Source organism: Ciconia boyciana, chromosome 1, assembly GCF_034638445.1.
Source record: "Ciconia boyciana chromosome 1, ASM3463844v1, whole genome shotgun sequence".
Classification (NCBI taxonomy): Eukaryota; Metazoa; Chordata; class Aves; order Ciconiiformes; family Ciconiidae; genus Ciconia; species Ciconia boyciana.
In genome coordinates, this window is record NC_132934.1 from 101,364,520 (window position 1) to 102,339,532 (window position 975,013).

General features: G+C 39.1%; 9 protein-coding genes and 2 non-coding genes across 37 annotated transcripts; 5 read left to right on the plus strand and 6 right to left on the minus strand.

Annotated features, from left to right (window-relative positions):
• Positions 1 to 26,703: 26,703 nt before the first annotated feature.
• EPHA6 (EPH receptor A6) lies at positions 26,704 to 558,707 on the plus strand. 13 transcript variants are annotated; one of them, XM_072885203.1, is made up of 22 exons: positions 26,704 to 28,144; positions 65,661 to 65,725; positions 109,913 to 109,930; positions 162,133 to 162,796; positions 289,409 to 289,477; positions 302,660 to 302,815; positions 311,720 to 312,055; positions 313,049 to 313,129; positions 391,560 to 391,684; positions 413,882 to 413,929; positions 414,349 to 414,511; positions 424,422 to 424,530; positions 428,697 to 428,767; positions 432,273 to 432,398; positions 442,002 to 442,187; positions 467,409 to 467,531; positions 483,743 to 483,804; positions 495,283 to 495,492; positions 534,417 to 534,566; positions 543,360 to 543,553; positions 545,912 to 546,061; positions 548,043 to 558,707. In XM_072885203.1, the coding sequence occupies exons 1-22, from the start codon at positions 28,042 to 28,044 to the stop codon at positions 548,155 to 548,157; spliced, it is 3,324 nt and encodes a 1,107-aa protein (XP_072741304.1). In that variant the 5' UTR covers positions 26,704 to 28,041; the 3' UTR covers positions 548,158 to 558,707. The 13 variants fall into 13 exon arrangements, with proteins under 13 accessions (XP_072741304.1, XP_072741311.1, XP_072741321.1 ...); XM_072885253.1 differs by lacking the exon at positions 109,913 to 109,930 and adding an exon at positions 152,591 to 152,730 and having other exon boundaries at positions 28,076 to 28,144; XM_072885210.1 differs by lacking the exon at positions 109,913 to 109,930 and having other exon boundaries at positions 26,706 to 28,144.
• Positions 558,708 to 561,507: 2,800 nt separating this feature from the next.
• On the plus strand, positions 561,508 to 580,569 carry ARL6 (ARF like GTPase 6). 5 transcript variants are annotated; one of them, XM_072885313.1, is made up of 8 exons: positions 561,508 to 561,561; positions 564,345 to 564,495; positions 566,996 to 567,060; positions 568,828 to 568,896; positions 571,311 to 571,405; positions 575,225 to 575,354; positions 576,882 to 576,937; positions 579,558 to 580,567. In XM_072885313.1, the coding sequence occupies exons 2-8, from the start codon at positions 564,373 to 564,375 to the stop codon at positions 579,581 to 579,583; spliced, it is 564 nt and encodes a 187-aa protein (XP_072741414.1). In that variant the 5' UTR covers positions 561,508 to 561,561; positions 564,345 to 564,372; the 3' UTR covers positions 579,584 to 580,567. The 5 variants fall into 5 exon arrangements, with proteins under 5 accessions (XP_072741414.1, XP_072741442.1, XP_072741451.1 ...); XM_072885341.1 differs by having other exon boundaries at positions 566,996 to 567,057; positions 579,558 to 580,555; XM_072885330.1 differs by lacking the exon at positions 561,508 to 561,561 and adding an exon at positions 564,007 to 564,018 and having other exon boundaries at positions 579,558 to 580,569.
• Positions 580,570 to 592,535: 11,966 nt separating this feature from the next.
• CRYBG3 (crystallin beta-gamma domain containing 3) lies at positions 592,536 to 686,852 on the plus strand. 3 transcript variants are annotated; one of them, XM_072885362.1, is made up of 22 exons: positions 592,536 to 592,765; positions 608,068 to 608,146; positions 620,556 to 620,992; positions 635,130 to 640,092; positions 641,067 to 641,114; positions 641,473 to 641,588; positions 642,645 to 642,792; positions 649,384 to 649,523; positions 650,850 to 650,964; positions 652,145 to 652,180; positions 653,290 to 653,423; positions 655,252 to 655,378; positions 659,420 to 659,562; positions 661,697 to 661,823; positions 662,812 to 662,844; positions 666,786 to 666,895; positions 667,417 to 667,543; positions 676,511 to 676,650; positions 680,107 to 680,230; positions 682,484 to 682,642; positions 683,210 to 683,369; positions 684,865 to 686,852. In XM_072885362.1, exons 1-22 carry the CDS (start codon positions 592,641 to 592,643, stop codon positions 684,951 to 684,953), a joined length of 7,680 nt encoding a protein of 2,559 aa, XP_072741463.1. In that variant the 5' UTR covers positions 592,536 to 592,640; the 3' UTR covers positions 684,954 to 686,852. The 3 variants fall into 3 exon arrangements, with proteins under 3 accessions (XP_072741463.1, XP_072741472.1, XP_072741481.1); XM_072885380.1 differs by lacking the exon at positions 608,068 to 608,146 and having other exon boundaries at positions 592,653 to 592,765; positions 684,865 to 686,851; XM_072885371.1 differs by lacking the exons at positions 676,511 to 676,650; positions 680,107 to 680,230; positions 682,484 to 682,642; positions 683,210 to 683,369; positions 684,865 to 686,852 and adding an exon at positions 674,875 to 674,996.
• Position 686,853: 1 nt separating this feature from the next.
• Positions 686,854 to 707,352, minus strand: RIOX2 (ribosomal oxygenase 2). Of its 2 annotated transcripts, none has more exons than XM_072885403.1 (11): positions 707,332 to 707,352; positions 701,883 to 702,318; positions 700,387 to 700,506; positions 699,082 to 699,210; positions 695,964 to 696,067; positions 691,956 to 692,058; positions 691,124 to 691,289; positions 690,521 to 690,609; positions 689,163 to 689,273; positions 687,687 to 687,855; positions 686,854 to 687,306 (listed from the first exon to the last, which is right to left on the minus strand). In XM_072885403.1, exons 2-10 carry the CDS (start codon positions 702,312 to 702,314, stop codon positions 687,694 to 687,696), a joined length of 1,416 nt encoding a protein of 471 aa, XP_072741504.1. In that variant the 5' UTR covers positions 702,315 to 702,318; positions 707,332 to 707,352; the 3' UTR covers positions 686,854 to 687,306; positions 687,687 to 687,693. The 2 variants fall into 2 exon arrangements, with proteins under 2 accessions (XP_072741504.1, XP_072741495.1); XM_072885394.1 differs by lacking the exon at positions 707,332 to 707,352 and adding an exon at positions 702,401 to 702,670.
• A 5,094-nt stretch (positions 707,353 to 712,446) lies between these two features.
• On the minus strand, positions 712,447 to 742,932 carry GABRR3 (gamma-aminobutyric acid type A receptor subunit rho3). Its single transcript, XM_072851540.1, has 9 exons — positions 742,805 to 742,932; positions 734,830 to 734,942; positions 725,083 to 725,150; positions 723,342 to 723,565; positions 720,309 to 720,391; positions 719,320 to 719,460; positions 716,288 to 716,440; positions 713,743 to 713,939; positions 712,447 to 712,749 (listed from the first exon to the last, which is right to left on the minus strand). Exons 1-9 carry the CDS (start codon positions 742,930 to 742,932, stop codon positions 712,447 to 712,449), a joined length of 1,410 nt encoding a protein of 469 aa, XP_072707641.1.
• A 41,095-nt stretch (positions 742,933 to 784,027) lies between these two features.
• DCAF6 (DDB1 and CUL4 associated factor 6) lies at positions 784,028 to 874,642 on the minus strand. Of its 5 annotated transcripts, XM_072885416.1 has the most exons (21): positions 874,351 to 874,641; positions 858,077 to 858,138; positions 851,610 to 851,702; positions 846,191 to 846,376; positions 841,035 to 841,148; positions 839,848 to 839,983; positions 837,711 to 837,925; positions 835,007 to 835,100; positions 831,744 to 831,863; positions 831,264 to 831,509; positions 818,603 to 818,662; positions 811,959 to 812,064; positions 808,104 to 808,219; positions 807,209 to 807,292; positions 806,712 to 807,033; positions 801,730 to 801,771; positions 795,388 to 795,526; positions 790,379 to 790,535; positions 788,738 to 788,826; positions 786,095 to 786,200; positions 784,028 to 784,469 (listed from the first exon to the last, which is right to left on the minus strand). In XM_072885416.1, the coding sequence occupies exons 1-21, from the start codon at positions 874,442 to 874,444 to the stop codon at positions 784,405 to 784,407; spliced, it is 2,646 nt and encodes an 881-aa protein (XP_072741517.1). In that variant the 5' UTR covers positions 874,445 to 874,641; the 3' UTR covers positions 784,028 to 784,404. The 5 variants fall into 5 exon arrangements, with proteins under 5 accessions (XP_072741517.1, XP_072741544.1, XP_072741535.1 ...); XM_072885443.1 differs by lacking the exon at positions 831,264 to 831,509 and having other exon boundaries at positions 874,351 to 874,642; XM_072885434.1 differs by lacking the exon at positions 818,603 to 818,662.
• Positions 874,643 to 875,148: 506 nt separating this feature from the next.
• On the plus strand, positions 875,149 to 883,737 carry MPC2 (mitochondrial pyruvate carrier 2). The gene is made up of 5 exons (XM_072885466.1): positions 875,149 to 875,396; positions 879,663 to 879,703; positions 881,583 to 881,667; positions 882,731 to 882,842; positions 883,492 to 883,737. Exons 1-5 carry the CDS (start codon positions 875,291 to 875,293, stop codon positions 883,547 to 883,549), a joined length of 402 nt encoding a protein of 133 aa, XP_072741567.1. The 5' UTR covers positions 875,149 to 875,290; the 3' UTR covers positions 883,550 to 883,737.
• A 1,441-nt stretch (positions 883,738 to 885,178) lies between these two features.
• MPZL1 (myelin protein zero like 1) lies at positions 885,179 to 925,241 on the minus strand. Of its 4 annotated transcripts, none has more exons than XM_072885492.1 (7): positions 925,103 to 925,232; positions 908,905 to 909,015; positions 908,277 to 908,437; positions 904,747 to 904,960; positions 899,952 to 900,084; positions 896,501 to 896,606; positions 885,179 to 890,702 (listed from the first exon to the last, which is right to left on the minus strand). In XM_072885492.1, exons 2-7 carry the CDS (start codon positions 908,969 to 908,971, stop codon positions 890,601 to 890,603), a joined length of 783 nt encoding a protein of 260 aa, XP_072741593.1. In that variant the 5' UTR covers positions 908,972 to 909,015; positions 925,103 to 925,232; the 3' UTR covers positions 885,179 to 890,600. The 4 variants fall into 4 exon arrangements, with proteins under 4 accessions (XP_072741593.1, XP_072741594.1, XP_072741578.1 ...); XM_072885493.1 differs by lacking the exon at positions 925,103 to 925,232 and adding an exon at positions 924,649 to 924,811; XM_072885477.1 differs by lacking the exon at positions 908,905 to 909,015 and having other exon boundaries at positions 925,103 to 925,241.
• A 5,007-nt stretch (positions 925,242 to 930,248) lies between these two features.
• On the plus strand, positions 930,249 to 930,320 carry TRNAP-AGG (transfer RNA proline (anticodon AGG)). Its single transcript has one exon. It is a non-coding gene; the product is annotated as a tRNA-Pro (tRNA).
• Positions 930,321 to 930,906: 586 nt separating this feature from the next.
• Positions 930,907 to 930,978, minus strand: TRNAP-CGG (transfer RNA proline (anticodon CGG)). The gene has a single exon. It is a non-coding gene; the product is annotated as a tRNA-Pro (tRNA).
• Positions 930,979 to 933,331: 2,353 nt separating this feature from the next.
• On the minus strand, positions 933,332 to 968,715 carry RCSD1 (RCSD domain containing 1). Its single transcript, XM_072851553.1, has 7 exons — positions 968,590 to 968,715; positions 943,422 to 943,529; positions 940,691 to 940,780; positions 939,267 to 939,338; positions 937,734 to 937,937; positions 936,217 to 936,865; positions 933,332 to 935,361 (listed from the first exon to the last, which is right to left on the minus strand). Exons 1-6 carry the CDS (start codon positions 968,593 to 968,595, stop codon positions 936,230 to 936,232), a joined length of 1,116 nt encoding a protein of 371 aa, XP_072707654.1. The 5' UTR covers positions 968,596 to 968,715; the 3' UTR covers positions 933,332 to 935,361; positions 936,217 to 936,229.
• Between the last annotated feature and the right edge of the window lie 6,298 nt (positions 968,716 to 975,013).

Genomic DNA, 975,013 nt, shown 5'->3' on the forward strand with positions numbered 1-975,013 from the left:
TAGTGTACTGTGACTGAAAGTTACCAGAGGAAACGGTAACACAGATGGTAACACAGAACTTCTGGGGAGATTGAGAGCTGATTTTGGTTCCCATCTTTTCATTGTCTATATTGAATACAGGCATGTATATCATACAGATGCATACAGATGCCTCCAGACCGACCTCTTGTGTATTCCTTCTGCCTATCACCAAAACTCCCAGATTAAAAATCTATGGCTCATTAAACAGGAAGGGAGGAGTATATTGCCTTAGAAATATTACAGTCTGTCAGGATTGCCTTGTCCCAGAGTGGAGACTTATCTGTAAAACCTGCACACAATTACTTTTTAATGATTTTATCCTGGCTCATTAGGAGAGCAGCTACCACTGAGACTTAAGAGTAATCATGCAGCTGTACCAGTAATACAGCTACCGTGCATCTTGGAGAGGCACATCAGCATTTACTGAACTGGCTTTAAAACCTAGAAATTGTAAATGAGACAGAAAAGAGATAATACAAAGCTTGCAAAGTATGTCCATGATATTGTATGTTATAACAACAGCAAGGATTTCCCTGCTGGAATTTCACTGGCATTCTCTTTGTATAATTTATTGAATAAATTTGTTGGACACTGTTTAGAACAATATACTTTCTAAATTTTTGATTCGAAGTGTATTGTAAGCCTGTGCTTGCTTTAAAAAGGATCATAATGAGTTATACCTTTGCTGAATGTATCTGGAGTTCCTTCTTGCTTCTATTTTAACCTGTTTGGAACATAAATTAAGTTATACTTTTCCAATCAGCCATGAGAATTTGGTTTCACACAGTTGGCCTGACTAAAAAGCAGAATTTTTAAATTTCTGGTGAGATATGGCAATTGCATACACATGACTTATAGCTAGTGATTTAAATTAATTCTCCTTCTGGTGCATAAGGACAGGAAGATTTTTTTCCATTAACTGCTCTCTAGCTAGCAGGTATCTTAATCTTGCTCAATTCTTGCAGGGTCTTGCAGGACCCATAATCTTGCTCACTATTTGAATACCTGTTGCATTTTGAGGTACCCTGTATCATCTGTAACTGCAACTGAAGAAAAGTTGTTAGAAATTTATCCTTCTTAGAGAAAGTTAATTCATTATGTGAACTGTGTTTAACAGTTCACATCAGTATATGCTCGTGTATGAATGTGTGCACAAACTCAAATATACTCAAAACCCTGATAGCAATTTCACAAATAGGGAGAAATGGAATAGAGGATATTACCCTATATCTTCAAAAATCAAAGACCAAATCCTTGGAAAGAAATTAAAAGTTCAAGGTGATGGCTTCTTTTTCACGATGCTGCATTTTGAGCCTGTAGTTTTTAGATTTTGTTTGGCACTGGGAGAAGCAGGAGCATCTTTAGAAAGACTTAATAAAGTCTTTTTGGAAAAAAAAACCAACAACACTAAGTTCTGATAAACACAAGAGGAAAAATGCAAGAATTAGAGGATATGAATTAGTTTAAACAAACTATCTTGTTGCTTTCTTTTTATTTAAAAAGAGAACACTGTCATAATTTTTTCCTTAAATGGCTCAAACTAAATCAAAATGCTATGAGCAAACCAATGTAATTATACTTGTAACTTTTACCAGACACATAATTAATCTGGTTGTTCATGTAGAATATATTAACTACACACTGAAGAATGGTGAAGTTTGAAACTGCTGTGTACACTAGAGAGTAAATACTTGTAATGAATATTACTCTTTACACATTATTTAATATGCAAAATTATCTGCAATTTCACCAAAGGTGCTGCAGATTTAAAAGGGCTGATAGCTAAAACATACCATTTATAAGAGCAAAAATGATAATTTGTTTCTTGCTGTAATGAGATGACCAGACTAATGAATGGGGAAAAAAAAAATAGGTTTCCCTATAAACAGTTCACGTCTTTTACTAATATAGGAAGGAATAGACCTAACGATGCTCTGAAAGCAGTTGCAAGTGGTGAACAGAATTTCTATTTAAAAAAGTCAGACTAGAGCTGTGCAGATTTTCCCTCCTCCATTTCACACTGCCTTCTAACAAGTGCAACAATGAAACTTTTGTATTTCTAGAAAGCTCATGTCATGCATATAAGTCCAAGGATTTTATATGTTTTTTGTAGTGCATAGAACTTGAGTGACTATAGTGAAAACTTCTCACTACATTCATCCATCTTCAAACTACATCCCAAATAACTTTGCATCATTTGATACTGTCATGATCATTCTTGACATACATGGTAAACTGATGGGGCAAAGTCAGCAAAGTGCAGCAGCCAAGTGATTCTGAACACTCAGGTTTCCCACTGAGATAATGCTTATACTTTTTTTAGCAAACTGTGCCAGAAGAAGGAGGGTTTTCTGACACAGACAGCTAGCACAATTGATACTTAGCACTACTGATTGTTATTGCTCAATCTGCTAGTTCAAGTCCTTGATTTATTTCCTAAGATGCATATAGCTATTCATAGCTGAATGGTTATGACTGCCCTGTTCATCAACCAGCGCAGGGCAGGTTCTGCCACTGGATTGGGTTTAGATGAAGTGTGTCTTCTACCCTCACTGCAAGGGACCAGTGACTTCAGTTGCCTCAGGGAGCCAGCCTCAGCATTAATGTTCAGCATTTAATTTGGTTGTTCACTACCGCAGCACGAATATTTTGTATATGCAGTAGAAGCATGTTTAGAGCCCTGATTAAAATAATTTTACAAAGACAGTTTGTTTTACTTCTGCAAGTAAAACTTTATCAGCAACAACCTCTTTCCTATGACTTGAATACCTATGGGTAAGTTTGATCAAATAAAGAAAGTCAGGGGACACTCTTCTTAGATTCCCAAAATATGACTTACATTTAAGGAGGTTGCCAGTGGTGAACAAATGCATTCAACTTTCTTGCTTGTCTTTTCACCCAACTAACAATCAATCCTTATGTTTGTTTTATTGGTAGTTTATATGTTTATATATGTTTATATATGGTACTTTAAAGACCATATTATACTATATTTTATTATATTGAATGCTATAGAATGCTTCCTTCTTACATTGGTATTAGTAATGCATCCAATGAAGATAGTTCACTATTTCTCTCCTAAGTCTATACACAACTCATAATGTTAGAGTGGAATACAAGTTAAGAGAACGCTAGGCCTTTTCTGTAATTTGGTCCCCCACTGTTCATGTTCTTACACACAGCAATAAGATTTACTCAGAAAGCATTACATTTTTATTTGAAAATCATATTTAAAATAATATTTATTTGAAAATTATACTTAAAATTTATCGTGAATTGGAGAACTGCACTTTTGACAATACCAACTATTCAGAATAGTTGCAGGCAATATATTCTAAACTAAGTGGTAACTGTAAAAGTTATAACTATCTTTCCACTTACAGTGGTTTCATCACTGGCACCCTACAACTCTGCTGACTTGACAGGGCTACTGATAGTCAGAATATCTGACTGCAGATATATTACTGCACTCATGGCTTGAACACCTCTCCAGAGTAGAATATCAGTTGTATAGAAGGGTTTCAGGTCTTTTTCCTATCTTATATGTTAAAGAAGATATCACAGAATCATAGAATCATAGAATCATAGAATCATAGAGTCATAGAATAGTTTGGGTTGGAAGGGACCTTTAAAGGTCATCTAGTCCAACCCCTGCTGCAATGAGCAGGGACATCTTCAACTAGATCACGTTGCTCAGAGCCCTGTCCAGCCTGACCTTGAATGTTTCCAGGGATGGGGCATCTACCACCTCTCTGGGCAACCTGTTCCAGTGTTTCACCAAACACAATATGTCAGGGAAGATAATATATGAAGATAAAAAGATAGTATCTGGCAGTTAAGACATTCTTGTGGCCTTTATCTTCCAGTCCTTACAGACACAGCTTTTCCTACAGTGCAACCCAATCTGCTTCTGGATTTTTCTTAGTTTCGTGCTGTGTTTCTGTTTCATATATCTGTTTGATGGACTTCCTTGAGGACCATATCATGGCTTTGAGGATCTGTGCAAATTAAAATGTTCCCTTCAAAGAATTAGTCCACATTGACCAGATCAGAGTAAGGACCAGACAAAAAGTGGTCCACTGATCTCCCAGGACAGGGATTGGAGCTGAGGCAGTAATGGACGTGCAAGAGCCACCATGGCCATGGGACTGAAGTCTGTGAGAGAAGCTTGCCCAGCGCCAACACTGGTTCTTATAGAAGGATGCACAAACACAGCTTCCACAGGCTAAACATTCCAGAAAATAGCCTAAGAACACATGGGTATTACCAGAAAGAATACAAATCATCTCTGTTTTGGGAAGGAATTGAGATGTATGTCAAATGCAAAAGGAACTGACATTATGAGCAATTGCAGGATGATACCAGAAACCACAAGGATGCACAGACAACACTCTAAGTATCTCTTTCAAACTGAACTTGAGAAAATATTTTCAGTGTTACAAAACTTAGATTTATCCCTACAAATTTATCAGTCAAATGCTGTGTCGCTTTATGCAGTGTGCCATTCATAACACTGCCATGAAGATAGTTTTTTAGACAGGCAAACCTAGTGTACAGATGAACAAATCTTAGGAAAAGACATGAAGGAAATATTTCCTTCTCAAAAACACCACTAAAAAAAATCCACTAGCAGAAAAAACAGGACAATTGTATAAAATAAAGGACTAAATAACATAAAGAAATAATTGAAGACACATAATATCAAAGAAGGTGGAGCAGCTCTGAGAGAGGTGATAGTAACTCAAGAGATTTACTCAGCTCAGCAATGCTTTAGTTGGTAATGCTAAAGTTTATGCTAGCAATGGCACCTGATAAAAGATAATCAAGAAAAGAGCAATTACAACTGGGTTCCAAATAGACTATATAGACAAGACCTCAGAATATTATTGATTAAAAAAATAGTCATTCAGAATTGGGCTTTGTAATATCCAGCCTGTCTAGAAGTAATGAACAGGAAGATCAATTAAAATCTCTGGAGACAATAAGCAGAGACAATTTTTTTCCCAAAAGTAACACAAAAAATTTCAGAAAATCACAGTGTTAGAATACCAAAGAAAAATGGGATTAAATTTCTGGTGGAAAAAGTGAGAGGTTATGTATCTTTGGAAGAAGGGGAAATGTGTGCTCCAGAGAAAAATAAAGGAAAATACACAAGCAAAAGAAAAACAAAGAGAAGGTTAGATACTCCTTTTGATAAAAATGGTAGTTGACCTTTTTTGATCTGAGAATAAACATTGCCTTTCAAATTTCAGAGGTTTGAAGTAAGTACTTGACATCCTTCTTCCAATTTACCTTGGCGTATTTAACAGTTTTATAAAATAATTGACATAAAGGTGCAGACTGCACACTTCAATTAAGTGAGGAATTGAGTTAACACAGGCTGATGTCAAATGAGAGTTTATCTTCTCTTCTGTTTACTATGACCACCAATTTAAGAAAATCCTCGTATTATGTAGGCATCTTGTGACTTTATGTGTTCCTTGAATGTTGTTCAACAGTGGTGAAAGGGTTCAAGTTCAGATGTATGTGGTAGAATGGCATGTTCAAGGCCCTGTTACGCTTTAAAGGAAGTAATAGCTCTGTGTTTGGAGTCAAGTACTTTCTCAGATGGAAAAAGACACAGAAAAACCTTGCCCTCTAGTGGCTGGAAAACTAGGAAGCAGGCATAAATCCTATTTTCACTAACTGGAATCCAGTTCAGATTTGCTTGTAGCTTGAATAGTTTAGCTTGTTTGAATAACTGAAGTTTTCCTTAGTTTCAGATCTGCAAGAAGAAAGACAACCACTAAGTCACTTAATATTTGAATTCATTTTTCACTGGAAGAAAAAAAAGTGTTGATACATTACTTGAAAGTCAATGGAAATGAGTTTTTAGAACAAGCTGAAGCTGGTTGCACTAGCAGCCATTTGAATAATAGGAATATCTATATCTGGATATCTTGCTGTTATGTGCAGCAGTTTTACTGTTCAAATTTTCTAGTCTGGAAAGGCAGAATGCAGACATAATTTCACAGACAGTATAATCCACTTTGCAATTAGTAAGGAAAATCTGACCCTGTCTGATGTAAATCTATCATCTTCCATTTACAACTAAATTACTTAATAAATAAAATAATGCAGCATTAGTGGAAAGCCATTTAAAGAACACTAGTCCTGCACTTATAGAAATAATCCATCTTCTTGGTATCCAATCTGTGTATATCAGGGCAGGAATTGTGAACATTGATGCTCATTTCTGCTCATTACCCTACTGCAATCCATTGACTTTTGAGATGGTAACTCTGCACTGGTCCAGTTTAAATGGAGAATTAGGGCATGTCTGACATATCTCAAACAGAAGAATTAGGTATTGAAATAAACATAAGATTGTGAGGAGCATAGCTAATTACATCCTAAAAAGCATAGAATGAATAATCTTGCCTGTAAATTGTCTACTTATTCAAATAAATAGTCCATTACTATATTGACTTCATAGTTGTTAAATTGTGTGTTAAATAGGGTACTTATCTCTTCTGAGAACAAGGTATTCACTTTTTCTCACTATGGAATGGGCTGTTATGCCAGAACATTATCCCTGGCTGATATGCGTCAGCAGGAATCCAAGTTTGTTTTACCCTTTCTGTTATGGCAGACAGTCTGTTACTTTATTTTTCCAAAGGATGCATGATTGTTGTTTCCTTGGTCAAATCTTATTCGTCTTACTCAAACAAATTTGTTCCATAAATTTTATTGGAAATAACCTTAATAAGGTAATATTTTCCATGTTTAATTGGAAATCATCCAGGCTTTATATTTGTCATGGTTTCACAAAGAATGAAACAGGAAAGACAGATTACAGTTATTTTCAATGTATCTTTTCCTTTACTTGAAAAAGGAATCAAACAATCTCATTTTGGAATATAATTTTTTTATTAGCTCATGCAAATTGTACACTAATTTTCATAAGAGAGCTAACCACTACAGTCAGTTACTGCTATGTAAATAAAACAGTCAATTAAAAGACAATTGTTTTAAAGTATAATCAAAATCTCTGACACATTATAACAAATTAAATGGCAAATATGCAAAGTTTCATGTTCTTGGAATGCCAATGATTTCCTTGTCTCAATAAAAAAGTACCTCGGACCTGTTTACTTCCTGACTTTTTGTGCACCCTTGTATTTTCATTTCTAACACTATAATAACTAAGTTTCTTTAGTGTTGTCTACCAGACACTGGGGAAGCTCATGTAACCAATAATACCAACCCTCAATAAATTGGATTATTTTCACTGGATTGCATGAAATTTGACAGAATATTACAATTTACAATTTCATAGTAAATAAACTATTCAAGGCAGAATGTTCAACTGACTTAAATAATTTACAGTCTGAAAATGCTGCAATAGGCAAACTCTAATGGAAAACATAAAATATTGCAGTATATCTTGAATACTTAATCATGGTGTACTTAAAAAATCAAAGCCCATTATCAAGCTATGCTCATGCATGTTATCCTTTCAGCAATTGATTTTGTTTTTTAAAAGACAGTAAAGTCTAATAAACCAAATGACTGCTGTATATCTTGTGACAGTACTGCTTTTCAGAAATTTAGGAAGTATATTACCTATTACAGAATGAAATCGCAACTTTCTAAGTTATAATTAATTCCTATTTAAGTCATAAAAAGTCTATGTGAGAAATATAACACTGAGAATATATGGCTGTGTATTTTCATTACGTTTGAACCTCACAATAGTTTTTGTGAAACTCTGAAGATATTATATAGGTAATATAAGATCGTACTAGTAATCAATAATGCATAAATGTAATTGTCCAACAATAGAGTATACACTATGTAAATTTAAAACAAACATGTTTAAAACAAATATGTTAGAAAACCCTTTTTTTTGCCTGTATACATGGCAGATGATAGATGTTACCATAAAATTAATTTAATGGAGTTTTAAGAAGGAATAATTTTGCCCAATATCATATATAGCATGTATGTCTGTGGAAAAGTACATTGCGTTCCATTGTGAGAAGACATAATTAAAGTTATGCATTCTCATTGCAGGAGCTAAGCAACCCGTAAGCAAGGAAATAAAGCTTAACATGGTCCATTTTCAGGATATGAAAATGTGGATTTTTTTCCCTAAAGACTCTTTAAAGGCTCCTTAGCTACAAGCAGGAGTTCAAGGAGTTTCATATAGCTAATAATTCTGTTCCCTTCAGTTATATAGCCTTTCACTATTGCCACACATGAGATATTGTGGCTTACATGTGCAAACTTGGGAAATTTTAGAAAATCTCAGCATTTGACATAGTTCTTGCAGGTGCTGTCTGCAGCTCGAAAGATGTTCTCCAGGGTGCTGGGTATCAGCTGAGATAAACACTTATTTTTCTTCTTTCAATTTGGTGTGCAACCTCCATGGCTTCTGGAAGTTTTAAAGGGATAAAACCTGATGTGGATGATGGGAACAGCTAAAAGAGGAGACAAAATATCCTCCCAAATACCCCACCCCCTCTTAGACTCCATCTGTAGGAATCAGTCCATAACATAAATTTCTAGGAACTGAAATTCCTTGCTGTTCATATTTAGATCACCTACAAAAATAGAAATCTTCTGTTTAAAAACAAACAAACAACAACAAACAACAAAAAAAAAAACAAGAAAAAATCTGTACCTTACTAAAAGTGTGCTCATTACAAAATAAAGCAGGAATGTGAATCATTCAAGGGACAAGCAACCCTAATTACAGATGCAGGATGCAGTTCTATCTGCAACACAAAACACAAATTAATATGCCCCGCCTTCCACCCCACCCTACAAACCTGTGGCCTCAAGAGTATAAAACTCTGAGCTGAAATAATTGCATTTTAGAAGTCCAGAATTTCTGATCATTTCCTATTGCTAGTTCAGACATCACCTGGTGTGTTACTTGCTGTGAATTCCATTCTAGAATCTCATTATTCCCGTATGCATTGTAGAAAACATATGTGCCAAAATCAAGACTAAACTCCGCTACAGGATCCAGTCCCTAAAAATTTTTTGCTAAAATACCAAACTCATAACTCAGTGCTCAAGCTTCTAGATGTATCTATGCTTTGTATCCAGAATAAAAACTGGCTACGGGACCTGGTATTAACAACAAATCATCTCTCTGATCTCACAGAGCAAAGCAAATGAGGATATGCAGAAGAGACTCTCTGGAGGTCAAAGTTGAAACCCTGTTATGCCCAGGAGTTGTGATTACTGTATGTTTCCGCAAAAAGCAACACTTCAGCAGCATGCCAGGCAAGTGGTCCTCTGTGGCTTGTAAAGCAGGGGTTTATGTCACTGTGTATCCCATGGACAGTTAATGATTGTACTGTGTCTCTGTCAGTCTCTGACTTGATGGAGAATGTCTTGATAAGTGTTGTTATAGAATCGTCAAGTCAGAAGGCATTCGTGAGTGTATGAGTTTCCAAAAAGGAAAAAGTGTATACGGAAGTTTTCTGTCAAAAATTGCAGTATTGAATAAGTAGGATAGCTTGAACACTGTGTTCATTGCTGAGAGCCCAAAAATGACATTTGTAATGTAGATCAACAAATTTCCCATTGTTTATAAAATTGATGCTTGTGACTTGGGTCAAAAGATTAGAAGACACTGGAAAACACTGGACAACAGAATATTGGAATAAGTCTTGGCATCACCTGAAAGCCTTAAAAGAAACTGGAGATGGTACAAATACAATTCCATATAACCTTTTGATATGCACTGTACTGTAAAAGGAGAGATCCTTTCAAACAAATATCTATTCCAGATTTCATGTTTTTTTTAATAAGAAGGATACATCTCCAAAAATGCTTAGAAATATACATTTTAATTGAAAAAAAATTATTCCCCCAAAGGATGCTTAGTTGCTTTCATACAGTAACAAAGCTTTCATGTTAACAAGTTAGGGTCAGAAAAGTGCTCAAAGACCTCAAGCAAAGCTCGAGCTAATGAAGAATATATTAGGAAAGAGAAGGACATTTTTCATGTGAAAAATTGGCAAAGTAAATAAAAAGTTTACTAACCATGGAACAGCTATACTACAAAAGACTTAGGAAAAGAGAATTTTGTTTCTGACAGTAGATTATGTAAGAGTCCCCTTACATTATTACATCAAGAAAATTTTAGATTTCCTCAGCTGGAATCTTTCAACATCACCTTCAGAAGCCTAGCTCATCTATACGCTGTCCTTGGCAAGATTAGAGTTAAAATCTAAGGTCAAGTCCTTACGGAGGCAATAGTCATTTGGAACAAAAGTTCTCATTTCAGAAATATCAATAGTAAAATGCTGAATAACACAGTGAAGACAGTGCAAAACTAATTCTTTGCATTAGACCTGCTACCTTTATTAGAACTTTTTTTTCTTTAGAAGACTAAATGTCTGGTACCTGTACTGGAATTTCAACCCCAACAGATTTCTCCATGGAGGGAGAAGGAAATGGGCAGAGGGCCAGAGAGAGAGACAATGTGAGAGCATTTAAATTCTCAGGTGGAGGAAGTGGCTTGTCTTAATATGTGCTCTTAAATTCCCAATGTCAAAAAGATTTTCTGATATTCCAATTCCTGTTAAATGTTAATGCTTGTAAAAGTTAGTGCTGGTATTAATTAATTAATTTCACTATCTAAAAGGCAGAAGCTAGGTTCAAAGGCTAGCCTACCTAGTCATTATTTCTGTTTTGTTTCTGTATGTTGTGATCTGTCTGAATTTTAACCTCTACAGAGATTTTAAAATAATGAATGGGGGATAAGTTGAACTGTTTCTCTCACATTTTCTCACTTTTCCCACTTTGCACTCCTTTAGTAACAGTCACTTTTTAGATAGTGTCAGATGATGTCAAAAAATGGCTGTTCCATTTAATCCAGTTAAAAATTAAAATTGTATTAATTATAGCTTTCCATCATAACCTCTAATTATGCAAGTTCTCTATTCCTAATTTCAGATATTTGAAACATAACAAAATTAAGTTTGGATTAATATCTCTGATATAGAAGTTTCAGCAACTCCCTAAAAGCTAAAGACTTCCAGTACTATCTCTTGCTTTCCCTGGATGCCTAATGGGGTAAATTTTACTTTGGATGCCCAAAAAACTTTCTTAGTTCTTTTTTAGTGCTTCCAGGAATTACTTGTGTCAGGTGCAGCTGTACTGAATGGCAAAAGAGCTGTTTAACTGGCTTGAAAAAGATGTAGCTGAGGGTGTCCTGTAGCCATGTGCTTTTTATAGAGTGAGTTTTCCATCTAGGTAGAATAGGAAAGAGTGAAAAGGTGTACATCATGACACACATTGCAGCAGATGAGATCAGCTTGAAAAGGCAATACAAGTGGTCTTGTCAGCAGAGAAAAGAGATCTGTTTGCTGTTTGAATTGCCATTTCCTGGAAGATGAGCATGGGTTTATTAAGTTTATGTTTAAATAGTACAGTATTGCATACTTCTGATGCTTGTAGAACTTAGCTACAAGCTTTCTCAGTATGGATTTTGAATTTACAGTGCACAGGTGCTAATCATTATGGCCACTTAACATGTGAAATCTGAACGTTTTTTTCCTACACGGGCTACACGTGCACAGTGACTGCTCCTATCTGGAGTGCTTAGCTCTGCAATGAGTAACATTTCCAATATCACCTTTCACAAAGGTGTCATTGATGCCTCAAAATAACCAGATAAGAATTTTGGGTATTCCAAGGGATTTTTGGAAAAGATTCAATCTATGGCATAGTTAGGCTAGCATTAGGACAAACGCATTAGGAACAAGTTTAAGTCCAAGGTTCAGAGTAGGCTGCTGTAAGGGCCCTGAGAGCATCTCCCCTCCTGGGGGCAGGTGGGGGGGGATGCTGAGCTTAGAGGCAGTGCAGCCAAGAGTAGTCCTCATCCTGCAGCTGGCCATGGGGGGAAGCTCCCCAACAGCACCGTGCTGCAAGGAGGCTGCTGTCGGGGCTGAACCCTGCTGGTGGGAGCTGCTTTCAGCTGAGGCTCTCATGCTTAGTCTCTGCCTGAGCTGCAGCCCCACCACATTGCAGTCCTGTCCTGCCCTGCCCAGCCATGGGCCTGCTGAGCCCAGCGCTGAGCCCAGCCCAACCCAACACAGTCCCCAGGGAGGTGCCCGATGCCCACAGTTGGGGCTGCCCCCAGCTGCACTCCGATCTGCCCTACTCCCTGGCAGGTGAGGTCCTGTCCTGCTGCGCCGGGGGAGCTCTTGCTGCTCCCAGCACCCCAACCCCAAGGAGCCACCAGAAGGAGGATGGCAGTCGTGTTCAAGTGAGAGTCAGACATGTCCACTGTGATGAGGCAGGTCTGAGGTCAAGCCAGGAACAGCAGTGAGCAGTCAGGGTCAGGATCAGGCCCAGTGTCAGTGAACAGATCAGGCACAGTCCAGTGGCAGGGGCAGGTCCATGGTGACAGGGCAGGTCTGGGTGAAGCTGGGAAGGCAACTGGCCAGTCAGGGTCCCCTGGCCTTGCACAGGCTGCAATGCAACAGGAGCTGTAGCTTGGGTGGGGGCTGAGAGTTAGAGGCTAAGCTTAAAACAGCTCCCATGGGCAAGGGGCTGGCCCTGGCTGAGGCCTATCTGCAGTGCTGTCATGGGGACTTTCCTCATGGCTACTAGCAGAAAGGGGGGCAGCCGTCAGCTGCCCTCTCTCTAAGTTGGTCCTGAGCCCCATCAGCCAAATCTCCAGGAGAAGAGATGCTCTTGGGGCCTACAGTTGCCAGCACTCACTCCTCAGCCCTCAGTTTATTTTGGTAGCTACTTATCTACCAAAGCCTTGCTGAAATGGAAGGCTGGTTGTTTGCAGTTTTGTGTCCAGTTTAGAGAGTGACTTCCTTGATAGTGTGTATATTGGATGTTTCAACCTATTGCAGGAATAGAAATAACTGCCATAGATATTGTGGTGGCTGAACTGGTACTGTGTGTCTGGCTGGAGAAGAGCACGGTGGAGCATCCTTCCCTCCTTCGTACACCCAGGAGATTTTCCAATCCCATTGTTCTCGCACAGATTTTATGGCTTGCAGTGGACCATGGAGAAACCAATATAATTATTCTTAGCAGCATCAAGCTTGTAGGTAGTGTCAGCTGGCCTTATATCATATAAAGGCTTATTTAATCAATTCCTGTAGGACGTTGAGAATATAATGGAATTTCCTTGGGGCACTATGATCTTCAGAGCACATATTATGGCAGCAGGCAATAATCACAAATACTGATAAGAGAGTTAGATAACTTCATGCTGTGGGGAAAGGTTGTGACATGCTGAAGTTCTTAAAATGAGGATGATGTTTGATATTCACATTACCACTCGTGATTGCTTAGTACCAGAAATTCAATGAATGATCACCTTGATAATTATAATGACTCATTGTGTCCTTCTATGGGACCCTGGATAGGTAGGTGTGCCTCACTGATGCCATTACTGAAATCACACCTCGCTCTCTGAGGCAATGTATAGTCACTGGTGCATGAGCTTAGAAATGTGTGGCACAAGCCCATGATGCCTTCCTGCAGCCATATGCTAATTCCATATCAAGTGCTTATATTACTTGCCTAGAACCATCAAAACCTGCCATTTCTAGCCTGACGTCTAGCAACTCAAATACTGGTGAGCTGTTAAAAATGGTGGTATGTGGATGAGTAGGTGATCGAAGGCTAGACGGGTAAATGGTAATGAATGTTCGCCAGTCCTAAGGAGAACAAGGTGTTCTAGTGCTGTGACACTGGCTCTGCTTTCTGCTTCCTCCCTTATTCATTTCCAAACTCACCAGTATTTTTCTCATAGCCTACACTGATAAAGTAGTATCAGTATGGATGTCAAAGAAATATGGACATCAAAGGATGTTGGGATATGATGCCCATGATTCAGGGAATGGTGCTACTTTTGGCAGGGCAAACCAGGCTGAACAGGTAACGTGGTTTGTGGCACACAATAGTCTGTGTGCATTAGACAGGGGTATGCCTTGTTGCGCACAAACCAGAACTCCAGGCTGAGCAGTCTTCACCGGTGCAACCCTTAAAAGTGACCTGAAAAAGTGATACAGAAGCTCTCTGAGATTGGGAATCAAAGCTTTCTGATGAATTTTGAAAAATAATACCTTCCTGGGACATTTTTTTATCCTAAGCAGTTATATAATCAGGCATGAAAAACACAAGCTGGAGCATATATGAATGTGAACTCAAAGTTCTAAAACACCGTGGAATTATTCAAATGAACTCTCACTTCAAGATGTGCAATAAATATCTAAATTTAAAAAAAAAAAGTTTCTCTTCAATAGGAACCATTTTTAATACATGATTTTTTAAATACACTCTGGATTTAGTCAAGATCCGAGTTTCTATTGGTAATATTCTTATGTCAAGTCTTCTCATTTAGTTCTTCCTTCAAATGATTGGTTTCATACCCTTTTTTGATTCTTATAATTATATCCAAAAACTGAAACTACAATAGAAGTGGAAATATTACAAAATATGGTTGGTTTATGTAACCTTTCAGGAGATACGTGTGTCTACCCTGCCTTGTAATTCTGAAAAAATAATCTGAATTTGTCAGAGTGTAGACTTGTCATTTAATCCTCTTTTAGTAAATCCAAGTATTAGTAGCTAGAATAAGGTAATACAGAGAAAAATACATGATAACCATCAGAGACAGTGTAGTAGTCTAGTATATGTGAGTAGCTGTTACAGGCAGCAAAAGTCAACTTATCTTTCCAGGCTAAGTGGATGTTACATGCTCAGGAAGTACATGAGATGTGAGGTACAGGTGAGTGATGACTTTTCATGGACCAAAGGTTAGAAGAAAACATTTGAGTGCTCAATAGCCAATAAATACATATTATTGTATTCAGATTAGGATACAATGATACAGTCATATCCAATTACATTATATGCACTAAGATTTTTGGTTTTTTGATTTTGCGCTATGACTGCATTCCTCTGTCCTTTAACCAATTTTAATTTAGAGATTCCTGTTTGCAGATGCTTAAGATTTTCCTGTACTTTAATTGGTAAGATAAATTATAAATTAGACACAGTTGCTTCCCTAAAAGTAACTGCCCTGCTAGGGAAATGGTAGTAATTTTTACTCCTGATTTTAAATGACTGTCTTCTTTAAAGTTTGTTTTTATCATCTCTGGATTCATGTAATCATCCTTATATGCTACATATCACTATAGTACAGAACTTGCCATGTTGTATGCTTCTTGAATATTAGTATATGTGACTGGAAACTCCTTGTGAGAAAGCTTTACCTATACTATTGATTTAATCAAAATGTTCTACATTAAGTTTGACAGGATTTTTCTTTTCATTGTTTTTCTTTCCATTGAGTATGGTAAGGTCACTAATCTACTTATTTTAATGCTCTACTGTCAAATTTGCAATTCTCCTTATAAAAATTAACATAAAAACCACACACACACACACACACAAAATATTGGATCTGTCATTAGGTATTTCATGAGCAAAAAATAATTTAAATAAAACTGTTGTAAAAATATGAAGAGGAGATAATTATATAAAACCAAACTTTTAATCGAAGTAGCAATATTTTTTCTGAGTTATTTTGTTCCATTTTAGGAACCACATGCTAAAGTTTTCTGCATTCTTCTTTAAGTAATTATGTTTTGTAGACTGATTCTAATATTTTCTCTACTGTGATATTTTACTTTCCCACTAATACAAAAAATTTCTCAAGTTTTTACATTTGATTCAGTCTCAAAATAAGAACATGTTCTTTAAAGGCATTAGATAACATACATTTTTCTGCAATATAACATTACTTTCAAATTTGAGTTGGAAAGTTTTAAAGGTGTTTCTTTTTCTGCCAAAAATATTTCTGCTAATATAAATTGAGGCATTGTCTGGAATAAATATAACGCCAACTATCAATGTATTTTAACCACACTTTGAATTTTACAGCATGCAATTACACAATATATTTTTTGTGATAGTTTGGCTACCTACTTTACTGTCAATTTATTTCTTACTTATAGCAACACAATGTTTCTCTTCTTGGACTAATGTTGCATATTTTACTACCTGAAGCAGATGTATAGAAAAACTTGAAAGGACAAGAAATATCTTTTTACTGCAGTTCAAGTGTTAATTTTATAAACACAGGGCGGAAAATTCCTTATCCCATTTTAGCAGCTTACTCATGTGGTGCAGCTTGATCACTGTAAAGACCTCTTCTCAAAATTCATTTGAAAATTCTTCAGTCCTTTCACCTCATGGAATATTCATTGTCTCTATATATGAGGTTTCTCTGTGAACTATGCATACTGTTTTACATTGCCTCACTTGCACAGAAACAAATGAACTGTTCAAATTGCACAAATTGAATTTTAATCAAGGGGAGTGAGAATAACTTTAAAGGTACTTAAACCATATTCAGAAGTCAAAACAAAGTCTATTTTTAGCTATGTGATATAGATAACCTTAAAGGTATGCTCCTGATGTTGTATTTTAGGATGTCAATATTACAAAAAAATTAGGATACTGTCAAGAAAAGACAGAGATGGAAAGATAGAGTTCTTTTTAGGTGTGATTAAAAAATATAGCTATAACTACTTCTTATTCGTATTTCCATTTTTGTTAATAATTTATCCACAATTCTTTCTGAAGCTCATTTAAGTTACTCTTGGCTGTACAAGTCCCTCTAGTGGCATCTTGTATGTAATAGATAATGATAAAAGCTTAGTTCTGTTTCTCATTCTTTATCCATATCCTATTTAAAATCTGTCAATTGAACAAATAGAACAACATTCAGTTTAGAACTCATTTGATAGTCTCTGTAACGGTTCAACTTCTGTTCATGTTATTCATACTATGCATCCTTAAGATTAATTTCTTTCCTGAAAAATTAACATTGCTGATATCACTGGCCTTTCAGTTTTCGAAAACAGTATTTGGAGTAAGACATGTTAGGTTGGTTGTTAGTTCTGAAATATTAAGAAGTTAAGGACTCCATGTTCTCACCCTTTTCTGGCTTCTGACTATAAAATAATTTAAAGTGGTTTTGTATTCTGCATGTTGAAAATACTCTTCCTTGTTTAAATCAGTTAGAAGTGATAGAGTTTAAAAAGCAGTGTCAGTGACACTATTTTGTTTCATCTTTCTCATTTCCATGAGAACACCACTTAGCTTAATACTTCTTAGGGCAAAAAGCATTAACTTCTGCCTACTGTTTATTTTCAATATAGCATCAAGTAAACATTTCAGAATTACCAGCCATCGACCTTGAAAAGAAGTTTTGGAAATTTAGGCTCAGATTATTAAAAGCATCTTTACCAAAACATTTCTAATGCTTGCTTGAGTTGTTGTGACAGACTGATTCTCCCACGGTGAGCAGTTCAAATAAATAGATCTGCTCTCTTCCAAAAATCCTTTTTTCTTAGAAGCAGCTACATTTCTAAATTGAAATGTCTAGTTGTATATTTATTTAATCACCATTTATTGCATTATGTCCAGTGATTATATATCTCTTTCAGATTCTGGAATTAAATAAAGATCACAGATCAAAAGATATGATTCATACTGTATAAGGCTACATAGTATTGTAAGATTTAAGCTACTAATTCAATTGCTAGGTTCCCAGATATACCACCTACCCTTTATTATTGTAGTTTCCCCCTAGTACATCAGCAGTTGATGACTACAACAAATATATTTAGTTATGTGTACTTACAGAAATATCTTATTCTTCAGAAAAATTATGGTGGTATCCAGGTAAACTCTTTTGAAGTTTGTTTGGAGGGCATTATAATTTATGTTCATTCTTACGTTATCTAATAATTATTAACAAAGCTGACAAAGTATTTAAGGTGATCCAAATGAATAGATTTCAGGAACCAAAGTGGAACCTTTTCTGTTTTATATGAGGTAATTATTTTATTTTAAATAATCTTTTAAAGATCAAAAGCATAGTCTTACTGAAAAACTACCAGTTTCCACTAATTTCAATGGACAGGATGGTCCCAATAGGAGTCTTCTGTGTTGTGGATTGGAGATAAAATGTATGGAATAAAATGACAACACTTGTTCCTCAAAGTCTTTAAAGAAAATTGTTCGTTTACCCTCAGTCCCTCTAAGCCTGCATGGGATCTTTTTAAACAACCAATGCACATAGGTGGTTTTTTATATAACTTGCACAGCACCATAGTAAATTATGCAGTGAATTGTTCTATCCCTGATGGATAGAAGCAACCATGCATCTAGAAAGTAGGTGTTAAAATCCTGTTCCATATTATTAGAAAACACTGCGAGGCTTAGTAAGAGGCAGCCAGCTGAAGTTGTGGTAGCAAAGGATCTTCACTAGCAAAGTCGGGCAGAAGATCTTAAGAGATAATGAATCATAGCAAAGATAAAGCAACAGATACCTGTGTAGAGACAATCACTGTAAGGAGAGAAGTTTCAAAGTAAGCCCTCCAAGGGGTTACTGGCACAAGGTTAAGTCATACACACACCTTGGATTTCCATTTTTTTACTATTATTACTTGACCTTTTGCTAAGAGACATTGAAACCCTTTCCCATAGAGTTTTGACAAGATATGCATTTTCTTGATTGATTTCTTCTTAGACCCATGACTTTTAAAAAATGCCTGTTTTAGTAATTCTGGGTTTTTTTCCCTATGTAGTGACATACTATGGGATAAATCTCACTTCATTTCTGCCAGATTCAACAGCAGTGTAATAGCTTCTTTTTGTTATTTCTGCTTTAGTTTAGCCCAACCTGTCACACCTGCCTGAAGAGACCTAAACAATAATACATTACAAAGGAAACTGGCATCTCCTTTTTATTCAAGGTTTAATCAAACCTCCTGTTACAAAGACTCCTTTTATATCTGTCCTTTTAATTTGGTGGAAACGGAATGAAGCAAACTGTAATCTGACATACCACATTGTACCATAGACTAGTTGCTAAGTGTGGGTCAAATCAGAAAATGTGTAGCAATTCCTTTCTCATTTACCAAAGTTTTAGTTAAAATCATAATGACTTTGGCCTTGCAAAACTTAGGAAGGTTTTTTGTTTCTTACTTCCCATCAGTAATGTGTCCCATGTTTCCTTAATGTTGTGTCTGATCAAGCAACCAAGAAATGTATTCAGAGCCTTTATGCTTGTAGAAGAAAAGTGGGTTGCAGTTAGAACGGAAGGTTACAGGAAGACAGACAGGGAGAGAGTCATTCACAGTCAGGACAAAGGGATGAGACTGTTTTTAAACTTTGTGACCTTTGGTCACTACCTGTTTTGTCTGTTACTGACAACTCCCACCTATGTGATCAGTTCAGCTACCTGCGATTAACATTAATTTTGGTGACTTTGGTGTCATAGAAAAAGGCTGTAGCAGAGGTCAGGACAGAATTGAGTTTGTCTTCCTGAAGGCTACATTCTAACTCGCACAAGTGCTGTCTGTAACACCTCACTGCCTCACTCGATTTTACAGTCCTGAACCCTACTAATCCTGTGCACTGAATGAAGCAGGGATCGGACACTAAAAAACATTTTATACTAACAAAATAAAAAATCTGTGATACTTATTCACAAGACAAAAGTCTCAAATCTTTAACAATTAAGTCCTTATTGTTTCAACTGAAATTATTTTTTTAAATACAAATTTAATATCTGGGGTTTTATAACTAAGGCTTGTTGGCACATAACAACATTCTTTAACAATTCTTTTAATTCTTTATCATGAACAGCATTTGGACCCTTACCCTGCTACCCTAACTTCATTTCCTAAGAAGTTTAGGCCATTGTAGTCTAAGGGAGAAAGAATAGCATAGAAGATAAATTTAATAGATCTTGTAGGCATTTTCAGGATACCATGGCTGTCCACTTAAAGCATTAAGACTGAGAACTTGCCTTGTAGTCCAGTCTAGCCCAGTCCCACTTTATGTGCTTTATTTCTAGACAGATACAGGGAACCTTCAATCAGTCTATGTTTGAAGGAGAGATGTCTCTAGGAATACAGCTGTATCCACAGATATTGAAAAGGGTCTGCTGATCACAGTGTCACAACCCAGCACCTAATAATGTAAATGCATAATTTATAAAAATGATAAGAATGTAGAAAGCTGGGAAGTTCACATATGAAAATTATGGAAGTAGCTAGACTTTGAGAATGTTCCTATAGTAGTTAATACCAGTCTGCAATTTGTTATCAATTTTATCACATCTTTAAAAATTAAGCAATCCCTAAATGTTAATTTGCCAAATGCACAGTTAGAATATGCAGGCTACTTGATGTCCTCACAAAACGGATAATTTCTTACGATCACCAAAATCAAGAGCAACCATTTGAACTGCAGTGTTAGGTTGCATATTTGGAAAATTTAGCATATGTGCTAAAATATCTATGTGCATACATGCTTTTATATACACATACATACACACACATATATAAATATTTACCAGCAGGTCTGAAGGCATAATCCCATGTCTCATAACAGTTATGTGCAAAATTCCCTTAGACATCTAAATGCATTCCTCAAATGTCTAATAAATGAGTTGTCATTGCTGGTGGAAAGCAACATGATGTCCAAGAAAAACTGAAATTTTAGGGCTTCTGAAACTAATAAATGTTAATTGTGTTTAAAGGTGTGAGACATTTTGTGGATATTTTAAGTAAATAAACTTGATGACATATTGCTACTTGCAAAGTTCAATTAATAGGTTGTGACTGCGTTCCAAGATGTCTTTGTCATGTTTTAAGGGCAAAGTAAAGGTTGCCTGAGAGGTCCAAATTTACTGATGTAATTGTGAATGGCTACTTCCTATATGACAGTTTGAGTGTGTGCCACAGACAGATGTTGTCAGACTTGGAATAGTTTGCTTGATGCTAACACTCTTTCAAAATCAGTGACAGTTAAAATATTTTGTGTACAATTTCAGACTAAGTGATTGCACCGGATCAGTTTGGTGGTGGTATGAAGGACCATTGCATATAACTGAAAATCTTTTGACTCATCAGCTCTGGGAGTAATTCAGATTATATTAGCTATGTTGAAATAATTGCCACCCATGTCTCACGTATGATAAAGTAACTACATCCTATTGCTAGTTTTCCATGGGAACAATTGCTTCTCTTAGAGGCGATTAGCTCAACTTGATGTGCAGAAATGTATACATCACATCACACCAGTTACTAAGACAATGCAAGCATGAACAGGAGTTACTGTTCAAACAGAACATTAATCTGTGGTAATGATAAACACGTCTGCTCCAGTGCCTGAAGCAATTTCTGCATTAAGCTGTAGTTGGATAAGGGCAAAAAGATATGTCTTTATAATAAGTCTGGTTGTTTGCCTTTATTGTTATTTGTACTGAGCCAACCTCAGTGTTTTCTCATTTTCATCTACAAGGCAGCAGTACCAAAAGGGAAAAACAATCAGGAAAATTCAAATCTTTAAGTAGATACAGTATTAGTTCAAGTAAAATAGTATATAGCCACAGGGTTTGATTTCAGAAGCAATATATATTAAAGCATGTGAAAATTTTTCCATTTTTCTGAAGTATTATAAAACTCAAGTAGAGTATTTAGATACAGACAGCTCCAATTTGTCCATAGCTAACACCATTCAAAAGTAAAACTCCAGTTTTACCACAACCTACAATATGAATTAATCTTTTTGACCTCACTTTTGGTTTCACAATTTTTGTGAGTACAGTGTGAAATTTAAGTTCTTGCCTCTTCATAAAAGGGTCCAAGTTTAAATTTAAGTATCTCTTAAAGCTGTAAATATGTTTTTTAAAGTTTTAGCAGTAATATTTCAATGGCAATTTGATACATAGGTCATTAAAACTGATCATAGAGTCTTGTTAATGTGACCCAGAATGTTTATAGCATTACCATTATACATTAAGTTATGGTTGTGTTTACTATTACTTCTAATTACTAAAGAAATATCTCACTAAGATCATTAATCGGTTCTAAATATTCTTAGAAAAGAACCTAAGAAGCTTTATGTGCTGTTAAGAGTGCAATGTAAGTCTTCTGACTTCCAGGAGAGAAACAGTTTAGACATAGCCTTGAAGTATGCCCTCACTTCATTGCTCTCAGTTATGTCAAGGGAACTATTTGGGTAGCGTGAATAGAATCTGGTTCACTCTCTAGTAACTACAGTTTTTTCTCTTTTTTCCAAAGCATTTTGTTCATGAATAAAATTCTTTTATCATTTTAAGACCCAACTCAATTTGCAATTAATTCAGCTGGAATTCTTTAATTGACTGAGATGTATAAAGCCTTAATATAAAAGCTTACCTCTCTTGGACTCCCAGGTTTGATTAGTATGTAATTCCACTTTCTCTTGCATTTTAATTCAGATGCTTTACTAAGCCACAGTCATACATATATCTCTGACAATACTTCTGCCAACACTATGAGGAAAATTTAGGCTCCTCCATTGTCAGTGAGGCCACAATATTTATTTTTGTGGTCTAGATGTTCCATTCCTCTCCTTCAGGATCTGTGATTTAATTAATTCTGCTGCCTTTATCTAGACTCTCTTTGCCCCGCTGCAGCAAGATTCCACTCATTAAATTTAAATATTGAAAATATTCACTGCCAACCAATTTGTTATTCTTGCAATATTTCCAGGACAATTCAATTACTATTAGACCTTCCTGCAAAACTTAAAGTTCTTAGACTGTATCTTTTGCTTTGCCTATTAATCCAAATAATTAGATTTATTTGAAGATACTGCAAGTGAAAAACATGGTAACTGATTTGGTAACTGATTTCCCTCTATCACCCCTTTAAAATTTGGATATTTTGTTTATTTTATAAAATATGGAAATGCAAAAGGAAGTACTGGAGATGAAGAAAGGGTTGTCGTATAGGTTATTCTGTAACTGTAATGTGTAAACTTTGAAAAACGTGTAACATTTTATGATCTTGTACATCATATAATCTTATAATCGTGATTCAGTAGTTGTAGTGTAAAAATAATTTGAGGCAATTCAAAGCTTGTGCTTGTAACAAGATGGGGATGAAACTACTATACTGCACATTTTGTCAGTCATTTCCCTAAAACATCGTTCAGTATAATTGGTTCATTGTCACTTAATTAAATTGCACCTTCTTACACGGTGCAGAGCATTAGAATTAGTGTGCTCAGAGTAGGTCCATACTATATAAAAGTCTACTGAAAAGAAAAATGTAATCTAGTAACATAACTTACATAATTAACAGGCAAGACTTGGCAAATTACTTTCCTGGATCCTGTATGTGTAGGAATCATTGCCTATAACAAAATACTCCACAGCATACTAAATTAATGACCAAAGTGTTGATGTTAGTTCTGTAATTCAAATAATATTTTTAATGTCAGAATTCAAATACTTATTCAGCCTAGTTTCAGTATGCTTAGCTTTCTAACAGGTTTCTTTGACTATACAGATTTCTTTTTGACTATCATCCCTTTTTTTTTCATTGTCTTTTTGTGTATCAATAATAGAAAAGGTAATAAGCCTGAAACTTTATGAACCTTCTATTTTTTCCCCTTGATGCTGGGGGTGTGTGTGTGTTTTGAACACAGAAAACTGTCAAAATCTGCAAATACTTTAAAAAATTTCATGTGAATTGCTGCACATACCATAAGCATATTTGGGGACTATGGTAGGAAGACGGAAAAGTATCAGTAGTGATCTAATGTCAACCTGTCATTAAATATGTTAAAGATGGTAATAAACAAAAAATTTATGTGTTTAATTCTACAGAAACAAGAATACTATGTATAACAAAATGGAATTAACTTTCAGTTTTATGGGAAAGTGTAATTTAGAACCCTGAATAAGAGAGATACTATTAAAAGGTTCATTTCTGGTTAGACTGCCAAATCAGCAGTGTATTTATTCACTAAAAAAGCTATTGGCTCAGACTTTAAGGGATCAATATTACATTATATTTTTTCTTAGTATACATGTTATAGTTTAGGTCAGTATGCGCAAGTGTTACTCTTCTGAAAAATACTAATGCAGGTGTCTTGGCCAAACATTACAGTAATTTTAAAATCAGTGATTCTTAGTGAGCAATGCATGGAAAATGTGTTTTAAGTTTATTGTAAATCTGCTCTTTGTTGGTGTCTTAATTAAAATGTTTACTTTGATCACATTAAACCACATACAGTTGTGAACCATGGCTCAAAGGACTAACACACAACACAATGCTACATCATGGGGAATTGTAATTAAAAAAAGGAATGCCTTTTTTACAGGAAGTCACAGTTTTATTATAAATAACACAATCACGGTACATTAAATTATATATAAGTAACTACCCAAAGAAGAAAGGACAGCCTATTACATATAATTAATGCCTATGCCTATGCTATATTTCCTTTCCTGTTTGTATGTTTGTTTGTTTGTTTTTGACAGAAAGATGATCCCTTTATTTAAGAAAATAACAACAAAAATAGAATAGGTATTTTTCTGTTCCCAGGACAGATCAAATTCTGGTTTGTTTTAAGAACAGGAATATATGGATTTCCTTGCATCTACAAAAACATACTCTCTAGAAATCTGAGTACGAAGGTACTCAAACTGTCGTTCCTCTTCTTTGTTTTTCCTGGTGCAACTATCGCTTACAAAATTTATTGCTGCATTGTTTACAATACTAAGTGGCTTTACATTTTAGAAAAAAATGGGTATACAAATAAGACTCTACTTTTTTATATTTAACATTTTTGCTTTCCTCTGTTACGCTTAGCATGTTTGCATACGTCTGAAAGATTAAAGCATGGTGGTTAAGATTTAATTTGGAATTCATGATAATACATGAGGTTATAAAAATTTAATCTGTGTGTAGATGAACGAGCGGTGTTTTTCAAAGCTGTTCCCCCGGAAATTCTGTAGCCAGTTAAAGTTGGTGAAGGGACACTTTAGAGAAGATGCCACCCCTTTTAGCTGTTTTGTTACCTAATAGTTTCCTGTGGCTTGTGGAGTTCAAGGTTACCAGGAGGCAAAGCTGTGCTTTGCATGTGAGAGGAAACATAAAAAAGATTTTGTCTATGCTCCTATCCCGTCTTTCACTGCCTCCTTTTTGTATTTGGCTGTAGTCTGACATGACACATAAAAGCAAAAGAAGTGGTGAGCCAGACCTTCTATGCTCCTTGAAGAAGTCTAATTTGGCTTCATTAATGGCAAGTAAGAATGGATAATATGCAGTGTGCCCATATGACGTGTACACAGGTGCACATGGAGATGCACAAGTGCACATAAGTATATGGAGAGTGCACACACACATATAAACATATACACACATGTGTGACTAGGGCTGTTTGAAGAAAACCTATTACAAAAAGCCCAAATCTGTATCATGAAACAGCAGATGTGAGGGGAGGAATCTCAGATGACTTTTGCTGTGCAAATTGCCCTTTTGCATTAACACATGAAAAGTCTTTTTCAGAGGTTAGAGATAAGCAGTGGTATTGATAATGCGTGGAGCCCAAATGACTCATCTTAATTTGGGGGATCTTTATATATTATGTCCTGCAGTAATTTTTTTCTGGCAGTCTGGTTTGGAAGCATGTTACTACTGAATGAAGAATTGGAGCAGAAGAAAAATCTGAATTTTCAACCATTACCCCCAAAAGCTAACCTTGTAATGTCAGTGCTACTTTCCTTTTGACCATGTTAATTCTAAAACAGAACAGTACTGTGACACATAGAATCATGGAATAGTTTGGGTTGGAAGGGACCTTTAAAGGTCATCTAGTCCAACCCCCAAATTCTAAAAATTGAACTTTCTCCTTTTACCTCCCCCATGAAACTAAGGCAAAATACTAATGACTATTTCACTATTTATAAATATTTCCTGAAGTTTTTCCTGTTAACCTTCTTTCTTAATAAAGGTTCATTTCCTTATAGGACATTGTTAATACAGCTAAATATGGAAATATTGCATTATTGTAGGCCCACTGTAATCTGAAAAGATTCCTCTAAAAAACCCCAAATACATATTTCTGCGTTGGCTTTGCTCGTTGAACAACTTCTTTGTAAATAATCCTTAAATTAATAATTTTAAAAATATTCTTTATTCTTGCATCACAAAGTAACTGTTTCCATATGTAGCTTCTCCGAACATCTATTTAGGCACCTCAGCAGGAACTCTGATATTCTCTGGTGCAGCATCTTGTAGCTGCATTACCCATTCACTTCAGTGGACACTCAGAAGCCTTGGGAATCAGACAGCTTTTTTTTCTCCTACGTGTGGATTCAGATACCTGATTTTAGGAAGTCCTATTCAGAAATGCGGATATGCGTATCTTCCTACGGGTTTTTTTTTTCTGTGTTTGTACAAATTCAGAAATTGAAAAGCTCGATGGATTAAAAACAAGAAAGAGGCCCCGTGTCTGGGGTGTGCTGCTGTAAGTGCGGCACTTCAATGGCGAGCCCACCCCAAGCGTTAGCGCTGCCTCCCGCCGGCCGCGGAGACCTGGCAGGGACTGACAGGAGCCGGCAGACCTGATCGGGACGCACACCCCAGTCGGCTTCCCCACCCCCAACCCTGCACACGCTCCTAACAGGAGCGAGAAATTAAAAAAAAAACACCAACCAAAGAAAGAGTAAATGTTCCGGGGATGCCCAAACGCGGCCGGCTCACACTCGCTCGTCTCCTCCACCCCCTTGGCGTAACTTTAAGAAGCGGCGCCCAGCCGGCAGCCGCTCCCGCAGCTGCCTTTCGCGCCAGTTCGTGACGCCCCGGGCGGGTGCCCCCTCTCCTGCGAGACGCCCACGCCGCTACCTGCGGGTGGGGACCCGGGCCCGCGCCGCGAGGGCAGGGCGCAGCGCCCGCCCCGCAGCCCGCCCGCCCCGCGCGCCTTTAAACGGCGGCAACGGCGAAGCTCCGCCGCCGCGGCGGCCCTTCCCGGGCGGAGCGCACGGGCCGGGCTGCGCGTTCTTTCCCTTGCCTTGTCAACTAACCCCCTCTAGCGCTGAACCGGCCGCATCTGACCTGCGGGCTGCCGGCAGCGGCGAGGCGAGGGGGCGCTTCTCCTCGCCTGCCTCACGCACGCCCCGCACCGCACGCCCGCGCTCCCCTCAGGAGGGCGGCTGAGGAGGGGCCGCCGCTCCAACGGCTCTCCCTGCCCCCCCCCCCCTCCCCTCCCGCGCGCGCCGGGCCGCCCGTTGGCTGGCGGGGCGCGTGTGCCGGAGCGCCCCCGGCGCGGGGCCGCGCTGGCCTCCCGGCGGACCCGGCACCCGCCGGGCTGGGCGCAGCGGGGCGGCCCCGCGGCCGCGCCGGAGGGGGCGATCGCTCCGCGGGCGGCGGGGGAGCGGCGGCACCAAAAAACTGCAGCCGGCTGCGCGGCACGCAAATCAGGAGGGAGCAGCGAACATCACACCAGAGCCGCCTGGTTTCTGATTGCTCCGCGGCAGAGGGGGAGAGACAGAGACTGAGAGGGGCGAGCGGCAGAGCCGGGGATGCCGCCCCGCAAGTTTCCTTGATGCCTTGGGGAGCTTGAGGAGGCGCCCGGCCCTTGTCCCCTTCCCGCCTCAGGAGCTCGGCGGCGGGAGCGAGACCCTCCACCGTGGGAAACTGAAGCCCCTCGGCGCTGCCTCCGGCCGGGGATGCGGGGGGCCGTGCGGCGCGGACGGGGGAGGAGGCTGCTCCCGCGGAGGAGGCTGCTGAGGCTGCCGGGGGCGCTTCTGCGGGGCTGAAGGTGCCACCGGCCGGAGCCGGCGGAGGGAGCGGGGCGCGACCCCTCCCGCCGCCGCCGCCTCGAAGTTGCCGGAGCTCTCCCAGCGCCGCCGCCCCTCGCGGCAGGGCGGCAGCGGGGGCTCCCGGCGCCCCCGCCCGCCCTCGCCCTCCGGACCGCCGCCGTGCCCCGGGACCCCGCTGGTGGATGCGCCCGCCCCGGCCCGTGCAGCCCGCGGCGGCAGTGCAGGCAGCGCAGCCCGCCGGGCCGCACCGGACCCCGCCGGCGCGGCGGGCGGGGGCGCCGCGGCGGCGTTCCCCGCTGGCCTGAAGGAGGACGGGGAGCCTCGGCGGGCCGAGGACGCGGGGCGCTCGGCGGGCACCAGCCATGGGGTGTTGTGAGGTGAGGGGATTGCTCTGGAGAGTCGGCCTCTTCCTCCCCCTGCTGACAGCGCGCCCCGCCGCCGCCGGTCACGTCGCCAGCAACCAAGGTAAGGGCGACCGCGGGGTGCGGTGCGGGCGGGCTCCCGCCAACTTTCCGGCGGCTGCGGGGTGCGAGGGGCCGGCGGGCGGCCGCCGGCAGGGAGGGGGCCCGCACCTGCGCCCGGCAGCGCCGGCGCCGCCCGGCCCGGGGAAGCAGGGTGGGTGTCGGGGCGCCCAACGGCCCCTCTCGGTACCTTTCCCGGCCGCTGAGGTGGTAGGGGGAGTGTGGGGCCGGGCGCCGCCCGTCGGCCACCCCCTCCTCCCGCCTGTGCCCACGACCCTGCAAAAGTTGGGTGTTTGGCGAGAAGAGAAGCAGGGGGGGCTGTGCTGCCTACCCCCCTCCCCGGGCGGCGTCCCGGGAGGGGCGAGGTGCCGTCCCCCGCCGAGCGGCGCCGGGGGCAGGGAGGTAACGCCGGGGCTAGCGGGGCGCCCGCGGGCTCTCCACAGTCACCCCTGGGCGCCGGGGTTTGTGACTGAGCTGCTGAACAGCAGGTAACTGAAAGTTACCTCCCCGTGAGAGCGAGCGGTAGCATCTCTGTACTTGAAATGTGGTTTTAAGGTTTACTCTTGCTGAACGCAAAGCGTCTTCAGAATGGGGTTGGGAGAGCTCACCGCGCGTTAAGAGAAATTGCTGCTCCTTAGCGAACTGTTCAAAGGTGCCTGACTGTCCTTAACACCTAATTTTTACGTGTTATGGTCTGACTGTCCAAAAAAAATCCCATTTAAAGTCTTTGTCACAGGTGCATGCTCATCAGGTCTTACTGAAGACAGTAGGTTAATTCTTTAGGTTGTAATGTGTGCGTTTAAGAAAAATGCCCCTATATTAAGAAGGGAATCGTCCTACTTAGAAAAAAAATGTGTAACACATCCAGAGGATATCAAATTTTGTTAGGAAGAACTGGGAAAAAAACCCCATAACTGATTGTGAAACATCATGTTATATGTTATTCAACATCTGGATAGAGCAGAGCACTTCCTTAACTGTTCGTTTAATGTACATCTCTGCTTAAGTTGTGGAGGATGTAGGATGCATCTATTCCTAAATTGAGAGAGTCTTCCCTACTTTTAATATTATTTTTGTACAATTTAGCTTTCGTGTTATGGGATTTTAGTGTGACAGGAGTAAAAATATGGGAACTAAAGGGTAGCTCTAAATGTTGCTTCTGACAGAAATTATTTTACCCGCTGTTATTGAAAGGAGCGCTGAAAATGGCTGTGGTGGAAAGTAATGATCGGAGAAAACAAACTGTTCTTAGTTGTGGAGTACTATCAAATCTACAGTTCATGTATTTTCACACTTCTGTTTTACAATCCATTTTCAGTGTTTGTTGTATCTATATCGGTAGCAGTAAGAAGAGAGAATAAAATATCTAGAAAATAGGAAAATATGATAGTATGGCCACAAGCACCCTGAGCAATCACCGTCAGTTATGGCAGGGACATTCCAAGTTTAGTATTATTCCTTTACCTCTTCTACACTAAATGTGATGAATAATTTCAGTTGGTAATTGTATAACATACAGTCATATGAATGCTGTATTAGATTTTGCCCTTATTTATGTCTTAGAAGACATAAGATTTCCACAGTAGCACAATACAGTTTCCCTTTTATGTTACTCTCATTAGTGCATGCTAATGTCTGCTACATTATCGCAAGGCCTAACAAGATACATGAATGCGGTTTAAAAAAATCTATTTGCATGTGCTATAGAATAACCAAGACACACTATATGCATCAAAGGTAAAGAATTTTTATTAAGTAATGCAAGTTAGATTAGGTTTTTAAACTAGTATTTGATATCCCTAGGGTTAAATTAGTAATATTTAAATAGTGTTTCAAAAAGCAGGTCAAAAATGGGGAAAACAGTTAGCAGAACAGTTTAGCCCAAAGAAAATTCTGTCAAGGATGGTTTTTTGATGCTGACATAACTTTTCCCAACAAGTTCAGGTATTGAGGTATTGACTGCATAGAGTACTGATGAGTTACCTAACTTCTGAATAACTTCTCTTTCTGCACCTTGTTTCAAAACTTCCAGTAAAGTGAGCGACCTCTTATCTTTGGTACTGTCATTGTACCATAGAAGTCAAATAATAAGTGTAACTCAACAAAACATGTGAACTGAAAATTTACTGAATTAATACAGGTGCTTGAAAATGCACACCCCACCCAATTAATGAAATGCTAGCAAAAGAGTCTACTTTTAATGATGACTTTCTCTAAATCCAGGAATTTGATGAAAGAAAACGAGTACAATAAAGAAGTTGCCCCTTGTGTAAACACTCAAATGTGTAAGTTTAAAATGCCAGTTAGTAACAGTTGGAATCCCAGCTGTGAAGAGTTTTATGAAATCCTGTGGAGTTAACTGAGAAAAAAAACTCTTAAATTTTCATAAGGTGATATTTTCAGAATGTTCATCTTGGAAACATGTTTGCAATAATTGCTGTTGGGTTTTCACGAATAATTGTAATAACTGTAACAGCTTGGCTTTAACATCTGATATATTTGGTCTTCTATTTTATATTTACAAACATACCAGCATTAATACTAAACTGCAAAGGAATGTTTTGTTTGGGTTTCTTAATTGTTTGGGGAAAAAAGATGGAAGGGAAATAAGTTTATTAATCTGACTCAGTAAACAGACAGCCCTTCCACTTCATTCTTAATGGTTTATTTCCTGTTATTAAAGAGGGATTTTCAGATAATTAATATACTCCAGTCTTATAAATTATTCTTATTACTGTGTTGGGATTAATCTTTTTGTTTGTTTTCCTCAAACAGAAAGAAAGATACTTTTTTTTTTTATAGTTCCAAGACTCTTAGGTTGTCATTCTTCACCCAGTAAATCAATGTGTGGTGTCTTACAGTATCTGTAGCAAGGCAGATACAAACAATACTATTGACAGGGAAGTGAACTTATTCATCTTAATGGAGTAGTAAGTTCAAAAATAAATTATGACCATGCCAAAGGCTAGTTTTTACTGCTAAGAAAAACCCTGTAGGTAGGCAAGGCCATGGAGCTGCATAGGAACAATGTACCATTGCAGTCTGAAACAGAACTGCTTGAAACATAAGCCTTAATTAATGGTGTAGGGTAAGTGCTTGCATGTTCGTCTAAATTTTCATTAGCTGTCCATGTCATCCAGTTATGAACAAGTTGCATTATTATGAAATATTTCAGCCTGTGTTGTAGGTTTGTTGTTTTGTTGCCAGAACACAATGAATTGGGCAATTACTCTCAAACCTAAAAATACAGATAACAGCATCTGAGCTGTGAACTTCTTTGTGCAAAACGTGTATGAGCTTTTCAGGTAAAGGTCGCATCAAGTAACAGTTCGATGGTATCCTGTGCTAAGCATGCATGCATGTATGTTTCCACATATATGTAACCCAGAAGGAATTTTTGTACCCTGGCTTCTTTCAGACAGTATCTGCCATTATGTGTCACCAGACAATTAATTTCTGAAGTAAACTATAGAACTTGTGGAGTTTATAATGTGTCATGTCTATCAGTGAACTGTAAAAGGAAGTTGTTGCTTTTTCAGTTACCAGGTATCAATACATCTTGTCAGGTTATGCAAGGTTGGTCTTTTTATGCTTCCTTCTGAAAGGCACCTGCATTCATTTTCTTCCTCTTACAAAAAAAAAAAATGGAGGTAAGAAATAATGTCAAATGTCAGTTCCGAAACTCGTATAGCCTTTATTTTCACAATGATTACACCTGATGTAAATTGGGTAGCTCAAAGTAGGTAATAAAGCTTTTTGATTCTGGTAGTAAAATCTCAGACAGATTGCTAATGACCTTGAGTTATTCATCAGTTCAAAGAAGTTGGCTTATTTTTATTCACATATTTATTTTTACATAAGTGCAATCCATCACAGATAAGCACTCTTTCTGAATACAGCACTCAGAATTTTCCTGTAGCAATAAGGAGACCAAGGACTAAGTGTCTGTAGAGACTGAACTTCTCTCTGAACGAGACTGATGTTTTACTGCTAGAGGATATCTCTTACTTTGAGGGCTTAAGCTACTGCAAAGAAGGCTGTGCTGCTGCCTGTATTGTACTCATCCTGATGGATTCTGCTGTTCAGTTGACGGGCTAATATTTTTTGTGAGCATTTACATCATTATGGAGAAATGAGAAAATCAAATAAACAAAACCATTGCAGTAAAAGTGTGTCATTCCCTTTTAAGTGTGTAGATAAAGTCATGAGCAAAATCATATTTTAGTTTCAAGCTATTAAGAATTTTTAAAAAATATTTTTACCTGGTGTCCCACATCCGTATAGACTTGAGTGCTAATGAAGACTTTGGACCTCTGCAGTTGTAGATATGCATGAAATTACTTGTTACCCAAAAGCCTTGCTTTGTATGCCGTAAGTATGAGATGAACAGACTTGCAATTAATGCTTCATGACATATTCCTGGTGTTGTATTTGGCAGTACTGAGGACTGTTTGGATATTTTCTTAATTTGTTTTGGACAAATGAGAATGATTGGTATGGAAATATTAAAAATTTAAAAATGTATAGCTTAAGCAGATATAGTTTAAAACCAAGTCAGTACAGTAGTTCTCAATCAATTTGAGGGTGTGAAAACACCACAGAGGAACTAAAGTGTTTCCAAAAGTATACAACTTGACCTTCTTGAGAAAGGAGGCAAGTCAAAATTTAAGCTAAATGTTACAAGGAAGTACGGAAAAACAAACTGAAGAGAATAGTTGATGGTTAGTGAGCAGTGGTTTTTCCATCTCTCATGATTTATTCAGAGATCAGTGTTTTCAGTTTCAGCCAGCATCTTGCCTGCGTCAGGAAACAAGCCAGCATAGTTCCTAGAAATCAGACTGACACCAGCACAGAGGGGATGACTGTCCTGCATCTGCCTACTCTTCTGAGGTCCTTTTCAAAGCATCTGCTGCTGGCTGCTCTCAAACTGGCCTTCAGTATTGGATCAGATAAACCTTGGGTTTGATCCAGAATGACCATTCTTATCCTCCTATGAATTTAACAGTTAATTTTTGGCCAGACAACACTTCTTTTGGCAAGTCCAATAGCTTACAAATGAGATAAGGACAAAGCATGCAGGAAATTAATTTTTTTCTTATGGAAATCTCTCTGCTTCCAGATACCTATTTTTAGATCTAATCACTTAGATCTGAACTCTACTTGGGGGTTTGTTTAGGGTATGTGATGCTAGACTTTTCACTTGAGAATTTTAGAAAAGTCTAAAAGTTCAGTAAATTGTTTGTCAGTAAGATACAGAGTAAGTTAATATCCGATTTGTTGGCTACATCTTTTTAAAATGAAAAGCCTAACTTGTTTAAAATCTGCTTTAACTGATTAGTGATATTTAGAAACTGATATGCATGTGCGATATGAGAAGCATTTTATTGTTCCTATATCCCAATATAGCATAGCTATGTTAGGATATATTCTTATTCTGGCTGTGTGTGTAAGATGGAATGTTTCCATTAGGATCACCGGATTTCTCTAACCTGACATTGACACAAGGAAGAGGCTGGCCTTTTGTTTGTTATGCCCGTTAATGTGCTGAACTCTGTGACAGAGAGAGAATGGTAAATAGTATGGAAATAGACAAGCAAGGAAATATATTATTTGTCCAAAATCTATCCTGACCTCCGGGAACCATGTTGTTATACAGGAGAGGTCAACAAAAAAATATCTATTGTGAACAATACCTCTTCAGAAGCTGGTTTTGAACCTGTAAATGTTATGCCAATCTTTATGATAAGGCGTTGGATTACTACTGAAAAGAAGATTTCTCTTACTTGATAAAAGCATGAAATTGTTTGCAGGATTTCTTTCTGGTCTATACAAATCAACTTACTCAACTTTATGAGAAAATGAGTCCCCAGACCTTTCTCTTAGATTACTTTCTAATTGCGGAGTGCCACTTTCTTATCATTTTTGGTTTTGTGAACTTCTATCTTGGCAACTTGTGTAAAATTCAGGATTTTTCTAGTAATGTTTGTTTTTTCTTACTTGGAATAGGTTTGTATGACCTGTTAAAAGCTAAAGATCTTTGGTTTTTTTAGGGCTTTTAAAACGCATTTGTAAACACTTCTTTCCATTTCTCTACTTATTCCTCAAAGTAATCATCAGTCTGTCATCTGTTGTAATGATGCCAGAATATTTCCAGACCATATAAAAGCCTGTAAAAATTAACAATGAAATTATCTTCAGCTGGTTCATTTCTCTTGTAATCCCCTTAGTCTTCCAGTCTACCACTTATTCCAGCAATCCTTATAATAGTTCCAAGGATGCTTTCATTATCAGTCTTGAAACACCTTTTTCTTTATGTAGGTAGGCTATTGATCATTCCTGCGTCTAAGAACAAGTCTGTTCAAAATAGGTAGGCATTAAAGGGAAGTCACTTCAATTAATCCAGCATCCATTTGTAACGTAAGTACTAATTTTAATGTGTTACAGAACACAGCTCAGAGACCAATCTTGGCTTTAAATCAACTGCATGTTTTATATGGATAGCTGAAGCTTGCTAATCCATTGTATTAAAAAACAACCCAAAACCATCCCAACAAAACCCAAAACAAAAACCCCTAAAATTTTTCCTAGTCAGTAGAAAAATTTTGCTGATTTAATTGTCTCACTCACAACATAATACTTGTATATGTTAGCGTTTCTATCACTTATTGTCTTGGATCTCTCTATTTGGACTAAATTCTATCGTCCTGTAAAAAAAAATAAAGATGCTGAATATCTTGATAATGGTGATAATTTAATAATTAGAGATTTATTAATTTTAATCAATGAGGGTATTTTTATGATGCTTAGATACTTCTATAGATAGTAAAAAACCACCATGCAAACAATGCATGGGTGTTTTTTTTCCCCCAGTTGACGATACTGTACAAATAGTTTTCTGCTCTTTAAACAATTGTTTTACAGTATGTCATAGTATGCCTCAACCTTTAAGCCAGCAGATACTACTACTTTGTTTTATGAATCTATTCATATTCTAAGCAAATAAAGCCCCAATTATTATTATGTGTATTTAAAAAAGTAGGGGTATTTTGATCTTTAAATTAAGACTAGATTAAAAAATGCTGTAATATTCTTGACTGAAATTTCTTTTGACAGTCCAGTAGGGTCAGTTTTTTAAAATTCAAAACCATCTATTTTATGAGGAAATTATATCTAGATTGAAAATAGAATTTCCTTTCTGTAGAATAATCTGAGGATTTAAAATGTATTTTGTCTCTAAATATAAAAAGGTGAAATTCATGTTTAACAACAACTCTGAAATCTTGATTCAAACCCCTAGAAGCGTTTCATTATTAAACAATGAAAATGATATAACACAACGTAGAATAAACTGTATGAATGTCGAACACAGACTTGAAACAAGGTGAATCAAATAAAGAACTTTAGATTTGAATCTTTTTCCAGTTCTCTGAAAATCTGTAAGGAATAGGATATTATAAAATCTGTTTTTAAATGATCCCAGTGTTTTCAAGCCTTTATCCCTAACTCCCCCCACATACACTTCTCTGCAAAACCCCACACCTTGTTTCAAAGTTCTGTGTTACTGTGATTTATCTCTGTGCAAAGAAGGAGACAAACTGAAAATTTGAGGAAAGATTAAATCCTGATTTTGTTTGTATTACCCACCAGAGAAGGGCATGCTTCATTCACTTGGTCACCAGCTTCATGACCCTTAACATTTCCTTAACTGTGGTGTTAATGTTGCTTGAAATACTCTTCTGGAAAGCGTGGAGGTTGAGGGGGGCTGGTGCAACAGAGAAGCCCACACACACTCTCCAGGATGCTGCTGTTGGGGAAGATGTATGACCAGGGCTGGCCTCTATCCACGGATCTCTCTTCCTTGCACCTGCTGGTACAAAACAGTCCCAGCATAAGAAACATGGAAAAAGTCTTTCTTCTTGTCTCCTTTCACCCGCTTTCCCTTTTTCCCTCTTCCACTGTCCCCTGTGTTGTGTGTGTTCATACTTTAAGATGCTACTTAAAGTCTCTAGGAAGAAACAAGAATTTAAAGGTGTAATACACTTTATTTTAATAGAAATTCTTGGTTTGTGTGTAGGTAGATTTGTAAGAAGCTGATAGAGTTTTTTCCTCTTAAGAGAGGTGGTTTTGTTTGTTCTAAGTTGACTGAATCCCTGAGAGTCTTTGAAGGTGTCTACTGTTTGCTGACAGGTTCTCCAAAAAGCAGATTAATGAGGGCTAGATGCACAGCAGCTCCTCATAGGTCAGTGCAGCTCTGTTGGACAACATAGGCAATACTTATGTGAGAAGCGCTAACATGAGCATTGCAATGCAGAGTGAACATTTTAATATACAGATATGTTAACTGCATTTGTAATACAGCATTCCTTCATGCCAACAGGTTTTTTAAATTATACAGGCTTTAGCTTAGAATAAAATCAGTGCTGTGTCACTTCTATGCAAAAAGAAGGTGGGCGCTAGCCACCATCTGTAACAAACCACTGTGAAGGTACACACACAGAATGAGGACATAGTAAAAGGTATATTTACTGGGAGCTCTACTGTCTCAATCCATTTAATGGCTTCTGCACCTAGAACGAAAGGGGAAAAGTCACATATAGCAAACAGTATCATTGATGCATGTAATGAGTGATTTGTCTTGGCTGAGGACCCTTGGTTAGAGTGCACTTGCTGCTATAATTTGTATTCTCTGGCTGCTGGTTGCTTCTTAGCTTAAAATAAAGGAATAAAAGAATGAATTAGAAAGCATTCAGTAAAATAATGCACTAGCATTTTAATCTTGGTAAAAGTGATTATCTCTCTGAAGTTTACCAGACCAGTTTTCCCAGTGGGTTCCAGCTGCTGGTTTAAAATAAAATTCTATAGGAAAGATTCTGCTAAAATTTAGAATTAAATTGTTCAAATATATTTTGGACATATTAAAAAAATATGAAAGGAGACCTAGCCATTTTTTCTGTAGTGCTTCCATTCTTTGTGGCTGGAAACTGACTGCATGAAAAGCATTTGGATGAGGGATTCATATTTCAAAATGTGGTTTGAATCCAGCACTTTCTGCTAAACACATTGGGACCATATAAAATTGCATAGTCCTTCATACTCTGTTGTGTCTGCCTGCTGAAGATCTTTGAAGGGGAAAGTAAGGGAAATGTAAAACCTTTGTCTCTGTTAGATTGCTTTTGTTTGTATTGCTGAAGTTGCTAAACGCTTACATGCCAGAATGATACAGCAGGAACACCCACTCAGAGGGTTATGTTAGATTTAGTCATTCAGTTTAGTGGACTTTATTTCTTAGAGGAACATTTAATTTAAGTAAATATGAATACTGTTAGTATTTAGGAATGAAGAAACATGATGAGAGGTATGGCACACATGAGCTTCTCAGCCAAACTTGCACTCAGACTGCCATGAGATGTGGTGGAAACCCAAACTGTTGCTGCTGAGACAACAGTAGGAATGTTTACCCTGTGATTTTGGTATATGATAAAAAATGTCATTAAATTACAGATTTCCACACCAAGAATTTCAGAAAGAATTAGCTTAATTTGCTTCTTTAAAAAATATAAACATCTTATGCTAAGGCTAAGAATTTGCCTTTGTAAAATGGTGTATATTGGAAGTGATAAAGATGTTTTGTATTCAAAGGAAGAGGAATGATTGTGTACACTGCACAAAGAAAAAAGGTCTACTAGAGAGAGGTATTGTATAAAAACTGCTTCTGAAGAAATCTGGGATTGTAGAAGTCAACCAGGAAATCGGATGGTATTCCATGTCATGTTAATGGTTCCTCTTGATGCAGATAAATATAATGATGTCATCATATACTCCATTTTTCTATAGGCTATCATCTAAAGGGCATCTCATCTAGTGTAGAGAAATGAATGCTAGCGGTTGGAAGGAGTCTAACATTTCTTGTTGCCATTGTTTAATACATGGCTCTGTGCCAACATTAGGCTGCACGCAAAGTTATTTTTTCAGTGTTGAATCTCTTCAAAACTATTATTTTTCACGATATTCTTTTGAGCAAGCCTTCTATGTCTTTATAGCCACTGAACTAAGGAGAAGAGTTAAAGGCCAAAGCTTTTAGCTTAGGTGACCAGTTTGTGACACCCACTGCATATTCCAAGGAGTTAGTTTTTCATGTGCTCAGAGGTAGGTGGCAGAGGTAGATATAACACCTTGGTTTTCAGTGTAGTCTTCAGCTAAACTCATTGTTATTTTTTTCTTCCAGTACATAACTAAGTTGTTCTCTGCTAGGAGCATTTTGTTCCTGTCCTGGTTTTGGCTGGGGTAGAGTTAATTTTCTTCCTAGTAGCTGGTGTAGTGCTGTGTTTTGAATTTAGTATGAGAATAATGCTGATAACGCACTGATGGTTTAGCTGTTGCTAAGCAGTGCTTATACTAGTCAAGGACTTTTCAGCTTCCCATGCTCTGACAGGTGCACAAGAAGCTGGGAGGGGACACAGCTGGAACAGCTGACCCAAACTGGCCAAAGAGCTATTCCATACCGTATGATGTCATGCTCAGTATATAAACTGGGGGGAGTTGGCCAGGGGACAGCGATCGTTGCTCAGGGACGGGCTGGGCATCGGTCAGTGGGTGGTGAGCAATTGCATTGTGCATCACTTGTTTTGTACATTCTTTTATCATTATTATTATTACTATTATTTTATTTTCTCTTCCTCTGCTGTCCTATTAAACTGTCTTTATCTCAACCCATGAGTTTTACTTTTTTTTTCCGATTCTCTCCCCCATCCCACCAGGGTGAGGGGGGCAGGAGGAAGGTGAGCGAGCGGCTGTCTGGTGCTTAGTTGCTGGCTGGGTTTAAACCACAGCAGTTCCTATTTTAAAAATCCATGATATATCAAAACTCAGTTTGTCAAAATGTTGAATGCAGATGAAGTGGATTTATACCACATGAATTAAAGATCTGAAACTTCTTGCCATTTTGTGTACCTGGTCTCTTAACAGCCTTCCTGAAGTCAAGGCCTCAATCCTGCAGCAGAAGCCTTGGCCAGCTGGCCCATGGAGCTGTTTGACTCCCACAGTCTTGGGAACTGGCTATCTTTGATGTAGACTGTGAGCCATAGTGACTCCTTGAGTTCTGGCTTTTCCTACTTTTAAGTGTGGAACTTGCTAATCCCATTAGTGTAAAAATGTAGTTAATACAAAATTTCCTTTCCTACTGCAATTTTTGTATCTTAAAGTTCATTTTTTCTCTCCCTCTTCACATATCATTCACATAGGATGATGGTTTATTTAGATTGACAGTGTAATCCTCTACTAAATGATCTGAATTACTTAAGGCAAGAGAGATGCCATCTTCCATGGCATAAGCATTAGATGGTAATGAAGGCATGCACCTTGCCAGTAGATTATGTTAAGCAGCAAACGAATTTTGAAACTTGCAAGTAAAGTAAGCTCATTTTCTGGTAACACATGAGGGTTGTCCTGTCTAGGTTGCATAAGAGTCCTAATGGTCATGACCTCCCATTCTGTGGCTCTTTTTATCACTTCAATTGTCTTTTCCTTTCTTTCCTCTTTTTACCTTTCTTAACTTTATTCTTCCGCTATATGACTTCTGTCCATCAGTGCCCACAATTTCCTTTTTTTTTTTTGTTTTTTTTGTTTTTCATGGTTCCATTCCTCATTTTGCTGCGTTTGATTTGTGATGTGCGTCTTCCTTGTCCTTCCACTCTCTCTGAGCTCTGAATGAGATGAGAGAATACAGATGAAAGCTTTCTGTAATTGTTGGCTCGGAAGCCAGAAGATACCATGAAAGGACCATCTTGTGCAGCCTTGCAGTCTTAGTATGGAGTATGCTTAGTTCCTCTGTGGCAATAGTATCAGCACAGTCAAATTGATACATAGAGTCTGTTAAGGATGGATGCGCTAAGCATAGATAAGCTTTGGCAGTGCCAAAATTTCAAATTGCTATAGTGAACATGTTCAGCTTGGGTAAATGTGAACTTATAGCAAAAGACGTCAGTGAATGTCTATCAAGATGCTTCAAATCACAGAAATGCTAGTGTTCTTTACGTAAAGATGCAGAACATATTTACCCTTGTTTCACCCTTGGAAATGTTTGAACAGTTTTATCTGGGTTTTTTTGTAGAATTCCACTTCAAACACAGGGTTTGACATAGAATATTTTAGTTTGTAAAATGATGAAAAGGCAAAAAACTATGTTGTAAGATGAGAGAGTTAAGTAACATGAGCCATAACCATAGTTAGAATGGAGGTCACACTTGTAGCTAGTTTCCCATTTTGTCCTTTCTCATGGCACACCTGTTGTTGCCACAGTACGTCAAAAGTTCCAGTAATGCTTAGCCTATTCACTTTACTAATAATTTTCCTTACTAATTTTGTAACAAGTAGTTTTGATTTTAAGTCATGTCCTGAAGCCTTAGCATTAGTGTGTTTCCATCGTATTAGAGCAAATTAGGAAGTTATTTTTAATAGCTATATGTCTGATAGATGTATTTTATACTCGAGAGGTGTGCCTCAAGAAATAAAAGCTGATTGAAATTGGTGCCACAGATGGATATTTTGAAAACAAAAAAGAAAATCAATAATAGATTAGGCTTGATTAGATGTTGACATTTAGAACTGCACATAGATAATGTTAAAATTTACCGGCAACAGTCAGTCTTCTTCATGATTTGCATTTGTACCTCCATTCTTGGTTCAGGTGGATCACAGTACCTACATTGTAAAGGTTAATGAACGAATTACCATACAGCTCATCTGATTGTTCAGGATTTAGCCTGGAGGACTGAATGTTTTATAATCTAGTTTGTCTTATGTTGAACCTAATTTGTTTAATTTTTTTTTGTTATATGAAATACTGAATTGCTTTAATGTTTAGATGAGTACAAAACAGTTTATGAATGGATTTTCTGTCCTACCTTCCTCCATACACTTGTTTTACTCCACTGCAATTTAAGCATAATTGTACCTGACTCGCATTCTTTTTAAGGGAGAAGAGAGTGAGGATCGTAGTCTTTATTTACTTCCTTTCCATTTAATAAAGAAATCAAACAGTGATCCTATGTAAAGCATTGTTTCATCTTGCTATGTAGTCTTTGTCAACAATATCTAGCCATTTATTCCTATTTCATTTTGCCTCCTAGTCAGTTTTTAATGCAGAACAGTACTTTTACCTCCCTCAACAGGGTTACCAAATTGATCTTTTCACCCAGTTGGCCTTTGCAAAAATGTAAGCTTTTTCCAGTTCATAACTAAAAGTGACTGAAAAGTCCCAAGAGGTTTGTTAACCCTGCCTCTTTGCCTTTCAATTCCAATAAATACCTTTTTCTTTTACAGATAATAGTTTGGAAAATAACTGTGTGTTATTATTACTGCTCAAGAACTGAGGATTCTTTGGTATCTGCACTTTTTTGTATTTTTGATTTAAACCCTACTTTTGCAGTTTGAGGGGAGCACTTCCTTGTCAGCAGAGTGCACCCTCAGCGAGTTTGCTGATGACATAAAACCGAGAGGAGTGGCTGATATGCCAGAGGGTCATGCTGTCATCCAAAGGAACCTTGACAAGCTGGAGAAATGGGCTGACAGGAACCTCATGAAGTTCAACAAAGGGAAGTGCCAAGTCCTCCACCTGGGGAGGAACAACGCCATGCACCAGTATGTGCTAGGGACAACCCAGCTGGAAAGCAGCTTGGCAGAAAAGGACCTGGGTGAGGACACCAAGGCAAATGATATCCTGGGCTGCATTAGGCAAAGTATTGCCAGCAGGTTGAGGGAGGTGATCCTTCCCCTCTACTCAGCGCTGGTGAGACCACACCTGGAGTACTGTGTCCAGTTTTGGGCTCCTCAGTAACAGGAGAGACAGGGACATACTGGAGAGAGTCCAGTGAAGGGCCATGAAGGTGATGAAGGGACTGGAGCATCTCTCCTATGAGGAAAGGCTGAGAGAGAGCTGGGACTGTTTAGCCTAGAGAAGAGAAGGCTTGGTGGGGATCTTTTCAGTGTATATAAATACCTGAAGGGAAAGTGCAAAGAAGACAGAGCCAGGCTCTTTTCAGTGGTGCCCAGTGACAGGAGCAGAGGAAATGGGCACAAACTGAAACACAGGAGGTGCCGTCTGAACACCAGGAAACACTTTTTTGTGTTTTGAGAAACACTGCACTGTGGTGTTTCTCAGCCACGCTGTGGTGGTTTTGGATTTTGAGAACACCACACTGTGAGGGTGACTGAGCATTGGCACAGATTGCCCAGGGAGGTTTTGGAGTCTCCCACACTGGAGATATTCAGAAGCTGTCTTGACACGGTCCTGGGCAACCTGCTCTAGGTGGCCCTGGTTTATCAGGGAAGATCGGACAAGATGACTTCCAGAGGTCCCTTCCAACCTCAACCATTCTGTGAATCAGCAAAACACATCACTAAGCAATCTGAATTTTAGCTATGAATGTTTCTGTTTCATTCAGACTTGTTTCTTCCTAGCCCCAACCATATCTGTAGTGAATTCTGAGCTTTCCATTGCATTTATTTAAAGGATCTGGACAAGGAAAGAACATCTATGGAGGAAGTAAATTGATTAGAAATTGAGAGTGGGTTAAACCTTTTTCTTTGAATTGTAACTCTGTAATGATATTTTGAAAAACAAATAATAGTATGTTTGTATTTTTTCATCCATTTTGTTCTCTTCAACCTTGTGTGTGGACTGGCATAGGTGGAGGTGTGCCATTTTGAATTGATAAATAATTTCAGCATCAAAATCTGCATTGGTGAAAATGAAGCTGTGAACAATCAGTGTTCTCCCAGATATTTCTGCACTATGACACATTCTGTAGGATCATTTCAAGAGGAATCAGTTAGGACATAATTGTACTAGGCACTATTAAAGTGTGCAGATTCAAGAGAAACAAGCTTGTGTGTCAGTGAAAGGCACTGTGACTTTCTTAAAGGGAGGTGTAGGAAAGGACAGCTGGACCTTTTGGGTATCAGAGCAGAAACCCAAGACCAACGCTAGAGAGATAATAATCACATAATTAATATACATGCTATATATTCATTTTATTGCTGTAAGGCAATACCCCAGAGAAATGCAATGGCTTCTAGATCAACTGTGACTGAAGAAGGTATTGCAAGGCACACCATAGAGAATGGGAATTTTATAATGCCCAGTATACTATAATGATGCCAAGCCAAGATTGGTGATAGAAATCAAATGCACATACCAGTAGGTTTTAATAAACCCAAACTTCCAAATGTTGTGAGGTAGAGTCTGAAGTAGAGCCTGATGTAGAGTTCTTTTTATTTCTTTTGTCTTGCAAAATGTGGTAGATGGTTTCAAACTTTTCCATCTAGCCAGAGATGAAAAACCCAAGGTTCTTAGGTAATAGCCACTCGTAAAAAAACCCAGCTGCTGGGTTTTGAGAAAATCACAGCTTGGGACTTGGTTGCATTAATATAGATCCTGGTCGTTTTCTTTGTTTTCTCTCCTTAGCTGTCAGTATTATTTCCATGTGATTTGAATAAAAGTGAAATGTGGCCTTTTGAGAAAAAAGTCATTTTGAGAACCCTATTGAGATGTCTAGCCTAAGTATCTTCTTCCCTTGTACACATACCTCAGAACAGGAGTTGACAATGTACTCTGTTAGCAGATAGCTTACATGAGTGTTCTGTACAGCCTCCTTATCAGCTCCTAGTGAGTTTAACTATATATGTCAGATTATTTTATGTGTAAGGGACTCACCCTATGAACTTGGAAGGTCACATTAATTAACCTGAAATTCCAGAAGTAGGAATGAATGAAAAAATCCCCAAGTAGCAAAATTTTTTCATAGCAGAAAAATAACATACTATATGTCCATTTGTAAACAAAGATGGCTGAAGTGAATCATCTGGAACTGCACTCAGTTGCATAAATAAAAATTAAGGATACATTGCAATTCAAAGGTGCAATGTTTGGTTTATATAAAAGGCATAAAGGGAACGGGTAGAACTGGAGTTGCTGCGTCACAGAACTCAGGTCTAAGTACCAGACATTTACCAGACCATGCTGATGGTATGGGGTGTGGATGATACCAATATCAAAGTGTATCAAAGCAATATCAAAGGCTGGGAATGGAAGAGAAAGACAGCGGAGCAGAATTGTCTGTTTGGGTTATTGCTGTTAAGCAGAAGCTTGTTAGGTTTTTTTCCCTTTCTACTGTAGAAATTTTATTTTGCCTTTGAAACACTAAAAAATGGTTGAAATGAATACTGGGGTTGAGTGAATTGTTCTGATGTGCTGTGTAAGGAGAAACCTCTTTGCAGGTGACAGGTTTGTGTGTCTTGCTCATATACTCAAAGTAAGACCAATTACCACCATCTGAGCAGATGAGAATTTTCTGCCTCCCCAGGTCAGATGAGACTGCCAAAGCAAGTGGTTGGAAATTTTTTCCTTCACTGTAGCATGTAATATACTTTACTTATTAGGTTCATAAGGACTCCTATCTTAAAAAAAAAAAAGTCTGCTATTGACAGGTTCTTCATGATACCCTTCAGTTAAGCATCTGCTTAGTTAAGTGTCATCTTTTTTATAGTGTATTTAGGAAAGGAGAAAGTTACTGAGTTGATATTCGAGCAGTGCAAAGAGTGATTGAAGAACTGTTCATTCTTTTGAACTAATGTATTTAAACTTTTAACTGTGATAGTGGATGCTTGACTCTGACCTAAGGGATTCTTTCTTTTCTGACAGCCGGTGTTCTTATGTCCAAATGAGATGTGATTACACCAAATTCAGTGAATACGTTGTCCAAATGACCTGATTAAATGAGCTGCCAGGTACTAGGTCAGGTTGACTTCAGAATTATTCAGCATGCACAAAAAAATTACTTTGAATGTTTGGGTTTGGGGGCCTTTACCGCATGGAACATACGTTAAAAGGTTTTTGATCTGTTTTAAAGTAAGAGAAAGCTATGAAAAGAAATTAAAAAATAGTCTTGATATGAAATGTTTTATGAATAAAATAGAATTCTTGTTGGTGAGCTTCATGGAGGTAGTATTCTTTGAGCAGAGGTAAACATATTTATGTGGCTGTAAGGAACATAAGTATGATTTTCATTGCAGTAAAGTGATACAATTTATGACTAAAATAGCAGTGGGCTATCCTTTTTTCAGCTAATAAGATGGAACAGTACATTTTTTATAAGAGAGAGGAGAAGAAAATAAGAAGAAGGAAGAGAAGATTAAAAATCAAGTTCTTCTGACTCTCTCTTACATGAATATTCTAATTTACAAAATTTGTGGGTTAGTAAGGAGGGAAAAAAAAATCATTTGTTCGATAACATGACATCTCTACGTGTAAGCATACATATTTGTAGACTCCAAGCAGGTTCTAATGCTTTTTAAAAGTACATTATTTTGAAAAATATAAAAAATAAATTCATTCCTGTGTAGAGTAGGGAACAAATGCCATCAACTTGAGTCCACCGATTCCATTTTTATTGCTCAAAACTGCTACAGTTCATAAAATTCAGTTTTACACAGGCTATTAGTCCATAATGTGGGTTATGTCCTTTGGAGACTTATATTAAAGATAAATGCAGTAGTTCAAAAAGATCTATATTGTAGTTCTGTGAAGAGGGTTCAGGAATTATTTAAGTACTTGTTGCTGTGTTCCAAAAGAAAATGAGTTGGAGTGGAGAAGGTACCATCAGCCTCGAAGACAGGAAAGGTAATTAGCAATGGAAGAGTCAGTTTATCATTCAGCAAGTGGCTGAATTTCCTTTGAGGTGAGGAAAATATTTTACTGTAAGATTACTGGCATTGAAAGTTTTTTTTAATTGTTCTTGACAGAAAAAATATTATTTGCATTAGTGGTATATGCTAAGACTGTTTACACTGCATCGAGTGGCTCTGTTGACTGTAATTGGAACACAGGATTGGGAAAGAGCTCTGTTACCACAAGCAAATGCCTCTTATGATGCTGTATAAAAGAGTTATTAGTTTTCATCTTAAATCTAGTTAAGTGATATTCCCTTATTTCACCCCCCATTGGAAGGTTGTTCTGAACTCCAGTACTATGAAATTAAAATGCATTTATAAGCTGCATTTATTAGTGGTCGGTGCTTATTCATTTATTCTTGTGTTGATGTCATCGCAAAGCTTAAGAACATCTTTCCATTCTCAATTTTTGTCCGACTTCACTATTGTAGGAGGAGTTGTTTTAGGTTTTCACATGCAGTTTTCACCTCTCATTCAAGAGATACTGGATCACTATGACAGTTACAGTTGCCTTTGCCTGTTCTTCATGCTGTTTTAGTTCATTCTTTATTGAACAAAGGTGGCCAGAACCATGTGGAGTTTTGCTGGTGAGATTTTTCTGGTGCTTTGTGCAACAGTAGTATTTTTATTAGAAATACCTGACACTTGCTGCGATGGCATTTGTCTCCTTCATTCCCGTGTCGTTTGATTGGTCCTTGGTTGGCTTGTCATCAGCTAATATGTGCACGTCTGTTTGGCTCCCACTTCATAAAAGAAATTCTCCTTAGCTGCCTTTGAATTGTCTTATGATTTGTATTTAATGTCCTCCCTTCTTTATTATCCCAGATATGAAGAATCATTCCTTCTCTCCCCATAGCCCCCCACATAGTGTTCCAGCCTTCAATTGCATTGACAGTGCCTCCCAACTTTCCCATAAAAAAATATCATTAGAACAAACCTACTTTGGCCAAGGACATTACTTAATTATTAAGTAAGATCAGTGTCATGACTAACCTTTGAGGAATTGCACTATGAATTGCACAGTTAAATACTGTCTGTCTCAAAAGCATGCTTTTTATGCACTTCCTCACCTCTTCTGCTCTCTATTTAAAGCAGCTAAAAACTTTTACAACTTGTTTCAGTTTCCTAACCCAGATTTACTTCTGACATTTGTACAACAAAATGTACATGATAAGCTAGAATGTTCACTACCAATATGGTGTTGCCACACAAATAGTAATTTAATGATATCTTAACTATAAAACCACAAATCATATTTCATAATTTTTGTAGATTCAAAACACTTTTCAGTTTGTATAACACTGAAATAAGGCTGAAAAAGTACTGCATTCTCAAAGTCAAATTGAATGAAATTATCCTCAAATTCAGCTGTAATTTTACCTTAATGCATTATAATTCAGATGTCAGCTTTTTCTTCCATAATTTGATTCTGCTTGGCTATTAGGATCACTCAGTACTTACTCTGTTTTATTGCTCTTAGATGAAATAAATTAAGCTGTATAGCAATATAAAAGATAATATTCATTGTTATAAATTTCGCATTTACACGAATGAAACATCTTAAATTCCCCCTTCATCTGTTTTAAATTAAGTATGAGATTTAAATCACTTGTTCTGATTGAGGGCAAGCACTGGAAATGAAGGGACTGTGGACAATCAAAAAAGCACACTGAGATTCTGATCAAGGCATTCATTATTGTTGGTGGGAAACAACATTAAACAATAATTGTTTGCATTCATGTAGAGGGTAGAGAAACCTGCCATGAGATAGTATTATATTCATAGTCTGAGAATGATTTTGAACAGGTGGGAAAGTGAGAGTAACAAGCACAGTATTTCAGATTGCTCAGGTATGGTGGTAGCTAGCTCTTGTAGGAAAAGACGCCTTAGATCATAATGTGGGTTTGTGAAATATGTGTAGTATCTAAAATTGGATAAAAATTTATTATCTCCCTTTATTGTTGCTTTTTTAACTAGGGATGTAATTGTATACTTAATTTTCATCCTAAAATATTTCCTTTTAACACCGATTCTCTTTATTGCATTCCTTATTTAATTCTCATTATAATCTCACTAATCCTTTTTATAGGTAGAGAAAAAAATACATGTAAGTAAAAAAAAAAAATTTGGCCTGAAACTGTTCTTAGATTCAACAGTCTTCAGTTAATGTATGCTAATTCTATTGAGGGTACAGTTTACTCCAGAATAACTCTATCATTACTGAAAATGAAACCTCATTTCTTGCAGACAGACTTCTATCATGCAGTCTGAAATGAGAAGGGAAGACAGCTTCAGTTGTCTTAGTTTTAATATGTCCTGTAAATTGCCATATTTTGAAAGACTGTGATTTAGAATTTTTGACAAATCAGTTGCCGATAATATATTTTGGATTCTAGATACAATTCTGGTGACAAGTTGTCTTAATGAAAGCAAATATGTGCAAAACTTGTTAGCTGCCTCCCCTTTCCAACTTATACTTACACATCATTCCTGATGTGCAAAGAATAGTAAACAAGTTTCTTTTTAAGAGAGTCAGTGTTCATCATCTTCCCATACAGCTCATCTATCCATTATTGCCTTTCCTGACTGTGTACCAGTATCCAATCCACATTTTCCTACAACCCTAGTTCTGTCTTCTGTTGTGAATTTTTTCGCTTTCAGTGTAACACATTTTCTTTCTGTCTGTCTGTCTGTCTTTCTTCCAAGTCTTCCCATACAAACGTTTGTCTTCAGGCTAGCCATTTCTTCCTCAGATTCCTCAATCAATCTGTGGCCCCTCTGAAGCTCTACCACTACCTCCATAAGACTGCATTTCCTTTTAGCCCCATCAATTCACATTATGCTCTTGCCAAATTCATTGTGTGACTGCTCTAGTCCACCCACTCAGTCCATTCTCTGCTCTGTAACCGTGCTATAGTGTATTTCTTTTAAAGGAAACTAGAATAGCAAAACATGCAGTTTTGGAAGGCTTCATTAGCAGAACTTAAAAACTTGTGTTGATATTTCTTGTAGGTCACTCTGCAACCCAGTTTTCTCTGCTTTAATTACATCTGGTAAAATCTTCAATGAAAGGTGAAAACAAAAGATTCTATGGAACTGTGTATGTTGGGGCTTTAAAGGAGGGGGTCTGTATGAGCTACAGAATTTCTTAAAGGAGGAGCATAAAATGCATTCTTCATATGCTTTTCAAAGTACTTGTGTATAACGAACTTTCTTGGGAAGAAGTACAGGGGCAGTAGTAATTTTTCAGGCTTGGTTTTTGTTGTGTTGGCAAAAACTATTCCACGCTAGATCATAGATATATATATACTGGATACATAGATATGTAGATAGATGTGAACCTCATGAAATTCGGCAAGGCCAAGTGCAAAGTCCTGCACCTGGCTCAGGACAATCCCCAATATCAATACAGACTGGAGGATGAAGGGATGGAGAGCAGCCCTGCCGAGAAGGACTTGGGGATACTGGTGAATGAAAGATTGGACATGAGCCGGCAATGTGCGCTTGCAGCCCAGAAGGCCAACCGTATCCTGGGCTGCATCAAAAGCAGCATGGCCATGCAGGTCAAGCATGGCCAGCAGGTGATTCTGCCCCTCTACTCTGCTCTGGTGAGACCCCACCTAGAGTACTGCGTCCAGCTCTGGGGCCTTCAGCACAAGAAACACATGGACCTGTTGGAGCGGGTCCAGAGGAGGACCACAAAAATGATCAGAGGGATGGAACACCTGTCCTGTGAAGAAAGGCTGAGAGAGTTGGGGTTGTTCAGCTGGGAGAAGAGAAGGCTCTGGGAAGACCCTGTTGTGGCCTTTCAAAATATAAAGGGAGCTTGTAAGAAAGACAGAGAAAGACTTTTTACCAGGGCATGTAGTGACAGGACATGGCGCAATGGTTTAAATTGAAAGATGGTAGATTTAGATCGGGTATAATGAAGAAATTCTTTACGATGAGGGTGGTGAGACACTGGAACAGGTTGCCCAGAGAAGTTGTGGATGCCTCATCGTTGGCAGTGTTCAAGGCCAGATTGGATGGGGCCTTAAGCAACCTGATCTAGTGAAAGATATCCCAGCCCGTGGCAGGGGGGTTGGACTAGATGATCTGTGGATGTCCCTTCCAAACCAAACCATTCTATAGTTCTATAATTCTGTGACGTACTGGATAGCCTTCCTAGACAAATTGAGCATTTTCACAGTATTGTAGTCTTCAGATAGGAGCAAAGAATAATTTTTAAATTATTCCCTATTTTTCCTGTAATAGAGTAATTCACCTCCACAGTCATGGTGCCATTTGTCCCCTTCTCACATTTTCTGGGCTCAAACATTTCAGACAGAATGGCAAAAGACGAAAAAAAAGTTTTGAAGAAAAGTGGTATAAAGCAAATTTTAATTCAAACATTACCTCTGCAATAATCATTCAAATATAAAGGTTCCCATATTCTGCAGTAACAGTGTGGATGTAGTATTATATAGTCTATATTTGGCATTCCCTTCAAAGTCCCTTGGCAGTGCTCCAGCAATCCTCAGTGACATTCCTCTTGCATCACTGGGTTGTATAACAGGCACTTAAGTCTCAAGTAGCCCTTCGAAGCGGTGCTTTGAACTAAGTCACCAAGTGCTACTGCATTTCCAGCAGTAGTGATGCAATCCTGTACCTGGCAAATCATTATGCCCAAGACGTGTTCATTTCAGGTCAGTAGACGTCTCACAAATGCTTTCCACCTTCATGTGTGTTACACATGACAACCCCTTGTTACCAAAAAGACTATTTTCAGTCATATCAGAAGTGACTGTTTTTACTTTACACTGTTTTAGCAGGAAGTTTTTTTGGTTTAATTATTGTGAAAAAGTATTAGTACTATGCTGTTAGGTCCAGCATTTTTTTTCTTCTGCTGACGTTTAAAGAGCTGGGGACTAGGAAGAGATATATTGAAAAATGTTCCTCGCATCATATCCAGATCACCTCTTGCAGTCTAGAAAATCTGAAAAAAAATCCTAAAATAATATGGAAAAGCAGTCTTTTTACTTTCTCTTCTTGATGTGAAATCAGAAAAAAACCTTTGTTTTGTCCAATTAGTTTATCATATAGTCACAAAAGAAAAAAAGTGGGTAACTATGTACTGTTGAATATGAGAACAGTTATTCAACAGACAACGTGTAACAGTTTACTACATGAATGATGGCATTCTCAGATCTATTTTATGCTCTTCAGTTATATTTGAAATTTTAATCTCCATGTATGTGCATTAAAAGTGTATCATTCAAAGGTCAAAGTCTGTATATAGTAGAGGTGAGTACTCCATGCTGTCCAATCTTTTAAAGCAAGTTGATCTTTGGTTAGATAGTCAAAACTTATTTCCTATCAAGTAAATGACAGGATGTTGTGTATTTATTTGTTGATAACGTTAAAAGTATTGGAAAGCTGATTATTTTGGAAGAACAATTGAGCCTTCATGCTGATGTTCCACTGTAGGTAAAGAGACCAAGACTTTCAAAGCTACCAATTATTAGCATGTACTTTAGCTTGACAGCCTGACCTAGCACCTGTAAAATGTTCATGCTGTGAAAGCTTGGTGCTTGACACCATAAATTATAAATGAAGAGCTAGCGGAAAAAGTGACAGACTGACTCAGTGAAAGAGAGAATTACAAAGCTGAAAAACATTAAACTGACTGGCTGTGTGGATATTTAATCAAAGGAGATAAGAAACATTTTATCATCATGACTATAAACCTGGGGTATCTCTGGGAATATTTGTCATGAGTGGAACAAGTTGCATTTACCTTGGTATATTTTTGAGGCTCTGCACTAAAAAAAAGAAAACATTTAATATAGCCAAATGTTAACGTCATCTTTTCTGAGTTGCCTTTGTGTTCCTTCCTGGAAGGTTTTTTTCATATGAGTTCTGCTAAACTGTTTTTCTGTACATCATGGTCACTTTCAGACTACAGCAGTAAGGCCAGATATATTAAATATTTCACTTCTAAGGTAGATAACTTATCAAGCAAATGAGATGCCACTTCAGGAATCAAAGGAGAAAAACTGATCATTTTGCTTGAGAGCATTGACACCTTTGAAAGTCATGACTGCTTCTGCTTTGATATGCCCACAGCTTGTGGCTGTACTGATGTCTTGCCTTAACTGCTGGCAGCTAAAATCATTACTAATCACATCACCTTTAACAAGCAGAAAAAATACAAATGTAGGCTTGATAGCCCTCCCCTGTCCTTTATATGTCACTTGCTTTCATTAGGGAGACCAGGGAGCATGTCCTTTTATTTGAGTATGAAATACTAACTTCATCCTGCTTATATGGCGTTGGCATAGATCTGTAATGGATAATAATAATAATGTCCTGTCACTTCTGGAGGCTCATTTATATGACTTGTGGATAAATTCTGTGTGGTAGTTCAGACTGCAACAATGCAACAGATGGGGATTGAACAGCTATGCTTTTCCACCCTCTGTACACTTCATACAGACATTGCTAGCATTATTGTTAGCTTGAGAAAGCAGGGTAGTCAAGATTTGCCATTCATGGGCTATATGAACTCTTTGCTTTCTGTATTGTAGCTTTTCTGCCTGCAAAATAGGAATGACCCCGTTTCATTTTATGATGTAAAAATACGGACTGAATGCAGGTAAACTCTTGTTTAGCTGCCTTAGAGTTAAGAAATTATGCTCAACTAAGAAGTAGTAGAAGACAAAGAGAGAGTAGTAAAGAGTCTTTGGCTTCCGTTGACGGGTCTGTGCCACCGCAGAAATGCCTGCCTTGATATTTCATGCCTGGAACTTCCCCAACTGTTGTTCCCACATCTGATTTGCCTGTATGTCAGAGTTTCAGACTCCTGATTCTTGCTCTCAGCCTGTCTGAAGCAGCATGCTCTGCAGCTCTGACTGCACCTGCAAGAACATGCACCCACAGTTCTGGAGCTAGAGATTCTCAAACAGCTCTTCATGAGGCTGTGCTGCCAGTCAAGCACGAGCTCTCTTTAGTTGCTTTAGCCTTTGTATCTCTCCTGACAGCTGTCTATTCTGTTCTCAGTGTCACCAAACAGCTAATTTTTCATTGTGGTTATTAAGTAACTACTTGAGTAAGCAGTGGCCATCTGTCTTCCCACTCCCCATTTGTCACTTTATCAGTTGTCCTCTTCAAAACTTCTTGCTTTAAAGGGATTTGTGGAAAAGTTCTGTATTGATTCTGGTTGAATGTACCTCTTATCAACCTTCCCAGTTATGCATGGGGCAAAGGCAACAAATCCTTGCAATACCATTTCATACTTTACTAATAGAGGGGTTAGGTCTTTGGATCAGTGCAATGCAAGAAAGAACGCGTGCCTAGGGTGGGTTTGTTTATCCCCATGAACTCCTGTGGGAAGTTTCTACCCTGCTTGAAGAGGACATCCTAAGAAATGCAGAGTATAGGAGCAATAGCGATGGAATTATTAACTTCATAATTAGTCTGACTGACAGTTATGTATAGGTGTTATACTTTTCCAAAAGCTTTTGTATGGATTTTTTTCACTTACGAATTGTTGTCACATAAACTTTTGTTCATTTTATCACCACTCAAAAAAATAGTATGGTAAAAGACATAAAAGCAAATGCTTGTAAGAATGCAGAATAGAAAAGGTGAACAGCAAAGTGGAGAATATTAAATCTAGCATCATGACTTCACAAATCACGTCCCAATCTAATAGGATTGGCTTCAACACACAAGTCATTTGTATTTTACCAGTGCAAGGAAGGATAAATCCATTTGTCTGAATTTCACTTGTTTCTAATTTCCCTAATGAAGATATACTCAGATTAATAAACAGAGCTGACAAAACTGTCAGGTATTTGTGTTCATTTAGAAAAATCTGCCCAGTAATCTACTGTTGACATGAACATGACAGTGAATTGAATATCAATTAGCTTTTTCAAGTCAGAATGAAAATTATTACATAGGGCAGCTGGGCTCCTATCATAATTTTGCAACCCCTGTTTTTCTCACGGTTAGCTCTTGACCTCTGTTGTGGTTTAACCTCAGCTGGCAACTAAGCCCCACCCAGCCGCTCACTCACTCCCCCCTGGTGGGACGGGGGAAAGAATCAGAAGAGTAAAAGTGAGAAAACTTGTGGGTTGAGATAAAGACAGTTTAATAGGTAAAGCAAAAGCCGTGCATGCAAGCAAAGCGAAACAAGGAATTAATTCGCTACTTCCCATCAGCAGGCAGGTGTTCAGCCATCTCCAGGAAAGCAGGGCTCCATCACACGTAATGGTGATTTGGGAAGCCAAAACGCCATCACTCCACACGTCCCCCTGTCCTTTTTCCCCCAGCTGTATATGCTGAGCATGACATCATATGGTAAAGAATATCCCTTTGGTCAGTTGGGGTCAGCTGTCCCAGCTGTGTCCTCTCCCAGCTTCTTGTGCACCCCCAGCCTCCTCGCTGGTGGGGTGGGGTGAGAAGCAGAAAAAAGGCCTTGACTCTGTGTAGGCACTGCTCAGCAGCAATGAAAACATCCCTGTATTATCAACACTGTTTCCAGCACAAATCCAAAACATAGCCCCATATGAGCTACTGTGAAGAAAATTAACTCTACCCCAGCCAAAACCAGCACAACCTCCAATTATCTCACATGTGAAACCAAAAGCTTAGGGAAATAACACAGCTGTGTGACATAAACCAGCTCTGGTGTTATCTTCTGGACCTGTGAACAGCATTAATTTATCTCACTTCATTTTAACAGGAATCCCTGCTGAAAAAGACTATCTTAGAAAGGAAAGCTGAGTCAACGGTGAAGAACACACTGTTTCCCTGGTACCTAAAACCCCTTTTTCCCATCTCATTCTTTGTGAGGAGTCCATTAAAGTAGAGCAGTCTGCTTCTACCCACCAGGACTTATTCTTCAGTTCTGTGTTAGCTGCCTGTCCTGCAGGGCTGACGTTGCAGTGCTCAGCCCCTTCTGATGCATTACGAATGTAGAAATTCATGCCTTCTGGCTGATCTGTGTATTTGAGAACTTCCTCCTGCCTTACTCTCCTGTTTGGAAGTGTAGTGTTAACTAAATCACTTGAAATCACTTTGACACTGCTCTTGAGGAAAAATCTGTGTTGTAGGTTAGGAGAGGTAGGATATTACCTATTCATTCTCCATTCCACAGTTACCTGAGGAAAACTTGGGGGTTCATCTGTTTCTGAGGTAAACCCATTTATTTTAGATCTGAATATGCTCTCTTTTTAACTCAGTAATTTTATTTTTTCTCATGCTCGTGAATAAGACTCACATTGGAGAAGCAAGCACTTATGTTAGACCTCAAAATACATCATGTTTACAGTTGTCTTAGGGCAAAACAACTTGCAAAGCAGCAGAATACATAGTCAAGATCTAACTGTGTACAGTTTGGGATTGTAACTATTATCCCAGAAAGATTTCAGTGCAGAAATTGTCATGTATTTCTGCACTGACAGATACATTTTCTACATGCTTGGTTCATTTGGTGACACTGAATGTATCAGGATGATTCCCAAGGCTCCGCTTGGTATTCATGAAATGAAACATGGAACCTGCCTGACTGGGAAAGGCCATATCTTTTACTGACTGGTGTTAGGTGCCTGTGAGTGATAAATTGTTTAATTTCTTCTCTTTCTTTGGAATATATGCCTGTATTATGAACAGGGATTAAAGTTGTGTGATAAGGCAGCACTTTGATATTGAAAAAAGAAAGCCAATGTGTTATCCTAGTAGAATAACCATTTAAAGACTTCTGTCCTTCCTAAGTTGCTTTAGAGAGATGTTCACCATCAGAGTGTTCATATATGCATGTGCAGAAAAACCGTTAAAGCATGGACAGTTGCATCAGTGTGGAGGTATTATGAATCTCTAGTTACACTCCACAACAAGGAGATCCTGTTGTAGGTCATCATGCAGGGAGTCTTTTCTCAGTTCTGTTGTAAAACAGCAATAAAGGTAGTTTCTTTTTCCTTCATTCACCTGATTATTCTTTTTGTACACCAGAGAAATAAGTTTCACAAGATGCTTTGTACAGAAAGCTGCTACCAAGATTTCATACCTTGGCTTAAATAATTATAAAGGCTAACAGTTGTCCAAAAGGTCTCTATGTTAATTGTACTGAGACTGCTTCAGGAGTGAACTCTGCCTGTTACGTGATGTCTAAACAGAAAAAACCTTCATTTAAACAAAAGCTTCTAGGCATAATTGACCAATTTTCAGAATTAATCAGTTGTTTCTATTTTGTTTGTTTTTAAGAAGTATTTTAGCACTATTGTAAGTAATTTTAATGCTATTAAAAACAGGCTACAAAAATAATGGAAAAAAAACAGAACATAAAATTTTACTATTATTTCATTTGGGTGCAAGGATTCTTGTTTCCTGAAAATAAGTCTGTCTGTCTCAGTTTTTTAATCTTACTATGTCTTAAGCTCCAACTTTATAAAATAGATATTTAAATTTCTCCAGTATTTAAAATATTTCCTGATCCTAAAATTAAAAAATTGTAAGTACCAATTATGTCATTTAAAGTAGAGGTATGACAAGCTACAGGTACGTTCAGTGGGCTGTGTACAGGTTATAAATTGTAAATGATAATAATTGTTTACCAGAGCATTTTGATAGGTGTTGAAAGTATTGCAATTCCTTATTTTACAATAAAGTGGCATTAGGAAGGAAGTAAAAATGCTCTTGTTAAAATAAGAAAAGTTTATGTTTGGATACTTTAAACCCTAAAGTTAACTTAAAGCTTGACAGCCTGTAGCCACAGACTTGTCACTTTTTTTTAAATCCACTGTCCTCCTTTCAGAAAGGTAGATGTTAACAATACTAAAAATAAGGCACAGTAAATGTAATAGGCAACTAGCTGACGGTATGTTCTAATTATGGTCTTTTTATTATTGAAATAACACATAAAGACTGGTGTCTGTTGTTCCCTGAATACAAAAGCCAAAGGCTTTCTCCAGAAGGGCAGACTTTTATGACCATCTGTCAAAATTTACAGTGATAATTTCAACAGTCATTTCTAGATAAAGAAAATTTAGACATGAAGTAGACCATTTACAAAGTCTTAGAAGATGGTGGTAAAAGACAAATACCTTAATCCCTTGGTGCTGTAGAAGTCATAAAATGAATTAGGCCTGCTTGTAGAATTTTGAGTGTTGAGTGTTTCTGGGTTTAGTTCAGATTTAACTTTTTTTATAGAGACTTTGGAGGTGCTGAAACACACATTAGATTATTTGTTTAGAATCTGAGGGTTTTTTGATCCTACCATGGCTATATGCCTTGTTATTTGGAAATAATTGTAAAGTTGCATTTTTGTTCATGCAAATGTAAGTTGAGTGGATGTTCATATAGCTCCCCTTTCCACAGATATAATCATATATGATGTTCATGACTTGTTCTTCTAAAGTAATGTGATGATACAATTGGGGATCAATTACATAGCATGAATAACAAATATAAAAATCTGAATGGTTGGTGAAGCAAGTGGCTTATTTATTGCTTCTACCTTCATAAACTCTGAATGCTGAAAAGTATATGGAGTTGAAAAAATAAATATTTGGCAAATGAGCTGTAAACAGAAAGGAACACATAAGCTTACAAAAGTGATATGTAATGAATATAATAATCAGCTTTGGTCTTCAATATGTCTTATCCACTTAATTGTTCAAATGAAATACCGTGTCATTCCGAGGTTCCATTAGTTGCTACTTCCACTTCACTAGCTTCAGGGGTTTGACAGTATACGGAATAACGGTACTGAAGATACAGCTGGAATCAATTGCCTCTGCTTCCATCAGTTCTCTCAGTAGGTACAAGAATTACTCTTTCATTTTAAAAATGACATAAATTAAATCTCTCAGTGTGGTATCTTATGATTTTAGGTAGCAAGAACAAAGTACAGCATTTGGTTTACTTATCTTGCTTATTTACATGGTACAGTCGCATAAAAATATGCATTCCATAATGCAAATTCAGTAAAGTCTTCCACCAAAAAAGCACAAGAGGAGAATAAACCAGAGCTTCATCTTGCTTTTTCTATTTAACACTTAATCCAGTGAGGTTACTCTGATGTAACGGAGGGGTCTGCAATGGCTGGCAATGCTAATAATAATACAACATGAGAATAAAGGGATTCATGTTGATTTTTCAAGTGAGAATGGAAGAAAGGCAATGTGAAAAAGGATAATGTAAAACTGAAGCTTTTGGTATGAAAATGTTGGCTTACATTCTGGTGAGAGATGGAGCAGTAGGATTACAGCAGCGTTCCACTCTCAGGAGAACGTGCATGTTTGCACGTAAGGTATGGAAAGGATAATTATATTGGCTCTGAAGTAGCAGGAGCACTGTGAAAGTGTAGGAAAGCATAAAATGATATAGCAAAGAACATTAATTTTAATTTCATTTAAAAAAAGATCTTGCTAAGAAATAGGTGATAAGGTTCTTTAGGAAAAGAAGTTGAATAAAAAAGGTGGGTAGTGGCATCTTATGCAAAAGAACCACTGTTTGTTTTAATCTTGTTAGCTCAGAGACACAGGATTTGAAATTCTATCTATCCAGGTAGTAGCAGGGAACAGTAAGACTGAAACAGATAATTGAACACCAACAAATTAGAAGATAGCATAAGTTATTCCTTAAGGATCTGTGTGTAGTGTATGGAAAGAAAAATGGTCCTGTGGGGAAGTTAGATTTTGAAGATCCTCACTGGAGACCTCATGTAACTGGGAGTAAAACACCACCAAGTTAAAGACAGGCAGTTATCCAACATAAAAATATTGCACTCGATCTAATAATGTTGCAAACTTCTTAGGACTGAGAGGGTGAATTTATAATGAATTAGATGTTGGGTTTTGTACATGAAAAATTATTCTGACCAGTTCTCATTCATTGGAGAAGAATTCTAATCATGTGTTTGTGTGAGTGTGCAAAGTGAAAATGAAAAAGGTGAAAGTGGAAATTCCTTTTTAAAATTCTTGATTGAGAAATCATTGATCAATAAAAAAGGCCAGTTTTGGATAACAGCTCAACCTACATTAGAGGTAACATGAAAGCAGAAACTAGAAGTATAAACACTTGTAAAAATTAATGGAAAAGAGAGGATACATGTGGAAATCAATATACACTAGAAAATATGAAGTGTAGAAAATTGAAAATAGAAGCTAAGTGTGTTAGGTAAAAGCCCAAGTCTCACAACACTCAGGATAACGGGAATTTCTCTGTTGTATTATGAATAAAAATGTTTCTGTGAATGGTATTGAACTATTTTTAGAAAGATGCAGAAAATAAGGTATTTGGAATGAGAAAATTAGAAATTAGTAATTTATTCACATAACACGAAGAATATGAAGTACTTCCCATCTGGTGTAAATAGTTCTCTTCCAAGAGTCCTGAAAGAATTGGCTGAGGAGATCTCTGGGCTACTGATGGTAAATTTAATGAGTATGGGGACTCAGGGAATTCAAGACTACTGGAAGACCGTAGGTGTTAGAGTACTGGTTTGAAAAGAAAAGGGAAGCACCATTAACCAGGTAACTAGATTTTTATAAAAATCACAGTGTTGGAGAGGATTCGAGAAGTCATTTAGGTGTCCTCTCCCGCCCCAAGGCAACATGAGATTATGTAGAAACCAGGTCTGACAGTGTTTAACGTGTCTTAAAAGCCTTCTATAGTGGAGATTCCCCAGGTTCCCAATTAGTCTCAACTATCCCTCTTCTTTACAACTGTAGGAGTAGTACGGATTTTCCTGAAGTCTAACATAAAACTCTTTTTACTGTAATTTAAATCCCTTCTTCCGTTTTGGCCATTAACATAGAGAACAGGTTATTCTCTTCTTAACTAGAAGATTGCCAGTGGATAGTCCTTCCAATTTAGCCTCCGAGGTAAATGACTCCAATGCACTTCGAGACCTTCTAGAGCACAGCCTTTCTAGAGATCTCGTAGTTCCTGTTGTGCTCCTGTGGTGTCTTTGCAACTAATCCAGGTATTTTTTGAAGTAAGGCACTAAAAACTAGACACAGCACTGCCGCTAAAGCTTACAAATGCTGAAGAGAGGGGAAGGATTACTGTATATATTTTGCTGGCTATAATTCTGTTTATCTCCGTCAAACAGCCTTGTCCATACTTTGTTTACTATATGATTTGCTATGACTCCTATATACTTTCCCAACAGAATTGCTATCTAGACAGGTGCTCCTCATCCTTTATTACTGCAGCTTGTTCATCTTGCCTAAACCAGATAGCTGTTGCATGCAAAATAATGGAAATGCTGGAAAAGGATTCAATTGATAGGTATATAATGAATGCCATTTCATTTGTGTTTTGGAAAACAGGCCTGGTCAAAAAAACCCAAGCATTTAAATAATTTTTCCTGGTTGATTGCATGTTAATTGCCCAAGGTAACTTGCATATTGCCTATCTCCCACTTCTTTCTGTCTTCCTCAAGCAGACAAGCCACAGAGGTAATACGTTTAGATTTTGTAAAGTATGACAAAATATCACAAAGTGTTCTGACAGTAAAAAGCTTACCAAATTTTTTAGTAATGGATTTTAAAAAACTGAGGCCTAAGAAACCTTAAAGTAGTTTTCAGTGACTGTTAAATCACAGAATTTGAGATGTTCCTTGTACACCATTCAAAATTCTAACTGGTCAACATTTTTCATTAGTAACATGGAAATAAATATAAAATCAATAGCTGACAAAAGAGTAGTAAGTAAATAAAGAAAGAGGATGTGCAGACAGGGAACAGCCTTTATCACTTAGTAAAGGTCAGCCCTTAAAAGTAAAACTTGTTTTAATATAAACAAATGGATCTTTGTACATTCAAGAACAAAAATGCAACCCAAACTGAAAAATAATGATGAAAAGGAGTGATTCTGTAAAGGACAGTGATATTGATAGACTAATAACTGCCTATGAGTGCAATGCTGCCATAAAAAACAGGCTAATGTGACCTTGGATATATAAACAGGATATAAAAATAGGCAGGGTTCTTTATCTTAGTGTATATTGTTAGAAGGAATGATTTCAGAATACTGCAGGTGATCCTATTTTTAAAAATGAAAAAGACCATAAAACTTGAAAAAAATGTGCAGACACTTCAGAAGAGAGCAACAACTCTCTTGGGAGCTGGAAGTGAGAGACTTTAGAAGCTCAGTGTGTTTGTCTTATAAATATAAACTGACTGCAGTCAATAAGTAAGTTTTCAGAGAAAAAAAATATATGTGCCAGTTTTGCCTGTTTCTGGGTATCATCTGTAATGACTGCCTACCCTTCTGGAAGCTGCTGAAACTTTACGGCTTTTATTTGGGCATCTTTTACCCAGTGCAGCAGAGACATTCTGCACACAGGAAATAGGTAGCTCCTGAGTGCACGGTGTGCATTCGTGGGTGAAGCCACAGAGCAGATAAATAGGGTGAACATGCTGTCAGGCTAAGCAGCAAATGCTCCCCACTCCCAGCGCAGGCACCTGGCAAGTCTCTGCTAGCCCCGCAGTTGTCAGCTGGGTGGGATGGGTTGGAGTGAGCTGGTCTGTGTCTTGTCAAGTTGTCTGCTGAGTCTCGGCATTTTTTCTTGAGGTTTTTCCACACTGGTATTTTTCTGCAGCTCCCTGGGTTACTAGTGTTATCTTAAGAAATTAATGTCTGTTTGTCGTTCTATTTTCCTTGCAAATCTTTGGCTTACCTGCTATAGAGGTAACAGTGAAATGTGTTAGTCCACAGTGAAAGGGAGGTCAAGCTGGGTGATCTGATGGCCTGTTCTGATGTCGGACTATGGCTCCATGAAGTTGGCCAAAATCCTCTATTCATTTAAAACTGTTAGGTCAGACTGGAGGTGTGTAGAGAAAGAAGAAGAGAAAAGAAACTGGTGAAATGAATGTTTGGAAGGCTTTTTCCTTGGTTGTACAGACAAGATTGTAGAGTTCATCTTCAGAACAGTATTTTGGAATTAGAATTAAAATTCCACACCGTCAGTCCTCGGAGCTCTGCTCATCATAATTCTAAATAAAACAGTTCCCTCAGGACTGGGCAAAACCTCTGAGAAGATTAATTTCAATTGTAAAGTCTAATAATAGCAGTGTAAGATATGTCCAAAAATAAAGAAAACTGGAGCTCAGTATGGCATAATGGGTTATAATAATGTAATATCTATTAAAGTATGTACTGGAAAACAAAGCTAAACACTTCTAAATTCTAAGAATGAACTGTGCAGTTAACTAAAACAATAGGTTTACAGTTCTATGTTTAAGTCTGTATATTATTGTTGGGCAAGTGACAGTATCCCTAGCTCAGTTATTTAAGGTAGGACATGCAAGTGCTAAATCTAAGTTCTTTTAATCCAAAGAGATCTTTCAAAGGATGTTTGAGTTCATTTTGAATCATGGCATGACTTGGTAATGGCAGATCTACACTCTTTCACTCTTGTTCACTCTGCAAGTTTTACACTCTATGTCACCTCAAAAAATTGGCTGCTACCAGTGGAGGTTGGATGTCAGAAATGTCAATAACATTGCTCTAGTTGCAACCGATTTATTTATAGCTTTTTTCATAAATATTAACTACAGTAGTTCCAGACACACACTTCTGCTTATCCTGGCAGTTAATGGCTTGTCCATAACAGCCACTTTGCATGAAGTCTCACTTAAGAGGGATGGGGCTTTTTATGGCATATAAAGGGAGTGTAAATAAGTAAACATAGGGACAAGGGTCACTAAATATAGCTTCCTGGTTCCATTAACTTTTTAGGGAATTTTCTCTCATTTTAAGCATCATACGTGTAATGTCCACCATCTCTTTTTAGTCCCTTTGCATGTGAATTTCCAGTTCTTTAGAAACTTTCACTATTCTGCAGCCAGAGGAGAAGTGTTCATTCCTGTATGTAATTCAGATGTATACATGTGGGCATTCCTCCTGGTCTGGATTTTTTTGGCAGAGTGAATTTTCTGCCAAGGAGCTGCAAGTTGGAAACTTCTTGGCAGTGCAAATTTGTCTGCCATCAGGTCTGTGCTTCTGGGGCTAGACTGCTTCTTAATTACCTCATTTAAAGATAGCCTGGGTATCTTTGTCCCACACTGAAGTCTATCATGTAGGTATCTCCAAATCACTGGAGTGTGCAAGGATTTTATTACTTTATCTGTGTCCTTATTTGTATAGCTGGCTCTGTTGATTTCACCGCTTTACTGGGGTTTGTATTTGTTTGCCATAAACAGAATGTTTACTTGATCTGCCAGTATTTGCACATTTTTGATTGATAATTATTTTATGTCTTGTAATACAAGTACTGTTGGAAAGAAAGTCTTTTATTTTTTATGACTTTCATTTCTGACTCTGAAGGTGATAGCATTCTAATTCTGGTTAGCAGTTGTTTGGTTGTTTGAGTTCTCCAGTTTGAGGTTCTAACAGATTTGGTGGATATAGGTGAGCATATGTGAGCATATAGGACGCCTGATATGTAAAACATACCAAAAATTGTATTTTAACAAAACTCAGTTATTTGATGGGAATCACTTGGTAAGTTTATACAAGAAATATTGTTAGATCATGGCTCAACTAAATTTAAACTTAGCAGTGATGAATTTACTCTAGTATTTGATTTTTTTAATGTACAGCTTTGAGCTTTCAAATAGTACTTGATTAATTTGGGCAAGGAATTAATTACTTCAGGCTCCACTGAATAAATGAATTAGTTTTCCTTCCTGTATTTTGGGGCTTGTTCCTTGGAAGTATTAGTTTTGAATACCTGGGTGATGTTTATTAAATCATGGTTCTGCTACCACAAAAATTGTAAAATTGAAATGGCACTTCAAGCCCCAACACTATTTGGAGAAATATTTAATTTCTGCCTGCAGATCCATAGGTTTAGCAGTAACATATAGTGTTTTTCTTGTGATTATTTATTTAATTCTGTATTAAAGAATTAAAATATCATCAGAATAGCACTTGATAAGTAGCAAGATATAACTTCAGCTGAAAACCAAGTATATTTACAAATAGTCCATGTTTGCTGGGTGAGAGAAGAGGGGAGGAGAGATGGAGAGAAGAAAACAAACTCCTAAGATGAATTGAAATATTCTCAGAAGCCAGCTGAGCATTTGGTCTTCTCTATGAAAAGTCTAAACCCAGTGGCTTAATTTTTTGGGAGGTGACAGATCCCCAGTACATTATAACTTTACATAGGAAACTGCTGCATCACAGGCCAAATGGGAAGACACTTTTCTGACTCTTCAACAAGAGTATGGTAGCCTGATGCAAATAGAAAATACTATGACAGCTGTAAATCACAGCTTTGTAAGTAAGCAGAAGGCAGCAATAGTCTCAATAGGGATAGTGATTCCATTTTTTGGAAGTAAAATAGGGCTTGTGAAAAAATGTTTCTTTTATCTTCAAGTTATTCGCAAAGCTTCATAAACTGGTGGAGTGGTGAAGAAGTGGAGAGCAGAATACTCCCCTTTGTTGAGCATCCTTTTAAAAATGTCATTAGTTTCTTCAAATAAATCATTAAACTTTTATTTGGTTAATGTTGAGCTTGTTATCTGACTGTAAATTTGCTGATAAGACTATTTTCAGTTTCAGATTAAAAGTCAACATACATTCAAGTATAGAGGAACTCTAATTGTCACTAATACAAAAGACAAAGGAAGATGCTAGGTCAAGTTTCCTCTAGTAAGCTGGCGAGTTCACACAGTTTCCATGCCAATGTGCCTTTTCGATAAGGCAAAAAACCATGACCTGGCTTTTGCTACTGCTGCTGTACTGTTTTATAGGAACACATTATAGATAGCTATACATTGATTGATTGGACAGATAAGAGGTGGAAGATAGTGCACAACAGCATAAAACCCCCAAACGTATGGATAGTGGTGTCATGTTCCAAACTAATAGCTTCATTTTTCTCCATCATTTAACCATGCAAAGAAGAACTGGAATTTGTGGGCTGTAAGGAGGAACTGAGCATTCAAAACACACTAACTTGATAATTAAAACAAAATCCTAATTTACATTTCTTAAATTAGAGGGTCAGATTAAACAATTCCATTAGAGGGCAGTAGTACATGTAGGTACAATGGCTCATGTACTAAATATTTAGTTTACAGTCAGCTTGCTTATCACTATGAGCTGTGTTCTGTATAATTTTTGCGTTATTAGTGAAAGGAAGAGAAAAATGAAGCTAATGTAATTTAACATATTAAAATAATGCAGAAACATTTTGTAATATGGAAGTACAGTAATGCACTTCCTGTCATACATAAAAACCCCAAAATTAATCTGGCAGAAATGATGCAAAATGTTTGTAGCTGCTTTGAGCACTGTGATATTCCAGCTAAAATATCAACACTGAGATTGTTAGTCTGTGTTCTTTCTGAATTACTGGGGGTTTTTTTAAACATCTTACTTTTGAAACTCTGTTTTTCTTTATTTTATTAGCTTTGATGCTTAAGTCCCTGTGCAGACTTTCTAGATTTCCAGGCAAGGAATTGCAGAAATGTGCATGCTTATTCAGGCACCTTTTAATGATTAAGCATTGGTAGTGTATTGTGATTTGGCAATGAGTTCTGCAAAAGATTTAGATTTTGTATGAGTTGTATCTTCTGAGACATTTGATAATGAAATATAAGCCATGAAAGCCTAAATGTTTAGATTCTGTTCTTATTCATACTCCAGCATTTTAATTGCTTTAATAGCTTTAAGCAGATGTACCTGGCTAATATGGCTAGTTCAAGTCATACCAGTTTAATACTTTACTATGTTGTATATGTCTAATCCAAGCAATACCACAAACATACCATTTCTTTTTCCATTTTCAGTTGTGTTACTTGATACTACAGCTGCCCTCGGAGAACTAGGATGGAAAACATTTCCTTTAAATGGGGTAAGTCACTCACCATTTTGGTTTTACTGTCTTGATTTTGGCATTCTGCCACTCTGGAAGTGAATGGCTGTTATACCTGGATGGATATTCTTGCAATATAGACTTGTCAGAAAGATTTTAGTTGTTCTCAGGACTGGAGCAGCCTGTGTTGTAAGTAGGAATAACAAACGTGAGAATGACATGAGTACACATTATTATGCTCTTCTCTTGCTTTTCTGAGTGTTAACAATCTATCTTACTTTAAATCTGATTCTAAGTGTTACACATCATAAAGTTCCATATTAAAAATTCCTGCACTGGAGGAATGTACTATGACTACATTTTTTGTGAAATAAAAGGAAAAATCAATTTTGATTTTATAACTTGAAACAAAACTTTAATGATTTAAGTGACGATTAATATGGACTAGCATCTGGTAAAATGGTATCAGGTTAGCTAAATCAGAAAAACATTATAAATATGTTAATGTCATTAAACCAGCTTAAACAGTTAGAGAAAATATTTGAGTAGTTTTGGGTTTTTTTCCTGCACTGAGCCTTCTAGATTAAAGTTTGCTATTCCAGTTTAATATGGGTTCACTGTACTGTTAGTACAGATTGCCAGGGGGCACTTGACATTGCATACAGGGCCCCAGAGTGTTAGGGGCATTTGATATACTTGGAGGTGGTGCGGCCAGGTGAGCATGGGGAAGAGGAGCATTTTTACTCTTTGAAGTTCAACCATCAGTGCTTTGCCAGTGGCTACACTTCCAAAACCTGTCTTCTCTTTCCACCCAGCTAATGCACGTAACAGAATATCAGAGGCATTTGTAGTTTAACTTTTTAATTAAGATATAGTATACTGGAGCATTTAACACGTATTGTATCAGCTTTTAGTTCTGATGTCACTGTACATATTGTATATCACTTATTTTTATATTAGCTGGCATTATCTCTTAATTCTTGTGTATGAGGCGTATAATTACTTGCTTCTCTGAAATAAGCTCAGAAAATACTGTTTTTCTGAGTGAAAAATCTTGTTTCATTTTTAGTTATTTTATTTCTTGTGATCTGTTCCAGAAGGAAGTAGAAATTGTCTATCCTCAGCACCTTAATAATCCATTTTTATAAAATGTCTTCTGTGTCTCTGCCTTCAGGGATTTCAAGCAATGTGACATTTCTTAATCTCAGCCTATTTTCAACTTTATGGATTACTCTTTTTCAGGGTTTTCCAGTTCTTTGTATTCCTTGATATAATTTCAGTCTGTTACAGATACTTCTGTGTTGTACGTTTTGTATGCAGTCTCATGCAATCTGAGTTATAATTCTGAAAGTTTTATTTCCTTCAAAAATCCTAGACAAAGCAAATACTGTCATACACTATGATGAGAAAATACAGTGAGGAATTTTTGCTTTAGCAAAAAACAAATAGCAAATATTGTCATATACCATGATGAGAAAATACAGTGAGGAATTTTTTGTTCTGGCTTTGTGATGAGCTCCATTGAATTGAACAGGGAGGCTGGCATTTGGAAAGCACACAAGATATAATTTCAGTTATTCTGTAAATTCTTAAAAGCTTTAGTTACTCCACTAACAATAACCACAATATACAAGCACAAAAAAACTACACTCAGAGTTGATTTAAAACATAGCTATTACAACGTATCTGTTTTGGTTGGTCATACATACCCTTAACATTAGTTTTGCAGCATATTGAGGTTTTCAGATGTCTTAGAACCCTTGCTGTGCTTTAAGAATTGGCAGCGTTTACTAGAATACAAGGACTTTACATTTGAGTCAGTACTTGGGATTCAATTATTAGAGAATTTCCCAAATAAGGACAATTTGTTTTTTAAAAAACTAGAGAGTAAATATGTGGGAGAAAAGTGGTTTGTAGCATGAGGAAAACATACAGAATAAGGCTTCCTGGGACATAAAACAGGCAGAAGATGCTAGAGTGAAAACTGTGAGAGGAACTGGATAAAGTAAGCATGGAGATGTAGTTAAGAAAAGTGTACATGTACTGTTAACTCAGGAAGAATATATGTCTAAACTGTTGATGAATTAATCTAAGCTGTAAATGGAATAAAGATTCATGTGCACTACAACAAAGAAGTTTTTGAACAAACTTTTTGGGAAATTGTACAGGTGAGAATACATGATTTGGAGAAGCATGATAAGATTATGATTTGGAGAAGCATGATAAGAAAGAGACTATAAGATATTGGTCACATACAGCAGGAGATGACTGGATATGCTGACAAACAAGGTCCTCTGTTTCTCACAATGGAATGAAGGAAAATGCCTTAGGTCAACATTCCAGGAAAGGCTGCTGTGAGCAGTAGGACCTAGTGGCAATGCTGCACCTGTGAAAGAGTGCAGAAAGAAGGAACAAACAAAAAAACCAAAATAAATAGTGGAGACAAACGACTTATATGAAAAGAGAGTTATTTCTCTCACTCACTGAGAGTTATGCAGAACTGCTGATTAAAATCGATGTTTGCTGATTTTTCAGAGTTAGCATCATTCTGACAAACTTCATTAAAATATACCAAATGTACATTTTGGTTTAGATATTTGATCGTACTGAAAAATTGCATAGAGCTATTAAAATATGAAAAGTTACATTACTTTGGCTTATAAAATATTAAAGGTAATAAAGTTAAAAACTGAACTGGAATGTATTTCTAAACTGTTTCTATTTAAGTTATTCTGGGATCCTGTACCTTACACAAAGGTAAGAAGAAAATTGAGCTTACAAGTGCTCATGTAATTAACAGAATATGACATTTGTATGCTTCTTCATGTCACTTTTGTATGCAATCTCTGAAACAAAAGGCCAATGTTCATGTTAATTATTACTTGATTCTTATTAAAATGTAAGGCAAAATAATTATTTTGGGGTTGGCTAATAACTCCTATTATACTTACTGATTTAGTAAAGAAAGTAAAATTGTTGTCTTTCTAAATCTTGCACGAACATCAGAGATGTTGTTTTACGCCCACAGCGCTATCTAATCCGAGTTATTTATCTGTCCTAATATAATTCAGAATATGGCGTAATTATTGATGTGATTGAGATTATCACTGCAGAAATAAGAACCTATTTTGTTCCATGATGGGCACATCAGCATTTTCCCTTTTCCTGGAGGAGAGTGACAGGTTTTGGTTTGTTTGTGCTTTTGATAGAGACTGTTGTTCAGATACTGCGTAAATCTTACATGTTCCTTTAATCAGACATCCCCCCCAACACCCCCCCCCCCGCCCCATAAGTGTGTGTGTGGTGTTTACATATGTAAGAAAAATGTCATTGACGTGGTTACTGCTCTGATGAACATTTTTGAGGTTAGGAGGATGGGATGATAAGTTTTCTTGAGACTGTGACATTAACAGAAGTCATTAATTTACTGGCATACTCAGTCACAAAGAATGTTTCCATTAAATTAAATAGCAATTGAAATATTAATGCTTGGGATTTGGGTAATATTGAGTATGCCTCAGAGATTTTAAACTAACAGGCTAGGGTGAAGTAGGAGAAAATATTAGGAGATATTCTTCTGGAATTTGCAGAACCTTAACCTTTACCTCCCAGACTTTTTATTTATAGTAGATTCATAACATAATGTTTGCAAGCTTTCAGCAGTTTTGGTAACCTCTAGAGTTTACCAAAGCAAGTAAAGATACAACACAGTAGTTTTGTATGTGGCATTTGTATGCAATCCCATCATTTAGCTGCAAAGATGTTGTGCACAACTGTGTTATCCATTCCTTGGTGATATAACATGTGATTTTATATTTTCATTTTCTTCCCAATTATTTGCACAACCTTCCTGAAGCATGAGAATACAACAGTTTTTCTTACAAATATGTTTTCTTTATTTGCTTGTTAGATTTTTTCCTTGTATTTTGAACAGGTAATAAATTAAGTGCTTAGAGCTACAAAAATGCAGCATAAAACATTAATATCTTTGAGGTCAATAGAATCAGCTTTTGTTGATTGAGTTCCAATTTAGCTTCTCAGTGATGGGCTGTATAAAATTTCTACTTTAATAATGGACACATCTGATACTTCCTGCATTCTTTGGGCTATAGTTCAAAATGACCAATTGATTTATGAAAAAGCATGTACTATGGAATGAAAGTAGATATTTACTCAACCAGCTGTCACTCCATAACCTTGAAAATGCAGAATAAATTTTTTTGGATTGGTGCAAAAAATGGGAATGAGTCCCTTCATAGGTTTCAAAAGAGGATCTAAATGTGAGCTAGTGGGCAGGCCAGTTGAGTTCATGTGAACCATTATCCAGGGTTCCAGCTAAAGTCAGTTAGCTGACCTTGGGGGATAGGATTATTTTTCTCAGGTTTTCTCACTGTAGCCTGTGGTGCTGTGACTGTTAGAAGGGCAGATTTTTTCTAGGGGATTAAGCACTGTTTAAGTGGTTAATAAGGTTTTGAAAATTAGGGAGGAAAGGAAAAAACCTGAAAGCCTAACTGGAATGTAGTGGTCCACAACCTTCACTTATCCATTAGCAGCAATACTAATAAAATAATGTACCTTGGGCAACTCGAGTTGTTGGTTTTTTTCCTTCTGACTTCAGTGTAACTTTTAAAAAATTATTATTTATTTCCCATTGCATTAAGCAATGTGACACAATTTTGTGAGCAAAGTTTGCTCATGAGCTATGGTTTGGAGACTATTGTCATAAGGACCTGTCTATTCCTGATAAACTTCTACCATAAGTACTCCTACTTAACTTTAACAATGCCTTATTTTGCATGAGCTGAATCTACTTTGCAACTGTTAATTAGGAATAAAGTGTTCTTATTTGAAGAAGAAAATTAATAATGAAAAAATATTCTGCTTCCACCATTAATCTAAGTTTAACTTGTGTGTAGCCCCTTCATAAACTCCAAAAACATTTTAAAATTAGCGTAATAGAAGGGCAAGGTGACTCATAACACAAGGCTGCAAGAAATTATTTACATGTGGAAGGGGCTTGTACAAGCTACCTTGACTTGTCATGGTAGGCAAAATGTATAGCCTCAGCAGTAAAGAGCCTACTAGAAGTCCTCTAAATTATTTGACAGCTGTGTGAGCGATGAAACTATTTTAATCCCAGTTACTGCAGTTATTTGAACAGCTTCCTTGTCAATCAGTAATTTTCCTATTGATTTATCCACAGAAGTAATTCTGTTTTAAATATCTGCTTTCTTTGGGGGATCTTTAAAAATTTTTAATAACTCTCACCAATATACAGTTGTAGGGGTTTTTTTCTGTTATCAATTTGTTGAGACAGAACTTGTCAAAGTACTGACTTCTTTTCCCCTATCCTCTCTGTTAAAATAATTGTTTTACAGTATATGCATCAGTCAACAATTCACTTTTTAGCTCCTTCTCAGCTAATTAGAAGACATTTCTATAGTTTATGGTAACACATTTTTGAATGGCTTAGTACTGTTTGTCACCAGTACTCAGTTACTTATCTTTTTAATGTTGTAATCAGAGATGATACTGAGGTTTTCCAGTGCCAGCCTGCAAACATTTATTTCCATGTAGCTGCATCCATCTTCACCTTCATTTTTAAGTGATATCTCTGAAGGTGATTGGGCCAATATGTCTTGGAACATTCTTTTACAATACTTAAGATTTTTAACTATTAATTTTCTTAAGTGGATTGATTATATTTTAGAGTTATCCTAATTTCCTTTGAAGTCACATAAAAACAAAACACTTCTAAAGAAAGAGAGAGAAGCTTAGGCCCATTCCTTTATTCAAACTATCAATAAACAAAGTAATTAGCAAAAAAAGTAGCACTCTCCAATACAAAGTCATTGGATGTATAAAGAGTAGAAAACGGTGTAAGAAGTTAGCAAAGAAAGTTGACTTAAAGAAAAGAACAAAGAAAGAAAGGCATTACGACTACTGTGTGAAATGATAATACAAGTATCAGGTTGAGCTTTAGGCACAACACACAAAATATAGTAAGGAATATAAGGTGGTGAGATGACAGAGAACAGCGCAAGTAATGTGAAAGTGGTAAAAGATAACAAGATAAGCAAGTAAAACATAAGTATCTGAGATATAAGATTAAGATGTGCACAGTGAAATCACTAATACACAAACAAAGTGAGGTTAGTGCATTAAACATGCTCAGGTAGCAGTATGGCATCATAAGAAAAAGATAGGGAATGTATGGTAGATACGGTGATACTTGGTGTCCACAATTTAGTTCTGCATTTCATATTATCTGGTTATCTACAATCAGAGAACTACATTTACGAAAGATAACAACAAATAAATAATGCAGATTATAGCATGAAAGAAATGCAAATTCTCCTAGCTGTAGTTCCCAGTCATTTGGATTTGTCTATGAAATAGAAACCAGATAAGTTATGTGTCTTTCTAAACATATACATTTGCATATCCACATGGCTACTACAATATTGATTTTATGGATGACTGTGATTTGAACATTTTGTGTAGCAGTGTGAATTACAATATCATCAGTACTTCTAATCTTCACTTTTAATACTGTAACTGTTAGAACTCAATGGAGATATAAATTCTTTATGACCAGAAGGAACAATTAATCAGATCGCCCTTATATCAGAGGCTGTAAGGTTTCAAGCTTCACCATTGCGTTTACTCAGTAACAAGTATTTCACTGAAGTATATCTTTTTAAAAGACATTAAGAAACCATAATTTCCCTTGGTAATTTGTTCCATTAATTAATTAGATCACTGTTTAAAAAAGGGTTCCTACTGTCAGAGTCTTCCTTCTCAGCCTCATACTGTGTCTAAATTGATGAAGTCCTTCATTGCTTCTCCTCCTACTTCTCCAAAGTTCAAATCAGTGTGTGGCTCTTCTTTTTTGAAAATACGGACACAGGTGTGTAGCATTTACAGTCTGATTTTCTACAGTTACAAATCATCATGCCACTTTTCTTTACTATTCTCCTGTTTAAACATCAAAGAGAGAAAGCCACTGGGCTTTCTCACTACAGTAATAATACTGGGAGCTCATGTTTGGTTGATTCTCACTGTGATTCATAATTGTCTTCTAGAACTTCTAGAACCACATAGTAATCTATCCATTAGGTAAAAGTGGTATTCCCACTCCTAGATATGTAAATATACATCATCCTCCAGTGAGTGTTCCTGAACAAAATATTTATATCATCCTGTGTGACTTTTGTGTTCTAAATATTTCCCAAACAAGTTAACTTTGAGAAGTCTGATTAGAAAAAACCTTCAGTGTTTCATTTTTGATAGCTAATATATATGTATGATGCTATATGACTATATGATATATGATAATACTTCCTAGTTTCTGTAATCTGTGCTTGAATATTGTAAACTACTTTTAATCATGCATCATATGATACCCAATCTAATGACTGAAAAAGGTCACAGCGTTTTATGTTCACTAAACCATCTGTATAAACATAGCTTAAGGTCAGGCTTTGTGGGGTGAATAAGATACTCTATGGCATTTAAAACCAGAATTAAGAAATCTAATTGTATTATCAGTTCCTGGTTTGCTCTGTAGTTGGAGAACTGTGACTCTGTGAACAAGGCATCATAGTTCAAAGACATCCTCTGCTGCTTTAATGGCATATTGTGGTAGGTTTGCCCCAGCTGGCAGCTAAGCCTCCATCCAATTGCTTGCTCATTCCCACCCAGCGGGATGGGGAAGAGAATCAGAAGGGCAAAAACTCGTGGGTCAAGATAAAGACAGTTTAGTAAGTGGGAAAAAAAAAAGTGTTGCAAAAGCAATTACACCCACCAGCAGGCCGATGCCCAGCCAGTGTCCAAGCAATGGCTACTTTGAAAAAACTACCACCCCACCCCAGCTTTATTGCTGAGTGTGACGTTATATGGGATGGAATATCCATTTGGTCAGTTTGTGCCAGCTGTCCCAGCTGTGTCCCCTCCCCACCTCTTGCCCACCCTTAGCTTACCCCTTGAGAGGGCAAAGTGAGAAACAGAGGTGGCCTTGATGCTGTGCAAGAACTTTTCAGCAACAGCTAAGATGCTGGAGTGTTATCAGCACTGTTTTGATCACCAGTCTAAAACACAGCACCATATGGACAAATATGAAGAAAATTAACTCTATCCCAGCCAGACCCAGAAAACGTATTTAAAATTAAAGTTGTGTGAAAGTCAATAGGAAAAAAATGTCAATACTACAAAAAGACCCGTATCTGAAGGTGTTTCACTTTTATTCCAAGCAAACAGCTCTGAATAGTCTGTGGAAAAGAGAATTGTGTCCATGTGGATAGGTGTTGCAGAAGTAGCAAGAAGCAAAGTTTTAACTAAGAACTGAGGATGTTTTTGAGAAAAAAATGCATCCAAAAGTCTAAGTTCTTCCCTCTATTACAGCAGTTCAACTGCAATAAAGATATGTAGTTACATCTGTGAAAGCTCACCAGCAGGATTTCAGAGGTGTCACAGAGGCTGTGGTTTTAATAACAAGTTTAATAGAAGGTAGGGATTTAGCTGTCAGAGCATTTAACAGGGATGAAGGAAAAAGAAGGAAGCTCATCAGATTTTCACACAATATGGGATATTTACGAAGCTGACATTAAGAAAAATATTTGAAATCACGTATTTGAGCTGTAATTTGGACATAATCAGACACCATGCTCTGCAATGCCGTATTTAGAATACTTTTTGACGGTCAAGACATGTTGTATGAGGAAAAAGGTAAGTTGGGGGATATTTTTTGAGATTAATTTCCATCTGCAGGGATTAAACAATTAGGTATACCGAAGATCTAGTTAAATGTCTAGGAAAGCTTTTCTAGAGGAATTGCTGTTGCTCCTATGAGATGACCTGCCTATGGGAGTCAAGTTTCTATGTTTCTTTTAGGAGCATCTCTTAGAACGTAAAAGGCTTTCTTGGAAACTCTATGTCCCTGGGACTGCCAAGTCTGAATAACTTGGTGCATGCCTGAGTTTTTGTTTTCACCTGCATTTCCTGTTAAAATGGCAAAAATCTTAATTTTTCTGCATATGTAACCTGAAAACTCTGGCCAGAGAATTAGCTGTGACTGTGCTGGGAATTTGAGTTCCTATTGGATGGATGCAGGGTTACCAGAGCATGTTCCGTCTGAAATGATTAAATTCACAAAATGTGCCAGGCACTGTGAAGAAGAGAGATTATTTGTCATCCTCATTTTTATTGTACATACATTTGGGCAGTATCCTGATTATTTTTCATTTGGTTTCATCTAATTACAGATTCCACAGAGGATAGCTATTGGCAAAATACACCGTCGTATTCTTACTTGGATATCACAAACACATTTGGGCCCATTTGTGCTTGCCACTGTGCAGTCACAGATCTAAAGCATTCATAGTCTAAACAATGAGATATAATTTGCTGTAAATTAAAAAAAAAAACACTTGTAGGAAAGCAGATATAATGAATGAGGATTATAAACATATTTGAATGGTTCAGTACAAAACAGCTATATACTTAAATAGTAATCTGTAATAGTAAAGCAATTGAAGTAGTCTCTAAACTGCTCAACCAAAAGCAATTTGTTGTGTTTTTAATGTATTATATAGTAAGTCTGAACTTTATGATAGTAATGTTGCATATACTTTTTGTGTTATTTTTCCATTCCTGTTTAATTTAGATGGTGTTGTATACAAATATATTCCTAGTAAAGGCAGAATTTCCTGTATATAGCTGGGTCTATGGGCCATCTGCAAAGCAGAAGCATTTTTCTTACTGATTTTCTAGTAGGATGACCTCTTACTAGGATGTCAAGCTAGGAGCTTGTCATCTCAATTTCATCCTCCATGACTAGTCAAGTATTTAACATAAATCATACCAAGGGGGAGTCACATAGCTGAAATTCATATGTATCAATTTAATAATGAAACTATATGACCCTTAATGAGTTGGACTCTTTCTTGCCCAAGGTCAAACTTCCCCGACTCCCTCCTCACACCAAATACTTTTTGCTTTCTTGCTTGACCATATGCTTTCATGACCATTAAGGACTCTGTTGTTGGTTGTTTTTTTTTTTTAATTGCTTTTGGGTAGCATCAGAAACATCATAAAGAAAAAGGAAACAAAGCAGGCAGTCTTGTAATCCTTGATGCAGAGAAGTGCCATTTAAAATACCAACCTTTCTTTCCTAAAAATGTTTGTTTATACTTTGGTTAGAACCAGTTCATTCACTCAATGCCCAGAAACTGCCAAACAGCAAATGTAAAACTATTTACTTCATTTTCTTAGGATACTGATTTTTAATGTACCTTGTGCAATGCATATCCTTTAATTATAATGCACAAAGAAAGTTGATTATTTTTCAGTGTATGTTGTATATTATATAGCAAAAGAGGGCACAGAGTGGCAGTAGCAGTATTTATATTGTCTGTAATGTTTCTCATTGTAGGTATGAGAAACACTATAAGTAGTGGAGCACAGTAAACATTTACCTTTTTCAGTTGTGTAGCCCCATGAAATGTATGCTAAAACCTGTATTGTTTTTTCAAAAATACGTTGGTTGGAAGTTAAAATAAATCAGAGTACCATACATGGATTGCACATCTATGTACTCAGTGCATGAAAAATAGATTTTAAGTCTTTGTAGGTTTCACATTTATATCTTGCATTTAGAAGTTTACAATACCTTGGCTTGCCAAAAAGGGCAGTAAGAAAAAAGTATAATTTAGTGAAAATTAACACATTCTTGTCTTTTTTCTGTAGAGAGAGAATCATATTTTGAGAAGGAAACATACTGGGTTGAGGGAGGAAGAATGATTCATTTAAATTGTGTAGGGTATATTTTCAGCAGTGTTGAATTACAGAATCTTTATGTTTTTTGCCAACAAGTAAATACTCTGAAATTAAAAAACCTCACTTATATCCATTCCCAATTAAATATAATATTGTTCTGTTATAATTCAGCATTCCCTGTGCACACACGGAGCTATGAAGAACGTCAAATTGAATATTGCCTTCATTACAAAACCATGGAAAAGAAAGGACAAAACGGAAGTGGAAAAAAAGCAATATTTATGGAAATACCAAGTGCATACTGAACATCTCTTTATCTGAACCATTATATTTTTAGAGACTAAGAACCACTATACTGAACTCATGGGAAATACCCCTTGGAATTCCTGTGTGCTTAGGAAATGGTCTCATAAATGCTTAAGCAGTTGATAAATATCTAGGTATTCTGAAAAGCAATCTCTCTGGATTTTTAAAAAGCTACAAAAATATTTTTTTTCCAAGACAAAAAGGTAAAAGTGGTAGCAGCAAAAGATGCTTCACTGTCTCAGGACCAGCTGCTGCTTTTTACTCATACGCTGTGTTCAGTAATTGAGGGAAACTCTAGGTAAACGACTGCTTTCTTTTTATCATTTTTAGTGACAGGAATAATTTATTTTCTAAAAGTGGATCTTCTATATATAATAAAAATGAAAGAATTAATATATTCTCAATGGTTTGCAGTAGCCTGACCTTATATTGGAATCCTTTACTTAGAATTAACAGAAAGTTAACCCCCCCCCCCCCGCTTTACTTTTGAACCTTTTACAGGGGTTTAAATATATTAAATGAATTTTTGAAGTTACAGAAAAGTAACCAATTTATCAAGAAATCTGCAAGCTTGAAGCGTTCTCTAAGCCTCTTTTAAATACTTAAGCACACACATAGTCCCCTTTGCAAATTGCAGTAAATCATTTATGTTCTGATGGTGCTTTAAATTATGAGATGTAACATGGGTACCAACAGTTTTAACAATTGTAAGGATGGAAAGATTGTATACGAATAGTTTTTCTGTTCCACTGGAATTCTCACCAAGTGGATCTTAGTACAGCAGTTAGGAACAGTTTGGGGCACAATTAAATATCACTCTGCTTCTCAGAGTTTTTTTCCCTTGTGGTGCTGAGACAGAGTTTTCCTTTTCTTTTTGAGAAGGTGTGGGACAAGGACGACTCTTATCACTACCTTTCTGACATTATCTGCAATCTTAATGTTAGTTGCAGTCCTCAAGGGCTTAATGCATTTGGTTTTCTTCCTTGTAGGTAGAGACAGAGTTTTCTCCCTGCTTTTCCTTGCTCCCTTTCTTTTCTTTTGTCTGTATTTTATCTTCTGTCAAAAGGTCCCTGTTTTACCAGCTTCCTCAGTGGCATGTCCTTCCTTGTCCATGAATTCATGCTAAAAACTTGAGTGACGTACAGGCTATGACTGTTGCTAGCTAAAAGATGGCCAAGAAGCAGTAGTTAGTGGAGTAGTGTTGGATTGTGCACACTCCTTGCCTATTGACCTCCTCTTGCTGCTTTGAAGTGATCCCACTTTCTGTCTCTAAGACAAGTCTTCTGTGAACTCAGGGCTGAGATGAGATCCTGGCCCTCTTATAAACATTGGAGTAGTAAAACTAAGCCCGAGACTACTGAAAAAAATTACTCCAGCTGGACTGAAAGCAGTGTTGAAGAAATTCTTCTCTGCTTTGCTCTCTCTGACAGTAGGTGTCTGTCTCTAAACCTGTAGTACAAAGCTTGAGCTTGAAAACTTCTCTGAGGAACAGTTAACATTTAAAGTGTGCAGCAATTGCTAGTCCAAAATATAAAGAATTGAAAACTTCAGATTTAAGAAGAGACACTTTACACAGTAATTTGCACACATGATCTAATGTGCATACCCTGAAAAGGGATCCAAGCAAGTACAGAGGCCTTTACCACATGGATCATGTATTTATGTAAGCAGTCATAGCAGAATTGGATACTCTTCACATAATCCTAATAAGCTACTTCAACAAGTGGAAAATAGATAGTTTGTAGATATTGAACTGCTAATAAGGAAACTGAATTATTTTTAATAATCACAATTCTGTGAAGAACAAAACAGAAAGAAACCCAGTAGAAAATCCAGGCGTTTATGAATAATAATTATAGTTCTGATTTAAGAGGATAATCCTCCTCTATTGTATTTAATCAAAAGAATCCCTTCCTAAGAGTTTAAAACATAGTACGTGACTTGCAGAAATAAATTGAAAGATCACAAGTGTTTTTGAGATTTTGAACAACATTTGAAGAAGGCAGATGTTCTGGCTGACTTTTTGTTTTGTTTTGTTAAGACAAGCATATAACCTTGAAATGAACAGAAATGGATGGTCTCACTTGGCAAAATGGTACAGATTTCATTTTGTATTTCTGGAGGCTTGATGATGCTGTGGTTTCTTTTAGAAACAACCAAGTTTCCCAGTGGACACACTGAGACAAGGTGAAGGTGGAGGTGAACCTGCCTCTAGGTATCTTAATGTTGGGGAAGGATCTTATCAACCAGATCTGTTTAAAAAACCAAACCAATAAAGACTCCCAAACAAGGCTATCACTAAATGGAACAAATGTGTATGAATTCAAGTAGCAACAATTATTTGAAGAAGTCTATTAATGTTTCTTTGGAATTGACTAGTAGTGTTAAAAAACTGGGCATATTGCAGAGTAAGTAAAAAAAAAAAAGGTAACAAAGTTTAAGTTAGCAGACACAACAGCTAAATTACGTGATGATATGCTTACTATGGCCTTGTTCAGTGATTTCTCTGCATGTCTGTTAGTACTTTTTGTCAGCTTTCCATACTATGAGGAATACTCTCAATTTCTTAATTTTTCTTAAGGAAGAGCTCAAACATTTTGTTTTGCCTCTCAGCTAACTGATACATAGATATTCCTGCATTATGCTTATGACTAGTATGTCATGAAGTGGTGAGCATTAGACATATAATTTACACCATAAAATTTGGCTAGTAATGTTCAACTTAACTGTACCATAGATATTACTGCATACTCACAATGTGTGATGGTATGTCAGAAGAACATTACTAATAATTTTATATCAAAATAGTTTAAAAGGCTGATAGAGTTAATTATTAACACTAGCATAACTAAGGAGATTGCTTTGGTTCCCTGTTTCATGTAGGATAGCTAAGGGGATTGACTTTAGCTCCCTGATTCTTGCCACGTTGATTAAGGGGATTTGTTTAAACACCCATTTCATGTCGTATAGCTACTATAAAAGGATTAGGTTTGGATTGCACTTTCACGTGGGAAAGCTAAGGGGATTAGCCTTAGCTTTTCATTCCATGACACAATAACTAAGGGCAATTGCTTTTGCTGCCCATGTCGTTGCATCAAGATTTTTCTTGCCTTTTCTGTTCTTGGTTCAGTTTCTTTTCCTCTGTTTTTACTGCCCAGAGTAATTTTACTTCAAGTTTTCTGCCCTGCAATGAGAAAGCCCATGGACCATACTGAACTTTTTATCCATTGAGTGGAATTAATGAGAAATAATGAAATTCCATGTGGTTTTGTTCTCTTCCTCATTGAAACTCAGATGTTAGTATTTCTTTGGATAAAATCAAGTGTGGGAATTGCCATAAATGATCACACTGCTGATCCATCTAATGCAGTATTTGATTTCTGACAATGAACATGACCATGAGCTTGAGCTGTAGATGAAGGACTCGGAGGACTATTTACACTGCCTGTTGGAGCAAAACTGTAGAGATTCTTGAGCAAGTCCAATGAAGGTATCACCTGAGCCACAAGTAGTATAACCAATTCAGTGCGGCACCAAATCCAAGCCAACAGGCACTCCGGAAGGGCAGGATTTGTTAGCTAGGGAGCAAAACCCTAGACTTGAGTGCTCTCAGAAACTCTCCTTGTGTTTCTGCACAGCGTTGCTTCTGTGAATATACCAGTTCCAGTAGAAAAAGCTCCAAGGCCTTTGTACCAAATAGCATTGTGCAGCTAGCACAAATTAATATTTTGAAACCACTTAGAAGCAAGTGGGATGTCTATATGTAAATTCAAAACAGGTACTTCATGCACAGCTAATGAATTTATGTCTACGCTGTTAAATAAACCAGGATCCGTGCCCTGGCTTTGAAGGCAGGTGTCTCCACAAAGCCATTTTAAATACTACCTGTTATCTGAGTCTCTGTCTAGGGGATGAGCAGGTTTTAGTCTATAAATCTGGAAAGTAAGGAGCTTCTTTCTTTGACAATCTATTTTTATATCTTTTTTATTGTTATTTATTTGTCTAGTGGAAGTGCTTAAAACCTCTTCTTGCCAAAGTACTTCAACATGTGCCTGTCTTAAAAGGTATAGGCATTTCTTTTGAAGTGGTGTGCTTAAAGTTAAAAAAGTTAAAGTCTAAATTCTGTGTAGAACTGGCCTTGTATATCTGTATTGTGTCAGAATACATATGTATGTAAGCAATTAGAAAAAAACAGACATTGGCTTTTAGTTTAATAATCATTAGCTCACTACAGGCCTCATCCATTTCACTTGCTGGAAGCAGGCCCTTTCCGACATGCACTATCCAGATGCACCATGCCCAGAAAATATCTAGGGGAGTTGCTAGTTGTCAAAGACCAAAGCCACACTGGAGGCTCTGCTAACACATAAGAAATATGGATGATAGTGCATCAGCGTTCCAGCGTAGTGCCCTAGCCCTGTCTGCTGTTCTAGTGCAGACATAGCCTTAGGGACAGTATTCTTAAGAGAATACTTGCAAAAACATATGCTGTTTTCCAGTTTTGGTCCTCCACAATGGCATACAGCAGAACTATTTCAGCAGTTACCTGCTGCCATTCTTAGCTGTCAGCTCAAAAGCTGGTTATTTCTATTATGTGTGTGGTCACTTCAGTCTTATATATACAGTCACGATTGTACGTGAACATGAGATGTGCAAATAGACATACACTCCTCCAGGATTGTGTGTCCTTAGATCTGGTCCACTGAGTTGTACAATTACCTGTTTTGAGATTACAGCGCATTCTGGGATTTCTTTCATGCTTTTTGCAGCTGAGTAGAACTCAGTGTTTGAATTTGTCCCTTCAGTGCCCTAACTCAGCTTTAGATTTCCAAGGCTCTTTTGCTGTGACATTTTTCCCTCTAAAAATAAAATGCAACAGAACAATTAGAAAAGAAAGCTGATTTTGTATGAAATTTTGCACATTTCTGAAGAGAAAAAAGAAAGATGCAATGGAGAAGTTCTTACAGAAACACTAACCCGCCATATATCTTGAGCCTTTTCTGGAACAGATAGTAGTATGTTAAGAAAAACTTACAGCAAACCGCCTCAGTAAAAAAAATCAAATTCTCTGTAATGTATTTGAGATAGCAATGCTATGAGAAAGTTGGCTTTAACTCAAGCCCAGCTGATTTACCCATAGTATGGAATCAGTGTCTGATGAAGATGAAAACAACTTAGATTTCCCCCCCCGCCCCATTTGGGTCAGTGCAGGAAATTTCCTGAGGGAAAATGTTATGTTCTTCATAATTATTTTGATTTCTGTACTGAAGGCTGTTTCTAAGGGTAAAGGATTTCCTTCTTTGACTGCTACAGAAGAGCCAGGATAACAGGGTAAGAGTTACTGCAATGGCTTCGATCTGAATATTCCTTCCTCATGGAAATCATCATGATTCTACAACCTGGTTGCCTGAGCTAGAGATCATTTATAATCTATGATTATTAAATTTTATATTTCTTGACTCCCTTGGAGTAATGTAACTTCCTGCATGTATTTTAAGCGTATAAATATACAATAAAATATGATACTAGGGATAGCAAATTAATCACAAGCAATGGGATAAATTTTGTGTAAGAGTAAAGCTTGAATCTTTATGGAGTATTGAGACAGGTTTTTCACTGCTATCATATTTATGCCTTTTTGTGTAGTACTGTTGTATATAATAGGCCTTTTTAAAATTTTCATCACATATGTTTTGTGCCCACAGAGTTAGGGTTAGTCAGAAAAAAGACAGAACTACAGTGAATACAAATTTAGACATAGGAACATTTAGTAAGAGTAATGAATTGTAGGTTTTTTTTACAAAATGTCAAAAATAGGATAATGGCAGTAACTATAATACATGGGTTATAGTCAACTGCATTAATTACGCAAAGAAGCCTAGAAAGCTTTTTTGGCTTTCAGCCCCAGACAAACGTTCTTTTAAACTATTCCATTGAAAATAATTTTTTTTGTTTTCAATATCCCTCTTTTTCTTCTTTTTACAAAGTAAATCAATGAAATATTAGTGATATGTTGCCAGTAAGCAAAAAACCCAACCTTACTGTGGTCACCATAGTTCACTTACCACCAACTCTTGGAAAGGTTCACAACAGAAATTTAAACTAAGACTTGACAGTTTTTGAGAGCAGTACAAGAGTGATTTAATATTTATATGAACTGTAGTCCATAATTTCCTAGCATTTTAATATTCTGTGAGCACTTTAATGAAACTTCATAATTGTGTGCAACTTTAACCTACATCCTGCTGATTCACAGGATGCATAGAGGTTCAAAATATTTAATTATATATGCTGAATAAACATGATTTTTTAATTTGTATTCTTGTAATATTATGAAAAAGTATATTATTAAGGTTTTGTTTACAAGTGTTAAAAATGAGGTAGGGAATGCTTTTGGAAAGCTTCTAAATTTTAGCTAAAAGAAATGTTTGCATTTGAAATGGCATTTCTAATTCCTTTTTTAGAGTTGTAATTTTAAATACAGCTATTGTAGGTGCTGTGTAGAAGAACTGAAATATTGTCAAAGAAAGGTGCAGTAAGTGTTAAACTACTTGTTAAGAAGCAATATACTTTGCTGAAACTACTATTTTCTGTGATTGTACTGAAAATTAAATGGATTAGCTACTAAGTTGTGATTTAAGAATAAGGTCAAGGATATCAAAGATACCAAAAATGTTTCTGAAGATTACTGAAAAAATGTTTCTGTGCAATTCTGTGGGTGATGTTATACAGTTTTTCAGTTACTTTGAATAGAACCTTTTTTGATTATTTTTGTCTATGTTTTGACTTCTTCCAATTTCACTTCATTGTAAGAGTTGAATGTTTATTACTCATTTTTTATCTGCTTACATTTGCACTGATATGTCAAAGCTGGTTTGTTTAAATTTTAGGAATGATGATACGTAATTCTTGTAGTTCCTTGGCATAGGACATCTAAATAGTGTTGAGCAGTGTCATAAAAGAAGTTCTGCATCAACTACATCACACCTGGATTCCTTGGAAGTGGAATTCAACAATTTTTAGATACTCTGTGGTTCATATGGCAAAGGAAACACAGCCTTGTAAAGTTCATAGCCTTTTGTGATACGATTTGTAATTACTTTCATTACGCTTGGGAATATGACATTAGAAGAATAATACTTCTATTCAAAATCTTAGTTTGTCTAAAATAATGCCACAGCTAATGCTGAATGACATGATATTTGAGACAGCAACTTTCTTAATCCCAGGATTTTTAAAAATCCTTTTAAAGAGTAAAGTACATTTTGAGACCTTAAATTAAAGGCTGTCGTGGTTTAGCCCCAGCTGGCAACTAAGCACCGCGCAGCCACTCACTCACTCACCCCCCGGTGGGATGGGGGAGAGAATCAGAAGAGTAAAAGTGAGAAAACTCGAGGGTTGAGATAAAGACAGTTTAATAGGGAAAGCAAAAGCCGCACACGCAAGCAAAGCAAAGCAAGGAATTCATTCACTGCTTCCCATGGGCAGGCAGGTGTTCAGCCATCTCCAGGAAAGCAGGGCTCCATCATGTGTAGTGGTTACTTGGGAAGACAAACGCCATCATTCCAAACATCCCCCCCTTCCTCCTTCTTCCCCCACCTTTATATACTGAGCATGACGTCATGTGATATGGAATAGCCCTTTGGTCAGTTTGGATCAGCTATCTTGGCTGTGTCTCCTCCCAGCTTCTTCTGCACCTGGCAGAGCATGGGAAGCTGAAAAGTCCTTGAGTAGTGCAGCAACAACTAAAACATCAGTGTGTTATCAATGCTGTTTTCAGCACAAATCCAAAACATAGCCCCATACCAGCCACTATAAAGAAAATTAACTCTATCTCACCTGAAACCAGGACAGGCAAATGTAAAGTTCTTGCCATTCATGGATTTCCCTGCTCTTTTTCACTTACTAAAGAAAACAAAGGACTAAATTTTACCACTTGCGGGTAAATGCAGAAGGAACAGGGAGACTGTCTTGGCCACCATCTGAAAGTGGAGTACTTTCATATCTACACCTTGGTATAGATGCAGATGGCATCTGGCATACCTGATGGTTGATCTAAAAATGTATGCAATATAGGTTAACGGCTATGTCTTTTATACCTGTTAAAGTCACAGACGTGGCTGATATGGACAGTATATGCCTCAAAAATGTGTGAAACCCTACAGAAACTGCGATAACAAAAATCTCTGAACCATTGCCCAATAGAAGTGGCATACATTAAATGCATCTCACCAAAATTAAATTAATCTGCCTAAAATGAGAATGGAGGCAGGACAATGACTACGAACAAACACAAAGAAAGTATTACAGTTAAGTGCCTCTGGAAGTGGAGCACAAATATTTGGGCCTGTGTTTATGGACTAAATACACGCTCACCTGGGACCACACTAGGCCTTTAGCTTAATCTGTAGATTTGTGCAACGGACTTACTGCATTTTCCATCAGAGATGGAAGCATGCCAGAACAGGGTTTTTATGCATGTAAAAAACCCAGAATCTTTAACTTCAGATATGGCTCTTTTAGTGCACTCAAGTTTTACAGTATGCATCCGTGAATCTAACTTTCCATTTGCCTCGGACGGGGGCTACACAGCCAAAGGACATTTTGTCAGAAATCTCTAGCAGTGTGCAACAGTTACACAAGTGTTGTTCAGAGTGCAACTGGAAGGACCAACATTTTAAGGACAAGGGAATTCAATAAAAAGTTTTAGCTGAAAATGAATTTCCATGTCCATAAATTTTTTAAATAAAATTAAATACTAAGGATTTTCCTCTTAAGTGAATTGATAGATTGACATACCGCATAAAAAGGAAACTCAATCTAATTTTAAAGACCCTATATACAAATGACAAAAATAATAAGATTTTCTTTTCTTGGGATCTGATTCTAATTTGAGAATGCTGAAGGGCGTCTTCTTGTCCCCTGTAGAAATATTGTGCCTTCTTTTCTATCCCAAACACAATGAAAATAGTCTTCAAGCTACGTGACAATATACTTTGTATATCTGGTATCGTACCTTGTTAAAGAAAGTTTAGACTTCAGCTACCTAAGAGAAAAAAGTAACACTACACAAAAGTACTAAAGGAATTTTGCTGTAGGAATCCTGCAATTAGTCAATAATAAAGGAGTAATCAACACATGCCACGTTTTTACTTTGATTTTCTTTGTAGACAGATAATGAAATACAACTTCCAGCAGAAAATTCACAATGTTTCAGGTAACCGTGGCTATTTTCAGCTTTGTCACTTTCAGTTTAAATGAATTAAAATACTGTGTTAAGTGCAGAGAGGATTTGTTTGATTAATTAGTTGCTGACTTGTTAATAGCAGGAATGGTATTATAATATATAAATATCTGTAGATTGTTCTCTATGATCATGCACGTCTTGTGATGTGCCGCATTTTAAAAATTACTATTATATTGTTGTAAGTCTAGCTTTTTTGTACCCTGCTGTCTCACAAGTTTTCTGGCTGCATTTGTCAGTTCATTTGGCTTCCTTCTACTCCTTTCCAATCTGTCAGCAGGCTTGCAACATTTTCATTTCTGCTAGCTGCATCAGTTAGATTCCCCTCAGTGTTCAATCTGTTCTGCATTCATTTTGCCACGTTCTGTGCTGAATTTGTAATTGTGTCTAGAAATAGTAACTAACAGTTGGTCAGTTGGAAAATGGGACAACTAAGAAATTATGATGACATTAGTTTAATGTACTTAAAACAAAAATGACAAATCATATATAGGATAATTTAATAATAAAGTGCTTAATTTATGACAACGGTGTTATGATTGAATTTTCTGAGTTGAGTGAAATTTTGCTTTTTTAGAAAATATTAATACCTTTTAATTCAAATATGTACTCTCCATCTTTAAACTTTCACCACCATCTGTAAAATATCCCCAACTACAGCTAGCCTTGGAGATGTCATGATCCCAGTTATCAAACACTGAGTGAGGATTTGCTCCAGTCTCCCATGTCCACATCATCTAAATTAGGTTAACTGGGAGGTTTTTTTATTGCCCATGTATGTTTATATTGCTGTATCAGTTGATTATGGTTTGGGACTTGCATGTCAGCTGAGCATATCCTGTCATCAGTATGTCATCTTAGTGCAGTATTAGGGTATCATGCAACTCTGAGCACTGGAGTTCTTTTTCTTTATTATGTTCATATTCATAGGCATAACCTCTAAATCTTCAACCTGTAAAATACGTATCAGTTAATGTCTTCAAAGCATTGTGGATACTTAAAAAAAAAAAAAAAATCTTGCTTCCAGAACAATATAGAACTGACCAATCCCCCTGGAACATAACCCTTTGGCCTTCCTCTGTGTAAGTACATATCAAAAACAAATATGCTCGTTCCCAGCTAGCAACAATTTGAAAATAGAGATGTTTGTCTGTTTAGCATAGTGACACTATATGATAGCATCTACTTTTGCAGTCTTAAATGCTTCATTATTGCAACTGTGCATTAGTGTTAAGAATATGTCAGCAAATGAATATTAAAATGCTCCCTAAGAAATTTTTGAATAAAAGATGTGCTCAGGAAGGCCTTTTGCATGAAAGCTATGCTGGAAATGCTCATTACAGTAACCACTTTAAGAAACAGGAGTTAGTAAGAAAGTGCATCCCTTTTTAGGTCATGTTAACCAGGTAATATTGCATGTGTCGCATACAGGAGTCATTAAGAACAACTGGTTTTGGACAGATATTCAAGGACTGAGAATAAAGAACTAGAGATGTTGACAGCTCTAGAGATGTTGGCTAGTGGCTAGCACTACTCCAGTTTGCATGATGAAATCCACACTGAAAGGAAGAGACAATACAGGGATTTTGAAGATGCTATCATTCAAGAGAAAAGGAAAAAAAAAGAGAGAGGCATAATGTAAGATATTTTTCTTAACAGATAATAACATGATAATTTCTTTAAAGTTTGTGAATGATGAGGTCATCTCATCTTGGTACATATTGCTGTTACTTTTTTGTGTTATGTACGACTTCATTACCAAATACAAACATGCATTAGAATTCTAGTTTTTATTCAGACTGATGGGTAAAATCAGTTAAAACACATCATGCCAAATGTTTACCAGATGTCTTAAGTGCTTCAGAAGAATCGCATCTATAATATAACTAAATTGCCAGAAAAGCGAGTAAAGATAATCAGTGTAAGTAATCTGAAAGTGAATGAAAGTGACATAGGACAATTGGTAAAATTGATGCAATAGAGATTAGACATGAGTTTTATCACTATTTCAAAATGTCATGGTATATTAGTTTGTAGGGGAATATACTGGCCTGAAAAGTACACAATGATGTTTCACTACAATATGAATTTTAATAAAGCTTAGTAGTTGAGTGTATTTTCAATATAAATTTGAGAGACCAGTTGGTATTTGGGAGACAATTTGCATCAAAAAATCAATAAAGAATGATGGTAAGGTTTAGTGTAGTCTTGCTTCAGATAGCCTAGATGATATAATACACAATAGAAATCTTTCAGATCAGTAAAATAGATCATTTGACAGGTAACTCCAATTGATTTTGGCACAACGCAGTTAGGTACAAGTTTGGAAGTTTGGTCTATTCATAAATTTAAGAGACTATGAAATTATTAGAACAAATATTAGAAATGCAAATTTGTGTGTCCTTTCTCCTACCAAGAAAAACTAGCCAATATTCCCATGATGAGTGATATGATAAAAAAGACTACTAATTTTTCAAGAGAGAAGCCGGGAGGGCTGCAGGTACCTTGGAAGGTAGGATCTTGACAAAATGAAGAAGTAGTCTTGAAAATTATCTGAGATTTTTTAAAACAAACAAAGAAATGAGATAAAATACCACATATGTGATAATACATCACAGAAATTTTGGAAAAACTAGGCATTACTTACACTGCCTGAATGTCAGGATTGCTTTGAGTCTAAGCACAATTTAACTGATATGATATGACTGATCTAACAAACAATGCATTATTCATTCAAAACATCTATATTACTCAAACACCTATTTTGATTTAGTCACACGCATGTTTCTTACTGGAGATTACGTATATTTTAAACTACTTCGCGGTTTCAGAGAACCATTTATGCATTTGAATTGATAGTAAGGATAGAGAATTTTTCCAAACGTGCATTTTGTAGAACTCTACGCCTATCAGTTTGCTGGTCAATGGGTCTTTGGTTAAGCAAATGTTATGATTGTACCTATGTATCTTTTGGACAGGCATATGAGGAAGGCCTTTCAGCTAGGATTTAGTGATATGCTAACAGAGTCACCATGGCTTCTAGTTTCAGGAGAACACTGCTGGAATAGCTTGTTTCGCTAAAAAACACCCACAGAAATAAACTCTTTGTTGTAAACATTTTGCATGCAGTTCATTTAGATCTGCTTTTGTAACAGATCACTAGAAACCTTTGAATTTATTCTTTTGTCTTTTTCTGTTGTAGCTTACAGAGTCCTCTTTTTCTTCATGTGTGTAATGCTCTTCTGATTAAAAACCAAAAGTAGATAATGAAATGGTGTCTTACAAGGAAGTACTGTTTGTGTTCTTTGCAATTTATACTGAACTATTTTGCCCCAGGCAAGTCAACATTGTTCTGTTGTTTCTCAGTTGTTCGTTGTATTAACTGAATACTTTCCAGCATATAATTTCATATATTACCAACAGGTCATTCAGTAAGTAGATCCTTCGTAATCTTTCTAAAGCATTGAGAAAATAATAAATGCAAGTTTAGATTAAAAAGGAAAATACCTTTTGCCTATTGGTACCTTTTCTGTTACTGTAAGCTGATTAATCACATCCATGAAATTTTGAAATGTTTTAAAAATACAGCTGGGGGTTTGTTTTATTTACTCAAAGTCCTATAGGTAAATACAAACCATCTTTCTCTACTGAGCTTGCTTTATTCTCATTAGAAGCTCCATCTCAAAGTCCCAGTACTCATACTTTCTTCAATACAATTTTGAAATCTGTTAGCACTACGTATAGTATAGTTAAAATTCTTTTTTAGATTGTTTTTAATAGTTGTAGACTGGCTCCCAGTGGACATTTTGTTCATGTTGCTATTTCAAGAAAGAAAAATACATAGAAAATAAGAGAGAGGGAAGAGGACTTGGTCAGGGACTAAACTTAGTAGTTTTCCTTTTGATTAAGACACATTAGTGCACCCCAGCAATGTGACGGTCCTCTGTTATACAGTGAACAATGGATGCAGTTAGGGAAGGTTTTGTTTCTCCTCTGTGGTGGCCTGCATGTTACTATTCTTTTTGTTTTAACTAAAGATTAAACTGAATTAATGCTGTTGCTTTCATGATACCAGTCTATTAAGAAAAAAATAATTTGGAATCAGATAGAAAGTTCAAAAAAAGAAACATTTCTGTTGACATTTTCTGTCAAAAATCTATGGAGTCTATAATTTTTTATACAACTGAAGGGGAAGAATAGAAAAACACACTAATTAGGAAGACCATGTAATTGGGTTGTTGTATCAGGTTATCCTTACAGGATTTCTTTTTACTTGATCTAAGTAAATGAGATTATTCTCAGCTGTCTTTTACTGTCACAAAACATTCCTTTTTTAGGCTGTTGAGACATAAAAAGTTGAATCAATGGATGGAATTGAGAATGATCAGACTTTACATTTAATCTCTTCATTGATAGCACAGGAAGGAAGGGAAAGAGAATGATGATGATTTTTGGAAGCAATCTACATCTTTTAGATAGAAAACTATCTTAATATATAATTTTTTAAAAATTTCCCAGTTATATGGAGATGTGGGATTACAGCCAGTTAAACTATGTGGAGTAGTTAGGTCAAAAAGTGTAGAAAGAAATCATCTACTTTTATGTCGTAGATATTGTTCAGGAGGATGGCTTACATATACGAACACAAGCAGTCACTTTGTTGATATAAACCATACCTCACTATTGGCTTTACAAGTGTAGCTGTACCAATAGAGTTGTACCAATGAAGACTTAAAATGATAGCTCTTCAAACTACAGTTGTGATGCTTAGTAGTATGCATTAAGTCTCTACTGTATATATATATTCTTGAAATATAAATATTCTATTACACAATTTATACATTTTGCAGAGGGTTTGGTTAAGTCGCAATCACTCCCTGTCCCATAGAAAATGAGTTGTTTACATTCAGCCTGCAAATAATTCTGATGCTGTTGTGAACAGACACAAGACAAAAGAGAAATCATATACAATCGTTGTATGTGTACACCACTTAATTTAAAAGCTAGTAGAAGTTCCCAATGTTCACATTAGCTCTGCTTTCACCTTTGAGAGAATTTACTCTCACTGCTTCACCACTGCCTTGTACAGTGCCTACAACAGATGAAATACACCAGACTTTTAATAAGGTTTTACTGTAAGTGTTTTATGGAGATCAGGAAGAGCTATCATATAATATGATGAGTGGATGCTTACCATAAACAAACAAAAACAACACAGTGGTTTTTGTTACAGCATGTGATTATACCAGCTGTATGTTTTTTGCTATAGGAGAACACAAAATCTATCTTGGGAAAAGTGTGCATAAAGGCCACAACTTATTTAATAAAAGTAAAGGGAAAGTACATTTATAATTAGCTCTTGTAATGAAAGGCATCTCCGGTGGCCAAAACCAGAAATTTGACATTGTCAGATTGACATTGATGGAAATATGACCAGAAAGGTCACATACATGCGTGATCTCTGCTTTTATCGGTATGGATCCTTTGGGGCTAGACACCTAAGGAAAACTTTGAAGTGTGTATTCGTCTCTTAAGTCTCTTATAAATGTAAAAAGTTACGATATAGAGATGGTTGGTCTTTGTTGGAGTACTAGAATTTGTTTCTGTTCAAGTTTCCTACTTGATGTTAGGTGCCTGCCATCATACAGGAAAATTAATTCACTATGCTGAAGAGATGTAAGTGAACAGTAAGCTAAGCTGCAACAAAGGGTTTATTTGGTTTCATAGATTACAGTTAACCCATTTTTCCTATTGTTCCTCTAGCTATTATTAGTCACTTAATCTCTTATAAGTAGAATGGCAAAAATGAGTCATGAGAAGTGGTTTAAAGGCCAGACAGCCTAGTTATTCGTGTAGGCACACAACAGTAGACACACTAATAGAGAAGGAGGTGCAGAGTTCTGATATGTTTTAAACAAAGAAAATAAAAAAACAGTAAAGATGTTTAGAGAGGGCTGACATGGTCAGAGCAACAGGCAATTAAAAAAAGGCTATAGCAGTCATGTTTTGCATAGACTGAAATGGGCTTGTAGAAGTGAGAATATTCCCTTCTAAGAGATGAGTTCCAAAGGTCAGAAGATAAAGGCTCATGCCCATGGTCTTTAGGGAAGAGATCAATATTTGAATGCAGTCAGAAGACAAAGGTTCATGCCCATGATCTTTAGGGAAGAGGTCAACATTTGAATGTGGCCAGATGACTCCCGAGTGACAGATCCTGTCACTGTTAAGAGGAAATGGCATATTCTGTCTTGACAATGCTAAGATTGGTGAAGGCAATGCCAGTAAGTCAAGCAAGAAAACTCACAAAATCATAAAACCATAGAATAATTTAAGTTGGAAGGGACCTTTGGGGGTCCAACCCTGTTGCTCAAGCAAAGCTAATTTCAAAGTTAGACTAAGTAGCTTAGGGTTTTTCCAGGCAAATTTTGAATATTTCCAAGGATGGAGATTCCTCAGTCTCTGGGCAGCCCAGTTTAGCGCTTGACTGTCTTCGTTGTGAACATTTTTTTTCTTTATATCTGACCAGAGTTCTCATTGCTGCAATGTGAGGCGGTTTCCTTGTGTCCTTTCACTCTGTGTGCAGCAGAGTCTGGCTCTGACTTCTCTGTGACCAGACATTAATTAGCTGCAGACAGCATAGTAGATACCCCCTTAGTGTTCTTTTCTCAGGCTGAACACAGCTTCTCCTTACACCTCATGTGCTCCACCCCCCTTACCATCTTGTTGAACCTCTACTAGACTCACCCCAGTACGTCAATGTTGTTCTTGAACTGGGAAGTCACATTCAACTTGTTGTCCACCAAGACTCCCAATCCTTTTCTGCAAAGCGGTTTTCTGGCCAATCAGTCCCCCACCTTTACCACTGCATGGGCTTATTTCCTTTCAGAAGCAAGATTTGGCACTTGTCTTTGTTGAACTTTCAGAGGTTTCTGTTGGGCCATTTCTCAAAATCTCTCTGAATGACAGCCCTGCTCTCCATAATATCATCCTCTCCTTCTACCTGAGTGTCATATGCAAACTAGCCATGGGTTTATTCCAATCTATCCACAGATACAAGGGCAGACCATGCCAAAGGCCTAGATAAAGTAAGGGTAAACGATAACCACTGCTCTCCCTTTGGCCACACAGCCACTCATCGGATCATAGAAGTCAATCAGTTTGATCTGATGAAATTTGCCCTTGGTAAATCTGTGCTAGGTGTTCTCAGTCACATTCTTCTCCTTCATGTGCCTTCTTTTGAGAAAGATTTTCTCCGTAATCCTCCCAGGGACAAAAATTAGGCTGACCAGTCTGTAGTACCCCAAATCTTCCCTCATGCCCTTTTTGAAGATGGATGTGATATTTGCTTGCTTTCTAGTCTGAGACCAGACCTTGCCAGTAGAGACTGAGGCAAAAGATTTAGTGAGTGCCTTAGCTTTTTTCATGTCATTTGTCCTCAAGTCCTCTGTTTCACTGAGCAGTAAGCCTACATTTTCCCATTTTGTTGCCAGTGTACCTACAGGAGCCTTTATTGTCACCTTTTACATCCCACGCCAGGTTCATCTGGGCTTTAGATTTCCTAATTCTGTTCCTACATACCCCTTCTATATTCCTTCCAGGATGGCTTGACCCTGTTTTCATTTTCCATACACTTCCTTTTTGTGTACGAGCTCAGTCAGGAGTTCTCCATTTCCATGTTGACCTTCTGTCATGCCTGCTTGGCTTCTTGTGCATTGCAACAGGCCGTTCCTGTGCTAGAAGATCAATCAACCAAATATTGGAGACCAGTCTAGAATATCAGGGCAGATTTGAGTCATGTAAAGATGGATGAAAAATATTTTTGCCTAGAGGAGTAAGCTGAGAAAAGCTAAGCAATTTTTCTATATCTTATCTGCAAACATTTAATGAGTTCAACTTTTGTACAAGTCCTTGGATGAAAAAAAAATATAACAAATTAATTTGACCTGTACCAATAACCTGAACAGACAAGTTTTCATGCTCATTATCTATGATACAGGAAAAGGAAATACAGTATAAAATTAATACACTTTAAAAAGTTAAGTAGAACTGCAGTTTAACAGGGAAAGAACACAAAAGTTTTATTATTGTTATTATTATTATTATTAATAATAAATTAATAATAAATTAATAATAATAATAATAATAATAATAATAATAATAATGATTTCTCACAAAAATCACTGAACACAATGCACTGCATTATTTTGATCACAGAAAAAGCAGATCCCACTTGCTGTTTTCAGCTGTAGCTGAGCTTGCTCAGAGGTTGCAAGAGAGAAATATTTTCAGTCTGTTGGAATCTTCTTTGTCACTTGTTCTTAATGTTAAAGACTGATTATAATTTTCTTTTAAAGTAATCTTTTGATTTTAAAATTCTGCAACAATATAATCACATGTACACATGCACAAATATAGGTAGATATGAAATAAAAAATGTCATTGTGATGGAATTACCTGCATGAAATTTTATGGCAGGGTTTATAACAGTCACTGGAAAATATATTGAAGTATTCAATATTTGTAATTAGCCTTTCCTACTTCCTTTCGTGGGCATGCAAGAGTTCAAATGTTATCCCCTTGGCCTTTTTCTTTAAATTTACACTTTAGGCAAGTATGAATTCACAGGAAAGAAGTTAGTAGTATATAAACCCCCACCAAGTGTTCCAGTCTCAGAGACTGCCTGAATCACGTGTTAGAAATGGGACACCATAACAAACCTTCTTAGTTAAAACTTTGCTTCTTGCTACTTCTGCAACATGTGTCCACATGGCTGCAGTTCTCTGTTCCACAGACTATTCAGAGTGTGCCCAGGTGGCCAAGAAGGCCAATAGCATCCTGGCTTGTATCAGAAACAGTGTGGCCAGCAGGAGTAGGGAAGTGATTGTCCCCCTGTATTCAGCACTGGTGAGGCCACACCTCAAATACTATGTTCAGTTTTGGGCCCCTCACTGCAAGAAAGACATTGAGGTGCTGGAGCGTGTCCAAAGAAGGGCAATGAAGCTGGTGAAGGGTCTAGAGCAGAAGTCTTGTGAGGAGTGGCTGAGGGAACTGGGGTTTAGCCTGGAGAAAAGGAGGCTGAGGGGAGACCTTATCACTCTCTCCAACAACCTGAAAGGAGGTTGTAGCCAGGTGGGTGTTGGTCTCTTCTCCCGAGTAACAAGCGATAGAACAAGAGGAGGTGGCCTCAAGTTGCACCAGGGGAGGTTTAGTTTTGATATTAGGAAAAATTTCTTCAGTGAAAAGGTTGTCAAGCATCGGAACAGGCTGCCCAGGGAAGTGGTTGAGTCACCATTCCAGGAGGTATTTAGAAGACATGTAGATGTGGTGCTTAGGGACATGGTTTAGTGGTGGACTTGGCAGTGCTAGGTTAACGGTTGGACTCAGTGGTCTTAAAGGTCTTTTCCAACCTAAGTGATTCTATGATTCTATGATAGTAGCATTTATCAAACCAGTCACACTCCACTGGAAACACCAGTGTGCTTGTAAGGAACAAGAGGGTAAGGAACCTCTTTGCGAATTATTCTGTGAGGGGCTGCAAAACAGGGAATCAAAAAACGAAACAAACACCCCCAAATTTTTTATGAAAAAAACCCCAAACCTCACAACCATACAAGACAGAGCTTAAGAAAGATGACAGCAAGCATACTAGGATATTCCCAGGTGCACTAGAAACATGGTCTTGAGAAAAAGCAGAAAGTTCTTTTTGGATGAATGCTGATTAGCTGTGTGCTTTAGAAGACAGTGTCTCTGTTTCTTGATTATATCCTCATCCAAAGAAACAATGTTCTTTTTTGTCTTTTGAAAAGAAATGTGACTTCATCAAAGAAGTAATTAACTGTCTCTATTAACTGCTATGCTTTCTACCAGGAAACTAACTTTTGACCTGTTTGCTCTGTTAAAAAAAATTGCTGACATTAAGAACCGTTCATAGAGATAGATATTAACCATTTTAAGTTTTATGGTCAAGGAATATAAATAAGCTAACTAAAATTATTGGGTTTGGGACCTGGATACTGAAACTTCATTTTACCAAAAGACAATCCCATGGGACGCTTGGAGATGCTGTTTTTCTCCAGGAAAGGACTAAGTTACATGTGAAATACGACATACCTGTTGCCATTATTAACATACAAATAAGCTCTTGAGAACTAGAATGCTCAATTTCAGTTAATTTGAAGATTTGCCATGGCTGATGTGAGGAGGTTGACAAGTGTCCTGTTGTTGCATTAAGACTTACTGTCGCGTAGGAGTCTGAGGAGTGGCTGGGGGGGGGGAACACTCCCGTTGAGTCACGAGGTTCAGACAGGACCCCCTTGCTTTCTAAACTCCTTCTCAGAGAGGAGTCTGGGTGTGGCTAAGTCCAGTCTTAGTCTCAGACTTGGTCAACGGTTATTTTCTAAGGACTGTATATGCAGCCATTCATCAGAGTAAAGGCGATAGCGTTAATTTAAACGCGCTGCACCCCCAGTCTAGTCGTGTTGCATGAACTATCATGGCCACATTAATAAAGAGTGCAGTTTATTAGAGCAACAGACACACAGATTCTTTGGATTACCGGTGATAAATGCACTGTCTGCAAAGCATGTGCAAATACCAAGAGTATGAGTGATGCTGCCGGCTATAAACGCGTTAGAGATGATAAAGCAACTCTAGAGAGATTTCTAAGTTTCCCGGGGAGGCACTTGGAATAACCAAGTGTTCGAATCTTACCCAAAGGCGTCCCGATGGGGGGAAAGAGAGGCTCAGCCCATCGACTGATCCCAGAGGTCAGAGTGGTACGTGATGATGTCTTCCCTAACATTCTCTTTCTCTTAAGCCATTTTATACTATCTTTCACCTTTTGGGTGGAGCTTGAGTGACTCTAGTCATATATCTTTGTTTAGGATTGGTGTAAAGTTTTCTCGTTTCGCATTTAAAGGTATAGGCTAGGAAAAATTCAAAGCGCAAGCTCAGTGAGGGGTGGTCGCACCTTGGAGGTGGGTAGCTTTTGGGATGGAGGTGTGTTTTGGTATTATAATGATGTTATAATGAGCAAAGTTCATCAAAGGACAGCATTTTGTCAAAAACATGACAGGCTATTGGTCCAGGATAGCAAATGTGCAGCTTACTGGTCACACACAATACCTTTGAGTTCCCATTTAATTGCAGAGCCTGGCCACGGTGTCTCCACACCGCTCCACCCTCTGAACAGTACCTTCTTAGAGTCAGTACACCAAGCTCCCCTGGCGTCACCTACGTCTAAGGTTACAGGCCTAGGGAACTTCCACGGAATGACCTTGCATGTCAGCCACATTCCACCTGGGAATCTTCTTCAATGCTGTACCTTACCTAAAAGTGTGAATATACGTTTAATTTCTAAGTCACCGCCAGCTATTATCCCACACCTGTTCACTTCCCTTTTCCTGATACTTTCAGTTCTCTGGGATCTAGTGAGACACGCTGACATGTGGATTTCTGAAATAAATGAAAAGACCAGTACATTTTAGTTCAGCTAGTAGTATGTACTCTTGCAGGCATGAACAATTTCACTGTTGAAGATCTAGTGAGTAAGATAGAAATAAAGACCTTTTGATTTATTACTGGAGGTAGGATCTAACGTTGAACAAAATGCAGAAGCTCTACATGATGTAAACCAACACTAAAATGTGGGGTCATTGTGGTCATTATTTCCTTTCTCCTTCCTGAAGTACATTTTGTACTTGCTGACTGTCTCCCAAATAAAAAGTTCATTGAGCCATAATGTTAAATGAAGCTGTGTAAGCTCTTAGAAAAGTGATTTCTGATAGTAAACACTGAGTTAGTACATGATTTGAATTATAGTACCTGGACTTTAAGTTTGGGTAGAACTTTGTGACTTACTACATGGAGATTGAAGTGACATTTAAACTGCAGTGTGAGTTACTTCACAGTTTATCCAATCTGCCAAAGAGAGAAAAAAATTAAGTATTAATGACTTTTCATTTCTGATGGCTCTCAGAAAAGAAGAGTTTGATTTTTTAGTTTCTCTGTGTTGCTATGGTATCCCCACAGCATCTTTGTATCCAACTCAGGACATTATAGTCTAGAGGACTGTACTACCACATGGGTGAAAAACTATCTGAATCATTGGCCTCAAAGGATACTTGATGACAGTTCAAAATCTACCTTGAAGGTGCTTACAAGTGGAGTTTCTTGAGGGTCTGTCCTGGGCTCTATCCTGTTAAAATCTTTATCCATGACCTGGAGGAAAAGCTGGATTGTACCCTTATAAAGGTTGTGAATGACACCAAATTGGAGGGTGCAGTCAGTATTCTTGAGGGTAAGATTGCCATTCAGAGGAACCTAGGCAAATTAGAGAAATGGGCTGATAGGAACTTTGTGAAATTTAACAAGGACAAAAGCAAAGTTCTATGGCTGGGAAGGGGTAACCCCTTGCAACAATACAAGCTGAGTACTAACTGATTTGCTAGCAGCTTTGCTGAAAAGGATTTACCAGTTCTGGTGGACAGCAGGCGAAACGTGAACCAGCAGTGTGCCCTCGCAGTGCTGAACGCTAACAGCATGTGCTGTATTAATAGGAGCATAACCAGTGGTGACGATTACTCATTTTTACTCAGCAGTTGTTAGACCATGACTGGAATAATTCATCCAGTTTTAGGCCCCCAGTACAAGAGAGTTGTTGATTAACTTGAGCATCTGGCAGGTCACCAATATGGTTATGCCCTTTGAGAAGACACTGACGAAAGTGCATTTGTTTAGCCTGAAGAAGAGAAGTCTTTGGGAGGACCTAATAGCAGCCTGCCAGTACCTATGAGGGGAAGAAGATAGAGCCAGAATTCTTGCTGACATGCACAGCAGGCTGATGAGAGAGAGTGAGCATAAAATGAAATGGGGAAATTCTGACCAGCTGTAAGGAAGAACTTTTTCTCCATGAGATCAATTAAGCAATGGGATGGGGTGGCCAGAGAGGCTGTGGATTCTTCATCTTTGGAGGTCTTCAAGACCTGGCTGGACAAAACCCAGAGCAATGTGTTCTGAATTCAGTGTTGATCCTGATTTGATTTAGAGATTGAACTAGATGACTTCCCAAAGTCCCTTCCAACATTGATGATTTTATAATTAATACATTAAAAAGAAAAATATTTCTACCTGCATTTACTCATTTTGATCTGTTTAAGGAAATTTGTTGGTAGTTCTTCTCTATTCTTTTGCCTCCAGAATAAAAAATCTGGATGGAAGCTAAGCATTTTTTGTCAGCCTTGGTGTTACCGTATAAACTTCATTAAATTTCTGTGATGGCATGATGTGTAGTGTTCAAAGTTTCACAGATACCTGAATGAACACATATAATGACTGAAACATATTCTGACCCAGTGGCCCAACAGCATTTGGGAACAAATAGATTATTTTAACAAATATGATATATAATAATAAAGTACATTGTCACATATCTTTGTGGCAAGTTGCTTATTTTTCACATCTTTGTAAAACATTTTCTAGCTAACATCATTGACCTTTTGGGGCTTTTTTCTTATCAAAATGACTTGATGTAAAGCTGGTGTTCATTATCTTTCTTAAAGAGGAATTTAAGAAAGATGCAAAGTTTAAGCATTAAAAATTAAAAATTGACACTAAAGGTTATTCCTGCAGCCTAATAAATCCACTGTACCTGCTCTGAGAATTAAATCCTTAGTGTAAGTTGCTGTCTTGATCAAGTTAAGATGCTTTTGCAATTTTGATTCTAAATAGCATCATAGGAGGCAATTCCTGAGAAGAACGTATTTCAGCTGGAGTTAATTTCTCTCTAGGCTCTGTTCCCCCGCAAGATCTATATAGCATTTCTCTTCAACGTAATCTCAAGTTTGAGGCTGTGATACATATCCTGTGGACTTTCACTTTTATATATATATATATATATAAAAATATATATATATATATATATATATAAAAGCATCAGTTAGGAAGATTTACTGTGGTATTATTATTAACTTTATTAACTTACTAAGTTTCCCACAGTCAGTGCTCTGGAGTACCTTTACGGCAGGAACAGGGGGATCTCAGCATACCTGTACCAGCAGGGCTTGGTGTTCCGGGAGATGCATTCCCCTCCTGCATTCCATGGATTTCCACTCTGTCACTCCAAAGGGTTCAGCATACCTGATATTTCTGTAAAGCAAATGGGTTGTAACGTTTTAGGCTTACTGAGATCAAGGTAATGCTAATGAAATAATGCCAAATTCTTCCTATTAAAAAGATCAAATTATAGTTGGGAAGTGCAGTAAAAAAGAAGTGGCTTATCTCACTCAGTCTACCTCGGGGTCAGCCAGTAGTGGACCCACATTTGGAATTAAGAAGCTCTTAAAGCTTAAGAAAGCTTTTTCTTTCTCTTCCATTCTCACATCATTACACTCTGTATAATGATCTGCTTCTCTACAAGAAGTCATTTTTTGCAATTACTGATAGCATACTCAGGGTTCTAATTTGACATTTTTAAAACAATATTTATTGTAATGAGAACTTACATGGGGAGCATTTCTTTAAAAAACAGCACTAGATAGTATTATGTAAAACTAGTTTTACCGCAAGAGGTTAGAAAATTTAATCAAAACATATGATCTATCATAATAGAGCCTTTTCTCAGTGTAACTTAATCCTTTTGATCAATGGCACGTGAATAGTTCTCTATTTCGCAGGATCACAAAAGTGATTTTTTTCCCTCTACTTCAATTGAAGCATACTTTCAAGTATAAAGCTCGACATACTGTTTCAGACAGCTATCAGCAACCATTTTGTTTCATCAGAGGCTCGGTGATGCCAAGGGAAACCAAAGGAAGATCAGCAAATAGGAGCCAAGAGCGACCACGGGCGTTCCAGCACAGATTTCAAGGAGCACATCACTTGTAGCTCAAAGCAGTAGCATTCGGATGAAGACTTTCAGAAATACAATGTCAAGAGTGAAACATGCATATCACAAAAGCTTTAAATTACAACAGTTGCTTTCAGTTTTTCTTCAGCCACAGCAAACAGCAGTCACATCTATGCTCACAAAGAAACAGATACTGGCAGTGAAAGGTGCTGAATTAATTTGAATTCATTTAGATGAAGATTTCCGCTCTTCATCTGCTTGGAGACGTACTTGCAAGTCCACACATATTTAATACACAGACTTGAGTAAAATGTGATTGTTTTCCAGTGGGTCTTTTCAAAACAAATGTTTCACATCAATATTTCTGACAGAAAGAAAATGTGAAAGTAGTTTGGCCCATATAGAGAAATACAGATTTCAACTTGCTTCCCAAAGTTCTAATAAAAATGTTAAAATTTGTGAGAAATAGCGCTCCAGCATGGCTATTTTAGTTGATTTAATGCTTTTGGGTGGAACAGATAGATTAGAAATGTAATATGTCTTGTAATATTTTAATCTTTTCATTTTATTTCCATTTTTTATTTCCAGATATTGTAAAAGAATGAGAAATGAGATACACATGTAAATGGAAAAAAGGCTTTATTAAAAGTTTACTATTCTGCAAAGAACAGCATGTTTAAAACTTTTATTTTTTTTATAGGTGGTGGGCCAAATCTTCTCAAGTTAGGCTTTCTAGTGAGTTGTGGGAAATAAAATTCAATAAAGGACAAAGCTTCCTAAGAGGCTGAAGATTACTAAAGATCTATCACAACTTAAAGTGTGTACCAGAGCTTCTCTGCTGGATTTGATGTTGCTGTTTCCCGTTCCATTGAAGTGAGGGATAACACTGGATTTGTTCACTTACAGAATGAGTGTTTTCCATATTGCGAGAAACATTAGCATTAATGTGCAGTAAGAGTTGTATTAAAATCTGCATGCCCTGTACTTAATTGTAGGTAACATAACATTTTTTTCACAGTGATTTGATGTATCATGTCTTTAACAGTGTAATATATTTAGTTGATCAGAGAACAAATCTTGAAAATTTTATCCCAGAGGGTATAATTTGCACAAATATTAACAAGTGGAGCGTAAAAAACCTCACTCACTCAAAGTACAGAGTTGACTGAAAACCTCCCAACTGCAAGGCAACAGGCCACAGGTCTTAGTGGGACTGTTTCTGCTATCAGGCGTTTCTAGTTACGGAATTTTGCTGTCAGATTTTGAGACTGAGGGTATAGGATGGCTATTGGGAGAGTCATGTAGGTGAAGCAACCGGTAAGAGATTCATTATCACTCCATATAAAGTGTAAGTAGTACTGTTATTAAGGTGATGGTGGTATGTGGACATAAATTGGAGAAAGTTTGTAGGTGGAGGTAATTTAATTCATTAGACTACTTCAGCACACAATCTTTCATGCACAAAAGCCTTTCTTCTGGTCTGCTTTAGACAGAGTAGAAAATTTATCTGCTTTTTCCATTATATCAATTAGTCTGTGAAAAGCTATAACCTCCACCTTCAAATCTTTCGTTATCCATGGAATAAAATAGTTTATTTCAACATCTAAAAGTTCAAGCAGCTAAACAATAATCTAAACAGTATGCAAATTTTGAAGCTTTAAAATCTCAAAGCACAATTATTGCAAATCCTTAAAATATAACAGCTACTAAAATATTATTTGTCTAGAGGAATTAGTTAAGCACTGGATAATTAAGAGTACATTAGGAATATTGGTTCCAACAGTATTTTTATTCAGAATTTAATAGAATCTTTCAAATTTGCATACTTTGGTGGGACTAAATAAAAATGCAAGTTTCAACATGTGTAATGTGATCTAATTTGCATAAAATACACATTTGTAATAAAAATCTAGAGCTCTGCGGGAGTAACCAGGGCTATGTTGTAGATAATTAAATCTTTAGCCTAAGTTCATTTAAATATATGGAGGATTTATAGAAGTAACTACACTTAAGAGATTCCTGTAAACAAATTTTAGTAAATGCTTAACTGTTTGCAGTATGAAGGCTGAAAAAAATTATACGTTTCTAGAAAAACTGAGTTTGACACAGAAGCAGAGACAAGCTTACCAGAGTGTGGCTGAATGTGTAGGCTATGAGTAATTGCTCATTCATATTAAACAACTCAAGCTACTCCAGAGATCCACACCCCTGTGAGATGTAACTGGGTATCAGAAGCCCAGATTCTGTATAACTTAGGGCAGTGAGAGATCAATGACTCCTTCACATTTCCATTCAATTCAGTGAAAACTGACACTATGAAATGTGCTGATTGTGGGAACACAAGGACCACATATAAAAAGTTTTTTGAACAACTGTCCTGTTAATTTCCTGTTTTATTAACATAGCTTGGAAGAAAATGAAAAAGCTGATTAGATATAATTTAACAGATATGTATGTGAACACAATTAAATTATTTATGTAGTCCCTAAGCAGACACAGATTAAAAAGAATCGAGGAAGGAGCTGAAGCTATTTTAGAAAAGTATGTGGACAGCCCTCAATAATGAGCACAGTTTCATTCAAATTTGTATGCTTCTTATACCAGTATTTCTGTTATGTTTTACTAATACTGCTCATATCTCAATGCAGGGGATGGTCCTTAGACATCTTAATGATCACAAATGAATGTTATGTGTCTCTGACATGTAGGCTGAGTATAGTGCTTCAATCTATATAATAAAGTAAAATAAAAATATCTTAAACCATTCTGTAGATTTGTAACACAGTAATTTTATGAAAATTCAGGAACCTTTGGCATTTCCAGTAATACTGTTCCTCTTCAGCTGTTTTTTATGTAGTAGTTTAGGAGCTGTTTACTTATAAATGCAGACTTCTGTGGCTCAATGTTATAAATGTAAATGCCTCTGACCATCCTAGCAAAGACTGCAGCAGTCTCATTCTGATTTCTGAGGAAAGAGAGTAGGAAGAGATAGAGCAAAAAATAATCACATACAGCAAAAAAAAGTCACACTTTCTCCCGCAAATCTGTGCCCACTGGGAGTGCTCTCTAGTATGACTTCAGTACCCAGGTTGGTAGTTATTATGAAGGAAATGTATGTTCAGAATAGTACAAATGAAAAGATGTACATGCAAAGAACAGAATTACCGTTTAGTCTCTGTATTCCTAAAATTCATGACAGTTTATGAAAAGAAATCTTTGCTACAATATAAGGTCAGCTTAGTGCAAAGCATACCTGCCCATTAGTTTGAGAAAAGTAAATCCATATGCAACTACAACATTTCTTCGAAAGTTGCTCCCCAGAAGGAAATGTGAAATTCCTGACAGCAACCTTCTATCTAATGCCTAGCAGGAGCAGCACTCTAGGGAAGTGCTTAACAGTGGAACCCTGAAGCTGGGTTTGAGTTTTCTTCATGCCAGTGTTACATTTGTGTCATGGCATACACTAAATCAGGAGTATGTGGTTTTAACAATATTGCTTTATTTTCCAAATAAGGAAAAATATCTTTCTTTCTTGTCCTTGGGATACTCCATGGCCCAAACAAATTACTTACTTAATGCCATTCCAGTTTACTGATGAAATGAGGCTATGTAATCAGCTATACTTTGGAAAAAAATGACACAGGCTGATGAAAACACATAAGGCATCTCCACAGACTGTCTTGTAACCTGTTTTACTTAGCTGTGATGAAGATCTTTTACCACAGCAGCGTATTGCTAATCTCTCAAATCAATGCTTCCTATGCGGTAAAGCTTCCATCAGAGATCTAATCCTGCTCCTATTTAAGTCAGCGAGAAAAATAGAGTAGGCTTGAGGCCAATATATGCAGAGAACTATGTAAAGTCTCTAAATAAACAGACATTCTACTTGTAATCAATCACAGGGCAAGGAGCAGCAAATATTAGAAAAATACATACAGATAATTTGCTTCTGTTACTGTACATTAAGCCTGTGATTTTACTGGCTTAAGACTTTTAGTGCATAATAGTAGAAAACACTGAAGTAAATGTTGCAAGGACAGAAAAGTGATTTTTTTATATTGCAATACTGCACGTCCCGGAAGAATAGAATGTGGTAGGAAAACCCCCTAGGGTTTGTGTTTAATCCAAATACCCAGCCAGTAGCTACACACACTATTTATTTATTTGTCTGATAACTTTGGAACATCTATTCTGTTTTGACTCCTAAAAGGTATAAAATATTTTGAAGAATTTTCTTTCTAGTCACTAGCACAGCAAGAAAGACAGGAAGATAATAGTGAAATCATACTGATTTGGCTCAAATCCTATTTTTTCCATTTGTGATCTTGTCCCGGTATTTAGAATACCAAGCCTGGTTTTCAAAATGTTAATGTATTGAAAATGGTTAAATATATTGATAGGGTGTCAAAAAACTTATGATAAATGCTATCTTAACTGACATACATTAGTGTTGTGTGCCATGGAAATGTGCCATTTCCCACAGAAGATGGACACTGTCACTACAGAGGCATCATGTTTCTAAGACAGGCAGCATGTAACCGCTGTTGGTACTGTCTTTGTTCAGATTGAGTAAATGTCACAAGAAATACAACGTGCTGCTGTTTACCTTTGTCATGAGTGGAAATGACAGATTGCATGTTGACTGAGATACCACCATCTCATCAGCTGTTCCCAGGGAGGTAGGCTAGGATAGATTGCTGTTCACACAAGTAACTTGATTTTCCTGTTTTAAGTACCTTTATTATAGAAAGTGATCCTTTCCTGCCTCAAAAAGATATGCTGAAGATGAGTACACTAGTGATCGTAAAACGCAAGATGGTGGGAAAAGACCAACTAGGTATGATCCATCGTAGCAGCTCAGTCCCGTACATGCATACTGAAAACATTTTTACAGTGATAAAAACATTTCTAACTCACTTAGAAACTAAAGGTTGGAAAAGAAGTGGCAGTTTGCAATGTTGGTAGCCAGTGCCTGTCTGGTATTGACTGGGAGGGTATAGTTGGAAGTTTTTGGAAAAAGGGTAATATATACAGGTCTGTATACATAAGATCATCTCAGATAAGACGTCTTAACTAACAGAGGGAAATAATTCTTCAGAAAGTAATGAGTTACAAAGTTGATTGGAGTTTTTCGTAGCAATTTACTGGCTTTCCTTTCCTGTATGTTTATGGTTTTTTAATGTTAAGCATGAAAAATAAAGTGTGAGGTTTTCTGTTGGTACCCAGTTCCTTGATGGTAGTCTGTGCAGTTTCATTATTCACAGGCTCAGCTGGCCCATTTATAAATCTCAACAAAACTACCTAACACAGATATTTTTTTACAGAACTAGATTCTAGAGAAATATTGAAGTGGGTGATGATGAATATGCGTTTATTTCCTAAATGAGGAAAAATGTGTTAATTCTGTGTACAGCAATAAGCTCTTTGATTTTTTCTCTTAGATGCTAAGATTTTGGCCTAAACGTTTAGCAGAATAGTTCCGAGCATAAGCTTGCCAGAATGCGCATTCTTTCAAATACAGAAACGTGTAAAAGGGATATCTACACCTTGCTTTCCAGCAAATAGGAAATAAAAAAGTGTATAAGAAGATATAAAGCACAGTTTACAGAATAAGTAAGTCGAGCTTTGGGTGCCTCTCAAAGCATCTTCAGCTTCTTGAGGTACGTGGTTCATTAGTGGACACTTCCAGCATACATTCTAATGTAGTGCTTTCCATGTAGTATAGTAAATGCAGTCACTTACACCTGTTACGTTTTTTTAAGTATACCATCAAATATATTACATACCAAAAGGAAGACAGGAACACAGAAATAGAAAAAGAGTACCTTGTTTAATGTAAGTTGATCTCTGAGACACATTAACAGCAAAACCAACTTGTCTGTAGATCTGCATCCTACAACTCCATTTCATCCTGCTGCCTATGCTCTGCAGCACAAGAGTTTTGTGCTGGAGTTACCACCACAGCAAAGACAAGAAACAAGATGTGCTGTAGCTGGTTCCAGTTACATGCATGCTCTCTGCCAGCCAGCACGCAGAAAAGACCAAACAGCAGAGGTGCACTCTTGAGCTTTCCTTCATTTGGGTCATTATTTTCATGCTCTGATTCTCACAAAATATTTGGAGTTGGTATAGCATGGAGATTTTCTGTAAGCTAAACTAAGAGGTTCAACAGTTATTAATGCACAGAATTACGGACAGGCAGGCAGCAGTCATAGAATCCTCATTTCTTTAGGAGATCAGCTATCTCCTTTCATATGTTAGTGGGCTTGAAATCTTTTTTCTTCTTAGTCTCCTGTTCTTTTATTTTCAGTAAAAGGCGGATGAGACACTACCATTAAAATACTATTGCAGAAGCTGAATCAAAGGCATTTCAATGCCTATGAAATGCTGATGTGAGGTGGCAGAGCTATCAGTAAAGTCAGTTGCACGCAGTTTAATGGAACAAAGGTACTGAGTCCTGAAGGCAGCCTTGGACAGTAAGGAATAAAAAATTTATGAAAGTACAGCAAAAAAAAAAGGTCCAAGTGACAGTGCAGCACAAGTGGGAGTGGGGTAAATGTTGAGACCTCCAGATGTTTAGGTGAAATCATATGGAATTTATTTTCATATCTTGTCTGTGATTTGTAAAGAAGGCATGAAAGTAGATAAAGTAAACCAGAAGATGCATATTTCAACAATTTAATACATAATGGGCCTGCATCTCCCTCTTCCTAGCTAGATTAATTTTTTGCTTTATTTGTAATGAGCGATATCCAATCCAGAATGTCTGTTCTCCTCTCTCAGGATATGATCATTTAATCTATTCTTTGGTACACTTCCATATTGATGATCCTTTGTATCCCAGAAAATTATTTTAGACTGTTCAACATCTTGAAGCAGTTTATCCTCAGACTGTTCTATTTCCTCTACCAATAATTTCACAGAATGTACTAGGTCAGAGAAGCCAGTATTAGTTTCTTTTATTGTAGTATTTTCAATAGCTAGCATTTCCATTACCTCTAAAAGACTCTATCTTCTTTCAGAAGTTAAATAGATTTGTTGTGTATTGGCAATTTATCTTAAAATATATACTTTAAAGAAGGCTAGACAAATGGTAATCTCTTTGTAAATGCTGTAATTAGAAATAGCAATCACAACATCTTTTTTAAATGGCAATTGCTTCAGTATTTTGCCATATGTAAATTACTGAGAATTTCTCCTTTGATATCTTGGAGATTCCTTTTTTCTGTAACCTTAACATCTGTGACAAGTCCAGTGAAATTTGAAATACATCTTGATGGGAGAGAATGTTTAAGAGATTATTTTCATTCTGTGATACCTCAGAGATGGATCGTCATAGATTATTTCATAAACTAGCTGTTATAAGTAAGTATTAGAAAAAATCAATTAGATCGATTAGATTAGATCTATTAATTAGATCTATGGAACAGATTAGTTTAGAAGTTGTATTTAATACGTACAAAGACATATTTTCTGTCAAATGAATCTTAGGAGCACTACATTTAACTTAGCCTTACAAAAAGGTTTTCTGACATGTTAACCTTAGAATCATAATAAAAAAACCTCCTACAAGATAAGCAGTGTAAGTGATACACTGCACAGCATTCTAAATAAAACACTGGGCCTCCACCAAGCATCCTAAGGTCTGCACCAGGATTGTGTTGGAAGGTAATCTGATAAATCCTATTGGAAAACTTGAGCAGGGAAAAGTTTTTTTCAGGCATTTTCTCCTCACAGTAAATAAATACTGATATCACAGTGTGTATGGTGGTAGGAAATGACATGGTGGATCATATTAAGCCATGGAGGTGAAGTTTTATGTGCCATACTTAAATAAATAATCACAAAATAGCAGTTTCTGCTATTTTAAACTTACACAGCTGTATATGCTGCTGTTATTGTTTTAATTTTTCTTCTTATGGTATTGGCCACATACTGTCACCTAAGAGAAAGACAAGAGAATGAAAATAAATATAATGAGGAAGATACATTTGGTACTAATGGATCATTTTATGATAATACTGTTGTTGCTGTCTGGGTGGGAGCACAAGGGATGCTAGTGCTCCCTCTTCTCCTTGAGCAGCCCCAAAGCAATTAGCAAATAGTAGCATTTGTTGTGGCAAAAGGTTGTGTTTCATTTGAATGCCAAGAAAACCTTGAAGACTGTTCCAAATAACCTCATTTGAAATGCCTTGCATGAAAAAAAAAAGCGGGGAGAAGTGAAAATTCAGACTTTGAAGCAGAGGTTCAGTCTTTATCCCGTAATTTCATTTTAGGGACAAAAGATGTAGAATTAAATACAACATTAAAAATCATGCAGAGACAACTAGTTTATTTAACAAGTTGATGGGCGCCAGACCTCCTGGTAGTAAATTTTACTTTCTTTAAAATCTCCAGATAGATATATGAAAATTGCAAAAGAAAAGTGCCATGCCAGTGGTTTAAGTGAATGGTGCAAAGACAGAACCCTACACAAATACAGAATATTTTAGAAACATGCTTACAAAGAGAGCATGAAGTTGAATACTGCTTACTGGAAAATTGGACATCCGTACTTTGCATTTTCTAAGTCCCTTTTAAGTTTTGTAAAATTTTTCCCTTTATCCCTTATTATATCTACTGTTAGAGAAACAAATACTTTTGTAATGTAATGTGAAAAGACAAAACCCAACATATTTCCAGTCTAAGTGGGAGTTTGGGATCATTTGGTCCCAAGAAACCACCAAAAAGATATAGGACATAATAATCCTCCATGTTTTCTTAATCCTACCCATGAAGTATACCTGCCTGGGTGTGGAAATGATACTACAGGATTTTTTTCACATGTTGCAGTCTGAGAACATGCTCTTGGCAGTTTCTTAAACCTTTCTAGTTTAGACATGAGAACTGTAGCATATTACCAGTGGTAACAATGAGAACACAACAAAATATTTACAGTTCATTCCATGCACTTATTTAGATGTGTTCATTGGGGGGACAGTGTTGGAAAGGTATTTTCATTATGATTTGCTGAAGTCTCATCATAATTTTTCTTGTTCTCTCTTTTTTGTATTAGATTCCTGGGAAGAAATATGTAAGTATGATAAAAAATGCAGAAGGGACTCTGATATTAGAAAAATCATTAAAGTACCTCAAATCACAAAATAATCACTTTTATGATATTTAACAGTAGAGATAGGCCACAAAATTCACAACTCATGAGGGGTGGGGGTTGTCTAGGAATTTTTTACTGCCTGTGTCTCAGTAAAGTTCATGTGATTCCGAACGAAAGCCAGTTTTAAAACAAAGGAGTTTATATTAATATCCTTAGACTCCTTGAGAGTTAGACAAGCTCCTGCTACATTGCTGTTTTGCAGATCCGTCTCTTTGTGATAGCACAGGGGCACCCATCCTCCTCCTCCTCACTGCTGATGTACCAGCTCTCAGTTCAGCCGCTGAGGCATGTTCTAGTGCCCTGCAGTGTGGACTTTAGGCAAGGAATACCTTGCTTTTAGCCAATTAGCCACTATTTCACCATGGATTCAAGTTCAGGTTTAGATAAAATACCTTGAAAAGTACTTATCTTCAATATTCAAGCTGAACAGCACAGCTACAACCTTTTTTTTAATAATGGACATAAACAAAAAACTGGGAAAATACTTTCTGTATTTGTGAACACTTGCTGTATTTATACTGGATTAAGCCTGAATAGTGTCCCAGATAAACACCCTGCTAACTTGCTGTTGATGCTATCCTGAAATACATCTTTACAGGGATTTTATCTTCCTGCATCAACTGTATTTCCCAAGAAGTGCTATATCTTCAGTGTAATATGCAAGCCTTTATAGCTTTCTTTCTTTCCAGTATCCTTTAGGAGATGTAGTAAGAAGCAGTCCTTCCTCTTGAAACATATTTAATTTGAATTTAGGAGATAGGACTCCTCAGTCTTAGCACTCCTCTACCTACATTAAGCAGCATTTCATTCCTTTGAAGCTGCCATCGTTTCTTTCTAAGACATCAGTGGTACTTGATGGTTTGTTGAGGAATTCTTCACACAGCGATGGCTGATCCCTTCCCACCTCCTTCACCACTTTCTACTCTTCCATCTTTTAGGATGAAGTGCCCTCATGATTGACATTTTTATTTTGTCTCAATCTACGTGTTATCAAATATACTTGACAAAAACATCTAATTAGGATAAGTATATGTCTTTTCACTGAGATCAGATATAATGACAATCAACTACTTAAAGCAACAATGTAGCTGGTGTTAAGAATCCCTGAAATCTGTATCTTTTCCAAGGGTTACAATAAAGTGGTTTTAAAAGACTGCTGTTTGAGGTAATCTGTTGCTTTGGGGAAGCATGCTGTTTCAGGTAACAAAGCAAAACCTTTCTTCATATCCTTTCATGGTGAATATGGGCAGAGTCCTAGTTACAGAAATTCCAGTGTTCCTTTAGACAAACAGAAACACAGTGATAAAATACACATTTTCCACTCCCTAACCTCTGTTCTTATCCTACCAACATTCACATGAGGTACAAGTAAAGGGAAAATGTGCATTAAAGTGCATTACAGTGTTGATTTATAGTGGATAATAGTTCTTCTGTAAACTGTCATACTGCTTGATGCAAAATGGATGCAGGGTTTTTTTCTCTTCCTTTTCAAATTCTGTATCTTACATGGAAGCTACTGTATGTATTTTTATTTCAGAAAGTGTCTTTTTGAAGTCCTGACTGTATTTCTTTTTAATCTCTTTTTATATTATTTTGCCTGTTTTTTCTACTTAAAATGTAAGTCAAAGTGATGCAGTCTACATATTCTAGTTTTACATGCTTCCAGCTCATTCTCTTACAGCTGTCTTTTCTACTACATTGATGAAGATCTTTTTTCTTTATCTGTCCACATTTCTGCTCTTTTTAATCCTTGGATGTGTCTGGTTCACTCTTTTTTATCTTCAAAAATGCTGTTCTTGCCCTAATGCTAGCATGTACAGTAGGACTCCTCTAAGTGTTTTTCCTTTGCTGGATATAGATCTTCTTTTGCTTATACTCTCTATTTTCTGTTCTTCAACTAGTTCTGTTCAATATTTCTGTTCCAGTTTGGTTGCCTGCTCTTTTAGCCTAAGTAATCCATCACACAGGACTTTTAATAAAACTTTTCTACAAACAATGTAAACTGTGTTCTGTATACAGCCATTACATATTTTGATGGTGACCCCTTCAGTGGTAGAGGATAAAAACTTTTGATGACTCTATCTGTCTGCATGATCTACATTTCAAACTGGGGCTGCTGTAGTTTCCATGGTATTTTTCCTTTTTCCACAAAAGAAAATTTAGCTTTTAATTTTTTTCATACCATCTGTACAAATCTTTCCTTTTGGTTTAGTAGCCAGGCTAAAATGTACAGTGTGGCTTAACTTTTTTATGCTTATTAAATATCTAAAATGTACCTGCCTTAAATAAAAATCATTTTCATTGTACAGTCTTTCTACTTAAATCAGTAGCTTTGCTTCAGTAACCTTGAACTTAGCTTGAGTAGTTATCACTGCCAATGGGCTATGTTGTACTGCCATTATGAAATGAAAAAGTCATTTATTTAGTAGGAAATGCTTCAGCACAAATACCCAATGGCTTGAGTTCTATAGCCCTGCAGCTAAAAGTTACTCTATTGAAAAAGTGACCTGCCTCTGACCACCAAATTTGGTCATCTTTTGCTGCTTCCTGTAATGAGGAATTTTGCCACTCGAGTTCGTGCAGTCCTTCCACTGAAACTAAACATTAAAGGTAAATGTAGATAAATGTATATAAGATTCTACACATTTAATTCACTAAAACCTTGAGTCACCACAGTTATTAACACCGCAGTTGATGTTTGATTTGGTTAGTGTAGAGCTGTGAAATACAGACTGAAGATGCAAATTTGTTACAGAGAAGATAATGTGGGGATAGTTTATTAACAGTAGATTTGCTATCAATAGGCACACTTAACTCAAAAGTGGAAGTTGTCTGAAAGCTGTGTTCTAGCAGGAGATACTGTTCCACTAGCAAAGTACAAGATCCAGACTTACATTAACACAAAACTGGAGGGAAATTAATGGAATAGCAACCCTGTCAATGGACTGAATTGCAGTAGACTGACGTGGCCACAGTTTCATTTGTGTTAAGGAACTATCAGGAATGAGTATGTAGTCAAAAGAGCAGCTGGCCAAGCAGAAACTACTCATTTGGAGCCTGCTTGGGGGAGTTCTCAGTGGGAAAATCTGAGAGGCAAAAACAATTTAATAACTACCTTCCTTCCTTATAAAAAATACTGTTTAAGTTTGGGTAACTCTGTGCACCTATTATGTGCCTTAGCTTTCATGACATTTTCAACAGATGAACTACCTTAGGATATGAGTAGTGGGAGGATTTAAAAGGTAAAGAATGCATGCAAGCACATTGGTTACCTAAATTCAGATGTGAGAGAAGCCTGGGCACGTTCACCTAAAAGGAGCTTTTATCAGGTTTGAAGCAATCAGCACTGCCAAATTTGCTGAAATAGAAAGCAATTTGAATGGACTGTGGTGTCTCTGCAAAGAGACCAGAAGAAGAAATAGCTAGATGTAAGGTCCAAAGAAATAACTGTTTCTCTGCTGGAAAAAGTTTGATTTTCTGAGGGGGGAAGGTCTGCATTCGACACTAAGAGGCTACAGTTGCTTTTAAACATATTCTTCATTAACTGTGACTTGTTTGATTATGCTTCCCTCATGACTAAGAAAATAGGGAAGTTTCTCAATGAAAAGTGAAAGTGAAGACATGAATTCGCTTCACATAAATGATAACAATAGTTGTAATCAAGATAAGAGAACATAGTCTGGCCAGTGCCTTTTCTCAAAGCAAACCAGATAATTATTTAAATCCAGCAATGAAGTGAGTATTTAAGTAAATGCAAAATCTGTTTTATTGTCCAGTTCTAAGTGATGCAGATATCTGGGAGTAGGCTTGTCTTCACTACCGTGTGTTGGGAATTTTTTCTTGGTTCTTTGGAGAAGAGAGCTCTGGCAGTATGATCGATTTTTTAGTGTTCTGTGAAGTAGTTTGTTCTCCTGCTCCTTTCTCTTTGGATTGCCCTTGAATTTAAGGTTGTTAAAATAAATGTCTGTGTTTTGCCAACATCTTTGGCTGAACAAGTAGGGAATGTTTTGTCCATCTTAATAAACAAAGGACACATTGGGTTTGTAAAGAATGGGCAAACTGCCAGTGTCTGGAAGTTACTGATGCTAGTTTGTGTGTTCCTCCTCAATTGTCCCCTTTTATTATGTTAGCCGATTAGGCTCTGTGAAAAATTTCCGTAGGTGAAATTACTTATTTGTGAAAATGATGTCAAATGGGTTGTTTAGGCAGATACATTAGTGATTTAAAAACAAAATGTGGCCATCAGCATAATCAGTTTGGAATAGAAGGTGCAGCAAAGATGTCTGTTTCCTCCTCCCACATTTACCTTGTTTGACTTGCTAATTTAATCACTAGCACTGAAGCTAAGGCTCAGATTGTCAGTGGAAGAGGTGAGTGTCTCCCACTGATGTTGTTATTTAAAAATTCTGTCTGATTTGAAAGTAAATTATGAAGAAAAAAAACCCAGCAGAAATGGTTGGGGGCACTTGGTAAAGCTATTTTCCAGTGGGACAGGAAGGGTGTTATACTCATCAGGATTTAATGAAGAGCTGCTGCAGTAAGAGCCCCTGTAACAAAGTTCTTGTTTTCACTGACTAAAGAGGGGTGTTTTACCACTACTTCATGCACAGCTTTATAACATGCGCAATTATCTCAAGATAAAAACACGTGCCAGTTTTATTAGTGTGGCATCCTTTGCACTTGGCTTATGGTTGACCATCTTTGATTTCAGTTGCAGTAAAATTGATTTGTCTTGCATTCCCTACATGTTCACTCTAGGGAAAAAAGAATTTGAAGAGTAAAAACAAGGCTTTGGATGACTGTAGGCAACAGACACCGTTGAACAGCACTGTCTGAACTGAGATATCCACATTAAATATTTTCTTATTTATTCTGTTGCCAATTCAGAGATGAAAAACATGTATCACTTGGCTGGAGTTATTTGGTAATAAGCATAATAAAGCTGTGAAGTAGTTCTGAATTCATAACATGGACCTGCATTAATTTTGTTATTCATCAGTGTAGGAAGGAGTATTGAAATTACTGGCATTGACTGTACTTATAAATATGATTTTTGTTAGTAAAGGGATGTACATGTATGTTGGGAATTGAATTACTTCCATGCAGAGAAATCATATTTTGCCTTAAAATAAGAGAATTGATAACCCAAAATCCTCCTTTACTGTTCATAAGTGCAAAGCTTATTTTTAGTCACTGAATTATTATAAGTTCAGAAATTTTGTTTGATTCTAGTATTTTCTCAGGACTTAGAGATATGTCATTTGTTAAACCTATTGGTCAGTATTCTGATAAAGCAGATATGCAAAGTGTATTAAAGCCTTAAGGAGCTGGTGTAGAAAGAGAAGCCTGTGAACTTTCAACATTGTTCATTCCAAGTCTTCTCAAAGTACTCTCTTTTGGGTATCTCTCTGGATTTTTCTTTTTCAGAATTGAAATATGAAAACTATATACATTTGAAACATTTGATAGCCTATGCTGACCCTGTATCTAGAGCCTGCGTACTATGCAAGCTCAGTGAACCTCCAGATACTTGATACAAACTTAATTTCTTAGTGCTTTTTTTCAAGGATTAACAGATAAGCAGTCAAACTTCCTAATGTATAATTTAGACCAGTTAGCATACTGTATGTATGAAATAATGAATGGACTTTTCTTACTCATACTGTGAATGATATACATTTCCCTGGTGCTCATCCTGTCACTAATTCCAAAATTTCATGCTAGGAAATGAATTTTAATTATACAATAACTCTTAAGATTGCAATTGTGTTACTAGTATATTAGGTTTTGCTTTCTCCTCTTCCCTCCCTCTATTAAAAAAAAAAAAAGGGAAAATTATATAAGACAATATCATTTATATAGAAATTTATATAGTGTTTATGTGCAACTTGCTAGTTCATTTCTCTGCTTATTTATTCCATCTATTAATCTTACTAGTAAAAATTTAAATAATACATCTTGCTGAATAACTTCGACGACATGCTTGGCTTTATTGTTTCAGTATTACTCCTACTAATTTTTATTTCAAATCATTATCTACACTGTTTAACAAGGGTGACTCTTGTCCTATTCTAGTAGCTAAATGGTATTCTTCAAGTAAAATATCATAGCTCCCGCAAGCTTTAAAGGTAAAAACAAAACCAAATAATGTTCTTCAATTTCCAGAGGAAACATCTCAAATTAACCAAAAAACAGCAGGGTCTTTATTTCCCTCCAACACACATTCACCAATTACATGGTACCATCCAGTTGTGCCTCAGCTGCATTGGAAACTGGATTGTCTTTGAGATTTCACCAGATCAATATGCTTCAGTTTTCCACGTGAATGTATAATTTGGTGGTTACCAGACTGATTTGCCTTCTGGGTCAGCATGCAGCTTGGTAAAGGAACCAAGGGAGAGAGGCCTCAGCCCTGTATTGGAGACACCTGGGGAGTGCATAGGCATTGTGGGAGAGGGCATCTAAATGCTTTCATTTAACAAATGCTATGACCTTGTGGTTCATGGGTGGCCCTACAGACTTCCATTCTGGGGCTCACTGCTTTAAAGGCAAATTGCTGCCACATTATTTGTTATCAGTGTTTGTAGAACAAGCTCTACTAGCAGTGCCTTGAGTTGTCAGGCCCATTGATGCTGTGGTAGTTCCATGATTGCTCTTTCTTGCATCAAAAGCTTTGCCTTTCTCACCTTTGCTAATACAGTATGTATTTTTTGTTCTATTACTCTTTCTCTGCCTGTTTCTTCTTGCTTTCTCAGTAAGGAAGCAGGAGTTGCCTACCAACTTGAACATCTTTCACATGAAGCTTTGATGTGATTGCTTTAACCTGTGCCACAGATTCTTACTGTCTTATGAAACATTTTTCATTTCTACCTGAAAATCTAACACAAAGTTGGCCAAAGGGTCCACAAAAATGTAATAACCAAACAAACAAGAATGAAGTTCCATGTAACCCTGATTTTTTCAGTACAGAATCAGTACAATTTATTCATATTACTGTATCCTGATAGAGTAATACCATCCTTTAAGGCTTCCCAGAGCAGGGAGAAAGGAGCAGTCCTCTAATTCTCAATGTTTACCTCTTGCAGCACAACAGTGGGATAAGCTGATGAGAGATTTGTTTCCAAACTTCTTGATTCTATTTTTTCATATTTACTAGCTCTCTTCATTTTGCCTTCAGGTTTCTTCACTTTGCTGCTTCATGCAGCAATATTTGTTTGACTTAATTTGGACAGATACAATCTGGATACTACTGCCATTGAGCCCTAAAAATTCCTTATTTTCTAATACAATTTTGCAAATACGGCAATTCTGACTACCTTACTCGCTGAGTACCTAGATGAGCTTTGCTTTCTGTCACAAGTCAAACAGTCAGGCAGGTTTTTTTGGTCTGACCAGCTTGGTCTTCTTACACTTGCTCATGTATTTTCCAAACCTCATTTCTCTCCTTGTCTTGTGTTTGAGTCTCATTGTTTGGAGAGTGGCTTGTTACCATGAGACTTTATTTTGTATTTTCTGATTGCATTTGTTGTAGTGATTTGTAAATGTTGATCATACTTCAGGGGAAGTATCTGGCCACTCTGTAAGCGTATTAAAAGCTTACTACTTGAGACAAGCTTTTCCAGAACTATGGGTTTCTGAACTCATAGAATAATAGTTGTTTTCCATTCTTAGATTGCATTATTTGGCCAATCCTGTAGCTCATGAGAGACCTATTATCCAGCGTGGTCTTAGTACAAATTAGTCTTCAAAGCTTGATCGATGAAAAAAACTGTACTGATTTTGTCAGGATTTCAACAAACTCATGTATCATAATCTGTAAATTCTGTAAATCTGTAAATTCTATTTACACTTTTCCTTCTAAACATTTTAGCTTTAATCTTTTATATTTTCAGAGATTGCTGCTTAATGTTCTCTTAGTATTTTGATAATTCGTTATTCCTTTCGTTGTAGGCACCCTCACCCCTATTTTGTCTGAGTACAAGTGGACTCATCAGAGATGGCTACCATGTATTTCGTGGCCCTTTTGTCTTTCAGAAGGCAAAGGCAATGCCAGCTCTGCTATTGCAGAAAACTAGTAAATAGCTTTACTAGAAGAAGTGCAAGGAATTGGGCAATATTTTCACCTTTTGACCTTTGGAGGCTGTGAGCATGTATTTTCTTCAGTACAGCATCATTCAGCTGGTAATCCATGGCTTCTTAATACTGAATTGAGGGGAAGGGGTTTCTCTTTTCATTACTTTCTGCTTGTTTTAGCTTTAGCACCATGCCAATTGTACTACTGTGAGGAGATAAACAAAAGCATATAGAAAGATAAGGAGCTAATTTCCCATGTCAAAAGGATAAAAGCCTCAAGGATCTGCAATTCCTACATGTCTCTAGAAAACTGAGGGTTGCAGAGGGGTGAGAAAGGCAAGTTTTTAATGGCAGGGGTATAGCTGCAGTGTAACTTCCCAATTAGTAGGTCTGATTTGCTGCCCCCAGCTGTAGCTGGGGGCTGCCCAAGCAGAAGCATTGCTTGCAGTGGGCCGTGCTGGAAGGACAGAAGTGAAGGAACAAAGGTGACTGAAGATGCATGGTGAATTCAGGGAGAAGGTTTCTGATGTAGTGAGGTGTGGATTTAGAACATAATTTTATAAAAAAAAAGGTTGAACTTTTGTTCTTGGAGAAGAATTTCTTCAACCTGGGTAAGTTCAATGAGTATTGTAAAGAGAGTGTTCTGTTTGTAGGTATTTTTCTCATAGGTATGGTTCTGTGCTTTGAGTTTTCTGAGTAAGTGAGTTAGGAGTTGTTTTTTTTCTTCCTCTTTTTTCAAGATGCTTATATGAATTTTAATCTCAGTTTAGCTACATGACCCATTTGTGAGTCACTTGGATGTTTTGCTGTTAAAGTCTAGCTGAAGGTCAGCTTCCTTCAGAATTTATGTGTTGGTGTTTTTATGTCTTGTGAAGATATATTAGCACCTATTATAAATCTTTCCTGTCCTACTGTTGTTTTTATTAAGATTGTAGTGGTGCCTATACACTGCAGTTCAGTAGATAACTGAGTTTGGATCCATCCTGAATAAACTCCTGGTAAGGTTCAGTCCTTGCTTCAAAGAGTTTGTAATCTAGTTCTGGCATAATACTAGCATCCTGCCTTCACGGTGGAATTTTTTTCTCAGCCATTTAATAACTGGGAGCTAACCTTTTTTGATGTGAAAGGCTAAATTCCTGAAGCAATTGATTTGGCTAGTAGACTGTATGAAGTTCAAGTACGAGTAGGTGATCTACCTTGTGTGAATACAAGCAGGCAACACCTCTGCTTCTGATGTTTCTGAAGTGATGTTAATATCCCTCTTTAATTGGTGCCCTCTGACAGTTTTGCCTGTGTGACTTGCTTTTCCTAGCTAGGCTCTTTCTCTTAACTGTTGTCAAAAGGCTTTTAGCTGGAGTAAAAACTTCAACAAAATCATTCTAGCTCTCTTTGTGCTATTTATATTAGGTCTGCTTCAGCAGAGATAGCTACGTTCAGTTCCTGCAACTCTGTACTCCACCTTATCCTACCTTTCAGTTTTGTAAGTGAAGTAAGTTTTGGTGTTTAAGCTATACTGCACTACCAATTCTTCCTGTGTTTTGAAGTGTGTGGGTGCAACTTACAAACTCCTTTCTGTCCAGTGACACTGGTAGACTTTAATATACAAAAAAAGCTTTGTAAAAGCACCTATGTACACCCCTCACAAAATTTCCTCCAGATGCCCACTTCTGTATTGTGAATGAGTACATTATAACAATCCATTATTAAAACATCCTCTTAAAAGGGTTAACTGAGGTAAGGCATTTGCCTTTTTTGAGGGAAAGGGTAGAACTACTAAATTTTTGTGTGTGGCACACTTGAGATGGAGACATGTTGTCAGAGCACTTGCAGGTGTTGGATCCCTGTGAAGGCTCATCTGAAGTGGCTGTTCGGAGCCGGAGAGGTTCGTAGAACTGAGACTTTTTCTTGAGAAGTTATGCTATGATGTGTAGGCAAGAGAGCAACTGTAGGGTGGTCTGTCTTTTAATGTGCTTACAATAACTGTGCTGCAAGTTTTCATGGATGCATGACTGTGTTCTGTTAACATGAAAATGCAACCTGCAAGTGTTCCTTTATGTAGTTACATAAATGGAGCCCACAGGAGGCAATGTTGCCTGGCAGAGATAGAAGAAGACCAGGCCTCTGCCTTCTCCAATCTCTGCTTTTACTCTAGGGGTCTCTGTGTCTCTATTCTTTCATCTACAACACAAGGCTGAGGTGCTTGTTGGTAATAGATGGCATATTGCATTCACATACCAGGAGGAATGCTAAGATAAATCTTTCATACCAGAATGAAAAATAAAATCTCATTTTTAAAAATTATTTATTTATGAAGCAAAGCATTAATGAAATTGGCTTCATCAGAACATTTCATTTAGGTTCTTTTGTCTTCTGAAAACTTTCTGAACTTCAGAATATTTGTAAAATTTTAACATGCCAGAATAGTAAATGTTTGCTTGTTGTTTTTTTTTTTGTTGTTTTTTTGTGTTTTAATTCTATAACAAGCTTTCTTCCCACCATCCTTAAGAAGCCCAGGTTGGGAAATCAGGAAAATCAGTCCTATTTTGTGAAGTTTGTTTCAACAAGCTGATTCTTTGTGAAAAAGTAATGAATTGCTAAAGTAATGGTAACTGCTGAGTATTTTCCCTCTTTGCAAAGACCTTTGAGATCTACTGATTAAAAAGTTCTGACGGAGGTGGTGATATAGTTATTTGTCATGGTGGCAACTGAAAAATAATGCATAGGAATTCATGTAGAAATTATTAATGTATTGCTATAACACTTGGATAGCTCAAGTGAATAAGTAATAGGTAGATAATTGACAGAAAGTGATGCAAGTAATCTAAATCTCATTCTAGTCTTGAAGTCTGTCAGTAGAGATGTTTAAAAAGTAGAATTTATGGCCTGTAGGAAACTTGAATAGTTGAGCTACAAAGCATATTAAAATTCTATAAAGGATGAAAAGGCAAAGCAATGAATTTTTTCACATAATGAAAAGTTTCCAGAAATATGTAGCTAAAAACTAAGAGCAAAAACTCTTTGCATTTTAAGTGTTTTAAATATTTAAGTGATTCTGCATATTAACATAATTTTCCATATTGGAAACAGCATTTCCAAATTAAAATTATTCTTCATGTTCTTCTGACTTAATTTTGTCAGAATCAACCTAAATAAGCAGGTTTGAATTGAATAATATTTTCTGAAAGTAACTTTTTTGGTTAAGAATTTCTGTTGTCCTGTTTCTATCCTTATTTTAACACATACAGTATCAGTAGTTCCTTCTGGTAACATCTGGATCTTTATATGATACGTTTCTGTGTAAACCTTGAAGACATTAAAAAAACTGCTCTCCTTACAAAATTGTAGAGGAGTAAGATGACATCAGAGTTATCTCTGCCTGTATCTGCGCTTTTCTTACAGCTCAAGTAGGGGTCTTGGGTTCTTTGAAGTCTTATTTGTTTTTTATGTCCCTATGGATGGCTTGGAAGACAGGTATAATTTCAGTTTATAATTTAGTATATAGTGGTGTATATATAGGCTGTGTGGGCCTGTCTGTTTTTTCCCTCAGGCTTGCTTTGTGGACTGGTCAGGTTATTTTAGGATTGTTCCTGTAAGAGTGTGACTGTGAAAATGATCCATAGTACTTCTTGTGCTCATGTTCCTATATTGGAAAAAAGGTGCTAGTTACAGGTCAGGTCTCAATGTGTTCTGTGTGGTACAAAGACAAGAAAGATTATGATCACGATCCTAGTGTTTACAAACTAAGGAGAAGACAAAAAGATGGTAAGCAGAGCATACAAAAAAAAAGCACTCCAAGTTAGAAATAAGTCAGCAAGATGAGATGTGTTCATAACCAGACACATGAAATTGTGCATTTGGATATGAGGATTTAGCAGTTAAAGCTAAAACAATGTCCAGATTCATGTTCCTGAGTGATAAAAAGGCTGATGATGGGGACTGTGCAAAAAATAGAAAAGAAGGTGTGGATTTACTTTTAAAATTAGTAGGAGTCAATATACAGAAGATGGAAAGATATCTGAACCCCAATATATTTATTCATATGGGTGCTCCTAAGCAGTGAGGTTGTGTGTAACACACAGGAAGAGGAGTCTCTCTTGAATTTAATTTTGATTAGTTATGTTCTTAATTGAATAATAAAATACAAATATTCCCACAGCATCAAGCATTTCATTCATGTTCAGAGAGCTTGAAGTGGAATAGAATAGCATTTCTGTTTTAACAATATTAAATAATATACGGTGCTAGCAGTATATCCTATACCAGTATTTATTTCAGGGTTCGCTTTCATTAATCCCTTGCACATTTTCTCAGTTAATCTCTTGCACATTTTCTCGGTTAGCATTTCCTCTGATATTTTAGAAGAGAAGGCTATATTTTGATAAAGGGCCATTCCATATCCAGTCATGCTGAAATACATTTCAGTTTGTCCATTTCTTATTTCTTTCATAAGAAAGAATAAGATTTAAAAATAGTATACTGAAGTTGGGAAACATATTGCTCACCTGAAATGTAATTCTGTGGCTTCTGTACATGGCACAATATTTATCTCAAACGCTATTTTTTTTTGTTGTTTTTAGATTTAAATGTATAGCAAATCTCAGACTGAAGTTCTCTTACCATATGTTACAGTGACGTTTTGCATTTCAGTGAATTAATACTACTTAAGTACTTCTTTTTTTCAATATCAACATATTTCTTTTATTTGAAATGTGAGCAACCATTTATTATTTTTATGCATGCAAACTAAATAGGATTTGGCAAACTTTCTTAAGGTTAAAAGAAAAGCATAAAGAAGTTGGGGGGAGAAACCTTCAAAATTCTTTGTTTTGAAGACTTGTAATGTTCAAGGGGGCTCTATATTGAATACTGTGAAGTATTTACTCTTTAACACACTTGGATTCTCAATATTACTATTAATAAATATCCCTTCCACAAAACTATTGTTCCTTTCTTTTTATCAAATGTCAAATGAGACCTATGGAACAATCCAAGTGTGAATATTTTAGTTTCCAGCTGCTTCAAGCTTCTGGATTAAAAACACAGTTCAAGACAGTTCAAGCAGAAGTCAAAATAGTTAATTTATGTTTGCTGTAAAACTAACCGAATGTAGCTTCCTGGTTGAAAATAAATATGGCAAGTGGGATCCAGCTTTAAAAAGAAGATACCTTAAATAGGAACAGTCTCTCTAAATACAGAAAATGCAGCTTAATGCTACAGATTTATTTCTTGTTTAAAAGTTTTGCTAATCATAGAGTTTTAAAGGGAATGACACAAACTTCAAACTGTCTTGTCCAATTCAGCAAATGCTCGTGGCCAGAAAAAGCATGGCATAAAGACTTAATTTTGAAAATACAGGTATGTTTTGCTTTCATATGTTCTAAATAATGCCTTTTTTTTTGTTTGGTTTTTTTTTACAGTATATATAATTTTTAAAAGGGATCTAGATTCCAAAAAGTGAAGGAAAAATAAGGTGGGCTGTTTTAATCCACCATTAATTTCAGAGTGAATGGAATATTCTTGTGTCACTTGACAAAAGTGTGTGTGTTATATATTTTTTTAATTATTATTTTATTTTGCCAGCAAGCAGAAAAATACTTATTTTACTTCAATCCAGTTTTCTTCCTCATGTGGTCACTAAATGACGGAATAATTATTTGGCTCTGGGGTGCATTGTCATAATAATCAGAGAAGACTGGTTTTGTTGGTAAAATAGGTGAGAGTTTATGTACCCCCTGAAGGAATTCATGAAGAAATTACCTAAAGGCTTCACAGACTTGCTGGTCTAGAATTTCACATTTGGTCCATTTTAAGCACATTTCTATGAAGACTCAACAAATCCAATCTGAATAGCACATTTTGGGCAATTTTTTTATGCTACTGAAGTTACGACAAAATTTGCGTTTACTTCATTGGGATGAGAATGTGTTATTTCATCTAGAATTTTAGAGAACTGCATCCTACAGGATCATGATAACTTGTACTTCAAATAAACATCAACAGATGGATTTAATTTCAGGCTAATAACAAAATACATCAGTTCCTAGATGTTTCTGACAGTGAAAATTGGTTCAGCATTCAGTTGAAAACTAAGTCTTTCCAGTCAGTAGTTTAAATTCTTTTTGCTGACAAACATACGCTCAGTATTGGTACTGTGAATATATCCCCATGCAGTAGAAAATGTTCAGTAATTTGTTTGGCATTTAGCACATACCAGGAGTTAAACTCCTGTACTGTGTACCAATTACCTCATCTTCATATATCTATCACTGCATAGTAAGCTGTTTAAGTAATGTGAAAAAGCAGGTGATGTGGCATAGAAGGACCAATTGGTGGCCATGCCAATGTGATGCCATGCAGCATTCTTACTGCCCAGTGCAAAGTTGCTAAGACCACCAAATAAGCCCCATTAAAAATACTTGATATAGCTTTCCTGTGGCTTCCTGGACCCGCTCGCAACACTGCTCAAAATGGGGGGAGAAAGAAGATGACCTTGAGAAGAATGTCCACATCAGACCCTGCTTCTACTATGGATGTTCATGCTGCTGCTCCAATGGAGTCAGCTTGGATACGTTTCCAAGAAGCAGATAATGTGGTGTTTGGGGTTTTGTGTGTGTGTGTGTGGTTTCTCTTTCCCCCACCACCCCCCACCCTAACCCCCCCCCCCCGCCCCAGTATGCTGTACAGGATACTTCACATAGTGTTTTGTACTATTTTACTGCAGAATTACACCAGCAGTGTTTCCAAGTATTATAACTTATTCCACATTGGACTTCAATGTTGTTTATTAGGCATTCTGAATATGAAAACTAATTTAGAACTGGAACCCAAAAGGCAATTAGTTTTAAAATTGGCTTGTTGCATTTCTGTGTTTGCGTTTGAGTGAATTGCAAGAGCTAAATCTTCTCCACCCAGGAGCTAAAAAAAAACGGCACTTGTTTGTCAGCTGCAGCAATTCAGTGTGGGATATAAATGTTCCTGATGTGCATTTTGGTGGTCTCTTACTGCCTCTTGAAGAGCTTCTGCGTTGTCTATTTCTCGTATCACTTATATCTGCAAAACCTCACCAGCTACAGCTACCCTGTCTAATCATAAGGATTTCACCTATTCATTAGTTAATGGTTGTGTTGAGGATGTCTGTAGCAGCTGGTAGGCATTAGGCACCAACCCTTGTTACATTTCAGTGAGGTGTGCATGCTCTGGTCGTTGTGAGTTCCTGAAAGTCCAGCTTCTGTTGCGAAGATTACCAGAGGAGGAGACAAAACTGGCAGCAGCTGCATCTGTTGTTCTTCATTAGAACAACACTACCCGTGAGAATAGATTTGGATGAAAGAAGGCATCGTTATTACACATTTTATTATGCTCTGAGCTGTTAGTCAAGTTAGTCTTGCTTGATAGGCACCGGTTGTATAAGCAGTTATTTGGAGGGGGGTAGGTATGTTGGATTGCAACACAGCTTATTCAAAGCTCTGGTTAGGTCATTTTCTAATGTCAAAATCTGTAGGCTGTATCATTTGGGTCCATCTAGGTAACAAAGTAGTGATCGGTTGCTTCCTCAACAGGAAATAATATATAATTTCTTCTTTACCCCATATCTTAGAAATTTTAATTCTGCTGGGAGGACTTTGTTCTCTCTGTGTCTGGCAGCTTCATCTTTGGCTTCAAGACCTCAGTGATCACATTTGGTGTCTGTTGGGTTGTGCCTGTGCTCCCTGTGGCCTCACCGCTCTCCCTTGGGCTACAAGCAATGGTTTAAGATTCAGTTTCAGTTACTGCAGTACATCACGCTGCCGCTAGACCACCGTGTCAGTTCTACTAAAGCTTTTTGTTGTATTAAAAAATTTAAACATGGAGAACTTGAGCTGCCGTTTATGGATGAGCCATTTAGAGCTTATTGAATTTAAGTAATAAAGGATTCATAGCTTAATAAATTTCCATTTGCCTTACACTTTACGATATGACATAAAGACAAGCTCGGAAGATGTACTGAACTACTCAAATCAATTGGGATTAAATGTAACAGAGTGATTCATTGATTCAGTATGTCAGTTTCTCACCACATGATAAACTTTAATTTGCTTTTCTGTTGTTTTGTCTGCAAATGATCAATATTTAGAATATCAGTGTAACTGTGCTTCTCTAAAAGATATATATTTACTTAAGGGATTCAAACCTTTTTGTGTAGTATTTTTGTCATATTGGTCATTAACCATTTGATTTGGTATATCTATTTAATGCCTAAAATTAGTAGTTAAATATGCATAGTGACTTCTGAAGGACTGTTAAGCTCCTTTTGGAGACTGCTGTAGAAAAGAAGTAATAAACTAGGGAAGAGGGGCTCAAAACATCAATCCCTTGTTGCCAGCAAGCCAATATCAAAGCATCCTTCATGTTTTAGGGATATTTATGAAATACTGTGTTAGGGTTTGAGATACTGTTGCAAAAGGTTCGTTTAGAATAGGTCATTTAGGACTTCCTGCCCATTAGTCATCTTCCACTACAGCTGAAAGCACAAATGTTGGCTTAGATGTCACAACTGATAGCTGTGTATTTTGGCAATGGCTGTACCCTCAGTACACCACAGAATGGCAATCTTGTACGTATAAAGATAACATCGGAATCTTGTTTCAAAGGTTAGCAATGGTGCCATTTGTAGGGAGATCAACAACTTCTTAAAAGAGAAATGTTAAAACAGAAAATGATTAAGTATAAAAAAGTTGAAAGAATGGATATCTTTTCAAGGCAGTTGCATTCGTATACTGTTTTAAACCTCCCTAAATTGCATTATCAAGGTTTTCTTGGAGTGGAAAGGGAACTGAGGCCAAACACTAGTGTTCTGTTATCATACATATTCAACTTTCTTGTAGGAAATGTTTTCCAACTCCTTTGTATATCTATTAAACTTACCTCTTTATTTTGTCTTTTTGGATACTATGTGGGCGTTAGCTTTCCAGTTGTCCTTAAAATATGAAAATTACTTTCTGGCTTGTCATGTTCTGTTATAATTTTGTTTCTCCCAAATGAGCTAATGCATACTTCTAAATTTCTTGCCTTTTTTAATTAAGGCAAAGTATTTTAGCAATTATGTCAATTAATGTTCAAAAGAGTTTTAAAAAAAAATCTAGTAGTAGGAAAACAGCTGACTGTATCATAAAAGGAGAATGTTAATGTGAGAATGAGATTAACTTTGAAGAACTTTCTTTTTAAACACCAGCAACAGCCTTCCTTATATGTCTTATTTGACTTAAAGTTTGATTTTAAACATTTTACTGTGAAATAATTAAATGGAAATAGCCTTATAAGACAGCACTTGCTGTTAATTACTTCTTAGATGTTTTGATTCTAAATGCACAAGTATCTTAGTAAAATGAAAACAATCCTGTAGACAGAGTTGAAATTTCATATAAAGAAACAAAATGCTGTACGCCCTTGTTGCTTCAGCACTAATTACATTTTAATTAGTAATAGGTGCTAGTATACTTGTTTCAGAAAAAATAAAGTTTTAAAATAAAAGTACAGCTTAATATTCAGCAGTATAATAATTGTAAAGGAATGAAAAATCCTGCTTGAATATTTTACTTGTGATTATTTTCTTCCCCTTAAACTTGTGCACTGTAAGGAGAGCTTTTCAATGTTAGACGCCTTAGCATGAGCATTGTAAAATTATTTTACCCAAAGAACTACAGTTAAAAGTTATTTTATATTTAACATTTCTGTGAAGAATTATAGTCCTGAATAAAATCTCAGCTGGAGAGTTTATTTTTCCCAAGGAACTGGAAAATTGCTTTATTGCTAATAGAAGTCATAGGTAGGCATTAAGGAGGAAAAAGTGCCATCTAAAAGTTCTCCTGGATATACTTTTAATTGCACTTCATTTGTTTCATGGTATTTGCATTTTTAAGTTTGTCATGATGAAACTTCACAAAGAGAAGCGATCTTCCAACACATGGAACTTGGGAATAGAGTCTTTAACCTCTATCTTCTGTTGTTTAACTGCATTTTCCTTGTGTATTTACTATACATGCTGTGTATTTATCACAGCTGTTAGTATAGTCTTATTTCCCCTGTACAGTTTGCAAAACAGTTACAGAAAGAGAGATTGCAGTAAAAGATAGGATTTTGTTATTACTGCATGATGTATTGAGGATCAACAGTTGTCTGTGCAGTGGAAGTACGTTCCCCAGTGTATATGGCAAAGGGCAAAAGTGACACTGAGTGACTTTTAGTATGATTCTCCAGTCTTCTTTGGTGTAATTTAACTGGGTATAGATACGAGTTGATGTGGATGTTACACAATTGATGACAGAAGAGAAGTATTTTTATTCTTGCTTATCACAGAACATCAGCTATGAATGTGTATTTTTTAATATTAACCAAAGAGAGATAAGCACGGTCTTTGGTTAAGATAAGATAATGGAAGCATAGGAGACATCAGTATCAGTAAATTAAACATGCTTGGGGATGTTCATTGGAATAACTTGCAGCTATTTTGAAGTCTGTTAACCTCCAGAAGAGGGTCATTGTGTGCAAACTGCATATTAAAAATGGCCTGTGGAAGGGTTTGGTTTTTAACTCTGGAAATTGTGCCTGGTAGTTATCTGGGGGAGTGTTTGGACGTGGGCAAAACATGCGAGGGACCATTCCAACAATTTGTTAGTAGTATGTAATAGTACAATATAATATTGTCTAATAGAAACTATTAATCGAAAATAATAGCTTAGTCGTGTGCTAGTGCCTGGCTGTTTTCCTGGACGCTTCATTTACCAGTTTAGTAGCTTTCTTGGATATTGAAAGGACGATCTACCTTTAAGCTTTTTTGAAGAAGCTGATCTTATTTATTGATTGATAAGGGTGTCACCGAAATTGGGAATCAAACTCCTTAACACCAATGTAGTATTAAGAAGCAGGCATTCTTTATTACGGGGGATCGTTCCACCTAGCGTGCATACCGCAGGTTACATCAGCCGAAATTTATATTGTCCAGTTACATACATATGCATCACATTTCCCGGAATGATCATGCATATTCATTCTATTTCCTGGAACTAATGATCATATTTGCGTGGTCATTATGCATGCGTCCTTGAGCTCCGAGGGGCTTCCGTGGGGGTCTCTGGTGGTCCTTGGTGGTCGTACAGGTGTGTCCTTTAGTTGACCCCTTCTTCTGGACATGCACAATCCCACCTTGCTTGTGTAACTTGCTCCCCTTCTTCATGGTGCATGGTCCCTAACAATGACTTGGCACCCTTAACACAAACCAATTATTCTAACCACCCTCGACTCTTTGTCAAGATGGGCTGGGGCTGTGCTGGGAACATAGCAGCATGTCCGTACTACTGCTTGTCCAATTGTCTTTGGGCATAGTAGCATATCCATAGCCATAGGTGTACAAACACAATACTAAAGCATTGTCTAACCTGCTCCTATCTCTGTGTTGCTTAGTTACAAAAGAACAAACTAATCATTTTGGTTACATCTGGTTACAAGGGGAATGTTTGCTCTACTGGCAAGTCCATGAAACAAGTTATAGACAAACTACAAGTCCAGCTGAAAGGCAACAAGAAAAGGGGCTGAAGCATATGACATCCAAGGAGCAGCTGGGGAGTGGGGCTTGTTCAGCCTGGAGAAGAGAAGGCTCAGGGGACCCAATTGCAGCCTTTTTCCAGGTAAGGGGAGGTTGTAGAGCAGGAAAGTGGCAACGGTCACAGCCTGTGACAGTGAAATTTTAATTGGACAACAATTTTTTCACCATTAAACTCTAGAGCAAGTGCTGAGGGAGGTGGTTAGATGCCCATCCCTAGAGATGAGCTGAGCAAGGCCCCAGGCACCCTCATCTAAATCCGCTGCTTGCTCTGCTGGGTAGAAGAGGTGGGAGTAGGTGACATCCAGATGTCCCTTCCAATTTTTTAAAAATTATTTTTATTTTTTTTATTTCCCCTCCCGTGGTCATGCAGACCACCACTGCTTTTCTGCAGCATGGTGAACTTCCTAAGAACAGGAGGAAAACTGTTACTCAGTATACTACTGGTGGGTTGTAGAGAGGGGGGATAACTGTATTATATTAAAAAGCACCTTTTGATGTGATATGTAACCTGCTTGAGACTCACTGAACTCATGTTTAGTAAGGCTGTTTAAGCGAAGTAGGCGCATAGTTTGAATGATCTGTAAAACTGAATAGTGTTAATACACTCCATGCTGGACTGAAGACCCATATATGTGCGCAGAGCTGGATCCTAGTGCTTTAAACTGTGAAAATTTAAGTAAGGAGCAACACATTGTGCAAACTCTTTGTTTTGGGGTACTAATTTTGGATTTTGAGTAATAAGATGATACAACTAGAATCTTAGAATGAGGGAAAGGTATTTCTGTAGCTGTGACTACAGTGCTTCGTCAGCTGCTGTTTCCTTCTGCTTGTGGTTACTGCTATTTTAGTGGAAAGAAAAAATCGTAAGGCAGTACTAATTGCTCCTTTTTCTATTTCATTGCACTTAAAAGTGCATCTTGAAATATGTTCTGTAATTAATACTGAAAATAAAATTACTAAAGACATTCAGATTTGTATAAAATCCTATCATATGTAACATATACCATGCATGTTTCTTTTAAGGGAGAGTCTTTAGTCAGGTATTTGCCCATTCAGTTCTTCAGTGTCAAACAAGCAGAAGGGATTTTGTTGTTGGTTTGTTTTTTAAACTTGTTTTGAGCAGGTATGCTTTTAAACGATAAACTTCAGTATCCTGTTTTATCACAAATATGTTGGCTTTTAAGATGTTACCAGAGTAAACCATCGTTTAGTTCTGAGCAGTAACAATATTCCACACTGAGGGATACACAAGACTCCTTTCCAAAGAGCATACACTTCTAAAAAGCACTATTTTTTTGTGTGTGGGATATCCAGACACTTTCAGCAGGCATGTGACATAGCAGATCTTCCGGTTAAAAGTGTATCTCATGCGTTCATTTCTATCCCGGATTACTTCCAACACTGACTCTTAATATGGTTTTCATAAAATGTTCTTAACGCTTGCAGTATTTTTGTTTGATGTTATTCTTTCTACACAGATAAATAACTGGTGACTTGTAATGGTAATGAAAAGTCTTGAAGTAAGATTTAACTAACTAAAAGGAAATTATTCTAGATTTATTTCCTAAGGGCCTCTTTGTACTGTGGATTTGCCTATACTGGGAAATAAGAAATGCAAATGATAGATTTCTTCAGCAGTGACAGTCAAATTGTAAAATGGTAAAAGCTGTATTTTGGTTTTCATTACTCATACAATTTCCATAATCAGAGGAAGTTGTTCCAGAATCAGTAACTCTCTGTCAGCAGCAGCATCTGAAGATGATTGCTGGAAAGTACAGACATGTGAAATGGTGCAGGGAAATTCAAACAGCCATTGAGGAATCCTAGTTGTGGCTCATCTTGTCTTCTAGATTCTGTTCAGGAACATTTCTTTTAAATAAAGGAGTGGTGCAGACACTTTGTCATTCTGCAGGGCTGTGGTTTATGCCTTGCATTGTAATATAAAACCTACATTAAATGTACCTTGGAAGTGCTATTTGCGTTTTGCCACTGGAGATTACCATTTGAATGAACTAGAAATAAATAAGTAGCTGACATCTTAAAGTATATTTCTGTTAGAAATGAACAATATGCACTTTCACTGGAACAAATATACTTACTCCTAATATCAGAGGCTATTTTACTTGCAGCGGTGCTATGGGAGGGAGGAGCAGCTGATCACTCTGATCAGCAAGTGAAGTAAAATGTTTATTTTTGAATAAATACATTTTTGAAGTGTAAGGCATGGTTGTGAACTTTATCTCTAGAAAAGATGAAAAGTAAACTTGTTTTAAAAAAAACAACAAAAAGGACAGTTTTCTTTAAGGGTTGTAATCTTAGTGATAACTCTGGATGAGTACTGTATCTGGAAATTGGGTATGAGCTGACCTCATTTTTTTGTTAAGACAATAACAAAACTAATAGAAGAATAGGTTTTTATTGAAGGCAGTGATACATGTGCTGTATGTGATTAAAGACAGAATTGTGGGACATGTGTCACTTGATGAACACTAGATAACTATCGCTCCATGAAGATAGTTCTGTTTTGTTTTTTGTTTTTTCACTTCAGTGGTAGAAAAATCAATGGGCCTATCTCTTTTTTATCTACTCAGCATGTTACAGGAATCCCAAAGCTCATTTGAATATGGGTTTTCTTTTGTTTTAATTTGGAGCAAAACCTGCAGAATACTGAAAAGTAGAATTTTGTCTCGTATTATCAAAGAAGCAAGAGTTTAGTTTGCAGTGGAAATTGAAGCCTCTTCGCTTGAGCCAATTCCTCTTGAGTTTTGAGTTGAGCTTCACTTAGACTCTCCCAGGCACTTCTCTGTGAGTATAAATATTAGCCCATGCTAATATGTGAATCTAATACACTGATGTTATTCTGCATAAAATTACAAAAATGTATACAAATGCATATTTTGAAAAATGGTATGCCCTCAAAAGTAATGGTTTCTTTAAATCACATGCTGTACACTTTCATGTTAACTGCTGCCACAGCAGTTCCATCCGTGTCCTATCAAGTCTGTTCTCATTTTCTAACAAAATACCTCAATTTCTCCGCAGGGGCCAGAATCTACTAAACTTCATCGGCTTCTCTTGCCCAGTTCATTTAGCCTGTAGATGTGTAGAATTTAATTATAAAACTAGACCAGAATGAGAAAACTTTGATAATATTATCAAATTTTAATAATAAAATTAAATTTACAATATCTTAACATAAATATTTTATTATCTGTGTTGCATAACTTGCTGAATTAAGGAAGTCATTAGTGTCAGGTTATGAATACAGATGAAACACCCGATTCTGTAAAAGGTTTTATTAATCAGTAAGACACATTCCAAATTAATTGAATTGTTAGATCATAGGGTATTAGCCAGCTCTACAAAGCAGCCTTATCCTTGCAGTTGTGAGAAATGCAGAATACTCTTCACCAAGGCTAATAAAATAGGATCAACAGTTTGAATCAGAAATAAATTAACATAAGGAAAAGACTAATGAATCTTTCCTTTCTTCAAAAGTTAAAGGGAGAACAGGCTTTCAGAAATGAAAAGCAAACTGAGATGGTGCTAGCTTTGAGACTGTAGGGTCTCTTTATTTTGGGGAGAGACATACATGCTATAACAGGAAATCTGCATAGACAGAGACTGAATGTCTGTAGGTGCAGAAGCACATGTATATCTATAGTGAATAAATGTAAGTACTGAATTCATTACAATTCTTATCCTCACATTCTCATATTTGTTTATTTTTGTAATATCTATGTTTAAGAAAAATTAAAGTCTGTTAGATATTTGGTAGTCTGAAATTCCTAAATATTCTATGATTTCTTTGAAAAGCTCAACTGAATGGATCATTGCTTGGATTTTTCTTGCTTTCCTATTACTATTCTACTTGTCATTTTCTATCTGACTGTGTAGATTTATGGCCCAAATCATACACCTCTATACTTGCAAACTGATGACCTGAAGCATTCTGGTTTTAGTAAAGGGAAAACTAGAGCACAAAGAGGATAAATATATTGCCCAGTTGTTCCAGAGAAATTTGGCAGCACAAGCAGTACTATCCGTATTTCCTAAACAATAGTTGAGCTCTTCAATCCCCAATGATTCTTCCTGCTTTCAACAGATTGCTCTTTTCCTGTTGCCACATCACCTAGATAGATTCTGTGTCATATCCTTTCATTCTCTGTCTTTTAGTACAGTGTTTCTGAATTTCTGTTACTTGAAGCCCTCACGTTGGAAGACATCATGCATGCACCCCATCTTTCTTTCCCAGTTTTACAAAACTTGAGCAAATAGATATTTTTTTTTAAAGTAGTGAAAAGGCTTACATGATAAGAATGGTATGAGAACTAACATTTGTATGGCTCTTGGATTTAAAACATTTATTGCAACTGCTAATTATAATCTTTATATTGTTGGAGTGAGAAGTATAACATAATTTTGAATGGGGGGAAAAAAGTGTAGGTGAAAATCCAGGTAAATTCTGTGGGTATTGAATATTAAAGAAAGTTTCCGTGCGTTCAATTTTGAGAGACATACTCCTTGCAGTGGTAAGGAAAGTTACAGGTATGCACTGACAGCCCCCCCACCCCAGGCAAATCCCTGACAAATAAGAGTGGTAAATACTGATTCTTAATACTGAGGAAAAGAAAAAAATCTCATTATGTTTAAAAAATGAATAACAAGAATTTTCACAAAGTGAAAAGATTTTAAATTGAAAAGCATAACTTTTTATTTAAAAGTATCTTTACCTTTTTCCCAGTCTTCATCAGAATAGTGCTGCCTCAGTTTAGTTCCATTATGCAGAATATCAATTGCAGTTTTCTTACATTGTCAGAATTTAAATTACCAGAGGTCTGCAAGAGTAGTCCTGCCTGGTATGCTGAAGTTAAGCATGCTCTATTTAGATGGCCTGCCTTAAATTTACATTTTTATAGGCATGCTTCTATTATAGAGAGTAAGTAATGTTAATTTCTAAGGAAAAATATAGGTGTAATCTTGTAATAAAGTCTGTGATTCAGCTTGTGGAGGTAAGGGTTGAATGATATGCAACCATAGGGTCTACAAAATAGAGCTGCAATCCTCTTTGAGCTAACCTTCATCTTAACCTTCACAGATGGAGCTCAGTGAGTTAAGAACCCAAAACTTTATTACCCGTGCCCAGTAGAGTAAAGGTTGTTTTTCTTTCTCTGGCAATATTAATGATTTTCAGCTGACTGCATTTCAATTAAAAACACCAGGTAGCCTCTTGGCTCCACACATGGGAATGCTGGTGTTTAGCATCTGCAGGCGCTGCTTGTGCTCGCACACACACAGCCTCTGCAACCAAAGTGAGAGTCATCCCTTTGTGTAAGGAAGCACTTCACTCTCTTTACGTTTTTTGGGCAGGTAGTATCAGTTACCGCAGGAAGGCTGTCAAGGAGATAAATTCCTGAGCTTTTCAGAACTAAAGGCAGAAAATGAGCAAGTATTTATTGCTTAAACAAGCACTGTGTTATAATCCATGCAAGTTGAAAATTCTCGTTCAAATGTTTGTTCACACAAACTGGGCTTGTGCGTACAAATGCATGCTATTTTCACCCTCATCAAAAGTAAAATGCCACAGAAAATACCACTGATCTTTTAATATAACTATTCTCTTGATGTGGTGTGTACGCAGAAGTCAAGAAATGTAAAACAACATTCTTGCTATGAAAAGTTCTCTGCAACACATACACAGAATGTTAAGGCTAAGGCTGCATGGTACAAAATACAGAAAGGGAAAGCAAAAGCAACAGTTATGCTAGTCTGAAAATTTTTATTAGTTCTAAATGCCTTATGTGCTTTTTAAGCCACCGCTACCTAGAAACTTGCATATGGGAATATTATAAGACAAAAATATGATGGAGTATGGTTTCTTTTGCTCAGAAGAATCAAGACAGAATAGATCAGACTTTCTTTTACTTCCAAGTATGCCTGGGAAACAACTCTCTGAATTAGAACATCCATTTTTGGTTGCATTTGCTGTTTTATAAAGATGCTTTCACTGAAACTATAGCATGCAGATACACTGACTTTAGTGTGAATTGAAAGAAACATGTGGAAAAGATGTTCTTGGGACAGTCCTACAGTACTATTCATCTTTGCTTAGCCAGTAGATAAGGGCAGACTTGGAAAGCCATGAGATTCAACTATGCATTTAACTATTTCTCCTATCCAGCCAAATCAAGGCTCTTGTATTCTGTTGTCCCTCATTTTTGTTGGTTTTTTTTCCTCTCAAACTTTACTGTCGTTTCAGATTGTAATTTTGGTTTGACAGGGGAGCCCTGGAAACAACTTACGAAGATACCAGCTCTCAGCCAGGTTGTCTGTGAGACAGCTGGAGACTTGGAGAGTATTCTGGAGCAGTATCACTGTCTGTTTACCCTGTTCTTAAATTTATCTATGAATCTACTATTTGCCATTGCTAGGGATAGTATGCTGAAACAGCTGGGGCTTTGCACTGTAACTACTAGCCAGTCTTGTCTTCTCCCTGCCTGCCCTCCCCTCCCCTCCCCCAGTTATTTTACTGGTTTCTTCTTGCTGTGCAGTGTTTAAAACTGTGTTGATCAATTCTGTCCTCCTGTAATACTAACAATGTTGGCTCGTATTGCAGGGAGTTTTTTTGAGGTGTCATGTCTTCCCCCCCCCCCCCCCCTTACAAAGCTTTTGCAATAGAAATCTTAAGGGTACCAGCTATTAAGTAAGTATCCAATATTTGAAATCCCCATTATACGTTATATATTTATACATATACATTATAATCCCCATTTAACATTTCTTCCCATTAAACTTCTCTGAAGCTGGTAAACACATCTGTGGTTTGTTTTGTATATGTGGTTTGGTTTTGTTTTGTTTTGTTTTCAAAGTTAGTAAAACAAGCTCAATAGATGAAAGAAATAGACTATTATTCTGTAAATGAGAGGTAACCTGTGGGAAGGGAATATTGGCATTCTGGATAGATCATGTATCCTGGAAAATGCCTAAAAGTTTAGGAAACTGGTTCAAGAATGAACATAGCAATATTTTATTATTTTGTGTGGATTTTTATGTCTTTGGCACCTACATATGCTTCACTGCAGTTTTTCTGTGCCTCTGAAGAACTAAGTAACAGTCAACCAGAGGGCTTGGAGTAGTTGATCTCTGGCAATGAGTATGATTAAGCAACTGTAAACTCTGTATTGACATGTGTATTAGAATTTATATACTTGATACAGGAGGCTTTCATATGGGTTACTCAGCAGGTGATGTCTTCCCTGAAAGTACCTTTGGAGATCCAGAATTGAGGCAATGTGTAGTCTGCTCTCAAATGATCAAGAAGATGTAGGTCCAAATCAAGAAGCTCTGGGAAAGTCCAGTAGTTACATCAGGACTGTGATAAATGATAATACCTGAAAGAAGTTCTGTCTAATAAGAAAAAAAAAAAAGTCTGATATGGTACTATGCAAACTGGAAAATAAGTGGTTGAAATATATGTAGTTGGAAAGTGAGTATTTGTAAGTAGCTGCTATTATGCTGAGGTCGTCTGGGAGAACATAAGTTTCTCTGTTTTCTTAAGAAATATCTGGGTGACACTTTGGAGCGTGTACTCAGAAAATCAGCCCTTGTAATTTTTCAAGTTTTGAATAATTATACTCTAGCACGCATATAATACTTTGTTTCCTATGTTCACTGTTTTTTTTTTCCTCCTCCAAAATATTTTACTTAACATTGGGTGCTTTAAAATCTAGTGCAATATTTCCCAAACTATTTCTGCTTACAAAAATTTTTGTATCTGTGACAGAATTTGTAGGCTTTGTGATCTATACTAGCATAAACTATTGTGTTCCTGCTGGAATGAAGAAGGTACTCATAACAGGACCTTGTGTGATAACCCATATTTTGAGAATAAGTAGTATTCATTTGCTTGTAGTTTTTAATCTTTGTTCTTGTGGACATCAATCTTCCCTCCATTAAAGGTTCCCTTATAAAGTGCTAAGATATAAAGTGTAAGTTTAAAATACCTCAAACTAAGATTTAAGGTATTTTAGTATTTTAGTATTAACTAAAATACCTCAAACTAAGATATAAATACACTTTAGAGTAGAAAAAAATTAAATGGCATAAGCACACTGATGAAAAGTTAAAAATTGAGGGGCTGCCTAGAATTGTCTTTAGTGTTCCTCTGATTTTTCCTGAGACTTTATTGGGGGGGAAGCCTGCGTTATCAATATTATCAAAGATTACTGAGGCACTTTGTTTCTTTTAAGCTATTTCAAAATATAATGTTGAAAGTAAGCAAAAACTGACTTTAAAAACTGAAAGAGCAGGCTCATGGGGCTTAGTTTGTGTTAAATATTGCATGCAGTGCTATCGATTCATGACACTTCATAGCATAATTGTTGGTGTTCTGGCAGAGCATTCCAGCAGAACAGCAATTTTAAAGGCCAAATATTCTGTGGGAAAATAGAAGTTAACAAATTGGTGGAAAAAGCAAGAATCTATACAGTGTACTCATCTCTTTGTTTCCAACAAAACTTTGACAGCACTATTTAAAATAGTGTAACTTTATGTAGATAAATCATTTGGTTCTAAGTACCTACTAATTTCAGCAAGGCAGGTCCTGCCAACACAACAAGCCCACAAAAAGGGGTTTTGCACACCAGAGCTTTTAAGATTACTTTATATGTGACCTGCTAAAATCTAAACAATATTTTGTGAACACAGTAGGAGAAAAAAGCATTGGCAAAATGCAATGGCTAAGACAAATAAAAACTTAAGTCCTTGATTTCAAAGATGCCAAATGTGCAGTTCCTAATTAAGAATTTCTTTAATCACTTTTCTAGCCCTGCGTTTAGTTAAGCTTCCCAACAGAGCCTCTGAGTCACCTGAGCTGACTCAAGAGCTGTTGTTTTATGTACAAGAGACTATTGTTTTTATTTTACTGTTACATTCACGACATAGACTGTCATCTTGTCATCCTGCCTGTCATTCATTCTCCCACCTGCCAAAATCCTACAAAAAGGACAATTGTTTAGTTATAAGTGCTCAGTACCAATACGCTGAGGAAGTAGCGGTTGTAAGAAAGTACCTGTCGTATAATAAACCTCCTTTTACGATAGACAGCGAGGGGCGCTAGACCAGTGGGATCATCCTTGTCCCCTGGGATCCTCAAGGCAGAGGCTGACCATGGGCAGGAAGCAGCAGGAGAGGTGGGAGCTCATGCCCCAGAGGCCTTGTTAGGTTGAATTTCTTTCACATTGTGGTCAAGGGGCAGCAAAAAACTGGCAGGGAAGTAAGTGGAGTTTCTGGTAGGAGTGGGGAGCTAGAACACTGGGCAGAAAAATTACCGAGCTCTGCTGTCTCATTTATCAGAGAACTATGTCACTTTGATTATGATTTGTCCTAATTTGTCCATGTTCATAAGATCTGAATGTATATTTAACACTGTATATATCTATTTATACTGTATGCATAAATAATCATCTTGTATAACATTGAATTAATAAAACATTCTCTATAAAGAAAAAAGTGTGCAGTTAGCACTCCAGATGTCCAGTGCTAAAGAGAGATGTTAGGTGCCTAGTTCATACAACCTGATAACAGTATGTGAAAAAGAAAGGGGGAGTGAGCTCTTAGCAGCTTGCTTTGGGATTTCTTGATAACTTGGCAGCAAAGATAATGTGCAAAGTTTATGCCCCAAGCCACTTCTGCTCCAGTCTCTCCTTTCTCTGTTGTGCTATTACAGCTTACCATAAATCATATTGCTGAGATGACGAAAAATAACTTTTCTGCAACAGGAATGCACTCAAAAAGGAGCAGCCAATATTTTAAAAGTCGTTTGGCTTGTGGAGTGCTCCCTGACACCGCAATTGTTTCAGCCCAAAACAAATGAACTGCAATGAACTGCAGTGCAGCAGGAGGAACAGGCGGCGTTACACGCTACTTGTGTGGATGGCAGAGGTAGAAACAGAATTTGAAAATGTTGGGCACAAGCAACTCCATTGCACTATATATCATTAAATAGCACTCTGAAGCCATCTCCAAGGAGAACCTTCAAAACCTAACTCTGAAGAAATACAAGTAGTGGGAGGTGGAGATGGTAGTTGCTCAGAATAAGAGGTAACACTTGGGAAGTATGGAGTAGCTATAAACCCTGAGTCCCTGACCCTAATGTTTCTGATCAGTCTTGGGACCTCTTAGTAATATGTCTGTTATCTTGTTGTATTTGGACTGGGATTGTTTTATACCTTCTACTCGTTGTTATTTGCTTTTTTAAGCTTGAAACAAAAAGCCTGGCCATAAGTCTAAATAAAACTCTTTTGTATGACTGTGTAGATACTAGGAAGCAAGGAAGGGGCAAGTGGAAGCCCAGACAGGCATGCATTTAGGGTCCTCTCTCTCTAGGGCTGGCAAATATGATAGAGCTGTGTTTATAGGCAGTGCTGACAAGTAATCTGTAATATATTTGGGGAACGTGGAGTCAAAAGAGATTGTTATAAAATGTCAAAGAGTCAGCATTATTGACACGCTACATGAAGGAATTAGGATATGGCAAGGACCTACTAACTCTGAAGAGCTCTTGAGTTGATACAAAAATTTTGCAGCACTTTGTAGACCCAATATGAACTTTCTGTAGAGTAGCACTGTTTTCTTCTTGGTGGAAGAATGTTTGGGTAAGAGTTATAATTCAGTCTTTATAGTAAATACTTTTTCCCTGTCAGGTAGAGGCTGCTTAAAGTGACTTTCATCTGACATTTTTTAGTATTTTTTTTCTTCGTAATCCTGGGTCCAAGTGCCTCTCTTGAATAGTAAAGGTTATGTATACAAGGGATATAGGAATACACGTGCAGGGTAAAGAATTAGGAAATCTGTGAAGTTATAGTGGGTATTTGTATCAAATTTTAAATAATTGCCTTCAATATAAAGTTGGATATAGAAATCCCATTTCATGGGAAAAACATTACTTTTATCTATGAAGAGAACAAAAATATTACACCCTACTCATGCAGAGTTTTTAATTCATTCGTTTGTGTGTATTGTGTTTTTGCCAGCTTGAGGCTTTAGTATAATTTTCTTTTTTCTATTTCCATACCACAAGTGTTACATCCAACCTTCCAGTTCATTCTGTGCCTGTCTTTTGTTTTGGTTAATCGTATGCTGGTTTTGTATTTCCAATGCTAAGATCAAGTTTTCTAGCTGTGGCCAGGACAATGAGCAATACAGTGGCTCATCAGAGCATTAAAAAAGTGAATACTGACAACTGTGGTACTCTTTCCTCTCACATCAAAATCACGTGTTGTCCCAAAAATTTTATCTGATACTTCTCATCTGCTGCAACTATAAAAGGTGAACTTTAGAGTACCTAGTTTACCTGAACTGTCTGACTAACCAGCTAATTATCCTTTCTGAAAAGTAGCCTGTTTATTTTCAGAAACCAGTATTTAATACTGGAACAGAAATTAAAGTGTAGATCATTCTTAAGTGCTGTTATTTACTTTCTTATACATATTTTATTGCTTTCCTGTTGTTGGTGGCAAAGATTAATGAAACTTTTATAAATTTGGATAGAAGTGAGGAGGGAAGTATATTAAACTACCCCAGCTTGCTGCATACTAATTATCGTGTCAGATCTCATTAGAAAACAGATGCACACACAAAAGTATGCTTATTTATTTTAACATACCTGCTTCAAGAAAGGAGTCTGCAAATTTGAGACGGGATTGCAGGTGAATATTCTACATAAATCAATTTACAAAAACGTTTTTCCTTTCAACTATGCTCCATCTCATGTTTCAGCAGAGGAGCAGAATAGGAAGAATTAGGGAAGACTTGTACTGTGTTTTGGGGACAGTGGGGAGTGGCAAAGGACTCGAATTCTGCACACTGTGCTCTAAGGAAGTACTTATTTTTGCAGGCCTGTAATTTCAACAAAAGTGATTATGAGACTATGATTAGCAGCTTATATATCTTAATGGTTTTTGTACCTACACTTCATATGCAAGCCTCTTAAATCTGATAAATAAGGGCAGAAATCTTGAGAGAGGTGTTTTCACAAGAATCGAAGAGCTTTGTATTGGAAATGGAGTATGTAAGAAAAATGTGCAATTTAGGTGGCTATATATAACAAATACGATGCAGCAAAAAGAATATAACTATTTTTATGTGAAGTTAATAGAAACAGTCTATTTCAATTAACCATAAGTGATCATTGTCTGTCTACTCCCATCTATGTGGTTGTGATTGATGAAGGGGAGAAAAACGTGATGAAGGAATGACAGATTGATCTTTCGTGTCTGTGGTTATATGGTTCTTTTCTGCCTCCTCTGGGTCGTGTCTTCATTCTCAGGTGGTCTCAGTCCCTTGCTCCTTTACATGAGGAGACTTGGATCCTGTGGCTTCTTCCTTTCTTAGAGGCTCCCATTTTTCTCTCCAGAATAATCAGGGTTTGTAGGGAGTTGGTGTGTTCCCAGGTCTCGTCCCAAATACAGAAAGGTCAAAGAGTCAGAAAGTTTTGAAGTTTGCGAGGTCACGTCTATAAGAAGGGTGAGATGTTGCTTGTGATTTCTTTTTCATTCTGTCGCTATGATGGAATTGCAGAAGTCAGCTTTCCAATTTGATCATAGGCTAATAAGAAAATTTTTAGGGAAATGGGAACATTTTGTTTCTCTGCAATTGTTCTGCAATAACAAAAAGTAGACAATAATGTATGAATGTCAGAAAACTACCGAACAATTATCATATGCTCAATCATTTGATGACAATAGTTTATATAGTCAACAGTCTGATTGATATTTTGCCTCTACAAAAATGGTAGGTAGTACTACAGTTTTAGATGGTCAAATGCTTTTCTTTTAATAATGAGACAGGCTTACATTCTGAAATCCTCTATTTAAATATGCTATGAAGAGCCAGACTTCTGGAAACTTCCTGAAGACTCTCTCTTGGGCTAAATACTATGCTAGGAGAGTAGTCACATCATATACCACAGTGCAGAGAAAGTCATTGCTGTGGTCCCTAGGACAGTTCCTGGAGTGAGAGAGCAATAGGAGGATAAAAACTGAGCATGAAGGTGTCTCTTCCTCACTTTCCCTGGACTTTCAATTCTTGTGGAACCTCTTTATTCTGCAGGATGGAATTTCTCTTCATAACTCTCAAAGCTGAACTGTACTGCTTTCTTCCCCCGGCCCTGTGAATACTCCAACACTTCTGTTTGAGAAAACTGGAAGGTCTGTTAAAAGCATAATTAAAATAACAAAAACCCCTACAAAATAGTGTTTCATAGCAAAAATTTAGCTCAATCTACAGAAAAGAAGTTAAAGATTTTCAGTAATATTCTATAAAGATTGTCTGCTTTTGGTGTGCATTCTTTCAATGATATTAATCTAACTTTTCATAAAAGCTTTTTTCAATGTTTCTTAATTAGACCAGATAGTCATGGAACTATTTTAAATAAATTATATGTGAAGACCTTCACTGACATACAAGTTCTAAATAAAAATCTAAATCTTGCTAGTGTCCTTCATCAAAAAAAACTTGTGAAGACATATGCCAAAAAATCTGTTCCTCCTTTTTGCTGTTCAGAAATTACATACATGAATGGGCTTTACTTGCATGTTAAAAGGACGTCCTACTGGCAGGCAATATATTAAGTAGGGACATTGGGCTAACATCACAACAATGGTGTTCAACTGTAATGTAATAAAGTACTGTTCTCTTATGGGCAAGTTGGTTGTGACAACTTGAAAGAGAAAGTTCTTGAAGAAGAACGTGCAAAGTGTAATCTTTTGGTAAATGGTAAAAGAACCTGCTGTCTAATTTAACCTATAGTTGACATTCTATAGCTGCAGTGATTTTTCATTAGTTTGTGGCTGCTCAATATGTCTGCAAACCAAGTTATCTACAGTGGAGTCCAAATAGGGCTCTAGGTTTCAGTTAGGTGAAAAAATCTTATTGTACTTAAGATAATGAAGTCAGTTGCTACCCTTGCAATCGCAGAATCTGGAAAATATGAGGATTATTATAAATTCCTAAAGGTAGAAAAAAATAAATTAAGCTAAAAATTATCAACCTATGTTTAAGAATCTCCTAGAGTTAAAAGCAAATGAAAATATGTCAAGTTTAAATATTCTTGCTCTAAATTGCGTTCTTTTAAAATGAAAATTGTGGCTCAAGCTTGTTATCCTATGTCAAATATGGAGTTGCTCTTGAACTCAAGCACTCAGAATTTCACTGAATCGCTTAAGTGTTATAGTAGTTTGTAGGAGGTTTTTAAGAGTTTGCTATTGCTATGTGGTTTTGCTTACTATCTTCTCTTTGACTTGCAATTTTCAGCTTTATAAATTCCTCTGTGAATTTTGTGCCAGACGGACACATGACACAGCCATGTTGTCTGTGCTCACAAAAAGGTCCTGAAACACCTGGTGGGGTGAATTGTGAGGTGGTCACATGTTGCTGACTTTACTCGTCAACACTAACACGGGACAGCTAGAAATATTTAAACTCAAGTTCGAGTTTTATTTTGCTATATAACAGAACTGAAACAAATACTTACTTGTTGAAGGTTGGGACATTTAATGTTATTTCAGCTAGAGAGGGATCATTTATATGGGACTATAAGTCTCTGAAGAAGCTTCAAAATCTCTGCCACAAAAGCGTAGGAGTACAGCGAAGATGCCTTCATTAGGCGTCACATTCAGTGGAGGTAAATCATTTGATATGGTGGGACACTTCTACCTTTTATTTTTAGTTCTATGTTCAACCCATCCCTTCAAAGGGATAAAAGATGGAGTCATAAACATCCTTTATCCATCACTGAGAAATGGTTTCCTGGAAACTGCAGCTGACTTGATCAAGACACGCTCCTAACACAGAGTGCCCACGTGGTGAGCGATGCCTCATGTTACAAACAAGGTCCTTTTGGAAAGCCAAAGTTTATTCTATGTATTTTAGGGGGAATTATGTGTTGTTTTAAGAAAACGGTGAACTAAAAATAGAGCAAGTAAATAGATAAATCTCTTAATAACTCACCCTGTAGGTTTTTTTTCCTTCAGAAGTCTGAACAGACCTATGGAAAAATATACTCACTGAAGATCTGCTCATGTCTCATCATAGGAAGTTATTCATTAAAGTATTACCTTCTAGCTGTTTTCTAATTTGGGTGAACCTAAAGAGATTGCAAACCTACATAAGAAGACAGCCTGCCCTACTCTGCCAAATATGCGGACATGAACAAAACAGTGCTCAATATCTACCCGTGTGATTCAAAGTTGTGCATGCAACACGAAGAATAGAGAGGATCCACTTTACACAGAGTTTATGAATAAATCTGTATGAAATGTTATTCTGTCTACCAAAATAAACTGAAATGTAGTAAATTGAAATTTTCTTCTTTACTCTCATTAGCTTTGCCAGAAATTTATTTAGGAAGTATCTTTGTTTTTTATCTAATTGAAAATATGAGTAATGGGAGGGGGGGAGGCTGAAAGAGTGCATGAATTATTCATTACCATAGTTCATATCTTTTCTTACTCAGGTATATCTGAAGAATGCAGCACAATGTAGAAAAGAGGAGATGTCTGGGAGGTTACTCTGATACTGTACTCAACTCTTGTGTTTTCAATATCAGCTTCTATGTACTATAGGATAATTAAGAGCTTGATGCTTCCTCCATTTGTGTGCTCAGAAATGGGATGAAAGGAAGGAGCACTGGGGAAGGGTGGCAGGTTGTTTTCTTCTAGTACATTTTAACAAGTATGATTGAGCCTGGGCTCCCCCAGGAGACAGTACTACTTTACAAGCTCTCAGTAAATAAGCAATTACATGGGAAGCATGAACAAACTGATTTGCTGGAAAACATTGTCAATTGTTTTCTTTTCCTTTCTCTTTCCCTTTTTATTTTCCTCTGCTCCTGCTTTGGAGTTCATAGAATCATAGAATAGTTTGGGTTGGAAGGGACCTTTAAAGGTCATCTAGTCCAACCCCGCTGCAATGAGCAGGGACATCCGTAACTAGATCAGGTTGCTCAGAACCCCATCCAACCTGACCTTGAATGTTTCCAGGGATGGGGCATCTGACACCTCTCTGGGCAACCTGTTCCAGTGTTTCACCACCCTCATCATAAAAAAATTTCTTCCTTATATCTAGTCTGAATCTACCCTCTTTTAGTTTAAAACCATTACCCCTTGTCCTATCTCAACAGGCCCTACTAAAAAACTTGTCCCCATCTTTCTTATAATCCCTCTCTAGGTACTGAAAGGCTGCAATAAGGTCTCCCTGGAGCCTTCTCTTCTCCAGGCTGAACAACCCTAACTCTCTCAGCCTTTCTTCACAGGAGAGTTTGTTCCATCCCTCTGATCACTTTCATGGCCTTCCCCTGGACCCGCTCCAACACTCCATGTCCTTCTTGTGCTGAGGGCTCCAGAGCTGGAGCAGTACTCCAAGTGGGGTCTTATGAGAGCAGAGTAGAGTGGCAGAATCACCTCCCTTGACCTGCTGGCCACGCTTCTTTTAATGCAGCCCAGGATACGGGTGGTCTTTGCGGCTGTGAGCACACATTGTCAGCTCATGTTCAGCTTTTCATCCACCAGTACCCTCAAGTCCTTCTCGGCAAGGCTGCTCTCAATCCCTTCCTCCCCCAGCCTTTATTGATACTGGGGGTTGCCCTGACCCAGGTGCAGGACCCTGCACTTGGCCTTGTTGAACCTCATGAGGTTCACATGGGCCCACTTCTCAAGCTTGTCCATGTCCCTCTGGATGGCATCTCATCCCTTAGGTTTGTCAACCGCACCACTCAGTTTGGTGTCACCTGCAAACTTGCTGAGGGTGCACTCGATTCCGCTGTCTATGTCCTTGATGAAGATATTTAACTGTACTGGTCCCAGTACGGACCCCTGAGGGATATGACTTGTCACCGATCTCCATCTGGACATTGAGCTGTTGACCACTACCCTCTGGATGCGACCATCCAACCAATTCCTCATCCACCAAACAGTCCACCTATCAAATCCATATCTCTCCAATTTAGAGAGAAGGATGTTGTGGGGGATCGTGTCAGAGGCCTTACAGAAATCCAGATAGACGACATCCATAGCTCTTCCCTTGTCTACTGATGTAGTCACTCTATCACAGAATGCCATTAGGTTGGTCAGGCAGGACTTGCTCTTGGTGAAGCCATGCTGGCTGTCTCGAATCACCTCCCTGTCCTCCATATGCCTTAGCATAGCTTCTAGGAGGATCTGTTCCATGATCTTCCCAGGCACAGAGGTGAGGCTGACAGGTCAGTAGTTCCCAGGGTCCTCCTTTCTACCTTCATTAAAAATGGTTGCAACGTTTCCCTTTTTCCAGTCACCAGGGACTTCACCTACTGCCACGACTTTTCAAATATCATGGAGAATGGCTTGGCAACTACATCAGCGAATTCCCTCAGGACTCTGGGATGCATCTAGTCAGGTCCCATAGAGTTATGTATTTTCAGGTTCCTCAGGTGGTCATGAACCTGATCTTCTCTTTCATTGAGAGGGATTTTGCTCCCCCATTCCCTGTCTTGCAGTCCATCCACTCAAGAGGTGTGGGAAGAGAGGTTGCCAGTGAAGACTGAGGCAAAGTTGTTGTTGAGTACCTCAGCCTTCTCCTTGTCCGTTATTACGAGTTTGCTAGTCTTGCTCATCAGGGGTGGTACACTTTCTTTGATCTTCCTTTTCTGGCTGACATACCTGTAGAAGTCCTTCTTGTTATTCTTTGTGTCCCTTGCCAAGTTCAGCTCCAGCTGTGCCTTGGTCTTCCTGACCCCATCCCTACACAACCAGGCAGCGTCCCTATAATCTTCCCAGGATGCCGGTCCCTGCTTCCACTGCCTGTGCATTTCCTTCTTGCCCTTTAGTTTGACCAGCAGGTCTCAACTCATCCATGCTGGTTTCTTGCCTTCCTTTCCTGATTTCTTACACCTGGGGATCAAGAGCTCTTGCGCTCTATGGAAAGAGTCCTTAAAGGTCTGCCAGCTCTGTTCTGCTCCCTTGTCCATGAGGGCAGTTTCCCAGGGGGTCCTCTTCAAGCAAACTCCTTGAAGAGCTGGAAGTTTGCTTTCCTAAAATTCAGGGTCCTGACTTTACTCTTCGCCTGACCCATATCCCTCAGGACTCTGAGCTCCACCAGTGCATGATCACTGCAGCCCAGGCTGCCTCCAATCTTGACATCACTGATTAGCTCACTTGTGTTGGTGACCAACAGGTCCAATATCGCATGCCCTCTGGTAGGGCTATCTATTACCTGACTTAAGAAGTTATCCTCAATGCATTCCAGGAGACTCCTAGACTGCCTACAGCTTGCTGTGCTCCTTTTCCAGCAGATGGCAGGGTGGTTGAAGTTCCCCAGCAGCATGAGAGCCTGTGAGTGCGATGCCTCCTGTAGCTGGAGTAAGAAGGCTTCGTCAATAGGCTCCCTTTGATTGGGTAGCCTGTGGGAGACACCAACAACAAGGTTCCCTTTGTTGCCTCAGTCTCTGATTGTTACCCATAAGCTTTCAACCTGCTATTCTTCAAAGACAGCTCTTGACACTGTATTCATTTCTTGCTGTAGAGGGCAACGCCTCCACCCCGCCTTCCTCACCTGTCCCTTCTGAACAGCCTGTAGCCATTGACAGCCACACTCCAGTCATGGGATTTTTCCCACCAAGTTTCAGTAATGGCAACTAGGTCGTAGCTTTCTAGCAGCACGGTGGCTTCCAACTCCTCCTGTTTGTTGCCCATGCTGCGTGCATTGTTGTAGAGGCACTTCAGCTGGGACGTCAGCCATGTCACCTTCTTAGAGGAACACCCCTTAATTCCTTTGAGGTATTTCACTGGTGTTTCCCTGTTGGGTCCTATTACCTCAGGAGCCCCTGGCTCATCTCCGTGAGACTTCAGGTGTGCTGCAGTGTAGCCAACATGCCTCACAGCAACAGGCTGAGGGCCCTTGCTAGCACCCCGTCCCTTTAACCTTGGCATGTCATCCCACAGCTTGATATTTTCCCCCTCCCCCTTCAAGTCTAGTTTAAAGCTCTGTCAGAGCCCCGCTAGCTTGTAAGCAGAGACCCTCTTCCTGCTTTGAGAAAGGTGAATCCCATAGGGAGTTTGCAGACTATAAGCATGAGGTTGATATGGAGAGCATTTTATTTTTTTGTCTTAAAAATACTGCAGAATTCTGATTTTTATGTATTTATTTCTCTACATATTCTGGACACTTTGAAGATGTTTCCAACCTGTAATGGAAGTTATTCTGCAGAATTTTTATGCACTGCTCTGATTCAACCTAGAAAATGAATAAAGTTGTAATGCATGTAGCTAGAATATAGAAATAAAGTTAGGAACTTATATGCAAATAAACTGAGCTGCTACTTCATTATTCAGCTTGCTCCACTTCCAATAATTGGTTCTTCTGTTCACCTCTCAAATTTTATTTCCAGAACTTTTGGGGTCAATTAAATGGCAGGATATGATGCCATTGCTTTTGGCTTTCACTTGAGTATATCAACATGATCCCTTGCAAGCCATTAAATATAAGTTTTTTATCTTTAATAATTCCCATAGCTCTAATCTTGGTTTTCCCCCTTTTGATACTCTGCTCAGAAGGGATAAGTAGCTTGGAAAGAAAATGAAGTTGTGAATCATGTTATTGGTACATAGCAGTAACACTTGTTAGGATGATGGTGAAAGATGCAAGTCTTCAATTGTTCATCAGCAGTCTGGTAGCAGGTATTTCGTCTAAGTGTGTGCTGCAGGAGCGGGCTCCATTTCACCTGGTAGCACAACAGTTGGAGAGGAATGAAGGGCAGTTTTGAAGGAGCCCATTAGTAACATGCTTAGAGGAATATTGTTGTGCTGCAGTAAAGTTTTGAAGTGGCATTGCTTCAGTTCATGTGGGTATGTGTAGTGTCAGATAAAGGCATCCACACTGACACAGCAAGCTCCTCATTACTATAACTTGCAGCGCATGCTGGTAAAAATCAGTGATCTGTCACTTAACCTTCCTCTCATTATCTTTAGTTTTGCTTCTTTAGTTTTATGTCTTAGTTAGAATTAATGTATTAGTGTTTGTAAAGCACTCCAAAGATGAAAAGCTTTATATAGCTGCTTTGTATAATTATTATTTGTAATTGTTTCTGTTTGGTATAGTTTCAATTAAAAACACTAATTGACTAGTACTAATTCAATAAGAAGTAGAAATGGCAGGATCTTCTTTTTTTTCCCTCCTTTTTACACACTAGAGACTTTAGGAAAGAACCAGGGAGAGATAGGAAAAAGGAATGGATAGATATTCTTATGGGTTTTACTTCATATTAACCTCATTGACTGCTTGCTAATTGCAGTCATCTAAATATGCCAATGCCTGCATAAAAATAGACTCTGAGATCCACCACTTTTCACTGGGAAAACCTGGAGCTTGGAGAGGTATTTATACAGTTTCTGCCATCACTGGTGCTGAAATGCCTTTTCTCTGAGCGATTAGTCAGGAAATTAAAATGGGAAACTCTGAGTCATAGCCCGCTTTCTGGGTGCGCATAGCCAGGACGGCTGTTTTGCCATGATTCTGTGGTATTTGCTTAAAGCTCCGCTTCTTGGAGCGGTAAAGGCAAAAGAGGATTTTCCTGCTGCTGAAGGGAAATTTCAAATATCAGAATTGAAGATTCAAAGCCTGGAAAGCTAGTAAAAGGGAACTAATATTTGGAACTTTGTGCATGTAAGTCAGATTTGTGACTTGATGCTGTGCACAATTTTTAAAGGGGTTAACTGGTAAAAGCAGTCAGTCATTTGACTCATAGTACTGTGTGCATTAAATCATAAAGCAGACAAGGTCAGCTCTCAAACTGAGGGCTGAGAATATCTTCTACTAAGTGTCTCTCCCTGTCCTGATGTTATTCTGGCTTCTCAGCAGGCCAAAGCAATTTGCAAGGTTGAGGTGCATGGGAAGTGGGGGTATGGCAGGAGGGGAGTCTACAGACCAGCTCCGGTACCATGAGGCTTGTTGGGTCAGAGTCAGTGCAGTACTGACATGGCTGCACAGAGCTGGTCACAAACAGCTGAGAAAGATTAATGAGACCTCTGAATTTGTAGACATTTCTGAACTAAAATTGTAGAGATTGCTCATGTTTTTTCTGTAAAGGTCCCTCCAGTCTGTGTTTTTCTGTGTTTCTAAATATCTCCGGACACAGAAATGTTTACCATAACATTATCTCTGCTATTGTGGAGATCCAGCAAGTTCCCCCAGGCCATATAGCTGATGCAGCCAGCTATTGTGCAGCATTACCAATGTACCCAGTACAGCAGCATTACCAAAGTACCCGGCACAGTGGCTTCACTGAGCAGTATAACATAACATTCCTGCTCCAGTAACTCTGATTGCACTAGGTGCTGGGAAGGGCAGAGCCAGGATTGCTCCAGCTTTCCATATTCAGGAAATAAAGCAAAACAGCAGCAAATAAGTCTTTTACTATTAAACAGATAATATCTATTGGAGCCTGACTGAACTGTACCTACAGTCTGATTTATTTTGTAGCTGTAATTTTTTTCTCAGTCCTTGTTTGCCTTATTCTAATTATAAGGAAGGATAAGCAATTACTTATGTATTTTAAGTCATGATATCTCTTATTTACTAATGGGTGACAAAACTTTTTTTCTTACATACACACATCAGTTATTCCACAACAGACCCATGTATTTCATCACATGAGTATCGCGGTTTAGAGCTATGGCATTCTGCATGTATTCTTAGTTAATCCCATAAGTCTCATTCAGCCAAGTGAGGATTGCTAACCTCTTGTTCTCATTTGCCTGCCAGCATCAGCATTATTCAGTCTTTTGTCTTAGCAGAGGGACTCTGCAGCTGCTGGCAGACTCTGCTAATTGTAGCACACAACTCTTACGATTAGCTAGATCCAGCTCTGTTCTAGTAGCAGATACCTGTAAACCACTGTTTTATATATTTATTGTATTATTTTTATTTCTTCTGTAAAACAGAGGTCAGCAAGCTATAGCGCACAGGCAGATTTTGAAGGGCACACAGCAGGGTTGAGTGCTAAGAGCTATAGTATCTTGAAAAGGTGTAGACTTTCTGCTCTCACTTTCCATTCAATTCTGAATATGTCCGAAGTGTTGCATTACATAGGGATAAGATGCCCCTGGAAAGGTGATGAGCAGCACTTTTCACCACTGAATTGTGGCATCTCTCACCACCTGCAGTAAAACCACCTGAGGTTTTACTAGCATGTCTCATTTAAAAAGAAAATTACAGTCTGGCATGCTATCCTTGCAGATCCTTGATGCAAGTCATTGAGTCTTTTATAGTCCATAATGCATTCAGGGAAACAATGGTCTTGTTCCAGAGTACTGAGGAGAATGGCATTTTGTGTGTTAGTGGTTGGCTTCAACTATATATCAGTTTATTATAAACAGCCTTCATGTGTACACATGTATGTGTGAATTCTTTTTTTGTTTTTCTTTCCATTTTTCTATGTATCTCTTTTCTGAATGTGCTTTGTCTTCTCATGATCTAGAATGGAAGGAAATGTGTACTATTATTTCTGGCTCCTGTTTTATACTTTCTCTGCCATATGCAGACAGCAGAAACGTTATTCCATGAGTAACATTTTCATTGGTGCATTATGATACTGCTGTCTAGATTCTGGTCAGTCAAATGGATTGACTGCCTCAGTAGTTTGAGCCCTACATCAGATTATATGATTTGAAATGTAAACATGTTTCTTGGCATCTTGATCTTTTCTAATATATGCATAAAAGTCCACGTTCAGGACCTGTGACTCCCTTTTCTTCTGGAACAGCCACAATGAGCTCTACCAAGCTAGCACAGGGCTGTCCTATTTTGCCTTCTGATCCCAAAGTCCTACGCTGGCTAATCCCCAGGTGAGAGTCAATTGTTTCATATATCTGAAGTTCGTCTTGCTTGGATTTCAGGGCTCATCCCCCAAATCTCACCAGATCCTAGTGTTGTGTGCCTGAAGAAAACATTCATATGAACCAGAACAGTTTCCAGAGCAAAGTTGGATCATCTGGAGCAGCTCATCCTCACGGTTGTTCAGTATTCAGCGCTTCATGTAAATAACAGAAAAGCAACTCGCTGTTTTGGATTTTCAATTTTGAGTGCATTAACAGCTTTCTGAATCATCCTGGCCACTTCAACCACAGAGCAGCTGTTCCACAGCCCGAGACCTGTTAACACTTGCATTTGGAGAACGTAGAATAATCTGCCACTTTCTTTCCTGTATTCTCTTGTTTATATTTCCGTAGTTATTCTTTATTTGATTTTTTGTTTAATTCTGATTTTGTTCTTCCCTTTTAATTACATTTACATCTACAGATTTTATGAGGGGTTTGCCATTGACTGTCATAGTGTGTGCCTATTTGCTCTGCCTATGTAGAAAAGAGATGTCACGTTTTCCTCTAAACCTGTGTTGCAATTGTAGTTATAGCTCTACAGAGCTAATCTAATGTATGCTATATATTTATATGCCTTCCCTAAGCAACTTTAAATCAGCTTGATTTAAATGTAAGACCGTAAGTAGTTTAATTGCTGTTTTATTTTGCTAGCTATGCCAACTTGTACTTGCTAGGAAATACATGAATAGCTGTGGAGTTTTGCCTGCCTTTTTTTTTTAATAGGCATATTTCATAAGTTCAGTGTTATCACTTGTCTTATTGGGCTTTGGAGGTCTGAGCATCTATTTTCACATACAGAGTTGTAGATCTTGAAAAAAGATGGAGGCAAAGAAAAATGAGTTAGAGGGAATGGGGAAAAATATTAACTCAATACCTTTAATTTACAGTAATTCTGTAGTTCTTTTTAATATTCTTTAACTTTGTTGTTTTCAATGTCATGTTTTAAGTGCCAACTGTGTTTTAAAATGTTCATTTTTCTAAGCATGTTAATTTAAGAGAGAAGGGGGTTTTTTTCTGCAATTCTGTTATGTAGTATAGCTGGGTTTGCTTGAATGTCACTACAGCAGCTAGATGTTTAAATCTGCATTTGCGGATGGCAGCCAGCAGCTGTGCATGCCAAGTGCAGGTCCTTCTCTATTGTTTCCTAGCTTAGACCTTTCTGATCTCATTTCTTTGGAGATCATCTCACTAGAGACAGTATAAGGGAATTTAAAAAACTTTTGAAACTCTATTTTTACCATTCAGCTTGTTTCCATGGAAATGGGACCTAAAAGACTGTCAGTAGCGAACAGTTGAAAGTGAGAATTCACTTGTTGATTTCATTAGATGAGTCCCAGCTGAGAACTGCAAATACTGATGACCAAAATGAGTAAAAAACCATTTATAAAAATGACAAAATAGAGGAATCAATTAAAACATTAGAAAAAATACTGCCTGCTTGCTTTTTGTCCTCATTGGATGTCATAAATATGGAAATGCTTACTTAACTGTTCTTGGGTACATGAGTTGCATGGACACACTTGTAACTTTCTCCAGGCTGTTTTTTTAGGATAGCAGCAGTTCTATATAACAAAAATAGTCCATCCCTTTTACTGTTAGGGACCTGACCTGTTCCAAGGGGACATCTGTGGGCAATGAGGGATATATGTCAGAAAATTGCATCGCTACAGTTCAGGTTCACTGAATTTTCAAAGGACTGTTGTGGTTTAGCCCCAGCCGGCAACTAAGCCCCACCCAGCCGCTCGCTCACTCCCCCCCTGGTGGGATGGGGGAGAGAATCAGAAGAGTAAAAGTGAGAAAACTCGTGGGTTGAGATAAAGACAGTTTAATAGGGAAAGCAAAAGCCGTGCACGCAAGCAACACAAAGCAAGGAACTCATTCACTACTTCCCATGGGCAGGCAGGTGTTCAGCCATCTCCAGGAAAGCAGGGCTCCATCATGTGTAATGGTGACTTGGGAAGACAAACGCCATCATTCCAAACATCCCCCCCTTCCTCCTTCTTCCCCCACCTTTATATGCTGAGCATGACATCATATGGTATGGAATAGCCCTTTGGTCAGTTTGGATCAACTCTCCTGGCTGTGTTCCCTCCCAGCTTCATTCTGCACCTGGCAGAGCATGGGAAGCTGAAAAGTCCTTGACTAGTGCAGCAACAACTAAAACATCTCTGTATTGTCAACACTGTTTTCAGCACAAATCCAAAACATAGCCCCATACCAGCTACTATAAAGAAAATTAACTCTATCTCAGCTGAAACCAGGACACCAGCATATGTTTTTGTGTTAGAAGAAGTTGACAGCTACATTTCCAAAATTACCTAGCTCTCTGAAACTAATAGAGTAAATGAGATCTCTGTAGCATGAACCTTACATATTTTGTTCTTTGATTTAGAAAGGAAATCTTTCTTCTGTTGCCAGATAGGTAATAAGACTTACTACCATTGAGGACTTGCCTTTACAGATGTGTTTTCTTAGGAGGTAGTCAAATGCAGGATGGCTGAAGTCAACAGGTTTCATTCCTCAATCTCCTATCCCATGTTCTTTTCAGGCACAACTTTTTCCTTCAATTCTCTGCATGGAAAGCCAGTACTTATCCCTATGTGTTTTGCTCAACAACAAAAGATTTGTATAGAATATTTTACCCAGGGGTCCTGTTGTGTACTTAATATCCAAATGGGTTGCATGCTAAGTCTGCCACAATCTTCCTTTATTCAGGAGTGAGCTAAGATACACTGGTTAGGTATGTGTAAGTGCAGAACCCTTCATTTTTTAGAGAACTATCCTTTGAGTAAAAGGATAAGTAGAAAGGGGAGGGAACTTTCTAGTTTAGGATACAAATGCAGCAAAATTTGTAAGGGCAGATGGTCTCTTCCATTCCTTAAACTGCTGAGTAAGGGTGTGGACCTAAGTAACCAGTGTCCCTACCTTTTCCTTTAAATGAAGTAAAATTACAATAAAAAGAATCTTGAGTTGTGCAAGATGTTAAAACAGACATCCTAGATTACCAAACTGCTGCTGGGATCAGTTCCTGAATAACTGTTATCTGAGATTAAGAACCCACTATTAATTCATCAATCAGTGTGACAACTTGTGGGAAAAGTATCTTTCACTACATGTGTAGTTATCTAGATATCAGCTTATTACGAAATAGATATTTTCAACTGCTTGATATAACTACCCCTATTAATTGGAAAAGCTTCTTACAGTAAAGTTTGACATACAAATAAAATATTTTAATGAATTCTTCAAGCACAAATAGGGCTGCTGCTAAACAGTGAGAATCTGCATGGCCTTGCTTCTGCGCAAATGGCACAATGGAGGTTGCCAATGTGGGAGATGAAAGGCTCAAGTGACATGGTGGAGAAGAGCCTGCAGTGCAGGTCTTCACACGGGAAAAGATACACTATTCCTGGCTCTGGTGCAATGCCATGACTGCTCTCTGCTGCCCATAGATAGCACCTGGGACTGGAAGCCAAAGAGGAGCCGTAGGGTTGACGTGGGAACATGCAGCTTTACGGTGCTGCGACAGAGGGCTGGGAGGTGACAACAGGGTGAGATAGTATCTTCTCAGTCCTTTCTGTTCTGCATTCCACCTCTTAATCCAGTGTTGTGTATGGCTAATACTGGGCAAATCATGCCAATTGTCAATTTAACATCTCTTTTCTTTAAGCAGCACAATATGACCTCAATAAGGGTTTGCTTAAGAGACTGACTGTGGTTTAAAGATAAGTCAAGATTCAGAATTTGTTGAAATAACTGGTGTCTTCAGGGAACTTATGACTGCTTCCACCAGGCTGAAACTGGTCCACTGTGTTTACTTTTCTGTAGCATGCTATCACTAAGACATTTTCTTATCAGACAGTAATGTGTTTAAAAATAAAATATGTGAAATGCAGTCTCTCTTTTTGTAATGTTCATACAGCCTTTGGTGATATAGCCTACTAAATTGTAATAAATGTCTCTTGCTGGCTTTGTAAATCTGTAGTGTTTGGTTTAAAATAAGAATAACAAAAAGTGGGGAACACTGAAAACAGATTTCAGTATTATATATAGCTAGTACAAGATTTAAATTAGGTAATTTGTTCTTTATAGTGTTCTCTGTACAGCTGTTAAATATTAGTGAAGTTCTAAAATGAAACAGAAAGGTTGTAAAGTAGCTTGTAGAGATATGAAAACAGCTGAGATTTTATCTAACTAAAATCTCAGTGTGGTTTGTAGCCTAATCTCATATTTTGTACTTGAATGTGACAAGTAATCTTAAAATCTTCTCTCTACGAATCTTCAAATTCCATGTTGTTCTATTTTAGTGACATTTACTCCTCCTTTATGCTATATGTGAAAGTAAAATGTAACCTCTTATCCATGCTGCTGTTGATTACAATGTTGAAATAGAATTTTGAAGTCTTTCCTCCAAACTGTGTTTTTTCACATTTCTTCATAAGTCCTGGAACTCCAGTTGTAAGAATTAGCTTTATGCTGCTGCTGCTTCCATCAACATTATCAGAGATTTTCCTCATTTGAAAGGAACATAATCAAAAAATTTGGAAAGTAATGCAATGCATTGGGATGCCAAGAGGCTCGGTTTGAAGGAAGTCTGAACTGTCAGCTTGTCTAAACCAGACAGCTTCTGCCAGCTTTTGTGTATGTCAGGTTAGGTATTCTGGGGGGGAGCTACCACATTCTCGTGCAAACGTCACCAATGAGATGCTTCTGTTCATTTGTTTTTAAGGTTTAAGTGAAGAATGGTTTTGCACAACTAAAATGTTTATATACACTTTTCACTTAATTAATTAGGAGCTATAATATGAAATATACCCAAAAGAAAACTAGTGCATATTTGAGAAATTGTTTGGCTTTTTGTTGTCTGCACTGAATTTAACTATTGCTTAATATTTCCTGGCTGTTTTTATCAGAAGAAAAATGCAACACTTATGTAAAATTAAAAGCAGATTGTATTTCACCTGGGAAGAATGTGTCCTTGTTAGAGACTATCACAGACTGAGTTCTGTCAGACTTTTTAGTAAATTACCTTGACATTTTGGGGTGGTGGAATTCACCTCATTTGCACTCAATATCTGGGACTAGTAATTAAGAGCACATGCCAACAAACTCACAGCTGTATTTATAATCATACCTTATACAGTATGTCTCAGTGCGATGACTAGGTTGAAATGTTAGATGTTAACCTTTTTTGAAAATATTTTAGATGTATGATGATTAGACTACTACTTTTGCTAAACATTTTTGTAAATGCCTTTTAAATGTTTTTCTTGCCCAATGCATGAATTCTGATAAATTGGGAGCTGTCAGCAAGCTATCTGGGAGCACAATGGAAAGGCAAAGGCATGAAGCACACAAGGTCTGCTTTGAATGAACGAAAGCACTGTCTGTGTTTGATCAATCCATCTTGTTTTGTTCTTTTAAACCAGTTATTGAAGTGCTGAGACTTCACTTTCCTACAGAAGTAATAGATTTATATTAACTACACAGTTAGCAGCTAACTTCAGGGCTTTAATTTCTAAGTTCAAATTGACATTTTGATTCAAAGTGAATATATAAATATTTCTGAAGAGAATCTCATGGTAAGGGGAAGATATGTTGGATTTTTTTTTTTCTTAATATGTTTAAGAGGTAGTAGTATGTTGAGGTTTTTTGCTTTAATCTAGTTTACTCCAGTTCTGAAGACTGTTCTGTATTTTAAAAACTACATTGTCATCCTACCTACTACTCTTTTATTCTGGGTTTGGTGTGGTGGAAAGTTTTTTTGCTTGTTTTTTTGTTTTGTGTGTGTTTGGGGGTTTTGTTTGTTTGTTTGGGGGTTGGGTTTTTTCGGTTGGGTTTTTTTGGGGGGTTTGTTTTTTTTTTTTTTTTTGAGACCTCTCTGGTGTATATAGCACATCCTCCTTTTAATGTGGTTTGGTACACAAATAAATTTGCATTTCCATTTGTTTTTTTTCTTAAATCTACATTGTGGTTGTATTTGTCTATAACACAAATTTGTGTAATAATGCTTAAACTTATAGTACGTGTTTTATATGTGAAGAAAAAGGTGGTATGTCCTTGGCTTATGTAACAGATATGGTAGGCAAAATGAGGATCAGCGGCTGAGACTTACCTGCTTTGTTTTTAAAGAACCTCTTCTGGTGAGGTTTTAAGGCTTCGAGCTGTGTATTTTAATTTATTTTGTTTAAAATTAAAAAAATAATTTTAATTATTTTCTTTAATCCTTCATGGCTGTGGAATTTTGAATCAATTCAAGCTGTGTGGGTTCATGGTTGGCAAAAGGGAAGAGGCCTGGCCCACCAGAGCATGAAAGTCCCCTTTTCCTTTCCCAAAGCCACAATCTACTTGGGGTATTATATTGCTTGCTACAGAGTAGACTTTAATTGTAGTTCAAACCAGTTTGGGGACAATGGCATGAGAAGCCCTGTGCTTCATCATACAATTTTACATCATCATACAGTCCTTCATCTTACACTTTTGACCAAATCTGAATTTGTTCTGGTCTTGCCATGAATGCTGAAGTAGCTGCTTTGCCCTTTCTGAATGCGTACAAGTCATAGAGGCCAAAAGCCCTTGGCCATGTAAGAATCTCTTGAGTCAGCAGATTGTTTGTTTTTGGGATAGGACCTTGAGACGAGGTTATCATGCTTGCTGTGATGGGAAGAATCCCCAAAAGTGATGGCCTGTAAAGGCCTTTAGTTACCCTATTTTTTTGCATAGCTCCCAGGTGCACGCTGCATTGACCAGGAATCCCGGTCCCCTGATTGCATCTGGCAGCACTTGGAATTCCTTTTTCCACATGAATTCCAGCCACTGTTTAAAATCGAAGTTTTCAGGCTAATGGAGCCACAGGGTTTTTTGGTGGTTGTGTTTTTTTTTTTTCCGCCCTGCTTCCACCATGATGGATCAGTTCACTCCTAAAGAAGAAGGTGCACTTTTTTCCTCCACTCCCATGTTGTTGTGTGCTTTTGTTGTGTTGTTTTTACATAAAGATTATGTGAAAGGTCTTGGAGATGTGCATGTTCCCCCATTTCTATATTGTGACATTATTTGTTCTTAAAACTCAAAGTAAAGCCAGCTAGTTTTCTATGTGTTCACATGGGCCTTAAGAGTCATCTGATGTCTGGGAATTTTTCTGAAAATGAGAACCTAACTCTTAAGTAATATCTTCCTCTTTCACAGAAAAAGATGAACAGATAAAGTCTTTCTTCCCATAGTGTTTCTAAATGATTATATATATAGATTTTTATTGCTTAAAAATGGTAAACAGAACTTTTACTTCCTATATTTTCTCAATCCGGTAGGCCACAGGCCAACCATACCGTCTCTGTAATACTGAAGTAAGTAGGCACTATGAATATTCAGCTGCTAAAGTAGTCAAAATGCATCTTTAGGAGTGTAACTTTAATTTTAAAAAAATTGATACTGTGTGTATTAGAGCAGAAAAATTTGTGAGGTTGTTGTATCATGGGACTAACAGAATTTGATTTTATGTTTGAACAATGATGTGTAAGGTCTGTATCTTCTTTTTGTACTCAGAATTGCATATTGTGCATAATTTAAACATGTGCTTTGGCATGTTATGTGTGTACACCTGTATGTAGTTAATATAAAATTTTAAAATGCCATACAGTGAATTTAACCAAGGTAACTGCAAAATCTGAGAAAGTTGGGAAGAGTGAAAATACTCCATAAACTTTTCAACTTCTGCTTTCTCAGTTTTAAGCTTATGCATCTTTTCTGCAGGCAAATAATTTTAACTAAATATGTGTTCATCATAAATCTATTCTATGTATGCTAAACCATGAACATGAATAACGTATATTTTGATGTTTCTTATCATTAAAACACTGTAGTCTGGTGTTTTGAGTGATATTTGTGAACAGGTTTTTGGCTTATTTGGTATGTCAATGCCATAAGAGAACAGTACATCTAAAACCCATGCTAAAACTTCTGGCGGGACATAATATATTTGGATCCAGAACTATAACTAGTTCTGTGTTTTGATAAGAAAACATCTATATCTAATGCTATGTTGATATTAGGAGTACTTAGTGGAAAGTTGATTCAATTATATTGAAGCTATTTTGGGGATGGTGTGTCGTGGTTTAGCCCCAGCCAGCAACTAAGCACCACGCAGCCGCTCGCTCACTCCCCCCTGGTGGGATGGGGGAGAGAATCGGAAGAGCAAAAGTAAGAAAACTCGAGGGTTGAGATAAAGACAGTTTAATAGGGAAAGCAAAAGCCGCACACGCAAGCAAAGCAAGGAATTCCTTCACTACTTCCCATGGGCAGGCAGGTGTTCAGCCATCTCCAGGAAAGCAGGGCTCCATCACGCGTAATGGTTACTTGGGAAGACAAACGCCATCGCTCCAAATGTCCCCCCTTCCTTCTTCTTCCCCAGCTTTATATACTGAGCATGATGTCATGTGGTATGGAATAGCCCTTTGGTCAGTTTGGATCAACTCTCCTGGCTGTGTCCCCTCCCAGCTTCTTCTGCACCTGGCAGAGCATGGGAAGCTGAAAAGTCCTTGGCTAGTGCAGCAACAACTAAAACATCTCTGTATTATCAACACTGTTTTCAGCACAAATCCAAAACATAGCCCCATACCAGCCACTCTAAAGAAAATTAACTCTATCTCAGCTGAAACCAGGACATGGTGGTAATCCTTTAGAGCAGCAGATTACGTAATAAGTTAGGCATTTGATAAGCCTTTCATATGTAGCACATGGGTAATTTTCCAAAGATTCATGTTTTTTGAGAGCCTCTATGTGGGAATTTCCACCAGAATTTGAGAACATTTTTGCAAAGTTGACGTAATGTAAAACCTCAGAGGGGAGAAAAAAAAATTCCTCCTTCACCTCTGAACTGTAAGAAAGGGAATTATAAAGGCAACAACAATGGCATGATGCCTGTGACAGATTTTTTTTTTTTTTTTTTTTTTAAACAGAAATAAGTGTAATACAGACCCTATGGAGCCAAAAATGTAACATCTCTCTATATGCAGCTAAATGTTTCTAGGGCAATTGTGTAAACCAGGACAACCTACACCAAACACCTCAGAGCCACCAAATCAGAGTGGCTGCGTCCCAGCTGCTGACTGCTGCAGGTGCCTGGCCAGTGCCATGTGCCTGAGCTGTGGGAATTGCTTGGAGGACTGCCAGAGAGACAGCCCACCGGTATACCAAACAGGACTGTTCCAGCAATTTTTTTTCAGCATAGATGATTGAATGACATGCCCAGGAATGTTCTCAGACTTATTAAATTTGCTAATATAAACATGGCCAGTATTTCCCTCTTCTACTGAGCCATGCTGATTTTTCAATGTTTTTATTAATAGAAACTTATCATAGAGTTTCTGAAATAAAACTTGTACCATTCTGTAGTTGGTATCTGCTTTTAACTACTCTCTTTCCACTAAACTTTAAGTAAATAATTATTCTTAGTGAAGCCATAGGTGCATAGACGGGGGGGGGTGTATACATGGGCTCTGTGTATATGCATACGCATAATACATATTTTTCTTAGTTTTCAAACAATTTTATTTTCTTTTCAGTGGGATGCCATAACTGAAATGGATGAACACAATCGTCCCATTCATACTTACCAGGTATGTAATGTGATGGAACCAAACCAAAACAACTGGCTTCGAACAAACTGGATCTCCCGTGATGCCGCACAGAAAATTTATGTGGAAATGAAGTTTACCCTGAGGGACTGCAACAGTATTCCATGGGTACTGGGAACCTGCAAGGAAACTTTCAATCTTTACTACATGGAATCAGATGAGTCTCATGGAGTAAAATTCAAGCCAAACCAGTACACTAAAATTGATACTATTGCAGCTGATGAGAGCTTTACCCAGATGGACTTGGGTGACCGCATTCTTAAACTCAACACAGAGGTTCGTGAGGTTGGGCCAATAAACAAGAAAGGATTTTATCTTGCTTTTCAGGACATTGGAGCATGCATTGCTTTGGTCTCAGTCCGTGTTTATTACAAAAAGTGCCCTTTCACGGTCCGTAATTTGGCTATGTTTCCTGATACTATTCCAAGGGTTGATTCTTCCTCTTTGGTGGAAGTACGGGGCTCCTGTGTGAAGAGCGCTGAGGAACGTGATACTCCAAAATTGTATTGTGGAGCAGATGGGGATTGGCTTGTGCCTCTTGGACGATGCATCTGCAGTGTAGGATATGAGGAAGTGGATGGCTCCTGCCATGGTAAGAAAACATTTTTTTAATTTTTTTCCTTTTTTCAATTTTTTTTTTTAATTTAAAAAAAAAAGTCTTATGATGTTATATGCACAGCAAATAGCTTGTTGTATATTGGAAATATTGCATCACATTTTCAAGGAGTGCCTCTTGTCCAGAAATAAGGAAGGTTATTTGAAGTCATGATATTGTGGATTTCTAAGAAAACAGTTAGTTACTAAAGATGACCTTCATTTTGTCTAACTGTAGATGCCCACAACATACATGTGTATAGATCAGCTAGTCAGCTTGACTCCTTCTGTAGTTACTGGAGATAAGTGCATGCTTTGGAGCAGGATTCCTCTACATGTTTTAGATACCTATCGCAGGATGAGATGAGCAGTGACTGAAAAAAGGTGTCTCTTTTTCCTCCATATGCCTAAAAAGGGAATATAGGGAATTAACTCAGACTCAGATCTTTCCTGTAAGCACATAAAGACAGAAGAGATAAATTCACCTGAAGAGATAACGTCATTATCCATGCTTCTGTAAAACAAAGGGTTTTAAATGCGGCCATGAATAACATGCATGTTAATTGAGTAAAAAATCATTAGGCATCAAGTTCAATTAGTGACATTTGAAGCCCTATTCAGAGTTAATGCAAAAGGTTAAAATCAAAAGTGCTCAAAATACAATATATAAGTATACAATATATACTTATATACAATATACAATATATATATATACAATGTGTTTCATCACAATATATAAGTAATGCTATATATCTAGTACTGTTTTTTCACAGACACTAATGTACAAATGTAGTAAGACAGATTGTTTGTGAAGCAGGCGTCAGTACGTCAGTTAGTTGCTGAATGTTGTTTACCACCTTCTTGTATCTGAAGAATTGTCTCTCTGAGGATAGTTGTGCTTGGTGATTTCTCTTCAAGAATTTTGCAGAGACTGTACTCTGTGCTGGTATGTATAGAACAACATAGCACTGCACCTTGTCACTATGACAGTGAATTAAGGATGTTTTAAATCAAGGTTTCAACTTGGAGATGACTACAAAGGGAAATGTATTTTCTTCCCTTATCAGCCCCTCACTTTCATAGGTAGGACAGTGAACACATGCAGGAGCAAAAAGCATGTCTTCTGCACAATCCAAATGTTGTTGTGGTTCATAACCCTCTCTCTACCACTCTTGAAAGAGTGGTTGCATTTGTCTAACTTTGTGATAAATGGATTTCATGCGCAAATGGAAAAATTCCGATTACTTAAACTTTTGTGCTGTTTAGAACATTAATACATTGCTAAAGCTTTGCAAATGCAGTAGTATGCTTGAATAAAGCCCAGGACTTTTGGATTCAATTTGAGACTACTAACCATGGAGAATACGCACGTTGAGACTTATTTTCCACCTGCCAGGACTGCTGCATAGGTGACACTTAATCATAAAAAGCGTGCATCTTTTCATACTGCACAGTTTCTTAGTAGTTAGTTGTTTTGTTAGCTTCAGAAAGAGTTACTAAAGGATACATGTACTTTGTATGTTATCTTCTACTGTATGTAATAGTTTCACAATGTCTTGAGAATAAGGTATTTTTTCTGTAGTAATGATTGTAAAGAAAGCCTTAGTAGCCACTGAGATATCAGCCTGCTTTGGTTCGACATTTGCTTTGTAGCAAAAAGGAAGAGAAAGAGTCCATATCCATAAATTACACAAGTGACATTGCTATTGACCAAATATTTTGCTCAAGAGCTCCTCAGATTTGATGGTATTAGGCAAGCTGCACAACAACCTTGAATAATATAGAGCATTAAAAGCACACTATGCACACTATGCACACATTAAAAGCACACTATTGTAATCAGCAAATGAAATTCACTTTGTTGTCTGATCTTGGTGGCATTAATTATCAAAATATACTCATTGCAAAGATACAATTTTGACATTATACTTGCTTCGAGTAATGGCAATTTTCTACGTAAGGTCAAAAGATTTCTCTCTTAATGGGATAAGGATTTTCTTCAAGACATTAATGCTCAATGAATTTCTGTCCATTATGTGAGTGAGTCATACTCTAGAATTGTACACGAGTAATGTAACCAGCAACCAAAGGCCACAAAAGTAGTCAGGAAACTTTTCTGCTATGCATTGACTCCACTCATTTATTCAATTGGCAGTCCAGTCTGCTGCTGAACAGGTACCTCCTAAATGAAATGGAATACCCAAAGCCATGAGTGTTTCCATATTCTTATCTATTTGCCCCAAGTGTAACAAATTACTGTTTTAGAAAATTATTATCTAATAGAGCTTTCCTATGTGTTTTAAAATCATTTTATAGGAGTCTGATGTTGTCCATTTAGTCATCTTCAGCATATTTTAATATTAGTACTACTTTTTCTGACTGTTTTTCAAAGTTCTTTTTTCCTGCATTCCTTCATGAATGTCATGCCTAAGGCAAGCCCAAATGTGTAAGATACTTTTAGAACTAAAAAGCAACAATTTAATTTCACTAGTGCCCACTCTCCAGCTCTTGTGCTTAAACCACGCGTTAGAAGGGTTACTGTCAGGGTGGCCACCTTTCCCTTTGTGCCAAAGCTGCTGGTGGGGATACATGCTCGGGCAGCTGGGAATGCATTTTTACAATATGACTGTTTTGAGCATTGTGAACTGAACCTATGTTGATAGCAATCTATCAGACAGCCATAGCGTCCTATTTCGAGACTTTTGCTTCTTGGCTGAGGCACGAATCAGAAATTTAGAGTTTAAAAGATTTGTCACTTGTCAATACTTCCTGAACTAATTCTTTCTGTCGTGATTTAGCTTCAGTTGGCAACTAAGCACCACTCAGCTGCTTGCTCACCCTCCCCATCCCTCCCCCCCGGTGGGGAGAGAATCAGAAGAGCAAAAGCAAGAAAACTCGTGGGTTGAGATAAGACCAGTTTAATAATTGGGGGGGGGGGGGGGGGGGATTGTAATGAAAAGGAAACCAACGAGAGAGAAGAGAACACAACTCAGGAAAAAAACAAGTGATGCAACTGCTCACTACCCACTGACTGACACTCAGCCCGTCCCCGAGCAGTGATTACTGCCCCCTGCCCAACTCCCCCAGTTTCTATACTGAGCATGACATCATATGGTATGGAATAGCCCTTTGGCCGGTTTGGGTCAGCTGTCCCAGCTGTGCCCCCTCCCAGTTTCTTGTGCGCCCAGCAGAGCAGGGGAAGCTGAAAAGTCCTTGACCAGTGTAAACATTACTGAGCAACAACTAAACCATCAGTGTGTTATCAACATTATTCTCATCCTAAATCCAGAACACAGCACTATAGCAGCTACTGGAAAGAAAATTAACTCTATCCCAGCCAAAACCAGGACACTTTCATACCCATTAAATCGTAAAATACCTGACCATTACTAACTTTCTAAGGGAAAATTTGTAAAATTTACATTTAGCTTGTTTTCATAGAAGGGGGGGAGTAGGTGGTATAGGTGGGGGGAGAGGAGAAACTACTATATCTTAGTCTTCTAAGAAGACCTGAGATGTATTTACACAATCTTCATGTCTTCTAGGTCCCTCCCCCAAATCCCAACCCAAAGGCCTTTTTTCCCCTCCCATTCCACCACCAGAGTTACAAATCCGAGTCTTAGAAATATATGATGCCATTCTGTCATTGCTTCTCATAGATGTACTCTGTGACATGCTCAAAACTGATAACTATTTCTTTCTTCTGCATGAAAATAACTTTCAAAATAATAATTTTGTATTTTGAAATCTGTTCTGGCAAGTAGTGGGGTGGTGGGCAATACTTACTAATACTTGAATATTTTTTTCCTACTTGAAAATGGTGTCAAACTTTAAATTATACACCAGCACATGGCTTAGTGGGGAATAATAAATTCTTCATGGCCAATATGGCTTATCTGTCACAGAATTTAAAAAGTAAATTTGTGTTTTGATATTTGTGGAGATATACATTCTCTATTCAGAAAGTACTAAATGGCGTGAGGAATGATATTCTGTCTTTGTCATTGCTCATAGTTTCACAAAGCAGCACGAATGGGAATAAAAAAGTATTTGATCAGTTTTACCACTGCTGTTAAAATCATAGGGAAGCAAGTAAAGTAGATTTTGGCAGTTGGAAATAACCTAGCTGGCAACATTTCAGTTTTTTCAATATATGTTCATTTTATATGTGTATCTCTCTGTCCGTGAATCTATCAGTATTCCCTATCCATCGTATTTGCTTTTAAAAGCATCATTCCAGAGTGAGAAAGTGTCGGAGAAGAATTCACAACTGGATTAGAATATCCATACTTATTAAATGTATACCCCAATGTGTCTAGAACAGCTCAGAGACACACTGATAGAGAATTTTTCATTAATTTGGGGACTGTCTTCCTTTTCTGAAGTCAGTGGGGAAAAAGTGACATTGATTGCAAGAGGTTCACAGTTATTTGTGTATCACATACATTTCTTAATGGCATAACCTGAAAAAATACCATCTTCTCTGAATTGATTGTGTAAACAATCTATTGCTCTTTGATTTGAATCTACTTTCAAGATTTTTTCCTTAAAATCCTGAAATAGCAGCAGCATTCACACATTATTCTGTTTCTTTACGTGTTAATAAATGAGTTAGTACCAATAATTTGGCAATGCTACTCATAAATGGCTCTAATATGAAGTGCTTGCTTTGCTAAATCATTGGTACCAGCCCCATTCCCAAGTCATAGCATAGAAGGAGGCGGTGCTGCACAAGATTCTAATAAACATCAATTAAAAGTAGCAAGCTCAATGTCATATCTTCTCTGAACGTCAGTCCAAGACAAGAGTTGTGCTAAATTTAACAAATATGTAATATATGCAGGCCATATCAGAGCTTTGGGTGGCTCTTTTACACAGAAAGAAACAATCATGACAAGGAACACTATATAAACTTAATTACAACAGTTCAGTTCTTTTTAGGTATAATATAGTAATAATTGGGTGGCTGTTAACTGAAGTCTGATTCTTTAATGATTTACCAAAAATTATGTGAATTACTCAAGGTTAGCAATAAATTGCAGGGGAAAATTCAATTATATATAGCAAATACTAATTATTGTAGTAATTACAGAATTTATTTTAGAGTCTTAACCAATCAAACACAACACAGAAGTGTATTTTAATTGTAAAAAGTTGATTGTTCTTGAGGAATATTCTCAGGAACAATACAAATACAATTAGAAGTGGGAATGTAAAGTTCAAATTCTTTGAACTTGAGTTGACTGAACAACACTTCCTAGGGATACTAATGCCTGAACGCATTGAGCATTTGTTTAATTGAACAACCACTTCTTTCTGTTATTCTTTACTCAAATTTGTGGTAATGTTTCGGTGTTAGGATTTCTACCTTGGCAGCCTATCTTCAGCCATTTCGTCTGATTCAATTTGAAAATATTTTCATTTTGCAAATGTGAACTAACCCTGTCCTCATATGTGTACCTATAGCGTGTCTTTGTTACTGGGAAACGAAGAAGTTAATGATGCAGTCATGCTTTAGTTACCTGTCTGCTGGCATGAAAACAGGAAAAGGAAAAAAAATACGTACATTGGAATGGCAAGTTTCCTGATAGTTACAGAGATACAATATTGTGTAAGGGTCCTTTTGGTTTTTCTCCCAGGTATTTATTTACTCATGAGATCTACTTGTCTTTGCTAGCCCATAGGCACTGAAGGAAGATCTGTAAAGGAAAAGCATGGAAAGATTTGGACTACAAAAAAAGGAGGAAAATATGATTAAAGTTTAATTTGGAAGACTGCAAATTATCTTTTTAAGAGAAAATGTTTCCATCACAGAGAGTCCCTCCTGCAGCAGAGCTGGGACAGTTCTCTTGCACTAGAGTAGTTCCCTACGACAAAGGGTGCAATTCCCTGCCAACTCTGTTGGATAGCCAGAGATGGGAATTTGTCAGCGAGGCTGAATGAGTAGAGGACTGAGAAGATCCACTGACTGTTCTTTCTCTATTATGAAATAGGACAGGTGCAGAAGGTCCTGGGACTTCCTGCAGCTACATGGCTGCATTAACTGATATGATCTGTTTCCTAGACCACTGCAGGTGATTTTCTTGCAGATGCAACTTGCTGCAATGCCCTTAAGTACCCTTTTTCCTTTCAAAATATGGAGCACACAAGTAGGAAGAATGATAATACAATCTTACAGCTTTAAATAAAAAATAAATTCTAATTAAAGCCTCATTTCCCCCTGAAATTGAAGCCTTTTGATTTCCTCCTTTTTATTTCAGTTTCCTCCTTTCAACTGAAACCTCATAGTGAGCCTACCTCAACGACAGTCATTGCAGTGTGCACATGCAGTAATGTTGTGCAGAAAGCCAGTGTCAATTTGTGAAGGAGCAGGAGGGGAGGTAGGTGGGAGCATGCATAGAGGTAACACCAGAGGTGACATGAGGAAGGTTAGAAAGAGTGGTCAGGCATGGCGATATACTCGTCAGTATCAACTCTGTGGTTATTCTTCATTATCCTTTGTTTCCTCTGCACCATTACATGGCACGTTTTGTTTAGCAGGCATCCCTTGACGACATCCCAGAGAGCAGGGAAGATGGGAAGGCTACAAAATTCACTGAATTCTTCCCCCTTCTTGGGTGTCAGAGAGAGCAGCTGTATACCACAATCTTTTCTGTACTGATCTCCTCTGGAGAGGATTTAAATGTTTTTGTTGTTTTCTTTAATAGTATCTGTGACTTATTGTGCAATTCCAAAAAATTATTAAATAGTCGCATTATTTTTTAATGTAAACAGCCATATCATTTATTGGAATTTATAGCAAATTCCTAAATACGCAAGTGCTCTGGAAGGGGTTCACACCTTTTTACTGTGCTTAAGAAATGATCATTTATTTTACATAATTTATGTGAATTTGAAGAGCTTTAGATTTCAGTGTTTTCGATGGAAGTACTTAAGACCTTTGTGATTATTAGTGATATGTATTTTCCATTGAAAACCTACTCTTTAGTCTATGTACGGCTGCAGATCTGTGAACACTCACTGCGTACTTTAACTTGAATTCTGAATATGGATAAAATGGTGTGGAGGTTTGACATTTCCAAATTCAGTTTTTGGGTTGAACCACTAAATAGAGGGTTTTAGTGCAATCCAAGAACATGCATGAAAAAATTAGGAATTGTGGATAATCACAACTCTGTGGGTAACAGTATAGAAAAGCAATTGATAATGACTTGTTCAAAGCTTCTGAATATAATTAATCACAGATAACTGCTAACATACTGCAAAAATTGGACTTGATCTGAACTCAAGAACTGTATATATTAGAAAAAAGAATATTTACAGTAGATTAAAATTTAAGTGATTATCTGTTGGGAGGGAGATATTACCAACATTACTATGAATATTTTATGTTCATACATACTGTTTTTAATTGCTAAATGCCAAGTCATGTGCCAAGCTATTTCATGCTGTACCTCTTTCATTTGCACTGTCCTTATTCCACTTGCACATAAAGAACCCTCTTGCCCTTAAGGCTTGCAATTAGTGTGGATTAAAAATAACATTGTTGCCTAGCTGAAGTAGAGGGAAAAGGGTGTTGCAGTAGACCAGGTGAAAGGAGTGTGATATTATTTACTATCAGGAAGATGAATTTGTAGTGAGTTGGACCAGTCTGAAGAGATCTGACTTCACTGTTATTCAATCACTTTGCCTTTTCCTCAACGTTTTTAGGTTAGTTCGATGGCTTTTATATTTCTTTCAAATTATATGTTTGTGCCCTTTTTTATACACTGGGTACCAGGGTAGCTCCTGCAAAGCTTTCAGATATGCATGGGTTTTGTGTGTTTTTGGTTTTGGTTCTTTTTAATCATAGCATTATGATACTTTCTTTTCAGTGTCTTAAAACTGAGGAGATTTCTTAAGTTTGTTACTGAAATGAATGTGGCTTTTTTTTTGTTTTGGTTTGTTTTTTTTACTGCAGCAAAATGTTAGGAATTAAATAAGTACCTAAGGCACCTGTTTTCAGTGATTGCCTGGGTTAGCAGCCAGAAAGTCTCAATGCCATATAACTTCATGTTGTTGCTCAGATCCAACCCTTTTTACTTAATCTACAGACACCTGCAGATTTGTTCAGCCAGATAAATTGTAACACAACAAACATGATAAAACAGCTGGAAAGGGGTGCTGCTTCAGAACTGAGGATTTAAAAAACAAGCAAAAAACCCTTTTCATTTGATTTTTTATGTAGCAAGGAAGGTACGCTGATACTAAATGAACACAAGTTGTTTGTACATTCTTGTCACATCATACTGACTTATCTTGCATTATTTTGAGCAAATACGGAACATTGCAATGGCCACCATAACCTGGTTTCCAGTATATTTAATTGTAAAAATTCAAATTACAGCCTTGATTTTTCTAACTGCATCCGAACAAAGTATGCATATGTAGGAAACTTCTTATTTCCAAACTGAATTAATCCTAGGAAGTTACTATTTTTCACTTTGATTCTGAAATGTGCATTAAAGTACAGTATTTGGTGTGAAACCTACTTTGATGGTGGAACAAGGAAGCCAGCTTAGGTTAAACAGCAAGTTTCAAACTGAAAAACTCTCACTGTTTTCTGTTTGTTCACATAGACCCGAGGTTTCAGAAGCAAAAGCACACTGATTACTCAGATATGTCTTGCCTCAGGTTTTGTGTTAGTGTATACTGTTGGATATTGATCCTACTGGCTATCCTTGATAAGCAGTAGACAAAAATTGTCAAAGGGACTGCAGTGATTGATTTTGTTGTTGTGTATGATTCAGTAATATAGCTGCATGATTTGACATTAGCAACAGCCCATAGTAAATTACAATTATTTGTTCTTTCTCTGATGAAAGAAGTACACTCCAGTGATGATCACATGCACAACTTTTAATACTACTGAAAAAAATTTGGTTTAAGTTTTATAAAATGCACATATAAATACAAATGTATTTGTGTATCTATTCAACTATGTATTGAATGAACACATTTTAAAATCGTTGTTTGATTTATTATTATTTTCTAACTTGCTGTGCAGATTTCTCAGCTACTTTGACATCTTTTTTCCCCTGTATTGCGTTTGCCTGGCAAGGTTTTGGTAGTGGGGGTGGGGCTACAGGGGTGGCTTCTGTGAGGAGCTGCTAGAAGCTTCCCCTATGTCCGATAGAGCCAATGCCAGCTGGCTCCAAGACAGACCCACTGCTGGCCAAAGCTGAGCCCATCAGCGATGGTGGAAGCACCTCTGGGATAATATATTTAAGAAGGGGGGAAAAAAACCAACCTGCTACAAAACAACAGCCGGAGAGGGGAGTGAGAATATGTGAGAGAAACAGCCCTGCAGACACCAAGATCAGTGAAGAAGGAGGGGAGGAGGTGCTCCAGGTGCCGGAGCAGAGATTCCCCTGCAGCCCATGGTGAAGACCATGGTGAGGCAGGCTGTCCCCCTGCAGCCCATGGAGGTCCACGGTGGAGCAGATATCCACCTGCAGCCTGTGGAGGACCCCATGCCGGAGCAGGTGGATGTGCCCAAAGGAGGCTGTGACCCTGTGGAGAGCCTGAACTGGAGCAGGCTCCTGGCAGGACCTGTGGCCCCATGGAGAGAGGAGCCCATGCTGGAGCAGGTTTGCTGGCAGGACTTGTGAGCCTGTGGGGGACCCAGGCTGGAGCAGTCTGTTCCTGAAGGACTGCACCCTGTGGAAAGGACCCACGCTGGAGCAGTTCATGAAGAACGGTAGCCCATGGGAAGGGCTCATGTTGGAGAAGTTCGTGGAGGACTGTCTCCTGTGGGAGGGACCCCACGCTGGAGCAGGGGAAGAGTGTGAGGAGGAAGGAGCGGCAGAGACAACGTGTGATGAACTGACTGCAACCCCCATTCCCCATCCCCCTGCGCCCCTGGCAGGGAGGAGGTAGAGAAATTGGGAGTGAAGTTGAGCCTGGGAAGAAGGGAGGGATGGGGGGGAAGGTGTTTTAAGATGTGGTTTTATTTCTTATTATCCTCCTCTGATTTGATTGGCAATAAACTAAATTAATTTCCCCAAGTCAAGTCTGGTTTTGCCCATGACAGTAATTGGTGAATGATCTCTCCCTGTCCTTATCTTGACCCACAAGCCTTTTGTTATATTTTTTCTCCCCTGTCCAGCTGAGGAGGGGAGTGATAGAGCGGCTTGGTGGGCACCTGGCATCCAGCTAGGGTCAACCCACTTCATTCCCCCCTGTGCATTAGGGTCATGTGTGGCACATCTCCCCGCTGTAGGGTCGTTAGTGGGGCTGTGTCCTAGGATTGTGACACAGGAGATAGCGACAATTTTGGTCCTAGACTTCATGCTGTAGGTGTGAAGGGGCTGATGCATGTAGCCCAGGAGCTTGTGAGGGGCTCTTGTGCTGTTCTGCACGTGTGAGTCGCTAAGGTGACAGAGTGGGAAACAAGGACAGAGTCTGTAGGTATCGTTCCCAAATCTTTTGTAAATCTGTGTGCAGGTGGATTTCCCTGTGTATGATAAGATGCTGTCTTCCAACGATAACAATCTCGTCATAACTGAATTTTTGGTCAAGCCTTATATTTGGCTTGCCTGTCCCAAAATATAGTTTTGAAAATCTGGTATTAACAAATTCAAAAATGCTTATTTTTCAGAAATAAACAGATGCATGCTAACATGCAAGTTCCTCTTGTATTGGTAAAAATGGGAAAAGAGAAAGACTGACAGGTTGGATGCTATAGTATGGCAAGAGATGAAAAAGGAAGGCACTGACCCTGCATTACTGTCCTGTGTTACTCAATGTGATGGGATTTGGCCTCAAAATGTATGTTGCATCCTAGAGCAACTAACAGAAACAGTGTCTCAGTCTTGGGTAATACAGCTTTTTTTTGCTTACCACATAATTTTTTTTCTTGTTCTGGGAATCAGTAGCTAAAGCTTGAGCTCAATCATTTCAGATTAATTTGACTTGGAAAATGTTCATTGCACTTTACACATGATCAACCTTAACTGTTTCAACAATCAAATCTATTGAATGCAGGCAAGTTTTGGTTGAGTGAAAACTGTGGCCTGCTGTATTTAATGGATGTAAAAATTCAGCATTCGTTGCTTGTATCTTGTTACAGCCGTAGGAGGCTTTCCTCCAGCTGGAGAAATGTGATGGGGTTTTCTCATGGTTGAATATATTTTCTTTAGTATGTACGTCTCCTCAATATGCTGAAAAATGTACATCTTTATGAGTTCTGAAGACGTCTTTTGTGACAAGCACATGGAGCAGAGTAAAACGATAATGGTTCACTTACAAAGAGTTAATCACACTTGTTCAGTACAAAATGCCTTGTGTTAGGCATTGAATTCATTGAAAGTTGCAAAAGATAAATACTTCGTGAGGAAGCTGATTTACAAACTTTGCCACTAATTGGACAAAGGAACACTGTGTGTACAGCAATACTATGTAAAAATCATGTCTTAGGGACTTCCATAGGCATATGTTGCAATGAAGTAACAGTTCTGGTTTAATAGAGTTTTGTTATATTTGTCTTCGTGGAAATTCAGTTTCTAGACTGTTTGCTCATCATTGACTTTTTGTGGTGAAGCCCTGCACAGTAAAAATAAATATAAGCTGAGAAAAAAATTGTAGTCAGGGTGCTCAGTGAAAGTTTCCAAATTTTTACACTACAGTAGGTTGTGGATTTTTTAAATAATGATAAGAAATTTCACTAAATCTTAACACTTTACATAGATATGTATAATTATATAATGTTCAGAGAGAATTGTGGCTCAAATTTTTTAAATTTAGGAATTGCTGCTTTTTTTAAAAAAAAAGTTGATTTTCTCATGCTGCTGCTAAGCACAAGTGCTTAAATTTATAGTTTGAAAAATGGAAACATTTTAGAATATTATTATTATGATATAGATGATATCTCTATGAGAACTCATGAAGTTGAGCTCCAAAATCTGAAGATAATCACCTGTACTTCCTCTGAGGCAGGTTATTAATGAGTAACACATTCACAAATAAACCATAAAACGCATTCTGTAATTGAACTGTTCCTGTAGAGGTTACCCATCATTTTATTCAGTCAATTATTAAAGCATTTATGCTGACAAATGTAATTTCAAAAGCAGTCAATAAAGGGTTTCCTCTTGCATGGTGTAGCCTGGGAATTGCAAGCAGGAGTGAAGTAGCTGTGCAAAGACATTTCTGACAAAGTTTGTCTTGAATACAAAAGAACATGTATGAGTGTTTGAAAACTTGAACTGTATTTGCTTTTTGTAACTCTCAGTAAGAATGCAAGTGAGGTGAGATTTGCTTTAGCAAACAGACTTATCCTTTTCTTCCTAAAACTTTAGGTTGAAAATAATATCAAAAGCAGTTGTTTTACACAGCAAGATTGATGTAGACAGTAAAGTCATTCTATGTCATGGACTAACTTATATTTCAAGGGCAATACTATTTAAAAGATTCTCAGAAATCGCCCCCCGCCTCTCCAAAATTTAGAGGCATCATTTGAGCAAAGCAGTTTAGAGGCTACTCACAAGCTTAAGCTCTTGCAAAATGAAGAGAAAAAAAAATTGGCTGGCAAATGTAATACTATTAACTGCAAGACTTATGACTGACACCTTTGTATAAGAGAAAAGGGAGAGCAAGGAAAACTCCCATGAAAGTTGAGGTGCCAGTTACAGAGATTTCTCTGCCTCAGTAGTTTAGATCAGGGTTCGTGCCACGATACTTCTTGAGGGGGCAGAAGTTTGACTGCAATCACAGCTCCTCTCTAAGCAAAACCGCATCCCTGGCAGCGTATCGGCTCACACCACTGCTCAAGTGCAACGTGTCCCGGAGCTGCTGCAGGGTCAGAGAGTGAGGGCTGCGTGGTGCTCCCTGGCCGCTGTTGTGTGGGGAAAGCTCAACACCTTCAGCTTGATGGAGTTGCAAGTGACGGTCTGTTCTCCGCTGTGGCTTACAGCACTGAGTCTGCAGCTTTCAAGAGAAATGATGAAGATGGATGCCTTTTGAGCTGCAGTGCTGTTTGAAGACTGTTGCAGGTCTCTTGGCAAGAAGAGAAGAGCAGTAACTGAAACTTCAAAAAGTCAGCTGCTATATTACTTTTGGATGCCAGGTTCTGAAAAGGAAACTGATTCTTTTGGGTCTGTAGTGCCATAGTGCTTTGGTGTTAGTGCTTTCATGTCTTTTATGGGGAGCTGGAAGAGCTGTGCTGGGCAGGCAGCATCAAGTGCTCACTTGCAGAGCCATTTCACATGGCACCTGGTGGTAATATAAAAAAGAAAATGCAGTTTAACATCTGAACACAGTCTAGAGATGCTGTTTTACTTTTTTTAAACATCTGCCCCTGCTCTGGCATATCTGTGATAATCTTACAAAGGTGCTGTTGCTGGTACTTGTTTTTAATGCTTTTTGGCATTATTATTATTACTATTATTATTATTATTACTGATCTACTTTGTAGAATAGTTCTGCTTGCTAGGCATCTCACTTCCCATATCTGCATACTCTGAAGAAGTTCTGGTGTGCTGTTTTGGTCTTGCTGCTCTCTCAGCATCAGTCTTGCTGGTGTTTATGTAAATATTTCAGTTTCTCTCTCAGATCTTTGTGTCCATCTCAGCTCTCATCTCACATAATTTAGATTTCTTCAAATAATCTCATTTAGTTATTCAAAAGACACACACAAGGCATTTTGTACTGTTCTATGTCATGTCACAAACATTAAAAAAAACCAAACAAAACAAAAAAATCACCCAAAAAGCCCCAAAACAAAACCATCAAAACACAGCCTGAAGACAGAAAATTTCTAAAACTTATGGTTCACAATTTTATTTTGATATATAAAAAGTGAATTGATCCAAAGAGCTCATTTGCTGGGAAATCTTTGGAAGATTCTGGTGACAAGTTTACTTGTATGTCCCAAAGGTCTTACTTTGATTCTCCTTTTAGTTAAGTCACTGGCAGAAAGCTTTCTGTTAAGATTTTCAGTGTTTTATTGATTAAAAGATAAATACTTCCAAAGATAAATGGGACAAAAGAAAGAGTCTGCATGCTGACCAGTGATTAAACTTGACTGTAGGATTTGAAGAGAGTTGAACTGAATACAATGAATATCCTTTGTATGTGCAAACCACATTTTCAGTATGCCTGTTGAACAGGATTCTCTGGTTGTTTAGACTAAAATTTTCAGAAAGTTGGAAAGTATTTATGTTCTATTCCTTCTATATCAGCCTAGTCTAAGCAGTGGATGTGCCTCTCTAAGGTGCTTTCAGGCAAAAAGATTGCATTTGACTGTGTTTCTCTGCAATTTTTTCTGTTGTTGTTTGTGTTTCCCTCTTTATATGATTTTGTTACACCTTTTTTTCCTACTCATGTCTTATTTTCCGCTTCCTTTTATGTAAAAAAAAAATTTAATTAGTCCTTTAACGTTCTGTACTATTAATAGTGTGCCAAGAAGTTGAGTTTGTAAAAGGGGAATAATTCATTTTTTGCTGCTTGAGGAGTACACGTTTCTTTATCCTCTTACATACTTCTAAGATGAAAATGTTTTCGGTATGTAAAAATTGTTTGACTTGTCAGAATGAGACTAGGCTATTATATTTGTAGAATTTAGAAAAAATTATTACCACCAAAGATAATCCACAGATTCTCATGTTTCAACATCTAGATGGTATGTTCCTGTGCTGATCACTGATGTTCAGCTGTACAGGGTAGTTCTGTAGAGTTTTAGGGGGACTTAAGTGTTTATTAGGTGTTTAGTGCCTACAGCAAGGGTATGGAAGAAAACATAAGCTATAGAAACTAAAGTTAATTCTTATTGGTTGCTGTATATCACCTTTTCCCTACAGGTTTATGCAGTTGACATTTTGTTATAATATAGATTTTTAAATAGTGCCGCTACACCTGATGGTTCATAGCAGCTGCTTAACCACTGTTTGAATGAACGTGTCCTGACATCATTTCAGCCGCAGTGAAAAGTGGCAGCTCTTCCTTGTGCTCCGCGTTCCCTGTGGAGCCAGCCCAGACCTCTGCTGGAGCAGCCCCCACAGCCCCTCTCGCAGGAGCCTTTCTGCTGCTGGTGGTGGTCTCCCATGTCTCGCCCCTTCCTTAGCGCCTTCTCTGAGGCACCAGCTGCTGGTCACTGCTCCCTGCGTTTCCTCACCAGCAGCTCATGGAGAGTCTGCCTCAGACCTGATCTCCAGACTGTTACCTGTCACCTGGACCTCACCTGGCATGTGTCCATCATGTTTCAGAGTTGTCATAATCCAAGTGGCAATATATAGGGTTTTGTGATTGAAGTAGATCTAAAAGGCTAAATTAACACAGACTTATTTACTGCCTGACACATCTCTGAAATGCAGTCCCATAGTGATTTAGTTGATGTGCTGAAAGTCAATTTCTTGAAGGGTTTTGTGGGTTTTTGTTTGTTTTGTTTTGCCCTCCTCCCCCTCCATTTTACTTTTAGGAGTCCCATCAAACCACAGGAGAATATTCTGCAAGGAAGAATCTTGACTTCACAAGAGGTGGCTGACCTGGTGATGGTGGTCTTTTGAACAGTAATTTCTATGAATCTTTCTATCCTGCAAAGTAAATATCTCAGCAAAGGAAGGTGATCCTTGGGAACCAACCCACTGCAGTAAGCTCATGCTGTTCTAGGGATATGTCTGCTAACAGTAGAATAAATTATGTAAAATAGGTCTCGTACCTACTAGTGAGACATCTAACAGAGTCAAGGACTGCACTTGAAATGTCTCTCTTTAAAGAACTGTTGCTTCAAAGGGATAATGATCAAAGCATGAATAAATTCCCAAAGGACATGGAAATGTATGCATAGAGAGATTATACTCCAAATGCTAACAATGAATGTTTAGATATTTGGTATCTGGCTATTATATAATAATAGTTATGTATGTGAAATGTCTTAATTTTGCTGTGACAGCTTGTCGGTATTCCCAGATGTTAAATATTTCAAAGCTTATCTTACATATATTCATAAACAAGATGAAAGTGTTAATTCTAATTAAAATGATGCACAGTTCAGTAGCAGCCCTAATAAATCCCTGTGGAACAGTAAATTTAATAGCAATATATCTTCTATGCAGAGTCAGAATTTAGATTTCAATTTTACTGTAAACCAGTCTTCAAGGAAAAACTGAGTAGTCAAGATAGAAAACCTGAAAATTCATATTCAAAAGTCGTTTGAATATGTGCAGTATTTTACATACCGGTATCTATGTGTATTGGCAGTTTAGGCATGAAACTGGGGAAAAAAACGAAGCCTCCCAAACTTAATGAGTATTCTAGTGTCCTGAAGTATTTATTTCACTTGATGAATATGATCTTAGCGGTCATATTCACCATCATATTCGCTTGTTGAAACTTTGCAGTTATTTTAAAGCAATATTTGAGAAACCACAATTTTCTAATGTAACATACTTTAATATTAAACTACTGCATTGTGGAGAAGCCTTATACATGTGTATGTTCAAGACGCCTTCACAGGGATAGCAAGAATTTTAGTGTTGAATCGTTGGGATATCAGGGACTGGAATAATAGTTAAAGATGTAAAAGTATTTTTTATTTGTAACTCAGAATAAATTTTCCACCACATTTAACAGAAAACATAAAAGAAGCTGCAAAGTCACACCAAGTCAGCAGACAATAAAGACCCTGAGGAGAGACCTAGGGGAATGCCTGAAGACATGGTTGGTTTGTAGCGTTTAAGATGCCAATAAAGGCAAATCCCAGAGTAGGATGATATGTACATTTTCTTTTCAAAATCAGAATAAGGATTCTTTGACTCACAGTAAATGAATAATACATTTGATTACCTCTGCATGTACTTCTCTTTGTAAACTACGCATTGTTATCATTTTGCATATTTATCTCGGTTGTTTAAAATTATACACACAATTACCATAATTAACAGGTCATGACAAACCATGTTAGTAAGAGAAATTCTGTGTTGTGAAGGAATTTGAGTTTGCAAAATGTCTTTTTCAATTCTCCATAAAATTCTCGATTCTCTTCAAAGGAAAGTTTTGGGGGGAAATTTAGATTGATCAGAAGATTTTTTTTTTTCCTTCTATATTATGCTTTATAAAATGCTTTCCTTAAGAAACATGAAGTATCCTGATGATGCAATATTAAGGAAAAAAAAAAGAAAAATTACAGATTGTCACTGCAGTATAGAAAATTCACAACCCTATTTAGGGTGGCTTTTGGATATCTTGATATTGTTGGATCCTCTTTTTTTTTTCTTTTTTTTTAAATTTTACTACAACTGTGCAAAATGTTTCACTTTTGTCAGAAAATCATGTTCTAATCAAGAGTGATTAATATCTGGTTTTTGAGGGATTCATGTTTCTTTTTCTTTTAAGTATTTTACTTTTCATACATTGACATATATTGACTTGGGTTGTGTGGGCTGTACTGTTTTTGTAACTTGATCAGGTGACTAAAATTTTGAAATCAAATTTCATGTGTGAAAATTCTTAACATTTGATGAAATTCCAAATATTTAATGAAAAGTCCCAAAATAAACTACTGTGTTTAACTGAAAAACAGACAAACAGGGCTAGCAGAAGAGAAAGAAATCTGCTTACATCCTTAATGTTCCTAAGGAAATGGCCACCATGTTGACAAAGTCCCATTGCAGAGATTTTTTCAGTGCTCTCAACTGATTGAGGCCTCTGGATGGCTCCTGGTCAGTCTGTGGGAGACTGGCTAGGCTCCTCTTGCTAAACTTCATTAGACTTTCCCTTTGATGAATGGCTCAGATTAGCTGGAAAAAAAAGTTGTCATGAGTTAATATACATATATATATATATATGTATATGTATATTATAGTTATATATATATATACACACACACAATGAATCTGAATTTTGCTAGTGTAAAATGCAGATCAGTGTGTTGTGTATGTTATAGACCCTGGCAAGGCTGTTAGAGTGGAAGTAGAGCAACAGTTCCAGATTACTGCCATTCTTGTCCTTCTCTTCTATGCAACTAATGTATCAGTGATTTATTAGCTATTGTGTCCCAATCTGTTAACCACCACCAAATTCTGAAATCACATTTGTCAGTTGGTATTATCAGTTTCAGAAGAAAACACACAAGAAGAGGGAAGAAAGTATTCACAGTTGTTACAGCTAAATGATTGTTTTGGACGAGCCTGAGCTTCAGAGAACTCTGCAAAACCTTCCTCTTTGGTAAAGAGTTTTCACTCTAGCCTGAATGAGAGATAGCTGCCCTACCTAGGAGAACAGTCCCACCCATAAACTAAGAAATTCTCTTTCAGAACTTTGGAAATGGGGGAAAGATAACTTTGCTATCCTTATTTATTCTGGGTAGCTGCAATTGTTATTATGGGCAGCAGCAGAGAACACTAGAACAGTTAAAAGAATGCAAACCTCTCTCCTACAGCTACATCACTATCAATTATACCATAACATAACAGAATAAGGTAAATAATAGCAGTAAATGGTGGAATGGAATAATGGGATAAGGTATAATTCATGTTATTTGAACACAACTGAAGATGATCCAAGAAATACTTTGTTGAAAGGTAGTCTTGAACAGGGAAAATGCTTTCTCTCTTCCCTACTTTGTGTAGTGATAATTGGTAAACTGTGAACTCTTAAAGCTTCCTACAGTAAATAACTACAATGCAAAAATTGGTTATTGATGTATTAGTGGCTCTGAAACCAAGGCTTTAATCTGATAGCAGGAGTGAGGTGGTATGGGGCCATCTGAAGCAAACCTGAGTATTTCTTTCAAGTAAGACATGGTGTAGACTTGCAAATAAATTACTGAAGTATATTTATTCTGATCTGTGGCTTTTTAAGGAGTTGTTTAGAAATTTCAGTGATAAACTGAAAACAATGCCAATTACATCTTCCAGAGTTTTTCTAAAAAGCTTCTTCTGAACAATCATTATAAGCCAGAGGCTGTTCAGTACATGTTTCAAACTGGGAAACCTGCAACATCCAACGTGACTTTAGATTAAGTTAGTAGGAACCATACATTTTCAAACTGTAGGATCAGTCATGTTTGCTGTGGCAGCAAGAACACACCAGCATACATATACTCAAGAACAAACCCAGATACTGACGTGCATGCCATCTTTAATATGTATTTTAGAGGGGTTTTTTCTGTTTGCAGAGAATGAGAGTGTTGTGGGTGAATTCTTCTCACTAATCAGGCTAGCAGACTTCTTTTTGTTGTCTCCTGTTGCTGTAGCTGGTTTTCTAATACAGTAATTAGGATGAACCTAACAATAAGCCGACATCTTTTAGCTCAGTCTTTTATTATTTGAACTTTTAAAACACCTCACTTGTTCTTTACCATTTATGTTAGAGTTTAGGACTCAGTTTTGGATCCTACAATGCTGATGTGTGCACACTAGACTAAGAATTTTCAGTATCAGGCCATTTAATCATTAGCAGCTCTGGGTTATGAACTCGACAGGGGATTTTTTTATTATTTTGGAGTGGGGCGATGATGCAATTTAGGGACGGTGAGTGAAAGTTTTGTAGTTTTATGCTGGTTTTGGCTGGGATAGTTAATTTTCTTCATAGAAGCCTAGTATGGGGCTCTGTTTTGGATTTGTGCTGAAAACAGTGTTGATAACACAGGGATGTTTTTGTTACTGCTGAGCAGTGCCTACACAGATTCAAGGCCTTTTCTGCTTCTCACCCCACCCCACCAGTGAGGAGGCTGGGGGTGCACAAGGAGCTGGGAGGGGGCACAGCTGGGACAGCTGACCCCAGCTGACCAAAGGGATATTCCATACCATATGGTGTCATGCTCAGCATGTAAAGCTGGAGAAGAAGGAGGAAAGGAGGAACGTTCGGAGTGATGGCGTTTGTCTTCCCAAGTCAGTTATGTGTGATGGAGCCCTGCTTTCCTGGAGATGGCTGAACACCTGCCTGCCCATGGGAAGGAGTGAATAAATTCCTTGTTTTGCTTTGCTTGCGTGCATGGCTTTTGCTTTACTTATTAGATTGTTCTTATCTCAGCCCACGAGTTTCCTGACTTTTACTCTTCTGATTCTCTCCCCCATCCTCCTGGGGGGAGTGAGCAAGTGGCTGGGTGGTGCTTAGTTGCCGGCTGGGCTTAAACCAGGACAAATTTCAAAAGGAAAATAGTGGCTAATTTCCATTAAGGTCATGCAAATCAGAATCAAGTCAGCTGTTGACTAAGTAATTGTTAATACATGTGTCCAAATATAATCAGAAAAAAAAACTAGTAATCAATTTTATAGCTATTAAATACTTGTATAGGCTCAGATTAGAGGGAGGACAACACTTAGAGGGATCAGCAGGCACAACCACCTTCATAATTGTCCATTAGTGTGATTTAATACTTATGCAACAGTTCTTCATACTGTTTGTTGGGTGGGGGTTTTTTTAAGTATAAATGAGCGATATATGAAGCAAAGTTGTAGGAAAAGTGTATTCTAACAGTTCAGGCTGTTTTATGCTAGCAGTTTGACATTTACATGCAGATGTATTATCATGACACTTTTAAACTTAGAACTAACTTTGTGAGGTGTTTAAATCTAAAAATGCCATAACACAAACCACTGTGAATAGAGAAACCTTGCATAAACTGAATTCTTCCTCTAAAGGAAGAGGTGTCCTGACTAAATGAGAATAAATTTTAAAACAACCCACTCATGTCCCAGCTAGCTGTAGCAAAAGAAGTAATCACAATATAAATCAAAATGTCTGCAAATAATTCTGGGATTGTCCTCTGTGGACTTATTCTGTTGTTTTAAAAATACAGGTCGTGCTAATCACCATAGCCTACAGAGAGAATTTTTTTTTTTTATAGTAAACTTAAAAATGTTGCTTGCAAGCTGTCTGCAGACAAAATGATATGCCTTCATAAAATATATTGCCTAGTCTAATGATCCAAAACTAACCACATAATTTTAAAAGGCAGTGTTGAGATTGCTCTTACCCCATGAGTGTTGAATTAGAATAAATTTCTGTGTGACAATATTGTAAGGGAAAAAGATCCGAAGAAGAAACATTTTTTCATATCGTACCACTCTTGTACCAGTGCCTGGATGGTTCTAGTTTTGTACACATCTCCTGGTAATACATTTGAGAAACTCGTATCCACGATGCAGCGGACACATCTCCCTTCCCTGTTTGTGTACCAGTGCAGGTGGAGGCAGGCAGGGGGGACCAGGGCTGGCTGCTGGGAGATGCTCCCCGGCAGACAGTGTCTCGCTGCCATCTTGTCCGGGTGTCTGCACTAGTTGGGGTGTTTGATGGGAATCGACGTATTTCTCTGAATTATTCCTCCTACTCCTTGCTGTAATGGAGACATAAGGAGCTGAATCACAGTTCCCACAGAAAGGGGCTGGCATGGGCGCAGCCATGCCTGCCACCCGGGAGCAGCCTGGGCAAGAAACCCTACCTCCACGGGAGCAGACCGAGGTTTTGTCTTGGAAAGACCAGGAGGGAAACTAGCATGTGTGACAGGGATGGCCAAGGGCCCAGAAGTGAGATGGAGAACGAAGTCATTTTATAGTGTCAACACACCTTTTATTCATTTACCAGTCTTTTTACCCATCACCTCTCTTTACCAGTGCTGCAATGTCCAAGCAAGGTCTGCAAGCGCTTCAGCACCTGAAGTCTCCACTAGTGTATTCTGTCAGACATGACTGGGTAGCATCTCTGGTCCCGAAATCTGTGTAGCAGATACTGTTAATTATGGTACTAAATCTTACGCATGAAGTTACTTCTCTGTAGCTAGAAACTACTGCATTGTAAACGTATTGTGAAAGCTGTAATTTCCTTATCAGAAAGAAGTATTTTAACCACAGAGTGGAAGCTCTAATTTAAAATGTTTAAAGTTTTTGTTTGTTTGTTTGTTTTTTCTGAAGTAGCATCTGGTCTTGTAGCAATAAAAATAATATAATCTGTAAGGAATAGCAAGCAATGGTGGAATCTACTGTAATATTACAGTTAGCAGAAAAGGAATTGTATATAATTATAATAATAAAAGGATTTTCTTTCAAGAGAAACCTGTAAAACTGTTATCTTTGTTTCTGATTTATGGACTTTCCTACCCTTTAGGAATAAATTAGGTAAACCTGAAAGAAATGAAGGCACAGTAGCTATAAAACAACCTATTGATTTTTGACTAAATCTCTGTCTTTGATAATTTTTACAGTTGCCTCCATCCAAAAAAACCACAGTGTAGTTACTAGAGAAGCAATGTAAGTAATTGGTATTTGATTGGCTCTTTATACTTGTACCTTATCCCTCTTTACTTGAATGTTAATAACATCAGCAGAGCAATTTAACCTGAAACTCAAGGACAAAAGCACAATGAAACTTTTCTGTTACTTCAGAAATGAGTAGCAGTAATATTAAAGATATTTATGTAGTGTTTATTTTTGGCTTTAACTTCCAGAACATCAGTACTTTTACTTTTCTACATATATTCTCCTAGGTCTTTCTGCAGCTATTTTGTTTTCCATTTCTGAAGGCTGTAGGTTTGTGCTTTCTTGGTTTTTGGTTATTTGGGTGTTTTATTTTTGGGTGGGTTTTTTAGTTTGGGTTTTTTTTGTTTTTCAAGAGGACTACAGCAAGGATATAAAACATGGGCATTCTGAGGAACAAACGAATGGTTACAGTAGCTGTCATTACTGAGAAAACCCCATGATAAAGCTATTAAAATAATAATAGGTAGCTCCTTTTCTCAAAAAGGACTTGTAACTGAGAGAAATGCATGACCTCAATTCCACTGTGAACAATTAGATGTGGCAGGTATCTTGAAAAAGGGATAACTTGAGAAAAATCGTTAAGTATTTTTCTTCTGCGTTAGACTTCTGTGCTAGTGATGTCGGAGACCGTAATGAATCCTTAAATCAAAAATCAGTACGCTGCAGTTTTAGTATATTAAATGTAAAGGAAGTTAGTGGTATTGTTTTGAGCTTTACCATCTTAGTCAAGTGATCTTGCTTAATACCCTGTTAAAATTATCAGCTAAAAAATAGTATTGTTTAATCCTTGCTACAGTTCTTAAAGTAATTTTTTACTGGTTCTGAAATGTTACTGTACTACTATACTCTGAGCTTCATGGAACATTCATTCTGCATCCAAACTCTGTACTGTAGCGGGGTGGAAAAGAAAGGCAATACTGTTTTTTCACATGTGGAAAAGAGGTTGAGTGCATTTGGGGAGGTCCCAGCTGCCTGGAGATTAGCAAATGTGACGCCCATCTTCAAGAAGGGCCGGAAGGAGGACCCGGGGAACTACAGGCCTGTCAGCCTGACCTCGGTACCAGGGAAGCTGATGGAGCAGATCATCCTGAGTACTATCACATGGCATGTAGATGATAACCAAGGGATCAAGCCCAGCCAGCATGGGTTCAGGAAAAGCAGGTCCTGCTTGACCAACCTGATCTCCTTCTACGACAAGGTGACCCGCCTAGTAGATGAGGGAAGGGCTGTAGATGTTGTCTATCTAGACTTCAGTAAAGCCTTTGACATGGTTTCCCACAGCATTCTCCTGGAGAAACTGGCTACTCATGGCTTGGATTGGTGTACTCTTTGCTGGGTAAAGAACTGACTGGATGGCCGGGCCCAAAGAGTGGCGGTGAATGGAGTTTACTCCAGTTGGCGGCTGGCCATAAGCGGTGTTTCCCAGGGCTCAGTGTTGGGGCCAGTTCTGTTTAATATCTTTATCAATGATCTGGATGAAGGGATCAAGTGTGCCCTCAGTAAGTTTGCAGATGACACCAAGTTGTGTGGGGGTGTTGATCTGCTTGAGGGTAGGAAGGCTCTACAGAGGGACCTGGACAGGCTGGATCGATGGGCCGAGGTCAATTGCATGCGGTTCAACAAGGCCAAGTGCAAGGTCCTGCACTTGGGCCACAGCAACCCCATGCAATGCTACAGGCTTGGGGAAGAGTGGCTGGAAAGCTGCCTGGCAGAGAAGGACCTGGGGGTGTTGATTGACAGCCGCCTGAATATGAGCCAGCAGTGTGCCCAGGTGGCCAAGAAAGCCAATGGCATCTTGGCTTGTATCAAAAATAGCATGGCCAGCAGGAGTAGGGAAGTGATCGTGCCCCTGTACTCGGCACTGGTGAGGCCGCACCTCGAATACTGTGTTCAATTTTGGGCCCCCCACTACAAGAGAGATATCGAGGTGCTGGAGCATGTCCAGAGAAGGGCAACGAAGCTGGTGAAGGGTCTAGAGCACAAGTCTGATGAGGAGCGGCTGAGGGAACTGGGGTTGTTTAGCCTGGAGAAAAGGAGGCTGAGGGGAGACCTTCTCGCTCTCTACAACGAGCTGAAAGGAGGTTGTAGCCAGGTGGGTGTTGGTCTCTTCTCCCAGGTAAGAAGTGATAGGACAAGAGGAAATGGCCTCAAGTTGCACCAGAGGAGGTTTAGACTGGATATTAGGAAATTTTACTTCACTGAAAGGGTTATCAAGCATTGGAACAGGCTGCCCAGGGAAGTGGTGGAGTCGCCATCCCTGGAGGTATTTAAAAGATGTTTGGATGAGGTGCTTAGGGACATGGTGTAGTGGTGGTCTTGGCAGTGTTAGGTTTACAGTTGGACTCGATGATCTTAAAGCTCTTTTCCAACCTATACGATTCTGTGATTCTGTGAAAACCTTTCTGGCTTCACTGCAGAGTTACAGCAAGCACTTTCATATTAGCAGCTACGTGTGAGATTTTATTGTTAGCTTTTTTTTTTTTAAGGTATCAAACTTTGAAACAGTTTGGATCAGGTTTTAAGCTAATGTTAATAGTGTTGTTGTCAGAAATGCACAATATTGGAAGGTGTGAGAGGTCAGTCACCTGTGATTCTCCATAGAGTTAACGGAGACAGTTTAGATCCACCAGCCAGTGATTCAGGGCAGGAGTCGAATGTAATGCACTGAGATCTTTGAATCAACTGATGTCTCTTCATTGCCTAAAAAAAAGATTCTCAAGGCAAACCTTATGAGGCTGAAGTTAGCTCTTTTCTGTGTTGTCTTACCAGTGTGCTGAAATTTAAAGAAAAATAAAAGGCACAGGTAAGTGAATGTATTTTATTTATTAGCAACGTCCCTGAGATATTTCACTCCTGTTGTACTCTTTGCATTTAAATATTGGCAAGATGTTACATTTCAAAACGTAATACTTCCCACAGGAAAGTGTTGTGGCAGAACTTGCCATAGTCAGTATTCATAATGCATCTCCCAAGGTGTGTTTATCTCTCTTCTCCCTCAGGTTGTGATGCTCCTCTTCTGAGGGGATGTCTGCTGGTCAGTGTATTTCTCATTCTTTCAGAACAAGCATTTGCATATCAAAGGCCTGATATGAGTAAACATACTTTATACTTCCATCTGTCATTCTCTTCCCATTGAGACACAAAATGAGAACAGTGTAGAAAGCAAGAGGTTTATTTTTTGTCCTTTAATTCTATACCATTTTGCTTTGAATTATAAAGGATGCCTAGATACAGTTTTCTATAGCTGTGTTTCTTTCTATTAAGGTCTTTTGATTGAAGCTATCCTAAAAATAAAATCAGTACTCTTTGAAGAAGGGGTACTTCTGAGAAAAAACAGAACACCTTCCTTCTTCATTCTGTATTTTCTAATATTTAAAAAGGAACAAAAAAAATCATTTCAGAATATTCTCAGTCTTTCTCCATTAATAAAACTTCAACTCTACATGACTTTACCTTCCCACAAATTTAATATTCCTTAATACTCTTTTCTAAAGCAGGCATAATTCCTTGGTATCTAATGAAAATGAGAACAGGTTTTGTTTTCATTTCTCACCTCTTTTGCAGTAGTTTTCAGTAGAAATTTTTCTTTGTAATGTCAAGGAATGAGTTTGTTCAGAAACTGGTATTAAGAATGTTAGAGATTGCCAGCAGAAATCAAATTGCCACTATTCTTAGTGCATGCCTTCATGTTTATTTTGAAAGCTGAACTCCTTCATTTAGGGAGCATTTAGGTGAGCATCCAGCTCGCCTTTCTGTGCGCAGCACAAACAAGCCTGGTGCTAGCAGGGTCTCACTGGGCTGAGCAGCAGCTACACGAGGATCCCAAGGGAACAACAGTTCCTCTAGTTATTAACTACTTCTGTGATGGTCTCCACAGGCTCAGCAGGGAAAATACTGTCGGTCCTCTGCTCTCTCCCATCTCAGCATGTGTTTCCGTGGAAGCAACATTTCTCCCCCTTCAGCTTGCATCATATAATTTTCAGGATGAAAACCCAGATTCAGTGCTGAGTTTCTGGTCTCTTTGCCCTTTTTGTTATTTCTGAAGCTCTGCTGTTTGTGAGTTGGCAGGAGTTCACTGTATTAGACCAAACAGAAGATCAGCTGAGGTTTCTTTTTATTTTAGTTTGAAACCAAATCTGGGTTTACTGTCAGAGTTAAATTATCTTTGATAGAGAGGATGAGCTTACAAACTCTTTGGAGCGTGGCTCTCACTTTCATTTATACTCGCACAGTACCGAGTCCAGTAGGGTCACAACCTCAACTGGGGTCTTTGAGCAGTATTTTAAAGCTATAAACTTCTAAGACATTTGCTCAGCAGTTCAGAATGCTGGATGCAGTCAAAGGCCTCACTCTGTTGTCCTTAGAAGTCGTCTCTTTGACAAAGGTTAGTGTGGAAGAAAAATATTCAACTAAATGTCATCAATCAAATCTTGTGTCCAGTCTACAAAGAAAAAGCTGCCTGTGAAAGATCTGCGAATGAAGCTGGAGGTTTTCCTTTCTCCCTTGGTAAAGATTTCATAAGATAAATTAAGCTGACAAGAACCACTGTGCAACTACATAACCTTAGTCATTGGACAGGTGTAGCTGCTGAACTAAATTCTCTTTTGCCATATGGGAAAGGGTGCAATCCAGCAAACTCTTCTTTAGACCTTTTTTTTTTTTTTATAAGTGCTAGGACAAATATGCCAAAAATAAGTCACTAATATGGCAGAACACACACAAGGAGCACCTGCATATCTTAGGACATTTTGCTGCTTTCCTTCATCACTTTGCTTGATGCTTCTCGTACCCCATTCAATAGCAGTACTGAAATAAACAGTGGAAAGCGTGCAATTTCTGGCATTTCTTTTCTCAGTCAGGCTTTGGTTTGTAGAGCTTTCTTCTGGTGGAGTTGTTCATGGCAGGAGTTTGAAATAAAGCAGTTTATGAGGGGATGGTCGTTAAAAGAGCAGATTCCTATATTTCCTAAGGAAAGAAACTTGTTCCATAACTGGACTTTTTGGTCTTGGAAACCATAACTTGACCTTTGTCCTCTGCATTGCTTGAAGGGGACACGGGTGACCCAATATGAAGATTGCGTCATATAGATCGCTTTATAAATTAAGATAGTGATGTAAAGTGGCATCTAGTTCTTACTAGAACTTGATAGAGGATACAAAGCATAGGACTGATGTTATCAGCATGACCTCAAGCATGAAAAAAAGGTAGGTAGATACACTCCCTACTAACCATAGCTTATACATTTTAAAGTTGTATTAATATTCAGGTATAGTGAATTCCACTGACCTACGCTGAAGGTTGACTACATATTGGGTGATTTATGACCAACTTTTCACCTGGGAGGAAAGTTTCCTAAGGAGCAGGAGATAAAAGAAGGCCACTTGGAAAACTGAATGATTATTCAAGTTGAGTAAAAAAATATTGAAGATGACCCTGTATTTTTATCATGAAAATGGGTCTCATAGACTTTTCACAAAAGGTAGAGACAGAAATCTTGGCTAGCTCTTCAAGGCAGTTGTCCCTTTCATGACAATTTGCTTATATGTTGCTTTTGTTTTACTTAAGCTGGTTGCTTTTCACTTTGGAAGCCACAAATTATGGTCTTTGAAAAACAGGAAATATGTCAAATCTTACTTTCCAGTTGACACTGGGAAGAATGAGTGAAGTCACCCTAATGCTGGACCATCTGCTTTTCCTTTGTAGCATTAATAATTTTTGTTCCAATGGGACTTACAATATTAAAAACCCCTAGCATTATAAAGATTTTATCTGTGACTTCAGAGTTAAGAAGACATACATATATCATTGGTATTTTTCAAAAGTATATATTTGGTAGTTGGACTAGATGATCGTTGTAGGTCCCATCCAGCTGAACTATTCTGTTCTACTTAGCAACATTTGAATAAGTCACTCAACTAAGCACTTATTTTGAATTCTGAACTGTATATTCAAAGATAATGATGGCAAGTTTGTATTTGTTACTGTAAAAACAAAACAAACAAAAAACCCCAACTCAAAACCCAAAAAACACCACACACACAAAACCCCAAAAATAAAATAAAACAAAAAAAACCCAAACAGACTACTTTAAAAGAAACTTAAGCACTTAAATAGAATGGAAAGGAGTTTTATTATTTGTTAGTAGGATTTAGAAATTTTAAAGGGGAAATGATGCTTTGAAAAGTCTAAATAAATACGTAGGTATACATGTTTCAGTTCCACATGATTTCAAGTCATTTTTTTAATCTAGTGAAATAAATGTGCATATCAGTTTTCCAATACATCCCCCCAAAAACAAACAAACAAACAAAAACCCCAAAACATTTTAACATTTGGAAAGGTCTGGATTAGTTTAGAAACCCCCCTTTGCTATTAGTTTCTCATTAACTTTGAAAGTCAGTACATTCAGGAAATGAAGAAGGACTGGAAAGCAATGATGCAAAGTAGGACAGAAATATCTAAACTGGGCTTTTATCCTGTGTTTTGCTGCAGGTGGCAGCAAAGCCAAGAAACGTTATGAAGACAAAGAGACATTGTCTGAGTATCAATATCCTTCACTTATTCCTACTACTGCTGAACTGGTATTAAATGCTAGGTCACTAATATTTCTTTCAGTCTCTGCCATAAAATAACTTCAGGACTGTGAAAAATCTAACAGATTCCAATAAAATACAATGGCATATAAATAGCATCCAACATGATTGGCAGATTTAAAAAGCTGCTCTGAGACAGAAGAATGGGTCTTCTTTTGTATATTTGCTAAACTTTAAGTGAATTTCATCAAATGTCTTGTTGGTAATTGAAACATCAAAATATTTTTTTTCTTTTCAACTTTACGTGGATTAGATTAAAACGCAGTGTTGCTAGTTTTAAGTTGCAAGGTAAGATTTTGCAAAAATATTTCTGTACAAACTTCTGTATGTCAGCAGGGTACCCCACAGAGTCTCTGGCAAGACTGGAATCTTAATTAAAGGAGTTGCATATGTTTTACATTAAAAAGTCTTTAGCAGTCTTACCCCCTCTAAAGACATTGAAACAGTATTGTAGCAATAAGTACAAAGGATCTGCCCGAATTATTCAAACAATGAAACAGTTCAAACTGATCTTATCCATTGTGGCTGAATTTATCTTAACATAAATTGTTAGCCCAGAGGTTAATGCAGGAAGATCATACAATAGCTCCAGGAATCTAGGGCTTTACAAGGTTAACAGTGTTGTGGAATTGGGCTTGACAAGAAGGAACCTAAGCTGCCTGCATTTGTTTGGCCAATTGCGGTGTCAAAAGTGAGAAGGCTTTCTACTGAGAGTACATCTATTACAGTATTGATTTAGCCAGCAGCTGAAGGAAAAGAGGATTGAGAATTTCAAATTTAACAGGAGGTTTGTTTGAGAAGAGAGACAAATAATACAAACGGATCACTGTTGGAGGAATTATGGCTTGTGTTAGCATGGTAGAGTAACCACAAGAAAAGTGACAAGCCAGATGATTTGTGTTTGTCAGGAAAAAAAAAGTGATATTCTTTAGAGATCTATCAATACTAAGAAAATGGATGATAAAGTAATAAGTAATGCCTTTACCATATTTTGTCATTGTGTTACTTATATGAACCAAGTGCTCTAATGATACAACAGAAACCTGTTTTTCTACGCGCTGTGTAAAAGTTGCCACAAGAACTTTCCTAAAAATACAGTTATAGCCCATCTGGGTACAGACACATAAGTGAATGCAAGGAGCCAGTGAGGCATTGTTGGGCAGTGCAGTGTCTACAGTCTTAGCTGAGAATTAGCTTTTAAAAAGTTTTTTGTGCAGGCTTGGTGGAAAGCGAGGGAGCTTCTCAGTACTGAATAATGAAAGCAGGAAAGCACAAAAGTGCCCAACTGGAAAGGTGACAGGATAGTAATGAGGATTGGTATCTGAAGCCAACTAGAGATAACAGAGTTGGTAGTAGGCTGAGGTAAGTGAGCTTGGGTAGACCACAAGCAGCTTTCATGAAGACAAGGTGCTTATATTTGATGTTATAAAGGGGGAAGAAAGGAGGGAAGAAGGAGGAAAAAGACAGGATGGAAAAACATGCAGAGGTGATCTTTGCAATAGTGTTCTGAGCAGGCGTGAGCAGAGTAAAATGTGTTGACGAGGCAAGAGAGGGAGTTACAGTAAGTCAGTCTTAATAAATGAACTTGAATGTGCAGATGTCTTGGGGACGTAATAGGAAAACACAGCCAACATCTCTGTCAGTGGAGGAGAAAGCAGGAATCAGATAATAGCCTGGATAATTACCATCTACCGCAGAAGTAGGTAGGAACAATATTTATAAAGCTGTGCTTGAATTAAATTGATCAAAGTCCATTTGGAAAGAAATACCTAGTGGCCTTAGGCCTACTTATCAATAAGTGCTTCATCCTAAAAATGGTGATTGTTTACTCTTAATTAATAGGATTAAGTAGCAAACAGACAACTTTGAATATATTGAATATTTTATGTAAGAGCAGGAGCCCATAAAGAAGAGGGACTTTACAGCCTTTGAAATATTGTGTATAATTAAAGTAGTATATTTGAAATTGTCTGAATATGACTCCAAAGAAGGACGAATTTTTATGCTTTTCTTTGCTGGCTAGTACTCCTTTATCTCATTATTTATTTTACTACATACTATAGAAACCCTTGACAATACATCATTGTTTAATATTGTCTCTTATTTAAAGGCATATTTATGGGTATTTTGATCCTCTGAAAGTATATTAATACACAGATATACACACATGTACTCTGTCCCACATACCGAGCCTATTCTTTTTTCTCCAAAATTACTTTTATGTGATGCAGCACTGAATTCCTTCACAGATGGACTGTTCTTGTTCTTCCAGTATCTGAGAATTGTTATCATAGCAATTACAGAAAGAGATTTGGTTCCATTTCACATGGGATACTCTGTGATTTAGATTGATCAAGTAAGAACTGACATGATTTTGAATCTGAGGCTTGGGTTTGGGAGGCTTTTTTTCATAATTATATTTTCAAATATTTGTGAAACTTCTATGAAAGCATTCTTATTGTTCAATGCTCTCAGAACATATGCTTATACTCCCCAATGCTTTCCAAATAACTGCAACATTGTCATTTTGTCTTAAGCCCAGGCTGTTCATTTTGACAAATGTCTAGTAAATTTTAGAAGTATTTTAAACATTGTTGTAGTGCCAGTTATTTTAACTTATTCCAATTTAACTTGTCACTTTTTGTCCATATAAAACTTCCAATTGCTTTCATACAGCTTTGAATTAAGGCAGAAAAGGAAATCTTTTCAATTACTCTACTAGAAATTATTGTATTTTAAAATCCTGCATTTAATGTATATCTTTTTATTATTTTGATTAGAACTCTACATGTGTTTACCTAGGAGGATCAATTTCCTTCCAAAAAATTATTTTTTAACTGTTCCGCAGTGCGAGGTAGAGCCGTTGTTCTACACAAATGTGATTTGGACTGAGTGCACAATGCTCACGAATGTTACTTAAAAATAAAGACCTAACAGCAAGAAAATACTATTTCCCATTTCAGTTTTACTATATAACACTTGACCTTTTATTTGAGATGATATATTTTTCCAGGAATAAGCTGCACACTTTCAGGGATCTGAATTTGATTCGTCGTCTGCTTCTATCTGCATCTTCCAAAAACATCTTGTTATTGGTTGATGTTAAATCTCAGTATGAGAGTTGTTCCTGGAATGCTCTATTCTGTGGTAGAGTTTCCTTTTTTGACCTAAGGCATTAATTTTTCATCTTGCCTCTGTACAGCAGTGATCTGTGCTGCAGTGAAATTCATTCAGTGTGTTCTGAGGCTGGATAACCCTGCTGTGATGGTTTTTGGGTGTGTAGTCTACGTCCCGCTAAAATGAAAGGAAGCCTTTGCTCCCACATTACTAGTGATGATACTGGGACCTAAAAAGGCATGTGTGGAATCCTTTTTAACAGAGGATTTCCATATGCTGTCCTTCATTTTTCTCAGAACAATCTGTAATGATGGAAACTTAGTCCTTTGAGGGAACATTGGTGAACCACATAAGAGAGTTTGTACAGCGTTATTGACCCTGAGTCTAGTTGTAAGTGGTGTCATTGAATGTAGACTATCCTAGTCACCAGTACTTATTTTATAAAAAGAAATCTTGGCAACAATGCAAAGAAAACACTGTGTTTTTTAAAAGATCAGTGTGTGAGGACGGTGATGACTGATACCATACATAACTCCAAGCTATAGAGAGAAGAGTTATCTGTCTTAGCATTTTGTGCTGTTACTGATCATCTGGTATTTCAACACCTTCCATTTTTAAACCATTACATAGAGACATTCCTGATGATCTTCATGGAAATGGAATAAGCCTGCTTAATTCAGAAAGCTTTGATTTTATGTGTGGTCTTCACCAGAATTACTTGATGCCAGCCAACTGTGAAGGGGAGAGCAGATCACACAGAGTCTTCCCTTGGTTTTATGACAATGCTGATTAAATTGCAACCTTTGGTCCTCCTGAGCTTACCCAAACTAGCGCTATTCTTAATACCAACCCAAAGGACTCAGAGTATACATACTAGCACCAAGCTACTGGCACCTCCTCCATTTTTTCCACTGGCTATCAAAGTTAAGCCAGTGCATCATCCAAGAGAAGTATTTTTCAGTATCCCCAAAGGAAGGCACAGCTGCTGCTCCACTTTGTGTTTCTTCAGTACAGCCTGAAAAGGCTAACTGAGTCTGCCAGAATTTTGCTTTGGTTCGTCCAGTAGCAAACGCATCTTCGGTCACTTGCCCTCCTCTCAGGTCCATCCATGCAGTCCATAACATGGCTATAAATATGCAAGCTCTGGAGGCAGTATCCTGGACATTTTTTTTCTCTGTTCTTACCTCTCCATTTTTTTTCCTTGCGGTTCTGTTTCTGTTCACTCATTTCCTCTGTTTAGCCTAGTCAGGGCTCCGAAGCTAATCATGGCATCTCCCCCATCGCACTCTCAGTCTAAAGGGGAATAGGGCTGGCCATGGCTCAGCGTCCCAACAGCAGCTGGCCAAGCCCCCACGCGGGGCTGTCTCAGCTGGTGCTGGTCTCCTGCTCCTTGGCAGCACAGGCAATGGGTATGTTTCTGCTGGGGGGGGGGGGGGGAGGTGCAGATAGGTCACAGAGCTTTTGATTTGCTCACTGAATAATCACAAGCTAGTGGCAGCATCCTGATCAGAGAGATGGTAAAGTAACTCCAGCAGCTCTGTGGTCTGTAGTCAGGTCATGCTAGCTGCAGGTCACGGGTGGATCCAAATTCGGCTTTGGTCACACCTCATTAGAGGATGCTCATGTGTCTCAAAGAAGAGACCCTGGTTCTTTCAAATAATCTGTCCATTCTCCAACTCTTCCGTAATTTGGAGATTTGTCTTTTACCTTCTGAGCAATGAAGGAAGTGAGGCAGCTCCCTCTTGCCTGACCTCATGAGTGAAATCACAAGGCCTCTAGCTATGTATTTAGGCACATTGCTTCTATTTTGGTTCTTATATTATTAATCAAAGTATGTGGTTAGCAGCTAGCGAGCTCTGGTGATGAATAATCCTCACTTCTATGCATGTAAAATAAGAGTAGGATTCATCTTGGATTTATCATTGAACTACCTCAAATGGTTTGATTGCTAAGTTTTCCTAACCATGAATCTGCATGATATAGCAACGTATTTGGAGTTTGTATAAACACATAAACTTATTTGCCTTACCTTGTTAAGTTTTTTCATATTGTTCTCTTGTAAACAAACACTTGAGATCCAAAACAAAAGAGAAAAATCAAAGCAGTAAAGTCCTTAAGTTAGTGTTGTGAACTAAATTATTTAAAGGACCCTCAGTGTCCCCCCAAAAACTGTACATTCAGATCTCAACTGAAGATATTTGCTCTCAAAATGCCTCACATCATCAAGTCCCTTCAACACTTGGAAGCTTTAATTGACGTGTTCTGGAGAACTCCATCCCACCTATCTTCTACTTAAAACACCGCAGAAACACTGAAATTACCTTTACCAAAGGTTATCTTTATGCACCTAGTCTGAAGTGAAGAAGGGAAGTTATATGCTAGATATAGCGAACCCCAAGCCTAAGAATATTTGAGTGTTGCCCTTTTGAAGTATTTTACAGGAGAAATCACCTGAAAGTGATTAGGGGATCACCAGGAAAAGTGGAGAGAGAGTGAAGGAAGGGGACTCTCGGGTGATAGACCTCGTTGTCAGAAGGGTGATGTGACTCATGTTCTCACAGTACTCCTGGCAAAGGAGTGCACATTTAGAAGCACAGTATTTCCATGTTTCCCATGTGATAATCTGACTCAGAACTGACCCCAATATAGAATAAGATGTTAGGGGTTCCTTTAGGGATTTCTTCCAAAACAATCAAATGCCTGATGAGTGGAGCTTACTGCAAAGTGCCAACTGGAATGGTACTAATATTTCCAGCTGAGCACAAAATCTATAACTAATTTGAACCTTAATTTGAGTAACGCTTTTGAAAAATAGTCATCTAGATATGCAGTAATTGAAGTATCGTGTGCAACATCCTGACCGGTACCTAATTTGACATATAAAAAGCGATATAGTGAAATCAAAGAGTAAACTAATGAGATACTTAGTGATTTGAATTCCTAGGATCAGGTGGGCTAGACAGAATATTCTTGGTGTCGGAACCTTGTACGTACTGCATTTTTTTCTTTGATAATTTTGAAAATTATATTATCACTGATCAATTCTAATTGATTTTAACCTCTTTGTAGTGATCCAAATGCACACAGTTTTGTCTCTTGAGCTGTCACTGGAGTGAGAATAATTAAATGCTAATTGTATTTGTTGGATCCTGCAGTGACAATATCATACTTTTTCACCTAATACTAGAAGAATGATGTAATTGTTTACCATGAAGAAAAAGAATGTGTAATTGAATTAACTGCTGTTGAACATCTTGCAAATGTTTTGGTTTTCACTAGTGTTACACTTTCCAGCATTGCTATCTGTATTCTATTAGACTAAATGAGAGATTATTAGGGTTAAAATAGGGGAAACAACAAATTAAACTTCTGCTAACCAGACAGATACACTCAGATTTAAGATGTGCCGGGCTCTTTTGATTCTGTTTTACCTCTACTTTATACAGAGTTGAGAAGAAGTATTTATATTTTGCTGTGATGGCCTCACCTTATCCATCTGCCTCCTAACTCTTTAACTGTTGAGCTAGTCACATACATTGTACTAAGTTTTTCATGCATTAAACAATTTTACTTGTTAAAATTTTATCAGCTGCCATGACTTTGTTTCCTAAACTGCCGGTATGATGTGAAGAAACATAAGATGCAAGATTTAGCTGTATAGGTACTTGGTGGCTCTGACTGAGGTTGACTTGCTTTGACTTGCCTTTTTATCAGCAAAAAGGGATATTGAGGTGCAAGAATGAAGCTCTGTTGGCCTACTTTCCAGCCCTACTTCTACTTCAAAATAGCTAAATGATACAGACCAATTAGGTGATATAAATGAAGTGCTGTATTTATCAATGTACTTAAGTTGCTTGCATCCCTTTGATGACAGCGAGCAGCTGATAATCCAGCTTACTGAGTTATTGTACTGTGGTTACTGTTTGTGGGTACTGATGATGCCTCTAAATTCTTTCCTATTTTTTTATTACTATTTTTGCAGGGTTTTGTAGTATTCCTATGTAAATTAATTGTTTCTTAGAAAATTATAAGAAAATATAATTTTCTACACTAAAAACTACATCAAAATGAAGGTTAAAAGTGTAGACTAGTAATTTAATGGAGAAATGCAAAAATACTATTATTAAAACCATCAAAACTGCGTAGAGAATATTTAGAGTTATGGTAATGCCTAAAAAAATGTAAAAGACATTAAAACAAGTTCATATTTACAGTGTCTTGTACTGATCCCCAAGAGCGAGTAACTACCCCAATAACACTAGAAAATTTTCATTCAATGGAAATTACCATTTCCTCTTCCACATGAATCCTACAGGAAAGAATCTAACAATGAGGGCATTGCATTTTTAGGACTACAGAATCATCTTGACTCATGAGCTTTAAGGAATTGCTGAGACAACAGCGTGATCATCATTGTGCCAAGAATATTCATAGTGTAATATATAATGATATGCCAAAGTTTTCATTAGTCATAATTTACTTATAATAAATTCAATGCTCATTTTCAATATGGACATTTTAAGTATGGGTGAAAAGAATCTTCATAATTAAGAATACCAGTATGTATTTAAATATGTATGTCTATATGTCTAAATATGTCTATGTGTCTATATTTATACACATATTTATATATATGAACATGCACTTTCATGTGTATACTCACACATGCATTGCTCCTGTCTTCTTGGGAAGAAATACTTAATTCAACCAGAGAGCAATTTAAAAGATTTATACTTTATGGGATAGTCATTATCTCTGTCCTAGGCTTGAAGTATTTTTATTATACTGGAACAAAAAATTTTACATTAGTGGGGTTTTATCAGATGTATTCCAGAGGTTTTATTAATCTAAAATGTTATGATTCATGCAGTAATTTTTATTATTATTATTATTTTTACTGATTTGGTTTTCTTCTGACTGTTAATATTGCTTTCTCTAAAACAAGGGAAGCATGCTTTTGACAATGTTGCTTATTGTTTACTTCATTTTTGTGAACTTTGTCCACTAAAAGACTTGATTTCATTGTAATACATACTCTTCATAAGGTAAGTCCTGTTACCTTTCTGTAGCATTAGGATAATGTTATTGTACTTTATAGGATACATTGGCATGGATCTTCCAGAACTATGACAAAATGTCAAAACAAGTATTTCTCATCTTTCTTCACTTTCTAATAATTTCCTGAACACAACCTACTGCTCCATGTTTCAAATCCATAGTTCATTAAACGGTTGCAATCCACCTATGTAAGAATATTATGCAGTTAAACTGTTGCTTTTGCTTGCTAAACAGAAAAGGGTTTCATATAGAAAGGAAAGGAATTTTTAGCTTAAAAAAAAAAAGGAAAAAGAAATCCTGATTTCATTTTGCTGTTTCACAGTGCTTCCTGCTCAAACTGCAAAACCTGTATCAGCTGATCTTTATATCACTTGATTTCCCACTGTATTATGGAAAAGAACTGTAGGACAGTGTTTTCATAGGTAAAGCTCAAAACGGTGAGAGAATCCCCCAAGAAATACTTCATATTAATAGTTCATATATTTAAGAAAACCAAATGCCAGCAATTTTTCTTTAGCCAGTGTGGGCTTCTTTCAGGCACATTGCCTTCATTATTAATCTCATTGTGAGATCCATCCATACATCCATCCAGCCAACCTCAACTAGGGAATGTGGCCAGCAGGGGCAGAACCGGGATGAGCAGCAGCATTTTACGGAAGCTGTGACCCTCCTGCAGAGCCTAGCTGGAGCACTTACTGCTTACCACCTCAGCAAATCCCACTTCAGAGGTGGTAAGGAGGAACGGCATACACCGTTGTGTCCACAGTGTAGAAATGCATAAGCGAGCAGTTTGAGGGCAAGGGTGGGGGCTGGAAGGGCTCCAGCAAAGCTTCCTTGCCTGATACCGCAGGACCCTCCAGCCTTCTCTCTCCCCAGGGTGGAGGAGGCTGTTCATTTTGGCTGACGAGAGAAGCAGCCAAGCGTGGGCAGCCTTCTCTATCCCCTTGCTACAAAACCATCTGTAAAGTTTGACCAGCCTGCAGCATCCCCAGCCACCTTGTCAGCTGAATGTAATGTAGCTTTCAAACTCTGTCTCCCCTTAACTGTGCAACATCCAAAACACAATCTGGTTGCCATGTTCCTCTTCTCCACTCTACGTAGGTATTTTCAACCATGTCTTTTGGCTATTGAAAACAAAATATTTTGCAATAGCACATATGCTTTTGTTACTGTTTTATATAGCTGAAGGTTTATCAGGTTGTGCATACAATCTTAATATCCCACAGAATTTCTGAAGAATTTGTTCAACATCAAAATTACTTTAATTCCCAATGGCTCTGTGTTGCCAAAAAAAAATAGGAGCAGGGAGTTAACTTGCACACTAAACTCCTGACTGCCCATAGTACTTAACCATCAGCTTGTTCTGTGACTTAGCTCTGGACCCTCAGCAAGGTCTCTCCAAAAATAAATCCTGGGTAGTATAAGTAGCACGATAAAGCCAGTAAGAGCCATTAGGCATCAGGGACTGCTTTTATTTAGCAGTACATAGCCCAGGAGAGTAGAGAAGTAGGCTGCTCTCAGTTTGGATGCTGTTTTTGAAGTGTCCAGTTCCACATTTTATTCCCTGTAGGAATGAAGTAAAAGGTGAATTCAGGAAAAATAACACATCTCATTTAAAGCAGAAAAGAACCTACCATGAGTGGGCATATAGGAGCAAAAATTATAGCGTCTTCATTACAAACACACAGTAACATTAGTTTCAGAAAATACAGAAGAGTTGTCAGTAACTTTGTTAGGGTGTCTTCCTAATGAAGAAACTAAGAAAGGATGTCTGAAATAAAGCAGATTCTGAATTTTCTGTACTTTCGCAGCTTCTGAATTTCCAGATTACAAGAAATAATGGAGAAAATACTTAAGAGCATCAAACCCTCTGCTTCAGAATTAAGTGAGGGTTTCCTTTCAAAAAATCTGAAATGTTTGTCTGAAACTTCACTAGTCTGAAAACTTTAATTAATTCTCAAGCATATTCCCTATCGGGTACAAAAATGAGAGTACCGTTTTTATCAGAATCTTGTTAGAAGGATGCTTCACTGAACATTTTAGTACAAACCTGCTGCCTTAGATATTGAAAAATTACCATTAAGATTGCATTGCTTATTCACCACTTCAGTTCCAACGTTCTATTTCAGAGTTAGACTACAGCAGGAGAGAGCACAGCTTTTATTATCTCTTTTGTTTAATTTTTATATTGCCTAAGACTAATGGTATTATAATCCTTCCGGGGAACAAATTGAAAAATCTTATTACTTTACAACCTTGGGAAAGGTATACTAGTCTCTTGTGACACTGGGAGTTGTGTATACTTTTTTACCAGTTAGATGCTTTTATACCTAATTATTTCACAGGAACTATTTTTTTTTAATTCCCTTCCTGTAGCTATAAGATAATTAAAAATGCAAACAAGTAAAAGGCAAATAATGATGCTGCCAGTTCCTATCATAAAGATGGTCTTTTCATAACTTTGCCAAACTTAAACTGTTTTCTGTAAGGTACACCTGTACAAATTCAGTAATGCCTTACAACAGGGAAGAACAGGAAGGCAGACATGGATGTTTGCTAAATCTCCCCTCAATCTTTCTGCACCAAATTGAAATGTCTACTTTCTGATGTTTCTCAATAAATTAAACTCAGCATTACTAGTTCTCCTGCACCAGTGCCTAGCCACTATTTTCTTTTTTCATCCTTGCATATTTTTGTCATTATTCTTCTCTTCAATCTGGTCAACATCTTTATCTTGGACTTTTCTTATCCTCATACTGTAGCTAAGTCTTGGATATTCTCTTGGCATGAAATGTCTGTGATGCAGTCACTTCTGTCCTTAGAGATAAGTAAACCCCTCTTCCAACTGTCTTCCAAAGTCTCTCCGACTCATTTACTGCACAGCTCTTTGGACAACAAAGGCTGTCTTCTCTGCTCAGGGACTCCAAGATGCTGCAAAGCCAATTCCCGTAGCGCAGTATTTGGCCATATTGTCATTTCAGTCTTGTTCTGTCTTGTGTATCTTAAACAAACAAACAAACAAACCAAAAAAACCCCCAAACCTGCTTTCACCTATGAAGGTCTTTAAACCCTGTCTGCACTACACCTGTGCTCGCTTGTGCCGTGTGCGAAGGGCAGCTTTGTGTGTCCCATGCCAGCTCTCCTTGTCCACTTACATTTTCAAGCCAACACCTGCAGAGTTTTCCTTTTGTTGCCTCCCACAGCTGGAAGCAGCTCTCCAGGAGTATCTAAAGTCTTCCTCGTTATCCTCCTTCACATCCCTCTTTCAAACTCTGCATGCAGCCCAGACAGCGCAGTTTGCCATTGCACATATTTTGTCTCTTATGTTTTGAAGGGAAGAGCTCTGAGGCAGGTGTGCCTTTTTGCAGTGCGTCCTGGCCTGAGGCTGGGACACCTAGGCACTGTTGCAGTATAGCTAGTAATAATAGTAATGGAAGCGATGTGCTCCGAATAAACAGGCTGCCTCAACAAAGTAAGCATCTGTAGAAGAATTGAAAAGAAAGAAAAAACATTTCTGAGACAAAATCTGCTGTGAGGTCAATGAATTTAGGGTCAGAGAAGTATTATCTCTCTGATTAGGTTACACAGTCTTATCTAAAAGTCAAAGATTATCTTTTGGTTTGTTTTCTTTATATTACTATATTCTGTGAGCATTTTTTAAATTACAAAGACCAAAATCAGTAAGCAGGATTTATAGTTCACAAAACTGCCATCTGGTCTGTACAACTGCTCGAAGAAGCTACTGAAACTCTCCTGTGATCTGAAGCTGACTGAGACAGCAGGCTTGACTGTTCTCTTACATTCTTGTAAAATTAGTATCTTGCAACTTATTGTAGTAGTTTACTTCTATGACTTTCACAGAATTAACAGTGAAAGAAGAATGGTTACAATTATTTATACAATTGAACCTACTGACTTAATTTGAATACAAACCTCTTTTTTTTTTTTTTAATTGTCTCCAACTTCCAAATAGTAAACATCAGCTTTTATAACTATTTCAATAAAATATAGTTAGGCTGAGAAGCTTTTTCATTCTACTTTTGCTAGAAATTCCCTGCTACAGCTGATGCGGAAGACCTTACAGACACATCAACAATTACTGATTTTGCAGTAGATGCACAGATGATGCTTTTAGAAACAGCTAATGCATTTGAATTTGATAGTCTACACCAATTAATATCCACAAGCTCAAGTATCTTGTTTATAGAAAGACTTTTTGACTGGGTCATTAGGCTTTAGAAAGATTTGTAATCTTCCAGGAATTTGATTCCACTGTTAAATCACCAGGGGACTCCTCACATCTGCAAGAACTGAAGATAAGATGATTGTCTTGTTGGCCTGAGTACCATACTGAGGCAGATATTACCTTGGGGTTTCTGCTCTCAACAACTGAAACGTCCACATGGAAACAGTGGTGGTCGCTGATTCTGATCTCGTGCCCGTTCTCATCTGTTTATTCTCTGTTCGTTCTGTGTCAGAATCACAGACAGTAACCTCCACCCTCAACCACCATCCCCCCAAGGTTTTCACAAGAAATGAATGATTTTGAAGCTGTTTTCTCCTTTGAAAAGATTACCTTCACATTCCCGTAGTCACATAAGTAACTCCCAGTTATGCTTCACTTAACCCTACATTTGACACTCTTAATCAAGAGTTAGAAGCACAATACATAATACAATAAGGTAATGTTCAAATAAGAGCTTTCCTAATGTTTGAATACACACAGTAGTAGAAAATTATTCCATTATCATAGTTTTAGGTACAACAAACAGTTCTTATAGGGATAAGACAAGGGGAAAAATGCTAAAATTAAACTGCATGAAGGGATGGGTTAGAAATTTCTTTGATAAGCCTCCACCTATTTTATGAGCCAGGTTGTGTAGGCATGGGAAGATACACTAAGATTTCTGTGTTCTCTTCTTCTGCAATAGAGAGCTCCCCCCAGGTAAAATAATCCTTTGGAGGCTGTTTTTTTAAAAAGACCTTTTAATCTTGACAATTCAACATTTTGGGTAGATCAATTAAAAAGTTCAGAGAATAATACCCTTTGAATTAAATTAAATAAATGCACACCTATTTCCTTTGCCTTCTGTGCTTTTAAGAATTAAATAATACCGTTCTAAGGTGATGAGAGATTTTTCTTATTAAAATATTTTAGACCTAAAATGTGATATCCATTTAATCTTCTGTAATTTGGATTGTCTTTACTATAAATTGCAGTAGTGGCATCCTGCTAGTGTGGAACCAATTTAAAAATAAAAATTTCAATATCAATTCAAGACTTTAAAATGATTTATTGTTGCAATACCATATTTGATTAATTTGGATTGAAAAAGAGGGAGATACTTTATTTTGAAATTTCATAGTAATTTTTTCAGAGCATAAGCTTATGAAAAAATATTTAACATTTTGAAATTAACTTCCTTTGGGATTAACCAAAGCAACAAATTCTGATTCACTTGAGCTGTGGTGGTTTTTTGGTTCTTACTAGCCTAGATTATAAGACTGCGGTGGGCTCCAGAGCACTTGAAAAAGTAGCATGGGTCTGCTTCTTTCTAAAACAGCTAAAAGAGACCAGACTTCCTCTGTCAAAAGGATTTCAAAGGTAACCTGTTGGGTGAGCAAGAGCAGCTCCTCTGGAGACTGGTTCATTAGGCACAAAGAGGTAGTAAGAGGCATCATTTAAAAATAGGTGAAGGCTGTAAAATGCAAAGCTAAATGCACACAAAGTGTGGTTGGATTGCCTGCATGAAGTAACTTGGTGAGGGGGTTTTTTGTGTTGTTTTTTTTTTAAATCATGTTGCAGAAATGTTATGGAAAGTGTCCTGATAAGCTAGTAAAACACCATGTAGCAGTCTCCCAAATGCAGTGACAGAGCGTGTTTACTTAGTGCATTTGATACTGTACTGGACAAAATGATAAAAAGTGACTAGTAGAGACAACTGTAAAGGAATTGGAGTTGGATAATTTCTTTCCCCCTTTCAATGGTCCTTGCAGAGAGACCATGGCTCTCTGGTCTAAGAGCCATTTCAAGATCCTTCCAGGGTCAAATGGAAAATCATCCATGTCTAACAAACGACAGGACTTCTGTTAGTAAATATTACTGATCTTGAGTTTGTCACATATTGACTGTAATCAGAGTGTATAAATTTTCTAAAATTGGTACATCAAATATCACCATGCTCTCTGAAGCACAGAGGATGACAAAATGCAAGGGTTTTTTTCTTTATTTTTTTTAGGCAGGAAACATATTTTTTGTTGTGAATAGAATGTGTTCTTCAATAGAGACGTAATTCATTTTTTATGATAATAGAATACACAGAACAAGATAGAAAATATATTAAAGTTTTATATTCATTACAGTTTTAGTGTGAATGGGTTTGTAGGTATAGTTGTCTTTACTACTTACGTTCCTCTGATGCTAACGCTGGTGCTGTGTATGACAAAAGGCCATATAAGAAAATTTTATTACAGAGCAGTAAACGTGTATAAAGTCTCAGGAATTGAACCCATGACAGGAATTTGTGCAGACAATTGTGAACAAACCTTCTGGTCAAAACAAAAAAAAATTATTGTATTTTAAAGATAACTTCTGGCTCGATTAAACATGAGAACTTTTACAGAGTTCAGAATCAGTTCCCTAAGTTTCTTTTTTTGATTAATAAAAAGAGAAACAAGATTACTACCAGTTCTGCACTCTCGTTAGTAAGTATGTTTCAGTAATTACAGTAGCTTTCATAATTGCTGTATAATTAAACCTAATCAAAATGCCTTTTTAATAAAGAAATAATTGGAGGTCACATGAAGATGTTACTGATACGGTCAACTCTTCTCCAATAACGTACCTCAACACAATGGTGCCTAAGGCACAGATGAAGTTGAAAATATTGGTGTAATCTTGTGAATTCAAATGGTTTGTTTTTAGAAGAAAAACATGATGGCTTCATTCATTTGGCTCAGGGGAGACCTTATCGCTCTCTACAACTACCTGAAAGGAGGTTGTAGCAAGGTGGGGGTCGGTCTCTTCTCCCAGGCAACAAGTGATAGGACGAGAGGAAATGGCCTCAAGTTGCGACAGGGGAGGTTTAGACTGGATATTAGGAAATTTTACTTCACTGAAAGGGTTATCAAGCATTGGAACAGGCTGCCCAGGGAAGTGGTTGAGTCACAATCCCTGGAAGTATTTAAAAGATGTTTTTGGATGAGGTGTTTATGGACATGGTGTAGTGGTGGTCTTGGTTGTGTTAGGTTTACGGTTGGACTCGATGGTCTTAAAGGTCTTTTCCAACCTATACAATTCTGTGATTCTGTGATTCATGGACACTTTTTGTAGTATTTAATTCTGAGGAAAGGTTTGCATTATTATAGAGTGGTAGTATGTGTCTGATCACTTTTTTAAGTTTTACATGCATCTAGTCAAATCCTAAACAACACCACCACTGCTACTATTTCTTAGTTTTGTTGAAAAGATTGATCATAGAGGAAATAATGGTTGTTGTGAAAAAACAGAGGTGTAACAAAGCAAATGGCTGTCTTTCTTTTTCATACTCTTTTATGACACGCTGTCTTTAGAAACTAGATCAGTGGAAAATTGCTCCAAAGAACAGTTGAGGCAAATAGAGCAGGAAAAGAGGAGGATGGCATCTCTGTAGAGTCAACTGATATTTTCTAGACTTCTAAAAAAAAAACCTCACTGGCTAGGCTTTATATGGACTTTGGAGGAAAAAAAAAGCAAGTGCAAAAAATCAAATAATTTCACTAAATACTGAGAGGAAAACTAAAAGTAAAAACAGACATAGCATCCTGCTATTGGAAAGGAAATGAGGAGAAAGCACAAACAGAAGAAAGACATATCTGCATGTTCACGCTAATGGCAAAGCTGCTGCTGACATTGCAGTGAGAGCAGGATCAGGTCTCAAATGGATGGAAACAAAACTATAGTATGAAAGTGTTCTGAAATGGTGGCAAAACCGGTGCAGGGCAACTTGTTTTTGGCTGGGAGGGCAGTGGTGTATGACAAGAAACTTCTCAAGCTACTGAAAATGGTTGAGACAGTAGAAAATTAAAGTAATATATGTGTATAAATGATATCTGTGTAACAGAGTATAAGTGCTGTGACAGAGTTGAGAAAAAAAATAATGTCCAAGCAGCTGATGGGAGTTAGATTTCTTACAGTGTAGGAGGAGTCAGATCCATATTCCAGATTCATTCAGATTTATTACAAAGCCCGAGGCCTTAATCTGAGCCTACAGTACAATCTGCCTGGGATTTTGGTTCAGTGTCTTCAATTTAAATTTTTAGCAATTCCTCTCACAGTTTCAAGTGCAGTGCTTCCACATTATTAAAATGTTCTGTAGCTTTTTCTTACTATGACACTGTAGGTTTGTGCAATCAGGGAGAACAAAAGAATAAATAAATGCTGGTGTCACTTGGAGCCCTAAATGAGACTGCAAAGGAGCCTAAATTTAGACCAGCTTCAGAGGAACACATTTAAGCTATTGAAACTTCAGTCAAAAAGTTCTGTCACTTAGAGAATTCCTTGTGCAGCCATCAAGGGTTGAAACACAACAATAGAAATGCTGAAATTTTACAGTTTTACAGTGCCTTATCTCCATTATACTATTTACTTGTAAGGTTTCCACTTAGCTAAAAGCTAGAATGGAAAAAGTGGTTTGTTAACATAAATTCTAGCTACTGCTAGAATCTGTGAATTAATCCTATTAGAAATACGTTTTTGTTGCTGTACAAGTACTCTATACTAAACCTAAATTGTGCCACAGTTTATTACCTTGCATAGCCAGTGTTTGCCAAATTAATTAATGCCATATTTCCCAAAAAGCTTGAACTGAAGATTTCATGAGGTATATGGTGACTGTACCTATCTTTGCTCATAATATGGCAGTTTTCTCTTTTCTCAGTGGTATTGGTCTTAAACTGAATATTCTTGTGGTTTAGTGGTAGTGGATTAGATCTGGAGTATTGGATGTAGTTCTTTTAAGAAAGCAATTATTTAAAAGGAATTGTAAAAAAAAAAACAATTCTAACATTTTTTTCATCACTACATTTGCTAATAAGTTAAAAAAAAATAAATTGAGCAATTCCAAAGAAATGCTATAAATAAATAGATGTGATTAATCCTGTGTATGAGAAAAAGTATGAAAATGTCCTATTTTGGATTGCATCTGGGTATCCATACCTGAAATTTGCTGACAGCTGCATACATTTTGTGTTTTCTCTGACACTCTTTTCTTGCCTCTCTTTCATTCCTAAGTACTAAAAAACAACAGAAGAGCTTAAAAACTGCAACAACAGGCGTATTCAATGCCAAAACCATCAAATTACCCCAAAGATAGGACAGTCCAGTAGTGCACTGCCAGAAACTGTGTTCAGGAAATGCCACCTTGTTCCTGAGTATTATTTTATGAAAAATGAGGATGCCCACCCAAACCACCCTACTTCCAGTCCCTAGAACTGGTGGCTGAAGTTCTTTCATCGGTTTACGCAAAGTTTCATTTTATAGTGGAGCAATCTGTTGAAGCAGATTGGCAGAGCTGTGACTGAGCTCTGAAATGTTCATGGGACTGGAGGAGTCGTAAATTTTAGCAGATGTTTAAAAGATGTTGAGAAGATGTTAGCAGATGTTTAGCAGTTTAGCAAATTCTTGCAAAATAGGCTGTTTGATTGTAAGGAAATAGTAGCTAAATCTTTTTCAGGAGTTAATCAGAAGCCTTAGGAGGCAATCCTATCAGCCAGAAAGGAAGTATTCATTTTATACAAATGATTATGTTATTTTTGTTTCTTCATTTTCAGAAGTGTTTCACTAAACAGTTCTGTAAGGATCTGAACTACTTTTGCAGAACCTTATCTTGGTATTAATAATAACTTTAGTTACCAAATTTCAAACCTCTTTCAATAGAAAAAGAAATGGGTTTGGTTGGGTGCATGTGTGTGTTTTTCTTCCCAAGTGTTAGTGATTATTTACACAGTGGTAGCTGTAAGTAGAATATGACAGTGTCTGAGTGAATCATGCTGTGCCTGCATAATCCCTACCTCATCCTTTCTCCTTAAATATAACAGCAAGGGAATAGTAGCTTTGACATTTCTGAAGAGTATAGCTACTAACTGAGCTTGTAAAAGAAATGTGAAGTGGTATTTGATAAGCATAGTCTTTGTCCTGAATTCTTGACAGGTTTCTGAAGGAAAGTTTGAGTGCCTGGAAGCCCTTACAGAAGAGCAGTATTTTTCTCCTCTCCCATTTCTCCATCCCTGCAACGTATAGTACCTCATCCCCCCAGTCCTTGCCACTGTTTCCAGGGAAGTATCTTTATGTTATGCCATTAAGTCATTAGCATTTTAGAAGGTGTTCCTGGCTGGGTTGATGTTACATGTGGTAAAAGGCACAGTCCTCTTCCAGAGGTACTTCATTGGACATGTCTACTAGAGGCCTGAGCTATCTTTAGTGGGACGTTTTGCCAGTGTTTCCTCTTCTTGGAGCACATATCTTCCACACCTGCTTCATAGTGAAACTGTCCTTGGACCAAAAGACCTTTCCATGTCCTAGTCTGCATGGCAATGGCAAGAAGGACATGGTGGATTCTGGCACACGCTTTAAGCTTACATGCATCTCTGGAGATTAACATTGTTCCTTACTCTTTGCTTATTAGTGAATCCACAAGGAATAATTGGAGGGAAGCACATTTCTGATGTCTCTTCAAATGATCCAATGATCCCATATTTATATTGCCAGTCCTGCTCTGAAGCCACTGAAGATGCACCACACTTCACAGCAGTTCAGTTAAGCTGAGCAAAACTGACTTGTAAAAAGGAAGGGGCTTTCAGCCTCAAGTATTGTAGAGGTACTACTTTGCTATCTTCTTACCTCACAGACTTACAAGGTATTACATGTATAACGCTTTAAGAACACAAAATAATTTCAAGTATTGCAAGGCACTCTGTCATAACAAAAATTTCACAAAGGTGTAAAACATACAATGCTCTGAGCCATGATATTTCTCACACATCTGTTGTCCTTGATGGAGAAGTGGGAAGGTGAGGCTGAGCTCATGTGGAATCGTCAGGTTTTTGCTTTTGTTTTTTTTTTTTCTTAAGTGCTGGTATGACATCAGAAACTAGCAGTGATTATACAAACTGTGCACTGTCCAGGTGATATTAGTCCTTCCAGATATATCAGGCTGTATGGTTAAAATTCAGGTTTCTAAAAAGAAGTCCTTAGCACCAGCTATAGGGTGTTTTGTGTCTTCCCTGATATTGTGGTCTTTGGATTCCATTTTATATCCTAGCTCTTACTTTATTATATTTATTCATCAGTGCCATATGTTCCAATAATCGAAGACATTGAAAGAGCAGCAAAGTTAGTGTACAAATAACATTTTGCTGTGAAGTACCATGCCAGCCTTGCATAATGCTGAATGTACAAAACAGATCACTGGAAAAATAGCTTGTATTACAAGTCTGTAATGAACAGTAAGTCTTGTTAATCATTCATAATTGTGCTCAGAAAGGAAAAGGGCAGTGGTTAATACTGATACTACAAATGGCAGAATCCTGATTAAATATGAATATGCACGGAAATGAATCTGCTGAGCAGTATCAGGCAGAAGATATTTTGAGTCTGCTGCTACTTTTCTTGTTCATGAAGTGGAAAGAAAATAGCTCAAGACAGACAAGCATATTTGAAGAAGAGGGGAGAACAGTGAACAGGACAGATGAACTGAATTTTGCAAAATTGCTTATCTGCATTTTCATATGAAAGTTCATATGAGACATGTTCTGTTCAATATTTTCATCAATGACATTGACAGCGAGATCGAGTGCACCCTCAGCAAGTTTGCAGATGACACCAAGCTGAGTGGTGCAGTTGACAGGCCAGAAGGATGGGATGTCATCCAGAGGGACCTGGACAAGCTGGAGAAGTGGGCCTGTGTGAACCTCATGAGGTTCAACAAGGCCAAGTGCAGGGTCCTGCACCTGGGTTGGGGCAATCCTCGGTTTCAATGCAGGCTGGGGGATGATGTGATCGAGAGCAGCCCTGCGGAAAAGGACTTGGGGGTACTGGTGGATGAAAAGCTGGACATGAGCCGGCAATGTGCGCTTGCAGCCCAAAAGGCCAACCGTATCCTGGGCTGCATCAAAAGCAGCATGGCCAGCAGGTCGAGGGAGGTGATTCTGCCACTCTGCTCTGCTCTGGTGAGACCTCGCCTGGAGTACTGCGTCCAGCTCTGGAGCCCTCAGCACAAGAAGCACATGGACCTGTTGGAGCGAGTCCAGAGGAGGGCCATGAAAATGATCCAAGGGCTGGAGCACCTCTCCTACGAGGACAGGCTGAGAGAGTTGGGGTTGTTCAGCCTGGAGAAGAGAAGGCTCCAGGGAGGCCTTATAGCAGCCTTCCAGTACTTAAAGGGGGCCTATAGGAAGGATGGGGACAGACTTTTTAGTAAGGCCTGTTGTGACAGGACAAGGAGCAATGGTTTTAAACTAAGGGAGGGCAGGTTTAGGCTGGATTTCAGAAAGAAATTTTTTACAATGAGGGTGGCGAGGCCCTGGAACAGGTTGCCCAGAGAGGTAGTGGAGGCCCCATCCCTGGAAACATTCAAGGTCAGGTTGGATGGGGCTCTGAGCAACCTGATCTAGTTAAAGATGTCCCTGCTCTTGCAGGGGGGTTGGACTAGACGACCTGTAAAGGTCCCTTCCAATCCAAAGCATTCTATAATTCTGTGCTTCTATGTTCATAATATAGAGAAAAATATCTATGTCATATAAATAAACACAGTTTAATAAATATGATTCCGTGATACTAATGTTTCTCTAACAAGAGAAATTAACTTGAACCACCTGAAATTTGTGCTCACTCAGTCAAGAATGAAAGAGGTGTAAGTTTTTTCTGGGATTTTTTTTGTTGTTTAAAAGTAACCACATTTAAATATCTGTGGATTTGTAAGTGTGCCCAGAATTTTAACTGATGCTCAGGAATCAAATACCTTTTTATTATCTAGTAAGGTGGACCTTAAAGCATCTTTCGCATTCTTGGTCACTGCTTCTCCTGTAATGAAGCATACATTTTTATATTGTTGCAAAGGTGCACTTGTGTGCATGCGGGTTTTCTTTCCAGTTGGTTACCTGTATGAAACAACTTATGTCTTCTTTCGCTCAGTTTTGTTTTATTTGGTCTCAAAACTATTTAAAATGGCTGATCACTTGCACAGAATGAGTAAAACCTGCTTCACAAGAAGAATCTCTTATTTTATGGAATTTATTGTTGCATCAGTACTACATTTATACCTTTTTACTTTGCTTCTGTCTTTTCTAGCTATTAATTTTATTTAAAATTTAAGGACAAGTGGTCATGCATTTGGTATCTGTAAAATAAAATCCTTTACCCAGAAATACGGTCTGTTCTCTGGTGTTTAGTACATCATCAGTACTTTGAGGTTTTTAATGCGATTTCAAAACCTCTACCACATGCTATTAATTTTATTTAGCATCCACTAGCAAGCTCTTCAGAGTAGCTGGTCACACAGTCCTGAAAATATATCAAAACTTCACCCAGAAAGAAAGGCTTTGTGCCTGTTCTGTGCCTGTATGCTTGAAGTGCTTCCAACCCTTCTTCATCCTACAGGTATCTGGAGTGTTCCACGGTATAGCAGATAGTTTCTACCAAAATGATAAAACAAAATGATAATTTTTTCACTGCTGCGTTATAGACTAATAGCTCACTTCTCCACGTGCTGCTGCTTATCTTAGTGTGCCCAGGACTGGGGCCAGTGGAAATGTGATTCCCTGACTTAGACCTAAATACACTCTGGCTGTCAGTGACTTAGAAACCTATGAATTTGGGTGTTGTGAGGAATTCATATCCAATGATAAAAAGATAGAAACATAAAATGAGGCAAAAGATACATGAAAACACTTTCATAACAGTCTAATATTCTTTTTGATCAGTTGCTTGTTATGAGCCGTAGGATAAACTTTCTTTCTAATTCTGTGTTGAATTTATCTTGACATCTGCCTATTTACCAATTTTGGCACTAGTACACAGGGAAAAAGTGCCTGAATAAGTAGGTATGTATGTATTTATTTTCTCCCTTCTTTGGCAGAGAGAACTGGAAGGGCAGCGCTTCTGGCGTTGTCCCAGTGCAACAGAAATGATTCATGTTTCTCCAACGGCTGACTTGTGAAATGATGTGGCAGAGGGATGCAGCTTGTCATTTAACATTATTTTAGACTGTAGGTACCACGACGCACTGCTTTTGAAATGTGGCTTAACCTTGAGAAGTGACTTCTAAAAGAAGGTCACTGAGTGCTCTGTACGCACTGCTCCAGTGACTCCTTAACTAAACCAGCTGGACTGCTCCATCCTTTGGGGCCAAACCACACCAAAACAACAGCAAAGACCCTTCGGTCTTCCTACGGCGTGCAGGCTTTGCTTTCTTCTGTCAAAAAGTAGCTTGACTGATATGGCTGAAGATATTTGTCAGAGTGCCTAAGTGATACAGCCTTCTGGGTCATAAAATTTACATCAAACTTGGAGTAATGCTGCTATAAACGTAAAGTGACACACCACATAGCTAACATGATCATCCAGAAAGATCCTCTAATATAATGACTGAATATGACCTTGCTTTAGGCAAGCTGCTTTGTGAGTGAGTGCTGAAAAATACTGTGTGGTTCTTGTGATATATAGCTTGCATTAGAGGAGTGTGACATTAGCTTGTCAGCAGCTTAACTTGCAAAAATCCAGGGGTTCAGGTTTTCCATTTTAAGATAACAACAATTAGAAATGGAGAAAGGAATTTTAAATGCTTCCAAAAAGAAAATTTCAAGAGTAATATAATATGTTATAAATAAATATAAAAATATATAATGTATAACATATCAACATAGACATGTTGTTTATATAGTATTTTGTAATACAAATATATATTAATAATAAAGCTAACTCAATAGGATAATATTAACTCAGTGGTGCATGTGTGTGCTGTGTTACGCTTATTTTGTCTGGCATACACTTGCTTTTCTATTAGTTCATGTATGTTTGTGTGAAACTTTAAAGTGTGAATATAGACCCCTAAAGATCATTTGGATATCTGCTGTATGGCCATATGTGCATGTTGCTACATCACACAATGTTTACATGCAGAAATAGGTCATTTCTGCTTATCTGCTCATCCACTCACAAAGGCACAATTTGAAAAGGGCAAAGTGTTAGATATCTGAGTCAGAAGATGCTGCTGTACTCGAGAAAATGTTAATTTCTTTTTACATAAAATAAGTGGTGATACACTTGTCTGGGTTTTGGTTAGCTTAAAGATTGTCTGCTAATCTATCTATGTAAATAACTCTTATCTATTTAAAAGGCTTCATTTACCAAACAAAATACAGATGAAACTTCTCCTCCTTTAGGTCACGTCCTACTTGTTTTACAGTAGGCACTGTTTTGCAGTGAATGGAAATTTCACATGCCAAGAAGTTCCACAGCTTGTACTTCATAATACACAGTTACTTTTAATGACTCAGGGAACCATTACCAAAACAATGTTAAGTTTTGAAATCACACTCATAGTCAAGTTTAAGAAAGAAAAATTATTTTCTTTTTTTTCTCAAATGAAGATTAACTGCTACCCCATTTATTTCTTGTCTAGCTCGCTTAAGAGTTTGTTTTAGATTTTGCTCCGTTGTAATGAGCAAATTCATGTCATAATACAAATGTGGCATTGTGCATAAGTTACAGTTGTTAATATGTGAGACAGTTGTATATTACCCTAGAATCAATAAATGCTCACATATTTGCTCAGGTATAGTAGATTCTTAAACTTTTAACTAGAAAAAGGTTAAAAAATGTTAGTCCCAAATACTTAATAACTTCATTTTTTCCTTGTTACATTCAATTCGTTCCTAAATGTTTGGCTAGTATGTACAGATATGTGAATGGTATGGCATGAGTCTTAATTTGCTGGGTTAAAGTATCTTTGACAATAAAGAACAAAAGCATGTGAAATGAACACAAAACATTTTAAAACATTTTTTTTAATCCAGTTCAGTTCAATTACACAATAATAAAACTTTACCGTGAGAGAATTGTGAAGGTTAGTTCCTATTTTATCAAAACTATGCATTCAAGTTTGATTCAAGCTTTGAAGACAACTTAAAATCCTTCAGTGAATTTTAGTTTCCCTTAACAACTTTTCCCCATGCTTAATGTTTTTCTAGAATAATGCTTTCCCAATAAGTGACCTATGTTTCCAGTGATCCAGCTTCAGCCCACTTCTGCTTCTGTCCTGAAAAACCTAGTGCAAATAAAACCTACTCCTCTCTACAGAATACCTGTTATATATTTGTAGGACTCTCTTCTTTTTCTCAGCTGACCATATCTCATTCACTTAATTTTTCTTCACACCCAAAACCCACCCATGTAATACATTCAAAAAAATCTTTTTTATGGTTATGTCTGTTCAGTTTGCTTTGGTTTACATTAATGAAGCATCTCATTTCCTTATTTTTTAACCTTCATGACCGCTTTTTCAGTAGAGACTTCTCAAGCTGTATATTCTGAGCTAGGCAAAGCTGCTCTTTGTTTTGGTAATTTTCTCTGGGAAAGGATTTCAGGATTATAAAGTAAAACATGAAAGTCTTCGCTTACAGTTTTATCTTTTGTAAAAACTACGTGGGAAAAATAAAAACTTTGAACTTTTCCAAATTAACGTTGGTTGGTTTTTTTTAATTTACTGTGTGGGGATTTTTTTTTGTCTTCACACAGCTCTGTTAAGATGATTGTTCTCTCTAAGAGACACAAAGTGAAATGTTTTTAAAGAACAAAACCAGTTCTGTGCACATACCTCTTTAAAGACACAGAGGTGTGTCCTTGGCAGTATGTAGAAAACCACCATAGATTTATAGGACTGCAGATGAACTCTGGGAGTCATTCAGACCATGTGCCTGACACAACTAGATTAATAATATCTGTAGTATTCCTAATAGCTATTTATGTAGATGATTCAGTGATGGACACAGAAAATAAGTCCTTATGCTTCAGTCTCCTTACTATTATATGTCCTTCCAACCTAAATGTCTTCCTTGCTCTACTCACTACAGATACGAAGTACAGGTCATCCCATAGTCCTTAAAGTGGCCTTCTGACACAGCGGAAAACTGTTATCATGACCTCAGTCTTCATTTCATGCAGTTAAATAAGTCCAGGATATTTGAGCTTTCTTTAAAATCGTGGTTTCTAGATGCTGAAAGCTCATTGCTCTCTTCTTGATTTTCATGAGCTGGTTCATATATCCTTCCTGAAATGTGGCACCTCAGAGTGGCCAAAATAAAGTTGACAAAATCTGATGCCTTTCCAAAGCTGAATGGAAGGACAGCTTTTTTGTTCTGGGTGGGTTTTTTTCTGTGGTTTTTGTTTTGTTTTGTTTTGCCTTCTGCATAAGCGTGATATTTTTGTGGTGGCCCACTATCAATCCCAGGTCACCTGATTGTTTTCTGCAGATTGCCTGCCTGCGGTTTACCAGTTCTGTATTTAGGCAATTATTGTTTCTGCATGAATCACAGAATCATAGAATATGTTGAGTTGAAAGGGACCCATACGGATCATTGAGTCCAACTCCGTGGTCCTCGCAGGACTACCTAAAACTAAACCATATGACTAAGAGCTTCATCCAGAATGTTAGACCTTGCTCTTCCTCATACTGAAAGACCTTTTCTTTTTTACTTGCATTTTTGAATTTTTAAAAAATCCTTTGAAATTTAATCTTTTCCTCGCATATTCATGAAGTCTTTCCCCTTTTGCTGTCGTTTGGAAATTTAGTAAGCATAGTTTATCCTCATCATGGATTTTTTTGCTTGTGAAGGATTCTTAAACTGGTGTTATCACTGACCTACCTGTTGGTAGGTATCAGTATCAGAAAACCTTATGGGTTTTTCTCATATAGTCACCTTAATTCAAATGTTATATCTAGGTATGCTCATTTGCAATTTCAGGTTGCAAGAATGGCAATAATATGCAGTTCTTTAGCATGAAATAGCTATCTGAATAGTATCTTCTACTAACAAGACAATATTTGGAAAGCACGCTTTGATTAAAATTCTGTCTAGTTTATTTCTTTAGATGATTAATAAATACTGCGCTAGAGAGGCTTACTGCTATGTAGGTTTTAATAAAAAGAGAAATGCAGAGTCCTGGACTATGAAACCTGTGGTTTTCTTTCATTTCAATGTAAGTGGTATGATTTCATTTTTATTTTAGTGAGCACATGTTAAACTGAGTGAATAATATCATGGGCTGTGTACAGTATGTTGAGAGTTTTATAAATGCTCTTATTTATTCTGTAGCTTTTAAAAAATATATTTCAGAAGCAAATAAGTTTCTGTTCAGTCATATTCATCTGCACAAACACGCCAGCTATACACACACTCCAGCTATATAAGATGAAATTTCACGTGTCTTCCCTTCTTTCTGCAGAGCTGTTTCGTAAAGGCTCTTTCTGGCCCCAGCTGTTACCATAAACTTTTCAATCTCCTTTATCTGCAGTAAATGGGCCTTTTGTATCGATTATTTTTTCCTGATTGAAAAATGGGCATTATAATCACTCCTTGTAACAAATGTACAACAGAACTATTAATTTCTGAACCAGAAGCTATTACTGGTTGTACATAAAGAAGGCTTGGTAAATATATGCAACTATGTGTGAAAACCCCATGCTCACTCAGCAGCACAATCCAATAAATTCCCTATTGACTGTGTATGTCCTGTAGCCATCTCGGGCTGGAGGGCTTCGAGTGAAACTTAGTTATAGTTCTCCACATTTGAAGGACAGCCCCACAAAATATATGTATATTATTCCACAAATACAGTGTCAGATAGTACTACTGATGATAGCATACCATCACTTAAGTTTGTGTTACTTTGATGCAAATGTAGGTCACAGAATTAACACTTCTGTGGCTATTTTTTTTTACCTTTCAACTCTCTGCAAGAATATTACAGGTGTTGGCTGTGACTTAAATTCAGGATTTACCTTTTTCCTGTCCTGCAGGGCGTGTCGTAACTGGAACATGAAGTGGGATTAATAGCATGTGCTAATGTGTTACCTGAAGAGATCATGGAAATGTGAGGCTAGGAGGGACCCCCAGTGATCATTTAGTTCAGCTGTTGGCATTGATGCAGGATGTACTGTACTTAAACCAACCCTGAAAGAGGTTTTGTCTAAGGCGTTTAAAACTTTCACTGAAGGAGATTGCAAGCTTCCTATTGCCGCCTTTAATCATCATAAGATTGGAAGAGCTTTCTCTGTTATTTACCTTGATTCTCTTTGTTGCAGCTTAAGCTGATATTCTTTTTGTACATCATCATCTATTGGATAGCATCCTCTTTATCACGACAGAGGAGGATGGTTTTTTTATCCCTCTTCTGTCCCTCTTTTTTTGTATCAGACAAAACCCATTCCTTCAGTTCCACCTTATATTTTTTGAATCTCTTCTCATCCGTCTGACCTCCTTTCAGGTTTTTTTTGCATACTTTTAGAAGCGTAGATTTATATATTCTGAATTCTTTGTAATTTAGTTCAATCACCTTATGTTTTATTCCAGTTATTGCACAGGCAAATGAAGAAGTTAAATTAAAAATGTGCAATGAACGTTGTCAACAAAAAGCATTACCCAACAATAATATTCCAGAGATATGTTCCCTCTCTTTTTTTTTTTAATGAACTTGGATTTGAAAGATACCCATGTACATAAGATATTAAAGTTAGGTTTTATTAATGGTTTGATTTATTTTGGAGAGAGAGGTAAAGGTTTTGTTTAACAGCACAGCCTAGAAGTATATGATTCATAAATAACTTTAGACGTGGACCATGTAAAAATATGTCTTGGCAAGCTAATAATACCTGATCAATTTTATTGTTTATTTTAAGCATTTCTGTGTTTAGATACCATATGTGTGTGTGTGCATGTCTGTATAAAATTATTTAAATTCTATTCACCTGTTGCAATCTAAAATGGGTTGTGCATCCTCCTGAAGGAAGATGTTATACAGATTGACTTAAGGTAGGGGACTAAACTTGGTAAAAAAAGGTTTTGGTCTAGATTTTTTTTTATTTATTTATTTTTTCATTTGAAAGTCTGGTCTAATGAAAAAGTTTTAAACAAAAAATTTCAAAAGTAGTAGTAGTGGTTTGACCTGAATTAAGGTTTTTGTCATTATACTGAAAAATCAAGATCTATTGAAATCAGCTCAAAATCAAGTAAGTGTACTTGGCCAGTTAGCCAAAGCAGTATTCTGCGAGCTCATTTCAGGTTACCAAGGGCAAGATTACATTTTGCAAACTTGAGACTTGAACAAACTTCAATGGTAGTCTCTCTCCTTTGCTTTTCTCTCTCTCTTCCCACCCTGTTATCCTCACAGGGTCCCAGTTCCCCACAAGATTTATTCTCTTGACCCATTACCTTGATGATTTTCCTGAGAGGGAGGGCAGTGACATTATCCCATGTCTGTGCCCTAATTATGCCCATCAACCAGAATTCCCTTAGAGGCCTGTAAAGACTGGCGGTAGAGGGCAGAAGTTGAATGTGATACATAGAAGAAATAACAGATAAAAGTTTAATATTCCTTAAAATGCCTTTAAGTGCTGCAACCCCTAAAAGCACAGGTCTATAAGTACTCCATTAGAAATGGAGTACGTGCTGTAAATCAGCTTGAAACAGCCATGTGCTTAATGCTGCTGTAGTCTTTCAAGAAGATGCAGAGTGTGAGCAGCTAATGGTTTGGCCTCAGAAAGCCTTTCTGAAGTGGAGAGTAATGCAAGTGCAAGTGTGGGAACAATTATTTTTATGATACAAGTCTGTGAATAAGGCAGGTGTTTAGACAGTATTTAAATAATGGATTTTCTTAACACAGATAAACATTGGATTCCTAGTTGCCTCACTAGACCACCAAATATTTAGTCTATTAATGATTAATGAGTAAATTCCGAATGACTTGTAGAATTCACAATGCTGATAGTAAATATCTCATGAACTGGCCAGAAACGTCTTCCAGGGGTAGGTATTAATCATGTTTATAATTGCGGCACCTATTGTCAGACCAAGACGGGAGCCATATTGTACTGGGTGCTGCACAAATGCATACAAGTAAATACTTTGTCCCCTGCAGTACTTGTCATCAAATGCAGACACAGGGTGGGAGAAGGGCTGTTTTGTCACTGGCTCAGAAGCGGTGTCCAGGCAATGGGCTATCTAAAAGTACCTTGGTAACAGTAAAAACTGGTCAGCTCGATTCAGAGCTGTTTATTCCTTGATTCCTTAGGGTGTAATTTTATTTAACTTTATGTATTCATATGGGTTTACATTGCTAGGCAAATTCTGCAGTTTTATGCAATCTCTCCTCTGTGTGCTACCTGTTCATATAGAAGATGTACACTGGGTGATAGCAGAAGGACTGCCCTTCTTATTTCTGCATTTCTATTGATGTAGTCATTTTAAGAGTGACAGCTGAAACTTTTATTTTCAAATCGTTTTTAATTTATTATTTCTAATCCAGTTGTATCTAAATCAGAAATGGTACATGAATATATTCTTTTTCTTGTGTTATTGTTTCTGTATTCACCAAATTAAATCAGTCCAGTGTCACTGTGTGGATCTAGCAGGATTGCTGTCATTTCTTATGATTGCTGTCATTTCTTATGACATCATTTGAGAAAGGACTCAGTCTGAATTTTGAGTATATTATTAGTTGAATTTGGAGAACTGGTAACTGGCAAATAAATAATTTGTTTTGCCTATTGTCCGCATTTTGGTCTGGTCAGTTGATAGGCAAGGAAAACCAAAGGTTAGTCTCTTTTCAGAGTGGAATCACTTTCAATAGCCTAAGATTTTATGTGAGAAAAGAGGAATCTGCTCAAAAAGTGGGAGGAGAGGTGTCTTTCCATGAGCAAATCTGGAGAAACCATCCATCACTGAGGCAGCTTCAAAGTGCACTTAGAATCATAGAATGATAGAATCATTAAGGTTGGAAAAGACCTCTAAGATCATCTAGTCCAACTGTCAACCCAACACCTCCATGCCTACTAAACCATGTCCTGAAGTGCCACATCTACACGTTTTTTGAACTCCTCCAGGGATGGTGAGCCCACCACCTCTCTGGGCAGCCTGTTCCAGTGTTTGACCACCCTTTCAGTCAAGAAATTTTTCCTAATATCCAATCTAAACCTCTCCTGACGCAACTTGAGGCCATTTCCTCTCATCCTATCGCTTTGTTACTTGGGAGAAGAGACTGATATCCACCTTGCTACAACCTCCTTTCAGGTAGTTGTAGAGAGAGATGAGGTCTCCCCTCAGCCTCCGCTTTTCCAGACTAAACAATCCCAGTTCCCTCAGCCGCTCCTCATAAGACTTGTGCTCCAGACCCTTCACCAGTGTGAAGTCTCCAGACCCTTCTTCAGACTTCTACCCAGTGTGTAAGAGGTCTCTCATCAGTTCCAGCTCTGAGCACTTCAAGCCACACTCATTTGATCAGAAGATTATCTGTTACAAAGACCTTATGTTCTGTACCAGCTGACAGTACAATTTCATAGATCCAGAAAGATAATGTTGTTTTGGTTTGGGTTCATACCAAACAGCTAGATTCTATAAATGCTAAAGTGTGTTTTGCTATTATATATGTACAAACAGTCCAACTGAATTCTCACAAGGCACTGGCATGCTGAAGTATTTTTAAAGCCATCATCAATCAGTAATAAAGTCTATTCAAAAGTTTGTTTACTCAATTTGATCATATCATCCATTTTAATTGTGTTTAAATATCTTTAATGAGGAGAGATCTGTTAAACCACAAAGTTAGATGGCAGGCATCTTTTGTTCACGGTCTTATAAGTATACATATTAAAATAACTTACTTGAGTCTTTTGGGAAAAAGTCCAAATCGTAATGTTTTGACAATTATGTCACCTCTGGTAGTACTTACTCTACTGAGATGATGATAGTGCCCATTAAAATGAAAGCACAGCACACATGAAAAGAAAATACTCTCTACCATTTACTGTTTTGAATGAAGAATAGAATAATAAAAATTATACTGAAATTTGGTCTGGTTTTAATTGCCGTGCAGTGCACAGCAATTGATAGCTAAAGTGCTAATTATTTTTAATGTAATTACATTTAATTATCATAATTGCTACTCATATCTCCTATCCTAATAGAGAGATGTTAAGGGCCTTATTCACAGAACTGTTATGTTCCCATCATGCAGGGAAAAAATGAATAGGGAACATACCACGATTTTTGAGATACACTGTTCTAGTGACTGCATCTTTTGGGGGCTACAGTTTGCAATAGGTGTCCATCACTGAGTGAAACTGAGAGTCAGCTTTTCAGACTGCCCATGCCTTTTCCTCTTGCCTTGTGTAAATGGAAATCCAGACACTGGGAGCAGACACCAGATATTCCCTTTTCTGGTCTTAAATTTTATACAAAAAAGTGTCCCCCCAGCACTTCAAAAAAGAATCGTCAATTACACGTGTGATTGCAATTACAGCAGTGGTTAAATACGAGCTGTGCTGATTGATTTGTGACATTAACAAAGATTTTTGTTAAATCACTATCACACAGCATGTTGTTAAGATACAGTGTTAAGTATTTCTGGCATTAGAGAAGATATTTCATGTTTTATCACAAAACCTATATGAGTGGGATGTATATCAATGATACTCATATTCCACATTGCAAATAATGTATATAAGGAAATTCAATTTCTTTTTAAAAAGCACTAACAACTAAATATTCAGAAGTAGTCACTGGATTTTTGCTTGCCTTACTTGAGGCATACCTGAATGATTTCCTCCCATACAGTTAAAACTAATAGAAAGTTCTTGATGCACCTGATATTTAGCCCTGGATCATCATTCACAGTCTTTAGGAGGGAACTGTTTGACTTCATAACAGTTAAATAGTAGATACAGTATTCTTTACAGGGGATCAAGATCTATTATGGAAAGCCTGAAAACTAAAAAATCACGTGGATATTGATTTGGATAGCCTTGTTTAAAAACATACCATTAAAACTTAAAAAAAACCCCAAACTTTCAAATAAATCCAATGAAAAAAAAGTGTGTATAGCTGAATGATAGAAGGAAATATGCTGTGCTAGAGCAAGACAGAACACAGAGCTGCCTTTTTGGTCTGGACAGAAGTAGTGCTTGTGCTTCAACTGTGCTTCTGATGTATCTGAAACATAAGAAAGTATTGCATGGCTAGTTGGTTTCTGTTCAGTCAAGAACACCATGAGTGATTATGTCTACAAAATGTTTTCTATATCTTTGATAATCTGTTTTTATTTTTTGTAGGTTGTAGTCAATACTGTAACTTATTGCTTGCAGAAATGTATCTGCTAGCCTGTTCCCGACATCTCTTTTAGATCTCCTTCCTAGCCTACTTTTCACCAATAATACCGGGAATATCAGATTGGCGGGATTTGGATACTACATTCAGAATAACTGAATTATGGTTGGGAACCTTTTTTTTTTCCCCCTCTCTCTCTTCAACAGCTAGTTCAGAAGTAGAAAAGATGGGTTAACATGTTTATTTTTTCCAGCGCTGTAAGGTACGTTGACAATTAGGAGAGCGCACAAGATGGAAGGGGGTGGTAACCCACTGAATTCCACCTGCCTGTTCAGTGCATGCATTAGCCCACATCTGTGTCGTGGTTTAACCTAACCATTGTATACTGAGCATGACATCATATGGTATGGACTAGCCCTTTGGCCAGTTTGGGTCAGCTGTCCTGGCTGTGCCCACTCCCAGCTTCCTGTCGGTAGAGCAAGAGCAGCTGAAAAGTCCTTGACTTAGTGTAAGCACTATTTAGCAACAGCTAAACCATCAGTGTGTTATCAACATTATTCTCATACAAAATCCAAAACACAGCACTATACCAGCTACTAGGAAGAAAATTAACTCTATCCCAGCCAAAACCAGGACAATTTGTCAGGATGCTTTCCAAAATGACTTGATGTTATGAAACTACATAGACAGTACTGGCAAAAAATTGCTGATATTTGCATTTCTGTTGATCTGTACTTACTGATTTTTCAGATGTACAACACAGATGTCCATTATATTAAAAGCTAAAAGCAAAACATTTATTAAGCATAGCCATTCTAATTGGTTTTGAATCAGGGGAGAAGATGCCAGTTCTCCAGATAGTCACAGGCCAGACTCTGTTTGAAGAAGTATGACTAGGTGATGTTTTCATACAAATCTTTTGTTCATCCCACTTCCCTGAGTCAACTTTTCTCTTTCACCCCTTAGTCATTCCTGGGAAAACGCTGACAATTATGCTGAATTCTGATGTGAAGAAATGTTCGGTAGTGAACTCACTTGCTTGTTGCTTAAAAATTATTGTTTTTTCCTCTTACACTTTTTTTTTTTGGTAATTCACTCGCAAACACTTTTGCTCCCTTAATAAGGGATGAAGTTGTTTATGTGATGCTTGCAACTTTGTCTTTAGTTCGGAACTTCCATTTAGTGGGAGAAATGACTGAAACAAAACAATTGAGTCTAGAAACAGTCTTGGTTTAGTACAAAGTCAGTATGTGTGTTTCAAATAAAGGTTTGAAATTAAGAGCCTATATAGGAAACAAGACTTTCCACTGAGTGTCATAAAGCAAAAGCCAAGAACTTATATCCTGAAACTCCTGGTTTTGTGGGGGGGTCCTCAAAACCATTTCCAGAATCCCAGCACTTCTAGGTTGCTATTCCTAGAAACAGTGCTGTTGCAAAAGAAAAGATGAGTAACAGCAAATTCAGCCTGGTGGCAAGTGACATGGTTTTTACCCCATCAGCATTTGATTATTCACAGTTACAATTCAACTGAAATATTTATAGGTACTTCTGAAAAGGTTTACATTATACTTGGTCAACTTATATTTACAATAGTTAATGTATTATCTATTTAAAATTTTGTTTGTAATTTTGATATATATTTGGTGAAGGAATTTCAACAAAACTGCAGTAAGATTTCTGACTTGTCATTCTACTTCTCTGTATCTAATCATTAATGCACCATATGAAATCCTGCTGTTATATTTAAAGTGTTATCATATTTGCTTAACTTCCCTTGTTCATGATCATATAATTTTATCCTTTTTCCTTTAGCCTTTGCTTTCATGCGAACCTTGTACAGTACTTATCAATCATTATTGTTCTGTAGAGGTTTTTTTGTATTGTATCACAGTACGGTGTCTTTTGTCTTGTATTCACTAATTCTTCTTTCATATTGCCTCTCTCAAAAGGAAATTAATCTTTTCCAAAGCACTGTTAGCCATACCAGTTGCACCATGACAAGTATAATACACTTCAGCATTTTATTTCCCAAAATAATAGTAATTACTTCCATACAGTCAAAAACTCGGGTCCTCAGTTCGTCCTAAGTTTTGGTCCCCTGAACACCCACTATACAAATATATTAATTTTCTTTTCAACTCTTTCATTAAGTGAAACAACTAATTCCCTATGAAACAAAACTTTATTGCAATTCTGGTGATGGCTTGCTGTTAGGACTTCATCAGTAACTAGAACGGGTGAAATTTATTTAATTTGCTCAGCCCTCACATTAACTAAGCTATTATGAACTGAAGAAACATCAAAAAAGAACAATTGTGTTTTCAAACCAGAGCACCAAATGCTGTGTAATGGGGACATGGCCAGATTGCAATGAGGGAACTAGCCATGACCAATATGGAAAGTGTAATTTTGTATTTGTTGGCCTGGAGATGATATGCTTAGCAGTGTGAGGCTGGATGTAATTTCTGGATTTATAATTTTGTTTACAATATTTTAGTGAACTTCAAAACTGTACAAACTGAATTTGTGTGCAGTATCAAAATCTAATTTATGTTTGTATGCATAAAATTGCATATAACACTCAATAATAACTTACATTCTTCAATACAGGCACTGTGAGATTATTCTTCTTTGTAAAGGAATAATTTCTACATATTGGATACCTGTAGCTATAATTGCTCTCCGTTGCTTTGTATTTATCTATCATTGTTATATGAGTGTAATTCCTGAAGTTTTCAAACCAGCGTATTTTTAGGAAGCTGATGTTTTTTTAGTAGGATGCATTTTTTTCCTGATAAAATGCTTATAGGCTGACAATATATTGACTTGACTATAAGACCTGTATAATCTTGAGATGGTTAAAAGGGAAAGAACTGAGGAAAAGGAAAAAAAACATAATGAGTGAGAATGGGAGCAGGATATAATGGAAAAATGAGTGTGAATAAAAGAAAAAGGATCGTAGGAAATACTGCCTTTTCAAGGAAAGGAATTTGGAGATGCAAAACACCCAAAAAGTAGTAGACTAGGTGTAGATATGCTGATGAGGGTTTTAATGTCTATTTCTTTAGGTGTTATACCAGTATTATAAAAGTTGATAATTTCTTCTCAGTATCCTCATAATTAAAAAATGGAAGATACACAAGCTATCAGTTTCTGATCGAGCATTACAGTGAATTCTCTCCTCAGTAAGTTGTATAAACACAGATATCAGATTATATTTTGCCAAATGTTTTCATTGGCAAAATATAAAACTGTTTTCACCAGTCTTGTGTTATTTTGCCTTCGTTTTCCAGTATGCAGCCTTTGGCTAGGCACAGAAACAATTCAGTCTTGGATTGTGTTTGAGTTTTCTGTCACCAAAAGAGACTCTTGAGAGTCACACTCCTGCTAACTTCCAACTGACTGCAAGCGCATCCCCTGTAATCCTTGTAAGATTTTTGAAGTACCTTTCCTGTTCAGCAGTGTCTCTTCCAGTTCAAATTACTTGCAATTCAGTTAACAATTTTTTTTTTTGCCTGATTCTACAAGAAACATGGGAGTTGTTTTTTTCCCTTTTGAAACAGCTATGGATTTTTGACATTCTACTACCTATTTCTTGCCTATTTTCTAACCTTTGAGCAAAAGCGTCTGCACATTCACATCCGAGTCTATAGTTGTCCTCTGCACAGTGTATTCTCTTGTCTGGCTGATCTTCCAACCCTTCCTACCTCCACCACTGGGCTCTTAGAGCAAAATCTGCACTGATATCTAGGAGTTGCAGTTCTCACAAGAAGAGAAGTTGCTGGGACTTGTATTTCAGCAGTTATGGATGTTTCATCTTAGGCAACTGGAGTATGGGGTTCTTTGTAGTGATATTTCAGCTGTGATACCGCAAAGCTGTTTCTTGCCAAAGGAAAATCTATAACAGGATAGAGGAGGAAAAAATGGAACCTGAGGAGGCTGGTAAGAGCTTTCTAAGTGCTACAGGTTTTATTTTCTGGGCATTCAGTAGTTATTGGAGATGAATATGAGTCTATCTGAGAGATCTTGGCCATTCTGAAGAGGTGATTCTGAACAGTTCTTGGACTGAAATTGGAAAGATTTTTCTTTTTTTTTGTCAGAGTTAATCTCCATGCATGTTTTCCTGCAAAAGTACGGATCAAGAGTGAGAAAGCAGCAGACTAATTGGGAAAGGGCAGTATTTAGTAGGCAAGGTTGAAATACGCAGAGCAGTGGAGATGCCTGGGCCAACTTGCCATAAATGCTGCAGCTGCGTTACTGCAGGACTCTGCTGGGCATCTGTATCCTCTCCGCCCACAGGCTTGTTGTCGTGGTTTAACCCCAGTTGGCAACTAAGCACCACACAGCTGCTCGCTCACCCTCCCCCCTCCCCCAGTGGGATGGGGGAGAGAATTGGGGGGGGGGGGTAAAACCCGTGGGTTGAGATAAAGACAGTTTAAGAGGACAGCAGAGGAAGAGAGGAAGAGAAAAATAATAATAATAATAATGATAAAACAATGTACAAAACAAGTGATGCACAGTGCACCCACTGACCAATGCTCAGGCTGTCCCGGAGCAGCGATCACTGCTCCCCGGCCAACTCCCTCCAGTTTATATACTGAGCATGACATTATATGGTATGGAATAGCCCTTTGGCCAGTTGGGGTCTGTTGTCCCGGCTGTGCCCCCTCCCAGCTTCTTGTGCACCTGGCAGGGCATGGGAAGCTGAAAAGTCCTTGACTAGTATAAGCACTGCTTAGTAACAGCTAAACCATCAGTGTGTTATCAACATTATTCTCATACTAAATTCAAAACACAGCACTATACCAGCTGCTAGGAAGAAAATTAACTCTATCCCAGCCAAAACCAAGACAGTTGCATTGCAAAATACAGGTGTAGTAAAAACGTCTTGGTACAGGACAGGATGCTGTACCAGCACCTCTAACAAAGTCTGGTCTGTGCTCTTCTGGCATACTGTAACAAGTCAGGCGGGTCCCGATCTGCCTTGGGATTGTATGTGGAGTAGAGGAATGGCATGGTCGAACCAGTGTGGAGGAGGAAAATGAGATGGCCGGTCATTGGTTCATCTGTATGCAGTATAGGGACAGAATCATCGTGTACTGATATGTATGCAGACTCATCAGGCATATTCATGTATCTGTACAATAAAATAGTAAGTCCTCTTAGTTTTTGCCTCAGGCTTTACTGTAGTGTGAAGAATACCAACATGAAATGGTATTACACCTGAAATAAGACAATGTAGTACAAGTTTTTAGTGTTCCTTCTTCAGCTTGTTGCACCATGCTGTTTATATTTCACTTTGTTTTAATTAAATTAACTTCTCACTGAAATGAGTTTTCCAAATTCTAATGAGCACTCCCTAATTCACCATTTTTTTCAAGTGACAGATTTAACATTTGGTCAAAAAATTCCTAGTAGATAAAAAGATAAAAGGCTAAAGTTTTAATAGAAGATTAGGCTTCTTTAAGTCTCTGGGAATAATTAGAGATCTAGTTGACCTATGAATATTTACAAATGTGTTAATTAAGTGATGTGTGAGTGAATCCACCTTGCTGTGTCACACACTCATTAACCCTAGCAACTCCCAGATGTTCATTGTATCTGTGTTAAGGACAACCCACAATTCAACTGTATTTTACCAGTTTGAGGAGGTCTTCCCAAGGTGGTGTTTAAATCTGTGCATTACCAAAGTAAGTAGCACAGGCTCAAGAAACACTCCATGCCAAAGGGCTGTGTCTGTGGCTTCAGTGTTTTCACCAGTGTAGCAGTAGGGGTGATGCTGTGATGCTGACCATTCCTTGAAGAGACAAAGCACTTCTCAAAATTGTATTTCTCAGTTTATTTATTTATTGGATTTGATTCAGTAACTTTGTGTCTATTTTTAAAAAATGCCTAACTAGTGATAAATGAGTTTTAATAAGGGAGAGGCTTATTGTGTGTGCTTCTTAATATTAATTAAAAAAATACTGAGACCTTGTGCAGTATTTTTCTGAAATTGCCCTGTTAATAAGTATTTAAACATCTTAGTGAATTAAGACACTTTTCAGCAATGTAGCTCTTAATTTGGGTAGGCTGAGGAATAGTCTTCAGACTTGCAAGAGCAGTGCCTGGTAGAAGATCCATGAGCAAGAAGCATTTCTGACTGCATTGTCAGCATTTGCAAGCCCACCTTCAGCTGGACTGGGGATGTCAAAGGCTGAACCACTCCTTTAAGGCCAGCCTGTAGTATTGTTATCTAGTGGTATCTTAACAAAGGGTCATGTTAGCCAAGAAAGGTGAGTGAAATCAATTCAGAAAATTTAAATATTGTTTCTTACACCAAATCAATTTTTGAGAGTTTCTTCCTCTTTCTGGAAGAACATTATTAGCTGCTGTTTCTTCTCAAGAAAGTCAGAGCTAAAGGCACCCTTTGTGAACATTGACCAGTTGCACTCTGGTGCTTTCCAGAACATTATATGGCATGTAGTTAGCCCTATATAGAGCCAAGTCATGGATGTTTAATTAAAGCATACATTGTGTTTTGCTAACGCAAGTCTCCTTGAATTGCATCCGGTCTGTACTTGGAGATACTGAGGGATAAGAAACCCTCTCTGGTTTGTCTTAGTGGTTAATCTGCTGTTAAAATGCACTGCTTTAATCTGGGCTGAATCTATCCAGCTTCTCTTTCTGGCCGATAGAAGTTTTTTCTGGTTTTTGGGGGTTTTTTTGTCCTGTCCTTACTTCAACCAATACATCAAAAAGCTCTTTAATATCTGTTGTTTCTTCCCTTCGAAAGTCCCATATACTGTAATTAAGTCACCACTAAATCTTGTTTGTGATAAATAAGTAAATAGATTGGGCTCATTAAGACTCTGACCATAGGACATTTTCTCCCACCTTCAAATAGGTTTTCTGGCTTTTTTTCTGCACTCTTCCTAGCTTTTCATTCACCTTTCAAAATGTGGTCTGCAGGTCAGGATAGGGAGTAGTAGTAAGACTCACTCACCAAGATCTGCAAGGGCTGAATTAGACTTTTCTTATGCCAGCTGCTCAATAGCAGTGCCTGTTAACTGTGACCCTTATACCTATTCTAGGGCCAGCGTTTTCCATGATGCAGTCTGCTCCTCTAGACGTGTGTCCCGCTCCTCTGCCACAGGACACATTGTGGAATAGTTGCTGAGGAAGAGGGGGCAGAAGAAAAGGAGGATGGGGGAAGGAAGAGTTTTCAAAAATAGGCACTGAAATTACTTTTCTATATCAAGGCATAACATCGATAGTGTTATTTTTTGGCATTAATGGTAGTTCTAGTCTGATCTGGGAAGAGGCCAGTGACATGTTATCTGAATGGTGACAACTGTTCTGTATTATTGAATAAAGGTTAGTAAAGTATATGTGTGTCCTCCCTGTTGCACAACTGATTCTGAATTAAAAGAAAATACTACTAGGAGATAGCATTTTTTTCTTTTTTTTTTTTTTTAAGTCCACATTACATTCATTTTAAGAAAAGGTTTTAACTGTAAGAGTATGCAGGACCTCTTAGGACAGCGGTAATCTAGCCTCAGGCTATATGGAAATAATGGTAGTCAGAGATGAAAAAGCCCTATTAATCACATCAATGTGCATGTCACCAGTGGAAACCCTTGTTGCTTTCTGTGTATGCAAAATCTGGATTTAGAATAGTTTAAACAGCACATGGCTGGCTTCTGAGTTGCCAGCATAAAAAAAAAAAACATTGAATGTCGCCTCTCAAGAACTGGGAATTTGGCTCCAGCGTGATGACAGCTGTGCTGACTCCAAATGAGTCGGCTGCCCAGCTGCTGCAGGTCAGGTTAAGGCACCTGCCTCCCTGCCAGATGCTCGACAGGTCCTAGAGGGTTGCTGCAGGCTGCTTTCAGAAATACCTGCAAGTACCTGTGGCCTTCATAGACCAGCTGGACAGGGCTGGAGAAGAAACTGCATTTACTAAGCAACCTTCTTTCTGTTTTGCCAGGTTTATGGGGTGCCCGTGTGGCTAACAAGTGACGGAGAGTGGTGGGAATCCAAAAGGGATGAGGCACATGGAGGGTCTTTGCTGTTAGTTGTTAGTCCTTACGAGTAAGTTCTGTTTTCTTCCTGGGCTGCAGCATTTCCCGTCTTTCTTTTCGCAGTCTCTCCAAGGAGAAGGCCTATGGCCTGTTGTCCACAGTCTTCCCACAGGAGGAGGAGGTGGAGCAGGAAAGCTGGGCGGTGGTGCGGCTCCTCCTGCCGCTCTGCCCTTGGTGGAGCAGGGCATGGGGGGAATGCTGCTTGCTGCAGTAAGGACAAGACAGGAGCCCTCTGAGTGAGGACCGGTGGCTGTTTGCCTAGAAAGGGGCTTAAACAAGCAGGCAGTGTTTTGTGTGTCTTTATGTGAAAGAACAGAGAACGCAACCCTTCCAGTAAAGTATCAAAAACAACTTCACCCCCCCCCCCCCCAATATTTTCCTTAAACAACGTATTTCTTGATTTTTGACATTTTTTACTTTACACTTGCCATTCCATAACTTGTGCCAAAAAAATGCATATCACACAACTTAAATTGAGGAGACTTATTTAAATTAAAGTTGCTTTATTAAACGACCCTTCATTCAGTGTTCACTGACATTGTGTTCCCTGCCAGCCATTACAAGATTTGGTTGAAGATAGACTTGAAGCAATAAAGACTTGCTTTGTCAAAGGAAAAAGATCTACTAGTACTTCGATTTTATTAGGTTTTATTAAAATTAAGCATAGCTGGATCTGTTTTGGTGAATTATCTACATATTGGCAACCTAGGACTCTCCTAGACTGATGAAAAATATTGAATTTCATAATCAGCTGTTTTGCTTAAAGGGCATAAACAATTTAAAAGGATAGAAATGTTTAAATGTCAGACTAATTATCCCACTGTGGTCATGCTCTCAAAGGAGAAAGATTCTCTGCAATGCAAAAGACCAAGCTTTTATTTCCGTACTAACATTGCTTTCCATAAAACTTATCTTGTAATGAACATTATTGTTAGCGTTAACAGAAATTCTAATATCAGGGTTCCAAAAATAGAAGTTTCAAGCACCTCTTTGGTTGTATCCACCTGGCTATTTCCTTCTGTCATTTAAATTTTAAGCTTTTAAGTGTATTAGGGTTTGATTTTTAAGCTTTTAAGCGTATTAGGGTTTAGTCTTTTTTTAAGTGTATTAGGATTTGGTCTTTTTTAAGTTACACTTTTGTAACAGAGTGGGCATGGCGTGAAAATTCATTTCAAAATAGTTCTTTATTTCTTTTTAGATAAAAACCCCTTTTGTTGTCTCACAAACGGAGTTTGTTAGCCGGTGTGCAACAGCCAATACCCACACAGAGCTGAGATACCAATTTATTTGTGGTTTTGTGCAAAACCGGGTGCTAGTTGGTAATTCCACAAAGCTAGCACGCTGCTTGTTCACGCAGGTACAGTATTTATACAGTCTAGTTATACATATGCATAAGTAATTACGCAAAGCAGTTTTCTATTGGTCTACATTTTCTTGTCTCAATCTTAAAGCTGCAGTACTACTTTAATATTCTGTGCATGCTCAAAGGTGAGCGGTCTCTGCTTGGGCCAGGGTCTCCAGCTCAAGGGGTGTGATTTTTAGTATTATAATGAGGATAGTTCGTGTAAGGGTGCTCCTTATCACACTTCTGCCAGCAGTTTCAGATTGTCCAAAAACATCTTAATTAGGTTACATGTTTCTCCAGGATGTGCTTTACTCCCAAGAACAGTAATTCTTGATTAGACGTTCCACATTCCAGTATGAATTCCCCTTATCAACTTTACGTATGTCTCAGCCTTCCATTATCTTTTAGAGCACTCATCATGGCTAAGTGCGTAGGTGAGACCGATCTTCCATACGTACTTGTATAATACTGAATCTGATTGACTACGCTTTATTTAAAAAAAGATAATGGAAACATTCTTAACTGGGGTAAATGGTATACATAATAATGGTAGAGCTCTGAGAATTGCTACTTTTATTTTATTTGCATATATATTTATTTTCTAGATCATAGTGTACACTGGGCTTTTTACACTTCAGAAAATACACTTCCGAGTAGAAATACCATGATGCTAAGCTTACTTCCAATGGAAGCAATTGAAACTGGTTTCAGGAAAAGCACATAACACACCCTTTATCTTTTCTCTGATGATCTGGTAGAGAATAAACATCTCAAACTGAGAGAAAGAGATTAACAAAAGGCAAATTAGCAGCTAATAATACTTAGTGCTGGCCATATACCTTCCTTGTTTTTTAAATGTGGTTTGTTTTTTTTTTTTTTGTTCTGTCATTATGTGTCTAAACACATTTTAACAAAATAGCCTTCTTTGGGAAAAAGGAGTATTTATGTTTGTTTATTTTAAAGGTATTGTTGGAAGAACAGATGACTGCATGGCAAACTAGATCAGGATTTTTATGTAGTAATAACATTAGAAAACTGTATAATAAGGTAAAAATATAATGAGCTGTGCTACTCGTTAAGATGTAACTCATTTTTCAGTTGCTTCAGTAGGTGGGTTTTCAGACGTATTCACCAGCACATCAGAGTCGGAGATGCCAGGCTGTTTTCCTGGTCCCAGTCCCACAGGAGAGTTGTATTATCAGTCCTTAAATTAAGATAACGAAAGCTCTGCTCTGCCCACTCCTGAAGCCCATTCAAGTAAAAGTGAGAGATTTTCTGTCAGTTTGTAAAGAAAATAATCTAGAGGGAAATGGTAAGAGTAAAATTTTATTTCAGTACCTGTATATCAGCACTTTGAGGTGTATGCAGGTGCTTCATTGTCTGTACCCATTTAGAGATAGACAAGCTCACACATTTGTCTGGGGGGGGGTTTACAGGAAGTAGAAATCTACATATTGAAAAATGGTGTTAGGTTCAGTAGCCTATTTTATATGGGAAATTAAAATTGAGCCAACTCTTGCTTCTAGTAGCCTGGAATAGATGAGAGCTGGCCATCTGTCATTGAATGGCTCCTTTGTGCCGCTTCCTGAACCACCATCCTGTCTTCACCCTTTCCCAATCTTTACCAAAAAGTTAATTCAAAGCAGAAGAATGCAACAAAATTTAAATACAAAAATCAGCAGAAGTAAAATAGAGTGGCTATGCAAAGCAAAATTATTTTCAAACTGTGCAGCACCATGCCTCCTCACCTACTCGCTCTGGTTATGCTGATTAATGACTGCCATTGCTCACCAAGTTCATGGTGATGCTGCTTTAAACTTTGTTCTTAGCATGTCTTTTTATTTGTGCCATCCATACACTTTGAACTTGATACATGAAAAGTTTTGTTTCTTGGTTACTGGAATATTTTATAGTTAACAACGTAACAAGAAGATCAAGAGATTTGCATTAAGATCATGTATGGTAGGAAGGGATGGAGGGGGCAACACTTTTCAGGAGGTAGTCAGTGACCTGAGACTCAGATTGCTGATTGCTGACTTGATGATATGTTAATATGGAGTAATTATTCCAGTGAATTGAAGCTGAAAGTCAACATGTATATTCATTAATTCAGAATAAGCTTCCTCGCTGTTAATCTTGGTTGGGATATCTATTTCCAGAACACCACCCCACAGCCTTCCCTTATCACTTTGCCAAAATAACAGATACGCTTTTGAGAATGTTTCTTAGAATAAACTTTATTCTACTAACACTAACTTTAGGACTCCCAGCTGAAGGCACTTTTCTAAAGTAATAATTTTTTTAAAGCATTTTGCACTGGCAGTAAGGATAGTTGCATTAAATTTGTTTCTGTAAAAAATTGCTCTTATATTGTAGTCAATGTAGACAACCAGAATAGGTTACAATACTTCAAAATTACTGTAAACATACAATACGTTTATTCTTTTATAAACTACTTTCCTCTGCAATTCTGTGTGTAGCAAGAGTTGTGCATCTAATGAAATAACATCTTTTCCCACATCAATGTCCTTTACATTTATTTATGACAAGTTTTCATTCAGCTTCATGTTAATGGGACATCATTAAGGAATCCAAAATCAAGGCTGTGCCTTTAGCTCAGCTGTGCCTGTGAGAAACTGGAACAAATATGTTTTCTCATTAGAATTAAGATATTTATGTTAAAGGTGTACAGACTGAATTGTTGTTTACACTTACTAATAAAATGGCATATTACCAATACATTTAATGACCCCAGGCAGTTTAGAAGCTGAAATATTAAAATGATCTCTGAAATTCAGTGTCTATCTAAAAGGTTGTTCTGATTCTCTTAAATTTAGCAAGAGAGATGGATGTTATTTCTCTAGATTAAACCAAGTCCGATGGCCAGGGTTGTTCTATAATTTTATAAAATATTTTTATGCACAGGATGGTGAATTTCCTCTAAACTCTGAATTGACTCTTCCTCAGTCTATCATAGCTATTAATTTTTTTTTTTTAATCTGCTGTTGGGATAAGCAGCGTCAGGTAGAATGAGGAAGAGCACCCGCTTTCAGCACTTCCCATCACCTTGGTAATAACATGGATTTCTCCTCTGGCTGCAAGCTCAGCTGCACCTTGATTTAATGAATAGAGAAATGAAACCACTGCAATGACTAACATGAACAAAGTCACTTTGGTGACTCACAGTTAGTACCTTGCCAGCCTCATGAATCTGGCAGTTCATTTCCAGCGTGGTTTTGTACCACCTGCTCCCAGCACTGCCCTCCGATTGCCCTGCACAGGGTGGGCATGCTGATGGGGGCAGAGGCCGAAGGAGTTGCAGGTCCCTCAGCCTCCTGCTGAACAGCGTGTGGGACATTGGAGGTAACAGCTTTGCGTGTATTTGGACTATTTTGCCTGTTAAAAAACAAACAAACAAACAAATTATTTTCCAGTGAAAACATTTGCAGCGTAGAGCTCAAGGTTGTATTGGACTGCGCCAGCTGCTCATTTTGTGTCACTTAGTAGCTTCTAAGCACAGTTGCAGCAGCTGTAATTCGTGAACTTTAAGCTCCCGCAGCCTTAAATAAAGCACCTGAACTATTTCTTGTCTTCTGTCAAAAGTACCAAAGTGTCTTTAAAATTCTGTGTTGTGGGTTGTTTTTTTTTCCCCTCAAGACTGCATCTTCTTTAGTGAAAAAGTAAAGTTATATTCCATCTTGGTAACCAATCTTATCTTAATTATAAATACAAAAACCAGACAGAAGTAGGATTTTTTTTTCATATAACAAAAAAGGCATTTTCAGGAAATACACCCTTTTTTGTTAGCGAGATTTGCAAAAGATTCATCTCTCAGTGGCAACTATATTATACAAACATTTTATTAGTTATTTATTAGATGAAACTCTTAGAATATTAAAACTTTCCCCCTGAGTATACCTGCTTCCTGTTCTAGCTATGTGGGTGAGAAAATTAGTAGTTTAGGAGTCATTAAAAATTTCAAATGACTTTGTTTTATTCACCTAAGTAACCATTTTTAACTTAAAGTAAGAAGTAAGACCCTCAGGGGCAGAAATCAGCAGCCATCGCTTCCCATGTAGATGCAAAATGGATCTTTCCTGCCTCTTTGCTGCTCTGAGGCAGACGAATCTTCCAACAATTTCTCAGCATATAGACGATAAGACGTTACTTGGTGGTCCACAAAACTATTGGAAAGAAAAAAAATTAAAAATGTGGCAATTAAAATAAAAATTGAGCTGCTTCTGCAAGTAAGGAAACAGTAACAGTGATAAACAGTCAAAGATTAGCTCAATATCTGCTTTAGGTTGTTTCTGAGGATGTTAATGGTCTATGGTTTTTCTTAGCTATTATTTTTAATGTTTAGGTGATCTGCTTAGATACAAATGGGTTACAAAACAATATTCTGCCTCACCAGTTGCATAAAGTTACTGACTTAGAGATCCTTACCATTCAGGCCCTACATAGCTTGGAAGGGTTTGGTGTAGGCTATGTCCCTTTTGTTTAATGTGACCTGTTTTATTAGTGGGAACAAGGAGAGTATTGGGGAGTGGGGGGAAGATTTCTGCATCCTGGACTTCGTGGAGAAGAGGGTTTCATCCATCTCATGTATCTGACAGTCTGCTGGGCTAAAAAGACAGATGGAGAGTACCCTGCACAGTATTTGTGCACATAAATCAAAACGTTGTTGTACCTTCTTCCTGTTTCTGCTGCCTTTCAAGTGGGAACTAAATGTCTCAGGAAAACACCTATTAGGAAAGCAGAGATTAGAAAATCTGAAGGTTTCAAGGAGTTGCAACGCTTGAGTCCCAGCTTCCTCTCTGTCCCCTGGTGGCTGCCTTTGGGATGGCTGCCACAGGGGATGAAGTCGCCTGTTGCATATTAATGCACACAGACCACTTCACAACTCTGCAACAGTTGTATTGCTACCAGGTATTTTAAGATGCCTCAGTTTTTAAAAGAACAATATAGAATAATATACAATATCATTAAATACCTCTGCAGATTCCTTAGAGTTTGTATGATGTTCAATAGGAATGCACGTGTTGGGACGGCCGTAACTTTATAACTTTTCTCATGCTGCTTCTATTCTGTAAATGCTGAGGTGAGGGTTTGTTTCTTAAAAGAAAATAGTGAGCTGATTGCTGAGACGAGCTTAAATTCAAAATCCGGAAGGCAAGGAACAGATTGCATGTCAAACGATATTTTCTCTGTCAGTGGAAAATAGCAACAGAAGGATTTTCAGTTGGAGAAAATCATATGAGTAATGTAAGCAGGATCTAAAATTGCCTGCTATTTAAAATGGAAAGAAACTTGCAAATGCGGGTGGCAGAGCCCTCAGTGGCAGCATTATTTCACTAAGAAGGCCCAAACAGGCAGATGGGTGATGGTATAGATCAGCTACCAAACAGACCTCCTTTTTTTTTTAATTCTCTGCGTCTCTACTTCTAAATTTCAGAAAACCTTTATCTTTTAAAAACTAGTTCAATAATATTCAGCAAATAGGTCAGCATCCCCCATCTAAATAGTTTGTGCATTAACAAAAAGGTTTAGCTTTGAAGTTCTTGAAATGGCAAATACTGACATAATATGATTAATAACTTGACTCATTCTAACTACTGCTTTTAGAAGGACAGCTTCCCCCCCTTTTTTTTTTTAGTGACTGATTTAGGGACTATTTTGCATCTACTTTACTAAAACCAGCAACTTTACTATATGCAATCTATTTTACTAGGAAAATGTCTTGAGCTGCTCTATGATTCCGTTGTGCACCAGAAACTTCTCAATACACAACTGGTGATCTAAAAAGTCAATTTTCCACGGCTAACTTTCTGAATTGCAGCTGAAAATTTGACAACACTAACATTTAACACATACAAACTGATACAAACAAAATAAGATGGGACACATACTGGAATAAGGATGTTTCTGTGACTGTTTTCAGAAATTTGATCTGCTTTTACAAACATCCGAAGTACCAGGTTCTTACTGCACATGTAGCATGCAGGAGAACCTGCGGTTGCCATCAATGGCTGGCTTAGTATCTCTAGTGTTAAATAATCTTTAGAGTAAGAAACCATACTGACAGCATATAATTTCTGTTCCTGAGGACCGTCTTCCTCAAAGAAGGTACTCCTGCTAGCTACCTCTCACGTAGGTACTCCTGCTGTTACGGTTTGCAGGCTGCTTTACTCTGCAGTGCAGTATTTTACATGTGGAATAAACGTAGTGTTGGTTGTTGTGAATCTACCTTGCAGACATTAAAACAGCTCAAAGCTGGAAGAGATGCAGAGTCCACAACAATCCATATTAGCGTGCCCAGCAAAATGGAAACAGAAGAGCGCGATGTGCCAGCTTGGGTCAGTAATTAAAGCAGGAGGAGGCTGTCACTGACCAATTCCATCAGTTCAGGAATGGCCCGGGGCAGTGACCCAGCTGGTCCTGACACTGCTGCAGTCTGCCACTCGTGCTGCAACAGAAGAACTACCAATATCCCCATCACTGAGGGTATCCACATTGCACGTCACTGTAGAGATGCCAGTTGTGACGTGGCTGTGCAACGTTATTGCGTCCTTGGGTGATGCTGTACTCCACATGAGGGAAGGATCTCATGTATGAACATACTGAGGGCATGTCAGGGGAATGTAATTGATTTAGAGACTGTAAGGACCCTCAGTTTTCAGGGTGCCCAGCTTGTGATTCACAGCAGCTTGGAAAATCAGTACTCAAATACTCTCAGTTCCCATTGATTTAATAGGACTGAGGTTCTGACTAAGAATACCATCCCTCCAATTTCTGAAGCTAAAAAGATTTTCAGTCTCTATGTGGTATGCCATATAGATGCAACTGAACCATAAATTACAAGGATAGCTACCAAAAATCAAGGGGATTTCATATGACTTCATCTTTTAGCCTAATAAACAGTATGTGCTATCAAAGTATCAATTTTTATGCCACGTAGATGGTGGCAGCAAGGAAGCAACACACCAGGCATGTTATCATCTACTGATAAATTGCAAGGTGGAAAGACAGGCAGGCAGCTTTTGGGCAGCTTTTGGGCATCCGGGTCACTGTAATTTAAATTAGACATTTAAAATATTTTCCTTAGGAAGAAAAATAAAATTGTTTTCCTTATATGACTTTAAATATAAAAGTTATTTCTGTATAATACTGTAACATTTGCATCATAGGGCTTTATTTAATAAGTCATTTATTTTGTCAAAATATGTAAGTGAAGTACCATATTGGCAGAAAGTTAAAAGGATTAAAGTAAGAGTAACCTCTTACAAATCTGCAGGCTCTTCTGTCCAAACCCACTATGCCTTAAAATATCTCCTACTCATTTTGGCTTATTAGCTTAGGAGACGTTAACAAAGGATGTTTTCATGCAAGGACAGAAATTCAGCTAATGTTCCCTTACTCTCACTATTTCCCTGTACATTTTATTTGTTCGTATTGCTCATTATAAGAGGTCTCTTACTATAGTAACCCTTCAGTGCATGAGCTTATGCAGAGAAAATAAAAGTAAATACAGCAAATTTAATTGGAATATAAGTATATTCAGCGAAATGTATAAGTCTATAAGTATATAGGTATATTCAGCGAAACACTCCTGAAATTCCATTCTCGTCTGGGAATGGATATCGCTTTAAATTCTGTCCTGTTTCTTAAATATTACAAAAAATGACTGACAATACCAATAATATTTTGAAAAATTTACTGAAGAACCCTGAGATGCGGAGATCTGTATACGCAAGCACCTCCCAGAGCTGCAGCCTGAGCTGACGTCTCTCACGCGTTCAGATCTTCTCATAGATACCCCAGGTGACAATAGCAACCAGCTTTCCAGCTCACCAGTAAAAGGTCTGTTGTTTGCAACCTTGCCAGCCGAAAAAAATTCTTCTACTCTTTCCATGACAGGTGTCTTGTCCCGCACTGTAGTTTCAGATCATTGAGATCCTCCTCCACTCACTTGGTTCAGCTGGGCTCTGGCAGCAGTCACACATTTATCCTTTGTTAAACGCACAGGTCTAGGCAGCAGCCAAGTGACACTCATCAGGCCGTTGGGAGCAGTCAGCATAGCACACCTTAGCTTGGGGCTGGAGTGATTTTTCACCCTTACTAGAAAAATTCCACCCATTAGAAATCAAACTTTGATTTATGGAGAAAGCAAGTATACAAAAATAAAACATACAATTGATTCAGTTTTATCTCTGTTTATGAAGCACTTTTCTTATGACTGGCTGAGATTGATATTTTTTTTTTAGGCAATGCTTACATTTCCCATTGTCATTAAGGGCAGCTTAAGACTGGCTGGCATCAACTAAACCACTTTTTTTCATTAAAGGTAAAAGGAAAATTGTTATTTAGACTTAGAAAACCTCAAGATACTTAGCAGATAGAATTTTTTAAGTAAGCTTCAATCACTGGTAAGTCACCAGGAATGGGGAGTGGTGGAGAGCTGCTTTTCCAGGGTTTTGTGAATCGCAAGTGGGGCACTCAGGAAGGGCATAGCCTAAAAGTTCACTGTCAGTCAGCTGTGTCCTTTTGGTTGCTTTTCAGCATGCTCATATGTACAAAGATTTTCCTGGTCTTTCACTGTTTCTTCTCTTGGTTCAATGTAGTACATAGAGGTTCCCCGCCCCGAGGAAGGCCTGGATCTGCTGCTCCTTGACAACTCAAGGTAAAACAGAGCCGGCTCAAGAGCAGGCAGATGTCTGTGAGGGCAGCCCGCAGGTAGCTGCAGGTCACTTGCTCTGCCTGTGGCTGAGGAGACGGGTCTTGGCTCTTCCCTACCCCAAAAAGGGCACAGAGAGTAGGGAATACTCTCTGCAGAGAAGAGTCCAGGTTACAGAGGAGGCAACCCCTGGTCCGGTTCACAGTATCTCCATGCATCGCTGTTCAAAGCAGAAAGCCCTGTTCTCAGATGCTTCTCCACCTTGTCCTCCTGTGATCCTTCCTCCGCACCACCACCAGTCCTTCCCACTGGTGCAGCAGGTCCCATCCCTCACCCATCCATATTCATATGTTGCTCCTCCAAAGCCCCCAGAGGCTCAAGCTGAGGAGCAGGAGAGGATGTGGAAGAGAGTCCTGGGAGAGGACAGCAGGGAACCCCTGCCAGGTATGCGAGAGGAAAGAAAGTAGTTACGCCTGTCCCTGCCGACTCCTAGAGCACTTGCTTCCCTGCGAAACCCCACCTCTCAGCTGAGAAGGATGATTCATTTACAGCAGCCATATAGGTAAGACAATGTGGGAGACCAGTTGTTCCACAGCTATGTGACTGGATGGAAAGTGGAAAATGGGATAAAGGAGCTGTAGAGAGGAATTGTAACTGAACATTGAGGCGGAAATAAATAACACTATGAGCTAATTGTCTGTAAAATTTCATCTTTTAAATATTATGTCAGTGTTTTGTTTAAACATGTATATGAAATTTTAAATATGCACACATAGCCAAAAGCAATAACCTTCAAAACAATAAAGGAAAAAGTAAATTATGTCTTTTTTCTCATATGCTGAATTTCAGCCCTGAGAGGATTTTACTATCGAAATTATAAATCATTGGTGCATTACTGTTATAAAATAAATGTGAGAGTCATAATTTGAAATGTAACTCCTGAAGGAACTGGATGATCTTGGATTATTAAAATATTTTTATGTTCACAAACAGAACGAGCAGAACAATCTGTCATGGTGTTGGCCAACTAATTTTTCAGGACTTACCTTTCCCTGTTTGTTTTAGCAGTAGCTATGATGCACACAATTTGGCTTCCATCTTCTAAAGAGAGTGTTGTTTGATGAGTACATGTTATTCTCAAATGGGTTTTGAATACCTCTGTTTTCAGGAATAGATTTTCAAACCAGTGGTTGTTTGCTTGAGTGGAGGAACTGTCTGTGTGTGAAGCTTTCATTTAGATTCAGGATCCTATGCTTTCTTCCTAGTACAAAAAAATAATTCTGCCCTTTCCTTACAGTGACCAAAATACAATCAGCGAGTTGATGAATCAGCAAACTCGGTGATTAAAAACATCCTTAAGTGTATGTGTACAGGGTGGTCAAAGCCTGTTGCACTCAGTGCCCCAACAGATTCCAGAAACGAGTGCGTAGGGCTGTTAGCGGAGATCTAAGCCTGTGGCCTACTTTTTTATTTTACCTAAGTCCCAGCAGTTGCCTTTGAAAGACTGCTGGTTGTTATGCACCCTTGAAAGCCAGGCTCTCAGTTTTAACAATCCTAGAAGCTAAATTGCGTTTGAAGGGGATATCCATAACAGCAAAACATTTAATCAGTGTTGATAGGTGTAACTCCGAAAGAAGTGATCCTCAGGAACTAAAAAAGGCTAGCAGCCTGTTTTTCTGAAGACAGAGATGAAGAAGCTTTGCAGCCAGGTAGGAAACCGAGAGGGACCGGCTGTGCCTCCTGTCACCAGCCAACGTCCCGCTCCCGGAGACCAGCACAAGACTCCACCAGGGAGGTCTGTGTGCCCACGGCAAACTGCTTTTCAAACGAAAGGAGGTGATCAGCAATGTATGCACTGCTTAACAGAATTAGCAAATGCATCGCTCAGAGAAGGTACATTTTCTTCAAAAATTTAATAGTCTGGCAGCACAGATTCTCGACATAAGATATATTGTCACCATTACCCACTGTCAAATCTCCCACTCTTCAGCAGGATCCTAATGAAACTGGCCAAAGGAGAAGTAGTATATCACTAGACTGAAGTCAACTCAAGTTTTAAATGTTAGCTGATACAATGTGGATTCAGGGCACTGCACCTCAATGACACTGGACAGATTGCAAAATTTGATACAAATGACCATTGAAGTATGCTGTTCCCCCAAAGACAGAGAGAGAGAGAGATTCCTTCACTTCTCCCACAGAGGCACTTTACAGAATCTTTTTTTCTATAATGTTGAGGACCAGCCTCCTCTCATGACTGTTACTGGGGACTGTTGGATGGTAAACACTCTTGAAAATCAATCTAACAATGCAGGAGTCTGACTTCAAAGAGTTATTTTTTAAGGGTGTGCCAAATTTCATTTTAAAACTGAATTTCTCTATTTAACTTATGTATACATAGGTAAATAAAATACTTTATAAATTTAAATTTACGAGTACATATATTTATAGCAAATCTGAATTAATTTATCTTTTCCTGCTGTGTACCAAGCACCCACCTTAACTGAGTGCAGGTTGTTAACTTCTTTTTATGCTAAGTACATATACTTTCTTACAGTATATGCATACCACACAAAACTGCTGTAACACATTTTAAATTTACAGATGGATTGCAACAAACAAATTATTGCAGGGAGTAAACATAAAGAGAATATATAATTATAAAAATTTTTTCTAGAATATGAGAAAATCCATGTCATTAAAAATAGCTATTTTTTGCTACTAGAGGCAATTTCCATTTTCATTAAGGATATTATTTGCAAAAGAAACAGGCTAGGATATTCAGGACCTTATCTTGTGTCGTAAGATGACTTTATGAAAAGATTTGTAATACATTGTGCCTAGATGTATGAATATATACTTTGTGTTGTTCTAGAATACTCAATCATGGTTCAGGTGTTAGGACAAATTCCTATTAGGTAGTTTTTGATCCTACAATATGATTGTGCGTGTATATACAGGTAACAGAGAATTGAAAGAAGGATCTTTGGAAAGCAGGGCACCTCCCATCGTGCTGATTGTTCTGATTCAGTCAGGCCAGCGAGTGAGTGTGCTGCTATAGCAAAGTTAGTGGACTGTTCTGATATACAAGAATATTTCTCAAAAGTGTAAAACTCAACATAACACATCAGCAATATGGTCACAAAAATCTGCCCAGGGAGTGAGATATGAGGCTGAATATGTCTGCATAAAAAACTTGACAACAAAAACTACCTTTGGTCAATAACTTCTGCACTATAACTTTCTCTTTTTCCCAATCCCTTCCCCTTTGAACTGTTTGGGTTTTTTTTATACAAAGTAGATGCAATTAATGAGCACTAGAATCACTCCTCAATAATGGATCATACAAGATTATCATAGCAAATGCTGAAAATGCTTACAGAAAATTTTTTGTAATGCTAGCAATATATCCTAATGGAAGCATGCAAGTGAGCATAGCGTCAGGTTGTTTTTCTTCTGTAGTTGCAAGAGGATGCTAAACAATAGCATCAGATAAAAAAATGTAAATTTCTCTCTGCAGTTGCAGCCTATGGTATTTGCAGGTCGCCCTTTGCTGTCTGATGAAGACAGAAGTGTATCCTCTTTCCATGCTCAACATTTAAAAGGGCAACACTGAAGGGTAGTGAAATAATTACCAAGGAAAGAATATGAACCATTTCCAGATAATAAGCTTTTTTAATTAATTAATTTCATTGCCACTTATATACATATGGTTAGCGAACTGTCAAAAATACCTTTACACTTCTAGTGAGCTCTACAGCAGGAGTTGTCAGTGGTGTTAGGAATTAGCCAACGTATTTGCCTCCACTGTACAGACGACTTCCAGCATTCCTTCAGTTTTCGGCTAACTACCACAGTAGATCAGCAGTTTGAAAAATCCACTTAACCACTTTGTTTATATCTAGAAAAGACAAAGTGTCTTTTTTTATTTATATAAAGAAAGAAATAAGAAATGTATGAGCTCATATCTGGGGGGATTATGAATACACAATAGCAGTTTGTGTCTTATGCCAGTAGGGCTGCCATGAGGGTTTTCCAGATAGTCTTTTTCTGCTGCCTTCCCCTCCTGTGTCCTGTCTAGGGTGGTTATTTTAAAACCTTTTAAATCCACATCAGAAAAAAATACAGGGGTTTTTCTTTGGTGGAGAGGACCAACTGCGTTATAGGTTTGGCCAGACACAGCAGCCAAGGGGAGGGCAGTGATCAGTACTGGTGGCCAGTAAGAGTGGGTTGGGCTGGGGTACAGCAGGATAAATTTAAAAAATAGACAGAAAGGGTATTAGAGCAGCCACAGTTAATAGGAAATGATCTGACGGAAGAAAATATGAGAGTCTTAAGCAGAAGTTTTGATTTGGGAGCATGAAGCCTCTAAGCAGCCAGGTCTGCAAGGAGAAGGCAGTTCTAGGATAAGGGAGGATGAAGACCCTTGGGGTGGAAAACCTTTATGAAATGCAGACTTGGGGGTAGTGAAGAAATACCAGGGAACTCAATGGTAGAAATTGCTGCAGGATTTCAGCTGTGAGGTGAGGGGCTTGGGGAGGGACTGAAGAGTTAGTGGGGACAGCCCAACCCTGGCATGTCAGACTTGGTTTTGAGGCAAGAACTCAGACAAGAATACCATCAATACCTCACCCTGGCACCCTTTTAAAAAAAGAAAAAAGAAAAAAGAAGTAACAGAAATGTTGTGGCCTTACCTAATATTGTCCTTATTTTGACACAAGGCTACCATATTTTTTCTGCTTTATGTGTCGGTCCTGCTTTTGGGGCATTTTCAGCTATGTGGAGGTCAGAAGGGAAGTCTCCTGTTTCAGCAGAGACATGTTCCAGTGTACAGAGACAGGAAGAGTCCGAGACCTACACATGACACAGAGAGGGGACTGCAATAATGGACATGTGGCAGGAACACTGTGCTACCTTTCCCCAGCTTGCAAGATGCTATTTTGCAGTAGCGCAGTGTATAAGAACAGGAGGCGGTGCTACTGTGGGATGAATGTGAAGATAAAGTAAAACTTTCTGCTAAATGTTTTCTCATTTTGCAAAGTTGTCCTTGTAGCACCGTATGCAGAGGAGAGGAGGTCAGGTAATTTGGATTCCCTTGTTGATGCTTGTCAAGTTAGTCCTTGTCTCAGTTCTGTTTTCTTTTTAGGTTCTTATTTAAATCTCTAGTCTGTTTAGTTCCTTTTATGCCATGCAATTCCTCACAAAGATGAGTCTTCTGTTCCCTGCACGGTGCTCCCTTCCTCTCTTCCGTAGTCTGTTCCAGGCTTCACTAATTGAGAGTCTTCACCCACACAGTTGGCAAATTTGGCTATATAGGTCTTGCCATTTAGTCTTCATTATCTTTATTTTTGGCATCTTTACTATACTTTCCTTCATAACAGTTTCATCTCTTCCTTTCCGTATATAGGCACCTTTTTTCTCTTCTTTTTACGATGTAGTTAGCTCTTTCCTGCTTCATACAACGACAGACTTCATGATGTTTTTCAACTTGATTTGCTGTCTTAGTCAGTTATCGGTTTTTCTGTCACCATATAGCACTAAACAATCTGTTTTCCTATGCTTCTACCTCTCTCAAATTAAATTCCTTCTGTATCTACTCATATTTTATTACATATTTTGCAATAGCCGTTATAAAGTAGTAAGCAACTAAATTTCTGGCCGTAAAAGGATAAAACTCAAACTTTCTCCATTTAAATAACAATGGAATTTGTTTTCCATTATGCTTTACAATTTACCAGAATATGAAGATATTTATTGGTTGTAACTGGGTAGCATCTTTCTATTCCCTAGAAGCCTAAACCAAAGGCATTGAGGTTGTTTAATATGCCCTGTATTGGTCAAAAAGCCCTGTAAGAATGGAGATTCTATATCTTTATCATTAAAAGCCACTATAATGTGGCTTTTTAAAATAATAATGAATAATAACAAAATCCTACATTTTTATTTGAAAGAAATATTCCAAGGATTCATTGGTGTTTTTCATCCTTGCTTCATTAAATTGTCAAAATAGCAACATATTCTTTTTTACAGCCCACAAAGCAATACCTCAAAGCTTCAAGATGTTACTTTTCAAGATGCAGAAAATAACCCCCCCAAGTTGTCATTAACTAAATAACTTGAATCACAACAATAGTGACAACCTGGTTTCCACACTGCTATGCAAGTGTAACATGCCATTTTTTAAAATATATTTATAAACAGAAAGCAAAACTCCGTTTAGATATTTAGTCAGAACTCTTAGCAGCCTTGTTTAAAAATAAAATATGCTCAGTATATATTTCAATGATAAAGTAAACAACATTTTCAGTGTTATCAACCATAATAAGAATATAAAATATCTGAAGCCAACTGACTGAAGCGAGTCAATCATTTTAGGATACTGAGCTATGTAAACTGTATTGAATAAAGTGGAAAACTAGAAGTGGAAATGAATTAATCTGAAATGTCTGTATTTGAATGGACATTTGATATTACTCTGTTCATCAGGATACAGAAATAAAATTCATCTGACCTTAAGAATAAAATAAATAGCCTTCATGAGATCTATTTATACTTCTTAGATTAGGACACGATAGCTACATTGGATTATGAAGCTGGATCCACTGGGGTAGTACAACCTTAACCTACTTAGTGTACTTTATTTCATTGCCTTTATTTTCTCAGTTTTGTTGCATTTTCTTCTGTGTTAATACTTAGCTGAAAAATAATATTCATGGCTCTCAGCATGTCTTTCATAAAATGGTGTTGACTAATAAGTGCCAATTCCAGATAATTATTTAGTCCTGATTCTGGACAGTGTCATTTATTGAATAATCATCACCTTCTGCAGTATCAGTTCATGCTTGAATTGCTCTTGCATTGATTATTAATTATATTTAAAAGTAATAATAAAAAGGAACTAATTTGGGGTTGAGTCTCTCTATTAGACTACATTCTGACTTTCTCTGAAGTTTTGACTGAGTAATCGATGAAGTGACCCTCAGTTGTCCCTCTTACTTTTACTCATCTTGATATTAGCTTAATTCCAGTCCTCATATGAAGCATAAAAACTAAATATGAAAAAATATATAAAAGAGTCTTTTTATATATAAAATTATATAAAAGAGCCTTTCAAAGATATGTGGTACAACATTCGAGATTTTCCTTTAGGATGACAGATAGAGATAAAGGCGGTGCACTTGTAGCTAGATCATGAAGTTGATTCTGATAATCATTTAGATCCAGGTCTTCACTTAGCATAAATCAGCCTCCCTCCTAAGTATATGAGACTATTCCAATTCTTTATTTCTGCATATTTGTCCCTGATAATTTTACTTTGTTACGTACATATTCACTCCTTCCAGTAAGAAATTCATAATATATTGCAACATTACAACTGACAGTTTACTAGAATAAAGTTTGAACATTTCTTCCCAATAATTATACTGTTTTTTCAATCCAAAATTGAACTCATGAATAAAAATGTGTGAATAGGAAATGATCTGTGTCTGTTAACTGCTGAATGCTTTGATTCACTTGGAGATTGATTGCTACCTCAGTAAAATAGACACTTCTTTTTTTTCTCAAAGTATTATGTGACATGAGACAAAGTTTAGCAAATGACATTCAGTCGGCATTTTCTTTTTCCCCCCTTCTTTTATCATTTCACACAACTGAAACCCACTACAGAGTATCTGTAGATGCCTGCTTTTCTTTTATAGTGGTCCTTTCCCTGGTTATTGTGGCCCAACAAGTGCAGCAGTTCCTGAATAGCACCCACCACTTTGGGGTTCTCATCTGCACTTTCTGTCATTTCTGCCTTTCTCTGCCCTTCTCTGCCCTGAGGTCCAAATCTCTGAACTCTGCTACACTCAGCTATGCATCCAACTTACACTGTCTTTGTAAGACTGTTTGAGTTTAGTCATGTAAGGGTTGTATAGACTTCTTCTAAGTAGTATAAAAACACAGCTGTTTCATCCTGCCTGAGCACGTCTCTTGAAAACTTCTGGTTTATTTTCTAATCCTGCCATCTAGGAGACAAGGGCTTAAGTCACTCCAGATGATAGAATATGTCTTAGATGGGTGAAGCTTCGATAACGTCAATGGATTCATGTGCTTGCTGTATAATTGCTATTTCCCTTTCCTTGCTTTTCTGTTTCTCACTTATTTGAAGATTTAATGCATCATCTTTGGATTCCCCTCTATTTACCAGCCTCCCACATCTTGCTGACTGAACAAAAGGAGGAGTGGAAGAACAGTTTATATAGTTTGGAATGATAATGGTCCTCAAGGCAGCTTTATTTTGAATTAACGCTGGTTTATCTGAAGAAGTAGACATTCCTCAGAAACTTCGTTGTACTGAAATAGAAAGGGAACCCTGAAGATCGTTGGAACTGAGAACAAGTTAACTGCTTGTGAAAGGGAAAACTGAGCTTCATCACTAATCAAATTCTGCTCTGGTTGCACAACCTGCAGCCAAAATAAACTAAGAACAAACAAGAAAGTTCCCATCTACTTCTTGCGCTCTTCTAAGCAATTACTCCAGCAGTTGAAATAAACTCTAAGATAATGTTGCTATAATGAGAGGCAACAGGAAATAATGTGGAATGACATTTATTAGTAAACAGGTGCCTCCTGGGCTGTTACATCGGAATACTGAATAGATGCACCACATCCTAACACTGTAGTAAATCTTACATTAGTTTTAGGTAACATCTTTTAAACTCTTGCAGATGTACTCATTAGTCAGGGGGACTGTGGAAGTTTTCTGAAGGACAGGATATTTTCTTAATTATGATATTAAGTATGAAATCAACTATCTCCTCTATTGGCTGAGATATGCTATAATGCCACTGCAAAATATAACAGTAACTTTAAAAAATAAAAGAGGAAACAAGTTCTAAACTATAGTCAACTGGGCAGGGAATGATATGGAGTATTTTTTTTAAGAGGATATAGCAAACTTTTTCTTAACATGCTGGTAGCTTTGAAGGAAAAGACAGAAATCCATTCACCTATTGCATAGGAAATCAATTCTATGAAAGTATCTCTTGTCAAATTAGAAATACTTCATTTGAGTTGTTTCTAATGAGGTTGTATAGAGCTTATAAATTCAGACTTTTCAGGAAAGTTTTCATATCAGTAAATAATTTTGTCTGGACTCCTTATGTCTTTGACCAGTATTCTGGGATTGGCATTCAGAGATGTGAATAGATTTGGGAATCAAAATTTCCTCCTTCAAATATTGCCTAAGTACATGGTGTATGTAGATGCACGCTGATTAACTGTCCTCAAAAATACAAGTGTGAAAATCCACACATTATTTTGGAAATATTGTAGTTGCTGAGGTTAGCAGTATACCAAGCTCTCCTTTCTTGCAGGCTTTATGGACTCTCTTATGACTTTCAACTTTCTTCAGGCTTTATCTGCCATTCTGTCCTTTCAGATGTAGGTGGAAACCGGAGTCAAGAGTCAAGGTCCAGTGCTGAATGAAAGTGGTACCAGTCAGCTGGGTGTACAAGTACTGTACCAAGCAGCCTCTCTGTAATGAAATATAATGCACTCATACAGCAAACAAAAATAGTAAACAGTATCTGACATATTGCCGCCTTCCTAGCAACAAATCTACCAGTGCTTCTTCCTACATCAGTGTTCAACATTGTTTTGTTTTACTTTTCATAGTCAAGAAATTAAAGTTTAGTTTGTAACATCTGCATTATAATATTGTTATAATAATGTTAACAATTCTATACTCTTTTGCATGCATTCTTTTCCCCCCAGGTTTTCTTTCAATTGTATCAGTTTGCATCAGCTTAAAATGTGCAGTGTCATTTGAATTTCATTATATCTTAAAATAAAAAGCCTCTCAGTCAAAAATGAACTAAGTGAAAATCCCAAACCTCATTTATAACCTACAGCCTAAGAATAACTTTTTGATTAAAGGCAGACGATCCTGTAGTCAGATTGTAAAACATTTTACTGCTTTTTGTAATTTATGAGACTGAAGCATTCCATATTAGTAACAGCATATTTGTTTTGTGCTGAATATTTCTGAGGGGTTTTTTAGTGCCCTATTGCTGTTCATGTTAAGCAGATTATATCCATTATATTCATCACCCCTTTTCTAGTTGCATAACAAGGATTAAACTTCACTTTTTACATGCAGGTCATAAATTATCTGACTCCTGAGTGTTCAGAGTTCCTCCTTGCTCCTACTGAAGTAAATGTGTGATGCCTACTTATCATTTGTTGTCTCTTCTGATGGGCTAGCAAACTGGAATTCAGCTAAAATGCTTCAACGGTCAGACACAATGCAAGAAAAATAGCCATCTGCATTTTGAAGGTCGTTACTAAATGTGGTTGTTATTAAAGAAAAATCAGGTGCAATACTGGTTCCTAGCATACTCTTTGAAGCTGTTTTCCATAACATATGGAATATAAAGAAAACAGTATGTATTACCATGAGTATTGAAGGCAAGAGAGTTCTTGCCTTCTTGAGAAGCAAAAATTTATTTGGATTATTTATTGTCCTGCTTAACTTAACAGACTCTTTTTCCTGTAGTATCAAGAAGTAATTACAGTTGATAATCCATAAATTATCACTGTGTTCTGCAAAGAGATTAATGCTCATGAGCACAGAGCTCAGTGGCACATTTCACCACGTGTGAAGGATTCATTTAGACCCCACAGATTTTCAGAAGGGGTGCAAATTTCTTGCCTTTCCCAAGGGCTCCCCTTGGCAGTTCCCCAGGCGGTTCCCCTCCTGATGTTCAACTGACAGCTTTAGGGAGGCTTCCCTTATGCCTAAACCACAATGTTTTCTAAACTGTCTCCTAAAAATCACGTTTTAGTGGTTTTCTGAAAACCTGAAGAGTTGTGTGTCTGCTTGCAGTAAGTTCAGTGCCTGCCTATCAGGTAGGTAAAAAGTTTTTTAGAAAACTGCCCATCTTTAAAAAAGAGTCAGATGGAACAAAGAATAACTTTAATTGTTAAGGGCCTCATCACACTAAATGCTGAAGCTGTGAAATGTGAGGAGCGCATTATGCTTTCAGCACTGCAGTCTCCTTAATAGACTTCAGTAAATTACCCTCATTCAGTCTCCACAAGCCCCAGTGCTGTTCACATTCACTGCTCCAGGCAGCTCATGATGGCATGCCAAAACCAAAATGCTGACAGGACTCCAGCCTGCCTTTCGCCCAAATTTCTGGACATTATATAGTATCATCTGGTTTTGCATGGGGGACATATTTATTCTTAGTAATCTGTTAGTGAACAACATATTTTCTGTTATTTTAGGTTGGAGGAGAGTAGATAAAATGTATGGATCAGTCAAACATGAAGGATTTTTTTTATAAAGGAAAAGATAAGTAAGAGCAGTTATTTTTCACCTCAAGCCATTCTGCAAGGAACTGGGATGAGGAAACTTTTTTAAAAAAATCCGAAAGAATAAAAAACATCTTGTGTCATTTGCATTGTGCAAATCAATACTGTGAAATTTAAGAGAGGGGGAAGAATGATTTATACAGTAAATGCTACAATTAGTGTTTCTTCAGGCTACAAGTGACTAATGAAAAGATGTCATGAACTGGAAAATAACAAATACTTGGGAGGGTCTCTTAAGGAAAAAACAATTAATTTATTTGCAGGATGAAATCTCAGCCTTAAATTGCTTCCATTTTTTCCAGTGGATGACTGTTTAAGCTATCACACAAATGTACCAGTGACAGTTCCTGGTTTTTTTTTGTGAGAAATGGAAATCTTTATTACACATTCATTGATTTTTAAAACGTGTGTATTTTAGTGAAAAACTGTCTGTAGCTATAGTAAGAATTTATTTACATGATTTTTATATTAGAGTGCAAGTCTTTTCTTAGCAGCTGGGTCACAACATTTCATTCAATAGGAAAATAGAAGTTCCCATGCTGACTCAGACAACATCCAGCTACTGCAGCTTCCTTTCTTTAATAAAGCCAATTTCAAACACTTCAGAGGGAAGTTTAAGGTCTCCACAGATGTTATATCATCTGCCACACATTAGCTGTTATCTAGATATCTAATAATTAGATTGCTGTAAACTTTAAGAACATGAAATTGTCTATCGCAACATTTTTGTTATCAATTTTTCTGAAAATTCTTGATATAAAAATATTTTTTTCTTTGAAATATGACTAAATTCTTTATTTCAGCTCTTACAGCAGCAAGCATCATCTACATACCACATGCTGTTTGGAAACAATACATCTCAACTTTGATATTCACTTCATGTCCAATATTCATTGACTGTGATCGAGTTACAAAATAGGAAGAAATTAAATTTCCAACGTCTCCTGCCCCTTACTGTTCATTACCTCATTCATTTTTATCACATCTTTACTATGGTCTTCTGTATTTGACTTGACACTGCACAACGTTTTGATTAAGGATCTTGAGCAATGCAAATCACTGTGTTATATATTAAATAGATTAAAGATTATCTAACCTGTGGATTTCAAGAAGCAGGCATCTTTGGGGAACCAAAGATGATACGGCAAGTTTCTGATGAAGTTTCATGAAGAACAGTTCTTCAGAATCAGGAGTTGTTTTGATTCCAGTTTGGATCCAAATACAGTATAGAATTTCACATATATTTGTAATTCTTTCAAAACATAAAGCATTTGATCTTTACACTTTTGACACACCTCAGTGTACGTTTTGATAAAGAATAGAGGTAAATCCTATTGTTATTTTATATATACATATGTATATTTTTTTTCTTTCCTTTATGGATATATTATGGATGTAAAACCTTCCATGGCAATTGTTAACTGTGATAAGTCGCATACAGGTTAGCAGGTAGTTACATTTTAGAAGGTAACCAGTTACTTTGAATTAAAGATCCTTTCACATTTGCAATTTAAATTGTCAAATTAAAATAATTTATGAAAATGTTATTGCTGGTTTTGCAATTGCACAGCACATGTCATCATGAAAAGTTACTGTGTATAACACGCAGAAAGAAAAATAGCAAATCTGTATTGACTAGGCAGTTGGCATAGGGAGCAGATTATGGAATTTCCAGGGTGTAAAAATTTGGATCAGAGTAAAATTGTCAAAAGCATATCTGTCTGATTTTTAAAAGTCAATTTGATGCACATATATATCTTCCTGAAAGTCTTCAGAAAGTAGTTATCGAGTAGCCATATTTTTAGAGGTACAAATTGATACTTAACACAATTTTCAGAAGCACCAGGAGGAGCTGAACTTTCTCCAAAACCCATAGGTTTATATTTTCAGTACTACATGCTGCTGGTGTATTTTCCACGCTCAGAATTTTCAAGGCTAATTATTACAGCAGCCTGTTCTTTCTTCCCATCTGTGTGTTTACCTCTGAGCAGCTGAAAAAATCAGGACTGTGCAGGCGCACTCCTGGGTGGCTTATTTACAAAAAACATGTATCTGTTACAGATAGCAAATCCCATTATTGAGATAATTACAAGATGTTTATGAAACACTTCAGAGATGTTGTAGTTGAGACGACAAGGTCATTTGGCTGAAGCCACCTGCAGAAAGGAGACTCTGAAGCCGGTGGCCCCTGAGCTCAGAGCTGGACATAATGGCCAGAGCAGGTTTTCCAGGATTTTGTAGCAAGAGGCATGTTACAGGGAAGTATTTTTCCTCATAACATTCTTTAAGAATACATACATGCAAATTAAGATTTGACTGTTTAATAAATGAGTATGAATAAACATAGCATGAACCTGATCATTTTTAATCAAGACTTGAATTCAGAGGATAAGAAGCATTCAGAAAATCTCTTCTTAACACATTTGTAATATAACCAGGCTTCTCTGGACTTTTTTAAACCATGGATTGTGATGGTAAAATGCCCAGCTGTACAAAAGGGTCAACACAGAGCCTATACTACTGTGAACTTTAAAATAAGTCTCTTAGTTTTAGACCCCTCTCAGCCTTGTGGATTTTGGAATAAGTGTTTCTAAAAAAAATGCCAATTGTAAATATCTTTTCCTACTGCTTGGTTTTCTACAGCATTTACTACATTAACTCCTGCAAACAACTAAACAGGTACAGGGCTTATTACAGCTACAATATCATCACAACTAAGCTTTTAAATAAGTAAAAGTGAGAAAATTGTTTTCAAAAAATTAAGATCTCGGTCTTAAACATTCTGTTGCATCCAAAACCTATACTAAAACCAAAATCTTCTATTTAAAGTCTACATCTAAGACCTTTTCATGTTCCCAGCCTCTTTTGTCTGGCTAACCTAGCCTGTGAGTTAACTTAGGGGACTGAGCCAAAGCTAATATAAAATCAATTGAAGGGCTCCCTTTGACTTCAGTAGGCTTTAGATCAGCCTGAGATGCACCGTGTTATAAACCTGACGCGTATAGCCCCAGTGGACTAATTTTGCAAAAAGTTTTATAGCTGGAGAGAGGTCGTATATCCACTGTACACATTTGAGTGTGGGTATTCCTGCTGCTTGGTGGGCTGCGTCAGAGATTGCTCTAGGGGATGTGCAGAGCTTCCCCGTAGAGCAAATATCCCTGTGGTTTACTGGATTCTTTGGGTGTCTGGAGATGTTGCTGGATTTAAGTGGTTCAAACAGCTGGCAAAGGCCTGGTGATCTTTTCCTATTACTTTCCGAATGTGTTTGGGTATGTGTTTGTGTGAATGTGTGTATATGTATATATGAATGAGTCTGGTTTTGCACATTACATTACTTGATAATCGCAACTCTCATTTACAATTTCATGGAGAGCAAATCTATGGGGTACAGCATATTTCCCCCCTTAATATGTACAGTGGAGACTAATAAACTCATTTAGTGTGCTGTTAGGTTTGTATAACTAGAAATATTATGTGTACAAAGTGTTCTGGATGCTTAGGTTTATTACTTTGGCAGTCACAGTTTGTTTAATGATATTTCAGAGAGTATGTAAAATAAATGAGAACTCCTCCATTTATATTGGCTTTCTTATTGATGAGCATGACTTGTTAAAAATACGTTTTTTTTCTGGCTGGCTATGGAATCTGATTCCATCTGAGAAAATCTGGCTATATTTTATACAAGAAATTTTGATTTTTTTTTCTGCTTACTGATTTTTTAATCTTGAATTATATGCATTTTTATCATAATGCAGGCTCCTATTAATAGATAATACATTAAGTATATGTATTATTCAGTTTAAATTTATATCAATAGATGGGGGGAAAAAACTTTTATATTTAAAAATAAGGGTGTCTAGTTAATAGAATTTTAATTTATATCAATCAAAAAATCACTGTGAAGCTCACTATACCTTACAGGTATATAGAAGGCACACTTAGAATGAATTTTTAGCAGTCTCTGACTGATTGTCTCACATTAACAGTCAGTTGTTCTTGATGTAATTAGGAATATCAGCAGAACAAATTATTTTCTTTCTTTCTTCTTCCTATTAATTCCCAGTGAGTTTCACCAGATTATAGTGCTGTTGCTATTTTAAGTATATTCCTTATTGATTTCCATATATACCCTGGAGGCTAATTCTAGGTGAAAGCAATATTCAGGAGAGCAAAATGCCCATATGGCTGTTTGAGTTGCTGGTGTCACCAAGACCTGGTGTTACCTCCTGTCTCAACTCTTCTCCATTCTTCTCTCTCCCTCTCCCTCCTCTTTGACTAACAGAGAGCAGTAGGGGTTGCCCTTCTCTGGTGGATATTCTGCTGAAATGAAAATGAGCAACACAGTGATTTCCACCAGTTTGCTGAAACTAAAATAGGAGGCTTTGGATTTCTGGCTCCCATGGTAATGTTTGTGGACAAGTAGGTGTACATTCCTTATTCCCTCTCCTCCTCCTCTGCTGACTTGATCTTTTCAGCATTCTCCAATCTGCCACCATCCTGCTCTTTCAACAGAGACCTTGCCACAGTCCTCGTCTCCCTTCATTCCCAAACCCAGTCTCCATTTATCAGGTCCCAATGTCTGTCTCCCGTCTCAGGTTGAATTGTTTGAGTCCAGGTTGATCTTCACACACTGTAGCAGTTCTCCTCTTCTGTCCCCCTTCAGAGTCCCTTTCCTTGCACATAAACCCTACATGGTTTGTTTCTGCATGCCTTTTTCATTGGCTCCCAGCTATAGGCACTTTTTCCCAAAATTGTCATTCAGTCACATTCTCCTCCACTTCCCTGCTTTTTCGTCTTTGCCGTTTGAGTCCTAACTGTTCCCTCTCTACTTCAACTGCTCGTTGGATCCGAGTCCTCCCACCTCCGCAGATATCCACGGTAGGATTTTCCTACCCCTTGCTCTTATTTCAAGTATTTCTCACAAATCTAGCCAGGTGCAGCCAGTACAAGGAGGATCTAGCTTCATTGTTGTACCCCTGGCCTTAATCATGTTGATATGTTCTCTGGGGATGATACCTGTGATGACTCGTGCACAGGAACTGTGTAGTTCAAAAAAATACAAGTTGCACTTCACAGTGCCCTTATTCCGGTCCAGCTGTGTGTCTGTCGAAAGCTATGGCCTATCTCATCAGCCACATGCTCCTGTCCCAGCTTCCTGGTCATCTGTATTAGTAGTTTGGCAACCACACAGTGAGCAAGATCAACTCTGTCATTTGCTGACACAAAATGAACCTGTCAAAAAACCCCAGTTTTCTCTTAACTCTTCAGACTGATCCAACTCACTGCATACTCTTAAGATCAATTAAATCTCATGCAAGGGAGGGGTCTGCTAAAAGTGGCCAAGTTGAGAGAGGAAAGAAAAGAAACATAGGACTTCCCTTTTTGGCAGCAGTCTGCCTTGCGTATCCTATCTGCAAGTGTTTCAAGTGACTGCAAATGCCATCAGCCCTGCATATGATTGTGCTAAGTCCATGTGCAACATTTTTTTCTCTTCCAGAAATCTGAAGTTTTCTAGCAGTTTGCTTGTGCCATTAGGATCACTCAGCAAAAAAACCAGCATGCTTTCTCAAGCCAATTTTTTCCTTTTCTGCTTTCTTGTGTTTTTGAAAGGAATTACGTGGTTTCTCCTCCAACTGAGCAATCCTTTCTCTCTCCATTTCCTGTCCTGTGGGAAGAACCAAGCTACTTTGTTCAAGACTTCTTACAACATGCTTAGCTTAACTCCTTCTGACTCTTTTCCATTTTCCCAATTTTTTTTTATTTTTTCTTCATAATCAAGTAAGTCAGCAACAGGGGTTCCTGCAATTTTTCATTTTATGAACTTTTGGCCTCATTTATTAGTTCAGTATCTTGGGCATGGAGATTGTACTCAAAAGAAAACAAATGATCTTTTCCATAATTGCTTACACACACACAAAATGCTGAAGTATCTTAAGGGAAGGATTTTTATCTAGGTAATCATAACCTGAAATTGAAGCCATGACACGGAAAAGAGACAGATAAGTAGGAATGAAATTAGTACTTATTCAGGGTAGCTCATCCTTATCATCATTCTGCACACTTCATTATGAACTATAGATCTGAAAAATGCTTTCAAACTACAATTTCTAATATGCTAAAATACACTTTATCATCAGTTCCTCTTCTGACTTGTATACAAGGATAAATGAAGCAAGTAGTTCTGCCACCTTTTTCCCATGGAAATGAGAAAAATTATAAACTTCACAATCCAAACTTCCTGATAAATTTAGTAGAGTACTCTCAGCTATACAATTTTCCAGCTATGTAATGGATAGCACTGAGCATCAAAGAACATGTATTTACTTAAGTAGGTGTGCAAGGATGAGCAAAGAAACAAGTTTGGCTGCTGAAAGAGTTTCTGCTAGTACCTGTAATGCAGGCACAGACAAAAGAGTAAGTGACATTTTTTAAGTGAAGTCTTTTGGCAGCTGCAAAGTGTCTGTAACATCTACACTGGTGTGAGTACTGAGAGGGACTCATATGGCCCACAGGGGTGGCTACACTTGGATGAGCGCTCAGTAGTCTCAATGCTGTGCCATTGGCAGCAGCTGGAGGGGTACGGGCTGGCAGCCCAGGGCAGAGCCTGCTTTGCAGAGTGCGGGAAATGGGGCACCGTGGGGCTCTACCTGTATTATAACAGAGTTAGAAAATACAATGCTACTATCAAGGAAATCAGATATCTTGTTTTTTCAGTGTGAGCATCAGGGGCTCATGCAGAGACACCGCAGTAAATTATTCTGTCCCTTAAACTATAGACATGAGCTTAGAGTCAGTAATTATTTGGATCACGAGTACTATGTCTCTCTGATTCTGTAATAGTCATTTATCAGTAGGGTGAACTGATGGACTAGTTGGTCTTTATAATCTAACAGGGTGAGATTCATCATACCTGACTTTAGATGTCAACTTCTGAACTAGCAGCTGAGGCTTTATTTCTAGTCAGTGAATAAAAATAGGCAATTTTGGTGCAAGATTAATATGTTATATTTTAGATATTTACTTTAACATTATATATATTTATATATATTTTTATATATATATATATATATATAAAGATAAGATGAATCACAGTTTGATTTCCCCCACACCTAGAAAAGGTCTCTAAAAGTGACTAGTTCAAGTCAGATGCAAATACATAAACAGTTCCTTTTGTTCAGAAAAATGCTACTTTATAACATCCACTACTCCCTGTAAAACTTCTGCTTTGTATTTTGAGGGCAGTGGTAAGAAAAATGGATGCATCTTGTGAGTGTTGTTTAGTTCTCTAAAGTAACTTCACTTAAAAAATTGCCTGAATGTCTTGAAAAGCCAGCGTTTCTTGAAGGAATGGACTACCTAGCTCTATATCAACTATAAAAAAAATGAGGTTGAAACAACTGATGAACATCAGAAGCTTATAAAAACAAGAACCGAAAGGCTCGCAGGGAACAAGAACACTACCAGAGGAAGCATCTTTGGTATGTTTTCCTAAGATAGCAACATGAATATGTGAAAGCTTTTATTACTTGTTATGCACATGCCAATACACAACTCTCTGTTAACAACGATGATCGTATGAAAAGGCAAAGTTCTCTTGGTCCGAATAGGAAAGACATCGCGCATACAATCTGTACTCCCTCCCCTGGAGTTTGGCTGTAATTGTAAGCATGACATGAAAGGTAACACAGCATAAAAGTCTGCATTTCCCTGTTCAGTGTTGCTGTCTTTGGCTTTTCCCTACAGGATTATTATGCCCTGTCCCTGCAGTTTGGTGAAGCTAACAAGGCATGCTTCCCGCTGTCAGCAGTCGCCGAAATGCTGTTCTCAGGCGCTTCATGTGAGTGCTGACAGCAGCCAGCAATGGCAGCCTGTGCCCATCCGGGGCTGCTGCATCCCTGTTACCAAAGGTCTATTAAAATTAACTTCTCCATTGAGAGGCAAAAATGTTGTGCTTTTTCCAGTACTGTTAAGGTGCCTATTGCTAAATGATTCTTCCCCTCCAGTTGCATTGCCTAACTTCACATGTAGCCAGTTAGCAAGGCCTGAGATCCGCCAGTCCACACTTTGTCAGTATTCGGATGAGCCAAATGGGAAGCACACACTTTGCATACAGCAGAACAGGTCTGAGAGGAACATGCTTTCAGACAGGTTGAAGCCATCCAGGCATTTTCTATAGTATGTTGCTACTGTTTTTAAACTACGCAGACTACAAATGGAGATGGCCTTTCTTAGGAAGCAGTAAAAGAAGGCTTGTCCTGTGAGCTACACCTTAGAATTTCCTGCTGAAATGGTATGTAGAGAGAGAAAAACAAGCGATCTCCTGGCTTTCTATACAGAAGTAATATTTAAAATGTGGAATCAGGCTTGCAAATATTTTGAAATTTTCAAATCCTTTCTAAGATTTAACCTAGAAGAAAAGTTGTGCTGTTTGTTGTGTATCTGATAGTTTCTGTTAGCTGTGAAGGCTCTAAGGAGAAGAAATCATCATGATAGTATCTGTTAAACGATTTCATTATTTATCAAATTGCTAATCTCCTTAAAAAAAACACATAAAAATTATTGAGCTCTGAGTATCAATTATGTCCTTAGGCACAGAAGTGTTGGATGTCATTGATTTTCAAAAATCTCTCTTAGCTTTCCAATTTTCCATGTTATTTGGCTAGCTTAGCTTAGTTGCTACAAACTAAGCAGAGAAGATGTTTTTCTGTAGCTTTCTTTGTTTTTCTAATTCTTTCATAAGGACTAAAGTCATTAGTGTTATTAGAAAACACAGGAAAAATTACCAACATCAAAAAGCAAACATTTTGTAAACATTGGAGGTAAATGTATTCTTCACATAAGCCTTTTCAATTTGAAGTCCTATCGTGGACTGAAATAGCTACTCCAGTTTGGCAGGTGGTGCTTCTACATTCTTCTCTCCAAATAAAACATAACAAAACGAAATAAAAACTCTGGAAATGTAAAGATCATAGTGAATTTGGCTGTTTTGCCATATGGTTATTTTGCACTAGATTTCTGGTCTCTGTGTAATTTCCCTCTAGTGACCCTCACAGTTGTCTCCTCATAGGACTTCTGTATGTGGGCCACTGCCAGCTTTGGCCAGGCCAGCCCTCCAGCCTAACTGTGTTCCCTCACTCACCAAGAACAGAATTTAACCTTTTGTGGGTATCCTCAGGTGCCAAGACTTAGTCTTGGTAAGCCTAGATTCGATTTAGTGAATGTTCTTCTCAGTTTCTTTGAAAAACAAACAAAAAAAAGATTAGAAAGCAAATACAAAGAAAAGAAAGGTATTCTGCTTTGGGTTTTTTCTTTCTTTTTCCGCAGTAAGTTTCATCCTTGGTAAGGAATTTAGATAGGGCATTTTGCTTTAGTTTTGGAGGTCAGGTTCTTTTAGGGGGTCTTTTGTTTGTGTGCTACCTTCCTAATATTGTGAAAACTTTCATTAACACTTTTGGGCTGGGGAGGTATTTTGAGAGAAGGAGGAGATTTTCAGAGCTAAAATTTGCTACCTTTTGTTTCCCAAGGCAGATACTGCTAACTAGTTTTTCAGTTGTACTTGCTTCTTAAAGAAGTCTTAGGGCAAAGTTGAGAATACTTTCTCTTTTGTACTTTAGATTTAGTTGTTCCATTAAGATACAATTTAAGAATGCTTTTTTATGCACTCCATAGTGATATTAACAAGGTTATATGTAGCTAAAAGTAATCTTGTTTTCCTTTTTTTTTAGTAGACCTGTTTGTGTCTTCGCCCCCCACTCAATGTTGTGCAAATATTGATGAAGGTCTTGAACTTAAGCAGGGATTTGGTGGGACAATTCCTACTAATTGCAAGGGAAAGTATGTGATTTCTTGGTAGGACAAATGAGCCTACATAGACTACTGTTATGCATGATTGCTTTTAGTACCCAAGGTGACTTAGTAAAGCTTACCTCTGGTTTTCTCTGCAGTACATCTCACATACAGACATCTCATCTCACATACAGACATCTCTGTAAGTTCTTCACTTCAGTTTGTAGATGGCCACCAATATGTTTGTACTCTAATGACTTGGGACTTGTTTCTGCTGCAATTCTGCCCTGTTCTTTCCATTGAGACATTCCAGCTCATCAGGCTCTGTCGGCATACAACCCCCTACAGCTGGTTGCCCCTCCTCTGCAATCTGCCTACGGTTCACATATGGTAGGACATTTAGACTCACATTCTTTCCTGAAGGATTGCCTCAGTCTTCAATGTGCGCACTATAGCTTGTCCACTGTATATAAATTGTTTCTTAGAAAACCTGACAGCTAATGCACCTTTAAGCTTCTCCTATAAGATCCTAACAGAACTGAGGATGCACCGTACCCAGCAAAGCTGATAACATGTAGAATTTCAGTTGTAAAGAATAGTTTGATCTTGCTTTTCTTTCTGAAGCAGAACAAAAGCAACTATTGCCCAGCTATCCTCTGACATAACTTTCTTCTGCAAAACCTCAATTTATTAGAATGATAAAAACATGACTTTTTAAAAATTTCTTTTATGTATATATACTCCAGACCAGCAGGTAATGCTTCTACATTCTTGTCCCCAAATAAAACATAACAAAGCTAAATAAAACTGCTTCTGTGATAAGACCCTAACAAAATAAAAAGTAGAAGGGGAAAAGAATGGCAGTCTGTAACAAACTTTTGTACTTTATCAGCTTTAACATATTGTGCTGGACATGAGTCAGTAGTTTTTCTCACTGGGATTAATATAGTAAAGGAACTTTTCTCTCAGCAATAAATATTCATAATTCCATGTAATACTGATAGGGAATTATGTACACATACTCTTAGACTAGAAGTATAAAGTAAGTATGAGGAAAGAAGTTGCTACAACCCAAAGCCATGCAGAGGAAATGGAAAATCCTATGAACTGCGTTGATCCTAAGGCAGAATTGCTAAGGGTTCCTCTTATATCTGTAATTTCAGGAGTGCCTGTTGAGTATCAGAAAGTGGTAGCAAAGATACTGAAAATATTTCCTATCAACAGATTTACTGGAGACAGCAATGATTAAGCTTTGTAACAACAAAGCATAATGTGTACTGCCAGTCATTCTAAATCTCTCATGGAAAGGAAATCCTTTCTGTCATATGTGATTCATTTTCTTATGATTTAGGATATCAAGATTGATATTTGGCAAAGATTTACTATTATGAAACGGGGGAGATGATTTTGGTTTGGTCTGGAATGAGGTCAGGAATGTGCCTTTGCTGCTGCACGTTTCCTGTTTTTATTAACAAAAAAGGGCATAGTACTTAATCGTGCCTCCTTCGAAATTCATAATCATAAGCTCCAATACCAACTGGAAAGAATGCTATAGTGAGAGAAAGTGGTCAATACCACCGAAAATCTATTTGTTTTCTCAGTATCTAGACTTAAACTTGTAGATTTTAGTGAACTACAAATGAGTTTTATTCCTGCTTTCCATTGAAATATGTATATGCATTAATATTGCAGACAACAGACCATAGTATTTATTTTCCAAGGACTTATCTAATGTGAGAATCCTGAAATATCAAGGCAAAAACCCAACTTGCTATGGTAATAAAGCTGTGCTGGAATAAAAAACCCTCTTTTGGATTAGCTGAAAACCCTATTTGATGCCACCTTGGAAGGCATGAGCACCTAATTTCTTGGACAAAATCTAGCCCTTATATTATCATGTTGCTATTTTAACGACCCCATGCAGTAATACACGTTTATAAGCTACCGAGCAACCTTTAGGGGCATGAAAAAATCAGTTTCCCAAGATCAAAGATCCTTTTTTTTTCCCCTTGGGAGAGGAAAGCATAAGGCTGTTTCCTCCATTATTAACATTTTGCCTCAGGGCAAGTGGCAACATAATCCCTATCATTTTTACCTCCTGCTGCTCTGCTGGGAAAACACAATCGAGCCGCGTGTGTTTGTGGCTCTTCCTTTCATTGGTGTTTCCTGCTGTGCCTGTGCTATGACAGGGCAGCAGCAGGTAGCATAAATAAAGGAGAAACCTGGCAGAAAACTATAGACAGCTTCTGAGATTTTGAATTTGGCAATGTTTTGGAGCCCCATCATCTCTAGGAGAAAAGAACAGATTTTTTTGTCTAACCACTGCTTTCAGAGCAGCCAGGATAAACTCCCCACCCTTCAGCAGGAAGCAAAAATAAAAGCAATGTTTTCACAGCTCCTGAGAACACACTTAGTTTCATGATTAAATGATGTTTGTGAGTGTGTTTTCCACTGCTACCAGGCTTTGAAACTGGTTTAAAATGGAATTCTAACTCACTATGAGTGAATGGGAAAGGATGGACTTCTCTATTATCCCTGTATACAAAATACTATTCTTCTACTTGTTACCTGTGGAAAGGCTTTAGTGGTTCCTGCAAAAGAAAAGAATGATCTTAGCTTCAGGTCTTTTGGCACTTCATTAAAATAGATTCCCATTAAGGAATTTTCTCATTCTTTTCCAAGGCAAAATAACTCAGGCTGCCTCTTTTACCAAGATCCCCTCGAGGCACTTAGCAGTTTTGGAAATGCATGGGACCAAAAGGGCAGGCTCTGCCCTGATCAGAGTAGCAACCATTTCCGTGCATTCCAGGGTCCTGGTGTGAGCTTCCCCAGTATCATCAGACCTGAGTATCACCAGACCAGAGAGCTGAGGATGCACCATGCCCAACAAGCTCATAAGATGTACATTTTCTGTTGCAGAGAATAGTTTGACATTGCTTTTCTTTCTGAATCAGAGCAAAAGCAATTGTCCAGCTATCCTATCACAGCTGCAAAACATTAATTTAATAGAACAATAAAAATACAAGTTTGGGTTTTTTCTTCTTTTACGGATACATATTGAATCTGTGAAATTTCATGACAGGATACTAACAGAAGAGATGTATTATAATCATATGACTTGCAATTTTATGGAATACTTTAAATAATATTAAATTACCATATCTTACTTTAATTTATTTCATACTTGTCTTTTATACTTAGTTGATTTTCTGAATCAAAGTTTTTCCTGTGTTGTAAAATAAGAGTTAGAGACTTTGATACTTTATTATCTTCTCACATATCATAACAGAATATGAAGCAGAAATACAATGTTTCAATACATAGAGTAACATTGTATTTAGACACAAGATTTCAATTTGTTATGAAAAAAGTGGGTTAAAGTATTTATATTTTTCCTAGAATTTCCGTTGCCAACAGTATTGCTTCACATGTTTCTTTTTGTAACAAGTAACGCCAAAAGTTACTGATATAAATTTTAAGTGTCTCCTTGAATTTGCTTTGCAGTATGGATAAGAATAGGTGGGGTATCAGTGTTTACTCTGCACATAATTTCTTGATGGAATACAGAACTCGTGTACATGACAGTGAATCTGTCTTTGGGTGGCAACTAGTTACCTGTGCTTTTCCAGTGGTAATAATTTCACTGGAAATTGATAGGAATAATGGCAAAATTTGCTAGAAAAAGTGGAGCCACTGAAATTAAATCCAAATGTGTGACACAAAAGAAAAAAATATGTTGAAACCACAAATACACCTACGCAAATCTGAAGTGTATTGAGTGCTTCAGTTGCTTGAGGAAGTTGATAACAGAAGACTGTACATATCAGTTAGAGGAGTAGAACTGAAGTGACAACTGTTGCTCTCACAAAATACGTCCACAAATAAATAAAGTGAAGAATGAAGCAGTTGCAGTCTCTTGACTGGGGAGTGTGTTAGTAGGGACATTTGGAAGTCGAATGTGATAGGAAGCTTAAAATATCTTTATGACATAAAGATAAAAAAGAATAATGCCAGGTTTTTACTTTACTGGTCTTAACTGGCAAGATCTGCTCTTGAGCCTCCCAGGTCCTTGAGCATCAGTGGGAATGAAGCATCATCCATAGTATTGGAAAATGGAGCTAGGGAGCACTTAAACTGACTAGACATAGACTAGCCCATGAGACCAGAGGGGATGTACTCGAGGGTGCTGAGGGAGCTGGGTGATGCTCTTGCGAGGCTGCTATCCATCACCTTTGACAGGTCATGGTGATTAATGGAGGTTCCTGATGACTGGAAGAAAGGAAATGTCACACCCATCTTCTTCAAGAGAGGCAAGGTCAAGAGGATCCAGGCCAACCAGTGTCACTTCAATCACCACAAAGATTGTGGAGCAAATCCTTCTGAAAACCATATCCAGGAACATGAGGACAAGAAGTTGATTGGTACAACCATTATGGATTTATCAAGGGCAAATTGTATCTGACCAGCTTGACTGAGGGTTGTCTACAATGGTACGTGATGCTGAGAAGACAAGGGGAGAGTAGTGGAAGCTCTTTACTTTGACTTTAGCAAGGCCTTTGATGTGGTCTGCTGTATGGTGCTATCCTTACGGACTGGATGGGTAGACCACCATATAGGTGGAAAACTGTCTTGACTGCTGGGCATAAAGAGTAGAGATCAGCAGTTTGAGGTCCAGCTGACAGCTGGTTATCAGTGGCACGCCTCAGCTGGTGATACAGTGGCCAGGACCATTTAGCATTTGTATTAACCACTTGGACAATGGGGTGAAGTGCACGTTCAGCAAGCTCAGGATTTGACACTGAATTTGAAAGCACATTGGAGGGAAGGGCAGGCATTCAGAGGGTCCTCAACGGGATGGAGAAATGGACTGAGAGAAACGTCATGAAGTTCAGCGCAGGCAAGTGCAAAATCCTGCATCTGAACTGGAATAATCCCAAGCGCTGACACAGGCTGGGTGTCAACTGGCAAGAAATCAGCTTTGCAGAAAAGGACTGGTAGCTAGCAGGTTAAACAAGAGCTAGCAGTGTGTCCTTGCAGCAAAGCAAGCCAACCACATCCTGGGTGGTGCTAGCAAGACTGCAGCCAGCAGGCTGAAGGCAGGGATCCTTCCCCTCTGTTTGACGCTTGTGAAACTGCATCTGGAGCACTGTGCTCACTTTGGGGGTCCCCAGTATAAGAGAGGGGCTGAGGTACTGGACCGAGCCCAGCAGTGGGCCACCATGCTGGTCAGGGGCCAGAGCACAGGATGTACAAGGAGAGGCTGCAAGAGCTGGGCATGTTCAGCCTGGAGAAGGAAAGACTGACGGGCATCTAATCAGTCAACTAATGGTGGTCATTATTGAGAAGACAAAGCCAGACTCTAAAGACGTCTGGGGAAAATAAAAGATGCAATGGGCTCAAGTTGCAATGTAGGAAATTTGTTCAAAAATAAGAGAAGTTGTTTCTCCGATTGTTTTGAGGGTGGTCAAGCACTGCAGCAGGTGCCTAGAAGGGTTGAGGAATCTCTACACCTGCAGATATTTAAAATTTGACTGGATGAGTTGCTGGGCAACTGATCTACCTGAGACTTGCTGAGTTGGGGGTGGGACAGATGTCTCCACAGATTCCTTTCAACTTGAATTATTTTGTGATTCTATGAATTAAGAATATTTTCTGATGAATTTTTTTTCAATTATTGCCAGGTAATACTGGTTTAAACCATCTTCCTTGAACAAACAAACAAACAAAATTTAAAATATATTCTAGAAGCTGAATACACCTAGACTCTTCATGAAAATGTAAAAGGAGAGAGAGTAAGAGAGGCTTTTAGTTCCCTTTGACTCTTTTGAAATATCAAATGTTATTTCAGATAATGAGTTTCTGGAGAACACAGAACTAATGAAGTTTTAACAGTATTCAACCCTGGGGTTGTGGTGTCTTAGATTAAGTTCTTCCTCTCCTCTCTCCATATAACTAATCAGCTTTGAGAGCTGGAGCGCATATGCTCCTTTTCAAAGAACAGCAAAGCAGCCACTCTTTCATCTGGCCTTATATTCATACTTTTATTACAGTTGATGTTTATATTGGAAAACTATAACCTCCAGCAGCTGAGTGTGAAAAACAAGGTGGATATAATGAACACCGCTTCTTGCTATTCAGAAACAGAATTAGGAATGATCCCTGCTTTGGTTTCTGACATGTAATAAGAAGTCATATTGATTTAGTATTCAGGTTTTTTAATTCTCGTTATGAAGTTTGCAGGTCATGGTAAAAAAATATGTGTTTCACAAAGCTTTCTCAATACCTAATACAGATATATGTTATTATAGGAAACATATGCATTGCCTGTTTCAGATTTGTTATTAAGAATAATTATGATAATCGCATATGGAGAGCATTTTAAAACAGATTTGAACATGGTTATGTTGATGTTCCTTCAAGATCTGATTCTCTAACAGCATTTGATCCTGTTGGATATTAGTGATGAGATTCAGTTGCCTAAACATAATGTCTAGCACCATTTTAAACATCATAAGGTATTCTCTCTGGTCTCCAGCTACTTCTCCAAAAGGGCATGGGTATCTCACAAATCCTGTGTTGTATTTGCCAGCCCTGTGCACAGCTCCACATAGGAAAACAAGTCCACACAGGAGCAGTACTAAGTAGATTTATATCATCAGATATATCAGTTAATGTGACTGTACTTCTTGGCTTTATTTAAGGCTATGCAGGCAATTGTCCTGTACAGGTGCTATAAGACAGTGGGGTTTTGTTTCTTCATTGTGGCCTTTCCCAGTTGCTGATGCTGTCCCTCCTGCAAGCCAGGATATGTGGAGAAAGTCCTAAGAAAAACTACTGTGTATAGATCCAAAGGCCTTGGTCATCTTTCTCACAAGTTACTTTATTTCTTGCTGCTGCTTGCCAGTTGTCATTGCTAAGGGTCTACCAGACCCTTATTTCATTTCCGAGCCCCAGTCAACCAACTGTGCTTGAACCCACCAGGGGGACTGCTTTGCCTCCATGTGCCACATGAGAAGGGGCACATTCCTCACCGCCACCTTCCTTAGTGCCATTCCGTAGGAGTGGCATCTCTTTTTTCTATATATGATGCTGTATGTATACAGGAGTCTCCTTCCTCAGTCCTGGAGAAAATGAATGAGTACCATGGGAGTCAGGGCAAATAAAACTCTGCCTGATTTGTCTCTCAGAACTCCAGTTTTTGTATTTATCAGACTTGTGCATTAGCCTTTCTTTTGCATCCGGGTATTTCCCTGTTATGATTTTTTTCATAGTAGAAACTCATTTAATATTTGATGTATAATAGTGTCCAATAAGAATTTTCTTCTTTTCTTCTGTATCTCTTAATCACAATAAATGTTTTTCCCTGCTACTAGACAAAAATATGTAAGGAATTAAAACTCTCAGCCTTAAAACTCTCTTTGCTGTCCTTTCATAAAAGGTGTCATTAATGGGATAAGGATTTTCAAATGTTGCCTTATTTTTATTCTAAAATGCTCCTATTCCATATGCATTAATTATATAACTTTACATTACAAAGCAGTCATATTTTTTATTATGCAAAGTGTCCTCAACATTGTGCTAGCTTCTCTGGGAAGTGACATTTTCACTCCACCAGCTGGGGTAAAATTCCATGAATCAGTCAGGGTTTCTGCAAGAAGCTGGAGAGCTATACAAGGAATTTCTGTATATCACAGAAAGACAAATTGTACAAGGTAATTTGTTTCTTTGGAGTACTCCATTACGTATCCCTGCATAAAAGAGATTATGAGGGTTTTCCTAGGTTCTCTGGGATGGAACTGATCTTTGCGTACTGTTTGAGGAGAAAACCACATTATCCAGTCCATCTTGTTTTGCTTTATACCCTCTTTTAGTCTTCCTTTCCATATCACCTTGAACTTCATCAACAACATTTCTTCAACAATTAAATATCTGTACATGGAAAGCCTTAAAAAATACATTGTATCATTTTGCATGAGTCAAATTCTGGGCTAGAGAACAAATGACGATGTGTAGACTCCCTTAGGTGTGTGGCCATTTGCATATTCATACAGAGGGGTTGGACTTAGTTCAGTTATTTTTACATTCTAGATCAGATTTGCTACTTGTGACAGCACTTGAGAGTGTGAAGTGTCTGCCTACTTTACTTTAAAAATTTAGTCATGCTGAAGTGGATGGAAATCAATTTAGAAATGTGGATTGAAAATGAGGAATGGTCATCCAATATTTTCACGATAAGTAGGGAATAATTCAATTCAGCACAATCATACTTGAAATATAAACCCATTTGAAACCTATTATTCTAATTGCGTCAACTAATACAACAGAACTGCCAAACTGATACTGAAATATATATATTGAAGTTACTAATTTCTATTGGAAGAAAATTTGTTGGCCACTTCTACTGCAAACTGTGTATTAAATTTAAACATCTGAAGTTTTAATTTTTCATTATGCTTCAAGATTAGTTTCTTGACCTTTTTTTTTTTTTATGCTGAATAATATAACAGGTACAGGAATCATCCTATCCCAATCATCTAGGATGATACGAGGACTCAGTTTTCACATTGGGATGAAATTTTAAACGATACAACATTATTTGATCACCATTCTTTAGAAAGTAAGATAATGTATCTCTTTCGAACACAAAAGGTAGCAGAGCAATCAACGGCTTTTTTGAAAGAATGTGGGAAATATTGGTATATTCTCATGTCCCAAACCTATCCTAAGTAAGGTTTAATGTTCAAAGTGGCATAGAAGTTTATATTAAGTGTATAGCATCTACTATTCCATTTCACAATCACAGTGTTTACTTTCTTGTTGATGACTCTGGGATGCATCAAGTTTGAAGGCAAATAAATAAAACACAACTTCTGTCTCATAAAATCACATCAGTGGAATTTACTGAATGTTTCATGGTTGTTCATTGTTTGAGTGCTAATATAATTCTGAGTTGCTATGGCAGACGTGCAAAAGGCCCAATCTCGCATCAAGTTTATGTCATTCAAGATCCCTTAAAAATACCCAGAAGGAACAGCCCCTGCACTGCAGGGCTTGAAATGTAAACCCTTATGTCATGGAAATATTTAGAATTTGGCATGACTATTAGTTTTAACCATCTTCACGTTAAGGTAGATTTCCACGCAAAAGGACAATATATTTTAAATTGAATCAGGACTAGGAAGGGAAATTGACTTTAAGCCCAGTTGAAAGCTGGTTTGATTATGTCACATTTCCAACCTGTAGCAGTTCCAATACAAAATAATGAATAAATGGAGATAGAAAAATAGCAGATAGCTTTTAAATATTTTTAATTAGTTCAAAATAATTTCAGGTATTTTGTTAACCCTCTAATCACTACTGATGCCTATGAATAAGCTATCTACTTTTAGTTTTATTTCTCCTTATTTTAGTTGATCCGTACAGATTTATTTGTATGTGTATGTGGTGTGTGCACATATAGAATAAATACCGTAACAGCAAGAGTTGCACTTTCTGTAGTTCTGTTTATCAATATCTGAACTGGCTGTCTATGAAGAATAGACTCATCACTCTCTTTTCCTTGCTGTGCTGATGACCAGTTGCATAGTGTAACTAAACACATTTATACTTTCATAGAATGAAGGATATTTACATTTTTATTGCACAGGCTGCATACCATTCATAGCTTTGACCTTGGGTTACTTCTGTTCAGACTGGAACTTCATGGCCAGTGAAAATTTGTAAGTATATGGATTTCCTCAAGACTCACATCAATACTTATCTAGATTTCCTGGGCTTTGTCATTTTCCATTATTTCACATGTCATGTACCTCTACAAACTTATTGCGTTTTCCTTGAATTTGACTTGTCTAGTGTGCTCTTTACCCATGTTCATGTTTTCAGTAATAGAGTAAACCTGTATGGAATGGAAAGTGTGAAAAGTTCAAAGTCTACACTTCCTTCAAACTTATCAAGGTGCTTATCTCAATAGTATTAATTCTTTGTTGCTCTGTCTTTTCATTAAATAGTTTTCTCAGCCACTGGCATGGCAGGCAAATGTTTTATTTCAAACTGTTCACTTGGCCACCAAAGAGACTGCTCTTTGAATTCTGGCACTATTAGCATGTTGTAGAATGAGAAGATATTAATCTTATATATATCTTATACATCTTATATATCAATACCGCATAGACATATATTATGTATCAGATAGTAGGTATTATATGGAGAGTATAAACATCAGGTATAATAAGAATGAGCCAAGTCCCAAAGTAAATAGTTAGACCATGAGTAAAGCAAACAACTTTTTGTGGGTGGAAGTTGACTAGGGTTTGTTCCCCCGATATTTCAATTTTCACACTTTCTAGTTTACTTTTTGGAGAAGAAAATGTATATTCTTGCCAATATCCCCCTACAACTCTTTGTGCATGTCCGTGTGTCCTCTTTGTTCCAGTGGAAAAAAGCTTCAGTAAAGACTGCAATGAATTCATGAAACCCATTCAAACAGAATTTTCTATTTCTAATCTAGTGCATTGGGACTCTTCATCAGTAATTAAAAAATTTAGAAACTGAGTGTTTATATACACATTTGTATGTATAAAATTCTCTGCTTATACAGTTAGAATGGTGTGAGTTTGGAATGTGCTTTTCAGCTATTGCAACTACAGGTTTTCAGAGAATAGTTTGAGCAGCCAAAGCCTGGCAATGTCAAGGCTTCTGTTCTCCTTTTCCTCAGGAAGCCCATGATAAAGCTGGAGTCAGTCGTGCCTTGCCAGATTTTCCTCCATTTCTCATTCTGTTTTGTCAAGTTTTACTAATGCCACTGTACTCTTGTTCTTAAGTGTTGATGGGGCTTACAGTGCTCATCTATGAGTGGTATGGCAGGCTAAACTGAGTGATCGCTAATCTTGTAGCTAATTCTTGTTCAGGAAAAATTTCCAAATGGGAGACTACTTTCCTCAACAGTAATATTTACTTTTTCCCATATACTTTGCTTATTTCAGTTTTATGCTGGGAATACAGAACCTCAATCCATTTGATGGAGACAGAAACACTGAAAATCTTTTAATTCCTTCCTCTGATGCAGTCCACACAGCAAATTCACCTCTGAGCTGCTAGAAGTTGTTATAACGTACATTGGTCCTCAGTCAGCCTGTTGGAGCTCAAGTTGTTCACAGCCTGGGATCCCCAGCAGTTCTTCAGGACAGCTGGTAGGAAAACAGGCAGGTTGTTACAGATTTGTTACAACTTCTTTTTTTCCAAAACATCAATTTTCTGCAACTAGCGTTTTCCAGGGAAAAACTATTTTGGTGGTAAATTGCTGATCTGCTCTAAACACCACCAGCAGGAGAGGTCACTCTATCAGTTTGGCAGTCTTATTACACAGCTATAGCTATGGCCCTCTGAGTCCCAAGCATTCTTTTATGTGAATTGAATTCATGAGAAAATGAGTACATCTTAATGGGTATAATGCCTCAAGTAGGGAACAAGACAGCAGAGTCCGAGTGCCAGTGATACAGATTGGGTATCTACTAAGAGCATGGCATGTTTAAACTGCGAAGTCTCTAGCTGTTTGGAAATACACTCTTTTGATTGAGAACAAAAGCTAGGAGCTGCACAGTGAGGACTGTTGTGGCATGGAGCTATCTCAGAGAGAACCTGATCCTTAGTTAGAACTTGTGCTAATTTTCTTTGTAATAAGAATAGAATCTATTATTTTCTCCTAAAGATAACTTGGCTCTTCAAAGCAAACAGGAGCATGAAATATGGCAAAATTGCTTTAATCACTAATTTAGTAGATAGAAGACAAAGGGAGCAGATCTGTTGTTTTAAGATTATCGTTTTTAATTATGAGAGCTCACAGGTCACATTTCTATTTGGAATCATATTTTAAGTAACCTGCCACTTTGTAAATCTTTAATATTTTAAATTGTGTGTGATTTTCTCATTTGACAATGTTAGCAGCTTAGTCTGGCAGCAGAGCTTATCAAAATCCTGTCTCCTCAGCATTGTGAATTTGTTCACATTCTAAAACTGCATTTTTTATTAAATTAACAAATCAATAGCTAAAAGGATCAATGGGTTCAGTAGCAGCTGGTTTAATCTCAGCAGAAATGGATTGCTGCCAGATTCCATGTTGCTGTTTAAATTGATTCAGCCAGACATCTTTTGCTCAAAAAGTCAATTGTGGTGAAAGAAAAGCATTTTGTTTAAAAATTGTATATAAAATTGGTGGTCCTTTGTGCGTGTGTGTGCATGGACACACACACACACACACACACTACCACCTTTTTTTAAGAGACCCTGGGAAACAGAAATTGCTTTACTCAAGATACCATCTCATCACCTTCGTCTTTTTTTCCAAAGCTGACACTGGTGTTTATAAAAATGAAAAATTATTTACTTTTTTTTTCTGTTTATGTGTTGTTGGTTTTCTGCTCTGCATCTCTAAGCATTTGATACTGCTTTCTATTTTCTCAGTCATTCAGTGTATACATATAATACAGATCATTTTCATTTTGTTGCTGAATGCCAAATGAAAGATAGCTAAGTACATAGTAGGCATTTTACAATCCTTATCACACACCATTAGACACTAATGTACTATAATAATGATCTTGATAATTGCTCTCTCACCTCACAGCACACCTGCGACTTGGATAATACGTTTGCAGATCTTTTTCTTTTATATAAATTATATCTCCTTATCAGTATTACATAATGAAAATTCTGCTATTAATGTCGAATGGTGAACATGTAAAGTACCATATGTAGGACTGTGATTTAGGTGGGCATGTAACATTAGAAATTCCACTATTTGATGAGGCCAGTCTTTGGAGAAATGGATAATATAAATGTTCATTGAATTTTGAACATTTAAGATAGAGGAGTGGACTAGGTCACTTTGTCCAGAGCCAAAAGTTCCCTACATTATTTTTTTTTATGTTAGTGAATCATTTACGGTGGATTTAAAAGGTCATAGGTTATAGAACTTCTGTATCCTCTGGAAGGATCTTTCACAGCTGAATAGCTATTGTTGTCTACATTTTTTTTCTTATAATCTGGACTACACTTTTTCCTTTGTTTTCCTTTTTCTATTTTTAACTTTGTACTGTTACTCCACTAACCTATCACACACCTTATCTTCACTGATTACCTCTTCTGTGTGTTTATATGCTCTACGTATTTGTACACTATTTTGCTCTTCTTCTTGAGTTTGCTACTTAGCCAAGCTCCTCATATTTAGCTATTTTAATCTCTGTTAGTTTCTGCAGCGCAATACATTCTCCTTATTGCTTTTCTTTTAAATAATTCCAACTGCTTAAGCTCTTTCTGGGAAAAGGGTTCTCAGAAATGCAGATATTACTGCAGATAAAGTATCATCAGAACTGTCCATCAAAGTTCCTTGCTCAAGGTTGCAACTGTGCACTTATCCAATGATCTTGTCAAAACCTTTAGTTATAAACTCAAGCTTATTTTTCTGTGATTTCTCACACTTTGATTCAGTGTCATTGTTTTTTGCCACTGACAGCAATCGTCTTCTATGGAATGTTTGTTTCCTAGTTGTTTTTCTTAGTTGCATTAGGCTGGATTGACTTACTCACATTGGGCATCATGAGATGCTCACCTGAACTGCTTGGCTTTTACTAAAACCTGGAGATAAATTATTTATGGTATCATTCAGCCAGGGGAATCTGTAAAAACATCAATATGTCTAAGTGAGAGAAGGAAAGCAGAGAACTTAAAAATGCTTGGAAAGGTACAAGTTAAGTTTTTTCATGTATGCATATTTTAAAGGTAGTGGGTTTACGGGCAGTACATTTTGTGCATTATTCTAAAACGTGATAGAATTTTTTAGAAGAGCCTTTTTGTCCAGTTGAAAAGACATCTGACATAATAAACTTAAGTTCCACAATGCGCATCATGTTAGGATCATGCAAATGATACTTAGAAGCCCAAGAAATTTTTTTCCTCCAGGTATGTGTACTGTCCATTCCTTTTCACGAACAGATTTGAATATTAAAAAATATTTATTTCAATGACAAAAACAATGTGATACGGTAACTGGTCAGTCAAGGAGCTGATTAAAAATAAGTACTTATGGGAAGTAAATGTTTAATAAACATTCTTAATTAAAGAATAGGGTGTCACATAAGAAGCAGGTTAAAAAAAAACAAACCAACACTAGTCTTAAAACAGATAGAGTGAGTTGTAGTTGGCTTTACCAGATATGATAGGGTAAATAAAGTCTTTCTTTTTTCTGTCATTGCATGACACGTAGAGGAGGCCTTCTAGCAGTCTGATGTTGGTCCTTAAGTGGCATCCTTCACCCTCTGCAGCCTTCCAGCACGCTGTGCCCAAGTAGTACAAGAGGGACAAGGGCATCTCCCATCCTTTCATCTCCTCTTAATGGCCTGATTGAGTTGAAGTCCTGTTTACTCACTGAGCAAATCTGGCATTTATTCAATGAGATTAAAGTTTGTTAACCTTTCTTCCTTATTTATCTAATTTTGCTTCAACTGTTTCAGTTTTTGGCACATCAGTTGGACATGTTGCATGCTTTTTTCCCTCCCAAAAGGGGAAAATGACACAGAAGATATCTCACATCCCTGCTACTCTAAGATTTAGGAAGAATCTTTTTCTCCAGGATGTCTTCCCCAACAAAATCAAGCCTTTCACATGGTGGCCAGTTTCCATTCCAACCTCTCCTAATTTCTCCCAAAACCAAATCTGTTGGATCTGAAATGCCAGAGATGAGAGAAAGAAAACGTAGTGACCTTGCTATTAGTGTGTCATATCTGCACAATCTGAGTCCTTACAAGAGTCAAAGTATTTCTGCCTGTTTACTGTTGAGCATCCTTAGATCTGAGATATTCCTGTCAGGAGTTTTCCTTTCTTATTTCTGGGTGCTTTCTAAAATCAGTTTTTCCTTTGATCTCTTATCCCTACTTTACTATGTCCTGAGGCTCAGTCTATCTCTGAGATCATGGAAATCTGCATGAGGAAGGCATTAATTCTGCCATGGTATGACCCAGACCTTTCTCTTTCAGAGGGAGTGCTGTGCTATCTAGTTCAGGTCATCAAAAACCCCGGGACAGAGAATAAAGTAATTCTCCATCCATATGGCTGTTCCCAAGGTCTCATCCCTCAACTACTCTCCTCTAATTCTTCTGAGAATTTATTTCTTATTGCTCAAAAATCCTTCAGCAAAGAAAATGATCACAAAAAGATTAGGAAGGAAGTAGTTATGTCAGTGCTGGCTATCTGGCCCCTGCAAGAGGGAACTCAGGGAACAGTCCTTCTGTTATTTACCTTCCTGTCCATGTAACCACAGGCCTCTTTCTAGAGTTATAGCTGGCCTCAGATGGAAGAGATCTCAGAATTTTTCACCTCTGTGCTTATATTGTTTTTCCCAAATATTTCCAATCATGTGGTAGCAAAGAAGGAGGTTTTTGGGGCTCCTTTTCAATAGCCTGTTTCATTCTTGGGAAATTATCTGATCTCTGCTTGTCTTGTCTCTCCATAGCCAAAATAGTCCAGCCATCTGTTTCTCCATTGTCCAGATATTTTGAGCATTTCCTTGATTTTAAATCGAATATCAGAACCCCCTCAGAAAGGCTTCTGTATTTTGGTAAGCATTATAAGGCAAACTGGTAGCTTGACCCAACTCAGATAACTGTAGAGAATAAAACACAATTGTTGGGCTAACCCTGGAAACATAACAGGCTGTTGCCTAGCACAAAGCTAGTTCCTGAAGGGCTGAAATCCCAAAGGATGTGGGATTTCTCCCTGTCCAGACCTGAATTTATTTTCCTGTTCTTCCCCATCCTCTCTAATTTTGGCAGTAGCAAGTTAAACAAGCTCAATGCTTGGACTGTGCCAGAGTTGGGCCCCATGAGATGGGAGGGTAAGACAATATGCCCTTTATTTTCCCTACTGCAATATATCAGCAGTTACCACAGTTTGGCCTGACAGGCACATCTATCTTCTCAAATCCTCTTCTTTTGAAGAGTCAAGAGGCATTAAGAGGACTTTATTTTGATTTCAACGCTGACATTTTGAACTTCAGACCACCTTTGCTTGAAGATACATCTCACAGCTCATATTGAGCAGCATGGACACAGAAAACCTCTGTTCCACCTAGTGACAAGCCAGCAGATGTCAGAGACTTACTGTTGAGCAGGCAGGTTGATGGAGTGTATGCACCCTTTTAAAGAGTATGAAAGCATCCTAAAACCCCTGGAAATCTCCCAGGCTTCCCAGGGAAAAAAAAAAGACTACCTTTCCATGACAGTCCTGCGACCTTTTGTGATAGATCTCAGAGGTGTCAGAAACATCACTAACAGCTCCATTGCTTTAGGAATTTAGACCTACTTCTAAACATCTCCTTTCATGACAATGTGCTGAAAAACTAAGATCCTCTTCTGTTTTCTGTTTCCCTCTACTCCTTAATGTTTTTGGACAAGGTGTCGTGGTAACATATTACCTGAAGCCAGGCTGGATCCTGGACACTGATACTAAAGAAAAACCATGACTCAATTTACACCTATGCTACCTACCTAGCCCAGTCTTCCCATCTCTTTTCAGCTACCACTTTCCTTTGGCAGAAAAAACTCTGCTCTTCTGGTTCTAGATGTTATCAAGAAGTTTCTTTTTTTTTTAATCAAATGAAAGAGATCTTACCCTTATTTCCTCATGCTATTGGGAATGTAGGATTGACACTCTTCTTCAGAAAGCTGAATACCTATATGTGTAGGTTCATGATAATGACAGTAATTGCAACACCACCATTTCACAAGTGGCCTGGCTTCCACTTAGTCACATTGTGATTACAATTTTTTCATAGAAAGAGCTCAAATATGTTTTAGTCTGTTAACATTTTCAGAACATATTCCCACCCCTTTCACCAAAATTTTTGTAGATTAAGTAGGCTAGATCTTTTCCAATGCTTTGACAAGTAACTGCTGGCTGGCTTGCAGCTCTGTGGAAAGCATGCAGAGCTCCATTTAATCTGCTTTGTCTTCAATTCCCTCGTAGTAGTTTGACCTTAGAATACAGACCTTAAAATTGCCCAGAATTTGGGGTTACGGATGCCCATAGTGTGAACGTGCATATGAACAACACATCCCAAGGTGCCTCCAGTGACTAGTGGGTCATATTCCATTCCTTGATTCCCTCCACAATAAGCTAACCATGTTCTGGGGAAAGGCAGAGCACGGTGTGTTTCCTCCACGTCGTTGTTCAAATTGTCATTACTAGCACCTAGCAATTCTCTTCACTCACCCCAATCCATCACAATATTTCAGTGGGATGGAGAGTGGCAGGCAATAAAATGTCTCCTGGAATATAAATCGGGTCCTAATTTGTTTTTCTCTAAGCCATTATTTCTTGTGTGATGGTATTCTCCCATGTGTTTTAGGCCTGTCAGTCAGTTGTTGCAGGCACTTGTTTTCCTTTTCCAGGTTGTGGTATCTCTGGACCTGGCAGTAACGAAGTGAAACACCTATCAGCTGTAATGCCATGTTAAACCCAAGCAAAATGCAATGCTTGTCACAAACAAAATCTAAAACACAAACTACATTACCAGAAGGGCAAAGTGTTTCACACCAGGATCTAGTTTCAGTTCCCTGGATGTTGATGAAAGAGTGCTCTGAGCTTCCTGCTGACTGGTGGAAGATTAGTTGCTGTGAGACGTTGACTGATGGAATAGGCATGTCTGTGCTTTCCCTGTCACAGCAGAGTATTTTGGGGCAGTAACAAGAACTTCTGTGCTTCAGTGCTGCCTGTATCTATATTACAGATAGCCTGGAGAAAAGGAGGCTGATGGGAGACCTTATTGCTCTCTACAACGACCTGAAAGGAGGTTGTAGAGAGGTGGGGGTCGGTCTCTTCTCCCAGGCAACAAGTGATAGGACAAGAGGAAATGGCCTCAAGTTGCGACAGGGGAGGTTTAGAATGGATATTAGGAAATTTTACTCACTGAAAGGGTTATCAAGCATTGGAACAGGCTGCCCAGGGAAGTGGTTGAGTCGCCATCCCTGGAGGTATTTAAAAGACGTTTGGATGAGGTGCTTAGGGACATGGTATAGTGGTGGTCTTGGTAGTGTTAGGTTTACGGTTGGACTCGATGATCTTAAAGGTCTTTTCCAACCTATAAGATTCTGTGATTCTGTGATTCTGATACAGATATTTGCTTTATAGATGTGCTTTCTGTGCTACTTTTGCTGGAAGTTACATTTACTATTTGCTCCTATACTGCAGGCTGACAGAACAAACCCACCCACTTATTGCTTTCCAGGTGATCAGCTTGTCCAAGAGGGATTGGTTAGTTCTGCTTCATTTGTGAGCAGGTCTTAGATTAAACTTTCTTACAAGATGAGAGCACTCAGCAAGCCACCAATGCTCATGCACTGAATTCAGTCATAGGGAATTTTGTGTTACCACTGGCTATCTAATTATCAAATTGAGATGAACAAAACTGGACTGTAGTGCTTAAAAATAAATAAAAATAAAAACACTAGCTTATATAATAATAAATAAAAATAAATCAAAAACACCAGTATCTGGTACACAGTGAAGAAAAATAAAATAAATTAGGCTAGTTGCTCCTTTACCATAGTAAATTTAGGTTGGCTGGTTTCTTAGCAGAACACGGTTAATATTCAGTGCTAGTACTTACAAGAAGTGTCCAGGTCTCTGCCTATCCTGACAATCCCAAATCATTTCTCTCTCTTTCTTTCTACTGTTTCCACTGTCCTTTGTTACAGAAGACTCCATCAACTGGACCCTCCTCCCTGACCATGAATGCCTTAACCACAGGATGCATCTTCTGCAAGTTCACAATAAATTGACAATATTTTACTAGATTAGTGAAAACAGTTTCTAGTCTATGTTAGTAGGTTTCAAAATGCTTGCAAAACTAAGGATTAGGGTTAGCTAAGAGTTAGGGTTTATATATTATATATTATTATTTATATTTATTATTTGATATATGCTGCATCACCATCTGAACAGGCCTCCTCTGCAATTCGACAGCTGGGCATATTAATGTACATATAAGTGTTCCAGGAACTGTCTCATACAAAGGAAATGCTGGCAGTTGCCAGGTGTTTGTCTCCAGTTAGAAGTACCAACAAACTCTGTTTCTTCCTATTCTGTCCACTCTATTCTCTGTAGAGTCCACAGTCAGGAAAAGGCTGCATTTTTTCCTGTAACACCTTTTTGGCTTTGAAGCCCAAGAGAAACTGTCAGTCATTTGTTCAGGTCAGTTCTATTTCTGTGTGCTTTGCTTGAACTTAATGCAGCAACGAAGTAGAAGTAAAAGCAACTCCATGTCCCTTGAATTATTTTAACGGACTGAGATGAGTGAAAGTTAAGATAGAAGCCATGGAACACTGCATCTGAAATAATGTTCAATTTGTTATAGCATATTAAATCCTGGCCACTGCACTACTAACACTGAACCTGATGGTACACTTGCCAGCTTTGCCCTGCCACTAGGAGGATGCTATTACCTGCTAGCGATATCAGTTTCATTCCATGTTTCTGGTTAGTGCATAAAAGGCCTGCCCAGTAGAATGGCAATTCTGCAGTTTATTTAAAGTCACTCACTTAAGCAGTGAGTTGTTTGGTATTAAGTAATAAAGGATGTATTTCATAAAATATATATTTCATAAAATATAATACTTAATAAAACAAAACCCAGCGCTAACTTATCAAAAAGTGAGTCCAAATAATAATTAGAAAGCAACAGCCCACTCCTATGAAACTGATCATTAGCTCTCCATCATTGCTTTGAATGTGTGGGCATCGTATTTTTTCTTTAAACAATGTGCCAACTGCAGGCTGTGCTAAAATGTATAACCATCTTTTGCAACAGCTTGTCTGGCTGGCTGTGCATAAATTGCAGTGATTCCAGCTGCTTTCTCACTCCACTGTGTATCAAACACCTCACCGTTGCTTCTGTATGTTTTATACAAGAGATGAGAGACAGATTATACTGTTAGTGGTCATTGAAATATTTTCGTAGGCAAACAGACATCTCTGCCTTGGGGATTCTCTTGAGGGTTTCAGAGTCTTCCCTTATCTATGCAGAGAATAACACAAAAAAAGTATCTCTTCATCTTTTTATGGTTTAGGGGTGGCTTTAGAAATCTGGGCAAACTTGCATACATAGACTCAAGGAGCCATAAAGGGATTGCTGATGTTTATGGTGTGAAGAGAGTTCCTCATTTTTAGCTGTTTTTGAAAAGTCAAGTTACTTTTTGAATTATAGCACTTTGCTACTGGCTATGAGGATGGATAATCCAAGAATCTTGATGGTTCCTCACATGTGCCTCAGCAGTGGTGCGGTGTCTCCCCAGCCTGCCTCCCAGGCTCCTTGACAGTTATTGAAGAGGGTGAGAAAGGCACTATTTACATCTTTCACCTCTCTCAGGCATATTAGCTGGCGAAGTCACATTGTCCTGAACAGTGCTCTCATCTTCATGACTACAGTACTATACCGATGTTAAAACGAGCTCTTAGAAATTCAGACAAGGTCTCTTCTTGCTTGCTAGAGGTGAGTTATGACTGCTACTCGTCAGGACTCAGGGACAATATGTCTGTCTTTCCCCAGTGTCCTATGTGTCGATGCACCTGAGGAGTATCAGCATCAAGGATAGGAAAGTGGTTGCAGCCATAATGCAGTATCGGCACAGGCTGAAACTCCAGTCTTTCACAAACACCACAGGAGTCCTTTCCTCTGCCTTGCTGCAACAGTGATAGCTAATAGGGACTCTTTTCTAAAAGCTTTTGCAGAATCTTGTCTTTCTGAATTGAGAATTGGAGTTTAAAGTTCCTCCTAAATGAGTTGGAAGTGGTTCTGATTTCTGAGTCCTCGTGGGCTCCTCATGAAAACATGCAATTTGAGTTTTCAACCAACCCGTTGGGAAACCTTTCGAAATACAGCTCCTGCTTCAGCTTGTTGGGGAGGGATGCTGAAAGCAGTGCCAGCAACACAAGTGAGAGAGTACAAGAGGGAGCACAAAGGTTGCTGAGGTGGCTTAGCTAGCGTGACCAGTATGAACTTTTGGTATTTACATTAATGTTTACGATTAATTTTTTTCCTAACCTCCTGCTAAGCCCTTCAGTGGAAAGGCTGACATTGTGATCTGGAAGCTGATATTGCTGGGTTTGATTAGATTACAGGGAAAGGAGATTTTTCATCTTCCCACACCTCTTGCCAATTAAGATTAAGAGTCTCATAGTTGATTCAAATCTCATTATTCCACAAACATTGTTACAATTGCATGTACTTCAGTTTTGCATTAGAAAGGAGTCTATAAAGAAGCAGCTCTAATATTATGGATGAAATTTTAAAGACTTAATTGGGATCATGACGGAGATACTAGAAGCATTACGAAGCCTAACACTTTATGTACCACTGAACAGAGGTTGCTTCCAGTTTTATATTTCAGAAATATTAAAACTTAGTAACTCACAGACATGCCCTTTCTGTTGGCTTTTTTCTGTTCTTATAGTTCTTGATTGCTGTGTTAAGGCCTTTTTCTGTCTGTATTCAAAGAGGGTCTGAGTTCATTGTTTTCTTCCAAATATTATCAAAAGTGACTGGGAGTCTAACTGACAGGCCTCTTTGTGTGATGTTTGTATGCCTTGAAAGCTTAGCTCTGCTATATAAAAGAGACTGATTAGGATCCATTCTGCAAGTGCAGTATTTATAATATATGATGGAAGAAAGGGGGATTAGGATGGAGAGAGCTTGTAATTAATTCCTATTTATTATAAGTATTGTAGATTATAGATTTGTAGCATGAGCTGATATCAAGCCTAATATCAGAGATGTTGTGTATGTTTTCCCAGACCAATACAACCTGTAAATGAAATTACCTGTAACTCCAGTCTTGTGCCTTTCTTAATCAGACTGCCAGTCAAGTTCCTCTCTGTCAGCTGTGATAGAACTGAAATGTGTACATGCAAATTTATAACTGAGATGAGACTGCTCATATTCATTTCCATTTTTGACCTAAGCTGCTGCTTCCCTTGACCCCTAAAACATTTCTCATTTTAAGAATTACAAATCTAATATGAAGAGGTGGATTGTTATTTCCTATCCTTAGGTAATATAAGAGAATCTTCTCATTTTAATCAATGTTTACATTTAATAACCAAAAAAGAGAGTTCTTTTATCACATAAATGGCATTATGAATCATCAAATGGAAAGACCTCCATTTTGATTTTTCGTTTCTCTGAGTTTTCAAATGAACTTTATTGCAGAAAACTTATACAAATTGGAAGTGAATAAAACAAGTGATCCATGGTGTCACTCTGAAATACATGATATTTGAAATAGATCTGGAAATTGTTAAGCAAAGATAAAATTTATCTATTATGCAGGAATACAGAGTAGATGATCATAGTGATAGTTATCAATGACCATACAGTGCAATTAAAATAACTAAGTTATAACTGAAATATTTTCTAAATGCTATGTCAAAAGGGTGACAAATACTTACATGTTTTTCTAAAACTAAACATTGTATGACATGCATATATGTGATTTTATATATTAAGTGAAAATGTAGATGGCAAGTGTAAGTTACAGTGTTGTGGCTGAGTTTGTTAACAGAGCCAGCTGTTTGTCCCTCTCCACTTTTCTATCCAAAAATTAGTCTATTGAATAAAAACAGTATAATATCAAAGAAATACGCCAAATGGTACAGTCCGTTGTTACTTTATTGATAAACACAGGTCACAGAATTTGACAGTTCAAAATACTAAACAATAGCAGTACTATCAGAATTGCAGACCCCGACCTTTGTCTCCCAGTCATTTTGTTCACAGTATGATAAACACGAATATAAGTGGGAAAAAAAGGTGAAAATTTACTGCATACAAGCAATCTGCCATCCCCAATTGCAAAATAAATGTAATGTTACCCGCTATAAGGCTAAGACACAACCAGGGTCCACAGTTCAGTGGGTGAGTGGTAACTCTCTTGCTTCCTGTCAAGTGTCTACACCCCAGTCTGAGTAGCAGATATTTATGAACTGCAAAACTAACTGTCCTGTAGGCTTCTTAATGGGTATTTAAAATAACTGAAATGGAGTTAAACTTCACTAGAATTAAATTTACTATCTGATGAGAAATGGGGATGCAGCATCAGTAGTTGTCCATGTTGGAGACTATGTAATCCTATTTTTGCACTTATTTTTCTTTTGGTTTAGGGATTTTCCAGATATGTCTGATTATCTGTTAAATATTTAAAATTCTATATACAAAATTTGTTGCCAGTTTTTTTAAAATGTATGATTGCCCTGAAATGTTACCAATAATACATATGCATGTTACAAAATTTAAACATTTTGTTTTCAGAATTAAAACTGACTGTTGTGTGAATTTACATATTTAAAAATGGAAGGATACCATAGCTACACAGTCCTACTTGACTGGTGCCAGTAACTTAAAAAAGAACCTTTAAGCTAAACAATCTGTAGTTAAAAGATCAATTTTATGCCAGATATCTGTCTGATTGTATGTTTGCAGCTGTGGGGAAGTGTCAAACTGGATGTTGTGGTTTAATCCCAGCCGCCAACTAAGCACCACGCAGCTGCTCGCTCACTCCTCCCCAGTGGGATGGGGGAGAGAATCAGAAGAGTAAAAGTGAGAAAACGTGAGGGTTGAGATAAAAACAATTTAATAGGGAAAGCAAAAGCCACGCATGCAAGCAAAGCAAAACAAGGAATTCATTCACTACTTCCCATGGGCAGGCAGGTGTTCAGCCATCTCCAGGAAAGCAGGGCTCCATCACACATAACGGTGACTTGGGAAGACAAACGCCATCACTCCAAATGCCCTCCCTCTTCCTTCTTCTTCCCCAGCTTTATATGCTGAACATGACACCATATGGTCTGGGATATGCCTTTGGTCAGTTGGGGTCAGCTGTCCCAGCTGTGTCCCCTCCCAGCTTCTTGTGCACCTGGCAGAGCATGGGAAGCTGAAAAGTCCTTGATTTAGTGTAAGCTCTACTTAGCAACAACTAAAACATCTCTGTATTATCAACACTATTTTCAGCACAAATCAAAAACACAGCCCCATACTAGCTACTATAAAGAAAATTAACTCTATCCCAGCCAAAACCAGCACACTGGGAAAAAAAGAAAAAAAGTAAATTCAGTTGTAGGCTGACCTGTTGGTGCTGGTTACTGTTTTGTGGTGTTTGGTGCTCCATTTAACTAGCTACAGCCCTACCTAGCCTGTGACTCATGAGAGCCTTGCTCCTGTAGTCAGGATAATTAGCTGGGTGACCCTGTCACTGCTACAAGGTTGCTAGAAGACCTTGAACAAAGTCACATTGACTTCTCTAAGCTTAAGGTTTTGGTTGGGATTTTTTGAGGATGGGGATAATGATTTTTCTTTGCTTTGGAAAGCACTTAACACTGTGGTGTGCATCCAATATAGTGGAAAACTAGAAATAAGCTACTCTGGTACTTCTTCAGCAAACCTGGGAAACATTCAGATTTTATGCAGAATGAATATGTTTTTATAGTAGTACTTACTTTTGTTCTTATGCTCAAATTTCTGTATCCATACAAGAAGTCTTATTGGAGGGAGCTTTTTTCACATCAACCTGGTTATTTGAGAATTCATATTAAATTCATGGTTCATCTCTGTGAGATTCCTGTGAAATATCTTAGTATGTTCAGTAGAAATATTTAACTCTGATACTTGTCATCAATCGTGAAATATTCCAGACACAGGGATTGAAGATATATCCTACATAACTACTTTGGTGAAACACAAATTAGAAATCCTGTTCTGCTAAGAGGCACCTTCATGATTTCTGTTTTATTAAAATGGGGTTGGATTTGCATCACCAAAGGATTTAGTTATTCCTGTCTTATAAGGCCAATAGAGGACTATTTGAGACAGTATTCAGAGCTTTCCCTTGGGTTACCAAGGCATTAGCTATACACCAAAATTCATATAAATCCAAATGCAGCAGTGGTGATGGGTTTGGAGAGGTTGGCAATGTTTGGTTATGAAATTAAAAAATTACAAGAATGTTGATGTCAAGACTACTGGGCAATTTGTCTGCTGACTTCTCTCCATTTCATTTGAGAGAGAGATACATATAAACAGGAATAACAAAACAGAAATGCATGCAGCCCCTCTACAGATCATTCAAATATGTGACTGAGCTGACAAAGTACTTATTGAACAAAAGCTTGTATTTTGTTATTCCTTCTATTGTTACTGTTACTATTCATCTGTCTATACTATCTACGCTACTCTCTGCCATTGCATATAATACTACTAACAATTTATAAGTTTTAGTCTATGCTTTATGCAAACATAAAACTTTAAAGCATGTGGGGTTTTTTTAAATTGACTGTTTCTAGCAAAACAGTTTAGTATTTTTTGCTTACCTGTCATTCATTGGTAGGACAAGGTTGCAGTTCTTACATAAATCCGAGGCTTCATTTAAACATTGCTTTTCACTATCCTGTAGTCAGTATTCCTGCTGTAGAGAAAGCAACATGCAGTATATTCAGTGGGGATAGTCATGAATGTGTCTGTGCATATGTAAATACAATTCAGTAATTATTATAATTTGGGGCTAAGTACTGCAAGTGGTCCTACATGTATGCTGGGGAAAGGGAAAGGAAAAGGAAAGCCTGAACAAACTAATTACAGAATTTTGTGTGTTGCTTCCATGGCAAAATTGGCTGGAACTAAGACACAGGAAATCTAATTGTTATTGAGGTGAGCAATAGATGAATGTAGTTGCTCTTACCCTGATCATTAGCTGTAATTAAGGAACAGTTTTCTGAAAGATTGGCAGTAATATTTGATAACACAAAAATAAAGACCTTTTGTGTTAAAATCAATGGCAGTATGGCCCGTGACGTTCCTGAGAGCAGAATCTATCATTAAAAGTGCCTGTATTTTATAGGCAGACACGACTTGCGTAGTAAATAAAAAAAACAGAACCAAAACACAACCTACAGTTCTTTTAGTCTAACATATTGTCTGCTTGCACTAGATATGGACATAAACTGGACATTTAAATGGATGGAGAAATTCCATAGTATAATGTATGGACTACAAGTTGGTGAGCTTTATTAAAATCATTTTATGTGATACATTAACAGCCAGATTGGTGATCAGTATTTTAATACTGTGTATGTTGCTGGCGTGAAATGTGACTTTATTCAGAAGTACCACGTTGTGTTAATCCACATCTTACAATAATGATAGACGAGAATAAAATTACATAATATTTAGTACAGTAATGTAGAAGATGCAAAGATGTGTTTGAAATAATTTTTGATAACCATGAAGATTATTTTCCTGTGAGCTTGGAAGTACTCAGAGATAATACAAATGAAAATAGTATTTGGTTCCCACAGAAGCACGAGACCTTCATTTTCAGCGTTACTGAATGTGGTTAGTCAGAGCTGAAATAGTTTGGGAGTCACTAATCATGTTCTGTGTGTTTGAAAATTAAGCTTGTGAGTTTTTCTACAAACATGTCAAAAAGGATTCTGTTTTAAAGACCAAATGCCCGATTTTATAAGAACATTTCAGCATTTTTTGCATCAGAAATTGCACACCTATACAATTACCTACCTGTTTCTGGGCATTTATATATTCCCCATGATTACAGTAATTTTGCTTGCGTGCACAAACCCCTGACTTGTACATGCAAATAAAGCAGGGGCTTAAATAAATTCCACGTACAAATCCATACTTGCATGTGCAATCTTGGTAACCACAATTAAAAATGTAAGCATATTTTTAAGCCTCGCCTTTTAAAAATTGGATGTTATAAAGTATTTCTTAAAGTGGGTTAGATTGTATTCTCATTGCTATGACTTCTTGCTAATTATAATAGTGTAAAAGAGACAATTACACAGAGAAGAAAAAAAAAGAATTGCATAGCTTTAGTTGATCTATTATAAAAGCAACTGGTCTTGTGAAAGTTGTGAACCCAAAAAATGAGCATTGAGATCTTAAATCATTAAAAACTACAGTCTTATAATAAGGCCATAACAAGAAATGGTATCCTTGTAAATAGTGACTGCACTATTCTTCAGATTTTTATTGTTAATAACTGCCTGTAAGAATATTACATTCCTTCAAGCTATGCCTTCTCTAGAAAGCTGTTCTACGGTTTTGTAATAAAGTAATAAGTCATGTCAGGGAGAGCTTTAGTAGGCTTTCAGTGTACAGTGTACCTTGAGTGTGTTCTGAGGCATGAAGCCAAGTGCCATTAATTATTTGAGAAGTGTGCTGGTAACTTACTATTCTTACACAGAAATTCAGTCTGACATAATGCCAGCCAACAAAAGTCATTGCAACAACTAGCAGGCTGGAAGTTTTGGTACTTGTCAAAAGTTGAAACCTTACAGCTTCAGAAAAATTGCTTCCAAAAAAAGCACCTGCAAAACAAATGAAGTAATTGCTATCACAGGAATTAATTAACCCAGGCTAGCAGATTCATTTGTTATGGACAGAGAAAAGTGCATCTGCAGATTCAAATGGTCTGTTCCTGCACACGGAATAGAGAAATCCATTATGAACTACCTAATGTACATACAGAGTTGAAAACAGAAAGGTTTCTCATACTAGGATGAGGAAGACAGAAGAAAAAATGGCGAGAAGATGGGGGTAAATGGGGAGAAGAAAAAATGGGGATTAGACAGAAATATCAGTTTATAGTATCAGTAGAAGGGACAGAGAGGAAGAATCACATGTATATGGTAGCATTGATAAAGGATACCGTAAGATTGACAAACTGCTCTCTATATATCAAAAATTTTTCTGCATATATCTGGGAAGAAAGCACTTCAAATTTTGTGCATATATCTGGTAGGAAGCACTTTGGATCTTTCTAATAGTAGGAGGTATTTTTCTAGCATTTAGTTATCATGCTCAGATCAAGAGATGATGATTTTATAACTGTTATCACCACTCTGAGAGATCTTTTTTAACATTCCAATAGAGAAAAATCTTTTTGGAAACCAACACCACATTGGCCACTACTTGAACGTATTTATGATACTGGGGAAAACCTTAGAAACAATATAACAGATACTTGAACTAGACAACAAAGCTGGCCATGCAACTCTGAATTGGGAGATACATCTTTTTACAATTATTGTGACAATAGAAGGAAAAAAAGAAGAAAAAGAGGCGGCCATAGCTTAAATGGGCTTGACCATTTATTCGGCCCCTACGCTAACTCCAGCATTGCAGAGCAATTGTCTGCTGTGGGTTTGCATTCATTGTGATCATGAAAGATACACAAATGAGCACCTCCTTATAGAAATGCTGCTTTCATCTTTATGATATAGATAATGTGCAAAAGGAATTAGCCACAAAATGGATCTGATATCTGCAGACCATTTTTTCCTCATGCAGAAAGAAATATTTGATACAGTCTAATGCTTGTTTGCAGTGTCTTCTGATAAGGTAAGAGTCCTCAACTGTACATAAGAGTGTAAATGTTTCTGTGAAAACAGAAGCCTTCATCGCCTTCCAAGTTGGACACTAATTCCTCTTGAAATGTTATGGAGAAAATCCAGCAAACACAGGTTCCTTCCGCAGTTATAATATATAGTATTTCTTATTGCTGTTTTTCAGACTTCTCTTTTGTAGCATTCACTGCAGTGTTGAGAAACTTATTACACTACTGCCTTATCCCCCCCAAAAAAAGCACTTCCAGCTACAACTGTAGCCTAACCGCTATTTCAGCTTTCCCTTATGAAAAGCAATTTGATATGCTGAACAGCTCCCAGCAATGTTAAATAAACTACTCCCTACGTGCGTTATGATATGGTGTCCTTGGTCTAATGGATTTTCTTGATTTCCATATTACTTTAGTCGGAGGACTACAGCAGCAGCAGTTTCCTTCTTTTATTTTTGGAAGTGGTAAAGAAACCTACAGAAGAATCTGTCCTCTTCAAAAATGCAAGGAGGGATGTGCCACTGCAACATGCATCGCATAGGAGTAGACATGCTCCACTCATTTTACAGTGCACAAATTCTTCCATTTGGCCTTGGCTTGTGCATCTACAGTGAACTAAACATGTTAAATAGAAGTTATTAAAGTTTAGCTGGAGATTCAAGCATTCTCTCCGCTATTCTGACATGCGCCAGCGAGCTTTCCTGACTAGCGCTGGCTACTGAAGTATGCTCCTCCTTTTTGGTCCTTGGTGTTACGAGTTCCCAAATAAGCCAGGGCAGCTGAGTAGAGGAATACCTCTTCTACCTAAGAGATACCCTGCAGCAAAGATGCTGGGGTGTTGGCTATTACAGCTGATTATCTAGTATTTCCGTTTTCAGGATTTGCATAGGTGCAGAATGCTCCTTGGCATTGACGTTGTTCCAGGTCACTCAGATACCAGCTTTTTACTGGACAGGACTGAGGGAATGAAGAAAGAATTTTCTTAAAAATAAAGCTTTGCAATAATGGAACAATGATTTAAAAGTAATAAAATGCATTATTAAGATTATGCTTTAAAATTAAGAGTTTTTACAGCTGCTGTGGGCAGATTTTGGGACTCAATGAGTAACTTCTGCCATTTACTTCAGTGCTGCATTGCCCTGGAGTGTTCTCAGGGTTACATTTCTCCTGCTTCTCTAATTAAAGGTGGGTACTGGAGATGCTGAAGATGGCTGCTTGGAGAGGCAATGATCTTTTCCTTCCATTCTTTTCCTGCAGACCTTCCTGATCCCAGGAGTATGCACTAGTATATTGCAGGAAATAACTTCCCTTCTTTTTCACTGCTGTCATGTTCCTTGATTACCATTTCTATTGTGTACCTTAATTAGCCTGACTGATTTCTTTTGTTCACTATCTTCCTAAAACACAGTGATGTTCCTTTAAAAATTATGCAGTGTAGAAAATAGTATTTATACTATCTCCTTTAAAGATTTATGAAGTCTGTCTAATTGTGGATTTTCTATGGGGTCTATCCATAAAATGTCAACAGAAATAAAGACTAATTTGGGTATGGAGCAGTGCATTTCAGTATATGTATTTCCCACCTCAAACAACTTATTAGATTTCAGGGATCCCCACAACACAGTCAGCAGCACAAAGCAGTAAAAAACAGTTGCTTGCCTCTTCGGGGAGGTGCATCCTGTTGTTTCTGTCTCTCTTCCTCCATCACTAATAAAGTACCCCAGTCTTCCAGCCATTTTTGTCACTTGCTATTTCTGTGAGACATCTTGACTTTTTGTTCTTCCCAAGTCCACAAATATAACTGTAGTGTATTTTTATTCTGTGGCTAATAACAGCCTGCCTGTGTATTATTGGTGCTTCGCACATGTTGAGAGAACTTACAGTGTGCCAGGTGAGGACCTTCCAGCATCAGTGTCCCTGCCAGAAACTGCTGACAGATCAGCAACAGCTATGAACACTAGGGACTAGACTCTGCCTTTACTGCATTTACCAGTTAACAAGAGGTCTTTATGGCCACATACAGTACATTTACAGTACATTTAGGCAAATAGGTTTTCATTGCATGGAGGAGTCAGAGATCATTGCCACTATAAATAGTGAAACAGCTTTGGGGGTCCTGTTTGAAAATTTTGAGCCAAAGTTTGCAAAGGTCATGTGTGGTTTTTTTTAATGCTGGTTCCTTGTGATAATGCCAGTAATGTAGCGCTGCAGTAATGTGGTAGTGCAGTCTCTGAGCAGTTAAAAACTGGAGTCTTCCCATTCTAATAGCTTCTGTTTTTTACCTAGGCAGCCTTTTTATTGACTCAGATGCCGGAAACAAATGTTTCTCTCAAATCACTGACACATCTTCACTAGTCAGAAGATAATCACTAATTTCTTCCAGACATATCTAAGCGGCATGAAAGCTGCTTTTGTTTTGATTTTTCACTGTTGGAGCTTATACAGGCATATATAAAAGGACCTAACAAAACGAAACTGTACAGTCATCTCTGGGTCCCCCTTTAGGAAGGTGTATCTGAGCTAAACACACACACACAAAATAAGTTGCCGTAAGTTGCAATATAGCAACTTTCTCTAAAAAATTAACTGTATTGACTCATCACTACAGTTTATAAAATGTGTTTAGGGGTAATTTTAAAAGGTTGCAGACCCTCTGTAAAGCAGTATAGCCTGTATTATGAAGAGCTTTTATTTTTATGGATATGATCTTGATCTGTAGTATCAATGCTTGATATTTCAAATCAAATGAGCCTCTTTTCAGCTGCTTATAATTTTGCCAATTTTGTATTCATTCATGCTGAAACATTCTTACCTGCCACCTACCTGTTGTAGTAGTAAATTTCATTTACTATATTAGTTTCAGAAAAAATAATTCAGCTAGTTCTAAGAATGAAGTGAAAAACAAAGTTTTATCAGTATTGAAAACATTTTCCATGTCTTTCTTTGTGCAGTACCCATGCATTTAGAATCATATTCTTAAATTCTAGACTATATGAAAGTTTTTAGGATGCTTTTTTATGTTTTTGAAAATGCAAAAATGAGTCCTTAGTCAAGATGTTTTGAAAAAGAGGTTAACAATATAGAATGTACACCTACAGGAAAGATCTATTAAAAAGGTGACGAATACAACGGGTAGGCAACCTGTGAAAGTATCATTCTGCTTGTGATTAACAAAGAAAAGAGCACCAGTTAGATGTATTATTCCTACGCTGTCACTTGCCTCCGTCTTGCCTGTAAGTTAAGGGGAAGCCAAAATACAGACAGACAGTCTTCCTCCCAGATCTTTGAAAATCCTTTTATTACTAGGTAATGATAGTCACCAGCAGCAATATGAAAAGCAGCTTAAGTCACTGAGTAATTATTGCTCTGTATGCGAAAAGCAAAGTTTAATAAGATTGTTTTCACACTGCAAAATCTATTTGAGTCACCTCAGTGGCAAACAAGTGTTTCTCTTTGTTGTTATCAGAAGTCTTTAGTTGCCAACTTAAGCCTTTGAGAAGTAGCTGACAGCACCTTAAGGAGTGCAGAAAAGTATTCACCTGTGCTGTGTAGTACAGATCCCAGCTCTTTGATGAGCTATTGAATTGTATCTAGTATGACAGGCAGTGATAAAATTAATACCATTGACTCTTCTCCTTGTCTGTGTGAGTTTTTTGGATAAACCACAGATTCTTTATAAACATGGTGTGTGACCCAAATCATTGCTCAAGTTATTGTATTGCAACTAATGTTTTATACAGAGAAAAACTGCATTGATGGGAATTGAAAATACTGTTTGATATATACCAATTATCTCTTTTGTCATTTCTTCTAATCATTTTAATAAACAACCTCAATAGAATACTGAAATATGGGAATGACAGAAAATAAGTCACTGGGGAAAAAAAAAGAATTCTCACAAAGAGAAAGAATAATTAATTTCATTTACCTATCTTCATTATGTAGTTATATTTGAGGAAGCAGCCTTATACTTGCCTCTTTTTCTTTCCTCTCCCTTGTTCCTCTACAAAGTCAAGGGTGTGAGTAATGCTCTTATCTGTTCTCCACCTCAAAGAACAGAAATATTAGAGAGCAGAAGATATTGGCAAGAGAAGAGATTGACTGGAGCATACGAACACAGATGCATTTAAGTGCATGCCGAAGCACACAGAAATATAATCCATCAAATTTACCACAAACAAAAAAGGAAAATCAGTCTATTGGCCGCCAAAAGTTGGGTCATTCTATCACTAAGTTTCCTAGGGGTGTCTGTTGTCCCTTCCTTACCGTCTGTAGGAACTGAACCAAACTAGAGCCTTGCTTTCTTGATACATGATGTCTTTTATTCTTGTGGTTTCAACTAACCAGCATGTTCCATAATTTAAAAGCTGTCATGGCTGGTCTTCCTCCAATGGGTTCTTCATGATGCCTCATGTTTCTAGCAACTCCTCCTGCATATTCTCACTATCACGTTTGAACATGACCCAAAGTGAATCCCCTCTCTTTTTTCACAGTCCATTCATCACCTGAACAAAACAAGGATCATGTGAAGAAAGAAAAGACATGAGATTACTTAATCTGATACTACTCACATTCAAAGGTTGTCATCATAGCTTCATTTTCCTAATTCTCTAATATCCTAATCTTGACTTTGTGATCATATTCTGCTTTTTGTAATATACAATATGCATCTTTTGTTACATTCTTTTCTCTTGTTCTTTTCTATATACTTCTTTGTTCTTTTCTATATACTTTTACTAAAATATAAATTGGTTAAAATAATATTCTAGCTCCTAGTTTCTGCACAGTGGTAGAATAGAACAGGCCTTATTGGATTGCCCTTTTTATAAAGTGATCAGATATCAGAGGGGCAAGAGGACTTTAAAATTGGAATAATTATATATTAACAGAATATAACAAATATGAAAGATGTCAGTCTCATAGTGCATTAGTGGGTTTCAGTAAGCAATTAAAAAAAATGTATGAGGTGGAAAAGCATAGCAAATTATGTGTTTCGGAAAGATTAAAACACCTCTTCCACAGCTACTGATGGTTGCCATTCATTGTAAATGACAACAGAGTCTTCTCAATTTTAATTTGATTGATGAGTTCTCAGCAAGCTATAAAAATCCCATTTTCATGAGAAATGTCTTCCCACACACAAACCAACAAGTGTCAGACACACCTAAAAGTTGCTCCTAAGTTTGCTTTGGACTCCCCTTACTTCAACTAATTTGGTAACGGTGGATTCAGATGTTGTAAAACTTAAACAACTGAAAACTGGAATCAGCTTCTTTCTTTCACAATGACATGCTCCCACAGAGCAGTGAAAATGCCCCTTTTTTTAAAGCAACAAGGTTTATGACCACAAAGATGAGCACCACGTTTGCGTTTTCCAGATTTCATGTCTATACATCATGCCCCGCCCGCAGGCTGGGGAAGAACTTAATGGCCATAACAGTCTCGAGCAGTAAAGACTCTTCTGCAAGAAAACCCACAACTGTATTTTGTAGTAATTGACCCATGACCTTATTTACTGGTCTGGGCAGTTCAAAAGATCCTTAAAAATACTGTCCCATCCAGCATTAGATGAAGCCGTCACTCCTCACTGCTTGAATAGTGCCGCGAGACCAGGCCCTGCAGCCTGCCAGCCTACACACAGCTCAGCCTTTGTCTGCCTTCCCCTGGATTTGGAAACGTGTCCGGTTTCCCAGATGGATTTCAGTGAAGTATGGCTTTCTCTGCACTTGCTGCAATATATATCCAGCTATTGGTTTAGGTTATTGAGGCACCACGGGAGCCAGCACCTCCCTGGGGGCTGGTAGTGGCAGGGACTCCCCAGGGGCGGCCAGGCAGGGCCTGGCAGCCAGGGCCTGTCCCACCACCTTAGGCCTTTGGTGGTGGGCCGGGCTCTGGCTTCGAGGCTCTGCCCGGCCACCCTCAGCCAGGGAGCAGGGCAGGCCAGGGGGCAGCCAGCAGCAGCCCCGGCATCGGGCACACCTTCCTGGGGATGGGGACAGGCTGGGGCTGGGCCAGGATGTTGGTCTGCAGCTAGGCCAAGCTCTGCAGGGCCCATGGGCAGGCAGAGCAGGGCTGTACCACCGTGGAGCTGTAGCCCAGGCAGGGACCAAGCCCTCAGCCAAAAGCAGCTCCCACAGGCAGGGGTCGGCCTCGTGACCTCTCTGTCAGAGAGCCTTTCTCTGTGGCCCCAGTGGGATGGGGCCACCCTTGGCTGCACTGCTTCTGAGCTGGCCCTGAGCCCCCACAGCCAAAGCCCTGGCAGGGGGATACGCTCGCGGCCCTTAGGGGTGGTAATGGACATAGACTGACCCTGCAGCCATGCACAGGGAAGAGCGGCTTCCCCCAGTGTCTTGCACCACACACGTACCATCCTCTTTGGAACAGCTGAGATCGTATCTCATTTTAGGCAGTAAGTGTACAATGCACCTCTAACGTTTTTCCAGTCTGCTTCAACAGCTCTGCAAATAACATCAACAGTGCTAAACTCTTTTGCAGCTGCTTGATAAATGTTTTCTCCTACTCTCTGCCCAGGCTGGGAGGCTAGCAAGCCATGAATCACTTTCTTTAAGAGTTCACCAGAGCTTTGCATAGCGTTAATTTCTCTTCATATGCATCTGTGTATAATACAAACAAAACTAAATGCCATATATTAAACATTAAATAAGGAAAAGGATATTAATTACAAAGTTTCTATAGTTTAAAAACCGCATCGTCAAATCCTGATAAAGCTGTAGTAAAGCACATTTATAGATGTGTTATCTTTTATGAAGCCAATTAAATTATCAATGCTTCTCTGCATGATCTCTGGTATTTCATTGGAGAAAACTTTAGTGTCTTTGAATTGTTCATTCAGATACCCTGCTAATTACTTAACCATTAAGACAATATATTATCTTCCCCCAGGCTTTACAAAAGTCAAATCTCATACAGTTCGTATAATTAGTAACTCACAAAGTCACTTCTGTTAGATAATGTTAGGGAAAATAAGATGCCTCCCAGTGATTTGGAAGTTAGAAAAAAATACTCTGTGGTAACAAAGATAAAAACAAACTTTAGGTTTTTTTGAATAGTCATTAGAAGCTTTTTCAGACAGCAGCTTTTCATAGTTTAAATTTTAGTTTACACTAACCTACACACAAATAATTTGTGAAATTGATAGGTGCAATAGCTATTAGCCGAGTGAAAAAAATGTTATGAGAAACACTTTGAAAATACTGATTTATTAACCCATACAAAATGAAACTTTCTGCATACATAAACATCTGGAACAAACTTTTAACTTACTTGTAATATATTTACATAGGGTACGGTTTTGCGCAGGAAAGATGGCTTTTTTCCTTCTCCAAATACAAAACCACAATCCATTTATAATTAAAAGTTTTTGAGTTTCTGATTTGCCCATCAGGCAGTTTGTGCACTAATTAATTTTGTGTGGCTGAAACCACCACAGGAGAATAAACAATAGAAATAATAGGAAGCTAGGCAAAATCTGAGGAACTTGGTTAACAGTAAGCATGTAAGTAAGCCTACTGATTAATCGCTTTACAGAGTCGTATCCTAATCCTTATTTTAGATAACATGTGACTTTAGGACTCTGAAGTTGAATACAACATCTAGTGCTTGTGTGTGGTTTGATATCACAACCTGCAGTCACACACAGTGATTTACATGCAGTAATTCAATCTGCAGTCTCATAGCAGAACATTTACAAATGCCAGTTCTACAAAATGTAATGCATAAATCAGAAATTACAACGGAATGCCTATACCATTGACTCCTTTGTGCAATTTTCCTGTAAATTTTAATTGGAATTGCTGTGAGCTACAGTTGGCTTACAGTGGTCTTATACAACCTCCACCAAGACACCTAAGGCCGAAGGAACAGAGAGATTCTTTTTCTTTTCTTCGGAGGGAGACATCTCTGAAATCATAGCAGTTGAGGCATTTCCTAAATGAGCTTTTAAAAACCTGGGTAGTAACTCTAGTGCTTGCAAATTTTCTGTGGAAAATGGTAAATTTAGCAATTGTTTTTGTTAATTGTGCCACTGAAACACAATATTTGTTAGAGTCTAAGCTTAGATATGTACAGCAGCTGAAGTGCTGTATTTCAAACTCGTGCTGCATATTCATTGATTTGGATAGAGTAACAGTTTATTTTCTTTCACCTTGAATGTTGGCAATCAGCACTGAGTTATCCAGAGAGGTGAGTTATCCCAGGCTTGTGATCATTTGCGGGTTTTCAGGTTGTGTTATTTTATCTTGTTTATGAAGGGCTGGTTTTTATTTGAAAGTGTACAAGAATCATGGTTGTGTGATTCTACATTCGGACGGGAAGAGGGTTATCAATAGCTTTGTAAACTTCCCATTGAAAACCTTCCCTGATATCTTCCTCTGCCTCAGAATTTGTAGTACATACCTGGCTTAATGGATAAATGTATTTGGGTTGGCTTCAAAAGAAGTAAAATGATCCACATATCCATTATTTTTTCCCCCATCTTTTCCATGAGTATATATGTGCTTTCTTTTCAGAGACATACCATATCAAAACCATAGTTGCTTTAAATACATTACAGAATACCATTTCAGAATAAAACATTTGATTTTTTAAATTGGAAATGAATCTTCTCCTTGAGTTTTATTTTGGAATAGTGAACTGCTTGAAGTTTAAACAGAATATTTCTCTTGAAAGAGAATGCTGTGTTTCTGTTGATCCAACGTGGTTTGTCATTTGGGGGACAGAAGGGAAGAAGGAATGATTTCAGAACTGACAGACATGAATTTCAGAAGTAACAAGGATTTTAAAGAGCACTCATTTTGCTTTGACTGAAACCGTAACCTGGAAATGCCAACTCTTCAATCACAAACTTCTTTGCATCGCACCACATGTATGAAAGGTAGCTATTAAAAGCAAGAATTTAATATTCATCCTTATATAAGCCAGGGCAGGATTTGGGCATGAGAAAAGAAGAAAGGAGCAGGCAAGCGTAACACCCTTCCCCGCTTTTGCCTCACCTCCTCTCTTCCTTCGTTCCAGCACAGCTAAGAGGAGTCAGTGCCTACGGCCTATATCTACAGTGCTGCCTTCTTCCATGCACCAAACCTGCTGTCTTTCCAATCAGTAGAAAATTACCACTCACTAGAATCACAATTGTATCAGACCAGTAGCCTTCGTTCAAAGGGGAAACCCCTGCTGTTCCCACCCCTCTTATCTCTAACACCAGAAATATTTTCTTTTCTGTCAGTGACAGCAGGGCAGGATTCCTCCCTAATGTCTGTTCAGCAAAGCCACAAGAACACACTGCGAGGACAACTGCTGAAATTGTCAGGTCAAAATTAAGCTCTTAAAATTAACTTTGAAAAATTGTCTCTTGGATTCTGGTAGGCGATCAACTATTATCTTTTTCAGTCCCATCTTCTCACTCCTTTTCCCTCAGCTACTAATGAAACTGCTTTTATGTCAAGCAAGTCCTTTGGAATCAGAAGCAAAACTGATCTGTGTATATGTTATCTATGAGTTAATATTTTTTAATAACTCAATATGAACTGACAGAATCCATAAAATGCATACTTTTGGGTACTTTTTAAAGAACACCTCATTTTAATATTGTTATTTTGTCTTATTACAAGGGAAGAAAGTACTGCCTAGTTTCTCTAGCAGTGTAAAGGAAATAATCTTGAATATGTCAAAATGAGAAACAGCCACATGGATCTTCGAAATCATATTTATAGCAATGGTTTCCATCATACTGCTGAAGGAGTCAGAAGGAATATGAGTCTGTACAGTGTATACATGTTTGAGTTGGTCTTGCATTTGTTTCAGTTCTGGTTTTGGATTGGGAAGCCAGAAGACAGTAACTGCAATACATGCTGGCATGTGTAAATGTGGTAGCTGGCAGGAGAAAGAAAGAAATCTCTGTTTAAACATGCGTGATGAAGTCTGAGGATAGTTTTAAAATAATATTTCAGAATGCAAACCTGGCAGATTTATGATAAGATTTATTTTAACAAATTGTTTCTGCTTTAAAGGCCAGCAAAAAGGCACATAAGGTTATGCTGTGGTTAAGAATGGCAGGGACCCCTGCTCCAAGTAACTGGGGGCACGGTGAGCTCTGACTGTCACAACATCCCCATCCCCACGGCAGCTGCTATCCAGGTTGTTTCCTGGCACAATTAAGAATACCCTCAGGCTTGCGGTAGTTTGTGCTAGAGGGTATCGGCATCTCCTTCCTACATCTCTGAAGGTGGTTACAGCAGCACCTCCCAGCCTCTCATGCCAACAGGGTGCAGAGGACCCAGCTGATGGGGCCCTTCTGTCAGAGGCTTCTCAGGGGACTGTGGGCAAGTCAGACCCATCTATAAATTTATAGGGATGGCGTCCTTGTCTTATCAAGGCATTGTGAGGATGAACATATTAACATTGCAGGTCTCCATTACTTAAATAAGGAAGCCATATAAATAGCTTTGGCGGGTAAGAAGTTATCTCACTCTTTCTTATTAACAGATGGAACCTATGTAAAACATAGATAATGTGCTTTTGTTTAGTGATATTAGTGAAGTTGTCTAGATAACAATTTCAAGCAGCAGTGAGGACTGTCTGTAAATTTGGAAGCTCTCTCTTTTAATGATTTCCCATTATATACCAAGAACAGATTATTTTATTTTTAAGTCCATACACCAAAATAAAAACTGTGAAGAATTGTATGATCAAAATAGCATACATATCTAGGTTGAAAAGGAAAGAAGGTGCATTATAACTGCATGGAACAGATTTTACTTATGACCAAAACTTGCTTCTATTAATGAAACTTATTTTCTTGTTTTGCAGCTTGCAGGCCTGGATTCTATAAAGCATTTGCTGGAAATGTAAAGTGCTCCAAGTGCCCTCCACACAGTTTGACTTACGTAGAAGCAACTTCTGTCTGTCAGTGTGAGAAAGGTTACTTCAGAGCTGAGAAGGACCCTCCAACTATGGCATGTACACGTAAGTCTGATCAGTTCCAGTGTCTGCAATTCTCTTCTCCTGTGCCTCATTTATTTATTTTTGTATTTTTAAAAGATGACATGGGTTTGTACATTTTGTGAAGAATCCCATTCAGGATAACCAAAAGAGATTTTTAAAATCAAAATTCAAACATCATATTTCTATTTAGTCTAGATATCCCTAAAACTACTGACATGTCTCTTAGTTTGGTAACTTTTTAACTTGTAGTTCTGAGAGATAATACAAAGTATGTAATCATTGTCATATAGATAGCAATGTTGAGTTTTAACTACTAGAATTTTAAATACATGAAAATATGCTTGTACAAAAACTTTCAAAAAAAATGAGGAGTCACATAAAGAAAAAAACTGATATGTCATACTCTGCTGTCTCCCCAGATTTAAATGAAAATTATAAGACAAATATCATCCCAACACAATTGAATAAAAACTAAACTCTCTAAAAAAGACAAGAAAATCATAAAAAGAAAGGAAAAAAGATGTGTCCAGTCAGAAGGAGATATAATTAAACTCTCTTGCATATCAACTTCTTTCAACAGAGAGTTATTCCCTCTTATACAACTGTGATAATGAAAATTTTTTAGATTTTTTGATAATTTTTAAAACACAACATTTTGTGATTTTTGACTAACCTAAATTTGTCATTAAGACAAAACTGATGCCCAGCAATCTAGGGGCAGAAATTCTGACTGAGAAGAGATTTTTATTACTTTGATCAACGTGCTTATGTCTAGAAACGTAAAGCATAAATTTTCTTTTCACTTAATAAAATATTTCTCATAGATTTTCATACGTGGTTCATTACTCACTGGGATTCATTTATTGATTATAAAGCAACTATATCTGTTTAATCTCAAAACTGGGAACAAACAGCAGCATTTAAAAATCTGTGGGTGAGATACTATATTTACATATAAAATCCTATTATTTAATAAAGACGATTAAAATCTGTTTGCAAATTTTCTAAGATACTTAGTTTCCTGTGTAGCATTTTGTTAGCTCTTTTGGTGGAGGATTTGATTCAAGTACATTTTTTGCCACAGTCCTCTTTAAGAGAATTCTAAAAAAATTAACATGTTAAATGCATGAAGTATTTTAACAGACTAAGTATACAAAAAGCTTAAGAGATAAAACCATGAAAACAAAGTACTGCTGCAATAACCATCAATGTATAGTCATAATTTTGGTATGTTTACACTGCGTAAGGCAGCACCATGTAAAAATGACTGAGCTGACACTAGCAGAATTGAACTACTTCCTGTGCTCATGCTCGTCTCTCCAAATGGTACTGTCCTAGGCAAATTGGGAATATACCAGGTAATTTGGAGCTGCTTTACAAAGTCATAGGCATTCTGTAATCCTGAGGTCATTACGTAGACCAAGACATTGTCCATCCACTAAATGGGAGTGATGGACACCAAAAATGGCATTCTTCAGATCCAAGGCACTTAGCAGAAAGTTATCTAATCTAACTATAGGGTTTTCAGATGGGAAGGGTAAATCTCAGCCTCCAGCTGTTTAAGGGACGTAGGATTCAGAGAGGCACCCCAATCCAATGCACACAATCTGCTGTCAGCTCACTCTAGAGCAAGGCATATAGGCCTATCTTTTGCACAAAATATGTGAGGGAATAAACAATGTTGTTTCAGACTTCCCACAGGAAAATAATGATTACAAATAATTCCACTCATTTGAGTGCCCCAAGCACAGGCCATTAAAAACTTACCCACAGAACTAACACACATCCCAGGTGCTCTTGACAGTTTCATGCTTAGAAAGATGGTTTCACTCATGCATTATGCAGATGTGGTTCCATATTATTTATAAGTCATTGATTTTTCATCTCTAGAAGACAGTTCTTCTCTGAAAAAAATTCTCATACATGGCATTAGGTTTCCATAATTATCTTTCAGGGCACAATTTTAAGCCCTGCTACCCATTAGTATTGATAACGTAGGGAGGAGCATGAGAGCCCTGTGGCATCCGGGAGCAGGTACCTACAACACCCCTGTGCTTTCCCAACAAAAGCAGAGTGCTGAGAGCTGCTTTGGCCAAAAACTGTCAGGGAAGACTTGCTGCCAGACCTCTCCGTTCCTGCTGAGGATGTCAGCCAAAGCAACCAAGTGAGTGGAGGCAGGGAAGAAATCAACCACAACAGAGGTTCCAGTGCCCCATCTCACCCTGACTTGGGAGAAATAAGAAATAAAGGAGATAGTGAACCACATTCTAGTTTCTGCCTTGCTCTTGGTTCAGTGCCACCATGCATTGCCTCTCATTCAGCCTAGACTGCAAAATATCAGTACTTCATTGACTGTAACAGCAGATGTATTCATCTTATACCTACGATGATGATTATTTCACTAATTGTCAGCTCTGTTAATGACACCGAGACTCTTGACAGGCAGACTGCGTTCTTTACCTTCTTGCACATCATCAGTAATGAAGAGTCTGCAGGCCAAATTATTCCCTAAGTGATATCTTTAACCCCACTTCTTTCAAATTATGCTCTCAGTTATTAAAATTATGTTTCTGTCATAAATACAACCTCCTTGCCTTCGGTGGGTCTGTGCAGATGTGGCTAATTTAAATTTAATAAACAAAGATACAGATATGAGTAGAATTTAGATTGTTCCTTCCAAACTGCCATGCTTTACCATAATAAAAGGAGTTGAAAAGTTAGGGAAAAAAAATGGGCCAATTTAACTAAATAGAGAGAAAAGGCTGTGCAGTCAGAAAATGCCTTTTCCACATAACCACTTTTGGGGCAGATCTGCATTTTTGATGTTCATTTGCAAATTTGTATCCTGACATGTGAGATGTGGCATAAGAAATTAGAATTTTTTCTTGTGACTTTTTAAATGAGAATTATTCTTGAATTAAACACAGAAGGAATGGTGGATTCCCCTTACAAATTTCTTCATATTCAAATGTTTTGAAACAGCTGTATTAATATCTATTTCATTTGCTTCCCCAAGTCCTGCAAAGCAATATGCCTGAGATAAGTAGATATTTTATTCTCTCTCCCTTTTCATTCCTGTATCGGGCTAGACATTATTCCTCACTCCAGAATTTTTCCTCAGTACTGGAAAACTTGCATATGCAGCATTATGGAAAATAAGGACCTTGATTTAAGAGACTATGAAATTAAGAGTTTAGCTTCAGGCATCCACTGTTTTCAAGATGAGCTTCAAATCTAATTTCATTAATTCTGTGAAAGTGCATACTGTATGCTTTTCCAAAATTGTACAGTTCCCATTTTTGTTTCATGTAACTGTATTTTGTAAAAGAAGAGTGTGCACTTTGCAGAAGAGCATAATAGAAAACTAATTTTAATAAGAGGAATGAAAATTACATTAGGGTATATTGTTAATCTCTTTCTCCTAGTCTTTTTTTGTTTGATTGGCACTTGTTATCAATCTCTTGCTGCTACTCTTTCTCCTTATTGTATTTCTTTGCCATATGTGAGTACTCTATCAGTGATCTCTCTGCATACACAGTGAGCAACAAATAGCATCTAATCCCCTGTCTGATTACTCTGTACATAAACTTTAACGTTTCCCACTATAATGTAATTGGATAAATTGATCCATCTTTTCAAGGTCAGAGGCAGGCAGGCTTATACTGGGTGTCTGAGTCTGAATGCATCTCTTTTCATGTTAAGCTTAAACAATTTTGAACCCAACAAACTTATGCTCTGTTCAGTAACTTCTGCCACAAACTGTATCCTCTATTTTTAAGAGTCAACACTGTATTCCAGCAGCAAAATCAAGCAATTTGCTTGAAGTCTTTGACTCTACTGCCTCTATTGTTATTTATATATATATACTTGTTTGCAGTTTATCATTACGCTCAGACTTGGAGTATTGGTTTGCAGTCACTGGCTTCCATTCTTCCTGCCTGCCTCACAGAAAAAGAATAAGTGATTCTGGAAAGGAAAAAATGTAATACAGCATTCTACATCAAGTGACACTACTTATCTATGCTACATGTATGTATGTATGTGTATAAAAAAGTAATTATGAACTCAAGGGGCACAGCCAGATGCTGATTCTGACTATTCTCAGAAGACAATGGTTAATTTTTGCCCTTCCGCTGTAAATTCAGTAGTCAAATAACACACACTTCTATGAGTCCAATAGTTGGTAACGGACAGTTCTCACTTAAAAAACAACAACGTTTTTTCCAGCCAGTCATCACTCTGTAGTGTTTAAAATACTGCATTGCCCTCACTAGACTTCTGCAGCGTTGGGTTTGCTTCTCTCTCCTTCCATAAAGGGCAAAATGCACTTCACCTTCACAGATGGAGAGGATACTCAAAGCAAGATGAGGTGCAAAGCACTGCATGAGGCATAAACTCAGCTCTGTTGCTTTTGGAGTGGGCCTGCTTCTCCATAAGACATCAATGCCAGTCTACTCTGCAGAGAGTGTAGAAATACTTCTTACATTATAAGTTGTAAATGAAGCAAACAACATTGCTCACACTCTGTGGGCTGTGTTTCATCTAAGAAGAGCTGCATTTTTTCTAATGCTCATCCATCTGAACTGTGTTTTACTCTTTTGCATAAAATCCAAAGTCATGAATTTTGCTGTGAGGAAAGGATCCATCATTTTCACGAATATACTTGTTTTCCTTAAAAATCAGTATAAGGAAATCCCCGAGAGCTTTGCACAGATATCTGCAGAAGGCTTATTGCTGCCAAGTTTTCCAATGTGTCAAATAATCTTTGTATAATTTATAAATGATAACAAAGCAATCAGACCACATTCATAAAAGCCCAGTGACACATAATTTAGCTGAATCTGAGGATTAGAATTAATTGTCTCTCTTTGTTCCAAGTTCTAAATCTTAGTAAATGATTCACTGCATGTCATTACAGCTTAATATTTGCATGAAATCACAGTTTAACTGGCATAATTTAACAGCAATTAAAAAGCTATTTAATCATCATGCAAATTGGCATGAGGGGCCTTGAGTATGAAGGGTGTCTGAGGTTTTTTTCAGTATTTGCAAGCGGACAGTCATATACTTTCAGACACCCCTAACATAATTGATAATGTTCTCCCTATTCGTTGAAATATGAATGTACAATAATTCATGTTTTCTCTTACAATTGAGGATTAAGTCCCAAATCATGAATATAACAACCTTCACTCTCTAGTACAAACAAAAAATAAATTTTTAAAAAAGGGCATTTTATCTACTGTATTGGCTCTTCTATTGATGCCCTCTAGATACAGCATAACAAAAATCTGACAGAAAATTAAAAGTGACAAAGCCAGAGAAAACTCTCCTATTGCTCGGATTCACATTAATTCCTGTTTCGGCCTGCCAAAGTTGATGAAGTAACAGAAAAAAACCCTGAGCTATGATGACCCATTGTCATAATATCTATAGTTTATGTAAGATTAAATTTAAGCCAGTTTCAAAACATTGGCTCCAATCCTTTGAGCAATTACACACATGCTTAGTTTTAAGTGCATGGGTATTACCAATTATTTCAAGGGGATTACTGATCCGCTTAAAGTTATGCACATATGTAAGTGCGATTAAGGCTCATCCTCCATATTCCTAAAACTCCTCGTTGGTTTTAACAGTGGGAATTTGTTAAGACCAGTCATTATTTAATTCTCACAGCATGTTTTTAGAGGAAGCATAATTATTCCTGTCTTCTGCACATAAATAATAACTGAAGCTGAAGTAATCTGTGCTAGTTTTAGCTTATTCCAATCTCAGGACTGTTTTCCAGAGTAGCTAGAACCATCAAGCTCACAGTAATTTTATGGAAAGTTTAGAGGTTTGTAAATCTGAGACACTCTAAGGTTGTAGGGTCTGTTGGACCACATCAGCATCTTCAAGGCTGTACCTTGTCTCTGTTTTCCACACCGTTGGAAAATGATGTATCAATATAATTAGCCTTTGTTAAACAAGTTGCGTTTATAAATACTTATATATTATAGTATTTCAAATGCTTCAGTGTTAGACTTATCACAAGGTCACAGTCAAAGGCCAGGAAGGAAATACTCAAAATATTCTCTGAGACCATAAAAATTGCAAATTACAAAAATAAATTTCATCTGACGGGTTCCAGAAATATTGATCTTCAGTACAAATGAGCCACATACATACAATTCAGCTAAATGATTCCTTGATACGCTGAAAATAACTGGTCTTTCCTGTCAGGGGGTTTTTAGCTGCTAACTGTGAACTTTGCACAGATAGGTATACGAATAACTACTCACACATTCAAAATAATTTAAACTTTCTTGTCCACTAAAAAAATGCAAAGCGATGTAACACCTCCAAATATTTGAATTATCAAGTGCTTGAAATCCAGCAGCTAACTCATCATTTACTTCAGGGAAAAATCATTTTAATGAAAACATAGTCTCAGTTATTTAAAGTTACAAATAAATGCCAGAAACAAAAAAGCAACTCAAGTGTTCACCTACAGTTCACGGAAAATTTTAGCATTTATTGGTTCACATTTTCTCTCCCACGCTATACAAACTTTTTTCCCTTTATAAGCATTCCATCTTTTATACCCACATTTATGTCACATAAGTAAACTAATAGCATCACTTAAAAATTACAAATGTTGCTGAATAGTGACCTTTTTTCTGCAACTATTATTGCCTCTTTCCTCCATTAGTATTCATTCTTGCCGCTATGTGTAGGTACAACTGTATAGATCTTTACTACTATGTAGTTTATTAGTAAAATGTAAGATACAGTAATGTCTTCTGTTAATGTATAGTCCATTTTAGTATTCAGGGTCATCTTCAAGAATTAAGAGCTTGAGTAAATGGATTTATTTCAGTTGTAGGTGCATATTTCAGAACCACTCATGGGCTTGATTTTCTAAATCACTACATTTTGTTCAGTCAAATAAACAGCTAAAAGTTTGAAAATCAAATCAGTGTATCAGTGCTGGAGTAATTGCAGATCTTAAGGAAAAAAATGGAATTGAATTGTTAGAAAAAAGGAGTATATTTTTAATTTATTTTTTTTCGGAGATTTGAGATTGTGATTTATATATGAAATGTTAGGAGGAGCTTTGATACTTTGTTTTCCTTCCTAATGGAAAGTTCTGACCATTTAGCTGACCATCCTTTGGGCACAAGGTCTTGCCCTCATCCTACAAGTTGTTGAACTGGAATTTACAAGTGTTGATCAATATTTTTGTTTGTTTGTTTATTTAGTTCTTCTCTCATTGTCTTAAAGTTTTTATAAAAGACATTATGATATTTTAATTATCTGACTCTCTCAGATTTACTGTGCCACTCAATTTCTTGGGTGAACTACACTCTGTGTAACAATTAGCTGATGTCATTTGCAAATGTTTCATATAGCCTTTCAGTCTGCTTGAGAGGCCCTGAAGTACTGAAAAGCTCACTTGAAGTTTGAACAGTATGTCAATCAAAACTTTATACTTAAGTCTTGCTGGCAGGTTGTATAAATCACGAAAAGCTGCAAAGCAAGCTGAAAGCTTTCAAAGTTCCTCTACCAATTGGCTAAGCAATCCATGTGCACCGTGATTTTACGTTGAGAGCTGGGAATATAATGCTTATTCAACTAATTCAGCTCAAAAAACGCCAGAGATCGCCAGTTGAGTTTACCACAGTCATCTTACATATATCAAAACCTGGAGTATAAGGCCTTGCATTTTGCTAAATCTGTGTTTCTTACATAATTTTATGGGCATATTTTGGGTCTATATACAAATTGCTTTTGAAAACCATGTGTCTGTAAGTGTTGGCTGAAATATGTTAAGTGGAAAAAGAAGAATATAATAAGAAATTGAGACAAGATTATTCAGACTTCCTTTAACAATTTCTGCCTTTCCTTCACCCCCTCACTAATTCCTGAAAAATCATTAGGTGGTAAAGTTCTTCCATCAAACTGTGGAAGCTGATATATAAAGCCTCAGATGATTTACATGGGATCCTACACAGTAAGTCAGCATAACAGCTTAAAACTTCTTGGATGTACCTTGACTATTGTGGGATCCATGGGAAATGGTCAGTTGTGGTTCGTCCGACAGTACACAGAGAGCTTTACCACCTGCTTGCTAGCTGAGCTTTCCTGTACTCTGCCTCCTGCTACTATCTTTGCAGCCCTCCCCACAGTCTTCCAGAATTACTTTTTCTCCTGCTTTGCGGCCATCCTTTTAGATCTTTAGCTTGCAAGGTTGATGTCTTCACTGTTATACTGATGCTGATGAGGTGCCAGGTGGGAAAGAAAAAACTTGTAAAGTGTCTCTTGTGCCTAATAGTCTTGGCCTGTTGCCACCTAACTCTGTTAATGAGCAGCAGTAAAGAAATCCCTGGGGATAAGCACTGAAGGATAGAAAAAATATCTGGCACTGCAGAACTAATACAAACAATTTTACCTCTTGTAGGTATTCCAAAGCTGTTATTTATTTATTATTCAATTTAACTCTTATAAAACATTAAAGATTATAAGTATCAGAAAAGCCTACATTACTAGACATAAAATAAGGAAATAAATTTAGTGGTTACAGCTCTACCCCAGTATCCCACAAGATCAAGAGATATTTAGTGCAAATTTGTGTTATCAAGTCTAGGTTCGACATTCCCAAGTCATTTTTATGTTGCCTTAAGTGACTTCTGAATTAATTCTAATTTATTTAGATTATTCAGCTTTTTATGATCTCACCTATTTATTATTCCTGCTTAATTTTCAAGGATTGTAAGTATATAGAGAATTTTTAATTTTTCCATTGAATTCGTTATTGAAACATAACTCTTTTAACTTCTATTTGGAAATAATTGCCGTAAGACTAATATATTTTTTCATGTTGTTTTTTTTTTCCTCCAAACTAGACAACTGTCGCTTAACAGCCTTTTCCCTCCTTCTCTGCAGGGCCACCTTCTGCTCCGAGGAATGTGATTTTTAACATTAACGAAACAGCTCTCATGTTGGAATGGAGCCCCCCGAGTGATACCGGAGGAAGAAAAGATCTCACTTACAGTGTCATCTGTAAGAAATGTGGGTCGGATGCCAGCCAGTGTGAGATTTGTGGGGGAGGTATCCGTTTCATCCCCAGGCACACAGGTCTCATCAACTCCTCTGTGACAGTGCTAGACTTTGTGTCACACGTGAACTACACCTTCGAAATAGAAGCCACGAATGGGGTCTCGGAGCTGAGTTTCTCTCCCAAGCAGTTCACAGCTATCACGGTTACCACAGACCAAGATGGTAAGTCCCAGCACTGCATGTCTGTTCCTGTGCCCCTGACATCTACACACTTATTAGGGGGATTGTTTTGTTTCTTGGAAGTCTGGGTCAGCAAGTTAGGATATTTTGCAGATGGTTACACATTTTCAAGTGGTTTTGGTGAGGACTTCCATCTCCTGCTGATGAGGGCATTACATGCTTCTGGCAGTTGGCCCTTGGCCTCAATACAAAGGCAATACAAAACGTATCTTCCTGTTTAAAATTAAGTGCAAGCTTTAACAACCTGGGCCTAACTGTATCAATGGTTCATCAGAATTGGAGTCTGCATCTGGTGCTTTTCCAAGTCTTTCCTTACGATTTCTCTTTTGAAAGAGTAAACCACCACAGGTTATCTATTGCAATTTCACAATTCAAAGGTGAAATGAAAGTGAAGTCACTTCCTTTTAGTATCCATGTTTCATGGTACTAATACAGCACGCTTCCCTGTAAGATATTTCAACATCTGTATGAGCCATTCCCTTAGGGGACGTATGCTAATAGATTTTTTTTGTTCCTTTAATTGTCCACTTTGCATTATTGTTTTTGAGCTTTTTCTTCCCCCCTTTTCAGTTCAAATTCATGCTCAAGGATGACCTTTATGAGAAACATGGGAAACTAAAAGGGCTCTATATTTTTATTTCTGCAACTTTTTCCTCTTCCATCTTTAGAAATACTCACTGTGCCAGCAAAGAGCATCATAGGTTTCCAACAAAGCAACCTATATAGCAGTGTTATCTTCTGGCTTGTGTTACTGTAGATGAGAAGGTTATTTCAAAATTATCCCTTGCTGACATTTGTTCCAGAATTGTTTTTCACCTACTGTGCAGTGACATTGCAACTGTAGCTGAAGTGTTTAATGTAGAACAGGAACCAAACTGGCAAAACTACGGGTTTGAGTAGAAGACCTTTGATAATATGAAAGTATTTAGTAAAAGTGCTAATGTTCAGGAGGATCCTGTTATGTTCCACTTGTAGGAAGGCCCTGGGTTCTTTCATTGATCAGCCTAGCGAAAATCTGCTTACCTATGTATCTGGGACAAGTAGTTTTGTTGATGAGTAAGTAATGACTTGTTTGCCTTTGGGCATACAAAAATTAACAGCTTGCTGTGATGATGGTGATGATAATGACAATGGTAATACTAATAATATTCATTAAAATGGATTAGAAGAAGCATGAAAACTACTCACTCACTGTTCATGTGATGATGGTAACAGAAGAGCTAATTATATAAGATGCCTAATGATATATCCCTTGCACTGAGAATTGCCTTAAGCTCTTAGGCTATGTATCATGTTGTGAACCTGTATCTCTCTTTTCCTTTCTAATTAAAGGAAAAAAAAGTGGTACCAGAAACTACCCCTATGTGTACTTATTTTTAGATGTTCTGTTACATGGTACTAAATGCAAGTCACCAAGCGTGCACAGGTGGAGGTCACCAGAGATATGGTTTGTTTTTAAACTGGCTAACAGCCGTGTGAACACAGCTTGTGATGTGTATTTAAGTGGTGGGCTTTTAAAAAATGTCGTTTGCTGTTGTCTGTTCCTGGTTTAAGGATATAGATTTTCACTGCAGTTTACTCAAAACAGGGAAAAGACCAATGTTTTTGATAATTTGTGACACACTGACAGTAAACTCTAGAGTGTAGGCTGCTTGCATTCCCTATAATAATTCTTACATTACTAAAAATGCTGTTGGAAGGGCTTCACAGAATTTAAGACCAGATTTCCAGAATATCTGTCAGTTTATTTGGATATAAAAAGACAGCTTTGCAGGAGAAAGCATTGTAATAAATGAAATGGAGGCATCTATAAAATGTAGTTATAAAGATACAACCATTTTTGTACTGTGTAGTTGTATAAAACCATAAGCACAGTAACTATATATTTAGAAGTAAAAGAGGGAAAGATAACGTCATATGAAATACGGATGAAAATTAATGGAGTTTTGGTTGATGGAAATTATTGAGAGGACAATAAACATTTTTGTGAGTTACTTTTAGTCATAAATAAGAAGTGATGTGGTGAAAGCTAGGGTATCTAACCTCAGAAAAGGAAGCTGTAGAACTACAGCTTCAGAACGTTGCAGAGACTTCAGTAATGTTTATAAATCACATTGAAGTTCCCAGATAAAAGGATTAGTGACCTTTTTATTTTTATTGTTAGCCACCTATTAGTAAACAATTTATAGTTTTGCTTTTGCCATATTTACCAAAAATAGTAAATAACTGCCTTTATATTGCATTTTTTTCCCCAGCTTTACCACCAAACAGTAAACTGACTGTTGCAATCTTTCCTTATCTTAATTATACTGAAATGGACAGTACTTATTGTATGGTGTTGCAGGTTTGTGCACATGTTCATATAAAACAAAGATCCAAGATTATATGCATGATGTAACAACAAATCAAAAATATCTTAATGTGTACAGGGACTGCATTACCAGAAGTCCAAACATACTGGTTTAAAACAATTTTTCTCTTTTGATGTGTGTCTAATACAAAAGATCTAGATTTATAATAAATTATACCTACACAACATATTTATCCTGTGTCCATACTACCTTTTTATATGTAATCTTTTCATACATGCTGTTTTAATGTTTTTGGTATAGACATTGCATGAAGTGATAGACGTCTTTATAAATATATAAATTGTTTTCTTCAATTGTCATATCTTTGTTCAGAATATAGAACAATACCTTCAGCTGCTGTAAATCCAGACCATTCTGTTAGCTGCAATAATTTACAGTAGCTGAGGAGCTTGCATTTTATTTTCTTTGAGCATATTGGATTTACTTCCCTGTAGTGGCCCTTTCTTTTTGATGGTTTATGTGAAATTAACAGATTCTTCTTTAAACATGCAAAATTATTAGCTTGTTCTTCAGTGTTTTTTCTCTCTTTTTGGAGAAGATATTGCTGGTGGCATTTTGCTGAATAAAGTAATGCAGTGAAGACTACCGTGGGCATCCACAGAAACTGAAGAATTGTGTTCTATGACAGTTAGTGAGTAGAGTAGTCTGAGAGCATCAAAGAGGGAGAATATTTGCTGACAGGAGCAGTGAACTAATTCAAAAGTGATTAAGGCTCATCTTTATGCACAGAGCTCTACCACAACTAATATTAAAATCTTAACTGCCTCCTCATGCAGTCACCAGCATCAACAAGATTAAGTACACTGCTCAGCTCTAACAATGACAAGAAGCAGACTAAAGGAAAATAACACTTCGAAAAGGCTTTGCAAACTGCATTGTGCAAACCTCTCTGCAATTTGATGACTAAAACATTACCAGACCTGATCAAATACTGAAAAAAAATACTAACATTAATCTGAGTAAGTCATATAAAATTAATTTGGTAGTATTCATTACTTTTTTAGTTATTAATTTTGTCCAAATATTCATAAATTCAATATCCATGGTTTTGGTTTTTACCCCCGGGCTTCATAAGGAAACAAAGTTCTGTGGTCACATTGTCTGTCAGGCACCATAAAGAACTGTGAACCCATGAGCCAACATGAGTTCAATAACAGAGAAAAAGATTTCACAGATTCTATGTTCCCTCAACAGAAGTGTGAAAAATGACCACTTACAGTCACCAACCTGTTGGTTGGGTCTGCAAGTCGAAAAGCAAGGTTCAGCTATGTAAGGTTTGCGTACTGGACTAGAGACGCCAGCTGACCAATCACTCAACCTGTCTATTGCCTAGTCAGTAAAGAAAGAATATATATAGTTCCTGCATGATCACAGCACGTGCTGTGTCTTGTCCAGCAAGTGTGGCAAATGAGGATGGGGTAGGAATGTGTTAGGAAGCATAGATGTTGCAGATGGGGAGATGAGGGAAGTGAGCTATATGCTACTCTTGCATAGCTTTGTTTCAAAATGTTTTAAGATATCAAAATAATCCCTACTTTAAATTCAGATAAATGGACAGATAAGCAGAACGAGATCCTGCTCAGAAAAGCACTTAAGCAAAGTCCCTGTTCAAGGAAGAACATTAGCACATATTAAGTGCCTTCCCAAATCACTGCCAAAGTAATTTGTAAACAACTGAAAGGTAAAACATGTTTTCAAAAAAAGCCTCATCAAAAAATGTTTAACAATACTGTTGTTCAGAAAAGTGCTTGGATGCCTTTTCTTTATGGGAGAGAGAAAGTTTTATACAGCAGTAAATATGCTGAGTATGAAGTAATTGTACTCAATCGACTTTAAATCATTGTGTGAAGAAGCAGAGAATTATATGCTGAATTGTAATTTATGTTTCTCTTATGACTAATGGAAGGAAGAGACACCTCACTATATAACTTTCTTAGCATGCCTTAGAGTCAGCATTGCCTAAAGAACATTCAGAAGTACTTGAGGTTTTTCATACATAATTAAAGTAGTAAATAATGAATAATTAAGCAAAACAGAACTTAAAACAATAGTTCCTATTTCCAAATAATAGTCCACATACATATTCACTTAGTGGGAATTCATGTGTTCTATTACTTGAGAACAGAGGGGTTTTTCAACATTACACTATGCAGAGGGGGAGTAGAGTCGTGAGACATATCCTGATGATATGATTATACAGACAGATAGTGGCCTGCTCCATTTCAGTCCGCCATTTCAACTGCATCACCGAGGAGCGGCACTCCATAGCTATAGTGTTTCTCTGAGTGAGTAGTTTCCTCATTGTCCAGTCTGCATCTTCACCACATTGTGTCCCTCCTGTGGGACTCCATGCTGGCAGCGCCCAGCTTACCTTTCGCCTGCAAGTCCCACAGCAGTGACCTCGCCTAAAATCACCATCCACCCATGCGATGCTTCGCGGGCATCGTTCCATTTGTGGGCTCCTTCTGCATGTGTTTCCTGCCTTGGTGGAAAGCTTACACTAGGGAAATACTCCTTCTGCCATTGCGTCCTGGAAATCTCATTTTCTCCCTCCTCAATTCTGCAGTTTGAGAGTGACTCTGGTCTCTGTGACATGAAACATCTGCTACCAGTGGACAAAGTTTGAGGCATGAGAGACTTCACTCTGTCTGGGCACACACCCTGTCACTACATTAAAGACCTGTCTAGTTTTGCTGTGTCTGTCTAGTGTTGGCAGCCTGTGACTAGCTGAGGTTTTCAGGCAGACTCTGAACCTGCAAATCTGGCAGGATTCCTTTGTCTTAATACATTTTATTTTGTGAGCCATTGGCAGATATATCCTAGGTGCTAAGATGTTTCCTAATCTGATGGTAAAATCTTGCCAGTGTCTGAAAGGGATTGCCTTTCATCTAATTCCTTTTTCAAAATAAGTTATGACCAATTCATTGTTCCTAGTACAGGTGGCTCCTCAGACATATTTGTAGCCCAGTGTGGATGGTCTGTAGCAACAGCAACCTCTTATCACTCTCTTAGAGCTGTGGGAACTAAGGAATGCGTGGAAGGATTTCAGTGTCTCTTCCAGGAATAAACGTGACCGCATCACTATGAATTCATGGCATATAGCATTATAATAACAATGCAGATGGTGTAAGTTGTTAAGAGCCTCATCCGACTATCAGAAAAGCGTCTCAGTGGCACTACCAGGACAGTTTATCAGGATTAATCCTTCTGACTGATGACTGTATCATTTCAGGATGCTCATTGGGGTGGCAGGGGAATTCCCTGTTCACTCATCCTAGATTGCTTCCCATAGTAGCATCTGACTTTCACCCTAATCAGAAGTCAACTTTCCTTTTTTTTCCCCTGAGGCTCAAATCTCTACAGATGTGATTGTCCTTTGTAACTTTAAAGAAAGCTGCTCTTTTCATAATGATGTGATGAAGCCCTTTGAACTGTCTTCCAAACTGTTTATGTTAATGGTTTATAAATCTAAAGGAACAGCTATTTCTAATCACTGATTGTTGAAATGGAATAGCAGGTCACATAAAAGCCTGTTACGAAACAGTCACAAAACAACCTCCATCAGACATTGTCAGAGCTCAAGCCAAATGAAAGAAAGATCATGAAATTTTCGTAGATGACAATAAATGAGAAATTTATGGCATTTGTTTACCTGACACCTACAGCTGTATTGATAGTTCTGCCAAACCCTGTGCTGTCATGGGAGCAGTGCAGAACAGTGCTGCTGGTGCTATTTATGTGAAAAATTTGAAGATAAATATTAACTCGTTGGTTACTGGCTAGGGACAGTCTGTAAATGCCCATACTGAATGTGATGTGAAGACAGTAAGAGGGATTACTAACAAAAAACAAGTTTGAGATGTGTACTCTCTATTTTAAGTCACTTCTGAACAATACATTTAAACAATACAGTTAAAAAAGGTATTCAGCATTATGCAATAAATATTCAGGCCAGTCTGTTAAACTATATGAGTGTATACGTGTATTTATGTCAGTGTGTATATAAATCTGCATTTGGAAAGAAAGCCACAAGACAAAAATGCTAAATCTCAATTCTCAGACTTGTTCAACTAACATTCTGTTGAGCACTCTTCAGGTCTGCCAAAATTCAAAGTTTTGAGGCAAGGTCTTTGTGCAGCATGTTTATTACCCACAGGTTTTCATCTGCTGGTCACCTCTGTACATTTAGACTACTTTTTGCTGATGTTTCTTTACACATATGCCTGATTACTACACAGTAATCATAGATGAAAAATGGCTTTTAAAACAATCTTGATTTATATCCCAAAGATTTTTTAAATACTTATAAATTTTCTTTAACAAATATGTTCTTTTTCTGCTGGCAGATATTGATGTTCAGCTATTTCTTTAGCGCACCAAAAGTCAACCTGATTCCATATGCTTTCATTTCTCGTTCACCAGTATTATCCATTAAGCTAGTCAGACTATGCCTAACTTTAAGATATGTTTCTGTAAGTTATGCAATATGAGGAGAACAAAATGAAACTCTAGTGTGAAGGAGGAGGGGAAAGAGGTTAATCAATACTGTAAAGTATTTTTCCCATAATATACTTACCAGTGTGGTCTTTCAGCTATTATAATAGTTTCTTTCATTGCATAGCACACTATTATTTATAACCATTGGCAATTTGTCTGTGACATGCGTTTTCAGCAAGTTTCTGATTTAAGTTGTAGTCACTAAAATACCATGTCCACATGCTGCAACAATTGTATATTTAATAATAATAGTTTATTTCAATTTGTAAAAGGGACATTTGTGGAGAAAAACGTAAAATAATTGTTAGAAATAAATTGTTAGGCATACAGCACTGGGATAAGAAATATGCCTTTATTTTGTTTGTTCCTATTGTAGTCAGTAGGTGTGAAGGGCATTCAGCACATGATGAATGAGATGTTTATTCATCGACTTCGGTGATTTTAAACAAGAATGTCAAATAAGCTTATTGTTGCTATCTGCACACCACTCAGCTAAGAACTGTGTTAGGATAATCAAGCCCATTTCAATTAGCTGGAACCTCTCACAATGAATGATATATAGTTAGAAGAATCATTATTGAGTATTCTAGTCAAGGTAGCGTACAAGATATTTCAGATGTAAACTGGTGACTTAAGTAATTAGAAACCTCTGCCACAAATGGTAATTGACCGACATAGGAAATTCTTCAGAGTTAGATTAGGAACCTTCTGTTTTCAAAGTTTACTTAAACATTTCTGAAAGCTATAGCATTTAAAAAAAAAAACAAAAAACCAACCACTACTGTGGTGTTCCCAGTATATGAAAAGTGAAATGAAGACTTCTGTTGCATTCTTGGCAAGGGGAGTGATTTTGGTCAAGGGTAGTAAAGGAAGACATTAATCACGGCTAGTCAATCTGAAACAAATTGTGTTTGTAGATGTCATGACTTTCACACAAACCTTTAGGGAGCATGTTCAAAATGAAGGACATGGTAAATTACAAATGAATTCTGCTGATGTTTGCTATGGGGTCTTTAAAGCAATTATGTCGGTAGCAGGTTGCTCCGATTCATTTGCTTCTTAAAATGTAGTTTCTTCATTACACTCAACAACCCTTCTCCTTCCACTTCTCTGACTCTTCCATATGCATTTGCCTTAGGCTCACAGATTGGAAATAGTTCCCATTTATATACAATAATGGCATTAAGTTGTGCACATTGGAATAAGGTTGAGAGCAGACTCAAAATTACATAGTTTCTAAAGCTTCAGAAATCTATTTCTTTTACAGTTCTGTTAGCTTCAAGATAATATTTCTAATAACACGCTTTTACCTTTTTCTGCCCAGACTAACAGTGAGAGACATCTGTTCACTATCTTCATATCTGCGTTACATATTTAAATGTTTTCCCACTGTGGTAAAATTTATACTGGGTCTCCAATGCACAAATAATAAGGATTGCTCCTCTGAAAAGATTATACTAGCAAGGATATGCACACTTAATATTTAGTTTAGAAATGCATGTTGCCTTTAACCCCTGTCATAAGTGAGCCTTCAAATTCTAGTCTGAATCCTAGTCTGACAGAGATGAGGCAGGGAGTGACAACCAACGTCAAGATTCGCCAGTGTATTGGTTGGCCAGGAGCAAAAGAAGGGAAAAAAAGACACTCTTAATCTGCTAAATCTTAGTTCCATCTAGCATGCAATTTCTGGTTTCCATTGAGAAGTGATTTTTGCATATTAAATATGCATATTTTTCTTCATTTATCCTCTTTTAAGACTTCTCTTAAAACCTTTACTTAAGCAGGAGTATTATCAGATATTCAAGACATGGCTACAGGTTCTAAAGTGGACTTTTGCAATAAAAACATTTTAAATCAGTTTCATACTTTGTTGATCCTTTGGAGTGAGTGCAGCTAATTCTGTGAAAGACTAACTAGTCAGAGTATTTTGTCTCAGTTGTTTTCACTTAGTAAAGTGACATGGAAGTTAGCAAACGGTGCATCAGATAAAAGTGCTTGATTTTGCTGTTGTCGTGGTTTAACCCCAGCTGGCAACTAAGCCCCACCCAGCCGCTCGCTCACTCCTCCCCAGTGGGATGGGGGAGAGAATCAGAAGAGTAAAAGTGAGAAAACTCATGGGTTGAGAGAAAAACAGTTTAATAGGGAAAGCAAAAGCTGTGCATGCAAGCAAAGCAAAGCAAGGAATTCATTCACTACTTCCTATTGGCAGGCAGGTGTTCAGCCATCCCCAGGAAAGCAGGGCTCCATCATGCGTAACAGTGACTTGGGAAGACAAACGCCATCACTCCAAATGTGCCCCCCTTTCTCCTTCTTCCCCCAGCTTTACGTGCTGAGCATGACGCCATATGGTATGGAATAGCCCTTTGGTCAGTTGGGGTCAGCTGTCCCAGCTGTGTCCCCTCCCAGCTTCTTGTGCCCCCCCAGCCTCCTCGCTGGTGGGGTGGGGTGAGAAGCAGAAAAGGCCTTGACTCTATGTAAGCACTGCTCAGCAGTAACAAAAACATCCCTGTGTTATCAACACTGTTTTCAGCACAAATCCAAAACAGAGCCCCATACTATAAAGGAAATTAACTCTATCCCAGCCAAAAACTGGCCCAGCTGTCTACGTGTAGAGTCATGATAGCCAAAATGAGAAAGAAGGTGATACACAGAACCATTTCCAAGGAAAACATGAGCGAAAGGAAGAGGCATGTGAATAAAATAATTTATAATATAAAAAATAAACTTAAAAAATATTAAATTTAATAATTAAAAAAATTTAAAAATTAATGTAAAAAATCTTAAAAAAATTAGACCAATTTGATCACCATATTTCTTTCTTGGAATAACAATGTCATCTTGTACAGTAAACTACTCAGTATTTGAAAACTGAAATTTTAAAGCAAATATTTACAAGAAATCTCTAAGTGCAAAATTAGATCTAATGTCCCAAAGCTGTTTCACTGGAAGTCAGTTACAGATATCCCACTGGATTAAAAGCAAGGGAGGCCTGGCTCAGCTAATGTTTCCTGAACACTCTTGTTGTCTCCTTTACTCTTGCTTAGTTCTTTTGCCATCTTGCACAGTACTTGGATAACTAGTCACAACTTTTCTGCTGAAGTTAATGGCAAACCCTATAAATTGCTCCAGTGTTAATTAAATCTCATTCTTCATTGAATTAATCTACATTTGCAAGAATTTTCTTTGTGCTTATTCTGTCTGAATATAAAGTAATATTTTTAAACTTGTCTTTTCCATATTTTTTAAATAATACATGCAGCAGCTTCTAAATCATGTGCTTGATCTATAATTGTATTGAAGTGTTTAGAGATTAATGTGCGTTATCTAAGTGACTCATAAATTCTAACCTGTTATGCATTGCAAACAGCTGATGTATGATCCCGTAAGTTACTGACAAGTTGTTCAGCCAGTTTCCAATAGTGTATTTTGCAGTTTAGGAATAAATGATCTTTTTATTATATTAACTCAAATCTGTCTGGAAAACAAATTGTCTGATTCCAATGACTGGTTCATATATACATAATATTAAGCTCTAAGCACCATTTTTCAAAATTAGATTGTTCTCCTAAAATTATCTAGCAATTCTTTTTATCCTATAATTGAATATCAATGAGGACTAAAAAAAAATTTTACAGGGTAGGGTAATAGACTAACGGGATTCAGAAAATTCAGCCTATAGCTCAAGGATGATGGGCTACACTCTATCAACAATAGAGAAGATATGAGTCTGCCTTCTTCCCTCAACTTGTGCATTTTTCTGTCAAGCTAGAAATGTCATTTACTAATTAGACATGAGATGAATTTTTGATATCTCATTGCCATATAGTCATAGATATGATTTATTCTAATAAAGGGAAAATATTTTAACTGATATTTAGCATCCCTCTATGCCAATTTACAGAAAGTATTGATTTCAGTTTATAAATAATGCGACTGACTAGAATATGAAATCTTTAGAGAGGAAATAGAGAAAATCACATTTTTCTAATGTGATATTAAATGCTATTTATCTTTAAAAATGCTTGCTTGTATTTGGAAGTGAATTTTGTATGGTCAAAGAAGCAAGCTGACAGCATGGAAGATTAAAGTCTGTACCTTTTCAGAGAACGTGTGATTGCAGAGCTGTATTAACTTAGTTCCCTGGTGTATATTGTTTTGGTGCTGGGAGATTATCTTTAGGAGAAGAGCATAGTTTTATCTGCATTTATCTCCCTGACCTTTTCCTGAAACAATCAGGTTCAGTGGTGCCAATTTCAAAGGTAACTTTTGATACATGAAACATACTGTTATACTGAAAAAGTGATTATTCTCAGATGAACAAAGGGATGTTTGCGAGATCTTTGAACCTAAATTTCACTATGAATAGTTTCTCATGTTGCAACTCATAGGAGCTGATGTAAAAGGAAGTAAGTTGTGTCCCAAAACCTCCATCCTTGGCCCATGCAGCTTCTGTATCCCACAGAGTCACCTGCACCAAACACACTACTAAGGCATTAACATGATATTGTAATGTTTTTACGTCACATTCCAAAGTATGTACCAGTGCAGTTCTGTGCAGGTTCAGGGACATATTGCAGGGTATCTTAATCTGTTTTCCAAGTTATCTAACATCACATTTGCTTCAGTATCTTCCCCTTTAAAATTTTTGCTTTTCTGTTACAACCATTAATCTGTGACACGTCTGGTTTGTAAGGATGGCCTGAGATTTCTAGGTAAGCACGTAGCTTACCTAGTTAGCTGTAATACTGAGTGGTGAACAACTCAGTATTGCAGCTAAAAAGGCAGCCTACTGCATGAAAAATCAGTTCAGATCTTGTTTTTCCATATTCGTATATACAGTAGCATTCTGGATAAACTTTCTAGATAACCTTTACATTCTCATAAACATAATAAATCTAAGCTCTTTTAAGCAGCAGTGTGAATAAAATATTCTTAATTTTTCCATTTTTCCATTTTAAGATGATGGTTATATTGTCAGACATTAAAAATCTGCCTTTCTCATGCAGTTTTAGGGATAATAAGACTAACATCTGCAAAAATAATTTGAGTGGGTGGAATATGTGTCAGTTTTTATGAGCAAGTCACTATTATTCAGTCTCTCAATTGATGGAGGATTAAAATTAATTAAAATCTCGATCTGGAATTTCTTGTATAATTAAATATAATTTAAAGGATTAAAAATGCATAATATTTACTATACATGGTTTTATTTCTAGATGTACCTATATATTATACAAAACTGTCTTTCAATATATGCATAAATGGTGTGAAAATAATGATTTGCCACTCATTCATTAGTCTAATACTAAAAACATGTTAATATGTTAATGTCTTTCGGTTTGCTATAAGAAAATATCATTTTACTTTGTTGAAATATTTTAATAATTTCATAATATTTTCATATTTACCAGATTGATACATGAGCTACACTCCCATGTAACACTATAATTACATTTTCATTGAAAATTTTCCATTACTTTCAAAAAAGTTCATAGATGAGATGTACTCCATTCCTTACTCTCTGTATTACTCTGTCTTCCCACCTTTCTGTTTAAGTTTTTGCAGGTAAACATTTTAAGTACCTCATATATGTACAATCTATTTCCTCAGTGGAGATATTGTGAATTAAGTAGTGATACAACGAACATTTAAAAGCTGCAGAAAATAAAGACCTTAACCACAAGAAGTTGGGTACCTCTTACGCAGTTACTGATACATACTGTGGGTGCTCCGCCGAGTGAGAGAGTGCTCACAGAGAGTAAGGAAAGCGTGTGCCTGTTTTCTGCAGGACTGACAGGTTTTCCAGGGAACTCGGGTCTCATTGAGCATCTCAGTGAAAGGGAAGCACTGAGAGCTGCAGTTCACTGAGCACCTTTGAAAATACTGCCCCGTCACCGAGATGCTTAATGGAAACTGGCTTGTTTTACAAACCAGGCCATTAGTCCTTTCTTAATCAATATAATACACTGGAGGTGTAACATTTATTTCAGAAGGATGTGGGGTCACATATTATCTCATACACTGGTAGAAGTGTGGAGTAACTGTGAAAGTAAATGATCTAAGCACAGTGTGCTATATGAGTACTTCTAATCGCTTGATATAAGGTGAAACACCCGAAACTGCGAGATTTACGCTCTTAGCCTTATTACTAGGTGGCCAGTGTTTTGACCAGATTTTTCCATTTCCTAAAGCATTAAAAAATCAGCTTATAGATTTTGGTTTTTTGCTTTTTTATACTTTTTCTGCATAGAAATTCCTGATTATCTATTGAGTTTGTTTAGATACCTTTGCAATAATTAAAGATAAAAAGATTTAGTAAGGGTAAATGTTATTACAGTATGCTGTTTGGACTTTAAAGCATGAAAAGATTCCATTATTCTGAGTTAAAGCAATTTGAGATAGTCCTTGTAAGAATTGCAATATTTGCAACAGGAAACAAGAATAGCCCAGATTTGTTGGCAGTACTAGAAATACTCCAGATTTTAATAAAAGAGATTATTTTACTTTTGGTGACTTTCACAGCCATTTTTATGCAAAATAATGTATTCATTTCTTTGAGAAATGATTTTTATGTAGCCATAAAACATCAAATATTAAAATCACTCACCCAAGTTGCTACTGAAACCTTCATTAAAAAAATTAAGGTTCCAAATTAAATCACTGGAAAGTTTTTCACAAAACCTTAATTCAGAATTGTGTTTTATGTTTTACTATGCAGTCTTTAATTATATAAATGGCCTACACGTTTTTGGTCAAGTCTCCATGATAACGGGCCAATGTTATTCCACATCATCCTCATCTGTCAGTGTGCACGTTGTCCCTTTATCCCTTGTTTAGCCCAATTTCTCAAAGCTTAGCCTTCATGTGCCATATCCGCTATTGTAGGTTTTCTGCTGCGTTCATGTGATGTAGTATTTGGTTGCTTTTACGTACATTGCAAACATTAAGTCAGCGATCCTTGAAGGCAAGTAGGTAGAATTACTCACAGTTTAGAAGGTAAGGAATAAATCTATGCATGTAAAACCATGTATGTCATAACTATCCCTGAGGTGAACATGGCTCCCTTGGGATGCAGATATCCTGCTCTTCGGACTTGGGAGAATTCAGATCTTTCTGTAGATTTCACTGGCAGTTAAGCATACTCATCATTTGTACACAAAAAACAAGGAGAAAAATGTTCACAACTAGCCCAGTAATACAGTTGGTTTATTTTGAAAATTCATCATCTCTTTCTACCAGGAAAAACATTTATGATCAATCCTGTAATTAGTACTGCTTTGCTTCATTTTTTCTCAAAGCATATTTCCTGCATGGGAAATTTGGTTACAAAGTGCAGCATGCTAATTTTGGCTAATTTACTGAATGATAAATTGGGAAGGTAAGCAACTCAGAGTAGCAGAGTAGGGATTGATAATCCTGTAAATTCAAGGAGCTAAAGTGAGTCTATTGAAAGACAGAATTGCCCTCAAATCATCTTTGGCTATTTCACAGCTAAAATGTGGGAAAAGCTTCAGTGTTTGGATGACACTAATGATCTCAAAACAAAAAATATTGATTCACCAAAAGATTATTAAAGATTTTTAAAATTGTAACAGTCTGTTTCTGGATGGAAAACTATGGTTGAGGAAAGGCTAGTTAGAAGAAACAAATAAACAAACAAAAAACCCCATTCCCCCCAAATATCCAAATGAAGTCTTTTTTAATATTTTTTAATTACTTCCTAGTTTCCATAGAACAAGAATGGTAGGTTGTTTCTTATTCCGTGATATAGAGTAGTATGAAATAATATGTGGACTTCTGTTTCTCTCCTTCACTCTCTATTTTTCTGACATGGGTGGGTAGGTGGGTTTATGCCAGCGTTATCCACAGACACATGTGGATGACTCTATGCAGTCTTTATTTCTTAAAAAAATATTTATTTTAGTAAATATGTTAGCAAATAATAATAGTATAAAAATATGTACCTATCTATTTAACTTTTTAAAGGGATATAAAAGAATTTGAATTCAATTTAACTGCTAATTGTGAGATATTGGACCAAATAATCCAGATTATTCACCTTCGAAGAAGTCTAGAAACAACTGGCATTTATTTTCACAATAGTAAATTTAATGAAGTATGTTCTTCCGTTTACTAATTTCTCTTAAGCTTTTGCTATTGACTTCTAACAGTGAAATAATACATAGTATCAATTGTCTTAAAAGAGAAAATGTACACTAGCAACAATCAAACAGTCCAGGGACTGCCATTTGGGCATTAGTGCATGCTTCTTTAGGTTGATGCACTCACCTTTACTTGCTTTGCAGTATTTCCTGAGAACATAACATCGATAGTCCACTTCTGTCCACCCAGTAGTGGCTTACTGCCCCAATAAAAAGTTATTCTGAGTCTTTAAGTGGGAAGAGAACTGTTTGAAACATTAAATTCTTTCTGTCAGGCAGCTGGGATTTAACTGGAGCACACTCCAGTTATAAAACAGGTTTTCATTGATCTGAGTGGTTGAATTCTTAACTGTAGTTTATTTTCCCTTTGATTTTGAAATCTATAAGTGCCAGTCATAGCTTTAAGAACGAAAATCATTGGCATGGGAGTTTAAATTAAAAGTGATAAATTGAGACTGCTAGTGACCACTACCTCAGCCAAACAAAAATGCCATGACTGCAGCTCTAAACATCGCTGCATGCTTCATTTTAAATTAAGTGTGACGAATTAGGCAGGAAGTTAATTGCTAGCTTGGAATAAAAACAATGATGCTGATTGGAAAAGGCATCATAAAACAATTTTTTACTTTGCAGCAATCCCGTCTGACATATCAAAAATAAAGGAACACTAATAAAAATTAGTGTGATTGAAAAAGTGGGCATTTGCTATGGGTGTGTATATCTGTGGCAATGCCTGTGTGTGCATGAAGGTGACTTTCCTTTGAGAACGCATTTGTCAGCTTAAAAATGTAAGAGCAAATTGAAAGATGCATGAGACATCCTTGTACCTAGGTTGTAGGTTGTTGGGGGTTAGGTACATATATCTCTATCCCTACTGACTAGATATTAGAGTTGCTGTTAACTTTTTTAGTGGCAGCAAGTGCCAGGATGAACAATTACTCTTTAAGAGACTGTGACCTTAAAGACCAAGTGGAGCTGTAAATCTTATATCTCCTTAACTAGTCTCCATTTATTTTACTTTATGTCCACTATGCACAGATATAAAAGTGGACACAACAATATTCAGGAATTCACTGGACAACAGTTTCCCTTTTTAAAGTTTCCGATTTAATGCTAGTTCAGTATCAGTGGAACTATTTCACAACTAATTGGTTATTTGTTCTTTCTAGCAACATATTAGTTGCTCATTAGTAGTATGAAAAGGCCCTTGGTAGTATATAAATTGGTGAAATATTTATCCATTTGCCACAGGTGAAAAAAAGTATTTTAAAAGAAACTACAAAAGCTGAAGTCAATGCAAATGAGTCTTTACCTCCTAAACAAAAGACATTAAATATTTGAAGTTGAGCATTTAAGATTCTCAAGCTTCTACATTACAGCCCATCTAATACAATTTAATGAGTTACTATAGAGCTCTCAGTGCAAGGGTGAAACTATAAATAAGAGCACTAAACTGAGCTCTTTGTTTTCCTTGTTATTACCAAGCTTGATTTGTCAGTCACCATCACATTCATTACCTTCTTTTGCCTCTAATTTGCAGGGAACTGCCTCCACCCTACCATCCATGTCAGCAGATGAGGCTGTAGACATTTTACTCACTGAGGTTTCCTTGCCCCAATCTCCAATGTTATGTTCAACAGCTCAGTTTCTTCCCTGCTTGCCATGTCTCTTCTGTCTCCTAAGCCAAGGATTCACCTCTTACCCCATCTTTTTCTGTCATCCTTCTTGTCTTTCTTCTGTAGCTCCCTGCTGCCTCTTTCCACTGATCTCCAAAATCTTCAGTCAAATGATTTCTTTCACATCGTCCGCTCAGGCCACATTGTAATATTCCTTCTTCCAGAGCACCCAGCAGCCTTGCCCATTCCTAACCTACTCTTTCCCCTAATCTTATGTGCCTACACATCCTATTTCATGTCTCCTGAGCCCACAGCTCTGCCTTTTGCCTTTTAGCTTTGTATGCAAAAGACACTTTTAGTAGCTTGCTTGGCACTCCGCTTCCTACCCTTGCACTTCCCTTCTGGTTCATGCTTGATTTCTTTTCCCACTGCAAAGTTGATGGCATGGTTTGCGTGTGTTGTTCTGCCTAGGAGTGACTGATAATACATACATTGATACATACATAATTCATACATATGTACATCATCAGGTGTTCATCAGCTGTCATGGGAAGACTGCTACATGTTACTTATTCCTAGAGGGCATAGCCTTAAAGTTAAAAATTGCTGTAGCCCATCAGTGACATGAATGCACAGGATAATTTCAGTATCCTCTGCAGTTTTAAGTCTTGTACCAGTTTGCTAATCATGAAGTGAGACAGTTGCTGTATACTCTCAATCTGCCACTGTGCAAGCCCTATTTGTTCTGGAGAGAGCTGTACAGTTTTAATCAAGACATAGTTAACAGTCTTTCAATACTGCCATCATACACATTTTCAAAACTTTAAGATTCAACCATAAACATTTGTTCAAGTTACAGTTTTTGTTGCAGAGCCTCAGACCAAGAGTTAAATTTTAGTAAACTGTTAAAATAATTGTATTAGTCTGGTATCATGACCAGAGAGAAGGTCTTATCAATTTGGAAACCTTTTCTTGCACAACTAAAACTGGCCTTGCAGTAGAACAAATGTTCCAAGATATGAGATAGTAAAGACAGAACAACTGGTGCACAAGTACTGAATGCTTAAAATAAATTGAGTACTGAAAGAAAAAACACCAAAGCCTTGTGTATGGGTTGCATAGAAAGCTATAACTTCTGACTGGATTTTGGAAGGACAGCTTTCTACTCCGTCTGTATTCTCATGTCTTCTAAAACCTGCCTACGTATTGTAGGTACTATCTCAACCCTAATGCTAGGGCTAGACCAAGGGACCTTCAGACCTTGAAAGGCAGAGTTTGCAATCTTCATGCAGTTCACTGAAGCTCACATGGCTGTGGATTAGCTCACTAAAGAAACATGCAAATATAAGTGCATGTTTGCAGTCTCATTCTTCTGGCGACTATTTAAGATTTTTAGTGTTGAAACTGAAGATAGACCAGTTGCTTTGTCACTAATAAAAGATTGGATGCTTTTGACAACCTTTCTATTTAAAAGAAACCTAGATGCATTATTAGCATGATCTGAAATGCAATAGTCCACCATTTGCAGCATTTAAAATCACAATTTTGAAATATAATTTTTATAGAATTATTAAACTACAGTTACTCAGATAAAATCTGCTAAATCTTTTTTTTTTTCTTTCAGACAATTCTGCTATAATTATGGTCAAAATATGCTTAACAACTAATTATGTCTTTTGGAGTGGAGTGGTCTTTCAGAACAGTGGAGACTGTGTACCCATTTGGTGGTGGTATCTATTGGCTATGGGCAGGTTCCTGCCTGGAGTTTTACAGTGACTGTGAAAGGGATAAGTTCAATGTCTGAAAGATCATTAAAGCCCATTTTTTACTTTTTTCTAAAATCTCTGTAACATAGATGTGGTAATTTTTTCAACATATCAAATCCAATGTAGTTCGACATTCACAGAGATTACCTGAAAAAGACTCTAGTCCAGTTAGTGCTTGTTGGATGAGTAGAAGATACCGCATTCAACATTAGAAAAGGTTCTGCAACCTCACTTAGGTGAGCCGGCTAAGTACAGCCTTTCAGTCCCTTGATAGTATAGTGGATTGGAGGCCCCTGGTGTAATCCGCAGGGGACTTACTGATGTAGTACATTAACATATGCAGGAGTTTGGCAATGTAAAACCTCCTGTCATGCACTTATCTCAGTTGGCAATTAATTTATTTTAATCCTGCAAGTGTTGGAGGATGTGAAAAGGGCAGTTGGTAGTCAGTGTATCTTGCAGTTCAAAGGTGTTTAATTGTTGTCTAAAGGAATTGGTTTCAGGCATTTGATTGCCGCTCATATTGCTCCTCTTAATATGCCTGAGTAGCTCCATATAAACCATTATTTTTTGGAAGAAATGTGTTTAGGAGTAGATTCTCCTTACATACCCTGAAGCTATCACAGATTCTGCTGTGGCTTTTTCAGTGAAGGTCTGCGTGTAACCATTTACAGGCATGCTCTTTAGCAAAGAGGCTTAACTACTCTGCATTCATTTAGAAGTGAAGCATAAGCTAGGTGTCATGTCTTTTTAAAGACTTAACACTGATGTCAAAATCACAATGTTTTCTTTTTTTCATGGTGACTGAACTCTCATCTCAGTTATAAAAAACATGATGCTGCTTAATAAAATTGACTCTGCTTAATTTGTCTCTGGAAATTTTAATTATCCTTGCACTGTCCCCTCAAAAGTACAGACCTTTCATTTGAACTTGGTTAATTTAATAAGTTCTGGTTTTCTTTTGTAATAATTTTTAAAAATTAGTCTTTCTCATATCCAGTGATATCACTGACTGGATATAGGAAAGCAATAAATAAAGACCTTCATTTATAATGACTTTATGCAAAGTCAGACCTACCAAATTTCAGCTGTTCACTTCTTCTAAACAGATGCTATCCTTATGTTTTCGTAAAAATACATTTAAGTTTTTTTCTTTAATATAAAATTATTTGTAGTACGAGTAGCAGGACTGGTATAACTTCATTTCCTTCAAATTTGTGCTTGTGTCTGTTTCCTGTATTTCCTACTGATTTGGCTGGAACATTGGCAATAATTGCTGTGACTAGTTCACAGTTACACATTTATTGGTGGGTCTGTCTTTATGCAGATATTGATTCTCATGAAAGTTGTAGAAATATATCTTTTGGACTTCCCTCAATTTGTTTGAAATTTACCGGTTGACTCTAAAAGTGTTTGGAGAACTAGCAAAAAGAGGGCAGATGATGGGCAGACAGTGTGCTCCCATAAACTGCTTTTGTGGAAGAGAAATTTTGTTGCATTTTAAAAGGCAGTATTCTATCTTACCTAGAATTATTTTTTTGCTTTGCTAAAGACACAGACAATGACAAAACCAGAATAAGTTCATTACAGTTTTTCACTCATCAGGCCTGCATTTGCTGTGCATAAATACACATATGGACATATATATAAATATATATGCATACATATATGCATATTTATGCAGAGAGAGAGAGAAAGCAAAAAGTTAAAAATAAGTTTGACACATTTCAGCTCATTCTGCCTGTGATTACAGGCAACGCTTGGCCAGCACCAGCTTTGTTCTCTGAGCTGTGATGCCATTCCACATCTCTTCTCTGCACCTTGGCTCTTTTAAAAGACCAGCTTAGTTAATCGAGACATTTCTGCCATTTGGAGAATGAGTTCTTTGCTTTATTATATTGCATCCCATCACGGCAAGCTCAGAATAGCAGTATCAGAAAATAAGCAATAACGCCTGTTCTCCCTAGGCCGTCCTACAGAGCTATGGCAAGACAGTAAGAGCAGGAGTCTGAGCCTAAAACTGGGCAGGTGGAGAATGAAGGGGCCAAGCTCCAATTTCTGTCGCAGCTCTGAGGTGGGGTGCCTGGGCAGCTTGCCTGAGAGTGGCTGCCGGTGCCAGCTGCCAGCCGACAACGGGGCCTTTTCTTGCGTCCTCAGAAGCAAGGCTGATGCCAGCTCTCTCTCCTTACTAGGACAGAACAGCTTTCAGCACAGATTTTTGTCTTATATTTGATGGGTACAGAGGAATCATGAAAGCTTTTACAAATCGAGTTTTGCTTTTCAATCACTGTTAAATCAGCATCGCAGTAAACCTACCGGATGTCATGCCTCACAGTCATGTAGGTGACAGATCTGTCATGTCATGTCAGACCTCAGGGAAAATGGGAAGGGAGAGACCCTCCCTTACACAGCCGCTGTACTGGAGAGGGTTGTGCATTGATCTGGAAGCCAAGATTTCTGCATACCCTCTGACTTTTATCAATCAAAGCCTTACACTTCTATACTCCGGGCAGCAACTGTTATTTTACTCTGAAGTCACCTGAAAAAGTGGACAAGGTCATTTCTGGAAGACCTAGCATCTTCAGTATAACCTCCGTTCAGCCAAAATTAGTTTTAGTCCAATACTCTTCCGTGACTTAATGTATAAATGAACTTGGTTTGGACTTTTAATTTAAGTTTTGTAGGACTTAAATAAATTAAGTCCTAATTTAAGTTAATTAGGAATTGGTTTAAATTCAGTTGAAATAAGTCATTTGTAATCTGAAAAAAAGAGCTTCTGCATTATGTTTGCTATCCTTTCAGAAAACCCTATTTAAAAGTGATTTATGTTAAACCAGGGTACATTTTTCTCTCAGCAAGGGTCCCAGTTTCTGCTCTCATACACAAATACTTTCTTATGCTTGTCAGTTGAAAAACAAGGTGAAATCCCACAACTACATAGGTCCTGAAAACAGTAAGTCCCCAGGGCAGAGCTAATACTTGAGAACATACTAATACAAATAGGGAAATCTTATCTTTTTGCTACACTGGAAGTAAACGGAGAACTTCATGAAGCAGAGCTGGTAAGGCAGCCCCTCTCCCCACCACCAAATCCATGCCTTTGTTAAGTTCTGAAGCTTTCTGCATACACAAGTTTTGTTTGAATATGCAATTAAATTATTAGAGCCAAAAGCTGTAGGCTTGGAAATTATCAGAGCCCATTTTCTGTACTCTTGAATTACACGGGAGGCACTTGTTGGGCGCCTTGGAGCTCTGGAAACAACACTGTGAGAATGGATGCAGCCAGGGAAAACAGTGAATGACATCTTTATATTTCTAAACACAGAGCAGAAATAGAAATACCCCAAAGAGCAAAGAGGTAAAGACATTTTGTTTTTCACGTATGCTACAGAATGGAGATTGTGACAGTTCTGATAATCCTGGCATTTTCATGTTGATTTCTAGACCTGTGGGGTGCAGATAAGTTGTGAGTAAGCTCTCCAATTTGTGGCTCGATAGCAAAACCCTCAGCAATCAGAATGCAGCACATCAGTTGTTATTTTATTATTTTCAGTACTACTACTGCTGCTACTACTAGGATGACTGCTACTACTACTATTATTTTAAGTATCACCATCCCTCCTGTCATCTTTATGGACAGTCAAGTGCTTGAGTGTTAAAGGAAAAGAGAGGAATTCTTAGTTGGGTTAAATCTTTTCCCACCAGGCTGAAAGATGCTAACCTTATTGCTGATAGAATTCTTCAGTTCAGGTCAGGAATCCAGTTTCCGTTTCAAATCGATGTTTTAAAAGAACATTTTTATTGCAGTTGCTAAATCCTAGTTTGGGAGTATGTTGTACAGGCATTTATTTAATTCTTTGGCTGAGCTAATTACTTGTATCTGCCTATGTTCTTTAAAAAGATTACAGGATGGGTCACTTCAGAAAGAGACCTTCACTTGCCTGTAAGACACAGTTTTGGTTGCTACAGCAGATTGTTACAGGTTTCCATCTTCATATGTTCTGCATTAATGCTCACTAGCATTCATTCAATTTTTATTTAAAATTTTAATTGCCTCACCAATGAAAGGACAAAAAAGCAATTGGGGATAAGAAGAATGATCCTGTACAAATGACTACCTTTATAATTCTTAAAAAATACTTTATTATGTTTTCACAACATGCCCAACATCACCTAAATGTAAAAGACATATTTCTTGCTGCAAGAATCTTATGAGAAGCAGCATTTCCTATTGGTTTTGCTGTCCCAGTTGCTGTATACTGTATATAAACTTGCACAGCCGTTTACTAGTTTCTGCTGTGCAAACTGAAAAGGTATTGTTTTCTGAAAATCTGCTATATTTTTTACAAGTCAATTTACTTGCAGTAGTTCTCTTATGAAGTCCTGGTTATGACTTTCATATATAATATTAACTTCATTCATTAACTGGCAGTTATTTGTTGGGAGGTGGTTGTGTATACCTTCTAAGTATACCTTCAAAGCTCTGAAATGAAACGAGGTACTGAAGGAGTTCCATAATCTGCTGGTGCTGCTGGTGACGGTGCCCATGCAAGGAGATTAAGGTTTGGTCTTGCTTCTCCTCGCCCAAAACTAGTGAGATCCTTCTCAGCCGTCACCCTCTCGCCGGTGTCTCTGTGCTTTCTGGTTGGCAAGGGTGGCAAGAAGTGCTTCCTTCTGGACACAGAGCAGCAGCTTGCAAGGTCTCCTGTAGACAGTGTCCCTGAACCTTTGCCAGTGTGTTTGGAAGCGGGGCAACCAATATTTGGCTGTCATTTTTTTAAGTGAACACTTTCTATACCATCAAATGAGCTGTTCAGGCTGCCCCAAATGCAATACTATTGTCTTAAGTGCTTCTGTCTGGGACCTGAGCATGCATGCAAATATTGCATGCTAGTGCAGCATAAAATTCCCAGTGATGGGCTGCCATATAACTGCTCTCCCTCCACTGGGGCCTCAGCAGAGTGTTTGAGTGATGCTGGGGTGCTAGGAATGGTCAGTGGTTAAATGGCTATAATTTAGCCACAGTCCTTTAGACTTTGTGTTCACATCTGCAATGAGACATGTCAAGGATTTATTTACTTCTGAACTTAAATAATTCTAGAGATATTTGAAACAATTTCAGACATTTGAAACAGTTCTTGTCCTAAGAAATAGCTTTTCTGTTTTCAGTAAAATATAATATTAAAGCCTGGAGTCCAATTATACAATTTTCTGATGAGCTGAGTGTTTTCTGTAATTGGAGCACATATAAAATAATGGGAAGATAACACACCTTTATTGTAAATGTAAAGTGGTCAGCTGTCTGGCTAATAAAGCGCTATGCCTGTGCAGGCTTCATCACTTTCACTGGAGTGTATTTAATTAAGGTCCTGTGTGCCTAAAGGCGAAAGCATTGAAGTTTGAGGGATGGAATGGAGTGACTGGAGACATGTACTCCTATTGGCATTTGCAACGTAACTAGTCAGAAACGCACTCTGAAATATGATTGATTCAGACAAATGTGCTGGTGAGGAAATTTTAGGTACAAGCCTTCTCTCTCCTATGTACTAGTTCTGTTTTTCCACTAAGAAATGAAGGGTACAATTGATTTTCTTTAAGCTTTGTATGCTTACATATTCTTTTCTAAAGTTTAAAAACAAGGCTATAACAAATCCATGTGCCAAAACGCACACTTTGGAGAAAGCAGGGAGTTGTGGGCTGAGAAAGGCAGCAAACTGTTGAAGAGTTGAAACAGCATAAGATTTTAGAAGTGGGTAATTATATGAAATAGGATATAGAAATAGGAAACTATTCAAGCTTCAATTAAAAAAAAAATAATAATTTTGAGAGGATATACAAGTTCAGATTATATCTCACAGCCCAAGTAAATATGGAAAGCCTTCAAAGTTTCTGCCTGTGTAAACTACAGCATTTTCATGTTTTTTTATGATTTCCCAGCACATCACCACTTAAGTCTCCTGAGCAAAGCTGTGTGACTAATTGATTTTTCATCTCACTGGCCATAATGAATATTGAAAAAATGATACTAATTGAGTATTTAAAAAAAAATCTAAACCATAGGTTTAACTTAAGCATGCAGGTAGGAACCAAAGCTTTATTTTTTCTTCAAATACAATCCGTTTTTGAACTTTCTAAATTCACCACCCTTCATGCTAATTGTTTATCTTACTTGCCTGGCAAAACCACTTAGACAAGATAATTAGGTGTTAGACATGATGGAGGGGCCATTTAAAATTGCAGTTTTTGTAAATGATGGGTTTGAGAAGCTCTGCGTACTATAGCCAGTGATTTCTGTCAAATGCCAATAATAAGGACTCCGATTTCTGTCTGATAAATAAATTGCTAAACATATTTTCTGTTAAAAAAACTAATGTGACATTAGCCATAGCTATACCCTGTCACGGTTCTGTTCTTTGTTTACAGAGATTTTACATCATTCCCTAATAAAGGGTTCTCATTTTTAGCAATTATGAAACCTTTTAGTGTCAGTCATTAACTAAGCAAAAGATACAAGATGATTGATATATACTAGCTTTTTTTTTTTAATATTGTGGATTGATTCTCAAAGAGTAACTTTGGAAATGTATTTAGAAATACAGGAAAAAAATGTAACTGACGTGTAACTGACAGCATACAGTGAGACTGTACAGTCCCCGTCACTGCTGAAGTGAGGGAGGGTTTTGCCTTTTGCTTCCCCTGAAGATGGGTCCCAGACTTTCTTTTTTAGAACTTCCTGTGGCATTAGGTCCTGCCTATGCTGAGAAATGAAGAAACCTATCTTGCCTTCTGGAAATTCCTCCAGATAACTGTACTGTGTATATAGGATTAACAAAAGTAAATTTCTCATGACAGTAAATAATTTTGCAGACAGAGATAATTTTATTTATAAAGTAATCATTCCTCTTCTGAAAGTTCTGAATTTCATGATTTCAAGGACCTTTCTGACTGACAATGAAGAGAATCGTATTAATATATTTTCACTAATGATTATATTTTTTACTTTTTTTTCAACGTAACATGGAAAATGTGCTACACCAGATCAAATCAATTATCCCCTTAATCCAGTAATTTTTTTTCTGACAGTTATCAATACTAGGTAATTCAGAGGAAAATTCAAGAACTATTTGCCAGTTACAAGATCATCATCTGAAGTGAAATGTCATGTATTTCACAGTATTTGTTAGATTTTATCCCTTTCAAAATGTTTATTTGCTTTACAATGTCTTGCTGTTTACATATCAATATCCAGTCCGGTTTAGGTGTATTTGGTAAGCATTTACCCCCAGTTAGTGACAATTTCTGACAGATTTAATTGAATTGTTATTATTTCACGTGGCCACATAAAGCTATTCAAAGTAAAAAAAAAAAAAAAGTCATTTCTTTAACTTGATGATTACACGGAGGATTTCCACTGTTGCAGGGATTAAGTTCTGTAACTTGCTGCAGGAATATTTAAGAAAACATCAACCAGTTTCCACGTGGCATCTGACAGATCTGTACACAGGGCTGTGTGACACTGCTGCCCACGGCTCCCTTGTTGCCCAGGATGGATGGGATCCTCCTATTCCTGCATCTGACTGTCTGCAGTGATTTCAGAGGGGTTTAGATCCCTTTGGAAGCTAATTGAGATAATGTGGGCATGTAACTATCGTTAGGAAACACTGTGAAATCCTCACCGCCACAGAGATAAAACTTCAGTCTTTCCTTCTAGAAAGATAAATATTCCTTTATTCTATAAAAATCTTCCCATTGCCCTCTATTATTTGCAGCAGACTTTAAGACAAAAGTCATAACATTTATGATTCTCAGAGGCTTAGCCAGGCGTCTGCTCACCGTCATAAAAATTCGTAGTAAAGCTTAGGCCTTTGGAGACTGAAGGTATGTGCAACTGCCAGAGCTGGAGACAGTTCACTGAGAAGGTCTTGTTCACTGTCTTGAACAGTTCAAACCCAGGAGGTTACAGGAGTGCCTGCACATGTAATCAAAACTACTGCAGGATGATACAGTAAAACACAAAATTCTCCATAAGGTTGCAAGACCATTCTGTCCAACCTTTTGCCTAGGCAGCAGGGCTACACTTTTTAATTGGTTTCTTGCTTATTTCAGCATTTTTCTTTTACTTTTCTAACTCCTTCACCACCTCTTTACTTATCATATCCTGTTCCTCTTCCTTTTATTTTTTTTAATTTTGCACTCTACTTATATGCCACTGGAGCATATCTACATGATCTGCTGAAAAGGCTTTTTTTTTTAATGCCTCTTCTATTTGTTTGACTGCTGATATTACACAATACAAGGAACACAGCTGCCTGAGGTGCCAATTCATCACAGTAGGGTAGAAATAGCCCATAGTGGTAGGGTACTTTGCAGTGACAAGACAAATAGTGGAAAATCTCAAAATTACTATTTTACAAGTGATTTATCAAGTTACGAGACAAGTAGTCTATCACTATTTGACTTTTGTGTAAATGGTTTTCAGAATAAGGAATTCTTCGCTTGCATTAAAAAATGCAAACATTTTGACTTCATCCTACTATTTTAACTATTTCTTAAATATATTCTGTACCATTTTCTGCATTTTCACCTGAACTGTTTGCAGTTAGAAATTTTCTGATGACACTGTACTGAAAATGACAAAGATAATTTAAATGTCAACCTGATAAATGTGGCAATAATGCTATCTGATAGATTTACCAAGTGTTTTATACAACATTTGTGAATATCTGTTCTTACTGTGTTAGCACCCAGTGACCCAGACTAAGAATAAAAGTTCCTATACAGAAGGCACAGCACCAGCAAATGAAGAGAGTCCTTGGTAAACAGAGAGCCACAATTTACGGTCTGAAAAATGAGGAGCAAGTAAAAAAGGAAGCATAAAAAGGAGAAGGGAAAAGGGAAAGGTAAAGCAGACAGGTATGATTGCGTGAGCTAATAAGATTGTTACCAACCTACCATTTGCCCTGACTTCATTTTTGGGATGTTTCATTGTAGCAAGATGGTAGGTAGGGTCTGTATTTCTTAGCTCAAGGGGATGAACAATGGAACAGAACAGCAGAATAATCAAATCGATAACAACTGACCATCTAACTATTTTCTAACTATTTTCTCTTTCCTTTGTCTCTTCTGACTGTAAGAACAATAATGAAATAGGGACATGTCCTTTGAGATAAAGAACTTTCAAGTTAATTACACATTGGTTACTAAATCATACTGTTTGTATAACTGTGCAATTATTAGATAATTACATCAACATATTTCTTGGACAATATTTAGTATTTTACTTTTCTGCCAAAAAGACTTGTCATAGGAGACTTTATAAATATGGAAAGAGCTAGAAGTTACAAAGCAAGATGCAGTTTCTAAGCTGAAATTAAAACCACAAAAGCTCAAATGAAATGCCTTTATGAAATTTAAGATTGATTTCATCTATGTAAAACAAAAAGTGCTGATAAGTAAGGTAACGTTTTCAGGAATTCTGCAGAATATGCCTAAACTCACACACCAAAAGCATTTCTAAACACCATCAGTGAAACTGGCAGCGTTAACATCTCTTTAGTAAGTTGATCATTACTAATACCCGACTCAACATTGCCACCCAGTAAACAAATGACAGGAAAGATGACAGGGAATGCACAGCATCTCAGCTTAATGCAAAAATAAACTGTGATTAGAATATAAAGGAATTCAAAAGAATAACAAAAGACATGAGGGACGTCGGGAAAGTGAAAAAGATTGGCTGAAGTTTTCTCTACATTATTTATGAGGGTTAAATGGAGCCCCATCTGCCTGTGCAAAACTCTTTTGCATGACAGGGCCCTGATCCTGCTCAGGCGGTATTATATGATTAATATCAATCTGTAAGTAAATCTGATTTTCAGAGATACAAGATGTCTTGGACCAAGTATAATTTCCCAGGGCTTCTTGTGCTTCTCTGAGATAGACTCTGTGCTTGTGGGGAGAAGGTGCACTGGTGTGAGGACCACTGTAGTAGATCCCAAATGCAATTAATCTGATGAGCAAGAACAGATGAGTTGCTGACAGTTTTGTTGCTCTTATTTTAAATGCTCTATCCTGTAGTGTATTCTAAGTAACTATCACCACCTCTGCAGGCATATTATTGCAAATGTGGACAGAAAAGGATATACTGACACATGATGCAAAACTTTTTAATACTAATTAGAAAGTAGGTGTTTCACTCCCTATATTACTGTTCTAACATGGCAGTTATCTATCTCCAGTATATGTAGCTGGCTTCCCCCAGGCCACTGGAAACTCAGTTATGCATTATTGGTATTCCCTTACAGGTTCCATACGTACAAAACCATTAGCTGGCTTTTATTTTTGCATTTTGTTTGAATGTCAAGACAGCCCATTTTGCTGGCCTTTATTTTTGTTTATAAAGCAAAAATAATAAAGAATCATCGTGATTATCCAGTTTGTATGCACACTGAACAGAAGTATGAAAGCAATGGCAGTAGGGAGGCAGATAAAAAGAACTCAAAACAGAAAAACTGGTCCTTGGAAAATAATGTTTCCTGTTCCCACAGAACTCAAAGACTCATGAAGTATAAAATGTTTGTGAGAATAAAAGTGCTGTCTTATGAAACAATATGCTACAGCATTCTTTTTTTAATTTAATGGCATTATACTGGCAAATTTCATTATTGACTTTGGATATTTTTTTTTTTTTTATGTATGCTGTGAACATATTTGCTTAGTGCAACTGCAAAACAAGTATTTGTCAAGTTTAGGTTTCCAGAGCAAACTGAAAATATGGAAAACTTCATCGGCTGCCAGGCTAGAATAGTTGTTGGGCAGCAGTTGACCGTTCTTAATGTTAATCTTTACATTAGCATGGCTGGCATGTGGCTTATCCCATGGATATCAGTATTAGCTCTCCTATGCCTGATAATATCTGAGAGGAAAAGTTTCTCTTGAACATCAAACTGACAAACCTTTATGTATGGCAACTCTCAGGACAAATACCTGTAGCACCTACATAGGCTACAAAAGACTCTCTGAGGTCTGTCACAGCAATGTCTGATATTCACTTGCAGAATGCCATAAAAAAACCCAAATGCAGTACTTGATTTTTATTTTGTATTTACTTTTCAAATATTAATTTGAAGCTCATGAACAAGTTTTTAAATATCATAAATATCAATATTTTTCTTCTCCATGGATGCTTCTCAATGATTACAAGGAAGAAAGAATCAGACTGTTGTGTTTGCTCTATAAACAACTGCCTTTTCTACAAATGACTAAATATTATGCTTTCACTGCTATATTTATGGTGAAATATAAAATAGCTCTTAAAAGACTTAGGGGATCAGCATTAAAAAATCAGTGAGTAAAGACAGAGAAATACAGAATCAGTAACTGCAGTTCATAGCACAAGTTGGTTTTTTTTTCCCAAATACAGAATTATATAATAGAATAGTAAATAACAAAATAATGGGTAAAGGACAAGATAGGTCTATCTACGAAAATATTTGAATTGTTTTTAGTGCACTGTCCATCAGATTTATTGGGGCAGGATTGTTAGGTAGACAGGATTAACAAAGGAAATCATGAGTTCAGAAGAATGTGTTTATTCAGCTGTATTACAGGAAGAAAGTATCAATCCCCTTGTCTCCTTTGACATTAAAGTTAGAATATTGACATGTGTATATGTCAATCATAACATGTAAGAAAAACCATACCAACAATATATAAGTAATAAGATACATGCTTGAAATACTAACTTCTAATTCATTTTCTCTCCAGACAAAATTAAATCACTTTTACTGTCATTTTCAAGGTAAGACTCAATTTCCTGTTACTCATGAAAATACGCAGCTTTTCTGAGTGCCTGTTTTACTAAGTCCTATATTCCTTTTAAATTTTATGTATCAGACTCAGACCCTGTGGCTTCAGTGCATGATATGGACACACACAGCTAATGTGGCCTATTTCATGCTCTTCCTATAGTCCTGCAGGAATTTCTGCAAGAAAATATCCTGCAAGCTGATGTAGGAATTGGTGGGAGAGAGTTTGGCTGTCCTTCATGAATAAGAATCTCTTTTTCCAGAATAACTTACCTAATAGTATTCTGCTCATGGCTTCATACCCACAAGGAAATAAGGAAACAGTGAGTAAGGACAGCATAGACTTAGAAGAGGTGCCTTTGCCTTACTTGTTTAGGGATGGGTATCAGTGGGTGATGAGAGAGCAGAGATCTGTCAGAAAGAGGCCATTTGACTCAGTGTAAGAGGGGGTTTAAAATGTACTCAGTAATCTACACAGTATTACATGGCAAAATGAAGATAATTTTGTGGTATTGAGAGCTCTGCTAGAGCAGAGCTTCATAATCTGCTTCAGAGTTGTTTTCTTTAGTAGTGTGAAAAAGCACCAAACCAGGTAACTATTAGCTTTTTATATTATTTTTTTATCTGTTCGGTTACCAAACTACTAAGTTCTCAACATATTTACTTTGCTAGTGAACATCCTACAGATTAAAAGGCCTAGAGGAAAATATTGTTTGCTTGCCTTTTTTTTTTAAGCATTATTCTATGTAAAGTAGAAAATATTATTTGCATTTTCTTTCCATTTATAAGGAAGTCTCTTGATAACAAATGGAACCTTCAATACAATAAAATTTACATGAAACAAGCTGTCATTTGAGGGCTATGTGGTTGGAATGATGCCAGTCAATAATAGATTGCATACCTCTGGTTAATTTATTAGCCACCTGTTCCAGAATCCATTACAAGAGCACATTAAGATGCTATCAGGCTGGGGTAGTATTTTGAGCTTCAGGCCTTTGAGGATGTTTTTCATGTAAAATCACGCTAATAGAAAACTGAAATGAACAGTAGTACCTACTCCTCTCCATAGAGGAAAAGGGGGAATATTCCATAGGTTGCAATTTCTGCTTCCATCCTCTTTGCGAAATAATAGTTTTTTTATGAAAACATCTTCTCACTTAATTAAAATGGAAACTAATAAAGAAAACTTAATAATGCACACAAAGATTGCAAATGTTAGTGCCACTGATGGCCTTTACAGACATCTGGGAATGTTACAAAATTATGAGGTATTGTAGGCTAATTTGTTTACTGCCTTTCAGGAGAGAGAAGGCGTCATTTTCCATATGCATATTTCTGCAATTCAGAGCTTAATTTTTCATAACCTAGCTCCTCAGAGTGTATCAATGTCACATACACAGTTACAAAGTAGAATTACAATATCAGAAGCTAAGAAAAGTAGTAAGATGGAGAAGTACACTGGGCAGATTGCCAGAGGAAAAGAGATTGTAAGAATATGCTTGGATAGAAAAGGAGATGATCCCTTCTCTGTGCTCATTCAATCTGCACCACTGTGTATTGTCCATACACAAATGAGACAATCAGAAAACACAGGTTTTCTCTCAATACTGAGGAGTAATACTGTTACACTTAACATGGGGATCTCATGAAAAAGATCCCAAAAGAAAGTCAAAGTTAATGCAGCAAGGTCCAGGAAGGAACTATCACACCATTGTTTTCAGAAAAAGAAGGAGAGAGAAAACAGCAGAAGTGGGAAGAGCATACGTTCTCAAATTAAATGCATCTTGAATGGTACTAATGGAAAATATTAATGTGAACTGAGTGGCCCTCAGTGATCAGAAGCTTGGATACGTATCTCAGTTGAAAGAGATGGCACATGGTAACTTTAGCATTGACTCAGTACTGATTAAAGAGTAGTAACTACTGAGCAATCAGAAACACATTTCTTCAGTATCTGAATTTGTTATAGAGGTATCTTACTCAGATTCTTACTGGCCTGATCTTACAAGATGAAAGCTGGAGGGGGATTGCTGTAGGCATGAAGGTAAAGAGAAGAGGAGAGGAGAGGAGAGGAGAGGAGAGGAGAGGAGAGGAGAAGAGAAGAGAAGAGAAGAGAAGAGAAGAGAAGAGAAGAGAAGAGAAGAGAAGAGAAGAGAAGAGAAGAGAAGAGAAGAGAAGAGAAGAGAAGAGAAGAGAAGAGAAGAGAAGAGAAGAGAAGAGAAGAGAAGAGAAGAGAAGAGTTGAAGGTGAGAATCCTAATTCAGCATCTCAAGATTGTCAGAAAAAAAAACACATCTGTGATTAATGCAGTATACCGCAATTACCAGAATTGATTGTTTAATCTTAGCTGAGACAGCAAAAGAGTTTTCATGACATGTCAGCCCTCTAAGTGGTAGACACAATTAAGAAGTTTGTAACTGCAGGTTACTTAATGCTAAAGGAATAACACAGTTTTAAGACAGGAATGTGTATTCTTGAAACTGCTTTACTGCTACCACTTATTTCTGGGTATAAGATGGAGTCATACTGCTGAAAAAGTCATTTTGGGTAGTTTAATCTATCTCTAATGTTACTGGAGGATGTTCTCAACTGATAGAGAATGATTCAGGTTCTGTACTTACGGCTACATTTGGTTTCAGCCAGAAGGAAAAGTAGCAATAAAGCGCATGGAAATTTGGGCCAGATCCTTTACTGCTTTTCATCTTGTGTAGATGTGTACAGTTTTGCAAAGAGAAAGGAAAATACTGTTATTTTGAGCTGATGTCGTTTAGCTCTCATACTGCATGAATGTAGGTACTTACAGAAGATACATTGCAATAATGAATAAGACTCAATATCTCCTTGAGGAACAGCCTCGCTAATATGCCATTCTTTAAAAAAATGTTACAGATACCTGATACAGGCTCTGCAAAGTCTTACACACTGTGTAAGATACACACTTAGATACATACTGCGAAGTCCATGCGTACAGCTGTCCTTCAAACAAACTAATGCTGAGAAATGCAAAGTAAATAGGTTTTTTTTAAGAGCGATGGTGTGGAGCAGGATTGATACTCAGCGGATCATAGTGTTGTAGTTCAGAGCATTCTCTGCTTGTATAACCAAAGCAGAAGGTATGTTTGTAACAAACTCTTATTAATGCCCTCAAAAGCAATATCTCTAATTACTTAGTTGTAAGGTGTAAATCTTAAATAACCAACACAGGTGGCATCTACCCCTCAAATTCCTTTTCTCTCATTCCTTTTCTCCCTTATGTTGTAGCATGGTGTAAACAGAACAACTCCTTTGGGAATCTCCTTTTCATTAAGGCTCTTCCTCCTGGAAGCCCTGTGATCACGCTGTTCCTTGGCCAGCCAGAAATATTAAGCAGACACAGGGTGTTTGAGGCTGTGCCAAGCCTGAACAGCTCCTGTGATTGCTCTTAGCTGCACTGGGGGCCAAACATTCTGACCCAGACTGCGCCAGTGACGTGAAGCCTGTCTTTTCCTTCCACTGCGCATGCTGTCTGATGCTTGACTTGGGGAGGATAATTAATTCATTCACACCAAGAGATTATAAAAATTGCTGAAGAGTCAATGCATACATTTTCATGTTCTTTGCAATTTTTATGTTATTTTATTCCCAAATTTTGATCCACTATTAAAGCGGCACCTGTCTTGCAAGTGATTGTTCATTTTAACATAGTCATAAGTACTGAAAGGAGAACAAAAGATTAAAAGATCACTACTGAGTTATTTTTGTGAAAACATCTCATAATTCCTACTGGATTCAAAATTAAACTAAATGAATTTTAAAACAGTAATGCTGTATTGTTCCTTCTGATGAACTGTCATCAAGATCAGCGGTGGAAAGCCTAGTTCTGAAAAATCATGTTCCTGTCAGATCAGAAACTTTTTATTTCAGATTCTGAAAAGAACTAAGTTCTATCTCCCTGTTCATTATAAAATGTGCTACAATAGTCATCCATTAAACAATACGTAGGCCATATAAAGTCTGGATAAATTCAGGGCTTTTTGAAGAAATTATGTCTGAGCCTTTACATCTGTGAACATTGGCTAGAAACTGAACAATTTGATGTTGGCTTATGAGAAAGGTGTATTTCATGGCTTTAAAAATTCAGTTATAAGTAGAAAGCTTTCTAAGCGAGTCCTGTCCTCTAAGCTGGATAGACTCTAAGCTGTCAAATTTCTACCATAGCTGTTAGGAAGAGTAACTTCCTCAGTGTGAACAGAGCAAAATGTAATGTGTGTGTCTTAGCAACAGAGAGGTCTGCTATGAACAATTATTCAAAACCTAGAGTGAGGCTAGAAAGTGGCTAATGAAAATATAGTTACTGAGAAACTGCCTTTCTAGTAGTGAGAACCTCGGGGAAGTCTGGCATAGAAAAGGCATCTAGAAGAGACCTAAAAATGAAGACAGGGTTGAATAGCAAAGAAACCACCAAACCATTGCCAGGATGCTTTTTAGAGGGAAGGTGAAGAACTCCATTAGCAGGATATTTTACTGAAGGCTTCCAATGTACTGGACCAGTTAGACTTTGATAAGAAAGATAAAGGCCTTCTCAGAACTGTAGAGCTGTTTATATGTTTATATGTATCTGGTGCCTTATTTAGATTTAATAAGAATAATTTTGCATGTTCCGCTTAATTTGCCTGTAAATTAACTCTATCTGTGAAAAAAATATTCTGAAGGCTTTAGTGAAGTGAGGACAGGCTTCCCTCCCCCACTGTCCTGCCATTCCTGATCAATGGCACATTTCCTCTGAGGACAGCAGATGTTAGTCCAGCCTCATGAATATGTCAGCATTTCAGCTGTATGTCCAAAGAGGTGAGAGGAGGTAAGAAGCAAAGTGAAACACTCTGAATTCATTCAGTGGATAAAAACCCTACTGACGAAATAGGACATGCTAACGTTCACCACCAAGAGTGAAACCTGAATTCTAGAGACACTTCTTTGTTAAATGTCTTTATGGACATCATATAAAATGCATCTTGCACTAAAGCACTGAAAATACAGCAGTGGTATAATAGCATTACAAAGTATAGTCTAGTGGCTAGAAATAGAGGATACTACTGTAGGCACATGTGATGACCTGCTCTGTCTTGACTCCAAGACTACATGGTTCTTCAGAGTCTGAACCTCTGCCTCAGCAGCTGAAGGGCAATATGGAATCAGTACTAGACTGACATTTCATTGTAGTGCAAATCAGGAAGGCTGTAGTCTTGGGTCACTTGGATAGATCTCATCTTGTTCCCCTTTTCCTCTCACTCTCTGTAGCTGATGATTGTTGCATCCCTTCAAAAAGATAGCAAACATGGATTTTAAAAGACTTTGAGATCCGCAGATATATTAACAATCAGCCCAGGATGTAGAATTAGACCTCCGAAGCCCTTGTCTCGCTGTTCAGTACGTCGCAGGACACACTCCATTGCCCAGGGAAGTATGTGAGCACACAGGACACTGCTACACTTCCTAGACCATGTGCTGGAAGACCTGCTGGCAGCAGCCCAGAAGAAACCCAATATATATTGTATGCTGACATTGTTCCTCTCAGAGCAATCTTTAGCTAGTAGGTTTTCTTCTCTACCTCTTAAATGATTGTAATGTTATAATTATGCAGGAATGAAGGCATGTGTGTCATGAATGGAGCATGACAGATTGAGGGTTGTTGGGAAAAAAATGAAAATGATGTGAAGGTATTAAATGCTGGAAAACAGAGAGGAAGATAAGGGGAGATGGTAAGGGACTTACTGTAGGATGAGAGTGATGAGAAAGAAGAGGGAGGCATTTCGTTGGTGAGAGGTTTCATGTGCACTTTGCACTAGCCAGTAGGCTTAGCTGTGTCATTGTAGCCACTGCTGGGAAAACTTCTCAAGTTTTATTTTCCTGTATGATGAAGATGTGTCTGAAACCTGAAAATTTTACAAAACTCCTGAGGAAAGATGCATAAACTTATCCATATTTATAATTGTAATTTAGTTGCCTTTATACGAACGCATTTCTACTCTAAATTCTTCCTAGAGTAAGGTAATCTTTTCATTATATGAATTAAGTGCCTCATGCCTCACACAACGGGATGCTAACAATAGGATCTAATCATTAGTCCAGAAATCATAACTCTTTAAATATTAAAAAATATATTTCCATTAAATTTCATACACATATTCATTTAGACTCATCTCAAGGAAGTCTGTGATTCAAACCAAATGTTACTTGTGTCAATGCTTACTATAGCCCTGTGTTACAAATTTCCACGGTTCACTTTACCAAGTAAGTGAAGAGGCTCTGCTTGTATAATAGGAAAATAGCAGTAATAACCTGTACCTTTATAAGTATTGAAAGCAGCATGTTCTCTCCTGCCATTTAGGCTCAAATTATCCTACATTTCAGGTCTGAGTGCTTATAATCTTTGCAGAGGAGCTAAGGCTGGGAAAATCTACCTTTGTTTGCCAAGACCCCAGCTGGTGTCTCTCCTGTGCTGAAATCCTTTTGATGTATCACCTGGCCAACTAAATAATGAGTGCTGGGCAACAACTCATTGTTGTTCACAAATCTGGTGAAGTGTCAGGGCATGATCAGAGTTAAGGGAATGCATGCTGCCTTCTGAGCTGGCGAAGCAATGAGCAGTCCAGAATATGTGCAAAAACCTGCCAGTTAAAGTGCAGTAAGCAAGCTCTTTCCCTGTGAAGCACTGCCACGGATAATGGCGTACTTCAGAGAGTTGAGAGAGTTGGCATTACAACAAACTCTTCAGGTTGACAAATCCTTCTCGGGTAAAGCAACAAATGAGCAGTTCACAGGAAGGAAAGAAAGTAACAGGGCAAAAAGTAACTCCCTTCCTCTCCTCCTTCACAAGATGCAAGTTACATAAATATTCAAAATAAACATCTGCCTTGGAGGTTGGATCCAACCCTGACTATAAATTAAAAATAATTTTTAAAAAGAACAATAATAATCATTCTCGTGAGGTGACCTATATAGACAGCTTCTTATCACTGTTCCAAGTGAAGAAAAATGTTTCACCCCCAGTTGTGCAAAGGACATACTAAGTTATATTCACCCAGTAAAGTGCAGTATCAATATGTATATTCATTTAGTGATCCAACACTGCTTGAGATTCAATTTCTGTAACAATTCAAGGAGATAAATATTTTTTGTGATCAGCATCGCTGAGTTACTCAGAATAAAATATAAATGAAACCCACTTGTGAACAGTTTGTAGATGTTCAATGAATAGATCATAGGCATCCTATTCAGTTATTCAATTAATTCTGCCTTTTCCCTTCTAGCACAAGTTTCTGGGTGGGAGGAAAGAAAGTAGTATCTTGCTGCAAAAATGCATGCCAGTCAGTTTTGTTCTGTTATACATGGGCAATACTGATGGAGTTAATTGGGCTGCAACGTGTAATGGAGATAGAATTTTGCTCGCCCGGTGTTTACTTTCCAGTTACCCGGTACTTCTCATTTATTAGTAATTTAGTTCAAAATCCATGTCCCTGCTTCTTTTCTGTTCATATTAATTAAACAGATTTCTTGCAAGCAAAATTCTTTCAACTTTAATAGTACTGGTGTTTGGACTTATTTCTCTTCTGTGAGTTAAAATGTGAGGCCTTAAAAACACACATTTGGGAAATGAGTGGGGGCCAAATGAGTCATCAGAACTCATTCTGGCTCTCATTTAGTAGTCTGTTCTCCTCAGGATGCAGTATAATGATGCTTAAATTATTATCTGCGTTTGCTAAGTTAAGATAGGCTGTTCTGTAGGATGAAAAATAAATGCAGATTTAAAGCACCTGAAGGGAGGATGCAAAGAAAACTGAGACAGGCTGTTTTCAGTGGTGCCCAGTGACAGGCGCAGAGGCGATGGGCACAAACTGAACCACAGGAGGTGCCGTCTGAACATCAGGAAACATTTTTTTACTATGAGGGTGACCAAGCACTGGCACCGGTTGCCCAGAGAGGTGAAGTCTCCATCCTTGGAGATACAGGCATGCAGTCAAGTCATCTAAGGATGCAGAGGGTTTCTCTGGGCACCTAAGTTCCCTGCTGACAAAATCTTTAGCTTGCAGGAATAATTCCTAATGTGTGGCAGGTGTGAGGTTTATTTATTAGTTTTTATAAGACAGCAGATTGCTGTATAGCCAGAATTTGCTTTTCTCACTATTGCTGGTTAATTTTCACCCTCTGTAGCAGGAGCTGGTTTGCAGTTTCCCTTTGAGCTTTCAAAGTCAGTCCTGTCATCAGACCCAGGCAAAGTCAGGAAATTGTTCAACAGAGGCTCTTTCCCAGGAGCCAAGTGAAAAAATGTTAGGTCCACAGTTTGTAAGTGCTTGGAAGCTCCTCCGGAATGCATCTTCTGTTTTCTCAGGTTTTTTGAACAGGCAAAACTGTACCATGTAGATACAAAAACATATTTACAATAGTAAAAAAAATAGTGTGGGTTTTTTTTTAATTTGCCTCCTTGCAATATCAGTTTATGATATCTGTCTGCTTCAAGGGTGCAAAGGAGCATAAATTTTAATAGGATTTAGTCTGGTTTGAGATTCTACCTTTCCTATCTCATTAGTACTTCATATGTAGTCAGGTTTGTTTCCTGTAATCCCTTACAAGGAAGTATCCAAGTTAAATTAAGATTAAATTCCAACTAAAAAAGCCTTGTCCTTTCACAGTAAGAGATAGTAACTTTGATGGAGAATCTTCTTTTGGGCAATGAAACAGTGATACATCTCTCATTAAAAAAAAAAAATGTTAATTAGCGTTTCATGTTTCTTCAGCATAGTAACTGAATAACTGCTGATTCTCTATTCAGATTAAAACTGGGTTAGATACTTATGTCAGCAAAAAAAAAGAAGTAATTTAATTCACACTTGACTGTTTGACCCAACTCAGTGTGCATACATCTGCCATAAAAGATATCTGCCATAAAATAAAGCTAGGTATCCTAGAAAATTAGGACACTTTCACAGTGCTTCACCAAATAAACGAAGTGTATCTACTGGTTAACTTCAGTAGGAATACAGAGTGGCACAAGAAGCAAAGGCTAGGCCAGGCCACAAAAAAAGATTTATATGGCACCAATACCAGAGCATGTCTGATACCATTTAAAGTTATTATTTTGTGTGAAGTTATTCATGCTATTTCAAAAGGTGCTGTGGGTTATGGATCAGTCTATGTGAAGCTGGAAATTGTCTACTTTGAAAAAGATGAAGACTACTGGGCTGCAGCTTAAGTCTGTCACAAGCAGCTGAGCAATTTTATGATACTTGACCTCAAATAATATTTTTTATAGGCAGGAGACAGAACTGGGTCTGGTGTGAGCTCCTGTTTTTGCAGACTGCATGAAAATCTGCCCATATTTAACCTGTGTAAATATCCAGGTAACTGTGAGTGCCCAGCACTTATGAAAAGCTATATATTTAGAGGACAACATGAGCTCTTAAGGAAAAAAAAAGTCTGTACACCACACTTCAAGACATAGACTTCAATTATTTCGTTTGAAAACAGGCAGGGACAATTTCCAAAACTGTGGATCCAATTTCAAAAAAAGGGGATTTTGTACTCTTTTTTTTCTGCCCAGCCCCTGAGAGAATGCACATACAGCAAATGCCATATGGTTGATACATCCCCATGTTGCCCACTGATTAGTCTTCATTCACTTCTGAATTTTTGTATTGCAAACTGCCCTTGTCTCAGGCTTACAGAGAGAGAGAAAAGCTAAGGCACAGAGGCATGAGGCAAGTGAGATTTCAGACTTACAGCAACACCACAAACCTCAAGAACCCTGTTTAAAATCTGACCCTGCATTACGCTCCCTTTCCCCCCTTTAACAACTAAGGCTGTACTTTAGAGCTTAACTGAAACCTTTTAGTGTAGCAGTTAACATTTTAAAAGTCCTGTTTCTTTCTAAGAGTTTAGTAAATTACATGGTAAGAAGTATACTGAAGTATTTAAAAAGTTAAGAACTGCTAAGTCTAACTAGTTGCTATTATATAGATGCATTTCAGGACTTCAGTAGTAAAAAAAAAACTACTATGCATTAACCTAGAAACAGAATAGAAAATAGCTGCATATATTTATGTAACATAGATTGAACTGATTCTCTGGTATTGCCTTAAAGAAATAAAACCTGATAAATAATACTGCAATACCGTCCACATTTCCTTTTACTTCAATAATAAAAAGGATGAAGAGACCAGATTAACTGCAGGAAGGAATTTCAGCCATCCATCATCTGCTCAAGATGAGTCTAGATATTACTGTGGGAGACTCTGGCCAAACCCACTACTTCTGCTCAGGATTTTTATTCTGCTGTACAAATTAATTCATGGCAAACTCCAGTAGTAATGTCAGTGGGAAGCCTGACAAGGCGACAGCATTGGTGTACTTTCAAACCCTCATGTGAGAAGACATATGACATTCATTATAATGTGGCTTGTTGATTTTTTTCCTATGTCACGTACAATACAAATAAGGTAAATTGGTTGGATTTTGCTGATGATGAATGGCCTTTACTTTTATAAACATTTCAGTGCTGTTTAAGTAATCAGTAGCAGAGGCAATTTATTGTTTTGTATATTACTTCACTGTTAGTGCCATTCCCAAGACAATTTCTCAAGTAATTCTGATTAAGTAGAAGTCGAAATACTCTTTGCTACCATGCCCATAGGATACTTACTGAAGATACAGAGCAAAAATAAGGAGAAAAATGGCAAGAGCTAAATTGCCTAAGACAGAATTCGGAACAGATAGAATTTTTATGTTATCCCTCAACCACATAAACGGAATTTCTAGTTTATATCTTAAAATGCTTCAGGAGGTAGATATGGGGGGGTTGTGGGTTTTTTTTTTAAGTGCAGAGCTGGTGGTTCAGAAAGATTGTCTTCAGCAACTCCATGCATTACCTCGACTTTCAGATGTTTATTTTGATATGCTGTTAGTCAATACTGCAATCATGACATTTTATGCTGGAAGCTGGCATGTCAATAAGCCCCTTATTCTCTACAGGCGATGCAGTGGCATTTGCTAACATTTTGTATAAGTTTTTCATTGAGCTGTTAGTGTGTGAATTTCACTAACTGAAGCAAATTTTAAATGTAAAAAAGAAACACAAATTCCCAGTTTTTACTTCCATATGACTTGGGATATCTCTGATTTCTGTAGACTATTTTCTTGAAGCAGTCTTCTTGTTCAAAATGTGCTCTTAATTAAATGAACACCAAATGCCATGCAAAGATGAGATTCATATAGGGCCATATCCTCCTTGGCTTGCAAACCATTTTCTTTTATCTTTGGGACTTGTACTATCTGAAGAATATGGTTGGCTATCTTGAATTATACGGTCTCAGTATTTGTTTAATACTTGAAGCAAAAGAAATGTTTAAATGCTTTCTTAATCTAGGTCTTATTTTGACATGTCATCAAAATAGTGGCTTTTATCATTTTCATCATGTAGTTTTCAACTGATAAAAAACTACTGTCTTTAGATGCCTTTGAGCCTCTTTCTTTCAAATCAGCCAGTGCACCTGCTCCACATCCTCCCCCTCAGCTAGATCTACGGCTGTCTGCTCTCCCTGCTTGTTGTCTTCTGCTAATTTTCTCTCTGCCTGGACTTTCTCTCCCTGCTCTTCCTCTTTCATCTCAGCATGCGGTATGTCAGCATTTCATGCTTTGTAGCCCAAAAGCTCCATCCCTTCACTCATAGTAGCTAAATCACTGGAGAATGTGTGTGCCGTTGCTGAATTTTGTTTTGGCTTCTCTTATTAGACCTGTGCTTCTGAATACTTTATCTGTTTCTGTCTTAACAAAAGAAGTGGGTTACTAAGGCATACAAGACAGTATGTGAAAGCAGGATATTCTGCTGTAATTCCCAATATCAGATGTTCCTAGGTCATTCCACCAGTTTGATTAAGAGGTATCAGGCATGAATTAAGGCTCTAGTGTTGAACTGGTATTTTCAGAACCTAGGAAGAATGTGTGATATGCACTACTGGTTGAGTTCCCAGCATGCCATAAAACTGGTGAGTTATGATTTTTTTCTGCTATATTGTGTAATGGAAACTTACAGTATACCCTATCACAGTGTAGATTTTACTGTGTCAAAGGCAGCATGCACACATTTCAAGAAACATCCGTTTTAAATCCTTATTTTTTCTTTTCTGTAAAATGTCGAAAGTAATACCAATTCACTCCACAAAGAGAATATTTTGGTACTACATTCACAAAATCCTAGAACGGGAACATGGCTTTTTAGAGCCACAGCAAATATGATCTGGGACCATGCTGGCTTAAGATAAGAAATATTGAATGACTTCCTGTTCAGTGAATATGATTCATCCTATTCAGTAACTGAAGTGGTGGAATAATGGATTCATGCATGTAATTAAGAATTGTATCATGGTTTAAATGCATAACATTTAATTTGGTTGATGGCCAGCCAATTCTAAATTTTGAGTGCTTTACTCTGCAATCTTACCTTCTAAACATAATTTAATATATGGCTACCAGTGATAACAAGGCAGATACAACATTACCAACTTATGCAGTTTTATCGTAATTCTTAAAGTAATACAATCAAAGAACAATTTAGGTTGGAAGAGTAATCTATGGATCATCTGATCCAAGCCCCAATCAAAACAGGTCTAATGAGATCAGGTTGCTCAGGTTCTTCTCCATTTGAGTTTTGAATATCTCCAAGGATAAAGATACCACAGTCTCTCTGATCAACCTATTCCAATATTTGGCTACCCAAATGGTGAAAAAATATTTCTTTATATCTAACCAAAATGTAATGTGCTGCAACCATCACTTCTCATCCTTTCACTATGCACCTCTGAGAAGAGTCTGGCTTCATCTTCTCTAAACCATACCGTTTAGTACTTGTAGACAGCAATAACACCTCCCCAGAGCCATCCCAGGGTGTAGCAGCCCTTCCCCTTCCGTGTATCAATTACTCCTGCAGATTTGGTATTGAACACAAATTTGCTAAGAGTTTATTCCATCCCATTGTCTAAGCTGTTAATGAAGACATTAAGTGAAATTGGACCCAGTAAAGTGGCCATTTTAGGTGTGTTAGATACTTTTTCTTTTTGTCCCTAAAGCCTCTAAAACTGATTTTACCCAGCTGCAAAAATTGCCTTCCTTTGAAGATGGTAATTGATGATTGCTCAGTTGCTTATAGCCCTAGGGTTTCTGGTAGCATCCCGTGACTCTACTTTGAAGGTGTCTGCTATCATCCTGTGCCTGTATTCCTTTATGCTGCAGTTAATTCTGTGGCCATAGATAGTTCATTCAACATACAATAACTCCTTGTCATTACTGCCTATTAGTAACAGAATGTATATCTATTACACAACACATAATCATACAGAATGTGTTGGTTCTGGCTGGGATAGAGTTAATTTTCTTTATAATAGCTAGTATGGAGCTATGTTTTGGATTTGTGCTGAAAATAGTGTTGATAATACACAGATGTTTTAGTTGTTGCTAAGTAGAGCTTATACTAAATCAAGGACTTTTCAGCTTCCCATGCTCTGCCAGGTGCACAAGGAGCTGGGAGGGGACACAGCTGGGACAGCTGACCCCAACTGACCACACGGATATCCCATGACACATATGGTGTCATGCTCAGCATATAAAGCTGGGGAAGAAGAAAGAAGGAGGGGACATTCGGAGTGATGGGGTTTGTCTTCCCAAGTCACCGTTACGTGTGATGGAGCCCTGCTTTCCTGGAGATGGCTGAACACCTGCCTGCCCATGGGAAGGAGTGAATGAATTCCTTGCTTTGCTTTGCTTGCATGCATGGCTTTTGCTTTCCCTATTAAACTGTCTTTATCTCAACCCATGAGTTTTCTCACTTTTACTCCTCCGATTCTCTTCCCCATCCTACTGGGTGGGAGTGAGCGAGCATCTGGGTGGGGCTTAGTTGCCAGCTGGGGTTAAACCACAACACAGAGCTAAGCAAAAGCTAAAACAAATTAGATGAGAACCAGCCACCTGGCCCTGAGATAGTTGCTGTGATTAGCTGCATTAGTTACAGCTAACCAAGCTGAAGTAGAGCTTCAGGCAGGCCAAGGTAAGTCCAGAGGCCGGTGTTGTTAGCTTAACCCAAAGTCTAGCCTGTCACAAGCAATGGCAACATCATATTTACTGAACTGTAAGTCTACTCACAGTAGTAGACTTGCAAGATATGCTTGAACCTAAATTTGGACACTATATTTATCTTTTCTCCAAAGTATTCCTGATAGGTATTCTAATCAGTAGAGGTTTCTAATCACACCTAGTTAATCAGCCAGAGGTCTCCACCACAGGAGGATGAAATCTTTCTTCTGGGTGACCTGTATCTGGTGAGAAATGCATTGTACACACCATAGAGAAAAGGTTTGAGGCAACTCTGTCACATCCAGGATGACATGCAACCAGAAACTCGAGCTTTCCAGGCTGTGCCTACATGTCTGCATCACCTCACTCTCAGATCGAAGAAGGGCAATGTTGCTGACATGAGGAACACTATGCAGAGAGGCTAAAATAGCCGGCAGATCTGGAGGTGAAAGGCAGTGCAAAAAACTTACCTTTATCAGTGACCACAGATTTAATCAGATCCTAGCAGTGCTGCCTAAAAGATCTGGATTTGTTTTTTGCAAAACTGCATGATTCTTAATCAGTCTTTTTTTCCAGAGAGTTGATTTCTGATTTATTGAACGATAGGTTTAGCAATGCTTAATTCACTTATTCAATTGGACTGTCAAGCACTTGGCAAACTTTCAGACTGAACTAAAAATGGTTGGATGGCTGCTCTGAAGAGAAATGGACTTTGTAGATCTGTTAATTTTCTTACTGAGACTAAGATCTCTGATAATCCAAATTGTTTAAATACTTTTCTTTCCACTGAGAAATAGAATAAAAGAATCATGGGTAGAGAGCCCAGCTCCAGATCATATGGAAGAACTAAACCTCATCATTTGAACTACTTAGCTATTTTGAAACTTTTTTTCCTTATATACAGTGATGGAAAACTTAGGTTCATTACATGTATTTTCCAGGTTAAATCTGTAGTTTAATTTAATCCACAATCAATTAATCATTTACCTATATATTTATTAGATTAACATAATTTAGCATACACAATTAAAGTGATGCTAATGTATTATTATCTTTGGCTTTCGTGCAGATTTTAGAAATTTTTGTCAGTTTTTTGTGAGGTTTTGTTCTGCAGGCAGAACACCTAATTCTGAAAGCAATAAGTCCAGTGAAGCCTCGTGTGCTGTGGTTTCGAGTCTCAGGCACTCCTGTGTGGATTGTCTGGCGTTTCATAAAGGTTGAGAGCAGCCTTTTATTCAGTGAAGGGTGTTAATAAAAGCTTTCTACTCTGCTGAACTACTTAATACTTGTGGAAACTTGATACCTTGAAGACTTCTACTCTATGGAAATATTCAAAACTTGACTGGACAAAGCCCTGAAAAACTGATCTAATTGGGCCCTGTTTTGAGCAAAGAGTCAGACAAGGTGCCCTCCGAAGTCCCTTCCATCCCAGATTATTCCCTGTTTCCATGTCCAGCTTGACTGGGATTGACCAGCAGCTCAGAAGCGTCTGAGGAGATGCTGACAAGCATATATATGGCAGGACACGGTGGTCTTTTTTTTCTACGATCCTAAGCTAACAATAAACAGGGTTATACAAGTACTCTAAATTTAGGTAGAAGTATCAAGCCTCTGCAAGATACATTTTTATAATAAAACAAAAAAAAAGGTTTGTATGAGCTTTTTTGCTTGCATTTGAGTTTTGGCTCATATAATTAGCATTTGCAATTTGATTTTACAGAACACTGATGAAATGCAAAAGTATGCAATAAAATGTATTGGTTTAATTAGACTGATTAACAGGATTTTTTTCACAAACATCTGGTACATGCTTATACTACAGGAATAGGAGGATCCCAAAAGACATTAAAAGGAAATTAATAGTCCTCTGCAACAGAAATTCTAAATTTTTTTTGCTTTCAGTCTTTCATGTAAATGAGTTTAAATGAGGAAGTTAAGATTTCTGAATAGGTCAAATGTAGACCTGTGAACAATCTTGTAAGTTACAGTGAGCTCCATACCTGAAAAATGCTTCCTACAGTAATTACAAGACCTCTATGTGTTTCTGTGTCTTTTATGTAGAAAGGAAGAGACAGTATAGGAGGGTAATTTATAGCTGAATTTGTCGAAAACATCAGTTCTCTAGGATTGCTTGTGAGTTTACCCATAGGATCATGCAGTTGTTTTGACATTTTGATTTTTCACACATCACTCTCTCATGGTTTGTCCCCAGGTATAATTAACTAACTAGTTCTTATTTGGTAAGAAAGTAAATAGTTACTAACCAAGGGATGCTGTCTCATTTTTAATGGTTTGGGGGATTTTTCCCTGTAACTGTCAGAAAAATAAACACCAGTAGAAATTTACCCGAATGGTTTTACGCATTTCTGTTGTGCAATACATTGGTTATTTTTTCAAAAAGGGAGCTCTGTTACATGGACCAGGAGTGTTATGGACAATGCTGATTTCCTTTAACACTAGCTTGGAGAACATACTCTGTGTTCTCCATAGCATTCTTGCCAGAACTGGGTAGATGAAGAGGATTTTCCTGTCTTTGAGCAAAAAAAAAAAAAAAAAACATGCAAGCATAGAATGATATTTAAGGCATTCTCCTGACCTCTCAGAAAGCGACATTCCCTCTCCTCAGTCACTTTGTGATTTCTAAGCACCAGTGTTTGTGTGAGTGCAGAGCTAAATTATGTATTATCTTCTGCATTGCACTGTCTTAATGGATTTTTATCATATGGATGTCATACATCATATGATGTATGATAGTCACATTCCTAAATTTAAGTTGTTTTGAATAAAGCAGTTCATATGTGCTTTTCTGTATACTTACTAATAACAAAATGAGAAACTAGGGCTTTTTTCCCTCTTCTTCTGAATGTATTGCCTTGGCAAAAGCTGAGATTTTTGAAGAAGCTGTTTAACTATCAGCTCATCAAAACAATAAATATTATCCTATTTTACCTTTATTGACCAAATTCGGTTGAATAAGATTCCTACCAGATTTGGGGAAACACAAACCGTCAGTCATGCTCTGAAATGCCCTTGTCTGCTCAGTAATTAGAGAGAGAGCTGACACAGGCTGGTGTGGTTCAACACCACAATTATGTTAGCTCTACAGTGGGTGGTTGAGTGAAAAATCTCATTTCAAAAGCTAGCTGATTTTTTTTCCTAGCTGTAAAAAGTCTTAAAATGAAAAGCCATTTTTTATATAATGTACTCATATCCTTCAAAGTGAGGCTTTTCCCCCACTTTCTCTTTAAACAGCAATAGAAGATATGGATAATAACTATCGTAGGAAAACTTAAAAGAAAAGCTTCACAGACAGCTTTCTTTTACTAGCAGTAACTGTATTTTCTAAAATGTTTTAGTCTCCATTTTTGTCTCCATCTTAAAGCTGTAAAGCAGCTCAGGCTGTAAAAGTATACCATTTTGTATGGTCCTAGAAGGACTAGAGAGGTTTAGGGATGGTATTGTGAATTAATGCCATTTATCTTTAGAGTGAGAAGTTAGTTTTAGGAGTTTATATGTCGTTTACAACATTATAAGTCTAGTCTCTAATATCAGTTCAAACAGCCTCTTTGCTCTGAAATGTCTTTTTTTTTCTTTCTTTTCAAATAAACATTCTGTCCCACTGATCAGATAAAAAAAGAAGCAAAAGCTTCTCTCTTCTCAGTCCCCTCTTAAAGAATTATCCAGGAGTAATCCACTTCCACCACACTTTTGTTTTTCCCTGAAATGTAAATAGTGCTGCATAGAAAACAGTTCTGCTAATATTCCATGTCTAGGCTATATTTTAATTGAGAAGCCTTTTAAACCTAAATAAAAACAGTGATTACAGGTAACAGGAAAATCTTCATGGTATACTTCTCTAAAACAATAAGGGGTTTTCCCACGTGGTGATTGTCCTTCATTACTTATGGGGACCTGTCAGTATTCAGCAAGTTCCTCTGGCTGGTCCAAGGGCAATACCAGCTTCTCAGCCATCTTTCCCAGTGTGTTAGTAATCACAGCGTCAGACTGGTCGTATTTGGGCCTATAAAACCACACTACAATGGAGTGACAGCCGCCTATGTACATGCTGAGTACCGAATGTTAAACATGAACGTGAGCTCATGTCACCTCACTGTAAATGTGGCTGAGACCCAGACTAGTCAAAAATAATCAATATGTTCAACTTTAAAGATAACGTTAGAAAAATTCTAGCTTTTAGTATATGAAAGAAAATTAAATGCCAGGTCTACTTCTTAACCATGCACACTGAAATACAATATGGGGAATATTCGTATTGTCTACATTTGGGCAACTCCATTATGGCCTCAAGATAGCCAGATTGAGTGTCCACCTTCAGCTGCCCACATGGTCTGGGAGTGAGAGGCACGCGCTCCTTCAGAACATGCCCAAGTTAGGCGGTGGGAGAGCCACTGTAGTACGCTCCAGTAGACTTATACGACATCTGGGGCTTTCACAGGAAAATACTGTGTTTTGTCACAAAAGAGTTAGCAGCAGGCTCAGGACACATTTCAAAAGCAGCAATGATTTCTAAGCCTTTTTTTTTCCTCCTCTGATTAAAGCTTTCCGTTACCTGGCAGGAAAAATGTATCAAATTCAAAGCAAAATTCATGTAACGTGAAATGCTGAGGATAATGTTGGTGAACTAATCTCAAGGATGCAGTAAAAACTTTTTTGGAAATGTGCCATTTTATTATGCTTCTGCTCCAGTCTCTAAAAACAAAATGTTTAATAATTTTATTGTTAAGAGGGGATTCAGTCTTGAAAATTATTCTCTAGTGTCTCTCAGGTATTGTGCACTTCAAAAATACTGTTATTAAAAAGACATGAGTGGCCTGGCACTGGCAGTACCGTACAACTGACCTCACATTGCTTCATCCGCACAGCTATTGATTTTTCTTTTTCTCTTCATTTTGACATTTCACATGATTTAATCCAAGATTCATCATTTTGGAAATGTCAAGTTTCAGGTAGGTTTTTTTATTGTTTGGGAAGAGTAATCTTTGAAATGGTTTGCTACTTATCTTTTTTCAGACAGTCGGCTAAACACATCGGCACTGAATCAACTCGGAATTGACTGAGTGTATTTTTTATTTCTTTCATAGTGTATTCCAATGTGCCTTTTTACTGAGTAGCTAATTGTATCAAAGTCAAAGATAGCAGCAGTGTTTTGAATAGATTTCCAGCATCTCAGCACATTTCATGAAAAAAAGCTCTCTGGGGATAAAAGCCTTTATGCAACATCACACTATGCGATGGGAAAGCAATAGAAAGCAAGCATGGAACATAGTAATGCAGTATATATTACAGAAATAATAGATAGCATTTCTTGACATTTATTCAGCACCTAATAATTAGAATTATAGTCAACAGATGCATGGGGCACAAGAGGAGTTGGAACCCGCATGGAAACTGGCCATCTGTGCTCAACAGAAAAATTTAAGCAGCACTGTGAACTTGAACTTGATAATATGGAGCTGGTGCAACTGCCTGGTTCAACTTCATTCCTGTTTGCTCTCCAGGTATAACATCTGACTGAAAGCCAAAGAGTTTCCAAAACACAGTGCAGCCTTGAATGTCATTCTCATGGGTCCTCCAACACACATGTAAAGTGCTGAATGGCTGCTGAAAATCAAACTTATGATGTTCATTCACTGCATCGGTGTCCCAGCAAACCCTCAGAGCCACACACCAAATTGTGTGACCTATCAAGAGACGTAAGGCATGTGCCACACCTCAGAAAGCAGAGAGGAGCTGGCCACCAAGAAATTACAGAGGCTGCCTCCATGCTTAGGATTTAATTTTGACACAGGACTGGAATCACAAGACAGCTGGCTCCCAGGACAACCCAGGGAGATTGCCTGTTGCTGTCTCGCTTTCTCCCATTGCTGTGGGTGTGTATCACCCAGCGGCCCTTGTGGCAGTCCGGCTCCACTGCCAGGCAAGAGATGTAGCTGCCCTTGAACCATGTGGGAGCTGCTTACTTGGTTCCTGAAACAACCTAAGAGCCCAGGGCTGGTCACTCCTGTGGAAACCACGTGTGCCTTGGTGCTACTCTGGTCGCAGGAGGCTGTGGTTGGTCTCTGGCCCATGAAAGTTTTCTTTCTGTACAGAACTGATCCGAAAAGCACTTTTCATTTCCAGACCATACCACTCACTTTCTCATCTCTTTTTACTGACTTTCTGTATCTGACAGAATTCATTTGTTTAGTCTGCTCTCTCTTTACATTGCACTTCCCTGTAGTATACACCACATCTTTGTCCTACCTCACAACACAGCGTCTTGCCTCAAGCTGAGACTAGCTACTGGTTGTTACCTTCAGCATTTGCTGAAATGCTTGTCTCTCGCTGTCCTTCCCTGTGTGTTACTCCCTAATGGGCAGCATTATCTTGACATTACTTTGAAACTTTTCCTTCAGGGTTAGTGAGGGAGGAGAGATAGGTCTCATGCAGAGCAATCCTGTGTTTTAAATGTCTTGGTGGAAGGTATATAGGTACTATGATAAACATATTACCTACACGGGTGTGGGAAATGTCTTTGGAAACAGTAAAGTGTGTATGGTTTACTTATGCTAGGGAGGGAGCTGAAATTAAGGTGGTGATTCATGCAAGCAGAAGCTGTCAAAAGAACCATGATAAAACACATTTCAAATAAGGTATTATCTTGGTGGGATGAAGGTTGATTAATTCATTTTTGAAAGGCTTTTCTATTCTTTGTCTATTATGTATCTAGCATTACCTGGGCATGGTGGTAGCTGCATAAAGCTTTGTCCAGTTCCTATGTCCTCATCATCTTATTATTCAATACACTTGCTACGATCCAATTTTCTTCAGCGGTGGTGATTCAAAATTTCTTCTATTAACTCTTACTAACATTCTCACGACATTAAAGAGATGCCCCTAAGCAAATAAGAATTTAATATTCTGTAAAAGAAGTTAATCTAAATTTGAAATGCAAGATTTTATGAACTGCTGGCTCCGGTACACCTAACATTCAGCCCTTTGATGAGGTTATTCAATTTCTTACCTTGAGGTTTCATAGGTATAAAGACTGATGTGTTTCTCTACTCTTTGTAAAAAAAACCTTTCATTGTACTCAGAGTTGCATCCGTTTTTGTCAAGCTGCATAGATGTTTGTTTAATGATTATCCATATACAAATTGAGATACCTAGTTTTCTGTGGCACTGTCCCATTTCAGTATGGCAGCATCCTAATTTCTAAGTACTTTGTGGATTAATGTGGAAACAAAGTTATAGCTAGCTGAATAACCTGCATACACTTTCAAACCAAAAAACATTTATTGAAGAACAATTTAGTAGTAGTAGTACCACTGCAGTAGTAAAGGTTTCTTTGTAAAAACCCAGAAAACCTTCCCCACTCCTGTATACTTGATGGGAGGTTAGATAGTAGGTCCATTCAAAATGAGGCTTTGAATATGATTTATGTTTTCATACACTATTAATGTCTTCATAAGTTGGAATTGGCACAACAAAGTGGAAATTCAAGATTATGAAAGCTAATCAATAACCAGTAGAAATAATATATCATTTACTCACTTGCTAATGTAGGAAAGTTTTCCCTTTATAAAAATTGTTTTAGTGACTGTAGTGCTTTTGTAAGATTACAGGTAGCAGAACCTGAGGCTGAACTCATATTAATGGGGAAAACAAGACCAGTGCAAGGGCCAGTACTTTGAGTTCTGACTGTGACCATCAGCATAGTTTGACTCCAATGCAGATGGACTGTTTCAGAAAGTGTTTTGTCTTCATCCATAGCATTCCACCTAATCTAGTGGAAGATGTCCCTGCCCATGGCAGGGGGGCTGGAACTAGATGATCTTTAAAGGTCTCTTCCAACCCAAACCATTCTGTGGTTCTGTGATTTATGTCAGAACTGCTACTTTACTGGTAGCACCTAGTTAGGGTGTCTATCTATTTATCAGGAAATTAAATGACACTACTGACTTCTATAATGTTTATTGTTAGTTTTATATTTGCGGTAATTTCATTACTTTCTTTTAATCTGAGTAACGTTTAATGCCTTTTTGTGAGTTGCATGGGGAGCATCCTCTGCAAAACAAAGCAGAAGTTTTTGTGTCTTATTAAATTATTTTAAAGCTTGCTTTTAAAGGAACCCTATCAATGCTAATAGATTCTAAATATTTCTCATTCACATGGTTTCTTCTTGCAGTATTTTACTACCGCCAGTACTGGTTTTAGCCATTTCTTGTGCAGAGTGCATCTTACCAACCAAAAGACATAGTACTGCTGTGTGATACATGGGGATGGATGCCTTTGGAATGGTATGTGAGTTGGATGTACGGGGGGGGGGGGGGGAAGGAAATACTTTGACACTCTGAAATTAACATTTTGCAGAAAAACATATTAACACTAGAAACTGTGTTTGTCCACTACAAAAACTAAGTGTTGCAAGACAGAGATAAACAATGACAAAGAATGAGGGAAGAAAAACAAAATAAGGCTGGATATGTCCAGCACTGACTCGAGCTCTTATCAGTTGTGACAGCCATGCAGTCCATGCATTGTGTGCCATTTTAAAAAACAATAAAGCCTCCAGTGAGTGTATCTGCTGACTAATTGATACTCCTGAAGGCCCCATAGTACTTGAATCTAGTAAAAGTGGGTCAGCACAGTGATGTACACAGCACATTGGTAAAAACAGTTTGTTAAATGAACATGTTATCTCAGCACTTTAGATTGTAAGAAACAGTTCTTATCATGAGATTTATAGGTGACGACTCATAAATAAATATATTTGATGCCAGATCTTGAAGAAACAGGATGACAAGAAAATGAGCAAGAAAAATTTACTCTGCTCTTCGTAATTACTGGTTGTTCTGCAACCATGCAGGATAAGTGTTATCAGTTACATTATTAAATGTACCCAGTAAATCATTTTCTTACACTTTCTCTTTTGCATTTGGAAGATAAAAACCTATATTTTTTCATATTTTTCAGGACAACTAATGAGCATGTTTTGGAAGCTATTAGACAATATTTCAAAGTGGAGCTACTTGAATTGGTTATCTTGAATTATTCCCGACAAAAAGGTTGACATTTTTCTGTAGATAAAGTGTTTGCAAACAACATTGCTACCGATCTCCAGTTCAACTTTATCTTTTTCATTCCTTGACATTTATTAGATTAGCAGTTTTGAGACTGTAGATTGAAGGCGATATGAACAGGAGCCATCATTTTCCTATATGTAAATATGGTATTTATTCTATTCCTTTATCAGCATCTCTACACCAAATTCCAGCACAAAAATACAAGGTGAAGGGCCTTAACTTACCTACTTTCTGAGATTCTTCTTGACCAATGCAAGCAGTTAAATATAAATCTTATCTTAAGTCCTGGGCTTTTACATTTGTCTTTTTTTTCCTTTCACATTTGCTGTTCAGCATGATGTTCACTCTTCTTCAGAGAAAGGTGAAAGACTTTTCTACATTCTTCCTTGAAGACATCTCTGCTATGGCTTGAAAAATGAACAGTAAAAAGTTTCTTGATGTCTTGACGTACACCATCACAGCATACATTTGTTAAATGAAAAATCTTGCTGTGCAGAAGAGAATTGTCTGAAATGCCAATGAGGGCAGGTTGAATAGAGGCTTTTCTTTAAAATTCCTCCCCAGAAAGAGGCCTGGGATTTGGAAGGGGGGCATGAAGGGATCAGAAAAGCATCCTCTGAAGGGATGGACAGGACATGTAATCCCTTCTTCCCTGTAAGAAGTCACTGAGGCAGTGCGCCATGGGTGCAAGGCAGCACTGCAGAGGGCTGAGCTAATTGCTGTCACTTTCTTCTGCTTAGGGCAGATATTCCTTTGATAGAAAGTCTGACTTTTTGCTAAATGAAATTGAAAAGTCTTGGAACGAGCATTCCTTAATGAATGCCTTGTTGACTCCATGTCACCTAAACGTACATCTCTCCTACATGGGAAGGGCAATGCTTCCATTCTAGCTCACAGGGAATTCATTTGTAAAGCATGAAGACTGTGATGGTGGCTCTTTGGCAGGCAGCAGTTGATTAAAAAAGGTCATGAACTATCTTGAATAAAATATTGCTGATTCCCAGAATTTAGGAAGTTGTGGTCTAGTTAACTGTGTCCATCTAGTACTTGTCTTTGTGAATGCCGGGACAGCCAAGTAAGAAGCAGCAAACATTCCAATGCTGCCAAACCCTATAAACTGTTCAGCAAGTTATGCTCTTTTTTGACAAATTTTGTCAGACTGTAATTCAATAAGGAGTTATGAAAGTAAAAGATAAATGGAAATAGAACGCTAATGTGATTTAAAACTAAACAAGGCATCTGTCTTCCATCAGTCTGTCAAATGGGGCAGAAACACAGGTCTGTGAACTTACAAACACATTGTATGCAATTTCTGGCAATCACCTTTCTTAAAATGAGTGGAAGCAGCAGTAGCGTACTTCACATATGTGAATTACATTAGACATGGCAATCAAGTCATTGTAACTTAAGGTAGCAGGTTCTAATTGGGAAATGTTATCTGTAAGAAAACAAAGATGGCCTTTGGGATGAAACTGAAAGATGAGGTGTCAGAGAAAGAGCTCCATCCTGGCATATACTATAGTTTCTCCTCAAGGGTGGTAATTTGAAGTAATGAGTAGTCCTTGTTGAATGACCTTGTACATCTGCTGCACTGCCTATTCAATCTGTAGCTCACTTTCCATCAATTGCACTTTTAGTACAATTAAATGTGCCATCATAAAGCCCTAAAAATGAACAACACAATCTCTGCATATGTTCATAGCTATTTAGTCTGGGACTGGGAGGGTGGCAGAAGTCCATCTTAAACCTTCTGTTCATGCCAAAGTGCAATTTGTTGATTGAAAGATGCTAGCTGATAGAGCTGGAAGAGGACAGCAGGATTTGCTTAGCATGCACAGCAGCACACACAAAACGATTTGAGATTGGAATGCATGCTGGAGCCAACTTGCTGCTAAGAGGCCACCTGGATGGTGGCATGAAGAGCAAACTGCCCTTTCCCTCCCTACCCCCACCGCCCTATCCTAGGCAATTTAAAATCCTTTACAGCATAGCATGAATAAAAATATGCTGCCATGTTGACAACAAAGAGACATGCCTGTTTTGTCAGAATAATGATATCAAAATATTTTGGACAGTTTTTGTTTACACATGGGTTCTGGTGGAGCCAGAGTCTTTTTTTAATGCATATTTATCATTTGGTACATATCATAAGGAGCTTAAGTCCATTCCAAGCAAAAATGAGCACCACCACCCTGCAAGAGGATATATGAGGATGGAGCATCATGCCACAGAACTGTTTGGAGGGATTTCCCTGGGGCTCCTGGGCAGAAATGCAGAGAGATTCTTTGCTGGCTGAGGTGCTATTCCTCCCAGAGGACAGTCACTTCCCAGCTGACTGTCACCTGTCACCAACTTACCACCAGTGGTTTGCCCACAGCAGAGGAGCAACTACCCATCTCCTCCTGGTCCACTCTCACACTCCCTGTGCTTGTTACAGCCATGCCTTGGAAAGAGGAAGATTCACCTACCTGGAGTCTTGCAAGACCCAGGGAAGAAGTTGTGATAGCAATGTAGAATAAATAATATATTTGAATAATGAATCAATGAACAGTATCTAGAAAGTTGTATTCCTATTCAAAAATGGGGAAAAAATAAGGAGGAAAACAGATCAACATTGGTGCTGATCCAGCAATTACTAAGAGATTTAGGAGTTTGAAACCTTTAGCTACAGGGGAGAAAAACTCATTCCAATTTTGTACACAGCCCTACAGTATTTAGACAATAGACTGCTTTTTTTTTGTAACTACCACTAAACAGAGATGAAAGGCATGGATGTTGGTGATTCCCAAGTTATTCTTAATATTTTAAAAGTGTTAAATTTAGGAATAGTTTCAGCATTTTGTAGAGACAAATAAAGGAGCAGTGTGAATTTTCTCCACTGAAGTCCATATCAAAATTCCTCTATGTCCCTGCATTTTGGCTGCAGTTCATTGCTCAGAATCTGTTTTCAAAATTATTTAAATGTGAAGTAGCTGATTGTGATTGCATTAAGGCCAAATTCTGCTGTGTAACAATGGATTCGCTTTATTTCATTTGCCTTTGCACATTGAGACAATCTATTCTGGATCAGTGGGCAAACAAATGTAACTGAGTAAAATATTTCTGCTGATTGCAATGTACAGTGAAGAACTGTATTAAAATTCCCTTTAAATTCTCTTGCCTTTTTCTGTGTTTTAATTTAGTTGGATATTTTTGAAACTGTTAATTTACAGGATGGATATTTTGTTGTTGTTGACATTTGATCAAAGCATAAACCCAAAATTTTTGTATCTATATAATTTTCTTCATTATGGTAGCAGAACATGAAGATTTCATGTACTGAAGAAGGATCTATTTCAAACCATGTTTTGGAAAAATGGCTGTCCTGACAGAATGAACAATAAATTGGTGACTTTTGTAACAAAAGTCTTAGAATCTCAGTATAATTGGGTTAACTGCTCTGGAAAGATTAATTTAAAGATCATATGCATTTCTTTCTATAGGTAGCTTTAAGGAAAGCCGACTCTATGTAGTCACTCTAAATATGCAGTGTCTACTGTCATTGTTCCAAATTCTAATTAGTTGCCTGTGACCGGATCTGCAGAGAAGCTGGGCAGCTGTAACTCCATCTGGATGCTGTGAGAGCTTAATGCATTCAGAAATCCAGGATATATTACCAAATACATATATTTCAAAATTGGTAGTAATTTACATTTAATCTTTAATTGTAACAGGTTATACCTTCGGTTGTAAGGCTCTACAGCTGCTATATAAACAGCTTTGACCGTAATGAAGGGATCCTGGACCCAAGCCATTCTATTTGAAAGGCAGTTTCACCGTAATGTGCAGAGAGGCCAATATCCAGCTGATTCTGGTTAGAGCAATGTTTCTGACACTGAATTAGTCCAAAATAATCCCAACAGTAACAGCACTGCTTATGCATTATTTAGGATACAAATGGTCTCAGATCATTTCAAGCAATTTTATTAATGTTGTTACATATTCCAAACGTTGGGATAGCCTGCTAGGAGTGAGAGGAAAACACAGTTTATGTCCTCACTCAGGAAATCAACTATTCCTTTCCCTTCTGTTCTTTCATTCCTCATCTCTTGGATTCAAGCCTTTAAGAAAGGGACCTTTTCCTCCTACCCACACTTTTTTTGCTGGGTCATAAATAATGGATCATAATTGAGCACTTTGAAGTACTTTTATTGGCTGCCAGTGTCATCTCCAGTATTTATCTTGTCTACACTTCAGTTCAGTGTTTCCAAATGCAGTAAATCTGAGACTTGGGCCTGGTAACAGTCTAATCTTTATTATCTCATTGACTAAGAATTCAGATGTACAATCCCAGTTTTTCCTTCTATCGTATCTTAAGAACTTTCTTTTACCATGCTGTAAATTGTGCAAGACTAGATTTGTTCTGTCTCAGGAATAAGATTCTTAGTTTAGTCTGATTTTGAAAATTCCCCTCACTCATCAAATGTCTCATTTGCAATGCTTGTGGTGAAGCCAACATGTGGAGTTCTGGGATTAATTTGAATTCAGTAGGCTAGCTGTAATCAGCCACCCCTGATCATTGTGGTGTATAAATTCGGTAGGATTTTAGTACATCATTTTGATCAGAGGGGTTTTTAATTATTTAGAAAATGTACTCTGCCTGTGTCTCAGATGAATATTCCAAAAAAGCCTGTGTGCTCCAGGATGAACCTATGTGTTCACTAGCATCCAAATCTTTTGTCATTCTGATATTTAAATATATATCATACAGGGAGAAAGCAGAAAACTTAGAGATATAAATATAGCCAGGCTGGTTAAAGATTTTCCATTAAAATTATCATTACTGTTCATTTTTATCTATACAAAGTCTGTTTTTATTGGAAAGCTTTTGCTTTCCATTTAAGAAACAAAAGTTTGAAAACTGAAGTTTGGCTGTCATCAGAGTTGTAATTTTCCTACGTCGCCCTCTGCTTCTGGCTCCATCAGACAGTGTCTCACATCAATCGCAATTGCCTAATGTCCCAAGGATTAGTTGCCTCCTTTACAACTAGAGGAGGAAACTATGATGCGTGCAGGAAATCTGATAGAGGAACAAAGTCATGACATGATGCACCTGAATAGCAACTCATATGAAACACTATAGGCATTCACAAATTAAAACCATTTAGGGTTATGGGCTGAGTTATATGATTTTTTTTGATCTTTTTACCCAAAGACTTAAATGGATAATTACAATTTTAAAAAACTTTTTTTTCTGCTGAGATTTTCTCTGGGTGGGAAAACACCCTTGTCGTCAGGGATGTTATGAGACAGAAAAGGACTAGGATGGCTTCTAGGTAGGAAACCTAAGGACAGAAGTATTTTCTGTGCACTATTACTGGCCACTTTGACAACATGCCATCTTTACCCAGAGTATCCTTAGAAGCGTCAAAATAAGCCACATGGAAAGAAAAATAACTAGAGTTTTGTGGCTAAATCAAGAATTTGGTTGCTCATCTGGCTGATCCTACCAGTAGCATATGTTTGTTCACAAGGTTAAGCCATACAGTTTTGTATTGTAGATGGACACACCGAGATAAATAAGCACTGATTCTTACATGCACTTATTTTTTAAGTAAGCAATGTCTAGTACAGTTGTTAGATAACAGTAATAGACTGTGATCTATACCCATTTAAAAAAAAAATTCATTATTCATTCACAGCAAAAAATGTTTCAAGGAGTAACTAATATGAGTTTCCACAAGTGTTAGGGATAGATATGCTTGTAATAAAAATTCTCTTGTGAAGATGAAAGCAAAAGTTGCAAAAAAAAGTACTAAGGTGCTGCAAACAGAAGTGAAAATACATTCTTAACACAAACTACAAAAATGCTCTCTCTAAAAACCTATATAGTTTTAATATTTTTTGTCAAAAGTCTTGGTTTTTATCTTGTGTTTTTTTCTTATATCACCATGGTTGCTTCACACCCCTTAAGTAATGCATACAGACTTTCACAAGTGTGCAGTGGACTTCCAAGTTCAGACCTTACATGTTCTCTGTCTAACAACTTTTTGGTAAATTGGTAAAACGTAACTGAAGCCATCTGGCATATCTCTGTATTCATACTGTTGTTTCTTACCACCAGATAAGAAAACTCAGTTTAAACTTCCAAAGAAGTTTCATGTCTTTCTTCATTTTCCATTGCATGATAGTAGTGTAACCATGAATAGCAAATGGGGGGGCAGGAGGGTTGTTTTGGTTTGTTTTTTTACATGCTGACTCATCTGTCCATTCTAAAAACAGTTTGCAATAAATGTACACGTTGACATGACGACAAAAAATGTAATGCATTGTAAAGCCACCCAGAAGCTGCCTATTTTTATGCATTTTAAGTTCACATGCCAGGCAGACTTAAAAAGAATCCCTGTAGAGCCTTTCTTTCTGGACAGTTTAGACAAAAAGTCAGTTCCTACATAGGTGATCCATTGGACTAGTGTGGGTACAGCATATAAATGGCTGTAGGCAATGACACATCAGTGAGTGATGCGGCTGACAGCCTGACGTGCCACCCTTGTTTCTCAGCCTGCAGATGCTTACCCACCTGCAGCTAAAGTGATTGTAGGTGGCTTTCAGTGCACAGGCAGGGCAGGACTCGAGCTCATGACTCTGATTCAGTTGCAACATGCCTCAGCCACTTTGCTGCCAGAACACAGATGAGGCAGCTTCAATCTCTACATATTTTCAGTTTGATCAGTAGCCAAAATGTGCTCATTATTTTTTGACCTGTGCAAGGGGACTAGATATTCCTTATTTTATGGACTGCAGGATATAGACAGTGAACATTCAAGCTTTTAGGAATTACATCCAGACTAAATGTGCTATGCAAGCGTTATTAAGTAATAAATCTTTTCACACTAGTTTTTCAACCCATTCCCATCTTTATTGAATTAAATGGTTGCTGTTTTGGTAGTGATGATACTTAAGACAGTGCTGAGTTCTTTAACCAAGAGACTCATGTTAACGAGTATAACTCATACCTTAAAGAAAGTAATCTCTCAGCCACTCTGAGACTTATGAAAAAAGATCAATCCAGTGGTGTATTAATTTCAGCACCTACTTCGTGTGATTATAAAAATCCACAGGCAATGCAGATGTCTCTTGGATAACCCACTCACACAGATGGGCTAATATTTCAGCTTACCCCTTTTTCATTACAACTAACTCCCTGCACATATTCCATAAGTTTCATTGCAGCAGTTCCCTCCATAGGCTCTTTTCCTTGTTTGCTGCTGCAATAGTCCTGATGTTTGAAGTCTCTTCATTCCTGCATTTCCCCTCACTCAATGCACATCCTGCAGCCTTCACTCATCCTCAGTCCCAGAACATGGATAGCAAATGGTGCAGAGAGAACTCCTTCTGTTCCTGACCATCCCAGAGCAGTTTGTCCACCGATGAGTCTGTCCCAGGCCAGAGAAGCAAAACAAACCTCCCCCAGGGAGCCAGGCAAATGCATGTACCCATTGTCAAGAAATTCCCACATTTTGCCAGGCTGTCTGCCAAGCAGATTACCTTCTGGTCGACTAGCTGGCTGTCCAAAGAGCGGATGTGCAGTGGTTAGCTAACTGCCTACAGGGGTAGCATACACTGCCTCAGCCTCCAAATTAGCTGAATTACTTTGTGTATTGTACATAGGATCACGTGTGCTGCACTTTAGGTTTACTTGTGTATCTCACTCCTGTGACTTCATGTGTGGTTAGCACTTTGCCAATTTATGATAAACTGGCTCCCTCCTTACAAAACAGTTGCTGATTATGTACAGATGGGCTCCACGCTGAATGAATCTAGTGCATTTGAGATATACCAGTGGTGCCACAGATTGTGCAGATCCACTACAATATGCAAGATGCAAGCAGTTTCTCCATGCATGTGCAGTAGATTCAGTGAGGAAACGCGAGATTAACACCACCACATACACGCACAGAAAGATCAAAACCCAAAAAAAACTGAATAAGACTCTTCATAAAGCTACTAAGTACAAAAACAAGCCAGGCAGCAACCCTACTGTCCTCATACATTTTCTATTCCTGTTGATTATACAGAAGAGCAGCTGTATTGAATCACACCATTGGTCCATCTGGCCTCATATCCTCTCTCCAGCAGTAGCCAAAAACTGAAGATTAGACATGAGTAAGAGAACAGAAAAAGTTTACAAGATGCATTCCCTGAGTACTCACCTAGCTTCTGACAAGTTGTACTTTGGCGACTTCCTTGCCCAGTAGCAGTTTAATAATTTATTATTAAATGCATGTTAAAAAAGAATCTATAACATCCCTTGGCAAGGAATTCTGCAGCTTAAAATCACATTTTATTAAGAATCACTTCCTTTCAACTTAATTTGATGCCGTCTAGTTTTTGTACTGCAAGAAGCAATGATCACTCCTTACGTTCTCCATATCATTCATGATTTAACCTTCCATTGCATCCTCCTTTTCAGATTGGAAAGCCCAAATCTTTTCTGGAGTCACTTGTGTGTAAGTCATTCCACAACTTTGATATGCTAACTATTGTAGCTATTTTCTGAACCCTATCCTGTTCCAATATATCATTTTTGAGATGAGGGCACCAAAATTACACACAATATTCAAAATGTGTTTGAAACATGGACCTATGCTGTGGCAGTATGAAGTTCTGTTTTGTTCTCTTTTCCTTTCTTTGTAATCCCTTACATTTCATTTAATCTTTTTATTAGAGTTGAGCACAGAGCTGGCATTTTCATAGATCTATTTATTACAACTCCAAGATCTTGTTCCTGCGTGGGAATGGTCAGCTTAGAGCTCATTTTACTTATGAAATTAGGGTTTCTTTTCCTATGTGCATCACTCTCTTCTAAATTTCATCTGCCATTTTATTATATTCATGAGTCAGTTTATCTCATGAAGTCCTTCCATAGTTCTTCACAGTTAATCTTCCTTTTTTACTACCCTGATAAGTTTAGCAGACATTCTCATCTCACCAGATCATTCATGAGCATCTTAAACAGCACAGGATAAGCAAAATGTGCAGCAGGAGGCTCCTGGTAACCTTGTTCCACTGTAAAAAAAAAAGACCGTTTATTCCTGCCCACTGTCTTCTAAATTTATCCATTTATCTATCCATGCAAAGACCTTCCTTCTTTTGAGAGACTTTGGTAAGGGACTTAGTCAAAAGCCTTTAAGAAATCCACGTAGTTTATATTAAATGCATCCCCCTTAACCATGTGTTTGTTGACACCTTCAAAGAACTCCAGTAGGTCATGAAGCATGCCTTCCCCTTAAAAAAACCCGTATTTACTCATCTCTGGTAGATCCCAGGTATCTGGGAAGCCACTAATCCGAACACCAAGCAGGTCCCTGCTAGGGCTCACACAACTGCAAGGAGCAAGGATTAGTGCCTTAGAGCCAAGGTAGCGAGCAAGGGTTAGAGTCGAGGTCAAGGCACTCCACTTATGGGGTGACCCAACCTCAGGCCACCCCCAGGGCCGGGAGATTACAGCATCAGTGAGGGTTAACTGCAGCCAAAGCCCTGCAGGCTTGTCAGGCTGCCCATCAGTGGAGGTGGAGGCACGGGAGGCTGCAGGACTTGTGCCCCTGGGGCTGCACCACACTCTCCAGCAGGGCTGGAAGTCAGATGGGGAATCGGGGAGCTAGGGGCAGTCCCACTGTGCTCAGCTTGGGGTGTCCTGCTCATGCAAGAGGTGCTGCTTCTCTCAGCAACCTGCAGGTCAGATGTCAGAAGGGCTGTCCAATTTACCAAACTGCTGTGTGCATGCGCAAGCAGTGCATTTGAGATCATGTCTCCAAAGATTATTAGATTTCTGTCAGCTTCTTGAAGTACATATGTCTTCAAACTCAAGGAATGACTTCCCACTTTTATCGTCTCACATAAATAAAAACTTCAGGTACACTTTCGCTGAGATTTTTTCTCTTACTTTATAAAAATGTTCTCCATAAAACAAATTCCAAACAAAAACTGTGTTTATGCAGGGTTATATTTTTGGAGTCCAGTCATAAAAAAGAATATTAAAAATACAGGGAAACCTAATTTAATGTCTTATTGTAAGAATACGTCAGATTTCATGTTCTCATATTCTGAAATTAGAAAGGTACATTTGCCTTTTTATTTTTAAAGCAGAAAATGGAAAACATAGCAATCTGACTTCCAGTGAGATTTTTTTTTTCACAGTGCTGCTTTATATGTAAATATGTGTTATTCATAGAGAAAAAATATTGCATTCACTTATTACCTTAATGAGAGAAGAAGTTTCGATAGCTTGGTAACAACATACATATGAGAACTCTTTAAACTTGTGAATTGATTATGTAGAATACAAACATGTTTCGGACACTGAGAACAGTGTATATATGACACTTGAAATAGAATTATGATAACTGAATATTTCAGTTATGTATTTATCGTAACAACAATTGTATTTACAAATTATTATTCTGAATCATAAACTGTCTACAAATCATTCTTAAAGATAAAAATTTTCTTAATTATTTCATCAAGCTGTTTAAACATTGAAATATATCAACTATTGTCTTCCTTGCTAGTTCAAATTACTTGAGAATGCTAATAAATGTCTCCTATCAGCTATTTTGTATTACTTTTGTATTCAGGATTGTGTGCTTACAAAAATGTCATGTAGTAGTGATTATTATTGTCTTGGAATCTGTGGCACCGTGCTTGTGTTTCTACCTGTTTTAAAAAGAAGCAAGCAACATCTTTGAAATTGGTATATAGAAGTTATAACAGGATTATACCTGAACACCTGATGGAAGGTGCTGATGCAAAAGATCGCATTACAGAATGTTTAATGCATCGTTTTAAGGATATTACATGGTGATGTCAAAGTTTATAGAATAAAGTAGGGTTACTGTGATTGTTATCTTAAAAAAACCACTCAGGTGAATGTGAATTAAAGGTGAGAAGTTTCCACCGGTTGAGGAAAGAGAACTGTGTTTTATAGGCTTTTCCGTATTCGTATATTTTTATGAGCAAAATTCATTAGCTTTTATGTCAGTGCAGTTATTTGTGTGTAGATATTGCTTGTGTGGAAGGCATAGTTTAAAGATAAAATGCATGCATGAATGTAGACATAGACAGTATGTTTTAAATATACAATTGCACACATCATAGCTATATTCCTTCCACTGTTGTGTTGTGCACCTTCAGTGATCTCAGTGCTTGAGGGACAAATTAGGACCATACAGTACAGGAGATGCTTCCAGCTGAAGAGGTGCATTAGCAGAGACGCAGGGTATGTTTGAGAAAGCACTCAGCAATTAGCAGGTCCTAGGTGCAGGAACAGCAACATTTGTCTTACTCATTCTGATCTCTGCAAAAAGAACCAGGAGGCACCTTGCGCCTCAGCTCTGTCTTTCCAGTCTAGCCGCTGAGAAGAAATGCAGAGCATGGACCACACAGGCTGAGGTCATAACACTTTTAAGATGCGCCATTTTATAATCCTCAGAAGAACTTTAATTGCTAAATTTCTTCTGTAGAATGGGCTTTTGTTGTGTTCTCTAAGGTCTTTTTTCACTGTTTGAAAAGTTAATGGTGCAGGATTTTTTTTGGAGGAAGGGAAAGTCATCTGTCTCTGGGCAAGCAGCACTAAAAGACAAAATCCCATACAGCTCCTGAGGGTCTGTTTCTGAGCCTGAGTTACTTGGTGGAGCACCAAAGAAGGTGTGGGGTGTTCAGTAACTTTAGACATCTAAGCTGGGTGCTCTGCATCTCCATCTGGAGGCACTGTCTGTCTGCACCATTTATACAGGGTCCTGATGCTCCTAACTTTAGATGTTCCCATTGAATTAGATGCCTAAAGTAACTGAGAGTAGATGATCTGATTACCCTGGTGTAAATATAATGGGAACTGACCAACAGGTAAGGACTGATAATAAACTCAAAGCTGTTACAGTTAGAGGAGTTCCTTCTCAGAGCAGCCGAATGCTCTCTTGTCAGGCAGAGCCAATGAATTAGTTATCAAAACAGCCTTTCTTCCTCAAGATTTTATGCATTCAGTCAAAGTGGAAATTTTTGGAAGGGCATTTCAGGGGAAGATCAACTTGCATAACATGAGCAGTTACAAATCCAATCACAATATATCTGACCACCCATGGCATGAGTATTTAAGTCAACACCACAGATACTTTGTGATTGTGATCATTAAAGAAGCATAGAAAATTCTGATTTATGGCAGAGTTAACATGATGGCTCAGCAAATTAACGCCATTGATGTGGGTTCCTCAAAATGATAACAAGTATATTTTTGGATGAAAAACTGCAATACATAAATAGCCCATTTGTTTTCATTAATTCTTTTCTATAAGGTTATCAGCACAGAATTATTCTCTGCAAACAGAAGAATATTTTTAGAAAACTATTCTAAAGTTACTGTGTGATTTATTTTGTTGATATTTTTAAACTTCCTTTTTGATCACATTTTACTAACCCTTATTTTCTGAACAGTATATATAAAGAACTAGTAGATCTGGAGTGCACACATCTGAATTTGTCAGGACCCTTTCATAGCCATGCTAGGATAGTATCCTCTAGATGGCATTCAAGGAATTGCTACATGTGTGGAGGATATTTTTTTTCTATATCAAAGATTCCCTTAGTAGTTGCTGTGTTTCAGTGGTTGTTTTGTGCAGGTTTCACCATATGTTTGAGTACAGAGGGACTTGAGATGATTGCCTGTTGTAGAATATTGTAAGATGAATGTGACAGAAACAGAGATCATGGCCAATTACTGAGACATGCATCTGAATTAGGGGATCTTACTATTTGGTTTTGTTTGTTTGTTTGCCAAAGAGCTTTAAATATCCTGTGTGAACACGCTGATTTCTCAAACTTTCCAGTCAAACTCCAGACTCACAATTGAATCACAAAACCAAGTGTGATATTGAGCAAAGAGAATTATTTAAAATACTTAAGGAGGATTTGAAATAGGAAGATATACTTAATAAGAAGAGTAAAAGAGGCTGAACAATATTGTGCTCATGAGAACACTATTTTGTGGGTTATTCCAATGTAACAATATTGCTTATAAGCAATAGTGCAATACCAATGTCTAACCCTGATGGTGCTTAACACCCATGTACACGTAAATCAGCTGTCAAACTGAAAGTTGGCTAAATTCTCAAGTTCTGCTTTTGTGCATGCTCTGGATTGCCTCTGTTTTGACAGCATTAAGGAGCTTGGACACGTAGCATAATTTAACTCTAAATCTCATTCTAAGGATCAGGCACTTAAAAGTTAGACCCTGAAGCGCTCAGCTCCACATCACTAATGTACTGTGTGGATATGAGCCATTAGTTCTTACAAGCAACTGCCTAAGCTGCCTAGCTGGGTTTTTTCTCTCTGTAAAATTTCTGCGGTGCAGGAGACTATTTAGAGATAGATAAAAGCTTATTCCAGAGAATAGCCGTATGTAACAAACTTGCCTTTCTGCTTGGGACTGAGTTAAACAGAAGGCTCTCTAATGAGACAGTACTTCTGAATTTCAAAAGGTTAGTCTAGTCCATTATTTTCTCTCTGACAATCAGCAACAAGGGACACCAATGGAAGAAAATCAGGAAAGTATCAAATGATACTTCTTATGTACTCTTCCAGCTTCCAGCAGTGTTCAGTAGCATGTTAGTTAATAAGGCTTGTTGTTTCTGTTTCTTGCCTGAATGTCTGTCAACTTCCTACCTTTTTGGAGGCCACAGAATTTTTATGGTGCTCTCTAGAAAATGACCAGTGCAAACTCTGCATGTGTTAGCAGGTCACCTAGACTTTGTCCCTTGGACAAGAAGAGGTTGTGAAGAGAGGGACAGCAGTGCTCAGCTTCCTCGTCAAACCTTCCTGCTTTTCCTTTCTGTAGGAAATACCTTTGTTGTGCTGGTTTGGCATAGAGATAGGAGATGAAGAATAGATTTGGAAAAAAACTACAAGGGCAGAGTTCAGCACACAGAATGTTGAAGAACACAAAAACTGATTAAGACAGTGCCAAGAAAAAGAATAGAAATACCAAAGGGGCATAATGGAAGAGCTCTGAGAATTCAGAGGCTCTTGCTAAGAGGGCAGTCATCAGATAATTAATTTCTTGGAAATAAAAAACAGGCTCCTTAAGCTAAGTGATGCACTGATCTGGAAGTGTGAATGCTCAGGTTTCTTTCTCACCTGGATCTCTGTCAGGAGATTGTCTGTAAGTGCATGAGCATGGATATGTGTAATAAGTATAAAACCACAAGCTTCAGGGCATGAGCTAACTAGTAGCTAATAGTCGAAGAAGCTTTCCTTTTGAAAGGTTATTCCATAATTGCCCAGGATTCCACAAGTCTTCCTTTGAAATATATTTTACTGCCCATCGCCTGATCTAATTTCTAGGCTGCTCTGTTTTCTTGGTGTTTCAGTTTTTATACAAGTGAAAAAGATGAAAACTCTTTAGCTCCCAATGGTTCTTTAACTCTGGGGAGTTTTGTCTTTGTGAATAAAAGAGACTCAATGGTCTTGAAAGAGAAAAACACACAAAAGGCATTTATTTTTCAAAGGCATTTAATATTAGTATTAGTGTGACATGTTTTCAGAATATATGAGTACAGCAGTCCAGAAAGAGCCACTGCATCTTCTGAACCTCAGATGTGTGAAAGACTGTCTATCCATTCCACCTGGCTGCTGTTTGCTTTTAGGGCTGATTTGCCCTGATGCCTTCAAGTGTCATTGTTTCTATCCCTCACCTTGAGAGCCTATGCTCAGACTCAGAGGTGTGCAAACATCCCTGTGATATAACTAATAGAAAACGTAAATGCTCTCTTACTACAGAGTGTGTTCCCTGATATTTTGTCTATGGTTTCTTGATAACTTGACTGTGCTACTTCTATTCATTAATTCTCTCCTTCTGCCATTCACAGAAAGCAGGCGAGAATTACTGCAACTTACCTTTGTAGACTGCTATTATTTGCACATAAGCAGGGTGCATCATTTTTCCTTAACCTCACCTCATGGGTCTCCTATTAATTGTTCTTTTCCAGTTCTTTATACCTTTCCATTGTATTTCCAGCACAGCTCAATACTGTCTCAGTATCTTCTCCAAAGAGTTAATCAGGCTGAGCTAATGCAGATGTATTAGTTTCAGTATACCAGCTAACTAACTAACTCAGATATGTCTATGCGACACTGTGTTTGGTGTCTGAGCTGAACCCAAACTGAAAAAACACTTTATTTAGGATGTTGACATATCTAAAATTACTCTTGTGTTGCTCTAGAGGTCACCTTTAAAGAAGATCCACGGCTGATTTTGTACGAAGCTTCTGTGCTAGTAGTAGTTATGCATGTATCAAACACTGTGGCTGAAACTGGGGGATACATTTGATCTACTGACAGCCATCTCAAAGTTCAGCATCTAAACAGGCAGCTCCAGTGTGCAATCTGTGCCACCCTAAGATGGTGTCTATGACAGGTATGATAAATTGCCCTTTGGAGTTGGCTGTCTCCCTCTAACTACAGAGGGAATCAAGACAACTTGCCAAAACTAAAACCCAGTTTTTAAACTATATGAGTCAAGTAAAATGAATTCAACCCTACTTGACTAGAAATTGAACACCTAATGTACATTTGACAGCAACAGTGCTTTTCAGTGATTCATGTACATCAAGGACAAACCAGTGACTTAGTGGCCTTCTAGAAGTGTTTCTCATTGTCTGTATGCCAGAGTTTAAAAGGGTGTGCTTTTCTGTGCATAGGTCTACATATTAAAGATTTAAAATCTACTTGACCCTATGTAAAACAGAGATAGACCAAACCATAGCATCTGTTGTTATCTAATGATTCTTTGTAATGAACAGATGAGAGCATACCTTTGGAATCTTTTTAGCATTTATATAATATATAATTTATAATTTATAATATATAATATATGTTATAATTTTGTTTGTAACATCACTGGGAGAATTAATTTATGAAGGCATATTTATTTAGCATCACTATGATTTATAAAATGCTTTGTCAAAATCAACATTTCTGGGGAAATTTGAAGATGTACGTTTTAAGTCAGTATCAGATGTGTCTCCATGCACTTACACATATTCACTCAAAATGGTGAAGGACAGTAGCTCTGACAATCTCTGCACATGCCGACAAACACAGCTTTTACAGAAGGTTCACAGAAGATGTTCAAATAAAATATTCATTCTTTTCTTGCTAAAAGAAAAACCTCTTTCAGACCTGTAAAGTACTGTTTGACAGAAAATGACCTACAATCTGATGTAGTCTCATATTTTGATATAAACAAGAGCAGGAAAGATTGCTGAAATGAGTGGACATTTTAGGTTTGTCTTTGTTACATCGCAGGATGAGTAGCAATTAATGGAGTGAAAAGATTGCACATTTCCTAGTGCTTTTTAACCTGCTTATTTCATTTTCAAACTTCTGAGATCAATTTAGCAGCAGGAAGTTCTGCAGCGCAATTTGGTTCCAGTTGACCCTGGAGGGGTTGTTGCTGAATGAGACTTACTTACAGTTCTGTTTCCATAATGACACCTTGCTGCAATAAATGGTGCCTTCTTAACCTCAAGTTGTATTTCCAATAAATTTATAGCAATTCCCAGGTTACACTAGGAGGTTGAAAACAAAGTTCTCCAGAGAAATATGTCACCACAGGTTGTCCCCACATCACAGAGCACCTAGCAGTGCTGGCACAATATTTATAACTTACATAACACATTGGCTGGAACACATCTTTTTTCATGCTGATTAACATCATTATAGTAGCAATCTGAATCTGCTAATAAACCAATTTCTCCTACCTCCTTCTCTTTTAGCACAGGTTTCCTAAAAAGGAAACCCTGTAAGCCCCTCTGCCTTCATTTTTAAGAGGAATCCTGCATGTCAGGAAGAGTTCCCCAGGAGACCACGCACACCAATTTCAAATGGTATGTGCCACTGGCCGACAGTCAGTGGCGTGCCACAACATCTGAGTCAGGAGGAACAGTGAACAGTACAACACATAACATTTGAGCTTGTGAAAGCAGTAAATCTGCTTGTTAAGAACATAGTATTCTGTTACTCTGCTGTAGGTACCACAACAGAGTTTATAATCGTCGTAAAAGGTGATAGGAAGGGAAGTGATTTGCCTGGGGACAGGCACCCTTCCCTGTGCCATCAAATAGTCTGTTACTTGATCCAGAACAAAATGCCTGGAAGAAGCAAATGAAGTGAAGGGGTTTTTTTCCCCAGTTACCATGTTCTTGCTGTGCCATTCAGCCACATATGTTGTTGCTACCTGATGTGAGCTGATATGCCAGTGCCACACGACCATAGTGTTGTCTTCTGCCAAACAAGGACAGAGAAGCTCTGATTTTGGGAGAGCTGGTCCCTCAAGAATCCCAGTGACCTATTAGGTCTTTAAGCCACTTATTCTCTCCTGCTGCTCCAGCAATAAAAGGCAGTGGAAGGGAGCCAAGAATCTGCTTCTTCTGATGCAAATCCCTTTGGTTGTCAGAGGGCATTGATTTGACATGATTTCCATGTATATGACAGGCAACTCTTTTCACTTTTGCAGATTTTTTTTGTTGACATGTGATTCCTGGAATCACACCCTTCCACTCAGCTTGTTTGAACTGCATTTATTCTGCTTGCTTCGGAAATACAGGGCATATAAAGTAACTCCTTAAAATATACAGATATGTAAAACATTTGTGTGATTTTTTAGCTACTGTTATTTAAAGAAACATGTTATTAAAATATTTTAAATTGTTCACTGTATTATAAATTATGCCAGATATCTCACAATACTTTTTAACTTCGAGGGTTTTGCACATGCGCCTCGTCAGAGAGAACAGAACACACACACAGGCTGACTGACAGTTGATAAGGCTTTGTTTTATACAATTGCTTTTAAGTATCTTCTACTATAATGCATTTTGAAGAATCAGGGACTGAGCAGGTCCTGTTAAAAGTAAAGATCTAGGAGTGCTTCTGTTTCAAGCTTGCAAAATAATGAATGGCAGCACATTCTGTAAATGAAAGAAAATCTGTAGTGTTGCAAAATCATATGGGTGAATAATTACTGTCTTCATACATAAGATCAACAATAGATGAGAGAGAGAAATTAAGCAGCAAGGAAGAAAGAATTGCATTATGGAACATATGGAAATGGAAAAAAATGATGTTGAATCTACGTTTAGCCTGGAGAAAATTTGAGGGTTGCATCTATCATGACCTTTAGCCCACAACACTGTAGCAGAATCCATTTTTTGATAATGGTATTAGGTTCACTTGGCTTCCATCCACCATTTCTGAGCAAGCAAAATCTGCAAAGGGAAAGAATTTAAAATGGAGGGAGAGATTATAATTATAGCTTGCTGGAGGCCTATTTTTCAGTAAATGAAGTGCTTCAAAAGCAGCATACTGTTATGCTGTCCTTTGAATACAAACCTTTAGGGAACTAGTGTAAGAAAATAAAGTTAAAACATTATTTTTCACCCCAAACTTGTTAATTTGCTAGCTCTAATGCCTTGTCAGGAAAACTCCATGCTCAACTTTGAACTCCAAGGTTAGTGCCAGTAATAGTATCCCCTCCAAGCATTATAACTGTGAATTACCACCAAAGTGATTAAGAAGATAAGAGACTCTATTATGTGAAGAGTCAAATATCTTATCTAGTCACTACACTAATTGGAAGCAGCCTTGTATGGTAAGAAAAAGAATTCTTACTGAATTCAGCATAAACCCAAAAAAGTTTCAGCCACGTTAACATCTTTAATATACAGAGAGATGGGTTATGAACTGTTTTTTTTAGAAAAGTTTAATTTTTATTCATATTTCTGTAATTTTTCCATGTAAACTCGTGCTTAGTTTTTAGTCTATATAAAAATAGACACACACACACTTCTAACATGAAAGTGCTCACATATTGGAAATAATGGAAGGTATTGACATTCACATTGTGCATTAGGATAGCTCAGTCAAAAGATTAAAGAAAATCTCTAGAGCACAACCAGAAAAGAATATAAACATAGGTCTCCTGAATCCATATCACATTCCTTGCTCATAAAATAGTCTCTCTTCCCTTATCCTACAAAGACAGCAACAGAAAGATTAGCAAGCAAACACAAAAGAAAAAAAGGAAGAAATGCATCTCTGCTGGAGGACTAATAATCATATTGCAGGAATGAAGACTGCTGTAGATGATAGGCAGCACAACTACATCTTCGTCAGTTGACCGATAATACATGTCACGCATGGCGTTAGTAAAGAAGGCTGAAGGCTTTTGGCCTCTGAGCTTCTCTGCTAAATCCTTCCTTGGTAAATAGCTCAAATGCTAATAATACTGGAGGTATGATCATTGATCAGGAAATGTCATTTCATTACTTCCAGTTCTGTTACTGAAGTAGAATGTCTCCCCTAAGAAAACATCTTTTTATTGCTTATTACCTTTCTTACAGACTTTCTAGAATCAGAAGTAAAATCAATATTTTTTCTTACTGTGCGCTGAAATAACAATTTTTCCAAGTGTGGGATCATGAATAAAATCTCAGACTTTATTTATTGCTATGTATAATATAAGATCATACTTAGTGTCCAATAGTATAGAAATTCTAATATAGATACAGAACCTAGACTGGAGAAACACTATCTAAATATAATAGCATTTTCTGGTATACAAAAAGTTGCAAAGGTTGTTTTTACCATCCAGAAAAGCACTTGAAAATTAGACCTTGGTACATCTCTATAATTAATAATTATAAATACCACATATATATGGTTTGACAAAAATCTGACTGGTTTTTTTTAAAGTATAGCTGTATTATTTTTCCTTTTCAATCTAATAGTATCAGTGGTTTACAAAAGAACTTTCTAGTATTACAATTAAGCAAAAGGAGAAAACATTTGAAAGTAAATGTACTTATACTATATTCTGTTTCATTAATTTCCTAAAATTTTTGTTGAATGGGTTTTGGATGATGAGATAACCATAACTTTCCTAGTGTTAAGCATAGTTTACTGTGTGATTTAACCTGTAATATAAGCTTGAAAAAGTCCTTTTCTCTTAATGAACAGGAAAACAGTCATCTTTTCTTTTCTGACCAACACAGACATGAAACCCAAGTCAACATAAATTAGTCCTCACAGCATTGATATTTCTTCCACCCTCAACTGTCCTTCCCTTAATGAAATAAATTGTTCCCCAACAAGAGGAATGCAGGCTCCCTGCAGGACGTTAAAGCAGGTTTCCTCCTGTAACTATATGGTATGAAACTAGGAGGGATCAATTAATGAGTTTTCAAAGAAAATCAAGGTTGCTGAGTGGGCCTCAGTCAGTATTTTCCCCCAGCTGCAGTTGGGAAGTGGCTGAGGTAGGAGAGAAAGAAGAAGCAGGGAGGGAGCTGGATTCCCTCCTCTACTGGGAAACCCCTACTCAGAAAATATGTGATAAAGCGCTATATTTTGGTGAGTATGGTCTTTCCTGTGCCTTGAAGCAGGCAGAGGTCTCGAGGAAAGAATAACATGTAATTATGCAATTCAGATTATTAATGGTAATGGTAGAGGTATAGAAACGTCTAAGTAAATTAGGCCACATTATCCCAAATGGCAGTATTTTACACATTGAGACCCACAGCCTTCTCATGATGATGGTGTCCAAAGGAGTAAAGTTGCAGTCCTCAACACAACATGTGTACAGTTCAGATCACCCTTCCACTCCCTCCCCTCCAAATTTGTATCTGCCAGCAATTCATTGGCCTTGGCCAAAACAGACATGATGCAGGGAGGAAGGAGGGAAGAGAACAACGGTGATGCAGCTGTTCTTCTTTGCTGGATGGTAGATTTTTTAACAAGAAAGTGATTGTGCATACCTGGTAGGGCCTGTTCTGTCAGCCAGTAAAAGGCCATTGAGCTGTCATGGTTTCTCTTCACCAAAGAAATAAGATTTGAAATGAGATACCAGAGGGGGAGAGTGCTCCATGTACAGACAGACATCAGGTGAGCTTTTGTCATCAGCTGCCGTTGAGTCTGAAGCCTCTTCATAGTGAATGGGCACGATGTCAAAGTTGTTCAGCCCTGGAGACCAGGGGAGAAATGCTGGAAATTCTTTGCCTACTTTAAACAGTATGAAACAAGAAATTGGAAAATTAGAAAACGGACTAAAGGAAAAAAGCTTCAGAAACCCTACAGATCACCTGTTTTGAAATCAGACAGTTACAGATAATGGAAGTCAGCTTCAGAAGATAAGAAAGTCTCTAGAGAAATGACACTGGAATCCAATCATTGTTTAAAATACACATTTTCTGCCCTTTGTGTAGCGTATGAGAAAAGGGATTCTGAAAAAGAGAAGCCAAAGAGATTTAGAATAAAATAAGCTCACTCTGAATTAAGGAATGAACTTTCATTATTCAATACAAATTTGAAAAGACAAAGAAACTTATCAGACTAAATTAAATGAGAAGCTCACAGCATTGTAGATGACTCATCGCAATTCAAGAAATTTATAACAGTGTAGAGGAAAACATAGAGAGCAGATGGTGCAAAGAATCCTAGTACAAAACAGAGATCAGCGCTGAGCTCAAGAGCCAGAAACCATCCTTCAGCCTAGTACCAATGGCAAGAAAATGCTGCCATTAAAGTGATTAAAAGCCATGCTGTGCTTCTAAGCATTTTTTTTTTCAAATGGTTTCATTGGGTAACCAAATTAGAGCTCTCCTGCAGCTACTGGATTTGAAACAACTAATTAAAAGAACTTCCCATTGATTCATCATAGGAACATTAGAGCAATCTTTATAAATGGGCAAATAGGATTTACCTATTTTACAATTTTCCGGTTAAAAAGAGCTTTAACAATAAATGGATAGGATCTTTAGGGTCTAAATAACTTCTGCTCTAGTGAGTAACTGTTATAAGAAGCTGAAATTTCTTGGTGCAAAGTATTGCTTTTAGTAGCACTTCACAACAACTAAAGAAATAGAAACTGAGCTAGCTGCAGCTTTTAATTACTTGGGTTTATTTGTCTCTTTCTTTGTACAACAAATTTCTGACTGGAATCTTTTTCCTAGAAGTCATTATTTCCTCCGAGATGTGAATAGATAACCTTTGTATGACAAATAGTAGGATCATCCTCCTGAACATATAAGAAATGGTTAATGGTGACTCTTTTGTGACTTTTTGTTAAAACACACACTTTTTTTTTTGCCCGGTATCCTAATACAAACACAAATATGCTTCTCGTATTCACAGCCTAGGAGATGCAGTGCTGGCACAGTGCTATAGGTGTGATGTGAGCCTTGCTGTACGGGGTTTTCAGTTTCAAGTGCAGGTCAAGCACAACTGGCTTAGGAGAGGGCTGAAGTAATTTTCTTCCGTTATTTTGCTACTGAGTAGTTTCCCAGAGAGAAGACACAGGCTACTTCTCATACTGAACATTTGAGATGATCTTCTGTTGCACCAGGATTGTGTTTTGATATGGGCTTGCTCAAATGGAAGAGTTACTGCGGTGAGCTCAGGCTGAAAACACACATAAATTACTGTATAAATCTGGAAATCAGAACCCAAAGAAAAACGCACCACATATGAAAAGCTTATAAATGTTAGGTCATAATTTGAAGAAGTGTAATAGTAGTAATCTATATTTTAAAAGCCTAGAAGGACCAAGAATATAATTATATCCACAGTTTATCCTGGTGTTTTCTGTAATCAAGATCAATCATTTTGCAAGGATTTGGTTGTCTGACCAGTGAGCCCCCAAATGCAGTGAGATGAAGCCATGATGTGCTGGGGAAGGTGGCCCAGCCGATGTCCCCCATCCATGAGCAGGCGCACAGGGTATATCCAATGTATCTGAAAGGTTGCTATAGCTCCCTCAGACCTGCCCATAAATCACAGCTCAATACCGGTGAAAGACTCAAAACCAGCAAATGGTAAACAAATGTATACGAGCAATTGCCCTCATAGGCCCATGATCAGTGTTTAGCAAATACAAATCCATGTTTGCTAGCTCCTGTTTTCCTTTAAACAGACCTATCTTTGTTCTCTGCTTGGAGTAGCTGATTTTGCCCCAGAGAAATATTGTGAGAGCTCAGCTTCACCCTCAATTTCAAGAGTAAAAACTTCATTTTAACTGACGGAGTAGTTATACATACCCAGAATAACATTTTGGTCCAGAACCTATGAATGCTTTTTATTCACTTGTATTTTGTTGTATTCAGTTGCTTACATTATGCTGTTTAAGGACTTCCTGAAAAATAGGTTAATCCTTTATTCAACATGGCAGGAATTCTTTTTTTCTCTCATTCCCTTGCATTAGACCGGTGGTTAAAGTGGCGTAAGTACAGGTGTAGGACAGTTTCCTGTGTAAGCTCTGTCTTGTCCACTTATTACTTTTGGTAGGTTTTTTTCATTTAGTGTTAGATGTTGGGTTGGGTTTTTTCCACATCAGAGAGGACTGGACTATTATACCACAAAACAGTTATCCACAGGGAAGATTGACAGTGGATGGAAGTTTATTTTCTCTCTCGAATAAATGCACTGTCACAGAGAAAGAGATTGTTAGGTGCATGTCTGTGCACAGAATTTCTCTTTTTTCAAAGGAAAACAACTGGGTTTGTTTTCTTTGCTGTTTGTTTGCATTCTAGAATGAATTTATTGTTTTCATTTCTTAAACTTCCTGAAATATTTACAGGAAAGAAAACTAAGGCATGAAATTTTGTGACTAGAAGCAGATTCTTATTTCATTTTCCTAGTGTGGTGGGTTGACCCTGGCTGGGCGCCAGATGCCCACCAGGCCGCTCTATCACTCCCCTCCTCAGCTGGACAGGGGAGAGAAAATATAACGAAAGGCTCGTGGGTTGAGATAGGGACAGGGAGAGATCATTCACCAATTACTGTCATGGGCAAAACAGACTCGACTTGGGGAAATCAGTTTAATTTATTACCAATCAAATCAGAGTAAGGTAATGAGAAAATAAAAACTAAATCTTAAAACACCTTCCCCCCATCCCTCCCTTCTTCCCAGGCTCAACTTCACTCCCAAATTCTCTACCTCCTCCCTGCCAGTGGCGCAGGGGGATGGGGAATGGGGGTTGCGGTCAGTTCATCACACGTTGTCTCTGCCGCTCCTTCCTCCTCAGGGGGAGGACTCCTCACACTCTTCCTCCGCTCCAGCGTGGGGTCCCTCCCACAGAAGACAGTCTTCCATTAACTTCTCCAACGTGAGCCCTTCCCACGGGCTACAGTTCTTCACAAATTGCTCCAGCGTGGGTCCTTTCCACGGGGTGCAGTCCTTCAGGAACAGACTGCTCCAGCCTGGGTCCCCCACAGGCTCACAAGTCCTGCCAGCAAACCTGCTCCAGCGTGGGCTCCTCTCTCCACACATCCACAGGTCCTGCCAGGAGCCTGCTCCAGCATGGGCTTCCCATGGGGTCACAGCCTCCTTCGGGCACATCCACCTGCTCTGGCATGGGGTTCTCCACGGGCTGCAGGTGGATATCTGCTCCAGCGTTAACTCCATGGGCTACAGGGGGACAGCCTGCCCCACCATGGTCTTCACCACGGGCTGCAGGGGAATCTCTGCTCCGGTGCCTGGAGCACCTCTTCCCCTCCTTCTTCACTGACCTTGGTGTCTGCAGGGCTGTTTCTCTCACATATTCTCACTCCTGTTGCACATTATTCTCAATAATTCTCAATTACTGTTGCACATTAACTTTTTTCCCTTCTTAAATATGTTATTCCAGAGGCGCTTCCACCATCGCTGATGGGCTCGGCCTTGATCAGCAGTGGGGCCGGCTGGCACTGGCTCTATTGGACATAGGGGAAGCTTCTAGCAGCTTCTCACAGAAGCCACCCCTGTAGCCCCCCCGCTACCAAAACCTTGCCAGGCAAACCCAATACACCTAGGGAGCCTCTTTCATTCAAAAGATAAAAACAGAAGTCATAAAAATGTGTTATTTTTAGGAGGCAGCTCCTTGGAAGCTTAAGAGAGGTTAAGTAAGATTCATAATAGAGAGGAAAGGGGGAGGGTGTGTAATAAACGGATATTTGGTAGTGGAAAGACAAATAGCGAAAGCTGTGAACCACTGGAAGAACTTTTTTTTTTTTTTTAATGGTAGCTGGTTTGTTCAGCTTACTCAGTTGTCTTCAGGACTGTTGAACAACATGACTGGTTTTGTTGTAACATTTGGGAAAGCTGCACATTAATACTATTAAAACAGCATTAGTGTCTGGAGAATATTAGACCTCCTTTGACATGCTTGAGCAGATTAATAAAATAAGCAAAGATCGTTTTCTAGAATGCAATTTTTGCACCATTTGAAATTATTGCATAGATAACAGTGCACCTTCTTTTCCAAAAGGGCAGAAAATCCAATTCTTAAAATTAGTTAACCCCATGGTGAGATAATTGGGCTCTTGGGTGTATCCACCCGTGTTGGGCCCCTTCCAAAAGCTGCTGGAAGCGGTTCCTACTCACCGCGCTGCTGCACTCCTGCAGTATCAATGACAGGAGGTAGGTTTGGGGGCACCTTTGCCCCCACGGTTTGCCCGTAACCCAATCCCTGCCACTGGCCTCCTGTAACAAGCTGGCTCTTCTGTGCACACAGCTGCCTCACTGATGGGCTAAAATGCCCTTGCTGCTGCCAGCCCAGCTAGCAGGAACAGGATTCGTTGTGTCCGTCTTAAGCTGTGACACTTTATTTTACCCCAAAGAGTACACTGAATGTACATTTTGCACAGCTGAATTATGACATTTAAAGCAGAATGTAGGATTTACTGTCTCTGAAGCACAGTTCTGCTCTGGACGCGATGTCCTCGGAGCCAGCAGCACAACCTGGTTGCGCACAGCCGGCAGTGGGGACCGGCACAGGCGCTTCTTTCTATGTTTTTGTATATAGCCATTTTTCAGAAGCTGGTCTGCACTTTAACAAAGGAGTTACTGGTATGTACTTGAGACAGTAATTCCAGGTTATATGGTTTCCCTGAGAATTGCCATCTGTCATGCTTTTCTGCCTGGAGGTCACTCAAAGTTACCTCGGGTTGGTAGCCTAAGACAGTAGGTTGAAAGGATAAATCGTGTGCTTCGTCTTTAACCCTTAGTTATCCTTTTCCCTTTCAGCACCCTCCTTGATAGGTATGGTAAGGAAGGACTGGGCTTCCCAAAACAGCATTGCCCTCTCCTGGCAAGAGCCGGACTTTCCCCATGGAGCCATTCTGGACTACGAGATCAAGTACTATGAGAAAGTAGGTCTCACTTACGGCATCACCCAAACTCAGATCCTAAAGAGCAATATGTTTTGTATTTTTACTATTAAAAAAAAAATACTTTAAACTTTTCACTTGATCCCACATACAATGCTATATAAGTAGACGCTTTATTTTGTACTGATTTTTCATTGTTTTACTTCTGACTTGTTAATGACTGTCTTGTTTCACATGAAAATCAAGTAGAACAGCAGGCAGGAAGTAGATATACCTGTCTCATAGTAACTACATTACAAACATGGATAAATGGATCATATGCTTGAACATATTTTGATTTATGGACTGTAAAAACTTTACATTAGAGTGACACTGAAACAATACAATTGAGGTGAATGTCAATGTGATTTAATTTTGCAACATCATTTAGCAATAATCTGTGCTTAAATGAGAGTGCACCAGCCTTGTTCAGAGGGTTACAAAAGGTTACAAGAGAGAGAAACTGCATGGCATTCGTGTCAAATTTTTGGCATTCTGTCAAAATTACGTGGTTTCACACAAAAGTGGGCAACAACATGCATTACAAGTAAATGTACAAGGTGCACACACAGCACATCTTGTGAAAGCATAATTTGAAGCCTGCTTCTCCCAAAGCACAAAACGCGTTTCGTCATTTCCAGTTGGCTACAGGGCCTTACGCTTGCAGTGTAAAATTTAGTGCTGATCAGTGCCTTCATTCCTAGAGACATAGGCAAGATTTTTTTGTTGTCCATACCTTAAACAGTTACCTGCTAAGTCAGTTCTTGCTATTTCTCTGTCCCCATCTGAAAGTCACAATGGAACTAATGGGTATGTGAGAGGACCACAAAGAACAGAAATATAAGCCAAGTCATGAAAGAAAGATTTAGAGACATTAGGCTCTGTAGATATCTGAGAATTTTCTTCCTTGGCTGCACTTCTCTATTGAGATTATGCAGCTTTAATGATGCAGAAAAAAAGGGTAAACTGGGAAAAAATCCAAACAATTTAAATACAGCTAGAGGGAGAAGACAGATTGCTTAGCATATTTGGTAGCCAAAGCAAGGAAACCTTACTTTCCTACACTAATGGAAGTCCTTCAGGTTTTGATCCATTACCATAGTAAGCTACGTTATGACTTGCACTGCCCTTGGTTTGTTTGTTGATATTAAAATAATAACCGGGTGAATTAAACAAGAGAAATAGTGAGATTTCATTCAGTTGAATAGGAACAATTTCAAATATTCAAAACCATTCATATGGATGTTAAATTATAAAGCTTATGTTTATAAAACAATTTGTGATCTGCGAATAATGATCTGCCAATGTCTGTAAATACTGAGTGACATGGCAAATAGCTCTCCTTAGAGGTCTACATATTGCTTAGACTTGTCTGTTGTGCAGCAAGACTAGACACACAGGCTTCACAGCCCTTTGTTATATAGAGAGTTTAAACCACTCCTATCCGTTTCTACCAAAAAAAGAACCATTTTCTGTTTTCACCATTTATAATGCATAAGGAATACCTTTTAACTATAAATTTCTCTTCCCTCTTAGGTGTGGGGAGATAAATGAACTGCTGGCATCCTCTAGTACTGTTGCACAGGGGTTATTTTCTCCCTAAGTCACTAACTGAACTAAATGCATAGCTCTTGAATACACTATTTGCTAGTAAGTTAGAACAGGCATGCTCTCTGGCGATGCAATGTAATAGGCAGAATGAAAGACAAACAAGCCAGCAATAGCAGTGAGAAGATCACTTATTTGTGCAGAGGGATAGGTATATGACAGATTTTGAAGAACTGTCTTGGAGACTAGATTCTAGACCAGAGACACAAATAATCTAGTACTAGAAGTCAGTCTGCTGATTTGCAGTATTAAATTAGAAAATTATATTTATGTAGTGCTGAAGAAATGTACATTATAACTTTAATAGCGCATAAGTATAGCAGCCAAATGCAAATGGGATTTGTATATTGAAAAAAAAAGAGGGTGTGAGGGGTAGATACAGCAAGTGAAACTGTAATCTTTCAGGCTTCCCAGTAACCCTCAAAGAGGGAAGTATCAGTATTTATATTCTCAGCAGCAGTGACAAAATAGGGATGGTGCTGCATACCCGCAAAAAATGTGATAAAAGTGAAATAATTGTCTACTGGGTTTAGTATGAATTTGCCACAAAGACGTCCCTCTACTGGAGAGTAAAAAACTCAGCTAAAGTTCAAGAACAAGTTTAGTATGAAACCTCCGAAATTTTATTAATGTCTTAAGTAGTCAATAAAATTCAGAGAACGGTATCCTTAGGTACTAATAAACACACCAATTAGTAAAATAGAACAGCTTTTGCAGTCCTATCTTTATCCCTTCTTACTGTCATTTGTGTTTAAAAAAGAAAAGAAGCTTTGTTCTTATATGCAATACAAGAAATTAAATGTCTTCATCAAATACAAACACTAAATAACCCAGTTTCAACAGATTGTATCGGTTTCTTAACTTTGTGAAACTCTGAAGAACTCTGCAGGATTTTAAAATTGCAGAAGTATGAACTGCCATTCTTATAAGACACCTTGTTGACATTTGCAAAATTATCAAGATGACATTGGGGACCATGCTAGGGGAGCATGCTTGCTTTTAATTATAACCAGTAGGAATCCTGCGGCTCATAAATGGAAGTCATATCTCGTCACATGCTCCCAAGGTTTCATGAAAGATATGTAAACTTACAGAAATCAAATTAGCTGTCTAATAAACTACTGTGAGCCCTCCACAAAATGGGGCAGTTTCCAACAATTTTTTAAGACAAATTAGTGACGGTGAACCCAGAACATAGAGACGCATCTTTCCATGCATATCCAGAACAAGCAGAACAAGGGAAGGAGGCTAGACTGTGCTAAATATGCAAGAAACTTATATTTGCACTCTTGCACAATACAAATTGCACACAGAGAACTATTGAAAAATTAAGCCCTCTCTGTGAAAAATATTCGCATCTTCTGAGAAAGACTCTACCAAATAATAAAGAAATAAATAGGGAAGGAAAGTTACACAAGGCTATCAATAAGCTACAAGTATGGAACATATACATTAATTTAAAAATATACTAAAGCAGCTCAGTAATTTGTCTGTTTTAAAGCACCTTTCATATGACCTTCATTTCTTCAGTGAACTGCTGCAAAATACTCAGAATCATAACTTAACAAAATATTGTTTGGCTTTGTATCTGTCTCTAAAAATGAAAATCTTGAGAAAATAAAACTTTTTTGTGAGCCAATTCTATATGGATTGTACAGATTTTTAGTTTCTTACTTAGGAATACACTGGTACATATTTATGGGGTTGGCTGACAAGAAGTCACTTGTTCTGCAGCTTTTCAGCCAAAAATGCAGTGAAGGTAAGCTGACCTAGGACATAATTAGAGAGCTGACTTGGCCTGTGAGGAGAACAAAAATTCCTAGACATTCAGTCCAAGATGCTATGAGTTTTTGTCACAGTAAAGAGAAAAAGTTTTCCATTGCTTGAATAGTTATGTGATATAACCAGAGAGAGAGTATCATGATCCCGAAATAATACTGTATGTTGAGGCCTGGTAGTCGAAATATTTTATTTCTGCTAGATTATGAATCATTCTGAAAACTATAGTTAGCAACATTTGTCACCTTAGACGATAAGTGAGTCTTTACAGCAACACACAGAAAATCCATCAAATATTTGACTTTAGAGATCTAAGATGTATTCTGAAAAGCATTTCTTCATAGACCTTCTTTGTAGTCTTCATAGATATTAAATATTTGCAAATTATCTCTGTTGATACAGGATGTCTGCCCTATTCTGCAATCTGTTATCTATCCATTCTATTTTATAATCCTTTAATATCTTCCACAAACAGCCCAGTACTTTTAAAAGAAAAAAATCTCTCATAGGCAGTATTGTCTTTCCCTTTAAAAATCAAACTCCAGATATCAATATAATTGCAGTTTCTTTGCTTTTATACTCTAAAACTATTACTCAGACACTGACCAAAGCTTTTACTTTTTGAAAGATTCCAGGGCATTCGTATTCTATATAGCTCTCGCCAAAAAGGTCGCATGTTCAAGTTAAATGGAGGAGTGGGATAAGATATGGCCTTGTTACAGCCTTGTAATGAAGCCGAGTCCTTCTGTAGGAATTCCCTCACGGGAAAGGAAACACAATACTCAGTGGATATAAACTATACCAGCTGCACTTCAGGTTGTGCTGTTGAACTGGAAAATGCCTTTTCCTCCCCTTTTCCACCCAAACCCTTAAAGTTAATCATCAAAAATTAATGCTCCCTGAGAGCTGTATTAAGCATACTAAGCTGTATACATATCAGCAACTGTATTAAGTTTAAGTTCTCCCATATGGCCCAAATACACCAGCTGGATTATATTTTCTGTTACACACAAGATAATATATAATTAGCTGAGGAAGCCGGTGTATAGAGAAGAGATTTTAATAGGATGTACCCAAGCAATATCCCAAGGCATTGCAATGACATCTCCAAACAGAGACTATTGTTTGGAGCAGGATGTAGGATGGAGGGACTGGCTGATGCTTCTTCGCTTTCTTGTCTTTTGATGAAATTTACACTAAAGCCAAATCCTTTTGACAAAATACTTCATTTTGTTGGCAGACTCAATTTGCAACTCACTGGCAGTTTTCACATAAAAATTTTAACCCATCTCCATATGACAGTGAGTGGACAGGATATGTAGGATGTCAGATATGACTTTTCCTCCATTCTAGTATTATTTAGAGTTGAATTAATAAATAAAAGAGAGAAAATAACCTAGCAGTAGAGGCAAGGGGGAAATTAGCTTTCAAATGAGATTTTAAAAAGAGATGAAGAGCCGATGAAGCAGAGAGATAGAGGAAAGTACCAGGTTTAAAGAATTAGAAAGCTGTGTGACCTTGTTAATTTTTCTATCAGTCTACAGCTGTATTTACTTAACTTATACGAGAAACAATGCTCCTTCTTAAAATCTAATATTAAAACAAACACCGCTATTTCTTTGAATATTCATTAATATTAATTAAAATGAGCCATCCTGAATTTGAGTAGTAAAATACGTAAGAGACCTTGAGGTAAATGACTTGATAGGAATAATGCGAAGATTTAAGACTATCAACGCATAATGTTTTGAATGACAGAATTATTTTTACAAAAATTAATATGGAAAATTGTAAACAAGAAAGTAATTTTGTCTTTCAGAATTGTTTGCCTACAATAGTATTCTGTAGTTTAAAGCAAATCTGTCTAGAAATATGTGCACCATGTTATTTCAAAGCCATAGAAGTGTATATGTATGATAGATTACATACTCTGCACTTTGATGGCAAAAACATGTGGCACTCGGTGCATGTACAGAGGTATGAACTGATAACCTTGCTATTTTTTTCTACACTTTTTGAGCAACAGATAATCTTGTGATATGCTCAGTACCACACTGAAGACTAGCACAGCAATAGCACAGCCCTGGGAGCCCTGGGAACACATCAAGCTCACTTTGACGCACGTGCGCAAGTTGTTTCATTCCAGCTTTTTTCCCATGTGAACTGCCAGTGTAAGGTGTGTGACTCATCCTGGTTTAGCACAACAGATGTTCTTCTGTGTCTTCTCCAGCTAAGGAGATATTTCATTATGATCTTCTCAGATTAATTCAGTTCTGCTCAGGCAGAACCTGACCCTACTTGAGTATCAGCCAGAATCTAACCTAAATGAGCAGGAGCCATACATGTTCTCATTAGACAAGATTATGGACATTTCTTATAAGAAGCCACGTCATGTAGATCAGACAGTCCTCCAAATTTCTGGGTGACAGTTTGGAAAGGTGAAGTAAGATTAGTCATTTCTCTTCTGTAGCCCTATGCCTTTCTGTGAGGTCTGTATGATGTGTGAGGTCCATTGACCCTCAACCTCCCTACTACTTTAAAAAGCTAAACTGCTCCAGTCTTTCCACCTCTTTAATTACAATTTTGCATAATGTTTAACTGATTAGAAAGATCACTTTTTTTCAGACACAACTATGTTACAACTTCCCTATTTCCCTTAAGTACCAGCTATTTCTTTCTTGATTCAGATTTTGCTTTTATGTTAGATTTTTAAATCATGAAGAATAATATATGCACCAGCTCCAATGCACATGAGGCTGACGGGAGCCTGCAGACTGTGTCACATTATTCATGAGCAGACGTAGTTCATTTGGTACTGTTGTGGCTGGATTGTTAGCATGTACTGGTTCTTTCCCTGGGCATATTCTTTTATTGTTGCTATACCTACCATAGCATGCTTGATACCCTTGCAAACTTCCTAACTTAATTTTAAAGTCAACATCAGTGACAAGGTTGGGGAATGAGAAAAGGCTTATAACAATAGGCGTGAGCATATGAGCACTTCAGGTGCCTGGCCAGTCAGCGAGTATATATACTGAGTATACTCAGTATAAAATGGCGAGCACTGTGCTATTAGTGTTGAATGATCAGCTGGGCAATTTTTAGCCTCATGCTAATCATTCTCTTTTAAAACGAACACTTTGCTCCTGTAATATTTTTCAATTATTCAAATTATTTGAGGCGTAAGTAGCAATCTGCTGCCTACAAGTAACATGTTTCTGATGTGACTAGAAGCAAGAAATGTAGGGCTCATGAAATAATACATTTTCATTACATTTTCAGCACATTCTCATAAAAACAAGAGCACTGAGTAATTTGGATGTATAAGAGCTTTTGGATAGTAGTATTAAGCAGACCTTAGTATTTGACCATAGCTGCAGGAACAGATCAGCATGTCGCAGCGAGGCACCAGGGCTCCAAGGAGCGCCTCTGGCATTCTCGGCCCTTCGGAGCTCCTGGGAAATGAACCATGTCTGGGGAATGTTTTTAAAAAATAATCACTACAAATGTGCTTTGGGAGATACTCATTAAAACAAAATCTCCTAGCTTATTTTAGCATAGTAAGTGATGTTAAACAAGCTTCTCAGTTTTTCTATTCTGCTGTTATTAACGTAGTTTCCCAAGGGAAGAACTGTAAAAGCCTTAGATTCTAAAAAAAGAAAAAAAATAGATCTCAGTACTGTTGAAAACGAGAATGAATAATTATGAGACTCTCTGACCAGATATAATTTTTGCCTGCAGGAAAGAACCTAAGGACCTTGCAGCAGCCATTATTAATGACACTGGTATAATTACTATTAGGAGAAAAAGAAATCTGGCCTCTAAATATCAATTACATGCAGCAAAGGGTTTATCAAAGAAGTTCTGAGCTAGACCTTCTCCATTAGGTGCCTGGTTTGGCTAGTCTCCTAATCGTTGTCGTCAATTATTTAGAGATAGCTTCTAAACCTTTGTATTTAATAATAAAGTAGCCTACAGAGCTATTACTAGTGTCATTCCTGCTGAACCAAAAAATCTCGACGAGAAATATAATGCTGTTTAAGCAAGCCTAGTGGATTTGATTAAAAAAAAACATAGTTCAGTCTCTGCTGATCTTGTGTTCTTGTCTGTAGCCAATACCACTTTCCCAAGGAAAATTGCATGTTCAATGCTTATTCCGGTACCTGCTAGAAGAGCTGCACAAATGTAGTAAAAGTGCATTAATGGTTTTGAATAAATGGTTTTCAAACTCTTTCAAAGACATAGGCATAGGAGGTATGCAAACTATTACAAGACAATAAACAGCACCACACAGCTAGTTCCATACCTCAAAGAAAGCTAAAAAAGCGAAATCCACTAATAGCAGAGGTTGATTCATAATAAAAGGAATTATTAAACATTTTTTCTAGTCATTCAGCATTTGAACTTCAGAAAAAATAGTTTTAAAAATAGTTTACTGACACAGCAAGAATAATAATGTTAACCACAGGAATCAGCTGTTAATCTTAAGCATGTGATTAGGTAGGGTCAAAAATCAGATGCAGCTGTTTCATAGTGCAGTAAGTTTCAGCTCACTCCCAAGGACAAACTTTAGATGATTTCGATGAACGTATTGTAAAAAAGAAATGTCTCTTCAGAGAGACTATATCAATTGCACAAAAGGAAGTGGTAGGAAGTTTAACATGTTTCATCCTGAATTAACAAAACAGAGAATGTACTCTCAACTTAAAACATTTTATTATTGTTGTTGTTGCTGTTATTATTAACTAGTTTCAGTGTGTTCACCTTTGAGTTTAGGTGCAGTACATTTTAGTAGTATCTGAAGTTAGAGTTGTAGTTCCCTCAGGTACCTTAACACACATTCAGTAGTCAAACTTTGGATTTGAAAGTTTGACATATATTTACAAAAAGAATGGTGGGTTTCGTGAGCAATGATCTAAATATAACTAGTGTAGCTGCCAAAAGATGGCCATCTAAGCAAAAATAGTTTCCTTATTTATAAGTTAAATACAATGTCCATGTCTCCATTTCCCTAAAACATGTCAGAATGTTTCCTTTAGACCTTCTTAAAATAAGAACTAGCTTAAAAGTTCCCAAAAGTCTTCATCTATGAGCCCAAACTATTTTAAAAACTGAAGCTAGGACACTGTTTTCATAATACACAAACTACTTACCATTCAGAAATTGGTTTTTCACAACCATAAATGTGGATTCACAGATTAAATCAAGAAGATATGTACCTTGAGACATAAGTGAGGTTATACCTTTGTCTAAATGAAGGAATGTTCCAATACTGAGGTATCATTTCACTTGCAGCTTTTTCCTGTAATCCTTCATGCATTCAGGAGATATTTGGGGAAAACAGGTAAAAAGACATGTGTTCCTTTTTTGGGGAAAAACAGAGAAAGTCTCTTTTTTTCCTCTCTTCTTCTGAGACTGCATTGCAACTGCACACTAACCATGCAGAAGGACAGATTGCTATTAGTTTTCCACTTTTAACATTTTTTTCACACTGAAATGGAGACCAAGCCACTCACGGCATAATATAGACAACCTCTTTTTTATTAAGTAGGGAGGTCCCCAAAGCCGTCATTCTGGGAGAAGGGAGAAAAATCCAAAGAGAAAGAGGAAGCTCTTTTAAGGAGAGCCATTCAATTTTCATGCAATAAAACGTACTATTTCCATGTTTAATATTAGCATAAGCATTTTACCATGTATTAAATAAAAGCTGTGGGTTTGGTGGTGTTGAGGAGTGGTTGTTGGAATGAAAAATGCACATTAGAGGAGCTTTTCATTTAAATGCATGATTTCATTAGCCAGCTTGAATTCATAGAAAGGCTATGTTATTCAGTAACTCCCACGTAGTTTTGTGCCCTAATAAAATCATAAATGTTTATTTTGTTGATTTAAAGAAACATAATGTAAAAATTCTCTCTTTTCCTTTTTTAAATTTTTTTTAATGTATTAGTATTAATAGTTTCAAAGTGCCCTTTCTTGATGTTCTTGTCAGGGAGGCGGAGTTAACAACCTATTATTATGTACTCCTTACCAAGCTGTTAATAGCTTTAGAGTCTTTTGCAGGAATTCACCTGCTGCTCATAAAAACATTTATGTTGCTGTAGTAACTTCACCAGATTGATGCATCTTGTATTTGCAATGACCTTGCACAAAATAGCTGGTTTTCTTGCATATGCTGCCAGAAGTACTAATATATTATATTAATACAGTGGCAATTCTTTAGTGACTGAGACAGCTCTTCCTTTTTAAAAAGGTCTTGTCACCTGTCTGTAAATTTCTTCAAAAGTTTTTCAGATTTGTTTGTTTGTTTGTTTTTACCAACTCCAAAAATATTATTTCTGCTGAAGTTAGTGAAATTAGAAATGGCCACTTCCCTGATACAAAAATAGGAACAAACCTTGCTTTGTCAGTTTTGAAAGTGTAAAATCAGCATTTTAGTTTACTTGTTAGATTGTTTACTTTGTCCTTTGAAATTGTTAAACTAATTGGAAAAAGATTTCCATTTTTGCTTTATACTCCTCTATTAACTCACTGAGGTGTTTGAAGAAAACATAAATTTAAATAATATGCTATATTTATTGTTGATGTAAATGCTGCAATATAGTCATGATGCCAGAGGTGAATTCAGCCCTTTTGAGTTAACTTTACAAGATAGATGTCTGCTGTCTGCTTGCACTGAGACACAAAAAAATGCACACACATGCTCACAGATGCACAAATAATGTGATATTTCAGTGACTTTTCAATAGCTGTTGATATATTTATATCTGAAGAGGTTTGCATAATGAAAAACGCTACACAATCTCAAAGGATTGTCCCTATATATGGATCAGCAGGTTCCCTCTTGCCTCTCATTTATTATTTGTATTGGAGTGCTTAAAGTCAAACTTTAGTTAGTGTCCGAGTTTGTATTTTAGAGACAAAATTCTTCCTCCAAAATTGATTTTTGTTGGGTGGTGTTGAAATCTGTATTAATATTGTCAACATTATTCTATATTTATAAGTCCTGATTTTCTCTGAAAAAGAAAGTAGTTGTCCCAAAGAACTGCATACACAGTTAGCATGTGAAAGTTAGCATGTGTAGATTATATAACATTCATGTAGATTTAAATTAATCCTAATGACTTCAGTCATTTATTCCAGATTCACAATAGCAATATGAATCAATACTATCTATAAAAGTAGGTATTTTGCTTACTTAAATAAATGAGATAGATAGCTTTATTAATACCACTGAACCAGAGTTAATAGCTCTTTTATGTGTATCTATGAACCAAGTAAACAACTATGAATAGTTTTGCTTTAAGTATGGCTTGTTTCCAAGCTGTTGTATATCAGTAAGGATCTTTTCTGTATTTGCCAGGTAGGAAATATTCAGTAGCAAATGAAAACAGAAAAGTGTACGTTAGTCTGCTCTTCTAGGAATAAAATATATTTATGTAGAAGATTCAGCCTAGGCTCAAACCAATCTTAAAACCAGCTGTCGTGGTTTAGCCCCAGCCAGCAACTAAGCACCACGCAGCCGCTCGCTCACTCCCCCCTGGTGGGATGGGGGAGAGAATCGGAAGAGCAAAAGTAAGAAAACTCGTGGGTTGAGATAAAGACAGTTTAATAGGTAAAGCAAAAGCTCACAAGACGCAAAGCAAAGCAAGGAATTCATTCACTACTTCCCATGGGCAGGCAGGTGTTCAGCCATCTCCAGGAAAGCAGGGCTCCATCATGCGTAATGGTTACTTGGGAAGACAAACGCCATCACTCCAAATGTCCCCCCCTTCCTTCTTCTTCCCCAGCTTTATATACTGAGCATGACGTCATGTGGTATGGAATAGCCCTTTGGGCAGTTTGGATCAACTATCCTGGCTGTGTCCCCTCCCAGCTTCTTCTGCACCTGCAGAGCAGGGGGAAGCTGAAAAGTCCTTGGCTAGTGCAGCAACAACTAAAACATCTCTGTATTATCAACACTGTTTTCAGCACAAATCCAAAACATAGCCCCATACCAGCCACTCTAAAGAAAATTAACTCAATCTCAGCTGAAACCAGGACAGTATCCACCCCTTATTCCATACCATTTACGTCATGCTCAGGTCTCACACTATCCAATACATTCTCATTACCCACCGTCACCCTTTTCCCATCCTTTGATATAATACACACATATCATTCCCTTAGTCTATGGACCACCCCTACAAAATATTTGTAAAATGTCCACAAAATGTCCACTGAGTTCATTTAGTCCATGACTTTGGGCTTCATCTCTTATGGTTGTTACTCAGGACAGGAGAGGTGGTGTGTTGCTTGGAGTTATTGGGCACCAAAGCCAGCTCAGGTCAGGTCACTGCTGCACTTGCACTGCTTCTTGTAAGGCTTCTCCTCCATTGGTTCAGGTGGTTCCGGCTGTAGTAATTCCTATAACATGCAACTCAAATCATGGGTTACAACAATTTAAAGGTATATCCATTACAATCTCCACCCTGGTCCCTTTGGACCAGGATATAGGGTTTAACATTGCAATGAACTCCTCCTTGCTCCTAGCCTGGCTAGCAACAAGGGGTTCCTGCTATAGTAATTCCCACAACATGCAACTCAAATCCCGGGATACAACAATTTAAAGGTATTTCCATTACAATCTCCACCTCTGGTCCCTTTGGACAGACCATCAGGTTTAACATTGCAATGAAGTCCTCCCCTTGCCCCTGCTCCAGCTTGGACTTATCCACAGAATGTAGTACCTTCAGAAGTAAACTTGCTCCAACATGGCCTTATGCACAGCCACAGATGCTTCAAGGTGTACCTGCTGCAGCATGGACTTCATCCACAGCCACAGATGCTTCGAGGTGTACCTGCTGCAGCATGGACTTCATCCACAGCCACAGATGCTTCGAGGTGCACCTTATCCAGCGTGGACTTATCCTTGGGCCACAGTCCCTTCAGAGGGATACCTGCTGTGGCACAGACATAACCATGGCCACAGACGTTTCAAGATATACCTGCTCTGGCATGGACTAATCCATGGGCACAGACGCTCTGGGGTGTCCTGCTCCCACATGGATTCATCCACAGGTCACAGTCCCTTTGACTCGAGTTCACACCGGAGTTCCAGCCTGTCCAGTACAGCAGCACAGAAACAGCAGCGATGTCCTGGCCATCTGCCAGCCCAGGCGCAAGGCTATTGCTGTTATCAAAATGTTCCCAGGCACAGCAGAGTAAGATGATCAGCAGTACAGCAGCACGGCAAGCAGTGAAAGCAAAAAGCAGCCACTACCAAGCCCTAGACTCTAACATACAGTAAGGCAGGCAAGCCCTATGGCAAGCACAGAAGCCTGCCGATTAATAGCTTAACAGCAATAACAGCTATAAATTTTATCTAGCACATTCCAATCAAATCCGTCATTATCTCAAACCCTTCGAGCCCCACGTTGGGCGCCAAAAAGGACTGTCGTGGTTTAGCCCTCAGCCAGCAACTAAGCACCACGCAGCCGCTCGCTCACTCCCCCCTGGTGGGATGGGGGAGAGAATCGGAAGAGCAAAAGTAAGAAAACTCGTGGGTTGAGATAAAGACAGTTTAATAGGTAAAGCAAAAGCCGCGCACGCAAGCAAAGCAAAGCAAGGAATTCATTCACTACTTCCCATGGGCAGGCAGGTGTTCAGCCATCTCCAGGAAAGCAGGGCTCCATCATGCGTAATGGTTACTTGGGAAGACAAACGCCATCACTCCAAATGTCCCCCCTTCCTTCTTCTTCCCCAGCTTTATATACTGAGCATGACGTCATGTGGTATGGAATAGCCCTTTGGGCAGTTTGGATCAACTATCCTGGCTGTGTCCCCTCCCAGCTTCTTCTGCACCTGGCAGAGCAGGGGAAGCTGAAAAGTCCTTGGCTAGTGCAGCAACAACTAAAACATCTCTGTATTATCAACACTGTTTTCAGCACAAATCCAAAACATAGCCCCATACCAGCCACTCTAAAGAAAATTAACTCAATCTCAGCTGAAACCAGGACACCAGCTCAGTCACTCTACCTGTCCTAACACCCTGCAAGGCTGAAACACATTTGAAAAAGGAGTTGGAAAGGCTTGTTACCTCAAGAGGTTTTTAATACAGTATGTAGTTTTCACAAGGGCGTCTGTAAAAACATATACATTACACACAGCAGTTAAAATTTTCCAGCAAGGTGTTACAAACCTGACAAAATGTCCAGCACAGAACAGGAGCTCTAATCAAAATCCTGGACCTAACTACCTATGGATATTGTAGAAATTCTGAACTTAGGTAAATTAAGCAGTTTTTGTCATCAGCACCATTAGAGCTGAGTTTTGTGTAGCTGACTCAATGCTGTACTACATTTTAAGGATTGGTGGATTCATGTGAATTTCACAGCTTTGAAAATATGTTGTGCTTTTTTTGTCAAAATAGAGCATTGGCTACATTGTATTGTAACAAGTCACCATCATTGTAGAAGTCTGAAAAATTGGATCATTGCTCTTGTATTGAAATTCCACTTCAGTTGTAAGAGGCTTCCTTACATTAAAAATGTCTTCACACTTCAATGTGAAGTAGAGGAACCACAATTTTGGGTTCTGCCATGAAGGAATGAAGCAGTTTTGTGTGTACAGCACTACTGTGATTTTACCAATGCTGATAATGCCAGGCGTGAGAAGATTGCCTGCCATATGTCTCAGCAAATTAGAGACCTTCAGGTATTTGGACTGTGGCTTTTTATATCACAGGCTTTTTACATCACATGAGTTGTCCCTTTCTGTTATCTTTCCTCCAGGGTCTTGCATTTTCAATTTAAAAATTTCATTATCCAGTGACCTACTTCCCATCTGTAACTAGAAGTACTCTTCCTATGATATACAGAGATATGTTGAGTTTGACTGAACAAATCACTGATATTCATGATTATTCACTATTTCTTGTAGACGGGGAACTAGAGTATATTCAATAAAATCATCAGGAAGCAGATTTAAAACAAAAAAACCCCAGTATTTTTAAAAAACAGTTTGTAATTAAACTTGTTGCCTAAGGATGTTTTGGAAGCCACAAGCAAAATTGGTTCAAAAAAATAATTAAGTAAATTCATGGAAGAAAACTCCATGAGCTGTAAAACGTAATGAAGCAAATTTAGTTAATTCAGAAACCCACTAATCTGCAGATTGCTGGACTCTGGGGGAGTGTTAAAGGTGAGCATGAGGAGAAAGAACCTGTACTGCTTATGTGGAGTCTCAAGTCTGCAGTGGCATATATAGGATCTGATTCAGAAATTTGAGCTATGAATCTTCTATACCAAATAAATGACTTGGGAATTAGCCCACTGGCTGTATGTACATAGTTCTCTGGATTTGTTTCACAACAAAGCCAGTCACAGAAGGCTTCCAGTCTTCCCATTTTGCAGGATTGCATCTGTTCCCTGTTGAGCTGGATTTGTCAGCGGGTTTATTATCTCATTATGAAGTACACCTTAGTGTTAGGTATCTCAGAAGAAACTGTGCTTTACTGTCCAAAGATCACAGCAAAACTTTTGAATACTACTTGAGTTGATTTTTACCATTAGTAAGCTAGTTCATGCTTGCAGTAGCTCCTTGCTTCTTCCCAAATGGAAAAGGCAGCGCAGGGGAAAAGAAAATTGAAATAAGTGAAAAAATAAGAAAAATCTTCAGGGACAACTGGAGAGGCTGACATTTTTATATGCTGAAGTTAGAAAGACTCCTGCAGATACTGGTGCAGAGGTTTTCCCTGGTAAATATTTTTAATTAGCAAACAAATGTTATCAGAGTAGCTTATAACTGCTAGAAAGATGGAATGCAATATCTGCGCTTATCTGACCATTCAAGTCACGTTCCCCAGCTGCCTTTATTATATTCTGGATTGCACCCTGTTCCATCACCAACTTAAGGCACAGACCTGTTTTTATTCCTTTCAATTTGATCTCCTTGTCAGTGTGATCAGCAGTGTCCTAGCTGCTGCCTTCACACCTGGCGTTCCCGTTTGGCCCGCCATGTTAACCACACAGCTTTTGCTCAGCCCACCTCGCCTCGTTGTGCTGGCAAGAATGTTAACACTGTTTTAGAGTCACCCTGTCCTCATCTCTCCTCATTTAATTTTCTCTTTTTCATGGTTTACCTCACATCAACTCATTTCTGCCTTTCCAGGTATGTAATCCAATTAAAATGAGGTTTGGCTGGGTTTTGACCTTTCCATATTTTCTTTATGATTAGTTATCTGCTCTTCCCCTTTTCTAGTTGACAGCTTCACTTTATGTATGGAGAAAGTGATGAGCTGACTGACAGGCAATCAAAATATAAAATATTGAAAGGCCAAACAGGTAAAGCACACTTTAGTATTTCAGCTCCCCAAACTGTTACATCTCAGATTAATCACAAGGGAGGTCAAGAAGGGAAGGGAGAAGATTACTACCTGAAGTGGCTGAGGCCTTAAAATGCTGCAGGTTTCTTCTCTGAAGTAGATACTAGAGCCGTCGGCAATTTTCTCTTTGGCCCTACTTTTTCCTGTCAGAGTTTTCATCTTAGTTCAGATTGGTCCTCAGATCTTTGTAATCACTTTTCTAAATTTACTTTAAGTTTGTTGGTCAGCTGGAAACCAAAGGTACAAGATTTTTAGGAAGCGGGTTTTTTAAGAGTATGAATGGTATCTTTGACTATTATTTCTATTATTGTAAATTTTTTATCACTCTATATTGCAAAGAGAATTTACCTAATCCTGTTGATCATATTGTAATCAGACAGTAATTAATGGTAGAGGCACATTTTTGGACCTATGAGTCTTTTCTCTAATATCTTCCCAGTATTACTGCTGTCATTCATGTTAATAGATTTACTATAGGTCAAAGTAGTCTTCTAAGAGAAAAACATGCACAAAATTAGCAAAGATAAAGCTTTCAAAGACAGACTTTGAGTTTCCCAGGTGTAGTTAATTTTACTGATTTCAGTGTAATTACTCCTCATCTACAACAATCTGTGTAACATGAGAAGCAAGATATGACTAGGGGCAATAGGCATTCAGAAATTGTATTATGGAAATATTTTATTGCAAAGAAATAAAATAATTTTTGAGAATTATGTGGGACAAATTAGTTGTGAGAGGAATATAGGCAGCATAAATCAAAGGCAATGTCCATAAATTAGAGCTGTTTTTGGAAAACGCAGACAGTAAGTACAAGCTCCACAGTTAGCTGTTATTTTTCTTCAATAGATTCTGTTTGAACTGATTAATCACATATTGACTATACCTAGTAATTACCTACTGTTTTATTCTAATGTGTATTGCAACATTAAAATTCAACTGACTCTGGAGGTGATTAAGTGCCATCATAGCTGATTCCATGAGAAAAGTAAGGAAGAGGTCAGAGATTTCATTTCACAATGGACCAGAGCTATGATTAATAAAAATTTCTATCTTCCAGAATTGTGGCCATTCCTTTAAAATAATGATGCTTCCACTGTAGGTCACATTGTGTATATCCTTCAAACTGATGTATCTAGGAAAGAGGAAAAATGTGACCAAATGGTCTCATAAAAGACTCTTTTTCATTATTGGTGCTTTTATTTAAACATTGATAATGTCTGAATCATGAAACTCCGAATCTTCTTTACTTTAATGTGGTACTTATTCAGCTTTGACATTGTGCTTTAGTGCACAGGAGAAGGACCTGGTCCCTGTAGTATATAGATTGAATCTCTATTAGTATTTCTTTCTGTTAAGCGATAGCACTCCGAAAAGGCTAAGCAGGATTATATGGCTTAAGTACAGAATTTTAATGTTGGAGGACAATGGATATAGACTAGAAAATGTATTTGCAAGCAGTTGATAGTAAATTCAGTTACTATCTCCCTGGATTCTTTCCGCACACATACATTTGGAAGTTGTAGGTACACAATAAGTATGTTTTCAGCTGGCAGAAGCCTTTGAAAACCCTTTCCCCAGTGTCAGTTTAAGAAGACTTTTCAGTTACTCATGGGACTCAATGAACTGAATACCTTGATTGTCATTCATAAAATAAGCTAGAGACAGAGTAAACTGCAAGAGAGTGGCAATTCCTGGAGCTCCCGTTATATATTCTAAGTGATAGAAAATTATATTTGGTTATCTTTTTCAATTGCTGAAATAACGCCTGATATTATTTTGATTAGAGTTGTGTTTCTCTTTCCCACTCAAATATTAACGGTGACAAATCTTGTACACCTGACAGTGCCTGGATTTTTATCAGTGCTTTATTGGTAAAGTTAATCTTTTAAAGGTTATTTGAGCACTATAAGGAAAATTCAGCACTTCAGCATTTATTTCCATTAATCTTTTTTTGCGCTAAACATTTTTAGTTATATATAGTTTTTCTCACCCATAGCATCAGAATGTAAACTCTTTGATTGCACTATGAGTCTAAACTGATAGGTCATCACAACTGAAAAGGTCATCACATTTTGGTTAGTCTTTATCAATGTTTTATATCATATATGTGCACAAAGTCTTCATTTCTGTGCTGTTTCCCTCTGAAGTAAGGTGGGGATCAAATTAGAGAGCAGCATGTTTACATAGGTGTGGCATGTGGAGGTTTATCTATTTGCTTGCAAGTGTTAATGTCATCAGAGGGAATCCCCTTTCTTTTGAGCATATGAGAAAAATGATAATACTCATCATGATAATATAACATCTGGATATTGAATAAATATGCCAGTCATTAATAAAGTAGCTACTTTCAGTGAGGCATAATGAAGAACTATCATTTAACCTGAGGATGTCATACAGTGGAAATGTTTCATTACAGCATATCTTGATGGGACGGATCCAGCTATTCTGATGCATTGCAAAAGCGGAAAGCTCTTCATTATTTTTTATACTCTGATCCTGCTACTCCATTAAATCAGTTTATCTAGTCTTAGACCATTAGCACCATTGTAACTTCCATTCAGTCAGTCTATTTCTTGTAGATATGAAAAAATCTCTTGGCTAGAAAGCCAAGTATAAAATTAGCATGGATACAGATTCAGGTACTCATGCAGAAGTGGCTTCAGGAAAGAGTTTGATTCTGAAAGGTGCTCGTGTTCATGCACAGAATGAGCACCTTTCTCATTGTCACAGATTTGTGAACACTGTCATAATCAGAACTGAATAATTCTGTTTAACTTGGATAGCTAGTCATAGGCTCCATATTACATTGTGTAACAACATTGACATCACTTGTCATTTGGATTGTATTTATGTTTTAATTACAGATTTTCACCAAGATAAATTTGCAGTAGGTCATGGAAGAGGTCTTATGAATTTCCTCGTATCAGATTCTGACTAGTAGTTATATTAGTAGACTACGTTAGATAGACTCCTTTAACTTATGTTTAAACCCTCAGCCCCTGTGAAAGCACAAGAACTGCTTCTTGTGAGTCCTATGCCATCTTAAGATCACTAGTGCTGCTCCGATATTAATGTGAAGGATCAGAGCATTTCTTGTACTTCTTTTATATGAACTCTGAGCTGTATATAATGGCCAACAGTTCACTTACTGCTTACATGCAATGGGAAATACAGCCATATCAGTGAAACTTTTATTTTATTTTGCAGATTTTGTAGTAGTCTTCTGTAGTTATCAAGAAATACAGAACAGATGTAGAACAGAAATACAGAACATTTCCCATTGATCCTGGTCCCATCACTGTCCAGGTCAGAGATCTATCACAGAGCATACTGTGGCTCCTTCTAGCCCACAAAACCATGCTTCCTTTCGATGGAAAATAGGGGGCATGGCAGGAGGGCTGATATACGTCTAAATTTTTCCACAACATAAAATCAGGGTCTGGTAAAAGCATGCACTAACGTCCAGGAAGTACATCCACGTCTTGCAGTTTAAAATTCACTTTTTGAACCCAGAATCCATGCAAAAGTGCGTGCCTATTTTCTGTGGCAAGAATAAGACAAAGCGTCCCATACTTCTCTGCAGACTAGAATTGTATTGTTTTATTCTGAGACTGTCTTTAGGCCTCCCTGGGACAGATCATGGCAGAAGGAGTGGCCAACCTTGAGACCCACCCCCATCAACCTCAAATTGCATCTCTCTGTGGAAAGCTCTGCCTTTCCAGGTAGGCTGCAGATCTTGTCATTGTCATGAGAAGGGAGTAATGGCAAAGCATCCACTCCCCGGAGGATTGTCTTATGTATGAATCCAGTCCAAAAAGGCTGATTTCTTTGTGTGAAACATTCACATGAAACAATGTGAAGTTTCCAGCTATTAATAATTTTGTCTCGAGTTTGAGCAACTGTCTCCTCGGGTACAGGATTCTGAAGCTTTTTCTTCTCAAACACACCAAGGTGACAGGTTCCCTTTCTCTATTTAACTTGTAATAGCAAATCCTACCCCCTTTCCCATATTACAGCAGTATTACTTTTGTGATCGTGTACTCCTAGATGTCGTTTTTCGGACTGTGTGATGGATGGTGTAAGAGGCTGCAGAAATAAAAGAAGAAAGTAGATGGGAGGGCATGGAGATGGGAGCCCTCAGGGCCTCCTTCAGGCAACCCCAGGCAGGTGCTGAGGGGGCAGCAAGCCAGACAACCCTTGGAGGTGACCAAAATACCTTCCACTGCCAAGAAGGGACAGGGAGGGCACAGATGGCTGCCCCTCAGGAAGTTGCTGTTAGCCACAGCCTGCCCACACGGACAGAGGGACCCATTTCGTTGATTAAATGTTACCATCACAGTCCTTGTCACACTCATTATCTTTGACCAACTAAAAATAAGAAATTATACTTGATAACTGTCTGTCTACATCCCTGGCTAGGGAGCCACTATAACCCAAATGCTATGTTTTACACAAGCAGTAGTTAGCCTGTAATAACTCGCTAAAACTTTGAACTGAAGCATACTAATACCTGTATAAAACAAGCATTTGCTGTTTACATAACCTTTAATGAACATGTCCAGAATCTTTCCTTCACTGGATGTTTTGTCTTTACCTGGACTGAAGTGCAGAAACAGCATCTTGTATTGATATTGTATTTAACAGGCAAGATCACAAACATTGGGCCATACCTATGATTCAGTGTGGTCTTAGGACAGTGCAAAATCAGGTGGTTTCTTTTTTTTTTTTTCCTAATTCTTAGATTGATTTTGAGCTGGTCACTAACTTATGTTGAAAGACTTAGTCTCTTCGGGCAGAAATGTACACACTTTAGTCAGCAGCTTCATTACTAAATAAATTCAAGTCTTGTGGTCTCCAAGTTTGCATAACCTGCCCAAGTTACATGTTAAGTTATATGACCCCTCTGCACATGGAAGTCCCTGGAAGTTGCACATATAACAAGGCTGTAGAATAGAAATTAGCTATTCATGACACACTGAATGTTTGTGAAATGTCCATAAAGTAGTATGAAAACTCTGTATGTGTAGGAGTTCTCTATTTCCTTACAAATCTGAGTATTAACCTATTATACCTTTTTTGCTCACATACATGCTATTTTTCAAGTTGAAGCAAGCTTGATCGCAAAAAAAAATCCATCGCTTTAACAGGTTGGCCTTCTGTCAGAAGAAAATAGATATTTTCTGAAATTTCTAAAAAGAAAGTATGTCTAAAATCCACTAACCTGTTCAAAATGAAGTTATAACATTTCAAGTAATTGGGAGAGATCTTCTGATAGTTACAGAAGTTGTTAGGTGGTATATTAATCACAGTCTCCATCCATAAGATTACATGTACACTGTGTCTTACTATTTCAATTTAAATATACAGTTCTTGCTGTTTCAGAATTTTGTAATGGACTGTAGAACAAATCAACACTTCCTCTTACTATAGTTTCTCAAATTATTTCCACTGTTTGAAGTGAGCATTAAATGCAATTTAGCTATTTGTCATTGTTACCTTCCTTCTCCTCCTTTACTAACAGAAGCATTAGATTATTTTTGTGTGTTTGTTTTTTAATTTGGTTTTCTTAGCCATCTCCTTGTATGTCTACTGGGGGAATAGTGATATACCTGCTGTGCTATGCTAATGTGACTTTGTTACACCATGACTGAAGTTGACTCAGCGTGTTTTATATAAAACTGTTTGTTTTATGTAAAAAATATATGGATGTCAGTCAGAAGAGGTTAAGAGTCCAAGAGAATCTAACTGAAACCTATTCTTCTCCTGGTTATATCTCTTCTGTGAACCAGATTGTTTCCTTCTTAACAGGCTGGAAGCACCGTCTGAATAACTTATACATACTCTAATATTACTGCATGGTATAATAAATGTATATGGTGCCCTATGGGTATCACAGTTGGATTGTTAAGCATATGCCAAGGACATTTCTGCTCATATGTCAGTTTGGAGACAAATCCTGCTGCAATGAAGTAAAGCTAGCCTTAAGGCACCATATAAAATATTACAGATTACTGATTTATCAAGTGACAGTAACTAATGACAGGGAATAAACTCTCTCTTCCTTTAAGTTATCCCCCCATGTAAAAGTATCATCAACGACCTGTCTAGCCAAGCAGCACTTAGTTTTTGCACAGCAATCGATGCGTCTGGTCTCCATACTACAGCAGCTGGTCTGCAGTGGTAATTCCCAGTGATCTCTGCACACCATAATTCTCAGTGACCTCTGCGAGAGTCAGGAACTCTCAGCAGATTCCCAGGATCAACTGCTAGGAGATAAACGGGACTTTTGCCGAAAGTGTTTCTCAGAGAGTCTGAAAGGGAATTTCATGTACGACTACATTACAGCTACCTGGAAAGAGAAATTAAGTTCAACAGCAGTGAAGCAGTTGAACAATGCTAGAAGTTTACAGACTTTAAAGAAAAAGTTAATTTTTATTTTCTTTTACCCACAGGTCTACCCACGGATAGCGCCGGCATTTTGGCACTACCTGCGGGTAGAAGTGAGTAGCGGGTATTTGAATACTCCCACATCTTTACTTTACAGCTTACTAGTATTTACTGACCTCCTAGTTTGTCCATTGTGCAAAAGTAATTAGCTACCATTCTAGCTGCCATTTTCTGTAAATGTAGTCTTGTACTAATTCCATATCGTTTTGACTACAGTGTAATTACTAACCCAAGACACAAAGATGTGATGTGTTTATATGCAAGATTAAAGACAAAAAATTGATATCTAAGGCCATATCATACATTATGACTATAGCACAAAATCCAAGTACACAAATCCATACCTGCACCTCCTTTTATAAACACATTTTACATTCATGAGAAGAATGTGGAGCTTCAGTTCTGCTATATCATTTTTGCAAAGTTTGTACAACTCAACTTGATATCATTTTTCCCCTCTTTTGTCCCTCAGGAGCATGAGCAGCTCAGCTATTCCTCCACAAGGTCCAAGGCTCCAAGTGTTATCATCACAGGTCTCAAGCCAGCCACCAAGTATATATTTCATATCAGAGTCAGGACGGCAGCAGGATACAGCGGCTATAGCCAGAAGTTTGAATTTGAAACTGGCGATGAAAGTAAGTTTTACTGAAGGAAAAAAAATCAAATACAATAGAAGTAGCATCTAATTCTAAAACACTGAGGCACTGGGAGTTTGAATGGCTGAATCCATACCATTTGCTTATCACAAAATGACCACTGCTGTATAATAAAAAACCAAGTAAGCCTCAGCCTCACACTTCTGGATTTATAACAACAAATAGAAATTTTAACCCAACACTGCAATTGAAGGAAAGTTTTCTTCTGCAAAATTTCCTTAAGGGTCCCTTCCAACTTGCGATATTCTATGATTCTGTGATCCTTCCTTTGCTTAAAGAAGGCCTTCCTTTTGACATCTAGAAATACCCTTAGTCAGGCTTTATATAAGTCCAGCAGCTTCATGCAAGCTCACAGAACACAGTGATGGAGTCTTTTCTCTGGAGTTTTTAGTGTTCCCAGACTCTACATATTAAAAAATGAAAACTTTTCTATGCATTTCCGTCAACCAGTGAGCCTACTAAATTTGCCAGTAAGAAGCAAAAAGTCTATGTATTCCTACAGTATTCTGTAGCATCAAGCCTTTTTGCAAGCCTATGTATGATGTTCATGCTCTGAACAATTTTATATTTAAGTCATGTATTGCCCTCCATGTTCAAAGAAACTGCAAACAAGGTATTTACAAGCATTTGAGATAAAATTAGTGTAGTAGATACAACACTAAAACACTCATTAATGAAATTACTTTAATTAACCAATTATGTATACCATGTTTTTCATTAGTGTTTTAGAATTCAAGTTGCTTAAGCTAAAGTACAGACTCAAAACTATGTAAGTGTTTTCAAGAGCACCCATGGGTTTGTGTTCCATTTTCATTGCTTCTTAACTTCTGTTTCAGAAATGTTTTAGGGATAGATTTCCAAGTGCTTAATGCCTAATTGGAGTTTTTAAAATTTTCTGGGTACTTAAGCCAATTGGTTTGAGTAGGAGTTGAGCACTTGGGTGTTTTCAAGAATTCCAGTACATCCTGTCTGCATCTTCTGATGCAATAAATACTAGGCTTTAGGCACTCAGGGACATAACTCTGATCAAAAGTAAAAGGTATTTAAACCTCTATGAGCCTACATCATGTTTGTGAAAATGTGACTTGCCCATCTAAATCAGGAAGACTGTGGTTCCAGTGACATTTCTCTTATTGGCACTGCTGATAGAAACATCACCTGGGAGTGAGATTCCACCCACTCCTTCCCAGCCCCACATCTCCTTCTCAGTTGCACTAATGCAACAGGCCCTTGGGCTGCATGGTGAGCTAGAGCTCACAACACTCTTAAACATTTATTACCTCTATTACTTCTAAGCACTCAGTGTGAATCTTGATAGTGAAACATAAATACACATTATATATTTGCTGTTTACCAACATTTATTGCTTAAACTTGTGCCTGACTAAAAGTGTTTGAGTTGTTATAAATATAAATCATTCTGTGATTGAAAGGAAATATAGACAGAAGAGGTTTTGTTTATGATCAATTGAGATGGAGGTCCAGAGAAATTCTGCCACTGTTTGAAATGGTACCTGGAGCTAGATAAAGACTTCAGTTTAATTAAAAGGGTAGTTCAAAGGACTGTGGTCTTATTCAAATATTTATAGAGTACTGCTTTAGATTTCAAAGGGGAAAAAAAAGCAAAGTGCCTGCTGGTAAATATTACTTATTTCAAATTGAAGCAGTACTCAGTGACCAGTCAAATGATGCCTTGTTACTCTCCAAATATCTTACTCACAGCAGTATTTTGAAAATTGGCCTATTCTAAACTTTAAGGCAATATCAGATGATTATGATCATTCATTTGTACCCCTTTCATAACATGGGCCAAATGTCTGTAACTCTGTAACTTTTCCAGACAGCTAATGACAATAGCTTGAAATGTAACATCTACCATATACAAATAGTCTTGATTTAAAGTCTTCCAGTAATGGGGAGCTCACCATATTTATAGGTAGATAGTGCCAGTGCTTAAGCCTCATAATTAAAAATTTGCACCTTATTTCTAGCCTGATTTTTTTTATTTAGCTTGTATCTTGTGACCATTTTCTGCCAAAATAAAAAGCCAAATACTATCTGAAATCTCTTCCTCATCTAAATGTGTGCATGCCATTTTTAAGAATTCTCGTCTTTCCCACAAGTGATATAAATGCTCTCTCTCAGTCTAAAAAAACCAATTTTTCCAAACATTGAATCATTTTGTAGCTCTCCCAGATTTTAACATCCTTTTTGAAGTATAATATCAGAGCTGAACCTGACACTGAATTAAACTGGAAAACTAAATCTGTTTATGATGCCATAAACAGACCTAACACCACTTACCTCCTTATAATTCAGTTTTCCTTTACTTATAGGTCTAAGCCCTTTCTGCCTGAACTAGAGCATTTTCTTACACAGCTGAATAACTAGAACATAGCAATGTTTTTGTCAGTACTGTTGTATTCCAAGATACTGACCTACATTTAGATGGAAGGATTGGGGAGGGTTGTGTTGAGACTTGGACTGCATAGTTATATCAGTACATGTAAATGTTAATTCACCCTTGCTGGCATGCATCTTTCTTACAAACCAGTCCAAGTCAAGCTGTGTAGGAATCTATCTTAATCATTTACTACTCTAGCAGTATGAAGCTCAGCTGAAAATTTTCTGATTTTTAAATATATATTCTTCTCAATTATTCTGAAAGATACCAAATAATCTTAGACCAAGGCAGACTATTGCAGCTCCCTCCATCCCTACCCATTAGAAACAAGTTACTTGGTGAAAATTCCACATTTGGAATTACTTTTTATGGTCTTTCAGTTAGCCAGATTTTAATTAATGTGAGCTATACTGATTTTATATAAAGTTAATGTTTTCATCAGAAGGCCGGGAAGAATAGAGTCTTTTAAAAGTCTGTATTGTCAACAGAAAATTTATCAACCAACAATCTCATTAAAATGACAAAAAATATTTCATGTGTTTGATAAAATTCTTTCTCAACTGACGTTAGATAGTAACATCCTTGAGCTCTGCGAGTTGTACATATTATAGTCTTAACATCTAAAGAAGAATTCCAGGACCAGTTGAAGGTGAACATCCAAAGTTATTCCATTTACCCTGCTTGAATATTGACATAATTTGTTAATAAATAGTCATAAAGTGAGCAATCCAAAATTGGGATTTTTCTTTAAAGTGATAGACAAGTTGTAAAAAAGTAATGGTTCATCAGTTGTGAGACGTTTATATTAATGTCCTAAAACAGTGCTGTCACGCCTTCTCCAGTTTACTGGTTGAAACACTATCTATGCCGTTTCAGCTATATAGGATAAAATTAGATACATCCTTACTAGGAACACCAAGACATTTTGGTATAATTATTAATGGTGGTGCATGAAGCAGAAAGAAGGCCAACTCTGTAGGAGTAATAAAAAACCAGTTAGTTAATCATGTGATGCTGGGCTGGTTTTTGGGAAGCACCCTCACTGACCAGCAGACTGAGGCAGCCATCGCTTGGGGAGCATGTTGTTGTTGAACTCTTCTCCCTGCTGCAGACCAATAAATGGAACATCTGGAAGAGTAAAATTTGTACTTTCTTTGTGAAGGGAAATGGAGTTACCTAGAAAAGTCAGAAAAATTCTCTTCAAGGAAGCAGGGATGGATGAACGGATGTTGTCAGGCATTTCTTCCACTGTTAAAGCTGAAAGGCTGCTGCTGGGAAATGTAATAGCTTTGCAAAGCACAGTAACTACTGCTTTTGACCATGTTACTTATTGCCATTTTATTCAGTCTCCCTGTTTCAGCACCTTACAGGCAAAACACTTCCAGCAAAGCTGACAGGGTTTCGTACACCTCAGCACACACACGTGTACCACTGCTGTGGCTATAAATCGAAGCATAACCTCACTCATAGTTCCTGCTTTTATGTATTGGGAGTACCAACTATCTGAGTCACCACAAACAGCTCTGGTCCTTCCTAGCATAGAATAAAATATATTCTGAGAATAAAAAAATAGTTTATCCCAAACATGCTTTAATCTCTAACTGTTTTCTCTCTCCCTCTCTATTTTTCTCTCTCTTTCGTCTAACTAGCTGTTTATGGAAGATTTTTTTTGCTTGGTTGGTTTAAAAAAAATTACTGAGTCAAAGCATTCTTTTTTCCTGGGGGAATGTTTTTTACTATATCACCTCAGAGGCCTTTGTGCCTAGAGGAATTTGTAAAATATTGAACAATTTACAACTGTTAGGCAGTGCAGTGCTTTCATGCTGTAGCTCTCTTGTGCAGGGCCTGTTCTAAAACCAAGGGTAATTTTCCATGTCAGCCTTCCCACCATTAGGAAAAAAAAATCTGAAAGGGAACTAGTTGGCTTGTTCCAGAAGGGGCCTAAGGGGCAAACTAGCATGTGTGCAGTGTGGACTAGTGCTTGGGCTGAACAGAGTGATAAATGTAAGCACATGATGATTTTTAATCCAAAAGCAATGTAGACTTTTGTATGCTTCAAGTAAATCATATTAACAATCAAAAACTTAAAAGTTCAGAAATGCCAATAGAACACCTGATTAGGTATTTTATAAATTTGAGGGCTGTGAAAAATTAATTGGCCTGAAATCCTGATCTTGATGAAACAATAACTTTAATTTCTTTACCACAGGCACAGATGGTGACTTTCTTGTATTGCCAGATCTGCTGAATTCTGACATTCTTCCTCCTCTTCCCATATCCACAAAGTCCATCTTTAACTTTTCGGCCTCAAATCATGCTATTTTGGATTTGCCACCAGAGGTGATTTAGACCCTGAGCTCCATTCTTTCCAGAACTCCAAAGCTCAAGAGAGGGGTTCTGAATCATTGATTCTGATAAAAGTCCAATATTGTTTCAAGCACATACTCTGATTCATGCCACAATAGAGAAGCCGTCCCTAGGATTTTTAGAAATGCATTGGATTACCAGTGCAAAATGGAGATTTTTTTGTTAGAATGTTTGATGTTTTGACAATAGTAAATTAAATTTCTGGTTGAAACAAACAAATGAGATGGCATTTATCTCATATTTAGAAGCTGTCTTGCTGGATCTCTCCCCATGTCTGCCTAGTCCTACTGTTCATTCAATAGCAGTCAGGACTGGATACCTCAGAATGTCTCATTTTAATCCTGAAGTATTTCTTTACTGTGTTTTATATTTTCAGCCATTTGTTCTTCAAATTTGACTTTGGCCTTATCTGATTTCTCTACTGTACGTGCCCAGAAGCCCCAGAGACTTTACTTTTCCTCTGCATTTCCTAAACAAGAGCAACGTCCTTGCTCAGATCTGAAACTGCTTGCACAGGCTTTCCATTCATCCACTGGTCAGGAAGCAAATGTTAGGGGCAACACTTGGAAGAAGGCTTTTCAAGCAAATACATACCAAAAAGTTTTACATTCTTATGCTAGTGATGGCATTATTTTTCCCCTTTAAAAGTCCTTTTTAAGATTGCCTTTCCATTGCCTCCTCCCTTTCCCACATCCCCCCTTAGACAGGAGCCCATTAGCTCACTGGAGCACAGGAACTGCAGCACTTCTGAAAATGTAAAGGTTACCCTGATTAGACTTTATATTTTTGTTTTCCATTGTTCTTAAGCACTGTTGTTTACAATGCCTTGTAAATCCATCTGCCAGCCAGTTCCTTTCTAGTAGAGCTCCAGTTCTCACCATCCACACTTATCTATCTTACAGCTACTCAGTATTATCTGTCTAGCTGTCTTTCTGTCACTTTTTTATCTTTCAGCTTGCTGGAAGGTCCGCTGCCTGATAGATGTCAAATTGAAATAACTAAAGGATGTAGCTAAGAGACAGAAGTGAGCTGTCATTAGGGCTTCCAGCCCTTTTATACCAAATACACAACCTTTTAAAAGATTTTGGAGAAATTTGCTCAAAGAAAAAAAAGGAGAACAGAGCTGGAAGATTCTCTCTGTCTTTCATCCTTTTGCACCGCGACTAAAACGTCTGCACCATTTCTTCCAGTCTGCCCAGTGAGGAAGTGAAGAAGCCTTGGGATATTTCCCTTCAGCCCAGAGAGGAGGGAAGGGGCAGCTCCTCCTCCACACATCTGGGTGAAGAACCCAGAGAGGAGCTGAGGCAGGCTGTGGATGTAAAGAGTACATGGTGGGGACAGAACTGACACCAGGCTGGATGCAGAAGGGATTTCTGGGCATGGTGTTAAGCAAAGAAGCTGGAATGCTGCAATTAGACACTTTAAATGTCATTTTGGGCATATAACCTGAGTTAAGCATGAAGAGTAACGGGAGTGAAGAGTTTATCTGGATAATACGCTTCTGGGTACATGCTGCAGTTTCAAAATCAAATCACCACTTTGACTAATCACATTAGTTGCAGCTACAATGTGTTTGAAGAGTTTTGACTCCCAAACATTATAGTATACTATCTAATCATCTGCTGGGATAAGTAATAAATCCTCTCTTTTCCCTGTCTTATGCTACTCATTTTTTAAAGTATGTTTTTGTCAAAATGAACTTACTGAACTGACAGGCAGAGAGAATGAAACATACTACCAGACAGAGCAGCCAGCCCAGTTAGATAGGTACTAAGCTCCCTTATGAGTCTTAGCACTGCTAGTGGTTTACATATGCCTGTTGCACCAGTACTTCCTCACCCCCTCGCCTATCAACTTTAACTATCAAATGGAGTATGGCCCTATACATGATACAGCCACATTCATCCCTGTGATTACAGAGCTACTAATCATCCCTGCACTGGACAGATTTGGGTGGTGCCTAGTTGGCAGATATAAGATCATGCGTTGGGCAGTGTAGAGACAACAAAATACTGATTTTATGCTATATGAATGTTGGCCATGTTGTCCAACAAATGAGATTCTGGAAAAAATGCTATGCACTTCTATAATTAAATGCAGCACTCTAATATGTACATACAAAGAGATGAAATGAGGTTGCAGGAACTTGCTTGGCATTGCAACCTATCATAATTGGTTTTTAAACTGAGTTTTTCTGTCTTGCATAATCAAGAATAGTCCTGAGGAGAAACATGGGGTCATATACCAATATGCACAGCTGATGGAGAGGAAAAATGAAGGAAGAAAAAGCAGGAAATTACAAAAAGGATTCAAGAGAACATTCACAACAGAAACAATACATGTTAAGGCTCTTATTATTTACAACTTGAACTTTACCTTAAGAGAAAGCTGGAGAAATGAGAAAAGAACAGAGAGATTGAGGGACATGCTGACTTTAATTTAGAATGGCAAAATGCTGTAAAAATTTTAATTATTGAGTGTTCCTGATTGCTATCTTCTCACTGCCTAAATAGTGTTTTATGGAACCTTTTACCTGCATGTGAGGAGTCTGTGTATGCGCATACACGTGTGCTTATATATGCGTTGTTCACTGCACTGTGCCTTTATTGATTTTTAGAAGGATCACTTCAAGCAAAAATAAGTATTTCGATCATTTTGCTTTACCTGCCTCTCTGTCAGTTTTTAACAAATCCACATTTTCCAATTATACTTGTCTGTCAGTTGACATTTTTATCTGACAAGTAAATTAAGGTCATCAGGAAGTTTCAGGCTAGAAAGCCCCTTACAGTGATTTGGCTACTTGAAAAAAAAATCCTAATATATTGGACTCTGGCACCTCTGCCAACACAGTAAAATACAAACAAGAGAAACAGAATGATCACTTTTTAAGTACGTACACTCTCAGCTAAAAATGGTATTGCTTAGAGGTGGGAAGAACTAAGTCAGTCTGGAATTTCTCCCCTTCATGAATTTGACTCTGGTTCCTGATAGAAAATATATGTTATTAAACTGATAGATTGCATTCTGTTTTAGCTAAAACACCAAGAAGTAGCAGCTCCATTCAGCAGAAATGATCCAGGACATGTGACTCTTCATCTCGATAGCTGCAAAGTGCTTCTTTGGACCATGGAATCAGTCCCTACATTTGCACCTTTAATTCTCATGAATAAAGGCCCTGGGTTGTCTCTTTGGTAATGAATGTCTGTTGAAGAAAAACACAGCTAATTTATCTGAGCCCACGGTTTGCTTTTCTCCTGCTGAATTCACTATTTTTGCACACCTCTTTTTCCTATTTAAAAAAAAAAAAAAGAGGCTGCAGTTTGTCCTCTCACTTCCATTGCAGAGATGGGCAAGATAAACTCATCTAAAACCTCCTTCTCCATTTACAACTTCAAACTGTGCCTGGCTGTAACGGTCTTTGCAACAGTGAGCACAACCCCCGCTAGTCTGGAAATAGTATTCAGCGTTTGATTTGGAGAGCCCGTTATTATTTGCGTTGTTACTTGTGTGGCATGATATTTGTTATGTTGTATTTTTCCAAATAAATCTGACCCTGTGGAACATAACACAATGCAGAGCTAGAATCCACTCCCATAATATCACTAGATACCATTTTGGAGATTAGCTATTCAGTGAGTATTTGCTACAACATTTATTGGAAAATGTATATATTTAGCTTGTCTGTGGAGAGCTTATGACCACAGATACTGAATGCCTTGTAATTTACTGCCTGTGCATATCTCCATTAAATTATATGGACAGAAACCTAATGGCAGAAATTTAACAAGTTGGTTTTGCTGAAAATTTGACATAAACTACTATTGTTTTTATTTGCTTTACAGCTATTACAAAGCCAGTTTACACTGCTAATTTCTAAACCACTCACAAATATTATTTCGAAGCCAAATGTTTTTCTTGGAAACAGCATTTTATGAGGCTTTGGGCAGCAATGTGTGCATTGTATTGGGCTTCATCAACTGCAAAGTGAGAGAATATAGCCTGCTGAGCTTTCTCTTTGCAGCAGCCTAGGTGATTTCCCGAAGCTTTAATCATCTGCTGCCTAAAGAAAGCTGAAGATTTTCCTTATAGAACAGTTTGCAGGTTTACAAAATTAAAGTTGCTGTCCTGATAAATCTAAAATTTGTTTTCTTTTCTACATTTACTACTGTTGTCAGAGGCCATTGAATAGAATTATTTATTCTCCTTTCAGAACAATGTTATGTTTCTCGTGGAAACAGAAAGTAAGAATTAGGTAAATGTCATGGTGAAAATGTTCAAGTGTAACTGAGTTTAAGAAATAAAACTTTGGAGTCACAAGACCGGAGATAGAGAAAAAATTGAGCCTAATTCTTTTCTGCTCATGTAGTACTTGGACAGTGGGGACCAACTGGACTGTAACTAGGTACTTTGTCAATGTAAAGATTTAATATTATACTGAATAAATTAATAAAAAGAGCAAGTGTCTAGAGACTGGATAATTTCAGGTGATCTTTTTTAACTCCTAGAAGTCCTACAAAAAGCAGAGAGAAAAACATGAGGCATAAGAAAATAATTTTTTTTTTCAACTACAGTGTTGCCAATCACCAGAGCATGTTATAGGTAAAGCTGTATGCATTTTGTGACAATAAAAATAAACACCAGACATACAGAAGAGTGTGTGAGGCTACACATTAATTGTGCTTTTTCTGCTTCGCTTTCTCCTGAACCCAGTTTAATATCTCTTACATACATAGCACTGCTGCTGACTTCACTGGGACAGTTGGGTGTAGAGGAATTCTGGATTAGATGCAGGATTAAGCTTAATAAAGCTAAAGAAAAAATATCTTCTAGTTTTGTGTCCAAAATCCTGTCATATTCAAACTTTAGTAAATTGCAAGTGTCTGATAATGCCAGCTCCTCATTTTAAAAACCTGTAAACATCTTCTCCCCTTCATCATAGTTGGGACATGGATTACGGTTTTTCCCTTCACAGGTGCATGCGCATCTGATGTCCTTGCTAAGCACCAAGGAAAATATTACGGAGTAATTGCAACATTTGACCGGTGCAATGTTATCACCCATTCTGCAAGAACCCTGGGTGATGGAGCTTTAACCTCTTTTCTTTGTGCTTCTCTTTCAGCTTCTGATATGGCTGCAGAGCAGGGACAGATTCTTGTAATTGCCACTGCTGCTGTTGGTGGATTCACCCTCCTGGTCATCCTCACGTTGTTCTTCCTGATCACCGGGAGGTAATTAACACTACGGTGTTCTCATTTACTCAGGGACAGAGTCATCCAATACTAAGAATTTAAGAATAACAGTTAAGTCATTCACCACATTTTCAGTGCTAAAATAAGGGTTAGGCATAGCGAGGTGAATGTCCTCTTTGTTCAGCACTGCTCATACTCACAGTTCTATTGTGAGTGTTGTCTTTTTGTAAAAAACCCAGTTTGGGGAGCTAAGCAATTGTGTGAGACCAGGAAACAGCCTGGCTGTTTTTAAAATAAGTTTCTGGACCTCTTGCCTGCGGAGCAAGAATTTAAAAATACAATGTACCTGCACCCTCAAGGCTCTGACATTAGAAGACAAAAAAACCAAAAAAACACTGTAGTTTTTACAAAATCTCATAACTGTCAATTGCAAAGCTTTGGAGGGTGTAACCTTAGGATTTTTGATGTCTTGGGGTTGGCAATATAGCTTGCTAAAGGCACTTGAGTGGACAATTTTTTATTACTTTTACTATATTAAATTTGTAGGAAAAATCATGCATGATTATGCATATATTTTATACGCACATTTCTGCATCTATTAAGAGAAAATATAGGAATTATGTAATGAAATTAAACTAAAGAAAACTTTACTCCAAAATACTACAATGATTCTACTGCTTGTGATATCACTGGTGAACAGAAAATAGCTTCCTGAAGGTCCTGTTTTATTGCTTTTTGGCTATTTTTTTTTTAATTGGATTGAAAATATCCCAAATAAAGCTACATTACAGCAGTACTGTTGCACCAGCAGGGGAATTGACCCGTCCGGACAATTTTTTATAACTACTCTGATTCTTATACTTACAATACTTTTCATACAGTGCTGATTGTCCACCTTCCTTCAGTTGATGTGTTGATCAGGATCAAATAATGACATTATGCAAATTGGATGATAAAGCATTTTCATTTGAGTGGCCAGATGCCATGCTCAATTAGACACCGAAGGTTTTAAGGGAACTCACAAATTCTAGTTGGACTTGCTAAAAAACGCACATAGAGGTCGGAACGTCAGTCCTTGCTGGAGCTCAGATTCCCACAGGCATAGCTGCTTCCATGGTGCCTTGTTTCCTTTTTCACTGAGCCTCTGGGTGTTTCCTGTGTGATCTCAGGACTTCATCTGCTTCCACCAGGAAGCAAAGCAGAAGTTAAAAGGACAAAGATATTATGTCCCCGTCTCCTCTGTGAGACATCAGTGGCACTGCAGTGCTGCCGTGGATCAAGAAGGCCTAAAACCAGACTGATATTCTGTAGAGGTCCGGGCCTTCGAGCAGAGGAATCGGGCTCATAGCTCCTGCAGTAAGCTCTTTAGGAGATGGGCTCTGGCCCCTCTCTACCCTTTTCCCCTCTCCATTCTTCAGATGCATAAAACAGCCAGTGGAAGAGCTTCCATGTGAGGAGGATTATCTGTGGAGTTTCCTTCTTACCTGGCTTGGGGACAGAAAAAATCCAGAGTCGGGATAGGATTCTGCACTATTCCTGTCCTGGTTTAGAGCCCGTGTTTACACTTAGAGAAAAGATGTTACACTGACTCCTCTGAATGTGATAATGGTCATCACAGACGGGGCTGATATCAATAGACGGTGCTGCGCTTTCAGATTTGTAATTAAGTTTCTGTTTTGTTGGTATAGCATTACCTCTAATTTGAAAAGAAAGTGAAGTCCTATCAGCGTAGGCCAGAGGTTTTATTTGCAGTACCCTGCAGTACCCAGGAACCAAATATGGCACTACAGTAGCTACCATTATGTGAATTAATGCTCTCTCTGCTAAATGATAAAACCAGTTAAGTCTAACATTCTGTTGAAGTTAATGGGAGTAGTTAACATTGGAACATATTGTGACCTTAGATAATCTTAGAAGCTAAGTAAGTATTGCTACGATTACTACAAACACTGACAAACAGTAGGGTCTTCCAGAAGAGAGGAATTACTCAAAGACAAACCTTTGGAGAAAATGACTGTGGAATCCTGACATGGAATCCTGAAACATAACTCAAACGCTTCCTTTAGAAAAAGCTCACTAAACTCAGGAATGAAAAAAATATGGAAACGGGTTTCTTTCTGTGTTTATTCCTCCTGTTTGCTAATGTCAAGGATATCAGAGATTCCTTAGCTTTCTAACATCTTTCAATGGGACCATTTCAATTATGTAAGATATGAATTCATTTTGAAGTGCTGCTTAAATGCAGTGATAAGAGTGTATTCCACAGAAGACAGAGCAAGAAATTTTTGAATAAATACTCAATTTACTCTGGGAATGGAGGCAAATTTCTGTGTAAAAAATGGGATTGGTACCCTACAGATGTGCTCTGCTCACTGTTTAGAATTAGCAATTTGATGAGCTGTCGAGTCACAGGGCTGCTGATGAGTCTATTCATAGTGGAGAGGCTGGGTTAAATGAGCACCTGCCTCTGCACTCGGCTGAGTGATTATCCACCAAGAGCAGGCAGGAAGCACGGCTGTCAATTGCCGATAGAAAAATGAAAGCAACAGAGGCTTCAAGGTGCAGGATATGCAGTGAGATGGGGTCTTGGCTAAAGTCCAGGAAATGCGATGTTAAAGCTCAGCGTGATTTATTCTTATCATTACAGAAATTATTCCTGTCCGATTGTTCTGTAGCCAACACTAACGGGGAATGGGGAGCTGGAGCTGGAAGGCTCCTCTGCTGGTGATTACTCACTGGCTTCTGTAGTCAAATTTTGGGGCCACATGCATGCTCAGGAGGACTGGACAGGGTTAAAGCCTTGTTTCTTTGACTGTTCCCTTGGGCAGACACTTTGACTGCAAGAGCTTGTGTTCAGTGTTCTTGGCAGTTGGCACCCTACAGACCAGTTGCTCAGGTCCTAAAAATGGCACTGGCATGCTTAGTGGCCCCAGCAACTGGTGTACAGTCTAAAGATTTCCACAGAAGCTGAAAATCCACTGATTGCTGTTTCCCACTGTAAGGGTACATAACCGTGACAGCTTCAGAAGTTTCTGCCCTTCAGGTGTTCCTCATCACCTCTGTAGCAATGAATGAATTTGTGAGTCTTCCTACTCTGTTTCAGTAGTTTAAATGAACCACTGAAATGAGGTGGGTGTGTTCACATATCTCTCATATCTCCACTGCTAGTATTTTACTGGATAGACTATCTATAATTATAATTTATTTTATTTTATAAGGCTGGTAATGAACACACGGAGGCCAGTCATTTTTTTCAAGCTGGTCTTGGAACTGAATGTCTGTACACCAAAGCAGATGTCCACACACACTGCTGTTCTTCGCTGGGATCAGTGCCCCAACAGCCCTTAGCCTAGCCCTTAGACCAAAAGATTTTCTTCTAAATCATACTTCTTAGGCTGTTCAGTGAGTGAGAAAGGGCTTTAAGACAAAGAGCAAATATTTTGTTTTCTCTTGACTGAAACAGTTGCTCCCATTGTGTGAGCCTCTAAATCAGCATTAACAGTCCTGCAGGTAGGCAGCATTCAGGCTGGGGGAGATTTCGTTACAGGGAACCTGAAAGCTTGCCATGTGGCAGTTTTCTCCAACATATCCTTGCATTGTCGGGTAAGGTTGCTAACTATTCATGAACATCCACAGTTTTGTGTTGTTTGCCAAGGATTTGCAATTTTATAGCAATCATATAGGCATATGCTAAATCATCATATTCTCATAGCAGGCTACGTATTGTTTATCCTATATGACAGCTGCTATCTTAGAAGAAATAATAAGTCAGTGCCTGGCTCAGACTGCACAGATCTACTCAGGAAAAAAAAAAGTGGTCCTGATGTGAAAAACTGGATATGAAAGTTAATAGGATAAAGTTTAATTAGCACAAACCAATGTATGCAAACAAGAATGCAGGGAAGTAATAATTTATTAAAGTATCAGGATTCTTTGGAGGAGTTAAACTTGGAAATAAAGTAGTGCATCAAACTTGAACTTAAGTAGTTATTTTCATACTAATCATTCAACCATTATTTATTTTTATTTGTATCATCTAATGTTTGTAGTTCTTCATGCATATTTCTCTCTTTAGATTCATAACTAAATATATATTCCAAATGCAAAGATTTTGGCTTTCACAAAAGTGCAGATAAAACTTAATGTACTTTTATTTTATGCATGACAAGTATTTTAATTAAAACCTCACTTGTTTTTCTTAAAAGATGCCAGTGGTACATAAAGGCCAAAATGAAATCTGAAGAGAAAAGAAGGTCTCATTTGCAAAATGGACATTGTAAGTAGTTCAACACTGTGTTACATAATATCTATATCATGTTTTAAATGAAGAATGTTCATTGTTTTCTGTACTGCTTTTGCCCTTGATGTTTTAATCTGGCCATTTAATTAGTTCCTTATTGTGTGCAACATCAAGGGTGTTTATTTTTATTTGTAAGTCCTCTTGAACAATTTCACTTAATTCACTCTAGTTAATAAGGTTATTTTTGTATTCTATTAATAATATTTATCAGTTTTTCAGGTATATTTATTTGAATTCTGAACTGGTCTGGACCATATTGAATTTCTGCCTCAAAATTCCTCTCTTAGTGACTATGTGCCTGACTTGTATCCAGTTCTCTTTGGCTTTAGGGATCTACACTTCCAGCCACCCAAGGAATAAGAAGTGGAATGGGTTGCTTTCCCTCATGTTCCTGCTCACTGATCAGTACAGTGAGAGAACATCCTGGCAATCTCTTGTGGGCAGTATATTAGTTTATTTAGTTTAGTTTAGCTACTTAGTTTAAATTACTAGCCTCACTGTTTTATGTTAGAGTAGCTATTTAAAGTTTTTATTTATTCAAAGGGTATTTATTTATACAAAGGGTATTAATTTTTTTTTTTTCTCATTTTTGATAACATCCCTGGAAATACTATGATAAGACAGGAGCTAAGTCACCAGAAGTAAAATCCTTTTTCAGGTGACCCCACTATATCCAGCCAAGTGGCTCCTTCTGTCAAGGAAAAGGGCACATTTCCCCGTAAAGGATACTTCCTAGGAAGATTTGTTTGTCATTTGTTTCCAAACACGGTCAGAAAGGAAAGAAGACAAAAACCTTCCCGCTGGAGAGTTTGATATATGCCTCTGAGACCGTGACTGAATTTGAGAAAAGCCTCACTCAGTGTCTTTCAGGCCAGGGTAAATGATGGCTGTATTTCATGTTGACACAAAGCTTCATCTCAGAGGCTTCTCATTCATTTGAAGTTATCGCAGCATCAGACTTGAGGGGGCAAGTCTCTACTCATGTATGTGTTCCGTAGAACCAAGGATAAAGAGGAATTACTGTGATTTACCCCAGCAGCTAAGACTGTATTGCCAACAATACTCCCTCCTTTACACTAAGCACTCAGCGCCTCCATAAGAAGTACCTCCTTCATGCTAGCAGCAATCTTTATCTGACTGCTGACTACCTATAGATTTGGTATCCAGCATCTCAACTTGAAACCATACGTGGGGCTGCGCAGTCTCTGCTGGGATCAGTAAAAGGGTGATCTCTCCTAGACTGGCTGAAGCTGTTTAAAAAAAAGCTCCGCTGCAAAACCTGCACTGGTTAGCATCACCTGTTCCTGTTCCCAGATTTGTCATGTCCACACTTTACATCCTATGCTTCTGCTGTGTGCAGAAGAAAACCATCCCCTGTTCATCCTTCCTCTCTCCCTTGGGAGCTCGGTGTGAGTCAGAGGAAGATTTCAGGAAATAAAATCTTTGAAGGGTGTTAGAAAGGGATCCGTGATCTTGCTGATAATATGACACCCCATGATGTCTGGTGTCCTCCCCATTTTTGTATGGTGTGTGTACTCTATCGGCAGTGGTCCAAATGGCTGTTGCACACTACTTAATGAAGCCCAGCCACATTTATGTATCCTGAACATGTGTTCTTCACCTATTGTATTTAGGCTCATCAGATAATGAGCTGCTTTAGACTCAGCTACTAAGTGATAACAGGAAGAAGGCAGAGAGGTACTTAATTCTTTTAAAAGAGACTCTCTGGACCCAGCTGCAGTACCTTCCTCTTATCCCTATAAGTTGATGCATTATCTACATCAACTTCTCTTAATGAATGGAAAGTTTTCCAGAACTTAATCACCACATGGCAGCAGCCTAGAAAAATTCCCATCCAGATAGTCCAAGAGAAACAACGTACGTTCTTGGACATGCCATAGTCAAGAACACGAGGGATATTAGCCATGCCAGAAAATGATGGCTTGCTGGAGCCTGCCAAAGCAATCTGGCACCAACCCACTATGGCCACAGCCATCTCCAAGGAAGCAGACAGAAATTACCAAAGCCTTGTAAATGGATTTGGATTTTTTTTTCTCGTCTTGCACCTGGCTCTCTGGTTGTTCAAGCTGATCAGAAGAGAACAAAGCAGCACAGTCCTCCAGGACCCATCTTCAGAGAACAGGATCTCAAAGATTGGACCTGTTTGGCAAAAGGAATGTTCAGCCATCCACCTGTAAATGAAAGGATCGAATTAGAAAGCACTGTTTTCAAAGTAAAGGACAGATTGCCGAAATTGCCCAAGGAACAGCAGAGGGGAATATAAACTGCTTTGGCAGTAGTCACTGTTAGTCTTCAGGGTCTGCTTTTTCCCATATCTTTGAGCCCTCACTTGGTGTCTCTGTAGACACCCTTTCAAGTGACCAGCTCAGAGCTCATATTTGCTCTTGTGACTTGCTGCATTTTCCAGATTTACCAGCTGTACTTGAAGCATTCCTTAAGGATGTGAGCTAAGTGCAGAGACTCCAAGGAGCCTCTTCAGACTAAAATATGAAATAGCATTTGGAAAGGAAATGCTTACAATAAAAAAAAAATTTGAATGGACTTTATCTTACCCAAAATAGCATTTTCGTTAAAACTTAGCTAGGGCTGTTGTTTTTTCCTAAGGAGAAGTTTCAAAAAACTTTACTGTCCTTTTAAATTTTCTTCCTGAAATACTATACCTCAGGAGATGCTTGTGTTCAGCTGGGACAGAGACAAAACAGCATAAGAGTTTGACATTATCCTATCAGTTGAATACCAAAGACTGAGTTTTCTAAAGGCCTTTGACTTTTTGTTCCTGTGGGACAGGGTAAACTCTGGGACCTGTGTAGCTAGCAAACATGACAGTAACTAGAGGCATAAATACTATTCATAGAACCTAATACCCATATTTCCTCTGTTCTTTACACTAACACTGTTTATCAGTTATCATTGCAAGCTGAAAGGATGTTTGATGTAACAATGCACTGCTGCAATCCTGAGGAAGTATCTGTGCTTTCAGTCACCCAGAACATCTCAGGAGACTTGAGCAGGGTCCAGCAGGACCTTGCTCACAGTTTCAGCCAGTACTTTTGAATGCTTTTGCTAGTGTTGGGTTGGCAGAGGCTTATCCTCTATCTATGGATTGTAACACCCAGCTCTTTAATGTCTCAGAAGCCTCACCTAAAAAAGCCACTTGAAGGATAAAAGGAAATGCTTAAGTCTGTGCCCAGTCAATCTATGAAGGCCCTGGTGCTGCCAGCAAATGGGGACAACTTGTGCATTCTGTAGTTGGTTTCTGTGAAATCAGTAGCAAGCATTAGCAATTTTGGGTCATTATCCTCCTCTGTTGGGTTCTGGAACTTTAAATGTGGAAGATTTAATATATTATTTCCAATCCTTTCAATTGTCTAGTCAACCAAAAAAAAAAGAGAAAACCATGTTGTTACAGCGCGTGAATGTCAAAGAAAGCTTGATTCCTAGTATTCTCTCTTTTTTGCAGTACGTTTCCCAGGAACCAAGACATATATTGATCCAGACACGTATGAAGACCCATCTCTTGCTGTCCATGAGTTTGCAAAGGAGATAGATCCTTCAAGAATTCGTATTGAGAGAGTTATTGGGGCAGGTAAAAGTACACCCACTTTAAAAAATGTCTAGGCATGGATAGGCTGCTTTTCTCAAGTCACCATGATAATGCAAGTGGTCAAGTATAGTACAAAATATAGGCATATTTCTCTGATAGCACCAGTTCACTCTCAAGTGTGGTGTACATGAGGTATTGTATTTGGCTAATATTCCAAATGTGGGTATACTCAAATAAGGAGTTCTTGAAAGGCAGATTCCCCAAAGTGATAGGTTTATCCCAAACCTCTTTTAAGGCTTTATCAATTTTTTGGGTAGGCTTGGTTTGGGGTTTTTTTTGGGGGGAGGGGTTGGGGTTTTTGTCTGTTTGGTTTTTTGCTTTGTTCCAAATATACTCAAAACACTGCATCACTCAGCATTTGCCATAGTTAGTGTCACATATTCTCTGTCACTGAGGGGGAGATTAGATCAGAATCTCTTTCTGGGGGGAGATAAGATGAGAATATAGAAGACTGAGCAAAAAATATTCTCAAATAGAAAATAGGAGGAGTACAAGAGGGAAAAGGAGGGCCAGGCTTTCCTGTAGCTGTGCAGAGAAGGATCATTGGCAGAGTGGGGAAAGAGGAAGCTCTGATGAGAAGGTGTAGACAGTATAAAAGGTGACATGGAGCTGGGAAGCAGGATGAATGGGAAAAACAGCTGTAGGTTCTCCTATTACATCCCTGTTTGTCTTTATCCAAGTGTGTGGTGGGGACAGAGAGGAATTACATCTGAACAATTGTTTTAGACCCTGTTCTCATCTATGGGGTGTTTACCTTCAGTTGAGAACATCTCATTGGGGATGTAAGCCATTTCACAGCTGTTTGAAAATAAGTTTCAGAAGTTCATTAATCCTGTATGTATATTTGCCTTTTTTTCTAAGGGAGATAACATGCCCCTTTCAGGGATCTTACCCTTTGCTAATGTGCTATGTTTATAGACATGCCTATTCTGTGCATTAAGTGTTATCCACTTGTCTCACCTTTGGTTTAATTGGCAGGTTTTGCTACTCAGGAAAGTGCTGTGCAAGTGTTCCCACGCATTCACTTTTGGAAAGCCTTTGTAGGAATAAAGGCTCATGGCTGCTGTTTAGAGTTCACTAGAGGTCCTGGTGGCAGCTCAATGGTGACAGAAAACACACCTTTGTGGTTAACACAACAAAAGTGAAATACTTGAAAAGATCAGAGTCTTGTAAAACCATTTCTTGTAACTTGTGTTCTGACTCTCTAGGGCAGATAGCATTTCATTATTGACCACGTCCTGAGATTGTTTGCTCTCTGTTTTACCCAGTTGTAGTTTACTGAGGACTTAGAGAGACAGGGCTAGAAAAGGGCCTTACAAAGTTACCTAACTAGTGGGTCTCAATGCATGGCTTGTGACCAACACGTCATTCAGAAGGCCCACCAACATTTCTCACAGTTATAACAAATTAAAACAAAAACCAGACTGACAAGGAGAGTCTGAAGTTCCTGTGGTGCAGTCCATCCTCTGTGTTGTTACCTGCACACCGTCAATGGCTCGGGAGCATTAATCATTTCTCAGCCCCAACAGAAAGGGAAGGTGGGAGAGCTAAGGGTCTATGTCAGAAATGTTGATGAACATAGGAACAGAATCCTGAGCTCTAATTCCAGCTCTGAAATTTAATTTCTTCCTGTGAAAGACATTAATACAACCCGTCTTCAATTTACACAATATGGATATTTCTCTGTGTCCCTAAGATATCAAGAGTGGCTGAGTTTTGTAAATTGCTGTCTTAAAGGTACTTATAATACTGACTACACAGATGTTTTGTCTTCACCTCACTGTAATTTCATTTCAGTAGCAATAATTAGTATGGTCCATACTCCAGTGCCCATCTTTGAGCTATGGATTCTGGGCTTTCTTTAACAATGCTGTGTTATTACTTACTAAGCAAATGCCAACATACAAATGCTTTTTTTTTTACCTTATATAGTTTTGCTAATTTTAATGCCATGAATAAAAAAATAAAATCATTCACAGTACAACAGACTGCAAAAATCAGACTTACATCTTGTAGAAGAGGGTCAGTGGAAAAAAAATTTTTTTAATTTGCTCATAGTGAGCCCACCAAAGAACTCACGCTAGCAAGTATTGTCAGGAAAATTACTATCAGAAGACATAGTGCACTGTGATCTTTCTTTTTTATCTTCGTTTCATATGTCTTAGTCACTCGAAAGGAGAGGTATTTTTCAGGTGAGATCCTTCGTTTAATGATATGTTACTACACTGATAGCAATGGAAATGTCTCCAGTGTTGCTAAAAACTGTTTTATGCACTAGAAAATGTCATGCAAATAATAGAACAGAAATAAAACCCACTCTGTTAACAAACAGGAGAGAGAGAGTATTAACCTGAAAGTAAGAGAGAAAATTCTGTTCCACGCTGCAGTCCATATCGCTAGAGTACTTTAGAGTTCACCTGATTGCTTAAGCTAGATAATATGTAGCTGGTACTGTGCACCATTGGAATTATGAGCTTGAGAGAGCCCCCAGAGGGCTGACTTCTGCAGAAAACATTCCATCTGATTTCTTTTATTTCTTCCTTTTCTTCAGACATACTATAGATATTGATGTCTTAGATTGTAAAGCATATTGAACTACATTCAGCACTGGTATAACTGCTGATTTCAAAGGAGTTGAATACAACAGACAAGGATTGAGCTTATTGATTTTAGTTCAGATCAAAATTGTGTCCTTACTCTCAACTTAATTCATTTATGAAAATTCTTTACTTAGCTTCTCTCTCACTTTTCTTGTATGCGTGGGAGTGAATTTTTGCCTGCTTTGACATATTTTATTTTTATATTTTTTATCTTCTAAAATTACTTGGGTAATCTGCCATCTTCAACGATATTTGCCTAGCAGGACTTGCAAACTGGTTGCAATGAAATTTAAACCCATTTCCATACAGGCAAGATACAGGTTAAATACCATGCCTGAGGCACGGAGAGTACAAATTCTCACAGAGCTCTTCGATAGCCACTAGGGGACATAACATATCATTATAATTCACAGCAGTCCTAAAACTTTCTTTATGCCTTCTCTCTAATTCTCTATTAAACAGTGCAACCGGATATAAAATGGATTTCTTATCATAGGAGAATTACTTTTAAAAGATGTTTACAATTTTCACCTAAGTGAAACAGAAAATTAAAATCATTTACAAAATGAAACATTAAAATCTTTTAAGAAGTTAATTAATAGATGCATTTCATAATTTTTTTTGTTTGAACATCTTATTTTGATCAATAATTTTCATTTTGAATTTCTGTAACTTTAATTTTTCAAAACAAAAATTATTTCCATTCAAGGACTAAAAGTTTTCTTTTTGAAAATGTCAAAGTGGAACACTGGAAATATTTGAAATTTTTTTTCTAGCATTTCTGGTCAAGAAATTTTTGAAACTGATCTTTTCCTGAAAGCAGTTTCCAATTTGGTTTTTCAATGGAAAAAGTCATGTCCAAAAGCTCCTGACAATTCACTAGTTGCAGTGCAGATGGCTTTGACACTCAAGGCAAGTATTTTTTCTAGTTTCTTTGTTCAGCTTACCTATCTCTGTACCCAAGTTATCTTTTGAAGTTGTTGTGGTTTAGCCCCAGCTGGCAACTAAGCACCACGCAGCCGCTCGCTCACTCCCCCCTGGTGGAATGGGGGAGAGAATCGGAAGAGCAAAAGTAAGAAAACTCGAGGGTTGAGATAAAGACAGTTTAATAGGTAAAGCAAAAGCCACACACACAAGCAAAGCAAAGCAAGGAATGCATTCACTACTTCCCATGGGCAGGCAGGTGTTCAGCCATCTCCAGGAAAGCAGGGCTCCATCACGCGTAATGGTTACTTGGGAAGACAAACGCCATCACTCCTAATGTCCCCCCCTTCCTTCTTCTTCCCCAGCTTTATATACTGAGCATGACGTCATGTGGTATGGAATAGCCCTTTGGCCAGTTTGGATCAACTCTCCTGGCTGTGTCCCCTCCCAGCTTCTTCTGCACCTGGCAGAGCATGGGAAGCTGAAAAGTCCTTGACTAGTGCAGCAACAACTAAAACATCTCTGTATTATCAACACTGTTTTCAGCACATATCCAAAACATAGCCCCACACCAGCCACTATAAAGAAAATTAACTCTATCTCAGCTGAAACCAGGACAGAAGTATTTGGTAATTATAATCTTGGATGATGTGAATTGGAAATGTACATTGTATTATTTGCTGCCGAGTAACCTATCTGAGAATGATACCATCAAATCAGAAGTAGTATTTTCAACTAAAGCTACTGATTATCTCATTTCTGATTACAGCACTGTTAAAAGTTAAAATCTCCTAACTGCTCCACTTACCTCAGATGCACATACACTATAGACTTGAAAAACAAAGACTTCCTATTTATTATTTTTGTCCTATATTTCAGTCTCTGCTTAGAAGTGCAAAATCTAAGAGCCCCTGAGTGTATTTACCTGCTTATGCTCTGTTGTACAGGTACATCTGAATGCTGCATAAGACATTGGGATTCTCTGCAATCACTTATTAGCCGTGAAATACAGACAATTTGGTCTGCTCCTTTGGTGCCAAGTACTAGTAACATAGGGGCAGTCCTATGTGATGTAAAAAAAAGAGAGCAAATAGCTAAAATTGTTGCTTACACACTGACTGCTCCACATAATGATGTTTTCCCATCAGATACTAAAAACAGGTTCAGATAAGGTGGCAACAAATGGTCAAACTGAAAAAGCAGCAAGATCTTCAAGCAGTAACAGCCGATTGGAAAATAGCCTTTAGTAGTTACAGAGTTCAAGATGACACTTGGCCTGCAACAGTCAAAGACATCATAGCCAAAATAAAAGAGAATGTCTATACATTTAGTTGTAGATTTAATAAACATTCCTATTGCAAGTTCATATCATCAGGCAGGTAATAATAGGAAATGCAAAACAGCAACAATTTAAGAAAGGAGGCTGAGCTCGCGAGATTACTTTGAGAAAAAAATAATTAGTGCAATCTCTTCTTAAAATCCTTTTTCAAGTCACATTTACTGAGCTGATGTTTTGAATGCAGCAACTATATTCTATGGAGCCAGTTAATTAAAACTTTGATCTCAGCTCTCCCAGTCTTCTCCTCTGGTATGCTTTTGGTGTTCCAGTGAATCTGCAAACTCTCTGAATTACTATCCTTCCTTCTGGTGCTTTGGTGAAAATAAAGCAAGTAAAATACAGACTTTGCAAAGTCCTTTCTAAATTATTCATGCTTTACTTACTCCATGTGTAGATGCAAGAGATCTGCATTTAAGTAACAATATCTGCACATAAATCCAGATTCAAGACGGATATGTAGTCAGGTTACTTCCCCTGAGTGGCTACCCACCATCTCCTACTTTACATCTGGTTCATCTGAGAAAAAAAATACTGTTTTTTAGACCTTTTGATAGAATGAAAGATTATCCAGGTTAATAGCAGTTAATGGTCTCTTTTGTTAGTCTTCGAGTAACTTCTGCTGATATCTTGGTTCAAACTGGAGGGTAAAGGCAATAGGGGAAACAGTTTACAACCAAAATGGAAATTGCAGTTTGATCAAATATTCATAATAGCAAGCAGATTACAATACCAAAGTCAAAACAGAACCTATTTGTAAGTGCTTAGCTTATGTTTCTCATGGTAATATCAACCAAATAAACAAGTATTAATGAAGTTCACATTCTAGCAATAGTTACTGCTTAAATGGTGCCATTGATTAGTCCAGTCCCTTTTATTTTATCCACTACTTATGACAAAGTTTTACTGTTTAATTTGATATTGTATATTCTTGGATTCAAAACTCTTGGCCGAGTTTTTTTTATCACTAGTATTAAATATTCCATGAGCTCTCCCATGGGTTCATTACAAAGATCACTGGGTGCCTTTTTGCCAGTTCCCACAATTTGCCGTCTATTCATTGCTGTAAATTTTCTTTAGATGGTCCCTTTCAGACACTCTTCATACTGAACTTGCTGCACCTAGTGACATTGTTATCGTATTGGTTGATTTTGTCCTGTCCATGACACTTTTTTCTGCCCCATCACTTCTTGCTCTTTGGTTTAAGGCTTCAGCACCTCTTCATGGAAGGAATTCCCGGAGGTACTTTGTCAAGTCTGGCTTAAAAGTTACAGTTATCCTCTTACTGCTTCGTTAAGAAGTTGAAACTCAAAGAAGAGGCCAACTCTTTGATTTTTCACAGAGAGTACATTATATTCTTTTTATAATCTAAATCTTCTGCCAGTTCTCCCACGGGTCTAATGACTGAAACTGGGGAAGATGAGTTGAGCTGTATTTGGTGCTGTGACCTTTCAGTTCTATCAACAGCAACCGTCTGTGTTGTAAGACATTTGGTTTGATCCCATGTAGCAATACCAGACTGCATATCAGACTTTTAAGTGACTGACTACTCCTGTTTCATTTTAAATAACACATATGTTATGACTGAATGAAAAAAGGGATGTGTGGTTCTCACAGGGTAAGCTTGTAGACTGCTCAATTAGCTTCTTTTTGTATAACATACAGTAAGATGTGTGGGGTTTATATCATTAAACCAGGGATTATTTACACTTTATTAAAACTGAACAGACAATGAACTCTATCTTTTTCTCTAGTTATCACCAGCTTTTTCCCTGGAGCAAGGCAAGATGTCGACTTCATTGACATCTGGCTCTTAGCTTCTACTTATTACTCATGCAGTCTCGAACCTTTACTGCTGCAGGGTCAACATTTGTCTTGTTTACCTTCAAACTTGAGCAATGAGACTTAGATTCTCAGATTTTAAAAATCCCTTTTGTTGAATACATTCCCCTTTGACTTTAAAAACATTCAAAATTCTTTATCTGAACAAAAGTGTAGAAAAAATACTCTGAGATGAAATCTTGTCAGACTCTTTCTCAGTGTAAATAGTTCAATGCTTTAAATTATATCATTGATTCCCATCTAGTCTAAACCAGAACTAGAAGGTACTACACATACCTTAGCTTTCTAAATGTAGTACTGTCTGTTCTGTGAGCTGATGATCACTTGCTGTCTGTTTGACATCACGTCACAAAAAAATTGCTGTTAGTCTTCATGTTCACCAGTTTATCAATCCCAATATCCAAGGGGACTGAATTTTCTTTCTACCTGTACAAATCATGCATCCAAAAAAGGGAAAAGAAACAGGTCAGGGAGAAGGCATGATGTTCCTTCCCCTGCTTTGGATGTTGTACAGATGATAAATCTTGGGATTGTAAGTCCTTCCCTTGCCTCCTTCAGTTTAATTCATTTCAAAACACTTGATGAACAGCCCTTTACAGTCCCTGAGGTATGAATGCCATTATTTCTGAAATTCTGAAGTTGTAGTACTCTTGTATAATCTTAGAATAGCAAAACGATTTATTTTATAACCTATGCTTTCCAAATTATTCTCAAAAATGATATTTTGCAGTTCTGCAGATTTATTGATCATGAAATCTCTTTAAAAATCTGGATTTTAAGGCTCTAGTATTTTTGCTTTTGACTGTTTCATCAAGGGAAAGAAATTGGAAATTTTTCTCATTTTAGGCATTTAAGTTTGAAAAGCCAGTAAGATGCAGTAAGGTCATGGCTTTAGGGACGTGTTCTAGCACTGCTGGATGCGTCACAGAATAGAAGATTAATATACCATGTCTCCTTCAAAACATTCAGATTTCATGACTTTGGTTTATGGTAGGACTTTAGAAGTCCAAATTAGCTACTACTTTTTCAGTGGCAGTAGTGAGGCAAAAAAACTTTTAAGGAGAGCCTTCTAAGAGCTAAAGGGGCAAAATCATATAGGAAAATCCCTACCCAACTTCCCCTTTTGTCAAAAGATTCCCAGAGCATTAGTCTAATGACATATATTTCCACACATATGAACACATCTTCAGGGAAGCACATGCTTCCATTTATTTTTAAAAATTAGGTAGAAATAAAATAAATGGGGGGGGGGTGCTAGAAAGAAGACCTGGGACACTTGGTTTTTGTTAGCTGTTTAAGAAGCTGCTAATTTATTCAGAGGTTATGTTCAGCATCTGTTGATTGTACTCTTGCACTTGATGATGTCTCCGTTTTGAAGTGAAAGACAAGCTATGAAATTGTTTTTTTAATCCCTCCGCTCTTCCTGGATCTTATTGGCTAATAAAACCTTGTTTTATTTTAGTGGAAATGACAGAACCTAATAAAATAAAAGCTGTAAGACAATATCCATTCTAATCCTGTAACATCAGGGAGTTATAATTTTCTGAAGTGAAGCTTCTGTCTTTAAGGCCTCTCTCTTCTAGATTCAGTTCGTATCTGAAGACACACTGTTACAGGGTAGAGCTCTCTTATTTTGTTTTCTTTTGTTCTGTCCTTAAACTTTAAGGAAAACTAATTCAGACAGCACTCAGTGGAGGGGGTAACAAATTATTTCCTCCAGTTAAATATATATCTGTTTATGACTCGGTTTTGGTTTTCATCAGTTCTGTTTCCAAAATGACTGGGATGGATAGAGAATTTAGTTCTGCTGTGGAAGCACCCTGCACTGAGAAGTGCTTTGAAATATTTTTGTGAACACTGTTTTTCATTTACTGAATTATGACCCATTGAAAACTGACCTGCAGGCATCCAGACTATATTTGGTAGGGTTTTTAAATAACTTTTGAGTGGCTTCAAGATCAAAGGAAAGTTGTGATTTCCATACAAACTTAATTAGTAAATGTGTAAAGGGAATCCAAGGAGACATGCATTCTTCAAAGGCCCTTACATACACATGAAAACATCAGGTGAAGCAAGCTTTGAGATTCCTCTTGTTATGCAACTGGGTCCTGATTTGCTGAAACTGTTGCCCTTTGGCTGTCTGAACAGTGAAATATGTAATTCATTTCAAGTTGGTGTGTAAGTCCATTTAAGTAAATCATGTGCAAGTGCTTTTCTGGGGCATAATAGCATTAAGTACATTTTAAATGCTTTCTACAATTAGAGGATAGTCAGGTATTCTGATATTCTCATGGTATTTCTTTTCATATAGGTCTTACTGCATGACACCCCTATAGATAGATATTGCTATAAATAGATATTTTAGATAGATATTTTGTTATCATTAGAATTAAAATCTAAGTGTCATTACCTTCCTTCCTCATAGCATGCTCAGTTTTATCACAAACATGTTGATATCAAAGTTCAGTATCAAAGTGTCAGTAAATCAAGATGAACCACACTGCGGAGGGCAGATGGTTTGGCTGTTGGAGTGAAAGTACAAGTCCCCATGATCTCATGGTGTGGCACAAAGGAAAGGTGATTATTTGTTGTGAAGTAATGCTGAGTATTTTGCTTTTCTGGGATGTGATGAAACTCGTGAACTTGAATATCCCATCCGTTATTTTTCCGTCCACTTCTACAGGATGTGTGAGTTTCTTGAATATTTTTGCATTCTTGTTTCACTGACAACTACAAATAACTCTGAACTAATAAAAAAGACAGCTTTTAAGACAGCTATTGAAGGTTATTTTGAAAACTAAGGTGTTTAAGTTCAGCAATACAAACTGTACTGTAGTTCTTCAGGCACTGTGAATGATCCAACAAATATTTTATTTATTTAAGGTGAGTTTGGAGAAGTATGCAGTGGACGTCTGAAGACACCAGGAAAAAGAGAGATACCTGTTGCAATTAAAACTCTAAAAGGTGGCTATGTGGACAGGCAGAGAAGAGATTTCCTGAGAGAGGCTAGTATCATGGGACAATTTGATCACCCAAATATAATTCGCCTTGAAGGAGTTGTCACAAAAAGTAAGTTACTATTAATAGCTTTTTGTTGTTTTTCCTATTCTACTTCATTTGGTATCAAAATTAAGCATTACTTCCACATTCAATGTGGATTGCAATTCTCAGAAATTATCCAAATCTTAAAGTGCAGCAGAAACTGCAGAGTTTGGGACCATAATAGGAAATTCATATCCTGTTTTCAATTAGAAATGTTTGGGGTTTTTTTAATAAAAATCCTCCTCATTCAAATAAAGTCTTTACAGGTTCATATGAAATAGCACTATAAAGTTTGCTTGTAGGCAAGTGGAATACAGTAGAGAAAACCATAAATGTAACTGAGTTGACAATTAAGTCAAATCATCATGTTACATAGCAGCTATAGTCTTCTTTTCCCACAAGCACTCACTGTTTATTTGGTTGTGTTTTACTGATTTTGGTACCAGAAGAGATTAATTTCCTATTTTAAAGAAATAAAATGTAAACTCTTTTAAACTTATTGTACACTTGCAAATGATTCACTGAAATTCCGGAATGATCTATGAAATGTCTTACTCTTTATACCTATTGCAGCTGCCAAGAGATATCCCTTGCCTCTGAAATCTAGCATTTTTAGCGGGGTTATGGGCTTTTCTGAAATGCTGAAATATCTAGTTATCATTTAAGTATTACATAAAAGTCTTATTAACATGCATGTAATTTCTTTAATGCCAACCTTTTGCAGTAATGAATTAAAAAACTCATAAGGTATACTTGTCTCAAGATTAGTCGTTGCCTCAACTAAGCCCTGTGGTTTGCCGATTTGCAGCACTTACACTTTTATTTTAAAGATCAAGTGTTGTGTATAAAACAATGATGTCCTCTTACCATCACAGTAAATACAATAAATATGTTATTAATATTTCCTGCTTTCACCTTGTTACAATATCAAAAGCTATGTTTGGAAAACAGAAAGTACTAGAATAAAGAGGAAATTATAGCTCCTGAGCTCCTGTCATTGGAATGGAATTTCAATAGGTTTACAGGATGACCTTATTCAAATCTGTCTCTCTGTGGTTCTAAATTAGGATGAAAAGGATCTTTTTTATTTCTTCACACAGTATTGCAAGGATAAATTCATTATTATTTACGAATGTTTGGTTACTAGACTAACGGAATCCATTACATTGCAGACTTCTGGAAAGATATGGCTTAGTCTCCTCCATTGCTCTCCCATCAGTAACTTCTCTGCTGACAACAAACAAGAACATGACTTAATACTGGCTGAGCAGCATTGGAGATCTTTGTCAAGAGATGTAAATATGTAGGAACTTAATTGAATTTAATTCCTTGCTTCATAATCAGCAGTATAGCAGCAATTAAATTCCACCAGTCTTCACCAACATGGGCAGTTTATGAACCAGTATCCCAGGTATGACTAGGATCCATGTGGTGGATCTAGTAGGGTACGTCTCAGTTCTGAAAAAGGCTAATGGCTGTGATTTATGAACATTGTTTAAATCCAATTAGATGGTGCACAGAGAGTACAGTGTAATGTACTTGACAATGGCATGATTGTTTAATCTTAGCCACATTTATAAATTTTCTTTCTGTAATGTCTCATCATCAGTTTAGAGAGAAATGAAGATTGCATTAAGAAAACAGAAAAAAACAGATAAATCAGTGCTCCAACATTAAAGTATTTGTTCCTGTTCTACAGGAAAAGTGATTATAGACAACCTTAAGTCAAGAAGTCATCATGAGCAGTTCTGCTTTTCCCTAAGGAGTCAACAAAATTTATTATTGTTTTGGGAATGTTTGCTTAGAGGTAATATAAAAATAGTAGGTGTTACTGTTATAGTCACACTGTCCTATAAAAATATGCATCTCTCTCAGATATAAAATAAGCAGAGAAAGTTGGAAAGAAAATATTTTTGGGTCAGGCAGGTTTAAAAAAAATAAAACAATTATGCAGCAATAATTATAGAATGAAAAAAATACATGAGTTATCAACAAATTTCACCCCAAGGCATGGAAAGTGCAAGTTATATAAAGTGTAAAGGACAAAGTTGTGCAGTACTGCTCTGCTGCAGGGAAGAAGCCAGGAGGCAGGCTGAGCAATGGACACAGACACTCTGCTATCCTTCTCTTTTGCCACTTTATCTTTAGGATGTTGCCTTGCATTTATACTGCCCCATCTGTGGTATTTAGAGAATAACATGGCTTCGGCTAGGAGCAGAAGTTACCTTGCACTTCACTAAATCCTAAAGCTAGGATTGCACAAGCCAACATGGTACAGAAATTTCCTATAACTAAAAGGTGTGCTGCAAAAGTGAGACAGAACCTTGTCCTAGCCAAATTATTTACGTAATGATAGCATGATTAAAAGGTGTTTTGTGTTAAAACTTAAGATTAATAACAGCAGAAACTATTTATCTGATAGGCATTACAGTTCCACTAACCTATAAAGGCACATCGGATGCACTAAATTTGATTAATGGACGCGTAATGCTGTTCTTAGCACATGCTTTCCTCTTTGTAACCATTAGTCACTAACTTCTAGCAGTTGCTGATATATATTGCATCAGTTTGTAAGCAGTATCTTCCATTACAGTGTCATTGACTATTGAACAAAAAAGAAAAAGGATTTGATTGTAATAAGCAAAAGTGCTCTACCAAGTCAATAGCTATTGACTGGGGCAATAACAAATTTGCCTGTTCATTACAAATGAGAGCTTTTATCTGGTGCTACCAGCTAAGCAGACGTTAACTTTTAAATGATACTGTTTTCAAAATTGCTATGGAATATGTACTGTACAGGATGAAAAAATGCTAAACCAAGCCTGCTCAGAAGTAGGTCTGAAACAGAGTTTTAATCCCCTTTTCTGATTGCTTCATTTCTCATTTGTCCTAACTGCGATCCCTAATCACAGAGAGCAGTAGGCAGAACAGTTGCTGTAGCAGAAGCTTTCTGTTAGCAGAGAGTTCATTTCAAGGGCAATTTGCCGGGCCAAGGCAAATACACCATAGCACAGAATCTGGATCCGATAGTTCACTTATATTGCTAATCAGAAGTCACAGGGGAAACTTTATTCCTGTTTGGTTTGTTTCAGCGTCACCATTCCTTGCATGGTTTGCCACAAAAGGCTGCTTAGTGCCTTGCAAATTGATGAGAGAAACTTAGGCACTTTATAAAAACATCCATGTTTCCCTTTCAAGTCATATTAGCACAGTGATAATTTTGGGAGCTCTTCTTGGGTGTGTCAGGGCATGCTCAGCCGAGTTGTATGTCACTGTCCAAGCTGCTGCTATTTCATAAACAGGTATAAGAAAAATAAAACTTCTTTCTCCAGCATGAACATATGTAACCAACATTGAGATCTGGACTATATAGAAGATGTGTCTTCCACTTCTACATCATGTTGAATTCTGTGTTGCAAACTTCCCATGAAAAGTCTGTAAATAAACTAAAGCTAGGCTTACAGCAAACACCTGCCAACATAACTCTATCTACAAGAGACATGAAAAAACGGTCTCTGACTATTGTAACTGTACTGGAAGAAATCATTGGTTTTACACTAGCCAAACTGGAATCTATAGTTAGTTTAGCTTGATGGTATCTTACACGATAGTATAAAACACGGCCCTGTCAGTACTGTGTAATACTGTGTCGATACAAAATATCAATGCATGCAAGGGCTTTATTGTAGTCATAATCTTAGTTTGTTTCTCTCCCCGTCAGACTTTACCCCAAATAACTTTCAATTGTTAAAATTAATTTCTAAGGAATTGCTTCCGTTTCTGAACTTTCACTACTGCAGGATTTGCACCTGTCACATTTACAAGAGGAATCTTTCTAAGGCATTCATTTTCTTTAACAACATTCTGTATATTGTTATTCTCCAGAAGAATTTTCAAATTAATCCCTTCACAAAAGGAGGATGACTGAAGACAGCACCTAGATTTTTGGTTCTGTGTAAGCTCGCATCCCCATAACATCGAGTCTGGGTTTGGAATGACACCTTCAACTCCCTTATTGTCTCCTCACTGTTTTGCTTTAGTGACTTCCAAATTGTGAATGCTATCACAGTTCTGAAATCTTTAGTCAGTCATCTGGCAGATGACATTCAAAGCTTTAATCATTGAGTTTCTTTTTAAATTATTGTATATAACATGTTCAGTGCAAGAAGAGTCGTGAGGTCAGTATACCTTGCCTTGTCCACAAGGAAGGCAAAGCAGCCTTCACTACAGTTTGCAGTATGTAGCTCTTCATATCTGACCCATTTTTCATTTATCAAAAATGCAGGAGATAACAATGATTTTTTTTTTTCAGCCAAGACATTGTGTTCTGGGCCTTTGAGCCCTTAGTGTAATGAATCTAATGCTGTCCTTTTCTCCAGCCTGTTAACAGGTTGAGACTGTTAAATGGAGTCCAGAATTCATTTTGGAAGGTGACATATTTTCCAATACATGTGTCTATTACACACAGCATTGCATACTTGGCTGTTATGCAAAGATCGAGGAAATTTTGTGGCACTGTTTGACCTTTTAAGAGTTATGTTGTGACTATCTGAAGTAAGTTACACCATGATAGCTTACAAAATATGATTATGATTATACACCAAAAATGTGACCTACATTACAGTATTTATCATTGATTTCTGAAAAGTAAAACCCTTAGGACCAACAGAAAACATACGATGTTAATAAATTCCATGTTAGCATTATAGTATTGTTTATAACCTAGAATGTAACCAGTTTCAAACCTTGACATTTACTTGTGTCAATAATCTCAGTACATCACTGAAGACATCACTGGCATCTCCAGACACAGATGTACTTGTGGGAGGCCAAAATGGCTTCAGACCCACCCCTTAAACCCAGCCCTTGCACTGGCAGGCACTTACACTTGCCTTATGCAACACAGATACACAGCAGGATATGAAGACATTATTCATGCCTGAATATCTTCCATTCTGCTTATGGACAAGCCACTGTGACACACAGTGGTGGTGAGACTATATGTGTGTCATATTAGCCAGTGGGCTTTACATGGCATTAGGCATAAAGCTGAATTTGTCTGATGAAGCATCTTGTGGCCATGCACATAATGATACACAAAACAGCAGAATTTCAGTCGTGTTATAAATTGTTCAGTAAGTGGAGCTGTAAATTTAAATTTGGCTCACTGTCTCCTTTGTATCATGCTTCATAGATAAATGTCACAACACATTACTGAATTCAGTGTTGCTGTGGCCAGCAAATTAACGCAAAAAACACAACCACCACCTGCACTGTTAGGCAAATTTACTAGATCAATTTATTAAAATATCATCCAAAATAAAGAGTTGAAAATTAGAGCTGTGGACATGACTGCTGTAACACAGACAAAACTAAGTATCTATAGCCTTCTTGCAAAATAGGTTACCCTTCATGAACTGATATTCAAAGAACGTAATTAATGTTGCTAGTACTGAGTTATTTTTACACATGCACGCATGCATGTGGGTATTTCAGATAACACATACAAACTACCATGCACTCCATTTATTGAAGGTTGCAGCCAAAAATTAAGAATACACAATACTTGATTCCTCTGAATGACACACACTTAAAAGAAATTAGCTTGTAAACCTCTGGAAAAAATAATTTTTTCTTTCATTCATTGCAATCTGAGACTTTTTTTGGCAAAAATTAAAGGGCTCTTATGGTTTCCTGAAGTTCAAATCAGTCACATTTCTGCATTCTGCTTTTCTGTTTTGCAGCTAGCAAGCTATACATTGTAACTGTCAACTCTGCCGTAACATGTTTCACAGGACGATAAGCAATGAAGAAAAAGCATATTGTCAAATGATCAAACAGCTAACCTCTTGTTAGCAGCAGCTTAATCTGACCATGATACAGTGTCTAACATAACTAAACTTTTATAATTCTACTTTTATAAGTTATGCCTCAGAAATAGGATTTCACTTTCTTCAGGAACCTTTGCCTTCAGATGTCTGTATTCAGACATGTAGGACCTGACTTTCAAAGATATTTAGATGCTTTGATGTGAAATTAAGTTCTAGTAGAAAAATAGGTGACAAAAATCATTCTTACCAACAGCCGTAAAAAAATAAAGCCTCATACATAAGAAATGGCCAGATTTTTTTTTCTTTTTAAGGAGAAGCATGGTCATGAATTTGCATAACTAGCATAATTATTAACTGCAAGTGATTGCATTTCCATATATCTTCTGAATAAAGTATGCAATTTCTTCCTCCATCATTAAAGTACAGTAAGTTAACAGGCAAGATAGTTATAGTGTGTAGGTGATATATGAAAGCTGGGGCTTTTTTTAACAACTGTAACCAGAAGATTTAATGAATAACAGAGAGAGACAAGATCACACTGTGCTGACAGGTTTGCTGCAACAACATGGCTGATGTGGTCCCTGTGTAGGAAAACCATATGAGCAATGAGGAGAACAATTATAAATGACAAATGCAACTTCAATTGACAGGTAAAGGAGTGAGGGGGTTAAAGACTGTATATAAAGCAATCAATAATCCTGATTCACAAGCTGTGTCTGGTTGATTTATTTTGATAACTGTACATTCATTTATTATTCTTTATACATGTATTGGTAAAGTCCTGTTGCAACTTTGTTGTTGCTAAATCTTTGCTGAGAAGTGAGGTGCTCTCACTCAAATTAATACCAAGACATGCTGGGTTTGAGAATAATTGATAATGATAGCTAAGAGAGGTTCTGCTGTATTTTAGAGCCTAGCAAAGTTAGATTATATCAGAAGCATTATTTGGTAAGCTTCAACCTAGTTGTTAAATATTACAGTACTCTCAAAACTGAAGCAGGGTTGTGTCCTTTTAAAAGGCAAATTAAATAAATGCTTAACTTTGTACTATTGTTCAACAATAAATCATTGTCTTGTAATTCACAGAATATACAGCATTGGGCTGTGAAGGACACTGAGAGGTCATCTTGACCATCTTCCTGCCCCAAGGCAGAATCAATTCTATTTAAACTAGTCTGGATAGGTGGTTGCCTATCCTATTCTCAGAAACCTCTCCTGGTGAAGATTCCACAGGCTCCCTGGGCAATCTGTTGAGTGTTTAACTGTCCTCATACTTAACCTTCCTAGTGTTAAATTGAATTTTTTTTTACTGCACCTTAAGGCCATTAACTCTTTTCCTGTCTGTGGTAGAACAGTTTGTGCCTTTCCTCTTTGTAGCAATATTTTACATTTGTAGACCATTATAATCTCTTTACTGTCTTCAGTAAATCACCCAGGTTCTGTCAAGTCTTTCTTCATGGTATATGTTTGCTAGACCTTTGGTCATTCTTAATGCTTTCCTTTGGACTCTTTCCAGTCAGTTCATATCTTTTTTAAAGTATGGCTTTCAAAAGTGGATAGAGTGCATGCTGAGCCTTACCTTCCTCTAGTAAGCAGGAAAAAATTATTTTAAATGTAAACTGTGTTACTCATCTTTAAATACGCATGGTTTTCAATAGCAACCATTGTTGGGTTTTATTTTGATTTATTATTACCCATAGATCCTCCTCTGTAAAACAGCTGGCTGTCTAGTCTTTCCTCCAGGATGTATTTGTGTGGTTGTTTACTGCCTTCTCCATTGATCTGCTTTGTCTTCACAGAATATTGTTCTATGCTTTCTCACACCTTTCCTTAGCGTGCCAAGTCGTTTTGCCTTCGGAACCTAATCTCCAAGGGCTCCTTCCACTTCGGTGTCTTTCTCAGATTTAGAAACACACTCTCAATTCCAGCATCCCAGTCATTAAGGAGGAAACAGAACAGTAGCAAAAGCCCTGGACCATACTATTTGTATCTTTCCAGGTTGACAGTGAACCACTGAGGACAGTTTCCCAGCTGTGATTACCCTGACTGTGCAGTAGTTGCATCAGAACAGGAAAGCATAGCGCACTGTCTTGACTGTGACCGATCTGGGATCTGCGTGTATAACATTACTGTAACTCATCTATCTGTGAGACCTATTTGCCGCAGGCAGAAATTAGGCTGGCGTGGTATTTGCTCTTGACAAATGTGTGCAGGTTGTTACTTACCACACTGTCATCTTCTAAGTATATGCAAATGTTTTAATTTTTTTTTCTGGTTCTAAGAAATGAAGTTAGTCTGACTGAGTCCTCTTTCCTTTTTAATACATTGTGTTGTGGTAAACTTCATGAGGCATAACTTGATCAAGTAAAATTGCAACTCTTATAACTGTCTTTTTGTTATTATAAAAACATATGCAGATCAGCAGTAAAGGAATGAACTGGAAATCCAATTGTCATTATCACATGCAAAAGTTGTTTGTGTGCTCTGTTTCATCTTTTCGGTTATTCCATATACAGACTATAGACAGGATTTTGTGATATGCTTCAGGGATCGTCATGACTGTCTTATGCAGGCATATCCATCTACTTGTACTGCCCAGTATTTTGCTTGTGAAATACCTCCACAGCACCAGGAGCGGCATATTGCAGCTTTTGGGAGATGCAGCTTAGTTAAATGCCAGTGAACATTACTTAATTCAGTTGTTACCATGTCTGGTTTATTAGAAAACCAGAAAAGCCAAAATACTTCAAAAAATCATACACCTATATTCATTGCAATAGCTGATTAAAATTAACCTGGAAAACTCCTTCTGTCTTACTAACTTCAGTTTTGTAAATTCAGCCAAGACCTTTGAATGATGATATAAGTTTCTCACAAATACAGCTTTCTTTGAAGTTCCATAATGGAGCTGTTGAGTATGAGGTTGCAAACCATGTAAAATCAGGTATGAATGGTAAGAATCTCAGAAAATGAAATGGGTAATGTGTTTGAATTGCTAAGAGAGAATAAATAGACTAAGCAGTAAGATTGGAGAGAATATTAATGGAATTAGAAAATAGCAAAGCAATGAATCATTGTACAGACACAAGGAATTTAGTAGTTGTTCATCTGGGGCATGTTAGCTATGAAGTGTGGAAGATAAGGCAACTGAATTAGTACAGACAACAATAATAAAAAACAAATCAAATTTAAAAGAATTTCTGGTTTCTTCACTGCCAAGAGAAATGGATTTTATTGAATTTGGCCATGATATAGAAACATAGATGGGCAGTTTCCTGACACAGAGCAGCCTAAGAATTAAAACTTTAACCACATTCCTGTGGAGAAATGTCGAGTATACACAGCACATATCTGCCAAACTTCCAATCACAAGAGTGATTATATCATCTGAAAGTAGGAAATGAAAGTCCTTCAGTACACCTAATCAGCACAACTATGATACTCTAGCCTGGGGAAACGTGAGGAAAGTACCAAGCAAAAAGAGTTAAATCACAGAGTACAATTTAGAATACAAGCTTGTATGGATCATGATGTTACGTAGTCAGGACTGACATCTCATTGCCTCAGACTATATTTGCTTACTACCTTTCTTTTGTGCTGCCTTAGTCTCTTATTTTCCAGTTGTAGTTCTTATACTACCAATCACCTGAAAATGAAAGACTGGCAATAAAGCTACTGTAGGCTGCAGTGACATACGATAAGACCTTGTACCGGAAAGACTGTCACAGTTAGGGGAATATATATCTGTATTTTCATGGATTACAGTTGGTTCTTGATAATAGGCTAACAGATATGTCTTGCTTAAGGTAGAAGCCTTATCACACCAGGTTTTACCATCATGTTGTTTCATGATCTTTTGAGTTAAGATGTTATGCTAAGACTGCACTTTTAGGAGAGAAATCTAGATTAGATACCAAAATAATAGAGATAATTCAATGTTTCTGTCCCATGGTGGGTGTTGTGTCTAGATCCATGTCTGATACCAAGGAACAGAGCTGCTCCTTGAGGTGACAAGATGAAAGATGGGAGACATAATCATGGTGACTGTTAAGTCGTCATTGTTACTTTTTTTAAGAGAAATGGCTGCCATTCTCACTGGCTTAACTAAACTCAAACTTACATGAGTGTATCAAATAATATATCGGTGGTGCTTTCAATTTGATACAAAGTTATTTGCAGTGTATTATCTTAATGTGGTCTAAAGTTTGCTGGTGGCTGAAGAGTTCTTGTTCACCCTCACAGTTTTGTTTGCATTTCTCCAATTCTTTGGATAAGCCTACAGCCTTACATGTATGAAAGGGTTATTGTGGGGACTTAAAAGTTAATTTATGAAGTGTTTGGAAACCCAGGGGGCAGAGCGCTACTGAAGCCATAACCATTACAACTAAATAATTTAATAATGCTGGAACCTTATTACAGAAGAGTTGTCACTTAGTGAATATTATACATAATATTAATCTTCTCTAGTCCAATGGATTTTAGGTATCTTAAGGATGGAGGTATGTATCTCGGTACTTCTGCAAACCTCAGAAAATGCATAAGTCTCATTAAAGTAAACAGGTACAAGATCGCAACTAGATTTTTGTGGTAAGTTGAGATCATAGAATCATAGAATAGTTTGGGTTGGAAGGGACCTTTAAAAGTCATCTAGTCCACCCCCCCTGCAATCAGCAGGGACATCTTTAACTAGATCAGGTTGCTCAGAGCCCCATCCAAGCTGACCTTGAATGTTTCCAGGGATGGGGCATCTACCCCCTCTCTGGGCAACTTGTTCCAGTGCCTCACCACCCTCATTGTAAAAAAATTCTTCCTTATATCTAGTCTAAATCTACCCTCTTTTAGTTTAAAACCATTACCCCTTGTCCTATCTCAACAGGCCCTACTAGAAAGCCTGTCCCCATCTTTCTTATAAGCCCCCTTTAGGTACTGAAAGGCCGCAATAAGGTCTCCCCAGAGCCTTCTCTTCTCCAGGCTGAACAACCCCAACTCTCTCAGCCTGTCCTCATAGGAGAGGTGTTCCATCCCTCTAATCATTTTTGTGGTCCTCCTCTGGACCCGCTCCAACAGGTCCGTGTCTTTCCTGTGCTGAAGACTTCAGGGCTGGATGCAGTACTCCAGGTGGGGTCTCCCCAGAGCAGAGTAGAGGGGCAGAATCACCTCCCTTGACCTGCTGGCTACGCTTCTTTTCTGATCCTTAAATAACTTTTTAAAACCGATGTAAATGTCTGTGTCACTACCAAAAATAGAGCACAGTTATCTGTGCTTTCTCATATGGGATATACTGACAATCTTTATGGACCAATAGTATTGGTGTTAGCACTTTGAACCATGTTATGCTGCCAGGTTCTAGTTACCAGCTGTCTGAGTTAAAGCTTTCACAGAAGAAACAAGAGAATGCGTTGTGTAAACACACCCTAATTCACCTAACATGCAAAGTTAAATAGATCAGCTTGTATGCTTGAACTTTGATTGACTGATGAATGTTTGAGTCATTAAAACTGTTCCAGGAAAGCTGTACCCCTTCTCTAGTTCACATCTCTTTAAATTTTACATTCATTTGCAAGTATGTGAATAAGGAATGAAATAATAAGTTTTTCTTATTCTATGTTGCTTAGGCCTATCAGTTCACTTTGCCAAATTTGTGATGAAACAGAACATGCAAGACCAACATCAGTAATTAGCTGAAGGGGGAATGTCAGCATTGCGGTACAGGTTAATACATAAGGACAAGTTATGGTTCTTAGATTTACCTGAACTAGAGTAAGAAAGAGCCTTGTTATCTATCTCCTGTCACCCCAAAACAGAGAGACCATCAGACCTAGGGAACTGCTAGTTCAGCAGGTAGTTATGGTAGTGGTTGTCCAGATGTCACACATGCTTTATGGCATAAACCTCTGCCTCAAGAGGTTGTATTGTGGTCTTTACTACAGCTTAAAGGCTCATACCTAAATTTCAAATGAAAGGCAACAAGCTTGAGATACCTTTAAGAGCAGATTCATATGAAGAAGCAGAATTAAAATATGGATTGGTAATTTTCTCATATGAATTATCTGATATTGTATTTTATGAGAGTTGGATGTGAGGAAAAAAAACCTTTGGTTGTTTACATCATCTTCTTTCTAATGCAAGGATTGCTATAAACAACTATAGTTGTAATGCTTTGGATGGGACAGAAAGAGAGCAGAAGAGAAAAGAAAGGAACTTCTTGACAAGGAGGTAATACCTGTTTGGGCAAACTGCAGATATGTTTCTCTCAGTAAGGAAGAGTTCCTCTTTATCTCAAACCAGACACATCCTCCTCACACAGGAATCAAAGCACTTGTATAGAATGTTGCCAGTTGGGACATGCTTCCTACATACAGATTCATTTTCCAGTGTACAGAAGTAAAAGCTGCTGAAAGTAACCATTTTCAGTGATTAGCGAGAAATCTTTGACATTTGGAAGCAGAACAGTCACATTATGCAATGAAAATCTGTTCAGACTTGTTTGAGTTATAGTCTGTTGAAAAGTGCCATGTGTTTTCTGTGTTCTGCTCTGGAGAGCAAGTGAGAACTTTAATGACAGAGGTTTGCACTGAACACACACCCACGCATTTTGCTTCCTGATCTCACTCAGCATTGCAGCTCCAGCCAAGGCAGATAATTTATTTCTGCTTCCACCATTCTTCTAGCACTATCATCAACATGCACACAAAATAATGCCATCATTTTAATAGTTTTCATCTGTAAACTGTTTATTCAGAATCTATTCACTCAGCCCATCACTATGTTCTTTGTATATTCCTGACCTCCAAATTCCTTTTTTTACTTCCTCTGTACTGTGTGTCTTGTTGTAGCCATTTCACAGACTACCATTATCTTTCTGATTCTTAATACATTCATAGTTCATGTTCCAGATGAATAAATAATTTAGATGCAAACTGTCTGGGATCCATTCCAGACTCTTGAAGTTTTGGTTGGAAATATAGTTTGCAAAAAATACTGCTTCTTAAATCTTACAGTTCTTCACAGATAAACGTAGCCTTGGCACTGCTTATAAATCAGGAGTAGATGATGAAACTGTTAAGGGGGGGCACAATTGAAAGAGAAGCAATGTGGAAAAAAATATGTATTTTTTAAAAACACTATAATTAGATGGTGTGAGTTTACAGAATATTCAGTTTAAGTATGTTCTTAGTATAAGCACAAAACACTAATGACGATCCTGTAAACACATTTTAAGAGACAGATGTATTCAGTCTGACATTCCAGAATAGATTCATGACTACATCAGTTGGTAAATATTGTCATTTTTCTACTAAACTTTAACAAGGTAATTTCTACTCAGTAAAATTTGAAAGTAAAGAATTTTAGCTGATAATGACTTCACTTCAATATTTCATCTAGAGAAGCATAGTACAGAAGTTTCATAATAGTAGAAATCTGTACTGTAGTTTGTAGAATTCACATAATTTATTTCCTTTCTTCCTGAAACAACAGAAACTTTTTAATTTCTCCCTAGACTGGTAATAACTTAACCACTTTGGAAATTAGTCTCCACTCTTTCCTTTTTCTTCTTTTTTCCTCTCAGCTGTAGTTGAGTACATTCTTCAGCATACAAACACTGTTTTGCTGTTTTAGATAAGATTGGCAATTTACTTCCAATTTGCAATGAATGCCTTTATAAGCATTGAAAAATGTGACTTTGCGGCCTATTTAAACACTGACTACCCAATATTCATCTTGCCAGAATCACTGTTGCCAAAACTAGCACAAGGAAGATCAGATGAGAGAGGTTTTACCTCATGGCATTCACCCTTAACACCAAGTGGTCTTTGAGCTGGAGGCAAAATCCTCTGAATACACTGATATCCACAAAGAGATAATTAACAAGCACAGCTAATTCTCTTTGGTCAGTAGCATTTTCCAAAAAAAGGAAGCAGAATGCCCATGCATATGCCAAAGCCCATCAGATAGCTACAGGAGCTGCTTACAGCCTGGCTTATAACATGGGTTATCAGGTGTGAGCTGGGACACCTTCACTGAGCCTAGGCATAGAGGTTTTTTATCTAGCATACAGATTTGTAAATGTAAAGCAGTATATAATACATTTCTAATCAAAGAGTTCATCTGAGGTCACGATAATGATAGCAATCTTCCTACTTCTAATCTGGGCATCGCTTATTTGAGGGAGTCACTTGGTATGTGTAACCAAGAAGAAAATCAAACCTTTGTACTTAATTTCCTTGATATTAGTGAAATGTGAATTGTGAATGGTATTAATGTGAATAGTGAAAGGAATCGGAATCCTCACCCTCAATTTATACTCTACATTTGTTTAACAAAAAATCACTTTTTGTCAATTGACTCTTTGGAACTTCAGCTCCAAGTGTTTTTCTTAACTGAAAACAGTGAGTCTTTTTCAATGATACTAATTTCTGTCTAAAAGTGGAGAGCGTTTATCTCCTACTCCTTGTTCATACTGTTACAGGCTAGGAAGGCTAGAAGAGTAGATAATCAGAGCTTTAATTGCAGAACTGCAGAATTTACAGCAGGCTGCATGAATACATTCATCTTCCGATGTCACCCATGAAAAGCTATTTCACTCATTAAATTAAAACTCACTGGAATTTTTGAACAGGAAGTACAAAATTAAAATCTATTATCTCTCTTTTTATGGAAATACCATGAAAAAGAACATCTGAAAATTTAAAAGCCCCCGGAACTTCTTAACCATCCCATTTATAAGACCCCATCAACATTTCACATGGGAGGTTCCTGTCTTAAAGGATGAAGAATTCCGTATCATAGGAATGCTCAGATTTTACTCAGGATCTTTCCTTCCAAAATCATGCAAACTGGGTCATCAAAAGACAACTGAAATGAAATTCATATTGCTAATTATTAATGGGCTAATCGTTCCCCAAAATCATGATGTGTACAAAATGAATCACAAAGGTTTTGGCCAATATTGCAGGCTTTGTTTTTTCTATCGTGAATGAAAACTATAATTTTAAAGTATTTTGTTTCCAGCTAATTTGATAATCCATGCGTGATCATGAAATCCAAACGCACAGCATACAGTGCTTGGAACTGCATTCTGGGTATCATACATAACTATAAATACATAAAGATTTCAGAGTTCTTGTTTAGCATTGTGCTAAAGCTGTTTTTAGTTTAAGCACTGACTGAAAAATACTCATTTAATAGGCAGCTTAAACATACACAGATTGTTTTATCCCATAACAGAAGCACAGTATTTCCAATTACTATTCCATTAAGACTACAAAGATGATTCAACACAACAGTTGTTATTGCTGTTAAAAGCCTTAATCATATTAATGTTGTCACACCAGTCTTCTCAGCAACCAGAACTTTAGTGTGCATTGACATTTAACACATCACAAAATAAATGGCTATAGTGTTTGTAGAACTCTTTTCAAGCAATTCCCTCATTTTTTTTCCCCCAAATTGCCTGTTTGTCTAGAAGCAGCAAGGGAAATTAAATTAGATGTTAATATTCTACCCAAATATTCTGTAACTTCCATCAGTTCCTCCTTAGGAATTGTAAGCTTCTTTCAGCATTTGCTTTTTCTCCCAGAGAAGTCATAAGTAAAGCCAAAACTTGCTATAATTGGGATTTTCTAAAATAGTCTCATTCTATGTAAATATTCTTAAGTCTGGATTTATTCCCATCCACCAATCAAGAAATAAGAGAACTCTAGCACTTCAGGTTCATAGGAAAGCATTGTCTTTCACAAGGATCTCAAGGTTAAACTCTTCAGGGTTGGAGACCTAAACAGCAGCTTTGCCCTACCAAGTGTTTGTCCTCTTCATGTTTCCAGATAGACCCTGTAAATTTAAGTCTGGAGCAGAGATTAGGGGACTCAATATAGAAAAGCAGGCCTTTTAAAATATTTTCACCAAGAACTAGGTTATAGTGGTCTGCTTCTCAGAAATGAGGCCAAAACATGTGGATGCTTTATTATTCCCAAACCAATAAAGCTAAGGATATTCAGAGTTAAAATCAAACTCAAAAGTAAACCCAACAAAGCATGGAAATAAACAATCCAGACACCTGAACTAGTCATTGTGCTGTCGTGCAAAAACCTCACAGTGAAAATAAGCAAAGCAGCATTTGTAGAAAACGGGTCCTTTTTTATTATTATTACTTATTGTCACTGGAAAAGAAAACAGAAATGTTTTCAGACACAGAAACCCTTCTTCAGATTATTTTGTTGAGCCTGGGTGCTGGAAAGCTTCCCTGCTCTTCCCAAAAATATTGCTTGAATACTGAAAGAGACAAGCCTCTGGGTTTGTATAACATTTCCACGAGGCCATCACAACTCCAGCAGTGCTTGTGTCATGGCAGTACCTCTGTCCCCACACAAGACCAAACAAAGGCAACACTAAGTCTCCCTTAGCCTACTGGTGGAGTCAGCAAAGGAACAAGGGTTAACAGTAAAGTTGCCTCATATGTTTCATAATAAGCGTTCCAGGTACAGGCTCAGGTTCACTGAAGTACATCAGTGTACTTCACTGTAGATGGCTCTTTAAACCTTAAGTCTGTTTTTTGATGGAAATTCCCATTCTTATTTAAATACTATATATGACTAATAAACAAAGGTTAAAAAAAAATCTTTACAGTAATTAGTTATACTTGAAATGCAGGTGGCTGCTGAGTACTAAAAATCTCAGATGAGGCCCTTCAAAATCATGGCACAGTCCTAGAATAAGAAAATACTGAAAACTATTCTAGGCTTTCTAATCTTTATTTTTTCTAAACATCATAGAGTATGTTCATTTTGTATTTCCCTGCATTTCTACTGAAATTATTAAAGCTCTTTTTTTAGGAAAAAAGCACGTTCCAAGCCACTGAGGACATACAGATCAATTAACTTGAGTACAGGGTTGTTTGTCACAGCTAGGCCAATATAAGGCAAGGTAAGTATATATCGAAATCTCTTGCAAACCTCCGTGTTAAGTTCTTTCATCAGTCCTTCTGTCCTCCCTTTTGCTTGCCCTTTTATTTTCTACAAAGCACACGTATCTCCATACACATTTTTCCTTCTTCCAGATATGTGTATTTCTAGTGTTCACCTCTCTTCTACTTTTTCTAATAAGTATATCTAATCCAAAGCTTTTAAAAAAGGCTCTTTAGGAATTTCTAGTAAGTTTTGCCATTGTTTGTAACTGAAAACTGATTCATCGACAAAGGTGCAATCTCCCTGAATTTCTTAAGAGTTGTCCTCCACACGTGTGTTATTGCCTATTGCTCTTAGGGCACATCTGCACCACGGCCATTTTGGTTACAGCATTTTGTCATAAGAGGCTACTCCATCCTATTGTTTCCAGTGATCTAATGGCTCTCTTTAAGAGCAATTTGTGAATCTGGGGTCATTGAATACTTTGGAAGACTGCTGCACTTCTCAGAATAATCACCTAACTGTAGGCAAGATACAATTTCAGTCCTATTGAGAATAATGGCACCTGACTTTTGAAAAAGGGCAGTCCTGCTGAGGACGTTGTGCAGTAGGATGTTACTCTTCAGCCCTTTCTGAGAGAGAAACTTTCCTACGCAGAATAACAGGGAAAAAATGACCTTTTGTTCTAAAATAAAATTTTCAAGTGCACACAATCTCTCTAAGATATAGCAAAAAGAGAAATTTTAAACATCTGTTATTCACTCCATTTTTAAGACTATTAGGGAGAAATATATGATGCAGTTTGTTCTCTATTTCTTAGAGAACTTTTCCTAAAGTGTGTTTTGATTGAAGGTAACCAACTTGCTCACAAATACTCAGAAAACCCATTTAGTTTTCATCAATAAAGCTTGTAATTTGGGATATGCTGAATTCTTGTTTTAAATGCACAGCAGAGTTTATTCTTAGATGGAATCACCAACAGTGGCTATGTAACAGCACCCAAAAAAATGAATTAACTAGTCACTCTTTGATGCATGGTGTTGCAGTCAAGTTCCTGTTGATCCTTCTTCTTCAAGCCACAGTTCTAAAGTTAAATCTGGGTCATCTTTTGGAGTGAGATGCTGAAACCCAGTGAAGTGAGATAGTTACTTAGAGGCAGACAAAAGGAGCTCTGGATTATTCCAGGTATGTGGGCAGCTGCATCACAGGCTGAGAATGTGGCTGAAGCTCATGGCAGCTCACTTCTAAACAGGACGTATAATTTTCCTTTCCATGGGTACACATCAGGGAGACGGTATATACCCATACCACATCCTATGACAAAAGTGATGCCTCACTATAGTTAATCTCTAATCTTAAGAACTAGCAAGAGCACCCAGATTTTGTAATAGAGACCTTGCTTGGGTGACTATTCCCCAAAGGCGATTCCTCTGAACTTCAATGTTTAGACATTGCTTTATATTTGAAATTGTGACAATTCATTATCTGAAGAGGTTCTGCCACATAATTCCCTATATTACTTAAGACCTTAAGTGAAGCAGAGCAGGTACAAAGATCTTTTGCTGCTTTAGATATTGACATGAGTTCCTTCAGAAGGAATTCCAGTCTCACTGGCTAGAAATACCCCAGTAAGCAGTCCTCAGCTGCATCCCTCCAACAGTAGTTTACTTTTTGTTTTCCTGTTTCTTCTATTCATATACCTTGGCATCCTGCTAAATCTACTAACATAAATTATATAATCTCCATTGCAGTTGTTCTCTTGGAGATGCAGCAGGAAATATCTATTTCTAACTTAATTAGTCAAAGTCCAAATGGACTGGTAAATGAAGAAGATGTTCTAAGTTTTACACTGTCTGTATATTTAGGATATCTAAGTATTCTAATAGTACTTTCTACTTTGAGTTAAGATTCCAAGCTCTATATTTTACAACAGTGAGATTAAAAATTCAGGCTGTTTTAAAAGTTGCTCAAAGACAGCTAAACACCTACAAGTTTTTGAAAGTGCATTCAGGAATGACAGAATTATTTGTGAGTGCTCTGGGATGATGTCGTTTACTCAAGTGGAATCTGGGGAAACAAAATTAGACCACCCTTTGAAAATTTGCTGCTGAACATTAGAGTACAAATTTCCCCCTGCACAGCAAAATGCATTTCATACAGGTTTTGGTTTTACTAGCTTTACTAAATCAGAATTTAGCCTTGAAAAGTTTTCACTGCATTATTTGCAAGGTAATGGAAATCTCCCCATGATTTGGTTGCACGAGATAAGCTCCAGAGTTCCCTTCCAACCTCAACCATTCTGTGATTCTGTGATTTCAATAGGGGTAAGCACACTAGTTTTTGTTAATTGTTGTTGTGCTTTAGTATTTTATGATATGTATTGCAAAATATTGTTTAGTGATCTTAAAAATTAGATTTTCCTAAGACATATAGGTTATGTGGGTAAAAATGTAGGCATACTACTCTATACTCTATCACCTTTGCTTGCATGTGTCAAAAAGCTCTAAAATAAATTATTCGAAGCATTTTCTAAATCTCTAGATGAATGCATCTAAAATAGTTAAAATTAATTGTATAGATCCATGCTTTCTACATGTACTGAAAATGTGATCCAACAAATTCATCAGGGATAAATTTTAGCCCTGCTTCTGATCTTTTTTTTTCCATTCCAAGTCAAGCCTTTTGAATGCTCTACAAAATCTGACATCATAATTTCAAAGTTTTATAAAGCCATTCCTCATTAAAACCTTCCATATGTTCCCCCATAAAAAATTATGAAGTAATGTACAATACCTGGTGGTCTAGGAAGGATAAATCAATAAAATCATGTGAGAGAAAAGTCGACTGGTTTTCAGTACTTTCCATAATGGATATATGACAAATAATTTTGGAAAAAATGCCCTAACCCTTCTTCTAGTTTCCCTGAGGAAACACTAGTAACAATAAAAAACACATTTTATTTTAGAATGGAAGGTGCTCGTAACAGAAGCCAGCCTTCTCCCAGACATTGAGTGATAACATTGGATAATTCCCCTATTCAGAAGCAGGAAAACTTTTTCTACATTCTGTTCTGTAGTATTTCATTACTAAATATTACAGTCCCGCCTTCATGAGAGTGCAGTTATGAGTGAAGACATCCTAAAGTCATTCAGTTGCTTCCTGCCAAACTGAACAAAAAAGCTTGTTACAGCCCTTTGTCTCCCTTCCCCAAAGCCTTCATCTGCAGAGCTCCTAAGAAATTTCTCTTAGCTGTATTTTACAATCCCTGTGTGAAGAGCATCAAGACAACTGACTACACAGAAATGAATATCAGTGGGGTTTTGCATTAAATACACTAACTGTGCATTTTTCCTTTTTTTCAAGTTCTAAGCAAAATCCATGGGAAAAGAATAACAAACTAAAGTCTTCTTTTGTTGGTACTAAAAAAGGATGGTACTAGTAAGAAGAAATAACTGACAGTAATTGTGACCTCTCTAGAACATCTCCTTCTAGTTTATTAAATTAAGCAGCCAAAGAGCTCCTTTTGAATTTCAAGCTGTTAGATGCCCAAAAATATATAGCACCTGAAATGGTCAATTCCACCTGCAGAAAGCATTGGATCAGTTTACAGTGTAATAAATAAGAAACAACAACAAATTACAGGGCTGAAGAGCAGTCTGCATCTTCAGTAGGCTTTCTAACCTACTTCAGCCAGATCCTTAGACAAGATGCAGAGACTGTAGAAATGTTCTCCTTTTTAAAAGCAAACCTCCACAAGCTGCACTAAGGTCCCGCAAGTACAATTGCTATAGTAAAAAAAAAAGTGCTTCATTTGCTCCCAGCATGGCTCGGGGACCCTGGCACAAATGGAACAAGCTGATGGCCCTGCCTGCCTGTACCTGCACAATTTAGCAGCTTCGGATCCCATCCCTGTGAGTCCTGTGGGGCCTAGAGACTGCCATGGCATCGGCTCAAGGGCTGCTGATGGTAGCAGGGCAAAGAAGCCAGCAGCTGGCAAAGAGGAAAGGGTGGGATGCGGGCCCCTGAGGATGGCCGGTGCTGTGCTGGCACTGTGTTGCAGATGGGAGCAGAACTGGTGGGCATGTCTGCACTCAAGTCAGCAGATGTGAGTGTGTAGGTACTGTCACTAACAGAATAAAACTTTCTGTGAAAGTTTCTGTGAAAGTTTCTGTGAAAAACTCCAAGGATCTTCTGCTGGAAGTTTCTACAAAGTGTCAGCAGCAAAAATAATGGGTCAGGTTAATGTTTCTCAGCTTGCTCAATCCCCGAGAGTGTTTTAAATGCTTTTTACTATAGCTTACAAGAGCTCCTCCACCCCCCATTCAAACAGGAGTTATCTGTTTCACTCGAGTCCATTGTGTTCCACCAGTGTTGCACCGGCTGTGTTTGGTGCCATTCTCTTCATCCATCCATTCATTCATCAGTCCAGTACTTTTGTTGATCCACGTGGCAGAACTTGCTCTCCTTTGTAGATCTAGGACGCTTCCGCACAGTTACATTGCTGCTAGCCCGAGGCCATGGGATGTGCCTTTGCTGTGGGGAGAAATGGCTGTTCCTTCTGGCTGGCCATGCTGTCATGATGCAAATGCTAATAAATATTATAAGTATTATTTCCTTTACCCAGCTCTCTACTCTAGCCCTTCTGCTCTGTATCATAACATGCTACTAAACCCACGCGAGTTTAGGAAGCTATGCCAGTGATTTCTCAATCAAATTGTACCATTTGTGGGATGATATTCCCCCTGGAAGAACAGATGAAGGAGGAAGGCAGGCTAATTGATTCAGCACTCCCCCACTGCCGCTGAGCACAGGCACTTAGCTGTAATAATTGTGAAACAGAAGAATTTATGCTGAGTTATAAACTAGGATCACAGAACTCAGTAAAGGGTGGATACTTCATGAACTGTCAGCTATTCAGAGTACTGCCGTATAGTTTTACTGTTTCAATGCACTTTTCCAACTAATACCTCTAACTAATGTAGTTTCCCGTGTTAAGGTGGCATGATGTTCATAGTGTATAACTATGGACGGGGGAGAGGTTGGGGTTTTTTTCTTAATAAAACCATGCCTGTAAGCTGCTAAATAACAGCTGTATTTCAGTGCATTCGGGAATCATGGCTTAATGTTCATGTCTCCTTTTCCCACTTTAGAACCAGTAAGACCTTATACTAAAAACTCTTCCCATTAGTGTAACTCCACCCACTGCTAAAATAATGAGTGTTCATTTTTACACAAAACAACAGAACGGATGTAAAGCACTAGTCTCTGTGTAACGTGCACTGACAGAATGGCATTTCTCAAGAAAGTTGGTTAGCTGAAGAAATAATATCCTAGTGTCTTGCAAGTGTCCAATGTGGTTGCTTTAAAGAGATTGTTTAAATTAAGCATTAAGATTTCTATTGCTAGCACACACCTCTAAATATTAATATTGCTTTTGCAATTTGGAGTGTAAAGCAGCAGGATAAAGCAGCAGGCACATTTTTGGTGGACTTTTTCTTTAGCTAAGCATGATTCCAATTTGGAAAAAGAAGAAAGAGTACATCTTCATTGTCCAATTAAAAAAAAAAACCAAACATGTTCAGATATAAGGAAATGGAATTCTTTTCCTTGATTTCCACACAGAAGTTTATAATATTTCTGAGAAATATTTCTGAGCTGGTGTTTTCTCTTTAATAGCATGTTCCCACCTCCCTTCTTCTTTGTTGTGGTAGCAGAGAGCTTTCTCCCTTTCTGTCTTGAACACAATTTTTTTGTGGCAGTTTTTCTTTCAAACATGTCATGAATGTTTATGCAAACAAGTAAAAATTTGAGTAAAGCTTCTAAGTTACTGTAAATGCCCAAAGCTCTTATCAGACCTCTGTCCTTCTGGTGGCAATTGATGGGACTTATGGGAATTAATTTTCTTTCCCAACTACCTGCAACGACAGTCAACTTCTGCATATACAGTCATGTAACAGAGTCTCAAACCTTATTCACATTGTGCAGGGGATAATACCAAAAGCACCCATTTGTTCATCCTGGGGCATATGCTATATTTTAATTTAGGACCATGCACGTTTTAAAATGAATGAACTTTCAACCTGTCTTTTGTCTGCATTTTTATGTTGCTGGATACTGATCCGGGCTGAATGTTATCAACCTTGTCCTTTTCAGAAGCTGTTTGTGGACTTCTGGAACAGCCTAAATGAGGTCTTGTTCTTGTAACTCTGTATTCTACTTAATCAGAGACATTTTTAAGGTGACAGTGGACTGTTTGGATGGGATTCAGTTGCCTAAAATGGCATTGAATGCCTACTCTTAGATACCCAACTGCTGCTTTGCCTCTTGCTGTCACTCTCAAAGAGTGCAAATCTCCCGCAGATCTTGTCATGTCTGCCACTCAAATGTGAATGTCTCAGATTGACACAATCTGACACAAAGTGTCTCAAATGACACAAAGCATTTATGCTTAAGCAACTGAATCCTACCTTTTTCAGTGAGAGAAAAACGTTATTTATATGTATTCCTTTAGTTATTTGCTGCTTATAAAGCCTCAATAATTTTAGCACTCGAGCTCTCTTCTTAGTATTCACCGATTGTATTGCTCCAAAATTTGCTGCTCCTTGTTTTTATTTCTGAATATGTACAATAAGTGAAATAAATTTTGTTTTGTCTCCATCACTTTCTATAACAAAGTAACTTCTTGTAACACTGCTAGGAAACTTGAGTTATTTGCCATTTACCACCATTTAAATGTAGGAAAATGTCAATGGTGAAGCTCAAGCTGTTAGGCTTTTCTGAAGGTCTGTACATATAGCATGTGACTCACAGTGGGTGTACTTTATGGTTGGTATAATTCATATTTTGAAACAGAGAAGCAAAGTTTTATTTGGGAAGTCTTCATATGTTCATTATTTAGCCTTCATATTTTAAGATGCTGTTTAGTACAAAACATCTTGGAGTTTATGGAACAATTTTCCATTTTAAAATTGAATTTCTGTGTATTGCATTCTGGATTCTATCCATGATCACTTCTGAAAATATTTTAAAATGAAAGCCATCGAGTTTGGAAACACTTTGACAAGACTGCCAAAGTTAGGCTTTTCTGGAGTGACCAGAGAGAAAACTTTTATGCCTTATCTTTAATGATCAAATATAAAAATACTGCATCCAGAACACAAATTAATACTTTTTCCACAGACTGCAGCAGGTCTAATAACAAATTTAAAGGGCAAGTGAGGAATGTATTGAGGAGAAACAATAGAACTCTTGCTTGAAAATACAAGAGAAAAATTCAAAGCTCTCTTAGGCTACTTTAAGTTCAGCAAATACATATGTGTGATTTGAGACTAAATTTTCCTCACTACATTTTTATTAGTTTAAAAAAATTCCAAGTGTTGCATAAATTTTAAGAGGGACATTTATTTTTCTCATTGTATATAAATATTAAGATGTCTTCTATCTCTTAAAAGAACAGCTATGAAATACCTGCAAGATGATGAAAACAAACTTGCCATTGCCTAAATTTTTGGATGGATGCTTGCTTGATGTACTTGCAAAAATACACAAATTATTCTGATTGTCAATTAAAATTTATTGCAAGATGGGAGAATCTTGACTGTGCGTTTAAGCAAGATATGTAGAGCTCTCATTTCAGATCCACCTTTGATGCTGGCATTCACTGAGCACTAACATGAGCTAGCTGAAATGATGCCTCTAGATCTCTGTACATATGCTGAAAGCTGAAACAGGGGATCAAAAGATAAAGAGTCCTTATTTATCATCACTATAATAGATATGTCACAAGTACTTATTTTAAAAGTGGTAGATGAGATAATCTGTTTCCAGAAATAAAAGTGTACATTTAGGCAATGAGAAGAACATAGAGTTTATTCCATTGAAAGTGTAAAATGTGTAAAACTTCTGATGAGAGCAAAGCAGAAAGGGGCCATGTCTATACTCCTGGCTTTTGCGTGCATCAATATATTGACAGGTGTTGGGAGATGCAATAGAAGCTCTGACTGATGTAGCAGCCCTGACCCAGAAGTCAGTAATATAACTGCAAATTCTGGTTCCCCTTCTCCCCTTGCCTGACATGACTTTTGTCAGGTGGCTTTAAAATACTAGTATAAAACACAACTTTGCTGGTATAGCGTCACCTCTACTGATCTCTCTTTGATTTGCATACAAAACTGTAAAATGCCTCTGTGGTAGAAGCATTTGGAATGCATTATGACTATCCAATAGGTGTAATTTGCCTTTAAAAAACTAAATTTTTCCATTCCTCTTAGATGTGCTGGAATTCTCCGTTTGCAAAGTATACAGAAAACAACCTCTTTCTGGTTAAAGCTGTGTATTGTATGACTTGGTTAAAAAGCAAACAAAGACTTCTAACTGCTTTTTATAAGGTCTGTTCCAGTGAAACCACTGTTAACTTTGCAGAGATTTGGTTATTCTTTCTTTAAAAAGTCAACTTCTTTTATCAGCCAAAGAACAAGTCATTTGATTAATGATCATTTTTATCTCTTTGAAAGGATCCTTTCCGACCATTGGGGTGAAGTCTCTTTCGAGATTCCTGAGGGCGGGATTTTTAAATAGCATCCTGGCCTCACATCCAGTGTCAGGGGGTGGATCTTTACCCCCCAGCATTTCCTCTGGTAGGTATTCCAGCCTATTCCCCTACATCGATTTTTCCCTTCACCGTTTGCCCCATCTCTCCACACATCTTAGGGAAACAAAATTTGGTATTGGTCAGACAGGGAGATTAGATGTCCTTTCCAATAAAAAGCCAAACTGAAAGGAAATGGAAAAGATAAATTGCTTTTCAGGAACTAGCCAGTTTTCCTGAATCAATGTATAGGAGAAATTGTGAGGGAAACTGATCTGTAGTTAAGCGGTCAGCCTATATATTGGAAGAGAAAGCCTAATCATGCACTTCATGAAGCATGCCCGTGTGCACCAGGGAAACATAACTTTAAAAATGCCTCTATAAAATCCCAGATTTTATGTGACTCCGTGGCTCTTTCCTAAAAATTTACATTCCCTTGCTAAAACATGGAAGCAAAACAAATTTGGAAAGGCAAAATGTAATTATATGTTGATACAGTGTTTAAATCCTTTGTATGCTTCTGTAGTTGCCACGTGTATCTCATGAAAACCGCCTTAATGTTTTTTAATAACTTTTACCACAGTTTGAACTACTATAATTCTCTTAAAATGAGTGAGAAAACCCCATTGCCTGTGTTGGCAGCACAGTATTCTGCACTGCCCCTGGCGAGGTCCCCAGCAGAGGCACAGCTGTACCATGGCACAAGGGACCCCGTAGGGGTGGCGTAACGTTGAATGTAGGCCAAGAATGAGAACACCATGCCAGGTGAACGGGCTGCTATCAGATACTGGGCTGAAACACGAAAGAAGGACAAGTTAAAGGCATCCTTTCCCAGAAAGGCTATATGTGCTATCCATTCTCTTCTGGAGCCATTAAACACCATCTTCCACCAAAGCTAATAAATGAAGAATAAATACATGTATCTTAATTATAGTTAAAACTGAATCAAAGTTCAGTTCTGTTCCTTTTCAAACTACATATTTCTATGTAAAATTAATCTGTACATGGGCTAATGTCACACTTTTATCCTTTCAGGACATCCTACCTGTAATGTTACTTACAGTTTTTCTTAAAGAGGAAAAATCTCTTATGGTAAAAGTAGGGAGAAAATTGAAAACTCACATAATGTTATTGATTTGCTATACAAAAGAAACTGTTCTACTTCTCTATGCCCCATTTTTTCTATTGCTATAATTATAGGCCTCATTTATACAGGATGATTCTTACTTTTTTTGAAGTGCTATTATTTCTTTGTTTACTTTCTTTCTTTGAATAGAAGCTTCTCAGCAACTTCAATGTCTTTTCTTATGACTGTTTGGGTGTCTTTTGTCCACAGTTTGTAAAATACTTTCTATGTTTTTTTCTTCTTGGGATATCTCAGAGTGTTTAATAGCCCTTAGGCTAATTTGGCAGTTAGCATCACAATGAGATTGGTATCTGTAACCAAACAACTGTGGAAGAGGAAATACTCCAGGCCCCATAAAATTGTCTGTTTTGAACATAGAGTTATGTATAGCGTATCACTGGTTCTATTAGATTACAAATGGCTTAACTGCACTCGTGAACTGGCTTCTCACCTACATACCTACCTACAAGTTTATTTTATAAGGTACTCAGGACTGTTGTTTTCTGAGTGCTTGTAAAGCTTTGTATCACATTTTTTGGACTTAAATCATAACTCTTAAATGTGGTTTGTTTAATACAACTTGTTCATAATTTCTTGCTACTAAATGTCTTTTACTAAGAATTCTGAGTCAACCTGATGAAATATTCAAAACAGGGAAATGGAAATGCAGCTACATGATGTGCAACATATACCCTAGCAAGGTAATGGAAATAAATGTTATTGTTTGATCATGTCAACAACAACAACAAAAAAGAGCCAAGCAGCAACCCTACAGAAAGGGAGAGACTGCCCATCTTCTGGAAAGTGAGGATTGTCAGGTAGTTGAAAGCTAGTGAAGACCTGTGATAAATCCAATGGACAAGATGTGTGCCTTTGCGAAAGAGTGCACGTGGCGTCCAGGTGGCATGAAATGCCACAGTACAAGTCAGAAATTGCTGTTAACAAATGTAGCCTAACAATCTTATCTGTAGTGCTGCTATTTAACTCTTCCTTTTTTACTTTATCATATTTGTATTTACATTAAGCACAATCTTAATTCTGAATTGCCTCTCTTTGTTACAGAGATGACCAGAGGATGCCATTTCCATTTTATGATAACTTTCTAAATTGCTAAAACCAGCTTTGCTGTACACGTGAGCAAAAAACCCACACATTTACTGCATTTTTTGCCAAAAAAAAAAAAAAAAGTGTTGAAGGGAGTACTGATCTGCGATGTGAGAGACCCAGAACTGAATCTCTTACTGTGCATGATTCAGTGGAAAATATAAATTCATCCTTGAATCCTTAAATCACTTTAGTACAAACAGAGAAGGGACGTACCCTTTGTTTCTTTGTATCAAAAAACCCTGCACTAAACACCTGACCTTTCTTCTGAGTATTGCTTTACCGAGAAACAAAGACACCCAAGGCAACAGTGCTCCAAGAAGGTATTTAAGCAGTGATATCTGCGTTATCATGGCAGCTTCTGACTGTTAGAACAGCAATAGGCAGGCAAAATCAACTGCCCATTGCAGTCTTGATGCTGTCTCCGAGGCTTACCCTCTCTCATTAAAAGTGAGAGGATTGCTGCTTGTGTACAGGTACTGGAGGAAAGCGTGCTCGATTGCTGCCTTTGATAGCACAGTGACCCCACCTCCATTATCTGAGATGCTGGCCTCATATTGGACTGTAGCTTTCATAAGCCTAATAGAAGTACTTAACAGTTAATAACTTTGCTGAATTAGAACCTAATTGCTTCACATATAGCTTATGTGTAAGATTTCAGTGAATTTAACTACATGGAAGGCTTAAAATGCCTGCATTATTCTGCTGTTAGGGTCACTGGGAACAAAGATAATGAGATGGTTTTTATTTACCAAAACCTTTAACTCAAGCTAAGTGGCAGATTTACTTCAAAATAGTCAGAAAATTTATTCCTTGCTAAAAACAAAATGCTTTTACATCTTTTTTCTACAAAATTCCCCACAGATGTTTTAAGCAAAACACAGAACTAAACTGGAAAGCCTGCTATAAATAAGTATCTGGAAAACAGCTTGGCAGGGCAATGTAGCTGTTGGTTTCATTTTTTCCCTTTCTACTTTTTACTCAATAGTTGGGGGGAGTGTATTTCTTTTACTATTGCACTGAGACCTGATGTTCAGTTTTGTGTAATTTCATGTCTGCTTTTGCACTGCGCAGAGGTTCACTTATGTAAAAGGTATCCTCAGTTAGCCAACTTAAAGATTAATTTATGCTGCTGCCATGGGGTGTTACATCTTTCTGCATAAATGGATTGCCTCAAATGTAGGTGTTTTTTAAGCCTAGATGTAACTATGCTAATGCAATAGTGCTTATATTTGATATAAGCACACATCAAAAGTCTGTCACTGCTATACAGCCATTTCAGAAGCAAAGCTTTCAGCAGGCCTCCAAATATCTATCCTAGATTTTTGCAAAAACAAGCCCATTTTCAGACAATAGCTTCCTTTTGATTTAGCTATGATTTGTGTCACAGATTACTTAGTTTCTAGTTATCCCACCTGTTAGCAGTACAAATTCACATGACTTAGTTGATGTAGGTCTATAATGACAGATGGATTCACATAAGAAATAAGTACTTTTTCTCTAATGATAGCTTTGCATATATTAAATAGAATTCTTAAACCACTTAGCAGTTTATACTCCTCATCATACTTACACTGGCACGAGCTGTGGAAGCTTACCCCTTCCTTCATACTTACACATACACACACTCAAACATACACATATATATGTCTGTTCTGAAAAACCAAATAATTAAATTGCCAGTGCTGCATCTATTTCTTCAAATTCCAGCTCTTCCAAACTAAGTACAGTGTTGTTTGCTCCATTTTGGGGCAATTCTTAGCTTACTACTCTTGCTGTGTGTTGGCAGCTCTTGATTTTCAGTCACGTGTAAAGGGTTTGTTATGTAAATGCATACCCATATTGCCTGGCAGAAGTTACTGATAGAAAAAGTTATGGTATGCTGCTGTCTTTGAAGAGTGTCAGACAGATTGTTAAGCTTGCTGAGTTGGAAAGGAAGGGAGGGAAAGCAAATACCTTTCCTACTGTGTCTTTCAAGCTAAACTCCTTTCCCGAGTTTTTCTGTTGACAAGAACAACTAGAGATGGGTGTCAGGCTATGAGAAACTATGGAAAAGTTCCTGTTAAGCAGACCTCCCAGACCCTCTTCATATTGTTCAGCATTCAAACTACATTAGCAGGAGAGGGGGAAAAAAACATCAAAATGATTCTTTCCATACACCTTTCTATGAACATCAGTGCTGTGATTTGCTTGTGAATCCTCTGATCTCCCCACGTAGTCAGCAGCTGGATCATTGCCCCCTATTTCATTCACAGGGCACTTCTCTGAAGCTTCTTTGAAAGTATCTTGATGTGACCTTTTTAATTAAGTATGAGCATCAGTTACTTCCTACCACTTATTTTGCAAGGGTTAACTATCCAGCTCTTTCACATTTTAGGAAAATGGAAGCAAAGAAATTAGGCTTGATAAAACAATCCACCCCCTGTGAACCTCAAAAAATATATTATATGCAAGAAATGAGGATGCACTTACTTTCCAGAAACTTAGAAGTGATACAGGACAGTTTGCTCACTGCTGTCTTGGACTACGTGATGACAGGACTCTTCCTCCACATAAAGTACATTATACAGAGGATATCCCTTTTCAGTGTTTTTCTGCCTGGTTGTCTATGACTGTTTTCTAACATACATTGTAATGTTCACTTTTATTACAGAGAGCTTCTCAAAAAACTCAGACATAACTGTAGAATACTAAACCAGATGATTATCAGTTTTCTTTTCCCCAAAATTAATATTTTATTACAATTTCCAAGTGCACCTGAGTGAGCCCATTATTCTTGATATTGTATAAACTGACAATTGAAAGCAAATTGTATTGACAGACACTTATTGAACAAAATTACTCAACAAGAACCGTCAAGGAGCAATTGTTCATAGTGAAACTCAACTATAATTATGGTACTCCGATAATGAGAAAAGTAACTTCTATTTTTTTTTTTCAGTTAATGCATTTTTCCCTACTCTGGATTCCACCACCTAAACTGCTGTATTTTTTGTTAAATGAAAATTGCTAATCCTTTCTCGATGACTAACAAATTGATTCTTTTATTGCATATGCATTTTCTAGGATATCTGAGACAAATGGCTCTTCCAGTTTATTCTTTCCAGCCTCAGTGCTATTACACTGGCATGTCTAGCCTATAAACCCTACAACTAATATATAATGGCATGTATTTTCTGAGGATAGCAGTTAAAATGTATATGGACTTTTCCATTAGGCAGGCAGGAAGTACTTCAGAACCAAAATATGGATGAGCAGTAAGTAACATGAATAGTGAGATAAACTTTTTTTTTTGCTGGTCCATTAGGGTTTAGCTTGAACCGTAGAACTGGGATTAAGCTCTGAGTGTAGGACATGGTAAAAGGAGGTCTTCATTCTCTACCCTTGCTAAACAGATCATTTCATGCTCAGATGGTCGTCATAAACAATTCCAAACATTTTAGCCCTGATGTTCAGAAACATTTATTTGCACATGTGGTCATTTTTACATAATATATACTACTATTGCATATTTTTAAAAATCTAACTACAGAAAATGCGGTAATTTATTGTAGCAAGTGTGTGAATTGAAGCAAGTTGCTCTTCATTACTAACAGGAGCAGAGAGGAAGAGGAGAGCTGGAGGAGCCTGATGGATACACACAGAAATGTATTTGTAAATAAGCTACACACAGTTATTCTTTGTTTCAAGAAGAAAGGAAAAAAAAAAATCTGAACTCCCTTTTTAGCCTAGCAGTAAAGCATTGGATGTGAAAGCAGATTCAGAATTGTTTGATGTTTTGTGAGGTGGGAGACAGAGGGAATAGTTAACTTGAATAATGTTTAGGGTTTTTTTGGTCTGTTTTAGGTAGGAAGCCAGAGTACCTTTACCAAATTCAACTTGCTGAAGTACCATTCCCAGGCCCAAATACTGTGTATGGGAAATAATCTGCCTAACTCCAGATTTTACACACTGGTATTTAACAAGCCTGTTTAGGTGCCTTATACAGTTGGTGAAGACTAGACAATTCTGGACTGACTCATATGACCTGTTTGTGATGCATAGTTATGAAAATTTGACTCCTTCCCTTGAAATGCCTTTTTCTTTCTCAGAAAAAAATCTAGATATTGCTAGCTAGCTATTGCTAGCTATTGCTTCATGTTCTGAAGGTACAAAACCTCAAAGAGAAATAAGAAAAAAACCCATGAGATTGCAAATATGTCACAGTGTTAGGTCCAGTGCATCATTTATTTGTTGGAGCCCTGAGTCATGATGTTTTGTTTTCTTAATTTTGGATTTAGCAACTCACACATGTTACAACTGAAGCTTCCTTTGTGGATTTCAGAAACTTGAGGAGTATTGATATGTGGCCTCCACTGCTTCTTGAAATGAGAAATTATGCCTTTCTTTCTCATGTGTAGAAAGCAGCAAGATACTCATAAACAATGAAGGAGGAGGTGGTAGCTCATTAGTTTTGTATAGCTCAGAAGTTTAAAGTTTATGTAGACCAAAGCAAAATAGGAGCAAAACATGTGTGCTCAAATAGTAAATGAATATAAAGGATATTCTAAAGTGCAAGACATGCAGAATCTTATAAAGATCACAATCAGGCATAGTAATGAATAATCGAAAAATGCCCTGACATTTCAGAATAGGATTAAAATAATACATTAACCATGTCATTATACTTATGAAAGCACAAAAGCATGTTTTACTGTAACCTTATGTATGCAATTTTTTATTTTGCTCATTTTCAAGTTTCTGTTGTAGCTTACAGCTTCTAAATATAAAGTACCTGTGATAATGGGTAAATTCACAATAGAGATTAAATAAACTTTGTTTCTTATGTTCCATAAGTACCTGTTATGTATCATGGCATACTGAATATTGAAGTGCAGAAGCCCCTGATACAGAGACTTAATTTTGTTTAAATTCCTTTACATGCTCTGGGGTCAATAGGGCAAGTGATCCTTGATGCAGTCAGACTCTGTGGACTAATTTTGAACCAAAGAACATCCCTTGCTCTTTCCAGAAGAGGATGTCGAGTGGTATGAACATTGAAAATGTTAAGGGTAACTTAAGGGTGAAATGTTATTAGATTAAATGAAATATACTGAAATTCGGTTATTAAAAAAGTGAGGTGAATTGTTTTGGTTAATCTAACTGGGCAAAAGTATCTCTTAAACTGAATCTGAACAGAATCTGTTATTTATTACAGATTTTTTTGTTGTTGTTCTTTGCCTCAGTGCTAAAGTGAAAGTGCTGGAATTTTTAGGGTTCTAAGTCAAATTTCAAGCAATATAAATCTTATGCCAGAATCAGTTCTATTAAAAACTTACTCCCCCCCCCCCCCGAACATAATTAAATTAAAACTGAGCAGCCAAATTTTTTGTGGCTGGTCATTAACAAATTACCTATTCTTGCAAATAAACTAGTCTACATTCTCCCTCCTACTTAATACGCTGATAAAGACTGCCTTTATTGATGGGATTTCTTGGGTTAAAATGGGGCAATATAACCTAGTATTTGAGATAGGATGGTAAAAAATGCAATCCTTGAGCTCTGTTCATTGTTGTGACTTGTGATTTTGTCATCTCTTAAAACCTCTTTCAAGTCAGTATAAGGTGGTCCTTATAAGGCATGGAGATGACAGAATGGTTCCAGGGTACGTGACCAAGATTTTGATGCAAACATCAGCTGTTGTAATGACCTGTGGAAGTTCTTGGGCAACTGCTATAATTCACATTATTTTTTAAGGTACATCAGTTTATCCCAAGGGCCCAGGCTGGCACACTGCCCTCGCAGGATCAGGGGAACGTGAAGACAATGCAAAGCCTCTTTGTGCACACTTTCTGCAGATACAGTGGTTCCCACAGCTTTTTCTTGCAGGCTGAGGACTTGGTTTTTGTGATACCCAGCCAAGTCACTTCACCTCATCTTCTCTTTTCACCATACATAGCATGGATTTATCTGTTTATAGATTAGTATTTGAAAAATAGTGTAAGACTCTCAAATGAGATGCATTAGATGTTCTTAGAATAGTTCATGCAGCTGCTTTCAGAGCTGGTCTACAAAGGCATGAGCTCTTGTTCCCCCCCATATGAGTATATCTGAATTCTAATAAGCCATCTCACCCTAATGATGAAGGTGTTTCTTTTTTATTTCTGCTTATAATATTCATGTAAACATAAGCAGCAGGAATAAAACAGGAATTTTTTCATCCATACTGTATTTGTAATGCTAATAAATATGTAGAAAGAGATAATACAGATAACCAACCCAACACATGGAAACTCAAAGAAATGCAAATTTTTTTAAAAGATATATGGCTGGAAAGTATAAATGCAGAAAATATCAGCATTTTGGCCAGTTATTGTATTTCTATGGTATCATTTTCACCACTATTTCTCCCTCACCTACCCAACCCAACCTAGTGACAAACAACTATTTGTTCTGCTTTTACCCTCTATTGCACTCCATTTGCTTCTCTTATGGAACGACAAGAATAAGAAAACAAATAATGGAAAAGGTGCAACTGCTTTCTCGTTACAGTTCCACTTTTCTTTCCTCAAAACCTTCCAGAATATCTTTTGTAGGCACACTGGAGGATTGATGTGGATTAGGGGCTGCAGAAGCGGCATGCCGGAGACTGCTAAAAGTTCTGTTGTCCAAAGCACGCTCTCCCTTTGCCATATGAAAAGCAGGAGAACTGTTTGCAGTGCTTGTTGTTGCAGGAGGGCTAGGCCAGAGGATTTGAGAAGGTATTTTAGAAGTACACATACAGACTTTTCCTGGCTTCCAAATTATACCAACAGGCATAAATTCTTGCCAGTGGGTTCCCAGGTAGTGAGTGTAAAAGTATTCAATATAAAATTATAGATAAACAGTTCAGAGAACAATATTTTCAGATTGTGTTGATGATACACTAAATCTTCTTCAGCTAGTAGTGACAGCTATATGGCCCTAGTTTGCTAAATAATAGACAGTAACTTATGCTCATTCATGTATTTTGTATTTTTATCAATTGATTTTGCAAAGGTATCTTCCCTTGACTAAACTAACTTAACTAATGCAAAGTGTTGTATAGATACAGGAAAATAGAAGGAGCACTAACAGCAAGATAAGTAGGCTATATCTGTGTGATTTCCTGTAACAGCAGGATGTATCTATGTTAGTGCTATCCTGTTTGCAAACTCTAGCTTCTGAAGTCTCAAGAAGGGGGTTGGAACTGCAACTTCTATTTTTTGAGGCTTCTTGGAACACAGGTCTTAGTGTGAGACCTTCTGTAATGTAAGTCAGTAATGCAAGTGGGATGGCTTGCAGCAAAATTCCCATTGGGTTCACGTGCATTGATTTTGGCTAACAATGCAAAACCCAGCAGAATTTTTTTTCAATTGCCTTTTGCGTAATCATTCATTTTCTTTCTTTTTTCCTCCATTGGTTTTCTGTTATGGAAAAATATTTTTTTTTTTCATTATTTGCTGAAATCAGTTCTCCTCCGATGCATACAACTGCATCATTATTAGTAGCCGGAGTGAAGAAGCTGCAGTGCTACAGCAAGTGGTTCTCCTATTTGAAGCAATATGTAAGGAACAGACCTAGTGTGAGATCTAGGACGGCCTTCTGAGCCCTGGGCATTTCAGTGAGGGACAGACTTCAGTGCGCTGAAGTTTGCACACTATTGGAGTGCTGAAAAGCCCAGCGCTACCTGAGGGAGTGCCTGTACATTTTGCTCTTAGTCTTATCTCTTTAGCTTTAGCAGGAGCTAAGTTAGTGGGGAACCAAAAGCAGAACACGGCTTTGGAGTGAAAAAATGCCTGATACGGAGGTGACTTCTGAGAGGCTACCTGGACACACGAATTCTGACCTAAAGAAGTGATGGAGCAATATTTTCTTATATGAACTAGGGAGCAGATTCAAAGCCTTTGCTGATTTGAGTGGAAGAATAAATATCCTCTGTTGATGTTAACAGATCTATTCCCATGATGGGTATTGAAGATTTCATTATAAGTAAAGACTGTAGAAATGAGCATGTACTAAATGTATTCTTTTTGGAGGATTAATCTTACATACAAAATTCATTAAAGTGGGCTTTGCTGCATTATTTAAAATGACAACAGGAGACAACAAGCTGAATATTTTGTCATTGATATGACACTTCAAATCCTCCTTATTCATCACTCTACCACTCAATTAAATTACACAGTATCAAAATCTTGTGTTGTGGAAAAAAATTAGAAAGAGAACTAAAAATATATGCGATGTGAGTTTTAAGTATGACTGGTATTTTACATTATTCTGGAATGTACAGCTTTTTTTCTTTTTTGCATTTCTGCTTATTAAAGAAAATGTCAAGCAGATTGTTCAATAGAAAATACAAAATTATAACATATTCTGAGGTGGCAGCACATCAATACAGAAAGTTTGTCATTTATGCTGGTTTTATTTGAATGGCATTACAGTACAGCTGGGTAGGAAAAAACTTCCTCAGGGAAAAAAAACCCCCCTTCTCAAAACCAGTGAGCCCCTTGTCACAAGGCAGTATTTGCATCAAATCAGTGAATAATCCCCGCACGTTTTACAGGTTCATCTAAGTTCTGAGTGATGAAATTCATGTCCTTTCCCTGGATCATGCAAAGCACTGATACTGCTCTTGCATGTTTGATCTGGTTTTCTGAGATGCTGGGAGTCTGAAATGGATCTGCCAGAGCCAGAGTTACTCCATGTGCATTGTGCAAGGAGGGGAAGCTGCTTTAGCCAATAACCCAGACACGTGTCTGGTGTTGGGGGAGAGTGAGGTGGGAATATTTATAGCTTCACAGAAATTATGAAAACAGTGAATGTGGCTATGGTATCAATATATGTCATGTATAAATACAATTTCATATTGTTATCTTAAGTATATAGTAAAATGATAAATTTGTTACACATTTCCAAATGCTAAATGTGATATATGTAGTGTGTAAAATTCATATTTAGGTTTAAAACCTATTGCCTCAGAACACTACTTCTATAATTCTTCTACTTTAAAAGTCTATTTTCTTGCCATACTCCCTACTCCAGGACTGCTCGGTATCTAAAGCTGCTGCAAGAATGGTTTGTTTGGCTGATTTGATCATTGAATCTGTCTTCAAACCTTTTTATATTTTGTCCACCCCCAATTCAAACATGGAGTTGTGTGCTCTCCTCCAGCAGTATCTGCAGTTCTTAGTTCCTGCTCTTGACCTCTGTCTTTTATGCCAAGTCCTCAGCCGAAGCTGACACCTTTTTCAGTGTCCTTTTTCCGTGCCTTCTCTTATGTGGACCTTGACTGTAAAATTCACTCGGTTCTTCTTCAGATACTTTTCTAGTGCCTATGCCTGGATCTGTGTGAAAACACTCACCTGAATTAGTCAAGTCTTTAAACTAGAGTTTGGGTGTCCAGCTATCTGGTGAGGTGCACCCATGCCATCGTCTGTCACAGGAGTGCCTTTTGGCGTGTGCTCTCTTGCCTGTACAGAGTTCCCTGGGGCTACGTGTGAGCTCTCAGGGGTGCTCATGAGGCAGGCTCATGCGGCGCTGGCACAGCTGTCTCTGTGCTGCAGCCTGTGCCATCCTTCTGAGCCCTGAGCGCTTTCCTGACTCCCATCTGTATCACCTCCCACTGCTGTTTATCCTTAAACTTGTTTCTTCAAGTAAAGGTGTCCATGTTTCATATGTGTAAGCAATCAAAAATACGGGAAAATAATTCAATGCCTTCCAGAATCGCATTAGGCTACCCCATGATAAAATAATCAAAGATTGCTTCTCTCTCTCCGAGACTTCTCTGCCACCCCTCCTTTTTTCATTCCTGTCCTTGTTTTGAGGATGAAGAATTCATGTTTCTTAGTACCATGAGAGCAACATGGATTTTCATAATCTAAGTAATAGTCTTTTTTCTTTTTCTTTTTCTTTTTTTGTCTAGAGGCAAACATTATGCTAGTTTAAAAATTTCCCAGTATTATTTTTCAAAGTCAATTTTGTAGTCCTCTTTAAAGCAAAAGCAGTATTCTGTGTTTGTACAGGGTTCAGCACAGACCTTAATCTTTTCTGGACTCAAATAGTACCACAGTATAAAGGATAACATCTGCTCTTTGCAGCTAAAAAGGAAACTAACATTAACTAAAGCCATCCATAGCCTTTTGTCTTACCAAGAACTTTGTTCTATACAAGCCCTGGGTTGGCTGCCACCCTCTGACCCTTTGGAGATTAGACATCCCAGACTGCACTCTGTTACATGTAGGGTATCAGAAGTAGAGCTGTGCCTTCAGAGTTTGCTTCCCAGATCTGGAACTGATGGAGTGCAACAGCTATACACAGCAGGATCTGTGTTTTTCACAGGGGAAAGCCCAGTGTCTCCCTCTGCCTGCCCTTGGGACTGGTGACTCAGTCTCTGGACTGAGATGTCCAATGTTGGATTCTCCCAGTGGATGTGCCGGAGTCAGCTGCTCAGCCAGCTTCTCCAGAGCCAACTGCTAGTCCCATTCCTTCAACCATTTGCAAACTGGAGAGTCTGTTCCTGCAGTGCAACCACATGGTGGAATCACTTCAGTGCCTCTACAGGATACTGAGCTAGGGAAGAAAATACAAGATTGTGTATTGGTAACCAAGCACAGCCTGGTTGGGTATACTATACTGACTAGATGGAGAGGGCCACTTGATTTTCTGAACCTGTTTTTCCTACCACACCTTTGAAATCAAGATGCATCCTACCTTACGTTTCCTGACACTTGATGTACTTACATTTGTAAAATGTTTAGAGATTCTTGTATGAAATTTGTAAACCTATAAAATTATTGCAAAATAATGGCTTGCTGGGAATAGAACCTGTGTGTTACCACTTTGATGATAAATATACCCACTGGAATCGGCTGTGTAGCAGAGTTTTTTACTATATCTTCACGCAACCGAAACAATAGCCGAGACATTTTTGATCTACAGGTACTCCAAAGACAAATACTATGCTGACTAAAAGTCTCACTGTATTGCCTGTCACAGTCCAGCTTGGAATACATAAATATCCTCAGTGAAACATTAAACTTGCATCCAAAACAGGATGGCTTTTATCAAGTGCTGGCACAGTAAAACAAGATTATTTGAGAAGTTAGCATTAGGGTCCAGATTTAAGATTTTTGTTTAAGATAATCAAGCGATGGAGCAAGGTTCATTTTTGTGGTGTCTTGACACAAGCTTGCATCAAGTTCTTTCGAGATTTAGGTAGAATGGAGAGGGATACAGACTGAGTCTGTGGGAAGGTATCAGCCTAAGTGACTAAATTTATTGTTCACCAAAATTCCTGAATACTTAATGATATGCTGATCTTCCAATATACAGCGACCTGTTTGAAGACAAATGCTACTTATTTGGATGTATTTACCAGATCATGCCATTCCTGTGCTATCATGTGGAAGAGCTGGTTTTGTGTTAAGGCATATCATTTCAAGTGATTAAAGGAACGCATCGAGCAGTCTAAAAACTCATAAACATTATCCAGTGAAAAATACTGAAATCTCTTTTTTAAATCCACAGATAAATGCATATAAATACGTTTCATAGTTACTTTAGCCTAGAAGTTCATACTGTTGGTCTGAGCAAAATGAAGTGCAGTTTGTTGGGAGTTTTTGGAAGGGGGAACATTTTGTGAAAGAATGTAGAAGAATTAAGAGTTGCTTTTACAAAATAAGTGTGAAAATAATTTGTGTTGAAGGATATGAATCAAAGGAGTATAAAAGATGTAATGAGAGCCTGTGAACCTCTAGAGAACCTTACAAAATAGCTTCCAGAAAGCATAGGGCACTGAAGGATTACTAACAGGAAACTAGGGGCACTGTTTTGAAGCTCAATACCTCCATTTGTCATTCCCTTCAAAGGCAAATCTTCCACAAAGGTGTTTTAGTTGTTGATTTACCCAAAAAGAGAAATTTCTGGGTAACTTATGCCTGACCAAATATACCATCTGAAAGCCAGCTTTACATCCCTATTTACTGCGAGATGCTGTTGTCTGCAACAATTTAGAAATTACTACTTGCTTGAGAGAGTTCTGCATATAATAAGATCCTCTAGCATCAGGCCGCTCTTTGTTTACTTCTCTAGATTATAGAATATTCCTTTCACATGGAGATGTCAGCCCCTTGACAGTAAGCAAATGGTAAAGGAATCTAGGTCATTCATGTGCTTGAAACTAAAAAGACTAGGCTATACAACTAGTCATCAGTAGCAAGCTGAAGTAAAGAAAACATTAATTTTTAAAATGCTGTGATCTCTAAGAGCTTAAAAGTGATGTCTCGTTTAAGCTTATAATGCAAAACCAGGGTATAACCAATGGATGCAGATTAATATAAATTGATTTGGTGGCAGATGCACATTTGCAGCTGAGACTAAACATTCAATTAAAAAAAAGAAGCTAGTAATTCTTCACACTTCAGAAAGGCTATCCAAAAAGACTATTAAGGCATCTGAGAATTTTCACACAGAAAAAAATGTACTACTGTGCCAACATTATGAAGCACTGTTTTATTCACTGAGGACCTAAACATGAGGGTGACTACAGAAAGAACCCCACATTTTATTAGAAGAAATGAGAGAATATTGTGAGGAAGTCCAGAAAGGCTGGACTAAAGTATGTGAATGAGCATCACCAGGGTACCTGGAACTCCAGGTTGACATGCTGGGAAGGAACAGAGAAACAGCTCATTCACTTTTTTAAATTCAAGGTCAGCTGTAGCAGCTCAGGAGAAATACCTGGCTGTGGCTTATTGCATATTGTGGACAGTTTAATAAACACTTCCACTGTTAACCAAACTGAACAGAAAGTTAGCACGTACAGAAACGGACAATTGTGCTGGAACGATCATAATGCCCTTCTCTGCTTTCTCAGCCTGAACACTGTGTTTGTTTCCCATTCCCTCATCCAAATAAAACACAAAAGTAACTTGAGAGGCAGAGGAAAAAAAAGTCGTGAAAGAGGCTTCCTTTCGATTTGAAAAATGTTGGAACAGCTACTGTTGTATTGAGAAAGTGAAATGGGCGGACTCGTGGCGTCACCACTTGGCACACCCCGGTTTCACACGAACCCTGAAAGAGACGGGTATTCTCAGGGAAAGAAAAGTTTGCTGTTTGAAGACTTTTTACCTCCTTCCCAATCTTACCAATATACTTATTCATTACATTAGTGGAATGGAGCCACTGTATGTATTCCATACATATTGGAATGGCTCCTTTGTAATATCAACAGTTCTAAAAACTTCTTGCTGCGTAGCCTGATTAGCATGCTAGTTGGGCCTCTCCTGTCAAGCGCTTCTAGAGTGGTAGGTTATTCCTGGGTGTCAGCAGTGGAATGGTATTTAGCTAAGTATCCAGTTTAAAAGTTTATCTTCAGATTTGGATATTCTTTTAAGAACTAAATGTAACATGTTATTCTACTTCAATTTGGATATGATCCCACCCTGGAACCATACAGGAAAGCTGTCCTAGTTGAGCAAAACTTTGATTTCAATAACATTGTTTATATGTTATGTATGTACAAACATATGAATTCAGAGTTTTTCTGGATTATACACACCCAATATACACACCCAATCCAGGAGAGCTTTTTTTGTGACATCCCCTTCTATCTGTCTCTGTATGCCACTAAATCACTGAGATATTTTTCTTTGAGAGGAAAATAATGGCACTGACTTTGTAATTTCTTGGACGTGGCTTATGAATATTTTTTTTGCCTTAAATATATTCCAAAATGTTACACAGCAAGTGTTGCTATTTGGAAATAGCAGGCTCTTCTTTGATCCTTTTTAAGGGGAGAATACACTGGAGCAAACAATGCACATTCAGCTAATCCAGTACCAAAAAAAAAAAAAAAAAAAAGAAAATAATTCTTAGAGAATAACACAGGAAATTGTGTCTGTGATATAAATGAGGATTTTGAAAATGGGTAACATATTTAACTACTGTGAATAATCTATGCATAACAGTTGGAATTATAAAAGCCCCATAATATGTCTATAATCCTAATGTGTTTCTTTGCTGTTTTGCAGGCAGACCAGTAATGATTGTAGTTGAATACATGGAGAACGGATCCCTTGACTCCTTTCTGCGGGTGAGGTGCCATTTTTCTGATGACATGTGAATAAGACGCCATTCTAGGTTAAGATTTTAAATCATTTATCATAAATTAATTTCTACATAATGTTATTCATGGATTTTTAGTGAAGAATAGAAGCATTTTCCCCAGGGTACATTTCTAAGGTACAGTGATACATTAGAGCATAGCTGGAAAAAAAGAAGATTTAAACTTAAGAATATAATTATTTCTTCTACAAAAGTAGTTCCCATATTTAGCAAAATGTATTTCAAATAGTGGTTTTTGTGAAGGAAAAGATAAATTGAAGCACAAATGCCTACCCTTATGGAAGCGGTTCATTTTTCTCAATCACCTTCAAAAATACTTTGTTATGATTTTTTTTGGTTGATGAAGTGTAGAATAGACTCAGTAATGGATTTATAATTATTTATGGTTACTTGCATTTAACAAATTGAATTAGAAAACAGTTCATGGGTGAAATGTCCTGGCATTAATTAACCCCCTAAGGTCACTAACAGACATTAAAGAAGGGCTACAGAAAGCATGAATAATATGTTGGCACAACTGTATTTAATTTTTCTTAGAAAAGTAGAAGGAAAGGATAACCCCTTAAGCTAAACTTATCCTAAAATGGTCTTTTTGTTAACAGAACCCCTGGAAATGCTCCGGAGGCCCACTGACATAAGACCCTGTATGAATAATTTGATTGTCAAGTATTTCAAATTTGTCTTAAAAAGCAAATGTCAATCCTTACTAGCCCGCTGCCTTGCCATTGCCATCTTACCATCGTGGTAAAGCTGGGGTTGTAGGCAAAGTCGGGGCAGGGGATCGGGGGACTAGGATTTTGTGAACTTGTTTGAAAGGGTATCCCAAGTGCAAAGGAGAGGTGTTCAACAAGGAGCAGTGAAAATATTTGCAGGGAAATCTAGATGATGATGATCAAGGATGCTATGGTGGCAGGAAGAAGGAACTGCTAAAAGAAAAGGTGAATAAGGAGTAGGGAAAGAACAGCCAACACTTTAGAAAGACGACTAAATCAGTGAAAGGGAGAGGAAGACATACAGAGAGCACTTGTTTGACAGCAGGTCGAGAAAAGAGGTAGCCTCAAGAGGACAAGAGCATCTGGAACAGAGGATACTACCCTGAGAACACATCAGAGCCATTATCTTAGATATTTCTAGACATTGTTTCTCCCTTCCTTTTGCTTTTGATTATTCCATTGTATTTTTTCTCTAGCTTTTCCTGCTGTCCTCTTCATCGACTCTCCCAAATAATTTTTTATTTTCTTTTGTCAAGACACATGACAACATCTGCTATGTTGTCAGAAACACACCAGCACCACAGTTTCTGGTGAGAATTTGCTGATCTCTCAAAATCAAGTTATTTTTCTGGAGAGAGTTTGATATCATCAAGTTCTTCTTAGAAACTGGGTAGGTTTTAAAAATGACCCCCCTTGCCTCTCTGGCTCATCTCTCTATCCATCTGTAGCAGGCAGACTGCCGCTGATGTGAGTACCTGGGGATTTCTTGCTCTGTAATTTTTCAGCAGTGCCCCAGGAAGACTTGCCTGAAAACTCTGCTCTGTGCGTGTGCATGGGTGTGCGTGGGTGTGTGCAGAATTTCGTAGAAGAGAATAAAACCAAATACTGAAATAATTCATGAGAATTACCTTTCTCTGAGTTGCTCTGGTATGATATCTATATTCCAATTATTCGTCACATGCATTTATTTATCAGAATAGTTACTACTTATTAGGATACTTTAATAGAAACTGACATCAGCAAAATTATGATGTTATTGTGAAGCAATACTTCTCACGTTGCATCGGATATATTTGTAGGCAAAACTGCTGGGGGGAAATGTGAGCTAATAATTTCTGCAGCTGGTTTCCATGTATATTATTTTACAGTTTCAATTCACACTTCAGATATGGTTTATTCTTCTAAAATGCTTTTAAAAGGACTAATATTCAGCATCCCAAAGCACTGTAGACATATCATCAGCATTTCTGTTAATAATTAGCAGAGCAAATGGCTGCAAAGTAACCTATTTAAAAAGAAATCCAGCTGCTTCATTAATAATAGTTGTTTCCTGCCGATATAAGTCTACACTTTTAAAAGCTTTTGTGAAGATACAAAGAAGCAGAGAGGGTTTATCTTTAGCAATCCTAATGAAAGGTGTTCAGTGAATATAACAATTCTTATGTGGTGAGATTTGGAAGGGCTTATAAGATAGTCTATCTTTCTTATTATTTAAAAGAATCACTTGTTACAGTGCAAAGAGTTTTTACAGAGAGGGGGGAGAACTCCATTTCTCACCATAAAATATATTTCCCTTCACACCACAACCTGCAAAAATTAACCAGCACATCCCTCCAACCTGTCCTTCTCCAAAAGCCTGCAAAAATGGGTCAGTCTTACAATTTCAAAGTGAAACTCTGTGATGAACCATGTGAGAGTATTCCAGAAGAAAGACTGCTCATGGAAGACATTTGCCATCAGCCTCCTCACGGCCTTGATGGGATGTTAGCTTTCATGCCAGTATGAATTGTGCAAGGAATCATAAGCTCCAAGTAAAATTCCCCTTCACCCCTAAACCCTGAAGTCTTAATAGCCTTTACTTCCTTGCTTTACAGATAGGGAAATAAAGCACTGAGATGTTAAGTGATCTGCACAGTATTGTGCACAAAGTGCATAGCAGAGAGCAGAAATGAAATCAGTTCCCCTGAATTCCAGGCCAGCAGCTCACACTCATCCTTCATCTTATTTAGTGCTGTATTTTGGTTGCAGTTACGTGGCCAAGTCCCCAAACCAGTGGCTTACTTTCTGCTATTTGTATGAAGTAAACAGCAAGCTCAGCTAGATTGTATCTTCCCCACCCTACAAAATATCCTATACGCTGGCTGCTGACTTTTAGCTTTTGGGGAAAAAATTTGGCATGCACTTGCAATATGAAGATGCTTCAGATATATTCTTAGTGGAAAAGCATCAGATAATTAGAACCAATTCTGTAAGATGATGGTAATTAATTACAGCAATTGTGCGCCACCAGACATCCTAAATTGCTGGCGACACTTGACACTAAATTTTCCTCTGAAATCCTGCATTATTTTGGCAATTATATAAAACTCATTTCCATCAGATGAAACTCAGTTATCTTTTTTTCTCATAGAATATTGATGCATATAAGTTAATCATCCCACAAAGGCATACCTGAAATTTGTTGTCAAGGAAATGCTCATTTAACCAGAAATAAGGTATATGTGACTTCACTTCTGGTAACACTTGGAGAGATTTTGCTGAAAAAGGATGTGAGCTTCCAGCTTAGTATTTCCTCAGGGGCTAGAGGCTCTTCTTTCAGTATTACTCCAGCAGCTGCCAGATAGGACTAATCTGTGCTTGGAAGGAAAGTGGCTAATGCTTCAGCTTGGGAATTGAAGAGAATCAGGTACAATTTCCTATTACCAACTTCACACACAGACTTTGGATAGGACACATTGTCTTTATGTTCTAGTCACCTGCCTCTGTAATGGAGATCTTAGCAATCACTTATTCTGCAAACATATGAGGAAAATAAATAAACACACGAAGAGTTGAAAGGGCGGCTACCTGTATTGATAGAAAGATGTACTCAGTAATTAGATGGGATAGTTGCGGTCAGATATGTTTGCTCAGGTTTGTTGATACAGAGTATAGGAGATGATACAAGAAAGACAACCAAGAGAGACACATAATAGAAAATAAAAAAAGCCTAAAAAACACAAAATCTTTTTAACAAGCAGTTTGCCACTGCTGTGGGTTTGAGATGCCTGTTCTCTGAGCATAGCCATGACCAAGTAAACCACATGGGTATTGAATCACTGCTTGGTGATCTTGCAGTCTTCATACATGACATAAATGCAATCCTATTTTGCTGAGGGAAAATGGAGATGAGTGCCACACTGCACCCAAGCCCATGCAGCAGTTCAGAGGGTGATACAGTAATATAACCCAGGTTTGAATCCCAGTTTCACTCCTTAGCTGTTTGTGCTGGACACCACAACATTTCCCTCAGTCTTGCCTGTCAGATGATTGCAGTAATTCCCATAAAAGTCCTTTGCCCCAAGGTTGGTCCTTTCACCCTGATATACCCTCCCTGGCTCAGCTCACTCTCTAAGTAGATGCCTCACAGACTTATGGAGCTATTAAGAGTTAAATCTCATCTACTGTTTTCACAGCTCCATCTAAAGGGTCATTCCTGGCTAAAGTAATTGGATTTAGCATCACATAGACAGGAACGGGGTGATTAGGAGGCTAGGTAGCTTGTGTGTTTGGGAGACTATTGCTTCTTGGGTTCAGTTGCACAGAATGCTACCTGGAGATCATCTGCTGGCTGTGGTCTGCGTTCACCCTCCTTGTGCATCGTTCGTTACGGGCATGGATTTAAGCTACAGAAAAGGAACACAGAAGTTAACTTTTGGGGATGTTTGTTTGTGGTTGGCTACCTAGAGTCATGTACAATGAACCAAAAAACTAGCACCAGAGTACTTTAACTTCTTTCAGTATTTTGCTGCAGCTGCAGACTACCAGACTACTGTCAGTGTTTTGTTCCTGCTCGGTGTCCCAGGTGTGCTAACCAATAGTCGGCGCAGTGAGGCAAGAACCAGGGACACAGCAATATTAACCAGATGAGAACTCATGGTATTGCGGCACGTTCTGCAGCAGGCCTGATACTAAAATAATCTATCAATCAGCTGTATCCACTGCACTCTGGTTTTGCTCACCCTTCTTTATTAGGAAGGGAATGTGCACTCTCCAGGGATCAATGTGGGAAAGAGAGCTCCTCAGGGTTTGCAGCGTTTTCCCTTAACTGTACCCTGAAGAGACAGATTTTTAGGTTTGAAAGATGCTCCAGTCTTGCCCAGTTTTGTGAATCTCTGAGCTGTAGGAGGAAGGGATTCATCTACCTAGGGTAATCACAGGGTCATCTTGCTTTCTTCAGTTACTATTTGCAATAGTAATGCTCCTCTTCCTACCTAAAAACATGTGACTGATACATTTCCTTTCACTTCAGAGAATTAAAATACTTGTAAAAAAAGGTTAGATTTATTTACAGGCATGCACAGTAGGTAAAAATGCTGTAAAATATATTCTGTTCTTCCAAAGAAAATATGTTCTAAAGATTCTAGAAAAAATATGCTTAACTGCCTTAGAGCACTAACTGTAGCAGACTGTACAGCAAATGAAACCCTGGAATTCATCACCAAATTTTAATCCCTTGAGGCATGTCTAGCAGAGGCTAACATAAGTGTAAAAATGTGTGGAAAAAATGTTACTAGAAGGAGAAAATATTATGATATATTGCTCTTTGATGCAGTAATTGTTATGAAGTTATTCTCAGAGCAGCTTTGCTATCAGGCTCACCCTTTTTTCAACTAGAGTTTAGATGCTGAGGTAGACATCTTCATTTAGTGAGTTTGGGACAAAGGGAGAAAAGAGAAAAATGAAGACTTGTAGAAAGTTCTACAAAACAATGTCGTAAAGTATATGTTGTATATCCATCTAACATGGCCACACTAGACAGAGTCAGCTTTGGGGAAAAGGGGCCAGGTGGTCTTTCCTAAGTTTAATGGTTCCCGTTATTATTTATCTGCATCCAGAGAGGCAACAACATTAGAGCTCATAACTAATACTTCTTCTTTTGCTTTCACATGCAGCATTCATGTGCACTTTTATTTATTGGAGGCAGGTTCCTTTCCTGGTAGGATAAAGGTAGCATTTTGCTTTCAAAAATGACTCTGTAAAGAAGAAAACCTGCACTGGAGACTGTTGATACCAACATTTTTTTCTGAACCAAAAAACTAATTCAGCAATTAGAAACTGAGTTTGAATTAATCCAATGATAACTTAATAGTGAAAATGTAAGCAGCATGTATATACGTGAGCTAAGATTACACTGCGAAGCTGTCGCTGATGCTACAGAACCAACATTTGTTCTCAAGCAATGTTTTACCCTGCTAAAAAGAAGTAAAAACAGTATTTCTGATACTGCTGTGAGAAGTTCATTTAGAAATGCTGGGTATTTTTAATCACTGTAGATATTCTTCCTGATGAGCAACAGGAAATTTATTACAAACTGTCTTGTATTTGAAGAAAAAAAGAATTTGGTAGGTAATGTGGATACTTTCAGTGGGCTCTTTATCTTTGCGAATTTGTGGCGAATACCTAAGAAACCAGGGGATCAGAACAGAGCCAATGTCATCCACATCTTTAAAAAGAAGGGAAAAGAGAAGCCAAGAAATTACAGGCCAGTCAGCTTAATGTCAACTGCTGTAACATTTCTGGAACAAATTATCAAAAAAGTATTTATGAGCACCTTAAAGATAACAGCGAGATAAGTATGAGCCAACATGGATTTGTCAAGAACAAATTATGTCAGTCTGGTTTCCTTTTGTAACAGGGCGCAGGCTTTGTGGGTATGGGAGAAGCAGTTGATATCGTAAATCTTGACTTTAGTAAGGCTTTAAAACTCTCTCACATGAGATTGTTATGAGCAGCTAGAGAAATATGTTCTTCATGAAATTTCTGTTGGTGGACATGGTACTGGCTACCTACTGTATGGAGAGAACAGACTTTGGATGGAAAGATACATGAAGTAGGGTTGTTCTGCAGTCTGTGTTTCCCCACATTTTCATTAACCTTCTGGATCCTGAGACTGCAACTAAACTTATGAAATTTTCAGGCAATGCAAAGCCGAGTAGGAACACAGGCAGACAGCAGGACAGAGCTAGAATTTAAAATCATCACAACAAATTTAAGAAATAATTTATTAACTAATTAGTTTTAAAAACTAATTAGAAATAAGTAAGGACAAGGGCACGATACTCCACTGAGGCTGGAATAATCAGCTATAGAGTCAGGAACACAGAATAACTGTTCAGAAAGAAGTCTGCTGGAAGAAATTACTCTAGAGGTTGCAGTAGGTCAGAGGTGTCACGTTGCTGCGAAAATGGCAAATACCACAATGGAATCTAGAAACAGGAGTATCCCCTGCAAGGTCTGTGAAGTAACTTTTCTGCTCTGCTTCACATTGGCGAGGCCTCAGGGTACTTTGTCTTGTTTGGACCTTAATGCTTCAGGAACTGTGTGGAGGAGGTCAGCAGAGTCCACAACAAAATCAAAAAGAATAGTTGCCAAGCAAATGAGATCTGTGGACTGAACCTGTGTTAAGCCCAAAGAAAAGGGCAAGAGAGATATTTAGCCTTCATGGGCATAAAAAGCAGTTGCAAAGAGGAATGGAAATCTGTGCCAATCAAACTGCCATGCTCAAGGGAGGCATCTTATTTAAGTGGACGTCTTAAATAAGATGTGGTATTAGAGTGGGTAGGGTAAGAAATATTGGCCCTAATGGTCTTTAAGTGCAGGTTAGAAAAGCATGTCAGGAACGACACAGGGTGAGGAGATGATCTGATCCCCCCTCAAAGTCCCTTCCAGCTCTGTGATTCTGTGACAGCTCTATTCCAGTGCACCAAAGTGGGCAGGGACACCTGGTTATTCCAGGACATCCCTTTCTTGTTGCTGTAGCTGAATAAGGAAAACAGGGTCACAGGTTGCAAGGCTACTGCTACTGTTCTGTCCAGATTTGAGGGCGGCTATTGCATCCTGAAATATGCTTTGGAAGGGCTGCATCTTGCAACATTTTTTAAATAATAAAAAGATTTCCCATATTTTTAATGTTGAAGAGGCACTTAGATTCTTGCGTAGGATCACTCAGTAGCATTTAAAATGAAGTAAAGTAATTTCAGTTTTTTAGGTATTACATTTAATGAAATTAGGTATTTCTAATTGTATGGAACCCTGTTAACAGTTGATTAAAGAAGAAATTGACAGCTGACCTTACTCAGTACTAGTAATATAAACCTGAGTGTGATCCACATGATATGATCCACATGAGTTATACTTCCAGGGAATACCAAGCTGCAACTTGAAATTTGGAGGATTTATCCTGATAAAGTTCTACCATTTACTTTGCATGGTAGAATAGTAACAATAAATGCATAGCAAAAGCTAGCTCTTTCATATAGTGACCAGTAGGAACTGTCACTGGTGAATATGATCTAAGTTAGACATAGATGCACCATTTTCAATGCTATTCTCCATCTAAAATAAGATCTACATCATCTGCAGTAAAATATTTAGACCTGTAGCAATACCTGTATGCTTCTCAGAATATAAAGGCATAAAAATGCTCTGACCTATAGGGCAAATAAAGAAGTGGGTTTTAGAATAGACAAAAGTCCAGAGACAATATAGAAAAATTCAACCGCCACACCTCCAAAAGTTTATTCAGTAGTAAAATGGAAAAAATCTTCTGAAGAAGAAAAATTCCATGGGCTTGTAGAAAGGCACTGAACTAGTGCACACTGGAGCTGGAAACTAGAGGGTGAAAAGCTATGAGAGAAACTTAGGATATCATTCTTCCTCCCCTAAAGTAACTGACCCTCTTGACTGGCCCATTACACATCAGTGCTATTGAAAGGTCTGTAACAGGAGGAGAATACTTCATGTACATAAGATTTTCAAAGGCAAGCTGTAGCTGAATGAAAAAACAACATTTTTTCAGGGCATTTGCAGGGCTGCATAAATGCAATGGCAACTACTCAGATACTGCATCTATACTCAGCTGATTTAGCAAAGCCATTAAAGCCTGATTAAAATTTGATAGGATGATGGGATAAATGTGGTAAGTCCACTGGGGTCTGAATTGCTGCCAGTATTGATTAACACCCTTAACACCCCAGTGGGAATCCTATCAAAAGCATAGTTCAAATCTAAGCCATGGGAATCAGAATAAAGCCCTGGATAACAACCGCCATATCATTCAGCTGAGTGGTTTATGTCCCTATATGACAAGCGAATGAAGTGAGATAATGGAAAGGTGCCAAAGGATTGGTCTGACTCACAGATGTACGTGGGGATTTGCAAATGCTGAAAATAGGAGGCCAGATTCATACCTGGTATAATTGCACCGACTTACTTAGTGGAATTTTCCAAGGGTTAAATATGGCCCATAGTCTCTGTCCTGATCAGCTTAAATCAGACAAATATTTTGATATATTGGAAGATAACAGTTTATAGATTGTAAGGGAATACAGCTGGCATGGAAACTGATGCAGAAGTGATTACAGAGAGGCTTGAGAGAGAGAAGATTGTTTTGCTGACAGGAAAAATGTCATTGTTCCAACTGCAAGGCTGGCAATGAAATGATATCAAACCAAGCATGAGAAGGGACAGAGGAGAACAGATGCAGAAGAGGATTCAGAGAAATATACAGAGGGAGAAGGAGGACAGAATAAAATTGCAACTGGTATGTTAGCAAGTCTGTCATTCCTTTAAAGGTGGAGATAAGAAGCTTGAACTTTCTGTGTCAAGGCAGAAGCCCAAAGAAATTTGAAAGGAGGAGGGAGAGAATGGCAAAAGCATGAGATTGTTTTTAACTCAGGCACTTCTGCTATACTGGTAAGGCAAATACTGAGATTTCAAAAGAGCAGAAAAAGGTTATGTTTTATGAAAAATCAGTCAAGCATGGTCTAGATTTGAAAGAGCACAAATTAAAAAAGGAAGGAATTAATGCTTGTGATCCAAGGGGACAAAAGGTTAAGGGAGGTGTTGCAGATGATTCTGCGGTTTGTTGAAAGAAAGGAGCTGTTAATGATGATAAGGAGGAGGTAAAATCTAGAGGTTTGGGGGGTTAGTTTTGTTTGATGCTTTGTTGTGGGGGTGATGAGGGCTTGGTTGGTTGTTCTGCAAAAGTAAGTCATAGGTGCTTTGTTCCAAACCCTAATTCCACTGTTAGCTAAAAAGAGTTATCCATACAGGGTAAGTGTGAAGAGTATTAACTGTTTGCAACCAGCTTAACAAATTTTGAGTCAATTGAACACTTAGAATTATTAAATAAAAAACAAAACCCAAATCCTGTGTGGCTTCATGACATAAAATATTGGATAGGGTTCATGTCCTTTATTGGAAGAGGCTTAAAGTATTTAAGAATATTCTCTTTTGTCTCTCTTTGCTTAATTGCTAGATGGAAAGTTTTTATGTAAAATATCTGTCACTGGCGTGTTTTGGACTCTGAGAGGTTGCCCTTATTCTTGCGGTAGGGGCCTGTGATAGGGAATGTGATAGGCCCATAACAGGGGATGGCCTTTTGTCGAATGTCAGGTTATCACTCTTGTGTCTTGACTAGCTAGATATCCTGACTAGCTAGATATAGGCCCCAAATTATTGAATCGTGATGGAAATGCTGAAATACTTTGCTGATCAGGGATAAAGTTAAGCATATCCATACAGTTCAGCCTATTGCTTTGCTGAATCTAATGAATTTACTGAACTTACTGTAAATTTCTTCCCTACAAAAATCATCTTGCTTAAATGTATGAGCCAAGCAATAGAAATGTCCTGAATGCTGATCAGGACACTGCTACTTGTCTGTAGCCCAATGCTGAAGGTGTTGAAAGAGAAAATGGAAAGTTAACTTGCTTGCAGGGAAGAGTTGTTTGTTTTTGTTTGGCTGTTCCTGCTAACATAAAAGCCTGGCTCACTGAATAATCCATGAGAAGCTAAATGTCTGCCAGCTGAGGTCACAAAAATACTGCTGTAAATGGTAGATAGGGCAGACCTAAACCAGGCAAAAAGCCCATAATCAGATTTCTGTACAGGTACTCACTTGGTCCCTACTGCCACATAATTCGGGAGTCTTCTGATTTAGGAGGTGCAGAACTTTGTGGATGGGAAACTGAGGCCCGCCAACAGTGACCAGATGGACAAGCGTGGTTAACAACATAACTCTGATTTACGTGTTCAATAGATTTCAGCAGGACTTAAGCAGCTTAATGCATTCATGGGTCTGGGCTTAACGGGCCTAGTCAGCCAGGAAGACTTTGGAAAAGCTACACATGGCCCCTGAATTTGCGCCCAAATCTCCTTTTTAATCTACTGTTCAGAGATTATATGGTGTTAGGTGCAGAACAGACATGAGGTAAAGCCCCAAACTTTTTCCAGGTTTGGGTTTGTTTAAACAAAAAACCCAAAAGTGAGCTAACAGCAGTACTTTGTGCAGACAATCAAGGCTGAGGCAATAAAATGAGGGCTTTTTGTTTCCTGAGGCCATGGAATAAGAGATGAAGAGAGGATTTTTCTGTGTTGTCATTCTTCTATTAAAAAATAGTGTTTGGGGAAAGTGTTCTTAGTAACTGAGGATAAAAGACATTAAATGCTGTCAGTAGAAAGGTTGTGGAGAGTGTGAAAATGTGGAAGAAAAGGGGATAAGCTGCACAGTGAGAGATGGGATAGCTTGCACTGCTGAGCAAGTTAAATACTTGAAAAAAACAAGCTTGCAGCGGACAGGTGGCTGGATGGGTTACAAATGTATTTTAAATATGAGCTGTAGTTAATATCACTAGTACAAAATTTATGAAAACTAGCTGTGTTTTTTGAACTTGCATCTTTACTTGCAGAAGCATGATGGCCACTTCACAGTCATCCAGCTGGTTGGCATGCTGCGGGGGATTGCATCTGGCATGAAGTACCTCTCAGACATGGGCTACGTACACCGTGATCTGGCAGCCCGTAATATCTTGGTCAACAGTAACCTCATGTGTAAAGTCTCTGATTTTGGTTTGTCACGAGTGTTAGAGGACGATCCTGAAGCTGCTTACACAACAAGCGTAAGTTTGTCGTATCTAATTTGAACAGTTGATTGCCTTGTGCCTCTTTTATTCCAGTTTCAGATTTGTCTATGCCATAGGAATAGTAGTTTGAATTGGCTTTGTTCCATTCTCCATCCATGTGGTCTAATAGCACTGCCAATGTGTTTAAGGGAAGTTGTTTTGATTTTTGGCTGTGTAAGGGATGTATAATAAACTTTGGCAAAAGGGGTTTTTTTAAGCAAATATGCAGGTATAAGTGGGAGACCTTTTCCATTCTTATTTGGGTTTTGTGTTTGGTTTTTGTTGGCTTTTTTTTTTCCCCCACATCGTTTCCCCTTCTGCTAACTTGTGTTCATTTACAAAGGCATGTTTTTAAAAGGCAGGGATGGAGGAGGAGAGAATCTCAACAATTCCACTTTTGGAAGCATGGTGTCAAGCCTTGCATTCATAAATTCAAATTTTCATTTTATTTTACTTAAGCTTACCGTCTAACAGGATATGTAGGACCCTTCTCTCAAGGTTTAAGTCTTGTTTCATTAATACTTAAAGTCCTTATGTGATGCAAGTAAATTGTTATAGTGGAAGATGGGGTTTGGATGTGTTTTTTGTTTGGTTGGTTTGTGGTGTTGCAGGGAGCGGTTTCCACTGAAGTGAAAAATTCTTGAACATGGAGAAGCTTGTTCAAATTTGCCTGAGAAGAAAAAAGTAAATTGCACCTGCAGTATGAAGAAAGTAGGAAAAGGAGTGTGTTGGTGCTAATAAAATTACAAGTTCAGATACAGCTTTTTTTCACCTTACCAAAATGTTCAATTACATTCCTGTTACAATTATTACCACAACATTAAGACTCTTAGCTAATTATAAGCTGATTTCAAGTAACTTTCATACCTATCACTGGAACTAAAATTATTTCAGAGTGCATTCTTATTAGTACTCTCGCAAAATGCACAGAATTTGAATGTTCCCATGACAGGGCACAGTGACAGAATTCTAATAGAGGTAATAAATTAGTATTAAATAATTTATTTTTAACCTATTTCAACCTTTTTTTTATTTCACTTTAAAAAGTGATGTGTGGCCAAAATGAGGAACTTGTATAATTTAACTGTATTGTAGTAAGTACTCTGCTGTATCTATTGAATTCAGTATAGCTATTGTAATGGGATTACAGATCTTTTACATATATTATATATATAATTTTTAAGTTTAAGCCTAAAATAGGGGTGTTCTGATAAATTCACTGTAAATTCCACTTCTTAAAACAAGGTCTACACAGAACTGCAAGCTGATTAGAGCAAAACAAGTCACTTTGCAAGGTTTTGTATCAGTATTAATATGCAAGCTGGGGGGGGAATTGTAGTTTTTTTCCTTTATAGGAGAGCTTTCCCTCATTTAGTTCTCAAAACCTCTTTTGTTTCACACTGCTTCTTAGTATGAGGCTTGAAAGGAAAAATAAACATTACTGCAGCTTAACAAGTTATCACATGTTGGCTGAGCCTTGCTAATTGTCCGTGTGAGTGTGCTCAGCTGGCAGCAAATGCCCCCAGTGACAGGCAAGTTAACTTACATTGCTCAGCACTGATCATGGGCTAATCAGCTCAGCTGGTGGAAGGCACTGGAAATTGCCAAGCAGTCTCTCCCAGTTAGGTTCAGGAAAAAATACCAAATGATAATTTGAGGCCTTAGGGTATTATTTATCCTGTATATTTCTAATGGATACCAATACTGAACAATTAGTTTTTCAGAATAGTTTGTGCCTGCCTCTTTCATCGTAGCTGGAGCTGCTTTTAATCAGGAAATGCTATGTTGTTAAAAAAAAAAGGAATATTTCATGGCAATATATCTGTGTCGAAGGACTTTCGTGAAAGATAGGACAGGCTTTGATGAAACGCTCACTATTTTCCTATCAGTTCACCTAGCTGGTTAACATGAGAGTCTGTGAGGCAGCTGTTGTAGGGGGGAACACCTCAGAGCCATTGCTCCAGTCCCCCAAGGTTGCAACCACATGCTGTACCAGGAGCAGGTATCTGTAGCGTGTTCATCAGGATACTGCAAATAAGGAGGGGACGTTACAGAGGCTGATGGCCAGTGGCAGGACCCTGTGTCAGCCAGACATTTAAGGTCAATCTGTTTCGACCATGAACTCCACAAAGAAGAGCAAAAAGCTTTGAAACTCAGGTGGGAAAATGCTATGTTTCATTATAACTAGAAACTTTGTAAATAGGAAGATTTCAAAGCAGCAGAGTCAGGCATAATAGAAATTTAAAGCATTTTAAGTCACTCATTCCTTCAAGCCCAGACCCCTCTGTTCTTGCAAGTGGGTCTTTATATCCAGACTTTCATTCATTGTGGCTGAGTCTGCCCAATTCTATTCTGTCACCTCTGGTCCTTGGGAAATGTCTTTCCCTCATCCCTGAGGGCAGACTGACTGCTCCAGTCCCTGTTCCATGTTGAACTCATTCTGTACGATCTGGTTATAGCCAAATTTTCTGCAGGATGCTCTTGCCTGCTATATGCTCCATCCTCTGGGTCTTGCTCCCCTTGAGCGGGTCCCGTAGATGTTCCCTGTAGGGAGTCCAATAGTCCTGTTGCTTTTTTAAAGGAACACAGCACAATTATGGCCAAAAGGGGGGGAAATAAAGACATTTTTGTCACAGTGGCTGTGGAGGACTCAGTGAAGACTTTCACCCTTTAAGCAGTCTTTCATGGTAACAGAAAAGAATAGAACCCCACACTGGATCTCATGTCTTCTCGCAGCTTTCACTGACCATTGTTATGTCATTGACCTGTCTCCTCCTCATGAACATCTTCCCAACAGCAGGACTCGTGTGTTACTAGAGGTTTTTATAGCATCTATTTAGTTCCATACTGTGCTTTTGCCATATGAAGGTTAAACCCTCAGTGCTTTCAGAAAGGTTCTGGTGCTTTTAGAATTCGTGTTTCCTCTCCACAGGGATTTTTCTTGATAACAGCTCAGTACCTGTAGCTACAAGAAATCCATAGAGTGGGTCTGCATATTGAATAGTATTATTTTTAGGCTCACATCTCCAAATACACTACTGTCTGTCAGTGCTCAGAGGAAACTGTGATTATTTTTTATTCCCCTTTTTGTCTTAGTCCTGGTGTCAGAAATAGAATGGTACAATTGGATGTTTGCTTTGGAAACAAGAGCTACAAGACAACCTAAGCCAATCAGAAGCCAAAAATTAGAATTTTATATGCACACATATGTGATGCTGTGGTCAATGCTGTGTGAATGTATTCCCAGACGTAAAAATTGTAAATTGATGCAAAAGACAAATCAAATTTTATCAAGCTGTCATGCTCTGTGGCAAAAGAGGTTGCATCCTCACAAAAATAAGCCGAAAGGCCCTCTTACCTTGTGAATTTACCACATCTGAGCAGGCACAGCCTTGAGTCAGATGATCGGCATCTTTTGCTTTGTCTTCCTGTTGTCAGTCAATTCCTATTCCTCTTTACTTGCTGGTTTAGAATAGATCTTAAATTCTTTCAATTGGCACATCCTCCCACATGCAGTGCAAAAATCAGGAATTGAAGTCTAGGAAAAGCAGTAACACTGATAGGGAAGATCTGGAAAGGAAACCACCTAGAAAATGGCTACATTTTGTGCTCACACTGAAACACTACTTTGGAGACTATATTCAACTAAGCAGTGATGGAAAAACTGACAAATGCCCCAAAATAACACAGTTAAAGGTCATTATGTTTCCCAAGAATTTTGGACTGACACTACTGGTCAGAGAGCTGTTGAATGCTTTAAACGGTACATTAAAAGATTGAAATCTCAGAAAACAGCTTTCTGACTTCCATGAAGCCTTTGGAGTTTGTTGGGGTTTTTTTGTCCTCCAGCCTATTGAGACAAAGAATGTAAATATGGTTTTGATAAGAGGGTTGGTAGGAAATAAGAGATTTGCCTCTGTTTGCTATCAGGAATCGCAAAACTTACAGCAATATATAATTTTAGAGTAGGAAGGAGGAACTAAGAGCTAGGAACATCCGACTGCTGATCTCAGTTTCAGATTGATCAGGAAAAGATAAGGTAAATTTTGGGATAACTGAATAGCATGTTTTTGTTCCATGGAGACAAAATTTTCATTTTTAGTAGTGGTTTCTAAGGCAACAGTAGCTCATAAAAAGACATTTCTAGTATATAAACAAGCATTCCTTGTCAATACAGAGGACATCTAGGCTCTTGTGTCCCTCCTTTTGACAGAGTATGTTATATGATGTATCTTCATTTAGTTTAAAACATAGTCAGAGTTCACCTGTATTTCAAAAAGAACCATGAGCCTCCAGAAATACTTTTTACACGTAGCAAAATGTGTACATATATATAATCAGAACAGGATCTGTAGCACTACTGCAAAAAGGACTAAACTGGTATTTCTGTTAAAGGTAACACCTTAATATTGTGCATTTAAATCTGATTTTTAGCAAGACAAAAAGCTGCTACTAACTGAATTATATGATATATAAATAAATATATTCTAGATTTCTCTCTCATCAGCTATATTTCTGAATTCAGCCTTAATATATAAAATATTTTGTTCCTTCCAGAATACTAGATAGAGAATTGATTTATTGCATTGCATCTAGTGAATCATTTGATGAACTTTACAGGTCCGACTTTTCTCAAGCCAGTTGGATAAAATACCCCATCCATGGAGATTTCGAGTTTATTAGATTAAGCCGGTAATCTATATAAATGCTGGCAAGTAGCAAAGCTTTGGGAGGATCAGGATGAGGACTTAATATTGTTTACTTTGTTACATACTTTCCATATGTCAAGACATTTTCCATTTTCTCTTACTTGTACACAAACAATGGGTATGGGGCTGAGAAGGTTTAACTTGCTAAAAACAAGATGCAAATGACTTTCTAGTTAATTTGGGATGTGAAACAATAGTTTCTGAACAACCTGAGTGCTATGACAAGCATATTGCCTAGACATTTAAGAATCCATTTAATTGGGGACGATGGAATAAATTGATTATTGGCAGCCATTCAGAAAAAGAAAGAGGAAAAAGAGGTTGTGTACTGTAGAGGTCTGTATTAACCTATTTTCTTGAAAACTAATTGGTGACATAAGGTTGAGCATCATCGTTGTCGAGTTAATTCTGTGTGTAATGTGACAACAGCACATTTTGTCATCACCAAACTGAGAGAAACATACTGATAGGCAGGATGCATCATGATCATATTTGGTTCTCAGCCTGAAACCAGGTACATCATGTTGAATTCCACCAAGCTTTTCCCTTATCTGGAGTTTCTTACATTTGATCTCACTAGAGACTGGCTAAAAAGTGAGGGGGCTAATGTGGTTTGTAACAGGCTAATGCCCTGTGAGAAGAATAATACTTGTTCTCCTTTGAGTTTTGCAACTTCATCTTGCTGGGCTGAAGCCTGATATGGGTACCTTGCCTGAATACTCTGTTGAAAAAGTAGTTAATTTCTCGGAGCACGTGCAAGAAGTGAAGAAGCAAGTTACTAAGAGTTGTGCCAACATGCTCAGCCTGCACCAGCGTATGGGAGATGCAGTAACTAGTTTTAAAGACGTGATAGGACTTGTATCAAGTGGTGTGGAGATGAATTGCCTTCACATGAGTTGCCAGCTTCAGCTGGACGCATTCCCTGCTCTCAGAGGATGCATGGGGTTGGAGGCCCTGCGTGTGCCCCCTTCAAGCCCCTGTCTTCTGTTGTGTTGGCCTGGACAAAGATAAAATGTGCTCAGGTTATGCTCAAGGACAAATAGCCAATGAGTAAAGGAGTGACCAAAGGAAGGAGTGTCTTGAAAAAAAGACTTGCCTTTTGGGCTCTAACAGTGTGAGGTGTGATGACTTTTAATGAGTTGTTATATGTTTAAAAGGAACAGAAAGTCCCAAACTTACTCATTCAGTGTAGGGCATGGTGCTTGCTATTTACTTGGCTTATAGTAGCCCCTGAAGATGAGGATATGTGTCTTTGTCAAAGTATTTTAATACATCCACTCTCTTAGATTCTCTGTTCAGCTTTTATCCAGCGGTGAGCCCAAGTTCATTTAAGAGGTTTTCTGGCTTATTTAACCCTCCTGAAAGTTAGTAACAATAGAAATGTTAACAGAGTATAACACAGACCACAACAATGGCAGACCCTTAGGAGGAAGGTCCAAGGACAAGAATGAGACATAAATATAAAATTACATTCTCTCTCCAAGTTTTGTCTAACTTTCTACTTCTGTGAGTATTCTCTTCCTCACTGTAACAGTTGTCATTTGAGCTCGGAGAATGTGTGGAAAAAAAGCATGAAAATTTGCATTTAGATGTACAGAGGATCAAAAGCCAGCTTAATTCAGAGAGATTTCTAAATTAAATGGTTGCATTTAATTGTAAAACTTAATATAATAGCTCTCTCATTCCTGCCTTTCCTTCCCCACCACACCACCCCAAGTAGGAACTTCAAATATGCATTTGGCAGACAGTTGGAAATTTTGCATTTCACTTTTTCAGGCTCAAAATCATTATGTTGATGAAGTCAACACGAGTATGCCCTACCATCTTGGCTGTAAAAAGGGTGATATTTTGCACTTCATTCCTAATAGGACTTTCAAAGCATCATCCCATCATTCATCATAAGCTAATTTAATTTCCAATGAAAAGAAGTAATTGTACTGTAATCAATCTAAAAATTGCTGCCTTTTTGGAGATTTGTAAGCTCTGCCTTTCTGTTAGCTTAGATTTCAACTTCTTGTCTCTCTGATTCCTCCCAGTTTCTTATTAACAAATTGGAGTATTAAACTCTACATGTTTGTGCCTTGCTGTTTCTCACATTGGTTCTCCGGTCACCTGTAAGTGTGTTTATGAAAAATGGAGGTGTGCATTTACAAATGACTTGCATAGTAAGACTGAGAATTAACTTCTTATAGACCTAAAGCATCAGTGCTGTTGAGGGAGTATCTAGGAGATAAATGATGAATCTGTTTGTGACGTTTAATAGTGATTGTGATTGCATTGGTTATTTTTTGGTATAATATTGTCTGGGAACAGTAAAGCATATTTTGGTGCAGTGGTTGTCAATGTTTCTCAGTGCAGGGATTCCTGAAATTTATCCAGTGGAGATGCAACCTTTGTTAGAAACTTCTCATTTGTGGCTTTTGTATAGCACATTGCGCTTTGGTATCTTTCACAGATCTCTTTAAAGTATTCCACACGTTCTCAGAGGTCGATATACCCCCAGCTGAAAACCCACTCCACTATCAGAGTATTTTCTGTTGATTCACTGCATACATATTTTTACTGAGCTCATGGTAACTGCTGTAGCAAGGAAAGACATAGGGATTAGGGTTATGAGAGGTATACAACACTCAGAAAAGATCTGTTTAGCTCTGACTCTGAATACCATTTAAAACAGCCACTACTCCAGAGGATTAACAGGAAAATGTATCTGCCTACTGCAGAGATGACAAGAGCAATGCAGGATATTCACATCAGTGAGTCTTATATCTAGGCTAAAAATTTGGCTCAAATGATCACTGGAAACACACTATGTTGAATAATGAATGGTCTAGGTCAGAAATGTACACCCCTATTTCATACAGTACAAAGATAAAGGTACGTCCGATTATGTTAAATGATGGGAAATTCAAAACTATTTTAAAGATGGGAAATAGTTTTATCACACAGTGTGTAATTAAACCATGGAGCTGATTGCCACAGAAAACCATCTTGGCCAAGACTGCAACAAGATTTATTTTAAAAAAAAAAAGGGGGGGGGGGTGTTGAATATTCTTAGGAAGAAATAATATCCAGTTACTGGAGTCAATAACAATTTTAAAGAGATATGACACCTTGTATTTCGGCCTAGGGAAGGAAGGAGGACAGGAAGAAAACAAATATGAAAGAGAGAAGTAGCCGAGTGGATTATTTTCAAGCTTTCACACCTTCCTCTGAAACATCTGCTATGGCTACTGCCGCAGGTTACAGGATTAGAGCACTTTGGGTTTGATTCACTGTGGCAATTCTTGCTTCAAACAGTAGGAGTAACTCTAAGCAATAACACAAACTGTGTGTGGATGTGCAGGTTGTCTGTTTGTAAAAGTCCTTGAATGAGGACTGCACCTGTCTAACAGACATGCCCTAACTCGTACAGAAGGGGCTGTGCAGGATTTGCACAGTGAAATTCCCTGCCACATGCTGCATGGATGCAAAATAAATCATCCCATGCTCAAGATTTTTCAGTAAGACGTTGCTTTTAAGTAGTTTAATTCTGCCAAATGCATTTGTTAGTGAAAGCGATAACAAAATGTGACTGCAGGTATTGCAATCCAAATGGAAATGGTTATGTAGCGGAGTACAATCCAACAGAAAAACTCTGGGAATAATTTTGAGAAATGGTGTACAGCAGTAAAAACAGGCAGACCAGGGGCAAGCATATAAATCTGCAGAACTTTAAAACATTTTATGTGGCACTACTGAAACTTAATATAGAGTATCAGATGTAACTAAAATCACTGTTATGGGGAAAACACTGCAGAGATCAAAAAGGGTAAGAGAATGTAAGGAGGCAGAGACTACCATTTAGTATTTTAGCAGTGCAAATAGTGACAAAAATTAGCCAAGGTAACTTTTGTAGATGAAATGACTCGAGCAAAAACTTCTTTGTTAAAAAAAGAAATCATAAGAAAAAGACACTGGAGTGGATCTTAATGATCAGCTTAAATAACAGCTAACACAACAGGAGATCATGGAACAGAACTGAGGAGAAAACTAGCCTACAAAAATGCATCTGCAATTCCGCTATAGTTTGGCTGTGATCAAAAGCAAGCAATAATAGAGCAAATGAAAAACACCAGGCCAAGAGCTTTTCTAAGCCAACATACAAAAGATTAAATTAGATAGGTTCTTCAGCTAGATCTTGAATGTTAGGATGCTGATCTGGAAATGTTATTTTAATTGAATTAATTAATGTTTTGTTACCTGGCTTTAGAGTGCAGTGATATGATTTGCCTTTTCAAATAAAATTGATCCCTAGCTTACTTTCAAAAGGAAAAAAAAGGGTATTTTTCATTGTTACATTTTTCTGCAGTGCTGAGTTTCTGATTTTGCTTTGTAGTTGTCACACGCTGTTAGGGGAATTCTATCTGGCTTTATTTTTTAATTCAGATAGGAAGAAACACTAAATAAAATATGCATCATCAAAGGCTAGGGGAGGGTTTATGGGACCATTGTTTTTCATTTCATTCTTTGTTGTTACGTTCAAGTCAGAATTTAGAAAACAATTGATATAATTTTCTGTGTGTCCTGTACCTATGTTTAAAAATCTACTTTCCAATTTGTAGTTTAATCCCATAATATACAATTGTCTCTTCTTTGGGAAATTCAAGTTTCATTACCAGGAGATACTGATTTCTTTAATGGGTTTGAAGCGTACCTGTTTGGAGAGTATGTGGCCAGCCAAAGACACGAAGCAGCTGTACAGCATGCTACCTGTGCAAAGGGAAGAGACTCTTCTAGCAGACCCATTTTGCTGTTAAATTTCCTTCTGCATAGCTGGTTGCAGCATCGCTCAGTCCCTGCTGGTAGGGAACGCAAAAGAAGTACGACTAGAAAGGGAGAGTGCCATTTAGAAAAGAAACGAGGATAAGCTGGGGAGCCTCTAGAGTAGGCATCCTTCAAAAGGTGGCTCTTTGTGACCGTACCGTTGTCTTCAGGGTATTTAATAGCCTGCTGATTGTCTCTCTTTATCTCTACAAAAAGTTGTCATTAAATGCCTGCATAAAGCTGCAGAGTGTTTGTGTTGTGTTGTGTTGTTTTGTTTTGTTTTCCTCCAGACAACTTATATTTTGAAATGTTTAAATGTAACAAATATCCTCTTATTTTCAGAACTATCATTGCCATTGCTTCTGGTGACCTAATGATCTGATTCGTACTTTGGGGAAGGCAGAGACAGGGTCAGTTTCCCTGCAGGGCTTAAATAATGCCTTCCATTGCCTAAGAAGAAAATTATAAATATGTTTTACTTCTGCTATAGCCTAGAATGAAGGATTATTCATCAAGTGTGTCAAAGCACTGACTGGTTTTAACATCACCAAGGCTGGTGTTCTATAATTAACCGGTAAAATATCTAGAAAGTTATCTGGGGGGAAATGATCGTTCCTTATTTGTTGTTATATAGCTAGTGGGGAAAAACGGGCTCTCCCCACCCCCCCCACCCCGACAGTGTTGTCTCACAATCATGAATGTTAAGTCTGGCTTCGGTATAAGATTTAAAGCTTACTGGTATTGAACCCATATAAATAGGCAATGCTACTTCTCTGAGCAAATCTTAAATAGCTATGCAAGGACAGAGGAGGAGGAAAAAAAGCCAATGCACTCGAAAATCGTTTCTGTAATAATACTTAAATGAAGACTGTGAATCTCAGAAAGATACAGGTGATGTTTTCAGAAAGACTACAAATTGACCAAGGCACCAAAGTTATTGACCTCTCAGCTGGACCTGAGAACCTCGGAAAATTCTGTTTGTGCACACTGCTCTCCTCCCTTCTAGCTAGGTTTCTGGAAACCAAGCCCAATAAAGTTAAGCAGTATACTAATACATATGTATGTACTATATACTTTATACTATAAGCAGTCATAGCATTTTATTGTTAATTCCTCATCCTGCTGATAGATTATTTTTTTAAAGCTAACAATTATCAGAATATTCATCTAATTTCAAACAGAGCTGGTTTTTTAGCTGCAGATGGACTTGTTTGCATGCATTTATAATTGTTTAATTTTTAATCAGAATTCCCATTTTCAAACTATAATTGAAGAAGCTATTGTAAACATGCTGGATGTACTTATACATTTTTAGGAATACTTTCATTCACTTAGAACGATACTATCCACACTTAACATTAAAAATGTAGGAGTACGGGCATAAAATCAGAGTTATTGCTTTGTTGCTAATTATGTGAATGAATATAATCCTGAACACCTGTTTTGTTAGGCTATTGCTAATAATGGACCACAGTTCACTTGGTATTTTAATATTCAAAGTATTGACCAAGGTGTAGTGTATCATAAAATATCTTTACTGTGTTAAATAAATTGGAACACACCTGCAGTATGCACAGCTCCTGATATACTGTTTAATGAGTTTAAAGTCAGTCTGTTAAGGTCAGAGCTGTTGCTTTCAGTAGGATGTCAGCTGACACTAATTACTGTAGGTTATAGTATTCTGATATATAGAACAAGTGGAACAAGCCCCTGAAATCTTTGAAAAATAACAGAGCTTAGTCATATGCTGGAGTTTCTTTCTCACTGAAAATTATTGCTACTTTTTAAAGACAGGTTAAGAAACTAAATTTGTTTGCTGTGTGGTATTGAAGGCAAAAGAAGTGAGTGATTCATTGGGAAAAGAAAACCATTCAGCTCCAGTGATCCAAACAGCTCAGCTCCAACTGTATTATTTAGTGGTTTTTAGGAGGAGGGAAATAAGATTTGGATGTTTCTTTGTTTTCATTTGTTGCACCACTCTCCATGGGAATTTATCATCCATATTAAATACTGCTGTAAAAAGTAAATTCTCTGCATATAGCAATAGAAAACTTCTAGGTTGAAAATTTGAAGCAGGTTGAAAACTTGAAGCAGTTGGCTTCACCAGGCTTTTGTAAAGCTTCATGATTAAATCTTGACATATTCCACAGTAGGATGTAATTCCTCTGTGTTATGTCCTTGAGTATAGTCAAATGAATCCCTGACTCTAGTCCTGTATAAGAGTAATTTAAAACAAAAAATAACACCTGTTAGGCTTGGTTATTTAAAAGCAGTCAGTTTTCAGGCGCAGCCAGATGCATGTTTTAAAGCTCACAGGGAAGGAACCTTGAGAGGAAGGAGTCTCATACGGTGTCTTTAGGTGCTATAAGAGATCATTTATGTTTCTGTCTCAATTTTCCCCTGCTTGCATTGTGTTTTGCAAGGAGCATGCTGTGTCAACTAGAGAGCAAACAATTATGCTGGAAGAGACTGAAAATTCTTAGCAACACAGCTACACCATGATGCAGTCTTATTTATTTTTTTAGAATTGGGAATTTCTGTGTGCTAACGACTGAAAACTTGGATGCACCTGTTTTTTCTGTTTGGTTTTTTTGTCTGGTTCCTGAGGAATTATCCTATGCTGTATTTGCATGTGACTGGCTAGTCCTGTGTTTCCTAATGACTTTTATCAATTTAAAATTTATCAAATCAGAAAGAGGCATTAACATTTTAGAGACATTATTTACATTCTTATTTAATGAAAATAAATGGTAATGTAGAAAATAGAAATTCTGTTCATTTAGCAAGGACTTGACCCTAATTGATTTTTAGCCTGGAATTCCGACATCCAGTCTTCAAGACACAGATCTGGTGAAAACCAAGATTCCTTTTCTTCCTTTACTGATGGAGGACTTTTCAGGTGTTTTGTTTGGTTGGTTTGGGTTGGTTTTTTTTTTTCGGATGAGGATCAGTGTTAATATATAATGTCACCAAAAGGAGGCAATCAAGAAATGAGGGAGAAGAGGGAGCAGAGGGCTTGCAGGAATACAAAGGAGGAAAGAAAGCCTGACACTTCTGAAAGTAAGGAGAGTTCGTAATATTTTTGCTTTGATTGTGTTATAACCTAATGTTTGCTTAAGATAGTCATTCACAAAGACAGCAAGTAGGGGCTTTTGTGGGAAACATATCAGTGTCACGGAGACGCTGAAGTCCAGTCTATACAACTTCATCAAAATGCATGAGGAGAATAGGTTTGGATGGAGAACACTCTGAGGAAAATCTCAGGTGCAGTAGTCTTCTGAGCCATGGTCTTCTGGAGTATGAGTCGCCTTCTCCATAGCTGTATTCATCAAAGAGAATCAGTTGTATGTTCTTGTTCCTATGGCACCTCACTGCCTTACCTGAAAATGTAACAGAGGCAAAGCAAGTGATACTACTCTTTCATATCTGGTGGCAAAACCTGGAGCTGGCTGAACTTTGACTATGGGTTTTAGCATTTACTTTGTAAGATTACAAGGTCCTACACTGACACTTGATAGAAGTTGTAGGCTTTTCATTTTCAAGGACCTGCCCTTTAAAAACCTTAAGTTTAATTTCACAGTCAAAGATGGTATCAAGCTATTATCTGGCTGAATAGTACAGCTATTCACTTCTCTGGGTAATATTGCACAGTTCAGAAGGTTTAGGATACATTAATGATGGAAAAGCTCTCAGATAAAACAGAAATATCTTTTCACATTATATAAAAGAGCATCAGTTAAACAAAGGAATCTTGCAAAGGGTAGACCGAGCTAAATATGAAAGGGCGGAGTTTTAGCTTGGTATGATTTTGGCTTTTGTGTTGTGATGTGCAGTACTCATGTTCCACCGTCTCCCCCTCGCCCTTCAGAGACATCTTCTGGTCCGACTGCTACTGGTGTCAGGGTTTTGATATTCACTTCGGCTAGAAGGAGGAAGCCAAAAACATGCACATCTCGCGTGCTTATGAATTTTTATTCTCACTTTGATACTAATTCTAATATTTCTCCTGTAAATGATATCAAAGTTGTTGTAAATGGGATTCTGTAATTACAGAAGGAAGTTTCTGAAGCAAGACATACACATATGTTAAACTTAATCTACTTTCATATTTCTGTAATAGAAGTGTTAACTTAGAAACAAGACTGACCTAGTTATTCACCTAAATTAATCCCCGGTGAAATCAACTAGAGGAATTTCTGCTGACCATGTAGGAATTGCAGTTTGCCCTAAATCAGAAGGATAACTCTAGAAAGAAATTATTCATTGTTGCCTGTTTGCTTACAAGAATGAAAGCCAGATTTTTTTCAGTCATACACAAGCCCTTGGGAATGTTACTTGCGCACTTTTCTGTATTTATCAGATTTCCAAAATTTTGCAATGGTAAACTTATTCTTTTTAGTCTTGCTCTTTGTCAGACTTTCAAGATAGCAGCTCCTTGCCCAGCTGTGAGTTCTTCCCTTCATTATATACATGAAGGGTGCGGGGGATTGATTCATAGTTTACTGTTACTGTGTTTTCCTTTAAACAGAATGCCACAGGAATATTGCGGCACATTGGTTGTCTGTCTTAAAAAACTGTTAGACCTAGATTTGTATGACTCTGATGAATCTAGGTCAAACATCATAGTCTTTGCTCAGTACTTATTCAGGCAAAACTCCCATTGGCTTCAACAAGAGTTTTGCTTGGCTAAGCACTGTGGGATTTTACCCTTAGTATCTAAAATATTTGATCTGTTCCTTGCACTTCTGAAGTGTTCTAGAAGCAAATCGTATGTCTTGTCCTTGACTGCCCCGCTGTGGCTGTATCATTGTTGGCTTAAAAGGTGGCAGAATCTTCTGTCTCCTGACATTAACCATATCTTGATTGTCAGAATATTTAAAAACAAACAACTTCATATTTATTATATTGAAAATAATTCCAAAATCTATGTGTATTAACTCTATTACTGCATGAAAAGGAAATGTGTTATTTTATATTCTAGATTCCTTGTTCCCCTTCTTTCTACTCTAGAGCTTCGGATTTTTGTTTTCAGTTACAGGTTTTTTGGGGAAAAAAATAACCTTTTCTCTTAAGAAATCTCATGGCTTTTTGTTCTCTCCTATTAAGGGTTTCACAAGTTCATATCGCTGCCTATTCTATATGAGGCTTTTGGTTCACAGTTCAAATGTCAGAAATCCATTCAATGACAGTTACGGCCAGTTCTATGAAGTAATAGATGAGGCAAATTGAGTCATTAATAACGTCAGAAACTTCATTGCTTTCTTAAAATAATTTTTCTTTGCAAGGAAGCCATTGGATGAACATGCTTAATTGACCTCACCAAGAAATGTGCAGTATTTGGAAATAAAGAAGGGCATATAAAGACTTGAAACCACATGGAAGAACTAGTTTTCTTCTTAGTAATGTGGCCATGCTTACTGCCTTGATTTTTGCATTGTTTTTCTAAAATGAGCTGAAGTGCATTTTGAGATGAGACTTGTCATCCTCTTCCATAACACCACATCACTAACTGTGCTTTCATTTCTACTCTAATTTCTAACTGCCTCTATCTTCACTCTCAGTGCATTACCTATTATTGCTCCCTCTATTTTTCTCTTTTCATTGTATCTTGTTTTATATCAGGCCCTCTGACTGGAACTATCACACTTTTTCCATCAGGCACTCTGCTTTTCATTTAAATTCCCTCTTGGAGATCCACATCTGAGGTTTTAATGCAGACCCTTTTTAATAAAAATGCAGTCACCCTACACTTCACTTTAAAAAAAGCTCTAGGGTAAAATCTCATAATAAATGTGTTGCCCATCTCCTTAGAAGCTTCCTTATCCTTACTCAGGCTGAGTAGCTCCCAAATCTTCAGCGCTTCCACTGAGATAAATACTTCTTATCATGGATAGGCTGTTATTCAACATGAATAATTAGCTTGAGCATGTATGCTCTTTCTCTCACTGTAGCACTCATTGCCAATGAAGAAGTATTTTTGGTAAAGTCAGTTGTAGCCTGAGAAAAATGTACTAGACCCATTTCTCCAAAATGAGGAAGCTGTAACAATATTGTGACAATTAAGAAATATTTAGCAGATTCCCTTTAAATTCATCATAATAACACATACAGTGAACTGTAAGAAAAAAATTTTATGCTCAAATCTTTCAACTCAGCCACCACACCTAACCATTCCTCTTTAGCAATGTCATGGTTATGCTTAATTCATTTTATTTTAAAACACAGAGAGTCTTTTCAGTGCAGATATACTCCTGGAATTACAGGAGCAGTACTATTGGTTAAACTCTTAGGCAGACATAGAATCATAGAATCATTTAGGTTGGAAAAGGCCTTGAAGATCATCAAGTCCAACCATTAACCTAACACTGCCAAGTCCACCACTAAACCATGTCCCCAAGGACCACATCTACATGCCTTCTAAATACCTCCAGGGATGGTGACTCAACCACTTCCCTGGGCAGCCTTTTCCAATGCTTGACAACCCTTTCACTGAAGAAATTTTTCCTAATATCCAATCGAAACCTCCCCTGGTGCAACTTGAGGCCATTTCCTCTTGTCCTATCGCTTGTTACTTGGGAGAAGAGACCGACCCCCACCTTTCTACAACCTCCTTACAGGTAGTTGGAGAGAGCAATAAGGTCTCCCCTGAGCCTCCTTTTCTCCAGGCTAAACAACCCCAGTTCCCTCAGCTGCTCTCATCAGACTTGTGCTCTAGACCCTTCACCAGCTTCATTGCCCTTCCTTGGACATGCTCCAGCACCTCAATGTCTCTCTTGTAGTGAGAGGCCCAAAATTGAACACAGTATTCCAGGTACGGCCTCACCAGTGTCGCATACAGGGTCATGATCACTTCCCTAGTCCTGCTGGCCACACTATTTTGGATACAAGCCAGGATGCTATTGGTCTTCTTGGCCACCTGCGCACACTGCTGGCTCATATTCAGCCAGGTATTGACCAACACCCTCAGGTCCTTTTCCACTAGGCAGCTTTCCAGCCACTCTTCCCCAAGCCTGTCACATTGCATGGGGTTGTTGTGACCCAAGTGAAGGACCTGGCACTTAGCCTTGTTGAACCTCATACAATTGGCCTCAGCCCATGGATCCAGCCTGTCCAGGTCCCTCTGCAGAGCCTTCCTACCCTCAAGCAGATCGACACTCCCGCCCACCTTGGTGTCGTCTGCAAACTTACTGAGGGTGCACTCAATCCCCTCGTCCAGATCATTGATAAAGATATTGGCATTCTCCATTCATACTCATTTTCTCCTGGAGAAGCATGGCATCCAGCAGTCTGGTCCAGATTTGGTTGTGTATCAATGAATAAAAGTTGCACAATCATTGTAACTGCATTTTCATATTATGCTTAATGTACTTATTTAAAACACATTTCTCTGAATTGATAATTTAATTTTTCAGCAAATTATTAATGACATCATTAGCTTCATAAAATTATCTAACCTGGAGAGACTCTCTTCAGCCTTTTCTCTAACAAACTAGAATAATTAATTCAAGTTGCCAAATAATATATTCAAGTACAGATTTAAGTAAATGTTCCTGATACAAAGTTTAATTTGGTCTTTGTTCCCTTGGTCCAATTTTTGGTATAATTTTCTTAGGCATAGCTCTCTGACTAATCTTTTCCTTATAAGTTTAGTAGTTCATTACAGGCATTGAAGTAATTCAAATGTGTTTTAAAAGTAAACAGTTCCTGTGCTGGCGCTATGGTTTACTCAGGATACTTACTTTTCAAATATGCAGATGTCGATTCTGAATGGAAACATATTCCCAGAAACTGAGAGAGCCTGTGTGTATCTGTCTTGAGTAACAACTGCTTCAGTCTTACTATTCTAAATGAAAAGAATATATATATTGGTCTATATTTTACTAAATCATTTAGTTATTTCTAAACATTTGCAGTTGTAAAACAGGGAGGAAGTCAACAGGCCATCCTTCAAAGCATCTAGGCATGTCAAGGAAGCCTATTACAGCATTTCTTATTAGCATTGTGTAACAATACATTTAATTTATCTTTTACTAATTTTTGAGTGCTTGACTGTGTAGCCTCAAAATTTTGTTTTACATCATTTTCAGTTTATTATGTAATGTAAAAAATTACTTCTTTAGCAAGCTATTCTGGATAAGAATGGAAGCAGGAGTACCGCAGTTTCCCTTGACTTTAGGGACAGATAGATAGGTGCTGAATTGCCGTGTTAAACGGGGACTTTATTCCATGCACTAATCTGAAAAACTCTTGGCCCTCTCTTGTAGCTTGCACTGGGGTAAGTCGACAGCATTTCTGTTCATGTTTTTGCAGTACTGTGCCATCAATGAGGCATGCCACATGGACTAGCCTACCTGCTTCTCAAGAGCTCATCTCTGCACCATGTTGCTTTGTGTTGTAGACGTGCTGATGCTGGGTATTTCCAGCTAAAACAGGAAGGCACACTTTATACCATATAAATGGATTATTTGTTATAAGCAATAAATTTCCTGGACTAGGTTTTTTATCAGAAAGGTTGAAAAACTTTCTGGAATCCCTTTAGTCTCTTGATCAAATTGCCTTTGTTCATGGTACAGCAACATTACAATAAGAGGAGGTATAGGAAAAAGAGAGCAAGTAGAAAGATACACCTAACAGCTGTGACTAACAGAAGGAATATATTTCATTGTATAGTATTGCTTCTGAAATTTGCTCAGTTGATAGAATAAAGGGAGAAAAAAGACCCACACCACAATACACTGTAAATTATTTAATGAAATTAATGCACACGGTGTGTGCAGACTTTCTCTGCAAAGTCTTTTCTAAATGGGAGCTGCCAAAGGTTCATGAAACTGTCATGCTCAAATTATTTAGCAGATCTGCTACACTCATCTTGAAAGAAATATACTGGGATCCATAGCTTTAGTAATTTTTAAAGTTTTTAATATCTGTTTGCTTCTTTCAAATTGCATATAGAACATTTGGCCTCCATCACAAATAAAACCGTAAGTAACATCTGCTTCTTAATTAGGAAAGGGTAAGGGGGAGGCGGGGGGGCAGGTATATGTTTTTGGCATTATCTGTTGTTGCGGTTTAACTCCAGCCAGCAACTGAGCCCCACTCAGCCGCTCACTCACTCCCCCCTGGTGGGATGGGGGAAAGAATCAGAAGAGTAAAAGTTAAAAAACTCGTGGGTTGAGATAAAGACAACTTAATAGGTAAAGCAAAAGCTGCACACACAAGCACAGCAAAGCGAGGAATTCATTCACTACTTCCCATCAGCAGGCAGGTGTTCAGCCATCTCCAGGAAAGCAGGGCTCCATCACAGGTAACAGTGACTTGGGAAGACAAATACCATCTCCCTGAACTTCCTTCTTCTTCCCCAGCTTTATATGCAGAGCATGATGCCATATGGTATGGGATATCCCTTTGGGCAGTTGGGGTCAGCTGTCCCAGCTGTGTCCCCTCCCAACTCCTTGTGTACCCCCAGCCTCACTCGGTGGGGTGAGAAGCAGAAAAGGCCTCGACTCTGTGTAAGCACTGCTCAGCAGTAATGAAAACATCCCTGTGTTATCAACACTGTTTCCAGCACAAATCCAAAACATAGCCCCATATGAGCTACTATGAAGAAAATTAACTCTACCCCAGCCAAAACCAGCACACTGTCCTCCACAGAATAGTAAAATCGCATTGCTATGTGTAGGTGGCAGAATCATCTACAGTGTAAGTTGACATGCAGAGGATACTGTGTTTCCATGGCTAAATATTTTAATGTCAGCGGGAGTTCTTTTGGATTTCCCCCCTCTCAGGGCTTTACGTCTAAGTCCCTGTTGGTAATCAGGGAGAAAAGTTTGTTACAGGGCCCTGAGTCAGCCAGAACTTTAGGTAAACATAGATCTTGCTTGCAGGTTAGGCTTAGTCAATGACTTTATGAACTGTACCAACCCCTTCTCATCTCTAGGAAGTTCTTCCTTTCCTCTCTGAGGTTTGGCTGCCTGCTCCTTGGTACACATCTTTCCAGCTCAGCATGAACTTCTCAAGGCTATCTCTTGCCTGCCACATCTTACCTTCTCCCAGCACGTCTCTCCCTGAGCAGAGTCAGTAGCACCCCAAGCCAAGGGGTCTCCATCAGAAGTAAAACTGTAGGTAATATAGCTCCTCTCCCAGGGCTTTCACCTCACTTTTCCACAAGAAACAACTGTAAACAAAAAGAATGAAAAAGTAAAATATCTGTCATATGGGTTTGCTGCCTTTTTCCTGTATTGTCTTCTAAAAAGACCTACTATTACTCCTCCTCCTGACTGAATGGCTAAGAAAAATGCTGAGAGAGCACAACAGTGAAGTTCTATATTTTTCTTCAAGCATGCTTTTTCTCAGGCTATACCTGAAGGCAGAGACAACTCCTAATTAAAAGTATATTATAGTTTCAGTTATAGGAACCTACTCATTTTAATACACTTTTTTTTATATTTACGTAAGATAGCAAAATTATATAAGAAATTGCTTACTGGCTTCCTTGACAAGATATTTGTTTCTGTGTGGGAAGGTTTGTCATGGTGGAAGTCTCAGAGAAGACAGCAGAAGCCTGTTTGACTCTCTGTGGTGTGATACCTTTTAGAGTCTGCTACTCTATCCATCTGCCATGAACTGACCTATATTTTTTCCTATGTCCTACCTATCCAGTCACATCAGAAATCCTGTTTCACTGCTGCAGATGTTATGTTTCGGTGAAAGGTACTTTCATCCATAGATAAGGTACACAAATGAGAATATTTGATGCATGGACACCTTCTTTCCAAGTGCGTGTTATGTCCCAAGGAAATTCCTCAATTCTTGCCAGTTTCCCAATTGCAAGAGGTAAGGGACTGTTGCTTGCGATCGCTTTTGTTCTTTTGCATGTGATTTTTTTTCTCCTTCTTATTTAGTATCCCTACCAGTGCCAGTGTGGAACCTCAGGGCAAAGGTAGCAAGCTCTACATGATTTTTGACAGCACATTTAGACAGGGTTCCTTTGACTGGCTCCTCTGCAAGCCTTTCTGTGTTACAAAACAGTTGGCCAAGTACCATGTTTGCAGCTTATTTTTTTTAAATCCATGCAAGTATCAGTTCAACCTTGCCTTTTGACCAGGTGTTGTGAAATCAAGCTATTATACGATTGATTCCCATGATCTCCTCAGAGTTGCAAATGGCAAAGCAACAAGCTGTATCTTCTCTGTGCTGACGTACCTGTTTCTAGTCCTGTGTATACTGCACTGGAGTTGAAATTCTTGTGTATTATGAGGTGTTTAGATAAAAGCAAGAAAGAGCCTCTGGCTGCCACATTTTTTCACTTAGCTTTCCACATGAATAATGAATGCTATAGTGCTCTCAAGTTTTAAACATGGAAACATAAGGATTTGAAATTAAAGTTTGAAATTGTTACAGGGGCAACATAACACCACCCCGTATACCACAAACACAACATAATACTGGGGTTTTTCAACATTGTCTTGAGTTTTTGCTTTTAGGTTTCTGTCTGTGGTGTACTATATTGTCCTGGGCTTTTTGCACAGACTTGTTTATAACCAATACTAAAATGTATTTGTATTGGCCACCTATACATCAACTGATGCTCTTTGGTAATATATGCAGTAAAAAAATGTATAAAACACACAAAGTCGTAAGTAAAGATTGATGTGACATACTGAAGACTCATTAAAATAAAAGATGACTTTAACTCAGGCTTTGAAAGTTCTGCTCAGAAGGTCTATCCCGTTAAGAGGAACAGCAACACTGCACACTCCAATTTGTGGGTACAAATTTAATTACAGCAGACACACAGGCTGGGCTCCACAAACTTGTCAGCACGTGTGATTTTACTTTGAGTTATCTTTGTTTGGGAAGAATCAACTCTTGGAATAATCATGGGACTGAAATACTGATGCATTGGTTTGGGGTTTTTTTCGCTAGTTCTTGTAATAGTAAGAAAACTTCAAAAACTTGTCCCTTAAAAGATTCCCCCACCACCACCCCCAGAAGTACTTGTGAAAAAAATAGTGAACTTTTGCAATTTGAGTCATAATTTTTTCATGGAGGACAAGGCTGGGACAAGCATTTATGAGGAACCTACCTATCTCCACCCAAAAGCTTATTCTATTATGAGAGACGTGTATTTTGGTAGATTTTCTGTGGGAAAAGGCTATTTTTCATAGTTAATATGCACACAACTCTTCCTGGTAGCCATGCAACACCAGCTTTATAGTCCATGTGAACAGCACCTCAAAGCTGTTAAGTGTTCCTGTAGGTTTCATAAGCATCACACATTTTTATTTTCAGTTGCTGTGTTGCTAACATGTACGTAGAGCTAGCAGTTTATTGCTCATGAACAATTTCTTCATGTATGCACATGTATTCTTTTCTCTATGTCAGAGTGCTTCAAAATACCAAATCCCAGTTTTCTGTCCCATTTTTTCTAGGCCAATATCTTTCAGTAACATAACAGAAGTTGGTAAGACCTCATGAGGATTCTGGGAGGGTTATTCACACATTTACGAGCCATCATGATCATCTCATTTCTACTCAGCCACTAAATATAATTTCACAGTTTTTCCCACTTCTAAGTATAAATACTTCTACCTACCTCATTGTTTATAAGAAAATGTACATCTTGTCACAACAAGCAAAACTACAAAGGGAATCTTCAAACAAGAAAATCTTTTGTGATGAGGCATGGAGACCTCAAGGATTTTTCCCCTTTCCCTAATTTTGCCTTTTTCACTTTCGCTTCCTACTTTGCATCAGCTTATCAAAAGTATAGAGCTATAGACAGAGTAGGTGAGGGGACTTAACTGATCATACTGATTACTTATACAGGATCGTGACACTGTAGATAAAGTAAACCATGATGTTTATCCTAGAATTGGACTAAATGCTGAGTGTTCACTGGAACATCTGTGAATTTGGCTTGATGACAAGTCCCAGAGCAACACATTAAAGCCAACATTTTGTTCCTGCAGCTTAGTAATGGTGATGTGAGTTTAATCAAATTAATGATAAGAGGAACGAAATGTAATAAAAAATAAAAAAACATAAATGCAAGCCTCAAATATGAAACTCAATTTTAATTATGAAAGTTAGCATGCAGGTTGAATAACAAAAAAGAGAAGTTATTATTATCTTGCTTTTTGATCTTTTGAGCTAAACCAAAAAAAAAGAAAATGGAATAGATTGTGTGTTCTTAGAGGTAAATATCTTTCTGCTGGGTTTGTAGTGTTTACGAAGATCAGAGATAGGAGATCGACATCACTGTACTTTGGGAGACGCACAACAGCGTTGCACTAAGGAAAAATTTTGATTTATTATAGTGAATACGATTCATTCCTTAACAGTCTAGAGATTTATATATGTTACTGTTGCTTAATAACTTTAGCAACATTTCTCAATTGTGTATGGAATATAATGCTAGGACTGGTAAGTATTATAAAGATTGCTTCAAGGTGGAATTGTTAGAGATAATACCTTTCCTTACATCCCATACTTCGTCCTTTCCTGGTGAGGTGTGTACTGTGAGAATAATTTTTATTTTTCTGTACCAAAACAGAACTGGTTCCTCTTTGTCTATAATTATTTAATTCTTACAGATCTCTATGTTGATTTTTACTTAAGTGACCAGACTGCAAAGGAGAAAGGTGTCTATATAAACATTCATAGCAGTTGACTGTTAATTTGTTCTTCTATTCTTATAAGTACAAAATCCATCGTAAAATCCATCATCCGTCACTGTGAGATGAAGGCACAGCCCAGGGAACCAGCAACTGCATAAGCTGGAACTTTATCTCTGAGGTTCTTGCTCTTTTACCTTGCAGTTTTACCCATCATAAATCATTTACAACCTGTTTTCAGTAACAGAAATCCAGTTATTGCCAGTGGGAATTGCAGGTATTCAGCATATTTGACAGTCCTCAACCTCTGTCTCTGTTTTTCCTACTGTTAACTGGAGACAGTAGCTTCTTCAGAGGGTTGCCATGAGAGTAATTAGTTATGAGCTGTAAAGCACTCTGAAGAGCAAAATGGCTAAGCAGTGTTATTGCACCATTTTAATGTTTAACGAATTTCAGCAAAATCACCTCTTGTTTTTGGAAATACTTATAAAATATGAAGTGTGAAAAACAACTTTTCCTAATTTGGTTACAGTGCTTGGAAAAATCATTATTGGTCAGTGTACCTCAAACAAATGCTTTATAGGTTTTTATGTAATTGTGAAGACAATGGGGAAACAATACAAAAACAAGCTTGTTTTTCTGACTCAAGATTTTTGTATGGTACATTTGCTGTAATTACCATGAATCTAAAGAAGGCAGTTTCAACCCTGAGCTTTTTTAACACTCAAATGCCAAAATAAACAAAATAATTTAAATATCCTCATGCTTATTTTCCATAGACATTTTTAATGCAGCAGGAATTGCCCATATGCCATTGCTGAAAATCTTAAACAACTGATAGATTTTGAAGTCCTTTAAAAAGACCAAATGTGCAATAAAAAATCATGGCTTTAGTCCATGGACACGCTGTTTGAGTATATTGCAAAAAGCAATACATATGAAAAAACTAATCAGTCCATTGCTTCCATTAACTGTATATAGCTGTGAGAAGTTGAACACTCATTTTTCCCCTATTCTTGTTTTTTTGTTTTTTTATCTGAGTTCCAAACTGTGGATGAAATGGGGAGGGAGGGCTAGAAAGACCAAGAGTGTGCCATCAACAACTCCATTTAGACAAATGAGACCATGATCACTCCAGCATCCCAAAGCGAACCTGGAGCAGAAAACATGAGCTTCAGAAAAAGAGAGTTTGGGGAAAGTGAGGGAACATCTAGTCGCAGGTGGATGGCTAGAAAGCTAGCTGCAATTGCATCTCCTCTGTAAACCGAGAAAGTGAAAATAAAAGGAGATACTGCCACTAAGAATAATGCCTGAAACCATGGAACACGAGATAAATTTATTGGATTGAATCTTATGACCCCAGGCAAATTAAGACTGGAGATGTACTTTTTTCAGCCAAGATAAATCAGCAGAAGCAGTAGTAGATACATTGAAAAGCTAAAGATCTCTAGCACCCACTTGTATTTTAGAAACAGCAAAAGTTCCCTAATTACAGATCACTTGTAGCACATCATAGCAAAACAGAGGAATGGATGTGAAGAGAAGAATATTTAATCCAGGCCCTAAAATGTGAGGGCCCAGTGAACAACTCAAGTACACAGCATTGACATAAGTGACGACCAAGAGAATGACCACATTGGTGAGTGAGTAGCCTGTGCGTGTCCTGTGGGGTGCAGCACAGAAACACAAGACAGAAAGAGCAATGAAGGGCTTCCTTTCTGAATGCTATATCTTATCCTAGGAAGAAAACAGTGCATTTCTATGTCTGATTTTTCCTTTTAATTGGTTTTTATGTTGTCAGTGATTGTGTGATTGGGAATGGGGGCATTGCATTGGTTTCTTATGTTAAGCTGAGTTATGCCAAAAATGCAGCTAATCTACCTTTCATGAGTCATAAGAATACATGCTGTGGAGATATTGATGTCCTAGCCATGGGAAAAGTTTCAGAGAGTGTGCCAGAAGGTGTGGAAATTTGTTAAGGAGGATAGATGGCTCATCTATATCAATTTCCCAGAGAACATTCTTGAGGTTGTAATTAGTGAGCTCTCTCGTACCTGGAATAAATCAAGTAGTGTTCTGGAAATTGCTGATAAGGGATGGTGGCTTCTTTTCAGTATTGTTTTTGGTGGTGTTAAATCACTGGACACTGAGTTTACCTGACAAGTTTTTCATCTTGATACCACTGTTTTTACCAGGTGTAAGTATGATACCTACCCTTTGCAAGATTCAAGTTCTTTCTTCAGTTCTTTCACTGGAACTACAAGGACCCTGTGGGTTGTTGGGAATTACTGAGAATGCTCACCAGTCCGCCCCAGAAATTTTCCAGTCTACACCGAAACAAGCAATGGAGGGATGCATGTACTATAAATATACCCCACTTCATTTTGAGTGTGAAAATAGGTGGTGTTTTGATTAGATTCTGGCTCTTGAAGTGATATGAATTTCTGTTTTTGAAGATAGGCTTGAACTTCAGCACTTTACACAGAAGATCTTAAAAATAATCAAAACCATGCATTAGTATTCCGTAACTTCATACTTCATTGATATCAAAACCAGTTGGCCTTAATTTCCTTAAGTATACAAGGTCGTAATCCAGAAATCAAGGGGAGCAAATCTGTAAACCCAAGAGTAAATTATCAACTATCTATAGACAAAGGAGAAAAATGCTTTTTCCTAAAATGTCATTAAGTTCTGCTCAATGCTTTTGATTTACTCTCTCTTCCCCAATGCTACTGTCTGAAAGAGTTTACCTTCAGATGCTGCAGGCACGGCTGTGCTGGTAGCTGCCTGTTGGAATGCATATTGCTTCACTCTCCACCAGAAGAGCTTTGGAAATCCATTTCATATATATATATATGAATATATGCATATATTCATTTTTCAGTACATAAATGTAACTGAGATGATTGAAAAAAAGAAAAAGTCAGTGTGTATGCTTTTTTATAGCACAAAAAGGGACTTCCTGCAGAAGTTGCACCTGCCTATTATGCAAGCAGGCCATGTAAACACGACTCCCATGCGTCTGTGCGTTAAGGCAGGAGTTTAGCTAGCTTTGCCATAACTTAGCAAGATGCATATGCTTAACTTGCATGAAGCCTGAATGCTAAAAATTATTTAAACGGATGTCTCTCAATGAATTTGTGGTTTAAAAAAGATGTGTCATTTGCCAATCTACCTCTGCTAAATTAACATTTCTGAATTTTAAATAAAACCAACAAAACCTCGTCATTTTTCATTATTCTGAACTAGGCAGATTTTTTAGTGAAATAAACACACTGGCTTTTTTTTTATTTGTAGAGACACTCTAAAAGGTCAAAACAAGTTTCAACTACTTTGATGAAGCTTTTTGGTGAATTCATGAAGGTAATGCAAAAGTCACCACTGCTTAGAGGGTATATAGCAATTTATATAAATTACTATTCCAAGATAAACCACAGCTGGTCTAGCACCAGTGGCAAGTCTGATGTCAGAGAATAATCACATCTCTCATTATGCCATGTATCTTCTTACCTTTGTATTGCACTATTCTGTTAAACAAAGTACCCCAAGGGCTGTTTATCCCTAGATAATAGTCTCTACTGTTAAGTACCACTTCATCAAAATGTTTCTTTCTGATGATGTCTTACTGTAATATATCATGGAATTGACAACTAATATATTATATAATAAAGTAAAATATCCCCTGAGCAAGGTATAGGGATGATAAATTATGTTAATATGTTATTCCCATTCTATTATCATCAGTCAGATGATGATTTAGTATGATGCATCATCAGAAAAAGATAATCTAATACTGTATAACTCAAAACTTTATGCCATCTGGGGAATACAAGGAGTAAATTCAACTGACTTATAGGACAAAAGATATCCCAGTGCCACAATTCATGAACAGCCTAAATTAAAATATATCGAGATATAGAAAAGAAGTACAAAAGTCTAGGAAGTGCAATACTAAGAAATGCCACTGTTGTAAAGGTCAGAAGCAGATTCTCAGTGTCTGTAAACGGACATTACACTAGTATAAACACTATATATTAAATTGGCATTGCCAATATATGTATGACTGGAGCTACCATCATAAGCATCAGTCAATGCTTTGTCCTGGTAAGCTAGTGATGATACCGGTATAGAAACTAACTTGACGTTCAGTGCCCTTTATTCAGACAGTTGACAGAGATTTAGTTGAACGTGGCTATCTGCAGGAAGGCTCAACCACATTTCTGTGCCAAACTACTCATCATCAAACAGATGGTTATCCTATTATTCAACAATTTGCATGCTGCCACGCTGCAGTGATCTATGGACGACACCAGTATGTCACTAAACCAAACAGAAATATCAGAGAAACTTTGTTGTGAAGCAGCCCCTAACTTGGACTGAAAGCTACTCTCGCGTGTTAATTTCTTTGTAACTTTTTGGTGATATGCTTCATCCATGTTTGTGCAGTTATGGTACGATAATACTGTGTTGTAAATTCTGCTGTAACAGGATACCTTCCTTGGTCAGCGGATAGGGAAAAATTTATTTCATGTCCTAGGGCTCCATTACATACATCAACTGCATTTTCATGCTACAGTTATCCTAGTTGTCAGGCTATCTTCTGCACCCTCAATAGCATAACTTCTGATCCTCTCAGAGTCTCCCTGGGGCACCTTCAGAGTACGTCCAGCTTCTTGCTGTGCTCCACCAGTTTCACTTCTCTGGTAAAGCTTAGATCCCTCCCATGTCCCTGTAGCCTCATACAATATCAAATTACTCATAGGCCCCTTCCACATCCCTATACCTGTCTCCCCAGCAGCCCAAATGTTTGCCTAGTTTGCCAGCTGGGCAAGTGGCAGTGTGTGGTGCCCGACATTGTGCAGCCTGATCAGCCACCAAGCCACTGCCTTCCAGCTGCTGGCTGGTCCTGAAGAACGGCTGTGTACTGAGCTCTTCTGCCTTTCCATCAGGAAAATACTGCAATCTCTCTCCTTTGCTTACATACTGTTTTTCATTAAATATGTCGGAAATCAGGAAGGGATCAGCTGCCTAAATGTAGAGGTCCAGTGTCCTCTGAGATATCATGGGGAACCTGAGATCTCTGCAGAGGACTGGCAGACACAAGACAGTGGGAGACCTGCATTTTCCTAAAATGACAGCTGATGAGCAAGTGACAGTGCCTAAAGGGACAGGAGACACCATGTTTAGGTGATCTGATCTAGCCTTTAATATCTTGCCTGACTCTACCTTTCTGTCATCCGTGCTTCTTGAAATTGCCAGCAGTTCAAAGCTCCTAGCCTGGGGGTTGGCTGACAGACAGACATGCCGGCAGTGCAGCTGCGGCTCGTACACTTCATTGCTTTGGAAAACCAGCAGGGCGGCACTGCTGGAAGCATTTTGGTCTAGCGCGGGAGAAATGGCTGTTACCGTCCTCTTCTCTGCTGAGCCTCACTGCTGACCCTGGCCTCAGCAAGCCGTTCCTCGCCTTCGTCCCCCCCTGTCCCCTGATGGGAAGGCAGGAGATGGTGCCCAGTATTTGACAGGTCCCTGGCCCCTGTTGTGCTTCTCAACCCATGGCCCTGAACTCAGCTGCTTTGCCTTCATCAGCATCTGTTCTCCCAGCTCCCCAGCAATGTATAAAAAATAATTAAATGCAGTATGTGGGCTCACTTAGAGACATGAAACTTGCATGCTTCCCAACAGCCTGGGAATACTTTTATTACCTTTTTTTTCCTAAGCGAAATTGTTTATTGATGATGAAATATATGAGACCAAAATCTTTACAAGATAGTGTCATCCCTCCATGGAGCAAACATAAGACCTCCACACACTCACCCAGTAGCCAGCCCCCACTCTCCCAGGGCAGTACTTTTACAGATAACAGTCTGCCAGTTTATCTCCTCAGTACTCGGTCCTTTTTCTGTTGCTAAAACTTACTAACAGTAGAACTATTTAGTTCCTTTTGTCAAAGGGTTCAGTCATAAAGGATATCTATAAACGTTGGGGTCCTATACAAAGACACAAACATAGTCACAGAATCAACAGCGAAAAACAAATGCCTTGTGATCCTTCAGATAGCCATCTACAATTACACTGTCTCACATCAAAGAACACCTCATTTCAGGTGCCTTGCTTTAAATTTAGCTTTTAAGTTTTCTTTAACTTTCTTTCCCCCAAAATGTTGATAACATGTTTGTCATCCACTTTTTGCCAGTTGCACTATTATACCATGCTTATGTTTTACCTGCAAGTGAACTGAGATCATAAGCAGGAATAATGATCAAACTCAGACAGCCGCGATGCTTTTGAGCTCAGTAGCATGTCTCCAAAATGCAAGCAAGTAGCGAATTGCAAGGAGGACTATAATAAGAGAGTGCATATGCAATAATGCATTCTCACTTTTGGTTACTGAGCTTTTAGCAGTCTGTGGCTCAAAGACTTCTTTAAATCAGAGGTAGGTCTTTATATATAATATCTTTCATGAATATTTCTTCTGTAAGTTTATCTAGTTCCTTTTTGGAGATGTTTGTATTTTTAGAGTCCATGACATCCCATAGCAATGCTTCATTTTTTTTAAAAAAAAAAAAAAAAAAAAGACCACAACATTTTTTTGTTGATGTTTTTAATCTGCTACTTGCCACTTACATTTGAATGAACCCTGGTTCTATACTCTCCACCTGTTATCAGCTCCATTATATTCAGGGTTGTATAGATCTTTTTTAGTTTCTTTTATTCCACACCTTTGAACACCCATCCTGTCTTTTCCTACAGGTCTGTTAGTTTCAGTGTATCGTTTTGGGATGGGGGATCAAGACTGCAATTAGTAAGCAATATGCAGGAATATCCTAGGTTTCAACAGTGCCATGCTTTTTTCTTTTCCTGATCATTTCTATAATTTCATTTTCTTTTTTTCCCTTTAGTCTGCTTTTGAGCATGGAGTTGATAAGGTTATAGAGCCATCTATCTGTTATAACCACAAGATCTGTCTTGAACAGTGATAGCTTAGTACAGAGTCCTCTTATTTTTTATGTAAAGTTAGGAGCATTTTATTCTGTGTGCATCACTACGACACTGAATTTTGTGCCATTTTATCACTTGGCAACTCAGTATCATAAGATTCTTTGGCAAATTTTTGTGTTCAATCATCATCTTTACTACCATGAATACCTTTGGATTGCTAGCACAATTTTACCTATTCGCTGTCCAGCCTGTATTGTAGATTCTTTCTACATACGCTGCCAACAGGACTTGAGCATTGGTCCCCGAGGAACACCACTCTAAAAACTGACCTTTTCTTTCTGACTGTTTGTTTCCTATCTTTTGGCCAGCGACTTGTCCATGAATTGACTGAAACTTAAAGAAAAGGCAAACTCTATCAGGATAAAAATGAGAAGTGACCTCACAAAAATGTGAGCAGAACATTTAATTCATCAGTTACTGAGATGTTGGTTCTCCTCTGCGCTTCCTGATGCAGCTGGGATGAAAACTGAAGCAATGGTACTTGCAGAGTAGCTCAGCCTCGTGATAATTCTGATCATCATAATCTGTGTATCTGTGCGTGGCACTGTAACTCTCAAAAGAAAAGCCTGATTTTTGTGATGTTTCTCGCTTGTTTCTAGAAAAAAGTTTTGAAGAAGCTTTAGATAAATAAAATATAGTGTACCCTAAAGCACGCTGTATATGAATTCAGTATCTAGGTTCCTATGTTCTCTCTAGTACAGCATCCCAAAGAATGGAATATGAAAAGGTATACTGGAGACGGTACCATAGCCTATATGGTGTTAATTTTGCATTTAAATCCACCTCACTTTGTCCTCAATTTTCAAGTTTCCACATGCTTCTGAGATTTTAGTGGCCCCTTCTAATTGCATGGTGTGGAAGGAATTATGGCAGGTGTTCAGGGACAAGGCAGTAAAGTATGAATGACCTGGGCATTATGGCAGCACAGAGAGAGGCCGCTTTACTGAAACATGGGAACTGTTTGCTGTGCATGTCAACTAGATCTGCATGTGGAAATCACTAGCTGTGAAATCATTAATGATAGTTAATGACATGAAGTGTTCAAGCAGTGCATGGTAACAGTTTACTTTTGATCCAATAATAACCAGTTCATGAAGCCCTGGGCAAGTCAGGGGCATTTCAGAGGCAAGTCTTCATTGATGCTTTTAAGAAAGCACAGTGCCTAGTAATAGCTTTTTTTTCAATTTAAATTACTTGGTTTTAGAGAAATATTTGTATTCAGTAACTCAGTTCTGCTGTAAGAATGGACCTTGTGGCAAATTCCTTTGTTACAGAGTTGTGCAACGTAAGGCATCCTTCAAATAAGCATCTCAGAACAAATCCCTTTCACCTTTTCCATTGACTTCAGCAGGACTACTTGTGTAAGCAAAGTGGATAGGCTCTGGATGTGCAGATTGAAGGACTCTGTAGGAGTAACTTTCAAGAAATTGGTTACAGCTGTAATGTGAGCTGTGCTGACACAGCTGGCAGATAGCTTGAAATTGATGCTCTTGAAAAGAGATAGATCTTTGCCAGAAATATTAGTTTCAAGAAAAATGACATTTTTTCCTATCATTACCGTCAAGTAGTGCTATAGTTTCTAAACTGGATTTGGTAGAGATGCATGGTTCTTATATTTAATTTCAGAAAAGGAAAGGGTTCCTCTGTTATTGAGGGCCAAGCATTCAATACTGTAAAATTCACTGGTGCATTCTTAATCCTAGGGAAATCCAGAGTCCCACTCTCTAAAACATTACGAGACTCCTTGGCCCCACCAGTCTCACCATTACCTTTCAAAAGACCAGTCTCAAAGAGGTTTTGCAAAATACTTGTGTTTATCTGTCTTTGTACAATTTTCTAGTTCTTACCAGGGCTCTGAGGACACCATCAGTCCTTACTGGCCTGCCTGGCCTCCCCTAGGACTTCTCCCCACCCCTACCCACAGGCCCAGGACCCTATCTCAGCTCAGCCTGGGGCCATCAATCCCTGCTCCAGCGACACTGCAGCTGGCCAGCCCCAGCCCTGTTGGATTGAAGTTGTTTGGATTCACTGGGTTCATCTTAGCCTTGGCTGCTACTTTGCCTTCGCCTGATGCTCACGGGACTGTCGATAGCACTCGTTGCCATTACCACCCTGCCCTGCTCATCCTCCCGGGCACCATGGGGTGCACCCTGTCCACAAGGGCATCGCCCCACCTGTGTGGCGGCCGCTCCCGGCTCCCCTGCCCTTAGGGAGCAGCCCTGCGCTTGCTGCTCTCTGACAGCTCTAGCTGTCTGCACTGTAAAGCAGTTAACTTCTGAAAGCTGAATCTCTTTTTTCTCTTCTGTCTTTCCCTTCTTCCTCTTCACTTTCTCTGCCCTTCCTCTTCCGAAAAAAAGCACACTGAGCTTTCAGCTCTGGAAGAGTGGGACCTCTGCCCATTTTCAACCACGGAGCCCTTTTGCTCGATCTCGGCAATGAACTACTTTGTTAGTTTAAAAACTAAACAAATACATGTTCTTAAAATAAATGGGTAAAAGCCTTGGGTCTTTCAGTGAGCACCTTGTAGATGAAGGCATCATGGCTAACAAGAAAAGATGTCTGTAGTCCACTTAGTTACACAAACAAGAGACAATGGTATCAACCACTTGTATTTGGTAGTTTGCTGTTATCTTTGTCATTGTATAAAGTTCTTTAAATTGCACTATCAAGAAAACATGAATGCAGGACAGATGTAAGTGGTCAGAAATATTCACTACCATTTCACTTATGTGGATTTTGAGGGTCAAAGCTATACACTTTTATCAGACTTTTTATTATCTTTCAACCCAAGTGAAGATCAATGCCTCAGAACAGGCAAGGGACTGCATGTTGAAGTGTTTTATTTCAAAGGAAATGCTACTACTACTACTACTACTACTACTACTGAGCATCCCAGCTGTTTCAGAGAGCATTCCTGATTTCATAATTCTTCAGTTTTTAGCAAAGTAATATTTTGGTTCTTTAATTTTTGAACCTACTGATAGGGTAAGATATTTCTGTTTTTCTGGAGTTTTTGTGTGTATGTATACCACTAATCGATTCATCTTACTGATGACCTCTAGGAAGACAAAATGACAGGCTGGGTGGAGTATTTTGGAGAAGCATCCCGCTAATGTTAATGCCAGTTAACATGAAGTGTTTCTGATGATCTGCAGACAAACGTTTCATCTTGGCTGTTTTAGTTCTGCCAATATCTTAAGTGCTGATTCTTTCCACCCATCAACAGCTTTCCCCCTTTTTGAAGACACAATTCATGCGTACTGTAGGGGTTAATATTCACTAAAATGACATATTGTCAAAATCATAAATAACTTGTTCTGAAAAATTGGATAGCTAACTTAGGGGGGAAAATTCATGTTCCACATATTTAACTTTAGCATTGTTAATCAGGATATTTGAAAGAAAACAAATATTTTCCCAGCGATTAAAAGAAAATCCAGGCTTTTTGAAAATCAGGGGGTTTTGTTCGTTTCAGTTCTGAGGGAAATGAAAGACTGGTAGAACTGACTGGAGTTGAGCATAATGAGAGCAAATTCTGAAATGCTTTTTCAGAGCAGTTTTGTTATCTTGCCGTGTAGTTTCTCTGATATTCCAATAGACACTAGAGAAGACTGTTGATAATACTGAATAGTTCTAAATTATAATTTGAGGATGCTAAATTCTGACTATTTGTAACTTTGCACAGGAAAAATTTGATGCATATGCGCAAATGAAAGCATTGCTCCAGTAAAGTGGCATAAGGCTTTTGTACAGAATGATGACTTATGTCCAATATTTAAAACTAATCTCTCTTGTTACTTTTGTCTCTCTTCACTCTGAAGTTCTTTTTTTTCCCCACTTCTGTCATTTGGGGTGGAGAAAAAGACAGATACTACACTCGTGTCATGGAAAATTATTGCACAACTCAGTAACATCGTACGTAAAGGAAGAGTAACTGACAGACGCATAGGAATTACTGTGCCAGATTAGACTAATGGTGAACATAGTTCAGTACCTTTTGTCCCAGAAATAGACAGTTCTAGATGTCTGTGCATCTGGAACTGATGGGTTTGCACCTCAGCATTTAGTATAACTGCAGCCAGCTCTGTGACAGTCCCTCTGCAGTGTCTGTCATTCAAGGAAAATACAGAACAGGCTTTTCAACAGAAACAGGCATTGCTTCACATCACTGCTAGTTCTGGGACATCGTGAGGCTGATGCACTGTGTTTGCTTCTGGCTGCTTATGTGTATCGCTGTCTTTGCACATCCAGGAGGAGCTCATACATCTTACCTTCAGTTTTACATCTAAGGTTCTCAGTGGTATCACTCCTCACTTTAATTAGCTAGCAGGGCATGCCAAAAGTTCTGGACATCTAACAGGCTTCCTTCTTTGCTCCTGTGCCCTCTCTGTCACTTTTCACATCACGCATTTTGAGCTTGCTGGTACATCCCGACCTTCATCTTGGTAGAATAATGGGCCGTAGCTGCCAGTTACATTGTTCTGCTGGAGTTTTAAAATATGTTTAGATATGTAATTAAGGAAACTGTTAATGCCTCTTGGTTTTAAAAAGATGTCTAACGTGAAATAAAAAAAAAATCAAATGGGAGATGGCAAAAACACGGTTGTGGCCTGTTGGACCGTATATAATGTCAGTGTCAGTTGCCTCACTGGGGTCTTTTCACATAACAGCTCATAAGCACTTTTTTGTTGTTGTAAGCTCAAAGAAGAGACGGCATTTTGGGAAGACTATCTCTCTTTCATGCATAGCTTGAGGTAAAGAATGAGGCATTCTGCAACGTGTAGTTCCAATTCTGTCTTTAAATGTGTGGCAAACTGTGCTGTTGCCAACTCTGTAGGGAAAGCGAGCGGGTGTGTAAGTGTGGGTGGGCGAGGGGGTAAATTTCATTTCAAGGGCTGATCTCTAAACAGTTCTACAAGCTAAGCAATGTGAGCCTAATAATCTAACTCCAAGGGGACTCTTGACACTGCATAGTAAAATTGCTTATTAAATTACAATCAAGAAAAAATCAGGAGATAGACACTATTCAGCTGGCAGCATACAGAAAAAAGGCTGAATTCTAATTATTTGAATAGCAGTGTTAGCGTTCTTTTACTACGTGAAAATAAAATTAGCTTATCACTGATACCATTATTAATGTATGAGATGAGGCAGAAATACAATTTGGTTCCTAACACCCCTTCTGCCCCTTCCCCCCGCCCCCCAAAAGAGAGAGAATAACCTCAAAGCAAAACAGGTTTGCATAATGGCTTTCTGAACAGGCAGCTGTGAGAGATTTCATTGCTACCGTAGAAAAATGTAGATGATTTATAAATTATCTTAATTTGAAGGTGGGGAATTGTGTAAACAGTAAGTATTGCATTTATTATTTTCCCAGTTAGATCAAAATGTAAAAAGACATGTCCAATACCAGTAACACTATTTATTACTCTAATCAGAAACAGGAAATATATTTTCAGCTACTCTAAACTTTATGTGTTCTTTTATTATGCATGAGCAGCTATTACTACTGTTCAGTCACATATGTCTCTTAAGGTAGTCATATTGCAATCTCCGCCTTTTGAATGGCTTTCAAATAAATAAAACAACTTTTTTTGCATAAAAAGATATTCTACAAATATAATTAAGTATTGAAATTTACATTTTTATGAATATAACATCTTCATACATAAGATGAATCCATTGGAAAAATTTTAGAAGTTTTGCTTCACTTTGTCATTAGAGCCAGCACAAAAGAATTTTATTTTACATTACAACACTGAACACATCTTATGCCCTTGAACGTGAACTGCCTTGAATTTTGTTAAGACTCTGTTCTCCATTCTCATTTTCATACTCAGTGAGCCACTACTGTTTCCGTCCAAAAGGGATCAGTCAGTAAAGCTGTATCATGAAACTAGTTGTAGAGTCTAATCAGATTTTTTAAAACTCATTTATATTTAGCCAATAGTCACAAATCTAGCTGCAAATGCTGCTCGAGATGTGACCTCTTTTTTCAGTATAATTTGGGAACCCATAATCAGATTTATGAAAAGGACACACTTTAAAAAATAATTTTCCTATTATGTTATTCACATTATGTTATAGACATTAAAAGTAAAATGTAAAAAAAAAAAAGTAAAAAAAGCCTTTTATTTGCATGTATAGATTTGTATTTTCCCTACAAGTAGATATTTAATTATTAACATTAAGACTTTTCATTAAATTTCAAAAAATGATTAATAAACCTCTCCAAATTAGAAATCTGGCTCATAGTAAATTTGTTGATTCACCAGTTTGTCTTTATAAACAAAGTCTTACCGTATCACAGCCATCTAAACTGGTAGACTTTTTTCCCTGTCATCTCCTGAGATCTGTGATAAGGAAAGAAAATACGGATTTTTTTCTTTTGCATCCTCCCTCAAATGCTGGTGGGGCACTCCAGAAAGTATCTCGAGTGGACGTAAAGCACAAGGCAGCAAGCAGGGGTGCTTGGTAAGAGAAGGCTTAGACGGAGAACTCGTGTGTTGGAACAAGTGTATCGTCTTCTATATCATTTTTCAGCCAGGACTGATACCCTGATGATGAGGAAGGACTTTTAGGGTTGTCAGGGCAGTGTCTCTTGTGATACGGATCAGCAGGAATGTTGTTTACCTTTTTAAAAGCGCATGTGTCCAGGTCCAAAGAAGGAGTTAAATGCCTACCACGACCCTGTGACTTAGGCCAGGAAAATATTGATTGGCCCCAAAAATCTGCAGAAGCCAGGGATCTAAGGATGGATTTACATAAGTTTGGCACTAAAATGTTTAAAAATAAAGGACTAAACCTGATCCAGTAAAAAGGATAAGGCCCATAACTCTGTGGTGTGAGGAGATATTTTGAACTACACTCCAGTTAGACCCTAAAACTGTCTGTTTCTCAGAGGACACATCCTTTTGGTTGGACATCCCAGTGTGTAGTGTACACTTGGGGCACTGAATATCTAAATCTTCCACTGCCTTAGGAAGCTTGGACTCGCATATCCCACCTAAAGACCATTGCAACTAGACCATGAGATCAAACACCAAATGCTCTTACCCAATTTGTTTAGAAGGTTTAAATATTCCCTGGGGAAGAGAGACAAGAAATTAAGCTGGTCTTTCCTTGGAGAATGTCCTATCACAAATCTCTTTGTCATCCTGTTTCTCCATTCTCATACCCCAAAACATTTGTGATCGCTTCCCAAGTAGAAGAGCTGTACCAGGAAGGGACTAAGAGCATCACACCCTGCAGTGCTGGCTCAGAGATGGCAGCAGCTGGGGCGTAAAGTTCTTTGCATCTCTGACATGCCAGGGGAGTGTTCCAACCACCAGGTTCCTGGATTAAGAAAAGGGGGCAGGGGGTGCTTGGGCAAAAATACAAGATGAAATATTACCTTTACCTTACTGCTGCTGAAATCAGTAGGTGCTTTGCCACTGACTTCAACTGCAACTGAGCAAGCAAAGGCTTTAAAAAAGCAGCTGCAAAAAATGTAACCTTATACAAAGGACATCTTAACCATCATCCAACATAAATGTTAACCGTACATTTTTCATCAGCAGGTGAGACTCAGTGATGAGAAGTTAGCTTACTGGCATATCACCACAGACACAGAACTTTGCCTTTGAACACTTTTTGGTAGAACAAGCATCTTCTCAGCCAGTTGAAGTCAGGCCTCAACAACTCGCAGACAATTTTTAATATATTCAAAGCAAATTAACAGAGATTTATATACTTGCTTCTAACTGTGGCTTCTCTTCAGTTGCCAAATGATGTTCTACTTCATTTCTTCTTTTGTTTCTGTCAGAAGTACAATTATAACGCCGACCAGAATCTGTTACTGCTTGTTGAAAACAACTACTGCTAAGTGAGCTCAGCTCTACTGACTGCCTCCTTCTACCATCTAGTGGTACCTTAAGCATACTGCTCTCTCTACTTCTTTAAAGAGTTATATGGAGAATGATAATAAATATATGCTTTTGAAAAGAGAAATATATCTGGAGAAGAAATACTTTGTTGTGAAAAGGGAAAATAGTTTTCATACATAAATGATTTATGGGAGGATAGACCAGGTTCAATGGTATAAATTACTAATGTCAGAGAAAAATTCTGCATACTGTGGTCTTGTAAAGAGTAAGTCAGGTTTGTTGATTGAATTCTTACAGATTTTTTTTTTTTGTGGTTGCACTTGGATTTTAAGTTGAAAGCTTCAGAATGAAGCTATTCAATATCCTAAGGAAACACCTATTAGAAACACATTTGGTTTGCTATTTATCTGGACATTTAAAGGGCACAACAAACATTTAAAGAGATTATCAACAGTAAAGAATAACAGAAGGGCTATAGTTTCCTTTCTGCTTACATAATTTTATTAAGTGCTGTCGGTGCTCCATTTTGCAATAGATGTTTCTATTTCATTTAAGGAAAAAGAGATTAAATATCAATGTACTAGGAATTTCAGGCTTGGGATGTTTTAAATCAAAATGTTTTCAATCAATTATATGACTCTGAACAAACTTGAATCGTCTAAAATGCTTTCTGTTCTTTGAACTGAGATTTCTTTTCTCACAAAGTGCTGGTTTTGGTGAATTAGACTACAAATGAAACCAAATTTTTATCAAATTCTGAAAAAGGTATATTTCTTCCTTTCGACTTGCAGCAAATTGACAAGGCAAATTGACAGAAGGCAGAATGTAGACTCTCAGCATCCAGGATATCTTTTGTTTTCTTTTCTTTTAAACATTTGCTGTTCTGTATTCTGGTCATATTGATAAGTTGTCAACATATTTTCCAGGGTGGAAAAATCCCCATAAGGTGGACCGCTCCTGAAGCTATAGCTTACCGGAAGTTCTCTTCAGCAAGCGATGCGTGGAGCTACGGGATTGTAATGTGGGAGGTGATGTCCTATGGTGAGAGACCATACTGGGAGATGTCCAACCAGGATGTAAGTACTGCCGAGGACTAATCTGCGAGTTGTTGAAATGTTCCTTGAAAATGATTGTCACTTCCTGCCCTCTTTTGCTTTCTCCTTCACTTTCTAGTCTGGAACCTCAGTTTATTTAAATCAGCATAACTCTGTCAACTTCAATGGGATAGTTAATTTATGAAACCTGAAGACCTGGCCCTCTATACTAAAACTTTAACTAGCTTCCTCCCGCGGATTAAAGACATATTACAGAGAGTCATAGCCAGCTTGCCAGGTTCTGATGCTGACTATATGTGGCTTTCACCCAAATCCCTGGGAATCTGCATCAGATATGCAAGTTGATGCAGTTCTCAGTCAAGCTATAAATCAAAGCTTGAGGTATTACTGGAACTATTCTGATGAGAAAGTTGGCCCATTATCTCGAGTACCATCTGACAGCACCCTTCAATGGGCGCACATGATTTAATTCTAAAAGAGTTAAGCTGCCATAAGAAATGGCAAATCTGCCAATTCTCTAATAATTAAATGCACTCTGTTTTCCTTAAAAACTAGGTATGGGCTTAACCACAGTGCAGGATAATAGTCCTCCCTCATAACAAAGTTATGTTTTCCTCTGACTCTTTTTTGCAAAAGTTGTGGCCAAATAAGCCTTCCCAATTAAACAAAAACACATTTGCTTCTAGTAAAATTGAAGGCTTGTCCTAGAAAATGAAGCATGGGAAAGGGGGAATGCTTTTTTTCTCCACCACCATTTAAATTTTCACTAATTCTCTTCTTTGATGGATCCCCATGACAGCTCAAACTGGTATACTCAGTCTTCACACCAGCCATCAATCTCTATGTCAAAATGCAGAATACCAGCCAACTCATCTTAACCTCTCTCATATATGTGCCTAGAATACATCTGCATTGGTTCTGAAGAGTTGACAAGACTTTTCCCAGATGGCTGTTTTTATATTGTTGCTAAGTTATTCAGCTGTTCAAGTCTGGTTGCTTGTTAAGGCTGATCAGTCATTTGGGGATAAGGATCTGAGAGAGCTTTTCATTAAAAAAACATCATTTCAGAGGGTTTCAGGAAGAAAAAAAAAAACAACACAAACCACCCAAAACAGAAAAGACTAGCAGAACTAATAAAGCCTTATTTCCTTTAGATTTGTACTCTACAGCCTCAGCAGTACTATAATGCTACTTCTCTGCAGCGTTCCTCTTCTGAGTTTAGCCTTTGGAATTAGACCACCTCTCCTGTACATCATTCTCCCCTGACTAGGCCTACAGCCTCCATCCCCCCTCCACACACCTACCTGCCAGCAGCCCAGCTCCCTGCTGTGCTGCTTAATTAACACCAGGTATGGGACAATACATGCTGTGCCTGGTTTTGAGCTATGCTTCTGTTGATTGACCAGGCAGTAGAGGCTGGTTGCCCATCTGCAGAGAACAAGGAACCACTGAGCTCAGATAGGCCTTTTCTCTTCGGTGGAGACATTATTTTGGTACTATCTGAACTATAAACACATCATGGATCTACTGTGAAATAAGCAGATAAGCCCAGTAGGCTCAATTCTGCTTCCCACAGCTAGCAATCTGTTGGCATTTGAGATGCTCTAGAGTAACAAAGATCTCCACATGCGGCTGACACAGGACATGCATGAGACCCGAGTCCTTCTGGAGCAACAACTGAAGGCCAGGCAGGATACCCTAGGGAGTCTAAAATTAAACACCTAAGCTTAGACAACTGAATTAAGGCTATTTTTTCCCTGGGGCACAGCGTGAAATCATCTGTGTATAGATTTCTCATATATTTATTTTCTTATTTCATTTCAGGTATTTCATTTCAGGTATTTCAGGTATTTCATTTTCAGGTATTTCATTTCTGCCTTCCCTCTGCATCACCCCATTCATGGTTGGGTTTTTTAGAGATTAAAGAAGCCCATGAAGCCAGAGATACTTCTGAACAAAGTCGGCCCTACCATGGTGCCTGGCTCCTGTGCAGTGCCAGTGCCCCCAGCTGCAATGTCACCTCTCCGTAACTCTGCCTCTGCCCCTCATCTTGCCAGTCTGCTTATCTAGCTGCAGGTGATGGGCAGCTGGTAGTGACTGCAGCTTGAGGAGGTGGGGGGAAGAAGAGGCTTTTTTGCTGTATCATCGTGTCCCACTGTCATGCGATCTTGTGCTACAACATGGGGAGTTTCAGTCTCTATTCCAGTTGTGAGTGATTTCATCTGGTGTTGGGTCAACTCTCTGTGAGGAACCCAACCGCCATCATCTCTCTTACTTCTCCTGTAATCATAACCCTTCTCCCCACACCGGCTCCATTACCAGCCCACCTCTTGACTCTCCCACTGCTGTTACCGCTAACTGGGAGTGGGGGGAGAGAGAGACTTCCTATCAAGTCCATTCGGCCCCACTATTCACCTCCTGGGAAGAGGGTTTAAATGACTGGTAGGACCCTCACATAGAGTCCAAGTCGCCAGGTGAGAGCAGTGCACAACACAGACCTTCATTCCAGCTGCCTCTCCCTTTCTTTGAGGCTGGCTTCAGCCTGTCCGCCTCACCTCTATCAGACCCTACGACGTATCTATTCAAGGCCACGCCAGCAGTGGGAATTCATAAAGCAACCCTTCCATTTAGAGTGTATTAAATATTCTGCTACAGCACGAAGATAGCAAAATTTAATTACTCCTACATACAAAATAGAAGTATCTGTTAATACAGGATAGTGATGTGGGCCCTATGGATGCTGCTTATGCTAATGATGCTGACTCCTGGGGGCTCTCCCTGCAGTTCAGCAATGCACAGCACAAAGGAGTCCCTCTCTCCAGAGCCCTACCCACAGGCTTTCAGTGCTGAAATGTTAACAGCGAGCACCTGTGAGCTTCTAAATACATTTAGTGACTCCAAATGTCATTGGGAAATTTCACATTATTAGACATACTGTAAAACTTATTTTGCTGGATATTGGAGCATATGTTTTAGTACAATAAATTACCCTGAATTCACATGATCTTATTTTGCAGAAATAATAGAACTTTCCCAAAGGTCAGTGATACTGTACATATGGCAGGGAAAGTAACAGAGAGGGGCATGCACTAAACAGATTCATAAAAGACACATTATGCAAACAACTGTTGATACGGTCTTATATAAGTATAGTCAGAGGTTCTGCTACAAGAAAACATCTGGCAAGAAGGACAGGCTGAGAGAGTTGGGGTTGTTCAGCCTGGAGAAGAGAAGGCTGCGGGCAGGCCTTATAGCAGCCTTCCAGTACTTAAAGGGGGCCTATAGGAAGGATGGGGACAGACTTTTTAGCAAGGCCTGTTGTGACAGGACAAGGAGCAATGGTTTTAAACTAAGGGAGGGCAGGTTTAGGCTGGATTTCAGAAAGAAATTTTTTACAATGAGGGTGGTGAGGCCCTGGAACAGGTTGCCCAGAGAGGTAGTGGAGGCCCCATCCCTGGAAACATTCAAGGTCAGGTTGGATGGGGCTCTGAGCAACCTGATCTAGTTACAGATGTCCCTGCTCTTGCAGGGGGGTTGGACTAGGCGACCTGTAAAGGTCCCTTCCCATCCAAAGCGTTCTATGATTCTATGATTAGCATTGTAACACTTAACTGTGTTTTGATCATAATAAAACTCTTCTCTAGTTAGCAATAAAATATTTACTGAATTGGGTGGGTTTATGTAAAGTACCAAAAGTTTTCCAAGTATAAACTCCACAGAGCCAGGTCTATTTTTTCACATTCCATGTTACAAATTGCTTTTCTAATTAAATAACTTTGGGAAATTAATTCACTTTTTTAGACCATGGCTAAGTAAGTGATGTTTTGAGTGGCTGCCAGTTAAATGTTCATTTCTTACATGCATAACATAGAAGCCAATGATATGCCCACCCCTACCCAAAGGGAGGCAATGCTAGGAGAGGTGAGTTCAGCGCTGTCTGACGTGGTGCCTATTTGCCATGTGAACGCATCTTCAGTCAGATGAAGAGTAGGGCTGAGCTAAGTCTACCGAGGGTCTCTTGTCCAACCCCTCAGTCACAGAAGTCAAATCACGAGGAGCCAGCACAGGTAGCACAGCATCCGAGCTGATGCGAAAAGAAGTGTTAAACTGACACCTGTCCCCTAAATAAACCCAGTCTGATTTTCAGAGACTACAACTGTTTGCAAGTACCCATCAGGTCAGTGCAAGCCGGAGAGACCCAACACCACTGCAAAACTAGTGTCCTCTATTTATATTCCTAAGCAGGGATTTGGAAGTTGAACTTTAGGCAGCTGAGTTTGAAAATGTCTCTCATAAATTTTTCAATACTGTACATGGTATAATGTAGAGGCTTAAAAATGTTATTAACTTTGAGAAATGTTCTTGTTTAAGTAAATAACCATTTTATTATTGTGGTAATTCACTTCAGACCTGTGTTGGTGCTGATTAATGCACTTCTTAGATGTGTGGCAGGCACCAGAGGTGTCCATTAATTAGGGCTGCTGCACAGTCTGTCATGTCTTATTGCTTAATTAATAAATATTAGCTGAGATATTGAACTTTCCAAGGAAACTAGTGTACTGATGAACAGATTGTGCTAAGAGCCTGGCTCGCTAATGCTCATGTGAGGAAAGGAAGATTTATATTCCATGCATTTGGTTTGCAGAACAGCTGTGAATGAAGTCTACTGGGACACCTGTTAGAGGCCGCTGTATAAATTAGTGCATGTTGCAGAACTACAGTATTCCAAAAAAAAAAAAAAAGTATTTAATGGATTGTAGTCAATATGCAAGAAAACTACGGTAGCAAACAGCATAAAAGTCCTTACACTTATGAAAGTTTCTTGTAATAGTAAAAATAACTTACCCTAATATAGTTCTTTCAACCCACAGATATCAAAACACTTGGCAGGCACCTGGGATTGGCTCCGTACCATGAGGCATGAGCAGCTGCCTCTCCCTCCTGGTAGATTTTTCAGATGTCAGCAGGACACAGGGAAAACGTCCCTCTGGACTTTCTTCTGTCTCAGTCTCATTAAAAAATCTGTCACTTAACTTTTGAAAGGAAAAATCTGTGTTACTGTTAATAATGAAACTATCAGAAATATTACAGCTTAATTTTCAGATGCCATTTTTGCCAATTTCAAATGATTTTGAAACTAAATGTGCATAGATTTCATGTAGAAGTCCATAAAATATTTTTCAGATAATTTTGGCATCATAATTAATATTTAATATTAATTCTGTCTTCAACCTTTATAGCTATGTCTAACATCAAACAAAAATGATAAAATGTATTTAACAGACTCCAGTGTTTACTATGATCTGTGTACAAAAATATATAAAAAGAATGGTCCCCTTTATAAACATAAAAGCCTAAGCATTAAAAAGCATGGAAATAATTAGCTATGTTAACTGTAAAAAATATTCCTTTTCCCTTATAGTTTATATTCTCACCTGCCAAAAAGCGTTACTTGTAAAAATACACCCTGCCCATTTTACTCAACTTAATGCTGACCTACAAGACCTTCTAATGAGTTTTAAACATACTCATCATTGAAAAGAAACCGACAGGCTCTTTCTCAGTGGTTGATGGCAGCACAGAATATTGCATGTTTTCTTCCTTTTGATACCCATCAAGTGTTCGTCACAAAACCAGAACTGGAGAGCAGTAATCAGCCTTTTTGTTAGCAGACTCAGGGCTTTGTACGTATAGAAACTAAGCTAATGTTCCTATTCTTTCCAGTTGAAATAGATGGGACATTGATTCACCAATGTGGAAAGAGTCATGCTGATTGCTAGAGCTGTTGCAATACCCTTCTTGTAGATACAGACATTTAAACCCTTTTACGATTAATGTGGTGCTTCTTCAACCTTTAAACCAGCAAGGAAAAAGGCATTTAAAAGACGTTAACATGTATAATCTTTACATATTATATAATATATAATTTTATATTGCCAAGAAAAATGTAATACTTCTTCCCTTTGAGGTATATGGATATCTAATTCCTCTGTTCAGAGAGAGGTGCTGTGCAAGGAGCAAAGCGGGAGCTAAAATAGATAAATAAATACGGAACGAAAAAGCTCTAATTCTTCCTTTGAGACTTGATTCCCATTGCAGTATTAGACACTTATCACATCTTTACTCTTGCTTCTTAGACTCTAAAAATAATACTTGCTTCACAAGGGATACTAATGAGGCAATATTTGCAGTTTATTTTTAAAATGTGCTGGTATTAATGAGAAATTATAATTATCCCAGTACCAGCTGGCATTTCTCTTCATGAAATGTTCCTTTTGAACAAGAGAGGAAAAAAAAAGCACTGTAACTTCTTTTCCAAAGATATGGTAAAACAGAGCGTGTCAGAGAAAATATAGTATCTGGAAATTGGTGGTTGCTTTTGGTTTTTTCCTGAATAATTTATTTCAGAAAAACCTCATCAGCTCTCTATTGTTGTGTCAAGCGAGTGCTATATATCTCATAAAAGTAGAGAAGCTTTCCCTTAGCCTTAAAACCAAAATACATTTCGGCAATTCATCATTTGCAACAGGTACAGTTAAATGTAAAGACTACGATACCTGCATTTCTGGGCTGCTAAAGATTGCCTCTTCAGTGACAAGTATCAACTAAGCTATACCCCACTCTGTAACAAGTACGTATGTTTTATGAAGCCACTTTGAACAGACTGCTTGAGATACATGAGTTTTGATGGTTTTGTGAATAAAATTTCATGCACGTGGGGCTGAATTTCACCCATCCTGAGTCTGTAACAGGAGCAATCTGGGGGGCATATTGATCGTTAGTAGGCAAGGCTTCAGAGGAAATATTTCTCTGGCAATCTGATGGTATTTTCTCCTACAAGCAGCCATTTCGGCAGCCTGGATTTTGGACCATTGAAGTAAATCCCAGGGAGATAAAAAAGTAGCCAGAAAGGCAGATGGAAGGATTAACATATTGACATATCATTTACTGCTAGATATCACCGCTGTATGTGCATGGCCAGTCCCGTCTGCACATATGTGATCTGTTAATAGTCACCGGTGCATAAAATTCAGAGATCCCTATGGCAAGTAATGCTGCCTTTGGAGTAGCCTGTACTTCCCAGTGCTGTTGCCGATGGCTCTGAAACTTACCCTGTGCAAATCCAATGCCCTGCCGCATTGCAAACACTTGTTTTTCATGCATAGGTGTTTCTGCCAGGATACAAGAGGGCTATACGCTGTAGGACCAAGTCACCTCATTTTAAAAAACTCAGACACCCAGCTGTGCACAGCTACGAGAGTCTTGTTCCATTTTCTACCATGCCATGAAGGGGAGCTAAGGTCCTATTGTAGCTTCATTACTCTTATTTATTTGCATAATGCTTGCAGCATAAGCATTAGGCGTTGCTAAACAGAGCCAACAACATTAATTCAGAATTCAAAAAGAGAAAACGAGGATATATTCCAGGATATATTCTGGGATTTAATATACTGAAGCTACAGCTAGTGCTATAAAACATTGATTTGCTGTAAACAGTTTAATGTACCTCCTTCCAGCTGCATTAATATGTCTGCAGCATGTACATACATCTGTGTGAAAATGATAAATGTCTCCTCAAAGCAGAGTGGGTATAAATGCAGTAGGTGTGCAGTAGTATGTGCACTGTGTTATTTTAAATATTGTGTACAATCATTTGTACTTTAGAGAACATTTAGCACTGGTTGGATTTTTATGTGGAAGGGTTATGTGTGTGTGGTAGGGTTGGTCTTTTTCTTAGCTTTGTTTCTGATCAGCCACTTTTCGTCATTCGATCAGTCATTTTCATTATCTTTCCATTAATTTACATACAAGAAATCCTGACTATGTCATTTCTATCATCATCCCCACTGCTACCACCACTCATTGCAGAACCTAGTAACCTTTCCTCTCATTTTTAAAATCTTACATAGAATTAATCTAGCCAGCTTTTCATGGACCTTACCTACTTTTGCTACCTCCTATCACGCAGGACTGCTAATGTCCTTTTCAGACAATGTTTTTTGTTACCAGTGGTACTAAAAAAAAGCCTCCCTTCAACTCTGATCAAATGTAATTTTTCATACATGTGATTTATCTGTGACATCAGATCTGTTTCTTTCCAAATCCTGACCAAACACAGGTTTTCTACATCTGCTGAAACCAAAAGTTTTACTCACTTTAGGATATATGGTAACACCATAATTTTATTAACTTTTGTTTAGTCATAAACAGCTTGGACATCCAAGCTTTTCTGAGATAGGCTGTGCAAAATAATGTGCTTCGCTGTAACTTGGTGTGTGGGACATTGCCTGAATTAATCATACTCTAACGATCAGCAGAAACATATTATCACCAAGTAAATTTGCCAGGTGCTGCAATGTGCATTTGTAGTGCTTGATTGTATTGTGGCATTGCCACACACTAACACTTTGTCAGGATGCAAACGTTAGAGCATCCCGGTATACAGTGGCCATACTACAAGGTTAGTTTGTGGCCCTGTGACCCCATTCAGTAGAACGTCAACCTGAAGTGGATGAAAAAGATAGTGATACTGGTTGGTTCTTTCTTCTCCTCCTCATTTCTTGGCTGTTTGAAGAGGATGGCTGGAGAGCCTAAAAAAGTGCTTACTGTGTTTCATACGCCTACAAAATACTTCACATCTCCTCTGGTCACACTCCTGCTAGTCCCAATTCCCTGAGTGAAGCCCCAGCAATGCATAAAGTGAGCGTAGCTGTGCCATTAATTGTTATCACTGGTTTCTAATTGTCAACTTTAGACTGTCCTTTCAGCATTTAACTCTAATGCCCAGTAATCATATGCATTGTATTTCTTTAGGTTATACTGTCTATCGAAGAAGGCTACAGGCTTCCGGCTCCCATGGGCTGCCCAGCTTCTCTTCACCAACTAATGCTTCACTGCTGGCAGAAGGAGAGGAACCACCGTCCAAAATTTAGTGACATTGTCAGCTTCCTAGACAAACTGATCCGCAATCCGAGCACCCTTCATACCCTAGTGGAGGACGTACTTGTGTAAGACTCTTTTCAGTACTTTTTTCTTGTATAATGCATGGTGGCTATCATGAGATGTTTTAGGGCATTAAGTAAGGATGGGGGAGAGCAGCACAGTTCTGAATTCACAGAGTTATGGGGGTTCAAATAACTTCGAGCCCCTTTTAAGGTTTGCTTTATTGTTAATACACTGTTGGATAAGAACTTTTTTTCTCAAGCCATGCAGATTATATTAGGCATTTTTCTTTTTTTCCTCTGAGCTCTGTTTGTGCACTGTCTATCCTTAACCTTTGTGAATCTCTTTGTTCATTTTTTTTGGTGCTTCTCCTATGTTCTTGTTTTGTCTTTCTGATCTTTTTCTCTGTTCAACAGCCTGTCTCTCTATCTGACAGCGATCAAGCAATTTCTGAACTACCTTGGAGTAATTTCCTGCAGAAATTTGTGTCTTAGCTTGCTAAATCTTTATTTATCTGCAGAAGAATGGCAACAGTGACCAAATAAGAGATTATGCTATTACCATTCCACAGCAAATTCTTGATGCCATTGCCCAAATTTTTTTCCATTAATATTACCGAAATGAATGCAGACACAGGAGAAGCAAGGTTGTGGTGGAAGAACTTGTCAATTTTTGTAGGCTTACTGATCCAAGCTGTCCCTCGATATCAGCTGAAATCAGTGAAGGTCCAGGTGGCCTCACTCTCTTCCTTAGCTGAAATTCACTTTAAGGTGCTTTCAGGGACACTCCCCTGGGTTTATAAGGGGTTCTCAATGCCTGGGTGGATCTTGCTGAGAACCTCAGTGGGTTAAGAGGTTTTTTCACATGGTTTGGGGAAGGGCTGAGCAACAGGACAAAGACTGAGGCTGGTATCTTGCTGTGGGGAAGGCTGAATGGAGAGGTTACTACAAAAACCGAGAGTTAGGGCTACAGCCATTTCATCTACCACAAACTAGTGGGACTTGTAGGATTTAATGCCTATGCACTAGAGTTAGTGGCCTCTATGTGTATGTGCATATAAAATATATATGACTTGCTACTTGTACCTGGGTCACTTTATTTAGCATCAGAATAATGCATTTCTATCTATTCTTATTTTAAAATATTACTTAAGATCTAAAAACTTATGCCTGTTTTCTTGCAGTCGAGCTCTTATTGAGCTCACCTGCTTGGGAAAGTTTTTCCATTCATTTGGGAATGCTTGATGCAGTCAATCTGAGTGATTATTGTGTTACTTTTAAGTTATGAGGTCAGCAGTTATTCCATAGAATCATACAGTCATAGAGTAATTCAGGTTGGAGGGGACCTTGGTAGGTCTTTAATTGAGGTTTGTACTTAACAGTGTTCTCCTGTCCTTCAGTTTCTATCACTTTGATAATATGAATGAAAATCAGTGTGTTTAATGTATTTGAATATGTGTGGCTGAAACTCAGTGTGTTAAGATACTGGGGTGTGTTGCTTCCTACATTTTACATGAGTCATGTTCCATTAGTTAATGTTGGCTGGCTTTTGCTGTCTAAATTTTCATTTTAAATAAATTATATCTTTCTCCTAAAGGCTATCATAAAGCTTTTATAAACAGCAGTGTGCTTTTTCTACATTCTGTTCCTACAGTTTCTTTACACAAAATGTACAAAGTCAGTGGAAATTGTGAGCCCTCACCAGTGTGGTACACAAGAGAAGACTGGAAATATATGCCCCGAAATTGAAATCCCTTTTTTTCCATCTTTCTGTTTCAGTTGCGATAATACTAGGGAAAAGAACTGGAACAGAAATGTGACTAAATTAGCTCCTTCATTTTTATTTGCTACTCTATATAATTCTGTGTAAAAGCAAAGATATAAAGTTTTATTCTTTTTGCTTCTTTTAGGGTTAGTTTTAGGTTTTGAACACTGTAATCAAAGCATTCCCATTGCATAATGGTATAGCAATAAGGAGCCATTTGGGGGGGTTTTTTGTAGATAAACGGAAAAATCATCTCACAGTGTTTTAATATTTTTAAATTGTATCTCATGTTAAATTTTGATTGTCCTCTACTTTGACTACTGTATTTACAAATTATTATCATCCTGAACACATTAAATCTGTAAAGAAACACTCTGTGGGAACAAAAATAAGAGCAGTGGGAGAGGTCTGTTCCTCAGTTTGTTACTGAGCTGCAGTGCTTTAAAAAAATGTGGTGTTTAAGTAGTGCAACTTGGCAGACTGACATGATTTGTAAGTTTTAGACAATGGGTTAAAGAGATCTGCAGTTAAGATCTGACCTTTACAGCTCAGGCTCCTCTCTCATTCCTTCTGCCTTTTCATAAAAACAATGTCTACCAGAGTAAATCAAGTGTCATATTTTGTACTGCTTTGGTAACCTCTGCATTTTGTTTTTACAGAATGCCAGATTCACCTGGTGAAGTTCCAGAATATCCTTTGTTTGTTTCAGTCAGTGACTGGCTGGACTCCATAAAAATGGGTCAGTATAAAAATAACTTCATGGCAGCAGGTTTCACAACTTTGGATATGGTTTCAAGAATGAGTATTGAGTAAGTATGTAATCTATTATCCCTACACTAACTAATCAGTCTGAATTTATTTGGATGCTGCAGTGACGTAACTATCGTGATGTATGGAACAGTGCTTTCATTTCCTTTCCTACCTAAGCTAATAAAAGACAAATACAGTTTTTTACCAAAATGATGCAGGAGAAAGATGTGATTAAGAGACCCAGAACTGACAGTTTCATTCTGTGATCATACCAAACACTGCCAAAGGTCAGGCAGAGAACATCCTTAAATGTTCCTTAGGGAATCAGTTTTGATCTAGACCACTGAGATCAGTGGCAAAAATCTTTTCTTACTTTGTTGTGAAAATCATCAAGCCCGTGTCAGTCCTCATGTGGAAGTTGTTCCACACCTTGCTGCCCTTCTTCAACCATCTCTGAGTCCCCTCTATCATTTTTGAAATGAAAACAGTGCACCCAGTATAAAAAGGTTTGGGCAAACTAGGGATTAATATGGTAGCATAATGATACGATCTGTTTTGTTCTCTATTCCTTTCCCATTGATTCCTAATCTTTTATTTGATGCTGAGACTATCTGTATTAATAATGGTAATGGTCAGTTAAGACTTAGTAGCTTGGCCAGTGGCCAGTCTTTCAGTGCTCTTTTATACCCAAATCATCATTAGACTCTACAGACACTCTGGCAGGCTTCTTGTACCCCAGTGAGCTTGCAAAAAGGATTTATTATGAGTTTTTTTTATTAGGTGTCTTTTTCTGGTTGTTCCTCAAGTTTTTTTAGCCTGCTTTACTGTGCTTTTACAGATAATCTGCCTAAGATTATCATCCCTTCTACTTTCTGTCTTTAGACACCACTTCAGCTTTTTGAAAGATTCCTTCTTTCTTCAAATAACCTCCGTTACCCTAGGCCTGCTGGCTTCTTTCTCAGTTTTATCAGGCCTTCCTTGATAAGTGCTATGCATTGTTCCTGCATTTCTAATACCACTCCCCCCTGTAAAGGTTTATTCTTTTAGCTGACTCTTTTTAGCTTCTAAGATGCTCAATATTTTTGCATAGCCCCTCCTGACCTTAAGTGCTGTGTATCGTCCCCTATGTGAATGTTGAGCCCAAGTACATAATAGTTGCTGCTATCCAGTGGCTCTTCATCTGGAGGATACAGAGACAGGTATCTTGAACTGCAAATCTGAAACTCATAAAGGTCATGCGTCATCCGATGAGCTCCTTTACTAGCTATATCATCAAACAATTTTTGAGGGTATCTAAACAGGCAATGTCTATGCTGTGTCCCAGCACAGGATTTGCACAATTGACAGGGCATATCTGAAGCTTCCTGCCTTCGCCACCTCTGTGATCTTTCTCAGCATATTGTAGTTGGTGATGTTTAGAGAACAACAAAACTAGTGGATTGTGCTGGATGCTGAGGGCTGTTGACTTCATTCCTGCCAAAGAGTCAGGCTCTGTGGGCAAGCTACCCCTCCTGGGGTGAAGGTCTAGATGAGATGAAGGGAAACCAGGACGGAAATCTGGGTCGAGCTGGAAGGTTCACTGCTATTCTGATCTTTAGACCATCTCTCGCCACCATTTCCCAAATCATCAGAAGCACAGCCTCTGTTATTTCAGCCTCAGGACTGCAAAAGTGAGTGTATCAGCCCTGTTCCTTTGCAAATGTAAGTGGGAAACATTTGCTACTAACACATTACTAAAAATGGGCTATTAGAACCCACCTCTTAGGTTCTTCCTCGAGATTTGGAAAAATTACTTTACCATTAGTATCACAACAGATACCAGTACTCTAACTACAAGATTATTTTTTTCTTAAATGGCTGTCTTTAAATAAATTTGGAATTGACAGGTGCAGAAAACTTGAACATTTGCAGCATTCTTATATGTCCCAGTCCTGAAAGTAAACTGTCCTGAAGTAGAGCAATTCATCATATATTTATAGTCTTTTGTGTGCAAGAGGCTTTACTATACTTGCATCCAAGATGAAACTTTTTATCTTGCAGTGACGTTAGAAGGATTGGAGTTGTACTCATCGGACACCAGAGACGAATAGTCAGCAGTTTACAGACTTTGCGGTTACACATGATGCACATACAGGAGAAAGGATTTCATGTATGAAAGTACTAGAATCAACTGTGTTTTGTGCCTCAGCATTTCTAAAATGGAAAAATATTCTCATTCTTCCCTTCTGCTCTTCCCAACTTCAAGAACTGCAGTCTCCTGTTCAGATTATAAAAGTACTTCTATGTTAATGCTTCCAAACTGGAATTTTTAATCACACTGCGCAGCTCCTCCACCAGTTATCTGCCGATAAAATCCTGGCCTACTGCAAGACTCTCGCTACACATTGACGAATAACTCAGCATGGATGTGTAACTTTGTATAACAGTATTTGGGAAACTTTCATGAACTTACTTGAAAGTAGTAATCTATTTGGCCTGGTGTGGCTTCTTTATCGATGTATTTAGAGTTTGCTGGTAGATCAAAAGTATTTGACTTCTTTCCTGTTCTGTGACCATGTAACTTCCAATACCAAATGTGCAATCAAGAAGTTTGACATAAATATTTATTTTATCTCTTAATTAAATCCAAATGTATGGGTCCTATTGTTATATTACTTTATAATAGTTTAAATGCTGGTAAACCGGTGCCTCAAAACATTAGTATTGTTTGCAGAAATGACTGATGATTTTATGTAGCGAGTTTTCATTGTATGAATAATTGGGAGGATAGTGAGAGAAATCTGTTTGAAATCTTAAGGTCCTTGATTTTGAATTACTTTAGCACTCGACACTTTTTATGCTTTAAATTTTAGATTAGGTTGGAAAACTTGTTCATCCTTGGGATTCTTCACCACCCTAGACTTTTTTTTTTTGTAGTACTCAGCATTTGCTTCTACTACGTGGCAAATATTCACTGGAAAACTGATTGTAATGTTTCCATAACCACGTGTAAAACATGGTTGTCAGCTATATCACGGCCACATAGACCTCAGAAAGCTTTCTGTTCCAAAAATGCAGGCCTCCGCTGCTTGAACTAAGCATAATTTCCACCAGTGGTAGTAGACCTTAGAAGGCCAGCCACCAGTGGGGTGATGTGCTTATTCCCATGGGAGCAGGCCGGTCATATCATCCTCCAGTTGAGGGCAGTGGTACAACCACCAACTAATGCTGAAAGTTACACGCTGTGGTATTCAGTTATCTTGTACATAGGCAGAAAAGGAGATGTAGGACAGCAGTGTAATAATATGTTGCCTTGAGTCTACTTCTAACTGCTTTTAGAAGTAAAAAGCAGACTCTGCTGAAATGGAGCTCTGGTTACTATGGGCTAGATCTTCATTTAGTACAGATATCTACATGACACTGAAGACAATTACCTTTAGAACTCTTCAATAGCCATATTTACATGCAAGCAAATGGCTGCAAAGGCCTAACATAATATTTGTACCTCTCTAAGACTTACAGCTTTCATGTTTTATTCAGACAACTTACACAGATGTGCTGGGCTACATTTCCAAACTTTTGCATGGGACATGCGCTACTGGGAACAGGGGAACGAGCGCATGTCTGCATGCTGTAGAAGTCACGCGCAAATCTACATGCATGTCACATGTAAACTGGGTGCAGATGCTTTTGTTGATTTATACATCAACAAATGTTTGAGGTTTTGAGTTTTGTTTTTGAGTTACGTGGTATTCCAATATAGTCAAGCATTACAACTCTTCCGTTAAAATGTGCATTTGGGTAATTAGTATAATATATGTGTATATCAAAATGAATTAACTACTTTATGTAATCATAATGATATTTACTGCTTAATTTACAGCTTGTAAATCAAAACGTATTCCCTAACTCTTGGAAAAGGCTGCCGTTGTATACTGGTGGCAAAGAAGGAAAATCAGAAAGCAACTCAGAAAAGATTATGCTTCCAGCCAGTTCACAGAGTAAGACATGCTAGGCCTGATTCACTGTTGTCACTTTATGTTAGAATAACTGCATTAATTTAAGTGGGTAACAGTAGTGCACTAAGTAAATTTTCCTTTCTTTCATTAAAAAAACCACCACATTTAACTGAGGAACGAGTTTTCTAAAGATCAGGATTCACCAGTGTTCTACAATGTCAATTTGATGAGTTTGTTTAAGGAAGGGCAGCTCCAGTCCTATTCTAGCTACAAAGGTAATTTTGTCAGTATGAGTAGCCCTGCTGAACTCACTAGGACTGTACAAGCATGTGTGTTTCACAGGATCACGGGCCTTTAGTGGGAAAAAAGCATTTGTTCTTTCCTGTGACTGTCACTTGAATATTTCTGCCCCAATTCTACATCTGAATTTTTTTTTGGTAAAGGTTTTCTTATGGAAAGAAAATCATACTTACCTGAAGCCTCTTAAAAAATACTATAATCACAGAGTAATTTAAACATTGATTTTCCTTTATCATTTTGTTGTCCATTTTGCCTGTCATTGCTTCTGTGGCCAACAACGTGACATCTGTGGAAGGAGCCTCTCTCACAATTAAACACATTACCGAGGAGGTATGAGTCTGTTATTTGTTAATGGGGTTTCACAATTACTCATAACTAATCCAAACCATGTATGTGCACTTTTAAATTCCCTTTTGCACATTTATTCATTCCTGGTAGTGTGGATGCAGAGTAGTACGTTACATGCACACAACTTGGATATATTTCATGGAAATTAATTTCCAAATTTATCACACTACTGAAAATATATTTTCAATAGAAAAATATAACAATATTAAAACATTTATTAATCAGATATATTTTTTATATAAACAAGAGTTTGGGTAACCAGAAAGGAAAGAACAAGGGATTCTTTGAGTGAGGACATTTATTAAAAACATTGTAAATCCAGGATTTTGTGGGTTTATGTGGCTTGGTTTGTTGTTGTTGTTGTGCAGTATGACACTTCCATAATAGTTATCTTGATGAAATTTACATTTTCCCCATTTTGGAAACATTTTATTTGCTCTTGCTCCAAGCCTACTCTTGGGGGGGAGGGGGGCAGATGTTCCTAATTTTTTCATTTAAAAACAACAGGTGTTATTTTTCAAACGTGAGCTTAATTTTGTGCAAGCCACAAATGTACATGTGAAATTAGAGTAACTTTCTTTGTTACAGGGGATACTTTCTTCAGGTGAAAATCAGCTCTATTTAGTTATCCTGCATATTGCAGTGTGCAGTTAGAGATTAAATTTAACAAATTTAAGCAAATCTAGTAGGCTGTTTTTGAGAATCTGTCCCACATTGCAGAGAGCTTCCTGACTAAAAGTACTGATTGAAAGTTCACAAAATAAAGTGTGCATGATATGCAAGCCAAAAAAAAAAAAGCATTAAAATGTGGACATAAGGAAATAGTTCTAAGTTATTTACAAGTAATATCCATGTGTAGGTTTTTCTCACAGATCTGATTGTCGCCAATCTAGAATAAAATCCATCCACCTCTACTGTTACCACTACTTGTGTATTACATAAGCCTCCAAAACATAGCTTAAGTGAGGACCTTGACTACTGAGCAGGACCAGGTTAGTGTCTCTTGGTTGCCAAGTGCACTGCCCCAAGCTGTCCATCATGTGCCAACCACAATGCTTCCCAAGTTGACTGACAAGTAACTTGGATGTCCATGCAGCCAAGTGGGGTGGTCATCTAACATGGGAACCATATCAGTCATCCTTACTCAAGCTATCCCTACTTGTCAGTCAGAGCCCTGAGACCTATTGCGAGGTATTTTTCTCACCTAATTTTGGAGGTCTGCATTTGAGCTAGTCATCCGAGGACTCTCTTCAATGAAGAGAAGTGGGCCCTCGTAGGATGTGAGTCACCTGACAAATGTAATTATTTACTTCTGGGTTAGATTAATTGTGCCAAAGAAGCATCTGTTTCTCTGCATTCAAAGAGATCAAAATGCCTCGCTTATATCCAGGCATCTGTGTTTGGTCAGATGAATTTCATGCATTGATTGTATCCAGTCCTTATGCTGAACTTGTGAAAAAGAGAGGATCTTGTCCATAATGTTGGTGTTAAAATTGAACAAGTAACAGCAGAAGGTTTAGTAGATTTTGTTCATGAGGTGTTTGCACATTGGAATTACTGAGAAGCAATGAGACTCTATGAGGTGAAAGGAAGAGAATTGAGCTATGTAATTTAAATTTTTCTTAAACAAAAGTTACCCTTTCTGTTTCCCATGAATGTAAATTCAGTGTCTGTCCAATAAAAGCTTAGACACATGCTATGCTTTAAGACATCAGCCAAGACTTTTCAGCATAAGGCAATCCTTTAATTGCAAATAGTGCACTCAACAATAAATTCAAATAAATTAGTTGCTCTGGACAAAGCATTCTGTGTCCAAAATTGTATTAGGTATTAGCTGGATTATTCTGACATGGAACTCATAGACTGTAGTACTTTGATTTTTCTGTGATTTAAGACTGACTATCCATTTTCCATTTTTTATATGATGAGCCTAATACTGGGCTCCATTAATTTCTTTTTCAATGCAGATTCATACAGGATCCAAAGGTGGGTCATAAGTAACGTACAGATGCCCTTTATTCAGATGCAGTAGAGATTTACGATGTGGAATAGCTGGTACCGTGGAGGTGCCTAGTAAGACTGTATTAACCACAGCAATTTACATGTTTGAATGACCCCATGGGACAGTATCAGCCACCAAGGTGAAGCAGCATAGAACATACTTTAACTTATATTGAAGACCAGTTGCTAAATTTCAGCTGGCCCCATTGCAAACTGAAGCATGAATTTAGCTGTTTTAACTCAGCTGATGGAATGGCTCTATGGGACACATTCTGGCAGCTGAGAATTTCTCTTATGAACACAGGGTACCTGTAGTTACCCTGTCATGGGTTCAGTTTATCAGTGTATGTCCCACAGAGAGTAGAAAGGAGGATCCACTTCTAATCCAGTCCAACAAATCTTTTAGAGTAACAGAAGTTAGAGTCATAATAAAAAGTCTGTCTTCCATTGCATTTTCTGGGAATAGTATTAAAAATAGAGATACTTCACTTATGGCATTTGCACATGGTTGAAGAGCACTGTATTCTGTTAAACAGTTTTCTTCCAGAATATCCTTGTTCACCAACTGTAATTGATATTTCCTGAATAAATGGCAAGGATAATCTTCCTTTTTTTTTCTTTTTACAATGGTACCATTATTATTTTTTGAGAGTGAGGGAAAGATGTGTTGGACTGAGCTAACGCTTAGTAGGACAGCGATCTTGAACTCTCCTGGAGAGACAAATGAATCAGCACTGAAAAGGAAAAAAAATCCCTAAAGCCTACAATAAGGTGAAAAAGGAAGAGCTGTCCATATTGTGCTAAGGAGCTCTGACAAAAACCAAGAGAGTTGCATAAGGCAGTTCCATGCACTTGCAGCTCACAAATATCTTCTACCATCATATACTGTATTTAGTAGTGCACACTGCTCATCCATGAGTGCTATGGTTGTATATAGTTCCTCAGATTATGGACCAGGATGTGTTGAGCATGTTATGGATATAAAATATTTGTCTATTTGTACATAAAGAATTGTAAATATAATGTATATCATAATGTCTGAGATTTTTCAGACCTCCAGAATTAATTACCTAACTCCCAATAACATTAATGGGGTTGATCTGCTCCATTGGGTCTTAAAATTTTTAACAGCATGCACTGTATGTGTATAGTACTTCCCAAACTTCCTCAGCTTTTTATCTGGAAATGGACAGCCTCTCTTTTCCTCCACAGGCCGAAAAAACATTTTCAAACTGTCTTACAGAAAGCTGCCTGGTCACCTCATGCTGACCCTTCTACCGTCACCACACCAAACCCCTTTCTACTGATTCTTCTCCGTACAACTAATTACTGTAGAAGTCATCAGTGATCATAAAGGGGAAGCAAGGTGCCCATGAGCCAGCATCTCTAGTAAGATGTAGTCCATGCTATAAAAAGTTTGAGTCCCTCTGCTGAAGTCACCAAAGATGTTTAGACAACATATACATTATTTTATTTTAAGTAGCCATTTATAGACACTTATGAGGTTAAAATGAGATAAATTTTCAAGGGAATATGAGTAAGGATACGCCAGCATATAGTATAAAAAGATGTGCTGAATTTTAGAAAGGAAAACCAACAAAAATTGTTGATAAAACATGAGGTTAAAAAATGGATTAAAGTATATTTCCATATTTTATATGTGAAATAATATAACACCTGTTCAGTGAAATCTATGTGTGCATATGTTTCTTTAAATATTCTACATGAGTATCTCTTACCTTTCTTTCCTGCAAGAGATTTCCCAAGTACATCTCTCTTCCAGAAATGTTTAGCATATTATCTGATTTTTCATACTTCTGTAATTAAACTGGAATTAAAAATGCAAAGTCATGACACTGAAGATATGGGAAAAAATATATTAAAAAGATCAGTCTCAAAATCATTTGAAGTTTTCACACCTGTTCTACTTTGTTCCTGTCCAAAATTTTGACCTATGTCTAAGCATCTGAGCACTTTGACTGCTAGGTAACTACACATGTGTCTCAGTAATAATGTGGGTACTGTGCCACACTCAGAAATTCCTGAATCTGTAAACAGTTACATGTTTGTGCAGCTTAATTCATATAAGGAGGCTGATTAGAAATGGGACTATTTACATGAGTAGAGTTAGGCACAAAGGACTTGCAAATCCAAGTCCCTATAAAATATTTGTAAGGCGGCATGAGATAACATATTTTGTCATTTTTTTTAACTTCAGTACCACATATGGTTTCCTTGCGGAGTCCAGTGTATTCTTTGATATTATTATAGAACCTCCTGCACATATTGTTCTTGATATGTGAGGAGATATTGCTGACTTTTTTCTTCTTTTGGGAAATACTATGCATTTTAGGGAATATTCATCTCTAACATGCACATCATCAAGCTGATTACAAATTTGTGAATAAACCATAATATTATACTAATACTTCTTGTTATTGACAATTCAGTGAAGAACTGCTGAGCAGCAGCATGTATGTTGAGCGGTAGATAAGCCAAAACCCTGGGACTGAAAATTCATAAATCAAAGAGAAATCTGTCTCTATTATGAACTGTGTGATGCCTGGGGCCTTGCCTGTATAGAAAGCAACCTTGAATCTAGGATCTGGAAAATCACATTTGGGGAGATCTACGCTGGAATCCAAATATTCATTTCTGGTTGTGAATGATGAAAAAGTGCCCACTGAAACACTCAAGGGAGTATTTTCATAGTATCATCACAGCGTAATGCTCTGAGGCTCCTCTTCAGCAGTGATAGGCAAAAACCTAGTTGCTGGCTTTCCAGGGTCCAGCCTATGACAAAAACCTGGTAAAATTGTTATCATTTAAATTAGAACCTCCAGCAGACACAATTATATAACTGAAAGACTACTTGTTCTTCTTGTTGCATATTGGCTTTTTTGAGAGGAACCTGAATAAACCAGGAGTACAGCTATCCGGTTAAGAGTGGCTTACAAACTGAATTTTCAGTTTTCTCTTATTCAGTCTGAGTTCTACTTGAGAATGATTAAGAGGCAAAAAGGAAAAGCAAAATAGGATTTTTTTTTTTAGAAGCTGAATGCTCTGAGCTGTATAACTTACGATCACAGTCCCTTTATGTACAATAGGATTAGCTGAGACAGACAAAGTGCAGCCAATGTTTCAAATCTGTAGATTATTTTAGTTACTAAAAGCCATCTTTGCAAGTTCCATTTTTGTCTTGGGAAGATGCTGCTCTAAAACACCCGGTATTTCCAAATCCTGCTGAAAGATTTTAATAAACTTTTTGATGGAGTAATTCCTGGGACAATGATGTAACCGTGAGGAATTAAATGTTTCAATGTCAATAGGCACGGTCTTCTTGTGACCAAAATTCATGAGAGTTTGTTACTGACTTCACTGGCAGTGAGAGGAAGCTCTATGTTATACATACATTATGTAGGATTCAGCTTTCCAAACAAACTCTCCTTTCCTGCATCCCACCACTGTCATGTTTGATTTGTTGTTAGAGAACCAGCACTTATTAGGACGCATGCTGTCTTGTCATTCAAATGTATCGCTAAAAGTTTTTGCTAGTCTTAATGTCTCTGTTGAGAGTTTCAGGTTGAGATGTAGGCTGGTCATTCAGGGCATGATCCAAAATCAGTTAAATCCACAAGAAGATGTTAATTGACAGGTTTCGGATCAAGAGTTTCTATAGATTTGCATGGAACAGATGGCCTCATTTAACAGGGGAAAAGGGAGTGCACTGAACATAAAAGACAATGCTACTACCTCAGGGATGTGATCAAATAGATTATGGTTACCTTCAACATGGTAGAGCTGAATTGCAAGGTACAAAAGGTGGTTGCTGCACTGTTGTTTTATGTGGAATGGACTACTGTCTCTGAGTTTGGAATAAGTATTTAAAATTGCCTACACATCTAATAGAGTATCTAACAGAAATGTTTTGGGTTGGTTGTTGGTTTTTTTTCCCCCTAGAAAATCCCCCAAACTCCTGGATTTAAATTCAGGATAAACCCACCATCCCCATCAAACAAACAGAACCTACAAAAAAATAGGATTTGTCTACCTTTCTTTTTTCCTAAACATATACCATTATGCAATACGATCTCCCCTTCATAATAGCAGTTCTAGCTGACCATTTGCCTCTTCGAGCAAGCTGTTTCATACTCCTAGTGCATTGCAGTGTAAGTTTTGAGATTTGCCAGTTAATGAAAGGCACAGTAGCAAATAAAATAACTAATGCCCTCCTAGTGGTTCTGTTTACTGGACTCTTTCATTAATTCCCTGTCTCAAGAAAACCATCCTACTCTAAAATTCCTGACACATAAACACGTAAGCATTTTAAAGCTTATGGCCATGATTCCCTATCTCCCTCTCCCCAACAAACTGTCAGCTTTGAATTGGCAGTGTAGCATTTTTAATATCATCTCTTTTGCAGCAATTTCTTCTTCCAACTTTTCTACATAAGGTAGAGGCTATTTCAGATTAAAAGTGGGAAAAGTTGTTTCTTGGTTAACTCTGGTGAAGGAACTGGATTCAGTCAGTACTTCAGTATATGTTGTTCTACCTACAGCCTTGTGTCTGCTTCTTTTGAGGCCAACGTCAAAATTCTCTGATGGTATCAGTTTTGTCATGCATGGTGATGCCGTGACTGAAAACCCAGAGGGTTTTCTAACAAAAAGGGCTTGTTCTTGTTTGGTGCGATACAACTCCTGTTGACTTCGGTAACAACGACAGGTACTCTGCGCTTCTCAGGATTGCATCTGCAGTTTAACAAGGAAAAAAAAAATCTTTAAAAGATCATGTGAAACCCTATTTACTGAAAGGCAATAGTTTATTTTCTAGCAAAGCAACCTTAATTGTTTTTTCATCAGTTTAAAAAAAAAAAACAAACCACTTTCACTTACAGAAAAGATGCAAGAAAAATATTTGACTACCTTCCAAAAATTAGCTTTGATTTTTTCTTGGAAGATAACATGGTTGGTATGATTTCTCAGGATAGCTTCTATTTCTGTGTGTTGGTTTTAAACGTATCTGAATTAAAAGGGGTTTTAATCTCTGTCTCTTCTGTGAAATTAGATTGTACACAACTAAATATGACTGCTCTTCATAGTTTGCTGTTCTAGCATAGCCATAAAATGTATCAATGTATGTGTATATATGAATAACTATTTGATGACAGACACTTTAGATTATATACTTAAGCAGCCATGTCAAAACTTTAAAGGTAGATGGTTTCAAAAGTAATGGTATAATCATAATACTCGCAAACTATTTTACAAACAAACCGTGGCCTCAGCACAGATCTCATATCCTTACCAGTAGTCTGAAACCCTTTTCTTTAAAGACCCTAGATAACATTCGTTTTTGCCATTGTTTCTTTTCCTCTTACCAAGATGTATTTGAATAATGACAACTACCTGTAACTCAGTCTTCACCATTCACCTCACAGAAAAGCAGCCTTGGTACTGCACCTCTAAGTTATATCTTCAGCGGTCTGAACTTGTGTAGCATTGCACGCAGCAAGCACCATCTACTCATTCTGAGAGACGGAACATTTCACAGCTGCTATCGTTGGTTTCCCCCTGGGACTGCCTCACTGTTCAGAATGACTTTTCTTCCCGTAATCTATCTCCCATACATGTTCCAACTGCATTTTTCTTTCTGCCTTTTCGCCAGTTTATAACAGTATTGTAGGAATAGCCATGAAATAAAATGCTTAATATACTGATTTGCAGTCCCAAGGGGAATTTACATTAGAAGTGAAGTCGTTATTATTTACTGAAAAGTGGTGTTATCTTTTTTTTAATTATTATTATTATTCTATTCCTATGATAATATGATGTTCCATGTAAATTTTCATGTGCTGGCATGCCTACAAGTTAATAGTGTAATAGAATGCTCAGCTCTCAACATTAGGGTGTTTTTAAGGTGAATTGCATTACATATGCCATCTCTTTGCAGAAAGAATATGGGGTTTGGCAAAGCTACCTGCTGAGCAACATAATAAGATTTTTGTACAAAGTACAAGTTACTGATTATTATTGTATTTTATTTTTCTATGATTTCCTAAGAGGCATTATCAGGTCTTACAGATGGGGTAAGCCTGTTTATTAAGATATTTATTAGCAAATAAAAGTTACAGTACTGGTGGTTATATTTGAGTTAATGGTGTTTGTTTTGCCTTAAGTTACTAATATAATGATACACAGTGAAGCCTGTCATAGATGATCATGCAAAAAAACCCCAGCTGCTTAACACAGGGTGGTGTACTAATAAAGATGGACCGGCAATATGTTCTAACACTTGAGATGCTTCAGGGTGGTGTTGTTTTTTTTCAGCTAAAGAATGCTTAATCATAGTGGCCTCCTCTGTGCTTACCACTGAGCGTTTATGCTCTGATAAACGCCTTGACAAAATGCACACACAGTTAACAACATCAGGAAAAAACTATACACATTGAAAGTTCCAAACAACAGCACTCCCTCCTTCTTGAGAAACACTGGGAATCTGAATTTTAAATAGATTTTAATGTGCTATTAAGATTCTGCAGTACTGCTCACCCTCCTTACGGTGGTTCACTGAGCCATGCAACTCTTTCTCTAGTGTTTTTCAAAACTCTACTGACAAATGCAGTTTCAAAACTAATCGTATTATGTAAATAATGCCAGGGCAATACACAGTGAAGTATATTAAAAAAGAAGTGAATGCTAAATAATGCCAGGGCAATACACAGTGATTCAAAAAGAAGTGAATGCCATATACAGTAATCAGACCCTACCTCAAAAAGTTTAAAATTATAATTAGCCTTTCATTTCATAACATCATATGCATGTAACACAAAACTGAACAGAAGCGTGTGTAGATTAATAGGAAATGAATGTCAGATGTCCACAGTCCATTACATCCTGCATATTTTACATGGAAAAGCTTTCTCACTAAGGACTGTCAGGTTTAACATAGTGTATATAATGAAGAATGAATATTTCATTTTAGATCTGGTTACAGAAATGTCTTTGCCATTCTTTGTTCTTCACTGAGTTTAGAACTAGTTCTTAGATATAGACTGATTTCAGTATAAAAAGGAGGAGACGACACCCTCCCCTAACACAGACTTACCCCACAACCTGATTAGCTTTTAGAAAGTGCTTCAAGCCAGAATTTCACTGTAAGATTTAAGCTACTTGGTTTTCCTTTAACGGCTCATAATGTCACTATGAGGGAATCTCATCTTTTTGTCAGAACCTTTCTGGGTATAGGGAAATCATGAAATCATGATTGCAATTTACCTCACACCTTTTATAATAATGAAAGCAACAATGAGAATTAGAAAAGCCAAACAACAGACAAAATATTTGTCGTATTTTTAATCTTTGACATTTAATGCGAAGCACATTATAACTGGGAGTTTCTGACTTGGGATTTTTGGCAAAAAGAACTGTCCACATTGCTATCAGACAGTTATTTCTACAGCTCTCGCTCCTCTCCCCTGGGCAGAAGTTGAGACAGTAGACTGAAAGCAGTGTTCCCTAGAGGTGAAACTACATTGGAGTTTTTCGTAACAAGGGGTGTAGCTCTGTGAAGGAAAATTGCTTCTTCAAGCCAAGGAGCAGTACAGACCTCCTTTTGGGAAGCAGAGGCAGAACCGTGCGCTCCACCCCTCACTCATTGCTTACCTTCTGTTTAAAAGTGAAGGGCACACCCAAAACTATGCTTAAGATCTGGAATTACAGAAATATCGGACTGTAGTGAGGGGAGCAGCAGGGACTGAGCTGCTCCAGCTAGTTGGCTTGCACTGCCAGTTTGTGGGGGATGCGTATGGGACAGCACGCTGAGCTCTTCCCTGCCTCAACTTCTGCGGGACCACGTAGGGTCTCATTAGGGTCTGCAGTGCAGGGTTTCGAGCTGAACACAGGGAGTGGTATATGAACCACCTTTTACATCCTATGAATACCTCAACAGAAGTGAGAGAGCGAGGAAAACTCATGCTATTCTTCCAGTTAAAAACAAGATGAGTCTTTTTAACTGTATTTGGTAACTGCAGCAGCATAGGAAGTCACAGCACTTTTACAGAATTGAGAACTATTTTGGCAGCTAAATTAACTGTGGTAGAAGAGACTGGGTTTTAGTTTATTTCTGCCCCTTTTTGGAGCTTGTTTTAAGAGATTTAAGTAATTTTAAGTTTGTGCAGCGGACTTAGAACCAGTGACTGGACTGTGCTACACAGCAAAAAATTACTGAAGTGTATTTCTAGACACTGTGTCTAGCTGAAACAAGCTGCCTTCTTCCCAAAACCCAGTTGCGGCCATTACCTAAATGACAGGTGGATTTAAGATTTTCCCTGAACCTTGGACTCCACCAAACTGATGCTGAGGAACAGGCATTGCTGTGGACACCTTTGGTGGTGTTTTTTATTAGGCTTTTCTTCCTACATCAGTTGTAATTCCCAAGAGGATTTATCTGACTGAGTGGTCCTGTTGCAGCCGTGCTAGAAAGGCAGAGGAGCAGGGGTCGGAAAAACATTACACCGGCGTTGGACACAGAGGATGCAATGGATGCGGTCCATACGTGTCACTGGAATGCGACGCCTGCCCGATGTACGTGACAGGCGCCCGGGCTGAGCTGACACAGCAACACGCGAAGCTGCCGGAGATGATGAGGCTCCCGAGCGGCGGCCCCCCTGCCCGCAGGCAGCCCCGGGCAGAGGCCAGGCCAGGCCAGGCCAGGCCAGGCCCTCAGCCCCCGCCGCCCGCCATCCCTCACACCCGCCGGCGGCCGTTGGGCCGGTAGGGAGGGCGTGGCCTCGGGTGGAGCACCGCCCCAACCGCCGGCCTCCCGAGTTGGCCGGAAGGGGCGGGGCTGCCGCCGGCGGGCGCGGGAGGCGGGGCGCGGCCTCGCCGGGGAAGGGATTGGCGGGGGCGGGGCGGCGGTTTCCTCGGCAACGGCGCAGGCGGCGGTCGGGCCCGGCCGACATCTCGCGGGCCGAGGTCTGTGCTGCGGCCGCGGGGAGCGCGGGAGTTGGAGCCGCGGGGCACCGGCCGGTCCCGGTCCCTGTCTCCTGGGGGGTAGCGTGGGCGGGGAGCCGTGCCCCACCGGCACGGGGCCCTCCGTCTCGCTCTGGGCGAGGGAACTCGCACCCGCTGCCTGTTGCCGCGGCACCCGGGGGCGGCCCTGCCCAGGGCGGCTCGGGGCCTCCGTGCGGAAGCGCCCGCTGCTAGGGGGGCTGCTGAGGAGGGCTCGGCGGCGGGAGGGGAAGTCCCGTCCTCCTGGCAGCGCCGAGCAGCCCGGTCGCGATCGCTGCTGGGGACGTGCTGGGCCCTGGCTCCTCGCCCGCTCACCCCGAGTGTGGTGGGAGTCCGGGTTCCTGCAAAAAAAAACCCAAACAACCAAAACCTATAGCCAGAGTTTTAAATTATACTAATCTGAAAGGGCCTCCGTGGGCGGCTTGGGTACGCTTGGTATCTCGGCGTTTACATTTGAGTAATCCACGTGAATTAAATGGGCTTTTAGTGTCGTTTAGTTTGTAAGGGGCCTCTGCGGGCCATGGGCTCTGATCTCCTCAAAACCAGGGTGTGTATAGCACCCCGTGGCCTGTCGCTTTCAGCGTAGCGTGCTGCTAATTGGAGCAGCGGGTTGCGATGTCTTTGCTCAGCAGCCAGCGGAGCGAGGTGGCTGTGCCGGCCCGGGCATCTCTCGGGGGGTGCCCGCAGGGCCGTGCGGCTCGCCTGGCGCCGCTTCCTAGCGGCCAGTCCCTGCTGCTCCAAATGCCTTGCATCACTGGTCTCCCTTCAGGAGTTTCGCGGCCTGGTTAGGCTCAACAAGCGTTAATCACTGATGCTGCAGGCAGGCTTACAGTTCTTGATAAAGGTTTATGGAGTTTGATAGCAAGTTCCTGGACCAAACTCTACCCTAAATAATTTTAGGACATGTCTAACATATGCTATATATATAGCATTTTAGGCTTAATATCGACTGGCAAAAAAAAGGAACCTGTACCAGCTGTTACTGCTGTAACTTTCCACAGCTAAGAAAAAGAATGGGAGAAAAGGGGCAGGGCAAGAAGTCAAGGGTGCATTTTTTCCCCTTGTATTCTTAAATAATGACTTTGCCAACTGTTATGACAAACTGCTAGAAAAAATGGCTGTAATTAAAATGTTGCTAGGAACTGTTGTCAAATAATGTGTATTTAGGCTTTTGGGTTTAAAAGTGAAGTCCTAAAAGTATCTTCTAAGTGCTTGCATTTTCTCCTTTTCCATTTTAAGAGTACCTGCAAGGTATTTTTTTGGACCTTATAATCTAGAATATACAGATAAGGCTCTTGATTGGACTAGAAAGTAATGTATTTTGGAGCAGGGTTTTGTCAGGTTAATTTGATAATAAACAGTAAGCCTTAATCTGCTTTCAGAGTTGTATGTATATTAAAAGAAGGAGTAGGGCATAAAACAAAGGGAGTTAGAAGAAAAATCTTTTTTTTTTTTCTTTGAGGGAATTGCTATAACTAATGTTGGGCTTGTTTAATCTGGTGACAACTGTGTGTAGCTGTTACACACATAGCCACTCTGTAGATCACTACCAGTCTTGAATCAAAACACATTAGATAAAGCTTTAAAAAGGATCTGTATTAAAAAACAACAACAACAAAATCATACTGTAAACAAAGGTGATGGCTTATGTGACTTTCAAATTCAAAGATTTTTAAATGATTTCTATTAAAATGCAGTCAATCGTCATTTTGTAAACACTTAGTGAAGAAGTGAGACCAAATACTTCTCACTGATGTTGTTTTTTCTTCTTCCTGCCATGATTTTCTGGGGTAATTAAGATCGCAATCTGAGTTGTCTGGTGCTGTGTGTTTTTTCTTTATTGAGAGGAAAAACAGCCTTCAGCACTCCACAAAATTCCTCTGGCGTTAATTAAATGCTTTATTATTGAATGCATCACAAATATTTCAGCTGTCTGATTGCTGAAATTATTCATAGTGGAATTCATTCAAGATAGACAAGGGTTATCCTCTTTGCAAAGTCTGTACAGCCAGGTACTGCAAGGGAACACGTGATATAAGCTCCTTCAAATATGCTACTGCCAGTTAACTTCAATCAGTGTCTGGGCAGGAATAAGAGTTTGGCATCTAACTGAGGTGTGTGTTAATGTTACGGTGTTTGACTTCATGTCTGTTGGATCTATTATAATCAGTTTCTATCTGTAGTGAATGAGTTCCTAATTTATACATGTTAATATCAGCAAAGCCTGTTACAATTAGAGTTTGAATTGAATTGACAGAGGCTACTTTATTTGCTTCATAGTTCAGTAAATTACATAGCAGGTGCTGAAGAAAGGAAATACTGTTTTGCTTTGTCACCTAAAGTATGATGACTGACTGGACTGCAGACAATTTGAAGTAAAATGTAATGGTTTTCCTTTTTTTTTTTCCAGTTTGGTGGAAGGTAAGGAGGTGTTGCAGGTGTGCTACTATTTGGACTGCTCAGAATGATGGCAATATCGCTACCCACAGTGAATCAAGGACATTGCGTGATACAGACAGGGCTATAAACAGCCAATCTACTTTTGTATCAAGGCCTCTTCGCTATAATCAGCTTATACTCCATTTGCTTAGTATACCAAGCAAACCTGCTGTGACAGTGTTTGTATAGTGTCTTATTCACACTGTCCTTTTGAAAGTTTAAGGACATGCCCACCTACTGTGCTAGCACTGCTGTACATGTAACGCTTTTCCAACAGCTATTTCCTTCTCTGATTTTCTGAACAACAGGTGATCCCTGTGTATTTGAGCCAGAATTATGGGGTTGTTTGACAAGCTAGCGGGATGGCTTGGGCTGAAGAAAAAGGAGGTTCATGTTTTGTGCCTTGGCTTGGACAATAGCGGCAAAACAACAATCATAAATAAGCTTAAACCTTCAAATGTAAGTAGCCTACCTAGTTCACTGTTGATGGTTTTTACTGCAGAGTTGATGTTTGTTTAAACTGTTTTTGCATGCTGTTATACTAAATGTGACCACAGAGAAGACGTAAAGAGCTTTTTGATTTAGTACAGTGGAACAAATATATTTTAAGAGTTTCCAGCTAACTAAAATAAAATGTAAGCATTCATGTGCATATTATGAAAACACTTCCCCAAAAAAGACTGTTAATGTGGCACGTTTTTTCTAAGATCACCCAGTAAGGAAGGCTTTATGATGGCTGAAATCGGGATCTGAAACAGCTTTAAGTCACTTAAATAATTGCTACAGGACTGCAGTTACAAGTGATGTGTCGAACATTTGGGATTAATATGGTTGTATAAGAACTTATACTTGTCTACATTTACCATGTTTATTTTAATCTCTTCCTGAGAAATAGTAAGTATATAATAAATAATAAAATAGGAAATAATGTGAAGGTGCACACTTAATGGTGCCTTCAGCATTTTTAAAGCAGAACAGCTTTCAAAATAAGAAGCATTTATACTTGCAGTTCATTCATCCAGTGAACAGTGTTTCAGGCCACTAAGAGTGCACAGTATTCTGAGCAAAATTTAAAGTAGGATTAGCTTGTTTCTAGGTATGTTTATGGAATAGAAATAGATGAATTTTGGTAGGCATTTTCAAAGCCGGAGGCTTGTGCATCTTGGTTATGTGCATCTGGGAAACGGTGATTTCTGCTGTTTGCATCAGGACACAGCTTTTGTTTTTTAATTTCCATTGAACTTTTCCTGAAGAGCACCACTGGACATTGTTTAAAAAATGTAACATGGTAAAGAGTCTGCTACTCTTCCATTCCTGGCAATTATTCTTCCACTGAAAATTAAATAGATTTATAAACAAAGACTATAAACTGCTTACTATTTGCTACCAGTCGTTTGGGGGAAATGCTACAATTTGTACCAGGCAAATTATATATTTATGTCATTTTTGCGACCTTTATTGTAGCAGGGTTTTTATGTCATGCCTTAAGCAGTAAAGGATGCCTAACTAGAGTTGAATGCAGACTTCAAGATTTATCGTAATAATAGATATTAGAGAATGTCCCAAGGGAATTACACAAGTAGAATAAATAGAATTTGTTTGCTTTACTGTAAATTGTGTAATTTACTTCTGAATGTTTTCATTTAATGTGATGCTTTAGGAGGGTAGCTTTGCATACAACTTGTGTAAGTCCTATCCTTGCGAGGCATGACAAATTCTCTAATGTGCAACAAATGTCATTAGATCAGACTTTATGAAATTGTTTATTTTTAGTAGGTTCAGATGGACAGATGATTTTGAGCTCTGGATTAACCCAGTCGTCTTAAGAAGAACTGCTCCTTTGCCCTAGGAGCAATGTATTAGGTGCCTGGCAAATACAAGTGTTTCTCCATCTGTTTGCAGTTTTTTCTTCTGGGCCTGATAAATAAATTTGAAATAAATGTTAAAGAAATAACATCTCGTCTACTCTGCACAAATCTTCCCTTGGTGACAGGAACTGTTGACTAAACTGTTTACAATGGCGGAACACCATTTTCATAATGAAGCTGCAGGTGAACAAGCTAAGCTTGCTTCAGTTGTATGCGAGTAGTCAACTGCTTATATATAGTGTTTTTAATAAGGAGCTCTAGAAAGTCTGTAAAAGGATTGCTTGTCACTTTCTCAGACAGCTCTGTAATCTAAGGAATGTGACCTTTCTCCCTGCTCAATATCAATGCTTCTTAAAGGAGCTATTCTGTTGTACCAACTTCACTGATAGGTTCCTTGGGTAGCTCAGCAGTAAACGTGGTTATCAGACAGATCTATTATGCTTTATGTTTTGGCCATTCCCCTGTGGTAAATGGTGGTTTCTTCCAGTGGTCTAGTAGTTTGAATAGAACTATGGTTTTTTACATTACATTGTGTAATGTCTGCTGTATAATTCCCAACGTCAAATAGACTCCTCCAGCCTGTGGACAGAAGCTGGGAGTATGGCAAATCTAATACTGTGATAGAAATATACCCTCTTTTATCTAAGAGGCTTGGGGTATTGTGTAGACTTGTTTGGGTTGACATTGGGATTTCCAAAGTGCACAAATATTGTGAAGTTTGACCTCAGCCATAATCCTCCATGTTATCCTCCATGATAATCTAGCTCCTAATTATTTAATAGGTAATATCCACACATACATGTACACGCAGACTAATGTAAAGGGTGGAATCTCACTCTTGAGGCTAAAATGCCTTCAATGCTCTTGTCCAATAGCGTTCACTGTATTTCCTAGAAAATACAAAACCTTGATTTTGAATTACTGTGCTTTTCTGGGAACTCTTTTAATATAAAGTATCTGGATTTGTAGAAAGTTTTTGTATTGCACAGTTTGGGGAAAAATAGATCTGTAATGTATTCATGTTTGAAATATATTTCAGTATTTACATTTCCTAACTTGATTGTAAAATTTGTACTTTCTTTCCTTTGAAGGCTCAAACTCAGGACATCGTTCCAACAATAGGATTCAGTATAGAGAAATTCAAGACATCGAGGTAGTAGTTTCTTTCATTTTCTCCATTTAGCAGTAGTAATTAATATACAATAGTTGGACTTAATTACCTCTTTCAGTGGGATGTAACTGAGTATAATGTATGGTGGTATAATGACATGACATGCAGTTTGCTGAAATGTTGTAGTACCCAGGAGTCCGAATCATGATCCAGGACTGACAGTGTTAGAATATATTGTGTGTTTTGTGCTGCTATAAAATTTGGTATGTGTCAAAAAAAAAAGTTTTATGCAATAGTGTGTATAAGAATCTGATTTCTATATGGTTAAGTATTTCAGAATAGGCCACTGTTACAGACTTGAGGAGAAACAGTTGCTTAGATGATAACCTATATTCCATTAAGCACTCTCACTGGAGGGACTCTGAAGAGATTGCAGTCTAATCTCATTAAATGAAAAATGGTGGCTACAGCATTAGCAATGTAAAGATGTCAGGGGCAAAGGTCAGGAAAAGGAGGAAGAAATCATTGGTTCAATGAAGGCTAAGATTTAGAAAAGGAACGTCGTGAGACAAAGATACTTCAAGGAGGTAACATTAGATATTATTTTATTATTCTGTAGCCTTCACAGTGTATTTTTAATGGGTGCAGTTAGTCTTCAAACCAAGCAGCACGCCCCACTAGATGAGAGATCTGCAAGAAAATTGTTTATTCCTTGAGCTGATGTGTGGGACTGATAGGTTTCATATTTTTATAGGAGGCTCAACAACTGTATTCTGTCTCAGTAAAGCACATAAGACAGGTTTGGGGTTTGGTTGTGTGAGAATGTAAATCAATTTCTATTGCTTTCCTTTATTCTGATCCTGTAGTAGGAGAGATGACCTGCAAATACACCATGTAGAATGAGTAAAAAAAACTAAAAAACAAACCCACAACCCACCCCCACTCCAAAGCCTCATTAATCTAATATTACAATCAAAACATTGTTTAGGGGTTGCTAATAACTTTATATGTGGCAGAGCAGCTAGTCTAGAATCAGATGATTTCTGCATATAGAGTGGAAAGGATGTTTGGAGACCTTTCTTTTCTACACCTCTTCATTTTGGTGTGGCCTCCATTCGGGGAGCTATTTGGAACTAACCAAAACAGGAAAGCCTAATATTGAAGTCGCTGTGGCTTCTGTAGACATTTCAGGAGTGGATCAGAATTTTTTGTAATGTTCGCTGACTTGCTATATTTAGCATTTGGGCGAAATCTCAAAGTTGCAGAGACTGCCTTTTGTAGCTTGGTCACCTGAGGTAGCCTGTTATTACCAGAATGTGATTTTTTTATTTTTTTTTTTTTTCCCCTGAAGGTGGATTTTTTTTTTAAAGCTTTTTATTTTGCATACAGAAGCCTTTGGATGTTATTGGTGCCTGTCTAGGGACAGAATTTAAGACAGGCTGTGGATTTTAAGTCATAGCTCATCTGACTTTCATTTACTCAACATTATAAACAATATTTAATACAAACGTGATAAAAAGAGAGGCTGAATGGGAGCTTATTTTGTATTTGATGTAACTTTTTATAATGGGTTTAGTTCTTTTATTCAGAGAATAACTAAACACACTTTCCATTGTGAAATATTTCTATAATAAGACTGCAAAACTGGGTAGGATAGTTTGAAGGCAGATAGAGTAACCAGAATTCCTTTGGGAATCTTCCTCAGTTGATTAGGATTCAAGTTGATCTGGCTTTTTTCTCCCAGGGTAGCAAAGAAAATAGTTTGGGTTTGGTTCTTTGTTTCTGTGCCTCATACACTTCTTTTCTTTGCAGTTTGTCTTTCACAGTGTTTGATATGTCAGGTCAAGGGAGATACAGAAACCTCTGGGAACATTACTACAAGTAAGCCTATCATTTATTTTAAAGCATTGCTGTTCATATTAGCTGTCGCGTACATTATTTAAACAGAAGTATTATAATATCTAGTGGTTAGAAATGATTCGGAGAAGACTTATGCCTGGTGTTTGACAGAAGGTCATTGTGGATAAATACAACTTTTCTTTCTGTTCTAAAAAATGAAAATTTTTAGAAGCTGTTCATCTGCATGCTTCTGGGGACATCTTGTTGATTCAAAGATTGGGGGAGCATACTAGAGATGGGATTTAAATGTTGAAACCTGAAAACCAGTCCTGTAAGAAAGCACCAAGATGAGTTAGGTTTCCTGTTTTTCTATTCTTCTGTAGGTAGGTGACAAAAGACCCAAAAATACTGGCTGATGGCTGAGATTTTTAGAGATGAGGGAAATTAACCTCAGAGAATGAGGCACATGTAACTAAGAACTTGACCAAGTATTCTTAGATGTTATTTATTAAGCAGGATATTCACTGTACTTTATAACACTATGGTATTGCCTTATCGGTAATAGACACCATTTTCTGTTTTTCTAGCTTCTAATGAAACTTGAATCTTCATTTATGTTGTCTCATTGTTATTCTGTAACACCTGATGCTAATCTAAATAAGGTGAACAGTAGTAAATCACACAGAAATAGCTTGGAGAAATAGAACAGAGAAATTCTGAAGATTATAATATTGATTAGATATTAGTATTTCATGTGATAGAGCTTAAAGTATTCTTTAATTGAGGATTAACACTTCATTCCCTTTCTGTGCAAAATATGAGTTAGCAATTTGAAAACTTGTTGCGTGGGTAGGAGATCTCAATTGTTCCAAGAGTGTTAGACATATGTCTCCCAAATACTTTGGATTTCAATAACTGATGCCCTTAGGCTGCTCTCAAAATGTTAGCATAGTGCTTCATAAGCACATAATTTTTTCTGACTGCTGTATTTAATGTAGTAACTTATCCCTTGTATGGCATAAATAGCTTTTTTCATCTTAACAGTAAGGGAGTTTCTTAGGTAATGTTGACAGTGAAACGTGCACTTGTATCCACCTCTGTTCCTGATCCAGTGCAGTAGTCACATATTTAAGATTAACTTCTAAGAATAATATAAAAGTAATAATGTGCTGTTCAGTTTATAAAGTTAAGCAAGATTTAATTTTGCAAGAACTGCAAAATGGCAGTCAAATCTGATCAAGTGTCTAAGTAGTTGCTTTGGAGTAGTTGAAGCTTGCCCCTTTCTTCTGTTTGGCTTGAAACTATCTTCTAGGATGTCCTCAAAGTACACTTGTCTTAAATATATGTAAACTCATGTTGTGTCCCTGTTACTGTTACTTGTTTGTGAAGTTATTTTTTTGTAGTAAATACATGCTAGGACTCTGATTCCTCTAGAAAAATACTGTATGCTCATAAACATAACTTAGGCATTTTCAGCTAGTATGCAAAAGGTTTATTTGCTGTTAAAATTCTTCTGTACTCCAGAAAAGAATGGACCTTCTCATATAGGCTTAGGCTGATCAAGTTATTTCTGTTTTTCAGTAGGTCTAGGGCTGTTTCTTATCAAAATACAAGGGTAGATGGTGCTGGGGGGTGAAGAATGTATCTGTAATGGTCTCTCGGAGAAATGTAAAATGAAGGAGAAGTGAATATTACATTAAAATGTAAATTAAAAATACTTTGTGTGGCTGTTTGAACAATTCAGTTGAACAGTTATAGACTTTATTTTTCTTTCAAATAAGTTTTAATAAATGGAACATCAAGTCATAAAATACCAGTAATATCCTGAAATAATGAGTTGAATAGTTGTATATACGTTGTGACTATGGTCATATTGCCAGCAAAATGTCTTAATGATTTGAAATCTTTTAAAGTTTTTACCTGTTATTCAAAACAAAAGAAAGATCCTGTTTATGCAGAGTTTTGTAAAAGTTAAATTAATCTGCATATGCCTAGTGTTAAACAGCTGTGGAGACACAGTTTTTTTCTAAAAAGGTGATTGACCTTTCTCCAAATAAACTTGTTTTAGTGTAGGAAATAAATAATTTCTGCAAAAACCTGTTTTGAGATTTTCTTTGTCTGACCACACTGTCCGAATAGCAGTTGGTTACATTTTCAGAGTTCATTTTTCAGCCTCAGTAGTGAAATCAAGCTTTTCTGAAGGGTCTGTGTAGACTGAACCTCGTATGAGTCACACAGCTAACCACCTCATGTCTTAAAAAATTATGTATGTTACCAAAAGATTGAATTTCAGAAATAAGACTGGATTCAAATGTTAATGGTAAATAACAACAACAAAAATTAGAGGAAAAAAAATCAGGTTTGTTTGCTTTTTTGGTGTTTCTTCTGAAGCCTTTTCTTAATCACAGTTTAAAAGAACCTATAATTTGCCTCTTTGCTCTTTTTATGTTATGCAGAGAAGGCCAAGCTATTATTTTTGTCATTGATAGCAGTGACAAATTAAGAATGGTTGTGGCCAAAGAAGAACTTGACACCCTTCTGAATCATCCAGGTGAGGAGGCTTTTTTCTCCTTCTGTCTCCATATTTGTTATGTTGTCTTAAGAAAAGCCCTTATCTGACACATTCAGCATTCTGAGTACTTTGCAAATATTTTAGCCATTCATGAATACTAGAACAATAATAGTCTTCAATAAGTTTGGGGGTTTTTTTAATACCAATTCACGTTTACAAACTGGTCATACTTCAGCTGGCTACACTGAGTTGGATTGGTCTCTTATTAATCAATATAGATCAAAAGTTGCATTGTTTTGAGGAAGAATAGACTTTAACCCTTTGAAAGGTGGAGATTCTGTATGTGATGACAAACGCATACAAAAAAGTATCTCCTTGTCTGGATTTTTCCATGAAGACAGCTAATTCCTTTAATGTAACTTTTAATTTATTTTTTTAATCTTCTTTTTTTTATTATTATTATGCTTTAGCCAGAAATAGGAGGGATAATTATACCAGTCAGTTTCAATTGCCTATAAAAGGATACATGGGATGGAAGAGGGTATGAGAGGATTTGTGATCGGGGGGTTGGTTTTAGGGTTTTTGTTTGGTTGGTTTGTTTTTTTACATGAGGCTACACTTATTTTAAAATAAGTTCTGAGATCAGTCAATTCTTTGCTTCTTCACCCTTCTGTACAGCCAGCATTACTGGAATGTTTTTGTAAGCAATATGCAATTTTGACTTTCAGCACTTTAGGTGATTGCTCTGACTAACCAGATTATAAAACTACATGCAGGAAACTTAAAAGTGAAATAATCCTGTAATTTCTTATTTATTTATTAAGCTGGTAGAGCCTTAACTTGTGGGGTTACCATGCTGAAAGTAAGAAAGGAGAAGCTAACTTTCATTTCTAACCAGGAAAAGTAGTATGTGATAGGGGCAATTATGTTACTATGATTTCATTTTCCATGAAGACTGCATATAATACATTAGTTCATCAACAAAGATGCTGTAGCTGAGTGTGTGTGACTGGGCCCTCTTAATTTCATGTTCAAGGGTATGGGCCACTTCAGATGCAGACACTGAAAAGACAGTCTTGCAAAGGTCAAAAGGGAGGATGAGGTGAACCAAAGGCTGCAGGTGGATTACATAGAGGCCAGGGGACTTTGTACCAAAGCAGGTATTAACACGGTGGTAAAAGGCGATTCTTTTGGTAAAACGGAAACCACATAGGACCAAGGGTGGGAGGTAAAGACTGCTGTAATAAGTTTCAGATTTATTAGAAGGCAAAAGAGTGAAAATGTTAAGACTGAGGAGGTGCAAGTTTAGGTGGGGCTTTTAATTTAGGCATTAGTAGGTTATTAATGCTGGTCTAGCAGTTCAGCGCTGTTCAACTGTTGATGTGTTTGTGTCTCCTAGTTCTGAAAGACCATGGCTATGGCCACTTAGTACATTCCCTAGAACCAGGAAAAGGGCAGTTTTGTATTTCTGCCTTGAAGCAGCTCAGCTCACATGCAGCAACAGTGTTCCTGTTTTATCGTTTTGGATTTTGATAGGTCACATCTGAGAGAACCAAAGAGAATAAAAAGTTCTTCTAGTAGTCATGTTTGATAAAAGTAGCTGTTAACTGAATCAATATATAACTGGTTTACTGTATCAATATTTTGATTTGTATTGCTGTCCTGCTTTTCTTCCTGCATACCCTACTTTCTCCCCATCTATGCTTCTGCCTCTGTGAACCTCATGGAGTGGTTTAAATTTACATGTTTACTTAAGGTTTAAATGGATGCAGGGTAACAACCTTGAATCAATTCCTGTCTCTGGAAATCTTAGCAATCCTTCACTAAAACAGTTCCCTCTCTTTTTGCCAGACTTTGCCTGAGGTTGTCAGGTGAGAGGGAATGTGTACTGTGAAGCATTAATGGGGTTAGAAGTTGTACTAGCTGGGACTGTTTTGTGGATCGGAACTATAAATTATTTTTACTTGCATAAGTGGACAATGTGCTCTACAAATAATGGCTTGTTTAATGATCACTGTTGTTGTGTTATTTTTTTAATCAAACTTCATTCTTCAGCATTTTGCAAGATGGTAGTCTGTAGATTACTTTTTTAGATATTGACTCTTGGGTCACTTGACCTCCAGCACATGCTTCTAAAATAAACTGAAATTCCTGTAAACTTTAAATTCTTTGTATAAAATTACACATCACACATCTAGTGTCTGGGATTTTTTTTTTAATGTGTTAACTCATAACTACTTGCAAATAGAAAATGTTAGCTTTCCATTAATAAGTGTAAAAAGTGTGGGGGGGAAATACTGCATAGTAGGAAACAATGCCATATGGTAGGAAATAATGTAAATTTCTGTGACCACCACTTTATTTAGCAAACATATTTAAGTGTACATTTATGAGTCCATGTGGGTAGGTTGTGCCCCTTTTTAATTGCTTTAAAAAAAACACTGAAAATTCCTTGATTAACTTGGCTATTTGCATATGTGATGTCAGGTATTTTCTGTGGTTTTAATTTATCCATAACCTGCAACCTGTGGGTACCAGGGTTCATTTAATTATACTATAGATTAATGTACAAGTTTCAATCAGGAGACACAAAAGCTGTTCAATTATGGAATCAAAACAGAGATTTAATGACACTCTGTGCTTGTATTTTGAGGCCTTTGATTTGTGTTAGATGATATCAGAGGAAAAAATAGCTCCAGATAGGGTAAATGTGAAAATTGTCAGCGTTTTGGTCAGCACTCATGATCTCTGAGTATGGGTGGATAGCGTTATCTCCACTGATTTTGTGGAAATGTTCAGTAGGGGGTTTGAAAAGAACATAATTAGGAAGATTCAAACCACTTCAGCATTGACAGTTTGTTGGGTTTTGGGGTTTTTTGTGTCCTGCCCTCCCTGCCCCAGCAGGTGCAGCTGGCTTATGTTTGAAGTTTTTAAATAAATCTTTAGCTTGTTTCCTGTGTGAAGTAACCTTTTCTTTTTACTATTTTAAAAAGAGACTGTATAGCAATTTTCATCGGGGGTGGGGGAGGAGGAAGTTCTTTTCCCATCAAGAATTGATTGATAGACTTAAATCTAGATTTTCTCTAATCCTGTAATTCATCCTTTGTTTAAATAATGTAGAAAATTCTTACAGTTAGTCTTGGTGCTGGTAATTTTTTGGCAGTTTTACATCTGTCAGATTGAAGAGAGGATACTTCGTTTCCTTCCAATGACTCTCTAGTCTTTTGTGGTAATCAGTGAGGCTTATGCTTTTGAATGTGTATGTATGCCAGAAATTGCCAGTGTACTTGGTTTGGTTGGTAGTTCCCACTGCTAGCTGAGAAGAGCTGCTGGGAAAGAAATCCTTCTTCAAGTGAAGGTAGGATAAAGGATGTCCAGACATGCATTTTTTTCCTATTTTATGAAGTCATGGATACTCTCCAGGACGCTAAAGGATAATTCAGACTACCTTTATGCAACTATTGTTGTGAGGTTATGAAGGAACACAAATAATTTTTCTGTCCATTTTACACATCCAGTCCTCACTAAGCAGAGATGTGTAGTATTTGTAGGCAGTTGTTTGATGTCCTGTTCCTCAGTTTCACCAGCAATTTATACCTACAGCTTTAAATGTATGTATAAGGTAGGGGGAAAGGGGGTGGAAGATCCCAAAGCCTGCCAGAAAGTTTGTGAGCATTCTTGAAGCATGCATCAGAGGCCATGTGACCCAACGGTGTGCATCTTGGTAGGATACAATCTTCAGAGAATTGCAGTTACAGGTGAGCAAGATACCTTCCTGTATCGTTTGTAGCTTATTACATGTAGAGATTAATAAGTGTTGCATAATATCATGACAGTTCTATTTCTGCTCATGCCTAGATATTAAGCACCGTCGACTGCCTATTCTCTTCTTTGCTAATAAGATGGACCTCAGGGATGCAATATCGTCTGTGAAAGTATCTCAGTTACTGTCGTTAGAAAACATCAAAGACAAGCCCTGGCATATCTGGTACATTTCCCTTTTTCTACCCTTTTATTGGTATTACTTTGTACATTCATATTATGTATGGCATGCCACTCAGTGGCTCTGGCATGCCACTCAGTATTATATAACATAAATTAAATCAACCAGATAAAATGCTGTGCTGCCACATGTGGCAACAGTAGTGATATTACAATACTTGCTATGAAACTTGTTTTAAACACACAATGCATTAATGTAGACCGTGTTGTGAAAATTTTCACAATAGAACTGTTACCCAAATAATGAAATGGAGGACTTCTAGTGAAATCAGAAAGCAGTGTTCTTATTAGAAGAACAGCTGATATTATTTTTTGCCGGGAAAGTGAGTAGAATTGTTATCAGAGTGCTGCTGCTAGTTTGTCTTGCAGGTTTCAGAATATCAACAGTAAAACCTTTAAGGTTGTTTTTTTTTCCCACTCTGCAGATGCTTTAGTAAACTACTGTTGAAAGGCCATTTAGTAAACTGCTCTCATACCAATTCAGAGGGACACTGTACTTTTTGTACCATGTAATATTTGAGGGGATTTTTAGTTGTAGGAGCTAGTGTCTTTTCTTTCTGCAGGATGTAAGCTTTTGTATAAATAGAAGGATTTTGTGTCAGTGTTCACAAGGAAAAAGCCTCTCCTTTTACCAGAAGTGTTTTATAGAAGTTAGATTTTTGTCTTATTAAAGTCCTCAGATACTATAAAAGTGAAATCAGCAGCTAAATGCTGCTGAAAACTACAATTTTCATTTTAGGCCATTTAATATTAAACTTGATTACCTGGGTGTTGTTTTGGGGTCACTGCTTTTTGTCTCAGAAATTACACTGATGAATTCCCAGGCTCCTTGGAAAATAATTTTATAGCTAACCACAGTAACAGTCCAGATTCACTGCTATGCTAGTTTTCATAAGCTGAAGAATGAGGGCCCTTTAAACAGTTATACCCCTGTCATTCAAAAGGTAGATTTACACTGCTCTCAGTGTAGCTTAATATTAATATATATTAACAGACACTCCTAGGGTTGCTGTTAAAATGAAGTGTGTACGCACTATACTTTCTTCTTCCAGTACTCCGACATTGTTGCTGTGTATAGGAACTGCATGGGAGGATGGTTGGACTTGATCTTAAAGGTCTTTTCCAACCTAAATGATTCTATGATTCATCGCTGTTGTTGTAGGTAGTAAACATCTTTTATAGCATAGTCTGAGGAGGGAGTTATCTAAGTGGAGGTGCTGCAGAACAATGTGGCTGCCTTGTGTGGGAGCTCTTCCAGAACCCCTCATTTTCTAGGAACGATTCCTCTGCCTTGAAACTGCAATTAAAATAGATCACATCTTGAAATGGTGTTTCCATATTGGGAAGGTACTCTAGAATAGATCATTTGAGAAGCAGCCTTCTCCATATGAAGAAAACTTGAGTAAACTGTACTTGATGTAATTTACAGAATAGCAAAGTAGCAAGTATAGTGATGACTCTGCTAAAACTGGTATTTTTACAATGTTTTTGTAATTAGATTTGTTTCTTTCAGTGCCAGTGATGCTCTTAAAGGAGAAGGATTACAAGAAGGTGTGGATTGGCTCCAAGGTATATCATATGTAATTCTCTTGCTCTATTTTCATTCTGTTAAACTTTTTCATTTTGTAAGGTTTTTTCTTTATTATTTCCTTTGTTTTCTTTCTGTCCACTTCTGCTATCAGATCAAATTACACAGTGAGTACTGATGCTCTGTCTCATATTTGCCTTTCATTTACCTCCTTAATGTACACAAAAGATCATGTCAGTTTCTCTGACAGAAGTGTGTACTATGAAATATTAGTACGTACTCTTGCAAACTGTAAACTTTCTTGTAAACAATAATAATACCAGCTTCTGCACTTCAATTTATTATTGCGGTACTTCCGTTTGTTCTTTAATTTATTCTTACTGTCCTGTCCCAGTTTTACATAACTTAATGTTATATATCAGGAAATGGTGAATAAGCAGGCTAGAAAAATAAGCAAAGTACACAGACAAATACACTAGTTTTGATTATTCAAGTTCAGTTCTTTAATCTAGAGCCAAAATAAGAACAGCTTACATTATAACGATCATAGCACATGCAGACACTCATAACTACGTAGAAAATATCAGATCCAGCTTAGATGATGCATTACATAATGTTTTTAATTACAAACTTGGTATGGATGCTGTATATCCTTCTGTTGTATGTTGGTAAGGATCTGGTCTCTTTTTGTCCTCCCGTGTACTGCTAAATGTGAAGCGTGGTATTGTTTTGGTGGACTCATTCTAGTTTTAGCTCCCTAATTTACGTTGCTTACATTGTGAGTGTATTAGGTAGCGTAGTACAATCTGAATCTGCAAGACGGCGTCTCTGAACTGGCATGTTCTGTGCTCTGGCAGCCGCTAGATGTCAGGGATGCTCCAGAGTCAGTGCCAATAAACTCCAAAAGGCAGCTAAATGCCCAACATTGTCCCCGATTTCACATATCTCCATTTATCTATGGATACCAGACTGTCCTTTCTATTTAGAATCCTTACTGCTAATTAGAAAGAGACGGTTTGTTTTACTGTGTTATTACAGAATACAAAAACATTTGGTCATGTTTTCAGAAGAAGGGATACTAGCCAAAAATAGTCTTTGTAAAGAGCTTTACTGCCCTACAGAAGAACAGTGATGCATCCTCCACCATCTAAAAGAGTTCTGTCATGGGGAACCAGGATCTTACTATGGAGTTTCCTTCACTGCTCTATCCTATTATCATAGAGGCAGATTCCAAATCACGTACTTTTTCCAAATTTCGGGTGTAGTTCTCATTTTGTAGTATTTTCCTGTGATTTTCAGGGTCTCTGCTTATCTTTGAGGAACCTTCTAAGTTTCAATCCAATTTGAGTTGATGGTTTTGTACATAGCTTCAAGCTACTTAAAAAGATCTCAAATGCTTGTCTAAATATTCTCTGACAAAATATTTAAGTTGTATATGTAGATTTTTAAGGACAGTAAGCAGGTGCTGCTGCTGCTGTCACTCACTTACATAGTTCTTCATAGCTATTCACTTCTCATGGATTGTTAAACATCTTAATTTTCTGAGCTGAAACTCTTCATGGATGGGCTTTATCTAAAACTTTCCTTTAACTCCCTGGCTCAGTGTCCCCAAAAGCTTAAGAGGGGTTGGGTTTAAACAGAATTGTTGCCTAAGCATGTGCAGTTTGGCAGTTATACTTTTAGTGGATTAAGACTTTGATATTTCAAGAACAAATTTTTACTACGGTTCTCCTCCTCATTGCTAGAACACTAGATGGAAATATTTGGAACAACTGTTAAGTTACAGTGGTCCCTAAATCACAGCCTGTGGATGGCATAAAATTCAGTGGAGGAAATGACACCTGGTTAAGAATGCAATGCACAGTTCTCCTTGTCAACAGACATGCTTTCCTTAGTTACCTTTTGCAGACCCATTACAGATTTGGGGTGGCAGGGGAAGAAGGTTTTGCCTTTTTTTCTCTAGTGAAGGCTGAGTTTGCAGACTTCCCTATTTGGTAATGGGGTTACTATTGCAACAACACATCATCAGTAAGGTAAAACTGACCTGTCTCACAACAGTCTAAACCCAGCTCATGTTCCCTATTAGTGAGGGAAATTGTGCTGATTTCCACGTTTTGTAATGGGGATGCAGTACATTTATGCTAACTTAAGGAAATGTTTGAAGTGAACTGAGAAGTGGCAATCAGGCAGCAGTATGCAGAAGTGTGGCTACTGAGAGCAAAGAAGCTTTCATGTGAGTTATTCAAAACCAAACTTTAAATCCTTTGCTGTTGGGGGGTTAGTTAATGTTCAGTTATGTGGAAGCTGAAATGTATACAAGAAACTGAAATGCGTACTTCATAAAGTAAACTTCCAGGCCTTATTCTCATCAAAGTTACCTTATAAGCCCGAAAAAGATAAAAATTGAATTATGTGGAAGAGTGTTCCTGTTTAATTAGCAACATTTGGGGGAAACAACTTGGCTGTGGAGGAATTTCAGAAGTGGATGAGAGAGCAAGTTAGAAACAACTCTAACTGCATTGTCCCCCATTCTTGTAACTACACCAAAATATCTATTGGCATAGTTCTGTAACCTGGACAATACTGGGTTACGTTTTCAAAAAGCAAAATACAGCAAGAATTCATCTTGTGTTAAGACAAGCTGTTTCTTTTTATTAACAGATCAGATCCAAGCAATGAAGACATGAGAGATAAATGAAAGATGTCTGGCGTTCTTTTACAAACTTTGTCAGTAGGTATACAAGTTCCTTGGAGAGGAAGAATGATTTGAAGAAAACGAACAGTTCAGCTAAAATACACTATGTTGTCTTGTTTCCTTTTAGTATCTCTTGCAGGAAAACTGAATGTAGACAACATAGCACCTCAGGTATGCACGTTGATGAATTAAATTGAATCTCGTGACTGGAGAGCATATTTTTAAAAAAATTTGTGTTAACAATAAACATCTGCGTTCATTTGAGTTTTAGGTGATAATTAGCCATCAGGAAATGCCCCTCTGTTTTTTTGGGGGGACACCTTTTGTCCAAATGGGTATATTTATTTTCCTGAGAAAGAATAATCAGCACTTCCTGAAATACAGCTGCATGAGATACCTACTGATTTTAGGTGCCCCTTTTTAGGTACTTCTGCAATTTTTTTATTGTAGTTTGATGCTGGGTTTTTAGTAACCATCTACAATAGGCTTCTAGAGGAATAGTTCGATTTAAGATACAAGGATTCAAATATTCAGTGTATTTGTTAGATGATTGCAGATGTTTTTAAGGAACTGCTTTTAATGAATTGTTATGAATTGGTTTTGTGATATGCCATGGTTATATTTGCATTCCCATCAATAAAACTTCAAACATACAACATGCCATGGTTTGTTTTTTTAACTTAAATATGTTCATTGATGGTCTTTACATCTTAGAGATTTTTGTTTCCCTGTTAGTTTCATTTGGAATTTGTTTGTCCATTTTACAATGGAAATAGCACTGTATACTGTAATAAAATGGTATCTCTTTTGCCAAGCTTTTTTGAATTGCATATATTTTTTACGTTTTCTAATAAACTAGGCCACTCTTCCAGATATTTAAGGAGCATATGGTTGAAAGTTATATTTTGGAAACACAGTTAAGGGACAGTTCATTAGTTTACTAGATCATTAATATGAAATGTGTCTTATATTTGTTGTGTATAAAAACTGTTTTATTAAAAATTATTCTGGAAAGTAAACTTTCTGACTTCAAAGATGTACCACAGGTAACAAATTAAGCCCATGCTAAGAACTTTATTTTTGTTGTGCCACCTCTTCTCCTTTAATCCTTCCTCCCTTGTCCAAGAAACAAGCAGACTAGCACTGGGAATGCTGAAGACTGTATTTAACTGAGTGATTAGCTGATTCCTGTGAGAGATGTAATATGTAGGCCTTGCAAAAGCTTCCCCCCCTCCATTAGCACATAAAACACACAAATGTTCTGTAAGCATGCCTTCTAGGGCTCACTTAATAGAGGAATATTTGGAGCAAAGGGACCTGCCTGAAATGGTAGAACAGTTTCACGTACTTTCAGTTATTATTAAACATTTAAAATTAACTCCCCTGCTTTGCTAGAGGGAACTAAGTCTTACTGTAAAAAATCTTACAGGATGCTATAATTCTGACAGTTCAGTTTGTCATGAAAGTATTTATCTTTCATGTCTTTCTGTGACACCTTTGGCCTTCTGTCAACTCTGAATCTAAATATCTATACAAAATCAAATACAAAGGAAGAAAAATCATATATAATTCTGAGACTTCTTCTAACTCTGAATTGTGGGGCAGATAATTTTCTGGTTTACTTTGCATTGGATAATATGGTAACAAAAATAGTACTTGTTGGAAACATCTTTTGCTGAGTATAAGTATTTTGTAATTATTTTGGTTTACTTATATGGCTTATTTAAATGAATCATTTAATTTTAAGTTGGCCTTAATTTTTTTGTACCAAAGAAAATGTAAGTTCTTACATAAAGTCTATCTGCGTTTCTGACTTTCTTGAATAATCTGGACCTTGGTGGATTTCTGATTATTTTTGTTTATGTTAGACTACACAAAGTACTATGTTTGTCGTATGGATTGCCTTTACTATCATGGGAAGCTGTTTGAACCTACTGCTTTGTTCTTGCATCCACAAATCTGAGAAAAGTACCATATTGCCTTTTACTTTTTGCTTTCTGGTGTGATTAGTAAGCCCTTTTTGAAAACAGCAGTTAGTTACTTATGATGATTATTGTTCCCCTTCTTGGTTTTTTGTTTTGTTTTAGTTTTTTTTTCTTCAGCAGCTCTTTCTGTTCTTCTCCTACCAGGACACTGGGCTGGATGGAGACCTGTTGGAAGGAGAGGGAATGGGGACAGTCGTGTTAGTGAAACGCTTGATTTCTGCTGTGCGCCCTGCCCCCCCCCCCCCCCCTACTGCTTCAGCCATTACTTGTGTCTCACTTTAGAACATTTGGGATCATTCTGTGAACGTAAAGCCTACTGGAGGGATGCCTGCATGTTCACTTCTCCTCCCCCCGTGGTGTACAGGCCTAGGTCCCTAACATACACAGTTGCTACAGCCTTGAGTTGCTCTAATAATGTTGAATTTGGTCCAAGGATCATACATTGCACAAAAGCCTTGTGCATCTGTGCAGAACGGCTTCTTTGCAGTTGTTTTCTGAGGGCCCGGTGTCTGTCAGTCATTACTGCTGTTCTCCCATTACTTTTAGGATGTTAAAATAATTATAGAGTAATGAGGTCTACCTGGATGCTCCAAGACAGTTTGCATGTATGAGTTCATTGCACCTTAAGAACAAAGCAGACAAGTTGCTTTGGAGGTTTAAATGAGACTTGCAGAATATTCCCATTTTTTCTCCATGTTACTGTAGGTGTATGCATTAAGTAGGAACTTGAAAGGCAACAGAGTGACTGAAAGACTCTGAGAGAGTTTGGTCTTTACACCCCGCACAATGTTATATGCTGTCGCTTCTGTGCACTAAGCACACTGCCCTCCTATGTGTTTATGAATTTCCTTAAAATATGCCTGGTAATGCTTAAGACTATATTATTTTCAGCTGAAACATGAGGCAGTCATTCTCGCACACAAAGTGTTGCCTTCTACATCTCTTCTTTACCAAGTGGGGGCTGTCAGGTAAATGTGTGAATCCTAATTCTTTCTAGCCTTGCCTGTCTGGTACTCAGGACATGAGTCCATGGGAACTTGATGTGTTTAACCTGTAGCTACTTGCAGGTATGCTGAGTCTGCGTGGCCCAAAGACTCCTGGTCAGTTTTCTGTTAAGCAAGTGCAGTTCTAAGTGTTAGGATGTAAATGTAATGGATCCTTCTTTTAATCTCAGCCATCTAATTATAATATGCTTGAGGGTTTTTTCTTTACTAATAAGAAAGATAAGGTGCTGTGAAAGGCTAGACGTAACAGCTCAGCTGCACTGCTTAGCTGTCTACAGGAAGGCATTCTGATGTGGTAATATGTGGAATGGTCATGGTGCATTTCAGTGCTTCCTTAAAACACTTGTGCAATCCTCTGTCTCAGAAAGCAGCTCATCTCTTAGAAGCTCTAACTAGGAAATAACATTTTGTTAGTAATAAGAAATAAAATTAACATTCATTCAAAATACTTGTTCTTAAAAGCAAACATTTCTTATGCAAAGAAATACAGTTTAATCTTAAAAGTTCTTTTTTTTTTTAAGTTTTACTTGTTTGGGAAATCACTCTCCTTACAATTAATTTCTGTCATCCATTTCTTTAATTCTTTCTGGCTTGCCTTATTTCTGTTTCATGGAAATCTTACAAATCTTGCTCCTAAACTTTCTGGTCTGCTCCTTTTAACTCTTGCTGAGTACTCTGCTAGTGAAACTTTGCAGCTCCCTTCCCTGTTGTTTTTTTTTTTTGAGAAACAAAATAGATGATGAGAGAAGGTCAAAGAAGACTGGAATAAAAAAGCAAAAAAGGGGGACTACTGAGAAAAGGCTTCAACTCTCCTCTTTCAGAAAGGTCAGGAAAGTTTGCTTTGAAAAGTTACCTGGATATGCCCTGATCTTTTCTTTATTATTACAGCACGGCCCATATTTGACTGCTTAAATTGTAAAATGCACTGTTGCTATGCAAAATTAATATTATGTGTACTAGGTAATCAGAATTCAGGACTTATAATGCTGTCCTACAACAAATGCCAAGTATTTTTAGTAATATTCTGTAACCATACATTAGTTCTGAGGCTCTGTAGCTCCTGTCACAGTAAGTTACATCATGAAAGCATCTGTGTTGGTGTGAACCTGAACCAGCACTTTATAATTAATTTACCAGAAAAGGCATTAAGGAAAGGATGTAAGAAATTAAGGAAACTGGATGCGTGGAAGAAGTTTGTTTGGGCTGAAGTAGAGTCATGCTAATGCTAACGAATATTAAAAAAACCCAAGCCTCTTGAGGCTCGATGAAGTAACTATGATAAATGACTGAAGTGGATGCTTGGCAATACAGGCTCCCTAGTAAGGAGAGCAGCCCCATCAAACTGCTTTTGTAGAGCAAGATAGCTGGTGCTGAGGACCTGATGCCCCCAGTCTGTGTGTTTCTGAGTTTCCTTCAGCCTGGCTTCTTTCTGGCCTTCCAGACGGAGTGCCTCTTAGTTGCTGGAGCACATTGGGTGCACTCTGAGCTTTCCAGTGTAGTTTCATCCAAAAAGAATCCAGTTTGTGTACTCCCAGCCTACTTGGCAACATAAACAAAAGCACTGTTAGTGAGGATGGTCTTTAAAGTACCCTTGTGACCTGAACTAGTGCACTAGTGTAGGCATGCCTGTACAAACTTAAGTGGGAAACAATCCCAAAGTTTTAAAACCATGGAGTTGAAACCATGTAAAAGACTAGCAGAACTTGGCAAGAGGCCTCCAGACACCAAGGTCCTCCAGGAATAATTCCAGTGAAATATCTAGTAAAAATACGAGTTTGTGGTATGGTCCGGTCAGAACTGCAAAAGTTTATTCCACTAATAAAGGATGTAACCATTAGACAGGGATTAAGTGGTAACACTTCCAATTTAGAGGAAATGGCATAATGTGAGTGGTGAAAAATAGGCACTCATGAGTAAAAAGTTATTACGGGCCATCGGGCATCGTTGCTGTTCCTGGTATCGTCTGTATTTATGATCACACAGGTTTAAAGGTGTTACTAGGGAAAAACTTTGCAATGCTTTTTTTTAACTTAGAATCTCACTCTGCAAGTAAATCTCTGTGTGTTTTAATCTTACCCACCAGCACTTATTAGTGTAAACTGAACAGGAAAAAAGTGTCTAAAAACTGATGTAACAAGTAACAAATTGATTCAATGAACCAGAAAGTGTATGTTGTTTTCAATAATAACAATATTCCAATATTTTTTTCATAATTTGTTATATCAGTGGATTACATGGAAGCAACTTGGTTCCAGTTTAACATCTTTGTCTGTGACACGTGATTTTGTTGGCTAGTAGTTACATTCTTGCTTTAGAGGAGTAAGGATGGATGAAGGGTTTCTTCTGGAGGGTAGAATGTTTCTGCTGGGAAAGGTGATGCTTTTCTCTTGTAATACTTCCCCCCCCTCCCCCCCTTCTGTTAGCAGATCTTTTACATTCTTAAGGTAGTTTTCAAAGGGAAAGTGTTATTCTGTTTTGAGGTGCCTAGAACCCATAGATAATTGCCTGGTTTTTAAGTCCTCTGCTGAGGTTTAAATTAAGAGCAAGTTAATGCTCTAAAAAAATTTTTGGCAGCAGTTTCAAAGCAGGCTGAATTGATCTATAATCCAATCTAGTGGTTAGAAAGTGTTGCTGTGTATTGCAATTAAGGTTTGAGCCTTACTATTTCTTTAATTGGTAATAGTACCAATTATAATAGTATAAAATACGAACAATAAATTCTATCTTAGAAAACAATTGCAGAATAGCCACTTCAGTGCTGACTTATTAATATTAGCATATGTACAGACCTTTTGGGTTGTAGCATTACAGTTTCTGGAAATTAAGACACACATATCCAAAATCAACTAGTTCAGACTGTAGGAATATTTTTGAGTACCAAATTTCCTTTTCACCCATTTCATAACTGTTAAAGTACTACTTAGTTCTCTGTCTACTCTGATACGTCATGCAATGGTTCAAAAAAGGATAAAAAAACCCCTTTTGTGGGCAATAAATGCCATGCTTTCCTTGAGGTGTCTGTTCTGCCATCATGTCAGGTAATGCATTTTAATAAATAAGTCCTTGATTTATGCGGGATATAAAATATGTACGTGCTTTCTTCAAGGCTGTAGCAATGCCTGAGTTGATAAGCGAACGACAGTTGATCTGATGTTGGCATCATGCTAAAGAGGAGCACTTCAATCAGTTCTGCTATAAAGAAAAGTTTACAGCTTTATTCAAGGAACTGATTTAACAAAGAGATAATGTGAACCTTTCTTTTCAGCAGCAGTTCAGCACACCCTGAACAAAATTTGGAAAAACTGCTGTACATCTAATATTTATGAGCTACAGTAAGTACATCCTATAAAATGCTATCTTCCACTGTAGGAAAACCCCTTTAGTCTTATTACTCATATTTAGTTGGACTAAAACTGTACATTACATACAGAAAATATTTCTAAAGAACAACATCAGATAAAAAGACTTTCAGGCTTATATCCCCATTAGCCACACATTTCCTTATGATTATGTTTACTTTGCTGAAAAAGCTTTTCTTTTCTGACTTCAATAACAATGAATGCTTGAGTGAGGAAACATGGATTATTCAGAATTTTTTTCCTTGGGTATTAAGAGAAATCTTCTTTCCCCTACTAAAGGTTCTGTTGTGTTGGGCTTAACTGACCTCCCCCCCCCCCCTTTTTTTTTATGTTGTTATTTATCCAGCTAACTAAGCATAGTCTGATTAATGGTCACTTGCATTCTCACAAACTTGGGCTTTAATATTTCTTTCTTACCCTTTTTCTGTATGCTATACATACTGTTTACTGTTATGTGGAACTTCTATGCCAAGAATTAGACTCTGTTTTTCTGTTTGTTCTGGAACAAGATTGAAGTATTTTCTGCCTGTTTGGAATAACTTATGGATATAATTTGTATACATAAGAAAAGGTCTCTTTTTTTTCTTGTTTTTTTAATTTCTTTCTGGAAGCTTAAATGAAGTGGAGAGGAAAATAAGTTGTTCCATGAAACCAGATGGGATTCTGCAACATTTGCAGCCAAAAGCTTTTACAATCCTGCTTGGCTCAAATCTGTAAGAATTCTGCTTGTTAGAAACTGGTGTACTTACAGTGATTATTACATACAGAATATTTTGCAGTGTATTTCTCCAGACACTAAAGATGATTCTGCCTTTTGGAATATACTAATACATGGGCTTGCTATGAATGTGGTAAGGGTTTACTTTTTTAATATATATATATTCTAATTTTCAAACATTTTGAATAATGCTTTATAAAGAGCTCAGATCATTGGGTTAAAAAGTATTCTGTGTTGTGAAATCCAGCAGGACAGACAAAGGGGTGGAATTGGTGTGTCTCTGACAGTGTTTTGCAGTCAGTGGTTCTAGGAAGCCTTGGGGTCCAGGGACTAGTTTTAAGAAATCTTTCAAAGGTAACTAAAAAAGGCAAGTCTGCTGTCCAGAGGCTTAAGTTTACTGTACATAGGCTTGCACCACAATTCAAAACTGCTTAGTAATCTGCAAATTGAAAAATATGCTTTTACATACATGCATGGAAATAGGGTAAGCCTTTAGAATATTAGTAATTTTATATTTGAAAGTGTGTAGATTTGTACAGAAAGGTGTATATTCCCTTTTTAACTACAAATCTGATATTCAAAAGACATTCTAGATGGAAAACTGTTAAATTAATTACAATGTACAAGTTGCTGCTTATGTATTTCATGGATTTCCTTTATTTGCATGTAAGACCTCTTTTTGAAAGCTCTTGGATTCTTCTGGACACTAAATTATTTCTGCTAGTTTTTACCATACATACCACATATGTTTAGAAGTTGGATGAAACTAGCTTACTGAAGCACTTTGTTTAGCCATCATTTTTCTAGTAAGGGTGGTGGTGCATAGACAGATTGGCTTAGCAAGGAAGCATAACCCAGAATAGGATGGTTTTACAGAGACCTCATTATGTGAAATGCAGATTTTCTTGAGCTCCAGTTAGGGTAGGGTGTTTTGCAATGATTAGCATTGGTAAGAGCACAAGTGAGTTTCATCTTTGTATTCACACAAGTGTAATTGATATGAGGTGCTATCAAAAATGTCTTGAAACCCTTCCAGACAAGCTGTGCTAATCAGCTGAAAGTTATCAATTCTGCTGGAATTAACAGAAAAGGACTTTGGTCCTCATCTAGGGTAGTTAGGTGCATACATACCACCGTAGTATGAGACTTCTGAATGCTTTTTGCTCCATGCCCAGGTGCAGCAAAAGTCTATTTTAAAAGAGGTTCTGTAGGTGTGTTGGTCATTTTTAAAATTTTGTTCTTTACAATTAGCTTTCCATTTTAGCACTTATGCTCCTGGGTAAATGTAAATGTCACAAATTATAGTGTGGAAAACAAATAGAAGAGGCTTTCCGAAAAGTTGATTTAAAGACTTTAATTACTACACTGAACTTTGGTCATAGGTGACGCGGTGTATAAATCTTATCCAAAATAATAAAGCTCTCAGTAACTGCAGTTAGCACCATGCGTCACTTCCAGCTGTCTTCTCCAGACACGAAGGCATTTGAACAATAGCAGCTGACCGTGTGGCGCTCTTTTAAACCACTTTCAATAAATCAAATGGAGGAACTGCGCATTCACAGTTAAAGGATGAGGATTGCTGGAAGCTGCGCAGTGCATGCTTTACAGCAGAAGGTCATAGCTAGATAGAAAATATATCCTAGAAATCCTTGCTGACATGCTTCATCTGCGTAATAACATATCCAAGACCCAAATCTTCAATTCTGTTCGCCTTCATTTTAGAATAAGCATAGATTACAGATTTTAAAGTCATCAGTATTTGTTTCACCATCTGGACAACTAACATTGTCAAAAATAGCTAGGAAGTATGGCATGTGATGACTCCATTATGTGTATTTATTAATTCATGATTTCATGCCACCTATTAGAAACCTTGCCATAATATATTATATACTGGAAAGGAAAAAGATAGGTAAGGGACCATCCATTATTAAAATCTATTGCTATTTGTGCCACATCTACCTGTAGATGTGTTCTGTAAGAGCCTGGAAAATGGGATTGCCTATTAACAAGAAAAAGTAGTCAAGACAGACAAAATATTTTTATAGATAAATGCATTAGACATGTGAAACAGAAAACTGAACTATGCTTTTGTTTAGCAGGCTTGTACCTCAAAACATAAGACCATTTCTTATTGTAGTGGTCCAACAATGCAAACAGTTTGAGAATGGGGCTTGGGGGCTTTTTTGTTTGGTTGTTGGTTGTTTTTTTTTTTTCACTTAATAGTGCTAAAATGTGCTTGCAGGGAAAATGTTTAGTTTGGTGGTTTTAAGACTATGTTTCTCCCCTAGTTATGACTTTAACGTATCAGAAAAATTCTAAAACTGCATGTGAGGGGAGGGCTCTTCATAAACTAGTAGGATGGAAACTTGCTTTCCTCTTTGGTATCCAAACAAAACAAAAGATCTGACTCAAGATTTTAAAGACCCATAAAAGGGAGGAAATTCAGAAAGCACAATTAAAATTTCACCATCTGCTCACTCTAAAGCAGTAAGGAGAGAAGGGGGAGGTTTCCCTTGTGCACAACCATTATAATCTGAATTGTAGTAGAAAATCAGTGGATATGGAATAGGCACAGCACCTTCCCCTCTCTTATTTGAGATGCTGATTCAAGTGGAACTGTGGGCAGGATGAACTACAAAAAAACCCTATTTTTTTTGAGAGCCTCGGCTTGACATTTTCCTCTTCTGTGCTATTGTCTCCCTCTGCAACTGTGTTTTAATGGTTTCTCACTGCCTTGGGCGATGCAATATTACCTCGTATGGGCCACATGTGAGTACTCTAATCTGAGGCAGAAAGGAACCTGTTTCCCCCATCTGTTTTAGCTTGCATGTGTTGGTGCTGCTGTTAATGCTGACAGCTGTGTTAATATGTGAGGCCACCTGCCACATAGTAGATGATGCATCTTTGGGTAAAAGCCTAACTTTTCTCCTGTTGTGGAAGGTGAGGTTGGCTAAAACTGGGTTCCTGTGGGCAACTCTGCTGGCAGTTCCCATTTTATTATTTTAAATGTGTCAAAATTATTTACTCTTAAATCATGTGGTACCCAATTACTCCAGAGTATGCAAAAAGAAAGAGATTATCTGACCTGGGCCACGTTCATCTTTTATATTGATATAGTTTTATTACTTTGAGAATTTACTTATGTGCCTCCAGTAGAACTGCCATTTGGTACAACTCTGTATTTTCTGCTTTTAGATGCAGTGAAGAAAGGAGAAACAGATTTGAGCACAAAATGTTACTGTTTGGGATTAGCATTTCTGATTAGGTTGGCTCTTTGTTCTTGGACAAGCACAGCCCTGGTAAAGCTTCATGCTGCACTGTGGTGCCCCTCCGGGCGCCTTGCTGGTAGAGTGTGGACAGATTTTGGATGCAGCTAGGTGTTTTGGCTGCCTCTGTCCCTGTGTGCAACCCACTCACCATATTGTACTTAACTACATCCTGAGGTGGTTATGAGGATTAATTAATGCTTAAATCCTTTGAAGATACCGGATGCTTTGTAAATGCTAATTATTATATTCAGGTTTGCTACATCTTAGGGATTAGACATTACTTAAGCAATAGGTAGGGAAGCTGTGAGGTGTACGTGGCAAAGAAGAATTAAAAGTAATAAACAGTCACTGAGAGCTGAAGCCTCCCTACAGCCTGTTTGTGCAGTCCCATTTAAGTGCTTTTAATAAATTGCCACTCTTCTAATTTGGTTTTGGAGCCTTAATTACTTTTGTTTTGAATGTCGGGGGGGGGAGTGTCCCCTCTGTAATGTTCCATAGGGGCTGCTGTTACATTTTGTAGTTTTAACCCTGATTGCCATTTCCCTGAGAATGGGCAACTATGTGTATGTACTCTCAAAATGTGGTTCCCTGTTTCTCTATACTGTTCTGGAGTGAAACGCTTCATATTTTTGTGCTAGCTTTGGGGCATCTGTATCATTGAGAGAATTGTCTGCTTCTTGTCTGGACACTGAAAACTAGGTAGGACCTTGTTGTGTATTAAGTGCTGATCCCCTGAATAAGGTTTGTGACTGGTAATTATACCATGTGAAAGCTACTTTTGTAACCTGTGAAACAACCAGCTAGTCCGAACTCTGACTGGTGAAGGTTGAAGTACGTGTCCAATATCCACCTGTGTCCATTTTGAAAATCCACATGAAAGCTGTATGAGACCTGGGCAATACGAGGGGGAGCTGTCTGCGCACTTCTGAAAGATTTTGCTCCTAGCTGAGGTGGTGGAAAGTAGACAGAGAAGTAGCCAGTAGTTTATTTCCAGGCTGTTTTATTGCTGCTGCTGCTTGGGGCTAGAGTACCAGCTTCATATCCACCCCAAGTTGCAGCCATGGCAGGCTGATACTATGGCACAGTGGTAAAGAATATGGGCAAAGAGGCTTTTGGTATAGAGGGGGTGAATCAAGGTGAATGAATGGAGAAGGATCTTACAGAAAAAAAGTGAGCACTGGCACAGGTTGCACAGAGAGGCTGTGGAGTCTCCATCCTTGGAGATATTCAAAAGACATGGCCCTGGGCAACCTGCTCCAGGAGGCCCTGCTCGAGCAGGGGTGTAGGCCCAGGTGACCAGGTTCCAAGGTCCCTCACAACCTCAGCCACTCTGTGATTCTGTGAGATGGCACCATGCAAAAAGGAGCTGATAAAAAGGTGTGAGGTGTAAGCAGTCACAAAGAACACCAGAGATGCTTATCAAGATGAGAAAGAAGAAAGTGTGGTTCTGTATTTAAAATCCTAACATCAGGTTTAGTCAATTTTACCAGCAATTCACACTCAGTGAATCATTAAGGTTTTGTGCATCACTTCTTATCTATAAAATGAGGATAATATTTGTCACCGGCTTGTTGCAAGGGCAAGGTCATCTCTGTTGGTAGGGATAGTTTGATGTCAACTCAAGAGAGGTCACAGTCCTCAGAGGGAGAAAAATGAAGGTTTCAGTATTAAATAAATAAACAAAAACCAGAAAACCCCAACTCCTTTCTAGGAAGAAATCTTTTCAAAAGGCAGGAGAACCCCATCCTCCAAGTCACTTCCTGCCCTCAGCAAGAATGGCCTAAATTACCCGAAAGTGACAGAGGGAGGTGAGTGGTGAAACAGCCACCCTACTGCTGCCATGTACCTTTATTTGCTGCAAATGTTTTACTGTGCCGGCATAACAGGCTTATATGTTATATGGCAGCCAGACAGTGCCTGGCCCAGGACAAGTGTGAAGCTAGTTACTGGCTTTGCCTTGACAAACACGTGTAGCATCTCAAAGTTGGCACAAGTTAAAAAACGTAGGTTAGCGTTGGTGTTTGCAGTCAGTCAGGAGGAGTGTAAATTCTCAAGGCTGTCTGTCCTTTTTCTTACAGAGTTAATTTTCACTTCTGATCTTTTCTCTTTGTTCACGCTAATTATGCCATATTAACTTTAAAAAAACACCACAGAAAAACAACCACACACCCCTCCTCGGGAGGAGGCGGCAGGCTGCGTGCCGTGGTACTTCCCTCTCTGCTGCCATCGCTTTCCTCCCGCGACCCTGTGCTCTCTCCAGCGCAGAAACTGCCTCCCCGCGCGTTTGCAGGCGGCGGAGCCAGTCCGTGATCCGCCTGCCGAAAAGAAGGACGCTGCTAGAGCACGGATAGCGGTGAAACACCTTCTCCTGCCCCAGCCTCCCCTCCCGTGCCACCGCTTCTGCAACCGCACCACGCCGAAGCCGGCCTCCCTCCTCCCCGGGCGCAGCGTTCGTCCTTACCGCTCCTCGCACCCGGACCCTCCTTCCCGCCTGCCCGGCGCGCCGCGGCCGCCCCGCTGGCGGGAAGGGGCGGGCGGAGGCGGAGCGGCGGCTCCGCCCCGGGGGCGGGCGAAGGCCGCCGGCCGCCCCCGCCGGAGGAGGAGGGAGGTGCTTGCCGCCGCTGCCTCCCGCCGCTGCGGGGACTTGGTGCCGGGTGGCTACTGGCGGTGCCTCGCGTCCCGTCAGCGTCCCGTCCCGGACGGCGGCGGAGATGTCCGGCGGGGGCAGCCGGCGGCGGGCCGGCCCCTCCTGGCACAGCACCTTCTCCCGCTTCTTCGTCAGGAGCGCCCCCGGCGAGGGGGCGGCGGCGCCGGGGCGGCCGGCGGGCGCGAACAGGTACGTGGGGGACGGGACCGGACCAGACGGGACCGGACCGGCTCGGTTCGGTCGGGCGCCCGCTGCCATCCTGTGCCCCGTTCCGCCTGCCCCTGGCCAGGGAGCACCGTGAGCCGCCGGGGCGGGGGAGGCGGGACCGTGCCGGCCGCCGCGATAGATGTTGCGACACCAGTGGGTGAGCGAGGGAGAAGAAACGGGTGTGTTCACTGCGGGAGGGGCCTGCCCGGACGTCCCGGGGCTGCGGCCCCGGTGGTGAGGTGCCGCAGGGCGCCTCGGCCGGTCACGGGGCAGGCGCGGGCCTGGCGGGGCTGGATTCGGCTCCTGTGAGAGCGGCTCCTCCGAGAGCAGCCCCCGCGGCGGGAGAGCGGCGGCCCCAGCCGGGCGGCGGCTCGTCACACGGAGTTTGAAAGCGCGGGTGGGGGGCTGTTAGCCGGACTGCTGACATCGTCTGAGCTCGTTCGTTTGGTGGTGGCGTTTTTAATTTAACGTAACTGTGGTACGGTGCGAGGCAGGTCCCCGGTGGGCTTGACGTTCCAGCCGTGGGGCGTTTAAGGGGTTTTGTTGGGAGTTGGGCTGACGGTTGGGTGAGCAGCGGCGTCCTGCGACCCCACTTTCCCCGGCCCTGCGAAGTTCAGGCGAACTCAGTCGGACGATGGAGCCCTGTGTGAAACACGCACTTGCTGTAAATAGCTGACTCTGGGACTACTTCTTTGCCCTGGTTGGGTGGTGTGGGTGCTGGTGGTGGGGCTGTCTCACACCCTTGTTCCTCAGGTTGCAGCCCCTTCCTTGGAAACTGAAAGCAGGGCAGAGCGCAGAGGTCTGTGAGGGGTTTGGGTTTGTTGTGTGTTCGGGGTTTTTTTTCTTTTCAGTTTTCATACTTATGGTTTTCTTTTGGACTGGTGTAAGTCAGGTGTTAACGCAATATAAATATTACTGATGTGTTTAAGTCTCAATGCAAAATTTGTGCTTTATGGAAACCTGGTTATTAATAATTATTTTTTTAGTGCAGGGAGACTTTAGAAGATGAAAAGGTTCGGAAACTTCTTGTGTATTTGTTCCTCTTCCTTTTTTTCTTTTTTTTTTTTTTTTCCCCTGGTTGCTGATTTCTGTGTGTACTAGGAAAGAAGCACAGATAAAGTTTCCTTTTGTTTCTCATGCAGCCTTATTAGTGGCCCTAGTTAATTAGGATATTTTTGTGGTGAAAAGGTGCCAGCTGGCTAGGCCTTATTTCCTCAGGTGTAGTATTTATTTTTTGCTTTTAACATGTTGGTTTTAATCTTTGAGTCATTATTGATACTGCATACGTTTGTATTTAAACTGGCAGACAAGTAAGTACAGTTAAATCAGATAGATAGTGGGTATCACAGTAGTGCTTTCAGTGAAAAACTTTAGGATCTTGCTCTTGCCCCCTTGCATATTCTCAGCAATCATGAAAAATAGCAGAGCATATTGCTATCTTACACTGCCCATCTTAAACCATCTCATAAATGCACCATGAAGATTTTTAACTTTGGGGGTTTTGTTTTACTGTGAGCATTTGACGCACCAATACATCACCAAGGATCCACCAGCCTTTCATGAGCATGAGGCATTGCTTTTTATTTCCTGGGGGGAAAAAAAAAAATTAGGAGCAAGGCTGCTGAATCAAGGGCATCTTTACAATTGCGGGAGCAGCATGGCTATTATGCCTGGCAGGGGTGGTTAAGATATGGGAGAAGAAAAAGGCTTGGATCTGGCTGAGGACCTGAAGAGGCAATAGGAGAGGTTTCATTGGACTCCTCCTTGCCAGCTCCTTACACCTGTGGTTCGAAATAAACAAAAAAGCATAGCGGTTGCCTTGGTAAGGAAGAGGGTGATGCTAGTTCAGTGGTTTGTGCGCTGAATAGCCTATATGTAGGTAGCACTCATGGTAGACCTGCTCCACTTAACTTGGGGCTGGAGTCTATTATCTTTATCTAAATCACAGTTTCATTTCCTGCAGCAAGAGCCTTTCCTTTATTAGGAAGCCAGGATAGTCCATGTAGATATGAAAAGGCTCGAGCCTCTTGGCCCTGTTCTTGAACTCCTTGCGCGGTTAGCTGGAGTGTGGTAGCCGTGATTCCTCTCTGGAGTGGAAGCAAGCAAAAACCCTCCTACTCTGAGGAGTCCAATTTGGTATGTTAAGGAGGTTTTTTTGTTGCGCTGGGTTGCAGCGTGGCACGTTAGTCAGGAATGCTGACGTTCTTGTATTTGGTTTCCACTGGCAGCCTTCTTCACAGATTAGCGTAATTGCATACATTAAGCAGCGCTGGGTTGGGATGAGTGCCGCAGGTTTGCTCGTCATGTTTATTTAGTGAGCTTGGCAATGTAGAAAAATGGATCACCGAACAAAGCGTGCATGTGGGGAGGGGGAACCAAAGCTGCTTTGTATGTTTATTGTTAAGGTGTGGACTCCATGAGACGAATTGGGGAATATCTCTTTTGTGAAGTGTTACAAGAAACGTATACACCAGGATGGTTAATTTCCCGTTCAAATTATCAGTATTGGAACCAGATCAAATTTGAAATATATAGAAAGAAACTTTTGTATGGAGATATTTTACCTACTGTTGGGTTTCAAAAAAGCAGAACACCTACATAAAGGGGGCAGGAGAGGGAGCAGTATGTTATACAGGGCCAAATACACTCCCGATGTACCAGCATTGACCTCTGGAGACAAGCATCATGCTTAATGCCTGTGCAGAACACGATGGTTTCCTAATTTTTAAAAACGTGCAGAAATGAACCTGCATATGTCCAAAAGTAATTCTCTATCTGCTCCTGCAAGTTAGGCAACAGCAGCTGGATGGAAGCCTCCAGCTTTCCTTCCCCCAACCCCATAGCTGCCCCTCAGCTCGGCAGGGTATGGAGCCCTCGCCTGCTCTTGCTCCAGGCACTGTGTTCAGACTTAGCTTTTAAAAAAAAAAAAAAACAAAACAAACAAACAAAAAAAACCTACTGTGGCCCTGGTTTAAAATAGGAAGAAGGGGAGGGGGGAATTACACTGTTTGTTGATCAGTGTCTTAGACTCTTCTGAGAACTTCATTTGACAAAGAGCTTATGTTAATAACTTGCCCTTACAGCAATTTGTAGCTCTGATGAACATGAGAATTGCTGGAGGCTTGCTTGCTTGTGGAAAAAATAACTCGTGCAGATTAGTTGCGAGTTTCATGGCAGCAAAAAGCACAGCACATGCATTAAGGGCTTACTTGGCTTTTACATAAAATGTAGACAAACATGAGGTATCTCCCACTGAGTGCTGTTCTGCATGTGTGTTCTTCAGATTTGGGGCTGCTTTGAACGAGGGCTTCAGTGCTTTTCATCCCAGTTCTTTATCATTAACTTCCATCAAAGGCAGTCATTATGCTCTATTCGGCTATTTGCTATTTTCAATAATACAAAATTGATTATTCGTTACCACAGTGTTCATCCTGGAGCACTCTAAATTCCTAGGGTGACAAAATCCCATTGAATTTTCACTATTCTAATGGGAGTCTTGATTTATTATTATTATTAAATACATGTTTCTTTAGTCCGTCTGGATGAAGATACAGCTTTTACAGTGTAAGTCAGTCCACTGCGGATTCTTTCAGAAATACTCAGCTTCTGTGGCTGAGCAATTGTTGTGTTGCAAATAAATGTGACCTTTCAGGTCATGTTAGAAGCTGCCAAGGAGGTGTGACACTTTTCACTGATCACTTTAACCCAGAGCTACCGCCAAAATCTCCTTTAAACTACGGATGTATTTTATTAGTTATTCTGTATATTGCTTAGCAGGTTCATTTCAGGTTTATCTTTTTCCCTCCAGGTGCTGTTGGTTGGTTGGACAAATAACTACCAGTGCAAGTGGGGCTTTGTTGAGTTTGTCCAGATATTTCTTCTGCATTGCTGAAGTGTACCAGAGACATCAAACAGGGAAGAGCAACCTTTTATTTGGTTTGAGGGCTTTTTTTTTCCACCCCCCCAGGCTGAGATTATTGTTCCGTTCATCCATTAGTTTCTAACTAAGAGCTTTCAGAGATGGAAGAACTTTGTTTATTCTGCCTGAGGAGAGATTAGAGAGTCTCTTTCTTCCTCTGGGACTGCCAGTCATTGTTCCTGTTTACAAAGAACATGTATTTTTGTAGTTGTAGAAACTGTGCACTTGGGGACTGCTGGGAATTGATTGAAAGGGGAGTAATACATTTCAAACTTATTTCTTCTGAAGTTACTACCTCCTGGCTGGTTTTGATTCAGATACCATTAGCATCTTTGAAGAAATCCATTGTTTGCTGGAAAAATCAGTCTCTGCTTTCTAATAAAGAAAATTTTTCTTTCAAAAGGCAGAGCAGGATTTTTTGTTGTTGTTGTTAAATTTTAACTCATTTGTGAGCGTACGTCAGGGATGATGGTTTGTGGAACCCGCAAGGGGAATACTCCAACCATATAGAAGAATTCAAAGTAGACTTACCTAAGCAAGATGCATTATGAAAATTTCCTGTTCATTTGTTAATTTGGGGTTTTTTGTTTCTTTTTGCTTCCTAGGTTTTTCTGTTATGACTTTTATTGCAGGATAATTCAAAAGAGTAGCAAAGGCCCTGATTCAGCAGGGTACCAAGGTGGTTGCCTATAATTAAATAGCTAAATAGTTCTGTTCACTATAGTGGGACTACTTGTTTGATTAGAATTAGGCACACACCTAGATGTCTCATGGGGCTGAGACCAGAAGGAGCAAGCCCAGCAGCTGGCCATGAATGTGTGAGACATTTCCTAAAGGAAATGTTACTAGAGTATTAATTATAATAGTAGTGCTACTTGGAAGAAACAAAGCAACATATTTTTTTTCCCCATTATTTTAAATGTTAACAGCATTGTCTCCTTTCCAATTATTGGCATAAGTGCTAGAGTTAATACAAAAATACTTCCAAAACAGCTACAAGTCTATGGTTTTAAGGAACAGTTTTGCAAAGGTGAAAACTCCTCAGTATTTTCCTCTGGTGCACAAAAGGCTCACAGGTAGAAAAAAAGTAAAATTCAGAAGCATGTTGCTGTGGGGATTGTATTTCTGATTATTGAAACTTCTTAAAAGGATGGAAACCCAACTACTGCTTTTATTTTCTGAGTTTTTTTTGGATTTCATACAATTCAGTTAGTATATACCTTTATACTTCCAGACAGTAGCACAGCACTATGTTGCTTAGGCTTTCCAGGGGATATTAATACCTCTATTTTTCTGGTATTTTAATTTTCATTTCTAAAATAATTTTTATAGATTCTAACCGACTTTATCACTTTTGAAGACTTTTAAGATCAGAAGAGTGTGTTTCCTTAGTCATTTCACTTTCTTATGTCAATTTTGCAACATGAAATACAGTCTTTAATTGTCTTGTGTTAATGTGATTTCATGACTTGCCTTATTTTGAGACGGAGTCTTGATTTTCTGAATGTTCCACTGTTTCTTAAATTGCTAAAATATTTTACTGAAGGCAATATATCTGCTTAAGCAGTTTGGAGGTCTTGGGGCCTAAGTGTATGAATACTGTGTGGATCTGCACCTCACCTGTGGACAGTGTTGTGTAGGGAAAAATGTAGGAGGAAGTATTTCTTGGGAGTACATGAAGAGCATATGCAGAAAGAATTGCAGTGACAACAGACTTGTTTTTTAATCATCAATTAAATGCTACAGATTTAGCCATCAAATTTATTTTGATTGAATGGAAAATGTATGCTTTTAACACAAAAGAGGGAACCTTGGTAATGACTGTAAAGTGTCTGTAGGATAATTCCTGATGTATTTTGTGAGTAAAAAATGGGAGAACTGGAGAAGTATTTTCTTATGTTGAACTAGTAGCCTTGTGTGCCTTTACCAAGAGTTTTCTGCTCCAGCCTCACCAGAAGAGCTCGCTGCATTTTACTGGTGACACCAGTCTCTCTTGATTGTTTTTTCCTGGGTGCTTTTTCTTAATGACATCTTTTAAAAATTCTGTTATGCTCTGTTTATCAGGAGGGCAGCAGTTGCTGCTGCTTTAAAGCTTTCCTGGATATATATATTATTTTTTTTTTAGTATCTCCTATTTTCATGCCATTTGTAAGTACTATCACTGATCCCCAACCCTGCAAATGTGCCATTTGAAAACAGTTGTATAATGGGCTGTCTATTCTCTATTTATTCAATAATTCTAACCTTAATAAACTTAAATAGTTTATAAATCTGTTTCTGATATTATATCAAGTTTCTGTGCTAGTGGCCAGTAACATTTATTTCATAAGAATGTTGGAAACTTTATCTAACCAGTCAGACTGGCAAATACAGAGCAGATTCTACATTAATGTTGGTTACTATGCTTGACATATGCCAGAAGAAAAACCTTGATGTAATCTGGTATAATCCTACTGCCCAATATCGAAGTCGGCTCTACTCAGAAACATTTATATTTCTTTTCTCTAGCCTTTGTGCAGCTGTTCAATTCCCTCACATGTAAAACAGATTAAGTTATTCAGCAAGGGTGATCATGGGCCATCATATTTATTTCACTTCGTTCTAGCCTTTAAACTTAAAGGTACATGTTCAGGGTAAAGACATGGTTTGGTTCTTGCATTTTTCATGCAAATTTTCATTGTAAAATGTGGCATATCTGTGTTGTTATAACATCTTTATTTTCCATGATATTTTTAGTTGCATTTTGAAAGAGGATTAAAAAAAACTCTTCGTTTTATACTAACACACTCCATGTAGCTCACATAGTCTATGTGACACAGCACTGCTAGTGCAGAAACATGAAGCTGACCTAGCTTTGCTACACAAGCAAAGAACAGTATGTAAATAAGCAGCATAAACAGGTCTGAGAGGAAAAATTGTTTTGGTTAAAACAATCTAAATTGCTTAATGCTGTCTGTAATCAAACCAGTTTCGAAGTGGGATAGTTTAATTGAATATAATACATTTTGTGCTATTCCAACACTTAAATTAATCAGCTGATTGTAACACTTCTTTTGCCTAAGTTCCTGCCACCTCCTCCTGCTGGCTCCATTTTCTCCTTCCTTACCTTTCTCTGCTTTCTGTTCCTTTTCCTCCACTTCCCTTTGTATTTGCTTTAAATGAAATAGCAGCTTGGCTTTCCTTTGACCCTCTAATTTCAAACTCGCTAACTTGTTTTTGTAATTTCCATTTATCTTAATGTTTTTACTGCTCCTCCCCTATGTGTGTGGCCTAAGCTTAAGCACAGAAGTAGGAGCCAGAAACTTCACATTCAAATTTCTGTGCAAACAATCCCTGTCTCTTTAAGACAAGCCCCAACAGCCTTGCCAGAGACTAGGGGCAGACTTTGTCACTGCTACTACCATTTGGTTTCTCAGGAACAATGTCAGCCTCGGGAATCTTGCTGAGAAGGTGGCCAAAATTTTTCATTTCAAAGCTTTTCAAAAAGGGCAATATTCTGTTGGGGGGGGAGGGGAACAGAGGAAAGAGCTCTTTATTCGTTACTGTTTTCTGTTAAAATGCTAGCATCTTTATTTTCTGTTAAAATACTAATGTATTTTAACTGTCATTTGATGCAGAAGGCAGTTTTTAGGAATCTTGAGTGATTTCCTTACATCTTGTTGCCACTGAGCTTTACAGTAATGTTTTCCTTTCGATTCATTTAACAAATGTTTAATATACCCTTACTCATGTCCTTCAATATACATGCCAAAAGTTTGGCTCTTAAAAAACTGTCTGACTTCTCTTTGTAGATCAGGGTCTGATAGTTCTCCTGGCTGCACAGTGCACGAATGGCTTCACAAGTGTGACGTTAATATCTAGAGTAAGGTGTTGGTATTTCCGTTTTCAGTCTATTGTATTTGGTTGGATTAAAGGGGAAGGATCGAAAAGTTGATTTGCCAAGGCTTCCAGGTGACCTGAGAAGTTAATAAACATGATGTTGATCCTAATATCACTGGAGGATGGGAGTTTTCAAACTTGGTTTTGTTCATGAGATTACAACTTCAGTTGACAAACTGCTGAAATAGTATCCTTAGACTCTTTAAGGCATCTGACTTGGTGCTGATGCTCCAATTAAAATATTTGGAAGAGTAACAGCAGTGGGCTAAAAATCGACATATGGAGGGATATAAAAAGACCAGATGTGAAAAATCATTTTCTACTTGATGTATTTGAAGAAAATTAAAAGGATGTATTTTTGAATTGATGTATTTAATATCTTCACAAATAATTTGAAAGAGGACAAAACTGTAGCATGTGAAGTTTGCAGATGACTAGAGTGAAAAGTATGGGAATCATCATGTAGGTGACAACATTAAAATCAGACTAAGTTGCCACTCAGCTGAACATGAGCTGCCAAAGCAAAGTGGTGGCTCGGAGAGAAAATGTGATTCTCAGACGTATAAATAACAAAGTACATGTAACCAAAGTTCATCCACAGAATGCTAGAGTACTGAGTCTAGTTGCGGTGTCCACGATTTATTATGAAAAAGATGCTGACAAACTAAAAAGGGTTCTGAGAAGAGCTCTAGAACAATTTGATGTCTGGAAAACCTCCCTCAGAGAATAAAATAAAGTAGCTCAATAGCGTTTAGTTTGTCCAAGAGAAGGTTTTGAAATGACAGGATTACAGTTTGAGGAATGACTCTGCCTCAAGGTATATAACTGCAAGGGAAATGAGAGTTAAGTGGTTCATGTCATAGTAGACTTGTGACTTGATGGGGATATTTGAACCCGAGGTCTTTGTAATCTGTCCCACATAGATGTAGGTTGATCCCATAGCTGAGAGATGAGGCTTGACAAATCAGAGTAGTAAGCCTAATTTTAAGTAGTGAATTTAGTAGTAGTTACATGGAAAAGTCTTATTTACAAATGTGGTAGATTTTCCATTGCTTGACGGGTTTTAATCAAAGCTTGTATCTTTTGGTCAGGTGTTAAAGGCTTGACACAGGTCTCCCTTGGTGAAACTTCATAATCTAGGTTATGCAAGAGGCCAGCTTCAGTAATCATAAGGGTATGTATGGCAAGTAGGGCAACTGGTATATATAGAAAAATATTACTCAAAAGGTCTGAATTTTTAGTAGTCATCTTTTTAATTACCACTTGAAAACCAGAACAGAGAAGAAACCAATACTAGCTAACCTATCGCTCTTTGCAGATGTATAATAAAAGTTTCATAACTGCTGTTGGTCTGTGGATGTGGTTTGAGAATCCCTGTAATGTGCTGAAACTTCATGGAGATTTTGGTCTTGCACATCTATATTTGATAGTATTATTAGACTCGTGGTTTTCCGCTCATTCACATTCTTCAGGGAGACTCTTGCACAGATGGATTTTAAAGTACTAGGTGATGAGATCCTTGTTAGCAATCTGTCTGTTCCTCTGTTGAAGTATCCTTCTGGAAGGTCACCAGTGAATGTGTCACTGTGTTGGCACTAAGTAAAATTGGAAAGTCATGACATCAAAACCAAATGAGGTGTTAACTTCCCAGAGAGGAGCACTAGTTTTGTTCAGAGAGAAATAAAAGGCAGGGGTCAGGAACTGGCATTACACCCCAGAATGCTGAAATAAAGAAACTAGCAAGAAAGGAAACCTAAAAATGACATTAGCCTAAGTGAAGACTCCAGCGGAGAGTGAATTGTATCAACAGTGCCAAAAAACACATTGTCTTGAGGAAAACTATTTAGAAAATATTGGGAAGGAGACGTCACAAGTGATGTCATGAAACCTGGATAGAGAGATATATGCATAGGTCAGGCTTAGTTTATTAGCATTTATGTCACTAAAGCCAGATGTAGAAGCTTTTTGCCTCTTGGCACCCTGGAGCATCTTTCAGGTTAGGCATTGCTTATTCTCTTACCATTACGAGTCATCATATTAAATGGCTAAATGGTTTCTGAGTTAATCTGAAGAGAAGACCAGTTAAAAACAAATAATGTTAGCGTAATGTGGTAGCAAAGAGGGTTTGACTATTCAGGGAGTCATCTGTCCCTGAAGAGAAAGAGAGATGGCAAAATGGTAGAGCACTCGCCTATCTGGTAACATCTGGACTGCATGAGAAGTAAATGCTGGAGCTGCTGCATTGGAAGAGGCTTTGCTTCTAAGCAGTGGGAGAAGGACGGAGGGTTGACATCCAGAATTGCTGTCGCAGTGCTGTCTGACTCGAGCTTTAGGCAGCTGTCCCTGTTCCTTAAGAGACTGCCCATTAATTTCCCCCTTCCCAAACAGCAATCAGCAGCCAGTACCTTCTCCTTGTAAGAGGAACCTAAAATGTCACAGCGGTTACTTTTAGTTTGGTGAGCTCTGTGTCTGGACAGTCTCATCAAAACTTGAATGTTTGTACTTTATTGCACTTGCATGCTGCCTGTAGCTTTTTTTTTTCTGAAACAACACATTCATAATCTGCTGCGTGCATAACATGGGTGGGGTAGATTAATAAAGGAAGAAGGGGATGGGCTTTTAATTTGCAAGTTCTGAGGGATTGTTATGAAGGACGAGGATGGAGGAAGCAGACTTCTCACGCCATACAGAGATGCCGTGAGGGCCTTTTGAAGATGTGATTGTTTGTAATTGTCTTGTTCTGTTTTTAGAGGCAGTTGGAAAAGATCTCGCAAACCGTGTACTTAAATTTGCTCCATTAAATTAATTTTTTTTCTTGACTATAATTCCTCATGTATATTAACTAACCTGAGTTTGAGTACTTCTGCTTATATTGTGAGCAACAATGCAGAATGTGAATATTTGTCTCCTCCATAAGAATCTCTAAGCTCTCCTGTGTAAGTGTAATGATTAAAAACTTGGACCACAAATCTGCTTCTGATTCAGACACCACCTGTCCAAGTATTACAGAAAGGTCAAAATGGATTTTCGACAGGAGCAGAACAGAAAGCGTTAGAAAATCACACAAAGAAAGGTTTGTGCAGAAGATACAGAATGGGATCTTCTGTAATTTGAGTTTAATCTTGATTATTTAAAGAGGAGGAGTGATGCTAATCAGGTTAGGCATCCTGGCAAGACAGTAGGGAAGAGCAGCAAGACAGTCAAGGAGAAGAGATCCCTCTACCTTCGCTGAAGATTAACCCATCCATGTTGGATGCACTAATATGTAAGGGAAAAGGGAATGTCTGGCAGAAATAGTAGCAGGAAGGCAGTAGATTACATAGTTGAGAAGTAGAGAGGCTTGGTTTCTAGTCTTAATTTTGACAGTGTCTTTATTACTCAGCATTATTTAATATTTCCATGCCTCTTTTTATTTTAATCTATAAAATGAAAGTAATATCTGCCTAAATATGTAAACAAGTGTTTGTGACAATTTGTAAATGACTGCCTGTATAGTTAAGAAGTCCATGGAAGCAGGTTGGTGGGGCAGAGGTGTTTTCTGTATTCCTAGGATTATGCTTTGCTCTTTCACTTCTTAAAAGCGAGTACAAAGTAGATTCAAAACTTGGGTTAGTGGAGCCCTGTTGGTGGGTATGTAATGTAACAACAGTAGTTTGTGAAGCATAGAGTTGAAGACTCATGAGATTCATTTTCCTAATCTAGCAAGTGCTGAAACACTCTCTGGGAGCTGGCTGGCTGATCTAGCAAAGCCATGTGGGTGGTTAAGCACAAGCCTAACTTTAGATGTGCTGAACTGGAGATAGCATGCTCAGTACCTGCCATGGCAAAGCACTCCAAAAATGCACCACTCCAGAAAAGGTTACGGCAAGGATGAAACTCAATGGAGCCAAACTTTAATAATATGGATGTAGCACAAACTGGGGGGAGTGGGGGTGGCAATCCCTGTTTCATGGTGAGCTTGTATACCCTACCAGTCTGTTGTTTTCAGTTCTTAGTAAAAGCACAAGAATTTGGTGGTGTAATACCATGTAGCTACCAGGTCAACATTTATAACTATTTACTTGCAGAGATTGTCCTGTAGGAAAAAAATATATATATAAACCCCCTTTGAATACAGTTCTTGGAAGTATAACATCTAGCCACTGATAGGATAGCATGGGCATATAAAAAAAATTAAGAATGGGTAATTTTTAGCATAAATACTAAATGTCTTATGTGTTTCCCAAGAATTAATTTTAATTGTGAATGCCATAGCTTAATAATTGTGCTCACTGCATCTCTGAATATAAACTCATATGGACAACGTGGGATTACGTTGCAACGTAAGAATATGTGTGTCGTAATTACATTAGCTTCACCATGGGTTTTTTCTAACAGGGAGTGTAGGGTTGTGTGCGGGCCTGTGAACTTTACTATTTTATTTTCCTCTTCAGAGAATTTGTGGGAAATACACTGTGCTGTGCTCCAAAATTTGAGATTAGTGACTGTTACATGTTTGATGCAATGATGAGAGGGGAGGAAAGCCCTAAAAATTGTGGGGGGTTGGTGGTGGGAAGTGATAAGCTGCATCGTTTGAGCCTAATGAGCAATAACCAGCCTGTTCTCCAGTCCCAAGTACTGAGCGTGGTACCATCTACTGTGTCTGTGGTGTTTTGGCTGTAGAAGGCAATCTTGACTCTTTGGGAAAACCAAAACAATTTTATCCTAAACAATCCAAGGGGCCTGTTTTGAGCAAAGCGAGCTTTTATGCTGTAAACTTCATTCATTCAGCACGAGTCATTTGGTGTCAGTCAAAGATCCATTTAAAACTGGGCCCTGGCTAAGGGTAGAGGAGGTTCACAAAAAGTAGCTTCAGTGGTGAAGTGAGCTGCAGTGGTGTGTGCTTGCTTGTTCCTGCCTGTTCAGTGGCATTCATTGCCCCTTCGTTTGTGCTGGTACAAATCACTGCACTGTAAACTGGATCATGGGCTGAGTTTTTCCTGATGGAAACTTCTGCTCCCCCCTTGATTTTATCCAAGACCATGGCCCTACTAGAGCCCTGCTCGGCTGAGTTAAGAGTGGGAGAAGATAGCTGAGGTTGAGAAGGAAGGCGTGGAAATTTCTAAAGCTGGTTCTGCTGACAAAGTCAGCATGTTGAGGAACTACACCCTAAAGCAAAAGGTTCAGGAATGTAGAAACGCTAGAATATAAACCATGTAAAGATGTAAAGGGTGTGGGGAGTTGCTTCCAGGTTTAGGTTTATTTTATGCTGGAAAGTAAAGTTTTGATGCCTTTTTTTTTTACTTGTTGATTTTTAGATGCTTATCTGCTGAATTGCATTCTTTCGGGTTTGGTATGTACGCTATGGAATTTCACAGAATCACAGAATCGTATAGGTTGGAAAAGACCTTTAAGATCATCGAGTCCAACCGTCATAGCAATCTGTCCAAGCCTGGCTACCTAGAAGAAAGTAATACAGGCATATATTTCAAATACAGACAAGAAGTAAGAAAGTGAAAAAAGTTTTGGGAAAAAACATGATGTGAAGGGAAGAATATGAGCAAAACAAAGTGATAAAAGAATAGGACGCTGGTGATCTGTGCTGGCAATACTTAACGAAAGCAAGAATCTCATTTGTGATCTGCAGACCAGTTCCATAAAGAGTGATATCCTGAAGCCAGGAAGAACGTCTGGTGGAGATCGACCTCACTATTCCACTCTTAAGTACACGGATTTCCTGTTCATGTCAAGTGTATCAGCATCAGGAAAAACTGCAGATCTGAGAGAGGTGTTTTTTTTTAAAAAAAAAAAAACTAGGAGGGAAAAAATGGGTTACGTACTGAGAAGCACTTTTATTAGTGTGCCAGATTGCCCAGAAGTGATTGTGACATCTCCTTCATGAAACACATTAACAGCAGAAGAATTAATAGGATAGAATATTAATTCATCTGCTCTGTCTTACAGGGAGGCAAAGAACAGCCAAGACTCTGTCTGATGCTCTCCCTGAAAAAGCATATTTGTGTTCATGAATGCATTATGAAAGATTACCTGAGGTGATCTGAAAGTACATGGTTTTCAACTTGAAGAGGATCTGTAAAAGAGAGGAAGGAGCTTTCCTTTTGATGTATCTGAAAAGATCTGAAAGATCTTGAAAAACTTAATTGCAGGAGAGTTCCGTTCTCATTTTTGTTCAGGGAATGTTGTCTCTGAGCAGCTGAGAGGGAAACTAACATTTAGTCAGACTGGCTTTTGTATTTTGTGTGTATATCAACATATATTTAACTCAGATGCCTAATCTGCAATAGGAAGAAAACCTTTCTTTTCAGAAGTCTTACTGAGACGTGCTTACCTGTGGTTAACAGTCAGTAGCGGTAGGAGTATTGGTACGTCTAAATCCATTCTCCAAATCCTGGCAGAATTTCACCAAAACACAAATAATTATTTTTTATTTTTATTTAAACAGCTTTCAATTAATCTCTTCATACAAATTCAGAAATAAGGGCTTGTGCATTTGTCAATAGCAAAGCTGAATTTCTAAAATTGATGAGGAAGGGTGTTTGAAGTGATTATGACTTCATTGCAATACTGAGCATTTCTCACGTGATATATTGGTATGAAGTTATTTTTCTTCAGCTTATGATAGGCAATGCAGGAAGTGATGTCTGTCAGTAACATCCTCTAATGTTTTCCTTGATATGTTTTTGCTTTTAAGTTGCATGTAGCATAAAGTTTTTGATTAAAATGTCCTCTGCTGGATTGTGCTTAAGGATCGTTTTAAGAATGGGGAAGGGGGGGGGGAATGGTTCCCTTCATTCCAAAGATGGGCTCTGAAGAAAATTTTGACCAAGGTAAATTGAAAATAAGGACATACGTGACTTTAGACTTCTGGCTTTTAAAATGGAACAGTGGATGTTGCCTTGGTAAAAAAAATATGCCTGTTGTCCCCTTTCTAAAATTTCTTCTGAATTTGCCTGCAAACCCCCATTAGGTATGTTCAGTGAAGATCTGTTGAATGTGGTAGCTGCGGTTTGTGATGATTCCATCTGCTTGAGTGTGTTCCACTCGATCGCAGTCCTCAGTATAAGGACTGGGGGTACCTTCTAGCTGCCAGGTGTGCCAGATAGTGCTATGGCAATGAGTGCTGCTGTAGTAGATGATTGATCAACTACAGTATCATTTTTCCAGCAGAAAATAATACATATGCACAGAAAGCTTGGGTGTCTTTCAGCTGGGAGAGCTGAAATGCTGTGTGCCATTTCTGAATGCTTGAGTTTGAAAACCTGTGTATGAGGTGAAACAGGCATTTTGCTTCCATCTTCAGCTTTTTGGGGCATGGCTTTTTCAGTTGCAATATGTGCAGAATGTGGGCTATGGTTTGGAAAATATGTTCTTCTGTCCTTTTAAGTTAATGCTCTCTTGTGTTTAAATTGGATGATATTGTGTTGGCTCTCAGGTAGACTTGAATAATGCAAGTCCTCAGTGTTACAAAAAAATCTTTGTTTTTCAGTTCTGAAAACAAAGGGAGTGAAGCCATAAATTTAAAGAGCAACCAAAAGGAAAGCACAACTCTGCCTGCACTTCTGAAGGTATGATTTTAATTTACTAATATTTAATTGAGCTAAAGCCTGCCACCTCTGCTTGTGACTACTTGCAAGTGTTCTGATGTTGGATGTTTTCCTGCATGGCAATGTAGCACCTGATTGCCATATTCTGGGTTAGGGTCCATTATGCCAGGGTACTAATACACATGCAGAAGACAGAAAAACTGTCTATGCTTCACATTCTTAAAACAAAATTCACATCTTTACTTACATTAAAGAAGTGGGAGTCCAGTGCTAATTCTACATGCAGTTAGCCAGTGAAGAAGGAAGCTAGTATTTTTATCAAATGATGGTTTCAGGCATTCCTCTAAAGCACCATTTCTATATAATCTATGAGTATCTAACCAGCAAGTGTGTACCTGCCCGAAGGCCTGCTGGTTGCCAACCAAAGCACTGTAAGATCTTTCTGCTGAAATTCATATGCATGTTGGCCGTTCTTCACCAGTGTTATCCATGTTAATCATGCTTGTCCTGTCCTGTAAGCATTTTACTGCAAAAAAAGGACATGCTTCTCTGTAATCAGGGCTTTCTCCTATGTCACTTGACACAAAGTGGTGGCTGCCTATAAAGTTGTGTTTAGATTTAGTCAAATATCATAAATAATTATGTATGGGACAGGGCCTGGTGATAACAGCCGTCTTTCCTGCTGTCACATCATGCCCTGCACAGAGCCATGTTAGTGATTCATTCACAAAGCACTTTTGCTTGTTTTTTTGTTCCTTTTCCTCGTCATTTTAGTTTAATGCAGATACTATTGCGGCTACTTCCCCAAAAGGGCCTTGACTAGTCTGCCAGATTTATTTTGGATGCAGTAGGCTGCTTAACACACTGAATCTGAGATTTCTATCCTGTTTTGCATTTATTGAGCACTAATGGTGTATGGAGAAGGAAGCGGTCTTCTTCCTGTACGGCCTACAGTCTCTGTCTAGTTGCATCTTCAGTATCTAGGGGTCGTTTGTCTGGGCTTTGCCAAAGGTGAATAGACATTGCAGTTGCCTCTACAAAGACCTGGTTCAGTCCAACAGGGTTATTAGCTGAAGAAAATTCCACGTTGAATGTCATTTATCTACATCAAGGTGGGAAACAATGCAGTGATGTTTGTTCAGAAGCCCTGTGGATTCAAGCCAACTCTGTCAGTTCTGAGCTCCTGGAAAATGCCACTGAATGCCTTTCTGTTACCATAAATCATGGGCTATTGATTTTATGCCTTGAAATGCGGGCAGAAAGGATTCTGATAAACCAGTAGAGATTCTACTACAACAGAAGCAAATTTTCTGCATTTTAAAAAAAAACTTATTTTTCTATGTTAGATCAGTGAAAAATTCTAAAACAGATTTTCCTTTTGAAGAAGATTTTGACTGAGGAAGGGGAATAATTTAGCATATGTGCACAGGACTTCAACACCAGGAATTGCTTAAAAGGAAGTATGAAGAGGGCTAGGTCTTAAGGAACAAGCTGGGATGTGTAGGTGGAGCAAAGGGAGCATAGCAGGTTTAAGTTACCTAAGAGTGTTTCTTTCTGGCCAAAAACTAAATCTCATTTATTTTTTAATTTTAAAAAGCCCAAATTCAGGATCTTTCCTGCTGAATCTAAATTTGTTGCAGTGAAGTCTTCTACTCAGAACTTGTGTTTTTGTAATACTGTACTAAAAGTTAGTGCCAATATTGATGCTGTAAAGTTTTGTTCCAAATATCTGATCTGTTTTCTTTGTCTTGCCATAACTTTTTATTTAATTATATTGTCTTTGACCTATGTTTAGAAGTCTGAAGTGTTACAGTGTATGTTACGTTATCTTTGAAATAATACCTGGTGTTTGTATAGCCTTTATAAGAAAGGTGCGGTTTTCATATTACTAGAATGTGCTGGCTGTTCAGCTGTACTGAGAGCTTCCTGTCTAACTTCCCTCTTTCTTCAGCTGATCAAAAATCTTCTAATACACTTGAACAGTTTCATATGCATAGTAATGAGTACTTTTAGCACTGTGATTTTATCTCTTATGTGCATTGAAATTACAACTAGATAGTAAAAAATGATTCAGAGGAGGTGGAGAAAGTACTTATTTTCTACTGCTGCCCCTCCCCCTTTCTTTTTGTGAAGAAAAATTTTTTTTTTTTCCTATCACTGATCCCTCCCGCACACACTTGCATTTTGATAACACCACACTGTCCGATGCCTGACACTGGCCAAAATAAGCTGTCATGTGCAAAGATCACTAGAAAGCAGCTGAACAGTTGGGGAGAACTGAGACTGTCTCATTTGAAAGGGATAATGTATGGTATTGAAAGACATTCCAGTTTTATTCATTGAGTCATCAAGGTTACTATGGGCTGAAAAAAAATAATGTTTTGTTGTTATGGAAAGGGTACTTTGTGAGGAATGTCTAAATCTATCTACCTACATGGATGCAGTTTGGACAGGTTTCCATACATGTCCACGTCTCTGAACTGTGCTTCTACCTAGTCATTTCAGGTGGATGGTGACTAAAAGTTGAAACCATATTGTGTGTGTCTGTCACCAAGTTAATGAGCTATCATGTTTCTGGTAGACTTTCATGCTGTAATTTTGTATATTCATTGGCTGTCTCAACAGGAGGCCAGGGGCAAAATAGTGGGGGAACTGTAAGTCTCTGATTTAGCAGCAAAGGTTGGACATATAAATTATAGCTGACTGGATGAGTGGAGCTGGGAAACGTGCTGAGATATGGTAGCTCTTTGGCTCTTCTGAGCACTTTAGTTACCAGTTCTGTACTTTACCCCAGCTATTTTTTTCCCTGCAATGAAATATTAGGCTCATAGAGGGAGAAAAAGATATTTTAATACTCACCTTATGAAAATATGAAGCCTAATCTTTCTGTGCCAAAGTGACTTTATCAATCATCATTTGATAACTTTTGAGAAAATATTACTGAAATACATTTGCCATGTCTGTTAAGTCATTGCCAGAAAGTACACCACCACCCACCACTATTTATTTACAGATTGTTTTGCTTCTGTTTCTTTGAATTAGAGCTGTAAACAGTGCTCTTTCTGAGTAAATGATCCATTTGAGTGATGTGATTGTTGAACAGATGGTTGTGTGGATGTAAACAGTTCTTGAACTTCATGTTTAGTGTTCTAAGTATCTGCATTACATACTGTCCAGTACATGTTAGTATATCATTAACCTCACTTTTAGTGCTACAGGGACTTTGTTTTTAAAAGGAATATTGCAACAGTGCTTCCTGCAGAAGTATATTTCACGTACTTTTGCTTTTCATAATGCCTTTAAAACAGAAGTTTACAACTGGGACATAGGTGTTAGTTGGATTGTGTGGAACAGCTACTAAATAAGCTAATACTGCTACTGTAGCGAGCCATGTGCTGGAGAATGTCATGTTAGTACAGATTAGAAGAAATCACACAACACTCTTGTTGGACGTGGTGGTGCTGCAAGTCTAACCTGGCTCCTACCTGTATTACGTAGTATTAAGTAGTAGCAGTGGTGATAGGTCCTTGGGTTAATTTCAGTAGTAGTGAATGGCTCAGGTCCCAGGCTTGCCCTGTCTGAGGTTTTCATCCAACTGAAGGCTTTGTGATGACAGTGTAGGCAAATTCACTTGCCTGCTGCTGATCGTCCCCAGATATCCTTCCTGTAGCGGTGCATGAAGGAAATAGCACATTCTCCCATAACTGATTAGGAAGGAATTCTTAAGCATCTCAGCACAGGAACTACTATGTGAGCTCTGTCAGGCAAATGCAAAAGTTTGAAAAAGTAGGTACAAGTATGATATACCAATGTATAATTTAGACTTCAGTATTTCAATAGCATTAAATATTTTATAATTTGGCCCATAGGCTCAAGCCTGGGGGCTAGTCACCTGGATTAACCAGAGGCAGTCTCAACCTTCATAGAAAACACAGGGGCAGAAGGTACTGCAAAGATTATCTAGTCCACTCTGCCCCAAGGTGAGATCTCTATATCTATGTCATACCTGGTAGAAGGTTGTCTAACTTGTTCTCAAAGACCCCCAGGGATGGAGATCTCTAAGATCTCTGCAACTTCACCAGACAACTGTTCTACTGATTTCATAAACTTTATAATTAGAAAGTCTTTTTCTTAACATCCCATCTAAAGTTTCCTTGCTACAAATTAAACCTGTTGCTAATTGTCTTCTGACGAGTACTCCTGTATACTGTGAACATGGAGAAGAGATTACTCTGCAGCCCTGCTTTCTCACATGAATTTCATTTCAAGGTAACATAAAGATGGCTGTATTTAAACGGTAGACACGGTATTAAAATTTGATGGCAAGGACTGCAATTATGTGATAAGATGGAGCCAGATTCTTTTTGGAGTTGCAACAAATAGGACAAGAGGCAATGGGTGCAAGTTGGAACATGGGAAATTCCAGTCACCTGTAAGAATTTTTTTCTTCCTTTTTTTTTTTTCCTTTTCCCCCCTTTACCATAAGAGTGGTCAGATGTTGGAACAGGTTGTCCAAAGAAGTTGCAGAATCTTTATCCTTGGAAATACTCAAAACGCAGCTAGATGAAGCCCTGCTCTAACTGGAGCTGCTTTGAGCAGGAGCTTAGAATACATGACCTCCCCAGCCACATTCCTTTCAGCCTAATTTGTTCTGTAGTTCTCTGTCACATCATTTTTCATGGGGTGTGTGAATTCACCTAAGTTTTAAAAAAGTCCCATGAACTTGCTGAATATATGTAGCTGTTTTTATTCAATGTCCCTAATTCTGACTTTATAATTAGTTTTAAGTTCTACAAAAAGTTAGAAATCAAAATTAAGCCCAGTGTTTTAGTTAACCACATACTTTTCCATATAGCATGGGGTTTTATTCATATTGTTACGGTTTTATTCTATATTATCTTTATTTCATATGTATGTTATCTAAGTAATGTCTGCTCAGCCTGTGTGTGGATGCCTGCTGAATGCCTGTGTCTTAGACCTAGTATTTAGAAATCAGAGAGGGATTCATTGTCTTTTGGGAGTCAAGGGAGGTGGACCATTACTGCCAACCACGAATTTTTTAAAAACCTGAGAGGTACTTTTAAAAACTGTTGCTGTTGCTGCCCACAACAATGAATGTAAGACAAAACCAAAATGTTTTTGGAGTTTGTATGATCAAGATTTCTGTTGCAGAACCTGAAAGCAGATCTTTTTCCCTTCAGCAATGTTGTAGATTTTTGTTGAAATGGAATTTTATAGGTGAGTACATAGCCCCTTCTGGTTTCCCAGGACACTTTGTTAAATTAATGGTGTTAACAGCTGTATGTGTTCAGGAAGGCATTTCAAGATCATCCTATCTAAAGTCCTGGTAAATTCCTTTGTCATACGGAAGATTTTTAGAAAGGATGATCCTGAAATGTGCTTCCCTTTCTACTACTTTAGTTCTTCAAAGAAGGGGTCTTGAGCAGGGAACTTTGTTTCAGGATGGGTGAAAAGAAAGATGGGCTTAAACCTTGCGCAGTTTGGCACAGAAAACCACCGAGGAGACAGATGAGAAGCAGAAGTGTGGTGCCAGGTGCTATAACCTGCCAACAGAATATAAGTACGGGTGGAAATCACACGGTCTCACCCCGTTCCCGGTGTACTGCCTGCTTGTGCACACCTTCTGCATTGATAAGGTGAATTTCACCTTTATTTTTAAATTTATTTTCAAATGTCAGGGAATCATCAAGTAAAAGAGAATAAAAATTACTTCATGTTTGTGAAAACATTTTCACTAAAAGGCAATGGAAGTGTAATACTGGGAGAATTTAGAGGAAAGAACAGAAATAAGACAGACAATTTAATTCTGTTCTCCCTGGCTCCATACTAGACCTCATAGTAATAAGGCAATGGCTACATACTGAGAAGTGAGTACTAATTCTTAATCTTTAATCAGAGCTTTACAATTATTTCAGGAGAAAATTCAGAAGGGACAAATTTTGAAGTAACTCTGCAAATGGTGTAAAGAGAATTTTTTAAATTATAAAGGTCACTTGTTATTCTAGAGACTTTCACTGAGTTTATGATTCCTCGTAAAGGTAACCTAGCAGAAACTTTATTTCAAATTGTACTTCCTTTTTCTCTGCCTTTTCATTTTAAGTGTTCACCCTTACCACCTTGTTTTTCGTTCTCTTGTCAGGGAAGGTGAGTCTGGATACTTCCTCAGATCTTAAGAGAACACTAGAGTTTCAGAGAATGTTTGTTTCATCTTTGCTTTCCCCATCTGACAAATTAAATCTACATTAAAGACTCCTTGGTGTTTCAAGAATTCAAATGGATAAACAAATTTTTAAAGTCCCAGTGCTGAACTTTCAACAGAGGCAGTTGTCTTTCCAAATTTTAGTCATTGAATGTAAATTGGTTTATTTATAAAAATGCAAAACTGATACAGTTTAACTGAAAGTCCCTTCCTGCTGTTTAACTTTTACTCCTGATTATGAAGATGCTATGATTTCATTAGTTTTCTAGTTACTCTTGTCTTCCAGGGTTGTTATGACCTGATTTTTTCATGTCAAAACAAGCAGAGAAAGGAGCATGTGCAAGGAAAACTTCACAGTGTAAAAAAGCCAAAATATTCAGAGCTTCAAAGCATCAGTTATTTGTAGAGATACAGAACTCATCTTTCGCTTAAATCCCTCAAAACCCCAAGGCTGTCTTTGTTAATCTTTGGGGTTTTTTGCTTTTTCTGATTATTTAAAAGGTATTATTTAGTTAAGACTCAACAGTTTTTGACAATGGTGGAACTCCCTTGTGTCATCTCTATCACCCCTCTAATTACTGGCATAAATAGGAAAAACCCACTTTGACCACGTGTTTTTTAAATCCATTTTTCTCATGAACACTAGCAACAGTGAACTTCTAGGAGTTCTCTGCTTATCATGTATTTCACTGTCTGATAGTACTTTTTTCTGAATTTTTCTTAATACTATGCCAATTTTCTTAAACAAGTCTTGTTCCTAATCTATGTCTCACTGTGTCTGGTTCTTTTTCATTAGGTTTCCGTATGTATTGCCTCCCATTGGGTGAGCTGCCTTTCCTCACATTAGTTGAAAAAACAAAAGATTATTTCATGTGTGGATTTAATGCACCTCAGTGTGTCCCACTCATTGCAGACAAGTGGCAGATTACACCAAAGATGCTTTAGCCTCTCAGAGAAGGTAAATCTGCTGAAAACCATGCAGTAGTGACTCATTGTGGGGATGTACTAGTCTGCCAGCAACTCGAGCTATTTCACAGTGGGTTTTGTTTAGTGTACAAAATTTACATCCTGTATCACTGATCAAATTGAATGAGATGCTCATAATTGTGAAATGAAATGCAGCCACCTTAGCTATGTTGAAAGGTCAAAGCTAAGGCTAGGAACATGGTTAAGTTTCCAGTATTAGAGGTAGCAATGCCTAAATATGCTACTTTGTGCACCCAACACTATAATCTGAAACTCTTGAACTATTTCTACATGCTAGCAAACAGAAATTCTGGAGTAGTGCTGTGACCGTTTCTCGGATGAGTAAATTGGGATGTTGGGGTTAAATGGCTTGTTGAAGGCCCCTGGGGTGAATCAATGGTGATCCTAAAATCCTGATGGCTAGCTGTCTTCTCTCACAACTGCAGGTGAGATGGGGTGGTTAAAGTGCACAAGGGTATCCATGCAATATGCAGAACGTCCTCCCTTAGCAGCTCCCAGCGCAGCAGGACAGAGAGTCTGTAAGAGGTCTCCACGTGGCTGCCTGGAGTTTGTGCTTCCTAATGAGCGTTCGTTCATGGGGAGTGAATTTTGAAATGTCTGGCTGTTGTGGCTGGAAGCTAATTCTTTGTTCCCAGAGATCTGTTTTAATGCTGTTAATGTTTTCATTTCGTTCACTTGTTAGGGCAATAAAAGAGATTGTATTCTTGGCAGATGGACGTATCCCTTGCCGAATGAGAACCTCTGGCAATTTGAACTTTTGCCACCCGACTGCTGAGAGACGGCGGCTACCAGGGCGGCTGTTCCAGCTGGTACAGGAGGCGAGGCAAACCTGGCAAAGCAATCCCTCTTCAGGGTGCTGTTGCGCTGCTGGAGCTGCTCTCTGCACTTCGCAGTGGGGGGGCTCTTCACACTGGTAGCAAGCCCTGTGCCTGACTGCGTAGGTGCTATTAGGCTTTGGGCGTATGTCTGTGCTACAGTCAGGAGTGGATTACAGCCTGGAAAACGTACCTAGTCTACCATTGAATAAATTAGCTCAGATAAGAATCACGCTTGAGACATGACATCCTGGGCTTGTCTTCTGAATCCCAGCTGCCAAGCTTCTCTGCAGTGGTTGCTCCAGCAAGGTGAGACCGCACTACCTGACTACACAGTAGATACAGCTTCAGTTATCGCTGCAGTCTCTTCAGTCACCTGATTTAAGTCTTAATCTTGTTTCATGCTCTGCTGAGCTTCCCCTCTGCACCAGCCTCATTGCATGTGAGGTCACAGGACCATAGGATAATTCAGGCTGAAGGGACCCCAGGATGTCATCTAGCCCAACCTCCTGCCTAAAGCACACTCAGCTATAAGGTCAGGCCAGGTAACCCAGGGCTTGCCCAGTGAAAATTTGAGTAACAAGTTGCTAAAGGACTAAAAGCTAATTAAAGCTTTATGAAGTGTGTCACAAGCAGGAAAGCTCACAGAGAGTGGGGAAGGGGAGGCAAGGGGAAGACTGATGACAGTGTATACAAAAGGAGCAGAAAGACAATACTAAGGCAGGAAAACTTTTTTCCTTGCATCAGCAAGGATCTCAAAGGGGATCTGGCAGGTAGGTTTTCATCCAAAAACTGTTGTTTGCATGGTAAACCTGAGAAACTGTTCGGACTGCTGTGACGCTGGAAGAGGATTTTTTTTTTTTTTAACCGAGAATCACTGGTATTCTTCCAGCGTTGTGAATATCAAACTGCTCAAGCCTAGTTGCGACACAGATGCGACTGCTCTGTCGAGGTCAACTAAATGCCCTGTCTGTTGAAAACTGGTGGGATATACCAAGGAAAGGATTACTTTGCGTATACCCTATACCCTTGCCTTTTTTTCCTGAGCAGTCGCTGGGGGCTTCTATCAGACACAAGCTCAGAGAGAGGCATGGGAAATAATAAATCAAAGTTACCATGATGTTGCCTTGTGGAATTGCCATCATACTGCAGCGTTCGTCAGGCGCTTGTGCCTGAAGGCTCCTGCTGTGCTACAGGCTTACTGGCTTTACAGATCATGTGCTTCCGTCTCAGTAATTTGAATATGGCATTATCTTAAAATACAAACTTCAAAATCTGTAGCAGGAACAGTTTTGTTTGTATAATGCCTAAACAGTGGTTCAAACTTTGATTTGAAATTTTATGGGCAAATTATAAAATACCAATAGCTCATGCTGTCTTCTATAGCAAAGTGGAGCAGGAGGGAGAATATATGGAGAGTAGGATTGATTATATTGAAGGGAAGAAAGAAGGATTTGCATAGTTTCTGTGTTGGGACTTAATATCCATGTATATCTTCAAGTAAGCACAGTGTAAATGTTCTCCAGGGCTTTTTTTATGCAAGACACTATTTACAGTTAAAGGTATGGAAGGACCCTTTCATATTAAAACTTCCTGTTCTTTTGATTTACCAAAAGTTAAGTAAGGAAAGGAAGATTAAAGAGGAAGCAAAGTCTAAATAGATTTCTGTTTCTGGAAACAGAGACTACAAAACAGCTTTTCATGCAGGGCATGAATTATGCTTACAAATAAGAAGCACAGTCTTGACAAGTGTTATGTCTCAGAGCTGCTAGGGGAAGAATTTCACATGTAGAGATTTAGCCATATTTGAAGTCTCAGTTCCTAATAGGAAAAAAACCACTGGTTCCTGAATACAAATGACTTTAAAAAGCAAGCAAACAAGAACAAAAAAACATAATACTAAACTGTTGACAAGTTTTGAATGTAATATTTTCTTTTATAGTTAATGCATTTAGCTGTTAACTTCATAGATATTGTAGTAATTCATATAAATGTTTATAGCCTATAATGGTTATATCTTCAGAGAAAATAATAAGATTTGTGTGCACTTTCTGCACTGAGATACTCTTTTAAGTGAAATTTGTGTGAATTATGCTAATCACAGAACAAGGGAGAAATGCCCTCCCTCACTTAAAGTTTAATCAAAAACTGGTATTGAAGAATGCTGAGGTATTAATCAAAGTGAAGGAAGAAACTATGACAGTAGAACTTTGAAGTTGACTATGGTGAATCATTCATGTATTATCAAATTTTGGAAATTATTTTTTTTCTTGTTTCTGTTTTGTATTTTCTTATGCAAAGTACTTCGCTCCTATGAGATAAAGTTAATTGTTCATGAGATTTATCCCAGGTTTGCATATTACTTGCATAGTTTGCCTAGTACTGAAGATACCAGCCAGCACTGTGGTACATCTGTTAAGCTGCACTATTGTCTTCATTTCCAGGGGTGGGTTTGGGTAGAGTTGACTTGTAAAGTAGTAAATCCCTGAATACTACAGGGGTGACTACATGCCTTTGTAATGCATCAGCTATTGATTAGTGCAGTATATGGGAAAGCAGGTGGGATTTGTCACAGGTGGGACGAAAAAAGGCTAGGGTTTGACTTAGCCCACTTTGAAAAGTTTACTTAAAAGTTAATGTGGTTGTGTGTCTTGCCTGTATGAAGAAAATAAAAGTTGTATGGATTTCTGAAGGACAAATTAGTGCCATTCAATTTCTATCCTCAGGTAAACAATTCCATTTTCAACACATCAATCTGATCACTTAATATTAAGCGATTGCATCTACTCTTTGTATGAAAAAGGTGAAAAAATATTGCTTGAAGATTAAAGACCACTGCTCCAGTATCACTAAGGATAACTTGCAAGTTTTTAATGAATTGCTGTTCCCCAACGATTAAACTGTGTTCATTAAAACACTTTTTTCGTCATTAACGTGATCCTAGATGGACTATTAACAAATAAGCCTACTTGCTTATTTTAGGTTACTTGAAACAAACATATCTTCAGGTTGAAATAGGATTAGTGACCTAATGAAAATAGTAGCTTTCTGCTTAGATAGGATGGGTAGTTGTTATCCAGTTTGAAACAATTACTTTTATCCAAAGATATTGTTGACACAACTAAAATTTGCCTAGGACTTTTTGTTCATGTTTTCCTTTCCCACTCCTGTTGAGCAGAACAGATTTCATCTAAGAAGAGCTGGGGTAACTTTATTCTGTTTTAATAAGCTGGATTGAAACGGGGATTGACATTACAAGGCTTGTACTGTAAAGATAAAATAGGCAGCAATTACATATGGCACCCACTACAAAGGGTGAGGATGGGGGAGAGGTGCTCCCCAGAAAATTTTAGTCCAGGGAAAAAGCATTTGCAGATTGTGAAGCTGAAAACGTGGTTACGTGTGGTGTTTGTGAAGCCTACCAGTGAAGTTGCATCATCTTTTTTAGGCAGATGGTCTTGGCAGAAGTAGCATGGTCTTGGGCAGTGGTTCTTGGATCTGTAAAAGAAGCTGACACCAAGAAAATTCAAGGGCATAAATTGCTTTGCCCCTGGAGGTAGGTAGATGCTCAGCTGAGTTGAGGGAAGAAATGAACAGGTGGTTTAAATGAAGTGAAGCCCTGCCTTAGTACTAATCATTTCCAGTGAGCTGATAGGCAGTTTAGAAGGTCATGGGTGCAGGGGTAGTGGTGTGCAGGACTTCAGCTGTATGGAAGACTGTGCAGTTTGAGCATGGTAGACTGGAGCTGTGTGAGACTACAAATAGATTTGGAAATAGAGCTGTGCAGTTAATTGCCTGTGGAGTTGAAGGAAAGCTGGCCAAAGGGTGCAATGTGGGGTTGCTAAGGATAGCAGGTAGGATTCATCTCTGGCACATGAGTTGAGTTCACTTTACCCAAATTCTGTTCTTGATTCTCCTGGGTTTTTTACAAGTGCAGGTTACCCTATGTTTAAGGCTATGGTATGTTTGTGTTCTGCTATGGTGTTCTTGTGTATATTTGCAAGCTGAAGACTGTTCATCTCAGAAGCGCATATAGATTTGTTTGTGAAGCTGTGCTTTTTGAGCGGATTAGTGTCTGAAGTGTGAAAAATTGTTCCTTGCTTCTTCCTCGGGTTTTTTCTGCCAGTTGAAGCAGTAGTTCTCCATCTGTCCTTCTGTACTTTACTTCCACAGCAGCTGCTTTGTGAATCTTCTAGCCTATGTAGTTCTTTTGACGTGTCGAATAGGGACCTTTTTAGTACAAAAAGAGAAGAGGAGAGGACAGCGCTTTGGTCTTAAAATGAACCTTTAAACTATAGATCTCCTGAAAGGAATACAACGCATAGGAGCAAATGAAAATTAAGGGATTTGGGAATGTGGGAAAATGACAGGAAACATCTTCTTTATGTGCTTCTTGTATTTATCTTAGGTTTGTCAAAATGAAGAGAAGAACCAGTCCACAGAAGAACTTAGAAAGTCTGAAACCCAGGAGGAGCTGAAAAAGACTAATAGCCTTCCTAGTTTGACTCCTGGAATCAAAACAGCAGATAAAGACAAGCAACCCCGAGAAGGTTTTTTTCATTTTCTTGGAAGCTTATTTAATATTGCAACAAGGTCATCTTTGGTAGAATCTAAACCCTCTACCTTCCAAGATGAACCCAACAGATGTGAAAAGGATTTACAGAACACAAATACCCTTCCGGAGGACATGCAGCGAAAGTGTCTGACAATTGAAGAGCCTATCTGTTCTACAGCTAGAATAAAAGAGGATTCTGTGAATGAAGATGATGCCATCTTAAATAATATTGGGAAAGATATCTCACAGGATCTGCAAGGAGGCTGGAAACAATCTGCACATGCACAAAAGTAAGTTTTATAATTTAGTATTAAATGTTAATGTCTGTGAACGTGTGTGTGTGCACTGAACTACCTTGACTAAGTTCTGCTGACTGTATGAAAAATGACTGTCATTTCTAAGGATGGCTGGAGTGTCCCTGACTTAACTGTGTGCAAAACTCTAGTAGCAACTACCTTAAATAAATGAGAAGTTGACTGCAACAAAATATAACTTTAAAGAAGATTTTCTAGAAGTCTCCTGGCTGTGGATAGATCCAGTGTAGATCTGTCTAAGTATTAAGAGAGGTTGAAGATGTGGCATTTAGAAATACATTCAGTATTGTAGATCTACTTAAAAAAAAAAAAAAAAGTGTAAAGAACTTATTTCCATCCATATTGTGGGTTAAATAAAGTTTTGAATGTTTGTGCTTTTTATATCTCACTAGTTCAGTGGTTTTACTTCTGCAAGTTAAGGTTTCCTCATTTTTAAATTATGTTTCCTGGTTTATTTGACTTGGTGATTTTTGCTTATGTGTTTTGTTTCCCCTTGTTCTTTGGGGTTTTCCTGTAATGTAAAGAAGGTTATGTAAAATACTCAATTAGCCTAAATATGGAACATCCTTAACAGTCCTGTAATATTTCCAAAAAAGATTTCAAAAAAAATGGTGCCAAGGGCACCAATGTGTGTTTGAGAGTAGAAAAGCAAAAACATTGGCTGTGGTCCACACCATATATTACATATGGCATAAACATAGGTAATAGTATTCAAAAAACATTTGTAGCTGTTATGTTGAATATTTGACTATATGTGGGCCAGTACAGCATAGGTTTGGAGTTATGTGTGTATGTATGCATGTGGTACCTGTCCAGTTTTTAACAGGTGTGTAGAATATGGACTTGTCCACAGGCAATGAATCTGTAAGTAATGTTTACTCAGTTTTTCAATACTGCCCAGAATATTTATTTCAAATTTAAGCCAAAAGTAATGATTTGGGGTAACCAGTAATTCTGTCTCAGTGCTCCTGCTTGTATTGCAGAATGGGAGGATATACTGAGAAGAAACACCTTTTTTTTTTTTTTCTTTTAAGTTTTAAAACTAATTTGAGTTGCACTCAGTATATTTATCTGTGGCATGTGAAGTATTTCACTTCCATATAGGAGGTCAGAGATTCCCAAAGTAGCTGCTTAATGAATTTCATTTCCATACTGGGGATGTCTGCAGCACCCTGTCCTTATTTATTTATTCAGTAGACTAATGATTTGAGGTGTCTGTCATTCATCTTTATATTAAAAATGTAATGGCTGATCAGGATATGAATAGGGGATGTGATACTTATTCAGGTGAACTTAAGACTGTATTTCCACCACCAAAATACAGTACTGTTTGTAATTAATAATAATAATGGTTGTGTTCTCGTGAGTATTGTTTGGTCTGTGATGTGGTTGACTGGTTTTTATTACAGATTCTTATCGTAGTAGCACACATCTGAGTGATGCTTTTTCCAAACTGCATGTTTCAGCCCAGCACCACCACTTCATTGATTGATATAGAAGAAAACTCCTCCTCCCCCCCTTAGTTGTTATCTGGAGAAGCCTAGAAGCATTAAGTTACACAGTTTGTTCAGGAACTAGACTGAATATTTCTTAAAACCTGTTGGAGAGACTGGCTTGCTGGCATCAGTCTATAGCTGCTTTTTGCTGTTTCTGTAGTATACTCTGGAAACGACAGGTAAGTTGCATGCTATTGTGCCAGGGGCTGTGCAGCAATATAAGAAATGTCACTTCTTGCCTCAAAGAGAGCTTAGTCAAAAAAGACAGTAGACATTAATAGATGTTTTTCACTTCATTCCATGTAGTTTCTTCCATATTTTATCTCAGCATACTTTCTGCTGTACTTTCTTCAATGTTTGCTCTTTTTCTCGCTCTCTCCACCCACAGCTACTGATTATTATTCAGTTTGCAGTGGTAGTCTGTCCTCTATGCAGGTTTTTTGGGGGTTTTTTTGGTGGGTTTTTTTTTTTCCTTACTCTCTTCCCCAACAAAGACAGTCCTCTTATATGCTGTACTCCTCTAACTTATCTTGAGTCTCTCCTGTCTATTCAGACAAATATGAATCTTGGAGATTCAACTGAAGGCCCAATATGTGGTGAACTAAACATGGCAATTGGAGCCTGCAGTAAGTGGATGAGGGTCAGCCGTGGTCAGCCCTGACAAAGTCAGTCTTTCTCTCTTTTTCTTTTTTCTTTTTTCTTTTTTTTTTTTTTTCCTCCAGTCCCCTGGCTGATGCTGGTACACATCTTTCCTTCTAGGTGGAAACCTCTGACTTCTCCTGGCTTTTCAAAGTGTATGCATGTGCTTTGTTGACTTTCCCATTTTACTGATGCCTACAGGCCTGTGAATAGGAGTGGTGGAAGTAACAGAATGTCTCGGGATTTTTTTGCTGCTCTGCTCATTTTTTATACTGCTGCATTTGAGTAGACCTTGAGCAGTAAATTGATAAGGTGCTGGGCAGTCTGTATGCACAGTTTAGAGGGTCAGATCATCTCAGTCTTCATTTGCTTCTTGTCAATTCTTCTTCAGAACAACATGGATTAATAAGTTGGGCATTAATAAAAGCTTACAGAGTTCAGAAGGTGTGGGTATTAACTCACCAAGTGACCTCCTTCTCTGTGCAAGTATTTTTGAGTTATTTTGGTTTTCTTGAAATCAAAGTTGCAGTTGGCATATTCACTTGTGACCACATTTTGACATCGTTCTGTATTGTTAGATAACCTATTACACAAATCAGTGTAGATTTTTCTCAGTATAGTTTACCTGTGTCATGGTCAGACAAGCATATAAAAATGTGTGTTGCTAAGTTCAGAGGTAGAGGTAAGTTGCTCTATATACAGAATGAAGTTTATCCGTGGAAAATGACTTTTTTAAATGGAATAAAATTTGTGGGGGTTTTGGTGTAGCTGTTGTAAAATCAGATAAACATTAAACCAGTCATCTTCCTTTTAAACTCATTCTCAAAAGTACAGTGTACATCTTGCCCTCAGGTTACGAACAAGTTAGACAATCTCTGTGTAACTTTTGTGTATGTTTTTCTCTGCCTGACTACACAATGTGAACTGTGTTTCTGAAGCAATTAGTAACAAGAAATTGAAATGACAATGTGGAAGCAGAGGTTTGCACTGTTTACCTTTTTAAAAAGTTTGAATCAAGGATACCTCTTTTTTTCTGTTATGGCAGTGATTATGCTGGGTTTGTTCTCTTTTAGTTTATAAAAGTTTAAAGGACATAGAGCAGTTTTTTCTCTTCAGTACTAGCTAGCTTCTTTACTAAATATTAACTAACTGGTATTCATTTAGCATAGTTAAATTGTAAAAGTGCTCCTGATTGCTGACTATTGGCTGGATAGCTTCGTAGAAAGTGCTAAGAAGTAGTTGGGAGTGGGTGCTAAAAAGCACGTGAATAATGATGGGGGGGAGAAGGGGGGAGATGTAGCACAAAGGAACAGGAAGGTCCGTGGATACCACAAAGGGAAGAGATGGTGTGAACGTGGTTTTGCTAATATCTTGAAGACTGGGTCCCAAAAGACAGATGAGACATGCTAGTGATCCATATAAATTCAAAGGTACTATTGATTCCATTGATTGTTATGTCGAACTGTAATTGTAGCATTTAATGTAGAGGCAAATTGAAGCTGAGGGCTTTACAAATCCTTAAGACCACTGCATTATTAATCTTACAACTGTTTCCTTTGTCATGAGGAACTTTTAAATTAATTAGTTAATTCTAAACTACTGTTAAATATTAAATTAGAGGTTATCTGCGGTTAGGGAGGAGGTTGCAACAATAAGTGGAAGAGGGACAGTTGTTAGATTGCATAATTCCCCTTAGAGTTGTTTAAAAAAAAATTAAAAAAAACCAAACCAAACAACCTTTCAGAACTGAAATACCTACCAAATCATCTCAGATGCCTCTACCCAGACAACTTCATTAACCTCATATCCTTAAAGCAATATTTTGTAAAATACAAGGAAATCAGACTGCTCTGACCTGTAGACTGAGGTTAATTTTGCCCTCAGTGGGAGGCCTGGCACTTGGTAAAGACTCAAGTTTCCAGGCCTTGAGCCAAGGAAAGTGGAATTCATGAGCTCAGTCTGTGGAGTACGTGTTTGTGAGGAACAAAAATGTGTAGGTCACGTTATTCCTCCATCACCCTGGCTGGTTGGCTCAGAGGTAATTGTACCTTAAGGGCTTCTGCTCCTTTAATCCAGACAGTGGCAAGTGGTAAAGGAGTAGCACAGAGGACAAAACCATGATAAATTTGGCAAAGTCTCTAGACAACAATTACTGTGGACAATAACATAATAATTGCGGCACTGAAGATGGGTAAGGAGAGTTGGGTTGGCTAAGTCTCCAGTTATTGCATCCATTAGTCTTCCACTTGTCTGGGGTGGTTGAAGATTTCCTTGCCATTGAAAAATGAAGCAAACAATTGGGCTTGGAGTGTTCTATAAAAGGCTAATGATGAAGGGATGAGGTTGGTAAAATATAAAATAGAGTTTTAAAGTAATGCTTATTCGGCTATAAGTGGAAAAGAAAAATGCAAAGTAAAGTATTTGCTACTAAGTGTAGAAAAATCTGTTACTTGGGTAAGATGGCAACTTTTGTGTAGAATAGGCCCCAGTGGCAGAGTGGTAAGTATAAAAGTGAAAAGTTCATGTTTAGTTTTAGCCTTTGCACTCCTTCTTAATGATGTGAAAAGCTAATGTTTAATTGATTAAATAAGCCCTAAAAATAAAACCATGGAACAGTGGGGATGCATTCACCTAATTTCTCACTGCTGAAAGTCTACATGAGAGAGATCAAGTTTTCATAAAGTAGATGACAAATATAAAACATGGGTTTGCCCCCATTATCTTTCTTTTCTATAATGTAAAATTATTTCAGTTACACATATATTGCCTTTCACTAACAAGCAATGATTTGGCTTCAAAATTCAGGCTGTTTCTCTAAGACTCCTGAGAATGGACTTCCTGCAGTACATACCTGCCATCTTCTCAAGAATACCAGTCATGGTAATAGGCAGTACTCTCTACAGGTGACTGAGAACACAACTCTGACAATTTATTCCCCCCCCCAAAAAAAAAAAAGAGTAGTGACCCAGATCTGTTCTGTTGACTGTTTGCCATTTGCCTACCTTCTAGTCGATTTTTTTTATTTTTGTAACATCCAGTAACAATAAGTGGATGTTGCGTATAGTGATGTGCAAAACAATAGTACTTGTGAAACTGCACAGCTTGTTCTGGAGTTCAGCAAGAAGCCTTATTGCATTGCTGAACATGGTTGATGAGATGAAAATCAAAGTTTTACCCCCTCTAAATGTTTTGATTATAAAATCCTGACCACTGGTTAAGATGCTAATACCCCAGTTTGACAAAATATTTAAGATCCTGACTTCTCTCTTCTGTTATGAACCTTGTAGACTTGGAAGTGACAAAGAATTCCCAACCCCACAACTGCAAGGATTTTCTAACTGTAGGTAGAAGAGGAGAGGGGGTGATTTCAAAAGCAAATGCTCAGAACAGTATGCTTTTAAACTTCACACCCTACCCGGAGCCAAGTCATCGTAATAGTTTAGCGAGAGCATTGCAAGCTATTTCATTCAGAAAGGGAGGTAGCCTTGAGGGAAGACAAATTTCAGGCTGTTTACAGTTCTACTATTTTATATGTTGTTGAGTTTTGTGAGGGATCAGTTTGTTTTTTTTTTTTAATATTAAAGTCTAGTAAACCTGTTGCTATACATCTAATTGCATAGTATTTCCCATCTTCATACTGTTAAAAATCCTGTCCTTTTATTTTTCTCTGTTAGAAATACATCTGATAAAAGCCTTCAGGTCTACATAATTCTGGTTAACACGTCTGTTTCAGAGCTTGTCATTCACCTTTGTTACTGGTAAGATGCAGTCTTGTGGTGATACAGAAACATAGCCCTTAATTTGTCTGATGGATTGTGTATTGTGGTTTTGATTCAGTCAGTAGCGGCAGCATTCATCTTTCCCTATAGATACCTTTGGCAGACAATCAAGAGCAAATGAACGGAAATTAAATCACTTAATTGCAAGCGATGGTCTTGCCAGGTAATTCCTGAGGAATAATGTAGAACAGTGGGGAAGCTGCTGCTTCTGCATTTGTTGAAATCAAATCCATCTTGTGGTTGGAGCTGTGTCCTTTGTAATTGCCTACCCAGGACCTATTTTATATACAGGACCTGAACATTTAAAACCGTAAGTGTGCACACAGCATGGCAGTGTCCATCCATCTTTGAAAGCATCTGTGGGTGATGACAGTAAGAGGAAGACAAGAGCACTGTGTTGATTACTTCTGTTATTATAATACCTGCATAAAGATTCCCATTGTACAGACAAATATATATAGTTATATAGTAATATACAGCCTGTCAAAGATGGAAGAGACAGCTGCTTCCCCTTGTAGTAAGAGGTTGCCTTGGTGGTGGCTCTGGGGACCACCAGGACAGCTGTGGACCCTGGGTGGTCCTGCCAGCACGTGCCCTGCATGCCTGCAAGCACTGCTGTTTGGGCCTAGATCAGGTACTTTTGGTCTTAATTCCCTGATGCAATTTGCTACAGACACTTGAAGCGGCACAAGGAGGAGCAGGGGGCAGAGGTATGCATCTTGGGGTGGGGAAATGGAGAAGGAGGAGTGGGACGAAGTAATTCATCTTCTGATGGCTTTCTGGCTTCCACCTTCAGAAAACGACTGTGGAAGTGCAGTGTTGTTCAGTTGCTGGAGCGCAGATGGACAGGGATTCATTGCTGAGGGTGACCTGCTACACCTTCAGAGGGGTATAAACTATGTGGGTAGCTCCACCCTTCTAGGACGGCCAAATATGGCCCAAAATTGATTTAGAAGGCTGTCCTGGGGAAGGATCAGGATCATCCCGCACCTAATTCTCTTGGTGAACTGTGGAGGGAGGCCTTCAGCAGTGATTGCAGGGGTATACCCAAACTCCCATGGAAGGATTTAGTGTTAGGTCACTAAAGAAGAGAGCTTCATTATTCTTAAATCTTTTCCTCCAGACACATCTCTGCATACCTTGATTTGGACAAGCTACCCTTTAACACTACTCACAGACTTTCAGATTTTGACAAGAGCCCAAGACTATGTGGGTCAGCTGAGACCTCGTCAAGATAGGTGCTGTGCTGAGATTTAGCGACCCATTCCAACAGTGGGGTGGGTGAATTTCAGGGCTCCACTGCAGGAGAAATGCAGGCCCAGGCCTGCCCACCAGAGAAGGGTACCTGCCCAGAGCTGGGACGTGGGCCAAAGGAAAGGTTCTTGTTGGCACCAAAGCAAAGATTTCTGTGTTTCTGAAGGGTGAAAGTTAGTTTAAGAGTAATTTGGAACAGATGCATGATGCAAAATCAAGCTAAATTGATAAAGATGAAAATTAATTCACTGAGTTGTTTTTTCCACTGAACATTTTTAATAGGGTTGTTCAACTGTGCAATGTATTCAATTAATAGAGACCGTTTCTTAGGAACAGCATTTTACAGTGTGATTTTGAAGTTAAGGAGCTACCTGCAATGTAATTGTTCAGGCTTCCTAGGCCTTTAATTGTCAATAAGGGCTTAATACTCACACCTTTGTCTCTACTGTTGTTGGGGTGGCAAGTAGTGCCAGAGAGAGGGTATCACTGGGTTCCTGCTGTAAGTAGGCAGGTGGGCTGCTAGAACACTTAGTCACCTTTGGTTGCCTCTTCAGAGCACACACAGCACCTGTGTAATGCTCACAGGCAGGTCCCAGTATAATCTCCTGCTGATGCATCTGCCTAACTCCCCCTAGCATCCGTGTATGTGAAAGGGAAGAAAAATCTCTTTGTTTCTGGCATCCTGAAGTCAAACGCTCTGATTTCCTTCATGCATCTGAAGCTACACTCTTGCTTGAGAGTGGAAGGATGTCCTAGCTTTAATTCTTTATTACATATGAGGAGAGGCCAAGAGGAGTGGCTTTGTTCGACTTTGAGAAGGCTAATGGGAGACCTTACTGCTGTCCTCAGCTCTCTCATGGAAGCCTTAGAGGAGATGGAGGCAGACTCCTCCTAGACACATGCACTGTTGGGACGAGAGGCAACGGGAACATGGGATGTTGGGAAATGTGTTTTCACCATGAGAGTGGTCAAACCCTGGGGCATGTGCACAGGGCTCCTGTCCCAAAGGCCTGTCGTCGGAGCTGCTCAGAAGGGGTAGGACGAGGCCCCAAGCACCCTGATCTAGTCAGCCCAGCTTGGAGCAGAAGTTGAATTAGATGATCTCCCATGGTCCTTTCCAGCCTATATTACAGCTCTGTGCCCAAACGCGAGGCCGTCTCTCACAGGGTAACTTTGTGCCATCCAGCTTGTGAATGCAGTTTGCTTTTTGCTGGGATTTGCAGCATCTTATAACCCATCCTTGCACGTCGGCATGAGGCAGCATGTGGCAAACTGCTGCAGAGGCAGCACAGGCCATGCTTGTCCGTGCTCCCTGGAAGAGACAGGCCAAAGGCATTTGAGCACCTGAATATCTTGAGTGTGACAGAGGGGAAGGAAGGGGTAGCTGGCTGAAATACATGGTGTGCAGGGGAGTGAGGGTGGCAGGTAGGTGTGCATGGATACTTCCTACAGGTACGGGGCAGAAAGGTTAGCTGCTGCCAGGTATTGGAGAAAGATGGCAGCGAAGAGCTGGGAGTGATCCCAGGCCCTTTGTGCTGGTCTTGGTCTTGCAGCTGCTGGTGTTTTGGGTCAGCCTCGATCTGTGCTTTCTTCCTTCAGACTCAGAGTAGGGTTGCTTTCGCAGATGTGGAAGATAATCAAGAAGTAGTACTATGAAGGGCAGGGGGAAGGAAAAGCATTCCTTCCAAGGTCACAGAGCCTACATTTAGTTTTATTAAAATTGTCATTGACTCTTAATTGTCCTTATGGAACATTAGCTTTGAAATTTCCTGCAGAATCAACTGTGTGCAAATCAATTTGTTCAACCAAACTTTTGACCTTTTGAAATATACATTGTGCAGTCCCAGGACACTGGGTATTTCAAACTTCAGATTTAAATTGTGAAGCTATGCCCTCTGGCTAAAAAAATAATTTTCTTTCATCTAAGTTGTATATGGCAACTTTTCAGTTAGCCCACAGTGTCTTTTTTTCAATAAGGCTTTTATTTTTTCCATTTATGAAGATCTGACATGAGTGTAGAAACCAGCTGGCTGAGTAAGCTGGATTCCACCAGAAGGTTTTTTTCAAAGTGACTTCAAGACGGTTGTTTCCAGACAAAGGACTTTAACATAATTTAAAAAAAGTTGTCAGTTAAGTATGCAGTAGAAAAAAAGCTAAATGGAACAAATTAAACAATAGCATAATTTTAAAACAGTCAGGGAGGGGTAGACAGGAACCACAAGAGACATACTGATTTAGATCAGTGGTTTTCAGCCTGTAGCCTGCAGATCTCTCTGCTCTGGGAGCTACTTCTGAGGGGTCTGTGAGAGGAGATTAGGGGAAACAGGCACATGTATGCTTGAAAAAGCAGGAGGCTGCTGGGCTGGGCAGAAAATATCTGGAAAAGTAAAGTATGAGGAGAAAAATGGCCATTGCATGTCTTGGAAGAGGCAAGTGTTGTGTGCTGCAGAAACAGGCCAGCCAGCAGTACGCTTATGCTTCGGCACTGCTGAGCCTGAGCTAGTGAGCCTGGAGCTAAGCAGTGATGCTGGTTGTAAGGGCTTTCTAGCGAGGATGCTACGCTGTGCAAATGAAGCTGTGCTGCCTGGGGATCTGAGATGCTGTACCCGTGTAGTGCTGTATCATGCTGTATGACCTTCCTCCATCTTTTTGAAAATAGTCTAGGGTTGTCTGCTTTCCGCATTATTGTGGTACAAATACGAAGATTGGAGGGGTCACCATCTTGATGACGTATACTTGAAAAAGATGCAAACAATGTAGTGTTTATGGATGTGCTGAGATGAGGCTTCAAAACCACTTTTTGGGCACATTACACAAGATGTCTGTCATATGAGATGTCAGAAGATGTTCCACTCTCCTCCTCGAGTTAGGCCCCCTTGAACTTTTTATTTCTCTTTCAGAATAGAAGAAATCTATACAAGCACCTACTTTTGTCAAAATTTAGCGTAACTCGTGTTGACATCCTCTCTTGTTGCTGTCAAATAGTCTTTTGTGAAACTGAATTAAGGCTTTATAGGGAATTGAATAGCTTCCTGTGAAGAAGGGAAAGGAGGAATCTCCCAGTATTTGAAATATGTGACAGAATACACACTGGGTTCTGTGTATAATCAGGCTTTCATCTGTATCCTCATATGAGTTGAGAAAAAAAAAAAATTGGCAAAGAGTTTTTAAGGTAAGGTCTGAACTGACATATTCTTTTGGTGATCAGAAATGAATTGTTACTTTAAATGTCTATGAAACGAGTCTCTAGTGACACTTCCAAAAGATTTTCTGTGACACGGCCTGCCTCTAAGTGTGTTTCATAAGACTTAGAGCTGAATTGCTGCTGCCACACAGGAACATGGGTTTTCATTTTTTAAATGTCTTGTTGTGTGTGAGCGTTTGGATTGAACATGCTTCTATGTGCTCTAAAAGTAAATGCATTAGGACTAAAAGGTCTGTTGGCAAGATTTTTATAATATGTTGAGCAGCAAATTCTTTATCAAAGGTCAGAGATCCTGAAGTTGCTATGTCTGTGGAGGAGAGGTTGGTTCCCTCTTAAAATAGCATCCACTGCAGAAACTCTTGGTAGAGGCAAGTCTGCAGAAAAGCAGAGCTGTGTGTTGGGAGACAGTGGCAGAGGCCAACTACAGGATGAGGCTCTGCAGCTGAAGTGGTGCTGTAGCTGGTGCTAGTCAGGATTGGGTTTGTGCACAGAGCTCCGTAGGACAGATTGCTCTGAGTCTTGCTCAGGCTTCAAGTTGATGAATCTGAGCATAAAATTCCCTCAGAAGACAAATGGAGAGCAAAAAGAATTGCGAGAAATTATAAAAGGCCCCGCATAGGCAAAGAGAAATTTCTGAGTATGCTTGTTTCTGACCATGTGTTATGAATGGTATAACTTTTTGTTGGGATCTGTGGCTCAAATCAGTGTGAATATAGGACACCTTCATGCTGGGTTCTCCTTGTCATCCCTGGGTAGGCAATATTCTGTAAAATTAACTTATCTCATTTCTGGATGCTTTGGGTTTAAGAATTGCTGAGTTCATGAGAGAAATTTGAAGGCAAAGTTGGGTATGGGAGACAGACAGAAGGACATTTTCCAGGTTTCTTTCAGAGCACTAGGTCTCACCGCGTGTTTATAGATAAATTCGGAATTTTTCCCACTGCATATCGGACAAAATATCAACAGCAGAATGAAAGACGCTCAGTAAAAGTTAATTGTCATCAAGCCTTTTATTCAAAATAATGCCTTGATTGTGGTGGAAATGAGTGTTTGGTACCTTGCAATACCACTACTGTGCTTACTTTAAACACGTCTCATTACAGTTTTCATTTTCAAGAATCCTTAAAACTTGTTTCGAGGATTGGTGCCAACCTGTGTTCTGTTTGTTTTCTTGAAAGAAATTTTATCTGGATTCAGGACAGTTGTAGACCGACTTTTATTTTTGAGGTTGGCCAAAGTATGGGAGAGCTGATGGATTTTGTAAAAGCTTAATAGTGATTATTTAAAACGTCTTGATCCCATTCTGACATAACTGAAATATGAGCGGTTACTCAGTAAGGCTAATTCTGAATGAGACCATGATCAGATCTTACATTCTTAAAACTTATTTTTATTATGGCTGTGACTGGTTGATAATGAGTGAATATAGTGTACTGTAGAACTCAACAAATCCTTCCCCTAAGATTTTTAGGATCTCTGGAGCTTTGGAAAATATTTTCTAATGTAGAAGAAAGTTTTCTCTGAGGAAGTGAAAAACAATGGATTTTGTTTTTTTTGAGGAAAACAAAAAAAATTTATCATTTATGGTTTTTCTCTACTACCCTTTCTCCAGCTGTGTTGTGTTTTCTTCCACTCAGAAATGTGCGTATTTCTTTGAAGAGGTGTGAATGCTGAAGACAGCAACTTAAACAAATGGTGTGTGTGTCTGGCAGCTACCACTGTTGGTATCTTTGGAAACCAAACTAGTGGTATAGAAGACTAAATGTAGGCATCTAACTTTGCAAATGCTTAGGAGACACGGTGTTTATACACAACTTTCCTGTTACCTCTGTAACTTAATATACCTGGCTAATAAAACCTATATCAAGATTCTGCTGTAGTCTTCATGAGGGATTACAATTAATTTAATCCCAATACAAACTTAATTTTCAGGTTCTCACAATGTCTAAATTCCCATATTCAGATATTTTGGCATTAGCCTAAACATACCTGGCAATGTAAAACATGCATATAAATGAGTTTTTATATTTCTGTTTTCATGTTTATGGATATGAATAATTAAACTTTTAGTTCACTTATACTCTGCGTGTCCAAATGCTGCATAAGGAGGGAGTTTACTTGTGATTTTAAATAGTATTAAGTTCCTTCTTCAAAACAAAATTAATATGGAAGTAAGAATCTGGGTCTCTAAAACCTTGACAGAAAAGAGATTATATTTTAGATTGGTAAATCCACTGCATTTTTATATTCTTCTGTACCTATTGAGAGAATACATACTGAAAATCCATACAGACAATACTTGAAGTTATAGTTACTCAATGATACTCAAATAAACAAAATTATTTATTTTGCTGTTCAGTTTTCCTTAGTAAATTTATGTTCTATTTCTCACTTAAATTATTTGTTTATTACAGTTATTATTACAACTCTAGAGCTCTAATAATAACTTCTCAATAAATGTGAACTAATGGTAAGCTGCAGAGCTTTTAAAAATGCCTTTAAGATATTTTTTACCTATTGCAATACTTTTGTATTAGAAATCAAAATCTTAGATAACTCTGTTTATTCAAGAGACTCTCCTGAAAGGAGTATGACAATTTCCCAGAGAGGTGAATGGCCACTTCTAGCCACCAGGTTAGCAGACGTAGGGTCAGACTGGCTAAGAGTTTCAAAGGGTTTGTTCTTAGTTTAGGTGGGGGCTGAGGCAGAATGGAGTTTAAGCACAGTCTGAGTGTCTGCTTTGTCCTAAGGTGAAGAATGGAAAAGCTGATGGTCGCATTCATATTGTCCCTGCCCGATTTTTGCGAGAATTCTTTAACCAACAAAAAAATAGGGGAAAAGGACAGAAGCATTAGGAAGGTATTTGTGATGTCTGTTAGTTTTAAGAAAGAAGAAACACTGCCTTTTTAGAAAATTGAAAGTGACAGGCTCTGGATTTATCCTTAGTATATCAGAAAGAGCAGTGAAGGATCAGGATCACAGTTTTTCCATGGTGATTCTTTTGTTTGTTAGTTTTTGCATTGTCTTTTTTTTTCTACTAAATTTAAGACTGATAAATTGCTAGATCTACCGAGTCCTTGTCACATTTCTAGGCTTCTTATTTTGGTATTTCTTCCAGCATTCAAGCAGTCTTCATTCTTACCTGATCTCCATTCACTCTCTCTCCTTACTACCCTGTGGTTCAGAAAGCATTCCGTGTTGTATACTTTCTTTTTCTCCACGTTTTGCTTCTCCTAGTCCAGTTCCTTAACGATGTAGTGAGAGCTTGGGTAAAAATTTAAATTTCAATTCAATATTTTAATGAACATTAGTACACTGATTTTTTTTTTTTTTTTCAGTTTTAAAGTATAGGCCTGCTTTAGTAGGGTATATAACATCTTCACAAAAGTATGCTTATTCCTGTCACTGCAAGTGTTGACTTGCAGTGGCATTTGTAAATAGTAATTCCATTGTCTAGTAGAAAGAAAATGATCAAGTTGTTTATCGTAACACCTACTTTTTGCTTATAGTTTAAGTTGGCTTTTTCAGTAAAAGGTAGCATATGGATCATTTGTCACACAAACCCATATTTAGGAAGAGCAGAAAAAGGAGGAAAATAGTGTTACGTGCAATCTACAGTTTGTGCTAACCCATGGAGGAAAACAGTATTGTACATTATCTACAGTTTGTGTTAACCTTTATTATCATACTAGCTATTTAGATAGTCTTTTTTGTGCTGATAATGATGATCCTTGTTACAGGCAGATGCAACGGAAGCCAGAAGCACCCGCAGTCACTTATGCAACATATCGAGGTTCTGCAAGGATTAGGCAGCTACTGAAGAATCAATCAGCAATGGCTGAAAAAGGAGAAGAAATTACTGAGAACAGAAATGGTTCAATGGTCAAACAAAATGGAGAAATCCAAACAACTGTCTCTCTGGAATCAGGACACTTAATAAAAGAAAATGGAGAAGATGAGGGTGAAGATCACAAAGATGATGTCATAGTAAATTCTTCTGCAGTTAAAATGGGAACGAAAAGATCTGCTAAAGCTCAGCATTGCTTGGGTAGCAGTAAACATGAAATAACTGCAAAGACCACAACTTCATCTACTGAATCATCTCATGAGATAGACTTAAAACATACACCTGCTTTAGCTGCAACAAAAGTTAAAGGGACATATTCACTAGATTCATTACTGTCATCTAGTAGTAGAAACAATGACATCCTAAGCAATTCCACTTCCCAGATTACCAAATCCCTTAACATGAGTTCTGCAAGCGATTTGGTCGGAAAAGAAGTTGGGCTGCTGGGAGAAGCAGAAGCTCAGTTTCAGGCAGACAAAAATCCCACTTCTAACTTTGATAAAGAAAATCATTGTAGTAAAGCAGATAATAAGGAGTCCACAAAAGAAATGCAGGATGATTGTTTACGTTCACCTAAATCAAAAAATAAGACAGTTCATGAAGAACTACAGGTGAGTAAGGGGGAATATTGCTGTAATCATCAAATGGATAGTCACTTGGAGCTAACATCAGATGTCCAGATGCTTCATTCCAGTACCACTGCATTTCAGCAGCAAGCAGATCAACATACAGTTAGTGTAAATAAAGATAGTGATCCAAGAAAAAGTGATACACAGAAAATTGTGGCAGCTGTAGAAAGACAGCAAAATCCACAGAACTTTCTTGCTACTGCTGTTATACATTTTAATGAACAAATACCCACTTCGCTTAGCGTGGAGTCCAGAGGAGAAAAATGCATAGCCACAGGTAATCTAACTGCTTCAGTGTCATCTATTAAAAATGATGAAGATACAGTCATGAGGACTTATAATGAAGAACTGAGTGAGTTAGGGAAACCAATGCACGTACAAAATGATCAGTTAATCCTTGTGGAGAATTCTAAGGATACTGCCACACCGCAGACGAGTTTACCTTGTCTAGAAACTGAGGGTGTGGAAACAGTGAAGGTTTTATCTGAGGTTGCAGTGGAAAACCTTGCCAATGTATCATCATGCATACATGGGTGTGAGTGTGTGAAATCTAACTTTGATGAGCTGACAGCACCTCTCTCTGTTACTTACGAGTTGTCTTTTGAAACTGGAGGCTGTTGTTCAGCTTCTCTTCATCCTAGTTTTAAGACCGAAAATGAAACTATAGGGAAAAGAGAAGTCAATTTAAAAGATGTGAGAGAGACTCTTTCTCATCCTGGTCTTGAATGTGAGAAGAGCAAATCCTTTGAGGCTGTAGAGGTGAGCCTCTCAGAAAGCTCAGTTCCTGTCCATAACTGTGGTCCTGTTTCCCTTGAAACTGTTCAAGATACCCCTGCCAAGGCATTGGTCATACTCACAGAAGATAACACAGCAAAGCCTGCACCTTGCTCTTTAATCAGCATTGACAGGACAGATGATCGTACTCCTGCTGTTTCTAAAATAGACAAGAGTGGTATGACTGAGGTTGCTCTTGTTCCTTCTGAACATAAGGATTGCGTCTCTGAACTTTCCTCTCTCATTTCTAAGTCACAAGAAAACATTCGGAAGGTTTCTCATTCTGTCTTGGGATATGGAGAAAGACCTTTGACCAGCCATTCTGCTTTCACCTCTGAAAAAGATCTTGATGTAGACATCATTTCTGAATCTCCACCTGTTTCTGAAGATAGGTGTATTAATTTTTCTTCCAAGAAGGAAAACAGTAATAAGCCTAGGATATCACGCACAGTACTTGATTCTTCATCTGACAACCAAGGCAAAATGCCTTCTCCTGCCACTAACTCTGAAAATGGCCAGATTGCTAGATGGTCTGCTGCTTCTGAACAGGACAGCTTTATTTTTCCAGCTGCTGAGTTCAGGAGGATAATCCCTGAGGACAGAATGACCGAGGTGCCACTTTGCTCGGGAGACCCAAGAGCTTCATGCCCAGCTGGTTCTCTGGAACCTGAGCTTACTCCAGCTAAGCTTGATTGCTCTGCTGCTGAAGTAGATGTGGGGGTTGTTTGCATCCCCAGTCCCTCTTCACCTACTCTGGGATCCAGAGAAGCCTCCAACCTTTCTGTTTCTGCCTTGGAAACATTGGGTGTTGCTCAAGGGAACAGTTATTCCTCCAGTCACAGAGCTGGTGATGGGGCAGAGGAGGCCTCCTCCGCACAACAGGCTGATGGCAGTGTCTTGGCAGAGGCAATGCCATCACCCATCTGTCCTTTGAAATCTTTGGAAATGGCATCCGAGTCAACCTGTACTGAGAGCGTGTGCAGAAATGCTGTGGGACAGGTGAATCTTGGTAACCATGCTTCTGCTATCTCAGAAGCCCCTTCTGTGATGGATGATCAAACAGCTGCTGCACCTGCAGAGTCAAATGAGCTCTGTTCTGAGGAATTACAGGAAGATACCAATGTGAAGGGACAAGAACATGCTAAATTCGAAGATGCTGCTGTTTTGTTTAAAAAAGCTGAGGAAATAGTGGACTCAGTTTTACACTTGGCTATAGAAGAAATAATAGCAAAACAAGCCATTGGTGTCTGCCAGCTTTGTGGGAGCAAGGATGGTTTAATAAATACAGATATTCTAAATTATCAGAGAGCTGGAACTGTACCGCTGGAAGCAGAAGAAATCCAGTCAGCTGGACAGTCATTAGAACATTTTAATGAGAGCAGTGGAGGAGGCTCATCTTCATTTACAGGAAATGAAACAGTGGATACAAATAATCAAGACAAAAAGATACTATCTTACATCCCTGATAAAATTGACCTACATAGTGCACTAGCACTAAAAGCAAAAGAAATAATTGATGAAGTCATTAACTCAGCCAAACAAAAGCTGGCATCCAGTGAGTGGCAAGGCAGTGAGAGTAAAAGGCCTTGTGAAAAGGTTGAGCCTAAACCTAAGGCTGAAACCCCAAATATTTCAAACCTGGATATGAAGTTACCTGCCAAAACACAGGAACTAACAGAGAGGGCAGAAACTCAGAGTACAGCTATAAACTGTGAAAAGGCAGATTGCTCAGGTCCCCCTTTACTTCCAAATAGTATGGAAAATGGCTTAGATTGGCCCCAAAGAGGTGAAAAGATACCAAATAATGCATTTACATGTCAAAGAAATGGATTTCTACCCACCGGTAGTTCAGTGAGGCCAGAATCGGATCTTAGGGCAGCAGCCAGAGAGAGACACGATAGAAAGGTGTGTGAATATCTGGCTGCAGCAGAGTTATGTGGCAAAGCTGGAGTATCAGCAACTAGTAGAAAATCTGATGGATCTTTACATTTAGTACATAGAGATGCTACTGTGACTGAAGAGATGCTTCTGTCATTGCAGCTAAAAGATTCACACAATAATACAAATATTCCAGAGTGCACATTGCTACCAACTGTAAATGTTAATTTGTCATTTTTTATACCTAATGAAGAATGTATCAGCAAGCAGAGTGAATCCAAAGACAAAAGCAGTCCTCAGGGTTCTCCAGAAAGCAGTGCGGAGGACAGTCCATATGAACACTGTGGAAGAGAGATGGCAGAAGAAGTACCTGCACAAGTAAAAGCAATCTTAGAAGATTCAAAGGCAGTGGAGAGTAAAGAGGAACTAGCAGAAGGGGCAAGTGAGGTTAATACTGGATTAAATACACAGTTCGCTGTACCTGAATTGTCTGTTATTGGAGAGGACAGTGAAGGGCAAAACTGCTTCAATGCAGTTTTTGCCCGAAATATTGAGAATCCGAAGCAGGTACAAATGAAGGATCAAGACTTGAAGAGAAAGGATCAGCTTGAAGAAAAAGGTCTGGACTGTAGTGATGACATGAAGGAATCGATGGATCATTTGGCCTTTTCTCCACTAATTGAACAGTGGGAAAACAGTTCTTTTACTATTGTTTATGAAGATGCCCTTCAAACTGAGAACAAATCTGTCTCAACTGATGATATGCAAACTGGTTCACTTTCTGTTCTGCCTTCAAATAATATAGATCATCTAATATGTGAAAGAGCAAAGAATAAACATGAGCCAGCCTGTCTTTATGGGAACGATAACAAGTTGAATGAAGCAACAGATAGCTGTAGCTCGGAGTCATTTCTGAGCGTGGAAGCCAAGCGCCATAGAGTATATCCTTTCTCTTTGTCTCCCATATATGAAGACGACAGCTCCCAAGAAGACTTACTTTCCACAGACGCGTCGCCAGAAGGCCATCCTAGTGGAATATCTAAAGATAATATTGACCACGCTTCTGTGCTCTCCCTCCTCCAGTCGGTTTCTGAGCGCTTACAGTTTACTACTCAGTTCAGTAAAGAGGACGAGGAGGAGGGAGTAGAGGATGAGGAGGAGGAAGAATCATCATATGAAGAAAATATGCTTGATGTTGAGAGAGAGGAAGAATGTCTTTCCAGTCAGTGGAGAGGGAATTTAAAAACAGCCCTTCAATCAAACGACCAAACTGGATCTTTGTTTCCTGAACAATCACCTCTTCTTTCAAAAGAAAAACTTGTCTCTAAGGAGCAACCAGAACTGTTTCCAGATGTGGCTTCTCCCAGTCAAACACCTTGTAAGCCAGTTTCACAGAAAGCTGATGCTGTTCTAAAGCATCCTCCTACAAGTGTGTACTACCAGTATTTGAAATCTGCCAGCAATTGCTCCTCTGAGAAGGGGACCAGGTTTGGAAGCATTCTCCAGGATATGTTGCAGCCAAAGATTCACTGGTCTCAAGACAACACCATGCCAAAACTGGGAGAATTGTCAGCGGTAAGATGTCATGTCACATAATATTAATAATCAAAGTGTTTAGCCCAGATTCAAAATTGCAGTCTCCCTGTTCTCCTTCCTCCCTTTTTAAGGTTAATTCTTTTATCATAAATGAAAGTAATTAGGCTGCTTGAGATCATAGGTTAAAAAAGTCTTCTGATAAAATAATTTTAAAAACATAGTATTCTTGTTCAGCACACAGATGAAAGTGACTTAATTGTAAAACAGAAGATGCAAACAGAAAATATAATAGGAAAATATGCATAATGGCAAGTCTGTATAATAGCAAAACACAGACTTGTCCATGTTAAGGACATTTCAAACTGAAGATGATGGAATTGCCGTTTGTATGAAAATTGTTCTTTCATTTCTTCTGCTTCTGAGATTAGCAGAGCTGTATTGTCCAAAAAATATAAATATCTGCTTACTGGGCTATTTGATTGTTTCATCACAATGTCTTGTACAAATTGTAGCTCAGTTAGCAAGTAAGTAATATAGCTGCTTCTGTAGATTAGCATTTATTTTTTAGTTTGTTTAAAGCAATGATAGATGAGGGTATGGAAACAGTTCTTCCAGTATTTAGAAACTGAAAAGGCCACATAAACCAAATGCGTAACTGAAGAATAAAGTCTTTCTATGATGTTGGGACTATTTCAGTCTGTGTTACAGGTCTGTTTTGGTTTTGCCACCGTTAAGACATGCGGTTTATTGTTTGCTGGGAAAGGGTAATACATTTTCAGAAGTCATAACTTCCATAATAGTTCTTCCTTTCTAGCACTTGCTGCTTTCTGCTGATTGTTTGATTCTGTTAAACTATTTACAACAACTCTGTACATCAATGAAACAAATCATGGTGGTTTGTGCTAGTGACAGTTGCATACATTTATAGGAATAGTGGACCCAGAATAATCTGTCTGTGCTTTGTGCTACTGTTGTAGACTTAATAGTTGTTTTCCATGTGCTTTTAATTTCAGAACCTCATTGACAGGGCAAGTCTCAAATACAATCCAAGACCGGGAAAGGTAAGCAGAATTTGTGTCACGTAGATCAATATTATACATGGAATAATTTGTTATACCCAAATTTTTGAATGCAAAGCATCTGAAGTTGTTAGTCTAGTTTTCTGTATTTTAATGTGCGTATGCTTGCACATGCTAATAATGATGTTATATTATTAAAAATCCTGCCACTATAATTTTACTGTATTTCTGTCAGCAACTGCTGTTTTAGTTCAGTACAGTGTTTCATAAAAGAAGAAAATATGTAGCATATCAGTTGAGTGGGCACAAAGTGAAATAGGTTTTATTCCAAGCAAAAAATAACTGTCTACACTGTATGTTGAAATGGGCCCTCATTCATATGCATTGTATGTTGTTTCAGATTATTATTTATGATATTTATGGCGACAAAAGTAAACAAGAAGTTCATTCTGATGTGCTAGATACCACGTCCTGGATCTTTCCCATTGGAGCATTACTTAGAATAATTAGAGGATGGTAAGAAATCCAGGTCATATTTAAATAGTCTTTCCAAAAGACTGTGTATGTGTTTCTCTTGTATTTTCATTTCTTTAATTTATGACACACATCTGATCTGCAAGAGTGTCTTTTTCTTTCTTTATGATTAGACTGATACAATGAAAAAAGCATGAAACAAGGCTTCAAATGCTGCAGTACAAAAAAAATATATTGTTTCTCCTGGGAACTAGCTTCAAACAGAAAGTTTCAAATAGAACCACAAGTAAGTTTAGACTCCTTGCCTGAAGTGCTGAGACAGTACAGCCATAATCATCACTAGAAGCATGTGTATGCCAAAGAAAATGTTTGTTTGGGTTTTTTTATAGTTCAGTTTCAGTATACAGTAGCTGTTGCAAAAGGACCATAAAATGAACAATCTCAGCTGCTGTTTGTAATGTAGCATTTAGGGGAATGTGGATGCAGAATGATATACAAGTACCTTTAAGGTAGATTTTGAAGTGTTTCTTGGTTTGCTTTGGGAACCTGGGACTGGGACCATGTCAGTTGTTGCATTGGAATTTAATTGGTGGTGCTTACAGTGAATGTTTCTGACTGTCAGCCATAGTAACAACGCATGTCACATTTATGCAGTCTTGAGGCAGCCTTGTTTGGTTTTGCATACATTTCTTTCATGTCCTAAGAAATATGGAATGCCATTATTAGTGTGTATATGTTTTATGCCTTGCATAGTATCTGCCTGAACAGGATGTGTTTTGATATGTCAATTAATAAATTTGTTCTGGTAAAATAAGGCTTTTTATTTACATTGTGGTTTAGCTGTATTTTTATACAGTTAATATTTTAAGTTATGTTAGGCTACGTCCTGGAGGAGAACTGTGTATTTTACTTTCAAAGCACAGAAGTACAAGCCCTGTATTTATCTAAAGTGAATGTGACTACTGAGGGACAGTATAAGAAAGGTCTGATAGTTGGCTTGATAAGAAGAGCTCATTACTGAGCTTTCCAGCAAATGTGCTGTATAAGGACAGTCTTAACCTAACAGCAACAACTCAGTTCATGATATCATTATTACAGTTGGATTTTTTATGAGAAACCAAAGTTCCAGGGTCGGAAATATGTACTAGAAGAAGGAGAGGCTGTGCTGGATCACCTTTGGGATCTTCCGGGCATGAAACATCATCGAAGAAACCTCACAGTTGGTTCAATCAAACATGTAACAAAGGTATAGACTTCGTTAATAATATACTCACATACATAATTAATTTCTGTTGGCAATAGTGGTGTATTACTAGCAGTGGACAATGTGTGTATGCTGTGTTTCTGATTTTATTCAAATTTGCTATGAATCACATTTTTCACCTTCAAGATAAATCCCAGGGCTTTTGCTGCGCTAAATTTCCCTTTCTTCCTGAAGGTAACAAGCAGATGGATTATCTTTATTTGCCACCACCTTTATCTGACACAGTGATTCCCCTCCTTTTAGATGTTTACACGTCCCGTTAATTGAAATTAAATGGAATCGATTCATATTTTTCAAAGAAGTGTTTATCTTAAGCTTAAACTATCTACTGTGTATCTGTGGCTCCTGTTTCAGAAGTTAGTAGTTGCGTTTCCAATCTCACTTGTACAGCATAGCCTCCAAAAATTACTGTCCCTCCCTCTACAGCTTTGTGCCATCTGTAGGGGTTCCATGTGGACAAGTGGTACACCTACAGCATCTGGCTCTGTGTACAGCCAGAAGTTTAAAAGGCATTTTGTTGAGAAGATAGGAATCAAATGCCTAAAACTAAATATAATGTATCCATTGTTATTCAGTGAATGAGGAATATATTTACCAGATCTTGTGATTTAAGAAGACTTAGTGCTCTTGTTGTTTAGCATAACATTCCAGTTATTCACAGGGCAATGGCCCTTTACTGCGAGTGAATTATCATTTGTATTGCAATGTGAACATTTTTCAGAAAAAGTGGTGTTTCTTTGTTCTCTGCTGGTATAGAGGTCATTTTAAAATTGATAACCTTTTTGTTATCAGTGCAGGGGCATAATGTCATTCATAACAATTAGAAATATTTCTCTTAAAGACTTAACGATAAATAAATTCAAAAGAGGCTGGCTGAGGGCGTGAATAATGAAGTTAACATTTATTTGAGCTAAACAAATTTAAAGCATTTGACTAATATGGAACATGAATATTGATCAATAATGTGGAAGGCAGCTAAATAATTAAAGGAATACCACAATAACATGTGGAACTATGGTCTGAAGATGAGGGAAGCTGGGTGTGTCTTGGGTATCAAAGAAAAGCCTTGGATAGGAAAGACACTGTGGTTAGCTTCATCGTGCGTGATAAAAATCTTTGTAATACAGCTAAGTAGATTTGAGCATTGTTCTTCCAGTGTGTGGTTCATTTGTATGGAACACAGATGGAAAGCTTTGTTGCAGTACACTAGTTCAGTATTCAACACTGTTTCTCATGTAACTTAAACCTCTAGCAGGAATGGCTGGTTGGGAGGACTTTTGCTGTTAGTCCATAGGGCTGTATGGAGCTAGTGTGGGTGTGGAACTTAATAAGCTGGGTTTTGTCCTCTAAACCTTGATTCATGAAAGTGTCCCTCTTTTTTTCGGTTGTACTCTCAGCTGCTGTGGAAGTTCTTTTAGAAGGTAGTTTGCCAAAGTGCTGCCATATTTATTTATTTTTTGGAAAAGTGTAAGCATTATTTTAATTGACAAATAGCTGTTTCTTTTTCAGGCAGCTCATGTGTATGTGATCTGCAGGAACACATGTTTTACTGTCATTCTCTTTTTCATAGGCTGGGTAGCTCAGTGGCTTTTCTCCTGCCTAGTTTGGTCATACTGGCTGTGTGTCCAGGCTGTCTGGCTTGTCTTCTAATTCTTCAAGTGGCTTTTTATGGTGCTTGTTCAATGGCTGCTCAGAGGCCTTGAGTTAGCAGATTTGAAAATTGGCTAAATATTTGAGAAGAAAATGGCTTGCCAAGAAGAGAAAAACAGATGTTTACTAAAGAAACTGTAGGAGATACATTTAATATTGTTTTTATTTTTTACTGGCAGATGTTAGTTTGCTGAGAAACAGCCTGCCAGTAGCTTTGTGCTCTGATTTGGCTTTAAGCATCCACAAAAAGCAAAGGTTCTGTTAGCTTTGTGGTTAGCTTGTGGCTTGACTTACTGTGGATATGCATTATATGTATCCATGTGTGTTTAATTTGAAGGAACTTTGGAGAGGGGAAAAAAGATCTCAAAGGAACAGATCGTGCAGCTAGTAAAATGAAGACCTATTTGAAGTAATGAGGAGTCTGAATTCCACGGAGGCAAGTCAACATGAGCTTAAGCTAGCAAAATCTGCCTGCAGATGCAGGTTCAATGCAGCTTCTACAGCACAATCTGTTCAGCCAAGTCAGTTTTCTGGTCTGCTGCAAATGCATATATTGACTTACCGCATTGGAGAGCTTTTTCTATCTGTTTCTGGAAGCCCAAAGAGGGTGCTAAATGTTACTTTCCCAAAAACAAGAGCTGAGAAGAGTTGCTGATGTTTCCATTCTGGTGTAGTCTTGTAAACCACTATTTTGCCAGGTGACAGGAGATCTGAAACAGCAGTTTATAATCTCTGTCTGCAAGATGGTTAGGCAGGGAATAACTGGATTCCTTGTGGACTCTCCTTAAGCAAAGCTCTTTGTAATGGGAATGTTCGCAGTATTACATGAAGGCTGTGTTTCTTTTGTTTGTGTGGTTTGCTAGGTGAAAAGAAATTATTAATTCAAGCATGGACTACTTTGTCAGATGCCATAGGAAGACACCCAGCAGCTTCAGATTGTCTCGTTTGCTAGTTGGTATTTACAGGACAGTAGTCATTAATTTCTTTAGTATTATTTTATTTTACTGTCAGCCCTGTTGAGTTCTGTAGTTTGGCTTGGTGGTGATGGGTGGTAGCAAGAGTGGGACAGAGCAGGAGAACTGTGAGAAAGAATTGTGAATGGGTAAAAAAGGCTGAAGGACCAACAGAGAGTAAGATTTAAAATAAAAAATGCTGCAGAAGCTGACATGTCCTAAGGACAAACTGTATATCAAAAGTAAGATGTGTGTCTAGACTGTATTAAAAAGCAATCATGTGAATACCAGAACTAATTAGGCCTAGTTTTCAGTAGACTCTTCTCTCATCATTGTTTTGGCATTTAGCTTAAGAAGCCAGACTTTAGTCATTCTTTGTCCTGTTGTTGACATAAAAGGCTACTTCATTTAAACAGGTTATTTTGATCTCTTCAGTCACCACAGCTTCAAGGAGAAGCTACCTAACAGTGCTGAAATTATTTAGCCCTGCTGGTGCTATTAGGCCTGTAACCCTAGATCCGGAAGAAGGGTATACGGCCAAGACCACCTTGAGGGAGTTGAAGGCTCTGCGTCTCTCACTTATGGTGGAGCTCTTGGTCAGACTAGAAAAATGTCAGAGATGCCACCAAAGAGTAATATTTAATGCTAAGGTCTTGAGGGTCTTCTTAACCCTCTTCAGAAGAAACCTTAACCTTTCTGCTGAGGGGTGTGTTGCTGTTTTGGAAGTGTCTGTTTCTCTGCGAGCTAGTGCGAGTATTCCCTGTGCTTTTGTAAACATCTCTGCTCCCAGAAGACCGTGAGGGAAGCACAGGCACTCCAGGATTACTGTGTGGAGGTAGGAAGAGAGTACCGCAGAGTAAAGGAAGACAGAGTGGGATGCCTGGAGGGTGTGACCTACCTAAGCATTTGTTGGTTGTGTATTGTCATTGGTAATGAACGCAACTACTTAATCTGTTTGCTGTGCTTTTTTTCTGTTTTTGCCTGATGTGTCAGTAGGATAATGGAATATGGCATGAGTTTTGCCTGCTTGTGATGGGGGTAGCAGGGCCAGGCGGATATAGGGAGGAAACTTGCCAGTTTGGGATCTGGCCTGAAACACTGTGGTGGTAGTTTTGCATGGTAATAGTTTTGTATGTGGTTATCTTGTTTGGAAATCTTGACGCCTTGCAAATGAAAGGGCTTCGGACTGAAGGAGCTAGTTCTCAACCTGAATGCTATCATATTTGTGTGGTTTTCATTTTGTTTCTAAAGATGGTGGCTTTCTTAGGAATGTTTAAGAAGCCTCTGAAAGTAATTATGACTATTAAATAGGCTTAGGCAAATATGAACATGCTAGGGCAAATATTTACCAAGCTAAAGTTTACATGCTTAAATTATATAAATTAATAGCATAGTACTTGAGTGTGCATCTGGAAATACATAGTGTTCCTATCATACAGCAATACTGAGTTTTACCATTTTCTGCAGTCTGTAAATTAATATATGTAAATTGAACTCAATATTTAAGTCAAAATGTATATTTGTGATTTTAAAAAAATGTGATTACAAAATATAATGTACTTCTTGCTCTAACATGTTATTACCTTTAAAAATAGATATTTGAATTGCTTTTGATGAAGACCTCGGTTTACTATATGACACTTTATAAAAGGATTTTGTGGGCTTAATCTGGCACACACAAAAATGCCGTTGCAATGAATAACTTTTTTTTTATGACTGTCAAAATCTGGCTGGAGAGAGATGGTGATAAATAGGAGAGATTTTATTATGAGCGCTTGTGCTTTACCTACCCTTTGGAAAACTGCTACATTCTTCATCTCTTGAGGTGGAGCCTACCTCGTAAGCCTCAGAGTCAGGAAAGCAAACTTGAAAAGAGAATACAGACTGGCTTTTTCCAATCTTCAAATGGAAAAAAAAAAATACCTCCTACTGAATTAAAATTAAACATACTCCTCCTCATATTCTGTCTGAGCCTGCAGGCAAAGATACTTTATTTTGCCACTTGTCTAGTCTTGTAGGTACTTTGCTTCAGAATTTATCTGAAACCATTAACAGTCTAGCAGCGTTATTTGTGGAATTCTTCTAAGTGCAACTTCTGATTTTACATATCAAGGTTTATTGTTGGATTCACAGATTTGAGCCATATCAGGTATTATTAGGGAAAAAAAATGAACTTCAAATATTTCTTAACTGTGATTTAATAAGATTCATGTACATGTGAAAACTATGAGGAGACTTTTTTTAAACTTGTTTAGCAATACACTTAGAATTCAGGAATGGTGTTCCTTAGCACTTTGCCATAAAGTAGCATTGTACTAGGAAGTCTTTTTTCCTAGTCTTTCTGATTTTACTCCATCTGAAAATAAAAATTCTGATATTGCAGTTTTTGTTCTGGAAACAAACAGTGTGCATTGTTTGCAAGGTACAATACAGAGGAAACACAATTGTGCATGAGGGAGAGTTGCCAAAACGGTATACTGTGTTACTTCAGATCTCAGAGGAAAGTGAAATAATATCCTGGAGTCCATCTATTATAATTGCCACTTTTATTGCTGACAGTTAAATAACTACTGAAGAAACTTTGCTAACCAAGAAGAGGTGTGTTTCTAGGTGGAATGTTATTCTATCGTTTGAAAGCTCCACTCAAAACCTATGTGAAAAGGGAGAGCACGCAGGTGTTGTCATGAGATGAGGTGCTGTAGCTTTAAGAGCTTTTGTGCCATGTTGCTGGGTTTCTCTGCAAGCTCTTGTGTTTTGCCTTTCGGGTCCGGCAGAAGCCACAGGCCGAGTGGGATCACTGTCATGATGTGACCCTGCCTGGGTCTTCAACAAATCCAGTAACCAGGTGCTTCTCTGAGGGCATCCTCAGGGACACCTTCTCATCCCTCTTCTCTAGTGCACATGCAAGAGGCATCTTCCTCCAGCCACGTTTAGGACTTTCAGTGTCTCTTCATGCTGTCCAAGCCCTTTGGCCTCATGCAAATGGGCCCATGGGTCAGGAGGATAAGGGGAAGGGTACTGTGAAGTTATCACTGAGAACTGAGGGTTTCCAGCTATGGCAGAGCGAACTCTGTAAGCATGTGAGCCACCTTTCACTGTAACAGGAAGACTGTTCTTTAATGCACTGCTGAAGCAAGGCCTTATAGAAGATCCTCATGGATTCATGAGTTGTTTGAATGCTGGGAAAGAAAGTATTGGCAATGCATTTTATATAAATATTATGAAATGAGTGTGGTTCAATAAAATCCCTGCAAATTCTAGAGAAGATCATGTGTTCAACAAGTTGTTCTTCAGCATGGTATCTATCAGTAGAAAACCTTCAGTAAGGTAACAGAGGTTGTTACTCTGTAGTAACAGGAAAACTGCTGAACTGTCTACTCAACAAAACAAATATTTTTCTAGTATTGTTCTTTTTCTTTCTGTGTCTAAAATGCTGTACATTTATTTAGCATGACAGAAAATGAAACTCATATGGCTTGAAACCGTAGTCGGATACATTACAGAACCTAATTATCACTGAGGGAGGGGGACGGGAATGTAGTAGACATTTCTAGAAAGTTTTAGTTATGCATGCATCATATGTATCTATATGTGTGTTATGGAAGCACTGCCTTTTAAAAAAAACCAAAAAACGTCAGCAGTATTGTATTCATGGTTTGTCTATCTGTCAGATCCTTTACTTGGAGAGTACTTAAACTGAGCTTTTTGAAAGTAGCCCAACAGGCATAAATGCATAGTTCTTCTTTGAAAGTTAGTGAGAGCTGGGAAATTTACTTCCCTTAGCTTTTCTAAAAATTCCAGTCTTAATTTAAAAAAACTAAAACGCTTCCATCATAGGAAGCCTGGAGTTAGGTTAGAAAGGTGAGAAGACGGGGGAAAAAAGAAGGAAACGTTACCGGTCCTGCCTGTGCCGCGATGGGGCGGACTCTGCAAGCGTGGATAAGCCTTACCCTTTGATTTGTTTCTGCAGGACTGTGGCGTTCCAGAGGTAGAGTTCTGCCTGGCAGCTGGTGGTATAGAGGGACTTCCTATCTGCATACAGAGTGCAGTTGCCAATTTAGAAGAACTGGATGTTGAGAAAAACCCTTATATAAGAGTCAAATCAGGAGTGTGAGTACTGAACCTTTTTAATAGCATTTTGCCAGCCGGTAGAGGGGTAACATCATGGGATGAAAGTCAGTCAGCAATAGGAACAATATTTGGGGGGTTTTGCTACAAATCAGTTAACGTACTCTAGTTATTCCCAGCTCTACACTTCAGCATTGTGCTATGTGGGCTCCTAGTAGTGGAACCAAATTTTAGAAGGCATTTTTCCTCTAGTTGCTGGCAGAAGTCATCTATAATTCCATCTTTGAGTAGCTTTATATTTAGAAGCAGCAGCTTAGCTATAATTAACTTCTAGTTCATTGGAGAATAGATACTGTCTCCCTAGTCACCCACCCTGTTATAACACTAAGGCTGAATACCAGAAAATGAATATTACATCATCCAGGCATTTCTCAAGCTACAGCCATATCCTGACTTTCTGGAGAGAGGTGATGCAGGCCCCTTGGTAGCCCAGCATTTCCTGTATTGAGCAGAATAGTCTGTTTCCAGGGTAAATGGCCAACACTTCACAGTTCCTGAAGTTTGGGAGTTCTGTGCCTCTTCTCATAAATCGTTGCAGAATGACATTAGCTATTCTGTTACAAGAGTCTTGAGTTTGCCTTTCCACATGAGCCAAGCTTTCCTTCCCACAATCTTGCAATATGTCTATGAAGCTTGAAGTGGTGAAGGAATTAAAAACAGAGTCTTGTCTTAGATTTGTTAGAACTTAGTATAACTGCTTATGGTTTGTGTATGTAGTTTTAAGAAAGTCATTTTCCGTATGGCTCAATGCCTCTTCCTCCATTCGTTATTTGGTCTACTAACCCTGTGTCCAACTTCTACATTCAGCTTTCTTTTTGATTTAAAACAGTCTGAAGGAGCCTCAGCATTTTTAATCCTCATGTCAAAATTACGATAGCCTGCTTTCCAAAGGAGTGTTGTAAATCATCGTATTCTAATAACTTCCACTGAAAAAATGAAGTGGGATTGATGTTAGAAACCTTTTAATTCCTAAGGTGACAATCCTAGGTAAAATTTGATGCGTCTCATCCTCAGTACTGACGCTAGTTTTGTATATTCATAGCGTAACAAACTGTCTTCTTAAAGTGAACAAATTGGTAATTGTCTTCTCTTTCATTTATGTTTAGCTTGGACTGAGAAAAAGGATCTGACATCTTAGCATTGATGTTGCCAGTGTATTTAAATATAGCTTCGTTTTGATGTGCTGGCAGTATCGAAACCACATTATCTAGCTCTTATGTGTACAAAAAGGAAAATAATTTTAATAAGATTTTTGTATTTGTAATCTATCTAATGAGGTTAACAAGTCCTTTATCCTTACTGTTATAGATGGCTTGCTTATTCAGACTTTAATTACAAGGGAGAGATGAAGGTTTTGGAAGAATGCAGTTCACCATCTGAAATTCCTTCAGCAGATGTAAAATCGCTGCGTCCCTTAAAAATGGTGAGGACTTCACAATTCCTAATAAGCTGTGTGCCTTCCTTTTCCTATTGTTGCTCCCCCAAAGGTTTTGATCTAAATATAACTTAAGTTCTAACCTTAACATCCTTTCAGGGTTAATCCTTATATGTGTAACACTTATCTCACACCACAGTGCATTTGCAGTGTTGTAATGGCACGGCGGTTGCCATGGCTTGCTGGGCTTCCGCATCCATCCAAGTAAGACCATGTAGTCAGAGGGAGCACCTGATTCACTAGGACATCTTCCTAGGAAACTGCTGTTGTTGACTGGAGATCAAATAAGACAGAACTGAAAGGCTCTTAATTGTATTGCAACCAACACCAAATCATTAACAAAAAAAGCTCTTCAGAAGCTGATTTTCTTTTTTTAATGGCACAGCTAGAGTCTACTGGGGGTGGAAGACCAGGCAAGGAGTTTATTACCCAGTAGTATTCCTGTGACCACACATTGCACAAAAATCTTGGGAGGTGCAGCTAATTTTTGTTTCAATAGACAGCATGTAGACCTAAATATGAAAGAGATGAAGAAGAGTATAACACATAATTCTACTGTCTACATAGCAAGCCTACAGAAAGAGAGTTTGAAAGCCCCAACAGAATAAGACCTAACAGCTGTCTTTATCGTTGCTCATGGGAGGTAGGTGTCTTACTCCCTCATAGAACATCATTCACTAGCATTTCCAGAGCAAATGTATTTGCTGTATTTGCTCTTTGACCATAGACATGAATATGTCAGCCTATATTTTCTCTCTCTTCTGGTGTTGATATTTTCTTAGTGTTCCACCATTTGTACTTAAGAAACTTGAAATATATATAACAAAGCTTTAGAAGTTAATTTAAAAAATGAGTCAATATAAGTTAGTTTAAAAACACATAGTAAATATTTGCTTTAGATTGCTAATAGACAATGAAGGAGTATTTTTAAATTGCTTGCACCCCTACAGGCTTGTTAACACACTGATTTGTTTGTAGGTCAGGTTTATAGTGTCCCTGGCTTTTATGAATTATCAGAGTATTTAAACTAGTGTTTGATTTGGCCAACACTGAAAATGGTGGATATAATTACGAAGACTTCATGCTCTGATAGTACTATAAAATACATGTCAAAGCATAACTTTAAGATTTATATAAATACCTTTTTTTCTCCCCCATCTTTTTTTAGGGTGGACTAAAGGTACAAATGCCAATGAATGTCAAGGTAAGCACTGAGGACATTGAGAATAAAATATGAGCACATTGGAAATATAAAACCTTTATTTAAGCTGTTTCCTTTTTATTGGGTATGTGATGTTTGATTAAGTATTCAGTGTTTGCTGCAGAAGAAAAATTCACTAATGCTGTCAAGTCCGCTTTCTTATTAGTGTTTCATGAGATGTAAAAGTAGTAGTAGTTTGTTTTTTACATAATGGGAGAATGTGAATTTGCTATAGCAGAGTTGTAAAGCTTTTATAAAATGAGTTTTCCTGACTGACACATCAGTCACTGTAATGGAAAGGGATCAGGAGAGATTTTCCCATTTAACATACCAAGTTTAAAAAAAAAAAAAAAGGAGGGGGAAGGGGAGGAAGGGGGCAGGAATAGGACCCTTCCTTCCTAAACCTGATCCCAATACCAGAGTCATGAGTGAGACCATGACCCTTCTGGGATTTGAGGAGCAGAAAGCTAATCCAGAGTTATTGCTCCTTTTCCCTCCTTTTTCTAGTTCTCTACAAAAATGCTAATGCTTTAGGTAACTTTTAATTATACAAATACATGAAAGACTCGGGTGTTTTTCTAATAAATATTGCAATAAATTATTAATACTTTTAATAGCTGATCTGTGTGATTTGGCAGATGGGGTACTTCAAGGGGGTGTGGAGTGCAGTCACTCACATAACTTCAGCAAAGTACAGAGAAAGACCTCTTGTCTACTTTTGAAGGATTAAGCTCAGTGTGTCTATCTGTGACCAGGTAGGATTCACTGCAGGCTTATATACAGTGCGCAGGCACAGGATTACAGGATAAATCACAGTCATATCGCTGCAGAGTGCATTTATGTATATAGAATTGTGCGAATAAGTATCCTTCTGTGGCAATGGCTGCAAATAGCCTGACAAGCCTATCTAAATCCAAACAGGGTCTCTTCAGCTTATAGGACACTCAAGAATCAGAAGGGCTGAGGAATGCAGCCCTGAATTTTCTTCATAGTGGTGGTTTATTGGAGGGGGAAAAAAGGTGTCTTCCACATAGTGTAGCAGTACACACACCCAAACTTCAAATTACTATTGAGGACATACTCAAGGCATTGTTCAACATCATGTTTTCTAGATAATAATATATGAGAAAACCCACTTTGGAGGATGGTCCAAAACGTTTTCAGAAAACATCAGTTCTGTCCCAGCTCTGTTTGGTTGTGAAGAGGAGTTTCAGGAAGTTGGATCAATACGTGTAATTGGTGGAGTGTAAGTATATTTCACTTTTATATTTATTTACTTTAAAATAGGAAATCATAACTAAATACTAAGAAGTGCTAACTAAGGGGTGATTAGAATCTCTCACTGGTAAAATATTTTTATAAGAAAGGAATATATATTTCTTTTGTCAATTATCAGCCTTGGATAAAATCACCTCTCCATATGGCTTATCTATCTAAGGGAATAGAGGAAGATAAAACTGAGTGTGTGAGAGGTGTGAAGTCAGTGTTTACCATTTGGATGCCAATAAACTAGGCCACTTTGTTCCTTAATGACAGCATTCACACAGAGCTTTAATTTATATTGCTTTATACTTCTGATAGTCTCTACTTAATTTACTGAAATTACCTTGGGTAGATGTGGTCAGTCTTCACTTTGACATTTTAATGCATCTGAAATCTATAAACTGTTTTATTGTCTTAGTGGTTATCCTTTGCCACCTGTTGCATGTTATGTGGCATTAAGAATCTACCCTTATTTTTCTTCGTTGAGGCCTCGGATTGATTCCATGTTGCCCTGCCCCTCTCTCTGTCATAAACACACACACACATGCACAAAAAGGGCTGTGTAACACAGTCCTTAGGTGGACTGCTCACAAGGTAGGCTCAGCACCAGCTGTTCTAGAGAGCTACCAACCCCACGCATTGTTCTTCCAACCTCTTCCAAGACCCAGCAGGACAGGACTGTTTGAAAGCGTGCAGGATGGTTGCTTCTGCCAAAGAGCTTAGCAATAAAATAGTTTTCAGAAACTTTTTATTTTTTTCTTAGGGGATTTCAATGCTAATACTTCAATATAAAGATTCAATAACATACATCCTTAGAATCTGAGCAGCACTAAATTCAAAATAAACTTAATTGTGAATACTCAAATAACCTATTCATAAATACATTATGTATTCGCTATCTGGGAAGCCTCAAATTATTAAAAAACATATTTCTGTCTGTGGTGGTGGCTTTTTCGTTTAATACTGTGGTAACTTAAACAGCTGAATTAATGTAATCCAAATGGTACTAAAAGTAAAGCTATCCCTGCCTGCCAAATTTCAGTGTCAACAGAATTTGTACAGCAGTTCTAATACTTACAAGGGAGGTTTAATGAAAAAAATGCTTACAAGAAAGAAGGAGAGGGAAGCACTTTTTCAAATTAAGATCCATTAGACCTTTCAAAGTTGATGTGGAAAAGCCTTCTTTTAATCGAGCCTTATCTATTTGTTCAAAATACTTTAAAAAGTTTTATTCCCTTAGTTCTAAAACATATTCCATATGCAATATATTGTATATATTCAATTCACTTGTCTGTTCATATATATATATATGGTTTTAGATTAGAGCAGGAAACAATATAAGCAGGTGAAATTTTGTTCTGCTGAAATCTGTTAATTTTGTCACCAGCTCCAGCACAGGTAGAATTTCATCGTTTATTAATACACTGAAGAGATCTACTGCTTGTTTTTTATCATTGACAGTTGGTGGCTTACAGTGTTTTGGCCACTCAGTGCGTACTACCCTCTGTAGTACTGAATATTGGTATTGGGAATATGGCTGACTGAGAGGAGGTACATGGAGAAACGTTACACAAATAAACTGTTCTTGGAGAAAGAATCACATGGTGGGATTTTGATCCACAAAGAACAACAGTTCATGGGTGCCTGTTGTGATTTCAAACAAGCATTGCTTTGTTTGTTAGCTGAGTCTGTGGTACTCATTTTAGTGGTCTTAGGATGTTCTCTTCCCCTTTTATTTGTTGTGGAAAATCATGTGTGCAGTTGTTTTGCTTTTAATTATTTCTCTTTCTTTTGTTGTGTGGTTGCTGTAGATGGGTCGCCTATGATAAGGAACGCTACAAAGGCCATCAGTACTTGCTGGAGGAGGGAGATTATGAAGACAGACACTCATGGGGGGGAACTGACAGTGTCCTCCTGTCTTTCCGGTTCCTTCAGGCTGTAAGTACTTTTACGAATTTCACACAAATTATGCACAGTTCTATACATAAAGAGGAAGGTTATTCTTCATATATGGTATAGCTGTCTTGGGTTTAGTCATTCCATCTTTTGCCCAAGTTCATTCTCATTCTTTTCCTACTTGCTGAAATTTAGACTGCACTGTATACATTGTAAAGCAGAAGCAGGTTCTAAATAGCCTTTGTAAAGTTGATACAAAGAATGTATCATGCAGAATTCCTTGTCTACCTGACAGATTTTCCAACTATCTCACTTCTGCACTTCAAACTATTTGAATGTCTAGAACAGAATTTTCTTAGAAGTTTAACATGCGTAAGTGTACAGTGTAGTTCTTCATTAAAATAAAAATAGCTTTTCAACACAGCAGCTGTTGCAAGCCTTAAAACAGCATTACCCTCTGTCTCTGTGATTTTTATGCTAGAAAATTTTGGCAGCAAAAATAATCATGGTGAAAAAATCCCTGCTACTACAATGTGTTTGGTGGGGGCAAAGATTAAATAATAAAAACTATATCAGAGTCCAGTATTGGAAGCAAAGTTAGACTTTTCAGTGATGCAGAAACATGGGATTAGAACTTTTTTATCATTTCCTTTGGTTTGGGGTTTTTTTGTTTGTTTGGGGGTTTGAGGATTTTTTTAATTATAGTAGGAACTCTGTGAGCTTTAAATACAGCTGCAAAGAGTGGCTCCTTCTGAGAATTAGATTGTTCACTGTGAGACTACTCAGTCTTGTATTCTCAGATTACTCATCTCATCTGAAGAGATGTGGTATTTCTGAGCCAGGAATTTTGTGAAGTTTGAAGACAGGTATTTAGAGCAAACTCATTGTCTCAACAGTCATTATTTTAAAAAGAAAAAAAAATTAATGTGAACCCAAAAAAGCCATGCTTAAATTCACAATTTGCAGTTTTGATTTTTATGAAAGGCACCTAGGAAAAGCTATATTTATAATCAGAATCTGTCATATAACTTAAAATAAAGATAGGAGAATAAACTGAATTGAAGACAAATGTCCTTCTCTAAATAATTTATTTTCAGGTTTCTGAGAAAAACAGGCAGGAATTTTCTTCTAACTCCTCATTTTGAAAGTGCAGAATCCTATTCAATTACTGACTAATCTTAGTTTTTCTTTCTTTTCAAGCTATACATAGGATACTTTAGTAACTTAAATCGATCTTTTAAAATCTTCCTCTTAGCAAAGGGCATAATTACAAGCTTAAAATTGTGCACGTGCCTAGCAGGGATGACCTTCCACATATATGCATGTATTTAATTTGACTCATGCCTAGAACAGTCAGGATGCTCAAGTCATTAACATTTTTAAAAACAGGTATCATTCGCACTCATATATAAACATATATCATTCAAATTGGCATATAAATATATATCAATATGTACGTATTTATAATAAAAATGTAAGTAATACTTTTCCTTAAATTGTAGCATAACTAAAGGCAATGAGCTAGTTGCCGATAAAATGACTAATGGCACTGGCATTTTGTTGTTCGGCTTCACCAACAGATTGACGGCCTCTCTGATGTGCAATAGGTCAGTGTTCGGGCTTGCCATATGCTCCCTTCATGACTCTGTACGTGATACTTAAGGTCAGGATTTTAAAAACATTTTAGTACCAAACTCTTGTTTTCAAGGGGACCTGGGCAAAAATCCAAAACTATTCTGTGTGCTTAAGGCCCCTCACTACACAGTGAAGCTACTGGCTCTTCTCCATAATCTCAGAAAATCTGTCAGCAGAAGTGCAGTAAAGGTTGCGATGGTCTCAGAGTCCACGGCAGTGTTCCTGGATATCAGATCTTTATTGCTTTTCCCTATAAATTCTGGTTTAGCCAGATGAATTCAGGAGTCTCTATAGAACATTAAGGATTTTGTGAGATGTAGCCAAGTTGCATTATTCATGGTCAGCTTAGGTAGGGAGTGGGGTGGGCATTGGCCCTGCTCTTTTTATGTACTTACCAGTGTGGACTCATGTAGGGGCCAATCCAGTTAAAGTGGGTTTTTGTTTTGGTTTGGTTTTTTGCTCTGGCGTAACACCAGGTGACCTTGACTGTGTTGGCTTTAAGGCCAGCCCAGACCTGAAAACAATTTAGCCTGGCTCACATGGTATGAAGCTGAAGCTAATGAGCCCTGTGTACCTGAGTCAGCTCCAGGCAGAGTCGGATCAAATGTCTTTGTGCGGTGCTCCCAAAGCAGGGAGCATGGTACAGAAGCACGTAAATGGCTCTGCAGAGAGCCAGGCCGGGTACGGTGTGCCTCATGAGCTTGTGTCAGTACTGGCTTTGTCAATGTGGCTTATTACTATGCAAAGCTATTCAGATGTTCCTGTGCCACGACGCTCAACGTGACAGGTTCCACCAGAGCGTATTAGCATTAGGAAAATCCAACCCATGTTTCTGTACACATACCAGTGACTGCAGTTGAGTTGAGGTATGAATTTGATTTCCTGACAAATCAGAAAAGTTAGACGTTGCATGCAAAAGAGGGATTGTTGCAAGTCATCCCTCCCCACCCACTGGTGAAGATGTACACGCATGTAGGCATACTGCAAGAGCTTTCAGTTTTTGTCCGTCTTAAATATTTCTGCTGTGAACAGTCACAAGCTGTAACGTGGGGATTCAGGGAGTGTTTTGAAAGCAGAGATAGAAAGGACTTGTAGAATTGTTTTTTCCAGCGTACTGCCAGCTCTGTTATCAGCATCTCTATTGGACCCACTGGAGTCAAATACAGGGCTTGTTCCTGAGGGCAGACAGCAGTTTGTACTGTGTGCTGGTTTGGGGGGCAGTTGCATCTGCTTCTTTTCTGCAGTGTCAAATGAGAGAATACGTGAAGCTGGGGTTTCCCTGTGGCTGCTGCGATCAGGGAAAAAAGATAAGTTTCTGAGTCTTTTTCAGTGGAGCGGAGTATGTTACCTTTGGAGCTCTCCCACTAAAGTTTTCAAGTCTAAAATTATTTGCCTTGGTCTGAAAGTCCGTTTTTAAGTATTTCTCCTGTTGCTTGTTGTAAGAGAAGCTCTAGTGAAAATCTAGGGAGGAAAAAATGATGGCTGAATTTGAAATGTGTTTTAATTGTAATTACAATTGTGGATGTATTTCAGTATTTTAAATTTAGTCAAAGACATTATGTGCAGATTTGATCTAAATGGCTTTTCAGGAACTGTTGTAAAGTCCTTGCTTTAGGACTGTTAAGTGTAGCTGGTTTTTGTTTGCACTAAAACTGCACTAGTTTGTTTGGTGGTGGTTGTTTTTTTTTTTTAAAGGAATAAAGTGAATGGATTGTTGTTTTCCATTTTCCCAAGCAGTGACTGAACTGTATGCTTAAAATCACTAAGTGGTTAAAAAGTGGAAGATTTGAAACCCAAATTCAAATAATGTGAAACTGTGCAAGTAATCTGGTCAAGCAACTATGCTAGCTGAAAGCATAAAGCAATGTTACGCAGCTATATAAGACAGAACATGACAGTGTCTTGCGGGATTTATTTTATAGCTATAGTGATTAGTCATGCAACAGATGTATCCAAAAACTATAAACCCCTTGTGCTGGAAAGGTGATCTTGCCCAGTCCTTTCCTCTCCATGATTATTGCCTTGTCACTGGGAAGGGATGAAGAAGGACAACTTGAAGTAAAAGACTATAGTCATAGTAATGCTTGGAGTAGTCATTTGTGAAGCTGTTTGAAGATCAGTGCTAAATCCCCAACCTTTCTCTTTCCCATGCAGGCAGCTTCGCACTCTTAGTCATCCTCGTAGAGGAAAGGATGGTGCTCAGGGACAGCACGTTCTTCCTCTCTTCAGTGGAATCCACTGAAGGCCATGTCAGATTGCCAGGGTGCCAGCTAGGCACTTCAATGCCAAAATATCCTGTAAAGATCCACACAAGGGACCTAAGTGCCTTCACTGCTTTATAAAACACCACCTTTCAGGCTACAACTCTTTTCCAAAATGTTTTATGTTGTGAAGTGTCACTGAGCTGTGACACACAGCCTGTCTTCTAACTCCTGTGCTGCCTCTTAGGATTTCATAGAGTCATCAGTGGCACTTTTTCAGTCTGATGATGAAGATGGGAAAGCATTAGACATCGTCAATGAAGAAATCCCTGATTTGGAGCAGGCTGGATTTGGCCCAGAGACGAGGTCAATTCTTGTGAGAAGTGGAGTGTAAGTCTACTGAAATATATGAATGGAAGAATTAAGTATTTTTGAGCACAGTTGGGTTTGGGTACATGTTTTGACACAATGTATTTCACATGATACAGGTGGTAAACATTTGGGGGAGAACAATGTTTCTTGAGGTTTCCTTGATAAATGGGAGAGGAAAAAAAAAAATCCTAGTTTTCTCAATCTCACGCCGACACCTTGATTTGTGTCTAGGCATTCTTGTTACTAGAGGAAGCTTGTGATGTCCCTCCAGAGGTCACACAGACTGGAGTTTCATGATACAGGAGCTTTGGCAGTAATACAGAAGAGGGATTTTAGGTATGTTAAGAACTGGGATACCTGTTGGGACCAGTGGAGCCTGTACAGAAAGGATGAGCTGTGCCTTATTTGTAATAAAGTCAGGCTGCTGTCACTGAAAATTAAAATACTTTTTAGAGAACTATTTAAAGTAAAAGCAGGGGGTTAAACCAACAGGTGTGGAAGGACACCCAGTTCAATCCGATACAGCCTGCAGGGTAGACTTGGCTAACTTTCGGTATGCATATGTGAAGTCCAGGAGGAAAACAAACAACACAATTGCAATAAATAAGGAAGGTAAATTAGACCACCTGCAATGTCTGTTGACAGAGATATGCAGTATTAACTGATGGAGCAAGCAAAAACTTAAAAGTGCTAGAAGCCTAAAAAATAGCGTGGGGGAACTAGAATGTTTGGCATGAAATAACAGCTCTGATATAGCAGATACTGCAGAGATTCACAGGAAGGATAAGCAGAGGAGCTACCAACTCTATAGGAATAACAGAGCAGGCTAATATAGGCAAGGAAGTGGTACTGTACATGAAAAATGATATCAAGTGCTAAAACATAAAATACATTATGGGAAAAGAGCACTATGGAGTCATGTGGGTGGAAATTACAGTCTTTAATAGTAATTTTAGAAGTGCAGTATTAACGTTGTCATACCTACCGTGATGGTGATAGGGATCAGCAACCATTGAGACTAAAAAAGCTTCAAACTTAGGATAGATAGCAATAGTGGGGGATTTGAACTGCTCACATAGAGACTGGATATTCGCGTCTTGTGATACAAGGATCACAAGAGATACAAGGATCAAAGGCTGGGACTCAAACTGGAGAAGAGATGGCTGAGGAGTGATATGAATGAGATCTGCAAAATCCTGAAGGTAGTAGACAAGCTTAATGTAGCAGCGTTCACAGAATCCTGCATGACAATTGGGGGATGCTTTACAAAACTGGCTGAAGATTGCTTTAAAACAGATTTAGAGGTGGGGAGCAAAAAGCCTTTCTTATACCACAGGCAGTGAATTTCTGGAACTTGTTGCTGAAGGAGGCTGTGGTAGTGGATAGCAACAGGAGGTTTAAAAAAGCATTAGACAAATTAATGATAAACAGATTCATAAAGAGGTGCTAAAAGGACTAGAAAAGGAGCTGCCCTCTAATACCCTAATGTTAACAGTCTTGGGCGCATGGTAACTAAGAGAGGAACGTACCGCCATTAGCGGCATCTCTCTAAGTAGCCTCCATCTACTTCTGCCACTGCCAAAGAACGTGTACACGGCTAGAGGGACCCTCGGTCTTATGTAGTTGGGGGTTTCTTCTTAAATTGCAACAGGGAAAGCAGGGTGGGAGAAGCTTGAGCTGCCAACCATTGCAAGCTTTTGCTTTATCTCATCTTATCAAGGCTTCCTCATTTACTTCTCTCTCTTCTTGCACCATTTTTCTTAAATCCAACTGGAAAAGTTGGAAGAAAGCCCTTTTTGGGGGAGTGCTGAACAGGTGAAGATTCAGCTGAGAGAGATTCAAAAACTTGTCAATTAAGTGTCTGTCTTCTGGGCTTCTAAGCAAGGCATCATCTCATGCTGAATCTCTATTTGATAGAAAGGCAGAGACCCAAAGTTGTGTGTTTTAACGAAGTAGTGTTTGCAAAGTAAAAGCAGAAAATCAAGTGTGTGACAATTATGCACCTCTCATTTGGTTTAATGTTACACTGTCTGTCAAATGAACTTATCAAGAAAACTCCAAAGAAAATTTTTCTATTTAACTCATTAGTATTTTTATCAAACTACACAGAAAAATGTGATGTTTTCGGTTTAATTTTTGTGTCATTCTCCAGGTGGGTCGCATATCAGCAGAAATACTTTTGTGGAGAACAATACGTATTGGAGAAAGGAAAATACAAATGTTTCTTTGACTGGGGAGGATCTAGTAAAATCATCATGTCAATTCGACCTATTAAGTTGGTGAGTTACCAGAACTTGTTAAGAGGAAATCTTAGAAGAAATGAGGCCTTTGGAGTTCAGAGTGTACAATAATGTTATAATGTGGGCTGTGCTGTTTAATCAATTTGTCTGTTTACTTGGAAACGATTTAAAGACCCTTGTGAATGACATAATGACTCTGTTCAGGATGGAGGCTGAAATGGACGCTCTGGATCTTTCTATCTGTTGAGAAAATTGTCAGGGAAACTTCATAAGAAGAAATTCCCTTTGGCAGACTGCCTTCATGGAAAGAATAACCTGGCCTGGAAAGATTAATTTGCCTTGAAACATAGTAATTTATAATGCCTGATTGATAATGGATATAAAAATGCTTGAGAATTTATCTGGCCCATATTGTTGTTGTATAATAGAGGTCTGATTTTTTTTTCGTTATTTTTATGCTAAAATATTTGTAATACATATAGTGAATAAAGACAGGAAATATTTTTAATCCATTATTAAATCCAAGGTAGTGCAACTTGCCCAAATAGATTAGTGCCAGAACTGTCAAAACCCTAATGCAAAACAAAGACATTCCTCAGTAGTAAGTATATAAAAAAAGATACTACTGCACTGAAAATAGGAAAGGAACATTTAACCTTATTTTGAAGAGCACATGTTGAAAGAGGTGTTGCAGTCTTCTGTTGTTTTTAATTCTGTCTTTCTTCAAGAAATAGACTCAAAGCAGAGACATTTACATGGATTCTGATCCACATTATGTGAGTTAATTAATGCTGATGCAAGTTCTCTGTGTGAAAGGCACTGAATAGTCAGGCAGGTAGTCGTGAGCTTACAGGCAGATGATGGCAGAGGCTGGGGAAGATAATTGTGCCAAGAGCCTGGGAAGTCTGTTTTTCTCTGCTCTGAAGTTCATAATTAACAAATTTCAGACACTTGACATGTCTTCCAGGAAATTAATTGTAATTAATTTTATTTATTTATATGCATGTATATATATTTATTATTGCAGGAACCGCTTGGAACGAATGAGCCTCCACATCTGGTATGTTGACATTATATAGCAGTCTCTAGTACTAAACTACATTTAATAATTAAATACAGGTAATCTTGAATGTCTTGCTTTGTTACTTCAGATGATACCTCAGTATTATCATCTCCATACAGCAGACAGTTGATGGAGGAAACTGGTAGATCTGTAAAGGTTGAGTTTGCTAATGTTCTGCTCTTTGCTTTATTCCAGATCATACCCTTTAGTATTCTGTCCTCAAAAATGCAAGCAGTTTAGTAGTTTTGAGTGACTTTGGGTCTCTCTAGCTATTTATTTTCCTCTTCTTTCTTTCTTGTCTCCGGAAACTTGCTATCGCATGCATTCATCCTTCTCTTTGTGTCATATTTTCTTTCCATTATTTTGCATTATATCTGGTTTGTCACTATCTTGTTCACATATGAGGTGAAGAAGAAAGCATAAACTGCAGAAAATTGAACTGCACCCTTCAAACCTGCAGATGCATTAGCAGGGGAAGTTGGGTTTTTTAGTCCTGTACGCTGGTAGCTCTGCTCCTCGTAGTCTCTCAAGCATGTATAGCCACTCCTTAAGGAGTAGGCATCACTTGCTCCATGCTCCCCTTTTCCTCACAGTTACATGGTAACTTGGTGACAACTTAAAAAGAGAAAGCGGTCCCTATAATTCACTTTTAGTCTCAAGCACGTGTTAGTTTAGGGCTTTACACTTTTTGTCCTTATCTTACAAGGTTATGTGCCATTAATGTACCTTTGTGATATCTTTGTAAAACAAAAACCCACTCTAAGTGTGTGTGCTCGTCACCAAGTGTGGTCAGTTGTCTCCCACAACGTTGTGTCCCAACAGGGCTCTCCTCCTTTCCTGCATTAGTTGTTTGGTTTCTCTTTTTCTGTCCTGGTGTGTGCTGCTAGCATGAGTGATGATCTAAGTGGTTATATTGCTGTCTCTATGACATGCTTTTAATTAAGCAAATTTGGAAAACTTTATTTCAAGAAACATTAATTTTTTTCAGACAAAAGAAACTTCAGAGCTCAATGGTTCTGTTTCAGAAAACTTCAGTGTTTGGTCATCTGGACACAATTTTGCTCTTTCTTGCTTGGATGGGTATAATAGCTGTGAGCGCATGGGAAATACATACATTGTATTACTTAGCAGGTTGACCACACCCTTCTTTTTCTCCAAGTATTCTAGTTCTACAATTTTATGATTAACCCAGGACTACAGGAAATGTTTCCTGTCTGAAGACATAATTGGTGTATTATTTTAGTCTTAAACACTGATTTCCTGCCAGACCTATTCATATGGCAGTTTGCAGCCAAATCCAAAGACTTGCAAGTACATTCACAGTAAGGCCTTGGTAAATGATACCAGATAAAATAACCGACTCAGAGGAAACCGCTGGGATCGAAACAGTTGAAGATAATGTTCTCTCCATCTTCAACGCTTCTGTTTTTTCAGGATCTCCCAAAAACTATTCTTTGAGTGATTTAATCCAGTTTTGCAGACCTTTAAGATCAATTCAAACCTTTGAAGTTTCAATAAATTGTGCTTTACAGTCTTTTTATTTCCAGTAATATGTGAAAAAAACCTGTGTGTGTGTACATGCACAGTCACCTTTAAATACTGACGTGCTAGATTGTTTTGCCTTTTTTGTTCTCTAATAGCAGTCTTAACACCATTTGTAAAAAAAAAAAAAAAAACAAAAAAACAAAAAACAAACAAAAAAAAAACCTATCCTGATTTATCACAATCTGGTTTTCATAGGATTCTACCCTAAAGCTAGGGAAGGAAGAACATCATTCGTGTTGCTACAGTTCTTTTAGGAGGGGAAATATTTTCAGTAAGTTTTTATGGGAAAACATTTAATCACTTAGGATAAGTACAGGATGGTCTTTTTGGATAAATATGAAGAATTTCCCATTCAGAGTAAAATAAAAGTTTCCATGTATGCAACAGTCTCTCAGTCTGGAACTTCAAAGTATGGTGTATATGAGCTGGCAAATCCTTAAGCATCCTAATGTTTGACCCTTGTATAAGCCATATACCGGTTATTTTGAATGATTATACATTCTTCCACCTTTTAATAAATGTATGTCTGAGCTAAGGGAACTGTTTTCACTGTCTATAAGACTGTGTCTCTTTTTCACTTCTGTTTTTAGTTGCTCATCAGAAATTGAAAAGCAACTAAATTTTTTTAAAGCTCTCAGTAACTCCCCTGACCTTTTCCTCCTGCCAGGCTCTGTAACAAACAAAGTACATATAATGTAAGAATGCCTGAAATCACCAACTCTAAAAAGCCATTCATTTTATTTATTAAAAATAAAAGTTGGTTTTGCTCAGCAAGAACAAAGCCTCTTTCAATAGCAGCTGACTTGTACAGATGATTTAGGAAGCAGAGATAATTGCTGTGATAACTTGTATTTGTATTTTAACATGCTGTCTGTTGACTTTTTAGGAAGCGAAACCTCCTGTAGTAATGTCAAACCCTGACAAAGTAGAGATAGCTGCAGTTTGAGACTAATTGCAGATATGCAGTGTTTTCACTGAGGAATCAGTACTTCACCCCAGCTTTTGTCAAATTAAGTTCATCGTTCATTATTAGATATATTCTGTATAAAAATGAGTTACAGATCTTTTTTAAAAGCCTTGCATAGCATCTGGCCTATGAAAGAAAGACAGTGTATATATATATATTCCTTTATAAAGAACTTGAGATAAGTGGGTAGAAAATACTATGTAATTACAGCTTAAATAGATGCTTTGTGACATAGCAGTGCAATTATATTTACAGAAAAATCAGTTACACTTTATTCATTATATTGTAGCTGATTTGTGTTCTCCAATTTGCAGTTACAGCATACAAGGCCAGGCTAAGCCTTTCTTGTTCTTTCTAACAGGAAACATATTTATTTCTTTTAAAAACATAGACTGAGCTTTTCCATAAAATCATTTGCTGATACTTGTGTTTGGCCTTCTTGCTCTGTACTGGCAAAAGCATTTGATTTCTTTTCTTTGGCAGGAAGCTAGGCCAATTTGGGGCATGAAGGGGGAAGTAGGTCTTGCAACAGCCATCATGTTTCTCTTCCATTACAGAATATGAGCTGTTCTCTTGATACAGTAAATTTTTCATTCTTTTCCAGCCTCTCTTTCAGGCTTTAAAGTGAAATTCACCTCAGTTACACAGTGGCGGCCCAAGGGTACAGAATTCTAGGCGACTTTGCTATGGATCATAGGCTATATTATACTACTTTTTTTCCTTTTTTTTCTTTTTTGTTTTACTGCAACACTTTCAACATTATTGCTTTTTCAGGGTGAATTGATCACATCTTATTGGTGGGGTATGGTTCAGTGTGTCTTGAAGTTCTTCACCATGACATGTAAAAACAGCTTAGCTGAACTTTGTAAGTTCATGGTGCATCTACCAGGCGGTACCCAGTTCCCCCAGAAATTCTCCTGCTAGTTCTTAAATGAGAAACTACCTGTGATCACTGTGGTCACAGAAGATTTCAAGGCACTTTGTCAATAGTAGCCCAGTATCTTTTGACCAATGCTTCCCCATCCTGTTTTGAACACTGGATTGCTGAGCTGTAGCAAGAGTGAGCTGCAGTCCAGGGGTACTTTGTATGGAAGATAACATCTGTCAGTCCTAGCCTTCTTTTTTTTTTTTTTTTTTTCTCTCGGCCCTCTCCTGCTGCAGTTGAACTTATGCTTGATACCACTGCCTTAGTATCACTGGGAAGCATCCTGTACCAGTCCCAGAGACGATGAAACACTTGATCTTTCTAAAAATAAAGCAGCTGTAGAAATGTAAAAGATTCTTTAAATGAGAATTCATTCTATTTATTGTATCTTTGTGAATTGAACGGATACTTCTCTAAAAGCACAGCTATCTCTGTTTACATTAATAATAATGCATTCATTTTCCTTCTAGTCATTGGTTTTGTTTTGTTTTGTTCTTGTAGCTCAAAGCTTTCAGTAATACACATTTCCAAGGAGCATGTATAGATTTCACAGCAGAAGTTTCTGATTTTACATCATTCATACCATGTTCTTTTAAGGTTCTTCGGGGATGGTAAGTCTGTTGTTTTACATGCCACCATTTTAAGTAATATGAAAATTTTTTTAAACGCTACTAAATTTCAGACAGCTGAAAGTGCATAACACATGCCCATCATATTCCATCATGTCTTAGACCCTTTGTCTTGCAAAGCATCTCAGTACCTGTTGTCCTGTCATTGGTTTGGGTAGTATGCATTTTGCTTTCCCTGTGGGAAGTTTGCACAGTTACTGTGATTCTTTTTTTAACTCCAGTTAGAATTTATTCCAGATTTTGAGAACTTGGTACAGTAGAAGTGTCTGCATTCCACTCACGTCGTTTGACTCTGGAACTGAGATTTCTGTACCACGTGATTTGATTTTGCTGCTTTGGTTGCTTTGTCCGCATAGCCTTTCAAGTCACCTTACTTTTAAGCTTAAGAAGAACAAACAAATTTTTTATTCCTTATTTCCTTAGCAAATATTAAATCTTGAAAAAAACATACTGTTAATAAGCAGCTAGAGCAGCTAATCTTTTTTGTTACATTATTCTTGCAGTTGGCTCCTGTATTACCAAGGGGAAATCACTGACAATCACTGTGTGCTGGAAGAAGGCCTCTACGTTGACCTCAGTTCCTGTGGCTGCCCAACTGCTACAATCAAATCCCTCAAGCCTATTCAATATGTAAGGACTTTATTGAAAAAAAATATAACGTTTTGGAACTCTTTTCCTAGTCAGATGTCTGAAGCAAGTGCTTGCGCTAAACAAACTCCCACTCAGGGAAAAGAGTGAAGTTTGTTTTCTTGGCTTATGGGATTTTTTGGGTTAGGAACAAGCCAGGCTGCGTGCATGGCATGCACGTGGTCACTTGTAGGTGCATGCTCTTGGGTGTTCTGGGCTCAAAGTTGCTCTCTTTCGTACGAGCTGCATTGGTTGGCACTTTTCTGACTGGTCTTTATAATACAGCTCAGCAAGCTTAGTACACAGTGAGACATTTTGTCACACCGACTAAGCAGACGGGGCTTTTTTTATTAGGCCTACAGCCAAGGTTCAGGCTTAAAGCAAAGTACATGCAGAAGACATGAAAATTGAAATTACATATACTTGCCATAATGCTGTTTAATTTACTAACTGTTTTACAGAAATATAAAAAAGGTTTTCACCTCCTAATGGCATCTCAAATCATGTGGTATAATATACCACACATGTGGCCTGTGAGCTCTGTATGACACATCAGATGGTCCAGTCCAAAGTTCATGTGGCCATCCTCTCTCTTGGTGACTTCTGAGATACAGGACAAGTACTTATTACACATGCATATAGTCTTCATGTAACTTTCAGGTCACGTTGGTTGTACTACCCAAGCACACAACTTGCAGTCAAGTGACCTATTGTAGCAGTAAGGTGAGATACGAGGTCCTCTATGGCCAGGAGATTGGCCAGGAATGCATTGTGCTATCCAGTACAAGATAGGTACAGCCTTTTGTACATCCTGTTGTAATCCTGCACAGAGGACATATGCCTCTGGAGTCTTGCTGTCATGTCTGTGCCTTTGTCCCATATCTTGGTATGCTCCTATGCAAGAGCATCAAAGATAAGCTGGCCATAATGCTGTTGGTAAAAGAGAAGCAAGTGGCTGCTCTGCCCACTACTCTCTAGAGCTGACCAACTTCTCCAAAACTCTTCCTCCTTCCCTGATCACAGAAAACAAACTCAGTCTGTGATGTGTGCCCTTCAATGTAACTCTTATGAAACTAGACTTTAAAGATTACTCAATTCAGTTTTCTTCAAGTATTAAGTCCTTTTTTTCCATTTGTGAACAGATTTAAAAAAAGAAAACCAAAATCAACAACAAAAAAAAACAACAAAAAAAACAAACCCAAAAAAACCCAAAACCCCAAACACCAAAAGCCATGGGCATGGAGGGAAGGATGTACAGCTCAAGTTTGGGAGCTGATATTTTCACTAGGTTACATAGATACAGTGACTTCAGTGGAGCTATAGCTTCCCACCTGTTGAGAGCCTGGTTTTCAGATTAAAGATCTCCTTTTCACATTAGGCTTTTGGACTCTGCTCTGCTAAATCAGAGTAAAGTTTTCACTTGAAATGATAGGTCTCATCCAAATCCCCCAGCCTGTAATCTTACAGGGAAGTAACTATGCAGTTTGGCATAGTAGGAAGCTACTGGCAGCCCTTGATTACTGAGGGCCAAGCCCTGGGAGAAGTGTGTTTGGCAGACTGTGTGCGGGAAGCTTACATACGTCTTCCTGTACTTTGTAAGTGGCTTGCACCTCTTAGTTCAGTTCCTCTCTTGCAAATAGGAGCCCTTGTATTTCACAAAATCGAGGCACTAAACAGCATAAAATGCTATTGAACCACACCTGTTTTACAAATAGAAATGCCCTCATCAGCCTCTAACACATTGTGTATGCTAATCGCACAGGACAGTGCTCAGAGGCATTGTGTAGTACAGACGTGATGTTAAGCACGCAGCAGTAAGTTTGGTCAGTGGTCAGAAACAGCCGTAGTTAATTCTGTGTATTGTCCGCAGTGCACTGTTCTTGGAACAGAGCCCTTTTTATTACAAGATATTTCTGTTAGCTCATTCAAGAGAGCAGCAAGCATATTCCCAAGTGGAATTGTTGTATAGCTTTATTGAATTCAGTCGTGACACTGGGAACCCCTTCCATTATTCAGCTTTAAGTACCAGCCCGATTTCAGACCTAAGGTGTGTATCTCGATTGCTCACATGTAAGAGGGAGAATGTTTAACCCCAAGCCCTGAATGTGCATTGTCTCCTGATCTTTTTTAAGTGAGATGTATTTGCTGCAAGTGTAACTGTTGGAAGGACTCTCACGCCGGGGGGAGCCATGTATTGCTTCAGTGTGTGAGGCTTCTGCATCCCAGATGTTGGCTAGAAGTAGAGGCCCATGTGTGGCACTGGCAGAGGGGAAAAAAACCATGCTTTTAGCAGTACAAAGGACTCATAAGGCTAGCTTGTTACCAGCCTTTGAAAACAGTCCACATCCATTGACTGGTGTAGGTGTGGTCCACCTATATATTTTAGACGTAGATTGTTTCAGCCAGTCCCTTGGGATAGGAGAACAAATCTGCTGGAGGAAATGGGGACACGGGATCTGGGTATTCCCTTTCTAATTTGCAAGATTGTTATGATAATTAGCTATATGTTACCTGATACTGTACAGCTGAGTGAAGTCCCAGCTCTGGGCCTTTATCTGCAGGATGTATGTAAGAATATAGATTCTTTTTGTTGGGGCTAACTCCAAAGTAGCTGTGAAACATAGCAGTCAGCACAGGCCGCTGAGACCTGTGGGGTGTGCAGCTTGGCTGGGCATCCACACTGATTTCTGCATCTGACCCTGAATCAAGATGCCCTTTCTGTTCCTATCTCTTCTAGTAACTAAAAGGAACATCTAGCAATGTTTTTGCTATGTAGCAATACCTTCAGTGTAACTTTTTGAGTGTTCACTTAAAATCTTTAACAGTTCTGAGGGGCTTTTTGGATGTTGTCAGCTGCTACAAGATTTCAGGGCTCTCCATTTTGGAAGCAGAATTTGAGGATTAAAGTTATGTATTTTTAGTACTCCTTCACGGCATGGGTGTGCTTTTGTGACCTGATGGAACAACACTGTAAGGTGGCAGTGGGATTTTTGTGACTGAGTGAGGTAACAGTAATGCCTTAATCTATATGAAACAGCTAAGAACTTATTCAAAGCCGTGACTGATTTGTTGTTGTTGTTTTTTAAATAGATGAACCACTTGAAGATAAGGAAAGCATCTGAGGGAATAGTTTGTTCTCTGGAAAATGCAGCTTTGCAAACAAAATATTTGCAAACAAATGTAGCAAACATTCTAAATGAAAAAAAATGAGGATTTTTTTTTAGGGAAGTAAACTTCTGAGTTTTTAGTTTGAAAATTGCCAGAAATAAATTGCTTGTTTAAGAGCCTAATTACAGAACAAAATGAAAAATCTAAATCACTGAGTTGGCCCAAATAAAATAGAAAAACCCAAAACTTTTCAGAGCAACGCAAAATGAATTTGAATAAGAAAACAGGCTCAGACTAGCGATGGTCTGATTTCTTCACTGTGATGACAGTATTTTAGGCTGGCTAGCTTTTGTTCTAACCTTTAGCTCTTGGAGGGATGTTTTATGGGTTCTTTGCTGTAAAGTGAAGTTGTAATCATTTAAGTATGGCATGCTACCCCCACCCCCTCCACACACACACTCCCCTGTTTCTCAAGAAATTCAAATTAACCATTAATCAATGGTTCTGCTTTGGTTATTTCCACATTTACTATGCACTGGCATAGAGGAATTAAGCACATCTTTGTAACCAGTTTCCTCTACTGTTTGTTCAGGAAGTAGCAAAGCAAAAGTTAAGCGGGTTCGTAAGGAGAGTGGGGCAGGTGTTTCCATATTCCCAGGAACCTCTTTCCCATCTTGGCTTATTCTCCGAGGCATATAATACTCGAACTAAATCTTTAGGAGGTCCTACCTGTATTTTTTCCCTGCTGTTCCATGTCACTCGAATTCAGACTGGACTGTTCTGTCATTCTGGGAGCATTCAGGAAAAGCTATAGGTTGATGAGAGGGTACAAAGAAGGAATAAAGTATATTTGTACCTTGATAATGAGAAAATAATGTCCTTTGTTTTCAGTATTCTGGGAAGAAAAATAGTGTTGCAATACCCATGTATTACTCTAGATTGCATATTGAATAGCGATGTGTTACATGGCCTCTTCCCTTCTGAAAAGGGGAATGCTTCTGAAAGACCAATGAGTCTTTTTCATGTACTATTTTATAAGTGGGGAAAATATGCTAAAAAGTATATCTCACAGGAATGTATTTCTTTAAGTGAACTGGCAGTTACATACTTTGGAAGCCCACTTAACATTAGAGGGGTCCACATCTATTTAGTAGTAGTAGGAACACTGGAACTAATGTAACTTGCCTCTCATCGTCTCCTTTCATCTAAAATTCCGTAACACTTTAAGAAAAGCTTGTTGATGAAATTTGCTGGTATTGTTGTTAATAGCCATTCTGCCGGTGGGTAAAAGCATGGCACATGTTAAGGGTTGCTGCATTTGCTGCAGAGGTGCAGGTTTCCATGCCTGCATCAGCAAGAACTTGCCTTTTGCATTGCTATGAATTCATGAAAAGGAAAGCGTGGTCCACTCACCTGGCAGCAAGAGAGCAGGTAAAGTCAGCTGGGCCATTTATAGGGCCATGGTGGTTTATTGGGGCATTTGTCCAGTGTTTGTTGCTTGAAGAGGTTAATCTTTTGGGATAGAGACCCTTACAAGATGTTCTTACAGCTTGAATGCTGCCTTTTCTCAGGCATGTTGTTTTGTCAAACTCCCTGTAATATTTGGTGTGACTTAACATAGACAAGAGTATTCAGGATTGTTGCAGTGAGCAATTAGTTTTCCTTCTAAAATGTTAACTTCAGCTCTAAAGTTAAACCAGTCTCATAGTTTCTAAAAACAAAAATGAGATCTGGGTTGTAGGTTGTGTAACGCTTCCGCCCCCCCTTTTCTTTTGAGGTATTCCTTATTTTTGCTCTGATCAATTGTGATAGTTCCTGTATTTCTATATTTATTATATTTTCTAAGTTAAATACAGGTGTTAACTGATCTCCCCAGCATTCCTGTGAGGCAAATAATGAAATTGGATACAAAAATTAATCAGTGTTTCCCAGGGCCAGGCAATGAGTCATTTTGTGTAGCTGGGACTGGACTGTGGGTGTTACTGTCATCCAGCACTGTGTTTCTCTCCCTCAGCCAGGCATTCTTCCCACACTGAGGGGAGCAGCCAGGCAAGCGCAGCTTCAGTAAAGACAGTTGTAAACGATGAGTTAGCCAAGACTGAAGAGTAAAGATTTTTCCAAGGATGTTGTAATACAGCTGTGGATTCTCCTCCAGTTAAGGCTCTGGCAAATGCTGTTTGCATAGCAACAGGTCAGCAGGGATGCGCAGTGGGGAAATGTACCAACCCTTGCCATGACTGGGTTACAGTCATGTTTTAGTCCGGCTCTGTGGATTTCTTTCTTTGGCTTTATTAGATTTTGCAAACTTTGATGGGAAAGCCTACGTTTGCAAAAAAAGGTGCGAAGAAAAATGTTTGGGGGTGAGCCCTTACCAAAAGGGCTTTATTAGTAATAATTTTCACAAAATTCATAATGAAAAATTATCCATATGTTATCCATAGCTAAAACTATACTTGTTTTTATTATAAGCCTGTGTGCAAATTCAGTTGTGCACTTGGTTTTCAGTTGCAGCACCTTTTGGTTAGCTCCTTTGGGTCTGTACACTATTGCTTTTGAGCGGGTCAAGCACCTAAGCCTGGCACTGCAAACAAAAGGCATTTGAAAGGAGGCTCATCTTGCACTGATCTTTGTTTAATGTCAAACACTTCAGGCTTGCATTGCATTTTTTTCTGAACTGGTAAAGCATAAAATTCTGTCCTGAATTGTGAAAAATTTGTGGAGCACAGCTTCTCTCCGTTAAAAAAAGGTGGAAGTCATTGAGGGGAAAGTCTGAGCTGAGTTGAACTGTGCAAGAGATTTTTAATGTGTTGATTTCCATGGCTTACCTTTCAGCCTCCGAAATCACACCATGGGGAGGGAAAAAAGCTGTGTCATTTCCATGGCATCACATGCTGTATTAGCCATAGACTACCACATCTGTTAAGTAAAGAATATCAGTGTATCTAACAGTTCACAAGGCTGCTTATATCTTGAAATGCTATATAAATATAGTCTTGCTTAATCACCAGCCTCTTGAATATATTAAATCTCTTCAAGTTTCTCCCTGGACACTGGCATTTAAAAACAAGACAAGCAAAACCTCTTGAAACTTTATTGGTGCTGGTTTAAGCAAGGCAATTAGTTCCTTAACGCACAAAGATCAGGTTAAGTAATTCTTTAGTGCTTTGTCATTCCTGCAGTTGGCAAGCTTTCCCCAAAGGATGGCATTTCAGGTATTTTCCTTGAAATAACTATGAAAGGAAGCTAAGGTAATCCTGACCTAGACTAGCAATGACTTGCCAATCATGGGTAAATGTCTGTAGCTCACCTTTCAAAATCGGGGACTGGAGTCCACCTAAAGCAACGCCACCATCTGAGGTTGTCCCCTCTTGTATTCTCTGCTCGGTTGCCTTTCTTCTGCCTCTTGGAGAGCCCCATTCTTCCCTGGCCTGTCAGGATTGGGCCTTGGTGAAGAAAGCTGATCTTGTCAGTCTCACACTTATCTGTCAGTGATGCCTCTTCAGCCTGAAAATGGGTGAAAGTGCACCTCGGCATTCTGCAAGGAAGATGCCTCTGTAGTAGGTGTAACAGCATAGCCTCAAGACCTTGTTTTTTACTGTTGGTAGTTTCCATGGAGCTATGAAAACAAAATCAGAGAAAAAAGCCAGGCCAAGTCACTGCTGCCAGCTGTTGGTGTAAAACGGTATATGTAAAGTGAGTAATCGGCTCATTGCTCTATATATGGCTACAGAAATATGAGAGCTTCAGTGCTTGAGACAGCAGCATGTTTTATTTTTCTGTGCTTCACGTCTGTGCCAAGATCCGTGGAGTCCTTCTGAGGTCTCACTGGAAAGGTGGTATCAGTCCTTGTGATCAGTTGTGTGTGTGTGTCATAGATGCAATGTCTGCAGTGTACCGACAGGCTGGGACTCTGAGCAACCGGACAGGGCTTTCTCAGGCCCATGGAGTTCAAACAGTCTCAACCAGATGAGAGCTAGAGATTTTTAACTGACTTCACCGATTCTTGGTGTAAAAATGGATATGCTGGAACAGATGTCTTGTCCATCTAGTACAGCATCCCTGTCTCTTTAACGTATTGAATATTGCAACAGCAGGATAAATTTTAGGCTTTGGTAACAATGTCTAACAACAAGGGTGCCAAATGGTGTTTCCCATGCTTACTAATGCACTTGTGGAAGTTTTCCATGTTGGACCTGTTCTGGACATGCCTTCTGGTCTCCACTCAGGTGAAAGCCAGTGCCAAGGGAGTAGGCTCTTGCAAACTGGAGTGTGATGATACTGCCTTGCTGAGCAAAGCGACCTGAGAAGTAGCTGCCTGCACTAGGTCTGCTGGTCTAGATTTCCAAGTAAGCCTTTAGACACACACTGTAAATTTGACCCACCTCATCCAGCAGAAAGCAGGTGGGAAGAACTGACATACCAAAATAAAAACATTATGGGTTTTAATCTCTTTCTGTTTTGTAACGTTAGTTTTTTAGGATTGCAATGGGCTTTAAAAATCTCTCCGGGTGGATGATCCCAGGTGCTTCTTTAAAATGTCTCAGCAAACTCCCTGTTCATGCAGTGTTGCATGACTTACATTGTCCCTGCAGTGGTTGGCAGAGGAAAGCAATTTCTCTGAGGCAGGATTTGAACAACCGGCTACATACCAAGTGCACTGAGTCAGTGTCAGTAAATTGATAAGTTCTGAATCACCACTGAGCCCTTCAGAGGCACTTCACTACAATACCTGTGCCTCTTCAAACATGGAAGTTAAGTTCTCTTAATTACTCAGTGCTTGTGTCAACTCTAATTCAAGATTTTGTTTCATTCATTCCACCTGAGGCCATGTCTTCACTGCAAAAGAAATCCTACCTTTTGCCTGGACTGACTATCTCAGGGTAACGTCTCCTAAGAACAAGGTGACTTCCCTGGAGAGGCTGCTAATTGAAGCAGTTATTCAGACCTATTCCCTCTTCCTTTACCAGCTGTATCAAGATATAAATTACAAGTGCTTATGATTTTGGTTACGATACTTCCTTTATGGTTTTAGCTTAAAAATACTGAAAAATTGTACAAGTGTTCCTTGTACTAAGGCACAGACTTTGTGTATTTATATCTGTTCCCTCTGTGCTTTTCTGCTGATCTTACAGCTGTACCACATTTTCATGCAAACTGATCTTTTTATTTGCTTTCATAGGCAATTTCTCAACTGTAGAAAAGGCCATTAAGTGAAAAATGTTTCAATTCTACATGAGATTGAAGGGGTTACTAATTACGCTATTTCTTCAAGATTGTCAGAAGAAAAATAGGAATGCCTGCCAAAAACATTGAGAACTTTTTAGTTCTGACATTTTTAACCTTTTCCAGTTTGTAGATCCCTAAGATTTTTCCAGTGAAGCACTGCTAATTGAAGTCTATGGAAAATAGACTTGTGATTTGCCTCGCTACTTTAGATGCAATCTGCAGATCACCCTGAAAACTACTGCTGTAACCTGTTCCATCAATAAATAAATAAACTGGATTTATGAAAAGGAATCAAGGCCCTGATGATACAAATCAGATCAAAAAGAGGTTTTTCAAATGCAAACAGAGGCCCCTCTGCATCTCGAAGCAACTAACTGTGTCTGGCCTGTGTCAGTGAGGCACTATACTCTGATGACAAAGCCACTGATAAATCCAGTATGTTTCAGCTCTGTGTGCGTTGTTGGTGGATGTACGTTTTTTCTTGCTGTTACATTTGCTGAGGGAGCATGATCTTACCCAAAAGCATGTGGAAATTAAACTGAAGTGGGCAGATGTGTGCATCATGCCTAACAACTGAAGTTAGACTATTCTTAGCAAAACTTTGCTTTTTTTTCTTCCTTCTCCCCCCCCACCCAGGTTTTTGCTGAGCCCTCCATCAGCCTGTTTGCTCTGGAATGCTGCAAGGGCAGAGAGCTGCACTTCAGTGAACCCATCAATTCCGTTTTGAATGAGGACCTTCATTTTTACACTCAGTCTGTATGGGTGAGAAGTGGATTGTAAGTATGGAATAAATATTCTTGTCAGTTTTGCGTTACAGGAGCGAATACTGAGCATGCATTTTCCCCCGATTACTGCCTTTTTTCATAGGATGTGTTTTACATTCTAGCTTTTATTTTGAGTCAATACAAAACCCTAAAATGTGGTTGAATGCTAGACCCACTTTTTGTATCAGGACCCAAAATGAACAAAAACTCTAGGCAGAGGGTGTATTTCCCCCTTTAAGAATCATCCTTGTATCCCTATACAGTAGCGAACTATAGAGCCTGTTGTTCAGGCCAGGAACCAAAAGTAAGTTAGTTTTGATTGCTGACTTACAAAGACAGGTAAACTTGGACTGCCTTTATTAACTGGCTGTAAAATACCGGCTATAAACTGCAATGATTTAACTTAAACCACTGTGGTGGTTCAGCAAAGCTTGATGTGCTGATTGGCTGCCAAAGAGGCAGCAACTTCTGAGAGAAGCTCGGGGTGGATCTGACAGCTGGAACAGTAATTTGCTTCTGTTATTAGTTTAACTCCCCTCCCTGAGTGTGAATACACACCCAAGGTCTTCTGTGAAACAATTTTATATCTGCAGAAGTGACCTTCTAACCTCTTCCGCATCTCCTCCTTTCACCTTTTGGAGAAACTCCCAAGTACTCTCTTGGCCAGGTTTTCAGCCCCCACGTCCACAGCAGCAACAAATAACTTGCAGAGTCTCATCCTGCAACTGAGACTGACTGGAAACTGCTGTTCTTCTAACATGACACACATTTCCTGTGTTTATTTTTAACCTTTTCCCCACCTTTTTCACACACATAAGGCTGTCATTTTCTTGAGAGATCTTATGGGATGACACAAAACCATGCCAAATTTGAACTAATTGGGCAAGGAATTAGTGTAGACTGTTCACAGCTTAGGTATATCTCTGTTGTGATTCTTATGATGAATTTTTCAAACACATCTAGTCTGTTACCACCTAGAAGTCAAAACCCTTCTACAGATATCTGTGTTAACACTGCTGAGTGCTCCTCTGATTCTCTGAGGTTGGTACAAAGGCTAAGCCTAACCTAGCTAATGCTCCGGACCACCGTGGACTGTTTTCTTTCAGGAATTTCACATAAGCGTTTTCTTTAAAGGTTGGTTAAGGACTGAACATCCCTTTCTTTAAGAGCAGTCAGTGGCAATTGACTTTAGCTGTGGGCCCATACTGAATATAAGCTTCTCACGGAGCTTTGTCAATTCACTGTAAATTCTAGTCCCTAACATCTGTGCCACTTCCATCCTGAGCCCTTGCTGAAAATATATAGAGCGAGTGGTCATCTGCTGCTGTTGTCTTGAGGTGCTCCAGGTGAGAGTGGTAAGCAGCTGCCCATTTGAGGCTGAGAACAGCATACACATGTTCCCCGTGATCTGTGCTAGTTTGGAGGAGGAAAGGCCTTCTTTGGGAGGAACTCCTGACTTATTTCTGGTGGGAGTGTGTACATCTTCATACCTCTGTGGTGGTGTTACAGTCTAAAGTGTGTCCTGTTGGGGAATGTATCTTTATGAGCTTTCTCTGCCCTCTCTCATCGGGGTGTGGAACTTGATATTAAATCACTTTGCCCATGCAGCTGGCTGTAAAGGAAGGGTGATGGCTTTGGGACCACATAGTAGAAAAGCACGGGAGAGTGGGTGCAACAGTTCAGCCCCTTCTCCATCTTCCTGTTTGTTTCTGAGTATCCAAGCCAGGTTAGCTGGTTCCCTGTCTCTGGGAAGGCTCAGGGCAGAATGGCTGGGCTTTCTCTGAGCTCCGTGTGATGCTCCGTAGGAAACAGACCTCCACAGCCTGTCCCCATCCCACACTGCAGATAGGTAGCCTGAAGGTTGGGGGTGGCAGGTGATTGTGGGAAGTCTGGGGGATGTCCTGGAGGGTTTGTTTGTCTTATCTGTGATCAAGAGTTCAGGAAGGCGGATTTAGAGGTTTTTTGGCTCCTTGCCCCAAAGCTTACTGTCACCTTTAGACAAATGACAAAGATTTATGTAAATACACTGATGACATCTTGCTGCTAGGCTTAGGTACAAGGATCCTTCCTGAGCCAGCTGACCACCTCAGTCAGAAATGGCATGAGCCTGGACTGTGGCTTGGCAAACAGGGCTGGAGGCTGAGGTACTCCAAGGTGTAGGAAAGATGGCACAGCGGAGGCTGCTGGTCTGCGTGAGAGCCGACATGAGTTTTGTCTGTGTCGCTGAATGCCAGAAGCCCAGCCTGGCTTCAGATGGTTATTACTGTAACAGTCCTTCCCCTTTCTGTTTCCTATAAATGTCTGCTTTGCTAACAGAAACCATGTTTCAGATGAGACTCTTTGATGCTCTGAGAACAATGTTAACAGTGAATTCTCAGTGACTTCACAGAAAGCATCACAAGAAAAAACTCAGGAATGTGTTACAGAAATATAAGGAACACAGAGTGGTGGTCAGGCTGCTCTGAATACCTTTTAGTCAGGAGGTATGGGACTTAATTTAAAGAAAAAGTGATACAGCCTCGTTACAAGGCAGTTCACAGTTGGCATATTTTAGCCTCCATGGAGTCCTGAGCAAGGCTGGCTGTCAGTTTCTCCAAATTATGCGCAATGGGGAAAAGTAAGTTACAGGTGCTGTGAGCACCGTTTGTGGATGTTTTCCGGAGTGCAGCCATCCCTCATGTTCTTGGCAGCTGACCTGTAAAACAGGTAGCGTGAGGAAACCAGTATTTGCTTTGTGTTCAGATGAGTTAATGAGTCAAGCGTTTAGGATGCACTGTCTGCACAACAATGTCCTATTGATATAAACAAAATCGATCTGTGATTCTGAGGCTGCCTCTGTAAGCAGCAACACATTATCTACTGAGCAGATGTCTAGATAACAATATGTGCTGATTCTTTAACTCTGTGTTAACAAAGTATTCAGCCATGTCCATGGCTCAGCTATGCTCACTACAGGAAAGTCTGTTACAGCAATGTATAGGTTTTGGAGTAAATATTTTGTATGTGTTTTCAGACAAGTGGAATAGCTACAAAAAGCTTTAACTGTAACAAAAGAAAACATTGGACAAGATCCTCTCATAATTATTATGTACAACCAGGCAAAGCTGCAAGTATTACTGCCTGGTGTGTGGCTTCCTAGGTTCCTAATGCATGCCCACTGAAACCTGTGTTATTCCCATCTGGGTTCATGCAGGAGTTCTCATATTTGCGGGAAAAAATTGGGGGGGTTGGGGGGGGGAGGGGAGTTTACAAGTTTCAGGCAGACAAACAGAAAATGGGTCTTAATTTAGACAGAAAACAGTTAAACTGCTGAAATGGATGTGGCATTTTGTGGCATGGTAATACAGGTTTGATACTAGCACTACTGTGGAGAGGTTTGGGGGCTATCAAGAGCATAGTCCTGAACACAGTAGTTTAGTTTTGCTGTTGTTAAGGTGTAGTCGTTCATGTTCTGTTTTCTGTATCTAGGTGGATTGCATATGAAGGATGTAATTTTTTAGGAAGGCAGATTCTGCTGGAGCCCAGTGAGATTTCAAACTGGAATGAACACAGTGGCTGGAAAGTAATTGGCTCCCTTCGTCCTATGAAGCAGGTACTGTAACAGTGTATGAGAACAATTTTATTTTTTTGGACAGGGATTAGTGCGCAAGTATCAGCTCTAGCACAAAGTATAATGGTGTGCATTGTACTCCTTAAATTAGGCCAAATGATGACAGTCAGAAGGACCTACTGGAAGATTACCGAAGCAGAAAATTCCTCCAGTGGCAGTTACTGAGATCTATATTAGGTTCCTAAAGGGAAATAATTCCTAGTTTCTTGGAGCCAAGTTTTGTTTTTCTGAATGGCTCATTAGCATGTTCTGTAGATGCCCTATTTTTACATTTTTGCTATATAACAATAATAATGAGAGAACCAATTCTACACTGGCTTGTTTCATAATTAACATAAATGGAAGCAAGAACAAATTTTATTGTGCTGTAGCCTGGATTTCCAAAAGAAGCAAAGTTTATGCAGTCCCACCAGGCTTTCCCTCTCTGCCTCACCCCAAGTAATGCCAATTTCAGTCTCATTCAAAGATTCAGGTCTCAAAACCACGCAGTTCTTAGGGGCTTTGTGAAAGGTAGATAAAGAAGCAAGACTGAGATAAATGCCCCTCGTTCAAGGAAAAGGAGGTGCAATTCTGCTTCTCTGCCTTTCCAAGATGCATCAGGTAACCAGCGACACACATAAGCTCCAAACAAGTTGAAGCACGTGTTGCTGCGTGCTCAGCCACGCAGCTGTGGGAGGGCAGTGTCCAGGCAGATAGCAAAAGGATGGGGGAGAGCAGCAGGGAATGTGAGCAGTAACTCCACTGGAAAAGAGTTTTCATTAGCTCTGCTTCTCACAGAACAATGTGTTTCCACTTAGTGACAAATGTTGCTTTATTTTTAAATACTAGATTTATTTTTAAATACTATTTTAAATACCAGATTCAACTGGGGAAATGTTGCAGTGAAGAAAAATAATCATCTTTAGCATTAGTTATGCATTATCTGTCCCCCCTCCCCCCCACAATGATTTGTTACTTTAAGCAGTTGACAGCTCCCTGGAATTCTTTGGAAGTGGTAACTACCAAAGGATCCCATTTTGGCTCTGTTTTTGCAAATAATAATGAAAATAATTTGTGCTGATCTTAAAAACAGCGTTCTCTCTTTGGCCAGCAATCTGAAGAGCTTTGTGTTTGGTAGCATCCTTGTTTACACTGCAACAGTGAGTAGCATTATAAGGCCTACTTCACCTACTTTGCTGGGACTTTTGGCATTTGGGGTTTGTGTGATTATTTTTGTTTTGTTTTAAATCCTGCAAACTGAGGGCTTCCTTGAGTTTGTGCAGTCAGCTACCAGTGCTTGACACTTCTGTGGGCATATGGTCATTTTTTTTGAGACCGGAGTAGTAACACAAATCTGCACCACTTTGTATTTCTTCCTTCTGTCTCCGTTACAAATTACAAAAATAGTCAAGTCTGCCAGAGTAAGAGGTAGCACAAGAAAAAGCAAAAGATTTGAAATTCATGCAAAATGAGACACAAAAATTTTGCTCAGTGACTTCATAATACGATCCTTTCCTTGTAAAGAATATACTATACTAATACACAGTTTATGGATGCTTGATGGGAGAGAGGCTTTACTGTCAGTACCCTAAGAGTTTGTTTTAATATGAAAAAAAGGAGATTCAAAGCCCCCAGAAGAAAAAGTATGCTTGGGGTTCCAGCACAGCTGCCCTTTATAACTCACTGCTCTTTATTTGCGCCGAAATCAGTGAATAACGGAGCAAAAGCTCAAACCCTGTAGTAGCCCTGCAAAATCTCCTTATGTTTTGAGTAAACTGAGTAAACAGGGATGCCAAGCCAGTACCGTTTTCCATGTATGTTCAAAAGCAATGGTGTAACACTCTGCCATGTATTCCAGTTAATGGGGGTTGAAGTTGCTGGATATGTGACTCAGTTAAGTTTTGTGTCCTGAGAATAAAAAGCTTGTGGAGTACAGCCCATTTACTGGCCTTGGAATGAGTGAAATGTGCTAAACTAGAGATATTTGCATATCACAGGAATTAGTTCTATAGACATAAATACATTTTTTAAAAAAACTTGTCTGCCATTGCTGCTTACAGCTGTGTACCTGCATGTGAAAATCACTGCTGCTTTATGTGCACATTTGTTTCCAACAAAAAAACTATTGAACATCCTTGTCTGAAACTAGAAATGGAACATACACTTTAGAAAACTGATGCAAGATGGAGGGGAGGCATTCTCACATTGACTTTCTTAATCTCTGTGTTGTAACTATCTTCCTTCATGCTATTTCAGCCAGCAGTGTACCTCAGAGTGAAGAACCGAGCGCAAGGTAAATATTTGACAGTTGCTGGAAGCCTAGCAGATGTAAGAGCAACAGCAGTGTGCGCATCCCCATACAATGGCAAGAATACCCAGATCTGGCACTACTGTCGTGGACTCTTCAAATCCAAGGTGAGTTTCCAGATGCTGGAAGTGGGTGGGTTGTATCACCTGCTGTCCTTTCACCTTCACTTCTTGCTTTTATTGTTGGCTAGCATTAACACTGGGGTAGCTTTCGGCCTCTCCCATGCATCTTAAACCAAAACTCTTATAACCTACATCCTCCTACTATGTACAGGCAGATTTGATCTGCCTGCTTTGGCAAGTTGGACTACTTTTCACATCTGTCTAATGGCACTGATGTTCCTGGAAGTAGAAACCTGGTTTTGTCTAAAGTTGCAAGTTTAAGTAATATGTGAAGAAAGTAAGTGATTTTTGTATTAATGCTGCCCTTGATAGTCTGTTATTAATATAAAAAACCTGATGATTTAACATAAGAAGCACCTGAAGTAACAAAGACCACCACCTTTGATCAAGCAGCTGGTCAATTGCTGAATAATCTGTTCCTAGCTTGCTTGCCAGGCTTGTTACCAACTACAGCAAGATTTCTGCAATATGCTTAGTGCCTGAAACAGAAATAAGTCAGACACAAAACCAAGGCTTTGTGGCCTGGATCTCACTTCTCTTCTTGTTCCTTAGGCCAACAATGCCTGTCTGGATGTCATTGGTGGCAGAGATGTGCCTGGGGCCAAAGTTGCGCTCTGGGCAGAACATGGGAAGGACAGGCAAAAGTGGAGACTCAATGAGGATGGAACCATCAGTTCACACCTCAGCGACCAACTGGTGCTTGATATTAAAGGTATTTAAAAAAAAAAAAAAAAAAAAACACTCAACCTGACATGTTCTAAGTGCATTTTTTTGATTGAGGTTAATTGCTGTAGTCCAACTCTTTTTGTACTTAAGATTAAATATTGAATCCTATCTTTCCTGTTAGGTTTATGTCCAGTTGCTTAACAGTGGGACAAGAAACAACAGGGCAGGGGGGAATCTTACTTGTTTGATCCCAGAGGTTTATTTTGATCAGATCAACTATTCTACTTCAGGGAGTTCAGTAGTGCTGATGGCAAGAATTGCAAGTTACAGAAGACAAAATGGTGAAGGAAAAGCAACCACGGAATAGGTGTGGCTCAAAAAGAGAAAAGTGCTCACTCCTAATGTTTTCAGGCTGGTTAAAGTTCAAGTCTCAAGTCTAGTCCTAGTCCTGTCATGGCTCAAGTCCTAGTCCTTCCAATTATCCATCATGGTAGAACTACCTCACTGGAGAATGCCTGTTCCTCACACACAATTTGTTCAAGCCCTGCTGCTGGCACTAGGGTTTTATCCCTAGGGAAAGGTAGTGGGGCAGTGACTGCAGTGGCTGGTCATGAGGTTGGGGGCTCTATGGTGCTGTCTTCTCAGATGAAAGGTCTCAGTAAATTAATTGATAGCCTGACACCCCTGCAGGGCTTGCAGACCAGGGTAACTGCACATCCCACAGGTGAAGTCATCAACCTTTTCAATGAATGTTCTACTGGGCATTACACATCTGACCTCTGCAGCTCAAACACTGATAATGAATTCTCAGCCCTGTGATATTGCACTAATAGAGCACTCCTGGCTTCCAGAACTAAGGAGTTTAACCACCATTACTAATTCATAAGTAGTTACTACAGAGCCATTAAATGCAACTGGTAATACTAATGGCAACTCTTACAGTATCAGAAAGCTGTGCTGCCTAGGTCACTGCAAAATATAATGCTGAAGGCTGGGGTGGCAAGATACCACTTGATAGCTCTTTGGAACACATAGTTCTTTTAGTGGATTTTTATTTATGGTATAATGATAAGAAATGCACTGTCATTTCTATGCTACATATATTCAAAGGAGAGAAAATTTGTTTTAAGGAATTCCTAAGTTTGTGGTTGAAATGGATATGCTACACCAAATAGTCTCATGTGAATCTGTGTATTTCTACTATAGCAATATGCGCCTTAAAAATCCAGACACGTAGCGGGAGCTCAGGATCTGTCAAAAGCAAAATCTCTTTAGAGGTGCTGTTTCTGTGCACAAAGGGACATTTGAGGACTCTGGTTTGTGGTATATTCTGCTTCCTAACTAATGGAGCTCCTCAGGGCCTAAGCTTACAAGTGACCATTTGAAGGAGACAGAGGGGCAGACACCAGTCCCTTACCACATGGAATTTCTGTTTTTCAGCTAATTTTCCTACTTGGTCATACTTCTTAAAGATTATGCATAGACTCTTCTCAGCATTTCTTTTTAAAATTTTTCCTTCATGATTTTGTTTTGTTTTTAAGGAGGAAATTATTATGACAAGAATCACATCGTTATGAGTCAGCCGACAGATGACAAACATTCACAAAAATGGGATATTGAAATATTGTGAGTAAAACCCACCACACAGATGGACCTTGTGTGGGTTAACACCTAGGGGGGAAAAAAAAAAAACTACTGAAGTCACACACCACTGGAACCTTAAGCAGCAACTCCTCTCTACTTTTCTTCGTACCAAGCACCAACTCCTAAAACAACTGGATTTTGCACAAATCTGGGAGATGGGAGGATCTAATGCCTTTCTGCAGGGAAGCTGATTCTTTAGAGGTGACTCCTATGAAAGTCACTATTACTCTTCAGATGAAGTATTGCAAGTAAATGCAAGAGACTAGACACAAGTTTTGCGGGATATGAACTGCAAGAGATAATATGGGAAAGGCTCTTTAGAAATGTTGTCTTGACCTTCCTCTCAAAAACTGACTGAAGCTCACTGAAGAATGAATGCACTAATGAGCTTGCAAGAGGTTGTGTTGGACTTTTATGTCCCGAGTGAAACTGCGTAGGCTCTAAGCAATCCTGAAGCTCAAATCATGTATCTTGCTAAAACGCAATTTATTTTTTCTTCATAAAGACAACTTCAGACTGGAATTACCAGCTCAGCATGTGAAATGAGGCAGCAGAAAAAGCCTGACTTTCACCCCCCTAATGTTACTAGTAGGCCTTCATCTTCATTTCTTTTAACAGTATCAAATTTCCAGATTCAGAAACTGGTTTTGCTGACCCATGGCCCGTTTCCAACCCATGAAACTGTGAGTTATCACTGAGGGTTACCTTTAACATGGAGCCATATGTGCATGTACCAAAAAGAGAATAAACAGTCCTGGGTCAGGCTAGAGTTCTACAAGGGCTAGCTGCATTTAGAGCAGTAATGATTTTAACTCTAGCTGTATTTTGTTAGATGTATATAGATTAATTTAATACAACGTAATTTGGTCTTGAAACCATGTCTTCCTTCAGAAAATAATTCACCCTAGTATATATTTTCAAAGGTGCTAGCAGCCTGCATTTCAACACTTGCTTAATGTTAAAAGAACAGCATAACTGCATGTTAACGTTACTGTGGCTCATCAACAACATGTACATCTTACCCTAAGGATGAGGACTTAGACTGATGGTCCAGACCGTGGCATGCTGGTGCTTTCCTCAATTTCAGCACTGTGCAACCAGCCTACTAGCTATCACTTGAGACAGACAGAGCCAAATACCTTCTTGGGCTGCAGTTGATGCAGGCTTGAAAAGCATGTTCCACACTCAATGCTGACAAATACAGAAGGAACTCCAGACATTTGTAGGGCTGTGAACACCTGACATGGAAGAGAAGTCCCTTAGATCACTGGTAACTTAATTTGATTGCAGCATCACTAAATTAACCTACTTCACTGAAAATGTAATTTTTTTTTTCCTTATTTGTATATTCAGGGTATGCATTTCTGTAACTATTTAAAGAGTATAGGTTAGCTAAAGACAGGTATTTTAGTTCCCAAAAGCTGTAACTATTCCAGTTGTGTGTTCAAACAGGATTCATCCCCAAACAAATAAAAAGACATAACCCTAAGTTTGCCACAGAAATAAAATATATGGATGTCTATTTTTTTATGAAATGGAGTTCTGTATAGTACTATTTAAAAAAAAACACTATCTACTTGCACTTACTATTTTACATTCTGAAATTATAATAAATCTGCTGTTTAAGTAACAGATCTTCAAATGTATGTATATATTTTTCCAACTAAAGCACTTGTTTAGCTTTTTTTATGTAAGTGTTCTACACGTGATTTGCTTTCCATATGAAATTTTAAAAGCCTGTGTAAAAGTTCTAGTCTTTTGAACCAAGAATGACTAAATCATATTTGGTGTGTTGGTGTTACATAACAAAGCAGGCTTTTGTACTGAAGAGATCTTGAATGTAAAGTGCTAAGCATGTATATTTTAATTGTATAAAACTTTTTTTAGGAGGAACATTTTGCTTGTTGGTTTCTTTTTAAACAAACTAAATACACCAATAGATTTTAGCAGATGTCAAGCACATTCCTGTAAAATATTTACTTTCAGCTAGACAAAAAAGGGATAAGTATATTGAAGGCAGTGACTGTGCTGTTTCATTAGTTTGCATATTAAACATGGATGTTCAAGTATTACAATAACTGCGCTACTCCCATCAAAACCCACTCAAGTAAGGATTGAAGATACAGATTCCAGTTACAGATTTGGGTTACTTTCACATTAAATTGGTGCTGGGGGAGGTAGAAGTTAAATACTATTGTTTGTTTGTTCCAGTGGTGGCAGCAGTGGAAAGAGGTTTTCTTGAGCAAAGTCTTACCCTTTTGGGAAACAACATACACAGCTTTTACTGAGAAGCTTTTCTTCTCTCAGGGCGAACAAACACGTTTTCTTGCTGGTGAACTCTACAAATGAAAAAACAATATATTGTTTTTTGCCCAAGGTCCTGGAGCCTGCTCCATGTATACCTTTAGATGTCCTCCGCGTCAAGGCATGTATCCAGAGGAAAGGGGATACCACAGCACTGGTGTTACTATGAGTGACTTCATCCACAGACATGGAGCTGTGGTCCACTGGACAATGAGCAGCTTACCTGTTTTTCCCAATGGGCCTTTTCCCAAAGCTAAGGAAAGAAAAGTAACATTTGGCACCAGAAAGTAGCAAAGTATGTATATATTGCAGTGCTTTGTTAAACAGCAATACAAACCAAAGACTGGATGGATAAAAAAGTAATTTAATAAGCCTTTATCTCAAGAGATTCTTAATGGCCAGAAATACTACTTACAGGAGCATCAAATAACTTCAATTAGACATTCAGTCCATAGGGACAAGGCAAGGTTTTCTTTCTCTTCATCTGAGATAAGGTTAAGCTCTTTAACATAAACAGTGCTGCTACTCCAAATCTGCTTCAGTGCATCCAGGTATGACAAAGGAAACCGCAGTCCATGAGTTTGCTGGTGGGAGGGGATAAAAAAAAATATCCTTCAGCTAAGCGCAGTGTCCCTTTACACAGTAGTGTGTTAGGCTGTAGGTACTGATCAGCAGGTATGTGCTCCTTTCCCACATCACACTGGTATTTCTGAGAGCATCCTCCAAAAGATGCAGTATTATCCTGCCACCTTTCTTAATAGAAAAATAGCTGAACTCTCTGACATGTTCTAGCACAGCTTATGAGATAGATAGGGAGGCTTAAGGTGTGTGGCTTCCTCATGTCGTTTCCACACTGAAGAATGAAATAACTTTAAATTTACACTCTTGCCTAACCCTACCCCTTATTTTTGGAAGGTCATAGAAGCTTCTTTCTATCTGGCACATGCAGTCTTTGGACATAGTCTGACAGAACCACAGAGGACCTCCATTACCATGGCTGGAGTCTTTAAGGGCAGGAAGGTATATTCTGCACATATCGGACAGGTGCCAGCATACAACCTCAGCTACCCATATTTTCTAGAGGACCAATGAGATTTACCTTAAAAGGTAAGTAACTGCCAGGTAGAAAGCCTTGCTGTAATTACTGAGACAAGAACAGGCTGTGTTCTGCTTTGCCTCTACAGTGTATTTGTGCAGAGACCTGTATTCAACTGTTTCAGGTCCCAGACCTAAGATAGAGCGTCTTACTGTCATAAAGTAGAACAAAAAGTTCCAAAGCTCACAGCCACTCTTCAATGATTTCAGCAAAAGCACATTGTACATGCTGAGTAATAATGGAGATGAACCATCTGTGGCCTTATTAACAATATAAAAAGTTCCCTCTTTCCATTTCAGTGAAAGAGTTAACTCTTTACTCCTACTGCTGACCCACCCACCCTAAAATGAACACCCTTACCTTGCAGCATGTTCCAGTGGATACAGAATCTAACATGGATTCAACATGGCATAAACATGGTGCATGAGGTGCAGTGATCCCTGCTAGTACTGAACATGTGCTAGCATATCTAGTAGCCTTAATAAAGGATGTGCTAAAGGACACAGAAGTAAGATGCACTTCTAGCCCCTCTGGTAGCTTTGATAGCTAGGACATAAGGCATGTGCAAGAAATCCTGTTAATATCTCAAATATTTAATTAGCATAAGATTACATTACTTAGCTCTGCTATTAACTGCCTCTGTGTTGCAGCCTCAGCTCATCTGGGTACTTGGGGGATGGGCAGAAATGCTTTGGGTGCTAAGGAATACAACAGAACCCAGGCCCCTGCTACCATCTCAGTCAAGCTCTTCTAACGCAGCAATGTAGCTTTTGTTGTGTGTTTGTGGGAACAAACCTGTGAAGTGCCTTCCTCACTAGTAGTATCATCGTCTGTCCCCATCATGTGAGTTTCTCTCCTGTTCTTTAAAGAATGATACACATAAACCATATCTCTGCGGATTTCATCCTAAAAGACAGCCAGAAGAAAACAGTTACATATGATCCACACCCTCAAATTCCTCTCCCTCAAGTGACAAATGTTAGCTCCTTCATTCTGGAGTCCACTGTTACATCAATGAAAGCAATTCATTGCTGAATGATCCAACAGCCATCTACTACAGCAGTAAGGGAGTTGCCAAAACATCTTTTAAAATTTATTTACAACCTGTAATCTTCTGCCTTAATACTGCCTCTACTAGACTCACAGGACTGATGGTGTATAGAGAACATGCCATTTAAGGTGCACCTCCTAGAAGGCCTTAATGAAGGAGTGTATAGCAATAAATTTTAATTCTGATACCGATCTGTCTCTTAAAAATCATATGCCATTCCTTGGTCGAAGCTGTGCAAACCAATTCAGAGCTCTGTGGGCAGGTCTCACACAAGCCTTGCATGTGTAATGTCATTCAGGGTTTATGTGTATGACATCAGAAGGCGAGGTGGCAAAAAAATTGCAAAAAAAAAGTTTCCAAAACCTACACGCTCTCACAGCAATATGGACACAAACAAAAATGGAGGAGAAAAATCAGAAAGTTATGGTATGTTTTTCTTGGAGGGAAACATTTTACTTGTGGAAAAAAAAAATTGTACAAGATAGTCCATCCCATCTCCCCTCTGGTTTTTTTAATTAAGACCAAAAAAAGCACTTCTACAATTTCATACTAATAAACCTTCATAGATAAGAAGTAGTCTGAACACAGCATCTATTTTGTGGAACAACTTAGTAGTGCCACTGGTACCTGCTTAGCTACAAAGATAACTCAGAAGTGAAGACTAAATGCAACTGCAGTCAGCAACAGCTGCAACCAAGAGAATTCCCCTCTCTTCAGGAAACCTATTTTTATAACTTATTCATGCTCCTAAACACAAAGAATTAAAAAAAAATTAAAAACCATTATCAAGAGCTAGAGAGGCCATTTAGCAGCTGTAATGATCTATCCCATCTAACCTCAGATAAAAGCCATGCACCTACCATGCAGAATCACAGACTAAATTTAGTTCTGTAGCTCTCCTCCAGAAGGCAAGAATGTGCCATATTACTGCTCGACAACAGCCCCATGATCTCCAAACAAACCCTAATGGGATGCAGGATCCAACTATGTATAACTGCATGACCCTTTTAGACCAGTACAACAGAGCAACAACTCCCATACCTCGCACTCTCCACCCCACCCTCCCACCCCAAGCATATGAGGGTGGCATCGTTATACTTACAGAATTCTCTTGATCTGGCTCCACTGTAATGATAGCATGATCTCTGAACTGCAGTCTGATTTTGCTATCTATTTTTGGGAACTTCCCACCTAAGAAAAATAAATTCTCCATTAGAAAGGAAGGAAACTAGAGGAACAGTGCAAATTGAGCCCTCTGTGCACTACCCACTGTCTTGTGGCTAGATTTTTTGTTAACCTATGTTTCAACACCCACATGTTCTCAAACGCGGGGGGGGAGGAAGAGAGAACTTTTTTTTTAATTCTCTCACCTTTACAGTCTACAAAGACCTGTAACAGCAAGCTAGAGCATAAGGACAAATTGTACCAGTTAAACATTGTCAGTACACAGTAGTTTATTAAAGCTGCCAATTTCATTCTAGGATAACCTATATTTCACTCTAAGACAGACATGTCATCTGTTCCACTAGACACAGGGAATTAACCAACTGAGGTGTGCAAATGCACACATAGAGCCTAGCACAACATGAAGCTGATGCTAGGCTATAATCTTTGCCTACCATAAAATACTAAAGTCATAAGAGGCAGTGTTAGCAACAGCTCTACCGTCATCACATCAGCCATTTTTGGTAACTTCAAAGTCTACCTGGAGTCAAAAGATCAGAGTCACATCCCAAGCAAGGTGGCAACCGGTTCATAATGAAATCCTTCTTCATGTCAGATGATCTCAGTTCTCTGGTGTTTTCCAGATGGTCTGCAAGCCTTCTCAAAAGGCTACTCAGTTTTTTTGTTGAGTCAGCTATATCCACCTGCTAAATATTCACACAGAGTTGTTCTCACATGAATTCAAGCTTAACAGACTAGCCTAAAGAGAAAGAGGTGCGGTAATGCAGTGAAAATCTGGACACTCCTCTTTTATCTTTGCAAAGGGTAACGTTTACTCCCAGAACAACAAACTTTGGTTTTTCTCACACGTTCCCCACGAGCTGGTCACACACCAAAGCTGATGCTCACTTTGCCTCACTCTGGGGTTACCTGCAATGCTAAAGGACTTGCAAGTGTAGCTGAGAGACTTGTTCCTTCTGCATGCTGGTAGTCCAGCAGTGCAACTGGACTACCATAAAGAGGTCACAGAAAAATTTACAGCTTTGCTAACTTTTAAAGATTCAAAAGCTTGGCCTGACAGGAACTATGCCTGTCTGACAGCTCCAAAGCAAATACCATTAATTTTAGAAGGAAACAAGCCATACAAGGACAATGTGATATGAAACAAAGGCAGTGCAATGAACTGGGCAATGCTTCAGATGGAGCAAACCTCAGAGCAGTCATCCTGAAGTCTTCAAAAGAAGTGGTTGTGCTGCTAGACAAGATAGTGCCGTTGCATTGAGCTTTCAGAGCAGATCAACAAGATACATGCTTGCCTCAGTGCTGAAGTTTCAGCTGGATACACTACTGTTCCCTTAGTCTCACCTACTTACCATAAGCAGTTGCCTTGGTATGCTTGTCCGCAGCGCCACATCTTCTTTTGCTGTATCAAACACAAGGCCAGGAATTGCATCCAGTAAGAAATCTCCCCAAGAGCTGAAGGACAGGAAGAAAAAAAAAAGTTACTAAAATAGTTGCACTGAAATAAAACAGACATCTTAACTGATGTCAAGGGCTGGAAATGTAGTGCTCCAATTCCAAATCTGCTTTGTGCCTTTGGCCATTCCATTACCACTCTGTAGTCTCATGCAATAGCTCCCTCTCATCTCAACTGTACGTGCGTCCTCACTAGCTTCAGGTCAGTGGCACTCCTACAGAGGGAAGGAACTGGCTTGAGAAGGGTCCAGTTTGTTCTGATTCAGGTGCTTGTCATTTACCAGTGGATTCAGCTTAAAATGGACCTCAGTGAATGAAGAAATTCCTGCTGGGGCCATTATCCAACCACATGCACATACGGCCTCACTGCACACAATGAAGTGTTGTGGGGTTGTGTCATTTAACATGTTTTTGAGACACTTAAATTGAAAGAGGAAACGTACCCAGGTGTCCTGGTTTCAGCTGAGATAGAGTTAATTTTCTTTAGAGTGGCTGGTATGGGGCTGTGTTTTGGATTTGTGCTGAAAACAGTGTTGATAATACAGAGATGTTTTAGTTGTTGCTGCACCAGTCAAGGACTTTTCAGCTTCCCATGCTCTGCCAGGTGCAGAAGAAGCTGGGAGGGGACACAGCCAGAATAGTTGATCCAAACTGACCAAAGGGCTAGTCCATACCACATGATGTCATGCTCAGTATATAAAGCTGGGGAAGAAGGAGGAAGGGGGGGACATTTGGAGTGATGGCGTTTGTCTTCCCAAGTAACCATTACGTGTGATGGAGCCCTGCTTTCCTGGAGATGGCTGAACACCTGCCTGCCCATGGGAAGTAGTGAAGGAATTCCTTGCTTTGCTTTGTTTGTGTGTGTGGCTTTTGCTTTCCCTATTAAACTGTCTTTATCTCAACCCTCGAGTTTTCTTACTTTTGCTCTTCCCATTCCCTCCCCCATCCCACCAGGGGGGCATGAGTGAGTGGCTGCATGGTGCTTAGTTGCCAGCTGGGGCTAAACCACAACACCAGGGTTATCAAATCCAACACGGCATCAGTTTTTAGTTTTGCTACAAATTTAATTAAAATCCCTGTAGAGATATGTAAGGGTTTTGTTCTTGGGGTCATAATGATACCTAACAGGTACCTTGTAGGTATCTTGTTTGTGTTAAATCCCCATTCTTAGCCTACATACTTAAAAAAAAAAAATTGGCCTTTGATTTCTGTGCTTCTGTTCCCCAATTATAAGAATAAACTAGAGGGGAGGCAGGACTACTGCTTGCACCTTCTTTGCCTAGCTTGAGTCAATCCCATCAGGAACAGGCATGCCGCTCATGCAAAAGTGCTGTCCTGTCCATGTGTGACCTCCCTCCCTACCACATCCTCAGAGGCTGGTTTAATGGGCAAACAACCAGGGTATGTGCCCAGCATCCAAGGCCGCCAGCAGACTCCCACCCAACTAGGGCAGGCAGCAGAGCAGGGCCTGTCCTCCAACATACACTTCACCCTCTGCTATTGCTCTCCCTTCAGCACTCCCCATTTTCAGCACTGATCTCTAGACACTACTTTAGTTTAAAAAAAAAAAAAAAGTATGAGTTGGTATAGTCTGATTTACATTTTTTTTAATCGTCTCCACTGACATGTTCCACTGTCTGCTACGCACTGGGAGGGAGGGACTCTGGCCAATAAATAGAATTAGACATCTTATACTTCTTACTGCTTCCCTTCTCTTGCCTCCAGTCTCCATCTGCCAGCAACTATCTTCAGCTGCTCATTGCTTTTCCAAACTGCCCTGCTTATAATGAACACACACACACACACGTTCCTCTGCCTGCTAGGATCTGGCCCAGAGGAACCGTCCTCCACTGCACAGCAGAGTCCCTTTTGTCTTGGTCCCTAAAAATCCCTGAAAGTGCCACCTCCACCAGCACTTCCTCCCCTCCCAGCTCCTTCTGCATGTGCTGCTTCCAGAGTGGTCACAAGGAGTCCAAGCATCCTCCATAATAAGGACAACTATTTTCAAGGAGTTCTCTTCAATTTTCCATGGAAATGTTTCTAGACCATACTTCCATCTACAAGCCAAATCAAAATACCACCCTGTATCAGGACTGCTGCTTGTTTTACCTATGCTTGCTGAAAGCAGGTGCAGAGGCAGGCTCTTACACTTCATTACCAATAACCTTAACGGATGATGATTCCACTTTTTATCAGAACAGCACTCTTCAAGCTTTTCCGTTTTCCTCTCCTCACTCTGACACAAGCACCCAGAGAACATGCTCCCCGACAGCATCACTTCTCAAGTAACTCACTGGACTGGCATTTGGCTCACGCTGTCACAGAGAAACTGCACTGACTCCACACAAGCCTGTCAGGTCTCCAGCAACCCTGTTACAAGGAACCGAATTCCCGTCTCCCCAGCACTACTTGACCGATAACTTACGGTTATCGGATCAAACCCTGTTCTGTGCATTCAGGAGGACTCCTGCACACTGGTCCGTAAAACATCACTCCAGCCCAGCCTCCATCAACAAGCCAAACACCCACTTATTCTAGTGTCACTCTTCCATCTGTTCAGGTCACTAAACCAGGGGTGAGAGAAGCACCAGGTCAACACAAGGAAGCAGTGGGACAAAAAAGGCAGGGGAAGGGAGGAGGAGCAGGACATCTCTTTGGAGGCCACTCACTGCTCATCACCCTGAATGTGCCATCAAACTTGCCAAAGCGGCTCAGCACTAATATTGGCTCCTGCATAACAAATGAAGTCAAACACTCTTTGCAACAGCAGTCAATGCTTACAGAAAATAGCTTTTTTTTTTTTTCCTTTTTGCCTTCTGAATAAAAGAATAGAACATGAGTGTAAATTAAAATCAGCTGAACCCAACTTTTACGAAGACTCACACCTTTGAGCAACTTCATCTTAACCCTCTCTCCAACTTGGAGGACTGGCCACATTAAGAGTTACCAGCAGCACTGACATCCTGGGCTTCCAGAACCGTACAGCTGGTGGTTAGAGATTCATCTTACGATCATCTAGAATATGCCCAAACTTGTTCTGCCCTGTTTTGTGGCTATCAGAAATCCTTCCCAATTCCTAACACAGGCCAATGACTCCAAGCCCACCATCTGAGAGGCTGATTAGGTGGCAACAGCATTTCCCTGTGTGATGACAATGTTTCAGTGGGCACAAGGATCAGATGTGCATCAAAGGAAATCTGATTTGCGTGCATGGGGTAGGAGGTGAAAAACACAGATAAGTAGAAAATATTTGCAAAGGAAGAATTTGCAGTGAGTCTGTCAGAATAGGTGTGGGTGACTATCAAATGCAGGAGAAAACATGATGAAAGGAGTAACTCATGACTCTTTATCTGGGTTATGAAATGAACAATAACTTCAGCCACTGATGAGAGATTTTTTAAACACAACAATTGAGTTTGCAGTTGTAACATTATCTCCCACATTAAAGTCTACAGCTGGTAAAAAATAACCAATTAAAAAGCAATCAAGTTTGCTGCATGAAAACCTGGTAAACAGGCTGCTTCAAACAACAAGGGTCTTGCTCCCCTCCTTCCCCCAAACTTCAATTACTGCTACCTGAAAACTAGCTGCTCTGTTACTAACAGCAGGGCACATATATAATAGTGGGGTACCTACATATATTCCATGTCATCACCTCTCTGGGGGGAAGGTGACATGCCCTGTCCCTGAACTACTCACAGAAAAACAAACCACACACGGGCTAAATAGAATGATCACAGAAAAGAGCTAAGCAGAGCTCATTACAAGGTGGTTATAAGAAACAGGACATCACTTCTTTGAAACATCAGTTTCAGGTCTGTTCTATTCACACACATCATCTGGCAGAGGAAAGCCATTTTCAGAAAAGCCATACTAAAAAAAAAAAAAAAATAAAGAATAATTACTTGTTTTGGTAGGTACTGATGGTCACATGTGTAGAATAGGAGATCCCAAGAGGAGTGTCAGCTTGGTGAATAGTCCCTCTTGGGAAGTACAGTAAGTCACCTGGCTGCAAGAAAATGAAAGAGAATTGATGTATTTAGGGCACCTGGTCAAACCTTATTGTAGTCAAAACAGAGAAAATACTCTGAGCAGACAGACTGACAACATACATACATTTTTAAAATCACAAAATAGAGAGATCCTCCATTGTACACTTTAATAACATAAAGCACTCTAAGCCAGAAGTCCAATAGCTTAAACTTTCCAACCTACCCTCAATATTTACTACACGCCTGTCTGAAAACACAAAGCAAGCTTTTAACATTATAGAACATGCACACTCCAACTCAGCTGCATAAAGGGGACAAAGAAGCAGCTGAGATAAACGTGCTGACAATACAGCAGGCTAGCAGAGGAGCAGTGCAATGGGAATTTGGTCAGATAACATCAAAAGAAAAGGCCAGTATTGCACAAGAAAAGCCAAATATTCTATAAAGATAGTAATCTCTTACAGTACTGTTGTCTGAAATTTTCAGTTAAAACACTTAAAAACCAAGTACAACCTTCCTCCTCCCTATCTTTCTTCTCACCTATCTAAATTAAATCTTCACACTGATAAAAATTTAGATTAAGAAAGTCAAGATAAGAGAGAAGTGCAAAGCACATGAAATTGCCTCCAAGAAGGAAAAACCAGTTTACTTATGGCTTCTCCTATAACCATCTATATTGTTGGATAGCACAATCAAAGAAAATTCATAAAGCAACAATGATTAAATTTGATTCCATTTTAATTTTACCGTTCCTTAAATTTGGTCACATCACCTACTTCTAAGAGCCTACCAAACTAACAGATATCTTTCAAGCGAATACTACTTGATTTTTCACTGAACTGAAAGGTCTCTTTAGATTATGAGGCTTCACAGGACTTGGCAGGATCAAGTCTCTTCATCCATTTATAACAAGCTGTAAAGCATCACAGATCAGCTACGTACAATTTACTTGTTCTGAAGCAAGCCTCCCTCTGCCATTAATAAAGTGCATTCCTTACCAGTGTAGGGACTACACTAAGCAATTAAGAGTATTTTGAATTCTCTTCATTTGCTATGTTTCACATCCCGAGCAAGAAAACAAACTGGAGGGAGGGTCGCATAGGGGAAGGGTAAGAGCCCTGAATAACTACCAGAGCGATGACAAACTAGTCTGCAAAAGAAATTATTTCATGCTGTAGCACCCCATGCCTACCACTAAGAAACCAGGATCATGATTTTTCAAAGCAGTCTTTGCTGCAAAGCCCAACTCTTCTTTGTCTTATCTGCTGAGTGTTCTCATCAACACCATTCACATGAGCCACCAAGCACAACAGTCTTCAATTAAAATAATCAGAATCTTCACAGACTCCAGGTGGCAACACCCAGATTGGGGCAGGACAGAGCATTTGACAAGAGACAACACGGATCTGATCACTTTGCTGCCTTCTTACTTCTGAATTGGAGGAAGGAGGGGCAGAAAAGGGAGAATTACCAGAAAATTAAATGGAAAATCATACATGAAGAAGGCTAGATAGCCAGGTACCACATAAGCTCTGTGCTTGACACCAGTAACAAACCAGCCATGGCCACAGCCTGATGCAGTGTCACCAAGACACGCTGCAGCTTGGGACATTATACACAAAACAGCGTGCCCTTCCTCTCAGTCAGATACCAGTTTTTGGTGGGAAGGGAGAACACCACCAATATAGTCTCTGCCTGGTCCATTTGTTCTAAACTGCCCAAGGATGGCAGACAGCAGACAGAAATGCAAAAAAGGAGAAAGGAAATATTCTAGCAAGATATTTAGGGAGGAAATAAGAGTTATCTGACAGCATCCCTGTCAGAGAGAGCTGATAGACAATCAAAATCCAGCTCTCCAGAGAGAGCTCCAGACAGACAATCAAAATCTGACAGCGGCCACTCAGAAGAAATGGGTCACAGGAAGTGAAGAACATCAAACAGAAGAAAAATAAAAATTTAGATCATTTTTAAGCCCTTTTCAGAGGCCAGTATTTTCACTCCACTAATGTCAGTAAAATGGCTTGTGGAATACATCATTATTCCGTAAAAATCAAAGGCATTGAAGTCTGGCCCAAAATGTTCCAGAAATTAAAAAGGGAACTGTAATTTACTAGACTTTGCATCACCCAATACATCATGACAACTGAATATTACCATCTATCAAACTAGACAGCTAGGGATGTCAGTATCATACCCAATGTGTCATACTATGCCTAAACTACCTACACCCAAAGGCAGGTCTGAACACCAGGAAGAGCAGAGAGCTTGCAGAGAGAGGCCCTGAGACAGGACACAAGGCAGAGAAACTAATGAGGCTTCCGACACAGAAGAGCCCCGTCTGCTGGATAAATAACACACATTGAAAGCACAAGCATGTAAAACAGAACAGGACAAGTACCAGATGCCCTGCTGTCTAAGGAGCTGCACTCATTAATCTTCATGAAATGCTCTTTTTATTCCAATTAACAAAAACCAGCCAAACACTTGATCTTCAGGTTTGGAAAAACAAAAAACAGTTAATACAGCAAGTTAATATGGGGTTTAGTTCATGCTTTTGTTTATCAGCCAAGGATAAATATTTAAATCTAATTCACCAGAACAGTGACAACCTTTGGTAAAGCAATAAGTCTTAGCGCATAGAAGGATTAGCCTGATTGATTATAGACAGCATGTAAAAGCATAAAAATGTTTCATAAACATATATAAACTCAATGGTTTGTCTGCACACAACTCCACAAATATGATCCAGGAGTCAGGGTGCCCAACTTGGAGAATATTGGAGAATTTCCAGAAATAGCTGGTTTCTTGGTCCATTATTTAAATACTAAAGCAAAGGCTACCTTTGGAAAAGGATAAGTTAGACAACTATCACCCAAATTTCTTGTGCTCAGTGTTTTGTGCACCAACCCTCCCCTCAATTTCACAACCACAATCATTCAGAATGCTGTCTTCAAGAAATGGACCATTTTAAACATGACTACTTTTCTGGCAACCATAGCCCAGACCAGGTAAAGCAATTCAATTATGATACCTTTAATATGAATTCATGTGTGGGATTCCCAATCCTATCTTCTGATTCAACATTATATTCCCGAGCTAAATGCACTGTTGGTTTATAGAGTCGCCAATGTTTCTCACCTTCTAGCTGAAGGATAAACACCTGCAAAAGACCATAAATTCAAATTCATAAGGAAGCCTTGCTGCGCCTCACACATCCAACTGATCAGAAATTTTAAGTAATTTTCTTACTTGGAAAGTCTGCGGAACCATGCCAGAAATCAGGGATAGAAAGCAAACAGAAGCGACACAGGTTGCTTTTCTGACAACAAGAAACAGATTTCACTTTCCCTGCTCTCAGCTACTCCACAGCATGGCAAACAGGATTCTTCTCACATTTTTAGATGTCTACAATGTACAAATTTACATTTGAACTATTTCTTTAGGCTCTACTTAGAGACAACAGAGAGCAGAGTTGTGATGTGTGAGCTGATTTATCCTAAGGTAGGCATTTGGAAATCCCTGTTTCTCTCCAGGTGCTAGATAACTAACTCGAAAGTAATGTCTGCCACACAGATATTCAAAATATCAGGTGAGAGAGCATCAGAAACATCTAGAGGATTCTGTGACCTTGGACTTGATGACATACTCCAGAACATGCAGGTTGTGGGGCTGCTGAATAACAAGCATAAGGAAAATGAAACTCCAGATGTATTTAATGGAAATGAAAAAAAATAAAAAGAAAAAAATACATGTAAGGGTTTTTTTTTGTTTTGGTTTAAGTGGGATAGCCCAACTTTTTTTTTAATGCAGTGCCTATTTGATTGCTTATTTTAGAAGCTAATTTAAAATGCATTTGGACCACAGGACTTCATCATACCAGTAACTTCTTAAAAACAGTAGGACCAGCACATGGGAACCAGCACAACCAGTCTGCTTCCACTGTCCAGTTGAAGAAAGAGCAAGTACTTAGTAAAGGAAAAAGGACTTCTAGATTCTTGAGGGTCTGAATGAAGTGAAAATGAAAAAAAGGTGCTAGAAAGCTTCTGCAGCTGGGAAAACAAATTCTCTTTTCATCTAATAAAAATACCAGGTCTGGAAAGCAGTTTACATGATATTACCATTAGATACTACCATTAGTACCTTTTCAGTAAAATTATATTAAAAAGAAACACTTGCAACCAATTACCATAAGTTTTCAGCAGAAAAAATATTTTTCTATAATAAGTTATTGGGGGGGGGGGGGGGGGGCACGGGGGCGGGAAGCACACATACAGGTATCTACTGCCACTAGCAAAAGCCCACGCACAGTTTCACAGACGAGGTTGTGCTGTCCTACCTCAACATCATCGTAGTGAGGGGGAAGGCCCTGTGACTCCTGGGGAGTAATGTAAACATTTGACCCAACCAGAGACCCAAAGTAGCACTCCAGCTTCTCCTGAATCTTCCACAGCTCCTCCTTTAAAAAGAAATAATGGTGTTACTACTGAAGAGCTCAGCCAAGCCAGGCTGCTGCCCAGCCCACAGCATCCCCATCACTTGGGAGGTTTTCCTAGTGAATGATCACATCCCCACAGGGAGACAGAGGCTGGGAAGGCAGATGCTCTGTATGAGTGTTCCTGCTGCAAGCAAACACTGCAGATGCAAAGGAGATCTGCCGTGAAGGTAATCAAGAAGTTTCGTGCCCCAACATAGCGCTGATGTGTATTCTCTTCCCTGTGCCATTTTTAGGTTGCAAAACAGAGAAACAAGGCTAGACAGAGGAAAATAAGCCACCCATCATCCCACGAACAGCAAAACATCTTAAGACAATAAACACATGCAGGACTTGCATTATATAGGCTAGCATCAAAGAGAGCATATAAAGGGTGGAGACCTTCCAGTGACTCCAATTGTTTGGGCATATTCAAGAACAAACTTTATTCATCCACATCTAACATGTGACAGACAGTGCACCAAAGGGATGACTCTCGTATCAGAAGATGCCAACTACCAGAGCTGCGCAAGTGCAACTTCAACCAGAATTTATGTAGGTTCAGCTCAAGCTCTAGATTTCAGCATAAGCCACGCAACATTTCAACTTCACCTGCAGATGCCCCTGCCACTGGCCATTATAGCTACACTCAAACTGAGATCAGCCAGCAACACTATACTTGGGACTCAGCTGCGTATTTGGGTGCTTACGGACCACTTCACAATTAAATTGTGTTGACACCATGGGACAAAAAGGACTACCTAATCTAAGTACCTTTAAGCATCTGAGCCTGTGCGGACACCACTGCCTCATTCTCAATATATGATGATTGCAAAAGCATCAAAACGAACAAAAGAGAGAGGGCACTCAGCTAAAATGTGGTGCACCACTTCTGTGGTGCAATTCAAAGCCAATCCATTGGCAAGAACAGTGGAGTGTCCTGGAAATATTTTACACCTTGCCCTTCATTAAAGGAAAGCAGTACAAAAGCCCCTATTTGCACAAGGAAACAGTGGGGCAGAAGGCATAATTTAAGCAGACGCATGCATAATCATCAATTTTATGCATTTAGTTTTTTCTCAACTTTTATGTGACAAAGCAATTTTTTTAAAAGGAATGCTTGATATTATAGCATGAATCAGATTTTGTTCTTACTGCAGAGCACTGAAACATGATGGACAGTGAAAAAGTATAAACCATGTTTTAATTAATACAGTTCATGTATAGATTTCAGCAGGTCATCGATGTCAGCTACTTCCCCTGGATTTACTGGAGACAGAGATGAAGCCATGTCTAGTACGACTCAAGCAAAGTATACATTATAAAACATGCATTAATTATATTCAGTGAAATGATCCGACCTTAAATCTCTGAGGCTGATGAAACTGTATTGTTGCCTTTCTCTGGTCAAAATCCTTCTTCAGCTGTATGTAATTCACTTTGCCTTCTTTATTTAAAACTTTCTTTTTTCCATTCATACATCTGCAGATATTTATATCTCGCCCATAGTATAGACCCTGGCTGCACAGTTCCTTCAAATCGGACAACTGGAACAGGGACTGGTAATAAGCAGCCAGCAGGGGATCATTTCTCTGAATGAGCAGCGGCTTTTTCTCCCAATACTCGCTGAAAAACATCTCTTGTTTGATGGGAGAGATCAAGCTTCCGAAGAGGCTGTCTGGGCTCTCAAAACTCATGACTGACAGAGAACAAGCTGCTTCCACCTTTGCTCGTTTACATTGTGCCTGCATCTCTTTTCCCATTTCGGCATGCTTCCCTCCTTTCTTGGGCATGTTCCTGTTCAAGAGGAGAGAGAACCGAAACAGTCAACCAGTAACACAATCTCAAAAGCTCATGGGCCCAGAGCAGCTCCACTTGCCTTCTCCAGTGGGATATGAGAATACACTGGGAGCCGCTCTGCTTCCAGATGCTCACTATTTGCTCCAAGCAGCAGAAAAAGGAAAGCCCACGGCAGGCCTCTCATCCCCTCAGCAAACTCCAAAGGGCTCTACTGGGAGCTGTTGCTCACGGAAGCTCAAATCCCACAGCTGGGTTTATACTAAAAAGCACATGATGAAACCCAATGGCCACACAACAGATCTTTACAAATGCAGGAATCCACCCACACAAAGAACTTGTGGTAGACTGGTCTTCTGTAGCAAGACCTGCAAATTATTAAAAAGTTAACTCAGCTTTATGAGATTTAATGGCAACACGCAAAGGAGGTGGAGAGAGGAGACAGGATCAGAAAATTGTACCCTATTAGACTTCCTTGAAATGCATTAACATTGGGGAAAAAAAGCACAATGAAGACTTCCCAATGACCTTCCAGCCAGAGCATGATGGAGGAGGATGTATGGCATTTGAAGAGCAGAATCCAACCAGTTAAATGCAGGGCGTGGTGTGGCGTGTGTTAAGGAAGGCTTTCCTTTCATCATACACCCAGTGTCTATATAGCTGTACAGCTACCAGACTAAAGCTTTAGTGGTACCTACAGAGAAGACAGCTACTGCAGCGAGGGGACACTGACACCAATCCACAGCACGCACTAAGGGCTACACAAGAATACAGTGAACAGAAAACATACAGAAATGGAGTTTGGAAAGAGGGAGGCCAAGTGAAAGAGTAGATCGCTGTGAGGGAAGAAGGAATATGTAACCAGGTTCAGTGGGCGAGGATGATTCAATGGTGTCCTCGTTTCAGCTGGGATAGAATTAATTTTCTTCCTAGTAGCTGGTGGTATAGTGCTGCGTTTTGGATTTATATGGAGAATAATGTTGATAACACACTGACGTTTTAGTTGTTGCTAAGTACTTCTTACACTAAGTCAAGGACTTTTCAGCTTCTCATGCTCTACCGACTGAGAAGGCTGGAGATGCACAAGAAGCTGGGAGGGGGCACAGCCAGGACAGCTGACCCAAACTGGCCGAAGGGCTATTCCATACCATATAGTGTCATGCTCAGCATACAAGCTAGAGAAAAGCTGGCCAGGGGGCCACTGCTCCAGGACGGGTTGGGCATCAGTCGGCAGGTGGTGAGCAATTGCATCATGCATCACTTGCTTTGTATATTCTACTATTACTATTATTATTACTATTTTATTTCAATTATTAAACTATCTTTATCTCAACCCACGAGTTTTCTCACTTTACTCTTCCGATTCTCTCCCCCATCCCACCAGGAGGGAGTGAGCAAGCAGCTGGGTGGTGTTCAGTTGCCAGCTGCGGTTAAACCACAACAAACTGGCAGGAGGGTTACAGCAGCTTCCAAAGAAACAGAAAAACCCAGAGCAGACTCCCCTGTAGGTGGAGCAGGTTTTAGGAACATGAAGTGAGGGCACATGCTTGAGGTCTCAGGCCCTGGGAACAATTTTATGCTAAATTTTGTGGCAGTGCCAGGCATCTAGTGATGCTCACCACGCAGTGACAGTGGCCCAGATCTCAGCCTCTATCAGGGTCTCCATACTGTATCTTGAATGGCCAGGTTTAGCAAAACCAAGTTTACAGAAGAGAGGAAACACGGTTAGGCCTTTCTGTTGATGCTATGCAATTACACCAAAACCTAAAATTATTAGGTTCTGCTTCCATCTCTGCAGAGCTCTCAAACTTTGTGGTTTACGTAGAATAAAAAGAATTCTTTCATCAAAGTGCAGACATTTAATTTTAAAGTTGGAAGTCATTTACTCTGTTTTTCCAGGTAGGTAATATATATTATTATGTAAAAATAAAAAAGTCAATTCACAAAGGGTTTATCTGCCAAGTTCTCAGGAAAGTTAAGGCAAAAATCAAGTAATGGTAGGTGTAACACCATAGTATGTGCAGACATACTTGCATTAACTTTAAGCCTGCACCAGCATTTCATCCGCCAGTGTAGCCCAGAGCGCCAGGCAGCAGTAAAAGCCTGCCTGAGAAGCTGAATTAAGTATCCTGACAGTGAGCTAGCACCAAGCCCTGTAGCACCGCAGCTCACCTGCTAGGGCTGGGCTGGCCAACTCAAACTGACTCTGGGCATGTCTGAGCAAGTTTGCGAAGCCAACACATGAGGAGTTAGAGCATGCTGGTGCTTTCATTTGTAAGTAAAAATGACAGCTTTACTCCCAAAAGTAAATGCTCTCATTTATTAAGATGCTTTTACTTACACGGCTCCCTTATCATGAAACTTAAAACTCCAGTTCTGGTATTTGCACGCAGTACTAAGTTCTCCTGTGCAGCAGCATGCAGGACACCCTTGCTGCTCCACTAACTCCTGGGCAGAGTGTTTCATCAGTAGTTCCTCTAACAGCCCTGTACCTCAACAGTAACCTACAGTCACCTTAGTCCTGCAGGAGGGAATCCATATCACCACCTTCCTAAGAGGATGGACATTCCCAGCTGCAGCAAGCTACAGTTCTCTGTAAGGCAAGGGAATGCTTAAAAAAAGACTACAAATTAGTCCCCAATTGCCATCAACATCTCAAGATGCTGCCAGCACCAAGATCTACAACTGACATCCCCAAATGCCAGCAACACAAATGCAACCGAGCCTGAATTGCCAGTTTTGAATCCCAGACCTAAATCCATCATATCAACCTCTCAGCTCACTCACATTGTATTTAACAAAGTTAAATTCAGATATGTACTATTCACAGAATGCGGCTTCATTTACACAGTGTGCTGTTCTGCAGTGTTTTGCTAGTTATTACAACTGTAGAACCACAGAATGGTTTGGGTTGGAAGGGACCTTTAAAGATCATCTAGTTCCAATCCCCTGCCATGGACCGAACATCTTCCACTAGATCACGTTGCTCAAAGCCCCAGCCAACCTGACCTTGAGCACGTCAATGATGGGACATCCATGACTTCTCAGGGCAACCTCTTCCAGTGTCTCATCACCCTCATCAGAAAAAACTTTTTCCTTGTATCTAATCTAAACCTACTCTCTTTCAGTTTAGAACTGCTGCCCCTTGTCCTGTCACTATAGGCCCTGGTAAACAGTCTCTCTCCACCTTTCTTATAAGCCCCCTGTAAGTACTGAAAGGCCACAATATGGTCTCCCTGGAGCCATCTCTTCTCCAGGCTGAACAACCCCAACTCTCTCAGCCTTTCCTTATAGGAGAGGTGCTCCAGCCCTCCTCTGGACCTGCTCTAACAGGTCCATGCCTTTCCTGTGCTGGGGGCCCCAGAGCTGGACGCCGTACTCCAGGTGGGGTCTCACCAGAGCAGAGTAGAGGGGCAGAATCACCTCCCTCGACCTGCTGGCCACGCTGCTTTTGATGCAGCCCAGGATACGGTTGGCTTTCTGGGTGGCAAGCGCATATTGCCAGCTCATGTCCAATTTTTCATCCACCAGTACACCCAAGTCCTTCTCCACAGGGCTAGAGAAAAACACAGCAGCAGAATGGACCTGTTCCTGCTTCAGACAGAAACAGTTATTTCACATCAGTATTTTTCAGCTTGCGTACCAGATGTACCTGTTTATGATTTCAGGCCTCTAAACTGAGAAGTGGGCCTGTGTGAACCTCATGAGGTTCAACAAGGCCAAGTGCAGGGTCCTACACCTGGGTCGGGGCAATCCTCGGTTTCAACGCAGGCTGGGGGATGATGTGATTGAGAGCAGCCCTGCGGAAAAGGACTTGGGGGTACTGGTGGACGAAAAGCTGGACATGAGCCAACAATGTGCGCTCGCAGCCCAAAAGGCCAACCGTATCCTGGGCTGCATCAAAAGCAGCATGGCCAGCAGGTTGAGGGAGGTGATTCTGCCACTCTGCTCTGCTCTGGTGAGACCTCGCCTGGAGCCCTCAGCACAAGAAGCACATGGACCTGTTGGAGCGAGTCCAGAGGAGGGCCATGAAAATGATCCAAGGGCTGGAGCACCTCTCCTACAAGGACAGGCTGAGAGAGTTGGGGTTGTTCAGCCTGGAGAAGAGAAGGCTCCAGGGAGGCCTTATAGCAGCCTTCCAGTACTTAAAGGGGGCCTATAGGAAGGATGGGGACAGACTTTTTAGCAAGGCCTGTTGTGACAGGACAAGGAGCAATGGTTTTAAACTAAGGGAGGGCAGGTTTAGGCTGGATTTCAGAAATTTTTTACAATGAGGGTGGTGAGGCCCTGGAACAGGTTGCCCAGAGAGGTAGTGGAGGCCCCATCCCTGGAAACATTCAAGGTCAGGTTGGATGGGGCTCTGAGCAACCTGATCTAGTTAAAGATGTCCCTGCTCTTGCAGGGGGGTTGGACTAGACGACCTGTAAAGGTCCCTTCCCATCCAAAGCGTTCTATGATTCTATGAAACTGGCCCAGCAACTGCAGGGGGACTCAACTCCCTCCGAAGCAATGGGGAGAAAAGACGGCCACAGCGATTCTGAGGCCACACAGCCCCCACTGCTCCCCCTCACGTAACTGCCACACCGGGCTACTAGTAAACTTTTTCCAGAAGGCAACAACGCAGCAAAGCGTGCTCCTGTGCCCGCAGCAGGGAGCAGCCAGAGCTCCTCGCCCCCAGCCAGCCTCACAGCCGCGGCCGGGCTGCCACGAGGGGCGCCCAGCAAGTGACACTGGCCGTGCTCCGCGGCTGCCGGGGCCCCGATTTAACGAGCCCCGGGGCAGGGGGACGGTGCCTGAGCCGCTCTAGCTCCCTCGGAGCCCCGGAGGGCCAGCCACGAGGCCGCGGGCCCGGCGCTGCCACAAGGCGCCCCGCACCCACGGACGCCTTTCCCCGCACGCCAGAGGGATGCCGAGCCCGGCGGGACGGCGGTTGGCCCGTTCCTCCCGCCGCCATCAACCCCCTCCCCCCGCCAACGGCTCCCCTCACCCACAGACCCCGCGGGCTCGGCTTACCGCGCGCGCACTCACCCGGGCCGCAGCGGGCGGGGCGGGGCCGGGCCGAGGGAGGCGATCGGCGGCCGGGAGGAAATGGCGGCCGAGCCGGGCGGGGAGCGGCGTGGGTGCCCCGGGGGGCCGGCCCGGGCCGGGTCAGGCGGGCCGCCCGCCCGCTGGAGGTCTGGGGTGGAAGCGGGAGGCTGCCGCTGACGCGCTGGGTGTCACGGGAGGCGACGTTTCCGGGCGGCGGTAGGAGCCGCCCTGTTCACCTGGCCGCCCGGCCGGGCCGGAGGCTCGTCCCGGGGGAGCCGGGAGTGAGGGGTCTCCTCGAACGGCTCGGGCCTATTTCCCGGCGGCCGAGGGTGCCGGAGAGCAGACACGAAGCCGACCGGGAGCAGCGAGGGGCGCCAGAAGGAGCCCCCAGGCAAGAGGAGACGCGTCGTGCCCTGGGCCGGGGCCCCCTCGGTCTCCCCCGGCGCGGGCCGGGCCGTGCGGGCTGCGCAGGCCTCGGCTGTGGGAGTGGGTCCCGTGCTCATGCCCCCGGCTCATGGCTGGCTGCGGCGGCTGCTGCTGGCCCTGCTCGTGGAGAAACACGCTCTGCAATGGTTAACGTTTTGCCAGGGCTTGCTGGGGATGAAGAAAGAGACATCTAATAAGATGTCGAGCAGGAATAACGTTCACTGGTGTCAGCCAGTAACGGTGCCCAGTGTTTATCACCATTTAACCTCCCTTAGTGGAGAGAATGTAATGTCAACCTTTTTTTTTTTTTTACTCCCAAACTAGAAAGTTTTAAAGCAATCACCACTTGAAAACGTAATCCGTGCAAGAAATGTTCCTTCTTCATCTACCCAAGTTATTTAGCATGTATATGTGAGAGAGAAAAATACCCCTTTTTTTGAAATCAATAGGAAATGGATTAAATTAGGAGATGCAACATAAAACCTTGTGATTATTTGTATAAAATTTTACTTCATACACACAAAAGTGCTTGGCTTTTAGCTGCATTTTTTTTTTTCCCTGGACCAAAATCTTGTTCCAGAGCCCCTCCGAGGATGATCCATTGAAGAAATCTTTAGAATTCTCACCGAGCACATGGAAACTTCTAGAAATATTTGTAGTTACCTTTATTAAAGATGCCTATTAATGGTTTAATTTACATTGGCTGAAAGACATCAGAAAAATTGTTAGGTTTCACTAAAGTTTTGTTCTTGTGTACTGATAGCTTGAAGCGTACAAAGTAGAACTGCCAGCAAAAGGTGAATTTTGGAAACCTCAGCAGCCTTACAGTGCATGGCTAATGTAAGTAGAAAGTTACGCTGGGCATAAGTTAGTTACTAGAAGGACCTCTCAATGACAGATAAGAGAGGGGACTGTGTTCTATCAACAGCTCGTGGAGGGAAATAATGGAGCCTTTCACATCTAAAATACCACTTCAAATCCCTCCCTTTATAGAAAATGGTTTTGCAGTCTTGTTCCTCCTGGCAGTGTCGTTGCTATTCACACAGTAATAACTCCTGCTTCCCTGGCACTAACTGGGTCTTTTGGAACAAACGTTACGTGATTCCAGTGGGTTCTGCATTCATGAATGCATGCAGCAAACTCCTACGTGCTGAATAGAGAAACTGGCAAAACGTTACACATGGGAAAAGGGGGGTGGAGGAGAGAAGGCGGTAAATACCGCTCATCCTGGTCAGTCCTTGTTCCTTTACCACCTGGACCACTTCGGTTGCCAGCTGACCAGGACCTCATGGCCACTTGATCATGAAATACAGATTAATCAGCATGTGGAGGGGTTACCAGGAGAGAGATTTTGCCAGGGGTGAACCTAAGGTTATCCTAATTGTGTACAAATTAGTAAAATGTAACTTTCTCTATAAAGCATTTTTCTTTCATTGGGCTGTGACTTTCGAAGAAAAAGAAGACATTCTCTACTTTCTAATTCTGACTCAGTTCATCATGACATCACTCAACATTCAGGACACTTTGCAAAATTTATCAAATTGTGAATACTTTCGTGTAAACACCAATAGTTGGGATATTCAAAGGCGTACATTTTTGTAGCTCTCTGAAAAACAGGTCAGTGGCATGAAATTCTGCTTACTTCTTTCATGAGAATTACAAAGCTTTGAAGAATGAAGTAGTTCTCCAGACTTAAAAGTTTGCATCACTTACATTAACACTTACAGGATGTTTTCTTCATACAGATGGGTGTAGCAGCAGATGCTAAAAATAGAGAGGCCACATCCTGCACCTCAGCTGGTCACAGAAACCATTATAAGCTCTTATTTCTGTTCCAAAAATCCACAAAGCACTCTCAGCATAACTGCTTGAATACCACTAGGATGAATACTCAAACAAGTATGTATTTACATAATGGCTGTAATGTTTTAACTTTTAGTAAATGCTCTGGGACATAAACCCTGTACATTTGACTGGCTGCAAACCCAGCTGCCAATAACAGGAATGGAAAATAGTTGTGAATACTTTTTTAAAAGACTTCCATGCTGGTCTGTCTAGACAAATTGACTAAAAGTATTTATTACCATCCCCTTCTGGAAGATAACGCAAGCTTCAGAAGAAGGTCATGTGAGTTTTAGTCAGCCCTCTAATGCCCTCTAAACAAGAAATAATGTATTTAAATACTGTTTGTTATTTTTTACTGTTTATACAAGCAATAGATTTTTGAAGTATGATTGATCCTGATATCATCCCTGTCACTGCATTAAGAAGATAGAAGTTATAAGCTTGGCTGTAAGAGTATGCAGTTAAGTTTCATCATCATAACATGCAATCTTCATTATCGTAATAAAACTTGCTATGTAGTACTCTCCGTGGGGAGAACACTTTGCCAATGGTTACAGTCACAGTTGCAAAGTAACTAACAATTCCCTCCCTCAAAGCAAGCTGCGCAGCTTTCAGGCACGTGTATAGGATGTGCCTGGAAGGTAAATGGAGGCAGGAATCTCTTTTCCTCCACGCTTCCATGTGTGGGCCTGTTTGCTGGACAGCCTACACGGGCTTGGGTGTGCTGTGCTGCGGGGCTTTTGCTGCTGCAGATCCTGTAAGAAATTTAGAAGAGGGAACTGGTTTGGATGTAGAAGCACACGGGTGTTTTTTCTGTTGGAGGCTGAGGATTCACTGTTGGCTACAGGACAAATACCTCTACCTGTAAGGCAGATAAAAAAAAATTGTGTGAAAACAATGGTGTTACGTTAATTCATGTGAAAAGTTTAGGACACACACATCTGGAGCCATTAGATAGGATCTTCTCAGGCAATCTGGAACATCTGTGCAGGATGCCTCCATAATGGCAGTGCAGTAACGAGGATGTCATGGTATTTTTTTATCTATCTATATTACACATTTGCTCAGCTTGAGGTCTAGTGTGTTGTTGCTGTTGCCAAAGCCTGCGTGTCCTTTGGCTTTACGTTCCCAGCATTGTCATTCCTGGTACGGTTCTGCTTTCCATGACAGGATTTCCTGGAAGAGTATCAAAGCCGTCTTAGCTCTGATCATTTGTCTGGCAGAGAACTGGCCGCCAAAGTACCCACTCACTCCATCAGATTTCAATCGCCTGGCATGCAGTGTGTCACCAGCTTCTCCAGCTCTGTAACTGGGAGCTTGACAAATGCAGCTTTTTGAAAGAGTAAAAGACATCACCATGCTATGAGCAAACAATATTGGAGCAGGAAAATCAAATAAACCAGACAGCGGTTCAGGCTTCCAAATTTATTGCCATTTCCTAGTCTTGACCAAGCAGTGACCAAGCATTTACCTTGTGACATTTTTTGCCACCACAAATTACCATTTTGAACTGACTTTGTAAATATAAACTCACTTTATTAAATGACAGACAAACCCAAGAAATTTAAGTGGAAAATGCTCCTTATCTGGGAAAGTTGCAAAAACAATCTTGATTCTTTTCTGGAGCTATGAATACTTTTTGTGTGTGTCCCTGAACATCCTTACTTCAACCACCGTAGCCTGAACCTAAGGATATTTCCATGCAGGATTCATCTGGGACTGTCAGGATTCCTGTATATGGATCTGTTTTGGCACAGCTGCTTCCTTTTTTTTCCTGTGTGTCTCGGTGTGGTGTCTTGAACTGTGCTGGGGATCAATGCTGCAAGCAGGCATGTGTAGCTTCTCCTCACTAACATTCAATCTCAAAAGCCAAAGGGAGAGGGAGCGGGAACCAGAAGAAGGGAGGGGGAACCAGGGAAGCAGAAGAACCAGATTCTGCTGAAGACATGGTTGGTTTGTTTTCTTGACAAAGTTTTCTAAAATCTCTGCCTCAAAGCCTACGTTTCCGAAGTGAACAGTTATGCAGAAAGCGGGTGATTACAGCAGGTCCACATGAGGCACAGGTGTGTGGGTGTCACATGAGGGAGATGGCTGTAAGACACTGAGTGCATTGGGTCTGGGACATTGTTCCTGTGCTGCCTCAGGGACTAGCGATCAAGATTTCTCCAAAAGAGAGGCCCTTCCCAGTGGTCCTATGGAAAGTCAGGGACAGCTGACAGGGTGAGGGTTTTTCTTGAGGTGGTGATGATGCACAACGGTACAAAGCCCCATCAGCTTTGCTTCCCGCTTTCTGCTGGTCCCTACTCCACTGCTAAGACATAATCTCTTTCCCCCTAGTTGCCATCTGAGGACAAAGGCTGCTGAAGTGCGTACGGGTTGCCTAGCAAAATCGAAATGCAGCAAGTGAAATAAGGATAGGAGCTATTTGAAGACGATTGGTGCTGATTGCCTACTAAAATGGGCCACAAGTGGAGAACAAACGGAAAGGCTGATTAAAGAGGAATGGTTAGAGTGTAGATAGAGACTGGATAATACTTCTGGTGGGAGCTGCTGGCTGTTTAGCTGTGTGACAAAGGGCACCCATAGTGAGCAGCAGTAGCACGTGCATTAGATTGCCCCAGTGAAGCATTGCACAGTCCAATTGAAAAAGAAACCAGACCCATGAGAGTTTTTCATTAACAGTTTTGCTGCCAACCAAGCCAGCCTTGGTATGATGCAGAAGTCAGTTTCGGAAACTTTTAACCCTTTCCTCTACTGCTGTTGCATTATTTTTAAAGCACGATGCAACCCTCATACGCAAAATAATGTCTAGCTTATAATGATTTTTGTTCATATGTACAGACCCCAGTAAAAAAAGTTGAACACAATATACACACTGGGAAATATAATCCTGGAATATGTGTCAATCACATGATTGTTCTGTAAAATAATCCTGCCCACATTTCCCTTCAGAGATCTCTTCCTCTTTATGCGAGTTGTGTCCACATTGGAGACGCTGGCTGCACGTGCCCGAGTCTCATTCTCTTCACAGCGGTCTGAGAAAGCAGTCAGGTCCATGTCCACATCCGTGTCATGAAAGCAGCCATCGAAAGCCATTGCTTGCACTGCATCAATACTATACGTTCTTGAAGCCTGGCAACAAAGAATAGTTATTCTGCATCTAGCAGGAGCCATTTTAGTAAATTACAAATAAATAAAACAGAAAATAAAGCAACCTTTCTCTTCAGTGTTGTTCCCTCTGTGGAGAGCATATGGAGAACAGGGCTACCTCACAGTATTGCTATCTGTGGGGCCTGCCCCCTTGCACAGGACATGAGCGAGGAAGGGGATACATGCGATAAAACACACTTGTCTGGCTGATTATTGCCAGCTTCTGGCTGGCAATATGTGCCCCAGCTTCTGAAACAGAAAAATCAAACTCTGCCTCTCCTGTAGGTCTGTGTTGCTGGAGTTGTGGGAAATGACTTCAAACATTTCCATGAGTAGTGTTTTGATGGGATTATCAAATCACATGAGCAACATATGCACCCTTTTTGTGTTTTTCCCCTTGTGATATTCCAACAAATGAGTTTACACGGAGGGATATTCTTGAAGCAAAGGTTTTAAGTGAGTGCTTCATAGAAAGCAAATGTTTAACTTGTGAACATTTCTGCTTCAGGCACACTTTTCTAAAAATGACCTTGTCATTCATCTTGGGACAAAAAGGCATCATTAAACCCATCTTCCTAATTGAAAATTATGAAGCAGGAAAAGGAGAAACAGACTCTGCTTCACAGGACACAGGAGGGAATATTACATGAGTGCATTCTGGGGTATATTTCAGAGAGAGGAAAAATACCTTGATCAATAGGTATTTGAGAACGGAATGAAGGTTACCTTCCTCTGGGGAAAAAAAAATCAGGAGATGTACTCCCTAACCTCTGCCACAAGAAAAGGAAGGGAGAGAAAGCACAGACCTTCTCAAGATCTGAGAGGATGATACATTTCCTCCCTTCAGCCAAGTACAGTGAGATAGAGAGTGGAGTCACAGAGATGGTTCCTGTACTGTTACCACAGTGGTGTAGCAGGATTACTCTGTGGCTTCTGTGATGCTTTCTGAAGGCAACAAAACACAGAGGATTGTACCTTGCCCCTTTTTTTGAGTTGCTTTCTCTCTTCAATTGTGGTGAGATAGTTCACTGCTGCATATTCGATGACAGACAGGAAGACAAAAAGGAAGCTGATCCATAAATACACGTCCACAGCCTTTATGTAAGACACTTGAGGCATTGAGGCACTTACTCCTGTCATGATGGTTGACATTGTCAGCACCGTAGTTATACCTGCCAAAGAAAAAGGGGAGGTTATCATAATACTGGCCAGCTGGTTTTGTTTAGCTCATCACCATTGCTTGGACAGCACAGCTTTGTGAGGGCGTATGATTGACACTGCCTTTAACTTCATTGCACAGGCTCTGAAAAGGGGAGTGAACCATGAAGGACTTATCACATACAATACTGAAACCAGTAAATCATCTCTCTGCTCAGTGTGTGCAGTTAGAGCTGCGGCACACCAGGTTCGAACAGTGGGGACACAACACTGCTCATTCAGCAGCATAAGGAACGCATTTCTATGACAGCTTTAGGCACTGCTATAGAGAAGTGAAAGCAGGTTTGTGGTCTTCCCTCACTTCCCAGAGCCAGGGTCTCCACTACACACTTTCTTCTCCCGGAGAATCACTAACGAATCACCAATTTCCCTCTCAACCCCTTCTCAAATTGTACTTCTTGAGAACATATATCAGCTTGCATGTCTCTGTCATAACTCCATGGCTCTCTAAAAACACTCTCACATAAAAATGCTATATCCATTGAAACTAAGAAATATTTTTTGTTTACTTCAGTGTGTCCAGAATTTCACCCTCCTCTTTTAAATCTCTCTCTTATGTGCAGCTATTCATCTCATTTTGTTTTGCTCTAGCTCAGGAAAAAAAAATCACCAACACCCAACCCAGGCCCTGCTTTTAAAGAAATGAATGTAACACTGGAAGTGAAGACATCTCAATAACACCTGTGAGACAGCACTGGCTGATAGCATGGCCTTTCAGCTGGGTCTCAGTATAGCCCTTCTCCAGTTTTATGCTAGTTCAAGACTACTGGAACATACACGACTTTTCCCTCCCCCCCTCTGCAAGTTCCTTAGGTTGAAGGATGGAGTCTGAAATATACCATATAAGAGGAAATCAATTTATTTAAAATACGTATACTCTAGGCTAGGGAGTTACACTTTTTAAACTTTGTTGTTAACATTACCTATAAATTATTTATGCTTATGCTAATGAAATATGCGTTATCCATAGAACTCCTGATGCATAAACTTCTGCAGAAATCCATATATAAATTAAAGAACATGCTCAGCAAAACCATCTTGACAACATTACAAATGACCTACTGAGAATTAAAACTTTATTTTTAAAGATGAAGTTAAATTTCTTGTAAATAAAAGGAATTGGTAGATGCATTAATAAAAGTAGGTAGGAGGTACCATAATTTGGTTTTAGACTAACAAATAGATTTATATCCTATGTGTTAATAGCTTTAGATTGTGCCAATAGAAAGGGATCCGAGGTAGCTACAGTCCTATTTTTTCTAGATTGATATAGCTGTAGATAAAAATTGAGGGCTCCCTCAGGACATGCAAGTTTGTTTCTTAAACAAAGATCCTCAAATTTTCACCTATCTAAGAAATATGGCAACATACAGTTGCCTTCTGGGACTAGCATCAGCAAGGGGAAAGAACAGGAGCTTCTTTACTAGTTCTTAAACCGACAGTTGCAGGACTCAAGTGCGTTATGGTTATATTAGATATCTTAACACAATTCCATCAGATCTTCACAGAGATGCTAATCTTGGAAAAAATGTACTCATTCCAAGGCCATCAGCATTACATTCCCAACAAAGGCAGTCTTGAAGTGGTATCAACTGGTTCATCACTGAGAAAAACAATAGTGTTATAAAAAACCCCACTGTAATTAGTCTTTTTCTCCTGAGCTGTGGTGTTCAGAACTAAAACTGTGAGAGCAGAAGGATGCCCAACTTACTCTCCGGCTTCCACAGGAGCCTGTGTGCCTTGCACAGTTAAGGCACCAAAGCAACATTTTCAAGGTGCCTAAGAAAGAAAGGCTTTGCTACATAGGACAAGTCAGGAAACTGGTTCCAAGTTGGTAGGAAGATATCAAAAGTTTCTGAAGAGAAAGCAGAGCTGCAAAGCTTTTAGATAGATTGTGCTACGCCTATTAAGTATCTCTCATGAACCACGGATTTGGGGAGGGATCTGACTACCTGTTACTACCTGTTACTTTGCTGGGAACAGGGGAGGAAAAAACCAATTCAGTCTTTGGGGAAAAAAAAAAAAAAGGAATGAAGTAATAGGGAAATCTGCAGAATCATCCCTTTTTCCTTCTGTGGTGTGTGAGCTGTTTTCTAATATAGCAAAGCCTGTCTGAACAAACATCCCATTTCCAAATGTAGAGGTTGACTAAAGGAGTGACAACAGTGGCAATAATAGTGTTTTTCAGGCAATTACCTGATATACTTACTCATGTCCTGTGTAAATAGGAAGCTAAGGTAACTTCAAGAACTGTCCCCTATCCATTCTATACTTCCCAAAAGAATACACATGAAAGGTTTACCTAGTGATACCCTGGCAGGAACGGCTCTTCTGTCAATCCAAAATGAAACCCAAGACAGCATCACCATCAGCATGGCTGGGAAATAGGATTGTAGCACAAAAAAGAAAATATGTCTCCGGAGTGCAAAGTTTATAAAAAGTCGATTGTACCAACCTATTGAAAAAAGAGAGAGGAATAGGTTGGGGGAGAAGAGAGCTGTGTTATTTGTGAGCTCTGTTCACTGGCCCCCTCCTTCTAGTAGGAATGGTGTATCCACATCAGTAATAATAAATGCCTAAGAAATATTGCCACCACCTTGGGTTTATATAGTGCTTTACAAACTGTCCCTCATACCAGATTAAAATACTGCTGCCTTGGGAGTGAAGCATCCCGACTGCATAAATAAAATACTATATTATAACTGAGGTTAGGAAATTGCAAAGAAGTAAGTAGACTTCAGGTGAAACTGCCGGGAGAATACAGACGGAATATAATTGTCCAGTCCAGCTAGGACAGTGAAGCCAACACCCTGCCTCCCCCAAAAAGCAGCCTGCCTCCTCTCACCCTACAAATACCCAGCAACAAGCAGCACTTCTTTTCCTAGGGTCAGAGCGCTTTGCCTGCCCAGCCTTGACTTTAGAGGAGAGGGTGCCATCTAGTGAATCTGGGGGCATGCTCTGTCTGTGCAGCAAAGCGGGCGTGCTGTACCTCCTGCGATGGGAGGGAAACCAGTGTATAGTGAGGCGAAAAGAAGACAGAAGTGGCTGGCTGAAACCAGTGTATAGTGAGGCGAAAAGAAGACAGAAGTGGCTGGCTGAAACCAGTGTATAGTGAGGCGAAAAGAAGACAGAAGTGGCTGGCTGCGCAGGAGCTGCCTGTCCAGTACAGATAGAGACATCCATGAGCCTGGGTTGGAGCGGTCGTGCCGTCACAAAGAGCGCCTTTATAAAAAAGAGTATCTGAACAGTAAGCCCATCTAATATTAAACACGCTCTATGTGTTTTCAGTTGTGGAGGAGGTTTTTGGGTTTAAAAATTATTGTCTCAAAAATGGATTGAAATTGTTGCTCCTTTGGAGGCCAGGGAACTCCAAAAGCCTGAATGCTATGCATGTGTAGTTCACTGAGATTCGCAGGAAAGGGCATGCAGAACCTAAAATGCATCAGGCTGCTTTGTGAGCAGCATTTTTGTCCACTTTTTTGCCCAAGACTCTTCAGGGGGAGATGGCTCCCATTAGAGTTGTGCTGATTGTTCCCCACTATTACTTACTTCGGGAGGCGGGGTCTGTGTGTAATCATTTTCTTCCAACAAGAAGCAAAATAAAAGAACAAGAGAAAGTGGAACCTCCTGACTGAAACAAAATCTCAAGGCCAGAGAAAAGTGTACGTCTACAACGGGCAGTGTTCTAATTAACAGATAATGCTACACGCGTTATTCAGGTACTTCCCAGTGGTCCCTGCAACTTAAAAGTCTTTCCTTTCACCTGTACCATGCTGAGTAAGCTCATCATCAAGACATCTGCATGTAAGTGTTAAGCAGTTACACTTTGCAAAGTCAAAGGTGCTGTGAAGGTGCTGCAAAGGCCTGGGTACGGGGGTGGTATGAGGTTGCACTGTTGTGCACAAGGCTGTATTTGCTTGCATAAATTTTTTTTTATGAGAATAGCAAGGCAGAAAGAAGCCAGCTGAGTTCCCAGAACCCAGTTTCAACACACAACGATAGCAGTTTGGTGGAAAACACCCCAATCTCCTTCTTGCAACAAGGACAAATTTGACGTAGCTCTCAGCAAGGCACAGTTATGACAGTAAGGTATCACTTGCCCTCTTCTCACATGACAGTGGCTCTTGAAAGCTGGAGCTCTGTTCTTAGCTCATACACAAGCAAGAGATAAGGATGAAGAACCTGATCAAGCTGTGAATTCCTCACTGCTTAGGTTGCATCATAATTTAAACTGGAATTTCTGCATTCAATATCAGCCACCGCAAATTTCAATGTCTCTTTTTTAAATGCAAAAAGAACCTATCCTATAAATAAAATACAGTAAATGTATCGATTTGCAGCTTTCCTGTATGTCTTAAAGGCTTTTTTCCAAAGTGTTATGCATTTCATCATATTATACGGAATAATTTCTCTTTTATTAATCTGCCTTGATATAAAGGGCAATATCCATACTGAAATGAATTGACTCAGACTGGAAAGTACAGTAGCAAGCATGCTGTTTTATCTGGTTAAAAACATATGGCTAGACTACTTACATAGAGAAGTATTTCAAAATGTATAATTGAATGCACAAATACAAAGAAAATAAAACCCACCTTGCATGAAATCAAGACTATAATAAACTCCTAAAGCGTTATGCAGTTTTCCAGAAAGTATAGTTCAAGATGTATAGGGAGAAGTAAAAACCTGTCTGGGGCAGATATCTGTATTTAAACAATGTAGCACTGACATAAAAGGATTTTTTTCTGCAACTTTATATATAAAAGTGGAACATTAAGCAAACCATGAATTAGACCTCAATAGGTTATAAATGCTCTCATGAGGAAATCTTACAGTTAGTAGACTTTCAATGACATTTTACAGCTCCAAAAATTAGGAGATTTTAGACAACAAAACACACTGGGGTTCCTCTTGTTTGCTTTCTAGTACTTGACCCTTTAGGGTTTGCATTTTCGGGCTTTTCTATATAACCAGGACCCAAAGATTCCTGTAAACCCAATATTCCAGTGGCTTTCAGAGAAGCACCACGATTTTGCAAGAGCTCACAACAGCATATATTTGGTTGTTGTGCATTTTTTTCAGGTTCTTTTTGTCAGATGTTAAGTTACAAGTATTATTATGGCCTCTTTTTCTAATATCAAGAAAAGTGTTATGTTGGTAATGTACAGAGAACTGAGGACCTAGCCCAACAGACCAGTGTGATTGACGGACTTCATTTTAACTGAGATCTCTCAGCAGTAACAGTCATTTATTAACAACGAGTTTAAATGTGGAAGACATTCTGCGTGATTGTGTCCTGTGCTTCTCTCTTTTAATGACAGGGGCTTACTATACCAGTACTGCTGTAAAAAGCTAGTCCACTGGAAGCACTGAATTCTTCGATGAAAAACTGGGAGAGGGAGATGTGCTCATCTGTGCTCAGGGACTTGTTTCCATGTTTCCAGTATAACATCAGATCATCTTCATTGTATGCATCTATGAGAAAGTAAAAACTAAATCACCTCTTCTGCTGGAATAATGCTTCTGTTTTCTTGTCTTAGGGATAGGAGATCACTCAAACAATTTAGGAAAACCCCAAAGAAACATTTTTTTCACATCAATTTGCCAGTTAGTTGACATGGAAAAATTTGCAAAGACCATATGCCGTCTTGTCCTAAGTGGAGCCCAGTCCTGTGCCCTGCCAGCAGCTTACCTGACAGATGGGGGACATGGGCATGCTCAGGGTCACAAGGCACATAGGATCAGAGCTCTGGAGCTGCTACACTGAGCAGACTACCTGAACAATGGGGATCTGTTCTCTTTTCCAAGACTAAACAACAAACCAGCATCCCAGTTTTACTCATAATCCAAATAAGAAAAAATTTTGAGATGTGAAAAGGTTCTGCAGAACAGAATTACCTTTTGTTGTCCAGCTCTACAGCTTGCTACAGACAACTGAGTCAGAGGTGAGAAAGCAGACATTTCACAGTGACACAAGCACTCATTTTCATTTTACCATGAGGTCAAATACTGACATTTTATTTTACTTTTAACTTTCACTTTTTTCTCAGAAAAAAACCATGATTTTTGACAGAGGAAACATCTTCAGATTTAGGCCTTGGAGTATGAACCCAGTCAAAACAAAGCAGGCTGCATCATGGTTTTTCCATCTTCCCAAAGCTCACTGAGTTCTGGAAAGATCCCAATCCCAAACTGGCCACAGTTTAATACCTACAGGCTGAAGGGTTCAGGTCACACCTCAAAATAAGTGAAAAAGGTAATACGAACAAGACGGAGTGCTGGTAAGAATGCACAAGTGAAGAAGAGGTATGAATTAAACTTACAGCTTTCCAGTTCTAAAGAACAGTTCTGAGTGTCCAGAGGAAACCTACTGAAATCCATGAAACACATAGCAGAAACTGTTATTCTGCAGAAAGGAACAGAAAAACAGAAATTAAATGAAAAATTTCATACTTTCTTAGGGTTGTGCAGACATCTTCGTGAGATCCCCAACCAATCGGCTGTTTAGAATCCTAATGATTGAGTTTTTCTACTTTTTTTAGATGCTTCTAAAATTGCTTCAGATAGTGAGATAAAACTAAATCAGTGAGAGAATCATATTTTTTAAACATAAATAGTCTTTCTTATTAAGTACATTACATTCAATTTTTAAACCCTTTACTGGCCTGATCCTTCATTAGCCTTTCAGACATTTTGCTTTGAAGGGTTACATTTATGAAGATTAACAAGGAGACTTCACATTTCTTGACTGGATTTCTCATAGACTGAAGTAGATAATATTACAGATTAGAGCAAATAGTATTGCAACTGCTATTTTCCCACCTAGAATGGTTATAACATTTAATTGCATAAAAAGATAAGCTGCAGTTTCTGGAAGCCTACTCTCCTCTTCAACACCATGTAAATGCCTTATACTCTAAAAAGCTTAAGGAAATCTAGGCAAAGACATTATTTTGCATTACATCTGCTTTTTCACAGATGTTTAGAAGGTATATGTGCTTTGACATTTTAACTAATAAACAAAAAAAAGCCTAGAGGCAGCAATTTAAATATGGTAAATATTGCCAAATTTCCCTTTCTTGTCACAGCTTGCATGTCATTTGATGTTTTAGTTTGATTTTTCAGTTTTCCCCAAACTGAATCCTGCAGGGATTTAAGTGATAAGGGATATACTGGGTATATAAGTGATCTTTGAAAACTTGTGATCGGTAATCACACTGTAGCTGAAATTTTACAAGTGTGAGATTTTACTGGCTTGAAATGAGATTGTAAGAGTGGTACGTCTTTAAAATCATGCATAAGACTTCCAACTATGGACGTTGTTTCTGTCTTTTAGCTATTGACTAAAGGATCAGGGGAACAACACGAAAATGTTGATTGAAAAAAAAAAAGAGAGACTATTTTAGCAACAAATCTGGATTTTTGTTCCGCTTTGCTTCAATAAAATCCTGGATGCTAGGCACTGAAGAAAAACTGTGGAATATGCAGATTTCTTGCACATAAGTATTTGGAATATAATCTACCCTCTGCATGTAAAACGGGCAATACAAAAAGAGTGTTTTAATGAGCATCTGATTCTTTAGGAACATACACATTAACACCACTCGGGCTAGAAACACATTGTTTCACCTTAATCATTTTAAAATCTTGGTTCACCAGCCTTTAGATCACCCCTTTGCCTGCCTCTCAGTTTGATAAGAACTGATAGTGAAGGAAAGGAAGAGGACAGGGTACCTGCCCTTCCTGCTTATGTCCAGGAAGAAATCCATAGGTTTGGCAGGAACTCTAGGGCTTTGCTATTCACTGGCACAAGAAGGTGGGGCTGGCTGCAAGCTCACCTGTCAGAGCAAGGAGTCACCCAGTACACACCATCTGGTAATGCAGGGTTAGGGAAAGGTAACTGTGGGAGCAGAGAGGACAAGGGCAAGGAAGAAAAGTAGAGCACCAGCTTGCAAACGTGATGCAGGACACAGGGCAAAGGCTCCCACCACAGAGGGGATTCCGAGCAATGAGCAAACGTAGCAAATTGATTCGCACTGTGTCTGTCCCTCAGCTCTACTTCCTCCTTTTCCTTCCCTCCCATCTCACTTTTTCCTTTCTCTCCATTTCTGTCCTTCCCATCACTTGTTCCCTTTGGCTTGTAACTATTTGTGCACAATTTCTTGTGGTTAATCTTGATGACACTTTACTTCTCCAGCAAGCTGACAGAATGCGTTTGCCCATCTTACATCTCTTCGCCACTCTTCCTTCCCCCAGCTGAATGTACGTCATACCCCTCACATGGAGAGCCACTGCTGTAAGCCTTAGTCTAGTAGTGTAGTTCCTCTGACCTCCCCCCCCTCTCATGAAGCATGGGAATGAATATAGCAATAAAATGCATACTTCACCTCATTGTTTCTTACTGGTCAGTGTGATTCTTGAACATACACTATTTTAAAGTGGTGTACAGCTGTTGTGGTGAGGGTTTCTGCATGTCTTCATGAGAGGGTAGATAAATTCATTACTTGTTGGAACAATTATTACATAGCCAAAATCTCAAGTGCTTGCATAAATCTCCAAACTATCCTGATTAGATGAAATATCACCTCTGTGCACAGGCCTAATTAGTAACAAACTGGAGAACTGTGATTTCTGCCATGCACAGGCCTCAGGGCCTTTACCCTAGGGGGAAAATTCCTCCATTAAAACTATTTCTGCCACATGATCCAAATCTGCTTCATATAGAAAAGCAATAACATGTAGATAGAAGGGAGACACATTTAATGACCTTGCTATTCCAGTCCTGGAATTAGTCTTTCACTTCCCAGTTCCTTGTAGTCACACAACACGCCTGTCTAACATTGCTGGTATCACCACCAATAACCTGCTCTCCATGCCTGTCTGGAGCCCCAGTTAATATCAATGGCATGTTTACAGGTATCCCAGGGTGACAATAGCTGAGACAGACAGTTTTAAAAGGCTCAGGGGCAAAAAACCCACATTTGTTCTTTGCTGATAATTTTGGGCTTTACTGTACTCCACAGTAAAACTACTGCAATATTGCTAAAACCACTGGCAATGAATCAACACTTGATAAACTTCAGCGCTATTTACAACAGATGAAAAAACTGCCATTATCCTGTGACAGGAAACAATATGTGAATGATATAAAAATATATTATCTATATGTTATGAATCCTAAATTTATTTTCCCACTGGTACGCTGGTCACCAGTTCCCATTATCTGATGCCAGGGGATTAATGCCCGTGCAGTATCAGCATCTTAACTGCAAGTATTTCCAGGAGTTTCTCACTGTACAGACTATTGGTCTACAATTGCAGTCATGTATTTTCTTGTAAAAGGGTATTGTTCTTACCGTAGACTGAAGAGTACATTGCCATCAGGGTATACTCGGAGCATGACGTTTTCCACAGTTGTATCATGGATGAAAGATCTTTTGGAGTGTACAAAAAATACATCAGGTACCCAGATCTTTTTTATCAGTCTTCCATCAAAAGTCATACTTTTGTTTTTGTTACTACGAAATGAAAGTCTCTCATCCTTCCAGTAATGTCTGAGATATAAAGTCATTGTGAAGTCCTTTTTTCAATTAAAAATAAAAGAAGATAATGCTTGTTTTATTCACATACAATAGAAAACAGTACAAAGTAATCAGCTCAAGCAAAGGATCAATTTCTTCTCTGGACATCATCTGGAGGATCCTCAATGAGAGGAATCGAACGCCACTCAATGAGTTTAAATACAGATTAGAACTACCTCTGAGATACTGGCTGTTTGCCTTGTCACTGGTGTCTGAGTCTGAGGTTCATACTTGATTTATACTTAGATAAAACTTTTACAGATTTCAGTGGTCTGCTGGACTGGGCAATCAGTGAAGGGATAAAGAAACTTTAAAACCAACCAAAGGCAAATGGAAAGGAGTTTCCTTTGGAAATCTTCACAAGCTTTTCCCAGAATGGACTGTGGTTCCTTTGCAAAGGGATTAATTTGAGTTCTTCATGAGCATTAGGTCAATTTGTAAAATCCATTAATCTGTACATTTTGTACAAATATTGCACAGGGATTTTAGATTAGTACGTTTATAAATGAAATAAATCATAAAGAAACAATATGATTAATTTCATAAGAGTAAACAATTAAATTTTACAAGAATTACAATTTTTTAATATGGAAGATTGTTACAAATATTTTATGATCCTATTTAGAGAAATAACATGACTGCAAATATACATGTCCCAGTCTGAGCTTCTGCACAGCCTGACTGCTCTGTGCTCACCTGTATAACTCTTGCATTATTAGGCAGACATAATTTATCTCAGTAGAACAATTACTTCTGATAAGAATACTGGGAAGATACTTAGGTCTTCCCCTATAATACGATTTTATGCCCCTGTAATATGATTTTATGATTCGGGTAGGTTTGCAAAGGAATGCAAGGGTTCATACTGACATCACATTGCAAAACACTTAGGACTAGAGCTACACTCACTGTGAAAAGATATTGTAAATGAGATCTCTTTGCAAAATTAATGTGCCCTGCTATTCTAGGATGGAGCAACTTGGCACGAATGTCTGGGTGGCATTGTTAGTGACAATTTTGGCTGAGGAACAAACAGCCTGCATTCCAGTGCTACAGGTCCTTGATTGTAGGGAGGGCGTCTCCTTTCTAGGACCATTCCTGGAACTGATTTTTCTATTTCCAATTGTTATGACACAGCTCCACCCATGCCAGAAATGATGAGAATATTCAGATTTGCATAAGCAAAGGAAGCAAAGGACATGAAGCCTCATCATCTAATGTGCAGAGCACTCAGAGCTCATGTGGAAGCCCATGGGGCTTACTGAATGGTTGGCATTTTCAAATCGGAGCACTATCCCCTCTGATGTGTTCCTCTTGCCCAGGGAGAAATTCAACATGTGCTTTTATATAACACTTACTAGTTTAAATGAGAATGACTTGCATGCTTTAAGGCAAGGTTGTGCTCCTTAAGGGTTTGCTTTCTTTAACTGTATTATTCTATATCATCCAGACGGATGTTTCCGAGACTCTGAATTTTGGCTGAAGTTCTTTATTCCAGTTCTACTAACCAACTTACCATGTCAACTTCAGATATGCTGTCAATGCTTTCTACCTGCACATCAATGCCCACAGGTATTGGCGACCCTTCAATGTAACAGAATGAAAGAGTGATGAGGAGTCTAAATCCATATTTTTAAAGGGAAGACTGTGTATTAGCAACATACAGAGAGTACCCCATCCCAGCATTTACTATGGTCTGTCCACCTTAGTACAGTGAGTGAGAAAGTCCATGGCACCAAAGTAAAACCCAATACTAAACAGTTATAAAAGTAAGTACAAAATCTTCAGTGATCTTTTTGCAGCCAGACTAGTTGTTACTGGCATTGCAGTTTGGACAGCAGTGACAGCTTCCTTGTGGTGCCAAAGCTAACAAACTGCTTGGAGTGCTATTTAGAACTCTCACAGGGAAAAGCTGAGTAAATATATCAAATACATCGAAGACTGCAAAGCTTACTTACCAGTTCCAATGCTTATTCCCACACTTATAAACAAAATATCTGTTACACCTCCCAATTATCTTTAGTTACTTAACTATTTAAAGTTTGGCATACATAATTGTGAAAAAGGATTGCTTGCTCACTACCTCATAAGGGAAAAGCTGTACACATACTGAGCATGTTCTGTGATGGAGTATTGTGTATTACTGAGTATATAAGTTATTATCAAGTACAATACATACCAAACTGCACTAGGTGACTTTATTTTATATACTACCTCACTATTTCATGCCACTGGAAAAGGCTGTGAGTTTATAACAAAGGGGATCTGAATGAACAAATTATAAAACCATATTTGCATTTTTATAATAAAGTGACCAAAAATCAATTAAAAGTATAAAATCATTTCCAGTCTTTCCAGTGTACAAGATCTAGAATGAAGGATCTATTTCTATATGGGTTATGTGTAATTTTCAGCAAGCACGTCATTCCACTAAAGCGATTGACTAATCACTTCCTTACAGAGGAGGGAAAGGAGAGAGATGTGTGCATATATGTTTGTACACGCCCCCTGCAAAGAATATTCTGCATTTGGCATGAAAATTGATAGTAATTATTGTACATGGGATTCCAATTACATTTGTTAAAAATAGGCAGTTAAAATATTTTTAAAGTACACATTTAAAATAACCTGGTACAAAACATGAGTACAAGGAAGTCTGAACAGCAGGAGATAGCAACAGCTTTTTTAACTTGTCTTTCTCGTTGTCTTGTCTTTTCCTTTTATCAGTGTCAAGCCAAAATAGTCCAGAAATATCACTCTCCTGATAACCAGCCACAATACTGTGTCTCTTTTTGGAATTATCCTTAAAATAGCAGGCCTCGAGGATTACACAGCTGCCTCCAGTTCTTACCACTAGAGATCTTGAACTATTTTTGTGGTATTTTAAAATCTGGTTCTGTAATCTCTTGATTTGACTTGTATTTTTTAATGGAGGGTTTGACCCTGCACAGAACTGATGAAGATGCATTGTGCGTGGGAAAGCAAGGTAAAATGTGTTCAGAGTTAGCAGGGCACACATGAGCATGTTTCAGCACCAACAAGAGCTGTGCTGTCTGGCTCGGAAATCACGTCTCCCTCTGAGAGGAATGCATCGCTCAGTCTGTTGGCCAAAGCTCAAAACAAAATTCAGGACTCCAGACAGCAAAGTTCAGTCAATTAGTTTATTAGTAAAACACTAGACAGCACTTGGGAAAATGCTGCTTCTTTTGGAGAACAGAGACAGCAGGAGGCATCTGCCCTAGAGGTTGACACACAAGAGTATCGATGTATGTATCCAGCCAGGCTTCTTCACACAAACAAATAAACGTTTTTATGCCTCTCCTAAAGCAGTTTTCACCACTTCTTGTCTTTGTTTTGACCACACCACACAAATAGTTTACTTACGCTAAATACCAACTTGTACCAAGTACTGGTACCAAAATGCCTGGTTGTAATCTGAGTGGAGTCATCTTCTCAGTCTTTTTCAGATTCCACTGAAAGCTAAACTATCTTGTAAATTAAAGACAGGTTTAGCCTAAGTAGAAGTCATTGTGGGATTTATACATGATGTGAACATCGTTCACAAGTGGCATTCACACATCATTTAAATGCAAACAGCACAGAAAGATGAGATGTTGTCTGTCAGGCTCCTCATTGGCATGATGTAACAGGACAAGCCTGCATTGCAGAGCTGACACCTGAGCTAGCTGTACACAAGGCAGGGTGGCGCAGGGAGCAGGCTAGCTGTGGAAGCACAGCGCCCCAGCCTAGGAGCATGATCAGTACAAAAGCTGACTAACATGCAAACAGCATTGAAGATAGAAATCTGGCCTCAGCCCTTGGCCCCCTTGCAGTGTAACAGGCACATTCTAGATTGGGGTGAGGTGGCTTGTGACTTGGAAATGCCTCTTGGTTGCCAGGGTTGCTTAGAGTGACTGCAAATAGGCAGGTGAACTGTGTAATATCTGACCTGACCCACCATGAAGCTTCAACTTCTTGATACTGTAGGTGTGTTCAAACTCTTACCCTGGGACTATGGCAGAGGCACATGGTAGGATATACTGGAAGTGCTCATATCTGGGTGTACATTTGATCTTAACTGCTATTACTAAAACTTTGGGGGATGATTTGCTTGACTAGCATGTTAAAAACAGTGGGTTTCGTCCTATTTATGTAGAATTACGTGGGTGGAAGGGGAGGAGAGGGGAGCAGCTTTCTACATAAAACAACAGCTTTACCAGTTTCTGAGTCAAGGACAAATTTAAGGCAAATAAAATTAAATGTCTACCATGAACATTCTTCAAACAGTCAAGGAACTATCCACAAATCATATCACAGAATAGGATGACTGTCTTTCTAAGCCATATACCTTGTGTAGTGAGGAAAAGGTTTTTCCTAGTGACAGCTGCTCAAAGTGTGATGATGGCAGTCCTAATACTTTCTTGGGATTTGCAAAAATTACAGACAATTTCCTACCCCAACAAGCACTATTCCAGTGTGGGCACAATTTCATTCAATTATTCACCTCTTCTGGGCAGATATAAAGGAACAGATCACAGAACTAGAAATTAGTGGCAGCTTATGATTACGTTGGTTACATGCACACAAACTGAAGTGCCAGATATACATAAATACACACAGAGGCACTTGATTCTTTGAAAGGACAGCTTGCACTCACTTGGGAACTGATACAAAATGAAGTCAGTGGGGATGCTGAACAGCATAAAAGAGATCAAAAGCTATGGCCAGGAGAAATATAGTGGATGGTTCCAAAGTGAATTAAATAAAAAGGGAACTGTTACAATTATTTGTTCCCGATTAGGTAGAAATGCTAGAACCGTGAAACAGACTCTTAAAAAGAGATTCCTGTTCTCTGTCTGGTGAAAGGCCAAAGACCGTACTCATGCTGCTTAATGAGAAAATACTGTTCAGTCTAGCATTCACCACAGGCAATTATTAAACTACATTCCCCGACCCCAGCCCTGACCTATTATTGACAGACCATAGCAGCTGCAAATATTTTCTTCCTATTCTGACTCTACTTTGGCAACAAATGTAAGTAGATGATAAAGACACTAAACACTGCACATATATGCAACCCTGGCCACTTCAGTGTGCTGTTCACTTTTCTAATCTGAAGCATTTTAATATTTTTGTCACTAATACCACCACCCCCATAAGATACATATTGGCTTTACTCTGGAGTAGGCCTTCTGAACTTTGTAGTTTTCTGAGAACATTTTTTTCTGTGATTAAAAACCAACTCCATAAGAAACAGTAATAATTAACTATTGGGAACAGGTTGCTGAGAACTGTAATTTCTTTATCACTTGGATTTTTTTTACCATGATTGGATGTTTTTGAAAAATAGCATTTCAATAAGCATTGGAAAGGATCTTAAACCAGCCAGAATAGCAATTTGTCTACCCCTATGTCTGCACCACAGCTTTCTCCATAGTGTATTGAGAATTTCAACCTCTGGCTGACCATCAGGCAACAACATCAAATTCACTTTGAAAAAAAGTAACCATAGCAAAGCCATGGTTTTTATTCCCCAGTATGACAAAACTGGGGATGGCAGAGAGGATTTTGTTATTAAATTGAGCAGCTTCAGTTGCTTCTGGAGCACTGCTACAAATCATTATTTTAGAGGGATTAGTGATTTTCACAATGGAGGCTCCACAGATTTTCAAGATAATTACTCCTCAGCAGAAAAAATAGAATTGTTTTCAGATGGGTTTATCTTCACACAAGCCATTTCCAGTCTTTTATTTTAAAGGTTTAAACATAGCAAAAGAATTCCTTGATGAGCATGGAATTGTTTTAATAGATAGTATGGCAGACAAATTCTATAATACCCTTTTTAGAAGGGATATTGTGTAAAAAGGATATCCTTTTAGTATTTTAGGATCAATTTCTACAGTAATAATGACTGGTTTAGTGAATTCTACAGTATTTTTGTATTCAGACCTTTGGACATGCAGCAGATTGCACCTGAAATTCTGTAAGATGTTGAATTTAGAAATGTTGAATTTAGAAAAACCAGCCACTGTATCCCAGTTGGCTTTGTAACAGTGTATGCTGGAAAAAAGCTAGGTCTATAGAAAGCTCCCAGTAGGAGACAGAAACCAGGGAAGGATTAAGGTCTATAGAATTTCTTTCTTCTAAAAAAGGCTTATGGGCCTGTAGAGGAAGAAAACCAGGTAGAAATGTAAACAAGCCCCAGGGAAGTGAAGCTACATGGTTGTATTTATTTTCCTCTGGCAATGAGTGAAACAGAATTACTGGCAATGGTATTTTCTTCTTGATACTGTTTTGTTTCTTTCTTATTTATGTGAGAAATGAAGGTGGACAGGTATTAGCAGTAGCCAACTCTTGGAATGGAAGAATTAGCAACATAAGAGAAAAAAAAAAAAACAGAAGGAGCCTATCAGAGGCTTGCAAACTACCAAAATATTTCCCTCCTGTTCTGGACCCCAGCTATTCCTTCCAGTAACACATGAGAAAAAGCCATTCCACTTTCATCAGAGTGAGTCTTCTCCACCACAGTGAGAAGATATTTCTGACCTTTCAGGGAGGGCTGTGGTGCAGAACAGAAAACAACTTGGTGGCAAAGAGCTATTAGAATTGCAGTATTTTTTGAACATTCATTGGGCCCTATTTTCTTTCCTTTGTTCCCCCTTTTACCTTCAGATGAATTTAAATGTTACTAATTTAGCTTGAGGAGGGAGGAAGCATAAGGGGGAGTGAGCTAATGGGATCTCTGATCCTCTGAAAGTTTGGAATTAAGATTATGCTTAATTGCAGATTGGGATGCAAACTGTCTAGAAAGACTGCTACCGCTTGACCAGCTAAACGCTACTAAAATCTTTTCCATCATTTCTAGTACTTGCTAATGTTATTATCCTCACTATTGGTTGACAAAGCAGAGATAACCAATTTTAAAACTTCTTTAACCAACACACTGTTAGCATAGGAAATGACAGGTCCTTAAGACACAATGTAAAAGAAAAAATAAAGTTGTCATACCTCTATATATATACATCTACACAGTGAGAATTTGCATGTACACAGTGACAATGATCATGTGGTTCCATAATCTTTAGATTGCAAAATACTTCAGAGAGTGCATGGAAGGGTTTTACTGTCAGGAAAACCAAGGCGCAGAGGAATAAAAGAATGACCTCCTCTATATGCTAGTCTAAGATTTTTTTTAATGGCAATGTTAATTTTTAGTAAGTGGAGACAGAACTCAGGAAACCAAGAGCTCACACCAATGATTTCTGCCAGTATTTTGAAATAAGATAGTTCAGAAAATAATAGGGTATAGATAAATAGATGTATAGTAGAAAAGAAAGTAACTTTAAAGGATTTCTAAGGATTCACTCTAACACCTCTCTCAACATACACAGTTTTGGCTGCTAAGGCAGCCTGCATCATGGCCCTCAGATCTGAGCTGCTAGAAGTCTCTATTCATTGTCTGATGTTGGCTTGTGCTCACCCTTTCTCACTGAGTTTAAAATATGGGGATGACCATTCCAAGAAGTGGTGGCAACATAATTTAATTTCCTACTTTTTCTCCAGTCCAAACTTAAGCTATCTTCTCACAGATTATCAGTTCAGTGGGCTACTGAAAAATCAGTTGAAGTACTTTAGGCCATAGTAGTACAAAGATATGTAAGTCATGAAAAGATCTGACTCTGAGTCTCCTGACAGTCTTTTGTTTCCTTTGGTAGGACCTATGCAGACAGACAGACTTACCAGAACCGGCAAGCATTATTATACCATTCCAAGACCCCTAATACACCCATTTGCTGGCTAATAAACAGTGCTTCTGGAAGCAGCAAGGACTAAACATAATTCCTACAATGTTCACTGATGCAGTTGGTAAAGCTGTTTGAGCAAAGGAAACATCCATGCTCCTAGTCCAATGTCTAGTGGAATTACTCAAATCACTATGCTGGTCCACATCTGCTTGCATTAGTGGGGGTCCATCTGTTGGAGAGTTCCAAACAAAAGAGGACCATGACATTACATAGAAGGCAACAAACACACACACACAAAAAAAACCAACCCAAACCAAACCAAACCAACCAAACGAAAACACTCCAGGAAAGGGAAAAAAACCCAACCCCCTGTCCCTGCAAAACAACAACCCAAGAGCCTGGCTTAGAGAATAAGTGCAGTGTAACAATGTAAGTTTAGGTTTTTAAATAATGTTTGGGTGTACTGAATTATTTGTTTGCTTCACTCAACTTCACTATATAATGAACTGCAGACAAAGTAGCATTTCTATAGCAAAAATGTAGAAACAGCTTGCTAGCAGCTTGGTGGTTTTAATTCATCTTGACACAGTATGCTTCTCGGACTTTGATCTCTAATCTGTTAATAAATGTACAATGTCAGGACTAAATTTTAAAATCAACAGTCAGAGAGTCAAATTCTGATTGTGCAGCTGGAATGGCATTGCAATCTATAGAAGAATGCCAAAATACACTCACATAAATGACAGCACAGTTGTGTTCATTTGGTCAAAAGAAGGATCTCTTACCTCCACAGAGCAATGATATACTTTCATGAGAAAGCAACCAGTCATGTGAGCAAAGTCACAATTATTTCCGGTAACACTGCAGCCAGTAGCATCAGTATCCAACAGTTCTACATTCATTTCCCCAATTTTTTTCCTGTTCACCTTTGCTCAGTTTACAAATCAAATTCAGCATGTGCTGTCTCTGTTTTTCCTTTGTTACTTTATTATAAACACTAAAAACTCTGGATGCTGTAGTCTGCCTCATTTACTTTGCATGTGTGGGGCTAAATGAAATCAAACAAGCCAGATTTAGATTTAGGAGTTCCCTGAACTGAGGGATCTTCAGCAGGTTCAAAACAGCATGAATTTTCCAGCTGCTTTTTCTCCCAAACTGGTGCAAAGGATGATTGACCTTCTCGGGGAAAGGGGCACAGTGGAGCTAGATTAACAAAATCTGTCATTCCAACTCACTTACAAATCCAGAAAATCACAATGGGGTATAGGAGAGAGCAAAAAATTGTCCCTCTTCTAAAGGTAAAGAATAATTTTAAAATACTTGGTTTTCACCCAGCTGATTTGACCTGTTTTTTTTTTCTCACATCAGTATTGTGAATTGATGCATTGTGCTGAGCTGAATAAATCATGCACTGTGGCATGTGACAGATACAAGCCCTTTATGAATCACAGTACTGAAATGCTTCATTAGATTTGATGAAAACAAACCCAAAATTTCACCTGCTTTAAATACATGAAGCCACAGTGTTGTAAGTCTTTATGCAGTTCAGGGCATTGTTATGACTGCCATGGCAATGACTGTAGCAATGGTATCTCTAATTTCATCTTCTCCTCTAGTTAAGTTTCCTTCTTGCTGCACACTTAATCATCAGTGTTCTTCAGAGAAACCCATACCCTGTCTCTGCTGTCATACAATAATTCTGGGAATGTTATTCAGATTCATGTTTCAGTTGGTGACTTTTGTCCTCTGATGACGTCACACGTGTGTACTAACTCTCTGCTGCTGCCTGATTAACCTGCCTCTTGTGAAAAACAAACCATCTTTACTACTGTAACATCACTGAAATAAATGGTAATATAGGAATAATGGAGTATAAATTTAGGATCGACATTCATTTTGCTGAGACTTTTTTCACTGTGTGCTGTAAAAATATTAATGGATCTATGTTTTAGCGTTAGAGAGATTCACGCATAAGTATTGCACATATTAAGAGAGTTCTGAAAATCTGCAAGTGTGTGAACTATTGGATCTGACTGAGAAAAGTGCCTCCCATGCCACTATGGCACGTGGATGATAGAAGAGAAGCAAAGCCAATGCACTTTTCTGCTGAAAGCTATTTCTGAAAGACAGGAGTACAGCTGAAATCATACCCATGGCAATGTGATTATTGAGAGGCCTGTGCAATGAAGTCAGTGGAAAAACTACAGCTGGCTTCAGTACGAATGGAATGGGCTCTATGACTAGTCACCTGAAAATAAAAGGACAAGGGGAAAAAGCCTAGTACAGATTTGCTGCATGTAAAAAAATCCTCACTGCCTGTGGAAAATTACAACTGCCAGATCACAGGGTATATTCTGAAAGCTGCTTTTATCTACATCGTAAGTATTGCTTTCTGGGATGATCCAGTGATAAAGTACATTCCAAACTGTTATTTGCTTTCATGGAAATGCTACTTCCTTTCTGAGATGACACTCTCAAAAATTTAAATTCCTTGTGTGGCAAAACAGGTGGTAACAAGATGTCCAGACTAACAGACTAGACAGGTATTAGGCAAGTGGTATCCTAACTTTTGTTGTCAAGAAACAGATGTATCTCAACTATTGTCCAAAATCAGGCAAGATTTTTGATCTCTGGCAAGACAGCGTAACAAGAAACCCTTTCACATTCTCCCAGTGCATCCAGAGAGGCTTTTCTTACCCCAGGTCTCCCTCCTGGCATGCTTGCCAGGCCCCAGATCCCAGCAGCTGGTGTCAACAAGAATAGCTCCACAGACTTCAGCTAGCCTCTGAGATTTATGTTTGTTTACACAGCTGATTATTGGTCCTCATGTATTTTATTTTGGCTTCATAATCCAGAGCAGTTCAGTCTATTTTCATGAATCGTGAACACGGAACTGGTGATGCAAAGGCTCAGACAAAGCTTATTAGTGGAGCAGCTTTCTCATTTTACTGTTCATGAAGGAGAGTCAAAATTGAATCCAAACTGTGAACATCCCATTGAATACTCCCTTTATCCACACGCAATTTAATTAAATGAAGAACTAATCATCATAGTGCCCAACAACACAGAAATGACATGGTAATAAACTGAAGGCCTGTGGGCAGTTTTTTAATTTTGTACAGAGCAAGCAGATTTCGGATTTGATGGTTCATTTCAATCTCTCAAAACAAATTTGATAACTAAGTAATTTGCTAATTGCTACTAGACTATGCAGTTTACAGGGATACCTTAATCACTGTTCTCAAAGAATCCTATTCTAACAATACTTTTTAAAATTAGTTCTGAAAAGGAGACAGTTTGAACAGTTTCTCCTATTGATATGCTAAACACAAAAAACTCCCTTGCCTTCAAGTATTTCTGGATTTCTTCTTTCTTTATTTCCTGGAGCACAACAAAAGAGGTGAGCTGCAATTAAGTCTGTCATTCAATTTTAAGTGACACTGCTGGACAGAGTTTAAGTAAACTTCCAGAGAGAGGCTAAACTATTAACCAGTACAGTACAGGCACGTGCTGCTTACCTCCAAATCCAGGTCTCAGTGCAAAGTCATGGTCCTCTATGCGAAGAAGCTGCTCAGATTTAAGTGGCTGTACTTTGGTGCTGTCAAGTTTCCTCATTTTAATTTCTCGTTTGCTATGTTTAAAAAAAAAAATGTAAGAAACTTCATTTTTTTTTCTGCCTGACACTCAGAGTGCTAGTTAAATGAAGCAGGGACCCAAGAATCCTGGACAGTTGAATCTGATATGATAAGGGAAACAACTGCGCTAATAAAGTTGGAGAAAGATATATTGGAAAAGGTAGGGAAATCAGGTATTAGGGTACCCAGGTCGACGAGGAACACCAAATATATATAAAAAGTCCCAAGAAGAACATCTAGCTCTTCTTCCATTCCTCTCAGAGATTGTATCTATCATTATATAAGAGATTACAGCTGTTTGAAAAAATGTTATTATTCACATAACCACTTTCAACTCAGCCTTGGAAATAACACCATGTATCCATGGTTTTAAACCACTTCATACATTATCCATATTACAGAGGCAATTACACTTTTTATTATAAATCTTTTTTTTCCTAGGAGCTCAAATGAGTCAATAATTTTTCAGAAGGACCGGGAAACTGATGATCCTGGATCCAGGGACTTGTTTTTTGAGATCCTCTTAACCATCATTCAGATTTGGCCAAGTTTCTCATTAGCTCATCCCCTTATTTGCTGCTCAGACATGCAGCATTTCTTTGCATCAAGAGCCCTGTCTCTGCATTTTTCCCCATGCCACACATATCTGAGCCTCTGCAGAGCACCACGGCAACAGAGATGAACCTGTGCTCTAAGCAGGACACCATGAATTCTGTCCTCCTTTCTGGTGACTGCTGCCAACTTTCTGCCCTTCACAGAACGTACTGCACAACATCCCAAACTCCACTGGGAAATTCACATGCCTAAGAATGGACTCGAGCTCTCCAGACGGAAATCTCATGTGCTGGGCCTGCATTTAAAATGAACAGCAGATGCCTATCACAATGCAGACTCCTTTTCCATTTTTCCTATAAACAAAAACCATGGCACAGGCAGCAGAGGGGTCTGGTACCTACCCATATCACAAAGGTATGGGGTTAAAACACAGACAAGATCTACAGCCCGATCTGGCAGCTGGAGGGCACAGCCTTTAGAAAGAATGTTACATTATTCGGTTCTGCTACAAGGAAAATGCTGTGATGCCTCCTTCAGTTTCCACTCCTGCATGTCCTGCTTCAAGTGGCTGGCCCCAAGTAATAACAGAACTAGCCATAGCTTAGCTGGAGAGTTATGCCTAGCTTTGGGCCCCCATTTCAGGAAAGGCATGGGAAGATAGTAAGAACCTGTGTAATTTAATTTAGAGGAAGAAGACTGAGGGAACACATCACAGTCTTTAGAACACAATGAGCTTTTACAGGGCCCTTTGCTCCATGTCTGCTCCCCAGTAGGATAAGCAGTGGCAACAAGGGAGATCTGTGGTACGCATTAGGAAAACCTTTCTCATGGTGAGAGCAGTGAAACATGGGAATATATTGCCTGGGCAGGTTTTGAGACTCCTTTCACTCGGGCTATTAAAGAATAGGTTAGACATATATTTGTAGGAATGACTTAAATACAGCTGCTTTGCCACAGGCAAGAGTCTCTCCCTAGACATTACTTCTTTCATGCCTTCTGTGATTCTCTGGGACTTTGCTGCCAGCAACTCTAATTATTACTTTAGACTGAATGATAGAAATCTGCTCTGAAGATTTGCCCTGTAGTCAAATGCTGCTTAAGGCAAGCTATGGAATACCTTAGGATAAGGTATGCGCCTGCATTTACTTTTTTTTTTTCTCCTTTCCCTCCTTTTTTCTTAATAATGAAGCCCAAGAAATTAATTTAAAAATGCTGTTACAGGAATGCTGAGGTGGCTCCTGGGCTATTCAGAACTGCTGGGCTTGAACAAATTAATTTACCTGAGTATTCTTGAATGTCTCTGGCAGTGTTGTCTGACCCAAATTATCAGGGCAATCAGAACACCCATCAGGCATTTCAAACACAGACTTTAGTTTTCTAAATATGAAAATTATGTGGATCCTAAAATGAAACCCCATGCTTCAGAGAATTAAAATCACCACAGAGCAAGCCTGTATCAGAGTAGAATGGGCAGTAGAACTGAACACCTGCAATGCTCTGCAATAGGTACATGAGGAAATTCTGCTGCTTGGGAACCCGTATAAGACAAAATGATGAATTATGTTCAGAATGCCATGGCACAGCTAATACAGTTTGGAAGCATTAGGTTATTTGTCATTGGATGTGCCAAGGAAAATACCTGTTTGATGCTCCGATGATTTCACTGGAAGAAGCAGGCTAAAACTATGATACATCTATTACAACTTCTTACTAGAAGCAAGTATGTGACTGAGGAAGACTTTCCCTAGTCACGAGAGGCAAACATAAGCTACCAGGGCAGGAACTTTTTTCTTAATGAGCTACTGAGAAGAGGTGTTACGGGATTTTGATATTCCTTCTCTTTTCCTGGATGAGGACAAAATAAACAGAAATGCTGCCTATATGAAAAGCATCTTTTGTGCCCACTTACTTGAACAGCCTCTTCAAGCTGATGTTCTATATACAAATGGTGGAGTAACTATAATTATTTCTAGCTGCTATCAAAAGTGGTTGTTCAAGCTAGTCAAGATCTTGCAGGGGTCAGAATAGCACTTTCATTACAAACATACTGCATCTTTTCTTCAATATCTTCCTTTGGCAAAACATATTTTTTTATTGTAAAGAAAGATAGGCTTACATGCAGAGATACTCATGGTACTTGGAATTAATTTCATGGAAACTGGTAACATTTCATGTGTAAAGGTACCAAAACTTAGAAAAATTCCATCAAATTTTCTAAAATAATTAAAAAATAATACACTTCTGCTTCACATTTTTTCTCCTCCTTGACTGCTTCCCCCACCGAAGCCTAAGAAGTGTTCTCCAGCAGATATTCCTTTAACATCAGCATCTGGACTCCAGATGTTGCTCCTTGGTTAAGGGTTACAGTATTAAATTGTCCTCACTGCAGCATTAAAGTTATTTAACTCATGACTCAAAGGGAATTGCATGTATGTATTTGTTTACTCCCAAGAAATCCTAGATCCGTATCTAACTATTGATCAGCACCACAGCATTGTGAAATCATCACCAGATGTTTTCTTGAGTGCTCCTGCCTGTGGCACCAATTCCATTTGTGCTGGTTTTGGCTGGGGTAGAGTTAATTTTCTTTATAGTAGCTAGTATGGGGCTATGTTTTGGATTTGTGCTGAAAACAGTGTTGATAACACAGGGATGTTTTAGTTGTTGCTAAGTAGAGCTTATACTAAATCAAGGACTTTTCAGCTTCCCATGCTCTGCCAGGTGCACAAGGAGCTGGGAGAGGACACAGCTGGGACAGCTGACCCCAACTGACCAAAGGGATATTCCACACCATATGACGTCATGCTCAGCATATAAAGCTGGGGAAGAAGAAGGAAGCGGGGGATGTTTGGAGTGATGGTGTTTGGAGTGATGGCGTTTGTCTTCCCAAGTCACCATTAACACATGATGGAGCCCTGCTTTCCTGGAGATGGCTGAACACCTGCCTGCCAATGGGAAGTAGTGAATGAGTTCCTTGCTTTGCTTTGTTTGTGTGTGTGGCTTTTGCTTTACTTATTAAACTGTTTTTATCACAACCCACGAGTTTTCTCACTTTTACTCTTCTGATTCTCTCCCCCACCCCACTGGGGGGGAGTGAGTGAGCAGCTGAGTGGGGCTTAGTTGCCAGCTGGGGTTAAACCATGACACCATTAAAAAGCAGAAGAGACAGATTTAACTAGGAGGTCTCAGAAAAGCTTCCCGAGGTCAGTCAAGATATACTTTTCATTCTCACAGAAGCACAGCAAAGACGCAGATTATATTTCAGTGGCCTGGCACTCTGGTCTCTTTATCACACAGCTTTGGCCAGCACACCATTATCTAGGAGTCTAAATGCAGTCATTGGTTCTGCACATTCATTGTATGGCATATGTCAGGCTGTGGTGTTTGAGAGAAAAAGCCCACATGCACCGAAGGAAAGGAAATCTCTCTTTACCTACCTGGGGTAGTAGTAATAAAGGGAACTTTGACAGATGGCTTAGTATTGCCATAGATCTGGGCAATGATAAATACAAGTTTGTAAGTCTCAGTGAAGCACACGCTCAAGAAACTACTACTTCCAGTTATAATAGGTCTGCTTTACACAGCTGTATTCCAGGCAACATTTTACATTATGCAAATGAAATGGTAATCTATAATTAAATTCCAACAGAGGTCATAAAAAGCACTTGAAGTGTTTCAGATCACATAGGGAAGACACCCCTGCTGGTACTTATATAGGAAGTTAATGAAAGCACTAGCTCTTTAGATGAAAAAAGTGAGATATACTCTTTGGATACTTCACTACCCAATACTGTTATATGGACTCACAGCTCGATGCCTTGGTATCTGACAGAGCTCTCAAAGAGCAGTTAGTCACTGCCTACAAAACCAAAGCAACTAATTCAGAATTCTTTAACAATGGACAATACGTGGCAGGCTTTTAAAGACAAATGTAGCTGCTCCTACCTAACCTTGAATACCTAATATTGAGAGAAAGATCAAAGGGCTGCTCAAGGGTAGTTGGATCATTTTTCATTAAAGCATTTAACCACATAATGCCATCAGTGTAGTTCCATAACCAGTGGCATTCATGGGGGTGATGTGGTTAGTATCCCATCTGGTTGTCTTTAACTTACCAGGTTATCAAAAGTTTACACTGGTTGAAGGAGAAATTGGACAAGTTCATGGAAAAAAAATCCAGTGAAGATCACTAAGTCTGCATAAATTACATCCAACACAGGAAGTCTCTGAGGGAAATTTGGTGACTGGATATGGGGGGCAGTATTAGGGGGAAATAATCTTATAAGTTTGCCCTGTCCTTATTCTTCCAAACTTGTGCTTACAGCCTTTGTTGGAAACAGGTCACTATAGTACGTGGACCTTTGGTAAGATCCTGTGTGGTAAGACTTTGGTAAGATCCTTTTTCTGTTTTAATGCCCTGCGTAACTAATATAAGATGAGTCCTTGGTAGGAGACTGGAGGAAGGCTGGAGCACCTCTGGGTATTCAGGAAGATGTAAACACATTTCCAGCACCACCCTCATCACGATAGGTTTTGAAAAATCTGAAACTCCTGTCTCAGGAAGGATAGTTAGGAGAGGTTTTGTTTTCGGTTACACTAATTTAGTATCCAAGATATCACACTTCCTTTATTGCTGTAGTATGGGGGTAGTGGGGAAAAAAATTCTCATCACATTCAAAATGAAACCAGGTAAGTTTATGAAAAGAATACTATGAAGGACCGTTTTATGAAAAAAATACCACAAAGAACTCTAGATTTAATGGCCATGAACTTCTTTCCAGTGCTATGTCCCTGAGGTACTCTAGCTACTGCCAAATGAAAGGTACACAAAAAGTAGAAGTTACAGAAATCTTATTCCCAGGAGAGTCTGTGGAGTTATACAGCAGTGTGATGTCTGAGACTTTTAACATACTTATCAAATTTTGAAACCCAGATAAATGTAAGCATTAAAATTGCACAGTTTTGTCTCTCATAAAAATGCGTTTCCAAGTGTTCAGTAACATCAGCAACATGTACTGTCAAAAAGCCTAATATTTTGCAGCCAAATGTTTTGTTCTTTCCTGTAGGAAATGGACCATGAGAATAATCTCTTTCTCATGTACTTTTGGTTAATGCTTTAAAATCTTCTTTACAAGAGAATGCAGACAAATAGCTTTGGAGGGAGAATTGGGTTACTCTATTAAAACAGTGGAACTTGTAGGTTAAGTAACATTTTCACATGGGATTCTTTTTAAAAGGCCACCCATTTAACCAAGGCCATCTGTCAGCTGTGTCCCTAATAACCCTAGTGCTGGCTGAAAGGTTTTTCCCCAGAAAGAAAAAGAGGCTGGTGGAAAGTCAGACCCTGTTGCAATGTACTGGAGGATAATGCTGCCTTTAGAAACAAAACCAGAGAATCAAACAAAGAGAAATTAAACATATTTGGATCCTTTCCACAGAAAAGCTGATTCACAGCTGTTAAGCTTTGGGATCTTCTGTGGCTCAGATTCTGCAGTCTTCTTCCCAGTTCCAAATCACTAGGGTCTAGGAAGACGTGGAAGGCCAAAGCATTGCCTTGTGTAAAGAAAACTGCTACACCAGTCAGCATCAGCTGAGAATGTGGTCCTGCCTGTCTCCCAGGACTGTTGTATGGATCCATTTGTAGGTATTAGTAAAGATCTGTGAAGACAGAGAGGACACTGTGCTAGTATTGTTACTGCTGTCCAGTGGCAAGAGGTCAGCAAAGGATGTCCAGCAGGATGCCACAAAATATGCTGTCTCCTACCACCAGGCTTTTCTCCCACTTTGTGAATTTTTAAGCCAGTGATGGAGCAACTCCTCTCAGCTATTGCAGAACAGGACAAATGCAAACAACAGTAGCATATGTTTCCCTTTTACCACTGACAGAAGTGTATCAGCTGAGCTTAAAATAGACCTTCCTTACCACTACAGCAATAAGAAGATATTTTATTGTTTCCATTTGAGTCTTAACTGCTTCCTGGTACTAGCAAAGCACCAGATTAGACCTTATTTTAATATTAGGGCTAGTTCTGTTTATTTTGTTTTATTATTACAAATAATTGTGCGCTAGCACTCACTCCAAAACTGTCAGCGAGTTTGAAACAGTCTGCTGAATAGCTATTCTTTTCATGAGCTTTTGGCTTAGACCAAACTTGATCCTATGACCTTGAGCTGAAATCCAGAAGTACCGACCGATATAGCATCTCCAGGCACCTCCATTGTGTCACTGGGTTATGTTCTGTTCCCTTGCATTGCTTAAATGTGATTTTATCAAGACATGTAGGGATTCAGATATATGTCACTGCTGGATTATCACATAAGAAGTGATACAGAAGATAAACAGCTGTATACCTGCTAGAAAGCATGTAACTTTACAAACAGCTTAAACACATCAGAGGAGTCTAATTATGTTACTTTTCCTCAATATGTGATATTGTATGAATAAATTATGAGCTCCCCTGCCCATTTTAATAGGGGGTCAAGTACACAGAAAAATGTAATGGTTGTATCCCTTCTCCTTCCTTAAATAGAGCTACTTATTACAATTTCTCCTACCTCCCAACAAAGAAAGATTTTGCTTGGATTATCACTGGCAGTCATTGGTCCATTTACATACTATTAGATTAATCTGGAAACACATTCAGAGGCCTCACATGGCAGATGTGAAATTGCATTTGTGGGAAAAAGCACTAACACTTTGCACAGAAACTTAACTGTAAAAACCTTTGTATCATTATTCATTTTAAACCAGCTACTTGGAAATACTAGGAACGGACACAATCTTCAATGTCTAAAAGCATAAGTATATTCCAGAAAGGGAACACACTGTGTCATCACTACAAATAAGGTACAATTCACCTCATTTAGTGCCATAAAAATGTCTTCTGTATCTTGATAGTGTAGCTACTCTGCTGTTTAGGTAATGGAAGTCACTTTATAACATTGACATAGAACTTTGGAAGTCATTTCTGCTTCTTGTAATGGGAGTGAGAGGGCAAGAATACTTGCTATATCACCATAGTAGTCTGCTATCACACAAGTTAACAGAGCTGTGTGGGGGTGTGAGTGTGCACGTACCTGCATATATATGAAGCCTTCATGAAATCACAATATGGAATGTCTGGTTATGAAAAATTAATTAATAGTTCACCGTTTCTGGTTTGGGAACACCCTATCAATACTATGCACACTATAAATTCAGAGACTGGCACAACAGGACAGGGAACAAAAAGGGTGCATTGAAAGGTTGCTGACAGCATAAAGTTTATCAGATGAACACAGACAGAGAGAGTATATTGCTTACCTGTTATGCTTTCTTAAGAATGAGAATTGTTGCCGATGATGAAAATGGTGATGCTGACTTTGAGAACTGTGTGGCACTGCTGTTGGCCACAGGCAGGTGAGGAACAGAAGTTTCGTGACCAGGACCATCTCTTCCAAAAGAGAAATGCACCTGATCAGCCAATCCACCTTGCTGACTTTTTATTTTTAGTGTTTAGAAACAGCATAGCATACAAAAGATGCATGTGAAGCAAGGCATCACTGAAGACAGAAGACAGGGGCATCCCAGTTCTGATGTCCTCGCCGAGTTCCCCTCATATTTTGGCAAATCATAAAAATTCCTTCTGCTCTACATCCCTGCAGCATCTGCTGTCAAACCAGAAGCACCTTGCTTTTAGAAATGTAGTAGATACACCAATTTGTTTGGCCAGGCTGCCGTCTGATCCATTGCTTCCACTCTTTCAGCATAGGCGCATATTTGAATTCTCCATCACCCACTCAGTAACCTCTTCAACATAGCCAGAGCAGGCAAAGTGATGTCAAACATTTAATCCCCCTTAAATCCCACACAAAACCATACAAAAATCTGCTTTAATGACAAAGGTCTCTAAATTAATCTTGCTTTCTATATACGTGCGTATCTGCTCAAAATAATTTTCTGTACAGATCAAGCTCTTTCATTAACTGGCTACATTGTATTGTCTTCCCAACCATTAACATCATTTCTGTTCCTGTGATCTGCAGTAGCAAGCATTTTGTCTGTAGATACAGAACTGCTGTTGGACAGCACAGTATCATGGAACAAGTCCAAACTAAAAATGAAGTCTTGTTTCAATATTCTCCAATAACATTTGGAAATACCAACAATCCTTTTTTTCTTTTTCTAAGTTCTGCAGCTTTCTATTTAATTTACCCTAAATTTACAAGGTATGTGCATGTATAAGATCCAGTATCCCTCCACCACCCCTAATTTTATCTTTATTTCATTTAGCCTGCCCTGCCTCTTCAATAGCAGATTGAATTGCAAAACATTTTATTAACAAAATGTTGCTTAAGCAATAACTTGAGCATGCCTGCTTCTCCTAAGAAAGGTGATAAAATTTCTTGTGGGCTTAAAACTGGGTAATACTGGACACACCTTCTTAGCTGACACAGTCAAATTTATCCTCTTCAAGCCATCAGCAAGTTCAGTAATTATCAAAATCAACAGCACATGTTTATTTTTTTTAACTAGAAAATTAGAGATATGAGATTGAAAGTTAGGGAAACGGAAATACCCAACCCCTATCTAACAGATGTAGAAGTAATTCAGGTCTCCCAACAGCAGGCTTCTTCCTAAGTAAGACAGAGGAATGAAAGCAAACCCAACACTGTATCTGCTGAGACTGTTAACACCCAAGCACGCTGGGATAATTCTGTGATGTGGACATCTGCCTCCTCAGAAGTTCCCTGAGATTCCCAACTAACTACATTTGGGCTAAGAAATAATTCTCAGATGCAAATGATTTCCAGGAGGAGGTTACCAAAGGACAGCTAATTCCCACTGTCTTTTCCATTTGGAGTTGAACAGCTATCTGCCTGTGACTTAAAAAAGAATAAAATAAAAAAATCCCTTCCCAACCACACATGAAACTTGAACAGTGTTAGACTGAATTTAGTGGCCTAGATCAAAGGCTTTCAACCCTGTTACCCACCTCATTCTACATTGTTCATTGTTTAATCCTTTCCTGTTCAGCAAATTTATGGATAAGATCATTTGTAGCCTGACCCAGGGATAGTCAGACAGTGCTTCCAGCAGGTCTGGTGTATTCCCAGGGTGGAGTTTCTGGAGAAGGTAAACACACGCTGTACTTAATAAGACCTTTAACAGCTTCCGTCAATTTGCACTATCATTTGGGTGGAAAAGGGAAAATAAATAATAACCTCAATGAGAATTTATTCTAGGTAGAGATAATACTTGTTCCTCAGCCAGTCTGGTTAAAGTACCAGCACACCTGATTAAATTACATATAAGAAAAGAACCAAGAGCCTTTGGATCCTCCTCTTTCCCTGCCCAAGCACAGGCCCAACAGTAGCAGCAACAGTAGCAAAACAGATAAAAAGCCAACTACACTGCAGGCTGTGTGGTAAATGTGTTACCACATTTCTGCATGTTCAGCTATCTGCACATTCATCGGGGTTAACTCATTTCCAGCCATTTTCCTCAACTACAAAGGAATAACAACATGTATATACTGTCTTCTCTGCTGATAGTAATCATCCACATTGTTTCCAGAGACTTTTGGGAAAGCCATATTTCAGGCATTAACATCATCCTTAGCTGAAACTGCTAGCTGTTATCCTCACTAAGCAGCAGACACGGAATGGGGAAGGAGAGAATGTTGCAGGTGCTGAGGTTATCCACCAAGAGCTCTGAAGGGGACCTGAGGTTAGATCATGTCATGCTAATGCATAAATGTGTTGACTTTGTGTGCTGACCCCAAGGAAGTCGAAAGAGCCCATTAAAAATAAATAAGTAAAAATTGTTTTGTGTATTTGTTTCCTAGCTGGAAAAGGGAGTGCTTAGAACCCCTGCTCCAGGGATATGGCAAAGACAAACAAGTTGGCTTTGCAGAATGACTAGCCGTGCCCCTCGCCAACCTGCATTTGGATGTCCCTCCCTCCAGAAGGTACATCAGCCAAGAGGGGAGTCTTTAACATAGAAAGAGGCAATTAGATGTTGTTTTCATTCAGGTATCAGCACCCTGCTGTTTTATTATTCCTGGCTGTAGCAAGAATTTTACCAGTAAGCTGTGGTGCTGATAAGACTGCTCCGTGGAGTATTTCCAAAACATGCTCAATGTTCCTTTGACTACCCCCACTAAAATCAGCTTTAGTCAAAAATAAGGGCTGGATGCACTGACATATTCCACCACCTTCATGCCGTTGATGCCATAACACTAAATATTACCTTTTGGGGCCTTGCCTAAGCGTACTGAAAATCTAAGCACTGCCTCTCTGTCCTTGGCTATGGCGTATTTCCAGAAATTAATTGTCTAGCCCACACGGGTGAAGTCTTCAGGAGGGACTCCTGCAGAGTGAAATGGTTAATGCTTTCATTAACAGGTGTGTAATATCAGTGAGGGCAACTAGATGTCACCCACAGCAATAGGGTTTCTTCACACTAGAGTTGTTTTCATTTCCTCTGGGTAAGAGAGCATTACACAGAGCAGATTATAATATCATTATAAATTATCATTAAGAAAACAGGTTAATCTATGCATTTGTCAGTAATAAATTCTGAAAGGATCCATCTTTGCAGAAGAATAAAGACAAGATAATACGCTTTGCTTGTATCGGGCAAGTCGTTGATAGGTCCTTGTATTTAAACACAGAACATTGTCTCTTTGCTACCATTAAAACATTTATTTAAAATTATCCCTTCTCTGTAGCCCATGAAAAGTTTGTAATACTTATCTTTGAAGGACAAAACCCAGTGCATGGTAACAGTGCATAAGCTCACTGGAATAGTTTATGAACAACCAAACAAGCCAAAGAAACAAAGGTAAATACAACACCTAGTATCCAAAAATGAGATGCCTTCTTTTAGAGAGCAAAACAGAACACAGTTTCAGGTAATTACAATCTGGAACTACAGACCCCTCTCCACCACAGATCTCAAAGCAAAGCAAATTGACAACAGCTATTATAAAAACAAGAACAGAAAAATGCCGGGGATGAAGAGATGTTTCAGAGGCTGGAATTTTGCAGAAAATCTGAGCACATCTAAAGGCCATTTGAAACATATGGAGCTGAAACACCATAGCACACTAGCACCTAACAACCTTAAAATTAGCTGCAGTGAGAAGAGATGCAACGTGGAACAGGGAGCGTAGGTTCACCTGGCATGTATTTTTTATTCTCCTAATCAGAAAATGAAACACAAGGAAAAAAACATTCCTAAGAAGCACTCGTTTCTGATAAACAACCAGCAAATCATAGAAAGCAGATTAACCAGAGCAGTGACTATGAGAGTGTGAATGCAATACTGCAGCGCAAGAATAGGCAGAATTTTGCTTTTCTATGGTAACAGACTCAGTGCATAGCTCTTACCATTTATAGTGTGGTGACTTGCAAAAATACCAGTCAGAATTAAGGACACTTTGTCCTGATAATATTAACACAAACGACGAACCAAGTTTCCAGAATATGGTATCCATTCACATTTCCTAACGAGATGAAATGAGAGGAAAGCAGAGACTGAGCACTATGATTCCAGTTTGCAGATCTCAGAACAGATGAAGTGCTTTATTTAACACTTGCAGTGGGGCCCAGCTCTTACGGTCCCGCTCTTTATCAAGTCTCTTAGTAGGGGTGGCAAGTGAATATTCATCACTGCCCCAAGTAGTCTGAGGTAACAATCTGGGCACATTAGGACTGCAAAGTAGTAAAAGAGAAAAGAATTCAAAAGCCAGCAAAAACCACAGCTCAGCTCAAAATCTGTGCAAGATTTTTGCATGGTGCCTACTGAGATGGACTCTCACCCTGGGGTTCTACAACCAGCTTAAACAGAACTATCGGGCTACTGCTGAAACACTGCCCTTCCCTTCATCCATGCACTGCACGACTACTTGCTACCCTTGCTTCACCATCAGCAACTGTTCAGCCAGTTGTTAAAGGAATAGGCAGCAGTGTGGGAGGAAGGACTTGCCGCCTCTCTGTGGTGACACACGGCTAGACTGGTTTAAGCCAACCTTGAAACTGTACCCTTAATTTCTGCTAGGCAATATGAAAAATAGCAATAATATTGAAGTAAGCACATAATATTTTCCAATGAGTGTTTAGTTTTACTGTAAAAACAAAATCCTGATTGTTTTCCTTTTCCCTTTTATGGGATGTAAAATTTTTGCAGCCTGAGTACAAATTTCCTGTGAAATTATGGTTCTGGACTTACTGTTTCTTGCATTTTCTTAACTTCTCACTGTCTGTGGAATTCTCATATCATCAAAGGCAGCATTCCGGACACTAGACAAAGCCTACTGAGAAGGAAAATAAACTATAGATGCACAGAGTCACCAGGAACAGTCTGCACATACATATCGCCTGGATCCAGACTGAGCCCAGGAGTTTGGTCTTGGTTCTGATGCCCTGTGAAGTCTGGATCACCTCACAACTGCTTTAGCATGTTGAACACACAGTCTGGAGCACATTTTCCTAAGAACTCTGTTCTGACAGGCTCCTCCAGCCACAGATCTGAAGTTATTCCACTATTCTAACCCCTGAAAGATTCCCATTAGTAGTAAAGCTAAAGCTCAAATTTGTAATCTGAACTCTAAAGCACAATTGGGAAATAACATGAACTCAGAAGCTGCTAGGAGACATACAAAATATTTGGCTTCCAGTTGGCTTCATTGGCAACTGAGTGGTCAACACATCTTAAAATCAGTACTCTGACAACCGTACACAGCCAAGTCAGCAAGACGTGCTGATGAGCGATCAAAATCCTAGAAGTCAAATGTAACTTTAGTAGTCTGCTCTTTCTTCTCATTAGAGAACATTCATTTGTTATGTCTCGTTAAGACAAAGTGCAGTTCATTAAAAAGTAAAGGACAGCTAAACCGTTGCCTGAACATAGTTGTCATGCTATATGGGGTCTCCTCAGGTGTCTGAGACAGCCATTCACAAACAGGGCATGGGACCTGTAGAAGGTTTGCAGCTTTCAGGAGCAGCAGCTGGTGGCCTGGAGACTTGGCACTAAAATGGCTTACGTCTGGAGACTAAATCCCACTCCTGAAGCTTGTCCAGTTTCTTACTGTCTTCATCCATTGCCTATTCATCCAAAGGAATATTTTAAAATTGTAGTGGGGGACAAGACAATAATCGACTAAGGAAGACATATTTTCCCATATAAAAAAGCCTCTTAATATCAAACTTGAACAGATGACACTGTTTGGCACAGGGGTCTTTTCTGCTTTTCCTTCAGTTTACAGAACTCAGGCTTCTGTTTGTTCTCGAACTGTGGTCGCTGCACACTTCCATACAATCAGATATGTGGTTTGAAAAAGTGACATGAACAACAAAGAAAAAACACACACTTCCCTGATTCCTTGAATTCCCTATTTCCAGAGCCTCTAAATCAGGGATTCTTTCCCTTTCATCATTCTGCCCCAGACAGAACAATCACTGAATTAATTTCAGCCCTAAATCCCTTTACTTAGCTTCTACACCAGCAATACTGAAAGTAAAATAATCAGTTTTACTGCCTCTAGTCAAGGAACAATCTGTGTCTTGAGGGTGATCTCTGGAAAAACAAGCAGCCACATTTTTCCTAGATTTACAGTTCTCATAAACTCAGTGGCAGAAAACTTTGCCTTTCCGCCACCTCTTGTTGATAACAGGTACAGGATACAGCTACCCTACTCCTGCATTTACATCCCTCTCCTCCCAGGAGGGGTTTCTAGAGTTTGCTTCTTTATGTCTGTAGGATATATTTCTTTAAAAATCTTTTAGTGTCTTTCATGAGTGAGAGAGGTCAGAACATGCCCAGTTTGTTGTCCAGGAGTCAACAGTATCTCCAATGGGAACTAATTTATGAAATGTATTGCATCTCTACAAAACTCCTTTTCTGTCACCAATGAACATGAGGAGAAAAAAATAGTTGAACAGTGGAAAAAATGTGCCTTTCAGCTTTGGCACTGCAAACTTTTTTCATTTTACAGTCAAAACAGAGACAGATTTATTGATTAAAGTCTGATCTCTATTGGTCATAAGACAGCTTCAGAAGCCATCAGGCACAATTCAGTGTGGCTGTCTTCCAGGCTTTTCTTTTCCATTGATAACTTCCAGAGAAACATATGTTAACATCACAGAGCAGCTAATTTCAAACTGGGAAGCCAATTTTAACTACCCAAATTGTATTCTTAAGTAAATATATATTTAAGTAAGTTCTATATACTTAAGACTTAGTTGGGGGTACCCATATTTGGGTCTTCAAAGGTTTTACAACCTCTGTTTTCCTAGTGGCTACCAAAAGAATGTATTTCTAAATCAGTAACAATTTGAACAATTCAGGTTTCCTGTCTATGAATGAAAAAGCCCATTTTTTTTTCTACATATTTGGATACCTTGTGAGGTAGAATGGGCAAAGGACTGAGACAGACACATAGAGAAATAGAGGGAATAAGCAGTATTTGAAATGAAGCAATTGTTAAAAATAAATAAATTCATGTTGGTGTGTTGCAGAAACAATAACTCCAAGAGGAAGCATCTAAGTGTACAACAAGAATATTTCCCTGGAGAATTTACAGGTAATGCTACTGTTGAGTTTCTTAAATTTCTCTTTCACACACTCTTTTGACACTTGGGTATTAACAAAAACTTGAAGGAGAGAGAGAAGCTAAGTGATGGACAGCAGCAGTGAAGGTTGGTTTGAAGTTTGCTCGATGTGTGAAAATGTCTGTTCCTGGTAAGAACTTTTCCTTCCCATAATTTCAATTAAAAAAACAATCTTAAATCAGGGCAGAAATAACCAGGATGGAAGTGGGAGGAGAAAAAGCTTTATTCTGTCTGCTGAAAAGTTCCATGTCACCCCCCCAGTCACCAGACCCTCAAGCCAGGCTGTCCTGCAAGATGACAAGAATGGTGATACTGCTGATCGCAGTTTTCAGCGGGGAAGAGTCCACCCCGCCTGTCCAAGTGTCTCACAGTGTATATTGAAAGACAGGGTGATGCAGGCATTCAGCAGGTCTGTTACCTTTCTGTGACTGACAGGTGAAGCCAACAGGAATGTGCATAAAATCACATCAGATTTCTGAGGCCTTGCCCGAGCTCTAGCTCTCTTGTTCATTATTTCACTGTTAACATAAAGATAATTCCATACAAATGTTTGGGCTGTGAGCTACAACACAGGTATCCTGGCTATGCCATGTCCCATCTGTAAGAGATATGTCAAGTATAGCTGAGATCGCAAATAAAATGGCGCACCTTCACTGCAAGACCACCCCTACTGTGATTGCCTTCAATGCAGAAATGTTAACCCGGTAAGTGCCTTTAAGTGCAGGAAAAGCTATGGGGGATACAGGAACGTGTGTACATGGTTTCCCTCAGAGCATCGAGTGTCTGCCTTGTCACAAAAGGAGAGACAGACAAATGGCCACAGAAAGAAAGAGCAGGGCATCAGCTTTTCAAAGCCAGGACAGACACAAAGATGTGTCTCTTCATAGCTGTATAAGGATGGCCCAAGATCAATGGAAGTTTCTACAGTCTATCAGTGCACAGATGATTATTTGCATGTAATATTACGACAGAGACACACAAGGATGGACATCAGGATAAACAGTAGTACAGTCACTCACAAATGCGTACATATCAAATGTGGAAAAGGTATCAAGATAGGCACAAACGGAGACAGAGGAAATGACAGAGAGCGAGGCAGACAAAAAGCATGCTGAGAAATCTGCAGCGACAGGTAGTTCCCTCTTCCAGCTCTGCCTCCCCACACAGCCAGGTCTGACCACTGGATGCTGATGTGGGACCCAAGATAGATGAACTCTCCCTTTCTCCCTGTTGGTTTTTTGGGGGTTTTTTTTGAGAGAGAGGAAAAAAACAGGGTTGGTCACTATTTCGCAAGTATTTTCCTCATTCTGAAAACATCTGGGCAAAAGCCCGGGTACCGTTTTTTTTTTTTCCCCCCAGAAGTGTCCACAGGCAGCGCTTTCTCTTTCGAGGCCACAAGGTAAATGGCCGGAGAACACCGTATCCCACCATGGCTGTGACACGGGAGGAGCGCGGTGACCGTCTGGGGGGGGGGGGGGGGGGAGGGCGTGGGGTGGGGTTAACGCCGGTACAGCGATGGCGGTTGCGAAGTAACGGTCGCTCCCGGCGAACGGCCGCAAGATGGCAGCGCCAGCCGCACCAGCCGCGCCAGCGGCGCGCGCCCCTCCTCCGCGCCCAACGGCCGCCGCGGCCCCGCCCACGCACAGGTGCGGGTCTCCGGCGCCCCGGGAGGCCCCCAGCCCCGACGGCAACGGCAGCGGGCGGCCCAGGGGCTCCGGCGTCGCGGGAGGGGGCCACGAGCCGGCGGCTGCGCAGCCTGCCTTCCCCTCCCGCGGCTGCGATGGGGAAGGGTGTGGGGGGCGAGAAGGGCTGGGGAGAGAGAAAAGAGAGAAAATGGCCTCCGCTGGTGGCAGGCGGAGCAGAGGGAGAGCCTGCTGGAGGGGAAGGGCGGCTCTCCAGCAGACCCAAGAGAGAGGGTCCTCATGTGGAGGACGATGTGAGACGAAAGCCTTATGAACGCCAGCAGGCGGTCTGAGCTGGGAATTTTCAGAAAGTGTAAGCTGATGAGAAGGGGACAGCAGCAGGGGAAAAAAAAACTGATTATGAGGCTAGTCAGATGTCCTAGTTTGGCCAAGAGGAGCCCAGTTTACAAGTCCATGTTCAGCAGTCTGGTTTTCTTCAGCAGACTTTTGCCACAGGTTGTCCAGAGCAACTTCCCTGACGTTCCTTAGAGAGACTGATTTCCAACCCCTTAGCACAAGCATAAGATAGGCTCTGGTGACTATAATTTAGTCTTAATTCCTTCAGTAGTTCTTGGCATAGTATATGGTATAAGAGACAGTTAGACGTCATTTAAAATTGAAATAAAGGTAGCAGCTTCATAAAGGATGGCAAAAAGCTGTAGGTGAACAGATGGGCTTTAGTCAGATTGATGGGAAATAAGAGCAGTAGAAAAAGGTGAAGACGTTCATTAGTAAGAAATGAGCATGCTTCTCCACAAATAATTTAGTATTGGTAATAGCTAATTACCTTATGTAGGTTAAGAAGATTTTAGTTAGTGATAGTACACAGGAGGAGTCTGCTCAGAAATTGTGTTCCTGGCTACAGAGACCCAGTCTAAAGCATCAGCATCCATAACAGCCTGCAGCAGGGAGCTCCACAGCGTTGCTAACCTGGCACGGGGATAAATACCTCCTTGTACTTGTCTTGAACATGCCACTGCCACCACCTTTGACAGTCATTCTTGGTGCATTGTTTTGTTCTTTATTTACTTGCTATTGTTTGTGTTGGAGCTCTTAAGGAAAATATTTTAATCTATTAACTGCAAGAGGTCCCAATTTCTCTGAATTCTTGTAATTCATGTTACGTGTAGGGGGACACAGGCCACAGTCCAGACGCTGGTTCGTGCCATTGGACTCAAACACATCCTCTGTTGTATAACCTGACCCAGACAGAGTGTCCTACTATCGTATGGCCCCTGCCAGATTATGTAAGGTGACACACCATCTGCACTGACATCCGCAACCTGATGCAGGCGGCATCACTCTGTAGCACATGTTAAGAAGGGGAAGAGGCTGCTTACAGCCCACGTCCTTTTTTCACTTCTAATCTGATCACTTTAGCACAAGGCATTCCTAGAGACTCAGCAACGGCCTTCATCTGTCACCAGTATTAGCAGGGGTGTCAAATTATACATGGTGGAAATAAACACCACAGATTTGCTGATGTGGAAATAATTTGGGGGCCAATGTAGTAGGTGTTTTGCCCCAAACTTCAAAGTTGTCAAGTGCAAAAATTCAGGATGACTTGAAGACTTGAAGATAAGTGATTTTAAATATCAGATATGAGAGACTGTTTTGATAGCCTTCTACTTTGTTAGTCTTGAGTGGTCACATTTAAAAGCTTTTCCAATAACAAGAGTAAACAAAGTTTTGTTTTACAGGGAGTGTGGGTCTGCCAAGTATTACATTACAGCCTGTTCTAGATCCACAGTGTTCAGGAAAATGCCATAGAAAGGAAGGTGATAAACTTGCTAGGTATAGCTGTGGGGGTCAGTCCATAGTGTGTGGACTTGGAGAATATGAAGAGAAAGAAAAAAATTTTATGCTTGGGAAATGCAGAGATACTCCGGCACGCTGAGATGGCAGGAGTATGATTAATACTGTGTGGATGGGGGAATGTACGTGCAAACTCTGGCTGAGACATTTCCAGAAGTATGAGCTAACTGAGACTTGACCTTGAGTCCTAGTCAAAAATTAGGTTAATTTTTAGGGGCACTGGTTTTATGCCTCTCTCTGAATAAACACTGAGGTGATTAAAACCTGTAGGAAAGCATTGGGTTTCACAGGCTCAGGGACTCGGCGTCTAAGACTCATTACAGAATCCTCTCCAATACTTCTGAAGTGGAGGGTTTTTTTTTCTTTCTGTAACAAAGGAGCTTCGCTCAGCAAGTGGAGGGCAATGTGCAGCTGTTATCAATGCACACCATTGTGTAACTCACTCAGGCTTGATCACTCCCAAAGAGTGTGACCCTCCCGCAGCAGGAGATACCGCTCAGTCCCAGTGCAGGCAGACTCTCAAACACGCCCAGGCTTCCAGGGTTACAGTCGGCAGCCTCAGTCAACACCCGACAACTCCCAGCCCCGTCAACTTCTTGCAAACACACCACATCTGTGTGCACTGATGGATTATTTGGTACGTGGGTGCCTCCCACCAATGGCAATAGTGAGGGATTTTATTCATAACTGTTTTTTAAAAAATCACACTGAAAATACATGTGATAGCATCCCCGTTTGCATCATGTGAGTCTCATCCCACTACATCAAGAGAGAACTGAACAAGAGGCAAGAAACTCAGGGCTCTAAAATCACAATTTGTGAAATGTCAGGGAAAAATAAACTGATCCTGAATGTTCCACTGAAAAACTATTTCTCTCTTCTGCTTTTCACAAGGCTTCTTTTACTTCTTTGCTTTTCAGGCTGCAGATCAAGGTGTTCAGCAATAGAGAAGAGGGTGGTGTAAAGGATACAGAGTCCAGCATATCACGATTCAATGCAACAGAGAGACAGGGGCAATTATTAAACCATCTGCTTTCTGCAGCCTGCAGGGTTTTCAGCGTTTTGTCGGGAAAGCTGTTTGAAAAGCTACTTTCTGTCCTGCAGCATTAAATGAACATACCTACTTTGGTATTTTTTATCGTATTCATAGTTGAAAGCATTGGACAAACATCCACTGCTCAGTGTCTGTAGAGTTTCTACTCCTTCTGTGTCAATTCCCTGATCCTGTGGGGTCTTAATTCCAACCTGTATAAAACTGGTACAAAAATATGTATTAATACAAATATTACTACTACAGCAAGAGTGAGGTAGGCAGCTATATCACTACTGCTAAATATTTTTCCTTATTAAACACTAGATCAGCAATGCTCTGATGTGAAGCTTTACCTGCAGGAGGAAAATGTAGGGTTTAGAAAGATTGTACCTAGTCACCTAGAGTCAGCTTGAACGTGCAGCTATGCAAATTGAAGTAAAAAGCAGTTGTGAAGCTTAACACCCATTGGCAATGATTCACACTTTTGTTTACACTTTGAAAATCCTCTTTGCCTTAAATTTTCTCTTGGGGACATGTGTTTCCATGTGTTTTTACAAAACAATTTCTCACTTTCATCTTCTCCTGCCCAGAACACAGCTAGTCAAGTAAAGGCTGTAACTCTCAGCAAACCCTCCCAAATATATAAAAGGATTAGGTAAGGGTGTTATTATTGGCTTTGTCATCACTGAAAATAATGCATTTTAATTACACTGGAATATCCTTCTTTTTCTAAGATCTTACACAAGACAAAGGGATGATTTCTACCATGATGCAGCTAGGAGAATTCAAATTCAAATGGGAAGTATAGGTCAGGAGGCAACAATAGTCATACTGAAGTAAAAGCTCATGAATCATCTCCAGTGTGGCTTACTCAGTGTCAAAACATCTTTTTTTGATGCAAAGACAGAGTAGTTGTTATTCATGTAAAAATTCCAGAGAAAAACAAGGGATCATCAAAAATCCATTTTACCCTTTCTGATGGTGGGGGAGACTTTAAAGCACTCCAAAAGGGCCATCCAGTGTTTTGGCCACTGGCTTTCATTTCACAACAGATGTAAGATTCCACTTTCTCCATTTTACATAATGGATTGATTAGCAGACAGTAAGGAGAAAGACAACAAATGCAAACATACCTCATCTAAATAGCTACATGCACATGACCAGTGCAATCAAATATGACAGGCCCAACGCAATTCCTATTTCTTTTCTTTAGTAGTGAATTTTGGAGATAAAACACAATGACTCCCAACATTTATTGGATTAGAAGAAGGCAAGTGACTTTCTTCAGGTCCTCAAAGCCCCTTGAATATATATTTTAAAAATCTTAATAAAAATTAGTATTTTTAATCTACGAAAGTTTCTAAAGACTTTAGTCAAGGAGCGGCAGCAGATCAAGATCCTAAGGATGGATATAAAAAAATTACAATCTCCATTCCAAAAAAACATGTCGTATAAGGCAGAGTCTTTAAATGATAGCACAGCCCTTAACCATCATTTGCAGCCACAGGAAATTAAAGAGCTAAAATTGAAGCTGACAGGCAGAGCTAAGCATAGTGCTGCCTGCAGCACGTTATTTCCTCAGTGTCATTGCCTACAGACCCATGAAGCCTGCGGTCCATTCATCTATAGATTTGTTGCCGGCTTTACAGACTGACAACCTAAAGCTACGTGGATGCTGCAGACCCCAAAACGCAGAGATTCGGAGCAGACTGTCAGCGAGGCTGGTTACCAGGATCAGCCTGGCAGCTCAGCACAGGCAGAGCAGTGGAAATTAGCTGCCATCGAGCTCCTTGCCGCTGCGGCAGGGCTGTCATTGCGTCCTTGCTGCTGCGGCTTCTGGGCCAGCTTTAGCGTCTCACAGAAGTGAGACGGTGAAGAAATTGTTGGCCATTCATTAGAATAGTCTGAAAAGGGGAAACTGATTTCCCTCTTCCTGCAACATCCCCTCTCTGTCAATGTCAAAGAAAATACTTTGCCGGAGCCCGACTCATGCAGTTGCTTCCTAATCCACATCGAAGAGCAGCCTGGCTGCAGGGGATGGGCAGGGAGGGGATTGCAGCTATCTTGCCTTAACACCTGGTGTGGAGGTAAACCACGCTGCTGTCACTGCCGGGCAGGGCTTACATGCATCGCCCCAGAGCGGAGACGTGTCCCCCGTAGAAGAGGACAGTGGTGAACCCAACAGCAGTGAGGGGAAGAGGAAAGAGGAGGCCATCATCAAACAGGCACACTTCATGTGTTAAACTTAGCTCATAGCTGAAGTCAACACACTCACAACATGACTGCCTAGCACCTAGGGTAAAATTAATTACATTTCTGCTTATATCTCATTTTACACCTCCAGCAAGATTAAAAAGTTACAGAAGCACACTTTTACATTTATTCAAAAATAGAAAATACAATTTATTTTTTATATTTGTTCAAAAATAGAAAAATACAATTACATTTACATTTATTCAAAAATAGAAAATACAATTTTCATCAAAAAGGAGAATCCTTTTCTGGAGACTGAACTGGGCTGATGGAAGAGACTATTCTCAGAAGTATCTGATATGAAGGGGTTTCCACCATGAAATGAGTTGTTAAATAAATACTCATCAAAATAACAACAATTTTTCTTAAGTTATTTAGCTCCAGGGTTTAAAAAAAAAAAAAAAGACGATAAAGTGGTGGTGTTCTACCAGGGATATCTGTTCAGCTGTGAAGGATGATCAGGAACAACGTCTCCCAAAAGCTAAACTTCTCCTGATGGTTATCCTGAAAAATAGAGGAGTCTGTTTCATTCAGAATTTTTCCTAAATTTAGTTTGGCCTGAAACCAAGACACAATTTCTCCACTGACTCCATGAGATTTCCTGCCAGTTAATAGCACAGCATACCTAATGAGCATTGAGAAATCTGGGACACAGTTCCCTGGAATCCTTCAGACCCCAGGGTCATGGAAACACCGGAAAACAGCCCTTAAACTTCCACTGCAAGTCCTTGGGTCCAGTGGATTTTAAGCAGCTGGAAGTGTGGGTGAAAACTTAGGGATGTTTTTACCTTCTCTGTGGGAATCGCACTGATTACAAGTTAGTTAAAAGACCCATTCTATTTTTTAATTTGATGCCATAATTATTTATGTTTGGTTAAGTGGAAACTTTTCGTTATTGTAGCTTTTAATTAGTCATAGAGATGTGTATTACATTTCTTTGTAAGCCTAGCCCATCTTACCTGATCTTGCAGGTATGAGTTCCTCTTCTTTTGTCAATGTTGAAACTCATTACTTCACACACTATTTGGAACTGAGAAAGTACAGTTTTTCTGGATTTCCAGGGAGGACCACTGCATAGTACAGGAGCTCTACCCTTCTGTGCTCACTTTCCAGAAATCAAAATGAAGCAGTTGCATTATGTAACTTGTGAAATGAGAAAGGCATCAAAAACCTTTATTTGGGAGGAAGAATTGTTGCTATCTCAGCAGATTAAAGGTACAGAGAGTGTGGTCTTGGCTTCTACTGGGGAACCAGAAAGAAATTTGTCATCCCAAGGTTGAAAACATGAGATGCAATAGGCAGGCAGATGTCTTCCTTATGAAGAGTCAGTACAAACCATACACCGAGAACAGGCTATAGAAAACAGATACAGAACATTGACCTGGAGTTTGAAATCTTAAATAAGTGCACCCAGGAATTCAAGGACTGAATCAGGAAGATTAAATAAAACAACCTAAAAAGCTATATTGTGCTCTTGCCTTATTTTTGGCTGCATTATTGTTTATTTATTGTTTTTCCTCTCTGTGTTGACATGGTGGTTGCTCAGACCTCAAGTTGATACCAGGTATACACAGTGCTGGAGAATTGGCAGATGCAACTGGGCAGGGAAGGAGAGTCTTCTGAAGGCAATCACTTCAGGCATGGTTGACTCGGGAGCTGAGGTTGTGCAAAACTGCTGAAATACTGGATTATTTTAAAAACAACAACTTTGAGTAACTCTCTGTTCAACATCACTCACAGCAGGAGGGAGAAGATGCTACATCCTGAATAACCAGTTGTAAAGGGGTTATGTGATTCTCCGCTGATACCCTGACATTTCACATGCCTGTAGTGTCAGATCTTAATTTACCACCAGCACTGTACAGACAGGGCATTGTCAGAGAGGTGCTGCTCTGGAGAACAGATTGGAGCACCTAGTTTCAGAGCCTCCCTCCCTCCCTCCACCAGTTTAGAAATAGAGATTTAAAAAAGCAATGGTGTAAACAGGCATTCCCTCCATGGCTCCAAAGGACCACTTAGAGTCTCTGCCACAAATTATGCTCCTCCTAGCCTCCAGCTCCAGGACTTTTCCCATGACTCCCAGCTGACATTTTCTCCTTGACCTGTAGATCTCAGTTTAGATGGCCCTGAACATTTTCTGCATTTTTAGGAAAACTAGCCTAAAAATAAACCAGCCTGTTAGCACCTGAGATAAAACAGGGGCAAGGAGAGGAGCTACGTGGAGTGGAATTTTGGTGCTGGATGTTGCCTGGATCCTCATGTCTTTCCCTGTGGGCTGGGGCTGCCCGAGGCCACTTGCTCCAGCAGCATCTTCTCGTCCTCAGAACCTTGGAGGAGTCTCTGGGACAATCCTGTGATAAGACTTGCCGAGATAAAACTGCCATTCACGTCTTGCTTGAATCTCAGCAGTTCTCTTTCCTAGTCCTACTGAAGACCATTACTATTTATACAAAAAAAGACCTTAATTGACGGAGAAAGGCTCAGAAAATTTTGGATGTTTGGACAAAATGCAAGAGGAGGATGACAGGCATACTCTGCATCTGGAGAGCAGGCAGTCAGAAGTGACCAGCCAACACGACAGAAAGGCGGGGCAAGGATCACCAGCTCAAATGCAAGGTACAACACAACGGAGAAGTTGAGTATATGACTGCTTGGTTCCTGCAATAGTTAGACTATGGGGGGCTAGGAGAGACAGAATTTGAGAGAGAGAGAGAAACACCATATGCAAACAGTTGGAACAGGCAGCTATTTTGCACAGATCACTTTTGAGAACATTTTAATTCCCTAGTTTTAAAGAAATGTATTTCCCCTTCCTTCTTTCTTCCATACATTACATCAAGCAGCCCTGCCAGCTCCTGTGTGAAGGCGCGTAGGGGGCTATTGCTCATTCCTAGCCATATGTTTCTGTCAGATGTTTATTTGCACGAGTGACAAATCATTCTGAGCTTTTGAAAAGCTATGGGAGGCATTGCCGTTCTCCACTCCTACCTCATTTCTGCAGTCACAGCCTGTGCTGCAGTCAAGGAGCAGGTAGGTCCCAGGAAGGCAGGGAGAAGGAACAAGACCAGGCCAGGCAGATGTGGGCTGTGGAGCAGCACACTTACACTGCGAAGGGAAATGCTCTGGAAGTACAGTGACCCCTCGGTAGTTACAGAAGTGCCAGTCACTCTAGGGAGGAAGACGTTCCCTTCTGAGAAGGAAAAGCTAGTGAGGAAAAGGAGGACAGTGAAACTGAAAGTCTGGCATCTCTGCTACTGCCCCTCTCTTTTGGACTGGCAAAGGATTTTTAAACCTCTGCAATTAAGACCTTGTATCTTAGTACCATTATCCTTAGCCGCAGTGAGGCAAATGAAGCTTAAAGGTAATGCTTCAGTTTTCTCCGTGTCTTTCTTTTTTTAGAGAGTAAAGGCCCTATATAAATGTGCTTTTAATGTCCATGTTACTTACTGGCAAGTTTGGATGCCCACAAGACCTTAAAACAAAGAAATCCTGTGCCACAAGCAGACAAGGAAAAGAAGCACTCTTCAGAGAGAAGGTAGATGAAAGGGAGAGCTGTAACAAAGATTTGGAGGATGTCACAGAATGAGATGTTCCCTTGGGGGTGTATCCTGGGTACCAGCTCTGATGGTGACAGTGGTTTCTCTGGGCAGGTACACTTAACTCCTGAAACTAATCTTGGTAGCTCTTAATTAATCAGAGACTGGTCCTACTCACCACCGTCACCATGAAAAGGAGGCAGAGAAAATTTGCTTTTCAGTGCAGAATTTCTTCTCCTCCCAAGGAAAAATACAGGTTTCTTCTTTTCTTTGTTGTGAAGAGCAGATGGAGGCTCCAGTATCTTAAGGGAGTTGGGGGTGGGTGGGAAGTGGAGTAGATCCCTCTGACAGTCTGGCCATCCTGGTGTCCATACATTAGAGTATTGCTAGTTGTTCTTGAAACCCCATAAAGCAGTTATTTTCTAGCAATTCGTGATTTGCTAGATGTTACTCCCAGCTTTCAGGAGATTCAATTTTCTACAAAGATGTCAGTTATGCTAAGAGCTTGGTCTTTGCAACACCTCAGGGGAAGGTAATCCATTTTGCACTCTCCTTAAACTGTCCCTTCATTTCCTTTGCTTTCATGTCCTAGTGTTCTCTCCATTATTTTCAACTGCTTATCTTCTTTGCTTACAAGCACTGTACTTCTCTAATCTTGGAAAAATTGCCCTTCCTCCCACTCCACCTTTCTGACTTTCAGTAAATTAGCTGGTGCCTCTGTGACAACAAAATTGATCATATCTCCTCAAGCTGCCTCCATAGGTCTCAGGCAAGCTGTCTGTTCATGGGGCCTTGTCTTCTCTGACAGCTCGCTTCCTGGTTTTGCTCCAGTACATTTCAACAGCGACTGCTAAGTTAAAGGAGACATTTCTGGTGCTGTTTTACCTGATTGTTCTGCCACTTCCATGAACGTTTCCTTCCCTGGCTGTCAATGATTGCTCTCTTTTTATCCTGTCTGCTTTGCCGACTGCTCCGACTTGGTGGATCACAAGTTTTGCAACTTTCTGTTTGGTTTTTCAGCCAGCATCAGTGTTTCCCCTATCTTTTACTGGTTACATTTTCTCACTGGAGCCCTCTCACTCTCTAACTTTACCTAGCAGCTCTGTGCTGCTAACTGCCAAATTCATCTCTCTCTAGCCTATCTCCACAGTCCTGGATAGCTTTGTACCTCCAGCCATTTGCTTAACATCTTCTCATCTGTTTCTCCCACAAAACTGGATTAAAAGATCCTTACTTTTTACATCCAGGTGTGATAGCTAAAATGCAAGTGGTAATTCAGCTTTTACACTCCTTCCCGTCAGTTTAAGGAGCTCAACTGAGTCAGGCAACAGATTTCATAACCAAGTGTTGCAGACTTATTGCTTATTTTTCTAATTAAGCCAGTTGAGAAAGATTGCTTCTTACATTTTCCAGTGTCATTTAAAGCCATTAACTGTTCCACAAGGGAGGTGGGTGTCTGGCTGCAAGCCTGCGGTAAGGGTAGAAGAGCAGCCATTCCTAACATTTGGCTGAAGAACTTCAGCCAAACCAGCACTTTGAGAAGGCTTTAAAAAGTGTTGATATTATTATTATCATCATCTGGATACTCTTGCCTAGTAGGATGTAGGAAAATGAAGGTGAGCAGACTACCAAAATACCTGCTAATTAGCCTTAGCTTCTTCCAGTATCAACCTATGAGTGGAATATAGTCTGAAATTGTTTGGCTTGGGAGGCCTGTAAAACATCATTAACTGTTTCATTAACTGCCTTGCCCTAGCAGAGCACTTTTTGAACCATAGGGATATGTTTGTCCTATCAGAAGGAGGTGGGCTGTAGCTGCATTTCTGCAGACAGCAGGAATCCAATACTAATGTCAAGTCAGTAGCTCAGACTAAAATGAGGGACACTTGGGTGGAGCAGAAGGAGAACAAAGTCTGCACTGTCCAAATACAGACCAGAGATCAATCAGATTTTCTCAGCCCAGAGGAAGTAGGCTCAACTCCTGCAAGCGAAGGTTGAAAAAGTCTTTTGATTTAGAGCTAAAAAAGGAGCCATGGTCAGCAAGGCTCTGTCTCCCCACCCCCTATGGAGCAATACATCCTTTAATCCCACAGAAGTAAAAAAAAAACCTAAGCAAAACCAAAACACACCAACAAAAAAACCTCTACTTTACTAGTGATTTTTATAGGCAGCAGGCTGAGCTTTCATCTTTGCTGGGGGAACTCTGTGGTTCATGACAGCTGCACTAAGACTATACAGCTGTCAATCCCCTTTCCAGAGGGAGAGCGAGCTGTAATCTCATTTATTCTCAACTTCTGGAGAGCATAGTTCTGTTCTAAATGTCTTTTGATAACACTGAGAAGCACCTGTTGAGTAAGAGGAAAAAAAACCTGTGCAGACAGGCTAACTCTAGGAAACCAGAGACAGCCTCATTGAGTGGACGGGCAACCATTAGCAGGTCTGTGCTGACGCCCTAGCCTGGTTCAGTACCTCTCGCCCCAGGCACCAGTGTGTCCTGCCTTCTGAACAGATTGCAGCTCACTCATAATTTCTGTTTGTAATCAGTTTAGCAATACTCTGCTTGCTCCACACACATGGTAATTTTCATCCACAGCCACACCGCAAATTCCTTGCCACTAGCTGTGCAGCTATCAGCTTCTTAGTGCCCTAAATAGCTCCCGTGCGTCACATTTGAGTGGCTCCCCTGCTCCCAGCTGACATTCCCAGCCCACAGAAATCTGAATACTCCTGCACAGCTCCTCAGTTCGGGAAATCTAGAAATAACATGCTGTTCTAGTGTATTTCTCTGCAAGTTTTGACTTGTGGATCTTCTGGATATAGTAAAAACAGGAGAAACCCCCTGCATATACAGCGCTCGAATTCAACAATACATGACTGTGCTTTTTAACTGGTTCACAGGCACATTTGTCACCGTGAGGCTAAGTCCCCAGGATAGTTGTTGCCTTGCGTAAGAGGAGCCTAGATAATTTGGCCGTAGACTTAGAAAGGTGGCTCTAATTTCGACTAAAAATACATTTGCATTCTTTCTGCCTTATTCTTAACCACACAGCTTCCCTCTCACAGAGGCACAACCCTTGTGTGCTCCTTTCCCACTTGTCCAGACTTTCTTTACTCACCACTTCTCCTAAACAGGGCAGAACCCTGTGTGCCTCTTTCCCAGCTCCCACTTTCAAGTCCCATCTTTCTCCCAGGTAAAAGTGATACAGATGTAACCCCCCAAAAGCCCTGAAAAACTTACTTGATTTCTCCTTGTTTAGGCAAAGACAGGAAAGATTTCTGAACTTGAAGGCTGTATTATATAAAGTGCATCAGCAGGTAAGATGTTATATTAAAATAAGATCACAGAAGGACAGTTTTACTCCATTTGCACTAAAGTTGACAATTGTTTTGCAATTCTTGTTTAACTAAGACAAGCTCCAGATTCTTTCTCAACAATATTTAATTACATTAAATACTGAAGTACATTATATTGAATCACATTAAATACAATGAAGTAAACTTTGTTTATTCCCAAATTAATCACAAAGTGTTACTTTTACCCAAATTTAATCTGGACAGAATATTTTCACTTTCACTGTCTTAAAAGCTCAGTATTACACAGAATTTGCTGTCTGCTTAACAAATGTTATAGCTTAAGGCCTGATTTTTCTCTAGTCATCACACTTTCTCTAGAATTGCTCAAGATTGCAGCAGTCCATACAATGCCAGGGACTACTTTAGTAAGGTACAGCCCCACTAGGCAGGAAAGAAGGGGCTGAAGTAGCTGGGTAGGTTTGGAGCCTCTGGGTCACTTTGAAAAACCCACCACACATTGGCTTCCAGCAGCCCGCACATGGCATTGTATGGACAACCTCAACACTGCCCTGTGTGCTGCACCCAGCAGACCCCTACAAAAGTGTCCAGTTTTCATCAAATCACATGTAATGAGGGTCTTCTGTCCATTCTGGACCTCAGAGCTAAGCCATCACAACATAAATCATTTCTTCTACAAAAATACTCCACAGTCAACAAATGCCAACATGAAAATGCCTTATCCCAGAGTATCCAATTGCCTACAAACAAAAGACCTACTATCTCCGCAACAGCCAAAACACTCCAATGGTTGGTGCAAGGTTAAAAATAAAATTTGCGGTGCAATTCTGTTGGTGTGAGTTAAAACAGAATTGGGTTTGAAAGTTGCTAACATTTTATTGAGTAATCACTGTTCTCACAGGGAGAAGATTAGGTGCTGAAGCTGAGGGTACTCAGCAGTACAGGTGCTGCTGGTTTCACTTGCTTCCTTACCCATTTGGATGCTCAAAGAGACACAGATTTAGGACTGGGTTTGCCACCCTAAAATTCCAGCCCCTGGGCATGGCTACCTGAAGCCTGCAGACAACCTGGAAGCATAGTTCAGATGTATGCCAACCTCTCCCCTGTATGGGTGTCCCATCCTCCTGAGGCTGTGCAGCAACAGAACTGCACAGTAAGTGCTTTGTAGGGGAAACTGAGAAATGTTGTCTCCTCCAATTACCGCACACTGCAAATGAGAATGTAAACAGGTTATCTGGCAATTAACAGCAGAGTGAAAGTTAATATCAGTTCATTTTTTTCCATCCTAACATAATCTTGCATCTTTTTCAATCTGTGTCCCAGAAAGCATCAAAGTGATAGTTCTGTGAACTGTCATTTCTGTTAAACAAAAAAAGTGAGTAAAAGGCAAGATAGTCATGACCTTCCTGAAATTTCTTCATGTTTCACATCTCCTAGGCAGAGACACTGGGGATCAATTCTTTCCTTTAAATTAAAAACCAAAACAAACAAAACAACCATCTCGCTTTTCCCAGTGTTTGGTTTGGAAGAACTAACATAATTTGGAACAGCTGGCTTAATGCATTTGTTAAAAAAAATATGAATTTCTCTGACAGTGCTTTTGCCTTCTCTGTAATTAATAGATCCAAGTAATTTTAACTGGATATGTTTTTTTGTCTTGGGTTTATTTTCTTCTGTTGCACAGCCAACTCATAGTTGCATAGCCAACTCATAGTTGGCTGTTGATTCATTTAAAGCCCTTCAGTATCTTTGCAAGCTTCTAACAAGAAAATGTCTTTTCTCCACTAATAATTCTTGAAGAACGTAATTTGGATTATTACATGTTCTCCAAGCCCACTTTGCTATGGTTTATGACCTCTTGCTAGCTCCAGTCATCTGGAGAAAAACGACTGAGGCACATAAGACTCCAGTAAACAGTACTTATTAGTAGCTACAACAAGCCACACAAGTGATATCATTGATAGTTCCATATTTTGAGACCAGCAGTTATACAAATTTTACACTAAAATGTTTCCGTAAAGGATAAATAAAGTCCACTGGGATTTTTTAAGAATGAGAATGTTTTTCCTGGAGAAAACATTAGTGGCACTGAAAGAGCTGTGTTGACTCTGGGGACCCATTTTGCTGAAAGCAAAGATGGGGAGGTGAGCAGCTGGCTCAGAGACATTGAAAAGGCTTAGAAAATCCTATTCTTATGTTGCTGATTTTGGCATTAGCTTGCTGGCTTGAAAAGTCATGGTGTGATCTGGAACCTTTTCTCACTGGTTAGCTGTGATGGCAGGCGGTTTCCATTTTGCAACTTTTTGGCAGCATTTGTAAAACTGTTAATGTCTGAGAGTACAGTTGCTGATACCTTGGGTCAAGTGCTGCAGACACTGAAGAGTCTCATGAGAGCATCATGTATAATACGCAAAGGCATTTTGTATACATATCTATCAACCCAACACGTGTACTTCATCTTGTTTTTCTTCTGCTGTAAAGCTGGTGTTCATCTACATCATTCAATACATAATTATTATTTTTAATGTGTGCATTTCTTTAGCTATCATTGTGTATCAGCTTTTTGCTGGCACATTACATTTCATATTAGTTGTCCTCCGTGTTTGATACATCATTTTAGGAATACAATTATTTTCTGCTGGCATCTCCACCACTTTGAGTCATATAATGAAATTTAGCCTTAAAACCATTACAACAGGAGATAATTTATGAAACACTAAACAAGAAGCCCTCCCTCCCCCCAAGAATTGACTAAGACAAGAACAAAAGGAGTAATCAGGGGTGATAATTGCATTGTCTCATTCCATTTTCTTCTGAAATCTTATTACAGCTGTCCCAAGAAAACATGCATTATACAATCCAAGTAATGAAAGAGTAATTCTAAAAGCTAATTGTCTATAAAAATCTAGAGTTGATCCTTTACTCCTTGGAAACAGGGAGGTAATTGCATTGGTGTGCCAGTTCATGGAGATCATCACTGGAATATTAAATCCAGGTTCAGAGTACCATCTTCTCTGTCTCATAAAGTGTTGGAAGAATAAAAACACATTAAAATATTGCATTCCAACACAGAGCATTCCAACACAGAGATGACTTCTCATTCTTTATGGGTCTATCTCTGAGAGAAAAATGCATGCAAGATCCAATGGCTAAAAACTGATGAAAAATTCCATGGTCTGGGGCAGGAGGATCAGACAAGGTGATCATCCTGGCACCTTCAAGCCTTAAAATCTATTAAACTGATATACCAGTTAGGAAAACAATACGATATCTTCAATAATTCCTTCCAAGACACAGGAAACTAGAATGAGAAAAGGAAACTAGCCCTTGTTCTTGTGGGGGACTTCAACCTGCCAGATGTCTGCTGGAAATACAATACAGCAGAGAAGAAATAGTCTAGGAGGTTCCTGGAGTGTGTGGCAGATAACTCCCTGACACAGCTGGTGAGTGAGCCAACTAGGGAAGGTGCCCCACTGGACCTCTTGTTCACGAACAGAGAAGGACTTGTGAGCCATGTGATGGTTGGAGGCCGTCTTGGGCAGAGTGATCACGAAATGATAGAGTTTTTGATAAGTGGAGAAGCGGCAAGGGGAGTCAGCAAAACTGCCACCTTAGACTTCCGGAGGGCCGACTCTGGCCTGTTTAGGAGACTGGTCGACAGAGTCCCCTGGGAGGCAGCCCTAAAGGGCAAAGGAGTCCAGGAAGGCTGGACATTCTTTAAGGAGGAAGTCCTAAAGGCACAAGAGCGGGCTGTCCCCAGGTGCCAAAAGACGAGCCGGCGGGGAAGAAGACCGGCCTGGCTGAATAGAGAGCTCTGGCTAGAACTCAGGAAAAAGAGGAGAGTCTATGACCTCTGGAAGAAGGGGCAGGCAACTCAGGAGGACTACAAAGGTGTAGCAAGGCTGTGCAGGGAGAAAATTAGAAGGGCCAAAGCTGAGCTAGAGCTCAATCTGGCTGCTGCTGTAAAAGACAACAAAAAATACTTCTTCAAATACATTAGCAGCAAAAGGAGAGCTAAGGAGAATCTCCAGCCCCTAGTAGACGGGGGAGAGAACACAGTGACAAAGGATGAAGAAAAGGCTGAGGTACTTAATGCCTTCTTTGCCTCAGTCTTTAATAGTAGGGCCAATTGTTCTCTGGGTACCCAGCCCCCTGAGGTGGAAGATAGGGACGGGGACCAGAATGGAGCCCCCATAATCCAGGGGGAAATGGTTAGTGACCTGCTGCACCACTTAGACACTCACAAGTCTTTGGGGCCTGATGAGATCCACCCGAGAGTACTGAAGGAACTGGCAGAAGTGCTCACCAAGCCCCTTTCCATCATTTACCAGCAATCCTGGCTAACTGGGGAGGTCCCAGCTGACTGGAGATAAGCTAATGTGACCGCCAACTACAAGAAGGGCCGGAAGGAGGACCCGGGGAACTACAGGCCTGTCAGCCTGACCTCGGTACCGGGGAAGCTGATGGAGCAGATCATCCTGAGTGCCATTACACGGCATGTAGAGGATAACCAAGGGATCAAGCCCAGCCAGCATGGGTTCAGGAAAGGCAGGTCCTGCTTGACCAACCTGATCTCCTTCTACGACAAGGTGACCTGCCTAGTGGATGAGGGGAAGGCTGTGGATGTTGTCTATCTAGACTTCAGTAAAGCCTTTGACACTGTTTCCCACAGCATTCTCCTGGAGAAACTGGCTGCTCATGGCTTGGACGGGTGTACTCTTCCCTGGGTAAAGAACTGGCTGGATGGCTGGGCCCAAAGAGTGGTGGTGAATGGAGTTAACTCCAGTTGGTGGCTGGTCACAAGCGGTGTTCCCCAGGGCTCAGTGTTGGGGCCAGTTCTGTTTAATATCTTTATCAATGATCTGGACGAAGGGATCAAGTGTGCCCTCAGTAAGTTTGCAGATGACAGCAAGTTGTGCGGGAGTGTTGATCTGCTTCAGGGTAGGAAGGCTCTACAGAGGGACCTGGACAGGCTGGATCGATGGGCCGAGGTCAACTGTATGAGGTTTAACAAGGCCAAGTGCAAGGTCCTGCACTTGGGCCACAGCAACCCCATGCAATGCTACAGGCTTGGGGAAGAGTGGCTGGAAAGCTGCCTGGCAGAGAAGGACCTGGGGGTGTTGGTTGACAGCCGCCTGAACATGAGCCAGCAGTGTGCCCAGGTGGCCAAGAAAGCCAATGGCATCCTGGCTTGTATCAAAAATAGTGTGGCCAGCAGGACTAGGGGAGTGATTATGGTTGGACTCGATGATCTTAAAGGTCTTTTCCAACCTATACGATTCTGTGATTCTGTGATTCTGTGATTCTGTGATCGTGCCCCTGTACTCGGCACTGGGGAGGCTGCACCTCGAATACTGTGTTCAGTTTTGGGCCCCTCACTACAAGAGAGACATTGAGGTGCTGGAGTGTGTCCAGAGAAGGGCACCGAAGCTGATGAAGGGTCTAGAGCACAAGTCTTATGAGGAGCGGCTGAGGGAACTGCGGTTGTTTCACCTGGAGAAAAGGAGGCTCAGGGGAGACCTTATTGCTCTCTACAACTACCTGAAAGGAGGTTGTAGTGAGGTGGGGGTCGGTCTCTTCTCCTGGGTAACAAGTGATAGGACGAGAGGAAATGACCTCAAGTTGCGCCAGGGGAGGTTTAGATTGGATATTAGGAAATTTTACTTTACCGAAAGGGTTGTCAAGCATTGGAACAGGCTGCCCAGGGAAGTGGTTGAGTCGCCATCCCTGGAGGTATTTAAAAGACGTTTGGATGAGGTCCTTAGGGACATGGTGTAGTGGTGGTCTTGGCAGTGTTAGGTTTACGGTTAGACTCGATGATCTTAAAGCTCTTTTCCAACCTATACGATTCTGTGATTCTGTGAAACATATCACAAGTGGTTACATACGAGTAATTTTTTGTTGCTCCACTGATCATCTTTCATGCCACGGTAGTCACCTCAAATTGCAGCAGTGAGGTTGTTCCAGAGGGTGTGATTGAAGACCAGACCTGGAAATAGGCTCTTCGCCCAGCAAGCCTTGTCTTCCAGCTACTGCAAAGACAGCAAAAGAAAGTAAGAAGAAAAATTGCTGTTCAGCAAGGGAAATGAGGATACCAAAGATACGGTCTGAAATGCTTTCTGACTGAAATTTAACCCTGTGAAAGAAAATGCATCAACTCTGCTTGTGAGTGGCTGAATAAAGTGCTAAGAAAGGAACATGAAACAATATCTTAAATTCTCCATCGTTTTTTCCACAGCTTTTTTTGCAGGAGGAAATCATTAGGAGACTAAATTTGGACTCCAGCCCACCACTTATTACTGCCTCTGCTACTCCCATGGCCCCAAGTTGATGGTACAAGAGAAAGAGTCCAACAGCTGAAATGCATTGGGAATTCAGCTGACATCAACATATCTCTTCTGAGAGGTATCACATGAATGTCTTGATGCAGATCAGCAGTATAGACATTTAACAGTGACATTTCTATGTAGACAATGTTTAATAGACCAGAAAAAATACACAGGCATGGAATACCATACACATGCATTTTACAGCAGAAAGAACCAACCATGCTTATCTCATGAAAAAGAGAAAAAACAACCCTGAATTCAGTTATTACATACATCCTAGTAGACAACTGCCATAATTATTCTTCTTTACAAATAAAACTATGGACTGATAAGTATAATCCCTTTAGACTAAAATTCACAACTCATAGATGTATGTGAGAAAATGGTATCTAGGAATTTATTTCCCTTGAAGATAGATCACTATGTATATGCAAATCATTGTGTATAAAATAAAAGTTACAGATTATTATTTTTTTCCCCCAAGAAAAAAAAATTAAAAAAACAGATGCAGTAATTAATTTCTCAGTGATTTAGTGAAACACTACTGCCCAGGTCAGATCACACAACCATAACTGTCTTTCAAGTGCAGTCACAGTGTGAACAGTACAAAAGTTAGAGAGATAACTGAAAATAACTGAAGGGTTGTTGAACTTATGAAGTGTTATGTATGGTTTAAAAAAAAACAAAAACAACAAATCCACCTGATTGTCTTTTACTTTCACTGGAGTACCCTGAGGAGAAGGGCAAGTGATTTTTTTATGCAAGAGAATAGCATCTCTCCTGGTAGCCTGAAGCATTGAACAAGTCTTACTCACAAAAATGACAAAAAAAGGTGATCCCAGGTTTTGATCCAAATGTATTTTGAGTAGGCGTATGTGTTGGTTTTGGCTGGGATGGAGTTAATTTTCTTCACAGTAGCTACCATGGGGCCAAGTCTTGGGTTTGTGCTGAAAACAGTGTTGATAACACAGGGATGTTTTTGTTACTGCTGAGCAGTGCCTACACAGAGTCAAGGCCTTTTCTGCTTCTCACCCCACCCCACCAGCGAGGAGGCTGGGGGTGCACAAGGAGCTGGGAGGGGACACAGCTGGGACAGCTGACCCCAACTGACCAAAGGGCTGTTCCATACCATATGGCGTCATGCTCAGCATATACAGCTGGGGAAGAAGAAGGAAGTGGGGGATGTTCGGAGTGATGGCGTTTGTCTTCCCAAGTCACCGGTACTCATGATGGAGCCCTGCTTTCCTGGAGATGGCTGAACACCTGCCTGCCCATGGGAAGGAGTGAATAAATTCCTTGCTTTGCTTTGCTTGTGTGTGTGGCTTTTACTTTACTTATTAAACTGTTTTTATCACAACCCACGAGTTTTCTCACTTTTACTCTTCTGATTCTCTCTCCCACCCCACCGGGGGGGGAGTGAGCGAGCGGCTGGGTGGGGCTTAGTTGCCAGCTGGGGTTAAACCATGACAGCGTAGGATTTTGATTCTGTGCCTTTAAAAACGGGCAGTTTAGCAAAAATGTCAAGCTGCATAATTTCCCACTGGCTAGAAAAATACTGCTGATGATCTCTCAAGTGAAACTGAACAAAAATCCTTATCTCACACAAACAGTAAGTATTTTTTTTCCTCTGTGTTATACAGTAAGAAATCAGGTGCATTCTTCGCTTTTAATTGTATGCCAAACTGCAATATGACATTGGGAAATACTGATTCCTTATTTCAATTGCTGATTTTTAAGAGCTCCCCCCAATATATATCTTGGTTATAGGATTGAACTTTAATCTATTAAAAAAGGCCTAAAATTCAATTACTACACGCTCAATAGAGATTAATTAATCTGCAGATTCAGCCACACAAAATCCTTGAACTCATACCTCAAGCAAGGCTGTTGATAAATGAATAAAACTGGCACATTCATCCTGGACTTTTCAGGTTGTACCACACAAACAGATGAAATGCAGCCCAGAACAAATGGACATGTCCTACAACCGCCGTCCCTTACAGCTCAAAGCCACGGTCTTTAAAAACATTGCATCCATCAGCTGGTAACTGCTTCAAACAAGAAGCAGAGGGGGACACGTGTTAGATTTGAACGGTACAGGGTTTCTAATTCGAGATGTTTATAGTGGGGCAGAAAGCCCGAGTGGAGTCTTTAGACAGTATTTACAACAGTCACCTTTTTGTGTCACCCCTCTCCTGCCCCTCCAGGAGTAAAAATTAAAGCAATAGGAAACCATACTCAGCCTCGCATGGTTTAAGGCATGGACTTCTGAAGTGATTCTGCATTGAGGACCTTCAAGCAAAATGATACTGCAATTGTAAATGGATGGATATTGAGAATAGAGGCAGCAGAAATAAATGGGTGGTCAAAAAAAGCTCAAAGTGGGCCTCATCAGAGACCATGGACTTGATCTCCATAAGCACACTGTGACCTTTCAGCAGCTGGCACCCACTCCAAGCACAGTCTTGCTGCCTAAATCACAGCCCTCCCGGCAGCTGCCCGTGCCCTCCAGCCCCACTCCCTCCTAGCCCAGGCAAAGCTTCAGCCAGGGGTGGTGAGGGAGCCGGGGCAAGGGGCTCTCCCAGGTAGCTAGGACTCTGTTTGTACAGTATTTGAAAGTTGAAGCTTCACAATGTCATCGTGAGAGCTGAGATGTCAGAGCTGAAGTCCTTCTTCCCATCAGAAACTGGGAAAGAGAGATTACACCCCCCTTTCCCAACACCTCCACTACCCTCTAAAAAAAAATCTGCAATTTTTTTGCCATAACAAGACCACATGTTGTTCATGATGACAGGCCACAAAGTCATGCACACTGAATTATGCAGAAAACGGAGGAAGCCTCTCTATGCTGCTGCTATTATGGGGTCATTTTTATTCACTTACTTGGAAGAAGGGCTGGTTTTAACTCTTCCCTTTCCCGCCCTCTCCTGTGTTGTTTCTCCTTTGTGCATTAGTAAAGGGGCCTTGCTGGTTCTGCCATTTTGGGGCTGGCTTTCTTATAAACCCAGTTCGCAAATGAGAAATTTCAGGCACAGCTTGGCAAATCCAGAGGATGCTGGTGGAAGCTGCTGATGTGATTCAAATGTTCATTCATTTACTGTATATGGAATATAAGGAAGAGGAGTCAACTGAAAGTTGTTTTCTAGAGAGCATACTGAAAAATCACATCCCATCCTTGTTTCCAGTTGGGGAGTTAGGGCTTGCTTTTTCTACCTGAAAAACTCAACTAGCTCCTCCAGTTGATGTTTAATGATGACAATGACAAATTATGACATAAAATAAGTTTGCGATCTCTGCAGCATCCACCACAATTTTAACATCCAATGTATCATTTTTGTATGGTGTATCTTATGATACTGATTTTGATGCATTATCCTGATATTTTGCAGTCCTAGTGATACCTTGGTCTAGTTTCTTGAACTACACTTATATTTACCAGATCAAGATCTAGCTCACCTGAAATCAGGAAGGGAAAAAACAACACAGATCTTATGGCTACAGTCTACCTCTGGGAAACCATTAAAATCATTAGACAAGAAATGCATTTTCAATTGCCTTAGAGCTTCTGTTGGACCCCAGAGCCTAGGATGACTCTTATGATTAGGACTAAAAGTCAAGAAACGCAGTAGATACAAGTGAATTCAACCAAAAGGATGAAATGTGGGCAAGGGTTTCAGGTGGGTTCACTGAGCTCTAAGTACAATTAGAAATTGGGAAAGAGAAGTTCACTATGCTGTTTTTCTGAGTAAACAAAAAAGATATTTTGGTTTTTTCCTGAAGAGCCAATTCACTTCTTCATAGTCTGCATTTTTCAGCGAGTGAAGCTGATTTTGTAGAAAGTGTTCTTGTAAAGCCAGGCAAGTGCATTAGAAATTGCTAACATTTATCATGTTCCTTGGCAGAATAGTTAGATACTTCGGTTAAAAAAAAATACATACTGATGGTCTCTCTTAAATAAATACTTTTAAATAAATACTTTTAAATAAATAACTGGGGCTGTTGAACAAATGAAAAATGAAAACAGAACAAAAGATAAACCAAATATTATTAGTTCTGCAAGAAAATGGTGTCCAAATTTAGCCCATGCAATTTTTGTTGGAAGAGAGAGGCTAAAATTATCTCCAGCTAAACCAAGGCTCCAGTATCCTTTTCATTTAGGAAGTCTTTCAGTGACATGCAGGCAAAGACTAGAACTGACAATTATTAGCAACAGAAAAAAAGAACAACAAAACGGAGGTTATAGGATGAGTTATTTATCGTGCTCATCTGACAGCCCAAATGCAATGAGATGAGGCAGAAGTGCCCAGGCACTATTTACAGGAAGAATCGTCTCTTGAAATAGACTTTCATTTCCCTTTGCTCTGTCATAATTAGGAACGTCAAATTTCTTTGAAAAAACAAAGGCATGGGAGAAGAGAAGGTTTCGCTTCCTCTTCTTCCTCAGTAAATGAAACCATCAGTAAGTATTGAAATACCTGTCTGCAATAAATATTTGTGTGCTCAATCTAAAATGTATTTACATTTTTGACAGCGTAGAATGCATTGTTCATAATCTAGTTAGTTTATAGGAAGTATATTCAGGTCTGTTAAATAAATACAAATTCTTTACCTTTGAATGATGATAAATCTGTTATCAGACACGGTGCTCTGATGCACCCCAAAGAACCTAACCTGAGATATGAGTAAACCAGGAAAATTTTAAGAAATGCTGCAAGTGGAAAGCAACGGTATAGCTGAGCAGCGCAGGGAAAAGGTGGCACACAGAAATTGGCTGTAGATCGTGGATACCGAGCATACCGTGTTTCTGAAAACAGTCTTGGAAAATGAATGGAATATAACAATGCATTTGTTATAATAGACTTAGCACTGCACACAGTATAAATGAACCCAATAAATGTGGTTCACCGCTCTGCCCTCCCCCCCCCCCCAAGCAGTAATTGTCTAAAACTAAGGTGACTTTTTATACACCTGTGGTGCTGGTTATTTTTTGGTTTTGTTTTTTTGTTGGTTTTTTTTCCCCCCAGTTTCTGCCCTTAGATACGGGAGCTTCCTACGTGCTCAGTTTCATGTACTCCATACAGCTGGCTGACAAAGCACGCGCTCTCCCTTATGAGAAGTGTTCTTGTTAAAACGTGGTCTTGGGCCGTGTTGGAACAAGATGTTTCTTCTTTCCTTTTTTCATTTCAACTTGTTTTGCGAACAGAAAATTCTAAGGACATTTCGTTTTGGAAACATTTCTGTAATGGAATATGTTGCCTGTGCTCCGAGAGGGGTTCAGTGACTCCAACAACATCGATTCCAGCGTGCAGCTGCCTGGTATCCCAAGTCCTTGGCTCTGGGTGTATCTAAGGCTGCCAAAGTGTTTAACTTCCCAGCAAAATGGGAAGCCCTCCCTGTCTCAGCTGGCTGCTCCCGAGAAAGGGTTGTGAGAGCACCGAGTCCCAGGCTCGGGGCAATCCACAAGGCTTTCGGGCAGGCTTGGATTACACAGGAGTTCATCAAACCCTCCATGTTTCAGATGAAACATGCCAGGTTCAGTGAGCAAATCTGGGAACGAATTAGTGCTTTAAATTAAATTTTGCTTCTGACTGGATCTCCTCCCTGCTTCCCCAACGTGGGTGCAGAACCTCCCACGTGCCAACTCGGCCACCCAGGGAGATTTCTGAATCTGCATGTCTGGCTGTGGGGTACCACCCCCTGAGGCAGCTGAATCCCATCCATCTGCTGCCCTCCAGCCCAGAATTTAGCCCAGAAGTTGCATTTTTCTTAAGCGCCCCCCATCCGAGGCAGTTACCATGGCAACCCAGGGACTGACTGTCAGATGCCGATCCTGGTACAGCTCCACTTCTGTCAGGGTACAGCTAAATCACTGCAGGACTAATTAGTATAGCTGGGAGATACATTTTATGGTCTTTATTTTAAGATCTAAGGTGAATAAAGAGCTCAAGTTGTACCTGCATGAACCAACCGCATTCAGAGCTGTTATTCCCATATCAAGCACAAGTAATTACATTTTTGTACCAGCCTTTTCACATTTACCGTATTGAGATGGAGCCCTAGGAGCACTCAGGTTTGTTATCACACAGCTCACCAAGCAACGTATCTGTGCAGCAACGATGCCACTGATGGTTTACCGAGAAATACATTCACTCTCTTTCCTCAAGAGAGAATTTGAAGTTGCCAGAACGGAGGAGCAATGTTGAAGATTTTGAGTCGCCTGCTATTTTTAAAAGGCATAATATGGGCTGGTGGAAGGGCACTCACCTCAGAAGTCTTAAAGGATCTGAATCCTTCTTTTATTACAAGGCTGTTAGGGGATGATAGGCAATTTGTTTCCTCCTTCATGCCCAATTCCTCCATCTGTTAAAGGGGAATTCTGACGTTGGTGTGTCTCTTTGTAAACTAGATTTCACAGCATTTTAAAGCAGTATAGTTGTATTTAAAGTTGTATAAAAGCTAAATATTAAGATTATCACCACTTACACATCATCACTTCAGGTGATCCCGGAGCACTGTCAGAAGAAGATGGCAATGTTTGACTCGGAGCTCCACGACTTGCCTGAGCTGCTTGCCTGTTTGCTCCCTGGTTGCCAGCAAACTTGGCAATACACTTTGAAGGCCTGGTGGGCACAAATCCGGGGCTCCAGCGCCAGTCAGAAGAGATTCCCAGCCTCACTCTCCCATCTACTCTTTCTTCAGTAATATATCCTAGTGGATGTCTCATGTTTTTCAACCTGCAGTTTCACTGAGATGCCAGTTGCCTTCTCATGGAAAGGAGAAAAGCCTTTTTCCTCTTCTAGATATGTAGCACGGTACAGTTTATTTTCCTGCATAGCTCTACAACTTGAAAATACTTTCTTATAGCAGTGTCATACAGTCATTACACAGCAACACAGGAGGCTTTATTAATCTGACAATCAGCTTTAACGCGGGCTACCCCCTGCCATACTGCGTGCAGGTGGCATTGGAGTGTTTTCCTGCAGCCCAGCTATGCTTAACAGTTTTTTCTATAGCATCCCTCTGTTTTTAGGTTATCTTTCAGTGAATCAAAAGTCACCGCTGCATTGAATATTTTCTCCTTCGTTGGGTCTAATTCAGTTTTCGTTTATCCTCACCTTGCCTTCTTTTAGCTGCTCTCTGTCTGCTTTCCAGGGAATGAACGTGCGGAGGGGAAGTGGAGACCTTTCTTCTGCACCTTGCGTCTGCTCCCTGCCTGCCCACTGACAGTCCAAAGGGCCAGGGATCCAGCTCCCCCCTGTATCTTGGCCTCACTCTCTTACACCTTCTTAGTCCCTACACCGAACTGCTTGATAGGTAGCCAGCAAACCAAGGCGAAAGAGATCGTGAGAAGAGGGACGAGAGAAATAATTTCTCAAATTAAATGATTAAGCTCATTCAGTTTCTCACTTCTGTATCTTTTGCACAGCTCTCCTCTATAAGAGCATGTAACAAACCAAATTTAGAGCCTCCAGACTGCAATCAAATCCATTCACTGCAGTGATGTGAAATTCATGAGATGTGAATGAAGCTGAATTTCTGAACAATCACATGGATTTTCAGCGTGGTGGGGGAAAGCACGCAACTGCCACCATCGGTGACACCCACATACCCAGCGAGCTGCCAGAGCGGGCACATGCAGCACGGTTGTGAAGGGGTGAGGGGCTGGGACTTGCTTCTGCCACGGTGAGGGGGTTGATGGCGGCGATGACTGTAAATCTGGGTGCGTTTGAGAGTCTCCCTGCGCTGGCACTGAGCAATAGCTCCTGCTCTGGGGAGGGTCGTACTCTTCAATGCACTCGTTGCACAACCCTTACATGCAATGATAGCAGGTGCACAATATAATTAATTTTTTAAAGAAAAAAACTCACTTGAGAAAAATTGGAGAGAATTTTGAAGTCAGTCTCGTATTTTACATCCCTGAGCCTGTAAAGCTTCTGTAGTGCAACCAACATCCAAGCCAAATGGTTTCATCCTAACTTTATTTTTAACAGCACCTAACTTTAAAAGCCATATTTACTTAAAGATTTACAGAAACCTTCCTTGCTCTTTATAATCCTGGGTAAAATAAGCACAAATTATTTTAGAGCACAGTATATTCTCTTTGAAATGCTCATGAAATGAGACAGATAGCAGTCCCAGACACTTTTTTCCATGAATAAAAGTGCTGAATCAGCATCCCTTGCCCTCGGAGCTAGCTACTGACAACCACGACAGCATTAAGTCAGCAAGAGTTGAAGTGAGGGCACCAACTCATCTTGCACCTACTACTGAATGGTCATTACACTCTGATGAATAGAAATCCAGTCTAGCCACTTGGAAGGTGTGACATTCAACTCACCATAAAAACTACCTTCTATTAACTGTTATTCCTTTAGATAATTTAACAATTACAGGTTCATTTTTAATGTATGTTGTTTTTAATCCAATTTCTTTAGATATGCGTGGGGATCCAATACAAAAATGAAGAGTACATATGCAAGAAATGTTATATGTAAGATAGATAAGGAACATCAGAGTCTCAGTACTGGTGAATCTTGCTCAGTGATATATCTATCCCTGGAAACAAATGAGAACTGGAGAACAAAAAGGCCAATTAACAACTAATATACTAACTCTAGAACATGAAGCAGCTGTATTCAGCTAGAAACAAATAGCCAAGTAATTACTACAGGACTTGGGTCTACGATAGCTGCTTTCGAAGGTGCAGGGTGGGGCCAGAACTCTTCGTCACGGGGCCGTGGCATCGCCGTAGCTGCACGAGATCAGTCACGTGAGGTGGTCAATACACACCGAGGTAAAGGTGCATTTACGCTGGACTCAAAGGGGACATCAGGGTATCACATGAGAGGGGGAAATGAGAGAGCGTGGAGATGAGCACACCTGAGGTGTACACATGAATTCCCCCAACAGTTACAGAAGGGGAGGTTCACTTGTATTTGTCACCAGAGCAGCAGGGTCCTGGGAAGCAGGGAACTGTCCACCGCACTAAAAATTCACAGCAGCAACTCTCAATCTTTTTGGCACAAGCTTCACCAGCCATGTTTGAGAAGTTGCTAAGGTAGGGGAAGAGTCCTTGGGTTCTCTAGAAGACAGGAATTAGGGAACTGAGGTGAGGACTCTGAGGCTACTGGGGATAAAGGAGCTAGAAAGATTTTGGGGACTTGCCTTTGGCTTGCCTCGCTGGCTGGGCAAAGGCAGGGCCTAGCTAATGAAAAGGGCCCACAACCCTGTTGTCCTCCCTCCCAGCTCTCCTCCTTTCACTACTCACCAGGACTAAAAATAGTAGCTAAGAGCAGCCAGATTGCATGGGGCTAAGGGCAGGTCAGGAAGGAGAAAATATTGGAAACGCAGTCTGAGCATTGAGTCATCCCACAGAGGGGAAGATCTGCAGTGCTGTTTGAGAACAGCTGCAGATCCCCTGGAATTTGTTTTCCAATTAGTAACAAAGCCCATTAACAAATTTTATTTAGAGGGTTTTTCACTTAAGTGAGACTTTCCTAAATTAGTAGCCATCAGTTCTGACTTGGATAGTGAATCTGTCAAATTCCATGGATTATACCAGTATACAGCCCTCCTCCCACAAAAAAAAGGGAAGTATGGCAATATGGTGAGTCACAATCAGAAAAAAGGAGCTTGGTTTAAGAGCAGTATATGCCTGTTTTTCCAGTGAAAACACCTTGCTGTGTTGTTTTAGTAGTAGTTTTTTGGACTTCAGTTTGCTCTACCAGCAAAGGGAAATGAATAAAAAGGGGAGCACTGATGATTCTTAAAAGGCACTGAGAAGGTAGATGGAACCTTTTCACCAAAAGAACAAAGCAATTGCAAATAATAAAATAAAAGAAACTTTTAAAACTAAGGAAAATAAATCTCTATTACCCTCCAAAAATAACTCAGACTCAACAGTAGAGTCACTGAGAAGACAAACTGGTTGCTTGCACAGATAAAGGCATTTGGGCATGTTATAATTCATGAAAATAGCTTAAAATTGATTTAATCCCACATTTCAAAGACTAAATCAATCTCTACTTAGGCAGGGCAGATGACCTCATGCCTACCTTCTGTGTCATTTTCTGTACTTCAGCTGAGGCTTTTAGAGTTGGCCTCTTGTAGGGGCGTGACTGTGGACCAGGAGGAATATGGGCTTTGACCTAACTGGTGCTAATTGGCATCTCATTTTTCAACAGTGCTGTCAGGTCTGGCCCATGAAACAGTGCAGAATGGAGGATTCCCAAGGATTGTTAATGAACGGCCTTTGTAATAGGCCTGAGCCTCAGAGACTAAACCTGGCTCAGTGGTATCTTTCCATACGAAAATGACTTTGTAGACATGACCACTCAGCTTTCCAAGGCAGCATCTCTGAGCATATACTCCCATCCCTTACACACAGGTGCACACACACACTTCAGTGACAGCTATTTTTCTTGTGCAAGGACAGTGAAACCTGTATTAAACATTTACTTCTGCAATTTCTTCCTCAAAATCTTCTTCTGGGATGTTCTGAAAGAGCTTGGGACATACACAATAGTCTACCATAACATTTTATTCAAGCTACATTTATCCACTGCTTCGGTAAGGAAATTTCACAATAAAGGTGATGCAGGATGTTGTTGATGAACCTTGTCCTACTTCCATCAGGGCAAGGCACAAAGAACTAGAACTTAAACAGACAGCGGTTTGAACAGGGTCAGCATCTTTGACATTTAAACAAGAGATTGCTTCCTACAGCAACCATCTGCCCAAGCTTCGAGACACCAAATTATTTACCAGGAATCGTAGCAACACATCAAAGAGGTTGCTTTTGATCTTTGCAATGGTCTTAAGAAATAACTGTCATAGAAGTGAGTTCAGTGACATCTGAACCCTTACTTTAGATCAGTGCTCTTTAGATAAGCGCTCTTCTCAGGATGTAGACATTGACAGCAAGATGTTGCAGGACAGAAGGACCAACTTGAGCAATCTTCAGTCTGCAAAGCAGGAAAACAAGGTGCTCCCCATATTCTCACTCACCGTCCTACCCATCAAATTTGGGCTGCTGTTACTGTAATTAGAAACTGAAGGGTTTGGATATGTCTTTTAGTGGCCAGCTAAATCAAGTGGTCATTTGATGCTTAACAGGGGTAGTATGGTCTGTTGCTTGTTGGTCTTTTCCTCTCATTGGCTTACTTGAAAGGAAGAATGATGGTCTCAAGTGTTGCATCACTATGGCAGTAATTAAATTAGCATGAAGTAGACATCCCCAGGTTGTTTCTGCACCGAGGACACAGGCTTCTACAAATGCGGCGTGAATGGTGGCACTAGAGGGAGCTCCTGCAGCATCACCCACCTCAAAGCCCCCAATCTCAAATCAGACCCAGATCATAAGATTTGCTTCTAAAATTGTGAGGTTTTGGATGGTGGTTTGGTTTATTACTTATTTATTAACCTCTATGCACATTTGAATAACATTTTGAAATTTTCTTTTGCTGCTACAAACTCTGGAAATTTACTAGTATCCCTCCTGCTCCTGCCAACAGTTCCTATTACTGCATGGTTCTAGGAATTAAGACTTAGCCCATTACCTAAAAGTTTATGAGCAAAAAAAAAAACCCAAACCCAAGCACTATGGATATCTTAGTTTTAGAAAAACTGCTTCAAAAGCTTCACCGAAGTTTGAAAAATCTTCCAAATATTAAAGTTTTGCCCTTATTGATATTCAACCCTCCTTTTAATCAGTAAACCCACAGCTAAGCATCTGGAATTAAAGTTAATACTTAGCCTTTGAATAAATAAGAGACCTTTTGGGAATAATGTGCTTATTGGGAAACTCTGAAAAAAAGACATTTGCAAGATTGTTGCTTTTGTTTTATATTGTATGCTCTTCGCTGGCAGTTGCTATGACTAAAGCAAAAGTGGCAGAAGCAGCTTATTTATTCTTAGAAACAAAGACATCCACAGTGATGACTTATAAAACCTCTCTGGTGAAAACAAGAGTATCCTCTCCATATACTTACTTGAGAAAGGATTTGGTTTCAAAAGGCAAAAGTTAATAATTTCTAGATAAAAAGAATCAGGCTTCTGTAGAAACACCATGGTCATTCTTTTTGGAAGCAAGTACATCTCAAATGTCATCTACAGAGGACCTAACAGCTACATCAAACATTGTGTTACTGTATTTTGTTCACAGAACTGCTCAGGACGCCTAGCTGTGGAAGAGGTCCACCATTGCAGCAGATGCCACACAGAACAGAAACACGGCTTTAGTCCTCTTACTGCTAACAGCTAAAGTAGAGCAGACAACCCTATATATACAGAGTACACTATATATATTTACTGTACAGTTCTTTATAATCTAATGAGTATTCTGTTCTGCTATAAAAATTCAAGGCTAATTTACATGTGATAGTAAAATTGCTCAGTGCAGTGCTATGAGCAGCAAGGCTTGAATAGTTCTAGACCACTGTGTTCCCCCCCCTTCCCCAAATAAGTGTACCATAAAATCATAAAATATTCTGTCATGTCTTGCCAGTCTACAAATGGTTGCCCAAAATGTTACATCAAGAGGAAAAACTAACGTTTTGCTCCCTTCTCCAACAAAGAGGCCACTTAGTCCTTCTCCTTGTGTAACCAGAAAAGACAAATACCCATATCAGCCGTTACTTTCACTCCATACCTTAACAAATAAACAACTTACCTTGACTTCTTTCACTTTCCCTTGCTCACAGTAGATATGTTCTCAAATGCTTACCAGATTTCCATCCTCTGTTGCACCGACCTCCTCTGGGTATGAAGCTTCCCGTTTTCCACAACACTCCAGGGTTCCAAGACCTCCATTTTTCTCAGCACCCTCTGCCTCCAAAACCTTCTCTCCCCCACAGTTACTTTCTCCTTTCCTAAATTCACTTCACTGAATCACTTTCAATGCTTCTATACTTTGCTCTTCCTCAGTAATTTCCTCTTTTTAAAAAAAAAACCCAAAACAAAACAAAACACCCTATTGATCTCCTCATACTTTTCCTCTCCCCTCATGTTATTCTTCCCTTGCCCAAGTATCTTCAGTTACTGCCATCTGAGTTCCATATAATTCCCATTTCTCTTCCCTCACAAATCTCTCTTCATCTCCTCAAATAGAAATAGAGAGATAGGAAAACTAAAACTGTGATTTATATCCCTTCCCCAAGCCCTTTCAGCCGGCCTGCATTGTGAATCAAGGTATCAGAATGTTCTGATAATGTTATTTTTCATTTGGTGTGGGGAATTCTTTTTGTTGATGTAAGCAAAGTTTGTGAAGACTGTGTGATGAATGTATATTTTAATGATAACAGGGTAATGAAGCCTCCAGTACTCTTTTCCACCTGGTTTAGAATTCTTCCCGGCACTCTGTAATTCCCGATGGAGCCTCTCAGCGTCTGCCATCCTTGGCAAGAACAGCCACTGAGCAAAGCCACTCTTTTTCCTGCTCCGCTTTCCTTCCTTCACTTCTTCTTCCCTATTGCCATCCAAAAATGTATGGAGGAAGGGTAGAGCCTGTTACACAGGCTGAACTGCCCTCCTTCCCAAATAATTACTCCTAGGAAGTAACGCACAGGAATTTTCAAATTCATGTTCCTTTGCACTACATTTTCTCTATTCTATATCCAATGGAAATTAAGATTTATCTGCTGTTGTTGCAAAGAATGCATACTCATGGATCTATTAGTGAAACAGCTATTTCAGCAGCACTACAGATTCAAGCATGGAGAATGTGAAGTGGCACTATAGTGAGACTGATGGAGAGATAATTTTGCATATGTATGTGTGGGTTACGCCCATGGAAATGCAAGAACCAAGAGGCATGGGGTCAAAGTCACAGAGAATCCCAGTGCTCACTGTAAGAAATAATTGTATTTGTCACTTCACAAACATTGGAAGAAAGAATGCAAGTGAAGGCAGTAATGGGGTTATAGTTACAAGGTGAAAAATCAATGGTTGCACAAAGAAAAAACACGAAACTACTTAAAACAACCAAATCTTTTAATTAGAAAGCAACAAACATGCAAACAGCAGGTATAGAAATTTATTTGAACCAACGTTTTTACTATAATGAAAGTTACTTTAAAACATTGATCCAAGCTCCCACATTTGCAGGTTAAGGAAAATATTGCACTTTGCATCTTCTAGCACCCCTCATACATGGCAAAACATTTTAAAAACATTTTTGCTTATTTTACTTGCACACTCTCCCCAAGTCATGCACACAGTCATTCAAAAACAAAAGGTTAGGTTATCCAAAAGCAATACCTTAGAATTGCACTAAAGCTCTGTAAGGAAAAATATAATTAATGTCTTATACAAATTCCATTAACGTCTAGGTGCTTGCACACAACTGCCGGTTACTCTTCATCTTCGTTTTCATTTTCCTGACCAGATCCTTCTGATCTGTCACCTTCCAACCGATCTGCAAGACACAGAGATTTAGTAAAGAGAACCTCTAAAGTTTTCAGGGTTTGGTAAATATTTATAGCGTACTATCTCCCTGGGCTATTACACAACACACAGTGGCTGTGAGTTATACAGCAGAAGAAAGCCGGTATGGACTGACAGCAGAGATTGTGTAGAAACGTTAGCACAAGAAAGGAGAACAGGAGAGAAGTCCTAAAGGATCTGCAGGCATAAAAGTGAAATTTGTATAGAAGAGGAGAAACCTTGTAGTTGCTGACTGGCTGTCAGCACAGGAAAGATGAAGGCAAACATAATATTAAAAAGAGATGGTGAATACAAGGCATTGAAACACTGGGGAGCTAAAACTAGAATAGCTGCAGTTAGAAATTTGTATACTCCAGAAAACTGGGGAATCACTATCTGTCACTGTATACATCAGAAGTACCACCTTCTGATGTAAATGTTTAGAGGAAGGCAAATACAGAAATGTGTGAGGGAACATGATTGGCTCCAGACATATCACTCAAACACCATGCACGGTCAGAGTAAGAAATACTCCACCCAGCCATAACGCAGATTTTTGCTGAAACTGTTGTAAATCAAGTGCTGGGCAGTTCTTTGAGTATTTTACTCCAAAGAAATCATAAAAAATGAAGAAAAACCCCAAACTAATATATTCATTTACAGCAGTGGTGACACACACCACTGGGCTGGATACAGGGGCATCCTCCTGGCCCTCTCATTCTCACAGATCAGCGAGAGGTAAAAAAGGAGCAGCAGCTGCTGCCAAGCAGAGCTTCCCTCCTTCCTCATCACTATAAGCCCACTGCTCTGCTCAGCCAGTGCCGGAGTCCCTATATTCAGTATCTACAGTCACTTTCACCCTCATCTACAGTTCTGTTGGGTTTCCACCCCATACGTCATACCAGCCTCCCAAAACTTTGTCTCCTTACTTCCTACCCAGTATGATGCCTCTCCATTGTCCTACATCTTCAGTATCAACCCACTGCAGTCAGCTTCTTCAGCACTAACATCCAGGAACACCAGTTCCCCACAATTCTCCATGCAACCCCTCATATCACCAGTTTCAGCCCCTAGGGAACTGCTCCTTTGCTGAAGGGACATCCTAGTACTTGCCGCCCCAGGAACAGCTGCCAGTGGCCTCCTTAATATCTCTCACATTCCTGTATCTTCATACCCTCCTTCGTCCCCAGACAATTCCAAGCCCACGACGATAGTCAGTTTATCTTACAACTCATTCCAGTCATCCCCAACAGCTTTCCCATCACACAGCACTCACCTTAAAGATCATTCCTTAGAAAAGAGAGTATTTTTCAACATCTAATTAGTACCTTACGAATAAACTATTTCAGGATGGATAGTATGGTAACATCTAAAAATATATTTTGCTCTTTTCTTGCTCTTTGTTTTGAGGTAAAAAATAACAGCTGCAAAAATGTTGCAAGTCTCACACTAAAGAAGCAATTCCTAAGCACTTCTGTTAAGAGACCCTTGAACAACCCTTAATCTTCTCACCAACCCCAAGTGTAGCCACAGACAGCTGAAGGTCTTGATGGTTCCCCAGTCCATCTGCTATTTCATAGACCAATGTAGTGGACAAGCTCTTCAGAAGACTCTCACCTGCTCTTATATGATTCAACGAAGCCAACATTCGTAACATAAAAGAAGCTGGAACTGTAATAGTGTTTCTGGTCTCTTCCAGCATTAATTCATTACGTGTTATAACCTGGAGGCAGGGAAGGGGAAAAAACAGCATCAAAAATAAACATTAAATTGTACTACATCAATATTGGTTTGTAGATACAAAGTTCCTATGCAAAAGGCATTTACAGAGTCCAAAATTACAATAAGGAAGCAATATTTTAGTAATTACTATTGAATACAGTTATACCAGTTGCACGTGGTAAGAAGTGTCAGACAGTGGACTCTGCCTACAGATATATAATTGGCTATCTAAACAATATTCTATAGTAAGATCATCATTCCGTTGTCCACATGCATGGTAGATATTAAGATGAGCAACTGGGAAAAACTTTTGGAAATGAGATCTTGCACGAAGTAAGGAGGAATGATGAGAGAAAGTACTGTTACAGATGGCAACTGTTGTAGAGAACAAAGTGCTAGCACCAGCGCTGGCCAAGAATGTGGGAAGGAAAAGAGATGAGGTTACCCTAAACTCCTACCTTCATGCTGCTTGAAAGTTTTGGAGAAAATCCAAGGAACACAAGCAATTACTCTATCCCAGTTCAGGAACATTCTTCAGCTCCATAATTCTTTCTAAACAGATCTATAGCTTGCCTCTAAATGACTTGAAAGAGCCAGCTCCTACTGTCTTAGTTTTAAGGGAAAAAAAAAATCACTAATGAATATTTTTAGCTCTTTTGCCTCCTTCCTTCCTTGTGGTAGTTCCTTGCCATCCGTCTTGCTTTGATGTTAAGTTCTAATCCCACACCTTAGCTTGTCTCTCAGCTTTCAGACTATGATCTTTCATTATCACTAAGCATAAAAATTTCTTTAGGTGGAGACAAGCTCTGACCATTATTCAGTCCTTCCTCCCAGATCAGCTGCTGTAAGGCAGGAAAATAATGCATGCCTCTTTCTCCCCGAGACTCCTCCTCAAGCCTGTTCCTCTTGTGAGGAACATGTTCTTGCAAATGTCTGCGGTGGCCTTCTCCTAGCCAAATCAAAGCACCTCTCTTCTGCCATTCTCATCTGTTTACCAGGAACTTTGCACAGCTCATCACTCCCTAAATGAAGCAAACTGAGAAGACAGCAGGCTGCCACTTTTTTCCTCTTTCACCTCCTATTTCTCCAGTGCATCATTAGTAACACCCTTTTGACAGCCTGCTTCTGATGCTTTTTCTCTATTCAGAGATTTGTTCCCATCCCCGCTGTCTTTCCCTGTTCACCAAGGTCATGGCTTCTCTTAATTGTAAATACAGTTCTATATCTATACTGAGCTTTCCCCAAACACAGTGCTTCCTCCCTAGACCTTCCCTTCCATGGAAAAATTCAGTTCAGGTCTCTTGGACACTTACTCTAGCCAAACTTAACATGGTGAAAACTATTTGATTGCTATAAACCTGTCCTGTCCTCTACATAGGTATTTCAGTATGAGGATTAAATTAAAGAAACATGTAAAATTACAAACCATACTGCAGTCAAATTTTCTGTAAGTTCTACATTTTTTTATTAAAGAAAAAAATAATTAAATCTCTAAATACTTTGTTATTAATTAAACTTAGGTGACAAAAGTATCAGTACCATAATTACTTTTAACACACATTTCTATTTAGCCATATTTCTAAACCCTGAAGGCTCCAAAACACATCATAGATTAAAATTATCATACAATATACACAGAAGTGTCACTTCACCCAGTGTTACTTCTGCTAAAATAATGGGAAAGGTTCAAAAATCACAAGTGGATGGTTTGGGTTTTTTTCAGGGGAATGGGGAGGGGGGTGGCTAAGGGTTGTGGGTTTGTTTGTTTTAAATATATGTAGCACTAATACAGAGAAATAATAACTAAAAAAACCCTGGGCTACTATATCCCTGCTGTCCAAGAGTTTGCACAAAAAACCCCCAAACCACCCCACAACCAAATTTGCCCTAATACATTACTTACAGAAAAACATCTAATGTTTTAATACAGTTTTATGTAAATCACTAAAATATGATTATTCAGCAGTCAACTATATGATCATAGGCCAGTTGCTAGGTACATTGTTATTGCTTTGGGGGTATGAAAACAATGTGTTACATAACTTTTCATACAGACTTTTATAACTGATTGGGCTTGCAATGTTTGCTTTATTCCATGAAGTTCCCAATATGCAATCTTAACCTTAACTCCCTTTTATGCCACAGAGTATTTCATAGGATTGATTTTTGCACTCCCTGTTCTTCTGTATATGATTTTATTTCCTTCTGTTAATTTATTTAAGGACAACCACTACCTTCATTTCTAATTCCTGCCAGTTTTCCTTTTATAGCTGACTGTTCATAATTTTTCCAACTTCTTTCATGTACATAATACCATATCATATCATATAATTTCTAGGAGAGTTAATGAAATACAAAGTGCCTCTGCGTGCTGCCAATGATACGGAAGTTAGCTATTATAAAGGGCAGGTTTTTATTTGTAGCTCATTTGTTGAACATTAAATAACTCTGTTAATTCCATATGAGTAATTTACACCAAAGGCTTTTATAGAATTGGAAGATGTAACATTACTGTGAAAAAGGAGGAAAGGTTCTTACCTCATCTGCAAGTTTTCTGTTAAAAATCTTGGATTCTTCCAATGGCGACCAAATTTTTATATCATAATCGATACCCGAAGAGGCCAGAACTAGAAGTAATAGTAATTCTAAACTGAGTGTGTTATGTCTTTACCAGTATTTTCTGCACTTAACTGGAGCTGAAGAAAAATACTTCACTTGAAGCATTTACTTGCAAATGTCAGTTCCCCTGCTGAACATAGAGCTATGTAATTACTAAGTCTCCATATGAGATTTGAGCTATAGATTGTACATTTTTGAATATATATATATGAAGAAAACACATGCAAACATCAAGAGCCTCCTTTTTTAAATTAAAAAAAAGCACCAGGATATACATAAGATAGGAGCAGAAAGTAAGAACAAACCCAGCCACTACTAATATATTTCTGCTGATGCCCTGATAAGTATATGCATTAATAACAAAGCCTTAGGATTTGTAGACCCAGATACAAAAACAGAAGCAAGATAATTTCAAACATATTTTGACATTTGATAATTTCAGTGTATTTCACGTAAATTTATTTGATATTAAATATAAAGAAGCAATGGGTGTTCTTATAAACACTTGCTAAAATATGGAAAACAAAGTTGCAGAACATTCTCTAGATGGTTGCACAAAACCACTATGGGAATAAAAATTCTATAGAAAGATCTGTACAAGATTAACTGTCCTACAAGTAGGATGACCTCTTCATTACATTTTCAGTGTGTGACAGGGAGACAGTCGCACTCCATCAAGAAATCAGTAAAGCTACAGGGCATTTTGAAAGGTGCTTCCAAAGGAAGTGTCCAACCTAGCCACACACTCCAGACATGTATAGGAACACAATTTCAATTAAGGATTGAAAAGTTTGAGGCTTATCCAATGTAGGGCAGTATTCCATGTTTCCACAAACTGTCCAAAAACCCCCAGTTTCTTCTGGTATTATTGTAACTTTATTTGCTTATTTATTTACAGCTGACTGTTACTCTACAGCCATGTAAGCTATGAAAAAAGAAATAACACGAATACTTTCTTTGGCTGTGTCAGAAGCTGCAGAATGGTTCAGATTTTCCATCTACATGTCAGATGACATATGATTCCTTCTACTACTTTGGTCCATCTTTTCTATAAATATTTTCCCATAAATACAAATTATTAGAATTTCTGTGGATTATATTCATCCTTCTGATCTCACAAAGCCAGTGAGACTGAGACACCCACTTCACTCAATTTATTGAACAGAGCCAAGTAGAGACCAGATTCCAATATCAACTCCCAAAGTGTTGCTGGCATTTCAGTGACCCCATATTTCCCTCATTAGTGTCACGGAAAACATTTAATGTATTGAGGGGAGCAAGAAATGGAGATTCTTCTTATTACATCTTAACTTTCTATAAATACTATGTCAGTAACGGTTTCATTCCAAGACATTATTGAGTAAGGAGGGGTTTAAGGGCCAAAGGTCATTAGTAAAAGACAAAATTAAAAGCAGTATTCTCTAATTTACATGGGAAAAAGTGAACAATAGTTCATTAATCATTACAATGATCTATTGAGCAAAGAATTCAAGACTGAGCTTTAAAATGCTTTACTACAGATAATCTCAACATGCAGACTGTGAAAAATGATCATCTTACTTGGGTCAAATGGATGAGGCTGAAGACAGTTCACCACATGATTATCAGCTTCCAGCAGCATGAGATGTTCAGCAGTATGTCGATCCCATATAAAAATATGGCCACAGTCTGAACCACTCATGACAAAGTTAGATCCCCAAAAATTGGCTTCCTTTATCTGCAGTAAAAAAAATTTGACAATTACTTTATAAGACTAGCTTGGAAAGCACATGAAAGAGTATACTCCCATTTCTGCAATAACACTGCCTCTGAAGTAAGAACTCTGCAAGTGCAGAAACAAGAAAATTTGAAGAATTTAAATTTAAGAAACAAAATTAAAGAAAAATTCTCAAAAAAAGAAAATTCAGAGGGTTAAAGATCTCCAGAGCCAAGTGGCTGCTAACAGAAAAAGGGAGAGGAGTTGGGGCAGACTGAGCAGTTTGGAAATAAATAAGGTGACAGCAGATTTGCCACTTTCCAAAGTGACTGAAGGGTATTGCAGAAAGACCCAAGGTCCTTGAGAAGGCTTCCAGAAAACCGGCCACCTCTCACCGCAGCTGTATAGTTTGTGGCAGTGCCTCACAGTCAGTGAAGGGATGCAGACAGCGTGCACTTGGGCTGTTCGCTTCTCGCACCTTCTCCAGGAAGCTCTGACAGCGCTCCGGGAGGCTGACGGAAGGCTTCCTTTGGAGCAGGGGGACCGTCTCAGCAGAGACGGCAAAGGCTTCCTGTCACATTCTGCCTTTCTTCCCCTGCCATCAACGCACAGCCTCTGCTCCTTCTCTCCATGCGATGAAGAGAGGAACAACATCCCCCGGGTGAAAGGAAGAGGGGGGTTTTAGGGAACAGTATGCTCATGCTTTAGGCTAGTATACTATATAATGGTTTATTACATCATCTATTTCCCTTTCCTTGTGTGAAGTGCTATAATTCAGGAGGTATTTAAATGCCTTAAGCTCCATAAATATCCACGGCTCATCAGCATCATTGTTCTGGATACACATTTGCTAACAATGCCGAGAACACTTTTCTAATGAAGTGACCATCTCTCCCCTCAAAATGACTAGACTGTCTTGTCCCTGACTCTAAGAATTAAGGAAAATAGTAGCTACAGTCAATAACAAGATAGCTGGCTTGACCTGTACTTGACTTGAAAAAGTCTTCGGGAGACAAGCGAGTAGATAAATCTGCATTTTTTTCTCCTCTTTGTTCCCATCCCTCTCTCCAAAACGTGGTAATGTCATGGGATTATAAGAATAATGTATTATCTGATAATCATTTATACATATTAGTTATATTTTTGCATGGATTCATATATTTACTACTTATATTAGACTATACTATTTATTTCTTAAACATTATTTATAAATAACTACTTGTATAGTAAATGCTGTATTATTTATTAATTGTGTATTTACTGATTCAGCGGGAAAACCCAGACTCCTTGAGTGTTTCACAGATCTGCAATCTCATCAGTTTTGGAACTGAAGGCAGCTGAAGCAGTCTGTCCTATGAAACAGAGTAGTATTACAATGAAAATGATCATGTAAATGACAGAGAAATTGCAGGCCAGGAAAAAGTGGCAGTGGTATCAGATATCCATTTCCTTGAAATATAATGTTGATATTATTCTACACCTGTTACATTCAAGAAACCCTGATGATTACAGCCTGAAAGAATGTGGCTTATTCAATTTCTGAGCCAAAAAAAGCCACCCTAGAATATTTTTTTCAAGAAGCAACTATTAGGTTTGTTAAGTGTAGAATAATCTTTCCATGCCAAGGTCTCTCTTGCCCTCTCTTCCTAAAAAGATGTAACCCAAACGAAGCCAAACAATTAGTCTGAGCAGACAAGAATGGGTCACTTCCTTCACTAATGATTAGAATCTTCTTCAGAAATCACTTCTGATTTTACTCAGAGTAAGACATCAAAATAACTATTGTTAAACTTTTAAAAATAGGAACAGGCTAGGCAGCAGTATCTCTCTCCGTTGCTGTCCTACATCATCTATAGGGTGAGAGGTTAGATGGCGTGGCAGACGGAGGAGGGACATTGCTTCAAGAACAGTCAAAACTCAATCACAAGATGTGAGCTGAAAGCTCCACAACAGTCCCATGTTTGTGCTGGAGAAAAGAGTCTGGAAGTTAAAAACGTAATCCTACACACAAGATTACACTTTAAACAGTTACCAGTACCTCTTACAAACTCTTTAACTTGACATACACTGGGCAAAAGAGATACCTATGTAAACAGAAGTTTCCTATGCAGCAGCTTTCAGAGTTCACACAGATGATGTCCAATGTTTGAAGTTTCACATAAAATAATTTCCTAATTTTTGGTATGTAAGAGTATGTCCAGCATAAGGGACAGAATTTTAAATTTGAGGCCATTTGCACAGAATCCTACTATGGAATTATTTTCCAAGTAACGCATCATAATAAAGCTCTAAAGAGGACAGTGCCTGCATCCTTATCTATCTTTTAGCATGGTTTTCTCAGAAAATGCACTGGAGAAAAGGACAGAGACATTGTCTTGCTCTGTGCTTTGCCCCAGCTATCTTGATTTAAAAATCACCGTGATAAAAAAATCATATTAGTAAGCTGAACCCTTATGGCTGTTAAAAATATGTACTTTATTTCCAGTATGAGTATGTCCAGTTTTAAATTTCATGCTTGCTAGATCTTTTCCTATAGAATATGTACCAATGACTGCAGTCAGTGCAATAAAGTCATCCTGATGTCTAAAAATAAGCCAGAGAAACTGCATTCCTGGATTCTGTAGTGAAAGATGTTTCTCCAATATATTCATCTTTTGGCAGCTTTTGTCTTATAGGTCCTCTTAATATGTATTTTTTACTATCCTGTTAGAAGTACATCTAAATTATCTCCAATAATAAATAACTTTATATTTTAATTCTCAATTACAACTTCTTCCTGCTTCCTTTGTATTCTCTTACATAACTGCTGATTTTACATTTCTAATATTCATAAAACCTAATTTTAGCACCACATAAATTAACAGATTTGAAATTCACATTTAAAAATTTTGTTTTCAAACTCATACACACACTCAATTCTACTGAATGCATACACAACTTATCCCATTTATTAGGTATGCACAGATGCTCTATTCAAGAAAAGTTTCTTTAAAGCCAGTATTTTAAAAGGGGGACTCAAGACTTGGGGAGAGTGGAATAGAGGAAGAATGGCATATATGTGAAAAGAGGTAAGACTAGGACTGGAGGGAAAAATAGTGAGGAAGAGACAGGAGAGACAGAACTAACAAAAGACAAATTTTGAAGAAAAAGAAAGGGATTTTGGGCTCACAAGAGTGTTTTTTTCCTCCAAGAGCTGGAGAGAAACAAGATATCCCACCCCACATCATTCCACTACCATGTCACCCCCTGCTGCCATACTTTCAGGTCTGTTTCATGAAAAAACAGTAACACCGAACGACATCATTCGAGTGGTTACATGGCAGGGATCTGTGTGCTGGACCTAAAAATGTTCCAACCCTGCCAATGGTGCAAGAAAACACCAGTATAATGCTACTTATCTTTTGCTTTCTGACAACATAAGAATCATGCTTAAAGTATGCTTATTAAAAAAATTGTAAGATCGCCAAATTAAGTTCTCAAAAGTAAGGAAGTACCAGAGTTATTCAGTTTGCCTACATAACCTTAATTCACTCTCCTTATATATCTGTATAGATATATGTATTAAAATAGTTCACGTTCATGTAATTGACAAGACAATTTTATTCCTGGGCTGCTCAGGTGTGTAGGAAACAAGACCTCTCTAAGCTGTCTCCTTTACAAATTTAAAGGAGAAATACCATCAGCCCTCGCCTTGCAGGAAAGAGGGTATCGATCAAAAAAAATAATTAAAATGAAGTTGGCTACCATAGAAACCAAGAGGAAAAATTACATCATCTTCCATTGTGTGCATTCCTTGTCATAGGTGCTCATGTGAAACAAAAGCAAAAACACCAACATACATCCCAAAGAAAGCAAACAACAAAATCCTTTAAATAATCTGTATAATAAGACATACGCAGATGGAGACTGAATTAAGACCACTTAGGCAAGCTTAGTTTTAATATCGCTTAACTACAAAGTGCTGGATGCTATGACTTTTAAACTAAAGGGGTTTTGAGCAATTAAAATTAATTTCTGAAATACAGTGCAAAACTCATTAATCAGAATTTATTCTAAGCCTTGTTGCTTATGTAGACTGAAATGTGCATTTACTGAAGCATTTTCCTCCAGTGTAATCAAATTCATTCACACAAACTCTAGAAAATTGCTTTTGGAGGTAGAGGGACTACTCCTCAGATCATCTGCAAAATAATACACCTACTCCTACAAAATACCACCTAGTGCTCAGAACTTCACAGCTTCAAAATACTGTAAAAAGCAAAAAAAGAAATAGCAAGGAAAACAGCGTTTGTTTCTCATGCACCACTGCTTCACAAACACAGTAAGTGCATATTTCTTAAAATACAGTATTTTGTATGAAAAAGACAGAGTATCTAGTAGTTAGATTATGATTTAATAACTACCACTATTTCCTTTTTTTGAAATCAGAGATGTCAAAGCTCTTCAAAATAATGATTTAATCCTCACTTTCCCTTCCAAGCTGTTCAAAATTATTATTTAATCTTTACCTTTAAAGAGCCTGGAAGGGAAAGCGAGGATTTAATCATAATTTTAAAGGTAGGCACATTTTGTATCACTTAAGCTGACAGGCAAAATGAAAAAATTGTTAAGAAAAATACCCAAGATTTCAAAGAAAGTTAAGAGGAGAGAGTCTTAAACTCAAGAAAACTTAAATGCCTAACATGGTGACACATGAGTCATGCTAATTTTTATTTTAATTTAGAGCAAATTATATGGCTTCCAACTGAAAATACAAGAAAAAGTGCTTACAATACATTACAATATCCTTTTTGGCAAGCATATCAATGTAGCAGCTACACTGATTCAGTCCATAAAATCTCTACAGTTCCCAGAACAGACAAAGAGTTTGTACCATTGTTCGGGAGTTCCGATGACCTTTATAAACCATCTTTATTAAAGGACGTCTAATATTCAACGTTTCCAGTTCTTCCATTTCTTTTCTTTCTTTCCTCCTTCTGAACAGCTCCTGAATGCGGGCAACAGCAGATCGTCTATAAATTGCAGACAAAGAGAACACTACTGAAGTCCATCTCTAAACACTGAAATGGGCTATCAAAAAGGACTATAAAATAATAATTAGGCACTCAAACACACTCTCCATAAGTTTGGAACAGACATCAACATTATCCCAAATGTAAAATTACAGACTTTAATTTCTTCCATCCTGGCTTAGAACAAGAATAGCATGCAAGACAGTGGAATGTCAAGTGATGCAACATTTTATTCCCTCTCTGAAGAACAAACTTCAGCTGTTGGCAAAATTCACATGCTCTTTTATTATTCAGTGCTAGGGATATCCTCCACCCATAATGAGGTAGCAAAATTCTGAAGTGAAAAAATCTATGCCAAAACAGAAGGTTTTAAAATTTAAAAGTTATTAGGGATCTAGTGCGCCTTCCAGTTTGATTTGGGTTTTCCCCAAAATTTCATCCAATGTATTTCTCTTCACTATTTCTGTATGACAAGAATCAAGATTTATACAGCTTTAAAAAAGTTCCTACTAAGGCAAGAGATGATTTGAGATCAATTATCGTAGCAACTATCCCATACGTTAGAAGTAAGGGATACACCTGAAGATTTCCTAGAATAACAGAGAAAAATTAGCTAAATTATACATTTTGTTTTGTGAATGTTTCCCAGGAATCTACTTTTTGATTAATCTGTGAAAAGACCCTGGTGCCAAATTTTTCGTGTTTAACTCTTAAGTTTGCAGATCCCCATAATTCCACCTATAACCAAACTATCACTTCCCAACACCTGCACCTAACTCTTTTTCTTCTTTTATTCCATGTCAGGATTGCTATTAAACTGAGGTCCTGAACACAGTCCAAGGGGAAAGTCACTCTCAAGAAGAAGCAAGTACAGATTTTAGCAGAATGCAAGGAGTCAAACTATTACAGGAGTTTATATGATCCTGAAAAGTAAACTGAGCCAGAGCTGAATATATTTGCAACCTCAGTACACTGCTACCAGAAAGCTAGTAACCTGAATTGGTCCACAAGTAATGTGGTATGGTGTTTTAGTCACTGATCCTGGAGACTCTTGCAACAAGTCCTCTTTTCCAGAAAAAACCCCACCAGATCTATCTCATAACTAATTCTCTCAGCCAGTGGTCTGCTTAGATTTTTGTTTCATTTTTGTCATAGGAGAATGCTGGACCAAAAAAATTAAGATAAAGTAAGTGTTATCCTACAGCTAGGCAAAGAAGGAAAATGAATGCAAGTAATGAGTCATTAATACAGATTAAAAAAAACCAAAAAACAAAAAAACCCCACCCCCCAAAAAAACCAAAACCAAAACAAAATCAACACAAAACAAAACACCCCCACCCAAACAAACCACAAACTGTCATACTAAGACAAATCATCTAATACAGTTAAGCTTTTAAAAGATATTTTAATACTTATTTTTATAGAAACTAGAAGAGATTTGTAAGCACTAACCAACAGATCCACTTAACAGTGGACTATTATAATTAATTTGTTAGAAGTTTGTCTACCAAACAATCCCAGAAAAAATAGACTACTACTACTCCTTTGTGAAAGTTTTCTATCCCCTCAAAATGTCATATCTAGGCAATTTTCTAGTTCCTCTTTCTTATACTACACTAAATAAATATACTGTATTTGTTAGTTAGTCCTTCTAATATATGGAGTCTCAACTTTAACCTTCAACAGATTTAAGAAGAGGGTTCTTCACAAAGTCTTCATACAATGAAGGAAAAAAAAGAAGCCCATGTTCTTCATCTACTGTGCTTTAAAGATCACAGAATTATTCTCCTCACCAGTTTACTTCTATGTGAAGGAAAAGAAGGATAGCACATATATGATAGGCTACATAAAACACTTACAGAAACTTTAAACAATTATTTGTACATATTTGTTTTTGTACTTGTTTTTAAAAAAGATGGGTTTTGTGTGAGAAAGTAAAAGTAAAATAATGTAGTAACAACTGCTCTGCTACCAACCCCATCAGTGATCACACAGCTTTGGAAACAGCACACACAGCTCTTCAGCACAGGAAGACCCTTTTGGTTTCAGAAGCACACCTGCTAGCCTTACACCTATCACCTACTATGATTGCTATTTGTGTTTCCGGTGTATTTATCCACATTAATTAATTAATAAAAGATGTTCAGTGAAAAAGCTACGTTAAACATCAGTAGCATTGACAAAGCAGTAGACTTGTCTAGCTCTTTCAGAAGGGTTACTTGCAGTAACTGCAGATAGCAGTAACAAGTCTTGGGATGAGAAGATGGTATTAAAGTAACTAATTGGTAACACAAAGTAGTTTCTTGCATAATTTTTCATCTTTGCATCTCTAGAAAAATTCATCTCCTTATCTAAATTCCCCTAGGCTTGAATGCAGACATTATGAAAAATCCTCAAGACTATTCAGCAGAATCATGCATTTTTAAATAAAAGCAGAAGCACAGAAGCTTTTGGTAAAAACTGTCTTTCAACTAAATTCAGCTCTGAATTTGAAATCCTGATTTGGGGTCTTATTTTAAAAGGCATGAATGGATTGATATTTAGTTACCTTGTAAAGTCGATGATTACCTTCAACAGGGAGAATGCAGCCAAGCACACATGGCTATAAATGTGATACTGTTATTGGGCACTCTAGTAACATATTGCTAAAAGCAGGAATCTGGCAGAGGCAAGTCTTCTCCAGATAAGATAAATATGAGCCCAATCTAATGACCTTTCAGAACAAAGAACACTACAGGAAAAAGGATTCTCTCTGAGAGGTATTACTTTTCCATAACTAGAGATTTTCTATACATTTTTTAAGTCACGCAAAAGACAATTTAAAAAATCCAACGTATTTGTTTTCGTGGGGTTTTAATTTTCATTTGTATTTGTGATAACCGATTCCTGTCTGTGCCAACATAAACTTAGTAGCCTAATCACTTGGAGCATCAGCAGATACAGAAGCAAGCTGTGCAATTTAGTCCTGTTCTGAAGTTCAGCCTAAGCTAAGCCTGACTGTGAGCTGCTGCTTCCCTTCCAAACTGTGTACTCTTCCAAGCACAAAGTGTCAGATAATGAAATTTATGCACATTGTGTCAGCACTACTCAGGCAACTCCATCAATTGATACAGTTGTATTATGTACTCACATTCAAGCATCAAATAATGAAGATGCCTGAGAAATGTTAGATATAATTAATGTTATTAATTTTATGGTACAGAAAATGTTAGGTCTTGTAAAGCCAGTGAAACTGAACTTTATTTTAGTTAAGCCCTTATACTGCAGGTAGTGCTCTGACTTCAGAATAATTCAGTACTACAGTCTGGTCTGCAGGTATAAAGCCTTTTTAAGTGCATTTTGCCAAATTTTGTGGTACCTTAGTGCAGTATCTTACAATGAAGTTCGTGTGTGTAGTCTTAGTAAGATTGAACCCAAGATAATGTATGGTACTTTCATTACTTCAATGGAGTGTGCCTTGTGGAAAGATAATTTTTAAATATTACTTCCGAAAGTAAGAATATAGACATGAACCAGAGCACAACTTTTCTCCTTATGATCAGCCAGGCTGGAAGTCTTCAGAGTCAATTGTTGTAAACATTAATTGTCAAAAGCCCATTTAAATTAAGCCCTAGCTGAGTGGAATAGGGATTAGAAGTGAAGCCATTATATTCTTTCAATTAGACATAGGTTCAAAAGAAAAAACCAAAACCCAAAACCACAAAAACCCTTGGATGCAGACTGATCCACAGCTATGTATTATACATAGAGAGAAATGGAAAAGATGTAAACATGTAAGTTAAGCCTTAAAAAAAAAAAAAAAAAAAATTGTCACATAGGGCATTTTCTGTATGTTTAGAAATTCTGAAGTGTAATAAGGGGTTTTTTAACAAAAATCTATGCAATTTGCACTATTAAATTACTAGTGTGTTTGTTAAAGCACAGTATGTCACATATTGCTCTTTAAAAATTTTTTTTTTTTTGAGAGAGCTGCAGACCTCAGTTTCCAATCTGTGTTGCTCAACAATTTCTGGCTAACTAGCCCTGCATGTTTTAAAACAACTATGCTCATCTACTAGTTAGAAGAGAGACAGTCAAAATCAAAGATAAGTTTTTCAAAAGAGGGAGAACTGAACAATTACCCATCAACTGAATCTGTAAACAATCTACAGGAATTCTGCTACAAACTTTGTTCCACTAGAGGTCCGATGTAGTGGCTGCCATAAAATTAATCTGGTACCCTAGATAACCCTGCTTCTTCCAAACACCATTATCGCAGACTGATCGCCTCATGAGCTAGGCTGCAGCAGCTGGCTGTAAAGCTCATGTGTACTCGCTTCCTTTTTCCATCCCTCTTGTCTCAGCTCTGTATTGAGCTCACTATTGATTCCTCCAGTATTAAGGATTTTTGTCACTTCTTAAGTTCCCAAATTTACTTACACACAGACAAACACTGTCTCTTTTTGCTAAGTACCTGGTTCCTTCTCTTCTGCTCTTTCAAGTTAAGATTTTTTTTTCCCCTCTTGTTGCTATCTTCTCATTTGAACTATTTTCCCTATCCAAAACAACTGCAGGGAACCCAAGGCTTATAACCATTAATTTAGAACCTATTTTTCTGATGCCTTATGGTCATTTCTTTGTTGACCATGTAGAGGAATCCAGCTGCCAGCTACCATGCTCCTGCCCAAGAATTCCAACCACATGTCTTAACAAGCTGGCTATCATCACAAAAGTCAAATCCAGCTCAGAAAGGTGACTAATTAATAAGCCATTGTACTGGTCTTTACCTCAACCCAAGAGTTCTCTCACTATTTTACCCTGGTTTTCTCCCCCATCCCACTGGGGGAAAGTGAGTGAGCAGCTGCGTGGGGCTGAGCTGCCTGCCAAGGTTAACCCACAACCACCGTATTAAAATAGATCCCTTTTCTAAATATCAAGATTTGATTATATTTCTGACTTTAATTACCAAATAACTATGTTCCTTTCATTGCAGTTATTTCATTGCTGATCATATAAAAAAAAATGTTTACTGTAATTTCCCAGCCTTCCAACACAATCAATGTTTCAACTATTCTCAGCTACAAAACAGTTTTAAAATTTTCACCTGATATGCTGCAGAATGACAATGAAAATCAGAGAAAAATATACTGATAAAAAATTCTATGCTGAATGCATCATTCATTTTTATATTAAACTTATAGCAATATGAAACAAATATTCCCATGGGCTGTGCTGGAGAGCTAAAGAACTCCATGGTAAGCATGTTTAATATAGAAAGAATGCCTCTTGTGAAATTTAAAGTACAAAAAGTACACAGATTCCTGAGCCTTTAAGAAAGTTGCCAAGTTAAATCCATGTATTCCAATTGCAGCTAAGATTAGAATATAAGACAAAGAAATACAGGTCTGCGCTATTTTCCTGTAGGCATTTAAAATATAGGACTTAGCCTAAGTCTTTAAGAAACCACATCCTGAGTCTTTTCCTTTCCAGCCACACAAAGCCAAGATGTTAATTTGCATCATTAGAATTATGTTGTGCCATTTCCCCTATATATAGCCTTTGGCATTAAATCACAGTAGATAGTTTCTCCCTCTTATGGCATGTGGCCAAACACAATTGCCCAAATTGCCTTATATGTTCTTATAATTCATTCACTCAAGTATTTCAATGCGGAATATGAGATCAAGTGACTTTTTCATTTAACTTCATTAAAAGAAATATTCTATAAGATTTAGCATGTATCTCGCTAAATATGTACTATCAAATATAGCTTTAATAATTATGCTCAGTTCCGTAACCTCGTTCAGGCAAAAAATACAAACAGTCTTTGATACATGTATTCTTATATTTTTGTCCAGAACTGGGTGTTCTCTATTACCAGACAAAGCAAGTCAGCAGTGGCACATGCAAATATAACACGTTCCTCAGCAGCTTAATAAAAAGAGTTATTTGCTTTTCACAAACTACACACTTTTCAAATTGCATTAATTTCTATGGCACACAATAAAAAGGTTAATAGGTTGCTAAATGTATACACTGCCATTTCTTTTCAATTTCCATGCAATACATGCAGCTAAATATAACTCAAGCAATATGCTCTGTAATTCATAGCATTTAAAATATAGCAATTCTTAAAATGCCAGTTAGATATGAAAAACAAGAACCTGATAAATCCATTATACGGCAATAAAAAGGAGGAGGGGAGGAAGAAAATAATTAATTACCTCATTATTCTATCACCTATCGCTGTTCCTCTGATATTATATCTAGTAAAGGGAACAACAACTGAAGTCATTCAAAAATGCCGGGTATGATGTTTTTAAAAGGTTAGCATCTATTACAAAATGTGCTCTACATATTCCAACTGAGAAGACTCCTTCTCCTCAATGTGTTAGTATATGAGACTACTTTGATTTCAGAAAAAATAGTATTCAGATTACATAACAGTACACAAAGTTGATCTTATAAAATGCAGTAATTCTTCATAGATCATAGCAGAAGTGGAAGCAGCTGCATAATCATTTCCATTTTACATTCATATTTGTTTGAATTTTTAACCTACTAGTTTAACATTTTCCAGGCTTAGCCTCTGCTCATACCTCAGCTTCTGTCAAAGTCCAAACAAAATTAATTCAGTCATTTAAGTAGGAAAGCAGCCCTCAAAGAATTGTTTTGACTAATTTGTGAAAATTAAGATCAATTCATTGAAAACTGCACTCTCTGTGCATGAAGATGATACATTTTGCATAATTTTTTTTCTTCCCCACAGATTACAAAGTATGGTGCTAAGGCAAGCTGTATTATCTATCTCTGTTCCAACTAAATTTGCTGGACTTAGTAAGTTTTAAAGGAGATACGCTATGTGCATACTTCGAGACTTAAAAACCTGCGTATCTCCTCATATTTGTAAGAGAAGGGATCTTTTCCTGTGGATTCCCTAAAATGTCCAGAAGGTTATTTTCTGTGTTGAATATCTAGCTAAACTGCTCTGCTGTACAAAACAGGTTTAATTTTTTTAATTTTAGAAATATTCTGTACAGTTCCTTATACATTTTGTTAAAAAGAGCATGTATTGACTAGCCCAATGACAATAAAAAATTTAAATAACTATGTAGCTTCTTTTAGTCACTGATCTTCACCATTTCTATAGTGATGCTCAGTGGCTACAGAAATGATACAGAAAGAAGTCAGATGTCACATTATCAATTATTTCTTTCAAAGAAATGTCCTTCTGTGTCAAAACTATTCCTAGCTGATTCCTAGTCAACATTCAGCTGACTTAGCCAATTTATTAACCAAAGGATCGTGGTATTTCTACACATTTTGCTGCTACAATTTCAAGTCCTTTTCAAAATATTAAAGTGGGTACAAATTTTGTGTTTCTGTATCTGTTGCATAGTCTTTCCTGACAGTTCAGTTTCAAGTTAGTTGGTGAGAAATTACCTATCCTCATTGTGTTTTGAGATTTATAAGCATCCATACAAAGAGATTATGTCCCTTGTATCTATTCTTAGATTATGGAAGAGAAAGACCCAATCCTCGGTTTGAAAACATTAAAAGTCAGATTTGTACCCAAACAAAATTCAAATAATGGAAGCTCTGTAAACATTAGATTTGCAAAATGGACAACATTCTATTCATAAATCTGAAATCTACATCCATCTTACTAAAACTAAAGTGAGACCAGTGGAATTGATGCAGCAGGAAGTTCTCAATTTATTTATCTGCAGGTACTGTCAACAGAGCTATCAAAAGGGTATTTCTGCCACTTCTTTTCCTTAAGAGGAAGTTTAAGATCATTATTTCAGAGTACAGAATCAGATACCCTTCTTTCCTCAGTGGAGAAAGTTGTACTATACAGTGGGAAAATGACTCAACAGTTTCCTTTATTTTCATTTCCCCAACTGTGGAGTTTCTCCTCAAAATAAACAATAGCTAGTTATTAGGTATATAAAAAACACAACCTAAGGAAACCTAAAATTGGTGGTAGATAAAACTAGTAATGCTATAAACTGGAAAGGGCTTATTAGTCAAACAGCTTTCAGCATTCTGTTTCAGAAGGCTACAGCCTCTTCTTTTATTTTTTGTCCTAGAGAAAAAGTAGAATTAAACATTTTTTTTTTGCCACTGCATAAAATAGGTTCTCAAAAGCTAGATTATTGCAAGCTAGCCTTATAACCTTCTCCAGAAAGGAAAACAAAAAACCCAAACAAAAAAGCCCCAAAGTAACTCCTCCCTAGATATTCTAGAGAGAGAAAAATCTACTTTATTACTTCTATATTAATGCCATTAATTATCTTATAGATGACACATTGGAAACTAAATTATTAGATAAACTTGAGAAAATGAGATTTAGTAAAGGAATTGTTAGGTAACACAATTTACTAAGTGAGAAAAGAGAAAACGTAAGCCTATAGGAAGCATACTGGTGGAGTTAAGCACCAGTCTTGCAGGCAATTTTGTTTAATATATTGCTAATAGTCTTTGAGCAAAATGTAGGAATGTACTCATGCAGTGCATTGAAGACATGAGGTTGGGTAACTTTATGAATATAGAGGGGACTGTAGGACCTTGAGAAAAAGAGGTGGGTAGCAATTCAGTAGTATAAAATTGACAGTCATACACTTCTGAGCTTCCTTCTGGTGAAAGATAAGAACACATTAATTAGAAATTATAAAGTAGGAAAGACTTCAGAACACTAACTGATCTTGTGTCTGACCACAAGCCACCACTATGAGATAGCCATAAGCAAAAGAGGGGAAGGATATAACTGTAGCTCACTTGTGTCTCAGAGAATCTTCTCCAGACCAAGAGTAATACTCATATCATTAATCCTAGCAAAATCCAAACAGTGCAGTGTGCATAATTCTGGTCTACCATATTCAGAAAAGAAGTGGAACACTGAGGAGCACAGACAGGAACCAGCACGATGGCAGGAAACCCACAGATTTTTACTGCTAAGAGTGAGAAAAACTTGGCACTCAGTCTAGTGAGACAAAAGCTGAAAATGGACAGGATGAACATCATTCAAATGGTAAGCACTGGGCATGAAAAAAATGTTTCAATCAAAACAGTATGTTAGCACCAAACAAATGACTAATTTGAGTCAATTTATACCCATTATAGCACCAGTGTTTTGAGGTAGCTTCCCACTAGTTAAGGGGCCAGGGGGATTTTATGTAAATTTGATCAGTTTATGAAAGGGATTATATGCTATAACAACTGTCATAGTAGTAGTAGAGAGGACTTCCAGTTCCTTTCACTCTATTTCATATGAGATATAAATACTAAGAGGGCTTATAGCTAGCCTTTAAGACCACCAGTGCCTGCTTTCTCTCTGGAAATCCAAATTCCTTTGAGCACACATAGGATGTCTTACTTTTCTTCAGTATCTCAGAGAGCATTTAGAAAATTCTGAAAGCAGAAGCATAGGAGGGAACATAATGTAAACGTATATCTGACTGCTCAGAAGTTAAACTAGAAGACTCCACTGCTTGCACACACACAAAAGCAGAACAAAATGAATTGATCAGGCATTAAACCTGAGTAATGAAAGCCTGGAGGCAATCCTAAACCAGTATTGACTACACAGCAACTTTTGTCAGACTTTATTTGGGGGAAGAATAAGGGAGCAGGGGGCTGCGTAAAGAATTTTAATTATATCATTAATTTAGTTGAATGATCTTTCCTATATGATAAATTTAAACTGCTACAGGAAGAAATCTCACTGCACACAAAGAAGGAAAAAAAAGCATGTCAGATGAAGTGTAACTTCATTTAAGATGTCCCCACTAGTGGGAAACTGTAACAGCTATATACCTGGAAGTGCCATTCTTATTACATTACTACAAAAACTATTACATCATAGTGACAACATCAGGTGCATGAAGAGAAGCTAAGAATCCTGCTCCAAAACAAATAGGATTAAAATTGCAGGGCTTTTCACAGATTGCTCTTCAATCACTAGATCATAATGAACATTGGCTTTACGGTGGAAACTATTTCTGCCATCAGATATTTATCTACGATTACTTAGTATTGCATGGAAAGTTAATGGATTAAGACGGAATCTGTATGTATTGGCTTTTTCATAAAAACTGTCATTTAGTGAGCAGAATTACTCGTGATATGTAATAAGCAACCACTGAATGTTCTTTTTGTCACTACTGACAATGTGGTGGCTTATGACTTTTTTTTTTTTAAATGCAAATTATTCAAAACCTTTTCTATACACAACTATTAAATTCTTTCTGATTTCCTAATGAATAGATATTGTAATGCTTCCTGTAAAGAATTTGCATTGCTAGCATAAGGAATTAATAGCAAGATAATGCTGCCTTTAAACAGGATAGGAGTAAAGTTAAGGCATTTGACACTACATTACATAACATCTAAAACAAGTAAAAAAAGGTATTTTCTTAAGTCTAACAAAAGAGATGATGCTTAAATAATTATTATAGCTTTTAAAAAGTCCAAGAATTGAAATTACCGAACAAAGGTATTAAACCAGGTATTAAACCAAATTGGGGGCTAAGTTTACTGAATGATCAAACAAGTATGTACAGCTGTTTATATTTTACAAGAAAAAAATTACACAAAGCTTACTAAATGTGTCTTTTATTAACGACAACTAGTAATCCACCTTTTTTACTGCCGTACATACTGATATTCAATAACCAACAAAAAAGAAAAGGATTACAGAGTTTCTCCTTCAGAGAGAAAGAAGCAAGAATGAAAAATTGAACACATCATTTTTAATGTATGTACTACAGACAAACACAGCATTGCTGAACAACAACAGTTAAAAGCTCTTGCTTTGCCAAAGTAAGAACACCTAAAGTACAGTTGAAAGAAAATGTAGGTCCCTGTACACAAATTTATGAACTTTCTATATGTATGACTACAGGGAGAATAATAAAAAGTGAACTGCAAATATTTAGCACTGGGATATTCATCAGGCAAGAAATAAGCACAAGCAGGTATTAGATCTGTAGGAGCTTGCCTGGCTAGGAGGGAAAAATATAGCTATAGATATCTTACACATAGACAAATTAGACTCGGCCATCAAACTCTTGGCTAGTTGTCAAAGAACAACTTATTTTAATTAAGGATATGAGGCATGGGTTTCTAGGTCTTCCATTAAAAAAAAAAAAAACAAACCCAAAACATTTTGCCAAGCAATAGCAGAGATAAATATTCCCCTAACCTGTGTCCTGGTCCTCCTCGATACCTTGCCCCTGGGATCAGAACAGGATCATCATCACTATCATCAGTTTCTTGGAGAGCTGAGGTCCTGGTAGAGGACTCGTCTGGAGTTGCAAGCCCTGAGGATTCTGGGTGTGGCTGAGGTTCATCGTTTGCAGCAAGCGAGTTGGCAGTGGATTCAGTACTTTGACTTGAAACTTCTTGATTTGCACTTTTTTCACAGGAGGCTTCTTCCTCTACATTTCCAGAGACAGCATCAACACTGGGGCCATTTTCTTCTGGTTGTATTCCAGAATGCTCAGGACCAGGTTTATCTGATACAGCTAACAGAAAATATTGGGGAAAATAAGTCACAGCATTAATGATTATAGCTTATTTTAGAAGACATTATAAATGGTCACAGAAGTTAAATTATGCATACTGAGTTTATATTGGAAATTTAGTTTTTCATTCTGTACTTCTTCATATAACTATACTTGAAAGAGTACAGATACATACTTGCTTCTGTCGTCTCTACAGTTTCATCTGTAGTTTTCAGTTCTTCAGCACTTGCATCTTCTTTGTGAGATTCATCAGGAACTCCTGAATTAAACAACTTAATATTAAATCACATTATTTCATTTAGATGCACATCTATAATGTAAGCAAATCTAAATGATACTAGCACTCCTAGATCAAACCAATCAAAGCAATCCCCTCCAAAGTCCACATGTCACTTTACTGAAATCTCAGATACTAATCACATGAAAAGTCAGTATATATAAACCTATCTAGTTGCCCAGGTCAATACATTAACAAAGAAAAAAGTATTACTTTCTTGTTCCTTAATATACTTAGTATCCTATGCTATGAGAACTTTAGCTACAAAAATAGCATTAATACTCGAGACAGATGATCACTTACTGAAAGCTATTATTTCTGAAGACAGAAATTAAGTTATCCCTCCATTAAAAGGGACTTCTTTTAAAAAAACATTTCTCTGGAACCAGTCATTTGACTTGACTGCCCCTTTGGCAATGAATTGAGCAAGACAACCACATGTAACAAAATACAGTGACAGCCTGAAAGAAACGTAACAAAATACCTAGCACTTATTTATGACTGCAAAGTGCAGTTGTTCTATTTTTTGATAAAAATTGGGGCAGAATATGTCCCTAAGAAAAAAGAATAAGGGTTTTAGAACTAAAGATGGGATAAGTTATGTTTGTTTATATTTATTTGCAACTATCTCAGGTTGGTATCTTTTTCTTTCCTAAAAAAATTAATGTTCTATTATGGCTGTATTCTGCCTTCACATGCATGTGTATGAGACTCCCATTGTGTTAAATGTAGTCATAAACATATGAGAGCAGAATTTTTACCATAACATTATAGAAATAACGCTGTATCTTACTTGTTTTTTCATCTTTAGACCCTGACTCTTCTGAGGCTTTTGTTTTTACAGAGTCTTCTTGGGCTTCAGTTTTGCAGTGACTTCCACTCCCTCTAGAGCTTGAATTTGTGCTGCTCCTGGCAACATAACATGTAAAAAAAAATAAATTTTAGAAATAATGTAAATAGATAAGATCATTGCAATAGCACAGCCTGACCATCATCATCTTTCTCACTGCAATCTCACAATTCAATAGCTCCTGCCAGCAGCTACAACTAACAACCTTCACAGCAATTTCAAAATTCCCTTCTATTATGTCCATCGCCACTCATCCCACACTATTCCTCTGCATCACAGAACCCTGCTCTCTCCTTCCTATCTTTTTTTTTTAAATCTTTAAAGGATTTCTTCATTGCTTTTCAAAATATTGTGAGAACTCAAAAGGATTTGCTCTCTTTCACTATTTACACATTTTTTACATGTATAAATGATCAGAGATCTTATTAAAGGTATTACAAGCTGTCAGCTGAGCACTAATACATAATCTTATCCCATCCAATTAAAAGACTGATTCAGATAAAATTCTCCAGGTTCTTCACCATTAACTATCATTCCTCTACCTTTTGAGGCATGGACTTCTGATGTTGGCTTTCAGTCCTCAAAATTTTGTTATTTCTCAAGATTTACTATAAGCTGGTACCTGAGATTTACTCCCCATTCATGTTTAGATAATTATTGTGGAACACGAATTCCTGTTTACAATAAGGAAAATTATTCCTCAGGAAATACGTAACACTGCTGTTCTGAATGTCATCAAAACTAATGTTTCTAGACTCTCTAGAAAAGACGTTACTTTAGGAAATGCAAAGCCTTGTTCCTGAGCTCTCCCATTCTCTCCTCTCCCATATCTGTGTTGTGGTCTCAAAATTAGGCAAATTGCTGGACAAAAGCAGAAACAAAGACGAGTTATGAGAATTATAAGCATGATTCTCAAGAATTTATACTGTATTGTTACAAGTATCTTCTTACCTGTGTATGTTATCACTAACCTATTTTATATGCTACATTGCTAGAAGCAGCACAAATCATGCTTATTCTAGATTCTTGAGAATCTAGTCTAGACTTCAGTACTTTTATTTTTTACAGTAAACATGAGAGCTCTTACTCATCTTGATGAGCAATAGTCTGTTTCATTGCTATACTGGATTTGGAGTATGTAGAAAATTTTTGTTAGCCCTTACAGTGTTGCTTCTAAATCAAGAATTTTCAGCATTGTTTCTGAATGGACAGACAAGAAGGGTACTGCTAGGCACCAAGTTGAGGATTTTTGTTATTTCATGCCTCATACGATATAATCACTTTTATGAACTTATTCACAGTCTAAGCCCTAAGGGGTTTTTTTTGACTCTTAGGAATCTACTTTCTAGCTCAACGCTCAATACTAATTTACATTCATGTATTACTCTGCTTTAATTTTTACCTCAATGTTATTTTTCACACCAGCAGTTACATGAAGAGGATGTTTTTGAGAGAGCAAAATAACACTCTGTGCTTTCATTACATTAAGCCCTACTATCTGTTTCTATAGTAGGTTTTCTGTTTCTCCAGTTCTCCGCATAACCCTTCTTTGAACCTCTGTCAATTTGAATCAGTTTTCTCGAAAGCATGACGAAGATTGCACACAGCATTCTAAGTCACAAAGCAAAGCAGAGTTGAGCAGCAGCACCGGTAATTCTCATCCTTGGCTGAAGTCTCCCAGCTGGTGACATCTAGGATCATACTTGCCTTTCTAGTAGCTGCATTATATTGAGAATGAAGTGACTGGTAGGTCCATGTCTTCCTGCATTTCATTTTCACAACACTCCCAACTTCCAGATTAGGTTTTTGTTATTTGTCCTCAACTGCATCATTTTGTTACACGGAATTGCATCCTACTTCTATTATTCCAGTCTTTGGCACAATGTTTTTAGGTAGCCTCTGAACTGACAATTGACAATGCCTTGCAACTCTGTCCTGCTAGTAAATGCTTCTTCCTCTCACTACTCACACGACACTACCCACCTACAACAGCTCCATTAAGTTAGCTTACCACCATGTTCTGTTTCTTTATTGATCTATCTGTCGCACCTTGAACAGAAGTTCAACATGCAACAAAGCATCAAATACTTTCTGGAAATCCAGACAGTTTCTCTCTATTACACCATGTATGTTTCTAGAACCAATTATTCTGTCAAATAAAAGGTACTGAATCATGCACATTCTAGTTCCCATAATTTTGGTTTATTTCCCATGTACTGCTTGTTTTAATATGCCTTTCTATCAGAACCTTCCTAAAGCCTTGCATATTGCTACCATTAATTTTAAAAGATCATGATGTTTAGTCCTTCATTCTCCTTTGGTATTATATTTGATGGTTTTCATTCACATGGTGCTAACCCTTGGCCCAAGAGATTTGTTAGAATATTTGCTATTAGACAGAATATATACGTGAAGTTAAGTAGTTTTCACTTAGTCGTTACTTCCCCAATTAGATTTTTGTAACGAGTAATTTTTCTGTCCCTCATCTCTCCATTCCCTGTACACTCTACTTTTTCTTAATATTGTTTTTGAGGTAGTTGTTCATGCAAATTTTCCATCTTCAGAATCACTTATATCATTAACTCTTTAAAGTGTAAAATGCATTTTTCAAATTTTGTTTTAAAATAAACACAGAAACAAAGTTAATGTTGTTTAATAATTTGTTTTCTGTGATACAGTGGTAGTAATATTTTATTATTACGTCAAAAAACCACTAGAATAAACGGACAAAACATTTGCTAATGCTCCATTCCTCTTGTGAAATTTCCCTATCCTAAAACATTAAACAAGGCTGACTACCAAGCTAAATGCAGAATTAGTTAAAAACATTACAGCAAAACTAATTCTTTCAAAGCTTGCTGGATTGGGACTCTAAATAGAAATACAGTCTCATAAATTGGTTGAACTGTCACAGTATTTCAGATTCACATGGGCAAAGTCTTCATTCTTGTGAAAACACACAGATCGCTGTTTAAAGTTTCCAAACTGCTATGGGCCAGGTCTATGATTTGTGTCTAAAACCACAGCACTTAAGAGTAGCTAAATGTGGTGAGGTTTTTTCCCCCCAGTAACGAATGCCAGCAAGCATTTCTACTTACTGTCTTCTACAATAATTTTGAAAACATAAGCAAAGGAATAGAAGTAAGAGGAGATAAAATAAGGATTGTGGTTGTTTTGGGAGATCCTGAGGTGCTCTAGTGATAGACTTCAGTACAAACCCAAGCAAGTCAGGCCAGTTAATATGTGTTTATTATCTGAAAAGGATGCCATCACTGTAATATCTAAGCAGTCCACAAAGTTGATATCTTAACCATATGCATTCATTAATACTCCTCAAACACAGAAATACTAATTTCACTGTTTTACAACTCAGGAACTGTGCCACAGAAAGACTAATTTGCAGAATACCATATGAGAAGTCTGGTAAAGCAGAGAATTAAAAACTTAAGCACTAGCTCCTAGACCACCTTTCCATCACTGTACTACCCTGCTTTAGTAAGATAGTGAACACTAATATTATGCTAGGGTTTGATGAAGATAGCATGTTTGAAATTATGTTAGCATTAAAAAGATTCACAGTAAATATCACAAAAAACCTCTTGCATAAATTTCATGTTAAAGTATGACTCTCCTTTACATTCTGAATGCATTAAGGACTACAGCCATTTCAAATTGTCTATATACACCTAAAAATATACATATACCATATGGAAAAATAATTTATCTGTATCTATGCTAGAGGAGTGTTAGTGATATGTGCTGATCTATAACCAGTCAAAACCAAAATTAACTTCTTACCACTCATCAGTGAAGTCCAGTTTTATCGTGCTTGTAGTTGTTCCTTCTGTACTGTAGTGCAAACTTAAAACTGGTTCACCTGTTCCCGTTCGTGGCTTATCACTCTCTATAAATATGGGGTTGATAAAGTTAGGATGGGCATCAGTAATATACATAAAGCTCTTATAATTCTGAAGATTCATTTAATTATCCTAACAAAGGCCAAATGTGGTAGTAACATGTACAATGTCTATTTAAGATCTCTTACAGCCCAAGCAAAAAGTTAAGAAGTTTCAGAGTAAACACACCAAATTTGCAATGCTTTAAAAATGGCCTAAAATTATTTGTATTTATGAAAGCAAACAAAGAAGATGCTGTCCTTCAACATGCAGGTAAATAAAATTGCAGATAGGTATGTGTACATACAATATTATCCTTTATGAGCAGATCCCTTTTCTATCAAGTATATTAATAAGAAGAATATAAAATGTTTTTGGAAGTGGTGTTCAGTCTTTTTTGCCTCAGTAAATACACATGAAAAAATGAGGATGAGATCTAGACACAATCAGTGGTCTAGAAAAATCACCATCCCTTTTACTTTTTTTTTCTACTTAGAACCCAGTCAACTACCAATATCCTTAGACATACTGTAAATTGCCAGCTAGTTGTCATAAAAATACTGTAAATTCATGTTCTGAGAGCTTTGGGTTTAAAAACCTTTTATATTATAACAATGTAAGCAGAAAGGGAGTACTTGCAAAATGAACTATTCACGATGTCCAAAAGCAACAGAAGTGAATCAAATTGAAAACCACTGCAAGTCTGCCAAACATCTGCTGCACATATAGTTTCAAGGATTTTCACTGGGCTCCTTCAAAACAGAATCACTCAATGACATCCACCCACCCACCACCCTTGAGCAAAATTCATGGTCACAATGTATCTATATGCATGGCACAATTGCCATTAATACTGAAGTTGGCCTTGGGCGATACTAAAGAGTTAATGGAAAGTACCATCCGATTAAGCCTCACTACAGAGGTGCCATTCTCTCAGAACTCAGATGGGAGAGTTTACTTAGTATGAGGCACCACTCAAATGACCGCTGAGTAGCCTATGTAGCCTTGCTTTTCATGAATGCTGAGCTTTTTATCTCAGGGCTGTTTGGAAAAACCATGCCATATTTTCTTTGGTTTATAGAGACCAGAAATTTGACTATAAGTATACTTGCACTATTGGCAGCAGACTGACACTTACAATAAAGTAAAACCTTTGGATCATCTTTGGGTAAACATCAATTAAAAGCTAATGTTTAATTCAAGCACAAACCTACAAATTCCCCCAATAAAAAGGCTATTATTAAAACAGTAATGGCTACAATACTGCCACAGGGTATTTATTTTAAAAAATACAATTAAGTTATAGGAACTACAAAATAGCACATAAGAATTTAACCTAATGATCAATGCTCATATTTTTAAACTGCTGACAGGCAGAAGCTCACTCACGGGATCAGAGCAGTGATCAGCTGCTCCAAAGAACTTTAAATATGTATTTCTACATATTCTGAAGATAAATTAAAAAAACAAAAACAAAAAACAACCACCAAAAAAACCTCACAAAAACCCTGTAAGAAAAATTAAAATATTTTTATGTGAAAGAGAATTAACTAATTACAACCATGATCTTAATCATACATAAGGCATAGGCCTCATTCTATGCAAAGAAAAGCTCATAGCCTCTCTAGAATAAAGGTTCCAGTTACACTTTTGTTAGAGTGGAGCAAGGATAAAATTGATCAAAAGCAAGGTTTCCAGTTCCTGAAATAAACCAAGTAAGAAAAGAAACAAATGTAAGAAAATATTTTATAGTGGCGTATATAGATATTTTGAAGGAAAATGACATGTTCTTTCTTAACTAAAGAGGTGCTTTCTCTATTTTTTGGCAACCTATCAGCAAGCATCTCTTAGTATAAAAGTCTGTTCAAACTTTGAGCATCCCTTCCTAAGCAAGTACAAATACTGATTGCTCCAACATACTGCACAAGTTATCAGGAACTGGACACTGAAAGAGTAGAAAATGACACAGTTGGAGAATTCTTTACCTTCCTTGTAATAGGTACAGACAAGACATATCTTTGAATTGGGAACCCAGATCTTTACCAGATAGGTAAAGAAAGACAACTTACTGCCTTGAATAGTCCAAGACAGCCACCAAACAATGACTATACTGTAACTTGATACTAGTATGCAACATTTGCTTCAGCACAAAACTAGTTAATATTACTGACCAACATCAAAAAATTTAACCAAGATGCATGAAGGCTGTCTTCTGACTACGCTTACTGTGGAAGCAATGGTCATATTTATTCACACTCAACCAGTTGGAAGAATTGCTGTAGACTTATCCAAAGAGGGCACTGACTAACTGAGAAATTATTTTTACAAATTTCTGGAGACAGATAGCTGTTAAACCTTATTGTGTAATAGCTTTTTCTTACATCTACAATAACATGAGCTACAATTTGGATTGGGTCAGTTTCTTCTTTGAACTAGCTTTAGGGCATGAAATCGACACTAATAAGGACAAGAATCTTTTTAAAAGACAGATGAGACAAGAATCCGATAATAAACTGCACAGAATTAGTTGTGTAGTTCACTATTTTATATTAAAGTTACACTGCTAATGAAAGCTGAATGGGAGTCTCTGTGAAGAAAGCTAATAAGCTTTGCCTAGTACATAATTGAACATTCTTTTAGAGGAGCCACATAAAATCCAGAAGTTGTGAACTCTTTGTTTTCAAGAAGAACAATGTGATTGCCAAAGACTGACCAGACCAGAATGAAGCACTGTTCTCTTTCACTACTAGGCTCATCCCATCAGGCCAGATCTATTTCACATTGACAAAAAAATGAAGGCAAGAAGAGGAAAAGTTGTACAGCTTCTGTGACTTAGCGGAGAGCTATTGCCAATACTATTAACCTGATTGCAAGCTCTAGTAGGGTAATAATTGCTCCAAGAGAAACTTGTAGCTTGTCAACACCTTACTAAACTCTATTCCAAATTCCTCAAAAATACCTTGAAACTTTACTTAGATTTTACAGCCAAACATATTATACTTTAAAGATACTATCAACAACTTACAGTCTTATTTCATAAGCAACCCTGTCCTAGAACAGACACTCCCATGAAATGGTCCATTCTCCAGGTGCCTACAGGAGGAAGGTACTTTTAAACTACCACCCTTAAAACTGAAGACAAAATTTCATGCATAACCTTATTTTTTAAAAAAACAAACCCCACAACTGAAAGCAATGCCCCTCATACACACTTTTTTCCTTAGAAAATGAGCCTGTGCAAGTGTAACTTCACAAAGATTGGAGTTCTTAACTATGAAGAGGTAAATGCATAAAGACAGGTTTACAGATTGCATTACCTAGTTGAACTAACATTGTAAGGAACTTCAAGCTAGTTTCCCACATCTCAAATGCTGCCCTATTCACTAGTCTACTGGCAACCCCACGAGAAGAGGATAGTTGTTCACTTTTCATGAAAAACTTCCAAAATAATTCCTATCCAGCACTAATCATGATCTCCTCATAAGAAAATCAGCTTTGTACATTCTGAAGAAAGGGTTATATTGTGGGCGAAAACCAAAGAGAGTTACTTCTGAATGGAGAAAAATTGATCCGAAGAGGAGAAAATAAGTGGTGTATTCCAGAAAATAGGAATTCCATGGGAAGGCTTAACACATGAAAATTCATCAGGAGCAGCTGAACTTGGAGGGAAGGGTGGAGATTCCTTTATCTAGTGAGGAATACTGACTGAACAATGTTACACTGATACCAGTCAGTATAAGGCACAACGACATCTAAGGGAAGACCGAAAATCAAATAATTCTTTGGACCAGCCTAATCTATAGCCCAAGGCATACAACAATTTCTTTGTCTAGACGATTCCTATACTAATTAGATGTTGTACTGCACTTTACTGAAGGAGGTAGTACAGACCACACTACGCCTTAAAACGAAGCACAGGTCTGAAATTCTTGAGCTTGTACCTGCAGAGCTCACTATAGATCTGGAAAGCTCTCTATGCATACCAATGCTGAACCAGTTTGTCTGACTGAGAGGCAGAGCTAATTAGCTGGGACACAACACATGCCAATACAGTTTCAAGGACTTACGGTACTGTTTATGAGGAACTAACTCTGCCACAGCTGACATAACAGCTTGTTCTGAGCCAGCTCAAGTATAACATGGCACTGAACAGTCTGGTATGGACATCACCATAAGGGATGACTAAACCCTTGCACTACCTTGCAAATATCTAGAAATATCAGTAATCCGTATGGCTTCTGTGTACGTCGGAAGCAGCATTAAGATGGTATGGGATGCATACACACATTTAGACTTCAAAGTTACCGAGCTAGTTCTCTGGCTTCAGGTTCCCTCTTTAATCATACCAATTCAGGCAGTACCTCACAGTCATAAAATTGCCTTTACATGGCAACAAATCTAACAGCCACCCTCCATATTACCATCACAGTAAAAAAAAAAAAATTAAATTAAAAAATCCAGTGTAGATCACTGTAATCCATTTGAAACCATTTTGTACAGATGGGAATGACTTATAGCTTCTGCTGGACTGTCAGAATGATGGCATTATAAATTTATATGTTTGTAATAAGTATCAAAAGATCTTTAAACCCAGAAACAGTCTTAAAACATAAATGCCAACAAAAGAGGCTGGTCCAACAGAAGACAGCTGATTCAGTACCAAATTAAGAAAAGACAGGAATAAGAAAGAAAAAGTATTTCCATATAAAAAGAACTGATATGACTTCCTTCATTAGCTACTTATACTTTTTTGAGATTTCTGTTCAAATATGAAGTGAAACTAATGCAGTTTAACTTCAAAAATACAACTGGATCTCAGCAAATTATTCTTTCTGGTTATCATTTGGACAACAGATTTCCTAATAAATTACCTCCTTTTCCAAATTCCTAGTTTTCCAAACCAGAAGTAACATTCTGTGTCTCTTCAGGTGACCCTTACCATCAAAACAGAAAAACATTGCCTTAAAACAATCAGAGAATTGGTCTACCAATAAAGTCTGGATAAACAAATGTATTTCAGGGTTTTTTGCATATTAAAAAACCTGAAATGCTTTTACGAGAGGAAACATCTTGACATTAGTTCAAGTAATTTCTTAACGCAGGAAAAAAATATTAGAAAAAACTCGCAAGAGTCTATTACAACTATGCAATTAACAATAGTAATACACAAACTAGTTTTTAAGGCAACTGATCCTGCTTGAAGAGGAATCTGATGCAGATTTAGGAACTGATTTCTGGGATCAAAACTTCTGGTTTTATCTTTGTTGTCACATAGGCTTAATTCACAACTTCACAGAACAATTTATCAGCGTTCCAAAATTTTTGCAGTTCTCAGAACTTCAGTAAACACACAGACTTTCTATGTTAATTCTAGTTTATTCTACTCTCATCAAATAATGCTTTATTCTGAGTTCATAACAGAGAGCATAACTTGGCCACTAATTATAAGCAAGTTTTCCGGCTAAGCCTGACTATTGGAGTCATCTAGACTACTGAACCGTGAATAATTAGCAAATTTACACATTGAGGTTTAAGGCTATTTCATCACAAAATGTAATTCCACAAAATGAATTTATTTTGTCAATATAAAACACAGCTTGATTTTTTCCCAATGTTCTGGCATCCTAAAATAAACCATAATCTCAGCAGTTGCCAAACAGGCTATTTTTCAAAAATATGATTTCAAAATGGAATTCTAGTTTAGAATGTGAAACAAGATGAAACAGCCAGCTCTTTTGTGGGATTTGAGCTATTAAATCTCTACAGAGGCTTTGATATGGAGTAAGCATAATGCAGAGTGTATGGAAATCTATTTTTAAATTACCATCTATCACTCATTAATTATTCAGGCATAAATATTCACTACAGATTACATTGGTTCAGCTGGAATACGGTCACCTATGGCCCACTTCACCGCTCACAATTTGAAGACCGATAAATAATGGGCATAGAGAAAGCTCACAAGCGTTCTTTCTACCACCAGCCCATAGGGCATCTACAGAGAAACACTAGTATTTGTTTAGCAGAAGGGGTGTAGGACAAGGGGTTACAGAAGTAAGAGGCACCTAAGTGCAGTAGGTGCTCTTCAGTTACTCAAACTGTGCAAGTATAACAAAGCTGCACATCTCTCTTGCATAAGATAAATTAATTTGGCATTATTGATTAAAAGTTACTTCAGTTTTGATATTTGCACTTTGATCCAAGATGAACCATTCAAAAAAAGACTGTTTAAAAGAACTAATTTTACTTTGCATTTGAAAAAAATATTCTAAATGTCTGTAGAGTACATAAGACATTTATGGTACCTACGTTGAACGCATTAAGAATTGAGCATAGTATGGCTTTTGAAAACAACAATTAACCTTACTCTTGTTACTCTTATTGAGAATTAAATAATTAATGAGTTTCCAGCAGATCTGCTTACAGAATTCTACTTTATGTAGATGAACAGCATTTTTAGACTGTTTGTCATCATGAAAGGCAATTTTAAAAGGAAGCATTGCAATCAACTATGGCTGGGTATAGCGCATTTCCTGTCACACGCACCCTGTTGCTCATCAAGTGACATGGATCCAAGCTGTTTGTTAACCACAGAAGAAGGAGAATCTGAAACAAAAATGAGATTTCAACTTAAAACATAAGCAGCAGAGAACTGCACAGCAATGTCACGATCATATGTTAGTTTAAAATAAAAAATAAAAAGCAGCAACATAAGGAAGCTTTGGGTTTGTTTTATGAGCAGCCAGCCATATTGCATTTTCTAGGCATGACAGAAGCAAAGCCACTTGTTTCAAATCATTATGTATTTCTTTAGGTAGTCATTGAACAGCCTGAAGCTTGCTGACATGTCGATATTAAAAATGCCTGTCCATTACTAAAGATTTTACTATGTTCTTCAAATTTCTAACATGTCAGGAAAAACACTGAAGAGTCATGACTCCTAAAGCCTTTGCTCCAACTACCAAATGACACTAGTATTTCAAACCATATGCTAAATGTAAATTTCAGAATATTTATACTTCAACATAAAATACTCAATGGCATACCAGTATCTTCAATATTTATACCTATGAGCATAAAATGTAAAAAATGAGACTGTTTACAGATATAACAGCATATAGACTGTTTTTAAAACACTAAAGCACCAAAATACATCTCACTCATATGACAGTTCGATAGTTCTGCATTCCTAGATGCTATACCTCTGTGGCATCTGATGACCGAGAACATGTTTTCATGAGTTTATCACAGTACCACACCAGTCAGTCTTATAAAAATCCTCATCTAATCACAGGAGGGGGAAAAAAAAAATAAATAAATCAAACACCCCAGCAGTTAAGTGTATTTTTTTCCACTGGACACTACCAGTTAATAACTATCACCCGCACTTCATTTATTGTGCAGACAAATGACAGATGCAACGTTCAGTATTTTCTGTGAGTCCATTTTCCTTGCTGCCTCTGAAGACAAGATAATACAGAAGTAAGATCTGAAGATGAGCTGATGCACAGAAATTAGTGCAGTATTTCAAAGATATTGGCTAGGCTACCATATCTTGGTTCCATCTGTTAATCTTCTGTTATAAACAAATTCATGCTAAGCTAAAAGGATTTAATATCCGGTATTATAAACTGAGTGATAGTCTGCCAACATCACAGCATGCTAAAGGAATTTTAACATAAACTTAAATCCTATACAAGGAAAGCAATGAAATAATACACTCTGTCCTACAGGAAGCTTACTTCCAGGTTTGGGCCAGAATCACCAGTGTGACCTGTTTTGTAGTACAGCCATAAAACCTGCTAAATTGACAAAGCTCATTTAAATATAAATCTTCAAATGATACTTCATTCCCAGTTGTTGGTGCAAGAATCACAGTCTGTTCCTTCATTACACTGATACCTAGAGTAGGGGAAGGGAGAAGGAGTGAAGAACAGAGACCAGGAGAGTCTGAGGCAAGCTCAGTGTGTTTCGGAGGCTGGCTTGTTTTGGTAAATGGGCTTATACATTTTATTTCCGTAACTGGGGAACATAAAATTGGTCCTGTTTTGCCTTCACCTTTGTTCAGCCATGCCCATGCCTTGCACCAAACACACCTAAGCCAGACCACAGAATTTGTCATCTAGATTTAGATGGGACATAGCTCTTAAGAATGAGACTTGTATCATTAATACATTTCACTTTCCAAAACTGAAGTGTGCTTTACATGTAATTTCTAATTTAGAAGATAAGTATTTACAGCACAGTTTTTTCAATGAAGTATTAATCCACTTTTTAGAATGTAAATCAGAGCAAAAAGCTGGTGTAAAGATGCACCATGCCATAAGATGATCTACTTGTATTCCAGCTGACTCAGCACAGGAATCCGTACGCCTCTCTCAAGGGCAGGCTGGCTTTGATCACTGACTTACAGTTATGAAGCCTGTGATTGGGATTAACTTGTATCAAAAGTGCTAAAGGGAGGGGAGACCTTGGACAGCAAGCTGAGAAGCCTAATGACAGAAGACAGTGATTCTCAGTCGTGCTCTGTTCTTGCACTCCAATTCTTTCTATAAGCTTCTATGTCCTTTTTTTAAAAGGCATATCATGCTGCCAAACATTTTACTTGGCTGGAAAAGCTAATCTCATCAGCTCTTTAATTCAGACCAAGATGAAAAGAAGAAATATGACTGAACTAACGTATTTTAATTATAAACATAAGAAATTACATTTACTACCTTTATCAGCACTTCTAAATTGTATTAAGACGTTATACAACAGTAAGTAAAAAGTAGGTATGTTTTACCATGTGTATCATTCAATCACAACAAGCAAAAATGAAAAATTTTCTCAGTAGTAGTCCATGCCAATGTAGGCCTAAACCTCCCACATTTCACTATTATTTTGAGGTCTTGTACAATTCTGTGAATGCATTTCACTTGTAATACGAGAATTTTTAAATGACATATAGGAATCATCCTAAATATTCCAATTAACATGGTTAAGAAAAGAGCTCAGTTTGTAGCAATTTTAAACTCACTTTTTTTTCCTTTTTCAAGTCCCCTGAAGCCACAGATCACCAGCACCCCTTGAAGTGGCACTGCAGTCCGGAACCCCACACCTCAGGCAGGGAAATAAACATGACCATGAAACCAGCCTAGAGAAGTTCAGGTAAATGCCTCTTTTTTTAATATATGGCTTTGTTTTGTAAAAATTCTGAAAAAGTACTTTCATCATTTCTGATAAAGCTTTTGAAAAAAGTATTACCAAAACTGTGCCATATAGTTAAAAAAACAAACAAAAATCCAAACTCTTACCTGAGCCTTCACAGGCTGGGTCTACATCCCAATGCAGTTCACAACTGGTTGTAATGTCACCAGTACATTCTAAACTGGAACACCACTTAAAGAGGGAACTGGAGATTCATAAATTTGGGGAACCTCAAACAGAAAATAGAAGATAATTTTAAAGTCAGTTTTATGCTGAAGGATCTTCCTATAGTTTGGGCAATCAGCACCTGACTTCATCAAAATATTAGCATGCCACCTCTATTGTTTTGGTTAAAAAAAAATTTCCTCCTTATATCGCTATAACACTAGCTCCAGTGTGAGAGTCAGGCCTGAAGCAGTGAGAGACCTGTTTTTAAAGTCGTAAACATGGTACATATAGTGGACCTTAATCTAAGAAATTAAATACTTGTTTTCATAACTAGGAATAATTGCTTTGCACAGTGAATAAGCTCTCAGTTACATATTTTGGACTTCAAATGGACACATTTCTACATCTGGGTGTTTACAAAGAATGCAAAGAATCTACCAATAAAAACTGCAGTCATCCCCATGTTCTTTGCAGAAAGCTTTAACACAGAAATGAAGGTCCAATTTGTTCTGCTTTAAAGACACTGACCGTATACACTTTTGAAACACCCAAAGTTTAAAAAAAAAAAAAAAAGAATCAAGTGAATGTGTATTACAGGTTCTGCAATATGTCAGCATGCACATATATATATATCTTTATTCCACAATAAATGCAGTCTAAATCAAATTAATTTTTCTTCAAAAAAGAAAGGTTCACATTACTTCATATTTTTGTGGGTAAGATTACGCACACTGACTGCTACAGGAACCCCTGATGCACACTGATTTATTTTTTCATTTTCACTTCAAGATCAGCTGGTTCATGTTTCTGTAACTTCTCAAATTGCATTTGATTCACTTAAAGTTCTCAAAAAGAGGAGTGATGTAGGTAATAGCGATGCATACATGGCATATCAGCACTGGGCAGAGCAGCAATAACAACAGGTTAAGGTTTAACTTTTTTGTAGTTTACATATAGCACATATATGCTGTTGTTAAATACTGCACAGGATCTAAATGTTATGAAATGCCACAAAAATGAGTAAGTCAAAACTAGACTTTGTTGGAGAAAGTATATAACAAAAAAACCCCAAACAACTCCACCCCGCAACTTACCATAGTTCCCTAAAGTGGCTATCAAAAAAAATGTGAATCTGTTCAATACCTAAGCAAAGACTTGAAGACAAAAAAAGACCTGATATACACAGCATATACTGCTTCTAAAACTCTGCCAAATTTACACAATACTTACAAGAGGTATCCACTAAAACAGTTTCTTTGCCATCTGAGGATGAAGTATCTTTTTCCTCAATGTCAAATCATCCCACTGTGAATCATTACTCAGTTAACTCACTTTCACATTCAACAACAACATAAACTTTTGCCCATATTTTTCTAAATAGCGATGGTTAACTATTACAGATACAGCTTACAAATCCTCATGTAACTATTACAAGTTCTTAGACTAGGAGACAGAATAACTACCATACAATCTAATTTTCTATTAAACCCGTAAAAGCTTTCAGCTCTTGACATTTTCTACTGGTAATTGCTTATATGGCTGGAGTATTTTTTCTCTGGCCTGTCTACAGCTATAATTGAGCTTCTGTGATGGCAAAGATAAGGATTAAGAATAAAATACAGGTCAGAAGAACTGGCCTTAGTCTCACACTGAATTCCCCAAAAACCTGCAAGTGTAAATTATACAAGTTTTGCCAGAGTAGGGACTGAGAACTTGCAGCCCTGGGCCAGAGGCTATGACGCCATTTCGCATAGTGGCAGACACATTTCAGGGTCTAATTTTTTGTTTGAAAATTTACAACTAGCATGTGCCTGAAAACTGAACATCTGCCTCAAGACAGAGCATCAAAGACAACCTTGCAGGGGAAAAAAAAAAAAAAAAAAAAAAAGATAAGAGATCTCCTCTGTATGGGAATTTATTATTAAAACAAAACAAACCAAACCTAAGAACTTCTTTTTCTCCTACCATATTTCTGAAATGTCAGCTTACCACAGGTTTGGAAAACATTGTCTCTATGGAGAAACAAGAGACCAAAAATCTGCCGCTCTGGTTTTCCAAAGGAATAGATTACAGATACACGTCTTCCAAAAATAAGTCTTGGGAGGTCAGAAAAAGGGAACAAAACAAAGTAACTTGCATAAAAAGAAATGAGCAAATACAGAGACTATTTCCATGTCCAGAGTGCAGAAATCTTAAAAAGTAAACAGACAATGCAAAGGTGATCTGGATTCCCCAAAAGAAACGAGTTTCATATGTTCCCTCCCATAATAGGGGAAGGAGGAATACAACGAAAGAAGCTGATGAAGCACAACAGGAATTTCTTGTATTTACACATAAAAGTAGAAAGGCAAAGGTAATGTAATCTTTTATCAAATTTCTTGAGGAATAATTAACTGAACACATTATATATATAAATTTTAATTCCTCATTTTAAATCTTACATATATGCTGTAATAATGTCTATAATGCTGAAGGTAACAAATTCCACCAATCAGACCAAACAGCAAAAAGATATACAGCCTAATGAGTTGGAGATCAGGTAGCAAAACTGTTCCCCCTTCCTCTCCCCAGAAATAAATGTTTCCATGGTGCTAAGTGAATCTATCTTTCAAAGCAATTACTTAATAAGTAAAATGGTTAAATTTGCAAATTTGTTGTCGTCACACGAAGAATGCGGTAAATATTTGAATACTAGTTTCCTTCAAGGCTGTGTATGTGTTCTGTGGTTTCCTGGTGATCCCAGACAAAACAATCGGACCTTCCCATTAGTTCCCTTAAAATTCAAAGCACATGGGAACTCAAAACTCCAAGAGGCAGTGATGGGGGATCCAAACTAACTACAATAGATCTCTGACTCCCAGTCAAAGCAATTACTCAGCTTAAAGCTTCAAATTTGTGTCAGTATGGTGACCCACAAGCAACTGGGAGTAAAGAATTACACTGCATCCTTGAAGGAGCACTAAGAGAGATGGGCGAAACAGTATCAAGTGAAACCCAGACCAACACATACTTCAGAGGTAATAAAATAGCCACAGATATACCTCCAGGTGAAAATTCTACAGATATGGTTGTGACCAAACTTTTCTTCCGACTCCAATTCAATGGGAAACAATTTAGTAAAAAATATGTTAAGTCATTCCGAAAAGAAAATTGAAGATCAAGATCTACTGACTGTAACTGTAGCTATGGTTTTGCCTCTATCAATATGTATCTTTGAGTTAATAAATTCTGATGTTCAGTTTGCTGAAAAAAATTGGTAGCTTTTTGGTAGGGTTTTTTTTTCCTGGCAGGAAACTGGAGCCACCTACAAGAACACTGCTACCATTGTTTTTCTTGTTCTCCTCCTACAGGTAACAGGCACCTGTGGCCGCCATCCCTAGGATAAGCACACAGCCCTCCAGGATTTACTGGTTTCCAAACATTCTGAAAACTCACTGTAGAATTTGCTACTGTAGGAAGTTATTGAATTTTGAATAACTACATATTGTAATTAGAGGACTAGCCACTGTTATATCAAGTTGTTCTGTAAGGCTCCAGATAAACGACTAGATTGAACCATAGCAAGTCAAGCTGTGAATGTATGACACAATCCTTGTAAGTAATTTAGCCACACCTCAACTGTCACAGAATTTATCCATAGAAGAAACATTCCTAGATATTACTTCTCAACACAAAATATGCTGATTTTTCACACAGCATGCAGCTCACTCATTTTTACATGGTGCCATGACAAAGTTTGCTTCAAGTTTATGCTTCAGGGTTTACCTCTTTTTTTCATATGCATGCTTCTACCCTAACTTTGTCAAATATGTCTCTTTTTATTATAAACATCTCCAAGGCTTCCTTGTAATACATTTTAATCTCAATAAGACAAGAGAAAGACGATGGTGAAATGAAAAGTCACTCTCTTCAAAAAAGGAGAGCATGTCTGGGGACTTTGGCTTGTTACAAGTATTTTCACTATACTTGCTGTAAAACCATAGCTTTTAAGAGTGCCAAAATTCTGTTTTACTGAATTATTACCCTGATTTAGAATATATGCTAAACCAAAGCCAAGTCTTAAATGTTACTATTGGATACAATTAACACCAAAATGCAATTTCAAGTGTGTAAGTACCTTACTCTATTCAGGACACAGGAATTTCTTGCTCAACTGCTCTAACAAACATTACACATACCCGATACCATGCACCTAGGAAACTTTCTCCATATAGTATCATTTAGCTATATAATCCACACATGTTAGATAAATGAAAACTGTCAATATTACTCTGTCCCTAACCATGTGATGATAAACACCACCACATGCAAGGTAAGACAAGCAGCAAATGCATTAACTGTCTAGTTCTGGAAGAGAAGCATCTCAGCAAACAACAGCAGCACAAACTATAACTACATTAGCTGCTTAAGAAACCTTGACAAATGACAACCTGATGTCTGAGGGTCCTGTGAGGAGCCCTTAGAGGAGGACTGATCAGAGGAGGACGACTGTGGCGCTGAACCCTCAGCTAGCTCTCGCTGTCTCTGTTGTTCTGCCTTCTTAAGCCTCAGTCGCTGTAGACCCCTACGGATTATAGCTAACTCAGGTCCCATTAACTCTGACAAACAGGGAGGGAGGTGGGGGGGTGGCGGGGGGGGGAGGGGAAGAAAAAAAAAAAAGAAGTATGTAAAAGAAGGAAGCATTGAACATACAATATACAGAGCAGGGAGGAGGGGTGGGGGGACTGACCAAAGAGAGAAGCAACAGATACTAAGTGTAATTACAGTGAAATAAAATTTTGTAAATAATTTATTTTATAATTTCTGGAAGTTAGTAAAATATTGAAATTGTTTTTCTCTTCCTAAATGCATGAAACACAGGACTTAAAAGTTCAGGATTCATGTCATACAATACACCTCCCTCCCCATCTCCAACACTTAAACCATTTAACAAAGAATTATTTAATGAAAATAGATAGATCTTGACTGATTCAAAACAAAGCAAACGAGAAGTATTCATTTTCATGTTCGTAACACACATAACAAATGAGAATATTTGTGATGTAAAATTATGCAACTGTGGTCTACAGGTAAGTTTTCAAAATGAATGTGATAGCTTCCTGATGTGAAAAAAAAAAAATAGTACAATTTTGATCAAAACAAACCTGTGAAAAAAGTAAACTGGGACTATGGAAATAGGTGGCAGAACAGCATCTAACCAGAAAATACACTGTACTATGAACTCATTTTTTATCTCAGACATTCCCAGTGGGTGAGGATTCAAAGTCTGAAAACATTAAGTGGTCCTACAGAGAAAGTAATTTATTGGATCATAAACAATTCTTAGTATCATTCTCTTAACAGACTATTCTTTCAGTTCCATCTTTAGAGACTTCACTGTTTCCATCGTTTTGTCTTTACTTATTTGTCAGTTATACCGTTTTGGCAGGTACCAGTCCACTGTCTGATTAACAGTATTTTTTGCAAATTGCTATCAAACTAGGTGTGCAAGTAATTTTTTATTCTTTCCATGCTCTTTGCAGATTTCCTCCGCTTAGAAGTGCTTGCTATACAGCACCTGTGCCTTTATACAACACAGATTGTGTCTTTATTAGCAATAGCTGAAGCGCAACGTTGACCTGAACCACTGCTGAACTACTCTCATCTATGATATAGTAGGGTAGAAAAGCTAATTCAGTCTCAAGTATTCACATCAAATGCTCTAGCTAGTTCTGCTATAAACTGCTAGCCTAGACCCATCCTGAAAGTACTTATATCAAGGGCATTCTGGAGTATTTTGTAGATATGAGGAAATCTTCAAAGAAAAAAAAAAATCAGTACTATGAAATGTTAAAATACTAGAGAGCATTACACTGGCATATAACCTTTCATCCAAGCAAAAGCTTTACAAATATTCTGTAACCCTTATTCACTCTGTGAAGCAAGAAAATTTTAAATTTTCTTTCATAAAAAGAAACAAACCCAAAGACAGAATCCAATCATTCAAAAATTAGTGGCAGGCACCAGTTAATATTGAATAGTCATGAGCTCTAACGTCCTCATTCTAATACCACTTCTGGGAAATACATCCTGCCAGTTTACGGCTGATGAGGTATAACAGGAAGGAAAAGGATACACTTCCTAAAAGGAATATGGCATCAAAGAGATTTGCTATGAATAGTTTTCATGTGCTGTGAACATTTATGGAAATTAGAACTCCAAACAGTCTAGAAAATGCTTTTAAGGAAATTTCAGTGATGTCTAAAATTGGAGTTTTCAGTACTTGCTGCTGATTCAGTTCCACTCAGTCCAGACACAGTTACAATTTAAGATGTAACAAGAACTACAACTCAAAATGTAAAGAGATAACTACTATCCTGAATATGTTCGATGACAACACCTTTTAACACATTTCAGAATCTCTAAGCAAATGTTTATTTTGCCAGCAAATGGAGTGAGGAAATAGAAATGGAAAGAAAAAAAAAACAGCTATTGCCACTTTCCCATTCAAAATTTAAGAGCAAAGTTACCTTCTATCAGAACACATATTAAGATTAAGCTTTGTCCTAATTAGTCCTAATTGTCCCCCTACCCCCGCTCCCAATGGTACCAATGTGTTTTTATGGGGAAAAAAGCATTATTATATTTTACATTTTTTTGTATCTGATGGTTATTTGTGGTTTAAAACTGCAGCATCTTAAAACTAATGTAAAAAATTAATGGTTTCTACTGAATGGGCCAAGCAGGGCATGAAAATAAATTTGGGGGTTTTTTTCGTTAGTGACAAGCATGAAAATCTCCAGCAATTGTTCTGTCTCATTATATATATTAAAAAAAAATAATATTCAAACATACTGACAAGAACAGGCTACTGAGATTTTGCAGTGATCTTGCTGATTATATGCAGCTTACTCAAATGTTCCAACTGTATTCTTCTAGAATATACATTCTCATAAAGAGACTTATCCCGAAAAGCTCCAGCACTGAACCATTTTTGTACTATTTTGAACATGTACTTTTTTAAAACATTAAGAGATTAAGTAATTCAGATGTAGAAGCTCAAATGCTCATCACATGGCATATTTTCTTGAACACCATACCAACAATATATTTGAATTACAATACATATGCAAAGGTATTGCTATTTCAAAGACAGGTTACCACCAGCACCTGTGTTCAGTACAGAAATCTGTAGAAATGATTTATGGAAAGCTGTCTATAAGTCTGTTCCATTCTGTAGTACGAATTAATGCTCTAATTCTAAATAAGTCATTACCTGAAAACACATTCTTCATTTGCTAACGCTTCGCTACAATATTCAAACTTGTATCTACCACCACTTCACGCAAAACAACGTCTGAAAGCCTCTCGCTTTCCTTCTTCCGTTTTCCAAAATTGCTTCCCCAGTCATCCATCTTTTACAACACACCTCTATCTGGTCTTCCCACTCAACCCCACTGTATTTAAACTACTATACCTATTACCACTTTCCCTATCCTGTCACCCCAGAAGGCAGCAGGTTTTATTCACCTCTGAGCACCATCATGGATTACGTAAGTATACAAACATTGCAAAATGGAAATTCACATTCAAGCCTACCCATTCATAAACCCACTGCTACTGCTCTGCTATGACCTGCTCCCTCGCCCAGGAGCTTCGCCTCTCCCTAAACTTGCCCATGTTACTCAAAGAACCATTTTACAGTAACTTAAGTGTTTTAAAAGCAGTGCAAACCAGACAAGATGCTTACTAGGTGTGCAAATTTACAGTACCATTAAGTTTACTCCTGCAGGAGTCCTGTAGACATTTAAAGCTGACACCTGGTCCTAACCTAAAATCTGCATACACCAATAAAGAATACCAGATAAAGTTTTGTTTGTTTCTGTGGGTTTGGAGTTTGGGATGGGGGGGTGATGGTGACTTTTTTAAGAATTGGCAGCCAATCTCACACCATGTTTAGGTATAGTCAAAGAACCTATCAAACATTATACAGTAAATTAGAAAGTATCTACTGTGTGTCAACAGAAAAAAACACCACTACCCCTTTCAAAAATGAATATATGGAGAGTCTTAAGTCCAAAGCGGGAAAGAGGAAATGCTCTTAGAGAAGAGGTGGATTAAGAAATAACAACTTCAGCTTCATGCTAGCAGAATAAACTTTTGCTTAGAAATTCAGACAGATTCAGAGAAAAAGAGGAAAACACTTTTTCTAGTGAGCATGCATTCTTTAAAATGCTGGATAGAAAATGCATCATAATTCCAGAAAAGGTCTTTAGTGCGTTATCATTATGCAACCCACAAAGTTTCAGTGACGTAGCCTGAAGCAATTATTTTTAATATGGGACATACTCTCCTGGCCAGTGTAAGCTCCAGAATATACCATATACTTTAAAAAACAAGTAAACAGATCAAAATGAACCCTTGGTAATGGAATGTGTGTTCTTTGGTGGGTATCCCTCTGTACCAAAGATAGTAGCAGCTAAATTGGGTTACACTGAATTAGAGTAGTCCCCTTAATCAATTTTTTTGTGCGTGTATTGCGAAAAACTTGAGATTGCAGCAAGCTGACACCAATATTAATAAAAAACATAGGTGACAAAGCCTCTGCTACAAAATAAATTTTCTAGCATTCACTGATTCTAGAAATAGTATCCAGACTGTGTGTGTTGTCATGCTTCTGCTCACTGTTTATTTCCTCTAAATAAGTATCAGACTAGTTGCAAGGTTTCAAAGGGTGAGAATGATACATTTAATGAATTTCAACTTATGTCTTTAGCTTCCCTGTCTTTCAGATACCAGATACCTAATCATTTCTCACCTGTCCCAAAGATTTTGGCTGCAGCAGCCACAGTACACTGAATGGCATACTTTTCCCTGGGAAATCCCCATCTCTCCTTTACTCCAGAACATCCAATTTAGGGCCTGAAGATGCTATCAGTCATCTTTTCCAATGACAAAGACCTTGATTTTTTACAACAGAATTGGTAAAAGACAAAAGGTGAATTTATACAAAAACCATGGGATTTTAAAATAATCAAGTCTGAACCTCTAGGTGTTTCAGATCAGGTCAGCCTTTCCACCACAACTGTGAGGCCTAGAAACTCACTTTTAAAAAGTAAAAAACTCTCATGCAAATATTTAATTCTAAAGGCTGTGGCATCTTTTCCTGCATAGAAATGGAAAAGGGCAAGTCAAAGCATAAGGTGCTCTTTTACTACCCAAATAAGTTTCTGACATTGACAGTGGAATATACTTTCTTCTTTTTCCCACAATAAGAATGTAAGTCTGTATCAAATACAGATGAGTTTTTTCAAGATATACAAACTTAAAAATCAATATGTAGTATAATTTATTAACCAATAAGAGAATATCATGCAAGGTGAGGCCTGTCTATCCAGATACCTTTGAGAAGCAAAAAAATAACATTGTTGACTCTGAAATGTTGAGGATGTAGATTCCTGCTGAAGGAGACATTCTCTACTTCCTCTGATTATAACAGGCATAGGTTCTGCTATTCATTGCACTGATGCCGCTACAGCCAAATCACAGTTGAAGAAGGCATGATGTTACTTATACTCCATGAAGAGAACAGTAAGTTTAGAAAAAACAAGGAATAATTTTTTTATTTCTACTTCAAAAGACAATACTGGTCATCCCCTTTGAGATTCCTTCTTCAGACAAACATATACAGTTGATGGATTTACTCTTTCTTTAAACCACAGCTGCAATGACTTGGTAACTATAAAATACCTAGTTTCATTAAAGATGGGCAAGAAAGAAAACAGATTGAGATTAATTACCCAAAATACCCTAAAATAATTCTTATTTAAAGCATTTTTCATAAACAATGACAAGATGGATTTCTTCTCACCAGACTGATGGAGCATAGGCTGAGCTGAGGCCCCTAAAGAAGGCCTTTGTTCATTATCAGGAGAGGACAATAATGAAGTTGAAGGGGGGCTTTCTGTTGAAGATGATGTTGAAGGAGCTTGGGCTGACATTGTAGAAGAGGAAGATGATGGAAGCTGTTCAGAACCATCTACTTCCATTGCAGTTTCTGATTCTGTACTAGGTGGCATGTTATTAGTAGCAGGAGCATCTGTCCGATTAGTTCCACCTTTGATTAAAATAAAAAAAAAGGCAAGAAAAACAAGAGCCCAAAGGTAAACTTACTCTGTCTTTAAAGATCCCTTTGCATTACCATTCATATGGCAAACAAACGTGCTCAGTTCTTCAGAGTGCACTAAAAATTTTTTTAGTTTACACCTCAGAAAGGCTGATTCAAGGCCTGTACATCCAGTATAAACATATTTTCTGTTGTAATTATTATTCTTGAAAAGAAGGAAATCACCTCTTGACCGTGATCTTCCTCGTCCTCGATTGCTTTGTGCAACTTCACTAGCTTCTTCAAACCATCTTGACAGCATGTCTGACATTCTCTGCATTAGAGACACATTAGGACTTTGCTCCCCTGTAAAGCAAGTAATGCTAAAGTTTTATCTACAAGTTTACAAAAGCGTTCATTCCCCCCCCCATTTCTTCTTCCATAAAAAAGAAAAACCTGCAGTGTAAGCTACATAACTAGTAATCCCCTGAACTATCTCCTTTTTTCAGTACAACAGTCCAGCAAGAATTGCCAGCTGAACATAGCACCACATAAAAATCAACAGTCATTCCTCCTTTTCTGTTTTATAATTATCTGGAGCTTTCGTACACGTGACATTGTGAAATTTATGTCATTCAGTTTTAAATGTTGGTTAAATAAGTTAAGAAAGCCTACATTTTTATGTTCTTCCAGCTAATTGTAAAATAACAAATTTTATCATTAAACAATGAAAGAGCAAAAAGACTAGCATAAAATTAGCACATGGTGTTTTTAACTTTTCCAAAATTCTTCATGACTTAGATTTTCCTCATAAACACAATTTAAAACAACAGCAGACTTCTTTTAGAGATTTTTATTTTCACATTTTGGATCAAGTGTCAGGATTGTAAAGACGGTCAAGCAGCAAAATCTTCTACATACTTTCTTTCAATGTAAGTAAAAACATTCTCTTCTCATTTTATTTCTGGTTTTACTACATATGAAACAAAATTTGTTTCAAGAGAGAAGATAGGAAAAACTCCATTTGTAAAGGGCTGAAATAGAATATTTGAATCTTTAAGTGTTTTTTGTATTCTGTGAAATGTGGTGGGGTTTTGGAGGGTTTTTTGTGTGTTTTGGGTTTTGTTTTTTTGTGGGGTTGGTGGTTTGTTTTGTTTTGTTTTTATTTTTTTTAACACATTGGCATCTTCCAATAGAAGGCCATTCCACCCATACTGTAGTAAGATCTTCTGCTGGCCCCTTAGCCACTTTGGAAGTATGCCATGTTTAAGTAACTTTGGGAAAAGTTTTGTAATTGAAGACCTTAAGAAATAGAATCCCTATGAAGTACAATTACTTATCAAAATATATATATGTGAAAAATATTTTAATAGCCTGGCATATAAAAGCTAACACTGAAAGATTCTGGAGCTTACTTGGGAAGAACATGTACAGTGAGAATTTGCCTCTCAAAGCTCAGTGCTGCTACCCACACAGATGTTATAAAAGCTGAAAGACTGATCAATTATCTGGAGCAACTGATTATCTTTCAGGATAATCTTATTATCTTCACTGTTAGGATATAGCTTGAATATATCATCACTACACCTTTCTTTTAGACTATTTGCTTGAGTTTAAAAGGCATTGTTGGCAATGGAGAAGGGAATGGGAACACACCAACCCATCCCCCCAAAAAACAATGCCCCTCAATCTGACCCCAATGCCCTTGTCTATCATTTCCACACTGCAGGTGTCTCACCCTGCCCTGGAATCCCTCATTCCCTTCCTGTACCCCAGGCAGAGGAGCTCTGACCTCAGAAGCTTAAAACACAAAAAATGGAATGCAACAGCTGAAGAAAACTGACAAAAGGTGGTTAATGATGGGAAGAGAGGACAATGAACAGTTAACAGAAAAATAAGTCACAGGTCACCACATGCCTAACTAATGCAATATAGCTATTCTCTCTCAGTCACTATACAGTTGTATCAAATAATGCACAGTAAAGATACTGAAGCTTTGTTTTGAGAAAATAAAAATCTAGCCAATGTCTATACTGAAGGAGTCCTATTCTCAGGCTTTATTTTCTCCCTAGCAGATTTACTTGATATTATGGGGAAATGACAGCTAGAAGGACACTGAAGATATTTAGATGAAAGAGAATTTAGATAAAAAGTAACTTGGTGCAAAGACAAAGCCACAACTAATTTTGATGGAAAACACCTGCAACAAAAATTATAGCAAAAGTGTCCCTAATATGAGCAGGTATACAAATAATGTCTGTGGAATGAAAGCACCAAGTAAGCAGAATGTAAAACTGTTAATAATCAAATCCTGTGATATTAGAATAAGAAAGCACATGATGAAACTAAGAGAGCAGTTTAAAAGAAAGGAAAGAAAGTATTGCTTTACACAGTGGTCACAGAACTTCTGGAATTTTTTGCCACAGGAAATATTATCAACAGGTTCAAAAAAGGATTACAGAAATTCACAGGCAATAGAACCATACGCAGATTCTAAAGGAATGGATGGGAACGTGCCCTCTAACGTTTCTAATCCAGTAATTCCAAATACTGGTGGAGCAAAAAAGGCAACAGACTAAGGTAAGAAGACAGGCTCATGTTCTGTCCCTAAACAGCACCTCCTATTGCCTGTGTCGTATACAGAATCCTACTCTCTATGGACCATTAGTCTGATACAGCTAGACACTTCTATTCTAGTTTGGGGAACCAGGAAGATGAGAAAACCAACACAGAAAATCTGGAAAGGGAAATGGTAGGCAGAAAAGGGAGACAGATTTAAGAGAACTAGAACAAGTACTTGTACCCCACAACCTGTCAGATTTAAACAGAAACACATCATTAGATGAAGAGTAAGATAAGTGACAAAGCATCCTCTGCCCTGCTTTGGTATCCCATTTTCTGACAGTAAAGCATAGCTTTGGAAATGCTCTATCTACTGAAACCTCAAGTAATTGAGTAATATATTACAAACATGAAAATATAAGCATAAGTATTTAGTCACTACATGTGTTTTACAAAAAAAAAAAGTGAAAGATACAATATTAGAATCCTATTGCTTTGAATTCCAGTCCCCTAATGTAACCACTACAGAGCATTTAATTTGTAACTTTGATGGCATATGAGGCTTGACTATAAAAAGGGAAATAGGTATTTGTGTTACTACATGACCAATGACAATGAAGTAAGCTCCCCTTGATTTACATCAGCCTAACTGAAGCAACATAATTTTTCTGGTAAGAATATTTTCAATTTAGACATTTTTTAAAATCACAGTAGAATAGCAGTTCTGTGTTAAATTCTAAGAAAACCATCTTAAGACCTATCTGATTCTTAAAACATAGACAGTTTAATCTGAAGCACTTACATATTTCAGGAATAGTAAGAAAAATTGGAAAATAAAACCCAAACCAAACAAAAAAACAACCCCAAACAAAAACCCAACAAAAAAACAACCAAAACAAAACACACAAGCAAAGACAACAACCTCCCTCCAACTGCAAACACTTTACCATCTCTTTCTCGTTCACTCTCAGGCCTTGCTCTTGGTCCAGTATCTGACCAATCCCCTCTTAGCCGCAAACGTTTAACAGGAGGTTGCCGTAACTGGGGGGGGAAGAAGAGAAAGGCATTACAAAGCTATTTATGTTGGACAGTACAGAATTCTAAGTCTAAATATAAATGCAATATCTCAATTTTCTTAAGTTACATAAATTCATATCTCACAAAAAAAAGGAATGTCAGCCATATGTTCAGATCAACTATGAATAAGCACAACACTGTATCAACAGAATGCCAGAGTTTTAGCTACACAGAAGTTTAACACTAAATCAATGACTCTCAGAACTAATGCAGCTTTTATTTTATGCAATAGTAACTTTACTATGTTAATTGAGGCTTTCCATACTGAACAATAATAATTAAGGTTTTCCAGAATTTGGCCTGGATTCTGCAAAAATATTCACCTCTTCATGTTAAAAACTATATGGCAGCTTCAGTTTAATGAAATGTGGATTTGCAATTAAGCAAAAGGAAAAAACAATCAGACATTAACAAAACAAAGAAATTTTATGAAAATAAACTTTAGTTTATTTTTTAACCTGTGTTTTTTTTAGAATTTTTATAACAGTTTTTTTTGCAGCAGGAAGTATAAACCAAGTATTGTATAGGTAGTGTTACTTTCAGTGACTTGAAGAGAAACAGCTAATGCTTTGAATATTCAGAAAGGCAGTTCAGAGTCTGAAATTAAGTGTACTGGCTGGATATTTCTGGCTTAAAAAAAAAGAAAAGGTGAATAGTTGTGCTGACAATTTTAAATTAAATGCAAAACCCCTGTGGTGAAAGCATATTAAAGTGTTAACTTTCAGGAGCCAGCAGATTCAGGAAGAAAGCTTTACATTCCTTCTACTCTATACAGCTTAAAGCAAGGCTGAAATAAAAATAGCATTTAAGGAAAATCATGTGGCCAGAAGAGATTACAGGTTGTATTCTGTGCCTACAAAAGAAAAGAATACATAGGATCAGTTATTAACAGGTGGTCACAATCTTCTCTCACTATAGTAACTGGGCAGTCAATTCTCCATCAAATTACTTCACATCAGATTAACATTACATAGAAGAAAGGGAGAAGTGCAGAACCATTCGTGCATCACATAATTTTTCTGGGTTCCTCTTTGCTTTCTCCTGCCTCAGTGAGGTAACAGTGTAACTCAGCTGGACATTCTTCCTCAGTCCTAGAAATCTACACCCCCTTCTGATCAATAATATTTGTGCTACTAATAGCAGCCTCTGGCCCAGTAAATACAGCATGGTCATTGCTACTAACAGGCCACAGGCTTAATATGAAGCTAACAACACAAGCCTCACACTTGTCAGGCTTTGTCTGAACTTCACTTGCTTCGAGCGTTCTTTTAGCTCATTTAGCTGCAACAGCAATTGTCTAGTGGCCAGGTGGTTATCACTGAATTTGCTTTAGTTTTGCTTAGATTTGCATAGATGTGTGGTGTACAACCTCTTGTTAACAGTTTTGATATATACAGGAACGCTAGCTGGCTAAACTGTACAAGAAAGAACTACCTATGACCACAGGATACTGATGCAGCATTAAGTAGTACAGGCATGGGCTGACAGTAGATATCCTGCAGGTGTGGACACAGGAGGATACCAGAGGCACCTTCTCAGCAACTCACCCATGGCTGTTAACTGTACTGTAAAGGCTGGACCCAAGCAACAACTGTTTTAGGGATAACAACAAGGACAAAGAACAAGCATTTAAAAGCAAAAAAATACCATGTTGGCCAACTAATAAAGAAAATGCATCATGTAAAACGTCTTGAAAAACATAAACAATGGACTCCAAACAGATTCTAAGAAAAAGAAGGAAGAAAACATCAACATCATGCTTCTCTCAGCAAAGAGGAGGAAGAAATCACCGTCATTATCATCACACTCATCCTCCAGGTGAAGACAGCAGGATGCTGACAACTCATTGTAAACACTCTTGAGGCCCCTGTCTTAGACTAAAGATAATGAACTCAGGATACAGAGGGGCTTGTGAAAGGGTGAGCATAATGCCAGGGAAAAAAAAAAAAAAAGTAGTGGATGGTTGGGGGAGTGCAGGGGAAGGGGGAGAGACATATATAACTTCACTGTAGTTAAAGAGATTTGTTTTATATTGATCAGAAAATTTAGACTGGAAGGGTCAGCATCATTGTTTCTGAGCTGATAATAAACAACTCCTTGTGTTTTGGTTACACTGCTGAAACTTTTAATACTGCTCAGTAGCAGCCACTCACCTCCTTGATCTAAACATTCTGTATGCCCTCATCTCTATCATTAAATGATACCTTTTAACAAAGAGTATTTATATGTGACTCCAAGGAATATGCTTTTGGTGGCATGGAAAATAACAGAGAATACGTCTCAATTACAGGAGTGACCTGCCACCCTTGCTGGTCTTATAATGGGAGGTTCACGTAGATGCCTTCTCATCTTCAGGAGAGGGAAACCAGACAAGAAAGAAAACCAGAGTGACAAAATATTGTAAATATATAAATAAATATATTGCAAATATGCAAATTTTGTAACACAATCTACTTGTCACATCTCAGTCTATGAATAGCAACATTAAGATTAATTTAAAGGGAAATACAACCGATAAGTGTGCTGCAAGAAAAATAATATAAAACATGAAAACAGGCTATCTTAATCACTTGCCTCTTCCTGCCTCTCTTCAGCAGAAGGAACTTTAAGTTCTCGTGCTGTGTCATCCTTGGGATCAAACAAGTATATGTAATCTGAAGAGTAGCTAACAAGGATCTCTTGACCATCTTCACTATAACACAGAGATGTTACTCTGCAGGATTTGTTATTGAGATGAGGAGGAACAAAACGTGCCACCATTCCAACAGTGCCCCTACCAGCATAATTCCCTACATTAAAAAAAAAAAATAGGGGGGGCAGGGGGAAAGAGAGAAAGAAATGATACATTTACTATTGCAGATTTTCAACAGCTTCAATATACTCTTTATTTAACATCCAACAAAAGATGATCAGAGAAAAGCTAAGTATCCTGTAGCTTCTGCATTAAACTGGATCTGAATAGTGGCATACCAGATCTTACTAGTATTTTATAATTTTGTTTACAAACACTATGTTCATTATAAAAAAAGAGATGAAAACACATACACACAAATATATTAATCTATCACATACCTATCACATGATGATGTGTGGATGCTCTCTGTCAAATGTAGTACAAATGGAAATTTTGGAACCTAAGAACATTTACACAATAATAATGCAAATCTGTATCTACACACAAATTAGAAAGGAATTAATTATATGAAACTTTGAAAATTTAGGACATACATCTCCTCTTTTCTACCCAAAATGTTTCAAAAAATAGTAGTTTTTCTTCGAGACATAATAACACTGTCACTTTGTAACTGCAGAACTATACAATACATTGGACTTACCATGCTTCCCTGACAACTCACCTCCATTCCACACACTAAAACAATCTTAAATTCTAGAATTACAAGTTTGTGAGCAGATAAAAGTTACCTATAAGAAGATCTAACACTGAGAAAAACAGACTGTTCCAAAAACTCTTAATTTGCCATGTAACTGTTTCCTGCATGGCATATCTGTTGTGGCTTAGTACGTGCAACAGTCTGTCCTTGACCACAGACAAGTTCAGAGTTTATCATCTCACACTACATAAGGACTGAAACAGAAAGTTTTAAATGAAAATCAATAATTTGCTCACTAGTCATAGAATACTTCACCTCTTAAAACAAACACACACACACACACAACCCCCAACTCCCCCAAAACAAACAATAGAACACTATACCAATATATCCAGAAAAATTACAATCTTCAAAATTTTGTCTTTTCTCTCCCTTACTCTATAGGCCGGCATACCTGAATTAATCTTACTCCTGTATTGTTACAATACAAGAGCAGGTACATTAGTACCTTTTAATCAGCCCCCCAGAATCTGTTCCTCGGGCAGTTTTTTTGATGACCACTGTGATGAAAGGGAGAGATCTTATAAGAATGTTAGCCTGATGAGAGGGGTATTTTTATGTTTATTGAGTGATCTTTACTGTTTCCTTTCTCCTCCATCACAATCATCAACAGGAAAACACTGCAAGAAGTGACAGATTTTGTGACACTGATTACTTGCATGAATGCGTATGCACAGCTATGTATATTAATTCATGTGTCCAAACAAACACTGATCATACATTATAAGAGAGATACGTTAGAACTACATAACGCATTTTTGCGTGTCACCTTAAGTTTTTTTTATAAAATCCTTAGGTAAGCATCTGAAGCATGCTAGCTTTCACCTACAGAATTTGTAGCTTTTCAGTGAAATTGTTAGATATAGCAACAACTATTGCAAAGGTAAGCATATTGCATGATATTACAGAGTTCGTAAGATCCCTTCCCGTAAGCAGCAACACATTCCAGCATGGCAGAGTACAAGATTATAAGAACCTAAAACTCAGGTAGACCACTGCAGGCTGCAATCACTAGCTTTTTGGAATCTTGGAATCACGTATTTCAAGACAAAAGAAGAGACTTTACAAAATGTCTTTTTCTGCATTCAGTATACAACATATTCTAAGATGGATGAAGAGATTACGTTTACTTACTGAAGATTTCTGTATTAGCAAATATTAGAGTGAAATGACTATTATTACAAAGCATAGTTCTCAGAGAAGAAAGCTACACTTCATTCAGTATTACACTTCAGTCATCCACCATCTATTTTGAAAAAAGAACCTGAAATTGGAACTGCAAATGGTTAGAAAAGCTTACTGTAAGGTATGGTTCCTACCTGTTGCTCTTGTACCAAGCATTCGCCGATCATATATTCTTACTGAGCTATCAGAACAACCCACAGCAAGATAGTACGGGATTGGTGGACAGATAGCAACAGAAGTGGCAGCACGCCGACAGTTTATTAAAATATCCTGGAACAAACAAAAATACAGCATTCAAATAATAGCTCTGAACATTTGAAGTATAATTCTATCTTTTACTTCAGGACACAGGCCCATTAGTCAAGGAAGTTTTGAGAAAACTAGGTCTGGCCCTGTGAAGATAGATTATAAATATATCAAACAGAAAAGCCACTGCAGAGAAGGAAAACTATCAGAGGAAGAAATATAGCACAAGATCAACTAAAAAAAGAAAACAAACCAACCAAAACAAACCACAGGAACAAACATTCAAGAATAGATAAGCATAACAACTACAGGTTTCTAAACTAGCTTGCACCTTGCATTTTCCTGTGGAGACATAGATAACTGTTGAGTCAGAAGAGTACCCAATATGCAGAAACAGTCTAAATTAATTTAAAGGATCAGAATAGATTTCATCTACAGACAGACAACTGGATAGAGGAAAAGAAAGAAAGAAACTCCTAGAACTGGTAAATATGCACAAAGCAGAATAAAATTAATCAAGAGTAGTAATACATACTTCTGTGTCAGTTTTTCTCCAATTCAATATTAAAACTGTTTCTGAAATCGGAACACAGTGGACACCACCAATACCTTACCTTCTAGGGAGTAATACCAGTGGCTAATTTGATCCGGTATAATTCATTACCAAATCTTTTCTTACAGAGAGACAAAGGATGCTCAAGAACACAAGGCTGCAGATGATTTTCAAGGCTCATTTTTGCCTCCAACTCTGCACTCTATAGTAACTAATGTAAATCAGACCAAGAGATTCAATTTAAACATAGAATCTTTTCTATCATATCTGAAGCCTCACACCAAAGTTCATAAACTAAAAAATGCCAAAGGAGGTATTAAAATAAAATAAATCAAAAGAAAAAAAAAAGAAAGAAAAAAAGACTCCCCAAACTTTTTTTGTTTCTTGGGAAACATGTTGTCATCTCCACCAACGACCCTGAAATCTATTATTTCTAAAAGCCTTACCAGAATTCATATCCTATGTTTGTATGATGTACAGCTCTACATTTAGGTCATCTTTATTAAAAGATTTCACTCTTACATCTTTACAATCTTCCTTTGTGCAACTTGTTTTGATTCGAGTATCAAACCATCTTACAGTGCCATCTTCACCACAAGAGAGGAAAGTATAGGGATCATTTGGTACTGTCATAATCTGCTCAAAAAAAAAAAAAGGTATTAATACTTCCAGAAATACCATTAATTTGAAAATAAAGCATCAACATTTTGAGCAGCAGTAAAGACTGAAGCAATTATGACTCAAGTCAAGCTTTCTATTGAAATAAAGAGGAAAACTGAAAAACTGCTGATGTTTCTTTGTTTTCAAGAAAAGGTTCGAACTACTGAAGTTAAACTGTAGAATGTCAAATAAGATTAAATATTTATAGGTCAAAGCTTACAGTTATTTCTATTATCTTTTAATAAGCAACATACATTTACTGCAATCAGTTTTCAGATAAGTAATCAATTTGTTGCAATAATTCAACAGAAACTCAGTTTATTCTCTATCAAGTAACAGAAGACAATAACCAACAAAACTGTCAGCAGTCTGAATGACATGAAAATACTAGATGGCTTTTATTCCCATTGGGCCAGTCCTTTACATTCAAAGTAGTCCCCTGAAGCAACTATGCTTTAAAGTCTACTAACCTACCCCCTCACTGCGTATTTTGTTTGTTTGGTTTTTTACTTTTTAAGATAAGAGCACGGTATTGCACCATTTTCCTGACTTTAGCCCCACTCAAACTAGGGAAGACTCAGATAGAGTCTCACATGTATGGCTTCACTCAAGAAGGCCTCCTTAAGACAAAATAAAAAGGCAAGCAACCATAATGTTAAAGCTGAATTCCACAGGTCAATGAACACACATGAAACATCATGTTTTTACACACTATCCCTTAAATACAAAACAGAGAATGTTGTAGAAACTAGCAGTATTATTCTTTTCCTACAGTACTGCTACTATCAGTAACTTAATAGAAATTTTAAAAGCTACAAAAATCTATAATAGTGTAATACACTAATTCAACACAAAGCAAATGAGTGATTCTTTAACACTTTTTATGTGATTCTCCCCCCTGCCCCAACTCTTAATAAAAGTAACCTATGGATATCTGTAAATCTCTCTACCTAAACTGGGATTACAAAAGTAATCTCTGCAGGATTCAGCATTTCTTCTTGTAATGCTCAGTACATTAACTGAGACAATGCATGCTGTGCCAAATCTTACTGCTGACAAACAAGAAGTTTAACAGAGAGAACAAAGCCATGGTTTTAATAACAATGGAGCAATAAACTTCTGAGCTATGACCATTATTCCTCCCACATGTTAGCATAACATATTGAAAAGAGTGTTTTTCACTACACATTCAAATTAATTTTATTAGTGTAGTTATAAATGCCAGCAATTGTTCTTCAATCCACTAAATCCTTCCAGCATTTTTGCTGTTATTTCGATGCAGAGCTTTCATTGAAAACATTTACTTTGTTCCAAGAATGCTGCTGAACATGGTAGAACACAGCTAGCTCTTATTTCTAGTCGCTGTATTTTATTTTTGTTCACACTGATACTATTTCACAATACACATGTAATAGTGCAGTACATACCTCCACTTGCACATGCCAATTTTTATGCGTGGTGTTTAAAAACATACTAAGTACTTTATAAGCACTAAAATAGAGAAATTGAGAAGCGCAGACTCCAGTAATTGAGTCGTTACTATACTTAAGTTCAACAAGTACACATTATACATATAAAATCATTTTCTACTAACTAAAAAATAGTTTTCTATTTAGATTTAAAAATATATAGCTATATGATCATTTTACTGTATTGAAAATATGAAGATAAGAGTTGTCCATAAAAGTGCATTCTCTTTCTGAAATGCAAATTAACATGAAGGGCAGTAAAGAAAAGCATTTGGCTGAGTAAAAATAAACTTGTAATGGCCTTGTATAAACAACAAATTCTCCAGAAACATGTTTCAAGAACTTCTCTCTCCCTTTCTACTTATTCTGTTCTCCCCCAGAATTAAAAACAATTGTCCAATTATCTCACAGTTCATAACAATCTACACAAATTTCCACATTCTTCTGTTTCAATGGATGTTTTTGTAACGTCTTGAACTGTTACAAACTCCAAGTTTAAAGCGCAGTATAAATTCAAACCACATTCAAATTTAGAATTAGTACCTCAGGGGCAGATGATGTTAGCTTTTGTTATTTAGAGAATCCAGTGAGTCAAAGTTCTATATTTAATATGATGATGTGGTTACATACAGCTGGGTAGTAACGTCACAGTATTTCAAAATTATTTTCGCACTCCAGAAACCTCTCAGTGACAAACTTGCGTTATTTCAGAAGCTGAAGCTGTATCTCAGCCATTTGTTTAAAAAACCCTGCTATTTACTCTATTACATTTTCATATGCCAAGGCTCAAAAAAAAGGTCTGCTATGCCACACAATAATACATGGATTTAATGTTCAAATATCAGGTTTAAGACACAGTAACAGAATTTATAGTCTTTATAAAAAGTGCGTCCCAAAATGTTTTATAAACCTATCTTTTCAAATACTTTTTTGAAGAGAGCTCAAATTTAGATATGTTAAGCCTCAGTGCAAAACAGGCTAACTAACTTCAAAAAGAGACACAGTTGTTAAAATAGTCAATGTCATATAGGGGTTTTGAGATTCCTTCCGTTAACCATGTTTAAAAACAGTATAAACAACCAAAACAGTATCACACTATTGTCATTCAAAACAACAATAATGCCCTCTTGTTAACAATATTTGCTGAATAAAAATCATCCCTAATACCACCATTTTGACTGTGCAGTATAGCAGTCAAATGGCATACTCTCTTCAACTAATGATTCTGAAGAAATTTACTATATCCCGTACAACTAGTTACTGTTCAGTTACAGTCATTCTATATAGACAACAATAAAACTTGCATCTTGATTTGTTAGACTGTTGGGCTCTCCATATTTCTTCTAAAATATTTTCAAACTCTTACTGTCTGTTTTGACAAGTTTAATTTGTTGTACCTATCAAATTTATATTTATCATCTGGTTTAGCAGCTTGCAATGTGCATACCATCATTACTGATGACAAACAACACCTTGCAAAGAGACAATCGGCATCTCATATTACAGGTTAGAAGTGTTGTGTTCTACTCCATTGCTACTCCTGACCCACAAGCACAACTGGCAACTGCTTTCATTGAATTTTCCCAGTTTGGTCATTGGTTTGCAGCACCACCTGGTGTCAGTCACTTCATGTAATCAACCAAACTGTTGGTCAACCCAAGCTCAGGCAGCTCTAAACTTAAGACTGCCACCGTGACTTCTCATGATGACTTTTATGCTACCACCAGCTCTTTCATTTGCAGTACTCTGGGCCGCCTAGCCCATGACCCCAAACTTCACGCACCCAAACCCACTGCTCCAATGATACTTCTACCACTACCTTCACATCTCCTCAGCCCAGTATCCGTAGCCATTATCCTATTCTCAAGCTCAAAAATGTTTTATATAACACTCACAGCTAGCTACCCAGGAAACAGAGGTACCAGCTGAGCCAGTAACTGGCTGCTCCTCAAGCCTGCAGCCAGCCAGTGCATATTTCCCCAGGAAGTCACAATGCAACGACCTGACAGACCCCCTCCTCAGTGAGGACATTTCAGTGTTAAGAAATAGCATCGTGGTCTCCAGATGTTCTTACGAAAAGGCAGGTTTTATATGAGATACAGGGAACAGCCAATCCCCTTGCAGAATCCACAGACCAGCATGCAGACTACTATATATAGTAAACTTCAGTGGGAACTGAGGCAGTTTAAGCTTCTGATTGGGGGCCATAAGGACTGATGCTATTCAAAGGAAACAGTTTCTCAATCAAAACAAACCTCAAAAATAAAACCAGATGATGTGAGCCTGGGATCCAGAAGCACTTTCTGCAAAACTGAAAATTTAGTCTTGTATTAAACCCAGGCAAAACTAAACCAAAACAAAACCACAAATCCCAGAAACAGAGTGAATACCACAAGGTTTGCTCGACTGACCTACAAAGTTACCCTGCAGACAGGAAGCGTTTTTCACAACACCTTTAATGGAACATGTGTAATTACAACTGTAAGGATACTTTTACTACATGATCAAAAATTAATTCTGGCAGTACCTCAGCCATTTTCTTTTCTCACACAACCTTTTCACATCCCCCAATTTTTTAAGAGAGATTTTTAAATATTTTGTTCATTTAACGTACAAAGAAAGATTTTAAAGCTTGGTATGAAGTCTGAGCTAAACAGTTAAAAAAGCAATGCATTTGGGATTTTTCCCCTGTGTGTGTACTGTGGCAGTGTTAAACAAACAAACAACAACAACAAAAAAACTGGAACATTTATAACCTAAGAAGGAAATAGCAGTATTTTTTCTATTTTAAGCACAGTAAGTTTTACAAGCAACAGCTTTTGCTGTCATTAAAATAAATAAATAGGTCAATAAATCTGATTATCTTCCTAACTGAAGGAAGACTTTGCTTCTTCACTTGCCTATTTATATGAACAAAACTTCCACAGGAGGATTGAAAACACTGCCTCTAAATTTACACATTAAGAGTTAACTAGAATACAAAATAGAGAAATTACCTAAAACTGTAAATATATTTTTCAGATTAAGTTATTCACACATGCTGAAATAAGCATTCTAAGCATTTCTTAGAGGGATTTAAATTGTGAAAAGGGCATTAAACTGCTGAAAAGTTGGGGGGGGGGGAATAAAAATAAAAATAAAAAACATAGCCACTGCCCGCACCCCCCAACCTACTTCAGAAAGAAATTCACAGCACAATTTAAATCAGTTTTGCTCTGCAAAGGATTCTTTCAGTGAAGGTGTATTCAGCTATTCTATTTGCAAAGAAAGGGGTCTTAATGACACTACCTTTTGGAAAGTCCTCCATTTAATTTAGACAACATATTTCTCTTTCAAAGCCTACTCTAAGTAAAAAAAAAAAAACCAACCCAAACCAAACCAACCAAACAAAAAACCCCAAAACCAACAAACTCAAAAAAAACTAGAAGGAAGGTTCTTTAATTCTCACTGAAAGAAAGTTTTCAGCAGTCTGGTTGAAATCTTGGGCAACAGTGCAAGAAAATATGTATTCTACCTATCTTAAAATTATCATATACTTTTGTGAGGTACCTCATAGGTAGTTCCATAGTGGCACGTATACTGGCATTGCCTGTTGGTCTCCGCATCTTGTTCAACATTAGTGTAAAAAATTACTCCATCCCCGGAACAAGATACAATCTGTTTGTCATTGGTGCATGGTAAGAATTTTGCGCTAAAAATATTGGCCCTGTGTCCTGAGCGAATGGTTGTCAGAACCTAAGGAAGAAAGAAAAAGAGAGGCTGTATCAGGTTAATATTTTCAAAGCAAATAAAGAATGGGAAAATAACACAGACTCTGATACTATAAAACGTCAGTTATGTACAGGCTGCCAGTAACCTACAGTTTAATACAACAGAACAGAAAAGCCATCTTTCCACTAAATTTCTTCTAAGAACAAAGTGGTTCCACCAGAGACATTCACTTATGCACTTGCACAAAGTAGTCTGCAAAGTGAAAGGACTGGAACACAACTGCCACCTTTTGTTTTTAAAATGCTAGTTACATATCATATCAGGTTTCTCAAAGTAAAACGTTAGTCCAAGGTGATAGTGCAGCCAGCCAGCACGTCAGTGAAGAGTGATTTAGAAGATCTGGAACGTCGTGGGTCAAGAAGAATAAGGCACTGTAATCCAAGCCAACTTTATAGACTTTAAAAATTGATGCTACTCTTAAAATAAACTCACTTTAAAAAGGAGAACTGAAGTTTATAAGAAAAGATGTTTTGAAACCAGTCAAAAATAACAAACATTTAAGAACATGATTACAGGGCAATAAACTAACACTTGACTTAGTCTCAATGAACATCATTCATCTACAGTACAGTAGAGAAGCATATAATTTACTTCACCATCACAGTTGGTTTTAAACACTTTGTGATGACTCTTTATATTTCCTAACATACTTCTTATTAGTCTATCAAAACTGAAAAAACCCTCCATATGCTTTCCTGTGCGCTAGTGAACATTCTATTCTTACCTTATTTCTCCCATCTGCAGCATTTAAACCAAACTGCATTTTCACCACTAATAGGAAAAAGATACTTCCCAAGTTGTTTACAGTACGAAAATTACTTCCAAATTTCCACCCAATTAACTTAATCAAAGAAAACATTATGCAAATGAAGTTGCTCTGTCAGTGATAGCTCATGCCTAATATTTCACACCTTTTAAACAATTCACACAAAAACAGTGTATTGCATATTCTGAAAGATATACAAGGCTTAGTATTTAAAAAAAAATAATCAAAATCAGGACACATAGTCCATTCATTTTATTTCAATAAATCTACCTCTTCATTTAGATTTGTTCGGATCTCTGCATTTTACTGAAAACATTCAAAACCCAGACATTCAAAAGAAATGAGGAACTTGGTATCAAAGGAGCAACTCAGAACAAGAAGTCCATAAGGTACCCTAGTTCAGATGAGTTAAAGATGTCATCTGTCAATCCCAACTTTGATTTTACATTATTGCTACTGTGAAAGCAAGATTTTTGTCCTGACAAGAAATCCTTTTTGATCTCCGTAATTAAAGAAACAACAACAAAAAATATATATAAACAACTAGGGGCTTCTCTACCACCTTAGATTCCCCTTGCCAGTTCTCCACCACTTCCTCCCGCTTACTGAATATAAGCAGGCAGACTTTCTTCTCTTCACTCTACTGTACAGGCTCCTTTCACCAAATTACATGTGCTTCTTACTTTTCCCCCTTTTTCTCACAAACCCCAACCTAATGCCCTTGCTTTTCATGCAGTCAATAGCTAAATTATTCTAATCTTCTGCTTCGGTTTTCCCCATCTGCAGATCTCAGTTTAGACGTGGAGATCTACATTTGATGATTGCCCTCAAACTTGGACAAACTCAGATCTTTCCCTCCCTTCTTCTCTCCTCCACTGTAAACTGAAACAGCATTCAGAAATACATACAGGTACACATTTTCAGTAAAGGAAAGACATTTTCTCACAGGCAGACCTAACCTCATCTTGCCTGCCCCTCAATTTCCTATGTTGCACGGTGTTGCGATAAAAAGTATTACAGCATTTATTATATGTAGAAGATTTTCCATGCCCTTCTTGACTTGCACTGTACATCCTTTCCTACTCTGGTTATTATACTGCCTTAGAGAGGGGAGAAAGAGCTATAAAAAGTTGCTGGTGCCTAGGCCGCAAAAAATATGAGAAAATTTAACACACACAACCAACCCCCAAAAGCCTATCGTTAGCTACATGGAGTAAAACAATACCACCATCTTACTCCACTGGAGCATTTTACTACCAAACCGAAACAGGCTACAAATACTTAATGACTGAGGAAAAGGGGGAGGGGGGAACAGAGAATTTCAGATGTTCTTCAAAGTACTTGATGAGCTGTAGTAATTCAGACATCCTCATAACTTTTGCAATTGCTTAAATAATACGTTACACAGAAAATCAATTGAAGAGGCAACAAATTCAAGAATTCAAATTGCATCTCTTAAAAGCACAGATTAAATCTTTGGGACGGGATTATTAATTCACATTGCGATCCCAGAAGCTTGCATACAAGCTCCACCCCTAACAATAAGTACTTTCCTCCAAGAAAGTAGAATTTCTTGGCAGCTACTCTGTTGTCTTCTTTAAACCTGAAATGTTTAAGTTCTGTATCCAAATGGAAACTCTTTACAATAAAAAGTCACCATAATGAACAAACAAGCATTTTTGAAGTCACATTAAAAACTAAAACCCGTTTTTAAAAGTGGTTTTATTTCCACTCTGGCTTACTGTTTGAAAAGAAGCCAGCTGAAACAAATGCAAGTCAAATATCAGTGGGTTACTAAGCTTTTCAGAATGTAGTTAATTTAGGGTTCCCATTCAAGATACTCAGCACAGAATAATTTACAAACCAGCCTTTTCAATAGTACTTCCTTTGAAGAGGTCAAACCCCCTTTAGAAGTAAAGGAAAACAAACCTAACAGAACCCCATCCTAAGGTGAAAAGTAGCAATCCAGATTCTAGAAAAGCTGTAAGCCTTCAGCCCCACTAAGCACCCTCCAAAGCCTCCTCAGCACTCTCTCATGTGAGCTGAACCCTTTCTCTCCCAGAAGGCAAACCAGGCTAAAGATTCAAAAATCCTGAGTGTAACTACTCTTAAGAATCCTGTCTTCACACTGGTATTAGCTGAGAGAAGTCTCAGGCTCTATTTAAAGGCTTTGAAAACTGAGTGCTCAACCTGATATAAATACATGAATTCCCATCTTTTTGTACCATACTTGTAGTGGGTAGAGCTTTAGCTCCAGGCAAACTCTCCCCGCTCCCCGCCCCCAGTAATGTGATGCCTAAAAGAAATAAAATGAGGAAGAAAAGATCCACAAGAATAATTCTTCTCAGCCATCCCAAAGTATAATAACTGCTCATCCTTTTGATTTAGACTTGCAATTACTATTAGAAATCACAGTAACACATTTCTCCTCACATGCAAACACTATAAACATATAACCTATTTAAACTTGAGAAACATATTTAGAAAAATTTCTCCTTCTGAAACACATTACATAGTAACAATTAACATTGCATCTGGCCATACATAACACAAACTGGAGTGACTTACATAAAACTCATATAAATAAGAGTTAAACAAGATTAAATGCTTCCATATTAAATCAGATATCTTACTAACACAGAAGACTGTGTTGATGGATGAAGTCTATTTTTGCTACTCTAGCTAGCTCATAACAGAAAATATGGTGATAAGGATATCTGACAAGATGACAGAATTACAGTAGAGTTCTGGTACCAATACCAGTTTGCTCCCTTTTCCTGTATTGATTCTGTTTCTCAAGCCAGAGAAAATAAGCTAACACAAGTATAACAGTCATTAAAAATCGCATCTCTAGTACGTTTCAGGAACGACACTGATTATTAAGTCTTCTTGCTAGTACCTGCTGTTTTATAATTGCATTTGTATATACTGGCGAAAAAATAATAATAATTTTAAAAATCTATCTGCTCTTCTGTTATGTAAAAAAATAACTCAGCTGACTTAAAAATAAGAAAACAAAACATCTCCTATATTTCTTATTTGGCTTAAGTGCAACAGTAGTACACAACAGGGAAAAAAACCCAAAATCATCCCATGAAAGCATAAAGTTTAAATTGCTGCATCTATTAAAATATTACAATATTTTTGTATAATATAATAAGATAATGGTATAGCAACTATCCCATAAAGATATATTAAAATAAACCCTGCACAATAAATAATATTGAACACCCTTTACTTGCATGAAAAATTTTTACTTTGCAAGCCCTCATATAACACTCACTTTGAAATATATCCTTCATCCACTTCATAGCTGTCTTAGATACCTCTTCTTCTTCAGCTGAACTCCCAGTCCAAGAGAAACCCTGGTCTAACACCACTGATCTGAACTTTGTCAGACTGACACCAATAGTTGAAAGGAAGAGATGAAGTTTGGAAGCTATGGCTCATTTGGGCATTTGGGGAAGTGAGGAAAAGGGCCCTACCTATAGGCACAGGCAACACTCCACTATTATCTTCCCCACCACAGCTTTTCAGGAAGGCAAAATATTGCTGCCTGCATAACCTTCTATTCAAACTCTCTTCCACCATACCAACCACACATTTTGGTTCCCCCACCACATTTAGTTTTTCAGCACCTCTTCAGGGTTTAGTTCTCAACCTCTGAGAAAGCATGGGAGAGAGGACTTCACTTGAACATTGCTGCATAGGATCCCCAGCACTGAAGGACACAGTTCAGAGCATCTGTTCCCTCAAACTATCAGCAGCTCCTTAAAGAGCAAAGTGTGGAACACTGCTATGATGTGATGGATGCTAGCTGATGTTACTGGAAGCCATTCGCCTGCATCATAACCCATGTGAGTACAGAAGTGGAAAAGCAGAGACCTTTACAGCACTTTCCCCTTCACAAACCTGCTTCCCCTATTTCAGTACAAATTCTTCTCCATCCATGTACAAGCACACACAAGGCAATGTAATTTCAAATGGTAATGAAGTATTTTAATCAAGATTGACACTTCAACAACATTACACAGAAAGACAACTCAGTATATTACATACAGCAAAAGCTAATACAATATTTTAAAACTAAAATGAAACAGAAAAAAATTTATGACTATAAGATTTCACAAGAATTACTGAATCCTATTGCTGATTCTGACACTAATCTGTTGTGAGACCATGTTCCTTTTGTGTCAGACTACCTACCGTAAAATGGGATAATACCTATGTCACAAGGGATTAGAATACTAAAGTTTTAAAGCACTGTGAAGTTTTATTCCCATTTATAAACACTATAAAGTGCCTGATATTATCTTTGACAGATAATAATTAGTATCTGAAAAATAATATCTTGAAAAATATCTTGATAACTTGAAAAATAATAACTTAAATCTTATTTGAAAATTACTGAGTATCCAGAAACAAACCTACCTTTCTGCTGTAAGGATTACTAATTACCAGATTGGTGTCATCCGAACCAGATAAAATATATTCTCCTGTATCATTCCAGCAAATTGTATTCACCTGCATGAATTAACAAAAATTAGTTTAGACTTACATTAATTCAATTTTCAGACTATTAAAACATCAATACTCATCCAACACTACAGAAATAGGAGCTAACATATTCAATTGAAATGATGTAATTTCTAGGCAGCTAGCACAAAAAAAAGGTGTTTTTAAAATAAATTGATAAGGGAATCACCTGCTTCACCTATGGCATCTCAATTACTCCCTTTGCTTTTGAAGAGTCCATCAGGTAAATTAAGCCTTCCCACAAAGGCCTCAGTAGCCACAATTTTACACATTCAGGTGCTTTAATGTACCAAATCTACTCCACAGAGTTCTCCGAATTTGAACTGGAGGGCATCACAATGCTCTCGTTATTGTATCTTCACCATATCCAAATTCTGACCATCCACTGCTTTGTATACTTTTCAGTGACCACACCTTCTCAGGGATCATGTGAAAAGCACCGCAGAATCTATCCCAGATCCCCTTTGAGAAGTGTGAGTATGCTGGGAAAGAAGAATCCTACAGTGAGGTACAGAATCGTATCGGGAGAACTTTACAAAATATTTCCTTATCAATTCTCCTTTTCGCAAGACTGTGTTTAATAATGTGTCAATGAAATAAAGCTGTAAAGGCACTCAAAATCCAGGAAGCTCAGAAAGTATCCTTAGAGTAACCTGTCTTCAAGCAGCAGCTCATGCGCAAGCACCAAAGACTGCATGCATGACCATTATTATTTCAAGTAGCCTCTAAAATAGTTTTAAGTGTCAAACTGCAGCCATCAACATCTTCTGTTGGCTATATTCTGTTGGCAGAATAACTGCCTTAGTGTGATGTATCAGAGTGGACTATACAAGTAGTAAAAAACCTACTTTGTTCTAAATCCTTTTCTTATGCTTTTTTTTTTTTATTCAAATGCCTCATTCTGAGCCTGAAAGACAAAAATCTTCTTGTTTAAAATAAATATACCCATTTTAGTTACTGTTTTAATCACATGCTTAGTTGGGGTCCTTAATTAGGGAAGGCTGCAAAATCAGAATTAGCTGTTTCAGATGGATCATATGGGCAACAACTTGACATATCCATCGAGGAGCTTTAAATGAACTTTTGCCACTATTAAAAAAAAAAAAAAAAAGAGAGATCTTCATGTTACAACAGACATGCCTATGGCAGAGTTAGCTCAATGCTCAGCAGCAGACAAATAATGTTAGGAATCCTTAGGAAATGCACAGAAAAGCAAACATCATTCTGTCAGTGATTACATCCAGGTATGGCAAATCTGTGTCTTCTACACTATGCAGTTTTGGTTCATATCCCACTCCTGTATTCTCCATTTCTACTACTGCCCATGTGAAAAGTGAAATTATGAAAAAGAATGACTAGGGTGATCACAGGTATATAACACTTTAATTGCAAGAAGCAATTAACTTGTACTACTCTGGGGAGGGGACATGACAGAAGCTTATGAAGTCATGAATGACATGGCAGAAGAAAGAAATAATTTTCTGTGGATCTTCACAGTACAGGAAATGGAAGGCCTTCAATGAAACCATCACATGACACATTGTCATGGAATGTCCTAAACACCAGAAGTGGAAGAATATACAGAAACAAAGATGCAACTTTCACCTCCATCTGTCCATTAAACTGTGATGTGCTCTCTAGAATACCCTTGAAGTACTGTCTGCTTGACCTGTCTCAACTTTCCTCAAAAATAAGTACTGGCCACTCTCAGGGCCAAGTAATCAGGCTCCACTGAGCACTGGTATGACCTTGCATGGCTACTCATGATTTTATAACCCTGGCTGTCAATCACCAAGAACCATGCATTCAACTAGTCCCCATATCCATCTATCATTGAAGTAACCTGTCCTGACAACAACTGTACTTTAAAAATGTTGTCAAACATAGTACAGTACTACAGCTAGGGCAAACATAAAACCCAAGAATGTTCCTTTTCATCCAGGCAGAAAAATACTATCATTGCCCTAAAGAAACCAAAATAATAAAATAATACAAGGATACAAGAATAGAAACAAGAACAAAACACTGAAAAAACAAGGAAGCTGCCAAAAAAATTAAAACACATGATGTGAGAAAGAAGAGCTAGCACAAAAATTAAACAAACTGGGGGGGGGGGAGAGTGTCCAAAAACAAAATCTGAAGAACAGGAAAGCAGAGAAAGAATCGAAGATGCAAAGGAGACACATGATTATCTGAATTGCAGCATCACAAGCCTACACAAGACATCAAACATTCTCCTTCCAAATGCCAATTTCATTGCACTGATTGCGTCAGGGTTGAGCAATTTCAATACACCCTACCTAGGCCAAAGCTGGTTCAGAAAAAATACTGAAGTGAGATGACACAACCAAATGTGTGCTAGAGGTCTATAAGTAAGCAGCCTTTTTATTCTGTACCAGATCACCTTCTCAACATTACTGTCAAAGAATAAGTAAAAAAATAACAGTGTCTTCCAGTAGAATAAGCTTGATTTTTTTTCTTCAGAGAACACTGACTTTCCAGTAAGTGATCAGTTAATACACTACATTTCTCAGTGTTCAGCACAACCTGTTGACCAACAGTGAATAACTCCAATAAATATGCATATGGATCACTAAAAACAGATGCTTGATAAGAGCAGATTAAAAAAAGTTATCATGACTCATTCCATGCTAGCAAATCCACTATTAAAATACACCGTAAAATGAGGACTAGCTAGAAAATTGGTTGGTATTTCAAAACCATGTAGAAAAGGCACATATCTACTACCCTCACAGCCACTCAACACCCAACTAAAAGCGTCATGTAACAGTTACTACACTAAGGGTTTGAAACTCTTGGAAAAAGGTGTTAGAGCCAAAAGAAAGGATATATTGAACTCAAATGACAGACAGTTACTAACATGATAAGAAAAGTCAAAGGGTGTGTAATTAGCTTTTTTCTATAAATATTCCACATTATCAACTGTATCTAATTTTATTTGCCACTCAACTAGCCTTGAAAGGAAGCAGCAGGCACTTTTGATTCATTAGCCAAATAGTCAAAAATAAATTTACTATCTCTGTGTTTTCCTCAAAGACAATGCAGGAGGCAGGACAGCCAATCCTTAAAAAACTGAAAAAGCAAACTCCTCACTTCTATGCAATGTAACAGTAGAATTAACTCTTTTGTGAACAGGATAGATTAACATAATACAAGAAATAGAAGAAAGGAAATAAAAATGACTGTAGATATCCAGAATATCAGAAAGATCTCCCAAGCAAGGAAGGGGGTGAAAAACACACTACTTTTCATCTGTGGAGGAAAAGGTAAAAACTGCACATTCTAACAATATGCAAACAAACTTCCTATCCTAATTTAAGCATAGCTTTGAGGACTACATCTAAAAATGACTTGCTCAGAAGTGCCATCCTGAAGGATATGTACGCCACACAGGATGCTTGTTTGTTACAGAACTGAATGTCTATACATAGAAATGAGAAATTATTCCTCCAGGTAATCTTCTTTCCTTTAGTTTAAAATGTAGTATTTGCTCATGTCAAAGGCTCCATCTACCTATGCATTCTGAAGTTCTACCTTCCTCAGCTTTCACAGGACCAGAACTGGAAGAAAATAAGCGATATTTTTACTCCAATTCAATGTGGTTTAGAGTTGCTTTCTCCTCTGCTTTCCTCACACGTCATCACTGCTGGTCCAAATTGATTTTCTTTCAACATTTCTCCTTTGGATTTAGCCACTTCATACAGAAAGCATCACACCTAATTCTATATATTTCCTCACCATCTTAAGCGTTAACATGGAAAATGGCAACTTCTGGCATACATATGACCTCGCTCTGAGTTGGACAATGTGAATCTTATTGAAAGAGGCAAATCATGCCCTGGAAGGATGATAAGGTTACAAGCAGACATCAGTGATTTCGTAGACTAATTCAATTATTTCACATACTAGTTCTAGAAACTGTGTCTTCAAACAAAGTGGAAAATTGCACTATTTCAAAGACAATGGTACCTAAACTCTGAGATGAAAATACTCACATCCCAAACAAAAATGTGCTATGGTAATATTACTGCTATAAGAGCATGTATACTTGAAGTAATTCGTAGAACTATTCCCTTCTTCAAAGATATTGTACCTCAGTATGATTACACATACGGTTGTATTTCCCACAAGAGCTCTCTTTTGTGTAACATAGATCAAATGGTAGGTAAGAAGTTGGACTTTACTTTTATCCTCAATTAGAAAAAACAATTCTTGCCTTAAAAGTATGTTGTCCACCGTGTCCAATTACACAGCATGCTTTATAGAAAATACAAGTCACAACTTATTCCACAGAAGAATACAAATGTTCTTAAAAAAACCAAAAAACCCACCACCAACACCCCCCCCGTCCAACCCTCCAAAAATCCCCAACCACCTCAAAAAAAAAAAAAAAATCCAGAAACACCCTTAAGACAACTATGGCATTCATTCCTCACATTTGAAATGCATGCTGATTCAGCAATTGTGGAGAAAAAAAAAGATAACTAATATGATCATTTACCATTGATGGTATAAGCATTTTAATCAGTAAGGGCACTGTAATTTCATTTACTTTTATTTCACAGATTTTTTAAAGCAAGTAGTAAGAAATTATATTGAATGGTTGTTAGCCATAAAAGGTTATTCCCTGCAAAAAAACACACAGTAAATGAGGTAAGAACTCCTAAAACCGCATTCTTTAAAGGTGGATAGTTCTGAGCACATTTAATTTCTAAAGACATTTTTCAAATTGTAGCAGTATTTTAAACACCTGCATATAAAGCTATAAGTTCATAAGTAAAACATTTTCCACCCAGTAAAACAATTAAGTTAGGCCACATGTTAAAGCATACTTTAAAAGCTAACACAGTCAACTCAAAATTAATTTTCAAATACACATCCTCCAGGTAGATCCAAGCAACACCAAATAGCCAACGCCAAATTTGCAATTTCTGTCCTGTGACACAGAGGTAGTTAACTAAAATAGAGATCAGTCACTCCATTTTTGACAAGTAGCAAAGAAATACTGTTTTCCTGTCCCCCTGTTTTATAGGCAAAAATTACTATTTTTACAAGGAAACAGAGAAAAAAAAATTTAAAAACCCCAACCAACTTCGGGAGAAGAAACTTGAAAAATTTCACCTTGAGTATATTTGAGGAGATGAAAAACTACTAGAAAACAAATTCCAAAGTAAAAATCACTGTTACAATCTTGAACACAAAAACTCATAAATTACACATAGAATCATAGAATGGTTTGGGTTGGAACAGACCTTACATTGTCATTCTTATAACATTTCTTGAGAAAAAAAAAGGGGGGGGAAATTAACACATTTGTTTTTTTTTAAGTCAACACCATCGGTACCGACTTTTTATATACAGCAATTCTAATCCTTGCCTTTCCCAGTCTTTCTAGTCTCTCAAAAATATAAGCAAGTCAAAAATCATACTTCTGATCTCAAGCCAAAAGGCCAGATTTTAACTCTTTCTTTAAAACTACTACTATGTTAGTTAACAATTATAACACTCCTTAATTTAAAGCTACAAGTGTAAGCAACTCAAGATAAAAAAACCTTTACATTTGAACAGCTTTTGAAATAAACATGTTAAATTATAAAAGTTACACTTACATTTTCACTTTTTATAGCACATCTAGTATCTCTTCACTTTTCAGATATCTTGTACAACAAAGACAATGCTTTAACAATCATGAATTTCTGCTCTGTTCGTCAAAGGTAACATGGCAATCTCTTTGCCCTGTACCTAGTTTAAGTAAAATCTTTTATTTAAAAGATTATGACTTAAAATATTTGGACCATTTTCAAAAATTATGTATTTAAATAAGCAATATTTCAAGTTATGTTATTGCCTTTCAGGGGAGGCTTATTTTTGTTTTTATTGTCTCTTTAAATAATCATGTAGCACTTGATCATTTGCTTTTTAGACTTGGAGAATAAGTCACTCAAAACACTAGTACAGCTTTAAGTCAACAAAACATATCAACATAGCAGAAAACTACTAAAGATTCCAGGTAAAGGTTTAAGATGAGTTCTAACTGAAAAGATAAGCATGTGTTTTCCTGGCATAGGAGATTAATACTGTGTCCCACTGCTGAATGAATTAAGGTATAGGAATGGGATTTTGGTTTGCTTCAAAGGTAAAGTATCAGATGTTTAAGAAGAAACAAATACCTAGAGAATTCAGACGTGGATCTCAACAAGCAGAGGTTTCCAGCTCAGTTTTAATACATGGTATTTGCATTTTTAAGTTAAGGAACTATTACCGTGGCAACAAAATCACAATTTAACAAGAACTTTTAAAAAGAACAAGCAACAAGCAACAAAAAGCAACAAGTGACTTACACATCCATCATGCACATTCAAAGTTGCTTCAAGTTTTAATCTTTGGATAAATTCTCTTCTCCCTGTGAAGAAAAATACTAATTACATACTCTTTCAAAACAATAGCACTGAAGTAGTAATTAAGACCTTGCTAATGGGCACTAACAGGTAAAAACCTAAACAATAAAGAACCAGAATATAAATGTAAGCCTTGAAACAATTCATATGGTTCTCATTTTACAAATGCTAAGACAAGCATCACATTTGCTAGCTCTTCCACCACCTTTAATAAGAGTGCAGAAACGGCAAAATGCACATTTCACAGGTTCACAGGCTGATGCTTCCTCTAAAACTAGTAGTTATTAAGCAGAAAATAACCCTGTGGTTAGTTGGTTAACTTAGCTGAAAGACAGCAAGCATAACATAGTTCAGGAAGTACGACCTTTTGTATAGGAATATAAAGGAGGATGTATTTAGATCTCAAGTAGAAAGTAAAACATGGTCTCCTAATTTCAGCAAAGAACTGGAAGTTGATCTTCCAAGCATTATCTACAACACTACATCTCCTCTTTAACTAGAGAAAACTCAACTTCAATTTCGTTATTAATGTTGCATTTTGAAAAGTAACACTGAAGTCCAGTACCATTCCATTTGATATAAGCTTAAGGGATAAAACACAAAGGAAACTTTTGGAAAGGTGACATGAAAGGAAGATATGAAGGAGAAAGAAGAAATCTATAAATGCATATTGAGTAAGGCATGGTCCCAGGAACTTTATGTTCTTATTCCCTATATACAAGCTGACTTACTGCTGCACTTAAAGACACTACTGTACACTACACATGAAGAGGGAAAAATAAAGTGTATGGAAAGCAATGTGGTCTCTTCCTGAACTAGACGTTTAAACAAATAGCTCCAACTTTAATTTAGAGTGCCCCCATTTTATGGGAACAGTTTATAATGAACGTAATAATCCCCAGAAAGCACTTTCAGAAAAGACAAATACTGATAAACTTAATCTTTTTACTTAAATCCTGAAAGCACTTAAACTCAAGGACCATTATCTTTTTTGTCCTGTATTTGTACAGCTCTCAGAACAAAACTCCAGCTAAGAGTATTAGACTGTAGGCTATGTTAGGCTACACTGTTTTCAAATACAAAACCTATCAAATGCACTCAAAATTAACCTTCCTGCCTTCCTTCAAGAAAACTGCGGAGTCAGGGAAAGTACGGCCACAGAACCTTCTCCACATCTGAAAATCCTACATTTCTGAACTTGTTTTGGTTCAGGTCAAGGCAGAACCATTTCAGAGCCCAGTGTTGCCTCTGGCACTGTAGCACAAATTTGGAAAAGTAATTTCTCCTCTCTCCTCTTAATGCCTTTTATTTGTCCCAGATACTCTCCAGCACTGAAAAAGAACACCCGCTATCCATACCTGGTCCCTCACAATCACAGACTGCCACAGCACAACCATCTCACTGAGAAGCAGGCACTGAACATCCCTGCCATACTCCCTCGAAGACCAGGAAACCCTTCAAGCAGTACCAAGACCTGCAGGTACACCTGCACCTCATTCAAAGTTTATACTGCTTTCCCTCCATGAAAAGGTATGTTTTGGTACCTAGTTTTAGCTGGAACTAGAACTCACCTCCAAAATTCAAAATTGCTCATAACCAGCTCAAGTACCACATTAGGTGAAGATCATACTTTGGCAAAATATTTTTTCTTTTTTAAGAGGAGGTACTGAGTGAAATGGTTATAAACGGCTTGCTTTTAAAGCACACTTAAGCTAGCTTTAAAAAGATAAGTCATACTCTCTTATGCCCCATTTTATAGACACTGAAATTGTGACATCTCAGAAGTGCTACAATTTCCATTAATCAGGAATAGCCATCATTAGAGAGAGATTAAAATAACAATCTTATGCACCATGCACTACTAGCAAGAATGTACGTATTCTTGAATTGGGAATACATCTACCTAGTTCACTGTTCTTTCTTTACCACTGTTCCTTATCCATTTTTTCCCCCTAGAGGAACAGACTTCGAACTTAGGTCCTTAATGGTTGGTTTATTGTACTTTTCAGTTAAATCCTATTATTTTTTTCAAATCACTGAATGATAAGGGTATTTTCAATGAAGATTCCTATTTTCAGGATGATTTAATTTCTACAACACTTGCTTGTAAGTAAATGTGAATACTGAGGTGGGAAATATCACTTGCTGTATGCTTATATATCACTTTGCATAATAGAAACCCAACAATTTGCTTCTAGGGTGCTACTGTAATGCAAAATACAGTACAATAACAAATGACCCCCAATAGGATAACTTCACTAAGAAAGGTATACTCCGCAGGCCAACACAAAAATCCAGTGTTCGGCTGTCCCATCACATTTTCACTTGCAGACCAGAAAAGTTTGATAGCAGTGGATGATTCTTGGGCATTGCACTATATGCATATAACACATCTGGAAGTGAGGTGATGTCTGCAGACCAACACGCAGGCACTTGCTGAGAATCCTCTGTACAGAAACACTGAAGGAGATTACTTTAACTCATTTTTAAAAACAATCAGAGCAACAGATTTTCCTCCTTCCCGTATGGTCTGCTTTTAATCCAAATCACTTAGATCACTTTTGATCAAAATCAGCAACCAAGAAACAGTGAACATGTTCTAATCACATCTTCGATTGCAATTTTTTTTCCTTAAAGAAGTCTGTTGACAAAATTAGATATCAACTGACTTGTTGCTATTAGATTAGGATTTTTTGGTCTTAAGAACACAGTAGCTATACAAGTTTCAGTAAATGTTTAACTCGAGATACAGACATATGGTATCTCATATATATACACTCCTCCATTTAAAACATTTTAAAAAAAATTGTTAGGATTGCACATGCTAGCATATGTGATTTGTTATATATGTGATTAGTTATTTACCATGTGATCACTATTTATCTAAATATTGATTTGAGGGAGGAATTAAATACAAGCAAAACTAAACAGTTTCCTTATTCCCTAAAGTAAAAAGGGGGCAAGGGAGAAAACAGTTAAAATGTTTTGCCTCCAAAACCCTTCCTATTTGATAGAGTACTAAACACAATAAGACAACTGAATGGATTTTTTTCTAGTTTATCTTATCGTTCAAAACTAGAACCACCAGATCCTGAATGTTTTTTTTTCTAAAACAAAAACCAAAACTACTTGAATAAACTGATCTGAAGAAAATACTGTCTCTGCATTTGCTGTTGTTAAAAGCTGAGTTAAGTCAGTGAATCTGTGTTCCTTGTACTTCAGCAATGACTTCCACAAGTCCATTGGTTTGATAAAAAAGCTCAGCAGTAAGTACTAGAGTTTTCTAATATTTAAGTCACTTGAATATTTTTGTCATTTTCCCATTTTTATCACATTAAAATTAAAAAAAAATATTGTTTATCCGGTTTATTAGTAGGCTACATTCCTTTTTTTACTCTTCAGGTGCATCACAACTCATTGCTAGACTTTCTAACGGTCAAATTCTGCACATCAAGGACTCTGTTCTCCCAGGTGACAACAATCTTCACAATCCTTAATTCTCATTCATCTAATCCAATGGCTACCTGTTGCCTCCACCTTCCAATGAAGGAGGCCCTCTTGGCTCTCCCTTCAGCTAAGATGATGGAGGAGACCCAGGCTTTTGACAAAACCCCATAGAGTACTTTTTTCTTATAAAATGAGCATCAAGACCTGGGTCAAGTTTTGGTTTTTCTCCCCTCCTAATACTGTGTACAGACTCTGCAAGAGCCAGAAACTTTCTTTTTCCCCTTAACTATGTGCCACCAGAAATGGAATAATTGAATTCAGTGAGGATGATTCGATATATCATTTCTTATATTCAAATAAGGCCTGTTTAAGACAGGGATCAAGCGATCAAGCTGTCATCACCAAGATCATCTCACTGGACAGTGGAATATACATGAGGTTTGCTTTGAAACTGCTAAGGTGAAACTATCAACAAGAATAAAATAAAACAAAACAAAAAAGCACTGCTAAATTTCAAACGGCAATGATGACTTCTCTGTGAAGTGTTTACATCACTGAAATTTGGAAAGCTATAAAGCTAACGCTCCACCCACCCATTTTCACTAGACATTGTTAACTGAAGCCTCAAGGTACAGTGCCACTCTCAGTACAATGGTCAATAATTTTTTTAGTTTATATTAAGCTAGAGACTAGAGGACCATTTCCAAGGCCACATTCTATGTATGGAAGAAGCACCACTTTGAGTCATTCATAATATGAATTTAAATATGGAAAAGTGGGCAAAAGAGAAATTGGAGCTGCTTCCTTGTAACTTATTTCTTCAAAATGTTCCACTGTACACAACAGCAAACCAAACGATGCCTTGCCACTCCCCTCTGGAGAAATACCTAACTTTGGTGTTTGGGCACATATACACAGCTCTAATCTCACTTCAGGGAGCAATACCAAAATACCGCAATGTCCCTTGTATTGCCTGCTCACAGCAGTTATGACACCATTTAGGTCACAATCCTCAGTTTAGGAATTGCTGGTCAGGTGCTTTTGACATGGTTATTTTGGCAGAGGTGCACATACCTTTCTTTTGTAAGCAACTTAGTCAATGCTACTTCAGAACTGATGACAGCAGCAAAGTTTAATGCTTCAAGCATGTAAAACCTTCATATATTTAAAACTGTACTCCAGAATTTCCCATTGAAAAAGTAGAGATCATTTCATGATAAAGGTCTAGCTTGAAAGTTCATTTGTGCTCCACAGAAATATAACTAAACTTTGATCCAAAGCGGCACCACCATGGTATGAGACATTAAAAGACAACCCTTATTCAGAAAACCAGTAATAGATCCTGTTTGTCAAATGAACACTCATTTATGTCAAGCTGGCTCTTTCCAAGGCCAAGTCCCTCAGCGCTAGCTTGCTGTGACATTTGGAATGCCCTAGTTTAAAACTGAAACAGAGCCAGCATCTGTTCCCAATGCAGAGCACATGTTATCTTGCACTCTAAGCGCATTTAAAAACTACCCTTGATTTTCCAGGGTAGAGTTTACGTATTTCTGAAGCCACTCCATGAAAAGATGGCAAATCCAGTTCATTTGTATATAGGTTATTTTGCTGGATTGACTACGTCGAACTCTGCATAGTGACCCAGTGTAACTTTGGATCCATGTCTCAATACACTGTTTTTCCAGCAGCCAGAATTCTCCATATACCATACAGTAAACAGGACTATACACAATATGCACTAAATTAACTTTCATTGAGGTATGTTAAAATTCTTGAAGATTAATTACATTCTTGAAAAACACTTGTTAGCTACATAGACTGACAATGGCCCCATTTTACAGACACTGAAACTGTGACACAGGAAACTGAAACAATTTATCAAAGGAGACAGTGAATCAGCAGTACTGCCGGAAACCAAATCCATTGGTGTGACCTCCACTCCTTTGATCAAGGCCCTGCATCAAAACTTCAGCAATGTTATATATTTTAGGGTAATTAATAAGCATTTTGGAAAAGACTTCTGTTTAGGTTTGCTTCTACCAAATCTGCAAGAGTATGTTACTATAGGTAACAGCACAGGTAAGATTTGTTTGCATTAGTAGCAATGTCTGTAATTAGCCTTCAAACATACTTCAGATTCTACAAGCATCCACTCTTGAATATAAGCTTCTATTGGGCTCCATCACTGGTAAGGCTACAAGCATTTGAGCTTTAAACCAATGTGTTTAATTTCTGTTTGATATTTACCATGTTTTATGATTGAAAGATACTTCATACATAAAATTCAATTGTATTAATATCCATTTTTAAGGTGTTCACAGTGGCAAAAATGTGGCATAAAGTACAACTACCTGTCTTAGAGAAGGCATTTTATCTGTGTATTGTAAGTACTAGCATTTGAGTGAGTGCGCTATACTGACTAGTACTAAGTGGATTTCATTCACAAGTACACCATATTCTGACAGCTATCCTGTCCCCACTTATGCTGCCCATAGTAAAGTCTTCTGTATTGTTCTTGCCACAGATTGCAGCTAAGTAGAAGAACAAACGAGCGTGGTTTTGTGACAGGAGAAAAAAATGCCAGTTTTCAGCAATTTTGGTATTCATTCAATCCTTTAAAGTAGTCCAATGATCACATACAAACTACTCACTGAGATAAAAGGCACTTGAAATTTTTATATTATGTCACAAGTGTTTCTAATTTCTACAGAGCAGAGGACAAAAATTAATGTGATAAAACAAAGAGAAGCTGTATCTATGTAAAACACAACCAAAGGCAAAAAGATAACATGTACCATCTTACTCTTCTCAACACAAAACTATCTGAAATAGCTTAAGTGTGATTAACTGGATGTATGATTAACCAAATGCAAAAGCATTTTCTGTTTTCTCCACCAGCACTAAAATACGTCTCCCAAGTAAACTTGAAATTCTGAAACAGATACCAACACAAAACTGAAGAGTCATCAGATCAAGAAAAGTACACTTGAGTCCTGTTTTCTTCTCATCAAAGGAATCAAAGGAGGCTTCCATTAACTGAAGGCAAAAAGAATTATGCAGTGTTGCAAGTTGGAGTAAACAGCATTACTGTAGGTTTCAACATGTCTTTGGAAATACTCTTCTCTGACTTTGAAAAGTCTTCATCCGAAATAGTATGTGGAACAGTAATGTATGTTGAATATTTTCTTGTAAAAATGACATTAACATAGTAACCCAGACAATCCTTATGACACTTGGGGAAATACACATCACATCAGGTACTCTGCTTTATTTTCTCAAGTACTACTTATCTGTGTAACACCCAAGGTTAATTAGGAGCTCTACTTTTCAGCAAGAACAGATGATGTCTGAGAAGCTGAAACAGGGGTATGACTCTACCCCAGTGCAAAAGTTAAAGACTGCTAGCAGCAGAACCACGACCTATCATCTCCAAGCACTCAGACAAAATGGATACTGGAGCATGGAAAATCACTAGCAGAAGGAAAGAAAAAATTACTGGAATCTGCTCTTAAGAGAAGCACATTCCTAGCAGGCACGTCCTCTTACGGCTGAAGATGTGTGTGCCCAGTACTGCTGCCAGTCCTTCCATTACCTTTAAGTGTCTGTCAGAAGCTACTGCTTCTTCAACTCAGCCAGCAGGACTACTCACACGAATATCCCCTAGCCCATTTCGGACAAAGGTTCTGGGGTAAATAGCCTACTATTTAAAGTTGTTTAAGCTAACTCAATACACATTTTTAAACAGATTAAGAAGCGATTATATAGAAGCTTCCCAGCATATCTAAAGAGACATGTCTTCTGGCAAAAAAGCAGAGCCTGCCTTTCCCACAAGGACGTCTCAGTGAAACTGAGACTTTGGACAAGGTAGAACTGAATTAAAGCATTTACTATTCTGCACACCTACCTAATTAAACATACCATTTAATCCTGGGTAGTATAGGAATTATACACTGCCAGGTTTAGGGGAAGATGTGAAATATAGATATACACACCATAACAGATATAGGTGCATAACCCTGTGAGATTACAAGTGTAACACTTGGAAATTGCCCAGGATGAGAGTTTAAAGATAGATGACGTCAAAAGTTGAGCTCAAGCAGAAATCTGAGTCTTGGTAGTACATGACTATTAAGTAACACTATGACATAAGTTAAATTATCATTGGGCATTTAAAAACAAATGAAAAAAGTTTACTTTTAAAAGGTACATTGCTTGTTGCATTAAACTGTATGTATTCATCCTAGATGACCAAAAAACCCTGTTGTTTGACTGAAGAGACTCCATTTTACTGAAGACAGTTTTCAGGACATAACTGTTTCTAAAATAAAAACAAAAAGGAACCACATTTTTCCTCATTTCCTAGGAAAGGTAAATAATGGGAACACACTACAATAACAACAACAACAAAGCCATGTAACCTAAATAAAGAGGTGGTTTTGGTTTTGTGTAATAGTTTTCTATATTGGCGAAGTTTCAGTAGTTCAATAAAGGTTGAACAAACACCACTAATGGTTCAGAACGCATTCAGTTCACAGTGAAGGGAAGGATGAATCCTCATCTTCCTCATGATATCTGCTAAGTAGAGAGCAGCAGCATTAATGATGCATTCAATTTTCCTGAGGAAAGCCTGCAAATCCTTGAAGAACAAAATGAGGAAAATAAGGAGATACTAAAATTCACTGATGTGACTCAGATTCCATCTCACTATACTCACATTCAATATTTAATGATTCAACACATACTGAAGCATTTGGGACATATCTGAATCAGCAAGTCACTAAGCCCCAAAGACATGAAAACGCTGAGACTTGCACTTAATCAGTGAAAAAAACAGCTTTGTTTGAAGGCTGGCATACTTCATATCTGAACTGATCTTCTTCCTTACTGCTGGGACAGGACTAGTCTCAAGTGTCAACAAGTTCTTGATACATGATCAGTTATATCCCACTAGACTATTTTGGGGACATTCAAGGATAGAAGATCAGGAATCACAAGCAAAGTCACAAGAACTTATAGTATTGCAGTGCAACAGCTTAAAAGTGGCTAAACGCAAATATGCTTAATGGTCTGCTCTAATGCAGTTAATGGAAGCAATCCAACTGGAAGAAGGCTACAGGGAAAAAAATATTAAAAAAATAAATAAAAGAAAGAGATCTAAAGTGATCTCCCACATCAGTGCCTCAGCCTGAAATACAAATCCAGTACACGCAGTACACAATTTGTTTTTGCAGCAAGAGACAGCTTTCATGTATCCAAAGCTCATTATTACAAGATCAAGGTGCAACTTAACTATGAAGCTGTCTGAAACACTCAGTATCAAGACACAGGCAGTTGTTTGCAAAGCAAATACATTCTTTGTACAAAGATTGTCTTTAAAAGCATACAATGTAAATTCAATGAAATATTGCAATCAAAAATGAAAAGATATTTGAAGTGCACACAAATCTTTACAGTCTCCAGCTGTTTGCATGAGAAGGCTGAGATTCCAAAGGATGTAAAGCAAATACATTTGCATCCTAAAACTGAGTATAATTCAAATAATATAATTATACATTGGGACTACAACACACACATACTCACACTTCTTGGCAACCATTAACACACATGATTAACATTCAGTGTGCAGACACGACATATAAGGTTAATCCCTTAAAAAACAAAAAGTACATCTGCGTAATTCAGCCCATGTCAAGCAAAGCTGACAAAACTACAGACAACTGAAAAGGTCTCATGAATTTCTGAAGGACAGAAGATCAACAATCTGAAACAGTTGCACCAATTTTTGATCATTTCCTTCTAGCTCCACTTAGGCTGGATGTATTTGTATGCAATGCCAGAAATCCCCCTTCCATTAATGTTTTTATGCTGTATGTCAAGATACAATAGCAGCAAAAAAGGTGGTGATTTAGAAAATTAAAACATCAAAACTCAGTAAGTAGGTTCATTGATAACAACATCTGATCTAGACAGTACTATAAAAAAAGAAAAAGCAAAACCCAAAAAACAAGCTCCAGCAAAGTAGTCCCACCAAAGAACATAATAATGTGATCTGTAAGGGTCTACAGTTTTTCACAAATTGATGTTAGTACATAAAACACAGAAGTTGTACTCCCATCAATCCCCAACATCCTAAAAACTAACATTGGAAATTATCTTATTTCAGGACAGAGCAACAGAAGGCACCATGTAATCCCAAACCCTGCATATCATATTTTTTGTAAAAAGCAAATATACTAAAGTGATCGTCAACACCTTATCACTGAGTAGGAGCAAGGTGGGACAACACTGAAGAGACAGAAGCAGTAACACAAACCATAACAATTAAACCACAAAACACACAGGGATAATATAACTGAGAAAACATCATTTATATTGTTAACTACAAGTGAAGATTCCTGAAATAGTAGCAAAACAAGCTATCAAATTTACATAGTGTAGTGCTACATGGCTGTACCACTTGCAGGTCCAACTGGCTTCTGCACCTCTACTTCCATAGCTCAGTTAGTCTACAAGTGAAATAATCCCAAAGATAACAGAAGGCTGATTAGACTGAAATTAAAACTAAGTATTCAGTACTCAGACACTAGAAATACTCATCCAACCTTAATACTGCCTCCCAGCTCACATCTCTTTCTGGTTTTCTGGTATGTACCAAATTATAACCAGCCAGCTTTTCTTCATTGGTTGCCTTGTTCAGATGATCCTGCTATACTATGTTTTTATTGTCCTTTACTGATAGCATGCTACTTTCTACAAATTATTCTATTAAAACATTTTAAATGGGTGTCTTTATCATCTCAGTTGATTTACTTGGAACTAGGAAAAAAAAAAAAATCATTACTCTTTATGTGCTAGGATGACCCCTAACATTTTTTCAAAAAGGTGTTTTATACGTATGCATTGTGCCTTTCTATTCCTTGGTACCAATTTAAATCAGATGTTATCAGTGAATTTGTTTTAGACATAGTCTCTTCATTAAACTCCTCCAAATTCAATTTGTTATCAACAGGTCTCAATGACACATTGCTCTTTCAATTGCCCAACTGTCATTTTTTAAGGAATATAGTCACTAAGTCTTGCTTTTATTAACAGGGAAAAAAAACCAACATATCCCATTTAAGGCAATACCTGATCACTGTACTCTTGTGGTTTTTACAATTAAAAAGTAACATTCTTTTTCTGCAATGCTCTTGTAAGTCTTAAACTTTTCTACACAACCACTGAAAATCCAATGACTATACCAAATTTCCTGCTTGATATATATTAGATTGAGCACATTAAAGATGTTTGGTTTTGTTTCAAAGACGTATTTTCCTTTAATTCATTCATTAAACTGTGAACTTCAGTTCCAACTCTGCCTATTCCTATTATTCAGAAAACATAACTTGAAAAAAATATGGGGATCTGCGTCTTTCTAAAATCTTCAGTTAGTCTAGTTTCATAAAGTATTTGATATGTGCCAGAATATGTCACTACAGAACTGTTTTTCTGGGCACACACCAAAGTGCAGTGGAAGGTGCTGCACAACAGGAAGCTACGCTGTTTACATTAAAACAGCAGTCAATCATTTGTGTCCTTGTAATCAGACAACCAGGTAAATTTATAACGGTCCTTTTTCAAGCAGCATTTAATTTGCTAGACTTGTAGAAGGAAAACCAACATAAAACACCTCTACCGATTCTGGGTTTTAACTGTGACAGATGAGTGTTTTTAATTCATGCTGGAAAAGAAAATTAATGCCAGAGGTTTAGGATATGAAATGTAACAGTGCACCTGAATATAACTAAACATCAAAAGTATTGTGCAAAGAATTAAAGAAGAAAGGCTGATTAAATACTCTGTGACTACCTCCAAGCCTATAAGAGCACCAACTACAAAGCTGATCATTTTAAAGCTGTCTGACCCTTCTTACTCTGCATTATTTTCAAAGACTAAGATACCACATATTGAAATATAGCTGGAGCAAAAACTGGGGAAAATAACACATCTCTTTCTAGTTGTTCTCCCTAACATTCAAGTTTCCATCTCTGCTGGTTTTTGTTTGTTTGTTTGTCCAAGGAAAAGCAACAGAGAGAATGAAAGTTTTCAGTATTTTAAGGAATTCATTTCACTCTCACACCCTGGCAATGTATTTTAGGAAGAACTAAATGTTCAACAGCAATACCCAATTCTATCTACATTCAGTGAGCCACTACTAGTTTTATAAACTAATAAGGTAATTAATGTAACACAGTCAATATCAAAACTAATTGGTTGTCCGTACACGTAAGAGCTATTCTTGCCTATCCCGTTTTTCAACCCTACCGATGAATAGGGCAATTAACTTACTTCAAAACTGTAATTAGTTTTGGTTTTACTATGGTTCATCTCAGTAAAGAGGGGGAGCTACTGACACCTGATTAGTTTAGTAAGTTCTCCCTACCTACATACTAATATATTTACAGTTTTCTTTTTAGCAACAGTTGCTGAAACTTTACAAAATTTGACCACAATGAACCTAACTACTGGTTTCCTTACAGTTAATTTATACATTTCAAACCTTTCCCAAATCTCAAAAAAACAGGATGAGAAAAACTTAGTAAGATATGAAACAGTCTTTAAAGAGGGAGGAGTGGAAGCTCAGGAGACAGCATCACAACACTATCTCTAAAAGCTTAAAAATTTCATATCACAAGGAAAGATGATGTTAGAAAACCGTATATGAACAAGAATATCAGAAATTAGGGAGAACTGACTTATTTTGATACTTACTTCCATTGTATCAAGCACCACAACTTCTGACAATTACCCTGAGCTAAAAAACAGAATCAGTTCCTCCCTGCAAACTATTTTAGACTAACAGATTTTCTCTGGACAACCTGCTATGCCAGCTAACAAAAAAAAAAAAAAAAAGTCTTCAGTCTTCCTCCTGGCTAAACAGAGCCATCCTCAGCAGCATGACCCTTCACAGAAAAGCAAATGAACCCATCACATGAAATACTTCAGAGGAATTATGGACTCACTCCTTTCTTGAAAAAACCCCATGCTGCTATTTCTCTAGTCAAATTATTATATGCTATACTTCATCCACATAGAGGCCTTTATTGTGATGGCACCGAACACTTTACCTGCTCTCAGAACTGGTATGTTCATTAGTCACTGAAATATTGCCACAATGATACAAAATTGCAACAAAGATTGGGGGATTCTTGGGAAAGTATCCTGACTAATTACATTTGCCAGTTTCAAAGCAGAATTTAAATTGGATACTACAGTTTACTACCAATGTTTTTCTGTGTAAAAGCACTGTGATGTTTTTAACAACTGAAAGTAGTCTGAAACTCAGTTTCCATCCATGACCCAGCAGCAGGACTCCTCCCACTAGCATTAGGCTAAGATGATGCCCAAATGGAATCAAAGAAAAGAGCATTACTGACAGCCTCCCTGAGGCTTGGCTTTCTCTGGAGACTTTAGATACAAGCACTGTTTGAAATTGAGACTAATTAGCCTACAAATACTGAAGAAAATGTAGCTAATGGGTACATTGATAAGACCCACATTTTCCCTCTGTCATCACAGCAGGAATTCTTACCAAATGATAACATCTGAAGGACATGTCCCAGGTACGTATATATTGCCCCGTCTTCACAAGACTTTCCTCTGGAACTCTGTCCAGAACTGACCAGGTTTCAGAGCAATTATTTAGAAACCTTGCAAAATCAGACAGAGTTTTGTGAGGACATAAATTCCAGGAGTGAACTGTCTGCATGGGAAGGTACAATATGATGCACAGATCATTCCTGGAGCAGCTGTTTTCAAAAGCTGAAAGAGGCTATAAATAGAATGCCACTTGACTGCCAGTTCACATGAAACTAAAACACAGAGTACAGGAAACAGTAGTTACTTCTCAGGCATCTTCCTTCAATACATAGTTGCCTTCAATATTCCCCATATTTTACATTGTAGCATAACAACACCATCCAAAGGAATGGGTCACTATGGAAGTATAATTCATACATACACATCTTCCTTCCAACACATTGTGAACTGTACTGTTAGTTATGGACTTTCTATGAGGGTTGTCCTCTGATTTGCTGGCTGAAAAAGAGCAGCAGACAATGAAGAGACGCATAACCTACTTTATTTTGTACTGGTATCCATAATTGTTTTGACAAATTTACCAAAAAAAACCACCCAAACAAAAACCCCAAACAAACAAAAAGCAAAAAATGCACATGGACAATGCCTTGAGCCTCCCAATACTGTTACTAAGTCAAAATGAAATTATTGACTTGCATTTGTTCTGTCTGTCAGACTGTTGAAACAGTACAAAAACAGTATAAATAGGAAGAAACCTTACTTCCCATTCAGACTCGATCAGCAATGACCAACAATCAGTGTTACCTGACCACTCTGATCTCAATCTGTGTCCAAATAGCAAAGCCCCTACATAGAATGGCTGAAGTCTGAAAGAGAAAAGACCCATATATACACCAAACTGCACAGAAAAAGGCACAACAGGAGGCCTGTCGTCTGGTTAAATCTGCACACAAGCAATCACACCTGACTAGCAGCAAAATTAGTGGGTCTATTAAGGCCATAAATGCCATTTTGAATGCAAGTGCGATGGCTCTACAAGACAAGCACACCATGTACTAACCCCTTTCATTGAAAGCCTAAGTCAGTAAGGACTGGGCAACTCTTGCCACCACCAATGCAGATCTTAACATCAATTCAGTGGGAAGCCTCTCCCAGGTCCTATTTTCTCAAAGCTATAAAGCTACTGAACATGTTTAGGTTAAATGAAAAACAGTAAATATGAGACCTTAACCTAGTCACCACAGGGATTTCATTTTTAACTGAAGTTATGCACATTTTATTGCAGCAGTGTCCAGAAAATAGATCTTAATAAATCTGGGAGGATGATTTCTACTGATCAAATCTTAATACTTCAACTCTCAGAGGCACAATCATGTAAAAGAAAAAAAAAAAAAAAAAAAAGTCTTACAGTGCTTCTTCAAAATCTACACACCACAGTCCTAATTTTAACATTGAGCTTTTCTGCTCCAACTGGAGCAGGCAAAAAAAATAAAAATCCTTAAGTATCCAGTCAGAAGGATATGCGTGTTTGATCACTAAAAGTTAGGACAATCCTCAGCTAAGACTTGGCCAAGCACAGCTGTCAAGACGTAACAAAACTCAAAAGCAGTTAGACCATTAGTTTTGAACCTTTTTAATTTTAGGACCTCAAAAATTTTTTCCAAAGGACTTCTGTGCACATAGGTGATATAGACACATGCACCCTCTCTATAATAGGTGGAAACCTACCAGCATCGACCTTGCTTTTCTCAATTACCTTTCGTGGATTACTGAGCGCTCAGGGACCACAGACAGAAAACTACCGAGTTAGACTTGGTAATGTGATACGCCACCTTAAATTCCACCAGGAAACCAAATGAAAACCAATACCAAGCACAGTCAGAAATGCCTAGGAGGTACATAAAGATACACTTTTTACAACGCTGCAAATAAGTTCCGTCTCAAGTACTCAATGTTTCGACTCCAAAGCAGGACTTATTTTGCCACACAAGCACAAAAGAATGTGTTTGCGACCAATAAGCCATCTTCCCTGGAGAGCCCTCCCCCCCCCAAATCAGGGTGTCATTACGAGATATGCAATAAACCGCCACACCTCCAGAGACACGTGAAGGAATTTTATTTTTTTTAAAATGTTTTTGGGAAGGGGGAGACGCAGAACGCATGCAACCTGCGCCATTACAAAGAATATCCATAGTTCTTTTACACTACAGCAACCTCCCTGAAGCCTCGTAAACTGAAACTAACGCTTTTTTAAAAAAACTTAAGGCGCTGAGAAAGTGAAAATAACGAGCTGAGCGTTTGAAAGAGACAGCAGCAAGAAGCTGGAGCGTGTTTAGAGAAGCCCCCCGAGCGCTGCAGAGCAGCCCTGAACACAAAGCCGCGCTGAACGAGCCGGCACCCAACACGTTCAAGTGGCTCTGCCCAGCGTTCAGCTCCCAAAACCCAGGAAACACCTCAAAGCCCGGAGAACAATCACGCCATTATCCCGACATTTACGTGTTTTGGTAGCAATCTTTAGAGGCTCGGGGCCGGTGAATCCGGAGCCTGTTCAGCCCGGGGCATAAACCGCGGCTCCCGGTCTATTTTCAGCCGCCGCGATCCGCCGCCGCCCGGGCGCCGGCCCGCCGCCCAACTTCCCCGCTGGGTCTGCCCCGTGCAACAGTTCCTTCAGGGAGGGAGAGGGGCGGGCGAGGGCCGCCGGGCAGCGGAGGCAGCGCTCGGAGGGAGCCGAGGCCCCTGCCGTGCCCCGGACTCCGAGGGCGCGGAGGGCTGGGGGCGGGGAGGCGGGGGGCCGCCCCACGCGGGGCACAGGAAACTTCGGAGCCGGCAGCCACCGCTGCCGCGGGACAGCCCGGCCGAGAGGGGAAGCGGAACCAGCCGGCAGCGCCGGGGCGGGGGAGCGGGGCTGAGCCCCGGGGCCGAGCCCCGGGGCCGGCCGGCAGCCCCCCGCCACGCGCGGACCCTCTTCCCACCGCGCCCCGCCCCCAGTGTGCGCGCGCCTCGCGGGGGAGGCGGGGGGGGGGGAGAACCCGCTGTCACCTGCCCCCGCCCCGCGCGTGGGGAGCGGGGGGGCACCCAGCCGCGGGGGGAGCGGCGGTTGGAAGGGGCGCCCGGCCCCCTCCTCACTCTGGGGGGGGGGCTAAGAACGGCTCGACGACGCCCGCCTCGCCCGCCCTGGCCCCCGCCCTTACCCAGGTAGTGCCTCCGCAGCAGGCCGGGCTCCTCCAGCCCCAGGCTCCGCTTCCGCACGTCCCACAGCAGGTGGGGGCAGTGCCCGCGGGACATGGCCCCGCGCGGAAGGGGCGCGGGGGGGGGGGAGGGAGGGGTGTCGGGCGGTCCGCTGTTACCGGCCACCCCGGGCGATCACCATGGAAACCGACCGGCCCGCAGCGCGCGGCGCTCTCACGCCCGCCTCGCGCCGAGGCACCGACGGGGAGCGAGCGGCAGCGGCGGCGGGGCCGGCGGCAGCTCCGCGCCCCGCCCCCATGCATGGCGCCCCGCCCCCGCGGCGCCCCGCCCCCGCCGCGAGGGAGGGGGCGCAGCGCTCCGAGACTACAGGCGTCTCGCGCGAGCTGGTAACGTCGCCTCAGGGGACCTCCCCTCGCCCCTCCCCGAATGGGGAGGGCGCGTCGTGGAAATGACGGATGACGACAACGCGTTCGGCTTCGCCGGCCAAACCGGCTCTCCAGCCAAGCCATGAAGGCACAAGGTGGCCATCTTGGGTTTGGGCGTACAGTCGCAGCCCAGGGTTTCCCGCGACGGCCATCTTGAATGGGAGAGTGAAGCGGCCCCGGCGGCCATGTCTGAACCGGGCGCTCGTGCCCTTTCCGAAGACTCCCGTGATACCTCCTCAGAGCGCGCCAGCTCTCCTCACGAGGCGGGGGCAGGCCGTCCTAACCAATAGCGCTGCGCAAATCCCTCCGCCCCGCCCCGCCTCTTGCAGAGGCCGCCAATCAGCGCGCCGGGAGCGGCGCTCCTCCCCCCGGCACGGGGGTGACAGATAGGCGGGGCTTGTTGGGGGCGGTGGAAGGACGGCGGGTCGCGGAGGGACGGAGCTGCCGGTACCCGCTCGCCCGCCGACCCGTCGCTGCCGCCGCCGCCCGGACCCCGCGTCCCCCTCGCCGTCCCGACATGGCGGCCGCCGTCGCGGGGCTCCGCGCCTCCTACCACCGCCTGCTCGACCGCATCGAGCTCAAGCTGCCGCCGCGGTTCCGGCCCTTTTACAACCACCCGGCAGGTAACGGGGCGTCCTCCGCCGGCGGCGGCCCAACGGCTGCCGGGCTGCGCCGCCTCCGCGCGAGGGGCCGGGGGTTGAGGGGTCACCTTGGCCCCCGCTTGGGTCCGCGGAGGAAGAGGCGAGGTGCGGCGGGTCCCTCCGGGGGCTCCCGCGGCTGCCTGGCCCGGGGAGCCGGCGGGGGTGCCAGCGGGGCAGCGGGATCCGCCGGGGGGGGTGTCCTCCTGCGGCGGGGGGGGGCGGAATCGGGGCCGCAGAGTCGCGCCTCTGGTGCTGTGACTCTGAGACGGGGAGAACTGCCGAAGAAGAGTGGGCTCCTGCTCGTGAAGGGAAAACTTTTCTTTGGGAAGAAAGAAAAATCCCGGCACGATACCGATTGTTACTGTCGTCTCCTGCAACGCGTGAGTGGACCGGAGTGTCACTGTCGCGTTACTCCACGGGGAGTAACTATCGCTCCACTCCACGTTGAATCCGGGGAGCGGCTGGGCTACCTGATCCCAGTCCGGGGGCTGCGATGATTTCCAGAGGGGCCTGAAGGCTTCAGCAGTCACTTCTTTCAAATGGATGTGCCGAAAAAATAGGGGGGAGCGCTGCAAGGACTTCTGGTCTTGAAGTGTACTCTGGTTTAAGTCAAGCTGCTGTTTGCTTTCTTTTCTTTCTGCCGAATCCAGTGAATACAACTCCTACTGAAGACAACTCCTGCCCTTTATTATGAATCCACTCTCGTAGCTGAAGCGCTGATGGGGGAAAGGAAGGGCTCGAGTTTCCCTGAAATGAGCTACCCTTACCTGACCTAAAGCTTGCCTTTACTTGAGCAAACATGGGTTTTTGTGTTATTAGGGAGAAACCTCTTGTAAAATGCCTCGGTGCCATTTAGGTGATGTTTGTCATGTAAACAAATTGCATAGGGTAGTTAAAAAGAGTGCTCGATAAAATCCTAAAATTCCATAGGCTGCTGTTCCCACTGTTTTGTTTCAGTGGGATACACATCCTTGACTCTTCACCTACCTGGAATGTGCACTGTGAAAATGGACTTTAGTTTTTAGTCAGTTGCTCCATCCTCCTATAATGGTCCTTTCTTGAAATGAAAGTTGTTGCTTTAAAGAAATCACAATTAAAGAGTGAAAACTGCAGTTACCAAAATGTCTGATTTGTAGTGAATTCACTAGACCAATATATATATATTTAACATGAATGTAATTTTTGTATATAAAAGGTCAATATGCCCAGCACTTCCACTGTAAAGGTGTCGAGCCTTTGAGTGCCACATTCATCCTGTGTGAAATATGGCAGCTTGCGATTGCCTTCATTGAATACAAGGCATGGCAAGCACTGGGAACACCTGTGTTCATTGTTCATCAGAACGGTAGGACTAATTGAAAAAGGCTTTGGAGCTTCTCTTGCAGTGCTTTTCACTTCACAAGAACTGCCTGTGGGCCGCTTTTGTTCGCCATCATAATGTTGAAATTAATTTTTTTAAAAATCCAGTTTTTAGGGACTCTGTGTGTGTATGTATATATACATATATATCTGCTATAATCCATAATGATGGCGTGAGAAAACCTGCAGAGCAAGCAGGTATCGAAACTGAACCTCTGCCACTTTTGTTTCAGCCTTGAATGTCTTGAAGGTGGGTCTGTGAGAAAGTTATGCAATAGATGTCACTCTGACTGCAAGACAAGTAGGTTAAAAATGAAAGGCTCACGTTTTATCTCTGGCGATATCTAAGTTTCTAGTCTAATTTAGGAATATAAGTGTCATTATCATGAAATTATAAATCACTTGTAAGAAATGAAGAACAATGCTTACTTCTTTTCTGGCACAAAGAAAGCTTCCAGTAAAATAATTGATGCCTGGCTTGAAAAGCTGTTTCTTTGGCTGGCGTTGCACAGAGTGAGGCTGCTGGAGGACAGCGAAGGGCCCGGGATACAGCACACCAACTCCCCTGGCTGCCACAGAGCAGGGAACATGGCTCTTGGCAGCCACGAGGAAGCGTGGGCTGCGCTTGTGCTCCCTCTCCTTTGGCCTCTTTGGTTCACTTTGCCTCGTTAAAGTCTCCAGGACAAAGACTTCTTACATTTAATAGAAATAAAAAATTCTATAAACTGGACACATACATGGATATCCCAAGTAGCCTCTAGTATGTCCCTGCTCTGATGCGCTGCTGTCACATTCATCCTTGAAAAATTCTGGGTGCCAGGATCTGGGAAGAGCTCGCCCTGGCTGGGTGCTTACTGGCATGCCTCCAGGAGAGGTGTTCCGCTTATGGTGTTTGACAGTCTTCCCTTATAACAAGCTTGGCTTGGTACCTTACTTGTCTTCAATTGTTTCTTACTTTAGTAGTCAGCAGTTTTAAATTATCAAGTTATCTATTATTAATAAAAATTAATGTCGGTCTTCTTGAAAACTTTACTAGTTGTTTAGGGAATGTCGATTTAATAATTTATACTCACCCCGCATTCTCCAGTATTCCAAATCTGAATTTGTGTTTTAGAAGAAAATAGGTGATAGTAATTAAAGCTACTTCTGTGGGACCTCTGTAAGGCTCTTTTATAAAGAGCTATATTTGCAGCCTGATACTGACGTACTAAGTAGCCGCCTAAAAGAACAGCAACTGAAGTTTATATCTTTAAAGGATGAATATTGGGCTGTATTTATTCAACAATACTAGACAGCTTTAGTGGCTGCACAACCCCATGCATCCTGAAAAAAAAAAAATCCTGCGTAGGTAGAAATGTTCAGTTATCCAAGTGAAAAGTAATGTGCTAGTAGTTATTAACTGCAGTTTGAAACTTGATCGCTGTCCCAAGCAGCGTGGGCCTAAGTGGGCTTTATGCAAAGCTGCCAAGCCAGTTTTTGTTGCATTCTGTGTTGCAGTTGCCCTGCTCTTTTCTAGGGCTTAGTTGGCTTTAAGGTGATGGAGCAACTGATACCTGTAACAATTAGTCTTATCCCCCAAATTATGAGTTGCTTCACAGGTGCTTGCTGTAGAAACCTCACAGTTAATTTTTCCCAAGTCATAGTTTTAAACCTGAGGGTGCTTAAAACAGGGAGTATAAATAGTTACTGCAAGGCCTTTTTAAGGCTGAATTGTTAGTGAAAAATTAGCTCACATAAAAAGCAAGCAACCGAAGTCCTAGTGTTTGTCATTTATATTTAAAAACTTTACTCATAATGTGTAACGTATTAGAGTGAAAACTTGGCTTCATCTTGGATGTTATCAGAATGCTGAGCAGTGGCCTAGCAAGACCTAAAACTTAATGTGTTTTGATGAAATAGGAACCAGTGTCCTGACTGTCTCCCAGTGTGGTGGGTTGATACTTCGGATTACAGTTTCTCTTCTAAGACTTCAAGCGGTAGTCCTAGATAATGATTTCTGGCATGGTTGGCAGTCTGCATGTTGTAGGTGTGGCATTACAGTACTTTGTTTTAACCAACCAGTTGCCATTTTAGCACTGCTGTAAGATATGTGTATTTGTAAGAGAGATGGTTTCCTCCCAGATCCCATTCCATTGACTTTTCTCCATTCTTTCTGTAGATCTTCTCCTCTTCCCCCATAATCCTCCTTTGCCTGTTGGTAGATTATTGGGATGTGGGGTCGATTGGGTGGGAAGCATTGTTTCTCTAGAATGACATGGTTATTCAGAGGTGCAGATTAGAGGTGCGTGAGGATACTCTCCTTGTGACATTTACTGCTACTTAAATTTGCCATTTCTACCCTCACTTTAACCACCTAATGCTGCTGTGCAGCATGTCTTCTGTAGCATGAAGAGATGGGCTATGATTTGGGAAGGGAAGGAGGGGCTGACTTGTTACAGTACCAGTAATAAAATATTTGGGGGTTTTAGTTTACAAGATTCAGTTCACAAAGATTTCAAATACTAATTCTGCTAGTCCAGCTGTAGAGTAGCTTTTAATCATTATATAGAAACTGTCTTCACTGTTCCTAGGCCTTATCCTAACTCTTTTCATTGTAAATGCATTTTGCCTGCTCTCATGTCCTTGTTTGCTTAAAAATGGAAATACAAAATCCTACTCATCTGTTGCAGAAAGGGGTGGACTGATTACACAACTGAAGGTTGATGCACTGAATTGATGAACTATGAGTACTAGGTGTTAGAGCTTGTACGGTCATAGAAACTGTACTGATATACACAATTCATTATTTAAAAAAAGAAAACAAACCCAAAACTTACTGTGGGTATTAAAGCAGTCATATCTCACTGAATAATTTAACTTCTTTTCTTTTTCCCCCCCCTCCTCCCTCAGGTCCCAAAACAGTGTTTTTCTGGGCACCTGTTATGAAATGGGTAAGTATAAGATGCCAGCTGGTGTCTGGATGTCAATCAGAGGGCAATCTGCAGCAACCCATTGAACAAGCAATAGTTTCCCAGCAGATATCTGAGCCTACAGAAAGATTTAATACCAAGGCTCTAATTTTTATTATACAGGGAGGAATAAAACTAGCCTTAATAACATATAGCACAACACACAGGGGATACAGTGGGGGGAAAAATGCTTTGTGGAAAAATTGTACTCTTCACTGAAAGTTTTACAAAATCTTTCTCTTGTGAAACACTAACTGTTGTTCATGGTAGGCATGAGCTAGCATATAATTCAAAACTCTTAAAGCATGTATTTCTTCTGAGATTGAGGAATTTGAAGAGTATCTTAAGGAAGCCAATTCCTAAGCCTCAAAGTTTGAAGGCAGGTTAAAGTGTGTCAGAGCGTAAGGTAATCTTGAGAAAACACAATCAGCCACTGCCTTAAAAAAAAAAAAAAGAGAGAGAGAAAGGAAAAAGGCAACTGCTGTTTCGGCCATCATTAGCTCTTTGCTTCCAGTGCAGTTCTGCTTCCCACTTGGTTACACCCCTTGGCTATGTCTGTGCACAGGTGAGTATATGCCTCCTCCTAATTCACTGTACTCCTCCTAGTTTTTGTATTGGTACAGCTAAAATAAATTAGCTCCAAAATCATAAAGCTGTTCGATCTCTCTGTTTGATAACAAGCAAGGATATAACCTGCTCTTCCTATTGCCAGCTGGTTTGTAAGTTTGCTATTGCGAACCCCAGCTTCTTACAGGCCACAGGCAACACATTACGCTCTAAGCTGTAGTTTGGTTTCTTTGTCAATCTAAACTGGAGCTGCAGGAACTGTGCTTAACCTTCCAGAGGCTCTCCCAGGCAACGTGCTCGAGCCTGAGCATACAGGCAACTCCTCTGAGCAGGCTGGTGTTGACCGCTGCTGTATCAAAAGAGCTAATACACAGATGGTTTTTCTCTTGTGAACATGCAGCTCTAAGTTTACAGTGAAGTTCTTCACTGAGAAATTAAAATGACTTTTTCCCTACATGGCAAAGGCACTTTTACTGCAGTTAGTCAGGTGTGCTGAAAATCTGTACCACCGTGGCAGCAACATCAATCCCATAAGTGAGGCAGCACATGGAAGTCTCTGCCCGTGAAAACTGGTTTCTTGATTGGAGCCAAAGGAGTCCTTAGTGGCAGTCAGTGAATTAAAATCATTAGGACTCTTATTTGTGCAATTTTGGTTTTTTGGGGGTTTTGTGAACTCCTGTAACATAAACATGGACTTGTATTTCCAGTAGAGGGCAGTAACACAACAAAACAAATCAAGCAGCGTGTTTGCTAGTAATGTTGTCTAGATCAGCCAAGCTATTCCTCACATCACCTGTCAGTTTTCTACTTTTACTGAAATTATATTAAAAAAAGAAGCACTTTTACCTCCTCAGATGAAGCTGAGTGAAGACTATATGGTGTCACACCTACATCTTTACCAGCAATATCTTAGCCTGAGCTTTAGGAAGAAGAGCCTTATTTAGATAAGCTTCTACTTGTTGCATGAAAACCAGGGTTTTTTTCCAGCTGCTTTCTTAAGCAGCTGTGCTTAAATTAACCTTATTTTTAAATTAATACAAAATTGCCACTGCCTGCAATTTTATTGCAAGCCAGTTGCACCCCACATAGCTGTGTTCTTATTCTTACCACAAGGGACTAGAAGTGGATGGGGTCTCCAAGAGTCTAATTATTCTGCTCATATAATGAATCCCATCTCCTGCATAATGCATATAGAATAAGCACTGAGTTAGAAGCAACTTCCCCTTGTAAAGCGTTTGATCTGTTACTGGAGATCCTGGTACTGGACTGGTGCTCACTGAATATCTCTTTACAGGGTTTGGTATGTGCTGGAATGGCTGATATGACCAGACCTGCAGAAAAGCTCAGCACAGCACAGTCTGCAGTGCTAATGGCCACAGGTAAAGCCAAAGTTACACCATGCTTTTACACAGCACCCTCTCTAAAACTGTACACACTTCTTTCTGAATCCTCCATCACTACTAATCCACTCATATAGAAAAGATATTAACTATAATATGCTAGCTCTCACTGTTGCTGTCGGATGATAATTCTAGGACAGACCTATACTTGTTATTAAATCTGTAAGAGTTCTGTGATTATATAAGTGTCTTCCAGATGTGTCTTAATTTGGAATTGTCCAGAGCAAGTTGTTGTTAGGATATGAGTTTCATGCCTTAAGTTATAATGATACCACTCATTCCACTAAGTGACCTCTTCTCCTTCTGGTCAAGTAATTTTGAAATCAGTCCAGGATATAGTGACTTTTTTAGAACAGACTTTAAGGGATTAAACAATGGTAGGGTAATAACACTAACGCAACTGGAAAGAATTTCCATGTGTTAAAAGAACTTGGAAGCAGTGGTACATGGACTGCTGCACTGCTGTCTGCCGTGAATTTTCACATGGCAGAAACAATATTGTGTATTCAAGGTGTTCCACCACATCTTGTCAGGGGTGGGACTTGTGGCAGTTAAAGCTGAAAATAAACATTGCAGCTGCCACCTTCTTCCTTCTCCGGACTTTATTGTGATATCTGACACAGTGCTGTGCATTTTGCGTGATATGTAAACCTTTCTTGACTGGTGGATTCTGTAATCTCTAAGCTGGTGCAGCAAGCTGGATATACTACAGCAAAATGCCACTACCCTGTAACTGTGCTGCAGAATTAAGGTCTAGCCTGCTGTAGAGTACAGAGGATCTTTGTTTGGTATTAAGACTATGATTGACCTTATTGTCTAGTTATTTTTGAAAGATGCAATACATACCCATAGCTGTCCCACTGGCACTTGATGCACTTTTAACTGAGAAATGGCTAGTTATAAGAAAAGCAGTTGTCTAACATGAAGTTGTAAAACTTGTTTACTTAAACTGGCCCATGATTCTGTCTCCAAACTTAGGGGAATGTCTGAATATTTCACTTTAAAGACTTAACATCTTTAAACTTTCCCTTTTATTCAACAGGCCTTATTTGGTCAAGGTACTCTCTAGTTATTATTCCTAAAAACTGGAGTCTGTTTGCTGTGAACTTCTTTGTTGGCTGCGCTGGTGGCTCTCAACTCTTCCGAATATGGAGGTATGTATTAAGAAGGGCTATTCTACATACTATAAGTAAGCATTCACACCACCTCATCTTAACCAGGAATTTATAAATTCTACCAGCCTCAATGTCAGTGCAACAGGCAAGAGGAACTGAACAATTAATTAAACAGTGCAGAACTTTTTTGCTACATTGTTAGTTTTCCTGTTGAGTGATAGTGAAGCTTTAAATATTTTCAGTATAGCTAGAGCACGTTTTAAGGAATGCTCTATGTAAGCTGTAGTTTCTGGGTCTAAGGCATTCTTTAAAAGCTGCAGGTCTGACTGACAAACAGCCTAGACTTTATCCTCCTCATAAGCTTTGCATTTCTGTCAGCTTTCAGTGTTGAATTGTCAGTTGCAGCTGGATCAAAGGGTTCTTAAGCAGAGCAGCTTTTTTTTTTTTTAATTATTTCTTGAGGGAAAATTTGGAGTTCTCTGACTTCAGTACTGGCCAGGAATGAGGTAAACTTAACTACTAATTTGGAACTTCTTACATGAACTAAGCTATCCTATCCTGAGTTTCCACCCTCAAGTCTGTTGTAATTTTAAACCTTCTCTGCTGAACAGATTGTTAGGAAGACACTGTTATTGTAACTGGTGTTCTATTCTTAGCCTGTGCTCTTTTTTGTTTTTTTTCCCTATAGGTATAATCGGGAGCTAAAAGCAAAACAACAAGAGCAGCTGCAGCAAAGAGATGCTTAACCTAACAGGTCAAATCCAACAATGCACAAACCCTTCCCCCTGGGACCTAGCTTCACTAATTTTAATGGTTTTTTTTCCTCTGAGAAAATGAAAGAGGAAATCTAAATGTCTAGAGAGCAAGTGTTTTCTAAGTGCAAATAACAAAGTATCTCCATACATTTAAATAAACTGCAACCTTTTAAATTGAAGTAAAATTGCGTGTCTTATATTGTCTCTTTAGAAGAAACTGACTGTGGGTTGTGCCTAGAATGAGTTGCTGGGCCCCACCTTATCTGACTCTGCTGAACAGTGCCGGGAGTGACACAGTACTGGTGACAGTCAGCCAGAGCCTCAGACTGAAGTAATCTTCTTTCATGTCGCAGTCAGACCTGGGTGGGGTTTTATGATACTTTCAGTAACCAACAACAGTAGCATTTGCATTTTATTCCCTGATGCTCTTCCCTGGTAGTGTAAGGATATTCTTTTCAGCTTCAGCTATGTATATCTTCATTTGTTTCCCAGCCACCACCGTCTTTAACAAGAGGAGGGCAAACTAGTATGTGCCACTGGTGTTTTAGCTTCTGTCATCCTTTACAACTAGAGGCAGAAGATGGGCACATTTAAGTACTTGGTTCTTGGAAGTGTGAAAAATAAACAGCTAAAACTTCTGTTACTCACTTTCCACTCCCTCCTTAAGTACATACAGATTTCCTATGAAGGTGTGCACTCAGGAAACATGTACATGTCAGTTCTCAAAGGCTTTGGAGGCAGTGGTCTGCTCCTATCAGTGGCATGTTAGTGAATAAACACTGAAGCCCTCCCTTAAAGTCAACATCCCTCCCTCCTTACTCTCCTGTAAAAAGGAAAAATGTTCCACTGTGAAATAGCTTCCAAGTAAAGGCTTTAAATTACACTGCAAAGGCTCATCTGTTACTGAGAAGTACTAGGCAATTGTGCTCAGAGCATGGCATCAATGACCTTCCCTGGCAGGTTCTCTGAGATCTCTTCCACCAAAGCTTGGAGTCAGTACCAGAGCTCAGGCATTCATATCCAGGAGAAAAGGGTAACTGTGAGACAGAGTAGCTTCTTCAGGATTCAGCTTTCAGGAAAATGAAGGCCTTGAAATACTGGAGGAGTTTTGTAAAGTCCTGTTACTAAGTGTCTCTCCACCCGTACTTTCTCCCAATCCCATTTGAGTTATCACTCCAGTATGGCAAGGATGCAGAGGAAAGGAAACCATTCTATAGTTACTAGAGCTACAGCACCTTGTTGTGGCACTGATGTCCCCTCCTTTCTCACCCTATGTATAATGTTATATTATCCTGTGCAAAGTATTTGTGCAGGATACTTTAAGGAAAGCATTTTCCATTCTTACAAGTCTGTCAGCTCCCCTTTTTCAGAGGCTGTCCTGCCATCAAGCTATTTCTCTCCTATGTGCATTCTGCTACAGTTTCACTTGCCTTTCTTAGTTCTACTAGCTGAACTGGTAATACAGGGTATCAATTCAAATGGTGAACTCTGCAGCTGTGTTGTTCGCTGAGCAGACAGAGACTGCAGTAACTGAAGAATATTGCCAGAAAGAGAGGTGGTGTATTTCAGTCCCCCTCCCTTCCCAGTCCCTAAACAGATAAGGCTCATCCAGCAAACCAGTAATGGGAAAAAAAAGTGTATTAAAATATTCACAAGATTACAATAGAAAACATGAAAGTCCATTCAAGAAAAAATATCCAAGATGACTGTTTCCAGATGAGTCTGTAAAAGCAAAAGCACTAACAGTTGGTACACTGGCTCCTCATGTAATCAGGCCATGCAATGCATATCTAGCTCCCTCACACAGATTATACACCTGTCTTACAGGTGTTTGTTCTCTTGCATACCTCCAAGACAGAAGTTTACAAAAGAAAAGTACCCGGTCTATGTTTCCAATTACTTTTACCACATAAAAACAGCTGGCATTGCAGGGAGACAGAAAAGATTGCACAGCACACTGATCTCCAAAGGCATTGAACTTACATTTTAGAGTGCAAAAATACCTTTAGATGAAAGGGCTTACTAGCTTTAGGGCAGTGAAGAGAAGGGAAAGAGAACCCTCAAGAGGAGTATAATTGCTGAGCATAGTTAATATTTTGTAGCCTCCCATATAAAAATGTTACCTAAATATTAGCACCACTGGGGTGTGGCCACAGCCCAGAAGTCTTACCCACCTTCTCACCTTTGATGGTTTTAAAGAGAAAATATTTCCATCACCTATTATACAATAAGAACATTTTGTATTTGAGGTCCTAGGGAGATACATTAATAATGTAAAATTCCAAGACAAGATTTCAATACAGAGTGAAGGTGTGTTGGTTATATATCAAACAGCCCACACTTCGACCTCAGTGAATCCATTCTAAGGCAATGCAGCTTCTAAGTTGCATATACACATTTACTGCAGTTACCAGACAGATGGTTACCTAAACAGTTCTCACAGGTTTAAAAAAGTTAAAAACCTAATTCCAGCTCTTCCAGGCACAAACTGAAATATCACTAAAGCTTTGAAAGAAAACAAAACTCTACAGGTCTCCAGTTATAAATGACACATCATTCAATTAGTTACAGGGACATATTTGCCACCCTGTAATGGCTCTTAATGCCACTTCATGAACATGCTGACCACCTCCCTCACAGAACAACTGCTGAAGTCAAAAGGGGCGATGGAGATTTGACGTATTGAGTACAGCTACCTATTTACTTAGATCGATGCTTTATAATTATTTGTAATCCTCTTCTCAAAATTCATTTCTGGTAATCAAAGTCAAGGAAGAATATATCCACTATTAGTAAAAAGCCAAAACTTTTCCACTTTGCAGTTCTGTTAAAAACAGGGAAGATGAATGATGCCATTCATAACCTTAGCTCTAGGGGGTGCCAGCTGGCTTAGCTGCCAGAGCCCAGGCTGGCGATCCAAAACTGCACTCCTACAATGGGTAGGTGGTCACTTTTACCCATAAAAGACCTTTTTTTTCCCCCCTCAGCTGAGAAATGGGTTTCAGACTGATCCCAGTTTTGTTTGCATGGTGAATAAAAGAGAATTCATTGCAAGTCTTTCACCTCACCCAGGCTTTCCCCAGCTCTACTATCCAAGAGCCATGACCCACGTAGCAGTTTTAGTCATTTACTACTGCCTCAAGAGAGGCTGCCTACCCCTCAGCTGTGCTGCAGCACGCCTGCCACACAGCACTTATTTTTAAAATAGATGGTCCTAAAAAGAGCTAGCAGCAGTACTACAACAGGACAAGGACAACACACTTAGTGTTCCTCAAAGTCCAAGCTGTTCCTTTCCACCTGCAAAGCACAGCATCAGAGAATTAAGAGAATAGCAGTAGAGCAAATAGAGTTAAACTTCTGGTCACCATACCATCAGCATATGATGACCTTGCCTGACTTTAATCTCTGCTTGCTACCCATCAAGGAAATAGAAATCCTCTGTCTCCTGAGACTTTACTAACTAAGCCAACTTAGCATCAGTCCCTTTCATCAGCACAAGTTATCGTATGATTAAACAAGCTAAGATAACCTGAGGGACAGAAATTTCCCAGGTGTTGTCTCACATTGCCTCAAGTTCTTTTGACTTCAGGCTGAATATGTTATTTAATAGCTACATTGTTCATGTTTCCATTACCCCCCCCAAAAAATTTCAATTTTTGAATTCAAAAATTTAAAATTCAAGAATTCAATTGAATTCAAAATTCAATTAAAAAAATTCACTGGAGAGGGATTCAGACTGATTTCTGCTATTCCTGGGGGAAGGGACTTTTGTTTCTTTCTAAAAAGACGTTCAGCATTTTTTAAAAATGCTGAACAAGTTCATTCTGCCTTCACAAAGAGGATCCAAGCAGCCTTGCAATGAGCCTCCTCAGTACAGGCAATATGAACATACCTGTTGCTAAACAAAAGCAATGGAAGATGTTTCCTAAAGTTAGTCAGCACCACCCAGATCAGCATGTCTCCTAAAATTAGCACCAGAATAGCATGTTTCCTAAAGTCAGCACCAACCAGATCAGTGTATTTCTTAAAGCTAGCACCACATCAGGATTATGCTCAGATTCTCCAGTATATTCCATCAGGAAAAGAAACAAACATTAGTAGCAGACTTCAGAGCCAAAGACAGCCCTGTCTTCTCATAGCAGCAAGTTTTTGATCGCTACATTCATCACATTTCTCCCTCTTACTCTAAAATGTCTGGGGAGAAAGATGGTGATGCACAGGGATGAACACAGGCAGATCAAAATCAAATTTCTCCATCAACCATGTCGAAAGCATTCATTTCTTACTAAGTATAAAACAAATGTTGGGAAGTAATAGCCTGGTAGATAAGGAAAGCAGCAGCAGCAGGATTCATCCTGATCTTAATGAGGCTTCTAACAAAGGCAGGTGTTGTCAGGAAACCAGTGAAGTCTGATCCTGATTAAAGAATATAGTGTTGGCATACCCAACTTTGTTGGGAAAAAACCCACTGTACACAAAGTAGTTATTAAAGTTACACTGTCACAATTAAAGGATTATTTAATGTGGTTCTGAAAGGTCTGCCATGGGCCTGAAACTATTTTTCATTTACTTGATGTTACAGTGGAATGTAGGCTTAAGTTTGCATATATCAAGCTAAGAGTGTTGCAAGCTCACTGGAGGACAGGATGAGAATTCAAACCAAGTTTTCAACTGACAAACCGAAGGTGAGGTCTGAAAAAGCCATAACAATTTCAGCAGAGACAAATTTGCAGACAATACAAAACCAGGGAGAGCTGCTGGCACACCAGATGGTGGTGCTGCCATTCAGAGGGACCTCGACAGGCTGGAGAATTGGGCTAAGAGGAATTTCATGAAGTTCAAGAAGGAGAAGTGCCAAGTCCTGCACCTGGGGAGGAACAACCCCATGCACCGGTACATGCTGGGGGCCGCCCGGCTGGAAAGCAGCTTTGCAGATAAGGCCCTGTGGGGGTCCTGGTGGACACCAGGTTGAACATGAGCCAGCAGTGTGCCCCTGCTGCAAAGAAGGCAAATGGTATTCTGGGCTGCATTAGGCAAAGTATTGCCAGCAGGTCAAGGGAGGTGCTCCTTCCCCTTTATTTGGCACTGGTGAGGCCACACCTGGAGTACCGTGTCCAGTTCTGGGCTCTCCAGTACAAGAGAGATATGGACTTACTGGAGCAAGTCAAGTGCAGGGCCACAAACATGATAAAGGATCTGGGGCATCTTTCATATGAGGAAAGGTTGAGAGAGCTGGGACTGTTCAGCCTGAAGAAGAGAAGGCTTGGGGGGGCGGGGGAAATCTTATCAATGTGTGTAAATACTTGATAGGAGAGAATGAAGAGCACTTACTCTTCTCAGTAGCACTCGCTGGCAGGACAAGAGGCAATGGACCAAAGTTTGAAAAAAGGAAATTCCACCTGAATATAAAGAAGCACTTTTTTTACTGTTTGATCACTCTAAGCAATCAAACAGTGGAACAGGTTGCCCAGAGATGTTGTAGTTTCCATCTGTGGAGATACTCAAAACCCAACGGTGGACAGTGCTGGGCAACCTGCTCTAGCTGACCCTGCTTGAGGGTTTGGACTAGATGATCTCCAGAGGTCCCTTCCAACCTCAACCATTCCGTGACTGATTCTGTGAAATACACTGAACTAGGAAATGGGTAAGAATCAGAGAGAAGGGGTTATGGCAGACCAAACGGAAAATTATTTGCTGCTACAAAAAAAGCCAACACCACATTAGGATGTACAAAACAGAAATCCTTCTACTGTATGCTACTCTGAGAAGACCTCAGCTGGAATGCCACTTCTAGTTTTGAGCACCAGATTTCAGGATACAAATGGGTCAGCTAAAGAAAGATCCTCTTCAGCAGAAGAGAACGATCAGAGATCCTTAACAATCTATAAGGAGTTTTATCTAGAAACAAGAAGCTGGGAAATTATATTCAAGTAGTAGACTTGCAGAGAGGAAGGAAATAAACTGCCCTCCGCATCCTCTGTGCAAATATAGGTTACACAAAAAAACACACATCAAAAAAACCAAAGAGTGAAGCCCTAGATTTCCTCCGGAGGTCATTCAGCCTCCACTACAGGCTTTTAAGAACAGATAAAGCATCTCTAAGGAAGTGACAGTGGTATAATGGAGCCATGGGAGAGAGATGAGGGAGTATTACAGCTTCTAGATCCCTTGGAGCCCTTTTTCATGCTTATATGAAATGACAGAGCTTCGAGGAAGAAACATTTCATTGAAAGGTTCAACAGAGTCTGAAGCAACCACCTACAGCTATAACTTCCTATCCCTTCAACTCACTAGCTCTTAAGTTTTCACAGGTAAACTACCATTTCACAAAATTCATTAGATCAACACTATCCCCATACCTTAAAGGGCTAAGCTTGAATAGATGGGCTCAATATAGAAGTAGACAGTTCTGTGACCTGCGTTACACAGATCACGTAGGCCTAAACATTTTCTTCACTTATGCTGCTAAGACATACATTTCTGATAGCTAGGAGTCACAATTTGGCCTACAAGACCAAGTGAGACTGTCTAGTTTATATGAGAAGGCAGCTTGTATTGAGAATCTGACCAAGGAAAGATGAATACCCTGTATACATAAAGAACTCTGTGAATATAAAGAAGATAATCTTCTTTATATTCACCTCAACAAAAGAAATTAGGCCCTATAAGCAAAAAAAGAATCTCCAGGTCAATCTAGAATCTTCAGGCATCTTCCAGTTTCTCCATTAATAATCAAGATAAAAATATTTTTAAATTGTGATGCGAGTTTTCTCTTTCTCTCTCGTCACACAAGATACAAAAAAGAATACTGGCAATTTATACGCAAAATTCTTACCGCATTTCAACATGCAACATGGGTCTCACTTCTGTACGATTAAATAGACTATTTACACACAATACATATATATCTTTCCCTCTGTATGCACATGCATTGGTCCTAGCCTAGGCATCAAAGGCCACATGTGAGTTCTCTGGGTCAAATCTTGTTCAAGCAATTCCAGTCTGAATGTGTGTTTTCCTTTGGATAGCTTAGGATCTCATCTCAGTTCTTCCGAATATCAGCATAGACCACAGACTCTGACTTGTTAATCTTGTCGCTGTGCTGTCCTCCGGAGTGATCTAACTGCGCGTAAATGACGGGGCCCTGGGAACAGAACAAAAAAAAGCACAATTAGTATTTTTCAGAATAGGCCACATTGCCCCTCGCTTCCACAGGGGCCGCAGCAAGACCAAAGCTAAAGCAAGACCACAGAGCTTTTATGACTGCTAACAGCACTTTGAAGCAGGTGGAATGAGCCCTCACCTACAAATGAGCTCTAGTCTGCCACCTTTCTCCTATCAGGAGCATGCCAAACAGCACCATTTCCTCCCTTTCATACTGTTATGGCTGCTTGCTTCTCACAAAAAGCAAAATCTAGAATCCTTTGTTCTGAAAAGCAGCAATTCTTACATGCTATGGAGCAAAGATACATGGCTTAGTCAGATGCAGGCCAGATTTAATATTTTTCAAGAGGAACTGTAGTACCAATTTACCAGTAGGCAGCAGAGTATACTTCCCATACTGCCACTCAAGTCCTGTAAATCCCACCACAGCTGTACCACTTGGATAATGAGGGAGCAAACAAACCTGCAGCCACCTTATGACACCAGTCACTGCCCAAGCAAGGGATGGGATCAAGACTTACACAGCAGTGAGCCAGAAAATACGGAAACGGTGCAGTAATGCAGAATTCTTACCTGACTTTCGAGCCAACCCAGGTAGTGAGCACCTCCACAGAAACAAATATAGCATGGCCACACACCTTCGCTACATTTTCTGGGATGCAGTGGAGGACGTTACAGCACCATCTTTCAGCAGAGCATGCAAACACACCAGCGCCTTCCTAAAACACCACATTCTCCAAAACACAGCCCACAGGAAAACGAACTGCAGCTATTCGAGATGGGCTGAGGACAGGACTGCAGCCTATAAAGAGCAGGTACTCAACAAGACAGGTGGGACTTTTATGGAAAGGTCTGATTTGCAGCTCCCATTCTGCATGCCTCAATTGACATAAGCATAGAGCAGAAGGCTGCGACCACCACCTACCAGGTGGTCTCAGCAGAGAGACCACACACCCACACACACCCCCCTGTGCAGGAGGGAAAGGGACCGCCCTGTTTGGGGGTGGGTGGGGGAAATTACAAGGACAGATCTTCTAGTTTGGTTGCAGCTTTTTTAGCAGTTTTTGCTTTAAAACCATTTCATCCATTTAACTCTGTTTCTATTTCCCTTACGCCCCAGGAAGGAATAGCCTTCACAGGCATTTCTCCTACCCCCTTCTCCCCAGTACTTTCGATATCCTGACAAATTAGAAAACAACTCTATGGAACTGACCCAGAAATCCTTCCATCTATCTTCCAAAGCAATTAGGGGCTAGAGATTAAAAGAGACCTGCTGTACAGAAAATTAAGTCCTTGAAGGACCAGAGGTACACTTCTGCACAGCTGTTTTCCCCCCAATACAATGGCAAAGCACACACTTGATAAATACCTTGTTCTCTTTCAGAAGTAGTTTAAATCCAAATTTTCTTCCTTCCAGGTAAAGTATTTCCCAAGTGATAAAGAGTAGAGGAAGGAGATGGACAGAAGGATAAAAACTTGCGAGCAGATATAAAACACTGAATATAAATAACAGATTGAGAAAATGCTCCAAAAAAAAGACACTGATGTCTTAGAAAATTCTGGATTTCAAGTCTCATGAGAGACACTTTTTTTTTTTTTTCTTTTTCTGCTATTTGCTCTCATGTTGTTCTGGTCTCCAACATTGTATCAGGACCACATTACTAATTCCAATTAGAGTGCAGTGTCTATATAAACTTCAAGGCAAAGTGACCCTAAGGTTTATTTGTAAGCAATTGGACTCTCATCTGCCTGAGGCCATAGGTCAAGGGTATGATAAATTCAGCTCCAGAGCACTTCTTATCAGTTAAAAAAAAAAATTAAAAAAAAAAATCTACAACTGCATAAAGTACTCACTATGACATTTCAAGTTTTGTTCAAGTAATTCTGATGGGTCAACTTTCTACCACAGGACTTCACTCAGGATCAGCACCAGGGCCATTTTTTTTCCTGCATTTGATACCTCCAGTGGTCTGAATCTTTGTAAAAATTCTTCTTCCACAATTAAAAGCTTCAAAAAAGTCTAAACAATTCAGAACTTTCACCTAATCCCAAATAGACTCATTCTGACTCTTCAGAACCAGAAGATGGACCAGCACTGCCATATAAAACCCAGCATTTCCCTAAGCCTTGCAATTTTTCTATTCAGAACTGAAGGGAAAAGAGTAGCAGGTGTACCGATACCTTGCTAAGGGTTTGTCAGCAGAGTCATGAATTGCAAGTTACAGCAAAGAAAAACGAATTACAAAGTTAGACCACTATGCTCTAACAGTGGTCTACAGTATTTTCAAATTTTTTAAGTTCTGAAAGATGCTGCAACTACGACAGATTCCAGCTCCAGGAAATTTATCTGAAATTTAAATCAAGATTCCTGGCACCATGAACTGCTCCTTCCCAGGGCCCTGGGGTCCAGTTCAAAACCTGGAACAGAGCTCGAACATAGCCTGTTCAGATATGTCTTAAATCAGAAAGAGCAAAGCCAGAGATCTGCACTTAAGTTAATGTAGCTTTAGTGCTCCCCACTTCTACACTGACAGACGTGCCTGCTTAGGATCTCTATACCCATACTGCTCTGTACATCAGAAATCCACTTCTATGGAAGTTACACTTTAAGATCAGTGGTCCTTCAGCCTGCCCAGAAATTAATACTCAGCTACTTGCAAAGCACAAAGACAAATGACAGCCACCTTGGAGTTAGCATATCTTGGGACAACACACCTCTGCCTTCCAGTTTGCCTGCTGCAACTCAGATTACTAGCTAAACAAGGACATCCATGTGGGAAACACATATAGTTCTTCCCTTCACTGGAAATGCTTTTTTCACTCATCCAAATAACAGTCATGGTAGAATACGAGTCACTACGGAATGATGGCATGGAGAAGAAACACCACATATAAATTTGACAGGACAGAACATACCTGCTGAGAAGGAAGACACAGTGAAAACAAGTGGAGTTGATTCAGCCAGCTGAACATTCACAGAATCAGTTATACATACTTTCAGCACTCTGGGGCACTCCAGAAAGCAAGGTCCACACTTGATAAACTTGCACCCAAAACACAAAGGAAGTGGAGGCTCAAGTGCACTTTCAGCTAAGAAGTGATGTGGACAAATACTTCATAACTGATTCTTAAACTGATACGTAAATAACAAAATGAATAAACTTCATTTAATAAATTTAATTTAAATGCCATTCTTTGAGAGTGAACACCTCTATTACTGTTTTTAATTTGCAGAGGCAGGGGTTGTGTATTTGTATTCACAGTTCTCCACCAGTGAAGCACGAAGCATTCAATCAATTCCTACACATCCTGCCAAGTAAAAGGCTCCAAGGAAGTCCACAGGCCTTTACTGTTTGACCGCAGCACTGACTGTGTGAACCCCTGGTCTAAAACTGCCAGGCAATCCAAGACACAAAAGTGTGCCTGAATCGGCAAGCAGCCTGCAACAGCTTCTGGGAACTGCTAGGAATCTGAATATCAGCATTTCACCTACACAACAGCTCAAAAGCTTGAATACTACAACTAGTTTCCTGATTACCAAGAAATATCAAGTTTTACTTATATGGGATGCTAGATTTCACATATGTTAACTTGCATGTTGATATCACCCTTTTTTTTATAAAACAACAGTTAGAAGTTAAAAATATAAGTGTAAGCAATTTAAATTTAGTTTCCTCACTGATTTAAACCATCTGTTCAAAATCTGATCTACCCGGATTTTATTGTGGATCTTTTAAAAGAAAAGTAAATATGTTTACTTGCTGTTCTGTAAAGACGGGGCAAATGCTTAACAGAAGGTAGAGAAACCACTTGCTGCTATAAATGTTTGCCAAGAAAAGAAAATCCAGACAAAGCACTCTTCGCCTGACAAAAGAGATTAAAAAACTGAAAAACTAAACTAAAACTAAACAAAACTAAAGCCATTTGCCATATTTTTCCTTTGAGGTCAGCAGTGTTCACGCTTCGGGTTTTCCTTTAAGAACTTACCTGTGGGAAGACCCTGGAGGACTCTGTCAAGGAATAAGCAGACTGGAGTGACTACAGAAGGGCAAAAGCACACTGATTCTGAGTTATCTTTACAAAATTTAGATTTACTCTGACATGTTCCTTCCAGTACATTGAGACCCAGAACACTGGGGACATGGAAGGGTGAGGACACAGCACGCTTCCACACCAAAAACATTACAGAGAAGATAAAAGTATTTTTGCTTTCAAGACATAAGTGCAGAACAGCAAAACTCTTCCTCCTTGTAGCTCTCAGGGCACTTGCATGTACTGCTTCGTACCATGACAGTAATTAGATAAAACATCTTGGTCTTTTGACCTAGGGAAGTTCACTCCAACAGCTACTGCAACATATATCCCACACATAAGCTTTTTTTCTTTTTTGGGGGGTTGCGGGGGGGAAGGCAGGAATCACCTGTCTCATTCACCCATTCTAGAAGCCCCTCCCATGAACTAGAAAAGACAAGCTTTATCTAGGCCTTATAGGCAGCCTGCTGCTACTAGACCCACTCCAGTCAAAATCTGAACTATTTTTAAATCTTGTAACTTGAGTATATTGCCTTTATGTTCAGAGAATAATTGTTCTCTGAAGTCAGTAGGTAGCTTTGTGGGCCTATGTGCTAAAACTCTGGAAACACTGCACCTGCGAAGAACAATGTGCATTTCAAAACCAGACTGGAAGCCCAACAGAGTAGGGACTTTGAGTTTATCCAGCTCACTGTCAGCACTGTATTTTTTTCCTGTAGTGTTAACACATTAACACACATCTCCATTATTGTGTCAGAAGAAATTAAGAAACCAGGTATTAACTCTGATTTAGAAACCCATCAGTTCACACGCTACTCTGCAGCCACTTGCTAATTAAGAAAAAGTCTATTTCAGACTTAAACTCACTCAGGATCTGTAGCTCCACAGGAAAATTGCTGGGAGTACACAAATCAAGAGGTAAGAAACAGCTTACAAACAAGGAAATCCTGTACACTGTTAACAGGTAATCATATTGCGTAGAATCCCTGTCTGACGCATGCTCTCTCCCCTCTGACTAATTTCCCATGGGATGTTAACTCTGGATAAGAGCCACCTTTTTCCTTCAAAGTCAGCAGAACTTTGCCGACAGCAGCAAGCACAAGACAAAACATGGCAATTTCAAGCCCACAAAAGCTGGGTGGCTCAGCAGAGGAGAGCTCTCAGCAGCAAGAGTCATCTTCAAACTGATCATCATGGGTCAGTGTTTGCACTGCACTGGCTCATTTCCTTGTGAAGGAAGTACGTGCCACAGAGCATGCACCTTCACAGTAACGAGAGAGAAAGCAAAATTCCTCCCCATTACAATCCTAGAACAGATTAGGCAGCTTTATGGGGTGATTACACATCTAGTAGATAATTTTGTCTCTACATCAAACAGCTACCCACTGCCCACTCCTCAACCTTGCCAGGGTCTCATCCTTGCACTTCACTACAAATTGTGTATGTTAACGCACAAGATCAGAACCATCTTCTTTTATACATTAGTACAAAAAGGGCATAAAACTCCATCTCAACTAATATCTAGATGCTATTCCTTCAATTGCACTAACCTTTCTACGGAAGAGTCCACCAGTCCCAGCTTACTGCCCAACCCTTGTTCGGAGCAGACACTTTTACCCTTCAGCCTTCATCACCTTAACAGACAGCAGCTAATTCATGTGTCCCACCCTGCCTTTATCTTTTCCATGCCATCTCCCCCACACTCTGGGAGGATCCTGCTTCGGGAAGCAGCAGGAAGCAGTTTACCTGGTGTGATCTGGCGGGCACGCTGTTTACCAGACCCTCTGTGTCGGAGGGGGACTTCTGCGGAGCCTGCTTAACCGGTGACATCAAGCTCTCAGATGTACTGCAGCTGACGAGGTGGCAGAGCAGAGTTTGCACGACAATGTTCAAGAGGCACAAAAAAAAAACAAACAAAAAAAGAACAAAAACAAAAAACGAGTGATGGCAAGATGAATGTGGCAGATTATGCCAAAGTAAAAATGAACATAATGGATTCTGAAATAAACACATACAATTCTCCATCTCTCCCCAGACATTTCTCTGTCCTTCCTCCCGGAGTCCCACTGGTAAGCAACATGAAGGAACAACTATTAACATAGGACAGCAGCTCCTCCAAAACACCTGTTTCCTAAATATTCCCATTCAACCCAACCTGTCTAAAACCGTATGTATTTTCTTCACTGAGGCTTCAGGCTCAGTTAACAGTGGTAAACAGCAATTATCTTCTGACTATAAGCTAAACAGTCCCAGACACTGAGGCAACTGTTATATCAATGCTTCAGTTAGAGCGAACACTTGCAAGAGCTACCAGCAATCCATACCAGACAGGTACTTCCTACCAAACTCCGTATTAGTTCCCTTGCTTTTGGTTAGGCTATGATCCCAAAATAATTCTGCCCACCCACAACAGATACCAGTCTCTGGAGCAATTACTTTAAGAGTCACAGGTGACATGTAAGCTATGTGCCCTGATATAGCTACTTGAATATCTAAATTGGGCAAATCTTGTTTTTCAAACAAGAAAACTGTCTTGCGGTGAGAACCAACACTCCTAAAAGAAGTTTGCCAGTTTTCACTCTCTGCTTCTTTCCATCTGCTTAAAGCAGGACTTAAAAGAAAACAAGCCTGTGACAGACAGAGAAATGAATATCACAGAGCTAAGTATATGAGCAAATGCCCTTAAACTTAGTATTAGTAGCTTCTGGGCAATGCAGTAATGGGTCTCTAAATGCTAGGTCTACATCCTCGTACCCAAGCACCCAGGAAAGAAAACCAGCCGCCTCCTTGACAGCAGACACAGGAGTTCCCTTTGCTACCACAACCCTCTGACCACTGGGCATCATTTTCTCCCAATCTTTGTAGACAGACAGTGTACAAAGCAAGCACAGAAACAAACAAATGAGGACAGTGACATTAAGCAGACCACCTCCTCACAGGGCAATCATTTTTTATCCTTTGGTAAGTCTAACCATAGAAGACTTAGTTCCTCATACATGCAGCAGTAAGAAAAAAAAAAATACTGCCCCCAGCCATCACGGCAAGGGGCTTCTACTGTCTCAGAGATAAAGCAGCCCTTCTGTTAGCAAAATGTTGTAATCATGAGTTGTTTGCTTTATTCACAAAATTCTTCAGATCTACACTATCTAAAAGTCATAATTCAGGTTTAAGCAACTAACGCTCTTAGATCACTGCAAGTTTTCAAACACCTGAGCTGTCTGAGCCAGAGGAAGACTTATAGGGAATTTATTTTTATTTTGACACAGAAAGGACTCTGAATTTCCTGTGCTTTAGTCAATTCACTGGCAAGTTCACTGTTGGAAGAGATGGAGGGACACCATCTGGGATAAGCAGCAATCCCACCCCAGTCAGACAGGAGACAATGAAACCCAAGCACCCAGTGAAATGCATCATCCCTTTGCCAACAGATTCCAGCACAAATTACATTGAAGTTATGTTAGTAGAGCTAGCTGGTTAGTCAGCAAAGGAAGAGGAAATGTGTACACATACACACAGGTATTAACAGCAACCACCAACTTGATTAGTTACCATGGTGTCTAGTGGGACTGGAAGAGAAGACCCAGCCCTGTTACATTCCCAATCTGGCGTCTATATCAGGATCTCTGTAAGGAGAGGAAGGTAAGCAGGATCCGATCCCAGCACACCAAGGCAGAAAGAAAAAAAAAAACAAAAAAACACCAAAGTCAGAGCATGAACGGAGACTGTGGCCATGCAGGGGTTCCAGATGCCGCGCAGTGCCCCAGCCCATCTCAGTTCAAGGCAGAATGGTAATCTAAGAGTAAGTGCATCTCACCATCACCACCACCACACACTGGGTTAGCATCATGTAGAAGACAGTCCGTAAGTTTGGAGAGGGTCACAGCACACTTGGTTTCTCTTTACACATCATGCAGAGCTGGCATGGTCAGTGAAAGCAGTATTTAAACTTCAGAGATTACTTTCCCAAGAGAGTAGTTAAATCGACTACAAGAAATTACAGTGCATAAACTACTGCTCCAGGCTCAGCACCAGCATGTGTCCTTCAGCAGGAAGACACTGGAGAGCAGGTCACTGGGAAGCAAGGCAAGCGGACCACCTCACACAGACTGCTGGTGCATGACACTGCAGGCTTCTTTTCAGTTCTTAGGGGAAGGACACATGCAGAAAGGGAAAACCAGGCTTTCCACACAATTTTGAGCACACACAGCCGCCTTTGCTATATTTACCCTTACCATTGGGCAACAGCCAACTCACTTTCTCTAAGCTCTCCAACTGGGAAAAGGACAGGGCAAAGTTTAATTTAGAAAGCCCCACAAGTTTGTTTTTGGAGTTATTTTCTTTTATCCCACAGGCAACCCAAAGAACCTGCAGGAAGCAGGAATATTTGTTGGGGAAAGAACAGAAGAAAGTTGTACGTTTGGGTTTGTTCCTAAGACTACATATATAATTTTCGTTCTTTCTTATAGAAGCAAATTACCAGCTAATTAGAGAGGAGAAAAAAGGAAGCGCCTCCCCACCAGCACCAAGCTCCATCACCACAGGACTCAAGTCTGCCTTTGTTAGTTCTTGTTGCTTTTTCATATGCCCACTCAAAGATCTGCGCTTCACTTTGGAGTTATCCTCCTAACACTAAAAAACTTGCAGGGATGGTAACAGTTAACAAAAAACAGACAGTGAATGAGAATGGATGCAGAGTGGCTACTCCTTCCTTACTTTGAAGTGTGGTGATGAATGGGGTTTTGGCAAGTATACTCCAGGCTCAGGAGCCAGACACTGGCAACTGAAAAATCCAGTCTTAATCTCAACACAGAGCATTCCTTAAAGGTGCATGTGTGGCACTTTTCCTTTGGGGGCTGGGGGTGGTAGGGGGAAGCAGGGCTGGAGGGAAGGGAAGGGGAACAGACCAGAGCTAGGGGGATCTTGGATTAAATGTTCTTAGGGCATATACGCTTGTGGCTGGGGATCGGCTCCAACATTTAGTGATTTTCAGGTGCAACTCATGGTCAGTAGGTCTTTTCAGGCACAGTACAAAGACAATCATTATAGGCAGATGACCAGTGTTCCACATGGCCATACCCTATCTCTAGCCATGGTTGCCAAGACTTGGCTGAAACAACTCCTACCCCCCTCTAAGCCCTCCCTCTGATCCTGCTGCTGTTCCTCACATCATCCACAGGTGAGGAGGGAGATCTCTTACCCAGAGTATCGTTTTTTAGAGTTGTTCTTTCTGATGACAAGACACACGACAATAGAGATGAGCGGTGAGAGACCTGTAACCGTACCGATGACTATCCCTGCCACCATGGCAATGGGGAACGCAGGCAGGCTGTCTGGGGAGAGAAGGGAGAAAACATTCAACTCTTCTGCATTCCCTGATTAACAGAAGTGCAAACCACAAATGCTCTTGACCTTGGATTCATTTAGAGCAGAAGGCACTAATGTAATATCCAGGAATTACAACATGCAGCCTAAGTAGTAGTAGGAGCAGGCAGCCAGCAGAATAAGATATGAACAGAGCACACACCAAGAGTGTTCTTAATGTCACTGTCCTTCAGAAGAGAGTTTATACTGAACGAAGAATTTTTACATGTCAAGGAACACAAGTGACAATGAGGACAGCCCTGTCTCATTCTGTATCTGAAGGGAAAAAAAAAAGTTACATTCATCTGGCAATTCCCAGCAAGGTCAACAGGAAAAGGCAGGCACACTTGAAAGCAGATTTGAATATAGCACATTGCTAACCAACAAAGAGCACTGAAGGCTGGGTGTTCTCTGGGTAGCATGCAGCAGACAGCCTAGTTACTACCCATGATCACTCTTAAGAGTGTTTGTACATGATTCTGGTGTCTCAAAATACATCTCTACACATTTTTATAGAGTCATTCTTTCCCTTCTTAAGTCAGGATCATTGTATACTAGAAATATGCTTATAGGAACACAGTATTGCTTTACTCACGTTTTCCCCAATATAATTTTGGGGGAGGGTAGGCCAGGAAAGAGCAGCCAGAAATAAAAGCCAATCAGAGAATGAGTACAAAAGACTTACAAAGTAAAGAACACACAGAGTACCATTACAGCTTTTCCCAGTAAGAAACGAAGTCCCTCCCCTCCCCCTGCATCATGTTTAATGCAAGGAACATCTTAGACCAGAGGGTTTCTTACAAGACTCCATGCTACACTAGCTACTTGCACCAAATACAAGCGAATCAGCATGAGATCCAACAGGTAAAACATCTTATGTAGAAAAATCTTTCTCAGATACCTACATCTGACCATCACAGAATTGTTGACGTTGGAAGGGACGTCTTGAGATTGTCTAGTCCAACCCCACTGCTCAAGCAGGGTCAGCTAGCAGTTTGCTCAATACTCTGTTCAGTTTGGTTTTTACTATCTCCAAGGATGGGAGGCTCCATAATCTCTTCGGGCAACCTATTCTAGTGTTAAACCACAGTAAAAATGTGTTTTCTTATGTTCAGACAGAATTTCCTGTGTTTCAGTTTACCCCCTTTGTCTCTTGTCCTGTCACTAGGCACCACTGAAGAGCCTGACTCAGTCTTCTTTAGATCCAATACCTAGTGAGAGGATCCCTCTAAGCCTTTCTTCTCTTTTGCAGGCTAGACAACCCCAGCTCTCTCAACTTCTCCTCATACGAAAGGCGGTCCAGTCCCTTAATCATCTTAGTCACCCTTTGCTGGACTCGTTCCAGCAAGGACCACAGACCATGCTTATACAAAGCATTCCCAGCAAGTTCGCAGTCTGTAGACCAAGCCCATTTTGACATAATTGTCTAGAAGGGAGCAGCACAACACAATAGCCTGAAGTAGGGGCATCATACTAAGAAAACAGGGCTTACATTTAGTACTGTTCATTTTGAGTTCAGTAACTTTCAGAAGGGCTACCTGATCTCTAGCTGTTTCACTGATCATACCACCATTTGGCCAAATACTGCATCACCAGCCTTCCTAGCTCTCCAGTGTTAGATGCCAATTCATAACAACATGGTAATTCAGAGTGTTAGTAAGAAATTAAAGATGAAGGTATAAGTGCCACAATTTAGAGGAAGACATCCCTTCTTTCCAGAACCTTTCAGCAGCCCAGAGATCCATCTGCTATTGAGGAACACAGTCCTACCCACTTTTCAGGTATGTAAGACTGAGATTGTGTTTGAGCCCCATGCAAAGATAAACAAATCTATTTTGAGGCATAGAAGAGGTAGGAGTTCCCTAGTTTCTGTGCTTTTTCACCTTTCCAAGTGCAGAAATAACTGTCTGCAAAAGCATCAAAACAGACATGCATTTCTGTTAGCAGACCAGCTGTTGCCTTGTACACAAGAAAAAAAACCACACACACTTTTTCAGAGCAAGAAAGTAAGCAGCAATCCAAAACTATAGTGCAGAGTGTCTGCTGAAAGAGTGATATTAAAAATTTGATAGTTTTGTAATTTCTTTGACTCAGGTGAGGTTTTTTGGTTGGTTGAATTTGAGTAAAGGACAGCAGTTATGTTCTGTTGACAGAGGTTAAGACCATATAAAAAAATGCAACTGTGTGCACATGAAACTAGAGTCTGGCTTTATTGCCTCTCAGAACATGGTCCAACAGACTACAGAAAAGCTCACACAATTTTACGACCACATAGCTCAGCTGAAGAATGTCTCCCCCCCATGTTGTTGTTATATTTTTCAGCATTCCACAGTTACATGAATTCCTCATAAGTACTTGCAGAGCAGCCGACGACTTCATTGTAACAGACAGTCCCAGCTACATAACCAAATACCAGCTCTGAAAGCTAATATTTAAGTTAATAGCTTAACACCAGCCAAAAATCCAGCCTTTCAAAGAACACTTTTCACTGAACATCACCATAATTCAAATTCACTTCACTTCCACTGTAATTCAAATTCACTTCCATTTTCACTGAAAGCATGTTAGTAACGGTTTTATGAAATAAGCAGGAAATGGAAGTTTTCCATTGCTGCTAAGTATAAAGGTTTTCATACGACAATTCTAATTTTTTCCCCCCATGAGAGTTCAGATCAAAGATGGACTACCTCCAGATAACACAAGCTGTCTTGAACACAGTGCTAAGTAGCTTCCTATTACAAGTAGGGGCAGCCTAATGTAATGACTTGGAATTCCCTACAAATTTCTGTCACTTAGGCTTTGAACAATAGTCCTTTCCAGATTCAGATGCACTAGTGAAAGAAGAGTCTTGCTTCTCATCCCTGCCAGTAGGATTCTTCCAACGTAGCTGATGGAGCTGTTTATGCAAACACTATGTAGTTACTGCAGTGAAAATCAGCTGAGTTAGCTTGGCTTGGCAATTTTAAACAGTTAAGCCAACCCAGATCTTACTAAATGTTTAATCCAAAATCTAAGGCTAACCAAGCATCTATGAGATCATTTAAATGTGTAAAGTACGTACGTGGCTTTGAACAGTTTACAACACCAGACATATGATTCAGAACAATTAAATGTATACACAGTAAAAAAAATATGCACAAGAGTCAACATGTATTTATTTCAATTGAAAAAATTTCTGCAGCTCAGTTCAGGATGAGTTACAACCTATTACAAGAGCAGTACTTTCAGGTAAAGTCAGAATGCAAGACATCATTACAGCTATAGCTTGAAAACCCGATTTCAAGGTCTTCCTAAGAATTTGAAGACAATTGCTGCAGCATTTTTCTGACGAGAAGTATTGCCAAATATACGGTTCCCTTCAGAAACAGGGACATTCTCTTGTCCAGATGCTCCATCTATGGGGAGCCTGTTGAAAAATATCAGCTGAATTAGTGTACTGAAGTCAGTCTTCATTTGCTTAACCTGGGTTAAAATCTGAAGAGGTTTTGCCAAGATGGCCTGATTTTGCCAAACCAGCAGTTGTTTTGCTGCTTCTTCATAGAGACTATCAATACACTGTAAGAAAATAAACTGACCCTATTTCATATAGGCTTCAAACTTCCAAGAAACAGAAAGTTCTAAGTGATGGCAGGACCTCCGGAGGTCCCATCCAACTCAAACTGCTCTGTGAAGAGAAGGGTTAGATAAAGGCCTTGCCTACATAAGTACATGGAATGACCTCATGAGCAGGGGTACACACCTGTTATAGCAGCAGTATCATTCTACTGAGAGCATACACGTAGGTAATCTTTCCTAACATATTACAATTTAATGGAATAGCTGTATCAGCACTGCCATTTATGAATTCAACATTTATTCTTGTCCTTATTAAATATAAATTTGGAAATCTGATCACTGTAATAACTATTTCATTGTAGGAACAGTCACACTTTGGCTGACCTCCAGATTAGCTAGAACAATCAAATGTTTTGGATGGCCAAGGGAAATAAAGAGCCAAATTGACATACAGAATGTAAGTCCTCTTGAACTGTGATCACTGTTACCAAATGCTAACCAGAAGCCTTAAATGACTGCAAGTAGCCAGCCCTTGCAGTTTATAAGGGTCATCATGGATACTGCAAGAATATCGAAGTAAGAGACTGAATGCACCTCCAACACAAACACCTTTGCATGGAAGACAGTAGCATTTCACTGTCTGTCAGTACATGCTCAGGCCAGATTATTAGTTTTGTTTTCCAGTATATGGGTTCCAAAAAGAAGAGTCTGCCACTTTCTCTCCTTGCTCCCCAGATTTCAAAAGTCATCCTAACCCTTGATGTAGCATAATACAGAAAAAAAATTCATAGGACTTTGAAATGAGAAGATGGGTTTTCATCAAGGCTTCCATCAGCTTTTGCTAATACTTGTTAAAAGCATAGGAATTAGTGGGTATAAAAAACTGTCATACCCTTCTGCTCTAAACAGCTGACAGAATATCAGTTTGATTATTAGGACCTGGAAGAAGAGAATGAAAAAAGATAGTTGTTCCCTCCAGGCTACTCCCCCACCCCCAAGAAAAGTGATATAGACACAGAAGGGTGGGATGGGGTGGAGGGGGAAGGAAAGAAAAAAAAATCATATAGGGTGAATACCTTTCTCCACAACTCTAACTCGGATTTCTCCTGGTTTGACAACAATGTCAGGTGGGTTCTTGACATCGCAAATGTAAGTGCCGTTGTCCCGGAACTGCATGTTTGATATACTGATAGAAGCATCTTTCTTGTTAAGATCTCCAGCCCAAGTGATCCTGTCTTTAAATGGTATGTCCTTTCCAGGGTATGGCTTTCCATTAAAGTAATAGAAAAACTGTAGTCAAGGAAGAGAGGATATAAGAACAATCCAATTAGAGATTACAGAGCTATTATGCTTCTCTCACTATTACAGCATTCTCCCAGAATCCACTGTATTATACACAGCTAGTATTTGAGATTTATTTTTCCTCCTGCCACACCACTTTAGCCTGGCTTGTTGCCTCTTCATCACATAACCATGCTACGGTTTATACCTCAATCATACTACCACAACAGACTGCAAGTTTTGGTTTTCCGTTGGTTTTGTTTTGTTTGTTTGGGGTTTTTTCCCTGTTTTTGGGGACATGGGGTTTTGCAGACAAGGTGGGGGAAAGAGAAAAGGCTGGTAGCCTGGGAATAATTAAAGGATAGAACAGTTCTGGATTACAGCCATCTGTCTTTCAGGCACAGGAAGCCTTCTGCATCCTAGTAGGAAAAGGATACCAGGTTTTCTCTCTCACGTTTTGCTGTGTGTTACTTGCAACTACAGCACAGCTAAATTAACATGCAATACCCTCCTTCCCTCCACCCCCCAAAAAACCCTATGAGCAACTTAGAGCATACCTAGCTGCTTTCCAGAAACCTTCACAGTGACTAAATATAACTGTTTCCCAGTTTTTAGGTGACTAAGTTGCACATTGGCCCCGCACTCCCTAGACATGACCAAAAATCCTTGAAGAATGAACCTGTTTAGTACAGTCTGAGGAGAAACTGCATGTTTCCTCACTATACCTGACCAAATTTGAAATTTACAGCAGTAGAAGTACATAGACTTCCACAGGACAACTCTGCTTTCAAACATATGGGATGTTTGTACACTGGCCATAGCCCTAAGAGAGGGATCAAGGCTGTATTGCAGGAGCACATTCATTCTTAATTTCACATTCTGAAAGAGAGCAAGACAAACTTAACTCAACCAATAATCCACCTGAACTCTCTTCAGTTCAGTCTCCAGAGCATGGTTAAAGAAATTTAAGACAATATTCCAGCTTCCTCTTTCTACAGCCTTCTTTATGAAGCAGTCTCTGTGCCACAGATCAGGCTGGCTACAAGCCAGCCCTCTTTCCATTCAAGTTATCTCCTGACTCTTTTCCTGTTCCTACCCTTGATCTGAGGCTTGACGTTCCAACATCCTCTCCATCAGACCTGCCCTCTGAATATCAGGCCTGATCACTTGGCAGCACAAATCTTATCCAGATCAGGTATGTGCACATGACCATCTGTTGTGCTGCAGTCAATCTGACACTTATCTGTTGTCTACAGGCTAGCATAAATCCAACAAACTATCTCATCTGGTAGGAAGTCTGCTAGCACACAGTCATCTGTCAACATTTCGGAGGAAATCTGCTAAATGGTTAAAACCCATTTCCAGCTGGGTTATAACCTTTAGCACAGAGGCACTGCATTACCACACCCCTGTGCACAGGGGGAGTCATCCAACTGGAAGTCTAGAAGGCAAGAGGCAGATTCCTCAGCTCTCTAGGTGTCCTCACCTGGAGGAGGAGAAATCACAAGGTAAAATACGTCCTGAAACACAAGCTAAGTGACTCAAGCCACTCCATGCCTATGATTAAGTGATTTAACATGAGCCTTCTTTTGAAACCTAAAGCTGATGGGTTTAGACTGGTTTAAGCCGATTGTGAAACTACCGTCATCAGATGTTTCATTCACGCAGAGATGTCTCTATGACCGGGCATGTGGAGGGGGAAGGGGACAAGCAGGGGATGCTTTCAGTCAAGTCAGCTTCACCACATGGCCACAAGATTGCCAGTGCTGATTCTAAAGAGGCACAGGACTATCCTCTTCAGGAGAAGCATGGACTTAGCTCAGACATAAGCTGATCGTGAGACTGATCTTTCAAATTAATGCCCACCAAGCCATGTAATTGACATGACTTGGGTTCATAAAAAAAGAATCTTCCCTCTATACCTTCTCCAGCTCCTCAAAAGAAACAGGGAATTAACATCAGATCATGCTGGGTCAAAGCGATTCTGCTCAAAGATAATTTGCTTTTGTCTCAGTTGTGCTGATACCGTAACAACTATATCCAGGTAGAATGTCTAAATTGCCTTCACTTCCAAAAAAATGTTATGTCCTGAAGTTGTATTTCTACAGCAAGGGGTTTGGACAGTGATGCAGAAAGGGAAGGGCAAAACAGGATATATGGTGGCTATTTCTATGGGGAGTGGAAAACATACAAACAGATGGCTTATTTTCACCCATCCTGTTCCACATTGGCAGGAAATACGCCCTACTTCCTTAAGCTTTTGCCCAGCTACTGCTTTGGCTTCCCAAAGAGAAGAGCTCCCTTTTCAAAACTAAATATTTATTGACTGAGAGTTCAGAAGCTGATTCTTCAGAGCTCTATGTATTGAGCAAGATGCTCATACACTGTTTTGGATCATCTCTGTTCTGAGCATTGAAGGGCTCCTACAGTTTAAATGATCTCATGTCTGCAGCAGAGGGAAGGAGACAAACACTGACAGGCTGAGCAACCTGCTGTCCCCACATCTTCCCTACTGCCCCAGAGTCCCTTGTTCTGCTTCCTCTAAATTCTCACTCTGGGCAAGGAATAAGAGGGAAGAAGTGTCAGAGGGCTCAGACTCAGATGTGCACACTTTACGTGACAGAGGAAGAAGACAGCTAACAACCTACCAAAGCCCCTTCTTTGAAGGTTCACACCCGAAGGATCTGAGAACACTTGGGCTCAACATACAGAAATGAGTGATGGCAATTATTATTAGCTTAAGTTGCTTGCTAGTCTGATTTTTTACTCAAATAACTAAAGTATGAGGATGTAACTGCTTACCGATTTGAGCAATTCAATTCTGTTCTGAAACCAGGGAGACTGGTCTTATTTTAAACCCTTTCAAATAGATGCTACACAGTACACAAGCAGAAAATAAGCAACACGCACAACTCCCAATGTAAGAATGTAATAGTGGTAATTCAAATTCTGTGACCAATATAATTCAGTGCACAGCTCCGCAGCTCATTTCAAGTGCAAGAGGATACAGAACTTAGGAGAAGATTCCTCAATGCTCATCTACTTCATACATTCTGCTACCACACCAACACCCCCCTCCTCTGACTAACAAAGTACTACTATATTTTACAGCTGCTGCACACTCCAGTCTTTGCAGAGATCTAGCATATGGCAATACTTTTAAACAACTCTAAAAAAGCCCCCCTAAAATCACAGTGATGGAGACAAGACACATGGAAGGAGGCTCCAATCCACATTTGCTTGCTCCTCAGAACCAGCTAGAAGACCTCTGCACACTTATCACAGCCTCCCCTCCCAGGTTTGTTCCTCTATAGCCATTCCTTACTGAGATACGAGTTGCGGCTCCCTCTGGTTGAAAACTCCAAGAAACAGATGCTGCGCTGCTGATCACCTCCACAGATGTAAATGTGCATGGAAGCTTTGCGTCTGTCCCATTCTCCACAAATATCTCCTCCGGTGTGTTGACCTCTACTGCTGATACTTTGACTGTATGGGAAAGGTAAAGAGAAGAAAGAAGGAGAACAAGCGGCATCAGTGATGTTTCAAGAATCGTGAAGTTGAAGTGGTAACTGTTCATATCACATTGCCTGTAAGGGGAAAAGAGAAGAGACATCAACAACTCCTACATCAAGCCTGTGCACAGACATTGCATTATACCTGCAATACAAACAAGTATAGAGCAGGCCAATTCACTTCTCTTTCCTTGTATTATCTGTTACAGGACGTTTTCCATCCACAGATGTTTCCTCTACAACAGTTTGTGGAAGTCAATTCTATGGTGCAAAGGATGAGTTTAAAACTCCTTCCTACTAGCTGCCAGCAGACATTGTAATAAATAAGCCCCATCAGAGGAACTAACATCTTGGACCCAGCTATTACTCAGTTTCCTCTCTGGCTCACATCTTGTTTCCCATCTGCAGTTTTTCTCAGCTGTAGGTAGAACAAAAGCTCACCTCCAGAAAGCTGAGGAGTAAACCTCTCTGGCTCCCAGCTACACCATCTGCTTCTGCTCTCTGGCATGCTTCAAGGTTTTCACGTGCAAGACCTCATAAATAATCACTCACCTATAGTTCAGAAGCACGAGAGTAGTTTAATTTTTTTCTACCATGATGCTTATGCATGGTCAAAACAGCAAGCAGACCACAACCACCCCCAAATTTAAAGCAATCAAGGTTAATATTGTGCTTGTACTGGTAGTTTTCCTACAGAGTAAGTGAAATACAGTGTGATTCGGAAAACCTGTTGAACATATTCTTTATCTGGCACCTTTTCAACTGCAAAGACACTATCTCTATCCAGATTTAATGAAGATACACCTGTACATTCATTCAAGTTTATGTTAAGAAACAAAGCGTGATTTTGTGACATCACAAAAAGAATGTCTTTCAGCATTTGTGCCACGTCCGTGTGAAAGCAAAAATCTTGTAAAATCACATGTGACAAGTGCCCCTGGTAACTCAAATGTAAGTTTCGATTTTTATTAAACCATGGTTTTCAGCATACAGATGGTACTAGTAATCTGCTTCTGATCACATGATTCTATGTTTCTGGGCTACAATATCTTAAATTCATGGGGTTTCCTCCCTTATTAGAGGAGGAAAGCAAGCCTTCCTGCTTCTTCAGTATCTTAGCTGATTTATTTCTCAACTTTGAATAAACTAGCTCTTGAAGTAGGCAAACTGAAGAGAAAGATTCCAGTCAAAGACAGTTTAAAAAAAAAAAAAAAAAAAAAAGAAAAACCCACCTACATTCGTCCTTAAATCATGGGGTTTATGCTTTTAGTCAGTGAGAGCTACCAGCTCAGCAGCCTTCAAAAGTTAGACAGCAAGCTTCTTTCAAGTGATATGGCCATCCTAAGGTATAGATTTGCCATAAACCAGGTTATTTTACTGGAGCTTAAAATTAAGCAAAGCCCATGCTCCGTAGAGAATTTTAGAAACCATATTTTACATATGCGACTTTAAGCCTCGTTCCCCAAGAAAACAAAACTCATGTGAGCTGTGCCACTTCCCGTCTTCCTCCCTTGCCCCGAGACTACTGAGTCTATTGGGCAACTCCAGCTGACCAGCTGCAGCACAGAGCCACAAACACAGTAGGTAGCAGCAGCTGGCCCTGCAATGCAGACCGCCTGCAAGCTCTGGAAGCTGTAGTTCAGTCAATAAAATGGCTGAACAATGAAAGATGAAAACACCCTGGCCATCTGGGTACACCCAACAATCACTATGTGCATGGCTTTGTACAAACCGCTGTCTCTCACCCAACCAGCATTGCAAGCCAGGGGAAGGCAGAGCACATGCCCAGGGGACACAGAATGAGCATGCAAGCACTGCGGGGGGGGAGAATTAAGCATATCAGTTGAATCACAATAACCAAAACCAGAAGAAACCACCATTCATTCACTTTGCCATTCAGAGTCCACGGTGTTCACTTCTCAAACTCACTAACTCCTCAGTCCCGTCAGGTTATCCCTGATAGCTTGGACTCTCCTGTCATCATTGCTCGCATTTCAAATGAGTGAAAGGGAAACTGCACCCTAGGGGAAGCAGGATTTTCATCAAGAGGTTGTATCAGAACTTCCTTTCTCTTGTACGGACTCTGACTATGGGCCAAAAAATATTCTTTTGTAAAACAACTACCAAATATTTATCTGGAACATACAAAGGCTCTAGCAATTCAATGAAATGAACTCAGAGCTGCTGTGCTTTATGTATTTTTTCCAGCTAATGGAGTAGAAAAGAAAAAAAACTAAAATCCATTGTTTTGAGTCCAAGCCACAGAACAAGCCTCCCTTTCAAGCATAAAACAAGCAAGATGCCCTCAGCATTTGTGTAGGAGGAAAAGAGTCTGCACAGACATTGTCTGCTTGTACATGGTACGGAGAACTCCTTGCCACACACACAGGCAGTGGGTAGCACAGATCTGCTTAATCTGAAGTAGTTACTCTCCTAACTCACTAGCAACCCATGAAAGAACTGTAGCGAAGCAAAATTAAAAAAAAATAAAATCCAACTTCTCCCTACAGTCTGGGAAGGCATGAACTATGTAATCTTGTGCAGGTATTTCCAGCAAGTTTAATTTTCATATGTCCTATTGTTGTCTCAACTTCATGTTTTTCTTTGCTCAATCTCTCTCCCCAGCCTAAAAAAAGTCCCTCACTTTATTTGCTTTTTCAGTGTGCACCGCTTAAAAAAAAAATTTTCCTGGCTCTGTTGTCTTACAGCATGATACATAAGCTCCTCAAATCTTAATGTGATTGTTTGGAAGTGGTAGAGAGGTCATAACATTTGACATTTGTTCACCCTTAGCCCTCTACCCCCATACTTTCACTTATATGGTGGCAGTTCCCACTACCTTGAACTCTTTGGCCTCCTCTGCCATAATAAAATCCACATGGATCATCTCCAGCTCTAGCTCTTTTCCTTCTCTTTCCACATTTGCCAGGATTACATCCTCCTTCCAGCTCCTCCATCTATTTAAATACTTCAGTTGGAGAAAGTTGAATTTTGAGTCATATTCCAGCCACACTTCCCCACTGCTCCATTCCTTGAGCTTACTCAGCCTTAGTTCCTCTCAAGAGGAAAAAATTTATCACAGGAGAGTGTCTGAGAGAGAAGAGAGCTTTAGCAAGGGAAGGTCTGCAAGGTACGTAAGGCAAAGATAAACATTTGCTCTCCTCCCATAGATCCTCCTTGATCCCATCACCCTGTCCAACTGCCCGTAGCCCCAATATTTCCCTCTTAATATCTCTTCTAGCCTCCAATTGCTTTAATTCTTCTTTTCAGCAGAAAGGTGCTTCTATTTTTCTCACCTACCACCAAAATCGTTGGAAGAAAACCACCTGTGCCTCTTCGGCCATTTCTTTTTCATCTCTAGTGTTGTTGGAGCAGTTTTACTCCAATTACGTCAACTCTCACCAGCTAAATTGTCAGCCCCCATGCTTCAATGAAAAGACTCCATCCTCCTCCTCCTCTGACAATCCTCCTATTCTTGAAATAGGACATGACACTCACGCTTTTACTAACTTACTAATCTTACTACTCTTACTTACTAATCTTTTCTTATTGTTCCCATCATGGATCTTCATTCTTCATCAACGCTCTCTCTATTCTCAGGCCTCTCTTTCCCCAGTATCTTGTCTCAGGGATCTCATCTGCAGAACAAGTTCAGTTCTCATCACTGCACTGACTACTCAGATCTGTGTCTCTGCTCAGGATCTGTCTCCTTATGTTCAAAGAACAGGCTCAGTCTGACATCTTTGTCAATGCTAAGTTGTCAGCTCATGCTAAATGGGATTAAAACAGAGCTCATGCACTCTTAATGTCACCCTTGGAGCAGTTTGGTTACCAGGAACTGGGATACTTATTGGTCTGTTACTCACCATGAATTGACTATAGAAGATATATTACTCAACATACGCATGCCCAGAGCAAGCATTATTCACTATACAGCATTGCCACCTAATCAACTTTATTGATTTAATACTGTTTTAACTTACTTGCTGAGAATGAACAAGACCTTCCTAACCCTGAAGGTGTAGCTCTCCAGTAGCTTAAGCAGATCTGAAGATGCAGAGCTTCTTGATTTCTTCGTAATAATACCAGCATGTCTGCCAGGTCACACAAAACTAGTGAAAAAGCCACATTTTCAGATAGTTCAGCCCTGGCCCAGCTCACAACCCCCAGGCACTGTGCTGTCACTGATACTCTTAAGAGTGACAACGATATACTGCTCCGAAATCACCCCTGTGGAGGAAGCCTTTACAGTTACCAAGCAGCAAAGTATAGGAAGATAAGGTCATTCAGAATTGATAGCAGACAAGCATTCATAACCAGAAGAGTTTGCATCTAGTTAGTTAACCAAATTGTGGTTAACTATTTAGCTTTCAGTGAGATTAAGAGCAGTCAAGCTTACAGTTTTCACCAGAGTAACATGAAAGACTGCAGCATTGCACTGGTAAGTGAATTTAACTGGTATCTTTGAAATGGGGTACACCTTGATCAAAAAACTCTTAGAGAAGATGGCCAGTTTTTTCTACAACACACTGATGGGAGTCCTCCTCACAGGTATCCTCTCCAGGATATCTTTGGCCAGGTCAGTTGAGATTCACCAAGCCACATGCACTGGCAGCTTAATCTGCACAGAGACACAGCCTATGTGACTGGCTATCTTACAGGTCAAAGTCTGGATTCTTCCCCTTGTCCGCTACCACTAACTGCTTACATTCAAAGCTATATCCTCGATTAAACACAATAATATACAAATTATGGTCCACTTCCCAGAAACAAGTTACAAGGTCATGAGTTGACATAACATGGTTACAGGGGGTTATAGAGATTCACCTATACATGCCGCAGTCATTTAAATGACACCAAGCACCCAAGCACTCATCCTTCTTTCAGTATTAAGAGACTCTTGCCCCCAACGATGTTATGGCATCAATCTCATCAGACTTTTCAAATCCACATTGTAGTACCTTCTCCTAAACACTGTCCCTCACACTTGGGAGGATCTGCTCAAAAACCGCAAACTTATTTCACTTCCTTCAAGCTCTCAAGTGCCTCCAAAACATTTAGTAACAGCATCTGTATAAATCCAACAGTGCCTAAGCTGCCAGTGCTGGAGATCAATGCCTACTAAAGCTGAAGTGTTTTTTCCTACTCTTACTTGTATCCCTGGTTGCTTACCCTTGTTTCATACTGGTTAAAAAAAAATAATCTTTTGGGAAATAATTGTTTTTATTCTACATTTTTGTATACAGAAATAGGGCCCCCACTCTACTAGGCAAAGGTTGAAAATTTGGTTGGGTAGCACATCACAAGGAAATCCTTCCTTGCACTGAAGGTTTACACTAATTAACACACAGATAATTAAAATTTATTTGTAGACCATAGTCTCCACTGAGATCTTGGAGCCAATGAAAAAGTTCTGTTAATTAATGCTATGAACACACCAAAATAAACTCGATTCCCGTGGATACAACTCAGCTTGATCACTAGGAGTCCTAACAAACCAAGAATGCAAACATCTAACACTGTAATCACGGGCATCTTATTTCCACAAGCACAAACACAGCCTAAGCAGAAACTTTTATCAGATCACTAAATACTGGATACTTACAGCTGCTATGGTTCCCCTCCTACACTGGGAAAAGTGTTACGCTCCTTTCCTCTTGAAATGGCTAGTCATCGGTTTATTAATTAATACAAGCAACTTGCTTCATTTATCTTAAAGATGCCTGGTAATACAGTCGTTTATATAATATATAAATAAAGTCTCTTATGGATAAAAGATCACGAAATAATCAAAAAGTCTCATGAAAGAAAGATTAAAAGATTCAGACAGGCTGTTAGAGGTAACAACTTGATGACAGAGTTGCAGATCAGGAAAATGGAAAGAAATGCATTAATACAGAGTATGAGCAGTTCACATTTAAAGGTCTCAATAAAACAACAGAAAAGTCAGTGTATCGATATGTTCACTATGGTTTCCCCAGCAGCCCAGAAGTTTTATCAGAAAGGAAGATGTGGGATTTTCTAATGGCTAGGGGTCATAAGTCACAAAACCAATATATATTTGTAAAACAGTGGTTTCATTAAGAAATACTCTTAATGTCAAGCGTGTTGTGCAACATCAAAGTCTACTGTCGACATCACTCTCAACTACAGTTGCACGACATTTAGTTCTTTCTCCCACAAAGCAGTTTCCCCATACAATCAGCATGAAACAACAGCAGCAAGACCCCTACAAAACATTTCAGAAAACCAGCACAAAGTTATAGTCCCCTACTGCAATTATAGGCACTTATGTCCCCATAGGCCATCATTTCCTCACTGTAGGTAAAACACCTGGTGGAGAAATCCTAGCTTTCATGGTCTTAATAGACAGGAGTAAACATGCCCAAATCATTCCTCTGAAACTCCACAAGATCTGTTAAAGCATCCAGATGCTGGATCAGATTTCCATGCAAAGAATTCATTGACATAATTTAGCCTTAACATGGAAGTGAAATCCATGCCAGCTATTCCACCCAGGAGCAAACCATGCTGTATTTCATAAGGACAACACACAAGTATTAAGGAGCAACATACATCAGCATAACAAAAAATAGACTGTCTGACCATCTCCGCACCAGAAATCCATCATGGTGTTATCTGGTCTGAAGTCTTATTAGGTGTATAGATATAAAAATGCATATATATACATATATATTTCTACAAATATGTTCTTGCATGTCATTGTGGTGAGTTGACCTTGGCTGGCTTCCAGATGCCCACCCAGATGCTCTCTCACTATCCCTTCTCAAATAGGACAGGGGGAGAAAATGAGACAAAAATGCTCATGGGTAGAGATAAGGACAGGGAGATCACTTACCAATTACTGTCCTGGGCAAAACAGATTGGACTTGGGGAAAATTAATTTAATTTATTGCCAATTAAAATAGAGTTGGATGGTGCAAAACAAAGACAAAAACTAAAATACCTTTCCCCCACCCCTTTTCTCCCCCCAGCTCAACTTCATTCCTTCATTCCCATCTCCTCTACCTCCTCCCCACTCTCAGGCAGCCAGAGGGAGATGGAGAGTTGTGGTCAGTCCAAAACAGCACCTTGCTCCTCACACCTTTCCCTGCTCCAGCATGGGTTCTTCCGATGAGCTTGCAGTCCTTCAGGAGAACCTACTCCAGCCTGGGCTCATCCATGGGCCACAGTGTGGTTATCTGCTCCAGTGTGGTCCTCTCCATGTGCTGCAGGGGAATACCTGCTCCACCATGGTCTCTCCCAAAACTTCCACGGGCTGCAGGGGAATCTCTGCCCCAGCACCTGGAGCACCTTCTCCCCTCCTCCTCCTCTCACCTTGGGGTTTGCAGTGTTGTTCCTCACACTTTTTCTCCCCTCACTCCTCACTGCCTGTGCGGTGCTTTGTGATGCTTTGTCCTTTCTTAAACATTATCACAGAAGTGCCACCAGCTCAGCTGAGGGGCTCAGCCATGCCCTGCGGTGGGACCAGTGGAGCTGGCTGGAACTGGCTATGTCAGGCACAAGGCAGCCCCAGCCTCTCCTCACAGAGACTGTCCCTGCAGACCACCACCACCAAAACCTTGACATCTATACCCCATACATTCATATATGACACAAAGCAACATTAGCTACAGAAATGATGACTAGACAAAGTTACACCAACCAATCTTGACATCTAAGTTTCAAAGCCACTAAAACTAAATTCCACTGCCTCAAAAGAAGACAGAAGAGCTTAGTTTCACTCTCAAATGCCAATCACCAGAACAGCTTTTTGCTGCTGCCGCAACAGCTCCCCAGGTTGCCAATCCCGTCAAGTAATTCAGGCTTCTGAAGGAAAGAGAGCTTCCTGTCTTCAGTAACACAGCCGGTCCTGCAGCACCCTACCAGCTCTACAAAACAGAAAGAAAAGCTGCTGACACCTAGCCCATGAACACCTACCACCTCCTGCTGCCTTGCTGCTGGGAATGTTCATCCCCTGAGCAGAGACAAGCTCAGAAAAGCATCTGCTAACACAACATTCACTTCCTCTTGGCCTCTTTGCACATTCAGCTAAGCTCTGCCTGACTCAACGATGAGGGGAAAAAACCAGCATCTTGTCACCCCAAGTCAAAGGAAAACAGTTTCACTGAGAAGCCTTAAGCAGGCTGTGTCAAAGCACTCAATAACATCCATGTGTATCACCCCTGCATACCTCCGTGAACCTACTTTGACAGAGCTTAAGGACAAGTCTTCAGAGTCACTAAGCTTTGGTACCACCTTCTGCTCCCATGCTATAGAGTCAGTTTTTCAAGTGGGCTCCTCCACATGACGCAGAGCTGCTCATTGTTCTACCAAGGGGCAGCAGAAGAACCTATGCTGAGATTTACTTCCAAAGCCCATGCTTTTAACCAGAAATGAGGAACAAGCTTGAGAAACAGCAAAGAACGTCTGAGCTCCCTTGCCAGCCAGGCCACAGTTTTCTTGTTCGATCCCGAGAAAATTATTTTACTGGTGTATCACTCTCTCAATCTGGAAAGCATAAAATTGAGATGCTTGTAAAGATGCTGAGATCCATGAACAAGTAGGCATTATAGTTGCACTGCTTCATGTACCAATTACAGAGTCAGTCATATGTCAGGTTTGGGCAGATGCATATTTAGTTTCAAGGCCAATAACATCTAGTCCTGTTCTAGTAACTTTTCCTTGGGGATCACAAAACAATATTTCCCTACCTATGCTGGACACTGGGATGCCAATCAGCAGCTCAGGTACTTTCCAAACCAGACATGATATTTTTCCATTCAACAGCCCTTAAGTGGTGTTCCTTCCATGACCAAGTAAGTTTACAAATTCAAGTAAACAGTTCAAATTGCTCAAGTGTTCAAATTCAAGTAAACAGTTCTTGTTGACAAAATCAAACCAAAACAGTGAAAAACCCACAGGGGCAAGTTAAGTAAGCCCATTCAAAGTGCAAAGGGTAACTGGAACAGCTGATGGCAGCTGTTCTGCCTCTAATCTTGCAATACTAACACAGTCACTAACAACACAGCAGATTACTCCTTGGGCACAAGGAAAGATTCCAGAAAATGGAAATTAAAATTAAAGAAGGGCTACACAGAACAAGAAGATAAAGAGTACATCTTAGAAGAGTGTCCTTGAAACACACCAAGTTTTTCCCACAAAAAAAGGATATCATTAAGCTTGCTTAACTAATAACTGAGAGAAGCTGGGTACACATGCACACGTTGCAGAGAGAGTGAAGAAAGCATCCCACCATCACAAACATTTCCTAGAATTACTATAGCTATCCACTAAAACTGTCACAATGTGTACTAAAGAAATGAGAGTATTAAGGATCAGAAGTTGTAGACAAAAAACCCCAACCAACTTACAACAACAAAAACCCAAGGTGTGGACAGTAGAGATGGAAACTGGCTGGAAGAAAAGCTTCTCTCTAGGTCAGCACTGGCTATTAGTACTATTCCAAGTGAAACTGTGTTAAAAATACCAGTCATGTTGCCAACTGCTGATGGTGTGCAGCATCTTTTTGACAAACTCTGGCGTTAGCAGTGTGGAAATTACCAATTTCCAAAACAAACTAGGCAGTAGAATTTAGGATGTGGATACGCAAATTTCACAAGGAGATACAGTGCAAAAAGCTACATATCAAACAGACATAAGAACCTGCCCTTTTTTTCCCCTTTTACAAGAATCAATCCACAAAGTTGCAACCAACTCAGTGACAACAAATCTATATACACCAAGAAACATTTGCAGAAGATGCACTTTGAACCATCCAAGGTATCAGTAGCATTTCAGTACCAGTCACTCCCACCTGTCATCATTCCTGACCCAGCATCATGTCCATCTCTTGCCAAGTATTGGTATTTCCACCAGCCTGAAAGGTGAACACAGGATTTTTTCCTGCATAGGGAGGGATTTGATTAAAACCTGCTAAATAAAATCCCATCACTTAACAGAGCAAGGAGATAGACACAGCTGAAATTAAGTCACCCAGGTGATGACCCTTCTCAGCTAACAGGGTACTCAGTCACACGGCCAATCTGTTCTGGTGTGACTAGAGACTTACTTTCAGCAGTTCAAGCAAACCCAAAGCTCTCTGAGGACCAGATCCCTTACTGCTCCACCAACTGCTGAACGCCTGCAGACAGCTCTGGCACCTCGCTCGCTCCCAGCAATCTTACGCTTACTTGCTAACCAAACTTGCTAACTTACTTGCTGAGCAAACTCATAACTAGCTACAACCTGCAGTAGCACAACCACAAAACCAAAAGAAAAAGCCCATGCTATGTATTTCAAAGCATTGTTTCACAAGAATTTGTCAGTGGTGGTGCCAATTTAAATAGCTCCCATGCCCACTTATAACATAACGTGATGAATCTGACCAGGAACTAATCCATGTTCAAAACAGCCCTTTTTCCGTTGTTTTCTTTTAAACCAGACCAACACCTTAACCCAGTCCACTGTACACCATATTTGTACAACAACTGAGCAAGGTTAGGAAGCGCTGAGTAGGAGCTGCTTCAGCTGGCTCTTCCCAGGAAGACTTCTCTTTTATGAAGTGTTTATGGTCTCCCTTGTAGCATACTCTACATCACTTCCCCAGTTTACACATACAAGGTCATTTCTAGAGCCATCCCTTTGATTAGAGCAGCACCTTCATCCACGCCTGTGCTGACTTTGTCAAGCAGCAGGGTATGCAGCATCTCCACACGGCCATCATCTCAACACCTTCCACACTGAAAGAGTCAAGCAATCCTGTAAGACCTCTATCAGAAAACTTCAAGACACAGTAACCAGTTAGATTTTAAAAATCCTGCTACACATACGGCTTTACAGAATTTATTACCAAGAGGAAGCCTTGTTCACCATCTTTCACTTACACGCATTACAAAACCAAGTTACTGAAAAGCATAACAGATGGCTAGCAGCCAACTAAAGATAAACACCTCCGGCACTGGCCATTTCGCTTACCTGGACTTCACCTGCCCTGATTCACCTCCACCTCATGAAGTGAAAGTACTTAGGAAAGTGCCACCAGCCACCACCCACACAACTGCTGCACTGCCCAGGGTTTAACCCTCCCTTAAGGATCAGAACCTCGATCTGATTTTAAACACTGAAGGTAGGGTGTAACCAATGTTTCAGGGCAAGCTCCCTTAATACCCCTTAACATCATGTGTGTAAAGCATCAGCAAATGTACTGCAAAACGTCTTTTTCCGTAGAGCTGGAGGTAAGAGAGTTCACAAGAACAACTAGCCTTCCTGTTTTCCTTACGCACTTTAAGCCAAAACCTAGCACCAGCACCAACTGGAAAGTGCCAGCTCAACAGGTAAACAAAAATGCAGGAGCTGAAAGGCACAGTAGCAAAAGGGAACGATATACAAGGGTATATTGCGGGCTAACCCCAGTGGGCAGCTCAGCCCCACCCAGCCGCTCACTCCCTCCCTCCAGTGGGATGGGGGAGACAATCAGAAGGGTAAAAGTGAGAAAACTCATGGGTTGAGATAAAGACAGTTTAATACATAAAGCAAAAGCCTTCATTCACTGCTTCCCATCAGCAGGCAGGTGTTCAGCTATCTCCAGGAAAGCAGGGCTCCATCTCGCGTAACGGTTACTTGGGAGGACAAATACCACAACTCCTAACAGCCCCCCTTCCTACCCCCCCCCCCCCCCCCCCCCGGCTTTTATTGCTGAGTACGACGCCATATGTTATGGAATATCCCTTTGGTCAGTTGGGGTCAGCTGTCCCAGCTGTGTCCCCTCCTAACTCCTCGTGCACCCCCAGCCTACTCACTGGTGGGGCAGGGTGAGCAGCAGAAAAGGCCTTGGCGCTGTGTAAGCCAATGTAAAACAAGTAACCAATGTAACATTGGTGTGATAAGTAACACCGGTGTGTTATCAAGGCTGTTTTCATCACAAATCCAAAACATAGCACCACACAAGCTACTATGAAGAAAATTAACTCTATCCCAGCCAAAAAGAGCACCAATGCAGTTACTTGATATAAACATCTTCAATTAAAAAAAACCTGGCTTATTCAGGACAAGTAACAGAATGATCCTGCCACTTTAAACTTAAAATAGATGGGGGGGGGAAATCAGTGGAACTAGGGGCAATCACCTGGCTGAAGGGTCATCTTTCAACCAGCTCAGACAGCAAACAATACTGATGTTGCCCCTGCCTCAAGATGCATACCCACAGCATTTGTGCTATGGGTACAGCTTGCTGCTAAACCCTTGTCTGAGTAAACACTTGCTCTTCTAAGTAACTGCTGTTCCAAGATAAGAATAAATCACTGAAGTTAGAGTTCTCCAAGCCTCTTCACCAGCAGCAAAGCCAGCTCAGAACTTCTTGTCCTCTCCCGCCACAGCTTCCTCTTACACAAGATGCTAGCATCCTCTCCATTGTGCTAATCACTACATGCGGGGTCACGCTAACCCAGATCAGCAAAGTAATGAAGATAAATAAACCACACAAAAAAAAAGAAAGACACAAACCGTAAGGATGTAAATGTTTTCATACCCAGAGCTTCCAGCTTTTTGATGTATTCCTAGGATATCCTGAGTTAGCATTCAACAGTTTAAAAAAATATAAATTTTTTGCATACAAGACTCTTTACTTTGTTAACTTATCAGTTAATTACATGTAGATGGTAGAAAGAGCCATGTATGCCATACATGATCAAACCACTTCATATCACACTCAGAGAACTCCCACTATGGGTGCTAATAATAAGCTTTAGATAGATGACTTCATGATGACCTATACAGCACCTCTCTAGCAAAATAATAATTTATTAGAAACTATTCAGATTAAAATCTTTCAAGTCAAACAGTACAAGACGTCTGCCTTGTAAAACTAGGTTTCATTTTTTTTGGTCCTCCATCTAGACTGAAGGTACCCTGTATGGTACACAGGACGTTCACCATCCACTATTATCAGTCAGGATAAGATAAGTCCACAGACAGACAGTGGAATTGCTGTTTAACACAATCAATTGCAATTCAGACAGATAACAAGCAAAAGAGCCATGCACGTTGTTATTTACATAGATAGAGGTAGAGGACTGTTGGGTAGCCGGGGTCATGAAGAACCTAGCCATTTTACAAGGTGGCACTAAACCACATTTTATCACCAAAATATTAAACTACAGCCCTTTCAACATATTCAAGAACTTCTTGCTGCTGCAAGCAAGGTGACCTGAGCAGTAGTCCAACTCTCAACTCAATCAGCAGAGAGTTGGTAAACTCTAGCAGCAGAGGGAAGAGTTTACTCACCTCATCACCTTTTCCCTTTGCAGAACCCACTTAGTGCTGCAGGCAAGGAAGTCTTCCTACCTGCAGCGTCAGTGGGCTCAGCTTAAAAGAACTAACAGCTTCTGACGGGGTGAATGTAGCAATCCTGACTAAACCTGGCACAAACACAAAGTGAGCATTGCAACCCTGACTTACACTGTTATTTTCATGAAACATTTCAAGCAGCAACTGAAATGTGCAGGTGAGCTCAAAGCAGTAATAAGCACTAGAGCTATTTAACATCCCAATACTCCTCTGCTTGTTACTGACCTGTGTGTATGTGCACATGTATGTGAGTGTGTATAAAAGGGGTAGTAGGAGAAGGGGAAAAAAAAAAATAATCAGGCTTTGTTGGCATCAAAAAGAATAGTAGCAACATCAGTAATACTCTTTCCGGTAACTTCTAGACATTCTTTAAGACTTTCAGAAGCAATCAGGCACCACCCTCATGTTAAACACAGATACAATACCACTTTAAGCGATACTTAGATGGCTTACAAATTCAGGATTGCAAAATAATTAATTTTCTTTATACTCTTGACTAGTTGTTCAAGGCTTACCCACCCACACAAGAGATTATGCCTAGATCAACTGCTTATGCCACAAATGTTCACAGGACAGTACATTTGACAACGATCCTTCATTCCTACAAGTAAATGAAGCAATCAGGTTTTCAGATGACTGAGCATAAACAAGCAAGATCAACTTCTAATGAACGCATGCAGGTACACACAAGAAAATAAGCTTAAAACCCGTTATCTGTACTTAGCTGTGAAGCAACGGTTACCTGCTTGGCTTGGCAAAGCAGACTGTGATGTTAAACCAGGCCTGTATAGCACAGCCCCCCAAGTAATACTTCTGTCTCGCTGCAGGTTATTGGCCACAGGAAACAGGTCTGCCATCAAGCATATGAAGAGGCAGAAGAGGAGCCACAAGCCGCGGCAGCTAAGCTATGCAGCACATTACCCAGCCACACGTCATATCCGAGCAATTGAGTGGCAACAGCCCTCTGAAGATGCCACTTCTGCCCCTGCCCTTTTGCTTGGCAGTTTTTGATTTCTGAACCTCTCACTAGATGAAAATCCAGCATGAGGAAAGGGGAACAGAAAGAGGGTCCTTGAAAAACAGCAGGAACCAGAATGACACATGCAAGCCGAAAGGCAGTGTATTTATTACACGGGACTCCTCACAACCCCAAACTCTAGAGAAGGTCATCTTTTCCCTGCCAATCACCAAGTTACTTTACATATGCAATAGAGGTGAAGAGCCTGCACTCTTGTCACTTATTCCTGTGCAAAGATGTAGACCTTGTGCAAATTCCACACATGAACAAAAAAAATAAAAGTGCCTTTTCAAAGCAGACAGGAGGATTAAGGATGTGCAGTATAAGCACAGAGAGAGGAAGCCAACATGGGAATAACTTCTGATTTGGAGTTAGAAAAAAAATCTTTCCCTACAGTTGTAGGGATGGGGACAGAAACACAGTTCAACACAGATAAGATAGTGATTTTGACACCCATTTATTCCTTTAAATTGCAATCTCACTTTTTAGATAGTCTCCACCCTAGGGAGGGTCTCTTCCAAAAGAGTATCTTGTAGCTTTGCTTGGTTTTAAGATACTGTATTTAGTTACATACCTCAGACTTTGTAGAATGATCTACTACTCCCAGCTACCCATAGCATTACTGTAGTTGTACCTTTTGTTGTGGTCAGGGGAAATATACTTCCTTCTTCTCTTGTCTCCATATTTATTTTCAAAGAAAGAACTTTGTTTTACTGTAAGCTATGTATATATCATATCTACCTACTTAATTCTAAATATTAAGGCTGTCTCTGAAGATATACAGCAAGCCTTAACAACCTCTACTTATGTTTATTGCAAAATGCAGTAATCTTAAACAAATCCAAGCAATGCTATGTGGAAATAAGAACTTTTAAGTTTCTTACCACTCCGCACAGTTCCTTATTAAACCTCTTTCCAGACGGACTTATAGTTTTACACAGTTTTCCAGACATATGAACTGAGAAGGCATCAGGCTTCTTTAATGATTCCTATTGAAATAGTTTGGAAAGTTTTACCCACTAAGCAAGTATTGCCAACCAAAAATATCCTCAGGTGCCATACCATCATTGTCCGCGCCTTGTACCTACACACACTGAGCTACCTTGGGAACGGTATACGATCTTTTCATTTCAGAATGATATGTGAAACACAGAACTCTTTGCCCTGTAAGAATATAAGCCACAGCAAAGTTAAGCGTTAGCTGTGCTACTTCTACCGCTCCATAGCCTTATACTTATTCTCCATCTATAGGGGTCATAAGCACTTCGTTTTGGCTGATGTAATTACTCCTCCACCCAAATACTTCACCACTGACCAAATCAAAGGTGTTTTTTCTAAGTCATTTACCACAACCCCAGCGTCCCCATTTGCCGGTCACCTCCACGCCGCGCTCTGCCCTTCCTCAACAAAGACGACTCGCGTCCTCTGCCTTCATGACCAACCAAGAGAAAACCGGCAAGCGCTGCTACGGGGCCGCCACGCATCACGCCCGTGGCACCCCTGGCACCACCGGGCCCAGGCCACGCCGGGGCTTTGCCCCAGGCAGGCCCCGGAACGGCTTGCGGGGGAGGCATACCTCCCCCCCTCCCCTTCCCCCCGGGACAGGGCTCCTTCTTCCTCACGAACCCGGGCCGCACAGCGCGCCCGGGCACGCCGGGTGTCCCGCGTGGGCCAGGCCTGCCGCCGGCGCTCCGGGAGGGGAGCGAGCAGGCTCCCACAGCCACGCGGGAAACGCACCCACGGCGCCGGTCCGAGCCCCGCCAACTGAGGCGGAGGGGGCCGATTCTAAACCGGGTGGGCAGGGAACAGCAAAGCCGTACCCTATCCGCGAAATCGCCCTCCGTTCCGGCCACCCGGCGATGACGACCGGGAGCGGCATTTAAAGGGACGAACCGGCTGGACCCAGGCCTCGGGTCACCTCCCCGGGAGAGCTCACCCCCCGAGCGGCACCCTCCGCGGGGGGCGAGGTACGGGCCGGGGAAGGGCCGCCCCGCCTCCGCCTGCCTCAGCCCCAAGGGCCCGGCAGCGCCTCCACGTGCCGGGCCGGCCCCTCTCTCCCGAGCGCGGATGGGCGCGGGCGGCCCCCGCCGGGCCCGACCCAGGCCGCCGAGCCCAGCCCGTCGCCGCCTGCCGCGCCTCGGGTCGGCTCGGGTCGGGTCGGGCAGCTCTCACCGCCGCATCAAGATCCGCCCAGGCTACGAGCGCAGCCCTACCGGGGCAAGCGGCAGCGGCCAGCCGGCCCGCCCGCCCTCACTCACTCACTCACTCACTCACCGGCGGTCAGTGCAGCGGCGGCAGCCAGCAGCCACGCCGAGCAGGGGAGCCGCGCGGGAGCGGCGGCCGCCGGGCGCCCCGCAGTGCCTCCGGCCGCTGCCATCTTCCTGCCGCCACCTCCCCGCGCCCCCATTGTCCGCCCCCGGCCGCGGGCCTGCCCCCCTGCGCCCCGCAGCCCCCTTCCCTCGCCGGGATAGGGCCTCGCGGCTGTCACTCGCACACACCTCTGCGTCCCCCTAGCCCCCGCCCCGGAGCTGCCCCGCTTCTCCCCGAGGATTGGCCACTGGGGCGATCCGTCAAGTCCAGGCGCCCTATCCGAGCAGGGAATGCACTGGCCCGCCCCCCGAGCCGGGCACGTAACTAGCTTCCCCCAGCCCTCAGTGGGCGGTGTTGTGGTGCGCTGCGGCGGGGGCTGCGGGCCTGCCGGAGCTGCTCCCGGTTCAATGAAGTCCGGGGGACCCGGGCACAGAAGCGCGGCGGCATCCCCAGCTGTGCTGGCAGGGGGGAGGCCTGGAAAGGCCGGGTCTCGCCGCTGCCAAACGCTTCGGCCTCTGCAGGCAGCAGGACGAGCTCGTGCTCCCGCGCCGCGGTGCGTACGGCCGCGGCCTGCCCGCGCTGCCGTCCGTCAGCCTGCCTTCGCCTCGCCTGTACCGCGCCTGCTGCCCTGCGTCCTTGCTGCCCTGCCTCCGTAGGGGCGCAGCAAGGGAGCCCAGGGCAGTCCAGTGCCAAATGCCCTCGCCTCAGGCTCTGGTGCTACCTGGGAGTTAACCTTCTGGGTGGAAAGCTTATCTGAGTACCTTCGGAGGCACACTGATGTTCCTATTTCACATTAAAAAATACTTTAAAACAACTGACAGTCACACAAATGGAGTTGTGCATTTGTTAGTCAAGATCTACACAAGAGCTGTGGGTCTGTTGCTGTTGCCTGACCTACGAGAACCACAGCAGAATTCAGTTTGATCACGGCGCAGCACGGCGTCTCAGACAGTCTCTACCACGTGAATCTCTTGCTGTGGATTTACTAGGCCCAGTTTTCCCAAGAGAAACAACAGGAGCAGACTGCAGCACTTATTGAGTGCCCTAGCCTCTGCGTAGGCATTGGCAAGCGAGTTCCCCCGCAGGCACATTACAGCACCGGCCAGCAAGTGTGCATCCCAGGCGCTTGTCCCAAGGCGGGAGAGCACTGCTGCAGGCTGCGAGCACGGACAAGGGTGTGTTCCCCCTGCCTCCGCTGAGATCCTTCTTGTTCTTCCCTGTTAGCTCGGAGAGCCTGTTTTGGCCTGTGTTGCCTGTAAGTACAGGCTTCTTCAGAAGCTCTCCTGCTATGTCGATCGTATAACCGCCTTTGCCTTTTGCCTGAAAATACCTGCTTGGAATTTCCCCCAGCTTACTGACTGGACTCCCTGCTGTTACAGACCTCCTGAGACCAAGCTTTCACCTGTTCTTTATCTCCTTGCTTCACTTCCTCTCTTTTGGGAACCTCTTTGCGTAGTTTCTTCTTTTGCTAAGCTGTGTATTTTAAAGAAGTTGCACAAGCTCAGTCATATTACAAGGCTATTGCTCACTGCTTCCATGAGACTTCAGAGGCCTGCGATGTACTCAGTTCGCTCCTGTCTGGTGCTCCATGGATGCTGGTCCTCTCCCAGATGTATGTGCCCACCACAGCTTCTCTGCCACTCTCTGGCCACCTAATCACATCTGCAGATGAAAGAGGCTGCAGGACAGCCTGGCTACTGTGTGCCATGTTGCGGAGGGCCATGATGAAGCAAGCCCCTGCAAAAACACAGGCAGATTTTTTTTTTCAGCTGTGATGCAGGCACCAGGTTCACAGCTCTCCTGGGATTTAAAATGTACCGGCGTACGCATTCATTATTCACGCCCTAGGGGGAGGATCTGCAGCATGTTCCTCAGCTAACAGTTGCACATGTTTTCTAGAAACCCAGGCTACCAGAAATCCAGGGCAGCAACTGGGAATAAAGATCAACACAGGCAACTCTGTATCACAGGGAATTATCACCTTGTTTGGTTGCCGCCTCATTTAGTCCCTCTGACTTCCCTTGCAGGTGAGTCTTTAGCCAACTGATCAGACTCTCCCCTTTCCAAATGGAGCAGAAACTGATAAGCAGTGATAAGCCTTCCATCCCAAGCCCTTTTGCCTCATACTCCCTCAGAGCTTTTCCTTTCCATGGAAATTCCACCCGCCCTTACAGCTCTCCTAAGTGACCGAAAGTGCTCCACCAACATGGAAGCACCTCAATACCCAGAGTTAGCTATTTACCTTCAGGTCCTTCAGTACTGCACAGTTTAAAAATGTTCAATCCCCTGAACAGGCCAAGCTTTGTCTTTCTAGGCATTTTTTTCAAGATAACCAACCTAAAGTTTAAAAAAAAATATATCCTTTTTCTTATTCTCGAATTTACTGTCCTTCACAGGGCTCAAGCATTCTCTTTCTATGTACTAATAAGCCTGATTCGGCCACACGTGCCCCTTGCCAGAGGATTCCTACAATATCTCCTTTCCCTGACAGAGCTGAGATAACGTTGTCACAGGTACAGCGCTACAAGTGTCCCGTTTGCTGTGTAGTAGTACTGCTGTTCAATACAGAGGACATCTGGGAGACTATCTGGTCTACTTACTGTAGATCAGTTTTTTTCCAGATAGCAATGATCAAATTATTGTCTTCTGCTATTTTCAGAAGAGGAAGCAAGGTGCTGGAGCAAACCTAATTTGTCCTGAGGAACATATATTGTATTTGTGCGTCATGACATATTACTATTAAGGTTATGGCAAAAAGAACCGGGAACACTTCTTGGAGTAAGCTGTTAAATGCAGAGCCTACAAGCTGTACTACACAATTCCTTAACTTGTCTCAGCACACAACTCCCTGATAAGCTAACCCAATCAAAGGTGTAGTTGCTGCCGTCCTTTTTCCCTCCAGCTATGCAACTCTACTCTCTTGTCTACTGATAATACTGGCATTTATCAAATTTCTTAGTAATTCATCTCATTTAGCTGGCAACAAACTCATTTTTTCTGTCTGCGTATGGAGAGGTGGGGAGTTACTTTTCTTCACACTGAATCGACTCCCCATAAGGTCAGACAAGCAGCAGTGACAGAGCAGGACTGCCCAGACAGTGGGGCAAGAGAGACCACAGCAGTCGCCCGGCAGGGTCCTGTCAAGTTGCCCAACTGGTTTCTGAGCTTTCTCACACGTGCTAAAATCAGCATTCAGTCCCACAAGAGAAAGAAAAATGCTTTTGTGTCTTTTTTGTTTCTGCTTATCAGAAAAGGAAGATCTAAAAAAATGTGTGTCACTGGGGAGGATGTTAAATACATTTTTTCATGGTCACTGTTTTTGTTAGAAATTCAGACCTTTGTTATTCTACTATTTTGGAGAGCTCTCTAGTAGCTTGCCAGAGAGAGCAAGCAGGATTATGATGTCAAAAAAAATAAGGGTAACATCTTCTAGGAGGAAAAGCAAATATATTCAGACTGATTTCATATTGTTAACAGTTTTGATTATTTTCTATTTAGCCTCATCTCTGTACCTCCTCGAGGAATTTACAGTAGATACTGTTTGATGTGCAGAGATATGCATTCCTGCAGAAAATAACCCACCCAACATGCTCATTTTGAGACAGTAAGAGAAGAACATGAGAGAGAAAGAAAAAACTGGCTCTATTTGTAAAAGAAAGTATTGGGTGTCTATTACATTACTTTTTCCTCTGCAAGTTGGGAGAAATTGTGACTAGCAGATACATTTATGTTTACTCTGGTTAAATAGAAATGCAGTGGTTCTTTCAAAAGTCAGAGCTGGCAGCAGCACAGTAATTGCATATGGTACTTGAAGAGTTTAATAATTATTATTCTGTAATTTGATTAAGAAGCATGTCTTGGATCACCCACTATGCAAGGATAACTGTTTTGAGAAAACCTTACAATGGAAAAAGATGCTAATGATGAGCTATTCCAGTGCTGAACTGATGCTAAGGAACAGCTTGAGCCACAAGTATTCTTGATAATCTTGATATATAAAAAAGCCCATAAAATGAAAGCAATTATTTTTCCTGTCTCTCCCTCCTACCTTCCCCCCAGTTTCTTGGGATATAGAAAAAATTAGTTTAGTGACAGTTACTGTATGGAGACAAGAGCCAAGGTAGCACTGACCTCTACCCTGACCAGCATCAGTGTTTGTTGTAAGAACACTCTGGTACTTAAACAGGTGTGCATAAAATCATCACCTGTAAAGAAGGAAAGTAACATCACCACTGCTTGGCTGTAGTACAGTTTTAAATTATGGAAATGAATCATGAACTTCCCTTCTTTTGATTGGGGTTTGTGGTTTGACTGCTGTGGGTAATGGCTAGATGTATATTAAGCAGATTTTGCACATGAGGGTAGACAGGGTTGCCACAGTGATTGGAAGAAACCTGGAGAGCAACAGCATACACAGTACAGTGCACGTGCCGCATTAGTAACATGGAGCGCTGCAAAAAAGCAGGACAGGCTGCGCATCCGAGATCTGTTTGAGCTGTCCCAACAAGGCCACTGCAGAAGAACAGTCCCCGTAAGCCCTGACCACTCCTTGGTGGGCTGCTGGCCACACCGGCAAGGCTGCTGCACCGGCAGGACAGGCGTTCAGATGGCTGCGAGTGCTGGCTGCCCAGCTGGCCCACTCACCCCTCACAGGCACCCCCTGCCCGGGCAGGCACAGGCTGAGGTAAACCACAGGGGTCACGGCCTCCCAGGCAGAGGCAGGGGGCAACTTCGGCCTCCGCTGCCTCCGGGCTGCTGTGACGAGTCCGACTGAAGGCTGGCACCAGTCTGCAAACACTTGGCTGTCACAGAGGCTGTTTACCACCTCGCGTTTATGTAACGCTGTTTTCTGGGGGCTTCTCATCCATCTCTACTACGAGCTCGCAGGCACGGCTGTGGTAGAAGAGAGCATTCAAGCCTGGCAAAACACCTCCCTGCCTACCTGCAGCCTGCTCCCGCTCCAACCGACGGCGCAGCCCGAGGCCTGCACCGCCTCCCCCTGCGGGCAGCCCCCACGGCCGGGGCGGGCGCAACCGTCGCCGGGCCAGGCCGAGCCGCGCGGCAGGACTCGAGCCTTCCTCTGGAAGGGAGAAAAACTTGTTTTCACGGCGGCTCGTTGGTCTAGGGGTATGATTCTCGCTTAGGGTGCGAGAGGTCCCGGGTTCAAATCCCGGACGAGCCCAGGTTTTTGGTTTTGTTTTTTTTTTTCCTTTCTCTCCCCCTGACTGCTCGCTGCTTCCCCGCCCCGTTCCCTGCCCAGCCCCCGTGATGCGAACCGCTGTCCTCCGCTGCGCTCCTCGGACAGACAGCGGCGGTTCCCACACAGAGCGAAGGGACGCAGACGGCACTCGTCATGACACACGTTCCTTTTTAGTGCAAGGAAGAAGCGTTAATAACTCACAACGAAGGGGTCATCCCTCTTGTCTTACGCCCCCTCTTAGCCTCGCACAGGGCGCCGCTACCCCGAATTAAGACCCCTGCCTTCCCTAACCCCCAGCCTACCCCCGACGAGCCGGGGCCGCGCGGCGGCTCCTCCCGCTCCCCGAGGGCCCCCCTCTGCCTCCCACGGCGGCTCTGCTTCCGCAAACCACGGCCGTGGCACCGGAGCACCGCTGAGCCTGCCCGGGCTCCCCCCCGCACCAGCTCCAGCTCCTTCCCCCAGCCCACCCTACCGCCGCGGACGGGCCCCAAGCGTCGAGGCAACAAAAACGGGGGGGGGGGGGCCACGGCGGCAAAATAGGAGGAGCCAATGATCCCCCCTCGGCAGCGGGCTCGTCCGGGATTTGAACCCGGGACCTCTCGCACCCGAAGCGAGAATCATACCCCTAGACCAACGAGCCGCTCTCTTTTGCCTCCTCCCCAGCTCAACACTTCACTCACTTCCCGCCTCCTCCCGCCCAGCACCACCTACCCCGCCCGCCGACTTCGTGGGTCTGCCCTTCCCCCCGCACCAGACTCCCAATGGTTCTGCCCACCGCTTCGGAAGACACCATTCCTCTCCCTAACTGCGGAGGCTGCTGCGATTTCGCTCTGCCCCCCCCGCCAGGGTAACCCGTGGCATCGCCCTTCCCGCGATCCTACGACTCCGCTTGGTAGAGACGATTCCAAGTCCCCGTGGGAGGGGGGGAGCAGCGACCCTCGCGGCGCTCCCCTGCTCAGATACCGCTCCTGCGCTCTTCCGATGCGGGGAGCAAAGCCCCCCTCCCCCCGCCGCCACTTCGTGCTCGCGCCAGACGCGCGTGGCTGCTACGCACGGCCAGCGGGGCTCGAAGCCGGGCGAGCTCACTCTCAGCGGAGGGGAAGGGGGGGGGAATGGGAAACGCCCCCTCTCCCCCGAACGGCTTTGGTTTATCCCGGCCCGCGCTTTGCCGAGCCGTTAGGCGCTGCGCCCCCTCGAGGTGTGAGGGCGGCGGGTTCCGCTCTCCTCACTGGGGCGGGAGGAGCGGCAGGCGGGCAGGCAGGGTCGTCCACCCCCCCCCCCCCCCCACCCCCGCGCGCACCCTCCAGCTGTGTGGGGTTGTGTGTGGGATACACCCGTAACTACGTATGCAGGTGTGTACGCATCCTCTCATGGCAGCCCCCCAAGTGGGTGAGGTGAGGGTCTGTGGGGTGGCCTGGCCTGTTCCGAGGCAGCTGGTGGTTCCCTTCCAACAAGTGGCCCCAGGAGTGGCCGTTGGGACCTGCCGGAGGCTGCAAGGGAAATGGCTTAACAAAGGGCTTTGGGCTTCTGTGTAAAGTGCCTCAGCGTTGGGAGTGTGTTACTCGGGTGTTGGGGCCCAGAGTAGCCAGTGGCATTCCGTTGATTTCGGAACCCACACCTCCCTGCTTCGTTGGCTCCCACATTGTCTCTGATGTGCTATATCCTGCTAATGCCTCCTGTCACCCTCACACTTCCTCCTCGTGATTCCACACCTCTGTACCAGCCTCCCTTGTATCCCAGATCTTTCAAAAAACCCTATTCCATCAGTAATTGCTCTCCATCCTTACCCATCCAACACTTTCTTGTGGCTCACATTGCAGTTTAAACACAGTCCAATCAAAAAATGACCATAAAAACAACAAGATCCCAGCCAAACACAACTGCAGCAGTCTCCTTATTCTTGTTCTGCATTCCTTTCTCCACTTTATCTTTATTCTTGTTCTGTTTTCCATCCTTCCCCCCCCAGTTTAAAGGTCTTCTGGCCTGTAAGGTTTGTGCTTTTACTTTTTTTTAATCTTTCAGGCACCATCCACACCAGAGGAATTGCATAAATTATATCAGATTTTTCTTGCTGAGAGCATTTTCCTGTTCAGCCATCAGTGTCCTTACACCTGACATATGCTCCCGCCTCAGGAATTTGACAGATACATATGGGTCTGAATAGGAGCCCCCACCTTATACACCAAGCCAAGCTGTGGTCTACACTTCAGCCAAAACTTTTTGACTCTGGACACCTTGTGGATACAAGACCATGCTGCCCAAGCCAATGTTTCCTGATAGTATGGATGTGGCAGGGGTACATGATCACATGTGTCCTCTGCTTTTGCAGTGTCACGATGCTCATGCTGGCCAAGGAGTCTTTTCTAAAATTGCTCTCACTTGGCCTGCAGACAGGCAAGGTTTGTGCGCTGCCTGAGCAAGCATCACCCTGGGAGGGATGTGTGGATGCCTTCAGCTGAGAAACAGGCATCTTTTTTCCTGTGACTTGTAAAGCCCTCAAGGAGGAAGATGGTGATGCAACTTCTGGCACAGAAAGTCTCTAAACTGTTGATTGCCAAAAGCTCGGAAATCTCACAGGAAGGATCACTGTGTGTTGCCCTGGGATTTTTTATGCTTCCCTTGAACAAGGAAGCTGTGGCAGAAATGGCACTAGGCTAGACAGCTTTGCTTTCTTCTGTTCCTACATACCTGCAGGGCTGGAGCAGGGAGCGTGGCAGTCTCCACTGTCACTGCTTGCCCTAAAGAACACCTTCCTTTGTGGGTTAAGCACATTGGTCATTGTTCTTCCTCAAAAGTAAAAAATACCACAAATTAAATTAGAATTGAATGTTAAACTGTTCCAATGGCAGTGGAAATCCCAGCCCTATTTTGCCTGCTGCTACCAGCTCTCTCCATCCTTCCTCAGGCTCCTTCATCTCCCCAGGAGGAAACACACGGATTTTGGTTTGGTTTGGTTTTATTCCACCATTTATTTCTTCTGTTTCTCCCTCGGATTTCCATTCCTTTGCTCAGGACACACATACTCATTCTCTAAACAGGCACACATATATCTATATATACAGTAAGGCACAATCGCTCACATCCAGATGGGACACTCTGCTGAGAGAAGAAACAGGGTACAGTGAATGATTGCAGCCTGCCCTGGAATACAAGCTCTAACAAACAGATTAAAATGGATTCAAAGGCAACAATACTCCACAACATGGCTCAAAAGGGTGTGGGGGTCGTGTTTGTCAACAAGCCCGTGCTATTTGGGAGGGGCAGCACCGCTGGCTCTCAGCAAATGACACCTCATTGCTCTCACCTGGGAAAAAGAAAGGCAGGGCACAGAGCCACTTCTTTCCTCGCGATTTTAGAGTTGGTGAACAGAAAGGGGATATCCCTCAAAACCATTGGGTTTGTAACACTGCTGTGTTGCAGAGCCCTACTCAAGGACGGAAGTGGGCTGTGTTGTGTAAAATGTTTGTGCCTGTCCAGAAAGACAGGGACAACCCAAGCCTCTGACTCTGCTCAGCTTAACGTTTGCTAGGAGGAGCTTTGTGATGGATGAAGAGGAGCTGGCTGGTTCTGCCCTTGGTCTGTGTAGCTGCATCTGTGTTGCTGGGTACTAGGTGGCTGGCAGCAGGTTCAAGCACTGGCCCCTGACTGTTCACACCACCTAACAGCTAGCTGAATACTTGGCTCAGCTTTTGACAAGTCTGGCTCGCTGTCTCCAGCAACCCCAGACTTGTCCACAGCTCCACGTCACACTGTGGACATGAGCCCCATGGCCTTGAGCCAGAGCAGCTTTTTATTCAGTATTGCAGATACAGCTTCAAGCACTACTGTCAGGAAGCTTGTCGGGTGAGGGTCTGTTATCTGTCTTTCCCCTAATAACTTATTTCTTAGGGGCAACAAGTACTCTCCAGATGTAAAAGCTTTTTTGGCTTAGCAACTGCTAGACCCATGACTTAACTAGTACCCCAAGAGTGAATGCAAATCTAGTACAATGCCTAAGTACTTGGGAGGGACAGGCTATCTGACCTTCACCAATTCATATTCAGTCAGGCCATACGACTGGAAACTCAGCCATCTAAGACCACTTCTTTGACCTGCATAAAATTAATCAGCTGTTTCCAGTAAGCCAGGATGCTTTCTATCACGAGTGGCATTCAGTGGCCACAAACTGAAAGTTTCAAAAGAGAATCAAAATATTGGATAGGGTCTGGAAGTGAGAAAGACGGACAGACAGGCGGCCCTTCTAAATCTGGACTAGAGCCCAGAGTTGGATAAGAAAACTTGCCCTGTTGACCTACACAGCACATCTTTTCTGTGCATCATATGTGTTGGTTGTTACTTTCCACCAGCACTAAAAACACCCCAAAGTTGATGCACACAGAAAAATTGCCTACCACGGCTGGCTGTTTCACAGATCAGCCAGCTCAACCCCCACTTCAAAGGGATTTTATGCTTTATAAACAATGTCCTAAGAGTTTTCCCTGTGTTCAGGGTTCACATTGTCTGCCGTACAGCATATATGGAGAAAACATACTTTTTCCTACTAGTAAAACATTATTTACTGAAATTTGAAAACCCACAATATTTCAAAAGAAGCTACCAAAAAGGCACCATACATGTATGTATGTAACTGATGAACTTCATCTAAGACCAATGCAGGGGAGAAGAAAAAGACATTTTGGAGCAGGATGAAGGAGCAGAGGGACCAGGAGTGGTGGTGGCTGTCAGCTCCAGGACAGCACATATCAGGTCTCTCAGTCCCCGAATATCACTGAGGAATGTCAGCCAACACCTCAGTTTTGAACTCCAAAGCAATTGCAAGCCAGTCTCTTGTTCCGACTGTCCCAAAAATGATGGTGCAAAGCCAGTGAGCAGCCACTCAGCTCCGGGATGAGTCTGGATCTCGGGGGATGTCCGTATTGTGCTCCTCTCCTGCCACTGAAGGTTTCCCAGTAGCTTCCACCTTGATTGGGTTAGATGGCTCGTATTCACATGTTAAGTCTCCTGTGCCCTGATTGGGTATGTCCTTTTGAGTGGGGAAAAGTAAGGAAATTATGAAAAATAATCATGGGTCTAAGTAAATACAGTGCTGGGGAGTCTGTGACCTGGGGGTACTTTGGTAGTTTTCATGCTAGGGGGCAAAGGCAAGCTGCAGCCTGAGCACCAGCCTGCTTCCTTCAGTTGCTCCTTGCCAAACCAAGGAGGCATTTGAAGAGGGGACAGGTGGTTGAGGTAGAATGAGATATTTCCTCAGGCATCTGTGGCTATGTTATCAGTGGTTAGAGAATATGTAAGAAGCTACATGGAACAAGCCCTGCTTTAGGCGGTGGAAATTCTCTTTTATTTCAAGTAGCAGTGGCAGGTGTTTGCATGCTTCCAGGGCTGATGATGAATCTGGTGTGTGTGCAAACACTATTTTTGCTGGCAAAGCTAACAAGCTAAACACAGAGAGAGAGAATCTATATGTACGTGTGTATATATACAACATGTGCACACATACGTATAAATATGTGTATGTAAAGGAGGCATATTGAAATAGTATATACATGGTTACTGCTGGGGAAAAGTGCTTTTCACTGTAAGTACTTTCAAATGGCTTTCAAAACAGCAATTGAGGAGGGTGCCTAGTGAGCAGAGCCTTTCCCTTTTACGGAATCCAGAATCAGCTTTGCTTCTTCTCCATCCTCTCTCTCTGTAACACCCCCCAGGAGGGCAGTTGTTTTAAATACCCTGTCTTGCAGCCTCTGCGGGCCTGAGATTTGATACTTTTGAGGCATGGGAGCAGCAAAAATGTTGGTGTGTTCTGTCACAGTTGCCATTTTCATTAATAAGCAAAACCCTCTGGTATTTTAGGAGCCATCATCATGCTGACCCGTCTTACCTGTGCGCCACAGTTACACTGTGCCCTGGTCCTGCGTGGCTGACATTGAAGGCTCACTGGCAGTCTCTAAGCCCACTGTGTCCTGCAACGGTTCAGGTGCCAGTGGTGTTTCTTCAGTGTCTGAGGTTCTCCGTGTGTCTGTGCTCTCACTGGTCTCCTTTGCTTCAGCTTCAGCTTCTTCCTTCTCCTTGTCCCGCTTTTCCTGTTCACAGGCACTGCCTTGCTGCTCTTCTCCCTGGGGACCCTCGCACACCTTCTCCTCCTTGTTTCCAGAGGGAGGCTGGGGAGAGTTCTCCTCTCCTGGGGCACCACGACACACTTCCTCCTCCTTTGCATCCCCTGCGTTACCCTTGCAAGGAGTCATTTCCTCTGCCTGTTTTTCCCCTTTTTCTTCATCTTCTGATCTGCTGGATCCTCTCCTTGATTGGGGCTTCTCATCAGACCCTGTCTGGTTTTTTTGCTCTTTGCTCCCTGTTTCTGCCTCCTCTGTCTTGCCCTTGGGCCCAAAAACCTCATCCCCATCTTCCTTGGCACCATTTTCTGGAGAGGAGATGTTGACCCCTAAATCTTCCCCATCTCCATAGTCGGACAGAGATCTTCGGAACCTCCTGGAGGGAGGCCTGCGCTTTATGGATCCCCGCGTCCGCACCTTGGAGGCAGGAAAAGCAGACATTGAAGCAGACAAAGAGAGTGGTACTGCAAAGCAGGAAAGTACAACAGAGGAAAATACCATGGGAAACTTGATTGCTATGCTGGTGGCCTCACTTTTCCTGCTCTGCTACTGAGAGGTAGGGAGACGAGGGCTCCTACCCCTGAGAGACTACTTTAGAAGACAAGCAGCTCCCTAATATATGCCTCCTTTCCTTCTGTAAAGCTGGTGCTGGAGATCATTGTCCCAATTTAAACTGTGGCTCCTTGTCCAAGTTAGACCCTAAACCCAAGGATGCTGCATTCATTATGCAGATGCTGCTGACTTTGGATGTCTCAGCCTTTCCTACTCTTGGCAGTTTGGTGGTTGAGGAAGGAGGCTGCACTCCAGTTGATGATGGTGAATGCAGGTTACAGCTCCCCATTTCAGTGCTGTGTGCTCTGTGGGACACCTGGCAAACCATCGTGCTCTACGTGGCTCCCTGAACTGCACCTCAGCCACCCCTGGCATTTGCTGGCACATGGCACCACCTCCTCACAGTGCTCCCTGCCCAGGTACCAGCCACCCTGTTACTGCTGAGCTGAAGTGACTGAGTCCTGCCACTTCACCCTTTCCCTTTACCCATTTGGCCAGGAAGGCTGCTGGAGCTGCTGGACTATGAAGCTCCATGTGCAGGCAGGCAGAGAGGAGACTCCACAGAGCTGCACTGAAAGGCTGTTTCGAAGCCGGCACATAGATCTCCTCCCTTGGCTACAAATGCACACTGCTATGGCAGGACAGAGGGCTACGGCCTCCTCTTCTTCTTCATTCCCAAGTCATAAGCAAGCCTTATCCTGCTGTGATGGAGAAATCATAGCACATAGCCTACCTTATTATAGAATTGCAGCTGAGTGCCTTCCGGGGGTTGATCGAAGCTGACTGGTGTCTCATTCGTTTCACTGGGCTGGGACTGAATCCCTGGGCTGCTGGGCGTTGAGGGAGGGGTGCTGAATGGAGAAACCAGGCCTTTCAGACCAGGGCTTTTGGGAGATGCTCCCGGCAACAGAGCAGCTGGAGCAAAAGCCAGATTGGCCTGCAAAGAAAAATCCCCGTCACGGGCGTGCATGACACCAGCATGTACTACATGCGGTAACCACACGGAGGAACCCTTGCTCTTGCCACGGGAGCTGCCACCTTTCTCTGCTGTCACAACCCACATACCTTCTGGTTATGGGTCTCTCCTGGTGACACTGTCAACAAACAAGTCCGGGCAGAGAAGTTATGACTGGACATTTGCCCTTCCCCAGCAGCTGGATCTCAGGATGTGTCCTTTTGTCATCCCGAGGCCTTTTGGGATTTTCCAGTGGCCCAGCCAAGCCAGCACAGTCTACAGTGGCTAAGCCAGGAGAAAGTCTGAATAAGCAGCCAGCAATCACTCTGAGATTTAAACGATCCCTGTGTGTGCCCAAGCAGACCTCGCATTTTCAAGCCTGGTCTGCAGGTCTTCTGAATGATCTGTGCAGTTGTGAGAAGTGAGAAGACCATGGAAAGAAGCAAGCTTGTGATTAACTGTGGCAAAGCACTTCCTGCTGGCCTGTCACTAAGAAGCTCTTGTAGGCAAATGTCCTTGGGGGCATTAAGAGGGACAGTGCTATGGATAGGCTTACATTGTGTCAGGGCAGCCAGGAGGCATTGAGCTCTGGAGTCGCAGGTGCTGCCAGGAGAGGCAGCTGGCAGTGGCAGGGCACTGTGTCTACTGGCTATTGAGTGCTGAGCTGCCCTCAGCAGCATGAATCAGGTGCCGTGGAGAGATACAAAAAGGGCAAGAAGCACTGGGTGTGTTTGTGTGTAACTGGGGGAACCGAGGCGAGGGAAGTGCAGAGCTTCTAGGCACACGCAAGGGAGTGCCAGAGCCCGGAGTGCACTCCCCACTGCCAGGATTGTAGCTGCCTGCGCTCAAGGCCAGCTCCCCAATAGGGTGCAGGTGACTGATTTAGACAGCTGTGAAGAAAGAGCTGGAAGAAGACTCAGCCAGGGTTTCCCTCACTTTCTCTCACGAGCTGCTTTTAAACTGAGGCTCCTGCTCCCTACCTGAGCTGTCCTGCTGCCATGCCCATGCCCAGCCATGTACCCCGCAGATCCAAATGATCCTGACCCATGCACTGACCTGCCTGTGGACGTGCCTGAGGATCACTGGACTTTTCTGATGCTGGTTACCATTACCAGACCTGCTCTGCCTTCCTTGTTTGTGTATTGTGGGACTGGGCCCTCATCGCTGAGGCCACTGCCCTGCTTACCTAGCTGTCACCCTTGGCTCCTGGATCCCCTTCCCCTGTGGCTGCTCTGCAAGGGAAGTAGCTATGACAGATGCCAAACAGTTTTAATTTGCTGGGGCAGCTATATGGGCTCTTCCAGGACCTACCTGCAGCTTTTCAATCATGGGGGAGCTTTTCACCTTGACCTTGGGAATGGGGCAAGCATTTGGAGACCGCTTCTGCAAAACAAAATGAAACATGAAAAAGTCACAGTAAAGTAGGTGAAAAAGAGGAAATTCAATGAAGGCAGAAAACTTGGGAGAGATAAGCAGGAAGTGCTAGTAGGGGAGCAGATGAAGTCTCATATAGCGTCTTCACACAAAAGGTTGCTTTCTTCTTTCCTGACCCTGCTCCTCTTTTGTTATCTAGCCATCCTAGGGCTCTACATACATGTATCCTTCCTCTGGGAGAAAAGGTGATTGTCTGCTTTCTGGCTGAAGTATCTGAGTTAGGTGATGTGTAATGGCTCTGCTGCTACATGGCCTTCACTAAGGTATCTAACCTATGACACAGTTTTCCCTCATATTATTTCAGGACCAGTCAGGTTAAAATTCTACCTCTTAAAGGGTACAAGCCTTAATGTTGGTAAACATTGTGAACTTTTTGTGATGGGAAAGACTTTCTGCCACCACTTGACTAACAGAGTTAAAGGGTATCCAATTAGTATGGGCAGGAAAGGCCTAAGTGGCTGGAAAGGTAGAGCTATCAAAGGCTGAAAACAGTTTGAGAAAGGGAGAGCATTGCTTTGAGAAGGGACATATTGCTTTTTTCAGGTCCAGAGGAAAAGGAAGAAATCTAAGATTTTAAAGCTTGTGCTCCTTTGGCATGGAGGCAGCAAGAGCCTGTAACTGTCAGAAAAGAAGGACAAAGAGCCACCCCCTTGTTAAGGGCAGATGACAATGTGAAATTTGGTGGGTAGACCTCATACCCTGAAATACAGAAGGACAGAAGTGACTGGAAAGGGCCTGAGCATAAACTTTAGTGAGTAGCAGCCAGCTTACTGAGACCCGCTCATTCAAGGGTGCTGTATGGAGGACACCTCAAGACAATATTCTGTGGGTATTGCTGACAAAACCCCTCTTCACTCTGGATTAATTATTCACTTTTTCTGAAGAAGGAAAAATCTCAAGAGCAGAACTATTACACTGTTATACTCAAACCTCTAGAGTTCATCTGAAGGCAACAAACAGCATGGATGCTCCCTGTGTTAAGTGCTGTTCAAATCTAATAAATGCCAGCAGTTCCTGCTTTAAAATGCTTGAGAGGTGGTAACTGGGTGGATCCATCAGTCTTCTAAGGGTAGGAACAAAAGCAGTAGAAATGGGATATGTATCCATGCTACAGGAGTGGGAAACAGTGTGGAGCTGACTCGGAGTCAGTACATGTGAGTGAGCAGAGAAAGGTTTGATGCTGCATGATTTATGTCTTTTGCTGTACAGCCTGACCTCTTCACTACCTCCAAGCTTGTGTCTCAGGAAAGAACAGGTTGCAGAGAGGGGAGACCTTGTCCCCCTATTAAATTGATACTCACTTGCTCACCATTATCACTTGTCTCAGTTTTGTGGGAATACAATGGAAGGGAGCATGGTGGTTTCCTCCGAGTAGGCTTATGTGGTGGTACCTAAGAGAAGAAAACAACCAACTCAGCAGCAGGGAAATCAGTTTGTTTAAAAAAGGAAGTGAAATTCAAGCACCAAAGGGTATGCTCTGTAAGTGACCTGCTTGGATGGCAGGGCTCAGCTTGTGTAAAGGAGTCTTCCAAAGGCAGCACAAGATATTAGCATATGGGCATGTGGTGAGCATGCTAGGTGTGCTTGTAGCATCTCAAGCCCAATCCTATTGTTGGAAAAGTAGTCTATATCTCTTTCCACAGCATGAACCACGACACTTCAGGCTTTGTGCAAAGGACACTCTTCTAAGCTGTGGAGGATGGAGAAGCCTTCCCAGAAGCTTCATCTTCAAAGCATCCTGCTGGAAACCCCCTCACCCTGGAATAGCTTGTTATTGTTCTCTTTCCTGTCTTATTACCAGGATTTCCTTTTAATGAGTCTCAGCTGCCTACCTGGTTACATGATTTTCCTATTTTGCATCTGATATATTTTAGGTGCAAAAAGGGGAATTCTGACTTTTTCCACATGCCCTACAGTCCCATTCATTTCTCTCTAATGAAGAAGAGCAGCTCGCAGAGACAAGTCTTCAGCTGTAACCTCTAATTTGACTAAGAAACAGATTTTCCAGGGGAGAAGGAACAAGGCAACTTAACGGCAGGGACACCGGTTCCTTCTGAATGTCTTCAGCTGTAACCTCTAATTTGACTAAGAAACAGATTTTCCAGGGGAGAAGGAACAAGGCAACTTAACGGCAGGGACACCGGTTCCTTCTGAATGTCCTTGGGCTCTCGAAAGTACGAGAGTGCTCACTAGGAAGGAAGAAATGCATAGCACAGCACCTATGGAGTTGCTCCTTCATAACTATTGCTCTGGCCTTGAAGCCAAGCTGTCTCCATTTTTATGCCAGGTTTGTAGTCTCCTGCCAAGCTGTTAACACACTTTTTATGTGTTAACAGACAAAATCCTTGGATAATATTGTGGATCTTGGATAATATCCACAATATAATATTTGGATAATTTTGTTACCTTCTAACAGGGAGGCATGTGAAAAGTTGGATTATGGCGTCTTTGCCCTCTGTAGAGTTGGCTGTATTGGAGGACCTGTTGACTTGATATCACATACCTTCTGGTGGTGCTGCACCCAGCATGGCAATGCTGCGTCTCTAAGCAGCCAAGGGTAGCCTTGTCCTTATCCTTATGTCATGCTAGGAAGCAATAATATCATATCTTATTGAAACCCAGCCATTTTGCAACCATGAAATGTTGCGCTGTGCCACAGTGAATGTATTAGAGGTTCCCTGGTTGATAGGTTCTCCTTTGATGGCATGGGTCAAGCAAGGGTTAAAGACCATCCACTCAGCCATTAATCTGAAGCCAGCTTGAGAAAGCCGGTGGGGAAGTGACAGATGGCTTGGAGAGAGAAGACAGGAAACTTTGTCCTCCTCTGTCTCTGGAGAAAATGAGTTTCCCCCTACTGTGAGGCCCCTCCACACTGCCTTGGCTTGGGAGCAGCAGAGGTCTGCAGATAACACAAGAGAGGTCTGGGAACTTGCTGCCTTCTGAAGGGTGAGGGACTTAGTGCAATTAAATCCCATACCTTAAAAAGAGGAAATGATTGTAATGGGACGGATGGAGTGGTGCGCTGGTGACTAGAGCGGGGAAAACAAGTGCTTGGGAAAAGATTAGCTATTCCCATCCTGGAGCCTAGCTATGTGAGTGCTAGCCTCTGATAGACGGTGGCATGCCAGCCCTGCAGGACAGAGGTCACCGTTGCATCCAGCCAAAGACAGGAGGGGTGACAGGGAGGATCCCCTTAGGCCCAGCCTGGGACATGCTGAAATCAGCTGAGCAGCAGAAGGAAGTCGTTCAGTTTTAAAAGGGCACCCACTGACTGAAGAGGGCCACCAGTAAACATTTATGCTTCTAAAAAAGTGCCTAATAGTACAGGGAGCTCTCCTAAAATGTCAACCTTCATCCATAAACACTCTGACTTTCCTTTCTTCTTAAGAGACGTATTCTAGTGTTTTGCTTATCTGGTGAAAGACAGCTTGTGAGGTAATGCTCGGCATAGTGGGCTTTCAATAAAATGAAGTTTCAGCATGATAGAGATAGGCACAGAGTCTGAAATGTCCTTGGGCAGAGGTAATGAGGGCAAGTAAACAGACAGCTTTCTCTCTCAGACACATACAGAAGGAATTACCTGGAGCAAACCTTCTCTTGTGAACAAGGTGCTGGTGACTGCCACTGGCTTCTACACTGCGTAATCTGTTGTTTGCTTTCTTTTTCCATGGCTCAATATTAGCTATTTCATTATTCATTGTTGCCCTCTGCCCACAAAAGCCAGCCTAGATAGTACATGCATTGCTGTCTGCTACTGTTAGGTATATATGTGTACCCTACCAAGCTTTACAGTGTCTCAGTTACAGTGCCTAGTTGTCCTGAGCTATGGCTGTACCAAAATACTTGTCCACAAGTCAGCAATGCATGGAAGATACTGTCATAGCTTGCATTGCACTAGGAGACAAATCCTTTGTGAAGATTCAAAATCAAAGTGGATTGATGCTCAGATCACTGATACTCTAACTTCTACAGGCAGAGGCGAGTGCCTCATTTCCCACTTGATTACCTGCTGGTGGCTGCAGAGCTCCTTACCTCTTTTCCAGTGATATTGGCTGCTTGCTCTTTGAATTTCCCTGCTAGCTGAGCCACTGAGGGTGATGCTGACTTGTCCACCTCTGAGTTGGTCTCTGCTGGCCTGTTCTGACAAATGGGTAACAACAAGTTATGAGCAAAGGCTGGGAAAAGCAAGCAGGCTAGAGAGAAGCCTACATATGTGTTATAAAGTTCAAGAGTAAGCAGGGACTTAAAGCAGAGTTTCTCACATCTGGCATCAATCATCCAGTCTGAGAGCAAGAGGTTTGAGAAGACAGGACCTCGCAGCATTTTCAAATATCCCAGAAAACCAGTAATTCATGCAGAGCCTTTCAGCTCTAGCTGAAAAGCCTACACTCCACATTTTTCACTGGAAGCAAACTAAGTATTTCAAGCCAAATGTGTGTTCCCCATCTTTTCCTTGCAGTGAACAGATGGAGCAGGGCAGTAAAGGACGTTCCCATACACCTTCTCAGCCCTCCCATCCCTTTTTTACTGCCTTGGTCCCCAGCGCCCTTCCTTTTCCAGTGGTTCTGCTGCGAGAAGCCATTCCCTGTCCTCACAGCAAGCCAGCATCTGCTTGGGGATGTCCCTGTGCTGTTCTGCTTTTTTGGCAGTGAAATACTGAGGCGGGTCGAGGGGAGAGAGGAAATACCAGGGCTGAGAGAAGCTTCCCCGCCCCTGGGTTGACAACAGGCTGAGAAGCAGGAGGCTTGTTGGAGACTGGATGGTGTGGCTCTTCCCACAGCACACAGCCCTGGTGTCATCCCACATTTACCTTGTTTTATTTGCTGTGTGTGTATCAAGCAATATGAGTAGAAAGCCTTGAAATCAAAGTTGATGAAAGGAAACCTTTGTTCTTCATCTCTAGTATCTGATGCCAGGGTAAACCAAACCAGAGGAACTGAGAACAACTAACCAACAATCCTTGTTTTGTTAGAGGCAGAGACCTCAAAACAACAAACCAGGCTACGAACCATCAGCAAGGAACCTCATACCTCCGCTCCCTGTACCACCACCAAGAATGCATGACCAGCACCACACTTCTCACCCCTCTGCCTCAATACTCCTCCACTTCACAGTCAGAAAGTTTCCCCAAAGGCCATTGCTAGAGGAATGGATTTCTGTTTCTCCAAAGGCTCCAGCAGGGCCCTTCCTTCTCCCTTTACGCTGCTCTGCCTGGGAGGTACCTGCTGTCTTGTTAACATAACCACTTCTTCAGCATCGCTGGAGGTGAAAGGCCCCCTGAAATACCAATCTGGCCCACGTATGGACCATTTCCTTTGGGTCACCATGCTACAGGGGCTGGAGAAATAGCTGTGGAAACTTGAAATCATATTAAAGAAGGAATTTCTTCAGACTCCTAGTTTCTAGATTAAAAGCAAATCGAGGAGGTTACATTAAGGATCATCTCATCATCCGCAGCTCGGAGCACTCTCTAGTCTGAAATACCTGTTAGAGAGCAGCATGGCTAAGGCTTGTTTGCATTGTGGAAAAGGGCCTTTTCCTTTCTCAGAGAGCTGTAAATAAATGCTCCCAGTAAATGCTGTCTTCCTTCTCCCAGGCCCACAAGCCCCAGTAGATGTCTGCCATTCCCTGTTTCCAGGATCCTGACTACATCTCCCCCGTTAAACTTCCCATACGCTTTGGACCAGCTTTCCTGCATCCAGCCACAAAATCCAGCCATATCAAGCTGTCTCCGCTCAGTGAACTCCTAGCACCTTCCCCTCATCTTTTCAGCCTTCATTAGAGTAATTACAGGCAGGGGAAGTGGCAGATAAGGGGAACGGAAGAAACAGTGAGGTAAGCAGATCAGCAGGGCAACCTTGCTGCACATGAAAAATGATGGCTGGCGTACGTGGGGAGGGAGAGCAGTTCCCAGCTGCAGGCTAGCTCCCTGCTGTGAAGGGAAGGCAGGCTGGAAAGAGGATGGAGCAGAGAATGAACCTGGGGAAGGCAGGATGGATTGGGAGGCTTGGCTCAGCATACCGGCTCCCAGGATAACTGGGGATGGCAGAACGGCCACCTGAACTGAGGACTCAGTTGCGGCTGAGGAGCTGTAGGTGCTCAGTGTCTGTGGTGGAAGGGTTGTCTCCCTCATAGTCCCTTTTTCTCGAAGAGCTTCTTTCACTGCCCTTTGCCTTTACCCAGAAAAAACACTGCACTTCCTCTTGGCCTCTTTGACCTCTTGTTTTGGGGTGGTTGTGGTTTTTCTTTCCCTCTTTTTTTTTGTTTTTGAGTTACAGTCTGAAAACACAGCTCCCTTTCTTTGGATTTGATCAAAGCTGTGAGGCTGGAATGATTCCATGCATTTCTTGTTTTGCTGGTAGCAGGCATTGATTGCAACGCTGCTCTCGCCAGCGTGAAGCTTGCCGGCCAGGGCCCAGGAAGCAGTGAACATGCCATTCTAAGATTAGCACAAGTAGCCCACGGGCTGTGTCCTCCCGAAACTGCCAGCTGCAGACTCTCCGATTACGCTACGCATTTTGCAACAGGAAAGTCCTTTCTCGGATCCTTTCTGGCAATTATGCCGCTCTCCTGTATCCAGCTTTTTCTACAGCTTTTTTTTTTTCCCAGCTGGTGTGCCAGGCTCTATGACTTCTAGTCAAGGGAAATTGCCATACCAGGGCACTCAGATGCAAAAAGTTCCCTTCCTTGCACTGCAAGGAGAACACCGTCCCCCTGACTTCCAGGGGCTGGACTGGCAGTCTGCCTCCCACTGGGAGGAAGGTGGGAAGCCTCACTTTCTCAGTGTCACCCCAGAGCATGTACCAGCCCTCAGCCTCTTCCATGACTAAGACACACATCTGTTCCTGTCACCCAAAAGCTCAGTGCTGGCTCTCTCCTGCCCTATGATATTAATGCAGCCTCCCCCATTCCTGGTCATTTTTCCTGTCTTGGTGACATAGCCCACCACTTTTATGAATGACGAAGAGGACCAGCTCTGCTCTTTTTTGGCAAAAAAGGTGAAATTACTCAGATGTTAATTTTGCACTCTTTGCAGCCAACTACTGATTCTTTTCCTTTTCAGAAGAGAAGCGTGGTCAGCCTGCATGGGCTAAAACCAGCAAGCTAAGGTAAAAGACTTCCTCCATCAGTAATTTGGTGACTGGTACTCTGAGGTCTTTTACTGTTCTGTAAAAATAAGTGCCTAAGCATTGCATATTCTGAAAAATGTCAGACAGAGCAGCAAAACAGGAATTGAATTATACCATCAATGTAAGCATGGCACTGTCTACAAAAGAGGAAGTGCAACTAGCAAGTTCTGTGTAAGGGGTTTCATTTTCCTCTTCCAAATAAATTTATAAAATTCAGTAAATTTGAAAATGGTTCTCAATCCCATCTTTCTTCATCTGCTTTTAAAACTGAACCTGGTCCCTTTGGCAGCACTGGAGAAGAACAAACCCACCTTCACTGGCGATTTAATGTGCCAGAAAATGCGAGGGCTAGTAAGGCTGCCTGATGTGGGAGTAATAACGCCTGACAGAGAGGGTCCCTCAGGACAGCAATGTCATTACCTGGCTCAATGACATTTGCCAATTCTCCTGCTAGAGCCCGTAGACCCACTGTGGGCACCAGGTGAGAGAAGGTGCATATTAAAGGCTCACAGAAAAGAGGTAAAGAGTTTCTCTGTGCATCCCGTTTGGGCACTCACAAAGAGCTTTTCTTAAGGATCATGGATTTAAGCTACAGCTGGAGATTGTCACTGCAGACAACAAGTTTCTTATGAAATCAAAATTGCAAAGACTCCTGGGGAAAACTGGAAAGCCAGAGGTGACTTCAGGGATGAATTTGAATGTCCTACTGGGACTGGTGCAAAACTGTCTTCAACAGCCCTCAGCTAGCAGTTTTGGTCATGACCCAACCCCTTGCAATTGAAAGCTATCATGACTTCATCTCACGGGATTGGTATCCCACCAGTTTTGTCACTGGCCGTAATATGCTACTGGAAGTGGTAGTCTGAAAGGGTACCAGTGGGGGTCAGAAACAGATACTGAAGGAGAAGTTCAGGTTTGGATTTGTGCACCTGGTTTGGCTGATGAAAATAGCAAAGGTCTACTGGCTGCTATATGGTGGAGTGTTTTGGCTTAAGCAGCACTTAAATACCAGCTGAATAACAGCAGAGATTTGTACTGCCCTACTCTCCTTCCCTCCCCTATGAATCCTCTGACTTGTCTGCTTTTGCAGGTAGGATATTTTGGCCAGATGGAGCACCCTTTATCTGAGGTGCAAGGCCTCCACAGCACCTTGCAAGGCCGGAGTATTCAGCGGCTATGAAATCAGTGACCGTTACACAATTTTTGGTACTGCTCCTGTGTACTTTCCACCCCCATTCTCATGCAGCTGCATCTAGACGTGGTTTTGATGTCAGTCCCTGACCTCCACATCCCTCCCTTGCTTCTAAAGAGGTTCGCAGGAACAATTCCCTGCAGCCCGTTCTCACACCAGTCCATCATCCTGGCCGCTTTCCCATACCCTGCACTTGCACAAGCTCTGCAAAGCTCCCCCATGACTCTCATGGGGTTTTTTGTTGCTGCACATACAATCTACCTCAGCAAAAGCAAATATGGCAAAAATATAGTGTGTGAGAGGCAGACACAATAAGGCATCCGAGGCTCAGGGCTAGTGTCTTGATTACACAAACAGGATCCAGAAATAGTGATCCTTAGCACCCAGGTTTCAACACTGCACCACAAGAAGGCCGTTGTCAGTACGCTAGATGAAAACAAGAGAGGGTCAGTGCTTTTGGGGTGCAGTTTCAGAAGGTCCTGGTTTTGGCAGAAAGACAGCTTATGTTTCCAACTTCTCATTCTCCCTTGACCTTTCCTTCCCCCCTTCCCCCCTCCCTTGCACCAGTGTGAGTTTGTGGGGCTGTGCTGTAAACTAGATCACTGAAATGATCTGGGCTAAAAATACGTCCCTTAACTCTTTACAAGGTTATTTTTAACCCAGATCATTTCAGCAATTTGGTTCACAGCACAGCCCGACAAGCGCTTGCACTGCTGTAGTGGGAGGGGATGGAGGGGTGGCAGGAGCAAATTGCAGCAGAAGGGGTGAGGGCTTCCCTTTAACCACTCCGGCCAGAGGCTGAGGAAATTGCATCCTTATGTGTCCTCCCGTTCAGAGGGCTGATATGACAGAAAAATCATATTTTTGCATGCCTGCTGGTAAAGGCTGTTCTGGTCTGTGGCACTGGTATTTCATCTTGCAATCTGTTGCCTCCCACCTGAGACGCAGCTGAATGCAGGCCGTGGACCCAGGGACTGCCTGTGAGCCATCACGGGGAGCACGTTACTGGCAGCCGAGTGATTCAGAAAAAGTTTCTGTTAAGCATCCACAAAAGCCCCACAAATACTGTGTCAGAGATCTCTAGAAACCCCATTTCAAACAGCAGCAGCCACACGGGTGGCTGGGAAGTGTGTTTTCCTTGCTGCATGGCAGAGGCAAAGCTCTACACCTGTAGGACCTGCTCAGCTAAGAAAGGGATGGGGGACGCATCTGTGGCGTCAAAATAAACCATCATCACACTCTACCTGGTGGCCAGCAAGAAACTCTGGGAAGCAGTGCTGTGGTTTCCTTTGAAATTAAAGCGTCAACCCTCACCAAGGCACTGGATTTCAGGAGGGAACAGAGCCTCTTGCATACCCCCTCTTCCCTGCCTGGCTCAGCCCTCTGAAGGCAAATGACACGCTCTTTGTGCAAAGCCTTCCCAGACGTGACACCTACCCTTCTCGTTTTTCAGTAAGGTAGCTGCAGGATTTGAGGAGCCAGCTGGTCATAGGCCTTGTCTGCATGGGAAAGGTTATACCACATACAGTGGGGTAACTCTCTCAGCTTGCGTGGGGAGCAGTACAGCCTTAATCTGATAGAGGTACCTGTTTTTCAGCGTAACTGAACTCATTCACAATCAGCTTGGCTGAAAAGAGCCATTCTCAAACTTCTCAAGTATCTGTTTCTGACACAGAAAGCAGCATTTTGGGAGTGACACGTTAAGCTGTAGCAGGGAAGGTGCCTCCTTGCAGGGCTCCCTGGGGGCTGGAGGGGGGTCAATGTCTCCTATCTCTGCGGTGAGGTGCTGTAGCCTCTCTCCTGAAAAGACTCCCCTGCAAAGATGGGGTTTGATGAACTGGAGATGTCCTACTCGCTTGCAGATCAAGCAAGGGAGAAGTGATGACAGTACTAGCTCCTCCCATACTGCCCCACCAATTTGGGGTGACCATTTCCATAGGCAAGAGCTAATCCCTTCTCCTCGCCCCATCTTCTATTTGACCGCTGAGGCCAGCTGGAGGCAAAAGGCTGCTGAATATTCACACGGTACATCATCTAAGGTACAGTTCCTGTCTGTCTGGAGAGGACATTAATTTACACTTTGGAGAATGCATCATGAATGCATCTCATTACCAGCCAAACACACCTGCATGTCAGACCAGTCCTACCTTTTTAAAGGCCACAATAATATTCAATAATGATGCAAAACATAATAGTAATATCTCTGCATGAACTGAAGTAATAAAATCTTTCCTTCAGCTAGGAGTATCTTTAGTACCTGTTCTAAAGGCAAGTGTCCAAAGAGGCCAATCCACCAAACTATCCTTTTCTACCCCTAGGTTCATTTATTGTACAAGATAAACTAAAGAAACCTGGAATGGGTCCCTGGATATGGGTCTTAGCCTTAAAGCAGAGAATAGCACAGAATGGACAAGTTTATGTTCACCTGGGTAAGCCTGCCACTCTTTTTGTCTTGTTCAATGGCAGGAAATAGGTAACTGAATGTTCATTTTCAGCCTCTTCTTACAGGCACCAGTTATTTTGACTCTAGCATTTTATAAGTGCAGGTAAGACTAGATGGGCAGCTCATAAGGAACTCCTCTTTAAATGAAATAAAAAAAGCTCGAGAACAGTTTTTAATTAGGAGTGGACCCAAGTTACTGATGGAAAAAATCTCTCTAATATGTACTTTGTAGTTTCATTCAAAGCCATCTCTCTGCATCTGCCATTTAGATGAGTCCCGGTTTGCACCCTCCTGCCAACATAACCCAAACCGGTTCGTTTATCTGTGTCCATGTGAGTACATCAGTGGCATCAGGATCATATTGAAAGGGGAACATTGTTCAGACTGGGAAGGGAGAGGTAAGTTAGCAGGGTAGGTTTAAAACACAAACTCCCCCAAAGGAGCAAACTGAAAGGCAAGAGGGTGGGAAAATACCTGAATCATAGCGTGAGGAACTGGGCAGCAAAAATCAGGAGAGGCTGCTACCTACAATCTGAGCCTGCTCATTCTCCTCGTGATCCGCAAAAGCATCAATGCAGGCTGAGCACAGATTGCCCAGGAAGTGGGTGGGCTCACATTCGCCTTGGCCCATTTTTTACATCCCTAGAAGGAAATCTCACGATGCTTGTTCTGACTGGAGCTCAGCAGCTGGGCCCCTGACTCAAGAAGCAACACATCCCAAGATGTAAGCCCTGAATAAACAAACCTCTTCTTGCTACACTGACCCCTCTCCATCCCAGTAAAGTATCTTCTTTAGGCAGTAAAGTATCCTTCTTCCCATCTCTCTCTTTACCCTTCTTCACAAATCATTCTCACTGGAGACCTTCCAGCTCTCTGTTTCAGGAGGGATATATGTGGTTTATTTATTCACTTGGCGTCTTATCTGGCAATGAAGCTGCTCCTTGTCTGGTTGTGGTAAATTTTAATTATTGGGCAGAAGCCCCAGCTAGAAGTGGCTGCAGCTGTGGCTCTGTGATACCTTATAGCCAGTCCTGTCCATCATTGTGTCAGCATAGCCTGTAGCACTCTGGGATGCAAGGCCAAGGCTCTTACCTGTATTTCCTACCATTCGCTATAGAACAGGAGTGATAATTACTATGCTGTGCTCCACCAGAGCAAAAGCTACTGTGTGAGCCACTTCTGCACCGTCCTCTGGGGGGGCTAGGCTAGGTCTGCAGACTTTGTGTATCTGAGCTTTATCACAGTTACTTTCCAGGAGAGGACAAGACCAGAATACTGTGCAGATCTTTCAGGTGTATCCTAAATGCTAGAAAAGAAATAATATTTTTCTACTTCTCTCTTTCTATTGTGTTTTCTTTGATCAGCCTTCACTGGAAGCTAAACACCTCCATTTCACATCCCAGATGAGAATTTTGTGAGCTTTAAGAATGGCAGTGTGCACAGAGTCCTCATCCTTTTCTTCCGAGCTGCCATCAGATGTCTGGGCAAAGAGGAATAACCAGCCTCAGACTGCCATGGGTTCCCCACTGCCAGGATACAGGAGTGAAACACAACAGAAAGCTGAGCAAAGAAAGTAAGATTTCCATTTGAAAGATTCAAAGATAATTTTGAGGCTGATATCAGGATATACCATCCGGCTGTGAAAGAGTATAAAGCTATGCTGAGGTGTATAATGATGATCCCAGCATGCTCTGCAAAATCCTTGGCTGTTGTTTGCTGGGACTGGCATTTTAAAGGTCATGCAAACAGGTTTCTAGTTTGACTTGCAACAAAAGGAATTAGTGGTAAGCCTCTGTCTGTCTCACATGAGAGCGTGCACAACTGTGCAGAACCATTGCACTTCCAAGATAAAGCTTTTTCTAGGTTAAGGTCAAGCCTCAGCCAGTGCAGAGTGGCCTCCACGTCTGGTTGATGTCACATGCAACAGATTCAGTCTTCAATCTTGCAGCTCCAGGGAAAGCAATCTGCAGTCTGTGGGAATATATTGAGAATGCTGGAGTTTGGGTTCCAGGTTTCTGAACACTCTGTGAAAACAGTGGGACCTCAGATTAGGTTTGGGACCAGTCTGAGCTCCTGGGCCCCGAAGACAGGCTTGCTCTGCTCTGACTCAGGTGCACATCTCTTCTGTACATATCTCTACGTAGCTGTACATTCTGGTTTCCTTCAGACAAGGGAGTGCTCACTAATTGAGAAATGTCAAAAAAAGTCAAAAAATACTAGCCACAGAAGTTTTGGAGACAGGCAGGAGGAGGTAAGGACTCCTGATTACTCATGCTACCTTCAAGGCAGTCAGTGTTGTTAGAGCCCAGTGATCTCTAGCAGCTTTCTTGAGTTCTAGCCTTAATAAAAAAGGAGCTCTCACAGCGGCCCTAACAAAGATTTGACTAGAACTACCGAAATGTACGTCGCAGGAACACAGATGTCAGGTCTCCTCTTAAACTCTTCCTTTTTGTAATGTTTTCAGTGGAGAGCAAGCTTCTTGCCTAAGTGTAAGTAACTGCCGGCCTGTCTCCTTAAGTTTGCGAATAAGTTAGCCACAAGAACAACTCCAAGAAGTACAACATCCCTCCTCAATGTGGTACCCAGGTCAACACTCATCCCACCACAGATGAATGAACATAGGATGAGTGTGTGTCTGAACTCAACTGCAAGGCTATTGCATAGCTATAATGAGGGTGATGAAGAGGAAGAAGCTCCGACTATAACACAGGGCAGAATAGTATGAGGAATGCGGACTTCAAAGGAGGGTTGCATGTTTGTTTGTTTTTAGGAGAAAAGGCAGGAAAATCCTCCTTTACATAAAATACGTAAAAATATGTAACATTTCCCTGTGTTTGGCAAGAGTTTGCTTTAGGGAAACATTTTTCTCAAGACTTGCAGTGGTCTGGTCTTGATTTTCTCCTTCTGGAGTTCCTTCATGAACTGCTGCCATCTTGGCACTCAGGGTCAAGCACTGCCCAAAGGGTAATGTGAGGATATTCCAGCTCAGCAACGATGAGCAGCTTTCATCCAGAAGACAGCAAGCAGCTCCCAAATACAGTGCAGTTATTTCAAAACTACAGAGACTCAGATCTGCCAAATTTAAAGGCTCACAAGATTTGGGAATTGGGTGGAGGTGGGAGATATCATGTAGCCAGAAACCAGTAAAGGGACAAATGCTTTTCAAAGGAAGGGGCACTGTTTTGAACTTGTCCACTATACTGTAAGTAAATGGTTCATGTACTCCCCGCCTTACCTGCTAAAAGTAGAGGGGAAACTCCTGCTGGTTTTCCTTCTTTCAGTGGTTCGAGCTACCCATGCCTGCATGTAAAAGGGCCTGGATAGTTAGCACAGTGGTTGGAGTGAGGCTTTTCTCAAGAAAGCATTGCTGCCTGTTTGGATCAGAAGTTTGCTCAGGGTCCTTCTCTGGTACTTCCCACCAAGTAACCTCGGGACTGCCTAGAGCTCCTGAACATCAAGGCAAATGGTTATTGTGAGTAAAAGACCACCCTAATCGTGCTGGGCAACAGGGACCACTAGATGGTGGCTGGAGTTAGGTGGTGTGGTTCAAGAGCACTGCAAGTGCAAGTGCATCTCCATTGTCCCCAGCGAAGGGGTGGCTGCCTCTGTCAGTAGAGTCAGGCAGTGCCAGGTGGGAGTAGATGGGCAGCAGAGAGCACAGCCAGTGCCAGACATGCAGGCAAGGAGCTGTGTCCTTCACAACAGAATTATAGGAAACATCTGTAGGCATCAGGAAATTAGAAACGGTGAACATGCTATCTACTTTCTGTTTCAGAGAGTGACTACAATGAAAATAAAATGAGATAATCGTTATTTTAACCTCTCCTCTGAGCAGTCCCTCCCTTTGCTGTTGATGCATTTCTGCTAGCAAAATGGGTGCGATGCTAGCGTTACGTAGCGTTGTTTTTCATGACAGATGGTTGGTTGGTACCAGTGCCAGGTTCTCCACATCTTCCAAAAGGCATCTCTTTTCAGCAGAGTAACTGCATGAAGTCTCAGTTTAACTTGATGAGGTGGGACTGCTGCTGCTGTCCTCACAGCCTCCTGGGCCCAAAGTGGAGAAAGCAGCCTCCTGTTTGCCGCCGTGGAGTGCATTAGTAACGTGTCCTAACATCAACAGTCCGGGCTGGAAGGGCCCTTATATAGGAAGGGTATGCCAGCTACCTTGCACTAGTCTTTGGCTGGTGTTGAAAATTTTTGAGGCTGGATTTATTGCAAGTTGTTCTTTTCTTTGTGCCATGGTATGTAGCTCTCAGGAGTGCCTGGCCTGTGCTTGCTAAGCACTGTCTGGTGAGATTAGCAAAACCAACAAATATCACTGTGAAAGGTAACAAGTGAGATCTTGAGTCTCCCTTTTAGTAATGACAATATTTGGCAATTGCCTAGTGCCTATATGCTCCCAGCACTGCACAGGCCGATTCATTACAGCAGCATTACCTCAAATCTTCACAGTTAGGAGCCTCTGCTGAGAGGGCAATGTATGGACCTGTGCATTTTAATGCATATGTAGCCACTGCTGCATATCCCACAGAATTGGTCCTGAGGGAAGCCAGGGTTTTAGCTGTCAGGAGAGCACTCCTATTACCAGGCAGGTGCGTGAGCTCCCCTCTACCCCAGGGAACCTTGAATTCTTTGCTATGTGTTGGCATGGCTTTAACAGGCAGGCTGGCAAGTGCTCGCTATAGCCTTGCCCTAAGCACCAGCTTAAAAATCATCTCTTGCTAGACAGACCAAAGAGTTTGAAGCCCACACCCCCGGAGAACAGAAAGGAGCCCAGGCCGCATGCTTCTTGAGCAAGTGTCTTACCGCATCTGTCAAAGGCTGCCAAGAATGGTTTGATCAAGCGCCATCGTTACCAAAAGAGGCAGCAAACCGCAGCACCTGGTCTCTGCCAGGCAGCATGCCTGTGCAGGGGCAGCACGTATGTAACCTCAGCCCATCCCCTATGGAGACACAAGCAGCTCTTGGCTCTGCTGTGCCCTGTGCAGGATAAGGCACCTGGCTGTTCCGCCACGACTTGCTGCTCAGGGAAGGAGGTGGCAGACCATTTAAAATGTAAATCAATTATTTTGTGTGTATGTATAGTGTTTTGGGAGTCCTTGACCGAGGTGATTGCAGAAACCTCCAGCAACACATGGGTGTCACTGTTTCCTTTTCTGTGAGAAGTGCTTTTTGTGAGATGCCTGATCCTGTTTGCTTGTGTTCACTGTGCTCAGAGTATTCTCCTGGGGAAAGGAGTGGAGAGGAGACATGAGGATGTGGGGCAGGGGGAATGTAACAGGGAAATGCGTAATGTCTAATGCCAGTTTCGTCTGGGCAGCAGACCACACACGGACAGGTCAGGCAGGGCAATCCCAGGTTTGTGCAGAAGCAGCATCCCAGGCACTGGTTGAATTTTAATGTTGAGTAGGCAGATGCTTAGTGAAGCAAAGGAACCAGCAGAGTCAGGCAATGGTTGCAAAGGGTTTTTCCAGGCTGAAGATGTGGATTGCAGTGTTTCAGTTCTGCATTAGTCCTGTAGTTGATCTAGGACACAATAACTTGCCCTCAGCTACTCAAAATCCAGGACAGAATTTTAGTCCAGGGCTTTACAAGCTCCACCTTGACACTTGGTCCTCTGTGGCACGCTGGTTCTCCACAACTCACATGTCTGAGGATAGCTACATTGTGATGCAGAGCAGCCCAAGGAAACCTGTAGTAAGGGATCTGAGCCCCACAGGCACAGTGTTGCACGACTTCTCATGATGGCATCAAACTGGATGCATTTGTTTGGTGCTGTGCTCACACCAAAGGGACCATTAGCCCAATCACAGCTCTGCATGAACATGCATGCAGACCAGGTATCTGCATTTCACCTCTGTATCCATGAGAAATAGCCATCTGGATTTTGTGTGGTACAGGGTACTTTGGGCACATATTAACTGAGATGACTTGTTCCCACAAAACTCTTCCTAAGCAAGTCCTAAGGAAGTCCAGCACCCAAGAAGGACTGATTGCCTCCCAGTGAACTATCTTTTTAATGGGATTTCAGTCTGGTTTCTAAAGATTTTTAAAAATTTGATAATATCCAGCATGATTATAAGGGTGTCTTAAAGACGCTTTGCTAGTGAGACAACAGATTTCACATCTCAGTCACATGCATCCCCTGTTTGTTCAGCTTACCCTTCCTGTCTGCAGCTGCAGGGCTGTACCCTAACAATTGGCTATGCACAGTAACCTGCGTAGGCTCAGCAAGCAGAGTCAAATGACGGTTTCCCTTCCCTAGACCACTAAGTCAACAATATAAGAGGAAGGAGAAGCTCAAAGATGTTCAGAGTAGTAACAACAGAACAACTGAAATGAGATTTAGTGCCAGAAGACAGTCTGACTATTCAAGAGGAAAGGTCCAAAAGATACCTGAAGGGCAAGGTGACTCCTGTTGCAATGAGAAGACAGGAGGCTGGGATGAGAGGTAGGAAGGCGAAATAAAAGGCTGTTAAGTACCAGTGAGACCTGAGGCTACAGGGGGAAGAAGCTGTGCCACATACAGTAAGAAGAGATCATGATCATCGAGATCACTAGGTTTTTAAGATACATGACAACATTTGCTTGCAGACAGTGAAGAGGAAAGGGTAGGAGGGCTAAGTAGAGAGGCAAAAACCTACATTGCAAACTAGGCCAGTTCCCTACAGACAGGGTGACTGGCCTGGCTGAGAGAGCACGGAAAACAGATAAGCCTCATTAAGGAGTCCAATCAATTCATGGAGAAACAGCCTCGGCCTTTCCTGTAAAAGGGCCATGCGTATGTAATTGCCTCATTACAAGCCCCACACAGCTGCTTGCAGGCAGGCCAAGCAGCCAACATGGAAATAATTTCAGGCAGCAGGAAAAGGCTTGTGGATAAAGTTGATATGTAGCTGAATGCAGTTGTACCCAGCCACACAAGTGGAGAAATAATGAAAGGCACAGAGGCTGTGGCCACACAAGCAGTATGGCAGCCTTTCTCTGGAGCAATTCCTTGCAAGAGGGGTTTTCCTGTCACCTGGAACAGCACCAACTTCAAAAACTCATCCGTGCTGGGTTTTAAGCCCAGACATACCACAGGGGGTTCTCCCTTCTGAGTCTTTGGGGTGCGCTAGTGTCTCCATTCAGGACTTTGCTGGGATGAGGGCAAGACATGCCTTTTTAAAGGAGGCTGAGATATTTAAGATGCTGCAGCTTCAAGAAAAAAAAAATGCAGCGAGATTAAAAAGCTGGTAGTTTACTATGTGGCTGCTGTAGGTGGTGATGTATTTCAAACCATCTAACTACTACCCAGCAGTACCCTGTACACTGCAAACTGGAGCTGAGCAATCAGTAACCTTAAGCACTGAGATACAAAGACACGACTAGTTTAACAAAGATCTCTGCAATTACTAAGTTTGACTACACTAGAAGACTAGATTAATGTGTCCCCTCCCTTTATGAAGTCCTGGGAACTTAGTGTCCTGCTATTTCCTTTGAGTTAATATGTCTGTTTTAAAAATACTGGCTGTATTTATCTGGAACAAACCATTTCAAAAAATTACTTTTCATTTTTTTGCTTGTTATAATGAGCATTTGGCCTTAAAAGAACAATGTTGATGTTGTAGAGCTCTTCTCTCGCTCCAAGTGAACACCAGTGACACATCTGCAGTCTTTTTCCATCAAGTTTACAATAATTCTCAGTGGTTTTGGGGAAATACTTTGTGCCTCTGAAACAGGAGTGCTGCCAGTGAGCCAGAATCCTGCAGCAGATACACTGAGTGTTCCTATTACTCAAGATTATGAAAATTTGGATTGGCAAGCTGAAAACAAGGTTCCTTACTCTGAAATGCCCTGTCAAATACAGGTCTCAGCTCCTCTCTCAAAGAAGGTCACAATGAAGGAGGCTAGTGGCCATTAACTTGGCAGCAGGATTTCAGTGTTGTCTGAGAGCCAATGCACCACTTCCTAAATAATTAAGATCCCCACTCTGTTTCAAGCAGCACTGCTTTTCATTTCTCCAACCTTAAATTAGATTAATGCCTACACAGCTTTCAACTTAGTTCAGGAAGACCCCTGGCTTGTGTCAGGCAGGATATATAGTCCTGTCATGAACTCCTTCTCTCCATCTGATGGGAGCCCTCTAGCAACAAATGCTGTCTGAAAACTTTGTTGATACGACCAGACGATATCAGCTACGATATCAGCTTTAGATATCAGCTACTGCAGATATCTAAAACACAGGTAATATACATGAAAGGCATGTAGGGGAAAGAAAGGGGTTATTTCTCAGAAATTATCCATTGAATAGGCAAGTTGATGAGGTTGTGTTGTTTTAGGAATCCACAAACACTCCAGATGTGGAATAGCTCCTTTGGAGCCAAGGGCTGATCTCTACCCCTGGTAGAGTGATGCTGATGTCTTAATCTACAGCTGACAACAGCTGTTACCAAGACAGCAATCTGGCTGGACTGGAGCGTATTGCTTCCCATGTGTCTTTAGCAGCTTGTACAACCAGTATCTGGGATTTGTCCTTGAGATACTCACACTAGTAGCAAATGCTTCCATGGGTGGAGGGGTGAGATGGTAGTTCTGAAGAAAAGCAGTGATGGCCACTGTAAGACGCTTTCCTAGTGTGCTGTTCACACCAGCTGCTTGTACAGAGCTCCGTTCCTGGCTGGGGTTTTCCCCAGGATCCTTCTCAGCTTCCCGATGTTTCCCTCTGAGAAGTCTGTTTTTATTAATGGTCTGGGAACTGTACACAGCCTGTCAACTTTCCCCAAATTAATTGGTGCTTCTCTGTGTGTACTTCCAGGCCTTGTTCTGGGGAGCTCTTGCTGCTCTAGAAGGATGAGGGGTGAGCTAAGGGAGGAGCAACTGGAAAAACCTCCCAGGCTGCCCGCAGGGAGAGGAGAAGTAATGCAGTCTGTGGGGCAAGTGCATCCAATCTCATGTGAGCCTAGTCTCCTCGACTAAGGCACAGGGGAGAGAGATGGCCAGGAAGGCTGGGCATGCATGCATGCTACTTGAGAGTGGGAAATAAAATGCATGAACCATGGTTATCTGATACAGGCCTCTGAGATGAACAGCTTTCCATTGGTTAAAATGTGTCTTGCAGAAAATCATTATTTTAAACCACCTGAATCACAGTGTTGCTTTAAGCAACTTGCATAGCCCTGTAGCTGTAGACATGATGTGAGGCTGCACCCTGCTCTCACCTACAGACATGGAGATGCTCCGAAGGAAATAAGCTGAGTGAATGGAACAGCCCCTGTAGTAGGAAAGGTCTCAGTCCAATGAATCACGTTTCAACTGCTATTCAGTTTAGCTTCTCCCTTGCTTGCCTCACATGGGGTGAGGAAAAAAGCCCTGCTTTTAGCAGAGGTCTGAAATAAGATGAACTTCAACAGGAGGAGGCTCAGATGCAAGATGCTTCAGGTGGAATGAGGAAGGGACCACTCTTGGACTGACAAAATAGTTAGAGGATGAACTTTAAGCAGGTGCATGTGCAGTCTGCATTAATTATCTAATCTGAAGCTATTCAGAAGGTCAAATTAGAAACTGAAGTCACTGAGAATGTAAGAAGCAGGGACAATTCAAAATACTTCAATTCAAAATACTTCAGTTAAATGCTTTAAGTAGACTGTGATACCTCCCCATTTAAACTCAACACTAGAGACAGTCTAGTTGTAGCAGCACAGGGATTGAACTCCTCTTCATTTATCATGCTGGGAACAGAAAATCAGAAGGGTAAATGAGCCTACACAGAGCTCCCAACTGCTGCAGCTTCCAGGACTCATCAGTTAGGACTGTGCTATCTTTGTAACACATTGCTATTAAATTAGGTCTACACTGGATAACAGGCAGGTCAGAGAAGGAGATTCATATTTATCTGAGCCAGGAATTTAGTCGAAAAAGATACGCAGATATGGAGCAGAGGAAAGTGATAGTAAACACACAGCTAGCAGCCAGATTGAGGTGTGAATGCTAAGCTATGTCCACAGAGATGTCTTTTTAGCTGGATCATGGAGGGCTCAGTGGCCCCAGCGGCACTGAGGATCCGGGTCTGCGAGGCTGCTTTCTCAGCAGCTACCCTCCCTTCGGCTCCATCCGGAGTCTCCAGTTTGCGAGACTCGTGAAAACCAAGCCCTACACTGGGCAAACAAATCCAGGCAGCTGTAATTTGCAGTTATGTTTGAAAATGCCTGGCTGAATTTTCAGCCCAGTCTGGATCAGCTCTCATGATGCATTAGGAATTTAGTGATTTCCATAGGTAAATGACTCTACTATATACCCTAAGAAAAATGCACACAAGTAATTCTTGAGCTGCAGCTTAGCCTTTGACATGGATTTTTTCTGTGATCTGAGAAAGATAATTATCTCTGTTTCTGAGTTAACTTGCTTACAAAATTATCCCAACAACTCTGTAAAGGAGAAACCCAATGTTTGCAAGAGTTTTGAAGTACCCTACCTACTTCAGTGCCCTATTTCTTTCTCCTGATGGCTGATTGAAACTCTTACATGTTCTTTCTGTGGCAAGAAGGGGGACTAAGTTCCTTCAACCTCAGGCACAGTTTCTCCAGGTTAAAGCTGGGCCACTGGAACCAGGTGTACAGGAAGCGCAGGCCCAGTGTTTGCACACCACTTGCTCAGCGAGTAAATCGGCACTAGGAAGCTCTGGCCAGCATGTCACTGAATTCATGGACCTTAAAATGAAAGGTGTTGAGAAGAAAAATTATATTCAACTTACAAGAGAATGATCCAGCAATTTTTGAGTTGCAGAGCAGAGGCAGAAGAAATAAAGTATGACATTTTCATTACTTGATAGCTTTTCTTTTCCACAGGCTACAAAAAGAAAAGGCTTCCAGCTTTGGCCTTTGAGAATGTACGGACTAAACGGGTGCCCACTACAGAGGCTCAAAGAGCTGCTATGGATGATGCAGGCTTCAGTTTGCTGCATCAGAGTGTGAAGCTGCTGCAGGGGATGGACCCTGTAAGTCTGGACCTTGAGCATCAACACCCCTGAGCAAAGCCCTGCAGGGCCTGGCACAGAGAGGGTTGCTGGTGGGTCACCCACATCAGGTGCTTGAAGTCAGAACTGGAGTGGTGTGAGATGCCAGTGCCAAGGGCAGGGTACAGGGTACGGGGGTGGGAGGGCAGAGTCAAGGAAGGTGAGTCTTGTGCCCGGTGCATCCAAAGAGCAGGAGGAGAAGGGCCGAGAAGAAATTCCTTGGTGGCTGTGCGCAAAGGCTTCTTGAGCTGTACAGAGCAGGACTTGATATTCCATGAGATTAGAAGTCCTGATGTGAGTGGAAAAGGCAGCTTTGCATTGAGCTGGGCAATGAAAGGGAAGGTGCTAAGACTGTTTCCTTTCTGTATGGGTGACCTGTCTGACTTGTTACCTTTATGCTCCAGTGTACTCAGCAATCCATCCCTTTTCTTCCACTGTCTTCTCTTTATAGACACCTGCTGTCTAGAGGACCGGTGTGCATGCCTGTACTTGTTTGCATGGACAGCCCCTCTGCCTCTAACTGGGAATGAATACTTTGGGAATGAAAACACTGGGTTTTCATGGAGGGACAGTGTTGACAACTCTGTGCACTTCGTGAAGACTAAGTAGGAAACCAAATTATACTGTGCATGTTTCACAAGTTAAACACATGCTAGCTGCAGGGCCCAAGGGGTGAAATTGCTAGGAAACCTGGCACACAAGCTCAAGTGTGTGTATATGAAAAGGGAGGAATAAAGTGGACCTGTTTCATCTGAACTTACATCAGGGGAACATGGCACTCAGCAGAAAGGTATTTCAAGATGATTGACTTGGATAATCCATGACTGCTGTCACAGTACACAGTTTTAAAGGATAAAGAAACCCATTCTTAAAACAGGAAGAAAGAATACAAAGAAAATTAGTTTTGTGTTTTACACAGGCAATAAAAGCACAGTTCCCAGATTCTTGCAGATATGATGCCAGCTTATTTTGACTTAAGTTTCCCAGAGGCAGAAGTTTGCAGGGCTTGAACAATGTGGTGTAGCAGGAAGGAATCATAAACACTTTTGAGGCCTGATGCTGAATAGCCACTAGCTTCTGCTAGCAGCTCCACACGTGGAAGGACTGCAGAAACAGTATGGGCCTGCCTCTCTGGTGGCCCCATCAATACTATTGCTTGAATGCTATAGAAGATTGCTTCTGCCGTTATCTTTCTAATGCTCTGTCCAGTCTATTTTTGAATCTCTCACAGGAAAGAGGTTTCCACTACACTTGGTTTCCACTACACTATTCCAAACCCTGACAGACCTCACTGCTAGAAGTCTGTCCTGCTATTTGTTGAGATATACATCTTCCCTTTAATTGGATCCCGTTATTCCTAGGTGCACTGCTTTTACAATGCACTAACTAATTCTTTCCTCTGTGTTAAAAGTTTTAGACTACTGTCCTCTGTCTCACTGCAAAGCCACACTGACTTGTTTAGCTCCATTCTTCTGAGTCAGCTTTCCCTTGCCTTTGCATTTTTGTGTCTTTTTCTGAGCAAGTCGTTGGTCTGTGTCCTTTAGATAGCAAGGCTTTCCAAGCTGCACGTTAATTCGCTGTGCTTGAAAAGCTGTGATCTATGTGAGCAATATATTTCTTGCCTTAAGAAGCAGCATGTAGCTTGGTTCCGTGATAGAGCATGAGGGAAAGGTATATTTTGCGAAGTACTTCAAGATGCTCAGAAAAGCACCACTGCATGCCATAGCTACCAAGCTGTACAAAGGTACAATTTGAGCTGTGGTTCGATCATGCTGAGAGCATGCACTTGAGAAGCCTGAGATGAGCAGTGGCTTTGTTGCAACTGGCTGTGGTAAATCAATATCCTTTGCAGATTGGCCACTAGTCACCCACACTGACCCAAACACTGCGTGCATCTCGTTATGAAGGGTAAACAGGTTTATTTTCATAAGGACACTTGTATGCAAAAACAAGCTTACTGCCTTGCTGCTTGTTGTGTGGGTTTTGAGCTCTTTTAAGATTTGATGCTGAAGAATAAAAGAAAAAGGGCATGCATCTCTACCAGCTGCCAATCTGGCAGGTGAGGTCTGGGTCTTTGTTTTTAGCAAGTGATATGCTCATATCTGACAAGAATTTGGTCTGATGTCTTTTTTTCTTTCTAACAGGTGAAAACTCCATTTGGCACTAATGGGCCTTGTCTTTGTCAGTACATTACCGGGACCCATATACTAGCGTTAAGATATCATAAAGATACATCTCAGAGTTGATGTTAATGTAAAAGCGTTGCTGGCATAAGACTCATAGCTGGATATGCTGTGGCTTGGATGAATTGAGACTTAAATCCATGCTTATGTGAGACTCCACAAGAATAAAAAGTGCCCCATGCCTCTGACAATAACTAGGTGTGAAGCAACTGTGCAGCGAGTGTGTAATAATAACTTCTCCTTACACAGCACACCTCCTGTCTCTAGACCAAATTCATCCTTATGCATGCTGTGTTGCAAACTGCCGAAGGCATATAATTGTCTGTAAGTCACCAAGACAAGCTGTGTCTCTGCAGTATTACAGCACCTACAGGTAGCAAGAAGGCTTCAGCAGTAAAACAGTCAAGTCCTCCAAACAGGTTCTCTTGCTGCAGGGTACAGCTGCCATCTCAGATCCCAGACTCAGGCTGTAGAGTTGGTGTTTCAGGAAAAGGAGCATCCACCTCTCTACGACTGTTAAGCAACCACTTGGAAACAGAGAGGAAAACCACCCCTAGTTTGTATGGGCTCGGTCATTTCCATGATGAAAACCAGAATTTCCTAGCAGCACCTATTGATAAAGCAGTGCTCATGTTTTCCCCTGTTCTTCAGATAAGCAGATTCTGGGAATGTATGAGAGAAGGTATGCATAATATGCTGCTCAACGGTAACATGTCCTGCCAATTAGACTGTGGAATACAGGAAAGAAACCTTTTCCAAAACACTATCACCATTACCTGGCATACTCAGACACCCAAAGGTTAAAACGGGGAGTGAGGGAGAGGAGGGGCTCAGAAGAATCATCCCTTCTCCAGCGACACAGAAAAAGGTTTAATTCTGCAAACCATTTACTCTGGGGTCTCTGCTAGGTACAAGGAATAGTCACAGCACAGCCCATGGCGTTTGGGTTTGTTCCTTTCCGTCCTTCAAGACGGAGGCCTCATCCAGTCACTGAGATGTAGAAGTCTGGCAAAACTGATCCTTTCCAGGATCCTCTGCTGCAGACACGCTATTTACTGTCAGGCAGGTCCTAAATATGCCCAGACCTGAGGAGTAAAATGGGGTCATATGGCACCTCTCCCAGGGTATTTAAATACTCTTCCCTTTATCTACACAGACACTCTGCATGAATGTGTCATTTTGATGAGTTTAGGAGGAAACATTGAAAACAAGTGTATTTGAGGTTAAAATGTTCCGTTAAGCAAAAACAAAAAAATTAAAAAGAAGAGTGGAAAAGGAATGTTTTAACTTTTGGAATGAAAGCCAAGCAGCAGAGCTTCCTGAGAAAGGGAAATTGTTTCCTGGCAGAGCTAACCATGGCGTAATGCCTGTTCTTAATCTTGGCTGCAAGGGTGAGCAGAAACCTCACTCAGCCCAGCTCACCTCTGCATGGCTTATTGTCCTGCTGCTCTGAGGACCATAAAGGTTACCAATTTCAGCCCTCTCGGCTGCACTGTACCAAGTACCCTTTCCTCCATTCCCTCCACTTCAGTCCTCTTGGGTGACAGGTCACATATCCTTAGTGCAGTTATGCTGAAAGCAAGCTGCCCTGTAGTTTGGGCAAGGGCATCAATCCCCATGGCTTTGGGAAGGATGCAGCAGCTGGGATACTAGACCTGGAAATGTGCTCAGTTGCGATGTCTGGCTGACCACAGCACAAAGGAAGCAATGGCTTCTGACCTTGCCTGTTGAGCGAGGGGATGTGTTTGAACCTCAGGAGGTTTCTGCGGGCTCCCAGTGAGATGGGGAACAGAGGACTGAGAATAATTTTCTCCATGCTGCTCTGCTGCTCACTAGAGGAGTGGGGCAGGACCCAGGGCCTCTTTGTGGTATCCTCACCTGACACAGGAGGGAGCTTTACTGAGAAGAGCAGTGGCCTCATCACTCCCCAAATGTCCCAGATGAGGACATTGTGGTGTAGGGAGAGCACAGGACCTGGGGCTGGGGCCGTGTCCACTAGGTTGCCCAGAAGGGAAGTGGCGAAGTGAGCAGAGAACGGCGCTCAGCCCTGGAAAAGCTTTCCCTCTGCTGAGCCAGTGTAGCAGCAGGCAAAATGAAGATCTAGCAGGAGTTAGTTGCAGAAAAGAGACATAGGAATGGAGATGTCACCAAAAGAAATGAAATCTGTTGGTAGGCACAAAGAAGAGGGGAGCCTTCCCAAAATAAACCTGGTTGCTGCACCTTCGCAGCTTAGGGAACCCATCGCACCATAGGGAGCCACCAAAGTGAGACGCAGTCTTGGATTGCTTCCCCTTGCTGGGCAAGCAAAGTTCAAATGTCTCCATGCTCCCAAGCTCCTACAGAGAGGCTGGGATGAAGAATGCCATGATTGCTGTTGAATATGGGCTGCAGAAAGCCACAAGAACTTTCAGTGGATGCCTTAACTCACAACATCTGCAGCAAGGTTTGGTACAGCTGCAGAAATTAGACAGCTTGGACCAAATCTGTAAACTGTTAGTTTACAAAGATGTAAACTAACAAACCAACACAATAATTTCCAATCCTTTTTGTACTGTGAGTGCAAAGAAGGTTTAGTGGCTGCTTTTTTACAAGTAGCTTAGCTTTCAGCAGTGACAGCTTTACACATTTTTAATATGAACTCCTCATGTTAACAGTCTGTGATATAAGCTTCATGGTTTCAAGTTCTTTTCATCAGTCGTAACATTGGAAAGAAAACTGATTCTCAAATCTATCTTGCATCAAAAAGCTGGATCTTCGCAAAAAACCCCTAAAGATCAGCAGACTCACAAAATAACATGAACTGCAAGAATGGGGTTTTGCTGCCTTTCTCTCCCTCTTTGGGATCTTAAATGGTTACAGTTACTGCTTTCAACATGGCATGTTTCTGGCAGCAGAATTGCTAAGACTATAGGTACTAGCTCCTAAGGAGCAGCAAAACCACACTAACCACTCTAAGAAAGCGATCCTAACCATCTTGCTTCTGTGGGTTTTTCAAAAATAGGGTCTTCCTGCCAGAGACATGATGGAAATCAGCTGGCGAGGTCAGCCCTCTGCCCTTTTTTCCCTAATGCTGGTAATCCTCACGTGTCCCACTAGAGCAAAGAGCTTGCCAGTTGTGCCAGCCGGAAAGCACAGAGCAGCTCTGCCCACCACTGATGAAGCAAATGGGGAAATGACAGAACTTCTTGTTCCTGTTGCACAGGACCATTAAATCTGTTTTTTAAAGCAAAAGACTGTAGCCAGTCTGTGGGTCCTGCTCACGCTGCCTGTGAAAAGCTCTCAGGAAGAAACAGAGCAGAGAATTGGCAGGTGGGAACTCAAGTGTCTGCTCTTGGCTCTATTTTGGTCTAATATCTTCTTACCTTTGGGACATTAGCCACCTTTTTGGAGGGTTGGGGCAGGAAGGGAAGACCAAGTGCACTACTTAAAAAATGTCTTGGGAGTTGAGATGTTTTAAAAATAAGAATAGATGCAACAGTCTACAGATGAGCATAAAACAAAGTAAGGTGGGGAAACAGTGGGAAATAGAGGTAAAAGAACAGAATCAAGAGCCAGAAAGTCTTAGGTTAAATACTTCAGAGAAGCTTCCTGACTGTCAGACCTGCCGTATGTGTCACACGTGTCTCCCAGAAGGAAATGGCAGGTCCGTCCCTTTCTACTCTGAAACACCGCTGCAGCAGACAACAGAAAATACTCGAGGGGTGCAGTCCTCCGTGTGTGGGGAGGAGAGGGGGTGGGGGAGAGTGTCCTCAACATGACAAAATATCTGCTGCAGCCCTCACTTAGTCTTTGCTCCATATGTGGCTTCCTGTGCACAACAGTTAAATTAAGAGCTCAACTACCCTTCCCCTCTGAGACACCACAGGATACTATATAGCGAAAAAGAGTAAAACAAACATTAACAGTTACTGATCCAGGCTCTGTCAAACCTAAAAACCTTTATAAAGCTATCTATTTGTCATGCCACATGTAGTCTATGCTGAGTTGGTTTGATCACTGCTTGGTCCTTCTCCACACCAAAATCTGTTTAGATAGTCTGTTGAGGACATTTCTTGTAATGAACATGCCTGATCTTTACCCTTGCCTGTAGGGCAGGCCAGCACAGATAACAAGGACTGCGATGTTAGCACCTGGGCGTTATCAGAACTGCCCAGCTGAGGTATGTGCTGGAAATCTTCAAAGAAAAATTGTAGTGGTGCCTCAAGCGCACCGTTCCCTGGCTTTGTTGCCTGTCCCCTGCTGTTGGGGCTGCACCGACACAGAAAAAGCTTCTCTGGGAAAGGAATATAAAGTGTTTAGTAAGTTCTGTGTTTAGCTGAGAGAAATACCAAAAGTCCTCTTTCGTCATTTGAGGTTTTGCCAATGTTGTAATCGTGTTTCTATCTCCTAAAAATGAATATATTTTTTCCTCTGCCACTTAAAAAACTGTTTGAAAAGCTAGTGAATCCAGTCTGACATGAGGGAAGCAAGCACCATCGCTGCCATTTCATATGAGTGGGAAAAGACACAAGGGGAGGTGAACTGCCTTGCCCAGGAGGGTGCTACACAGGAGAAGGCTTGGACTTAAACACCAGGGAAGCCTGACTCCTGCTTCTACACCCCTGTCCACCAGCCATGTGCCCACCCAGAGACAAGAACTCTGACTCTCCTGAAGCACAGAACACACAGCACAGTGCCGGAAACCCTCTGGGGATGTGCTAGCCATTTACCTCACTGAAGCAACAGTTCTCGGGTCCTCTTTCCTGAAACCAAATGCTCTATCGATAACAAAAGTGAGACTGCACAATCCATGTGGAACATGGGGACACACCGCTTAGGGTGCAAATCACAGCTGCTGCTGCATGGTTTGGGTAGGAATCAACCCCAAGGAGCCCGTTACTCCTGTACGGTTTGTTCACTTCTCCTTATGTCCCCATTTTTACTGAATTTTTAAAACCTCCTTTCAAAATGATACCTTTTAAAATATAGCTCTCTTTCCCACCTCAGAGGCTAAAAAAGTAAATGGCAGTCCTTCCTCGTTCCCCTTTCACAGATATAATTTCTCCCCATACCATCCCCCTACTTTCCAAATCTGGACTAAAACCCGCAAAATATTCTGAGGTGCATGGCAGGGGCTGGGGTGGGGGGAAAAAGACATTTATCTGAACCTCAGCGAAGAGATATTTTGATTTGCCTTTAGTGAGAAATTGCTTTGCAAGGTGGAGCTAATGCAGATCGAGGAGCCAGTCACAAGCTAGTGGAAATAAAAGTTTTCTTTACCTCCATGTCCTGCAAGAGAGAGGTGTCCTCGGGGCAATCTTTCTTCCCCACCCCTTTCCCTCTTATCTGTGGGAAAACTTCAGCCGAGCCAGAGCAAAATCGTGCTGCGGTGGAGGGTATGTAATATCCAAGCTCCTGCTCAGCTTGAAAACTGACAGAGCCCAGCGAGTGGCCCTGCACTACGAACAAGGAAGAAGGGCGGGTGGGTGAGAGGAAGGGAGGGAGGGGAGAGGAGGGGGAGACAAGGCAATCAGGGTTTAAATTTAGACACAAATCTAAACAGATACTGTCCTTCCTGGAGTGCTGGGCTCATGAGACAACAAGCAGCAAACTCTGCTGCTGTGCCCAAACTTGGGTGCACCATATGTACATTTTGTCCCTTCCTTTCTTTCTCCCCTTCGTATTTTCTATCACCTTATCTTTACTTTTTTCCTTCCCTGCCCCGTTTTGCCTCTATTTCTCTCCATTGCTTGCAGTTGCTCCCCCGGTGTCTCTGCCTGGATCTCTCCCCTGTCCACTCTTCCCTCTCCAAGACTGCAGGCTCTCTTCCTTGCTGTTTATTTGTGAGGAGGATCTTTTTTCCTCTAACTGCAGCTTCCCTTGTCTCTTCCTTCACACTTTTATGTAATTTCAGTCAGCAGTGGACTGCCTTTAGAGTGGTTAGAGGGGCAGAAGAGGAGCAGAGAGCGGGTGATTGTTGTGTTTGAACAGAATTTAAGGCTTCGGTGTCCTGGTGCACGGCCGGGACTCCCAGGGAAGACGATAATAGCAGCAGCACTACCGTGCTGCTGGGTGATTCCCCAGCGAGAGATCAGGGCTCCACTGTGAAGGGCGCAGCACAAATGTGGGCACAAGCAGAGGGATCCCTGGCTAGCTGTAAAGCAGGACTAGCTCTTTCTACCCTGAACTCACGCTACCAGGTCAGAAGGTGCAGGATGTTCTTCTCTCCCTTCACAGGGAAGGACAGACTTGTGCACTGGAGATGAGAAGCTTCCGTGGTGGTAGAAAAACTCAGATGGGAAAAAATAAGCCTGAGGAATGTTTTGCTATGGTTTCCCTTTCCATTCAGATCGCAGTGTTGTAAACTAGACATCTCGTTCCTGTTTTAGCAACTGTTTGCATATGCTCCTTCTCAAGAATTTCAGTCCCCACCTCTTGAGAGTAGGGTGGTGCAGAGGAATTTGGAAACACTCCCTTTGTCTTCTGCTGGCTCCCCTGCCTTGCATGCAGCTGCGAAGTGACACAATGTCATGTCGTCATTTTGGGATGATACCTCGGGGGCAGAAGAGGGTTAAAGCATATTTTCGGAACGGGATACCTACTTTTCCTTTGCAGTGTTTCACAAGTGCCTGCTGGCTATGGAGGAAAACACTCCAGAATGGATTTAAATGTGACCATCATGACATCCCAGATTATTGTCACCAATAAAGTGTCTCGACATAGTTGTTCTTACAGTGTAGTTAACTGTTGCTGTACTGCATGCTGTGGGACTCCTGTGGAATTAGCAGATTTAAATCATGATCTCCTTATCTCCCAAATTCAATATACAATGGTTACTTGGTCCTTAGCCAAAAGAATGATAGCCTGAGTTGCTGCAATCTGGAGATTGGGCAAGAGGACTAATTAATATTCTGTTGCTGAAACACTGGATTAGTTGAAACCCCTCTGCTGTAAGCAACCAGAAGATGCTGCAACTATAGATATAAGAAAACAGATTAAAAATCTAAAATAAATATAAAAATGAAATTCCTTCTTGATTGGAAATCCTATTGATTTCTTAAAGTCCTGACAATGGTACGCTAGGAGAGGGGACAGGAACTGCACTGAGAAGCAGGGTGAGGCAGGGAGGGCAGGATGCTTCAGCTGCCCATGCTTTGCCTGCTGTCGGGACAGAAGGAGGATTTCATGCTCAGGGATTTCACCGTGGGCATTGGTCACAAGTGTTGTTTTCAAGATGTCTGCCATGTAGCAGACCATCACAATCACATACCTCCAATGGTTGCTTCATGCCGCTTAGGGTCTATTTCAGTATTTTCTTTCTGCTTTCAGGGGTTGTACTCTGTGGAGAAAACTGTTGGCTTAGGTCTGCAAAAAAGGAAACTGCTAGGCAGAGATAGTATCACTTTACCCGTACTAATAAAGCAAAGGTAGTTGCAGCTGCCCCACCACAATTCTTCACTCCATTTATTTCTGCTCCAAAGTATCTTGCCACAAGGCAAATCTTTTCTGCCAGCAGGATTCCCAAATGCCATTGCTCTGAGCATGGTACACAGTACCCAGTTTATTAATGCTAAATCTTTCTTCCTGAAGGAGCAAGGAGAGAATGCATAGAAGTACGGTATATGTTTTTCTCCAGACAGGAAGACATGAGGTGTGGATTTGCTCTAGACTTCCTTGTTTCTGGACTGAAAAACACTAGAAAATCTGAAACAAACAACCCACATGCTTTAACTGCAAGAACCTTGTGACAAACATTATTAAGGGAGGTTATACTGAGGAACTGGGTGGTTTACATGATTTGTACGTGCAAGTATGAATGTGAGATATTTTAGAGTATGACTCTCTGCATCTCTGTGTGTATCTCTGTTTACAGACCTTCTGGGATATGGCAGTGTCTATGAGACTAACTTGTTAATATATGTGAAAAAAAGTTTCTGCATCTGTTCTCAGGAGGAAAAAAATGCAGTCATCACAAGTGCCATTAAAACAGACTCTAGGAGGAAATTTTGTTTGAGTGAGAAAATGTTGCAATTGTGGACCCCTGGATTTTGCAGCTTCCCAGCTGATTCTTCTCAAGACATGTGAGGCCAAAACAGCAAGTTTGCTTCAGGCCAAATGACTGGTGCTCCTGCTACGGGCAGCACGTGGGGGAGAGGTGCAAGGAAATCCTTCATCCTGGCATGTCTGTAAAAGAGGTAGCATCACTAGTTCTGCCACGCTCAGAAACGCCATGTGTAATATTTGCTGGCCTCTTGCATTTTGGCTATGAAGTATGGACAATGGGTCTCTATAGGGTGCTAGGTCAACAGAAGGGAGATGCAGGGATCTTTGTTCAGAGACCACTCAGGAAAGAAAGCTTTTGGGGCCATCTGAAACTTTCACTCAGATATTTGTGTCCACAGAGCTATCTCATTCGGGTGTGTCTGTGTGGGTGCTGAATCTGGGAAGATATATTTGCGGATGGGTGGTGGATGAGCAAAGGGTGGAGGGAGCTGTGGGTCCCTGCAAGACAGATTGAATCTCTCTACTTTGTTAAGGCACTTGTTGAGGGTTTAGTAGAGCTTGCCTGTCAGTGCTGGTATCTGAGATTGTTCTGTCTACCTATCTGTCTGGATTTAGCTGCTGCTATCCACATAATTTTCTAGAATTCATACTATTAACCAGCAGCTCTTACCATGTTGGACTTTTGACCCCCTGAAAATGGGGTCTCAACCCTTCCTGTTCCCACTCAAGCAACTCAGTTGTCAACTGAAAAAAAGGGGATAAGGTAACCACAGAAAAAAAGCACTTGCGTTTCAAAGATCAATCACCTCTAAAAGCCAACATCCTGTTTTGGGTTGGGTTTACACAGCAGCGCCTCCGACAATGGCAAGCTGACAGGAAGCGAACAACGTTTTCTATGGGAAACTTGCTTTTTGAACCCACCATTCTGCTAACTGTATTCTGAAGTATCTGGTCCCACCAGCCCAGCCCTCACCCCTCAGCATTAAACTAACACTGTGGACACTAAGCCTCACCCTCCTCTTCAGGGAGTTATCAGCAGGAAATGAAGTCAGCTGGAACGCTTTGTACCATCAACATTTTTTGCTCTAATTCTGCAGCTGCACCGAAGCATGTCTGAGAGCACACACGCGCACATGTGCTCACATGCTATCGCCCACACGTACACACAGACTGGCATCCCTGTGCGCCCCTGGGAATTGATGTCAATGGGAAAGCCCCATCACCAAAGATGCTTGAATTAAATGAAAAAGCCACAGTTATAAGTGATTCTCACTAAGCTGTATTGGACAGGGAGTGTGAGACTGTGTGTGTTGGGCAGTGGCCACATAAAAAAGTAGGTGATAGAGACTAACTGAAAGGTTGAATCATTTCATGTGTTCCTGACTGTCAGCCTGAGCCTGAGTCCTAACATCAGTGTTCAGATTAACCAGGCTTCTTAACTTCCAGGCTCTGGACAAAAGCCTGTCCCTAAGCGGAGTAAAGTTAGGAAAATGGTGTACGGTATAGGGACCATTTCAGCTGTGATGCTTTGCCTGTGTGGCTCTGCTCTTAGTAACAAGATCACGCTGAGGTAGACCACCCTCATTCACACCAGGCAACCTGGGGCTGGTGGGTGGTGTACAGGTAGCTAGTGTCATCTCTTGCAGGACTTTAATTTCTTTGGAGAGCTCTGCTGGTCCACCTGACTTCAGAGAACAAACTGAGCTGGGATACTAAGAGGCATGGCTGCATCCCATTATTTTAATACAGTGATGGGACAAATATTATCAGCGTCAGCCATTGCCAGCCTATTTCTACCAGTTCCTCTGGTAGAGAGGTAGAGAACAGTTCCTCTACCAGTTACTAGTTTTAATACACAACAAGGCTTAATATAAACAAAGAAAAAGTTACAATCAGAACACAGTGCTGACACAATCCCTGGTATCCGTGGTTGTATCAAGCTTATGTTGTTCTCAGGCCAGTCCTACTGCCCATCTCTCAACATCCTAGAAAGTGGTGTCACAGCTGGCCCTTGCAACAGCTTCCTCCACATGCAGCCCAAGCTCTGACTGAACAGCAAGGTTTTCCAACTGAAAACTGAACAACATTCCTGGTTCCTAACAGGTTTTGCACAGAGGAAGCTTGCATTGCCACTGCCTGTGTGGTGGCTGTTCAAAAGGTAAAAGGACTTGTAGCTGAATGCCAGGCCAGCGCTATATTCATTTTACCTATCTTTTTAAAAATACAGAGATGAAAAGGGCAGAAGCTCAATTCACAAGCAAGTTAATTTGGGAACTTTGAGGACAAGAACAAATAAATGCATTATGCACAAGCACGCAACACCTTTTTGTGTTCAGCAAATGTGTGCCATTTCATAATAGTAGTAGCACTGCATTGTTCAGCAGGGCTGATATCTCCTCAAGAGGATATATACCCAACATTTTTAGAAACAGTTTGCATGGTGGGTCTCATGTGGCACCCGTCCGTTGGCACTTCAAAGCACTGAGTACTTCAGCTTTTGCCAGAGCTGACTCACAGGTCAGTCGCTTCTGTCAAACGCAGCGGCAAGTGACTTTAATCACTCTGGCACTCTGGCAGTCATTTGGATGCGGAGAGCTGGCCTGGCTCAGAAATCAAGCACTACATACAGCAAGACTGCACAGCCCACAAGAGTTATCTGGACAAAGAAAGGTTTCTGTTCATGGACAGACTGCATGATCTAGACAGGAAGCCTGGCCCAGCGCATAGCTAGACTGTGTGTCTGAAGAGAAACCTTGCCCTGCCTGTCCAACAACCATGTTATCTAAAGAGAGAGCTGGCTTAGGGCAAAACCAGCTGTGAAGAGGGCAGACAGAGCATGATGATACACTAGCCAGGATGGAGACCTTGCCCACTTTCTGGCTAAAATACACCTTCTCCAGAGACACAGCCCCCAGATTCAGCGTGCAGCCCATTGCATGTAAACCACGCTGAAATTAAGATTGTTCCATGATCTGGCCAACCCCTGGAGGGAGTAAACTGGCTCAATCTATGGTGAGATATTACTGTCTATTTACCGTTTTTGTGATGTAAATAAGAACATGAGTTGAAAAGGAGAACTAGTGGCCAGCAATACTTTCTTGACCTTGTTATGCAAGGATGCTGGGAGCCCCTAGACATATTGCACCACAACAGAGAGAATCCTTCTCCTTTCTCTGAGGTCTAGCTGAGGAAGTGAGAGAGCCTGGAAATTTACTTCAGATAACACATCTTTTCAGAGCAAGCTGAAAGAGTGAAAGACCTTATCCCTCACCCCACGCTACCCATTCAAGAAAGAAGGAACCAAAACAAGCCCCCTTAATTCAGTGCAATGTGCAAGACAGCCTATATGCCGGTGTGCACTGCCCACCGCAGAGAGTACTCAGCCTAATAAATCCTGTTCTCCGCAGCAGAGAGCCAATGCTATTTGCTTCCATAAATCTTGTTGAGCGCAGAATTCCCACCAGACTCATCAGCCCAAATCCTGCAGGCGGGCTCGGGCTGGGCAGCAGCACCCCTTGGCAGCTGCAGATCAGGATGGCTGTGGACATGCCGCAAGGCTGGAGGGGCAGGGGAAGACAAGGAAAACTTCGCAGACTTTTTTTGGACAGATTGTTTTCTCTTGGCCCCTGAGATTCCACTGTATGGTCCCAGTGGTGGCAGGGAGAGTGCGGGATGATCTTCCACGCTCTCTACGAGGTTC

What these genes read in the sequence shown, in the direction of transcription:
- EPHA6 (XM_072885203.1), top strand. Translation starts at nt 28,042, where the DNA reads ATGGGGTGTTGTGAGGTGAGGGGATTGCTCTGGAGAGTCGGCCTCTTC. An exon ending in TCCAACTATGGCATGTACAC is followed by an intron (nt 302,816 to 311,719) that starts GTAAGTCTGATC and finishes CCTTCTCTGCAG; the next exon opens with GGCCACCTTCTGCTCCGAGG. An exon ending in ACAAGTAGTTTTGTTGATGA is followed by an intron (nt 313,130 to 391,559) that starts GTAAGTAATGAC and finishes TTTCCCTTTCAG; the next exon opens with CACCCTCCTTGATAGGTATG.
- ARL6 (XM_072885313.1), top strand. Translation starts at nt 564,373, where the DNA reads ATGGGGTTGTTTGACAAGCTAGCGGGATGGCTTGGGCTGAAGAAAAAG. An exon ending in CTCTGGGAACATTACTACAA is followed by an intron (nt 568,897 to 571,310) that starts GTAAGCCTATCA and finishes TATGTTATGCAG; the next exon opens with AGAAGGCCAAGCTATTATTT. An exon ending in CACCCTTCTGAATCATCCAG is followed by an intron (nt 571,406 to 575,224) that starts GTGAGGAGGCTT and finishes GCTCATGCCTAG; the next exon opens with ATATTAAGCACCGTCGACTG.
- CRYBG3 (XM_072885362.1), top strand. Translation starts at nt 592,641, where the DNA reads ATGTCCGGCGGGGGCAGCCGGCGGCGGGCCGGCCCCTCCTGGCACAGC. An exon ending in AACTGGGAGAATTGTCAGCG is followed by an intron (nt 640,093 to 641,066) that starts GTAAGATGTCAT and finishes TTTTAATTTCAG; the next exon opens with AACCTCATTGACAGGGCAAG. An exon ending in CTTAGAATAATTAGAGGATG is followed by an intron (nt 641,589 to 642,644) that starts GTAAGAAATCCA and finishes TCATTATTACAG; the next exon opens with TTGGATTTTTTATGAGAAAC.
- RIOX2 (XM_072885403.1), bottom strand. Translation starts at nt 702,314, where the DNA reads ATGCCCAAGAAAGGAGGGAAGCATGCCGAAATGGGAAAAGAGATGCAG. An exon ending in CACATGAATTCATATTAAAG is followed by an intron (nt 696,068 to 699,081) that starts GTATCATAATTG and finishes ATTTTCTTGCAG; the next exon opens with CCAGGTGACTTACTGTACTT. An exon ending in ATCAGTACCTACCAAAACAA is followed by an intron (nt 692,059 to 695,963) that starts GTAATTATTCTT and finishes CCTGTCCTTCAG; the next exon opens with CTCTTGGGGAGATTTCTTAC.
- GABRR3 (XM_072851540.1), bottom strand. Translation starts at nt 742,932, where the DNA reads ATGGTCCTGGTCACGAAACTTCTGTTCCTCACCTGCCTGTGGCCAACA. An exon ending in GCATATCTGAAGTTGACATG is followed by an intron (nt 723,566 to 725,082) that starts GTAAGTTGGTTA and finishes AATTGAAAAAAG; the next exon opens with GACTTCACAATGACTTTATA. An exon ending in AATGTACTCTTCAGTCTACG is followed by an intron (nt 720,392 to 723,341) that starts GTAAGAACAATA and finishes TCCTTTCTGCAG; the next exon opens with AATAACAGTTTCTGCTATGT.
- DCAF6 (XM_072885416.1), bottom strand. Translation starts at nt 874,444, where the DNA reads ATGTCCCGCGGGCACTGCCCCCACCTGCTGTGGGACGTGCGGAAGCGG. An exon ending in CGAGGAGGACCAGGACACAG is followed by an intron (nt 801,772 to 806,711) that starts GTTAGGGGAATA and finishes TCCCTTTACTAG; the next exon opens with ATATAATATCAGAGGAACAG. An exon ending in GCCTCATCCATTTGACCCAA is followed by an intron (nt 788,827 to 790,378) that starts GTAAGATGATCA and finishes TATTACTTCTAG; the next exon opens with TTCTGGCCTCTTCGGGTATC.
- MPC2 (XM_072885466.1), top strand. Translation starts at nt 875,291, where the DNA reads ATGGCGGCCGCCGTCGCGGGGCTCCGCGCCTCCTACCACCGCCTGCTC. An exon ending in GGGCACCTGTTATGAAATGG is followed by an intron (nt 879,704 to 881,582) that starts GTAAGTATAAGA and finishes ATCTCTTTACAG; the next exon opens with GGTTTGGTATGTGCTGGAAT. An exon ending in TGCAGTGCTAATGGCCACAG is followed by an intron (nt 881,668 to 882,730) that starts GTAAAGCCAAAG and finishes TTTATTCAACAG; the next exon opens with GCCTTATTTGGTCAAGGTAC.
- MPZL1 (XM_072885477.1), bottom strand. Translation starts at nt 925,235, where the DNA reads ATGGGGGCGCGGGGAGGTGGCGGCAGGAAGATGGCAGCGGCCGGAGGC. An exon ending in CGCCGCTGCACTGACCGCCG is followed by an intron (nt 908,438 to 925,102) that starts GTGAGTGAGTGA and finishes TTTCCCATACAG; the next exon opens with TCAAAGTATCAGCAGTAGAG. An exon ending in TGCCCGCCAGATCACACCAG is followed by an intron (nt 890,703 to 896,500) that starts GTAAACTGCTTC and finishes TTCTGTTCCCAG; the next exon opens with GGCCCCGTCATTTACGCGCA.
- RCSD1 (XM_072851553.1), bottom strand. An exon ending in CCATGATTGAAAAGCTGCAG is followed by an intron (nt 937,938 to 939,266) that starts GTAGGTCCTGGA and finishes TTTTCTTTGCAG; the next exon opens with GCCAATCTGGCTTTTGCTCC. An exon ending in AGCTGCAATTCTATAATAAG is followed by an intron (nt 936,866 to 937,733) that starts GTAGGCTATGTG and finishes CCTGCCTCCAAG; the next exon opens with GTGCGGACGCGGGGATCCAT.